Here is a 1,049,392-nt window from a genome sequence, read left to right as displayed (position 1 = left end):
GTGTTATTTGTTTTCCCTTAAGATCTCCTGACTCACAGAAAAACAATCTGGTGCCAACAGAAAAAAGGGACGTTAGTGTAATGTAGAATTCAGATTCCTATATCTAGAGACAGTGAGGACAATGAGATTTAGATGACTTGTTGGATTATATGACACCAGATTTCAGATAATTGATAATGAAAGCAGTACAACTCTCTCCAGATATAGCAGCAGGGAATATTAGTCATAGTCCAGATCCTGATTGTGACTCTATGACTTCTGACATAGTTATTGGGGGAAGATGACATCGAGGTTGGACATGATGACTTTATTGAATAGTTTGCCCTTGATCAAACAGTGCAAGTGGGTGAAATATCAAAAGATGACTGTTGTTTGTGCATCAGGACTGAAATAAAGATCAAACAATTTTGTTTACATAGAGTGATTGATGTCTGGAATGCACCACCAGAGGTGGTGATGGAATCAGATAGAAGGACTATGTTTAGGAGCCATTTAGTCAGGCACATGAATAGACAAGGCACAGAAGGATATGGACCTAATGTGGGCAAATGCGTTTAGATGGTAAAATGGTCAGCATAGACCTGGAGGGCTGAAGGACTCAGTTCTGTGCCGTACATCTCTATGACAATTGAAGTCTGTTGGGATGATCAGAAATTTGTATTTTATTGTTGCTGTACAGCCTAAAATTTCAGAGACAAAACACTGCAGATGCGAGAAATGTAACAGAAAATACTGAAAATCATTAGCCAATCAGGTAGCCTCTGTGGTGAGAGAAACAGCTTTAATATTTTATTTCAAAGATATTTCCTTGGATAACTTTTCTCTCTGATGAGTGCTGTTTGACCTATGAAATTTTGCAGCATAAAAATCCAAGTAATGCTAACTGATTTTTGTTCTGAAGTTTGAAAATAATTTATGGAATTACTTCATATAAATAATATTTCACTTTTCATAAACTGCCCTAATCCTGTAGTCCAAAAATTAAGCAAATCCCACTGGCAGCTGTCAATCAAGGGAAGAGATTTCTCAGGGTGTTGCAGACGCAGAGAATGTCCAGATTTGCAAGTTTGGTTCCCAGTAGGAGAAACTACAGTGACATGAATAAATAAGAGAGGCATTCTACAATGGAAGAAGATGAAGGCAAATTAGACTGAAGTATAGACAATGACAAAGAATGGGGACAGAATTGATGGTGGTCAGCTTTGTTGGAGTGTTTGAGAACTAGAGATCACAGGCAAAAAAAAGATTTAACAAGAAAGTACACTCAGTGGCCACTTTATTACCTCCTGCATTGAATAAAGTGGCTACTGAGTATACGTCCATGGTTTTCTGCTGCTTTATCCCATCCACTTCAAGGTTCAATGTGTGGTGTGTTCAGAGATGCTATTTTGCACATCACTGCTGTAACATGTGTCGCCATCCTGTCAGCTTGAACCACTCCAGCCATTCTCCTCTGACCTCTCTCAACAAGGTGTTTTCACCCATCAAACTGCCACTGACTGTATGTTTTTGTTTGTCACACCATTCTCTGAAAACTGTACAAGACTGTGTGCTTGAAAATCTCAGATCAGCAGTTTCTGAGATCCTAAAATGACAAGAATGGCACCAACAATCACTCCATGGTCAAAGTCGCTTAGATCACGTTTCTTTCCCATTCTGATGTTTGGTCTGAACAACTGAAACTCTTCAGCATGTCTTTTATACATTGAGTTGCTGCCACATGATTGGTTGATTAGATATTTGCGGGTGTACAGATGTACCTAATAAAGTGGTCATTGAATGTAATTCTAGTGAAACACTTATGAGCAGCACAAGGAGATTTGTACTGGAGTTCTTTCATTTCCCCCAGTATCTTGACAGCCTCAGGATGTCTCAAAGTGATTGACATACTTTACAAGTGTAAGCATTTCTGTAACATAGGAAATGCATCAGCCTATTTGTGTACTATAACCTCCCATAAACCGTAATTTAATAATCTTGTTTTTTTTGATGGATTGATTGGGAAAATCAATCTTGGACTGATCTCAAGATTAGATTGCACCAGTCACTGGCAGCTTTGTGAGAAGATGTGCAACTTAAAAATGACTCTTAAGTTCAGGCAAGAATGTTACTGACTGTGTAGACAAGCTTAACATTATCAAGAATGTTACAGGAAAAGGTTGAATAGGTTAGAATTTTATTCCCTCTAGGGCGTAGGAGAAGGAGAGGAGATTTGAGAGAGGTGTGCTAAATTATGAGGGGTAGAGATAGAGTAAATGTAAGCAGGCATTTTCCACTGAGGTTGGGTGAGACTAGACTTGAGCCCATGGTTTGAGAGTGAAAGGTGAAATATTTAAGTGGAACATGAATGCATATTTTGACCCTTATGGGTTGATGTCAAGCTTTTCTCACCTCTCTGTCTCTCAGGTGCGTTATTCATGGCCACCTGGCTTCCCAGTATGACAAACATAACAATTGGTGACAAAGTCACAAATCCTCATGTAATGTTTAATGTTGTGTTCCCTTTGGCAAGAAATGTCCGTGTGCAACGCCACTGGTATACTGCTGTGTAATATGGGTGAGCAAGAGAAACAGGGCCTGGTAGTGTGATGAGTGAGAAACCGAGGGGAGAGAACAAGAATGGGATGGTTAAATAAAACAACTAAGAGAGGGAGAGATGAATAAGACTAGTTAACTTTTCTGGACAAGGATTGAGTTTGAAAATTGTGAAGTATGGGGCTGTATGATGAATCTACAGAGCAATGGAGTTCATATACTGAAAGATTTGCATGTTTTGCATTGGCAAATCAAATTTCAGATGATATCATACTCCAACTTTTCTAACTGTGATGGATGCAAAAATGTTTACTTTATTAGGCAGTTTTGTTCAACCTGCTAAGCCTGACAATAAACCTTATGAGGACATAGTTAAAGTCTTAAAGGACCTCTGTTCACTTAAACCTTTGATTATTGCTGAGTGGGTTAGATTTCATAAAAGGAATCAAGAAGAAGGTGAGCTTATTTCACAGTCTGTGGCAGTGTTGAAGCAATTGTCTGAACACTGGACCTTTGCTGAATGACACATTATGTGTAGACTCATATGTGGTCTGTGCGGTGAAGCAATCCAGAAACATTTACTTACAGAAGACAGACAAACATTACAGATAGGTCATTGAGATTAGTACATCTATGGAAATGGCAGCTAAAGAATAGCTAAAGCATAGCTTCCCAAGTTTATAGAATTTCCTCTGTCTTTAAGAATAAGAAATCTATTGATAATCAATTTTACCCTTGTGATAAAACCGGGCATTCAGCAAAAGAATGCTGGTATAAGGATTTAGATTGCTGAAGCTGTGGCATATTGAACATGCCTGTAAAAGTAAAGACACTGTCAACCAAAAACACTGTCATAAAGAAAAATGACTTTTGGAAAAACAAGAAGAAACACTTGAACAAGGTGGACCATACTGAGGATGGACTGAATGACTCTCGCTCTGTGGTTGAAAAAGCTTTGTATGTCTTATCTGTTTCAGGACACAAAGGCAGCCATTGGGTAACCCACAGTTGCATGGGGCCACAGTGACCATGCAGGTGGACAAGGTGCTGCAGTATCTCTGGTTTTGGAGATAGCTTATGAGAAGAATTTGCAACATCTTACCCTAGAAGGAGCAATGTTGACTTTAAAGACTTACACTGGTAAGGTTATTCCAGTGAGGGGAGTAGTACATGTTACATTGGAGATCAACAAACAGAGAACATAGTTAAACGTAGTTATCCAGCACTTCTGAGCCACTCGTGGCTGACGCAGCTCAAACTGAACTGACACAAGGTGCACTTGATTGTTGAGAGCACTGGTCTACAAGAGGTATTGAAGAAACACGCAGAAGTTTTCAAGAGAGAACTGGCCTGGATGAAAGGAATCACTGTTAAGCCTGACACACCACAAAGATTCAGTTCCAGAGTAAATTTACTCAAATGCCTGAAGGTAAGACCTGTTCTATATGCCTTCAAATCAGAGGACACAGTTTCAGAATAGAGGAACGTCCATTTATAATGGAGATGAGGAAGAACTTCTTCAGCCAGAGGGTCGTGAATCTGTGGAATTCTTTGCCTTAGTGAGCTGTGGAGGCCAGGCCATTGAGTGTATTAAAGGCGGAGTTTGATAGCATCTTGTTTAGTCAGGGCATGAAAGGTTATAGGGAGAAGGCAGGAGAAAGGGGCTGAGAGGGAAATGGATCAGCCATGATGAAACGGCAGAGCAGCCTTGATGGACCAAATAATCTAATTCTGCTCCTATGATCTCACAGTCTAAACCACAGGTCGGGAATTGGAAAGACACATCTGGAGTAAATTATTGGAACCAGTGTGTGTGAGTAAATGGGCAACTCCAATTATTCCTGTCCTAAAAAGGGATGGGTTTTTAAGATTTTGTGGATACTCCAAGGTAACGATTAATCCAGATCTTACAGCTGAACAATACCCTCTTCCCCTCTGTGATGACCTTCCTGCAGAACTGGCTGGAGGACAGACATTTAGTAAGATTGACTTAAGGAGGTATGTGGAGCCAGAGTCACAGGAACTATTGACCATGGTGACTCACAAAGGGATATTCAGGTATTTACATTTGGTATCACCTTGGGTCTCGCACATTTTCAGTAAGCAATGGATCAGGTTCTGAGCGAGTTGACAAGGGTGCAGTGCTATTTTGATGACTTATTCATCAAAGTACGCTCAAGGAATATAGGCTAAGGGTCCAGAAGGACAAGTGTGAATTCTTTCGACCTTCCATTGAAATCTGGGCTATGTCGTCGACAAATCAGGGCTTCACAAGGCACCATCAAAGGTGAAAGTAATCATGGAGCCTCTATCACCACAGAATGTAAATCAATTAAGATCTTTCTTAGGACTAATAACACGCTACATTAAGTTTGTTCCTAACCTGGCTAACATGTTGAAACCACTACGTGAGTTTTTAAATAAATCAACACAGTGGCTGTGGAAAGATTGCTGTGAAGAGGCTTTCAAAAAGGCCAAAGCAGCTTTGTCACAATCTGAAGCACATACCCATGTCAATGTGTCATTGCCCATAGTTGTTCTGCGATGCATCACCCTATGGTGTGGGGGCAGTTATCTCACACATCATGCCGTTGGGTGATGTGTCCAATTGCTTTCGCATCAAGGACACTAAGCAAGGCAGAAGGCTACAATGCCCAGATTGAGCAAGAAGCACTCGCAATTGTCTTTGGTCAATGATTTACATTACTGATGGAACATCACCCCCTGACTTGCAGGCATTCATTCCCTGGCTGCTAGTTGAATCAGAATCAGGTTTATTATTACAGGCATGGGTCATGAAATTTGTTAACTTAGCAGCAGCAGTTCAATGCAATACATGATAATGCAGAAAGAAAAAATAAATAAGTAAATCAATTACATGGGGTGATTGCTAAGTTCATGACCTAAGGTAGAAGGGGTCAATTTTAGAAAACCTAGCACATTTATTTTTCCTGCATATACACACTTAGTCCAGTGGTTGTGGAGCATATGGATCCCCTCTTTGTATAAGTCGGCATCTTGGACCTCCAGAAGTGGTCCACACCATGGGGTGAATGTTAAATTCGTGGCTGAAGGTAGAAGGAGATGATTTATTTACTTCAAACTTTCTGCATTTTCAAAGAGTTGAACTGCATGTGCATGTAACCAGAGCTGTATAACTCAACTCCTTCTGCAGGGGTGATTGATAGGCCTCGAACCTATCAATCACCCCTGCAGTGGGCCACTCCTACAAAGAAGGGATTTGTATACTCCACAACCGCTGGACTAAGTGTGTAAATATAGGAGGGGACTATGTTGAAAAATAAATGTGCTAGGTTTTCTAAAATAGATTCCTTCTACCTTAGGCCACAAACTTATCAATCACCCCCATACATTATATATATATATGTATATTAAGTAGTAAAATTAAAAGTAGTGCAAAACAGAAATAATAATTTTTTTTAAATGAGTTAACGTTCATGGGTTCTGTATCCATTTAGGAATCAGATGGTAAAGGGGAAGAAGCTGTTCCTAAATCACTAACTGTGTTGCCTTCAAGCTTCTGTACCTCCTTCCTGATGGTAACAATGAGAAGTGGGCATGTCCTGGGTGATGGGGGTCCTTAGTAATGGATGCTGCCTCTCTGAGGCACCACTCCTCAAAGGTGTTTTGGATACTATGGAGGCTGGTACCCAAGATAGAGCTGACTAATTTTACAACTTTCTATAGCTTCTTTCGATCCTGTGCAGTAGCTCCCACCATCGCCCCCCCATACCAGATGGTGATACAGCCTGTCAGAATACTCTCCATAGTACATCTATAGACGTTTTCGAGTGTTTTAGGTGACAAACCAAATCTCTTCAAACTCCTGATGAAATATAGCTGCTGCAACATTGCCAAATGTAACGTTGGGCTCTGTTACTTTCTGCACATCAGAACAATACAAAGTACAGGAGATCCAGGCACCATTCAAATGCTGATGGATGATGCAGACATCTCCAAAGGAGACCCTTTACTTCAAGGAAGTACCTACAGCTCCAATAATTGCAGCTTAAGTCCAGAAGCACTTACATACTGACCCTGTTCTATCTAAAATGAGATCATGGTAACTCGCAAATGGAAAGGACAGCCAACCATAGAATTGAAACCTTACCAGGCTCGATGGAAGGAGCTCACAGTCCAAATAGGATGCTTACTATGGGGCTACTATGTTGTCATTCTTCCACCATTCAGAAAGCAATTCCTTAATGAGCTGCATATGGGACATTGTATGTAGCTCGCATGAAAGAAATTGCACACAGCTACTTCTGGTGGTTAGGACTGAATGTGACCATTGGATAGAAGGCCAAAGCATGCCCACGTTGTCAGCAATGGGAAATGTTCCTCATCTTGCTCCTTTGCATCCATGAGAATGGCCTGAAGAACCACATCACAGGATTCTGCAGGACCTATACAGGGCCACGTATTCCTGGTTGTAGTGGATGCACATAGTAAGTGGCTTGAGTTTGCCATCATAAAGTGCACCACATCTGAAAAATGCACTGAGGAGCTACATTCTACCTTTAGCCATTTTTGGCTTGCTCAACAGCTTGTAAGTGACAATGGCCCACAACTCCTGTCTGAAGAATTTAAGGCACTTATGGAAGCAAATGGATTCTGTACATCAAGCCAGCACCATATCATCCAGCCACTAATTGCCATGCTGAATGATTCATACAGACAATGAAACAAGCCCTCAAAACTTCAGAGGGAAGCCTTAGCACTCTTGCTGACATACTGCAACGCACCTCATGCCATCACCAAAATGGCTCCAGCCACTACACTGATGAAAAGACAGCTTCACACCTGGCTTGACCTGCTAAAACCCCCCAAACACAAAACCCAATGAACAGAAAACCCAGGCAGAGAGACGTGCCAAAGTGAAGTACAGATGTTTCATGGCAGGCGAGAGAGAGAGAGGATTTTCCCAGAACTAGAGTGCGGTGCAAAAATCTTAGGTGCATATACATAGCTAGGATGCCTAAGTCTTTTGCACAGTACTGTAATTGTCAACGTGGAAGAGAGAGTGACTTTGTAAGTCCGGCAGGAACAAAGGATGTTGGGAATGGCGAGGGTGGAGCACTGCAGGAGGGATGTGGACTGGTGGTAGAGAAGGAGTGCCATGGGGGGGGGGGGGTGGAATGGCGCGAAGCAGACACACCCAGCCTGAGACACCAGGCAAGGTTATTTGATTCCAAACAATTGGCTATTGATCGTTACAGAATGTCTCTCTGGTGCTTCACTCTACCTCCCCTCTCCCTTCTTTTCCCATACATGATACCCCTCTCCCTGACCCCTTCCCACTCTCTGTCCATAATAGAGACTCATATCAGAATAAAATTTATCATAACTCACATATGTCATGGCATTTGTTTTCTTTTATGGCACCAATACAGTGCAAATATTTTAGGCACACTAGCTCTCTATAAATACATATTTATACATACACCTAAGACCGTAACACCGTACATCTCTGGAACAAAGTGGACTCTTGCGATGGTGGTGGCACAAATCGGTCCTGTGTCGTACACAGTGGAAATTAGTAACCACAATATCCGGAGAAGGCATGTTGATCAGCTGTTGCCCACTTCTGAAGCTACTGATAACCAACACAAACTGATCCAGTTGCAGAAATGTGACAAGATTCTGAGGCAGTGACTGCAGAACTTCTATTGAGATCAAGTGACACAGTGGGTACTCCCCTATCACCTGAGCTTTCTGAAGCAGCCCCTACTGACAATATAGTACCCAAGCCAAGATTTATAGATATACAACCATGGGATAAAATGACTTTGGCATCATTCCCAGGTTGTTGGTACCCTCACAGGAACTGGCAGCCTCCAGACAGATTGAAGTTCTAGTCTAGTGACTAACACTCAGCACATGAGGCATACTATCCCAGGGTTATGTCTGGGAATAGAGGCAGTCTACCCTCTTTCCCTAGTTAAGAAAAAAATGATTTTGTTTGTTGGTTGATGTTTGATGAATACTCGATTGAATTTTAATAGGTCAGCAACTGATCTGTGGATGGGAAGGAGAAGAAAACTTTATAATAAGATGGGGTGGGGAATAAGTTATGTACTCATGCCTATTTTGACCCTTAAGGGTTATTGTCAAACTTCCCTGTGTGTTACATACTGAACGTAATGTGAGAGGGCATTCTGGGTAGATGACTTACAAGCAAATAAACAGCAGCATGTCTGTTCCACTCTTTTCCCACTCTCATGTGTGTTACCCATGGCTACCCAGCTTCCCAGTACCAAAAACATAACAATGAGGGGAAACCTTCTCTCTGAGGGAGGTGGGACAGTAGAGCAACATTTAAGAGAAACGTGGATAGGTACATGGATGGAAGGAGTATGGAGGGCTATGGTCCGGTTGCAGGTCAATGGGATAGAGCAGATTAATAGTTCAGCATGGACTAGATGGGTTGAATGGCCTATTTCTCTGCTGCAGTGTTCTATGACTTCTATGCCTCCAAACTAGTGTCATTGGAAATAACAGCATATATGTTTCATGATAAATAAGAAGGAAGATCAGTCATTATGATGATTGTGCTCTTGCAGAGCAATGGTTAACAACGATGACCATCTGAGGTTCCTTTGATTTTTTTTGTTTTATTTTTAGATTTATTTTGAGATACAGCACAGAAAGGCCCTTCCATCCCACTGAGCCACACCGCCAAGCCACCAATTTAACGCTAACCTAGTCACAGGACAATTTACAATGACCAATCAACCTACTTTGGACTCGAGAGGAAACTAGAGCATCCAGAGGAAACCCATGTGCATGTGTGAAGAACATGAAAAATTTCTTACAGAGGACTCTGGAATTGAACTCCGAGCTTTGATGCCGTGAGCTGTAATAATGCTGTGCTGAATGCTACGCTACCATGCTGCAAAAGAAATCAAAGATCAGCAACTCACCAAGTCAGCTGGCTTAATGAGTCAAGTGGTGTTGACTTATTCTATTAGCTGGTGTTTACAATTACTTATATTTTTTGATCAATAAATTTCAATTACTTCAACCAGTGTGACCTCCTGAAAGCATGCACATAATAATGGGACAAAACCAAATACTAGGAGCTATAGGTCCTTTTCAATCTTATTTCTCTTAAAAGATTGATTCATGGTTAGGTATCAAGTCGTAATAAACAATAATATTAAAATGAACGCTGAAACATTTCAGAGGATGTGACATTTAAAAGCAGTTGTATCTTCCATGTCTGCTTAGCTCAACAAACAGAATGACCAAAAACTGCTCTGCGTGCAAGTGGCTGTCCTACGACCCTGCGCTGCTGCTTTGCCAAGTTGAGCTGGAGGCAGATCCCAAATTACTCAATGACCGAAAATAGCAAGTGGCTCAATGACAGGTGTCATTGCAGGCAGTCCACACATTGCAGGCACAGTGCTTGGCTGTCATTTCACATGCATTATCTCCCTGCCCACAGTTTATTTAGGGCACTAACTTATCTGGAATGTGTGTATACCATTCCCCAGTAAGCACTGAGACACAGTTACTCCCACTCATGGGACAGCAAACTTAAGTGTTCTTTAAAAGATACATCCTATTTTCACCGGCTGACTTCACATTGTAATGCTTGTTTATTTCCCTGGTGTTCACTCTTCTATTTCTTTCCTCTCTTAGTTTCCCTACTTTGGGAGCCAAGGGTGCAAAATTATCTTGTGCTTTAATTAATTATTGGAATCCTTGTATATTAAGTCATCCTTTCTGGTGATTATTCTGTTTAAAGCTGGGGATCCCTGGATTTGGTTCTAGTGTGACATCTCCATGCTGCCTCCACTTAATGCTGATGTGCGTAAATAACAGCCAACTGGCTGAAATGCTAATAGAAACTTGGAATTAGCAGCTGCATTAATGGAGAAGAAAATCATTTATAGTGGGAGGATGGCAGCAGGCTCGTTGACAAGTTTATTTCTGAATTCAATGCTGAACATATAACTGTTCAGCAGTGACGTAGAACACAAAGGGCAACTTTTTAAGAGCTCTAAAGCCAAATTAAATCGTGTTTTAATAAAAGAGTACGAAGCAGAAACTTCACCTTCAATTATCTGACAAAATCTATGGCAGTTAAATATTCCACGTTCTCTAGTAGAAAACAAATAAAACTGCAGATGCTGGAATCTGAAATTTCTCCACTCTCCTCTTTTATCTACAGTCTGCCTCTGGGTTCCAAGATTACTCTCAGCTGATGACATGGGATTTTAAGTGCCCTCTAACTCTGGTTTGTTTCACCTCAAATGACAATTGCAGCAGTTTATCGGATCACCATCAGCACCATCATTTCAGGTTTGGCATATTTTACTCTTGTCTTTGGGTTAAGATCCTGAAAACGTTAGCTAACAGTATTGCACATGATTGTTATAATAAGGGATACCAGTCAAACACAACATCACATTTTCAAGAACAACTAAGGGTGAGTAATTATGCCTGTTTAGCCAATTATCCCCACATCCTGTGAGTTAACAAAAGAATATCTACTTAATCCTATGATCCACCAATATCCTCCCAAAACTGCACATCAACATGCTGTCAACATCCCATTCATATGATTAATTCACTAATTATATCTTGAATAAATTAATATCTCAATTAGTATGCAGATACATTTACTTAGGTAATGCAGTAAGCCAAATATCCCACATAATATCATGGTGCAAGTTTCCAAGGTAACCATTTATACCTTATGCCTTATCAGCTCAAAGTTTATTGGAATCTAGGCATCTTAGCAATTTTATAAACAAATAAAGATAAACCTAAATTCCAAGTTTTTATATTTTATGGAAAGTGGGCTTTGTTAGAAAGGTCAGAATGTACCACCAGTCCCGATTTGCCCTTGAGAATGTGGTGAAGAGCTTTTTTTCTTGAACTGTGCTGGTGAAGGTACTATCACATTGTTGATGGGAGGTGATTCCAGAGGGATCAGCACAACAGATCCTGTTCACAATGGTATGACTCTATGGAAACCCACTGGTGATTGTGTTAACTTCAGCTGTCCATCCTTGTGGAAGAGGCCACAGATTTGGGAAGTGCTGTTGGAGCTGCCTGGGTGATTTCACAGCATTTATAAATGACCCAGCCTGATGTATAAGTGCTGAGGAAGGGAGTTGATAGGTGAGGGTTCGGGGCAGAGTTGAGCAAACTATTAAACAGATGTAACAACCAAAAAACAACTATCAGTTTTTTAGCTGTTGGTTGTGAGATAAATATCAACAGGACATAACATCTCTGATTTTATTTGGAAATAGCACCTTGGGATCGTTATGAATACCTAAGAGTACAGACAGAGACTTGACTTATTTGGTTGACATCCATTGCTCCAAAATCAATGACCATCTACTTTGCCCCATGAGGTACACTCTGCCACATGGAGCCTGGCTCCCAGTATTTCAGAATGTTCAGCACAATGGAGGAACCTTCTCAGCACAGGCTGCACTCAACAACAGCTTTGATGGCCAATGATGCTCCACCAGTGGACATTCAGTACATGGGACCTGTGCGAAAGGTAAAACTGGTAAAATGTTGGGATTTCTTAATAGTCTCATTATTCTTATTAAAAAGTCTGAAAGCACATCCACATAAAATAATTAAAAGTTATTGGTAAGACTAAAATAGGGTACACAGTCAGAATCTTTCTCCCAGGGTGGAAATGTCAAGTAGTCAAGGGTGTCACTTTAAGGTGGGGAGGGATGTCTAAAGGAGATGTGCAGGGTTAAATTTTACACAGAGAGTAGAAGGTCCCTAGAGTGCACTGCTAAGATGGTGGTGCAAGCAGATACAATGGTAGAGTTTAAGAGGGCTTTAGGTAGGCACATGAATAGAGACAGAGATATTAGTTTAATTTGGAAGCACATTCAGCTCAGATATCTTGGGCAGGAAGGTCTGTTTTCATACAGTACTATTCTGTATTCCACGTTCTATAACTCAAAATAAATAGTAAAAGTGTAGTTACTGTTATCTGGAAGCTGATGTCTCTCATCCAGTTTAATGCGATTACTGCATTAGCACCAGGTTTAACCTGGTTCACCCTCAGAAAGATTTCTCAACCTGATTTTCAGAGAGCTGGGAAATCTAGAGGAGTGGACTGTTGCAGTAGGTGGGTTAACAATTTGTGAAAAGGACATAAAGAACTGGAAAATATTTAAATAAGTTAAGTGAGCAGCAAGAAATTGGCAGATGGGATATAATGTGGGAAAATATTAGGTTATTTTAGAAGGAAGCACTGAAAAGCAAAGTAATGTTTAAACTGAGTGAGACAAAATTGCAATGATACAACCCCAGTGCCATTTGTGCGCATGAAAGAAATGGTGGGTATTCAAGGCAACAACTGGATGGAAAGACTAATTAAATGTTGCCTTATATTGTAAAGAATATGATGTACAAAAGTAGAAAAGGTTTGATGTAAATTTACAGGACACTCGTGAGACCTTGGCGAAAGTAATGATACAGTTTTAATATCCATATTTTTGGGAATATTTGTTTGTATTACAGGCAGTGCAGAAAAGGTTTACTGTTGACTCCTAGAATGAAAGAGTTAATGTATGAAGAAATGTTGCACAGGTTGGGCTTAAGGTCATTGAAGATTATAAGAGTGAGAGGTGATCTTATTGAATCATACCAGATTCTGAGGGGGAATTAGCAGAGTGGATGCTGAGAGCATGTTTCCCTTAGCGAGGACATCAAGAACTAAGGGATCTGGTTTCAGAATAAGGGGTCATTCTTCTAAAACTGATATGAGGAGGAAGGAACTTCTTGTTTAAATGGGCTATGACTCCATCTCTTGAGAGTTGCTTTGGTGGAGTCATTGAGTATATTCAAGGCAGATCCTGAAAGATACTTGAATTGCAAGGATTATGCATAAAGAACAAGAAAGTGATATTGAAGACAGTATTAAGTCAACCTTGACAGAAAAGTAAAATAAGAGAATGACACAGCAGTGATTTTACTTTAGATTTCCAGCATCTGCATTTTTTGGTTTGATTCTCATTTAGATCCACTGACATCTTTTGGAATAGGGAGCAGGCAATTGATCAACATCAGACTTTTTTATTTGTTAAGTTAACCCTAGAGTATCTTAGAAAATGATCTATTAAGTGACTTGCTCAAAATCTTGCTGCCATGGATCACACATAAATAGCACTTGAAGTCAAGATTGCACCTGCTGTCATCATTTTACCCATAATAGCTCTGTCTGGCATTGTGGTTATGTGACTTTAGGCACATTGCCAGTCTCTCCCATTCTCCTGGCCTCCTCTCTCACTGGAAACTGTCCCAATCAGTGTCGAATGCTTGTGGATGTAAATGAGCTTTGGAATGCTATGCCATGTGGTACTAGATAAAAATAAAAATTATTGCAGTACATGTCCCCCATCCGAAAATAGTACATGAGAGTGGGGAGGGAGCATTCCACATTACTGTATACTCAAGACTTGAGCTAATGCAAAAGAATGCACCAGACCAAAGAAGCAAAGATGATTTAATTTTTCCAAGGAAACTGTTTTTGGAAAAAGAAACCAGAGAGACTTTAGTTTTACTCACACACCAAATACTTTCACCTCTTCCATTACCTAGTCACAACTATGTGCAACATTTTAAATGGTTTGCTGGAAGTAAATTTCCCTTGAATCTGCTCTTAATTCTAGTTTCCTAACTACTTAAGCAAAACACATGGACAGAACCATTTACATTCTATTGCCAAACCAAAAGTTGCACATTTTGAAAGATCCTTCATTGCAATGAGTTACTTGCACTAGTGAATTAGAGAAGTTCAAAGCAAATTTATTATCAAAGTATGTACGGGTCACCAAATATTACCCTGAGATTCATTTTCTAGCAGGCATTCACAGAAGAACAAAGAAATAAAATAGAATCAGTGAAAAACTATTGTACACATAATCAACAACTTACAAGCAACCAAAGTGCAAAAGAAGGCTATCTGTGCAAATATTTTTTTAAAATTAAAAATAAATAAATAATACTGAGGACATGAGTTGTAGAGTTCTTGAAAGTGAGTCCGTAGTTTGTGTTCAATGTTGTGGGGAGTGAAATTGTCCATACTGGTTCAGGAGCCTGACGGTTGAAAGGTAATAATAACTTTTCCTGGATCTGGTGGTATGGGATCTAAGGCTCCTGTACCTCCTTCCCAGTGGTAGCAGTGAAACAAGTGCATGGCCTGGGTGGTGGGGGTCTTTGTTGATGGATGCTGTTTTCTTGTCGCAGCACTCTTTGAAGATGTCCTCAAAGGTAGAAAGGGCTTTATCACTGAGAACTACAGCCAAAAAGCTAAGCATTATTTTACCTCTTTTTCTACAGAAATACCATCTAGAAGATGGATAACAAATGTGTAGAGGTTTTCTTAGACTTGTCAACCAAAGCAGAATCAGAATTAGGTTTAATATCACTGGCAGATGTCATGAAATGTGTTGTTTTATGACAGCAGTGTACTGCAATACATAATTGTATAGTTTTTATTATTGTATTGCAATGTACTGCTGTTGCAAAACAACAAATGTCAGTACACCTGCCAGTGTACTGAAACTGATTCTGATTCTACTTTGGTTGACAAGTATAAGGAGAGTGTAGTGAGAAGATGTGAGGACAAGGGGGCGGAGAGAGAAAAAGTGAAGATGGAGCTATTACCTACAACTAGGAACCAAGAAGTAAGTAAGGGAACTGTGAGTGATTAATCCTTTCAATCTTGGGTTCACTCGGCCTGTTATACACATCTAGTGCAAACACAGATCAAGAAGGCAAGCCATATTCATTTGTTCATCTTCACAATCCTCAGATATAGAAAAGTTGAACAACCTTTTCAGTTAAGAGACTACTTTGTATTCATTTCTCTTTGCCTCCCTCCCTGTCATCATTCCAGAGTACACAGAAAAGCCCTCATCCTAACTTGGCTTAATGCTGTTCAGAAGCATAAAACCTAATATGCCTTTGTCTCCTTCACTTGTAAATGATTTACCAGTTTGGGACACATTTAGGACCATATGGTGCAAGCCATCTATGGGTAGAACAAGGAACCAGAGATTCTGGACATAGTTATACAAAGCAATGACAGCATTCCAATTTCCCTTCATTCTATTGCAGTCATCTATTTCTAAGCATTCTTTTAAGATATGTTTGCTGCTCTTTCTTCAGCCAAAATGAATTTAGAAGTGCCCTTAGCTCATGGTAGCTTTATCAGCTTTCCCCTATGTCTTGATAAGCAATTAATCTTCAATCACCACCACAAAATCAGATAATTTACCTCAGTACTTCTATGGAAAACATATTTTACAGATTGACTGTTATATTACTTCACACACAATAACTACATTTCCAAAGTATTTAAAAAGCTATAAAAAGCTTTAGAATATCCTGAGGTCATAAAGGGTGTTGGATAAATGCAAGCTTCCCCTTCTATTACAACACGTCATCTCTGCTTCAATCAACAGTTAAATTACCAAAAGAATGGAAGTGTTGTATTTTTGCTGTCCTTAAAATGTCCTTTAATGGGCTTCATTGTTCATGAATAAATAAACGTACTGTTCAATGTGTAAATGAGCATACAAAATGGAATCATTTTGGGTAAAACCTCTAATCTGTAGTCAGACAGTAATCAGGCAACAATTATCCTCAGTGTTCTGGGTTCCTTGAAGAGTGCGGCTCAGCTGTAGCTTGTACTTGAATAAAATTGCCTGCATTTCCATATATCATCAAAAAACTTTGTCTCCAAGAACACACCTATAACTTGTGCTACTACAAGGCTGATGACCTGTTTCGCTCATATTCCAGCAGGAATCAATACCTTCAGGTAAGGTATTTTTTAAATCTATGTTTAATTTAGGGAATCCTAAATACATATTATAGGACTCCTGGTTTTCTGTCAAATTTATGAAGAATATTGGTCATTTATCCCAAGTATTTATTTTGCTTTCTACCAAGTCTTTATAGAGTCTTTATAGAGTCACCTTGGCATCACAATTCAAAGTCATATATGGAAGAATCTTGGCAAATGGTGTTCATTAATTGGTTGCGTGATGAAGTCAGAGCATTGGTAATTTGAAGCTTGGTTAATCACCACCTCAGGACAATGTGAGGATTTATGTCAATAAGGTGGCATTGGACATCACAAACACTCCCTGAGAGAGATACCACATGATCAAATCAATCATCAGGTACACAGTGAACTAGTTTACATGATTAATTATGTATCCAACAGTGTCCATTAGACCATAAGATATATGTCCACTCTGAACATTTCCAACGCTGTCCATTCACAACGAAATGTTCTAACGGCACTTCAGCATCTTCCTTTTAGACCACCTTGACATGATGCTGGTTTGATTGCCTTTGAGGATGAAACTGGGGAGACTCTTCCTCATTCTGCCAACAGACTGATTATAGTATGATTGAACAATGACTGAGGGTTCCACCAAAATTGGATGAGGCCGTCTTTAGAGGCCTTATAGACATGTCAAATATTTCCGCATCATGTTTGCCAATTTGACTCAGTCTCCCATAAAAAAACCCAAGTGCAGTAGTCTAAATTTGAAGAAGTTTAAAAAAAAATCACTGCATCAGCTGGAAGAAGTGTTTAGGTCTCTGAATGTCAAACAGCAAGGAAGTGACAGAGCAGTTTTATCATTCACAATGGTTACTTGGGGAGATGCCTTGAACAGTGAGCGTTGATGGAAATGGAGCACAGTATCACAGAGCGAATGGTCCACTGTAATGTTACCAGTGGAGGTACAGGAAAAGATGAATCAACTGGTGCCTTGTCAATGGAGATGTTAGGAATTACAGATTTGCAAGTTAAAAATGATAGTGCTACCGATCTATTGAATGTTTAGACTGGTGAGGTGGAAGAAAAGGGTAAAGGGATCCCAAGTCTTACTCTGTGTGGGAGAAGTGTGAGTAAAGAACAGAATGCTGCAGCAGACATGATTAGTAGCCCCGGAGGAGGAACACTAGCAGAGAAAAATAGATGTTGAGAACAGAATCAATCAGGTTTAATATCAGTGGCATATGACATGAAATTTATTATTTTTCAGCAGCAGTACATTGCAATACATCGGGAAAAAGCTATAAATTACAATAAGAAGTATATATTTTTAAAAATAAATTAGTATTGCAAAAAGAGAGGGAAGGAAAAATTGAGGAAGTGTTCATAGGTTCATTGTCCATTCAGAAACGGAAGAAGGGGCGGAGGGGAAGAAGCTGTCCCTGAAACGCCGAAGCAATAAAACAATGCTGGAGATAAGCTGGGAGAATGGAAAAGAGTTCTCACAGGAAGCAGATGTTTCAACTGGCAGCACCATTGCTTGGTTTGTTCAACCTGTCCAAGTCTCCAGCCTATCAGAGATAATTTATTTTGGTTTTTCCATTCAAAGTCAAAGTAAAAGTAAATTTATTATCAAAGTACACATATATCACTACATATTGCCTTGATATTCATTTTCTTGCATGAATTTACAGGAAAATAAAGAAATACAAAAAAATTCATGAAGAAAACTCTGCATAAATAAAACGAGCAAACAGCCATCAGGAGCACAGGCCCCATCAAGGGCACTGGACACAATGGATGACCCCAGCAGATTCACAGGTGAAGTGTTGCCTCTCCCAGAAAGATGGTTTGGGGCCCTGAATGGAGGTGAAGGAGTTGGTGAAAGAGCAGGTGTAGCAGTTTGTCTGCTTGCAGGGGTAAGTGCCAGGAGGGAGATTAGTGGGGATGGACAAATGGACAAGGGAATCATGGAGGGAGCAATCCCTGCAAAAAGTGGAGGTGGGGAGGTAAGGATATGTTTTGGGAGCAGTTGTGGAGAACATGAGAAGTAAAAGTCCTTGAAAATGAGCCTGTAGGTCAGAGTTGTTGTGAGTAAAGTTTGCCAGTTCAGACTGTAGGGTAATAACTGTTCCTGAATCTGATGGTGTGAGACCTAAGACTCCTGTACCTCTCACTTGCTAGTAGCACCAAGAAGAGAGCATGGTCTGGATTGTGGGGTCCTTGATAATGGATGCTGCTTTCTTGTGGCAGCGCTCCTTGTAAATGCGCTCAGTAGTGGGGAAGGTTTTGCCTGTGATGGACTGGGCTGTATCCACAACTTTCTGTAGGCTTCCATTCCTGGGCATCGATGCTCCCATACCAGGCTGTGATGTAACCAGTTAGGATACTCTCCACTGCATACCTATAATAGTTCCTCTCTACAACTTCAAAATTTTAAATTCTACCTTTTGCTATCCTGCTGAACAGCCATTGACCTAAAATGTTAATTTTGTTTCTCTCTCCACAGATGTTTCCTGACCTATTGAATATTTCCAGTTCTTTCTGTTTTAATTTCTGACTGACTTTTCCTTTGTTCACATTTAGTGAGTGTAAAGGAAGACAGGGTTAGCAGTCAACCTCCATTCAGGGCCCCTTCTTCTCCTGTCCTTGGCCTTTTCTACCTAACATCTCCCAGCTTCTTACTTCATCCCTCCTCCCCCACCCACTTGGCTTTACCTGTTACCTAGCTTGTCCTCTTCCCATCTTCTTATTTTGGCATCTTCCTGCTTACTTTTCTTTCCTGATAAAGGGCCCCAGCTCAAAATGTTCACTGTTTATTCATTCCCATAGGTGCTGCCTGACCTGCTGAGTTCCACCAGCATTTTGTGGCTGTTGCTCTGGATTTCCAGCATCTGCAGAATCTCTTGTGTTTATGTTAGCAAGAAACCTTTTGAATAATCCTGATGAACCATCCTATCAACTAATGACAAAGCCAGATCTTACATGTTCAATGTATAAGATCACTGAATAATGTAAGAAGAAATCAAATTCCATTTTATTGCAAGTGAATAGTTCAGGGATTGTATTCCCTTGACTATCACTTAAAAGGAGAAAACAATCCTTCACTCATGTCACATCCTGCAACAATCTCTAATTAAAGCTTTTAATTTTTAGCTTCAGTCGCGGTCACTCAGCAGGAGCACTGTCTCACTTTCCATTTAACTGTTAAAGAAAATGTTGCTTTCTTCATTGCATCAAACTTACAGCCAGCAGCATTCCTTTATCAAAAGATGTGACATCTAATCATCAAGAAAGTTTTCACAAGCTCGAAGCTTTTCCTTAAAGTTGTGAAACTTGTCACGGTTTGAACTTCCAATGCCACTATTGCAAAATGATCAGTGCTTGAATGGCATACATTTACACAGCTGAATTGTTGGTCTTTCTGTTCCCTCCCACCTTAAAGTTCCACAGTAGACTCTACCCTTTTCCAGCAGGAGAGCTTGGTCGCACTGTCAGCAACTAGAACTGGATACAGTAAATAGTCTCCTCTAGAACACCTTTATCTCCTTCTCCACTGTTCATCTGGGATTGACAAGTACAATAAGGTGATGATTTGTTCACTCTCCTAATATAGCAACAAGATTAAACCTTTCCTCTGGCTATTTCAGGAGGAAAATGGAGTACTTTCTTCCTGCCTGGATTAGTTCAGCTTTAACAACACTCAACAAACTCTGCACCAACCAGAGTAAAGCTGTCTGTTTGATTAGTACCAATCCACTATCTGAAATGTTCATTCCCTTCTCTGGTGTTGCAGTCATTGAGCAAGCGTCATCTACAAAAAGTACTGTGATTACTCATGTGGATGATTCTAATAGTAGAACCCAAAGGGCGTCAAAGGTTAGGAGGAGAAGGGAGGAGAATGGCATTTGGAGGATCGATAATCAGCTATAATAGAATGGCAGAGCAGGCATGATGGGCTGTTTGGCCTAATTCTGCTCCTATATCTTATGGTCAAACCTGCAACTATGTCGACATCAAGAAGGCTAGCAGGATAGCGGGTGCCAATATACACTGTTCACTCCTGAAGCTGCACAGCATCCAGATTTGAAATACTTTGCTGTTCCTTTATGAGTCTAAATCCCGAACACCCTATTTGAGAATACCTTCACCAGTGTTTCACTGTACAGTAGTTGGGAATGGGATATAAATACTGAACTTGCCAATGATGGTCAATGATCTTGTTTTTGTGAAATGCAAATTGCAGACACTACAACAAGAAAGGTTCATCTGGATCCTGTGGCACAGTATGTCTACATTTACTTTGGGAAATAGGGTCTTTATGAATGCAGTCAAGCAAAGAGTCTAAATGGTGTAATGAAATGAATTCACTTCCTATGGAACAACAGCCTATTAGAGTAAGGGGAGCTGGTCACGATATGCCCACTGGGAAAGAACGATTACATTGTATTTCTCTATACTGGTAGGCCCTGGATTTTCAGTCATTCTGTAAAATCAAGAAAAAATTATGTCTTGGAGCCACAGTTGCTTCTCCTTTTTAATGTTTTTAAAAAATAAAACTATTGTAGATGCTTGTTTATATTAAATCCTTCATCCTTAATGTTATATGAATATATATACTCTAAACCCAATTACCTTGCTGACCGAAGAAAAGATTCAAGGATGTGCTCACATGCTAATTTGAAAAACAGCAATTTCCCATTGACTCCAGGAGTACCTGACCCATGAGGCTTGAAGTGGAGAAGGAACAGCCAGAAGCATAATCAGAACCTTGAGCCCATGTTTTGGGAGCACGCAGGAGCCCATTGATATGGGTGAAAGGAGCACACCACCTCACAAACTAAGAACCCACCCACCCTGTCAAATACCTCCTGCCTGTCTATTGAAGAGTCTGTAGTTCTAAATTTTTAATATTTATATATTTTTATATTTACTGACAGACTGCACAGAGTAGGCCCATCAGTCCTTCGAGCCATGCTATCCAGCAATCCCCCAGTTTAATCCTAGCCTAATCATGGGACAATTTACAATGACCAATTAACCTACCAACTGGTACATCTTTGTAATGTGGGAGGAAACTGGAGCACTAAGAGGAAACACACGCAGTCATGGGGAGAACATACTAACTCCTTACAGGCAGAAGCGGGAATTGAACCTGGGTCACTGGTACTCTAAAGCATGCTAACCACAGTGCTACCATTAGTATTTGTAACCTCAGTACCACAGATGGGAGTTGAAGCAAGTCATTTTTGATCCTGAGTGGTTGCCTAAAAAGGAACCTAAATAAACTTTTAAATTATATTTTAAGTTAATCAAGAAACTGCTGGGAAGTAATCAGCTTGTCATGTTAAAAATTTTTTGACTTAGCCTTTTTTCAGTCAAGCCAGAGAGAGCTCAGTACCATCTCTGCACCTGATATTATACACAGAGCTATGTGAGTCATTGCATACTTAATGCATGAGGCTGCCCTTGGGACCAGCTAGATGGCATCATCATGAGCTGAGAGAACATACTGTTGATCTAAATATGGTTCTGGCTAGCAATTTGGTCTTTATTTCTTGATCACTGATGACACATAGAGGGTAACCTGCAAAAACACAATGAGAACCTGCAGACGCTGGGAATCCAGAGAAATATACACAAAATGCAGGAGGAACTCAGCAGGTCAGGCAAAATCTGTGGAAAGGAATAAAGCATTGAAGTTTTGAGCAACTTGCAAGAGTTCTGCCTGAGTAATAATCTAGTGGTATGAATGGACAACCTCATGAATGTCTAATTGTCAACTGGTTGAGAATCAGGCGGATATACTGTTAGTGAGACACTGCATTATCTCCCTAGTGGAAATTAGAAATCGGCCCCTTCATGTTCTAATAGCCACAGTGGTAGTGGGGATAAGCTCCCAATGGCTTGCATCCCAGATAGCCTTTGACAACTAAGTCCAGCTTCTGGCCTTCACATGTGGCTTAGCTACTAAGCCTAGTGGAACTGACAGGGGAATGGACAAAGGCAGATCACTGGCTGATCTGGACAGATGGGGCTCGTCAACCGTTGTTGGTAGTTCACCTCAGAGAAGGAAAACTTTGATCTCAAAGCTCTGCTGCCTTGCAGTTATACCTACTCATGGGAAAGGCTTCAGGAGTAAACCCCAAGGAAAAATCTGAACCTGGATGCCCTAAGCCAGTCCTGCATTGAGTTCAATGCTTACTGGCCCTAGTAGCAAACTGTATTGGTCTCTGCTATACATTTGGGTTCATCAGCTGTGTGGAAAAAGGGAGCCTGTTGCATGGACAACAGCTTGCACTCCATATCATACTGCCCTGGCTTGTGTACTGGATTTCGCATCACGTAGACAGCTGAGACACGACATCCATGGTCGGCCTCAACCAACAGGGGGCCTCAGCCTTGGAAGCTAGTCCGATGATTTATAAAATAATAAAATAATTCAGATGTTTGCAGGCAGATTAAGCTTTCAAGTTCAGGATTTGGTCTGTAATGTTAGAACAACTGTTGCACATTAGTGTGTGGTTACAACATTTGATCCTGAGAGTGAGAGGCTTTAATTGTGAAGAGGAATGACAGAAGCCACTGCTTTATTCAGAAGAACAATCAGCTACAAGAGAAGACCTGTGAGAGGGGTTCAAAGGTATTTATAAATAGAAGCAAACTTTTTCCACTGGTAGATATATCAACAACTATGGGGATAAATTTACAAACGTCATGGAAAAGGTAGTGGATTAAGAGAAGTTTCAAAGCAGGGGTTTGCTGTGACAAGGAATGTCTGACCTGAAGCAACAGGGAGACTGAATTCAAAAAATATTTTGAAGAGGAAATGGATCAGATGCTAAAGGACAGAAATGTAAAAGGTTTTAGCAAAGTACCTGTGGTCAAAGCAAAATGGGGCTGTTCTTTTACTGGATGTGATCTCAATTGTTACTGGGAAATTCTGTCACTTTAAGGGCTGATTAACATTTGTAAAATGAGACAAAATTATTTGCTCTCAAGATAGGTTTCTCCAGAATGTGAGCAAATGGCTTTGTAGATGCTGGTCCAACAAGTGAAAAAACGAGGATTGCTTTGAATGTAACATCAAAGACTAGTGGAAACAGAACTTACAATAATAGTGAATTTAATAAATATTTAAAAAGGGAAAATTTGCAATGCTGTGGGAAGGAATTAGGGGATTGGAACAAACTGGATACTTCTTTCAAAGGGCCAGCACAAAGGAAACCGACCAAATGTCTCCAGATTCAAGTGCATATATTTATAAAATGTACATAACAACCTAAATATCTAACCAAGAAATGTGCTGCATTGCCTTAGGTCACCACGAAATACTGGATACTCTGAGATCTTCCTGGCGAGGATTCAGCAGCTGTGCTTTCCCATATCAAATACCATATCACTATTTCCACCCATTTCGACTAGCGGACAGGAACTTGGTTCAAGCTATAGTTCAAAGAACAGTCGTTCAGATACTGTGGCAATGATGAGCAGTGCCTGTGCCCACAGATAATACTCTGTTAACTGATCTAGGTGATGTCACCACTAACCAAGCTAAAATGCCAGCAAGCAATGTCCGAAGAACTTCTCACCTTTCCCCTGGTCAGAACTGCATATCGCTTATTTAAATTTCCTTATAAACATTCAGCCGAGGAAGGGGTGTCCTTAATTTCATCGGCAGAGTGAAAGTGACCTTCTCCCTACCCAAAAACAAATAAAACTTTTCTCTATAATCCACTATGATTACATAATGGGATACAAAACTGTAATTATTTGTTGAGACAACATTTAGAAATAAATTATAGTAGCATCAGAAAACATGTTTCAAATTTCTGCCCTTTATAAATTCATAATAATTTTACGAATAGTGAAGAGAGAACTTCAGAGTCTGCATTATAGGTTTTGCAAACTTCTAAAATATTTCAGTGTTATTTTATTTTACAGTTTACTTTGTCTTGTCAGGACAATCCATTCAATTGATGTTTCAATGGGTAAAAATTGTTGAAGAGTTTGCAATGTCAGTGCCTTATGTGATGATGAACTGAATCTCTGGCCCTGTGTTCATCTCTTTGATGGCCTAATTCTCCCTCTGTCACATTACCTGTCATTACCACTGCTTCAACCCGTTTGCTACTAAACTCCCTAATACATGCTTAAATTAATTTGAATCCTCATTCACACTATTTATCCTCTGGCTCTCAGTTCAGTTTGTGTTATTAAAATTAACAGCATCATGGTCATATTCAAATCCTTGCAAGTTCCAATTCAAGTTTGACATCTGTACGTTTCTGCAAACTTGACTTCATGTATCTTCTATTTCTTTCACACCAGTATTGGAAGTTGTGCCTTACATTGCCTGATCAGATTCTGAAAATGACTCAGCAAATGTCTCTGCCTATTTATCTCTTTCCTCCCTAAAACCTACTTCTTTCATTCAAATCTAAGAGACTATTTCCAAACAACACACACAAAATGCCGGTGGAACCCAGCAGGCCAGGCAGCATCTATAGGGAGAAGCACTGTCGACGTTTCGGGCCGAGACCCTTTGTCGGGACTATTTCCAAATGCAGTTTAGTGTTCACTTTTATCAGGTTACATCTGTGAAATGCCAGAATACTTTGTCCTTGACACAGTTACATTAATGCAACTTGTTTTTGAGAGTAGTTTCTGTTGTTCCTCTCCATGCCTTGCGGTGCATTGAGCGACAACATTGCCATTTCTTTAGCATTTTTGTCTGCTTTTTTTTAAACGAGGCTAACTTACTAGCTCAATGCTCGGTACAAATGGAAAGGGTGCAAGGAGCCAACCAGATTCGAACCCAAAACCACTTGCCTCGAAATCCGGTGTGGATGCCTCTACGTCAGCAGCCGACTATTTTTGAGAGTAGGGAGCCACATAAACTTCAGTGATTTCAAATTTAAAAAAAATACATATTTCAAAATTTCAACTATTTCATATGATAAAACTGAACTACCAAATGCCAATGCATGTACTGTTATATCTAAGGTAGTACTCAATATTAGTTGTGATGTATTGAAATTCTGAATCACTGAGAAATTCACAAGAACTAAATACTATTCTGCATTTCTGAACATTGAGTAAGCTTTGATTGCTTTGGACATATATAGTGGTGCTAGAAAGTTTGTGAACCCTGTAGAATTTTCTCTATTACTGCATTAATATGACTTAAAATGTGATCAGATCCTCACATTTCCAAAAACTAGACAAGGAGAACCCAATTAAATAAATAACACAAAAATATATACTTTTTCATATATTTTTTGAGAAAAATGAACCAGTATTACATGTATTTGTTGGAAAAATATGTGACCCTCTGGGGTAATGCCTTCTACAAAAGCTACTTGGAATCGGGTGTTCCAATCAATGAGATGAGATTGGAGGTGTGGGTTGTAGAGCCTGCCCTATAAAAAAGACACACAAAGTCAGGTTACTGGCAGCACCTGTGCTTCTCTGGAAAGATCTCTTTATGTGCACCATGCCTCGATGCAAACAACTTCCAGAGGCCCTTCGAAGAAGTATTGTAGAAATGTATGAAGGTGGAAAAGGCTACAAAAGCATTTCTAAAGACCTGACTGTTCAACAATCCACAGTAAGAGAAATTGCCTACAAATTGAGGAAACACTGTACTGTTGCTACTCTCGTGCCACCTGCAAAGATCATACCAACAGCACAACATGCAATGCTGAAGAAATGGTGTTCATGGAAGGACTCCATGGAGGAAACCACTGCTCTCCAAAAAAAGAACATTGCTGCACCCCTCAAGTTTGCAAAAGACTACCTGGAAGTTTCTATAATGTTTCTGGGATGACATTCTGTGGACAGATGAGACAAAAGTTGAACTTTTTGGCAGAGTTGTACATTGCTATGTTTGGAGGAAAAAGGACACTACACACCAATACCAAAATCTCATCCCAATTCTGAAGTTTGGTGGAAGGAGTATCATGGTTTGGGGTTGCTTTGCTGCCTCAGGACCTAGACAGCTTGCTATCTTTGAGGGAACTTTGAATTCAAAATTGTATCAAGACATTTTACAGGAGAATGTCAGGGTAGCAGTCCACCACCTGAAACTTAACAGAAGTTGGATAATGCAACAAAACTATGATCCGAAATACAAGAATAAATTGATAAATGGTTTAAAAAAGAAAATACATGTTTTGGAATGGTCAAGTCAAAGTCCTGACAATCTTATAGAAATTTTGTGGAAGGTCCTGAAATAAGCACTTTATGCAAGGAAGCCCACCAACATCCCAGAGTTGAAGTAGATTTGTAAGGAGGAATGGCCTAAATATCCTCCAAGCCAACATGAAGGACTGATCAACAGTTACCAAAAATGTTCGTTTGAAGTTGTTGCTGTACACCAGTTACTGAAAGCAAAGGTTCACACATTTTTCCAACAAATACATGCAATATTGGATTATTTTTCTCAATAAATAAATCGCATGTATAATGTTTTTTGTGTTATTTAATTTTCTCTTTATCTAGCTTTAGTACTTACATGAAAATCTGATCGCATTTTAGGTCATATTTATGCAGAAATAGAGAAAATTCTACAGGGTTCACAGACTTTTCAGTATCACTGTGTTTACTTTAAACCAAATGGACACTGGATATCACCTCGAAGAGATCCAAATCAATGCTCCTCTGTTGTCTTATGAAACCTTCCTGGCTCTTTGTGAGCAAGTTTGCTTCTTGCTGTTTTGCGACCTCTTTAATTGGATTGCGTCAAATTTTTGAACAAATTGGTGCCAGAATGTGTCATGACACTTGTATTCTGCATCCAGCCTCACCCTCAGGTGTGCTGATTGTTAACAGCAAACGATGCATGTCACTGTATGATAAATATATTTGAATTTTGAATCATTAATTAACAGAAATGCTATAATCATCATGATAGCCTCAAGCGTCCAAGGACTCAATCAACCAATCACTTTTCTGCTACCCAACTTACCTCATTGTCCTTCTCCAGATTTTTCACAAACTATTATTTCCTCCACTGTCACCGACAATGTTTTCACCGGCACAAACGAATGGACAAAATGTCTAGATTCTTGACATGTGAATAACCCTTGGTTTCTATTACTGCTGTGCCTAACTTTAAATGTTAAGTGCATTCTGCGAAACCAAATCAGCAACATAAATTTTGCTCAGAGTTATTGTTCATATTTCCTTTGAAAATGATCTCCCTTTCTCCCACCCCTTCACTTTTTCTTTGCTTTCGTTGCACTCACTGACAGTTACCCTCATTAATATAGCTTCAGGAAGACAAGATTTCTTCTGAGCCTCAATCCATTCAGCTGCCCCTAATTCTGAAAGATAAGGGTGCCCATCTGCTTGTTTTGAACTGTGATTCAGGGCAACAACAGTATCTACTACTGACATTATAAATGCAATCTCTGCATATTCTATCCTGAAACTGACTACGATATTTGGTAAAATGCAGTCAATGAAAAAGAATCGATCAATCTGAAACTTCATTGAATTGGTGCACATTTGCAATTGCCTGTAAATTGGCTCACAGAATCAACAATTATTTTCACTCTCCATTGGGATATGAGGAACCAAATACCCCGAAAAGCTGGAAGATCTGTTTTGGTAGAAGAGACTATGTTTTGGGAAGTCTCTGATCCAAAACTGTCTGGTCACTAACCTTTTATTTTTGTATCCTTTTTACCATCTATGTTCACCCTTTCCAATGTGATTATTGTTCAGCAAAGTATGTAACTATTGATCACATTCCTAAGGAAATAATAAAATTGAATAAACTGACCAAGGAGAATTACAAAGTTATGCTGTACAAAAGGCTATTTGGCCCATTGTTCCTGTGCTAGCTATATGAAAAGACTATGAATATACATGAGCCAAAGGAAGAAGTGTATTTGTAACATGCCTTTCAGAGCCTCTGAGTATCCCAACTCAACTTACAGCCAATGGAGTACTTTTGTAGTGTAATCTCTTATGCAGCACAAGTATTTAGCGACAAATAGGATTTATGTTCAGTATTATTTCAGAATGGGGACTAGGCCAAGAGTTAAAACAAAACTTCAGGATCTCCTCCCCTCCCTCTCCCATGGAGGGTTGTCTTTGGCATCTGACCTCCAAACATTTTGCAGCAAAAGATGTTTGTCTTTGCTGGTCTATGGAGTGATTCCGTCCGAACTAGCGGGTTGCCTTTTACGTGCACATCTCTAATAGCCAGCAAAAGGTTTTCACCGAAAATACATCGAAAATAATATAATTTGCTTTGTATGTATATTTATATTGCAGGTTGAAGTGGTCATGCTGGAAATGTGTTGGAACTGAGGATGCCATTGATTCCATGCGCTGAGTTTTAGCAACAGGGTAAAAGAATATGATACAAGCGAAATCCCAATTAGAGCTTGGCTCCTGTAAAGCTCCCAGAGGTTCGCACACGACACCGCTCAAAGTTAGTTTGACCTTACCCCTTTGACATTCTCCACCCGCCCCGTAGTTTGAAATCAAATTCTAAACCAACTGCGTAAAAATCAGGTTCGGCATGGCCACGGTATAATTTTTAAAGTGTATGTGTGTGTGCGTGTCCCCAAAACTATCATAATCACTTTACAGCAGAAAGGTGGGAGAGGAAGGGAGTGTGTAGCTTTCTTATATGAGCAAACCCAGGGTGTCTCTTATTATCAGAGTGTCTCTGACGGGGTGGCCTCATGGTGAGTGTCTTCCTCCCTGGCAGAAGATCTCTCTCTCTCTGCAGCAGGGACCCTCTTCCCCCCCCCCCACCCCCACCCCAACCCCAACCCCAACTCGTGTAGTGTTTGGGGGCTCTTCCTTAATCGATCTGCGTTTGACGGTCTCTCCGTCGGGTACCTCTTTCTATGAGCGGGTACCTTTGGAAAGGATCTCTTTCTGTACTGATGGGCGTTTTCTCTCCTTCCCCTGCGAATTGACGTTCCCATTTATTGGAATATTGATCACCCCGAGTTAGAGGGTAAGATTGTCGCTTTAACTCTCTCTCGCGCGCGGTCTTTCGCTCCCGCTGACTTTTCTGGAGTACATATCTCTTTCTGAATATGGGGTTCTCTCTCTCTCTCTCTCTCTTTGGCAGTGGTGACTCTCTCTGGCAACGGCGACTCCCTGGCCGCGGTGGGTTATTATACTGGCTCGCTGTCCTACCTTGGCGACTCGAAGCGGCATGTTTAGGTGGGATCCTCCATGTAGCCTGAAGCCCCAGGGCGCCCCACCACTAAGGGTGACGAGGAATTCTTCCCCGGTCCCCATGACCTCTCCCGCTCTTCAGCAAACGCTGGGTGCCTGGGAAGTCTTCATGGCCCTGATTCACCCATCTTTCACATCTTGTCCGAGCTGGCTGATCAGGCGCTGGGAGGTCACTGCGAGACACCAGTCTCGTGTCTCCTCTCTCCAGCAAAGCTGCAACAAACATAAGGGGCTCTTGGTTCAAGGCCAAATTTCAACACATGTTGCGTCAATCTCACAGCGCTGCTGTGGCTATCTATAAGGAAAATGCAAATGCTTGAGTTCAGGGTTAAAATGTTGGCTGCCGAAGAGGCTCTTACTGGTTTTAACTAATTTGTCACCACTAAGAACACCACAGACACATAGCTGGGGTTCGAAATCAAGTACACGTTGGTCATTATTGTACCCAGGGTCTGGACAGCGAAAATATTGCGGGACACTTGACTTAATACAAAAACTGGATTGTAAAAGGACAACAGCCGTTTCTGGTGGTTTCGGGAGTGGTCTGGATTCTGATTAAAATTTGGTTTAGGTTGTAAAGATTAACATTCTGTATAATTGTAGTTTTGAATGTGCCGAATCTCGCAACGCAGAAGTACAGTACATTTATTATGCAAATACGAACATGCAAATTATTCCTCCACAACGTTTATGCAAAACATTTTTAATTAGGCTGAAGCCTTTACTTAACGAGGTATTATGCTTAGAAAAACAAGGACCATGCGACCGTGCAGCCAATGACATGCTTTCCTGATCTCGACGGGAAATGAAGCAGCCAATATGAACATAACAGCGATTTATTTTAATAAGATTCTCACACTTCACGGTTCTGATAAATTGAAGCTGTTTCTTTCTCCACGGACTTTCATTATCTCCAGCCCTTTCATTATCATTCTGCTTTCAGAGTCCCCACCCACCTACCTTTGCTCTTTCACCTGAACTCGTCAGTTACCTAGTAGCTTGTGCTGCACCTTTCTATTTTGGCTTCTGCCCTATTCCTTATCAGTCCTGATGAATGGTCTCAACCCGAAATGTTGATTGTTCATTTTCCTCCACAGACGCTGCCTGACCCGCAGAGCTCCCCCAGCATCTTGCATCCACCATCTCCAGCATTTCCTGATTTTATTTCAGATATCTTTTATCTGCAGTGCTTGCTTTTTTGCTTCTCAATTACCCCTTTGTTATCTGTTGTGTAATAGTTTTACTGGGATCCTGCATGTTCTCCTGTGAGGGCGGACAGGGCCCAAGGGTACTTATATTACACAGGAAGGCCATTCAAACCATCAGATCCATGCCAGCTCCCAACAGGACAAATCTATCAGTCATTTCCACCTCCTTATTCTCTGGTCCCCTGTAATTTAGTTTCTCACGTGTTCACTCACCCACAGGAAAGGATAATTAATGGGCTAGCATGTCTTCAGGATGTGCAAAGAAACAAGGGAATCTGGTGGGAACCTACACTGTCATGGGGAGAATATGCGAACTCCACTGGGCAGCACCCTTATTTCATATCAAGGCTGAATACTGGGAGTGTATTCGCTGATAATAATATAAAATAGCTAAAATAACTGGGCCTAGAACACAGGCACTCTTACGACTCAAACACATTTTTTTATTTTACTTGAACAGAAGGAGAACAGCATGAATCCTGACACACACACACAGTTCCGAAGGCTGAACAGGAAAATGCTATTTTTATACAGTTACAGGTATTGACCATTTGATAAATTGTATACTTCTGAATTCCTCACTGGCAAGATCAATCACTGTTCACAATAGTGTTGTTAAAAGTCAATCAAAACTTCAAGCTGACAACTGATGCTGTTTTGAAGTTAGTAAAGCAATTGTCCCTGAGGTGTTGGGTGTATTTCCCATCTTTCCATTATTCCTATCTTGACTGTTCCTGCACCCACTACTGTGAAAAGGGAAATGATGTTTTCCTAGAACCCAGAATCTAGGTTGATTAAATACTGCTATATCAGTTCTTAGAACTTGGATGTTCTTTATGTTCAGATCAAGTTCCAGGAGCTTGAATGCGCTGGCAAAAGCATCCATTATGCATTGCAGATCCTCCTCAGGATAATAACCTCTCCCTCAATGTCCAAAAAACAAAAGAGCTGATTGTAGATTGTAGAATGGCTCGGCCCAATCAACATCAATGAGTCTGTACTTGAGAGGGTGAGTAGTTTCAAGATCCTTGGTATACATATCACAGATGATCTTGCCAGGACTGTACACACCAGCTTTGTAGCAAAAAAAGCACAACAACGTCTCTTCCACCTCAAGCGACCGAAGAAGTTCATGTCGAACTCCTCAAGACCTTCTACAGGGCCACCATTGAGAGTATCCTGACTAGCTGTATCACAGTCTGGTACATGAACTGCACCAACCTTGATCACTGGGCACTGCAGAGAGTGGTATGGACAGCCCAGCGCATCTGTGGATGTGAACTTCCCTCGATTGAGGATATTTATAGCAGCAGATGAAGAAAGAAGGCCTGGAAGATTAGTGGGGACACCAGTAACCCCAATCATAAACTGTTTCAGCTGCTTCCATCTGGAAAACACTGTTGCAGCATTAAAGCCAGGACCAACAGGCTATGGGACATCTTCTTTCTACAAGCCATTAGACATAAATTCACATATCTGTACACTGCAACAAAGTCATAACACAAAGATTTTTACTCCCTCATGTTGTGGGATGGATGTAAGATTTAAATATATTCTAATTCTAAAGAGCCCCACCCCCACCCCATCTGTCCTATAGAGAATCTGGACTCTTTGTGGAGGTCTTGTCCTGTGAGGTGAAAAATGGTTGCAATGAAAATGACAAACAGAGTTGGGGCAATGATGCATCCCTGTTTGACCCTGGTCTCAACCTTAAAAATTGCTGTTTCAAAGCTGCTGTTGCTGATGACTGTCATATCATTGTTTAAGAGCTGCAGGAGGTATTTCTCCAGGCACCCAATTTTGGACAGTACCTACCAAAGGGCAGAGCAATTTACAGAGTCAAGAAAACCCAAGCCCTGCACCAACCTGCTTCAGATCTAGCTCCTACACCTCCAAACATCCAAGCTAATAACATCCCTCTGGAGAACACTAATCATTTCCCATTTCTTGACAGCCTTCATTCTTCAAGAGCCAACACTGCCTTGAAATAAATTGCAGAATAGGCTGTGCAAGTGGAGTTTTTGTCAGGTGAAAAAGAGGGTTTTTGAAGATCGGGATATCAAGACCACCACTAAGCTTCTAGTCTATAAAGCTATAGACCTCCCCTTCTTGCTATGTGTACATAAAATCTCTAGAAACTTACCATCAAAGAAGCCTCCAAAAGATTCTAAGAGTTAGCTGGAAGAACGGGCATACTAACTCCAGCATCCTGGAGGATTCTAAAATTAACTCCATAACCACAATCGTGATTGAACACCAATTGCGATGGGTCAGCCACATCATCCGTATGCCTGACTCCATCTTCCCTTAACAATTCCTGTTCAGCCAACTCACGGATGCAAATCGCATTCCTGGAGGGCCAAAAAATTAGTTCAAAGACGATATCAAGACCTACCTGAGGAAGTGCCACATCAATCTGAAAGGAAAGGAGAAATTAGCACAGAATAGAAAAAGCTGGAGAAGGACTGTCTATGAGGGGACTGCATGGTTTGAAGGATAATCGGCCTCAATGTAAGGAGAGACTGGGAAAGGGCCAACCAGCTACATCCACCACCACTTCAATGACCTACACCTGCCAACACTGCAATAGGACTTGTGGATCATGGATCGGCTTCTTCAGTCATCTCAAAATCCACAAGCGACCAGATCAACCACCAGCAGAGGAATCATTCTCACCTATCTGTCTTCAATAAGAAGTCTCACTTGAAAGGTCTGCCTTGTCTGGGTTTGGCAACACACCATTGTGGTCACATTTGTCTGAATGTTGTCTTTAACACTTGCCTTACCACAACTTCCACAGGAGCTGAGAGTCAGCAGTTCCACCACTGTTCTTTATTTAACAATTAAAAAATAGCAAAGTGCAGAACTCCCTCATTTCTGCACTGAAAGTTAAATTGAGATTACATGCTTAAATATATGGTATGTGCTTGTATTTTCTTGGCAAATTTTCTTGAGTTGTAAGTATTGAGTTTTGCAACTCTGCTTAGCAGAGAAATTCCACAATGCTCAATACATATAAAATTCCTTATTTGTGTATTCTTCACAAGAAGCATCAAGAAGAACAGCTGCGATGCTGTGAAAATACCATTATCTCCAAGTCCCGCCATCTAAACTAGAGTAGCCTGGAATTTCCTGATATATATCTGGCGTAATCACCACAGGGTCTGTCGCAGCAAGATTTTTCTGACCTTTCTCAGTACAAAGAATAATGTTACTGAACCTCATATTCCATGCAGGGGAGTCCATGAAAGAGGAAGTGTGGTTGATGAAAATGTTAATTTCTGGTGTTTTCAAATCAAGAATCCCACCTTTTTTCCCCAAAACGTCTTGTCAAGTTCTACTTGATCCCCATCCTGAAAACAACTTTCAACCAGGTCTGTAATTCTTGATCATTTCTTTTTAGATTTGCAGCCCTACATTTCAATTTAACTCAGATACTACCAGTCCAACTCCTCCTCCCAACAAGGATTTTTTTTTGAGATTTTCTTTGACTTACTTCTATTGTCCCAATCTACAAAACATTCTAGTCTACTCTTGAATCTCATCTTTTATCACCTTCTAAATCTTCTTTGATTTCCTGAGTGTCTGAATTTTCCATTGGGGAGAACAATGTATAATGGAAAAATATATTTCTGGCTGATTAATAAGTTGACATGGAGCAAACACAAGAGATTCTGTGGGTGCTGGAAATCCAGAAACCTGATCTGCTGAGTTCTTCCAGCATTTTGTATTTGTGACTTTGGACATAGAGTATTATAAGTGATCCATTATGGTGGTGAATTGGTTTGTCCAATGTGTTTTGAAATGCCACACAGACCAACTTGCCTTGATTCTTTCTGAGAATTCCAAGCAAAAGCTCCAGGCTTAGCCTAGGAGGCAGGAGTACCATCACTGAACCAGAGATTCCAGTCCCAACTTGTGTAACCTGCTTCCTATTAAATAGATTGGATTAACTCAAAGTTGGTTAAATGACTTGTTCTTTTGAACAGTTCTTTTATACCTTCTGGAGTGAAACCAATGGAGACTGGTCTGAAATAAAGAACTGCTTATAAATTAATAGGAACTTCAGACAGGGTTGTGTTTACTAATATCCTATTTACTGACATTCAAGTTGATCATTTCATAACTCAGTTTCTGAGATCAAATATGTTGACATTTTAAAATAAATTTAATCAGAAGAGGCATTTGCTGTGAAAGTGTGAATTAAAAGTTATATTTCTAGCATTAAGACTCTGATTTTATTTTACTGTTCCTTCAGTAAATTGTTTAGATATTACACACAAAACATGTGATTTCAAATCAAATGGTGAAAGAGTGGATTGTCCAGTTTGTTTCTCTCTCAGGACAGCATGGCACCACAAACAAAGCCCTCCCTCATGTCAGTCAATTAGTTCCCAAATTAATTGCTCGCTTTTCCTGCAGTGTGCCTAATCAGCCAGTACCAATCACTGTCAGCAAGCCAAGCTGTTCATTTCCCCTGTGGACTCATTCCTTTGTTAATCTGACCATTTTTGTTGCTAAAGGTGTCTGATATTTCCTAAAATGTGCTGCATATTAAAACTAATCCCAGGCAAAATAATGCATAGCATACTTACGTAACTCGAGTAGGAATAAATTATTTGTCACATTCTTAAGATTTAACTCCAGGTTGACACTTTAGTGTAACACTGAGAGCAGGCTGTATGGTTGGATCTCTTCGATGATGTAAGAACTCTATTGTTGTAGGCAAAATTGCGATATCATTTACAGTTTGAGATGAAATACATTCATCTTTCTTTATCAATCTTTTTATTAGTTAAATAAAAGAGTACACACACATATATATATATAAACAAGAGGAGAATTTTCTCAAATATCTATATCAATAACAATATTTATAAAAGGTAAAAATAAACATTATCAATATCATGCATAGTATTAATCTAATAGTATATAATAAAGAAAAAGATAATTGATTCTTCTCTTATCCATAATCAGAAGAAAGAAGATAAAGAAGCTTTTATAATTATAGTATACACAAAATAACCCAAAACAAAAAAAAAAGACAGAGAGAAAAGAAGAACTGGGCAGCTCAAACTGAGAGTGAAAGCAAGAAAAAAGAAAAAAACTTTCTGATCAAAACCAACACTTAGAGAAGGTAACTGGAAGAGCCATAGAGAGATACATTTATCTGCTTCAAGTTCACTTACTCATTTAGAATGGGGAGGCAAAAGTTAAAACGGGAGGATCCTTACCCAGATTAAGATCCTATTGTGATATGCCTGAAATCCTATAAGAAACTGTTTTTTTTGGTGAAGAGAAAACAGAAAGAGAGTTAAATGACACAGTATAACCAAAAATCTAAGTTCTCTTAGTCTTTGCTGGAAGCATGTTGTTGTTGTTGAAAAGCAATATGACTTTTCTGTGTTTGGCATCTCATAAGAAAACTGGACTGTAGAAACTGTGTTATTTCTGGGCCTAGTCTTTGCATTATTACCACTCACTAGTGTAGTACAGTGTTAGCTAGCATGATTCCGATACTCTAATCACACAATAACACAATTATTGTGAATTTGGGTATGGCATTCAATGATACAGTATAGAAAAAAGGTCTTGACTGCATTTCTCTAGCTCATGTCCCCACTTTATGTACCTTCAGGCAGAGAATCAGTTTTTGCCTGAGCTATGATGGTGTCGTAACTGTCCCTTTTATTGATCGCAACTCTTGAGGTTGGACTTAAGCAATAGGTGATTGACCATGGTCATTCAACCATAACAAAAATGGCAGAAGCAGACCAGCTGAAAAAGAATTGTAGACAAGCTTGTGTGGAGTATCTGAAAGATAGATTTATACTGGTACCAAGCAACAAACAGCAGCCAATGTGTCTTTGATGAAAAAATGAGGCAATGAAACTGCCCGAACTCCTTGAATATTTGAAGAAAATACATTCTGATAAAGGAAACAAGAACTTGGTATATTTTCAGTCACTTTGTGAAAACTTTCAGAAATGGAAAACACTTCAAAACTCTTTTGCCAACACTTCACAATAAAACAGTGATGGTTAGCTTGCTTCATACAACTTTACTTTGCTCAGTACTAAATCTGGAAAGTCCCATACAATTGGAGAACTGATTCTGCCAGCAGTAAGGGAGGTTCTCAGTACGGTATAGTTTTCCATAACACTAAATAATTAAAGCAATTCCTCTCAGTGACAACTCTGTTCAAAGATAAATAGATGAAATGTCTGAAAATGTGGAAGACATATTGTACAACATACTTAGGATAATAGAATTTTCACTGCAGTTGGATGAGTTAACTTTACTAGGCAACAAATCTTTGCTTCTTGGCTGTGTTCACTTTATAAAAGATGAAAGCATTGTACAAGAGTTGTTATTTTTGACTATTTCAAGAGCGTTTATTAAAAATGATGAACAACTTGAATTCTTGCTGATCCACAGCATTCAGATGGCTCTCAAAAGGAAACTGTCTGAGACACTTTTATGCAGTTTTTGAAATTTTGATAAAACTGTTCAGACACAAATGCTTCATTCAGTAATCAAATCAAGAATATTAGGAATGACGTTACTTAGTTGTCAGAATTATTTGCAAATTTAGTTAAATTGATCTTCAATTACAAGGAAACACTATGAAACATTCAAAGTCAGATAAGTTAACTCCACATTTCTGTACAAGTTAACTCTACTTTAGTGCAACATTGGCTATGGTGACCTTTTCTAATATCTGAGCCTCTCTGAGTTGGAAGATAACATGATGATATTCAAGTACAGTTGCAAGAAAAAGTTAGTGAACCCTTTGTAATCACCTGATTTTCCACATTAATTACTCATAAAATGTGGTCTGATCTTCATCTAAGTCACAATAAAAGAACAATTATACTTCTTATCATTACTGAGTACACCATTTTAACAATCGCAGTCTAGGTTCAAAAAAGTATGTGAACCTTTGGGGTAATGCCTTCTACCAAAGCTGTTTGGAGTTAGGTGTTCCAATCCATGAGCTGAGATTGGATATGTGGGTTGTAGAGGTGCTCTGCCCTTTAAAAAAGACACACAAATTCTGGTTATTGACAGAGCCTATGTTTCTCTAGAACGATCTGTTTATATGCACCATGCCTTAATGAAAACAACTTTCAGAGGACCTTAGAAGAAGAATTGAAGAGATGCATAAGACAGAAAAGGCTAAGAAAGCATTTTTAAAGACTTGAGTGTTCATCAGTCCACAGTAAGAGAAGTTGTCTCCAAATGTAGGAAATTCACTACCGTTGCTACTCTCCCTAGGAGTGGGCATTCTGCAACAATCACACAAAAAGCAAAATGCTTAATGCTGAAGGAGGTGAAAAAGAACCCAAGGGTAACAGCAAAAGACTGCAGAAATCTCTAGAACTTGATAAAGTCTCTGTTCATGTGTGCATTATCACAAAAACACTGAACAAGAATGGTGTTTATGGGAGGACACCATTGCTCTCAAAAACAAAACATTGCTGCACGTCTCAAATTTGCAAAGACCACCTGGATGTTCCACAATGCTTCTGGGACAATATTCTGTGAATTGATGAGACAAGTCGAACTTTTTGGCAGAAATGCGCACTATTTTTGGAGGAAAAAGGGCACTGCACACCAACAGCAAAACCACATCCCAACTGTGAAGCATGGAGGAAGGAGCATCATTGTTTTGGGCTGCTTTGCTGCCTCATGGCCTGGACAGCTTGTAATCATTGAGGGAAAAAATGAACTCAAAATTTTATCATATTTTACAGAATGTCAGGGTAGTGGTCCATCACCTGAATCTTAATAAAAGTTGGATAATGCACCGAGACGATAATCCAAAACACAAGAGTAAATCAGCAACAGAATGGTTTAAAAAGAACATTTGTGTTTTGAAATGGCTGTCAGAATCCAGCTCTTAACCCAATTGAGATGCTGTGGCATGACCTGTAGAGGGCTGTTCATGCAAGGTATCCTAGAAATATTGATGAACTGAAACAGATTTGTTTGGAGGAATGGTCTAAAATTCCTCCAAGCTGATGTGCAGGACTGAACAAGTTACCAGAAACGTTTGGTTGAAGTTATTGGCTGTATGGGGGTGGGGGGGGGGGCAGATCACATCAGCTACTGAAAGCAAGTTCATGTACTTTTTCCAATGACTACATGTAATAATGGATTATTTTTCTCAATAAATAAATGAACATGTATAATTTTTGTGTTATTTAATTGAGTTCTCTTTATTTAGCTTTAGGACTTAAGTGAAGATCTTATATTTTTGGTCATATTTATGCAGAAATAGAGAGAATTCTACAGTGTTCACAAACTTTCTAGCACCACTGTATACTGTGCCCATCTGTGTGAACTGCATAAAGACATGTCAGTTTTTCAGGATTTTTTCTACATCCAAACACAAAATTGGGTAAAGCATTTCCGGTCAAGATGGTGGCAGTGAACAATTCCTCAGGTGACATTTTCCAGGTAGTCAAAACTCTTCAATTATTTCACTTTCTCTATGTCTTCTGCTTGTTCTTTTTGTCTTGATTGTGTTACAGAAACTGTTGGGGCCTGTGACGTGCAGTTCGGAATTTGATCAAGTGATCTAGCACTCTGCTGAGAATGTGAGCTGCTGCATGGAAAAATCCAGAAATGGCTGCAGGGTTATGAATGACTCCATTTTGAAGCGTTGGGGAAGATTTAAGCATTGAGGCAAATACAGAAATCAGTGGTTGCTCTCAACAGAGGCTGCAGGGTCAATGGTGGACAGTAGCCAGGTCAGTGGCAGTTGCTCTTTATGTAAGGACTGAGCCTGTGTGGATGCTCCCCTTGGATGCTGATGGGAGGATGTTTATGATGTACATGACTGTACTTTATATTGGTCTCCTTCAGTTTTCAGTGTTTTCTTTCTTGATTGGTGGGTAGTCAATATGATACTTTTCATGAGAGGAGTTGTGGATTTGGGGTCTGATGTTTTTCTGTGTGGGCGATCTGTTAGTTCTTTTGTGTGTGAGAGAGGAGGTCAAAGATTTGAGGTCTTAATGCTATTATCGATTTTCTTTTCTGCGAGGGAGGGAGTTTGGAATGTTTGGTGTTCCACCTGACCTTTTCCACACGGGCAACCTGTTAGCTTTTTGCGTGTGTGTTGGGGGGGGGGGGGTGTTGGGTTTTCGAGTTTTGTTTCTTTTACTTTTTCATGCCGGAGTTGGGAGAGTTGATGTCTTTTCTTTCAACAATACCCATGGTTTTTCAGTATTTCATGACCCTCTGGAGAAGACAACTCTGATATGAGTTGTATTGTACATGCACACTTTGACGAAAAAATGAACCTTTGAAAATCCATTCCTGAGCACGAATAATGAGGAATTAACAGGAAGGATGGAGGAAGAACTGATCTCGCTACAAAATGACTGATTCAAAGATGTGATTAAAAAGTCATTATCAAGACATTTGGTTGCGGAAAGAAATCACTGAACACTCTCCTGCACTATGGAAAAAGATTAAGTCTTTCTTTATTATCTTTCCAACATCATATTTAATGGAGCACATTTTCTGTGCAGTCACCCAACTTCTTTCAGATTGCAAAATACTGAATGTGGGAATTGGAGACTCCTTCTGATGACATTCAGCCTGACGTTGAGGAGTTGCTATCATTTCACGAAACCCATCCATTGCATTGAAAGATGAAAAAGCAAGAAAGTAGTGAATAGTTGGGACTAATGTATGCTCTAAAATTGTGGATGAAAATAAAGAAATAATCTTATTTGTAGCTTTAAACAGATTTGAATAATTTTTGCAATCATTTGTCACTATTTTGAATTTCTTTCACAGTGCCTCATAAATTAAAATTGTTTATCATTTTTATATAATGGCCAGAAAGGGAAAGGAAGACACTGGGGATGTGGGAACCAAGGGAACAAGAACCCAAAAATGTTTGGAAAATACTGCTTTATTCCTTCTACCAAAATGCACAACCATACACATCCCTACATTGTATTCCATCTCCCACTTCTTTGCCCATTTTCCTAATCAGTCCAAATCCTTCTGTAGACTCTGCTTCCCCAACACTACCAGCCCCTCCATTTGCAGATTATTAACATTTAACATAAAACATCTTTCCTTCCTAAATATCTCCAGCAGAGATATTCATTCCATGCGGATTTGAAATTCCACCCTTTTACAATTTGAATCCATCGTACATCACAGGTATATTCACATTCAACACACTTTCAACTTTCTTCTCTTCAGATGCTCTTGAAATGAAATATTTTTCTGTTTCTTCCCAGGCATTTTCCTCTGACCCCATCTCTTTCCACTATCATTACTGATGTTCCCCTCATTATTTCAAATGGTCAGTCCTCAACAAAGTCCTCAGTATCAATCTTATCTTAATCAATTCCAAGCCCATTAAGACCCCAGGCTCTTCTGCTGTCTTTACCTCTGTGCCCATTTCGTCAGCCAGCAGTCCTCAAAACAGACTGTTGACTGTTTCTACCATGTCCAGAATTCCAGGTCCACCTGGGTCCTCAGCAGTTCTGATGAAGTCTTCAACCCCACATATCAACACCATTTCCCTTTTCATAGATGATGCCTGTTAGTTTTCTGTTTTTATTCCAAATCACCAGCAACTTCATTGTGTTTTTGATTTACACGAGATTATGAGGGTTACTGACAGGGTGATGTTTCCCCTAGTGCAGGAGCCTGGAATTCGACGCAACGTTTCAGTATAAGGGTCAAAAACAGACAAGGCTGGAAGAACCCATTCAGTCAAGCAACAGCTATGGGGAGGAATACCAGTTAAAACCTTTATGAGAAGGGGTCGCCTATTTAAGAGAGCACCGAGGAAGAATGACTTTTTCCAACCCCTTGAGCCAGTGACGGAACCTGACAAACACTAAAGGCCGTGTTGGGAAGGGTGGTGTTGAGGCTGAGATGGGGCCCTATCTTCCTGAAAGTCGCGATCAGGATGCAGGGGCCGACTGGACTTCCCCTACTCGTGGTCTTTCAGCTCCTTCAGTAATTTTCGGCGCTACGCGGTGATTCTTGGCCTGGATTCGTACTCTAAGCGGCTGTTGTGATTGACATCCCAATCCGGAGTATCTCGCAAACAAAACGGGCACAGCAATCGATGAGGAAAGGATTCAACTGATGACCCCTGGGCACTGAATTAATCGCCGCATCAAGAACCAGAAGACACCTCCTCGGTTTGCTTATGCGTCTGCGTAGCATCCGGGAGTTTATTGCGTGCGATGACGTACCGTGTGCGTCCTTATGTCAGCATTACGTGTGGCGTGCGAAAGACGGACGTGGCAGCGACTGGGGAGACGCCGAGAGAGGCCTTGGTCCGGCGGTAAGTGGCCGGGGAGTGGCTGGAGTTGTGGGGTTAGCGCTCCAGCGTGTTTGGCACCGAATGCCCCAGGATTAAACACATCGCTGGCGGCAGTAGCGCAAAACTAGGGCTCAGGTTAGCCGTGTGTGGCCACAGATCTCTGCCCGACGTTAACGGCGAATGGGCACAGGCAGGCGGCTGGTAGCCGGGGATCGGTCCGAAGCAGGGGGTCAGTCACTTGGGCTGGACCCTATCCCAGACAGTGGGTGGACCAGGGCTGGAGGTGAATCGCCCCAGGGGTGTGTCTCAGATCCGAGGCCTGTATGCTGCCCGACCAGGGTATCGGTGCAAAAGGCCCCGGGTTTATGGAGCTCCGTCTCGCCGGCCTTGGGGCCGAGGCTTGGGTCTGAAATGGCTGGTGAATCATATCGGACAGCGACCGGATCTTCCGCTCATTTCTCTGTATTTTGACGCTTCTCCACTGTCTAATCCAACCCAGAATCTTCTTGATTATCGGCCAGACGTCAGGACTCTAGCTGAAACATTCGCGGGTTTAATCCACTTCACTGTGTGATGTGCTGTTGCCTCAGACCATCGGCTACAATAAAAGAATGGCTGGATTTTAGCAGCGTCTTGCACGATTTCGGAGATTACCAGTTGGGAATGTGATCACTACAACTTTATTTGAGGATTACATATTGGTGGGGGTTCTGGAGGGAACTAATTAGTGCTTCATCAAAATATTACCTTTTGCTTTCGCCTGAGAATATCCACAACAAGGGTTATCTAGGTGCTATTCCATATAGCTTTGGAGAGTCAGGATGAGGTTCTATGATTAATACTTTATATTAACTCAAGGCTGGCATTTATTGCCCATCCCTAATTGTTTTTGAACTGATGGTGAGTCATCATCTTATACTGTAGCAATTTTCTGGTGAAAGTATCCCTGAGGAGGAACTTGAATCCGTAAACTTTTAACATAGGTGGAAGTAATCCACCAATTATTGCAAGCACTACTTCCAGAAATGCAAGTTTTTGGTTTAACATGCATCAATTTTGTATAAGGATGTGTGCTGCTGGTTGCATTAGTTCTCTTGTTATTAAATTACTGGTTGTTGAATCATGATGAGAATTGGCTTTGTTTTACTGAGTGTTTGAATGTTGTGATACATCTCAGAATCAGGCTGATTATCACTGTTTAATATGATGTGTAATTTGTTTTGCAACAGTAGGAGCATGCAAGGACATACAGTTACCGTAAGTTACAAAAATAGAGGATATTCAGATAGGGCTGTGCTTCTTCAGGCTTCTGTATCAATTCTCCATATGCAAAGTGAGAATACCTTGCACAGTGAGAGTCTTTAATGTGCCTACAGCCTTCTTGAGGAATTGCCTTTTGAAGATGTTGCCAATGGTGGGGAGAGTTGTGCTCGTGATGGAACTTGTTGAATTTATAACCCTGCACAGCTTCCAATCCAGGCTGATGACAGCCAGTCGGGATGTTCTCCACTGTACATCTGCAGAAATTTGCAAGAGTCTTTTGACACAAGAAATATTCACATTGATTTGGGGTGCCTCCAAGTATTGCCTGCTGCAGTATCCCTTGAAACAAATCTTCCATTCCCATTTCTTGCTAAACTGGAATGAAGTCGGGAAGTGAATGCATAACAGTGAATGCTCAACAACTTTGATCACTTCCTGTGAGCATACCTGATGTTGTAAATGTTTTTGTGCAGACTTGAATTTCTTGATGTGTTTTAACCTGTCCCTGGAAGAGGAAAGCTTGCTTACTACCTTAGGCTATATGGGACTTCTGCAGCATTATGCTACCTTGCTGTTTATTTCAGTGCCTCCAGGCTTGTTTTGAAGAGTGTACCTTTTCTGACCTGAAGCTGTGGCTCTGTCTAAGCTGTGTGGCATTACAGTCTTTCTTTTACTACTTACTTTTTATCCTTGGCAGAATTCAAGATTGCTTAATGTCATTTCCTGTACACAAGGAGAAGGAACAAAATAATTGTTACTGCAGATCTGATGCAGCACAAAAAACACAAAAGATAAAAAACATAATAATATAAAAGCAGAATAAATATAAATACATAAGATAACTTTTATGCATTAATCGTATGTCCATAAAGTAATGATAGGTGACTGACAGGAAGTAATAAAGTAGTGGTGGAATTAGTTGGTGGAGGCGTTGATCAGCCTTGTTGCTTGAAGAATATAACTGTTTTTGAGCCTGGTGGTCCTGGTGTAGTTTCCACATGCCTTCTCCCTGATGGGAATGGGACAAACAGTCCATGAGCAGAGTAGGTGGAAACCTCCATGATATTGCAGGCCTTTTACTGACTCCTTTATTTATGTCCTTAATGGTGGGGAGGTTGATTATGGTGATGTTTCTGACTCCCTACTATAAAATATTCCTGTCCAGTGCAGTTTCCGAACAATGATGCAGCATGCAAATCATAAAGTACCTCCATTAATTGTTGCCTTTTATGAATTAATGTATAGATGCAGTTAGTTACCTTCTCTACATTTGTCTAGTTTTCTTTTGAAATAAATGGCTTTTGGTTTACCTCTACTTGTATCTAAATTCTAATTTCAACAGCTTTCACTGGCTTCCTGACCTAACATGGTGTCACCCATCCATTAACTTTTAAGCAAGCACTGCTGATTATTTTGACGCATGTCAGTTATTTGTCATTGAGTATGATGACTTTTAGAACACCTGTAATGTTAAACTGGTTGCATTGCATCCTGCATTACTTATCTGTAACTCTTTAATACTCAACCCAATGTGGATGGTGACAACTTTCCAATTGACGTATGCCCTCTGAGTACTTTAGCGAAAGTCTATTTTAGAAGTTGTGTAATATTTGTTTTAACTGTCTTCGAGTCGAGTTATTAATTTTAAAATCTCAGTGTCTGCAATTGAACTATGCAGGACTTTGGAACAGTGAAATAAAGTGTAGTTCGTTACCATGTGATGAGCAGAGTCCATGAACTCTGATTTTCATAGGCATTATCAGAAATATGTAATTGCAGGTGCAGCTGATTGCTATATACATTCTCACTTTGTTGAAGTGGAATACAAGAAATTACAATAATATTGAAAAGGTTTCTTCCAAATCTCACTGAATTCAGCATGCAAAGATTAAGGTGATGTGTGTATATTGCTTAGTGAATTAATCTGCACTTAATTGTAATTGCACACCAGAAATATTTGTGGCATTGCTGTTCAGTCTCTAACTTTGGCCAAAAGCAGTTTATGAGTAGTCGTGTTTATGAGAAATCAAGTAGGCTTGACTTGATGATTTTTATAAGTGTAATATATTTCATTAGCATGTGCGTATCCTGAAAGGGAATGGTAGGAGGAGATGTTGAGATGTTGTTTCATCTCCAGACTTTTTCCTCCCAGTTCCACAATTTTGGACTTGAATCACTTAATTCTTGGGGAAACTAGATCTTCGGACATCCCGCCAAATTCAGCTTGGAAAGAGTGATGTGAAGACAGTGGTTTCTTCAAAATTTATTTTTAACATTGTGGATGTGTGAACACACTGGAATTTGGATAAAGATACATTCCATGTGTTTATTGGTGATGCAGGCTTTATGGTCTACTTGTACAATCATTTAAAATATCAATCAGTATAAGTTATGTGGAGTACAAAAGTAGGAAGTTTTTGTTGCAACCTTGCAGGTTTTTGCTACACTACATTTAGAGTGGTGCTTACTATATTAGTCTGTGTATTTAAGGATGAATATCCCTTTTTTGGGAGCATTGAAAGATTCTCTAGGATCCATGGGAAGAAATATACAGAGGGTTACGAAACATGCTTTATTAAGGGTCCACACCATCTGGGACATGCCACTACAATAGGGAGGAAGTATAGGAACCTGAAGAACCATACTCAGCAATTACTTTTTGAACTGTGTATAAATACTATGGCATTATTTCTTTAGCACTATTTATTTTGTCATTTATAGTTATTTTGTCTTTGTATTGCTGCTGCAAAACATATTTGCCTCATATAAGATAGTGATAATAAACTTTATTCGGAAAGCACAGGATATATACATCCCAAAGAGAAAGAAGTATTCTGAAGGCAACGTGACACAACCATGGTGAACAAGAGAAGTCAAAGAGATGGCATATAATAGAGCAAAAATTAGTGGGAAATTAGAGGATTGGAGAGCTTTTAAAAACCAGTAGAAGGCAACTAAAAAAGTTATTAAGAAGGTAAAGATGGAATAGGAAAGAGAGCTAGCCAGTAATATTCAAGAAGATACTAAAAGTTCCTTCAGATATACAAAATGTAAAAGGGAAGCAAAAGTGGATATTGGTCCTCTAGGTGTCAATGCTAGAGGGGTAGGAATGGGAGCCAAGGAAATGGTGGACAAACTGAATAAATATTTTGCATTAGTCACTGAGGAAGATACAAGCTGTAGAGTGGAAGTTTCAGGTGTCATGGGTCATGAAGTGTTTGAAGTTAACTTTAGTAGGGAGAAGATACTTGGGAAACTGAAAGGTCTGAAGGTAGGTAAGTCACCAGGACCAGGTGGTGTATTCTCTAGGGTTCTGAAAGAGGTGGCTGAAGAGATTAGTAATGATCTTTCAAGAATCACTAGGTTCTGGAATGGTTATGGAAGTTTGGAAGATTGCATATTTCACTCCACTCTTCAAGAAGGGAGAGAGGCAGAAGATAGAAAATTGTAGACCAGTTAATTTAACTTCAGTGGTTGGTCAGATGTTGGAGTCAATTACTAAGGATCTCAGGAAACTTGGAGGCACATGATAAAATAGGCCATAATCTGAATGGTTTCCTTAAGGGAAAATCTTGCCTGACGAGTTTGTTGGAATTCATTAAAGAAATAACAAGTATAATAGACAAAGGAGAGTCAGTGTATGCTGTGTACTTGGATTTTCAGAAGGCCTTTGACAAAGTGCCACACGAGGCTGCTTAAGACAAACTATGAGCCCAATATATTACGGGAAAGATTCTAACATGGATAAAACAAGTGGCTGATTGGCAGGAGGCAAAGAGTGGGAATAAAGGGAGCCTTTTCTGGTTGGCTGCTGCTGATGAGTGATGTTCCACAGGGGTCTGTGTTAGGACCAGTTCTTTTTGTGTTACATGTCAGTAATTTTTAATGATGGAGTTGATGGCTTTGATGCAAAGTTTGCAGATGATATGAAGATAGATGGAGGGGCAGGTGGTTTTGAGGAAGGTGAGAGTCCACAGAAGGACTTGGACTGCTGAAGAGAATGGGCAAAGAAATGGCAGATGGAATGCAATGTCGGAAAGTGTATGGTCATGCACTTTAGTAGAAGAAATGAAAGGGTTGACAATTTTCTAAATGGAGAGAAAGTACAAAAAAAAACTGAGATGCAACAGGGCTTGTGCAAATGTCCTTGTGCAAACCCCCGAAGGAAGACAAATGCGATGTTAGGTTCATTTCAAGAGGACTAGAATATAAAAGCAAGGATATAATGTTGAGAATTTATGAAGCACTAGTGAGGCCTCACTTGCAGTATTGTGAGCTGTTTTGGGCCCCTTAGAAAGGATGTGCTGAAACTGGAGGCGGTTCAAAGGAGGTTCACAAAAGTGATTCCAGGATTGAATGGCTTGTCATATGAACAGTGTTTGATTACTCTGTATCTGTACTCATTAGACTTCAGTGGAATGAGGGGTGACCTCATTGAAATCATCAAATGGCCTTGATATAGTGGATGTGAAGAGGATGTTACCTACAATGGGTGAGTCTGATCAGAGGACACAGAATGGAAATGAGGAATGCATCCAGAGAGTGGTGAATCTGGAATTCTTTGCACCAGGCAGCTGTGGAAGTCAAGTCTTTATGTATATTTAAGGCAGAGGTTGATAGATTCTTAATTAATCAGGGCATGAAGGGATATGGGGAGAAGGCAGGAGATTGGGGCTGAGGGTAAAATTGAATTAGCCATGATGAAGTGCTGCAGCAGACCGGATGGGCTTGATGGCCTAACTTTGCTCCTATATCTTATGATTTAATATTGAGATTTCAAAGCAGATGAGTCCATTGGTGGAGATATTTTAGATCTAGGCATGATTTCAGAATAAGAGTGCCGTCTTTTTGGTGATAACTAAGAATTTTTTGAGCATTCTGATTCTTTGAAAATTTCTACCCCAAGGAGTTGTTGAGGGTGATTCACTGAAATTATTGAGGTTGAAACTTAAAATGCTTGAGGAGAGAGCATTGAAGCCAAGGCTAGAGCAGCCGCGATCTTAATAATTAGGAGGCTGGAAGGTGGTTGGCGTACTCATGTTTTTGTTGTTCTGAGGTACTTTCTTACTGTTATACTTTGAGTTCCACTAATGTCTACTTTCTGGGTACCCCCCCCCCCCCACTCATCAAGTAGCTTTCTCTAACTGCTCTCTCTATTGATTGTTATGGTTTCTGCTGTTCCTACTGTCACTGGTGTCTGTATGTGGTGAGACATGAAATTGCATTAGAGCATGGATTACTAATTTGTAGGTATACATTACACAAACTTGTATTCTTCTATCTTTTTTTAATTTAACAAATGATTAAATCCAGTGGGCACATAACCTTTTGGGGAATTTATATATGAAAGTAAGTAATAATTAAAAATTAGAGCTTAGCTATCTAGAAAGGAACTTTTAAAAAATGAAGGTTGCTTTTGAAGTTCCTTCCCATAAAGATGGACTGATGGCATTTGGACATATAAAGATGGATCACCATTTTTGTTGAGTATCCAAGGCTATTGAGCTGTGACAAGTGAATGGGACTGATCAAGCTTCTGAATGCTTCCCTTTGTTTTCTATCAGTGATCCCAATTTAGTAATCTAGACTTTTGGATGAAATTGATTTTAAAATGCTGCAATGATAACGTTTTTGGTTTCAGGTATACCATATTATTACTGTTTCGTTATCTTTTTGCATAGCTGTGAAATCTTTTTTCAGAGCTCAGTCTATACTTGTTATGCAAAACTATGGAGTTATTCAGAAATAGAAATGTCAAGGTCAAAGTAGAACTTGTGAATACTAGGGGAACACTAATGTTCTCTCTGGATCATTCAACTGAATATTGAGTTTGAAATATGATGATGTTCTCTCTGAGAGGTTTCATGACAAACTTATTCTAGGTTATTGGATAATTTGGAAGTTTGAGATTATTTTGGAACTCTGTCAGCTGCAGCTCTGCAAACAGGTGTAAGAATTTTCTACTTGGAGTAGTAAGTTTATTCATTGAGAGTGAGGTAATCTTAATTGGGGACATGTAGGTCCACCCTGTAGCTTGTCATTGGCTTAAAACTTTTCCCTTGACTTTTGGTATTCCTTTTTGACAGTCCTTAGTGAAGGCCCATTTGTAGTCTTCATCAAAACTTCTATTGTAATCTTTTTAAAAAGCTGGAACATGAGTTTCTCAGATACATATTTGCAAAATTTTGAGTTGCTGATTTCCACAAGTAGGAATAACTTTTAACATTGGATAATGCAGCAGATTATCAACATTTTCGAGTAACTCTGAAATTTGGATTATTGGTTAACTTGTTTGCTTGAGATGACAGGGCAAGTGTTTTTGGATAAAGTTGTCAAATTCCTTACTGTACTAAACTTTTGAGGATGTGCATTTCATAGTTTTTCCTTGAGCTCTTCCCCACTGACATTGACAGTGATCGCCTCGTTAGTGTTCCAATGGTTAACACTGAAGCAGATGACAAGAGCTGGTGAACTTGTGACTTAGGATTCTTTAACCGAAGAAATGTGCAAGTACACACCTTATGGGTGGTGAGTACTGTATTTTTCCCTCAATCTCAGCTCCTCTACTGAGAGCTTGAGGGTTAGGCACAGTATCCTTGCTGTTCCTAATAGTGCACTCTTCTGGACCAAGATCTCGAATCTTGTTCCCAGGATTTGTGGAGTCACTCTCTCAGTACAGGCAGTGGCAGCCTCAGCAGACGCAGGTAGCTCCGGCCACTGAGGACACTGGGTGCAAAAATCAGCAGGCATTCAGGCCAAGCCAGAGTCTGACGCTGGGAACCATCCAGGCTCTGCTCCATCGCCTGCTGCAGCGCAGTGGTCTGGGGTTCGAGTCCCAGTGGTGGCAGTCTAGTAGGGTTTTTAGGCTACCTCACTGCAAACAATCTTTTCATTTTCATAAAGCATTGGAGCAGAATTAGGCCATTTGGCTCACTGAGTGCTTTGCAAATCAATCATAGCTGAGTTTTACTCCTCACCCAGCCAACCCCATTTACCTATCTTCTCACAGTAACTTTTGCCAACCATACTAATCAAGAGCCTATCAACATCCAGAGACATTTGTGGCAGTGAATTGCACAGATTCACCACCCCCTGTTACCTTTCCTCTTGATCTAAGGGGACCATTTTAGTCAGAGGCTGTGCCCTGTTGTCCTCAACTCTCACTACTGGAAGCATTCTCCATGTCCACTCTTTCTATCTTTTCAATTATTCGGCAGGTTTCAAGGAAACCCCTTACCCTTCTGACTTCCAAGTACAGGCCCAGAGCCATCAGATGTACTTCTCTATGCAAACCTTTTCATTCTTGGGATTATTTGTCTTGCTACTTGTTTAGCGACAGTTTCCTCTTTGATGTTAGGTTTCCTGGTTTTCCCTTCAGCCCTTTTAAGGGCCTGATTCATTTCCTTCACCTTGTAGCCATTCTGTAGGAACGTTGTGCGTAATCATCTTATTTCCTCGGAGATTCTCCATATTTCTTATTTCATCTTTTTTCTTGCTATTTGTCTATTGGTTTTCAAAAGCTTCCCAATCCTCGAGTTTTTATGCTGTCTTGACTTCCTTTGTCAGCCATGATTACCTCATTTCCTCCTCCTACCTACATAGTTGGTATCCACATGGACCACAACAACTGCATCTTTTCCCCTTGCATTCCAAGTTCCTCTGCAGGACAGATGAGATGTCTTGATCCCAGGCATCAGACAGGCAATACAGCCTTTGGGACTCTCAATCCTTGCAATAGAATTGGACTATTCCCCTGACTATACTGTCCCATTTACAACTCCATTTCTCTTCTCTTTGCCCTCTTGAATGGCTCCCTCAACCAAGATTTTTTTTGAGGATTGAGTATTTAATATTCTTATTTAAAGCAGATTTTATATGAGGTAGAGATTGCTTCTTAATATGCAAAGGGGAGAAAAGTTACAGGGGAGGTTGGAAGTGTGTAGAATTACTTGCATTTAATGTGCTGACTGACACAAAAACCTTGTGCTTTAGCAACATCTCTGCAAAATACAATCATATTATTGAGCCCTGCTGCAATGTAACAGTAGATCATTTCTAATCATGATTTGTTTTGAGGCCTTCTGTATATATTTTTGGAGAGTTTGGGGTGTAAGAGTGGTGGAGGGAAGTGCGTTGATCAACTCCCCATTGTCCACCATGGTTACCAAAGTCTCTCGTCCTAAATCAAGAAAATGGTTGCTCACATCTGTGTCTACCTTGGTAATTTTGATTCCAGTTAAACCTAACCATCACTGCTTTGTCACAGTTGCTACCGAGAATCATTTCCTTAATGGGCAGCATGCTAGGGTACTAGCTAGCACAATGGTTTAGAACACAGATGACCCAGGTTCAATTCCTGCCTCTGCATAAGGAGTTTGTACGTTCTTCCCATGCCGCTTGGGTTTCTTCTGGGTGCTCCGGTTTACAGTCTAAAGGCTTACCAGTAGGTAGGTTAATTGGTCATTGTAAATTGGTCTGTGATTAGGCTAGAATTAAATTGAGGCATTGCTGTTTTCAGGGTTATACCTCAATTATAAAAAATACCATGAGGAGACATCGTATTTGTGGATTTCTTATGTGAAGATTCATAACCACCAAGTAGAACTTTGAAATTGAGATTATTTTAGGACATAAATATATTTTCTTTAATGTGGAGGGGCTGGAGTTGCTAGAGCATGGCAATCTGCATCTGAGATATTGAAGGAGATGGCCTTGGAAGAGTAGCTGCAACAGTTATCATCTTCCAAAATTCTATCAGGGTCAGATTCAATATCACTGGCATATGTCATGAAATTTGTTGTTTTGCAGCAGCAGCAAATTGCAATACATAAATTCCATAAATTATACTTTAAAAATTAAATAAGTGGTGCAGAAAGGGGTGGAATAGCGAGGTATTGTTCAAGGGTTCATTGTCTATTCTGAAATGTAGTGGGGGAGGGGAAGACTCGGTTCCTGAAATGTTGGGAGTGTCTCTTCAGGATCCTTTTACTTTGATGCTAACAATCAAGAGGTGTGCATGTTTTGGGTGATGGGGTTCCTCTATAATGGATGTCCCCATTTGGGGGTGTCCTGAGTGCTGGGGAGGCGAGTGCTTGTGATAGAGCTGGCTGAATTTACAACTTCCTGTAGCTTCTTCTGATCCTGTGTAGTGGCCTTTCTGTATCCAACAGTAATGCTTTCTACAGGGAATGCAGGGAAAATTCACCAGACTACTCCTAGAATGGTGGGACTGTGGTATGAGGTCAGATTGACTTGGCCTGTGCTCTCAAGTGCCTAGAATGAGACTTACATGCTTTGACAGTGAGAACCATGGTAGGTGTACTTGTGGAATTTTTTACTACAGTAATCCTTGGAGAGCAACTTGTAAGAGAGTAAGATGGTGTTAGTGATGCCCAGTGACTACTTATCAGTGGCAAAAAACAAAAGAAAGAAAGTTACTAAATACCTCCTTAGTAACTATTAATGCTAACAATGGAGAAGCGAGTGGAGGTGCGGGCGAGGCATGGTCGAAAAAGCGAGAGGTGGAAGCGAAGCATGGTTTGAGACGAGCAAAGGCAGAGATAGAGTTGAAGCAGAGTCATAGCATTCCTGATGAGCAGTAAAGCTGAATTGGAAAGGTCAGGTATGGGCCAAATCGTGGTGGTGGGATTTGGGCCCCAGAGCAGTCTGAGAACTGCGGAACGACCTGAAGTTTGGCTGATTTAAGCACCGGGCCTGATTGAAAAGCTCGGTGTCGAGACCAGAGGCAAGGTGAGGGTTGGTTCTGCTCTCTGCTTCATGACGATTGAGCAGCACTGCACTGAACTGAGGCTGTGGCCTATTCTGTTGCCTGGCTTTGTGTCTGTGGTCTTGCAACCTTTACTTGGCTGAGACTGAGACTGTGGCTTGCTCCAGCTGTATTGACGCCTGGCTTTGTGTATCTTGTAAAACTTCAATTCTGAAGTGATTTGCTTTTATTTGCACAATTTAGTTTTTTTGGTCTCTCTCTATTGAGTGTTTAACAGTCTTTAATGGATTCCATTGAGGTTTCTTTGGCTTGAGGTTGCCTATAAGGACACAAAACTCAAGATTGGACAACGTATACATACTTTGATATTAGAGGTACTTTCGACTTCTGTGCATGAGTTGTCAAGTAGAGCAGAGTGCAGATATGGTATTGGGAGGATCAGCTATGATTGCACTGATTGGCTGAGCAGGTTTGAATGGCCTACTGTATTTGAATGCTCATTGGTTAGTTTACAGAAGACCAATTCTGCTTTAATTATTAGAACATTACACATTTCCTGCAGCTACAAGAACAGTCCACCAAGTAATCAAATTTTTAACTTGCTGTTCAGAGTTGTTGAATATGAATCTTGAGTTGCTGGCACAATTCAGAGTGACTTTTGAATTGTAAGTGTTTTACCAAACAACTGACCCAGTTGTCTCCACTAGTTCGTAGATGAGCTGTCAGAATGGTTAAATATAAGTACCCAGAGTCAAGACAGTGAGAAATAAGCCTGGATTATTGTCAATTTATTTTAAAATACAAATGTGTGGATATTGGATGGGTGCAAGATTGAGCTTATTGTGGGTAGCCTCTAATATTTCCACACAAGAGAAAATCTGCAGATGCTGGAAATCAAAGTAAGACACCCAAAGTGCTGGAGGAACTCAGAAGGCCAGGCAGCATCTATGGAAAATAGTAAACAGTCGACATTTCAGGCTGTCATTTCAGTCCAGATGAAAGGTCTTGGCCTAACACGTCACCTGTTTACTCTTCTCCATTGATGCTATCTGGTCTGCTGAGTTCCTCCAGCATTTTGTGTGTACAGATTTCTCCCGCTATTCGAAGGCAGAGCATTCCTATGAAACGGTTCGTAACCCAGAATGTTATAAAGTGAAGAAGCAATTACCATTTATTTATATGGGAAAAATTTGTGAGCGTTCACAGACCTAAAAAATAACCTGCCAAATAACATATAAAGCCTAAAATAACAGTAACGTATAGTAAAAGCAGGAATGATCTGATAAATAAACAGCTTATATAATGTAGGAATACTTTTCTGCAATTATTGCAGCACTGTCCACCGCAGCGAAAATCTCACACAAGCTCTCTCAGCAGCACTTGCAGCAAAAACACGGCGCGAGCTCTCCCGGCGGAAACGCGCGGCGCGAGCTCTCCCGGCGGAAACGCGCGGCGCGAGCACTCCCGGCGGAAACACACGGCGCAAGCGTTCTCAACAGAAACACTCCAGTAACCTTTAAGCTATGAAGCTACCAAGTAACACGTAAAAATACACAGCCTATATAAAGTAGAAATAATGTATGTACAGTGTAGTTTCACTTACCGGAATCGGAAAGACAATGAACACACTGATGATGGTGTGTTAGGCTGAGTGGTCAGAAGTTGGGGTGGTGGGAGTTAGAGGAGTCTGGGGTGTCATCTCATCGTCGTCTGTTTCCATCAAGGCAGGCAGGTCATCATCTTCTATGTCTGCCTGCCCCAATGTCGAAGGTCGAGTTTTGTTGTCTGATGTGGATGGCTAGAAAAATGACAGTATGCTTGACTGCTTAGCCTTGCATATCTTTCTATCATACAGTTCTTTGTAAGCACTCAACCCATCCTGCAAATATGCCCTAAACCTACGTACCCTTTCAAAATTAAAGTCATACTTTTCTGCAATCATTGCAGCATTGTCAATCGCAGCGAAAATCTATGCAGTTGCTTTACGTTCAGTTCCTGGACGTCTTCACTTTTGGGCCGTTCGCTACTGCATTTGGCTTCAATTGTTATCCTTTCCTCTTCATCTCTCAGTTTTTGTTCATGGGATGCTAAAACCTCTTCAACATCATCAACTTCCATAAACCCTTAGCCAAACTCTCTATATCCTTACTCCATTCACCACGGTCGAAATGCTTTATTATGTCTATATTTACGCTGCATAACACCCTTACGCGCTCTTTTAGGCTTTTCCAATACCATAGAACTCACCTTGCTAACGGATGCACAAAATAAATTGAGATAAAGCACAGATGCTCACAGGCACATATTTAAGCAATGCCGGCCAGAATGCAGTTCCGGGGGAGGAACTTAGCTGCTCGGGGCACGTGCTGCCTTTATTCACACACAGCCCTTTTTCGTGCACTACGTTTTTTGCGCACTACATTTTTTGCGTGCTGCCTTTTCTCGTAACAGTGAAAACACCTTCTGTTAGCAAAAACAGGTAACTAATGTAGGTCTTTTGTAACAGTGAGGTTTTGTAGAGCTAACATTTGAAAAACGGGGGAAACCTGTATTACTCTGATATTTCCAGACTGTACTAGTTCTCCATATACTTGTGCTTGCTAACTACACAAGTAAAAAATAACTTACAATGACATTTGATTAAAACAGTACATAGATTTTAAAAAACTTTTCTTTCAAATCTGTACGGTGGTGTTCCTCCATTTCTATCTCTTCTAGTCATCCAGACTGTTTCCTGTTTTTTTTTCATACTTTTTTGACATTCTCTAATTTCATATCTTTACTTGTGGACTACATGAATTCTCTACTGAATCTTGAGAGGCTTCTTAAAACCAGTCTCTGACCAAATCATTGATTACTTGCCTGCTTTGGTATCCTTTGTGATTGTGTATTAGATTTTAATGCTGTGAGGTAGTTTATATTGGCAGTTTTCTGTAAAAGACTCTGGGAGGTTAGGAATGTAGCAGGTGCTTTCACATAGACCATGGGTCCAGTGCGTGATTAATGAGGTACATCCCCGAATACTTCAGTATGAATTAACAATGGTCATGCATGTTGGACTGTGTGTATGATGATCTGGGTATTCCCTAACCGGAAACCTTGGATGAATTATGAGGTCCAGTCACTTTTGAAGGCTAGAGCTGCAGCTTTTAGGTCCGGGGATACCAGTCGCTACACAGAATCCAGGCGTGAACTCTGGAAAGCCATTAAGGGTGCCAAGAGGCAATATCGAGCCACATTGGAAGCCCAGGCTAACCAGAGGGATGCCAGTAGACTATGGCAGGGTCTAAATGAGATCACTGGGTGCAAAGAAAAGGCTGGGAATATCAATAACTGTAGTGCTTCTCTTCTTGATGAACTTAATGTATTCTACGCAAGATTCGAACAGAAGAGAAGCATCCCGCTCCCTCTGGATGAACTGGACCTGGTGGCATCAAGATTCATTGTCACCAAGGAAGACGTTAGAAGAGCCTTCCTGAAGATAAATCCAAGCAAGGCGACGGGCCCAGATGGCGACCTGGGAAGGGTTTTCCGGGCCTGTGCAAGTGAGTTAGCTGGAGTGTTTGCTGACATCTTCAGCTGCTCCCTGTTTCAGTCTAAGATCCCCTCATGTTTTAAGAAGGCAATGATAATCCTGGTGCCGAAGAAAAGCAAGGTGGCATGCCTGAATGACTATCGACCTGTGGCTCTAACATCAATTGCTGTGAAGTGCTTCGCCGACCGGTCAACCTCAATGCTTTGCAATTCGCCTACTGGAGCAACAGGTGAATGGCAGATGCCATCTCTCTGGTACTACATTCCTCCTTAGAACACCTGGAGAATAAAGATGCATATGTAAGGCTCCTTTTCATTGACTGCAGCTCTGCCTTTAATATCATCATTCCAAATGTAACACTTACCCAACAGGCTGGTATATGTCTAGGGGAAAAGGAAATCCAGCCACTCACCAACCCCACCTCCCATACACACAGGTGCTTTGAGGATCAAGTTTATGCTGCGCGCACACACACCATATCAAGCTCACAAATACCGTTATGGAATACACTTTAAAGATTTTACTAAAACTAAACGAGTACTATGCAATACAGTATATATGAAGGAAAAGGAAATAAAGTAAAAGAACTTATCAAAGTTCAGTCAGTATAATGCACATCATTGGAGCTCAACCATCGAACCATTCGACACCTCATCACTTTCCTCCGACCTCCACGTTCTCGCACCTGGGACCGCCCCCAGTAGTCGACCGAGCAGTGCAGCGCACGTCCACCTTCTTCGGCATCTCCTTCCCGCCTCCCCTGAAAAGACTGCAAAAACCCCCAAGCCCCCAGCCTCACAAGACAAAATAACATTCCCCATTGGTTAAAAAATGAATACAATCCCTATATGAGCAAGTCCAAAGCTAAACAACTGCGAGAGAAAACACTTATCAAACATAAAAGCATTCCTACTCTAGCAAACCAAAGAAGCCATTTTGATTAACATACACAGTACATTGTACACAAATAAACCTAAGCTCCGGAACCTGGGTCTTAGCACTCAGATCTACAGCTGGATCTTCAACTTCCTCATAGACAGGACCCAGGCTGTAAAAATAGGGGACAAGCTCTCCTCTACAATCACTCTGAGCACTGGTGTCCCACAAAGCTGTGTACTCAGTTCCCTGCTGTACTCACTGTACGCCCATGATTGTGCAGACAAGTTTCCATTAAACTCAAATTATAAGTTTGCTGATGACCCCACAATTGTAGGCCGTATCTTGGGTAATGATGAGTCTGAGTACAGAGAGGAAATTAAGAACCCGGTGGCATGGTGCGAAGACAATAACCTATCCCTCTACGTCAGCAAGATGAAGGAATTGGTTGTTGACTTTAGAAGGAGTAGCGGACCGCACGACCCCATCTACATGGGTCGTGCGCAGGTGGAACAGGTCAAAAGCTTTAAGCTCCTCGGGATGAATATCACAAATGACCTGACTTGGTCTAACCCGGGGGTCGGCAACCCGCGGCTCCGGAGCCACATGTGGCTCTTTTACGTCTATGCTGCGGCTCCCTGTTGCTTTGGGAAATAATTGGTTGTGGCGACCCTTTTCCTGGCACATCCAAACCGGCTCACAATTAGATAGCCTACGGGGGTTTGCGAGCACAGAGCTTTGGAGCCTCTGCGCCATGGGGGGGGGGGGCAGGTTGAGGGAGGCTTAAAAGTGAGGCTGAAGATTTCGAATAAAGTTTTTTCCTTCGACTGCAGTTACCGACTCCGTTTCGTAATTTTAGCGCTGCGTGTAGCACACCGCTACATGGTCAGTATTTAATTAAAATGTATTTTATGTTAGTTTGTTAGTTTTTGAAATGTAAATCTAAGTTTGAAGATTATGGTGATCTTGTACAATCTAAATAAGACGTTGTGGCGACCCATTTCCTGACACATCCAAACCGGCTCACAATTAGCCAGCGTTCAGGCTAAGGGAGATAGCCTACGGGGGTTTGTGAGTACGTGTCTTTTGCAGCATCCGCGCCCATGGGGGGCGGGTTGAGGGAGGCTTAAAAGCAAGGCTGTTTAGTTCGAATAAAGCTATCTTTGACTGCAGTTTACTGACTGCGTGTAGCACACCGCTACAACGTGTTTTTATCGCTGGCTGTCCAGAGGGGAGGTGCTGAAACGCTTTGTCGCGTGTCTGGAAGAAGTGAAAACTTTCCTGGGCAGCAAAGGGCTCAACTTTCCTGAGCTGGAACAGCCAGAGTGGCTGGAAAAGCTACACTTCATGGTAGACATGACAGCGCACCTGAACACGCTGAACACAGCTCTTCAACGGGGTAAGGACGTACAGCCCTGCACATGTTGGAGGATGTTTTGGCATTCGAGCGCAAGTTGACAGTGCTTGCCAGAGATTTACAGAAAGGCACATTGTCTCACTTCCCCAATTTGAGAGAGTTCAAACAAGGTCACGACATGATAAATTCGGAGTATTTACATTCTGCAATCATCGCAATGCAAACATCGTTTGGGAAACGCTTCTGTGAGTTCAGAGAGGAAAAAAACACATTATCCTTCCCGGTCACTCCACTAAGCATCGATCCATCCCTACTGAATACGACTGCATTGTCAGGTGTGAGTCAACCTGAACAAGTATGATAAATATTTTAATTGCCTATTATTTTACGTATATTCATATGTTTTCATTGTTCAGTGAAATAGTCCTTTTATTTTTCAGGTTGACAGCTGGCTGACGTTATTTTTGGTTTGCTGCTGGCGGCAAATTTAAGTTTGGCGTTTTTCATAAATACAAGAAGAACTCAAATAGACATTGAGTATTTTACTTAAAAGTAACCTTCAACCCAACCTCTTTTTTTCGGAGTTCAAAATGTTTTTGTTGCATGCAGAAATGTAATTTCGTTTTCTCTGCAGGAGTTCATCAATTTCATAAATGCAACACATTGTAGTTTGTTTATACATAGCATAAAGGCAAAACAAAACGTTGTATGCAGTGTTATTTCATTTTAAATGTCAAACGGGTTTTGCGGCTCCCAGTGTTTTCTTTTCTGTGGGAAATGGGTCCAAGTGGCTCTTTCAGTGGTAAAGGTTGCTGACCCCTGGTCTAACCAAACAGAGTCCACTGCTAAGAAGGCCCACCAGCACCTTTACTTCCTGAGAAAGCTGAAGAAATTTGGCCTGTCCCCTAAAACCCTCACTAATTTTTATAGGTGCACCGTAGAAAGCATTCTTCTGGAGTGAATCACAACCTGGAATGGAAGTTGTCCTGTCCAAGACCGGAAGAAGCTGCAGAAGATCGTGAACATAGCCCAGCACATCACACAAACCAATCTTCCATCCTTGGACTCACTTTACACTGCACGCTGTCAGAGCAGTGCTGCCAGGATAATCAAGGACATGACCCACCCAGCCAACACACCTTTTGTCCCTGTTCCCTCTGGGAGAAGTTTCAGGGGCTTGAAGAGTCCTCCAGCCAGATTTGGGAACAGCTTCTTTCCAACTGTGATAAGACTGCTGAACAGATCCTCACCCGGATCTGGGCCATACCTTCCAAATATCCGGACCTAACTTGCACTACCTTTACTTGCCCTTTTCTATTTTTAAATTCTGATTTATGATTTAAGTTTTTATTATATTTACTTTGATTTGTATTTCAGGGAGCGTGAAGCACAGAATCAAATATTGCTGTGATGATTGTATGCTCTAGTATCAATTGTTTGGTGACAATTAAAGGCCCTTTTGGAAAAGGATCCACTGTTTTCCCGGTGTATATGATGAATAAGCTCTTCTTGGGCCTCCAGCTGAGTATAGGTATCGCTTTTAACTTGCATTTCAATGACAAACTTTGCCATCTTCATCGGGGATGATGCTTGGTTATGTCTAGTATGATGAAATTTATACTCAGGTCATCTGTCCCTCCTAATTGGTAACCAATTAGGTTTCTGTTGTCCCACCTTATTTACAAATTGAATTCCAGTTCTTTCTTGGAGTGAAACCTTCTTAAAGTTCTTTCCCTCTAGTTTTATTACAATGGCTTCCTTTGCCAGGCAGTCCCAAAAGTCACAGTACTTTTGTGCCATTCCAGTCAATCCTATTGACTTCAATAGCAAATGCAGTGTTCTGCTACCGACAGTTTCTTCGGGTAACCCAAATGGATACACCTCCTGTGCTCCTTGATGGGGGTTTCCACCTTGTGTCCCATCTAGCTGATCATGCTCTGCTCTGCATTCACAGGGAATCTTGTAAAAGCTAGCCTTTGACTTGCATAAGCTGTAGTTTGAGCTTCCTTATGGGTTTGTGGATGGTATTAATCTAGTATTTCTTCAGGATCCTGGTGATCCTTCCAGAAACCACAGAAGTATGTGCAGGAGAGGCAGTAGCAATGGGTTCCTCTCCGTTGTTAGGCTTTCTGGTTTTTCCTTTGGCCCTTTTAAGGGCCTGTCTGATTTCCTTTGTACCCATTCTGTAAGAACATTATGCCTAGTCATCGTTTTTCCTCAAGGAGGCTCTCCAGGTCTGAAATAGTTTTCACATGGTTGATCAAAGTAGAAAGTATCGCTCCACATTGGGAGGAATATGCTGGCTTTACTGTTATGGAACAAGTCTGTATGACTGGGTTTCTGCTGGATGTCCTGTCCGAAGCAGCTATCCAGTTTTTGTCGTATTAGAATGTCCAGGAACGGGAGGCAACCATTCTTCTTCTCCATCATAAATTTAATGTTTGGATGGAACTGTTGGAGTGTCCATGAGGCCACACTGCAAAGGTGTCATCGATGTACCTAAAGAAGCATTTGGGGTATAAGGGCAATGAACTCAGAGCCCTTTCCTCAAAGTCCTCCCTGTAGAAATTAACAAAAGCCAGTGACAAGGGCCATGACCACTCCGCTTGTCCACAGTAGTTTCCCTTGTAGAGGAAGTACGCTGATCTAAGGGTGTTTTCTAAGGTCAATGGTACCTTTATCAAACCTGACTGCAGATGGACCAAATTGTCTTTAATGGGAACTCTCATTAACAGGGACACCACAATGAAACTGACAATTACGTCCTTTGGGATTAGCTGGATGTTAGTTTTCGTTTTTACAGAGTTGGTCGAATTTGTGATGGGATGCTCACAACCTCCAACAAAAGGAGACCACGTTGTTGTTAAATGCTTAGTGAGGTAGTAATTCAGAAAATCTATCCCGCTGACAAAAGGCCTTGGGGGAATCCTACCTGTGTATCATCGATTGTAAACAAGGGGGGACAGCGGAAATTTGATTGAATGAGAACTAACCATCAGGAGGAAAGGACAATGGGAGTATAAATACTGCTGGACTAGACATGCCCAAGCATCATCCCTGATGCAGATAGCAGAGTTTGTCATCGAAATGTGGTTAAAATCAATACCTGTACCTGGCTAGAAGCCCGAGAAGAGTTCATTTGTTCTTTTCTTTTTCCTATTAACTATTTGATAAAGATGATATTGATAAATAACTTTCTTTATAATTTTATGTGTTGTCTGATCTGTTATTTCTTGCCGACTGATAGTTGTGCATGATTAGTATTTACACAAACGTCCTGCCTCAGCAAGGACCTGGACTCATTGCAGTTTGCCTAACACCATAATAGGCCAACGGCAGACGTAATCTTAATGGCTCTCCACATGGCTTTAGACCACCTGGACAACACAAACACCTACGTCAGGATGCTGTTCATTGACTATAGCTCAGCATTTAATACCATCATTCCCACATTCCTGATTGAAAAGGTACAGAACTTGGGCCTCTGTATCGCCCTCTACAATTGTATCCTCGACTTCCTAACTGGAAAACCACAATATGTCCTGATTGGTGATAACATATGCTCCTCGCTGACAATCAACACTACCGTACCTCGGGTGTGTGCTTCGCCCACTGCTCTACTCTGTATATACACACACACGACTGTGTGGCTAGGCATAGCTCAAATACCATCTATATATTTGCTGATGATACAACCATTGTAGGTAGAATCTCAGTGGTGATGAGAGGGTGTACAGGAGTGAGATATGCCAATTAGTGGAGTGGTGCTACAGCAACAACCTGGCACTAAAATGTTAGTAAGACGAAAGAGCTAATTGTGAACTTCAGGAAGGGTAAGATAAAGGAACACATACCAATCGTCATAGAGGGATCAGAAGTGGAGAGAGTGAGCAGTTTCAAGTTCCTGGGTGTCAAGATCTCTGAGGATCTTACTTGGTCCCAACATATTCATGTACCTGTAGTTATAAAGAAGGCAAGACAGTGGCTATACTTTATTAGGAGTTTGAAGAGATTTGGCATGTCAACAAGTAGACTCAAAAACTTCTATAGTTCTTCCGTGGAGAGCATTTTGACAGGCTGCATCACTGTCTGGTATAGAGGGGCTACTGCACAGGACTGAAAGAAGCTGCAGAAGATTGTAAATATAGTCAGCTCCATCTTGGGTACTAGCCTACTAAATACCCAGGACATCTTAAGGGATCAATGTCTCAGAAAGGTAGCATCCATTATTAAGGGCCTCCAGCACCCAGGGCAGGCCCTTTTCTCATTCCTACTATCAGGTAAGAGGTACAGAAACCTGAAAAGAGAGAGAGAGACACCCCCCCCCCCCCCCCACCCCTCTTCTTCCCCTGTGCCATCTGATTCCTAAATGGACATTGAATCTTTGGACAGTACCTCACTTTTTTTAATATACAGTATTTATGTTTTTGCACATTTTTAGCAATCTACTCAACATACGTATACTGTAATTGATTTACTTGGTTATTATTTTTATTTTATTTATTTTTTTCTCTGCTAGATTCTGTATTGAACTGCTGGTCACGTACCAGTGATAATAAACCTGATTCTGATTCTGAAATCGTTCAAATCATGATGTTCCTATTTGGTTGAACTCCAAATCATACCGACCCTAGACGTATATTGTTTATGAAAGGTGACCTTCTCACTGCTGAGTCACGTGGCTGTTTGCCAAGTTAGCTATTGAGCCAGGTTTGCATACGAGCCCGTTGAGAGGGTTACAGTAGTCCTGTACAATGTCCTCAGATTTTTGAAAAACATTAATAATGTTCATATAATGTAAGTAACAGGAAATCTAACTATTTAGTGCAACTCCAAAAACATGGCATGGTTTGGACTGGCAGATTTTCCAGATTATTTGATGTTATTTTATTAATATACCAACTACTTTAATTAGTATTTTTAGTGTTACGGTGTATTAAATTCTACAGTGAATCCAGATATTTCAGAGGAGTGCAGGGGTGGGATTCTGTTGAGTCTTGGTACACAAATTGGGCCAAGTATTGAACAATGAGGATTTCTGAATAATTGGATAGCAGATTATCACATTACTGTAGATTGGGTGGGACAGAAAATTGGCAATTTGCTTCATCTTGTGTTTCCTGCCTGATTGCGTCTCAGTTTTTGATTGTTTGCGATCATCATTACATGTTGGGGGTCGTCGCTTTGCTGCTGCTTCTGCGTGAGAGTGGGGAGCTGGGGGGGTTGCTTTGGAGTTCATGGTAAAAATCTGCTACTGTGTTATGACACCTAATGGATAGGTGTTAACAAAAGCGACTCAGTTTTGGAAGTACAAAATAATTATTTTCAAGTTCATCATCTTTTAGCTGACCACAGATTCTTCTACCAAAAATAATCAGAAGTTTTGTATTTTTTAGTACCATTGTGTGAGAATATTTCTGGAGCAGCAATGAAAGAATCCAAAGACAATTATCAATTAATTGCAAACATTCTCGTTAATTTTAAGCTTTATCTTGTTGTGTAGCAAGGTTTGATTTCGATGTGATATATATTTCAGGATATGAAACAATACAAGCCAGGGTTTAATTGCTTTTGCTGTCTTGCAGCTTGTAGATAAATTATTTTTCACCTAACATGTTAGGATTTTTTTAGATCTGAAAATTAAAATACAAATTTTGGTGCTCCTGATCAGAAATGTAGAAAACCTACAGCACAATACAGGCCCTTCGGCACACAAAGAAGAACATAGTTATGTCATAAAATTTATTAATAGCAGTGGAAGTTACCATAGGCCAGTATAATTTAAAGAAGAATCACTTTTTGGAACTTGTGCATAATTGCCAAGACCAGACATTTTGATATGAAATATGAGCAATCATCATGCAAAATCTGTTACTTTGTCTTATAACAGCAATAATATTGTCAAAAAGTGATTCTTGGTTACCGTTAGAATATGGAGACTTCCCATTGTGCTTATAGCTAAAGGTTTGCCAATCTTCTCTGCTTCATTATTGAGAAGCTGTTACAAATCAGCATAGATACAAAATGGTAAGGCAACTCTTGTTTGTGTGGCATTGAAGAGAAGTGGTCCTGAATGTGGGTTAAGAAACTAATACAACTTAATAACGCTAAGCAGTATTTAAGCATATTGTACTGTCTCAGTACTTTTATATTTGTATGCTGTGGCACTTTTTATTCACAGTACTTTTGCAAATAACGCTATTCTTTTACACTTCTGGTTAGATGCTATTTGCATTTCATTGGCTTTGTATCTGTACTCGGCATAATGACAATAAAGTTGAATCTAATCTTATATAGACAGATTTAGAACTGGCAGATATGTTCCAGATATACAGAGAAATCCATTTGTCTCCTTAAGTTCTAACAAAAGTATTTGACCTTTTCACATCTACACAGCTTGTCCTGAGTATTTGATGTATTATCTGTTCTTAAGATTTTCAGCATTTGAAGTTTTGCATTTTACAATTGCATTCAAACTGAAAATTTGTCATATTTTGGCTCTCACTTAAACTTTTCAATCCAGTTCCAGAGTTATTGTTTTTGTCAAAGGACTTCACAGACAAAGATATCAAAATATATGCAATATAAACTACTACTCCCAGACTCTGTCATTTCAATGATACACTGCTGTTTGCTGCCTCTTTATTTGGCTTGGGAGGTGTCTGACTGAGGAACTGGTAAAAACATGTAATTAATAGTAAAGCATGATTTGTCTATTTTCCATTTGTGTAAGATGTCATCTGCTTTTTAGTTAATAAGAAATTGAGTAGTTTTTTTTTAGGGTGAGCATGCTCCTTGCCTGTAATGAAAAATGCATAGCAGAAGTTTTTAGAATGTGATGAGAATTTTGACCTTGTGCTTTTCTTCCTCCCTCTTAATTTCAGGTAACATCAGTTTGGGGATGAACTTGGCCAAATAAAGATGAATCAGCAGGGTCACATGGCATCTTATGGGCAGCCACAACCTGGTTACCAAGGGTACCAACAGTTTGCATATGACAACCAGCACATGACTGGTGTTCCGCCGCTGCAATATGGACCATACAATGGACCTGTCCAAGGTTACCAACAAAATGCTGTGCCACAAGGTATTTAATGAAATGAAATGAAAACACAATTGATTCAACGTAGAACAGCATGGAAACAGTCCCTTCTGCCTAACTTCTGTGCTAACCGAAATGCCTACTTGAACTAATCCCATTGGCCTACATTTGACTTGTATCCCTCTAAATCTTACTTATTCTTTTGCCTGTCTAGTTTTTTTAAACATTGTAAATTGTCCAGTAACTAAGTCATGGTTAATCATGGTTGTAGGGGTTGCAGGCCGGCTTAATTCAAAGGGCCGGAAGGGCCTATTCTGTGCTGTATCTATGAAGAAAACAAAATATCCTTTGGCAGATTGTTACCCAGTGCCAACCGCTGATTGGGGAAGAATTTGCCCTCTGGTTCTCTTTAATTATTTTCCTTTTAACCTACTAACTGGTAACTTTAAACCCTTGCACTCTTTTAAGACTCCCCTAACCCTGAGGAAAGGAGTGGATCATGCACTTTATCTATTCCTCTCATGATTTTCTGTACCTTTATATGTACATCCCTCGGTCTCCTAAACTGCAGAGAGAACAACTTTAGCGTAGCCAGTCTCCTTAAAATTCAAGCAATCCGGTTCTGGCAACTTTGTGAATCTTTTCTCTGCCCTTTGCAGTTTAATGAAGTCCTTCCTATAGTTAAGACGGCCAGAATTGCGCACAATTTGCTAAATGCGGTTTTAGCTAAGGTCTTTGTCTCTAATTTTACATTGAATGAATGATTTCCTTTGACTTGCAAGATGCTGATGTTCTTTGCTGTTGAATTCTAAATAGGATAATGAGAAGTTTCTTTATCTAGTTTTTCCATCTGTATTCTTTGTTTAATAATGCTGAATATCAGGCAGATTGAAGAAACTTTAAAAATGTTAGATATTATGCTAAGTTGTACATCTTTACAGAAATGTTTATTCAGTTGTTGAAGGAAGCTGAACACTTTTAATTGAATTCTGTTGCCTAATAGTGAAGTCCTACATTAGTTATGTTTCAGATTATTGAAAAGAGATTCATTCCACCTACAAGAAAAAATATTGATTGAGTAAGGAATGCTGATTTTTGAAGTGCAAACTAAAGTACTTTTAAAACTAAGCAAAAGGAGGGATTGGATGATATTGACGGAAACAACATTGAACTGTAGAGTATATTTTATTAATTTTAAGGTAAAGTTTAATTTTGTAGTAGGCAGTTTGAAAGGATTGTTTCCTAACCTGAAGTAATTTAAATCCAAGACTGATCCAGAAGTAAAATAAAATCTGGGACTTAGAGAAAAATTTCTGTGCAGTTTTCTGGCTGACATTACCTTCATTAAGGAGGAATTCTGGGATTGTGTACCTGTAACTAAAAGCTAATTTCTCCCCCACGTATTAAGAGTCTATTTCTAAGATATGTATGAGATTGTTTTGTATTCCAAATTCCATTATTTAGATTTCATTGATCTTTGATTTGGTTGGAAGATGCATTTTTTGTTTTCTAATAACAGCAAAATTTTATCTGATTTTAACAGGGTTTGCTTATTGCATGAATTTATGAATCGAGATTTAGCTGCCTAATTATTTTTATAAAGAATTGCCATTTAAAATTTTACATTTCTTTGGTTTACTTCCATTAAGATTAGATGCTTTGCTTTCTAATACCCTAAGTGAAAATAAAAAATTCAGCGATAAGCAGTTTATCAGAGGCACTCTATGCAGAGCATTCCGATGACAAATGAAATTAAAGTTATCAACTTTTTATCTCAAGTTACATTTTCTGTACTTGTACAAAACTGCCACTATTGTATGTTGCCCATCTGACAGCATTTGCACTTGCCTTCAGGTCTAGTCACCAAATGAAACATGGGTAAACTCAAGAGATTCAATGAATCAGATTCATTCCACTACACTGCTGATATTGCTGAATAGGATTGCAGTCTGTGCATGGGAGAAAACTATGTACAAACATAATTAGAGGGGTAGCACGGTAGTGTTGTAGATAAGTAATGCTTTACTGCACCAGTAAAGAAGATCAAGGTTCAGTTTTCGCCGCTGTGTAAAGAGTCACACATTCTCCCCATGACTGTGTAGGTTTCCTTCCACATTTCAAAGATGTATACATTAGGTACAGTTAAGTTGTGAGAATGCTGTGTTGGTGCCAGAAGTATGGCAATACTTGCAGGCTGCCTTCAGTGCATCCTTGGACTGTATTGGTCATTGACACACCAATGCATTTCACTGTATGTTTCAATGATTCAATGTATATGTGACAAATAAAAGTAATCGTTATCTGTAGATACCTTGTCCACATTCAGAAAGGTATGTTTGCTGCTGAGGTTGTCTTCAGAATGAGGTCATTGAGTCTCTGAGCCAGGTCACAGCTAAGTGCAAACATCTGTGATCAGGTATGGGTCAGAACAAGTTTTACCCATCGATCTCTTCTGAGAAACTAACTGATGGCAACATCACATCATCAGCTTTGTCTATCGAGGTTGCTAGGGTTTTACAATGGTTTCTGAATGCCTGTTATGATTAAAACTAAATAATAATAACATTTTAAAAGTAAATAATAATAAAATAATAACATAATAAGAATAAAAATATTAATTAGCTAAGCACTTAAAGAATTTACTATTTTTGTAAATAATTTTAAAAAAACATGCAATTTTCCTTATTGTAACCCTTGGCTGTCAAGTACTTATTAAGTTGAACTTGTTGCTAGAGCTTAATAGTAAGTTTAAAAGCACGTTTTCAGTGGGATTGTTGGCAAGCTATGGGTCTTCCATCTTCAGAAATAAAAGCAAAATACTATGCAGGCAAGACAATATTTGTGTAAACAGAAACAGTTAGTGTTTTGGATCTGCAACATTAACTTGATTTCTCTCTCCTTTGATACTGGGAGTATTTTCCAACATTTCCTGTTTGTATTCAGGTTTTGATTATGCAGAGTTTGCTTACTTTAAGCCTAAGATTTGTATTTATATTTTAAATTCTGTTTTCTGGCTTATTGCTTATTTTGTAATATCTTCCATGTTAATTGATTTTTATTTTTCTTTATCAATCTGAATGGTCTTTAATCGCTGAATCTTGTTTTCTTCCCCACCACTACTTTTATCTCTTTAACTGTCCTTGCGTTCATTCCAATATCCTGTTTTATTCCAGTATCTTGCTTGCTGTTGTATAATATTGCCTCCTTTCGATCTTCCTTCCCTTTTCCCCTTAACTCAAACCTAATACCAGTGCATTTGTTTCTCTACCTACCTATTTCTCTGTCACTCACCATGTCTCTCTCAATGTGTACAGCCTCCTGTCAAATTGCACACTCCACAAAGACCTATCAAAACATGGGATTTACCTGGGTGGATATCATTTGGAGGCTTAGCAATGTAGCAGGAGTTGCTGAAATTCACATGTTTCCAATACTGATGGATGTTTTTTGACGTTAGCCTTTTTCTTTTTTTTCCATCTACATTTTGCTTCAGTTGAGTATTTTCTTTCTTTCTTTTTCAATCTTTTTATTAAATTTCATATATAAAAAAAACAACACATAATAATGAACAGATTACAAATTCAATAAACTTGAAATTACATTAGTAATAGGATAATAATATCCTATTAAACATCAATCGACAAAAGGTACATAAATCAATCAAGTCTATATAAATATATATGAAAAAAAAACAAAAATAATCATCGAAAAAAGAAAAAAAAAATTGAAATTATATATGAGAAAAAATATATATTGAATAAAAATACTAAACTAAACTAACATGGGCAATAATAGCACTTTATAAATATATAAAGGTGTCAAGAAAAGAACTCCGGAACTCCATACCTGAACAAGGATAAGTAGAGAAAAGGATCTGAAATAGGCCAAATTAATTCATATGAAAATGTCGAGTAAATGGTCCCCAGGTTTCTTCAAATTTAATTGAAGAATCAAAGATAGTGCTTCTGATTTTTTCCAAACTCAAATAAGAAATGGTTTGGGAGAACCACTGAAATGTAGTAGGAGGATTTACTTCTTTCCAGTTTTGTAATATAGACCTTCTGGCAATTAATGTTACAAAGGCAATCATTCGTCTAATTGAAGGGGAAAGCTGATTGCCATCTTCATTTGGTATACCGAAAATTGCAGTAATAAAATGGGGCTGTAAATCGATATTCCATACTGAGGAAATGACATCAAAAATGTCCTTCCAATAGTTATGTAAAGTGGGACATGTCCAAAACATGTGAGTCAATGAAGCCACTTCTAAATGACATCTGTCACATTGAGGATTAATATGCGAGTAAAATCGGGCAAGCTTATCTTTAGACATATAAGCTCTATGTACAATTTTAAATTGTATTAAAGCATGTTTAGCACAAATAGAAGAGGAATTAACCATTTGTAAAATTTTTTCCCATTTATCTGTTGATATATTACATCGAAGTTCTTTTTCCCATTCTTGTCTAATTCTATCCGATATTTCTGGCTGTATCTTCATAATCATGTTATAAATAAAAGCTACTAATCCCTTCTGACAAGGATTAAAAGTAAAAATCAAATCTGAAAAATCCGATGGAGTTGAATTAGGAAAAGACGGAAGAATTTTATGTAAGAAATTTCTAATTTGTAAGTATCTAAAAAAATTAGATTTAGGTAATTCAAATTTGTTGGATAGTTGATCAAAAGACATCAAAATACCTTCAAAAAAAAGATCACGAAAACATTTTATACCTTTCCTTTTCCATATACTAAAAGCTTGATCTGTCAATGAAGGTTTGAAAAAAAAATTACATAAAATAGGGCTGTCCAAAGCAAAGTTTTTCAGATTAAAGAATTTGCGAAATTGAAACCAAATTCGTAGTGTATGTTTAACAACAGGGTTAGATATCTGTTTATTGAATTTGGCTAAATCAATAGGAAGAAAAGAACCAAGAACGGAAAATATAGAATATCCCTTAACCTCACTACATTCCAAATTTACCCACTGTGGGCACACAGGTGAATCCAAATCTAGTTTCCAGTACATTAGGTTACGAATATTATTCGCCCAATAATAAAATCTAAAGTTAGGTAAAGCTAGACCACCATCTTTTTTAGACTTTTGTAATTGCCGTTTGCTTAACCTAGGATTTTTATTTTGCCACACAAATGAGGAAATTTTTGAATCAATATTATCAAAAAAAGATTTAGGAATAAAAATTGGTAAAGCTTGGAATAAATATAAAAATTTCGGTAAAATCATCATTTTAATAGCATTAATCCGACCAACTAATGATAAAAATAAGGGAAACCATCTTGTAGTAAGTTGTTGAATTTGATGAAGCATAGGTAAAAAATTCAGTCCAAATAAATCTTTATATTTCTTGGTGATTTTTATACCTAAATAGATAAAGTTATCAGTAACAACTTTAAATGGCATCCTATCACTCAATAAGGTTTGCGCGTTTAAAGGGAATAACTCACTCTTATCTAAGTTTAGCTTATAACCAGAAAAGCTACCAAATTGAGCCAACAAGGATAAAATAGCAGGAATAGACCTACTAGGATTAGAAATATATAACAACAAATCATCAGCATAAAGTGATAATTTGTATAACTTCTCATTACGGGTAATACCAAAAATATTAGGAGACTCACGAATAGCAATAGCTAAAGGTTCTAATGCAATATTAAATAATAAAGGACTTAAAGGACAACCTTGTCTCGTACCACGAGATAATTGAAAAAAAGCGGATCTATAATTATTTGTAAGAACAGAAGCAACAGGTTTATAATATATTAATTTAATCCATGATATAAAATTAGGACTAAAATTAAAATTTCTCAATGCATTAAATAAATATGTCCATTCCACTCTATCAAAGGCTTTTTCAGCATCTAATGAGATAACACATTCTGGGGTTATAGGTGATGAAGTATAAATTATATTAATCAGTTTTCTAATATTAAAAAAGGAATACCGATTCCTAATAAAACCAGTTTGATCTTCTGAAATAATCTGTGGTAATACCTTTTCTAATCTAATGGCTAAAATTTTTGTAAGAATCTTAGAGTCTACATTTAATAATGAAATAGGGCGATAAGATGCACATAAAGTAGGATCTTTATCTTTTTTAAGAATTAGAGAGATAGTAGCTTCATAAAACGATTGAGGTAGTCTCTTCTTAACAAACGCATCATTAAAGATATTGTAGCGGTGTGCTACAAGCAGCGCTAAAATTACGACACGCAGTCGGTAACTGCAGTCGAAGGAAAAACTTTATTCGAAAACTTCAGCCTCACTTTTAAGCCTCTGTCAACCGGCCCCCCATGGCGAAGAGGCTCCAAAGCTCTGTGCTCGCAAACCCCCGTAGGCTATCTAATTGTGAGTCGGTTCGGATACGCTAGGAAATGAGGCGCTACATAACCCCCCCCCAGAACCGGCGATACACCCCCCAATGTCCACAGCCTGGGCCAGAACCTGCTTGGGAGGTCGGCCTCTGCGCTGAGGCGCCGGAAACTCGGCCGGTTGCGCCAGGTCCACATGGGCCGGCTTGAGGCGGTCCACCGTGAAAACCTCCTCCTTCCCTCCAACGTCCAGCACGAACGTGGACCCGTTGTTCCGGAGCACCGTAAACGGCCCCTCGTATGGCCGCTGCAGCGGTGGCCGATGCCCGCCCCTTCGTACAAACACAAACTTACCGGTTCCGTAGGTCTTTGGGTACGCAGGTCGGGTGCCGCCCATGCTGTGAAGTGGGTATGGGGGCCAGGTTACCGAGCTTCTCGCGAAATCTGCCCAGGACTGCAGCGGGTTCTTCCTCTTGCCCCCTCGGGGCTGGTAGGAACTCCCCGGGGACGGCCAGGGGCGCGCCGTATACCAACTCGGCCGACGAGGCGTGCAGGTCGTCCTTGGGCGCTGTGCGGATGCCGAGAAGGACCCAGGGAAGCTCGTCCGCCCAGTTGGCTCCTCGCAGGCGGGCCATGAGGGCCGACTTCAGGTGACGGTGGAAACGCTCCACTAGCCCGTTCGACTGTGGGTGGTAGGCAGTGGTGTGGTGCAGCTGAGTCCCCAAAAGGCTGGCCATAGCTGACCACAGGCTGGAGGTGAACTGGGCGCCTCTGTCGGAGGTAATGTGGGCTGGTACACCAAAGCGGGATATCCAGGTGGCGAGCAGGGCTCGGGCGCAAGATTCGGAGGTGGTGTCGGTGAGTGGGACCGCCTCTGGCCATCTTGTGAACCGGTCCACGATAGTCAGGAGGTAACGCTGATCTCAGCCCCAGTATCGACCAAAAACCGGCGTCCCGACCTTCTATCCCACACATACAGGAGGCTATCCCGATGGCCAGCCGCCGTAGCCATCAGCGGCGGCTGGCCCTGGCGTTTCCCGGGAACTTGCAGGGCGGGCGGCAACGGCGGGCTTCTGCGCCCCACCGCTGGTGGTAGAAGCACCAGTGGTCATTGGGCCGGGGGTTAGTGGGCTCTGCGGCCGGGCCTGGACTGGTTTGCTGCCGGGAGCGTGGCTGGGAGATCTGTGCGATGGACGCCCCGCTCACCTTTTTGGCGTTCCACAGCAAGTCCGCCCGGGCTGCCACCTTCCGGGGGTCACTGAAATCCGCGTCGGACAGTAGCAGGCGTATGTCCTCGGGCAGCTGCTCCAGGAATGCCTGCTCAAACATGAGGCCTGTGTGTCCCTCGGCCAGAGACAACATCTCATTCATTAAAGCCGATGGAGGTCTGTCGCCCAAGCCATCCAGGTGCAGTAAACGGGCAGCCCGCTCGCGCCGTGAGAGTCCGAAAGTCCTGAGGAGCAGGGCTTTGAATTCCGTGTACTTGCCGTCTGCCGGGGGCGACTGTACGAACTCCGCGACCTGGGCAGCTGTGTCCTGGTCGAGGGAGCCCACCATGTAGTAGTAGCGGGTGTCTTCTGAGGTGATCCGGCGAACGTGGAATTGGGCTTCGGGTTGCTGGAACCATAGGTCCGGGCGCTGTGTCCAGAAACCCGGCAGTTTCAACGAAACCGCATGAACAGAGGCGGCGTCGGTCATTTCTGGTCCAAAAATCGTTTGGACCGTCGGGGTCACCAATTGTAGCGGTGTGCTACAAGCAGCGCTAAAATTACGACACGGAGTCGGTAACTGCAGTCGAAGGAAAAACTTTATTCGAAAACTTCAGCCTCACTTTTAAGCCTCTGTCATCCGGCCCCCCATGGCGAAGAGGCTCCAAAGCTCTGTGCTCGCAAACCCCCGTAGGCTATCTAATTGTGAGTCGGTTCGGATACGCTAGGAAATGAGGCGCTACAATATCACATAACCAAGGAGAAAGCAATAAAGAAAAAGTTTTAAAAAATTCTACAATAAAACCATCGGGACCAGGAGCTTTCCCTGAATTCATTGATGAGATAACCTCTCTTATTTCATCCATAGAAATAGGAGCATCAAGCAAGCTACAAACTTCATCTATCAGTTTAGGAATATTCAAGTTATTAAAAAAATTATCCATCGTAAACCGGTCACCGTCAAATTCTGATTGATATAAAGATTTATAAAAATCTTGAAAAGTGTTATTGATTTCTTTATAATCAGTAGTTAAATTACCGTCTTGTTTACGAATTTTAATAATTTGTCGCTTAGTCGAAATAGCTTTTAATTGATTAGCTAACAATTTACCAGTTCGATCACTATGAATATAAAATTGAGCCCTAGTCTTAATTAATTGATTCTCAATTGAAGAAGATAATAATAAACTATGTTCCATTTGAAGCTCAACTCTCTTCTTATAAAGTTCTTTGGTAGGAGTAACGGAATAAATCTTATCAATTTCTTTAATTTTATCCACCAATAAAATAATATATCTGAATATCTTTGTTTTCTTTTACCAGCGGAATATGAAATAATTTGTCCACGAATAAAAGCCTTGAAAGAGTCCCAAAGTATTCCTTTATCAATCTCTTCATTATAGTTTGTTGAAAAAAATAAGTCAATTTGTTGTTTTATAAAGGTAATAAATTCTGGATCTTGAAGCAAAGTAGCATTAAGTCTCCAAGATCTAGTATTGAAAGAAGAGTCCGGAATCTTGATAGATAACTTCAAAGGCGCATGATCCGAAATAGCAATAGAATCGTATTTACAATCAATAACATCTGTTAATAAACGATGATCAATAAGGAAATAATCAATTCTAGAATAACTATGATAAACATGTGAAAAAAATGAAAATTCTTTATCTTTAGGGTTCAAAAACCGCCATATTTCAGTAATTCCAGAATCAACCATAAAAGAATTAATAAGTAAAGCTGATCTATTCGGAAGAGTTCGAATAGGTTTAGATCTATCCATCGAAGGATTCAAACAACAATTAAAGTCTCCACCCATAATCAACATATATTCATTCAAGTTAGGAAGAGAAGTAAATAAACGCTTAAAAAATTCAGGACAATCAAAGTTTGGAGCATAAATATTAACTAAAACAACTTTCCGATTAAAAAGTGAACCAGTTATCAACAAAAATCTACCCTGTGGATCAGAAATAATTTCATAATGTGTAAACGAAATAGAGGCGTCTATAAAAATAGACACACCCCTAATTTTAGCGGTACAATTTGAGTGAAATTGTTGACCTTTCCAGAACCTAAAAAAACGTTGATTATCCTCCCTCCTAATATGGGTCTCCTGTGCAAAAATAATATTAGCGTTCAATCTATGGAATACTTTAAATATTTTTTTACGTTTAATCGGATGATTTAAACCATTAGTATTCCACGAGATAAAGTTAATAGATTTATCCATCATACCAATATTAATTGTGTGTATCATAAAAGGTTAAAAAGACACATAACCCACAATTTAGGAAGAAGGAAAATTGATTCAGGAGCAACCGGAGATCCTGACACCTCAACAATATTAACAATTTAAAGTCAGCCCATAAACTAAAAGCAAAAAAATAAAAAGCAAAAGCGTGAAAAAAGATCCCTCCCCCCTCCCCCCACCCTTTGAAAGAAAGCCAAGCGGCAGGCGCATAAGCTAATACTAAAATTACCCCCATTTCAAGATGGCAGCTCCATAAGAAAATTTTTTTAAGAAAAAACTATATAACACCCTAATTAAAATATAGAGTTGCAAAAAAAAAAATATATATATATATATACCTACATATATATATATACATACATACACATACACACACACATCAGTCAAATCAAGAAAAAAAAACCAAAATAGTAAAACCAGAAAAATCATTAATAAAAAAAAATGAACATTAAAGTTTAAAAATGTAATACACCTTTAAAAAAGAAATTCCATATTCAGATACAAAGATGACGTTTCACAAGCCAAGACTTATGGGAAGAAGAAACGACATTTTGAGAAAGCCATATTACAAAATATGAATATAAATTCAGCAATCAAAAAAGTTATCAAAATAGAATTTTTTTTTTAAAAAAAAAGATTTAATAGACACTATAACATATATAAAAAAAAGACTAAAAAAAAAGAATTCAAAACCTTTGTTCCATTTCTAAATACAGGCAAGCAAATAAACGCTTATAAAAAGTAAAGACTTATGGGAAGAAGAAACGACATTTTGAAAAAATAATTCTTGATTACAAAATACAAACGTGTATAAAAAAGGATATTATAAAAATTAAAACAGCATCTATAAGCAATAATAATAGTAGTAAAAAAAAAAACCCCAGACCTATAGCCCAAAATAAAAAGTTATAACCCAACTTCCAGGGTTAAAACTTAAAATGAAATGGCATCCTCTCTCCAAAAAAAAATCTTCAATGTAACTCATAGTTCAAGTTGCACTAGAGGATCGATATTCTTCAACAAATTTCTTCGCTTCTTCAGGAGTGTTAAAAAAGTGTAGACTGTTGTCGGGCAGCACAATTCTAAGCTTCGCTGGATACATTAAAGCTTGTTTAAATCCAATCGAATGAATCTCTGCCATCACTAGTTTAAAAGCGATCCTGGCTTTCATTACTTCATAGGAATAGTCCTCAACAATTCGAAATGAGTAATTTTTGTAGGAGATCATACCTTTTTTACGGGCTAACCGAATTAGAAGCTCTTTCTCACGAGGATAATGAAGGCGAACAATCACCGCTCGTGGTTTATCAGGCACAGACGAAAACCTCGCAACTCTATGAGCGCGGTCGATAACAGGTTCATTTTTCAAACCTTCACCACCGAAAATTTCCCACAGTAATTTAGAGAAAAATTCAGTTAAATCACCGGACTCAACTTTTTCGGGAATTCCGATGATGCGCAAATTCTGTCTGCGAGAACGATTTTCAAGATCAGTAATTTTAAAATTATACTGATCTAAAGTTTTAGCAGTCGACTCTATCTTCTTCTCTAACACTTCAATTGTACGTGCTTTTTCACAAATTGATTGTTCAAGAGTCGTGATCTTATTTTCATGCTGCTGAACCACTAACGCCTGCGACTGAAACTTAGTTTCAAGCGATTTAACAACTCCTTCAAGATCGGATATTTTCGAAGTAATCCTCCTTTCCAAATTTAACAGTTTACTGTCCAATTTACCTTCTAGTCTGCCTTCCAGAGCCGCCAGTTTAGTATCCAGTTTAGCATCCAGTTTAGTGTCCAAAAGAGCAGAAATTGCATCGATGGATACAGGATCCTTAGCCGATTTCTTACTTGTAGCCATTTTAGGTTTGACAAGGTTAGATCAAATATTATTTTAGGAAAAAAGGGTCAATCAAAGGTAGCAACTCATATGATTAAGTTCAAAAAGATCTAATTAAAGGGTGATTATAGTTGAAAAAATAAAGAGCGCCTAAAAGGCAGATGCTTACGTCGCCATCTTGAAACTCCACCCCCCGAGTATTTTCAACAGTTTTTCTTTTATTTTAGATTTCCAACATGTGTAGATATCTTTCAATAATTATAAATGTTTTTAATAATGCAATGTTTTTTAAAATTTGGGCGTTTAGTTTGCCTAGTTTTTTTTAAATTGCTGAATGTGAACAGTTTCTCCTGCTGCTAATTCCAGCTGGATTGTTCTATCAGTCACAGAATCCAGTGCTTCCAGCTAATTAAATTATATATGTGGAATGCTGATTTCATTAGAGCATGATCGCTGAGCTTTACAGTATGGAGATCTACTTCCCTGGGAACTCCGGTGTCCTCCCAGTGAGTCCAAAGACTTGCTGGGTAGGCTAATTGGCTATGATAATAATTCTGTGATTAGGTTAGGGTTAACGTGTTTGTTGGAGCAGCATGGCTTAAAGGACCTGGATCAGTAAATAATTAAATAATGCAGACGAATTTCAAGTTGAATTAGAGGAAGTGAATTTCCTCCATTGACAGATGTACGCTTGTTCTCCTGAAGGTCCCAAGCAACATACTTTTTGAGCAGAGGTGCTTTTGCATCTGTCTAAGCTGAAATCTCTAATAATTACTAACAAGATTTTAATCTTGTCCTTACTAAAGGTGTAAGAGTGAATTGCAAGGGACTACTTAATAGGCTGTCATGTCTGGTAGGTTAAACCTTTCAAATACTGGGGTCATTTGGTTGGTGCCATAGTGATTTTAATAATGAAAGAGTGAATTGCTACAATTTGTTTAAGCAAGCTGTTTAAATACAAATGTTTTCATTGTGTGTAGCTCTCCCTACAGTCCCCTTCATTGCCAAAAGCTTTCAGGGATGCAGCAATATGTTAATTGTGCCATTTTTTCCTACAGTAAATGTAAAATTCCAAGTTGGGGAAAACAAGTTCAGTTTTGATCTAGCCATTTTCATGTACTCTTGTCAAGAAATTCAGTTATTTTTCTGGTTTGCGGAAGTGAAAGCAGTGACCTACAGGATAAGTTATATTAAAAAATACAGCTGATTTTAAGTTTTCATCTTTTGTTTCTTTTAAATAGAACCTAACTAATTGTCAATTTTATTCAAATGTGTGGCTTATATGAATTTGGAACCATTACTGTTGGCATTTTCAAAAATACAATTCTAGGGTTTCCAGGGTTTACTATTTTTTTTGAAAAAGTAGATTTTCAGTTCTGTTTTTAAGAAGGATATGAATTCTCTTTGTTTAATATTGAGATGGCATCAGCAGAAAAAACGTTTTTTTTTTTACCCTTGCGGTATTTAAAATTGTGATTTTTTTTTTGTGTAGGTTCTTTGAGGCCACCACCAGGATCAGCACCACCTCCAACCTCAATACCTCCCTCAACAACTGCACAGCAGCCAGTATATAACCAATATGGACAGGGGGATGTACACAATGGCCCTGCAGTGCCTGACCAGATGCAAAGGTTGGTTTTTCACTGAAACCTCAAAAAGCAGATAGATCAGATGAATATACAGAAGCAGATGGAACCAAGATTTTTCTTGAGCTGTATCATCCACTAAATACTGAGTTGCGAAGTTTGCATATTCCATTTAATGTGATTTTACAAAATGTTTTGTACAATGTGAAGGATTGCTCTGTATCTTTGTCTTTTTTGAGAATTTCATTAAAATACCCTTTAGTTTCACCTGAGAATGGTTGAAGGCCAGAAAACAGCCTTTACAATATGTCTGCCTAAATTTAATTTTGAGTGAAATGCATTCCTCATACGTATTTGGCTTTGTATACTTAGGTTTTAAAATTCTGCACAAGGCAATGTCCTAAATGTAACTTGCTGATCATTGCAGGTATGTTGTGAAGGCACCCTTCAAGTGAACATAATTTACCCTAGAATGTTCTTGTAGCTTTAACCTACATTAATAAACACATTAAAACATTTAAATATCTGAAAGGAAATGGTATTATTTAGCATTTATTACTTTGATTAAAACTTGCAAGCAGAGGTAATTTCAAAATCACAGGGTGCAACTTTATGGAAAAGATTTATTAGAACAGCAAGTGGTCTGGAAATTGATCAGTGTATTTGTACAATAGTTAACACGTATGTGCATAGTTTGGACCTTGGGCCTGCAAATTCGAACATGACAATTGAGAGTATTATGTCGATTGTTTTCATTATTAACATGAATTGTGCATTCTGCAGTCTTATATGGTAGTACTGAATTATAAAAAATGGCTACAAAGACACTTTAAAAATGGAAAAACTACATTCTTACCAACACGTACAAACAAGCTGGAGGAACTCAGCAGGCCGGGCAACATCTGTTGAAACGTTGACTGCTTGTTTCAATGGATGCTGCCCGATCTTTCCTCCAGCTTGTTTGTGCATGTTGATTTGACCACAGCATCTGTTTACATTCTTACCAAGTTTGGTTGATGTATATCCACACCCCTGCAAAGTGATTGACTCTTGTTTATTCAAGAGGCTTGGGCTGCTGCAGATGTGCCAAAATTACTATTCACAGGAAGAATACCTTCGGAAGGTTGGCAGCCGTTCAGGAAGGCGAATTAATTGTATCTATTTGGACATCCATATCACATAAATCAATAAGTTAAGCCATCTATGTAGCAAATAAGTACCCTATGCTTTCTCTTCTAAAATAACTTTCAATTCATTTGTAACTTTGTTGTGAAACCTTTTTATCCAATTTAAACTAGTCTTTTTTTTGTCTCCCGAAGCTTAACTATAAGTCAGCTGAAAGTTATTACTCAAGTGGAGTTTTTTTAGGAACTTGATTATACAAAGTAATGATAACAGCATTGTTAGGTAAAAATCTTAGACAAATATTTGCTGTTTAGTGATAAGTCAACCTAAGGCAGCATAATGTGTGAGCCTGGGGTCTGTATGGTTGTAATATGTATATGGATGTAAAGATGCGGTTATCTCCATGATCTAGCTCTTGCCTTAAAACATTCAGCACACTGAATTCATATGAGGAAGCTTTTCAGATGAAAGCAGCTGGTGGGTGACAATTGTTAATATATTATATAATTGACCTGACAATGGGCTATGAGTGGGATGCATTCGTACTGCATTCTTTTCCCTCAAATCAGAGAATGACAGGCTGCTATGAGGTATCTGGAGTGGACTTGGGTATCTGTTTTAGACATTGATAGTCATATTTACAGTGAAGTGCGATTGTTACGTTTTTTTTCTCCGGCCCTATTCACCATCCTCGGCTAAAAGTAGCAATCCTGCTAGCATTTCATAGCCTGAGAGGCTGGTGCACACCCACCCACAAAGAAGAACAGTTTGGCAATTTATTTATGGTTGAAAACCAGTTCAGAACTTTTCTTCTGAATACACATCCCCCGAACTGTATCTTCCACTAGCAATTTGGTTACAAAATTATGTTTCAACGTGATCTTATTTCTAGTCATAAATGTTAAACCCTGCTCAGAAATGCATTAGCACCCTGTTAAGTCATGCCACTTGCTTAACTGGTTGTCAAAACTAAGCTTAAACATTTGTTAATGCTGCTGCTTTTCAAATAATCTCAATATTGAAATATTAAATGTTATACTCTTAATAACTATGAAGATTAAAATGCTGATGCATGACATGTCAGAGATAATACACCTGATTCTGATCTTTTGTTTTTAAAGCTGATTACCCTTAACTCATCTTCAGCATCCCCACCAATTTGTATCTCCCTCAGTAGTTCCCCTCCACTGAATGACAAGCTTTAACCTGGTGCAAGTTGAGCAGACAGATCCTTAAGCATTACAACTGGGAAAATAAGAGCTTGGTCCTCTGTATGATCAAAGAATGGAATGACAGCAGGAGGTTTTGACAGGAAGCTAGGGATTTTGTTCACATTATTGCACAAAAACTGTGGGGCCATTTGCACAAGATATCTGCTGGGACTTCTCAGTAAACTTTTAAATATTAAACCAATTTAAAATTTTAAAATTATATTATACCATTTAAAAACATTTAAAGTCAACTTGGGATGTTTGTTCTTGAATTGACCAAATGTTTTCTATTATTTAATACCATGTTGCTCGAGAATAAATAGATGCCATTGCTGCACCAGGATAAAGAGTACACAGTTTCAGTGGGCAGATTTTGCAGTGTAATTGCTGAGTATTTATCACCTGTTTCATTCACTGTTGAAGTCCATGAGGAGTCTAGCATTGGTCAGCATCACTCAGTAAATACAGGGCTTTATTGAGAATACTGCATGCTATCTTTTATTTACTCAATCGCTTTTGCTGGAATGAAATAAGTTCATCTGTGCTCAGAGCAATTAAGTAACCTGTTCGGTGATAATGGTTATGTTAACCCTGTCTGCAGAACTTGAGTCATTGCAGTTGACATTCGCTTTGCACTTAATACCCAAATCTAACTGGTGAAATCCTTTCATAGGCTTCCAGTGTCTCAACCATACTTGCCTGGTAATACAGTTCATTCTGCTGGTCAACAAATGCCATATCAACAGTATGCACCCCCACTTAGTCACGCTCAACAGTTACCAAATCAGATGGCCCGAATGCAGATCAGTGGAGTTTCCACCAACAATGCATCACCTTCAGTTAGCCAAGGTTACGGTAGGTAAAGTTGATTATTTTTTACAGTTGAAGACATATCTAGAGATCAAACAGTCATATACTTTTATAGTTCATCAATTAGTTGATATTCTGAGATCAATATTAATAATATTCAGAGGTTTTCAGGAATTTACTGGACAGCTCAACTTTTACTAGTCAGTCCCAATATATGTGGTATAGGTTATACAAAAAGAACCACTTTGTAGAGAAATCTAGTTATACAGACTTTTAAATTATTAATAATAGCCACTGTGACATACTGCATGGCTATGGCCCTTTGACTTGCCAAGTCTGTGTCAAATATTAAGTATTCTTTTGCACAAATGTTTGCTGATCCCATTTTGTTCTCCCCAACATTCCCATCTATTCTCTGCAGATTCTACCACTTATCTACTATATATTAGAGGCAGTTAACACTGGCCAGCTGAGCTACCCTCGTGGATTTGGGATAAGCTGGGATTGCACAAAACCACATGCACAAGGGTGAAGGTCCAGACTCCACCAAAACAGTAGTGGAAATTGGAATTCTGCTAGCTGAACAACCCTATTTAGCTACTTTTGTGGAAGCCTGCCAGTGACCAACAAGAAATGTCTGCTCTTTTGCAACTGTTGACCCAGGAGAGCACACGCACCCTGGGATCAAGTTAACATGCATTACTTGAATTCAGCTATTGATAAACTGTACTCCTAAACAAGTACAGTGACAGGAAAAAAGTTTGTGAAGCCTTTGCAATTACCTGGTTTTCTGCATTAATTACCCAGGGCTGCTTGAGGTTACTGACTGGAATGTGCTTTGTGAACTATATGGGGAGGATATTAATGGACCTACTGATTGTGTCACTGGCTACACATCAACTTCTCTGTGGACACTGCAATGCCATCAAGGGCTCTTCCCTGCTCCCCTAACAACAAACCAGAAAAAGAGAGCCTTTAGATGGTGAGACAGGGAGGAATTGAAACATGCAGCGGGGTTTAAAGGAGAAGAGCAAGGTCGCTAAAGCAGAATACAGGAAAGAGCTGGAGAACAAGCTTGGACAGAGTAGCACGTGGGAGATGTGGAGAGACATGAAGAACATCACTGGGTTCAATCATTCTAGCTGTAGAGCCTTGGAATGCAGCTGTGAATGGGCTAATGAGTTAAGCCAATTCTTCAATAGGTTTGACAATTGTCCTCTTGTTCACACACCAGCTCAAGTACAGAGGCTTCCAGCTTCATGCATCTCTACAATTCTCCTAAGGTCCTCTGAAAGTTGTTTTGCTGGAGGCATGGTGGACAAAAACAGATCTATCTTGACAAGAGCAGTAACCTGACTTTGCGTCTTTTCATACAGGGCAGGGCACCTCAACAACCCACATCTGCAATTTCATTTGTTGATTGAAATGGTGTACTCAGTATTGATGAGAAGTCCAATTGTTTGTGTGTTTTTAGTTTAGGCAGATTGTGTTTGTCTATTATTGTGACTTTGATGATGATTAGACCACATTTTATTGAGTAATTAATGCAGAAAGCCAGGCAATTGCAAAGAGTTCACAAACTTTTTTCTTTCAACTGTATATTAGCTTCTGAAGTCAGATCTCTGTGATTTGACACTTCAGAAGAAAGTGAGAGAATTTAACTGATAATAAGGGTCTTGTCAGGATAGATGTGGAAAGGATATTTCCTTGAAGAGAAGGAAAAATAAAGGGCTCATGTTTAAATCAGATGAGTTTTTTTTTGTTCATTGGGTAATGTATTTGGAGCTATTTCTTGAACTGCTTTGCAAACTATGTCCCCAGAAGGTGGTTTGACAAAGATAAATGTTATTTTAGTTAAAAGATTGACTCTTTCATTAAGCTTTTGTTTACATGTGAATTCATGGGAATATTTTGAATGCATAAAGTGTACTACTGTTGCCTCAAAATAAATTACTGTAGGTAAGTGTAGCTATTTGATGGTGTGGATGTGTGTGATGTCATTGTTATAAAATATCCTGCTGTTTGTCGCGTATTGAGGTATATGTTGAAAGTCTAAGAAGAGCTTAAAATGCTGCCCTTGGTGTGGACTGTGTTGCTGCCTGCTGCAGAGAAGTGTTGGAATCGGTGTGCAAAAGTGTGTGCAGTCTAATAGTGGGTGATTGTCTTTATTGGCGGGGGAGCTGTGTGCCCAGTATGAACTGGGCTTCATGCTGTGGTGTAGCCTGTTGCATCCATCTAGAAGATAATGCCACAGGCTCTGTGGTGCAGCGTCCATGCTGGCATTGATGCTGCTGTTCGGTGTTCATTCGGTGGAAGACAAGCTGGATTGCATTTGTCTGGAGATTGCTATAGGCTTGTTCTTACTGGCAACGTCCGTGGACTCAGGGACTTGGGCTATTTTTTTGTGTGACTATGATTACTGCGATTTTACGTTTTATATGTACCAAATGCAACCTAGCTTGTCTTCCTCCGAATGAACACCAGACCGCAGCATCAATGCTAGCATGGACATTGCACCACAGCGCCCAGGGCATTATCTCCTAGATGGATGCAACAGCTTCACCACAGCATGAAGCCCAGTTCATACTACAACAAAGAGCACATGGTTCCCCCGCCAATAAAGGCAATCTGTTAGTACTGTGTTTTGCACTTTGGCCCAGAGGGATGCTCTTTCATTTGGCTGTATTCATGGGTTTTCATGTATGGTTGAATGACAGTTAAACTTGAACTATTATGAACTATTGCAACTCAGTGAATTATTTCTACTTTTACATCTCTGTTTATGACTGTAAATATATTCTGCTTGCAGGACCTCCGGCTTCTCGCCCTCCAGTTTCAACTAGCTTACCACCTGCAGGCCCAGCAACGTATTCTGCTCCGCTCCAGAATGTTCCTTCGAGCACACCCCAAAATAATAGCCTTCCTCAGCATTCTTTTCCTGGTCAAACAACCCCTGCATCAACTTTCACACCTCCTCCCACAACTACAGGTGTGAATCTTCCTCCTTCAGTAGGGATGCAAAGACCTCCCATGATGCATGGACCACCTCTGCCAGGACAACCTCCATTGGGACCTTATCCAACCCAGCCTAATCACAGGCCTATGGGTCCTCAGCCTGGTATGCCAGGAGTATCCCCTGGGGCACCAACTCAGGGCTTTCAGATGCATCCAGCACCTAATCAGGGATTTGTACCTCAACAGAATGGTAAATTTTTATACAATCCTTGGAGCAGACTTTAAACTAGTTTAACATATCATCTCAAGTGTATAATTTTTATATATATATATAAATATAATATTTATATATATATATATTTGTGTTGATAGGCTCTGCTGTAAATGATGTCAGATTGCACATTTATAATGTAAATGTAATGATTTTTAGAATTATACAATATTAGAATGAAAATACTTCCATCTACAAAACTTGAATCCTACCTCCAAGTATGAATACACTTGTATTTGAACATTTGAAGACCTAACTGGCTAGTGAGATAGATCCAGTAGTGCGTAATAAGGAATTGGTTAAATTATTTTTGCAATTTCAGGGATTGTGTGATAACTATTGCTAAGTATTTATATGGGTTAGATAAGGTGAATGGTTAGTAAATCACAAAATGTTGGAGGAACTCAGCAGGTCAGGCAGTATCTATAGAGAGGAATAAAAAAGTCAATGTTTCAAGCTGAGACAATATGAAAAGGGTCTCAGCCTGAAATGTTGATTCTTTATTCCTCTTCACAGATGCTGCCTGACCTGCTGAGTTCATCCAGCATTTTGTGTGTGCTACACTGGATTTCCAGCATCTCTTCTGTTTGAGAAGAATGCAATGTTCTTATGAAAATACAGGTTTTGATAGATACACATTTCCTGGAATATTATATATTCAGATTTTAGTGAATTTGTGCAAAAACAGATGAGAACCAAATCATTGTAGCATTGAAGCTTGTTTGAACAAATAGTGGTATATTCCATTTACTTGCTGTTGATATGTAAATTTATTTTATTTGATAAACAATGTCCTAGGTTCTTTTGGGCAAATGAGAGCACCACAACCAAACTATGCTGCACCTTGCGCTGGAGCATCAAGCTACAGCAGTCAACCTCAACCTCAGCAAAAGCGATTGGACCCAGACAGCATTCCTAGCCCCGTAAGCACACTGATTTGTTATTTTCTTTGTTGATGAGTGCTGTGGTCTGAAGTTCATAGAGTTGCTCTAAGTTTTCTCATTTCCTAATCTAAATTGCTTGACAAAGGAATCATTTGATCGGTTTGTTGGAGAATTAAATGTACTTCTCTTCCCCCCCCCCCCCCCCCCCCACCATTATTCTTCAATGTGATTGAATTTGTTCAGAAATATTGTTTAAAGTAGCCTCAGTATTCCACATGTACTTAATCTGATGGTGTCAAAAATTCTGCAGTAGCAGTTTTTGCACAAGCAAGTAGCTACTTTAGTTACTGATGTAGTTACTTTACATCAGCTTGATATTCTGGACTCGGTGGTCTAACTCTAGTGGGAGAGATTAGTCTCTTCTTGATCTGTTATTAATATCATAGCTTCCTGTCTACATTTGACTTTGAAGGTGTACTTCATCTTGTTCTTGCCAAGGTTGCAACTTCTGAGCTTTTTGTTAGTTTCCCTCATCCTTCCATGTTTTGTCTGAATCTACGTCTGCGGATAGCTACATCCTGAGTACATGAAAATGAGATCTAGAAAGAGGCTAGTGGGAAACTGGTGGAGGTTGATAGATGTACAGCAGATTAGAACTGAAATGCCTAGAGCAGCATTAAGGTGAGGAAGTAAACAACCTTGTCATAAGGTGCTCTGTACTTGTAAACCATAGCAGCACTGTAACAAGGCTGATTTATTCTTGACATGTAAGTTGATGTTTTATTATGGATATAGATGTTAGTATGTCAGTTGAAATTCTAGCATCTGTGCTAAGGTATATTATAAAGAATATTTAATTGCCTGACAAAACTCAACTTGCCAGTTGAGTGAGTAGGTTTTTGTTGAGTTAGTGCTGACTTTACATGAAGTTAAATATACCCAAGCCAGACAGAGAAGGTTATGCCTCCAAGCAATCCAGGAGGATTCAGCTATTCAAACTTCTATTTGGGTAAAAAGTGGAGTTATTCAGAATAAAGAATAAAGAAATCACGCAAAAATGCTGAAAATCAGAAGAAAATCCACAACTACTTGAAATACTCTGCAGGTAATAGAGCGTCTGTGGTCTTGATATTTTGAGTTGTTTTTCTGTTGTAAGTAGTTCAAGAAGACAGGAAGCGAGTGATAGTGCTTGGAAGAGACTGAATTAGAAATAAGAGCATTTTTGATTGACGGTGAATAGATGAGTTTTTAATGATGTGAAACAGTATCTATTTGCACATTTGCCTTTAAGACCTTTTTTGTGAAAGTGGGTAATCAAGTCTTTTGAATCTTTTGTTAGGATGTGCTCAATTTTCCAGGGCACTAATTCTACGATTACACACTTCCTGCTTTAACTAAACAATTCAGATCAGCTGATGCATTGATAAATTATTGATTGTTTTATGAAGTGAATAAGACGATCTTTAGAATGGTAATCAGCCACTGTCCTAATAGTATTGCACAGGATCATATAGATGTACATCTGTTCTAAAACAGTGACACTTATTTCTTTAAGCAATTGCAGTGACCTTTCCTTGTGTTTCACACTATTTCAGATGTTAATTCTAATGACAATATTTTGATTACCAAAGTTTCCCTACTCTGGAGATGAATGAGGTTCCTGTGTTGTCCTCATCTTTTCATAACTGATCATATCATAGATTTCGATACTTGGTGTAGAGTATTCAGCATTCTAACTGATTCCTTTGGTGGGCAACTGGCATGAATGAGGCTGAAATCATCATTAACACTGCACATCATATGAATGTAATCCTTTATATTGCACTTAAGATTTTCTGAATTAACGTTGGACTGTGCATAGTTGAGGAGCTAACACATTTATGGATGGAATTCTTCCCAGAATTTTATTTGGAATGCAGAAATGTAAAAAACCTTGCATTTGGCATTAATGTGTTCAGGTAGTCAGTCTAACTACTTGCATGTGCAATGATGTATATCAAAGGACTTGCTGATGTGGCACTGTTTGTGCAGGAAGGTAGAAGTAACAATTGTTACTCTTGTTTCTCTCCTGTTTTGCTGCTCACTTGTGCCTTTATAAGCAACTTAATGAACTACCAACTCAAAAGAAAACAAGACATAGAATAGATCCAGATGCAATTCCTAGTCCAGTAAGTCTGCTTGTATGTATGTGCTGTTACCTACTGCATTACTGCCCTGCTTAAACTCCAAAAGGCTCATTTATTTGTAAATGTCAATTACATGCTGTAAGGTCATAAAATATTGTCCTTCATTTTGTGCATCCTTCTTTGCAATTGCACCTTTTTATTAAATAGGTAAATGACAGAATGAAAATGTATTCCTAAGAAAATATTTTTACTGCAAACCTTTCCAATAGAATGCTGGAACTTTAATCATCTGATTTGTGGATAATTTATAGCATTTGAACAGATGTCATGAGCTGCTTTGGTACCTTACAGTCATGTTTTATTAGGGTAGCGTTAGATATAAATGTAATCTTTTATTAACAGGATCTACACTTGCATACATAACGTGCATTTTTGGTCTTGATTTTAATTTGCAGCACTGTCTAGCTCAATTAGCTATATATTTGCTGTTTCTTAATGCATCACTATCAACATAGGAAAGAATGCAAATCACTTTAATTTCCCTCCTTTTCATTATTTTCATGAATTGTGAATAAGAAATTGAAACCATCCTATAGGATGCTTTAGTTGCAGAAGCCTTGATGTACTAATTAAGTCCTAACATTAAGTTAGAAGAATGTATATTAATAAAGTAGTCATAAAGCATCCTAAAAGCAAGCTGTGAAATTCTGCTGGGACAAAACTATTGTGCTGGGGTACTGAATATGACTAACTTCAGTAGCTACAGAAAAATAACTTTTTACTTGGAATTTTTTTGGCGAATATTAGCTTCTGAATGAGGGTCCCTCATTGAGAGGTACTTCACTGATACATTCAGAGATAACTCTGAAATGCAAATGTTGGTGTAATGCAAGTCTAGATTCAGCGTGTAGAGGATTCATATCAAATTTATTTTTTACTGTCCCCACCATCCCCAGTCATTGTCAATGTTTTCATCAATAATTCATCATATTTTTCACATTTGAAATATGTGGATTAGTGCCATTGTTTTGTTCCACAGGTACCTGGAATCAGTCGATCTGTTATCTTTTAAACAACTGAGTGAGGCAAAAGACTCCACTAGCCAGGCTGTTCCACTGTGCACAGCTTGAGAGATATCATAGTTGAGCCCAATTTTATGCTCAGATATGTTCAACTTTGCACTTCAGCAGTAACTACTGAGCACAGAATGGGATTGGGAACTTGGGCTGATTTATTTTGCTTGTTAGGAGTGCCAGAGTAAATTGTAATCCTATGTTGATTAGCTTGTTCAGTAGCAAGGCCTCTACGGCATAGGCAACATGTGTTGGCAAGACAAGGGTGAAGCTTTGTTAAATGGCTAGTCAGTGTTATATAGTATATTTGCTCATCTCTGCAATCTATAACAAATAGCTTGAACTTTAAAGAATGACTCTGAAATGTTGTATTGTGTGCTGTGACAGATTCAAGTGATTGAGGATGATAAGTCAAATCGAGGATCTGAACCATTTTCCACTGGTGTAAGAGGACAAGTTCCACCACTTGTGACTACTGACTTTGTCGTCAAAGATCAAGGTAGATTTTCCTTAGCTTTGGTTATAAGCAGTTTCATATCGCAAATATGGATCATGCAGTGGTTACCTGCATATTTGATTCATTGCTTTTGTGTAAGGTGCTCAGGACATGTATCTCAAAAGTTTTCTAAAAACCTTGGATGATTTTTCAACTTGTAAGTAAACTCCAGAAAATACTAAGCTGAATAGATCAGTGATTGAAGGATAACATTGCAACTTTAAGAGCTAGAAACCAACTTTGCAGCTCCAGCAACCTGGGTTCAATTCCTACTTCTGCTGCAATGTGTGTTGCACTTGCATGGTCTCCCTGTAGCAGCTTGCATTTTCTGAGTGCTTCAGTTTTCTCTTAGACTTGCAGAGACATACGGGTTGATAAGCTAATTGGCCACTTTAGTTGCTCTAAAATCAATGTAGACAGCATTCTCAGCTCTACCTTCTTCAATCAACCTTATCATCTCATCAAAAGAATCAATAAGTAAGTAAATAAGTAAGACACCACTTGCCCTGTTGGCTCTCCCTAAAGAGGACATGGTTTTCCAAATGTTCGTAGATTATATAAAATAAGATGATTGTAAATGGGTTATTTCCTGCGGAGCATCAAGAAAGCTCACCTCTGTCCCAGGATACTGACGGACTTTTACCGCTGTACCATTGAGAGCATACTCACCAACTGCATCTCAGTGTGGTATGGCAATTGTCTTGTATCAGACCATAAAGCATTCCAACATGTGGTGAAAACTGCCCAGTGGATTTTCGGCATCCATTGAGAACAACTACCATAAATGCCAAACACAAAGTACACTGCAGATGCTGTGGTCAAATCAAGACGTACAGAAAGGCTGGATGAACTCAGCAGGTCGGGCAGCATCTGTTGAAAGGAACAGTCAACTTTTCGGGCCGAGACCCTTCGTCAGGACATGGCCCTGCTGAACCTCACATCACAGTGCTAAACACCCATATTGTACTGTCTCAGTAATTCAATATTTGTATGCTGTGGCATTTACTTTTTATTTGCAGTTATTTTGTAAGTAACACTGTTCTTTGCATTTCTGGTTAGATGCTAACTGCATTTCATTGGCTTTGTATCTGTACTTGGCGCAATGACACTAAAGTTGAATCTAATCTAATCTAATGAATGGTGATACAAACTTGTGGCTTGAAGTACCAGATTCTGTGCTGCATAAATCTGTTAGTCGAATTATAGATTATCTCCCAATTCCAAATAAGGCCAACAGTGCAACAAACCAAATTTCTTGGGATATAACAGCTATGGGCTGTTATCTAGCAATTGTCGTTATTTCTACTCTATGTATGCTTTTAACTTATTTTTTCTTTAAACTGATGTTGTTTGCTATACATGTTCACAGTGATTTACCTTACTAGTAAGTTCTAATATTTCCCTTTGAAACCAATATTCAATCTTGGTTTTTCAGTTGGAATAAGTCACGCTGCACGTTGTGACCAAATCTAACCACTGTTCCAAATGCATTACGGGAGATGTATTGGGGTATTTTCTATAGTCTATTCTATTCTCTGTTCTGCATGAGTCTCAACAATTTATTCTTAAAAAATTATCATTGGGAGTAAAAAGCCTCTTATGTTTGGTTACCTTTCAAGTCATCCTCTGCTAGCACATGCCAATCTTTTTTCCCCCAGTATGTATTTAATCATTTAAATTGGAGGGTGTTTGTATATTAGTTGCATAATTAACATGCTACTTCATCTTTTGCCACTTGCTTTTCATTACTCTTCTTTGTCCTCAGGATGAAGTGTATTTAAGGCAGTAAATCAGCATTAGCCACATGCCTAAGTGAAAATACAATTTTGGCTAATTATAGTTCAAATTGATCAGAATTCCTTTTGGGCATGTTACCTAGTGCTTTTGGTTTCCTGTGTTCTTGTGTGCACTTGAACATTTTTTGTTCATCTGGTTACATTAAAGTTCAAAGTAAATTTTATTATCAAATGCATGCATGTTACCATATATTGTACTACCTTGAGATTCATTTTCTTGCACATTAAACAAAAAAGCAAAGTTGACATTTTTATCATCTTTACATGTGAACATTTGACTATGTAAGTTATTAAGTTGGTCACAATTGTAGTTGCTTGGCAGTCTTCTCAATCGATACACTTCAGTTGGTCAATACAAGGCTAAAGGCTATGAATGGAAACTATTGAATGCTTTAGATTCCTGACTTTCCCTGCAGTATACGTTAAATGTTATTCTAAAATGAAATGACTGAAGTGTTTATGAACTTGACCTTCAGTTTTTGGTTGATTCGCTGACAAGCAAAATGCACCAAATGTGGATTTTCGTAATTAGTAGATTGAAAAGTTACATTTTGACGATGTATGAAGGAACCTAAAACAACCTGTTCATTGTCTTGCAGGGAATGCAAGTCCTCGTTACATTCGATGTGCAACTTACAATATACCTTGCACTTCAGATATGGCAAAACAATGCCAAGTTCCCCTCACTGCGGTCATTAAGCCACTTGCCACCCTACCAGCTGATGAGGTAAATGTTTGCACTACATTCTTAATGCTTCAAGAGTTCAAGTTGTTTACTTTCTAAATGGATGCACCTGTTCAAGCATGAGTATATAATACAAAAACTATTTTAGACTAAAGTGGAGGCAATTAACAGAAGTACTTAACCAAAAGTATTAGCTGTGGTCTCTGATTAGATCTACTGTTCACAAAAAGAATTAAATCCATAACAGGTATTTGAAGGATCATTTTTGCATTAATTAATATTAAGTAAAAATAGGAAGGATAAAATCAAATTAGGTAAATAGCCTTCGAGAGCTGTGCATGTAGAATGGACATCTGAAGGCAACATCTGGGATTTACTTAAGCAACATTTGAATATTATGGTGTCTGCCTGTAGGTTCCTTGTGGACATGAGAGCTCTGATGAACCCGTCTTTGGTTGGAGGGTGATCATTGTGTCATTTTGTGCAAAAAACGCTGACTTGCTGGGGGATAACTGGCAGCATGTGAGAAATAATTTCCCAGTTGATGCCTTTAACAAAGGAAAAGAACATGGATCCAAACTTCCAATGGAAGCTGTTGCCTGATAATTTAAGTAGTTAAATTAATGTATTGTCATTGAGTGTAGTTGCTTGATGAATTGGGTTACTTCATGGGTTAAGTTAGTGAAGGGGATAGCAAATACAGGCAAATTCATTTGACCTTTTTATAATTTGAGCAATGTTGGATGTTTGTAACTTAGATGGTGCTCATCCTTGTACTCCATTCTATTTCAAGCAGTTAACGCTGCTTAAAGTTAGTTAAAGCAAGACACAATACTGTATTTGTTGCTCTTTTCACAATCAAGCTGTGAAATTTGATCTGACTGCATTTGATTGAGTCTGTCTGCTGACAGCTGCTGAACAGCTAGAATTGTACACCAACCATAGAGGTGGCAAAGTCCGTTGTATCAAGAAACACTCTTATAGCTTCCTGTTCTATAAAGAAATTTTAATATATGAAAATGAGTACCGTAAATTCTGGACTATAAGCCGCTACTTTTTTCCCACGCTTTGAACACTGCGGCCTATACTATGCATGTTTTTTTCTCATGCCGCCAAAAACATTTTGCCTCGTAACAGTAGACCAATAAAATTGATGAGTAGTTCACAGAGGTCCAATGAAATTGTACGATAAATCAAGCGCACTTTCACAATTAAATTATTGTAAATCAGTCATTTGTACTCGCCCTCATCAACATGGAAAACACTCGAAGCAAAGCATATGATGCAGCTTTTAAGTTAAAGGCGATCAATCTGGCGGTTTAAGAAGGAAATTGAGCTGCTGCACATAATCTTGGCATAAATGAATCGATGTTGAGACGGTGGAGACGCCAGCGTGAAGAACTGAGTCAATGCAAAAAGATGACAAAAGCTTTCAGAGGTAATCATAGCAGATGGCCCGAACTTGAAAACTTTCTTGAAGACTGGGTTAACACACAGAGAGCAGGCGGCCGCGGTGTTTCCACCGTGCAGATCAGACTGAAGGCTAAAGCAATCGCCACCAAAATGAAAATCGAAGATTTTAGAGGTGGGCCATCGTGGTGTTTTAGATTTATGAGACGAAAAGGCCTGTCCATCAGGGTACGCACGACTCTGTGTCAGCAGCTCCCTCCCGACCACGAGGAAAAACTTGCTAACTTCCGCACATTCACTCAAACAAAGATAGCGGAGAATTCCATCGGGCCAGATGATATCATAAATATGGATGAAGTACCTTTGACGTTTGACCTGCCTCTCACTCGGACTGTTAATAAAAAAGGTGACTCGTCCATCACACTGAAAACAAGTGGCCATGAGAGAACGCATTTTACTTGTGTTCTGAGCTGCACAGCATCCGGACTAAAGCTTCCACCGATGGTGATTTTTTAAGCGGCTGACAATGGAAGTTCAGTGAAAGCTGCCATCAAGAGTACAAACTCAATTCCAGCTGTGATTCCTGGGGGCACCATGAAGTATTTGCAGCCACTGGACATCAGCGTGAACCGGGCATTTAAAGTGGCGCTGCGCGTTGAGTGGGAGGCTTGGATGATGAGCGGCGAGAAATCCTTTACCAAAACAGGACACATGCGAAGAGCATCTTTAACACAAGTCTGCCAGTGGATCCTAAATGCGTGGAGCCGTGTCACAACATCCACCATCACCAGCGGGTTTCGAAAGGGTGGACTGCTGCGTGATGAAGAGGACTGCGTGCGCTCAAGTGAGAGCGACAACGAAGAGACTGAAGTGAGTGACGAGATCCTGAGGTTTTATTCAATTCGGACACTGAAGAAGAGGACTTTGATGGTTTTAGTGCGCAGGAGGAAGATGAAGAAGGCGATCAATAACTTTTCCTGGTAGGCTGCAGTATATTTTTTTTACCAGTCGTTAGGAGATATTGGAATGTTGTTCGTGCACTGTTCAGTAAAAAAGTATACGCAACGTAATTTGTGTGTTACCGATACGTATGTATATTTAAAAGTAGCTGTGTTACAGGCTCTGTTCGAAAAAAAGCATTTGCAATGTATATTTGTTTATGTTACCATACGGATTTAATTAAAAGTTAAAAAATCCTCACGTGTAATATCTTTCTGTGTAAATATCTCATATTACAACGTGGGGCACCTGCAGCTTAAAATCTGGTGCGGCTTGTACAAGTACAAAATTGATTTTCTTTCTAAAATTAGAGCGTGCGGCTTTTAATCAGGTGCGCTCTGTAGTCCGGAATCTACGGTATGTTTACTTGACACAGTTCTTAAGACAGGTTAATACCAAGTTTGTCAAAATCTATTTAATGGGAGTGATGGGGTTCTTTTTATGGGTACACCTCCACAGAAATATATGAAAGTGTGCTCAATGCAAAGTCATTTTTTTTTCAAGTTCTTTTTGCCATTTTGTCTGCTGCAGCTGTTGAAATAAATCCAGAAGTTGTAAGTGATAACAAGTGGCTTGAGCAGCACATTTGGTTTATATCGTGCACTTCTGAGATGCAGTTGATGGACTTCATCAATGTGAATTGTATTCTTCCACTTTTTGAATTAAGGTTTGGAATGAATCAAAAATTCCCAGACTGAAAACTTGAAATAACTTTGAATGAATGTAGGTCGAGCTGTAAAATTCCAAAGTTCAGTTTTCAATAACATCTCATTTATTTAAAGCCATCTTAGAATCAGGTTTAATATCCCCGGCATATGCTGTGAAATTGGTTAACTTTGTAGCAGCAGTGCAATGCAATACAATACATAATAGGGAAAAAAACCTGCAAATTAGAGTAAGTGCATATGTATTAAATAGTTAAATAGCACAAAAAATAGAAATAAAAAAGTAGTGAGGTAGTGTTCATGGATCAGATGGCAGAGAGAAAGAAGCTGTTCCTGGATCATTAAGTGTATGCCTTCAGGCTTCTGTACTTCCTTCCTGATGGTAGCAGTGAGAAGAGGGCATGACCTCTTGTGATGGGGTCTTTAAAGATGGATGTCACCTTTTTAAGGCATTGCTCCTTGAAGATGTTTTTGATACTATGCAGCTTTATGAAGGTAGTTTAGGCTGCGTTTGGAGTATTGCATTCATTTCTGTTTGCCTCATTACAGGAAGGATGTTGAGGCTTTGGCAAAGGTGCAGAATACATTTACCAGAATGCTGTCTGGATTAGAGGGCATGTGCAATAATGAGAGGTTTGACAAACTTGGGTTGTTTTCTCTGGAGGGGAGGAGACTGAGGGGAGATCTGATAGAGGTTTGTAAGATCATGTAAGACATTGATGGAGTAGACAGACAGTATCTTTTTCCCAGGGTTGAAATGTCAACCAGAGGGCATGCGTTTAAGTGAGAGGGGTAATTTCAAAGGACATGTGAGGGACAAGTTTTTTTAGTGTGATGGGTGCCTGGTGCAGTGGTAGAGGCAGATACATTAGGGACTTTATAGTAGCATTTAGATAGGCACATGAATGTGAGGAAACTGGGAGGATATGGACAATTGTGTAGGCAGAGGGGATTAGTCAAGCTGCCAATTTGATTATTAATTTTATTGGATCAGCACAATACTGTGGATTGAAAAGCCTGCTCCAGTGATGTACTGTACTGTGTTCATTACTTTAGGAACTATGAAGAATTTGAAAGCATTGAGAGTCATTGTGAATGTTACAATGAAATTGAAGACTTGGACTGTGCAATTGTCAAAAGCATTGTATGAAGGCACTCCATTATTTGCAAGACGTGTTTTTGCTGATTTTGTTTACTTACAGTCAATCAAAAGAAAACGGCAGCATACAGTGGATGAATCCTCCATTCATAACTATTAGGAACTAAATCAGTTTTATAGTACTCTGGATTTTTCATCGGGGTTTACTCCTGAAGTCTTCCCATGAGAAGGTCTTGCTGCAAGGCAATGGAGGTTTGAGATTAGAGTTTACCTTCTTGTAGATGAGCTGCCAACCATGGCTGACGAGCCCCAACTGTCTGAAGTGACTGGTTTTAAGGTGCTGATGACCCACCTTTGCTCCTTCTGCCAGTAGAAATGGTTTTGCTCGGCTTAGTAGCTAAGCCAAAGGTGAAGGTAGGAAGGAGCTGGACTCTGTTGTCAAAGGCTATGAGACACATGCCATTGGCAGTATTTAATGGGCAGTGGGAGCACAAACCCCACCCCGCTGGCTATGACAATTTTAAGGAACTCCCCAAATCCCTGCAATTAACTTCACAAATTGTACTCTTTGTACTTACCTGAGTTAGAGTTAAACTCAGATAATTTTATCAGCCATTGGCTTGCCTATTTTCCCAGGTAATTTGGATTGTGTTAAAACCTGAGGCAACCTTCTTCACTATTCACTCTACCACTAGTAATTGGTCTCCAATATGCAAAACAACTCTCCACTACCATCCTCTGCCTCCTACCACATGGATCCTGAATTTGCAAACCTTCTGAATGTGCTGTGTGTGATTTTCGCCAAAGCCTTGTTAAAATCCATGTAACGATATCCAGTGCCCTGGGCTCATCAATCCTCTTGGTCACGTTATCAAAATAAAAACTCAAAGCAAATCTGCAAGGCTTCTATGCAACTTCCATGAATAAAACTGACCACTTCTGATTAGTCCTTGCCTTTGCAACTGCAAATAAATCGTGTCCCTCAGAGTCGCCTCCAGTAATTGGAAAAGCCTTATGCAAAATTTAATTTTTTAAAAACCCTTCTGCAAAGGTTACTTCCAAATATTTTTCTAGTGTGGCCCAGGTACAACAAAACAATAATCAGGCCTCAGAACAAACTCTCAGGATTTTGATACTGGTCTGGCAGATTTTCTGGATTATTGGGCATTGCTTCTGTTAATACACCAAAATGATTTCAATTCACTTCAATGTTCCTGTTTAATTTTCCTGTTGAGCTTGAGGTTGGGAAATGTGGTCAAGTGTTTTTGTTTAAAGAGACCATGGGAACTGTGACTTTTCTTTCACGAGAGTGCAGGAAACAAGGCATGGAAGCTGGATGCTGAGCTATCTGGATTTCTAATGAATTGCTTAGTATACTAAGTTTTTGTTGCTTTGTTTGGTCTAGTATCCAAAATAATTGTTGACATGGACTGCAAAATAGGATTGTAAAATACTGGAATAAATGGGATTGTTCTGGTGTAATCACATCAAAAATGTTTGCCATTATTTCTGCAAATGGCAACTTTTGTGCATTGAGAATAGATTTCTAGAATCCTTTTTTGGAACCACAAGGCAAAAAGCCTTAGTAAATCTGAGCATAAAAAAGAATTTCATGTAAGATCTTGTAATTTAAGAACCACAGTAGATGAAGGTCAATGAGATATTGATAAGTTTTTAAATTTAAGTTCTGGAAAATTAACTGAAGTTAATTTGAACAAGCTTTTTCCGTGGACTGCTGGAAGCTGTGGGGTAACTTTCTTTGAAGTATATAAAATCATGAGGGGCATAGATAAGATGAATGGTCAGTCTTTTACACAGTAGGGGAGTTTAAACCTGAGGACATAGATTTAAGATGGGGGAGAAAAATGTAAAGAAGAGCTAGAGTTTTCCACAGTTCGGTGGGTGTTTAGAGGAGCTGCCAGTGAAGTGGTAGAGGTGGACGTAATTACAGTGTTTAAAAAGCATTTAGACAGGAAAGGTGTAGAGGGAAATGGCTAATTGCAGTTAAGTGGGACCAGCTCAATAGACAGCTTGATCAGCATAGGCAAATTAGGCCAAAGGCTCATGCGTGTGTGTGTGTGAGAGAGAGAGAGAAAGTGGGAATCAAATACAATGCAAAAACCTATCTAAAAGGTAAGACTTCATTGGGTAGTTGAGAAATCATGATCAATAAACAGATTGGTTCTGTAGTCAGCTAAATGTCGTAGTCAGCTAAATGTGAAGGCTGACACAAAGTTGTAAAAATCAAATGGGCTGAGGTTAACAAGTTTGTGTTAAAATAATCATGAAATGAATGAAATATAATAAAATAACTGATTGGTATTGGGTGAATACTTTATAAATTTGAAAAAGTGTTTTGTAGTTATTTATCAGGATTCAAAGGAATAAAATACCAACTATAACCAGAACTTGAATTTTATATCTATGATTGCAATGGAAACAATGAAATGTAATCTAAGTTTTGATGTTTTCCACCAAGAACATTGGAAAAATAGATGATAAAAATACAAAAAACTTTGATCCATGATTGGACCTGGTTAGTTTGGCCAGAACTTCAGTGTATTCTTGTCGATTCAATGATAAACTGAGGTTCCTCTATCCCCTTTTGGTTGTTAAAGGCTATTATATTATTTTGAAGTGATTGAGAAATATCTTAGTATATCTTCAGCATTTATCCTGAAACAAGCATCATCCAAGTTAGTAATCTCATTATCTGACTATTAATTGCCTACAGATTGCTAAACTGTAAAGTAAATGAATTCACAGATAATTTACTTTGGAAAAAGTGGATGTAAAATGCACTGCATTAATAAGCACCCAATAAATCATGCTGTAAAGGAAAAACATGCATATAATCTCAATTTCGATAAATTGCTGAAAAGATGTTATGGAACTCTTTTGTCCTTCTAATTGCAGGCACAACCTTTCATTGTAGATCATGGAGAAACTGGTCCAATAAGGTGCAATAGGTGCAAGGCCTACATGTGCCCTTATATGCAGTTTATTGAAGGTGGGCGGAGGTTCCAGTGTGCCTTCTGCAGTTGTGTTTCTGAAGGTAATTTTTCATTTCTGTAGAATGTAAACTTATTTTTGAATTCTCCCTCATTTGATGTTCGCATAAAATAGAACAGCACAGTCAAATTCAGTATTTTAGGTAGCATTGTCTTATAGTAACTTCTGAATATGTCAGAAATTACTGCAGATGCCCTGCTTTTCACTTGTCATCTTCCTACCTACTATAATTGGCAGATTTGGAATCAGTTCATGTTAGGGGATGTCTAAATTACCATCGAACAGCCTTTGATCTTCAGAAATGCCAGCTCTACAAATCCTTAACAGATATCCTGCATTATTTTGATAATTTTCAAAATTAATCTACATGCCTCTGTTAATTCTACAAGATTTTTAAGTTGAAGTCATTTTTAGTGGTTATCAATATAACATTTTTCTTAATGTGACTGACTTGTTCATGTTCCCATCTCACCTTTTTGACGTACTTGGAAGCAACACTGTAACTCCTGTTTTTCTTTCCTTAGTACTGCCTCACTATTTCCAACATTTGGATCACACTGGCAAGCGAATGGACTACTATGATCGACCGGAACTCTCACTTGGTTCCTATGAATTTTTAGCCACTGTAGACTACTGCAAGGTATTTTATATTTAATTTCCTACTTAATCAATGCATCTCTTTCACAGTAGTTAAATTGTAAGTTAAATGTTTGGTTTAAAAAATACACATTCTATTGAGCTTAATTAAATATTCTAAATTTAACCCTGTGGCTTTAAATAATATAATATGAAGTCATTTGATGTGGGTAACTACAGTCCGCTTGTAAATTCTTTTGCTTTGCTGTATCTGCCGTTTAATATTGCCAAGTAACAAGCCAACTCGAATAAAGAAAATAGATAATAGCTAATAGGTTTATTTTTAACGCTGTCAAATATTGCATTAGTCATTTGCTTGCCAGCACTTGGAATTTTTTTTTTAATTCTTGTATTATTGGTCTGTTGATGGCTTGCATAAATCAAGGTGAATGTAGTTGTTGACTAAGGGAATTTATATATTATATGTTTATAAAATATATAATTGATGGAAGTGTCTTTTAACCAAAGTTGCAGTGAGGCGATTTATCAATGGTCCATGACTTTCTGCTTGTCTGCATCTTTCATTCTTGTGAATGAGTTTATAGGAGAGGCTAGTCAAAGAAACTAAGTAAGACCATGTTTTAGGATTTTCATTTTTCTCAAGATAAAAAAAGCATGCCTATGATACCATTTTGGCAGTAGTTTCAGCGGAATTTTGTAATAGACTTTCTTTTCATCATTTTTAACAAATCTTCTGAAATTTCTTTTTAAATCACTGAAGGCAGTGGTTGTTCTTGGTGCAACTCTCATGCACGTGCCTCAGCTTGCATTGTGTCTAGCCAATTGTAAAGTTGAGGCACTGCTATGGTTGATGCAAAGGGTTTTGCAGATTCTTCAATTTCAGCTGAGAAAGAATTTCTTTTGCAGAACAATAAATTTCCAAATCCGCCTGCTTTCATCTTTATGATTGATGTATCCTACAATGCACTGAAGAGTGGGCTGGTTCACCTATTATGTGAGGAGCTTAAGGCTTTGTTGGATTTCCTTCCAAGGTGAGAGCATTTTGTTGTGCCCGTTTAAGCAGAAATAACTTGCTCTTTGAATTCTCAACAGTCTTCATCAGTTATCACTTGAAGTCCAATTGAAATAAATCACTTTCCATTCCAGTACTTAACACATTTAAAAGAAAACTCATTTATTTTTTGTATATATTGTTGACTCCATTTTATTTATCTTCAAAGGAAGCAATCTTTCTTTTGCCTGCTTTTCTATCTAATGGGGTTCATTGTTTCTGATGCTATTGTAATTAATCTCTATATCCTTTCCTTGGGTGATGTGCAGATTTGCCCTTTAGCAAGTATCATCCATATTGCCATTGTTTGTGTCCGCTGTCACAACTTGTGTATTTCTATTGTTCTGTTTTGTTTAGTATCTTTCCAGATGAAAACCTGGTGCTGAGAAGTAACGTTCTTGAATATTTTGCTTCTCTTCCAGGGAGGGCAATGCGGAAGAATCAGCCATAAAGGTTGGCTTTGTAACATACAACAAAGTTTTGCATTTTTACAACGTTAAGAGCACGTTGGCTCAGCCACAAATGATGGTGGTGTCCGATGTAGCTGACATGTTTGTACCCTTGCTTGATGGATTCCTTGTCAATGTGAATGAGTCACGGGCTGTGATAAACAGGTAAGAACCCCATCCAGTGATATTAGAAGGCTTCACTTGAAGCATAAATAATATGCTAATACATTCTGATGAGTATTGTTGTTAGGTTTTAATAGTGTCTCTTATCACTATTCTGCACAGTGAACTCTGCTAATTGATAAACCTGTTCATATTGAAGTGGAGATAATTGTTAGAACCCGAAGTTGTCATATGGTTTGAGAAATCTGAAATGAGGTACCTAAATATCAGTGCTACAGTTTGCACTGAGATGTAGCCTCCAATCGTGCAAGATGATAGGAATTCAGAGTTTACATTGCTCTGATGAACTCTCAGAACTGTTGAATTTGATTTCATAACTTGCAGTGGTTCAGTTTGTGGATTGATGGGCCAAAGCCAGTTGAATGCTTACCAATGGGGGTATTGTACATTGTACTGCTAAGTTAAGCAACTTGTCTCCTTGTTTGCATTTTGAACCAAATACCATCTTCAATTAAATCTGGGTATTGTTGGGTTCGCTATGCAGTTTATGTAACTGAATTGCAGTTGTACTGAACAGCTGTAAGTAATAATAATCATGGCTATTTTCCCCTCAGTTTGTTAGAACAAATTCCTGAGATGTTTGCTGATACCAGAGAAACTGAGACAGTTTTTGGACCTGTCATTCAGGCTGGTTTGGAGGCACTCAAGGTAAGTCTACTTTTAGATCCACACACTTTTGAACCTGCAAATCATGTTGAAAATCTGGAGCAATGGATTTTGATCTTTGGATTTTTAGAATAGTAATGATTCAATGACTCATTTCAATGATTGGAGTTGATTTTGGGGCCAGAATTGCGATCTTAAGTATATAAATCTGCATTTGTTGGGGAAAAATATTTTTGTTGTTATTGGGAAGAGTTGATGCAATTACAATCATGAGTTCTATTTTCTTTGTTTATTTGTCTTTGACTTCTGCTCTGTCTCTATACCTCTGAGAGAAGGTGCTGATGAAGTTTTGTACTTGCAGGCAGCTGAATGTGCTGGCAAACTCTTCATATTCCACTCTACCCTGCCTCTTGCTGAAGCACCTGGAAAACTAAAGAATCGAGATGACAAGAAGCTTATCAATACAGATAAAGAGAAGGTAGGATGATGAAGACAGATTTCCATCATTTGAAGTTAATTATTTTTGAGGCTGCTATATTTGGAAAAACAATGTTTTTTGAGTAACTTCATAAATAGTCTCTCCATGTGTGATGCAGTTAATGCTGCATTTACTGCCTAGGTCTAGCAGCATAAGGATACTCGAGTCAGTATTTCTGGAGGTAAACTAAAATGGTTTATTATTGTCACATGTAATGAGGCACAATGAACATTTCTCTTACAACTCAGCTGTACAGTTCATTACAATGGTGCTTTGTGGAGGTACAAGCAAAAACAGAAATGTAGAATAAACTTCTGAAGTACAGGAAAAGTGCAGTGCAATTAGACAATAATTACAACAAGGTAGGTGGTGAGATGAAATGTCTATCTTGTACCAGGGGACTGTTCAATAGTCTTATGATGTTGGGATAGAAGCTATCCTTAAGCTTCATGAATAGAACCTCTGTTTAAGTATGTTATAACTTCAATATTTAGAACAATGATAAGCAGAACTTATGGCAGGCATATTTGATTTTTAGCATTCATTGGTCATTGTAGATAATTCTGCTTTTTAAACCCCCAGATCTAACTTTTTTTCATTCCGTCTTTGGTCTTTCGATCTCTCCTTCCTCTTACCCTATTAGAAATGCCAAAGTACATTTATTATTGTATGTATGCAGTATACAACTCTGAGGCTTGTCTTCCTGCAGACAGCCACAAATCAAAGAAATACCATGGAACCCATTCAATGAAAACATCAAACACCCAACACGCAAAACAAAACACATCTTGCAAGTGGCAAAAAATGAGCAATAAATGCAGAATATTAAACACCAAACTCAAGAATCCAGGAATGTTCAGTTTAGTTCAGTTCAATTTAGTGCTGATCGTTCGTTGTCTGCAGGCTACGGAGCCAGTTTGCCTCAATCAAAATTGCACAAAATAGCAAAAAAAAACCGGAACACACATAACATGAACTATAAACGAGTCCAATCCACAAACCGCACTTATCAAACCTTTACTAAGACCCAAGACTCCTGTACCTTCCAATAGGAGAGAGAGACAGAGAGATCAAACGCAGGCAGACAGTGTTGATCGCTCACTCACCTTCCAGTCTCATCCTCGTACAGCTCTCTTTAAACTTGCTAGACGGTTTTTATCAGCAGGAAAAGGAGCTGAACATGGGCTCGTGCCCAGTCTCTAGGCCGCACACTCTGCTCCAAGCCTCTCAGAACTCCCACAGACAGCAAAGTGCCAGATCACTCATTCGGCCCACCTTCAAATGTAAATCGGAGATTCCAATTGCATGCAGCTTAGTAGTAGAATCTTAGTATTTGAAAGAAGTAAAAAAACAGTTCCATGTATTGTCTGAAGAACGTTGCCATTGGTAATGCTGGTGCTATCTTCCTCTGTTTTTGTGCTCTCTGCCATTATTTTTTCATTAAAACATCTAATCTGTTAATTCCAACAGATACTCCCAGCTCCCCAGTACTTTTTTTCCCCAATTTCCAGCATTAACACAATTTTAACGTATTATTTGTGTTTGTTTATTTATTTATTTATTTATTTCAGGTTCTATTTCAACCTCAGACCAGCTTTTACAATAATCTGGCCAAGGAATGTGTGGCCCAAGGCTGCTGTGTAGATCTTTTCCTATTCCCCAATCAATATGTCGATGTGGCAACCTTGGGATCAGTTAGTTATCAGACTGGAGGTTCCATTTACAAGTACACGTACTTCCAGGTAATGTTTATCAGGTTACTGTGGCTATAGATGAATTTTACAACTCTCTTTCAAAGCATTCGCATGGATTTGGCTCCTCCAATGCACACAACTTTTCAACAGCGCTTTCACTTTTGTCTTTTAAGGAATGTGCGTTCTTAAGTCACAAGCAGTTTCTCAAATTAATAGTACTTTATTGATCCCGAGTGGGAAATTCTTTTGTTATAGCAGCAACATTTAAAAACATACTTGGTAATGTGCAGACTTAATCTAATAATAAAGTACAGAATAATATACACAGTAATAATTTACCAATGTGCAATAATGTATAATAAAACAGACTGTTGTACTATGATGTTTGTTCTCCTGTTGCATTGGTGAACTGTTGCATATGCTTATTGAAATTGGTAGGAAAAATTTTCTGTAACAATCCTTGTGACTGTCGTGCTGAATGAGTCTGTTCGAAAGGGTGCTCCGCTGCTTATTCAGTAGGTCATGGTGATGATGTGCCAGATTGGCCATAATCGACAACAGTTTGTTTAGTCACCTCCTCTCCACCACTAACTCAAGAGTCCAGGTTGTAGCCAAGGACGGATCCAGCCTTTTTGATGAGTTTATTTAGTCTTTTTACATCACCAGCACTAATGCGGCTTTATGTTGGGGGAGCAGCACGGAAGACTGTGCTGTCTATCAGAGACTAGTTACTGGTTTGAAGATGAATAAGTTTTGGGCATTACTTGGAATAAAATGTAGTACAAGTTGTTTCTTTTTAATGAATTTGATTGTGTGCTTGTGTTCAAAAATTGCTCTATTTCTCTGGAGACAATCCAGGTCCATTGTGCACAAGGGGCTCAGATTCCTTCAGCATATTTGATCCAGTTCACACCTCTCGTGTTGTGGATCACAGTTGATTGGGTGAAGCAGCTGTGGGTAGTTTCCATTTCAAATAATGTAAGGTGATATTGCAACCGCTTTCCAAACTTGTTCCAACGGGAGAATTGAATATTGGTTTAAATCCTAATTCCCCTTGAGGATTTTCTAATGTTATTAGTTACATTAGAGCATGCATCAGTACGCTCTTGCATACTCAAATAGTGCCATAAATAGTCAAAACATTTCGCTTGCCCACTTGATGTGCATGGGTGAAAAGGACTTAGCACAGTCCTGATTATTGAAGATAGAAAACTGTGAGCAAAAAAAAAAAGAAAATAAACAGGTGGATTGGGATTTTTTTTGCCTCTCGGTCTATTTGTTTGTTATTATTGGCAATCATCTATTACTTTGGCCTACTAAAAACTAAAATTGCACTTCTGGAAGCTCTGAATAAGCTACTGAAACTGAACTTTGGAAAAACAAAAACAACTAGTGTTTTCTTTATTGTGCAAATACTGAAAGCAGTTTTTGGTTTCTTTAAAAAAACACCAGGCACAAGCAGATGGTGAGCGTTTCCTAAATGATCTGCACAGGGATGTTCGAAAAGTGATCGGTTTTGATGCTGTGATGAGGGTACGCACAAGTACAGGTACGTAGGTTCATGAACAGACATCCTTTAAAAGTTGTTAGTATTTATGTTTTCGGCAGAAGGCAATGGCAAACCACTGCTGTAACTTGCCTAGTACGCGATTTCCCAACACGTCAGGGTGGTGTGGAAGGAAATTGTTCACTACCTGGAAATAATTCTGGATGCAACGTACCTATTTATGTTTTGCAATGTCCATGTGAGTAGATGGTAGTCCACAGTGCAAATTCAACACAGCTTCAGAACAACCTTTGCACATAAAGTTTCTCAAGAAATATGCATTTACAAATCATTGTATTGAAATGCAATCATAATATTTTTATATGCAATGCACTTCAATTTCTTGTGCATGAATAATTTCATTAAACAGCATATCAAAAAATAATTAAAAGGAAGTTGGATTATTTGCACAAAACTTACATTATTGAATTGACTATTACTTAAATCCTTCAAATACATGAGTAAAAACCATTCAACTGTGCAATTATAGTAATTTATAATAAATATTATGCACAACAGGATAGTCAATATAATATAGAAATACAGTAACATCAGCATGAATTAAGTAGTTTGATGGCTTGGTGGAAGAAGCTGTCCCAGAGCCTGTTGGTCCTGGCTTTTATGTTGTGGTACCATTTCCTGGATGGTAGCAGCTGGAACAGTTTGTGGTTGGGGTGACTCGGGTTTCCAATGATCCTTTGGGCCTTTTTACACACCTTTCTTTGTAAATGTCTTGAATAGTGGGAAGTTCACATCTATAGATGTGCTGGGCTGTCCGCACCCTTCTCTGCAGACTCCTGCGATTGAGGGAAGTAGAGTTCCCATACCAGGCAGTGATGCAGCCAGTCAGGATGCTCTCAATCATGCCCCCATAGAAAGTTCTTAGAATTTGGGTGGCCATACCAAACTTATTCAACGTTCTGAGGTAAAAAGACGTGTTGTAGTGCCTTTTTCACCAGTACTATTAAGAGTGCTATTCTGCAAAGTTGACCTTTTGTTTCTACAGAGAAATTTTTGATCTGTATCCCAATCAGGTGCTGCTATTAAGGAACCTACTTGTAAGTACAGTGGCATGCAAAAGTTTGGGCACCTTTGGTCAAAATTTCTGTCACTGTGAATAGCTAAGCAAGTAAAAGATGACGTGATTTCCAAAAGGCATAAAGTTAAAGATGACACATATCTTTAATATTTTAAGCAAGGTTATTTTTTTATTTCCATCTTTTGCAGTTTCAAAATAACAAAAAAGGAAAAGGGCCTGAAATAAAAGTTTGGGCACCCTGCATGGTCAGTACTTAGTAACACCCTCTTTGGCAAGTATCACAGCTTGTAAACGCTTCATCTTCAGCTTTTTTGTGCAGACTGTGTGATGTTTGCTTCCAGAATTTGCTGGTATTTAATTGAATTCATTCTTCCCTCTACCAGTGAAATGTTCCCCGTGCCACTGGCTGCAACACAAGCGCAAAGCATGATTGATCCACCCCCATGCTTAACAGTTGGAGAGGTGTTCTTTTCATGAAATTCTGCACCCTTTTTTCTCCAAACATGCCTTTGCTCATTGCGGCCAAAAAGTTCTATTTTAACTTCATCAGTCCACAGGACTTGTTTCCAAAATGCATCAGGCTTGTTTAGATGTTTCTGTGCAAACTTCTGACTCTGAATTTTGTGCTGAGGACGCAGGAAAGGTTTTCTTCTGATGACTCTTCCACGAAGGTCATATTTGTGCAGGTGTCGCTGCACAGTAGAACAGTGCACCTCCACTCCAGAGATTGCTAAGTCTTCCTGAAGGCCTTTTGCAGTCAAATGGGGGTTTTGATTTGCCTTTGTAGCAATCGTACGAGCAGTTCTCTCGGAAAGTCTTCTTGTTCTTCCAGACCTCAACTTGACCTCCACCGTACCTGTTAACTGCCATTTCTTAATTATATTACGAACCGAGGAAACGTCTACCTGAAAACGCTTTGCTATCTTCTTATAGCCTTCTCCTGCTTTGTGCATATCATTTATTTTAATTTTCAGAGTGCTAGGTAGCTGCTTAGAGGAGCCCATGGCTGCTTATTGTTGGGCCAAGGTTTGAGGAGTCAGGGTATTTATAAGGCTTTGAAATTTGCATCACCTGGCCTTTCCTAATGATGACTGTGAACAAGCCATAGCCCTAACAAACTAATTAAGGTCTGAGACCTTGGTAAAAGTTATCTGAGAGCTCAAATCTCTTGCGGTGCCCAAACTTTTGCATGATGCTCCTTTCCTTTTTTTTCCCCACAGTAAAATTGTACAAAACAAAAATAATACACGAATCTTGCTTAAAATGTTGAAAAGAATGTTTCATCTTTAACTTTATGACTTCTGGAGATCAGTTCATCTTCTACTCACTTAACTATTCACAGTAACAGAAATTTTGACCAGGGGTGCCCAAACTTTTGAATGCCACTGTATTTGCTGCTTTTAAAACTAGTTTTATTTCTTCATTACAAATTTTGGTTGTGCTTTTTGTCAGTATTTATGTAGATGTTCTGTAACCAGTGAAGATGCAACTTTCCCATTGAAGCTACTACATAATTTTTGATCCCTCCATCCTGCTACACGGTGCTTATTGAGATTTTTAAAAAAAACAAGTGAAGTTAGTTCTTTGCTTGCAGAACCTTATTTCTAATTCTTTAATATGGAGTTACAGAAGTGTTTTTATTCTAGGCATTAGAGCAACTGACTTCTTTGGCTCCTTCTACATGAGTAACACAACTGATGTGGAGTTGGCAGCATTAGACTGTGATAAGACCATCACTGTAGAATTCAAACATGATGATAAATTGAATGAAGAAAATGGAGCTCAAATCCAGGTGAGAGACGTGTACAATTGTGACTAATGCAATTTTTCCATTTAGTATTTTTTCTTGTGGATTTGTGAATATTCCAGAAAGTTAAGAGAATTTAGGGAACTTGTTTTATTTGCTTATTACACTTGCCATTGTTCATTGGATCCACTATTTTTGATAATTCTACCTGAGGAATGGTGAAATCAAAACGTTTTACTGCTCCAAGTCTGTGATTGGCACTTTAGACTTGCTTTTGCCTTCCATGTTGCATCTGTCAGGTAAAAATGCCAGTTCCCCTGTTTCTTTTAGCTCTGCTCTCTAGAGGCTAGGTCTCTGACTGCTGCTAATGCTTGAATATCTGCTTTGGTAAACAGAATGCTGGAGAAACTGCTGCAGATCAAACAGTATTTATGAAAAAGAGAAAAAAAACAGTTGACGTATCAGGCAGGGATCTTTCTTCAGGAGTGGAAAGGAAGAGGGGGAGACAGCAGAATAAAAAAAAGTGGGGAGAAAGGAAAGAGTACTTGCTCAAAGATGATTAGTGAAGTCAGGTGGGTGGGTAAGGTAAAAGGCTGGGGGAAAAGGAATCAGGAGAGGAGAGTGGACCATGGGAAAAAGGACAGAAGGAGGGGCACTGGGGGCGGTGATAGGCAGGTGAAGAGAAGAGGTAAGAGGCCAGAGTGGAGTTTAGAAGAGTGGGGTGAGGGAAAATTACTGAAAGAAGAAATCAATATTTGTGATATCAGGTTCAAGGTTACCTTGATGGAATAAAAGTTGCTGCTCCTCCACCCTGAGGACTAGCATGTCGGAATGGGAATTGAAATTAAAATGTTTGGCCACCGGAAAATTTTGCTTTTGGCAGATGGAGCGGAGATGCTCAACAAAGTGATCCCCCAATTTACGGTGGGCCTCAATAATATAGAGGAGGCAGCATCAGGAGCATCAGATCTAATAAACGACCCCAAAAAGATTTGCAGGTGAAGTGTTGCCTCACCTGGAAGGACTGTTTGGGACCCTAGGGACCTGTATGGAGGTGAATGGGCAGATGTAGCATTTCTGTTGCTTGCAGAGGTGTGTGCCAGGAGGGAGATTAGTGAGGAGGAATGAATGGATAAGGGAATCACAGAGGGAGTGATCCCTGTTGAGAGTAGAGGCAACCTAAAGGTGTGTTTGGTGGTAGGATCCCATTGAAGATGGCAGAAGATGCCTGAGAATGATGTGTTGGATGCTGAGGCTTGTTGGGTGGTAGGTGAGGATGAGAGGAATTCCGTCCATGTTAAGGCAGCAGGAAGATGGGATGAGCACAAATGTCCAGGGAAGGAGAAGGCGAGAATGAGGGCAGAGTCAATGGAGGAAAAAGGAGAATCCCATTCTTTGAAAAAGGACATCTCTGATGTCCTGGAAAGGAAGCCCTCATCCTGGGAACAGATGCGGCAGATGTGAAGGAACTGAGAAAAGGGAATAGCATTTTTACGGGATGCAGGGTGGAACAAAGTAGTCAAGTTAGCTGTGAGAATTGGTAGTTTTATAAAAGATATTGGTAGACAGACTCTCTTGAGAGATGGAGACAGAGATCAAGAAAGGAGAGAGAGGTGTCAGAAATGAACCAAGTGAATTTAAGGGCATGGTGGAAGTTGGAGGCAAAATTAATGAAATTGACAAGCTTAACATGGGTGCATGAAGCAGCACCAATGCAGTCATCAGTATAGCCCAGCAGGAATTGGAGAGAAATAGCAGGGAAGGCTTGGGACACGGAGTATTCTAAATAGCCAGTACGAAGGCAGGCACCCATGGACGTGGGAAGAGCCAAAGGAGAAATTGCTGAAAGTGAGCACCAGTTCTGTCAGATGGTGGAAGGTGGTGGTGGAGGGGAACTCGCTGAGTCTTTTGTTGAGAAAGAAGCAGAATCAGATTTGTGCTACCTACTCTGCACAAACTGCACTTAGACCAGAGAACTCTATAGTTTGAACACACTGTGATGTATTTCACTTGTTTAACCTAGTTTCTTTTCTTTTTCAATATTTTTATTGATTACTTGCATAGATGAATACAAATACATTATCGTATTATGAAAACAGAAACAAAGTTAAAATGTCCCATATCTGTATATAGTAAATTAAACGTAATACTGAAAAGGTATATTTTATTCTAATTTAAAGCAAAATCAAAACCCCGTAACAAAAAAGAAAAAGAGAAAAAAAACAGCTGTTTGGTTAAAAGAAAAGAAAAAAAAATCCTGAACATAGTCGTAAATTCAAACATAAAATAGCCATCATCGCTGAACAAGTCGAAGATTGTGAAAGTAATTCCAAAAAGGTCCCCATAATGTGAAAAAATCTTGTCTAGGTACAGAAATAGAACACCTAATCTTCTCTAAATTTAAACATGACATAACATCAATCAACCAATGGGCATGAGTAGGCAGAGCAACACCTTTCCATTTAATCAACAAAACTCTTCTGGCTAAAAGAGAAATAAAAGCCAAAATATGCAAATCATCCAGCTTAAGAGTAAAATCATTTCCTCCAATAATGCTGAACAAGGCAGTCAGAGGGTTGGGTTTAAAACTTACTTTAAAACACTCCGAGGAAGTTTGAAATACTTCTTTCCAAAATTTATCAAGCCGCAGGCAAGACCAAAACATATGAATTAGAGAGGCCTCTTCGACATTATACCTATACAGTATGGAGAAAAATCTGAGTGAAAACGAGAGAGCTTATCTTTAGTCATATAGGCTCTATGAACTCCTTGAAATTGTAGAAGAGAGTGATGCGCACATAATAAAGAGGTGTGAACAAGTTTAAAAATTTCATTCCAAGTATCCTCATCAATTGAAATCTGTAGGCCTTGTTCACAGAGGTTTTTAATTTTATCTAGTGGAATTAAACATTCTTTGAGGATTTGGTTACAATTTAGAAAATTCTTTGGGTTATTTGGTTTTTTACACTCTAGTCCCATTTTTTCTAATTTTTTAAAAATCACCTTTGACATGTAGTTTTTAAAGAGTGGAATAGACTATTAAATGTTTTCAGGATCTGTTTGTTGGAGATGGTCTTTCCTCATTTGATCAACTATTAATTATAATCTTCATAAAGCTCACTTTTTTAGATAGTTACAAATTAGAGACTTCTTGCGTTCTCAACTTCATATATTTCCTAAATGTCCAGATAAGAATCTAATTGATACAATTTTTACTCTGAAATTTTTTCATAATGGATCTATTTCTAATATTTATAGTCTGTTGTTGGCAATGAGAAACATTCTGTTATATCCTAGTTTCATTATACTCTTTGTGTTGTTAATTGCTTGTGCTTATTTTGAAATAAGTGCAGAAGCTAATGTGCAGTAAGATTCCAGGTGCATTAGTCTGGTTTTAAAACCTGGTAATGTTTTTGTAACATTGAGTGAAGTCAATTAATACATGAAAGTCAGAGATGTCTCCAATCACAGTCATCCTAGAAACTCAGGGCAATGCTTGTTCACCCACTGGAGAGAGAGAAATTTGATTTCTGGTTTAACATTTTATCTAATATCCACATTACTGCACAGCATTAACAGTGCTGATCTTTGTACTCCAGTGTCTAGAGTGGCATTTGAAGCTAATGACAGTCAAAGGCAAAAGCTGAGTCACATTAACTTGACAACTTTACCTGTGCGATGTGGCTACTGTTCTTTGATCTGCTGTGTTTATGCCAACTTTTGGAAATTGATATTGTTTAGCAGTATACTGCTACACTTCTCGTGCCTCTGCTTATTTCCCGTCTTTCACTTAAATCTGGACTATTTTTGAAAATTACTATCAAGTTTGCTTCTGTTAAATCAATCAATGCATTGACTAGTATTCAAAGTTCAAAGTAAAATTTATTATCAGAGTGCATACATGTCACCACATACAACCTTGAGATTTTCTCCCCTGGGCATGCTTAGTAAATCTATAGAGCATTAACTGTAAACAGGATCAATGAACAACAAACTGGGTAATTGCAAATATAAATAAATAGCAATAAATATCAAGATAAAGAATCCTTAAAGTGAGACCATCAGTTGTGGGAACACCAGAAGTAGTGAGTATAGTTATTCCCTTTTGTTCAGGAGCCTGGTGGTTGAGGGGTAGTAATAGTTTTTGAATAGTTTTAAGTTCTAGGTGCTTTGTGTGCAAGCTAAAATTCAATGAAAATTACTTTCACTTCTTTAAGGATTTAAGTGTCATCCCAGATACTTTAAGCAGTGAATCTGAGCTGACACTTCAGTGTAGCACTGAAGAAATGTTGCACGGGTTAATGGTATTTTTGGATGAGATCCCTCTCTGCTGTACCGAGTGGGTATATAAGATCCCTGAAACTATTTTGGAAGAGTAGAAGGGTGACTAGGTATCCTAGCCGAAAATCTTTCCTTCGTCCCATATCACTAAACATATCATATTGCAGTTTGCCCAAGATGTTGTATGAACATTGACTATATAACAAAAACAACTGCACTTTAAAAAGCACTGTAAAATGACATGGGATATTGGAAAAGGGACCAAAAGATGCTTTTGAAATTCTAGGCCCTTTTCCTTTCTTGCCTTGAAACATTCATATTCTCTGTGCAGTTCATATTTCTCAGATGGGCACACGTGCAACATTTGTTCAAGTAAATTTTGGTTTTTATTGAGCTATCCATTCAAACGTTTATGAAATGAGCATCTTTTCTCTCCCCTACAGTGTGCTCTGCTCTACACCAGTTGCAGTGGACAGAGGAGGTTACGCATACACAATCTTTCCCTAAACTGCTGCACTCAGCTTGCTGACCTGTACAGAAACTGTGAGACTGACACACTTATCAACTTCTTTGTAAAGCTGGGTATGTTTTTGCTTAAATTGTCTTATTTCAAAACTGTCTTAATGTGATGAAAAATTAGATGAATTCTGTACAGCTTCCTTGACCTGGTGTTAAAATAATGTGGCTTGATCTCAGTGATCTGGCCTTGTGTTGCATTTGTTATTCTAAGTGAAGGGTATGTCAGTCTGGGATTCCAGCCCTCATTTTTATCTCGGTAGTGTGCATGAGGTTAGGATGTGCTTTGTTTATAATGTGTAGAGCTGACTGTCTACCCCAGCAGCTGAATTATGCACACACTGCATTACCTTAAGTAGCCCAAGCGCTATGAAATTGGCCTCCATTTGACACGTGTATTAGAGGAGAGCTGAAAGCCAGCAGAGAAAAAGGGAAAAGTGATACTGCAGTTGGCTATAGAAACTATTCAGCAAAAACCAAGGCTGGTTTCTGGTTTCAAATAATTGTCAGCTACCCAAGGTTCATTATGTACAAACCTATCTATTCTACAGATTCAATTATGTGTAGTTTTAAAATTAATCTCAAATGAGTCCTACAGAGAATGCTGAGAAATCCTGGAGGCTTGAATATGTTCTGCAGCTAACGGATGCTTGTTATTTAATAAGTTGGTTTTGAGTTGCGACCTTTATTGCAATCTTATGTTTCCTTGAACAAAGCTAGTAGGGTGTCCTCTGTAAAGCAACTTATTGTACAGGGTTACTGATGATTCAGAAAGATGTGAAAGTAAAACAATACACATTAATTTCAGAAGCCAGTAGTCTAGTTATGGTATGTTGACAGTACCTTGGTTGTAATAAATTTCCTTTGCATTGAAAGTTGATAATAAAAGATTTCATAACTTTTTTATGATTAGTTTGCCCTACTGCTGAGGATAGTTTTTTGTTTATATTTGAGTTAGTATTTGGGGTAAATATGGCCAAATGGAGCAGATCAAACTTCGTTAAATCTGAGCTTTATAAAAATGCTAAACAAAAAAAGCAGGAATTGGCCATTTGGTTCCTTTGCAAAAGAAAATCCAAACAATAACCAGATGTTGGAAATGACATAAAAAGGTGCTGAAAACAGTCAGGTCAAGCAGCATCTGTGGATTCTCAATTCTTGTCTCGGGTACAGGATCTTGTGCCAGAACCAGGTAAAGAGAAAGGGAGTTAGTTTTCAGTAGCAGAACTCATTCATAATTTTTTTGCCAACAATTCCCATCGTTTTTGTATTCACTTCAAACCCCCCTCATTTCTGGATCACTTTGTTTCCATTCCAGGGAATAAACAAGTAATATATATCCACAGCTTCTTGTGATCCACAACACCACTAGTCTGTGAACTAACCCACCCATATACATTTTCATCCAGGTCACTTACGTACATCACAAACAGCAGGTCCCAGTACAGGTCCCTGCCAAGCACCAGTAATCACAGACTCCAGCTAAAAGTACCACCTTGACCACTACCCTCTGTCTTCCATGGGCAAGCCAGTTCTGAATCCAATTCACCATGGATCTCATGCATCTTAATCTTTCAGATGAGCCTCCTATGAGGGACCTTGTCAAACACCTTAGTAAAATCCATGTAGGCTGTATCCATAGCTCAGCCTTCATCAGTCACCCTCGTCACCACATCAAAAGCTTTTGCGTGCATGCCTAAGGCCCCATGAATTGTCACTCTATACAACGTTAATCTTCATTTTCTTTTCTGCGAAAGTAGATGGCTTTATGTTTCTGTTATCTTAAACAACCCCCCTTGAAACCTTTACAACTAATGGAAACATAGAATTGAAATGAAACGCGATTGAGTAACATTAAAAATAGATTGCTCTTTTCTGATTCCCTGTCATCCTGTTCTTGTTCTTATCTCAAATCTTCATAAAATCTTAAAATATAAACTAAATAACTTTCCTGCATGTTTCCTCAACCTATTTACAACTCGTGGCCCCATTGAATTGTGCTGATATGATCATTCATGTCCCTTTGTGGAAGCTTTTGTTTTCTAATTCTTAACAGTTAAAAGATTGCATTCAGATATTCTGATGTACAGTATATGTGCTTTGAAGCCGTCTAGTCCATACCTGACATGCTATCATGTTGTATAATGCAGTTGGTCTAACATTTCAATGTCATGTTTGTAGCTTATCGTGGTGTTCTGAGCAACCCCACAAAGACTGTACGGGAGTCCTTAATTAATCAGTCTGCTCAGATTCTGGCCTGCTACCGCAAGAATTGTGCAAGTCCATCATCGGCTGGACAGGTAAAACATGGTCTCTTTTGCAAATCTATATAGGAGTTTGCTTTTACCCACACTAAGCAAGACCTAAGTTTAATGCCCTTTCTAGTAGATAAATTTGAATTGCAAATAACCATATCTAGATTTTAAGACAGGTCAGTAGCTTCATGATTATTGGTGCCTTTCATTCCTGATTCAAATAACAATTTAAATATCCGATAGGGGAGTTTTATCCAGGACTTTGGTTTACTAGTCATGTAAGATAAACATGTGCAATTTGCATCCCTCATTTCAAATTACATGTTGGGTGCAGCAAATTTGAACACAGCTTTGCCTCTTTGAAAGATGCTTGCATCGTAGAGCTTGAAGAACTTGCAAGGTTAGTAGCATTCAGTAACTTTTGCAAACTGAGGAGCAAGCACCTATAAAGCAGCCTTCAGTTCCTGCTGCTGATAAATCTGCTGTCTGCTTACAAATTAGGATCAATCCTGGACTAAGTAGTACCTGTTACATGCTAGGGGAATATTCTACAATTAGATTCCAAAACTTAAACAAATTGATTAATTGTATGATTTTGTTCTTGGAAAAAGGGGGGAAATATTAATGGAATATGGAGAGAGAACATTGCATGTTAGGTTGACAGCTGAGAAAACTGTCAGTGATGCTCAAGAACACTGAAACCAATTACTTGTTAAATATCACTTACCAATTTACCTGCATTAGATTTAGATTGTTCATAAGAGCTGTTTGTTATCAATTGATAATGTTATTTTTAGCAATGCTTGAGATTCATCTATTGATATCTCAAAATATATATCAGTATGTTTCAAATGTGTTGCCAATAGGTGGTTTAATAACAGCAAAAATGCTCCTTTGTGAATAATGCTCATTTGTTTTCAATGTCCACTGTTAAAATGCACAGTTATTTGTTCAGAAATGGGAAGGATAATACTAAATACTAAACTTGGGTATCGGTCTTTTAAAAAATATGCAATACATTGTCTTTTGAAACAAATGAGAAAATCTGCAGATTTTGGAAATCCGAGCAACACACACAAAATGCTGGAGGAACTCAGCAGGCCAGGTAGCATCTAGGAAAAGAATACAGTTGATGATTCGGGCTGAAACCCTTTGGCAGGACACAATTGACGTTTTGGGACAAAACTCTTTGGCAGGACTTTGATTTTCTGTTTTTCAAGCTTTCTTCTTCATGTTCCTTGTGCATTGCACATTTGGGCATTCATGGCTTTCCACATCGTATGATCCCACGCAGCATCAGTGATACCTCGCACACTTGGATCTGTTAGTTCTTTCACAGTGTCCATATGTTTTCTTCTTTGCCTTCCTCTTCCTTGTTTCCCAGGCATGCGACCTTGTAATGTAAGGCATTCTATTTCTCCCTTTCTGCTGAGATGGCCCAGGCATTTAAGTTTCCTCTCATTTAATGTTCTCATTAAAGATCTTTTTGTATGGGCATGTTGGAGTACTCTCTCATTAGTTACCCTATCTCTATAATATTTTCAGCATTCTTCTAAGAAACCACATTTCTGTTGCTTCTAAGTTTCTTTGGAGTTCTGGTTTCAAGCTTTAGCTGAGAAATAAATGTGAAATTGCAGTTTACTTAGTGGATCTTCTCAGTTTTACCTTTTCTTGCTGAAGAATTGTTCTTAGAACATAGAAATCTGCAGCACATTACAGGCCCTTTGATTTGATTCACAATGTTATGCCAACTGTGTAACCTACTCTAGAAACTGCCTAGAATTTCCCTAGTGCATAGCCCTCTATTTTTCTAAGCTCCATGTACCCATCTAGGAGTCTTTTAAAAGACACTATTATATACGCCTCTACCACCATCACTGGCAGTGCACCCACCACTCTCTATACTCTTAATTCTTTTGGCTCCTGAATTCCATTCCACAGGACAGTTGCATTAGACATTTGATCTAGGTCACAAAATACGCTGGGATCTGGAGCAACAAACAATTTGCTTAATAATTGAACAGATTAGGCAGTATCTTTGGGAGTGGACTGAGGTGAGAATGGAGTCCTGATGCAGGATTTTGAGCTAGAATGTTAATTTTCCCTCCCCTTCACACCCCAGACTTCTTTTTCTGCTTTACTGGTTAATGAAGTAGTTATCATTTCTAATTATCTTTGAGGGAAGTTTACTGTGCACGAATTGGCTACTAGATTTTCAATGTTAAAAGAGCTTGTATTTCAAAAGAGCTAAATTGGTCATGCATGACCATTAGATTACCAGAGTGAACAGAGTTAAACTGAAGTTTAAAAAGAAAACACATCTCCATTTAGCTTTGAAGTTCGATAGCTTTGAAGTTAAAAAGCTTCCCAGTTCCAATGTTTAATGATCCAAATTTAAATGTTGAAGGGACTTTGAAAATACAGTATTTGCACCGTAGTCATTTTAATTGTTTGTACTTTTGACGAGCAGTGGTTTTGTGATCTGTTCAGGTGCTTGGTTGATGTCCATTAACATTTATTCAGACAGCTTGTACAATAACCTTGCATATGGTGCAGTAAATAACAAGGTGTACCTGTTATATTGGACATGTTTATTCTTGGGATGCTTGCAAGCGGAATGGCTTTATCAGGAGGTTGAAATATGACTGACACTGCCAGCTATGTGCACTAATGAAAATTTGTCAATGGGCCCTCAAACTTGAACTAAAACTATTTAGTCACTTGTGCTTTATTGGATCTGTTCAAAGTAGCTTGTGCTGATCTTTTAAAGTTAAATTAATTGGTGGGTCATCAGTGTGTATTCTTAGTTATGCCCACACCATAAGAATGAATGAAAGCTGCGCTTCATCCTCCTTGGGGATCAATATCCTCGGATCCACAGGCCTTTGCCATAATGGAATAGTGAAAGGGCATGAGCTGTAAGGGTGAATTGTATATGCTGTATCTTCACAGAGTGTCCCCAATCCTTCGACGCTGAGATCTGAAACTGAAATACATTGCAAGTTTTCTTCCTGATGTGAAAATGCCTTGTCTTCTAGGTTTAAGCTACCATTAAGTGTAGTGTGGCTGTGATAGGATTGGAGTATTTCTGTACTTCAGTATTTGAGCCGGAGTCAGATTTTTGGGAATTGAATGAGTTTCTTTTTTAAAAATAAAATGCTTGGCATGAGATTGAAAGTTTTTATCTTGACATTGTGGAAAATTTCCCCTGAAGCTCCAATTTTAGCATTGTAATATTATTGCACAGATGTTTTTTACCTCTACATTTGTCACTTGATCTCTTGTTTTGTTCCTGATAATGTTATATAAGTAATTGATTCCCAAAAAGTTTATGAACTTCAACTATTTTGTAACTGATTTCCCCCAACACACACACATTCCAGCTTTCCTCTGTAAAGTACATTGTGGAAGCTTTATATGCACAGATGTGCTTTTAAAAAATGCTTTATTTCTTTTCCAATTAGTTGGAAGTAGGGAATGTACTTTGTCTTTCCTGGAACTGACTGTACAAGCCCCTGAAAAATGTTGGTGCAGCAGTATACCTTCCTACTTGTCCTCTTAATACCAGCTTTATGGTGTTTTGCTGTTTGTAGGAAATAGTAATTTTAAACATGTGAAGCCTTGTTTAGATAGCTTTTTTAAACATATAGTGCAAAGTGCATTGAGTTCTCAATTCATATTATTTTTTGTTCATATTTTGGAAATCAATGCAAGTGATTGCTTATTCCTAATCGCTCCTTAACTTGACTCATTAGGCCATTTCAGAGTGTGTTTAAGTCGGCCTCATTGCTGTGGAACTCGAGCTACTCACAGGCCAGATGTAATCTTGCCCTGCTTATCATCCATATTACAATCTCATGAGTCCACAAATTGCCTCTTAACTCTATTTATCTTCCTGCCCTTTCTCCTAGCTGATTCTACCAGAGTGCATGAAGCTACTGCCTGTTTATCTGAACTGTGTATTGAAAAGTGATGTTCTCCAGCCTGGAGCTGAAGTTTCTACTGATGATCGGGCCTACATCCGTCAGCTCATTGCAAGCATGGATGTGTCAGAAACCAATGTTTTCTTCTACCCCAGGCTTTTACCTGTGGTGAGTTATGATTTATGCAGTTACTTTCTGGCCATTATGCCACTGGTGTTCAGGGCAGCAGTGGAAGTCCTCCAGAGGGATTCTTAATTGCTGTTTCCATACGATTTTTGTTTGATCAGTCAGGGTTATTAGCCCTGAGCTGAACCCCCAAACCTGGAGGACATGAGACCACTTTTTTTAAAGCCTGGCCTCTATCCTTCAACCTGTTTGGCATGGGTGACCCTAACAAGGGCCAAAACAAGGCCCTGACTCTAGCCAACATAGCTGTCCATGCCATCGAGGCACACAAGCCTCCAAATCTTGTGACAAGGTTGTGGTCCTCTTAGAATTCACGCTGTTACTGTAGAATAAATCTGGAAGTTCAGCTGTTAGTGATTGTGACAAGAAAGTGCTGAATTCTTAGCCTGCAGTGTTAGTTTCCAGTTTCTTATACCTTGTTGGACTCCTTTTGATGTTTTAAAACCCTGAAAATTGCTGCTCTGAACATAAAATGAGAGTGGCACCTATAGGATGGGCTGATATACAAGACATGCAGATCTGCGCTAAACACAAAGAAAATTAGAAATTAGGAGTATCCAACAAACCCCTCAACCGTGCCCTGACATTGAATATTATCATAACTGACCTTCTGTGCCAGATGCCCACTTCCTCTCTTTTCAGATAATTTTCTGTTTACACTTGAAATGTATCCAATAATCTGGTCGCCCACCACTTGGGTGGGGGAGTTGGGTGTGCTTGCCAAGGTCCCTTATTTTATAGAGATATAGAGATGCCTTTTTGTTTGTAAATCTCACTTTGGTGAAAACATCTCAACATCTACTCTGATGAGTCCAATATGTTTAAATAAGGTCACCACTCATTTTCAAATATGACAAGGAATACAGACCCAAGCTGTCCAGACTCTTGATATGAAAATCCTCTTCTATAAGAAATAGCCTGAATGATCTTTGCACTTTCTCTAATGCAACTGTATTGTTTTTCAATAACATGTCCAACACTGCATAGTATCCCAGATATGACCGCTCCAACATTTCGCACACATATAACAAAGCCTCCCTGTTTTCAGAAAAGACTGAATTGTCATTTGCCTTAATTACTTGAAAAGAAATTGCTTGCTAACTTTCTTTAATTCATGCCTTGATACTCCTGAAATTCACTGATTCGCAAGTTTTCTTCCACTTGGCTAATCCAGATTTTGATTCCCTTTCTTGAAGTGCATGAAAGGGCAGCATGGCAGCATAATGGTTAGTGTAATGCTATTACAGTGCCAGCAACCTAGGTTTAGTTCTACTGCTGTTTGTGAGGAGTTTGTATGTTACTCCTGTGACCATGTTTCCTTCAGCTGCTTGGGTTTCCTACCACACTCCAAAGACATACGGGTTCGTAGGTTATTGGTCACATGGGTGTAATTGGGCGGTGTGGCCTTGTGGGGACAGAAGGACCTGTTACCATGCTGTATCTCTAAATAAGTATATAAATCCACATTAACCTGTTTCAAACTCCATTTTCCAAGTTTTTATCCATTCAATCAGTATGTCCCTTTGCTGAATCATAATCTCCATGTCATATCATCATTCGCTTTAGAGAGGGAACACTCTCAGAAATGTCTAAATGGTTCCACAAATGTGTCTTTTGCCTTTTGGTAGAAATGTTGAAATATTAATTGATTTCATTTGTGACAAAACTCTCTCTTTCTCATTAGCACAAAATGGATGTTGATAGTGATGAGTTTCCAGTGGCCATTCGTTGCTCAGAGGAACGATTATCGAAAGGTGGCATCTATCTGCTGGAGAATGGTTTGAACCTGTTCATATGGGTGGGAATGAACACACAACATGACCTCATCCAGAGCATCTTTAATGTGCAGTCATTTGGCCAGATTGACTCTGGAATGGTGTGTTTCAGATGAACGTGAATTCTCCTTCAATTATATTTTGCTCTGTGAATTTTGATTAATACTAAATATCTTTCATTGGGAATCAAGAGTAGCTATGCAGAACATGCTATACATTCTATGATTTGGAAATGAGTAACAATAATTTGTTCTCCATTCTGATGAGTTGCTATCTGAAGGTTAGGACTATTGTCTCAAATTTGATTTGTTTATTGTAGCTTTTCTTTTCAGTCAAATGAGTTTTTGACTATTAAAGTAACAGCTCTTTTGGGGAGCATTTGAGGAGCATTGTCGCAAATTTGATTTGTTTATTGTAGCTTTTCTTATCAGTCAAATTAGTTTCTGACTGTTACAGTAACAGCTCTTTTGGGGTATAATTTATAAATGCACATCAGAATTTTCGAGATCAGCATATCTTAATTTGAACTTGCTAAAATTTGGGAAATTGCTTTTTTTGTAGTACAGCTGCTAAATCAACCATAACTTTAGCATTGGTATGAATAACCTGTACTTTGCACCAACCCCCAACTGATCGTTGTCCTATCACATCAATATTTTACTCTGGATTTAGTAATGATTGAAACTGCTTTACATTGTCACTGCATTTGCTGTGAGTCCATTTCTCAACAATTGCAAAATCAAACTGCTTAACTCTAAAAATACTATTGATGAAGTTATTTTCTAGACAAATTCAAATCTACTTAATTTAAAAAGTGCTTCTACTAAATTAAATACTAAAGTGCGATGATAAAGTTGATGAATGTCCTCATTGTGCATTCAATGATAAGTTTTGTGAACCATATATTTCTGTCTTCTATGCAATGCCAGCCATCTGATTCAATATGTATTTTATTTTCAGGCCACTCTGCCGCAATTAGATAACCCATATTCCAAAAAATTACGATCCATGGTTGATGCAATTCGTGCCCAGAGACCCAGGTTTATGAAGGTAATGTTAAGTCCTGAACTATATAGGTGCTTAGTTAATAATTTTGGGTAATACAGTGGGATCTTATTTTTGGAATACCTTGTGTTCAGTGCTTTAGAAATCATGGAGGGAGGGGTTGTCAAAATAGTAAATTGAAGACGGTGACTAGACCCGTATTCACAAAATTTTCAAATGTGGGGTTACCATCTCAAGGTAGGTAGTAAAAATATTAGGATTAAGAAGATAATTATTTGAGAGTGGTTAACATATATGACAGCCTTTGATAAGGCTGTGGTGGCTAAACCAGAGGCAATGTTGAGGAAATCGATTGCAAACAGCATCAAGGGATATGGGGAGAACCAGAACATGAAATTGAGATAGTATTCACTGTGATCTCATTAAACTGTCAAGTAGGCTTGAAGGGTCTATTTTGTTCTCTGGTTTCCTGTTTTATTTTCTTGGTTTATGATATTCTTGGTAAATTTCATTAAGTATGGACATAAAATATTTGTGTCGGCAACATCATTTAAAACTTCTTTCAGTGTATGCATTTCTTAGATAACCAACTATTGTGACCTGTGGAGGCAACCAGTTGTCAATGAATGGTTTACCTTGGATCAGTGCACAAGACAAATGCGGGTCCATTTCTGTATTATTAAAATATGTTAAAATTGTTCTTGTGCTTCTTTAAGAATCTGAATGCTGCTTACTGATCCTTGACCTTAATTATTTGTAAGATTATAGGCACAATCTGTTTGACACACTGCCAGTGGAGCTTGTGTCCTTAAAGCCTGCAGAAATCAGGATTTCAGTTCCATACAGCTCTCAGAAACTGTGGTACCTTCCTCTTTTCCTTGCCCCAGGAACAAGTGGCAAATGCGCAGGTAGCACAAGTGCTGTGAGAAATAGGTTCAGGGAGGAGCCTGCATCACAGGATTAGGTGTTAACCTCTGGCATTCCTCCTCTCCAGTAGAGGTCAAAGGCTTCTGCATTCAGTTTGATGAGGAAATGAGAATTCTCCATGCCCCACCCAACCCTGTGCATTAACCATGCCAGCAGAAAAAGAATTATTTCATTGACTATTTGTGTCATCTAACTTAGTGGAAGTATGCTGGTGGGTTTCGCACAGAACAGTATTCAAACTGATTCCATTAGCTGTAATTTATACATCATTGGTTGACCTGTGCTTGAAGATTTGATAAAATACTTCATCAATACACTGATTCTTATTCTTACAGCTCTTGATAGTGAAGCAAGAAGACAAGATGGAGGTGCTCTTTAAGCATTTTCTCATGGAGGACAAGAGTGCAAATGGTGGAGCCTCATACGTGGACTTTCTGTGCCATATGCACAAGGAGATACGGCAGCTACTCAGCTAATCTGAGAGAATAGAGCAGGGATTGAGAGGGTCGGGTGGAGCTGTTTCTGGAGGTGTTTCCCAGCTTCTCCCCAGTGGGCCCAGTACTTGCTGTTAGCAAGGGCCCTGTTTGTCAGCAGCTGCCATGGAAGCAACATGGATGTGTGGCTAACCTGTTAATACTGAATGTAATGTAAGGAATTAATAGTACAGTATAATGTATATGATTTAGAATCTTATATGAGAGCTATCTTTTCAACACTTGTATTACTTTGTCGCTTGTGTATGAGGAGATGTGGAAGGGAATGCACTGTGTGGATGGATGTACGGACGGTAAACTCCTAATACACAGGATTTCAAGTCAATAAATTGAACAAAATCCAATTTGTGGCTTTGCTAACATGGTTTGACTTCTGGAAATTATTTTTATATACATCAATAGTAATCATTTCATGTTGTACCACAGCCTTTTTCTCTTAGTTGTTAATTAGGTCTTTAAATGTGAATAGATTTGTCAATGAAAATAATTTATCTATTCACTCGTGAATGCTTAACCTTTGATTAAATTCCATATTCTATTTTGCTCCCTTGCAGATTCTTAGAAAATTTGACGTACAGAAAGGCCTTTGGGGTATGGGGGGGGGGGGGGAGGGTGAGAGATTTTTAAAAACTGCATATCTTTCTGTATTTTTGTTTCTGATTTTAGAAACTAATCAGAGAAGGGAGCAGAGAGTAGGCGTTCTCAGCTGCTGCTCTGTTTAAAGTCACTGATGATGCCCTCTAATGTGTTGTTTTGTAATTAGAGTCCCAACCAAATACAAAAAATGATTTAATTCAATTCTTTAACTACATCCTCATGTTTTGATTGTATGCATTGTGATTGCAAGACTTTGTGATGGGATTTGATGCCAATCTTTGGCGGAGAGAGTACATTACTGTATTGTGTCCATTTCAAATCAGATGAACAGTAGTGATCCAGGATAAAAGGCACAATTCCTTTTCAAGGCCTTTTTCCTTGTATTTTCCCATTCCTATTTATTAGATCGGTTTACCATGCTGACTTTTGCAACCTGCTGTAAAATATATATATATATATTAAAAACACAATGTGCTGTTGTAAACGGGACATTAATTTTTGATGCAATAAATATGTTTCTTTCCAAATGTCTCACTGGGTCTGCTCTTGGGTTTCTGTTGTAGTGTTAGCATATTGATGCGTTTGTACTGGAGGGATTCAGCTATTGCTGAAAGAGATACAGGCCAAGGGCTGGTCTAATGTGTAACTTCAGATAGAGTTGCGGCACTAATGTCTTCACATCAGAGCCCTGGGCCCAATGACATGGTACTGTGCAGACGCAACAGGAGTGTTCCCATGCAGGTTCTCCAAAGATCTTCGATGGGAGAGGTACCACCTTGTAGAGCGGTCATTATGGAAGCAGTCATCATCGAAGTAGTCTGAGGTAGAGTAGTAAGGCTTTGACTCAACAAGGCTTCGGTGAGAGCAGGCGGAGGCAAGGTAAGTAGGTAAGTTCATTCTTTATTTCTTATTTGAATCTTGAGAGAACAGGGGTTATGTCTACAGAGCCAGTGTTCTGTTCTGGGTGTCAGATGTGGAATATCCAGGAGACTCTCAGCCTCCCTGATGGCCACATCTGCAACAGTTACATTGAGATGCAGCTACTTAGAGACAGTGTTAGGGAACTGGAGCTGCAGCTCGATGACCTTTGGCTTGTAGGGAAAGTGAAGCAGTGTGACAAGATAGGAGCCACAGGGAGGGAGTCACCCCAAAGCTACAGGAGACAGATAAATGAGTGACTGTCAGGAGAGGAACGGGGGAATGTCAGATAGTGGAGAGCACCCCAGTGGCCATCCCCCTCAACAGTAAGTACTCCTGCATTTTGAGAACTGTTAGGGGGTGTGGGGGACCTGCTTGTGGGAAGCAACTGCAGCCATGCCTCTGGCACTGAGTCTGGCCCTGTGGCTCAAACAGTAGGGAATTGAAGAGGATGTCAGCAGTTAAAGGGGACTGTATAGTCGGATGGGCAGATAGGTGATTCTGTGGATGCGAAAAGGAAACACAGGTGGTTACTTCCCTCCTAGGTGCCAGGGTTCGAGATGTTTTCTGGATATGTTCACAATACCCTGAAAAGGGAGGGTGAGCATCCCGAAGTTGTGGTACTTATTGGTAACAACGACATAGGAAGAATATGGAAGGAGGTACTGAAGAACGAAGTTAGGAAGGAAGCTGAGAAGCAGGACCTCAAGGGTAGTCATCTCAGGGTTGCTGCCTGTGCCATGCAACAGTGAGGATAGGAATAGAACATTATCTTCAGATAAATGCATGGCTGAAGAATTGGAGCAGGGGGCAGGAATTCAGATTTTTGGATAATTGGGACATCTTCTGGGACAGGTTGGACCTGTACAAAAGGGATGGGTTGCACTTGAATCTGAGGGGAACCAATGTTCTTGTGGGCAGATTTACTAGAGCTGTTGGGAGTGGTTTAATCAAATATGGCAGGGTGATGGGAATCAATAGGTGCAGGAGTTCACCATTTGGCCCTTCGAGCCAGCACCGCCATTCACTGTGATCGTGGCTGATCATCCACAATCAGCACCCCGTTCCTGCCTTCTCCCCATATCCCTTGACTCCACTATCTTTAAGAGCTCTACCTAACTCTTTCTTGAAAGCATCCAGAGAATTGGCCTCCACTGCCTTCTGAGGCAGAGCATTCCACAGATCCACAACTCTCTGGATGAAAAAGTTTTTCCTCAACTCTGTTCTAAATGGCCTACCCCTTATTCTTAAACTGTGGCCTCTGGTTCTGGACTCCCCCAACATTGGGAACATATTTCCTGCCTCTAGCATGTCCAATCCCTTAATCTTATATGTTTCTGATATCTTGTATCAGATCCCCTCTCCTTCTAAATTCCAGTGTATACAAACCCAGTTGCTCCAATCTTTCAACATATGACAGTCCCGCCATCCCAGGAATTAACTTTGTGAACCTACGATGCACTCCCTCAATAGCAGGAACGTCCTTCCTCAAATATGGAGACCAAATCTGAATGCAATACTCCAGGTATGGTCTCACCAGGGCCACTGTACAACTGCAGAAGGACCTCTTTGCTCCTATACTCAACTCCCCTTGTTTATGAAGGCCAACATGCCATTAGCTTTCTTCACTGCCTGCTGTACCTGCATGCTTACTTTCAGTGACTGATGAACAAGGACACCTAGATCTCGTACTTCCCCTTTTTCTAACGACACCATTCAGATAGTAATCTGCCTTCCTGTTCTTGCCACCAAAGTGGATAACCACATTTATCCATATTAAACTGCATCTGCCCACTCACCCAACCTGTCCAAGTCACCCTGCATTCTCCTAACATCCTCCTCAGGATGAGCCAGCAGGTTTACAAGTAGATTGGTGTAACATGAATGTAAGGAAGTACAAGACAATGATTAGGTACATAGGCAGACAAAGCAAAGATAAATTACCACAGAGGCAAAATTCAAAAGGGTGAAGAATGCAGGACTGAAGGTGCTGTTGCATTCGGAATAAGGTGGACGAACTCGTGGCGCAATTAGGACATTGTGATGGTTGAAAGAAGGCCATAGTTGGGAGCTGCTTCAAAGGACATACTTTGTATCAAAAGGACAGGCAGAAAGGCATAGGTGGTGGTTTGGCGCTGTTGGTAAGAGATTGAATTACATTTTTAGAAAGAGGTGACAGGGTCAGAGAATGTATCTTTGTAGGTGGAGTAAGAAATTGCAAGGGTAAAAGAAACATTCTGGGAATCCTAGGCATCCAAATAGTATCCAAGATGTGGGGTTAAGATTGAAAAGGGAGCTGAAAAAGTCATCTAATAAGGGTAATGAAACAATTGTAATGAGGGGCCTTGATATGCAAAGTGAAGGGAAAATCAAGCTGGTGCTGAATCGCTACAGAGGGCATTTGTTGAATGCCTATGAGATGGATTTTGAGCCTACTTGGAGAAAGGCCATCTTCGTTTGGGTGGTATGTAATAACCCAGATCTTATTAACGAGCTTAATGTAAAGGAATCCTTAAGAGGCTGTGATCATGATATGATTGAATTCATACTGCAATTTGAGCGGGAGAAGCATAACTCACATGTATCAGTTTTGCAATGGAATAATTGGAATTACAGAGGTATGATTGAGGATCTTGCCCAGATGGATTGGATTGGGGGAGAATACTGCCGAGGATGATGGCAGAGCAGAGATGGCTGAAGTTTCTGGGAATAATTCACAAGGTGCTGCAGGATAGATATATCCCATAGAAGAAGAATTTCTCAAATGGCAGGGGAAGACAACTGTGGCTGACAAAGGAAGTTAAGGACTGCATAAACGTCAAGGAAAGGGCATATAAGGTAGCAAAAGCGAGTGGGAAGTTGGATAATTGGGAAGCTTTTAAAATCCAACAAAAGGCAACTAAAAAAGCTATAAGAAAGGAAAAGGTGAAATATGAGGGCATACTTGCCAATAATAGAAAGCAAAACACCAGAAGTTTTTTTTCTCATAAAGTAAAAGGAAGGTGAGAGTTGATATTGGACCACTGGAAAATTATGTTGGTGAGGTAATAATGGGGGACAAAGAAATTGCAAAATAACTTAATGGGTACTTTGCATGAGTCTTCACTGTGGAAAACATGAGCAATGTGCCAGAGGTCTGAGAGTGTCAGGGAGCAGGAGTGAGCACCATTGCTTATTACAAAGGAAAATATGCTAGGCAAACTGAAAGGTCAAAAGGTGGACAAGTTCCCTGAGCCATATGGAGTACATCCCAGAGTCCTGAGAGGTTGCTGAAGAGATGACAGATGCATTGGTCATGAACTTTTAAGAATCACTTGATTCTGGTATGGTCTGGGAGGATTGGAAGATTGTAAATGTCATTCCACTCTTTAAGAAGGGAGGAAAGGAAGTTATAGGCCAGCTAGCCAAACCTCAGTGATTGGGGAAATGTTGGAGTCATTATTAAGGATACAGTTTTGGGGTACTTGGAGACTAATGATAAAGTAAGTCAAAGTCAGCATGTTTTCTGTAAAGGGAAATCTTGCCTGACAAATCTGTTAAGAGTTCTTTGAGAAAGTAAAAAGCAGTGTGGACAAAGGAGAGGCAGTGGATGTCATTTACTTGGAATTTCCAAAGGTGTTTGATAAGATAACACACATGAAGCTGCTTGACAATATATAATCTTATGCCATTACAGGAAAGATACTGGCTGACAGGCAGGAGGTAGCAAGTGGGAGTAAAATGGGCCTTTTTTAGTTGGCTGCTGGTGTTCTTTAGGGGTCAGTATTAGGGCAGCTGTTTTTTATATTTGTCAATGATTTAGTTAATGGAATTGATGGCTTTGTGGTAAAGTTTGTGGATGATACGAAGATAGCTGGAGGGGTAGGTAGTGCTGAGGAAGCAATGCGATTGCAGCAGGACTTAGACAATTTGAAGAATAAACAAAAATGTGGCAGATGGAATACAGCATTGGGAAATGTATGATAATGCATTTTGGTAAAAGGAACAATAGTGCAGACTATTATCTAAATAGGGAGCAGTTTCAAACATCAGAGATACAGAGGGCCTTAGGAGTCCTTGTGCAAGATTCCCAGAAGATTAATTTGCAGGTTGAGTCTGTGGTAAAGAAGGTAAATGAAATGTTGTCATAAATTGCTATTAATAAAAGTGTAACAGAGACAGGTTGAAATAAATGAAGCATTTTAGAAAACCTATTCAAAAATTGTTGGTTTTAAGCTTTTAAAAGATAATTTCTAAATAGCATTGTTGTAACTATTTTTATTCAAATACTGACATGTACACTGGATCTGCAAAGATTTAAAATGTATTTTTCAATGTCACGTATTCTTGCAACTGTCTAGGTGGCATAACATATTTTCTTTGAAAACAATTCAATATTCTTGGTTTGTAAAAAAAATAATAATTTGCTGCTTCATTTGGTAGTAAACATAATTATTATGTATCTTCATTATGCCTGGGGTTTAAAGAATTGAGGGGCACCACTTCATGCTGCATGCCAACAAAATTTTCATGCATGTCACCTTGGCCATGTATTTCCTGAAGTTTTATGGAAAAAGTTACTGATAGCTTTTCAAATTCCCCAACTGCTGAGGTGAGATTCAGACTCATATCCTTGGATCAATAGCTTAGGTTTCTCATTACAAGACAACTTAACCACATTTTGACGTTGTTCAGCTCTTTAAAGTAAGATATTAAACTAAGTCTCTTTCCTCTCCTGCATGGTGTAAACTTGAAGAAAATTGGGGGATATCTGAGTTCCTTGTGAAAATTTAACTTGGCTGAGAAATGGCAGATGGAGTTCAACCCAGATAAGTGTGAAGTGGTTCATTTTGGTAGGTCAAATATGATGGCAGAATATAGTATTAATGGTAACGTATGCAACGCTGGAAGAACTCAGCAGGTCAGGCAGCATCCGTGAGAAAAGAGTAGCCAATGTTTTGGGCCGAGGCGTTGGCTGCTCTTTTTTCACGGATGCTGCTTGACCTGCTGAGTTCTTCCAGCGTTGTGTACGTATTCTTTGATCCACAGCATCTGCAGTTGTATTTTGAGTATTAATGGTAAGACTCTTGGCAGTGTGGAGGATCAGAGGGATCTTGGGGTCCGAGCCCATAGGATGCTCAAAGCAGCTGAGCAGGTGGATTTTGTGGTTAAAAAGGAGTATGGTGTATTGGCCTTCATCAATCGTGGAATTGAATTTAGGAGCTGAGAGGTAATGTTGCAGCTATACAGGACCCTGGTCAGACTCCACTTGGAGTACTGTGCCCAGTTCTGGTCGCCTCACTGCAGGAAGGATGTGGAAGCCATAGAAAGGGTGCAGAGGAGAATTACAAGGATGTTCTCTGGATTGGGGAGCATGCCTTATGAGAATAGGTTGAGTGAACTCGGCCTTTTCTCCTTGGAGCGACAGAGGTTGAGAGGTGTACAAGATGATGAGAGGCATTGATCGTGTGGATAGTCAGAGGCTTTTTCCCAGGGCTGAAATGGTTGCCACAAGAGGACACAGGTTTAAGGTGCTGGGGAGTAGGTACAGAGGAGATGTCAGGGGTAAGTTTTTTACTCACAGAGTGGTGAGTGCGTGGAATGGGCTGCCGGCAACGGTGGTGGAGGTATATACGATACAGTCTTTTAAGAGACTTTTGGATAGGTACATGGAGCTTAGAAAAATAGAGGGCTATGGGTCAGCCTTGTCATTTTAAGGTAGGGACATGTTCAGCACAACTTTGTGGGCCGAAGGGCCTGTATTGTGCTGTAGGTTTTCTAAGTTTCCATGAGATGCAGTATTCATTGTTTGGCTGGAGAAATTGTGTTTCATACATCATGGCTGTATTAGATCAGGTAGGTTCTTCTGGCTGCTGAAGTACTTTTGAGTCTGATGCCCTTTTGAGTGAAGACCTTTTGAGAGCAATTGTCCCTCAGCCTTTTGAAGTATAAATATCAAGCATGGTGTGCATCAGTTTGATCATTGGGGAAGTGCATATTTCTGAAATATTAATATTGTTTAGATGAAGATGACTGGAGTTTTGATCATTCTGTGGTATTAAGTAACTTGGCTTGTCTTTCTCACCACTACTTCCCTTTTTCTCACAACTACTGCCCTCTTTTTGATGAACAACCACACCTGCCTTGCATTCAGGTTTCCAAGCCTGACTTTAATTGTACTCTCCACAGATACAGAACATTTTATCTTCCCTACATTTTGTCTAAAATTTCCAGTACCTGAGACTTTTCCATTCTGTCCGATGACTGGATTTTTTTTGGGAAGTGGTGAACATCTAAAAGTTCTTAAAAAATGGCCTGCGCCATGTGCTTTGATTAAACTCATCCAACCTATCATGCCAATATTAGTAAGCTCTTTCTTCCATTTTTTTCAGCTTGTGGCTTTTTATCAAATATATAATTGTGTACACACAAATTCATCATTCTCGCTTCATTAAAGAAAGCATATGTTGAACACATCAGTACTTTAATAAATCTTAAATGATTTTCTGTACTTAATCCACATGTTCAAGTTATCTGATATATCTTGCTCTATTTTGACCTTTTTTGACAATAATGGAATTGAGACTAGTTTTGCAGCAGCTGACATGATGGAAAATTAATAGTTAAAACTATAGGTCAGATCTCAAAAGCCAATAAATTCCCTTCTAGTGTTCTGCTGAAAGATTTATTGGTCTAAAACATTGTTTCTTCTCCATTTACTAGCTGAGCTGAATATTTTTGTACTTGCAGTTTACATTTTGATTTTCCTTTCCGTTTCTGGCAAAGTTCAGCTTTCTACACGGATTCAGCTTTATTTTAAATACAAGCAAGAGTGAAGAAGGAGGACTGCTTTTCAGGGTAACGAGAACTTGATCAGTTCTGATCATCTGAGGTTTAACACAATTAAGTGGACCAATAGCCTTTTCAAAGGGAGTTTGAAAGTTTCTGTGTGACTACAAGTTTGAACCGGTAGGTTTCTGTTTCTTATGTTTGAGCCAATTGGATATTTAATGACAATCCTACAGCCTGGATCCACCTATCAACTACCAGCACTTACTCCACCCCTTTTTATTCCAGCTAATTCCCCTTCTGTCTAGATGAAGGATCTTAACGTGAAACATTAACTGTTTATTTCCCTTCATAGATGCCTAACCCGCTGAGTTGCTCCAGTATTTTGTGTTACTCTAGATTCTAGCATCTACAATCTCTTGAGTTTCCCACAGTCTCGTGGCCAGTTTTACCAAGACCCAGATTCCCAAGAACTACATTCTTACAATTTGTACTTTCTAGATTTAGTTGAGGTTTCTGGATGACTAGTGACAAAACTGTAGATTGCTGAAAACATAATCTCTACCTTCACCATTCTGTTAATATATACTCTTTTTTGATCTACACAATATTTTTCTTTAACTGAGATCCTAGCACCAAGGCTGAATGTAAAGAAGGCAAGAAAGGAAATTTTAATGTTACTATAGAAATACATTTAAATATCCTTGCTGAACCAGTGTGCAAACTGGCCTTGGCAAAAACAAAAAAAATCTATTCATTTTCATGTTTCATGCCATAGGACTTCCTGAAATGAGTGCCAAATCCAGGAATGGATAGAGTTCTCATGCTTAGCATCACAAAACAATTTACTGAAAAACATTTGTTTCCTTGTTTGAAGCCCTGCAGAGAGAGCGACTGGTTACTTGGTAAATTTTTGGTTTTGAATCGGACAAGGGCATTCAAAGTTCACTCGGTCTAGAGCCTTTGCACTTTTTCAGTCATCTTGAATCCAGCACCATGTAGAATTTTTGAGTCCCAGATCTCAGCAAAATTTTAACTCCACGTTGAAATCAGCATTGTGATGTGAACCCATAATTGCTCCACACTAATCCCTGCATGATCTTAATGGTAAAATTGAGCCTACAACAAGAAGGGCCAGGTTTCTCTTAAAAAACCTGAGAATGCAAACTGCACGCAAATTGAATGATTCACTCTGCTGAATATTCATCAATGTTCAATTTAGTTATATTTTAAAATGTAAGCATTGCACATAGTATTTGATGAATTTAAAAGAACAGATGTGATGATTGCTGAACTTGCAAAAATTTGACACAATTTGCTTAAATAGAATTCACCAAAAGTGGAGATCAGTGGAAAGACCTGATGCTGCATGATGTTCCAAGCAGCAAATTATGATCCTGAGGGACATAATTTGTTTCCTGCAATGACAAATGTTTGTACATTAAGTGTCCAGAAGGATTTATTAAATTTAAACTTTGAGAAAGTGCTAGTATATTTGTGGATTGGGTGGAAAGAAGAGGTTTAAATATTCGTGGAGTTCATTACTTATAATTTATATAAGTTACAATGTTTACATGAAAATTGCAATGACATTCTGTCCATTAGAAAAAATGCTGCTGGAGGATCTGAGTCAAGCATTATCTTAAAGTGAAATGGACACCAGACATTGAGTTCTTGAGATTCAGATAAACAGCTCTTCTTCTGACTCTCCCCTCTCCCCTCGCTCCCATTGCCCCCCCACCTCACCCCCTCATACTGGATCTCTGATCCCCTCCTGTTTGCCCTGCCTACCATCCCTCTTTTTTGATTCCATTCATCAAATTCCATAACCTGCAGACCTTCGTCTCCACCTATCACCTCCCAGCCTCTCTCACTATTTGCATTCTTCCCTCGACCACATAATTCTGTCTGCCAGTAAACTGCTCCTTGCCTGGATCCACCTATTGCTTGCCAGGTCTTGCCCCAAACCTCATCCTCACCTCTTTATACCAGTCCAGATGAAAGCATTGCACCCAAAGTGTCAAGTGTCCGTCTCCCACTGCAGATGCTGCCTGCTTGTCTTGTTGCTCCAGATTCCAGCATTTATAATCTCTAATCCATCATTAAGGACCACCATCAACTGGGACATGCAATCTTCTCATTGCTACCATCAGAGGTGGTACAAGACCCTGAAGACACAAACTCAACATTTCAGGAACAGCTTAAAACATAAGACTATAAGACATAGGGGCAGAATTAGGCTAGTTGGTCCATCGGGTCTGCGCTGCCATTCCATCGTGGCTGATTGATTATCCCTCTCAACCCCATTCTCCCACCTTCCCCCGTAATCTTTGATGCCTTGGTTAATCAAGAACCTATATCCAGTGACTTAGTCTGCACAGCTGTCTGTGGCAATGAATTCCACAGATTCACCACCCTCTGGCTAAAGGAAAAACTTCACCTGTTCTATATGGATGTCTCTCTATTCTGAGGCTGTGCTACCTGGCCAGAATCCCCCAATATAGGATCCTCTCCACATCTAGTCTGTCTAGGCCTTTCAATATTCAATGGGCTTCAATGAGATTCCCCCTCATTCTTCTAAAATTCACAGGTGCAGGCCTGGAACTATCAAATGCTCCTTGTATATTAACCCTTTCATTCCTGGGATCATTCTCGTGAACCTCCACTGGATCCTCTCCAATGTCAACTCTTAGATAATGTGCTGAAAATTACTTACAATACTCTTAAGTATAATCTGACCAATGCCTTGTAAAACTTTAGCATTACATCATTGCTTTTACATTCTAGTCTTCTTGAAATGAATGCTAACAATGAATTTGCCTTCCTTGCTATTGAATCAACCTGAAAATTAACCTTTAGAGAATCCTACATGACTCCCAAGTGCCTTTGCAGCTCTGACTTTTGAATTTTCTCCTCATTTAGAAAATAGTCCACACCTTTATTCCTCCTACCAGAGTACATGACCATGCACTCTACACTATATTCAATCTGCCACTTCCTTGCCCATTCTGCCAATCTGTTCTTCTGCGGACACCCCGCTTCCTCAACACAACCTGTCCTTCTACTTATCTCTGTGTCATCCACAAAGTTGGTTATCAATTCCTTCATCCAAACGACTGGCAAATAATGTGTAAAAAAAAACAAAAATGGCAACCCCTGCAACACACCGCTAGTCATTGGCAGCAAACTAGAAAAGACTGTCTTCATTCTGACTCTTTGCTCCCTACCAGTTTGCCAATCTTCTATCATTCTAGTATCTTTCCTGTAATACCATGGGCTCTTATCTTGTTAAACAGCCTCACATGTGGCACCTTTCAAAGGCCTTCTGAAAATTCAAATAACCAACGTCCACTGACACAAGGAAATCTGCAGATGCTGGAAATTCAAACAACAACACACACAAAATGCTGGTAGAACACAGCAGGGCAGGCAGCATCGATAGTGAGAAGCGCTGTCGACTTTTCAGGCCGAGACCCTTCGTCAGGACTAGAACATCCACTGACTCTCCTTTGTGTATCCTTCCTCAATGAATTCCAACAGATTTGTCAGGCAAGATTTCCCCTTAAGGAAGCCATGCTGACTTTGGTCTATTTTGTCATGTGCCTCAAGTACCTTGAAACCTCATCCTTAATAATAGACTCTAACATGTTTCCAACCACTAAAGTCAGGCTAACTGGACTGTAGTTTCCTTCCTTCTCTTCTTAAAGAGTGGAGTGACAATTGTAATTTTCCAGCCTTCCAGAACCATTTCAGAATCATTGCTAGTGCCTTCACAAACTCTTTCAGATCTCTGGGGTGCAGTCCATCTGGTTAAGGTGACTTATCTACTTCCAGACATTTTGGCTTAAGCCCTGTCTCCTTAGTAATAGCAACAATAATCACTTTTGCTCCCTGACACTCTTGCATTTCTGGCATTCTGCTAGTGTCTTCACAGTAAAGACTGACATAAAATACTTATTAAGTTTGTCCGCCATTTCTTTGCCCCCCCCCCCCCCCCATTACTACCTCTCCAGTGCTATTTCCCAGTGGTCCAACATCCACTCTCATTGTCTTTTACTCAAAATACCTGAAAAAAGCATTTGTCCCCTTTTATATTATTGGCTGGCTTGCCTTCATATTTCATCTTTTTAAATGCTTCCCAATCCTCCTGCATCCCACTAATTTTTGCTATATTATATGCCCTTTCTTTTACTTTTATGCTTTCCTTAACTTCCTTTATCAGCCATGGCTCTCTCATCCTCCCTTTAGAATACTTTATCTTTGGGATGCATCTTGCCTGTGCCTTCCGAATTGCTCCCAGAAACTCCAACTATTGCTGTTCTGCCATTATCTCTGCTAACGTCCCCTTCTAACCAACTTTGACCACCTCCTCTCTCACTCCTCTGAATGCATCATTATTACAGTGGAAAGCAAAAATTGCTGGAAATTCAAACAACACACAAAATGCTGGTGGAACACAGCAGGCCAGGCAGCATCTATAGGGAGAAGCATTGTTGACGTTTCGGCTGAGTCCTGATGAAGGGTCTCGGCCCGAAACGTCGACAGTGCTTCTCCTTATAGCTGCTGCCTGGCCTGCTGTGTTCCACCAGTATTTTGTGTGTGTTGCATCATTATTACAGTGGAATTACAATTTTTGTTTCTCTTTCTCCTTCTCAAACTGCAGGGTGAGTTTTATCATATGATTACATACGCTTAATGGTTCCCTTACCTTAAACTGCCTAATCAACTCTGGTGATGAATCAGCATACAGGAAGGAGATTGAAAATTTGGCTGAGTGGTATCATAAAAACAACTTCTCATTCAATGTCAGCAAGACCAAGGGACTGAGCATAGACCGCAGGAGAGGTCTCTGGAGCCAGTCCTCATCAGAGGATCAGAGGTGGAGAGGGTTAATAACTTTAAATTCCTGGGCATTACTATTTCAGTGGATGGACCTATGAGCAATTGCAAAGAAAACATGGCAGCGCCTTTACTTCTTTAGTAGTCTGCGGAGATGTAGTAGTGAATGAAGAAAGAGAAGTGAGTGCAGTTACTGTTATAAGAGAGAAGGTGCTCAAAAAGCTGAAAGACCTAAAAGTACATAAGTCACCCGGGCCAGGGGAACTGCACCCTAGGGTTCTGAAAGAGATAGCATTAAAAATTGTAGTGGCATTTGAAATGATCTTTCAAATATCATTGGACTCTGGCATGGAGCCAGAGAACTGGAAAATTGCAAATGTCACTCCACTCTTTAAGAAAGGAGGAAGGCAGCAGAAAGAAAATTATAGACCAGTTAGCCTGACCTCAATGGTTGGGATGATATTAGAGTCCATTGTTAAGGATGAATTGATGGGGTACTTGGTGACACAGGACAAGATAGTACAAAATCAACATGGTTTCTTTCAGGGAAAATTTTGCCTGACGAACCTGTTGGAATTCTTTGAGGAGATTACAAGTGGGATAGATAAAGAGGATGCAGTGGATGTTGTATATCTGGACTTTCAGAAGGCCTTTGACAAGGTGCCACACATGAAGCTGCTTCCCAAATTAAGAGCCCATGGTATTACAGGGAAGTTACCAACATGGCTAGAGCATTGTCTGATTGGTAGGAGGCAATGAGTGGGAATAAAAGGATCCTTTTCTGATTGGCTGCCAGCAACTAGTGGTGTTCCTTCAGGGGTCTGTGTTGGGACACTTCTTTTTATGCTCTATATAAATGATTTAGATGATGGATTAGATGGCCAAGTTTGCTGATGATACGAAGATTGGTGGAGGGGCAGGTAGTGTTGAGGAAACAGGTAGGATGCAAAAGGATTTAGACAGATTAGGAGAATGGGCAAGAAAGTGGAAAACGTTGGAAAATGCATGCCCATGCACTTTGGTAGTAGAAATAAGTGTGCAGACTACTTTCTAAACAGGGAGAAAATCCAGGAATCTGAGATGCAGAGGGACTTGGGAGTCCTTGTGCAGAACACCCTGAAGGTTAACTTGCAGGTTGAGTCAGTGGTGAGGAAGGCAAACGTCACGTTAGCATTCATTTCATGAGGTCCAGAGTACAAGAGCAACGATGTGATGCTGAGGCTTGAGAAGGCACTGGTGAGGCCTCACCTGAGTATTGTGAACAGTTTTGGGTCCTTCATCTTAGAAAAGATGTGCTGGCATGGAGAGGGTCCAGAGGAGGTTCACAAGGATGATTCTGTGAATGAAAGGGTTATTATATGAGGAACGTTTGATGGCTCTGGGTCTGTACTCACTGGAATTCAGAAGGATGAGGGGGGATCTCATTGAAACCTTTCAAATGTTGAAAAGCCTAGACAGGGTAGATGTGGAAAGGATGTTTCCCATGGTGGGAGAGTCCAGGACAAGAGGGCACAGCCTCAGGATAGAGGAGTGCCCTTTCAAAACAGATGCAGAGAAATTTTTTTAGCCAAAGGATGGTAAATTTGTGGAATTTGTTCCACATACAACTGTGGAGGCCAGCTTGTTGGATGTGTTTAAGGCAGAGATTGATAGGTTCTTGATTGGATATGACATCAAAGGTTACAGGGAGAAGGCCAGGAACTGGGGTTGAGGAGGAAAAGGAAAAGAAAGATCAGCCATGATTGAATGGTGGAACTGACTTGATAGGCCAGATGGCCTAATTCTGCTCCTATGTCATATGGTCTTATGTCAGCATGACATTTAAAACTTTGACAGACTTCTATGGATGTGTAATGGAAAGTATATTGGCTGGCTGCATCGTGAGCTGGTCTGGAAACATTAATGATTTTGAACAGGAAATCCCACAAAAGGTAGTGGATTCGACCCAGTACATCATGGATAAAGCCCAAGCCAGAAATCTCCACCACCCAGGTTATGGTCTCTTCTCACTGTTGCCACCAGGTAGAAGGTACAAGAGCCTCGGTACTCGCACCACCTGCCTGAAGCATTTGTGAGCTGTTGAAAAGCAGCCATGTTGCGTCTTGGTAAACTACTTTTGAAGTGTGCTGTTTAAAATGGATATTCTCTGCTGTAAATTAGCCTCGTATCAAAGCACTTCAAGGTTCAGTCACTGTGAGATATTATTTCCTGTATGCTTTTGATGCTGAGGCTCACTGTATGAAAGCATGATCGGAGCACTGAGGAAGGAAGCAGTCGGTGTGTGGGCATGGCAAAGTGGTGAGCAGACCATCCCTGACAAGGAGTAGCTTGAACAAAGGCTGTGTTTCTGTGATAGCTGCTGTTTTTGGGATCCTGTTGTGCTCCAAATAACATCATGTTTGCTATTATTAAAAGCTATGACACTTCGGCTGTGAACTGCTTTTATAAACACCCTGAAAAGGTGTGTAAATTCAGGACTACCTGTTATCTCAAGTTGCAAAAGTTATTTAAAGGGGGAAATACCTAAATAGTTGCTGATTTAGCTATAGGCTTACAAATGAGAGTTTTACTAGCATTCACGAATTTTATGCAAAATTGTACTGAGTCGATGAATGTCTGCATGAGGTATGGTTTTTCAAGTGATCTGCTCTTACTGCTTATCTAAGGCAAGTACTTCTTACATTTTTTGAATCTGATATCAGAGTTGGGTTGGAGCAGGATTTCAGTGACCTTGCACAAGCAAACCCCAGCAATCCTACCCTTTTTTGTTTTGGGCAGCATGGGCTCATTGGGCTGTTGGGGCCTGTTTCTGTGCTGCATCTCAAAATAAAAGATCTCCATCCTTGTTATTGGGTATAAAACAACACGTCCTAAAAACAAATCTGTTTGGCTGTCAAACGATCTGTTAGTTTGAGGGTACGTTTGTATGTCAGTGTTAGATTACAGAAAGTTCAGCAGGGGTTAAAAAGGAGAAATCATGATAGCAAACACAAAAGGGAAACCTCAATTTTTTGCTTGGCATATGAATGGAAAGATTTGTAAGAGGTGGGTGGGACTGGTAGGATTGCGGAATAGTTTTAAAGTATATTTTCATGTCCCTTGAGACATACAGTTGAAGTTTGAAGTTTACATACACCTTAGCCAAATACATTTAAACTCAGTTTTTCACAATTCCTGACATTTAATCCGAGAAAACATTCCCGGTTTTAGGTCAGTTAGGATCATTGCTTTATTTTAAGAATGTGAAATGTCAGAATAATAGTAAAGAGAATGATTTATTTCAGCTTTTATTTCTTTCATCACATTCCCAGTGGGTCAGAAGTTTACATTCACTTTATTAGTTAGGTAGCGTTGCCATTAAATTGTTAAACTTGGGTCAAACATTTTGGGTAGCCTTCTACAAGCTTCTCGCAGTAAGTTGCTGGAATTTTGTTCCATTCCTCCAGACAGAACTGGTGTAACTGAGTCAGGTTTGTAGACCTCCTTGCTCCCACATACTTTTTCAGTTCTGCCCATAAATTTTCTATTGGATTGAGGTCAGAAAATGATGTCAAGTCTGGTTCATCCTTGGGAGCAATTTCCAAACATCTGAAGGTACCACATTCATCTGTACAAACAATAGTACACAAGTATAAACACCATGGGACCACGCAGCTGTCACATCGCTCAGGAAGAAGACACATTTTGTCTCCTAGAGATGAATATACTTTGGCGCGAAAAGTGCAAATCAATCCCAGAACAACAGCAAAGGACCCTGTGAAGATGCTGGAGGAAACAGGTAGACAAATATCTATATCCACAGTAAAACAAGTCCTATATCAACATAACCTGAAAGGCTGCTCAGCAAGGAAGAAGCCATTGCTCCAAAACCGCCATAAAAAGCCAGACTACAGCTTGCAAGTGCACATGGGCACAAAGATCTTACTTTCTGGAGAAATGTCCTCTGGTCTGATGAAACCAAAATTGAACTGTTTGGCCATAATAACCATCGTTATGTTTGGAGGAAAAAGGGTGAAGCTTGCAAACCAAAGAACACCATCCCAACCGTGAAGCATGGGGTGGCAGCATCATGTTGTGGGGGTGCTTTGCTGCAGGAGGGACTGGTGCACTTCACAAAATAGATGGCCTCATGAGGAAGGAAAATTATGTGGATATATTGAAGCAACATCTCAAGACATCAGCCAGGAAATTAAAGCTCGGTTGCAAATGGGTCTTCCAAATGGAAAATGACCCCAAGCACATCTCCAAAGTTGTGGCAAAATTGCTTAAGGACAACAAAGTCAAGGTATTAGAGTGGCCATCACAAAGCCCTGACCTCAATCCAATCGAAAATTTGTGGGTAGAAATAAAAAAGCATGTGCGAGCAAGGAGGCCTACAAACCTGACTCAGTTACACCAGTTCTGTCTGGAGGAATGAAACAATATTCCAGCAACTTACTGTGAGAAGCTTGTGGAAGGCTATACAAAAAGTTTGACCCAAGTTAAAGGCAGTGCTACCAAATACTAACAAAGTGTATGTAAACTTCTGACTCACTGGGAAAGTGATGAAAGAGAAAAAGCAGAAATGAATCATTCTCTCTACTATTATTCTGACATTTCACATTCTTAAAATAAAGCAACGATCCTAAGTGACCTAAGACAGGGAATGTTTTCTAGGATTAAATGTCAGGAATTGTGAAAAACTGAGTTTAAATGTATTTGGCTAAGGTCTATGTAAACTTCTGACTTCAACTGTAATTACTGTTGGTCAAATGCAGATTGCAGAAAAATAAATATTTCTGCTCTTATTGCCCAAGTTAGACTTGGTGTAAGTACAAATAATAACAAAGAGCCTAATGGAGTGTTCTCTTAAAGATAACAAAACCACAGGATTGTAGCCAGTTTGCAGCAGAATCCTTTCAATAAAGCTGTGAATATATAGGAAAGAACTGCTCTGGCTCCAGAGAAGATGGTGAGGGAATATTTAGGAAGATGGAAGAAATGAGAATTAGCATGTAGATTTCCAATTAATTGCTACAGGAATTTAGGAGAAAAGTTTGTGAACACGATTAGTAAAGGAAACGTGGCTGCTGATATAAGCCTGTTGAGTACAAATGACAGTATGAATGGATGTTTCGATATTGACCAAGAGGCAGGGAATTTTTATCATTCAGGAAATAACAGCTAAGAGTTTATATGTTGATCAAGAATATTACCATAAATTTGGATGGGCACATGTAATTACTTTTAAGAATAATTGTCACCTTTCATTTGCTTTGTTTGATATGTTGTGTATAATAAGTTGTTCTTGAGCTCCGTATTTGGGTCGCTTCTTTCCATGTGCTTGAATAAACCACTGAACAAAGGAGTTTAATTTCAGCTGATTACTGAGAGTTTGGAAAGTGGCCAAAAACAGAACCTCCATTAAGGCAGCAGGTGTGACTGAGGTACTGAAGCTTCATCGAAGTTGTTTCTGCTGCAGAAATTTGTTTGAGGAGGCACCTGAGAGATTAGTTGAACTTTAGTTGAAACAGCTGATCTAGAAGGGATACATCCTAAATTGGTGAGTAAAGGAGGGCATTGCAGAGATCATTATAATAATCTTGCAAACAACTACCGATTCTGATAGAGCAAATATTATGTTTTTTTTTGTTTTTAAAAAGGGTATAAAATATTCATTTAAAGTGAGAAGTAATTGGAGAAGTGGCAATTTTAGTGGAATCAGAAAGTATCCGGCAAGTGTAGATAGGGACAGGCTATTTTCTGGCAAAGGTGTACTTGGTAAGCAAGAAGCCATCAAACTGGAATTTTGAGAGTACTAAGTTTGTACGTTCCTGTCAGAAAAAAAAGGTTAAGATAACAGGTTTAGGGAAACTTTGTTTTCAAGCGATATTGAGGTGTATAGCCAGTATAGGAAGGCAGGAACAAATGAGGAACTTATGGAATATAAGAAATACAAGAGAACACTTAAGCAAGAAACAGGAAGGCTAAAAGAAGGCATGAAGTTGCTCTGGCAGACAAGGTGAACAAGAATCCTAAGGCATTCTACAGATATGTTAAAAGCAAAAGGATTTCAAGGGACAATATTGGTCCTTTGGAAGATCGGAATGGTAATCAATGCATGGAGCCAAACAAGATGGGGGAGATCTTGAATGGATTTTTTGCATCTGTACTTACTAAGGGAGATGGACACAGAGTTTGTAGAAATGAGGCAAAGAAGCAGCAAGGTCATGGATCCTGTACAGATTACAGAGGAGGAGGTGTTTACCATCTTGAGACAAATCAGAGTGGATAAATACCCAGGGCTTGACAAGGTGTTCCCTCAGCCCCGATGGCAGGCACGTGGAGAGATTGTAGTGGCCCTCAAGGAGATCCTTAAATCATCCTTAGCAACTGGTGAGGTACCAGAGGATTAGAGTATAACTAATGTTGTTCCGCTGTTTAAGAAAGGCACTTAAAATAAACCAGGAAATTATAGGCCGGTGAGCCTGACATAAGTAGTGGGAAAGTTATTGGAAGGTATTCTAAGGAAGTATGAGTAATGGGATATCAGGGATTGATTAGGAATAGTCAGCATGGCTTTGTGTATGGTAGATAATGTCCAACCAACCTTATAGAAAATTTTGAGCAAGTTACCAGGAAAGTTGATGAAAGCTAGGCAATGGGTGTTGTCTACATGGACTTCCGCAAGGTATCTGTCAAAGTCCCTCATGGGAGATTGGCCAGAAAAGTTCAGTCGCTTGGCATTTAAGAGGAGGTAGTAAATTGGATTAGACATTGACTTTGTGGGAGAAGCCAGAGAGTGGTAGTAGATGGTTGCCTCTCTGACTGAAGGCCTGTGACGAGAGGAGTGCTGCAGGGATCGGTACTGGGTCTGTTGTTGTTTGTCGTCTATATCAACGTTCTGTACGCTAATGTCTAACTGGATCAGCAAATTCGTGGATGACACCAAGATTGAGGGTGTAGTGGACAGCAAGAAAGACTATCAAAGGTTGCAGAGGGATCTGTACCAGCTGGAAAAATGGCCTGTAAAATGGTAGATGGATTCTAATGTAGACAAGTGCAAGGTGTTGCACTTCAGTAGGTCCAACCAGGGTAAATGTTACACAGTGAACGGTAGGGCTCAGAGGAGTGTGGTAGAATAAAGGGATCTGGGAATACAGGTCCCATAATTTATTGAAAGTGGTGGCACAGATAGATAGGGTTGTATAGAAAGCTTTTGGGACATTGGGCTTCATAAATCAAAGTACTGAGTACAGGAGATGGGATGTTATGTTGAAGTTGTAAGTTGGTGAGGACTAATTTGGAGTATTTTATGCAGTTTTGGTCACCTACCTACAGGAAAGGTGTAAATAAGTTTGAAAGAGTACAAAGAAAATTTACAAGAACGTTGCCAGGACTGGATGACCTGAGTTATAGGGAAAGATTGACTAGGTTCAGACTTGGAATGTAGAAGATTAAGGGGAGATTTGATAGAGATATACAAAATTGAGGGATAGAAGATAGGATAAATGCAAGCAGGCTTTTTCCACTGAGATGGGTTGGACTACAACCAGAGGTTATGGGTTAAGGGAGAAAGGTGAAACAGGTGAAAAAAAAATTTCAGGGGAGCATGATGGGAAACTTCTTAGTGTCTTGAGAGCTGGAACGAGCTGTCAGCACATGTGGTGTATGCAAGCTTGTTTAAGAAAAGTTTGGATAGATATGTGGATGGGAGGTGTATGGAGGCTCTATGGTCATGGTGCAGGTAATGGGATTAGCAGTTTAAATGGTTTGGTATGGCCTTGATGGGTCCAAGGGCCTGTTTCTGTGTTGTACTATGACTCTAAGAGGTAAGTTCAAAGGAGATGTGTGGAGAAAGTTTTTTTTTCAGAGTATGCTTTTATGGGTGATGGTGGAGGCAAGTACAGTAGAGGCATTTTAGCAGCTCTTAGGTACATGAATTTGCAGAGATTGGAGGGATATGGGTATCGTGTAGGCAGAAAGAATTAGTTTAGTTAAGCACCGTGGGCTGAAGGGCCTTTCTGTATTGTATTGTTCTATGTTCATTTTATAAATACAATCTTAAGATCTTAACCTTGGTGAAAATTAAAAAAAAACCTATTGATTTATAACATAAATAGAAAATGTTGGAAAAACTCAACACCTGTAAGAGAAACAGCCTTAATTAACATTTCAAAAGGAGGATACTTCATCATTTCTGAGTAGAGGTTTTCCACTTTATTTCAATGTAACTTTGGCCATGTAACAATTAGCAGGTCAACTAAACATGTGGATTAAGTAGAGGAAAACAACTTAGGTTTGCACAACATAGCTTTTTTTGAAAAAATGAAGCAGAGAATGATGTCTGTGTAGAAATTAGGTAATTGATAAGGTGCCACAAGCTGAATTTGGCATCTAAGTTGAAAGCTAGGGAATAAAAAGGATAGCTGCAGCATGAGTAGAAAATTGCCTAAGCAAAAGGAAACAGTGCTGGAGAAGGGTGTCCAGGGAATTTTCCCAGGCTGGCTGTTGGGATCATTGTTCTTAATAGTATATACATGATTTGGGACTTTGGTAAACAGGACACAATTTCCAAAATTACCAAAAGACAAAACTTGTAATGACTCATGAGAAAAATAGTTATGGACTAAAATATGGCATTGATGGGTCGAAGGGATGAATGATTAGGTGACAAATGAAATTTACTGCTGAAAAATGTGTACTGTTATACTTTGGAAGCAAGAATGAACCAAATAAACTGAAGGACTTCAGGGCCTGATAGATATGAAAATGGCTAAAATGACGACACTTCGTTGATTTTGTATGAGAGAAAGGGATTACGATGAACTTTCATTAAAGACCAGTTGGTCACATTGTGTCCATTTCTGGGTATTATACCAATGAAAATATACAAGGGTTTTAGAGAAAGTGCTGAGTGATTTACCATAATTATTTCAGGGATGAAAGACTTCGGTTGCATGAATAGATTAGAGAATGTAGAGTTATTCTACTTGGAACAAATGAAGTTATGAAGAACTCTGATAGTGATATTTAAAATCATGAAGGTTATAGCGATTATAGATCAAGGGAGGCTCTTTCCTACACAAGAAGGTTTGTGAACTATGGAAATAGAAAGAAAGTTATAGCCAAATGAGAGTAAAAAATCTTTTCTGATGCTTGGACCATACTGTTTGGGGAAGTAGTGGCGTGAAAGAGGGAGCTAGATAAACATCTGCAAGTAAATATTTGCAGGTCTGTTGGGCAAGGGCAAGAGGCTGGGACTAGCTGGATTATAGTTAAATAAATGAGCTTTGGACTTGATGGGGGAATAGTCAACTTCATACTGTGATCTTTGAAAGTCTATCAGGTCCATTGAAACACCAGATTAATGAATTGTGAAATGTCTACCACAAAAAGTATAGTCGATCATGATTTTTCAAAAACTGATTGAAGGTTCCATTTGAATTTTACTGGCTCAATCCCACTCAACATTGTCGGACGTATTCCTTCCTGCTGATATGGGCAGACACACAAACTTCCTAGGACAGCAAAAACACATTACATCAGCCCACCTAATTCAGTCGGGCATCAAAGTCATATTCCCTCAAACATTGCAGGTCCTTGCAATGCTAGGAGATGTGACAAAATCTGGACAGACTTCCAGTCCACTGCAATTATCTCTGGATTTTACTTCAGAAAGCACTTCAGTTGGGATGTCCTGAGTTGAGAAAGGTGCTATAGAAATACAAGAGTTTCTCTTTCTGTTGTTATATACCAAATAAAAATTCTCTGCATGAAGTCCTCTGGATAACTTCCAATTGGTGTTTGTGGAGGAAGCTACAGAATTTGTCAAAATTTACATGAATGGTTCCACAAAGTAATTTTCAGACAGCGATCTTGTCGCTGTGTTGGATCTATATGAATTACTTCACTTGTACAAAGTTTATTCCAGTTACTGTATTTGATTGCAGCCTACTTGCTGGGGCTCTAGTTACACTTCTTTTCCTCAGAAGACATTTGTATGGGGCTTATCCTGAAATTGGATATAAAGTTAACATGCTTTCCTTGTTTTTACCACTTTACTTTGGTATTTGACAGAATGACCCTTGTGCCCAATCACATAGATATCGAAAAGGTAGGTGGTCCCTGCCTTCAGCCCCGTTACCTTCTCCACTGCCACTGCTCGTTGAGGGTTGAGGTTGTGAAAATGTTTGCAGCCCACTTTTTCTGAAACTCTCCGTGTCTCTGGGCCGAAGCACCAGCTTTGGTTCTTCCTTTCTATCTTCAGTTGCTGTTCCCCCATCTCCCTCTTATAGAGGCAGTACCTGTTCTGCTCGCTTGTTCCCAGCCAAGCAACAGTGACAGAGTTACAGGTTCTGAGCCTGTTGAAGGATTTCAGTTTCAGACTGTCTGGGAGACGAGGGAAGAGAGGTTTGTTGGGACGTGTTGACACTAGAATCTTTACAAGGACCTCCAAGGGCCCCATGGATTTGATCCCAATGATATACCTTGCCTTGGCTTTTCCATTCAATTGAAAATGCTTCAGGTTTTCTATGCTTTCAGATACCATGCCTTTGCCATTTCTCTCGATTTTAGCATATATTTTTCCACATGAGTGGAATGTGAACTGCACCTTTCTGTGCCAAGTCTTGGGCCTGAAGCTGTAAAACTTCAGACTATCTTTCCGGACGTAAACCTGGATCATAATTCCTTCCTTCAGATCGAGAATGTTTGGATCCGGCCACTGTAATGTTTTTGCAAAAGTGCCAGTGTAGGCAGAGCTGGTGTTGGTGAGGACGTTAACAGCAAACACGTCAAAGTAGTATTGAGTGTTGGGTAGCAACTCTGGTATTGAATATATGTTTCTGTTGCCAACACAGAGCTGCATGATATCCATCTTTGGTTCTCCAGAGACTGGGCTGCTGAGAAGATTGTTAGGAAGTTGAATATCTTCTGTTGTGGTGAGATGGATCTCCTGGCCACCGGAATAGATGGACACCACCTGCAAACCTGGCCAAAAGCCAGCACCCAGCTCTGCCTGGTTATCGGCAGCACACAGACTTTGGTAGTTGTGTTTCTGGTTGACCAGGAGACAGTACTGAATGTTCTCCTCATCCTGTAAAACTGACGGGCTGGGCTTCCAGGCCAGGGTCACTGTCGTCTGCCCAACAGAAGCAACATTTACTCGAGGGTCAAATGGCAGCTCTGGGTAAGGAGGCTCATTCTCGGGCTTGGTTGTCAGGTAGACTCTGATTTGAATGTTTCTCTCAGTTGAAAGGAGCTCTAGCCTGTGGAAGGTGGAGTGTGATGAAGTTTGCACATAAGTCTGTGCTGTGTTACCCTTGTAGCTATAAAGGTCTTTTTTATTAACCCGGTTCCGTTCAAGTTTCTCCAAGGGGTAAGTACCTGAAATTCAGAGAAAATCATTATAATGAGACTTGTCAATTCTCTGCTCTGTGATTAGTCAAGTGCAAAGGGGCCATGGGAGATGAGGAACTTTGTGGGCTTGTTGGATACCCTCTTCCACAATCTTTCTCCCAACTTGCTCATCTTTCTAATATTTGCACAGTGAACCAAACCAATACCATATTGGGTGATACTTAACAGCCTAAATCTACTTCATCACCATTTTTAACTTCCCACCATGTCCATGTTTTTGTATTCCATGTTCAAAGAAATTTTTTGAAGATCAACCAGTATTTATACACAGGCATGGAGCCAGTTTAGTGTCTAATCCAAACGACCATACCTCTGGCAGTCTTCCACTCTTAGTCGAGGAATTTTAAATCCAGCCTAGATTTTTCTCAGCTCTCTGGAAAGGGTCTGTAATTTACAGATCCTTCTCATGAAAGAGGTGGGTTGAAGCCATTTCTATGGATATCTTAAATTATCAGCAATTCTGTTTGGTGAGAAGAGGTGAGATTGTATTACTTGTACACTGAACAATAAGATTATCTACAAACAGCAATATCTTTGAAGATGCAAGTGATTTCTAACATCACAACAGTGATCACACTTCATCAGCCATGAATCATTCTGTTACGTCCTGAGGTATTTCATTCTGTGAGCACAGGGTATGGAATGTGTAAGTGAGCAGGAAGAGTTCTCAAGGATGAATGAATTTTAATTAGACAATTTGAAGAATTGCAGTTCATGTTGGTAGAGCTTGCAGAGGGTGGAGAGTGTAAGATTATGATTGTGAATGGGAGGATTTTCAGCAAATGTGCTGGTTGGCACAGAGAGAGTAAAGGGTTTAACTGCATAAAATTTGCAGATTGCTGGTGAACCCAGCTTCTATCACTGCTTGCTCCTAAAACCCAGTGCCTTTGAGATATAAAGTACATTTAATATCTGTTGTGAACTCCATCATTGCTTGATCCATGTCATGTTGGGCTCAGTAGCTTGTCACTATATTAAACTGAAAACAGAAATAATGTAAATTCAGAAAAATGCAGGTATCAGAAATCTTAAATAAAAAGAGAAAATACCAGAAACCTCAGTGTGTGAGGAGGCAACACCTGGAAAAAAAAGGGTAACATTTCAGGATGAAAACCTCTTGTCAGAACTGGGAAAGTAACATGGCAAGAGATATGCTGGTGTTTACGTAGTATGTTGAGTGGGAGACAACCAACGCTATATCAGGTCTGGATCATGGTGCATGGCTCATGGTGAAACAAATAAAATAATTACTAGTGGTCTATTTAAAGAACAGAGGAACAAACAGAATCATCTCCCAGTAAAAGCAGGATAACTTCACCAGAGAAATGTATAGAGTAAAGGAAAGCTAATTAGTCTGGCTATCTCTTCACATGTACATTTCCTGCATCATTTCAGTTTCCTTAGATTATGTTTACTGCACATTTTATAACTGCCTCCTTCTTATTTTAGTTTTATTCTCTAATTACTTTGAAAAGCCTGGGCCCCATCAGACTGTTAGGTTATCTACAGTGATGTCACGCATGCAACATTACCATGTGCTGGCCACTCGTCTACAGTGACTTTCCACTCGACGGTAGCATCACAAGGATTTACTCGGATGGAGAATGGGGTCTTGTCTCTCACCTGGAAGTAACGGCTGTGGAAAAAAGAGTAAAACTGAATTGTCAACAGACAACTTTGCTCAACGGGACTTAGAAATGGCAGTAAGTTCTACAGAAAGTTGAATAACTTCAGTGGAGACAAAAGAGATTCCAGATGCTAGAATCTGGAGCAACAAACAATTTCAAAGGACTCTGGAGTTGAATGGCATCTGTGGAAGAAATGGAATTGTCAAGGTGTTGGACAGAAACCTTACGTCAGAAACAGGAGCAGGGCAGTTTTGGGGTTTCAATTTAAATAATGACAATTCTTTTCCTCCTACAAATGCTGCGCACTGAGTTCTTTCAGCAGTTTCTTTGTTGCATAACTTCAGTATCCTTAATTTTTTTTTGGCATATGTGGAGATGTGGAGATCAAAGAATAAAGTCATTTATTTACACATCTCTATCTCAGCTTGAAAATGGTAGTGAGCTATCTCCTTGAACTGCTGCGCCTTGGTTTTTCTGGTGAAGGTATTCCCACAGGGGTGCTGGACAGTGAATTCCAGAATTTCATCTCTGTGACACTGAAGAAATGATGATATAACTCCACAACAGAGATCTGCCAAGTTGAGGTGGTGCTCTCATGTCCTTGTATCCTGGTGGTAGAGTTCATGGAACTGGGAAGTGCTGTCACAGAAGCCCAACACAGATGATACACCCTACTACCAGTGAATGCCTGAAATGGAAGGAATGAGTATCTCCTGTGTTAGATCAGTTACTGATCAAGCAGGCTGCTTTGTCCCAGAAGGTGTTAAACTTCTGGGATTGTCAGAAGTAGGAACAAGAGTTGGCCACTCAGCCCCTCAAACTTGCTCCACCATTCAATAAGAATCTGGAAATGTGGAAAGAATAAAAATTAGGAGTAATGTGAATGGCAGAAGAGGCCAAAGTGATTCAATAGTCCACTCCTGGATCTATTTCAAATGAAAACAAAAACTGCTGGGAAAACAGGTCTGGCAGCACTTTGGGCCCATCACGCTTTGTCAGAACTGCTTCATGAGGAGCATTTTTCCTGCTGCTTATTATGTTATTCACTAGAGAGACCCCTAGCCTCGCAATCCGCTTTCAGTAGAGTATAATGTTTAACCACAGAGCATTTCAAAAATTCTGTATTGGAGAGAATCCATTCCACATATCATTGCCTCAGCATTAGCGTAGAACCCCAGGACTGACTGATCCCTCAGCGTGGGAGTTCAGTCTTTAAACCTGCTTTTCCTGTGTCTCTTAGTTCACTTTCCTGGGCAGAGATTTGTTTGCCACACTGTCATTCCTATGCCTCGCTTCATTAACTGTAGCACAACAATAACATTTAGATGTTGAAACCAGGTAGTTTCATCAAAAGTGAGTGTTTTGCTGATATCTCTATTGAATTATTGGATTTTGCTTCATATCTGTTCCTGAATATCACAGGAACATGTTAAAGTTCCTGACTTCCATCTGCCACTGTCTGTTTAGCTGTGATTTAGGTACAATTATAACATGTGTCACTTTTAAGGACAAGAAGCACTGTGGTCACTGAGTTCCACAAGGGACGCAACTGCCCTGCTGGAGATTGTGGAGATCTCAAAGGTCCTCTGTGATATCTAATGCTGCAAGGGATAAAGAAGGGTCCTTGTACAGGGGAAGCTGTTTGCTAGATTTTGTAGTGGTCTGTAGCCTTAGATATTTGAGACAGCTCACAGTTGGACTGTGATGTTTCAGCTACACTCTCCATAGCAGTATTGAATTAAGAATTGGCAGAGTTCACATCTACACTTGGCCCTACTTGTAAACAAATTCACTACTGAGTATGTCAGGGTCATTATGGATGCCAATAACACTGATAATATTGTATAAGTCAAGATGTGTGACCATCAACATGACGTGAGATATACTGAGGATGGATGCAATGTATGAAAGCTCCTACCTAGATAAATAAGAAAATAATGTTTAATAGAAAATTATACTGCATGCAAAGTCAGACATTTGTGAAAATCTTGACATTGTTTAATTCTTACGTTGTCTGATTAGAATAATGAAATTTCTTCAATTGGAAACCAAGCAGAATACCAGCAAAGCCCACATCTCTGCTGGATCCTGTCAAGTTCAGTGCATTAGTGGCTAAATAAGCCTGTGCAGTGTTTACCTCTGTGGTAAGTCTCTGAAGAGGAAGATGGTTATTTCTGTGCCATCTGGCAGGAGCGGTGAGTAGTCATACATGGCATCATTGGTGACTTTCTCCCATCTCTGTTGTTTCACAAACACTGGGTTTTGCCCTTGGCACAGGCAGATAAGTGCAAGGTGAAGGAGAGATTGGCAAAGTACCTGGGTCACCAACATTTCCAATAAAAGCTGTGAATGGAAGTGTAAATAACCTCAGACATCAGCATCTAATATCGGTCTACTGTACATTAAAAAAATTTAGACAGTATCAGATGTTTCCACCATATCCCAAGGCTATGCAAAGCAATGAAGTGTCTTTGAATAGAAGTCACTGTTATATTAACATGTTACCCTCAAGAAAATACAACTTAGTATAATGCAGTCTGCTTCTTTTCCTGCCTGGGGTCCATTTAGTTCTTTGTTACAGATTCTAGTCAGCTAAGCAGTGGATAGCTTCTCTCTGACCACGTTCTGACTCAAAAACAGTTTCTTTCCCCAAGCAGTAAGGCTGGTCAACACCTCCACCCACTAACTCCATTCCTACTTTATTATTCCTTGTTAATCATTTTATGTATAGTCTAACATTACTTTATGGACATAGAATCACTCTCTGTATATAAGTTATGAATATATATTAATTGTGTTTTTATTCATTATGTTCATTAGCTTATTGTGTTTTTTTGTGCTACATCAGATTCAGAGTAACAATTATTTCATTCTCCTTTACCCTCATGTACAGGAAATTACAGTAAGCAATCTTGAATTTTGAGTTTAATCTCATATCCATCATTTTGGCAAGTTCTACATCAACAACATTCAGATGTTTATATCTGACTATGGTATAGCTGAGATTCCCGTGAGACCCTCAGGATCAAGGCTGACTTCAACTTCAGCTCTCTGGAGTGGGAGATGCTACTGTAGGTATCCATTCCTTGTGAAATAGAAAATGCAAAGCCTTGATCAATTGGCACAGAGACCCAAGACACCTGGAGACCATCTCCTACTCCACTTCACACACACCTGTATATGGAGACATGCACATACATACACTAATACATTTACACCCATCTTTGTACTTATGCACAGGATCTTGCCTACAGCCTTTTCTGTGGACCCTTCCCTTACCTACACCCTATCCTCATTTCTCGCCCACCGCTCCCCCCTTTCCACTTGATTCTTCTCTTTTCCTACCCTGCCACACTGCTTCAGTGTGCTACAATTCTTCAATCCTTACTTCTGGTGTTGTCTGCGTAATGTTTGTATGTTTCCCCTCTCCCTATGTGGCTTTCTCATGGTTTTCCTTTTTTAAAGAAAGGGGCCTCCCTTCCTCCACCATCAACTCTGCCCTCAAATGCATCTCTCCCATTTCAAGCACATCTGCTCTCACCCCATCCTCCTGCCACCCCACTAGGGATAGGGTTCCTCTTGTCCTCACCTACCACCCCACCAGCCTCTGTGTCCAACGTATATTTCTCCGCCATCTCCAACGGGATCCCACCACCAAGCACATCTTTCCCTCCCCCACCCCACTTACTGCTTTCCACAGGGATTGCTCCCTATGTGACTCTCCTGTCCATTTGTCCCCAAATCCCTTCTCACCTATCTCCCTTCTGCCACTTATCCTCGTAAGCAGAACAAGAGCTACACCTGCCCTTGCACTTCCTCCCTCACCACCATTCAGGGCCACATAGAGTCCTTCCAGGTGAGGCGACACTTCACCTGTGAGCCGGCAGGTGTGATATACTGTGTCCGGTGCTCCTGGTGTGGCCTTTTATATATTGTTGAGACCTATTGCAGACTAGGAGACTGTTTCACTGAACACCTAAACTCTGTCCACCAGAGGAAGCAGGATCTCCCAGTGGCCATACATTTTAATTCCACATCCCATATGTCAATCCATGGCCTCCTCTACTGTCAAGATGAAGCCTACCTCAGGTTGGAGGAACACCACCTTATATTCCATCTGGGTAGCCTCCAACCTGAAGGCATTGAACATTGATTTCTCTAACTTCTGTTAATGCCCCTCCTTCCCTTCTTACCCCATCCCTAATTATTTTTTTTCTCTTTTTCCCTCTCACAATAATTTGTTGTCTGTTCTCCATCTTCTTCTGGTGCTCCCCTCCCCCTTTCTTTCTTCTAAAGCCTTCTGTCCAATGATACTCCCCCTTCTCCAGCCTTGTATCCCTTTTGCCAATCAATTTCCCAGCTCATAGCTTCATTCCTCCCCCTCCTGTCTTCTCCTATCATTTCAGGTTTCCCCCTCCCCCTCCCATTTTCAAGTCTCTTACTATCTCTTCTTTCAGTCAGTCCTGATGAAGGGTCTCGACCCGAAACATCAACTGTACTTCTTCCTATATATGTTGCCTGGCCTGCTGCATTCCACCAGCATCTACAGATTTTCTCGTGTTGGCGTTTCCCACAGTTGCTTTAGCTTCCTCCTACATCCATGCAGGCTGGTAGGTTAACTGGTCAGTCAGGTACACACAAGAGATAACTGGGATTAGTGTAAACGAGTGCCTGGCAGACAGGGCTGAAGGACATGTGACTGTAAACATTCCTACCTCTACAGCTGATGGCCATTTATTTTCCCCACTAATGAGGCTGCCTGCTACCTGCTGAACACTTTGCACCACACTCCTCCTCCCCCCCCCCCCCCCGCACTGTCTGAAGCCCATGGTCTAAGTAAGGCTAGTCACTCCCAACTCCTCAACTTCTCTCACAAAATCTCAGGAGGACATTCAGCTGCCTAGTGGTCTCCTGGGCCCTATAGACAGGTTGGGGGCTCCCAATGCATCATTTCCAGGTCATTGAAAGTAGAAACAGCCTGTGGGATCCAGACCAGCAACATATTAAACTCACTGTATGAGACGGCCTTAGATCCATGGAGTCTCTGTCTTCTGTATTTGAAGGCACAACCACTAGGTTTCACTCGTGCATTGTTGAATTCAAGGATCAGCTGTTATCACAGTGACAGTTCTCCCTCTCAGCAGAAACCCCTCTCTACTCTGGCCTGCATTCATCCTCCAGGTCATGATGGAGATCAGTGGAAATTCAGGAGTATGCTTATTTAAATGTGCCGTCTGGTCGAATTGTCTGCCAGGATTAATTTATTCTGCTCAGTAAAGCACAAGTCCAAATAACCTATTGTTCAACATTGTGTTACCCAGTGGTGCAGTAAGCTTTGTTAGGGGAATTATGTTGAAACCATTCACAATACACAGAAAATACAGAACAAAACACAGGAAGACACATACACAAACAGATATACAAAACAGATGAAATACAGCTCCGTGCACAGTGTACAAACAAGATTATTGCTTTGGCAGTTCTGGCAAATCAAGAATGAAAAAATCACATAAGCACAGCCAGATAGAAAACATACTTAAGACACCAAAACAGATGGAATGTTTGACAAAGGCTTGGTAACAGCAACCATACAGAAAGATCAGCACAAGTACTCCACAGGAGTACAGCAAGTGCAATTAAATAACCTTACAAAGTTATTGAAACATTTCACAAAAGATGTAGTCTGTAACAAGGCAATTGTGTTCACTTTACCTGAGATATGTTTGGGTCCAATAGTCCTTTCTCCCTTCACAATGCTCCAGCCTTTCAAATTCTTTCGGACTGGTTTTGTTTGACAGAAGCCAGTGACTGTAGTATCTAAAATTCTATAAAATTTCTGTCGCTGAGGCTCTGTGCTTACTAATGGCAGCAAGAGTGATGAAATGCATGCACGGCCTTAATCCCAGTGGGACTGTGAGATTTGGTGGTGATGCAGCCGATGTTTGAGAGAATCAAGTGTGAAACAGGGTCCAATTCACATCTATCCAATTATACACGGCACTGCCCTGACATCACGGCAGCTCACAGTCAAGGGACATCCCATCTGTCGAGGATGCTCGATAATAGCAGGCAATTCCCAGAGGAGGGGAATGCAAGCAGCAGGAATGTTATGAATGCTAAATTGATTGTCAGGCAAAGAAGGGCAACACTGATTCAAATAAGGTTAAGAGGCAAAAGAGCATAAAGGATTTTTGACTTAATATTAAAATGGGCAAAATGTTCTGTGTGCAAAATTCTTCTGAGGCTGCAGACTTCATGAAAATGCACAATCTGGTGTATTGTTCTTTGTATAATACTTTATTATTTCACAGTAAATTGCATTTTCAAAAAAATGTGAAAACAATCTTTGGACAAATATTTAGAAGGCCATGTGGTCTGAATACAATGAAATCCGTGACAGATTTTTGCAAAGGGCTTAACTGGTAAACAGTGTTCTCCTTTTTTATACTTTGTTGCTGTTAAAACCTGCCATCTGCCTTTTTTTTTAACATTCATGAGAAGCGATTAATTCACAAGCTAGGCAGGCACTTCAGTACAATGCTGTGAGAGGGAATACAACTGTTAGCAAGGGGTAATGAGTGATCACAACACTATCAGAGGAGTCTTACAGACATAACAGCAAAATGTCAGGCATGCTGAGGGATCACTGCACTGCTGAGGGCAAATACTAAGGCAGCATCACACTGTCCAGGCAGGACTGTGAGAGCAATACTGATGGAAAGTGTACTAGCAAAGAGACTGCAGTTTTGGACAGGGACACCTTATGTCTGTCACACTGTTGGAGTAATACCTTGGGAGTGCTACAGTCTTTAGGGAACTGTGCACCATTGAAAGGGTGGCACTTAGATTCAGATTCAGATTTATTTATCACAAGTACATGGAAACATTGAGTGAAATGTGCCGTTTGTGTTAACAACCAGCACACATAAGGATCAGCTGGGGGCAGCCCACAAGTATCGCCGCACATTCTGGCGCCAGCAGAGCATGCCCACAATGCTTGGCAGAACAACAAAGAACACAACAGGCAACAAAACAACAATCCCAAAAAAGACCCTTTTCCTCCTTCCCCTCCACCCACACACATAGACATCCCTCCTACTCCAGAACAGGCCTCCAGTCCTCAGGCTTTGACTACTGGACTTGGACTTCTGATCCACCTTAGGGTTTTGATCTATGGTATCAACCTCTGGACTAGCCTGTGATGGGACCCGAAACTCCAAGGAGTTAGAGGCTACACACTCAAACGGATTATCCCATGAGTAACAGACTCAATTAAGGATTTCTTTGTACTTTGATAATGGGTGATGAAGATCCCATTTGATTCAAAGAAGAACAGAGGATTTTCTCAGCAGGCCAGCCTGCATCTATGGAAAATAGTAAACAGTCGACAATTTGGACCAAGATGATTCATCAGGACTGGAAAGATGGGGAGTCCTGACCTCTCCTCTTCTTTTCCCGACCTGATGAAGGGTCTCGGCCCAAAATGTTGACTGTTTACTCTTTTCCATTATTGCTGCCTGGCTTGTTGAGTTCCTCCAGCATTTTATGCATGTTGCTTCGGAGTTCCAGCATATGCAGATTTTCTCGTGTTTGTACAGACGGTTTTCCTTGCTTCAAGAACAACTCTTTCCAAACCAGTAATGCCAAAAGACTGGTTGATTGAAGATTCACCTCAGAGATGCTTTTCAGTCTTGCCATATGGAAAATCACTGTGTTATTTCTCAACCCAACAACAAAGTCCTGAGTTGTACGCCATCTGGAGCAATTTGAGACATTCATACCAGAAGCAAATGCAAACAATTTTATTTACTGAGAGGGATGAAAGACATCAGGTAGTCCAGCAGACAAAACCTTTGATACAAAGCTGAGCAACATCCTATCAATAAATGTGATGTATGAATTATTTTGCACCATTTTAAGATGGATGTCAATATATTGCGGTAAAATTTGCCTTAAAATAACACACAGAGGAATGTATTACATGCAGGTTATGTACTCACATCTGATCTTGTTCCAACAAAAAAAAAAGAAACGGTCAGGGAAATTGATTGGTGAGAGGTTTTTGTCCAGTGTTTTCACAGCTGCTGGAGCATGTAGCTCTGTCCATCAAACCCTCCACTTTCATCTTTATAGATTCTTGTTGCTAATTTCTTCCAGGAAAAGGCAAGTGCAGATCTGCTTCTGTTAAGGAATAATTACGAACCCTCTATGATATCGAGGATGAAAGTGCAAACAAGATGTAGAGGTTTTATTTCATATGAAGCTGATACTGATATTTCCCCACTTACTGAACAGCGCATGTCATTAATTAACTCAGAGCCAGTTCTGATGAAGGGTCCTGGCCTGATACGTTGACTGTTATATTGTTTTCCATAGATTCTGCCTGGCCTGCTGAGTTTTTCCACCATTTTGTGTGTGCTACTCTGGAGTTCCAGCAATTATGTCATTAATTAATTTGCCCAAGATCTTCTGGATTTGACTCAGTTAGAGTGCATGAATTTAAGTACCAGTCAATGTTGCTTACAGTGCTCTGCTTTGGAACCTAATTTCAATTAGTGCAGGTTCTGGGAATGTTAAGTAATTTATTGATTGGCCTTGAATTGGCACCACCTTACGGTTTGTGAAGACTTGCTAATGCATTCTCAAAAGCAATCAAGGCAGGCAATAAGTGTTAGCTTTGCCGTCACAGAATGTTAATATTTACATGGTTCCAGTACAGAACAGCTGACTCACACTCTTCCATTACACACCAGTCTTCTCACATACACAACAGTTTGCTAAAACTCCTCTTTTCTCATATGTGCCATTCAATTAGGCGACTATTTGCTCAGTTCATGCTATTTTATTATACAAGTCTCTGCACACTTACATTTATCCACAACACAACAGTTAGTATGTGATTCATTATTCACCAGTCTGCCCACATCTACACAGTTCCCTTGCATCACATCCTGTCCATATGAACCCTGTTCCATTCCACAACAGCCCACTCACATTCTGATTCTTTTGTTACACAATACTCTGTGCATCCTTGTTGTGTTGTACTTTGGTCTTCCACTGTTCCATTAAACAATAGGTTCTTGTCCAATGAACTTGTCTAAATGCCCATGATCTATCTATCTGCAGGCTTCACATTCACATTTCTTTCCATACTGGCCACAACTGCACTCCTTACCCCTACAATTAGGGCAGCATGGTAGTGTAGTGGTTATCGTAATGTTTTACAGTGCTAGTGACTAAGGTTCAATTCCTGCTGTTGCTTGTAAGGAGTTTGTACATTCTCCCCATGATCATGTGGTTTTCCTCCCACATTCTAAAGGCATATGAGTTAGTATGTTAATTGGTCCAATGGGTGTAGTTGGGCAGCGTGGGCTCATTGTTTGAGAAGGGCTTGTTAACGCGCTGTATTTCTAAAACAATTTTTGAAAATATAGAATCTGTGGCCCATCAATGGTGGGACAAAGTCCATAGAGCAAACAACAGGTAGGAGCTGGAATGTCTAGTATCACAAAACTCATCATCAAGCCTTCCTCTTCTCACTCATAAAATTACAGAGGCTGCATCTTGGCTAGCACTATCAGTTATCAAGCCTTTAATTTCTTCCTGTTCATTGACCACTTCCCCCAGTGACTCAATTTATCATCATCCTTCAGTGAGTCGGTCTCTGGTTTCTGATCCTTCCTACAGATTGTGCAATAGAGAGCCGAAGGAATCCAAATATTTGCAAAGTGGAAACCTAATTCAGCTTTAGCTGACTGAACTTCATCTAACACCATAAGTTCTTCTGTTCTTTTCACTATAATATAAAACAGATAAAGAAATACCTAGTCTAGGACAGCCCAGAACACATGTAGTATATTTAAAGCTCTTATGAGAAGAAAATAAATAAACATTACTCAATTTCACTCCACATTCCCATTCCAACATGTCAGTCCTTGGCTTCCTCTACTGTCATGATGTGGCCACTCTCAGGTTGGAGGGGCAACACTTCATATTCCATTTGGATAGCCTACAACTTGATGGCATAAACATCAATTTATCCAATCTGGTCATTTCTTCTCCTCCTCTCCCTTCTCTCCTTTTGCATTCCCTGTTCTGTCTCCCCTCTTACCCCTTCTTTTCTCCTCACCACCCTCTGGTGCCCCTCCTCATTCCCTTTTCCCCATGCTCCACTGTCTTCTCCCATCAGATTCCTTCTTCTTTAGCCCTTTACCTTTACCACCTATCACCTCCCAGCTTCTCATTTCATCCCTCCTTCCCCACCCACCTACCTTCCCCCTCACTTTACATCACCATCACCTTCTAGCTTGTACTCCTTCCCCTCCACCCACTTTCTTAATTTGGCTTCTCCCTCCTACCTCCCCAGGCTTAATGAAGAGTTTCAGCCTGAAACATCAACTCTTTATTTCGCTCCGTAGATGCTGCCTGACCTGCTGAGTTCTTCCATCATTTTTTGGGTGTAATGCGCTGTAATGGTTTTTTTTTGTAATGTTCACTGCTGAAGTAAATGTTTCTCTGTAGCAGTAATGTTTGAGTTATGGCTGAAAATCACAGGACTGTGGATGCATGTTAGCCAATCAGGATTTTGTTGTCCTGTCTTGTGATTCTGGAAGCAGTTGCTTTCGTGGGCTTTTGCCAGAGGGGGAGAAAGAGATAAAGAGAGAAGACACGAATGGAGAGAGACTTGGTAGATCTCCGGACGGGGTGGACTCGGAGCGAGGGTCCGAAGGGCAACTGTGATCGGAGGAGGTCAATGGGGACCAATTGGCCAATGAGTGAGCTCCAAATTTGTGCACAGACTGTTTATTATTAATTCTTATGATTTGGGCCCTTTTTCTTTCATATTTTGTTTCTCTACTAACCATATAGTCAAAGTAAGAGTTATAAAGTTTAATCGTATATTGTGCCTGTTTGTTATTTTGGAGTACTGATTTGTAACAGGGGACACATCGTGCAGCATCCATCTAAATTAGATTTCTTAAGTTTGGCCTGACAGGGGGTTATCACCCCCTATATTAAGCTGTTAGGTGAAGTGAATGTTACATGTGCTTAACCACTGTGTGTTAAATGAAATGTTCTGGAGGACAGTACGGCTTCTATGATTAAAACAACTACTTTTTTCACAAATTCAATGAGCTAACTAAATCTGAAATAAAAGCAGGAAAAATGGTGAGAACTCAGAGAATCGGGGGACACCTCAGAAACAGACAAGAGGCTAAATGTTGGGGATGGATCGGTCGGCAATACTTCCACTTCAGAATCAAAAGACTGAACTACTCCAGAGCACAACACTGATGCTTCACTGCAGTACTGAGGCAGGGGTGCTGACTTTCAGAAGATATATTAAAGCTAGATAGAATCCATCTATAGGTGAGCTGGCATGTTTTCCATGGAGTCCTGGCCACAATTCAACTCTCATTCAATATCAATATCAATATCAATCAGTCCCACTAAGACCCAAAGTAAATGAGTCAGAACCACGGTCCGAGAGAATCTTCCACCTTGTCTGTTTTGTTGAAGCTGTGTTTGAAATGAAGCCTTCTTGTCTTTCATCAAATTGTTATTTTCTGGTTTAGTAAACGAGATCTCCAGGCACAGAGCAGTTAGTGCCATTAATTCTAAAACCGTTGGTTACATTTACAGCATGCCCACTATCGCAATAGGGTTTCTTTCCAAAATAAATATTTTAGATCAATGACCCATCAATAGATGATCCATTGGCAAAAGGTCATTGACTCAAAAGTGTTAATTTTGTGTCTCTGTCACAAATGCTCCCTTGCACTTTTCTGTATTTATTCCAGATTTTGAGATTCTATAGTTATTTTGTTTTTCTTTTGCCTTGCCTTGCTCACCACATGAACGTAAGAAGGCCATTCAACCCATTGGGACTCTTCTTCCATTTATTTCAGTTCATGTCTGATTTACATCCTCACTGCATGTAGCTCTCCAGTCTCTGTCACTGTGACCTACCTATCCCAAAAGCCCACTGTATGAAGAACACAAAAACGTGAGAAATTGCTTTGTATTGAAGTATTTTTTAAATTTCTCTGACAAGGTTCAAAAGGAGATACTTCCTTTCCTAATCTTTCATTCCCAGAATATCCTCGAACATCTATCATTTCAAAGGAAAAAAATCTGCATGATCCTGATTGTGGTCTGACGAGGATCTTGCTGAAAGTGTGATATCATACCAGCTACAAGAGGAGCTTACAGCTACCATGTGGCAAGTGCCTTGCTTCCTGGCATCCCAAATCCTTTCAACCATCTGTATGGTACAACAGGAGTATATTGGAGTATTCTCTGCTTACCAGTGTAAGTGCATCTCCAACAGTTTGCAAGAAGATCAACACCATCTATAGATGGCATAGCTGGTAGAGCTGCAGTCTTCCTGCTCCCGCTACAACTGGGAACCACTCCATGGTTCAATGCCAGTTGTATGCCTTTGGATGTGGGTGGAAACCAGAACATCTGAAGGAAACACAAGGTTGTTTAAAGGTTAATTGACCAATGTAAATTGTCCACTGTGTGTAGCTGAGTGATAGAACCTGGCAGGGATTGAAGGGAATGTGGGAAGAATGAATTAGGATTAGCATTGCACTGGTATAAATGGATGCTTGATGATCACATGAACTCGATGAGCTGAAGGATCTGTTTTGTGCTATTATGAGAGTCTGGGAAAATGTAATCCAAAATATGAAATATTTCCTCCAATGTGTTACCTACAAGACCGCCAGCTGAAGAGTCTTTGTGCAAGGTTATCCACCAAAGTTTCCTTCATTTTTCCTTTTCACCAGTTTTATCCAAAGCATCAGCTTGATGTATTATCAGCATTTCGTTTAGCTTTATTGCTGCTGTCTTGCATGTATGTCACATCTGCTCTCAACAACCTTCCACACAGCTGAAGTGTTGTCAGCTTGAGTCACCTCCAAAACAAAGGGCTCAGTTTAAGAAAAGGATTAAAATAGTCTTCTGCAAAGCTGTTACTGTGTGAAACATTGCAGCAAAACACTTCAAGTTACTTCTTTCAGAATAGATCAAGTGCAATATAATTTTTTAAACTCTTTCCTACAAACTATAAAGGTCCAAGTTGGGCCATTCACTTTGGGCCTTATCAGGTGCTTCTTTGGAAACTGAGTTCAACAATATGATAGAATCCTCGCCGTTCATAAACTGAAGATCACCTGACCATTCCTTGCAGGATGCCAGAACTTCCTTTGTTTCACCAGTGAATGATGGGGAAACCCTCGATGGTGTTTCCTGGCTGTGCATTTGTGGTTTTATTCCCACACCCCCCTCTAAAAAGGCACAATTGTGTAACATCACTATGGCTTCCATGACTATCTTCTTAGAGGAAGAGAGAATCTGTAAAAAGAAACACAAATAAAAACATATTCAGGTTAATTCCTGTCTTCACTTAATTGTTTGCCTCACTGGCAGGCCAAACAATTACATGGGTCACCAATGGTTGTAAAGTTCACTTCTCCCTCCCACATCAATATTTCCATTCCCTTGTGGGGAGGGAAGGAAGCATGATTTTTTAAAAACTATTGCTGCTCTCCCACCTGCTCTCAATAACCTCGAGTCTTGGACTGAGCCAGAGACTCAAGGTCTCTCAGCTTGAGGCCTCTGTCATTTGGCAGTTCAGGTACACTGAACCTTCTCAGTGAAGCGTGATTACAGGATGGTGGGGGGTTCCCAGAAAGGTAAAAGTCTAGTAGATTTTGGCTCCCAATTGTAGTAAGGTTCCTGATTCCTTGGTTAACAGGGGGGCAAAGTTGGCCAGCTCGGCCATTGTAATACCATTCTATCCATCTGCCCACTGCCAACCAGAACGAGGGCAAGAATTAGCAACTACCTCCATAATGGATGGATTGAATGTGACTCTTTGTGTGAAAATAACTACCACAGTTTGATACATTGGCTGCAAGAACACTCAATCACTCCAAAATAACACCAAGGATTCTTCCATTCCTATATTAAGAAGAAAATCGAGCCTCACTTTAAAGAGAGCATCTCCAGCAGTGCAGCACTCCCTCAGTACTCCACTGACACATTTTGCCAAAGTGTTTGTGCTAAGGACTTGGAGGTGGAATTTGAACACATAAAAGCCTCTCAGATAATGAATAAACCTCATTAAATAATTGTATACACAACATTTCATATAATCCCCTCAGACTTTCATGTAATCTGCATGTGAATTAAAGGTCCGTCTATGTTTAATAACAGAATCCTAATTTATTTTGCACTCCTGCAAATCATGTGTATCTACAGTCTTAAACAGCTTTGCTTATGAATCACTTGTGTGATTTAATTGGTGACAGCATCACTGAGCATGGTTAAAAGCATAGCAGCCTCTTGACACATAGATTTTGTTGATTTAGAAATTGAAATATACTGAAGAATTTCCCATTCCCTGACATGTGTCAAATGAACTAATAAATGATACACACACGAGGAAATCTGCAGATGCTGGAAATTCAAGCAACACACACACAAAATGCTGGTGGAACACAGCAGGTCAGGCAGCATCTATAGGGAGAAGCGCTGTTGACATTTCGGGCTGAGACCCTTCGTCAGGACTAACTGAAAGGAAAGATAGAGATTTGAAAGTAGGAGTGGGAGGGGAAAATGCGAAATGATAGAAGACCGGAGGAGGTGGGGTGAAGCTGAGAGCCGGAAAGGTGATTGGCAAAAGGGATACAGAACTAGAGAAGGGAAAGGATCATGGGATGGGAGGCCTAGGGGGAAAGAAAGGGGGAGGGGAGACCCAGAGGGAGGTGGAGAACAGGCAGAGTGATGGGCAGAAAGAAAAAAGGGAAGGGGGAGGAAAAGCTAAATATGTCAGGGATGGGGTAAGAAAGGGAGGAGGGGCATTAACGGAAGTTAGAGAAGTCAATGTTCACATGCCATCAGGTTGGAGGCTACCCAGCTGGTATATAAGATGTTGTTCCTCCAACCTGAGTGTGGCTTCATCAGGTTGTTCCTCAGGTTGGAGGAACAACACCTTATATACTGGCTGGGTAGCCTCCAACCTGATGGCATGTGAACATTGACTTCTCTAACTTCCGTTAATGCCCCTCCTTCCCTTCTTAGCCCATCCCTGATATAGTTAGCTTTTCTCCCCCTGTCTTTTTTTCTCTCTCTCTGCCCATCACTCTGCCTGTTCTCCACCTCCCTCTGGTGCTCCCCTCCCCCTTTCTTTCCCCCTAGGCCTCCCATCCCATGATCCTTTCCCTTCTCTAGTTCTGTATCCCTTTTGCCAATCACCTTTCCGGCTCTCAGCTTCACCCCACCCCTCCGGTCTTCTCCCATCATTTCGCATTTTCCCCTCTCCCTCCTACTTTCAAATCTTTTACTATCCTTCCTTTCGGTTAGTCCTGACGAAGGGTCTCAGCCCAAAACGTCGACAGCTATAGATACTCCCTATAGATGCTGCCTGACCTGCTGAATTCCACCAGCATTTTGTGTGTATTGCCTGTAATAAATGATACCCTCATGTATTGCAGAAACTGGTTCTGACAGAACAGCAAGAGTTCATTCAGTCCAATGTGCCTCAGTCTGCTTTTTGATAGAAATCTCTAAAGCATCCATTCTCCCTGCCCTAATGCTGGATAAGAGATACTGTTAAATATGTTATATTCCAAATCACTACAATTTAAAGTTCCAAATAAAAGCTATTATCAAAGTACCTACATATCACCACATACAACCCTGAGATTCTTTTTCCTGCGGGCATACTCAGCAAATCTATAGAATAGTAACTGTAAACAGGATCAATGAAAGAGCAAGAGCATATAAGACAACAAGCTATTGAGGTGCAACTATAAATAAATAGCAATAAGTAACAATAGCATGAAATAACAAGGTAAAGAGTCCTTAAGCTGAGCTCATTGGTTATGGGAGCATCTCAATAGATGAGTGTAGTTATCCTCTTTTATTCAAGAGCCTGACGGTTGAAGGGTAGTAACTGTTCTTCAACCTGGTGGTACGAGTCCTGAGGCACCTAGCCCTTCTACCTGATGACAGCAGTGAGAAGAAAGCATGACCTGGGTGGTAAGGATCTTTGTTGTTGGATGCTGCTTTCCTATGACAACGTTTAATGTAGATGTGCTCAATGGTTGGGAGGGGTTTACCTGTGATGTACTGGTCTGAATCCAATACATTTTGTAGGATTTTCCGTTCACAGGCTTTAGTATTTCCTTATTAGGCCAAAATGCAGCCAATTCACTGTAAAGGAAGATTTCTGTTCCTCACCCTTCTGGTTCTTTCACTTACTATCTCAAATTTGTGTCTTCTGGTTTCTAGTCTACCTGCTAGAAATAGAAACAAATTCTTCTACTTTGCAAAATCAAGCAAAAATCCATTTTTTAAAAATATAAAAGTTAAAAAAGCAACATTAATGAAATCAAATGAATCTGCTACAAGCAAGAAGAAAATAATCTGAGATAAGGAAACACAAGAGATTCTGCAGACATTGAAAATCCAGAGTAACACACAAAATGCAGGAGATGAAGGTACAACAGGCTGGATAAAAAAGAAATGGAGGAATGTAAATGTGCTGTATATCTCATTATTACAATGCCCAGGATGTTAGAAGGCATTATATCATAGGATAGAAACTTACCTGTACACAGTTTGAAATGTTACATGGAGGGGAATAGTTAAAAAAGGCAGAGAGACAGAGTTGGATGAGTAGCAAGGGAAGTGCAGATGATGGAGTTTCAAAATTAAAAAGCGAGAATGCTGAAGAAACTTTATTTATTTATTTTTATTTATTGCGGTTCAGTGCAGAATACGCTCTTACAGTCCTTTGAGGTGCGTCTCCCAGCAATCCCCAATTTAACCTCTTGCTCATCATGGGACAATTTACAATTACCAATTAACCTACCAATAGGCCTTTGGACATTGAACTGGAGCACCAAGAGGAAACCCACACGGTCACAGGGGGAATGTACAAACTCCCTACAGGCAGCGGCTGAAACTGAACCCAGATCATTGGTACAGTAAAGCATTGTACTAACCACTACGCTACCACGCTTAGCTTAGCTGTAGCTGACGCAGATTTTTCAACAGAACATTCCTGAGTTAAGAAGATATGTGGAGAAGGTCAGAGAGCAAAAATTGCAGAACTGGGTAACTGAGGTAGGCCAGCTGGTTAATGAATAGCTCCTGCGGGTACCTATCAAATTACCACAACTCTTTGAAAGGAAAGGTATTCTAGATTTTAATCAAAATACAGTATCAATTGTCAGAGAATCACAGCTTGGAATTTTCAAATTTAGCATTAATAGTACAAACATTAAAAACCAAAACTATAGCTGCCACTTCTGTGCAGTGATAGAGATTGCTGCAACATTAGGGATTGTCTTTCAGGTACGACATTGAACCTACAACATTACAGGAGAGTCTTACATCAGCTATTTTAACACTTCAAAAGCACTTCATAGTCTGCAAAGGATGCGAGGTTGAGGAAGGTGACAAAGAAATGCAAAGCTTTAATGAAGTATTTCAGAAACCCTACCTCTGACCAGCAGAGGGTGCCCCAGGATAGATTTCAGCTACCCTCTTGCTCTGGCACGGGTGGCTGTGTTGGTAGCCCATCAATTTTGCCGATGATGATTGTGTTTGTGCAGCTCATCTGAAGTGTATTTGGAGGTGACTGTACAGGCCAGTGCGTCAACAGCATAGACATTCACAGTGCGGTCAGGGGAGTTGTCCTGTTTCTGTGGGAACGACTGTTGCTGCTTTCCTTTTCTGTCAGGCGGTCTCCAGGACCATGTGATGGCTATCTTCTAAGTTGCTGTAAGCAAGTTTCTCTAAAGCGTGCCAACCAGTTGTGCCTTGTGCCCTATGTTCCAAATGCTGGGCAGCAAGCCCATTATTAGCAATGCTGGCTTTCACACAGACTTCATACCTCTGCTTCCCTGTGATAACTGGCCATAGAGTGGGTGATTAGGGAGTCTGGATTCCTCCATGCATATAACATGTCTGGTCCAACGAAGTTGTGCTTTCAGGATCATGGCTTCAATACTGGTAGTCTTTGGCCTATTGAGGACTTCCAGGTTTGTGATATGGTCATGCCAGTGGATACCCATAATGGATTTCAGACTGCGCATGTGGAGTCGCTCTAGTACTTTGAGTTGTCTTTTGTATATGGTCCATAGTTCACAACCATACATGACGCTAGTGACTTCAACAGCCTTACACAAGTTGATCTTAGTGGACGTCTGGATATTGTGCTGGTTTAACACACGTGATCACAGGTAGCCCAGGCTCTGACTAGCTTCTGGTGTTGGTTTCTTTATCCAAGGAACCACTGCTGGAGATGACACTGCCAAAGTATTTAAATTCCTTTACTATCCTCAGTGTTGTGCTTTCGATGGTGGATGGAAGGCAGCACAACAGTGGATCCAGGAGCAGGCTGAAATAAGGCTTCTGTTTCACCCAGGCTGATGATGAGGCCGAACAGACCCAAGACTTCTGCAAGCCTGTCAATAAACAGTTGCAGATCAGACTCCGTGTGGGCCATTAGAGAGCAGTTGTCCACATAGAGTACTTCAAGGAAGACTCTTTTAACTGTTTTGGATTTGGATTTTAGGTGAGACAGATCAAACAAAGATCCAGTAAGTACACACCATGTTCAAGGTCCCTGACTGTGTGTTTGAGTACACCTGTTAAAAAGAGGTTGACTGCACAGAGGTGGGGGGGGGGGGGGCAGCACACACCCTTGCATCAAGCCATTTGGGATACTGAATAGCTCTGATCCTTCCCCATTTGAGAGGACAAGGCCAATTATATCACCAGGGAAGAGGCGAGTAAGGTTGATGAACTCCCATAGTCATCCTAACTTTGACAAGATTGCCCAGAGCACTTCTCTGTTCACCATGTCCAAGGCCTTGGTTAAATCTAGGAAGACAATGTACAGATCTGGGTCCTGCTCAATACATTTTTCTTGAACCAGACAGACAGCAAACATCATACTGATGGTGCTTCTTCCAGGATGGAACTTGCACCGTGTCTTGGGCTGGTTCTTCCCTGATATGGTGGTGATTAGGTGGTTGAGAATGATGTGGGCTAGGATCTTCCTGGCAATCAACAGCAGTGAGATGCCATGGTAGTTACCGCAGTCAGCTTTGTTGCCTTTGTTCTTGAAAAGAGGTACAATCAAACCATCGCTGAATTTATTGGGCATGTCTTCATCTTCCCAAATGCTTGTCATAATATCATGGAAGGCCCTTAGGGCAACTGGGCCCATGGATATAAAGATCTCAGTAGGGATTCTGTCCTACCCAGAGGCTCTTCCAGAATTTAAGTGAGCACCAGCTTGCTTGACCTCCGCCATTGTAGAAGGACGGTCGAGGCTGTTGGCAGTGAGTTTCTGGGGTATCTGATTGAGTGCAGCCTGGCCTACTGTAGAGAGCCTGTTGAAAACATTGCTGAAGTGCTCTCTCCACCTGTCATTAATGCTCTGTTTCTCTCTGAGCAGGACTGTGCCATCTGCTGACAGAAGGAGTGTGGTCTATAGATTGCTCTAATGGCACTGAAGACCATCTTGAAGTTTTTGATGTCAGCATAGTAGTACTGTATTTCCTCTGCTTTTCTCTCCCACCATTCAGTTTGCAAACTGTGTGGTGCTGTCCTCAATCTCCCTAGGAAGTGGAGGCGCTACTTTTGACCTTAGTCAGCATGTCCCTCAGCCAATACATAAGGGAGGCCACATTAGATTTAGTCATGTCAAAAGGACTTAACATTAATGTGACTCAGATTCTAGATGTTAGCTTTTCAGATTATGACTGTATTTTCTTTAACGTACGATATCTGTTACTAAAACTAAAAGGAGTGTGTTGTATAACTGTTCCTAGGTTTCTAATGTTCTTGACTGTCAGTCTGAATTTAGTGTTTATTCCAATACAGCCTGTCTTGTATATAATAAGATAGAAAATTTTAATGCTAATCTGAAGGCAGTGGATGACATAGTAGCCCCTGAAAATCATGTTAAGAAATCATCTACTGTTATTTTACGATGGAAAATTCAAGCATTCTATAAAGTCAAAAGAGAGTGTCGTAAGACTGAGCAAGAATGGAGGAAGACTAATCTGACAGTTCACTATGAAATCTTGAGTATTTATATAACTAAATACAACATAGCAGTTCATCTCGAGAGACAGTCACACTTTTCTAAAGTTATTAATGGCAGTGCAAGATTATTATTTTCAACCATTTTTCATCTATTAAACCCAGTTCCATTGATGAAATGGTTGCTGAAAGCCTCTGAGTCTAAAAGTGAGTTTTGCTGTGTTTTCATAAAAAAAAAGATGTGATATAAAACAGACTTCAAGAATAAACCTTGTTGAATTTCAACAAGCTCAACACTATGAACAACACTCCTTTACTTTTATTAGTCTACCTGAACTTTGGGAAATAATTAATCAGCTAAAACTGTCCACTTCTGTTCTTGATCCTATTCCCACAGGCTTTTTAAAAGAAGTTTTTGATACACTGGTTGACAGAGTATTTGATATAGTTAATTCCTCACTAGTTTCTGGCATTTTTCTGGATTTTTTGAAAACTGTAGTTGGTAAATCCTTGCTTAAGAAAAATTCCAGTCCTGAAGAAGGGTCTCAGCCCAAAACATCAACTGTTCACTCATTTCCACAGATGACCTGTTGAGATCCCCCAGCATTTTGTGTGTTTTGCTTAAGAAAAATAATCTAGACTGCTTGGTTTTGGACATTTTTAGACCTATTTCCAACTTGCCTTTTCTAAGCAAAATTTTTTTAAATTAGTTTTTCAACAATTAAGTGATTACTTGAATAAAAATTCTATTCTTGACAAGTATCAATCAGGTTTTAGATCATGTCTTAGCACAGAAATTGCATTGCTTAAAGTAGTTAATGACTAATGGCTTAATGGTGATGCAGGTAACAAATCAATTCTTGTTCTTTCAGATTTCAGTGCAGCATTTGATACCATTGATCAAACTTCCCATAAACCACCTTGGTCAATGAATAGGTCTTTCTGGTAATCCCTTAATCTGGTTTCAATCTTATATAACAGGAAGAAAATTCCTTGTTTGCTGCAGTGATTGTGTGTCTAAGATCTATGATATTGCATTTGGTGTGCAGCAAGGACTTATTCTTGTTGTTCTCACTTTACATGCTCCCATTAGGTCAGATTATTTCAAACCACAAGGTGAATTACCACAGCTATGCAGATGACACACAACTGTATTTGTCTATTACGCCAGATGACCCTGAGGCTCTAAACCCACTGGTCCGGTGTCTTATTAACGTTACAGAATGGATGTTCGAATTTCCTTAAACTAGATAAGGAAAAACAACAGAAATTTTGGCGATTGCAGCAATAAAAAAGTGAGAATCTTAGAAATAAACTTGAAAATCTGGCTTTACAAATCAAATCAGAAATAAAGAATTTAGGCATTATTATTGACTCAGCTAAATTTTAAATCACATATTAATCATATTACTGAGACTGTGTTCTTTCATTTAAGAAGCATTGCAAGGGTTTGATTTCAAGATGCAGAAAAATTGTTCCGTGCTTTTGTTTTTAGCCGATTAGACCACTGTAATGCACTCTTGCAGGACTGCTCATGGAATATATAAATTGGCTGCAGCTTGGTTCAAAGTTCAGCAGCAAGAATCTTAACCCATAAAAGAAAATCTGAGCACATTTCACTGGCTTTGGCATCATTACACTGGCTGTGTCCTTTAGGATCAGTTTTAAAATGCTCTTAATTGTATATAAGGCTCTGAAAAATCAAGCTCCTCAATATATTTTGGAATGTCTATCCCCTTACATCCCTAATCACAGTCTTAGATCCATGAATACTGGTTTGCTTAATGTCCCTAGAGCCAAGCATATAAGAACTAGTGGTGCAGCCTTTTGCTCTTATGCACCAAAAATCTGGAATTCTCTACTGACTGAGGTATGCCAGGCTAGTAATGTGGAAAGTTTCAAAACTCTTCTAAAAATTTACTTTTTTAATTTAGCCTACTTATAGGATTACTTAATGCCTATTGATGTTGATTACATTTATATAATTTAGTATATGTATTCAATTACATTTTTTACATGTTTGTCTTTATTTATGATTTTAGTTTTGTCTCATAGTTTTATGACTATAATTGTAATCTATCTTTTCCACCTATGTAAATGTCTTAGAGCCTGTGTCTTAATATATGAGAGGAGCTATATAAATAAAGTTGAAGTTATTATTACTATACTTTAACAAAAGAGGGGTGTTGAGGGAGCAGGTGAGATCATCTGTGATATATACTCTAAAAACTTGGTGCTACTGACTCGCTTCACAGAGGAGCCATTGATATGCAGTAGGGAGTGGTCAGCATGCACCTTCCTGAAGTCCAGAATCATCTCTTTAGTCTTGTCCATGTTGAGACTGAAGTTGTGTTCACACTAATCTACAAGCACTCTACCTCCTCCCTTTATGCCAACTTATTATTGCTGCTGATGAGGCCATACACTGTCATGTCATCAGTGAATTTAATGATGTGGTTAGACTGGATCTGGCAGCGCAGATGTACATCAGCAGTGTGAACAGCAGCTGCATGAGCATGCAGCCCTGGGAGAGGGGGGTGGGTTGGGGTGGTGTGCTGGTACTCAGCATGAGGGAGATAGAGATGCTGCTGCCAACATTGACTGCCTGAGGTCGCTCTGTCAAGAAGTCCAAGATCCAATTACGGAGGGTTATGTTGAGACTCCACAAGGATAGTTTACCCACGAGCTTCTGAGGACTGATTGTATTGAACTCTGAACTGAAGTTGATGAATAGCATTCCGACATAGGAGACATCATACTCCAGGTGGGACAGGACTGAGTAGAGGGCAGAGGCTATTGCATAATCAGTGGAATGATTTGGGCGATATGCAAATTGGTAGGGCTCCTTAAGGTTGTCATAGTCAGGGGGAGGGGTAGTGGGGATAAGCTTCCTCTACATATTAAATACTCGCATACATGTACACCTTAAATAGCCTCCGACAACCAGGTCCAGCTCCTGCCCTTCATCTGTGGCTTAACTACTAAGCCCAAATGAACAATTTCTACTCAGAGGAGAAGGGACAAGGATGGGTCTTGGTGCCTTAAAACCAGTCACGTTGAACAGATGAGGCTTGTTAGCTGTGCTGGCAATTCATCTAGGAGACATAATGTATTTTCTGATTTTCATCCTCCATTGCCTTGTGGTTATGCCCACTCATGGTAATACTTTGGAGTAAACCACAAGGAAAAATCCAGAGCTGGTGTCCCGAAGGCAGTCCTACGTTGAATTCAACACTGACTGGCAACTTCTGCCATGCCACTGGTGCCAAACTATATCGGTCTCTACTGGTCCTTTGGATTCATCAGCTGCATGGAGAGGGGGAGCCTGCTGCATGGGCAACAGCTTGCTATCCATATTGTACTGTCCTGGTTTGTGCATCACACAGACAGCCAGAATGCAATATCCATAGTTGACCCAGTCCAATGGAGGGACTTGTGTCAGGGGTCCAAAGTAGTAGGAAGGAAGGCAAGATTTAAGGAAGTTCATGACCAGCTGCTCAAAGCACCTTATTATTATTGAAGATAGTACCTCTGGATGGTAGTTGCTAAGGCAGGTTACCATTGTTCTCTTGGGCACTGGGATGATGGTGGCAGCCTTGAAGCCTGCAGGGCTGTTTCAGAGAGATGTTAAAGATGTCCTTGAGAAAAATCTGCTAACTGGGCCGCAGCCTCTCTCAGCACGCATCCAGGTATATTGTTAGGCCCTGCAGCTTTGCATGGGTTGGCCCTGACTAGGGTCTTCCTCACATTAGCTGTCGCTGATGTGAGGAAGTCCCTAGTTTTTGTATGTCAGGAACAGACAGGGTTTATGTCACGGACAGAGCTTGGTCTACAATATCAGATTCATACAGCATAGAATTAGTCCATTCAGCCCACTACATCCCTGCCTACCACTGGCAACCTATTCTTTATTAATCTTACCGTCCAGTACTTGGCCCATAGTCAACTACTTCCTAGTGCTCATAAACTCCACTTTTGTTGTCAGTGATTCTGCTTTCACCACTCTCACAGGCAGTGTACACGCCATCTCATTGCATGATGACTTTACATCCCTCACCATTTAGGATCAGGATGACTATTGAGAGAATATCACAAATGATGGATCCAGTAAAATTATATATTTATTACCTAAGCCAGTGGTGACCACAGCAGAGCCCAAGAGAAGAGAGTGCACTGAGGTTGGAACAGCCTAGTATATTGCACAGGACAGAGGTATGTCTCTATCCAAGCAGGTATAAGACAATTCTTCTCTCTGCTAGACTGCAAGTCACTCTTGGGCAAGGTGTAGCACATTCTCATCCCCCACCCTCAATCATGGTTAAGTGAAGCCATGGGAGCAGATGGTGGATGGTCATATGAGCAGATGGTACAAAGTCCTGGTTATGCGACCAATGACACCAGGCAGACAGCCTCCAAAGAGAATTGATAATGGCTGGGGTCACCCGTCTTGTAAAGACATTGCTCAGAAGAAAGCAATGGCAATCCACTTCTGTAGAAAAATTTGCCATGAACAATCACGGAAAGAACATGATCACCTATGTCATACAACATGGCACATAATGATGATGATGATGATGACGATGAATGGACAGGTTTCTCCAGAACTGTGACTATGGAAACTATTGTTTTGCCTCTGATTTGATGGGAGTTTGAGTGTCATCACCAGCTTGAGGCTTCACTTCTTCACTGAAGGCTGTGAGGTCTCTTTCTGACCCCACTCCTGGGCCCTCCATTCCAATCACCCACAATATCTGCCCGTGCAGAGGGCATTGAAACTGTTGGCAGCGAAACAATTAACTTTCTCTGCAGCTCAGGTCAACATTGTTACCAAAATTAACACAGGTGCCAAATGGAACAGAAAGACAGTGAATTCAAAGACTGAGTAAGAGATTTTGAATGCACCATCTTTCTATTCCACTTTGTTTCTGGCTATCATGCATTCCACTGGCAGGCATACTTGGGCATGCACACGTTATTCTACACAGTTTTATATCTCCTTTATCAATCACACACAAGGGGAAGCAGTTAAAGGAATAGAATTGATGTGATAATATACATGAGAACAAATAACACCACAGACTAGACTTAAATTACTTCACAAGTTCAGTTTACCAGTTCTAATGATGCTTTATTGGTCTGAAACAGTAACTCTGATCCTTTTCTTCACAGATGCTGCCTAATCTCCTGAGTATGTCAATATTTCCAGTGCTTTATATTTCAGAATACAAAAACTTACAACTAGCTGATATTTGCGGAGTATTTGAAAACTTTTTTGGCTTGTAAATTGGGAACCAGCAATGACTTTGGAGAGTAACAGACTAAATACTATAAAATATGCACAGGGCAAAACTGAAGAGGCAGAAATTGGCTGTAGTGAACCCCAAATTGGTTCACTATAGCCTCCTGGAATAATTCAGCATTAATGCAAAAAACTACAGGAATAAATGTTTGGAAATGAAATCCTGTACAGAATTATCAAATACAGATGTGATTCACTTTGACCAATTGCCCCAACTAGTCTGTGCTAAGAGAGAAATATCCTCTCATTCTGTCTGCTTGATCCAAGCCATTCAGTAGATCCTTCTCTTCCAATCTTTATTTACTCATGCAGTTTCCTTTGGAAGACACCGAGCATAATCGTATCAACTGTACCTAATGGTGGTACAAAACCACTCACTAACTGAAGAATTTCCTGCTCACTTTTCAGATTTGGATGCCGTTATTAATTTGAAAGACTTCTCATCTTCTTTCAGTTTTCACCTGCACTGAAGAAAATAGTCTGAAAAAATTCAGTCTCTGCCTGAATCTTCCAATTCTATTCTCTTCCTTGTGAATTTTTCCCCAATCCTTCCACATACTTTAATAAAAAGAGAGAAAAATATTGCGAAACAGTGATGTTGAAATACAGAAGATAACTGCCGTTTTATAGGTTCTGACAGTTGTTAAGAAAGGAGATAAATAAAGAGGTGTTAGTTAACTAGCTTGCTATTATAAGATATATTGGCACATCTGCAGCAAGTAAAGTGTTACATTGAACTAGTCCTAATTCCGAACTTGGATTGAAATTGCTCCAATCTCCAAGACTGACATCCGTTCAAGAACCAGGAGTAGGATTTGGGGTGGCAGAGTGGAGGAGCTGGAACAGATGTTTTCTCACACTGTCACCAATCCGAATTACAGTGCTGATGGTCTTTGCATGTTCTCCCTAATATTATGTGGATTTTATCAAAGATCCCAAAGTCATGCATGTTGGAAGTTCAGCTGATCACTCTAAATTGTCAATAGTGTTTAAGTTAATAGTAGGATTTGGGAGAAGTTGATAGGAATGTAGAGAGAATAGCTTATAGGAAAATTAGTGGGGAAATTGGATTGTGTTGTTGGTAGAGGCTTGAAGAGCCAAATAGTATTCTTCCATGTCATATAGAAAAGTGGAAAATAGAAAAAGACATGAGACTATGCCATAACTATCATAATATAGGAGATTTGCATTTGGATCTATGTATGAATTGTTTGATTTGGGATAATTAAGTCAGACAAAAATAAATCATGTCACAAGCCTCCAGGGATAGGTGCACCTAGAGTAGGGAGTCTGTGGTAAGTGATGTGACTACACCCTCACCCAAAACACATTTGTATATTATACAGTATTAATTCCTCACTGTCCTTGGCAAGGTGATAATGAGCCACCATCTGGAGTTATTGCTGTCCATATGCGGAAAGGGTTTACAAAGTACTGTAAGGAGCTGTTCAGATACTTAGGCCCAGTGATGATGAAGAGCCAGCAATATGTTTAAATCAAACAGTTTGTGATTCAGATGAAATGGTATTCAGATTCATCCACTTCCATTTGTATACAAAGAGATCAGCTATATGAGCTGCTCAACACTTTTGGTATGTTTATCAAACAACTTCCCCAAGGCTGTAATCCAAACATCCATCTTTCCTACTGCGCTGAAATAAATCTATTATGTACCTTTGAGGCAAGGTCACTGAGCAATTTCAAGACAATATTTCTTATTTGATTCAGTAAATGCCCAGCAGCCAACGTAAATCAGTGCACTATTATCATTCTAAGATTAGCAACATGTCTCCATTTTTCCTGTTGTTCAATAGTTCCCTTTGCTGAGTGCTAAAAAAATATAGAGCTGACAGACTCCTTGCACTTTGTGAATACATTAGTTACGCTCTTTGATCATATTTGATTTTCCACTCCAATTCCCATACTAATACAAATTGGTAGAAGCAGGTTTGGAGTGTAGGCAGCAGAAAAACCAGTGAGCAATAAAAATGAACAGAGCAAATCCTTCCTTTCGAGATCTATTGGAGACGTGCTGCCCTTTTAAAAGGGGGCTGTTTTCTGAATTTTTAACAGAGGATTCATTCAGCCCATCACCGGCAAAGCTCTCCCAACCACTGAGCACATTTACATGAAGCGTTGTCACAGGAAAGCAGCATCCATCATCAGGGACCCCCACCACCCAGGACATGCTCTCTTCTCACTCCTGCCATCAGGAAGGTGTTACAGAAGCCTCAAGACTCACACCACTAGGTTCAGGAACAGTTGTTACCCCTCAACCATCAAGCTCTTGAACCAATGGGGATAACTGCTCTCAACTTCACTTGCCCCATCATTGAAATGGTCCCACAACCTATGGACTCACTTTGAAGGACCCTTCATCTCATGTTCTCGACATTTATTGGTTATTTGTTTATTATTATTATTAATTCTTTCTTTTTGTATTTGCACAGTTTGTTGTTTTTTTGCACACTGGTTGAATGTCCAAGTTGGTGTGATCTTCCATGATTCTATTATGGCCATTATTCTAATAAGGATATATTTCTATAGATGTGTGGTGGAAAGTATGCTGACTGGCTGATTTATGGTCTGGTATAGAAACACTAGTATAAAGCCTATTAAAAGTAGTGGATTCGGCCCAGTACATCATGGATAATGCCCTCCCAACCATTAAGCACATCTACATGTAACATTGTAGAAAAGTAACATCCATCATCAAATATCCTCACCACCCAGGCCATGCTCTTTTTTCACTGTTGCTATCATACAGAACATACAAGTGCTTCAGGACTCCACTACCAGGTTCAAGAACAGTTACTACCCTTCAACCATCAGGCTCTTGAACAAAAGAGGATAACTATACTCATTCTATTTCTGGTGTGCCCACAACCAATAATCTCACTTTAAGGATCTTTATCTTGTTATTTCATGCTCTGTTATTTATACTTGCATTTGCTGCTTGTTGTCTTCTATGCTCTTGCTCTTTCATTGATCCTGTTTAGTTACTGTTCTACAGATTTGCTAAGCCTGCCCGCAAGAAGAAGAATCTTGGGGTTGTATGTGGTGACATGCATGTACACTGGTAATAAATTTTACTTTGAACTTTTGAACTTTATTGAGTATGCCCACAAGAAAATCAATCTCAGGGTTGTACATGGGTGACTTATACGTACTTTTGATAATAAATTTACTCTGAACTTTGACTCACTCTATTCACCTTCAGTAGTCAGAAGCTTCCTATTATTTGTTTTTTTATATATAATTTGCATGATTTGTCTTCTTTTGCACATTGGTTGTCAGATTTTTATGTATAGATTTTCGTAAGTTCTATTGCATTTTTTTATTTTCCTGTAAGTGCCAGCAAGACAATAAATCTTAAAGTAGTGTATCATAACATATACATATTTAATTTACCTTGAACTTTGAAGTAAGGATGGTCACCTTCATCTGGTTGGGATCAAGGATATCTTGCTTTTACTCTTGTTCCATTGGCTCCATGAGGTGACTAGTGAGGTCAATGTGGAAACTATCAACTCTTCCCCAGAGAGAGTAGGAGATGCCTAATGGGGCAGGCTGGTGGACAGCTTCCCAGGTAGCATGTTCTTTCCACCATTTATACAGGAGTCCATTTTTTCTTAACATGGGAATTCAACATTCCCAATGCCATTTGAGTCTCTTTCTCCATCTTTAGCAGTTATCAGTCTGAGATTCCCAAAAGGTCAGAGGGAATGTTGCACTTTGCCCCAACCCTCCTCCAAGAAGATCTGAGTACTGTACATCTTTTTGCTCGGTGCTCTTCGTACCAGCTTACCATGCCAGAGTTTGGGTTAGAGTACCTGCTTCAAAAGTGTGGTGTTGGGCTTGCACACAATATGGCTTGTCTATTCCACTGACTAACTAGGGCTTCAATGCTAGGGATGTGTTAGCACTAATTTTATTTGGAGAGGCTGTGTTAGTGGTACCTTTCCAGTGCCTTGTGGTTCTAGCAATATGTAGAAAAGGTCTCAGAAAGACACAGGGGCAGCAGAGATTACTGCTACCCTATAGACTATGCTATGTCCTGCACTTCATATCATCTCACAACTACACTCTTCCTCCTTTGAATAGAATGTGGTGGCACATTGTGAATTTCATCACTGATGTCTGTCTGAGGTGATCCCTGAGATCGATCTCGAAATATCAGAAAGACTGATACTAGAACTAGAGATCATGGGTGAAAGGTGAAATATTTAAGGGGAAGACAAGGGAAACTTCATTCAGAGGGTGGTGAGAGTGCAGAACAAGCTTCCAGCAGAAGTGGTGGATGCGGGTTCAATTTTAACATTTAAGTGAAATTTGGAAAGATACATGGATGGGAGTAGTGTGGAGGGCGATGGTCTAGGTGCTAGTCAATGGACTAGGAAGATTAATAGTTTGGCACAGATTAGATGGGCTAAAAGGCCTGTTTCTGTGCTGTACAAGACTACTACTTGTGTTTTGTGACTCTATGCCTCTCTGCATTAAGACTGGATTTTACTTATGATTTTTGTTTTATTTCAAACCAGAGGTCAAATAAAAATGTAAAATGGACATTGAAAGATGTAAATAGGCATTAATAGATTTTTTTTTATACTTTGGGCAAGAATATTAAGTCTGAATGATCAGACATACTCTATGGGTTTGGAGGAGAGTTTTCATGTTGGAGAAAATCTGCATAACCTCTCACTGGTGATGTTTCCCTCACTCAACATCTTCTACAACCCACCATTAAATATCCACCCCTCCCACTCCAGGCCCAATCATAGAGCTCCTCCCTTCCAGGTCATGTTTCTCTCTCTGACCATCCTCCCACTCAATCCCTCTCACAAGCTCAATGCTCTTGTTAACTCCACCACTCCATGGACCTTTCCTTCACTTCCATATGTGCCACAATACTATAACCTCCACAATGGTAGGAAATCACAGTAGTAAGGTCTGTTCTACAACCCCAAGCATCTTCTGCATGGACAGAAAGGTAAATTAAGAGCATCTGTGAGCCATCATTTTCCCACTGCTCAAAGTTTAAGAAAATCTGGTGATAGAATTAAGGAACCAGTGAAGGAAAGATGCAAATCAATTCTTATCCAAATTAAAAGGAATTCTTAAGTTTCTCTGGAACTTTTCAGAAATCCATGAATACATGGTAATGTAGTGGTTCACGTGATGCTGTTACAATGTTAAATCTAGGTGTCCTCTATAAGGGGTCTCTGTACGTCCTCCTCTTGGAATGCTTGGGTTTTCCCAGATGCTCTCGTTTCCTCCCATAGTCCAAAGATGTACCTGGTAGGTTAAGTCAAAGTCCTGTCCCGAGCCTGTGGCTCATCAGGCCGATGCTTATGCCGGTTCCTGTGGCATGAAGTGACTGAGAGTACAAGACTCGCCCCCCCCCCCCCCCCCATATAGGATGCCAATTAGGTTAATTTGTCATTGCAAATTGTCCCATGATTGGGTTAGGGTTAAATCACGGTTGCTGGGGGCATGGCTTGAAGAGAAAGAAGAGCCTATTTCGTGCTGTGTCTTTAAATAAATAAATACATAAATAAATAAAATGATCTCTGGAAGTGCTTTATAGGTATTGAAGGACTTTCTGAAGTGTGGTGACACACATTGGGTACGCAGCAGTTATGCACAATAACATCTTATTACATAAAGTCATAAGAGACAGGATAAAGAGGAGGCTAATTGGCCCAATCTTGTCTTCCGGTCTTCACTCCCAAACTCTGATACTGCCCCAGAATTCCCCTGCAATTCAAATGTTGTTAAAATCAACTTGAATAGCTCCATGGGCACTTTTAAACAGAGTGAACAGCAAACTTGTTTCGTCTTGCACTTCAAAAAATTCTGTTTGCTCTTCTTTAATTAAATAAAAAAATGCACTTCATCAAATTAAGAGAGTGCCTCTTCAGTATGGCACTCCCTCAAACACCAGTGCTTGTCTCTAGAATGGTACTTTGATCAACAACCTTTTAAACTGAAAGTTATCAATACTTCTCCAAGATCGTGATAAGATTCACGATAAGTAACAGTTCATGAGTAGTGTTTTGGCCGGCTCTGTGTCTAAACAGTAACAGATTACACGTTATTCAGAGACATACAATGTCAGGTTTAATTTCTCATGACAAATCATTGTTGCTCACAAGATCATCCTTTCCCCACCAGCACTCCCACGCTGGTGTTAGTAATACGAATGACTAGTAATTTGATTCTACTGCTGCATTATCCTTGAGGGAATAGACTCATACAATTTATGTAAATGTCTGGATAATTGGTGGTACTCACCCAAGTTAATTTCATTGCCCTGGTATTTTCAATTTCTTAATCTTTTGCCCAGGCAAGGCAATTAAAGCCTTCCAACCTAGGTTATTTTATGTAAAATGTTGGAATGTGACAGATTAGCAAACTGTGCTTTCTCTGCTCTTCCATTCAATTATGTCATGAATAATTTTAACAATCCTTCGTCTCCTGCACTTTAAAAAAATCTCCTCATTTCTTTAATATCTAAACATGTACAAACTCAGTGAATGAGCCTTCAATGTCCACTTTGGACAGAGAGTTCCAAAGATTCATCACCTGCTGGGTGAAAGAATTTCTTCTAATTTGTTTCTTGAATGTTTGACCGCATCCATCCTGTCAATTAATATGTTTCATTGAGAACATGCTTCTAAACTCTTGGAGTATAGGCCAACTTTTTCTAATATCTCCACATATGAGAAATCCAGTTTGTTGAACCTTCATTTTGTTGAGAGGGTGCTGTCCCATCTGCTGGTATTTACAGGATCTTCTGCTTCTATTTCAAACCTACTATTGGATTAGAATGTTTGGTTTCATGTTATAATATACATAATGATAGGTGATTTTATTCAGGAATAATATAACTTTTAAATAATTTCAGTTTGAAACAATTTAACTTGGAAATATTTTATTTATTCAAAATGGCTTGAAGACCTTCATGTACAATGTGTGGAAAGACAACAGTTATTTTTAGGAACAGCAAGCAGTTTCAGTAACAATTCTTTCCAGTAGTTACCTTGTTATAAGAACTCACTTAGAATAAATGTGAGAAAATTGTCAGGGTTTCATATTTTGATAACACCTTTCAAACTTCTGAATTAGCTACCATGCTTCACATCCAATGAAGTATTTTTTCCAACAGTAGTTGCTGCAGGAAAGTAGGACCCGTAGCAATTCACATTCAGCAAGCTCAGGAATAGTAATAATCTGGTAGCATGCTTTTGGCCAAAAAATAAATGTTGGCTCAAGGCACCCAGGAGAATTCCCTCAGAATTTCTTCCTTGACCAGAGTTCGTCCAAGTCCTTTCTGGTGTCTTTTTTGCTTTGAATGTTGATCTATCCTCATTCCCAATCTGAATCAATCCTTCTATTTGATCCTTCAGCATAGTTTCCTCAAGGGAAAAACTTACCTGGCAAATCTGTTGGAATTCTTTGAAGGAATAACAAGCAGGATAAACAAATGACTATCGGTTTATGTTGTGTACTTGGATTTTCAGAAGGCCTTTGGCAAGGTGCCACACGTGAGGCTGCTTAACAAACTATGAGCCCAAGATTTTACGGGAAAGATTCTAGCATGGATAAAGCATTGGCTAATTGGCAGGAGGCAAAAGTGAGAATGAAGGGAGCCTTTCCTGGCTGGCTGCTGGTGACTAATGGTGTTCCCTGGAGCTCTGTGTTGGGACTGCTTCTTTTTAAGTTATATATCAATGATTTGGATGATGGAATTGATGGCTTTGTTGCAAAGTTTGCAGATGATATGAAGATAGGTAGACGGCCAGGTAGTTCAGTGGAAGTAGAGAAACTACAGGAGGACTTAGACAGATTAGGAGAATAGGCAAAGGAATGGCAGGCAGAATACAGTATCGGGAAGTGTATGGTCATGTACTTTGGTAGAAGAAAGGAAAGGGTTGACTATTTTCTAAATGGAAAGAAAATACAAAAAAAAACTGAGGGAGTCCTTGTGCAGGATTCCCTAAACGTGAATTTGCAGGTTGAGTCTGTGGCGAGGAAGGCAAATGCAATGTTAGTAATCATTTCAAGGGGACTAGAACATAAAAGTAAGGGTGTAATGTTAAAACTTTATAAAGCACTGCTGAGGCCTCACAGGGTATTGTGAGTAGCTTTAGGCCCCTCATCTTAGAAAGGATGCACTGACACTAGAGAGAGTTCAAAGGAGGTTCATTAAAATAATTGAATGGCTTGTCATATGAAGAATATTTAACGGGTCTGGGCCTGTATTCACTAGAATTCAGAAGAATGAGGGTTGACCTCATTGAAACCTATCGAATGGTCAAAAGCCTCAATAGAGTGGATGTGGAGAGGATGTTATCTATGATAGGAGAGTCTAAGACCAAAGGACAAAGCCTTTTAGAACGGAGACAAGGAGGAATTTCCTTAGCCACACAGTGGTGAATCTATGGAATTCTTTGACACAGGTAGCTGTGGAGGCTAAGTTATGTATATTTAAGGCAGAGATTGATAGATTCTTGATTGGTCAGGCATCAAGGGATACAGGAGAAGGCAGAAGATTGAGGCTGAGAGGAAAATTGGATCAGCCATGAAGAAATGACAGAGCAGACTCGATGGGCCAAATGGCCTAAGTCTGCTCCTATATCTTGTAGTCTTCTCCCTCAACCTCCAGCTCTTACTTTAAAAGAAGATGTAAAAAATGGAAATAAAAATAAAAGGGCATGTTACAGTTAGACCAGTCTAAATCTGCATGTGACTGTTGGAGCTCATCTCTTTCAAAGCTGGGTATAACAGTTACTCATGGTGCTGAACCCACGGTCTGCGTGAAAGCATCTGCCACAGTCCAAACCTCCCTCAAAGTCCATCTCAAACAAACTGGCTTTCTCTCAGGAGTATTTCCCCTCTTCCCTGGAGCCATCCATCTGCTCAAAGGTTCTCTTTGCAACGGGGACTCTCCTTCCCAAGGCAATCTGCATCATCTGTCCTGCTCCACAGCTCCCGCTAAAAGACCCCAAACTAGACTACAGTCCTTCAGAAAACTTCCCCACAGCTCTCTAGAATCTTCTCACTCATCCCACAATCCTGAGTGGCTGATTCACATTCCTAAATTGGACAACTTGGGCCCTTACCTTAGTTGAAGCCAAAACATACTTTCCAGCATGGCACACTGCTTTTACAGAAAGCTGCTAATATAAACTATCTCACAGCATAGCAGTGGAAATCTTAACCAGGGCATTACAATAGATTGCAAAGATAAATCAATATAATCGTAAAGATATGCGACTAATTAAACATTATAAGTAAAGACAAACATTATATGGAATAAAATATAATTGAATATACCAAATTATACACTGTAAATGTAATCAACATCAAACACAATCTTACTTGCCTTTGTTTAACAAAATGTGTCAGGTTATTCTCAGGGCAGATGCTGCAGATCTTGAGTACAGACACACCCAAAGTGCTGGAGTAACTAAGCAATCAGATTGACTGACCAAACTTTTGTTGATCCAGGTCTTCGACACATTGTTACCCAGGCTGCCTTCTCAGCCCAGTCTGAGAAAGCAACAATTCTGCTGAAACTGAAGGTTGCAGGAAAAGTAAGGTGTAAGCTGCTTTGCACTGCTTTATACATCTGCTGCATCACCAAAGGAGAGAAGGTGCAACTTTGTGTGTTTTGACAACTCACTTTACTGACAGAAAAGCTGGATAGATACAAGTCAGATGGTATCCAAATACAGCTTCATTCAACCCAATGGAAGTTGGACCTGTGAGGTTGATTCTGTTTCTCTCTCTGTGTATATACTGCCTGGCACCCAGCTAAATATTTCCAGGATTTTCTAATTTTATTTCTGTTTCCCAGCATTTGAACATTTTATTTTTGTATTTTGCTTTCTTGATGGATTGTTGGCAATTTTCCCTGCCTTTATTTTTTTATATAGGGGTGAGGCATTATAATAACTGTTCCATCATTTGCTATTCCTCTTAGTCAAAATGGATATTAAATCTCTTTTGATCTGTGTGATGAGTCAATAACATCCACTTTCCAATCAATCACTTAAGGATCAAGTATGTGCAGCAGAAAAAAGCGATTAATGCTGCTTGTTTTGATTCTTGCTGATTCATACTGCATTAACCTTCATGGAAGCTTTGCTATGATATAATTCTTTAGTTGAAGTCAGTATTTTTTTATACAAAACTATGACTTTTGCACCTATGGGGATTACTTCATCATTTTTGGGCAGAGGTATATATCAATAAAAAGTCACACAGCCATTTCCTTGTTTGGTTTCCCATTCTCCAATGCTTGTTGGGACATGTCTTGAGAAACACAAGCCCATTAGTTAGATCAAAAAGAATTGAGGGGAAATTTTCCACTGCTGATATCAAACACAACACAAAGGAAAATGTTATGCTCGTTGGAAATTAATCAAATCTTCCCCTGAACATTACAGCTGGGCTTTCTTAGTGTGGCACAAACTTCAATTGCTTCATCAGTACTTACTTTCTAACACATCAGGAGTGGAGATGTTTGTTGATGATAGTACAATATTTTATTCCATATTTATCTCCCTTTATAGTGAAGCAGTCTTGCCAATATTGGGCACGGGCAAGTAACACTATCCAAGGCAAAGCAGCACACTTAACTGGCACCTCAGTACTCACACCGAACACCCACCTCCTTCACCATGCCTGTAGAAGGTACCATTTATAATATCCACTGTAGGTACTCCCAAGTTTGCACATTCGCCTTCATGTCTCCATGACCATCATGAAAGACAACACCTTCATATTCTCTATAAAGTCACACTACATCCCAACTTTGAAAGATTTTGTTGTTCTTTCATCATTGGTGGGGATGGATTTGTGTAACATCTTACTCAGTAACACTGTGAGGGTACTGTTTAAGGGGATGGCTCTTCAGCACTTTTTCCAAAAGCAATTAGGGATGTGTAATAAGTGCTGGGTTTGCCTGTGATATCCACATTCCATGAATAAAAGAAACCATTCCTTACAGATTCAAACAGAAATAACACCAAGTGCAGCTCCTGTGATTGTCATCTGCTACATGTTTCCAAAACACAGATATTCCCACTCTACCACCTAGTTTGACCCTTATTCTCTCCTATCACCTCCTGAGCTCAGAGGTAACAGTGGGTGTACTGTACTTAGATTAGCAAATCAGAGCTCTGGACTAGTATAATTGAGCCATGGGTTCAATAGAATCTGAATTCACTGAATTAACTGACAGCCGCAGTAGTACTAAGAACCTTCATTGCTCACTAATGTTCTCAGAAAAGAAAAGCTGTTGTCTGTCTCTAGTTCATCCAAATTTGGTTCCAGACCTACAGCAATATGGTTGACTCTTGGTGGCCTTACAATTCGCTCAGGTCACAGCATATAAATGCTGACTTTGCTAGCTTGAGTATGAATTAATAAACAATAAACATCCTCTATTACAGCCGAGAGGTATTGTCGTTTCATTCCAGCCTGACGGGTAGCAACACTCATCACTTAGAAGACACAAGTGCAAATCTGGACCTGGGAGGATCCAAAATAACTTATCTGCGGATTTAGTTTCACTGAAGTTTCTCCAATCAAACTTTGTTAGTTACACTTATTTGTGCCTGCCTATGTTTTATGACCTTATGCCCAATAAATTGTTGGAAATGCAAATTATTAACAGGAATTGGTCAAATACACCAAGTGCTGAAAAGGGTCTGGAACTTAGTGCTTGAAAAGGTAGCAGAGGCAGTAAATCTTACTGTTATTTAAAACAGATTTGTCACAACTTACTGGGCTATAGTACAAGAGGTAGGATTACGAGTAGTTGTATGATCATGATGGGCCAAATGGTTTTCTATTCTGTAGCCTGTTACGCTTGAATGACACAATGTGGACAACATGCTCTTGGGTATCTTGGTGGCCAAGATGACAAAAATGCTTCATGAGCAGGGTATCACCTTAGTTTACAAAATTCTAATTATTGAATTGAATTGAAAATTAAGCAGTGCAGTGACTGAGAAGGAAATGTGATTTATAGTTGGTGAATTCAATATCAAATTTGCTAAACAAACCAAACAACACATTTGTTGTATGAGAGGTGCAGAAAAAGAAAAACGTTATTTTTAAAATATCCTGTAACAATACATAACCTGAAAGAAAAACATTCCACATCTTAAATTGCTCACTTATCCAAGAATATACTGGATGTGATTTAATGAGTTAATGAAACATGATTTAAGCGTTAATGATTCAATCCAGAACCACCCAATTTGATGATTGTTACAAAGTTCTGATGAAGGGTCTCTGAAATGAATCATTAACAGTTTTTTTAAATTAGTTTTTTTATACATTTTACAAATTAAAAAAACCCAAATCAAAATGAAGAACATTAATACAGTGCAAAATTAAGCATACAATGACAATTTGATACAAAGAAAGAGAATTAAAAAAAAGCACCTAAATTGAAGACAAGTAAACTTAGTATCCTCCCCAAGCCCCACAACACAAAAAAAACTCCAGACCAACCACAACACAATATAGAGAATATAAATCAGGACAATCAAACTCCCAGACTGTGAATACACTTAGCAACAGAGGAAAAAAAAGGAGCTGAAAGCAAGGGACCGAATGGAAAAAAAACCCTAGTCAAGAGGAAGGTTATGAAAGTACTCGATAAAAGGTCCCCAGACCTTATGGAACTTTAGGTCCGAATTAAGAACTGAATAATGAATTTTTTCGAGGTCCAAGCAGGCCATAATGTCGTCAAGCCATTGAGCATGAGTGGGCGGGGCAACATCTCTCCATCTAAGGAGGATCAAGTGTCTAGCCAGGAGAGAGGCAAAGGATAATATTCGGCATTTGGTCGGACTCAGACGTAAATCTGTCTCGCCCCAGAAACCGAACAAAGCAATTAGGGATTTGGTTCTAGGTGCTGATTCAGAATATACGATAACATAATGAAGAATCATTAACAGTTTTATCTTCCACAGATTCAACGAGATTTTCCACCATTTTCTATTCATTCAGATTACAGTAATTTTATTCTTTTTATGTTTTTGCTAGGTAGTTAATTTGTGTCTTCATGAAACTATAAGGCAGTTAAAAGTGAGCTGCCAATTTTGCAAGTCAATTAATAATTTATGGAAATTAACAATTAATGGGTATGTTTTTCTCACAAACAGATATAGAATTATTTGCACACTAATAACGATCAGTGTTTTTAACACACTTCATGTTTCTGCAATATCTGGGCCATTAGTTGTGTGAGTTTGCAGAAGAAGAGTATCGCCATTGGGAAAAGAAATATTTTATTAGTTTTATAAATAGTGTTGTTAGTAAGTTATTGATATACATTTAGTAGAACTCATGGGTGTGTCTTTTTTCTTTTAAAATGATTTTATGAGGAAAATCTATCACTACTGAAAAGCCGAATTCATTGTAGGAAATGGATAGGTAAAAGACAGCAGGAAAAAGGAAGATTTATTTGGGTAATCTCAAGTTAGTAATTTGGGTTTATCCTCTCTCTTTTGGTCATAGTCTTCCCCACATAAAACTTCTGGTTATTTATATTGATAATTTTCTACGTAGCTTTTTTTTCAGCCGGTGACATCATGGGTTGGGACAGTTTTTTGTGTTAAGTGACTGCATAATTTGGGATTAGGGTGGATAGCTCTTTTTCAGATGGTATGGGCCCGGACTAGTTATTAATCCTCAGTTATTAAAGTAATTTTGCTTAAGGAGGTGGGACCACAGTGATTCATCCTGAATTTATTTGCTGGTGGAGCAGAAATTTGAGAATGCAATAATTTCTTTCCAAATCACTTTCAACAATGTTTCAGAACTTTACAAAACAAGATAGTAAAAACAATAAGCTTAAAAATGAAACACAATATTCTTCTGGAAAAAAACAATAACATTGTATCATCACAAATGACACTCCAGGTTAAGCTAAAACCTATTTTTGATTAAACATTGGCAATTCTATTTATAAAATGAAAAGTTATTTCTCTGTGAAAACTCCTTTCTTCAAACCCCACTATTTATGGAGATTACATTTTATCTTTTCTCTCTTCTTAGTTAAATCAAGAGGGCCAATATTTCATAAATATACTTTCACAAGTGGGTATCACCAGCAAGGCCAGCATGTATTGACCCTGCATAATTGCCCCTGGAAAAGTAGCACTTCTTTACCTTCACCATATGAACATGATGTTTATTCCAATGTGGGATTCTTGTTTTATTGTTGTTATTTGTTGCACAACTAAATGGATTACAAGATACTTCAAAGACAGTCCTGCATCATTAAAGGGCTAAACTGTGTAAGGGTAACAGTTCCTGACAAGATCATAATTGGAGTCCATCAGACTTCCATCAGGGTTATTATGTCATAATGACACTTTCTGATACCAGGAAGGAAGAAAAAGTCACTGCTTTTGTGGGATTTGAACTCTAATCTCAAGATGTTTAGACTGCAAACTACTGGATCACTAATCCCTTCAGTTATTCATAGAACCACAAGATATAACCACAATGCTGTGTTTCCACTTTCTGGTCAAAGTTGAGTTTATTGGCATGCAAAGGTGCACACTTGCACCAGCATCACAGGCACATACAAGCAGCATATACAGGCTAGAGGAAAAAGGATTTAACAGACTTTAAGCAAATTCTTCACTAGAAAAAAACATAATTAGAACAAAAATCAAAATTGTAATACCGATTGTACAAAATAAAACCACGGCTTGCTCACATTGAAGTACTCACTCCATTATCTTTCTTTTCTGCTTACCCTCAGTTTTTCTTCTACTGACGGATCCCCAGCCCTGACAACTACCATTCCCGCGTTCAGCCCTTCTTGTTCCCACTACACCTGCCGAGGGCTTCGGAAGCGGCTCTTGCCCCGTGGAGTCGTGCTGGTACATGCGCATTGTTGGTGGTTGACGTCAGTGCCAGCTGTGTGCGGAGCGCGAGCGGCAGAGGCAGAGCAACGGCAGCGGCAGCGGCAGCCGTGTGAGGCCCGGGATCGAGCGGGCCCGGCTCATTGCAGCCCGGAATGGAGAGGCTGCCCGCCTACTCCCACATCACAGGTACTGCAGGCCTAGGATGCGGATGTATAAACCGTCACCCTTCTTCCCTTGTCCCGAGCCAACGGAGTCCCCCCCCCCCCCAGCCCGGTCACCTCACTCTCTGTCCAGAACCCCCTCAGCCTCACTCGGGTCCTCTTCAGCCAGGTTGCTCCTACTCCCGTCCATCTCCTCCCTCTACCCCCGCCCCCTCCGGCACGTCCACCTACTCCCGTCTTCCCATTCTCCTCCCACTCCTTTCCCTTTCCCTCATTCCCGCAATCCACACCTCAACACCCCCCCAACAGATCCTCGTACTCCCCCAGTGCCCTACACCTCATAGACATTCGGCAGGCCACCACTCCCTCCCAAGAGGACTCCAGTTTCCCACCTTTGCCCCCTTTAACCCCTACACGCCCCCAGCCTTCACCCCAGTCACCCTCCACCTCACCCACCCCTCCCTCCACCCCCTCTCCTGTCCACCTCACCCACCTGCATTCTCACCCACACCCAACCCCTCTATCCCCACCTCACTTTCCCCATTCCCCCCTCCACCCACCTCCCCATCTCCCTTGCTCTACAGCCCCCCCAACCCTAGCTCCCTCAGCCCCATCCCCTAGGCCCCCAACACCCTCATGACTCCCTACTCCCAACCCCTTAACTCCTTTCCCACTGCCCTAAACAATGGATGATGGGAGAGGTGAACTGAGGTCAAGGAAAGGGAGTGAGATGAATCTTGTATCGTAATGTGTCGCCATATTCTAGTGCTGACACACTGTGACTTATCGATTGCAAACTTGAAAAATTGCTACCATTAGTCAGCATCCTCTCTCGCCCTGGTTTTCTTATAGTAAATGCAATCTTTAGGTTGGAAATGTGTTTAAACCTGCATATTGGATTATGGTTCTGAGTTTGAAGAATTGAATGACTATTCATTGTCAAAATGGTTGCTGTTATAGCTTTTAGGTGAAAAAGTGGATGTTGAAATGATGGTATTTACAGATTTTGACTCAGATATGGCAGAACCCCAAACCCAGTCAGGGATCCATTGTAAAGCTTTTCATATAAGTTAAGCTGAGTCCAGTTGAAGGAATTAGACGACAATGTTCTGAGTAAGACAGGAAGTTATGGGAAGACTTCATCTGCATCAGTGGTAGAAATTGATTCTTGTGGTTGGGAATTAAAGGGAAAATAACTGCTGCTGCAGAAAAGTGATAATGGAAAAGAAACTCAACAAGCAGTGGATGAAGATTCAGAGCCTGAATTTATTATAGTTGAGGGAGTGTAAGAGATTATTTAGTTGAGAGCACAAATTTCCCAAGTGTGCTAACTTTTTCCTTAATATCCTTTGCTGATTGATGCATTTTGGAATCACCTTGATCCACTTATCACATCTTCCCAGAGGACCATCATTAATTAATTCAGACAAATGTGTAGCCTGAGTCCTTCTCAGCCAGATGGTAGATCTCAGGAATTCCATGCGAGCATTCTGCTGAGTAGTGTGACTCAGTTGCTTTGTAGCTGTCTTCCTGATTGCACATGACCTTGGTGATCCCTTCAGGAGTAGCTTGCTTGCTTTCAGTCCATTTATGATGAATACCATGGCTTTGGGCATGTACTCACTGGATAGGGGAATCAAGGGATATGGGGACAAGGCAGGGACTGGGTATTGATAGTGAATGATCAGCCATGATCTCAGAATGGCGGTGCAGACTTGAGGGGCCGAATGGTCTACTTCTGCACCTATTGTCTATTGTCTATTTAGAAGAATGAAGGGGATCTCATTGAAACCTATCGAATGACTAGATAAAACATGAGGAAATCTGCAGATGCTGGAAATTCAAACAACAACACCACACACAAAATGCTTCCTGACGAAGGGTCTCGGCCCGAAACATCGACAGTGCTTCTCCCTATAGATGCTGCCTAGCCTGTTGTGTTCTACCAGCATTTTGAATGACTAGATAGATTGGAGAAGATGTTTCCTATTGTGGGGGAGTCTGGGAATAGAGGGACATCAATTTAGAATGGAGATGAGGAATTACTTTAGTCAGAGTGTGGTGAATCTGGAATTCATTACTATAGCTGGTTGTGCAGGTCATTAAGTGTAATGGATTCTTGTTAAGTTAGGGTGTGAAAGGTTATAGGGAGAAAGGAGGAGAATGGGGTTGAGGGGGAAATGGATCAGCCATGATCATATTGCGGAGCAGATGCAATGAACCGAATGGTCTAATTCTGTTTTAGTGTCTTATGGTCTAACTGGGTTTATGCACCCAAGTTCTAATCTTTTGGATTGGTTTTTCAATTAGCTTTAATAGCAGTTTTTGAATTTTACTGTTAACTATAGTTTGTGACTGCTTGTGTTGTATTATCACACTGTTTTATCACTCAAAGCTTATGCTGTGTATTTGACAACTGCAAAAGCAGCTTAATCCATGTCCATGAGAGGGACTTGGAGGATCTGAATAATGTCCAGTGTACACGTTGGACTTCTTCCCAGTAGCTGATTTTTACCACTGAACACCTTACATGATCCTAAATTTCTTCGGTAAACAAAGCTGTGAAACTACTTTTGAAGAAAAAGAAAGCAGTGAAGAGCTTTCTGAAAAAGTGGGCAATTAATAAATTAGCTTCTGGGTAAATATGATATAATTTTGAGAAGGAAGCAGAGAAACCTGGGGGAAGTAAAATACAAAAATTCAAAGTAGTCATGTAAGTTAATAAACAGTTTTGGTCTTATTAACTACTGTACTGCAGAACTGGCACTAGAGAGAGTGCAAAGTAGATTTGTACATATTAAATCAGAACTCAAATTATGTGCAAGTTTGGCATTATTGTTGAAAAGATAATACTTTCTGAGGATGAGATTAGAACCTGGGGTCATAAATGTAAGAATCATTCATTCATTATGGAACTTAGCTGGGATATCTTGAGCCAGAGAGGTAAAAATGAACTTGCTGTCACAGAGCCATTGAGACAAATTTAAAGAGAAACTGGATAACATATAAGGTAGAAAGATGCATTAATAACTTTAGTGAAAAAGGATGGGAAATTGTTAATTTGGACCAGTTGCACTGGATTGCATGCTTTTGTTCTGTTTATACTTTTAGACAGTTTAGTCAGTTTTCTGTGATATCCAAGTATGCTCACCCAATGAATTATTTCCAACATGTTTTTCTTGTAGATACTGTGCCATTAACCTGAATAATCAGGATGAATGGTAGTGATGACTGGTAAATATTATGGTAAAATGCCATATTTAGTGTGTCTAGATTATCAGTTCTGTAATTTTTTTTCTACTTGAATATATAAAAAAGGTATGTGTACAGTCTAGGAACTAAAATACCTTTATAAAAAAAAGACTGAATAAAATAATTATAAATTTCATTCACAAAGTCATTAAGATTTAGGACCAATTTAGATGACAGAATTATGCTGGGCTAAGTATTATCAACATTGTGAACCACTTCAGACACTAAGCATGGAAATTGAAAATTCTGGAAAGTCAGACAGCATTAATAAGGAGAGAATTTTGTCTCTGTAGAGTCTGCCAAGTCTGCTGACTATTTCTCACATTTTCTATTTCAGATCTGCAATATCTGCAGCTTATTGCAGTTTTATGCACAGCTTTATTTCGTCATAAAGGAATTGTAGAACAATTCAATATGAATTATTGTATCATCATATTATAAATATATAATTCCAAATAGGATGTGATTTTATATCTTAATGTCAGCTTGGTTGTGTTGTAATATTATTGACTGCATTGAAAAGATTTTAGGTTGAAGCTCTATTCCAGAGTCTGGACATATAATTAGTGCTGTTTTGGTGGAATTTTCCAAACACTGGCTTATTGAGATGCATATTAGCGATTCCATGGCAAAAAAATGACAATGAAGGCTGTAGTAAGGCACCAAACTTTGCCTAAATTGATGATAAACCTAATCAATTTACTAGTTCAGATGTATTTCTATAGTGAAACTTTTTTTAAAAGTAGGAAGCAGTTATCTAATTCTCCAACACACACAAAATACTGGTGGAAAAGGAGAAGCACTGTTGACGTTTTGGGCCGAGACCCTTCGTCAGGACTAACTGAAAGGAAAGATACTAAAAGATTTGAAAGTAGTGGGGGGAGGGGGAAATGCCAAATGATAGGAGAAGACTGGAGGGAGTGGGATGAAGCTAAGAGCTGGAAAGGTGATTGGCGAAAGTGATATAGAGCTGGAGAAGGGAAAGGATCATGGGACGGGAAGCCTCGGGAGAAAGAAAGTGGGGGGGGGGGGAAGCACCAGAGGGAGATGGAGAACAGGCAAACAGCTAAATATGTCAGGGATGGGGCAAGGGATGGGTTAATGCCCCTCCTCCCCTTCTCCCCTTCTTACCAATCACCTTTCCAGCTCTTAGCTTCATCCCACCCCCTCCAGTCTTCTCCTATCATTTGGCAATTCCCCCTCCCCCCACTACTTTCAAATCTGTTACTATCTTTCCTTTCAGTTAGTCCTGACGAAGGGTCTCGGCCCGGAACGTCGACAGTGCTTCTCCTTATAGATGCTGCCTGGCCTGCTGTGTTCCACCAGCATTTTGTGTGTGTTGTTTGAATTTCCAGCATCTGCAGATTTCCTCATGTTTGATCTAATTCTCCAGATTGTTTTATCTGCAAGCTCCCTCAGGGTTAATTAATTATAATGTTCTTGCACTGAGGGATATGTCTGGTCTACATGTTTGAAGACTAGCAGGGCCAAAAGTTGTAGTGTTATAACTTGTTATAAATTCTTGTTGGCTATCATGTTTTTCAATATGTACACAATAAGTAAAAAAAAATCTGTTGCGTATGTTGCACAATCCTTACTTGGGCAACACTTTTGTGGATTTATGAAGCCTAGATGATTTACACACATAGCCACAATTGAATATTAGAAAAGCTGGAGTCTAATACTTATACAAATGCTACTGTTATCTTCTAGGTGATATAGATAGAGCAATAGCGCAATTTAATATTAAGGGACCTAAATGTATAAGTAGTTAAATGATTACAACTTATCTATCAAACATTGTTTTTCAGTTTTTTGTTGTGCATGACCATTTTTAATTTTCCATTGTGCAGTAAATTTCTACATCTGTCATAGTATTTCAGATATGGTTTAAGATTGACTAGGAGTTGACGATTGAACAAGCATCTTCTGTGTCAGTTTTTTTTTTGTGATTTGTGATCTCTTTTTATCTTTCCAGTCTTCAGGGTCATGGGTCCTACATAGGGGATCAAAAGTCTTCACCTGACCCAAGTGCTGTTAAGTGATTGGAAGCAAAAATGGATGTGGGGATGCTTGCTTTATATTTTCTGGCACACTGGCTCAATGGCATCAAAGTGAATGAAATAATCGATACACAGCACTTGGGGCTACAAATACGTTGAGGGGCCACCAGAGTATTAGTCATGTACTGTCTAGCAGTGTTCAGTTGGATATCAACAAGTTTTGCATGATTGTTTTAAGTCTATCTTTGTTGACATCTTGGCAGTCCCACAGAATCAAGGGTGACTAAATTTCCCCTCCAATTTCGTGGATTCCAAGGTGACAAATGAGCCAATGTATGGACCACATGCTCTTCTACAGATGGAGCAGATGGTGGCATACAACCAACTGGGTGGATCGTTAATAAGGTTGTATGCTCGGTGCTTGGCTTTAAGGTTCTCAAAAATGCTTTGAGCAGTTGTAGACTACAGATTACAGTGGGTTATGGCCTTTCTTCAAGGAAGCTTTGAGCGCATTGTTGAATCTTTTTCTCTCCAGGTACACTGTGGCATACAGTATATGTTTTGGGAGTTTAGTGTTGTGCATGTGACTGATGCGGCCTACTCTGTGTGGTTGCAGCAGCTTGGCTAAAATTATTTTGACAAGAACTCCCAAACAGTGATCTTTTCCATCAAGAAAAACATTAGCAATAGGTGGGTGGAAATGGCTCTACTTGTAAGTTCCCCACTAAGTTGCACATCTTTGTAGTTCTTATTGTAGAATCTACAGTCTAAGGAAAAGAGTTTGCTACTTTAAGTATTTTCTTATCCCTTTTAAAATCTTCAGTTCAGATATCTCTCAACTTCAACTTATGGATTCTAGGAGGAAAAACTTTCTACAATTCCATTAATAAAATCATTTGCTGAATTAATTTTACTTTGGTGCTTTGATAAGTTAGGAACAAAAATCATTTTAAGAGGTTCTGAATTAAGATACTGTTCATATTTGTACAATTATTAGAATATTGTTTTTAAGCTTTCAGACCTTTCACTGTGTCTTGTCATTTGTAGGTTGTTACACTTCAAAATTTGCTAGGAAATATGGACCTTGTTGTACGTGGATTAATCAGTTCAGAGCCCTTTGCATCCTTTTTTTTTGCAGCACTTTTAGCACGTCTCTGCAGGAGTGAACACTACCAGATATCGTCAAATATCTTGTTTGTAGTTGAGACTGAAATTTTGTATGATGTATTTTTGTCCAAAGAATGGCTAGGCATTCTGTTTTACTTGAGTGATTGCCACTGGTGGAATTTTGCTCCTGATCCATTTTCAGTCTTATATTTGAGGGAGGCTGAGGTATTTCCCATTCTTCATTCAGAGAGTGAATCATGAAGCTTTTAAAATTCAACGTATTAAGGATACTTCAAATACCATTTCAAGTCGTGAAAGGGTATAATGACATGACATGACATTTCAGCTGAGACCCTTCATCGGCACTGGGAAGGAAAGGTCCAGAAGCCGGAATAAGAAAGTGATGGAAAAGGGTTACAAGCTGGCAGGGGATCAGTGAGATCGAGTGAGGTGCTTGGAGGGGATAGGTAGAAGAGGTAAAAGGCTGAAGAAGAAGGAATCCGTAATAGGAGAGGGCAGTGGAAGAAAGGGAAGCAGAAGGGGACCCAGAGTGAGGTGATGCACTTAAATAAGTAAGGATGAAAAGACTGCGTCAGGTTTCAAGGCAGCAAAGGATAGGTTGACTCTGCTTATGTGTTCCAATGCTGAAAGAGACTGGAAGATGAAGCCTCTCTTAATTTACCATTCACTAAACCCGTGTGCTCTTAAGGGTTTGAGTACTGTACACCCTAGTATGTTAACTTTCTATGATTTATTACATTGAATATTACCTTAAATTGATGAAATATAATATGAATGTTGCCTTGTGGTACTGCTTTTGTGTCATATTGGTATGAAACTGTGAATAAATTGAAGATAAAACATATTTAGGAAGCCCCCCAGAATGCATCCCTATTTTCTCCATTTAAATAATTATTCACATTATATGTTTTCCATACTATGCATTGACTGCAAGGAACATATCCCTTGCATATAACAAGGATAGGGTGTGGTTGTATAAGGGTGTGTCTCTTTGCTGCTACAGGCTAGACGTTGGGGTAATGCTTTCAAGCCCATGTTTGGAAACAGTTATATACCTGGCATAATTCTAAACATATAAATCTGTGTTTTTCTGTGACAACTTATGAAAAGCCCTAGAAGTAAAAGCTTATGTTGATGCCATGTACCACCTTAAACCTAAATTATTGGGAAAAATCAGGTTGATGGTGAATCTCAAGGCTATTAGTCTTTTGAGTCGGTTTTGTTATTTAACATGATCATGGGTGATCATCCAAATTCAGTATTTTCTTGCTTTCATCCCAAGTCCCTCGATCTCTGTAGCCATTACTGACTGCCCTATCTAACTTATGGATATGTTTGGCCTCAAATGCCCTCTGTGATAAAGAATTCCAGTGGTTTGCTCCTCTGGGTGAAGAAATCTCTGCTCATTTTGGTTCTTAAGTGGCCAATCTTATGCCTCTTTGTTCTGGGATTCATGACTGGGAATATCTTTCATACATCTCATCTGTTCCATCTGATCAGGATTTTGTAAGTTTTGATGAGTTCTCATTTAATGCTTCTAAACACTTGCAAACAAAAGCCCAATATTGGTTGCATCAATCCTGCCATCTCAACAATTAGTTTGTTGATTGTTCACTGCACTCTCTGCATTTCAACATCCTTCTGTTAGTAAAGAAACCAGTACTACACATAGTACATAAGGTTTGGTCTCATCAATTGACTATATAATTGCAGTAAGTCAACCATGCCCCTGTACTCAATTGCTGTTGCTGTGAGGATCAATAGTCACTTCAGCTTCTGAAATGCATATTATACCTGAATGTTTAATTTCAGTAACTGGGGCACAAGGACATCCAGGTTTCACTGCACCTCACCTTCCTAATCTCATGCAGTGGGGATGTGTTCTTGCATTATGCCTCATTTGCTATGGAAGTGTTTGAGTGATAGATTGGTGGATTTTAAGCTAGTCTTTGAAGTATCTGTATCTTAACTATGTCTTTGTCCTTTCAATTCATATGTAAAATCAGTGTTTCATTTCTATATACCGTGTATGCAAGGTCATAGAATTTTAAAACTCGAAGTTTAAACCTGCCCCCCCCCCCCCCCAATAATTTTAACTTACAACCCTGGAAGCACTTGAAATTTCTTCTCTTCTCCATATCCATGATTTTAGATTTTATTTTTTCCACTGTGCTTTAAGAAGCATACTTTAAGAAGACTTATCTCAAGGATCTGGAATTCCTTCCATATCCTTCTCAAGCTCTTTTTATAAAATTCTCAGTCAACCCTACTTGTTTGACCCAAGCTTCTGTTGATGTAATGTCATGTTTGAGTTTTGATGCTAAAATACTTGCCACCTTTGGGATATTTTGTTTTCTCATTTTATGGGATGTGGATGTCACAGGAAAAGTCCAATCCTTTTGGCCCCTATGAAGATGGTGGCAGGTTGCCTCTTGAATTTTATCAGTCTATGGCTCTGAGAAAATGCAAGTGGTTGAGTGAGACTTGCCTGCTATATGCAAAATACTTAAAAAGTAATGTAATTGTGCAGTTTTAAACAATTATGCTTGGTTAATATTATTGCACTATTTCAAATTGTCAAGTATGATGTTGTGGCCATCACTGAATCATGGCTGAAGGATGGTTGTAGTTGGGAGCTGAATGTACAAGGTTACACTTGTATTGGAGGGATAGGAAGGTAGGCAGAGGGGTTGGCATGACTCTGCTGGTAAAGAATGACATCAAATCAGTGGAAAGATGTGAGATAGGATCTGAAGTTATTGAATCCTTATGGGCTGAGTTAAGAATCTCCAAGGGTAAAAGGACCCTGATGGCAGTTATATACAGGCCTCCCAACAGTAGCTGGGATATGGACCACAGATTACAATAGGAAATAGAAAAGGTGTGTCAAAAAGGCATGGGAGATTTTTACATGCAGGTTGATTGGGAAAAATCAGGATGGTAATGAATCTCAGGAGTGAGTTTGTTATGTCTACAGCAGGGGTGGCCAACCTTTTACATTCCATGCATCAGTTTTTTCACACACGAGTTCAGATGTGCCATACACCTCTTGTATCCCCATTCATTTCTTGTAAAAATGTTAATATAGACATATTCAGCATTTTTACATGATATATTGATTTAATATAAAACAAGATAAACATTACTTACCTTATTGAGACTTTTAACAAATATATTTTGTCTTCTTTTGATTTCTTCCTTTTTCTTAATCACATATTCTTTCTGTAACTCAGACCCAAGCACTAGCTTTCAGTTTTCCTTCTATTTCAATCTGATGTGTTTTATAGTGTCTATTAAGATCATGTCTTCTATTATTTGAGAAAGTGTTTTCACAAACAATGCACAATGGTTTTCCTGCCAGACCCACTATAAATAAGAACTAATTTTCCCACATCATTAAATTCACGCTTATTATCACTTTCTGCTTTTCTTTTGCTCATTTTCTTTTGCACTTTTTCTTTTGCACTGTGATGGGTAAGTGAATGTAAAAACAAGGCTTAGTTTTCAAAAAAAGTACAAAACTGCAAATGTTCAGAAAGGACGGACAAAGCACAACTCCGAGGCGCCCGAGTGTCAATTGTAAACTGACTGGCGAAAAGCTGTGACGCACTGCTGGTGCAGATGCCTAGCGCCTCAGGATCAAACAAGTATCAAATTTGTATTGAACACTTAATGGAATGACTGCAGACCAAAAGTCTTTCTTTCCTAGTTTGACTCATTGAACATTTTTAAAATTGAAAACAGATTAATGTGAAAGAAGAGAACATTTGCCAAAAGATAATGAAATAATGAAATTGCTAAGAATAATTGCTAAGTTTTAGATTTATTCTCAGTAAAACCCATTTCTATCTCTAAGATACTTGAATTCCTGTTGTAGATTTTTTTTTCTACAAATCGGTTTTTGGTTAATACTTTTTCCATGAGTAGGCTTACTTTTTTATTATTATTATTGGGGTGCAATGCACCATTTCTATTCATCCAATGCACTACAGGTTGGCTTTTTAGAGCAGTTTGTCGTTGACCCTACTAGGGGATCAGCTATAGTGGATTGGGTGTTATGTAATGAACCAGAGGTGATTCAGGAGCTTAAGGTAAAAGAGCCCTTTGAAGCCAGTGATCACAATATGATTGAGTTCAACTTGAAATCTGATAGGGAGAAAGTAAAATCTGACTTAGCAGTATATCAGTGGAGTGAGGGAAATTACAGTGGTATGAGAGAGGAGTTAGCCAAAGTAAATTGGAAGGAGCTGCTGGCAAGGATGATGGAAGAGCAGTAGTGGTGTTAGTTTCTGGGAAAAATGAGGAAAGTGCAGGGCAGATGTATTCCAAAAATGAAGAAATACTCAAATGACAAAATAGTAGAACTGTAGCTGACAAGGGAAGTCAAAGCTAATAACAAAAAGAGAGGGCATACAGCAAAGCAAAAGTAGAGAGAAGATGGAGCATTGAGAAGCTTTTAAAAACCTATAGAGAGCAACTAAAAGGAATCATTAGAAGAGAAAAGATGAAATATGAAATCAAGCTAGTAAGCAATACCAAAGTGGATAGTAAAAGCTTTTTCAAGTATATAAAAAAAAGAGATGAGTGTGTGTATAGGGCCGCTAGAAAATGAGGCCGGAGAAATAACAGTGGGGAACAAGGAGATGGCAGATTAACTTGCACGTTGAGTTGGTGGTGAGGAAGGCTAATGCACTGTTATCATTCATTTCAAGAGATATTGAATACAAGAACAGAGGTATGATGGGTTTTATAAGACATTGGTGAGGCCTTACCTTGAATATTGTGAACAGTTTTGGACTTCTCATCTAAGAAATGATGTGCTGGCATTGGAGAGGGTCCAGAGTCCATTCACAAGGATGATTCTGGGAATGCAAGGGTTATAGTATAGGGAACATTTCATGACTGCATCTGTACTTGTTGGAATTTATAAGGGTGAAGGGTCTCATTGAAACCTTTGAATGTTGAAAGGCTTAGACAGAGTAGATGTGGAAAGGATGTTTCCCATGTTGAGGAAATCTAGGACAAGAGGGCACAACATCAGGATAGAGAGATGTCCATTTAAAACAGAGATGTGGAGAAATTTCTTTAACCAGAGGGTGGTGAATTTGTGGAATTTGTTACCACAGGCAGCTGTGAAGGCCAGTTTGTTGGGTGTATTTAAGGCAAAGATTGACAGGTTCTTGATTGGACATGACATCAAAAGGTTATGGTGAGAAGGCTGGGGAATGGGGTTGAGGGGGAGAAAAGGATCAACCATGATTGAATGGCAGAGCAGAATTGATGGGCTAAATGGCCTAATTCTGCTCTTGTGTCCATGGTCTTAGTATGTTAAGCAGTTTGTGTTAAGAAATTTGTGGTGCTTTTGAAAATTCAGGTAAAAACTGACTATGCATTATAACTAATCAAAGATCAAGGTAAATTTATTATCACAGAACATATCTGTCACCCTGAAATTCATTTTCTTGTGGGCAATCACAGTAAATACAAGAAACCCAATAGAATCAATGAAAACCGCACCCAACAGGACAGACGGCAACCTGCATGTAAAAAAAGCCAAACTGTGCCAATACAAAATGAAATAGATAATAATAAATAACCAATGAATATAGAGAACATGAGAAAGAGTCTTTGAAAATGAATCCATAGTTTTTGAGAACAGTTCAGTGCTCAGGTGACTGAAGTTGAGTGGTTATCCCCACTCCCCAAGGAAGAAACCATCCCTGATGCTTGAGGGGTAACAACTTTTCCTGAACCTGGTGGTGTGGGTCCTGTACTTTCTTCCTGATGGCAGCAGTGAGAAGAGAGCATGGCCTAGATGGTGGAGGGCCTTGATAATGGATGTTGTTTTCCTATGACAGCGCTCCATTTAGATGTGCTCAATGGTGAGGAGGTATTTACCTGTGGTACTTGGTTGTATCAACTAGTTTTTGGTTTTTCCTTTCAAGGGCATTGGTGTTTTTTATGTCAAACTGTGATGCAGCCAGTCAATATACTCTTCACCACACATTTATAGAAGTTTGTCAGAGTTTTACATGACATGCTGAATCTTCGCAACCTTCTAAGATGGTTGGGGGGGGGGCTGCCGTGCTTTCTTCATAATACCACTTCACGTGCTTGGCCCAGGACAGGTTCTCTGATGTGACAACACCGAGGAATTTAAAGTTGCTGACCCTCTCAACCTCTGAGCTACCTCTGGTTTCCCCTCCTGAAGTCAATAATCAGCTCCTTGGTCTTACTGACATAAGTGTGAAATTGTTGTTGTGGCACCACTCAGCCAGATTTTCAGTCTCCTTATGTGCTGATTTGTTGCCACCTTTGATTCAGCCAATGACACTGGTGTCCTTAACAAACTTAGATGTGGCATTCGAGCTGTGCTTAGCTTCAGAGTCATAAGAATACAGTGAGTAGCATGGGGGCTAAGTACATAGCCTTGTCATGTACCTTTGCTGATGGAGATTGTGGAGGAGTTGTTGTTGCCAATCCAAATTAACTGGGGTGTGCAAGTGAGGAAATCAAGGATCCAATTACATAATGAGGTATTGAGTCCAAGGTTGTGGAACTTATTAGTTTTTTAGGGAATAATAGTATTGAATGCCAAGCTGTAGTCAGTGAAGCACATCCTGATGTATACATATTCACTGCCCATGTTGAGTAAAGAGCCAATGAAATGGCATCTGCTGTTGATCTGTTGTGAAGGTAAGCAAATTGGTGCGGATCCAAGTCACTTCTCAGGCAGAAGTTGATAGAGTTCATTTCCAAATTCTCAAAGCACTTTCATCTCTGTGGATGTAAATGGTACTGGATGGTAAGTCATTGAGGCAGGTTACCATGTCCTTTTTGGGCCCTTGGATAATTGAAGTCTGCTTGAAGCAGCTGGGTTCCTTAGACTGCCAAACTGAGAGGTTAAAGATAGTAGTGCAGTTTGCCTTCTAATGGTTTGAAGATTGGGAGTAAATTGTGCTATTCTGCAGTGGGGCAGAATCTTGGATGAAAGATTAGAGAATGTTAGTTGGTACCTGTGTAGCTGAGAGTTAATAAATATTTCATTTTTTAAAAATCAAAATTCTTAACTTTTACTGAGTACTTATGGTCCTCTTTAATTCTAGGAAGTATAAATATTTGTGTAGTGGATTCTGGTTAATTAAGCTATCAGATAATTGGGTTGGCCACTTATGTGGATCAACTCTTAAAGAACAAAAAGGAATTGTGAAAATTGCTGGATTCCCTCTGTTAATATGGGATATCTATAGTGTAATTAATATTTGAGTAATACAGGTAGTCCCCGAGTTACGAACGTCCGACTTAGGAACAACTCGTACTTATGAACCGAGGAAGGAGAATGCCGTCCGCTATTTTAAGTCGGATCACGACATTGTCCGCCATTTTAAGTCAGATCGTGATGATTTCTGCCATTTTAAGTCATTGCTGTTGACACTGTGTTGAGTGTGTGACTTTGTATTTGGCTTAAGTTTCTCGTAGCAAGATTCTCGTAGCCCCCCTCCTTTTGCGGTCGGCTGGTGGCGCAGTGAGATCAGCGCTGGTCTCAAGAATGGAGGTTCCCGAGTTCAATCCAGTGACAGATCACTCCCAAGCACGCTGGGTTGATGTCGAGCTCGCAATTTGACTTTGTGAAAAAAACACTGCCACCTCCAGTTTAAATTCCCATGCGGAATATTGAGGAGGATCAAATATCTAAATCCAGCACAGCCCCTACTTGTCCCATTTAACCTGTCTCAGTGCGGTGGACTTTAAGACCCGGGGAATTCAGTGTGGTGGTCCTTAGGACCTGGTGGAGCTCGGAGACCTGCGGAGGTTGGGACCCGCCTCCCGCAGTGTTTCTGTTCCGTTGATGGGAAGTGATTACGATTGAAAATAAAGTGGAAATAATAAAGCGTTTGGAAAGAAGTGAAACGTCATTGGTCATTGGAAAAGCGTTAGGCTAAGTCAGTTAACGATCAAAACAATTTTAAAGGATAAAGTGAGAATAATGGATCATGTGAAAGGCCCTGCCCCGATGAACGTTACAATTATTACTAAGCAATGCAGCGGTTTAATTATTGGAATACATACGTTTCTTAAGTTTTTTATATGCATAGAAAGGTAAAATATATACTATATACTAAGACAACAGTTTGACTAACTGACGCTAAATACTGGATGTACTTGTTCCGACTTAAGTACAAATCCGACTTAAAGACGGACTCAGGAACAGAACTCGTTCGTAACCCATGGACTGCCTGTATAATAAATATTTTGGTTGATTAATCATACTTTGTTGTTTACACAATTCATTACAGACTATATGCATGAAGTACATGAATTCCATATGTCATTATGCCACCTTGTCAAAAATGAGCACCTCACTAAAGTAAAACAAATTAGACCCATTTCCTAGCCCCCATGTTTTTCTTTCAATTAGGTTTTGGAGTTACAAAACATAATGCTGATGAGTAAGTTTAAAAACGAACCATAGATGACTATCCACTTGTTGAAGTGCACTTTCTTTGCAAGGGGAGAGAAACAGTCAAGTTGACAAAAATGCATAGCATGTGTTTCTTTGGAAGGAGAGAAAGAGATGTTTGAGTTAAAAGAAAGTTAAGAGCATGTTTATTTCTTCCAAAGGTGATCAAGTTTAAAGAAAAAATGTCAAAAAAAAACAAAATTCATGGAATCATAGATGATGAGTACTGGGTAATAATAAATATTTTTTAAAAAAGCAGGAACAGCAAGCTACATGAGAAAGATGCATGCTTTTGGTTGCATGACAAAAAACTGGATGACTTGAGCAGTATTTTGAAGCAAATGAAATAGCCAGTGAAAAGTGGGTGCCAGTTTTATTAAGTGCAGTAGTTGGAAAACATACAGTTTGCTTAGAAGTTTAACTTCTCCAACCAAACCAGCTGAAATGAGCTTTGCTGATGTCATGAAAGTAATGCAGGAACATTTGAAACCAAAAAAAAACACTGTTGATTGCAGAATGCTTTTGGTTTCATAAGTAGAATCAAAAGGTAGGGGGGTTAATTTCAGCTTATGTGGCTGAATTGATAAAATTGAGCTTTGCCAGTTATATAATGGGCTTAGTGATGAATTGAGAGATCACTTAGTATTTGAAATTTTACAGGAAAGCATTCAAAAATGGCTCATAACTGAAGCACAATTCACATTTAAAAGAGCAGTTGAAATCACTGTATTGATGGAAACAGCAGCCACCAATGCGAGTGTGTTGCAGTCAGGAATGGAAGTGAGCATGAACAAAATTGAGATGTCTAAACAGAAGCCTGGCTGAACAAATTGTGTTACCACTGTGGCAGGGGCTCTTGCACACGAGACCAATGCAAGTTCAAAGGAGAAACTTGCAGAAAATGCAATGCAGTAGGAAATGTGCAAAGAGTAGGCTGGGCAGCCAAAGATAAATGAAATGCACAGGTAAGAGATAAAGGTAAAAAGTCAAGTTGCAATTTCAAAAAAAGCAATTATATGCTATTGATGAAAAATCTGATAATAGAGTGATACACGACTGAGTAGCCTTGAGATTTGCAATGTGAAAATTCTCAAGACGTAATATGGTTTGCATCGGTAGCGAATGGCAAATTAAAATGGAATTGGATGCTGGCTCGACTATTTCAGTCATTGCACAAAATAAGTTTGGCATTTCAAAGATACTAAACTGAAGCCTTCAGATATCTAACTAAGACCTTGTACTGGAGAAAAGGTAATTCCTGAGGAAATGACTTTCAGAACTGTGAAATACAGCAACCAACAAGTCACATTGAGCTTGTATATGATTAAAAACAGGAGGGACAGCATTCTGGAGCCATGATCGCGGAGACAACTACAACTTGATTTGAGATCCATCCAATATTTGTATGCTGTATCCCTGCAATGGTCAACTGAAAATGAATTAATAGAGATACTGGATGATGCCATAGCAGTGTGCAAGGATGGCATTGGAAAACTCAGACATATCAAGGGTAAAAATAGTGTTAAATGAAAATGCCACACCTAAATTTTACAAAGCCCATTGGTTTCTTGTATCATTTGTGATAAAAGTATCCAGTGAGCTAGGTTATATGGCGGCTGAAGGAATTCTTCTAAGGTTGAGTGGAGCCCATGGGCAATGCCAATGGTTCCACTAGCCAAGAAGGATGGGTTTATTAGGATCTGTGATGATTTTAAGGTCACCATTAACTCAGTACTGAAAGTTGATCAATATCCTCTGCCCAGGATAGAGGATATTTTTGTAAACCTTTCCAGACAGAAACATTTCAGCGAAGTGCACAGCAGAGGCCTACCTAACACATACAGATGTAAGAAGAGTCCAAAGTGTTTCTTACCATAAACACGCTTAAAGGGCTTTATTACCATGATAAGCTTAATTTAGAAGTAGGCACCTGCACCTGCACTCTGGCAGAAAGTTATGGATCAGGTGTTGCAAGGTTGCTCAGGCACACACTGTTACCTGGATGATATTGTTACCAGTGAGGATGACAAGAACATCTCCAAACTCTCAAGACAGTTTTAAAAAGATTAGAAGATTGTGAGTTCAGAGCATAACATAATAAGTGTTAATTCTTTAAGCATCACTTACTGTGGTCTCACCTTTGATGCACAAGAATTACACAAAGATGCTGATAAAATTCAAGCAGTGGTGGATGCCCCAAGACCAAAGGACCTGATACAGTTGAAGTTCTTTTTAGGATTTGTCAATTACTGTAAGCTATGGTCAAAGAATTGTCAGGTGACATTCTATAAGGCAAAGGACATGGTGATGTCAAATACTGTATTCACACATTGTGATCTACATTGTCCAGCAAAGCTTTCCTGTGATGCCTTGTCTTAAGGTATAAGAGTAGTCGTGTCACATGTTATGAGTGATGGAAATGAACATCCCATAGCCTTTGCGCCATGGTCCCTTAGTGCTACAGAGAAAAATTACGCACAGATTGATAGAGGGACATTGGGTCTTGGTTTCTGTGTCAAACGTTTCAACCAGTACCTGTATGGGTGGGAGGGAGGGATTATCCTTGTTATTGATCATCAGTCACTAGTGTCCAATTTCATTTCATAGAAGGGTGATCCACTAATAGCTGCAGCACTAATGCAGAGATGGGTTTCGCTTCTTGGAGGACAGAATTATAAATCTGAATTCAAGAGGATGACTACTCATGGAAATCCTGATGGATTGTCCCATTTACTCTTGGAAAACAAAGAACATGAAATATTTACAAAAGAGGGCACTCCTCTTGACATACTATATTATCCCTAATGCAAATCAAAAGTCTCCCTATTGCAGTTGAGTTGATCCAAAGAAGAATCACAAAAGACCATGCACTGTTTCAAGTCTACGTGGCCAACCAAAGTGGCTGGAATGTGCATCAGAAACTCTAGTTTCCCACATTTTTACCAGTGCTGGGATGAACTTGCCCTTAATGGGGCTTGCCTTATGTGGGGATTGAGAGTTGTTGTTCCATCCATGCCAAGAGCAAAAGTCTTGGTGGAGCTACATGCTGGCCATCTAGGTGCGGTTAAAATGAAAGTTTTGGGTTGAAGCTTTGGTGGCCTGGGATAGATCGAGCATTTTGCCATGCACTATTTGGGATGCCAATATGTCCCGAAGATGCCAAAAGCAGCACCTCTCTGTCCCAGGGAATGGCCTGCATTGCCCTGGCACAAATTTCTTGGTAGTAGTGGATGCAGTTACAAATAACCAGAAGTGTTCTCGATTGCCTCCACTACAGCCTTACGCATTTTCGATGTATTGAGAAGGTTCTTCTCAAGTACTGTCGTGGAACAGATTCAGTCATTCCTGAAAACGAATGGGGGTAAGACATTTTACATCTGCACTGTACCACACAGCTACAAGTGGCTTGTCAGAAAGCTTTGTCCAGAGTCTAAAAAATGTATTGTGAGCAATGTCAGCAGTACACACTAAGCTGGCTGAATCAGAAACTCACCAATTTCCGTCTTGCATATTGCAATGCAGCACAGTCCACAATCAGCTGTGCTGTTCCTGAGTTGTCCTGTGCACTTGCTAATAATGTTTGGATTTGCTCAAACCCAGTCTCAGAAGGAGTGTGTAGGACAAACAGTTCAGACAAATTGAGAGCAGAATCAATTGTTAGAGAAGCGAGGTGCCCTGAGCTATCAGAAACACTTCCAGGAGACAGAGTCAACTCCTACATCCACAACAGAGGAGGCCCCAGAGCCTGAGATTGTTTTATAGCCGCAAGTCTCTGCAGCCAAGCAGAGTGAAACCCTCCTTCTCTCCGGTCTATCTATGAATATCTATGGTTTTTGTTATCCTCTTACTCACTTCAGAAACCCCAAAACCCAGAATGACAGCTGGTCATCTTTGGCTAAAAAGGTAGAGATATATGAATTCGCTGCCTGATTCACATAGTACATGGAAGTGAGAGCAAGTCTTCTAGCGTTAGGTTACAGAACTGGACTGTACCTCCACTTTATTATCCATAAAAATTAGTACCTTGACTATTCTTGCCTAATAATCATTCTACAAAAGCAAAATGCATAAGTAAAATTAAAAAAAGCTGAAAATACTCAATTGGTCAGTGAAGATTTTTGGAGAGAGGAAAGTTAATATTGCAGTTGAATTATAAATTTATTTCTCACTTTGAAAATTTTAGTTGAGTCAATCCAGTCAATATCCATTATTTTTGTGTGATACCCCCTGAAAGTGGCAAGTTCTAATTAAGATATTTTGAATGGGGAGAACATTTCCTCATCTAAACAAATCATCACTTAAATATCTCCATCAGATTAGTCCTCAATTTTAACGTTAAAATCTGTTTGTGACATCAGGCCTCACAATGCTTCAGATCATGGTATCACTCTGATAAACCTGTGGTGTACCTCTTTATGTTCAACATGTGTATTTGCAGAAATCAAAGCTTTGCCCCTTTACCTTCCCTTCTCAGTAGAATTGCAGCTTCACAATGTACAGTGTTCTCCCCACCTTAGAGATCATTACTTCAGTCAGAAATTATACAATAAACGTACATTCCCTTTCTTCCACTGGACCCCCCCCCCCCCCCGGTTCCCCCCTGTGGTTTCACACCCTGCCTCCCCCAAAGCAGGTGCTGATGTGACATTAACTTTTCTCAATTTTTCTCCTTCATTTATTCTGAACTTGCAGCAAGCTGCTCTCTCAGAGCTAGCTAATGTTAAGTTTGTTGACAAGAGCAGTACCACTGTTGCTTTATGTATCAGAGGCTGGAAGTTGATTTTTGTAATTCTTCTGATGTATTCTCTTAGATCACCATCTTATTTTTTGAATATCAGGCCATTGTTTCCCTTGCAGTCACTGATTTTGTTTTGTCTGGGGATCTTCCTCCCTGAGATTCTAGCTGTTCAGATCCTTTTGCCTTGTGCAGCCCAAGATCTAAAGGAGAACTGTTGTGGGAGACTCATTATTTCAGCCTTTTCTTGCTTGATAGAACTCAACTATACCTACCCTTGACCTCTTGTTTCATTCTGTATCTAGTCTCTTTCCACTTAAAAGAATTTCTGATGTCCTCCAATATATTTACTGTTTATTGATTTCAGGTAGTTTACTTTTTGCATTCAGTATCATCCTACTTCCAATGATCTTAGGGTCTGTGGCTTTCTCCTTGAACAGAGAGTCTGTCATTCTTCCTTTGCCACCAGTTTCCTTTGCTTGGCTGAATTTATTTTCACATTATGCTTCCCTAATGTCATGCTTCCTTCAAGTGAAATATGGGATTATGGAAGTCCTTGTGGTTGGAAAATATGCCCATTGCCTTATGAGATACATGGAACATTCCATTTTTCGCTTCTACCCAGGTACGCTATATTATCTCTATTTCCAATATATTATAAATATGTTGATGCTATTTCCTGCACTCTCACTAAACTGGAAAATTTCATCACTAAATCCGTCACTGTCTATGTTATTTTTACCTTTGGTTACTCCATGAATGTGGTCTTGCTTCCAGTTTTCTTTCACTTTGATTATCCATGCTTTCTTGTCTTTCCTGTTCTTAACTGTCCCTGTGAAAGGTTAACAGCAACAAATCAAATGTTGTTTGGTCCACTGAATTCCACCAGCAGATTTTTGCTGAGAAGCATCGCATTGCCTGTATAGTAACATTACCGCCTCCTAAAAACATTGAACTACATAAATAAGATAATCTCCTAGGTCTAGCCTTGTAGATCACATTTCTCAACATTCAGTTTTGTTTTGCCTCTATTTCATCCATTATCTTAGGTACATGGATGAAAAGGGTATGGAGGGCTGTGGTCTGGGTATAGATGGATGTGACTAGGCAGAAAACCAGGCTGGTACAGATTTGAGGACCAAAGGTTCTGTTTCTGTTCTGTAGGGCTCTATGACTCTATCTTCTGTGCATATTATCCCCAAACACACTTATTGACATCCATAAATTGTACCACCCTCGATCAATCAATATTTGTATCACTGGCACTTAGAAAACAATTAGTATATAACTCCCACAGCTACCTAGACTATTCTTCCTCCTCCCACCCTGTCTCCTGCAAAAATGGTATCCCTTTTTCTCAATTCCTCCGCCTCCACCGCATCTGCTGTCAGGATGAGGCCTTTCATTCTAGGACAAAGTAGATGTCTTCCTTTTTTAAAGAAACGGGCTTCCCTTCGTCCACTATCAACTCTGCCCTCCATCGCATCTCCCGTATTTCACACACCTCTGCCCTCACCCCATCCCCCCGCTAGCCCACCAGGGATAGAGTCCCCCTGGTCCTCACCTATCACCCTACCAGCCTACAGATCCAGCGTATAATCCTCCGTAACTTCTGCCACCTCCTACGTGATCCCTCCACCAACCACATCTTCCCCTCCCCCCACTCTCGGCTTTCCGCAGGGATCGCTCCCTACGCGACTCCCTTGTCCATTCATCCCCCCCATCCCTCCCCATGGACCCAGGCACTCATCCCTGCAAACGGAAGAAATGCTACACCTGCCCCCACATTTCTTCCCTCACCACCATCCCAGGCCCCAGACAGTCCTTTCAGGTGAGGCACCACTTCACCTGCAAGTCAGCTGGGGTGATATACTGTATCTGGTGCTCCCGATGTGGCCATTTATGCATTGGGGAGACCCACCGCAGACTGGGAGACAGTTTCACTGAACACCGGCGCTCAGTCCTCCAGCAGTGGCGGGATCTCCCTGTGGCCACACACTTCAATTCCACAGACTACTCCCACTCCGACATGTCTGTCCATGGCCTCCTCTACTGTCAAGATGAGGCCACATGCAGGTCAGTGGAGCAATACCTTATCTCCCGCCTAGGTATCCTCCTTCCTGCCGGCATGAACATCCAACTCACTGACCTCTGTTGATACCCCTGCCCCCCACCCTTACCCCCATCCCTATCTATAATTTTAGTTGGTTCTCTTTCTCTCTTTTCCCCCCTCACTATAATCTCTCCCCCCCAGCCCTACCTTTCTTTCTCTTTTATTTCCCATAATTCTCCACCTTCCCCCTAGCCTATTTCCCTCCAGCCTATACTTCCCAGCTCTCTACTTTATCCCTCCCCTCACTTCTTATCCCCCCTCGACCATCCCATTTTACTTCACTCCTGATGAAGGGCTTCGGCCCGAAACGTCGTTATTACCTCCTCCCATAGATGCTGTCTGGCCTGCTGAGTTCTGCCAGCATTTTGTGTTTTTTAGTATTGCTTTTAATGTTTTGTACTTCTGTTTTAATTGTTTGGTTAATTTGCTACTACTGTTGGAAAAGAGAATAATATTTGTTTCTATACCTCAAAATTGAACATTGGAGCAAATACATTTTCTTCCCCATCTTTTGCTCAGTGTTAAGTATGGGTTGACAAGAGTTCGGTTTTGTGAACCATTTGTAACCCAAACTGTTGAGTATTTAATATTTCAGTAGAATTTGAGTAATATTGTAAATATATTTTTTGATTAAGCATTCTTGTTTATTTAACTAATTAATTATAAGTTATATGTAAAAGTTAAGTGAGTTGCGTATATCATGAAGCTACCCCATGATCCGTGTGTGCTTGCTTAAATTTAAATGAAATCAACAAAGTTAGATTTGCATTCCTGGCTTCTCTCTTCTTGTTTTCCTTACAATTAATGTAATGTTTTGGAGTTACAAAACATAATATAAACAGTTTTCAAGTCGGAAATACAGTGTACTAAATTCCCATGCTACAGAAATTGCCTGCAGTAATATGCAAAAGTAGATCGTTGGTCTTCTGAAAGCTTGTTTGTATCTATTAGCTGTACATAAGTTGGATGATTGTAAGCTGCAGCAGACTTATAAACCAGCACCTGAGATAAATTGAGGGATCTCAACACAAGTTCCCTTTAGCTAGTGTGATTGTATTGTGAGTACTGTTTAAATAACATCAGGAACATGTAGTTTGCAGAGCCTGCACTTACTTGGACAGCAATGTGTTCTTACTAGGTTACAGTATATTAAAATGAATGAATGTTACTGTCCTACAATTAAAGGAATGAAGCTTTTTTCAAATTACTTTGTATCATTTATTCAGTTCTCATTTAGGTCATAAATCTTAGTAAATTAATGACTTTATAGATTTAAAAAAAAACTTGGCTATGGCAATTCAAATACCCTGGTGTGTAAAAGATATTTATCTGTCAGGTTTGTCTTTTGCCTTTAGCAGGTGCATTAATTCTGTAAATATAAGTGACTCGTACAAGTGACAGGGTATTCAAATGCTGAAGTGCGTAATTTGAATATACACAGCAGACTTTGATATTGGATGTTAGGATTCTTATTAACTGACCAGGAAATGAACTGGTCTATATATGTAGATTGCTGGCCAGTGGTGTAGTGGCATCTGCACTGGCCTTTGAGGTGAATGGTCCTGGGTTTGAATCTGGCTGGCTCCTTGCACGCTTTCCATCTGTGCTGGGTTGAGCATCGAGTTAGTAACTCAGCCTCAAAAAAACCCCAGAGAAATATAGAAGAAGTAACAAGGTTGCTGCCCGAAGCGCCACAAGGTGCAGAGAGGAATGACACATTTAGAAATGACAGCAATCTCACAGCTGCTCTGTATATTGCAATACATGAAGGTTCAATCAGAATATGGAAGCAAGTGTTTCTTATTGTTGGAAAGCATGAATCTGGTAGTTTGGTAGAAACATAGAACTATTTAACTGGATGACATATTTTCTTTGAGGTATTTTTCGTAATTCCTGTCAAGCAACAAAGCATATCAGAGTGAATACTATTTAATTGTATGCATACGATTACTACTCTCATTGTTAGTCCACTTGTACATACCACGCTTCATATGTTGCTGTAGTTTGTGCTATTGATTCAGTCTGTATTTCAGTTATGGAGCATGCCAGAGTTTTCATCAAAACAGTGACCATACTAGTATAAAACAACAATGTTTTTATGTTGCCTAAATATTTAGATTTTTTTGAGAATTATGTTATTTTGAGCTTTCCAGTTGTATTTGTGGCTTTTAACTTAGTTTTGAATGTGTCCTAATATTGTTGTGAGTGATGAACAGACCTGATGGACAATGGGGTGCAGAGTTAACCATTCCCAATACCCCTCCTGAGAACCACGAACTGTTGCTGTTGTTATGCTGCTCATGATAGAGAGAGACGAAACACAGGGGCACGAACATTCGCTACAGATAAGAGAGAGAGAGAGACTGTTGATCTATTATGACTGTTCCTAGATTATTTACATTTTCACTGCAAGGACATTATGTTGCTCATTAACATTCCTCAGTGGACTGCAGGAGTGGCTTGATTTGATGGACACAGTCATTCAGAATTGATGGATAGCTGAGACCCCATTAGTAGGGATAAAAGACAGGTCTGGAGACACCCTTCAGACACACCAGTGGACTCTGTGTTGGAACCCACAGAAAGGTGGGACTTTTGGAGACTGAATCAGGAGATCGGTCAGTAAAGCTCACAGTGTTACAGCAGGGCCGGTGGGGACTTGTGTGTGTGTCCACTCATGCCAGAGTGACGAGTCCACCACAGAAGAACGGTCTGGCTGAAGACCAGAGGGGTCATAACTGAATGACCACAATGATACAAAGGATTAAGAAAGCAAAGGAAGGTTTGGCTGCTGTAGCTGTTACCTCTCGCTTGCTCTCTCTCTCTCTCTCCAACGATTACAACACAACAAGCATAACTACCTCAGCACTCATGAACTGAACTGAACTTCACACTTTTCTATGACAATTCATTTACCCCTAGACATCGATAGAGCTTGTTTATTATTGCTTATTATTATTCCTACACTTTTAGGTTTATTACTGCTAACTTGTGTTATATGTATATTTGCATTATTTGGTCTTGTTTTGCTTATTTTACTAATAAACACTTTTGAATATAGTACCACCAGACTCCAACAGATACTTCTATCTTTGTTGGTCTGACACCCAGTTACGGGGTACGTAACAATATCATGAAAGAGTTACAACAAAATGGAATTTTTGAATTTACTTTTGTTTCATCATCATCATCATCCATCATGGAAATGAGCCGACTTGACCAGCTCCATCATTGTCTGGTATGGGACATGTAAGGGATCTGACTGCACGTCTCCACAAAGGATTGCGAGGACTGCTGAGGGAATCATTGGAGTCTCTCTTCCAATCATCAGAGATATTTATCAGGAGTGCTGCAAAGGAAGAGTTCTTTTGTCAGTAATCCCGCCCATCCACCCAACAATCTCTTTGAACCCTAGCCATCAGGAAGGAGAGACAGTAGCTTTAGGACAAGAATTGCTAGAATGGAAACAGCTTCTATCTAGGTCATAAGACGACTGAACTCCTTGCCACATCATATATGAAGCGCGAGTAGTATTATATTACTTACTTTTTAACCTGTGACGTAAATGCACCTTATTATTTGTTAATTTATTTGTGGTAATATTATTGCTGGGTGGTCGCTTTGCAGAACCTGCTCTTTTCTTGGCATAACGGTGCTGCAAAGAGAAGAGCCATCAGGACCATCACAGAGGCTGCTAAGTGAGCCTCCAGGTGTCTATGGATCAAGAGGTGTGACTCATAGACCAATGCTGCTGGGACACAAGCCAGGACCTGGTCGACCTTGGCTGGGTTGCCTGGCCAAGGGTGATTGCAAGCTGACCATTAGCAAGTTTAATTAATTAAAAGATGATGGATGTATCTATCTTGTAATAGGTTGTAAAATTTCACGAGTGTTACTTTATCTATAATTGATTTGGTTTGCTAAAAAGCCATCAGCCACATGCTAGGAATTGCTCAGCTGGATACTCCAGGATTATTTGGAAAAAAAAATGTCTCATAATCTATATGGATTTTGACAGAAAGGCAGGTACCACAATTTATGAAGGATGCAATTCATTCTTTTTTCAATTGAGGACTGCATTGTGACACATGCCAAAATGAAACATTAGGTTAGCATTTGTACTTTTTTCAATTATGTATTACAATCCAAACCTTGAAAATGTGCTAACACAGAAAAATATTCTCCGTTGATGCTGGCTAAGTGTGGCACATTGTCGAGCATGGTTGTTGGGTTTGTATGTCAATTATTGAAGGCATGAATCCTTAAATGCCAAATCTCAAATCCAGTTAGTACTGTTCAATGAATGAAGGTCTTAGAATGGAGGTTGCAATATTTAGTCCAATTGATAAGCAATGCTACTTTTTTTTATCCAATCCAAGTGTGTGACAAGGTTAATAGTACTGCTAAACTCACTGCTCTAGCAACCCACTATATCTCCTGTCTGTGTGCAGTATGCACATTATCACTGCATGAGATTCCTCTGGTATTATTTTATATATCCCAAAGATATGTTTAAACAGCCACCAAAAAATTGCTTCAAGCATTTAGGTGGAAACTGCAAAGTGTTAAAAGGAAAATGGGGAAAATAAAATGGGTTTGTGTAACTGTCTAGACTGATGGTTGGCATGGAAATAAAGATAAACACGTAAGTCTTTCTGAGCCAGCCCACCCTCATTCCTTTGGTACTACCTTTGACAATTTGGAATAAACTAGATTTTGGTACATGAAAAACTTTTGTTTTGGATTGTTTAATGAAGTAGTAATAGGATCTCTTCTATCTGTAATTTAATAACAGCAGAGAAGAGGAAAGAAGAGGTTGATGTTGGGTTGAAATGACCTGTAATCTTAAATTAGCCACCCTATTTTTTTCAGTATTCAGTCTAAACAAGTTCTGAAATGTGTGCTTTAGGTGTTTTTCAACTGGAAAGAAGTTTATAGATGTTTTGGGAGTTTTAAAGGGTTGAGGTAATTTAGATGACAAGCTGCATTCAGAACAGTGGAACTGCAGTTGCAGTCTGTATTTGAAATGGTTTGTGGCATAAACTCATAACTAATACCATGAAAGTAGGGCAGCATCACTAGTATGGAAGAATTCTAGGCTATATACTGACTTCAGAGTACTACAGTATCAAACAAATTAAACTAATCATTCATCTATTTTTGGTATGATTGTTTGGCACAGCAGATGTTTTTTAACACTGGAAACAATTTTGCTTGTGACTGACCATTCTGAACATGCTTCTGTAAACCCATGAAAGAACTATCAAAGTTGGCTCCTTCATCTTGGCGTTTTTGTCACAGTCCTGCAAATGATGCCTTAGTATGTCAGACATGTTTTGAAAATTTCTATGGAATTCAGTTGTACCACCCACTGAGTATATTGTACTCAACTGACAACCTGCAACTCGAAATAGAAAATAAATTTTCCTCATTCACAAACACTATTTTCTGTTATTTTGACAGTTATTTTAAAAAGATTTCTGATCTACTTGGTAGAGGAAACAGCTTTGTCCTCCTTGATCCAAAGTAAATTGGGTAATTGGAATTAGTTTATTATTGGCATATCTTTTGAGATACAGTGAGAAGCTTGTCTTGTATACTGTTCATACAGATCAAATTATTCCATAATGTATTAAGGTAAAACAAATTAAACAGCTGCAATGCAGAATAAAATGCAACAACTACTAAGAATATGCAGTGCACATAAACAAGCAGGTTGAACGTCGTTGTACAATGAATACAGTGAAGTGCGTAGTTGCCTCTACAACCATCCTAGTCTAAGGATATGCTGAAGGCATCCCACAAATGTCACCATTCTTCCAGCGCCAACATAGCATGCCCACAGCTTACTGAACTGAATCCATATGTCTTTGGAATGTGGTGGAAACAAACTGGAGAATGTACAAATTCTACAGACAGCAATGGGAATTGAACCCTGATCTTCTAATGACTGGTGTGCTGTAAATCACTACACCAATTGCTAAACTATCATGCCATTTATGTGTCAGAAATGGGGCAGTATGTATTACAATCTCAGCACCAAATATTGAGTTTAACTTGCAGCAGAACAAAATTTATGAATGACATTATTGAAATGAACATTTTATTTGGTTTAAACTTTCAATACACTGAGGAGAATCTAAAGGCAGATGTCTAGTTTTCATGCATTACTAATCTTAGCTTTAAAAGTTTATCCGTTATAACATTCAGTATATAGCGTTCACAGTGCCATTAATTTATAGTGATTGACCAAATGAAATTGATGTTACTGTGTATGGAAAAGTTACGTTGTTGGTAGAAGTGATATTTCATTGGCCTTGATTAATAATCCAATCATGATATTAATTTTAAAATAAAGATAATTGTGTTGTTGCATGTGTCAGACCCCTGCTCCTTAGAAATTAGGAGAAGAAAATTTACACCGGTGTTTTCCAACACAGCCTAATAAAACTATTTAAAACTCTTTAGCTGATGAAGGATATCCATAATCCAGGCCTCCTCTCTGCTTTTGAAGTCCAATGATGTTGATGCATGATGCATTAAATCTGCAGTCCAACCCCTACACTATGCTTGAAGGCCAGCAAGCAGGTGTCATGGTTGCTAATCAATTGGTGCCTTTGGAATTTGGGGTCCAGTCATCAACTCGTCCAATGTGTGGGTGGATGGGAAGGGAGATGAGTTTTTGAGGTGGTGGTGTTGCTTGTGTGTTCTTGTTGTTCTGAGCATTGTGGGCATGTAATGGTTTTTTTTAAATTTCTTTATTAGTTTTTCAAAACATTTTACAAATTAAAAACCCCAAATCCCAATGAGGAACATTAAAACAGTGCAAAATTAAGCATACAATAACAATATGCTACAAAGGAAGAGAATTTAACAAAAAAAAGCACCTAAATTAAAGACAAGTAAGCTTAGTGTCCTCCCCAAGCCCCACAACACAAGAAAAAACAACAGCAACTCCAGACCAACCACAACACAATATAGAGAGTATAAGTCAGGACAGCCAAACTCCCAGACTGTGAATACACTCAGCAACAGAGGATAATAATGCCTTCTACCAGAAAAAAAAGGAGCTGAAAGCAAGGGACTGAAAAGAAAAAAAAAACCCTAGTCAAGAGGAAGGTTATGAAAGTACTCGATAAAAGGTCCCCAGACCTTATGGAACTTTAGATCCGAATTGAGAACTGAATAATGAATTTTTTCGAGGTCCAAACAGGCCATGATGTCGTTAAGCCATTGAGCATGAGTGGGCGGGGCAACATCTCTCCATCTGAGGAGGATCAAGCGTCTCGCCAGGAGAGAGGCAAAGGATAATATTCGGCATTTGGTCGGACTCAGACGTAAATCTGTCTCGCCCCAAAAACTGAACAGAGCAATTAAGGGGTTTGGTTCTTGATTCAGAATACACGATAACGTAGTGAAGACATCTTTCCAGAATTTCTTCAAGCTAGGACAGAACCAGTACATATTGATGAGAGAGGCCACGCCCCTCTTGCATTTATCACAGAGCGGACTAACGCTAGGGTAGAATCGAGATAGTTTAGATTTAGACATATGGGCTCTATGAACAATCTTAAACTGTAAAGGCAATGGCGAGCACAAAGAGAGGTTGAGTTAACCGATTTGAGAACTGAATCCCAGCTCTCCTCAGATAAGGAGATATTTAAATCCTGCTCCCAGGCCATTTTGATTTTATCCATGGGGGCCCGTCGTAAGGCTGCTAGTTTATCTTGGATGATTGATATTAAGCCTTTACCTAGTGGATTCATGGAAAGAAATAGGTCCATAGCATTTTTCGCAGGCATTTCAGGAAAGTTAGGAATTAAAGGAGCAATAAAGTGTCAGATTTGGAGATACCTGAAAAAATGAGCATTGGGCAGATTGAACTTAACAGAGAGCTGCTGAAAAGAAGCGAAGCGATTATCAATGAAAAGATCTTCAAAATGTCTAATGCCCTTCCTATACCAAACCTGGAATGCTGAATCGTATGTAGTAGGTAAAAAAAAAAGGTGATTATGAGCAACAGGGCTGGAAATAGAAAACCCCTGGAAACCATAGCATTTCCTGATCTGAGCCCATATACGCAAAGTGTGTCTAACAAGAGGATTAGCTATTGATCTGGGCAGACTACTAGGGAGTGCAGAGCCAAGAAGTGCAGAGATAGATAATTCTTTAGTGGAGCTCAGCTCCATCGCCACCCAGTTAGGGCACTCGGGTTGGCCATGGAAGAAAGACCAAAAAGTAGCACAACGTATATTAGCTGCCCTATAATATAAACGAAAGTTAGATAAAGCCATGCCACCCTCTTTTTTAGATTTTTGGAGATGGATTTTATTAATTCTAGAGATCTTATTCTGCCACAGATATGACAAAATAATAGAGTCTAAGGAATCAAAAAAAGATTTAGGAATAAAAATTGGGATAGATTGAAATAGGTATAAAAATTTGGGGAGAACGTACATTTTAACAACATTAATACGACCTACCAAAGACATAGATAGAGATGACCATTGTACCAGACTCTGTTTTGTAGCAAATGAAAGATTGGCAAAGTTTTCACGAAAGAGATCTTTAAACTTCCTTGTGACTGTAATTCCAAGATAAGTAAATTGATTATGGACTACTTTAAAAGGGAGATCATGAAATGTTAGTTCTTGTGCTTCTTTATTAATTGGGAGAAGTTCACTCTTATGTAAATTAAGTTTATAGCCAGAGATCTGGCTAAACTGGTCAAGAAGTGAAAACATTAGAGGTAAGGATGTAGACGGATTTGAGAGAAAGAGTAATAAGTCATCAGCATATAGAGAAACTATATGCTCAACACCCCCTCTCCAAATCCCAGTCAATTCAGGGGTTTCGAAATGCTATCGCCAGAGGTTCCATAGCCAAATCAAAGAGAAAGGGACTTAAGGGGCATCCCTGGCGGGTGCCATGTTTGAGATTAAATACTTGGGATTTCTGAAAATTAGTTAAAACAGAAGCAGTAGGACACAGGTACAGCAATTGGATCCAAGAGATGAAACTTTGGCCAAGGTCAAATTTTTCTAAATCTGCAAAAAGGTAGTTCCACTCTATACGATCAAATGCTTTCTCCGCATCGAGGGAAATAACACATTCAGGAATCCCAGTTGGAGGTGAGTATAAGATATTAAATAAACGCTGAATGTTAAAAAAAGGGAGACGGTTTTTAATAAAGCCTGTTTGGTCATCAGAGATAATGGAGGGAATGATGGTTTCTAATCTATGAGCCAAAACTTTAGCTAAGATCTTTACATCAACATTGAGCAGAGAGATTGGCTTATACGAGGAACACTCTGTTGGGTCTTTGCCCTTTTTTAAAAGAAGAATAATAGATGCCTCACTGAAAGAGGGTGGCAATTTGCCGTAATTAAATGAGTCAGATAATACTGAAAGTAACTGAGGAGAAAGAAGAGAAGAGAATGATTTATAAAATTCTACAGGGAACCCATCAGGTCCAGGAGATTTCCCTGAGGACAGTGCAGAAATTGCAGTAGATATTTCTTCTAATGACATAGGTGCATTGAGTTTGGCTTTGAAATCAGATGAAAGTGAGGGGATATTCGGATTCTGTAAAAATTGATCAACAGAGATATTGTCATTCAGAGATTCAGAGGAATAAAGCTGAGAATAAAAATTTTTAAATGCATCATTAATTTCTAAATGATCCGATGTAAAGTTTCCGTTCTCCTTCTGGATCTTTGTAATATGTTGTTTGGCTTTGGAAAGCGACTCTTGCTTTCGAGAAGTTGGCGTTCGACAGGTTGAGTGGACAGAAGGTTAAATTTAGTTTGGAGTTCAACACGCTTCTTGTATAATTCAGGGTTCTTAGTTTGGGCATATATTTGATCCAATTCTTTAATCTGGTTAATGAGGTCTAATCGATCTGCATGGGATCTTCTGTTGAGATTTGCTCGAGAGATTATTTGCCCCCTCAGATATGCTTTCATGGCATCCCAGACAATCTGGGATGTCACTTCAGGTGATGTATTAGTGTTAAAATAAAAGGTTATCTGATGTGGGCATGTAATGTTGGCACCGGGATGTATGGTGATACTTTCAGGTTGCTCTCAGTGCATTCCTAGTTGTGTTGGTTGTTAATGCAAATGGCAGTTTCATTGTATGTCTCAATGTACGTGTGATAAATCTGAAATGTGCATCTTTTTTGCCATGAAGATATTTCAGTAGGTTTGAATGAGATTCCCTGCATTGTGTACAGCCCCAGAACCATCAAATGCTCCTCATACATTAACCTTTTCATTCCCCAGGTTAATTTTCACAAACCTCTTCAGACCCCCTCCAATATCAGCTTATCTTTTCTTAGAAATGGGACCCAAAACTGTTTACATTACTCCAAATATTGTTTGACCAATTCCTTATAAAGCCTCAGCATTGCATCCATGCTTTTGTACTCTAGTCCTCTTGAAATGAATGCTAACATTGCATTTGCCTTCCTTACTACTGACTCAACCTGAAAAGATAACTTTTAGGAAATCATACATCAGGACTCCCAAGTCCCTATGTACCTCCAATTTCTGAATTTGTTCATCATTTAGAAAATAGTCTATGCCTTTATCCTTCTACCAATGTTCATGACATTAGACCTCCCTATACTGTATTCCATCTGCCACTTCTTTGCCCATTCTCCCAATCTGTCCAAGTCCTTATGAAAACTCTTGTTTCCTCAACACTATCTGTCCCTTCATCTACCTGATACAGTATCATCTGCAAAGGTTGGTCATAAAGCTATCAATTCTGTCATCCAGATGATTAGCATATGTTAAGAAGTAAACTCAATACCGAACCCTGCAGAATATCACTAGTCACTGGCAGCCAACCAGAAAAGGCCCTACTTATTCCTATTCATTGCTTTCCTTTCTACCAGTCTGCCAATGTTCATGATGACATTATTCCTGTAATACCTTCTGAAAATCCAAGTAAGCTGACTCCCCTTTGTCTATTCTGCCTGTTATTTCCTCAAAGAATTCCAGCAGATTAGTCAGGCAAGATTTCCCCTTAAGACGACCATGCTGACTTCTGTCTCTTAAACTCATTTTTAATAATGGACTCACAATCTTGCCTACCATTGAAGTCAGGCTAACTGGCCTATAATTTCCAGTCTTTTTTTCCTTCCTCACTTCTTGAAGAGTGGAGTAACATCAGCAATTTTCCAGTCCTCCACAGTCTTTCAAGTATCTTGTCTTTCTCGAAAGATCATTACTAATGCCCCTACGATCTCTCTAACTACCTCTTTTAGAACCCTGGATTGTAATCCTTCTTGTCCAGGTTATCTTCTTTCTACTTTCAGCTTCCCAAGTACCTTCTTAGTAATGATGACTGCACTTCTACCCCCGACACTCTAGAATTTCTGACGTGCTGTTTATTTTTCCACAGTGAAGACTGATGCAAAAGGCTTTCAGTTCATCTACCATTTCTCAGTTCTTCACTGCTGTCTCTCTAGCAACATTTTCCAGTGGTCCAATATCCATGCTTGCTCCATATATAGCTTTTGTATAGCTGAAAAAAAACTTTTCATTATCCTCTTTCGTATTGGCTAGCTTACTTTCATATTTCATCTTTTCTCTCCTTATTGCTTTTTTAGTTGCTTCCTGTTTTTTAAAAGCTTCCCAATCCTTTAGCTTCCCATGAATTTTTGCTATATCGTATGCTGGTATAAGTATAATGGGCCCTTGTTCTCACTTTAATAACTGTTTGCTTAAATTAACACTCTTAAATACAGTTGGCCCTCCTTATCCGCAAATTCAACCAACTGCGAATTGCGAAAACCCGCAAGTGCTCTTCTAGTACTTATTGTTCGAGCATGTACGGACTTTTTTTTCTTGTCATTATTCCCTAAACAATGCAGTATAACAACTATTTTACATAGCATTTGCATTGTATTAGGTATTATAAGTAATCTAGAGATGATTTAAAGTATATGGGAGGATGTGCGTGGGTTATTGTGGATTGGGATCGAAAAAAATTTGGAAGTTCTCTTATTAATTAAGTCGGAACAGGTGCATCCGGTATTATTAAGCATCAGTTAGTCAAACGTTTATCTTAGTATATAGTATATATTTTGCCTTCCCATGCATATAAAACACTTAAGAACATATATTTCAGCTCTGGGCTCGGGAACTGTTTCCAAGTGCGAGCCAGTGACAGACCGCTTTCGGTGCACTCTCCATCTGTGGCGGGTTGATGTGGAGGATCAAAAACTCAAAACTCCAAAACCCAATAATTAAACCACTGCATTGCTTAGTAATAATTGTAGCTTTCATCAGGGCAGGGCATTTCTCACTTTATCCTTTAAAATTATTCCGATTGTTGACCGACTGTAGCCTAACACTTTTCCAATGACCGATGGCGTTTCACCTATTTCCGATCACTTTATTATTTCCACTTCATTTTCAATCGTGATCGTGATTATTTTCGTGAACAGAAGCACTGCGCATTCAGATCTCTGGCACCGGGTCCTAATGTCCATCGCACTGAGACAGGTTAAATAAGGTCTGGGGTTCCGCTTAGTCCTAAGATCCACCGCATTGAGACAGGTTGAATGAGGGACTTGAGCATCCGTGAATTTTGGTATCCGCGAGGGGTCCCGGAACCAATCCCTCGCGGATAAGGAGGGCAGACTGTATACTTTTTTATAATTGTATGCCGTGTACAATCTGTTATTTCTTGTCAATGGGTGATTGCTGGGGGGCAGTAAATCATACAGCATTCTCAGAAACTGGAGTTTGGGTGGATGAGACATTCCAACCTCACAGATTTGGTGGGACCAAAGTTACACCCTATATGTATGAAGGCTCAGAAGGTGGGTTTCTTGCCTCGGAGACCTGTGGCTGTAAGCAAGGAGCTAATGAACGCCATTTCCAGAGATGCCCAGTGAAAAGGGGTTTCATAAGTAATTAAAAATAATTGTTCAGCATGATTGAACTAATGATATTAGGTAAATCTTAATGAAGTGTAAGAGTTTTCTTTTTAGTCAATAAGTAATCATGAAATGATCCATTTTTTTCATTTGTGTGGTACATTGATAAAGGAGAAACGATGAAATCAGAAGATTAAAAAAATGTTTTCAGGAAAGATGTAAATGGTATAAACCATTGTTGGGTTGGATAAGTGAATTGCCCAAACACAGGCAAGACTAGAAGGTTAAGGCACAAGGGATCCATGGTGTTGGCAAACTGGATTTAAAATTGACTTGGTGACAGAAGGTAAAAATGTAGTGACTGAACGGTATTTTTCTGACTGCAAGTTTATAGCCAGGGGTATTCTGGGATAATTGTCATTTTTAATAACTTAAGAGAATATGGATTGTGCTGATGAAACTAAAATTGTAGAATAATAAAAGGTGAGGATGGCTGTGAAAGGATACAGAGGGACTTGAATCAGTTGAAAGTTGGGCAGAGCAGTAGCAGATGGAACTGAATTCATTTCAGACCAGCGTGACGTAATGTAGTTTGGGATACTACATTCTAACACGATACTTACAGTAAATGGCAGGACCTCTGAAGTGTTGATGGACAGAGGATGTTGGGGTGCAAAAATATTGAGTGCATGTATCCAGCTAGGGTGCCTAAGAGTGTTGCACAGTACCATATTTGTCAATGTGGAGTGGAGAATGAGTTTGTAAGTCTGGAAGGAGCGAAGGATGTCAGGAATGGTGAAGGTGGAGTGCTACGGGAGGGGTGTGGTACAGGTAGCAGAGGAGGAGTGCTGGGGCGCGGTTGGTGTGGGTGTAGACACACCAAGCCTTGAGGCACCAGGCAAGGTCATTTGATTCAAAACAATTGGTTTATTGATCTTTACAGAATGTCTCTCTGGTGCTTCTCACTCCCTCCCCCACCCCCCTTGCCCTTTTCCAACCATGATTACACTCTTCCTGCTCTCTTCCCACTCCGTTTACAATAGAGAACCATATCAGAATCAGGTTTATCATCACTCAGGTATGTCATGAAGTTTGTTTATTTGGCAGTAGTATATTAGTACATAAAATTTCAATGCTATCATGCAAAAGTCTTAGGCACCCTAGTTCTATCTATTGATTATTTCAGTTATTCTTGCTGAAATACAGGAAACTGAGGAGTGATTTTAAGGATTTGTAAAATTTGAAGGGGTGTAGATAGGGGAGTTGGAGTATTTTTCCTTGGGTGGAAGGGAAAAATTAAGAGATTAGAAGAGCAAGTTTTTCCACGTAGATGGAATGATCTGCCAAGGAAGTGGGAAAAGCAGATACAAATACAGTGTTCAAAGGTATATGGATAGGTACATTGGTAGAAAAGGAGTAGGGAGACATGGGCTTAATGTGGGAAGATGTGAGTAATACAGATTACAATTGACATAAATAAGTTGAGCTGGAAGGGTCTTTTTCTGTGCTATCAAGCTTTATAACTCTAAGAACAATAGGGAAAAATTTGATAAAATATTCTTGTAATAGAATAAAAATTATGGAGCCAGTAAATTATATGATCTATGTTGCCTCAAGTGTAAAAATACTAAGCCACAGCACAATGATGTAAGAGGAAGCCTGGTAGCTGTACTGTGCAGGAAACCACATGATAACCTACTGAGATACTGTCTGGTGTAAGGTCCCTTGCAAGTTTAAAATGTGTTAAATTGGAAGATCTTATTTGTATAATAGAATTTGGAAATGTAGTTATATTCTTTGAGTGAATTATTATCTGATTAGTGGTTTCTTTCAAATAATTGCTTATAGCATATTAGAAATCATAGTGTTACCTAACAACTGTAAAATCTTGATTGTTGCATTGTCCTTAAAGCATCATTGTTGTACTCATTTTTGGAGATTTTGAGTGTTGTTGATAAAGACAATAATTTTAATCCCTCCCAATTACCACACACAAGTCGCAGTTGTTTCACTCTCTTAAATTGGTACGTTTATTGTGGGAAAGATAGGCTCACAGCATTACTTGGTAGGAAGTTCTGGGATAATGACTTAGTACAATGAGGGGGTGTCAATATGTTTTCAAATCAGAATTTTGCACAGTATGCAGAGAAGCTTCAGATTATGATGGTTCCCCCAAGCACACAAGTGTGAGAAGGCACAAATTTGCGATGTCCTTTCAGAGAAGCCCATGCAAGTAACTGTAGTGCATAGTGTGGATTATGCACACTGCAGCCGTACACTTGTGATGGAGGGAATGAATGTTTTCTGTGGTGTATCGATTCAGGGACTGTATTGTCTATTGTTGTCAACATTGTTGAGTGTTGTTGGAGCAGCACTCATTCAGGTGACTGTTCTTTACTCTTTCTGACTTGTGCCATGTAGATGGTGAAAGAATTAAAGATGTAAGCAGCTATAATTCACTACAGCATACCCAACCTCTAAACTTTTGCTGCAACCATGGTATTTAGGTGTTGGGTGACGTTAAGTTTCTATTAATGGTAAACCACCAGGATGTTTGACAGTGGGAGGTTCATTGTGGTTAACAGTTAAATGTCTTCTTGCTGCAATTGGTCATTGCCTTGCAGTGTTACTTGCCAGTTATTAGCCATTTCTTTCCCTAAATTTTGCTGTATGAATGAGTGGACTCTTTCAATGGCTGAGATTGGGGGGGGGGGGGGGGTGGAGGTGTGGTTTGTTGGTTGATGATTTGAGTTGACCACTAAGCAATCATTAGTAAACACTTACAATTTTTGACTTTATGATCAAAAGAATATTATTGAGGAAGCAACTAAAATGATTGAATGAAAGAAGCTGCCCTAAGGAACTATAGCAATGTTTTTCTAAGGCTGCATTGGTTGACTTTCAACAACAATATTAATCTTACTTTCTGCAAAGCAAGAGTTCAACCACAGGGGTATTTTCCCCTTAATATCTTTTGATTTCAGTTTACTATGATTTATGACGTTCACACTCAACTTCTGGAAATCATGGTCTCTGAAGCAAATATTGAAGAATTTAAGGTCTATCCATTTCTACCTTTGTTGTCAACTCCATTGGTTTGGTAATGCTGGTGAAGAAGAATGTAGGTGATGTAGGTGTTTAGCACATAGTCATATTCTTGGAATTACTGACTTAGGCAATTATTAGGCTTGATTAACTTGTTTGTGGGACAGTTCCCCTGTTTTAAAGAACAGTCCCCAGCTCTAAATTTTAGTTCTCTGTCCTTGGGGAAAATACTCTTTGCCCTATCTGTATCTCATGATTTCCCATGCACAAAGTTGTGCTATCTCCAATTAGACCTTACCTATTTAAATGTTGATAGATCCAGTTGTTGGACATGCTGACTTGTAGCTTCTGGCTTGTCTTTACTACCTTTCTTGTATATGGTACAGCATTAGAGACTTCCCAGTTTTCTGCAACTTTAAAATCTGCTACTAAAGATGGACCAAACATCGACAAGAGTGTAGTGTTTTCATTCAGGTGTAAAAACTCTGAACTAAACACTGAGGTAAACCATAGTCAATGAGGCACAATCGCAGTAAGATTAACCGTTTACTGTTCACTCTTCCACATTAATGTATGCTGAAAACTGTTGATAAAACAATACAAAATATATACAGTATTTGTTTCCTTCTTGGCATCACATTTTCATCATAAATACTTGTAAAAGTAAAACTACAACAAACTATATTACATTAAAGTACAACATACAGTCAGAATCTACCTACGCCATCAACTGGCTTTAAATACACTTCGCACAAACTATCCAGTAACGCTTTCAATAGCACAAGAAAATAAAATTTATCAACCTTCATTACTTCTAACAGAATCAGTGTTAACATTTTTACTTCAACATATCGATTATCTTATAAACTTAAGGCGTTGCTTCTATGATGTTTCTTAGTTTTAATAAAAACTTTTCTTGCGCTGATCCGGCCCCTCCTTCCTGTTTCTCCAAACTGGTATTTTCCCACAAGACGTGGCAAAGCTGGGTGTGACATCATCGCATGCCGCGATACATCACAGACGGTGAATTTACTTTCAACAACCTTAACGTTAACTAGAAAATAATTACAAACGAATTACTAAAGCGAAAATGTAATAAAGCTAAACAAATGCCTTAAGGGCAGCGCAAAGAGCATCTACAATTTCTGCAGTGTTTGAGAGGAGGAGTTTGGAAAGTTGATTGAGCAGAAAATTATTTTGCTGCATTTGAATTTAATGCTTTAGATTGATGCCACATGGTCCATTTTTTGTTTGAATGTAGTAGTTGTGGTACAATTGGTCCATTGCTGAGTAAAGCCAAAAGTAAATCAAAGGAAGTAGGTGTGGTCTCTCAAAAAAAACCAGGCTGTAAGATTGGCAGAGTTTTCTGGGCAATCTTGATTTTTTTATGGCTATTAGTAAAACTGTTTGTTTTCTGAGTTCCAGGTTATGAAATTCCCACAGATTTTGTAGTGATATTTCAACTCTGGTCTCAGGATCGTTAGTCCATATGTCAAGTTTAGTGGTCCAATAATTAGTGTGCTACTATCATTTTGACCCTGTTGTAGTTAAATATGAACTTAATACCATACAATGTGCAATGTGAATGATATTTCATTTTTGATTTATGATTTTTGAATTTTCTTGAAAACGTTATTTTTTTTCTCTTTTAGGATTAGTCAAGAATTTGAATCTTGCAAGATATCTATGGAGTGAGTGTAGAGTCAGCTGCCAGAACAGTGAAGACTTTTAAAACTTAATATACTACTCCTGATTTTATAAGGTATGTTGAAAACTGCATTTATTTATATGTATTAAGCAACAGGAAAAGAACAAATTTCAGAAATTACTACTCACATGTGTGTAAGAGTTAACTTAATTTGTGTTCTATTTTTATCAAAGGTTTATTTTATTGTCAAAATATGCATGTATACTTGGGGGGTACCACCATAACCTGAAGCTTCTCTACATGCTGCGCAAAATTGTGATTTGAAAACATTCCCACTTTGAGGGAATAAGTGGAGGTGAGCAATAAACAAGTGCATGGTTGAGAGAGACATCCCAAAAAATAGAAGAACTCACAGACCTTCCTATCTCATGCTGAGGACAGAAGATCCAGAACTTTAGGATTTGTTATTGTCACTGTTCTTTGCAAGTGAGGAGGTCGGTAGTTGTTATTGTGGCTGTTTTTCTTGTGGAGTAGGAGGATTTAGAGGTTTGCGAGTTTTGTTTCTTTTCTTTTTCATGACTTGATGTCTTTTCTTTCATCAACACCCATGGTCTTTCTGTATTTAATGGTGATGTGGAGTTGACAAATATCAGACTGAGCAGTATTAAAGAGCATTTGTTAATTACCATGAATACTGGAAATCTAAAAATATAGAAAATGCTGGAATGGATGGATAAGGTAGCATCTGTGGATGTGACCTTTCATTGCATTATAAACATAAATTAGTTTGTCCAGATTGCTTGTGCTGCTCCCCTTAACCTTGAGAACAAATCTGGGCTGAAACCACCTTCAACATGAGAAAATTTGCAGATGCTGGAAATCCAAAGCAACCCATACTCAACACTGGAGGAAATCAGCAGATCAGGCAGGACCTGAAGAAGGGTCTTGGCCCAAAACGTCAACTGCTTCCTCTGTTCCAAAGATGCCGCCTGACCTGCTGTGTTCCTCCAGCATTTTGTGCGGGTTACTTTGAAACTTTCATCTCTTGGTCAGACTTCAGACAGTGTGTGTTATGAATGCAATTGGGTGAGATTGGATTTTGCCATTCCAGGTAATAAATGATCTTTCAGCTAGGTCACCCATACAGCCACCTGTTTAGAGGCATGCATATGTCAACCATATTGCAGATAATAAAGTAGCCGTAATGGAATGGTAGAGCAGACTTGATGGGCTGAATGGCCTAATTCTTGTATTATGCCTTATGATCCTAAAACTGCTTCTTGCATCTCCGATACTGCACGAACGTGATAATATTTGCTGCATTTTCTCTTTTGATTTGCATTAAGCTAAATGTCACAGAAATTTAAGCATATTTAATTATATTGATAGCACAATTCAAGTACTGCAGAAAATCTTGTGAAAATGTAATCATCCTCATTGATAATCTGTATTTAATCATTTTTGTGAAGTATGAAAGCTTATTGAGTTACTCAAGTAACTGGTGTGCATTTATGCCTCGCAGGCCGTGCTTCTGTAATTGAATTTTGTTATTATCACCTTTTGCCTAATGTCGAGAGATGTCTATAATGATTGACAATAATTCAAGCGGTGGATTTGTATCGATATTCTGTATTGGTGTAGTATTCATACTTGTTATGTGATTTTGTTCATGAAATAAGATTTCTTTTGTATTAAACTGTCAAATTTATTTAAAAAGTTTACAGTTAATGACATTTAAATTGAACAGCTTTGATAGATCTATTTTGTGTTGTTTGACAGAGTATTTGTATGACCTATACTAATTTTTTGAAAGATGGATGTTAAATAGTCATAATTATGTTATGACCACCTTTCACAGCTTACAATTTAAGCAAGATGCCTGTGTAATCTTATTTTCTCTGTTATTCATTTAGCTAATTTCTCAGCAATATTTCTGTTTTACCTTAAATTCTGGCACCATAAAAGATAATTGTGTTTGGAATAATAATTTGTCTGTTAATCTGTTTAGAACCATAGAACATTACAGCACAGAAACAAGCCTTTTGGCCTTTCTTGGCTGTGCCGAACCATTTTTCTGCCCAGTCCCACTGATCTGCACCTGGACCATATCCCTCCATACCCCTCTCATCATGTACCTGTCCAAGTTTTTCTTAAATGTTAAAAGTGAGCCCGCATTTACCACTTCATCTGGCAGCTCATTCCACACTCCCACCACTCTCTGTGTTTAAAAAAAAAAGCCCCCCCCCATGTTCCCTTTAAACTTTTCCCCCTTCACCCTTAACCCATGTTCTCCTAGCCTCAGTGGAAAAAGCTTGCTTGCATTCACTCTTATCTATACCCATCATAATTTTATATACCTCCATCAAATCTCCCCTCATTCTTCTATGCTTCAGGGAATAAAGTCCTAATCTATTCAACCTTTCTTTGTAACTCAGTTTCTCAAGTCCCGGCAACATCCTTGTAAACTTTCTCTGCACTCTTTCAACCTTATTAATATACTTCCGTAATTCAGTGACCAAAATTGCACACAGTGCTCCAAACACGAGGAAATCTGCAGATGCTGGAAATCCAAGCAACACACTGTTACGAATGTGCCACAGCTCTGAGGGGCCGAAGGGTGCGGGGTAGCCCCCTCCTTTGTGAGAATCACAAGATCACTATTAAGTCAGTTCAGGAGACCCAGTAAATGAGAGAAAGACATGCAGAATCCACAATGAGTTGGAATGTGTCGTGGCCTCCGAAAGGCGGAGCCATTGATGCCAGCTATTGTCTCTTGGAGACGGACTTGTGTATTGAATCCGATTCGATGCATTGAAGCCCCAGGCAATGAACCGAGGGGGAGGTTGGTGGAGGGATTGCATCATCCCAACTTGATTGACATCTGAGACCCTGTGAGTCAGGATAAAAGAGGGTCTGTGGGAACAGTCCCTCAGACGCACCAGAAGAAACACTAGCGATCCCGTATCAGCAAAAGCCGGTGGGAAGGCCACATGCATCCGTTTCCATTTGCCCCAGAATTGGTGTGCCTTTACCACGGAAGAACGGTTTTTAGCTAACAACGGGGAAATCAACTCCCAATGACTCTTGAAGGATTGACATCATAAAAGGAATGGGCAAGTTTTAACCCGTCTTTCTCTCCAACCAAAGAGCTGCAGCTTGAATGAACTAAAGTGACTTTTATATTTCCATCGGACAATATATTATCCCCTAGACAATGATAGAGCTATTTCTTATTGGTTGTTATTATACCCGTGCTTTTAGATTTAGTATTGACGACATATATTATCTGTGTGTTTGCATTGGTATTATTTTTGTGTATTTTTATCAATAAATACTGTTAAAAATAGTACCATCAGACTTCAACGGACCTCTCTATCTTTGCTGGTAAGTGACCCAGTTATGGGGTACGTAACAACACACAAAATGCTGGTGGAACGCAGCAGGCCAGGCAGCATCTATAGGGAGAAGCACTGTCGACGTTTCAGGCCGAGACCCTTCATCAGGACTAACTGAAAGGAAAGATAGTAAGAGATTTGAAAGTACTCCAAATTTGGCCTCACCATAACATTCCAACTCTTATACTCAATACTTTGATTTATAAAGGCCAATGTACCAAAAACTCTCTTTACTACCCTATCTACCTGTGACACCACTTTTAGGGAATTTTGTATCTGTATTCCCAGATCCCTCTGTTCTACTGTACTCCTCAGTGCCCTACCATTTACCTTGTATGTTCTACCTTGGTTTTTTTCTTCCAAAGTGCAATACCTCACACTCGTCTGAATTAAACTCTATCTGCCATTTTTCAGCCCATTTTCCAGCAGGTCCAAATCCCTCTGCAAGCTTTGAAAACCTTCCTCACTGTCCACTACACCTCCAATCTTTGTATCATCAGCAAATTTGCTGATCCAATTTACCACATTATCATCCGGATCATTGATATAGATAACGAATAACAATGGACCCAGCACTGATCCCTGTGGCACACCACTTGTCACAGGCCTCCACTCAGAGAAGCGATCCTCCACTACCACTGTCTGACTTCTCCTATTGAGCCAATGTCTAATCCAATTTACTACCTCACCATGTATACCTAGCGACTGAATCTTCCTAACTAACCTCCCATGCGATACCTTGTCAAAGGCCTTACTGAAGTCCATGTCGACAACATCCACTGCCTTTCCTTCATCCACTTTCCTTGTAACCTCCTTGAAAAACTCTAATAAATTTGTTAAACATGACCTACCATGCACAAAGCAGTGTTGACTCTCCCTAATAAGTCCGTCTATCTGAATACTTGTAGATCCTATCCCTTAGTACTCCTTCCAATAATTTACCTACTACTGACGTCAAACTTACTGGCCTATAATTTCCCAGATTACTTTTTGAAATTATTAGTGTGGATTGGCTACAGAAAGCAGTAGTCCTAAAAACTGGTATAATTAATTTGGGTTAGGTATTGATTTGTTGATTGGGGTTGCTTGTATTTAAATTTGTCACTTTCTGAAATCCTACTAGCACGATTCATTATAGAAGAGATTTAACTGTTAGAATGAAATGAATTCTTGGTGAAAATCAATATAAAAGGTAATATTGATTTTTTTTTAGACTGTCCAACAGTTGGGTAAAAATCTTCAGATGTTTGAAACTGTTGAATACTGCAGTTAGGAATAAATCGAAAAACCATTTAATACATAGTCCTATTTTACTTCTGCTCTTTCAAGTAGGTAGAGTGTTAATGAGTGCCTATGACCAAATTTTACACTCTTTCAAAGATGGTGACGATTCTAATGAATATTACCGGTAGCCCCCGAGTTACAAACGTCCAACTTACGGACAACTCGTACTTACGAACTGAGGAAGGAGAACGTCGTCCGCCATTTTAAGTCGGATCCTGATGCCGTCCGCCATTTTAAGTCGTTGCCGTTGATGCTGTGTTGAGTGTTTAACTTTGTATTTGGCTGAAAACTTTCTTAGATTCATGCTGATCCCACCCCCCCCCCCGCACCCATTCTGGTTGGCTAGTGGCGCAGTGAGATCAGTGCCAGGCTGGAGAACAGAGGTTTCTGAGTTCGATCCAATGACAGACTGCTCCCGTGCCAGGTTGATGTCGATCCAGTGACTCCCGTACCATCCGTGCCGGGTTGATAATCGAGCTTGCAACTTGACCTCGTAAAAAAAACTGCCACCTTCAGTTTAAATTCTCCCCAAATACAAATACCCCCAAACCCAGCACAGCCCCCACTTGTCCCATTCAGCCTGTCTCAGTGTTAGGACCCAGTGGACCTTGGGAGCCGGTGGAGCTCGGGACCCGCTCCCGCAGTTTCTGTTCTGTTGACGGTGTGCGGTGGTCGTTAGGACCCAGTGGACATTGGGAGCCGGCGGAGCTCGGGACCCGCTGCCCGCAGTGTTTCTGTTCCGTTGACGGGAAGCGATCGCAATTGAAAATAAAGGGGAAATAATGAAGCGTTTGGAAAGAGGTGAAATGCCATCGGTCATTAGAAAAGCGTTAGGCTCCAGTCGGTCAATAATTGGAACAATTTTCAAGGATAACAGATTAAGTGAGAATAATGGAGCACGTGAAAAGCTCTGCCCTGATGAAAGCCACAATTATTACTAAGCAACACAGTGGTTTAATTATTGGAATACATACGTTTTTAAGTGTTTTATATGCATAGAAAAGTAAAATATATACTAAGACAAACGTTTGACTAATTGACGCTAAATAATACCGGATGTACTTGTTCTGGCTTACCTACAAATCCGACTTAAATACGGACTCAGGAATGGAACTCGTACGTAACCTGGGGACTGACTGTATTGCTGTTTATTACTAGCTGTGTCTCTTGCTGAGTGAAAATTTGTCTAATTTGGCTAGTGCTAATTTATATATTTAAAACATCATTTCTGGATTAATAAATCTTGTTTGTTCAGTATAGTAGTTGAGCACTTAACCAAACACAAAAGAAGTTTGACAGAATATATACATTTCATTTTGCTTTGATTTGCAAATTAATAGCTTATTTCCATTATATGCAATTAGGATATAATGTCAATTATTCCAATTCTATTTTTAACATCTTCCCCTTTTGCCAGCTATTTTAGCTATTTCCTTGGCTCCACTTGAGATCAATGTATGAAATCCTTATTCCATTCCTAGTTGCCTGAGCCATCTTTCTATGTTTATATTTTCTATCTACTTGTGAATTTAACCAGTCAATTCAACTAAAATGACTCGTCAGAGGAAAACAAGCTCAAACATTGAGTTTTTGAGGTGTTTTTCATGAGCAATGAACTGATGTCACTGTCCTGTAAAACAGCGAATAATACTGCTTTTGAATATGAGGATTAAGACCAATTTCAATGAGATATGTAGGTTTATGGGTACTATTGTTTAAAAATGAAATGACTACAGTGAACTCTTTTATACTAATTTAATGACATGACTTTTCCCAGGTTTCTTTTCCCATGCTGCTGGTCTCTTTAATACTATTTATAAATATGGAAAGGATCAAGATGGTGGCGTTCATGGATGCAGAGGCCACTCCGGCTCCAACCAACGGTGAAATGTCTTGTTCTGTTCATCAATTCTATGACTGAAAAAATAGAGCTGAACATTATGAATACTAAAATCTATAAGTCTACCTTGCTAGTAAGAGGATTAACAAAGGTGCTGCACGGTTATGGATTAACGCAGGGAGCGAACTCTTGCTCCGTGCTGCAGCCTACTACAGCTGCTCAGGGAAGCTGAAAGTATGGAGAAGCGTAGAAAGTATGCCAGTATTAAAGTGGATCCCTGCAGGTTCACACTCCCATTCATTCTACTCGCTAATGTCAGATTGCTGGAAAAAAAACTGGAGCATCTGCATCTCCAGCAGGAGATGAGGGGCTGTTGCATGTTCATCTTGACAAATATGCCTTCAGGACTTCATTCCAGACTTGGTCATCTAAGTCGAAGACGTAATCTCCTTTTGGGCAGTCAGAAATGCTATGGCCACTTGTAAGACCCACAGAGGATGTCTATGTGTCTACATCAGTAAGAACTAGTGTGTGAATGCCTTGGTAGTAATGGCCCACTGCTCACCTCAGATAGAGTTTAAATGGTGACGTGCAGGCCCTTCTACTTTCTGAGGCAGTTCACCACCATTGTGATTATTGCTGTTAAGATCCCCTTCTTCCCAACCCACCCCCCCCCCATCCCCCATGCTATTGCTGGGGAAGCACTGCAGAAGTTTCCCGTGCATTCTGTGACCTCAAAAACTTCCACCCTGATGGTGTCTTCATTGTGGCTGATGACTTCTATCATGGCAACTTAAAAATAGTACTGCCAAAGTTCTACCAGTATGTCAACTTTGCAACCCAAGGAGACAATATACTAGACCTGGTTTATACCAACGTTAGTGGAGCCGACAAGGCTGTCCCTTACCCTCACCTTGGATACTCACCCCACAAATCCATTTTTCTAATATCTGCCTACAGATCACTGGTTAAAAAAGTTCAACTAGTTTATGAAGAGACCAGGACCTGGTCAGAAGATGCCACCTCAGCATTGCAGGACTGCTTCGAAAGGACTGACTGGAGCATATTCTAGAAGGAGGCTACCTATGATTACCAGGTTACCATTGATGAATATGTGGGATTGGTGACTGTTTCTGTCAGGAGAATGCATTGGGAACATTAATGTAATTAAACGCTACACTGCCAGGGCAAACCAGAAACCATAGCTGACTGCAGAGATTCGTGCACTGCTCAGATTGGGGCACTGCCTTCAGACTGGGAGATAGAACATATCTAATATCAGTAAAAGCTTACCCATGCTATCAGGAAGGCAAAGCATGAGAAAGCACAGAAGATTCACAGACACCTCTGTGACAACAGGGACATGTGGCACATAGAGCAGAGTATTCAAACCGAAAGATTACAAGTTCACCCTGTGCGTGAATGTGTCTCCCTTCCTGATAGGCTGAGTGCCTTCTGTGTATGATTTGCTGCATTGAATGATGTGACATTGAGGAAAGCCCTCTCTTCCGCTGAGGAACAGGTACCCTCCCTGGCCCCAGCCAAGGTGAGGAGAATCCTAGCCAGGGTAAACCCAAGCAAAGCTGTGGGGCTGGGCAGTATAACTGGTTGGGTGTTGAGGGACTGTGTGGATCAGCTAACAGAGATCTTAATGGACATTTTCAATATCTCTTTGAAACAGTCCACTCTCCCTGCAGCCTTCAAGGCAGCCACCAACATTTGAATGTCCAAGACAGCAATGGTAATTAGCCTAAACCAGTACATCCAGGGAACTGACCTCAACAATCATAAGATCATAAGATATAGGAACAGTCTGTTCTGGCATTATATAATGGCTGATCCATTTTCTCCCTCAGTCCCAATCTCCTGCCTCTAGAGCTGGATGTGACAACAAATTTCACTGATTCACCACTCTCTAGCTAAAAAAATTCCTCATCTCCATTCTAAAAGGACATCCCTCTATTTTGAGGCTGTGTCCTTTGATCTTAGACTCCCCCACCAGAGGAAACATCCTCTCCACATTCACTCCATTGAGGCCTTTCAACATTTGATAGGTGTCACTGAGGTCATCTCCTCATTCTTCCGAATTGCAGAGTAGAAGCCCAGAGGCACCAAATGCTTATCATATGACAAGCCTTTCAATCCCGGAGTCATTTTTATGAATGTCCTTTGAACCCTCTCCAATGTCGGCACATCCCTTCTTAGATAAGCAACCCAGAACTGCTCACAGTAATCCAAGTGAGATCTCACCAGTACTTACTATTACATTCTTGATTTTATATTCTAGTTCTCACAAAATGAGTGCTAACATTGTATTTGCCTTTCTCACCGCAGACTCAACCTGCAAATTAACCTTTTGGGAATCCTTCATGAGAACTCCTAATTCCCTTTGCACTTCAGAGTTTTGAATTTTCTCCCCATTTAGAAAATAGTCTATGAATTTTCAACCTCTCACTGCTATGGGTGGAAGTTCCCACTTGCTTCAAAAAGAAAACAATTGTACCAGTGCCTAAGAAGTTTAATGTAGGCTGCCTTAATGACTATCGCCTGGTAGCACTCACATTCACAGTAATGAAATGCTTTGAGAGGTTGGTCATGACTAGACTGAACTCCTGCCTCAGCAAGAACCTGGACCCACTGCAATTTGCCTTTCGCCACCATAGGTCTATTGACAGATGCAATCTCAATGGCTCTTCACACAGCATTAGACCACCTGGACAACACAAGCACCTATGTCAGGAGGCTGTTCATTGACTATAGCTCAAGTTGCAGACCCCGGGCCTCTGTACCTCCCTCTGCAATTGGATCCTTGACTTCCTATCTGTGCGGATTGGTGATAACATATCCTCCTCGCTGACGATCAACACTGGCGCACCTCAGGGGTGTACGCTTAGCCCACTGCTGTATTCTCTATATACACATGGCTGTGTGGCTAGGTATAGCTTAAATGCCATCTATAAATTTGCTGATGATACAGTAGTGGTGTGCTACACACAGAGCTAGAAATAATAACACGCAGTCTGTAAGTTGCACTCCAGACTAGTTTATTCAAATTTCGTGGCACTGGCTTTTACGCAGTTCCGTTCCCACCCTCTCCAGGCGGAAATAATGTCAGAGGTGCATTACAAAAGTCTTTTTCCACACGCGGTCTTTCTCCCCTTGCTGGTGAAGAAGGCGGCCCAGCGCCATTTTGGGGCTGGCCCCTCTGCCGACACGTGCGCCATTTTGTGAGCTGGTTCGCCTACGTAGAAACTGGGTCGCCACATAATCCCCCCCACCCCCAGAACTGGCGATACACCCCACCAATGTCCACAGTCTGGATTAGTCTCTGTTTGGGCAGTCTGCCTCTGTGCCGTGGTGCCTGAACGTCGACCGGCTGTGCCAAGTCCACGTGAGCCGGTTTGAGTCGGTCCACCGTGACAACCTCCTCTTCCCCCCCCCCCCCCCAATGTCCAGAAAATACGTAGACCTGTTGTTCCTGATCACCTTGAATGGCCCCTTGTATGGCCGCTGCAGCAGTGCCCGGTGTGCGCCCCTTCATACAAATACAAACTTACAGTTCTGCATGTCTTTGGGTACGCAGGTCAGGATTTGTCTGTGCTGTGAAGTTGGTACGGGGGCCAGGTTGCCGAGCCATTCGCGTAGTCTGTCCAGGACTGCTGCGGGTTCTTCCTCTTGCCCCGTTGGGGTTGGTATGGACTTTCCTGGGACGACCAGGGGTGCGCTGTACACCAGCTTGGCCAACGAGGTGTGCAGATCCTGTTTGGGTATTGTCCGGATTCTAAACAGGACCCAGGGAAGCTCGTCCACCCAATTAGGCCCTTTCAGGTGGGCCATGAGAGCCAACTTCAAGTGACGGTGGAAGCGTTCCACTAGTCCGTTTGACTGTGGGTGGTAGGCAGTTGTGTGGTGTAGCTGTGTTCCCAACAGGCTGGCCAGAGCCGACCACAGGTTGGAGATGAACTGGGCGCTTCTGTCGGAGGTAATATGGGCCGGTATCCCGAAGCGTGCTACCTAAGTTGCAGTCAGCGCTCGGGCACAGGAATCGGCGGTGGTGTCAGTGAGTGGGACCGTCTCTGGCCATCTCGTGAACTGGTCTACCATAGTTAGGAGGAACCGCGCTCCTTGCAATACTGGCAGGGGCCCCATGATATCCACATGAATGTGATTGAACCTCTGGCAGATGGGTTTGAACTGCGGCGGGGCTTTGGTGAGCCACTGCACTTTGGCTGTTTGGCACTGCGTGCATGTTTTGGCCCACACAAACTTGCTGGAGACCATCTGGACAGTTGTCCTGATAGATGGGTGCGCCAAGCCATGTAGCCACGTCACACAGGAGGGTCCTATCACCTGGGCCTATGAGGAAGTCTTGCAACCGCAAACCCGAGACTGTGGTCCTGTAGCTGGGCATCTCGTCATTTGCTTGCTGTGCCTCCGCCAGTGCTGCATAGTCCACCCCTAGGGACAGGGCCTGGATAGCTGGTCTGGAGAGTGCTCCCGCCGCGACGTTATCCTTTCCCGAGACATGCTGGATGTCCGTCGTGTACTCGTAGATGTAGGACAGATGTCGCTGCTGGCGGGCCAACCAGAGATCGGACACCTTCGTGAACGCGAAGGTCAGCAGTTTGTGGTCTGTGAACGCAGTGAACCTGAAATGCTGGATTGCCAGATACAGTGCCAACAGCTCCCGGTCGAAGGCACTGTACTTGAGTTGAGTTTGGGTGGTTGTAGGTGTCTACTGAAGAATGCCAGGGTTTGCCAGCGCCTTTCGATGAGTTGTTCCAGCACCCCAACGACTGCTGTGTTGTATGTGTCTACTGTGAGGGCGGTTGGAACGTCCATTCTGGGGTGCACCAGCATCTGCCAAGACTTATTTGGCTTTAACGAAAGTGGCTGCAACCTCGTTATCCCAAGTAATGTCCTTGCCTTTACCCAACATCAGGGTGAACGAAGGGCGCATGATACGGGCTGCTGAGGGGAGGAAGCGGTGGTGTAGAAGTTCACCATACCAATGAACTCCTGCAGGCCTTTGACTGTGTTGGGCCAGGCGAAGTGGCAGATCGAGTCTACCTTGGTGGGCAGAGGTGTTGCCCTGTCTTTGGTAATCTCGTGGCCCAGGAAGTCGATGGTGTTGAGTCCAAACTGGCATTTGGCCAGGTTGATCGTGAGGCTGAAATCACTCAGGCGGGAGTAGAGCTGGCGGAGGTGGGACAGATGCTCCTGATGACTATTGCTGGCTATGAGGATGTTGTCTAAGTAGATGAACGCAAAGTCCAGGTTGCGTCCCACCGCATCCATTAGCTGCTGGAACGTCTGTGTGGCATTCTAAAGGTCGAACGGCATTCGGAGAAATTCGAACAGGCCGAATGGGGTGATGAGTGCTGTTTTGGGGATGTCTTCAGGGTGTACAGGGATTTGATGGTATCCCCGAACGAGGTCCTCTTTGGAAAAGATGCTTGCCCTGTGCAGGTTTGCTGCAAAGTCCTGCATGTGCGGCACGGGGTAGCGGTCTGGAGTTGTAGCCTCGTTCAGTCTGCGGTAGTCGCTGCATGGTCTCCAGCCCCCGGCTGCTTTAGGCACCATGTGCAGAGGGGAGGCCCATGGGCTGTCGGACTGCCGTATGATCCCCAATTCTTCCATCCTCTTGAACTCCTCTTTCGCCAGGTGGAGCTTGTCCGGGGGGAGCCTTCGTGCGTGGGCGTGGAGGGGTGGTCCCTGGGTCGGAATGTGGTGCTGTATTCCATGTCTGGGCTTGGCTGCCATGAACTGCGGTGCCAGAACCGATAGAAAGTTCACCAGGATTTTGGTGAATTCATTGTCAGACAGCGTGATGGAGTCCAAGTGTGGGGCCAGCAATTTGGCTTCACCCAGGGAGAATGTCTGGAAAGTCTTGGCATGGACCAGTCTTTTCCCTTGTAAGTCGACCAGCAGGCTGTGAGCTCACAAGAAGTCCACCCCCAGGAGTGGTTGGGCCATGGTGGCTAGTGTGAAGTCCCACGTGAACCGGCTGGCGCTGTACTGCAGCTGCACTGTGTGGGTGCCATAGGTCCGTATCGTGCTGCCGTTTGCGGTCGTCAGAGTGGGTCCTGACTCCCTGTTGCAGGTGTCGTACCCCATCGGGGGTAAGACGCTGATTTCTGTTCCAGTGTCGACCTTAAATACCTTTTGAGTCATTTTAGCATTTTTGTTTGTTGTACATTGCTGAAGTCTAAACAATATTTTGAAACCACCTGCATCTAAATAGTTTTATTATCAGCACAAAGCTTTGGATTCTGTCCTTTCAACAGTTTTGGAACATCACTGTCGCATCTTCACAATTTTTTTGTAGACCAAGTGCTAACAATGGTTGTTGTTTTGACTTCAAATTTATTTAGTTATTTTTCTGTTTTTATGTGTTCTATCCCTTTTTATCATCATATTGTATCACAAATATCGTCGTGTCAGTGAGATTGACTAATCTGATTGTTTTATTCTCAGGCTCGTTCCCTTAACACGTTTTCTCGGCTGCCTTTACTATTATGGCCATTCTTTGTAATTAATCTGCTTTAATGAATTATTGAGAATAGATTACATTGTTTTGCTGGTTTTACTCCTTGATTCTTCAATTTACATTAAACGCCAGAACCCCAGGAGAACAATTGAAATAAAGTCTTGATATTTCCAGAATGATCTCTTTGTAGTGGCAAAAACTTTTTCAGTTTTTCATTCAATTAAAGCCTTCTATAATAGCTTCATCTGTTCATGTGCTGAACTTCTGTTTTCATCCACCTTCAAAAGCAGATTTTCTTAAAAAATATTTTAAAGGCTCTTTAAAGTAAGTGAAAGCTTGAATACTGCATAGCATGTTATAGTCTTAATTTTACAGGCTTTTCACCTTGTCAGACTTCAATTCCTTCCCCAGTCTTCAAGTTTTCAGAAACTGAGCTTGGTATGACCTTGTTTCTATTTCATGGTTTATTTAATTTTTCTCTTACCCTTTGTGGTCTCCTCAGTGGGGTTTAGTTTCCCACTAAAGGAGTGTACATATGTTACTGAATTTTTTTAAAGAGATGCTGGAAAATCACAGACTGCTCTGCATTTTCCTTTTCAATCTTTGGCTATTATTGTTTGAAAAGTATTAAGGTATACATTATGAATTTTAACTGTTTATGAATTAAGAGTTGGCCTTGCAACAATGCAGATACAGGGCATAAAATGTCAGATGCATATTGATTCATTTTTGACTGGTGTTTTCCCTTTTACATTTTTTGCACCTGTTGACTTGTGTACTAGATTGCTAATGTTACAATCCTTTTAAATTAAGCAAATAATATAAACTTGTATTCTAATATACAGAATTGTTATACAGTACTGGAATATAATTTTAAGACTTGGGGTTACTCGCTTGAATTCTACACAACTTGGCTCTTGGTTGTAAAATATAAATTCTTTTGTTTCTTACATAACATTTTAGTAAGATGAGTACACACCTCAGCTTTTCTCAGTAAATTGACTTTGTTTATTTGAACATTTACTGTGAAGGTCAGGATAAATATTGTGCATGTTTGATTGACAAATGATGGCCTACAACATTGTAATAGTTCTGTTGATTGACAGTATTAAAATTGATCTTGAACACGATTAATTACATTGTGAATTGTAAAGCCTGGTTTATACTTCTGCATCGCCTCTATGTTGTAGGTACCATGTACGCTACGCCGTACCCTATGCCATAGGGTGACGTATACCTCCCCAAAAAAGTAACTCGAAAGTCGTGGCAACACAGACCGCAACTGTGATTAGTCTGCTTGGTAGCATCGCATTTGCTCCTATGCATTTCCGGTTGCTTCTTCTCCGCCATGTCTGTACACCAATGCGAAATAGAGGAACCAAATCATCAAATGTACCTGCCGACATGCAAAAACGTTTGAAATGCATTTCCTCGTTCATGTCTCTCACGAAGAAGCTCAACACAGTGGCATAGAAACCCCACCTCCAACTAGCATTTTGGCGCACACCAATGCATTCTTGCTATGGCGTAAAGCCTACCAAGAAGTATAAATCAGCCTTTAGATGTTAATTGTAATGTATATTTTGCTAGTTATACATTCTACACAAGGACCCAAAGATTAACATGGTTTCTCTTTGATTTTCCTGAAACAACGCCTTTCTTACGCCTTTTGGGAAGCTATAATAAGGCAAGAGAATTCACCTGTAAATAGGCAATTAAAATACATGGAGACACCAAGGGACCTCGGAGTGGATATCCTCACATAGATAAAGGCAGCAGTTCAGACCAATAAGAAGTTTAAAATGACATTCTTGATACTTCAGCTGAAGAAAAGGATGCTAGAGCAAAGAGGGTGTGCTTCAAATGTACACAATGCACAAATACAAGGGATTCTGCACATGTTAAAAATCCTGAGCAACACATACAAAATGTTGGTGGAACTCAGCTGGCCAGGTAGCATCTATGGAAATGAATAAACAATCGACTGAGATCCTCCTTCAGGACTGGAAAGGAAGTGGGAAGAAAATTAGGATTGACATCTCTCAAAGAGACTTTGCAGTGGAGCAGCAGCAAACCATATTTTGTAGATGCTGGAAATCCAGAGCAAGGCACACACGCACACACGCACACACACACACACACACACACACCCCCCCCCCCCCCCGAGACCCTTCTTTAGGACTGTTTACAATACTTCATAGAGCTATCTAGTTGAGTTAATTACCATCCAGTTTACTTATAGTCATTAGCAAAATGATGAAAGTGCCACTTTTGGTGCTGTCAATTGACATTTTCTCTCCAGTAATCTGTTCACTGATGCCCATTTTAGCTTTAGACAGTTCTAGTTATATCAGAGTCTCAATCCAATTGTGTGCAGAGAGTTTAATTTCAGGCTTGTCTTGTTTGGAGGACCCTTCACATCAAGGCAGGGCTTGACCAAGTTTGGCATCAAGAAACTTAATAGAACTTAAGTTATGGGAATAAAACCTGGAGTAATAACTTGCACAAAGGAAGATGAATAAGGTTGTTGAAGGCCAATCATCCCAGTTCAAAGACATATACTGCAGAGTTTGTTTGGTAATATTCTATGTTCAATCAACTTCAGCTGCTCAATCATTGACTTCCTTCCATAAGGCTAGAAGTGGAGTTGCTTGTTAATAATCTTGCAATATTCAGTTCTGTTGACAGCTTTTCAGCAAATGAAGCAGTCTACATCTACACACAAGATGTAGGCAGCTTACAATCATGGACTGCTGTGGCAAGTAAATTTGTGTCATGAAAGTTCCAAGCAATGATTGATTCTAAAGCATGAAATCATCTAGCTCCTGATATTTCATGGCATTATCATTCTCAGGTCGTCCACTATGAACATCCTGAGGCCAACATTAACTAGAAACTCAAATGGACAATCTATATAAATACTATGATTGCAAGAGCAATTCTGAGGCTATCGGCCAGCAAGCGACTAATCTCCTGATATCAAAAGGCACAAGCCAGAAGCATAATAGAACACTCATCACTCACCTGTCTGAATGTAGATCCAACGTAAGATTTGACATTGTCTATTACAAAATAGCCTACTGTGACAGAACCCACCCCCCTCACACTGACAATAGCCCCATAATTCTCTATTCCCATTATCCCTGTCTGGCAATGCTGAGGTTATGCTTATTGGGTGCACATGCTAGGCTAATATGCAGCATGGGCACTTTTGTTTGTATTTGCACACTCAAGGACAGTGGCATTCTTTGACGCATACTATTTGTTGCTCCCAGATTTCAGGCAGGGGGCCGATGAATGGGCAATGTGTCTTTTTTTATAAAAGAAATGTTGCCTGTTTGTGTTGGCACATGCTCTGTGCTGGCTCAGTGGAAAGCTCATTTTGAGGATGAGGAACAGTGCTGGCTCCTGGAAAATGGTTAGTTGTCGATTGGTGGTGTTGTACAACGTCATTGTGATGAATGTATTAGAGGACATGTATGATTGTGAAGAAGCATATGAATTCCTGTATTTTGTTTTTTGTGTGTAATTATTCAGGTTCATGGTAACAACTCTTTCCGCATTCCAAAGAATGGACTACCTGTTTTCTCCTAGAGTAAGCAGATCACTACTTAAAAGTTGATTTTGGTGTAAGTGGGGAGGAGAGAGAGGATGTGGTAAGGTGAGGTGTATTATTTCAGACTGATTGTTTGGAACTGTAGTCCTAAAGCTCTGATGGTATATATCTTCATTTTCTCTTTTGTCATTTTTGTTATTTTGTCTTTTTTTTTGCACAGTAAATAATTTTGTACTTTTTTTTTTCCTAAAAAGTTTTTCACCTCTGGCGCACTATAAACACCTTTGGACTAAATGTGCTATTGCAGCCTGCCATCTAATTTTTAAAGTCCACAGCTTCATAAGGGGATGTGGCACTCACAAAAAAATCACAATCTGACATGCACTTAATCGATTCTTTAACCACGATTAACAGCAGTAGCTGTTCAAATGCATTTGTTGGGAATTGCCTTGGTTATTTTGGTAGTACTTTCCAAACTTATGATATCTAACACCAACAGGGACAGTGGCAGCAGTACTTTCATGTTTTCTTCTAGGTCAAACACTTAAAAATGTATGACCACACTTTATATTTACTGGATCTAAATCCTGGAAACACCAATTTAACAGGTTTTTATGCAAATACTTGTATAAGGAGATTACAGCAATTCATGCAGGTGGGCCATCACTATCTTTTCTATAGCAATTAAGACCAAGCAATAAATGAGCGATCTTGTCAGAGAGTCCTAGATCCTGAAAAGTAAATGAAGGGAAATTGTTTGTCACCACTTCTGCTTAAGAGTGGATTAAAAGCTGCGTATCCTGCAGAGAATAGCTCCATATTTGACATAAAATGCCTTTTTATCATTTGCAGGATTGTGTTGGAATATTTTGCTAGGAGAGTGAAAGGACACTAAAGCTCCACATTCAGTGCAAAGTAGATTACTTGAATAATACCCAGCACCACTTGTGTCATTCAGTCTCTCTAGGCCTCTACTTGATTACAGACCTTGTGCTTTTTCTGCCCCAGTGTTTTTGTTTTATTTCTGACTTTTCCATGTTCTTATGAAACATTACTGACTAAAATGTTAACTTTGATTCCTTCTCCTCAGGCACTGCCTGCCTTGAATTATTCCACCAGTTTCTGTTTCTATTTGAGTAATCTTTACTGCCAGCCATTAGGATAATATTTATTATGACAAAATTCCCTTTGCAGATTTGGTATGTGGATTCTCTTATACTATACCAGTATAAGCATTGTTGCTGTTGATGAATTGACTAACTTGTCTTTGGCTAATCAATATAAAGCAGGGCAAAGTACAAGGGGATCTAAAATGATTCAATGGTAAATTGTAATACTCATCTTGTATCATTGAATATTTTCAGTTAAATTTAATGGAACAGTACAAAGTATGTCAAATGGATTTAACTGTTCTGAGTATTTGCAGCAAATTACAGAAGTTGGAATGGGGATTTTTACATTGTGTTGTAAGAGTTTTTGATAAAGCTTTCTAATGTATGCATTTGTTTTTGCTGCTGATATTTGATGCAGAACTGATTCTGATCTACACATAGCTGTTTTAGACATGTTAAGTAATAGAGTGGGAAGCAATGTGCAGTTTAATATGGCTTTGAATACCCCAATAAAATCAGAAATGAGAATACGCAAGCTCATTTCACGTCTCATGGCTGCAGTGGGGGATTTAGAGGGAGAAGTTGAGTTAATACAATGAAAATGTGTTTATGAAGGCAAATTAAACTTGCTGTTAAGCAAGCTGATATCTAACCCCAGTTTGTCAACTTGCCTGATAAATGTAATGGTAAACAAAATCGTTATGCTGATTCTAGAATATGAATTAGGTAGATCTATCCCAACTACTTAGATTAAGTGAAAAAACCAAACCGAGATTACTTTGCTTGATAATTTTTGGGAATGAACAGAAGTTATATAACAAGTAAATGCAAGGTTGTATTCCCTGGGTATGTCTGGGTGTTTTTGTATGTCTATAATTGCACCAGAAATTAATTAAAAAAATTAGGAAGTTGCATTAAATGAATCAGCTTTTTATTATTCATTTTACTAAAATAAAGCTACTTCCAATAATTTAACAGAAGTGATATCAGTTCCCAGGGATATGATATACCCAAGTTATATGCCCAATCCCTTTATCCTGAGGAGTGAACCTTTGATTATCTGGACACATGCTGCAAATATAAACATAGACAGCTATATTTGCCAGATTTCCTAAGTGTTCAGAATCTGTTTTTAATGAATGTTATGACTTTACTGGCTTCATGTAAAGTGTTCCAAAGATTCACCACCCTCTATGTGAGGGGAAAAGGTTCTCATCTGAGATTTAAGTGGCCATATTCTAGAATGTGACCTCTGATTCCAGATTCCTCAGCAGTGGGAAAAATTGTGCATGGTTCTGCAATTTATCTTAAATGACAGATGGAATGCTCCCAAAGGTGATTTGGGTTAAAGCTTAGGCAACTAGAAATATTGTATCCTGATAATTGCTTTCACTGTGGTCAAAAGCAGAGAGATCCCTGTATAGTTGCTGTAATTTGGCATACTTCCTTTCTTGATATTGTAGTAGTGTGCTACACGCAGCGCTAAAATTACGACGCGGAGTCGGTAACTGCAGTCGAAGGAAAAACTTTATTTGAAATCCTCAGCATCACTTTTAAGCCTCCCTCAACCTGCCCCCCGTGGTGCAGAGGCTCCAAAGCTCTGTGCTCGCAAACCCCCGTAGGCTATCTAATTGTGAGCCAGTTCGGATGTGCCAGGAAATGGGTCGCCACATAACCCCCCCCCCAGAACCGGCGATACACCCCCCAATGTCCACAGTCTGGGCCAGAACCTGCTTGGGAGGCCGGCCTCTGCGCCGAGGTGCCGGAAACTCGGCCGGTTGCGCCAGGTCCACATGGGCCGGTTTGAGGCGGTCCACCGTGAAAACCTCCTCTTTCCCCCCAACGTCCAGCACGAACGTGGACCCGTTGTTCCGGAGCACCATAAACGGCCCCTCGTATGGCCGCTGCAGCGGTGGCCGATGCCCGCCCCTTCGTACAAACACAAACTTACAGTTCTGCAGGTCTTTGGGTACGAAGGTCGGGTTCCGCCCGTGCTGTGAAGTGGGTATGGGGGCCAGGTTACCGAGCTTCTCGCGTAGTCTGCCCAGGACTGCTGCGGGATCTTCCTCTTGCCCCCGTGGGGCTGGTAGGAACTCCCCGGGGATGACCAGGGGTGCGCCGTATACCAACTCGGCCGACGAGGCGTGCAGGTCGTCCTTGGGCGCTGTGCGGATGCCGAGTAGGACCCAGGGAAGCTCGTCCGCCCAGTTGGCTCCTCGCAGGTGGGCCATGAGGGGCGACTTCAGGTGACGGTGGAAACGCTCCACTAGCCCGTTCGACTGTGGGTGGTAGGCAGCTGTGTGGTGCAGCTGAGTCCCCAAAAGGCTGGCCATAGCTGACCACAGGCTGGAGGTGAACTGGGCGCCTCTGTCGGAGGTAATGTGGGCCGGTACACCGAAGCGAGATATCCAGGTGGTGATCAGGGCTTGGGCGCAAGATTCGGAGGTGGTGTCGGTGAGTGGGACCGCCTCTGGCCATCTTGTGAACCGGTCCACGATAGTCAGGAGACGCCGCGCTCCGCGCAACACTGGCAGGGAGCCCACAATATCCACATGAATGTGGTCGAAACGCCGGTGGGCGGGATGGAACTGCTGCGGTGGGGCTTTGGTGTGCCGCTGCACCTTGGCCGTCTGGCAGTGCATGCACGTTTTGGCCCATTCACTGACCTGTTTGCGGAGTCCGTGCCAAACGAACCTGCTGGAAACCATCTGGACAGTTGTCTGGATGGAGGGATACACCAAGTTATGAATGGAGTCGAAAACACGGCGCCGCCAGGCTGTCGGGACGACGGGACGGGGCTGGCCGGTGGCGACGTCACAGAGTAGGGTCCTCTCACCCGGGCCTACGGGGAGGTCCTGGAGCTGCAAACCGGAGACTGCGGTTCTGTAACTCGGAATCTCCTCATCCGCCTGCTGCGCCTTTGCCAGTGCCTCAAAGTCTACCCCTTGGGAAAGGGCATGAACGGTAGGGCGAGAGAGCGCATCCGCTACGACATTGTCCTTACCCGAGACGTGCCGGACATCCGTCGTGTATTCAGAGATGTAGGACAGGTGACGTTGCTGGCGGGATGACCAGGGTTCGAACGCTTTCGTAAACGCAAAGGTAAGCGGTTTGTGGTCCGTGAACGCGGTGAAGGGCCGACCTTCTAGGAAGTACCTGAAATGCCGGATTGCCAGGTAGAGCGCCAACAGTTCCCGGTCGAAAGCACTGTACTTGAGCTCGGGTGGCCGCAGGTGTTTGCTGAGGTGATCCGGCGAACGTGGAATTGGGCTTCGGCTTGCTGGAACCATAGGTTCGGTCGCTGTGTCCAGAAACCCGGCAGTTTCAACGAAACTGCATGAACAGAGGCGGCGTCGGTCATTTCTGGTCCAAAAATCGTTTGGACCGTCGGGGTCACCAATTGTAGCGCTAAAATTACGACACGGAGTCGGTAACTGCAGTCGAAGGAAAAACTTTATTTGAAATCCTCAGCCTCACTTTTAAGCCTCCCTCAACCTGCCCCCCGTGGCGCAGAGGCTCCAAAGCTCTGTGCTCGCAAACCCCCGTAGGCTATCTAATTGTGAGCCGGTTCGGATGTGCCAGGAAATGGGTCGCCACATACTTCCTTTCTTGATATCACAATTATGATGTCTCTGGGGACTTTGCCCTTACTGTTCTTTTCCTTGATGTGAGAGGTGATGCTGTGACTGTGTCTGACATTCCTCTTCAAGTTTCAAAACTTAAGGGATGCTATCTGCTGTAGTGATCTTGTTGATTTTCAGTTGACAGTTACCTTTCCATTTTGTTCATCTGGGGTGTTGGTTAGAGCAGAAGGGATGGAGTGCTTTGGGATAGTATCAAGGGCACTTGTATGAAGGTCAGTCTTTGTTATTGAGTACTTTGAAGCACACTTTTATTGTTGTTAACTGTGTTTGTTCTTGATGCATTTTCTCCAGTTCAAAAGATGCAGTGATCTAGCCGGTAAATATATGTGTGGTTGCCAAGACTGTGGCAGTCTCTTGTACCTGGAGAACACTTTTAGACTTTCAATCATGTACTAATCATTGGGTTCAGCTTTTCTTAAGAATACTGAGTTTATTCCAGATTTACATTGCACCAAATCCATTTGTATTAATTTTTTTAATCGAAGTATGGAAACTCGTCTGACTGTAGCAAAGCTAGCATTGCTGACCATGTGCAATTGTCCTTAAATTGTGTGGCATATGAACATTTTGGACAATAGTTAAATATTTGCCATGTAGACTTTTGGTCTGGCATGTCATATTAATGTGACTGAATAAAAAAGGATTTTGTTACTCAGAGGGAGTTAGTTAGAAAGTAGCTTTTTTTGACTATTCTGTAATTTTATGGAAGCCGTTACTGATGGTAGCTTTTTCATTTTGGACTTAATTAATGAAACTTCAATTCCTGAAGGATGGGGGATGGTCAGGCAAAAATGGATTTGAAGCAAAGGTCAGGACATCCATGACACTAGCTACAAAGTAGGCTTAAAGAGCAGTTACTGTATCCAGTGCTCCCGGTGTGGCCTCCTGTATATCGGTGAGACCTGCCATAGATTGGGGGACCGCTTCGCCAAGCACCTGTACCTCTGACTACCAGAAAAAGTGGTCTCTCCCTGTGGCCACCCATTTTAATTCCACTTCCTATTCCCATTCCATAGCCTCTTTTGCTATCGTGATGAAGCTACACTAAGGTTGGAAGAGCAGCACCTTTTATTCTGTTTGGATCGCCTCCAACTTGATGGCATGAACATCGGTTTCTCAAACTTCTGGTAATGGCCCCCAAACTCTCTTCCTTCACCATTCCCATCCTCTCTTCCCCTTTCATCTCCTTGCCTGCCCATCACCTTCCTCTGGTGCTGCCCCCCCCCCCCTTTCTTTCTTCCATGGCCTTTTGTTCTCTCTTAACAGATTACCCCTTCTCCAGCCCTGTATTTCTTTCACCAGTCAACTTCCTAACTCTTTATTTCACCCCCCCCCGGTTTTCTATCACCTTGTGTTTCTCACTCTTCTCCCCCCATCTTCTAGCTATTGACTCCTCATCTTTTTTTTCTCCAGTCCCGATGAAGGGCCTTAGCCCGAAAAGTCAACTGTATTCTTTTCCATCAATGCTGTCTGGCCTGCTGAGTTCCTCCAGCATTTTGTGTGTGTTGCTTGGATTTCCAGCATCTGCAGATTTTCTCATTTGTTTAAAGAGCAGTTATACTTATTTGTGTTTATATTTATGAACTTCTCTGAACAGCATTGGATGGGCATTAATGCAACTTTGGTCTTAGTGGCTGCATCCTGAAAACAAAACAATTTTTTAAATTGTTCAGCAGCATAAAGTCTTGAGCTGTTCTCATTCTGGTTGTCACTGGAGATTATTAATTTAACATTTAAAATCATGAAAACCTCAACATGGACTGCTCTGAATTGACAAATTCTTTAGAACCATCAAGGTTCAGTTGGCTTTGTTTTTTGTGCCCTTACAGGTCCCACAGAACAGAAAACATGCCATTTTGCCAGTCTCAGCCATGTTGAACTCTTACTTTGCTGAGTCTCATCGACCTGGACCTGTACTGTAGCCCTCCATACCCCTCCATTCCATGTGTATCCGAATTTCTCCTGAAGTTTCTTTTTATTAGTGTGTCATACTTTTTACTTTGGAAATGGCTGTGTTTTGTGGTTGGGTCTGATAAGATATGTTTCTATCCCTGACTTCAGATGGGAGTAACTGTAGCTTAATTCTATTCACCCAAGACACTGCAGACACCTGTTGTTACTCATTAATGGTTGATGCCATCTTTGGTATTTGTTTGTGAAGAAACTGTCTTCACTGCATAGAATAATAGAAGTATTGCACGTATTTTATATGCACTGACATTGTCACATATTGCTGACTACACAAATTGTCAAGATAACATATGAGCAGAAATTTAGGTAACTTCAAGTTTACATCGTTACGTTGTGTACTTCAAGTTTACATCATTACTACAGTGATGAATTTTGAGTTTGCAATATATGTGTTTTTTGTTGTACAAGGTAAAGTAACTGGAGCTAAAAAGTTGAATGGAGTACTATGAACTGCAAAAATATTTTATAATAGATTATATATTTTTCATTTGTGTTTTTAACATGTGGGTCAGAATTATGTTTCACAAAACTAACTATTAATTGGTGTAATCATTATTAGGAAAACTGGGTTTAATTGTGGAATATTATTCTCTGATGGGGTGAAGGATACATATTTAAAATATATTACTGAATTTATTCAATTTGTTTGCTTTGTAGATTGCAGGAGCTGTGAACTGGAAGTGTCTGCCAGCTAATGGAAGGAAAAACACCGAGCAAATCTGCTTCTGTTTCGAGATTGCCCAAGTTTGGCGGTGGAACATCTAAATTAAGTGAGATTCTTCCTCAACCTGAATCAAATGGAGCCTGTGTTCGCAGTGTCAGTGCTTCCAGCAGTTCAAACTTTGATTCCAAGCAGAATGGAACTGGTCGTTCAGGTGCCTTTTCTTTCAACTGGAAGAAGTCTGGTAAAACTAAAGGTGGTGGACAAGGAGCAAAAAACCCAGTTAGTTCCTTGTCTTGTTCTGTTATGAATGAAGCACATGCTAAAGTTGAGAGAAATTTTTATTCTAAAGTTCCTCTTGTCAAAGATCACACAGACTTGGGTTTTAAGAGTAAATCTACTGCAGCATCCAGCCATCAAAAGAAGCATCAATTTGTACCTTGTGTGAAAGAAAATAAAATGCTTGTCACTAGCTCAAATCATTCCTCGAAAGGAAACCATGGTAAATTACAGGGAAAGTCATTCACAACATCTCACATTTCAAGGTCCCAGTCATTCGGTCACTTTCGTAAAACAGCTTTAAAGATGTCTGATCAAGAAGAGTGTTTCTCTGCATCAAGCAGTTCAAAAGGAAGTCTTAACCAATCTACAGAAAGCTTGAAGAACTTATTGGAAGAGAACATTGTTAGGTCACAGAGCTTTTCATATTCCACACAAAGTAACTCCTATAGTTCTGATGTAATACCAAGATCTTTGTCCTTTTCAAAGGCTGCAGATGTTTCTAGACCTTGTCTGAAGCAGCAAATGAGGATAGGTCTTCCCTTGAAATCAAACGCTTATCGCTATGGGGCAAGGGGTACAGATAGCCCAAGCACCGCTGAATCACTTAGTAAAAGTGCTTCAGCTAGACTATGCTTAAAAGTACCATCATCTGCTTTGAAAAAGTCTCAGCTTCCTACCTGCCTCACATCTTCATTTTATACTGGTACTTCTGCTTCTAAAATGTCTCAGTCTTCATTAATTAAATGTAATAGGTTGACCACTTCAGGAACAGCAAGCAATGTAAATTCAGTATCTGATACCATAAAAGAAACAGATGGAATTCCTACTCTTGTTGAAAGTAGCTCAAATAATGTAAATGTAAATATTGAATACGTTGCTGATAACACATTAAACAGTAATGCTATAAGTGAGAAAGCTGATCTTGGAGCTACTGAAGAACTTCAGTCATCTTCTGCAAAAGATATTGATGATCCAGAAGGAATTATCTCAATTTATTCCAACAGTGATATAATTAATAATAGCGAACAGTTAGCAAATTCTGGTACTGAGTCAATTGAAATTTTGGATAGCGATAATTCTATTTCCACAGAAATTCCTGATGATCTTTACATTCCTAATGAGGCCATGTCTTCAGAAGGATTAGAGGAAGCTCTAATTTTGACACATACAGGCACGGAATGGATGGATACTGGATTCTCTGGTGTGTAAGCTATTAATATTAAATGGTGTATATATGTCTTCATGCATGCAGTTTTTATATTAATATTTTCATTGGTAATTAAAAGTTAAATGCTATGTTGAAAGAATTAACTTTTTTTATTTGACACCTATGCAAAATGTGCTTTTGTTGACCAACATTTATTTCTACCACTGTTCAAAAATTGACTCATCTTTAAATTAAGGACTTTATGCAGCCAGGACAACCTTTAAACTTGTAGCAAACAGTTTTGCAAGTATGTTCTGCTTTTATTTACTTTTCAATACTTTGCATTTTAGTCAGGAAATTTGATTGAATGATAAGGGTCATAACTTTATTTAGAATGGCATAGGAATGTTACTGAGTCTCAGTTTATGATGGTGTTGAAATAACCTGTTATTGGAATGATGTGATGTGTGCTTTTTATAAGATAAATCAATGGAGTCTATGACTGCTCATTCCTTGATAGTTCAAGCAGTATTTGTTCCAAGTTTTTTTAAATGGTTAAAGCTGATAATTAAATGAATTAGATGGGGGTAACTGTAGTTTTCTTTGTAACTAAGGACTGTTAAGAATGGATAATGATAATATATGCTAACTTCAAGGAATAAGTGCAGGTGACTTCTGCATTATGGTAGTTCAGGTTACAGAAATTTTCTCTTTCAGAATTCACAAATTGGTACTTGAAAGTCTAAGATCCAGAATAAAATTTGCTCTCATTCACATAAAATGTAAAAAAAAAACTATTTTTTCATATACTGAGGATGCATTTTTAAGTTACAAAAATTGTGCTGAGCCTTATTCTCTAGAGAGCAGTAAATTTGTGTTGCTGATGCTTTTGGAAAACTAGATATGAGTCAAGTTACATGATTATTGTGATGTGTGTACACCAGATTTTGGATGAGTTCCCAGTACTAATGCACTATCATAGTTGCATGCATTTTGTACCTTGGGAGGCACAACATTTAAGTTTTAAATTTTGATGTTAAGATATGTGCCTAATGTATGAACAATGTATGTCATGGTCATGTCAGTATATTATTTGCACCAAGTCCTTGAGTTGGATAAGCACAACTCAACAGAAAAAGGAATGGGGAAATTAAGGAAATAAGTCAATAACATACAAGTTGGAGCAATGGAGACTTAAAGAATTTAGACCTGAATAGAGGATTCAGAAAAGGCACTATTCACTTTTAAGATTCATAAAAACTGATATCATGATATTTCTAGGCCCAGCCTATGCATTATTGCGGTTCATTACTGTAGTACAGAGTTAGCTAGTACGATTCCCATACTCTAATCACACAATGACAATTCCTGTTTTAGGGTATGGGGTAAAGTTCAGAATCTTCCCTTTTTAATGGTCTTGACCACATTTGAAGAGAATATACTCTGACAAAGCAAACAAAAACCTTCTTTTAATAGTTTTATACTTAATATTTTTCTGTTAATATCGGCAAAGGTAGGACCAGGAAAGACTTGATTCGTCTACCCTGTTACAATAGGTGATAACTCTCTAGCAATTCCTTCATTTATTTATCCAAGCCTTTCTCTATCTTCACTGCTTCTGCAGATCAATTCAAGCATTAATTGTATCTGCATGAAGTAGTCATATTTCAGTTGACTGTGCAGTATGTGTATCTTTTATTTTCTATACTTCAAATATGAGATTACTGTTTGTAGTCCTTAAAGTTGAGTAAATCTTTCTGAATCTTCCAAAATAAATGGGCCTAAATTCTTCAAGTACTCCTTCATTGCTTATAAATTTTTAGCATGTATTTTTTGTTCATCATTTCCATTCCCTTTCTAACAAACTTGTTTATCCATTTTATGTTATTAACTCATCCATCTGTGTTTCCAGTAATTTACCAAAATGAGTATTTCTCTCAGCTGTTTCTCCAAATGAATAATGTGGAAATTACTCTAAAATTTGTTTACAAATCCTGGTGTTGCTGTCAAATTAGTATTTATTGTCTGACCCTGGAAGGCCTTGAAAAGATGGTGAGCCTCACCTTAAAATGTTTGCTTCTGATAAAGGAAATTGTGCAAAATACTTGAGACAACAGAATTTGCTCTACAATTGGATGAGTCAACTTTTCTGGCTACATAAAAGATATATAAAGCATGGTTCAAGGGTTATTATTTGCAAAGGGACTAGAAACAGATGCAAAGAATGAGTGAATATTTTGGGTCGAACAAGTTCTCAAAGTGAAGGACATTCTGCTCATCAATATTCTTGCTTGTGCAACAGATGGGGCACCAATAGTGACAGAATTCCATCGTGGGGTTATTAACTTCCTTGAAAAAACCTGTACGTAACATTTACCATTCACTGTGTAATTCACAGACAACATCTTGTTGCACAATACTTAAGCAATCAGCTGCATAAATCACAGCTGTAAATCAAGTTCCATGCTGTCACTTCTCGACTATTTTGTGAACTTCGTGATGATGATGATAAACAGTTTGAATGTTTGCTGTTGATAGAATTCAGATGGCTCTCAAAAGTAACCTTCTGAGATGATTTTATGCACTTTTTGAAACTGATAAAATTCTGTGAAGGCTCGAATGCTTCATTCAGTAATCAACTCAAAAATATTACGCATGATATTACTTTATCTGAATTATTCGAAGTTTAATGAAATCAGTCTTCATTTGCAAGGAAGTTACGTGAAACTGATCAAAGTCAAATCAGTTGGCTCCATTTTTTCTGTCCAAGTTAACTCTATTTAAGTGCAACATTGGCCATCGTGACCTTTTCCAATTTCTGAGTCTCTCTCAGTTGAAAGAGAAACTAAGTCTACCAGCTCATTGTCAAGTATACTGTGCCCACCTGGGTGAGCTGCATAAAGACATGTCAGAGTGATTTCAGGATCTTCTCCCAATCCAAATTCTACATTTGGTAATAAATCTATTCCTGAACACTTTTAATGAGGAATTAACAAGAAAGGTGGAGTAAGAACTGATCTTGCTACAAAAAGACGGAGCTGAACCAAGATTCAAAAAATCATATCAAGACTTTTGGTTGTAGAAAAAATTATCTTGTATTCTGCTGAACTGTGAGAAAAGGTCAAGATGTTTCTCTATTACCTTTCCACATCCTATGTTAATGGAGCATGTTTTCAGTGTGGTTGCTCAACATCTTTCAAAGCAACAAAATAGACTAAATTATTGAACGAGGGACCTGGGACTCCTGAGTGACATTCAGCTTGATGTTGAGAAGCTGATGTCACTGCAACAAGCCCATCCTTCTGATTGAAAGGCGAAAAATTAATGAAGTAGTGAATAGTTGGACCACTAATGTAGACTCGAAAATGGTTGATGAAAATTGTTTCTACTGTCATTAAATAAAATAATTTTATTTGTAGCTTTAAATAGATTGGAATTTTTTGCAATTATTTGTTACTGCTTTTAATTTTCAATTCCTATTTTCTTTCACTGTGCATCATAATAACCATAAATAACTTTAATTTATGTGATGGCTGGAAAGGGAGAGGAAGGGATGTGGTCTGGGAGCCAAAGGGGCAGTAACCCAAAAATGTTGGGAGGCACTGTTGGAGACCAATAGATCATGACTTATAATGTCTCCATGTCATGATGTGTATAACTTGGAGAGCTTTTCCTGGATGTGATGCTTTTTCCTTCTCAGTGTCTTTTACTTGAGTTTTTAAAAACATTATTTTCTGTGAATTCTGTACGAAATCCTCTTGGATCTAGTCCTATTATTTGTTCTCTGCTTTTCAGTAGTCCTGTAATCTAAATGCTGCATCAAATACTGTTAGAAATAGACCATTTGGCCTAACTAGTACATTCCATTGCTTTTGCTCACTTCAATCAGGTCTTCCCTCGTTTTGTTCAGTATGTCTTAATTTTTTTTCTTTATATGCTTTATTAGTCTCTCTTTAAACATACTCTTCAAATATTATGGTTGCCAGTTACAAATTCTCACCAATCTTCAAGAAGTTTCTTCTACATTCCCTTACAGATTACTCTTTGGTGTGTTCTAATGGCCCAAGCCTGTAGTCTTTCTCACAAGTGTAAATATTCTATCTGGATTCACTCCGGGGGAAAAAAAACTTTCAGACTATTTATTGGAACAACTCTTAGCACCTCATTTTTGTGAAGAAATCAAGTATTTTCATGCTCTGTTGATTATATACATTTATGTTTCTTTTATCCTTGTCAATCATCTCTGCATCCGCTCCTGTAACTTTATAAAGAAAGGCAATTAGAAGTGTACTCATTATTTTAAATGTCAAGATTGGAGCATAACTTTACGGTTCTGTTCCTCCAGAAGTTTGCCTGGTCTGTCTTTGCCTTTCATTAAACACCTTTGCTAACACATAGTGTGATTTGGGTGTACGTATCAGTATTTGATGATTCCTTTGTTCCTTTCCCCAACTCAACCCATTTTCCTAAAATTAAGCAACTTCACTATTCAAATCACCAAAATGTACTTTATCACATTTCTGTGATTAACTTAATTGCTCGTTGTATGTTTTTATTGATGTATTTCTATAGTTAGTTGCAGTTGCTCCAACTATTGACTCCAAGCCTGCCCTCCCATCCACTCCCCAATTTGATATGCAAAATTAAAATGTGTTAATGATGCAAGAGTTTAAATCCTTCAAATCACGAAAAGCAGTGATCACAGCATTGATGTCTTTGGCCCTCATTTGCTACATCATTCCAGTACAAGACCATAAGGTACAGGAGAAAATTGGTCTATTCAGCCCGTCTGGTCTGCTCCAACTTTCCATCATGATTGATTTATTATCTCTCTCAATCTCATTTGCCTGCCTTCTTCCTGTAACCTTTAACACCCTTACTAATCAAGAACCTATCAACCTCAGCTTTAAATATACCCAGTGACTTGGTCTCCACAGCTGTCTGTGACAATGAATTTTATTGATTCATCACCCTCTGGTTAAAGAAATTCCTTCAAATAATTATTGTTGACTTCCACTCTGTTCTTTGTCAGATTGGAGTTCATTCACCCAGTTGTGCCCTGACTCTGTTCTCTGACTTTATTTGTTAGTCTTTTATGGGGTGCCTTAGTTCAGGGCTTTGAGGTACATTACCATTCTCTTTATTGCCTCTTCAAAAAAAAATCTAACTTAATTAAGCAAGGGTATACCTTTTAAAATCCACATCGACATGCTCATTTAGAGATTCTGTTATTTTTCCTGCTGATGTTCTGCTTACTGGTTTATAATGCCTGGGGCACATTATTTCTCTCTTATTAATGACACTACATGTTTTCCAAAGTATTACTAAATTTGCAGCAATACCTCTTCTATCTTTCTAATATTCTTTTAAACTGCATGGATAAAATTCATCTGTAAATTTGACTAGCTAATTTAACCTCTTTTAAATGTACTAATTTCAGTGCTCACCTAATGTCACACTGACCTTCTGAATATTAAAGCAAGATAATAGATTATTCTTTCTGTGTCATTCCTGTGGTTATCCATTATATTATCCTATGTATTCTCTAATGGCCTCATTCCCATTGCAACCTTTTTTAGTCATATCTGTCAAAAAGTTTTACGATCTTTTCCTTTCTTGACAATTTATAGTTTCTCTTTGATTTGTTAATTTTTACCTACCAAATCATGTGTTCAAATTTCATGCACTGCTTTGCAACCTATGCATTTAGTATTGCTGTCTCTTAATTTATTTCCATTTTCATTGATTTATCTATTCACATAAAAATTTCTCTTCATTACTGGGAAATGGCATCAACCTTCCCTACTTTTAAATGTGGTATTTCTTGATATCTTCATCTTTTAATCTTATACTGATCCTTATTAAACTGTTTTCTGTAAATATTTGTATGGGCTATTCTAGTTGTATCCCAGCTAGTGTTGATTTAGCAAAACCTTGCAAGAATTATTAGTGTTGAGAGCTCCCTGCATTATTTACTTACTTACAGGATGTGTGTAGCACTGGTATGGCCAACATTTATTTCCTGTTCCTTGTCATCTTCTTAACCTGTGGCAGTTTTAAATGAATTCCTCTTGCTGCTGTCCATGATTTTATTCATTGTCTAAATAAAATTATTGAAATTGTTCCTTGTGATACTAACACCTTGTATAAGTTATTAATCTCTACTGTATCTCTTAAACTTGTTTGTCATAATACAAAGTTGAAATGCTGTCTTATTTTGGGTTATCTGGCTCAATAATTGACAATGCATATTTAAAAAAAACAATATTGGCAAGATGTTAACAGCTATTGTTTGTTCTCCTGTGTATTACAACAATTGTCCTTTTTTAATCTTTTGAGTAGATCATTGCAAAGATTTGGAGAGTTCCCAGACCACTGCCTCAGGTAATGACCTTGTGTCTTCAGATGCCAACTACGCAATGGGCTCTTCCTTTGAACTTTCTCCTTCCAGTAGTTCAGCTGGAACATATATGTGGGATGAAGAAGGCATGGAGGGACTTGGTACAGTCCAGCAGTGTGGCAGCCTTGAGTCTTCAGAGATGAACAGCCTGGTAAGATGATTCCTATTACGTTTGTTGTATTTTGTTTGGACATAACAAGAAGTTGGCTTCAGAGTTGTACAGAAATACATTTTCTTTAAAAAAAATGTTTAAAATATTTTCATTGTTGAGGACAATAATATACTGGAATCACTGGTAATTAATTTTTTAATGAAAAATTAATTATAATTTAAGTAGATTATTCTAAATGAATTTAAGGTTTGAAATGTAATAAAAGCCAACAGTGATGTGTGATAAAATATGGTTTTCTGATGCTGTTTGTTAGCATCCCCATGAAGATAAAGGAATAAAATGCTGAGCAATTTTAAAAGTAAAATGTGCTTTATTTCCCTATGACGTTCCTGTAATATTAATCTTGATAGTCAAATTGTATTGAGCAGCTGATTTGATGGCTGCAGAGAAGGGACATCATGTGGAGGAAATGAGTAACTGCATCTTCAAGTGGATTATAAACAGCAGGATTGCAAAACGCTAGATATGGGCCATTTAGTCTGATCCGTCATTGTTCAATATTTAATCTCTAACCATTTGTCTTAGTCTCATTTCTTGATGTTCTAGGCTTGCAGAAGTCTGTGAATGTAATTTAAAATAACTAATTGTGATACCGTCTGCTTTTGTGGGAAATAATTCTTGATTTTATTAACTAACTAAACAAATAGAAATTCTCTGAGGAACCTTATTTCACTGTGGAGCAATATAATATTTAGCTTTGTGTAATATTTAGGGTGCAACTACTGTAGAATTTCAATTTTGGTGAGATATTTGAAGCATATGTACTTTGAATATAGACATGGCAATATTTGTATATTGTAAATGTGATCTGAAGATTTAATATGTGGAACATGGAGAATATTTTTGAAGCTTTAAGTCTTAAGACGCTGCAAGAATACCAGCACAAAATTCCAGTAAATAAGGTATCTTAAAAGCAGTATTTGTCTAAAGATGTGTAGGGATTTATTCTGTAATCTGACATGTGACATTCAATGTCATTTGCAGAAATGGGGAGAGAAACCTTTGGAAAGCAAAGATAATGGCTGTCTTAAAAGTCATTAGTTTCGCAAGATTTAAAGAACTCAATCAGTTTATACACAGGAGTAGATCTCTTCCATTTGCACTTTACATACCATGTGCATTTTGCAAGACGTTCCTCTTTTCCGGTTGTAACTGATTTTTAATTACAGCATTATGCATTACACATAAAATGATAAATTACCTTTTGCTAAGTTTGAGAGGTTGTCCATTTACAGATGAGGCTTTATTTTTAGAAAGTGCTTTAGAAGAGGACTACAAAGCAGCAGCAGAATCAAATTTATATGACAGTAGATATTGTGCATATCTATGTGAATTCAGGAGAATAACTTTTTATAGCACCAAAGGGGGCTATGGAGAGGTATACTGAATATATTCAAGATAGATTTGCAGAGGATTTTTGGATGTTATAGGAATCAAATTAAGTTGGATTAGTTCAGGAAAGTGGAATTAAAATTAAAAAAAAACATCAGATGCAATTTTGTTGATTGAAGCACAATGTCTTACTAGTTATTTCACAAATAAGATTTAAAAACAGGAGTAAACCATTTGAAATTAAACTGAAACCTTAAAGTTAAATTAAGTCTCTGCAAAATGTTGACTTTTTTTTAAAAACATGCTTAGACTTGTATTTTTGCTACTTAATATAAGCTCAGTTGGAAAAAAAACAATGTGAAGAAAATGGTTAGTGGATCACAGATTGACCTTTAAGAAACAACATTTTGAAGAGCTATACTCAACTTTTTTTTTAAAAAAAAGGTCATTATGATGGAACATGGAGTTAGCTTTTTGTTTTGTGCTCATTTGTGTAAGCTACTGATGGCAGCTGGAATTTCCGCATTGATTTTCCTGAATTCCATTCCAAATGTTAATAGGATTAACCAAGATATTGCAAAAGTGTTTTGTTTAGAGTTTGGCAGAAGAGTTCTTCTGCTGAGTACACAGGCAGAAATACAAAGAATTGTGAGAATACTGAATGTTGTATTGGATCAAAACATTGAGTGGCATATTTGTTTGATTAGGCATTGATTATTACATTGTAGAACCTTGAGCAAAGTATAAGCTTAATTTCTCTCCCCTATTAGAATATTAGTTCTTTAAAATATAAGTCAATAGCTTTGAATTTGACAATTACTTAAGTTGTATATTGGCTTGTTGACATGGGTATACCTACAGATATCTGAAAGAATCATTAAATTTATGTGAAACCGATTTAAGTCTATATCTAACATTTCCTAAGATAATTTAAGGGAATTCTATTATTTCATTTTATCTATGGAAGGGCAAATGTTCCAGACTTAATAAAGCTTATCTTCAAAAATCTAAAATGTAAGGTGGTATGGCCTTGCCTAACTTCCGTTTATACTATTGGGCAGCTAATATTCGTTGTCTTACTTTTTGGTCCTTCTGTCATAATCAGTCTGACTGCCCAAAATGGGTGGCAATGGAGTTGAGCTCCAGTAAGGATCTCTCCATTTCTGCACTTCTTGGATCCACACTTCCTTGTCACTGACCTAGACTAATTGTTAATCCTCTTATTAGACATACTCTGACAATATGGGCTCATTTCAGAAAATATGATGGCTGTCATGGTTTCTCTCTCTAGTCCTATTTTACACAATCATCTTTTCCTACCTTCTATGCAAGACTCAACATTTCATGATTAGTACAGAAAGGGCATTAGGTGCTTTGAAGATCTTTTCATAGATAATCGTTTTGAAGCTTTTCAACAACTGCCTGGAAAGTTTAACCTACCTAATACTAATTTCTTCAGATATCTTCAAATTTGACATTTCATTAACCCTTTAATTTCTAATTTTCCTGAGATGCCCAAGAAAACCATTGTGGACCTGTTTCTTTGTATTAATCCATTGGGTAAAGGTTTAATATCTACTATTCGTGATAAGTTAGTGATCTTGGGGGGTGCCCCCTTTGATTAAAATTAGAACTGCCTGGGAGCATGATTTAAATATTTCTTTATCTGATGCGGTATGGGATTTAATTCTTAAGTTGGTTAACTCAACCTCTTTATGTGCTTGGCACTGCCTTTTGCAGTTTAAGGTTGTACATAGGGCTCATGTGTCGAAGTATTTCTGTATTAAACTGCTAACATTTCTTAGCTTTAGTGCCAACAAGTATGCTGGATAAGTTGTCACATTTTGCCAAAAATGCTTTCAGTTGGACTCCAGATGCAGTCTATTAGGGCAGCACAGAGTCAGCTGGAGACGCTCATGGAGTGAGTACCGTTTTGGATTCGCTCCGTAACTTTTACTTTTTTTAACCTTTGATCACCCTTATTCAGCGTATTTTTACCTATACCGAAAGTTTCTTTATTCTTTTTTTTGGATTTACTGCTAAGCGTTTGTTGTGAACTTTTGAAGATATGCAAACAGAAATGTCTCTCAGGTCTAAGGGACGGGATCCCGGACGTAATCTGAACGGTAACGGAAAAAAGCAGGCTCCGACACAACAAACACCATTAACTTTTGAATTGTTTATGGAGGTTTTGAATCAAAAATTTGCTGAACTACAACAATTTTTTAAAGAAGATATAAAGGCTTTTCAAGAGTACATGGTTAAGACGGACTTAGTAATTAAACAGCAACAAACTCTTATTGCGTCTCTGCAAGAAGAAGCTCGGAAGCGAGATTTGACTATTGGAAAACTGCAACAGGATTTAATTTCGACCATTAAGCTGATGGAAGCCCTTAAAGCCAAGAGTGACGATTTTGAGAATCGCTCCAGAAGACAGAACGTACGTATACTTGGTCTTCCAGACGGCATAGAAAAAGATGACCCTTCGAAATATTTTGCTCAACTTTTAAAAGAAGCGTTTCCGACAATTTTCCCGAATAACCCTCCTTTATTGGATCGGGCACATAGAATTCGGCGTCGATCACCGAGTGCTACAGATAAACCTTCGGTGATAATTGTCCGGTTCCATTATGTACATGACAAAGAACAAGTTATAAGAGCAGCTCGTCGACTAGGAATGATTAAAATCAAAGATTTTTCCTTCCGTCTGATCGAAGATTTTAGTTCAGATCTTTTAAAAAGAAGGCTTCTTTTTAAACCGTTGATGGCTGAATGTTATGAGAAAAATCTGAAACCTGCGCTTCTATACCCTGCGAAGCTTCGAATTTCTCCGTCGAATGCTTCACGACAAATTTTCCTTTCAACTTCAGAAGCGAGAAAATATCTGGAGGAGAACTTCCCTACTGTTACAGACACCAGTCTTTAATAAATGAATGATTCTGATCATATAAGATGGTTCTCGATCTCTTAAACCAGAATTATAATCTGGTTACTGGTGTAGGTTCATCCTACACTTTATGCTCAAGTTAAAGTGTGTTTGCGTCATGTTAATTGTTTTTGCCTTATACACTTTAATCATTTAACTACATACTTGTCTATTAACTTTGTTCCTTCGAAGGTATATTTTTAATTCTTTGAAGGTAAATTTTTCCTTGATTAAGATGGTGGTTTTTTGGAAAAGATTTTTGGTTTTGCTTAAGATGGCATTATGTTTATATTTTTCGTGTTTTTTCTAGACAAGGCATCGCTTATCTTAGCTTAAATATTTTTTGTTTTGTCTGGGCCAGAGCCCGAGTTATAATTGTTTTTAGTGATTATATTTTTATTCTTTTTACAACTAACTATACTTAGAAATATGGTTTTTATTATAGCGATTTTATTTTTAAAGTCGGGGTGATTCTTTTATATATATCCTTTTTATATGGAGTGTTCTTCAGCTGACATGGGGGTAGGATTAGTCTTACTTTTTCTCTTTTTAAGTCATATTTTGGCCTTTTCTCTTTTTCTTGGGGGGTGGGGGGATGGTCTGTTTTCTAATTCTATTTTTTTTACACCAGTTTGTGTTAGTTTTTTTATTTGGGCTGTTTTTGAACTTCAAATATGTCTGTGTTGTCGTCACTTCCGGGTCTTCTCACTACTTTTGTTCCTCTTCCGGGTGCATGAGTTTATAAGTTGGTTAACCCTTTCTATACCAAAGGGTTGATTATAGAATTATGGCTCAGACCATTAATTTTGTGTCTTGGAATACTAATGGTTTAAATCATCCAATTAAACGAAAGAAGATTTTCAAAGTATTCCAAAGACTTAATGCTCATATCATTTTTGTACAAGAAACTCATGTGAGGAGGGAGGACAAATTTCGTTTTTTTAGATTTTGGCGGGGTCAACAGTATCATGCAAATTCGAATGCTAAAGTAAAAGGAGTTTCAATTTTTATTGACTCCTCTATTTCATTTGTTCAACATGATATTTTTTCGGATCCGAATGGCAGATTTTTGTTAATTACGGGTTTACTTTGTAATAAAAAGGTTGCTTTGGTTAATGTTTATGCTCCAAATGTGGATTGTCCTGACTTTTTTAAGTCTTTATTTACTTCTTTACCCAATCTAAACGAATATAAGTTAATAATGGGTGGTGACTTTAATTGTTGTTTAAATCCTCTGATGGATAAATCTTTATCTATTCAGACTTTACCTAATAAGTCGGCCACTTGTATTAACTCCTTTTTGACTGACAATGGAGTTTTTGATGTTTGGAGATTTCGGCATTCTAATGACAAAGAGTTTTCTTTTTTCTCACATGTTCATCACTCTTATTCAAGAATTGATTATTTTTTTGTAGACTCTTGTTTTATTCCAATGGTAATCGGTTGTAACTATGATATTATAGCTATCTCTGATCACGCTCCGTTATTACTTTCTATGAAATTTACGGATACAGCTTTTAATGCTAGACAATGGCGATTTGACTCTACCCTGTTGCAAGACTCTGACTTTATTAAATTTATGGAGGAGCAGATCGACTTCTTCTTCTCAACTAATTCTACGGATGATATTTCCTATGGAACACTTTGGGACACTTTTAAAGCTTATATACGTGGACAGATTATTTCTTATTCTGTTGGTTTGAGGAAACGTATCAAGATGGAAACTCTTTTATTGGTTGATAAAATTAAAGAGATTGATAAGAAATATTCGATTGCTCTTAGTAAGGAGCTTTACAAACAAAGGGTTGAACTTCAAATGGAACATAGTTTATTACTTACATCCTCGATTGAAAATCAATTAATGAAAACTAAATCTGATTTTTATATACATAGTGATAAATCTGGTAAACTGTTAGCTAGTCAATTGAAGAATGCTCTGGTTAAACGTCAAATCACTAAGATTGGTCAGCAGAATGGGAATCTGACAGTTAATCATGATGAGATAAATAAGGCATTTCAAGATTTCTATACCTCCCTGTATCAATCTGAATTTCCTCAAGATTATAATACCATGTCTGATTTTCTGGGGAAATTAAATTTTCCAAGGTTATCATCTGATGATCTTTTGATATTGGATACTCCTATTACGGATGTAGAAATTAAAGGGGCTATTTCCTCAATGAATTCTGGGAAAGCACCGGGTCCAGATGGTTATACAGTTGAATTTTTTAAATTTTTTTCCGCTACTCTTTCCCCTTGGTTAGGTAAGGTTTTTGAGGAGGCCATTAGATTAGGGAATTTGCCACAATCTTTTTATAGAGCTTCCATTTCTCTAATATTGAAGAAAGATAAAGACCCTACTAATTGTGCTTCTTATAGACCTATATCTTTATTGAATGTAGACTCCAAGATTTTTTCTAAGTTACTGGCATCTAGATTGGAGAAGGTATTACCCAAAATTATTTCAGATGATCAAACTGGCTTTATTAAAAATCGTTATTCTTTTTTTAACATTAGGAGATTGTTGAATATTGTTTATACTCCCTCACATGATACTTCAGAATGCGTGATTTCATTAGATGCGGAGAAAGCATTTGACAGAGTTGAATGGCCTTACTTATTTAATGTGTTGGAGAAGTTTAATTTTAGTCCGATATTTATATCATGGATTAAATTGATTTATCATACTCCAGTAGCCTCAGTGGTTACCAATAATCAAAGATCTCCCTTTTTTCGCCTATTTCGGGGCACTAGACAGGGATGTCCTCTTAGTCCATTACTATTTAACATTGCCTTAGAACCTTTGGCAATTGCCATCAGACAATCACAGGATATTTTGGGTATTAATCGTGGGACAGATATTCATAAGTTATCTTTGTATGCAGATGATTTATTACTATTCATTTCTAACCCGGAGAAATCCATCCCAGCAGTTTTATCATTATTGGCTCAATTTAGTGAGTTTTCTGGGTATAAGTTAAATCTTAATAAAAGTGAATTGTTTCCATTAAATAAACGGGTCCCAATTTATGGAAATTTACCTTTTAAATTAGTTAATGACTCTTTTACTTATTTAGGGATCAAAATCACAAAGAACCATAAAGATTTGTTTGGATTTAATTTTTTACCCTTAATTGATCAGATTAAAGGTTTGTTTACTAGGTGGTCACCTTTGTCTCTATCTCTAATAGGCAGGATTAATGCTATTAAGATGGTTATTTTACCTAAGTTTTTATATATTTTTCAAGCGATACCAATTTTTATCCCGAAATCTTTTTTTACTAATGTTGACTCTAAAATTTCTTCATATATATGGCAGTATAAAAATCCCAGGTTAGGTAAAAAATATTTACAGAAGACTAAAAAGGAAGGCGGGTTAGCATTACCTAATTTCAGATTTTACTATTGGGCAGCTAATATTAGATATTTGTTATGTTGGTTGAAAGATGGGGGTGGATCTTTTGGCCCTTGTTGGGTGAGTTTAGAAACTAAATCGGTATCAGCTTATGCTTTGGGTTCTATTTTAGGGACTTCTCTCCCTTTTGCTCTTTCTAAATTGCCGAAACGAATCGACAACCCGATAGTTAAACATACATTGCGTATATGGTTTCAATTTCGGAGATTTTTTGGGTTGACTCAATTCGTTTTAAATAGTCCTATTGTATCTAATTGTTTTTTTCACCCTTCCATTATAGATCAAGCTTATTCAGCTTGGAAAACTAAGGGATTACTAAGATTTTCTGATTTATTTTTAGATAATTGTTTCATGTCTTTTGAACAATTATCCAACAGATATAACTTGCCGAGATTTCATTTTTTTAGATATTTACAGATTAGACATTTTTTAAGTTCTGTACTCTCTACGTTTCCAAATTTTGTGCCTTCAGATACTTTGGAGAGTTTATTTGAATTAGACCCTTTTCAAAAAGGGCTTATTTCAAAACTTTATAATATAATTATGAAGATACGTTCAGAGCCCCTTTATAAGACTAAACAGGATTGGGAAAGAGAGCTTAGTTTTAGTATTTCTAGTGAGAATTGGGATAGAATTCTTCAATTAGTTAATACATCATCGTTATGTGCCAAACATTCACTAATACAATTTAAGGTTGTACATAGGGCCCATATGTCCAAGGATAAATTAGCTCATTTTTACTCTCATATAAGTCCTATTTGTGATAGATGTCATTCTGAAATTGCGTCTTTAATTCACATGTTTTGGTCGTGTTCATTTTTGGAGAAATATTGGAAAGATATTTTTGATATTATATCTGCGGTTTTGAATATTGATTTACAACCTCATCCTATTACCGCAATTTTTGGTTTACCAATGTTAGATTCACAGCATTTATCTTCTTCAGCCCGTCGAATGATTGCATTTCTAACTTTGATGGCTAGAAGATCTATATTGTTGAATTGGAAAGAAATTGATCCTCCCACTGTATTTAATTGGTTCTCTCAAACTATGTTATGTTTAAATTTAGAAAAAATTAGAAGTGGTACTTTTGAGACTTCTATTAAATTTGAAAAGTTATGGAGACCATTTATTCAACATTTTCATATGATGTAATATGACCCTTTGCCAAGTACATTTGATTTCCCAGCTTTTAGCTTATGGATTTTGAGAGGACCGGAAGTGATGGCATTGATGAATACTTATTTTTGTGAGATATTATAAACAGCCCACTTTTTTTTTTCCTTCTCTTTTGTTTGTTTTTTTTTTCTTTTATATTACTTATTAGCTATAGTTATTGGATTAGATTAGTTAGTTCTGCATTATATAAATTTTTTTTTGTTTTTTTTTTCTTTCTTTTTTCTGTTTTTTTTATATTATACATTATGAAATATTTAGATTTACTATGTCCATACATATATCTTATGGCTTATGTCTTGGTAAACTCATTTATATTGTAACTATTATGTATGTTTTTTTTATATGTAATGGAATGTGTATGTTGGTAATTTCTTTATCAATATATCATCTGTATTCTGTCCATATTATTAATATTAATAAAAAGATTTAGAAAGAAAGAAAGAAAGGGCAGCACAAACTTGCTTTGCTCAGAACCTCTTTGCCTATTTAAATGGAACTTTTATACCTAGAAGGAACAAAGGTAATTTGTCTCTTTTAAAGCTGTCTTTGCTGTATTTGTGTATTTTAAGTAATTTTAAAAATTAAATAGCTTATAATTTATCAGTATTTTGACATTTTAAAAGACAATTTTTGAATGTTTCCAAAAGACTCAAGGGCTCAAAGTTCTAATTCAATGTTAGAGAAGTGTATACAATGTACATCCTGAAATGGTTTTTCTTCTCAAAACATCCATGAAAACAGAGAAGTGCCCCAAAGAATGAACGACAGTTAAACATGAGAACCCCAAAGTACCCCCAGCTCCTCCCTCCCGCATTTAAGTGGCAGCAAGGCATCATCTCCCTGAACAGTGCCGTCATTCCAATGGGCTTCAAGGCTGCCACCATCGTCTTCAGTGTCCTGCCTCAATGACTACCATCTTGTTGCACTCACATCCATCATCATGAAGTGTTTCGAGAGGCTCGTCATGAGGTACATCAAGACCCTGCTGCCTCCCTCACTGGACCTCCTGCAGTTCATGTATCATACCAACCGCTCAATAGATGACACCATTGCCACCACCGTCCACCTGGCCCTCACTTATCTGGACAAAAAAGACACATGTTCGAATGCTGTTCATAGACTTCAGTTCAGCATTCAACGCAATCATTCCTCAGCAGCTGATTGGAAAGCTGAAACTGCTGGGCTTGAACACCTACCTCTGCAACTGGATCCTATTCTTCCTGACTGGGAGACTTCAGTCAGTACGGATTGAGAGCAGCATCTCCAACACCATCGTGCTAAGCACAGGGACCCCCTAGGGCTGTGTGCTCAGTCCACTGTTGTTCACTCTGTTGGCCCACGACTGTGCAGCAATACACTGTTCGAATCACATCATTAAGTTCGCCAATGACCTGACCGTTGTGGGTCTCATCAGCAAGAATGATGAGTCAGCAAACAGAGGAGGTGCAGCGGTTAACAGACTGGTGCAGAACCAACATCCTGTCTCTGAATGTGAACAAAACAGAAGAAATGGTTGATGACTTCAGGAGAGCACGGAGCGGCCACTCTCAGCTGAACATTGATGGGTCCTCTGTTGAGATCGTTAAGAGCACCAAATTTCTTGGTGTTCACCTGGCAGAGAATCTCACCTAGTCCTTCAACACCAACTCTATAGCCAATAAAGCCCAGCAGCATCTCTACTTTCTGCGAAGGCTGAGAAAGGTCCATCTCCCACCCTCCATCCTCACCACATTCTACAGAGGATGTATCGAGAGCAACCTGAGCAACTGCCTCGCTGCCTGGTTCGGGAATTGCACCGTCTCGGATTGCAAGATCCTGCAGTGGATAGTGAGGTCAGCTGAGAAGATCATCGGGGTCTCTCTTCCCACTATTACATTTACACCACACACTGCACCCACAAAGCTAACAGCATTGTGAAGGACCCCACACACCCCTCACACAAACTCTTCTCCCTCCTGCCATCTGGCAAAAGGTATTGAAGCATTTGGACTCTCACGACCAGACTGTTCAACAGTTTCTTCCACCGAGCCATCAGACTCCTCAATACTCAGAGTCTAGACTGACATTATAATTTGTCCTCTGCTGTGTCTATTGTCTTGTATATTAATTATAGTACTGCCCTGGAATGTTTTGTGCACTTTATGCAGTCCTGTGCAGGTCTGTAGTCTAGTGTAGTTCTTATTTTGTTTTACGCAGTCTAGTGTATCCTTGTGCTGTCTCACATTGTCTAGTGTAGTTTTGTGTTGTTTCATGTAGCACCAGGGTCCTGGAGGAACATTGTTTCATTTTTACTGTGTACTGTACCAGTTGAAATGACAATAAAAGCAACTTGATACCCCCCTCCTCCCCTGGCAAAAAAAAGCGCACCTGCTGTAGAGCACAGGTGTGAGCTAGGCGATAGCAAAGACACAGACCTTGAACCCCAATGACTGTTGCATTTCATCCAGAATTCGACAAACCACAAGTTCTCTCTCTTCCTAATAAGGGAGAGGGAGGTGTCCCCCATTTTCACAGTCAGGCATTGTAAGTACTTGGCCATCAATGACAAAAATGGTGAAGTTGTCTGCTTACCATTTGTCAGTTTTCATGTATTGGGTTCGTAATGGCCTGCCCATGTCACTGAATGACATTGCAGAAGTCATCAGCACCATGGACGGTGATATTCAAAGATTCAAAGTATATTTATTATCAAAGTATGTATGCTGTATGCAACCTTGAAATTCGTCTTCCCACAGACATCCACGAAACAACCGTTCCAAGGAAACACCCAACATACAAAAAAAGAACAAATTGTACAAATGACAAAAAAAAAACGAGTGAAAAGCACACAGAATATGGAACTTCAAACCACAGAGTCCTTGAAGCATTCTAGGAATGTTCAGTTTTGTTCAGTTCAATTTAGCGCTGTTGTTCATTGATTGCAGGCTGCAGATCAAATTTGCCCCAATCAAAATTGCATGAAGTAGCAATAGAAAAGGAGTAAGCAGAAACCAGAAACACACATAACATGAATGGCAGAGTCCAATCCACAAACTGCATAGAATCTCTAATGAGAAATTGTGTATCTTGAGGTAGTTGGGGTGCTATTCTCTACAAATGCTAGCCAGCTGAATGATGGGAGGAAATATTAATCTTCATAAAATTGGTGCTGAGACACAAAAAAAAACTGCAGACTTAAAAAGTACCCACATAATTGTTCCACAGATCTCTCCACATGACAATATGCCCCGACATCTATGCATTCATATTACTTACTATTCTAAGGGAAGTTTGACAGGGTAATGTTTCAGGTTGAGATCCTTCATTGGGACATAAAGGGTCTCAGTCTGAAATTTCGACTGTTTCCATTTTCATAGATCCTGCCTGACCTGTTGATTTCTGTCAGCAATTTGTGTTGCTCTGGATTTCCACTGTCTGGTGGACCTCTTGTGTTTATTACTGCTTTAAGTACAGGTGTATATTCTTCAAAATCTCTTGTAGAACTCTTCATGTGTGGCTTGCATTGGAATTCTATACCCTTTCTAAATGATTATTCTTATAAGTATAGACTTTAGAGATTATTTTTGGTAAGGATATCATTACTTGATATCCTCACCAGCAGGGAATGGGATGGGGTAAATTTAAAATCTCCCCAAGCAATACAAAAGTTGCAAGATGTTTTTGTTTTGTTTCAGGATCAGTATAACAATACTCATTCAATCTTATCAGCAATGTAAAGTAGGATGGCAAAAATATAAATGGGTTATTACATATATATATATATCTATTAGTACTGATGTAATTATCCGTCAACATGGACAACCATTTAATGTGCAGGTGCTCCTCAGTTTATAAGAGGGAAGTGTTCTGAGAAGTGTTCAAAACCCAATTCATTAATAAATTAGAAATGAACAGTTTAGGCAGCGTCACTGACTTGGTATGTGAATGAGTTTGCTTGTTGCTCCCAGCTCTGTTCGTCTTGGTTGTTGTGGCTCAGGGATGTGGGAGGGTGGAGAGAGTGGAGATATGGAAATACCTGTAGCACATCAGCAACTGGCAACTCCATTCAGCAGGCCTCCGAAATGTTGATTTGAATGTATGCAAAGTCCATAAATTGGGTGTTCGTAACCTTGGGAGAACCTATACCAGGTTCTTTACCACTTTTCGCAACCTTTACCACTGAAAGAGCCATATGAACCCGTTTCCCACAGAAAAGAAAACACTGGGAGCCACAAAACCCGTTTGACATTTAAAATGAAATAACACTGCATACAACGTTTTTTTTGCCTTTATGCTATGTATAAACAAACTATAATGTGTTGCAATTATGAAATCGATGAACTCCTGCAGAGAAAACAAAATTACATTTCTGTATGCAACAAAAACATTTTGAACTCCGAAAGAAAGATGTTGGGTTGAAGGTTACTTTTTTTTTCCATTTTTTTAATTAGTTTTTCAAAACATTTTACAAATTAAAAACCCTAAAATCCCAATGAGGAACATTAAAACAGTGCAAAGTTAAGCATACAATAACAATATACTACAAAGGAAGAGAATTTAGCAAAAAAAAAAGCACCTGAATTAAAGACAAGTAAGCTTAGTGTCCTCCCCAAGCCCCACAGCACAAGAAAAAACAACAGCAACTCCAGACCAACCACAACACAATATAGAGAGTATAAGTCAGGACAGCCAAACTCCCAGACTGTGAATACACTCAGCAACAGAGGATAATAATGCCTTCTACCAGAAAAAAAAAGGAGCTGAAAGCAAGGGACCGAAAAGAAAAAAAAACCCCTAGTCAAGAGGAAGGTTATGAAAGTACTCAATAAAAGGTCCCCAGACCTTATGGAACTTTAGATCCAAATTGAGAACTGAATAATGAATTTTTTCGAGGTCCAAACAGGCCATGATGTTGTTAAGCCATTGAGCATGAGTGGGCGGGGCAACATCTCTCCATCTTAGGAGGATCAAGCATCTAGCCAGGAGAGAGGCAAAGGATAATATTCAGCATTTGGTCGGACCCAGACATAAATCTGTCTCGCCCCAAAAACCGAACAGAGCAATTAAGGGGTTTGGTTCTAGGTGCTGATTCAGAATACACGATAACGTAGTGAAGTCATCTTTCCAGAATTTCTCCAAGCTAGGACAGAACCAGTACATATGGATGAGAGAGGCCACGCCCCTCTTGCATTTATCACAGAGCAGACTAACGCTAGGGTAGAATCGAGATAGTTTAGATTTGGACAAATGGGCTCTATGAACAATCTTAAACTGTAAAAGGCAGTGGCGAACACAAAGAGAGGTTGAGTTAACCGATTTGAGAACCGAATCCCAGCTCTCCTCAGATAAGGAGATATTTAAAACCTGCTCCCAGGCCATTTCGATTTTATCCATGGGAGCCTGTCGTAAGGCTGGAAGGTTACTTTTAAGTAAAATATTCAATGTCTATTTGAGTCCTTCTTGTATTTATGAAAAACGCCGAACTTAAATTGTCCACCAGCAGCAAACCAAAAATAACGTCAGCCAGCTGTCAACCTGAAAAATAAAAGGACTATTTCACTGAACCATGAAAAAAATATGAATATACGTAAAATAATAGGCAATTAAAATACTTATCATACTTGGTTAATGGGATTTCTGCTCCTGGACCTCAGCGCACAGTGTCTGCACATCAGGGCTGTATGACGTCACCTTCATCTTTACACAGGATCGCAAGCTGTCGTTCGTGAGGCGTGCGCGATGTTTGTTTTTAATAAAGTTCATGTTGGAGAACACCTGCTCACATACATATGTGGATCCAAAGATTGACAGGACTCCAAGCGCATACTTTTTAATGTTTACATAAATGTCGGGGATAGCATTCCATGTTTCGAACACAAGTTTGTCCAGTTTGGGGAGGTTTTCTATATCACTCCATTTGTGATTCTGAGCAAGAACAGCCTTCTGACGGGCAACATCTTCAAGGTCTGCTGTCAAGCGTCTAAACTTGGACACCCATATGTCTTTGTCGGCTATGTCAGCCAGTTCCATCTCAAGATCAGGTTGACTCACACCTGCCAATGCAGTCGTATTCCATAGGGATGGATCGATGCTTAGGGGAGTGACCGGGAAGGATAATGTGTTTTTTTCCTCTCTGAACTCACCGAAGCATTTCCCAAACGATGTTTGCATTGCGATGATTGCAAAATGTAAATACTCCGAATTTATCATGTCGTGAGCTTGTTTGAACTCTCTCAAATTGGGGAAGTGAGACAATGTGCCTTTCTGTAAATCTCTGGCAAGCACTGTCAACTTGCGCTAGAATGCCAAAACATCCTCCAACATGTGCAGGGCTGTGCGTCCTTTCCCCTGAAGAGCTGTGTTCAGTGTATTCAGGTGCGCTGTCATGTCTACCATGAAGTGTGGCTTTTCCAGCCACTCTGGCTGTTCCAGCTCAGGAAAGGTGAGCCCTTTGCTGCCCAGGAAAGTTTTCACTTCTTCCAGACACGCGACAAAGCGTTTCAGCACCTCCCCTCTTGACAGCCACCGGACTTTGTTGTGCAGCAGGAGATCAGAATATGCGCTTTCCAGCTCGTCCAGTAACAAACGGAATTGACGGTGATTTAAACTTTTTGCCATTATTTTATTGACAATCTGAATGACAACATCCATTACTTCTGTGCATTCCGGAGGAAATGTTTGAGCGCACAGTGCTTCTTGGTGCAAGATGCAGTGAAAAGTCAGCAGCTTTCTGTCCAGTAACTTTTGCAATAAAGCCACAAATCCCTTGTGCGCTCCTGTCATACTTGGTGCCCCATCAGTAGCTACTGACACCAGGTGGGTGGTCTTTATTCCTTTGGCTCTTAAACAATTCAAGACAGCCTCACAGATGTCCTCCCCCCCGTGTTTGGCCTTTTAGAGGTATCAACTCAATCATTTCTTCCTGTGGCCCGGCAGAGTTTATATACCGGCAGAACAGCGCTATTGGTTCAATATCACCTTTGTCTTTAGACTTGTCACAGGCAATCGAGTAGGCCACAGCTGAATTGATGTCTTTAATTTGCTGTCTTGTGATGTCTTCTGCCATTTTTATGGTTCTGTCTTTGACAGTCTTTGCAGAGAGGGGCATATCCCTGATTTTCTGCACAATTTCACTCTTGTTTTTAAAGTCCATGAATTTTAAAGTCCCTGTTTTATATATTCACCATCTGTAAACTGCTTCCCGTGCCTGACTATTTCCTGAGCGGCAACAAAACTAGCATATGTAGTTGTTTTTCCAGATTTCATCCACTTCTTGAAATGATTTTTGCTCAGATCAACCTTCCGCATCAGTTCCGAAACGGCTTTTTTTCCCTCATCTCCATCGGGATATTTTTGATCAAAGGCTGTGTGTTTATTCTGGAAATGTCTTGTGACTTTTGACTTTTTGTTGTTTGCTAGCTTCTCATTGCATATTAAGCATGCCGGTAAACCAGTCTCGTCAGCAGTGAAAGCAAATGAATCTGCCCACGTATCATTAAACGTTCTGTTTTCTTCAGTCACTTTTCTTTTTTTAGAATCCTCCATAGTTAGCCTACCTTGGATCAAAAAATTAAAAGAAATCGCGCACTGGCGGGTGTCAGGCATTGGCAGTGGTGACGTATATTAATAGTGACAAAAAACACGTTTTATTTAGATTGTACAAGATCACCATAATCTTCAAATTTAGAATTACATTTCAAAAACTAACAAACTAACATAAAATACATTTTAATTAAATACTCATCATTTATATTCCAAAGCCACGGCGAGCCGCAGCACAGAGATGAAAGAAGCGCATGCGGCTCAGGAGCCATGGGTTGCCGACCCCTGACCCATACCTTGCAATATTGTGTTCTGCCACCTGGTGGCAAGAAATGGCATTACAGCTCTACTGTAATGATAATTCATATTTGTGGTGAATGAAACGTGCATCTTTGAAAGTTTTGAAATGTAATTGTGGTAGAGAATCATTCTATACACACAATCTTTTTAACTTGCATTGGAAGTCTGGTCTGTTTTGCAATGTGTTGAAATATATGGTAGCTGCAAATCCATCTGGAATAAATTACAGAAGCAGGACATTTGACCCATCAAATTTGTCCTGACTCTGAGCAAGTGCAATTCAGCTAATCCCATTTCTATGTCCTCTCACTTTCTTTCCTTTCAATTACTTACCCAGTTCCCTCTTAATACAGTAATTAAATTTGCCTCCATAGTTTTAGTCCAACCATTCAGAAGAGTCAAAATCAGGTTTATTATCACTGGCATGTGTCGTAAAATTTGTTAACTTAGCAGCAGCAGTTCAATGCAATACAGAATATAGAAGGAAAAAAATAAATAAGTAAATCAGACCACAAGTTATGGAAGTGGAAGCAGACCCTCCTCCTCTTCATGGACACCCTGCTCTGGTCTTCTGCCTGCTCTGGATCTCTTTATTGCTAACTGCCGATGGAACATTAAACATCTCAACTTCACCACACCTTGTCTAATTCCAACCTCACTCCTTTTGAATGCTCTGCTCTCCACTCCCTCCGCACCAATCCTAACCTTGCCATAAAACCTGCTGATAAGGGGGGCGCTGTTGTAGTTTGGCGTACTGACCTCTCCCTTGCAGAGGCACAGCGACAACTTGCTGATACCTCCTCTTATTTACCCCTCGATCATGACTCCGCTAAGGAGCACCAGGCCATTGTCTCCCACACCATCACAAACATCATCAGCTCTGGGGATCTCCCATCCACTGCCACCAACCTCATAGTTCCCATACCCCGCACTTCCTGTTTCTACCTCCAATCCAAGATCCACAAACCTGCTTGTCCAGGTAGACCCATAGTCTCTGCTTGCTCCTGCCCCACCCAACTAATTTCTGCATACCGTGACACTGTTTTATCCCCCCTTGTTCAATCCCTTCCCACCTGTGTTCATGACACTTCTCACACTTCGAATTTTTTCAATAATTTTAAGTTCCCTGGCCCCCACTGCCTAATTTTCACCATGGATGTCCAGTCCCTATATACCTCCATCCCCCACCAGGAAAGTCTTAAAGCTCTCCGCTTCTTTTTGGATTCCAGACCCAACCAGTTCCCCTCTATCACCACTCTCCTTTGTCTTGCAGAATTAGTCCTTGCTCTTAATAATTTCTCCTTTGGCTCCTCCCACTTCCTCCAAACTAAAGGTGTAGCCATGGGCACCTGCATGGATCCCAACTATGCCTGCCTTTCTGTTGGCTTTGTGGAACAGTCCATGTTCCAAGCCTATACTGGTATCCGTCCCCCACTTTCCCTTCGCTACATCGACGACTGTATTGGCACTGCTTCCTGCACACGTGCTGAGCTCATTGACTTCATTAACATTGCCTCCAATTTTCACCCTGCCCTCAAATGTACCTGGTCCAATTCCAATACCTCCTTCCCCTTTCTTGATCTTTCTGTCTCTATCTCTGGAGACAGCTTATCCACTGATGTCTACTATATGTCTCACAGCTACCTGGACTATTCCTCTTCCCACTGTCTCTTGCAAAAGTCCCATCCCCTTCTTGCAATTCCTCCGTCTCTGCCGCATCTTGTTCTCAGGATGAGTCTTTTCATTCCAGGACAAAGGAGATGTCTTCCTTTTTTAAAGAAAGAGGCTTCCCTTACTCCACCATCAACTCTGCTTTCAAACGCATCTCTCCCCTTTCACCCCATCCTCCCGCCACCCCACTAGGGATAGGGTTTCCCTTGTCCTCACCTATCACCGCACCGGCCTCCGGGTCCAACATATAATTCTCTGTAACTTCCTCCACCTCCAACGGGATATCACTACCAAACACATCTTTCCCTCCCCTCCCTTTCTGCTTTCAGCTGGTATCACTCCCTACATGACTGCCTTGTCATTTCATAGCCCCCATCCCTTCCCACCGATCTCCCTCCTGGCACTTATCCTTGTAAGCGGAACAAGTGCTACACCTGCCCTTACACTTCCTCCCTCACTACCATTTAGCGCCTCAGACAGTCCTTCCAGGTGAGGCAACACTTCACCTGTGAGTCGGCTGGTGTGATATACTGTGTCCAATGCTCCTGGTGCGGCCTTCTATATATTGGTGAGACTTGACGCAGACTGGGAGACCGTTTTGCTGAACACCCATGCTCTGTCTGCCAGAAAAAGCAGGATCTCCCAGTGGTTACGCATTTTAATTCCACATCCCATTCCCATTCTGATATGTCAATCCATGGCTTCCTCCACAGTCAAGAGGAAGCCACACTCAGTTTGGAGGAACAACACCTTATATTCCGTCTGGGTAGCCTCTAACCTGATGGCATGAACATTGATTTCTTCAACTTCCGTTAATGCCCCTCCTTCCTTTCTTACCCCATCCCTTATTTATCTATTGTTTCCTCTCTTTTTTCTCTCTGTCCCTCTCTCAATCACTCCTTGCCTGCTCTCCATCTTTCTCTGGAGCTCCCCTCCCCCATTCTTTCTCCCTAGGCTCTCCATCCCATGATCCTCTCCCTTCTCTAGCTCTGTATCTCTTTTGCCAATCAACTTCCCAGCTCTTGGCTTCATCCCTCCCTCTCTTGTCATTTCGGATATCCCCCTCCCCCTCCCACTTTCAAATCTCTTAATATCTCTTTTGTCTGTTAGTCCTGATGAAGGGTCTCGACCCGAAATGTCGACTGTACTTCTTCCTATAGATGCTGCCTGGCCTGCTGTGTTCCACCAGCATTTTGTGTGTGTTGCTTGAATTTCCAGCATCTGCAGAGTTCCTCGTGTTTGCATAGCAGATCATTCAATCATGAGCTGATCCAATTCTTCCAGTGATCCCCACTCCCTTGCCTTCTCCCCATACTCTTTGATGCCCTGGCTATTCAAGAACCTATCTATCTCTGCCTTAAATACACCCAATGACTTGGCCTCCACAGCTGCTCATGATAACAAATTCCACAGGTTTACCACTCCCTGACTAAAGTAATTTCTCCACATCTCTGTTCTGAATCCTGAAGTTATGCAGTCTTGTCCTAGACTTCCCTACCATGGGTAATAACTTTGCCATATCTAATCTGTTCAGGTCTTTTAACATTAGGAATGTTTCTAAGAGATTCCCCCCTCCCATTCTCCTGAACTCCAGGGAATACAGCACAAGAGCTGTACATACAGTAACCCTTTCATTCCTGGGATCATTCTTGTGAATCTTCTCTGAACCTTCTCCAATGTCAGTATATCCTTTCTGAAATAAACTGCACACCATACTTTAAGTGTGGTCTCACGAGTGCCTTATAGAGCCTCAACATCACATCCCTGCTCTTATATTCTGTACCTCTAGAAATGAATGGCCAACATTGCATTCACCTTCTTTACCACTGACTCAACCTGGATGTTAACCTTTAAGGTATCTTGCATAAGGACTCTCAAGTCCCTTTGCATCTCTGCATTTTGAATTCTCTCTCCATCTAAATAATAGTCTGCCCTTTTATTTCTTCCACCAAAGTGCATGACCATACACTTAACAAAATTGTATTTCATTTGCTACTTCCTTGCCCATTCCCCTAAGCTATCTAAGTCTCTCTGTAAGCTCTCTGTTTCCTCCACCTATCTTTCTATCATTAGCAAATTTAGCCTCAAATCCATAAATCCCATGGTCCAAATCATTGATGTACATCTTAGAAAGCAGTGGTCCCAACACCTACCCCTGTGGAACTCTACTGGTAACCGGCAGTCAGCCCTTTATTCTCACTCTCTATTTTCTGTCGATCAGCCAATGCTCCACCCATGCTAGTAACTTCCCTGTAATACCATGGGCTGTTATCTTACTAAGCAGCCACACACACGGCATCTTGTCAAAGACCTTCTGAAAATCCAAGTACACCACATCTATTGCATCTCCTTTGTTTACCCTGCTTGTAATTTCCTCAAAAAATTGCAGTAGATTAGTGAGGCAGGATTTTCCTTTAAGGAAACCATGCTGGCTTTGGCCTATCTTGTCATGTGCCTCCAGGTAGTCTGTAATCTCATCCCTAACAATTGATTCCAACAACTTCCCAACCACTGATGTCAGGCTAACAAGTCTATAGTTTCCTTTCTGCTGCCTTCCACCCTTTTTAAATAGCGGAGTAACATTTGCAATTTTCCAGTCATCTGATATAATGCCAGGATCTATTGAGTCTTGAAAGATCATTGTTAATGCCTCTGCAATCTCTCCAGCTGCTTCCTTCAGAACCCAAGGGTGCATTCCATCAGGTCCAGGTGATTTATCCACCCTCAGACCACTAAGCTTCCTGAGTACCTTCTCAGTCATAATTTTCACTGCACAAACCTCGCTTCCTTGAGACTCTTGAATGTCCAGTACACTGCAGATGTCTTCCACTGTGAAGGCTGATGCAAAATACACCTTCAGTTCCTCTGCCATCTCTGCGTCTCTCATTACAATATCTCCAGCATCATTTTCTATTGGTCCTATACCTACCTTCAACTCTCTTTTACACTTTATATACTTAAAAAAAAGCTTTTAGTATCTTCTTTGATATTAGTTGCCAGCTTCCTTTCATAATTCATCTTTTTTCATTTCTGATGGCCACCTTATTTTCCTTCTGCGTGTTTTTAAAAGCTTCCCAATCCTCTACCTTCCCACTAGTTTTGGCTTCCTTGTATGCCCTCTCTTTTGCTTTTACTTTTACTTTGGCTCTGACTTCACTTGTCAGCCACGGTAGTGTCCTTCTTCCATTTGAAAATTACTTATTTGGAATATATCTGTCTTGCACTTCCCACATTCTACAAGTTCTCTCTCTTGAGGTCCAGTACTAATCTGGTTTTCCCAATTCACTTCCATGTTAAAATCCCCAATGATTATCAAAACATTACCCTTTTGACATGCCTTTTCTATCTCCTGCTGTAATTTGTAATCCACATCCCGGCTGTTGTTTGGAGATCTCTATACAACTGCCATTAGGGTCCTTTTACCTTTACCATTTCTTAATCAACTCTACACCTTCTGAGCCTATGTCATCTCTTTCTATTTCTTATTCACAGGGCCGCACCACCCCTTCTGTCTACTAACCTATCTTTCTGATACACTTGAACATTCAGCTCCCAATGGCATCCATCCTTTAGCCAAATTTCAGAGATGGCCACAATGTCATACTTGCCAATCTGTAGCAGCATTTTAAGATTGTCCATTTTATTTCTTATTGCTGCGAGCTTTCAAATACAACACTTCAAGTCCAGCATGTGTTGCTTTCTGTTTTACCTGCACCACGCCTCTATTGCCCTGTAACTCATCCCACTGGCTGTGATTATGCCTCATCTCCTGCCTGTCATTTCTATCATCTCTGTTGCATATTACCTTTGATTTATTTCTGTTTTCCCCTTCCTCAGCCCTATCACTGTGGCTCCCATCCTCCCAAATTAGTTTAAACCCTCCCAAACAACTCTGCTAAACCTGCCTGATAGGATATTCGACCCCTTTGGGTTCAGGTACAACAAATCCTTTTTGTATAGGCCGTGCCTCCCCCAGAAGGGACCCCAATAATCCAGGATACTGAAGCCCTGCCCCCTACACCAATCTCTCAGCCACACATTGCTCGATCATGCTTTTCTTGCGCTCTCTAGCACATGACAGAAGCAGCAATCCTGAGATTACTACCCTGGAAGTCCTGCTTTTCAGTTTCCTACCTAACTCCCTCAATCCTCTCTTCAGGACCTCCTTCCTATTTCTACTTATGTTAGTGGTACCAATGTGTACCAAGACTTCTGGCTGTTCACCCTCTACCTTCAGAATCCTATGCATCCAATCCAAGATATCTTGTACCCTGGCACCTGGGAGGCAACACACCATGTGGGTATCTCTACCAGGCTCACAGAACCTCCTGTCTGTTCCCCTCACTGTGGAATCCCCAATGACTGCCACATTCCTCATCCTCCTCTTTCCCTTCTGCACCACAGAACCAGGATCAGTGCCAGAGGGGGATCGTTGTGGTGGTCGTCTATCAGGTCACCTCCTCAACAGTATCCAAACGAGATAACGATTACTGAGGGGGATGCCACAGGGGTGCTCTTTACTACTCTATATGTATATTGAATAGATTAAAAATTGTGCAAGAACAAATAATATATATTAAAAAAGCGAGGTAGTATTCATGGATTTGATGTCCATTTAGGAATCGGATGGTATAGGCTGTTCCTGAATCGTTAACTGTGTGTCTTCAGGCTTCTGTACCTCCTACCTGATTGTAACAATGATAAAAGCACATGCCCTGGGTGCTGAGGGTTCTGAATAATGGACGCTGCCTGTCTGAGACATCGCTTGATGAGCATGAGTTGAATTCTGAGGAGATGGAATTCCCTAGTTTCTTTCACTGGGTGCTAGACCCAAACTAATATGAAACTTTCTTTAAAGAATTGAAACAGGTATTCAGTTATTAGTCTGAGATTAATTGATATTAAGAAAACATTGAATAATGAGAGGTTTACTCACACAAAATCTATAAAAAACTTAGTTGTTCTTGAAACAAATTAAATTACAAAATCATGAGCTGAAGAGCAGTGCTTTGATTGCATTCAAATGAGTTGTTTTGAGGAATAGGGCAATGGGATTTGCATAAGCTCTTATTTTAGATGTGCTGTTTTGAGCAGATGGAATACAATGCTTGCAAGTTGAACATGAGAGGGAAGCAAAAATCACGTTATGATTGTCTAAAATCACTTGATTTCAATTCATTTGATTGTGTAATGGTATTGTTTACTGTAGCTTGACAATGAGGCCAGCCAATCAGGTGTGTAGAGAAGTGTATACAAAGGATGATTCTAAACGTGCATGAGAATGAGTTGCCATTTGCTTGTAGCTAAACAGTGAAAACATACTATATGCATAGCTCCAGTAATTGGTAAACTGACAAATCACAGACAGGATTAAGAGCTGCTCTTTCCAGTGTTGAAATGTGGTGGACAGTGTAGAAAACTCTGGAGAGAAAAGGTTGTTGCATAATCATCCCCATCCTAATGATGGATGAATGTAGCGTCTCAGAGCCAAAGATGTGGGTGAACTGTTCAGAACCATCTTCAGCCAGAAGTGTTAACAAGTTGATCCCTCTTAATCATGGTACAGGGTTCCTACCATCTTGTATATCAGTTGCTTGCCAGTATTGTTCATGTTATTATAGAAATAGCTGACCGTAGCAGATATCGCAAAGACTATTGGCTCAGCAACATGTTCGTTGCAGTGCTGAAGAACGAACTGTGCTTCTAGCCAAGGTGACATGTTTTGATAAGACTAGCATCTGCCCAACAAGGTTGAAAATTGCCTGGATATGTTAGCTTAATGATGTAGCTAGTTGAGCTGTTGGTGCACAGCTACAGTGAACCAGATTCAATCCTGATCTCTAATGCAGCATGTGTACATTCTTCCTGAGACCATATGAATTTTTGTTTTCTGTACTTTCATCCCTCCTCCCAAAAGGTGCAGTTGTTGATTAATTGATCATCAAAAGAAAATTGTTTCTTTTGTGTGTGTTAGCATCCAATAGAAAGAATAGCTGGAGTAGGATCAATCCAGCATATGGTCATTATGGATTTGGTGGTCTGAAGGACCTGTTTTGGGATGACATGACTGTGACTCTTTATAAGCAAATTAAATCTAGCCATTATTTCTCAGTCAGATGACCTTCAAATCAGCAAAGTGATAAGCAGGTTCTTTAACAATGTTATCATGTGAGACTTCTAATTTGGTACTTGATCAATTTTGAATTCCTATTTGACCATCTGGATGGAAGTTTGAACAGCGGCCAATCAGATTGGGATGAAGACAAGAGGTGACTCACACAGGTCTATGAGTGTGCTTTAAAAAGCAGCACTTTGTAAGAGTTTCGGCGTTTGAAGATCAGCCAATCAAGAATTGGATTCATATATAAATAAGGGCAAGTGGAGTGTCCTTTATTGGAATGGACAATGTTAGAGTGGGGGTTTGAGACTTTAGCTCTTTGAAGCTTGAGTGAGAGAAGACAAAAAGATGTAGGTGGATTTTTTTCAGTTTATTTATTTCTTTATAAATATAGATTTCAAGTATAAATTTATTTCATTTAGACTAGTAAGGATGCCAGGCAGGACATCTGAATGCTCCTCTTGTGGGATATGGGACTACAAAGAGACCTCTGGTATTCTTGACAACTTCACCTGCAAAAAGTCCATCCAGCTGCAGCTTTTAACACTCCGCATGAAGGACTTGGAGTTGGAACTGGATGAATTCTGGATCGTTCAAGAAGCTGAGGGGGTGACAGACAGGACATATGGGAGGTAGTTACACCCAAGGTGCAGGGCACAGGAAACTATGTGTCAGTAGGAGGGTGAAAGGAGTCAAACAGCCAGTGCAGAGTACCCCTGTGGCTATCCTCCTCAACAATAGTACATTGGTGGGGGAATGACTAGCAGAGGAAAGTCACGGAGATTAGGTCTCGGTCACTGAGTCTGGCTCTGTGGCTCAGAAGGGAAGGGGAGAGAAGAGGCAAGCTGTGGCAATAGGGGAATCGTTAGGCAAACAGAAAGGAGGTTCTACAGATGAGAACCATCTTCCCAGATGGTACATTGCCTTCCGGGTGCCAAGGTACAGGTCATCTTGGATCAAGTTCTCAGCATTCTAAGTGGGTGGGTGAGCAGCCAGAGGTCTATAAGTACCAGTGATGTAGGTAGGATGATGGACAAGGTTCTGCAAAATGAGTACAGGGAATTAAGTGCTAAATTAAAAGATAGGACCTCCAGAGTTGTGATGTCAGGATTGCTACCGGTGCCATGTGACAGTGAGGCCAGCAATAGGAAGGTCACACAGTTTAACACTTGGCTAAGGCGTTCCTGTTGGAGGGAGTTCTTCAGACTTTTGGATCTTTGGGTTCTCACGCATGGAAGGTGGGACCTGTACAGAAGAGGTAGTTTGCTCTAAACTGGAGGGAGACTAATATTCCAGTGGGAAGTTTTGCTGGTACTGCGTGGGGGTGGGGAACGGTTTAAACTAGAGTTGTAGGGGGATGGGAACCAGAGTTCCAGAAAGATAGTGGACTGGTTGTAGAGATGTGTTGTTAAGACCTCAGACAAAGTCAGTTTGAACATGATGGGATGAATGTTTTCAGTTGTGCATATTTCGGTGCAAGAAGTATTGTAGGAAAGGCAGATCAACATATCATGTTGAGATTTTAAAGGCCAATTTTGATGGTATCAGAAAGGATGTGGCAAATGTGGATTGGGACAGGCTATTTTCTGGCAAAGCTGTACTTGATAAATGGGAGGTTTTCAAAAGTGAAATTTTGAGAGTACGAAGCTTGTACGTGCCTATCAGAATAAAAGGCAAGAATAACAGGTTTTTGAGAGATATTAAGGCCTGGTTAAAGAAGAAAAAGGAGGTGCTTACCAGATATGGACAGGTAGAAACAAATGAGGAGTTTATAGAGTATAAAAAATGGAAGTGAACACTTAAAGAAATTTGGAGGGCTAAAAGGAGGTATGTGGTTGCTCCAGAAGACAAGGTGAAAGAGAATTCCAAGGGCTTCTACAGATGTGTTAAGAGCAAGGGACAAAATTTGTCCTCTAAGATTCAAATAGTAATCTATGTGTGAAGCCAAAAGAGATGGGAGAAATCTTAAATGGATTTTTTGCATCTGTATTTACTTTGGAGATGGACGTTGTCTATAGAAGTGAGGCAAAGCAGCAGTGAGGTCGTGGACCCTTTCCAGATTACAGAGGGAGAGGTGTTTGCTGTCCTGAAACAAATGGGGGTGGATAATCGGTGAATTACGGTGGATCTGTAGGGCCAGACAATGTGTTCCTTTGGACTCTGTGAGAGGGAATTGCAGAAATTTCAAGGGCCTAAGCAGAGATATTTAAATCATCCTTTGTGACAGGCGAGGTACCGGAGGGTTGGAGATATAGCTAATGTTGCTCTGTTTACGACAGGTTTGAAGAATAAGTCAGGAAATTATAGGCTGGTGAGCCTGATATCAGTCGTGGGAAAATTATTGGAAGATACTGTAAGAGACTGGAGAAGTAAGTATTTGGATAGACAGGAGCTAATTGGGGATAATCAGCATGGTTTTGCACATGGTAGTTCACGTTTAACCAATTTTAGAATTTTTTGAGGAAGCTACTAGGAAAGTTGATGAAGACAAGGGCATGGATGTTGTCTGCATGGACTTCAGCAAGGCATTTAACAGGATCCTGCATAGGAAGTTGGTCAAGAAGATTGTTACTTGGCACTCAAGATGAGGTAGTAAATTGGATTAGACATTCGCTTTGTGGGAAAAGACAGAGACTGGTAGTAGATGATTGCCCTTCTGACTGGAGAAGTGCCACAGGGATTGGTGGTGGGTCTGTTGTTGTTTGTCATCTATGTCAAAGATCTGGATGATAATGTGGTTGGTTAACTGGATCAATAAACTTGCGGATGACAGCAAGATTGGCTATATAATGGACCGTGGGAAAGACTATCAAAGCTTGCTGTGGGATCTGGACAAATGTGATGTGTTGCTCTTTGGGTGGACCAATGAGGGTAGGTTTTACACCATGAGCGGAAGGGCACTGAGAAGTTCAGTAGAAGAAAGGGATCTGGGAATACAGGTCCATAATAAAATGAAAATGGCAAGGGTTGTAAAGAAAGCTTTTGCCTCATTGGCCTTCATAAATCAATGCACTTGAGAGTACAGGAATTGGGATGTTATGTTGAAATTTTACAAGACGATGGTAAGACCTAATTTCAAGTCAAGTCAAGTCACTTTTATTGTCATTTCGACTATAACTGCTGGTACAGTACACAGTAAAAACGATACAATGTTTTTTCAGGACCATGGTGCTACATGAAACAGTACAAAAACTACACTGAACCACGTGAAAACAGCACAGAAAAAAAACAAACCACACTAGACTACAGACCTACCCAGGACTGCATAAAGTGCACAAAACAGTGCAGGCATTACAATAAATAATAAACAAGACAATAGGCACAATAGAGGGCAGTAAGTTAGTGTCAGGCTCTGGGTATTGAGGAGTCTGATAGCTTGGGGGGAGAAACTGTTACATAGTCTGGTCGTGAGAACCTGAATGCTTTGGTGCCTTTTCCCAGATGGCAGGAGGGAGAAGAGTTTGTATGAGGGGTGCGTGGGGTCCTTCATAATGCTGTTAGCTTTGTGGGTGCAGTGTGTGGTGTAAATGTCCATAATTGCGGGAAGAGGGACCTCGATAATCTTCTCAGCTGACCTCACTATCCGCAGCAGGGTCTTGCGATCCAAGATGGTGCAATTTCCGAACCAGGCAGTGATATAGATGCTCAGGATGCTCTCAATATAACTCCTGCAGAATGTGATGAGGATGGGTGGGTGGGAGATGGAGTTTCCTCAGCCTTCGCAGTAAGTAAAGATGCTGCTGGGCTATGGAGCTGGTGTTGAGGGACCAAGTGAGATTCTCTGTCAGGTGAACACCAAGAAACACATACAAGACGCTGGAGGAACTCAGCAGGTCGGGCAGCATCTGTGGAAACGAAGGGTCTTGGCCCGAAAAGTTGACTGCTTTTTTCCACGGATGCTGCCTGCCCTGCTGATTTCCTCCAGTGTGTTGTACGTGTTGCTTTGACCACAGCATCTGCAGTATACTTTGTGTGAACACCAAGAAATTTGGTGCTCTTAACGATCTCTACCGAGGAGCTGTTGATGTTCAGGGGGAGTGGTCGCTCTGTGCCCTCCTGAAATCAACAACCATCTCTTTTGTTCACATTCAGAGACAGGTTGTTGACATTGCACCAGTCTGTTAGCCGCTGCATCTTCTCTCTGTATGCTGACTCATCATTCTTGCTGATGAGACCCACCACAGTTGTGTCATCGGCAAACTTGATGATGTGGTTCGAGCTGTGTGTTGCAGCACAGTCGTGGGTCAGCAGAGTAAACAGCAGTGGACTGAGCACACAGCCCTGGGGGGCCCCTGTACTCAGTGTGATGGTGTTGGAGATGCTGCCTCTGATCCGGATTGACTGAGGTCTCCCAGTCGGGAAGTCTAGTATCCAGTTGCAGAGGGAGGTGTTCAGGCCCAGTAGGCTCAGCTTTCCAGTCAGTGTTTGAGGGATGATTATGTTGAATGCTGAACTGAAGTCTATGAACAGCATTTGAACGTACGTGTCTTTTTTTTGTCCAGGTGTAGGGTGATGGCAATGGTGTCGTCTGTTGAGCGGTTGGGATGGTACGCAAACTGCATATTGTAAATGTGTTCTCATCATACCCATAAATCCAAAGTTCAAAGTAAATTGAAAGTAAACTTCTTATCAAACTGTTATCTATATATCACCATATAGAATATAGAATCCTGGGATATGTTTTCTTACGGGCATACACAGTAAATCCAAGAGACATTATAGAATCAATGAAAGACTGCTCCCAACAGGACAAGTAACCAATGTGCAAAAGACAACCAACTGTGCAAAAACAAAAGAAAAAAGAAATAAGCAATAAATATTGAGTAGACTGAAATGAAGAGTCCTTGAAATTGAGTCCGTAGGTTGTGGAAGCAGTTCAATGATGAGGCAACTGACGTTATCCCCAATGGTTCAAGAACCTGAAGGTTGAGAGGTAATAATTATTCCTCAACCTGTGGTGTGGTCCTGAGGCTCCTGTATCACCTTCCTGACGGCAGCTCCAAGAAGAGAGCTTGTTCTTGGTGCTGGGAGTCGTTGATAATAGTTTCTGCCTACCTGTGACAGCGCTCCATGTAGATATGCTCACTGTTGGGGAGGGCTTTACTTGTGACGAACTGGGCTGTATCCACTACTTTTTGTAGGCTTTTCCATTCAAAGGCATTGGTGTTTTTCATACTAGGCCATGATGCAACCAGTTAATATACTCTCCACCACACATTTATAGAAGTGTGAGAAAGTTTTAGATGTCATGCTGAATCTTCGCAAACTTCTAAGGAAGAAGAAGCGATGTCGAGCCTTCTTCATAATTGCACATGTGTGCTAAACCTAGGACAGATCTTTTGAAATTATAATACCATGTAATTTAAAGTTTCTGACTCTCTCCACCTCTGATTCTGAGAAGGACCTCTGATTTCCTCTTCCTGAAGTCAATAGTCAGCTCCTTGGTCTTGCTGACATACTGTACCATTCAGCTAAATTTTCAATCTCCCTCCCTGATTTGTCACCACCTTTGATTTAGCCTATTGTTATCTGCAAATTTGAATATGGCATTGCAGTTGTGCTTAACCACACAGTCATAAGTGTAAAGCTAATATGGCAGGGGGCTAAGCACACAGACTTGTGGTGCCTCTATGCTAATGGAAATTATGGAAGAGATGCTACCATTCCAAATTGACTGGGGTCTACAAGTGAGGAAATGAAGGATCCAATTTGCACAAGCAGATGCTGAGGCCAAAATCTTGAAGCTTGTTGATTAGTTTTGAGGGGATGATGGTATTGAATGCCAAACTGTAGTCAGTAAAGAGCATCCTGATGTATGCATCTTTGTTCTGCAGCTGTTTCAGGGTTCAGTGAAGAGTCAATGAAGCAGCACTTGCTGTGGATCTGTTGTGCCTTGCTCTGTAACCTCTGACTGTATGCAGGTAGGAGGACAGCCGTTATCAGATTTCTTGAAATGCAGTCTAGGCATGGAATGGTAGGCATTTGTAATCGTAGTATAGCAGTGGTCAAATGTGTTGGGACCACTGGTATTGTAGGTTATGTGCTGATGATAATTGGGCAGACATTTTGTCAAGCAAGCCTGATTGAAGTCCCCAAGTATGATTTGAAATGTGTTGGGGTGGGCAAATTTCAAATGTAGAGGAGGTTAGATGAAGTTAGCCATTAACTTCTGATGGAATTAACTGCATTCACATTTTTGTAATCAATGCTCTTTGGATATACCAAAGTTTTGACATTAATTGAAGGTCTTATCAATTAATGCAATAATAGTGTTGGCGTGTGGCCTAGTGGATAAGGCATCGGTCTAGTGATCACTGGTTCGAGCCTCAGCTGAGGCAGCCTGTTGTGTCCTTAACAACAAGGCACTTAACAACGCATTACTCTACAACGACACCGCTGCCAAGCTGCTTGGGTCCTAGTGTCCTTCCCTTGGACAACATTGGTGGCATGGAGAGGGGAAGGCTTGCAGCTTGGGCAACTGCTGGTTTCCCATACAACCCTGCCCAGGCCTGTGCCCTGGAAACCTTCCAAGGCGCAAATCCATGGTCTCACAAGACTAACGGATGCCTATATCAGTTAATAAAACATTTTAATTGATGTGTAACTTAAATTGTTCAAATTTTATGGGAAATAAACCTTGAAATTTACTTTAGTTCATGATCTGGATCACAAGATATTGGTGGTAATGCAATCATTCTTTTAAGAACATGGCAACAATTTGTTTTGTCATTCCACCTATACGTACTAGGAATTAAGTTGAAACTGATCATGGTAAAAGTAAAAACCTGGATTAATGTAGCATCTTTAATAACCTCTAAGTGGTTTGAAATACCTTAAGACCAATAAATATGTCAAAACTGTTTTCTGTACTTAAGTTAGGAAATGCATCCTTAATTACAGTGGAGGGTCCACAGACTGTTTTTTAATCATGGATTTTAGAGATGTGGGGTTAATGTAAATTGAGGTATTATTGAATGCTAAATCAGATGAGAGACTAAATGATCTACTTGTATTTCTTTCAAAGATTTTACAACCAACTTGTGTATATTTAGCTCCATCAATATCAAGTTGCTGACTATTATTTAATTTTGTTTAAAGTATGTACTAGACCAATGAGTGGAAGTTCTCTGTAAATTTGAAAGCAGTCAAGGCTGAGGTTTAATGCTGCATTCAAAAGATAGTATTCCTGGCAGTGTAGGATTACCTCACTGATACACTACTTAGTCTATCGAGATTGTGATGGTGGTGAACCACAGTCTTAAGTTATCTGTTTGAGAATATGACCAAAAATCTTGCCGAACACACTTTAACAATTTTACTATAGAGTGTAGTTTCAGTTATCAACCACCAAAATCAGTGCTTTCAGTGGGGAGCTGTGCAACTTATATTAAAATTACAAAACTTGTGAGAAAACACTTTTCACTTTTGAGTATGAAAGATGTCTAGAGGCCCAAGGTAAATGCAAGTCAAGCTAATGTATGAAAATGTTGGGATGAGACAATTGAAGGCATTTTTCTCACTCTATTCCCTTGAGTTGGTGAATTGTTTCCTCTCCAGTTCTGTACATTGGCTAAAAATGAAGCTGACGAATCAGGTACAAGTTCTGCATATTCTGCCATAGGTTTTGCTGAACAAGGGAGAGAGGAGGATTGTTTGGTTTGTCATATATATTTTTTTCAAAGTTTCCATATGGTCTCCACATGCTCACATTGTAGAGATTTGAGTAGTCAATGTCCTCCTGGATATTCCACCTCTATTTTCTATTTTAGGCAGTTGTTGTCAGATAATTCAATGAAATGTTTTTTCACAGCCTTTTTAAGAATGAAATGAAAACTGAAAATACTTGGGTAATCTTAGCAGGTTAGGCAGTGTCTGTGGAATGAGAATTGGTCTTGTCAGTTGGGAAAGAAGGCGCAAGTTAGTTTTCAGTTAGAAACAGGAAAAGATGGGGAATAACTGTTAGCATGAATTGAAATGACTTAATGGCAGCTATTGCCAGCACATTGTAATGTATTATCACTGATAAGGTGGTGTTTAATATATTGTAATGGTAGTAGACCTACCTGGTAGACTTTACTTCCAGTGCCTATAAAAAGAATCCACTCCCCCCCCACCCCCCGTTGGAAGTTTTCATGTTTTCTTGTTTTACAACATTGAATCACAGTGGATTTAATTTGGCTTTTCAACAGAAAAGACTTATTTGTGTCAAAGTGAAAACAAATTTCTACAAATTGGTCTAAATTTATTACAATAATTAAACACAAAATAATTTATTGCAGGATTACTCACCCCCTTCAAGTTATTATATAGTAGATGCACCTTTGGCAGCAATTAGAGCTTTGAGTTTGTGTGGATAGCATTCTATCAGCTTTACAGATTTGGACACTGCAATTTTTCCCCTTTTGTCTTTAGAAAACTGATCAAGCTCTATCAGATTGCATGGGGATTTTGAGTGAACAGCTCTTTTCAAATCCAGTCACAAATTCTCAATTAGGTTAAGGTCTGGACTCTGATTTGGCCACTGTAGGATATTTATTTTGTTGTTTTTAAGCCATTCCTGAGAAGCTTTGCATTTAAGCTTGGTGTCATTGTCTTGCTGGAAAACAAATCTTCTTCCATCACAGTTCTCTTGCAGATTGCATCAGGTTTTCCTCCAGGATTTCCTTGTATTTTGCTGTATTTGTTTTACTCTCTACATTCACAAGCCTTCCAAGGCCTGCTACAGTGAAGCATCCCCGCAGCATGATGGAGGAGTTACATTCAACTCTGGTGGAATTGCAAGCTTCGGTGGCCCAGATGGGAGAAACTATGCATAAAACAACAGTTGCCCACTATGCTTCACTGTAGGGATGGTGCATTTTTGATGATGTGCAATGTTGGACTTGTGTCAAACATAGTGTTTAGTCTGATGGCCAAAATGCTCAGTTTTGGTTTCATCCGACCCTAGATCCTCCTTCCAGCTTACTTCAGAGTCTCCCACATGCCTTTTGGCAAATTCTAGCCAAGATTTCATGAGAGTTTATTTAACAATGGCTTTCTCTTGCCACTTTCCCATAAAGCTGTGACTGGTGAAGCACTGGGCAACAGTTGTTTTATGCATAGTTTCTCCCATCTGGGCCAATGAAGCTTGTAACTCCTCCATAGTTGAATAGGTCTTTTGGTGGTCTCCCTCAATAGTTCCCTTTTTGCATGGTCACTCAGTTTTTGAGGATGCTCTGCTCTGTGGAGATTTACAGCTGTGCCATATTCTTTCTATTTCATGACGATTGACTTAACTGTACTCCCAGGGATACAGGTGGCCCCTGTTTTTTGAACGTTCGCTTTACGACAACTCACTGTTATGAAAGACCTACATTAGTACCTTTTTTTGCTACTCGAAGAGGATTTCCGCTTTTATGAAAAAAGACGTCTGCTTTATACGTATGTTTACCCGGAGAAAGACTACCATGACTGTGAAGCCTTGTGCGGGCAGTTGTGTGCGCATATGTGTATGTGCGTATGTGTACATGCCTGTGCATGTGCGTACGTATGTGTTTACGTGCACGTGCGTGTAGGTGCTGATTTTTTTTTCTCTCCAAATCAATTTTGGCTTACTGTCTTCCCGATTTTGCTAAGTGAAACTAAACCATAATACAATATTTCTACTTTATATAGGCTGTATATTTATCATATCATTCCTGCCTTTATGTTAGTGTAATTTTTGGTTTTATGTGTTGTTTGGTATGGTTTGGTAGGTTGTTTTTTGGGTCTGGGAACGCTCAAAAATTTTTCCCGTATAAATTAATGGTAATTGCTTCTTCGTTTTACGACATTTCGGCTTACATACGGTTTCATAGGGATGCTCTACCTTCAGATAGTGGGAGAAACTTGTATTCAGTGACTTGGAAATTTTCTCGTATCCATCTCCTGTCTTGTGTGGTTTTCGATAACCTTTTCGTGGAGTTGTTTGAAGTGTCCTTTTGTTTTCATGGTGTAGGTTTTGCCAGGATACTGACTCAGCAGCAGTTGGACTTTCCAGACACAGGTGTATTTTTACTACAATCAGTAGAAACATCTTGACTGCACACAGGTCTCCAAAAACAGTTCTCTATTTAACTAATTATATGACTTCTAAAACCAACTGTTTGCACCAGTGATGGTCTGGTGTGTCATATTCAAGGAGGTGAATACTTATGCAATCAATTATTGTGTTTTATATTAAATTGGCTACTGTTACATTCATGTAAACAATAAATAATTAACATTTCCATTTTGCATAAGATTTTGAAACCATATTTTTCAAAACTCTTAAATGCAGTCGTTGGATTTTATTTGGAATGTACTTATTTATAAGAGATTGTGTAATTACATGTGCCCTGTAACTCTGGCAACAGGAAAATGTGAAAGGGATTTGAAGTACTGCAACCTGAAGCAAAGTCTTTTGAATGGGCCAACTATTATGTTGAAATTTGTTTTGTTTTGTACTTAAGGGGACCAAATTGTGTAATAAATTCTGACATGATCCACAATCTTTCAATGGAGCCTAGGATGCTGCAAGGTTTTGAAATCCTTACATTGGCCACAGTGTGGTGCTATCTGATAGAGTTCTTTGTGGGGATTTTACCATAAAGCTTTGGCATTAAATCTAAAGGCTATTAGTTAGTACAACCTGAACTTTTTTTTTAGTGTAAAAAGAATGGTATTTTCTATTTACTTTTATTGCAATAGATTTTAATATCTATGCTTAAAATATATATATATTGTTTTAAATACAATTTCAAAGACTCAGAACTAAGGATAAGGGTAATGCGTGTTTTGAAAATGGGTTAAATAATAGAAAACAGTGTAAGGATAAATAGATATTTTTAGGTTGTGAGGCTGAGATTCCATAATAAGGAACCAAGTAAACTACAGTGCCTATAAAAAGTATTCACCCTCCTTGGAAGTTTTCATGTTTTATTGTTTTACAACATTGAATCACATTGGATTTAGTTTGGCTTTTTTGACACTGATCAACAGAAAAAGACTCTTGTGTCAAAGTGAAAGCAGATCTCTATAAGATGATCTAAATTAATTACTAATATAAAATACAAAGTAATTGATTGCATAAGTATTCGTGCCCTTTAAGTCAGTATTTAGCAGATGTATCTTTGGTGCAATTGCAGCCTTGAGTCTGTGTGGATAGGTCTCTATCAACTTTGCACATCTGGACACTGCAGTTTTCCCCATTCATTACAGAACTGCTCAAGCTCTGTCAGATTGATAAGGATCATGATTGAACAGCCCTTTTCAAGACTGGCCACATATTCTCGATTGGATTGAAGTCTGGACTTTGACTTGGCCACTTCAGGACATTTTCTTTGTTGTTTTCAAGCCATTCCTGTTTGCTCTGGCTTTATGCTTGGGGTCGTTGTCTTGCTGGAGAACAAATCTTCTCCCAAATCGCATTTCCTCCAGGATTTTAAAAATGTAAACACAAGGAAATCTGCAGATGCTGGAAGTTCAAGCAACACACACAAAATGCTAGTGGAACGCAGCAGGCCAGGCAGCATCTATAGGAAGAAGTACAGTCGACGTTTCGGGTCAAAACCCTTTGTCAGGACTAACGGATAGAGATAGTAAGAGATTTGAATGTGGGAGGGGGAGGGGGAAATCTGAAATGATAGGAGAAGACAGGAGGGGGAAGGATAAAGCTAAGAGCTGGAAAGTTGATTGGCAAAAGGGATACACAGCTGGAGAGATGAAAGGATCATGGGACGGGAGGCCTAGGGAGAAAGAAAGGGGGAGGAGAGCACCAGAGGGAGATGGAGAACAGGCAAGGAGTGATTGTGAGAGGGGCAGAGAGAGAAAAAAGGGGGGGGAGGATAATAAATAAGGGATGGGGGTAAGAAGGCGAGGAGGGGCATTACCGGAAGTTAGAGAAATCAATGTTCATGCCATTAGGTTGGAGGCTACCCAGATGGAATATCAGGATTTATCTGTATTTTGCTGCATTCATTTTACCCTCGACCTTCACAAGCCTTCTGCACTGAAGTATTCCCACATCATGATGCTGTCACCACCATGCTTCACGGTAGGAATGGTCTGTGTTTTTGAGGATGTGTGGTGTTTGTCTAATGCCAAACATAGCATTTAGTCTGATGGCCAAAAAGTTCATTTTTTGTTTCATCAGACCATAGAACCATCTCCAACTGACTTCAGGATCTCCCACATGTCTCTGGCAAACTCTAGCCAAGGTTTCATGAGGGATAGTTTTTCAACAGTGGCATTTTCTTTGCCACTCACCCATAAAGCTGCGACTGGTGAAGCACCCAGGCAACAGTTGTTGTATGCACAGACTCTTCCCATCTCAGCCACTGAAGCTAGTAACTCCTCTGGAGCTGTCATAAGTCTCTTGGTGGCCTCCCTCTGTAGTCCCCTTTTTGCATGGTCGCTCAGTTTTTGAGAACAGCCTACTCTAAACAGAATTACAGCTGTGCCATATTCTTTCTCTTTCATGATGATTGACTTAACTCTGCTCCAAGGGATATTCAATCACTTGGAAATGTTCTTATATCAATCTCCTGGCTTGTGTTTTCCATAACCTTTCTGTGGAGTTGATTGGAGTGTTCTTTTGTCTTCATGGTGTAGTTTTTGCTATGATACTGACTCACCAGCATTTGGACCTTCCAGATACAGGTATATTTTTACTATAATCAATTGAAACACCTTAACTATACACTAGTGATCTTCATTTAACTAATTATGTAACATCTAAAACCAATTGACTGGACCAATGATGATTTAGAGTGTAATATTAAAAGGGTCGAATACTTATGCAATCAATTATTTTGTCTTTCTTTCTTTTTCAATCTTTTTATTGAGTTTCATATAAATATAAAAAAACATAACATAATAATGAATAGGTTATGAATACAATAGACTTAAGATTACATTGATAATAGGATAATGATATCCTATTAAACATCAACAACAAAAAAGTACATTAATCAATCAAGTCTATATAATTATATATGAAAAAAAACAACTAATCATCAAAAGAAAAAGAAAAAAAAAATTAGAGATGTGTGAAAGAAAATATATATATGAAACAAACACTAAACTAAAACTAACATGGGCAATAATAACAGTTTATAAGTATATGATAGTGTCAAAGAACTCCGGAACTCCATACCTGAACAAGAATAAACAGAGAGAAGGTCTGGGAAAGGCCAAATTAATTCATATGAAAATGTCGAATGAAAGGTCCCCAAGTTTCTTCAAATTTAATTGACGAGTCAAAAATAGTGCTTCTAATTTTTTCCAAACTCAGATAAGAAATAGTTTGAAAAAGCCACTGAGACGTGGTAGGAGGGTTTACTTCTTTCCAATTTTGTAATATAGACCTTCTGGCCATTAATGTAACAAAAGCAATCATTCGTCTGATTGAAGGAGAAAACTGATTATCATCCTCATTTGGTATACCAAAGATTGCAGTAATAAAGTTAGGTTGTAAATGGATGTTCCAAATTGAGGAAATGGTAACGAATACGTCCTTCCAATAGTTATGTAAAGTGGGACATGACCAAAACATGTGGGTCAGTGAAGCCACTTCTGAATGACATCTATCGCATTGAGGGTTAATATGAGAATAAAATCGAGCAAGTTTATCTTTAGACATATAAGCTCTATGTACAATTTTAAATTGTATTAAAGCATGTTTAGCACATATAGAAGAAGAATTAACCATTTGTAAAATTTTTTCCCATTTATCTGTTGGTATATTGTATCGAAGTTCTTTTTCCCATTGTTGTTTAATTCTATCAGACATCTCTGGTTGTATCTTCATAATCATGTTGTAAATAAAAGCAACTAATCCCTTCTGACAAGGATTTAAGGTAAAAATCAAATCTGAGAAATCCGTTGAAGTTGAGTTGGGAAAAGATGGTAAAACTTTATGTAAAAAATTTCTGATTTGTAAATATCTGAAGAAATTAGATTTAGGTAATTTAAATTTATTGGAAAGTTGGTCAAAAGACATCAAAGTACCTTCAAAAAAAAGGTCACGAAAACATTTTATACCTTTCCTTTTCCATATGCTAAAGGCTTGATCTGTCAAGGAAGGTTTAAAGAAAAAATTAAATAAAATAGGGCTATCAAGCACAAAGTTTTTCAGAGTAAAAAATTTCCGAAATTGAAACCAAATTCGTAATGTGTGTTTAATAACAGGATTAAATATCTGTTAATTGAATTTAACTAAATCAGCAGGAAGAGAAGAACCAAGAACAGAGAATAAAGAATATCCCTTTACCTCATTGCATTCCAAATTTACCCACTGCGGACACAATAATGAGTCCAAATCTAATTTCCAATACGTTAGGTTACGAATATTATTCGCCCAATAATAAAATCTAAAGTTAGGCAAAGCTAAACCACCATCTTTTTTAGATTTTTGTAATTGCCTTTTACTTAACCTGGGGTTTTTATTTTGCCACACAAATGAGGAAATTTTTGAATCAATGTTGTCAAAAAAGGATTTAGGAATAAAAATTGGTAAGGCTTGAAATAAATATAAAAATTTCGGTAAAATCATCATTTTAATAGCATTAATCCGACCAACTAATGATAGGAATAAGGGAGACCATCTTGTAGTAAGATGTTGTATTTGAAGAAGCATAGGTAAAAAATTCAGTCTAAATAAATCTTTATATTTCTTGGTAATTTTTATACCTAAATAGATAAAATTATCAGTAACAACTTTAAATGGAATCCTGTCATTCAATAAAGTTTGCGCGTTTAAAGGGAATAATTCACTCTTATCTAAGTTTAATTTATAACCAGAAAAACTACCAAATTGAGCCAACAAGGATAAAATAGTGGGAATAGATCTATCAAGATCAGAAATATATAACAGCAAATCATCAGCATAAAGTGATAATTTATATGATTTCTCATTACGGGTAATACCAAAAATATTAGGAGATTCACGAATAGCAATGGCTAGAGGTTCTAATGCAATATTGAATAATAAAGGACTTAAAGGACAACCTTGTCTCGTACCACGAGATAATTGAAAAAAGGAGGATCTATAATTATTTGTAAGAACAGAAGCAACAGGTTTATAGTATATTAGTTTAATCCATGATATAAAATTAGGACTAAAATTAAAATTTCTCAATGCATTAAATAAATATGTCCATTCAACTCTATCAAAGGCTTTTTCAGCATCTAATGAGATAACACATTCTGGGACTGTGGGTGATGAAGTATGAATTATATTAATCAATTTTCTAACATTAAAAAAAGAATACCGATTCTTAATGAAACCAGTTTGATCTTCTGAAATAATCTGTGGTAGTACCTTTTCTAATCTAGTGGCTAAAATTTTTGTAAGAATCTTAGAATCTACATTTAATAATGATTGTAGGGCGTTAAGATGTACATAAAGTAGGATCTTTATCTTTTTTAAGAATTAGAGAGATAGTAGCTTCATAAAAAGACTGAGGTAATTTCTTCTTAGCAAATGCATCGTTAAAGATTTCACATAACCAAGGGGAAAGCAAAGAAGAAAAAGTTTTGAAAAATTCTACAATATAACCATCAGGGCCAGGAGCTTTCCCTGAATTCATTGATGAGACAGCCTCACCTATTTCGGCCATAGAGATAGGAGCATCAAACAAGCTACGATCTTCACCAATCAGTTTAGGAATATTCCAATTGTTAAAAAAATTATCCATCATGGACAGGTCACCATCAAATTCTGATTGATATAAATATTTATAAAAATCTTGAAAAGTATTATTGATTTCTTTATGATCAGTGGTTAAATTACCGTCTTGTTTACGAATTTTAATAATTTGTCGCTTGGTCGAAATAGCTTTTAATTGATTAGCTAACAGTTTACCAGTTTGATCACTGTGAATATAGAATTGAGCTCTGGTCCTAATTAATTGATTTTCAATTGAAGAAGATAATAATAAGCTATGTTCCATTTGAAGCTCAACTCTCTTCTTATAAAGTTCTATGATAGGAGTCACGGAGTAAATCTTATCAATTTCCTTAATTTTATCCACTAGTAAAGCAATATCTAAATATCTTTGTTTCCTTTTACCAGCAGAATACGAAATAATTTGTCCACGGATAAAAGCCTTGAAAGAATCCCAAAGTATTCCTCTGTCAATTTCTTCAGTATAGTTTGTTGAGAAAAACAAATCAATTTGCTGTTTTATATAGATGACAAATTCTGGGTCTTGAAGCAGAGTAGCATTAAGTCTCCAAGATCTAACATTATTGGAAAAGTCCGGAATCTTAAAAGATAACTTCAAAGGTGCATGATCCGAAATAGTAATAGAATCATATTTACAATCAATAACATCCGTTAATAACCGATGATCAATAAGAAAGTAATCAATTCTAGAATAACTATGATAAACATGTGAAAAAAATGAAAATTCTTTATCTTTAGGGTTCAAAAACCGCCATATTTCTGTAATTCCCGAATCAACCATAAAAGAATTGTTAAGTAAGGCTGATCTATTCGGAAGAGTTCGAATAGGTTTAGATCTATCCATCAAAGGATTCAAACAACAATTAAAATCTCCACCCATTATCAACATATATTCATTCAGATTAGGAAGGGAAGTAAATAAACGTTTAAAAAATTCAGGGCAGACAAAATTTGGGGCATAAATATTAACTAGAACCACTTTCCGATTGAAAAGTGAACCAGTTATCAACAAAAATCTGCCCTGTGGATCAGAAATAATTTCGTGATGTGTAAACAAAATTGAGGGGTCTATAAAAATAGACACACCCCTAATTTTAGCGGTACAATTCGAATGAAATTGTTGACCCTTCCAGAATCTAAAAAAACGTTGATTATCCTCCCTCCTAATATGGGTTTCCTGTGCAAAAATAATATTAGCGTTCAATCTATGGAATACCTTAAATATTTTTTTACGTTTAATCGGATGATTTAAACCATTAGTATTCCAAGAGATAAAATTAATAGATTTATCCATCATGCCGATATTAGTTGTGTATATCATAATAGGTTAAAAAGACACATAACCCATAATTTAGGAAAATGGAAAATAGATTCAGGAGCAACCGGAGAACATGACACCTCAACAATATTAATAATTTAAAGTTGGCCCATAAACTAAAAGCAGAAAAAAACGCAAAAGCGTGAAAAAAGATCCCCACCCCCTCCCCCCACCCTTTGAAGAAAAGCCAAGCGGCAAGCGCATAATCTAACACTAACCTTACCCCCATTTCAAGATGGCAGCTCCATAAAAAGCTTTTTTAAAAATACTATGTAACACCCATATTTAAATATAGGGTTGCAAAAAGAAAATATATGTCAATCAGAATGAGAAAACTAATATAATAAAACAATCTTTAACAAAAAAATAAACATTAAAATTTAAGAGTGTAATATACCTTTAAAAAAAATTTCATATATAAATGCAAGAAAGATGACGTTTCAAAAGCAAAGACTTATGGGAAGAAGAAACGACATTTTGAAAAAGCCATCTTACAAAATATAAATGTAGATTCAACAATCTATTAAAAAAGTTTAATAATAAAAAAAATACCAAAATAGGATCAAAAAAGATTCAATAAACACTACAATATATATAAAAAAAAACTAAAAAAATTCAAAGCATTCGTCCCATTTCTAAGTACAGGCAAACAAATAAATGTTTATAAAAAGCAGAGTCTTATGGGAAGAAGAAACGACATCTTGAAAAAAATAAATCATTATTACAAGATATAGATGTATATATCTGAAACAGAAAAAAAGAATTAAAAAAATATTGTAAAAGTTAAGAAAGCATCCATAAAACAGTGATAATAGTGAAAAATAAGAGCCAGACCCGTAGAACGGGATAAAAAGTTATAACCCAACTTCGTAGGTTACTTAAAATGAGATGGCACCCTCTCTCCGAGGAATCTTCAACATGACACATAGTTCAAGTTGCACTAGAAGATCTATACTCTTCAACAAATTTCTTCGCTTCTTCCGGTGTTTTGAAAAATTGCTGACTGTTATCGTTTAACGTAATTCTGAGCTTCGCTGGATACATTAAAGCTTGTTTAAGGCCAATCGAATGAATCTCTGCCATCACTGGTTTAAAAGCGATTCTTGATCTCATTACATAGTAGGAATAATCTTCAACAATTCGGAATGAATTGGTGTTATAAGAAATCATGCCTTTTTTACGAGCTAATCGAATTAAAAGCTCTTTCTCCCGAGGATAATGAAGGCGAACAATCACCGCTCGTGGTTTATCAGACAGAGCCGAAAATCTCGCAACTCTGTGAACACGATCGATAACAGGTTTGGATTGCAAACCTTCAGCACTGAAAGTTTCCCATAGTAATTTAGAGAAAAATTCAGTTAAATCACCGGACTCAACTTTTTCGGGAAACCCGATGATACGCAAATTCTGTCTGCGAGATCGATTTTCGAGATCAGTAATTTTAAACTTATACTGATCCATAGTTTTAGCATTCGACTCTACCTTCTTCTCCAACGCTTCAATTGTACGTACTTTTTCACAAATGGATTTTTCAAGAGTCGCGATCTTATCTTCATGCCGCTGAATGTCCGATGCCTGCGATTGAAGTTTAATTTCAAGCGATCTATCAGCTTCTTCAAGTTCGGATATTTTCCTGGTAAGTTTATTTTCCAAACTTGTCAGTCTGCTTCCCAATCTGCCATCCAATCTGCCTTCCAGACTCGAAAGTTTAATATCCAGTTTAGCGTCCAAAAGAGTAGAGATTGCGTCGATGGATACAGGTTCCTTAGACGATTTCTTGCTTGTAGCCATTTTAAGTTTGTCGAGATTAGATCAAATATTATTTTAGGAAGAAAAAGTTAATCAAAAGTATCAACCCATGTGATTAAATTCGAAAAGATTTAATTAAGGGGTGATTATAGTTGAAAAAATGAAGAGCGCCTAAAGGCAGATGTTTACGTCGCCATCTTGAAACTCCACCCCCAATTATTTTGTGTTTTGTGTTTGCAAGTAATTTAGATCACTTTGTTGAGATCTGTTTTTACTTTGACACGGAAGTCTTTTTCTGTTGATCAATGTCTGTAAAAGCCAAATTAAATCTACTGTGGTTCAATGTGGTAAAACAATAAAACAAATACTTTTAATAGGCACTGTATATCTTTCTTTTTCAATCTTTTTATTATCATTAATAATATGAACAAAATACAATTGATATATTAATAAAGGGATTACAAACATACACATTCCCATTGCACATGAAAGAATACATAAGCAATGATTACAATATAAATGAGTTTTCCCAAAACATGAACCATACAGTATATGTATGAACAAGGTAAATCTAGGTATTTCATAATATATAATATAAAAAAAACACAGAAAAAAGAAAAAAAATTATGCAAAAATAACTAAACTACTAATCTAATAGCTAATAAGAAGAAAAAAAGCAAAAAAAAGAAAAGAAAGAAAAACTAGAAAAGGGCTGTCTATAATATCTCACAAGAATACATAATCATCACTGTCATCAACTCCGATCCTCTCAACAGAAATAAGATTAAAGCTGGAAAATCAAATAAGCCTGGAACAGGGTCATATTACATCATATGAAAATATTGAATAAATGGTCTTCATATCTTTTCAAATTTAACAGAAGTATCAAATACACCACTTCTAATTTTTTCTAAATTTAGACATAACATAGTTTGAGAAAACCAATGAAATATAGTGGGAGGATTAATTTCCTTCCAATTCAGCAAAATAGATCTTCTAGCCATCAGGTGAGAAATGCAATCATTCGACAGGCGGAAGAAGATAAATGCAGTAAGTCCATCATTGGTAAACCAAAAATTGCTGTAATAGGATGGGGTTGTAAATCGATGTTCAATACCGCAGAGATAATATCTAAAATATCTTTCCAATATTTTTTCAAAAGCGAACATGACCAAAGCATACGAGTTAAAGACGCAGTTTCAAATTGACATCTATCACAAATAGGATTTATATAAGAATAAAAATGAGCTAATTTATCCTTGGACATATGGGCCCTATGTACAACCTTAAATTGTATTAATGAATGTTTGGCACATATAGAAGATGTATTAACTAATTGAAGATTTCTATCTCAATTCTCAATAGGAATAATAAGATTAAGCTCTCTTTCCCAAACATTTTTTGTCTTATAAAGGGGCTCTGAACGTATCTTCATAATTATATTATAAAGTTTTGATATAAGCCCTTTTTGAAAAGGGTTTAATTCAAACAAACTCTCCAAAATATCTGAAGACACAAAATTTGGAAACGTAGGAAGTACAATACTTAAAAAATGCCTAATCTGTAAATATCTAAAAAAATGAAATCTAGGCAAATTATATTTATTAGATAATTGCTCAAAAGACATAAAACAATTGTCCAAAAATAAATCAGAAAATCTTAGTAGTCCCTTAGTTTTCCAAGCCAAATAAGCTTGATCTATAATTGAAGGGTGGAAAAAACAATTAGATACAATAGGAATATTTAAAACGAATTGAGTCAACCCGAAAAATTTCCGAAATTGAAACCATATACGTAAAGTATGTTTAACTATCGGGTTGTCAATTCGTTTCGGCAATTTAGAAAGAGCAAAAGGGAGAGAAGTTCCTAAAATAGAACCCAGAGCATAACCTGGTACCGATTTAATTTCCAAACTCACCCAATGAGGGCCAGAAGATCCATCCCAATCTTTCAACCAACATAACAAATATCTAATATTAACTGCCCAATAATAAAATCTGAAATTAGGTAATGCTAACCCACCTTCCTTCTTTGTCTTTTGTAAATGTATTTTACTTAACCTGGGATTTTTATTCTGCCATATATATGAGGAAATTTTTGAATCAACATTAGTAAAAAAAGATTTCGGAATAAAAATTGGTACTGCTTGAAAAATATATAAAAACTTGGGTAAAATAACCATCTTAATAGCATTAATCCTACCTATCAGAGATAAAGATAATGGTGACCACTTAGTAAATAAACCTTTAATCTGATCAATTAAGGGTAAAAAATTAAACCTAAATAATTCTTTATGAATTTTTGTAATTTTAATCCCTAAGTAAATAAAAGAGTCATTAACTAATTTAAAAGGTAAATTTCCATAAATTGAGACCTGTCTATTCAAAGGAAACAATTCACAATTATTAAGATTTAACTTACCAAATTTACTTAATAAAGATTAAACTTACTTACAGAAAACTCACTAAATTGAGCCAACAATGATAGAACTGCTGGAATAGATTTCTCAGGGTTAGAAATGAATAATAATAAATCATCTGCATACAAAGATAACTTATGAATATCTGTCCCATGATTAATACCCGAAATATCTTGTGATTCTCTGATGGCAATTGCCAAGGGTTCTAAAGCAATGTTAAATAGTAATGGGCTAAGAGGACAGCCTTGTCTAGTGCCCCGAAATAAATGAAAAAAGGGAGATCTTTGATTATTAGTAAATACTGAGGCTACTGGAGTGTGATTAAATCAGTTTAATCCAGGAAATTAAACTTCTCCAACACATTAAATAAGTAAGGCCATTCAACTCTATCAAATGCTTTCTCCGCATCTAATGAAATAACACATTCTGAAGAGCTATGTGAAGGAGTGTAAACAATATTCAGTAATTTCCTAACATTGAAAAAAGAATAGCGATTTTTAATAAAACCGGTTTGATCTTCCGAAATAATTTGGGGTAAAACCTTCTCCAACCTGGATGCCAGTAACTTGGAAAAGATCTTGGAGTCTACATTCAATAAAGATATTGGTCTATAGGATGCACAGTCTGTAGGGTCTTTATCTTTCTTCAGTATTAAAGAAATAGAAGCTCTATAAAAAGATTGTGGCAAATTCCCCAATCTAATCGCTTCTTCAAAAACCCTGCATAACCAAGGAGAAAGAGTAGCGGAAAAACATTTAAAAAATTCTACTGTATACCCATCTGGACCTGGTGCTTTCCCAGAATTCATTGAGGAAATAACCCCTTTGATTTCTGCATCCCTAATAGGAGTATCTAATATTGAAAGATCATCGGATGATAATTTTGGAAAACTCAATTTCCCAAGAAAATCACACATGGTATTACGATCCTGAGGGAATTCAGATCGATACAGGGAGGTATAAAAGTCTTGAAATGACTTATTTATCTCATCCTGGTTAACTGTCAAATCCCCATTCTGCTGACGGATCTTAGTGATTTGACGTTTAACCAAAGCACTCTTCAACTGACTAACAGTTTACCTGATTTATCACTATGTATATAAAAATCAGATCTGGTTTTCATTAATTGATTTTCAATCGGAGATGTAAGTAATAAACTATGTTCCGTTTGAAGTTCAACTCTTTGTTTGTAAAGCTCCTTACTAGAAGTGATCGAATATTTCTTGTCAATCTTTAATTTTATCGACCAATAAAAGAGTTTCCTTCTTAATACGTTTTCTCAAACCAACGGAGTAAGAGATAATCTGTCCACGTATATACGCTTTAAAAGTGTCCCAAAGTGTTCCGCAAGAAATATCATCCGTGGAATTAGTTGAAAAGAAGAAATCGATCTGTTCCTTCATAAATTTAATAAAGTCTGGATCTTGCAGTAAGGTAGAGTCAAATCGCCATTGTCCAACATTAGAAGCTGTATTCGTAAATTTAATAGAAAGTTTTAATGGAGCATGGTCAGAGATAGCTATAATATCATAATTACAACCGATTACAGGTGGAATAAAACAAGAGTCAATAAAAAAATAATCAATTCTCGAATAAGAATGATAAACATGTGAGAAAAAAGAAAACTCTTTATCATTAGGATGCCGAAATCTCCAACTATCAAAAACTCCATTATCACACAAAAAGGAGTTAATACAAGTGGCTGACTTATTGGGTAAAGTCTGAATAGATAAAGATTTATCCATCAAAGGATTTAAACAACAATTAAAGTCACCACCCATTATTAACTTATATTCATTTAGATTAGGTAAAGAAGTAAATAAGGACTTAAAAAATCAGGACAATCCACATTTGGAGCATAAACATTAACCATAGCAACCTTTTTATTACAAAGTAAACCTGTAATTAACAAAAATCTACCATTCGGATCCGAAAAGATATCGTGTTGAACAAATGCAATAGAGGAGTCAATAAAAATTCAAACTCCCTTTACTTTGGCATTCGAATTCAAATGATACTGTTGACCCCGCCAAGACCTAAAAAAGCGATATTTGTCCTCCTTCCTCACATGAGTTTCTTGAACAAAAATGATATGAGCATTAAGTCTTTGGAATACTTTGAAAATCTTCTTTCGTTTAATCGGATGGTTTAAACCATTAGTATTCCAAGACACAAAATTAATGGTCTGAGCCATAATTCTAAAATCAACCCTTTGGTATAAAAAGGGTTAACCAAATTATAAACTCATGCACCCGGAAGAGGAACAAAAATAAAGAGTGGACCCGGAAGTGACGACATCGTAGACATATTTGAAGTTCAAAAACAGCCCAAATGAAAAAACTAAGACAAACTAGTAAAAGAAAAATAAAATTAGAAAACAGACCATCCCCCACCCCCACAAGAAAAAGCCAAGTTATGGCTAGAAGAAGGAAAAAATAAGACTAATTCTACCCCCATATCAGCGGAAGACCACTCCGTATATAAAGGATATATATAAAAAAAAAACACCCCAACTAGGCACTGTATATCTAAGTTGGCTTGCTTATAATACTCAACTGTGGTGTTAGTATGGGTGTGTGAAAAGTGTAAGCAGAGAGGCATTGGGGTTTTCAAGTTAAATGAATAGATGAGAATGTCGCAGATGTAATATACTCTGGAAAGATTTGAAATCATTCCCTGGTGAGTGTGTTTAAAAAAAAGTTACTTTTAAAATGTTGGACAATTGAAAAATGCTATTATTAGAGGAATCAGAGTGTCCGTGAACAAGATCACTGATAGTTAACATGCAGTGCAGATAGTAATTTGGTAACAGAAAAATTAGATAAAGCCAAAATATAGCCAAAATATTAGAGTAAAAGAGTAAAGATGTATCACTTGAAGTAAATAGGCACCTTGTGTATTGTATACATATTCACAACTTTGATTGTTGTGTGATCTAAATCACAGCATCATAAGCAGCCAAAGTGAATTTGATCTTTTTGTCTACATGCAGGTAATAAAGAAAGCAGTGTGATGAACTCTCAAATTTGCATCAACATCATTCCCTGCACCAGCAGTGAGATGGAACTATTACCCCAAACTCCCTTCCAGGTTCCACATTGCATGATTTAAAATTTCCAACCTATCAACAGTGTAGCAGCACTGTTACCTTAGGAATAGTTTCAGTAGAAATTTGCTATTGACTTTTCCAGGTAACCAGAGATAACCAGCAAATGTGATCTTGCAAGTGGTGACTGCATTCAGCAAAGAAAATAGTGCTTATACAGTGGTGCGAGAAAGTTTCTGAACCTCATAGAATTTTCTTTATTTCTTCATAAATATAACCTAAAATGTGATCAGATCTTCATGTAAGTCTTAAAACTAGATAAAGAGAACACAAATAAATAACACAAAAACATTATACTTGTTCACTTATTTATTGAGAAAAATGATCCAATATTACATGTATTGGAAAAAGGATGTTATCCTTTGCTTTCAGTAACTGGTGTGATCCCCTTGTACAACAATAACTTCAAACAAATGTTTCCTGTAACTGTCGATCAGTCCTGCACATTGGTTTAGAGGAATTCCTCCATGGATTCCATCCATGAATTCCATTCTTATTTGGTGCTTTTCTTACCATGGACACATGAACAAAGACTTTAGCAGGTTCTAGAGATTTCTGCAAGATCTTTTGCTGTTACTCTTGGGTTCTTTTTCACCTACAGCTTTGCACATTGTGCTCTTGGTGTGATCTTTCCTAGGGGGAGTGGAAACAGTACTGAGTTTCCTCTATTTGTTGACAATTTCTCTTACTATGGACTGAATACCACTCGGATCTTTAGACATGCTTTTGTAGTTTTTTCCAACTTAATGCGTCTCTACAGTTCTTCTAAGGTCCTCTGAAAGTTATTCTGATCGAGGCATGCTACACATTATAAATATTTTTCTTGAGAAGAGCAGACTCTGTCAGTAGTCTGACTTGGTGTGTCTTTTTAAAAAAAATATATGCCTTTACGACCCACACCTCAAATCTCATCTCATTGATTGGAACACCTGATTCAAAATAGCTTTTGTAGAGGGCATTACCCCAGAGGTTCACATACTTTTTCCAACAAATACATGTAATATTGGCTCATTTTTCTCAATAAATGAACAAATATAATGTTTTTTTGTGTTAATTATTTAATTAGGTTCTCTTTATCTAGTTTTAGGACGGGTAAAAATCTGATCACATTTTAGGTCATATTTATGCAGAAATAGAGAAAATTCTACAAGGTTCACTAATTTTTAACACCACTGTAAGTGGATGTATAGAATATAACATCAATATAAAAAGATGGTGACATAAACTTGTTTAATGGCAGTAGTCTCTTGTATATTAGAATTTTGTTTTCTCTCTCCGGTTCACTGAACATTTATGTGTCTACAGGCTTTACTTGTGGAAATTTAGATTGGTGATTGGTATTTGTTTTTGTAACTTGTTACTTGACTGTGCTGAGGATTTCCAGAAGAGATTCTCTTTCCAATATTTTTATTAGATTCTATATAGAAGAATACAGAGTACAAGGAAGTGTATATAAAAGGTCAAAAGATTTAAAAAAAACTAGCAGTTGCATAATACCTGTTCATAATAACAATTACATTACCCTGTATTCCTTTAAGTTAATCAATAGTTATAGTAAACTATACTAATTTATTACAAAAGAAAAAAGAATCTAACCCCTACCAAGACTGAAGCTGTTCTTTAAGGAGAAAAGAAGGTAAATACCTTCTTATATAATAAAAATTAATAATAGCCAACATCTGAGTTTAAATAACAAATTGAGGTTTTTTGAAAATAATTCAGAAAAGGTCCCCATAATGTTTAAAAGTCTTGATGAGATTCAGAAATTGAACAACGAATCTTCTCTAAATTTAAACATGGCATAACATCACATAACCATTGAGCATGAGTAGGAGGAAGAACATCTTTCCATTTAAACAAAAGCGTCCTCCTAACTATAAGAGAGCTAAAGGCCAAAATATGTAAATTAGAATCCTTTAACTTAATATCTTGTCCTGCAACAATACCAATTAGAACCATCAGAGGGATAGGGTTAAAATTGACTTGAGAAAGTTTGAAAAACTTCCTTCAAATATTTTTCAAGATTTGGGCAAGTCCCAAACATATGTATTAATGAAGCTTCTCCATTATTACATCTGTCACAGTAGCGAGATATATCTGAATAAAAAAGAGTTAGCTTATCCTTAGTCATATGAGCTCTATGTACCACCTTAAATTGTATGAGGGAATGACGAGCACATAGCAAGTTTCCTCAGATATTGATGTCTGTAAATCTTTTTCCCAGGGATTCTTAATTTTGTCTAAAGGAACATTCCTAGTCTCCAGTAACATACCATATATCTTAGATATTGAACCATTATGGAAAGGTGTCAGACTAAAAATTACGTCTAGTAAGTTCTTATCTGAGCTTATAGGGAACGTATATATTTGAGATCTTAAAAAGTCTCTAATTTGTAAATGTCTAAAAAGTGAGTTTTGGGTAAATGATATTTTGCCAACAATTGCTCAAATGAACAAAGGTTTCCTCCAACAAACAGATCCCAAAAACATTTAATACCCAACCTGTCCCATACCTCAAAAACTAAATCAGTCATGGAGGGTTAAAAAAAATTAGGATAAATGGGGCTTGATATTCTCATACTAAAGAATGTCTGATTCGGGCTGCCCCGAAAAAGGGTATGATCAGCTTTCAAAATTTCCAATTTCGTATTCTGGAAGACTACAGTCCCGAAGTTTTGAGGGCAAGAATGGCTTTTAAATCGGTTATGTCGAAAATTCATCAGAAAGGCTACAAACAAAATTGAGAGTTACTCTCAAAGATGAGACTTGTCGGTTGTTCAAATCTCCAGCGGATGCTCAAAGGTTCCTTGAAGAATAGTACTTTTTTCATTACGAGTTGACTAATGTATTTTTACTATTTGTATTAACTTTTTTCTTTACGCTAATAATTAGTCTATAGATTCGGACCTTTTATAATTTGATGATTCTTACGTGATGGTTGATAGTGTATTTTTTACACACTTAAGTAAAGGTCCGTTTTATTTTGGTTTATTCTGAGTTCGTTCTTTTTATATTATTATTCTGTTGGTTTTAAAAATAACTCATTAGATTTTTTAAAAGTTTATATACACTTTTTTATATATCTAACGTTTAAATATTAAGGTTTTTTAAAAAAAACTTTTTCCTAAGATGTTGTTTCTTTTTCCCAAAAGACCTTGGTGCTCGGATACGTCACATCCGTTTGGATGTGTCTGAACAAGATTAAGGACTTTCTTTGAAAATACTAATACAATATTATCCATTCTTGGGTTTTAACATTTTAGTTTTTTCTTTTAATCCTTTTGTTTTATATATATATAAAATATAAAAAACACTAATTTTGTAGTTTAACCTTTTTTTATACTAACCCTTTTTTTAAAATATGGGTGGTTTGTGTCTGTTTTTTACTTTTTCGTTTCAGTTGTCGTCTTGAGATAGGGGGTAAAGTTAGTATTAGTTTGCCTGCTTGCCTCATTTTGGCTTTTTTTCTGGGATTTCGAGGGTCGGGGTGGGGGATTCTTTTTTTTGCTTGCTTTTTGCTTAGTTCTACTTCATGGGCAGACTCGAAACTACAAAAATGGTCAGAGTGTCATAACTTCCGGTTCCTCCTTGAACTTACTTCCCTCTTCCGGATTCGTGAGTTCATCTTTTTTTTAACCTTATCTGTTAACTGCGATAAATATTGGCAATATGGATAAGATTATTAATTTTGTTTCTTGGAATACTAATGGTTTAAATCATCCAATCAAACGGAAAAAAATATTCAAAGTATTCCATAGAATAAATGCTGATATTATCTTTGTACAAGAGACTCATGTGAGGAAGGTGGATAGTCAATGTTTTTTTAGGTTTTGGAAAGAACAACAGTATCACTCGAATTCCCAAGCCAAAGTAAGAGGCGTTTCCATTTTTATAGATTCTTCAACCTCTTTCATACACTATGAAATAATCTCGGACCCACAAAGTAGATTTTTGCTTGTCACTGGTTCACTTTTCAATCAAAAAGTTGTTTTAGTTAATGTTTATGCTCCAAATACTGACTGTCCTGAATTTTTTAAATGTATATTTACATCCTTTCCTAATTTAAATGAATACATGTTGATAACGGGTGGGGATTTTAACGGTTGCTTAAACCCTTCAATGGATAGATGTAAGCTCACCCAGGTTCTTCCCAATAAATCAGCCTTTATGGTTGATTCTGGAATTTCTGAAATTTGGCGATTTTTACACCCTAACGATAATGAATTTTCATACTTTTCTCATGTTTATCATAATTACTCAAAAATGGACTAGTTCTTTATTGTGTTATGTATCCCGTAACTGGATAACTTACCAGCAAAGATAGAGAGGTCTGTTGAAATCTGATGTCACTATTTTCAGACATTTTTATTTATAAAGGGGCACAAAAGTAAGGTTAATGCAAACATTCAGATAATGCACATCACCAATACACAATCTAAAGCCCGGGTATAGTCATAATCATCATTAATCTCGACTGTTGTCTAGGGGATAGTATTTTTGTCCATTGGAAATCTAAAGAGCCATTCAGAAGTCTTTCGAGGAATTGCTGGGTTTCACGTGTCTTAGAGGGATCGGTGAGAACTAAAAGAAGACTTGCCGGTATCTTTTTGACCACTCCGTTAAAATCAGGGGAGCATTGGTTTCCCTGTTGTTAGTTCGAAGTCCTTCTCGGTAGTATCAGCCACCCGCTCCCCAGGCAAAGGAGTTAGGAGCACACGTGGCGTTGAGTGGCTTCCAGCTCTCCCGGGAGCGTTGAGCAAGCAAGTTCCTCTGGTGCATCGCTGGGGAACTGCCTCCTGCAGTCCACTTTTATCCTTACTTGCAGAGTTGTAGCTGTCCATCAAAGTAGGGGGATGCAATCTCCACCCCCACATGGCCCGAGGATGTTCAGGTTCATGGCAGTTGTCACGTAGCCGGGACTTGCACGTGACACAGGTGCCTCTAAGAACAAATGATCAAAACCGTTGCATTGTCTCTCACTTCCGAGTCCTGAATTAATAGAGATCTTGCGATTCTCCGGAAGGAGAGGGCTGCTCCCGCTCCTTCGGCCCCTCAGAGCTGTGGTACCTTCATAACAATTGATCATCGTTTACTCACAGATGTTATCAATTGTAAATATGATTCCATTACCATTTCTGACCATGCACCTTTGAAGTTATCTATTAAGACAATGTATTCATCTTCTAATGCTAAATCATGGAGGTTCAACTCTATTTTACTGCAGGGCTCAGACTTTCTTAACTTTCTTAAACAACAAATTGATCTGTTTTTTTTTAACAAATTCTACAGAAGAGATCTCTACTGGAACATTATGGGACACTTTTAAAGCATTTATTTGCGGACAGATTATTTCATACTCTGCTGGAGTTAGGAAACTAACTAATTCTGAAGTATTAATATTGGTCAATAAAATTAAAGAAATTGATAAGATTTATTCAGTGACCCCCCCAGTAAAGAACTTTATAAAAAAAAAAGAGTTGAACTTCAAATGGAACATATTTTGTTATTATCCTCTTCGATTGAAAATCAGTTAATTAAATCTAGAATCCAGTTTTATGTACATGGAGATAAATCTGGCAAATTATTGGCTAATCAATTGAAAATGGCTTCAGTTAAACGACAAATCACCAAGACTTGTAAACAAGATGGCACTTTGACGATTGATTATAAAGAGATAAATAAAGCCTTTCAAGATTTTTATAATTCTTTATATCAATCAGAATTTGTTGAGGATTCTTCCATAATGGATGAATTTTTAAGAAAGTTGAATATCCTGAAATTAGCAATAGAAGACAGTGTATTTCTAGACACACCTCTTATGGAAACTGAAATAAAAGAGGCTATTTTTTTCAATGAATTTAGGTAAAGCCCCTGGTCCGGATGGTTATACTGTGGAAATTTTAAAATCCTTTTCTTCTATACTCTCTCCTCGGCTTTGTAAAATTTTTAAAGATGTGCTAACTGTAGGTAAATTACCACAATCTTTTTATGATGCCTCCATTTCTCTAATTCTTAAAAAAGATAAAGACCCCACTGAATGTGCATCCTATCGGCCTATATCCTTGCTGAATATGGATTCTAAGATTTTTACCAAAATTTTGGCTACTAGATTAGAAAATATATTACCTAAAATTATTTCTGAAGATCAGACTGGATTTATTAAAAACTGTTATTCATCTTTTAACATCAGAAACTTAATTAATATAATTTATACTCCTTCATCTAAAATACCAGAATGTGTTATTTCCTTATATGTTGAAAAAGCGTTCGATAGAGTTGAATGGCCATATTTACTTAATACATTGCAGAATTTTAATTTTAGTTTAAAATTTATATCATGGATTAAATTACTATATTATAAACTTTTGGCTTCGGTTCTTACCAATAATCAGAGATCTTTTTTTCAGTTATCCTGTGATACGAGGCAAGGCTGTTCTTTAAGTCCTTTATTATTTGACATTGTTTTGGAACTTTTAGCTATTGCCATTCGTGAATCACCTAATATTTTTAGTATTACTTGTGGGGAAGGGACTTATAAGTTATCATTATATGCTGATGATTTGTTACTATACATATCTGACGCTGAGAGATCCATTTCTGCTATTTCGTCCTTGCTTACTCAGTTTCGTAGCTTTTCTGGTTACAAGCTGGATTTTAATAAGAGTGAATTATTTCCATTAAATATGCAACGAGGGGTGGAGTTTCAAGATGGCGACGTAAGCATCTGCCTTTTAGGCGCTCTTTATTTTTTTTAACTATAATCACCCTTTAATTAGATCTTTTCGAACTTAATCATATGAGTTGCTACCTTTGATTGACCCTTTTTTCCTAAAATAATAGTTGATCTAATCTTGTCAAACCTAAAATGGCTACAAGTAAGAAATCGGCTAAGGATCCTGTATCCATCGACGCAATTTCTGGTCTTTTGGACATTAAACTGGATGTTAAATTTGCGGGTATGGAAGGTAAATTGGACAATAAACTGGATGCTAAATTTGCGGGTCTGGAAGGCAGACTAGAAGGTAAATTGGACAGTAAACTGTTAAGTTTGGAAAGGAGGATTACTACGAAAATATCCGATTTTGAAGGAGTTGTTAAATCGCTTGAAACTAAGTTTCAGTCGCAGGCGTTAGTGGTTCAGCAGCATGGAAATAAGATCACGACTCTTGAACAATCAATTTGTGAAAAAGCACGTACAATTGAAGTGTTAGAGAAGAAGATAGAGTCGACTGCTAAAACTTTAGATCAGTATAAGTTTAAAATTACTGATCTTGAAAATCGTTCTCGCAGACAGAATTTGCGCATCATCGGAATTCCCGAAAAAGTTGAGTCCGGTGATTTAACTGAATTTTTCTCTAAATTACTGTGGGAAATTTTCGGTGGTGAAGGTTTGAAAAATGAACCTGTTATCGACCGCGCTCACAGAGTTGCGAGGCTTTCGTCTGTGTCTGATAAACCACGAGCGGTGATTGTTCGCCTTCATTATCCTCGTGAGAAAGAGCTTCTAATTCGGTTAGCTCGTAAAAAAGGTATGATCTCCTACAAAAATTACTCATTTCGAATTGTTGAGGACTATTCCTATGAAGTAATGAAAGCCAGGATCGCTTTTAAACCAGTGATGGCAGAGATTCATTCGATTGGATTTAAACAAGCTTTAATGTATCCAGCGAAGCTTAGAATTGTGCTGCCCGACAACAGTCTACACTTTTTTAACACTCCTGAAGAAGCGAAGAAATTTGTTGAAGAATATCGATCCTCTAGTGCAACTTCAACTATGAGTTACATTGAAGATTTTTTTTTTGGAGAGAGGATGCCATTTCATTTTAAGTTTTAACCCTGGAAGTTGGGTTATAACTTTTTATTTTGAACTATGGGTCTGGGTCTTTTTTTTACTACTATTATTATTGCTTATAGATGCTGTTTTAATTTTTATAATATCCTTTTTTATACACGTTTGTATTTTGTAATAATGAATTATTTTTTCAAAATGTCGTTTCTTCTTCCCATAAGTCTTTACTTTTTATAAGCGTTTATTTGCTTGCCTGTATTTAGAAATGGAACAAAGGTTTTGAATTCTTTTTTTTTTAGTCTTTTTTTTATATATGTTGTAGTGTCTATTAAATCTTTTTTTTAAAAAAAATTCTATTTTGATAACTTTTTTTTTACTAAATTTTCTTATTAGATTGCTGAATTTATATTCATATTTTGTAATATGGCTTTCTCAAAATGTCGTTTCTTCTTCCCATAAGTCTTGGCTTGTGAAACGTCATCTTTGTATCTGAATATAGAATTTCTTTTTTAAAGGTGTATCACATTTTTAAACTTTAATGTTCATTTTTTTTTATTAATGATTTTTCTGGTTTTACTATTTTAGTTTTTTTTTGACTTGTCTGATATGTGTGTGTATGTGTATGTATATATATATATGTAGGTATATATATATATTTTTTTTTTTTTGCAACTCTATATTTTAATTAGGGTGTTATATAGTTTTTTCTTAAAAAAATTTTCTTATGGAGCTGCCATCTTGAAATGGGGGTAATATTAGTATTAGTTTATGCGCCTGCCGCTTGGCTTTCTTTCAAAGGGTGGGGGGAGGGGGAGGGATCTTTTTTCATGCTTTTGCTTTTTATTTTTTTGCTTTTAGTTTATGGGCTGACTTCAAATTGTTAATATTGTTGAGGTGTCAGGATCTCCGGTTGCTCCTGAATCAATTTTCCTTCTTCCTAAATTGTGGGTTATGTGTCTTTTTAACCTTTTATGATACACACAATTAATATTGGTATGATGGATAAATCTATTAACTTTATCTCGTGGAATACTAATGGTTTAAATCATCTGATTAAACGTAAAAAAATATTTAAAGTATTCCATAGATTGAACGCTAATATTATTTTTGCACAGGAGACCCATATTAGGAGGGAGGATAATCAACGTTTTTTTAGGTTCTGGAAAGGGCAACAATTTCACTCAAATTGTACCGCTAAAATTAGGGGTGTGTCTATTTTTATAGACGCCTCAATTTCGTTTACACATTATGAAATTATTTCTGATCCACAGGGTAGATTTTTGTTGATAACTGGTTCACTTTTTAATCGGAAAGTTGTTTTAGTTAATATTTATGCTCCAAACTTTGATTGTCCTGAATTTTTTAAACGTTTATTTACTTCTCTTCCTAATTTGAATGAATATATGTTGATTATGGGTGGAGACTTTAATTGTTGTTTGAATCCTTCGATGGATAGATCTAAACCTATTCGAACTCTTCCGAATAGATCAGCTTTACTTATTAATTCTTTTATGGTTGATTCTGGAATTACTGAAATATGGCGGTTTTTGAACCCTAAAGATAAAGAATTTTCATTTTTTTCACATGTATATCATAGTTATTCTAGAATTGATTATTTCCTTATTGATCATCGTTTATTAACAGATGTTATTGATTGTAAATACGATTCTATTGCTATTTCGGATCATGCGCCTTTGAAGTTATCTATTAAGATTCCGGACTCTTCTATCAATACTAGATCTTGGAGACTTAATGCTACTTTGCTTCAAGATCCAGAATTTATTACCTTCATAAAACAACAAATTGACTTATTTTTTTCAACAAACTATAATGAAGAGATTGATAAAGGAATACTTTGGGACTCTTTCAAGGCTTTTATTCGTGGACAAATTATTTCATATTCCGCTGGTAAAAGAAAACAAAGATATTCAGATATAGCTTTATTGGTGGATAAAATTAAAGAAATTGATAAGATTTATTCCGTTACTCCTACCAAAGAACTTTATAAGAAGAGAGTTGAGCTTCAAATGGAACATAGTTTATTATTATCTTCTTCAATTGAGAATCAATTAATTAAGACTAGGGCTCAATTTTATATTCATAGTGATCGAACTGGTAAATTGTTAGCTAATCAATTAAAAGCTATTTCGACTAAGCGACAAATTATTAAAATTCGTAAACAAGACGGTAATTTAACTACTGATTATAAAGAAATCAGTAACACTTTTCAAGATTTTTATAAATCTTTATATCAATCAGAATTTGATGGTGACCGGTTTACGATGGATAATGTTTTTAATAACTTGAATATTCCTAAACTGATAGATGAAGATTGTAGCTTGCTTGATGCTCCTATTTCTATGGATGAAATAAGAGAGGCTATCTCATCAATGAATTCAGGGAAAGCTCCTGGTCCTGATGGTTTTATTGTAGAATTTTTAAAAACTTTTTCTTTATTGCTTTCTCCTTGGCTATGTGAAATCTTTAATGATGCGTTTGTTAAGAAGAGACTACCTCATTCGTTTTATGAAGCTACTATCTCTCTAATTCTTAAAAAAGATAAAGATCCTACTTTATGTGCATCTTATCGCCCTATATCATTATTAAATGTAGACTCTAAGATTCTTACAAAAATTTTAGCCATTAGATTAGAAAAGGTATTACCACAGATTATTTCAGAAGATCAAACTGGTTTTATTAGGAATCGGTATTCCTTTTTTAATATTAGAAAATTGATTAACATAATTTATACTTCATCACCTACAACCCCAGAATGTGTTATCTCATTAGATGCTGAAAAAGCCTTTGATAGAGTTGAATGGACATATTTATTTAATGCATTGAGAAACTTTAATTTTACTCCTAATTTTATATCATGGATTAAATTAATATATTATAAACCTGTTGCTTCTGTTCTTACAAATAATTATAGATCCTCTTTTTTTCAATTATCTCGTGGTACGAGACAAGGTTGTCCTTTAAGTCCTTTATTATTTAATATTGCATTAGAACCTTTAGCTATTGCTATTCGTGAGTCTCCTAATATTTTTGGTATTACCCATAATGAGAAGTTATACAAATTATCGCTTTATGCTGATGATTTGTTGTTATATATTTCTAATCCTAGCAGGTCTATTCCTGCTATTTTATCCTTGTTGGCTCAATTTGGTAGCTTTTCTGGTTATAAGTTAAACTTAGATAAGAGTGAGTTATTCCCTTTAAACGCGCAAACTTTATTGAGTGATAGGATGCCATTTAAAGTTGTTACTGATAACTTTATCTATTTAGGTATAAAAATCACCAAGAAATATAAAGATTTATTTGGACTGAATTTTTTACCTATGCTTCATCAAATTCAGCAACTTACTACAAGATGGTCTCCCTTATTTTTATCATTAGTTGGTCGGATTAATGCTATTAAAATGATGATTTTACCGAAATTTTTATATTTATTCCAAGCTTTACCAATTTTTATTCCTAAATCTTTTTTTGATAATATTGATTCAAAAATTTCCTCATTTGTGTGGCAAAATAAAAATCCTAGGTTAAGCAAAAGGCAATTACAAAAGTCTAAAAAAGATGGTGGTCTAGCTTTACCTAACTTTAGATTTTATTATTGGGCGAATAATATTCGTAACCTAATGTACTGGAAACTAGATTTGGATTCACCTGTGTGCCCACAGTGGGTAAATTTGGAATGTAGTGAGGTTAAGGGATATTCTATATTTTCCGTTCTTGGTTCTTTTCTTCCTATTGATTTAGCCAAATTCAATAAACAGATATCTAACCCTGTTGTTAAACATACACTACGAATTTGGTTTCAATTTCGCAAATTCTTTAATCTGAAAAACTTTGCTCTGGACAGCCCTATTTTATGTAATTTTTTTTTTAAACCTTCATTGACAGATCAAGCTTTTAGTATATGGAAAAGGAAAGGTATAAAATGTTTTCGTGATCTTTTTTTTGAAGGTACTTTGATGTCTTTTGATCAACTATCCAACAAATTTGAATTACCTAAATCTAATTTTTTTAGATACTTACAAATTAGAAATTTCTTACATAAAATTCTTCCATCTTTTCCTAATTCAACTCCATCGGATTTTTCAGATTTGATTTTTACTTTTAATCCTTGTCAGAAGGGATTAGTAACTTTTATTTATAACATGATTATGAAGATACAGCCAGAAATATCGGATAGAATTAGACAAGAATGGGAAAAAGAACTTCGATGTAATATATCAACAGATAAATGGGAAAAAATTTTACAAATGGTTAATTCCTCCTCTATTTGTGCTAAACATGCTTTAATACAATTTAAAATTGTACATAGAGCTTATATGTCTAAAGATAAGCTTGCCCGATTTTATTCGCATATTAATCCTCAATGTGACAGATGTCACTTAGAAGTGGCTTCATTGACTCACATGTTTTGGACATGTCCCACTTTACATAACTATTGGAAGGACATTTTTGATGTCATTTCCTCAGTATGGAATATCGATTTACAACCCCATTTTATTACTGCAATTTTCGGTATACCAAATGAAGATGGCAATCAGCTTTCCCCTTCAATCAGACGAATGATTGCCTTTGTAACATTAATTGCCAGAAGGTCTATATTACAAAACTGGAAAGAAGTAAATCCTCCTACTACATTTCAGTGGTTCTCCCAAACTATTTCTTATTTGAGTTTGGAAAAAATCAGAAGCACTATCTTTGATTCTTCAATTAAATTTGAAGAAACCTGGGGACCATTTATTCGACACTTTCATATGAATTAATTTGGCCTATTTCAGATCCTTTTCTCTACTTATCCTTGTTCAGGTATGGAGTTCCGGAGTTCTTTTCTTGACACCTTCATATATTTATAAAGTGCTATTATTGCCCATGTTAGTTATAGTTTAGTATTTTTTTTTCAATATATATTTTTTCTCATATATAATTTCAATTTTTTTTTTCTTTTTTCGATGATTATTTTTGTTTTTTTTTCATATATATTTATATAGACTTGATTGATTTATGTACCTTTTGTTGATGGATGTTTTAATAGGATATTATTATCCTATTACTAATGTAATCTCAAGTTTATTGAATCTGTAATCTATTCATTATTATGTGTTGTTTTTTTTATATATATGAAATTTAATAAAAAGATTGAAAAAGAAAGAAAGAAATATGCAAGTTCCAATTTATAAACACTTACCATTTAAACTTGTTACAGACCATTTTACTTATTTGGGTTTTAAAATTACCAAGAAACATAAGGATTTATTTAAAGTTAATTTTTTACCTTCAATTGACCAAATCAAGCAACTTGTTTCCAGGTGGTCCCCATTATCTTTGTCATTGGTTGGTCGAATTAATACTATTAAGATGATAGTATTACCCAAATTTTTATATTTATTCCAAGCATTACCAATTTTTATTCCTAAATCTTTTTTTGATACTATTGACTCCAAAATATCCTCGTATGTGTTGCAAAATAAAAATCCTAGATGAAGTAAAAAATATTTACAGAAGCCTAAGAAGGAGGGTGGTTTGGCTTTGCCAAACCTGAGATTTTACTATTGGGCAGTTAATATTCGATATTTAATAATTTGGACACAAGAATTGATTATAGTATCTTGTCCACAATGTGTAAATTTGGAATGTAAATCTGTACAAGACTTCTCATTGTTTTCTATTTTAGGATCTTCGCTTCCTTTTGCTTTATCTAAATTGAATAAACAAATAACCAATCCTATAGTTAAACACACGTTACGAATATGGTTTCAATTTCGTAAATTCTTTGGCTTGAATAAGTTTATCTTATCAAGCCCTATTATATCTAACTTTTTTTTTTGGCCCTCTTTTATGGATCATGCCTTTGTATTATGGAAAACAAAAGGTATAACATGTTTTCGTGATTTTTTTAAAAGAATAGTTTTATGTCCTTTGAACAGCTATCTAATAAATATAATTTGCCTAAAACTAATTTTTTTTAGATACTTGCAAGTTAGAAATTTCTTGAATAACATGTTAGTTTTTTCCGAAATTATGTCCAATGGACATTACGGAAAAAATTTTAGCTCTGAATCCTTGCCAGAAGGGTTTAGTAGCCATCATTTATAATATGATCATGAAAATACAGCCAGAAGTATCAGGAAAAATTAAGAAGGAATGGGAAAAAGAACTTCATTGTCTTATACCCACTGAGCAGTGGGAGAAAATTTTACAATCAGTCAAATCTTCTTCTATTTGTGCTAAACATGCCTTAATACAATTTAAGGTTGTACATAGGGCTCATATGTCTAAGGATAAACTTGCTTGATTTTATTCTTATGTTAATCCAACCTGTGACAGATGTCATTCTAAAGTTGCTTCATTGACCCACATGTTTTGGTCTTGCCCCTGCTTGCAAAATTATTGGAAAGATACTTTCGGTATTATTTCAAAAGTTCTGAATATTAAATTGCAACTGCATCCTATTATTGCAATTTTTGATTTACCAATGGTGGATAATAGTTGTTTATCCCCCTCAGCTCGGCGGATGATTGCATTTGTTACGTTAATGGAAAGAAGATCTATCCTATTGAATTGGAAAGAAATTAATCCTCCAACCATATTTCAGTGGTTTTCTCAAACTATTTCTTAATTGAGTTGAGAAAAAATTAGAAGTGTTGTTTTTGACCCTTCAATTAAATTTGAAGAAACTTGGAGACCATTTATTCAACATTTTCATATGAGCTAAACTGACTTTTCCTAAACCTTACTTTTATTATCTTTAATTATTTGGATGGAGGTACGGAGTTATTGATGCTGCTATGTATATTTGACATAATGCAATGGCCCATGTTGGTTAGGTTTTTTTTTGGAGGGGTTCTTTTTTCTTATTTACTCCTTTTTTTGTAATCACTATGAGTTTGAGAGGTTATTACATATGGATTATCATCTATTTGTATTTATACTTTAACCTAATATGTATTCTCAAACTCTCTGTATCTATATTTCTCTTATGTTTGTTTAAAATTAATAAAAAGATATAAAAAGAAATGGGGCTTGAAAGGGAAAATTTCAATAAACCAAAGTGTTTTCTAAATTGTATCCAGATCCTCAGAGTATGTTTAACTATTAAATTATTGGTTAGTTTACTTACAGATAAAGAAAATGAGGATCCAAGAAGAGAAATGATAGAAAATTTATAAACAGAGTTAGCTTCTAAAGAAACCCATACCGAACAATCTACGTAATTAATATAATATAGCCAAAATGTAAGATATCATATATTAACTGCCCAACAATAAAACCTAAAATTAGGTTAGGCTAAACCTCCAGACTTCTTAGATTTTTGAAGATGAACATTATTTAAACAAGGATGTTTATTTTTCCATATATAAGAGGATAAAATTTAATTAAGAGAGTCAAAAAAGGAATTAGGAATAAAACCGGGTAAGGCTTGAAAAAGATACATAAATTTAGGTAGAATATTAATTTTAATAGTATTAATTCGTCCAATCAATGACATTGAAAGAGGTGATCAATTTAATGATATCCTTTTTACATGATTCAATAAAGTAAGAAAGTTTTCTTTAAACAGGTGTTTGTAATTCTTAGTAACTGTTACACCCAAATAAGTAAATTGATTCCTTACAACTTTAAAAGGGAGATTAGTATTAAATGATAATAAATTATTTAAAGGAAATAATTTACTCTTGTGTAGGTTCAATTTATATCCTGAAAACTGGCTAAAATGGGAGAGTAAAGAAAATACGCAAGGTAATGTGGTCTCAACATTAGAGATGAACAGCAATATATCATCTGTGTAAAGTGGAATTTTGTGAGTAATACCTCTCCTTAAAGTACCACAGATATCATTAAAAGCAATGGCAAGAGGTTCTAAAGCTAGATCAAAGAGCAATGGGCTCAACGGACAGCCATGTCTAGTTCTGCAATGAAGTTTAAACGGTTTGGAATTTTGAAGATTAGTAACAACCCAGGCAGAAGGAAATAGATAAAGTAATCTAATCCATTGACTAAAATCTGGTCCAAAATTAAATCTTTCTAAGGTTTTATATAAATAATTCCATTCAACCTGATCAAAGGCCTTCTCAGCATCTAAGGATATCACACTTTCCGATATCTCCTGGGATGGAGAGTAAATAACATTTAATACAGGGGGTATATTAAAGTGGGAATGTCAGGTTTTAATAAAACCAGTCTGATCATCAGAACTAATAGAAGATAGAACATGTTCAATCCTACGAGCCAGAACTTTAGAAAGGATTTTAGTATCAACATCGAGTAATGAAATTGGCTTATATGAAGAGCATTCAGTTGGGTCCTTGTTCTTTAGGATAAGCGGAATAGAGGCTTCATAGAAAAATTGAGGCAAGCTACCCAATATGAAAGAATCCCAAAAGGCTAAGTATAACTATGGTATAATTAATGAAGAAAAAGCCTTATAAAATTCTCCAGAAAATCCATCTGGACCCAGAGCCTTCCCTGAGTGTAATGAATGTATAGCCTCAGCAATTTCCTCATAAGAAATGGGTTGATCTATCTCTTTGCAATTATCTGCAGAAAGTGCAGGGGTATTTAATTGATCTAGAAAATTATTCATTACAGTATTATCTTTAGGAGAATCAGAACTATAAAGTTTAGAATAGAATTCTGTAAAGGTATCATTTATATCAGAGTGATCAGTTGTCCTATCACCATTAGTTTTGCAAATTTCTTTAATTTGTCATTTAGCAACAGAAGTTTTTAATTGGTTGGCCAATACTTTGCCTGATTTATCTCCATGAATGTAAAATGAGTTTTATCTTTAAGAAGTTGAGTTTCAATTGGATATGTTGACAGAGGATCATATTTAGTTTTAACTTCAACACGTCTTTTATATAAAACAGGATCTGCAGATATAGCATATTTTGATCTAATTGTTTCAATTTGATTGGCTAATTCAATTCTTTCTTTATTAGATTTATTCTTAAAACTCGCAGTATAAGAAATGATTTGTCCTCTAATACAGGCCTTGAGAGTGTCCCATACAATAAGATTAGAAGTCTCTTCCTTTTTATTCTCTTTAAAAAATAAGATAATATGCCTCTCCAGAGATTTTTAAAATTCCTTATCAGATAACAAAGTTGTATTAAAATGCCAAATTCTGTTTGTTTGAAGAAAAATAGGGAGATTTAAAGATAGAAATACAGGAATGTGACCTGAAACAGCAATTTCTTTATATTCACAGGAACGAACTAATGAAATCATTTGACTATCAATAAAAAAAGTTTTGTAGTTTTTGCCAAAATATTTCCTGTGTTAGACCATAAGACATAGGAGTAGAATTAGGACAAATGGCCCATTGAATTTGTTCCACCGGGACTCTCTTGGCGGCGCTAGAAGGAGTAGGTCACATTTTGGCTCTGCTCCAGTCATTTTTCAATTTCCTTACCACCCCTTTATTATCCATATCAAAGTGTTTTTAACACCTTTATATGTTTGAATTCTTACTTTTAATCGACGGAAATGACTACCAGAAGAAGAAAGGCATTAGCTGAAGGCAAGGAAACCGGTAATGGAAATGTGAAGAAAGAAGGTGTCTTCGAACAACCTAAACAGCCTCAAGTCACTTTGCAGGCTATCTCGAATTTATTGGATGAAAAACTTGACAAGAGATTCGCTGCTTTGGAAGTAAAAGAAGAACAAAGGTAAAACTAGCAGCATTTGAAAAGGAAAACGAAAAACAGCAACAGCAAATTTCAGAGCTTACTGAAGCTGGGAAGCAAGAGATTCTAGATTGAATTCTTTGGAAAAGAAATTGAATTCGACTACTCATACATTGGAGCAGTATAAAGCCAAGGTTATTGACTTGTAGAGTTGTAGTCACAGACAGAATTTGTGAATAATAGGACTCAGTGAAGGCATTGAGAGTGGGGATCTTACTTAATTTTTCTCTCAATGGAGGTCAGTGGAGGTCTTTTCTTCTTCGGTACTTGACAGTGTGCATCGGACATTAAGACCAAAACTGCGCCCTCTGATTCTTCAGTTTCACTATGTGAGCACTGAGGAGCACTTAATTTGAATTGCTTGTCAGAATGGAATTATTGAACATCAAAATCTTAAGTTTCATCTGGTTGAAGATGATTGTCCTGAGGTAATACAAGAAAGATTGTGTTTTAAATCGGTGATGTGGGAATTATATCAAAAGAATTTCCGACCGACTCTGCTATACCCCGTTTGCTTAAGAGTTGTTCTGCCTGATAAATGGTTTTAAATGGTTTAAATCCGTGGATGACGCACAACGATTTCTCGAGGAACATTGTTTGAGCTTAGATGTTTAATAAATTTAACATTCCTTTATGTTTGTTTATACCTGATTTATTAGTTAATAACCGGCTTATAGATTCAGACATTTTAAGTTTGTAGAGCTTTGCCCTTGGGCTGATTCTTCTAGCACTTTGTTTTGACGTATGGAGGTTCGTTATGTTTCTGTGTTGATGTTCCTTTCCTTTTCCTTTATTATTTTACTTTTTTTTATTTTTAATTGTTCACTTTAGAAAATTATGAAGACTCTGACTTGTTGATTATTTGTTTTTTCTTGAAATATTATTAAGATTGTATTCTGCTTCATTTTTTAGACCTTGTCTTTTAAAATGGTCTGCAAAGGGTTTTTTTTTCCACTTGTGTTTGGCATTCCTCTCGTAATGTTTTGACTATGGGTGTTTAATTTTTTTTTAATTTGGAGACTTGCCGTCAAGAGAGATGGGGGTAGGGAGGTTCTTAGTTCTCTTTCTGCCTATTGTCCAGGTTTTGGGGCTTTTTTTGGTGGTCTATTTTTATTTCAGTATTTTCATTTGTGCTGATTTCAAACTACAGAAATGCCTGTATTGATGTAACTTCTGGTTCCTCTTTAATCATTTTTTCCTCTTCCTGATTCATGAGTTTTCTATGCAATATGGTTAACCCTTTACATACTATATGGTTTATTTAAGGAAAATGGATAATATTATTTGTTTCCTGGAACATGAACGGTTTGAATTATCCAATTAAATGAAAGGAGATTTTTAAAGTTTTTCATAGATTGAATGCTTGGATTACTTCTGCGCAGGACACTCGTGCAGAAGGATGATAATCAGCATTTTTTTAGGTTTTGGTCGGGCCAACAGTTTAATTCAAACTCATCAACCAAAGTGAAAGGTGTTTCCATTTTTATAGTCTCCTTGATCTCATTTGTTCATTATGATACAATCTTATACCCATATGGTAGCATCCTATTAATTACTGGTTTACTTTATAACCAAAAACTAGTTTTGGTTAATGTTTATGCATCAAATACTGACTATTCTGAATTCTTTTAGCATTTATTTGTATCTCTTCCCAAATTAAATGAATATATGTTAATAATGGGCGGAGATTTTCATTGTTGTTTGAATCCTATTGTAACGTTCTCCTTCGGGTGTAACGAAACGCCGAATTTAACGTCCGGATAAACCACAGCCAATGCAAACCAGATCGCAGTAAGATTAACCATTTACTGTTCACTCTTCACATTAACATATGGTGAAAACTGTTGATAAAACAATACAAGATTGATACAGTATTTGTTCCTTCCTTAATATCACATTTCAAGTGTAAATACTTGCAAAGGTGACTATAACTACATTACACTAAGGTGCAGTATACAGGGAGAGTTTACCTGCTCCATTGACTACTTTAAATACACTTCCATGCAAACTATCCGCGACTCTTTAACTAACGAAAGCATAAACATTATCTACCGTCGTTACCTCTAACAGGATCGGCATTAACATCTTAGTTCAATATATCGATTATCTATTAACTTACAGCGTTGCTCTCACTGTGATTTCTCATGCCTGCAAACTGCTTGTGCTCAGGTGAGCCTCGTGGAAAGCCCCCACCCTCGCGCTAATTTCAAACCGGTGTTTTCCCACAAGACGCGGCGAAACCGGATGTGACGTCATCGCATGCCGATATATTTTACATGCAATGAATACACTTTAAACACTTCTAATTCTAACTAGAAAATACTATTGAATGAATTACTAAGCGAAAATATTATAAACTAAATAACTGTCGTAAAGACAGCACACCTATGATGGATAGATCTGCGCCCAATCAGGTACTTCCAAACAAATCTGCTACTTTTATTAATTCCTTTTTAGTTGACTTGGGAATTTTAGAGATTTGGAGATTTTTACATCATAATGATAAAGAATTTGCTTTGTTTTCTCATGTATATCATTATTATTCTAGAATCGATTACTTCTTTATTGATTCTCGATTAGTTTCATCTGTCACTGCCTGTGAGTATGATGCAATCACCATTTCCAATCATGCGCCTTTGAAATTATCAATTAAATTAAGTGATGTAACTTTTAGTACTAGACAATGGCGGTTCAACTCTATTTTGCTTCAGGATTTAAATTTTGTTAATTTCATTAAAGAACAGATTGCATTTTTCTTTTCAACTAACTCAGTGGAAGAAATTTCCAGTGGGATATTATGGGATACCTTTTAAAGTATATATCCATGGGCAAATTATTTCATACTCTGCTGGATTGAAAAAACGAATTAATAGTGAAATATGTACATTGGTTGATAAGATTAAAGAAACTGATAAAAACTATTTTATTGCTCCCAATCTGGAGCTTTATAAAGAGAGAGTTGAACTTCAGATGCAACATAGTTTGTTATTAACATCCCCAATTGAAAATCAATTACTTAAACCTAAGAGTCAATTTTATATACATGGTGAGAAATCAGGTATATTATTGGCTAACCAATTGAAAGCTGCTTTGGTGAAACCAGATTAACAAAGTTCATAGATGGGATGGTATTTTGATGGTTGACCATGATGAAATTAATAAATCTTATCAAGAATTTTATACCAATTTATACCAATCAGAATTCCCTGATGATCCTACTATAATGCATGACTTTTTAAGGAAATTGAATATTCTGAAATTACCAGCTGATGAACGTTTAGCATTAGATGCACCCATTACTGAAGAAGAAATAAAGAAAGCAATTTTTTTTGATGAACTCTGGTAAAGCACCTAGCCCAGATGAGTATACAGCTGAATTTTTAAAATCCTTTTTGCCTAGATCACACTTTTTCAGATATTTACAGATTAGAAACTTTCTGAATGCTACTTTAGTTACCTTTCCGATTTTGCATCAAATTGAAGTTACAGAAAAAATTTAAAGTTTTTAAATCCATATCAGAAGAGTTTAATAGCATTTATTTATGATTTAATTATGAAAATAACGCTTAGGGACCTCTGATAAAATTAAGAATGAGTGGGAAAGAGAACTTCAAATATCTTTACACAGAAATGGGAGAAAATTCGTCAACTAGTTAATACTTATTCAATGTGTGCCAGACAAGCTTTGATACAATTTAAGGTGGTTCATAGGGCACATATGTCCAAGGATAAGTTAGCTTGTTTTTATTGCCATATAAATCCTGTTTGTGATAGATGTAATTCTGAAGTAGCTTCCTTTCCTAGGAGAATATTGGAAAGATATTTTTGATGTTATTTCAGTAGTTCTGCATGTTGATTTACAACCTCATTCTGTTACTGCAATCTTTGGACTACCAGTGATAGAATCTAGTCATTTACCCTCATCAGCTTGTTGTTTAATTGCATTTGTTACATTAATAGCCAGAAGATCCATTTTACTTCAGTGGAAAGATTCCAATCCCCCTACCACATTTCAATGGTTTTCCCAAATGATAACATGTTTAGACTTGGAAAAAATTAGGAGCAGTACTATGGATCCTTCGTTTAAATTTGAAGAAACTTGGAGGCCATTTATTCAATATTTTCATATGATGTAAGTTGACCCTTTCTGAATTTTTTTTTAGTAATTTTTTGCTCAGGTATAGAGGAGTGGAGTTAACGACAAATTATAATTTTAGCTGATGAAGTATGGCAGCCCAATCTTTTTTTTAGTTTAGGGTTTTTTTTTCTTTCTTTATAAAATATCTTTTTCATGGTTAGTTACTAAGAGACTGGGAGGCTAAACTACATTTGTTACTTGGAATTTGTGTTTGTATATGTTAACCGTAATCAATGTAATCCCGATCATGTTGTATCATTATCATTATTGTTATGTTTACTAATTTGAAACTTAATAAAAAATTGAAAAGAGAATTTACTCCACCATTCCCTCATGTCTGATTTATTATTCCTCTCAACCCCATTCTCCTGCCTGCTCTACATAGCCTTTGAAACCCTTTGAAATCAAAAACCTATGCGCCTCTGCTTTAAATATACCCAATGACTTGCCTTCCACAGCCATCTGTGACAACGAATTTCACAGATTCCCCACTCTCTTGCTAAAGAATTCCTCCCCATCTGTTCTAGTACAAGGCATTGGTAAGGCCAAATTTGGAGTATTGTGTACAGTTCTGGTCACCAAATTATAGGAAAGATATCAACAAAATAGAGTACAGAGAAGATTTACTAGAATGTTACCTGGGTTTCAGCACCTAAGTTACAGGGAAAGGTTGAACAAGTTAGGAGCATCGAAGGTTGAGGGGAGACTTAATAGAGGTATTTAAAATAATGAGGGGGATAGATCGAGTTGACGTGGATAGGCTTTTTCTTTTGAGAGTAGGGGAGATTCAAACACGAGGACATGATTTGTGAGTTAGGGGGCAAAAGTTTAAGGGTAACACAAGAGGGAATTTCTTTACTCAGAGAGTGGTAGCTGTGTGGAATGAGCTTCTAGTAGAAGTGGTAGAGGCAGGTTTGGTATTGTCATTTAAAGTAAAATTGGATAGGTATATGGACAGGAAAGGAATGGAGGGTTATGGGCTGAGTGTGGGCCGGTGGGACTAGGTGAGTGTAAGCATCGGCACGGACTAGAAAGGCCGAGATGGCCTGTTTCTGTGCTGTAATTGTTATATGGCTATAAATGGATGTTCCTCTATCCTGAGGCTGTGCCCTCTGGTCCTAGACTCTCCCACTATAGGAACCATCTCTAATTCATTGATGATCTTAAATTTATAGTTCCCAAGCTTTTTTTTCTTTCTTTATGTCTACCTAGCCAATTTTTCTAACAAATCAATCCACTCACTAGTAGATTTAATTCTAATTTCTGTTGTCACTGTAGAGGAGGTCTCTGAAGCCGGGGTTCTGTGAGAGATCATGGAAAAAAAAGTTTTTTTGAACTTCACACAATGCCAGTGGTCTCAGTGCTGGTTAGTGACTGAGCAGACCCATTAGCAATCTCTCAGCCGAATATGGCAGTGTGCAGCAGGACCGTGTTTATTCTCAGTTTTTGACGTGAGGTAGGGGAGGTTATTGATAATTGATGAGTATTGTATTACACGGAGAGGAGATGGTAGGCTGATGAGGTGTGTGAAAAGTGTTTTCCAGGCATTGAATGGACTCATCCAACTTGGGTTGTGACGTCAGCCTCTCCCTCCCGACTTATCTCTCCCAACTTTTCCTCACACCATGCTGACTCACTTGTGGAAGCAAACAAACTCTACTGGTGTAGTAGAAAATTGGAGGGACGTTTTCATTCTAAAGAAGCATTTTTATGTGGTGAGAATCAGCTGCTGGCCTGTTGCCTAATGCCAGCTGCTGCTGGTTGTAAATGTTGCAAAAGTTGAATTGTATTTTGAAGTTTTTGTACTTTTTGCTGTTTTATGGTCTAGTTATTATGCCATTAATGATGCAGAATTACAATTTTCAAAATTATTTTGTTGCACTACTGCAACAACGGACCCCAAAAAGTCATCTTTACAATGAAAGCAACTTATCTATGCAGCCCTAACATCTCTTGACATCTCCACAACAGTTCACACCTCCATTCATGCAAAGAGAAGAATGATGGCCCTCTCATTACCTCTATGACTGACCTGCATGTGATTGCTATACCTTTAAACAACTCATAGAATTCATAAGTTGGAAAACTACCCACTGTAGGTCAGAAATGAAGAAGCCTCTTGGATGAGTGGTGAAACATTTTCTAGACAACACAGCAAGTTCAGCTGCCTTGATTTATTACTGATTGACATACAATGACCTGCAAGTGTGAGAACCTTCATAGACACATTTATCAATGAGTTTTATATGGACTGGTGATCAAAATTGTCCTATTCATTGTGCCTAGTCTGTGGCTACAATGGCTCCAGCAAAATTGAAAAGACACTTGACTGCAAATCACAGCCATATGACATGTAAAAGTGTCGATTATTTTAAGTGGCCATTGGAATCTCAACACAGTGAAGCTTTTGTTAATAAAGTCAGTCAGTAAAAGGGTTCAGGCAGTGAGTTATTATCCAGGAAAGGAAGAGTCACACAGTTAGTGAGAACCTAATAATGCCAGCCTGTAAAATTATAGTGGGTAAAATGTGAGGACAAAATGCAGTATGAGAAACTGAAAAGGTTTCACTCTCAAACAGTAAAATAAATCGACGTATATGATGACGTGTCACATAATGCTGAAAGGATTTTGTGTGATAAACTGAAAAACAACAGCGTCTCTGTCCAGGTTGATGCGTCAACAGATTTCACAAATAAATGTTATGGTTATCTAACAGAAATTTATTATGTTTGCCTTATGAGTTTTTAAAATTTATGAAAGGTTGAGAAAGATTAATTTCAAGAAAGGTAAGCTAAGCTTAACAACCTTTTTTTTCAAGAAAGGTTGGCTAAATATTCCTCCTTTATTCCAGAGTGTTGGCAATTATTTTTGGATTATTATATCATTATATCTACAACTTACTGATCATGCTAATGTACTATGAGCTGTAGGTATAATAATTTTATGCAGGGGCTCCCTGAGACCTGGAAATTATTTCAAGTGTTCCTCCAGGGCAAAAAGGTTGAGAAAGGCTGCTGCAGAGGCTCTTTTAGTTTAAAACTTTTGGAGACCAAAACTGCTCGTTATCTAGATGCTTAGCATGCTTTTTGACTCGGCTCCTTCTCACGGTAAAATAGTGGATTTTTTATGACCTCTTTTGCTTCTTTAAGTGAATCAGAATCTGGTTTATTATCACTGTCTCATTTTCTTTTCTGATAGTAGTATAGTGCAAAGATATAAAATTGCTATAAATTTTAAAATAAGTAGTGCATAGAAGTGCAAAAATGAGGTAGTCTTAATGGCTTCATGGATTCTTGGTTCATTGATTAACAATGATTACCATGGCTGCTTTTTCTGTTTATATTACTTGTTTAGAATTTACTTTATAAGTCTTTAAGGACTTAACATTTTTCTTACCACAGTGAATTTCTTCATGCTTATGTTAATGTTCATTTGCCAATCTTGTGCCCTTCATGCTAGGTTAATGGTCTTCCTGTATCAATGCTTGCTACAGCAGGTCAGGAGCTAATTGATGATATTTCTACAATAACAGAACTTACAATTCCAACCTAGAGTAGGGCTCTAGAACTGTTTCACCTTGCACTGCTAAGTGAGAAGTTGCTTGTCCAGCTCATAATGACTAGGTAGTAGTAATTTCTAACATAGCTAATAAGCTTTCTCTTTGGAATCCGTGTGAACGACATCATAATGTGTTTTTGGTCCATAAGTATTTATGTCACTTCTTTGTTAAAAATTCCATTGTATTCTCAAATAATACTTTTGTGTACAACCAACTGCAATGGTCAGGGTTTCCCTTAACTTGGTTTAAAAAAAATTAAACTTCAACAATTATTTCAAATGATCAAGTTAAATAACTCACCCAAACAAGGAGAGCATGTTTTAACATATGCATACCAAATCATGTGTTTCTATCTGATGCTTCTGCATGCTGTTTTGAATTACATTTTGGTTTGTGTTCAGGGGCGTATCTACGGAAAATAGCGCCTATGGCAAACACTGAAATTGCGCCCCTGTCCAAATATCTGACACCCATCTTTCAGATAACTTTACCACAATATCAGCTCAAAAATACAAGCTCTTTAATTTTATAATTAACAAATTATGGCACTACGTGAAAATTATAACTGCACCTTCCTTGCTTTCACTGATACAAATTGGTCTACGATGTGATCAAAGTCAGTTTTTTCAGTATCTTCTCTTTCTACACTCAGCAGAGCAAGATCACAGAGTCTGCCTTTACCCATGGAGGCTCTCATGGGTAAAAGTATTAGTTTTAACTTGCTGAATGATCTCTCACAGCTGGCGATGGAAACTGCAATGGTTATCATTATCTGAATAGCAATGCAAAGATTGAGGAAGATGCTCTCATCTCCATACTGAACAATAAGTTCAAGAAGTTCTTCAAGTCTTGATATTTTTATGTTGACCTGCCTTGATAGCAACATTCTGCATCCAAAATTTCTTCATATAGCTGCTGTCCATCAACATCATAGCTGAACAATTTGCCCAAATTTTTGCACTTCTTCTTTAGGTCGGTACTGTCGGCGCCATAACACAGTCCCTCGACGTTGAGAAGGAACCAAAACTTGGCGTCAGTGTTGTGCAAACAAGCAAACTTTCCATCCATTTCTCTGTGAAGACACTTGAGTGTTCCCTTCATGACTCTTTCCATTTCCTCCTTAGCTGTTAACCCAGCGTTTCTTGAGTTCTCATCAGCCATTCGTTTCTTTCATCTCTGATGTCTTTCAACTTCAATATTCCATTCTTGACAGAGTCCGACTCCTTCTTCGAGTGACTCACTGACCAACAATTCTCTTTCATCATAAAAATGATCTTGGAGGGCTTTTAAATCCAGGGCAGCAAAGTGGAAGTTCATGCTAAGATCCTGCAGCCTCTTTTGAATACAGTCAATGCGAATGAGTACTTTGTTCCAATGTCCTAGCAAAATCAGAAAAACGTAACTCAACATGCGGTTGAACAGCTGCCTTGCATCACTTCTTTTTTCACTGGTTTCGTTTTCATTGTCTATCATGCCCTGGAGAACTTGAAGTATCTCCTCAAGGTAGTTGTTGACGGGCTTCACTGTTTCTGTCCTTGCACTCCACCTGGTTTTGGACTCTGACTTAACAACCGCAGGCACGGCATTTTTGAGTTTCTCCCAGTGCTGTGTTGAATGAGAGAAAAAAATGTACAGAGCTTCAATGGTTCCAAAAAACGTGACCATCATTGTATTCTGCTTGGCTGCATGTACACCCACCAAGTTGAGTGAGTGATTGTCGCAATTCACAAACACTGCCAGGTTGTTTTTCTCACTTACTCTTTGATGAACACCACTTCTGTGTCCAGTCATCACAGCAGCGTTGTCATAGCACTGTGACTGACAATCTTGTAGCTCCATTTTGTCCTTGTCTAGCTGTTTCAAGATGTTTTCAACCAAGCTCTCAGTATCCTTCTGGCTTATCTGGATAAAACCAAGGAAGGACTCTCTAACGCAGAGTGTTTTCTTCTCAAAATCAACTTCCACACACCTCACTACATTTGACATCTGCTCATGGTGTGCCTGATCAGGAGTCGTGTCGAACATGAAACCATAGTACTTGGCTTTATGAGTGCTTCTCAGTAAACTCTGGCGAACTGTGGATGCCGTCATGTGGATGGATTCGTTCTGGACACCTGGTGAAAGATAAGACATGGATGAGTGAGGTGTTCTTTGCAAGTGAGTGAGGTGTTCTTTTATGACAGGGTCAAAGATGGTCAGTAGATTCAGTAAGCCAAGGAAATTTCCCACATTGTAGTCATCATCTAGCTGAAGTGACTCCCTGTGTTCTTGCAAAGCCAGGTTCTGAGTCACAAGGAATTTTATGCAGTGAAGGATTCTCGTCAAGATATCACAGCACTTCTGATTTTCCTTCTCAATCTGTGATTGAAATACTGCGTCAAATACTCCCTCTGTTTCCAGCTAAATTTCTTTCCATTTCTTTCTACTGTGTGAAGCATTCCCGATGATTCTTGGCATTTTCATGAACACTAATCCTTTCAGGTGCTTTCCACTGGTTGAATCCACTTTCCTGCTCCAATGAGGATTGATGGTCTGACCGGGAATAGAAAAGACAACAGATACAAAATGCAGATCTTTTAGAATGGGAATAGACCAGCCATGAGTGAGTCACTTCCTCACCACAACCATTTCCCAATTTCCTCTTGAACCAAGTTTTGTTCATTGAGCAGTTATTTGTTAGTAGGAAAGGCCCCTCACTGTTTGGAAATATTTCGAACCCAGCTTTAATATTACTGTTCTCAATGCATCAGGCAGAATTGCTTTGCCAGTATCTTTGTTGAACTTCAGAAGTCTAATGTCATGCTGTTCAATCGCTTCTGGTTTGACAGTTCGAGGTTCTTTGACACCACCCAGTTCACTAGGTTCAGTGTTGTCAGGTTCAATCTCGTCAATAAACTCAACATCACCCCCACCACCATCGTCTTCCCCTCCTGTCATGTCCATGTTCTCTGTAGCAGCCTCGCTCTTAATCTTGTCATACTCAGATTTATCTGACTTCCTCCTCAGCTTGTGACACATTTGTACTTGATCCACCTTTGGATTCTAACAAACGTAGCAGGTGCCCGTGACTCCTTGGAATGTGTTGAGCTCCCTGTTCCGGGATTTTTCAAAGAAGGGCATGAAGAACTTGTTTGACTCCTTGGCTTCCTCTGCCTCCAACTTTAGTCTTTTCCGTCCTTCAGTTCCACTTTCCTTCCTCTTCGTGAAGAAATGTTTCATGGTCTTCTTACATAATGCTCTGAAATAAGGCCATCCTAGTGCTTCTCACCTATGGTGTATAATCAAGGACAGATCATACATCTGAAGAAAATTCTTTTTTCACTATCCAAGGATGGCTTGTCTAACTTTAATAGAAACTGCTTATTGGCGCTCCCTTCAAATGGCGCCCAGGGCACGTGCCATACCTGCCATACCTTAGATAGACCACTGTTTATGTTTTAGTTAATCTGTTGTTGCTATGATTGAATATTACTTATCCTGATGTGTTCGTTACCATGGTATCCTGGTATCTTTTAAACAATGGTCCTGAAAATCAATGTTCTGTTGATTAATCAGGGATTGACATGACTTCTGGTGCATAGACATTTTCTGGAACTTTTATTTTCCAGAAACTAACTACTGTATTATGCATTTCCCTAAAAAATACACCATTGCTATAACTACTTTTCAAATCAGAATATGTATTTAATACAACAAGAGTGAATCTGCAGATGCTGGAAATAAATTAAAAAACACGAAATGCTAGCAGAACTCAGCAGGCCAGACAGCATCTATGGGAGGAGGGTGAAGGGTTTCGGCCCGAAACGTCGTTATTACCTCCTCCCATAGATGCTGTCTGGCCTGCTGAGTTCTGCCAACATCTCTTGTTTTTTATGTATTTAATACAGTAGTTAGTGTTAATCAATGTGGTATGTGTATGATTTCTTTATGGGTGTCAGTAGTACCTGCTGTGGTTTATTCATATAAAACAATTCTAAATGCTGGGAAGAAAAATTGAGGAGGTCATCAAAAATGCCCTGCTTGGGAGGTTATTGTAATTATATTAGAAACAGTGTGAATACTCCCCATGTTAAAAGGAGTTAATTTTAGATGACAACAGTAATACTCCATGATTATCTGTGAACGTTTACCCTCAAATTCTGCACCTCTAATTTATTGCCCTTTTAGAGTAATTTGTAGTCTGTCTGCCAGACCGTGCTGCAATATCAGTTAAACTGAAAACAAAATGAGTTGCTCCTGTGATTAATCCCAATTGTTATGTGCCATAACTTAATTTCCCTTTGTTGTAAAATAACATTAATGTTGCAACGTTAAACAGTTTCTGATGGAGAAAATTCCAGGTTGAAATTTGTCATTAAGCTGCCTGGTATATTTACAATTCTACGTGGCCTCAGAATCCATCAATTACTGTAGTATAATTCTCTGTGCAACAGCTACCTCACTCTGTAAAAACAAATGCATGTGGAAATACATCGTTTATAAGCAAGGTGCATCTTTATATCAAAGATTGACTGTGAGATAGAGAAGTATAAGTAGGAAGACAGATTATATTGTTTATAACTCAAGTTTTGCAATTTTTTACTTCAGTGTAATCATTAAGAGTTAGTAAAACATCTGAATGCATTAGTGTGAAATAGAGAGAGCTGGCCAGAGAAATCCAATATGTAACTTGTTCCTTAAATGTGAGTAGCATCTGATTTCAGTAATTCTGATTAGTATATCTGTTCAAAGGGATTATGACTAAAATTGTCCACTCCATTTTATGGACATAATATAAGAGAAGGAACTGTGGAAAGATACAACATAACATAGGCACATGTATTCTGCATTAGGAATTATTAATGGTTTAAAAACATTGAGGCAGCATTCCCAGGAGAGTAACATATCTTCATTCCAATCTTTTGTTCTCCTGTTGCATGGATAGAAACACTTCCCTTTCCTTAGATTCAAAATTATAATAATTTTCAATCTTGAAGGTGTTGAATCTAAGTTGGAAAATGACAGAATATCGTATGGCATTGCTTTTGTGTCTTTCTGGGAATCAACACCTCCCTAAATTCTTAAAAGTTGAGTTAAAGGAAATTCAGAGCTTCCTCAAACAAGAGAAGATCAGCAGATGCTGGAAATCTGAGCAACACACAAAATGCCGGAGGATCTTATCAGGCCAGACAGCATCTATGGAAAAGAATAAACAGTCAAAATTTCAGTCTGGGACCCTTCCTGCAGCATTTTGTGTGTATTACTTTGATTTCCAACATTTGCATATTTTAAAAAATCATTTTCCTCTGTGCTATTCTGTGATGAAGCCCATGAAAAGATTCCTTCTGTAAAATAAGATGCCACAATCTGCCCTAAAAGATTAAATTTATTATTATGGAAATGTCAAATTTCTCTAGTTTCCGATAAGTTTGTAATACTTCTAATTTGGGTCACACATAAGATTAAATTCAGTCTTTGCTTTGTTTCCTATAAAATCGTTGAAACTGAATACTCTAAAATGATTGCTGCTTTTTATTAATAAGAATGCTTCAGTACGACTAACTGAGTAGACAAATTTAATAATGATATGCTACTGGATACCAGAGATCTGTTTCAATGACTATCAGAAAGAGAGATTTTTATCGATCTCAAAATTGAAGTTTACTTTCATCAAAAGTGGAAGAATTAGATCTTCAAGGGAAGCTTCTCATGGTCAATGGTGATCTCTGTCATGATTGGCTGTAAAATCCAGAACATTAATTGTCTTAGGTTAGAGTGCAAGCAGAGAAGCAGTCTGATGGGATTTGGAGTTTTATGGAATGCAATGCATTCTCAAAGCAATTGACATGGTTAATGTAACAGAACAAGACAATATGAACAAAGTAGGCCATTTAGAAAGATCACTGTTGATTCTTGCCCTGAAGATTACTGCACTGAAAATTATATTTTTGTCTTCTGTTTTGCAGGGACAAAAATTGAGTACTAGGTATAGATATCCTGTCATTACTTAATCCTTCATCTTTGTTTTTAATACTTTAACCAAAGTATTAAACTGTGTAAAACTTTGATTAGGATCTATTGGAGTATTCTGTTCAGCTGGATTATAAGAACGAAGGCAAGTGAGTGAATTAAGCATTTCGACCTATTGGGATATGTTCTGCCATTCCATCATGGCTGATTTATTATCCCTCTCAACCCCATTCTCCTGCCTTCTCCTCTGGTACCGTTTGACATCCTTACTAATTAAGAATCTTTCAACCTCTACTTTAAACATAACAAAAGACTTGGCCACAACAGCTGTCCATGGCAATGAATTCTACAGATTCACCACCCTCCAACTAAAGGAATTCCTCTTCATTTCTGTTCTAAAAATATGTTCCTCTATTTTGAGGCTGTGCCCTCTGGCCCTAGATTCAGTCACTTTTGGAAACATCCTCTCCACATCCACATTATCTAGGCCTTTCAGTATTTGATAGTTCACAATGTGATTCTCTCTCATTCTTCTAAACTCCAGGTCCACAGCCGTTGAGCACCCTGATACATTAATATTGATTCCTTGAGTTGATCTCATGAACCTCCTGTAGACCTGCTTCAATGCGGACACATCTTTTCTTAGTTAAGAGGCCCAAAACTGCTCACTATACTCCAAATGGGGTCAAAGCAATGCCCTTATAAAGCTTCAGTATTATATCCTTGCTTTTATATTCTAGTCCTCTCAAAATGAATGCTAACATTACATTTTCCTTCCTATGACTGATTCAGGCTGTAATCCTGCAAGGATCACCAAGACTCTTAAGGGTCATCTCTGATTTTAGAAATATTCTCCCCATTTAGAAAATTGTCTATGCCTTTATTCATTTTACCAAAGTGCATGACAATACACTTCCCTACACTAAATTCTATCTGCCTTTTCTTTGCCCATTCTCCAGAGTGTCTAAATCCTCTGCAGACTCCCTGTTCGCTCAACACTACGTGCCCCTGCACCTATCTTTGTATCGGCCACAAACCTGGTCACAAAGTAATCAATTCTGTCGTCCAGATCATTGGCAGATAATATGATAAGATGTCTCATTTACCAACCCCTGGGGAACACCACTTGTCACTGGCAGGCAACCAGAAAAGTTCTCCTTTATTCCCACTCTTTGCCTCCTGCCAGTTATTCAATTTTCTATTCATGCTAGTATCTCTCCTGTAGTACCATGGGCTTAGGTCTTGTTTAGCAGCCTCATTTGCAGCACCTTGTCAATGGCCTCCACTTTAACAGTGATCAAGTTCCTCTTGTTCTTACTTACCACCTCCTGAACCTCTGCATCCAATACATCATTCATCACAACTTCTCCCATTTTTAATGGGACCTTCGCACCAAAAAGGTCTTTATCTCCTCCACCATCTTCACCTTCTGTAGGGATCTCTTTGTCCTTCCCCACCAACTTCCCTCCTGGCACTTATACTTTCAAGCAGAAGAAGTGCTACACCTGCCTACTCAGCTCCTCCCTCACCTCCTGTCAGGGTCCAAAGCAGTTCTTCCAGGTGAGGCAGAACTTTACTTGCAAATCTGTTGGGCTCGTCTACTATATCTGGTGCTTCCGATATCGCCTCCTCTACATTGGTGAGCGCCGATGTAGATTGGGACTAAATTGTCAAAAACCTTTGCTCCATCTGCAAAAATCAGGATTTCCTGGTTGCCAACCATTTCAATTACAATTCCCATTCCCATTCTGACATGTCAGTCCATGATGCTATGATGAGTCCATTCTCAGGTTGGAGGAGCAGCACCTAATAATCTGTTTAGCCTCAAAACTGGTGGTATGACCATTGAATTTCTCTAACTTCCAACTTACAGTATTTTTTCCCCTCCCACTTTGCTGTTCTTTAATGTTCTATGTTGGAACCCTTCCCCCCTGTGCCCCTCCCCCCATCCTCCCATGCTCCACTCTCCTCTCCTATCAGATTCTTTCTTCAGTCCTAATCAAGAGTATAGGTGCCTGGGGCAGTGGTGGAAGCAAACACAATAGTGATGTGTAAGGGGTGTTTAAATAGGCTCATGAAAAGAAAGGGACTGGAGAGATAAAGATCATGTGCAGGCTTGAGAGATTAGTTTCATTTGGCATCATAATTGGCACAACATTATGCTTCCTATACTGTACTATCCTGTGCTCTATGTTCAGTGCTCATAATAATATGTTGCTTTGGGATCCTATCTTATGCTATTATGTTTGATAATATGTTTGAAATAGTTGAATCTCAAAGGACGAAAATGTTTGAAATTAGTTATGTGGTTGAATTTTGTTGCAGTTTCTAGACATGATTATTGCAACATGTCTAGCACTATACAAAATGGAAAATTCACCAAACAATGTCATGGTTAAATTATTAGAGTTGCATAAACAATTTGGAGATGGGGGAGAACAGCCAGGTGTCTTAGTACATACTGGTGCCAATGACATAGGAAAGAAAAGCAATGAGGTCCTGAAAAGAGAAATTAGAGAGCTAGGTAGAAAGCTGAGAAGCAAGACCTCTAGGGTAGTAATTTCTGGATTGCTGCCTGTGCCACGCGAAAGTGAGGGTAGAAACAGGCTGATTTGGCTTGTAAATGTGTGGCTGAGAAGCTGGTGCAGGGTTTCAGACTCTTGGATCATTGAGATCTCTTTTGGAGGAGGGATGACCTGTTCAAAAGTGACAGGTTGCATCTGAACCTGAGGGAAACCAAAATTCTCGCGGGCAGGCTTGTTAGAGCTGTTGGGGAGGGTTTAAACTAATTTGGTGGGGGGGAGGTGAGGTGGGAACTGGGGACTCAGGATAGGATGGATAGTTAAAAAAAAGTAAAAATAGTGTGCAGTTAGACTGTCAGAAAGGGCAGGCAGGTGATGGGACATATTTGCAACCAACAGGGCAAGTATCAGTACATTAGGGATGCAAAATAAAAAAGGGTAACAAATATGGTACTCAAGGTATTGTATCTCAATGCGTGGAGTATTAGAAATAAGGTGGATGATCTTGTTGCATTATTACAGATTACCAGCTATGATGTGGCTGAAGAATGGTTGTAGTTGGGAGCTGAATGTCCAAGGTTACGTGTTGTAGTGGGGAGGGGGATAGGAAGGTAGGCAGAGGGGGAGGTGTGGCACCTGATAAAGAATGGCATCAAATCAGTAGAAAGATGTGACATAGGTTCAGAAGATGTTTAATCCTTGTGGGTTGAATTCAGAAGCTGCAAGGGTAAAAGGACCCTAATGGCATTTATATACAAGCCTCCCAACAGTGGCTGGGATGTGGACCACAGATTAGAATCAGAGTCAAAATAAGGTTTATTATTACCAGCATGTGACGTCAAATTTGTTAACTTAGCTGCAGCAGTTAAATGCAATACATAATCTAGTAGAGAAAAAAAAATAAAATAAAATATTTCAGTGGAGTCAGGGAAATTACAGTGGTATGAGAGAGGAGTTGGCCAAAGTAAATAAGAAGGAGCTGCTGGGATGGATGTCAGCAGAGCAGCAATGGCATGGGCGTTTCTGGGAAAAATGAGGAAGGTGCAGGACGTGTATTCCAAAAATGAAGAAATTACTCAAATGGCAAAATAGTACAACCATGGCTGATGAGGTAAGTCAAAGCTAATGTAAAAACAAAAGAGAGGGCATACAACTAAGCAAAAATTAGTGGGACTATAGAGGATTTGGAAGTTTTTAAAAACCTACAGAGAGCAACTAGAAGAATAATTTGAAGGGAAAAGATGATATATAGGAAGCAAGAAAGCAAATATTATCGAAGTGGATAGTAAAAGCTTCTTCAAGTATGTAAAACAAAACCAAAAGAGAGAGGGATATGGTCCAGGTACAGGTCAGTGGGACTAGGTAGAAAAATGGTTCAGCACAGCCAAGAAGGGCCAAGAGGCCTTTTTCTGTGCTGTAATGTTCTATGGTTCTATGAGAGTGGATATACGACCACTAGAAAATGAGGCAGGAGAAATGACAACAGGAGACAAGGAGCTGTCAGATCAACTAAATTAGTATCTTAGAAGTATAGAAAACCTACAGCACAATACAGGCCCTTCAGCCCACAAAGCTGTTCCGAACATGTCCTTACCTGAGAAATTACCCAGGGTTACCCGGAGCCCTCTATTTTTCTGAGCTCCATATACCTGTCCAGGAGTTTCTTAGAAGTCCCTTTCATATCCGCCTCCACCACCATAGGCGGCAGCCCATTCCATGCACTCACCACTCTCTGTTTTTTTTAAAAAAACTTAACCCTGATATCTCCTCTGTACCTACTTCCAAACACCTTAAAACTGCCCTGCGAAAAAGCCTCTGACTAACCACATGATTGATGCCTCTCATCATCTTATACACCTCTATCACGTAACCTCTCATCCTCTGTCGCTCCAAGGAGAAAAAGCCAAGTTCACTCAACCTATTCTGATAAGGCATGCTCCCCAATCCAGGCAACGTCCTTGTAAATCTCCTCTGCACCCTTTCTATATAGTTTCCAAATCCTTCCTATAGTGAGGCAGCTAGAGCTCCAAGTGGGGTCTGAACAGGGTCCTATATAGCTGCAACATTACCTATTGGCTCCTAAAGTCAATCCCACGACTGATGAAGGTCAATGCAGTGTATGCTTTCTTAACCACAGAGTCAACCTGTGCAGGAGCTTTGAGTTCCTATGTACTCAGACCCTAAGATCCCTCTGATCTTCCACATTACCAAGCCCTACAATTAATAGCAACACACACAAAATGCTGGTGGAACGCAGCAGGCCAGGCATCATCTATAGGGAGAAGTGTCGTTGATGTAAGGGTCTTGGCCCGAAACATCGACGACACTTCTCCCTATAGATGCTGCCTGGCCTGCTGCATTCCACCAACATTTTGTGTGGGTTGCTTGAATTTCCAGCATCTGCAGATTTCCTCGTGTTTGCCTACAATTAATACTATATTTTGCCATCATATTTGACCTACCACAATGAACCACCTTACATTTACCTGGGTTGAACTCCATCTGCCACTTCTCAGCCCATTTTTGCATCCTGTCAATGTCCTGCTGTATCCTCTGACAGCCTTCCACACTATCTACAACACCTCCAACCTTTGTGTCATCAGCAAATTTACTAACTCATCCCACCACTTCCTCATCCAGGTCATTTATAAAAATCATGAAGAGAAGGGGTCCCAGAACAAATTGCTGAGACACAGCACTGGTGACTGACCTCCATGCAGAGGGTGTAATAAAATATTTTATTAATTTTTTCCATCCCATTTAATAAATATACTGCTGGTAGCTGGTAAAAAGACTCTTGCCAGGAAATGGTTATCACAGGAGAGCCCAACTGTAAATGTATGGATGGAAATTACAATGGACATTTACAAAATGGAGATGATAACAGCATCTGTTAATCATAAGTTGGAACATTTTGATTCATACTGGGAAAGGTGGTTTAACTACATAACACCTCATATGCCTGATTTTATTCTCACAAATCAATGAATATATTGTTTTTTTAAAAAAGATCATTTCCTACTTGTACATAGTTTTCTCCTTTTGCTTATTCTTTCTTTCCTCTCTTTTCTATACCTCAGATAAATATTATATGGAGATTTGTGACAAATATGAATATATATATATATATATTTATAGTGTCTGAAATACATCTTATGGAAATGTTTGATGATGAACTTCAATAAAAAATAAATTACAAAAAAAAAGAAATAAATGTATGGACTATTTTCTAAGCAAGGAGAAAATCCAAATATCTGAGATACAAAGGGACTTGAGAGTCCTTATGCAAAACTCTCTCAAGGTTAACTTGCAGGTTGATAAGGAAGGCAGATGCAATGTTAGTATTCATTTCAAGGGGTCTAGAATACAAGAGCAGGGATGTGATGCCGAGGCTTTATAAGCATCTGGTGAGGCCTCACCTTAAGTATTGTGTACAGTTTTGGGCTCCTCACCTTAGAAGGGATGTGTTGGCTTTGGAGAGGGTCCATTGGAGGTTCACAAGAATGATTCTGGGAATGAAAGGGTTATTATACGAGGAACATTTGATGGCTCTGGGTCTGTACTTGCTGGAATTTAGAAGGATGAGGGGGTGTGTTTTTGAAATCTTTTGAATATTGAAAGGCCTAGACAGAGTAGATGTGGCAAGGATGTTTCCCTGGTGGGAGAGTCTAGGACTAGAGGGCACAGCCTAAGGATAGAGGGATGTCCATTCAAAACAGTGATGCGGAGAAATTTCTTTAGCCAGATGGTGGTGAATTTGTGAAACTTGTTGCCATATGCAGCTGTGGAGGCCAGGTCATTGGGTGTATTTAGGGCAGAGATTGATAGGTTCTTGATTGGACATGGCATCAAAGGTTATAGGGAGAAGGCAGGGAATTGGGGCTGAGGAGGGGGAAAAGAAAAGGATCAGCCATGATTGAATGGTGGAGCAGATTCGATGAGCCAAATGACCTAATTGCAGATTCGATGAGCCAAATGACCTAATTGGGCTCATATGTTTTTTGGTCTTATAATTTGGTTTTGATCATTAGAATAGAGAAATTTATGTTTTGGAACATAGAGACGATTTACTAGGATGTTACCTGGGTTTCAGCACTTAAGTTACAGAGAAAGGTTGAACAAGTTAGGTCTCTATTCATTGGAGCGTAGAAGGTTGAGGGGGGATTTGATCGAGGTATTTAAAATTTTGAGAGGGATAGATAGAGTTGATGTGAATAGGCTGTTTCCATTGAGAGTAGGGGAGATTCAAACGAGAGGACATGATTTGAGAGTTGGGGGCAGAAGTTTAAGGGAAACACGAGGGGGTATTTCTTTACTCAGAGAGTGATAGCTGTGTGGAATGAGCTTCTTGTAGAAGTAGTAGAGGCCAGTTCAGTTGTGTCATTTAAGGTAAAATTGGATAGGTATATGGACAGGAAAGGAGTGGAGGGTTATGGGCTGAGTGCAGGTAGGTGGGACTAGGTGAGATTAAGAGTTCGGCACGGACTAGGAGGGCTGAGATGGCCTGTTTCCGTGCTGTGATTGTTATATGGTTATGGAATGATACAAGCTATAAATGGAATTAGTTGTAAATATAATCAAAGGCTGATGAGTGACCGTCAACTTCCAGAGGTTAAGAGTTATCCGAATAATAAAGAAAACACCGGAGCATCTATTTTAACCACAGAGTGGAATAAATTGGTTATAAGATTTCATTGGAAGATGAAATATATGGAAAAAGTCAAGGCACACCAAATAGATTGCTCCAGAAATGGAAGCCCAAACATAATTAATGTTGCCTTCCCAAATGAATGTGCTCAGATGTTTTATTGACTTCCTATTTTCTTGAAAAGTATAGTATATTTAAACAGTTTAAATAAAAATTGTCTTGGTGTCGCGTCCTTTTCAATGGAGAAATGAAATGTGGATCAGGTGTCCACTTTGAAGAGCACTTCTGTTCAATCCATAATGGTGAACTTGAAGTTTGAGTTGACCTGGACTAAAACACACTATCCGACTCCAAGCTCTCTGCCTTTGGTTATTTATAGTGCTCCAAATAAAGCCCAATATACTCTGTTTAAAGGAAAGGAAATTATTTCAGTCTCTATGAATACTGCTTGGCCTTCTGACCATTTTCAGATTTTGTTTTATTAAAGTTTTGTTTTATTCTAATTAAAATCCTGATCAGGTTTCATTTTTCATTGTGTCATAAATCTCTTGCAGAAAAATAAAGCTTGTAGTTGAAATAGAACCAATATTTTCATTAGTGATGTGTCAAGAATTTAATATCTGGAATATAAAAGGGGAAAGAGACATATGAATCAACAGTGGTAATCTGGCTAGCATGGAAGTAAATATCTTGAAGCTAGCCTTGATTTTAAGGTGTTAGTATAAGGTGCAAAGATAGTCGTGTATGGAAGCTTGACACGAGAAAATCTGAAGATGTGTCAGCTGGTGTGATATACTGCACCCGGTGCTCCTGGTGTGGCCTTCTGTATAATGGTGAGACCTGATGCAGACTGGGAGACCGTTTCGCTGAACACCTACGCTCTGTCCGCCAGAGAAAGTAGGATCTCCCAGCGGCCACACATTTTACTTCGATGTCCCATTCTGATACCTCAATCCATGGCCTCCTCTACTGTTAAGATGAAGCCGCTCTCAGGTTGTAGGAACAACACCTTATATTCTGTCTGGGTCACCTCCAACCTGATGGCATGAACATTGATTTCTCCAACTTCTGTTAATGACCCTCCTCCCCTTTTTACCCCATCCCTTATCTATCTATCTTCTCTTTCTTTTTCTCTTTTTTTCTCTTTCTGTCCCTCTCACAATCACTACTTGTCTGTTCTCCATCTTCTTCTGGTGCTCTCCTCCCCCTTTCCTTCTCCCTAGGCCTCCTGTCCCAAGATCCTCTCCTTTCTCCAGCTCTGTATCCCTTTTGCCAATCAACTTTTCAGCTCTCAGCTTCATTCCTCCCCCTCCTGTCTTCTATCTTTTCGGATCTTCCCCTCTGCCTCCCCTTCCCACTTTCAAATCTCTTACTATCTCTTCTTTCAGTTAGTCCTGAAGAAGGTTCTGGGCCTGAAATGTTGACTGTACTTCTTCCTATAGATGCTGCCTGGCCTGCTGCGTTCCACTAGCATTTTGTATGAAAGCTTGACTTCTGTTTGCAGGTCACTGCTGTTATTTCAACAGCAATGCCATTTCATTTGTTACCTGTGTGGTTATAAACAAGAATTTAGCAAAATGAAGTAAATACATAAGATGCTGATTTGCAGAAAATTAGCCATTCTTGTTGCTTATGTCACCAAAATTATCTACAACCCGATTTTCCTAATGTAAATCTCACTTAGGTTAGTGGATTAATAGAGGGGTTGATAGCCCCTGGCCCAGCTAAACTTAAGAAATCTTGTTTGGGTGGATGCTGCGTGATGTGTCCCCTGTTACAAATCAATACCACAGTATACAATATGTGATTAAACGATTGAGCTTTATAATTCTTAATTTGACTATCTGGTTAGTAAAGAAAGCTAAAAAGAAGAAAAAGGGCCCATTCTCATGAAATAGTCTAATGCACAATGTTGGAGTTCACTGATAAAGCCGTTCATCCACCATCAATGACCTCCGATCGTCGCTGACCTTTGGACTCTCACTCCAAGCCCACTCCGTCTGGTGGCCTATCAACTTTCTCCAATTGCGTTTTCTCTTCTCAACTCTCCCCGGCAAAAGTCTGAATTCCCGGTTCCCAGACACACAAGAAAGAACAACATCCCGCTCATTGGCTAACATGCCCCATTATCTCTAGTCGTAATCCAAACGTTGGTGCTACAGAGAAACCATTACCTCAGCAGTGGAAAATTACAGCGAAGCCATTACATTAGCAGTGAAACCTTACAGCATGTTACACTATCCCCTCCCCCCACCAAATTTAGTCATGTCCTCATGACGTTGAGATAATTTGCCAAAACATCCTGCAAAACACGAAGTTCAATTCAGATGCACAAGGCAGTGACATAGCTCCCCAAAATGGTAGGGGTTACACTCTTGCTCTCCTGGTGCTACATGGGCCAGACTATTTGGTGGTCTAATTCTGTGAGACCTCCTCACCCCCTCACCTAACTCTTTAGGTTCAGACTCTACTGGGGATACTTCTGGTCTACCTGGTGAAGCCTCCCCCGACCTATCACTATGCCCACCTGCAACTCGGACCCCTCTGCCCTGTGACCAAAGCCTGCTTCCTCCACTGCAGAGTCTTGCTGCAGTCAGGCAGTCCACAGATAGATCCCTCCCCCACTTAACCTGACTCAGCAGGAGAAGGGCTGGGAGTCTCTTCCTCAATCAATGGGTGGGGAGTTAATGAAAGGTGGCATATACCACATATCCAGGTCCTCATCCTTTGAATCAGTTTCCCTCTCGGGGGTGGGGGCCAGCCTAAGCCCACCTGCTCTGGGCCCTGCAGTTGCTCCGTGTTTCCGCAGTCTTACTAGGTGTAGGCTCCAAGTCGGGATTTGGGTCTATCTGCACGTCTTGTCCCTGGGGCAGCAGGTGGTTCTGATGGAGAATCTTGACAGGCCCATTCCCATCCTCTGGTTTCACTTGGAAAGCTGGTAGGTTTGGCACCTGACTCTCCACCACATAGGCATAGCCACCCAGCGGTCAGCCAACTTATGCTTTCTAGGTAGCCCCAAATACCTTATGAGGACTCTTGTCTCCCAGCAGGGGTTGTGAGAACCTCACCTTTTGATTATACCTCCTCTTATTTCCTTAACTCTGCTTGGCAGCCGTGACCCCAGCTAATTCATAAGCCCTTTTCAGCTCTCTTCTTATATCAGATACTTTCTTCAGATAACAGTCCCAAAACAAAGGTCAGTGGGCAACCTCGCATCACACCCAAACATTAGTTGGTATGGAGAGTACTCAATAGCTTCAATTCTTGTGTTCAGTTCTGGTCACCTCATCATAGGAAGAATGTGGAAGCTGTGGAGAGGGTGCAGAGGAGATTTACCAGGATGTTGCCTGGTTTGGAGAACAAGTCATATGAAGCAAGGTTAGCAGAGCTGGGACTTTTCTCTTTGGAGCATAAAAGAATGAGAGGGGACTTGATAGAGGTCTATGAGATTATGAGAGGCATAGATATGGTGGATAGTCAGTACCTGTTTCCCAGGGCACCATTAGCAAACACCAGAGGGCATATGTACAAATTTAAGGGAGGAAAGTTTAGGGGAGACATCAGGGGTAAGTTTTTTTTACACAGAGGGTTGTGAGTGCCTGGAATGACTTGCCAGGGATGGTGGTGGAGGCTAAAACATTAGGGGTATTTAAAAGCCTCTTGGACAGGAACATGGATGAAGGAAAAATAGAGTGTTATATGGTAGTGTGGGTTCAGTACCTTTTTTTTAAGGACTACATGGAGAGCTGAAGGGCCTGTACTGTGCTGTAATGTTCTATGGTTCATTTCGTGTATAGTTGTAACTGTGAACCAGATACCCAATATGTTGACTCCACTTGCTTTTCTTGCTCATCTCCAGGGTCCCGAGCATGTCTAGCAAGGTCTGATTAAACCTCTCTGGCTGGGGATTACCCTGCGGGTGATAGGGCGTGGTCTTTGACTTCTCAACTCCAAGCATGCCCAGTAACTCATGGATTAATCTGCTCTCAAAATCCCGTCCCTGATCACCTCAAATTCAGTCCTGTAGAGGTAATCACTCAGTTTATTCACCACTGCCCATTTTAATGCCAGAAATTCCAACTTGTGCGTGGGGTAGTTTTTCTCGGAGGGCGACAGACTGTGACTGACAAGTGCAATGGGCCTCAACCTGGTGCCCTGATCCTGATACAGGATGTCTCCTAAACCTTGGCTGGCATTCGTGTGCAGTACATAGGGTAATCGTGAGTCCGCAAAAGCCAGCACTGGCGCCTGGGTCAGCAGCTCCTTCAGCAACTGAAAGGCCTCCTCACATTTTGCATCCCACCTCGGTCCAAAGGGCTCCGATGGGTTTAGATGCTCTCCACCGTTCCTATCCTTTTTTCCCCAAGGGAGTGTAACCTCACAGAAGCTGATTCAATGGGTAACTCAGTTTCGTTTAGCCTTTCACAAACCTCTGATTGTAACCAAAGAACCCGAGGAACAAGCGCAGAGTGCTGGCAGTCTGGGGTCTTGGCCAAGTGGTAACCGCCTCGATCTTAGCTGGATCTGTAGCTAGTCCATCCCATGCTAATAGACATTTGGCGGAACTGTCACTTGTCCAGGAACAGTTTTAACCCTTCAGCTTTCAGGTGGCCCATCACCTTCAGCAGCCTTGCTTCATGTTCTTCCAAGGTGGATCCAAATACTATGAGGTCATCCAGATATACCAACACCTCAAGCAAGTTTATATCCCTCACAGTCTTCACCATGAAGCTCCCAAGATGCCCTGAGGCATCCTTTCGAACTGGGAAAATCTCAGGGGACATACAAATGCCATTTTCTCTTTGTCGGCTTCACTCATGGGGATCTGGGAATATCCACTCCTCAAGTCCAGCACACTGAATTGCTTTGTATCATTCAGGCAGGCCAGTGTGTCTTCAGGACAGTATACTGGTCAGGGATGGTGCACCTGTTCAGGGTCCTATAGTCTGCACACATCTATACCTTCCCTTCTTTCTGGCTACTATAATTGGGAATGCATAGGGGCTTCAGGACTTGGTGATGATCCCAGCTTCCTTCGACTTACATAAATGCTGCCGAATGCCCTGCTCTGCAGGGGCCAGCTGCCATGACCTTTCTCAGAACGGGGTATCCTCAGTCACCCGGATAGTGTGACGTGTGCTCTTAGAACAACCCACATCAATTAGTCAGTGGAAAAGACACCTTCCAGCTTCAACATCTTCTCTACCAATCTTCTCTTTCAACCCGTAGAAACCGGGGAGTCCCCGAAGTTGAATGACTCAGCGGTCAACATTCCCACTTTTTATAATAGTTTCTCCCTGGTTTGTCTCACAGGGACACTAGACATTACCGTCACCGGGAACAAATGCTCCAAGGGCATCCTTCTTCATAATGTTCCTGAAAATCACTACCACCCTGCTTGCCTGTACAACCAAGGGCTTCTGCAATTCGGGCCCCATCAGTACCCCAGCAGGAAATTCCAACTCCCTCTCATGGTCTTCCAGAGCATCCACTAAGAGGGCCTTGCCTTCAGGCACTCAGGGAAATTTGGGTGCCCCCGTCAGTCTCGATACTACCTTGGGCCATACTACCACTGGCTTCGACTGGGTGAACCACACAGTCCCTTGTCTAAATTTGGTATCCGGCCTAATGCAGCCAAGCACTTCCGAAAAATTTTAGCAGCTCGAAACATTGGGCGCACGGACAATGTTCCCAGAAAGCTTTTGCCAGCCTTCTCCTTGCAGGCCACCATTAGCCTCCTCACAAGAGGTGTGTTGGTCCCCACCAGAATTGAGTTGCCGCCCTTCTGAACAGGGTCTGGACAAATCAGCACTGATGTATCAAGGACCTCAGACACTCCCACATCGGCCTCTGAGAACTCCCAACTCTGACTCGTTCCCCTCTTTCCGTACCTCTCCGATCAGCTCAACAAAAGATGGAGGGGGACACATCTTATGAGACTGTCGGAGACCCCAAGCAATCAGGTCCTGGGACTGGTTCATTCTTAACAGATCCACCTCAGCAGCCTGATTAACCCCTCTGCGCTGCAAGCAATTTAGCTGCCTCTCTAGCTGAAAGCTTCTCCCCCTTCTCCTGATGCTTGTTCTGAAACCCCACTATGAAGTCCATTGGGCTTCCTCTCGGGCAAAAGAGCTTTCTAGTGCTTGCAGGTAATTGCTCACAGTTGCTAGGGGATACTTTAGCCTGACGGCTTTCACAATGTCACCAGCCCACCCATTCAAACTTTAACCAATCTTTGTTGCTTTACATCATCAGAGCACTCCCACTCATCTAACAACTGAGAGGTCCGCTCCTCTGAAGTTTCATACTCCTCCTCCCCTTTAGGGGTGGGTATAATTCTAGAGAATAGGTGGAGCCTACCACAGTTGGGACTTTGAATCAGAGTTTGCCATTTATTTGCCAGAGAGGTAAGGGTGGATACTATCTCAGAACTCTCACTCTTCACTGGGGGACGTGGACCAATTAGACATTCCAAATCTGACTACTCCTTCCCCTCACTCCTCAGAAACTATAAAACCCTGTCTTTGAAATCTCTGCCCCCCCCCCCCCCCCCCAGCTACCGCTACGTCAGCATTGGTCTGCATTAAAATGAGAGCTGCACCAGCCATTTTATCAAACCTCCGCCCACAATCACAACTTTAACAGTACTTGACAGGCAAATCTAACAATCTGGAGTACGAATATCTATCCCACTGTTTCAATGCTTAGGGTAATCACACAGCATCCACCAGAATCCATTTGTAACTCTCACTTCAGCTAGCGGCTTTATATAGGGGATGATATCCCTGGCCCAGTCAAACTTCAGAAATCACGTTTTGGTAGAAGCTGTGTGATGTGTCCCTTGTTACAAATCAGTACCACAAAATAACAAACAGTACACAATATGCGATTAAATGATTGAGCTTTATAATTCTTAATTTGACTACATAGTTAATAAAGAAAACAAAAAAAAAGAAAAAAAGGGCCCATTCTCATGAAACAGTCTAATGTGCAACTTTGGAGCTCACTGATAAAGCCGTCCGACCACCATCGACCTCTTCCGATCGTCGCTGACCTTCAGACTCTGGCTCCAAGCCCACTCCGTCTGCTGGTCTACCAACTCTCTCCATCCATGCCTTCTCTCCTTATCTGTCCCCAGCAAAAGACCACAAATTCCCAGGTCCCAGACAGACAAGAAAGAACAACATCCCACTCATTGGCTAACGTGCCCTGTTATCTCCAGTCATAACCCAAACATTGCTGCTGTAGAGAAACCATTACCTTAGCAATGGAACATTACAGCGTATTACACTAATAGATATTTTATCTTTGATTGATCTTTAAGAGTATTTTCTACCATATTTTAAGAGATGGCGATTTCCATTTGAGTTTTCCCATGGATTTTTGTAGACACCAATTGGGAAACATCTATATTAAATCAGTAGATTGTATTTGTTTAAGTTTATTTTTAATACTTAACCCAATGTGAATTAGCATTTTTGTTTTTCATTAGAAACTACAGAAATCATCTGACTGAAATAATAGACGCAGGTCTGTTATGATTGAAAATTTGAACTAAAGGCAAAAGTGACCTTTATACTTTGTACAGGAACCGTGGTGTACAACGGCTGTTGAAAATCTAGTCGAGAAGAAAAGAAAAGCTTACGAAAGGTTCAAAAAAACTAGGTAATCATAGAGATCTAGAAAATTATAAGGCTGTAGGAGGGAGCTTAAGAATGAAATTAGGAAAGCCAGAAGAGACCATGAAAAGGCCTTGGTGAGCAGGATTAAGGAAAACCCCAGGGCATTCTACAAGTATGTGAAGAGCAAGAAGATGTGAGAGAATAGGACCAATCAAGTGTAACAGTGGAAAAGTGTGTATGGAACCAGGCTACCGTAGGAGGTGCGGGAGGAGGTTACTGATCCTTTGGTAATGATCTTTGCATCATCAATGGTGACAGGAGAGGTTCTGGAGGATTGGAGGGGTGCAAATGTTGTTCCCTTGTTCAAGAAAGTGGGTATGGATAGCCCAGGAAATTATAGACCAGTGAGTCTTACCTCAGTGGTTGGTAAGTTGATGGAGGAGATCCTGAGAGGCAGGGTTTATGAACATTTGGAGAGGTATAATATGATTAGGAACAGGCAGCATGGCTTTGTCAAAAGCAGGTCATACCTTATGAGCCTGATTGAATTTTTTGAAAATGTGACTAAACACATTGATGAAGGTAGAACAGTAGATGTAGTGTATATGGATTTTAGCAAGGCATTTGATAAGGTACCCCATTCAAGGCTTATTGAGAAAGTAAGGAGACATGGGATCCAAGGGGATCTTGATTTGTGGATCAAGAATTGGCTTGCCTATAGAAGCAAAGATTGGTTGTAGACAGGTCATATTCTGTATAGAGGTCAGTGACCAGTGGTGTGCCTCAGGGATCTGTTCTGGGACCCCTACTCTTTGTGATTTTTATAAATGACTTGGATGAGCAAGTGGAGGGATGGGTTAGTAAATTTGCTGATGACACAAAGGTTGGGGGTGTTGTGGATAGTGTAGAGGGCTGTCAGAGGAATCAGCGGGACATTGATGGGATGCAAACCTAGGCTGAGAAGTGGCAGATGGAGTTCAACCCAGATAAGTGTGAGGTGGTTATGATGTCAGAATATAGTACTAATGGTAAGACTCTTGGCAGTGTGGAGGATCAGAGGGATCTTGGGGTCTGAGTCCAAAGGACACTTAAAGCTGGTGTGCAGGTTGACTGTGTGGTTAAGAAGGCATATGGTGCATTGGCCCTCATCGACTGTGAGATTGAGTTTAAGAGCCAAGAGGTAATGTTACAGCATTTATAGGACCCTGTTCAGACCCCACTTGGAGTACTGTGCTCAGTTCTGGTCGCCTCTCTATAAGAAAGATGTGGAAGCTATAGAAGGGGTGCAGAGGAGATTTACAAGGATGTTGTCTGGATTGTGAGCATGGCCTCTGAGAATAGCTTGAATGAGTGGCCTTTTCTCCTTGGAGCGACGGAGGATGAGCGGTGACCTGATAGAGGTGTATAAGATGATGAGAGGCATTGATCGTGTGGATAGTCAGAAGCTTTTTACCAGGGCTGAAATGGTTGCCACTAGAGAGCACAATTTTAAGGTGATGGGAAGTAGGTCCAGAGGAGATGTCGGGTAAGTTTTTTATGCCGAGGGTGGTGAGTGCTGGGCTGTCGGAGGTGGATATGATAGGGTCTTTTAAGAGACTCTGGATAGATACATGGAGCTTAGAAAAATAGAGGGCTATGGGTAACCGTAGGTAATTACTGAAGTGAGTACATGTCTGGCACAATGTCATGGGCTGAAGCGTCTCTATTGTGTTGCAGGTTTTCTATATTTTTATGTTCGTCTGAAGCTTCAGCTTGATGCTTCATTCCATTAGAGAGCAACCCAGTTCGTCCCACATTCATAATGTACTCATATACCTATGGTGAATATTATTTTTATATCATTCAGTGTTCAAAGCTACCATTGAAGACTGCGTTCCTGCTTCTAAATTCTGACGACTTGACGTGTATTTTTTTCCTCATATTGGTTGAACATAAGAGTTTCAGTCTCCTCCATTTCTTTTGCCATTCACCTGCAATCTGAACTTTGTGGCTGACAGGTATTTAGCCGTTGATAGACTGTTAGGATAAATGCAACAGGTATTAATGATGTCCACCAAAAGAGAAGTGTCATGAAAAATGCCTGACTGAATGGCAGCAAGACAAAAAAAAATGCAATTTTTCAGTCTTTGGATGCATGATAGCAAATACACATTTAGAAATATCAAGGAGCAATTAAAAAATTGTGGAGGTCCATTTATTTCATCTTCTAACATCCTAGTAGTTTAGTCTTCAATTAATGGAGGTGTTTTGATTGTTGTAGTGATCTATATGAGCATCCACACCCCACCTCACCCCAAGGAGGAGAGCTTGTTTTCTGAGACACATGGCACAAATTGAGTATGATACCTCAGATTACATTTTCCAATCGTTTTGGTGAGCACATAACTAAATTGCATTTGTAGGAGTGTATCTGTTCAAATGTGTGCAGTCAGTTATGATTCTGTAGGTTAATTTTGAAACTCTTGTTCATGTTTCTTGTGGAGCAGCAAGGTAATACCGTACGATACCAGAGACCTGAGTTCAATTCTCGCCACCGTCTGTAAGGAGTTTGTATTGTTACGAACCCCGTAACTGGGTCACTTACCAGCAAAGATAGAGAGGTCCGTTGAAGTCTGATGGTACTATTTTTAACAGTATTTATTGATAAAGGGGCACAAAATAAGATCAAAGCAAACATACAGATAATATACGTCATCAATATTAAATCTAAAAGCGCGGGTATAATAATAATCAATAAGAAATAGCTCTATCATTGTCTAGGGGATAATGTATTGTCCGATGGAAATATAAAAGTCACTGTTAGTTCGTTCAAGCTGCAGCGTTTTTGGGTTTTAGAGAGAGACGGGTTAACGAGTTGTGGGGAGTTGGTCTCCCCATTGTTAGCTAAAAGCCGTTTTCCGTGGTAAAAGCCCCCGGTTCCGGGCAAATGGAACCGAACGCACGTGGCCTCCTCCCAATGGCTTCCGCTATTACAGGATCGCTAGCGTTTCTTCTGATGCGTCTGAGGGGCTATTCCCACAGACCCTCTTTTATCCTGACTCCCAGGGTTGCAGATGTCAGTCAGGTTGGGGGAGATGCAATCCCTCCCTCAACCAGCCCACTTTGCCTGAGGACTTCCACGTAGCACAGTATTGCAATACACAAGTTCGTCTTCAAGAGACAATGGCCGTGTCCCGTAGCTTTATATCGCTGGGGGAACGAGATATTCCACACGTCTCTCTCTTATTTCTGGGGTCTCCTGACCCAAATCAATAGTGATCTTGCGATTCTCACAAAGGAGGGGGCTGCAGGCGTAATAGTACATTCTTCTGGTGATTGTGTGGGTTTCCTCAGATTTATAGAATACTGGGATCTCTAGAGAAGATATGACTTGAACAAAAGGAATGGGTTACACCTGAACTCGAGGGGGACCAATATCCTTGAGGGCAGGTTTGCATGAGTGCTTGAGAGGGTCTAAACTAATTTGGCAAGGGAATGGGAACGAAGTGTATTTGATAGTCTTTGTATACATATTAATATGTATCTAGTGCAGTCTAGTTTCTGAACTGGAGTTCTGTGAGAGGTTGCTAGGGGTTCCATGAGAGATGGTGATTTAAAAAAAAACATTGTTATTTGAAATTTGCGCAATGTTAGCGCTTACAGTGGTGGACAGTGACCAAGCAGTCCTGTTAGCAATCTTATTAGAGGTTTCTCAGACCAGTGTGGCAGTGTGCAGTAGGACCATGTTTATTTGCTTGAGTCCATTCTCAGTTTTGGATGCACAATAGAGAAGACAGTTGATAATTGGTGAGTGGAATTGCATGGAGGGCAGGACAGCAGTCTGATAATGGATGAGAACTGTATTGCACAGAGGTAAGCTGATGAGTGTGAAGTGTATTTTTGGAGCTTTGAATGGACTCGTCCAACTTGGGCTGTGATGTCAACCTCTCCCTGCTGAATTACCTCCCCAACTTTCCCTTCCACACTGCTGAATGACTTAAGGAAGCAAACAAACTATTGGTGTAGTAGAAAATGGAGGGAAATTTTCATTCTGAAGACAGTCCAGTGTGACAGTTTTTGAAGAGGAGGATTCTTGTCCTAGATCTACTGACAATTCTGATAAAGTTAATGATGAAGAATTATACTCTTCTGAGTCATTTCACTGCACTAGTGCAACAATGGGCACAAAAGAGTTTTTTTTTACAAAACTTTAAATGTTTGATTACACAGCAAGTATAAAATTAACTATAAGACAGTGAATAAATTCAAATTAAACTATGATTATTATACAGTCACTTACCTGGGGGCCTATTGCTCCTGGAAGTCCCTACTGTACCCATTAGGACCACATACTCCTCCAAGAACAGCAGGGCATGAACGTATCCTTGGAAGAGGGGTAGGCAGTCGGTCCTGGCAGAGCTCTCGACTTTCCGCTGCTTAGACCTATGAATGGCAATTTTGGCTAGGCCAGGGGTCAGCAACCTTTACCACTGAAAGAGCCACTTGGACCCGTTTCCCACAGAAAAGAAAACACTGGGAGCCGCAAAACCCGTTTGACATTTAAAATGAAATAACACTGCATACAACGTTTTTTTTTGCCTTTATGCTATGTATAAACAAACTATAATGTGTTGCATTTATGAAATTGATGAACTCCTGCAGAGAAAACGAAATTACATTTCTGCATGCAACAAAAACATTTTGAACTCCGAAAAAAAGACGTTGGGTTGAAAGTTACTTTTAAGTAAAATATTCAATGTCTATTTGAGTCCTTCTTGTATTTATGAAAAACGCCGAACTTAAATTTTCCGCCAGCAGCAAACCAAAAATAACGTCAGCCAGCTGTCATCCTGAAAAATGAAAGGACTATTTCACTGAACTATGAAAAAATATGAATATAAGTAAAATAATAGGCAATTAAAATATTTATCATACTTGGTTAATGGGATTTCTGCTCCTGGACCTCAGCGCACAGCGTCTGCACATCAGGGCTGTATGATGTCACCTTCATCTTTACACAGGATCGCAAGCTGTCATCTGTGAGGTTTTCAATATCACTCCATTTGTGTTTCTGAGCAAGAACGGCCTTCTGACGGGCAACATCTTCAAGGTCTGCTGTCAAGCGTCTAAACTTGGACACCCATATGTCTTTGTCGGCTATGTCGGCCAGTTCCATCTCAAGATCAGGTTGACTCACACCTGCCAATGCAGTCGTATTCAGTAGGGAAGGATCGATGCTTAAGGGAGTGACCGGGAAGGATAATGTGTTTTTTTCCTCTCTGAACTCACAGAAGCGTTTCCCAAACGATGTTTGCATTGCGATGATTGCAGAATGTAAATACTCCGAAATTATCATGTCGTGACCTTGTTTGAACTCTCTCAAATTGGGGAAGTGAGACAAAGTGCCTTTCTGTAAATCTCTGGCAAGCACTGTCAACTTGCGCTCGAATGCCAAAACATCCTCCAACATGTGCAGGGCTGTACGTCCTTTCCCCTGAAGAGCTGTGTTCAGCGTGTTCAGGTGCGCTGTCATGTCTACCATGAAGTGTAGCTTTTCCAGCCACTCTGGCTGTTCCAGCTCAGGAAAGGTGAGCCCTTTGCTGCCCAGGAAAGTTTTCACTTCTTCCAGACACACGACAAAGTGTTTCAGCACCTTCCGTCTGGACAGCCAGCGGTGTCAGTAAACTGCAGTCAAAGATAGCTTTATTCGAACTAAACAGCCTTGCTTTTAAGCCTCCCTCAACCCAGCCCCCATGGACGCAGATGCTGCAAAAGACGCGTACTCACAAACCCCCGTAGGCTATCTCCCTTAGCCGGAATGCCGGCTAATTGTGAGCCGTTTCGGATGTGGCAGGAAATGTACAAGATCACCATAATTACATTTCAAAAGCTAACAAACTAACATAAAATACATTTTAATTAAATACTGACCAATTATTTCCCAAAGCCACAGGGAGCCGCAGCACAGAGGTGAAAGAGCCACAAATGGCTCGGGAGCCGCAGGTTGCCGACCCCCGGGCTAGGCCCAGGAGCAAGCCCACCAGTAGATCTTCCTCATATCCTGTCCCCTTCCATACTGGGTGCCCTTATATAAGGAGTGCAGAGCTGAAGTGCAACCAGTGAGTGAGCAATAGCCCCTTCAGATACTTAAACAGGGGCTGCAACCTCTCACACTCCGTATAAGTGTGATATCCTGGCTCCTCCCAGCCACAAAATGCTCAGCTGGACGGAATGTCAGTGAACCTGTTGTACGGTATTGCCCTTCCACCCCAGGTCCCAATGTATAGAGAAAGGACCCCTACATAAAGAGATTTCTACTGAGGTCCTCTTCTGTTGCTAGATGGTGAAACAGACCACCATGGGGAGTTTGGTTGGCAGATGAAGGCAAGGAAGTGAAAGGTATGCAGGAGCAGCCCATATAAGAAATACATTGGAGCATCATGGAAGGGCATGGTGGGCATCCCTGTGAGACGGCTTATGTTATGTGGGACACTGTCCTGCGTGGTATCCCGAGGCCTGGGTCTGATGAGTACTTCTGTCCCATCAGGTGGTGGTGGTACAGTTGGAACCCCTCCTCTTCCCTAGGCCCCCTTGACACTCTCCGAGATAGGATGGGGATCAGTCTCCTTCTCAGCTGGAGCACCATCTCTCACTGGCGCAGGAGCACCTTGTCTGGATGAGACTATAATCCCTACCCTCAATGGGTCTTGGTAAAAGTGAGGCAGTCCCTCAAAGTGGCATGGCTGATACTGCCTGCTGGAAGCCATGTGCCCTCCTGTAGGCAGTGTCCCTGGTAGAGAAAGTGTGCTGCCAGCACATGCCATCTTGGAGGGTGTATAGGTATTTCTGCAGGGACCTGAAGTGGAGAGCTGCCAGCTGGGTGTGCACACATACCAATGACTGACTGCCCTCCACAATCAGAAGACTCACGACTGCAGTAGGGACCCAATGCTTCCTGTTGCCCTAGAAGTCGTCCACCAGCCTCTTCAGAATCAGAATCAGGTTTATTATCACTGGTACGCGATGTGAAATTTGTTATCTTAGCAACAGCAGTTCAATGTAATACATAATCTAGCAGAGAAAAAAAACAATAATAATAAGTAAACAAGAAAATCAATTACGTATATTGAATAGATTTAAAAAACTGCAAAAACAGAAATATGGTACATAAAAAAAAGGTGAGGTAGTGTCCAAAGATTCAACGTCCATTTAGGAATCGGGTGACAGAGGTGAAGAAGCTGTTCCTGAATTGCTGAGTGTGTGCCTTCAGGCTTCTGTACCTCCTACCTGATGGTAACAGTGAGAAAAGGGCATGCCCTGGGCGCTGGAGGTCCTTAATAATGGACGCTGCCTTCCTGAGATTCTGCTCCCTAAGGATGTCCTGGGTACTTTGTAAGCTAGTACCCAAGATGGAGCTGACTAGATTTACAACCTTCTGCAGCTTCTTTTGGTCCTGTGCAGTAGCCCCTGCATACCAGACAGTGATGCAGCTTGTTAGAATGTTCTCCATGGTACAACTACAGAAGTTTTTGAGTGTATTTGTTGACAGGCCAAATCACCAGACAAAAACAGTAGGTGGGACTAAAGTAATCAGCTGGTACCATATCCTTACAGTCAAAGTTACTTATCAGTGGGTTTTACATGGAGTGATGATCCTAGTTGTCCTATTCCATTGTGTTAGTCTGTGGCAAGCAACTTAGAAATGTAGCAGCGGCTCCAGCAAAATTGAAAAGATAGTTAACTGCAAATCATAGCCATATGACATGTAAAAGTACTGATTATTTTAAATGACTAGTGGAATATCAAAACAAACAGATTAACACTTTTGAAAATAAAGTTATCTTTGTAACTTTAAAGAACCTTTGCATCTTGTAATTAGAATCAGGTTTAGTATCGATCACTGGCATATGTTATGAAGTTTGTTGTTTTGCGGCAGCGGTACATTACAATACATAATCTTAAAACTTTAATTACAATAAGAAATATATATATAAAATATTTAAGTTGTGCAAAAGAGAAAAGGAATAGTAAGGTAGTGTTCATGGGTTCACTGTCTATTCAGAATCTTGTTGGTGGAAGGGAAGAATCTGTTCATGAAACATTAAGTATGTGTCTTTGGGCTCCTGTACCTGCTCCTTGATGTTAGCAATGAGAAGAGGGCATGTCCTGGGTGATTGCACATGTCCTATCTTCCCCAGAAACTTGTGATCTGAAGCCCTTCCTCCTTTACTATCTGTTTAGCCACATATTCAATCTGATTCATCCTCAGATTACTATAGTCATCAGCACAACACAATAGAAGTAATCTTGCTGTTTAATCTGCAATCTAGCTCAATAAATTAATATTGCAGGACCCTATCTCTCTTACCTATTTTGTTCATAGCAATGTGGACCATGAACTCAGGCTGTTTACTCTTTCATTTTGCTTTCTTGGCAGCCATTCTGTGATATCCTTGTCTCTGGATCCAAGGAGGCAATACACTATTCTGGATTCATAATAATATTGCAGGAGCATCTGTCTTTTTCCCTCACTTGTGATTCTCATGGCACTGGGACAGTTGCCGTTGGACTTGCTTAGCTGTTGTGTAGCTGATAGATTCATGTTGCCATGATCTTTGCACCAGTTGGACTCCTCAAATAAGTTCTAGTTATTTGCCAACAATGATAATCAGTTTTGGAGTGAGATACACAGAGGTTTTCGTTAATATTTTCCTGCTTTCCTTCCTTTCTTGGTGGTCAGCCAGGTAAAGGAAAGATGGTGCTTTTCCTTAAACTGTGGGGTGACCATGTCCAATTGACACAGTGGTACAGCAATCACTGCCTCTCAATTCCAGTAACCTGGGTTTAACCCTGCCCTCTGATGTTGTAAATATGAAGTTTGCACATTCTTCCTGTGACCACGTTGGTTTCCTCCCACATCCCAAGAATGGTAAGTAGGTTAATTGGCTGCTGAAAATATGTAAAAAAAAAAATCGTTAATAAATTGGGTTAAGGTTAATGTAAAAATACTGTTAGTCAGCATGCTCGCAGGCTAAAGGACCTATTTTCATAGTGTATAATTTTTAATTTCATTAAAAATATTATATATTTTAATGCCTCCAGCTGGTGCTCAGGTTGGCCACTCTGGATGCAACACGTGCAGATGTAGTTATCCAGATTCAGAATTCCCGGATGCTTCAAGATATACAATACTTGAGACTTAGCTCATCTGCAATACATTAATTTAGGGTTCTTTTGATCTATAATCTAATGTGCTCCCACAATTTATATAAATGATAAAATTTGCAAATACTCATGAAGCACCTATCTGACTAGCACCAATGTCATACTGTTAAACCAAAGGCCAGTGTTAAGAAGATCAGATGCATGGACACAGATGTCCACCCTTGCAAAGCTCTAGTCCTGTCAGCTGAAATTGATTACCTTCGATTGAAATGATTGCTATTATAAATGGGTGTATGGAGGAGGTGGACCCAATCAAGATATCTTTTTAGCTTCTCACCTGAAGCTGCAAATGGAAAATAAAGGTTCTGCAGGGATTTAACAGTGGAAGTTTCTGAGCTATGACCACTAACATAATGAAATGCTATTCCACTACCATCACTCTTAAAAGCTCACACAATGAAAAACCTGCTCTCCAAGATCCATTGTGGAAAAAATGTAAGTAAATGATGCAAAGAGTAGAAATGAATAGCATATTTAAGATCCAGTTTTAAATTCCAAGTTATCATAAATCAAATTGGGAGCCCAGTTTCTGTGCTATCTGTGCATCCTCCCTGTGGAGTGTGTGGGCTTTCTCCAGTTGATCTGGTTTCCTCCAACATGGGTCAGTTAATTGGTCATTGTGAATTGTCCTGTGTTTAGGTTAGGTTTAATCAGATTTGTCAGGTGTTGCTGGGGCGGTGTGGCTCAAAGGGCCCATTCCACACTATATGGCTAAATAAATAACTATAAAACTTAGATTTGTGAGAAGTGCAATGATGAGTTAGCTTGTTGAGTGACTGTTGTCATCTTAATTCGCTATCGGTTTATTCTTCCAAAAGGAAGCTAGAATATTTATTTGAGAGTAGAACTGAGGGTTTTGAGGGGAATTATTAACTCAGCCAATAAAATACTTCATGGAACAGCTCCAATTCTGCAGGCTATGGGAAATGTCATCTGAAAAATACTACATGCATTTGGATTGAATAAATGTAAACTGATTCAAGATTGATATCTGGAGGATTGCTCGATGTAAGTTTGAACCTGGGAGAAATTTTATACAAATCTATCTTTTAGATTCTGTGGGATGAGAATAAAAGTTAAACATTTTGTTTCATTTTGGACATCTGTATCATGGTATATGATTGAATTATTAATGAGGACATCGTTTGTTCCATGGTACTATTCTTGAGGAATATATAAAACCAACATTTTTGTGATTAATAGTGGTTTTCTGGGATGAATTTCAAATTTCTGTTCAAATGTGAGTGGCTGGTGAAGTAGGTCATAATTATTTATCTAATCATTCAAAAATATTTGCATTTCATGAGTGTTAACCCTGGTATAATTGATGTAAAATAACTGAAAATCGATTGATGGCAATAAAATTAAGTATCTCTAATCAAAAACCTGTGATTTTAAATTAAGAATTTATGAAATGATAACATATCATTTACTATTTTATTGATGCAATCACTTCTTAGTAAGTGTCTTAGATCTTCAATTACAAAAATAGTCTTGCTTTTACATTTCAAGCAAACTAATTTTTATCTTGACAATCATGAGGAAATCTGCGGATGCTGGAAATTCAAGCAACACACACAAAAAATACTGGTGGAATGCAGCAGGCCAGACAGCATCTATAGCGAAAAGCGCTGTCGACGTTTCAGGCCGAGACCCTTCATCAGGACTAACTGACAGGAAAGATAGTAAGAGATTTGAAAGGGGGAAGGGAAATGTGGAATGATAGGAGAAGACTGGAGGGGGTGGGGTGAAGCTGAGAGCTGGAAAGGTGATTGGCAGGAGGGGTACAGAGCTAGAGAAGGGAAAGGATCATGGGACGAGAGGCTTAGGGAGAAAGAAAGGGGGAGGGGAGCATCAGAGGGAGATGGAGAACAGGCAGAGTGATGGGCAGAAAGAGAGAAAAAAAGGAGGGGGAAGAAAAGCTAAATATATTGGATGGGGTAAGAAGGGGAGGAGGGGCATTAACGGAAGTTAGAGAAGTCAATGTTCATGCCATCAGGTTGGAGGCTACCCAGCTGGTATATAAGGTGTTGTTCCTCCAACTATAGTGTGGCTTCATCTTGACAGTAGAGGAGGCCATGGATAGACATATCAGAACGGGAATGGGACGTGGAATTAAAATGTGTGGCCACTGGGAGATTCTGCTTTCTCTAGCAGACAGAGCATATGTGTTCAGCAAAACTGTCTCTCGGTCTGCATCGGGTCTCACCAATGTACAAAAGGCCACACCAGGAGCACCAGATGCAGTATACTACACCAGTCGACTCACAGGTGAAGTGTCACTTCACCTGGAAGGACTGTCTGGAGCCCTGAATGGTGGTGAGGGAGGAAGTGTAAGGGCAGGTGTAGCACTTGTTCCGCTTTCAAGGGTAAGTGCCAGGAGGGAGATCAGTGGGAAGGGATGGGGGGGGGGGTTATGAATGTATAAGGATAAGTGCTACACCTGCCCTTACACTTCCTCCCTCCCCACCATTCAGGGCCCCAGACAGTCCTTCCAGGTGAGGTGACATTTCACCTGTGAGTTGACTGGTATGATATACTACGTCCGGTGCTCCCGGTGTGGCCTTTTATATATTGGTGAGACCTGACGCAGACTGGGAGACAGTTTTGCTGAACACATACGCTCTGTCTGCCAGAGAAAGCAGGATCTCCCAGTGGCCACACATTTTAATTCCACGTCCCATTTCCGTCCTGATATATCTATCCATGGCCTCCTCTACTGTCAAGGGGAGTCCACACTCAGGTTGGAGGAACAACCCCTTATATACCGGCAGGATAGCCTCCAACCTAATGGGCATGACTATCTCTCCTTTCGGTTAGTCCTGACGAAGGGTCTCGGCCCGAAACGTCGACAGTGCTTCTTCCTATAGATGCTGCCTGGCCTGCTGCGTTCCACCAGCATTTTTTCTGTGTGTTACTTTATCTTGACAATGATTTTTTTCCCCATTCTTTGAACTGGGCTCCTCCAGTACTGTTTCTAGTAAGGAATTCCTTCCATTCCACCAGTTTCATCAGCTCCATGATTTTTTTTTCTTGTGGTGAAAACACATTCACACCAGTTCTGCCTTAAATATATTTTACTTCCAGAATAGTTGAGAAAATTCTCAAGCTTGTGCATTTGTCCCACTTCTGTTCCTAAGGGTTAGAGTTCCCATTGTCTTTGCTGTCCAGCCCACCATCCACTTTCAGTAGATAATTTTCTGTAATTTCTGCTGCCTTCATTTTGATTCCATCATCAGACACATCTTTCTCTCCTCCCTTTCAGCATTCCCTCTGTGATTCTGTAATTCATCTTTCCTGAGGACATCCCTTGGGCAGCCATAGGAAATGGTACACTTTTACCTCCTACCATTAGGGGACTCAAATTCTCAGTTTACTTGTACTTCCAATTTATAGTACTGTAATTGATGCTCACAGCATGATCTCCTCAGTATAGGAGAAATTCTTGGGTGACTCTTTATCTATAAATATCTTGCATTTGTTTGCAAAAGTTTGGTTGAAAGCAGTCAAGGAATCCCTGCATCTTAGACTTTAAATTGCAGAAAGACCTCTCTTGTCTTTGCAAAGGACTCTAGTTGGCGTGTTATGCTGATTCATACCATATGTAGAGAGTTGCAGTGGGAAGTCAAATGGTTGAATTGGCGATGTAAGATGAAAATGGCATATAGTACCTGAAATTCAAAATCAATCAACTTCTGGTCTTGTATATTGTTTGCTAATACTACAACAACTACATGGGATATTTTTGAGCTTCACGATTATTTTTTTCTTTGACTCACCAAATATCATAATTTGATGACAAGATAAATAAACATGATCAACGTATCACCTCTTAGCTGATTATTACATAACATGTGTTGTGTAAGTTGCACTGGCTAGAGTTCCTCTGTTTTCAAATCAAACACTGTGAATTGGTAAATTGGTTTCATATTGTCTCATGTACTGAGGTACTGTGAAAACTTTTTTTGCATGCAGATCACTTTATTACAACAGTGCATTGTGTGAGTACCAGGAAAAGAAATAGCAGAATGCAGAATAAAGGGCTATTGTTAGAGAATGCTCAGGCAGATGAAAAGGTGCAAGGCCATTACAAGGTTGATTGTGAAATCAAGAGCCCATCTTATTGAAGTAAGTGAACTATTTAGCAGCAGAATGCTAGCTGTTCTGTAGCCTGGTGGATCTTCTGTCTGATGGGATGGGGAGAAGAGAGAATGCCCTGAGTGGGTGGGGGTAATTGTTTATGTTAGTTGCTTAGCTGAAGTTTTCAACTTCTCAACCTCAGCATTGTTGTTGTAAACTGGTGTGTGTGCTCTGCCCTCCCTTTCTGAAATTGAGGACAATCTTTTCTTTTGCTGACATTGAAGAAAAGATCATTGTGATGACACTGTATCGCTAGGCTCTCTATCTGCTTCCTCAATTCTGACAAGTTTAAATATTAAAGTTACTGCCTTTTATGTATCATGTTTTTGTTTCTTGTTATTCCTTCCTTTTTGTGATGCTATTAAAATGTTATAAGAACATAAGAACATAAGAGATAGGAGCAGGAGTAGGCCAATCGGCCCCTCAAGCCTGCTCCGCCATTCAACAAGATCATGGCTGATCCAATCTTAACTCTAGTTTTCACTGAATCCCACAAGGCAACAGTGCCAACCAACAGGACACCATGCCGCCCATTTTATTTTATTATTCATCCCGCCCAAACCCATGTGATCACCTGGGGAAAAAAAAACGATTTGCCAATTGAGGAGTAGAAATCTGGAAAATTCCTCTCCGACCCATCCAGGCTATCGTTCTGTAGATTCTGTATATTTGTTCTGTAGATTAATTGTGTAATTAACTGCTGACAGCAGGTTTGAACTAATTTTAAACTGTCTCTAAAGTGGAGTAGTAGGTGGCTTAACTCCCGGATATTTCCTGATGTCTTTTGATTTGCTTTTAGGTGATGATTGGTACCTCCTCAGGCTGGATATCTATATGTGATCTACTTATCTAACCAGCACACTTATAAGCCATTCAGCCTTCAAATAAATGTTCTATATTTACATAGTCATTTAGCACAGAAGAGTTCTTTTATTTATTTGCAATTATCTTCTCAGCGAAGGGAACTTGTCCAAATATGAAATCTACTTAACTCAGCACATCATTGCATTTTATGTTTTGATTTGTTCGTTGCTCATATAAGGTTATTGTGATGGTAACTTGACTTTGTTATGTTAACAAACATTGGTTAAGTGATTCTTGAAAGGGTGCAGTTGGTGAAAACAGCCACTCTATTGATTTATATTAATATTTGCCTATGGTGCCTCTGAACAAAGCTCAAATAACCTAAACAGTGGTAGTTGTGTTACTTACCATGTGCACCAGACAGTTTGGAATTAGTGTATTGCCATGTATTTCATACTTGTTTCTGTGCAGTGCCATGCAGTCCACACCAAGTCTGTGTCGAGGGGTTGTGAACAGAAAAAGGAGTAGAAAATGGCTTGTGTCTTGCAGCAATGGAACATGGTAGAAAAATTCCATTCTGTCATTCACAGTATTGAACTTTTAATCTCAACGTTCAATATTTATGTAGCACTTACTCAACAGGCTGGTATGTGTCTAGGGGAAAAGGAGATCCAGCCACACACCACCCCCACCTCCCGTACACGCAGGTGCTGTGGGAATCAAGTTTATGCCTCACGCATGCACACAGTATCAAATCCACACCAGATACTGTTATGAAATACACTTTAAAGATTTTACTAAAACTAAAAGAGTACTAGGCAATACAATATATATAAAAGAGAAGAAAAAGCAAAAGGCGCCAACTTATCAAAGTTCAGTCAGTTTAGTGCACATCGTTGGAGCTCAACCATCGAACCATTCGACCCTTCATCACTTTCCTCCGACCTCCACGTCTTCGCACCTGGGACCACCCCCGGTGGTCGACCAGGCAGTGCAGCGCACGTCCACCTTCCTCGGCGTCTCCTTCCCGCCTCTCCTCTAAAGACTGTGAAACCCCCCAAGCTCCCAGCCCCACAAGACAAAATAACATTCCCCATTGGTTAACAAATGAATACAATCCCCATATCAGCAAGTCCAAAGCTAAACAACTGCGAGACAAAACACTTGTCAGACATAAAAGCATTCCTATTCTAGCAAACCAAAGAAGCCATTTTGATTACATACACAGTACATTGTACATTTAAATCCATACTAATGAGGATGAGGAGGGAGGAAGTAGTAAATAGACATCATTGTGTCCTTAAGCACATGACTTTGATTTGAGGGAAGTTTCATTGTTTTCAATGTAAAATGAATTAAATTTAAAAACAGTTATAGAAATAAGATGGTGTGGCAGCCCGCACACGAGGGACTCGAACCACCATTGGGAGCCATGGGCAGACACGTAACACGTTTGGATCTACCCGCTTGGGGCAGACCTTCCAGGGACAGTCTGACGTCATGTCTGCCCCGCGGGTCATAGGGGCCCATGGGAGGGGAGATTTAAGCGCACGATTTTGAATCAGTAAAGGCATTCTGAGCTCAGCTCTCTCTGCCTCCGTGTGTTTCTTTAGTAGCGCATTGCGCACAACTACAATAGTACATAAGTCGGTGCACAATATGTAAAGGAAATCAAGAGTTTTTGTATATCGTATTTGCTACTGAATTTTCTAATAGTTCTGTTAAGTCTGTTTGTCCAAGTTGCAGGCAACCTACAAAAGGAAACCACCTAGGATTGCAGTCTGTTGTAGGCAGAGGGATCTTTTGAAGCCTTGAGCTGAGAAGTATGTTACTATTTTTATTTTAAAATGAAAAGGATCAAAGAGGAAATGAGAAAATTAACATAAATATTGCTGTGAAAAAAATCACTCAAGGGTGAAGCTGCCAGCAATAGCAGTGTCTGAAAAAGTAACCCCAATGCTTTGTCAAATCAAAGTGGATGCCATGAATGTGAAATAATACATAGTTCAGATACTTGCCTTTTTAAGCATTAATCTGATAAAAATGCAGAGGAAGGAAGCAGACTGTACCAGGACATCAAGTTTTGCTCCTATGTGGGATTTAGTAACTGTCATTGAAAAGGAATTCCACCTACGCAATATTGGAATATTTCCGCAAACTCATCTATATTGATACTTGGTCTGTACTTCAGTAAATTACATGCCTGAACGGTTGAGGAAGCAGAGTGAATATATTTTGATTATTTTACAATGAGAATGCTGTTTATTTTTACAATTCTGATACATTTCTTCATATGACTGATGACTTGATGGTTTGAAAATGCTAACATTGTCATAATGGGAGTTTTAGAGTCATACAGCACATAAATAGGTCCTTGGCCCAACAAGTCTGTGCTGACCATCAACAAATTATTTTTCACTAATCACTTATTAATCCAATTTTTTTTGTTCTCCCAGCATTGTCTTTGGCTCTCCCCAAATTCTACCACTCAGCTAGATACAATGGACAAATTTATAGTGGCTAGATAACCTACCAACCTGAATGTCTGGATATGGGAGGAAACCAGAGCTGCCATAGGAAACCTATGCAGTCCTATAGAGAATGTGTAAACTCCACTAAGAATCAGAATCAGGTTTAATATCACTGGCATATATTATGAAATTTGTTAACTTTACGGCAGTACATGACAAATAAATAGAGAGAAAATACTGAATTAAAGTATATAGATATGTCTATTAAATAGTTAAGTTAAAAAATAAATATTACAAACAAAAATAAATAAAAAAGAGAGTGAAGTAGTGTTCATGGGTTCAATGTCCATTTTAAAGACGTTGTTCCTAAATCTCTTGAGTGTGTGCCTTCAAGCTTCTGCACCTACTTCCCAATGGTAGCAATGAAAACACAGCATACTCTGGGTGGTGTGGTCCTTAATAATGGATGTCACCTTCCCAAGAAAGCGCTTCTTGAAGATGTCTTGGATACTACAGAGCCCAGTACCCATGATGGAGATGACTAATTTCACACATTTCTGCAACTTAATTTGATCTTGTGCAGTAGCTCCCCCATACTAGGCAGTGATGCAACCAGTCAGAATGCTCTTTGTGATACATTTGATAGAAGTTTCTGAATGTTTTAGCTGACAAACCAAATCTCCCCAAACTGCAAATTAATTATAGCTGTTGTCTTGCCTTCCTTCCAGCTGCATCAATATGTTGCATCCAGCATAGGTCTCAGAGATATTGAATCCAAGAAACTTGAAATTCCTCACTCTCTCCACTTCTGATTCCTCTATGAGGATTGGTTTGTGTTCCCTTATCTTACTTTTCTGAAGTCCACAATCAGCTCTTTAGCCTTGCTGACATTGAGTGCAAGTTGTTGCTGTGTCACAACCAATCCACTGGTATATCTCGCTCCAGTGTACACTTTTGTCACCATCTGAAATTCTGCAACAATAGTTATATTGTCAGCAAATTTATAGATTGCATTTGAGCTGTGCCTAGCCACACAGCGTCTAGGTCCAAATCAGAATCAGACTTGGGGTTTATTATCATTGGCATGTGTTGTGATTTTTTTTTGATTTACCAACAGCAGTACAATGCAATACATGATGATATAGAAAAGTAAAAAATGTAATTAAAACATCTCTTGTTTAAACCCAGGTTTCTGGCTTTGTGAACTGACACCCCTACTAAAAATTCCACAATTTTTAATTTTCTTTTGCAGTTGTCACTTGAGATTTTATTATTTTGGGAGGAATGATTTGTTTTATCATTTTGAGGCAAAGGATTTGTTCCTAGTGTGAATATTGCATATTAGATCTATAGATATTTTTTGGCATCTTCTGGAAATTCTTTAAAGTTAGTACAATATGATTAAAAGCTAACACAATCAAACAAAAGATGTAATGTTAGCAATTCTTAAATTTAATATGCAAGTATAATTGAGGGAATATCTGTGAAGTCAGTCAGTGTCAAATGTGAGCCATTTTTAAAATATTTGTTTATGCTTTAACATGGGGCCTGAATGAATTGTTTGCATATGCTCTTTGCTTGTATTATCTTGCCATGTGGCTGAGCTGTAACTCAGTGGAATTAATTGCTTGGTTTTATTTTTTGCAGCTTATGCCATCAAAATTTCTGAAGTTAATAGTATCAATTCATGATGTGATAGTAAAACTGTCAATATGAAATAGAGATGCTCAGAGAAATGGATTGAGGAAGGAAGTAGGTGTAAAACATGACCCGAGGCTTTTGCACAAATAGATTGCCTGAAATGTTGAGGATCTTTTACCATGTGAAAATTTATCACTACATATTTAAAAAGTTGATACCTGTGTGCTCTACCATTAGTAATTATCATGTCCACATTTGTGCTGAAAGCTTTCTACGTGAACTTGTTATGCATGTATGATTTTAATTACTTCTTGAAAATTTGTTTAACCAATTGGATTTCTAACTGTGTAACTGTGAATTGGAAAAAAGATGTTGACCCAAAATTGTGGGGAAGAAAATAAAAAGTTTTATAGGCAGAAATATATTGTCTTAAAATCATTCATAAAATAAAAATTCCAATTGTCACTTTTCACCAATTTATTGCATGCTCAAATGCAGTGGAGGAGTGGGGTAAAAGAAACAAGCTTAGTTCTGTGCCACAGTTAAATAATTGATGATCTATATGTCATCTATTTTCTGTAATCTTGAACAAGGAATTTAATCAATATTTGGTTTAAGTTGAATAACCAAAAACAAACTACTGTTTTGAAAGTCTAAAAAAGGTGTTGGATTCACTTGCTTCATTTACTGTGAAGACCTGAAAAAGTGACCAGATGGCTATATATCAATGTAGAATGGGTTGATTGAGAATGTTGAAGATGGAATGGTGGGTGATTGGTAGGGATTGGGAAGAATGGAAAGAGAAGTATGGATGATAGCCAATTGGTACAGAAGCTTGAGCATCCTTAATTTAGTTAATACACAATATAGTGTTGGTACTAACTTCAAATTTTTTCTCTTAGATAGATCACAGTTTACTGGTGTTGGGAAGGGTAAATCCTTCGTGAATGAGTATTTAATTAGCTTCTGGAAATCTCAGTTGTTTGGAGGACAAAAATAAGTTTGTGCTGAAGTTCTGTTTTAATCTACATGAAACATTTTGTTGAGTAACATCATTCTTTCACTCTCCACTTCATATGCTTTGTTTTCTGAGTTACAGTTTGCAATTCCGATCCTGATTATGATTTGTGGTGCTGGAATTATCCTTTCATGTCCACCATCCATCACTGTGATGCATCACTAAGTTCAATGTGAAATGTTTAACTATAAAAGTAATACAATAGTAACAATCTTGAATTTCTGTTACTGCCAAAAATGAAATTCTTGAAGATGCACTTTTAGGGGATTCATCCTGACTGGATCTATTTGCTGTAATGAGCGATCTTTATTTGAGCTCTTCTTAAATTGACCTGTCATGAAGGATATCCATTTTTACTTTCCTGGTTTGCTTTGGAAAAAAATAAATTTGATTTTTAATTGTGACCTTTTAATTTCTTGAAATCCCTTGTGTACAGCTTATCTAAATTATGCGCCAGAATATCGGAAGCTGCAATGAACTCAGAAGCTGTCCCATAATCTGTATTTCAAACAGCTTTCTTCAAGTTTTAATCGTTTTGTGATGAAGTAAAATATCTTGGTAGAATTGGGCTTCTTTGTTTTGTTACCAGTCACACAAAATGTTGTGTGAAACCCTGAACAAAAGTCAATGCTGAACTTAAATTTTATTAGATAAATTTGTTTAATGTTAAAACTTGCTGATTTAATAAAAGCATAAATTGTAAAATCTATTGGAATGTTACTTCAAGTATGGACAGTTAAGAAAGGTCTCTTGTTTTTTTGTGGCATGCAACTTAAATTTTAATTTTCCTGATTCATCAGAGTATGATACAATGATTGACTTTTTATAATTTTTCTCCCCCAGCAAACAGGACTGCTGGATCACTTGCAGCAGGCAAGCTGTGACCTTTTTAAGCTTCTAATAAAAGCTTCTGCTCGATTCAAGTTAAAATGTTTTTAAAAATGCAAACCCCATGATTAAAATACTTAGAGAAATAGTGCCCACTTATTCTTAAGAAGTTAGTTTGATTACTGTTAATCAGAAATTAGTTTTGGTTCTTCTGTAGGAAATAAACAGCAAGCACTTGTGTGTGGATCTTCTTTTCTTTCTATTGCTTTATGTGACTATTTCATTGCCCTTTTCAAAATTGGCTCTTCATTACTTGCTGAGATTATATTAGTGCTTTATACAATATTTCTTATTTTCAGGTTTTAATAAAGGCTTTTGGTTAAGGCATTTTGTCTTTCAATGAATCTTGTCTCTTTGAGTTCCTTTTATTTGGGCGGAATGTATTACCTGTTACTACAAGCTGATTTTGCCACCTTTTCTGTGAGCAAATTGTAGAATCAGTTTATTTTGATTTGCTCTGTCCTGTGATGTAAAGGAACATAGTTTTCACTGACATACATGTTGATTAGCTGACTGATACCGGTTTCCAGAAACTTAATCTAAAACAGTTGTGATACTAAATTTGCAAAGGTTGCTTAACATCCTTGAGGATACTTTTAGACAAATATAAATACAGTGGATTCCTGCTAACTGGGATACATCAAGACCAGTACATCTTGGCCCAATTAGCTGAAGTTTAATGGGAATAGTTAAAATGTATTAAAAAAATTACTGTTTAACGGAGTAATAATTTATGTATTTAAATGAAGTACAGAACAAATTAGAACACTGCCAATACTGCTACTACAGTACTATAAAACTAACTGTAAATGAATAGTATCAGTGCTGACACCTAGGACAGATAATGGACTGCCTTCATACAATGGTTCTGACAATTGCATCCTCCAAATTTTCATTTGATTGTAACATGCAAGATGATTGTCTATGCCTTCAGATTTCATTGTAATTCCTAGCTTATTGAAGTTGTGAAATTGTTTCATTTTCATTCCTGGCTATAGCCTGAATGCTTGAAACCACTGTGAGTAAAACGGTTCGAATTGTCTTGACAACAATCACTGATTTTTGAACATAAGCACATGTAATTGATGCTATTTTACAGCTGATTATTCTCAGCACAGTGTAGTGCCTAACGGCCCACACAGACACTAGTGTAGACACTAGAAGTTTGCTTTCAGGTAAACTCACTGCCTTCTGTGCTCATTTGACTGCATTACAACCTTAAGCAGCCTCCGATGATACTGTGATCTCAGTCCCTGAGGCCCACATGCTAGCATTCTTCAGGGAGTGAACCCATGAAAAGCATCCAACCCTGACAGAGTACCTGGCCAAGTACTACAGACCTGTGCTAATCAGCTGGAGTGGCGTGTTCACTGAGATCTTTAACCTCTTGCTTCAGCAGTTTGAGGTATCCACCTGCTTCAAACAGGTTTCACTTTTACTGGTATCTAAGAAGAACTAAGTAACCTCCTAGTTGTCCAGTAGCACTTACATCCACTGTGATGAAATGTTTTGAGAGTTTGGTGATGAAACGTATCAACTCTTGGACCATAAGACATAGGAACAGAATTAGGCCATTTGGCCTATCAAGTATGCTCCACCATTCAATCATGGTTGATCCTTTTGGCCCCTCCTCAATCCCATTCCCCAGCCTTCTCCCCATAATCTTTGATGCCGTGTCCAATCAAGAACCTATCAATCTCTGCCTTAAATACACCCAATGACCTGTCTTAACTTGTGTTAACAAATTCCACAAGTTCATCACCCTCTGGCTAAAGAAATTTCTTCACACCTCTGCGTTAAATGGATGTCCCTCTGTCCTGAGGCTGTGCCCTCTTGTCCTAGACTTCCTCCACCATAAGAAACATCCCTTCCACAGCTACTCCGTCAAAGACTTTTAACATTCAAAAGGTGTCAATGAGATCCCCCCTCTCATCCTTCTAAGTTCCAGTGAGTACAGACCCAGAGCCATCAAGTGTTCCTCATATGATAACTCTTACATTTCCAGAATCATCCTTGTGAATCGTCTCTGGACCTTCACCAATGCCAGCACATCTTTTCTTAGATGAGGAACCCAAAACTGTTCACAATACTCGGTGTGGCCTCACCAGTGCCTTATAATGCCTCAGCATCACAACCCTGCACTTGTATTCTAGACATCTTGTAATGAATGCTAACATTGCATTTGCCTTCATGACCACTGACTCAACCTGCAAGTTAACCTTTAGGGTGTTCTGCACAAGGACTCCCAAGTCCCTTTACATCTCAGATTTTTGGATTTTCTCCCTATTTAGAAAGTAGTCTGCACATTTATTTCTATGCCATTCATTTTCCAACATTGTACTTCATTTGCCACTTTCTTGCCCATTGTCCCAATCTGTCCAAGTCCTTTTGCAGCTGTTTCCTCAAACACTACCTGGCCTTCCACCAATCTGTATTATCTGCAAACTTGGCAACAAAGCCATCTATTCCAGCATCTAAATCATTGACATACAGCATAAAAAGAAGCGATCAACACCGATCCCTACAGCACACCACTAGTCATTGGCAACCTACTATACCTTTTATTCCCACTCACTGCCTCCTACCAATCAGCCAGTGCTCTAACCATGTTAATAACTTTCCTGTAACACCATAGACTTCTAACTTGGTAAGCAGCCTTATTTGTGGCACCTTGTCTAAGACCTTCTGAAAGTCCAAATATACAACATCCACTGCATCCCTTTTATCTATCCTACTTGTAATCCCCTCAAAGAATTCCAACTGGTTTATATATAATTATAATATATGATCTATAATTTCCTTTCTGCTGCCTTCTCCCTTTTTTCAAGAGTGGAGTGAATTTGCAATTTTCCAGTCCTCTAGCACCATGCTAGAGTGCAATGAGTTTTGAAAGATGATTACTAAAAGATCTTTCAGAACCCAGGGGTTCAGTTCATCTGGTCTGGGTGGCTTATGTACCCTTAGAACAGACCCCCAGTCCTTGGGGTCGCATTGCCGGTAGCTGTTGGTGGGGGTGTCTTAATGCGCTCGGCAAAGAATGGTGCTAGGAGAAGCTGTGCCGGAGGGGATGGTTGAAGGCCCGGAGGTTTGACGGACTTGAAGTCCACTGTGGTTGGGGTGCTTTCACTGTGTGCTGCGTCTGTGAGGCTGGGTCCAGCGGCACTTTCATTGTGTGCTGCGTCTGTGAGGCTGAGTCTGGCACCATAGCTGGGGTATTCCCTTCTGCCGCCTGCATGGGATGACAAGTCTATCAGGACCCTGAGGACTGTTGGAAACTGTGTGGGGGTTTCTTTCGAAGTTATAGTCTTTTAACATTTTTGGACTATTTTTACTATGTCCATTGTCTTTTTTTTAATCAATTATGGTATTGTTTGCACTGCTGTAACTATATGTTGTAACTATGTGGTTTTGTGCAGGTCTTGTAGCTTTAGTTTTTGGTTTGTTGGGTGCTAGAGATGGTCTCCTGACTTGGTGTGTCTGTGTACTCTTGTCTGGTGGATTTGGAGTTCCTTTCTGGGGAACGCGCTAAGATGGTAGCGTGATATTAATATGCAGCAGCCTCTCCAGACTCTGGATTGGGGATTGCTAAACGTTATGTGGATTTTCGGTGTAGTCTGTTCTGTCATGTGCTTTTGTGATATCATTCTGGAGGAACTTTGTCTCATTTTTTAACTGCATTGCATTTGTGGTTTCTAAATGACAATAAACTGAAACTGAACTGAACTTAGGTCTTTCAGCTTTTTGAGCATCTTCTCCCTTGTAATAGTAACTGCACTCACTCCTTTTCCTTTGCATACTACAATGTCTGGCACACTGCCAGTGTCTTGCACAGTGAAGACTGATACAAAATACTCATTTAGTTAATCTACCATCTCCTTGTCCTCAGTTATAATTTCTCTGGCCTCATTTTCTAGTGGTCCTACATCCACTCTCATTTCTCTTTAATTTTTTACATACTTGAAAAAGCTTTTATTATCCACTTTGATCTTATTTACTAGCTTGTTTTCATATTTAATCTTTTTGCTTCTACTGATTCTTTTTGTTGCTCTCAAAAAGCTTCCTAATCCTCTGTCTTCTCACTAATTTTTTGCTTTGTTGTATGCCCTCTCTTGTTTTTACAATAGCTTTGACTTTCCTTGTCAGCTACAGTTGTACTATTTTGCTATATGAGTATTTCTTCATTTTTGGGATATATTTATCCTGCACCTTCCTTATTTAACCCAGAAACTCACACCATTGCTGCTCTGCTGTCATCCCTGCAAGCATCTCCTTCCAATTTAATTTGGTCAACTCCTTTCAACTAGTTTCCTTTACTGCACTGAAATACTGCTACATCAGACTTTCTCCCTGTCAAATTTCAAGTTGAACTCAATCTTATTGTGATTACTGGCTCCTAAGGGCTCTTTTACCTTAAGCTTCCTAATTGCCTCTGGTTCAGTGCATAACACCCATTCCAGTATAGATGATTTCCTAGTAGGCTCAATGACAAACTGCTCTTAAAAAGCCATCTTATAGGCATTCAACAAACTCATTCTCTTGAGATCCACTACCAACCTGATTTTCCCAATCAACGTGCATGTTAAAATCTCCCATTACTATTCTAACATAGACCTTCGATACGATTTTATATTTCCCTTTATAATCTGGTCCACATCCCAACTACTGTTGAGAAGCCTGTATATAATGGCCATAGGGTCCTTTTACCATTGTGGTTTCATAAGTCAGCCCACAAGGATTCAGCATCTTCCAATCCTATGTCACACCTTTCTACTGATTTGATGCCATTCCTTACCAGCAGAGCCTTGCCACCCCATCTGCCTATCTTCCTATCCCTCTGATACAACGTGTAACCTTGGACATTCAGCTCCCAACTACAAACCATCCTTCAGCCACAAATCAGTGATGGCCACAATATCATACCTGATAATCTGTAATCGTGCAACAGGATCATCCACTTTATTTCTTATACTCCATCCATTGAGATATAAGACTTTGACTGCTGTATTTGCTTCCCTCGGTGATTTTCCATCACTAATGCACTGGTAACTCACTCTGCTTACTGCAATTTTGTCCTATCATCTGCCTGCACTGTCTGACTGCATGCTATCTATTGCTTTTTTTTTTAACCTTGATATCCCTCCTGGCACTTTTCCTTACATGTGGAATAAGTGCTACACCTGCCCATATGCCTCCTCCCATTCAGGACCCCAAACAGTTCTTCCAAGCGAGACGACACTTCACCTGTGAGTCTGTTGGGGTCATATACTGTGTCTAGTGCTCCTGGTGTGGCCTCCTGTATATCAGTGAGACCCAATGTAGATTGGGAGACTGCTTCACCAAGCACCTATGCTCCATCTGCCAGAAAAAAGTGTGATCGTCCAGTGGCCACCCATATTAATTCCAATTCCAATTCCCATTCCCATTCCAATATGTCAATCCAGGGCTTCCTCTTCTGTTGCAATGAGGCCACACTCGGGTTGGAGGAACACCTCATACTCCGTCTGGGTAGCCTCCAACCTGATGGCATGAACATCGATTTCTTGAACTTCCGGTAATGCTCACCCCCCACCTCCCCCCCCCTTTACCATTCCCCATTCCCTTTTCCTACTCTCACCATATCTCCTTGTCTGTCCATCACCTCCCTCCAGTGCTCCTCTGCCATTGTCTTTTTTCCATGGCTTTCTGTCCTGTCCTTTAGATTTCCCCTTCTCTAGCCCTGAATTTCTTTCACCAATCAACTTCCCAGTTCTTTACTTCCACCCTCCTCCTCCTGGTTTCACCTATCACCTTGTGTTTCTCTTCCCCACCTCCACCCCCCCCCCATCTTTTAACTCTATTCCTTATCTTTTTTTCTCCTCTCCCAGTGAAGGGTCTCAGCCTGAAACACTGGCTGTATTCTTTTCAATAGATGCTGTCTGGCCTGCTGAGTTCCTCCAGCATTTTGTGTGTGTTTCTTGGATTTCCAGCATCTACAGATTTTCTCTTGTTTGTGAGCCTAAAATATTAGTTTAAAATATTAGTTCTCTCTCCACAGATGTTATCTGACTTTCTGTGTATTGCCAGTTTACTCTATTTATTTCATTTCTAGTAAGCTCTTTGCTTTTTCAAGGGCAGAAAATTACCTTTTTAAAGTTCTTGACATTTGACTTTCAATGTTAAGTAAGGATAACATTCAGATATTTAAAAATTTTTTATTTGATCCTTGCAACACCCCCACCCCTCAAAACCATTGATAGCTCTTAGTTCAGTTATTTCAGGATATACTCATACTGTTGTTTGCTTTAATTTTTTGGAAACAGTATTAAGATAAAAGTTACTCCTTTTGTGTTTATCATCTCTTTATTCCTGAAAATCAATGTAGTAGTGAGCAAATAAATTCTTATTTTTAATTTGAATCTCTCAATTAAATAACATTGCATGTGTTGGTGACACATAGTTGCGAAAAGATTGTTCTGTAATTTAAAGTTCTTTTTATACTTTTCAGTCTGATTAACGGAAAAGCATACTTCCATTTGTGCATATTTCTAAGTATTTTTTGTTCCTTTTTGTCCTCATAGGATATTTTGAACAATCTGGAGTCAGGTGATCTGGATGAAAATGACCTTATGCTGGATGTCGATCTGCCTGAGGATGCTCCTTGTAAAATCGGTAAGACCAGCTAATCTCCTCAATTTCATTACAACTCATTAGTCTTGCATCAAAAGGAATAGTATTTATTTTTCATTGTTTTTAAATGAAAATGTAGACTTTATTGAGGAGCTTTCTGATATCAGTTGCCTTTCAAAGTTCAAGTAAATTTATTATCAAAGTACATATATATCACTATATAGAACCCTGAGATTTTGGGTCTAAAATTGTCACTTTTTCTTGACACTTAACACCATGTTTTTACTGCCAACATTTTTAGCAACAGAGAAACAAAGTTTTTTGTATATCAGGGACCAAAAAGCTAGTTGTAGTAAGGGAGGGCCCATACTCTAAGCAGACAGTTAAAAATGATGAAACATTCATGCTGAAGATAAAACCCTACAGAGTGAGAGATGAAGAAATAAAGTATTCCCATATGTTATAGCCATGATATATTTTTATTATTTATTGAAGCACTCTTAATGCTGAGCATGATAGAAGTCATTTCACTGATCATGTCATCCAGAATTCATTTGATTTTTCTAATATTTTTCAATATTTGATGCAAACATAAATGAGTACAAGTAACAAGGATGTATACATCAGAACTGGTTTGTTTCAAACTATTTGATTTTTCATAGCAACACACAATCTGCAGAATCCCTTGCGTTTTTGGATTTTTCAAAAAAAATAGATCTTGTCCATCAACGATCTGGAATTCATCTTTTGCATGAGCATACAATCAACAAACTTTCCTGATCTAGACTATTTTTGCACTGAACATGATAAAAATGCCTCTAGTCTGTGCTACCATTTTATTAAAATCACATGTTGTTCATTCCATTTTCTCAGTTAATCGCTTTCCCTTCATTTGTGTTGTGTTCAAAAATCTATTGATTTCCTTGAATATACTCAAGAGCCATACATCTGCATCTGGGATCAATGCAAAAGCTCTACTGTCTTGATGAATGCTTTTCTTTCTCTTATTCCAAATTGCTGACCTTTTCTCCTGAGTTTGTGTACTGTAGTCATAAATTCTTAAGAGAAATTAATTCTATGAATTTACTCTGCCAAACCATCTCAGAATTGAGTGTTTTGTTGAGATTACCAATCATTATTCTTAAATCTGATAGAATTTATTCACTAAAGCAGACTTCTTAATTGCCTGGAGACACAAGAGACTGCCGACGTTGGGATCTGCAGCAAAGAAATAAACTGCCGGTGGACTGCATCAGCGGCGGCAAAAGGATGGTGGACAATTTGGGTCTAGACCATTATGCAGGATTCCCAATGAAAGATCTTGATCTGAAGCATCATTTGTTCACTTCCCTCCACAGATGCTGCCTAATCCATTGAGTTCCACCAGCATTTTGCTTTTTAAACCCGAAGTTTCACTTTGCAACTGCAGGTCCCTTCTCTCATTGTTTCTTGTTGACAACATCCAAACTATACCTCAACTTTTAAATATTGTGTTGTCCACTTTCAGGTCCATGTATTTCTTTTTGCTAGGTTTTTTGATGTGTAGATTTAAAACATCAAAATTACATTTCAAAATGTTTTAAGAAATTCAAGGGAATACAAAAAATCAAACAAGTAAAATATGAAGCAAAACTCCCAAGCAGTTGAGTCTTTTTTTTTGTAGCAGGTAGGGGATTAGTGATTAAATTTTAATCTGTCTTCTCTCCAGGGATGCATGCTTTTCTCTGATATTTCCTACATGTGTCCAGTATCCAATCCAAGTAAAAGGGTTGAGAGTTCAATTTCTACTTCAGGGTCTTGAGGTGCTTCCCCAATTTACTATTGAAGAATCCCGCACCACCTTTTAGGTGCAATATTAAATTGAAATAAACTTTAAAGGTTCCAAAGTGGTTTTGTAGAAAACTGTAGCAGTTTACTCTGGTGACCTACTCAGTATCTGTCTTTTAATCAATGGAACAAAGATAGATGATCTGATCATTATGCTGTTTGTGGGAGCTTGTACAAAAATCAACTGAAGGAACAGGACAAAGGCTTCATAACAATGGCTGTACTTCAAAAGTGGTTGATTGGCTGTTAAGTGCTTTGGGCTATCTGAGGTTGAGAACTGCAATGTATAAATCTTTTTAGTTATTACTTTTCGCAGCCATATTACTTCTATCTCCTCTCCATGGTCTATTAATGCCACTTTCTCTGTGGACTTCCTCTTCTGTCTGCTTGTACAGCTTCTTTTCTCGATTATTTCCTACATATATTTGCTACCCTTAAGAACCATTTTTACTGGGTCTGTTTCCACACAGTCTTTATAACTTTGTATTGGATACTGTGCAACCTGTCCTATGATTTCAACAATTTCAGACCTTTGCCAGAATTCCTTTGTTTCCCTTCATGCTTGGTAAAAGGAATGTGGGATGATTATATTGATGTTTCTGGGGATGGGTAAAATCATCATGTTGGAATTTGATGTATGCACCCTTCTCATCCACCTTTGGCTTCCTCTTTGTCAGAACACCATTACCAGGAAAATTTGAACTGTTCATGTTGGTGTTTTTTTTCTCTAGAAGATGGACTCCTTGACTATTTATATTTACTGCATCTTGCCATCTATCCTCTGTCACTTTCTCCTTGGTATTCACAGTTTGTGTTTCATTTATGTATTTGATTTCTTTCATTTTGACTTCTGTTAATATCTGGTCTGCTGTTTAATAATTTCCTGTCCTGAACTTAACAGATTACTCATTTAAATTACTTTTTTCTCTTTCACTTCCCTATTCCCTTTTCACAAACAGTTGAACTGTTTGGGAGGATTTCAGCTCCAAAGTATAAACTGAATATTGTTCTTTCACTGTTGCTGCCTGATGCCAAGTATTTCCAGCTTTTTCTGCCTTTATATTCATTGTTAGCATCTAAACAAAGTATTAATTCAGGATCGGCCAATGCATTTAAACAAGGCAGGCATAGACTACAGTTCTGAACAAGAACATTTCAAGGGTGCAGATTTATTTTGGTGAATAATGAACTTGCCTTTTCAATTGAAAGTATTAATCATTTGATTTCCAAGATTGGTCAATGAAGAAGAACGGAGCTGATCTCTGTGATATTTTTAACACCAAAGTTGATGGTATGTTGTTTCGGAACAGGACCATGGATGGTGTACAGTATATTCTTGAAATGTATATGCAGCATTTGCAGTTTTACAACAAATTTTTATTTGAGTTGGGGGTGGAAATAATCTTATTGAAAGCTGAAGTTATATTGAATGTGAATTAAAGTTGGGCCTTTATAAATGAAATTGCTGTAATCAAGAGGTTTCTGCTTTTGACAAGATATTGTACAACACTTTATTTAAAAGATTTCACCTTTTGTTACATTGTTGGGTTCTCACCATGTTGTGATAAGGTTGATGAGAAAATCACAAAATTCAATAATTTTTAATTGTCATTAACTGAATGTTGGCTTCTTTTGACAAGCAGGGTCATTTTACAAAATTTGTGGTTTGGTCTTATAAAGGCATTTTAGCTTGTAAATGCTGCTTAGGTTTGATTGTAATGTCCAGTGCTGAGATGAGCTGCTTTGCTGTTTTAAAAACATCGTAATGTAAATTCAGTACTGTGTCATGTGTTCAAAACCTTGTGGAAGGATTAGAAGACAACAGGGTTCTGTAGCTTGGCAACAAACTTTTTATTATATTCTTTGATTAATACTTAGTGGAATAGTTTGCAAGCTGAGACCTCGGAATAATGATTAAACTAGGGGAGTGGAGGTGAGGATTGAGTTGCGATTAAGATGTAAATTTGTCATTTAATATCAAAGCTTAGGTGATTGTGAGCAGCACTTATACTAGAACCTGCTGTTTAACCTTTAGGAAAGACTGTCTGTTTAAAAATACTATACCTATTGCCTTGCCTCTTCATGCTGTCTGGTCCAACTAATTCTTGAAATGGAATAAGCTGGAAAGAAAATGAAATATTTAGTTAGATTCCTTAAAAAATGATACCACCTATTTTATCTATGTTGTAATTACATTTTATAATTTATGAATTTTATGGCACATCTTCCAAGTATATTTGATGAGTAGTTGTTAATAAAACTGTCAATGCTAAGAGCCAATTATCTAATAGGTATAGTGGAAATGGTTTGGTTATTGTTCTAGGAAGAAATGAATGAAAAATCAAAAGGGTTGGTGTAAAGGAAAACATCTGACATTAGTATTTCATTTTACTCTTTTACCTTATGTCAGACTACTTGAAACAAACTTCACTATGTAATTCATTCTCATTATGTTCTTATTCTTCAGTGCAAGGAAATAATCTTGGAATCTTGCCCTAAGAAAAGATGAGGGATAAGTCTTAGAGAATTTTTTTTGTGCTAAGCCATTGTAAAATAATTTCCAGGTTTTAAAATATATGGTAAATAACTTAAAAGTTTGATTAAAAGTTAATTCCAATTAGAATTTATTTAAAGTTTTCACTACAGAACTCCCTTCTATTTGAATTGGGTACATCCATAATATAGTTTTCTCTATAATTAATAGCTTGATGATTTTGTAATCAGTATCTTAATCCATGACTTTATCAGTCAGTTCTGACTCTGGGATTTATGAAAACAATTTTAATTTTTATTTAACAATTTCTTAAGTGTTGTCTGTTATTTTTCTTAATGGGTTGTGTTTTGTAGTGTCCATAAGAACTTGATAATAATTTAGCACTGCATTGTGCTAGCTAAAAAATGTAGAACAAACTGAAAGCCCAAGGAGCTGCATGGTGGTATGTATCAGGCGAGTGACTGGTTGATCAAGAGGAGTCTTTTAGTTGTAAGAGAAACATCCAAGTTTATAGTGTGCAACTGTAGTTTGACAGAGAGGTGTTTGGGTAAGCAAAAGGCAATTGACATTGACTGAATTTATTAGTGAGAAAAATCTGACGGTGGGTAGGGTTGGTGGTGGTATTAACAATGAAAGTGAAATACACATTGGTTATCTTTATTTTTTTGAAAAAAAGTTCTTGGTCAGTCTTTATGAAACCTGTCTAAAATATATCTGAACAATCTGCCTTCTGGCCTACGAGCCGCATTAACAGCAATGTGACCAATTAACCAACTAATCCATACATTTTTGGAATATAGAAGCACTTGGAGGAAACCACAAGGTCACAGGAAGAGCCTACAAGCGTCTTACATATAGTAATGGGAATTGAACCCAGGCTGCTGATTTGTAATAGCATTACGCTAACCACTACACTGCTGTGACGCCTCATTGTTCATGTGTCCAACATTAAAAAGGCACCTGAAGTTCATCCTGAAAAGAGATTAAAAGTAGGACAGAAGAAACACTTCAATGATATTGTCAAAGTTTGAAGAATGCAACACAGGTAGTAATCCCTGGCCTATGACTGATCAAAAGGGAGAAGCATTATCCAGGATGGTACTGAGAAGCTATTGAGTATGTGGATCACAAAAATGGCAGAAAGAGTATACCATCTCCCATACTCCTTAGTCTCAGGTACCTTCTGTTTCACCTGTGGCAGAGTCTGTGCATGATCAGCCACAGCAGTGCCCAAGTACTAGCGTTTTATGTAAGTTATCCTTGCCCTGAGGGACTACAGGAAGGCTGTAAAATCAGAAAATGTTGGAAAAATTCAGCACATCAAGCAGCATCTCTGAAGAGAGAAACAGTCAAATATTTTGGTTTTGTGACCTTTGTAATGTTGCCTATCAACAGATGAGTTACAACAGCCAAACCCACTTTATATTGTCAAAATCTTTAGTGAAAAATATTAACAAAAATAAACAAATAGTAACATTAACAAACATGAGGAAATCTGCAGATGCTGGAAGTTCAAACAACACACACAAAATGCTGGTGGAACACAGCAGGTCAGGCAGCATCTATAAGGAGAAGCACTGTCGCCGTTTCGGGCCGAGACCCTTTGTCAGGACTAACTGAAAGGAGAGATAGTAAGAGATTTGTAAGTAGTGGGGGGGGGGGGGGGTGGAATGCGAAATGATAGGAGAAGACCGGAGGGGGTGGGATGAAGCTAAGAGCTGGGAAGGTGATTGGTGAAAGTGATACAGAGCTGGAGAAGGGAAAGGATCATGGGACGGGAGGCCTCGGGAGAAAGAAAGGGGGAGGTGGGGGGAAGCACCAGAGGGAAATGGAGAACAGGCAGAGTGATGGGCAGAGAGAGGAAAAAAACCAAATAACTAAAGATGTCAGGGATGGGATAAGAAGGGGAGGAGGGGCATTAATGGAAGTTAGAGAAGTCAATGTTCATGCCATCAGGTTGGAGGCTACCCGGCAGGTATATAAGGTGTTGTTCCTCCAACCTGAGTGTGGCTTCATCAGGTTGTTCCTCAGGTTGGAGGAACAACACCTCATATACCGTCTGGGTAGTCTCCAGCCCTTTGGTATGAACATCGAATTCTCCAACTTCTGGTAATTCCCTCCCTCTCCCTTCCCCAATCCCACTTTCACTATGTCTCCTCTTCTAGCTGCCTATCACCTCTCTTATGATTCTGCCTTCTTCTACTACCCTTAGTGCTTTCCCCTGAGATTCCTTCTTCACCTCTCCTGCCTATCCCCTCCCTGCTTCCCCTCTCCCACCCCGATCTTTCCTCTGATTGGTTTTCCACCCTCCTCCCAACTTCTTTATGGGGCCCCTGCCCCCACCTCCTTCAGTCCTGACGAAGGGTCTAGGCCCGAAACGTTGACTGCTCATTTCAACGGATGCTGCCTGACCTGCTGAGTTCATCCAGCTTGTTTGTATTTGTCAGTGAATTACTGCTTGAATTTTTTTTTCTCTGTGGATAATGCTGGAAATATGACTGACCTCTTTCACTGTGCTGGTAAGAAAATTAGAGAATTTTTCTTGAAGTTATGGACCATCATGTCACTTTAATTAAAGTTATATGATGCATGATTGCATAGTATAAGTACTCTTTTGATCATCTTCTGTCATTGAGAAACTGTACTGTGGCAAATATAAATTTTGCTGCCAAGAAATAATATTTGAATCTTCAGGTGAAAGACAGATTAGTGATTAAACGTCTCTTATTCCCCAAATAGATGACAGTTTCCTTTTCAACAGTGGTGCACCAGAGAATTGTGGGTGGTATTAAAAATGATCTCCTAAATGTCCTGTTAGTACACTGGGATACTCATGTTATATCTGATAACACACACAAAATGCTGGTAGAACACAGCAGGCTAGGCAGCATCTATAGGGAGAAGCGCTGTCGACGTTTCGGGCCAAGACCCTTCATCAGGACTAACCAAAAGGAAAGATAGTAAGAGATTTGAAAGTAGTGGGAGGAGGGGGAAATGCCAAATAATAGGAGAAGACCGGAGGGGGTGAGATGAAGCTAAGAGCTGGAAAGGTGATTGGCGAAAGTGATACAGAGCTGGAGAAGGGAAAGGATCATGGGACGGGAGGCCTCAGGAGAAAGAAAGGAAGGGGGGGAGCACCAGAGGGAGATGGAGAACAGGCAAACAACTAAATATGTCAGGGATGGGGTAAGAAGGGGAGGAGGGGCATTAACGGAAGTTAGAAAAGTCAATGTTCATGTCATCAGGTTGGAGGCTACCTAGCCGGTATATAAGGTGTTGTTCCTCTAACCTGAGTTTGGATTCATTTTGACAATAGAGGAGGCCATGGATAGACATATCAGAATGGGAATGGGACGTGGGATTAAAATGTGTGGCCACTGGGAGATCCTGCTTTTTCTGGCGGACCAAGCGTAGGTGTTCAGTGAAACAGTCTCCCAGTTTGCATCGGGTCTCACCAATATATAAAAGGCCATACCAGGAGCACCGGACGCAGTATTCCCATCGGTGGGGGGGAGGGGATGAGTATTATAATTCTCCGTAACTACGGCCACCTCCAACAGGATCCCACTACCAAACACATTTTTCCCTCCCCCCCACTTCTGTTTTTCGCAGGGATCGCTTCCTATGCGACTCCCTTGTCCGCTCGTCCCCCCCATCCCTTCCCACCGATCTCCCTCCTGGCACTTATCCTTGTAAACGGAACAAGTGCTACACCTGCCCTTACACTTCCTCCCTCACCACCATTCAGGGCCCCAGACAATCCTTCCAGGTGAGGCGACACTTCACCTGTGAGTCAGTTGGTGTGGTATACTGCGGCCGGTGCTCCCGGTGTGGCCTTTTATATATTGGTGAGACCCGACGCAGACTGGAAGACAGTTTTGCTGAACACATACGCACTGTCTGCCAGAAAAAGCAGTATCTCCCAGTGGCCACACATTTTAAATCCACGTCCCATTCCCATTCTGATATGTCTATTCATGGCCTCCTCTATTGTCAAAATGAATCCAAACTCAGGTTGGAGGAACAACACCTTATATACCGGCTGGGTAGCCTCCAACCTGATGGCATGAACATTGACTTCTCTAACTTCCGTTAATGCCCCTCCTCCCCTTCTTACCCCATCCCTGACATATTTAGTTGTTTGCCTGTTCTCCATCTCCCTCTGGCGCTCCCCCCCTCCTTTCTTTCTCCTGAGGTCTCCCGTCCCATGATCCTTTCCCTTCTCCAGCTCTGTATCACTTTCGCCAATCACCTTTCCAGCTCTTAGCTTCATCTCACCCCCTCCGGTCTTCTCCTATCATTTTGCATTTCCATCTTCCCCCACTACTTTCAAATCTCTTACTATCTTTCCTTTTGGTTAGTCCTGACTAAGGGTCTCGGCCCGAAACATCAACAGCACTTCTCCCTATAGATGCTGCCTGGCCTACTATGTTCCACCAGCATTTTGTGTGTGTTGTTTGAATTTCCAGCATCTGCAGATTTCCTCGTGTTTGCTCTAACAATAAAGTATTTTGACTAAACACAAAACACAGACTAAAAGATTTAATGTCAATTTGTAGAGCTTGTTGATGAGTTAAGAGGTTAGTACTGTTACTGTTGTCACAGAGTGATAGAAGTTACAGCACAGAAACAGGCCCTTTGGCCCATCCAGTCCATGTCGAAACATTTAAAGTCCCATTGATTTGCACCCGTACCCTAGCCCTCCATACCCCTCCCATCCATTCACTGTACCTATCCAAACTTAAACGTTGAAATTGTAATCACACCAACCATTTGCTCTGGCAGCTCATTCCACACTCTCACCATTTCTGAAAGGAGAAGTTCCCTTTCATGTTATCCTTAAACTTATCCTTTTTACTCTTAACCCTTGACCTCTAGTTGTAGTCTCACCCAACCTCAGTGGAAAATGCCTTTCTGCATTTATCTATACTTTTCATAATTTTGTATATCAAATCTCCGCTCAATCTTCTGTGTTTGATGGAATAAATTTGTAACCTATTCAATTTTTCCTTACAACTCAAATCTTTCAGTCCTGGCAGCATCCTAGTGGTTTTTCTCTGTGCTCTTTCAATCTTACTTACATCTTTCCTGTAGGCAGGTGACCAAAAGTACACACAGTACTCCAAATTAGGCCTCAATAACATCTTATACATCTTTAATATAACATCCCAACACCTGTACTCAGTACTTTGATCTATTAAAGCCAGTGTGTCAAAAGATTCCTTAATGACCCGATCTACCTGTGACGCCACTTTCAATGACTCAAGGACCTGTATTTCCAGAATCCGTTATTCTATCACACTCCTTAATGCCCTACTGCTCACTGTGTAAGACCTATCCTGGTTGGTCCTCCTAAAGTGCAACACCTCACATTTATCTCTATTAAATTCTGTCTGCCGTTTTTCAGCTGGTCCAGATTCCTCTGCATGCTTTGATAGTCTTTCTCGCTGTTCACTACATCCCCAAATTTGCTGATTCAGATTGTTAACCACATTCATATTGTTGATACAGACAACAAACAACAATGGACCCATTACTGATCTCTGCAGCACACCACTGGTCACAGGCCTCCAGTCAGAGAGGCCACCCTCTTCTACCGTTTTCTGGCTTCTCCCACAAAGTCAATGTCTAATCTTGTTTACTACTTCATCTTGAATGCCAAGTGACTGAACCTTCCTGACCAACCTCCCATGTAGGGCCTTGTCAGATGCCTTGCTGAAGTCCATGTTGACAACATCCACTGCCTTGCCTTCATCAAGTTTACTCATAGTATCCTCAAAACTGTGTAAGATTAGTTAGATGTGACATAACACCCACAAAGCCATGCTGACTATCCCTCATCAATCTATGTCTATTCAATTACTCATATCTGGTTTCTTAGAATAACTTCCAATAACTTCCCCACTACTGATGTCAGGTTCACCAGCAATAAATTACTTGGAGCCTTTCTTAAACAGCAGAACAACATCTGCTAGCCCCCAATCCTTTGGTACCTCACCTGTTGCTAAGGACAATTGAACTATCTCTACTAAGGCTCCTGCAATTTCTGCTCTTGCCTCCCACAAGGTCTGAGCAAACACCTCGTCAGGCTTTGGGGATTGGTCTACCCTAATATACCTACAAACCACAAATACCACCTCCTCTGTAATCTGCATTGGGTCCATGGACCTCTCCGCTGCTTTGCCTCACTTCTATAGGCTCTGTCCATTTCCATATAAATACAGATGCAAAAAATCCATTTAAGATCTCCCACATTTTTTTTTATATGGCTTCACGATTAGATTACCATTCTGATCTTCCAGAAGAACAATATTGTCCTTTGTAATCCTTTTGCAATTAGCATATCTGTAGAAGCCTGTGGGATTCTTCTTCACCTTGGCTGCTAGAGTAATCTCATGCCTTCTTTTAGCCCTCCTGGTTTCTTTCTTAAGTGTTCTGTTGTATTTCTTATACATCAAATACAAATACAAATACATCATTTGTTCCTACCTGCTTATTCCTGCTATGCACCTCCTTTTTTCTTAACCTGGGCAACAATATGTCTCGAAAACTAAGGTTCCCAAAACCTAGTATCCTTGCCTTTTATTTTGACAGGCAGATAAAAATTCTATTTTGAAGGCCTCCTACTTACCAAGTACACCTTTGTCAGAAAACAGCCTATCTCAAACCAGACTTGTCAGATTCTTTCTGATACCGTCAAAATTGGTCTTCCTCCAATTTAGAAACTTAACCCAAGGACCAGACCTATCCTTTTCCAAAATTACCTTAAAACTAATGTTGTTATGATAGCTAGATGCTAAATGTTCCCTTTCACAAACTTCTTGCACCCGCCCTGTCTCATTCTCTAACAGGAGATCATTGGATTCTAAGTACTCCTTCTGGAAACTTTCTTAATACATTTGACAAACTCTATCCAATCTAGTCATTTTACAGTTTGGGAATTCCTGTCAATATATGGAAAGTTAAAATCACCTATACTATCGCAAATTAGTGCTTCTTGTAATAGTCTGCAATCACTCTACAAATTTGTTCCTCTAAATCCCACAGACTGTTGGGTGGTCTATAAAGTTCAAAGTAAATTTTATTATCAAAGTATATATACAGTATGTTACCATATACAACCCTAAGTTTCATTTTCTCATAGGCATATTCAACAAATCTACAGAATAGTAGCTGTGATAGAATTGACAAAAGACTGCTCAACTAGAGTCTTCAACTAGAGTGCAGAAGAAACAAATGAAAACATGAATAAATAGCAATAAATATCTAGAGCATGAGATGAAAGGTCCTTGAAAGTGTGTTGTGGGAACATTTGAATGATTGAATAAGTGAAGACATGGGAGCAGAATTAGGCTTTGCAGCCCATTGCTCTGCAAATTCCACCTGCCATTCCATCGTGGCTGATCCAGATCCACTCAACCCCTTACACCCGTCTTCTCGCCACACTCTTTGATGCCCTGACCAATCAGGAAGCTATCAACTTCCGCCTTAAATATACCCACTGACTTGGCCTCCACCGCAGTCTGTGGCAGAACATTCCACAAATTCACTACTCTGTGGCTAAAAAAAATTCCTCCTTGCCTCTGATCTACAATGTCATTCCTCAATTTTGAGGCTGTGCCCTGTAGGTCTGGATACCCCCACTGTAGGAAACATCCTCTCCACATATGCCCTATTCCATCCTTTCAAAATTCAGTAGGTATCCCCTTTTGTTCAAGAGCCTGATGGTTGAAGGGTAGTAAGTGTTCTTGAGCTTCATGTTGTGAGTGCTGAAGCTCTTGTACCTTCTACCTGATGGCAACAGCGAGAAGAGAGCATGACCTGGGTGGTGGAGATCCTATTGATGGGTGCTGCTTACCTACAACAGCGTTTCATGTAGATGTGACCAATGGTGGGGAGGGATTTACCTCATCTACTGGTCCGAATCACCTATTTTTACGTTCAAGGGCATTGAGGTTTCTCTATCAGGTTGTGATGCAGCCAGTCAATATACTTTCCACTACACATCCATAGGAGTTTGTCAAAGTGTTAGGTGTCATGCTGAATCTCCACAATCTCCTAAGGAAGTAGAGGTGCTGCCTCGTTAATGTTTATAAGGTTTCATTGTTTTAAAAGAGATGTTTTTTCTTCTGATCAGGAGTACTGCAAAAATTAATATTTTTAATGTGTCAGAAAGTAAGCTATAATAGGCTTGAGTTGTGATAAAATGGATAATGTAATATTGTACTTTTTTTTCTTTTTAGTGCTGTCTTTATTAGTATCTCTTATTGGTATGTTACAATCAGAGACTGCCATAAATGCATTAACGTTTGCAGGTTTTTTTTGAAATCCTTATCCTGCTCATTACTTGTTAAGTTACTGTTCAGTGCACCCCAGGTTAGTTAGTAGTAATGAAATTGTTTTTGAAAATACTAATGCAAGCTAACTAATATCTTAAAAAGGAAGGCTTTGTATTTTAAGTTGATTGAGATGTTTGGGAGAATACAAAAAAAAACTATCTGTATAGCTCAAATCATGACACTGCCATCTTTATCTGGGCTATGATCAGTCAAGTGTAGTGGACCAAAGTAACTTGAGTGGAGGAGAGGGGCTGTATGATGATGCAGTGAGTCTGCAGAGCATTAGGAGGATTAAGAATAGTTAGGAACAAAATCAGAAAGATTTACAGTATTGCTCATGGATCAGAATCAGGTTTATTATCACCGGTATGTGACATGAAATTTGTAACTTACCAGCAGCAGTTCAATGTAATACATAATCTAGCAGAGAGAAAAAAATAAAATAAAACATAATAAATAAACAAGTAAATCAATTATGTATATTGAATAGATGAAAAAAAAGTGTAAAAACAGAAATACTGTATATTTTTTTTAAAGTGAGGTAGTGTCCAAAGCTTCAATGTCCATTTAGGAAGCAGATGGCAGAGGGGAAGAAGCTGTTCCTAAATCGCTCAGTGTGTGCCTTCAGGCTTCTGTACCTCATACCTGATGGGATGCCCTGGGTGCTGGAGGTCCTTAATAATGGATGCTGCCCTTCTGAGACACCACTCCCTAAAGATGTCCTGGGTACTTTGTAGGCTAATGCCAAAGATGGAGCTGACTAGATTTACAACCCTCTGCAGTTCTTTCAGCCCTGTGCAGCAGCCACCCCAGTGATGCAGTCTGTCAGAATGCTGTCCACAGTATATCTATAGAAGTTTTTGAGTGTATTTGTTGACATGCCAAATCTCTTCAAACTCCTAATGAAGTATAGCCGCTGTCTTGCCTTCTTCATATCTACATAGATATGTTTGGACCAGGTTAGATCCTCAGAGATCTTGACATCCAGGAACTTGAAGTGGCTCACTCTCTCCACTTCTGATCCCTTTATGAGGATTGATATGTGTACCTTCGTCTTACCCTTCCTGAAGTCCACAATCAGCTCTTTCGTCTTACTGATGTTGAGTGCCAAGTTGTTGCTGCGGCACTACTCCACTAGTTGGCATATCTCACTCCTGTATGCCCTCTCGTCACCACCTGAGATTCTACCAACAATGGTTGTATCATCAGTAAATTTATACTGGGAATTGAGCTATGCCTAGCCATACAGTCATGTGTATATAGAGAGTAGAGCAGTGGGCTAAGCACACACCCCTGAGGTGCGCCAGTGTTGATTGTCAGTGAGAAGGATATGTTATCACCAATCTAATTGTGGTCTTCAAGTTAGGAAGTCGAGGATCCAATTGCAGAGGGAGGTACAGAGCTCCAGGTTCTGCAACTTCTCAATCAGGATTGTGGGAATGATGGTATTAAATGCTGAGCTATGGTTGATGAACAGCATCCTGACATAGGTGTTTGTGTTGTCCAGGTGGTCTGAAACTGTGAGAAGAGCCATTGAGAGTGCGTCTGCCATTGACCTATTGGGGTGATAGGCAAATTGTAGTGGGTCCAGGTTCTTGCTGAGGCAGGAGTTCAGTCTAGTCTTGATTAACCTCTGAAAGCATTTCATCACTGTCGATGTGAGTGCTGCTGGGCAATAGTCATTAAGGCAGCTCACATTAGGCACTGGTATAATTGTTGCCTTTTTGAAGCAAGTGGCAACTTTTAGCCATAGCAGACTCAAACAGTCACAAAACCGCTTGTTACATCTAACCAAAGAATACCCGCAAATATCTTCTTATTTGGAACTTATCTCCAGTCCAGCAGATTACTGACGCATCATTGTATCTACCTTAAAACAATGTTCAAGTGTAGCAACTTAAGTTCACAAAATGGAGAACTTGGAGTCTCTCTGCATAAAGTGGTTGCCTCCATAGATCACCTCATGGCAGGAACGAGGTCAATTGCTTACATCTGGAGTGTATATTTGTATTTTATTTGGTCCAGTTCATCGATACATTACTGGTACTCATACTGGCAATGATGTCCTGATGTCCATTTATATCTTTATAATATGTTAGCTTTACTCTCTTGGGATTCATTTTACTGACAATTGCTGCTACCTGTCATTGTCACCTACAAGGTAGATATGGATGCAGAGGGCCAACTTTGGTGGCATGAAGTATGTTAGTCTCCTTCAATAGAGACTCCAGTGCTACATAGCTGTGAGGGTTGCTTTATAGTTTTTAGTGTTATTCAAAAGCAATTCAATGGGACTGAAGCATTGATAAGCTTCAATTATTTGAAATTTGAATTAAAGGAAATATAAAAATGTCCAAAACTACAAATTTCAAAATCATTTAATTAAAACAAATTAATTAAAAACATGGAAATTACCTTAATTTAAGATTGTTTAATAAATATCCAGGATATGAGGAAAATGAGATAATCGTTACTTGAGATCTGATACAGCAACAGAAAAACACAATAAAATAAAGAACACAGTAATAAAAAAGATAAATAAATAAGAAAGCTTATATACATCGAATGATTGTATGTTTATAAAGTGATTTTAGGCACAGGAGTGCCTGAACCTAAGGTGACTCTGACAGGAAGTGATAAAGCAGTGGTAGTGGGTTCCCTTATAGTTGGCTATTCACTGCAAGTTTCAAAATCCCTCTCAGAATCAATGGATTTTAAGATGGCCTAGGATCCAAAAGAGGATCCAGAAGGTGGCACAATAGCTTAGCAGGTTGTGTAACACTTTTATTGCACCATTGTCTGTAAGAAGTTTGTATGTTCTCTCTGTGACCACATGGGTTTCCTCTAAATAAAAATTAATGATTCTTCCTAGTGTAAATGATGGAAGTCTCATGTAGTCTTTTGCTGTTGGGCTCATGATGGCTGTAAGAAATCTGTCAGTGAGTTTCCATGCATGTGCAGAAGTCTTTGTCTTGTTACTATTTAAACATTTACATTTGAATGGTTCTGTTTGGAGTCATTGGCTTTAACCAGCAAAGTCAGAGCCAACATTTCAGGTTGATTCAGAATGATTTCCTGCAACCACGGATGTGTAAATATGGTTTTAATTCTGAGAAATTCGGGCCACATTGTTAATTCATACAGGAGTCAAACCAGGTACAGGGCTTTCTTAGAAGCAGAAATTTGCTTTCTCAGCACAGCAAAGCAGCAAAAATCACATTTAAGAATAAATAGTTATACTTAATCAATTGATAATTAAATTATGGTGCTCTTTCTGGATAGTATTCCACCATTTGATGGTTTTACTTTAAAAGGAATGTATGAGAATGGAATGTTATTTAATAACATTCTTAATCTGAGAAAATGTGGTAGATTCAACTGATTTTTTTAGTACATTAGTTTGTTGTGAGCATTTGGTATTAGCCTCTGCATTCAACCATCATGACAAATAATTTTCTTTCAATAAGTTATGATAGAATACTAAAATCTAATGCTTGAAGGCGTGAACATAAGTTTGAACATGCTTGACTGAGCAGCTACAGCTTCAGTTTTGTTCTCATTTTTTAAATTCATTGATGAAATTGCAATCTCATTAGTGTCTTTAAGGCATCCATAACATTATTGTCTTGTGACCTTGCATGTCCCCTCCCTTCATCTTCCATCCACCCATACCTCATTTCCCTCATGCCTGATACAAAATGCAATTTATTGGTAACCTGTGCAATGATCACCTGTTCCATGTGAAGGTGGTGCATAACTGCCACAATATGGTAAGAACCTCTTCTATTACTAAATGGGGTACGGTGAGGTTATTCATGTCAGTGCAAGGAAAATGGGGACAGGACATGTTTCAGTTGTTATGGATGGTTTTTGTACTTGTTTGATGAAGTATGGCTAATAGTTCGTTTGTTGCCTAAAGGTGATGAGTGAATTAAAGGCAAATGGAGTACAGTAAAGAGTATCCCATTTAATTACACACAGATTTCCAACTTAGTGCACAGTGAATCCACCTCATACCAACATACATGCAATTCAAGTTTGCATACATGCAAGAGTAACCTTATTCTAATTTGCAAACGAATAAAATATCTGAACATTGACTTTGTACATTCGAAAATGGCTTTGCAAGAAAGCTGGCAATGGGCTTGAAGTAGTATCAATAGTCCTTTTTATTATGATATGCATCCTGTCTTATTCTTGTGTTTGACTATTCACTGATGTAATTAGAAATTCTTTTCCAGCTGAGCTGAAAGAATTGTCTGTCATTGTGGCTCTCTTTGGAATTAGAGACAGTATTTTATCACATCGTTATCTCATCTCTTGCCCCTTACTGCTGCATGTACAGCAGTTTATGATGAGAAATACATTTTTAGATCTAAGAACAATTCTGTGGTTTTGTTTATATACTTGAATTTTAAATAAATTGCTAATTTCCTTGTTAGCTTTTGAATTCCACTACATTGACACTTTACTAAATATTATGATGTCTTCTTTCCCCCTTGTTGCAATGCATTATGGCAAGCTGTAGTAAATGCTAACATGCATCATGGCTGACAGTCATGAGCTCTACTGTCTAGGCAGCTTCATAATTTAGGTACTCTGTCAAAAACATGCTGCAACAGAGTGGTTGCAAAGGTGATCATTAGAAAGGCTCATTAGCTCAATGTTCTACATTCCAGCAGCCCAATTCTTCTTGTCATTATATAACAGAAGCTGATAGTATTTGCTGACATGGTCATAGGCATGTCTATAGAATGATTAAAAACAGAGATTGTGTTTTCATCACTAGGCAAAAGTAGAAGGTACCTCAAATGTCATGAGAAATACCTTCTGTGTAAGATTGTTCAAGTTCTAATTATTAACAGATTAAGATGTGTAACAGTGACACTTACAAGAATTTTTGAGAATGATTAGAACCTATTTCAGTGACCAAACATGTTGCATCTAGAAGGTAAGAACAGCCAAATAAGATACCACAAGAATAATTACATTAAGTTGATGGCATTATATTATTAACAATAACTTCAGATAGCCACTCAGACTAAACTAAATATAATCCATTAGGAGAAATTTTCACAGAAGTATAAACTGAAAATGATGATATTCTCAGCAAGTTTGGTGGTGTCCGTAGTGGAAAAAGTAGTTATCTTCCACTTCAACTATCTTTATACAGAGGTGCTTTGAATCACTACATAGAGTCATGGAAAAGTACAGCACAGAAACAGGCCTTTCAGCCCATCTGTTCTGTGCTGACCCATTTAAATTGACTATTTGCATGGACCTTCTCCCCTACCATCCATGTACCTATCCAAACTTCCCTTAAACATTGAAATTGTAGTCGTATCCAATGTGCTGGCAGCTCAATCCACACTCTCACAACCCTCTGAGTGAAGAAGTTTCCCCTTAAACTTTTCACCTTCCACCCTTAAACTATGACCTTTAGTTGTAGCCACATCTAACCTCAGTGGAAAAAGTGTGCTTGCATTTTACCTGTACCCTTCATAATTTTGTATACCCATCTAATCTCCCCTCGGTCTTCTATGTTCCAAGAAATAAAGTCTTAACCTATTCAATCTTTCCTCTGTACAGCCCCTACAGTCCTGGCAACCTCCTTTTCTCTCAACTCTTTCAACCTTATTTACATCTTTCATAGAAATCATGAAATAACACTGGTACCTTTGTACCATTCTGAGGCTAAAGTGACCATTTTATGTTTCTTAATCCTTCTTTAACATGTTGAATTGCTGTCCAAGACCTGCTTAAAGGATCTGAAAATCTAGTCAATCTGAATCTATGAAGGAGCAGTGGGTAAAGCTGATTTGGCCAATTTCTCACTTAAAAGTTTTACCTTGCTGAAAACTGCAATGGAAAAAGTTGTACTATCAGCACATCTGACTTCTGAAACTGGAGGAGACAGAGTACTGCACTGCTCTGCCTAGGCCAGGGGTCAGCATCCTTTACCACTGAAAGAGCCACTTGGACCCGTTTCCCACAGAAAAGAAAACACTGGGAGCCGCAAAACCCGTTTGACATTTAAAATGAAATAACACTGCATACAACGTTTTGTTTTGCCTTTATGCTATGTATAAACAAACTATAATGTGTTGTATTTATGAAATTGATGAACTCCTGCAGAGAAAACAAAATTACATTTCTGCATGCAACAAAAACATTTTGAACTCCGAAAAAAAGACGTTGGGTTGAAGGTTACTTTTAAGTAAAATACTCAACGTCTATTTGAGTCCTTCTTGTATTTATGAAAAACGCCAAACTTAAATTTGCCGCCAGCAGCAAACCAAAAATAACGTCAGCCAGCTGTCAACCTGAAAAATAAAAGGACTATTTCACTGAACAATGAAAACATATGAATATACGTAAAATAATAGGCAATTAAAATATTTATCATACTTGTTCAGGTTGACTCACACCTGACAATGCAGTCGTATTCAGTAGGGATGGATCGATGCTTAGGGGAGTGACCGGGAAGGATAATGTGTTTTTTTCCTCTCTGAACTCACATAAGCGTTTCCCAAACGATGTTTGCATTGCGATGATTGCAGAATGTAAATACTCTGAATTTATCATGTCGTGACCTTGTTTGAACTCTCTCAAATTGGGGAAGTGAGACCATGTGCCTTTCTGTAAATCTCTGGCAAGCACTGTCAACTTGCGCTCGAATGCCAAAACATCCTCCAACATGTGCAGGGCTGTACGTCCTTACCCCGTTGAAGAGCTGTGTTCAGCGTGTTCAGGTGCGCTGTCATGTCTACCATGAAGTGTAGCTTTTCCAGCCACTCTGGCTGTTCCAGCTCAGGAAAGGTGAGCCCTTTGCTGCCCAGGAAAGTTTTCACTTCTTCCAGTCACGTGACAAAGCGTTTCAGCACCTCCCCTCTGGACAGCCAGCGATAAAAACACGTTGTAGCGGTGTGCTACACGCAGTCAGTAAACTGCAGTCAAAGATAGCTTTATTCGAACTAAACAGCCTTGCTTTTAAGCCTCCCTCAACCCGCCCCCCATGGGCGCGGATGCTGCAAAAGACACGTACTCACAAACCCTCGTAGGCTATCTCCCTTAGCCTGAACGCTGGCTAATTGTGAGCCGGTTCAGATGTGTCAGGAAATGGGTCGCCACAACGTCTTATTTAGATTGTACAAGATCACCATAATCTTCAAATTTAGATTTACATTTCAAAAACTAACAAACTAACATAAAATACATTTTAATTAAATACTGACCAATTATTTCCCAAAGCAACAGGGAGCCGCAGCACAGACGTAAAAGAGCCACATGTGGCTCCGGAGATGCGGGTTGCCGACCCTAGGCCAACTCAAATGAACTTGGAGCCACTTCCAGTTGAAGACTGCACTTTGAATAAGAAGTGATTCTGGGAGCAGGCATATGCAGATCTCTACTACAGGAGATCTCAGTGAACTGCTGTGAACATTGTGTTTTAATGAATTGCACCCTGCAGAAACAGGCAAAAAAAACAAATTAAATCCACTGTGATCCAATGTTGTTCATTGGAAAAATATGGAGAAATCAGCTAGTCTGAGAAAGATGACCCTTTTTATTTGATTTAATTATTATTTAAATGCTTTTAATTTTTTAATGCATTTGTGTTTGTTAATAATTTAAAATATATCAAGAATGTTTAAACAACACCTGAAAGGATATTGGTGATATCTTTAACAGACTGAGAGTCTTGAGTGTGGGCATCAATTGGGCATTAAAGATGTTGCTTCTGTTCTTGCCAGCTTATATTCCTTTCCCTTCCTCAACTTATTATGGCTTCTTTCCACTTCCTTTTGAGCCCTGATGAAGGGTCTTGGCTTTCAGAGACACTGCCTGACTTACTGAGTTCCTCCAGCATTTTGTGTGCGTTGCTGTTTTAATCTTTAGTAGCAGCTCCTCTTTAATGTTGATTATTTGATAATGGGCATATTTGTGTTTGCTTATTTGATATTTAGAACTTGATGCCAAGCATGTGGCTAATCCATCAAAATAAATATAGCTAACCACAGTAGGGCTATTTATCATTTGTGATGTTAATGGAGAGATTTTTAAGTAAACTTTGCAGATATTGTTGCACAAGATGATTTACATGTTTGTAGCAGTTACCTTGTAGTTTGGAGAGCATTGGTTGGATTCAGGATTGACCATAACTAGCTCTGCAGAGCAAAAAATAATAGTATTAGCTACAAATGAATGAGTGGTAGAACAGCAATCACATTTTCACATTAAGGGATGTCTTCCAATTCACCTTCCTGTTTATTATTGTAAATATATGTTTAAGCATTCAATATAATGCAAGTGATTCATTATTAGTTTTTGTAATTCGTTCTGATGTAAATATGAGCTACTAAAGGTGGAAATATAAAAAGTTAAAGTGAAAATCAAATGGAAAATCATCAACCACTCTCTAAGTAGAAGATTACCTGTTTATTGCTGTGCATTGAAAAATATTTTGGTCGATAGTGAGATGTAGGTTAACCACTTGGGCTCACTGTGAAATTAAACTATAGGATTTGAGATTGCAGATAACTGAAGTTGTTCACTGGAAGTTAATTCCTCATCTGTATATCTTGTTACTTTTTTATTACAGAGGAATCTGTATGTTGAATTGCATATTAGTATGCTGATGTGAGGTTAATTTCAGAATTTATAGCTGAGCTAATATTGACGTTGACCATCTGTGAAAATATAAAATTATATTTTTTACTAAAATATAGCTTGGTGGATGTATTTAATGAAAAATTCTCATCAAATTTTAAGAATAACTATATGGAAACCTTGTCATAGTTGCCATATTTTTCCAGTGTAAAAATGAGAAATTAAGATCTTTTTGTTAGTAGTTTTTTTATACATTTTATACATCGCTACGGATTAAAAAAAAAACCCAGATCAAAATGAAGAACATTAATACAGTGCAAAAATAAACGTACAATAATAATACAAAAAAAGATAATTGAGAAAGCACCCAAGTTGAAGACATGTAAAATTAGTATCCTCCCCAAGCCCCGTAACAAAAAAAGAACTCCAGACCAACCACAACACAATATAGAGAATATATATCAGGCCAATTAAACCCCCAAAACTGTAAATACACTTAGCAACAGAAGATATTAATGCCTACTACCAAAAAAAAAAGGAGCTGAAAGCAAGGGACCGAGAAAAAAACCTTAGTTAAGAGGAAGGTTATGAAAGTACTCAATAAAAGGTCCCCAGACCTTATGGAACGTTATATCCGAATTAAGAACTGAATAATGAATTTTTTCAAGGTCTAAGCAGGACATAATATCGTTAAGTCATTGAGCATGCGTGGGCGGGGCAACATCTCTCCATCTAAGGAGGATTAAACATCTAGCCAGGAGAGAAGCAAAAGATGCTATTCGACACTTAGTCGAACTCAGACGTAAATCTGTCTCACCCAAAAAACTGAACAAAGCAATTAAAGGGTTAGGTTCTAGGTGGTGATTCAGAATATATGATAACGTTATGAAGACATCTTTCCAAAATTTCTCCAAGCTAGGACAAAACCAGTACATATGAATGAGAGAGGCCTCACCCCTTTGCATTTATCACAAAGAGGACTAATATTAGGGTAAAATCGAGATAGTTTAGATTTGGACATATGGGCTCTATGAACAATCTTAAACTGTAAAAGGCAATGGCGAGCACAAAGAGAGGTTGAATTAACCGATTTGAGAATCGAGTCCCAAGTCTCATCAGATAAGGAGGTATTTAAGTCATGTTCCCAAGCCATTTTAATTTTATCCACAGGGGTACATCGTAAGGCTGCTAATTTATCACGAATAAATGATATTAAACCTTTACCTAGTGGATTAATAGAAAGAAATAAATCCATAACATTTTTCTCAGGCATTTCAGGGAAGTTAGGCATTAAAGGATTAATAAAGTGTCTAATTTGGAGATATCTAAAAAAATGAGCATTGGACTTAGCAGAGAGCTGTCGAAAAGATGTGAAGCGATTATCAATAAAAAGATTTTCAAAATGTCTAATGCCCTTCCTATAACAATCATGGAATGCTGAATCATACGTAGTAGGTAAAAAAAGGTGATTATGTAAGATAGGGCTAGAAAAGGAAAAACCATGGAAACCATAAAATTTCCTAAACTGAGCCCATATACGCAAAGTGTGTCTAACAAGTGGATTAACAATTAATCTGGACAAACTATGAGGGAGTACAGAGCCAAGAAGTGCAGAAATAGATAGATCTTTAGTGGAACTCAACTCCATTGCCACCCAATTAGGGCACTCGGGTTGGTCATGGAAAAAAGACCAAACGGTAGCACAATGTATACTGGCTGCCCAATAATATAAACCAGGGGTCGGCAACCTTTACCACTGAGAGCCATTTGGACCCGTTTCACACAGAAAAGAAAACACTGGGAGCCACAAAACACGTTTGACATTTAAAACGAAATAACACTGCATACAACGTTTTTTTGCCTTTATGCTATTTATAAACAAACTATAATGTGTTGCATTTATGAAATCGATGAACTCCTGCAGAGAAAACAAAATTACATTTCTGCATGCAACAAAAACATTTTGAACTCTGAAAAAAAGACGTTGGTTGAAGGTTACTTTTAAGTAAAATACTCAACGTCTATTTGAGTCCTTCTTGTATTTATGAAAAACGCCGAACTTAAATTGTCCACCAGCAGCAAACCAAAAATAACGTCAGCCAGCTGTCAACCTGAAAAATAAGAGGACTATTTCGCTGAACAATGAAAAAATATGAATATACGTAAAATAATAGGCAATTAAAATATTTATCATAGTTGGTTAATGGGATTTCTGCTCCTGGACCTCAGCGCACAGCGTCTGCACATCAGGGCTGTATGATGTCACCTTCATCTTTACACAGGATCGCGAGCTGTCATCTGTGAGGCATGCGCGATGTTTGTTTTTAATAAAGTTCATGTTGGAGAACACCTGCTCACATACATATGTGGATCCAAAGATCGACAGAACTCCAAGCACATACTTTTTAATGTTTACGTAAATGTCGGGGTTAGCATTCCATGTTTCGAACACAAGTTTGTCCAGTTTGGGGAGGTTTTCTATATCACTCCATTTGTGATTCTGAGCAAGAACAGCCTTCTGACGGGCAACATCTTCAAGGTCTGCTGTCAAGCGTCTAAACTTGGACACCCATATGTCTTTGTCGGCTATGTCAGCCAGTTCCATCTCAAGATCAGGTTGACTCACACCTGCCAATGCAGTCGTATTCCATAGGGATGGATCGATGCTTAAGGGAGTGACCCTGAAGGATAATGTGTTTTTTTTTCCTCTCTGAACTCACCGAAGCATTTCCCAAACGATGTTTGCATTGCGATGATTGCAAAATGTAAATACTCCGAATTTATCATGTCGTGAGCTTGCTTGAACTCTCTCAAATTGGGGAAGTGAGACAATGGGCCTTTCTGTAAATCTCTGGCAAGCACTGTCAACTTGCGCTGGAATGCCAAAACATCCTCCAACATGTGCAGGGCTGTACGTCCTTACCCCGTTGAAGAGCTGTGTTCAGCGTGTTTAGGTGCGCTGTCATGTCTACCATGAAGTGTAGTTTTTCCAGCCACTCTGGCTGTTCCAGCTCAGGAAAGGTGAGCCCTTTGCTGCCCAGGAAAGTTTTCACTTCTTCCAGACACACGACAAAGCGTTTCAGCACCTCCCCTCTGGACAGCCACCGGACTTTGTTGTGCAGCAGGAGATCAGAATATGCGCTTTCCAGCTCGTCCAGTAACAAACGGAATTGACGGTGGTTTAAACTTTTTGCCATTATTTTATTGACAATCTGAATGACGACATCCAGTAATTCTGTGCATTCCGGAGGGAATGTTTGAGCGCACAGTGCCTCTTGGTGCAAGATGCAGTGAAAAGTCAGCAGCTTTCTGTCCAGCGACTTCTGCAGTAAAGCCACAAATCCCTTGTGCGCTGCTGTCATACTTGGTGCCCCATCAGTAGCTACTGACACCAGGTGGTGGTCTTTATTCCTTTGGCTCTTAAACAATTCAAGACATCCTCACAGATGTCCTCTCCTCGTGTTTGGCCTTTTAGAGGTATCAACTCAATCATTTCTTCCTGTGGCCCGGCAGAGTTTACATACCGGCAGAACAATGATATTTGTTCAATATCACCTTTGTCTTTAGACTTGTCACAGGTAATCGAGTAGGCCACAGCTGAATTGATGTCTTTAATTTGCTGTCTTGTGATTTCTTCTGCCATTTTTATGGTTCTGTCTTTGACAGTCTTTGCAGAGAGATTCATATCCCTGATTTTCTGCACAATTTCTCTCTTGTTTTTAAAGTCCGTGAATAGATGTTAAGAAATCTTAATGAAAGATTCTTTTATATATTCACCATCTGTAAACTGCTTCCCTTGCCTGACTTTCCTGAGCGGCAACAAAACTAGCATATGTAGTTGATTTTCCAGACTTCATACACTTCTTGAAATGATTTTTGCTCAGATCAACCTTCCGCATCAGTTCCGAAACGCTTTTGTCTCTCATCTCCATCCGGATGTTTTTGAGCAAAGGCTGCGTGTTTATCCTGGAAATGTCTTGCGATATTTGACTTTTTGTTGTTTGCTAGTTTCTCATTGCATATTAATCATCCCAGTAAACCAGCCTCGTCAGCAGTGACAGCAAATGAATCTGCCCACATATAATTAAACGTTCTGTTTTCTTCAGTCACTTTTCTTTTTTTTTAGAATTCTCCATAGTTAGCTTACATTGGATCGAAAAATTAAAGAAATCGCGCACTGGCGGGTGTCAGGCATTGGCAGTGGTGACGTATATTAATAGCGAAAAAAACACATTTTATTTAGATTGTACAAGATCACCATAATCTTCAAATTTAGAATTACATTTCAAAAACTAACAAACTAACATAAAATATATTTTAATTAAATACTTGTCATTTATTTTCCAAAGCCACAGGGAGCCGCAGCACAGAGATGAAAGAGTCGCATGCGGGTCCGGAGCCGCGGGTTGCCGACCCCTGATATAAACGAAAGTTAGGTAAAGCCATGCCACCCTCTTTTTTAGATTTTTGGAGATAAACTTTATTAATTCTAGAGTGCTTATTCTTCCACAGATATGACTAAATAATAGAGTCTAAGGAATCAAAAAAAGATTTAGGAATAAAAATTGGGATTGATTTAAATAAATATAAAAGTTTAGGGAGAACATACATTTTAACAACATTAATACGACCTACCAAAGACATAGACAGAGGTGACCATTGTAACAGACTCTGTTTTGTAGTATTTGAAAGATTGGCAAAATTTTCACGAAAAAGATCTTTAAACTTCCTTGTGACTGTAATCCCAAGATAAGTAAATTGATTATGAACTACTTTAAAAGGGAGATCACGGAATGCTAATTCTTGTGCTTCTTTATTAATTGGGAAAAGTTCATTCTTATGTAAATTAAGTTTATAGCCAGAAAACTGGCTAAACTGATCAAGAAGTGAAAACATTGGAGGTAAGGATGTAGATGGATTTGAAAGAAAAAGTAATAAGTCATCAGCATAAAGAGAAACTTTATGCTCAACACCCCCTCTCCAAATCCCGGTCAATTCAGGACAATTTTGAAATGCTATCGCCAAAGGCTCTATAGCCAAATCAAAGAGAAAGGGACTTATAGGGCATCCCTGACGGGTGCCACGTTTGAGGTTAAATAACTGGGATTTCTGAAAATTATTCAAAACAGAGACAGTAGGACACAGATACAGCAATTTGATCCAAGAGATAAAACTTTGACCGAGGTCAAATTTTTCTAAAACTGCAAAAAGGTAGTTCCACTCTATACGATCAAATGCTTTCTCCGCATCAAGGGAAATAACACACTCAGGAATCCCAGTTGGAGGTGAATATAAAATGTTAAATAAATGCCGAATGTTAAAAAAAGGAAGACGGTTTTTAATAAAGCCAGTTTGATCCTCAGAAATAATAGAGGGAATAACAGTTTCCAATCTATAAGCCAAAACTTTGGCCAAGATTTTAACATCAATATTAAGCAAAGAAATCGGCCTATACGAGGAACACACTGTTGGGTCTTTACCCTTTTTTAATAAAAGAATAATAGATGCCTCATTAAAAGAGGGTGGCAATTTGCCGTAATTAAATGAATCAGATAATATTGAGAATAACTGAGGAGAAAGAATGAAGAGAATGATTTATAAAATTCTATGGGGAACCCATCAGGTCCAGGAGATTTCCCGGAAGACAATGCAGAAATTGCAAAAGATATTTCTTCTGATGATATAGGCGCATTAAGTTTAACTTTAAAATCAGATGAAAGTGAAGGAATATTCAGATTATTTAAAAAATGATCAACACGGATATTCTCATTCAGAGATTCAGAGGAATAAAGTCGAGAATAAAAATTTTTAAATGCGTCATTGATTTCTAAGTGATCCAATGTAAAGTCTCCATTCTCCTTCCGGATCTTTGTAATATGTTGTTTGGCTTTGGAACGCCTCAGCTGTTTGGCTAGAAATTTACCAGATTTGTCACCATGAATATAAAAGCAACTCTTACTTTCAAGAAGTTGGCGTTCGATTGGTTGAGTAGACAAAAGATTAAACTTAGTTTGAAGTTGTACACGCTTCTTGTATAATTCAGGATTCTTAGTTTGAGCATACAATTGATCCAATTCCTTAATCTGATTAATGAGGTCTAATCGATCTGCACAGGACTTTCTATTAAGATTTGCTGTATAGGAGATTATTTGACCCCTCAACTATCCTTTCATGGCATCCCAGACAATCTGGGATGACATTTCAGATGATGTATTGGTGTTAAAATAAAAGGTTATCTGATCCTTAATAAATTTTAGAAAATCATCATCTGATAATAAAATTGAGTCAAAACGCCAGTGTTTATTCCTCTGAGGGAGACCAGGAAAATTTAAAGACAAAGTTATTGGGGCATGGTCAGAAATCAGTATACTCTGATAATCACAAGAATAGACCAATGGAATAAGTTGATTATCGAGTAAAAAGTAGTCAATTCTAGTAAAGGTATGGTGAACATGTGAAAAAAAAGAATAATCTCTCTCAGTAGGATGAAGGAAACGCCATGTATCAGAGATAACCATAATTAGAGAGAAAAGATTGAATAGCTAAGGCAGATTTAGTAGGTAGTCTAGTAACAGAGGACGACCAATCCAAATTAGGATCTAACCAACAATTGAAATCGCCACCCAGTATAAGAGAGTATGAGTTTAAATCTGGTAGTAAGGAGAAAAAACGTTCAAAAAAATTAACATCATCAAAATTGGGAGCATACAGGTATGCTAGTACAACTTTAGTATTATATAATTTACCAGAAACAATAATAAAATGACCATTTATATCAGGTATCTTATTATGGAGTTCAAAAGGAATATTTGAGTTAATAAGGATGGAGACCCCTCTAGCTTTGGCGGCAAAGGATGAATGAAAATGCTGACCTGCCCACTTTGACAAAAGCCGAGAATTATCAAAGCTACGAATATGAGTTTCTTGAAGGCAAGCAATGTCAGCTTTGAGTTGTTTAATATGTGAGAAGACCTTCCTTCTTTTATCAGGATGATTCAATCCCTTTACATTCGAACTCACAAGTTTAAGTGTATTAACCATTATCAATTGTTAGTACATAGAAGGCAGCAGTCATATAAAAAATCAAGCAGTACAATAACTGTCTGGGAGCAAAAATGTAAACATAGATCCGTAGAATCAAAACAGAGACATGTCCTGAATAACAAAGGAAAACAAAAGAAACAGTGAGTAGTGTTGGAACTGGAGAATCCACCCCATCCTCGCAACCCAAAACTAGACGGCTACCTAAAAAAGCAGCTAGCTCTACTAAAAAAATTAACCCAAGTATGACTTCTAGTTCTGTGTCGTTAACAAAAGTTCTGTATAAATACTATAGCAAATAATAACTAATTTATGCACTAGAAAACAGAATTATGAATAGGAACAACTTCAACAGAAGTATAAAACTTAATACAAAGAAAATCAGAAGAAAACTAAAACTAACCTACCCGCAAATAATTAGAAAAGATTAAAAGAAAAGGAAAAAAAAGGGAGGGAGAAAAGGGGGAAATTATAAATTCAAAGAGAGCACTTATCAACCATTTACAGAAAAAAAAGCAAAACAAAAACTATGAATCAACCAACAGGGAGGCCTTCAATAAAAACTCCAAACCTCCAAAACAAGTTAAAGTTAATTGTAGATACCTATAGATAAAGTTATACAAAAATAAAATAGATTACACAAGTACAATCCAGAAATCCGCAGGGAAACATTAAACTTAGATTATCTATTTAGAAAAAACGCACCAAGTCCCGGGAGAGATTGACTACAGCCTTTCAGAGACTACAGACTTTCAATAGATAATGTCTGAATTATTCAAGTAAAGTCTGAGTTCGGAAAAAATAGCTTTACTTCGAGAAGTACTTATCAACCATTTTAGAAGGTCAGGCCGGTTCCGAAGAAGACGGGGTGGCCGGAAGACTTCCAACAAATGCCTCAGCCTCCTTCACTCATTTAAACCACTTATAATCTCCAGTAGTAAGCGTAATTCGAAGATCGGTTGGATTTCGGAGAGAGGGTCTGAATCCGCGATCAAAAAGCACTTTCATTACACCTTTAAACTCAGCACGCATCTTCAGAACCTGGGGGGCATAATCCTCCACAAAACGAATGACCGTATTTTGAAAAGCAAAAGTACCTCTGCAGCGTGCCTCCATAATCAAATGGTTTTTCACCTGGTATTGATGAAAGCACAAAATTACCGGCCGTGGACGGGAACCCAGAGTTGCACGAGGATCATACATCCTGTGAGCCCTTTCAAGCTCAGGTGGAGTCGGAAGAAATTCTTTCCCAAAAATCTCACAGAGAAAATCAGAAAAAAATTCAACGGGAGAGCCCTTTTCGGTGGCCTCTGGCAAACCAAGAATTCGTAGATTGCAACGTCTGCTCCGGTTTTCAAGATCCACCATTTTGGAAAAAAGTTTACTGTTCTTCTCCTCTAGGTTGGAGCAGAGAGTTTCAAGATATTGAACATGGCGTTTTAAATCTTCAGAAGTTGAGTCAATGTGAGATAAATGTTCAGCATGTTCATCCACTCTAGCATTGATCTGATCCAATTTGAAATCCAGCTGGTTGAAAGAAGTTGTAAATCCATTTCTAATATCCATTAAAATATCTTGTCGATGTTGTTCCAAAACAGTGAGAATGTCAGCCAGCAAAGCCGTAGAACTTTCCTTTTTCCCGGTTTTAGTACTTTTGGTAGCCATTATAAGACAGATGTGTTCGCAGGCAGGTAAAAGAGAACTAATAAAATACCTAACTAAGGTTTAAGAAGGGAGACATATAGTGCAAAGATAGGAAGAATGACGGAGCAAAAGTTCGGAGCAACTAAACAATCGCCATCTTACCGGAAGTCCCCGAAATTAAGATCTTAAAAAGTAATTTCTGGAAAATATAGCTAGCACTCACTGAACTATTTGAGCAGTTCCATGCAATGTTAGGGATATGAATTTAGACAGACAGACATACTTTATTGATCCTGAGGGAAATTGGGTTTCGTTACAGTTGCACTAACCAAGAATAGTGTAGAAATATAACAATATAAAACCATAAATAATTAAATAATAATAAGTAAATTATGCCAAGTGGAAATAAGTCCAGGACCAGTCTATTGGCTCAGGGTGTCTGACACTCTGAAGGAGGAGTTGTAAAGTTTGATGGCCACAGGCAGGAATGACTTCCTATGACGCTCAGTGTTGCATCTCGGTGGAATGAGTCTCTGGCTGAATGAACTCCTATGCCTAACCAGTACATTATGGAGTGGATGGGAGACATTGTCCAAGATGGCATGCAACTTGGACAGCATCCTCTTTCCGACTTTGTAGAGTGTGACTTTTCATGTTACAATGAAAGTGAAAACATTATCTATGAAAAGGTGTCAAAATAAGAAACAACCCAATGGGTAAAGGGGCGGGGGGAACAGTTAAAATTGAGGATCCTCTCACATTTGTTACGTTACTTCTGTTATTTAGAATACTGTTTTTTGGAAATGAAAGCAGCAGTGAAGCAAACTATTTTAAGTCAAGTTTCCAATAACATGAAGTAAGTTCAAATAAGTACAGATAAAATGTAACAAATTTGAGTTGACATGCATTACCTTGAGGTCTGGAAGACCAAGAAAACTTTCCTTTCTTTCTTTTTCAATCTTTTTATTAAATTTCATATATAAAAAAAAAACAACACAAAATAATGAATAGATTACAGATTCAATAAACTTGAGATTACATTAGTAATAGGATAATAATATCCTATTAAAACATCCATCAACAAAAGGTGCATAAATCAATCAAGTCTATGTAAATATATATGAAAAACAAAAATAATCGTCGAAAAAAGAGAAAAAAAAAAAATTGAAATTATATATGAGAAAAAATATATAATGAAAAAAAATACTAAACTAACACTAACATGGGCAATAATAACACTTTATAAATATATAAAGGTGTCAAGAAAAGAACTCCAGAACTCCATACCTGAACAAGTATAAGTAGAGAAAAGGATCTGAAATAAGCCAAATTAATTCATATGAAAGTGTCGAATAAATGGTCCCCAGGTTTCTTCAAATTTAATTGAAGAATCAAAGATAGTGCTTCTGATTTTTTCCAAACTCAAATAAGAAATAGTTTGGGAGAACCACTGAAATGTAGTAGGAGGATTTACTTCTTTCCAGTTTTGTAATATAGACCTTCTGGCAATTAATGTTACAAAGGCAATCATTCGTCTGATTGAAGGGGAAAGTTGATTGCCATCTTCATTTGGTATACCGAAAATTGCAGTAATAAAATGGGGTTGTAAATCGATATTCCATACTGAGGAAATGACATCAAAAATGTCCTTCCAATAGTTATGTAAAGTGGGACATGTCCAAAACATGTGAGTCAATGAAGCCACTTCTAAGTGACATCTGTCACATTGAGGATTGATATGCGAATAAAATCGGGCAAGTTTATCTTTAGACATATAAGCTCTATGTACAATTTTAAATTGTATTAAAGCATGTTTAGCACAAATAGAGGAGGAATTAACCATTTGTAAAATTTTTTCCCATTTATCTGTTGATATATTACATCGAAGTTCTTTTTCCCATTCTTGTCTAATTCTATCCGATATTTCTGGCTGTATCTTCATAATCATGTTATAAATAAAAGCTACTAATCCCTTCTGACAAGGATTAAAAGTAAAAATCAAATCTGAAAAATCCGATAGAGTTGAATTAGGAAAAGATGGAAGAATTTTATGTAAGAAATTTCTAATTTGTAAGTATCTAAAAAAATTAGATTTAGGTAATTCAAATTTGTTGGATAGTTGATCAAAGGACATCAAAGTACCTTCAAAAAAAAGATCACGAAAACATTTTATACCTTTCCTTTTCCATATACTAAAAGCTTGATCTGTCAATGAAGGTTTAAAAAAAAAATTACATAAAATAGGGCTGTCCAAAGCAAAGTTTTTCAGATTAAAGAATTTGCGAAATTGAAACCAAATTCGTAGTGTATGTTTAACAACAGGGTTAGATATCTGTTTATTGAATTTGGCTAAATCAATAGGAAGAAAAGAACCAAGAACGGAAAATATAGAATATCCCTTAACCTCACTACATTCCAAATTTACCCACTGTGGGCACACAGGTGAATCCAAATCTAGTTTCCAGTACATTAGGTTACGAATATTATTCGCCCAATAATAAAATCTAAAGTTAGGTAAAGCTAGACCACCATCTTTTTTAGACTTTTGTAATTGCCTTTTGCTTAACCTAGGATTTTTATTTTGCCAAACAAATGAGGAAATCTTTGAATCAATATTATCAAAAAAAGATTTAGGAATAAAAATTGGTAAAGCTTGGAATAAATATAAAAATTTCGGTAAAATCATCATTTTAATAGCATTAATCCGACCAACTAATGATAAAAATAAGGGAGACCATCTAGTAGTAAGTTGCTGAATTTGATGAAGCATAGGTAAAAAATTCAGTCCAAATAAATCTTTATATTTCTTGGTGATTTTTATACCTAAATAGATAAAGTTATCAGTAACAACTTTAAATGGCATCCTATCACTCAATAAAGTTTGCGCGTTTAAAGGGAATAACTCACTCTTATCTAAGTTTAACTTATAACCAGAAAAACTACCAAATTGAGCCAACAAGGATAAAATAGCAGGAATAGACCTACTAGGATTAGAAATATATAACAACAAATCATCAGCATAAAGCGATAATTTGTATAACTTCTCATTACGGGTAATACCAAAAATATTAGGAGACTCACGAATAGCAATAGCTAAAGGTTCTAATGCAATATTAAATAATAAAGGACTTAAAGGACAACCTTGTCTCGTACCACGAGATAATTGAAAAAAAGAGGATCTATAATTATTTGTAAGAACAGAAGCAACAGGTTTATAATATATTAATTTAATCCATGATATAAAATTAGGACTAAAATTAAAGTTTCTCAATGCATTAAATAAATATGTCCATTCAACTCTATCAAAGGCTTTTTCAGCATCTAATGAGATAACACATTCTGGGGTTGTAGGTGATGAAGTATAAATTATGTTAATCAATTTTCTAATATTAAAAAAGGAATATCGATTCCTAATAAAACCAGTTTGATCTTCTGAAATAATCTGTGGTAATACCTTTTCTAATCTAATGGCTAAAATTTTTGTAAGAATCTTAGAGTCTACATTTAATAATGATATAGGGCGATAAGATGCACATAAGGTAGGATCTTTATCTTTTTTAAGAATTAGAGAGATAGTAGCTTCATAAAACGATTGAGGTAATCTCTTCTTAACAAACGCATCATTAAAGATTTCACATAGCCAAGGAGAAAGCAATAAAGAAAAAGTTTTAAAAAATTCTACAATAAAACCATCAGGACCAGGAGCTTTCCCTGAATTCATTGATGAGATAGCCTCTCTTATTTCATCCATAGAAATAGGAGCATCAAGCAAGCTACAATCTTCATCTATCAGTTTAGGAATATTCAAATTATTAAAAAAATTATCCATCGTAAACCGGTCACCGTCAAATTCTGATTGATATAAAGATTTATAAAAATCTTGAAAAGTGTTATTGATTTCTTTATAATCAGTAGTTAAATTACCGTCTTGTTTACGAATTTTAATAATTTGTCGCTTAGTCGAAATAGCTTTTAATTGATTAGCTAACAATTTACCAGTTCGATCACTATGAATATAAAATTGAGCCCTAGTCTTAATTAATTGATTCTCAATTGAAGAAGATAATAATAAACTATGTTCCATTTGAAGCTCAACTCTCTTCTTATAAAGTTCTTTGGTAGGAGTAACGGAATAAATCTTATCAATTTCTTTAATTTTATCCACCAATAAAGCTATATCTGAATATCTTTGTTTTCTTTTACCAGCGGAATATGAAATAATTTGTCCACGAATAAAAGCCTTGAAAGAGTCCCAAAGTATTCCTTTATCAATCTCTTCATTATAGTTTGTTGAAAAAAATAAGTCAATTTGTTGTTTTATGAAGGTAATAAATTCTGGATCTTGAAGTAAAGTAGCATTAAGTCTCCAAGATCTAGTATTGATAGAAGAATCCGAAATCTTGATAGATAACTTCAGAGGCGCATGATCCGAAATAGCAATAGAATCATATTTACAATCAATAACATCTGTTAATAAACGATGATCAATAAGAAAGTAATCAATTCTAGAATAACTATGATATACATGTGAAAAAAATGAAAATTCTTTACCTTTAGGGTTCAAAAACCGCCATATTTCAGTAATTCCAGAATCAACCATAAAAGAATTAATAAGTAAAGCTGATCTATTCGGAAGAGTTCGAATAGGTTTAGATCTATCCATCGAAGGATTCAAACAACAATTAAAGTCTCCACCCATAATCAACATATATTCATTCAAATTAGGAAGAGAAGTAAATAACCGTTTAAAAAATTCAGGACAATCAAAGTTTGGAGCATAAATATTAACTAAAACAACTTTCCGATTAAAAAGTGAACCAGTTATCAACAAAAATCTACCCTGTGGATCAGAAATAATTTCATAATGTGTAAACGAAATTGAGGCGTCTATAAAAATAGACACACCCCTAATTTTAGCGGTACAATTTGAGTGAAATTGTTGACCTTTCCAGAACCTAAAAAAACGTTGATTATCCTCCCTCCTAATGTGGGTCTCCTGTGCAAAAATAATATTAGCGTTCAATCTATGGAATACTTTAAATATTTTTTTACGTTTAATCGGATGATTTAAACCATTAGTATTCCACGAGATAAAGTTAATAGATTTATCCATCATACCAATATTAATTGTGTGTATCATAAAAGGTTAAAAAAACACATAACCCACAATTTAGGAAGAAGGAAAATTGATTCAGGAGCAACCGGAGATCCTGACACCTCAACAATATTAACAATTTAAAGTCAGCCCATAAACTAAAAGCAAAAAAATAAAAAGCAAAAGCATGAAAAAAGATCCCTCCCCCCTCCCCCCACCCTTTGAAAGAAAGCCAAGCGGCAGGCGCATAAACTAATACTAATATTACCCCCATTTCAAGATGGCAGCTCCATAAGAAAATTTTTTAAGAAAAAACTATATAACACCCCAATTAAAATATAGAGTTGCAAAAAAAAAATATATATATATATATATACCTACATATATATATATATATATACATACACATACACATACACACCCATATCAGACAAATCAAAAAAAAACTAAAATAGTAAAACCAGAAAGATCATTAATAAAAAAAAATGCACATTAAAGTTTAAAAATGTGATACACCTTTAAAAAAGAATTTCCATATTCAGATACAAAGATGACGTTTCACAAGCCAAGACTTATGGGAAGAAGAAACGACATTTTGAGAAAGCCATATTACAAAATATGAATATAAATTCAGCAATCTAATGAGAAAATATAGTAAAAAAAGTTATCAAAATAGAATATTTTTATATAAAAAAAAAGATTTAATAGACACTACAACATATTTAAAAAAAAACTAAAGAAAAAGAATTCAAAACCTTTGTTCCATTTCTAAATACAGGCAAGCAAATAAAAAGTAAAGACTTATGGGAAGAAGAAACGACATTTTGAAAAAAATAATTCATTATTACAAAATACAAACGTATATAAAAAAAGGATATTATAAAGATTAAAACAGCATCTATAAGCAATAATAATAGTAAAAAAAAAGACCCAGACCCATAGTTCAAAATAAGAAGTTATAACCCAACTTCCAGGGTTAAAACTTAAAATGAAATAACATCCTCTCTCCAAAAAAAAAATCTTCAATGTAACTCATAGTTCAAGTTGCACTAGAGGATCGATATTCTTCAACAAATTTCTTCGCTTCTTCAGGAGTGATAAAAAAGTGTAGACTGTTGTCGGGCAGCACCATTCTAAGTTTCGCTGGATACATTAAAGCTTGTTTAAAACCAAACGAATGAATCTCTGCCATCACTGGTTTAAAAGCGATCCTGGCTTTCATAACTTCATACGAATAGTCTTCAACTATTCGAAATGAATAATTTCTGTAGGAGATCATACCTTTTTTACGAGCTAATCGAATTAGAAGCTCTTTCTCACGAGGATAATGAAGGCGAACAATCACCGCTCGTGGTTTATCAGACACAGACGAAAGCCTCGCAACTCTATGAGCGCGGTCAATAACAGGTTCATTTTTCAAACCTTCACCACCGAAAATTTCCCACAGTAATTTAGAGAAAAATTCAGTTAAATCACCGGACTCAACTTTTTCGGGAATTCCGATGATGCGCAAATTCTGTCTGCGAGAACGATTTTCAAGATCAGTAATTTTAAACTTGTACTGATCTAAAGTTTTAGCAGTCGACTCTATCTTCTTCTCTAACACTTCAATTGTACGTGCTTTTTCACAAATTGATTGTTCAAGAGTCGTGATCTTATTTCCATGCTGTTGAACCTCTAACGCCTGCGACTGAAACTTAGTTTCAAGCGATTTAACAACTCCTTCAAGATCGGATATTCTCGAAGTAATCCTCCTTTCCAAACTTAACAGTTTACTGTCCAATTTACCTTCTAGTCTGCCTTCCAGAGCCGCAAATTTAGCATCCAGTTTATTGTCCAATTTACTTTCCATAGCCGCAAATTTAACATCCAGTTTAGTGTCCAAAAGACCAACAATTGCGTCGATGGATAAAGGATCCTTAGCCGATTTCTTACTTGTAGCCATTTTAGGTTTGACAAGATTAGATCAACTATTATTTTAGGAAAAAAGGGTCAATCAAAGGTAGCAACTCATATGATTAAGTTCGAAAAGGTCTAATTAAAGGGTGATTATAGTTAAAAAAATAAAGAGCGCCTAAAAGGCAGATGCTTACGTCGCCATCTTGAAACTCCACCCCGAAAACTTTCCAAGAGAACTGCTCGTACGATTGCTAGAAAGGCAAATCAAAACTCTCGTTTGACTGCAAAAGCCCTTCAAGAAGATTTAGCAGACTCTGGAGTGGTGGTGCACTGTTCTACTTTGCAGCGACACCAGCACAAATGTGACCTTCATGGAAGAGTCATCCGAAGAAAAGCTTTCCTGCGTCCTCACCACAAAATTCAGCATCAGAAGTTTGCAAAGGAACATCTAAACAAGCGTGATGCATTTTGGAAACAAGTCCTGTGGACTGATGAGGTTAAAATAGAACTTCTTGGCTGCAGTGAGCAAAGATATGTTTGGAGAAAAAAAGGGTGCAGAATTTCATGAAAAGAACACCTCTGTAACTTTTAAGCACTGGGGGTGGATCAGTCATGTTTTGGGCTTGTGTTGCAGTCAGTGGCACGGAGAACATTTAACTGGTAGAGGGAAGAATGAATTCAATTAAATACCAGCAATTTCTGAAAGCAAACATCATACTGTCTGTGGGGAAAAAAAAAGCTGAAGATGAAAAGAGGATGACTTCTACAACAGGATAATGATCCTAAATACACCTCAAAATCCACATTGGACTATCTCAAGAGGCGCAAGCTGAAGGTTTTGCCATGGCCCTCACAGTCCCCTGACCTGAACATCATCGAAAATCTATGGACCGACCTCAAAAGAGCAGTGTATGCAAGACAGCCCAAGAATCTCACAGAACTAGAAGCCTTTTGCAAGGAAGAATGGGTGAAAATCCCCCAAACAAGAATTGAAAGACTCTTAGCTGGCTATTGAAAGCGCTTACAAGCTGTGATACTTGCCAAAGGGGGTGTTACTAAGTTCTGACCATGCAGGGTGCTCAAACTTTTGCTTTTGGTCCTTTTCCTTTTTTTTATTTTGAAATTGTAAAAGATGGAAATAAAAAAAAAAGTAATCTTGGTTAAAATATTAAAGAAATATGTCATCTTTAACTTTATGCATTTTGGAAATCAGGTCATCTTTTACTTACTTAGCTATTCACAGTAACAGAAATTTTGACCTGGGGTGCCCAAACTTTTGCATGCCACTATACATCTCAGTGTGTTTAGTTTCTTGTTATGTACATCTGTTAGGGTGCATTGAGAAATAATGATTAGGAGCAGGAAGATTTAATTCAGCATGCCATGGTAGCTGCTGCATTTTGGGATTGATTCAGTGGTGTTCATACAAGGCCACTGAAACCTACATAATAGTTCATCCTTATTTTAGTGCATAGATTATTTATGTACAACAATTGTATTTGTGGTGCATAATCTGAAACTGACGGAATATGAAGATGTGTAATGTATTTTTGCTCACAAGGAACAGAAAATGTTACACTTTCTAGGCTGAAAAACTGTTCATATTGAAAACTAATTTATTCATTTCTTTACAGTTTGATATTGTCTTTACAATGAGTAAATGCTCACAATAGTGCATTAATTAGATAGTATTGGCAGATGAAAGCATAAAGGTTATTAGGTAAAAATGAGAAATAATTTCCTGCAAATTACAGTAAACTTTGAATAAGCTTTACTAATGTCAGCAATATCCAGTCATTATTGTAACTATGGCAATGCAATGGTGTTCTGAGTTGTCAACAGAAGCAAAGCATATTGTAAATACCATACAATCAACACAACTTTTAATTATCAGCATAATTAAGTAGAATCTGAAATAGCTCTGGCCATACTTTTATCTTCACAATTGGTGTACAAGAGTCTGCACTTGTATTAGTTAAATTTTTACATCTAAATACCAAATAACATCAGTTGACTACTCACAAAAGAGACCATATTATTTGGCACAATGTACTTCTGTTGTACCAAAAACAAAATTGGATAAAATATTTACATCTATTACAGAAATCATATACATGACACCGAATTCTATCTTTGCCATGTTCCCTTAATATCAGTTTGAATGTGGAAATCTAAATAATTTGAAAAGTAAGTGTCATATGATAACAGGGCTTTTTTTGCCTTCTGGAAAATGGTCATGGATTCTATTAAGGTTTGGATTTTTTTTATACCAAAATTTTATTCTGTAGAATGCAATTCTATTTTGGGCATTCTAGATTAAATATTCTGAATCAAAATAAGATAAATGAATGAGCAATAAAACAACATCAAGCAGGTAGTTCACAGGGAAAACTATTTTGCCTTGTGCTGAAAAAGAATTGGAACACAATTTTACTTTCTCCTTACCCAACTGAATGGTATGGCCTAGGTATACGAAACTGTTTCATGAATGAGTTGCAAGAAAGGTTCAATGATTATCTTGTATTCAGTGGACTTCAGAATAATGTGGTTATTCTTTCAACCAGTTATTTGAAAAGATTGACATAATAGATGCTGTGAGGCAATTTTTTTCTGCCTGGAGAACCAGACTTGGGAACCTAATTTTGGCGTAAAGGGTTTTGCCAGTTAGTGGGCTCCATCATGGGCACTAACCTCCATAATATCCAAGACATCTTCAAGGAGCGGTGCCTCATGAAGGCAGCGACCATCATTAAAGACCTCTCCACACAGGCCCTTCTCATTGCACCATCAGGAAGGATGTACAAGAGCCTGAAGGCATATATTCAGTGATTCAAGAACAGCTTCTTCCCCTCTGCCATCCAATTTCTAAATAGGCATTTTAATTTTTTAATTTCTATTTTTGAACTACTCATTTTTATTTTAACTATTTCTTTCTTTTTCAGTATTTTTATTAATTTCTACATAGAAGAATACAGAGTTCAAGAAGATACATATTATAAAACAAAAGAAAGATATAATAATACTAAATACATTATATTTGAATCACATTGACAAACTCCTTACCCTATATTCATGTAGATTAGATTAATTTGTATGTTGAGATATAAATAATATATATATAGAAAAAAAATCTATACCCACTGCCAAAGCTGAAGCTGTTTGGTGAAGAGAAAAAGGAAAACAAACTTTATCAGATAGTGAAATATGCTGTTAACCATCATTTATGTAAATAGTTAAGCTGTCTTTACACTAACTGTTTAAGTTGGTTACTACGATGAGATGTACATTGGTACAGTACATGTAAAATATATCCATGCTCTTTGTAATGATTTTCTGTGAAAAGTGCAAGATAAATATTTGATGTAGACAGGGAAGAAGAATCTTGTTTTTTTTTCCTTTGGTCATTATCCATCTTTCCCGCTATCTACCTCTTCCCTCCCTCACCACCACTTGCATGGTGCCTTATCATATTTTGATAATTAAATATTTGATATGTTTATACATTTGTGCACAGTATTATTCTCAGATTACACTAACGTTGTAGGTGTCTTTGCAGAGTTTAGTGATTGTACTGACAAGGGATATGTATAGTAATTTAACAAAATCTTTGAATTTTAAATGTTTAGCAGAAAGAACTAAGAAGAGTATGTACAGTGGATATGTGGTCTTGAATGGAATAATGCAACAGTTTATACTTGGTGATGATACTGTTAGCCTGTTGCCTTTAATGCCTTTAATTCTACCAGTGTGAAAGCTATACTTAAAAGTGTTCCCTTGATGGAAATAAAGCAACTTGTTTCAATATTTATACCTGAAATTTTGTGTGTCATCTGCATTTAAGGTGACCAGGATTTGACAAGCAGTTTGTTGTATGCTTTTGTACGCATTGTTTATCTTATCTCAAGAGTACAGTGGTGCATATCGAATTTTACAGTATTCTCTTAAAAGACGAGTATTAGTTCTTTCTGACATGGATTAACAATAAGTGAAAATTTAGCCATCAGGTTTGTTACTATCACCGTTCATTTTTGTATTCATATGCGCTGGCTCTGGGTGTCTTGGTATCTGTATTATTCGGATTCCTGTTGGATTTTCCTGTTCTTGAAATTCAGAGGATTGGACCTCAATCATAATAGGCTTGTTTATAATACTGACACCAGTAGCTAACTTTTATCTCACCAGTTCATATAAGTCTATTTTGCTCTCTCTATCCATTTTTGCTCTAAGATTAAATTAGATCAGCTTTATTTATTTGTCACATGTACATTGAAACATACAGTAAAATGCATTGCTTAAAATCAAATAAGTGAGGGCTAGCCTACAAGCTTTGTCACACTTTCGCACCACATCTTAATAACTCTAACCGTATGTCTTTGAAATGTGGGAAGAAATTGGTGTACTTGGATGCAACCCACGCGGTTATGGGGAGAATGTACAAATTCCTTATAGACAGTGGCTGTAAGTACCCTGATTGGTGATTACTGGTTCTGTTAACCGATTGTATTAACTGCCACACTACCATGCCACCCCATTTATTTCTAACTTTGTTTCTAAAAATAAATTGCTGAATTTGTGCTGATCAATAGTGTCCAATTCCAGCTGTTTACTTTGTTTGGCTCATGCCTCAAACATGTCCCTCCTGAACCCGCCATTACCAATGTATGTTTGTTTCATGGACATGTAGGGCTGAATAAAACTAACCAAACTATTGGAATAGATAACAGTAGACTGTGTGTCAACAATATAGAATCCAGAGTTCCTGGATAAACAGTGGTGCCTAAACAGTTTAAAAAGCAATAAGTCTAAATGCTAATAAAATGTGGCAAAGCATTTTAAAGTAATTTGGTCAAGAACTGCACCTTCCAAATTGATGGCTCATTTTGCTTGTGACCATTACAGGATATAACATATTAATAGTTCTTCCTACTGCTAATGACGCCTGATTCATTGGAAGTGAGAACAAGAGCAAATAAATACAAACCATTTCTGAGGAAATTTGCAGCTGTATGTATGTAGAATATGGAACACAGAACATAGAAATCTACAGCACATTACAGGCCTTTTGGCCCACAATGTTGTGCCGACTGTGTAGCCTACTCTAGAAACTGCCTTGAATTTCCCTACTGCATAGCCCTGTATTTTTCTAAGCTTCATGTCCCAATCTAAGAGTTTCTTAAAATACCCTATTGTATTTGCTTCTACCACTATCGCTGGGCAGTGCATTCCATGTTCCCACCACTCTCTGTGTCAAAAAAAACAACTTGCCTCTGACCTACTTACCTTGTACCTACTTCCAAGCACCTTAAAACTATGCCCCTTCGTGTAAGCCATTTCAGCCTGGGGAGAAAGCCTCTGGCTATCCACACAATCAATGCTTCTCATTATCTTATACACCTCTATAGGTCACCTCTCATCCTCTGTTGCTCCAAGGAGAAAAGGTCAAGTTCATGCAACCTGTTCTGATAAGGCATTGTCCCCAATCCAGGCAACATCCTTGTAAATCTCCTCTGCATTCTCTCTATAGTACACACAGCCTTCCTCTAGTGAGGTGGCCAGGACTGAACATGGTACTCCCAAGAGGGGTCTAACTGTCTTGTATGGCTTTTGAAATCAATCCCACGGTTGATGAAGGCCATCACACCATATGCCTTCTGAACAACACTGTCAACCTGTGCAGCAACTTTTGAGTGTCCTTGGATATGGACCCCAAGATCTCGCTGATCCTCCACACTGCCAAGAGTCTTGCCATTGGTATTATATTCTGTCTTTAAATTTGACCTACCGAAATGAATCACTTCATATTTATCTGCAGTGAACTCCATCTACCACTTCTCAGCCCATTTCTGCATCCTACCAATGTCTCGCTGTAACTTCTGACAACCCTCCAAACTATCCACAGAACCCCCACCCTTTGTGTCATCAGTGGACTCACTAACTCACGCTTCTACTTCCTCATCCATGTCATTTATAAGAATTTCAAAGAGGAGGGGGTCCCAGAACAGATCATTGTGGAACAACACTGGTCACCATCCTCCATGCAGAATACGAACGATCTACAACCACCCTTTGCCTTCTGTGGGCAAGCCAATTCTGGATCCACAAAGCAAGGTCTCCTTGGATCCCATGCCTCATTACTTTCTGAATGAGCCTTGCATGGGGAACCATATCAAATGCTTTACTGAAATCCATATTGACTACATCCACTGCTCTACCTTCAATGTGTTTTGTTGCATCCTCAAAGAATTCAATCAGGCTCGTAAGGCACGACTTGCCCTTGACAAAGCTATATTGACTATCCCTAATCAGATTATGTCTCTCCAAATACTCATTATTCCTGCCTCTTGGGATCTGATCTATAGTTTCCTGTATTATCTTTACTTCCTTTCTTGATCGAGGGGGAACAACATTTGCAACCTTCCAGTCCTCTGGTACTTCTCCCTTCCCTATTGATGATGCAAAGATCATTGCCAGAGGCTCAGCAATCTCCTCCTTCACTTCCCACAGTAGCCTGGGGTTTATCTCATCTGGTCCCGACAACTTATCTAACTTTTTTTTGTAATTTATTTTTATTAAAGTTCATCGTCAAACAGACATTTCCATAAGATGTATTTCAAATATTGTATATATACATCATATAATCATATATGCCACAAATCTCCACATAATATTTATCTGAGGTGTACACTTATAGAAAAGAGAGGAAAGAAAGAACAAGCAAAAGGAGAAAACTATGTCTAAGTAGGGAGTGATTTTTTTTTACAACATATTGATTTGTGAGGATAAAATCAGGCCTATGAGGTGTTACGTTAAGCATTTTTCCCAGTATGAATCAAATTGTTCCAACTTATGATTAACAGATGCTGTTATCTTCTCCATTTTATAAATGTCCATTGTAATTTCCATCCATGCATTTAAGGTTGGGTTCTCCTGTGATAACCATTTCCTAGTAAGAGTCTTTTTTACCAGCCACCAGCAGTATATTCATTAAATATTTAACTGTTTTCAACCATTCTTGAGGTACATACCCAAAATATGTGGTCTTACTTTCTAAGGGTATTTCACATTTAGAGATGTCTTGTAGGGCATTGTGTATCCCACTCCAATAGTCTTTGATAATGGGGCATTCCCAGAAAATATGATAGTGGTTTGCATTTTGATTTCTACAATTTCTCCAGCAAACAGGGAGGTTACTATCATAATGGGATTTCTGAGAGGGTGTAATAAAATATCTTATCAAGTTTTACCATCCGAACTCACTCCATTTCTATGAACTGGTACACTTCCATTGATACCTCCATATTATTGTCCATTCTTCCTCAGATATAATTATCCCTCCTTCCTTCTCCCATTTTGTTCTAATGTATGAAGTCGAATGTGTTTTAAGATTTGACAAACCCTTATACACGCTTGAAATGATTCTACTACCGCTATCTGAATTATATGCTTTTCTAAATAGCTCTATCAAACATGTGCTTGCCTTGGTTACATTTTTAACTGTCCTATTAGCATATTGTCGCATCTGTAAATACCGATTGTTTTTCTAATAAATGTGTCTCTTTAAGCATTTCAAAACTGAACAGTGTTCCTTCTTTCATTATATTGCAAAGAAATGATATTCCTTTAGCTGTCTAGTCCTTAAATCTAGCATCTAGTTTATTCGGTGTAAAATCCGAGTCATATACGCACCATTTAAGAGTTGCAATATCTCCTTCTAGTTTATATTCTTTTATAATAGTTTTCCATATCTTAAGAGTTCATTTCACCCATGGGTTATCAATAGTATTTCTGTACCTTTGTAAGTTGTTATCAGCTAAAATAGCCTGTATGGGGATGGGAAGTACCCGCTCCTCAATGTTTTTCCATTGAGCGTCATATGATGGGTTACAGTACACCAACATATCACAGCTGTCAACTGTGCTGCAAAATAATAATCTCTAAGAGAAGATAGGCCCCATCCCCTCCTTTTCCTTGGCTAATCGCAAAGTTTTGAGACGAACTGTGGGCCTTTTACCTTGCCAAATATATCTTGATAACATTTTGTTCCATTCATTGAATTGATTTTGATTAATCTCTATTGGTAGGGTCTGAAAGAGGTATAATAGTCTGGGCAGTATATTCATTTTAATAGATTCAATCCCTGAACTGAGACTAAAAAAAGGAATTAGGTTCCATCTTGTTATATCTTCCTTAATTTTTTTTATATATAGTCTGATAATTGCATTCTGATAATTTTGCCAAATCTTTTGGCATAATGATGCTCAAATATTTGAAAGACTCTTTGCCATGCCTAGGGATATCTACTTTCAATTTCTCTTGGTGGGCTATAGTTATATGAAAGTAATTGGGTTTTATCTATGTTGATCTTGTATCCTGATAATTGACCATATTGTTCAAAAGATTGCATCAATTTAGGTAAAGAGTATGGTGGTTGCCCTAGATAGATCAAGATGTCATATGCGTAAGAGGCCAATTTATGCTCTGACCCTTTAAAAGTAATTCCTCTGATATCTTTATTTTATCTGATATATTGAGCTAATGGTTCCAGATACAATGCGAGGAGTAGCGGTGACCATGCACAACCCCATCTCATGCCCCTATTTGATAAATATCCATTGATTCTAATCCTAGCAGTAGGGTTGTCATATAGTGCCTGTATAGTTTTAATAATTTTGTCATGGAAACCAAATCTATGTAAAACACTGTAAAGAAAATTCCAATTAACTGAATCAAATGCCTTTTCAGCATCCACACTGATCACTATTGCTTCAATTTTATTTTTTTGTATACGATCCATAATGTGAAGTGTCCTTCATATACATTGCCTTGTGTTTGGCATTGTTGTATAAAACCTGTCTGATCGTTATGTGTCAATATGGGTAGAAGCTCTTCTAATCGTTTGGCCATGATGGAGGCAAATAATCTATAATCTACATTAAGAACGGATATTGGTCTAAGTGACCCACATTCCATTTTGTCATCGCCTTCTTTCGGTACAGCTGAGATGATCACTTCCTTTTGGTTGGGTGATATTTGTGCCTGTTTTCGAGCCCAGTTCAGTCTGGGGTGAAAGACAGGAATTGACTCATTTTTAAATTCTTTGTACCACTCTGCCGTATCTGATCCTGGTGACTTGCTTAATTTAAGCCTATTAATTGCAGCTTTTAGTTCAACTTCAGTTATGTCAGCAATCATCATTCTATTTTGTTCTTCGCTTAAAGTGGGTAACTCTAGAGAATTCAGGAAGGTGTCAATTTGGGTTATGCTTACCTCCGGAACTTTGGAATAATGAGTTTTGTAAAACACTTCAAAAGCTTCTGGAATTTCACTTTGCTTATGTTTTATCATTTTTGTTCTTTGATCCCTAATTCTATAAATTGTATTTTCTGCTATCTTTTTTTCAGTCTCCACACCAGTATTTTCATAGACTTCGATCCACTTTCATAATGTGTTTCATTAATTTTTTTTCTGATTTCTTGCGTAGCTGAACTATTAATTTCATTTCTAACTTCTAAAATTTCCTCTAATGTATTCTGTGCCAAATTTAATTTGTATTTTTTTTCAGTTCCTTCAGCTTATTTTGTAATTCCTCTAATGTTTGATTCCTTATTTTTGCTTATATGAAGATATCGCTATAGTTTCCCTCTTAAAACAGCCTTCAGAGTATCCCATAGAATGGGAGGTGAAACCTCTCCATTATTGTTGAATTCTAAGTAAAGACCAATTATTTTTTTAATTTGTTCCTTAAAGTAGGGACTTAAATTTAGATTCCAAATAGTATTCTTTGGTTGTAGGTCAAAATCAACAGATAAATATATAGGTGCATGGTCACTTACATCTATTGTCCCAATTCCACAGGTGTTTATTTTGTCTTTGTCTTTTCTAAATGTTAAGAAATAATCTATTCTTGTATATACAGAATGGGGGACAGAATAATGAGTGTAAGCCCTTCTGTTGGGGGAAAGGGTCCCTCCATATATATCAATTAGACCAACATCCTCAAGAAGTGTGTTAACTTTCTTATGTAAGGATTTTGTTTCATAGGCTTTTCTGTTGGAAGAGTCTAACTTTGGTTGTAATTGCCAATTTAAGTCTCCCCCACATATCAGGACACCTTCTGTTTTTGTTACCATAATATTAGTAGTTTTCTGAAAGAAACTAATATCACTTCCTGGGGGTGCGTATATATTCAATAGAGTAACTGAATTTCCATCTATATTCTCCCTTACCAGAATATATCTGCTCTCCTCATTTCCCATTTCGAATACTTTTTCAAAATTTAGCTTGCTTGAGATAAGAATAGCAACTCCTCTCAAATGTCCTGATTTATATGAGGAGAAAAATAAATTAGTTAAGTCCATTCTCTTTAGTTTTCATGCTCATTATCACTTAAGTGAGATTCCTGTAAATATACTCCATGAACTTGTTCTTTTTTCATTTTGGATAGAATTTCACTGCATTTGATTGGATTTAACAGCCCATTGACATTAAAAGAAATGAATTTTACTTTGTCCTTAGCCATGTGTATTTATCTGTCAATATATCATTGAAATTAGCAGAATAAAACTTAATCAATCCATTCCCTGAACAAATAAGAACCAAGAAATGCAAATAATAAAAAAAAATGCAACAAAAGTGTGATTCCAAGGCTGAGGTCTCTAGTAGATGACCCTGGGTTGAGCTAGAGGAAATGTCTAGCTGTGGGGGATAGCTCCTCCTACCTGTAAGTTGAGGGCTCCCATTGCAGTACCCATAAAAGTTAAGTGCACAAATCTGTGTCCATTACTCAGAAAAGATCAAGGTCCTTTTTACTTGTGTATTCTTCCCATATGTATATTCTCATTTAGGTAGGGAAAAGGAGTGAATGAATGAATTAAAAAAAAATCATTGAGTAATATAAAATCCACATTATAATAAGTATTTCTTCAGTTAAGTATAGCACCATCTATTTTTGCTTCCCGTTTAGCTTATCAACATTTTTAAAGTTAGCCAGACCTTATGGCTCTTCTGGAGGGGTGAGGGCTGTCTTCGGAAAACTCGCAGTCTCTTCCTGATGTACTTCTCTCGCCCTCCTCCAGTTGTCTACTTTCTCGATTCTCTCACTATTTCCCAAGCAGAGCGGGATAACTTATCAGTCAGGCTTTCCCTCGGTTTGATCCCGCTGACAGGCATCCCTCTGGCCTTCATGTCTGTAGTTGCCTCTTCCACTGTCAGATACAGTTAGATCCCATCTTCATAGCAGGGTACAGAGTTTGGAATCTAATCTTTCCTTGCTTTAATATTTGTTTTACTTCAGAGTATTCTTTAAGTTTCTGCAGCACCACTGGGGGTAATCTTGATCAAAATATATTAATTTCCCATTCAAAAACGCCCTCTTCTTTCCCCAGGCCCTTTGTAAAATCTCTGCCTTGGTATTGTATCGAAGGAATCTAATTATTATTGGGCGTGGCTTATCTTCTCTGTCTCCAGTAGGCCTCGGGGTGAGCGCACGATGCGCCCTCTCAATTTCAATCTCCACAGTTGAAGGAGTCTCCAGCACATCCCGCAGCAACTTTCGTACAAACTCCATCATAGACAAACCCTCCGTTCCTTCGGGAACATTGTATATCCTGATATTTTTCCACCGTGATCTTCCCTCCTGGTCAAGCAGTTTACTTTCTTGCTGATTTAATATTTTTATTGTCTTACTTAGTATCCGTTCCACATTTTGCCCGTGATCTTCCACCTTCTCAATTTGTGTCTCTGCCACCACTATTTTTTGATTGACATTCGCGAGCTCTGACTTGATATCACTTAGTTGCTGTTTTATATCTTTTTGGAATCCCCGTATCTTTTCCAGAATTTTTATCGTATTTGCCGCTTTGCTTGAATGAGGTCCATCGTCAGCCTTGCTACCATGCGTTCGGGAAGGAGAGCCGCTCGCTACACCCCTCTCGTCTACAGGCTCCGCGGTGATGCTTTTTTATCTCCATTCTTTTTCCCCATTCTTGCCCCCCTTATCAATACAGATAGTTTCGAAAGATCTTATGTTTGATGGATTAACGGGGCAAAAATATGAGTTTTTCCGGAGGAGCTATTGACTTAAGCTGCCATTCTGGATGATGACGTCACCGGAACTCTGCAACTTATCTAATTTAATATCTTTCAATATCTCCAGTGCATCCTCTTTCCTAATGTCTATTCACTCAAGGATTTCAGTCTGCTGTAAATCATCCCTACAACTACCAAGGTCTTTTTTACTGGTGAATACTGTAGCAAAGTATTCATTAAGTACCTCCGCAACCTCCTCTGGCTCCATGTACCTGTTTCCACTATCGCACCTGATTGGTCCTATTCTCACATGGCTCATCCTTTCGCTCTTCACATACTTGTAGAATGCTTTGGTTTTTCCTTAATCCTGCTTGCTAAGCCCTTCTTATGGTCCCTTCTAGCTCTCCCATAATTTCACTCTTAAGCTCCTTTCTGCACCCTTGTAATTTTCAATAGCTCTATCAGTACCAAGTTTCTTGAACCTTTTCTTCTTAACTGGATTTTCTACATCCTTTGTACACCATGGTTCTTTTACCTTACCTTCCTTTCCCTGCCTCAATGGAACATATCTATACAGAACGCCATGCGAATGTTCTTTGAACATTTGCCCCATTTCTGCTGTGCATTTCCCTGAGAACATTTGCTCCCAGGTTCTTGCCCAATAGCATCATATTTCCCCCACCCCAGTTAAATGTTTTCCCAAATTGTCTGTTCCTATCCCTCTGTAAGACTATGATGAAGAAGATAGAGGTGTGATCACTACCTCCAAAATGCTCTCCCATTGAGAGATCTGACATCTGACCAGGTTCATTTCCCCATACCAGATCAAGTACAGCCTCTGCTTTAGTTGGTTTATCTACATAGTGAATCAGGAAATCTTCCTGAACACACCTAACAAACTCCACCTCATCTGAACCCCAGTTCTTAGGAAATGCCAGTCAATATTAGGAATGTTAAAATCACCTGTCACAACAACCTTCCAGAATCTGCCTCCCTATCTGCTCCTTGATGTCTTTGTTACTGTTGGGGGGGGGAAATATCTGTTAAAAACACCCAATGGAGTTATTGCCCCCTTCCTGTTTCTGACTTATACCCACAATGACTCAGTAGACAATCCCTCCATGACTTTCTCCTCCTCTGCAGCAGTGATACCATCCCTGATTAGCAATGCCACTCCCTCACCTCTGTAATGGCCATAATGTCATAGTTCCAAGTATTAATCTACACTCTTAATTTCATCCGCCTTGTTTAGGATACTCCTTGCATTAAAATAGACACATCTCAAATCATCTGGCTGAGTGTATCTTTGCTCTATCATCTGCCTATCTTTCATCACAAGCTCCCTCAAAGCAGTCAACTGCCCCATCTGCCTCTTCCCTTCGGTTTCCACCCTTCTGGAGATCTCGTTTAAACCCACCCCAATAGCTTTGGCAAACCTCCCTCCCAGGATATTGGGTCCCCTCCAGTTCAGGTGCAACACATCCCACTTGTACAGGCCACTCCTTCCCCAGAAAAGATTCCAATGATATAATATATTGAAACCCAGCCCTCTGCACCATCTCCTCAGCCACTCATTCATCTGCGCTATCTTCCTCTTCTGACCTTTCCTGTGGCACCAGGAGTAATCCGGAGATTACCACCTTGGAGGTCTTGATCTTCAGCCTCCTTCCTAACTCCCTAAACTTGCTGCGCAGGACCTGTATCCCTCTCCTGCCTATGTCATTGGTACCAACATGTACCAAGACTTCTGACTGTTCACCCTCCCCTTCAAGAATATTCTACAACTGCTCAGAGTTATCTTGGACTCTAGCACCCGAGAGGCAACACTTTTGCTGATGCAGAATCTTCTATCTGTCCCCTTAACTATCAAGTCCCCTATGACTATTGCTCCGCCTGACTTCACTCTCCCCTTTTGAGCCTTAGAGCCAACCACAGTGCTATTGGTCTTGCTGCTGCTGCCTTGACTAGATACTATCTGATAGGTCATCGCCGTCAGCAGTATCGAAAGGAGTATACCTGTTGCTGAAGGGAATGGCCACAGGGACACCTTGTACTAACTTCTTTCTCCTTTTACCTCTCTTGGTGTTCTCCCATCTAATTCTTAAAATCTGCACTCTGGGTGTAACCACCTGCTCAAAAGTCATATCTATCAAATGCTCAGCCTTCTGGATGATCCTAAGTTTATCCAACTCCAGCTCCAGCTCCTTAATACGGTCTTTCAATTGCTGGAATTGGCAGTACTTTCCCGCAGGTGTAGTCATCAGGGAGACTATTGGGTTCCATGAATAACCACATCCTACAGGAGGAGCATTCCATTGCCATGTCTGCCATCCTGTCTGCACTGTACAATGGGCAACCAGGACCAAATCTTCTAACTTGTTTTTTTGGCCTCAGCCTCTTCTCATCAAAGCCTCTTGAGTCAAAGCCTGACGCTCCCAGTCTCACTGCTTGCCCATTCCCAACAATGGCCACTGTGCTTGTCCCTTCTGTACTTTTATTTACTTCGCAGTGCTGTGTTACCATTGCTGATTTGGCCTCTGGAATGTCCGAATGCCTGCTAAGTTCTCCTCTTACACAGGCTTCACTGACCTGTGAGTATCCTCCTCGGTGCCCTTTTCCTGCCGCTGATTGGGCTTCCAGAATATGTTCCTGGGACTGTTTCTGAAACCTGTTACATCCAGAATTATTCACTGATTGTTACGTCTTTCATTAATTTTGTGAATGCTATTATTTATGTGGTTACTGTTTTTCCAGGATAACTTGGCATGATTATTTCTCATGAATTAGACAATCAACAATAATTTATCATACCATGTAGAGTTACAGAGTGTACAGATCAGAAACAGGCTCTTTGTCTCAATTTATCTCTGCTGATCAAGGTGCCTTCCTAAGTTAGTCCTAAGTGCCTTCATTGGAGCAGAATTAGCAAATTCAGCTCATCACGTCTGCTCCGCTATTCCATCAATGCTGCTTTATTATGCCACTTAACTGAATTCTCCTGCCTTTTCCCCAATACCTTTGACACCTTTACTAATTAACTGTTTCTGCATTAAATATACTCAATTTACCTGTCCTCCACAGCTGTCTGTAGCAATGAATTCCACAGATTTACCTCCATCTGGCTAAGAATTTCCTCATAATCTCTGTTCTGAGAGGATGTCCTCCTATTCTGAGGTTGTGCCCTTTGGTCCAAGATTACCACTGTGGGAAGCATCCTGTCCACATCCACTCTATCCAGGCCTTTCAATATTCTGTAGGTTTCAATAAGATCTTCCCTCATTCCTCTGAACTCCAGGAAGTATAAAGCAACCAAATGCTCCTCATACATTAATATTTTAATTCCCAGGGTAATTTTTGTTGACCTCCTGTGGACCCTCACCAATGCCAGCACATCCTGTCTTAGATATGGGATCTAAGACTGTTCACAATACTCCAAGTGCACTCTGACTAATAAAGCCTCAGCAATACATCCTTGCTTTTATATCCTAGTCCTCTTGAAATGAATGCTAACATTGCATTTGCCTTCCTTGCCACCAACTCAACCTGCAAATTAACCTTTAAGAAATCCCGCACAAGAACTTCTAAGTTCCTTTACACCTCTTGATTTTTGATTTTTCTTCCCATTTAGAAAATAGTCTATGCCTTCATTTCTTCTAAACCTTTCTGATCATGATCCTGTCTGAGTTGTCATTGTAACCATCTCTGTGACTTCCTCTGGGAGCCCTTCCATAAATATGGAAAATCTTTCCCCTCAGTTACCTTTCAAATCTTTTTCCCTCTCACCTTAAACTTCCGTCCTATAGTTTTAGAGCCCCTAGTCTGAGAAACAAGGCTGTGACTGTCCATTTTATCTATGCTCCTTATGATTTTATCATTCTCACTAAGGTCATAATTCAAAATCGTTTGCTCCAGGTAAAACAGCTCCAACCTATCCAGTCTGTCTTTATTTCTATACTGTCTAGATGAAAGGGCTGGACCTGAAATATTGACTCTCCATTTTCCTTCACAAATCACCTGACATACAGAGTTTCTAAAGTAGTTTGTTGCTCCTGATTCCAGGATCTGTGGTTTCTTGTGTCTCTATTACATCTTTAAAAACTGCAATATTGAAAATTGCTGCAAACTTCAGAAAAATCCCTGTGAGGATCAAGACAACAATTTTGGGCTAATTATCACCAGCAAACTTAATTGACTTGGTCTCAGAAGCGAGTTTCAGTTTCTTCTTATTATTTTGTGGATAAAGTCAGCCTTCCAGGCTTATTGAATGGAAGAAATCAAAGAATAATTGAACAAATGCACATAAGACTAAGGGGCAGAAGAAAGCCACATGGACTATCAAACCTGTTGCTCCATTTAATGAGATAATGGCTGATCTGATTGGGACCACAACTTTGAATTCCCATCAACTGGTGGTAACATTTTGCCCTTTTTCAAATATCTAACTACTCTCCGAAAAAGAAATTTAAAGACACTGATTCCATTGCTGATGAAAGTAGTTCTAAAATGGGGACATAATTATAAAAAGTCATATAAAAAGGAGAAAGTCGTATAAAGCTGTAATGCAAAGGAAAACATCTTAATGAGGGTGATAAATATCTGGAATTTTCTACACCAGATAGTTATGGAGGCTAGATCATGGGTATTTATAGAGTATGTAGGCAATCTCTTGAACTGTCTGGGAACTTGGTGTTGTGAGGAATTGGCACAGCAGAGAAGTCAAGGCCTGAGGCAGTTCAATCATATTCATGTTGAATGGCAGGGCAGGCTTGAGTCACTATGTAGCCAACTTGTGCTCCTGTCTTCTTGTGGTGTTATGTTGATTCCAGACTAAACTGAAACAATCTTCCCTATTAAATGAATGATAAGTTATTTTCAAAAAGTGAGTCTCTCATTCTATTTCTCCTTGAGTTATGGAGAAATAGAGAGATAGCTTGAGTTATAAGGAGAAAGTTGTAAAGGCTTATACAATTACAATGTTTAAAGACAGCTGGACGGGTTCATGAGTTGGAAAGCTTTAGAGAAGGGGTTCCCAACCTGGGGTGAATGAACCCCTTGCTTACAGATATTGGTCCATGATATAAAAAATGTTGAGAACCCCTGCTTTGGAGAGAGATGGGCGTAAGAAGGCAAATTGAACTAGTTCTAGAAGGCATGTATTAGGCCGAAGAGCCTGTTTCTATGCTAGGTGCCTGATTCTCTTCAACTCTGTTAAAAGAAAACATGCTCTTCATGTACTCCCTTTCACGTCATAGGGCATAGAAACAAGCCATCCATTCAACCATCATATCCACATGAACCAGTGGGCACTTATCCACATTCATGCAGTTTTCCAGCACTTAATCCCATTTTCCAGTCTTCTAAGGATAGGCTGCTCATCAAGACACTTGAATGCCATCAGTGACATGGTTTTCACCGCATTCTCTCAGGCAGTGTATTCCAGATATTTGCCATTCACTGGGTGAAATCGGTTTCCTTAAGTTTCCCTCTAAGTACCTACCCCTTACCTGGATGTACTCTAACTTAATCCACCTCTGGTCTGTGCATGTTTCTTTTTTATCTTAACTATACTGCATGCCTAAAGATAAACTATAATCTTGTCCTTTTTTGACCTACTCCAGGGAAAATAGACTGAACCTTTCCAGTCTCTCCTCATAATTGAAATGCATCAGTCGAGGTGGTGTCTTGATGAATCTCCTCTGCACCTCCTCCAGTGTGTCCCTTCTCACTGTTCTACAATCCAATACATACCAGCCAAGCCTAATCTTATTTCTGAAAGCAATGTGCCCCTTCTAGTTATTAGTCTACCACACCTTCTCTGAACAGCTTTTGCCTTAATGTATTTTCTTATGAGTCCAACATAGTACATTAGTGAGGCCATATCTTGAATATAATGTCATATATAACTGAAGTATAACGTCAAATTTTATATTGAATTCTCTGGACAATAAAAATTAATAATGTTACCTTATCTAATTATTTTAACTACATATTGATCTTCTGTAAATTATGTACTAGCATACCAAATCTTCCATCTGAGCTCTGAAATGATTGCTGTTTATTCCCTATGTACTCTTGTCAATTTACTTCCCTACCTACTTTTGGGTGTATCAAAAGCCTTCATCAACACACATAAAATGCTGTGCTGAAGGAACTCAGCAGGTCAGGCAACATCTATGGAAGACAATAAACAATTGACCTTTTGGATCAAGGCCCTTCCTCAAACTGGAAAGGAAGGAGCAGAAGCCTGAATAAAAGAGTATGGGGAGGAGCAGGAGCAGAAATCCAGATGAGAAAGAGGAAGCAGGATGGTAGAGGAGGGGAGAAAAGGAATAATGTGAGAAGCTGAGAAGTAATAGGTGGGAAAAGCAAAGGGCTGAAGAAGATAAGCACAGGAGATTCTGTAGATGCTGGAAGTCCAGGGCAGCACAAAATGCAGGATGAACTCAGCAGGCCAGGCAGCATCTGTGGAAATAAGTAAACAGTCAACATTTTGGGCTGAGATCCTTCTTCAAGGTTGAAAATGAAGGGGGAGGATGCCAGAATAATAAGTTGTGGGCAGGGAAACGAGGACAAATTTAGAAGTGATAGGTGAAGCCAGGTAGGTGGGGTAAAGGATGGAGTAAGAAACTGGGAGGTGATAGGTAGAAAAGGCCCTAACTTTCCCCCTCTGATTTCAAAACCATCCCTACAAGTTTAAAAAAACACAGTCTGAGTCACAATCTTGATGGGGACCACAGCACGGTGTCATCTTGACTGGACATGTCACCTGAGTTGGGAAGGATCACAGTTTCACACATCACTTGCAGTATGATGCTTCTAATGGTAACCACGATATCAGAGTTTCTATAGAGTACTGAATTATTTTACTTTTGTGATCAAATATCTGACCCTCCCCAACCCTTTGTGAGAATATAGACCAATAAGCTGTAACTGTTGTAATAACCATGGCCATGATCTAAAGTTAAATATTGGAGATGTTGGAAACTTTCAGACTATTTTGAAAATGGTTAACAGAGAGAACACCCACAAGTACTGTCTCGTCTGTTGATTGTTTCCAGATTTTTTTAATATATGAAGTACTACTTTTGAATTATTTTTTCTTTTATACATCTATCTTTCATTGCATGGTGTATTTCCAGCTGAGATTCTGATGATTTCTTTTAGAATATCATTTTTAATAATAAAATTGCTTGGCTCTTTGACCAAATCAGTTTTGACAGATAATCATGAACATCTATTGTTTGGTAGTTCCTCGCAATAGCTAAGCTGATATTCTGTGTGGCAAAATCTTCTGAGGTCAAGGTGCAAATCTTGAAATCAGGTTTATCAAAAGCAGACTGTTTAAATAACTCAGTTATCTTTGGTAGCAAAGGAATGATCACTATTTTAGGTTGAGGTCTTCATCAGCACTGAAAATATAGAGGAAAGAGAGCCAGAGTATAGAAGTGAGAGGGAGGTGTAAGACAGGCTGGTTGATGATAGGCAGAAGCAGATCTGGATGGGGGTTCGGAGTGTAGAGTGGGGATGTTGGGCAGACATGATGAAATAGTGATTGTTGAGGTAGAGGTTGGTAGGTGATAGCAGGAAACAGATGTGGGGGAATAGAGATGTTGGGCAGATATAACTCAGGAGGGGATAGGAGAATACAGATATAAGCCAATAGAGCATAGGTGGAATCAAATTGAGTGGGAGCAAGTTGAACCGAGGTAATAAGTATGTGGGTGATAGACAGTGGTACTAGATTGGGGAAGGTTATGAATTTGGTAATGAAGGTTGAGGGTTTGAAAAGCTTAAACAAAAGAAGAAGTAGGAAAGAAAAGTGAGGTATGGGCTACCTGAAATTGGAATATTAAATGTTTTACCAGGTGTTCCCCCCCCCCCCCCCCCCAAGATGAACATGAGGTGCTATTGTCCTAGTTTGTTTTGGCCATATTGTGGCAGTAGAGAAGGCCAAGGACAGATCAGTGTGGGAATAGATAACTAAAATGACATGCAACAGAAGATCAAAATACCTGTACAAATAGTAAGTCTGTGTTTGGTCTCCTTGATGTAGAGACCACATCATGAGCATTGAATTAAATACCCTAAGTCTGCAACCCAAGCTGAGCAGTTACAAAATTCAGATGCCATCTTTCAAATCACACATTAAACCAGTTGTTTGAGACCCTTGAAAAAATTTCTTTCATTCTTCTGTCAGGCCTTTAGCAGCAGAAACAGGCCAACTTTCAATTTTGGGTAAAAGTGTTACAAAATGTTGCTCTGTTTGCTCATATAACAAGTAATTTATTGAATGTCAGCATTTAAAACACCCGCAGAACACGTTGAACAGCCAAGCAAATGTAGATTTTAAAGCCTTGGTGACTTTGTTAATTCTTCAATATCCCCATGATATAATAGGGTGCTTGATTGTATTCTAAAGCTCTAAGATACAACAAAAAACCTACCTTAACACTGAATTTGCAACGAATTAAGTTGATGATTTACTTAGATTCCAAAGTACCATCTCATGTTTTAAAGATTTTATTGTCATTAGTTCTGGTTTATTGCCAGTGGGAAATAACTTTTGTATGTTTACTTTAAAGATAACTTCAAGATCACCCCTCAGATTTGTTTTATGTCTGTTAATATTTACTGTTGGGTACAACTTCTCAGTTATTATGTTCAACTGAGTACCTTTTTGTCCTTCTTCAGTGCTACTATCCTTTAGATAATATAGGCCCAGAAATCTTCACGTTATTCTTACCAGTGCTATTTTGGTACCATAATTTTCAGTCTGTGACATAATTAATATTAATTTCAATTCTCTAAAGCAGGAATAACCAATCTATGGCTCATGCGCCAAAAGTGGCACATTGGATGAGTAGAAGTGGTGCATTGCACCCCAGTGATAATAATAAAAAAGTAAGCCTACTCATGTAAAAAGTATTAACCAAAAACCGATTTGTAGAAAAAAAATCCATAACCGGAATTCAAGTATCTTAGAGATAGGAATGGGTTTTACTGTAAATAAATCTAAAACTTAGCAATTATTCTTAGTGATTTTATTATTTCATGCACATCTTTTGGCGAATGTTATCTTCTTTCACATTAATCTGTTTTCAATTAAAAAAAATGTTCAATGAGTCAAACTAGGAAAGAAGAACTTTTGTTCTGCAGTCATTCCATAACTGTTCAATACATGTTTGATACTTGTTTGATCCTGAGGCATCAGGCGTCTGCACCAGCGGTGCATCTCAGGTTTTTGCCAGTCAGTTTACAATTGACACTCGTGCACTACGGAGTTGTACTTTGTGAACATTTGCAGTTCTGTATTTTTTCGAAAATTAACCTTTATTTTTACATTCAGTTACTAATCATAGTACAAAGGAAAATGAGCAAAAGAAAAACAGAAAGTGATAGTAAGCGTGAATTCAATGAACAGTGGGAAAATGAGTTCTTATTTATAGTGCGTCTGTCAGGAAAACCATTGTGTATTGTTTGTGAAAACACTTTCTCACATAAACAGAAGACGTGATCTTAATAGACACTATAAAAGACAACATCAGACTGAAATACAAACCCCATTTCCAGAAAAGTTGGATATTTTCCAAAATGCAATAAAAACAAAAATCTGTGATATGTTAATTCACGTGAACCTTTATTTAACTGACAAAAGTACAAAGATTTTCAATAGTTTTACTGACCAACTTAATTGTATTTTGTAAATATACACAAATTTAGAATTTGATGGCTGCTACACACTCAACAAAAGTTGGGACAGAGTTAAAATAAGATTGAAAAGTGCACAGGATATTTAAGTAACACCGGTTTGGAAGACTCCACATTAGGCAGGCTAATTGGTGAGGTATCATGACTGGGTATAAAAGTAGCATCCGTCAAAGGCTCAGTCTTTGCAAGCAAGGATGGGTTGTGGCTCACCCCTTTGTGTCAAAATTCGTGAGAGAATTGTTAATCAGTTCAAAAGGAACATTTTCCAATGCAAGATTGCAGAGAATTTAGGTCTTTCAACATCTAATATACATATATACATAATATATACATAATATTGTGAAGAGATTCAGAGAATTCAGAGACATCTCAGTGCATAAAGGGCAAGGTCGGAAACCACTATTGAATGCGCCTGATCTTCGAACCCTCAGGCGGCACTGCCTAAGAAGCCGTCATGCTACTGTGACAATTATAGCCACCTGGACTCGGGAGTACTTTGGAAAACCATTGTCACTTAACACAGTCCGTCACTGCATCCAGAAATGCAACTTGAAACTGTATTATGCAAGGAGGAAGCCATACATCAACTCTATGTAGAAACGCCGGCGAGTTCTCTGGGCCCTAGCTCATCTTAGATGGACCGAAAGACTGTGGAACTGTGTGCTGTGGTCAGATGAGTCCACATTTCAGCTAGTTTTCGGAAAAAACGGGAATCGAGTTCTCCGTGCCAAAGATGAAAATGACCATCCTGATTGTTATCAGTGAAAGGGTGCAAAAGCCAGCATCTGTGATGGTATGGGAGTGCATCAGTGCCCATGGCATGGGTGAGTTGCAGGTATATGAAGGTACCGTTGACTCTGAGGCGTATATTAGGATTTTAGAGAGACATATGTTGCCATCAAAGAGACGTCTCTTCCCGGGACGTCCATGCTTATTTCAGCAGGACAATGCCAGACCACATTCTGCACGAGCTACAACAGCGTGGCTTTGTAGACCCAGGAGTGCGTGTGCTTGACTGGCCTGCTGCCAGTCCAGATCTATCTCCTATTAAAAATGTATGGTGCATCATGAAGAGGAGAATCAGACAACGAAGACCACGGACTGTTGAGCAGCTGAAGTCTTATATCAAGCAAGAATGGACAAAATTTCCAATTGCAAATCTACTACAATTAGTATCCTCAGTTCCAAAACGATTCAAAAGTGTTAAAAGGAAAGGTGATATAACACAATGGTAAACATGCCTCTGTCCCAACTTTTGTTGAGTGTGTTGGAGCCATCAAATTTTAAATTAGTGTATATTTACAAAATACAATTAAGTTGGTCAGTAAAACTATTGAAAATCTTTTCTTTGTATTTTTGTCAGTTAAATAAAGTTTCATGTGAATTAACATATCACAGATTTTTGTTTTTATTGCTTTTTGGAAAATAACTTTTCCGGAAATGGGGTTTGTTGAAGGAAAACTGAAGCTAGTGCTTGGGTCTGAGTTACAAAAAGAATATGTAATTAAGAAAAAGGAAGAAACCAAAAGAAGACAAAATATATTTGTTAAAAGTCTCATTAAGGTAAGTAATGTTTATCTTGTTTTTATATTAAATCAATATATCATGTAAAAATGCTAAATATGTCTATATTAACATTTTTACAAGAATTGAATGGGGTACAAGAGATGCACCTGAACTCGTGTGTGAAAAAATTGATGCATGAAATGTAAAATGTTGGCCACCCCTGCTCTAAGGCATAGAAAGGCTTTGTGCATGGAGAGAATCCTACAATGAGTACATTCCAAATAACATTCAAGTTTACATAAAGGCCTGATTGATCACTTTATAAAGTAGATTTAGCATCATGTTGGAGTTTGCAGTTTAGAAGTTTATGCATTTGGAAGTTTCAATAAAGATATTTTCAAAAGAGAATGTGAAGATTTTGCAATTTTTTTATGTCCACCACATGCTCGCAAATAGTCAATTATTTCAAATGAAGATTCTTTAATATCAAAGGAATCAACCCATACTGCAGTTTTTAAATTAATTAGAACAATAGTTGTTACATCCTGTATGTGTGAAGCAGCTGTCTTAAATGTGTACAGAATTTCTGAAGCCTTTATAATTTAGTATAATGAAAATATTTTATACAAAATTATGGTTACTTGTGAATTTAATTTGCTCTTGGTAATTTCTATGCAAAATTTTTTGCTTTGAAATGGAAACAGCAAACAAGAATATAAATTTTAGAGATTGTCATGGAAAAAATGCACAATATTCCTCCACTCCCAGCAATGGTGTCTCTACAATTTGGACATCACAGCTCTTTTGAAATGTAAAACTTGGTTTGGTTTAGAATAATCTGCTTTGATGGGATTAGATTGAAAGACATGAATTTAAGTTAGTTTCAGCAACTGAATTAACACCATTGAATTTATTGTTGCAATTAGGTTAGTGGCTTTTTAATACTAAATTATACTTGTGTGCAAACGTGGAATATTGACTGCACCAATCAATTTTCACTGATGATTTCTTATTACAACTAAAATAGCTGTAATTCCTTACTAGACATTCCATCTTTTGGTCCTTTATTTTAAAAAAACCCCTCATTCCCACTATGCCACAGAATTCACTCAATTGGATAACACATCGATAGGTTTATTGAAAACTCAGTTTCATGGTATAGAATTATCAAGTGGACAGTGATCCTCAATTTTGGTAGAAGTATAATACATCTAGCTATACAGTACTGTTAGGGTTTTGTAATACTGTTAAATCACAGATTAGATAAATGCCAGCTACTTACAATAGATTTCTTTATAAATGCAATGAGATCAGAACTGTTGTCTTAGATCTGCTTTTATGTAATTCATATCATTATAATATTAAACCTTTTAATACGTTGAAAACACTGTTTCTAAATCAGAATCTGTGGGAAGCAATCGCTCAATTGTTTATTTCATTCCATGTTACAAATGAAAAATCTTTTCACTACCTTGGGGGCTTCTGATAGACTATTTGCTGCATATTTTAATTTTTAATATTTTATAAATGAAGCAATTTCAACATTTATTATGAAGGATATTTGTTACTAAAATTAGTCATTGTGTTGTTTTATTTCTGTGATATTGGCTGCAGTATGCATGTTCAACTCTTTATTTCTTGGTGCTTGAAGTGTTACTAAGGATATTTGAAATACAATTCTATGCAAAGTGTTTCTATTTTATCTTCTATTAATTTAAAATATCATTAAAAAGCTTACACTAGGATATTAAAATCCATTAACATTTGAAAAGACATAAATTCAATTTTGATGGTTGTATGGTAAATTTGGTGACATTGTTGAATTTCCAATGTATTGTCTTATTCTTATTAATGTTTGAACGACGTTAATCTTTGTCTAATATTTCACCAAAGCTGTAGGATATAGTTTTTAAGGTCGTAAAGGATAACATCTCCAAAGCTTGGCAGTTCTCATGTGGAGACTGATCCAAGGAAGATGGCAAGTTTGGGGTCCAGGATTAGTTCCCTTGCAGTCTTGCAGATTTGGTGAAAGTCTGTTGCAATGGGGTTCCACAAATTTAGTGTCAGGATTTGTAACTCTTAATGCTTTATATCATATTTTCACGACTGTAAGGACATGGTTAAGAAGTTTGCAGATAGTAAAAAAATTGATTATCTCATTGGAAGTGAGGAGGCAAGAAGATGATATTACTGGACTGGTTACACTTGCAAAATCTGAGTTTGTGACCTGTTGGTATTATCACAGTTTACTTGCTTTTCCAGTGGGTCTTGTGTCTGATAGTTTTAATCTTAGAATAAGGTTTTATTATCATTGATGTGAAACTTCTATTCACACTCCTTGTTATATATTCAGCTTGTGACCCAGCTCTATAGATTCTGCTGTACAGTTGAATTTAGTTATATACGTGATATTGTTACAATTGGATTTTGGACTCAACTTCATGGATTTAGTAAATGATATTATTTGTGGTTCAGTAAATAGGAACAGAGCTCACACTATCGTCACTCACTTGATAATCAAAATACATATGATCATTAAAATCAATTTAATCATCACACTATGTGATTTTGATAGTGTGTCAGAGTGTATTGTGTTCCTCCCACTCTATACCTCATGTTTATCATCAGTTATCCAAAGACAGTAAGCATTTACTGTTAAGACTCTAACTTTACATTTGTGGAATAGTGAAATAATTTTTAGAAATGATTGGGCTGTTGTGCCATATAAAAGCCAACGTTATCACTCTACATCTTTTTCTGTAAATTATAGGTTGGGTAGCCTGACTTTATTCGTTGGTAAGATTTTAAAGTGATACTAAGGATGAGATTTCGGGGTATTTGGAGGAACATAATAAAGTAGTCTGTTAATAGCATAGAGTCTTGAAGGGGAGATCTTTCCTGTCAATCTGTTGGAATTCTTTGAGAAAGTAACCGGTATGATAATTAAAGTAGAGTCAGTTATTGTTGCTTACTTGGATTTTCAGAAGGCTTTTAACAATTTTTTTTATTGATTTTTTTAATGCATTTTCTACAACACTACAAACAAAAAAAGAACCCAAAAACAAAGTAGGAAATTAGTACAGTGCAAGATAAACATACAATAGTAATATAATACAAAATAAGATAATTGAGAAAGCACCCGTTGAAGTCATATAAAGTTAGTGTCCACCCCAAGCCCCACAACACAAAAAAACTTCAGACCAACCAAACCAAAATGTAGAAAATATAAATCAGAACATTCAAACCCCCAAAACTGTAAATACACTTGAAGACAGAAGATAATAATGCCTACCACCAAAAAAAAAGAGCTGAAAGCAAGGGACTGAAAAAAAAACTTAATTAAGAGGAAAATTATGAAAATACTCAATAAAAGGTCCCCAGACCTTATGAAACTTTATATCCGAATTGAATATTGTATTTTTTCAAAGTCTAAACAGGACATGAGATTGTTAAGCCATTGAGCATGCGTGGGTGGGGCAACATCTCTCCATCTAAGGAGGATTAGGCGTCTAGCCAGGAGAGAAGCAAAAGATAATATTCGACATTTAGTCGAACTCAAGTGTATATCTGTCTCACCCAAGAAACGAAACAGAGCAATTAAAGGGTTAGGTTCTAAGTGGCGATTCAGAATACAGGATGGTTATAAAAACATCTTTCCAAAATTTCTCTAAGTTAGGACAGGTCCAATACATATGAATAAGAGAGGCCTCACCACTTTTGCATTTATCACAAAACGGACTAATATTAGGGTAAAATCGAGATAATTTAGATTTGGACATATGGGCCCTATGAACAATCTTAAACTGTAAAAGACAGTGGCGAGCACAGAGAGAAGTTGAATTAACCGATTTGAGAATCGAATCCCAAACCTCATCAGATAAAGGGATATTTAAGTCATGCTCCCAAGCCATTCTGATTTTATCCACAGGGGCACATTGTAAGGATACTAATTTATCACGGATAAAGGATAGTAAGCCTTTACCTAGTGGATTAATAGAAAAAAGGAAATCAATAGCATTTTTCTCGGGCATTTCAGGGAAGTTGGGAATTAAAGGATTGATAAAGTGTCTGATTTGGAGATATCTAAAGAAATGGGCATTAGGCAGATTGAACTTAGCAGAGAGCTGTTGAAAGGATGCGAAGCGATTATCAATAAAAAGATCTCCAAGATGCTTAATGCCCTTTCTATACCAATCATAGAATGTTGAATCATACATAGTAGGTAGAAAAAGATGATTATGTAAGATAGGACTAGAAAGGGAAAAACCATAAAATTTCCTAAACTGGGCCCATATTCGCAAAGTATGTCTAACAAGAGGATTAACTATTAGTCTAGACAAACTACTAGCGAGTGCAGAACCAAGAAGTGCAGAAATAGATAGATCTTTAGTGGAATTCAGCTCCATTGCTACCCAATTAGGGCAATCAGATTGGCTATGAAAAAAAGACCAGAAGTTAGCAACGAATGTTAGCTGCCCAGTAGTATAAACGAAAATTAGGTAAGGCCATGCCACCCTCTTTTTTAGATTTTTGAAGATAAACTATATTAATTCTAGAACACTTATTCTTCCACAGGTAGGACAAAATAGTAGAGTCTAAGGAATCAAAAAAGGTTTTAGAAATAAAAATTGGAATAGATTGAAATAAATATAAAAATTTAGGGAGAACGTACATTTTAATAACATTAATACGACCTACCAAGGACATAGATAGAGGTGACCATTGTGACAGACTCTGTTTTGTAGTGCATAAAAGATTGGCAAAATTTTCATGAGAAAGATCTTTAAATTTCCTTGTAACTGTAATACCAAGGTAAGTAAATTGATTATGAACTACTTTAAAGGGGAGGTCACGAAATACTAATACTTGTGCTTCTTTGTTAATTGGGAAAAGTTCACTCTTATGTAAATTAAGTTTATAGCCAGAAAACTGGCTAAATTGATCAAGAAGTGAAAACACTGCAGGTAAGGAAGTGGACGGATTTGAAAGAAAAAGTAATAGATCATCAGCATAAAGAGAAACTTTATGCTCAACACCCCCTCTCCAAATCCCGGTCAATTCAGGACAGCTTCGGAATGCTATCTCCAGAGGTTCTACAGCCAAATCAAAACTTAAAGGGCATCCTTGATGGGTGCCACGTTTAAGGTTAAATAACTGGGATTGCTGAGAATTAGTCAAAACAGAGGCGGTAGGACATAGATATAGCAATTTGATCCAAGAGCTAAAACTTTGACCAAGGTCAAATTTTTCTAAACCCGCAAAGAGGTAGTTCCACTCTATACGATCAAATGCTTTCTCTGCATCGAGAGAAATAACGCATTCAGGAATCCCAGTTGAAGGTGAATATAAAATATTGAATAAATGCCGTATGTTAAAAAAAAGGAAGATGGTTTTTAATAAAACCAGTTTGATCATCAGAAATAATAGAGGGTATAACAGTTTCTAATCTATGAGACAAAACTTTGGCCAAGATTTTAACATCAACATTAAGCAAAGAGATTGGCCTGTACGAGGAACACTCTGTTGAGTCTTTACCCTTTTTTAATAAAAGAATAATACATGCCTCATTAAATGAGGGTGGCAATTTACCATAGTTAAATGAGTCAGATAGTACTGAAAGTAACTGAGGTGAAAGAAGTGAAGAGAATGATTTATAAAATTCTACGGGGAACCCATCAGGTCCAGGAGATTTGCCTGAGGACAGTGCAGAAATTGCAAAAGATATTTCTTCTAATGATATAGGCTCATTAAGTTTTGCTTTAAAATCAGATGAAAGCAAAGGGATATTCAGAGTATTTAAAAAAAGATCAACAGAAATATTCTCATTCAGAGGAATAAAGTCGAGAATAAAAATTTTTAAATACGTCATTGATTTCTGAGTGATTCGATATAATATCCCCATTCTCCTTCCAGATCTTTGTGATATGTTGTTTAGCTTTAGAACGCCTCAACTGATTAACTAGAAATTTACCAGATTTGTCACTGTGAATATAAAAGCGACTCTTACTTTCAAGAAGTTGACGTTCAACAGGTTGAGTAGAGAGAAGGTCAAATTTAGTTTGAAGTTCTACATGCTTCTTATATAACTCAGGGTTATTAGTTTGAGCATATAATTGATCTAATTCTTTAATCTGATTAATTAGGTCCAATCGATCTATACGGGACTTTCTATTAAGATTTGCCGTATAAGAAATTATTTGACCCCTCAAATATGCTTTCATGGCATCCCAGACAATCTGGGATGACATTTCAGATGACGTATTAGTGTTTAAATAAAAAATTTATCTGATCCTTAATAAATTTAGAAAATCATCATCTGATAATAAAGTCGGGTTAAAACGCCGATGTTTATTCCTCTGAGGGAGACCAGGAAAATTTAGAGACAAAGTAATTGGGGCAAGATCAGAAATCAATATACTCTGATAGTAACAAGAATGGACAAATGAAATAAGTTGATTATCAATTAAAAAATGGTCAATTCTAGTAAAGGTATGGTGAACATGTGAAAAAAAGGAATAATCTCTCTCAGTAGGATGAAGGAAACACCATATATCAGAGATACCATAATTAGAAAGAAAAGAGTGAATAGCTAAAGCAGATTTAATAGGTGATCTAGTAACAGGGGACGATCGATCCAAATTTGGATCTAACCAGCAGTTAAAGTTGCCACCCAATATAAGAGAATATGAATTTAAATCTGGTAATGAGGAGAAAAAATGTTCAAAAAAATTAACATCGTCAGAATTGGGAGCATACAGGTTTGCTAGTACAACTTTAGTATTATATAATTTACCAGAAACAATAATAAAACTGTCATTTGTGTCAGATATCTTACTATGGAGTTCAAAAGGAATATTTGAGTTAATAAGGATGGAAAGGAAACCCCCCTAGCTTTGGCCGGGAAGGATGAATGAAAATGCAGACCCACCCACTTTGACATAAGCCGAGAATTATCAAAACTATGAATATGAGTTTCTTGAAGGAAAGCAATATCAGGTTTAAGTTGCTTAATATGGGAGAAGACCTTCCTTCTTTTAACAGGATGATTCAATCCCTTTACATTCCAGCTCACAAATTTCAGTGTATTAACCATTATCAATTGTTAATACATAAAAGGTAGAAGGCATATATAAAGTCAAACATTGCAATATCTGGGAGCAAAAATATAAACATAAATCAGTAAAATCAGGACAGAAACATGTCCTGAATAACAAGGGAAAACAGAAAAAACAATAAATAGTGTTGGAACTGGAGAACCCACCCCACCCTCACAACCCAAAACTAGATGTCTACCCAAAAAAGCAGCTAGCTCTACAAAAAAAATGTTACCCCAAAAATAACTTCCAGTTCCGTATCATTGACATAAGCTCCGTATAAATAATATAGCAAATACTAACTAATTTATGCACTAGAGAGCAAAATTACAAATAGGAACAACTTCGTCAGAAAAAATATAAAACTTAATACAAAAAAAATCAAAAAAAACCTAACCTAATCTACCCGCGAGAAACTATGAAAAATTGAAAGAGAAAGATAAAAGGGGGGGGGGGGGAGGGGGAAATTATAAATTTAAAGAGAGTACATATCAGCCATTTTTTAAAAAAAAAGGCAAGTCTTATACCATAAGCATTTGATAAGGTCCCACATAGGAGATTGGTGGGTAAAATCAAAGCTCAGGGCATTGGGGGGAAGACATTGACATGGATAGAAAACTGGTTGGCAGATAGAAAGCAAAGGGTAGCGGTGAATGGGTGTTTCTCGGAATGGCAGGTGGTGACTAGTGGGGTGCCACAGGGCTCGGTATTGGGACCACAGCTGTTTACAATTTACGTCAGTGATTTAGATGAGGGCATTGAGAATAACATCAGCAAATTTGCTGATGATACTAAGCTGGGTGGCAGTGTGACATGTGATGAGGATGTTAGGAGAATTCAGGGTGACTTGGATAGGCTGGGTGAGTGGGCAGATACTTGGCAGATGACGTTTAATGTGAATAAATGTGAGATTATTCACTTTGGGAGTAAGAACAGGAAGGCAGATTATTATCTGAACGGTGTTGACTTAGGTAAGGGAGAAATACAAAGAGATCTAGGAGTCCTTGTTCATCAGTCACTGAAGGTGAATGAGCAAGTGCAGCAGACAGTGAAGAAGGTTAATGGAATGTTGGCCTTTATTACAAAGGGAATTGAGTAGAAGAGCAAGGAAATCCTCTTGCATTTGTACGGAGCCCTGGTGAGACCACACCTGGAGTATTGTGTACAGTTTTGGTCTCCAGGGTTAAGGAAGGACATCCTGGCTGTAGAGGAAGTGCAGCGTGGATTCACGAGGTTAATTCCTGGGATGTCTGGACTGTCTTATGCAGAGAGGTTAGAGAAACTGGGCTTGTACACGCTGGAATTAAGGAGATTGAGAGGGGATCTGATTGAAACATATAAAATTATTAAGGGATTGGACAAGATAGAGGCAGGAAATATGTTCCAGATGCTGGGAGAGTCCAGTACCAGAGGGCATGGTTTGAGAATAAGGGGTAGGTCATTTAGGACAGAGTTAAGGAAAAACTTCTTCTCCCAGAGAGTTGTGGGGGTCTGGAATGCACTGCCTCGGAAATTAGTGGAGGCCAATTCTCTGGATGCTTTCAAGAAGGAGCTAGATAGGTATCTTATGGATAGGGGAATCAAGGGATATGGGGACAAGGCAGGAACCGGGTATTGATAGTAGATGATCAGCCATGATCTCAAAATGGCGGTGCAGGCTCGAAGGGCCGAATGGTCTACTTCTGCACCTATTGTCTATTGTAAATCGACAGGGAGGCCTTCAATAAGAAACTCCAAGCCTCTGAAACAAATTAAGACCAATTGTAGTTCTCTATAGTTAAAGTTATTTAGAAGCAGAGTAAATTACACAAGTAAGATCTAAAGACCGCAGGGAAACATTAAATTTAGATCATCTATTTAAGAAAATCGCACCATGTCCAGGGAGAGACTAACTAGAACCCTTGGAATCTCAGTAGTTAATGTCTGAGTTATTCAAGTAGAGTCTGAGTTCGCAAAAAAAACTTTAATTCAAGTAGTACTTATCAGCCACTTTAGAAAATCAAACCAGGTCTGAAGAAGTCAAGATGGCTGGAAGATTTCCAACAAACAACTCAGCCTCCTTCACTGATTTAAACCACTTATATTCTCCATTAGTAAGCGTAATTCGAAGATCGGCAGGATTACGAAGAGAAGGTTTGAATCTACGATTAAAGAGCTCTTTCATTATGCCTTTGAACTCAGCACGCATCTTCAGAACCTAGGGGGCATAATCTTCCACAATACAAATGGTATTATTTTGGAAGGTCAGAGTACCTCTTCGGCGTGCCTCCATAATCAAATGGTTTTTCACCTGATATTGATGGAAACAGAGAATAATTGGCCGTGGTCTAGAACCCAAAATAGCACGAGGGACATAAATCCTGTAAGCCCTTTCTAGCTCAGGTGGAGTCAGGAGAAATTCTTTTGACAAGGTGTTACACACAAGGTTGCAAAACAAGATAGGAGCCCATGCTGTTTTATGAAAACTTTTGGAATAGATAGAAGATTAACTGACTGGCATAAGGCAAAGTGTGGAAATAAAAGGGACACTTTCTGGTTGGCTGCTGGTGACAAGTGGTGCTTTGTGGGGTCATTGTTGAGTCCACTACTTTTCACAATATCTGTTTATGATTTGCATGATGGATTTGATGGTTTGCAGATGACACAAAGATATGTGGAGGAGCAAGTAGCCTGCAGAAGGTCTTGGACTGATTAGGAGAATGGGAAAAGAAGTTGCAGATGGTACAGCATGGGAAGCGTATGATCTTGCTATTTGTTTGAAGGAACAAAAGCATACCCTATTTTCAAAATAGGAGGGAATTAAGAAAAATAGGTGCAAAGTGACTTGGACGACCTCATGTAGGATACCTTAAATGTTAACTTGCAGGTTGAGTTCAAAGATTAATGTAATTTTCTTATCAAAGTACATGTATTTCATCATATACAATCCTGAGATTCATTTTCTTGCAGGCATACATAGTAAATCAGCCGGCTGGTGGTATAGTGGCATATGCACTGGACTTCGAGGCAAGTGGTTCTGGATTTGAATCCATCTGGCTCCTTGTACACTATCCATCTGTGCTGGGTTTAGTGATGAGCTAGCAACTCAGCCTTGTAAAAAATAACGAACAATGCTGAAGAAACTGCAAGGTTGCTGTATAATACACCACAAGACATGGAGAGGAAGGAAAAATACACAATAAATTCAAGAAACACAATACAATCAATGAAGGACTGTACCCAACAAGACAGATAAAGAACCAATGTGCAAAAGACAACAAGCTGTACAAATACCAAAAAAAAACCCAATAAATTTCAAGAACATGAGAAGAAGATTCCTTGAAAGTGAGTCCATAGATTGTGGGAATAGTTTGGTGATGGCGGTAAGTGAAGTTATCATCTCTGCTTCAAAGGCCTGATGTTTGAGGAGCAATAACTGTTCCTGAACCTGGTGATGTGGATCCGGAGACTCCTGTACTTGATGGCAACTGCAGAAAAAGAGCATGGCCTGACTGGTGGGGGTTCTTGATGATGGAAGCTGCTTCCTTGGCTCATTGGCGAGAAGAGCTTTATGTGATAGAGTGGGCTGTACCCACTACCTTTAGAAGGGCTATCGATTCAAGGATATTGGTGTTTCCAAATCAGGCTGTGATACAACCAGTCAATGTACTCTCTACCACACATCTGTAGAAATTTGTCAGAGTTTTAGATGTCATGCTGAAATTTGCAAACTTTTAAGGAAGTAAAGGTGCTGCTGTGCTTTCTTTGTAATTGCATTTATGTGCTGGGTCCAGGACAAATCCTCTAAAATGATAATAACGAGGAATTTAAAGATGCTGACCCTCTCCACCTCTGATCCTATGATGAGGACTGTCTCACAGACCTCTGGATTCCTGCTCCTGAATTCAATAATCAGCTCGTTGCTCTTGCTGACATTGAGTGAGAGGTTCTTGTTGTGGCACCACGCAACCAGATTTTCAATCTCCCTCCTATATGCAGATTTGTCACCACCTTTGATTTAGCCAACAGTTGGAGATGCTAGTAAGGAAGGTTTCAATGCAATGTTAGCATTCATTTCTTGTGGCTTAGTATATGAAGGGATGTAAAACTGAGGTTTTATAAGGCATCAGTCATTCCACATTTGTGGTATTATGAGCAGTTTTGAACCTCAGATCTAAGGATGGATGTGCATTTGTTGGAGAGGTGGTTAATGAAAATGATCCAGGGGATGAAAGGGTTAAAACATGATGAGCGTATGTTAAGGATTTTTACTCCAATTCAGCAATTTTCTGAAAATATTGGATAAATTACAGCTAGATGCACATAAATCTCCACTGATTCTTATAACTTTATTTCCGATTATATGCTCAGTGTATACTGTAACTAATGAAGTTGCCACTGAGTGTATGTTCGTGGTCTGCTGCTGTTGTAGCCTATCCACTTCAAGGTTTGATATGTTCAGCGATTCTTTTCTACACACCTGATGTGTGGTTATTTAAGTTACTGTCACCTTCCCTCTGCTCATTGGATGTTTTTTTGTTTTTCATACCATATTCTGTAGACTTTAGAGACTATTGTATATGAAAATCCCAGGAAATCAGCGGCTTCTGAAATGCTCAAACTACCCAGTCTGGCACCAGCAATTATTCCATGGTCTAAGTCACTTCGATCATATTTCTTTTGCATTCTGCTACTTGGTCTGAACAACAGCTGAACATTTTGTCTATGTCTGTATGCTTTTATGCATGGAGTCGCTGCCACATGATTGGCTGATCAGATACTGTATTTGCATTAATGAGCAGGTGTGCAGTGTACCTAATAAAGTGGCCACTGAATGTATATTGGTCCAAGAACTGGAAATGCAGCTTTTAATAATCTAAATGGAGTAATCATTTTATGTCACTAACAAGATGATCCTTCATCTTTTGCAAAGTGATAATTTTGTTTTAAATTGGCTGTGGTCTGGTGATTACTTGCTCTATTAAGAAATAAGGAAAATACTGAGCTTTTTATCTGAATACACTATGACTGAGGCATTTAATGCATTGTTCAATACATGAGTTTACAACACTTATCCAAATATAAATGCACCTAAAAGGGATAGACTGGTTTGCAAAGCAGTAGGACTTGCTAGTGAAGACCATAAGCTTAGGCTATTATTTTGGGGCAGTGTAGATGACAAGCAGGAGCAATCATGTTTCTTTCAAGAAGCTGTGGTATTTTCTCTCCCAAAAAGTGAATTTGCTCACAAGGTGTAATTTTAAGAGGTATATAACTAATATTCAGAGCACTTGCTAGTTTGAGCTTGCAAATAATTTTCTTCTTGAGGTAAATTATGGAGATCCACTGTTGTCTATGATCTAATTTAATTAATAATCTATAATAAATTATGCCATTAATGTTTCTGGTCCTTCCCATATTGAAGTAATACATAGTTTCCTTTCATTTTTAACATAGCTCTTGTTTAATGTAGGTTAAAACCAAGCATTTTGGTCACATGTTTCAATTTCCACAAATCAGCTTGCAAATGCAATGTATAGTCCTAGTTATCAGTTTGGGGAGAGAAAATAAATATCTTGTGTCTCGACTTTACCATTCCCCAGAGATAACTGGTTTTCACATTTGACATCAACCTTGTAAGAGAATGTCCTCACAATGAGAGCAAGGACAGAGGTAAATTTTGTTATATATTGTTTATTTGGTAAGCCTTAGGACTTTACCCATTTCTTAAAATTATTTTTCTCCTGAGAAGCTTTCATTATTTTTTTCTATTTTGATTGACATAACATCAGTAGAGTTAATGGCCCTGATGTTACAGGAAATGTCAAATTGTTGGAAAATGCACAAGATACTGAAGATGCTACAAAATTTGACTATAGACTAGAAAGAACAGCCAAGTTTTAAACATTTTTTTCTCTTACAATTTCTTTTCAGGCTGGCAGCTTCTGAATCTCTTAACTTTACATTCATTTTTCCAAATGTAGCTTTCTATTATTCATTTTTTTGCCAAACTATTATTTGTAGAATTTATTAGCACCACGAAAATGAGTGTATGCAGGCTTTCAGTTACTAGTGAGCCAGTGCAGTTACATAATTTCGATCTCCATCTAATTTAAAAATACGTACTTCAGCAGTAAAATTTCACTTCCCTTTCCTAATCCTACAATTGAAAAGATGCACTCCTCCAATGAATATATTAACAATGCTGTATCTGATGACAAACTGCATGGTACCTTTCTGCCTTAGAATATGTACTGGATAAACGTAAGAATCAAGTTATTTGCTCTAACTTTAATCTTTTTCTCCAGGGACATGCAGTAACTCAATATTTCTGAAAAATTATTTATGTTTGGTATACACTTAGCAATTAAGCCTCCACTACCTTCCTGTTGAGTAAATTTCAATGACAAAATACTTACTGGCTGAAGAAGTTTATTCCTCTTAAATAGCTAACATACCATATTCATATTCTGAAGATGTTTATATTTTTGAGTCTTCTCAGTGAAGGCCTTCTGTAAAGAGGCATCATTGTCTTCAAGCATACATGGCGATGTCTATAATGACAGCAGTGTTTCTGTTTGTGAAAATGGTTTCTTGGATATACAGTTTTGCTCATCTATAAACCTTGGTTTCTGGAAAACAGTCAATCAGCATTGAATTACTGCCTTGCATAATAAATACAATATAATTTTGTATAATGTCATTTTATACAGCAATTTTGACCCCAGGCAGTGTACAAAAATATGGCATAGAGTTTTATATATTAACATGTAGTGCCTACAAGTCCTGTCCAACTTAAGACATAGTAGCAAAACTACATTTTATGGGCTAAGTATTCATTATAGAATTTTTTTGGATCTGAGTAAGATCACCTCTTATTTTTTCTAGATTTAGAATTATAGAGAAGTTTGCTTAATCTCCTTAAATAACAAACATGCCGTCTCAAGAATCAATCTATGAGATCTTTAATGAGAGCATTAGCATTTTTTTTGAAGATTGAGATTTTCAAATGACACCAATGTCCCGTCTTTCCTAAATGAGGCATCCATTATTACTTCTCTGTGCTTCAGTTAACAGATCACATTTGATGGTTGTTTGCTCTTTATGCAATAGTCTTTATCAGCATCTTGTAGCTATGCCACTTGTTTTCCCCAAGCAATCATGCCTCCTCAGTGTTTACATTAAATGACTGCTAGTGTGATTGCACAGAGCTGAAGTATTGGCAGTTTATTAACGTGTTCAACTATTGTCCAGAAAAAGTCGACACTCAAAGATTTCTTTTAAACAAGGGAATGTAATACTGTCTGACAAAGCATTCCTTTCAGAAGAATTTCTTACATTCTCTGTTATTCCTACCTACACTGTGTTATTGCATGAGGAAAAGTGCTGATAAGCTTGGCTGCTCATTTATAATCACAAGGAAGGCAAGAGCTTTGTAAGCCTTTATTCAGGAGAAAGAGGCTGCAGTTGTCAGCCATGATCTCTCTCTGATGTGACACTAATTCTGCTCCAGTGTATTCTAAATAGAACTAATGCTGCTGGAGCAGTGACATTTCCTGGAAACTAATGTTACTGTTCATCAACCTGTCATCGATGCTACCTCAGAGAACAGTTAGCAAGCAATAGTGAATCTGAGTGTCAAGAAAAGGTTTCATTGAACTACTTGTACCATCTATCAACCTAAACATCTCTTGGTAAATGCACTGTGAGAAAAGTAGAAAGTAATATAGGGAATAGATTTTTTTGTTGTAGCTAACTTTTTAAAGCAAATGTTGTAGAAAGGTGTTATCAGATGTGGCTAAATTGTACTGCCTGTTGTACATAGTGTGATCCATAGAAATCGCATTGTAATTTTTTGATTAAGTGCTCATTCATCAAGTATGAGGGCACACTACAAAAGTGGTCTTGGAGGCTGAACTTGTGAGGGATAAATAAATGGTGAAAGTAAACAAATAGCTTACCCCAGCATCTTTCAAATTATTGCCTTTAATCAAGCTTGCTAAAAGAAATCTCTGAACTATCATCAACATATCAATTGCAGCACCAGAGTTCCCAACATACTTGACCACTATAATACCACCAGGAGGAATGCCTACTGTTCAATCCCTAGACCGTCATTTGGGAGATCTGACCATCTGGTGATTTGTGTCTATTTTCATATACAATGAGTCAAAATATTCTACATCTTTTAATGTTACATTCAAAAAAAGTGAAAGTGACATATCACTGGACTTCCTGTCAGAACACTGGCAGGTCGTAAGAGTGGTCTCCCTCACCTTTGCCCCTCTGACCCTCAACACAGGTGCCTCTCAGGGCTGTGTACTTAGCCCCCTCCTTTACTCTCTGTATACCCATGACTGTATTGGACCCACAGCTCCAATCTTCTAATTAAATTTGCTGATGACACTACACTGATTGGCCTAATCTCAAATAATAAAGAAGCAGTCTACAGAGAGGAAGTCATCACCCTGACACAGTGGTGTCAAGAAATCAAACTCTCTCAGTGTTGTAAAAACAAAGGGGCTGGTTGTGGATTACAGGAGGAATTGAGGCAAGCTGACCCCTATGGACATCAGTAGATCTGGGGTTGAGAGTGTGAACAGCTTTAAGTTTCTCAGCATAAACATTACTGAGGATCTCATGTGGTCTGTACACAGCGGCTGTGTGGTGTAAAAGGTACAACAGTGCCTCTTTCACCTCAGATGGTTGAAGAAGTTTGGTGTGCCCCTGCCCCCTACAATCCTAAGAACTTTCTACAGGGGCACAATTGAGAGCATCTTGACTGGCTACATCACTGCCTGGGATGGGAACTATACTTCCCTCAATCGCAGGACTCTGCAGAGAGTGGTGCGGACAGCCCAGCGCATCTGTGGATGTGAGCGTCCCGCTTCTCAGGACGTCTAAAAGACAGGTGTGTAAAAAGAGCCTGAAGGATCACTGAGGACCTGAGTCGCCCCAACCACAAACTGTTCCAGCTGCTACCATCCAGGAAATGGTACTGCAGCATAAAAGCCAGGACCAACATGCTCCGGGACAGCTTCTTCCACCAGGCTTCTATCATGCTGATGCAAGTGTATTTCTATGTTACATTGACTGTCCTGTTGTACATAATATTTATTATAAATTTCTATATTTGTACATTGTCCATTTGAACAGAGAGATGTAACGTAAAGAATTTTGTTATGAAGGATGTAAATAAAAAATTCACTTCAATCATTTGAACTGTTTCGATGTGCATATTTGGACAGATATTGGCTAATGTTCTGATGTTTCTTTTCTAGTTTGTTTTTCTAATAACCTTAAAGCACATTGTATTTAACCTGGACATGCACATGTTAGCTGCTTTGTTCCTGTTTAGAGAAAGCGCAAATCTGATAGTAAAGCTTCTCTGAAATGTACTCAATAAATACCATTTATGTTTTTAATGAATATTGCTGGGGAAAGTTTTTTTATATTATTCTTGAATTTATTATTTTGAATAATCATTGTAAAAGTTGTTAAAATTTAATTTGGTTTTAGAATTAATTAATATACTAGGATACATTAAGCTGATTGAATTGGAAAAGAGGGGAAACATCAGTTTTGTGGACTGGAAATGGAGCAAAAGAATGGAAACTATATATCCAGAGTGATACTTTAAATTATATTGCAAGAATTAAACAGACACTGATACAAATTAGTAAAAAGTAAATTGAAAATTAATCTCAGATTATTAATTCATTACTTCTAATTTTTCACAATATAATTCATAAAAAATAATAATACTTAGAAATTAAATTGAAAGTAAATATAAATGACTTAAGATTACAAGATCGGTGTATATTTAAATTCTTCCTGGCAGGTGTTATGTGGATTAAGCTAAATATGAAATAGTCTTGCAGTTTATGTGGAGCTGTTCTAAATCAATTTCTAATAAACTAATTTTCTGGTAATAAACAGAAGTTGTTTTGCTGTTTATAAACAGCTTTTAAAAGCTACGTGTAGGATTTCACTTCAGGAAAAAGATCTCATATCCAGCATAAGTTTAGAAGCTATACCCATATTTATAGCTTCTAACTTGGCAGCCATGTGGGTGGGTGAATTCCTTTTAGCATGACTCATGTGTTTTGGAGTCAGTGGATGTAGTCAACTTCTAGATGGCTGAAAACAACATTTGACCAAGTAAGTCTGCCCTAATAAGGGCTGTAAAAGTGTAGGAGAGTTTTATATATGAGGCAATGCTGGATAATTTCCATTTAAATTAATAAGAAATACATTTGACTTGTTCTCAATGTGTTAGATATTGCTGTTTTTCTCCAGCTTGGCACAGGGAGAGAGATGTTGTTCAAATCAGCAGGAAAAAAAACTTCAAAAAGTAAAAAGGAGCAGGGTTAGGATAGATTTCAGCTTGCGTAGTTAGCTGTAACAGCTGATACTATTCACGAAACAAGTAATTTGATGTAAGCCCCACTAAATTCGGTGTTGAGTGAAGTTACAAAAGTAATTATATGTCATGTTTGTTCTTGAACAGGTCTTGATTTTACTGCAAGTTGTGAGTGTCTGAAGGTTACTTTAAATTCCTGCCTTTGAAGTCTGGAAATAAAATATAAACAGTTTTAGGTACAAACAAAATGATGAAGAGGGTGGATATGGTTATCATTGGATGTGGAGTTCAGAAATGCAGAATTGAGCCTTTTCATGTTTTGTAGTTGCAATGTTCTCTATTTTTGGCATGAGGCTAAAAAGGATTGCTTTATTTTGTTCCACTGTGGTAAAAGTGGCAGTCTGAAGTTTGAAGTAAAAGCAGATTAAAATAGTAGGCTTGTACCTCTAAGTTTTATAGATGTTTGCAAAACAGCCTGGGAGGGAAATTAAGAGGTGGTCAGGTAAAAGTCAATCAAAAATGCAAACTCTTATCATGAAAAGGTCATTAATTTCATAGTTTCCATAAAGGATTTTTAAAAAGCTATTCTAGAAGACTGAAATCTAGTGAAATTAGCTAATTGTTACTGTAAAGTTATTGATAGCACTAAGTTTGAGTAAGGGAATGAAAAGACATTGATAAAAATGATTCAACGTGAACAGAAGAATTTAACTGTTAAAGTGGAGGGAGGAAAAGCCTCTTGAGATTTGAACTAGATAAAACCATTGGAAGAATGTAGAATGTCCAGAAGATTTGGTTTCCAAGTTTGAACCTGCCTAAAGCTATTCAAGTAATCAGAGATGGAAAAATTAGTCTGGATTATACTTGTGTATAGCTGGGACCTGTTTATATTTAGAGAATATTTGTGATGGCCAGTTGATGGCATTTCCAGTGGTGGTAACTGCTACAGTGTGCAATGTAGATAATTCATTTCTGGGCAGGCATTTAGTTGGGCTGGTGGACACAAAATTGGGAACCACGAATAATTCAGTGAGCATCACCCTTGTAAACTAAGTGCATTAATTTGAAACAATAACAAATCAGTCTGCTATGAAGTTTCCTGTGAAAACAATACAGCACAGCGAATAATGGTAGCTAAGATTAGAGCAAACAGATGCAGTTTTCTTTTGTACTCACCCATATTTATTGCCTTGGAGAATGGCTGTTTTATGGAGGCTTAAATGATGGCAGGTGTAAGTGAGAACATTTTTAGAGTAACACTAGAAGTTGAGGCAAAAGCATATTTTGGCTATTCTGAATTATGATGTGGAGTTTTCACAGTGTAGTAGGGATGCAAACAACATGCTCGAGGGTGAAAATTGTATTACAAGTGACGCTGGGTATAATTGATCTTGGTATTTATTTGTAGTCTTCATTCCTGGATTTTCATGATTTCTTTTGATTTGCCAGATAGAATAAGGAGAGTATGTGGATGTTGTTTATTTGGATTTTCAGAAAACATTTGATTAGGTGCCAAACATGAGGAAACATTATTTCTTCAGCGGTTTGAACCGGGGCATGACTGCGCAAGCATGTGGAGGTCGGCCAGTGAGAACAGTGGGAAAAGTTTAAAAGGAAGACAGATTTACAGAGCGGGTGTCGGAGTAGAGGGAGACTGAGTAGGAAGGCTTTGGCTCAATGGGGCTTCGGTGATAAAGGGTTGAGGCCGGGTAGGTTATCTGTTTAAAATAAGGACAGAGGGTATGTGTATGAGGCCGATATTCTATGCTCGGTGTCAGATGTGGGAGGTCCTAGAGACTCCCAGCCTTCTGGACAAACACATCTGCACCAGGTGCATTGAGATGCAGCTCCTTAGAGACTGCATTAGGGAACTGGGGCTGCCGCTTGATGACATTCATCTGGTCAGGGAGAGTGAGGAGGCGATAGAGAGGAGCTATAAGCAGATGGTCACCCCGGGACCACAGGAGACAGAGAAGTGGGTAACAGTCAGGAGAGGGAAGGGCAAGAATCAGGTACTACCCCAGTGGCTGTCCCCCTTAACACTAAATATTCCTGCTTGAATACTATTGGGGAGGATGGCGTACCTGGGGGAAGCAACAGTGATTGCGCCTCTGGCACAGAGTCTGGCCCTGTGGCTCAGATGGGTAGGGGAAGGAAGAGGATGGAATCCGTGATAGGGAAATTATTCTAGGGGGTCAGACAGGTGATTCTGTGGATGTAGGAAAGAAACGAGGATGGTAGTTTGCCTCCCAGGTGCCAGGGTCCGGGATGTTTCTGATCGTGTCCACGATATCTTGAAGTGGGAAGAAGAACAGCCAGAGGTTGTGGTACATATTGGTACCAATGACATTGGTAGGAAAAGGGAGGAGGTCCTGATAAAAGACTACAGGTAGTTATGAAAGAAGTTGAGAAGCAGGACCTCAAAGGTAGTAATCTCGGAATTACTGCCTGTGCCATGTGATAGTGAGTATAGAAATAGAATGAGGTGGAGGATAAATGCATGGCTGAAGGATTGGAGCAGGGGGCAGGGATTCAGATTTCTGGATCATCGGGACCTCTTATGGGGCAGGTGTGACCTATACAAAAAGGGTGGGTTGCACTTGAATCCAAGAGGGACCAATATCCTGGTGGGAAGATTTGCTAAGGCTATTGGGGAGAGTTTAAACTAAAATTGCTGGGGGGTGGGAACCGAACTGAAGTGATGGAGGAAAAGGAGGCTGGCTCACAAATAGAGGAAGTTTGGAGACAGTGCGAAAGGGAGGATAGGCAGGTGATAGAGAAGGGACATGCTCAGTCCGATAGTTTGAGGTGTGTCTAATGTGAGGAGTATCATAAATAAAGCGAATGAGCTTAGAGCATGAATCAGCACTTGGAGCTATGATGTTGTGGCCATTATAAAGACTTGGATGGTGCAGGGGCAGGAATGGCTACTTCAAGTGCCAGGCTTTAGATGTTTCCAAAAAGATAGGGAGGGAGGCAAAAGAGGTGGGGGTGTGGCACCGTTGAGCAGAGAAAGTGTCACGGCTGCAGTAAAGGAGGAAGTCAAAGACGGATTGTCTACGGAGTCTCTGTGGGTGGAAGTTAGGAACAGGAAGTGGTCTGTAACTCTACTGGGTGTTTTTTATACACCACCCAACAGTAACGGACATCGAGGAGCAGACAGGGAGACAGATTCTGGAAAGGAGTAATAATAACAAAGTTGTTGTGGTGGGAGATTTTAATTTCCCAAATATTGATTGGCATCTCCCTAGAGTGAGAGGTTTAGATGGGGTAGAGTTTGTTAGGTGTATTCGGGAAGGTTGCTTGACACAATATGTAGATAAACCTGCAAGAAGAGAGGCTGTACTTGATCTCGTATTAGGAAATTAACCTGGTCAGGTGTCAGGTCTCTCAGTGGGAGAGCATTTTTAGCATAGCATTGGAAAGAGATAGGAACAGACATGTTAGGGAAATGTTTAATTGGAGTAAGGGGAACTATGAGGCTATCAGGCAGAAACTTGGAAGCATAAATTGGAAACAGATGTTCTCAGGGAAATGTATGGAAGAAATGTGGCAAATGTTCAGGGGATATTTGCATGAGGTTCTGAGTAGGTATGTTCCAATGAGACATGGAAAGGACGGTAGGGTACAGGATCCGTGGTGCACAAAGGCTGTTATAAATCTAGTCAGGAAGAAAAGAAGAGCTTACAAAAGGTTCAAAATACCGGGTAATGATATGAATCTAGAAGATTATAAGGCTAGCAGGAAGGCACTTAAGAATGAAATTAGGAGAGCCAGAAGGGGCCATGAGAAGGCCTTGGCAGACAGGATTAAGGAAAACCCCAATGCATTCTACAAGTATGTGAAGAGCAAGAGGATAAGACATAAGAGAATAGGACCAATCAAGTGTGACAGTGGAAAAGTGTGTATAGAACCGGAGTAGATAGCAGAAGTACTTAATGAATACTTTGCTTCAGTATTCACTACGGAAAAGGATCTTGGCGAATGTAGGGATGGCTTGCAGTGGACTGAAAAGCTTGAGAATTAAGAAAGAGGATGTGCTGGAGCTTTTGGAAAGCATAAAGATAAGTCAATGGGACCGGACCCCAGGCTACTGTGGGAAGTGAAGGATGAGATTGCTGAGCCTCTGGCAATAATCTTTGCTTCATCAATAAGGACGGAAGAGGTTCGAGATGATTGGGGGGGGGGGGGGGTTGCGGGTGTTGCTCCCTTATTCAAGAAAGGGAATAGGGCTAGCTCAGGAAATTATAGGCCAGTGAGCCTTACTTCAGTGGTTGGTAAGTTGATGGAGAAGATCCTGAGAGGCAGGATTGATGAACATTTGGAAAAGCATAATATGATTAGGAATAGTCAGCAATGCTTTGACAAAGGCAGGTCGTGCCTTACAAGCTTGATAGAATTTTTTGAGGATGTGACTAAACACATTGATGAAGGTAGAGCCATAATGTAGTATATATGGATTTTAGCAAGGCATTTGATAAGGTACTCCATGCAAGGCTTATTGAGAAAGTAAGGAGGCATGGAATCCAAGGGGACATTGCTATGTGGATCCAAAGGACCCTGTTCAGACCCCACTTGGAGTACTGTGCTTAGTTCTGGTTGTCTCACTACAGGAAGGATGTAGAAGCCATAGAAAGGGTGCAGAGGAGATTTTACAAGGACGCTGCCTGGATTGGGGAGCATGCCTTGTGAGAATAAGTTGAGTGAACTCGACCTTTTTTCCTTGGAGCGACAGAGGATGAGAGGTGACTTGGTAGAGGTGTACAAGATAATGAGAAGCATTGATCGTGCGGATAGTCAGAGGATTCTCCCCAGGGCTGAAATGGGTAGCATGAGAGGGCATAATTTTAAGGTGCTTGGAAGTAGGTACAGAGGAGATGCCAGGGGTAAGTTTTTTACGCAGAGAGTGGTGAGTGCGTGGACCGGACCACCGGCGGCAGTGGTGGAGGCGGAAATGATAGGGTCTTTTAAGAGACTCCTAGATGGCTACATGGAGCTTAGAAAAATAGATGGCTATGGGTAAAGCCTAGGTAGTTCTAAGGTAGGGACATGTTCAGCACAGCTTTGTGGGCTGAAGGGTCTGTATTGTGCTGTATGTTTTTTATATTTCTATGTTTCTGTGAGGCTACTTAACAAGATAAGTGCCCATGGTATTACAGGAAAGATACTAGCATGGATAAAAGATTGACTGACTGGCAGGAGGCAGACTGGGAATAGAGGTGGCCTTGTTTGGTTGACTAGTAGTGTTTAGTAAGGTCAGTATGGGACCACTTTTTTCAAGTTAAATGTCCATGATTTGGATGAATGATTGCTGGCTTTGTAGCTGAGATGTGGCCAATACAAAGATGCGCGAAGGGCCAGGTAGTGTTGAGGAAGTAGGGTGTTAGCAAAAGGACTTGGGAGAATGGGCAAGTAGGTGGCGGATGGAATATAGTTAGGGAAGTGCTTGGTCTTGCACTTTGGTAAAAAGAATAAGCATGGAGTATTTTCTAAACGGGGAGAAAATTCAAAAATCTGTGGTGCAAAGGGACTTGGGAGTCTTCCTGAAGGACTTCCAAAAGATTAACTTGCAGGATGAGTTGGTGGTAAGGAAGGAAATGCAATATTGACATTCATTTCATGAGACTAGAATGCAAAAGCAAAGATGTCTCTCTGAGACTTTATAAGGAATTGGTCAGACCACAATTGGAGTATTGTGAACAGTTATAGTCCCCTTATCTAAGAAAAGATATGTTGGCATTGAGAAGGTCCAGTAGAGGTTCAAGAGAATGATCCCAGGAATGAAAGGATTAATGTATGAGGAGTGTTTGATGGCACTGGGCCTGTACTCACTGGAATTTAGAAGAATGGCAGGGGGGAGGGGGGAAGGATCTCATTGAAACTTATCGAATATTGAAAGACCTAGACAAAGTGGATGTGGAGAGGATGGATCATACAGTGGAGGAGTCTGGATCCAGAGGGCATAGCCTTAGAATAGAGGAATATCCATTTAGAACAGAGATGAGGAGGAATTTCTTTAGCCAGAGTGTTGTGAATCTGTGGAATGTATTGCCACAGGCAAAGCCATTGGTGTATTTAAGGCGAAGGCTGATAGGTTCTTGATTAATCAGGGCATCAAAAGTTATGGGGAGAAGATTGGAGAATGGGACTGTGAGAGATAATAAATCAGCCATGATGAATTGGCAGAGGAGATAAGTTGGGTCGATCTGCCTAGTTCTGCTCCTATGTCTGTCTTATTGTCTTACTGCAATAAAAGGAAAATAAAAACATGCATATAATGGAAGGTTACTAAAATGCTTTCTTTCTTACAATTCTTCATTTGTTGGCTCTGTATTTCAGATTTTTCCGTAAAAGGAAGCCCATTGACCGAACATGTCAAAGCTGGCTTACAGAGTAAAGGAATTCTGCTCTTTATTTCTCTGTAACCTATCCTTTCTTTCATGTGCATTAATTTCTCCCAAGTTTTCCTGCAACAAACACTAGAGCTATTTTTTTTAATAGCCATTGAATCGACCAACCATCCCATTTTGGTATGTGGGTAGGGACTGGAGCCCATGGAGTCACAGGAGAACATGCAAGTATTACCTGTGATTGCTATTTGCCAGGAGGACAGAGCACTGATAGTTCCACTTAAGTTGACACAAACTGCTTTTTTAATTTTCTGAACCAATTGAAGGGAGGATAAGTTTTAAACTAGGAGTATGATATTGGCAGTGAGAAGCCTAGGTGAACGATACAGCAACATGTTGAAATGTGGCTGAGGAACTTAAATTTAATTGATGAATCCATCAAATCTGAAAGCAAAACAAGTGGTGCCAGTAACATAGTCATGAAATGAACTATTGTAAAAAATCATCTGAATGATGATGTTCTTTTGAAAAGAAAATTTAGCATTTTTTTATATTTCTTGTCCACGCATGATTGAAGTTTTTTACCTCTGCTTTCTGAAATAGCTTTATGTCTACTCAGCTTTCCATTGAGAAAGCAAACTCCAGAAAGAATCAGTGATAGAAAGAAGCAGCTTACCAAACTTTCTCAAGAGTAAAATAGGTTGACAGTAAATTCTGACCTTGCCTTTGAAGTTCAAACCCATTAATAATTTAAAAAAACAATCGTGTTCCAGCATTGGGTTTGTTGATTTATTCTTCTGACTAGCTTTATTTTGTTTTACAAATTGCTTTCATAAAGGTTACATTGGTATTTGTCTTTGACAGAGGTACTGCAGTCTTATCTTAGACAATAGGGAAATAATTTGACGTAATAGATCTACAAACAAAATAGATGGTTTCACACAATGTAATTACATTGCTTATACCGTGTAATGCAATCTGTGCATGTTTATGAAGTTCACGCAAGAGAGGAACAAGCATGCAGTTATTTCAAATTAACTAACTGTGGAGCAGAAAATGATTGTTGTGAAAAGCATGTTAGTTTGAACCTACTCACACAAATGTTGAATGTTATATTACTATTTACCAATTATCAAAAATGGTATTTGTTGCCTTAATTTCTTTAGTATCCAAACATCAATAAAGGTCGATCTTGAGCATATTCCGGTGACTGGCCCTCTATCAACAACTTCATTAGAGTGTTCCAAGATTTCACTATTACCTAGATGAAAAAAAACTATTCTATCATGAATGGCTGACTACTTATTTTGGGACTCTGCTGTTGGTTTAATATACCCAAGGGGAATATCATTCCTGTTAAGCCCTGTAGTAATTTTGCAAATTTCCATGAGATCCTTTTTCATTCTTTGAAACTTTGTTCAGTCTGTTTAATCATTCCACATAGGACAAACCCATCTCAAGATTAATTTGTTAAACCATTATTGTATTTCCCCAATGCCAAGTACAAGTCTGCTTTGAAGAAAGATTGCAGACGCTGGAACTAAGTTTCCAGCATTTACGATCTCTTTTGTCTTCAGTCTTGCTTTGGTAAGGTAGGGTGTCCAGAATTGTGCACAATATTCCTTGTATGATTTCAGTAAGATGTATTTACTCTTGTACTGAAATTCTCTTGAAATAAAGGCCAATGTACATCCCTTTCTAAATGCTTATGTGCTTGGATTTTAACTTTGAATTGTTCCTGAACAAGGGAACCCTCTGAATACCAATCTTTTTCAGTCTCACCATTTAAAATAAAAATACCATTTATTTTTCTCCACTAAAATGGGGTTCCTTATGGTTTTCTGCATTATATTCCATCCACTTTGCTCTTCCATCAACAATACAGAACTTCTGTGTTTTCCTCAAAAGTTACACTGCCATCTAACTTTGTATGATCAGTCAACTTTGATGTAATACGTCAGAGTCATATATATGCACATGGGCCACTTTATTAGGTATAGGAGGTACTTAGTAAAGTGGCCAATGAGTGTATTTCTGTATGTTTGTGGTCTTCTGCTGCTGTAGCCCATCCACTTCAAGGTTTAGCGTGTTGTACATTAGAGATGCTCTTCTGCATACCACTGTTGTAATGCGTGGCTATTGGAGTTATTGTGGCCTTCCTGTCAGATTGAATCAATCTGGCCTCTCTCATTTACAACACATTTTTGCCCACAGAACTGCCATTCACCTGGTGCTTTATGTTTATCACACCATTCTCTATAAATTCTAGAGACTGTCATGCATGAAAATTCCAGGAGATCAGCAGTGTCTGAGGTACTCAAACTACAATGTCTGGCGCCAACAATTATTCCATGGTAAAAATCCCTTAGATCACATTTCTTTCCCTTTCTAATGTTTGATCTGAATGACTGAACCTCTTGACAATGTCCGCATGTTTTTATGCAATGAGATACTGTCATATGATTGACTGGTTAGATATTTGCATTAACGAGCTGCTGTACCTAAAGAAATTGGCCACTGGATGTATAATAGTGTGGTCCCAGCTGATTGCACAATCTCTGTGGCACCTCATAAGTTACAGCTTCCCACTTGAGTCTAATTTATTCCCACTCTTGTTTCTCTCCATTATCCAATCCTTGTACCACAACAGTATATTGCCTCCAATCTTGTACTCTCATTTTATAATAATCTCTTATCATTCTATACTTAGATGTTGTTGTCCAGATGTTGCTGCTTGCAGGCATAGTCTGCCTAATTAACTGAGAAGTTGCAAATGGAAGTAACAATGTGTCATCATCATATTTTAAATTTCTGATCTTGTGGAGAAGGATGGATCATTGATAAAGCTGTTGAATTAGGTTTGTGCCCTGAAGAATTCCTCCAGTAATGTTTTGGGCTGGAGTTCGCCTTCAGTAATCAGAACCATTTTCCTTCATGCTGAATATTAGCACATCATTGGGCAGAGTTTCCCTTTGATTCCTAATTACCTCAATTTTACTTGGGCACCTCGCACTGTCTCACTCTATCAAGTGTAATCTGGTGTTAAGGTCTGCTATTCATGAAGAGTTATAGAATTATAATAAGACATTAAGACATAAGAGCAGAATCAGGCCATTTGGCCCATCGAGCCTGCTCCACCATTCCATCTTGGCTGATTTATTATTCCTTTCAACCCCATTCTTCTGCCTTCTCCCCATAACCTTTGATGCCCTGATAAGCAAGAAAAATCAACTTCTGCCTTAAATATACATAATGACTTGGCCTGCACAGCCATCTGCGGCAATGAATTCCACAGATTCACTACCCTCTAGTTAAAGAAATTCCTCCTTGTTTCTGTTTTAAATTGACTGCCTCGATTCTGAGGTTGTGCCTTCTGGTTCTAGACTTACCTATTAGAGGAAACATCTTCTCCACATTAACTTTAACTCTATCTAGGCCATTTAGTATTCAAGAAGTTTCAATTAGATCCCTCTCATTTTTCTAAATGCCAGTGATTACAGGCCCAGAGCCATCAAGTGCTCCTCTTGTGTTAATCCTTTCATTTCTAGGATTATGCTCGTGAACCTCCTCTTGACCCTCTCCAATGCCAGGACATCTTTTCTTGTACAAGGGGCTCAACACTGCTCACAATACTCTAAGTGTGGTCTGACCAATTTCTTAGTAGCCTAAGTATGCATCCTTGCTTTTATATTTTAGTCTTCTTGAAATGAATGCTAATATTACTTTTGCCTTTCTTATCGCCGATTCAACCTACCAGTTAACCTTTAGGCAACTCTATACAAGGACTTCCAAGTCCCCGTACACTACTGATTTTTAAATTTTTCTCCCCGTTTAGGATATAGTCTGTGCCTTTATTCCTTCTACCAAAGTGTGCGACCATACACTTCCTTACACTATATCTGCCACTTCTTTGCTCATTCTCTCAATCTATGTAAGTCCTTCTGTAGACATCCTGCTTCCTCAACACTACCTGTCCCTCCACATCAAACTTGGCCACAAACCCATTACTTAGGCCATCCAAATCATTGACATATAATGTGAAAAGAAGTGGTCCCAACAGTTTCCCCTGCAGAACATCAATGGTCACTGGCAGCCAACCAGAAAGGCCCACTTTATTCCCACTCTTGCCTGTCAGCCAATCTAGAATCAGCTATTCTAGAATCATTCCTGTAATACTGTGGGCTCTCATCTTGTTAGCACCATCATTTGTGGTGCCTTATCAAAGGATTTCTGAAAATCCATGTATACAACATCTGCTGACTCTTCTTTGCTATGCTTGTTATTCTCTCAAATAATTACAAAGGATTTTTCAGGCAAAATTTCCCCTTAAGGAAACCATGCTAACTTTGAACTATTTTATCAGGTGCTCCCAAGTAGCCCAAAACCTTGTCCTCAATGATGGACACCAACATATTCCCAATTACTGAAGTCAGGCTGTAATTTCCTTTCTTCTGCCTCCCCCCCCCCCACCCCCACACTTGAATTTCTGGCATACTGGCAGTGTCTGCCACAGAGAAGACTGATGCAAAATACTTACTAAATTCCTTCGCCATTTCTTTGTCCCCCTTCACTATTTCTAGAGCACTGTTTTCCAGTGGTCCGATATTCACTCTTGTCTCGTTTTTACTCTTTATATATCTGAAAAACCTTTTGCTTTCCTCTTTTATATTATTGGCTAGCTTAGCTTTAACTTTTTTCTCTCTCCTTATGGTTTTTTAAAAATATATTTTTTTAACTTTTGAATCCTCTAACTTACCACCAATTTATGCCCTCTCTTTTCCTTTTATGCTGTCTTTAACTTCCCTTGTCAGCTACAGTTGTTATCCTTCCTTCAGAATGCTTATTAATCTTTCCTGTGCTTTCCAAAATGTTCCCAGAAACTCCAGCCATTGCTGTTCTGCCATCATCCCTGCTAGTGTCCTCTAATCAATTGGCCAACATCTTTCTCATACCTCTGTAATTATCTTTACTCCATTGTAATACTGATACATCCAACTTTAGCTTCTCTCTCTCAAACCTCAGGGTGAATTCTACTGTAATCATGATCTCTGCTTTCTCAGGGTTCCTTTACCTTAAGCTTCCTAATCATATCTGGTTCATTGCAACATCCAATGCAGAAATGCTGTTCCCTGGTGGGCTTGACTACTTGCTGCTCTAAATGGCTTCTCATAGGCATTCACTCTCTGGGGATCTAGCATTAACATGATTTTCCCAATCTACCTGCATATTGAAATCTCCTTTGACTGTCGTAACATTGCCCTTTTTACATGCCTTTTCTTTCTCATGTTGTAAATTGTATCCCACATCCTGACTGTTGTTTGGAGGCCAGAATATAACTCCCATCAGGGCCTTTTTACCCTTGCAATTTCTTAACTCTCTTCGCAAAGTATCTACATTTTCTGATCATAATTCTAAGGATCCTCATTCTAAGGATTTAATCAACAGAGCCACCCCACCTTGTCTGCCTACTTCAAAGTACATTTATTATCAAAGTATGCATACTATATACAACCTTGATATTCATCTCCTAACTGGCAGCTACAAAACAAGAAAACACAATTGAACCCATTACAAAGCCTATGTACAGGAGAAAAACCACATCCGGCAAACAATAAAAGTAAGCAAATAACTTTCATAACTGAAATTCACGAAAATGAGTCCACAGCCACAAAGCCAATCTGAGCCAGTCCAGGAGCTCGTTAGTTGCTCACTCTATAATTAAAGGTGCTATACAAAATGCAAATTATTACCTATATTAATCTCTGCTTTTTACTTCTGGAAAGGTAAAATAATCATTATAATTAAAAAAAATATTTCAATCAGATGTGCAGTTGTTAGTCTTAGCAATTAAATAAATCTGTATTTTGTAATGAGATACCGAGCATCATGACATCTCGCAATTACTGCATGTGTGCGGAAGAGTATTAACAATGCAGTTCCACAACTGATGTCTATTTATTTTGTGTGAGTAATGTTATAAACAATTTTGATGATAGCTCATTGAAAATACCTTGACAGAGTTTTTGTTTGTTTATGCAGTCTAGTTCATTGTTGAATAAAATAAAAGTAATTAGGGATTTTTAAGTTGTTGATTCTCTCACGTTCCTTTGATCTATCATTGGCATTTTGGTTTGAATTACATAGTATTCCTGGCTGGAAAGTGAAGTTCGAGTTTCTTTTCCCTAGGATGACTTTTCCATTGTGTTCATTGGGGTTAAAGCTCTGAATTTCTAATTTAATGATTAACTTTGTGTAAAGATTTTCTTTTCCTTGGTGCAACAGTGACTGTGCCAGGTAGTATTTGCCACACATGCAAGTAGCATGTTTAGAAATTATTTGTGTAGGGAATCTTAGGAAAGGCTCACTGTTTTAATTAAAGGAAACTGAAAGATTTATTTTCACTTGAAGGATGGAGTGAGATTTAAAAAAGATAGCTGTACCCATTTCTTGTACTCAGATGTTGTTGGAATGTTGTTGAGATGAACTCAAACCAAAAACTGAAATCCTTTTTTTGATGTATGTGAGATTACAGATGCTGAAATCTGGCAAATCAATTTACTGTACTGGAAACACAGTGGGTCAAGCAGCATCTGTGAGGGGAAATGAATTGTTAGCATTTTAGCAAACTGTGCATCAGCTCTGTTTTGACCTGAACTATCAACAGTTTCTTTCTTCCTAGAAATGCTGCATGATCTGCTGAATTTTTTCAGTAGAGCTTTTGAAATCTTTTAAAATTTTGGCGTAAGTAATGCTAAGTGAAACAAAGTACAGAGATGGTGCTTGTTTGGGAATTTGGATGAATAATTAACACAAATGACTTGATTATAATTCTGAGTGTACAACAGATTGCTCAAAAGACTAGCTTCAAAGGAAAGATTGGGAAGGTGTTTAAATTTTTTTAACCTAGAAAGCAGAATTCACTGTATTAAATTGAGCATTTATTTTTATATTTTAGAGATTTCCATTCCATTATAGCTCATGCAAACTCACTGAGCTTTAAACTTCTAATTCAGCTATAGTAGATGAAGTTTCAGATTCATCATGTATCTTGCTGGCTCACTCAGTTCCGATGCTACAGTCTTGCTAAGCTTGTGATTACTATAAAGTCAAGCATTATCTGAAGGTGATTAGTTACATTTAACCTAGTAGTAATTGTGTATCTCTTCATGTTGCCCTTTCAAGTATCAGACCATATACGCAGAGTCCAACCTATAATAAAATATTACTATCGCAGCAATGTTTCTTCAAATGTGCATAATGCCACATTAAATTTATTAGGGTACTCTCCATTTATGAATTACAGTGTAATTGCTGATGTACAGCTGATGTTGTAATATTGTAAATGTTATTTCTTATGCTTTTTAATAATCTTTCCAGAACCATGTGAAAGTATGGCTCACTTAGAGAGGTCAGAGAGAGGAAATAGGAACCAAGGATTCTGGCGAAAGAGATATCCACGCTGGAGAGGACAGGATCACCAGGGGAACAGTGAATTGCAAAGGTATGTTTTTATGATTTTGGTAAAAAAATATTTGGAAGACCAAAAGCCCGATATCCTTCTAAAGAATTTTTCTCTTCAGTTCTATTTGTCTCAGTTTTAGCTGAAGCAAAGAATTGTCATATGAAAGAATATCATCGGAGATGAAAATTACTCTATGCACTTACTTTATTTTCTTGCCTTTCTTTGAGATGGCATTTACGGATTTCTGAATCCAAGTTTGACATATTTGTTGTATCATCAGAAGTAAAGATGAATAAAATACAGGCAATATGTTATCAGATTTAGTAAATTCAGATATCTTACCTGTTCTTGCTTTTAAAAGCTGGGGTTGAGTTTATTGTATGAAGTTAAGAGAATCAATGTCATCATATTCTCAGTGATAGGAAATGTGTTTTAAAATAATTCAATAAATACAAAGAAGTCCTAAACTTGGCAAGGTAAATAAATGCTTCCAGAGATTGAAGACAATATTGGAAATTTATGTATTTGGAACAATGACAGTGGAATATTGTCAACAACACTTTCTGTCTACTGGTATATTTATTGTTTTTCACCATTTTTCTGAATCATAGGTGGAGGGAGTGTAAAAATGAACAAGAAACTCGATTGCCTTTTGACTGTTTTTCTCTAATGTGTTCTGACATCCAAACAACAACTCCCAATAGTATGAGATGTTGGTAGCTGATGTCATACCTTTACCAAATCATTTCAGCTTTTCAGCCCGCAATGTCTGTGCCTTCCTTGAGGCTATGCTAACTAGTCCCATCTACGTACATCTGTTTGAATCCCTCTATTCCCTGCCTGTTTCTGTATCTGTCTAAATACCTCCTAAAAGTGTTGTTATCTCTGTTTCTTTCATGCCCTGGCAGTGCCTACCAGTTACCAGACCCTCTCTGTGCTTTAAGAAAATTATTGCCTTGTTAATCTCATTTAAACTCTCACCTTTAGTATGTGACATTTCCACCCTGGGAAAATGACTCTGACCGTGTAGTCTATCTATGCCTCTCATAATTGTATATACTTCTATCAGGTTGTCTCTCAGCCTTTGATACTCCAGAGAGAAAAGTGAAGTTTTTCAAACCTCTCATAGCATCTGAATCCAAGGAATATTCTGGTGAACCTTTACTACACCCTATTCAAAACCTTCACATTTTTCTTGAAGTATAGTCAGCAGAATTATACACAGTGCTCAAAATCTAGCCTAACTAAAGCTTTATGCAACTATAACATGATTTCTTGATTTTTATACTCAATGTTCCAGCTGATGAAGGTGAGGTATGTGTATAATATTACCAGGATTGGAATCTTTGTTTCAAGAATTTATCTAAATTTTGTTTTGTTTCTAATGACTCAATCATCCTTCCAGAGTAAAGAAATCCTTCTACTAGTTAGTATGAACAGATATGTCAGTAGAAGGCGATAGTACCCAGTCTTTTGAATTCATTCATGATTTTAAAGATCCATCAAACCTTTCAGTTTTCTTTGTACCTGTGGGAATCATTGCACTATTTCAGGAAATAGTTCACATCCTTTTAACTTGGGCAAAGCTCTTTTCTGTGCCCAGCGATGTGAATTATGCACCCTGGGTGGATGTCCTATCTAGAGAGACTAATATGCAATTATTAGTCAGACCAAGTGTGCAGCATTCCAATTCCTATTTGAAATTTTCTACGATAATGTTCTCTTCAGCAGCCAAATGTTATATTCGGCTAATTGCAGATGGGCAGTAGAAACACTATGCCAGTGAAGTGGCATCCCAAAAAAGGCATGAGAACTGCTGTGCATCATCAATTTCTGTCCTCTCTCTCTCTCCATAGATTTCATTAGTTACACAGGTGCTGAATCTTGTAAAACCGCTGTATAATTATACTTTTAAAGATGTTGTCCTTGTTCAGTATATTGTCAAACTTGTTAGTAAATCACCCCATTAACTTTTCTAAAAACATGTTGCAGTGAACACTCAGAGGCTTAGATAATATTGTGGATAGAAAAACAAAGTTAACATTTCATTTGAACTGGGAGGGTATAAATCAGGTTATTATCAAGTTGCTGGAAGGATGAGGTAGGATTGACATTCTTGATAGGCTGAATATAGAATAGACATTTTATAGATTTTGCTAATATGCTAGTTCAACAATGTTGAAAGAAATTCACTTTGAGATTTTCACTATTAGCTATCTTAATGCTTTATTTCATTTCTTCTTGAAATTGCATTGTCTTGCTAAAGACTGGAGCTACAGTTCTTGGAGAGAACAATCTTGGGAGAAAACAGTGCATAGGCTTCATAGACTGAATAGCTCATTTCTGCATCTAATCATTCTTTAAATTGGTAAAAGCTTCTTTCTCAGAATTAACTGCTCAAAACAGAAAACAACACATAGCACTTAAACTAGCAAACTACTTCGAGGAATTCAGCGAGTCAGCAAAGGAATAGTCAGTATTTCAGATCAAGACCCAGCATCAGAATCTTTTCTACTTACTTTATGTGCTCATCATATTGGAAAGCTTGATCTTGGATTTCAGTTGTTTCATGCACCATGTGACGCAGTAACAAAACGTTTAAAAAAGCTGTAAGTTCATTTACTCTTCTGCAAGAAAACTGAACCAATAAGCATTCTTATTCATGAAGGTTTTCTCTTGCAGCTTAATTGGAAATCTTAACATTTGCATACATTATCTTCTAGTATTCTAATTTGGCACAACACCAAAACCTAGTAGCTCTAATTATGATATAGATGTGTGTAAATAAGAAATGTGAAATATAAATATGAAAAGTAATCTCAGGGTTATGTATAGTTACATATATGTACTTTGATAATAAATTTACTTTAAACTTTGATATACAGTATTTTGTATAAAGATCGGCACAATTTAAATCTGGGTACTTCAATATAGACAGTAGAAAAATAACATCCTATTGTTACTTCTGAAAAATTTACTTTTATTTAATTAAGCACTTTGGATGTTGTAGATGAAATGTAAGGTTTTTGTAGATTGTGTCCAAGAATCCTTCCACCATGTGGTTTAGAATGAAAGTTCTAACACTGATGCCACAGAGCTCCAAGAAAGTCTGTTTATTTTCTGGCTTAGCATTAACATTGCTATAAGAGATCAACATAAAAAATATTCTGCCTAATGTACATTTGTGACATACCAATATAATTTTTTTCTCGATATCTGGTAATTTTCTTGAAGTTAAAGAGAACAGATGTTTTAATGTGAGTTCTCCCTGGAGCCTGAAGTATATAGAAAAATTGCTGGTAATAAGTTTTACACCTCATCACTTATCTGTGTGTTCTATAAGAAACATTTGAGCAGCAAGTAACTATACACTATGAAAACCCGTGATAATTTCAAACACCTCTATTAAATCTTCCTTTAACATTCTGTTCTCTAGGTTGTACAACCCAAGCTTCTTTTAATTCTTCAAATAAGTAAATTTGGTTATGCATGATATCATTTTAATACATTTTATCTGCTCCTTCTCGATCCGTGCTGAAATGTGATGCCCAAAATTGGATATGGTGCTCCTGACATGCACTTCAAGGTTTTAGATTTGCTGTCTATAATATAGTCTGTGTTTGCTCAGTTAGTTCATGATTTGCTAAATCATGTAAGATGGCTCATTTATTTCATACAGATTGTTGGATTACAGTTTTTCAATTTGGAAAGGTAGTATCACAAATGAACTGAAATCTCAGCATGTCCATGTTCTAATGATCTGTACTAGTTGTTACTTCATGAACTAAATAACGGCATATCAGTGCACTAAGCTTGTCAATATATTTATGTGCTGATGCTTTGTAAATGAATGCATTTTGAAGTGCAGTGGATTCAGTTGGGATGCATCAGAACATGTACGTTTGGCTGAATTAAGTGGCTGCCCCAATTATCCGAAGTTTCATGGAAATAGCTATAAAGGTATACAAAAAACAACCTACTATTTACCTGAGTAACAGATTTTGTATTTAAATAAAATACAGAACGAATTATAACACTACCAATATTACTACAGTAGTATAGAACTCTGTATTAGCTTGTAATGGTTACTGACAGAGCAATTCATCAAGTGTATGCTGGGTGTCCTTTTCATTGATAGTAAATGAACAAAATCAGTGCAGACGTTTAGTACAGATAATGGACTGCCTTCATTGCCTTCCTGTATGAAGTAAAATCTTAACTTTCTTGGCATCCTGTGCAGTCATTAGCTCAAGTTCATTTGTATCATCCTCATTACTTGTCTTCTTATTCCCTACCTTGGTGTTTTGATACAGTACTTTCAATGATTGTAGCCTCCCAAATCTTCATTTTCATTGTAGCATTAAAGGTAATGGTCAATACCTTCAAACTCGGTGTAGTTCCTAACTTGTTGAGGTAGTGAAATTGTTTCATTTTCACTCCTGGCCATTTTCAACAACTCCAAACTGAATGCTTGAAATCACAGTGTGAATTATCTTGATGCTTCTTTCTCACCAAGTACCACTGACAAACTGTACTACCTGTAAAAAGATTAACCCGTGCACTCACTTCCTTAGCTGTTAAAGATGTCAGTAGATTTTCTCCAGTTGCTTCAATAATGTACTTTTCTGCAGTACAAAGTTTTTAATTTTTTTTAAATTCCCATATCGGCTGCATCAAGGATTTTGTATATTAGCAAGCAGAAATTCAATCTGGATGTTCCTTAAAAATGTTATATTTAGGATGTGTTGCACAATTGTCAACAAGCAGACAAATTTTGCTTGTTTTCCACTGTAGGTCCATACTCATCAGCCATTCCTTTAAAATGTTAGGAATTATCCACGCATTCTTATTAGCATAATACTCAATTGGTAAACTATCCATTCTTAACTCCTTAAAGCATCAAGGTTTAATGCTTTTCCCAATGAGCAACAATTTCTGTTTATCAATTCCTGACTTAATTGTATAACACAACACACTTATGTAATCCATTGCTTTCTTTGAACCTGATAGTTTGCATGTTGGTAGGAAAGGCAACCGTACAGTGTGGTGTGATTTTTTTTTTCAAAATAAGGCTTGTTTTATCAGCATTGTAAATATCAGCTGCACAAAATTTTTGATGCAAGTTGGGTAGTTTTGTAGATTTCCATACTTCTGCACATGTAGCATCAGCACTACCTTTCTCACCATGTGCTTTCTTGAATTTAATGTGGTGCCTACATTTCCATCGAGACAACCAACCATCTGATGCTTTAAAATTTTAGTGACCCAGCTTCTTATCTCACTCCCCTGACTTGTTCTTTAATATTGGTCCACTAGCATGCACACCAATGAAAAACATTGATTGAGGGGCCTTTTCAGCATCTGGATCCTTGCCTTCTCTATTATATTTTTGTGATGTTTCCTGTTGTCCCTCGCGTAATGCCCATTCTTCTCACAGTTGACCTTGCTAATGTATCAAGCGTGCAATTGTAGATTTTGGCTCTCCAATTATCTCTGCCAGCTGACAATAAGCGGTGTTAGCCGTTGGGTTTTTAATTTGGCAAGTAGGGTAGTTTTCTCAGCTCTTGTCAAATCTTTTCGTGCCATCTTGGCAAAGGTCTCAAATATTTTTTTAAAAGCCAGATGAAAAAAATGATCAAAAATCACTGTTTTTTGAATTGCCAGCCCAAGTGGATAACATAACACAAGTACATGCAACTGACTTAACTGTTCACTCTAAGCACAGTGCAGTATCTAATGGCCACACAGGTGCACAGGACTGTCTCCTGCCCCAATTAAGTGGCAGAGTCCTGTTATGAAGGATAAACAACTCTGATGGGCAGAAGGATCTGTACATGCTCAGACAGCGAGTGCTGGATAGAGAACTTCCACTGAGGAATTTTAATGAACAGAATGGTACCAAGTAAACAGCCCTCTCTGGAGCCATAAGTCTTTCAGGAGTCATAATATGGTGGGTCAACAAGTCTCTCTCCCCCGGTGTTATCTCTCCCTTATCTGAAGCAGATGTTCCAGTCCCAGTATGTTTTCCCTTTGTCTCTCTTTCTCTCTCATTAGCAGCGTGGTAACAGTAACAGTTTGTGATTCTCCCGGGGGGGGGGGGAATATGGGCCACTCTGTACCCATTCTGGGTTTTCCCAATCTGTGGTTGGTTGAATCTGTGCATGAGGAACCCACGGAAAAGGAGGGCTGACTGCTGAATGCATGTAGTACCCAAAAACTGGATATAGTTCTTGCATCTGATGCACAATATGTCAATCAATAATAAAGAACACTTTAAAAACTCTACAGTTAGAATATAAGGGTCATATATGAGGTTTCTATTAAATTGCTGTTGCATTGATATAGAAATATGACCTTTAAATTTAATGTTGGTCACAGTCCTGGTCTTGTCCAAAAGCACATTTCCATACTATTGCCAAGTGTTCCTTTCAAGGTCTGGTGATTTTTAAAAAATTTCCAAATCACCTTAATAGAGATTTTGAATCATTCTCACTGTCAAGACAACTACTACTGCAAATTGTGAAGTCCAGCTTTAGTACATAAACAGCCTTTGAGCAGTGAACAAAGGAAATGCTTCCACAAATACAGAATGGTGGAAATACAGAATGCTTTTCCAATGACTGATGGCGTTTCACCTCTTTCTGATCACTTTATTATTTCCACTGTAGCAATGTACTACATACAGAGCTAGAGACAATGACACACAGTCAGTAAGTCATTTCGAGACTAGTTTATTCAAACTTTGCGGCACTGGCATTTAATCCCTAGCGCCCGCCCTCTCCGGGCGGAAATGACGTCAGAGGTGCATTACCAACGTCTCTCCCTGTGCACTGGCTATTTGTGAGCCGGTTTGCCTGCGCAGAAAGTGGGTCGCCACATAACCCCCACCCAGAACCGGCAATATACCCCCAATGTCCACAGTCTGGATCAGCCTCTGTTTGAGAGGTCTGCCTCTGTGCCGCAGTGCCTGAATCTCGACCGGCTGTGCCAAGTCCACATGGGCTGGTTTGAGTCGGTCCACCGTGAAAACCTCCTCTTTCCCCCCAATGTCCAGAACGTACGTGGACCCGTTGTTGTTGATCACCTTGAACAGCCCCTCGTATGGCCGCTGTAGTGGTGCCCGGTGTCTGCCCCTTCGTACAAACACAAACTTACAGTTCTGCAGGTCTTTGGGTACATGGGTCGAGGTCTGTCTGTGCTGTGAAGTTGGTACAGGGGCCAGGTTGCCGAGCCTTTCATGTAGTCTGTCCAGGATTGCTGCGGGTTCTTCCTCTTGCCCCCAAGGCTGGAATGAACTCTCCTGGGACGGCCAGGAGAGCGCCATACACCAACTTGGCGGACAATGCGTGCATATCCTTTTGGGCGCTGTGTGAATTCCAAGCAGGACCCAGGGAAGCTCGTCCACCCAGTTAGGTCCTCTCAAGCGGGCCATGAGAGCCGACTTCAAGTGACGGTGCAAGCGTTCCACTAGTCAGTTCGACTGTGGGTGGTAGGCAGTTGTGTGGTGTACCTGCGTTCCCAACAGGCTGGCCACAGCCGACCACAGGCTGGAAGCGAACTGGGCGCCTCTGTCAGAGGTAATGTGGGCCGGTACCCCGAAGCTACCCAGGTTACAATCAGTGCTTGGGCACAAGAATTGGCAGATGTGTCAGTGCTGCAAAGTCCTGTATGTGTGGCACAGGGTAGCGGTCTGGAGTTGTAGCCTCGTTCAGTCTGCGGTAGTTGCCGCATGGTCTCCAACCCCCAGCTGCTTTGGGCACCATGTGCAGGGGGGAGGCCCATGGGCTGTCGGACTGCCGTACGATCCCCAATTCCTCCATTCTCTTGAACTCCTCTTCCGCTAGGCGGAGCTTTTCTGGGTGGGGGGGGGGATCCTTCATGCGCGGGCGTGGAGGGGTGGTCCCTGGGTCGGGATGTGGTGATGTACCCCGTGTCTGGGCATGGCTGCCATGAACTGTGGTGCCAGAATCGATGGAAAGTCCGCCCAGATTCTGGTGAATTTGTTGTCCGACAGCGTGATGGAGTCAAGGTGTGGGGCGGGCAATTTGGCTTCACCCAGGGAGAACGTCGGGAAAGTCTCGGCATGTACCAGTTTTTCCCTTGCAAGTCGACCAGCAGGCTGTGAGCTCGCAAGAAGTCCGCTCCAGGAGAGGTTGGGCCATGGCGGCCAGTGTGAAGTCCCACGTGAACCAGCTGGCGCCAAACTGCAGCTGCACTGTGCGGGTGCCGTAGGTCCATATCGTGCTGCCGTTTGCGGCCCTCAGAGTGGGTCCTGACTTCCTGTTGTGGGTGTTGTACCCCGTCGGGGGCAAGATGCTGATTTCCACTCCAGTGTTGACCAAGAAGCGGCGATCTGACTGTTTGTCCCAGACGTACAAGAGGCTGTCCTGGTGGCCAGCCACCATAGTCATTAGCGGTAGCTGGCCCTGTCCCTGGCCCTTGCAGGGTGGGCGACAACGGCCGGCTTCTGTGCCCCACCGCTGGTGGTAGAAACACCACTGTTCACTGTCCTCCTCACTCCTGCCTCTGTGTTGTGTGCGCCCCCCTGCTGGGCCTGGTCTGGTCCGCTGTTGGGCGCATGGCCTGGTAATCTGACCGACGGACACCACGCTCTCCCTCTTGGCTTTCCACAGCACGTCTGCCCGGGCCGCCACCTTCTAGGGGTCACTGAAATCTGCGTTGGCCAGCAGCAGATGTATGTCCTTGGGGAGTTGCTAGAGGAACGCTTGCTCGAACATGAGGTAGGGCTTGTGTTCGTCAGCCAGGGCCAGCATCTCGTTCATCAATGCTGATGGCAGCCTGTCTCCCAAACCGTCCAGGTAAAGCAGGCGGGCACCCCGCTCACACCGTGAGAGGCCAAAGGTCCCAATGAGCAGCGCTTTGAATGCCTGATATTTGCCTTCTTCTGGTGGCGACTGTATGAAATCCGCAACCTGGGCGGCCGTCTCCTGGTCAAGGGCGCTCACCATGTGATAGTAACGCGTGGAATCAGAAGATATCTGCCGAATCTGGAACTGGGCTTCTGCTTGGCTAAACCACACGCGTGGTCGCAGTGTCCAGAAAGTCGGCAGTTTTAGCGAAACTGCATGAACAGATGAAGAGTTGGTCACCTTTGGTCCAAATCCCGTTTGGACCATTGGGGTCACCAATGTAGCAATGTACTACATACAGAGCTAGAGACATAGGCATGCAGTCAGTAAGTCGTTTCGAGACTAATTTATTCAAACTTAGTGGCGCTGGCATTTAATCCCTAGCACCCGCCCTCTCTGGGCGGAAATGACGTCAGAGGTGCATTACCAAAGTCTCTCCCCCGCGCGCTGGCTATTTGTGAGCCGGTTCACCTGCGCAGATAGTGGGTCGCCGCACCACTTTATTTTCAATCGTGATCATTTTCCGTCAACGGAACAGAAACACTGCGGATTCAGCAGCAGCTGCAGCGGTGGGTCTGGAGCTCCCTCGGGTTCTAAAATCCACCCGCACTGAGATTAAATAAGGGACTTGAGCATCCATGTTTTTTGGTATCCACAGAGAGTCCCGGAACCAATTCCCTGTGGATAAGGAGGGCCAACTGTATTAGTGACTTGGAAAGAAGCAGCTGGATTTGTTTTTAAAAAAAGTCCATACTTATTTTCAAAATCCACTCAGATCATGCTTCTTCCTATTTTTGTTATCTCTCTAATCTAAATCTCTGAAATAACTGTGCTACTGTATTTTTAATCAGAATTAGGTTTATTATCACTGACACGTGATGTGAAATTTGTTAACTTGGCAACAGCAGTTCAATGCAATACTTAATCTAGCACACAGAAAAAAACAATAATATATAAAATAAAACATAAATAAACAAGTAAATCAATTAATTATATTGAATGGATTTAAAAGAATGTGCAAAAACAGAAATACTGTATATTAAAATAAGTGAGGTAGTGTCCAAAGCTTCAATATCCATTTAGGAATCGGATGGCAGAGGGGAAGAAGCTGGTCCTGAATCGCTGAGTGTGTGCCTTCAGGCATCTGTATTTCCTTCCTGATGGTAACAGTGAGAAAAGGGCATGCCCTGGGTGCTGGATGTCCTTAGTAATGGACACCGCTCCCTAAAGATGTCCTGGGTACTTTGTAGGCTCGTGCCCAAGATGGAGCTGACTAGATTTACAACCTTCTGCAGCTTCTTTCAGTCCTGTGCAGTAGCCTCTCCAAATCAGACAGTGATGCAGCTTGTCAGAATGCTCTTCATGGTATAACTGTAGAGGTTTTTGAGTCTTCTAAGCATCTCCATTTTAATAGTCACTTTTGGCAACCATGCCTTTAGTCACTAAGGTCCTTCTTTCTTTGTTAAAAGAGATCACTTTATTAAAGGTGTAAATTGAATACAATTTCTTTGCATAGTATATAGATGGGAGTCTGTTCCCAATGTTATGTATACTTGTTAATGAGAACTGCTTCCGTGTTGTGCAAACATCTCTGAAAGTGTAATTAGAACAGCATATTGCAGGTTGAAGCATGATATAAATTTGTTACTTTACAAGTTTCCATCAGGAAACTTAGTAGCAAGAATATGATGGAGGCTGTGACCTGGCAGTGCTCTCCTGATGGGTAGATAAGCATAAAATTTAACATAAGAACAGGAAAATAAACCACTCATGGTTCTGCTGAACTTTTTTTTCCTCACTGCACTCAGGGAAATTTTTGCCTTGCTACTCAGGTCATTTTGAATTAGCTTGGCTAGAAATCAACAAAATCATAAGTGATTGATTTACCTATAGCTCTGCTGTACAGATGTATGGTTCAGTGCCAGCCCGAGAAGTCCTGCTGTTCAGTCATATTCTGTCTGGAATCAGTCATTCTCAGTTTGAGTGGCAGTGGATGCAGCTCATTTATTAGTTATTTGCTTCCAAAGCCTCAAATGTAGGGTAGGAAGTATAACAGTTGTTAGTGTTGTTGGTGATTGCTACCACATATAAGGTATTTGATAAAAACATGTTAAGAATAGACTGTTGTATTCCGTGATAGTGCAACAATAAAACGTTATGAAAATGGAGATTGTTAGCTGCACCTGACAGTTGAAATAGCTTTTGTAGAGAGAAAAACAGCTGATATTTCAGAAGAATAATTTTTTTCGGAAGTTGTGCAGAAATGGGCAAGTGATGTTGAGTCAAGGAAAAATTAGTGATTCAATGGGAGCAAGCCAGGCTGAAGAACACAGGTGGATGTAGCTGGTCAGAAGGTGCTAAATGTTTGTTAATCGCAGGTGAACCTTTGTAATTAGGAGGAGATGAATAAAAAAACATGGTGTTCATCAGAATCAGGTTTATTACCACTGACATAAGTTGTGAAATTTGTTGTTTTTGGGCAACAGTACAGTGCAAGACATAAACTTACTACAAGTTGCAGCAGAATTTAAAAAAGATAGTTGCAAAGAAGAATGGTGAAGTAGTACGTATTCATGTATCATTCAGAAATTTTATAGCAGAGGGGACGAAGCTGTTCCTTAAACACTAGGTGTGGGTTTTCTACCTGTTCTGCAAACTTTCAGTTTGACTAAGTGTTCCTGTTCCGATCTTTTCTCTATATCACAACCCACTTATCAAACACTTTTGCCTTCACTGATGCATATTATTTTGTTTCCTCTAATTTACAATTGTTGTCCTTATATTTAATATGTTTATTGATTGACCTCTGAGGAGTCTCTTACTGAAAATATGAAATACTCTCATTCCAGAAAATCTGGATGCTTGTTGAATCTCCTTCCGCTGATTGTCATGCTTTCAAAGATTTGGTCGGTAGCTTCCTGCTAAACATCTTGCTTTCTTTTAGTACTGCTTCAATGTTGCTTATGGTCAGACCTCCTAATAGGTCCCCCTTTTTCCTGTTATCCATTATTAGTAATTATGCCTCTGGTAAGTGCTTAGAAGTTTTTTTCCACCATGGCGGTTGTATATAAATGCAACCTATTTTGCTGCTCTTCTGAATCTGACATTGAAAGTCCAAATAATGTATTCTGTGGTATCTATTTGGATGTGGAATTTGTTGTATTTTGTTCTACAGATTGATAGATAAGTACTTCCAAAATAAGATAATATTTCCATGCAAATTCCAATGTGTTTCCCCAAAATAAATGAAATATCTAGAAAAAGGAACATTAGAATTTGGCAGCTTTCGCAGTCTTGGTGTTTTTTGAAGTGTATTGTAAGCCATTGAATTAAGGTGTTACAATGTTTAAAAAAACAATTATTTAAGTACTGCATGGTATCATAAGCAATGACTTTGATACTGTTTTAAGGTATTGGGTAATATTGAATAGAACTTGCTTTGAATTGGTATAGTCTTTCAATTTCTCTCTTTAGTTTAGACTTTGAGGTGCTGATATATCGGCAAATGAGAAAATCATGTAGATGTTGGAAATCCAAAGCAATACACCAAAGTGCTGAGATGGAAGGGTGAAGATGGCTGAATAAAAAGGTGGGGGTGGAGGAGAAAGAGGCTAGCTGGAAGGTGATAGGTGAAGCGAGGTGGGTTGTAAAGGTCAAAGGCTCATAATAGGAGAGTAGACTGTACAATAGGAGAAAATGAAGGAGGAAGGGCCCAGGGGTAAGTAATAGGTGAGAAGAAGTAGAAGATCAAAGTGAGGAATAGATGCTGCCTGACCTGCTGAGTTCCTCCTGCATTTTGTATGTGTTGATACGTTGGAACTTGCTGTTTGAAATTTAGTGTTTGAAGTACTGGTTTGCAATAGTTTAAAATGTGTACAACAAGTTAATGTCAGCTGGTTTAACTTTAGCATGAGATTTTATGTCCTTGGGGAATTCTACTTTGTTTAGGACAGTTTTGAGTGCCTATAGAAATGGTTAAGTGTGCCAAGTTACTGCAGTGTATTTTATTGTGAGAAGTAGATTACTTAAACCTTTTCTTAAATCAATCAGTTCTCATAGTAAATATTAGGATCTAAGTTCTATTAATGGAGTGTATTATGAGTGTGGCATTAAATATAAATTTAGGATCAATTAATTTATGGATTAGCTGGGAGATTTTTGAGTTTTGGCAATAATTATTTTGAAGCAGTAAATAAATGTGGGTTTACCTGTGGCTGTCAGAATGATGAAACAACTCGTGCTATGTTTAATGAATTAGTTTCCTTCTAACTGGCAGATAATAACAATAGATGAACAGCTAGCTGATCACTGCCAATAGGTAGTATGTACTCATACCTCTTTGACAAACAGCATAGGATGAAGGATAGTACATAGTAAATAATAAAGAATTAGACTTGCCATTTTTTAAATAAAAGCTTATACATTTTGCACTTTTTTGCCTGTTCTCAGTAGAATAGAAAATAATTCACTGTGAAGGTATCACTAGGAACGATTGCCCTAATCTTTTTATATTTTAGGGTAACACCTTGCTTTAGAATTTGTTGATAAAATCTAAAATGTTAGATCCATCATTCATTCTCCTTTTCCTGTGCTTTAATGTCCCTTTTTATTTTTGTTTCTCTTTATATTTAATACGTCTCTTTTTTCTTTCTTTTTGTATTTTTGCATGCCCCCCAATGCTCTCCTTGCCTGCCTGAACCCTGCTAGTGTGCTTCAGTGAAATTTATAAATGTGCCTGGGATTGAATAAAAACATGGCCAACCACCAAATAGTTGGATGTTTCTGGTTCTTTATAAACTAAGACTCTAGATATATCCAATTTAGGGAGCAAGTTCTTCATTTGCCATTGCAAATGTATATAAGTTGGGAACTTCGGGCTCTCTTGATATTGCACAGATTTCCTACCTGCACAGAGATTGTAGAAATTCCTGTAAGTTGTATATCATAACTTTGTAAAAAGTTCATATGGAGGCAGTTTTTAGCATATACAAATGTCTTTGAGACTCTACCATCCAAGCTATAAAGTTACTACATATCCATATAGGGTGGCACTTGGCAAACAAAGATGAGGAAGTAAAATGCATAGGTAGTTAAAAGAAACAGTTATAATTGAAACCAGGTTTCAAAACCTGGACGAGTTTTATTTTTAAACTTTGATAATATATATTTTTGATTATTAAGGGAAATACATTTAATTTCTAAGTGAACGAGGAGACAGCAAAAGCACAGGAACATTGAACTGAAGGAAAAGATTAGCCATAATCATGATCAGGGGAAGAGAAGTTGTGAATGGTCATTTGACCTTATTTCTTATATTCTTGACAAATATTTTATTTGGAAAGAAACAAAAATGGAAATTATAACAAAAATAATGCTCTATATGTAGCAGATTAACCAACTGCTTTAGTGATTGAGAGCATGTTGTGAGATTTTGGATGTGTTCTTTTTATAAGCAATTCTGTTTTCATTGTTGGTGTTGATTTTCTGAGAATTTTCCATCCATCCTGTAGTGTAAATTTCCTGGAGACCCAGGGTAAGCGTGAAAACCATTTGCTGTACTATCTATGACGTTATATACTGAAACACAAGTTGCTCAATGGTCTATGAAGTGAATGAGCTTTTATTTTCTAGCCTTTAGTGAGGAGATTTGCTTCCTTCCAGAAGATGTTTACCACGAAGCTGTGAGATCCTAAGCACACATTAGGTTTTGGATTTATCTGAAGGGCTAATGTAAGAACATGGTTTAGTGATGTGATTTTTAAAAAAATTGTTGATCAAGATATTTTGTGAAAGCTGTCTAGGGATTAGAAAACATCACCCTAAGTGTTATATTCATATTTTTTCTCTATTTCACTCTGAGCTTTTTGTTTAATCTCAGCAATCAATTATATATCTTCACAATTTCAAAATACAATCTTTATTGTAATGATACAAATATCTCATAATCTTCTGATTAAATTCTGGTAATTTTATTATGTCAATGATAAAATCTATCCCGAATTATTTACTTGGCAAGTTTAAAATGTATTAATTTGAAGATATTTTATCTTCAATTTACTTCCTCTGACTTGCCAAGAAAGATTATTTTAAAAAATTAGTTTGTATGTCTTCATCACATACTATTTGTACCCTGCTGTTACACTGGAATTCAGCTGATTATTTTGGATGATTTTTATTGGACTTCACAAGTAGACACAGTATTAATAAATACTGGTGTAAAGCAAATTTGGATAATTATCACCTAATATGGATAAATATCACCTGCAGTTCACATGGATAAGAATAATATATACAGCAATAAATAAACTCACTAGAACATTTTTGTCAGCAAGTTCAATGTCAGTGGGTCATATATCTACTGTGTGTAAAATGTAATTCAGCAAAATCTAGTTGTCGATTGTTTAGGCAACAGGTTAGCAATATTGCATTGATATCAAAATAAAAAAAAAGTGCAGTCAGTTCTGATGGAAAAAAGCTTCTATTCTTATCACATTGTAAGAATACTAAAATGGTTCTCTGAGTTTATTCAGTAAATAGTGAAATCGGGTAGACAAGATCTGAGATTTTAGCTCATCAGCTGTGGAAGCTGATTTGATCTTTTGGTAAAACAAGAGCAAAGGAATCAAGGCGTACAGCTCGATATTCTTTGCTAACCAAGCTGCCTTGTAGAGCTTGTCCCATATACCTCTCTTTGGCCTTTATCTGTCCAAACCTTTCCCAACCATGTTAACTGTCCAAATACCATTAAACTATTGTAATTGTATCTGTCTCCTCCACTTCCACTGGCAGCCCATTTTATACAACCTTTAAATCCTTCCCTTCTCACTTTAAACTCATGCTCTCAAGTTTTGGACTCCCCTATCCTGCTGAAAAAAATATGCAATTTACCCTATTTATGCCCCATCTTAAAAATAGGAAAAAGGTACAAGAATAGGCCATTCAACCTTTCCAGTCTGCTCCACCATTTGTGATGATATTCATGACTGGTCCTCCTATCTCAAAAACAATTTAAGAACTAAGGGAGTTACTTCGGTAGTGTTCAGTCCACAAAGCTCCCTAGTTAATGGAAGTCCTTTGTCTGAGTTTTGTCCTCTATCTAATTGGTGAAGATCTCTGAACATTGAGTAATATCGTAAAATGATTAAAAAAAAGGAAATTCATTTCAAAAGTTAATTTAAAGAAAATATACCCAGCAGTCAGTTCTGTGGCTCTGTGACTCAGAAGTGAAGGGAGAAGAGGCAAGCTGTAGTGATAGAGGATTCATTGGTTAAGGGTACAGAAATGAGGTTCTGTGGACACTACATTTCTGGATGGTATGTTGCCTCCCAGGTGTCTGGATTAAGGACATCTTGGATCAAGTCCATAGCACTCTTAAGTGGGAGAATGAGCAACCAGAGGTCTCAGTTCATGTCGGTACCAATGGCATGAGTTAGAGAGGTGACAAGGTTCTGCAAAGTGAGTTCAGGGAGTTAGGTGCTAAGTTAAAGGATGGGACCTCTAGGATTGCTACCCATGCCATGTGGTGGTGAGGTTAGAAATAGGAAGATCATATAGTTACGGCTAAAGAGATGGTGCAGGAAGGAACACTTCAGGATTTTTGATCATTGGTCTCACTTCCAGGGAAGTTGGGACCTATACAGAAAGAACGATTTGCACCTTAATGGAAGGGGGCTGATATCCTAGTGGAAATGTTTGTTGATGCTGCACAGAGTGGGGTGGGGATGGTATTGAGTTGCAGGGAGATGGGAAATAGAATGCCAGAACAGATAGTGGAAAAGTCACGAGAAAGATGTTGTTAAGCCAACATAGAAAGTCAGGAACCAAAAGGCCAAGCACTGTGGGACTAATGTTCTGACCTGCATATATTTCAATGCAAGGAGTATTGTAGGAACGGCAGACGAGTTTAGGGTATGGATCAGCACGTGGAATTATGATATTATAACCATTATTGAGACTTGGTTGCAGGAGGGGAATGACTGGCAGCTCAATTTTCCAGGGTTTTGTTGTTTTAGGCATGATAGAGCGGGAGGGAATAAAGGGGGAGAGGTGCCATTGCAGTTCTCAGTCAGGACAGACTAGAGAGCTCGTCTAGTAAAGCTTTATGGGTAGAACTGAGGATAAAGAAAGGTATGACCACATTAATGGGATTATACTTTGGACTAAGCAACAGTCCATGAGATTTCGAGGAGCAAATTTGTAGAGGGATCACAAACTGTTGCAAAAAACATAAAGTTGTGATAGGTGATTTTAAATTTCCGCATATTGACTGGTGCTCCCATATTGTAAAGGGCTGAATGGGAAAGGATATACTACATAGAACAATGAATCAGTAAATAAGGAATGAGACAGCGCAGATGACAGAAGTTTGTGTAGGGGAACACTGCATCCAGTGATCATAATCAGTTTCAAGGTAATTATGGGAAGGTATAGTGCTGGTGCTCATGTTGGAGTAAAGTCAATTTTGATGATATCAGAAAGAATTTGGCAAGTGTGGATGGTTAGTTATTTTCTTATAAAGGTGTACTTCGCAAGTGGGACATTTCCAAAATACTGAGTTTGTATGTTCATGTCAGGATAAAAAGCAAGGATAACAGGTATAGGAACCTTGGTTTTTGAGCAATATTGAGGCCCTGGTTAAGAAAAAGGTACGTAACAGGTAGAGGTAGGTAGGAACAAATGAGGAGTATAAGGAATGCAAGAGAACACTTAAGAAGGAAGTCAGTAGGACTAAAAGAAGATATGAAGTTGCTTAGCAGACCAGGTAAAGGAGAATCTTAAGGGCTTCTACAGAGATGTAAAGTGCAAAAGGATAGTAAAGGACAAAATTGGTCCTCTGGAAGATAGTGGTAATCTACTCCTTTAGCCAAAAGAGATGGGGGAAATATTTAATGGATTTTTTGCATCTGTATTTACTCAGGAAATAGATGTAAGGCAATGCGGCAGTGAGCTCATGGACCCTGCTACAATATTACAAAGGAGGAAATGTTTCCTGTCCTGAGGCAAGCTAGGGTGGATAAATCCCCAGTGAAGGGAAGGTGTTCCCTTGGACTTTGTGGGAGGCTAGTCCAAAAATTGCAGGGGCCCTAGCAGAGATGTTTAAAACATCGTTAGCCATGGGTAATGTGCTAGAGGATTGGAGAGTAGCTAACATTGTTCTGTTGTATAAGAAAGGCTGTAAGAATAAGCCAGGAAATTATAGGTCAGTGAGCCTGACATCAGTAGTAGGTAAGTTATTGGTATTCTAAGGGATCAGATACATAAATATTTGAATAGAGAGGGACCGATTGAGGATAGTTAACAGCTTAGTGCATGCTAGGTTGTGCCTAACCAATCTTATAGAGTTTTTGGAGAAAGTTACCTAGAAAATTAATGAAGGCAATACAGTGGCTGTTGGGCTGTAGCAAGGCCTTTGACAAGGTCCTACATGGGAGATTGGTCAAGAAAGTTACGTTGCTTGGCATTCTGGATGAGGTAGTAAATTGGATTAGACATCAGCTTTGCAGGGATAGATGGAGATTTGTGGTAGATGATTGCCTCTCTGACTGGAGGCCAGTGACTACTGGTGTGCCAAGGGCTTGGTGCTGGGTCCATCGTTGTTTGTCAACTACATCAACGATCTGGATGATAATGTGTTAAACTGGATCAACAGATTTGTGGATGACACTAAGTTTGGGGGTTTAGTGGACAGCGATGAAGGCTAACAAAGCTTGCAGTGACCTATGGATCAGCAGGACAAATGGGCTGAAAATTGGCAGATGGAATTTAACGCAGACAAGTGTGAGGTGTTGCACTTTGGGAGGACCAACCAGGGTAAGTCTTGCACAGTGTGTGGTAAGGCACAGAGAGGTGTGATAAAAGAGGGGAATTCAGGATTAGAGATCCATAATTCCTTGAATGTTGTGTCACAGGTAGATAGGGCCATGAAGAAAGCTTTTGGCAGATTGGCCTTCATAAATCAATGTATTGAGTACTGGAGTTGGGATGTCATGCTGAAATTTTATAGACATTGCTGAGGCCTTATTTGGAGTGTTGTTTGCAGTTTTGGTCACCTACATTCAGGAAAGTTGTGAATAAGATGGAAAAAATGCAAAGAAAATTCACAAGGATATTGCTGGGACTTGAACTGACTTATAGAGAAAGGTTGAATTGATCAATATTTTGTTCCCTGCAACATAAAAGACTGAGGGACGTTTTGATAAAAGTATACAAAATTGAGGGGTATAAGTAGGGAAATGTAAACAGATTTGTGGATGACACTAAGTTTGGGGGTTTAGTGGACAGCGATGAAGGCTAACAAAGCTTGCAGTGACCTATGGATCAGCAGGACAAATGGGCTGAAAATTGGCAGATGGAATTTAACGCAGACAAGTGTGAGGTGTTGCACTTTGGGAGGACCAACCAGGGTAAGGGTAAGGTGTTTTCGCACTGGGAATGGGTGAGACCACAACTCGAGGTCATGGGTTAGGGATAAAAGGTGAAATGTTTAAGGGGAACATGAGGGGGAGCTTCTTCACTCGAGTGGTAAGAATGTGGAATTAGCTGCCAGCGCAAGTGGAGGATGTGGATTTGATTTCAACTTTTAAGAGAAATTTGGATAGGTACATGGTTCAGAGGGGTATGGAGCTGCAGGTCGATAGGACTAGTCAGATTAATGTTTCAGCATGGACTTGATAGGCCGAAGTGCCTGTTTCTAAGCTGCAGTATTCTATGACTTTAAACTATAAAATAGAAAGCACTCTGAAATACAAACATTTCTTCAAGTACAAATAATTTAAAGAAGTAATACCTTATTCTTGCAAACACGAGGAAATCTGCAGATGCTGGAAATTCAAACAACACACACAAAATGCTGGTGGAACACAGCAGGCCAGGCAACATCTATAAGGAGAAGCACTGTCGACATTTTGGGCTGAGACCCTTCATCAGGATTAACTGAAAGGAAAGATACTAAGAGATTTGAAAGTACTGGGGGGAAGGGGAAATGCCAAATGATAGAAGACCAGAGAGGGTGGGATGAAGCTAAGAGCTGGAAAGGTGATTAGCGAAAGTGATACAGAGCTGGAGAAGGGAAAGGATCCTGGGACGGGAGGCCTCAAGAGAAGGAAAGCGGGAGCGGGGAGCACCAGAGGGAGATGGGGAACAGGCAGAGTGATGGGCAAAGAGAGAGAAAAAAAACAAATAACTAAATATTGTCAGGGATGGGGTAAGAAGGGGAGGAGGGGCATTAGGAGAAGTTAGAGAAGTCAATGTTCATGCCATCAGGTTGGAGGCTACTCAGCTGGTATATAAGATGTTTTTCCTCCAACCTGAGTGTGGCTTCATCTTGACGGTAGAGGAGGCCATGGATAGACATATCAGAATGGGAATGGGACGTGGAATTAAAATGTGTGGCCACTGGGAGATCCTGCTTTCTCTGGCGGACCGGGCGTAGGTGTTCAGTGAAACGGTCTCCCAGTCTGCGTCGGGTCTCACCAAAATATAAAAGGCCACACCGGGAGCACTGGATGCAGTATACCACACCAGCCGAGTCACAGGTGAAGTGTCGCCTCACCTGGAAGGACTGTCTGGGGCCCTGAATGGTGGTGAGGGAGGAAGTGTAAGGGCAGGTGTAGCACTTGTTCCGCTTACAAGGATAAGTGCCACGAGGGAGATTGGTGGGAAGGGATGGAGGGGATGAGTGGACAAGGGAGTTGCGTAGAGAGCGATCCCTGCGGAAAGCAGGGGGGGGGGAGGGAAAGGGGTGCTTGGTAGTGGGATCCCGTTGGAGATGGCAGAAGTTACGGAGAATTATATGTTGGGCCTGGAGTCTGGTGGGGTGGTAGGTGAGGACCTTATTCTTGCCTTTCTTTCTTGCAAGGAACAGCAAGATCAGAATCATTAATTCTGTTTTTTTGAACATCTATTGATTTACCTTCTGACCAATTCCATTACATCAAAGTTAAAAGTTCAAAATAAATTTATTGTCAAAATACATACATGTCACTATATTCAATCCTGTGATTCATTTTCTCAATAAATCCAATAGCTACAATAAAATCAATGAAAGACTGCACCAACAAGGTGGACAACTGGAGTGTAAAAGCCAACAAGCTGTGCAGATCCAAGAAAAAAAAGAAACAATAATAATAAATAAATAAGAAATAGGTATTGAGAATATTGGGTGAAGAGTCCTTAGAAGTGAGTACATAGGTTGTGGGAACATTTCAATGATGTGGCAAGTGCCTCAATGACTCAATGACTACCCTCCCATTGTACTCATGTCCATCATCATGAAGTGTTTTGAGAGGCTCATCAGGAGGCACAACAAGGCCTTGCTGCCCCCTTACTGGACCTCCTGCAGTTTGCGTACCGTCCCAACCGCTCAACAGACGACACCATTGCCATCACCCTCCACCTGGCCCTAACCCAGCCACCTGGACAAAAAAGACACTACATTCGAATGCTGTTCATAGACTTCAGTTCAGAATTCAACACAATCATCCCTCAAAAACTAACTGGAAAGCTGAGCCCACTGGGCTTGAACACCTTCCTCTGCAACTGGATACTAGACTTCCTGACTGGGAGACTTCAGTCAGTCCAGATCAGAGGCAGCATCTCCCAACACCATCACACTGAGCAAGGGGGCTCCCCAGGGCTGTGTGCTCAGTCCACTGCTGTTCACTCTGCTGACCCATGACTGTGCTGCAACACACAGCCTGAACCACATCATCAAGTTCGCGGATGACACGACCGTGGTGGGTCTCATCAGCAAGAATGAGGAGTCAGCATACAGAGAGGAAGTGCAGCAGCTAATGGACTGGTGCAGAGCCAACAACCTGTCTCTGAATGTGAACAAGTCAAAATAGATGGTTGTTGAGTTCAGGAGGGCACGGAGCGACCACTCCCTATTGAACATTGACAGCTCCTCGGTAGAGATTGTCACGAGCACCAAATTTCTTGGTGTTCACCTAGCGGAGAATCTCACCTGGTTCCTCAACACTAGCTCCATAGCAAAGAGAGCCCAGCAGAGTCTTCTCTTTCTGCAAAGGCTGAGGAAAATCTATCTCCCACCCCCCCCCCCCCCATCCTTATCCACATTCTACAGAGGTTGTATTGACAGCATCCTGAACATCTGCATCACTGCCTGGTTCAGAAATTGCACCATCTTGGATCGCAAGACCCTGCAGCGGATAGTGAGGTCAGCTGAGAAGATCATCGGGGTCTCCCTTCCCGCCACTACGGACATTTACACTACACGTTGCATCCACAAAGCAAACAGCGTTATGAAGGACCCCATGCACCCCTCATACAAACTCTTCACCCTCCTGCCGTCTGGGAAAAGGTACTGAAGCATTTGGGTTCTCACGACCAGACTATGTAACAGTTTCTTCCCCCAAGCTATCAGACTCCTCAATGCCCAGAGCTTGGACTGACACCAACTTACTGCCCTCTACTATTCCTATTGTCTTGTTTATTATTTATTGTAATGCCTACACTGTTTTGTGCACTTTATACAGTCCTGGGTAGGTCTGTTGTCTAGTATCGTTTTTTTTTTCTGTGTTGTCTTTACGTAGTTCAGCGTAGTTTTTGTACTGTTTCATGTAGCACCATGGTCCTGATAAATGTCGTCTCGTTATTACCGTGTACTGTCATGCCCTTCGCTCTCTATGAAGTGTTCCAGTGGACTTGGTAGAGGTGATTCTTAGGGTACACCAGAGGCAAAAGCACAATGGAAAAAAAAGCCAACTGAATCGATAGTGATTGAACAGGAGTGTATTGTGATCAATCCAGACAAAAGTAGAAGAGCAACATGGTGATAGGTGAGAAGGACAGGCAAGGATTAATATATATATTCTGACATTCTTATTTCGTGTAAATTCTAAACTATTTCACATATTTCACCTTATAACATCAAAATTCCTAAATGGCAAAAAAATCTTAATATTGTTTTGTAGAAAAGGTAAAGAAAGATGAGGGAATCGTGGCTGCATTTGCAGGCTGCCACCAGTGCATCTTCAGGCTGTAATGGTCAGTGACACAAATGACACACTTCACTTCGTGTTTTGATGTACATGTGACAAATATAGCTAATCTTTAATGTGATCTTTAAGTTCCGAAACAGAAGTCTTCAGGACTATTGCCGGAATGCTATGGGCTAATCCCCTGCACTGTATCAAATGCCTTTAGCCATTTCTTCATATCACATGGAGGGGGCTGAATTGGATCTGCCAATCAGCGCTTCTGACTGAAGATTCTGCAAATGTGTCAGCTTTCTGTTTTACACTGGTGTGCTGGGCTTGCCCATTAGTGACAATGGGGATATTTGTGGAGCCACTTCCTCCAGAGAGATGTTGAATCGCCCAGTACTATTCACAAATGGATGTGGGACTGCATAGTTTATCTAAACTCTTGGTTGTAGAGTCTATTGCATGGTTTTTAAATTGGTTGACAGTAATTCCTGTCGTCTTGCTTCACCAGGTTGATTCCACATTCTAAGGTTTGCTTGGTGCTGTTGTAGGCATGCCATCCTGCACTTTATGTTAAACTGGAGTTGATCCCCTGGTTTGATGGTGATGCTGAAGAAATGGATATGCTGCGCCATATTTTGTGTGAACTTATGGGTTTCCTCTGGGCCATACTTTGTATGAGCTTATGTGTTACCTTCAGTTTTCTCCCACAATCCAAAGCCGTACCAATTAATAAGATAATTGGATATTATAAATTGTCCTGTGATGAGTCTAGTGTTAAATAGATGGGTTGTTGGGCATTGCAGCTCATTGTGCCTGAAGGGCCTGTTCAGTACCTATCTCTAAATAAAATTAAATAAAATGAGGGAGCATATTTATGATTGAGTAGATTTCCAGCTCCTGGAACAGCATCTTGTTTGACTGCTATTGCTATTCATAAATGTGATGAAATTAGATTGTATATATCTCTATGTGGAGTTACTCAATGTATACCACACACATATATGATTGCAAATAATAACATAGATGTGATTTGAATGATTAGCAGGTGAAGCATATAGCATGCTTATTTAAGCCTTAATAAAATTTGGCTTAAATTCATTAAGGGGTAGAAAGAGGGATATGTCTTTTTCTTTAATGGCTTTCTCAGGCAGTTTGATTATCCTTGGAGGGCAAATTGTCAAGTTGTAGATCAGTTTAGTAAAAAATTTAGACTGAATTTGAACTGTGTTTGACTTCTGGATTTGATACTGCATAGATTGTGTAAACCATTTTTATGGTCTATGTGCCCACACATTATAAATAATTTAATCCATTCATTTTTTGTGTTTTGGTTAATTTTACTTTTTCATTTAAATTCTGTTTGCCTAATTCAGTAACAACTTAAAATGTACCATCTTAAAAATCAATAAGTAGTGTGGGATCCTGTTGCTTTTGACATTCAAAAGTTCAAGAATGAGGCATAAACCTTGTTATTAACAGCTATTTTAGTAAATGTTACAAGTACAAAGAACAAAATAAAAGACAAAGGAAAAAGCGGTTGTGGCCCTCTCATACTCGGATTTGAGATAACAAAATTCCAGTGTTAACAATTAACCTATAAAATAGCCAGATTCAAGTGGTGTGACCCCTGAAAATACAAGAAAAGTATCAAGTCTACACCTTAATCCAATAGTAGCTAGACAAAAATATTATTTTGAGTAAATTATACAAGTCTGCTTATAAATTTTTGCACTTAAGCGCCTTCTATGTCAGTGTGTTTTAAGAACAAGCCCTAATTTCTCTCACGTTATATGGTCTTTGCCTATTGCAATGTTGTGAATGCCAGTATTTGCAATCCCAAAACCTTAAATTTAAAGCACTTCTTTTACAAAATTGATAGCTGCCCTTTATCTGTTGGGATCTAGGTGTTACTAACACGGCTTGTATTTGTTACCCATCCCTAATTACCACTGATATGGTAATGGTGAGCTGCTGCCTTGAATCTCATGACATTAGGCAGCCTGTTCCTGTACCATTTGACAGAACATGATTTATTCATGTTTAGAGCTTTATTATGGACTTAATTGATCCTTGATTTAAACTCTGGAAATAAACTACGGGCATGTTCACCTTGTTACCCTTCATAAATCTCTGCTGAAGTAGGACACAAAATTAAGGAAAAGTGTGACTATCATTATTTTGCAGTTACACAAAGAATTATAATGCAATTTAGTATTATTTTTAATTTAAGAATGATATACCTGCGAACTAAGTACTACTGATGACTTCCTTGTATAACTACAAATACAGTTAATAAGGTGAAGGCTTCCAAGCCAGTAATTTTTGAGGAAGTACTTTCAGAAAATATTAAACTATAGCTTAATGATTGCAAGTCTGCAGTAAATGTCTAAAAGCAAAAATAAAATCCAGATGCTGTAAATATAAAATAAAATACTACATATCACCTCTCAACATTTTAAGGTGTTAGGAAGTAAGTACAGAAGAGATGTCAGGGGCAAGATTTTTACGCACAGAGTAGTGAGGATGTGGATTGGACTGCCAGTGACAGTGGTGGAGACGGATATGATAAGAGACTTCTGGATAGGTACATGGAGCTTAGAAAAATAGAGGGCTATGGGTAAGCCTAGTAATTTCTAAAGTAAGTACATGTTAGGCACAGCATTGTGGGCCGAAGGGCCTGTATTGTGCTGTAGGTTCTCTATGTTTCTATATGGAAATTTTTAGCAGGTCTGGGAAAATCTGTTGAAAGAGAAACAGTTAACCTTTTACAAATAAACTCTTTTTGGGCTTCCAGCTGGATACAAGTATCAGTTTTAGCTGCTATTTCGATGACTAACTGCCACCCAAAATTGATACCTGTACCGGGCTAGAAGCCCGTGTAGAGTTTATTTGTCATATATGCCAGGAAAGCACTAGATCCTTTTTTCAGTTAACCTTTGAGGTAAATTTGTTTGAACAGAGAAAATTCAATGAACTGGCCATTCTCATTTGAAGAGGAGATAATATGAGAATAAGTGAGATGGTTTTATTTCATTGTTTCTAAATCACAGTGAAATTCTGACTTTGGTTTGCTAATGCAAAGGAGAATGGAAAGTTTGAGCAACTGGCGGAACTCTGTTAATCAATCCATTCCGTACTTGTTTGCTAAGCTTGCCCATTTTTGGTGGAAGGTCGTTGGCTTTAGATATTTATTTTTTCTCATGTATGCTTCCTGACTTGATTAATTCATTATTTTTATTACTGCTCTAAATATATTTTGGAGGATTTCATTTGTAAAGTGGATCTCAATTGACTATTACTCATTTTGTACCACCCACAGAAAGATAAGCTGCCATCATAGAAATTGAGATTAATTTTTCTTCACAACTTATTTACATTAATATTTATAATTAAAATTGTTGTTGTTCCTCATCTTCCTTTATAATGTATTATCTTAATCTTTGTATTCATTACAAAATCGTAGAATAAAATTAAACTGGTAATAAAATGGGGAGATAAAACACTGGACACCCCAGAATATGAGATGTCCATCAATTATTTTAGAATGCTTAAGGTTGAGAAGATGAGGAATAGTTGCTGGACAAATATTAATCAGAACGCTACAGAAATTGTTCACATTACTGGGAAGTGAATGCTAGAAGGGTTGCAATAGGGGGAGCTGCAGACTGTTCTTTATCAGACCAACTTTACATTAACTCCTTAATGCTGTGCTTGGGATGTCCGGAGTAAATTGTTCAACTTTGCTCACTTAACTGGAATTGTTGGTATGATTGAATGTTATGGTATGTTATTGAATGTTATTTGCTTTTTTCAATGTTTTTAAATGAGTTAACTGTCAAAAAATGATCAGGCATGCCCTTGGGATCTGCAACCTTGTGTCTATCTATTGGTGTCTGCCTCTTCTTTTTTGACAATGGCTGTTGGGTAGCCAGGCCTTGTGCTCAAAACTGAAATGCAGAGCTGCAAATGTGAAGTGTTGAACCAGAAACCGTCCAGTTATTCTCCAGTTCTCGGGGATCTCGCCAGTGACTAAAAATCTCTCTCTAGGTCCTTGCATGATTTAGGATAATCTTATCAGGTTCAATAACCTGGGATAGATTTTATCAGGGCTTGGGTACTTAGCCACCTTAATCCTTTTAAGAGACCCAATGCTAACACCTCCTTAATATCAGCATGGCCGAGAATGTCAGCAAATGCTTGCCTGATGTCACCATTTTCAATGGTCTTCTATTTGGTGAATAGTATTTCAAAGTACTCAGTTAGAACCTCGCCCATTAACCTTGGCTCCAGGCATAAATTCCCTCCTTTTTCCTCGAGTAGTCCTAGTTGCTCCCTAGTTAGCATGTTGTTCCTAAGCAACATTGTCATAGTCACCTTCTTTCAGGCTGCAGGAATATTTTCACAGCCAAAAAAAGAATAATATTGGCAAACGCTGCACTTTCCTTTATTGCTGCTTTTAAGGCAATGCAGTGTATTTCATTCAGATCGGGTGATCTCTCTACTTTGATTGCAAGACCCCTAATATGTCTCCTTTCTCTGAATAACATTTTCATTGCTTTGCACTTTTCATACCTAATTCCCTTCTCCTGTAACAATGAAAATTATTCATTCAGTGCTAGAGATCTTTTTCCATTGGAATGCAGCAGGCCAGGCGAAATCTATAGGCAGGGAAATATGGTCGACGTTTTGGGCCGAGACCCTTCGTCAGGACTAACTGAAAGAAAAGATAGTAAGAGATTTGAAAGTGGGAGGGGGAGGCGGAGATCCGAGATGATAAGACAAGAGGGGGAGGAATGAATCTAAGAGTTGGAAAGTTGATTGGCAAAAGGGATACAGAGCTGGAGAAGGGAAAGGATAATGGGATGGGAGAAAGAAAGGGGGAGGGAAGCACCACAGGAAGATGGAGAACAGGCAAGAAGTGGTTTTGAGAGGGGCAGAGAGAGAAAAAAAAGAGAGAAAAAAGGGGGGAACAACCCCCCCCCTTGCCGGGGACCATTTTTGAATTGCTTTCAAAACCTTTGATTTGGTGTTAAAGTACAGATGTTGGCTAATAACATAAATCACTATGTGATAAGGATTTTTTCCCGTTTTTCTTTCTTTACCAAACAGCTTCGATCTTGGTAGTGGGTTTAGACTTTTTTTGTTCTAATATTATTACAATTCATATTACAATTTAAGTAATGTATGTGTTTGATTATGAATTTAGGGTACTGTGATTACAAGTGTGATTTAAATGTAATGTATTCCATACTACTCTATTTTTTGCTTCATAATATATATCCTCATGTACTCTGTATTCTTCTATGTGAAAATGAATAAAAAATATTGAAAAAGAAAAGACCCTATTGTATCTACCTCCACCACCATTGCCGGCAGCCCATTTTATGCACTCACCACTCTCTGAGTAAAACTTACCCCTGACATCTCCTCTCTTCCTACTCCCCAGCACCTTAAACCTGTGTCCTCTTGTGGCAACCATTTCAGCCTTGGGAAAAAGCTTCTGACTATCCACACGATCAATGCCTCTCATCATCTTGTACACCTCTATCAGGTCACCTCTCATCCTCCTCTGCTCCAAGGAGAAAAAGCTGAGTTCATTCAACCTATTCTCATAAGGCATGCTCCCTAATCCAGACAACATCCTTGTAAATCTCTTCTCTACCCTTTCTATGGCTTCCACACCCTTCCTGTAGTGAGGGAACCAGAAATGAGCACAGTACTCCAAGTGATGTCTGACCAGGGTCCTATATAGCTAAAACATTACCTCTTGGCTCCTAAATTCATTTCCACGATTGATGAAGGCCAATACACCATACTCCTTCTTAACCACAAAATCCACCTGCTCAGCTGCTTTGAGCATCCTATGGATTCGGACCCCAAGATCCCTGTGATCCTCCACTGAAACTGCCAGGAGTCTTACCATTAATACTATATTCTGCCATCATATTTGACCTACCAAAATGAACCACTTCATACTTATCTGGCTTGAATTGCATCTGCCACTTCTCAGCCAGTTTTGTATCCTATCAATGTCCGCTGTAACCTCTGACAGCCCTCCACACTATCCACAACACTTCCAACCTTTGTGTCATCGGCATACTTACTAACCCATCCCTCCACTTCCTCACCGAGGTCATTTATAAAAATCATGAACAGTAAGTGTGCCAGAACAGATCCCTGAGGCACTCCTCTAGTGACCGACCTCCATGCAGAATATGACCTGTCTACAACCACTCTTTGCCTTTTGTGGGCAAGCCAGTTCTGGATCCACAAAGCATTGTCCCCTTGGATCCCATGCCTCCTTACTTTCTCAATAAGCTTTGCATGGGGTACCTTATCAAATGCCTTGCTGAAATCCATATACCCTACATCTACTGCTCCTTCATCAATGTGTTTAGTCGCATCCTCAAAAAAAATTCTTCTTCTTCTTTTCTTCTTGACTAGATTTACAACAGCCTTTGTACACCACTGATCTTGTACCCTACCATCCTTTCCATGTCTCATTAGAACATACCTCTGCAGAACCCCATGCAAATATCCCATGAATATTTGCTACATTTCTTCGGTACCTTTCCCTGAGAACATCTGTTTCCAATTTACGCTTCCAAGTTGCTGCCTGATAGCCTCATGGTTCCCCTTACTCCAGTTAAATGTTTCCCTAACTTGTCTATTCCTATCCCCCTCCAGTGCTATGGTAAAGGAGATAGAATTGTGATCACTATCTCCAAAATGCTTTCCTGCTGAGAGATCTGACACGTGACCAGGTTAATTTCCCACTACCAAATCAAGTACAGCCTCTCCTCTTGTAGGCTATCTACATATTCTGTTACGAAACCTTCCTGAATACACCTAACAAACTCCACCCCATCTAAACCCCTCACTCTGGGGAGATGCCACTCAATATTTGGGAAATTAAAATCTCTCACCCCAACAACCCTGTTATTATTACTCCTTTCCGGAATCTCTCTCCCTATCTGCTCCTTGATATCCCTGTTACTATTGGGTTGTCTATTATAAACACCTAGTAGAGTTATTGACCCCTTGCTATTCCTAACTTCCACCCACAAAGACTCCATAGACAACCCCTCCATGACTTCTTCCTTTTTGGCAGCCTTGACATGATCTCTGATCAACAGTGCCATGCCATCTCTTCTGCCTCCCTCCCTGTCCTTTCTGAAACATCTAAAGCCTGGCACTTGAATCGCCATTCCTACCCCTGCACCATCCAAGTCTCTGTAATGGCCACAACATAGTAGATCCAAGTACCGATCCACGCTCTAGGCTCATCTGTTTTATTCATGATACTCCTCGCATTAAAATAGACACAGCTCAAACCATCAGACAGAACGCGTCCCTTCTCTATCACCTGCCTATCCTCCCTTTCACACTGTCTCCAAACTTTCTCTATTTGTGAGCCAACGTCCCTTTCCTCTGTCACTTCAGTTCGGTTCCCAACTCCCAGCAATTCTACTTTAAACTCTCCCTAATAGCCTTAGCGAACCTTCCTGCCAGGATATTGGTCCCCCTCAGATTCAAGTTCAACCTGTCCTTTCTGTACAGGTCACACCTGCCCCAGAAGAGGTCCCAATAATCCAGAAATCTGACTCCCTGCCCCTTTGCTCCAATCCCTCAACCACACATTTATCCTCCACCCCATTCGATTCCTATACTCACTAACACGTGGCACAGGCAGTAATCCCGAGATTACTACCTTTGAAGTCCTGCATCTCAACTTCTTTTGTAACTCCCTGTAGTCTTTTTTTCAGGACCTCCTCCCTTTTCCTACATATGTCATTGGTACCAATATGTACCATGACCTCTGGCTGTTCTCTCCTTCCCACTTCAAGACTTCATGGACACAATCAGAAACATCCCGGATCCTGGCACCTGGGAGGCAAACTACCATCCGCGTTTCTTTCCTGCATCAACAGAGTCGCCTTTCTGACCCCCTAATTATAGAGTCTCCTATCTCTGTGCCATCCGCTTCCTTTCCCCACCCTTTTGAGCCACAGGGCCAAACTCTGTGCCGGAGGCGCGGCCACTGTTGCTTCCCCAAGGTAGGCTGACCCTTCTACAGTACTCAAACAGGAATACTTATTGTTAAGGACAGCCATTGGAATACTTTCTAGTATCTGCTTCTTGCCCTTCCCTCTCCTGACTTATACACTTCTCTGTCTCCTGTGGTCCTGGGTTTATCCTATTGATCCTCTCTATCACCTCTTTACTCTCACTGACCAGAAGAAGGACATTGAACTGCAGCTTCAGTTCCTTAACACAGCCTTTAAGGAGCTTCATCTCGATGCACCTGGTGCAGCTGTGGTCATTCGGGAGGCCGGGAGTTTCTAGGACTTCCCACGTCTGACACCGAGCACAGAAAACCGGCCTCATACACATACTCTCTGTCTTGATTTTAAACAGATAACCTACCTGTCCTCGACCCTTTATCGCTAAAGCCCCATTGCCAAAGCCTTCCTACCCTGTCTCTCACTACTCCGTCTGCTCTGTTAATCTGTTTTCCTTTTAAACTCTCCCGCTGTTCTCACTGGCTGACCTCCACGCACTTCCGCAGTCGTGCCCCGTTCAAACTTCCGAAGAAATAACTGTCACCTGGCAGATTTGCTTTTCATGCTGCATCTTCTCATTTCCTTTTATAATTTTACTCCTGCACCTTCTGTGTTCTACCAGATTTACCAAAATATTGAACTCGCAATATTGTGAAAGCCTTATTTTTGCATATGTGGCTTGATATCCATTGTGCTGGATTTTGTTCTTAATTATATCTTCCATTGGGAGCATACTAAATCAAGGAAGAAGTGATTCCTCTGGAAAGTGGAGAATGGGGGAGGTAAAGATGTTTTTGGTGTTAGGGTTCCATTTATGATGTCCGAAGTTGCAGACAGTGTTGAGTTGGATGCAGAGGCTCCGGGTGGTAGGTGAGGACAAGAGGAACTCTATTCCTGTTGTCCTCATCTCTGATGTCCTGAAAAGGAAAGCCTCATCCTAGGAACAGAGGTGGTGGAGACGAAGAAACTGAGAAAAGTGAATGACATTTTTTGCAGGAGACAGTGGGGGAAAAGAAAGAGTGGGAAGAGATATAATCAAGATAGCTGAGGGAAATGGTGGGTTTATAAAAGATGGTGATATACTGCTTGTTGGGGATGGGGTGGGGGCTGGAGAGGTGTCAGAAGTGGACCAGGTGAATTTCAGGACAGGTTGGAGGCAAGGTTGACAAAATTGACTATCTTATTGTTGGTGCTTGAAGCAGTACCAGTGCAGTTGTCAATGTCACACAGAAAACGTAGGAAGCATTAACAGGAGTCTCCCCGGTGTTTGCTCCCTCCGAGCACTTCTTTTCCTTCCTCCACTTTCTGCTTTATGCAGGCATTGCTCCCTCCATAGCAACACACACAAAATGCTGGAGGAACTCAGCAAGTCAGGCAGCATCTATGGAAAAGAGTAAGCAGTAGACTTTTCAGCCCCTGACACTTCTTCAGGATTGGAGGAGAAGGGGGAGATGCCTGAATAAAAAGCTGGGGTAGGGGAAAGAAGGTAGCTGGACAGTGATAGATGAAGCCACAATAGACGATCCCAGCAGCTTTGCGGGCGGAATTTTCTGGATGCGGCCTCCTCTACATTGGTGAAACCTGTCGTTAATTGAGGGACTGCTTCATCATGCATTTCTGTACAATCCACCATAGGTGTGACTTCTTGGTGCCAAAGATTTTAATTACGGTTCCCATTCACATTTCTATATGTTGATCAATGGCCTCCCCTTGTGTCAAGATGGGGCCATCCTCAGGGTGGAGGAGCAAAACCTTATAGTCTGTCTGGGTACCCTCCAACTTGATGGCATGAATATCAGTTTCTCCTTCCACTAAACAATTCCCCCCACTCTGATCTTTCACTTCTTCTCACTTGCCTAATACTTCCCCATCTGTCCCCTCCTCCTTCCCTTTCTCCTATTGTCTATTCTTCTCTCCAATCAGATATTTTCTTCTCCCACCCTTGATCTTTACCACCCATCTGGCTTCAGCTATCACATTCCAGCTAGCCTCTTTCTCCTCCCCCTTATCATTCAAGCATCTTCCCCCTTCTTTTCTAATCCTGAAGAAAGGTCTCAGCCCAAAACCTTGACTGCTTACACTTTTCTTTAGATGCTACCTGACCTGCTGAGTTCCTCCAGCATTGTGTGTGTGTTGCTTTGGTTTTCCAGCAAATGCAGACCTTCTCATGTTTGTGATTTATTGCTATCTCCATGATTCCCTTGTCTATTCAGCCCTCCCCACTATTCTCCCTTTTTGCAATTATCCCTGTAAGCAGCAGAAGTGCTATACGTGCCAATTCACCACCTCCTGCACCTCCATTCAGAGCCCCCAGAGGTTTTTTCAGGTGAGGCAACACTTGATCTGCAAATCTGTTGGGGTCGTCTACTTCTGTATCCAGTGCTCCTGATGCGGCTTCCTCCATAGTGATGAGACCTGACTAAATTGGGGAACTGTTTTGTCTTTTACCTCTGCTCCATCTGCAATAAACAATATTTCCTGGTGGTCAACCATTTTAATTCCTATCCCCATTCCTGTTCTGAACTGTCAGTCCATGACTTCCTCTTGTGCGACAAGGAGACTGCTCTCAGGTTGGAGGAGCAACACTTCTTACTCTGTCTGGATATCCTCCAACCTGATGGCATGAGTATCGATTTCTCCAGCTTCTGGTAATTTTCCCCCTTCCCCCTTCCCTCTTCTTCTATTTTCCACTCTGGCCTCTTACCTCTTCTCCTTACGTACCTCCCATCTCCCTGTGGTGCTGTCCTCTTTACCTTTCTCATATGTTCCATTCTCCTCTCCTATCAGATTCCTTCTTCTCCAGCCCTTTTCCTTTTCCACCTATCAACTCCCAGCTTCTTACTTCATCTCCCCTTCCCCACCCACCTGGCTTCACCTATCATCTTCTCGCTTATTCTCTTTCCCTTCACCACCTTCTTATTCTGGCCTCTTTCCAGTCCTGATGAAGGGTCTCAGCCTGAAATATTGACTGTTTATTCATTCCTATTGATGCTGTCTGACCCACTGAGTTCCTCTGCCGTTTTGTGTGTTATGCATCTCTATCTTGAATTCAGTGAGCAATAACTTCCTTGGTTGAGAAGGAATATTGCAAGTTGTTCCAGTTCTTAGCACAAAATTCAGATGCTGCTGATAAATGTAGTTTGGCAAGAGGAAATAATTTAATGTTTGTACTGAGTATGTTTGGTCTGCTTATGGAATTGCATTTCATGAATAGCCAGAAAGCAGATTCAAATAAGAATAAAATTAAATTATTCCCCCATTAATCAAGGGAATCACTACAATGTACTGGTGCAAACTAGAAGTTTTTCATACAGTCAATGAACAGCACTTTGTGCTTAGAGAATGCAGGCTCATGAACTATTTCTCCTCTTAATCTTGTAATGAATTCATAATGTACACCATGACAGAGGGCCTTTCCAAAGAATTGATGTTTCTCACCAGTAGGCATACATGGCACAGCATTTTGTCTATTCTAAACAGATAAACCTAGAGCTTTAGGATGCTCATGAATCCACCAACTAATAGTATTTTTAACTTTGTAGTTGTTGTGTTTTGATCACTTTTCACATGCATGTATTGCTGAACCTGGATTATTTTCTGAGCTTTGATGGAATAGTTGCTTGAGTAAGAACACAAGATATCACATTTGTGTGTTTATCTTTGTGAAATGCTATCTCTATTGACTTATGACAGGTATTTAATTCATCAAAGCCCTTTTCTGTGCAGGCCTCTCCTTTAACCAAAAGAACACAAACTTTTTCTTCTGATGTTGTAGTTAGTGGAGTCGTGCCACAGCCACAACCTGGCACTCAACATCAGTAAGACGAAAGAGCTGATTGTGGACTTCAGGAAGGGTAAGACAAAGGAACACATACCAATCCTCATAAAGGGATCAGAAGTGGAGAGAGTGAGCAGTTTCAAGTTTCTGGGTGTCAAGATCTCTGAGGATCTAATCTGATCCCAACATATTGATGCAGTTACAGTGGCGTATCTAAGGTATGGCAGGTATGGCACGTGCCCTGGGCGCCATTTGAAGGGGGTGCCACTGAGCAGTTTCTACTAAAGTCAGACAAGCCATCCTCGGATAGTGAAAAAAGCATTTTCTTCATATGCATTTTCTGTCTTTGATTATACATCATGGGTGAGAAGCACTAGGATGACCTTATTTCAGAGCATTGTGAGATGTTTCTTCACGAAGAAGAAGGGAAGTGGAGTTGAAGGATGGAAGAGATGAAAGTTGGAGATTGAGGAAGCCAAGAAGTTGAACAAGTTCTTCATGCCTTTCTTTGAAAAGCCCGGAACAAGTAGTTCATCATGTTGCATGGAGTCACCTGCACCTACTACAAGTTTGTTAGAATCCAAAGGTTGATCAAGTACAAATGCGTCACAAGCCAAGGAGGAAGTCAAGTCAGATAAATCTATTAAGTCAGATAATAAGAGCGAGGCTGCCACAGAGAACATGGACATGACAGGAGGGGAAGACGATGGTGGTGGTGGTGATGTTGAGTTTATTGACGAGATTGAACCTGACAACACTGAACCTGACAACACTGAACTGGATGGTGGCAAAGAGCCTTGAACTGTCATACCAGAAGTGATTGAACAGCATGACATTAGACTTCTGAAGTTCGACAAAGATACTGGAAAAGCAATTCTGCCTGACACGTTGAGAACAGTAATAATAAAGTTGGGTTCGAAGTATTTCCAGAACAATGAGGGGCCTTTCCTACCAACAAATAACCACTCGATGAACAAAACTTGGTTCAAGTATTTCAGTCACATATTAAGAAGGAAAAGCACAAGTGGCATGATATCTTGACAAGAATCCTTCACTGCATAAAATTCCTTGCGACTCAGAACCTGGCTTTGTGAGGACACGGAGTCGCTTCAGTTAGATGATGACTCCATTGTGGGAAATTTCCTTGGCTTACTGAAACAGGTGGCCATCTTTGACCATGTCATAAAAGAACACCTCACTCATTTGGAAAGTCATCCTGATTCCACATTTTATTTTTCACCGGGTGTCCAGAAGGAATTCATACACATGATGGCATCCACTGTTCGCCAGAGTTTACTGAGAAGCATTCATAAAGCCAAGTACTATGGTCTTATGTTCAACTCCACTCCTGATCAGGCACACTGTGAGCAGATGTCAGAAGTAGTGAGGTATGTGGAAGTTGATTTTGAGAGGAAAACAGTCCGTGTTAGAGAGTCCTTCCTTGGTTTTATCCAGGTAAGCCAGAAGGATACTGAGAGCTTGGTTGAAGACATCTTGAAACAGCTAGAGAAGGAAGAAATGGAGCTACAAGATTGTCGGTCACAGTGCTATGACAACGCTGCTGTGATGGCTGGACACAGAAGTGGTGTTCATCAAAGAATAAGTGAGAAAAACAACCTGGCAGTATTTGTGAATTGCAACAATCACTCACTCAACTTGGTGGGTGTACATGCAGCCAAGCAGGATACAATGATGGTCATGTTTTTTGGAACCATTGAAGCTCTGTACATGTTTTTCTCTCATTCAACACAGCACGGGGAGAAAAACTCAAAAACGCCGTGCCTGTGGCTGTTAAGTCGGAGTCCAAAACCAGATGGAGTGCAAGGACAGAAGCAGTGAAGCCCGTCAACAAGTACCTTGAGGAGTTACCTCAAGTTGTCCAGGACATGATAGACAATGAAAATGAGACCAGTGAAACAAGAAGTGATGCAAGGCAGTTGTACAACTGCATGTTGAGTTCCGATTTTCTGATTTTAGCTGGGATTTTGGAACTGTGGTAAACTATGTGTACCTGTCTGGACATGCCTCCCCACTGACTGCTCTCTAGACACGCCCCTCTGCTGACTGCTCCTGTGGCTCCTCCCACAGACCCCCTGTATAAAGGCAATTGGAGGCACTGCTCCTCCCTCAGTCTCCAAGATGTTGCGGTCTCTTTTGCTGCTAATAAAAGCCTATCGTTCACCTCCCGTCTCCGAAAGTTATTGATGGTGCATCAGGAACAAAATACTCATTCTCATTGACTATGTTCAAAAGAGGCTGCAGGATCCCAGCATGAACTTCCACGATGCTGCCCTGGATTTGAAAGCCCTCCAAGACCATTTTCATGGTGAAAGAGAAGTGTTGGTCAGTGAGTCACTCCAATAAGGAGTCTTTCTCTGTGAAGAATGGAATATTGAAATTGAAGGATGTCAGGGACGAAAGAAATGAATGGCTGATGATAACTCAAGAGATGCTGGGTTAACAGCTAATGAGGAAATGGAAAGAGTCATGAAGGGAAGACTTGACCGTTTTCACAGAAAAATGGAAGAAAGGTTCGCACAACACTGACTGACAACAACTTCGGGTCCCTTCTCAATGTTAAAGGACTGTGTTACAGTGCCGACAATAATGACCTAAAGAAGAAGTGCAAACATTTTGGCGAATTGTACAGCTCTGATGTTGATTGACAGCAGCTATATGAAGAGATTTTGGATTGCAGAATGTTGCTATCAAGGTGGGTCAACATGAAAATTTCAAGACCTGAAGAGCTTCTTGAATTTATTGTTCAGTGTGAAGATGAAAGCGCCTTGCCCAATCTTCTCATTGCTATTCAGATAATGCTAACCATTGCAGTTTCCATCGCCAGCAGTGAGAGATCATTCAGCAAGTTAAAACTAATACTTTCGTATTTAAGAGCCTCCATGGGTTAAGGCAGACTCTGTGACCTTGCTCTGCTGAGTGTAGAAAGAGAAGAAACTGACGTTGATCATATCATTGACCAATCTGCATCAGTGAAAGCAAGGAAGGTGCAGTTATAATTTTCATGTAGTTCCATATTTCATTAATTAAAAGATTAAGGAGCTTGACTTGTATTTTTGAGCTGATACTAAGGTAAAATTATCAAAAAGATGGGTGTCAGATGTTTGAACAGGGGTGCAATTTCAGTGCTTGCCATAGGCGGTATTTTCTGTACATACGCCCCTGTGCAGTTATAAAGAAGGCAAGACAGTGACTATACTTTATTAGGAGTTTGAAGAGATTTGGTAGGTCAACAAATACACTGAAAAATTTCTATGGATGTACCGTGGAGAGCATTCTGACAGGCTGCATCGCTGTCTGGTATGGGTGGGGGTGTGTGTGTGGCACTGCACAGGACTGAGAGAAGCTGCAGAGGGTTGTAAATTTAGTCAGCTCCATCCTGGGGACTATCCTACAAAGTAACCAGGACATCTTTAGGGAGTGGTGTCTCGGAAAGGCAGCGTCCATTACTAAGGGCCTCCAGCACCCAGGGCATGCCATCAGGTAGGAGATACAAAAGCCAGAAGGCACACAGTCAGTGATTCTGGAACAGCTTCTTCCTTCTGCCATCTGATTCCTAAATGGACATTGAACCCTTGGACACTACATCACTGTTTTTTAATATACCGTATTTCTGTTTTTTAATCTGTTCTCTATACATATACTGTAAAAAGTATACAGAATAAGATTTATTTATTATTATTATTAGTATTATTAATTTATATTTTTTCTTCTATATTATGTATTGCATTGAACCGCTGCTACTATGTTAACAAATTTCACGTCACATGCTGGTGATTTAAACCTGATTCTGATTCTGATTCAATTCCCAAGGAAAGAATGCATGTCAAAAATGTTGAAATTATTATCAATTTGGCTTGGTTACAGATAGTATTTGAAGGAACAATGCACCTTTAAAGGACATGAAGTATAAAGTATTGTGAGTATTTTTGCTAGAAGCATCTGAAAGTAATTGGTTGGTAGCGCTGTGGATGGAGGTACATTTGGTTCTATAGATAACCATATTGTTTGATTTTAATCTTACATGACACTGATGTTGCAGTTTTCCAACACTTTTGTGAGGCTAGGCCTAAACCTGGTTACAGACAGAAGTAGGTAAAAGGGTCCAATAATTTTAAAAACAACTGGCATATTTTCCAGAAAAAAACGGATAGTAGTTCTTCACACCATTAATCTACTATGTGTAATATTGGCTCAATAATCCTCATGGAATATCAATGCTTTTTCAGTTGTTTATTTATATGGGAGGAAGTAAGTACATAAAATCCTCAAGGCACAAAATAGTTGTGGAAGGTGCAATACTGGGATGATGCCTCCTAGGAAATGTCATAAAGTGAAGTACTCCAAATGATTTTAAACATTCATGTTCTGCAATGGATAGATTATTATTCTTTAAATCTTGCAGTTAAGAGAAGCTGAGAGCTTGGAAATTTTGTCAAACTCAGTACATCCTCTCTAAAAAATATCTATTCAGTGATGACCAAGTTTGTTGCTTCTTGTTGGATTGGAAGCTACAGAACTGTATTGTTATTTTCAAGATATGACTTGCAATCTGATCATGTGTAAAAGAGGGCTGAATATAACTCTCCATACTATCTTCCAGTTATGCTCACAATAATTTATAAAGGGGAAGAACTTCAAAATTAATATTAAGTGCACCTGCAAAAAGCTTTTTATACTATGCCGGAAACTACTCATTCTCAAGTTCACTGTTTTGCTTTAATGTATAATGAACATAGTAAACTATAATAAATTAGAATATTGTTCTTCTTAAGCATTAGAAGTATTTTAGAAGTATTAGAAGCATTCGCTGAATTTAAATGAAAAGTACTCACTTGGATGTTGCATATGTTTAGCCTGTGTCACAAAAGCATTTACAATTAATAATTCTCATGTCAATATGCAGGATCATGGTATATATACATTGCTCCCAGATTTTGTATACAACTGACTCTTGATTTCAAAAGTACTATAATGAATTTGAAACTTTTTTATTATTTGAAGTCATGAATAACTGAAAGTAACTTTTAAAATAACTGAGTTCCTGTTCTCCCTTAATATGGCTGTTTATTTGCCTCCGTTGGTTCCTTAGCCTGAGCGTCTTGCTGTGTTGGAAATCTAAATTAAGACAGAAAATTCTCAGCAGGTAAGGTAATATTTGTGGAGAGCAAAACAGAGATGTTTTAGTTCAGTACCCTTTAGAGGATGTTTATGGAAATAGTCATTAAAAAATTGTTAGCCAAAGGTTGCTCAACTTTCTGGATGTTCTTTCTTCATGAACTTGCATTACATTTTGATTCAGTATTATTTCTAACATGTGAGAGCCTTATTCTCACCAGGACTGCAGCAGTTCGTGGGAAATGAAATATAGCTTAAGGTGGACAGTAAATATAGCATTGTCCATGCTATTGGATCAAATCAAATAAAATCCTGAAATAGCCAAGGTTCGAAATATAAAAACTAGCTGAGTATTATTCGGTTTTAATGAAGTGTGATTGCCATATATTCAAAGAGGTGAGATTATTTATGGAAGTGACCTTAGATTTTGAAAAGCCTTGAATGAACCAAGAAGTCAGCAATCTGCTGAGGGCTAGATTAGTGGCGTTCAGGTTTGGCAGTCAAGTAAAATACAAGAGGTCCAGTTTTGTGGCAATTCTGGGGCAAATTTGTATGTTCAACAGCTCTGACAGGGCTTGAATACTACCACCTCCTATACAGGAAAAACCAGGCAATAGATGTGACAACAAGGTTTTGCTCCCAAAGAAGCTCAATATCTTATGCTCACTTTGACCAATAAAACAAGAAAGCACTTTCACAAACTCCCACAGCCCCTGATGACCCTTTGATTTCAGTCTCTGAAGCTGATGTGAGAACATCCTTTAGGAGCCCATGGAAAGCATCTGGCCCAGACTGGGTACCTAGCTGAGTACTGATAACCTGCACTAACCAACTGGCTGGTGTGTTCATTGATATCTTTAAGTATTTGCTTCAGAAGTCTGAGGTACCCTCCTGTTTCAAGCAGGCTTTAATTATACTGGTGTCCAAGAAGAACATGGTAAAGTGTCTTGATGACTATTGTCCAGTAGCACTTGCATCCACTGTGATGAAGTTGTTTGAGCGGTTGGTGATGAAACATATCAACTCCTGCCTGAGGAACGACTTGGATCATCTCAAATTTGCCAAACATCACAAAGGCTAACAGCAGATGTTACTTCATTGGCTCTTCACCCAAACCTGCAACTTCAGGACAGTGAAGATACATACGTCAGGATGCTCTTCATTGACTCCAGCTCTGCATTCAACATCATCATCCCCTCAGAACTAATCAATAAGCTTCAAGACAAGTCTCAATACCTTTGTGCAACTGAATCCTTGATTTCCGCACTTGTAGACCCAGTCAGTTCGGATTGACAGCAACATGTTCTCCATTATTGTCATTAGTACAGGTACACCACAAGGCTGTGTACTTAGCACCTTGCTCTACTCACTTTATACTTATGATTGAGATTAGGAACATCTCCATACCATATTTAAGTTTGTTAATGACATTACTATTGTTGACCAAGTCAAAGGTGGTAATGGATGAGCATGTAGGAGGTAGCTTGAAAATCTGACTGAATGGCTCCCCAGCAACAACCTCTAACTCAATGTCAGAAAAACCAAAGAGCTGATTATTAACTGCAGGAGGAGGAAACCAGAGGCCCATGAGCCAGTCCTCAGCAGATGATCAGAGGTGGAAAAGGTCAGCAACTTTACTGACCTTAGAGTAAAGCAATATCATTCATTAAGGACCTTCAGCATCCAGACATGCTCCTTTCGTGCTGTTGTCATCAGGAAGGAGATACAGGAGCCTTGGGTTCTACACCAGCGGTTTCAAGAGCAGTTACTACTCCTCAACCATCAGGGTATTGAACCATTGAAACATAGAAAACCTGCAGCACAATACAGGCCCTTCGGCCCACAAAGCTGTGCTGAACATGTCACTACCTTAGAAATTACTAGGCTTACCCATAGCCCTCTATTTTTCTAAGCTCCATGTACCTATCCAAATGTCTCTCAAAAGACCCTATCGTATCTGCTTCCCACACCATTGCCACCAGCCCATTCCACGCACTCACCATTCTCTGAGTAAAAAACTTACCCCTGACATCTCCTCTGTACCTACTACCCAGCACCTTAAACCTGTGTCCTCTTGTGGCAACCATTTCAGCCCTAGGAAAAAGCCTCTGACTATCCACACTATCAATGACTCTCGTCATCTTATACACCTCTATCAGGTCACCTCTCATCCTCTGTCGCTCCAATGAGAAAAGGCTGAGTTCGCTCAACCTATTCTCATAAGGCACGCTGCCCAATCTAGGCAACATCCTTGTAAATCTCCTCTGCACCCTTTCTATGGTTTCCACATCCTTGCTATAGTGAGGTGACCAGAACTGAGTACAGTACTCCAAGTGGGGCCTGACCAGGGTTCTATATAGCTGTAACATGACCTCTTGGCTCCTAAGTTCAATTCCACAATTAATGAAGGCCAATACACTGTATGCCTTCTTAACTACAGACCCCAAGATTCCTCTGATCCTCCACACTGCCAAGAGTCTTACCATTAATACTATATTCTGCCACCATATTTGACCTACCAGAATGAACCACTTCACACTTATCTGGGTTGAACTCCATCTGCCACTTCTGCCCAGTTTTGTATCCTATCAATGTCCTGCTGTAACTTCTGACAGCCCTCCACACTATCCACAACACTTCCAACCTTTGTGTCATCAGTATACTTACTAACCCATCCCTCCACTTCCTCATCCAGGTCATTTATAAAAATCACGCAGAGTAAGTGTCCCAGAACAGATCCCTGAGGAACACCACTGGTCATCGACCTCCATGCAGAATATGACCCATCTGCAACCATTCTTTGCCTTCTGTGGGCAAGCCAGTTCTGGATCCCCCTTGAATCCCATGCCTCCTTACTTTCTCAATAAGCCTTGCATGGCGTACCTTATCAAATGCCTCATTGAAATCCATATACCCTACATCTACTGCTCTTCCTTCATCAATGTGTTTAGTCACATCCTCAAGAGATTCATTCAGACTCGTAAGGCACGACCTGCCATTGACAAAACCATGCTGACTGTCCCTAATTATATTATACTTCTCCAAACGTTCATAAATCCTGCGTCTCAGGATCTTCTCCATCAACTTACCAACCACTGAGGTAAGACTCACTGGTCTATAATCTCTTGGGCTATCTCTACTCCCTTTCTTGAATAAAGAAACAACATCCGCAATCCTCCGGAATCTCTCCCGTCCCCATTGATGATGCAAAGATCATCACCAGAGACTCAGCAATCTCCTCCCTGGCCTCCCACAGTAGCCTGGGGTACATGTCAATTGGTCCCGGTGACTTAACCAATTTAATGCTTTCCAAAAGCTCCAGCACATCCTTTTTTTTAATATCTTCATGCTCAAGCTTTTCAGTCTGCTGCAAGTCATCACTACAATCACCAAGATCCTTTTCCATAGTGAATACTGAAATAAAATATTCATTAAGTACCACTGCTATTTCCTCCAGTTCCATACACACTTTCCCACCGGCACATTTGATAGGTCCTATTCTTTCATGTCTTATCCTCTTGCTCTTCACATACTTGTAGAATGCCTTGAGGTTTTCCTTGATCCTGCCCGCAAAGGCCTTCTCATGGCCCTTTCCGGCTCTGCTAATTTCCTTCTTAAGCTCCTATTATTTCCTATTATCTTATAATCTTCTAGATCTCTAATATTACCTAGCTCTCTGAACCTACTGTAAGCTTTTCTTTTCTTCTTGACTAGATTTATTACCGACTTTGTACACCATGGTTCCTGTACCCTACTTATAACTTCCCTGTCTCATTGGAACGTACCTATGCAGAACTCCACACAAATATCCCCTGAACATTTACCAAATTTCTTCTGTACTTTTTCCTGAGAACATCTCTTTCCAATTTAAGCTTCCAATTTCCTGCCTGATAGCCTCAAAATTCCCCTTACTCCAATTAAACGCTTCTCTAACTTATCTGTTCCCATCTCTCACAAATGCTGTTGTTAAGGAGATAGAATTATGACCACTATTTCCAAAATGCTCCCCCACTGAGAGATCTGACATCTGACCAGATTCATTTACCAATATCGAATCAATTGCAGCCTCTCCTCTTGTAGGCTTATCTACATATTGTGTCAAGAAACCTTCCTGAATGCACCTAACAAACTCCACTCCATTTAAACCCCTTGCTCTAGGGAGATGCCAATTGATATTTGGGAAATTAAAATCTCTCATCATGACAACACTTTTATTATTACACCTTTCCAGTATCTGCTTCCCTATATGCTCCTTGATAACCCTGTTACTATTGGGCAGTCTATAAAAAAACACCCAATAAAGTTATTGACCCCTTCCTGTTCCTAACCTCCACCCACAGAGATGTCCACCTTTTCTGCAGCCATGACACCATCTCTGATCAACAGTGCCACGCTCCTTGTCCTTTCTGAAACATCTAAAACCTGGCACTTGAAGTAACCATTCCTGTCCCTGAGCCATCCAAGTCTCTGTAATGGTGACCATATCATATCTCCAAGTACTGATCCAAGTGGAACTACCTTCACTGAACTTCACTCACCCCAACAAATAACTTTCCACAACAAATGACCTCAATTTTAAGGACTCTTCAATTCAAGTTCTCGATATTTATTGTTGATTTATTAATTTTTATTATTTTGTGTTTTTTTTCTTTTTTTGTATTTGCATTTTTGTTGCCTTTTGCATAGGGTATTTGCCTTTTTTGTGTTTGGTCTTTCATTGATCCTATTGTGTATCTTTGTATTTACTGTATGAACGCCCACAAGAAAATTAATCTTAGGTTAGTATGTGGTGACATATATGTACCGTAATAATAAATATACTTTGAACTTCGAGTTTCATTACTGGCTAGCAGGATTACAGTTTGGCCCACAATGGTTATTGCAGAGATATCTAATCCGACGGTAGCAAAGCGTTTCAGAATTTGGAGTTCAGTTCTGGCCGCATTCTGTAAGGAACCTTGGGTATGCCAGTTACCTCTCTCAGTCCAAGGACATAACTGGTTAATGTAAATTATCCTGTGATAAGGTTAGAATAAATTAGGGTTGCTGGGGCACCATGGCTCAAGGGCCTACTCTGTGCTGTATTGTTAAATAAATAAATAGACAGATAGTTGTAGAAGCAGTCACAATGAAAAAGACTATCAGGTAAATTTAGTATGAGGCTTCTCATTAACCATGCAGTGATTTATATCATTTCAAAGTCAGGGTTTATTTCCTGTTATTTAAAGCAGGTTTGGAGGGTTTAATTTGAACAATATATCATTTGAATTTTTGGAGTATGCATTAACACATAGTAAATGGATACTGTTGCCTACATTAAAAATTAGCATGTTTTATTTTTATTGCAAACATTGCAGATTGATGGTTAAAGAGAATTGAGAAAAAGGAAAGACTGAAATGTCTACAATCTGCACTGTGACTGGAGGGACAATCTGTGTTATCCAGTGGTATGGTTGCTATTGCATTGTGATAAATCAGGCTTTGCTTTGGGCAGCTCTGTAATTAGACTTCAGAGTTCATCATATGATAATTTTGAGCAAACTCATTTTTTGACAGGAAGAAGTTCTGATAACAGTGAAGGTCACATTCACTGCAAACAAACTGGGGAGCTATGTAATTTGTAGCAGCATTATCAGATTATATATATAGACTCAATTGGCAGAACTATTTGCAAGTGCTGGATATGGGTTTATTCATGTAGTTTAAACGCTTTTCAATTTCTGGCTTCAACTTAGGAGGACACAGTCATTTTTCTATCTGAGATTATTTTGTATAAAATAGCAATTTTGATCATGAAAAATATAGCTATTTCAAGGATGCCTAATAGACGAAATACATGTTGGTCTAGAACATCCCCAGTTCTGCTACTTCACAAATTTTCACAAATCTTGGACTGTCAGGACTTTAACAGGACTGTCTCTAATATGTTTAAAACAAATGTTGGGCATTAAGTAATTTTACTTTGTTAAAAGTGCCTTAAAATTGGAGGTTGCTTTGATCTTTCATTAGAATTCAATGCTTTGTATGAAGAAATTGCTTGTGGCTCTATGTCTTGTTCTATGACCTTCATGCTCCATTAATGTGATTTTGTTAAACTGTAACCTGGCTGTAACCTAGATTTTCTAACCCTTACATCATTAATCTAGCTATAAGATATTACAATTACTTTTACTGTTTCACCCTCTATGATCTGAGTAGGTAAAGGCCACAATTAGTATCCATAAATTGTTCAGTGTTTCTGCTGCCTTGTAATTCCTTGTCAAAGAGACTATTATGGGCAAGTTTTCAGAGGGTATTGCCTGGGATCAAGATAATTAATCAGATGCAAGCTGATAAATATCACCCTGGATTTTGGAATGCAAAGAACTGATCAGATAAACACCTTAAAGTGGTCACAAGTATAGTCAATAGGAGAGTATCATTGCGTGTTCACTGGATAATGGGCTTTGTAAGGGTATTTGACAAGCATTCACCCATCAGAGTTGGCTAAGCAGAATCAGGTTCATTATCACAGGCATATGTCATGAAATTTGTTAGCAGAAGCAGTTCAATGCAAAACATAATACAGAAGAAGAAGAAGCAAATAATAAGTAAATCAATTGCAGTGTATGTATATTGACTAGATTAAAAATCGTGCAAAAAACAAATAATATAAAAAAGTGAGGTAGTTTTCACAGGTTCATTGTCCATTTAGGAATCAGATGGTAGAGGGGAAAAAGTTGTTCATGAATCGCTGAGTGTGTGCCTTCAGGCTTCTGTACCTCTTACCTGATGGTAACAGTGAGAAAACGGTATGCCCTGGGTGCTGGAGGTCTTAATAATGGACGCTGCCTTTTTGAGACACTGCTCTTCGAAGATGTCCTGGGTTGGATGGCATCCGTTAGTCTCGCTAGACCGTGGATCTGTGTCTGGAAAGTCTTGCGAGTGGCCTCTCCAGGGCGCAGGCCTGGGCAAGGTTGTATGGGAGACCAGCAATTGCCTAAGCAGCAAGTCTCCCCACTCCATGCCACTGATGTTGTCCAAGGGAAAGGCAAGGGCTGATACAGCTTGGCACCAGTGACATCCTGGGTACTTTGTAGGCTAGTACCCAGGATGGAACCGATTAAATTTATAATCCTCTGTAGCTTCTTTCGGTCCTGTGCAGTAGTCCCTCCATACCAGCCATTCATGTAGCCTGGCAGAATGCTCTCTATGGTACATCTATAGAAGTTCTTGAGTGTATTTGTTGACATACCAAATCTCTTCAAACTCCTAATGAAGTATATTTGCTGTCTTGCCTTCTTCAATATGGAAATTTTTTATATAGGATGGCAATTGTTTAGAGTTAGGATAAAGCAACAGTGAAGACAAGATATACTGATTGGCAGTATATAATGTGATATTGGAGATCTGTAGTGTGGCTTCAAATTCTCCTAGTGAGGTTTTTAAAAAAATATGTGGTGAATCTATAACTGTTGTACATTCAGAGTTATTAAAATAACTTAAGGGCAGAGGTATGTCAGTGAGGAGTGGAATTAGAATATACTTTTTCATATGAGGGGTAATAACATGCTGGAATATGCTTCACCAGGTTACTCTATGTATGAGTCAATTCAATCTTTCAGGCTTTGGATTAAGTGTTTTAAGGAATACAAACATTGTTAAGTGTGGGGAAAATAGTAAAAGAATGAAAAGAATGAGCAAATTTATAGGCTGTTTCTTTCCCATTGAAGGAGCATTTGCAGATAGATACATGCACTATCTTGCCCAAACTAATGAAATTCTGAGAGTGGTTTGATTGTATATATTTATTGTGTTGAATTATGAGGCATATTAAATTGCTAATACTCCAATCAAGTCAAAAGTGTGAGAGAAGTATTTAGTTAGAAGGTAACTGTAAAGGGAATGTACGCAGTTTACTTCAATTCGATTCAAGCAACGCACACAAAATGCTGGAGGAACTCACCAGGCAAGGCAGCATCTATACAAAAGAGTACTGTTAACATTTTGAGCTGAGACCTAAGAGCCTGCTGAGTTCCTCCAGCATTTTGTGTGTGTTGCTTGTATTTCCAGTATTTGCAGATTTTCTCTTGCTTGTGATTCAATTAAATTCAAGTTTAATTGTCATTTAACCAGATATGAATACTCATGAGAAGAGCTAAACAAGACAACTTTACTATGGGGTTAAGATGCAAATGGCTGGATACTTAACTGTGTTGATGTACAGAGAGGTCTTGGGTCCAAGTTTGTGTCTCTCTAATAGTGTCTGCACAAGTTGGTAGGGTGGTGTATAAAGTATATGGCATTCTTGCCTTTATTAGTTGAGGCATTAGGTTTAAGATTGCATCTGTTGTGAGGCCATATCTGGATTATTGCATTCAATTCTAGTCATCCTGTTGCAGCAAGGATATGGTGGCTTTAGAGAGGGTGCAGAAGTTTGCCAGGATGCTGCTTGCATTAGAGGATATGGGCTATGTGGAGGAGTTGGGCAAACTTTGGTTATTTACTCTGGGCCAGCTTAGGGCTGACCTGATTGACATTTACAAAATTATGAGAGGTATAGACCAACAACTGGTATCATTTTCCCCATGGTTGAAATGCCTAGTGCATACATTTAAGATGAGAAGGGGAAATTTCAAAGAAATGCATGGAACATGTTTTTTTAAACAGAATGATGGAAAGTGTTGGATATCTGCAAGGCACTGCGGAGGATGACGGTGATACTGATATGATTGCTCTTAGATAGGAACATGAATCTGTAGAGAATGGAGGGATAGGAACCATATGCAGGCAGAAAGGATCAGTGAAATTAGGCATAGTTAGCTTGGTTAGTTCAGTACAAAATAGTGGGCCAAAGGGTCTGTGCTTGTACTGCTACCATATTCTAAAAGTCCTGATGCAGGGTTTTGAACTAAACGTTGACAATCTTTTACTTCCAAAGATGCTCCTTGGCCCCTGAAATCCTTCAGCACACTGGTTATTGATCTTATCACCTGCAATCTCTTGCCAATCCAAGCAACAATTAGTACTGCACCAGAATTAATGTGGTTGGGTTCAATTCCAGAACAGTTCTATGGCTGAGAGCTACTTGCAGAACATTATTAAAGGTTCTCAATGAAGTAACTGAATTGTATCAAGCCACTTACTGCATTTACTTTAACTCCTATTGTTTATCTCCCCCTTGAGATCAAGGGTGTTGTTTAAATAGTTACTTCAAAATTGTTAGGTTACCTTGTGAATTTTGAAAAATCTCTTCCTGGGTCAAATGTTCTTTTAAATTTTTAATTAAGTTTGTAGTAATCTACATAAAATTTTGTGCAACTGTTTTCTCCATAAAACATTTCCAAAGCATGACATTGTGCAGATGCATTTCTTGGCAATAGATATCATTTTAATTGTTTTCTCCAGCAGCAGTTGCCAATTGGAGAAAATCCTAATATTGACCTTAGTTTACAGATCTCCATGTCTAATATTAGGCTGGCATTTGAGGTCAGATAGAATCAGTCTCTATTCATTTATCCTTAATCATTTTTAAACTAGTTTCCCACCTTAGCCAAGTCCTTGCAAATCATTTTCAAAGACTGCAAGCTGATTGAATTGATCATAGGAACCAGCTGTGTTTCAGCCAGACACCTGGTGTCTAAGAATGCTTTTGAATTCCATTGTCTTTAATAGCTATATTGTTGTTTTCTTTTGACTAGACCAGAATTTGTAATGTGGAATATCGTGGATCTGAACCAAAATCCATATTACATTGGATGTATAGCTTGGCTGCTGCTGCCAAAGATTTTAAGAGTGTGAAGACTCAATCGAGATAGTAAATAATGACAGTCATTGCTATGATATTGCACTATAAAAACATCAATTTTGTGGACACTATGGGACATGTACTTTGCAAAGATCTGTTGAATACTCAAAGTTAAAAGAAAACTTGATGACAGAGGGGAAGAATCTGTTCTTAAAATGTTGAGTGTGGATCTTCAGTCTCTGCACCTCTTACTTGATGGTAGTAACACAAAGAGGGTATTAACTCCTCGGCATTAATCAATAAGCTCCAAAATCTGAGCTTCTGTACCTCCCTCTGCAAGCAGATTCTTGACTTCCTTGTTGAGAGACCACAGTCAGTGTGGATCAGAAACACCATATCCTTCTCACTGAATATCAACACTGGCACACATCAAGGATGCATACTTAGCTGCTTCTCAATGTTGTCTACACTCATGACTGTGTGGCTAGGCATACCCCAAATGCCATCTATAAATTTGCTATTGGCACAAGTTTCTAGAACCTCAGATGGTGATGAAGGGATGTATAGATTGAGATAGATTGGCTGGCTGAGTGCTGTCACAATAGTAACTTTGCTCTCAATGTCAGTAAGACCAAGAAATTGATTGTGGACTTCAGGAAGGGCAAGTTGAGGGAACACAGATTAGCCCTCTTCAAGGAGTCATCCGTGGAATGGGTGAGGAGCTTCAAATTCCTGAATGTCCGAAGATGTATCCTGGGCCAACATATTGATGCAATTACAAAGAAGGCTTGTTAGCTGCTTGATTTCATTAGGAATGTAAGGATATTTGGCATGTCATCAAAGACTAGGAGATTTCTACAGATGTACCTTGGCGAGCATTCTTAATAGTTGCATCACCAGCTTATATGGTAGGGCCACTGCATAGGACTGGAAAAAGCTTCAGAAGGTTGCAAACACTGCCATATCTATTATGGGCACTAGCTTCCCCAGCATCGAAGGCATCATCAAATGGTGATGCCTCAAAAAGGCTGCATCGATCATTAAGGGCACTCATTACAGAAACATGCTTTCTTCTTATTATTACCATCAGAAAGGAAATACAGGAGCTTGAAGACACACTCACTGTTTTAGGAACAGCTTCTTCCCCTCCACAATCCGATTTCTGAATGGTCAGTGAGTCAACCCATGAACATTACCCTACTCTTTTTGCTCAATTTTTACACTACTTAAGTATTTAATTTTTTTATTTTTACAGCAGATTGTGATTAATTGGGTTATCAGTTAATCTGGGCAGATGCTGATTTGGCATAACTGTTGAAAGAGCGGAGAGTAATCAAGAAAATTGCTGGTTATCCTTAGTATTTCCGCAAGTGTCGTCACATATTCTGGAGCAAAAAGCATGTCCAGAACAACACAGAACACAGCAAAGCAGAAAACAACCAACAACAAAACAGCAGCAGCAAAACAAGACCCTTTCCTCCCTCTCACCCAGCCAGAGACACAGAAAGTCCTCCAACTCCAGAACAGATCTCCAGGCTTTGGCCATTGGGCTTTGAATTCCGGTTTTGCAATCAAGCCCTGGGCACTGATCTTTGGTATTGTCTCCCAGATTAGTCAATGACAGGTCTCCGAATTCCAGGCTCAAATTCTGGGCATGCTGTCTCATGACCCTCATGCCTCCTTGTGCCTCCTATTCCCACTACCATCTGATTCCAGAGATCTGGGACAGCCTGGTATCCATGGATGCCTGTTTTCACCCCTTCACATTGCTAGCCTTCAAGTGTTGAACAGAGACATAGACTCAGGGGTCCTTTGTACCATACCCACATTGTGGGTCTTCAAACGCAGATCAGGGTCCTTGGCTCTCCATGTCCTTATCACTGGTCTTCAAGCATCTCCTTAGAGCAAGGGGTTCAGATATGGTGGAGGCTTTTTCCCAGGGCTGAAATGGCTAGCACGAGAGGGCATAGTTTTAAGGTGCTTGGAAGTAGGTACAGAGGGCATGTCAGGAGTAAGCTTTTTATGCAGAGAGCGGTGAGTGCTTGGAATGGGCTGCCGGTGACTGTCGTGGAGGCAGATACATTATGGTCTTTTAAGCAGCTCCCAGATAGGTAGATGGAGCTTAGAAAAATAGAGGGATATGGGTAACCCTAGGTAATTTCTGAAGTAAGTACAGTATTGTGGGCTGAAGGGCCTGTATTGTGCTGTAGGTTTTCTATGTTTCAAACAGAGCCCTTGAGGATTACAAAGAAGAATGAAAAGAATTCAAGAACGGAATTAAAGAGAGGTACGAAAAATGGCAATGAAGAGTCTTTGGTTAGTTGGATTAAAATGAATCACACGGCCATTCTATACTTACATTATGAGTAAGTGGATAACTGGAGAGCAGATAGGACCACTCAAGAATAAAGGAATGAATGTGTGCTTGGAGGTGGAAGATGTAACTGAGGTCCAAAATGAGTACTTGGCATCAGCATTCATCAAAGAATAGAATATGTAGGATAGAAAAATCAGTATGGAGTGTGATAAGTTGGTAGAGCATTTTGAGATGAAGAAATGGTGTTGGATCTCTTGATGAATATTGAGTTGGATAAGTTTTCAGAGCTTAATCGGATATACCCCAGGTTATTAAGAGATTGCTGTGGTTTTGACAAATATCTTCATGTTCTCTTTAGCCATAGATGAAATCTATGATGAACCTGGCGAGTAGCAAATGATATTCTTTTGTTTAAGAAAGTAAATCCTGGAATTATAGACCAATGAGTATAGGAAAGTTTATTAAGAGGATTCTTTGGAAAAGGATTTATGAGCCACTGGAAAAACAAGGCTTAATTAGGGACAGTCGGCATGGCTCTGTTTGATGCAAGCTGTGTCGTAATAACTTGATAAAGTTTTTTGAAAATGTAGTTTTGAATGATCAAGATAGACAAAGACTATCATGGGTGGCTCATCCAGAAGATTCAGATGCATGGGTTCCATGGTGAATTGGCTTACCCACAGAAGACAGGGTAATGGTTCATGGGACTTATTCAGGCTGGAGATCTGTAACTAGTTGGGTCCTATAGGGATCTATGCAGGGACCTCTGCTACTTTTGATACATATAAATGACCTGGATGAAAATGTAGATGGGTGGATTAGTAAGTTTGTAGACAATACAAAGATTGGTGGTTTTGTAGATAGCATAGACAACTAACAATGTTTCAGTGGGATATAGATCAGTTGCAGATAAGGCAGAGGAATGGCAGATGGTGGATTTCTTGGTGGGCTAGCATTTAATTCCAATCCCCATTCCCATTCTGACATGTTGGTCAATGACCACCTCTATTGCCCCGAAAAGGTCTCTCTCAGGTTGGAGGAACAACATTTCATATTTGTCTGGGTAGCCTCCAACCTGATGGCATGAACATCGATTTCTCCAACTTCCAGTAATTTTCCTCATCCCCCTCCTCTCATTTTCAATTCCCCATTTTGGACCCCCTTACCTCTTTTCTTCTCCTCACCTGCCTATCACCTCCCTCTGGTGCATCTCCTCCTTTCCTTTCTCTCATGATCCACTCTCCTCTCCTTTTAGATCTCTTCTTCTCCAACCCTGAGCCTTTTACACCTAGAGCCTCCCAGCTTCGTACTTCATCAGCTTTCCTACACACTCGTCTTCACTTTCTAGTTTGTACTTTCCCTCACCCCACCTTTTTATCTTGTGTTCTTCTCACTTACTTTACAGACCTGACAAAGTGTCTTGGTCTGAAATGTTGACTGTTTATTCATTTCTCTAGATGCTGCCTGACCAGCTGAGTTCCTCCAGCATTTTGAGGGTACTCTTTGCTAGTTTTTTTTTCCTCCCAAATTGCACTCTTTCATTGAACTTCAGTAGTGTAATTGAGGGATTTGTTAATTCCCAAGCATTAGAACCTGCACAAGCATCATTATATGGGAAGGAAAATCTGTGAAGACTTAGTGTTTCATTTCTTAATTTTCTGTTTTTAAATGTTTATACTTACCATGTGCCGGGAGGAAATTCTGGGACATTAGAATCTTTGTGCAGGACGTTAATAACCAGTTAGGCTGAATAATTGGTTTCTTTTTTATGAATATTTCATATTGATTTATGACTTCGTTGATTTGTGAGTTTGAACTAAAAGATTACTAGAAAATTTGGATTATTTTTTATAATTTCTTGAGGGAAAGATCTTTTCATTTTGTGCTGGTCTGATGAACAATGTGTTTGAAGACAATCACTGCTTGACTGTTGATGTCCTCAGGGCAAATGGAATGGATAATTAATATTACCTAGACAGTAAAGCCCACAATTATTGCATTAATAAGGGTCAACAGTTCAATACCCCATTTTAGGTGGTGTTCAGAAACTCCACTGATATTTCTTATTTTTGTGCTGATGGAGATTGTGGCGAAGATTTTGTTGCCAATCTGAGCTGACTGGGATCCGCAAGTGAGGAAGTCAAGGATCTAGTTGACAAGAGGTATTGAGGCCTAGGTCTTGAAGTGTTTTGATTAGTTTTGAGGGGATGATATATTCAATGGCAAACAGTAATCAATGAAGAGCATCTTCACTGTCCCGATGTTGTCTGGTGTATGACTGTAACTTTCACTGGATTTACAAATATTACTGACATCTAGTGGCAGAGCTCTTTATAAAAAATCTTTTCTGTTGGAGTTTATAGGTCTAGCAGTTCCAGTTAGTGACCCCTGTGTTTAACTTTTTAAAGTACTGAATTAATATTTGTTTTGTTACAAAGTTTGGTTGGTGATTAATAAATGTGTAAATCTCTTTATTTTCTGATGTCCATGGATTGCCATGGATTTTAGCTGAGGCAAATTTAACTCTAGGTTTCAAAATAGAGCTGAATATATGTTTGGAAAATATTATACTTAAGTAATAGAAATCAAAGACACTTATTATCTAAAATGGAGAGAAACTGCAGTTCAATGAAATACAGGAAAATCTAGACATTGTGCATGGATCATAAAAAGCTAGCAGGCAGGTCCAACAGAAATGCAAACAGTAACTTGGCCTTCATTGCAAAGGGATTGTAGCTTAAAAATAGAATGGATTTGTAGTAATTGTGCAGCATGTTGTTAAGACATGATCAAACCATTGCATATAATATTGGTCCCCCAATAATACTTGTAATGCGCTGTAATGGTTTTTTTGTAATGTTCACTGCTGAAGTAACGGTTTCTCTGTAGCAGAAATGTTTGGGTTATGCTGGAGATAAATAGACTGTGGATGTATATTAGCCAATCAGGATTTTGTTGCCCTGTCTTGTGATTCTTGAAGCAGTTGATTTTGTGGGCTTTTGCCAGAGGGAGAGAGAGATGAAGAGAGGAGACGCGAATGGAGAGATTTGGTAGACCGCCAGACGGGGTGGACTTGGATCGGTGGTCTGAAGGGCAGTGACGATTGGAGGAGGTCAATGGGGACTGATCGACCTATGAGTGAGCTCCAACTTTGTGCACACACGGACTGTTTAATAAAATTTGGGCCCTTTTCCTTTTATATTTTGTTTCTCTACTATCCATATACTCAAAGTAAGAGTTATTAAGTTTAATCGCATATTGTGTACTGTCTGTTGTTTCGGGGTACTGATTTGTAACAGGGGACACATCGCACAGCATCCTTAATGCGATTCCTTAAGTTTGGCCGGGCAGGGGGTTACCACCCCCTATACTAAGCCACTAGGAGAAGCATGTGTTACATACTACTGGAGGCAATATAAATGAGATTTACCATTTTAGTTTGTGGGATAAGAAGGTTGTCTTGCCCTGTAGAAAAATGAAGGAACTAATTAAAACATATAAGATTTTAGGACGGCTTAACAAGGTGTTTGAGGGGATGTCTCCACAAGTAGGAGAAACTTGAACAAGAGGACATAACTACTTGGTAAGAGGTTGGTCATTTAAAATTGAGATAACGTAGATATTTCTTCTCTCTGAATTGTCATGAATCTCTGGAATTCTCTAGCAGGTCATGGAAGCTGGATGGATGAGGTGAATTATTATTTGATAGATTGAGGAAATAACAATGGGGAGCAGATGAAGCCAGCCTAGATCAGCTACGATAATGTTAAAGGATCTGATGGCCTCCTCTTTTTTTGTGTGTGAATTGTTCCAACATTACGTTTGTTAGGACCGATAGACCAATGGGCCTCCTTCCTACTATAGTGACTCTTTAATTTGGTAAGAAATAGAAAGTGCAAATTGGTATTATGCTGTTGACTTGTGGGTGAGATCTCCAAAGTTTCTGCTGAGTACCTACTTATGAGGAGAAAATACTTAATGTGACTTGCTTGGCTACAGTAATTCAAGAGGTTAGGGTTATTGTATTAAATTTATTATACATCCCAATTCCAGGAAATCAGGAAAATAACAGAAATTGGCATTTGAATGCCTTATTTCCCATTACAACTAATAACTGTGCCTCATTTATTTCTTGTGACAATGCACAGCCTTGCTGTCAAATGCTATTACAGTGCTTTCATTGTGGTGGAGTTCACTCCATGACTCTGCCTTTCTAATGTTATGAAGTATGAACAACTTTGATGGGCAGAAGGGTACAAAAATCACCAATGCACCTCCCCCCCCCCCTTTTTGGAGAATCACAAATCGCCACTATTTCGATGCTGTTATCCAGGAAGTGAGAGAGACAAAGGAATCTGCCAGGGCAGTTGTTATTGATAACAGCTCATGTAAGTTAATGAGAGAGAGACAAAGCTAAAGAGTTACCCAGGGTGAAGGGCTCCTACTAACAAAAGCGGAACGGAACCATTGATTACTGCTATTGTCTTTTGGAGAAGGATTGTGTACTTGGTACTGTTCTATTCATTGAAACCCCTCAGGGGGCAACCAGAGTGGGCTGGTTTGATGGGTTACATCATCTCAACCTGATTGACACCTGAGACCCCGTGAGTGGGGATAAAAGTAAGGCCTGGGGAACACCCTCAGATGCACCAGGAGAAACGCTAGTGAGCAGCAGAAACCCACGAGACAGTGTTGGACATTGGAGACTGAATGAAGGGTCAGTAAATTTTAACTCACAGTGTTTTGTAGCGAGACAGGTGGGGGCTTGTGTGTATGTCCACCCTTGCCTGGGTGATGAGTCCACCATGGAAGAACGATCTAGCTAAAGGACGGAGGGGTCATACGTGAATGGCCACAACAACAACGCATCAACAGATCAAAATCATAAAGGAAAGTTGGCAAGTCAATAGCTGTTACTGTTCTCTCTCTCTCCCTCTCCCTCCCTCTCCACACAGCAACCAACAATTACCGCAGCCTGCATGAACTGAACTGAACTTTATATTTCCATCTGACAATTCATTATCCCCTAGACAATGATAGAGCTTATTTCTTATTAATTATTATTATACCCACACTTTTAGGTTTAGTATTGATGATGTATATTATCTGTATATTTGCATTGATATTATTTTTGTGTATTTTTACTAATAAATACTGTTGAAAATAGTATCACCAGACCAATGGACACTCCTATCTTTGCTGGTAAGACACCCAGTTACGGGGTTCGTAACAGTAGAATTTGGATGAATAATGATGGTCTGGGAAGTCTCATCACTCTACATCTTTTACTCGAATATGCTACTTTATTCCCCATATCTTAATAGGCTGACTAACCATATGCTTTTGTTTTTGGATCAATATTCAAGCTCATAACTCTTTACACTTGAAAAACAAAACTCAGTAAAACTTTCTCTCTTTTGTTTCTTATTGAAATAATGGATGGGCTTTAAATTCACCAATCAATAGCAACCTTTGGTCATACTGCTTAATCTGTATTTGGTATTGGGATACAGTCTAAAAATAAAACTCATATCTACTGATAGTTGGACAGCGGCCTTTGGAAGCTGTACAATAATTCTAACCATTGAGCACAGATGTATCCAATTCATTGTCCAAATTCACAGAACCTAAAACAAAACAGCAAACTGAAAATTTGAAAAAAATTCACTTCTTTCATAATTTATTTCATACATTAATACACCTTCTCAGCACCTGTGAGTTTTTATTAACCTACTGTATTTTAAACTTAGTTTTGCAAATGAAAACTTGCTATAGATACTACCAAGCTTTTCTGATATACCTGTAATTCTGAAAGTAGCTCAGTAATTTAGTATTCTCTTAACTATGAATTACCTAAATATGTGATGTTTAGAGTGCTTTTCCTTAATGTGCATCTTCACATAATGTGAAGCCCTGTGATATATTGAAAGCAGCTGTCATTGTAGATGTTGGACTTATTTGTTTAACAACATTTTAAATTTTAATTGTTTAAGTACAGAAATCAATAAACAAACAAAATCAATGTACAGTGTTAAAGTGGTTTCATTAACTCTTTTCATCAGTAACCAGCTGGTATTCTGTTCTGTTTAAGTGGAATGATTGATTAAGATGGAAAAGTTTAAAAAAGCGCATGATCTGTACAATAAATAATTCTGTAGATTGTGCAAGGTATGCACTGTTAGCTGTGTAACACTGGATAAATTGAGGTATGTTTTTTTCTTTCTAGAAAGATATTTTACAATAGTTCATTGAAGAGCTGAAATAATTTTACTGAGCATCTATTTGAAAAGATACTTACCAGATTCATATTCTTTAAGGTAGCACTGAATTATTGTTAAATATTAAACTGCAGCAAACTTTCCTATATTGCCAAATTAATCAATTATGCAGCACTAATATTTAAATTTGATTCATAATATTTAGAAAAGCAAACTGGAATATGCTATTCAGCTTGCTAGAGAAAGTTACATGGTAAGTCTGGTATTATAAGCCCTGGGGTTTGGAGGATGTGGGTGTGGCACAGTACAGACAACCTGGACTCAATTTCTGCAGCTGCTTGTAAGGAATTTGTATGTTTTCCCTGGTTTTCTATGGGTGTTTCCTCCCACGATCTGAAGAGCTACCAGTTGGTAGGTTAATTGCATGTTGTCCCGTATTTAGGCTAGGATTAAATTGGGGGATTGCTGGGCAGTGTGACCCGAGGAACTGGAAAGGCTTATTCTGCGCTGCATCTCAATAAGTAAATAAATATATATATTTGTTGTGTCGTGTGTAGTACAGTGACTGCTCTACAATTTACTAATATTTTCTCAAAATGTGGAAAGAAGCCATTCAATTCTTGGCTTTGTTGCCTCTCAGGAAAATCCCATTTGTGTCTTTCCCCCACTTATCTCTTAGTAACCATTCTTGTGTTATGCAGCCATACCTCCACGCACTGTGCTATTACACTGCCAGCTTTCTACATTTTCCAAGGGTTTCAAAGGTACATTTAATGTCAGAGAAATGTATATAATATACATCCTGAGATGCTTTTTCGTTGCAACCAACCATGAAAACAGAGGAATGCCCCCCAAAGAATGAGTGGCAGTTAAATGTTAGAAAGTCCCCCTGCCCCCAGCTCCTCTCCCTCCCTCGTGCAAGTGGCAGCAAACAACGATCCCCCCTCCCCCACTGGGAAAAAAAAAGCATCAGCACCTGCCACTGAGCACTCAAGTGTGCATCAAAGCATCAATAAAGACTCGGAGTTGCGGTACCCTAAAGTCTACTCGTTCACCCAGTATTCAACACACCACAGGCTCTCTCTCTCTCTCTCTCTCTCTCTCTCTCACCCTAATAAGGGAAAAAGAGGTGTCTCCATCTCATAGTGATAGGGGAGTCATAACAAACATCTCTCTGGTTTACGATGTTCAAAGTCCGTTGCATCGCTTTTTCCAAGCTCTGCACCCAAAGATCTTGGGTCTTTGGCCACAGCCTTAGATCTTGCATCTCCCACAACATACCGATCTCTTGCCCAGACACCAACTGTCAATCCTCCCGCCTCCAGAGCCACAAGATCTGGGCCCTCCAAAGGCGAGCTGAGCTCTTAGGCCGAGCCCTTGGCGTGCTGAATTATGGCCAGTTGTGAAACCGTGAGAGTGGGTCGCATTACCACAAAGAACCGTAGTTGGCATGTAACTCCATGTCAGGGTCTTCAAAACAACCCCTGAAAGGGAAAAATAGAGATACTAAAGATGGAAGTAGATCTGTTCCCAAAGATGCAAGCAAACGAGTCTTCGTTAGGCACCATTAGTCTTCCTAAGCTCCTCCCCTTGGACTTCCTTATACCAGGTTTGCCATGCAACTTTCTAAAGCAGAAGTAGTTTATACATAAAGACTTAGAAGAGTCAGTGTCCATCCGTTCTGCCATGACATTGGCAACACTTTTGCACTGACACTTGGAATTGTAGTGTATGTCATGGTGCTTCATAGTGATGGCAGAGGACTGCTTTAGGCTACTGCAATTCTAATCCCATTATTTTCAACATTAGTGCATTAATAACATAAAACTTCTTATGAATGAAATACAGTCTTGTTTTCATGATGATAAGCCTCATTAATCAAAACCTCCCAGGACAAGCTAAGTATGTGTTATTATTCAAAGGTTTATGTCATGTAGTTCAAAATATAATCTACTTAAGAAATAAAAATTTCTTCCAAATGATTAATTTTAACTCCTTAGTATTTAAATAAAGTACTTTCATTGTGGTTTCTGATCTCATCAAAGTGCTATTGCATGCTTTGAATTTCCTTAAAAGTAGTTAAATCAGAAGTCTTAGATTGACAGGATTTGTGAAAATTTAGATTTCTCCTTTGTGTTCTTATCCCTCACCCTAAACCCGAAGTTTCGCTTGAGGTCATTTAGAATTCTAGATGTGTAACACATAATCTTAAATGGACACTTCAATCCAGATGTAAAGATTATGCTATGTTGAGAGAGATGTTGATATTTTGACAGGGCATTTGATATAATCAAAAGCAGTGCTGAAAATGTCCTACTTTTCTGTGCAGCATTTCGCTCAAAATCATCACCATCAAAAATAATTTACTTCTCCTGTTGAGTAAGTCTAGCATTGAAAGATGCAGTGGTATTGATTTTGGCAGATCATGTGACCTGTCCACAATGCTTCTAGTGGTCTAATTTACAACTGCAGTACAAATTGTTGCCTCTGCAGAACTGCTAACTTGTCCATAATGTTTGGTAATATTCAGAAAGCCAATAGTGTATCCTTTTGGTAATGTGGAATGAATATTTTTGACCTCATTTTCTGTTTCTGTCTGTAAATCTTACAAAAATAGTCCATGAGCTGCAGATAATCATCACATTTTGCGACAGCACTGGACAATACTGGGTAGGTTACCTCCTTGACTTTATATCTGAAATCTTTACCTTTAGTGGCAGCCCATGGGAATGTGCCTCAACTGTACCTGAACTATATCTTCCTCAAAGGCAGTCCAATCTTCTATTTGCTTGTCAATTTTTGTTTCCAATTTATGCAGGCCAACCCATCAAACTTGGTGTTCCCCAAATTAGTTATTGTTACTTTAGATTACTCCTTCTCTCTTTCTGTCGCTAATCTAAAATTATGATGTTGTGATCATCGTAACTTTCACCCATCAAAACTTGATCTACCTCATTCTCTGTGTGGTAATGGCTCTTTGTCAATGGAGCAAATCATACTATTCCAGAGAATTACCCTGGCTGCATTTTAGAAAGTTTTCAACCCCTTATCCTAAACATTATTAGGTGGCACAGTGGTGCAACAATTGGTACTTTAGGGACCCTTGTTTGATCTTGACCTCTAAGAAGTTGACAAATATTCTTCCTATTGTTATGAATTCCCATAACTGGATCACTTACCAGCAAAGATAGAGAGGTCCGTTGAAGTCTGATGGTACTATTTTTAAAAGTATTAATAAAGGGCACAAAAATAAGATTAATGCAAGCATACAGATAATGTACATCGTCAATACTAACGTTGTCTAGGGGTTAATGTATTGTCCGATGGAAAGATAACAGTCACTATCAGTTCGTCCAAGCTGCAGCGTTGTTGGGTTTAAAAGAGATGCGGTTTAAACTTGCCCCAGGTCTTTTAAGATGCCGATCCGTTGAGTCAGGGAGTGGGCTTCCCTGTTGTTAGCTAAAAGCTGTTTTCCCGTGGTTCCAGCCATGGAATCGAACACACATGGCTTCCTTCAGATGACTTCCTGCTGTTACGTGGTCGCTTAACGTTTCTTCTGGTGCGTCTGAAGGGGTTGTTCCCCAGACCCTCTTTTATACTTCCTCACGGGGTCTCAGATGTCAGTCAGGTTGGGCTGATGCAATCCCTCAACCAGCCCACTGTGGTCATCCCCTGAGGGGCTTCAATGAATAGTACAGAACTCAATACACAACTTGGTCTTCCGGAGACAATGGCCATGTCCCGTAGATTTACATCGCCGGGGAAACGAGGCATTTTGCATGTCCCATTCTCCTTTCTTGGGCCCCTTGACCCAACCCAACGATGACCTTGCAATTCTCACAAAGGAGGGTGCTACGGACGTAACACTTCGTATGTTTCCCCAAGGCGCTTGTTTTTTCACACATGACAAAGACAAACTTGTTGGTATGTTATTGGTGGGTGAATACTTACAGTAAGATGATGTCATGCTTGGATGCAGCCACCTCTCCAGGTCCAACAAATTGTACAAATGTTTGTCTTAAGTGTTTTTCCTGTGATGGCAAGAATCTGTTGGACATAGGTAATACAAAATTTTGCAAATCCAGTTCATTGGTGAGGCTAACAGCAGAGGAGCTACTTGATTTTCGTTATTCCATTGACCAGGCCCTCATGCCACAGTATTGCCTGTTACAGCCACCAAGACAAGGAGGTGCTGGAGATGGTGCGGGAGAGAACAGAAGCACAGCGTGCATCCTGGAATCCAAGCTGGGTTGGGGGCTGGCTGTCCCTTCAGTGCTGTTTTCCAGTGTTCCCTCCTTGGAAGACAAGCTAAATTTCCTTTGTCTATAGCTGACCAAACACGAGCTAAGCTGATTTGCCTTCATTTGTGGCTGACCCAGTGCAAGATGAGGAACTGCTTCATGCTTCTTCTTGCATAAATGTGGCTCCAGAGCAACATCCCATGCCTCATCAGTCTTGAAGCCATGACATTCAGCGACTTGTGCCAATATTACTTTGTGACTGATGTAACCACATGTGTTGTGTGTGACTGTATATACTATATATAAGCTCTTCTTTTCTTGACTAGATTTATGACAGCCTTTGTAAACCACAGTTCCTGTACCCTCCCATCCTTTCTCATTGCAATGCACCTGTGCAGAACTCCACCCAAATATCCCCTGAACATTTGCAACATTTCTTTTGTATGTTTCCCTGAGAACATCTGTTCCCAATTTATGCTTCCAAGTTCCTGCCTGATAGCCTCATATTTCCTTTCACTCCAATTAAACACTTTCCTAACTTGTCTGTTCCTATCCCTCTGCAATACTATGGTAAAGGAGATAGAATTGTGAAGAGTATTTCCAAAATCCTCTCCCACTGAGAGATCTGACACCTGATCAGGTTCATTTCCCAATACCAGATCAAGTACAGCCTCACCTCTTGTAGGCTTATCTACATATTTTGTCAAGTAACATTCCTGACCACACCTAACAAACTCCACCCCATCTAAACCCCTCACTCTAGGGAGATGCCAATCAATATTTGGGAAATTAAAATCTCCCACCATGACAACCCTGTTATTATTACACCTTTACAGAATCTGTCTCCCTATCTGCTCCTCGATGTCCCTGTTACTGTTGAGTGGTTTATAAAAAACACCCAATATAGTTATTGACCCCCTTCCTGTTCCTAACTTCCACTGACAAGGACTTCGTAAACAATCCTCCCATGTCTTCCTCTTTTAATGCAGCCATGACACTTAACTCTGATCAACAGTGCCACGCCCCCCACCTCTTTTCCCTACCTCCCTATACATTCTTTTTCCTGAGCCATCCAAGTCTCTGTAATGGTTACAACATCATAGTTTCAACTACAGGTGTACCCCGCTTTACGAATGTTTGCTTTACGTCACTTCACTTTTACAAAAGGCCTACATTAGTAACCTGTTTTCGCATTACAATGAGGATTTTTGCTTTTTACGAAAATTTTTCCCATATAAATTAATGATTCTTTGCTTTATGCCATTTCAGCTTAAGAATGGTTTCATAGGAACACTTTACCTTTGTAAAGGGGGAGGACACCCGTACTGGTCCATGCTTTAAACTTTGTAATCCGCTTTGTAATTGAAGTCTGTTTTTCTAATTGCCTAAGAATTATTTCTCTACATATTTCTATATTTCTTCCACTCATTGGTGACATGCAAAATACACTCAGTGGTGTAATGGTTCCTTGAATATTTCTCAACTATATCTTTGGCTTTTCTGCAATATCCTTTCTTTCCAGAACTTTAATATTCTCATCAGTGTTATTAGCTCTCCTTTCCTTCCCTGTCCTTGCTGGATTGTCTGTATTCAGAAGCATTTAAAATACAGTCCTGCCTTTTTATTGAGCCAGGCTATGCTGCCACAATGTCGTTTTCCTAGTAATTTTCTGTGCCAATAGTTAACTGACCTTTTTTCCATCTTCTGCCCATTCACATACATGCATAATAAACAAAGCTTAGTGGTTAAATTAGTTATATTTCTCCCACTAAAATCCTTATTTTGACCTAATTGGTTGTAACTGGCTTTCTCTGTCACATACCCATAGGTATCTTGTGCCTGTCACATGACCATGATGTAGTTGAGGCTATGCTGGGCATGATGTAATGGTCTTGTGATGGTGGAGTGATGTATTTTTCCTGCCAGTGAGAGGTCATGTGATAGTTTTTTTCAACAGGGTATAAAAGGGGAACCCCTCCCTGTGACGCAGGGCAGTTCGTGGTTGAATTCGCTCAGGGACTTCATTACGCTGCGTATTCGATGTTATGACGCAGTTTTGTTTTAAAGTGGAGTTTTACTTTCTGCCTTAAGTCTCAAAGGTTATTGCCGACAGTTTTGCTACAATACTGCCAGTTCAGTTCAGTATAGTCAGAGAGTGAAGATTTATCGAAGTTCAGGAAGCTGGAAGAATCGGGGAAAGTTGGTGTTGTCAGCTGTAAAGCAGGTTCGACCTTTATTTAATTTTTGTATGAGGAATTAGTAACTTGTATCCATGTTAACTCCTGTTTTGCCAAAAAAGAGCAGAAAAAGTTGGATGCAGAGTTTCATCAAGGAAAGGTCACAGTGCCTTTAAGCCATTCTATTTCCTTCAATCGTAAATCCCTCGGCAAAGCAAACTTCGGCCGGGATCAGCAGTAACGCCAGGAAAGAGAATTTATTACCTCAAGGAAAGTCTCTCCTAAGCAACTATGTAAAACATTTGGACTTACACAGTACCACTTCTAAGAACTGTTTTTGCATTATCGCTTTAAGAACTGTTCAAGCTGCCGCATAGCAGCCTACTTCTGGTTAAGTTAGTCATTTGTTTACTTTTGGGTTTTTTTTAACAGTGTTTAATAAATGTTTTATTTGTTATAAAAAACCTGTCTTATTTATATATTCATTGTTGCTGGATTGTAACACTCTTTCTCCTTTTCTGTCATTAATTTAATTTATTTAATCTTACTTTAGTCCAATTTGGTGCACTCATAGATGTGTACACTGTTTTATTTATTTTCCTTTACCGTCGTAAATATTCCTTAATCTGAATCCCAATATAGCAATTTAACCTTTGCTTTTCTCCCTTCTGATTCTATTGTCATGGTTCTGGCTTTTGTGTGATGTGTAGACAATATGCCCAGCACATCAATAGCTTATGTATATACTGTAGGCAGAGGAAACATGTCTGGAGAACCACTGGAAACAGGAATGAGGAAAGCTTTTGCACAAATTCAAAGAGTAAAATTGTGAGTTTCTACAGGAAGTTAAATAAAAATTCAAACCCTGCCTGAGTCTGATGTGTTGAATTTATCAGTAGCTTGACTTGTATGAGAGGCAGTCAGAAATCCAAATGGTGCTCAAGTCAACAGACACAAATTGCTGGAGGAACTCAGCAGGTCTGGCAGCATCTATTAGTAAAAAGTACAGTTGATGTTTTGAGCTGAGACCCATCAGCAGGACTGGAGAGAAAAAAAAAGTAGATGAGGTCAATCCATGGCCTTCTCTATTGTCGCAATGAGGCCGCACTCAGGTTGGAGGAACAGCACCTTGTATTTCATCTGGGTAGCCTCCAACCTGATGGCATGAACATCAATTTCTCAAACTTCCATTAATGCCCCCCCCTTCACCATTCTCCATCCCTTTTTCCATCTCTTACCTCTTCTCCTTGCCTGCCCATCGCCTCTCTCTGGTACTCCTCCCCTCTTCTTTCTTCCATGGCCTTCTGTCCTCTCCTATCAGATTTCCCCTTCTCCAGCCCTGTATCTCTTTCACCAATCACTTCCCAGCTCTTTACTTCTTCTCTCCCCCTCCCAGTTTCACCTATCACTTCATGTTTCTCTCTCCCCCACCTATTAAATTTACTCCTCGTCTTTTTTTCTCCAGTCCTGCGAAAGGTCTCGTCCCGACACACTGACTGTACTTTTTTCCATAGGCTGCCTGGCCTGCTGAATTCCTCCAGCATTTTGTGTGTGTTGTTTGAATTCCGACTGTCTGCAGGTTTTCTCTTGTTGGTACTCAAGTCAAGATCAGGTATTACATGTTAATTATGTTTTACATTTCAGTTATCTGAAGTAATTATTTTTATGTTGCATGTGTTGAAATGATTTGAGATGTACAGTTTTAAAATTTTGCACAAAATAAATTTTAAGGCTAGCTGGCTTCTTGGTGTTGTCAATTCCCAGGGCAAATAGGAAGGGACAGCCAAGTTTTAGTTTATCCAGTTAGCTTATCCCCTGCCCCACCCTTACTCCCGTCCCTATCTATTATTTCAGTCTGGTTCTCTTTCTCTTCCTTTTTCCCCCCTGACTATAATCTCCCCCCCAGCCCTACCTTTCTTTCTCTTTTATTTCCCATAATTTTCCACCTTCCCCTAGCCCATTTCCCTCCAACCTATCACTTCCTAGCTCTCTACTTTATCTCTCCCCCCACTTCTTATCCCCCCCTCGATTATCCCATGTTACTTCACTCCTGAAGAAGGGTTTCGGCCCGAAACGTCGTCACTACCTCCTCCCATAGATGCTGTCTGGCCTGCTGAGTTCTGCCAGCATTTTGTGTTTTTATTTATTTCCAGCATCTGCAGATTCACTCGTGTTATCATAGTAAAATATCTGGTTTAGTCCTAACAATTGTATTTATGGCAGAAATCTACATGTCTAAAATATTCTAACTAAGAGCATAATCAATTTTGAAGCAAAATATTTGTTTAGATATCTGCTAACATTTTAAAATATGAAATAAGTTGGTGTATTTGTGTGTTTTTATGTAAACATATAAACAGGGGAACTTGAATGTCATTTTATTCTTGATGTGCCACATCCTTCAAAGCTCTGCATTTTTTCATGTGATTTAACATAATTGCAGTTTTAACATCTGTGTCAATATCAGAGCTGTATTTGATAATCACGGTATTAAGGCAGGCTTATTGCAATGGATGTTTACACTCCAAAGTACTATTCCTCCCAATTTTTAATTGGAACACTTCTCCCTTAATCTGCTTGATGCAGTCAAATATTATTTGCCTTCATTATGAGTTTTGTTCTGCTTGGATTTTATCATGGTTTGACCTTGGGTTAAATTAGTTTCCATGGAAGCTCAAGTAGCAACGAAAAAATATCTTGATATACTGCAGAAAGTAGTTAACAGTTAAAAACAGTTTGATTTGTGTTGATGGACAATAAGGTTGGCATGGATATCGTGGGCTACAGAGCTGTCTTACTCTGCTTATAATGATGTGCCGAACATTAATTTTAATGGATAGATAAAATCTTGTATAGCTCTTCAGAATATGTTTCAGTAAATTTTAAAAACATTCTGGATAATTGTTTTATTCCATGTGCTTCACTGAATTGACAAATTCATATTGGAGCAACACACAGTATGCTGGAGGAATTTTGTGTTAGTGGGTCAGTGTATGGACGTGGATAGTTGATGCTCTGGATTGAAATCCTTTATCAGGACTGGAAATGGTGGCGAAACAAGTACAGAAGGGTAGAGGGAAGGATGGAGTAAGAGCTGCCAGGTGATAGGTGAATCCAGGTATGAAGAGGAAGATGGGCAGGAGGCTGAGAGTGAAAATGAAGTAAAAAGCTGGCAGATAATAAGTGGAAATGAGAAAATGTTGAGGAAGGACTCAGATAGCACAGGACAGTGAACCATGAAATAAGGGGAAAGAGGTGAGGAGTGGGATAGAAGGGCGAATTGTGTGGGAGATGGGCAGATCAAGAGGGCAGAGATGGGAAGGCAAAGGAGTGTGATTGGAGATTACCAAGCAAGAATACGAGGTGCTGTTCCTCTAATCTGCATCTAGCCTCAACTAGGCAGTAGAGGAGAACATGGGCATTATGGGAATAGGGAATAGATTTTAAATGGCTGGCCACTAGGAAATCTTGACTGTTACAGTAGGCAAAGTGAGGATGTTTGATGAAGCAATCCCCAATCTGCATCGGGTCTCACTGATATAGAGGAGGCAATACCAGGAACAGGTACAATAAATGAGACCAATGGATTCAGATATAAAGGACTACGTCACTTGGAAGGGCTATTTAGCCCTGAATGATGGTGAGGGAGGAGGTGTAGGGCAGCTGTGACTGTTAGTATGGGTGCAGGGATCGGTGCTTGGAGCAGTATCAGTGGGAAGGGATGAGCAGACCAGGGAGTAATTGTCAGACCAATCCCTCAGGATGTGTAGATGTGTCTGGTTGTGGGATTCCATTAAAGATGGCCAAAGTTGCAGAAAATGTTGTGTTGGATGCAGATGTAGTAGGTGATGACATGGGGCACCCTATACTTAATGACTAATGTTTTATTTATTTATTTTTGGGGAGGCGGGTTTTGGGACTGGACAGATGTGCAGAAATATAGAGATTTGGGTAGGGCCTGCATTGATAGCATTGGGGGTGGGATCTCTGTTTTCTGCAAGAGGAAATCTTGACTGTACTGGAATGGAAAGCCTCATTGCAGAAACAGATATGGTGGAGAGAGACAAATTTAGAGAAGGGAATAGCAAGCAATGTGTGCCTCCAATTTCATATTGGAGTGGCATTTTCTTTTTGCACTGAAGGTCAGATATTTTCAAATTCATGTAAATAACCAAAATTTACAACATATTTGGAGCCTATTTAGCTCATGGTGTCCATATGGGTCCAAACATTTGCTCCATATCCATACAACTTATCAGTCTTCAAATGTTTATCCAAGTACTTTTTAAATGTGTGGAAGTTTATCTCCAATATCGTAACAGCAGTGAGCACTAACTGAATGAAAAACACTTAGAACCATAGAACATTACAGCACAGAAACAGGCCCTTTGGCACTTCTTGGCTGTGCCAAACCATTTTTCTGCGTAGTCCCCTGACCTGCACCTGACCATATCCCTCCAAACCCCTCTCATCCATGTACCTGTCCCAAGTTTTTCTTAAATGTTAAAAATGAGCCCGCATTTACCACTTCATCTGGCAGCTCATTCCACACTCCCACCACTGTCTGTGTGAAGAAGGCCCCCCCCCAATGTTCTCTTTAAACTTTTCCCCCTTCACCCTTAACCCATGTCCTCTTTTTTTCTCCCCTAGCCTCAGTGGAAAAAGCCTGCTTGCATTCACTCTATCTATACCTGTCATAATTTTATATACCTCTATCAAATCTCCCCTCATTCTTCTACACTCCAGGGAATAAAGTCCTAACCTATTCAAACTTGCTCTGTAACTCAGTTTCTCAAGTCCCGGCAACGTCCTTGTGAACCTTCTCTGCATTCTTTCAACCTTATTAATATCCATCCTGTAATTCGGTGACCAAAACTGCTCACAATACTCCAGATTCAGTCTCACCAATGTCTTATACAATCTCACCATGACATTCCAACTCTTATAGTCAATACTTTGATTTAAAAAGGCCAATGTACTTTATTTTCATTTTCACCTAATCCTCTTAACAATTAACTGAAATCTATGCATATTAAGTTTCTGATCTCTAAAAAGAGAGAAAAAAATGTATATTTCTGTTTATCCTGTTTAGGCTTCTCCTTATTTTATGTACTTCTGTTAAGTTTTGCATTAGACTCCTTTGTTTGAACATTCCCAACTGAGACATTTTCTCCTAGCAACTAGAATTTTCCAACCATGGAAACTATCTTATAAACATTCCATTGCATACATCCTATTGTATGATGACTGGAACTGTGCACCATTCTCTAGTTGTAGCAATACTAATATCTTATACAGTTCTCCCTATTGCATTCGGCATTATGGCTATAAAGACACATATCCTGCACATTGTTTTAACGACTGTATTTGTCTATCCTGTTAATCGTAAAGATTTGTATCTAAACTTTCCACAATCCTATTTCGCATCTTACTGTCTTACCACTTATATAGCATGCTCCTTTCCCTTTTTTCCAATCTAAGTGCCAAGGCACACAATGCTTCCCCTGCACCAATGTTTCCCCTCTTCCTCCTTCCCCCTCCAGTTCAACACATGGATGAACAACACAGGCTACCACTGTCTACATCCCTTCTGTGCCCTGCACCTCCCAACTACCAACTGCTATTGTCCCAATCTTCACCTCTTCCAGCCCCCACCTTCTACCAACTCCCAGACATCATTGCTGAGCAATGAAGGTCTCTGCAAAAACTCAGGCATGGCAAAATACTGGGAGCAGATGGCGTGAACCCCAGCAGCTATGTGGAGTTCTCCAGCACATTTTCAATCTGAGTCTCAGCCTGGAAAAGGTAGCCCTGACCTCACACATTGTGAAGACAGTAGAGAGGCTGGTCCTGCCCACCTCTGACCCCTGGTCAGATCAGCCCTCGATCTCCTGCAGTTTGCCTACCAGGAGTCGATGGTGCTGTCATATTCCTGGTGAACAGAGCCTACTCCCATTTGGATAAGCAGGGCAGCACTTTGAGGATCATGTTTTTTTGATTTCTTGAGTGCCCTCTATACTATACAGCCCTGATTTCTGAGGGAAAGCTCTGTTTAATGCAGGTTGGCAATTTCATTGTATCTTGGATAATGGACTACCTGACTGGCAGACCAGTTTGTGTGGCATCAGAGCCATTTGTCAGACATGGCTATAGGCAACACTGGGGCCCCACGGAGGACTGTATTGGCTTCCTTCCTGTTTACTTTGTACACCTCGGACTTTAGATACAACTTCAAGTCATGCCATCTGCAGAAATTCTCTGATGACTCAGCAATAGTTGGGTGTATAACACAGGATGGGAGGATGAACACAGAGCCCTGGTTGAGGACTTTGTCAAAGGGTGCAAGATAAATCATCTGCAGCTCAGCATTAGTAAGGCAAAAGAGATGGTGATAAACTTGAAGACTAAACCTGCTCTGTTCCCTGTTATGATTGATGGTGAGGCCATGCACCTGGATGACAGACTTGAGTGGAGCACCAACACAGAGGCTGTGTCTCAAGAAGGGCCAGAGTCACTTCTATTTCCTGAGGAGACCAAGGTCCTTTGGAGTATACAGGCCTCTCCTTTGCATCTTCTACCAGTCTGTTGTCACCGGTACCATCTTCTATGCGGTGGTGTGCCGGGGAAATGGCATCAATGTAGGTATACTGACAGGCTCAATAAACTGATTAGAAAGGCTGGCTCTGTTATAGGAGTCAGACTGCCCCTACTGGAGGCTGTGGTAGAACAAAGGAACCTACAGAAAATCCTGGCAATTCTGGACATTATTTCTCACCCTTTGCATGCCACCTTGGTTGAACAGAGGAGAATTTGTAGGAATAGAGTAAGACAACTATGCTGCTCCAAAGAGCACTATATGAGGTCATTTTTGCCCTCAGCTATCAGGCTCTAGAATGAAGTCAACCAATAACTGGGGAAGTGCTGACCCCCTCCTGTTAGACTATTTGATGCAACTTATTTCTTTATTCCTTCTTACTTCTCTTCTTATATTTGTATATCTGTGCTCTTGTAATGCTACTGTGACACTAATTTCCTTTTGTATCAATAAAGTATCTAAATCTATCTACATCTGGAAATGTTTAATTGCACATTAAGTATTGTTATGATTGTGAGCATTACTTGTATGTTGCATGCATATATGATATATTCAGAGGGTTTTTGTTTTATTTATTCAATTAACAATTATATTCATCGATCAATTTAGTGGACAAACTGTATATTAGCAATTGTTTAGTCAGGTTAATATAGTGGTGAGGAGTAAGTTGCTCAAGTCTTCATACTGTACATTGAAATCTCATTAACTGGTTGTTGTAACAGCCTATGAATATTTTGGTTTTCCTCTTCTGAAGTTTAGAAAGAGGAGCAGAAACAGAGCAGAGAAAATGTGTTGTTTTCAAATTCCTCTTAGAGACTGGTGAACAAAAAAAAGTAGCATTAAGAAAGGCTGTGATTTGTGGTTATTGTTGGAAAGATGTGCTGTGAATTACAGGGAGAAATGAAGTGAAACTAGAAAATAACTGAAAATAGAGCAACGGGCTTGTCTTCAAAAGAAACAGTCAAGGCCTGCGTTAATTCTTCCCATATTTTTGCATATATTGATAATGATTATGCATGATGTGCGAATTCAACACTTTTCATACATATGCTGAAGATTTATTGCAACATGGACTTTGGTTGTGGTTATCCTTGACATTCAGTCACATTGCTATTCATAAAAGGTGCCACAATTACTCATACATAGAAGTCCTAAATTCTTGAGAGCAGTGATGGCAAGACGTGCAGTGTCTTCTGCTTTGGACCCCTTCCAAAATGGAGTAAAAAATCACTCACACATGGCAGTTCTCATTTCAAGCAAATGGTATACACCAATAAGAGGAAAAAGAATTTATCTACCTTATCAGTTGCAGTTCATGCACCCTCTCCAATGTGGAAGGTATAATATATATAAAGGCATACACACATATAAAGGCAGCTGAAGCATTTTCACTCACTATGAGCATTCAGTCATCAAATTTGGACCATTCAGGTACTGTTCAAAGATGCATGAGATCAGTTGTCTTTTCCCTTATTAGTCTTTCATAATCAGTGTATATGTCCACTGTACCTTGGTAGTTCATGGCCAGGTTTCATCATTTAGCTATGTGGCTATTCTCTTCCAGGCCTCTTATTACTGGTAAAGTAAACCTGACTGCAGTCTTCCGATCTCCAACTTAATTCTTCCATTGCCGAGAAGCCTCAGGCCTGTAGTCATCATGTACTTAGATAACACTGCAATTATCAAAGGTTCCAAATTTATAGATCTCCTCTAACTATTGGTACTTAAATCATTTTGTTGGATGGTTGAAAAAAATGTACAGTATAGGAAGCTAATAAGGAGAAGGATATCAATTGAGTGAAATTGGAATCCAGGTCCTGAAAAAAGGAACTATTGATTTTTAAACTGTCTGACAGGGATACCGAGATTGTTTTTTTACCCCCCTCCTTCAAATTTAAAATTCCTCGAAGTATGTTTTGATGCTTCTACCTTTAAATAATAGTGTACATTGAAGTAATACTATATGTTGATTGGAGTACTGCACAGACACAACAGGAGTGCTGCCATGCAGGTCTGACAAAGTGCTTGAAAAAGCAGCTTTTAGATACCCAGTCTCTATAAAAAAAAAGAGGTGCTGCCTAGCAGAGTGGTCATCGTGGGAGCAGTCAGCGTCGTGTAGTCTTGAGTCAGAGTAGTAAGGCTTTGACTCATCAAGGCTTTGGCAAGAACAGGTGGAGGCTAGGTAAGTTCACACCTTATTTCTTATTTAACTCTAGTATGTCTACAGAGCCAGTGTTCTGTTCTGAGTGCCAAATGTAGGATATCCAAGAGACTCCCAGCCTCCCCAATGGCCACATCTGTAACAGGTGCATCAAGATGCAGCTCCTTAGAGACTGTGTTAGGAAACTGGAGCTGCAGCTTGATGATCTTCAGTTTGTTAGGGAAAGTGAAGCAGTGATAGACAGGAGCTACAGAGAGGTAGTCACCCCAAGGCTATAGCAGACAGTTATTTGGGTGACTGTCAATAGAGGGAAGGGAGAATGTCAGATAGTGGAGAGCACCCCTGTGGCTGTTCCCCTCAACAATAAGTACTCCATTTTGAGTACTATGGTGGGTGGTGGGGGGTACAGCCTACCTGGGGGAGGCAACAATGGCCATGCCTCTGCACTGAGTTCAGCCCTGAGGCTCAGAAGGTTAGGAAACTGAAGAGGACGGCAGCAGTAATAGGAGACTCTATAATCAGATAGATGATTCTGTGAATGTGAAAAGGAAACACGGATGGTAGTTTGCCTCCCAGGTGCCAGTGTCTGAGATGCTTCTGGATGTGTCCACAATATTCTGAAAAAGGAGGGTGAGCAACCAGAAGTCATGGTACATATTGACACCAATGACATAGGAAGAAAAAGGGAGGAGGTCCTGAAAAAGAAAACAGAGAGTTAGGAAGGAAGCTGAGAAGCAGGATCTCAAAGGTAGTAATCTCGGGATTGCTGCCTGTGCCATGCGGCAGTTGAGGATAGGAGTAGAATGAGGTGGCAGATAAAGGCGTGGTTGAAGAATTGGAGCGGGGAGGGATTTAGATTTCTGGATAATTGGGACCTCTTCTGGGGCAAGTTGGACCTGTACAAAAGGGAGGGGTTGCACTTAAATCCAAGGGGGACCAAAGTTATTGTGGGCAGATTTACTAGAGCTGTTGAGAGTGGTTTAAACTAACATGGCAGAGGAATGGGAACCAGTACAATAGAACTGAGGATGAGCCAGCAGGTTTACAAGCAGGTGATGGGTGTAACATGAATGTAAAGAAGGACAAGCCAGTGATTGGGTACAAATGCAAAGAGTTAAGTTGTACCACAGAGGCAAAATTCAAAAGGGCAAAGAATGCAGGACTGAAGGTGCTGTATTTAAATGCGTGTAGAATTTGGATGTGGTGAGAAGTATGGAGTTGAGTGGGATCTGGGATCAGCCATGATGCAATGGCGGGGCAGATTCAATGAGCTGAAAGGCCTAATTCTATTCCTATGTCTTGTGCTCTTATAATGATTTATGTAGTTTCATCTTTATTCTCTGGAAATACAAAATTATAAAAGAGCAATGTTTTTCCAACAAAACATTGCACTAGGTTTCTCAGAAAATCCAGGGAGTGTATAGACAGTCCCAGTTAACTACATCAACTGAAAAATGACCTTTTGATGTAGAGGAATTCAACTGTGTTAATTTGTATTCCATTTCTGGCTGGTATAATTGAAGGTTTTTGTTAGACTATTGTTTGGAAGAGTTGAAAAGTGCATGCCAGATTCTTCACCAATCCTTCCATTATGTGCTACTCCATTGCAGAAAAAGCAATCTACAAAAATTTTTGAAGCACTGGTCTAAACAACTTCTGCTTGTAAATTTAATTCAATTCAGTTTGGATTTGATGACTATTAAATATCCTTCTAGTGTCTGGACCAGTGTAATTTTCACAGAGATGGCGAGGTTGAAAGCAATGATTCCACCTCCTCATTTGTCCTTCCCAATAGTTGGTGTAATGTGTCAGTAGGGCCAATAATGTTGATATTCAATAACTAATGATGTAATAACTAACTACTAGCAATGTAAGAACTAGCATCTGTACTATGTTCTGTCATTAAATCTCTAAGTAAACAACATAACATGTTTGCAGGACCATCTCCAACCTGCATGATTTTCAACATATTATACTAGACCTTCGTACTTTGTTCTCCTAAAAAAAGGTTCATTGAATTTTTCTAAAACACTTGGTAGGTTAGAGCATGAAGTACTAAATGTCTTGCTATAATGGAGCATGCTTCAGTTTTTGAAAAGGGTTATTTTGCATTTATTCATTGACATTTTTACTCTCCTTAAAAAAATGTATAGTTTCAGAATACTATGCATATCCTCTTCTGGATAATAAAATCTAAGAAGCACATCAGTGTTAAGGTTGAAAATAGTTTTGGGTAAATACTCAGTGGCCACTTTATTAGATAGACCTGCTCATTAATGCAAATATCTAGTCAGCCAATTGTGTGCAGAAACTTATTGCATAAAAACATGCAGACGTCAGTGACTTTGACCATGGAATGATTGTTACTGCTGATGAGTTCATTTCAGTATCTCAGAAACTGCTGAATCCCTGGGATTTTCATGTGCAACTGTCTCCAGTGTTTACAGAAAATGGTGCAAAAACAGGAAAAAAAGCATTCAGTGACCAGCAATTCTGTGTGCTTTGTTAATGAGAGACATTAGAAAAGAATGACCAGACTAGTTCAATATGACAGAAAGCAACAGTAAATTAAATAACCACACATTACAACAGTGGTGTGCAAAAAAGCATCTCTGAACACACAAAATGTTGTACCTTGAAGTGGATGAGCTACAGCAACAGAAGACTGTAATGGGTTCTAACTCTTATGGCCACTTTATTAGTTATACCCCATACCTAATAAAGCGGCCACTGAGTGTATTTTAAGCAAACTAGCTCTATAACTAAAACAATGAATAAGTATTTTTATGTCAGTCATCGCTGTGGAAGACCCCAGCAGTGTGCTGGAAATTCAAGTGTGTCAGACAACCCAGGAGAGTATGTGCTATTACTAAGGAGAAGGGGTTTGAGAAGCTGAATGGTCTGAATGTAAACAAGTCACCTGGGCCAGGTGGACTACACCCTAGCATCCTGGAAGAGGTTGCTGAAGAGATTGTGGAGGTATTAGGTAATGATGTTTCAAGAATCACTAGGGTCAGGAGTAGTTCCAGAGGGCTGAAGAATCACCAATCCTACATCTGGTGCTGTAATAGCATTATGCCTAACCTCTGTGCTAATATATTGACAAATTAGGATTAATTTAGGATTAAACCAAAATTAAGGTTATGAGAATGGATAAAGAAGTGATAGTTAAAATACACTGTTAGGGAAGTGTATGGTCATGTAGTTTGGTAGAAGGAATATAGGTGTAGAATGAAGGACTAGCAAGTCCTTGTGCAGAATTTTGTGAAGGTTAATTTGCATGTTGTGTCAATGGTAAGGCAAATGCAAAGATTTTGAGAGGATTAGAATATAAAAGGAAGAAAGTAATGGTGAGATTTATGAGGTATTGGTCATGTACATATGGAATATTTGGAGTATACCTCCAGAACCATGGTAGAATCAAGTGATTCTTGGAAGATCATGACCAATGCATCTGTTAGCACTTCAGCAACCTCTCTGAGGACTCTGGGATGTAGTTCATTTGTCAAAGTGAGTTATCCACCTTAAGACCTTTGAGTTTGCTTAGCACATTTTCCTTTGTAATAGCAATGGCATACACTCCTGCTCAATGACACTCGCGCACTTCTGGCACACTGCTCGTGTCTTCCACAGTGAAGACAGATCCAAAGTAGTATTAAGTTCATCTGCCATTTCTTTGTCCCACATTACTACCTCATTAGTATCATTTTCCAGTGGTCCAATATCAATTCTCACCTCCCTTTTACACTTTATATAACTGAAAAATACTTTTGGTATCCTGCTTTATATTACTGGCTAGTCTACCCTCATTTCATCTTTTCCCTTCTTATAAGTTTTTTAGTTGCCTTTTGTTGGATTTTAAATGCTTCCCAATAATCCAACTTCCCACTCACTTTTGCTACCTTATATGCTCTTTCCTTGGTTTTTATGCAGTCCTTAACTTCCTTTGTCAGCCACAGTTGCCTACCACTGCCATCTGAGAACTTCTTCCTCTGTGAGACATGCCTATCCTGTGCATTGTGACCTATTTCCAGAAACTTCACCCCTCTCTGCTCTGTTGTCATCCCCACCAGTGTCCTCCTCCAATACACTTGGGCAAGCTCCTCTTTCATGCCTCTATAATTCCCTTTATTCCTTTGTGATACTGATACACATGACTTGTGCTTCTCCCTCTCAAATTGCAGTATGAATTCAATCATGTTATGATCAGTGCTTCCTAAGGGTTCCTTTATGTTAAGCTCCCAAAGAAAATCTGGGTTATTACACAACACCTAATCTAAGCTAGCCTTTCCCTGAGTAGGTTCAAGCACAAGCCGCTCTAAAAAGCCTTCTCATAGGCATTCAACAAATTCCCCCCTTGTGATCTGACACCACCAGATTTTGCCAATCTTCTTTCATATTGAAGTTCCCCCCACTGCAATTGTGTCACTACCCTTATTATATACCTTTTCTAGCTCTCTTTGCAATCTTAACTTCACATCTTAGCTACTATTTGGAGACCTATATATGTGTCAAGTCAAACTTGAGTTTCTAGAAAGTATTGGGACCTAGAGGCAAAAAGAAAATAAAATTTAAAAGTAAGAGCAAGAATTCACTGATGGACCGGACGGAACCTACTGCCTGAGGGCTGCTTCTGCCCGGAACATTTGGGTGGACCCTGCAGCGTCACAGCAGCAGTCCGAGAACAGCGTCACTGAGGCAGTCGGGGAGCAGCGTTGGAGTTTGCAGTAAGATGCCGAACTTTAAATAACTTGAGACTGTTTCATGGAAGAGAGCACTGCTGTCACTGCATTTGGGTTAACTCTGCCACGGGGATCATAGTGTGCAGGCACTTCTTAGAAATGGTGCAAGCCTTAAGAAGAGCTCGCGAACCTTTGAGAGTGTTCGCCTGGTTTGAAACCATAACGGTCCATTAGAGAAACGGAGGTGCAGGTCCGAATCGTTTACAAAATCCAAGAGGCAGCCAGTTTTTCACCTAATGCTTAACCTTATACCTTATGACTTATGACTAAACTAATGACTGACTTATGACTTATTACTTATGACTAAGGACTAAGAACTATCAAACTGCTGCTCTTGCAAAAAATAAAAGGGAAAAAAAAGGAAAAGTTGTTTGGTCATTGAGTGGAATCCAGTTAAAAATCCTTTGGGTAGGTGTATTCGATCCCTTTCAAGTGGGGAAGCTGCACATATTCAAAAAAGAACAAGAACTCCGACTTTACAATATGATTCCTATAATGTTTTTTTTAACCTTTGCAATTTCTTAACTCCCCCCCCCCCAAAGATTCAAAATTCTCTGACCCTATGTTACCTCTTTCTAATGATGTAATTCCATCTCTTACCAACAGAGCCACACCACCGCCTATGCCTTCCTGCTTGTCCTTTTGATACAAATTATATCCTTTGATGTTAAGCTCCCAACTGTGGCCAACTTTCATTCACGTCTCAGTAATGCCCATAACATCATACTGACCAGTCTCTAACTGTATCATAAGTTCATCCACCTTATTCTGAATGCTACGCCCATTTGAATACAACACCTGCAGCCCTGCGTTCTTTGCCCTTTTGAATTTTGTCTGTGTGGTACAATGTAACTTTTTACACTGTTTGTATTTGTACCCTATTATTGGTTTGTCCTTCCTTACATTCATGTTACATCCATCATCTACTTGTATATCTGCTGGCTCATTTTCAGCTTTATTATAATGATTCCCATCCCCCTGCCATATGAGTTTAAACCACTCCTAACTGCCCTAGTAAATCTGCACATAAGAATATTGGAGATAAAAAGGTATCTCTTCAGAACAGAGATCAGCAGAAATTTCTTTTGCCAGAGGTTGGTACATCTGTGGAATTCATTGCTACAGACATCTATGGAAGCCCGGTCATTGGGTATATTTGAATGAGGTCGAAAGATTGTAGTTTAGTAAAGGCATCAATGGTTAAAGGGAGAAGGCAGGAGAATTGCATTGAGAGGGCAAACAAATCAGCCATGATTGAATGGCGGAGCAGAATATGTGCAGAATGGCCTAATTCAGCTCGTATGTCTTATGGTCTTTTGTTCATCAGTTTTTTTTTGAGAGACCTGAATATGATTGCAATCAAAATGAAAACTGTATTATGTTTAGTATCATGGACTCCAATGCACAGTGTTGAATTCATCTATCACTTGCTCTGAATTAAAAGCAGCAAAGCTGGAAACATCTATGGCATAAGAAAAGTGAAAAAACAAGTGTATATTAAATTGAAGGGGGAAGAGGTGGAGATATAACTACATTGACTGGAATGACTACATTGGTGTGGCTTTACTATTAATCATGCTAGAAAGTCCACTAGTTATTAATTATTCCTGTTTTTAAGCGAATTAATGCTTTCAGATGGTAAAGCTGTTTGGATAAGGTCACTACATATTGCCAGTTAATGATTCAAAGGAAATGTGTGCTCTAATTGGTTTCTCTCATTGAATACAGAAGTTTTCCTTGAGTAAAGCTTCTATATTTTCTTTCAAAATAGTTCATTGATGAGAGTCAATAGATTAATTGCATGAATAGTAATGCATTCTGTGAGAATTGGATTGATTAGTATGGATTATGTAATAAGTGCACAGATAAATGTAATCAGAGTTTGACTTTTACCAAGTGATTCAATTCAACATTTCTGTATGGGCATTTGTCATACATTGACTGATGTTAGTAGAAGTAACTGGTCTCCAGTGCTGGAGCATACCTCCACTTTAGCATTTACAGTTAGAAATATGGAAAAAGTCAGTCAATGTCTCAAAATTGGAGTACACATTGTAGATATTTTTCTTATGTTAAAGTAGAAAGTGTATAGACAATCTTTGGCTTGAAAAAGGTTAACTTAGATATTTGATAACTTAGGAGGTACCAACAGCTGGTTGTAATGAAATGAATAGTCATAAACAAGTAAATATTTATATTTGTGCTGTGAATTAGTTTTACATTTTGAAATCTGAGACCTATGCATTTTTGGTCAAGTTTTATTTAAATATTTGTTTCTAAATTAACGGGTTTTGCCAGTATAGCCATGGGCTTCTTCTACAGTATCTACTATGTTGGATTTTGGCCAATTGCTGGACAGTAAGTAAGGTCTGGGTTACCTTAACAAACTTGGTGGATAAATACTTGTGGGAAGATTAGTGGAAACCCTAATAAAGAAAATATCATGGAAAGGCTCGTGAACTTATCAATCATAATCTGAAAATCTTGTAATAGCATTAAGTCAATGAAAGAGCAGATATGAGCACATTGAAAGGCTGTACCATGATTTTTTCTATTTAAGAATTGTCATCACATCAGAAGAATGAAAAGACTCGGAGAATATTCTTGAACCCGTGGTTATAATTGACTGATGGTAATCATTGCATTTTTTTGTAGTGGTTGAATTTCTTTGTTTTTGTTGTGATGAATACCATTGAAGTGTAGCCAAAGTTCACCATTGATGACACACAGTAATATAAAGTAAGCAGTAGGGCAGAAAGAATGAAATATAACAACTCAATGGGAAATGAAGCAAAATATTGGTCTAAGAATAGTGAATTGTTGTGCTAAGCAAACCAGTGAGTTCAATATTTTTGTCAAAGAAGTTTGGTAGAATGCTCTCCTTCTGAAATACATCATTGAGAAGAAACACAAATATAATGATGACTCTGAGAGAGATTGAATTTATTTTCTACCAAACACAAGAAAATGTTGGAAATCTGGAGTACACACTCAAAATACTTTTTACCAAACCATGGGAAAAGGAAAGATTTGAGGAGTGTAGAATTGCTATTGGTGCAAGGCTATCAAGTATCATCTTAAGTGTATCAAATTATGTTGATTCTATTACTTTATGGCTAGCATAGATCATTCATGATCATGTTGAGTTATGGGGCATGTTTGAGAGTCTGATGACCTACTCTTGTATTCTTATTCCCTTGTATATGAGGGGTAAACAGTCATAAGTTTTCAGCTCCTCTGCAGACAATGCATTTACATTATCGTTAATGATTATTCAAACATATCTAGATTGAGTCTATTTAGTGAGATCATCAGCATCTCCATACCAGACACATTGACAGAAGTAGTACAAGGTGGGTTGAATTTCATAGACATGGAAGAGGGGAAAAGACATACTATTACATAAATTTCTCAAGGCTTTTCATATATAATTTCCCTGGTTATTCAGATGCCCAGCAATAGCATACGGAAAGGAGGAACATTTAAATAAAATAGCAGGAAGGAAATAAATGTTCAGCAGTTGACTCTCCAATTACTTAAAGAACCATAGAAATTTACACCATACAGATCATTTTATCTATGTAGACTGCAAAAGGACTGTTACATTTTCTAGCTCTTTGTCAGTGTTATTGTTAATTAGAGCATTTCAGATTCTTTTTAATCTTTCTTTGTCCCCTCTTTCAGACATTAAGTTAGAACAGTACTACTATGTTCAGTATTGTTTGGCCCACAACTTTGTGCTGAACCATTTAAATTAGTAATTAAATGGCCAAATAATCTCTTCTGCCCACACAATGTCCAAATCCTTCTATTTTCCTCACATTAATTTGCCTATCTAAACATCCCTTAACAGTCTCTGGATGTTTCTTCCTCCACTACCATCCCAGGCAGTGCATTCCAGGCACTCACCACTCCCTGTGTAAAAGCAACTTGCCCCTCACATTTCCTTTAAAATTACCCTCTCTCCTTTTAAATGCATGCCTTCCAGTATTAGACATTTCAACCCTTGGAAAAAGATATTGTCTGTACTCTCATAATCATATAAATCTCTGTCAGAGTATCCTTCAGGTTCCTAAATTGATGCTCATATCTGTAAGAATCTCCAGTAACTGACATGAAACTTACTGGTCTGTTGTTTGCAGGATTATCCTGGTACCCTTCTTGAATAATGCAACATTTGCTACTCCCCAGTCCTCTGGGACCTTCCACAGGCAGAGAGAGAGTCTTCCAGAGAGGACAAAGATATTGGTAAATGCCCTAGTAACTTCTTCTCTTGCCTCTATCAAAATACTTGGTATATCCCATCAGGCCCTGGGGATTTACCCACCTTAATGCTCTTTAAGGGACTCAACTCTTATGTTACCCAGGTTAATTAAACCCAAGATGTAACGTTAGAAAGTTCTACCTGCGGAGGGATGAAAATGAGTTTTACCGATTTTTAAAAAATAGAGAATTTGAAAAAAAAAAGGCTATGCAAGGGTGTGGCGGGCTGGCACAGGGTGGACAAGGAGAGAAACACAGCAATGATTAGAAGCTGAAGACATGAACTGTTAAGAGTTGAATTAGTCGTGAGTATCTTCACCCTACTAACTTGAAAACCTCGGTGAAACCACTGGATGGGAGACAATAGTGATAAAAGATTTTCTGAAACTGTAGCTATAACATGCACTAGCTTTAATGAGACAGTATCGGCAGAGACAAGTGTCCAAAATCCCAACCATGTAGTTGGGAACTAGTTCAGTAAAGATTATACCGAGGGATTTGGTCAAGTTTTTGTACAAGTTTATGAATTGGCTTTCCATGGATGATCAACTGTTTCATCCAATGAACCAAGAAACAAGATGGCGAGCTACCCAAAATGAAGAACCAGCGCGGGAATGAAATGTGTAATGACACAGAGGATTTAATACAATTGGATGTACAAGTTTATTTTCATTCGACGAATCCGAATTTGATTTTCTGCAAGAACTGATTATTTTTGCAAAGACTTTGATAAGTTACTGAATGAGATTCAGCAAACACGAGGAAATCTGCAGATGCTGGAAATTCAAGCAACACACACAAAATATTCTGCTTTTATCTCAGGGGGAAAATATCCTGCTTTTATCTTAGGTCACTCGGAACCTGTTTTCTGAAAACAAAATAAACATTAAATAACTTTAAATGACCAAAAAAGTACCCACAGATAAAAAAAAATTAAAAGCACTAAATTAAAAATGAATTATTTATCTTACTGCTGCCTTTTGATTTCTTCCATTCAATTAAGCAGGATTTCTGTACTTCTGATAGATTTAATCTGCTGCAAACCTAATGCATAAATTTCCTTACATGAGAGCTGGAAATTCTGTGTATATTTGCTATTGCTTTTCTGAATCCATGATGGTAGAATATTCTGATGCATCTCAAGCTGCTGGCTTGAGTTCATAAGTGCTGCACTGATGTCTGCTGAGAAATGGGGGTCTCAATGTGAGAACTTGTGTCAAAGCAAATCTGTCTCAATGGCCATCGCAAAGTGGACTTAGTGTTTCTTGCTCATGAAATCCAAATAAGATGAAACACAAAATGATGGAGAAATTCAGTGGGTCAGGCACAATCTTGTTCACAGTTGCTGCTTGATCCACTGAGTTCCTCCAGCATTTTGTGTTTTACTCTGGATTCCAGAAGTCTTTTGTATCTTCAATTAAGACTTGCATGCTGATTGTTCTTGGTTCAGATGTATAGTTTTTAGTTGAGTTGTACTGTCTGTCCAGCTGTATTATTTCTAATAATTTAGTCTAATTGTCTTCAATTATTTGGTTTCCATTTTTAATTTATTATTTATTGAGATACAGCATGGAATAGGCCCTTTGAACCACACTGCCCAGCAACCTCTGATGTAACCCTGGCCTAATCACATAACAATTTACAATGACCAGTTAACCAACTGGTATGTCTTTGGACTGTGGGAGGAAACCCACCTGGTCACAGGGAGAATGTGCAAACTTCTTAAGGGCAACAGGGGGAATTGAACCTGAGTCACTTGTATTGTAAGGCATTGTACAAACCACTACTACCATGCCACCCTAATCTACCACAGCTATGGCCAAAGAGAATTGGTCATTATCCTTGCAATTTCATACCATGATTATCTGAGTAACTGACTACATTTATTTCTAAAGATTTTTTTGCCCCTTTATATTTCTCCTGTATGTTTAAAGTAGCTAATATTTCTCAGCTATAAATTCTCTGTCATTCTCGTCTTTTATGAAGATGGATACAAAATGTTCATATTGAGCTATGCTTTTGCCTTTTACCTCCATTCATGGGTCACCTTTTTGGTTGCAAATGGGGCTACACTTTCATTTGTTATTATCTATAGAACATCTCTATGCTTTCTTTGATTTTTACAGCACATATTTGTACATGACTTTGTCTTCCCAATTTCCTGTTTAATTTTTCCTTGCACTTTGTGTGTTTTCTGTTGTCTAGAGCTTTATGCCCCTGATGTTAGTTGTCTTTTTCATTGTCCTAATTCATATGTTTAATATTTTTGGGAGTGTTGAGGTTTGAGTTTCCCACTCTTGATGCAAAACTGATTTGTTCTTAAAAGCAAACAAGGAAATCTGCAGATGCTGGAAATTCAAGCAACACACACAAAATACTGGTGGAACACAGCAGGCCAGGCAGCTTCTATAGGGAGAAGTACTGTCGATGTTTTGGGCCAAGCTGCCTGGCCTGCTGTGTTCCACCAGTATTTTATGATTTGTTCTAAGTTCTTATGTTCCCTTCCTTGAAAGTATCCTTCTTTTCAGCTACTTAATCTCTTCTCAACATTCTGTAACCACACAGTTTTGTTTTCTGACACCAGAGAAGCAAAGTATAATCCCAGAATTGATTCCCGGTGAAAGAAATGACATCTGTCCTGATAACTATTGGAATCTCCTTTCATTATCACCTTCTTGACTTCTGCCTCCAACCTTGTACTTCTGAGCCATCCATGGTAACTTGACACTGGTTGCTTTTTCCCACTGAGCCTCGAAAGCTGCATTCTGAATTCATTAAACAATTTTCATTTGGTGATTTCATGGCCTGACTAGCCACTCATATTTCCAAGTAGCTTTATTATTTTTGACTCTTATCAATTCAAGTGGAGGCATATTGCTGAGTGCCATTCTTGAGCTAGTAAATTGGGTGGGTGAGTTCAACTGAATTGACATTTACATCCTACAAGGTATTTTTTTAAATCTAAAATAGTGGAACTACTTCTAAATTTCTTCATATTGTTCATTACTATGATTAAATGTAAACCTGTAATATTAAGCAGTTCTTCAGTCAAATGTTTTACATTAGTCTTTTGAAAAAATCGGCAATTAAAGCAGGCAAAACTCAAGTAATAAAATCTTCCTTTTGCGAACCAAAGTCAAATGTGTTGAGAAGTATTAAATCTGTTAAGAGAGGGGTGTGGTGGGGGAGGGGTACATTGAAATACATTTGGCTCTTCGTATCTGTGGATTCAACCAACCGCAGATCGAAAATATTCAAAAAAACTTCCAGAAAGTTCCAAAAAGCAAAACTTGAACTTGCTGCGCTCCGAGCACTACGCTGAACCCGCGCGAATGAAGTGATATGCAGGCATACCCTGCTGTAGCCTCCTGCCATTTCACAGATCCTCAGTCTCTCTCCAGCACTCATTGTTTGAGCATTGTTCGCCTATAGAGATGATTTAAAGTATACGGCAGGATGTGCGTAGGTTATATGCAAATACTACACCATTTTATATAAGGGACTTGAGCATCCGTGGATATTGGTATCCACAGGGGGTCCTAGAACCAATCCCCATGGATACCGAGAGATGACTGTACAAGTTTTTGAAATGAATTTAATAATTGTGATTACTGATCAGAAGTGTTTTATTTTTTAATCCACAAATATTAGTTGATTGGAACCTTGAACTAGAGGAAACACACAGGAACATTACCAGTTGCACATCTACATTGGAGAATTATGCTTCTTTGCACTATGCTCTAAGTTTGCTTATTTGTCCAATTACCCCTGAACTTACCTGATATAAATAACTTCAGACTCATTTTTGTTCAAACATTCAGTCACTTCTGCCCATTGTAACCACACAGTTCAATATCTATTCTTTTAGATTTTATTTGGGAGTTCTGTTTTAATCTCTGTACAGATTTTAGGACTCTTTTCATTGTTAAAGATTAACATTTATACAGGTAAATATATATGACATTCACATTGTTTTAGATTTTAGAGTTTTTTTTAGATTTTAGGGATCTTTTTTAAAAATCACCTGGCAAAGAAGAACACAGTGAATGGTGAAAGATAGCTTCAAAAGAAATGCGGGCATAAAGCACTGCAGATACACTGGCATCTCTAAGCATGAAATACTTCATGATAAAGGTCATTCAGCTTGAAAGACATGTTGCTTGATTAAAGAAAGAGAATCATTAACAAATTTTATTTCTGAATTCTCTGTCACTGAACTGTTCTTTTAATTGTAGCCTCTGCTGTGATGTAACCAATTAGCACAGAATCATATTCTGCTAGTTGCAATCAGATTAATACCCATTTAACCATTTTAGATATTGGTTGAGGGAAGAATGTCGATATATTGGGATCAATCTTTAAACTTGAAATAATTGATCTTATACAGCAATTCCACCTGGAGTGGTATATGTAATCTTCAATATTGTCTTTTTTTGAAAAAAGTTTTCCTATTTATAATGTTAGGACAAAAGCTTTCCATAATTCCATGCTTTTATTTGTAGTTCTTTTAACTGGGTTCAACCTATCTCCATTACATCATAAACACTTACCTGTAGTAGCCCTCTTCCTTTCATGGAGCTTGGATCTAATATGCGTATAAATATTGTTGTAGTGATTTGCTTGACAGTCATACATAAGATTTCAATCAGCTTTCTCTGAGTTTAACTCAAAGAACCCCTAACATTTTTTATACTTAAAAATGACATTCATAAGCAGTATGTGCTAATGCAAGGGCAATGAGAGCTTGCAACAGGCTTCTCACTGTGGCATCTCCATCTAGTCTAGGAAATTTAACTGGGTATACAGTGGCATGCAAAAGTTTGGGCACCCCGTCAAAATTTCTGTTACCGTGAATAGTTAAGTAAATAGAAAATGAACTGATCTCCAAAAGTCATAAAGTTAAAAATGAAATATTCTTTTCAACATATTAAGCAAGATTAGTATATTATTTTTGTTTTGTACAATTTTAGAGTGGAGAAAAAGGAAAGGAGCAGCATGCAAAAGTTTGGGCATCCCAAGAGATTTGAGCTCTCTGATAACTTTTACCAAGGTCTCAGACCTTAATTAGCTTGTTAGGGCTGTGGCTTGTTCACAATCATTGTTAAGAAAGGCCAGGTGATGCAAATTTCAAAACTTTATAAACATCCTGACTCCTCAAACCTTGTCCCAACAATCAGCAGCCATGGGCTCCTCTAAGCAGCTGCCTAGCACTCTGAAAATTAAAATAAATGACACCTGCAAAGCAGGAGAAGGCTATAAGTAGAAAGCAAAGTGTTTTCAGGTAGCCATGTCCTCAGTTCATAATGTGATTAAGAAATGGCAATTAACAGGTACAGTGGAGGTCAAGTTGAGTTCTGGAAGATCAAGAAAACTTTCCTAGAGAACTGCTCATACGATTGCTAGAAAGGCAAATCAAAACCCCCGTTTGACTGCAAAAGACTTTCAGGAAGATTTGGCAGACTCTGGAGTGGTGGTGCACTGTTCTACTGTGCAGCGACACCTGCACAAGTATGACCTTCATGGATGAGTCATCAGAAGAAAAGCTTTCCTGTGTCCTCAGCACAAAATTCAGCGTCAGAAGCTTGCAAAGGAACATCTAAGCAAGCGTGATGCATTTTGGAAACAAGTCCTGTGGACTGATGAAGTTAAAATGGAACTTTTTGGCTGCAATGAGCAAAGCTATGGAGAAAAAAGGGTGCAGAATTTCATGAAAAGAACACCTCTCCAACTGTTAAGCACAGGGGTGGATCGAGCATGCTTTGCGCTTGTGTTGCAGTAGTGGTACAGGGAACATTTCACTGGTAGAGGGAAGAATGAATTCAATTATACACCAGCAAATGCTGGAAGCAAACATCACACCGTCTATAAAAAAAAAGAGCTGAAGATGAAAAGAGGATGGCTTCTACAACAGGATAATGATCCTAAATACACCTCAAAATCCACAATGGTCTGCCTCAAGAGGCACAAGCTGAAGGTTTTGCCATGGTCCTCACAGTCGTCCGAACTAAATATCATCGAAAATCTGTGGATAGACCTCAGAAGGGCAGTACATGCAAGGCGGCCCAAGAATCTCATAGAACTAGAAGCCTTTTGCAAGGAAGAATGGGTGAAAATTCCCCAAACAAGAACTGAAAGACTCTTAGCTGGCTACAGAAAGTGTTTACGAGCTGTGATGCTTGCCAAAGTGGGTGTTCCTCCTGGGGTTAATTTCCAAAAAGATACAGAGGATCTTGTACACCTATATTTAAGTTTGTATAAGAAATGTATTGTAAAATATCTGGAATTGTTTATCAAGATTTCTTTTAGTCAAATGATAACTCGAGTTAGAGTTTACTGGTGGGCGATAAAGGCAGTAGAGGTAATCTTGAGTAAGGTCTGAATCCATTACTGCAATCTGCACTTCAATACATATTCTTTGGGTGAGTTATAACTGTTACATTGTAGTACTCAACTGAATTGTTTGATACAGTAAGAAATTCTAACAACCTTGTGCAGTCTGAATCCCAAAAGAGAAAGCAAATAAAGTTTAAGTAAAAGAAGCGAAATACCCACTGAGTATATCATTCATCACAGCAATCATTAAGTGTCCATCAGAGCCTTAACATACTGTATAATGCTGCAGAATGGCCATTTAGCTCTAAATAACTGGAAAATACTATTCACAAGAATTGTGGTGGCATATGATGCTTGAAGTTGTACTTTATGGCCACTTCAGGGTTATTGTAAGAGTACTGTAGGTTGGTCAGATGATCAGCTTTCTTTAATCTAATACTTCTTTAATCTTCTTAATTTAATCTTCTATTCTATCCTATGCTGCAACTTATTATTTAATTATTTACTTCCTTAAAGCTCAGAACCTACAGAAGTGTTAATAGACTTGACAGAGGTTCTAAAAGTGATTACCAAAAGTTACGTTGTATTCTTGAGAAGTTAGTTATGATTAATAATTCATTGTGTTTATGTAAATACTGAGCATCTCAATGTAACACAAGGGTAAATAGATCATTGGTATTTTTTCTATTTAAGGGAGATCTGCAATTTATTACATTCTATATCTCTCAAAAGAACCAGTAATCAGAGCTTTCAAGTACTGGATTGGTCATTCAGAACTGAGATGAGCAAAACTGTCCTCACCAAAAATTAGTGAATCTTAGGGATATAAGGTAGTTGAGGGTGCCTAGTGCTGAATCTCTTCAAGGGATAAATTTGCATATGTTTCAATATTGAGGGAATCACAGGATGTATAATTAATGTAAGAGAGCAACACTAAATAAAAGATCTGTGATGATCCCGTTGAATGACAAGTGAGGCATGTTTGGCTTACATGGCCTGTTCCTGGTTCTCTATCTTATGCTTTTACATTTATGTACTTTATTTCAAAGTAACTATTGATTTGATATTTATCTTATATATTAGTATTTCTTGCATAGTTTTGTTTTAAAAGACATTAACCTACTTTCCAGATATATAGACAAGGACATTTTGAAATGCATAATGTATTATGCATTATATTATAAATCACATATAAATCAAAATTTAAAAAAACAATGGTTGCATTGCCAACATTTGATATGTTTTCATATTCATTAGATCTGAAAGTAAAGTATTAGTTCAGCCAGAGTCTCTGTTTCGTTGCTGAGGCTTTATTTTATTGAAAAGTGGTACATATTCAGATACAGCTCAGATGAATGCACTTGACTTTTGTATACCATTCTAAGCTCAACCAGTCAGTGCAGGTCATGATTTGAATTGCTACCAACCAAGCTTAAAACTTGAGTATTTTGTCTAGTTGATAAAATCAAAATACAGAGACATCATTTCAGTTTTGCAATTCTATTACACAGTAGAAGATTATTGCTCTTTAATGGACCTCTGTTTTGGTTGGGAGGGTGCGCGGTGAAGTTGCTGAGAATCAGTGCATGTTTAGCATTATAATTACTTGTACTTCTGCAGTAAGTAGATGATTTAAAGTCATCCTCACATAATGTATTTAAGTGCTGCTTAATTTTGAATTAATAATAGACATTAATCATGAATAAAACTCAAAGGCTGTTTGAATTCATTATTTCAATTAGATTATTGGTAGGGGTGTGTTTGTGGTAATAATTTGTTCTTACAAAATGATATTTTGTGTAATTTTTCTCATTAATTTGCCTCCTGTTACTCTCCTTAGGGATAACTACACATGCTTCAATGAAAAACAAGCCATCCTTGAATTAAATTAATTTGTACACTGATAATAGCTCATGATAAATGTCCAACTTTAGTGCTGGAGTATATTCTTTTCAACAAGTTTTTTCAATCCGGTTTAAATGAAACATGCATCCTTTCTTCAAAGGATTTTAACATTTTACTAAACCCTAGTATTTAAAATTGCAGATCTCCATGGAGGAAAATGTTTCATTAGAATTTCAGATTTTAGTAAATGACAACAGGTGACTTTAACTGGCCCAAAAGTGAGGGAAAGTTTTTAAGAAGGCAGTGACTCACCCAGGTTGGATTAGTGGTTGTGCAGACTTTGTTGAATAAAGGTTTGTAGTTTAAGATGTTAGGACCCCTCAAAGGTGGCAGATGAGTTGTTTATTGTATTCATTTAAGATTTTCCCCCCTACAATTACTGGTATTTGTTCAGTCATTCAATGAAACAATTAAATTTGGTGTAAGTTAAGGAGTAATGTTACTTCAGAATGTCAGAATGTTTGTTTTCCACTCATGATGAAGGGGTACTTGTGATATGATTTGTTTCATATACAATATTTCCCTGTTAGAAATCTTTATGCATAATTGTTTTAACAATGTTGCCTCTTCAGCAGTATTTAATGTTCCAGTACAACCTTTAGAACTAAGGCTTCTTGCTTTTGGGGAGTTATCTTGATGGAAAATCCCCAAATACAGTGGATTCCAGCTAATTGGGCTATAGATTAATCAGGGCAGCTGCTTAATTGGGACAACTCTTAAAGAACAAAAACTAATCAAGACTCTCTTCATTTATTTGGGATACTATGATGCTTAATTGGGACAGGAAACTGTTGCCAAGCATTTTCTAACTAGCGTCAGTTGTGTGGATTTGTGGCCATTAGACTCTACAGTGTGCTTAGATCAAGCAGTTTTAAATACCATCAATTTTGTATGTATATTTTCAATGAGCAATGATAGTTGGCGAGTAATAAGCAGTAAGACAATTCCAAAAGTTTTGCTCACTGCTGCATCAGTTGAATATGTTTGGCTTCAATAAACAATGATTTTTGTCGCTGATGGCTGGCAAGAAATAAGTAGAAGGACAATTCAGAACTGTTTTGCTCATTATGGTATCAAGCATTCAGTCTTGGAGATGCTAGAAATGGCCAGCAGTGAAAATGAAATGATTTCACTATTTCAACAAGTTAGGAGTGACGAAGAATTTGAAGGTATCAACAATCATATTGTATGTTACAATGGAAATCAATATTTGGAGGATACAATCATTGAAAGCATTAAATGAGGCAGTGCATTATCTGTTCTAGTTGTCAGCACTGTTTTTGTAAATTTACAGTCGGTCAAATGCACAATGCAACGTATACTGAATGACTTCTTCCACTGATAACTATTAGAAGTGAATACAGTTTTATAGTACTGTAGTATTGGAAATATTCCAGTTTGTTCTGTACTTCATTTAAATACATGATTTGTTACTCTGTTAAATGGTAGCTTATACTATCTTTCTTTTATACTTTTTTATTGTCATGAAATGTCAGTTAATTAGGACGGCCATTTAATTGGGCTAAAATCTACTGGTCTAGAAGCCTCAGTTAACTGAAATCCATGTAACAGCCTCCTTTCTAAGATTAAGGCTTCTTAATTTCCAAATGGTCCAGTTGAGTGTTTTTTAAAGAATGTTTTTAACTTAGAAATTTACTCGGAATTTAATGAACTAAAAATATGTAAGCAGCAAGGTTAGTACAATAAGACCACCTAATTATTCTGAACTGAATGCTGTTTTAAAATTAATAATGATATCACTCATATTAAATAACCTTAGCAATGCCATAACTTGATTTTCTTTGAAAATAAAATCCCAGGCTTTTGCTCAAGTAAGAAAGCAGAATTACATGAAAAGTAAATTGTGTTCTGTTTTCTGTTGCAAAAGTGGTTGTTTCATGCAGTATTGTTGATGTTATTTATGTTCAAGAACAGTTTAGAAATACTTCATGTGTTTATTGATTGTGTGAGACTAATGTATGAAAATAATCAATGCATATTACTATGGAAAATGTAGGGTCTGAATTCTATACTGGTGATTAAATCCAATGATTTTACAGTGGGTGAAAGATAGAAAAGTGGTGATTTTATAACGCCTGCCAAGTCAGACATTAATAATGAAAAATGAAGGGGTTATTCTGGATTAAATTAAATAATTTAAAAAATCATTAGGCTTTAAATTCATGGTGTTTATATAAATGCTGAGAGTCTCAATGTGTAACGCGGGTAAATAAATGATTGGTAAGTCTTCTATTTAAAAAAGCTATTGCCACCTATTAATTTCTAAATCTCTTGAAATAATTTGTGTTCAAGTATCCATTGCAATCCTTGAGATAAAAGTTGGATGTAAAAATATTAATGCTGCTGTTGTCTGTCTGAGATTTCCTTGGCAAATACTAGCAAAGTGCTGCAGATCATCCTATGCTAATACAACTCTGTCTGACTCCACCACTCTGCCACATTGAATTGAATTGACCTTATTTCTTACATCCTTTTCTTACATGAGGAGTAAAAATCTTTACGTTACATCTCCATCTAAATGTGCAATTTATAGTAATTTATAATAAATTGTATGTACTATTGGAAACCTTTGAAAGTATTGGCTTTTTGTATTTTGCTTATAGATAAAATGCATATAATCAGGCAATGTACAGGGATGACACATATAATGGATAGGGAGAGCATGCTGAGAAACAAATGCATCTTCGAGGTTCATGGGTAAATGGAAGGAAGGAAACCCATAACACTGGAATATTTATACAGGGTCAGTTACAGAGGCAGTTATGGAAAAGAAATCAGAAGTGCCCCAAAAATAAAATTTTCCCAATAAAATGATGTTTTTGTTTTCGCTGTAGATCTCCAGCATCTGGAGTTTTTTTTTGAGAATAATAAACTATTTCCAGAGATCATTACACTGCATATACAGTATGGCAAAAGGTTAATAGTCCAGTTAGTCCCTGCTGGTGCTTATGTTACACAAATACTCCAAATATAGGAGATAAGTCTCTTGGAGACAGTAGGTTAGAGGAGGCAGCAGAGTCTTGGCTGTTGTGACAACTGGCAGTTCTGTTCATGATCTTCAGTTTGGTGATCATTATATGCATCATATCCTTGCACTTCATATGAGAAAGAATATGGAGAAATGATTTTGTCTGCACAGGATGAGACAAAAATCTCTGCAGATGAAGGATGTTCATGTTTAGAACCTGCATGGAAAAATTGGATTAAGGGGTTTTCAGGAACAAAAATACAACTATTTTATTAACAAAAGAGATTCTGTAGACGCTGGAGATCCAGAGCAATACACACAAAATGCTGAAGGAACTCAGCAGGTCAGGCAGCATCTATGGAACTGAATAAACAGTTGATGTTTTGGGCTGAGACGCCAGAATAAAAAAGGTGAAATGAAGGGAAGAGGACAAACTGGAAGGTTATAAGTTGAAGTCAGGTGGGTGGGAAAGGTAAAGGGCTGGAGAAGGAGGAATCTGATAGGAGGGGAGAGTGGACCATGGGTGAGAGGGAAGAAAGGATGCCAAGGGAAGTGAAAACCAGCTGTGGAGAAGAGGTGAGAGGCCAAAGTTGTTTAGGAGATCAAGAAATTTCTGTGTGATAGAAATGCAACACCTGTTCATTCACCTCCATTCAGGAAATAGAACTCCTTAACAGTTCTTCTAGATGAGGCAACACTTCACCTGTAAATCTGTTGGGATCGTTTTTTGTATTCAGTGCTCCCTTCATGGCCTCCTCTATATTGGTGAGATCCAAAGTAAATAAGGAGCTTTGTTGGGCATCATCACTCCATCTGCCAAAAGTAGAATTTCCTGGTGACCAACCATTTTAATTTTCAAACCTATTCCTGTCTTGACATGTCAGTCCACAGTCTCCTCTTCTGCCATATGAGGCCGCTGTCATGGAGCAGAAGCAACACCTCATATTCTGTCCAGGTGGCCCTCAGCCTGATGGCATGAATATCTATTTCTCATTCTGGTAGTTTTTATTTCTTTCTTTTACTTTTTCACTCCCCCTTCCCACTTCTTATAATCCTCATTCAGCCTCTTACTTCTTCTCACCTGCTTATCACTTCTCCCCAGAGCCCCTCTGTTTTCCCTTTCCCCCATGGTCCACTCTCCTCTCCCATTAGATTCCTTCTTCTGTCCCTTACCTTTCCCTCTCACCTGGTTTTACCTATCACCCTCTAGCTTGCTCTCCCTCCCCACCCACCAACTTTTTATTCTGTCATCTACCCCCATCCCTTCTCGGTGCTGACGAAGTACCTCAGCCCAAAACATTGAATATTTATTCATGTCCATAGATGTTTCTTAACTTGCTGAGTTCCTCCAGCATTTTGTGTGTGTGCTTTGAAGTTATTTTATCCTATTTTGATCCAAAAAGTTGCTACTATAGAATTATCCTTAGAGGAGCACATAATTTCTCTGTACAAATCATTTTCTTAATATTTTCGTATGCTTTCTGGATCATTTAAATGAATTGCAACCCTATTTAACTAAATTAATATATTGCCAAACACATCTGAGTTGGACATTAAATCCTATCTTGATGTTGTAATCTCAACAATATATGAACACAGTTTTCAATAACACAGCTGAGTGAACTGTTCATCATTTCCATTTCTTTTCTCCATTACTCCTGTACGACCTCTTAAAACTAGAACAACATTTGATGTGATGTTGACTGCAAGCTCTTTGAGGACATATCATCGATACCCCTCTTCTTTTAACTATCATGCCTGGATGGTCAGTCTCTCTAACCAAGCCCAGGAAGTGATAATTTAATAGTATATTGGTCTTATTCTGTTTATCTAGTAGTTTTAAGTTGAATTTACGTTTTACATCTCCTTGAACTTGATATGACTTAAGTTTAAAAGAAATTAGTGGTGGAGAGTGAGCTCAAAATCAAATGTTATCAGATTTGCATCTCATTTGTTTCAGTAAATCAGAATTGCAGTGTTAGCATTGGCTATGAGTACCCTGAAATATATGGAGGTTCTCGGCAGGTAAGGTATCATATATGGAGAGAACTGCATACAACTTCACTCTGGTAACCTCTGTGACGATACTGGTGCCAAGCTGTATCAGCGCTTGCCTTTCCCTGGGACTGCATCAGTGACATGGAGAGGGGAATCCCGCTGCATGGGAACAACCAGTTCTACAAATCTTCACACCTAAGCTTGCGCCTTGGAGATGACACAGTCCATCAGAGGGGCAAACCCATGATCCCCTGGGATCGATGGCTGCCGACTACTATGGAGAGAAGTTGAGTTACTGTTTAGTTTGATGATTCTTCATATGAACTGGCAGAGTCTGGAAAGGAAAAAGCAAAAGATGGACCTTGAACAGCAAAGTCACCATTGCCTGCTAACTGGAAAAGGTAATAGTTATGATTTAAAATCATTTAAAGAGTTATGTGTTATTAACTGTAGAACACCTAACTGATAGATGAGGCTCTTCTGGATATTGTTAAACATCATTAGAATAGATATCAAGGACAGTATAAACTTAAATGAAGTGCTGGGACTTGTGACAGGTCCTGGAAAGCATAGTCTAAGCACTGTTTGAGCAAAGTACTTATTTTAAGTAATAGATTGCATTGTGTTTATTCATATTTAACTATCGCTGCAAATACATGACTCAAATGAAAATGTGAAATGTAAAAGCAACAAGGCAGGTATGTAATTTCCCTGCACAGGACTAAAGCAATCTTTTGAGAACTGGCAAATTTTATTTATACCATTGAATATTATTTTCAATATCTATAATGTATAAATGTAAGCTGGAAATTAGAAGCAAATTTAAAATTTTATAACTTTCTTTTTACAATATTTTTATTCAGAAGAAAAAAAAACAAGATTTACAGAGTGCAACTTTATAACTGAATGCATGAATCCAAGTCACAATCAGTATTAGGGAAAATATGTAGACAGGTAGCTCAATCGGATTTATATGATGTCGTCAGTATTAATGGATATACTGAATTATTAGCATTTCATTAGTAATACAAAATGGCAAATGCCCTTTATCTGGAATCAAAGAGCTTTGCAGTCTCTTGATCAGGATTCATTTTTTCAACTTAATTACAATCAAAATGATCACAGGCAACATTTTTGTAACTGCATGCTTGGTATGAAGGCACTGATTAGACATTTCCTGTCTGCACAGTGCATGAATTGTACAGCTAGGCCAATAGTACTGAGTATTCATGTGGAGTCCGGACAAACTCTTGTCCCTTTGAATAGTTTAGACCAATGCCTTTAAACCCAGCATATGGGAATGTTGATGAATAACTGGGATTAATCTCACTGTAAAGGGACTAATCATTGCTGAAGTGCTTTTTGAAAGAAACAGCATGTCTGACTGTAAAACTCAATGTTAAAACGCATAATCAGCACGCATCTCTGAAAAATGATAGAAAAGGATATTTGTGCAATGCATTTAAAATGCTGAAAGTGAAATTGTTTACAATATTTTAAAAAACATATTTTAACTTTTAGCTAAAACTTGTGCAGCAGAATCATGTTAATAACCAATGGGATAGCAACCAGCATATTAGTTCAGTTAAATATTACATATATTCTTTCACCAGTTTGTAGCATTAAACACAATTTATTTAGAACAATCGAAGATAAGTTATATTAGTTACTTCTAAATAAACAATTGTACTTCGTAAACAACCTTGTACTTCGCCTTCAAATTCAACCTTCCTGAGTATAACACTATACACTTTTCTGAACAGATTTCCATCTGTCACTTCTCAGCTCAGCTCCTATCAATGTTCCATTGTAACTTGTGACAACCTCTACGCAAACCACAATACCATCAACCTTCAAGTCACCCTGCAAACTTCCTAACCCACTTCCTTACCTAAGTCATTTATTGGAACACCACTGGTCATGGATCTCCCGGCAGAATATGCTCCTTCTACACTCACCTTCTGCCTTCTGAATTCATGCAGTTGAGTTTCTCTAAATTCTATACCTCCTGACTTTCTGAATTACTGGACTATGGGAATCCTTGTTGAGTGCTTTGCTAACATCCATATGCACCATATTCACTGCTCTAAGTTCATCAATTTACTTTGTCACAAACTCAAATAATTCAACCAGGCTCGTGAGGCATGACCCTGCCCATCGCAAAGCCCAGTTGACTATTCCTAATCAGATTATGTTTCTTCAAATATTTGTAAATCCTGTCTCTAAAAATCCTTTCCAATAGTTCACCTACCACTGATGTAAGACCCACTGGTTTTTAATTCCCAGCTTTATCCCTATTACCTTTCTTAAACAAATCAATAACATTTGATACCCTTCAATCTTCTGTTTCTATTCCTGTGGCCAGTGAGAATGCGAAGATCATTACCAAAGTTGCATCAATATCTTCCCTCGCTTTCCATAGTAACCTGAGGTATATCCGGTCTGGTCCCAGGTACTTATCTATCCAAGTGTATTTCAAAAGTTCCAACTCATCATCTTTCTTAGCATTAAGAAACTCTTATTGTCATGGACTTTATAAAAACAGTAGTATATGAGTGTGTCTCCACAAAATCATTCACGGTCTTTCCTAACCAGAAGCCCTGGATGAACTGTGAGATCCAAAGTCTGCTGAGGGTCAGATCAAAGGCATTAAAGTCTGGTGAACAAGAAAGTTACAAGAAGTCTAGGTCTCCAGAAAGCCATCTCATGAGCAAAATGGAAATTCTGGAGTAAACTTGAAACAATGAAGGAAGCTTAGTAGCTGTGGCAGGGTTTCCCTGCAGTCACCTCTTACAAAATGAAATCGAGTGACATTGACAACAAGGCTTAATTTCCAGATCAACTCAGTGCCTTCTTTGCTCACTTTGACCGTCAAAACATGTAGCAACCATCACAAACTTCCACAGCCCCCAATAACCACGTGATTTCATTCTCTGAGGGCGATGTGAGAGCCTCCTTCAGAAGAATGAACCCACAGAAATTGAGCCCAAATGGGTTACTTGGCCAAGGACTAAAGTCCTATGCTGATCAACTGGCTGAAGTCACTTTGGCAGCATGAGGTATCCACCTGCTTCAAGCAGGCTTAAATTATATTGGTGCCGTAGGAGAACTTGGTAACCTGCCTCAGTGACTATCATCCAGTTGCACTTGCATCCACAGTGATGAAGTGTTTTCAGAAGTTGGTGATGAAATATATCAACTCCTGCTTGAGCAGTGACTGGGATTCACTCTAATTTACCTACCGTCACAACATGTCCACAGCAGATGCCATTTTGTTGGTTTTTCACTCAACCCTGGAACATCTGGACAGCAAAAATGTATACATCATGATGCTCAGTATTGCATCCAATACAGTCATCCCCACAAAACTGAACAATAACTGTCCTGAATCAGGTGATATGAAACCTGAGTTTACTGTACCTTCTTCCTGATGGCAGCAGCAGGAAGAGAGCATGTCCTGGGTGGTGGGATTCCTGATGTTGGATGCCCATTTCAGTTCAGTTCAGTTGAGTTTCAGTTTATTGTCATTTAGAAACCACAAATGCAATGCAGTTAAAAAATGAGACAACGTTCCTCCAGAATGATATCACAAAAGCACATGACAAAACAGACTACACCAGAAAATCCACATAACATTTGATAATCCCCAAATCCAGAGTCCAGAGAGGCTGCTGCATATTAATATCACGCTACCATCTTAGCACGTTCCCCGGAAAGGAGCTTCAAACCCATTAGACAAAACAAGACTACCCAGACACACCAAGTCAGGAGACCAACTCCACCACCCAACAAACCAAAAACTAAAGCTACAAGACCTACACAAAACCACATAGTTACATATAGTTATAGTTAACATATAGTTACAACAGTGCAGACGATACCATAATTGATAAAAAAAAAAGACCATGGGCACAGTAAAAATAGTCCAAAGATGTTAAAAGACTGTAAGTTCGAATGAAACCACCACACAGTTTTCACAAGTCCCCAGGGTCCCGATAGACTCGTCATCCCATGCAGGCAGCAGAAGGGAATACCCCCGCTATGGAGTTCCAAGGCGCCACCGGACTCAGCCTCGCAGACGCAGCATACAGTGAAAGCGCCCTGACCAGAGCAGACTCCGAGTCCGTCAAACCTCCGAGAATCCAACCATCCTCTCTGGCACAGTCTCTCTGAGCACCATCCTCTGCTGAGCGCACTATGACGCCCCCACCACCGGCCACTGGCAATGCGACCCCGAGGACTGGGGGCCTGTTCTTCCCAGCAGAGACCCGGACCTCACAACAGCAGCAGCAATGAAGAAGGCCTTCCTGGAGATTTCCAGATGTTCCTCTGTGCTCCCACGTCCGTTTTTCATCAGATCAGGATTGTGAACGGCACCCCGCTTAACAAATAACAGATATCAACTCCGGAGAGGCCGCTGCAAACCGCGTCATGCTGATCTTGCTTTATTTCCTGTGACAGTGCCAATGTGCTCAATGGTGGGAAGGGCCTTACACTGGGTAATACTTTTAATGCATACTCCAAATCTTGCAAGGGAAGGTCTTCCTGCATTTACATTCAGGTCCCACTTATTTGTCCAAGTGGAAAAATATATGACTAATTGAACTTGAATGGGGCACCATAATAGCGTTGTGGTTAGTGCAACACCTTTATAGCATTGGAGTCTGGCATTCAATTCCAATATCATCTACAAGGAGCCTGGATGTCTTTCCTGTGGAATGCATGAGTTTTTTCCAGGTGCTCCTGTTTCCTCCCACATTCCAAAGACCTACTGGTTAGCAGGTTAATTGGTCATTGAAAATTGCCCTGTGATTAGTCTAGGAGTAAATTGGAGGTTGCTAGTTGGAATGGCTTGAAGGGCCAGAATGGCCTATTCCATGCTGTATCTCAATGAATAAATAAATAAGCAGACAGATAAATTAAATAACTTCACAGTTTTCTTTCCAGGTTTCTCCTCAAAAGTATCTGAATTCTTAGTAACTATGACACCTGGGTGAATCATCATGCCTGGCTGCAGGCCCAGGAAAATCTATCTTGGAATATTTTGGACAGTTAGTTAACTGAATATTTCCACTATGTTACTAATCATTAGTGTGTGCAAATGATTCACTGCCTCTTTAGACAGCAATAATGCTGAATGTTGGGGAATAGATCATTCTCTGAGAGCTGAGTAAGTGGCATTAAAAAAGATGAAAATATTTTTTTCTGGGAAGTATATCAGAGAGCTGTGGAGTGTTGCATTTCTGTTGAGAGGAATAAAGGCAATTTAAACTTTAAGGCAAAATAGCGTTAGATAAATTTCCACGATTTGTTAGAAATATCAGGAGGAAGTGTCTGAGGAAATATTTCTTTAAAAAATCATTAAGGATCATAGGTTTTATAAATAGGGGCTCACAATGCAGGAGTAATGAAGTTATGATGAGTTTTAGGGAAAGGTTGAACAAGTTAGTGCTTTATTCCCAGGAGCAGAGGAGAATGAAGGGAGATTTATAAGGGATAAAGGGTAAACGCAGGCAGCCTTTTTCCACTGAGGTTGGGTGAGATTTGAACTAGAAGTCATGGGTTAAGGGTGAAAAGTGAAATGTTTAAGGGGAAAATGAGGAAAACTACTTCACACAGTTGGTGTTGAAAGTGTGGAACAAGCTGTCAGCAGAAGTAGTGGATGTTGGTTTGATTTCAAATTAAAGAGAACTTTGGATAAGTACATGGATTAGAGGGATATGGATGGCTATGATCCAGATGTGGGTCAATGGGACGAGGCAGAATAATAGTTTGGCATGGACTAGATAGGCTGAAGGGCCTGTTTCTGTGCTGTAGTACTCTAACTCTGTGACCTTTTTGGTAAAATACTGGAACAGTCTTGTGATGTTTTAGGGTGCTGCAACTTAGGAGAGAAATAAAAACTTCACTGAGGGTGCAAAGGGTTGAACTAAAATTATTCTATCGATGAGAACCACAGTTATAGGGCTGAACTGGAGAAGGTAGGGTTCTTTATACATAGAAGATTCTGGGGACATTGTAGTTAAAACTGTCATTGGTATTAGCAAAGTAGAGAGAAAAAATACAGATGACTTGGTATGAAAGTGATTGTCAAAAAACAGTGAAATATTTTGTGTATAATCAGGACTTAAAATCCACAGGTAAGTCGTGGAGGTAGATTCAGTCATGAATTAAAAGAGGACTGAACGTGTATGTATTTGAAAGGAAAAGAAAATGCAGGTCTTTGAGAATATGATGTGTGGGCAAGCTGATCTGCTGTCTCTTAGTACCAGGATGTGCTCATTCAGCCAAATGCCCTCGAAGGAAATATTATTAACAAAGTGCATGTATGTTACCACACGCAACTCTAAGATTCATTTTCATGTGGCCATACTTAGCAAGTCTCTAGACTAGTATCTATAACACGATCAATGAAAGATCAACCAAACTACAGAAGATGACAAATTGCAAATCCAAATATAAATAAATAGCAATAAATAATGAGAACAGAAATAAGAAGATAGAGTCCTTAAAGTGAGAACATTGGTTGTGGGAACACCTCAATGGATGGGCAAGTGAGTGCAGTTATCCTCTTTTATTCAAGAGCCTGATAGTTGCGGGGTAATAACTTTTCTTGAAGCTGGCAGCATGAGTCCTGAGGCTCCTGCACTGAGGCATCTACCTGATGGCAGCACTAAGAAAAGAGCATAGCCTAGGTAGTGATGGTATTGGATGATGGATGCTGCTTTCCTTTGACAACTTTTCATGTAGATGTGCTCAGTGGTTGGGAGGGCTGTACCAGAATCCACTACCTTTTTCTGTTCAAAGGCATTGCTGTTTCCAAACCAGGCTGTGATGCAGCCAGTCAATACACTGTCCACTAAGTATTCTAGAGAGGTTTGTCAGTATATTATGACCTTATTGTTAAAGTTGTACAGAGTTTTGATGGGGCCACTCCTGGTCTTATTTGCAAAAATATTTGGTTGAGTTAGAGATAATCGAAAAGAGATTCGCCAGGCTAATTCCTGGAATGAGAAAATGTTTCCATTGTGAGAGGCCGAAGAAATTGGATGTGTGTTCTTTCAAGCTTAGAAAAATGAGTCTTGATAGTTGATATTAGTTTTATTCTAATAAAATAACTTATCATTCTCTGAAGATACTGTACATTGGCATATATAGGTAATATATAGGCATATATACTGCTGTGCTGCATTTAATTGAAATCACTATGATTGCTGCTTCCCCACCCCTCCGGATAGTGTGTAATCTATAAAGATGTGAAGCATTCACTCTGGGCTATTTAATCACTAGTTAATTTGTTATCAATCATTTTGTTAATTTCAGTCTTTTTTTCCAAAGCTTGTTATGCTATGCAGAACTTTTGCAGAAGAAAGTCCATCTTATTCTTTGAACTCATTTTAAAACAAGCACTCCTGAAAACTAATCTCTTAAATAGAGAACAATATAATAAATTGCAAAAGAAAACTTAATTCTAAGAATCAAAATATAAACAGAAAATCTAGAATGATGCATCGAACAGCAATTTTTTAAAAATCTCAGATTTTATTTCTGGAGAATCTATTTTGATTCCAGTATTTTGCAAGTACCCCTGAACGTTGGGAATAAAATACATTTATTCCTACGTGTAATATAAATTATGCACTTCAGCGCACTTGAAATACTGATATGTTCTTGAAGGCAAGTTCTGTCTAACAGAAAACAGTGAAGACTTGTTAAACTCTGAATGATGGTAAATAATTTCATCTATAAATTAGTCAATGTAATTTGGCTATAAAAGACTACAGAAAAGCTTGGTAAAATCTTTGTGTCTCCTGAGGAATCAGTATAGAACTGATGATACTGACAAAAACGGATGAAAATTCTCCTGCTATTGCATGTACAGAACAGGATAAATGAGTTTTATATTGTGTATATATGGGGCATAAATTCCATTGTCACTTAGGATACATTTAACTGTTTTTCTTTCTGGTATTCTGCAGAGATTGTAGTACAGCTTCTGAACACTATTTGGCCTATTAATGTTATGGCAAAATGTTCATTGGAATTGTTTATTACTATCCAAAGAAGTAAAGCTTATATTTACACAGTAACCTCTTAATAACCCCAAGCACTTTCCAGCCAATAAAATTGTGCTGTTGCTGCTACTTCATCTGTCCATTGAGATTGAAGGGTTCTTAGTTACACATCGGTTCTATGGGAGATGAGGTCAATATGAGATCCATTGATTCTGCCTCATATTTGCAGGTTCCACTTTGTTGCTTGACAAGCTGGGTAAGTAATATAGGAAATTGTCTGCACTCCTGGTGTATACACTGGTTTTCTTGGTGCTCCAAGTGCATAGATTTGAGATTTTCAATAGCATTCTGAATGCTGCTGTTTGCGCACTCATGGACTATGGAGTTAATGCATGTAAAACATTTTTTGAGGGAGGTTTTGAGGATGTCTTTGAATCTTTGTTTCTGTTTACCTGATAATCTCTTGTCATGCAACAGCTCAGAAAAGAGCATGTATGTTAAAAGTCTAGTATTAGCATATGGATCACACAGTCTAATCAGATGAGCTTTCTGAGTATAATTAAAGCCTTTAATGTGGTGATTTTGGCCTGGGGCTGATACTTATCTGGCCACTGGCTGAGGAAGATTTTGTGTCAGTGTTGGTGGTATCTACCCAGTCCTTTAAGGTGCATGTTGCAGTTAGTCCATCTAGCAGGATGGAGGGCAGGCCACTGCTGCACAATAGACCATTTTGCTTTATGCCATGTATGAAGCCTTGACCTTTAAATATCTTTCCCCCCCCCCCCCCATGTTGTTGGTGAAATTATGGCAAATATCAAACAAGAGAAAATCTACAGATGCTGGAAATCCAAGTAACACACACAAACTGCTGGAGGAACTCAGCAGGCCAGGCAGTGTTATGTCCATAGCCCCCTCCTTTGTGAGAATCGCAAGATCACTGTTGGGTTGGGTCAAGGGGCCCAGGAAATGGGAAAAGAGACGTGCAGGCTGGCTCGTTTCCCCGGCGATGTAAAGCTACGGGACATGGCCATTGTCACTTGGAGACCAATTTGTGGATTGAGCTACTATACTACGTGAACGCCCTCAGGCAAAGAGGGCTGGTTGAGGGAGAGAGTGCACACCCCCAACCTGATTGACATCTATGACCCTGCGAGTCAGGATAAAAGAGGGTCTGTAGGAACAGTCCCTCAGACGCACCAGAAGAAACGTTAAGCGACCACGTAACAGCAGGAAGTCATCTGAAGGAGGCCACGTGCGTTCAATTCCGTGGCTGGAATTGGTGGCTGGAACCACGGACAACAGCTTTTAGCTAACAACGGGGGAATCTGCTCCCCTGACCCAACGGATTGGCATCATAAAAGACCTGGGCAAGTTTAAACGGCATCGCTCTTAAACCCAACAACGCTGCAGCTTGAACGAATTGATAGTGACTGTTATCTTTCCATCGGACAATACATTATCCCCTAGACAACGACAGAGTGATTTTTTATTGGTTATTATTATACCCGCGCTTTAGATTTAGTATTGATGACGTATATTATGTTTGCATTAATCTTATTTTTGTGCCCTTTATCAATAAATACTTTTAAAAATAGTACCATCAGACTTCAACGGACCTCTCTATCTTTGCTGGTAAGTGATCCAGTTATGGGATTTCGTAACAGCAGCATCTACTGAAAAAAGTACAGTCAACGTTTTGGGCTGAGACCCTTCGACAGGACTGGAGAAAAAGAGATGAGTAGATTTAAAAGCTGGTGGAGGGGAGAGAGAAACACAAAGTGATAGGTGAAACTGGGAGGGGAAGAGATGAAGTAAAGAGCTGGGAAGTTGATTGGTGAAAGAGATACAGGGCTGGAGAAGTGGGGTGGAGTCTGAAAGGAGAGAAAAGGCGGAAGAAAGAAAAAGTGGGGAGGAGATGGGCAGGCAGGAAAATAGGGTCAGAGATGAAAAAGGGAATGGGGAAATGGTAATGGGAAGTGGAATTAAAATGGGTGGCTTCTTCTGGTGTCTGGAGTGTAGGTACTCAGTGAAATAGTCTCTCAATCTATGTCTGGTCTCTCTGATATACATGAGGCCGCATGCAGAGCACCGGACATGGTATATGATCAAAACAGACCCACGGGCATTCGCATGGGTCCCAGATATGCTTGCCTTTTTGTCGGCCACATGGAACAGTAATGTTCCAAACCTTCACTGGTGTCTGTCTCCCACTTTTCCTACACTACATTGATGACTGCATTGGTGCTGCTTCCTGCACCCATGCCGAGCTTGTCAACTTCTTCGACTTTGCCTCCAACTTCCACCCTCCCCTTAAATTTACCTGGTCCATTTTTGACGCCTCCCTCCCCTTTCTTGATCTCGATCTCTATCTCTGGAGACAGCTCATCTACTGATATCTGTTATAAACCCACAGACTCTCACAGCTACCTGAACTATACCTCTTCCCACCCTGTTACTTGTAAAAACGCCATCCCTTTTTCTCTCAATTCTTCCATCTCCACCACATCTGCTCTCAGGATGAGATATTTTATTCTAGAACAAAGGAGATGTGCTCCCTTTTTAAAGAAAGGAGCTTCCCTTCCTCCACCATCAATGCTGCCATCAACCTCATCTCTTCCAACGCATCTGCTCTTACCCCATCCTCCTGCCTCCCTACTAGGGATAGAGTTCCTCTTGTCCTCCACCCCACCAGCCCCCGTGTCCAGCACAAAATTTTCTGGAACTTCTGCCATCTGTGATGGGAACCCACCACCAAGCACATCTTTCCCTCCCCCCACTTTCTGCTTTCCACAGGGATTGCTCTCCATACGATTCTCTTGTCCACTCGTCCATCTCAACTGATCTGCCTCCTGGCACTTATCCTTGCAAGTGGAACAAGTGCTACACCTGCCCCTACACCTTCTCCCTCACTACCATTCAGGACCCCAAACAGTCCTTCCAAGTGAGGTGACACTTTACCTGAGTCTTTTGGGGTCATCTACTGTGTTCGGTGCCTCCTGTATATCAGTGAGACCCGACGGAGATTGGGAGATTACTTCACTGAGCACGTATGCTCCATTCGTCAGAAGAAGCGGGATCTCCCAGTAACTACCAACTTCCATTCTGATATGTCAATCCATGGCCTCCTATACTGTTGCATTGAGGCCACACAGGTTGGAAGAACAACACCTTGTATTCTGTCTGAGTAGCCTCCAACTTGATGGCAAATTTCTGGTAATGCCCCCTGCCCATTCACCATTCCCCATCCTCTTTTCCTTCTCTCACCTTATCTCCTTGCCTGCCCATCACCTTCATCTGGTGTTCCTTTCCCCTTTTCTTTCTTCCATGGTCTTTTGTTGTCTCCTATCGGACTTCCTGTTTTCGAGCCCTATATTTTTCCACCAATCAACTTTCCATCTCATTACATCATCCCATCCCTCCCAGTTCCACCTATCACCTTGTGTTTCTCTCTCCCCTTCATCACCTTTTAAATCTATTCCTCATCTTTTTTTTCCCCAGTCCTGCCAAAGGGTCTCAGCCTGAAAAGTTGACTGTACTTTTTTTCCATGAATGCTGCTTGGCTTACTGAGTTCCTCCAGCGTTTTGTGTATGTTCCATGGCAAATATAATCATTTATGTCTGGTTTCATCAAGAAGTGGTTCCTGGGATCCTGGAAGATGTCTGATTTCCAGGATCTTATTATGTACTCTTATTGATTATGCAATGTTATAAAGTTGCAGTCAATTTTATTTTTATTTAGAGATAAAGCACCTGCCTTCCTAATTACACACACGTGACCAATTAACTTCCTCCTTTGTCTTTGGAATGCCTGGTGGGGGGGAAGTCATGGAGTGAGGGCAGATGTGCAGGAAATGGATCTTTTGATCTGGCAAGTGTTGATTACCAGTGCTTGTGGCAACCTTAATTTAAAACACGAAAGAAAAAGAAAACTGCTGGAAGCACTCAGCAGGTGGTTTCTGTGGAGAGACAAGTATTTTACATTTCATGTCTTAAAAAAATAGAACATTTCATTAGAACTCCTGAGAATGTTATTGGTGAATTGTTATTCCAGAATGAAATTATTCCTGATATTCCCAAATTAGAGTTATTCCTGACTCATTGGCCTGAAATGTTAACACAATTTTTTCTCTTGCTAAGTACTTCCAGCACAAAACAGATTGCTAGTTGAACTCTACCTGTCAGGCAGCATCTGCAGAGGGAAAATGTGTCTGTTAAAGTTTTGTGTTTAGAGCCTGCATCAAGACTGAGAGGGAAGAGGAAATATTGCCAATATATAGCAAAATGTGGGAGAGTAGGGACAGAGGCTGGTTGATGATAGATGGAACCAGATTGGTGGGAAGGATAATGGGTAGTTAGGTGGAAGGTACAAAGAGGTGGGAAAAGTGAACAAAATAACCTAGTAGATAGGTGAATGTACAAACGTTTGTATATGGAACAGAAGCAGCTGAGGGTATGGGATATCAGAAAATGGAAATTCCTTTTCAATATTTTTAATAATTATTTGCATAGACGAATACAAAATACATTATGATATTATGGAAACAGAAACGTGGTTGAAATGCCCCATATCTATTTATAGTAAGTTAACCATAATATTGAAAAGGTATATTTTATTCTAATCTAAAGTGAAATCAAAACCCCATAACCAAAAAAATGAAAAACAACAAGTTTGGGTTAAAAGAAAAGAAAAAATAATCTTGGACATATAGTAGTAAATTTAAACAAATAGTAGCTATCATCATTGCTGAACAAGTTGAAGATTGTGAAAGTAGTTCCAAAAAGGTCCCCACAACGTGAAAAAATCTTATCTAGGTATAGAAATAGAACGCCTAATCTTCTCTAAATTTAAACATGACATAACATCAGTCAATCAATGGGCATGTGTAGGCAGAGCAGCATCTTTCCATTTAAGCAACAAAACTCTTCTGGCTAAAAGAGAAATAAAAGCCAAAATATGCAGATCATTCGGCTTAAGAGTTAAATCATTTCCTCCAGTAATGCCAAACAAGGCAGTCAGGGATTGGGTTTAAAGTTTACTTTAAAAAGCTCCGAGAAAGTTTGAAATACCCCTTTCCAAAATTTATCAAGCTGTGGGCAGGACCAAAGCATATGAATTTGAGAGGCCTCTTTGACATTACACCTATTACAGTATGGAGGAAAATCTGAGTAAAAATGGAAGAGCTTATCTTTAGTCATATGGGCTCTATAAATGACTTTAAATTGTAAAAGAGAGTGACGCGCATATAACAAAGAGGTGTGAACAAGTTTAAATATTTCATTCCAAGTATCCATATCAATTGAAATCTGTAGGTCTAGTTCTCAGATATTTTTAATTTTGTCTAATGGAAAGTTTCTCATTGCCAGCAACGTACTATAAATACTAGAAATAGATCCATTTTGTAAAGGTTTCAGAGTAAAAATTGTATCAATTAAATTTTTATCTGGACATTTAGGAAATGTATGAAGTTGAGAATGCAAGAAGTCTCTAATTTGTAAATATTTTAAAATGTGAGGTTTACAAAGATTATATTTAATAGATAGTTGATCAAGTGAGGAAAGACTATCTCCAACAATCAGATCCTGAAAACATTTAATCCCTAGTCTATTCCACTCTTTAAAAAGTACATAGGTCAAAGAAGGTTTAAAAAAATAATTTGAAAAAGTGGGATTAAAGAGTGAAAAACCAAATATCCCAAAGTATTTTCTAAATTGTAACCAAATCCTCAAGGAATGTTTAACTACTTAATTATCAGTTAAATTACTTAAGCATAGAGGAATTGAAGAACCAGGAAGAGAAATAATAGAAAATTTATTAATTAATTAACTTCTGAAGTGAACTTCTGAAGTGATTAATATAACATAACCAAAATGTAAGGTAGCATATGTTGACTGCCCAGTAGTAAAACCTAAAATTGGGTAGGGCTAATCCCCCATTTTTTTTTTAGTTTTCTGAAGGTGAACTTTTTTTAATCCGGTGGTTTTTTCTTCCATAAATAAGAAGATATAATCATGTCTAAAAAGTCAAAAAAGGATGTAGGAATGAAAACAGGTAGGGCTTGAAATAAATATAAAAAATTAGGCAAAATATTCATTTTAATTGAATTGATACGTCCAATCAGTGATTAAGAAAGGGGAGACCAGTTTGATAGTACCTTCTTAACATATTCCAAAAGAATGATAAAGTTTTCTTTAAAAATAAACCTTTTGACTCCTTTGAGTCCTTTGCTTTTTGATTTGGCTTTAGCCCCTTTAGCTATTGTGTTTCATGAATCCGTTGACATCTCGGGTATTTTAAGGAGGGGTATCACTCATAAGTTGTCGCTTTATGCTGATGACTTTCTGCACTACATTTCTAATGTGGAGTTCTCGCTACCTTCAGTACTTCTTTTACTTTCTGAATTTAGTCAGTTCTCAGGATATAAACTTAATCTTCATATGAGTGAACTTTTTCCTTTGAATAATTTGGTATCAGTCAACACTGACCTTCCTTTTAAAATTGTAAGAAATTAATTTACTTATTTGTGTATAATAATTCGTAGAAAATGGAAATTCAATGTTCCTACAATTGTGTTCTAAGTGGTGTATGAGATATTTTTTGTTTCAGTTTTCATTTGGCCTGTGACTGGAGCAATGGCAAAAGGCTCAAATCAGATTAATGTGTGAGTGGGAAGGAGAGTTCCTGACTGGGAAACCTCAGTCAGTCCGGATCGGGAGCAGCATCTCCAACACCATCACACTGAGCATGGGGGGGCCCCCCAGGGCTGTGTGCTCAGTCTAATGCTGTTCACTCTGCTAACCCATGACTGTGCTGCAACACACAGCTCGAACCACATCATCAAGTTCGCCAATGACACGACCATGGTGGGTCTCATCAGCAAGAATGACGAGTCATCTTACAGAGAGGAGGTGCAGCAGCTAACGGACTGGTACAGAGCCAACAACCTGTCTCTGAATGTGAACAAAACAAAAGAGATGGTTGTTGAGTTCAGGAGGGCATGGAGCAACCTCTCCCCGCTGAACATCGATGGCTCCTCGGTAGAGATCGTTAAGAGCACCAAATTTCTTGGTGTTCACCTGGCGGAGAGTCTCACCTGGTTCCTCAACACCAGCTCCATAGCAAAGAAAGCCCAGCAGCGTCTCTACTTTCTGTGAAGGCTGAGGAAAGTCCATCTCCCACCCCCATCCTCATCACATTCTACAGGGGTTGTATTGACAGTATCCTGAGCAACTGCATCACTGCCTGGTTCGGAAATTGCACCACCTTGGATCGCAAGACTGATCACGGATAGTGAGGTCAGCTGAGAAGATCATGGGGGTCTCTCTTCCCGCCATCACGGATATTTACACTACACGCTGCATCCGCAAAGGAAACAGCATTATGAAGGACCCCAAGCACCCCTCATACAATCTCTTCTCCTCCTGCCGTCTGGGAAAAGGCTCCGAAGCTTTCGGGCTCTCATGACCAGACTATGTAACAGTTTCTTCCCTCAAGCTATCAGACTCCTCAATACCCAGAGCCTGGACTGACACCTTGCCCTATTGTCCTGTTTATTATTTATTGTAATGCCTGCACTGTTTTTGTGCACTTTACGCAGTCCTGTGTAGGTCTGTAGTCTAGTGTAGCTTTCTCTGTTTTATTTACGTAGTTCAGTGTAGTTTTTGTACTGTGTCATGTAACACCATGGTCCTGAAAAACGTCGTCTCATTTTTACTATGTACTGTACCAGCAGTTATGGTTGAAATGACAATAAAAGTGACTTGACTTGACTTGACTTGAAATGACATGCAACCAGAAGCTAGAGATGAACAGAGCACAGATACAGTGCTGAACCGTCACCCGGTCTAAATTTGATTTCTGCAATGCAGAGTCAGTCAGAGCTGAAAACTGCCTCTCTGGCTGGAAGGCCATCTTCTTGGTATTTCCTCCCATACACACTCACCTAACCACCCAGGTTTGTTCACTGTCCACTTCCATTATTGCCTTCCCCTCTGTCACCTAGCACCACCTCCAACCCCACCCTTATCTGGTTTCACTTTTTACCTCTGTCACAACACTCCCTTGTATTGTTTATATGCTGGCATCCCTCTCCATCTTGATGTTGCATCTTAACCTGAAACATTGAAAAACACTTTTTTGCCTCCACAGACTTTTTTGTTTCATATTTGAGCATCAACAGTTTCTTTTATCTTCAAGTATTTCCAGCACTTTGTTTTAATTAGATTTCCGATGTTTTGATTTGTAGATAACTTAGAACCCATTTAATCATCAAAGTGAAGAGACCTTTACTTTGTGGGATTTAATTGGAGTAAATGCAATGATAAAGATGGATATTCTACGTTATCCCTAAGTTGTCTTTGAACCATATTTGACATTTGGATTGCTTCCATCAACACAGTAAAATAGATTAGCATTGCTAAATTTAAATCATTATGCTGATCAGTTTTCTGCACAGAATGGATTAAATTACTTGGTCACATTGAAAGGTTCTAAAATGTTTTGGTTATACCTCTGTACAGTAACTGTAGATTGCTGTGGCTTTGATGTTCTTGTCAGTAATCCTAAAGGTGATCAGATGACTCCCTCTACTCCTTGAATATGTAGTCCACATCTAATTTGAATCTCCAGTATGGATGGATTTTTTACTCCATTGAGACCAAAGGTTAACCAGTTTGTAGTCATAGTTGGCTTAAAGTTCAGTTAGATAAAAGTAATGTCTATAGTTCATTTGCTTAGTTGGCATTCTAATTAAGTCACAAAAATCCATTTAATTCAGGCTGTGAATTTTGTCCATTTTGTCACCCTTGAGAGCAGCTAGTTAGCTAGAGGAATCATGAGAAAGGAAAGCTGACATGTCATTATTAGTGTATTATGCTGCTTAATTAGGGCTGCGTACTCATATATTGGGGCCGACAGTGAGAAGGATACAATATCCAGAGTGTAATGTCATATTTATCATTAGTTCTAAAGTTAATCAAGCACAGATTAATAAGCTTTGACTGCATGCTATATTAAAATGCCATTACACTAGTAGGTTGTGAGAGTACATCAAAACACACAATGATGTAGATATGAAATTTCTATTATCTAAACAATACATATCACTTATACATTTTCTCTCTGTATGCCTTGACAAACATATTCATTATTCAGATGATGTTTTCTACTTGGTGTTGCATTGAAAAATATTGTGTGGAATGGATGGGATTGCAAAACAACATTTAGACACCTTAGCAACAAGTAATAGATAAGATTATGAAAAGGTAAAATTATGATTTACCCTTTGAAGGCAAACATTTCATAAATCATTTTTTTACCAGGTTAGTAGCTATGATTGGATCCGTATGGCCACATTAAAAAAAAGATTTTGATTTAAATAGCAGGTGGGTGCAAAACACTTTACAGCTATTTTAATCAATTTGCACAAGCAAGATCCCTCAAACAGTTGTATCATAATGTTTTAATGATAATGATTGAGAGCAGGTTTTTGAAATCCATCAACAAGAACAGATGGTACTTGCTTATGAGCAAATATGAAATTTAGTCCCTCTGGCAGTGCAATAGCCTTTGATTCTATACAAGAGTAGCAGCGAAGATCTTATGTCTCTGTATTTTGAACATACAATTTTTGAATCAAGCGACTATCCACTGACAAACATTTTTCAAAATCTGCTGTTATTGAAGGATCGAAGTAAAAAGCAAATATAACTCACTTTTTATTTTTGAGTATAACATGCCCTCACATAGCCCTTTCCCTACTTACCTCCTTCACCCTCAACACAAATACAATGCAAGGAATTCATGAAAAAGGTTGAAACTTGACATTCATTTCTGCAGCTGCTAAATATCTTCCCACATTCCCAAGATCCTAACATTTAGGCATCTCCACTACCTGAACCTGTCCGTGCATTTAACTGTCTCCCTTGTTGTCTCTGATCTTATTTTATGTGGTGGCCTAGCTTTTTTCCTGACTCTATTCATACAGCCTGGCTGTTTGGGCCTATTTCTTTTGATATTCTATCTGTTCTGAGGATGTAAAAACCATTGAATTAGTTGGTCTCTATTTTCTTAATATTTCATTATGACGACCTGATGAAAGTAATAATAGTTAAATGGCATAACTGACTTCGGAAATATGATTGACCTGAAGTCTGTTGCTAGTACTTTGTGCATTTTTGCTTTGCCTTTTCAATTGTTTTATTTAGGGGTGAAGCAAGCAACTTCTCAGGATTTGAACAGGTTTTACCTGATTTTGAGTCTTTCAAGTTGAAACTGTCAGAGTATATTTTTTAAAAATGCTCAAATATATATATAAAATATATATAAAAATATATCCTTTATATTATCAGAAAAATACCAGCTGAATTGGAAACTTTTTTTGTCACAGATGTTGCCTTCTGCACAGTACCAGGGTTTTGCTTTAATGCTAGCTACTTTGTGTTGGTTTTGATTCATGTAATGATTTAGCCTGTCTTTGATGGTCAGTTGTGTATTTACAGCAGCTGCTGAGGTTTCTTTGGCAATTAGCTTCTGATTAACTTTCTGTGTCTTTGTGGAGCAGAATGGCCTTGACCTCTGTAGTCAAGCAGAAAAGACAGATGTGACTGTGAGGCAGATCATGGGGCAGGTGAGGAGACACCACTTTGTCCTGTACTGGAAACAAATGTCTAAGCCTGAGTGTAACAGTGTATCTGCTTAACAGCTTTTACAAATGAGTACCTGTCCAACAGGGTTACGATAGGGACTCCGGTCTGTGATTCTAGGATAGTGTGTTGCCACCAAAGTTACAGAATGTTTGAGTGGCCACAGGACATCCTAAAAAGGAAAGGTGAGCCCCCAGTGATCCAAGTTGGTACTAACAATGCAGGTAAAAAGAGGATGCGTACCTGGAAAGAGAATTCAAGGACTTAGTACTACTTCTCTCACTGTGTGGCACTACCTTAATCCTGCCCTTATGACAGGGACAGTGCTGTGCTTCCTTTGTACAATCCTTCCACAGAGCATCACTCTCAGTCCTGCACCTATGACAGTGGGCATCACCTCAACTGCATCACCCCTCTAACAGTACAGCACTCTCTCCATTCAGACACTGGGAATATCTGCCAGAATATTGGGCTCATCTCAGATGGAGATTTTAAAACCAGAAACTCCTGACTCTGAGGCTGTGATGCTCATGGGAGAAAACATTTGTTAATAAGTTCTTCCCCTATTTGATCTATGAATAGATACCAATGCATATCTGAACAAGGGGGTTGTCATAACTTCCGAGAAAGCATACTTCCACACAGAGGATGAAGGTAATCAGGAACTCCCTCCCCAAAAACCTGTGAAGGAGGGTATCAATTGCAGCATTCACGACTGAGTGTTTTGTGAGACACATGCACATGTACACAGCACAAATAAATAATAAACATTTCCAGCCTCACGCATGAAAATTCTCCTTCATACACACTTATGTTTTCTTTTGCGCACTGGTATAAAACAAGACTGCTAGAAACTCATGCACACAATTCCAGATGGTGCTGTTCTCTTGAAAACCAGATTAACCACAAAATACTGTATTGAAAAGTTGAGCAAGCTACAGCTTTACTCTTTGGAATAAAGGATAAAAGGCAACTTGATAGAGGGATATAAAATGATAAGAGGCATAGATAGAGTTGACAGCCAGTTAGTACCCTTTTTGCAGGGTGGTAATGGCTAAAATGAGAGAGTATATCTTTAAGGATATTGGAGGAAAATACAGAGGGGATGTCAGATGAAGTTCTTTTTTACATGGAGAGTAGTGGATGCATGGAATACACTGCCGGGGTGTAGTAGAGATTTATATATTTGGACAACTTATGAGACTCTTAGGTGCACGGATGAAGGAAATATGGAGGGCTATGTGGGAGGGAGGAGATAGATTGATCTTGGAGTAAGTTAAAAGGTTGGCACAACATCATACTGAGCTATAATGTCCTCTGTTCAGATATAGTATTTGGAACTCTTTTTGAGATGTAGTTAAATCAAAAGTGCAAGTTAAGTTAAATTTTACTCTCTCTACGAAATATTCCAGATTTATTGGGAGCAATGCCATTGCGAATCAGCCAGTCACTTAAATTAATTAGGGCAAAATACATCTGTGGATTTAACACTGCTCATTGCAAATTGAACCAACTTGTTAAAATAAATAATCTTATGGTGTCTTCATTTTTGATTAAGTGTCTCAATTGTTTAAGCATTGTTTAATCAGGCAGTGTGAATAGGTGGTGCCTATAGAAAAATGAAACAGAGGAAAATTGCTTAAGTAATGGTTTGTGCTGAAAATCACAAGAGCATTTGGCGGATAGAAAGATCTTCTTCTTATTCCAATAGCACTTATTATTCTACAGATTTTTTTTTTTTGATAATCGTTCCAGAAGACCGATGGGGTCTGAGTCCATAGGACACTCAAAGCTGCTGCACAGGTTGACTCTGGTTAAGAAGGCATACAGTGTATTGGCTTTCATTAATTGTGGAATTAAATTTAGGGACCAAGAGGTAATGTTGCAGCTATATAGGGCCCTGGTCAGACCCCAGATGGAGTACTGTGCTCAGTTTTGGTCGCCTCACTACAAGAAGGATGTCGAAGCCATAGAAAGGGTGCAGAGGAGATCTACAAGGATGTTGCCCGGATTGGGGAGCATGCCTTAGGAAAACAGGTTGAATGAACTCAGCCTTTTCTCCTTGGAGTGATGGAGGATGAGAGGTGACCTGATAGAGGTGTATAAGATGATGAGAGGCCTTGATCGTGTGGATTGTCAGAGGCTTGTTCCCAGGGCTGAAGTGGTTGCTACAAGAAGATGCAGGTTTAAGGTGCTGGGGAGTAGGTACAGAGGAGATGTCAGGGGTAAGATTTTTGCTCACAAAGTGGTGAGTGCGTAGAATGGGCTGCCAGCAATGGCGGTGGAGGCGGGTACGATAGGTTCTTTTAAAAGACTTTTGGATAGGTACATAGAGCTTAGAAAAATAGAGGGCTATGGGTAAGCCTAATAATTTCTAAGGTAGGGACATGTTCGGCACAACTTTGTAGGCTGAAGGGCCTGTATTGTGCTATAGGTTTTCTGTGTTTCTATGTTCTCCAAAAACAATTGTGTATTTTCCTCATTAATAAATGTTCATCTATTTTAGAGTAGATTTCATCTGCATATCTGTTTTTCTGATGCGTCTTCATCACCTGGGGAAAAATAAATGCCACAATAAGCTAAACTGAGAGACCAAGTATGGTGTGGAATTTATGAACAAAATTCTTATGTAAGTAGGTGACTGCCTGCAGTGCCTTTACATTGAACATTTTCCCATCTAATTCTGTACCCAGGGTACACTATTTTTTCTAGGAATTTATAGGTTGATGGCATTGCAGTTCATCTGTATGACTCACTCTGTTATTTTTTTGGGAAAAAAAACACAAAAGTTTACCTGGCAAATAATGAGCTTAGACCACTCTGTAGCTTGTTTGAAAGTTATATAGAGAAAAAATAAACTAGTCAGAAGTACAAATTGAGGAGGAACTTAAGGTCTATAGGATGGCTGTTGATCAATTTTATGCGCATCTGCACAGGGTGAATGAGCAACATTTTTGGACTCCAGTTTCAGCTTCTGAATGAGGCTTGGGCGACTGATCTTTGTGAAGGCATTTGCTAAACCATGTTATTTTTCTTAGGTTGGCAGATGAAGGAAACAATGATGAACACAAAATGCTTTATATGATGTTTCTTCTGATGTCATTGGACTTGATTACATCCCTTACTAATAAAGTGGCATATGGCTAAATTATATTTAATAAACTGGAACAAATTTATATTGAGTGTGAATAAATTTACTCATTAAGCTCTCTTTAGCATAGAATTTGTATGGAATAATTTGAAAAAAATTAAAGAATTATCTCTTTGAATAAACTCTTCTTGGGCTTCCAGCAGCCGGGTACAAGTAACAATTTAAATGATATTTCAATGACAAACTCTGCCGTCTTCATCTGGGATGATGCTGGGTGTGTCTAGTCTGGTGGTATTTATACTCCAGTCGTTCATCCCTCCTGATTGGTTAGTCTTTATCCAATTAGGTTTCAGCTGTCCCACCATGTTTACAGTCAGATTCCAGTGCATCTTTGTTAAAATTCTTTTCCTCTAGTTTTATTTCAATGGCTTCCTTCACCAGGCATTCCCTTCATATTGCTTGTATATTGAATGTCAGATTATATCTTGTTAATAGGGGAATGTTTATGGATAAAGTGGATCATCAAAGTTCAAAGTAAAATTTATTATCAGAGTTACATACATGTCACCACATAGAACCCTGAGATTCCTTTTCTGCAGATATACCCAGCAAATCTACAGTACAGCAATAGGATCAAAGGACAACAAACTGTGCAAATACAAACATAAATTAACAGCAATAAATAACGAGCATGAAATAACAAGATAAAAAGATCCTTAAATGAGTGTAGTTATCCTATTCTGGCAAAATGAATTGATTGGAGCTTTTAAAGACACTGCTAAAATATTCACTGTAAGAAAGTGACCATATCATTTCATTCCTCATTCATCTTATTTTCAAAGCAACAGTTATGAAAACTTCTGCTGAATAATCAAAGCTTGTAAAGCTCTATGGTTCATCCTGGAATGAAGCTAATTTAATTAAACTTTTTAAAAAAGTGATCAAGTCTAGCTTTTTTGTACCCACCTACTTGTGGTTTTTAGAGATGTAATATGTAAAATATGAAGGATATAACTAGCAGAATAGGTAAGGAATATGGTATATTTGAATTTTCAGAAGACATTTGATGAAATACCACATAAAAGGTTAATCTACAGAATTAATGAGATTAAGATTAATACTATGTATCAAGCAGGACTGGAAGATTGGTGGACAGACAGGAAATGGAGCTTGAATAAAGGGGTCTTTATCAAGGTGGTAGATGATGGATTGTGGGGATTCGGGCTTATGTTCTAGCTGTTCACAAACTTAATGAAGGATATAAACGTAGTATTTTGAAGTTTTACGATATCATTAAACTGGATGAGGCTTGAAGGTGATATAGGTAAGTTGAGTAAGTAGAGAAAAATATGGCAGAGATAGTATGATGTGGGTAAATATATAGTTATCCGCATTTGTAGGAAAAACAGAAGGTCACAGTATTACTTTAGTGTTGAAGTCTTGCGGAAATAGTTTCTGTGTGGTAAAACAGTCATTGAAGATATAACACGTAGGGACAGCAAGCAGTTAAGAAGGCAAGTGGTATGTTAGTCCTTATTGTAAGGGGTATTGAATACAGGTGCAAGTATGTTGTATTAAATTCTTATTAAATTTTGTGTAATTTCAATCTCCTTACCTTTGAAAGGGAGTTCTTGCCATAGAAGGGATTACAGCACAGTTGATTGATTCCTGGGGTGACAAGACTGTCATGAAAGGAGAGATTGTCTTGACTAGCTATGAGGATAATGTTTAACTTAACTGGGGTCTCTAAGAACAGGGGATTGTAGTCTCAGTAGATGAAATAAATTAGGATTGAGGTGAAATAAAATGTCTTCACTCAGAGTGAAACAATGGAATTCTCTAGTACAGAATGATATGGAGGCCAAGTTACTGAATATATTTAAGGTGGTAGAAATTTAGTTTTCTTTAAATTATAAACTAAATAGCGTCAAAACATTTCTAAAAAATGAAATATAAAAAAATTATTTAATTACATTATACAAAAAATACTTTACTTCCAAAAACTGATTACTATTCATTTGAAAAGGACCTACTATCAGGCAAACTCATCGAACAGGCTTCCCAACCTGACAGCTAGGAGGCTTGTAGAATATCATACTTTCCCCTTGCAACAAGTTGCAGAAGATGCTACCATTGTCTTAAACTGATACCAGGGTGGAAATGGAAGGCTTTAGAAGTCCTGCTTTGAGAGTTGGAGTCATGATGGTGGATTCGTCCCAATGTATTAATCACTATTAAGTTTGTTAAATAACAATGTAGCTCTTAGCTGTCCTTAATAGAACAAGAATATATTGTTTTAAACAATGTTGCATTTTAAGGGAAGTTGATGAGAAAATTCAAGACTTTCTACAATTTTAATGTATAAATTAGATCTCTAGTGATAATCTGTGCATAATGTCTGTTTAGGATCACAGTAAACTGTTGATCCTATAACTGGAATAGCCTATTTAGTAGTGGAAATTTATAAAAGGAACAACGTAACTTCCCCCTATACTATAATAATTTTATTGGAAAGCTATGAAGTGATAGATTATAGCACAAATAATGCACTTCAGTTCAATCTTGTTCATATGTAGCAATATACTCAACAGGCTTGTATGATGGGTTTATTAAATGAAGTCTATTCTTACCTGTTTACCAGTGTTGCACACTACATGTACTTTGAATTATAATTCAGTAACTTGTGGTAATATTTTGTTTTATGTGCTGTGAGTTTTTTGTTGCGGGTGCATCATAGTCCGGAAAAACATAGTTTTTGGTTGCATGTATGTACAATTGGATGATGATAAACTTGAACTTGGTTGTGTCCCTGTAGAACTTTAGAAATGTATTGAATTTCTTCCACTGAGGTTTTCTCTGGAGAATGCAGCTCAAATCCAATATCATCTCATTAACATTAAAATGGCTCAGAGTTTGAAATGTTTCCGGTGTGTCATAGTCACTATTATTTTTGAATAATGGCATTTTCTTAAACGATTTGACGTTTTTGTATGTGAACGTTAGTTATCTTTGGTAGATTGGCTGGTTATTGAAATTACCAAAGGAACAGATTCTGACTGCACATCAAAGTTTATTGAAATTTTCAGAAAGGAACTTCAACCAGACATAATCTGTTTTCAATTATTGATGAACACATATGTATTGATTACTTCCAGCCTTCTATAAGTATTTCCATTTTTTTGACTTGTACTTATGGTAATTTGATTGAAACATATTTTTGGGAAGCCCTAGGGACATATATTAGCTTTACATCTTATGAAATGAATAAAAGTACTTGAGGTTTCAGTTTAACTACTTCATATTTCGGCCCTCTAAAGTTTCTATTAAAATACTCATAGTGTTTTATAGTGACCTTTTTTTGGCAAATGGAGTTTTTCTCATCCTGCTGTTCGCATTGATGACTCCATAAATCATTCTAATGCAGCACCCTCCTTATAAAGTTACCTTTCAGTTGTGAGGTATGTGGCAGAGATTTATCACTGCCCTCTGCTTATAATTCACTTAGCTCAGCTGAAGGAGAATGGAAATGTAAGCTGTGCTTTTCAACTACATGATATATGATGTGTCTACAGAGATACTATTGGCTTTGATGTTATGCACTTCACCTGTCATAATACCAATCATGGGTTACAGTGATCTCATGGCAAGGGGAAAAAATATCTCCTTGTTACAAATGAGTAACTATAAAAAGGAGTTTGGTGCGAGCTTCTCTGCTTTCCTAACATCAGTCCCGTACTTACCAACTTGTAGTCCTTCTGTATTACTTGTGTTATAGTAAAGTGCGATTCTTGCCAGTTCTTGTGAAATGCCTCAAAAGTTTGAGATGTGCAATAAGAAATTATGTGAATACTGTCTAACCACTCATCATTATTTTCAATATGCTGGTACAACTGCAGTAATTTCTGGACAAATGGGAAATCATCTCCCTCCTTTGAATATTAAAGGAGCTATTAAAATTGAGAGCAATACACCTTATTGCAGAAAAAGTTTGAGCTTACCTAGTTAGGAGGCAATATTTCTGATTGACCCCACTCCATTATATATATATTTATAAAGTAAAAGGAATAACAACATTTCTTCAAAGAGAAGTTTCTGTAAGAGTGTGGCCTTGCCTTTTAGTGACAGAGGAGCATTACTGAGGGATGAACTAACACTGAGGGAATACTGCCCTGTTAGTGGGGGGGCAGAACTGGAGAAACATCATGCTGAGAAATAACTATACAAGGATAAGCTATTACATAATTTCCTAACACTACCGAATGACTTGGGTGGCAGATTGGAGATATGTCTGTACTGATTGATGTGTAGGACACTCCTCCTCTCTGCTGGCCTGCAGGTCACCCTTAGTAAAGACGTACTCCTGCTTACCCTCTTTATTCAGGGTCATGTGAAGCCATGGGAGCAGGTGGAGGATGGTCATATGAGAAGTTAGCGCACATTACAAGTTCTGGTTGTGCAATTACTATCATCAGACAGGCAATCTCCGAAAAGTACTTATAATGCCTGCAGTCACTCATCTTGTAAAGACACTGTCTGGAGGAAGGCAATGGCAAACCACTTATGTAGAAAAATTTGCCAAGAACAGTCGTGATTATTGGACCATGATCACATACGTTATGATAATGACTAAAGGACTGTTGCCCAATTTGATGTAGTTTTCAATGTGTGCTGGTCTATTAGAGAGACATACAGAGAACAGTAATAGTGCGGGACTATCGCATTGTATGTTTATCAGATGGAACGTTAATGTGAAATTACATTAATGTGCGCACACAAATGTAAAAGTAAATCCTACTGCACTGCTTGAAAAGGCTTGTGTGAGTTACCTTCCTCTTGAAGCCTATCAATCAATTGCATCATCAAAACAGATTACTTGATTAGCACTATTTTGGCTTCCATTTTTTTCCCCTTCATTACAGTAGTAACTCCATTTCAAAAGTACTTTCTATATGGGTAGTTTTTACAGCCATGATCCTTTCATTGTATTTCTGTAATTATCAGTTTTGTTAGCCATGGCATTCTACTGGTTTAAATCAACCAAAACAAGTAAATAATTCAAGAAAATCACTGCATCTCAATTTAATGCCTGTAATAGTTATAATCATCATATAAATACCTAAATCCATAGGAGTTCCATGTCTAGTATGCTTACTGCTTTTGAATACAATGCAAGCAATAAGTATTTATAAGTTTTTAAAGTTTTTACTTTAAACTTTTAAAATATTTTTTCCACACCTGTAAATTGTTAAGTATTGAACACCGCATTTAAACAGTTATCAACCACCTTCAAGTTAATACAATGGCTTGAATATTTTGTATCAAACATAACAACAATCCAAAAGTTAACTATAATTAATACATATTAATCTTACGTTTTAAGTATGCTTGAACACAGCCTATTGAATGGATACATTGTATGCAGTCTTCAGGAGCCTTAAATATTCAAGTGAAAACATTTAGCTACTTACTGTTCTTACATTGAAAATCCCATAATTTAAAGATGAAAACAAATCTTGAGTTCCCAATTCTGTTTTGCTTTTTTGTGTGCAGTTTAGCCTTATGGCTGTTTAATTCATACAAAGTGAAACAGGGATGTTGATAAAATTAACTTGTAGAAAGATGGAAGCTTCTTTAAAAATGTTCGCTGTTACAATACAGTATACAACAGCTATAGAAATTTTCATAATTTATTAAAATTAAAAAAAGACACTCTTGCACTGGAAATGCAAAAGCTAACCAAATGTTGGTATTATGTGGTAAAGGATGAGAATTTCCCTTAACCCCTTCGGTTGTGGAGAGATGCTACATAATTTGCCTGAACTCCGTAGATAGTTTAGGAAGTTGATGGTGCAGAGGATAGTGAATACAAGCCAAGCCTATCCGTTTCATGATGCTGTTCATGCTTTTCTGTACTTAGATTACTGAAAATGGGAATTTACTAATGTAATGTAACTATTTGTATTTGCATGAAGCCTTTAATGTTGCAAAACACTCCAATGAACTTCAGAGGATTGATATCAAAGAAAATTTGAAGTCATGTATGTATGGTAAAACCCAGATCTCTGTGAAGCATGTCTGCAATCTAATTCATATTCTTTAATGGTGGGAACTATCTACATTTTGATCTGACTTTGCTTCATAAAAGTGGCTAGCAGTCATTGAAGGCAAGTCATTCTGTTCCTCCATTTGTGATGTCCTGTTGACAACTTTATGCTGATTATCATGTGCCCAACCAAAACATTATTTTGTTGGTTTGGCAATTTCAGCTGAACCCAATAATTTGTCATATTGAGTTCAGAACCACATTTTCATGTGTCCATCTTCAAAGCAGCTTGAGATGCGTTTTAAAGATAATGGATCTTAGTGATGTTTAAAAAAGCAATTGAAACACCAGATATTATCGTCTTTGTTTCAGGAAAAAGATGGAAGAGTAAGCAATGAAATTGTCCATTTTTTTCTTTTCTATGAAGTATTTTACTATGGATTGTGCTTATTTTTGATGAAAAAAGATGAGAGAAGCAAAGGATGATAAAAATATTACAGTGCAATCTGACTACAGATTTGTTGCAGTCAGTGCTCATGTTACTGCAAATATGGGGATGTATAAGTGAGTGGCGTTTTATATTAATTGAAATGTGCAATTCAAAATGTGAAACAGTCGTGCTGAAACAGCAAACTGAAATAATCATTAGTCCATGTGCAATTATAGTAAAGCAATAGGGGTCCATTATTTCATTAGGATGTTTTAAAATAGGGATTATACAGCCATGCAGCAGTGCTGTTTGTATTCTGCAGTATAAAACAATTATCCTTGTACATTTTGAAATGAAGAAACAGATGAGATCTTGCTTGCTAATGGAGCTATAGAAACTACAGCCTACTGAACAAATTAAAGAGAGATGGCATGAAATCTAACTTTGGTAATCATTTCAGAGTGCCTAAGTTAGTACTATAAAAGGAGAGTTAACTTGAGTGATGCTTTTAAATATCTGTCAGCTTTTGTGGCTAGCGGTTTGATTTTGTTTTATCTGCACCAATGTGTGCTGTTTGCTGATTTCTCAAAAACAGTACTTTTTATTTGAAATAATTAAGTTACACCCTTAAAGGCTTCTAAACTAATTTTACTATACTATCCAGTGTTCTGGAGAAACTTTCTATCTTATATTTAAACAAGAAAGAGTGCATTTGTTGTTCATCCTTAGTGAACCTGAAAAAATAACAGCCTTAGCCTCAAAGCAATGTGTAATGCATTGGTGGTGATAGAGGTGGTCCTACAGTGTTGTTAAATAGAAACTTTTGTAATAATACTTCGATGGTAAGTATAGCTCTGCGATATAAACTAAACATCAGGATACAGATCATATATAAAATTGGGTAGAGAAATGGCAGGTGGAGTTTAATCCAGATCATTGTGAGGTGATGCATTTTGGGAGGTCAAATGTGGAAGGGAAGTACACAGCAATTAGCAGGACCTTAGGATCATTCATGTAAATAGGGATTTTGGAGTGCAACTTCATTACTTCCTGCAAGTGGTAATAACAAATTGAAGAGTGTTAAAGGTGTTGCATGTTCTCACTGATACCGTCGGGTAAGAGGTACAGAAGCCTGAATGCACACACTCAGTGATTCAGGAACAGTTTCTTCCCCTCTGCCTTCGATTCCTAAATGGACATTGAACCCTTGGACACTACCTCAGCTTTTTTTAAAAAAATGTAGTATTTCTGTTTTTTGCATGATTTTTAATCTATTCAGTATACGTATACTATATAAAGTATACTGAATAAGATTTATTTATTTAGTATTTTTTTTCTTCTGTATTATGTATTGCATTGAACTTTAACAAATTTCACATTACATGCCGGTGATAATAAACCTGATTCTGATTCTGATTCTGACCTTCACCAAACAGGGCATTGAACATAAATGTTGGGAAGTCGTGATGTATCTGATAAAAATTTGGTGTGAGGCCAAGTTAGAATTAAGTGCAGTTCTAGTCACCATGGTATAGAAAGAATATGGAGGATTTGGAGAGGGCACTAAAGAGGCAGCATCTGAGCCTGGAAAAGAGTGTATTATCAATAAGAAGAGATTGGATAAACTTGGATTGTCTTTTTGAAGAGTCAGAAGGTGAGGGACAACTAGGAATGTATAAATTAGATATATAATGTAAGTAGATAGGGTATATAGTCGGGTTTTTTTTCTCCTTAGGGTAAAAATGTCAAACATTGAGGGCTTAGATTTAAGGTGAGTGAATGAAAATTTGAACAAGATTTATAAAACATTTTTGTTTACACAAGAAGTGGTCAATTTTTGGATTGTGCTGCCAGGGGAACTGGTCGAAGCAGATTCAGTAACTACATTTAAGAGTCATTTAGAGCAATTGGAGATAAAAGGAACGTACGCCGTCTGTCGGCAGATTCAGTTTGTTTAGAGTGGCATAAAGGCTGCTGCAGAAGTGGTGGGCTGAAGTATTTGTTCCTGTACTAGTCTGTTCTATGCTATATGTTAGGATGGGAGCATGTATAAGGTAATGGAGTCCTGAGAGCATTGCACCTAGCTTTTTGTATGGTTGAAATCCAAGGAAAAATATATTTTGAAAATCTAATAGAACACTGAGACTTCAACCTTGTTGCACTTTCATCATATATTTCTTAAGATTTTGTTGGTTAAGAATCTGTCATTCTCACATTTTAATTTTGATTGCCCTCCAACCTAGGCTTAATGAAAAAATATATTTGAAAAAAATCCTGTAGATTCTGAAAATCTTAAAAAACCCCTGAAAATTCTGTAAATATTCAGGAGGTAGGGCATCTGTGGATAGAAAAGTAGTTGTTTGAGATTGGAAAGCCTTGACCAGAATCTTTGTTGATTTTATCTTTTACCTATCTTTAAAATTTAATTCTATCTCCCTGCCAGCTCACCTGATATAATTATGATGGTTAACTCCACTGTCTTTGTTTTATGGTACTGCAAGTGTACAATACTGGAGGAACAAAATTCATCAACAACTGATTATAGAAAATATTGAAGCCATTGGACAGGAATTGTCAGTGGATCTGAATGGAACAAGTCCTGCTCATTGTCAAATGTCACCTCTTATTTGCATATTAAACATGTTAAATCATTCAGGGGAGATGAGTCTGAACATTCTTATTTTACTCTGAAATGCTGACTTACATAGTTTCTTAGGTGAATGGAAGTTAGACTCTGTTGATATCTGTCACTGGACTCTGAAGTAATTTTTTAAAATAAATACAACACTGTCCATGAAAATCTCTTACTGAGTGTAAGACCCCATTCCCTTCTGAGTCCTCACAAAACACAGTTGTCCACATGTACAAACCAATCCAAATTCCATGAAGTGGTTGAGGGACTGAAAGGTGGTTGATTTAAATGCCAGTTTGGTGACTCTGCTGGTCCATCTTGGCCTTGTTAGTCTGATCGTCTGAATTTTTTAATAACATCAATTTTTATATCTTTATTATTGGTAGCAGTCTATGAGGTGAACTTTGGTGTACACTGACTCTGCTTTGTGTGAGAAGTAAATGTTGCTAAAGGCTGTGTTGCCAATAAGGATGGATAGCGAGGGTCAATGATTGTACCACTGTACTATGACTTAGTTCAGAGTCATTGGCTCACCATCTTCACATATCCCAGATCAGTAATCAGTCTGAAAATGCCTTCATCGTTCTGTCTTGGTTGAAAATGTCATGAGATATTGTTAATTTCTGGATAATATTCCACATGCATCACTTCTTGTAATTGAATGACAGGCATTTCAAGCTGGAGCTGCTTCTGCCCTGTGCTCCACGTTCCAGATTAGGTCAGAAACTATATTCAATTCCAGGGTCGTTTTTAGTTACTGTTATTTACCTGAGCCTCTTTCCACACTTTTCTATTCATTTACCTGAATCACTGATTCAGCCAATTCTCTTGATCCTTCTTCTTGCCACTTGCTAAACCTAAAGAGAGAGTAAGTAGCAGCAGGTGCATCAGTCATTGCTAATAGGCAGGTTGGATATCTTGGCCCATAAATGGGAATAAAAGATTATAGACAAAGTTATGTGCATTAAGATATCAAATATAATATTATATTAGTAACCTGAAGGATGTGCTTGCTCCCTGCTTTGAGGCTGAGGCTTGACTTTGTGATTAGGATATATTATGTTGTTGTACCCTTTAAGGATTGTGACTTTTCAGGTCGAACAGGAATGCAGTTGCATATATATACTTAGCACATTCTAGATTTTTAATTTCTACGGAAAATTGTACAGATTGATGTTATCATCAAAACACTAGGCATTATTAAAACATTACTGAAACAAAACAATATCTAACCCTTACTTAAAATATTTGATTATGCTTGAGGCATTAAGATATGATCAAAGTTAAGTTAATGAGTTGAGAATATAATAACATTCTGGGCATTAAGATTTATAAATTATATCATGAGTGTTTTATAAAACTGCAATGGTAGAATTTCCAGTGAGAGCATTCTTATTTCAACATTCCTTAATGACGTAGGAAATTCATCTGGCAAGCATATGTGATCAAACTGAAGAACAAGTTTTTGTCAGGTGCCTTAATGCCAGCATTGTCAGCTGGTGTGAGGGTTGGTGTGATGACTTCACACAAGATTTGATGAGACCAGTAAGGGTTAAGATTAATTTGGTTTGATAAAGTTGATAAGGCTCCTCTGCTACCATTCCTATCTTTTGAAGTTTTTTTGAAGTTGAATCAGATCATTTATATAAATTTTATAAGACCATAAGATATAGGAGCAGAATTAAGCCACTCAGTCCATCGAGTCTGCTCCTCCATTTCATCATGGCTGATCCTGGATCCCATACAACCCCATACACTTGCCCTCTCACCATAACCCTTGATGACCTGACCAATCAGGAATCTATCAACTTCCACTGTGAATATACCCATGGACTTGGCTTCCACCACAGTCTTTGGCAGAGCATTCCACAGATTCACCACTGTTTGGCTAAAAAAAAATTAACTCCTAAAATTAACTCTGTTCTAAAAGGTCACCCCTCAATTTTGCCAGAATCAAGTGATTCTTGGAAGATCATACTGATGCATCCATTATCTCTTCAGCAACCTCTTTCAGGACTCTGGGAATTAGTACACCTACTCCAGGTGACTTACCCATCTTAAAACTTAAGTTTGCCCAGCATGTTTTTCTTTGTGATAGCAATGGCATTCACTCCTGCTCCCTGACGCTCACAGACCTTTGGCATACAGTTAGTATCTTCCACAGTAAAGACTGAAGTAAAGAACTTATTAAGTTCATCTGCTATTTCTTTGTCCCTCATTACTACCTCACCGGCATCATTTTCTAGTGGTTCAATATGAACTCGCACCTCCCTTTTATTCTTTATATTACTGAAAAAGCTTATAGTATCCCGCTTTATATTATTAGCTAGTTTGCCCTCATATTTCATCTTTTCCCTTCTTATAGCTTTTTTAGTTGCCTTTTGTTGGATTTTAAAAGCTTCCCAATCATCTAACTTCCCTGTCACTTTTGCAACCTTATATGCTCTTTCCTTGGGTTTTATGCAGTCCTTCATTTCCCTTGTCAGCCATGGTTGCATAGCCCTGCCATTTGAAAACCATACTTCTTCTGTGGGATATATCTATCCTGCACCTGGTGAACTTTTCCCAGAAATTTCAGCCTACCTGTTCTGCCATCATCCCCGCCTCCAATCCCATCTGGGCAAGCTCCTCTCTCATGCCTTTGTAATTCACTTTATTCTATTGTGATACTGATACACGTGACTTATATTTTTTCCTCTCAAGTTGTGTATGAATTCAATCATATTATGATCATTGTCTCCTAAGGGTTCCTTAATGTTAAGCTGATTAATAAAATTTGGGTTATCACACAATGTCTAATCTAAGATAACTTTCCCTGAGTAGGCTCAAACACAAGCTGCTCTAAAAGTCCATCTTGTAGTCATTCAATAAATTTCCTCACTTGTGATCTGACACTAGCCTGATCCCCTTACATATTGAAGTCCCCCAATACAATATGACATTACCCTTGTTGCATGCACTTTCCAACTCCTTTTGCAGTCTCAACCCCACATCTTGACTAGTATTTGGAAGCCTATATATGAATTCCATAATTTTTTTACTATTGCAGTTTCTTAACTCCACCCACAAAGATTCTACATTCTCTGACCCTATGTCACCTCTTTCTAAAGATGTAATTCCATCTCTTACCAATACAGCCACACCACTGCCTATATCTTCCTGCCTGTCATTTCAATGCAAACTATATCCTTTGATGTTAAACTCCCAACTATGACCTCCTTTTAGCCATGATTCAGTGTTGCCCACAACATCAAACCAACCAATCTCTAATTGCGCCACATGTTCATCCACCTTATTCTGAATGTTACCTGCATTTAAATACAGCACCTTCAGTCTTGCATTACTTGCCTTTATGAATTTTGCCTCTTTGGTACAACCTAACTCTTTGCTTTGTCAGAATCAGAATTAGAATCAGGTTTATTATCAATGGGATGTGTAATGAAATTTGTTAACTTAGCAGTAGCAGTTCAATGCAATACATAATATAGAAGAAGAAAAATAATAATAATAGATAAATAAATCAATTACAGTATACATATATTGAATAGATTAAAAATTATGCAAAAAGAGAAATATTATTTATTTAAAAAGTGAGGTAGTGTTCAAGGGCCCAATGTCCATTTAGAAATCAGATGGCAGAGGGGAAGAAGCTGTTCCTGAATCACTGACTGTGTGTCTTCAGGCTTCTGTACCTCCTACCCAATGGTAACAGTGAGAAAAGTGTGACTTATTTATTTATTTCTGATCACATCCATGATATCCTGAAGTGGGAAGGTGAACAGCCTGAGGCTGTGGTTCATATTGGTACCAACGACATAGGTAGGAAAAGGGAGGAGGTTCTGAAAGCAGACAACAGGGAGTTAGGAAACATGATACACTAATCTTGATTAAAATGTTGAAAAGCATGTTTCATCTTTAACTTTATGGCTTTTGGAGATCAGTTCATCTTCTACTCACTTAACTATTCACAGTAACAGAAATTTTGATCAGGGGTGCCCAAACTTTTGCATACCTCTGTAGATAGGAAAGGGGAGGAGATCCTGAAAAAAAGAGTACAGGGAGTTTGAAAAGAAGTTGAGAAGCAGGACCTCAAAGGTAGTAATCTCGTGATTACTGCCTGTGCCAAGCGGCAGTGAGTATAGGAATAGAATGAGGTGGAGGATAAACGTGTGGCTGAGCGATTGGAGCAGGGGGCAGGGATTCATATTTCTGGGTCATTGGGACCTCTTCTGTGACCTGTACAAAAAGGACGAGTTGCACTTGAATCCGAGGGGGACCAATATCCTGGCATGGAAGTTTGCTAAGGCTATTGAGGAGAGTTTAAACTAGAATTGCTGGGGGGTGGCAACCAAACTGAAGAGACAGAGGAAGGGACGGTTGGCTCACAAATGGAGAAAGCTTGTAGGCAGTGTGAGAGGGAGGATAGGCAGGTAATAGAGAAGGGATGCGCTCAGACTGATGGTTTGTGATGTGTCTATTTTAATGCAAGGAGCTTCATGAACAAAGCAGATGAGCTTAGAGCATGGATCAGTACTTGGAGCTATGATGTTATGGCCATTACAGAGACTTGAATGGCTCAAGGGCAGGAATGGTTACTTAGAGTACCAGTTTTTAAATGTTTCAGAAAGGTCAGGGAGGGAGACAAAAGAGGTGGGGGTGTGGTACTGCTGATCAGAGATAGTGTCATGGCTACTGAAAAAGAGGAAGTCAAGGAGGGATTGTCTATAGAGTCTCTGTGGGTGAACAGGAAGGGGTCTATAACTCTACTGGGTGTTTCTATACACCACCCAGTAGTAACAAGGACATCGAGGGGCAGATAGGGAGACAGCTTCTGGAAAGGTGTACTAATAATAGGTTTGTCGTGGTAGCAAATATTAATTTCCACAATATTGATTGGCATCTTCCTAGAGCAAGAGGTTTGGAAGGGGTGGAGTTTGTTAGGTGTGTTCAGGAAGGTTTCCTGACAAAATATGTAGATAAGCCTACAAGAGGAGAGGCTGTATATGATCTGGTATTGGGAAATGAACCTGGTCAGGTGTCAGGTCTCTCAGTGGGAGAACACTTTGAAGATAGTGATTCATAATTCTATCTCCTTTACCATAGCATTGGAGAGGGATAGGAACAGACAAGTTAGGAAAGTGTTAAATTGGAATAAGGGGAAATATGAAGCTTTCTGGCAGGAACTTGGAAGCATAAATTGGAAACAGATGTTCTCAGGGAAATGTACGGTAGAAATGTGGCAAATGTTCGGGGGATATTTGTGTGATGTTCTGCATAGGTATGTTCAGGTGAGACACGGAAAAGATCATAGGGTAAGGAACCATGGTTTACAAAGGCTGTTGAAACTCTAGTCAAGAAGAAAAGAAAAGCTTACGAAAGGTTCAAAAACTAGGTAATGATAGAGATGTAGAAAATTATAAGGCTAACAGGAAAGAGCTTAAGAATGAAATTAGAAAAGCCAGAAAGAACCATGAGAAGGCCTTGGTGAGCAGAATTACAGAAAACCCCAAGGCATTCTACAAATACGTGAAGAGCAAAAGGATAAGAAATGAGAGAATAGGACCAATCAAGTATGACAGTGGAAAAGTGTGTATGGAACTGGAGGAGAGAGCAGAGATACGTAATGAATACTTTGCTTCAGTATTCACTGTGGAAAAGGACCTTGGCGATTGTAGGGATGACTTACAGCAGACTGAAAAGCTTGAGCATGTAGACATTAAGAAAGAGGATTTGCTGGAGCTTCTGGAAAGCATCAAGTTGATGGCCGAATATAGTATTAATAGTAAGACTCTTTGCAGTGTGGAGGATCAGAGGGATCTTGGGGTCTGAGTCCATAGGACACTCAAAGCTGCTGCTCAGGTTGACTGTGTAGTTAAGAGGGCATATGGTCTATTGGCCTTCATCAACCATGGGATTGATTTTAAGAGCTGAGAGGTAATGTTACAGCTTTATAGGACCCTGGTCATACCCCACTTGGAGTTCTGTGCTCAGTTCTGGTCGCCTCGCTATAGGAAGGATGTGGAAACCATAGAAAGGGTGCAGAGGAGATTGACATGGATGTTGCCTGGATTGGGGAGCATGCCTATTGAAAATAGGTTGAGTGAACTTGGCCTTTTCTCCTTGGAGCGACGGAGGATGAGAGGTGACCTGATTGATGTGTATAAGATGATGAGAGGCATTGATCGTGTGGATTGTCAGAGGCTTTTTTACCAGGGCTGAAATGGCCAACACAAGAGTGCACAGTTTTAAGGTGATTGGAAGTAGGTAAAGAGGAGACGTCAGCAGTTAGTTTTTTAGTAGAGGGTGGTGAGTGTGTGGAATGGGCTGCCGGCAATGGTGGTGGAGGCAGATACAATAGGGTCTTTTTGGAGACTCCTTGATAGATACACGGAGCTTAGAAAAGTAGAGGGCTGTGGGTTACCCTAGGTAATTTCTAAAGTAAGTTCATGTTTGGCACAGCAATGGGCTGAAGGGGTCTTTATTGTGCTGTAGGTTTTCTATGTTTCTAAAATTGCATGCCCTGGGTGCTGAAGATCTTTAATAATGGAAGCTGCCTTTCTGAAGATGTCCTGGGTACTTGGTAGGCTTGTACTCAAGATGGAGCCGACTAAATTTACAGCCCACTGCAGCTTCACCAGTCTGCAGTTGCACCCTATCATTGGCCCGTCCTTCCTTGCACTCATATTACATATTACAACATCCACTGTCAACCTGCTCATCAGTTTACAAACTTGGTGTTGTTTTTAACACAACTGAATTTCTGTCACCAAGACGATTTCAAGTTTCATAATATTCCTTGATTTCATTCTGTCTCAGTTCATCTGCTGCTGAAACCATTATTGTGTTGAATCACACTCAGTTCAAGTCATTGTTTATTGCTTCTGCCTGCCTCCACTAACTAATGCAGGCAGATGGACAATGACGTCCCTCTTTTTCCAAGAGATGCACTGTGAAGTGGAGTGGTTGACTTGACAGCTAGAGCTCTAATGCTGGATTCCTTGCTCTTAAATGGCATGACAGCTTGCCTCTGTGAATGACCTCTGAGCTGCATTTAAATAAATACATTGACAAATGCTTCAAGTAGTCTTATGTATTTTTGATAAAATTAATTCACTTAATTAGCATACCTTGAAGTAATCAAAATAAAAATGTGCCGCTTACTTTTCTAATAAGATAAATAACCCATTCACTTGAATGTGGTGATGCTATTGACATAGAGCTGAGGAGGCAAGTGTGAATTGTATGTAGCCACTCACCTCAGTATTTTGGTTCTTTCTGCTAGACTCATTGATGAGTCTAACAACAGAGCACGGTATTAGGTGTGTTGGTGTTTGGCTTCCAAGATCTCTTTGACTTTTTGTTTCAATGCATAGATCTCAGAGATAAGTGAGGAGGCTGCACCTGGCAATTGACCGTGGGATTACATGCAATCCCTTGCGTTACAGTTGAGTGTGCTTATTTCAAAATTCTCTTGATTAGATTCCCTCTTCCTATCATGCATATACTTGTATACACTCAGAATTCCAAAACTGCCCTATCCTCCTACATGATAGTCTCTGGTACATATCCTTAACACTGGCTCTTTTCAAGTAATGTTGCAAGTTTAATATTTTTATTTCTGTTCTAAGTCCTTCTACAGTTCCGGCAATCCCTACCCGTCATCCTCCTCTCACTTTTTGTAATTATGTGTATCTCTACAACACTTCAGTATTTCTGGGTATTCCAATCCAGATGCCATTGTTTAATTCCCACTTTCTATTAAATTCATTGGCCAGAACAACCAGCATTCATCTTTTCAGCTTGAAGATTGACAGGAGTGGGAATTAAGAGAATTAATTGGATTACTGGCTTCAGGCAAATGGTGGAGAGGCCTTTCTGATTGAGGCTCTGGAAACAGATGGTTTTTGGATCAGTCTGGCCAATTCTGTACATTTCCACTTGGCAGTTAAAACCAAAGATGAAGAAATGCAATGTTCTGGAATTCCTTTTCCTGACCTGCCTGTTTCCCTCTTTCTTGAGGTACTCCTTCGAATCTATTTCACTGAATAGCTTGTAATTATTTGTGCAGAGTGCTTTGTTCTTTATTTAATAATTGAGGATAAATAAAACAAGCGTACCCATCAGGCAATACAGAGGGGAGTTTGCTGGATGCATTTTGGGTTACTACTCTGTCGGAAGGATGTGATGGCACTGTAGAAGGTGAGAGAGATCACAAGGATGTTGCTTGGAATGGAGCAGTTCAATTCTGAGGAGAGTGGAGAAGCTATGTAGAGGAGGTTACAAGTCAAGTCACTTTTATTGTCATTTCGACCATAATTGCTATGTACAGTACATAGTAAAAATGAGATGTTTTTCAGGACCATGGTGTTACCTGACACAGTACAAAAACCACACTGAAGTACGTAAAAAACACCACAGAGAGAAAAAAAAATAACTACACTAGACTACAGACCTACCCAGGACTGCATAATATGCACAAAACAGTGCAGGCATTACAATAAATAATAAACAGGACAATAGGGCAGTAAGGTGTCAGTCCAGGCAGATATGATTGAGAGAAAATAAATTAGGAGGGGTGTAGATAGGTTAGAATGCAGAAATCTTTTTGCCATAACAAAGGTAGATACAACAAATGAAATTAAGGAAAAAGAGATGAAACTTGGAGGGGAAATGAAGAGGACTTTCATCTAAAGTGAACCTAAGGTACAGAATCATTGGAGTGAAGAATTCTTAATCTTGAAACTATTTCTATTTCTTGTGTTATCAGGGTAAATGCTGTTTTCAAAATATACTTGTTTCAGTAAGATTACCATTCTTCAAAAAAATCAGAGAACATCATCCCCAAAAATGCTTTGGGCATTTTCATCTATTCACATTAGAGAAGGAAATCAAAACCATCTTTCGCAATAATCTAAACATGATTTCATGGAAGTTTCGTATAGCTGCAGTCATACTTTGAAACTTTAACACACTTTGTTTATTTAATATTTCAATAACATTTAAATAACCTTGTAAATATGTTGATTAGGTATTCTTCATTTAAATAATTTACTACAGGTTATAGGTAAAATATGTAAATTGTAAATGTCATGACGCTACCACATGATATAGGTGCACCTTGCTTAAAGTAAAGAACAAAGTCAGATTCACATTTCAGACTCCTGTGTCTTCCTTTGAATTTGTTTAATATTTTGGAGTTATATAACATAACAGTGGTGACAAGGTAATTTTAAAATGAACCTGAGATGGCTACTAACCTGTTGAAGTGCAGAGAGGAGCAGTGAATGAAAAAACATCACAGCAGGTGCAGAGACAGTTGAGAGTTTTTTTAAAGAAGGCAGAAAACAGAAGAATTCATGGGTTAACAAACAGTGAGTACTGGGTGATAGTAATCATTAAAAAATTTTTAAAAACTGGCTATATTGGAAAGATTGATGCATTTGATTGCTCAATGGGTAACTGGCTCATGTATAATGAGCTAATTGAACAGTATTTTAAAACAAATGAATAGCCAATGAGAAACGAGTACCAACCGCTGAGTGTATTGGGTTTAAAGGCATTCAGTTTCTTTTGAAGTTTAACTGCTCCAACCAAACCAGCAAAATTAAGATTTTATTCTGTTCTGAACATAATGCAGGAACACTTAGAACTGAAACCATTGCTTATTGAAGAATGCTTTAAATTTCACGTGGAATCAAAATGAATGGGAGTCCATTTCAAAATTTGTAGTAAATTGAAGAGATTGTCTGAGTATTGTCAGTTCAATGCTGGGCTTACTGATGAACTGATAGATCGTTTAGTTTCTGGAATCTCACAAGAAAGATTCAGAAATCACTCCTAACTAAAGTACAACATACATTTAAAAGAGCAGTTGAAATTGCTTGTATGAATGGAAACAGCAGAGACACAATTGAGTTTCAGTTAGGAATGAAAGTGAGTGAACAAAATTGCAAGGTCTGAACAGAAATCAGTCTGGTCAAACACATTTTGTTACCACTGTGTCAGGGATTCACCAGACCAATGCAAATTTAAAGGCAAAACTTGTAGAAAATCCAACAAGGTAGAACATTTACAAACAGTATGTCAGGCAGACAAAAATAAATGGAATGCACAAAGAAGAAAAAATGTTATAAAGTCACATTGCAGTTTCAAAAAAGATGCTATCTGTGTGCTGTTGATTTAAAAAAAATCTGATAATGGTGAGAGTGACACAGGACAGGGTACCCTTGAGACTTACAATGTGAAAACTAGCAATAGACAAGCATTATGATTTATGCTAAAAGTGATCGGCAAATTAATAAAATGGAATCGGACACTGGCTTGGCTGTTTCGGTCATTCCACAAAATGAGCTTGAACAGTATTTCAAAGGTACTAAACTGAAGCCTGCAGATTTCCAGTTAAGACCTTATACTGGAGAAAAGATGACTCCTGTGGGAATGACGTTCGTAATAGTGAAATACAACAACCAACAAGCCACATTGAGCTTGTACGTGGTAAAAACACCGGGTAGATCAGCATTATTGGGACCCAAGTAGCTGAGGGAACTACAACTTGACTGGAGATCCACCCGCCATTTGCATGCCACATCCCATGCAATGAAGCCAACTGAAAGTGAACTAAGAATGGATCTGAATGATGCCACAATTGTCTCCATGCTGTACAGCATGAACCGTTGCCCAATAAAGAGCAAGCAGGTGTTGGAAAGCATATTGGACCAACAAAGGACCATGCTGCTCAGAGGAATCATGAAAGTGATGAAATCAGTGATCCAACTACAACAGTTCTTACAGGTAACATATCCGAGAAAGCGGTAATATGTTAATCCGGCTGTTACTAGCAAAATATCGCTTGGTTTTAAGCTGGAAGAGAGTTCAAGGAGCTTCAGGAAAGCTGCAAACGTTCGCCTTTTGTGAGTATAAAGAACCAGGATCTACTTTGCGTGCATTAAGGTTATTACATGAACTTCAAGTGAGAGACAAAAAAGCAGCTTTAAAAGTAGATGCAAAGACCAAAGCCCAACTGGATGAATGGAAGGTCAAAAAGAATGAGTGAATGGAGATATGGAAATAAATGATTCATCAGATGTTGTGGAAACCAAGAGGAGAGATTAGATCTTAATGGGGACAATAGGCAGATTAATCAGAGAACGCTCCAGTGAGCTAAATGTACCTTCGCAATATCAAAATTCAGAAGCTAGAAGAAAAAAATGGATGGAGAAGAAAGGTGTCCACAGCTGTCAGAACCACTTCTTACAATCTCAGAATCAATTCCTACAGCCACTACGGAGGAGGCCCCAGAAAATGTGTTTGTTTTCACAGCCACAAATCTCAACTGCCAAGCAGAGAGATCCCTTGTCAGAAAAGATGTTATCCCACAAGAGTAAGAAATCCTCCACAGAGATTAAATCTTTAGGTCTGAATGCTGTGGATGTCTGTATATAATAGTTATATTATATAATACACTGTATATATAGTTGAGATGCATTCTATATTGAGTTGGCATTTTTAGCTAAGCAGGGAGAAGCGGTGTGTAACATTTGAGCAGTTATGTAAATATGTTGTTGATTAAGCATGCTTACTAGTTTAAGTAATTCACTGCAGGTTATACGTAAGATACGTGAATTGCATATATCATGACACTACCATATTTATATGAGCACCTCACTTAAAGTAAAGAATTAAGTTAGATTCATTTCTCTCAGCTGTTGTTTTCCTAAGAACTAGTTTAATGTTTTGAAGTTACAAAACATAACACAATTCGATAAAGGCTATCAAACCACTGCCTTTAAGATTACTTTTCATACCTACTAGTTATCTTTCTCTTTGGTCAGTCTACCATTACGATGATTAAAGTGGGATAAGATACAGGAGAGTGAGTACTTTTGATGCTGGGATGGAAGCTATTGTTCATCAGAGAAGTCGTTTTCAATAAAAGGCAGGAGGTGAAAAAAAAGCAGGTTGGTCTATTTTGTTTGTTTGCATGGCCTCTGATTACCTTCAATTTCAATATACAAAATATTAATCTCAGAACTTTACAATTGTATACCACACATATTGGAAGAGACATAATGAAAGTCTCCATGTTTTATCCCTTAATTTTATTCATAGATCATATTCCACTGCTTTTAAGAAATTGCAGTATTTATCTTGGCATATATTCATTTTGTTAAGTTATTTTCAAAGCTCATTCAGCAAAACACTTGTATGCAAATGGTTAAAACTCCTTTAGATAGAAGTAATTAGTTAGAATAGTCAACATTATTTAAAATATCCTGTTATGCTCCTTCAAAGGTAGTAAACATTTATGGTTCAATGATTCCATTTAATATCAGATAGTGTATATAGTATATAACCTAAAATTCTTACTCTTCACAGACATCTATGAAATGGAAGAAAACCCCAAAGAATCAATTGAATTGAATTAACTTTATTACGTACATCCTTCATAGACATAAGGAGTAAAAACCTTTACATTATGTCTCTGTCTAAATGTGCAATGTGCAATTTATAGAAATTTATAATGAATAGTATGTACAACAATATAACATAGCAATACAGTTGTGTCAGCATGAATTAATCAGTCTGATGGCCTGGTGGAAGAAGCTGTCACGGAGCCTGTTGGTCCTGGCTTTTATGCCGCGGTACTATTCTCCGGATGGTAGTAGCTGGAACAGTTTGTGGTAGGGGTGATTCGGGTCCCCAGTGATCCTTTGGGCCCTTTTTGCGCACATGTCTTTGTAAATATCCTGAATAGTGAGAAGTTCACATCTACTGGGCTGTCCACTCCACTTGCTGGGCTGTCCACTCCACTTGCTGCTGCAGAGTCCTGTGATTGAGGGAAGTACAGTTCCCATACCAGACAGTGATGCAGCCAGTCAGAATTGTGTGCTGTAGAAAATTCTTAGGATTTGGGGGCCCCTACCAAACAACTTCAACCGTCTGAGGTGAAAGAGGTACTGTTGTGCCTTTTTCACCACACAGCTGGTATGTGCAGATCACTTGAAATCTTCGGTGATGTTTCTGGCGAGGAGCTTAAAGCAGTTCACCTTCTCAACCCCAGGTCCATTGATGTCAATAGGGGCTATCCTGTCTCCATTCTTCCTGTAGTCCACAACCAGCTCCTTTCTTTTTATGACATTGAGAAAGAGGTTGTTTTCTTGACACCGCTGTGTCATAGTGATGACTTCTCCTCTGTTGGCTACCTCATTATTATTTGAAATTAGGTCAATCAGTGTAGTGTCATCAGCAAGTTTAATTAGCAGATTGGAGCTGTGGGTAGCAACACTTATGAATATACAGAGAGTAAAGGAGGGGGCTTAGTACACAGCTCAGAGGGGCACCTGTGTTGAGGGTCAGAGGGGCAGAGGTAAGGGAGCCTACTCTTACCACTTGCCGGTGATCTGACAGGAAGTCCAGGATGCAGCTACACAATGCAGTCCTGCAGCATGGAGTCCGATTGGTCGGCCAACAGTGGATGGTTTTAACTATGACTACCTCTTGTTTCAGCTTCTGCCTGTACCTTGGCAGCAGCAAGATAGTGGAGTGATCTGATTTCTATATGGTGGTCAAAGGAGCGCTTTGTAAGCATTGTGGAAGGGAGAATAGCAGTGGTCAAGTATGCTGTCTCCCCGTGTGCTCACCTGGATGTGTTGGCAAAACTTTGGAGAGACTTTAGTCAGTGATGCTCTATTAAAGTCACCGGCAACGATGAAGGCAGACTCTAGGGTGCTGATGGTCTTGTACAGTTCGTTGAGAGCCAGGTCAGTATCAGCCTGTGGTGGAATATGCACAGCTGTGATAATAAGCGCCATGAGCTCCCTAAGCAGCCAGAAAGGTCTACTCAATAACACAAGGTACTTCAGATCCGGGGAACAAAAGGATTTGAGGGCATGCATGTTCTGGGATTCGCAGCAAGCATTATTGACCATGAAACATACCCCACCTCTTCTCAGACAGGACTTAGACCTGTCAGCCCGGAACAGGGACTACCTGTTCAACCAAAGGCGTGCTGTTACCCAGAGCTTCCATTGTGGGGAACACAAATACCACTGGGATACCATGGCATTACAACCAATTTGTATAAGATTTATGTGAAATGGGAAGTCAATCAAGTTTAAAAATTAACCCTTTGGCACATTTCTATGACTTGCTGTTATTTTAGGAGGAAATCAGACTGAAGTATTAACCTTGTAGATAAAATTTAGTTTTATTTCATTGCGTTTGGGATGACACAATGAGCCCTTATATTTCAGTTTCCTTTAAAGTTAGGCATACAGTTTGGTTTGAAAAGTACCTTGATACAAAGTAAAATAGGACATCTAATTCTTTAAATTATAAATTCACAGTTTGGCTGTTCAATTTTTGGTGAATGTCTTATTTTGGCTCATTCATTCACATTCGGTCTTCTGCCATATTGGATGCAATTTGGTCCTTTCTCTTTGCTATTGTACTCCCTCAGTTTGTTTTCTTTTTCCAGATTAGATCAACATTGTGGTTTTCCCTTAGTTGTTACAAATGTACTTAAAAAGTTCTAAATGAGAGACAGAGATTCTGTGTAGAAAATTGGTGCCAAAAGTATTGCTATTTACCTGATAATTTGGCAAAATTTCAGCACCTGGAGTCAATTAACTTACCAGTGTAGAATGTAAAAAATTATTATTGCAGCAATGGACACCATTAGGGGCCATGATAAAAGATTAAGTCATCTTTTTTTTCTAGTGTTTTAACACAGGATATTGAAAAGAAGAACGGAAAAAAATAAGATAGTGAATAGGTAATGCTTGCAAGTAGCATCTTGGCTCAAAATGTCGACTATCTGTTCATTTCCATAGATGTTGCCTGGCTTGCTGAGCTCCTCCAGTACTTTGTGTGTTATGCTCTGGATTTCCAGTATCTGCAGACTTACTTGTGTTTATGATTTAGCATATTTTGTGAATGTTCTTATAGAGGGAAAATAAGTTGAGTAAGGGAAGGGTGAGAATTAATGAGGTTTAGATTGCTGTTCATTTTGATTTAAAGAGAAGTGGGAACAGAATCTAATAGAAAACTACAATGATGCAGGTAATTTACTGTATAGGGATATTGAAGTGTTGGGGGTCTAAATACAATGTTGGTTAAAAGGAAACAGATTTTGGGTGAGTGTTACTTGGAAAACAGCAGAAAAATAATTAAGAATCTCTGAAGATGTCAGAGCATAGATACCTTGAGATTAGGTAATTAAGTCAGAGTAAAGAATGGGAATTGAACTGAAGCAAAGCAGCTCATCTTCATAATGATGAGGTTAAAGTAAAAAGAGTTTTAGAAAGTTTATCACCTGAGATAGGGTAAGTATGGCATTAAACATAAAAGGTATCTTAGCCAAACTGATTTATGATCTGATTTAGATTGTGTTACAAAATACAGTGGCATAAGAGGTCATATGCACTGCTTAATGTTGTGTACATTTTATGACCCATATTTGTGAAAAAATATATGTAACATATATATGAATCCCTATAATATTTCTGAAATCAAAAGAATTCTATCATTGGCTTATTCCAAGTTAAGTTTCTCCCAACTTGGCATGCTGAAGTTTCTAAAGAAGGGATTTAAATTCAACAGTCATCATGAGACTGCTTTTAGACACTGCTTCATGTACTTATTTTCTGGAATCTTATTTTCTACTGGCACAGCAACATCCTGTTTTGACATTGTAGCAGCACTAAAAGTGATAGATACACATCAAAATCCCATTCAGCGATTTAAGCAGGAGCCATTCAATAAGGATTCTAATAACCAATAGTAATGTTAAAATTAAGTTAAGATTTGTATCTTGGAGCTGTGGATTTAAAAATTTCAAAATTATTTTACAGCTAACTTACAATTAAATCCACTGCTTTTTTTTTGTGGAATTGAGCCCTTCAGCCCAATGTGTCCATGCCGATTAAGGTGCCTTGCTGAGGTGGTTCCATTTTTCTGGCCTGTATACCTACCTCTAAACCATTTCCATGTAAGGAGATGTGAAAAATATTTACAGTATTTTTCAAAAAGCTGGTATATATGTATCCTTCCTTTAATACCTAAAACAATTTATGTAGTCTATTTATTACTATTTACCAGAACACAAATTCGCTGCTTCCATTTCCATCTTGAAATTATACCTACATTTCTAAACTACTTGATAAGTTACAAGATGGCAAGAGGTTGTGAGAGACACTGCAGAAAATAAAGACTCTTCATAAGCATAGCTGACCTCTCAGTGTGAAATTATGCAGTAATCCATCAATTCTGTAACCTCTGTGCAGAATTAATCCTTTAGTCAGATGGCCATAAAGCACAGAAATGGGCCTTTTTGCCCACCATATTGATGATATGAAGTATCCATGTGTACTCATCTCGTTTACTAATATTTAGTCCATCGCCTTCTATACCTTGATCGTTCATTGCCAATCCAGATATATAGTAAGTTTCTAGCAGTTAAATTATATTCTTGCTTCTGTTATTTAATATTTCAGGAATGATCATTTATTTTTTTCCCTCTGCAGGAGTCCAGTTTCCCAGGAGTTTCCAGTGGGCCATTTTGAATGGGCTGCAGCTTCAAGCTACTATCACCCTTCTGCTAATCATGTGAGATCCTCTCATCCCATGACGGACAGCACTGTGATGCTGGATGTTCTGACACTGAGGCACATGGTACAAGATTGCACAGCTGTTAAAACCCAGATACTTAAGCTGAAGCGGTTGCTACAACAGGTACATTCTTTACAATTATTCTTTACAGTTATATATAACTGAGTAGATTGTGTATATTGTACTTATAGCAAACTAAAGATTCTGCCATTGAATTGCATAATTAGGATGCAAGGCAGGACTCTAGAAAAATACTTTTCTGAGAATGATAGTGTTAAGGACAAATGTTTTTAGAGTTTTGATTTTTTACTGCTATAATCAATTCCCTACCAAAGTACATGCTACATGATAATTTTACAGGAGAAAATAATGTCATTGGCAAAACATCAGTAAGCTAAGTGGAAAACAAATCTCCCTGTCATTGTTCCCCATGTCTATTATGAGCAGCTCTATATCTTCGACTTGATTGTTACATGTAATGAAATATTCAATTGTGTTCAATCATAGTTTTTTGACAATGATAAAAGATTCATTAAACCAAATAATCTAGGAGCTGGAGCTCTAATAGTTCAACAGCATGCAATTTTGTGTATTTAGTTATGGTTAAGAGGAGGAGAGGTTAATATGTGGGAAGTATATTTAGTTTAGTAACTGCAAGTTGTGATATTTAGATGAAAAATTAATAACAATTTTACATGTAATTAATTTGAAAACCAGTAAAAGGAAGGCTGCCAGTAAATTTCCAGTGATCTAATTGATATTGGGTTGCTTTGGCAGTATCTGATGGGTCAATATTTTTAGTGACACACACAAAATGCTGGAGGAACTTTTCAGGCCAGACAGCATCTATTGGGAAGAAAGTAGGGTCGACGTTTTGGGCTGAGACCCTTTGGCAGGACCCTTTATCAATCTGCCGAAGAGACTTTGCCCGAAGCATTACTACTTTTTTCCATAGATGCTTCCTGGCCTGCTAAGTTCCTCCAGCATTTTGTGTGTGTTGCTTGGATTTCCAGCATCTGCAGATTTTCACTTGTTTGTAATATCTTTAGATAAGTTTTTGCCATTGTTTTGCAGAAAAGTGGGTAAAGGTTGATTGTAACCTATACATGGATGTAGGTTTTATTGTAGATGATGTTTTTGCAAAATAGTAACACAATAGCTTTTTTCCAACAACAACATACACAAGATGCTGGTAGAACACAGCAGGCTAGGCAGCATCTATAGGGAGAAGCGATGTCGACGTTTCGGGCCGAGAACCTTCGTCAGCTTTTTTTCCAGATGTTTAAGGGACATTGTTGTCATTTACTCCACTAATTCTTGATTTGCAATATATTTTGAAACTTTTGAGTTGAGCTGTCAATTCTGTGCAATAGTAATGTTTAGCTCTGATTTTTGGAGCTTTAGTGCTTGTAAATAGAAATGATTGCAGAGATCAAAAATTACTGAGGGGATATTATAGTTGAAGAGAGAGTAACCTTCCCTATAGCAAGCAGAAGTCCTGAAAGCTGGGTTTTCCTCCTATCGTCTGGGTAAAGCTGTCTTCTCAGAATTGGAGAAAAACCTATGGAAGAGGAGAGATCCAGTAATCATGGTCAATGTGACAACCAATAATAGATAGGACAAAGAAGTTCCTTTGAATGAAAATATGCAACTATGAACCCAGTTTAAATATCAAACGCACACAAATGATAAATGGTTGATTGTAACCTGAGCCACATGTAAATTGATAAAGGTTAGATAAAATATCTGGGTTTTGATTAATGGAGAATTACCACTGGTTCTGTTGGAAAAGGGTTCACTGGACTAAAGGTGGGAACAGGATCTAAGGAAATAACTTGGGCTGTAGATGAAGTCATAAACAAACTTTTGTGTGGCTGGGTTTTCATCATGGAAGTTCTGAGAGATCTTCTCCCGCTGCTCCCCTTGTATGGGTTCCATTGTCCTCCAGTTCCGACCATCTTCTTACTAAGACTCAATATTACAGCACATATGCTTCCAATTCCTTTCCTCCCTCAGATCTTCTTGAACTGCTGAGTTCCAGCAGATTGTTTTTTGCTCTAGATTCCAGTATCTGCAGTCTTAGCAGAAGCAGGTATATTATTTTGTGGTAGCAAGCATAACAATTTTCAATAATATAAAAAATAAGCATTGTGAAAGAGGAATAGAGAGGTAGTATTCATGAGTTTCTGAACTATTTTGCGATCTGATTGTAGAGAGGAAGAAACTTCCTAAAATTTTGAGTATGGATATTCAGGGTTCTGTACCATCTACCTGATGATAGTATGGGTTGAGCACCCCTTATTCAAAATCCAAAAATCTCTGAAATCCAAAATCTTTTTAGAGCATTGACATGATGTCACAAATGGAAAATACCACAAAATGCCAGAAATATTCTGAGCCGATGCACAGGTCTCTGTGCACCACAGGCAGTTCTGAGAAGCGGCCTCACGTATATAATGAACAGAAGTTAATGGAAAATACCGCATAAAGTGAAAAATGAAGATCTTGATCGTGTATTGAAAGAGTGGATTCATCAGGGTCAGAATGAACATATGCTGCTTAACAATATGCTAATCATGAAACAAGCAATGACCTATCACAACAAACTAAACTTGAAGGTAATTGTAAATATTCAGCAGACTGGTTGCAGAAAAGGCTTGGCATTAAAATTTTAATGATTTCTGGTAATAAAGCACCTGTTGATCATGAAGCAGCAACGGAATTCATTGAGTATGGCAAGGTTGTTGCTGATGAAAATTGAAAATGCTGAATGGGTTGTTCAGAACATATGCGTGATGAACAAGACTGCTCGCTGGTAGCACATAAATTCAGAGTTGGGAACGATGACAGTGCCAAACAGTCACTGACCACTTGAGGGTCTGAGATAGTGATAGCTTACTTTTCTGATGGTTCAATGTACACTTTATTGTTTCACGCACAAAATTATTAAGATGTTAAATGAAACTATCTTCAGGGTATATGTAGAAACTGTATATGTATTGTAAATGGATTTTGTGTTTAAACTTGGGTCCCACCTGAAGGTATCTCATTATATAGATGGAAATATTCTAACATCCGAAAAAATTTGAAGTCTGAAACACTTTCAACCCCAATTATTTTGGATAAGAAGTGTTCAACCTTTAATGAGAAGAGACTTGTCCCAGGTGATGAAAGTTCTTCATGATGAATGCTGCCTTCTTGAGGCACTGTCATTTGAAGATATCTTCAGTGGTGGTGGGGCTTGTGCCTATGGTGGAATGCTGAGTTTACAACTTTCTGATGTCTCTTTGATCCTATACATTGGCACCCCTTTACCAGATGCTGTTGCAACAAGTCAGAAGGCTCTCCACAGTACATCTGCAGAAATTTTGTGTCCCTATTTTTTAATTTACATTTCCTACATTGACACCTTCTTTATACATTAGCATTATTCTACCAGAATGACAATTGTAGCTACTCAGAATTGTTTACTTCTGTTACTTGTTTCATTGTCACTTTGAATATATCCCTTTTACTATGAGATTTTTTAAAAAATCAGCTTTCCCAAAACATTTTTTATGTTTTATCTGACAGATTTTAGGGTACCATATGCTAAGGCAATGTTATTAGTCTATTTCAAAAAATAGGATGTAATATTTGAATGAGATTTTCTTCAAGTATAGGCAAAGCTCTTGTATTTATTAGAATACATTTTTGAGCCGATATAAGTTCTTGAAGTGCATGTGAGTTAGTTTTTCAGTATCCTTATAGAAGGTTGACCTAAAGCGTTCATAATGGCAACAACATTTGGAGTAATTAACAATAGTTTCTTTGATGGCTTACAGCAGATTATCAGTCTGCATTTAAGATGAATTTGAGCCATTCATTATATTAACATAGGAATTCTAAGCACACTTGTTCATAAAACAGTTTGTGTGCTTTTAATAGAAAGCTAGTGATTAATAAGCATGAGGAAATCTGCAGATGCTGGAAATTCAAACAACCTTTAATGAAACAAGCAACAACTTGTGATGGGCATTTCTTACTTTTCTTAATTTCTTAGTAGTGTACTTTCAAATCTCTTACTATCTTTCCTTTCGGTTAGTCGTGACGAAGGGTCTCGGCCCGAAACGTCGACAGCGCTTCTCCCTATAGATGCTGCCTGGCCTGCTGTGTTCTACCAGCATTTTGTGTGTGTTGTTGATTAATAAGCATAAGGTCTTTTTTAACCCTAGAATATGAGCTGGTATAGTCAATAATTGGAGACATAAGACTGCGGCACTAAAATCTGGAGCAGCAAACCAGATGCTGGAGCAACTCAGCAGGGCAGGATGAATGGACTCAACTTGAAACTTAACAGTCCATTTCCCTCCACAGATGCTGCCTGGCATCTTGAGTTCCTCCAGCTACTTGTTTGATGCTGTAATCAGTGATTCATTATTGTAGCTCAAAAGTGCAATATTTCCTGTCTTCACTTTTCTCTTTGAGGACACCAGCTGGAAGTAAATTGGTTGTATCTGTTGTTTAGTTCCATCTTTTCTATCTGTAATTTGCGCCATATTATACAACAAAATATTTTAAATGTATTGTTTTGAATTAGATCAGTTTCTTGTGAACAAAACATTGCACACAGGTGGGGGGAAAAGAAGCAAACCTCAGAAGGAAGAAATAGAATGTTAGGATTTGATTTTATGAGTATGAATAACTTATTTTTACTGGCCAAAGATTTCTGCTGTTGGATTCTTGTGTAAATGCATTGAAACTTGTGGCCTATTTCTGTGTACGTTTGAAAATATGGATCAATATACATAAAATCTCAATTCCTGAGAGGCAGAGATATTATAAGGCCATGTAATTTCTAGTAAATGCAATACATCAGTAAAATAAGGTATTTTGAAGGTTGTAATATAAAAAAACTAATAACCCTACATGAATATTTAAAAAAATTGTAATAGGGATGTGCAGATGTATGTTTAAAAAAAAAGCTAAAATGGCAGTGAATAATTGCCTATTTGCTTGATGATATATTTGGCAGCTAAGCTCGTTTACAGATCTGTGGGTCTAAATGACATTGCTTGTTAAAAGATAAAGGTCAGCGTGTACTGCCGGGGGACCATTGCTGAAATATGAAATTCAGTCTCATGTTGTTATTATTAACACCTGGACATTCCTAACATTGGGGATAGCACTGTCCTATTTAATATCCCTGTCTAAATATATTCTTGACTTGGGGAAATGGGGGCTAAATAAATAAATTAACAGCTTTGTGAAAAGTAAGAAACGCCCATCACAAATAGAAAAATAGAACTGAATACTTTCATTATCCTGAATACTAACTCAAATGATAAGAAGGTTATAAGTACTGTACCATAAGTAGTTAAGAATTGCTGACTGCAGGATTCGGTTCAAACTGTTTCTTCAAATTTGCGGATGACACAACAGTGGTTGGTCTCATCAACAGCAATGATGAGTCAGAGCACAGAGATGAATTGGAACAGCTGGTGAACTGATGTGAGAACAACAACCCAAGATTGAATGTGGCGAAGACCAAGGAAATACTTGTGCACTTTAATAAGGTGCAGATGAACCATCCCCTTCTACGCTTACATGACTCCTCCATAGAGAGAGTTGAGTGTGCCAAGTTCCTGGGAGTTCACATCATGGACGGCCTTACCTGGTCCCTCAATTTACCTACCTGAATAAGAAGGCATAACAGCCCCTCCACTTGCTGAAGTAATTGAGGCAAGTGACGCTCTTGCACCCCCCCCCCCCCACCCCACCTTCTTAACTGAACTTTACAGCAGGAACACGTTGAGAGCATCCTGACAAGCTGTATCTCCATCTGGTATTGGAGCAGCAGAGCATTGGACTGGAAGTCTTTACAAAGGAGTGAGAACAGCTGAGAGGATCATAGGGGAGTCCCTACCATCCATCGGGGACATTTATCAGGAGCGCTGTGTATGCGGAGCTCCTAGTATTATCAAGGATCCCACTCATCAATCCAGCATCCTCTTTAACATCCTACCATCAGGCAAGGGACTCTGATGCATAAGAACAAGAACAGTCAGGATGGGAAACAGTTTCTTCCCTTAGGCCATTAGCTTTTGAACTCCCTGCCATTGTACATTTGAAGTATCATCAGATAATTTTTCTGTATCCTACAAAGCTTAATTTATGCACTCTACTTTGTTTGTATTGTGGCATACAAAAGTTTGGGCACCCCTGGTCAAAATTTCTGTTACTGTGAATAGCTAAGCAAGTAACAAATGACCTGATTTCCAAAAGGCATAAAGTTAAAGATGACACATTTCTTTAATGTTTTATGCAAGATTACTTTTTTATTTATTTCTTTTACAGTTTCAAAATAACAAAAAAGTATAAGGGCCTGAAGCAAAAGTTTGGGCACCCTGCATGGTCAGTACTTAGTAACAACCCCTTTGGCAAGTATTACAGCTTGTAAATGCTTTCTGTAGCCAGCTAAGAGTCTTTCAATTCTTGTTTGGGGGATTTTCGCCCATTCTTCCTTGCAAAAGGCTTTTAGTTCTGTGAGATTCTTGGGCCGTCTTGCATGCACTGCTCTTTTGAGGCCTATCCGCAGATTTTCGATGATGTTTACATCGGGACTGAGGGCCATGGCAAAACCTTCAGCTTGCGCCTCTTGAGGTAGTCCATTGTAGATTTTGAGGTGTGTTTAGGATCATAATCCGGTTATAGAAGCCATCCTCTTATCATCTTCAGCTTTTTTACAGATGGTGTGATGTTTGCTTCCAGAATTTGCTTGTATTTAATTGACTTCATTCTTCCCTCTACCAATGTTCCTTGCACCACTGGCTGCAACACAAGCCCAAAGCATGTTCAATCTACCCCCGTGCTTAGCAATTGGAGAGGTGTTCTTTTCATGAAACTCTGCACCGTTTTTTCTCCATAGCTTTGCTCATTGCAGCCAATAAGTTCTATTTTAACTTCATTAGTCCACAGAACTTGTTTCCTGTGCATCAGGTTTGTTTAGATCTTGCTTTGCAAACTTCTGATGCTGAGTTTTGTGGTGTGGTTGCAGGAAAAGTTTTCTTCTGTTGACTTTTCCACGAAGGTCATATTTGTGCAGGTGTCGCTGCACAGTAGAACAGTACACCTCCACTCCAGAGTCGCTAGATCTTATATATAACCATATAACAATTACAGCACAGAAACAGGCCATCTAGGCTCTTCTAGTCCATGCCGAATGCTTACTCTCATCTAGTCCCACTGACCTGCACTCATAGAAACATAGAAAATAGGTGCAGGAGTAGGCCATTCGGCCCTTCGAGCCTGCATCGCCATTCAGTATGATCATGGCTAATCATCCAACTCAGAACCCTGTACCTGCTTTCTCTCCATATCCCCTGATCCCTTTAGCCACAAGGGCCATATCTAACTTCCTCTTTAATATAGCCAATGAACCAGCCTCAACTGTTTCCTGTGGCAGAGAATTCCACAGATTCACCACTCTCTGTGTGAAGAAGTTTTTCCTCATCTCGGTCCAAAAAGGCTTCCCCTTTATCCTTAAACTGTGAGCCCTCATTCTGGACTTCCCCAACATCGGAAGCAATCTTCCTGCATCATAACTCAGCCCATAACCCTCCGTTCTTTTCCTGTCCATATCAAATTTTTTTTAAATGACAATATCGAACCTGCCTCTACCACTTCTACTGGAAGCTCATTCCACACAGCTACCACTCTCTGAGTAAAGAAGTTCTCCCTCATGTTACCCCTAAACTTTTGCCCCTTAACTCTCAACTCATGTCCTCTTGTTTGAATATCCCCTACTCTCAATGGAAAAAGGCTGTCCATGTCAACTTTATCCCCCTCATAATTTTAAACACCTCTATCAAGTCTCCCCTCAACCTTCTATGCTCCAAAGAATAAAGACCTAACTTGTCAACCTTTCTCTGTAACTTAGGTGCTGAAACCCAGGTAACATTCTAGTAAATCTCCTCTGTACTCTCTCTATTTTGTTGACATCTTTCCTATAATTCGTGACCAGAACTGTACACAATACTCCAAATTTGACCTCATTAATGCCTTGTACAATTTTAACATTACATCCCAAGTGCTATACTCAATGCTCTGATTTATAAAGGCCAGCATACCAAAAGCTTTCTTCACCACCCTATCCACATGAGATTCCACCTTCAGGGAACTATGCACCATTATTGTTAGATCACTCTGTTCTACCGCATTCCTCAATGCCCTACCATTTACCATGTATGTCCTATTTTGAATAGTCCTACCGAAATATAGCACCTCACAATTTTCAGCATTAAACTCCATTTGCCATCTTTCAGCCCACTCTTCTAACTGGCCTAAATCTCTCTGCAAGTTTTGAAAACCTACTTCATTATCGACAATGCCACCTGTCTTTGTATCATCTGCATACTTACTGATCCAGTTTACCACCCCATCATCCAGATCATTAATGTTTGTGACAAACAACATTGGACCCAGTACAGATCCCTGAGACACACCACTCGTCACCAGCCTCCAACCTGACAAACAGTTATCCACCACTACTCTCTGACAACTCCCATCCAGCCACCGTTGAATCCATTTACTACCTCAATATTAATACCTAACGATTGAACCTTCCTAACCTTCCATGTGGAACCTTGTCAAAGGCCTGAAGGTGTTCTTCCTGAAGGTCTTTTGCAGTCAAACGGGGGATTTGATTTGCCTTTCTAGCAGTCCTACGAGCAGTTCTCTCGGAAAGTTTTCTTGACCTTCCAGACCAAGTTTTCTAGACCTTCATCTCCACTGTTCCTGTTAACTGCCATTTCTTAATTACATTATGAACTGAGGAAACGACTACCTGAAAAGCTTTGCTGTCTTCTTATAGCCTTCTCCTGCTTTGTGGGCATCATTTATTTTAATTTTCAGAGTGCTAGGCAGCTCCTTAGAAGAGCCAATGGCTGCTGATTGTTGGGACAAGGTTTGAGGAGTCAGGGTATTTATAGAGCTTTGAAATTTGCATCACCTGGCCTTTCCTAGCGATGACTGTAAACAAGCCATAGCCTTAACAAGCTAAATAAGGTCTGAGACCTTAGTAAAAGTTATCTGAGAGCTCAAATCTCTTGGGGAGCCCAAACTTTTGCATGGTGTTCCTTTCCTTTTTTTCACTCTAGAAAACAAAAATATACACTAATCTTGCTTAATATGTTGAAAAGAGTGTTTCATCTTTAACTTTATGAATTTTGGAGATCAGTTCATCTTCTACTCACTTAACTATTGACAGTAACAGAAATTTTGACCAGGGTGCCCAAACTTTTGCATGCCTCTGTATATGTATAATTTATTTTTAGATTTGATTTTTACTGTTCTAAGTTATTGTATGTTCTATGCTTTACACCCTGGTCTGGAGAAACGTTGTCCAGTGTGGTGGTGTACATGAATATAATTAAATTACAATAAACTTGACTTGAATTGAGAAAGCTAATATTGATTATCATGTTGTCCATTTCCTTGATCAGTGTTTGTTATATCTTGCAAGCCATAGAGAGATATTGAACAGCCAAGACAATCTCAGCCTACAAGATGACAAAAAAATAGATCCTACTGTTGCTTCAAGTATTAAGTTTATCATATCCTTACAGAAATTTATGTGATCCCATGGATTTATTATTCACCATCCCTGGACCATCAGTGTTTGGCGTCAATTTCCATCAAAGTCCTTTTGACAGCTATTTTGAGAAGCCACATGAAATTATTCATATTCCCATTGGCATGTCATCCATGTCTGACCATACCTTATCCCCACTACATTTTGCAACTGGCATCTCATGCTACCATAAATATATAAATGGACTATTCAGTTAATGAATGTACTTTGACTATGCTACTGTATGATGTCATATCTGTGCCCCAGGTTTTTATGTATTGCCTGACTAAACAGCATTTAGGATCCAAAGCATAAATCAATGCAAATCATTATATGTTCTCCTTAGAATCCAGTAAAATATTACAAAACATTTGTTAGCAAAATAAGCAAAGCAAGCAATTATAGGAAATGTAATATTTGTAACGTGATTTGTAGTTCATGATAGAAAAACTTTCCAACAAAGCTTTTTCCAATCTCCTATTGTATCCAGTAACATGAACCCGGAAAGTAATTGGTTCATATTTGTTGTTTGGCTGCTTTAATCTTGCTGAAAAGTATATTGTTGTAAAACAATACAATTTAAGTATTTTAGGTAACCTAAAATAAATTGTACTGTGATAGGAAGTTCTACTGACTGAAAGTAGCACCTCTTTTGGCAGAACCTTTAATACCAACCTACACCTGTGTGAATCCCTGTAGCATCTAGTGATCCTATCATCGTTCTTGGAGGCTGATGTCTTTCAAGAGGGTGAGCCTATGTAGGCCATTAGGACCTGATGGTTTTACCTGGTAGGGGTCTGAAAACCTATGCCATCCAAGTGGCGAGAGTGCTCAAGGACGTTTTTAATTTTTCACTTCTGTAGTCAGAGAAGGGCAGTAATCATAGTAACGCCAAAGGAGAGCAGGCTGAGTGAGCTGCCTCAACGACTATTGCCCAATGGCACTCATATCTACTGTGCTGAAGTTCTTTGAAAGGTTGGTCATGGCCAGAATCAACTCCTGCCCAAGCAAGAACCTGGACCTGCTGCAATTTTCCTATCATCATAATAGGTCTGTAGCAAATGCAATCTTACTGGCTCTCCACTCAGCTTTGGATCACCTGGGCAGTAGAAATACCTATGTCAGACTGCTGTTTATTGACTACAGGTCAACATTCAACACAATCTTACCCTCAGTTATAATCAACAAGCTCCAAAACCTGGGTCTTTGAATCTCTTACATACACATAGAATGGATTCATTTCCCCTCGGTCCTGCGGCATTGAATCACCTCAGAGTTCCAAGTGAAGTTATGGGTTCTTGTTTTGCAGTGATCATTTACCAGAAAAAAGTTATGTTAATAAGTACTTACCACTTTCTTTTGTTTTGTTTGCCACCAATAAATAATAACTGAACTGCACCAGCTTCATCTTAAACCGGTACAATATTAAACATTATGATGTTAAACCTGATTCTCATTCCGATTCATAAATGTGTTCCTAAAACCATTGCAACAGCAGCATCAAGGAATTGATTTCATCAGGCAAGGAGAAATTGATGAAAACACTTTCAAATAGAGTAAGCTCTGATTGTTAATGCAAAACAATTCGGTATTTCAAGTTAGTACTTTAGCATAGAAACAGTTCCTGTGGTCTGTCTAGTCTGTGCAACTGGTCATTTGCTTAGTTCCATCTACCTGCAACCCGACTATAGCCCTCCATACTTACCTCTTTCATCTATATACTTATCCAAGCTGATATTAGATGTTATAATTGGACCTGCCTCTACCGTTTCTGTTGCTAGTTCGTTCCATGCTTGCACCACCTTCTGAGTAAGAGTGAAATGTTTTCAGGGAGAAAGACTAACAAACACAATTTTAGTTAAATATCTCTAAATAGGAGATACATATATTTCATTTTTTTCTTCTATTTAATTGCTTTTTGTTATTTGATGAGCAATGCTGTACTTGAAAAATATTGGTTTGCATGGGCAGTGCATGGTCAGTGAGAAGCATGCAGATCTATTTCCAGACTCATTCATCCTTCCTTGTATCTTGCCTTATGTGACTTGGAGCCAAACATTAAAGTATAATTTGAGCAAGTAAAAGAAATGATAAAGAAGGTCTTGCACATTAGCTAGAATAGGTTCATTTGTAAATCTGAAGCAAGTCATGCACTGAGACACCTTGCTGCTGATCTGGGAATAAACAAGAACATTGTCATTATTCTTTAAATTACTTAGGTCATTTAAAGGGAACAAATTTGGTTGTGGTTCAGTGCATCACTGGAAGTCTCATGTAAAATTCTTCATATTTCACTTTAATGACCAGTAACGATTTTCTGTTTTACAGTCTGGTAATGTGAAGCTGAAATTGTTGTATAATTAGTTATAAAAATGAGAAAATAAGACTAATGTGATGTTTAAGGCAGTTGCAGTAGCTCTGGGGATGAGCATGGCAGATATGAGGTAATCTGAAGTGGAAATATTGTTCATCAAAATTTTTAGTATAAGATGAACCCAAGTGGTCAGACTATAGTGAGGGGTTCGGTTTCTAGTTTTTTTTTTAATTGAGCCCCCACACTGCAATGAGTTGACACTAGCTTCACATTTGCATGCTCTTTCCTGTACTGCTAAGGGGCTTCTTTAGTTCATTTTCTCGCTTCCTACATATATTTTGTGAGCTTAGTGCAGATACAGTACGATATGGGTACTAATACGGTGCAAATATTTTTTTTTAAATCTTACTGTATACTTTAAAAGTGATCCCATGCACATAGAATTCTGTGCTCACCAAGCAGATTTAAGCTGCACCAGTGTTATATAAATTTTGTTATAAAACACACATTATGTGTTGCAGCATACTGTCAAGTGGGAAGCTAATGCCAGTTACAGTCTAGAGCCTTATCAAGAAAATGTGTTCAAGGCATATGTCAGATTATTTCTCAGAGATGCAATAAAAGATCTGTGACTGATTGTGACTATTGCCAGTAATGGCAGAGCAATATTTAACAAAGAAAACCAAATGTAGCAGCAAATCAGAATAGTACAGGCCTGAAGTTGTCCAGCCGAGTGATGCTATATTTCGAATACTGTATTCACTTTGGATTAGTGAGCCAGAAGGACATCAGTATTAGAGTACTGACCAGTGGGAGTTAGCAACATTGGATTCAATATCAGAAGATAAATGAAAGTAAACTCTTTGGATGTTGTAAGGCACAAATTAGAAATTACAGGTTAATTCAGAACATTAATTCAAGCTAGTTCATGGTTCCAAGAGAACATTGATACAAATTAATAAAGGAGCAAAATTAGGACTTCCAATTCTGTAATACCTTTCAATTCATCAGCTAGTCTAATGTTTGTTACAACCAATTAAGTATTTCTGAAGGTAAGTCACTGTTAAATGTAACAAATCCACTTACAGCAAGCATCAATGAGATAATAATCCATTTTGGTGAAGGTTACTGAGGGTCTATATTGATTTGGTTGCCGTGTGAAATAGCACAACAGCATTTCCTATGTCCACACAGCAGGGTAAACAAGATTTCAATTTAAATGAAAAATGACTGTACTTCCTCAGCAATGAACTGTATTATCTGAGATATTTTACCCTGGGTGGTAGTTGGCTAATGTTCCTCACTACAATTCTGGAGGGATTGTCGTGGTGAACCGATAGCCACCTAACACTCAGAAAAATTCTGGACTGATTTTGGTATTGGATTTGGCCTTAAAAGTGATTGGCGGGATACTGGTAACAATATCACAGTCATTCTGTTAGTAAGGCAATTGGATATTTTGTTGGAATGGCAAATTGGCTGTTCCCATTGATGCATAGTTGAACTTATTAGCTTCTCTCTTCTGTGTCACCTTTATGTAGGCAAGAAGGTACAAAAGCTGAAAAGAGAGTAATTGAACTTGTCAGTTGACAATCCAAGTACTGTCTAACTGTAGCATCAAAAATTCAAATTTCGTATCATGTTTTATCAAAATTAAATGAGAGATTTTCCTCCTATTGATAAAGAACTGATTGACAGCTTAAAATTTTGCTGTTGGAGGGCAATGTTATTGAGCTCAAATGTTGTGTCTGCTTTAATAATGTGTCTGATAGGCAATCAGTGTTGCATAGGAAATAAGCTTATGTTGTTAGCAGAGACAGAATAGCTTGTCTGGGTTAATTTGCAAGGTTTCTCCAGTTGTAATGAAGAAGCTGAAACACAGCTGTTAGCGACACGGGTGAGAATAAAAAGTGACTGGCATGGTAGCTGCAGTGCAGAATTGAGAAATACTGTCTAAACTTGCTTTAATGTTTAGTGTAAATCCCATCAGATCAGTGCCTTGTGGCTAGTGGCTTGCTAAAATTTTGCCAGGCTTCATTAGGAAATGCGCCCTCCTGGCTCTTTAGTTTACTATCAGAAGCATTGATATGGAAAGCAGCAATGTCTCAATAATTTGAGTTCCTTTTAAATTAGAATGGTGAATTTGAATTTTTAGGCCATTCTTTCCATTATTTAATTTAGCCAAACCAATTTCTTATGATGTATTTTATCCCTGTAGCAGATACAATGACATGCTTTCCCTATATATCTGTTTTGTTCTCCATCATTTGGCAATTTGATAAAAGATGACTTTGTGGAGGTATTTGCTGGCTCTACTTATTTATTGGTCTCTGTGGCAGTCAGGTGCACTGAAGCTTCTCTGCAATTCAGTGAAGAGGTGGTTAACTGCTGTTTGGGTTTAATGTAGCTATCTGATAGGAAATTGTTTCAATAATACATAATGATTTCTTGATGAAGGTATATCATTCCCGAAATATTTGCTGTTTCTCTTTCCTCAGAAGCTGTCTGGCCTGCCAAGTGTTTCTAGCACTTTCTGGTTTTTATGTCAGATTTCTAGCATATGCAGTTTTGATGTAATATCATGAATCTTCTTCTGTTTGGCATGTTTATGACAAGATTATAAGTTTTTATACTTTTAAAGGGTAAATATATTCATAACATATAATTATTTCAGCTTATTTTCTGTAATTTTTCATCCTAACTATAACTGAAAATATTTGAATGTCTGTAGGTTTTGCTTCAGTTTCAGGTAGTCACAAATTTGGCTGAGCCTAATGGTACCTTCAAATCTGGGTTTTCTTTGTGCTGATTTTTCAGTGATCTTTGGTATTTTTGTACAGCATGATTCTCAGAGAAGTATGGTAGTGGCCACATAATATTATGGTTTAACTGATGTTGTTTGATGTTGGATTGGCCAGGATGCAATCTGTTATAGCCTGTTTGGTGATGGTAATCCTACCGGGCCATAGGGACTATTCCAGAACCGTACATGACTTGAAGGGGTACTTTCAGTCATGATATCCTAATGTACTTGCTGCACTTAACTTTCTAGGTGTTAGAATGTAGGTTTGGGGGTGCTGTCAAAGAGGACTTGGAAAACTGCTTTATTAATGTTAGGGGATTGAGGGGTGACCTGATTGAAGTATATAAGGTGAAGTGGGCATGGACAGCATGAAAGCACGTGCCTTTCTTTCCCAGGGTGCTAAAACAAGAAGGCACTGGTTTAAGATCAGAGGGGAGAAATTTGACAGGGACATCAGGGACAGCTTCTTCACACAAAAGATGGCACATAAGTTTGGACTGACAGAACATGGAGACACCTTCACACAATCCTACAGACTCCGACGATCCTGTGATTTCAGTCTCTAAGGTCGATGTAAGAGCATCCTTCAGGAGGGTGAATCCATGGAAAGCATCTAGCTCAGACAGTGTACCTGGCCGAATATTGAAGACCTATGCTATTTAACTGGCTGAGTTATTTCTGGACATCTTGCTTCAAGCAGGCTTCAATCATGCTGGTGCCCAAGAAACATATAGTAACCTATCTCAATGACTTTCAGCCAGTATCACTTACATCCACTGTGATTAATTGCTTTGAGAAGTTGGTCATGAATCATATCAACTCCTAACCGAGGCATGACCTGAATCTGCTCTAATTTGCCAACCATCACAACAGGTCAATAGTAAATTCCATTTCAGTGGCCTTTCACTCAGCTCTAGATCATCTGCACAATGAAACTGCATACATCAGGATGCTCTTCATTGACTACAGCTTAGTATTCAATGCTATCATCCCTTCAAAGCTAATCACTAAGCTCCAAGACCTAGGCCTCAATACCTTCCTGGGCTACTGGATCCATGATTTCCTCACTGGCAGACCCTAGACTGTATGGACTGGCAACAACACAGACACCATTAGCACACGTGCACCACAAGGCTATGTGCTTAACCTGCTCTAATTGCTTTATACTAAGTACACCTCCAATGTTATATTTAAGTTTGCTGATGACAACATTGTTATTGGTCAAATCAAAGATGGTGTTGAATCAGAGTATCTGGTTGAATGTTTCCACAAGGAAAAAGGATAAAGGGGAAGCCTTTTAGGACCGAGATGAGGAAAAACTTCTTCACAAAGAGAGTGGTGAATCTGTGGAATTCTCTGCCACAGGGAACAGTTGAAGCCGGTTCATTGGCTATATTTAAGAGGAAGTTAGATATGCCCTTGTGGCTAAAGGGATCAGGGGGTATGGAGAGAAAGCAGGTACAGGGCTCTGAGTTGGATGATCAGCCATGATCATACTGAATGGCGGTGCAGGCTCGAAGGGCCGAATGGCCTATTCCACCTATTTTCTATGTTCCTATGTTTACAACAACTACTTCTCACTTAGCGTCAGCAAAGTCAAAGAGCTGATTATTAACTAGAGGAGGAAGAGGCCAGAGGTTCATGAGCCAGTTCTCATTAGGGGATTAGAGGTGGAGAGGATCAGTAACTTTAAATTCATTAGTCGCATAGGAAACATTTACAAAATTCATCAAATTAAATTGAGTATAACTTAGTGCATTTGGGAGGGAATTGTTTTAGATAAAGGACTGCACACTTTGAAATTGTAGAGTAAACCAATGAACAACCTATGGACTCACTTTAAAGGCCTCTGCACTTATACTCTCAATATTTATTTACTTATTTACATACTTACCTACTTATGGCTATCTTTTTTTTCTAATTACACAGTTTATCTTCTTTTGCACATTGGTTATTTGTCAGTCTTAATGTGTAGTTTTTCATTGATTCTATTGCATTTATATGTTCCAACTTCCTTGTGAATACCAGCAAGAAAATGAATCGGGGTAGTATATGATGACATATACATATTTTGATAATAAATTTACTTTGAACTTTGAATAGTATATGGTTGAATAGTTCAAGTATGCATTGTTGACACTCATGAGATGGTGATTAGCTGCAAACATTACTAGATACTGAAAGGTTTACCTTCAATTAATCAAATAGTTTGTAAAAGGTACAGTATAGATTTTAATGTCAGCCGTCAATGGGGACCCCTCCATTTCAATGTGTACAATGGTGATTGCTTTATGGCAGTATATAAACCAGGAGTAGTGATCATTGTATTTTGGTTGGGGTATGCACTTCCAAGAGCAGGGACTTTTCATCTCATATTCTCGATTGTTATTGCTTACTGATTTATAATTATTATTTCTTCTTTTTATATTTGAAAAGTTTGTTGTGTTCTGCGCTCTTGTTGCATGCCCTAGTTGGGCGGTTTTTCATTTATTTTGTTAAATTATTATTCTGTAGATTTATTGAGTATGTCCACAACAAATGAATGACATATATGTACTTTGATAATAAAATTTACTTTGAACTTTGAAAACTTCTCTTAAACCAATGCCCTGTTATTTTTTTTGGCAACCCTCCCTGGGAAAAGAGCTATGTGCTTTCACACTGACTGCCTCCCATGATTTTATGTACCCCTATCAGGTCACCCCTCGTTCTCCTACATTCCAGGCAATTAGTCTACACAACATCTCTTGATAACTGAAAGCTCCAATTCCAGCAACATCCAGATAATAGCTTTTGCTCTCTTTCTGGTTTAATAACATCCATCTTATAACAGGGTAACCAAAACTCTGCTCAATACTCCGTGCAGCTCACTAAGTTCTTTGACTCCTGAAGTATACTAAATAGCTTCTTCACTGCCCCATGTACAGTACCAGTGCTGTTGCGTTCAACAAAATATCCATGTGGACTCCTAGGTCCCAAGGTTTCATAACACTCCCAAGGGCCCTGCCATTTACAGTGTAAATAAGTCCGTTCCTATTTGATCTCCCAAAATGCAATACCTCCTATTTATTTGGATTGAAGCCTATTTGCCAATCTTCAGCTCACATACCTAGCTGATCAAGATCCTTCTGTACAGTAGTGTCCACAAATTTCCTAACCATCCCTTGTATAGTCACTTCCAAATTGTTTATGTAAATTACAAGAGTCCAAGCACCTGTGGTGCACCACCTGGCACAGGCATTAAAAATTTTTGAACTATTTTTGTGCAGTTGCCTCAATATGATTGAAAAGAATTTATGAAAAAAAATATATTTTTAGGCTTCCAGTTTGTAGGAAAGCTGATTTTTAGATAACTTGAAATGACTAAAATTCCAAACACAACCTTTTTCCTGTCATTTTGATGCACAGTGGTTAGTTTCTTGCTATATAATAAAATACAGTAAATTAAATATTTCACTAAATAACACCTTGTTCTCTGGTGCTAAATATATTTAACCTGATTGTTTTATTTTCTTTGGCTCACACAGCTCCCAGGTTCTCTCCAGAGGGAACCTTTCTGTTTTCACTCTCTGACAATTGTAAATGACAGCAGTGAAGAGTGTGCATAATGAATATCAAGCGCATTTGTTTATTATGAACTATAAGCATGTACGCAACATTATATAGAGAACCATAGCTGTCCATATAGTGTTGTGTAAGTGTAATAAATGAATTCCACTCGATTGAATGTTATATTCATATTCAACATGGTCATGAATGCTCATCAAAGTATTGTGATTTCTGTTTGCATCGTGTGTTTTTGGATACAGCTTTTGCTGTCATATTGTCAGTGTATAAAATTCACCCAAAAGTAATGGTGATGAGATTGACTAAGTAAATAATCTGCATTGACAGAGGAATTTCCTTCATTTGTGAATCCCATGTTATATAACAGAGGTATGTGATATCACATTGAATATGTCACTTTCTGCTTCATTTACATATATACCCATGAGGATTAGGGGAAAGATCTATGTGCATAAATTTTAAGTTGCAGAAGGATAAAAAGAAAAAAAAATCAAGTGGATCTCCCTGACTATGAATGTTGTGGAATTGGAAAGCCTCATCATTTAAAAGAGGTGTTTATATGTGTACTTGAAGATATGTAACTGACATGAATAAGGGTCTAATGGAGGAATTGGGATTGGGCTGGGCCATTCTTTCTAATTTAGGAAAGGAATCTGAGTTGAATGACTTCCTCTAACACCTTTTTGATAATTTCTTATTTCTTACCTGTACAAGTAGGTAATTAATTTGTTCACCAACATATATATCGTTAAGACCTTATTATTCACTTGTCACAGGAAAATTCTGGCTGAACATATACTATATATAACTATCCTGATCTAAAAATATTATTTTTACTGCTAAGAGCAAGTATTCTTTTTTAATATCATTTACTATTCTTGTAGTTTATCTTTCTAGAGCACTAGTAAGGGGGTACGTATGAAGAGGCACGTGGGAATTAAAATGCACGTCTGGACATCAGTCTTAGAGCGTGGAAGCAAACATTTGGCCCATTGCATCCCTGCTAACCAGTGGATACCCATCCATATTAATCCCATCTTCCAACATTTCCCATTTTATCCTTCCCTGGCTAGGAGATTCAATTGCTTGTCTTGGTACAACCAAAACGTTGTCACTGACTGTTCTACCATTTTCAAACAGTGCATGTCAATTTATTCACCAATCTTTGAGTGAGAAATGTTCCCCCTTACATCCCCTAAAAATCTAGCCCCTTACCCTAAAACTATTTTCCTTTACTTACTCCTGTATCCGGTAGTTTTATCTGTCTCTGATATGAGGAACAGTTTCCCTTGAGAAGGCCATGCTGGCTATCTCTGATTAGTCCCCACCTTTCCAAGTGTGTATTAATCTTGTCCTTCTGAAATGTTTCCAATAAATTTGCTACCATTGATATCAGGCTCACAAGTCTGTAAATACTACGCTTTCCTCTACTACCCTTCTTGAAAAGCAGGATCTCATTGACCATTGTTAAGCTATATGTGGGCAGGAAAGACTTAACAGTCTTAGAGAGAGCATTAGCAATTACTTTCCTTACAGCTTGGGAAGAATCTCATCTGGCTCTGGGGATTTATACACCTTTAGGCTAAGGCATTGAGTAGTTATGGAGTCTTTCACTAAAATTTCACCTCCTGTTTTGCTAAATCCTGCATCAATGAAGTATATATTTTTTGTGCATACTGATGAAAAGTGTTCATTTCAGACCTTCTGACTCCATGCACAGATTGTCCCTGCTTCTGTATTGGACCCTACTCTTTCCCTGCTTGTTATTTTGCCCTTAATATATTTGTGAAATTCCTTTGGATTGACCTTGATCCTGACTGGCAGGATATTTTGTGATCCCACTTTGACTTCCTAATTTCATTTTTTTCTTTGAGGCTATAGGAAATACTGCTTCTTTCTCTACTTTCTCTATAGATGTTGCCTGATCTGTTAACTACTGGCAGAATTTTCTGATTGCATTTTCGATTTACAGAGTTGGTATTTTACTCTTAGAGATTGCTTTTAGTCCTGCTGCATACTTATCACATTTTATTTCTCTTCCATATTTCTCACAATACATTTTCTAGAATTTGCTTCTTATGCTGGGCATGTTTCGGGGATGGGTCAGATAAATAAATGAATATATAAAGTTGTTTCCATATCATGTCAAATTCTGTGATCAGTCTCAGGATGTACTTTGGAATGAGCTGTGAATAGAGTTTCCATTTTGTGTGGAAATGATAATTAAAATGATTCTCAGATATACTGTGCTGTGTCTTTAAAAATATCAGAAATTGTTTTCTTGCACCGTATTGTAGAATCTGGGTTAGGAATATAGGGAAGAAAGGAATTGGAAAAAAGTGAACCAGAAAAACAAATGAGGCAGAAAAACTTCTCTATGTTGAAGCAAAAGTAAACAAAACCACATTCAATTTGATCAGTAATCATTTTTATTCAAATTCTAATTTGCTGTGTTGACACTGAAATGATAACATGGCCAACCAGTTGGTCTGCTGTCTCTTTTATTGTTGCTAATCACAACATTCACACTTAAGATTTTCCAGATTTACCAGATCTGGAAAGAAAGCAAAGATAGAGTGAAGGAAAATATCAGATTAAAAACAAATCATATGTGTGCAAGTGTTGCAGTAGTCGCCAACATACTCATATGTTCACACTAGATAAACTCTTCAGTAATATCAGATGCTAAAGGAATAAGGATGACATAAAGCCATCCCCAATTTATGGTCTAACAGAGAGAACAATGATCTTTCCCTAGGAAGATGCAAATTTTACAGTTTGTTTCTTCTATCAAACAAAACATTCAGAAGTCAATTAGCCCAACTTCCAAATTTTAAAAATAAGCACTTAAAGAAGATACTTTGTATGGTTTATATCTCTTGTGTCATGACAGCTCCCTTATCAAGATGGATAGATAGGATGGCAGTTCTTCCTTGAGATTCGCTCCTACAAAATGCTATCCTCAGTTATTCATACAATCATGTAATGGTTTCCTTAGTTATTATGGACAGTTGAAGCTCTGATCATGAAGTGGTGTTTAAAGCTGCAAGTAGGTGATAGTTATAGAGATTTCTCATTTTTTCAACATACTCATTAAAAAGATCTTAGTAAACTGCTGCAGTGCTTATTTTTCCTGTGAAATAACTCTTATAGGCTTTTGCTTTGTTGGACTGAAATAGTTGTGTTTATAATACCCTTGCAGATTTGTTTGCCTTTGAAGTCTTTACTCTGTACTTTTATATTGAGTCCTTCTATAAAGTCAGAAATAGCAGGGACCGTCAGATGCCAGCTTGGTTCAGTATCAAGGTATGAAGGGGGTGGATTCAAGGTGGTGCAATCAGGCCAGAAAATTTATATTTGTAGTGAGAGAATTTGGCATTTTTATGAGAACAAGTATGGAATATTATCATGATAGTCTGACCATTATTCATTCCTCAGAAAACACTATTCATTCATATCCACTGGTCTTTCATCCCAGTATGCTTTATTAGATTTAGGCCTATGACCACTTTGGATGAAACAACTTCAAAAATGCTGCATTTGCTTTGAATTACTCCGGAACATCCTAAGGACAAAGAGTGTGGTGAACAGCTGCTTCATTCTTTTCTGTAGACATTTTTTTAAACAAGCTAAGATCTATGTTCAGGCCATCAATTTGCAAAATAGCCCTGCTGTAATGTGCACGCTGCCCAGGTAAAGCATCCGGAGCCTGGATGCTATATCCTGACTCCTGTGTTCTGTTGAATACTGAATAATACTGAATTGTGTACATCTTATTTCACATACAAGGAGAGCAGGATGAACTATTTGATTTTAAGGCACGTATAATATTGCTACAGAGTCTCTGAATTACTGCATGTACTGTTTGTTTCATGTTCTCATTTTCACTTTCAGGTGCTGTGAGACTAGATCTATCATTTTTCAAAAAGCTAACAGTGATATTAAATAAAACAAAATGAAATTTCCCCAAGTATTGTGATTTTATATAAACTAGTTTTTCACTGTAGGTAGATAACTGAATGCAGATCAGCCATCCTTAGTCTGAAAGCTTTCATCATTCTGATCACTATCCTTAAACCACTCTAGCCTGTTATGCTGATGTAAGATGGAATACCTGGTTGCAAATAGAATTTCTATACTGTGTGGAAAAAAACAATTGTAATGAAGTAAATATTATTTCAAAGCTGTCTACAGAGCATTGTTTAAAATATAGTTCTGGAAGATTGTGAATTAGCACAATTTAATAATCTAGAAAGTACGTTGACACCTTCCAGTGAACTTTTAAAGATTCATGTTGTTATTCCTGAACCTTTGCCTTGTGAATGCAAATGATTGCTCACATTCTCACCTTTCCTCATAGTTAATCATGAACACTCCAAAGCTCTGAGACCAGTTCCATTACTTTTTTTCATAAGAACTAACTTTCATATTAAATGGAACAAAATGAAGCTTCCACAGATAGTGTCTGCCATTTTAATTTGTAAATAGTTTGTCAATACAGTAAAAATCATACAAGCTTAATACTGTGTTCTGTGAAAAGTTACCTGATTGGATTTTATGGCTTTACATTATATTGAATTTTCATTTTTGCCTAATTATATCATAGAACATGTAGAACATAGAATAGTACAGCACAGTACAATGTTGTGCCAACCCTTAAACCCTGCCTCCTTTCTACCCCCCCCCCACCTTAAATTCCTCCATATACCTGTCTTGTCGTCTCTTAAATTTCATTAATGTATCTGCCTCCACCACAGACTCAGGCAGTGTATTCCATGCACCAACTACTCTCGGAGTAAAAAAACTTCCTCTAATATCCCCCTTGAACTTCCCACCCCTTATCTTAAAGCCATGTCCTCTTGTATTGAGCAGTGGTGCCCTGGGGAAGAGGCACTGTCTGTCCACTCTATCTATTCCTCTTAATATCTTGTATGCCTCTACCATGTCTCCTCTCATCTTCCTCCTCTCCAAAGAGTAAAGCCCTAGCTCCCTTATTCTCTGTTCATAATGCATACTCTCTAAACCAAGCAGCATCCTGATAAATCTCTTCTGTACCCTTTCCAATGCTTCCACATCCTTCCTCTAGTGAGGCGACCAGAACTGGACACAGTACTCCAAGTGTGGACTAACCAGAGTTTTATAGAGCTGCATCATTACCTCGTGACTCTTAAACTCTACCCCTCGACTTCTGAAAGCTAACACCCCATAAGCTTTCTTAACTACCCTATCTACCTGTGAGGCAACTTTCAGGGATCTGTGGACATTTACCCCCAGATCCCTCTGCTGCTCCACACTACCAAGTATCCTGCCATTTACTTTGTACTCTGCTTAGGAGTTTGTCCTTCCAAAGTGTACCACCTCACACTTCTCCAGGTTGAACTCCATCTGCCTCTTCTTAGCCCACTTCTGCATCCTATCAATGTCTCTCTGCAATCTTCAACAATCCTCTACACTATCCACAACACCGCTAACCTCTGCAAATTTGCCAACCCACCCTTCTACCCCCACATGCAGGTTGTTAATAAAAATCACGAAAAGTAGAGGTCCCAGAACCGATCCTTGTGGGACACCACTAGTCACAACCCTCCAATCTGAATGTACTCCCTCCACCACAACCCGCTGCTTTCTGCAGACAAGCCAATTCTGAATCCACCTGGCCAAACTTCCCTGGATCCCATGCCTTCTGACTTTCTGAATAAGCCTACCGTGTGGTACCTTGTCAAATGCCTTACTAAAATCCATGTAGTTCACATCCACTGCATTACCCTCATCTATATGCCTGGTCACCTTCTCAAAGAACTCTATCAGGCTTGTTAGACATGATCTGCCCTTCACAAAGCCATGCTGACTGTCCCTGATCAGACCATGAATCTCTAAATGCCCATAGATCCTATCTCTAAGAATCTTTTCCAACAGCTTTTCTACCACAGATGTAAGGGTCACTGGTCTATAATTACACGGACTATCCCTACTACCTTTTTTGAACAAGGGGACAACATTTGCCTCCCTCCAGTCCTCCGGCACCATTCCCGTGGACAACAAGGACATAAAGATCCTAGCCAGAGACTCAGCAATCTCTTCCCTCATTCCACGGATGCTGACTGACCTGCTGAGTTCCTCCAGCGTGTTGTACATGTTGCTTTAATCTCTTCCCTCGCCTTGTGGAGCAGCCTGGGGAATATTCTGTCAGACCCTGGGGACTTATCCGTCCTAATGTATTTTAACAAATCCAACACCTCCTCTTCCTTAATATCAACATGCTCCTGAACATCAACCTCACTCATATTGTCCTCACCATCATCAAGTTCCCTCTAATTGGTGAATACTGAAGAGAAGTATTCATTGAGGACCTCGCTCACTTCCACAGCCTCCAGGCACATCTTCCCACCTTTATCTCTAATTGGTCCTACCTTCACTCCTGTCATCCTTTTGTTCTTCACATAATTGAAGAATGCCTTGGGGTTTTCCTTTACCCTACTTGCTAAGGCCTTCTCGTGCCCCCTTCAAAACAGATACCTTGCTGTTGTACTTCTGTTCAAAGGTCAAATTTACCTTTTACTGATACGTTTCAGTTATCCATACAGTACTTAATGTGTCTTGCAGCATCTTTTTAATCTTGAAACTATTGATCTTTTAAAAGAACAGTTGAAAGGGTTTACATTTTGGGTATTAACTTTCCATTTAAAATCTAATGAAGAATCTCCACTCAAAGTATTTATCTTGTCATTCCTATTCATTTTGAAATCTTTTGTGATTTTCAAAGATTTTTGCTTGATATCAGATAGCAATATTTACATTGTTTTTATTTATATCACTGAGCCACCTTGAGCATAAGTAATTCTCCTCAAATTTGATTAACATGGGCGTGAAATAAATGACATGCAAAATTGAAGTATCATTTTATCAATTCAGCCATCCTATCTTCTTCCCTCATTATTTTTTATTCCTTTTAGCATTTATATAAGTAATGCACAGGATATTCATTCATTCATTGTTGTACAAGAGTTCTGAAAATTTGATAATCTTACAAATAATTAGTAATGTTCAATTGTACGATCACAAGAATGCTGATATCGTTTGGGCTTAAATATTGAGGAAAATTAGTCAACAGTAGAGGATATGTAATCAATATTACTGCTGACTAGAATATTAGGTACATGATTGAAAATATGAAATAGAAGCAAGGATAATCCATTTTCCCCTCATGCGAGTTATCACCATTCAATAATTTCATGGTTGATCTTTTATCTTAGTGACAATAAATCTAACCTTAATTCTTCTAATGTCCAAAAAATCTCTTCATTTTTACTTTGATGTATTCGGTAATTAAGCCTTCACACCTGCCTTCAATCTAGATTACCAAAGATTTGCAATGCTCAAGGAGAAATTTCCTTTCTTAGTACTGAACAGCTGGTCCTTTATTTTGAGACTGTGATTATGATTCTCAGTACCCCAGCAGAACAAATATCATCCCTGCATGTTTCTTTAAGCACTAAGGTTTTTATGTATATTTGAATGAGATTAGCTCTTGTGCCTCTAAATTAGAAAATACAGAGCAGAAAATATATATGTCTCCTCATTGAACATGTTGCTCAGTACTAAGAGAAGAAATTTCTTCTCCTTGAGTATTGTAAATCTTTGGTAATCCAATGCAGTTGTTAACTTTGTACTTCCTGTTCTGGGCCCAGTATGTGAATGCAATTATGAAGAAAGTACCACAGTATCTCTACTTCCTTAGAATTCTGCAAAGATTTGGCATGACATCTAATACTATGACAAACTTCTGTGGATGTGTTGTGGAGAGTATATTACTGTTTGCATTATAGCCTTTTATGTAAACACCAATGCCCTTGAGTGAAAAATCTTACAAAAGCTGGTGGATAAGGCCCAGTCCATCAAGAGTAAAGTCCTCCGTTCCATTGAGCACAGCTACAGGAAGCACTGTCGCAGGAAAGTAGCATCCATCATCAACCTTGAGCAACCTTACTGCTGCCATCAGGAAGGAGGCGAAGGAGCTTCAGGACTCGCACTACCAGGTTCAGGAACAGTTGCTACCCCTCAACCATCAGGGTCTTGAACCAGTGAAGATAACTTCATTCAGCTTCATTTGTCCCATCATTGGATTGTTCCCACATCTATGGACTCACTTTCGAGGACTCTTCATATCATATTCTCAATACGTTGTTTTTTTACTTATTTATTATTGTTATTATCATCTCTTTTATTTTCATGTATCTGCACAATTTATTGTCTTTTGCACATTGGTTGCCTTGTCCATCCTGTTGGCTGTAGTTTTTAATTGATCCTGTGAGGCACAGACTCAGTGATTCAGGAACAGCCCTTCCCCTCTACCATCTGATTCCTGAATGGACATTGAAGCTTTGGACACAGCCTCACTTTTTTTTAATATACAATATTTCTGTTTATGCATATTTAAAAAAATCTATTTGATACACTCAATTGATTTACTTGTTTATTAATTATATTTTATTTTATTTATTATTTTTCTCTCTCTGCTAGATTATGTATTGCATTGAACTGCTGCTGCTAAGTTAACAAATTTCACAACACATGCCGGTGATAATAAACCTGATTCTGATATTATAGTTCTTCGATTTACTGAGTATACCTGCAAGGAAATGAATTTTAGGGTTGTATATAGTGAAATATTTGTACTTTGATGGCACATTGACTGGTTGCATCAGGTGGTTGACACATTGCAGGATACCCTTTTTCTGATTGCACATGTATGCAGTCATAAAATGCTACTTTTTGTGAGACATTTTGGATGGGATTAAACATAATGAAATCATCAGCTAATATTTCAACTTGTGACCTTGTAATGTAACAAAATAACTGTTGAAGACAGTTGGATATGATATGCTACCCTAAGGAGATTTAGCAGCAATATCATTGAGCTGAAATGAAATTTTGTTTAAGTTATGATTCAAAGTTGAAGTTGAGTTTATTGTCAAATGAATAGATGAAATGAAAAATTTGCTTGCAGCAACATTACAGGCACATAGCATCATACAAGCAGCATTAAAACATAAAGTAATATAAACTATGAACATAAACTAAACATATATACATACAACATAAGAACATAAGAGATTGGAGCAGGAGTAGGCCAATCGGCCCCTCAAGCCTGCTCCGCCATTCAACAAGATCATGGCTGATCCAATCTTAACTCTAGTTATCAACGAATCTCACAAAGCAACAGTGCCAACCAACAGGGCACAATGCCGCCCATTTTATTTTATTACTCATCCCGCCCAGACCCATGTGATCACCCGGGGAAAAAAAAAAACGATTTGCCAATTGAAGAGAAAAATTCTGGAAAATTCCTCTCCGACCCATCCAGGCTATCGAAAACTGGCCCAGGAGATCACATGGCTGATCTAAACCTAGCCTCATGTCCACTTACCTGCTCGCTCACCGTATCCCCTAATGCCATTTTTATCCAGGAAAATGTCTATCTCCGTTTTGACTTTATTGAGTGTAGTAGCTTCCCCAGCTCTCTGGGGCAGTAAATTCCACAGCCCCACTACCCTCTGAGTGAAGAAATTTCTCCTCATCTCAGTCCTGGAACGGCATCCCCTTATTTTGAAATTATGCCCCCTAGTCCTAGTTTCACCCATCATTGGGAACATTCTCCCCGCATCCACCCAATCAAGCCCCTTCACAATCTTATATGTTTCAATAAGATCGCCGCTCATTCTTCGGAACTCCAATGAGTAGAGTCCCAATCTACTCAACCTCTCATCATACATCAACCCACCCATCCCCGGAATTAACCTAGTGAACCTTCTCTGCACTGCCTCGTGAGCCAGTATGTCCTTTCTTAAATATGGACACCAGAACTGCACGCAGTACTCCAGGTGTGGTCTCACCAATACCCAGTACAACTGCAGTAAGACCTCCCTGTTCTTATACTCCATCCCCCTAGCAATAAAAGCCAGCATTCCATTGGCCTTCTTGACCACCTGCTGCACTTGCATACTAACTTTTTGTGTTTCCTGCACCAGGATCCCCAGATCCCTTTGCACAGAAGCACTTTCCAGTTTCTCTCCATTTAGATAATAACTTGCTCTATTATTTTTCCTGCCAAAGTGCAAGACCTCACACTTGTCAGTATTATATTTGAACTGCCAAATGTCTGCCCAATCACTCAGCCTATCTATGTCCCCCTGCAGGGTTTCAATGTCCTCCGCACTCATTACACTCCCTCCCATCTTTGTGTCATCAGCAAACTTCGATACGTTGCACTTAGTCCCTTTCTCCAAATCATTAAAATAGATCGTAAAGAGTTGGGGTCCCAACACCGACCCCTGCGGAACACCACTAGTCACCAACTGCCAGTCTGAGAATAAGCCATTTATCCCAACTCTCTGTTTTCTGTTAGAAAGTCAATCCTCCACCCATGCCAGAATATTATCCCCAATCCCATGATTGTTAACATACAGGATTTTTACAAGAAAATATAAATAGATCAGAGAAGTGCAAGAGACCAAAGTGGTCATAGTGTTGCTAAACTGTAGTAATTATGGTTTTGCCAATTCAAAAACCAAACAGTTAAAGGGAAGTTGTTATTTTAGAACCTGCTGATGTGGGTCTTCAGGTTTCTATGCCTTCTGCTTGATGGTAGCTGTAAAAAGATGGCATGTCCAGATGGTCAGAATCCTGGACATTGCCTCTTTGAGATTCTACCAGTGGTGAGGAAGAATGTGCTGGTGAGGTATTAGGCAGAGCCTACTATTCTCAGCAGTTTCTTATCTTCCTGCATATTTGAATTGGTGTATCAGGCCATGATCCAACCAGTCAGGATACTTTCAACAGTAAACCTGTACATTTGTAGTGTTTTTTCAGTCTTTGAAACATTTTTCACCTTAATTCCAATTAACTTTTCCATTGCAGCATCAAAAACTTTGAAGCTCTTGCCATAAAGATGGCAAAACTAAGGAAATTTGGCATGGTTTTGATAACTCTTACCAATTGTTATAGATGCACCTCAGAATGTATTCTATTCAGATGCATCACAGCTTGCCACGCAACTACTTTGGTCCCAATACGTCAAGAAATTGCAGAGAATTGTGAATATAGACCAGTCCATCAAATAAACCAACCTCCATGAACCCCTCCCATTCCAGTCATTCTCTCTACTCCCCTCTCCTGTCAGGCAGAAGATACAAAAGCCTGAATGCATGAACCACCAGGATCAAGAATAGCTTCCATCCAACTGTTAACAAGTGCTTGAAAAGGCCTCTTATATTCGAAAAGATGAACTCTTGAACTGCCATTCTACCTTGTCGTGGACCTTGTACTGTATTTGTCTATCTGAACTGCACCTTAAAACATAGAACAAGACAGCAGAGGGCCAAGTCCTTTAGCCCACAATTTTGTGCAGAGTTAATTATACTAAATGTCTTTTGTCTGCACATGGTCCACTTTCTGCCATTCTCTACATATTCGTGTGCCTGTCTATGAACCTCTTAAATGCCTGCTTCAATCACAATCCCTGACAATGTACTGCATGCACCTACCACACTCTGTGTAACAAAAAGAAATTGATGATCTTTGAACTTAACCTTAACCTTACTCCACTACCTTACATGGATGACCCTGAGGAAAAGACGCTGGCTATCCACTGGAATTTCCACTCCCTGGAATTTAGAAGAATGTAGCGGGATCACATTCAAGTCTACCGAATGTTGAAAGGACAAGATAGGGTGGAAGTGGAGAGGATGTTTCCTATGATGGGGGTATCCAGAACTAGAGGGCACAGCCTCAAAATTGAGGAGCAACCCTTTAAAACAGAGATGAGGAGGAATTTTTTTGTAGCCAGAGAGTAGTACATCTGTGGAATGCTCTGCCTCAATCTGCAGTGGAGACCAAGTCTGTGGGTATATTTAAGGTGGAAGTTGTTCATTTCCTGATCGGTCAGGGCATCAAAGGATATGGCAAGAAGGCAAGTGTATGGGGTTGAGTGGGGTCCAGGATCAGCCATAATGAATTGGAGGAGCAGACTTGATGGGCTGAATGACCTAATTCTGCTCCTATGTCTTATGGTCTTATCCACTCTATCTATGCCTCCCATAATTTTATATATTTCTATCAGGTTTGCCCTCAGTCTCCACCACTCAATGAAACTGACCCCAGTTTGTTCATCTTTTTATAGCACCTCTTCTAATTCAGGCAGAGACCGAGTAAACCTCTTTTGAACTCTCACCATAGGCTCTACATCCTCCTGTAATGGGGAAACCAGGAATTAATGCAATACTCCATATGTGGCCTGACCAGACTTTTTATAAAGTTGCAAGATAATAGTCATCATGTTAAATTTAAAAAATACAAAACAATAAAAAATAAATACTTGCTGCCACTCGATATAGATTTCAGTATATGACTGCATCCTTTATTATATGTTTATGGATATTTACAGTATTCCTACTAAGGAGAGAAATTTTCTCTGTCAATGTGAATTGAGTGATAGAAATGAGTCTTTGGTTTGACTGACAAAACTCTACATTTATATAGAGAAGAGATAAACCAGATTAAATTATTCTGCCACAAAAATTATGTTTAGACATGCTTCAGAGTCATGGTGAAGCTTCACTTCAGAACTTAGCTCTTGTTAATTAGATCATAGCTGACTCCTAATGAATAAGTAATGAGTCATAATCTTATTCCAGGAATGAAAATATATTGAGCACTTGAAAGCTGATAAATTGGAGGTTGACATGTTAAGTTTCAACATGTTGGAAAGAAAATAGATCAATCACTGAACCCAAATGTGTGATTATTCATATTGATATAATCTTAAAAAGTTAAATAGTTACTTGAATTTGATAGTGGTTGGGAAAGTGAATTGTGAGCAGGATGCAGAGTTTGTAAGGTCTGTGGGCACGTTAAGCTTGTGGGCAAGAGTGTGGCAGTTGAAAAATAAAGTGAGTAAATGTGAGATTATATATTTTGCTGTGTGTGTGCGCCCTTAACTCCTGCTGGAGGAATTCAGGGTGCTGTCATGACAAGCTTTTTGCACCAATCTTTTGGTGATTGCTCATCATACGGCATGTCTTAGGGATCTGAAACCTGGTGGAGCCCATCCATCGCCAGAGTTTTTGGAGCTGGCTGGATTCAAACTCAAGAGCCTTCGCGCCGATGCTGATCCAGTGCTGATGCCACTAGGCCACCAGCTGGCCTATTTTGTTAGGAAGAATAAAAACAAAAATCAGTACTAAAGTAAATTGGTAAAACTATTATTGTCATATAGGTACAGTTTGCCATCCATACAGATCACTCCATTACAATATTGCATTGAGGGTAGCACAACAGAAAGCAGTAACTTTGTTTCTCACTAATATTTGCACCATATTTTAATCAACACATCCTGATCATAATAAGACTGGAGGTTCTTTCATGATCACATTGATATGTTTTTCCTACACTATATTGAAGCGACTTGAAGCATTTTGGATTACCATGAAATAAACCATGTTAAATACTAAATTTGATATTATATACATACATAGATATAGATATATAGATATATGTAGCTATATATAGAGGAAGTCAGGGATATAGTTGCAGAGAGGCTTTCAGAAGGTCAGAATATGAAGCTCATTGATTAGAACTGAGAGTATGATTGTCTTGAACACTGAGCTGTAATGAATGAACAGCAGCCGGATGTAGGTCTCCATCTTTTAATCTTGACCAAAACTCAGAAAATGTTCCCACTAGGAACATTGGTCTTTCACAGTGTTCTCAAGGTTAATATCCACCACAAATAGGACATCCTATTAAGTGTGTGAAAGTGTTTTGCATAAGTTTAGTGCCATAGTTCACTTTAAGATTTAGGACTTCATCATTGTATGTGTGTACAATATAGGAAGTTATATTGCTCTTTGATGCCTTTACAGTATAGATCCTTCCATGGTCTTTTGTTCCAGACCAAAACCACACATCATTCTGCATTTTTTTTACTCATTGTCCAGTGAAAGTTGAATTATGTTCGATTCAGTTGAGCACACCTACCCTAGTTTTACTGAACAAATGCAGAATCTTAATCAGTTGCTTCCTTTGGGTAGTGGTCTGTGGAATTAAATAACTTTTCCAATTTGTCATATCAGTAATGCTCTACCATTATGGCCCCAATTTGATAGTGGGGTCATTTACCTGTCTGTCAAAGAATCAGAAAAACAGACAATTTATTTTGAATTCAAAATTAGTGTTTAGTTTTTGAAAAGCTTTTAAAACCAGTTTTCTATGAAATTTTTGAGTTTCTCTAGAGCCACACTATGTGGCTGTCAATGTTTCAGGCTTGATTTTGCACTAGTAATAGACTTTGGACTAGTTCTTCATGCAAGCATCTTAGAAAACTTATATATTCTGTCTTTATTTAACTCTTTTATGTAAAATGAACAGATTACAGACTGCAGATGTCTGAAATTGTAATGTTATACTGATATCTCCCTTCATTAAAAGGCTTTGAACCAACAATTGATGTTAATTTACTGTGGTTAGGGTAAGAGTAATTGATACTTGTAGCTTAGCATTAATGATTACAGATATTTTGTTTTGACTTTTAAACATTAGCTTCTAACTAGAATCTTTTTTAATGTACCCTCTGGATTTATTAAAATATTCTGATATAGTACAAGAGGTGAACTGATTTCATACCTTTGGAGATAAATCCTTAGCTTGGATCAAAATATCTGCTTTCCACCTTAATTTTACTAAACTAAAAACTGCATTTGCAGAAAAGAAGGGTTTATGATCTCTGTTTATGATTTTTTTGTGGAGGGAGAGCGAGAAATTTAACCTTGTGAAATGGAGACAAAGGACTGAATATGCTGAAATCCTTAGCAAAAGCATGTCAGCTGCCCATTTCCCTCTGAACAGGCTGCCTGACCTGCTAAATTCCTTCAGCATTTTGTGTTTTTACTCTTGCAATTTGCTATTTGATGTACTGTTTTAAAAATTAAGTTCTATGCAATCTTTTAGCTAAGCTACTTAAACAATGGAGAGCTATACAATTCAGTTCATGATCATCCTAGGTTTAAAAGCTTCAGTCTATAACATTTTTTTTAGATAGGATGGTAAAAGTTTGAAATGAATCATTTTCTCACATTGTTAGGGAGGATAAATTAACATTAAATTCCTCTTCTGGAAATGTGTACAAGTAGCTATTGGGGCAGATTTGCTAATCCTGAGATCATTGAATTCAATCAAATAAAAAGTCAGGCCTTGAAGGTAATTTTTCCAATACATTCCAATGGTGCCATTGTACTTGTGGAAGATTTTCAGTAAGGCTGTGAATCCTCTGGAAGTAAAGGACACCACTGTCTAGTGGAGCAAGGCACAGAAACTCATTATCACAGGTAGAACATGACACCTGCTAAAGCCAGTGCTGTACTGGACTTTGCACTGACAAAGAGTCCTGTTGCTAGAATATTTGTGTATGTAGATGTGTTTATATACATGCTCACATACACTAGACAATTTTACCCATCTCTGGTATTACAAATGTTGAAAGCAATGTGCCTGCTCATCTATTTCTGTCTTGGTACAATCGATGTGTTAAAATTGAAAAATCGATTTCTTAGATCAAGGCATATGCATATCAAACATATAACCTTGCCGTGCATGCTTTTATTACCTTTACCTTTGTGTGTATCTTGTCTCAACCACTAATTCTCTTCTTATTTTTCAGAATGGTGACGGTTCCTCAGTAAATGATTTGATAGCTGTAGTCTCACCAACACAAGAACAAGCTGAGGCTATAAATTCTACAGATAAGGTAAATTGTTCACCTTTTCCCCCATATGTTTAGTATTAGAATTATATTTAAACATAATTCCTATTGATAGACTATCATTGAAAATAGATCAGAAAAAATATCCTTTCATGTTAAATTTAAGCTTATATAGCATATTTTGGCACAATTGATAATTATGTGGCTCATAAGATTTTGTTGCACTGACTTCTGATTTATTTGTCTCCAAATACTGGTTATCAAATGCTTCTCAAAAGGATAACACTCTTTCAATAAGTTATCTAGCTAAAACCTTCATAAACTGAGAGCATCTTTATTCTGACCTGTAGGGAAAATTTGCCAAGAACAATCATGGAAAGACCTTGATTACTGACATCATATGACATAGCACATACAAACGAATGAAAGGATAAATAATTTAAGTGTAATGTGTATTCAAGTTTTGCTTGTGTTTTTTATATTCATATTCACCTTGTCTTATCTACATGATACAAGAGCAATTACTGGTTGTCAGCGCTCTGTAACTTCATGTTTGAATGGTGGAGCAGACTTGATGGGCTGAATGGCCTAATTTGTTCCTATGTCTTATGGTCTTATGGTTTTGTTGAAAGTTCAAAGTACATACATATCACCACATACAACCCTGCGATTCTTTTTCTGCGGGCATGCTTAGCAAATCTATCTATAGAACTGTAACTGTAAACTGTAAAATCAGGAACAATAAACAACTGTGCAAATGCAGATATAACTAAATAGCTATAAATAATGAGCATGAAATAACAATATTACTAAGTCCTTAAATGTGTATAGCTATCCCTTTTTGTTCAAGAGCCTGATGGTTGAGGGGTAATAACTGTTCATGAACAATGGTGCGAGTCCTGAGGCACCTGTACCTTCTACCTGATGGCAGTGGTGAGAAATGAGCATTGGCTGGATAGTGAGGATCTTTGATGATGGATGCTGCTTTTCTACGGCACTGTTTCATGTAGATGTGCTCAATGGTTAGGAGGGTTTTACCTGTGACGTACTGGGCTGAATACACTACCTTTTGTAGGATTTTCCACTCAGAGGCATTGGTATTCTCATACCAGGCCGTAATGCAGCCAGTCAGCACACTTTCTACCACACATCTATAGAAGTTTGCCGAGCTTCTGTGTAAGAATAATAATTATTGTGTATTGATTATACTTTGGGAGTGGAGTTTCAGTGATGCTTTCAGTGAACACAGGGATGGAATTACCATGGCAATATGTGCAAGACCCTCTTGAACCACATAGAATTTAAAGACTTACAGTAAATGGTAACAAAGCCTAATAGTGACACAATAAAGAGTCTTGACCTGGAAGGTTGACTGTCTTTTTCCCTTCACAGATTCTGTCTGACCTGCTGAGTTCCTCAATATTTTCTTTGTTGCTAATAATATGCCACCTCAAACTTATAATCCCTGTGACTCAGTAGAAATCATACTTTTTGCTTTGATTGGACCCTTGCATTCCACATTCCGTTCACTTCAAAATTTAGGAATATTACTTCTCATAGTATAACCTAATCAATCCTTTTCATTGGGGGCTCATCCAGAAAATTTAAGATGCATGGGTCCATGGTGAATTGGTTGTTTGGATTCAGAACTGAACTTGCCCATCGAAGACGAGGATTAGTGGTCAATGGGATTTATTCTAGCTGGAGGTCTGTGACCAGTAGTGTTCTACAGGGATTCATACTAGGACCTCTACTGTTTGTGATACACATATAAATGACCTGGATGAAAATGTAGATGGGTGAGTTGATAAACTTGTAGATGATATAAAGATTTGTGGTGCTTTTGATAGCATGGAAGTCTGGCAAAGGATACAGCAAGATATAGATCAGTTGCCAATATGGGCAGAGATATAAAAGATGCTGTTTAATCTGGCCAAGTATGAAGGATTGCACTTTGGGAGATCAAATGTAAAGAGACAGTACACTGTTAATAGAAAGACTCTTGACAGACTTGCCATTAACAGTGTTGATGTGCAGAGGGATCTTGAGGTCCATGCCCATAGCTCCCTGAAAGTGGCTACACATGTTAATGGGATGGCAAAGAAGACATATAGCATGCCAGCCTTCATAAGTTGAGGAGCTGAGTTCAAAAGTCAGGAAACTATGTTGCACCATTATAAGACTTGTTAGGCTGTATATGGAGTTTTGCATTCAGTTCTGGTCACTCCATTATAAAAAAAGAAGTCGAGGCTTTGGAGAGGGTACTGAAGAAGTCTGTCAGGATGCTGCCTGTATTAGAGGGCATGTGCAATAAGCAAAGGTTGGACAATTTGGGATGTTTTTTCTGGATCAGTGGAGGCTGATAGGAGAGCTGATAGAGGTTTATAAAGATTATGAGAGCCATAGATAGAGGAGATATATTTTCCCAGGATTGAAATGTCTAATACCAGAGGACATTCATTTGAGTTAAGGAGGATAAGTTCAAAGGAGAAGTATGAGGGAGGTTTTTTTTTAACACAAGAGAGTAGTGGCTGCCTGGGAATAGTGAAGGAGGCAAATATGCCAGAAGCATTCAAGAGGCTCTTTGGAAGACACATGGATATGCAGGAAATGGACATTGTATAGGCAAATAGGGTAGGTTTAACTGGGCATTTGATTACCAACTTAATTAGTTCAGCATAACATTGTGGACCATAGACCATGTTTCTGTGCTGTACTGTTCTATGTTTTTTCATCAGTAAGTGAAACTGCATTTTAGTTACGTAAGTATTATTTACACATGCAGGTAATATTGTTAAGTGAGCATTGATTGATTATGAATAGAAACGGGAATTGCTGCTCGGGCAGTTTCTTTGATGAGAGAAATAAATTAAAGTCTCAGAATTTAGAAAAGTTGGTCTGCAATGAAGTATCTTGCAGTTTGTGCAGCGTCCTATGTAGGAAGTGCAGTGAATACTAGGAGGTTCTTTATTTCAGATTCTTCTTGAACCTAAACAGCCTTGATGATCAAGCACATTTTGGTGTCTTGACAGATGTTATTGATACAATATCCTTTTCTTGGGTTAATTGAGGATACCACTTCTGTGACTGTCTTCAGTAATGTTTTCTAACAACTCTTCAGCCCTTTAGTGACATAGTCATTTTCTCATTCCTCCTCACTAGCCCCTTTGGGTATCCCCATTGATATAAGTGGTTGACTTGAAAATGTGTATAATAAGAGTATTATTTGAACCATGTATTTCTGCATTTTATCTAATTCTCCATTTTCTCATCTCTGCCCGGCTTAGTGGTGTTAAGTTTTCATGTGATCTGAACATTTTATCTTCAGAGCAAGTGTTGATGTATTTGCTTTATTTTAACTTAATTTATTAACTTAATTTATTTTAACTTAATTTCCTTCATGATTCTGCTGAATCCCAGGTCTTCTCAGTAGAGTGCAACTGTCGATCTGCAGCTCAGAAGAAAATCTGCATATGATCACTTTATATTTGGCACCTTTATGTTTTTTTGTTACTCTATATGCTGATCTCTCCACTTAAGTCCAGCTGTGGAACAAAAATTTATCCCAATTTGTTTTATAAACGATTTAAAGTGAACACCATGCATTCCAGAATCCAGAGCTAGTCAGGTTTGATCACACTCTGAAGCATCAATTCATTAGATTTTCCTGAGCCACGGATCAGTGTCAGATTCCATGGCAGGATACACTCTTGCACTGTCACTGAATGTTCTATGTATGGCCTTCATCAGTAGAAAGATGTCCATATTTATCTCACAGTAGACATACTGAATGGCTGCATGGTCCACTTCTATATTTGGAGTAGTGTCCTTAGCTTTTGTAATCCGTAGTTTGTACAATGGATTAGGACAATGGGTAAGGCTATCATCTATTGTTAACAATTCCCTAATGTGAAGTTCCTCAACTAGTCTTGATTGTAATTCTTTGCGTATAATTCATTTGTGATCTGATTTAATGTTTTGAAGTCCAATTTAACTAGTGCACTCATGATGAGGATTCAAGAGATTAGCTTTATTTTTATAGTTTTTATTTAGAGATACAGCATGGGACAGGCCCTTCTTGCTCAAATGAGCCACACCCCCCAGCATCCCCACTTATTTAAACCTAGCCTAGTCACAGGACAATTTACAATGACCGATTAACCTACTAACTAATATGTCTTTGGAATAAGGGGTAAAACCCATGCATTCACAGGGAGAACGTACAAACTTCTTAAGGCGGCATCAGAATTGAACTCTGAACTCCAGCATTCTGAGCTTTAATAATGTCACACTAACTGCTATGCTATCACGCCCATTTGTCATATATACATCAAAACATTGAAACATACAGTGAAATGCATTGTTTGCATCAAATTAAATTGAATCAGATGGTGGCCTGCAATAATTTGGATGACAGCTTAAACTGCTTTTCCTTTTGTAATTATCCCTTTCAGTCTTTTGCTGTATATTAAAACTTACTGTATCTTTTAATTCTCCACAATGTTGGTGCAGTTTAACTCTATCCCCATAGCAGCTGCCTGATGTACTGCACATTTCTAGCATTTTCTCTTTGTTACAGATTACAGCATCTGTAGAGATTTGCTTTTGCATTGTTTACAGCTTGGTTTCAAAGGTTTGTGGAAGAGGGTTATCAGTTAATACATTCATTTTCATCTGAGTCTTTCATTACAGCATTGAAACCCATAACTGATTTTATAGTGTATAACTTGTATTGCTGCTATTGACAATGCACCATAATTCAGAAATGTTTTATAAACTTCTTTGCTAGATATTATACATTACTTTCTAATTGCCTGTGTTTTTGAATCAGTTAATTTCTGAGAATTAATTGCTACAGTGAGATTATTAAAATCTTCTGCCATACTAATGTATTTTCATTACAAATGTATTGTCATGTCTCAACTGGATTTGCTTTATCTCCTTCTCTTCTCAGAAGATGTTTTTGTCTTGTTATTCTATGCCAGTTTGTCCATATTGATTTCCACTTGTCCATTTTGTTCCTGTTTAGCCTCTCCTCACCAGATGTGGTCATTCTTTTACCAGGCTGCTTCTTGCATATGTCATGTTTCTTTCTTCCAAAGTTCCATTCTATTTTCTTCAACTTTTGAGGCAAAACTAGCACTAGATGCTATCCATACAGCTCACCTAACATTCTTGAATTACCTTCTTAAAAAGCCTCACCTCAAAGTTATCACTTACATCAAATATCCATTATCTCTACAATGTGGAATGTGCAATTTCCTAAAACTTTTTCTTGCTGATTCAAAATGCATAGTCTTAATCTGAACCATGGTGTATCCTTAGTCTTGATGCAGGGTCTCAACCATACTTTTACCTCCATAGGTGCTGCTTGTCCCACTGAGCATCTCTATCACTTTGCTTTTTATTCCAAATTCCATAATGTGTAGTCTCTTCAGCATACTTATACCTTTGTGTGCAATAGTCTTAATTGTAGGATTATTTTCCATCACAGTGTTTTTAAACCTTGTGAACCTTCTCCAAATTGCTATCATGCAAATACCCATTCATCTTACATTATGTCCCTCATAGACATAAAGGCATACAACATGAAACAGCCATTCTATCCCCGAGTCTATGTTGACCATTAACCATGCATTTATAATAATCCTACATTGATCCTATTTTTTTCATTCACCCTCCACTTTAATCAATACCCCTCTCTCTGCCCCGCCCAACATATATATCAGCACTCTTGGGCAATTTACAGTGGCCAGTTAAACAACCAACTGGCACACCTTTATGATATGAGAGGAAACCATAGCACCCAGAAGAAGCCCACTTGATCACAAGCCAAATGTGCGGAGTTCATGTAGGTAGACCCAAGGTCACTGAGTCAAATCACACACAAGAGAAAATCCGCAGATGCTGGAAATCCAAGCAACATACACAAAATGCTGGAGCAATTCAATATGCCAGTGTATGAAAAAGACTCTTCATCAGGACTGGAGAAAAAAAATAATGAGTCAGAGTTAGAAGGGGGGGATAGGGAAGGAAGAAGCTTAAGGTCACAGTGAGTTAGTAGTTCTTCCAGCTGTGACCTTAAGCAGTCCTTAAGTCCTCATACTTTAGCTTAACATCAGCTCATCAAAGGTTACTTTGGGATGTTTTACTATATTGTGGATACTAAAAAGATGGCACAGTGTCATAACAAATAGTGCTGCCTTACAGCTCCATTGATCCAAATTCAATACTGAACTTGGGTGCTGTCAATTTGCATGTTCTCTCTGTGATTGCTTTAGCACAGTACAGGCCCTTCGGCCCACAATGTTGTGCCCACCCTTAAACCCTGCCTCCCATATATCCACCCCTCCTTAAATCCAGTTAGATCCAGTTGGGTGTTTGGGTTTTCTTCCACATCCCAAATTGCCTCTGATGTAGGTAAATGAGAAAAAAAATTAAAGGGGAGATGACGGGTATACCTGAGAAAAGAAATTGTTCTCATTTAGGAAATGAGAAGGGAAATGGGACTGATGGAGGCTAGTGCAGACAGAATGGTTACCTCCTGCATTATTATAATAGAAATAGTTGAGCAATATGTTCCATGATTTATGTCACTATGCACATTTGCATTCTTGAATGATTCACAAATAGAATCCTTGATGTTAATCACAGCTTTCCTTTTCAATTAACAATTCTTTGAAGCAGCCAGCTGAAAATTATAGTTAGCACACAAGGAGCATAACTGGGGTGCATTGATTTATTAGCAACCAACTGAGTTGAATGAAAATTGTAAACTGTTATCCAGAAGGTCCTTATGGTTAAATTTCTTCTGTTTTATGAAATAATTATTGGAAAAGATCGCAATGGACTCTTTGGGGCAGTTAGAGGCAAAAAAGGCATCGTTAGGAATGTGAATCAGTAGTATAATTGGGCAATAAATTGGCAGGAGAAATCCTTATCTGAGGTGTGTGTAGTGTATATTTGTGTGTGTGTGGTGTATGTTTGCATGAGAGAGTGAGATTGGGTATTTAGCTGGAATGCATTCTTGTTTTATTTATAAGTTTTCTGTTTGAGCCTGTTTTTTCGTTGAATTAGTCACAGTCCTCCAGTTGTGTTCTCTGGTAGTCTGGTGTGCTTCCCTTTGTTGACAGCTTCATTTCTTTAGATCAGTAATCTGGAGACCCCTTTGGTGTCTTCATCACTGCTGGTTTCAAAATTGAGACAAATAAGAATGTTCGCTTTGTCAGTGCATCACCATAGCAACAGTTGCTTGAGTATGAGTCAGGGTCATTTCTCACTTTTGCCATTCTCTACAGATTTGGAAGTCATAATTATCTATACACATTCTGACTCAATATGTACATCCTTGTATTTACAGATTTTAAACCTACTTATTAATCATCTTTAGGTATTACCTTCAAAGTTTTATTTTTAGTGTGCACGTGCAATGTAATTGGATCAAATAAGATTTAAGACAGGCAATTCAGTCACTAGAATGTAAATGCAATACTTGATCTTGAACCTTAACTAGAGCTTGTTTTGAATTGCAGTGTCAGCTCTGTTCAACCCACTAGCCTGAGAATCCATTGGTGCTTGATGCTCTTGGTGCTGTTTACATTTTAGAGTTCTGGCAATGTTTAAATGCTTTTGCATAGTATAAACATTGAAGTTCCTTTTACATGAAGTGCTTTTTCTCTGTTAAAAATGCTATACAGATGCAAATTATTATTGTTAAATTGGGCTTGTTTCCATTTGGACTCTGACTCCCAGTATTTACACTTGTGAATCTTGTTTACATTTCCCAGTGGAAGATTTGTAGACTTTGAAAGACTAAGTCTGTGAATTTAGTAGAAGGAACCCAGGTTTATGGACCTAAGCCTCTGGGATCCAGTTGGAATCCGCAGTCCCATGTAATTTGAGCTAAAACAAAGCAAAAATACATGTATCTTTGGATAATGTGATAAGAATTTTATTGCAAAAAAAAATGTCTCACTGCTCATGGCCTCAGTGACTGGAAAAAATGCAACTTCTAATTTTTTAAAAACAAAGTAAGCATTACTCATGATAAAAATACTTACAAGAATAAATGGTACAATGCCTCTTCTTTCACTATCACAGTCAATGCATTAGTTAGTGTTCTATTTCATTCCTTAAAACCAATAGGATTGTTGCTACTCTTGTGATTCCCCTGGGGTGGTATACTACTACAATAATTGAGGAGCTTTATCACATAACCCATCCCCTCCCTGTCCTGCTGTGAAAGAACCCTATTCAGTGAACCACACCCAGGAAGCCTTCTGTGAGAGTTTTTAAGATTGCATCTAGCCAGGCGGTCTCTCCCATTAGGTCCTTTGCAAAGAGATTCACTTTCATTTAAAAGTAGCTCTCAGGACAAACCAGATACAGCTTCACTTAAAAGTATCCTTCAGGACACAGTTGTAAGATCTTGCTAGCAACACTCGGTCGTGGTCTTCCCTTTCAGTTTGCAGACCAAGAGACTGGGGTGCATCACAGTGTACTGTCTTTCTATTGAGGTTTTCTATGGAAAAGCTCAAAACAAAGACGATGAATGACTCATTCCTACAGCACAGGCAATATGTGATGATGCTGAAATTCTTGCTGTCCATGCTGTGGTGGTCTCTTCTGCAATTAATTTAGTTACAAATTTAGTTCTTATCGCAAAATGCTACTTAAATATTTTCATCTAAATTATTCATTATACCACATTGAGAAAAATGGATAACTGATGTGTGTTATATCTAATTAGCAAAAATAAGTTCATTAAGTGAGAGTTCTGCTGTTAGTTCAGAAACGATGAAAACTGTCTTTCTGAAAATTGGGGATGTAATTGTAACACAGCAAAGGACTGCATATTAATTTGTTGTGCCAATTAGATTCAACTTGCATTCTCTAATTGAATTCATTAAAAATTCACTTACCCTTTAGTTTAAGTATCTCACAAAGTGTGAAAAACAAATGGATAATTATACACAGAATAACAAATAAGTACTGTAAACTATGTCATTTAGAATTCATTTGAATATTCTAATTAGTTCAGCGTTTTCTTCCACAAGAAAGGCAATCTGAAGTGGCATGCATTTTTTTAAATCACATAGTGCATTATAATGGTTTAAGGGCTGTTCTCTTTGTTCTAGCTGGATTTGTGTTTAACCTGTAAAATGATGTTCTTCTACCAGGAGATAATTTCTTTGTGCGAAACTGTTGGACAGGAGGAGAATTTGATTTGTGTGCAGGCGCAGTATGCAACAAAAGGGCTGCTACATGTTCATGAACTGCAAAGTAGAGTTGTATAATACAGGATTGTACTAGAGATTTGCTGTGGCAAATTCCTCATTGGTAGTTGGTTCGCTTTGAAGGAGAAAGGAAATTCAGGTTCACTCAACCTAAAGCATTGGAGACACAGTAAACTAGTGTTTCTGGAATTTGGAGAAACTCAGTAGCTCAGGTAACATCTGGTAGGAAGGAAATTCAACCCGAAATGATGGCAAGTCTTTTCCTCCCACAAAGGCTATTTGACCCAGTATTTTGTTTGTTGCTCCAGCCTAAAGCATTTTCTGCTAATTGTTTACAAAATAGCACCTGCAAAAGAATTATCAGCACCTTGGTTCCTTTTGCTTTTTGCTGGTACTGGGAGTGTCAGAAACAGAACTCTGGAGACATGACATAGGATTTTAGAGATTGTTGACCCTTCAAACTTTATGGAAATGGGAACAGATAGTGAATGGTCAGTAATAGCATTCTTGCATATGAATCAGGTCATACATTTATGCTCTATCCAGAGACAGCAACTGCACTTACAATACAACCTTGACATGTAGAGTCATAGAGAGTACCACACAGAAGCAAGCTCTTTATCCCTTCTAATTTGCGCCAAACCATTTAAACCGCCTAATCCCATTGACCTGCACCCAGATCTGAGCCTTCCATTCAATCCAAACTTCTCTGAAATGTTGAAATCGTGCTTGCATACAACATTTGCTCTGGTAGCTTTTTCCACACTTCATTTCTGAGTGAAGTTTCCCCTCATGTTTCCCTTAAACTGGACACCTTTCATCCTTAACCCATAACCTCTAGTCCCGTTCAGATTGTTAATATCAATAACAAAGAACAACGGACCCAGCACCCATCCCTGTGGCACTCCACTAACCATATTTCATACCTTTCTTATTCCTCAGTTCCACCCATAAAGCCTCACTAGATGAGTTCTCTGGTCTGTACTGACTGAGCACTGCCGTGACATTTTCCCTGAGAGGGGTAACACCACCCCTCTCCCTTTAATATCTTCTGCTTTGTTGCTTCTGAAGCAAAGGAACCCTGCAATATTGAATTGCTGACCACCCTTCCTGCAAACAAGTCTCACTAATGGCTACAATATCAAAATTCTATGTGCTGATTCATGCCCTGAGCTCATCTGTCTTTCCTACAATACTTCTTCCATTGAAATATATGTAGCTCAGAACATTAGTTGTACCATGTTCAATTCTTCGATTCCTGACTTTGTCTGAGGTCTTAACAACATCTCCACAGCCACTATCTGTTCTGGCATTTTAGTCCCCATCCGCCTGCAACCCTAGCTCAACTTCCCCACCCCCCCGCCCCCACCAAAAGCTACTGCACTAGCATATCTTCCCACTAAGATTTTTGTCCCCCTCCAGTTCAAGTGTAAAATTGCTCTTCTGTACAGGTCCCACCTTCCCTGGAAGAGAGCCCAATAATCCAAAAATCTAATGCCCTCCCTCCTACACCAACTCCTTAGACATTTGTAAAACTGTGATTTTCCTATTTCTGAAATCATAGCCTTGGAGGTTCTGCATCTTTAACTTAGAACCTAACTCCCTGAATTTATCTTGCAGAAAATTGTCACTCTTCCTACCTATGTCATTGGTACTTACATGGACCACAACTTCTGTCTGCTTACCATCCCATTTACGAATGCAGAGGACTTGATCTGAGATGTCCCAGACTCTGGCACCCATGAAGCAACATACCATCCTCAAATCTTGTTCTTGTCCACAGAACCTCCTTTCTGTTCTGCTAACTAATGAATCCCCCATCAGCACAGCTGGCGTCTTCTCCCCCGTCCCCCTTCACTTCTGAGTCACAGAGCCAGAGACCTGGCCATTGTGACTTTCCCCTGCTAGGCCATCTTCCCCCATAGTATCCAGAATGGTTTACTTTTTGTTGAGGGGGATAGCCACAGAGGTACTCTGCATTGACTGTTTAATGTCTTTCCCCTTCCTGACTGTCACCTAGTCCCCTGTGTCTTGCACCTTGGGTATAACGACTTCTCTTTATGTCCTATCTGTCATGTTTTAAGCCTCCTGAATGAATCAGAGTTCATTCAGTTGCAGCTCCAACTCCTTAACGCAGAATGTTAGAAGTTGCAACTGGATGCACTTTGCAGAGGTGTAGTCAAAAGGGACAGTGGAGGTCTCTCTTCCTTCCCACATCCCACAAGAGGAGCATTCACCTATCCTGCCTGGTATCCTGAATTATGCAAATATAAAGAGAGAAAACAATAAATAAACTGGGGGAAAAAATCTACCTGCAGCTTTCTTGCCTTCTCTCACACAAGCCTCTCTATGTTAAAGCCTCGAAGAGCTGAAGCTCTCACTGTCCATCCTAGTTGTTTTGATAGAAATAATTAATTGTTCTTGCTTTAGTGTAACATTTCAGTTAAGGCTTACTACACTGAGAACTGCAAAAAGCAAGCAATGTAAAGGTAGTCCAAATTTATGAGTGATCAAACAAGGGAACAAGTTTGAAGTATATTTGAATAATTATAAATGGTGTGATGAAATATTGGCATAGCAAGTAGAGTTACAGCTTCACAGCTCCAGCTACACCAGTTTCAATCTTGTCTTTGATTGATAATCCATTTGAGTTTTTATTGTTTGTTCCAATGATTCTCTTGGTTTCCCTGTGTGCTCCAATTTCTTCGCACATCTCAAACACATGCAAGTTATTAGGTTAATAGCTGCAGTAAATTGCCCCTAGTGTAAGTGGGTGGCAGAAGAGGTATTGTGGCTGCAGTGTATTGCAATGCATCATAATAAAAAAGCTATAAATTATTTGTTTAACATTTTTTTAAAATTATATGTCAAAACTTTTGTTAAAACCTTTTAGCATAACAAGTCTGATAAAGTAAAAAGATGCCTCTTGATTGATTCATACATCTTAATCTAATCTTTTATGGATAGAATAAAATTAGCAGCAAACTCAAGCAACCCTTTCATTGTAGTTTTGTTCTGTTATCTGCCACAGAGTTGGACCCCTTTGGTTAGTTGGAGACACTATAATAAAGAAAAGGAATGATCTCATTTGTAAGGCCACCAGCTGGTACTGAAGAGAACTGCCCTAGATGTCCAGAGATGCTTTCCACCAAGGAATTATGAACTGTTTATTGTGGTCTATTGGGTATTTTGTTAATAGTGTTACCATAATTTTAATAATGATGAAGAGGAGTGGCATGAGAATGATGAGCTACATGAACAATTTGACAGTTCATAGTAAATTTATTTATCAAAGTACATATATGTCACCATCTAAAAACCCTAAGATTCATTTTCTTGCAGGCATACTGAATAAATCCATAATAGAATCAATGAAAGGTTTCACAAACTTGGGCATTCAGCCAATGTTCAAAAGACTACAAACTGCAAATGCAAAAAGAAAGAAATAATAATAAATAAACAAGCAATAAATAATGAGTACGTGAGATGAAGAGTACAGGTTTTCCCCGCTATCCGAAGGTGGAGCGATCCTGTGAAACCGTTTGTAATCTGAAATGTTGTAAAGCGAAGAAGCAATTACCATTAATTTATATGGGAAAAATTTTTGAGCATTCCCAGACCCAAAAAAACAACCTACCAAATCAAACCAAATAACACATAATAACTAAAATAACACAAACACATCGTAAAAGCAGGAATGATATGATAAATATACAGCCTATATAAAATAGAAATATTGTATGTACGGAGTAGTTTCACTTATCAAAATCAGGAAGACAGCGAGCCAAAATCGATGTCGAGAAAAAAAAAATCAGCACGTACATGCCTACGCACATACGCGCATGTGCGCACAACTGCCCGCACACGGCTTCACGATCATGGTAGTCTTTCTCAGAGTAACACACATATAAAGCAGGCGTCTTTTTTTTGTAAAGGTGAAAATCCTCTTTGGTTAGCGAAAACAGGTACTAATGTAGGTCTTTTGTAACAGTGAGCTGTCGTAAAGCGAACGTTCGAAAAATGGGGGCCACCTATACCTGAAAGTAAGTCCATAGATTGTGGAAACACAACAGTGATTGGGCAAATGAACCCGAGTGAAGCCATCCCCCCGGCTCATGAACCTGACAGCTGAGGGAGAATAACTGTTCCTGAACCTAGAGGTTTGTGGTGTGAGTTTCGAGGAATGTGAATCGTATGCTATTCTTAGTCCTGTTTCTATTAAAGTAGTTAACAAATCATTCATGTTGGATAAAAACAGTGAAGTCAATAAAGAAAGGAGAGCTCGCAGTGAAGGGAAGTAAGAAATAGATGGAAAAGAACAAGATGTGGAATTCCCATTGTATTTAGAGCAAATGGTGCCAATTGGAGAACCAGCTGCTTATTTAGTAAACAACAACACACACAAAATGCTGGTGGAACACAGCAGGCCAGGCAGCATCTATAGGGAGAAGCGCTCGAAGGGTCTCGACCCGAAACGTCGACTTCTCCCTATAGATGCTGCCTGGCCTGCTGTGATCCACCAGCATTTTGTGTGTGTTGTTGTTTGAATTTCCAGCATCTGCAGATTTTCTCATGTTTGCTTATTTAGTAGCTTGTCTAAGGCAATGCAAACCTTAAAGATTTAAATATCTTTAATGATTATCTTTATTTGTCACATGTACATTGAAACATACAATGAAATACAGTCTGAGGATATGCTGAGGGCAACAGTGTGTCGCTATGCTTTTGGCACCAATATAGCATGCACCCAACTTGTTAACTCAAACTTTTACATCTTTTGAATGTGAGAAGAAACCAGAGCAGCTGGAAGAAATCATGCACTGAAGGATGTACCAAATCTTTACAGACAATGGCAGGAATTGAACCCAATCTTACAGCTGGTACTGTAAAGCATTGCATTAACCACTACACTATTGTGCCATCCTTTACATTACATTTTACATTAAAAGTAAAGTTTCCATTTTGTGCCTATTTCTCTTTTCTCATTTTTCTTTTTACATCCCATAAAATCGTCATTGCTCCAGACCCTCTACGGGAGAAAAATGCTTAAAGTGATATTACACATGAGAATGAGAAGACTGTCTTGATGCAAGTTTTCTAAGTAAGGCTATTGATGCTGTATTTTTGGTACAGTTCAATTACTATTGGCCTTTTGGGACTGAATGTTGGATTAACATTCTCTCCAGGGCTTCTATCTAATTGGAGTAAATTAACCAATTTAGAATTACTCAGAGAAATCAAATATTCTATGGTCTGTAGCGAGCAAACATCGTTCAAACTCCATAAGAATATAAATAGGTATTCTTATTAGTAATGTCACTCAAATAATGAACTTTGATGATTTTTTTAGTTAGTCTATAATATGTAAACTGAGCAGATGTTTTCTGCACAACTTGACAGCAGAAAGACAATGTAGCATAGTGCCACCTTTAGTATATATCTACTGGATATTGATTGGAGATAAACCACTTTCTATGCATTTATTGAGCAATGGGCACATTAGGGGATAAATACATTGCTGTACAGATTAGTCAGAAATCTGTCTCTGGTGTGTAAGAGAGTATAAGATCTGGCTCTTGACAGGTGGAATCAATTGGATGAAGCCCATTCACATTTGATAAACTGTATCTCAAAAATATATACAGACAGAAATACTTTATTGATCCCGAGGGAAATTGGGTTTTGTTACAGTTGCACCAACCAAGAATAGTGTAGAAATATAGCAATATAAAACCATAAATAATTAAATAATAATAAGTTAATCATGCTAAGTGGAAAGAAGTCCAGGACCAGCCTATTGGCTCAGGGTGTCTGACACTCCAAGGGAGGAGGTGTAAAGTTTGATGGCCACAGGCAGGAATGACTTCCTATGATGCTCAGTGTTGCATCTTGGTGGAATGAGTCTCTGGCTGGATGTACTCCTGTGCCTAACTAGTACATTATGGAGTGGATGGAAGACATTGTCCAAGATGGCATGCAACTTGTACAGCATCCTCTTTTCAGATACCACCGTCAGAGAGACCAGTTCTACCCCCACAACATCACTGGCCTTACCCATGAGTTTGTTGATTCTGATGGTGTCTGCTACTCTCAGGCTGATAGCTCCCAGCACACATGATAGCGCTAGCCACCACAGACTCGTAGAACATCCTCAGCATTGTCCGGCAGATGTTAAAGGACCTCAGTCTCCTCAGAAATAGAGACGGCTCTGACCCTTCTTGTAGACAGCCTCAGTGATCTTTGACCAGTCCAGTTTATTGTCAAATCATATCCCCAGGTATTTGTAATCTTCCACCGTGTCCACACTGACTGCTTGGATAGAAACAGGGGTCACCAGGGCCTTAGCCCTCCTCAGGTCCACCACCAGCTCCTTAGTCTTTTTCACATTAAGCTGCAGATGATTCTGCTCACACCATGTGACAAGGTTTCCCACCATAGCCCTGTACTCAGCCTCATCTCCCTTGCTGATGCACCCAACTATGGCAGAGTCATCAGAAAACTTCTGAAGATGGCAAGACTCTGTGCAGTAGTTGAATATAAGTGAAAGGAAAGAATTGTGATGTGATGTTAGGTTTCCAAACATAGCGTTCACTATTCTAATCTTCTTATATCAGGCACCAGCAGAAAAGGGTACTGATCAGTCAGTTACAAACAAGAGAAAATCTGCAGATGCTGGAAATCCAAGTAACACACACAAAATGCTGGAGGAATTCAGTAGGCCAGGGAGTATCTATGGAAAAGAATATAGTTGATGTTTTGGGCCGAGACCCTTCATCAGGGCTGGAGAAAAAAGATGAAAAGTCAGAGTTAGAAGGTAGGGGGAGGGGAGGAAGAAACATAAGATGATAGGTGAAATTAGGAGGGGGGGTGAAGAAAATAGCTAGGAAGGTGATTGGTGACAGAGATACAGGATTGGAGAAAAGGGAATCTGATAGGTGAGGACAGAAGGCCATAGAAGAAAGAAAAGGGGAAGAACACCAGAGGGAGATGATGGGCAGATAAGGTGAGAGAAGGAAACAAAGGTTGGAGGCTACTCAGATGGAATACCCAGCTTGAGTGTGGTCTCATAGCAACACTAGAGGAGGCCATGGACTGAGATTTTGGAATGGGAATAGGAATTAAAATGGGTGGCCAGTGGGAGATCCTGCTTTTTCTGGCGGACGGAGTGTAGGTGCTCGGCAAAATGGTCTCCCAATTAGCCAGATCTCACTGATATACAGGAGGCCACACTGGGAGCACTGGATACAGTAGGTACAGTAGACTCACAGGTGAAATGTTGCCTCAGCTGGAAGGACCGTTTAGGGCCTGAAATGGTAGTGAGGGAGGTGATGTACGAGCAGGTGTAGCACTTGTTCCACCTGTAAAGATATGTGCCAAGAGGGAGATCAGTGCGGAGGAATGAATGGACAATGGAGTCTCATAGGGTGCGATCCCTGTGGAAGGCAGAAAGTGGGGAAGAGGGAAAGATATGCTTAATGGGATCCTGCTGAAAATAGCAGAATTTTCTGCTGGACATAGAGACTGGTGGAGCGATAGATAAGGACAAGAGGAACCCTATACTTGGTGGGGTGGCAGGAGGATGGGATGAGGGCAGTCATGTGTAAAATAGAAGAGATGCAGCAAAGGGCAGCATTGATGGTGAAGGAAAGGAAGCCACTTGCTTTGAAGGAGGACACCTCCTTCATTCTGGAAGGAAAAGCCTCATCCTGAGAGCAGATGCAGTGGAGACGGAGAAATTGAAAGAAGGGGAGATGGCATTTTTATAAGTAACAGGCGGGAAGAGGTATAGTCGAGGTAGGTGTGAGAGTCCATGGGTTTGTAACAGACATCAGTAGATAAGCTGTCTCCAGGGATGGAGACAGATCAAGAAAGGAGAGGGAGATACCGAAAATGGACCAGATAAATTTGAGGGCGGGGTGGAAGTTGGAGGCAAAATTGAGTTCTGCATGGGTGCAGGGAGCCGCTCCAATGTAATCGTTGATGTAGCATAGGAAAAGTAGGGGAGTGACACCAGTGCAGGCTTGGAACATGGACTGTTCCATGTAGCTGACAAAAAGGCAGGCATAGATGAGACCCATGTGAGTTCCCTTGGCTACACCTTTTGTTTGAAGGAAGTGGAAGGAGCCAAAGTAAAAATTATTGACAGTGAGGGCAATTTCCACCAGAGAGCTTTGAGGCCTTCCTGGTGGAGGATGGAGGTGTATAGGGACTGGCCATCCGTAGTGCCCAGGGAACTTGAAATCATTGAAAAGATCACGATCAGTCCAAAACTGGTTGTAGCCTGGTGAGTGACAATGACCAAAGAGCATTGCACTGTTTACTTTTCCCTATGTGAGGGAATTCCGCAGCAATTTCCACCATTAAAGCAAATTTGATTCAGAATTTGGCATTGGTTAGTTGATCAATATTTACTGTATTTTTTCTTACCCCTGCAGAAAAAGCAAGCAAGATAGTTATTAATATGATTAAAAATGATATTGTTCTGTTTGGAACAGAGGGCTTTGCAAGGTGATCAGACAGATGTGTTTGAAATCATAAAAGGCTTAGACACTTTAGAATATAGAAAGAAGCTTTCCATATTAAAAGATTCAAGAGCAAGCGAGCATAGAATGAAAGTGATTAGCAAAAGAGTGAAAAATTGAAATACTTTTATGGGAGCTCATTAAGCTCTGGAGTAGTAATATAGGCAGATGTGTTTGGAAGAAGTTGGGTAAGTACCTGAAAGGAAAGAATTTGAAGCATAAATAGGAGAGGGTAGAGTACCAGGAAAAGGGAGTTTGCTTTTATTTCAAGCTGATGTTGTCACAGCAGGCAGGATAGCCTCCTTCCATGCTTCCTCCAGCTCTTTATTGCCTATCACAATTGCTGTAAAGGTGACTGAAAATCAGTCAAGCACTATACACATGAAATTAGATTAGACCATATGGGGTTCATGATTTATCTAGTGAAACCCTGAAATTAGATTAGACCATATGGGGTTCATGATTTATCTAGTGAAAGCCAATTTTATGGCTGCCATTGTGGCTCGAGTTATTGGTCCAGTGTGTTGGATCACCACAGAAAATCATTCAGCAATTTTTTAATGGTTTATATTGTTGGTATAGTATATTTTAACTCTGCTTATCACTTCTGTTGGAAATGGAAAATCTTTCTAATACCAAAAGCCAGAAAGAATAGCATCACTTCAAACACTTTTTAAAAAATGCCATTTGCTTGCAGTTGTCTTTGCTATTAAGTTAAGTAAAGCAATATTAGATGGAGTCTGTAATGATCCTTTTGTACCTCATTTGTACCTGAGATGCATAGTAGCAAGTTACCTACTGGTACTGGTAAAGACAAAAATACATCCATTTATACTTTATGGTTCCATAAATAAAGACTTTACATTAGGTCTGTGTCTGTACTTCTTAATTTAAATCAGTCAAATAGGAGGAAAGAATGAAGAGTTTTCAGACAAAATGAGGAACATGAATGAACATGGGAAGGCAGAATGTAGAGTCACCAATCGAGAATCCTAAACACTGTTCATGCATTTATTTCTAAAGAAGAAGAGAAGAAAATGTAATTATTTTAAAATAGAACACAATGTGAAAGTATTTTCTCTTGGCGAATTATTACTGAAAGCTGAAAGGATGAAATATTTAGGATTGAAAATACTAGATCTCTGAAGGAAGTGGTTTCAGGGCTTCAGTGACTCACAAAGGATATGACTTGCCTTCAAAATGGACTAAGAAACAAACCATGAAATTGTTGGTCTTTAATTCAAGGAAGAAGTAGAGGAATATCAGCTATCCTTGTGTGGGAGGAAGATGCAGACAGGCATAGAATGATAGCTATTCTAAGTCCTTTGGATTTTTCTCCACAATCACCCTCCACTCACCTTATCTCTACCCTCAAGATCCACCCTCTATTCTGTTTTTTTTTGTCCCTTCTTGCTTCCCTCACTGATCTATATAGATCAGTCCTAAGTAGACACTAACCTTAATCTTTTTTCATCCCTATCTTCATTAATTTCTCACTCAGCATGGCCTTCACCTCTTCTGCTGTTGCTTCCATGCCCGTTTAATTAACAGGAATCTTCACCCTAAATGTGGAACTTTGCTCCAGTACCCAGAATCCTTGATACATCTGGCTCCTCCTTTTGGCCAATATCTCTATTCATCACTAAATGCTGATACAATTTTTACTCCTAATTTTTCTAATCGCCTTACTCATTCTAAATGATCACACTTATGAATTTATTGAACTCTGCTCACTAAGGACTAATCCCACCATCGTCATCAAATGTAGATTAAAGAGAAGTTGTAGACCAGAGCAGCATTGAGATGGTACGCCAGTCTTCAAACAAAAGTCAAGACGATGCAGGTGCTAACTAATAGTATTAAACATAGATCTCAGAATGTGATGAGAACAGTGTTTTGAAAAATGCTGGATAGCTTTAAAGTATCTGTGACCTTGTGTGTTTGAATTACGGGGGGGGGAGGGGAGCTTCATCCTGCAAACTACAGGAGGCGTTAATTGTATTAGATGTATTTTGTTTGGATTCATTTGTAGCTAATCTTCTTCATTTGCTAATGTTTGCTTTCTTTGGTGTTGCTCCTTGGTGCTTAATCCATCTAATACTGTATATACTGTGGAGTCCCAAGTCTTCTAAGTAAGTACAAAGATATAAAACATAGAACAATACAGCACGGGAACAGGACCTTCAGCCCACAATGTTGTGCCAAACAAATTAAAGTAGTAATCAAATGACTAAGCTAATCTCTTCTGCCCACAATATCCATATCATTCCATTTTTGAAGACATAACAAGCAGGATAGACAAAGGAAAATTGGTGGTTGTTGTGTACTTGGATTTTCGGAAGGCCTTTGACAAAATGCCACACATGAGACTGCTTAACAAGTTAAGAGCCCATGGTATTACAGGAAAGGTACTAGCATCAATTGAGTATTGGTTGATTGGCAGGAGGCAAAGAGAGGGAATAAAGCCTTTTTTGGTTGGTTGCCGGTGACTAGTTATGTTCCACCGGGGTCTGTGTTGTGTCCAGTTCTTTTGATGTTATATGTCAATGATTCAGATGACAGAGTTGATGGCTTTGTGGCCAAGTTTGCAGATAACATGAAGATAAGTTGGAGGAGGCTACAGAACGACTTAGATTAAGAGAAAGAAGTGGCAGATGGAATACAATAATGGGAAGTGTATGGTCATGCACTTAGGTAGATGAAATAAAAATGTAGACTATTTTTTAAATAGATATTTCAGAAATCTGAGTTGGAAAGGGATGTGAGTCCTCATGCAGGATTCCCTAAAGGTTAATTTGCAAGTTGAGTTGGTGATGAGGAAGGCAAATGCGATGTTAGCATTCATTTTGAGAGGACTAGAATATAAAAGCAAGAATGTAATGTAGAGGCTTTATAAAAAAATGGTGAGGCCTCACTTGGAATATTGTGAGCAGTTTAGGGCCCCTTACCTAGTAACAGATGTGCTGACGTTGGAGAAGGCTCAAAGGACGTTGGCAAAATATGATTCTGGGATTAAAAGGCTTGTCATATGGGAAGCATTTAATGCCTCTTGGCCTCTATTTAGTGGAATTCAGAAGAATGACCAAATTGAAACTTATCGAATGTTGCAAAGCCTTGATAGGGTGGATGTGGAGAAGATGTGTAAGAGTCTAAGACCAGATGACATAGCCTCAGAATAGAGGGGTGTCCTTTTAGAACAGAGATTCACACCTGTCAGGGCATAAAAGGATATGGGCAAAAGGTAGGAAACTGGGTCAAGAAGGAAAATGGATCAGCCATGATGAAATTGCGGAGCAGGCTTGATTGGCTAAATGGACTAATTCTGCTCCTATATCTATGGTCTCTGTTCTATGGCAAGCCAGTTCTGAATTCAAACAGTCAGTTCACCAAGGATCCCATGCATCTTAATCCTTTGGATGAGCCTTCCATGAGGGACCTTGTCAAGCACCTCACTAAAATCCATGTAAACAATAGCCATAGCTCTGCCTTCATTAATCACCCTCATCACCTCGTCAAAAAACTCAATACAACGTGCCCCGCACAAGCCATGCTGGCTTTGCCTAATTAGGCCATGGTTTTCCAAATACCTATAAATTCTATCCCTAAGAATTCTCTCCAGTAACTGCCCTACCACTGATTTGAGACTCAGTGGTCTATAGTTTCCAGGATTATCCTTGGTTCCCTTCTTGAATAATGGAACAATATTAGCTCCTTGTCAGTCCTCAAGGACCTTGCCTGTGGCTGGAGAGGACACGAAGATATTGGACAAGGCCCCAGCAATCTTTTCTCTTGCTTCTTTCATTAACCTGTGGTATATCACATCAGGCTCTGGGGACTTAATGTTCTTTAAGAGACCCGACACTACCTCCTCTGTACCATAAAATGACCTGGCATGTCAATGCACTCAGCCATGATCTCTTTATTTATCTTGTCCTTTTCCTTGGTAAATACTGATGTATTTCATTAAGGACCTCACTTACATCCTCCGCATCCAAGCAAACTTGCCCTCCTTTCTGCTTGAGTGATCCTACCCTCTCCATAGTTATGTATAGAATGCCTTGGGATTTTATTTAATTCTACTTGCCTGGGACTTTTCACTGCCCCTCCTGGCTTTTCTAATTCCCCTCCTGGGTTCTTTTCTGGCTTTGTAATCCTCAACAACTCTGGTTAATTCTAAATTCCTAAGTTTTACATACTTTTCTTTTTATTTCTTACTAAATTCATACCTCTCTTGACATCCAGGGCTCTTGTACTTGCTGTCCTTATTCTTCCTTCTTATTGGAACATACCAGTCCTGTACTCTGTGCAGCTGGCCTTTAAACACCCAACACATATCAGATGTGGACTTGCCCAAAAACTGCTGTCCCCAATGAACTCTTCGTAGTTCCTGCCTAATGCTCTCATAATTTGCCCTGTTCTTATTTAATATTCTTTTGCATGGTCCATACTTATCCTTATCCATAACTATCTTAAGATTTAAGGAGTTGTGGTCACTGTTCCCTAACTGTTCACCCACTGTCAGGTAAGTCACCTGACACCAGATCCAATACAGCTCTTTCTCTTGTACTATTTACATATTGATCTAAGAAACAAACTTGGATGTGCTTAACACATTCAGCCCAATTTGAACCTCTTGCACTCAAAAGGCCCAAGCTTATATTAGGGAAGTTGAAGACCCCTTGACAACACCCTATTGTTTTACACCTTTCCTTAATCTGTCTGTATATCAGTTCCTCGATGTCCCAGTGGCTATTGAGGGGTTCATAGTGCAGTCCCATCAGAGTGATTGCACATTTCCTATTTTTGAGTTCTACCCATATATAGACTCAGTGGATGAGCCCTCCATTATATCCCCTCTGAGTGCAGCTGTGATATTGCCCATAATTAGTAGTGCAACTCCCCCACCTTACCTCCCTCTCAATCTTTTCTAAAGCATTGAAACCCAGGGTCATTAAGCACCTATTTCTGTCCATATGTCGACCAAGACTCTGTAATGGCCACAGCATCATAATTCCACATAGTCTCCATGCTCTAACTTCATCTCCTTTACCCATAATACTCCTAGTATTAAAGTATATACACTTAAAATATCCATCACATCACATCTATTACTTTTATTTTACCGGTCCTGACATCTATCTTTCTCTCTGTCCCTCCACTTTCTGACTTGATGCTCTGGTTCCTGTCCCCTGCCAAACCCCCCTGAGTAGCATTAGTAAACCTGTCGGCTGTGAAATTGGTTCCCCTCTAGTTTAGATACAATCCGTTTTTCTTGCCCCAGAAAAAATAATTATCCAAGAACCTGAAACCCCCACCCACCCCTGAAGAATATTCTGAAAGCTGCACCAGTTCGTCTGTACTATCATCCTATTCCTGCCTTAACTAGTGCATGGCACTGAGAGTAATCCACAGATTCCTAACTATGAGGTCCTTCTCCATCTCGAGAACTTCATTCTCCATCCTCGCACCCTATACTCAATGCACAAGCTTTCTTTCTTCCTTCTACCTAGTCATTGGTGCCAATGTGCACCACAACCTCTGGCTGCTCACCTTCCTCCTTCAGAATATACTACATCCGCTGTCAACATTCTGGACTCTAGCACCTAAGAGGCAACACACATTCCTGGCATCTCAGTCATGGCCACAGAATCTCCTGTACATTGCCCTAACTATCAAGTCTCCCAACATTATTGCTCGCACTGACTTTACCCTTCTCTCCTGCTCCTCAAAGCCAGCCACATTGTCACTGGCCTGGCTGCTGCTGTTTTGCTCCGATAGCAGCAGAGAAAGCGGTATCCAAAAGGGTATACTTTTTGTTGAGGGCAATGACCACAGGGGAAACCCTGCAAAACTACTAATTTTCCTTACTTTGGATGTGACCACTTGTGTAAATTTTCATTTATGAAGTTTTCAACTTCTCGGATGATCCTGAGTACATCCAACTCTAGCTCCAGTTCCATGACCATGCCTGTCAGAAGCTGAAGTTGGAAGGCACTTCCTGCAGAGGCCTTAAACTGCTAATTTAGGAGCTACTGATACAATTAGGTACCACATTTCAAAGAAACTGTGCCATAAATATCACCAGCATTTTTTCTTCAGATGTCTCCTTTTTCTCTCTACCATGAGAGACTGCATTTCTTAGCTGTAACTCAGTTACTTTGAAATGTCATAAATTTCATTATAACACACACAAAATGCTGGTGGAACACAGCAGGCCAGGCAGCATCTGTAAGGAAAAGCACTGTCAACGTTTCGGGCTGAGATGTCGACAGTGCTTTTCCTTATAGATGCTGCCTGGCCTGCTGTGTTCCACCAGCATTTTGTGTGTTTTGTTTGAATTTCCAGCATATGCAGATTTCCTCGTGTTTGTAAATTTCATTATGATTCTTTTGACTTATTTTAAATCACACATTTGATAACTAGCAGGTTTAGCAGAAGGTTCATATCTTAATTTCTCAAGTTATTTTCTCAAGGATAAGAGCCAACCTGCCAGTTTAGATTAAATAGTTGACTTTGTGACTTTAACTCATTTCTTTCTACTTTGTATGCAAACTTATTGGTAATATAAGTTCCCAGTAAGATTGAAGATGTGACAAAGTAAGAGAAGGAAATTTCAAAATTAGTTTGCAAGCTCCAATTTGAGCAATTCCATTTTACTTCTCTATTTCCTTTTCTAACAGGGTTAGAATAGTCCTCAGGGTTGAGAATAGTCTACTTTGAAGAACGATGAAACCCTGCTGCCATTTTTACTGAATTTCTGTGCGTTTCTATGAATACACTTGAATTTTTCAATGTATCCCAACTCCTGCTCCCCTATTGCATGGCTATTTGCAGGGATTCTCACAAAAGAGTTTGCTTTATAGCTTCTTGTAGACTAATTTGCAGGATAAACAGGAAACTGACCTATGTCACCTCCACTCCAAAACCATTGCAGTTTCATTCTTCGAGCTGCAATATGCAGACAAGGTTTGCATTTCCTTGGTTTTGGAGGCCGGGGTCCAAGTTGTTGTTGGCTCATTGTGTGACACATGTGAGAGTATTCAAGAAACGAAAATCCTCTACTAGCCTGCCTTCAATGTGCACATTACTGTCTGACAGTAAAGGACCAGAAAGAGATTCTGGAACACTTCCCATATCTTGGGAGCTAACTCTCAAAAATGTCAGATATCAATAATGAAATTCAGCAATATCTTCAGTATATCAGCAAAGCCTTTGGCCATCTGTGGAAAAGTACCTGAAGGTCAAGACCTTAAATTCAACTCAAAAATCCTAATCTTCTTGACAACAGTGATTCCTACCTAAGATAACTCTGAATCATGCTACCTCTGCAGCAGACACCTCAGGTCAGTGAAGAGATCACCGCCAACATCAGTTATACAAAATTCTCCAGCAGGGTATGCAAACTAATGGCAGCTTCCTCTTTCATGCCAAGATCCTCACATGGAGGACTTATTGCACTCATTAGTTCTGATGAACATCCCAGTTGTTTCTATGTCCATTGCATTAATCCCATCTGTTGAATACACTGCAACAATGTGTGATGCGCTGAGGGCTTTCAATGAAATGGTGTTGCTTGTTTTATATCTATCATTACCATACACATATCCTGAGGCTCATTTCTTATGGAAGAATTCAAAACAGCTTTCAAACCAGTGCTGAATCTATACTGGCTTTGCTGCTGCAGAATATCCACAGTCCTAAACATTATAAGCTGTCCATTGACTGCTACTGATTATGTTTAATACATGACATTTCCAAGCAGTGCAATTGACTGTTGGGGTTATAAATGACACGCTGTGATTTTGAAAAACTTATGTTGATCTATTTTGTATCATTAAATTTCATAGAAACAATACTTCCTAGTTTACAATAGTCTGAAATTACTTGTTTGCACACCTCCTTTTCTCTGTACTTGTTTAAAATCCACGTGTTTCTGTGCAATGCTGTAAAATATATGACCTGCATGTGTGAAGATTCAAAGTTCTTGCTAACTTTGCCACCAGCATGGCATCAGAGAACAAAGGCTATTAAACACTGCGCAGTAGTAGCATATCTCTAGAATTATGATGATTTCTCTTTTTCAACAAACTGCTACTGTGAATGTACAGTAGTGTGAGCATATGTGAGAAGCAGATATTGTGTGTGTATATGTGTGTGTGTGTGTGTGTGTGTGTGTGTGTGTGTATATATATATACCTCCACCAAGAGTTGTGCTGTACTGACACAATCAGTGGCTGTTCACAAAGCAGATAACAAGCTGCTTTTAATTCCATGTAGGTAGTGGGCAGAATGCACATAGGAATCACTACAGTGCAACTCTGATAAATATTTCAGATGCTATTGATACCACAGACTGAAAATAAACGTAAATAGAAAGTGCAGTTCTAAATTTTTAATGCCTTTTTCAAAAAGATCTTGGGGAAAGCTGTGGGATCAGAAGGAAGTCAGATATTTTATAATTAGCTTATTAGGCTTTGCATATTAAGACTTTTCATGTCACATGAATTGGTAGGATCCAGATGAAAAATATGTCAATGTTTATAAAAGTATTTTATCTGAGGGACCAAAAGGAGAGTGTACAGTGAATAACCTACTTTGTTATTCCCAAGCCATCTGACTTCAAACAATTATGCTTTCAATATGCTGTGCCTGTTCTAAATTTTCATCACTTGGTGATGCTACTTCACCAGGAACTACGCAGTTGTGCACTCTGTGGTAAATTGGATATGCAGTTTATGAAATAAATGCCAGGCTGGAGCTGACGTCACTCCTTCATTACTGCATTTATAGTACTGCAAAATACATACTACATGAACATGCAAACACACTTGCCAATGCATACATTTGTTATATGTGCACAAGGGTGTAGCACAAAGAAGCAATGGTGTAAATAAACCCCATCCCATCACAACTCTGTGACTCCCCTACATCTAACAACCCTTGCAGACAACACTGACTGCCTCTGTCTAATGCATTGCCCACTCCTTACTTGCATGTGAGGGGGCAGCGAACCCTCAAGCTTCTCTGCACACAGTGCCCTCATTGTAATGTTGTGATTCAAAAAAGGGGGAAAAGGAAAGAATGAAATTATCAGCTAAGTGCTCAAATCCTTAAGGAAACACATAGTAGCACTATGTAACAAAAATTATTATAAAATTCTCTGCTTGTTCTTTCCTCATTCAGCTCAGAGTATTGTCATACACATTCATAAACAAAGGAGACACTGCACGTGTATTTAAGGCCACAAGGAAACATTTTATTAAAATGAGCACAAATGCAATACAGAAAGAAAAACAAAAATCTAAATAGTAGCAGACTGGAAATCAATATAAATCTGATCATTAACCAAGCAACCCAATCTAATATCAGAGGAGAGCTTCAGATCTGACAATCTTACATGCAGCCTGTTTCTCTCTCTCTCTCCCTCCATACATGTCCCAATCTTCTTAGCACTAGCACCAATCATCACTTAACTTAAAACCACAACTCTCCCAGCTGCACAAAGAAAATAGCCCCTTTTCATGCCCTTCAAAACCCCTTACACTAATACTTTTCCATCCCTTAAATGGTACTAGTTGCACCCCATTATCTCTTATGACCTCCAGCCCAGACAAACAGGTTTTCCAGCTTTTTCCAGTATTCTGGCTGTAGACTTGTACTTCTTGACTTTCACAAAACATTGCTGTGAACTGATTCTCCAGTACTTTGTCAGAAGCATCCCACTCCAACCTAACACCATTTTGCCTTACAGACTTCCATTTCATTTAGGCATGTACCAAGGAGGAATCACAATTAACCCTTTCCTTGCCCAGTACAGTTAGAAAACCCCAATATAATATGGTAGAAACTTAAATGTTACACAAGTAAAATCAGGTTCAATAAGTTTTCTGATGATATAGATGGCAGAGTAGTTAAGAAGGAATTGGTATTTACTATGTGAATGGTTGAACTTCCTAACATGATGGGTCACTCTTCGTATACTATGACTCATACTTATTTTAGCAAAGCTGGCATTTATTTGACATAAATTTTAATACAAAAATTAATTCTAAACACCATTGGAGATGGTAAATGACTAGAAGTTTGATGAAAGAAACAAATTTTATCAAGAGCCTTGAAGTAGAAAAGAATTGAAGAGGCCAAGATGCTTAAGGAGGGCATTGCTCTGGACTGGGCCATTATCACTAAAATGTTAAAATCAAAAATGTGAATTGAGTGCCATTATGGTGAGAGAGCTAGGAGTTAATGTAGAAAAGGATGGTATGAGGTAGAATAGGAGCAGCAGAATTTGGCACAAGTTCAAATTGACAGAAAGAAACATGTAGAGGGGGGCACTTGTTTCCTGTTGTCATTTAGTAACTCTTTCCAGGTTACTGTTCAGAGTAGTTGGAACCTTTTTTCCTAATTACCATATGCTCAGTTACGTACCTTTTAATCAAGGATTAATGCAGGGTTTGATGTTGCTGCAATGTATGATAGCCTCCCCTATAGCTTCAGGCCTGTCTGCACCATTGCGAAAACAATGCAGAATTGTGTGATACCTCATGATCTAATATATAACACATTTATGCTGTAAATAATGTGATAATATGCTGCAAACTGAATTATGATTATCTGCTTGAAGTATTTTGGCGCAGATATGCGTAATTCAAATTTAAAGTTCCTGAATCATAATTTGAGTGATAGAAAAGTTATCCATTAACAAAGAGGAAGAGAGGCCAAGAAAATTTCCATGAAAACAGAATAAAACAAGAATTCTTTCTCGACATTTGAGTTTTCAACTTTACAACCCTTCAACAATCTGTTGCAATGCAATTATGCTAATATTTCTGAGCCAGCTGTGATTCATACAAGAGAAAGAAACTGATCATAATATTCATATTCTCCAATTGTTTTAGTGACATTAGCTGCACTATATTAATGATATTAAAGTCAGCATTAATTTAAATTTAGTAATATGAGTTGTATCTGATGCAAAAGATTCATCATATCATTTGTGACATATCTATTGACATCTATTGATTTCTCCATGCTACCCTGTCAGTTGCTTCATTTCATAGGATTTAAGGAGTTTAATAAATAAATCATTTAAATAAAGTCAGTCATTGCTCTCACATCTACAATTATAAAAAATTCAAATAATTAACTAGGGATATGTTTATGTTTCATTAGCAAAGATAATTCCCTAATTATGGCAATGATTGAGAGCCATAAGGTTCTCACCAGGGAAATGCAAACAGTTATTTCTCTCATTGCTTGTTAGGTTGTGTTATGAAGGACAGTTATTTTTAAAAGCTTAATTTTTTTCAGTATTTTAAAATTCATGTAAAATTTGATTTAAAAATCTGTTTGAGCATAGAACACAAATGGTTCTACGCAGTACAGGCTCTTCGGCACATGATGGTGTGCTGACCTATATAAACCTACTTCTTATCCAATCTAACCCTTCCTTCCTACACAACCATAACCCATCATTTTCCTTATATTCGTGTGCCAATTTAAGACTCTTAAATTTCCCTATTGTATCAGTCTCTACTACCACCCCAGGTAGTGCATCCCAGGTACCTACCATTCTCTGTGTAAAAGCCCTACCTCTGAGATATCCCTAAACTTCCCTTCACTCACTTTAATCGGATGCCCGAGTATTGACAATTGGTGCCCTGGGAAAAGGGTGATGGCTGCCCACTCTACCTGTGCTTCTTATAGTCTCATACGCCTCTAATCAAGTTACCTGTCATCCTTTGCTGCAAAGAGGTAAGTCTTAGCTTGTTCAGCCTTTCCTCATAAGGCTTATTCTCTAATCTAAGTAGCATATTCTCTAAAACTTTAATGTCCTGCCTATTATAAGGCAAGCAGAAATGAATATAGTACTCAAGTGTGGTCTTACCAGAGTTTATAGAGCAGCAGCATTCCTTTACAAGTCTTGAACTCTATTCCCTGAATAATGAAGGCTAACACACCATAGCTCTCTTAACAACCCTATCAATTTGCTTGGCAATTTTGAGGGATCTGTGGACTTGGACTCTAACATCCCTCTTTTCCTCCACACTGATATTAATCCTGCCATTAGTCTTGTACCCTGCCTTTAAGTTTGATCTTCTGAAGGCTATCACTTTACACTTTGTCATTCAAATTCCACCTGTCACTTCTCTACCCCACTCTGCATCCTGTCTATATCCTGCAACACCTTCTACATAATCCATAATACTACCAACCTTTGTGTAATCTACAAATTTACTAGCCCATTCTTCTACTTCCTCATCCAAGTTATTTAATAAAATTACAAAGAGTAATGGTCCCAGAGTAGATCCCCTGCACAGAATCCCAGTTTAAATGATATCTATTTTCAATTTATTTCCCACTTTGCAGGTAACAATATGGATCAATGGCACTGTTGGACATTGCAGGAAATCACAAGCTGATTATCAGACAAATACAGAAACTGCTGGAATCATTCAAGAAGTACAATGAAGAGATTTCAATTGAAATGTTAACTATTTCACTTTCTGAATGATTCGAACATTTTCTTTATTTGCCTTGAATTTCCAAGAATGATTTACTTAAGATTAATCAAATTATATCTGTGTATATTTCAAGCACGTATTGCCACATGAAAAAAAGCAGAAGTCAAACACTTGAGCTTCACTGTAGTCCATCTATAGATATAGCTGGTATGTCAGATTGATCTGATAATGTTTGCATAATGCTTAATTATATTCTTAATTAATTATTTTCCCTCTCTAGATCATATTACATTCTATCGATAGATGTCCTGTGTTGTTCAGATTTTTAGCATCCGCAGAATTTCTCTGAAATGTTCTTTCATTGTGTGTTTGATCCATTGGAGTTGATGGGAGGCACTTTTAAAATGCAATTTTGAGCCACATTTTTCAGCAGTCTGTCCTCTGGAGGGCATGGCTTATTCTTTTCGAAAGCCATTTCCATTCTATTGATTGTTTCTTTTGAAGTTTGCGATGCTTTTTTGGAGCCCATTTCTGGATCTGGGCACCCTAAGGGTATAAAGGATATCGCGTGCAGATGATTCGCTCACTGTCTTTGCTTCCACACACGGGGCACAAATTCAGGCTGAAGTTGTGACCAGTCCTGAAGAACCACTGAGAAAGAGCATTGTAGACATCAGACATAAAAGGCTTCTCCTCTCCCCACTGACAGTTTGTTTAGTTAAGTATTGGTTCCTAACATGCTTCTTGGGTTTTATAAATTAGGGAGGGTTAGCAGAGTATCCATTCATCTAAAGGGTAATTGAATATACGGTGTAATGGTTTTGGGTAGCTTAGACGAACATTGTTCAGCCTGATTTCTCAAATAAATACCTAACTCACCAATTTTCAAACCTTTGTCTCCTGTTTCGTTCATTGGATCCTCAAAGTGCTGTCCCACGTGACACAGACTCAAAACATTTCCCACTGGGTGACACTTCACATTATAAACCTTTTAAACCAATCAGTACATTCTGGAGCTTAATTGGTAACCTGATGGTATGAGGATGGTGTTGGAAACGTACTTATTTTTTGAGGTCCACATAAAGTTGTATCGTTATACAAAATGAAAGTCAGTTGCTTCATTTTGCATAATTATATCAAGAATATTTAAAGTTAGGAACATTCTATTCACTAGCACCGAAAAGTTAAAAATTTAATAAATCTTTAAAAGAATTAATTTCAAGCAAAATCCGTAACAGCATTAAATAAATTACTACTGACTTTATTCAGCAGGATGATGAACCCCTAGTCAAATACCACTGGTAAATTTCTTTCTTGTACAGCAAAAGGAAGTGTGACATTTGTGTCATTTATAATAGGTATATTCACATCTCTTTCACATAAAGAATAAGATACAATTACTTCAGTAGGTAACACTTGAAACAGTTCGATATTTTGCAAACATTAAGTGATGTGTGGATCACTGCATTTCTCTTTGTTTCTGTGAATTAAAGGAAATGGCTGTTACCTTTTGGTTAATTTAGTTGTGACAAGAGCAAAACTTTGATTAGTCCACACCACTGGAGAGAGTGCAGGGTAGATTAAACAGGATGTGCTTGGGATGAACTGCTTTTTGTTCTGAAGTCCACTGGGTTGTTGGGTTTGTTTTGCTAGGAGCAGAGGACTCTATGTGGAGACCTGATGGTGATATGCACAAGTGAGGGACAGAGGTAAGATAGTTAATAGGAATTTATTCTCCATATTTAAGACTCGAGGTCCTGGGTTTAGGTGAGGGCTACGAAGTTTAGAGGGAGGAGATTTTTTCACCAGGGGTAGTTGGAATCAGGAATGCCTTAAGGATGTTAGAGGTTTATATTATTTTAAGAAATATCTGGACAAATATTTGAATTTCATGCCATAGAAGGCTACAAACCAAGTGCTGTTAAGTGGGATTAATACAGTTATTTGATGGTTAGCATGGACGTGATGAGCCAAAGGCTTGTTTCCATGTGTATGGCTCTATAATTCTCTATAGAACTAATATTGCAGAAGTTATTTCACACCCGAAAACACTGGATTTTACCTTTAAATCATAAATCAAAGTGATCTGTGTATACTGCTGTCTTATTCCTTAGCATAGTGATAGGATAAATTGAACTGTAGGTTGCATCGTGCTCCATTGGTATATATATTGTGTGAACAAGTTCTTGCAAAAATTATCTGAGTCAGAATAAGAGAAAAACTATCAATGTATTTTGCTCACATGTGATATTTGTTGAAAATTTACATTGAACAACATACATTGTTACTAAAATATATCAATGTTCTGATAATAAAATCTCTTTAACTACTGATTATCTTATCTCAAAAATATATGAATCTATTAATATAGAACAGTTTAAAACTTTGGTATAATTGTTTTGATTGTCAATTTCCTGCATATTTTACCATTGTTTGCCTTAATTCATAAATTATTTTGATTGCCAATTATCTATGATTAATGAAGTTACAAGCCATAGGGAGAATGGATATGGATATCAGTTTGGAGGTAGATCCTAAATTAAATGCATGAACATATTGCAAGGTTAAGTAGTTTCTTTATATGGTATTATAAAATAATTCTTAGAAAATTGTATTCTGCAAATTATTATTCATTAGAATGCTTTGTAATAAACCTAGTGAATGAAGAAATAGGGCTAGGATTACAGCTGAAGAATGCCACTTAAAAATGTTACATGTTTAAATATTAATCTGAGTTTGTTGTTTAGTATTTCTGCTGTCAAATGCTTCATTAAAATTTCCATTGTTAATTTATCCTTTTTCATCTCTGATATTAAAATTATTAACCAGTCCAAAGCTGTTTGTATGACATTATTTCTCACCAACAGCTGTACATTTGGATTCATGTTTGAATTGGTAATAGATTAAAAAAATGAGGATGCCAGAAATCTGAAATAAAAGTAGAGAATCTCTGGAATATACTCAGGTGTTCATGTAGCATCTGTGAAGAGGGAAGCCAAGCGAACTTTTCAGGTTGATGCCCTTACATCAGAGCTAATCCCAACTTGATTTCCCTTGTCACATATGCTGTGTTAACACTTTCTGATTTTGCTTCTGATGGGTGATTATTCTTTCCATCAGCTTAAATTCCTGTCTTGGATTTTTCCTGTTATTTTTGCCCATTTCGTTTTATAACTACAGTTTTGCCATTTTGTTCAGCCACAGTTCTAATTCTATTTAAATCTAGACAAATCTTTTAGGGAAAGAATTGGCACCAAAAGGGAAGTCTTTCTGTGGAGCCAGGAGATGTGTGTGGTGTCCTGATTGAATAATACTTGTGTGTATTCACCTGGGAGGAAGTTGGAGAGCTATGGGAGATATATACTGATAGTTTGGAATTGGTAGATCAGAAGAATGGAAGTGTTAGAGATATGACACTCATCAAGATGGAAATATCCTTCATACATGATGAAACTGATCCCAGGGTATGAAAAGCAAAGGGGATATTGTGTGTGATTTTTGCATCATCTTTACCTATGAGTAAGCTACCAGAAGGGTGGAGAATAGCTAATGCTGTTCCCCTATTCAAGAAGGGCAGTAAGGATAGGCCAATAAATTACAGACTGGTGAGCCTTGCAGCAGTAGATTGACAACTGTTGGAAGAGAATATATGATCACTTGGAAAGACTGGGACCGATTAAGGGCAGTGCCATGGTTTTGTGTTTGGAATTCACAAAGAGACTGATACATTTTTGGATATTAAATAAATGAGATATGGAAATGGTGCAGGAAAACGGCATTGCAGTGAAAGATCAGCCACAATCTTCTTGAATGACTGAGCACGGGTGACAGATTTGAATTTCCTACCTTCACTTTTATTTCTTATGTTAATCAGGCACTCTTAGGGCTTTGAGCACCCAAACAAATCTGCAGAACACCTTGGAGCCTTGATGTCCTGAAGTGCTTCATAGCCAGTGAAATTTTGACACTATTGTAATTTTACAAAAAACAGAAGCTAATATCCATGCGATAACCTCATATTTTTAGGCAAGTAAGATGTTTATAGATGGCTTTTTGAACTGTGCCTAGCCACATAGTCATGAATACACAGAGACCAGAGCAGCAGAATAAGCACGCATACCTGTATTGATTGTCAGTGAGGAGAAGATGTTAATACTGATCTTAACTGACTGTGATCTCCTAATGAATAAGTCAAGGATCTAATTGCAATGGGAGGTATAGAAACCTAGGTTTTAAAGATTGTTGATTAATGCTGGGGGGTGATTTTGTTGAATTCTGCACTGTAATCAATAAACAGCAGTCTGATGTAGATGTGGCTGTTGTCTAATTTCTCCGTAGGTGAGTAGGGCAGTGAGTTTGCATCCACTGTAGATCTGTTCAGGTGATAGGACTTGGACCCACTGAAATTTTCCTTGCTGTGATTAACCATTCATGGTACTTGATCAGAATAGATGTGAAAATGGTCCCCTAGTAGAATAAGATATATGTACAATAAGATGGCTTCATGACCTCACAGTCTACCTCGTTATGGTCTTGCACCTTGTTATGCAGTTTCTCTGTAACTGTAACACTATGTTCTGCATATTATTACTGTTTTTCCCTTGTATGACATCATTGTACTGATGTGATAAAATTATCTGCATGGACTGCATGCAAGGCAAGCTTATCACTGTCTCCTAATGTAAAAATAATAAACCAATTTAGATAGAACTTTTCTGTTCTTAGAAGATAGATTTAAACCTATGTCTGGTTCTGACATGAGAGTGCTAGCCACTGAAACATACACACCTTTGTGTCTCTATGATATCTGATTCATAGCGCTTATAAATATTTGCCATTCTGATAAATTATTGTCAATAGGTTTGGTGCATCTATAGTATTAATATTATATATAACTTGTTGCTTTTCTTCATTACCAGACTAACGAGTTGCTTGGAGAGATCCAGGTGTTGCAAGAGGAAATGAAAAGAAAAGATCAAGTAATAGAACAGTTACAACAACAGTTGGTGAGTTTGATCTTCTGTTAGAAATTATTGCCAAATTTACTCTGGATGCAAAAGGACAGGACGATTGGTGTACAAGTCGATGCGGTCTGTAGAGAAACAGTGAGGAAGGACAGGTAGGTGATAAGGCAAAATTGTCCTCAGTGGGAGGAGTTAAAATGTAGCATAGGGGCAAAATCAAAAAGGGTGATTAATAGAGGACTGAAGTTGTTATATTTTAATGCATCCAGTATAAGGAATAAGATAGATGATCTTGTCATGCATTTAGAGATTGGCAGGTATGACATTGTGGGCATCATTGAGTCAGGGCTGAAAGAAGATCATAATTAGGAGCTTAACAACCAAGGATACACATTGTATTGTAACACAAGAATAGGCAGGTAGGCAGAGGGGGTGTAGTGGCTCTATTGGTAAAAAAATAAATCAAGTTCTTAGAAAAAGGTAGCGTAGTATCGAACGACGTAGAGTCTTTGTTAGTAGAATTAAGAAATTGCAAGGGTAAAAATACCTTGATGTCAGTTACGTACAGGCCTGCAAATAGTAGCCAGGATGCTGGATATAAATTACAGCAGGAAATAGAAAAGGTATGTAATAAGAGTAATGTTACGATAGTCATGGGGTACTTCAATATGCAGCTAGACTCGGAAAATCAAGTTGGTACTGGACCCCAAGAGAGGGGTTTTGTAGAATGCCCATAACATGGCTTTTTTTTAGAGCTGCTTGTGGTTGAGCCTCAAACAACAGAAAATCTGCAGATGCTGGAAATCTGAGCAACACACACAAAATGCTGGAGGAACTCAGCAGTCCCTTCGGTTTTGGGCCGAATGTTGACTGTACTTTTTTCCATAGATACTGCCTGGCCTGCTGAGTTCCTAAAGTATTTTGTGTGAGGTTGAGCTTACTAGGTGGAAGGCAATTCTGGTGTTGTGTACTGAGCTAGATTTGATTGGGGAGCTTAAAGTAAAGGAACCCTTAAGAGGCAGTGATGATAATACGGCCAAATTCACTCTGCAGTTTGAGAGGGAGATGATGGTCTGTTGTATCAGTATTACAGTGGAGAAAAAGGAATTACTGAAGTCTGAGAGAAGAGCAGCCAAAATTGATTGGACGGGAAGACTGTCAGGGACGATGGCAGAACAGCAATGGCTGGAGTTTCTGGAAGCAATTTGGAAGGTGCAGCATAGAAACATCTTAATGATGAACTATTCTAAAGGCAGGATGAGGCAACCGATAGTAACGAGGGAAGTTAATGACAGCATAAATGGTGATGCGAGGGCACTTAATACAGCAAAAATTAGAGGGAAGTTAGAGGATTGGGGAGTTTCTAAAAACTAACAGAAGGCAACTAAAAACTTGTAAGGGGGAAACGATGAACTATGAAGGTAAGCTAGCCAATGAATAAATTAGGGTACAAAATTTTATTACAGATATATAAAGACTAAAAGAGAGACGAGGGTGGCAATTGTACCACTGGAAAAAAATGACGCCAGAGTGGACAGGAGAATTGCAAATGTTACTCCAATCTTCAAGATAGAAGGGAGACAGAAGAAAGGAAATTATACGCCAGTTAGTCTGATCTCAGTGATTGGAAAAATATTGGAGTCCATTACTAAGAATGAGGTTTCTTGGTACCATGAAATGCATAATAAAATAGGCCAAAGTCAGCATTGTTTCCTTAAGGGGAAATGTTGCCTGACAAATCTGTTGGAATTCATTGAGGAAATATCAGACAGGATAGACAAAGGAAAGATTGATAGGTTCTTACTTAGTCAGGATGTCAAATGTTATGGGGAGAAGGCAGGAGAATGAGGTTGAGAGAGATAATAAATCAGCCAGGATGGGCTGAGTAGACTCAATGGGCCAAGTGGCCTAATTCTGTTCCTATGTCTTATGGTCTGATTCATTAATAACTTTTAAAAATTTCACCAAAATTTATCATAAATAAAGGAAAGTAATGTTGCTGAGAGGGAAAATGGAAGATATGCATGAGTAGTACACAATCTTTTTAAGTGATTTTAGTGACTGGTTGATTGAGTCCATGGCACAGTTAAAAAGTGAGTTATTTCTCAGTGATCATTTGTATTAAGTGCAGTGTCACTGCCAAAAATGTATCTTGTTGCAAAATGCTTGTGCACTGTCTTAGGCACACGTATTATGTGGAAGTGTTTGTTTATTTAATGATACAGCGAGAAGTAGACCCTGCCGGCCCTTCAAGCCACGCTGCACTAGCGATCTCACAACCTTGATTAACCTTAACCTAATCACAGGACAATTTATAATGACCAATTAACCTATCCAGTATATCTTTGGAATATTTCTAGTTATCCTCTGAACACCGTTCATTTGTCCATGCCCTTCATTAGTTATTTGTTATTATATGCAGATAGTAGTTTAATAATATGCCGGCAGTAAATTGCAAGGTGGAGGGTGTGATTCAAAAAGAGAGAAATTCTGCTCTTCTGTGTTAGAAAACAGTTAAATGTATTTTTTTGGAAATATTAGCCTGGATTAACAACAACACACACAAAATGCTGGTAGAACACAGCAGGCCAGGCAGCATCTATAGGGAGAAGCGCTGTCGACGTTTTGGGCCGAGACCCTTCGTCAGGACTGAATTTCCAGCATCTGCAGATTTCCTCGTGTTAGCCTAGATTATGTGATCAAAAGATAAGAAATGGTGGTCAACTGTTAACTTGATGAAATTTATCTACAAAGTCTTTGTGGGCTTTAGAATAGAAATCTGTTCAAATCTTCTGTGGCCATTCAAGGAGATCTGAGATGTCTGAGAGCAAGCAAGAAAAACTATAATTCACAGATGGGATGTAGAAGTTTCTTGGAGTCTGACCATAAATTAGAAAATACGAAACAAAGGGAGCAAGTAGATTATACTTATGTATATTCATACAGAAGACAAAATAAAGATTTGGAAATGATCAGGTTAACATCGCAAAATAAGATGAAGACAGACAAGAAGGAATTGCAATGTATTTTAGAAGCCCAAAATTAACTAAATTCTAAACAATTGTAATTGGAAAGTTAATTGGAATCTGTTCAACCACCGTTGTAAGTTATTCTGTCACTGCAAATTTTAGTTCTTGATTTTTGTGGCATATTTCATGAGGATCAATAAGGTAAAAACAAAGCACCATTCTAGCTTGACCCATTGATGAGGACTCTTCTAGCATAACCTATGGAGCGGCAATATATCTCTGACTACAACTTCCAGTTTCAACATTTGACTTTGCATTTTCGAAGACTAGCTTTATTTGTCACACATACATCAAGGTGTACAGTGAAATGTATTGTTTGTGTCAGATCACTGAGGAGTGAACTGGGCAGTCTGCGAGTGTGTCCACGGTTTCAGTACAAACATAGTATGCCCTCAGTTCACTGACAGTAACCATAAGTCTTTGGAATATGGAAGAAAACTGAAGCACCTGGAGCAAACTTATGCAATCACAGGGAGAACACACAAACTCCTTACTGGCAGTGGCAGGAATTGTACCCCAATCGGAGATTGCTCTCTGTAAAGTGATGCACTAGCTACTACACTAAAATCACTCTGGAATCTCATCTTGCTCTCTCACAAGGAGAAATATTGGTCTCATTAAATAACAGGTATTATCTGGAGAAAGTCATGTCAGATCCTGAGGTCATAATTGCCTCACAAATTGCCAGAGCACTATCCTAAAAGTTCACTGCCACTGTGATTATTGCTGTTTGCATTCCCCCCCTACCCCACCCCCCATAATAGTGCTGAGGGAGGCACTGCAGGAGCCAAACCAGTTTACAGGGAGTTCAGGACCCAGCCAGTAGGTGCCACCTGAGACCTGCAGGACTGTTTTGGAAGCATGGACTGGAGCATATTCAGGAAGATGGCTACCAAGGGTCATTGCATCAACATTGAATATGTGGGATCAGTAACTGGCTACATAGGCAAATGCATTGAGGACTTTACCATGTTTAAACACTACACTGCCAAAGGGAAACCAGAAAATATGGCTGACTGCCAAATTCATGCCCAGCATGGGGATCAAGACACTGTCTTCAGATCAGGCAATAGGACAACTAAAGCTAGCAAGAGCTGCACTCTCCTGTGTCGTCAGGAATGTAAAGCAAGAGTACACGTAGAAAATTCACAAACCTATTGTGATTGTGGTCCAGCTAGCAGAGGTCTTCATGGACATCTTTAATGTTTGTTTGAAACTGTCCACTGTCCCTGCAGGCTTCAATACAGCCACCATCATTCCATTGCCCAAGACAGTGATAGTAATTGTCCTAAATGATTACCACCCAGTGACAAAGAGCTCAACAATCATGAAGTGCTTTGAGCATCTGGTAATGGATCTTATAAATCCCACGTACCAGTTACATTTGAACCCTTTCCATTTCACCAACTGTTCAAACTGGTCCACTGATAATGCCATACCCTCAGCTCCCCACTCCATCCTGTTCAACCTAGTAAACAATGCCTCATATGCCTGGATGTTGTTCATTGTCTTCAGCTTGATTTTACATGATCATCCCTCAGACTGGTGGATAAACTATCTTTGCTGGGAGTCAACACCCCTCTCTGTAACTAGATCTTAGACTACTTGACACAAAGACCCCAGTCAGTTCAAACTGGCAGCAACCTATCAAGCTCTATCACACTGAGCACTGGTGCCCCCCAGGGCTATGTGCTCAGCCCACTGCTGACTCATGACTGCACTGCCAGAACCAGCTCAAACCGCATCGTGAAGTTCACTCCTCAGCAACAAAGATGAGTCAACATACAGAGAGGAGGTAGAAAGGCTTGTTCAATGGTATGAAAACAACAGCCTGAGCCTTATTGTGGAACAGACAAAAAAGATTATTGTGGACTTCAGGAAGGTGCAGATCAACCACCCCTATTTTTACATCAATGGCTCTGCCATGGAGTGAAAAGCACCAAGTTCCACTTGTGCATACAATGGATGATCTAATCTGGGCCCACAATACCTCCTCATTAGTCAAAAAGGCACAGCAGCATCTACACTTTCTGATAAGATTGAGGCATGCAAGGCTTCTTGCCCCCATTCTAACAACTTTCTCCAGGAGCACCATCAAGAATGTTGTGTCTGGCTGCACCATTGTATGGTATGGAAGCTGCAAGACTCTACAGAGGATAGTAAACACTACAGAGGGATCACTGGAGTTTCCCTCCCCCGTATTTGTGACATTTACCACAAGCGTTGTAGACAAAAGGCCAGAAGCATTGGTTAGGATCTGTGCCACCCATCCAACAATTTCTTTGACCTACTACTGTCAGGAAGGAGGTACAAGAGCGTTAGGACCTGGACTGCTAGACAGGGTAACAGCTTCTTTCCTCAGGCTGTGAGACTAATGAATACACTGCCATTACCAAAGACTTGTCACTAGGACAGCGAGCTGTTTATTAATTACTGCGCTGTTTTACCTGTACTGCATGTATTTTGAATTATAGTTTATTCACTTACTTATGGTAATGTTTTGTTGTATATGCTGTGTGTGATTTATGTTTTGTGGCTACACTTTGGTCCAGAGATTTGTTGATTCATTTGATTATATGTACGAACAGTCAGACAACAATAAACTTGAACTAGAATTACATGACTGAAAGAGAACCATTTCAAAGAAATCTAAAAATCTGATCCTAGGATGATGCTGTTGACTCAAAACATGAATATTTCTTTCTTAAAATAAAATTCTAAAACTTTTACTATAATTTATTTTTATACATTGTTTCGGAAAGGGGTGGTTGCTATTTTGAATGAAATGTGTATCTGCTGAACCTGCTACTTCATCAGTGAAATACAACTAATTTGCTGGAATAAGGGAAAAGGAATTGAAAATGTTTCAGGTTGTATCCCTGCATCAGATCCCAAAATTCCTTTCCTCCAACAGATCCTGCTCAACCTGCTGAGTTCTTCCAGCAGATTCCAGGACCTGCAGTTTCTTGTGCCTTCATAGTAAAATACAAACCACTGGAGTGGATAGAATGAAGAGTGTGCAAGTTTACTGACATGACATGCAAGTTTACTTATGAATAGCCCGATGCGTAAATTCAGACAGGTTTTCCAAATTTTCAAGCATTTTCCTCACCTTTGTAGGCTAAGACCTTTCCATGGATAAATGATTCTATTGGCGCCAATTCACCAGAGACCATATTATTTTTAACTACCAATCAGAACGTTCCTTGTGTAAGTATTTTGTTAAATTTCCATGTCAGTAACCCATAAGGTACATGAAGTTAAAGTACAGATCAAATATTATTGACTACCTTAAACATTTATTACTTGCACCAACCCCAGGGCACGGTCTGCAGTGTGTACTTTCTTCAAAATCCATTACATTTCCCCATTCTTCTTGATTGAAAAGCATCTCATAAACCTATGACCTCTTTCACTAAGAAGGATATGGATAGTAGGTGCATGGAAAAGTGGCTCTCCCCTTCCTCCTCCTAGCATGTTTGAATGTTTGACTCCAAATGTCACAAGCTCCTAATTTGTGAACTTATCGATGGTCTCTTGTTGATACTTATTTTAAATCCTGAAACTCTGTCTCTGCCATCTTTGTTATATGTTCAGTAGAAGGGCTTCTTCAGATTAACACAGTGGCTTACTACCACTTCCTTGAGGGTTTTGAATGGAATTGACTTTATTTCTTACATCCTTCACATACAAGAAGAGTAAAAATGTTTACGTTATGTCTCTGTCTAAATATGCAATGTGCAATCATTGTAATTTATAATAATTTGTAATAAAAGAACAGTCAAGGTAACTTAGAAATACACTCAAATCAACATGTGTCTGGTGGGCTCATGGAAGAAGCTGTCCCAAAGCCTGCTGGTCCTGGCTTTTATGCTGCAGTACAGTTTCCTGGATGGTAGCAGCTGGAACAGTTTGTGGTTGGGGTGACTCAGGTCCCCAATGATCCTTTGGGCCCCTTTTTCACACCTGTCTTTGTAAATGTTCTGAATAGCGGGAAGTTCACAACTACAGATGCGCGGGGCTGTCCGCACCACTCTCTGCAGAATCCTACAATTAAGAGAGTTACAGTTTCCATACCAGGCAGTGATGCAGCCAATCGGGGTGCTCTGAATTGTACCTTGTAGAAAGTTCTTAGGATTTGGGGGACCATACCAAATTTCCTCAACCGTTTGAGGTGAAAGAGGCAGTTTTGTGCCTTTTTCACCACAGAGCTGGTGTGTATAGACCATGTGAAGTCCTCAGTGATGTGGCTGCCAAGGAACTTAAAGCTGCTTACCCTTTCAACCCCAGATCCATTGATGTCAATAAGGATTAACCAGTTTCTATTCCTCCTGTAATCCACAGCTGACTCCTTTTTTTTTGCACCATTGAGGGAGAGGTTGTTTTCTTGACACTACTGTGTCAGAGAGATGACTTCTTCCCTGTAGGCCATGTTGTTATTGTTTGAAATTAGGCCAATCAATGTAGTGTCATTGGCAAATTTTATTAGCAGATTGGAGCTGTGGGTCCAACACAGTCACGGGTATACAGAGTAAAAGAGGGGGCTTAGTACACAACCCTGAGGGGCTCTTGTGTTGAGAGTCAGAGGAGTGGAGGTGAGGGAGCCCACTCTTATCACCTGCCGGGGATCTGACAAGAAGTCCAGGATTCAACTGCACAAGGCAGGGTCAAGGCCGAGGTCTCTGAGCTTCCTGTCAAGCCTAGATGGAATTATGGTGTTGAATGCCGAACTGTAGTCCAAGAACCACATTCTCACATAAGTATCCTTCTTCTCCAGATGTGTAAGGAAGGTATGTAGAGCAGTGGCTATTGTGTTGTCAGTCGATTGGTTGTGTTGGTAGGCGAATTGTAGGGGGTCCAATTTGGGTGGTCACATGCTGCAGATGTAGTCCTTGACTAGCCTCTCAAAGCATTTGCTTATTATTGAGGTCAGTGTGACAGGATGCCAGTTGTTCAGGCATGTTACCTTGCTCTTCTTTGGTACAGGGACAATGACCGATAATTTGAAGTAGGAGGACATGCTACACTGGGAGAGGGAGAGATTAAAAATGTCTGTAAACACACCTGCCAGTTGTGCTATGCACATCCTGAGTACTTGCCCTGGGATGTGGTCCGGTCCCACAGCTTTGTGACTGTCCACCTGTTGGAGACATCTACGTACCTCAGGCTCAGAGATGACCAGGTTGCAGGTTGTAGTGGTGGCTCTCCTTGGAGGTGCAGAGTTAGCGATATCAAACTGAGTGTAAAAGCAATTGAGCTCATCTCAGAGAGAGGCTGCGATGTTGGTGGCACCACTCAGTTTGGCTTTGAAGTCTGCGATGGTATGCAACCCTCGCCACAAGTTACATGTGCTGTTCGTTGTGAATCTTGACTCAATCTTGTCCTTGTAGTGTTATTTCACAGCCTTGATAGCTTTGCGCAGATCGTAGCTGCTTTTCTTGAGCTCCTGCTGATTGCTGGCAGTGTAGGCTCTATGTCACGCAGTAAGTGCTGCTCGCATGGAACTATTGATCCAGTTTTCTGGCGCAGGAAGACCCTGATGGACTTCTGAGGGACAACACTTCTGGATAAAGCATATGACTCCATCTGAGAACTTGGAGACATCCTCATCATGGAAGACATTCCAGTTGGTGTCTTTGGAACAGTCCTGCAGGATGGAGGCCGATTGGTTAGACCAACAGTGGATGTTTTAACTATAGCCGCCTCTTGTTTCAGCTTCTGCCTATACGTCGGCAAAAACAGGATCAAAGAGTGATCGATTTGCCAAAAGCTTGGCGCTTTGTAAGCATTGCAGAAGGGAGTGTAGCAGTTGTCAAGTGTCTTATCTCCACGAGTGCTCAGCTGGATGTGCTGACAAAACTTCGGAGAGACTTTGAACAGTGATGCTTGATTAAAGTCTCCGGATGTGCAGTCTCCAGGGTGCTGATGGTCTTGTTCAGTTCCTTGAGGGTCAGTTCAGTATCAGCCTGCGGTGAAATGTACATCTCTGTGATGATAACAGCCGTGAACTCCCTTGACAGCCAGGATGGTCTGCACAGCAGCACCAGGTATTTCAGGTCTTGGGAACAAAAAGATTTGAGGGCATGCACATTCTGGGTTTGCACCAAGCATTGTTGACCATGAAGCATACCCCTCCTCCTCCTTTCTTCCCAGAGAGATTTATTGACCTGTCTGCCTGGAACAGGGAGAACCAAAAGGGTTCGGTAGTGTGGTCTGGTATCTCATCTGTCAACCATGTCTCCACGAAACACAAAATGTTACATTCCTTTGTCTCCCGTTGATAGAAGATTCTGGCTCTCAGTTTGCACAGCTTGTTTTCAAGGAACTGAACATTAACCAGGAGTATGCTAGGGAGCGGCAGCTGATTAGCATGCTGTCTCAGCCTCAACAGGATGCTGGGCCTTCTCCCACACCTCTGGCGCATCTTCTGAGGTAGTGGCTGAATAAGAGATGAATCTCCCACAGATTGCACAAGCAGAGATTCCCAGCGTAGGAAAGGCGTAGTGAGTAAATGCCATCTTTCCGATGTTCAGAAGGGTCATATCTGATGTAACTATCAGCTACTTAAACAGAAAATGCTAAGAAAATTGTAGAAGTTAGTAGTATACTGTAGATTTGGAACAGAGCTCGCAACACGGCCGCCGTACGTGGTGCCATCTTGAAGGTAGAAAATGGGTGACTAAGAATGGGCAATAAATGTTGTGTCATCAGCAATGACCAGATTCTGATAGTTATAACCAATCCCAGCAATTTTGTAGCTGGTTCTTTAAGACGAAATTATAACAGATCATAAAGCAAATCCTTATCATTGTTTGATCTTGGTGTTAGTTAGTGAAGAGTGATACAATGATTTTGGAGTTCTTCAATAGCTGTTTTTATTTTATTGCCAAATCATCCAGACATTAGCTACAGAACTTATGTATCATTGAGCCTCTGAAAATAAGTAAAGTGTACATAGTTGATGATATCCTCTATAACTACAGATCAGTGATGTAGCTACCGTATCCATACAGTTCCACCTTCACAACATAAGTGCAAGAACAAGGTGAGGCCCATGAGTTTAGTTTTCACAAAAGTCTGAATTGAAATAAGAATGCTTCTCAAAGAAAGGACATACAGTCAGCCCAGCATATCCTTGTGTTCCGCATCCGCGGATGCAATCAGCCGCGTATTGGGATAAAAAAAAACCCAGAAGTTCTCTCTCTTTCTTCTTATTCCCTAAACAAGACAGTGTAACAACTATTTACATAGCATTTCCATTGTACAGGTTTCCCCCTGCTATCCGAAAGTAGAACGTTTTTGGAGCGTTCCCAGACCTAAGACAAACACTGATTTTTGCCTTTCGCCACTCTCGCTGCTCGGGGTGTGCGCTGCCTCTATAACGGCTCGCTGCAAAACAAACGCTGAACACTATTTTCCCTTTTTGCCACTCTCAACTGCTCAGGGTTCGCGGAAGAGCTACAACGGTTGCGTCTGTACTGAACATGTACAGACTTTTTTTTCTTGTCATTATTCCCTAAACAATACAGTTTTACAACTATTGATATAGTATTTACATTGTATTAGGTATAATATGTAATCTAGAGATGATTTAAAACATACCGGAGGATGTGCATAGGTTATATGCAAATACTGCGCCATTTTGCATAAGGGACTTGAGCATCCGTGAATTTTGGTATCCGCGGGGGTCCCGGAACCAGATCCCTGCAGATTCAGAGGGCCGACTGTACAGTGCCTGTAAAAGGTATTCACTCCTCTTGGAAGTTTTCACATTTTACATTGAATCACAATAGATTTAATTTGGCTTTTTTGACGTTGATCAACAGAGAAAGACACTTTTGTGTCAAAGTGAAAATAGATCTCTACAAAATGATCTAAATTAATTACAAATATAAAACAGAAAATAATTCATTGCATAAGTATTCACTCCCTTTAATACGGTTATGTGTTACAGCTATATAGGACCCTGGTCAGATCCCACTTGGAGTACTGTGCTTAATTCTGGTCACCTCACTACAAGAAGGATGTGGAAACTATAAAAAGGGTGCAGAGCAGATTTGCGAGGACATTGCCTGGATTGGGGAGCATGCCCTATGAGAATAGGCTGAGTGAACTTGGCCTTTTCTCCTTGGAGCGATGGGGGATGAAAGGTGACCTGATAGAGCTGTATAAGATGATGAGAGGCATTGATCGTGTGGATAGTCAGATACTTCCAAGGCTGAAATGGCTAATGCAAGAAGGCACAATTTTAAGATGCTTGGAAGTAGGTACAGAGGAGATGTCAGGGTAAGTTTTTTTATGCAGAGAGTGGTGTGTGCGTGGAATGGGCTGCCAGCAATGGTGGTATGATAGGGTCTTTTAAGAGAATCCTGGATAGGTACATGGAGCTTAGAAAAATAGAGGGCTATGGGTAACCCAAGGTAATTTCTAAAGTAAGTACATGTTCGGCACAGCATTGTGGGCCGAAGGACCTGTATTGTGCTGTAGGTTTTCTGCGTTTCTAAAATGACACACCAAATCATCACTGGTGCATCCAATTGGTTTTAGAAGTCACATAATTATTTAAATGTAAATCTGTTTTTGGAGGCCTGTGTGCAGTCAAGGTGTTTCAATTTATTATAGTAAAAATATACCTGTATCTGGAAGGTTCAACTGCTGGTGAGTCAGTATCCAGAAGACAAAAGAACACTCTAAGCAACTCTACAAAAAGGTTATTTGAAAGTACAAGTCAGGAGATAGATACAAGAAAATGTCCCTTCGAGTATAGTTAAGTCAATTATCAAGAAATGGAAAGAATATGGCAGAGCTGTAAATCTGCCTAGAACAGGCTGTCCTGAAAAATTGAGTAACCATGCAAGAAGGGAACTAGATGCTTCACTGAGGCTTGTGAAGGTTGATGGTAAAATGAGTGCAGCAAAATACAGGGAAATCCTGGAGGAAAACCTGATACAGTCTGCCAGAGAACTGCAACTCGGGAGGAGATTTGCTTTCCAGCAAAACTATGACCCAAAGCATAAAGCCAAAGCTACACAGGAATGGCTTAAAAACAACTGAGTTAATGCCTTGGTGTGGCCAGATCAGAGTCCAGACCCCAAACCAATTGTGAATTTGTTGGCTGGATTTGAAAAAGACTGTTCATTCATGATCCCCATGCAATCTGACAGAGCTTGAGCAGTTTTATAAAGAAGTATGGGGGGAAAATGCAGTGTTCAAATATGCAAAGCTGATAGGGACCTATCCACATAGACTCAAGGCTGAAATTGTTGGCAAAGATACATCTACTAAATACTAACTTGAAGGGGGTGAATACTTATGCTCTCAATTATTTTTTGATTTATATTTATAATTAATTTGGATTACTTTGTAGAGATCTGTTTTCACCTTAACACTAAAGAGCCTTTATTTGTTGATCAGTATCAAAAAAAAGCCAAATTCAATCCACTATGATTCAATGCTGTAAAGCAATAAAACATAAAAACATCCAAGGGGGTTGAATAGTTTTTATAGGCACTGTAAGTGAAACAACCCAGTTTTTGTTGAGCCTGAATGAGAACTACCAAAACTGTCTGGAGAGAAGGATATCTTCCCAGTGTTTATAATCTATTCTGCAGTTTGGCCAAAGGAATCAAACATAGCAGATGATTTTTTAAAAATATACCTTTAATTTTTAACTCAATTCCTTGGTATACTCACTGGAGCTTAGATAATTTTCTTCAGTTATCTTAGTGTGGATTAAGGTAGTTGGAAATATGATAATCACTTCTCTAAATGAATTGGAGATAGTAATGTGCATTATTAAGAAAAGGTTTTAGTCATTTGATGGGACATCCAGGATCTAAGTCAAAACAATCCATGGCTGGGAGTGCTTCAGGGAGCTACCTTTTAATCAGGACAGTGATCGAGATTTTAGAGGCACAGAGTTTTGCGGCAATTTACACAGAGTGCTTTCACCAGTGACCAATCGGCATTTGGGATTGAATAACTAGACCAAGTTAAAAGAGGGTTAAAATAAGTACAAAAGTTCAAAGTGTACTGCAAGATGTTGGAGATCTTTTACCAGTCTGTTGTAGCAAGTGCAGTCATCTTTGCAGCTCTACGTTGGGGGAGCGGCATCGGTACTGGTGATGCAAAAAGACTAAAAACACTCGTCAAAAATGCTTGATCCATCCTTGGCTACAACCCAGACCCTTTTTGAGTCAGTGGTGGAGAGGAGGTCACTAAACAAACCATTATCCATTATGAACAATCTAGCACATCCTTTCTATGACCTTCCCTTTCGAGCACCCTTTTGAATGGACTCATACTGCTCCACCGTCACAAGGACCATTACAGAAAATCTTTCCTACCAAATGCAATAAGCATATACAATAGTTTATCTCTGTGCAACAGGAGAACCCACATCATAGTACAATAGACTATTTTATTATTTCATACATTATTATTGCACATTATTGCAAAAACTGCTAAATGTGTTTTTAAATGTTGCTGTTGTAACAAAACAATTTCCCACTCGGGATCAATAATGTAGGGATTATTATTATTATTTATTAAATCTGGATTTACTTCTCTGGAAAACCACCTGGCAGAATTAAAGATTTACTTATAGGGTATACGAAGTGCAGCTCTGAAGCATTTTTGATTGATTCTTAAATACAGGTATGGCTTCAGAGGCTTCAGTTGGATATTCTTCCTGCTCGAGTTAAGCTTTATTGAAAACTTCATATAATTCACCAGCTCCACCACTGTGCTACTAATAACAATCCAAACTTGCAGCATTTAAATTTTAGGAGATTCCAATTTTTTTAATTTGCTGAGTAATTAGTGTAGATGTCTTTACAATTATTTTTAAACAACTGCTTGAGTGGTAGGGCAGTGTGAGGTAGATATACGTGACGTACTAGAATTCTTGCTACTATTCTTGATGTTGCATTAAAAAAAACTTGACATTACTATTTCCAGAAAGTTACACCTTGTTTAACACTGGTAATCAATTATTATCTGAAACGGATTACCATGTGCACAACAATATAAGTATAAAAAGATATTTATTATAACTTGAATTTAAATATTAAATAACAAGCAGTTTTTAATATGCTGGCCAGAGACTGCGAATGATTCAAACATTTTCCAAATTCATTTCTATGTGTTAAATTATTATCTACAATTGCTCTTCTGTTTGAGCAAGCTGCTTTTTTAAAATCTCTGTTAGAGGTCTGAGCAGTATTACATATCCCATCTCTGGGATTTTAATTACCACCCACACAGGCTGGGAATAAAGCTGCTCTGCCACTGAAACAGAACTAAATAGTACCACTTTAAGATATTGTTAATTCCACAGGCTTAGACATGAATAAAGCATTGAGTATGAATGACAATATGTTTTCATTGTTGGGTGCCAAAGGACTTAAATCAAAGGGAAGGGTATCACACATCACTTACTAATGGGATGCACTGAACAAATTTACTACTACTGGCACTTGAAGGAAAATCCTAATTGGTTTCAATTGATCATTGTTCAATTGAAAAATTGTTCAAATTTTTATTGATCAGTTTGACATGACACGAATCACACTATCAAAAGTGGAACTGTTATTGATTTTTTTTAAAAGTGTTTTGTCTTTAATCTTTAAAAAGAGAATCATCTCAGCCATTACACCAAACTATTTGGACAGAGGTATTACTGTAACAAAAGACGATCGTTGTCTCCAGATGTTGGTGAGGTAATTTGAGAAAATGATTGATTTGTTAAAAAAAAATTTCCAAACAATTATCTTCAATGAGGGCTGTTCTGCAATATTTATAGAAGGTTGGTAATTTTAAATAAAATAATGGTTCATCAATGGTGAATTACTTTCTGCATTATTGTTTTTCTAAAGGATTAATGTGATCTTTTACAACACAGCATTTGATGTGAGCAGATATTTGCTGGCTTCCATTCCTCAGCTTTCTTTCACCAAATTGTACTTTTCCCACATACAGATTATAAGTGTGCCAGCAGACAGCTTTTGTATTTCTTCAAGGGAATTCATCCGGGAATGTGCACAAACACTTAAAAATTAATTTGAGGGTAACGTGTAATGAGAAATTTTGTAGCCTCCTTTGTTCTGGTGTTTCTTTGCCAGCTCAGATGTAGCTCAGCAGCTCCTGAGAAGTTGGGATCAAGACCAAGTTTCCTCCACCTGCAGACTTATTAAGTGTGATTTGGATAAGTAATACTGGTGTCCTTCCAACAGCAGTACAAAATAATCCAACCAGTGCTTATTTACATACTGTGAAATATTTCACTCTCTTCAATTAAAATGTTATATCAGATAAATATGGCCATGAAAAGAGTAGTAATAACAACTTCACCTAGCTGATAATCAACACTGGTATACCTCAGGGATGTGTGCTTCGCCCACTGCTCTATTCTCTCTACACCCATGATTGTGTGACTAGGCATAGCTCAAATGCCATCTATACATTTGTTGATGATATGACCAATGTTGGTAGAATCTCAGATGGTAATGAGAGGGCATACAGGAGCGAGATATACTAGCTGAAGCAGCTGCTGGGTTGCTTTCTCCCAGCAGTTACCTTAGTGAGACTAGCTTAGAAGTTACTAGAATTGTTATTTTTAGAATATAGATATACAACTAATGTCTGTTGTATATAATCAACATATCCTTTTTGCTAACATTGACACCAGTTCCTTATCAAGTCCTACATTCCTCCTCAGAATACTTCTGATTGCCTTGCACATTCTTGTGCCATTTCATTCTAACTTCCTCTTCTCCTTATTCCATAGCCTTGTAAACTGCAGTTCTATGTTTTCTAATTTATGCAGTTAAATGATTTCCCTCACTAATGAATTGAAGCACCCCTCTCTCTTTCCTCTATTCCTGCACATCTCACCCCACCCCTATCTTTATAATCTCTTACATTTCCATGTTCCAAAATCCATCCAATTACTGAAAGGGTCTTCTGAAGCATCATCCAGGTGAAGTGAGTAAAATCACTTTCAGAATATTAAACTCTTTCAGGTCAATATCATCAAACATATCAATTGAAATCTTTTGAAGCATAAAGATAATTATCATTCATCATGCTGGGATGCTCAAGCATCCACAAATTGCACCGGGTGGAATAGGCAGATAGTCATACACCATTTCCACTCTTTAAAGAAATGCCAATGCACCTTTTTCAAGTGGATTAGGCAGTGAAATACTTGACATATTACCTGATATGGGAGGAGCACTTAGATTCTGATATCTTGAATGTAAACAAAAATTAAAAGGCTGTCAGAAAAATACATAGAATATTATGGTCGTATATTGACAAATCAGCAAGCACTGTATGGCAAGAGCAAGAATTAATGTTTTGACTATAAACCTTTCAGCTTAGTTTTGGTCCATGCCTTTAACTACTGTTCTCCTTCTGAATGTGCTGACTTCTGAGTATTTACCTCATTTTGAATTACTGAGGAGGTTTTCCTTGCTTAGCAACCTGAGACTAGTTTGAATCGCTGCACGGGTTGTATTGCCCGAAGAGCTGAATTGGTAAGTAGATTTTGTTTTAGAATCAACTTTGAGAAAAATATTGTCATAGTAGAATATAATTGTGAGCTACGTTATGGCCTTAAATAAATGTGACAAAAATTATGAAAGGATGACCAATTCTAGAAGTATAAAAGAACCATAAATTCTGCAAATCAACAATAAAAACACATTTGGAAATAGTCAGCAGAAAATCTTTTTTCTTCCACAAAATTGCATAACTGGCCCTCTTTTGAAGCAATAAATTCTAAGCTCAAGTTGAATGAGACAAGAGACAACAAGAATATTTTGCCATAATTTATATATTTTTCATGTATATTTTATTCCATTCATATAAAATAATTTTGGTCAAGCAGCCCAAATCCTGCTTCACTCCAATCAGTTAAGGCAAAAGAGGTTTTCACTGGAGGAGTAATCATCATGGTATCTTATAGCTTAGGGATTATAATTGGATATGTGTATAATTTTTCATAGCACTTAATGCATTCGTTAACACCATAAGACGGAGAAGCAGAATTAGACCTTTCAACCCATTGTGTCTCCTCCACCATTCCATCATGGTTGATTCCAGATCCCACTCAACCCCATACACCTGCCTTCTTGCCATATCCTTTGATGACCCGACCGACCAGGAAACAATCAATTTGTGTCTTAAATATACACATGGACTTGGCCTCCACTGCAGTCCCTGGCAGAGCATTCCAAAGATTTACTATTTTCTGGCTAAAGAAATTCCTCCTTACCTCCATTCTAAAGAGTTGCCCCTCAATTTTGAGGCTGTACCCTCTAGTTCTGGATAACCTCACCATAGGAAATATCCTTTCTACATCCACCCTATCTAGTCCTTTCAACATTCAGTAAGTTTCAGTGATCCCCTCCCCCCACATTCTTCTAATTTCCAGTGAGTACAGGCCCAAAGCTGCCAAATGCTCCCCTTCCATCCCAGAATCTTCCTTGTGAACCTTTTCTGGACTCTCTCCAATGACAACACATCGCTTCTGGGATATGGACCCCAAAACTATTGACAGTACTCTAATTGCGGCCTGACTGGTATCTTATATAGGCTCAGCATCATCTCCTTGCTTTTACATTCTATTTCCCTAAAATAAATGACAACATTGCATTTGCCTTCTTTACCACAAATTCAACCTGTAAATTAACTTTCTGGGAGTCTTGCACCTCTGATGTTTGAACCTTCTCCCCATTTAGATAATAACAGTCTGCATTATTGTTCCTTTTACCAAAATGTATTATCATATATTTCTCAACACTATATTCCATCTGCCACTTTTTGCCCATTTGTCCTGCCGCAATCACATTGTTTCCTCAGCACTACCTACCCCTCCACGTATCTTCGCATCATCCGCAATCTTTGCTGCAAAGCCATCAATTCCACTATCTAAATCATTGACAAACTAGGAGAAAAGCAGTGGTTCCAATACTGACCCCTGAGGAACACCTCTAGTCACTGGCAGCCAGTCAGAAAAGACCCCTTTTATTCCCATTTGCTGCCTTCTGCCTGTCAGCCATTCTGCTATCTATGCTAGTATCTTTACTGTAATACTATAAGATTTTATCCTGTTAAGCAGCCTCATGTGTGGCACTTTATCAAGCGCTTTCTGAAAATCTAATAAATTTTATCCACTGCCTCTCCTTTGTCCACCCTGCTTTTTACTTCCTCAAAGAACTCTAACAGATTTGTCAGGCAAGATTTCCCTTCACAGAAACCATGCTGACTTTGACTTCTTTGATCATTAGTCTCCAAGTACCTCAAAACCTCATCCTTAATAGACTGAAACAGTTCCACAACCACTGCGGTTAGGCTAACTGGCCTATAATCTCCTTTCATTTGCCTTCCTCCCTTCTTAAAGCGTGGAGTGACATTTGCAGTCTCCAGTCCTTCCGTACCGTACCAGAATTAAGTGATTCCTGAAAGATCATGATCAATGCATCCATTTTCTCTGGGCTCTGAGTTGTAGTACATCTGATCCAGTTGACATATCCACCTTAAGACCTTTGCGTTTGCCTAGCACCTTTTCCTTTCTAATAGCAATGACAAACACTCCTGCTCCCTGATACTCACAGACCTCTGGCACTAATTAGTCCCCTATTACTACCTCACCAGCATCATTTTTCCAGTGGTCCAATATCAACTGTCTTTATATATCTGAAAAAAAAACTTTTCATATCCTGGTTGATATTGGTTAGTCTGCCCTCATGTTTCATCTTTTCCCTCTCTATAGCTCTTTAGTTGCCCTTTGTTGGATTTTAAAAGCTTCCCAGTCATCCAACTTTCCACTCACTTTTGCTACCTGATATGCCCTTTCCTTGGTTTTTATGCAGTCCTTAACTTCCTTAGTCAGCCACAGTTGCCTTCCCCTGCTATTTGACAACTTCTTTCTCTATGGGACCTATCTATCCTGCGCCTTATGAACTATTCCCAGAAACTTCAGCCATCTCTGCTCTGGCGTCATGTCCAACAGTGTCCTCCTCCAATCCACCTAGGCAAGGTCCTCTCTCATGCCTCTGTAATTCCCTTTATTCCATTGCGATACTGATAGACGTACTTATGCTTCACCCTCTCAAATTGCAGTATGAATTCAATCATATTATGATCAGTGCCTTATAAGAGTTCCTTTATATTAAGCTCCCTAATAAGATCTGGGTTATTACACAACACCCAATCTAAGCTAGCCTTTCTCCAAATAGGCTCAAGCATAAGCTGCTCTAAAAACCCATCTCATAGGCAGTCAACATATTCCCTCTCTTGCAGCTGACACCAACCTGATTTCCCCAATCACCTTGCATTTTGAAGTTCCCCATTACAATTGTGTTATTTCCCTTATTACATGCTTTTTCCAGCTCCTTTTGCAATCTTAATCCCACATCTTGGCAACTATTTGGAAGCTTATATATAATTCCCAAAATGGTTTCTTCCCCTTGCACTTTCTTAACTCCACCCACAAAAATTCAACATCCTTTGTCCCTATGTCACCTCTTTCTAAAGAAGTAATTCCATCTCTTACCAACAGACCCACTACACTGCCTGTGCTTCCTGCCTGTCCTTTCAATAGGTATATCCTTTGATGTTAAGCTCCCAACATTGACTTTCTACCAGTCACAACTCAGTGAAGCCCACAATGTCAATCCAACCAATCTCTGTGCCTCGAGTTCATCCATCTTATTCCAAAAGCTGCATGCATGTAAATACAGCACCTTCAATCCTGTGTTCTTCACTTTTTTTGAATTTTGCCTCTGTGGTACAATACAACTCTTTGCTCTGTCTGCATTTGTACCCAATCATTGGCTTGTCCATCCTTATCATCTACTTGTAAATCCGCTGGCTTATCCTCAGCTCTATCAAACTGGTTCCCATACCCCTGCCATATTAGTTTACTCCCAACAGCTCTAGTAAATCTACCTGCAAAAATATTGGTCCCCCACAGATTCACATGCAATCCGTCCCTTTTGTACAGTCCCACCTGCCCCAGAAGAGGTCTCAATTATCCAGAAATCTGAATCTCTGCCCCCTGCTCCAATTCTTCAGCCACGCATTTATCTGCCACTTTATTCTATACTTATCCTTTCTGTTGTGTGGCACAGGCAGCATCCTGAGATTACTACCTTTGAGATCTTGCTTCTTGGCTTTCTTTCTAACTCCCTGTATTTTTTTTTCATGACCTCTTCCCTTTTTCTTACTATGTTGTTGGTACCAATATGTACCACACCTTCTGGCTGCTCACCCTCCCTTTTCAGGATATTGTGGATGCGTCCAGAAACATCTCAGAACCTGGGAGGCAAACTGCCATCAGTGTTACCTTTTTGCATCCACAGAGTCGCCTGTCTGTTCCCTTGACTACTGCTGCCGTCTTCTTCAGTTCCCTACCCTTCTGAGTCACTAGCCAAACTTAGTGCCAGAGGCATGGCTGCTGTTGTTTCTCCCAGATAGTTTGCCTCCTCTCCCTCCCCCACAATAGCACTCAAAATGGAATACTTATTGTTAATGTGGACGGCCATAGGGGTGCTCTCCACTATCTAAAGTTCTCCCTTCCCTCTCCTGACAGTCACCCATTTATTTGTCTCCTGTAGCCTTGGGTGACTACCTCACTGTAGCTCCTGTTTATCGCTGCTTCACTTTCCGTAACAAGCCGAAGGTCATCAAAGTGCTGCTCTACTTCCTTACACAGTCTCTAAAGAGCTGTGATTTGATACACCTAGCATATCGAGGAGGCTGGGTGTCTCCTGGATATCCCACATTTGACACCTAGAACAGAACACTGCCTCTGTAGATATGTCCCCTATTCTGTCTAGAGTTAAGTAAGAAATGAGGAATGAACTTACCTAGCCATTCTTGTCCACCTGTTCTTGCCAAAGCCTTGATGAGCCAAAGCTTTGCTACTTTGACTCAGACTACTCCAATGATGACCATTGGAGACTACTCCCACAGTGATTGTTCCACTAGGCAGTACCTTTTCCTTTTTCGAGACTGGGTTTTTAAAAGCTCTTAGTCGGACCTGTGCGGGACTGCTCCTTTTGATTCTGTGCGGTACTCAAATCAATGTCTCCCAGCGAAAATCTTGCTGCTTTTTCAAGCTCTTTTTCAGACCTGTGCTGGAACGTTCCTGCTGTGTCTGCACAGTCCTCCAATGACTCCCATCAAAAAACTTGCTGCTTTTTCAAGCTCTTTGTTAGACCTGCGCAGGAACACTCCTGTTGCATCTGTGCAGTACTCCATTTAAGTACCATGAAAAACTATACATATATCCAGTGGGTCCAGTAAGGACCTGAACCTACTGAAATTTGCCTCTCGCCACATTAGATGTACTGCTTATGTGATAACTTTGGCTTTCCACACAACCTTGGATAATTCAAAAATCTCTGTCAGGATGCTGTTTATTGACTGTAGCTCAGTGTTTAACACCATCATTCCTCCAGTCCTGATCAAAACGCTACTGAACCTTGCAACTGGATCCTTGACTTCCTAACCAGAAGACCACAATCTCTGCTGATTGGTCATAACATATCTACCTTATTGATAATCAATACTGGTGCACCCCAGGGATGTGTGCTTAGCCCACTGCTCTACTCTGCACCCATGACTGTGTGGATAGGTATAGCTAAGATGCCTTCTATAAATCTGGTGATAATACAACCATTGTTGGTAAAATCTCAGATGGTGACGAGAGGGCTTACAGGAGTCAAATATACCAGCTAGTTGAGTGATGTCACAGCCACAACCTTGTACTCAATGGCAGTAAGACCAAGGAGCTGATCATGGACTTCAAAAAGGGTAAGACGAGGGAATATACAGCAGTTCTTATAGAGGAATCAGAAGAGGAGAGAGTGAACAATTTCACATTCCTGGTTGTGAATATCTGAAGACGTAACCTGGTCCCAACATAAAGAAGACAAGACAGTGGCAATATATCATTAGGAGTTTGTGGAGATTGGTATGCCACCAAAACCTCTTGCAAATTTCTACAGATGTATCCTGGAGAACATTCTAACTGGCCGTATCATTGTCTGGTATAAGGGTGGGGAGCTGCTGTACAGGATCAAAGTCAGCTGCAGAGAGAGGTGAAATTAGTCAGCTGCATCATGGATACTAGCCTTCGTAGTATCCAAGACATCTTCAAAGGCTGGTGCTTCAAAAAGGAGACGTCCATCATTAGGATCCCCTCCAACCAGGACATGTCCCCTTTTCATTGTTACCATCAGGAAAGAGGTACAGAAGCTCGAAGGCACACACTCCAATTTCTGGATGGCCATTGAAGCCATGAACTCTACCCACTACTTTTTTGTTTCTGTTTTTACAATATTCATTTAACTATTGTATATATTTTTTAATGTAATTCACAGTTTTTTCTCTATTATCATTGTACTGCTGCCTCAAAGTTAACAAATTTCACAACATAAGCTGGTGATATTAGACCTGGTTCTGATTCTGTGTTCAGTCATATTGTCAATGTGGAATAAAGAGAAATTGAGTTTTTTTCCACATTTTGTAGATAATACTTGGGTGTCTGACAAGGAATAATTGAACACTACCCTAAGATATTGGCTGAGTGCAGGTAGGTGGGTCTAGGTGAGGGTAAGCATTCGGCACGGACTAGAAGGGCCGAGATGGTCTGTTTCTGTTGTAATTGTTATATGGTTATATTTTTGAAAGCAGAGTATTATCCTGATGGCATTTATGCCCTTGCTAAATAAAGGACAACTCTAGTAAATTTTATTGATGTACATAGTTACAATGGCTTGGCAGATAGGTTGTTCTAGAGTATAATGAAAGCACTGCAAGGAATATCGGCAGAGCACGCTACACTGATGGAAAATCAGAAGCTTGCCAATTTCCTCCTTGCATATTGTAATACAGTGCAATACTCCACAACCAACAATTCACCAGCTATGTTGCTCCTGGGTCATCCCATCCTTTCATGCTTGGATCTCGTCAAATCCACTTTGCAGCTGTTTTCTTTAATTTAGTTTTGTGATTTGGAGTTAGAAAACATAACCAGGAGGACACAATGAAAGGACACAATATAGATTAGCAGTACAGTTTTTAAGTGTTTACTGTGGCAGGAAGATCCTAGTTAACTAAACAATTTATTAAGTTGTCTGTGAGAAGGTGATAAGTGAGACACTTTACTGAGCCACTTCAGTCTTTTTGGTGGGAGTATTTGTGCATGCAGTCTGTGCTATAGGGGCCAAATTTCTAATTGTTTTGGATCTTCTTGTCATTGAAATAAAATCTTACTCTTTCAAGACCATGCAGTAGCTAGTGTGCTACAATTACCCCACAGCTTGTACCTGAAAAGAATTCACAAGACTTTAATAAAGAAGAGGAATTAAAGGAATTTAATGTTTTTTTTCCAGTGGTGTTCAGTTCTAATTCTCTGATGGGGGTAACACAGAGCGTCTTTGAACCTGTGATTTGAATTCTCGTGCTGCAAAGCTAAAGCAGCAAACACTTTCTAATGTATCTATAATTAATTTCATTTGCCCAATTTGAAATGATCTTTTTATGATCTCAACAAATAAAGTGTATTCTGGTATGTTCAGAGCACTTAAATATACAGTCGGCCCTCCTTATCCGTGGGTTCTGTATGCGAGGATTCAATCAACCGCGGATTGGGAAAACCTGGAAATTCTCTCTGCAGCACTCACTGTTAGAGCATTGTTGGCCTCATGTCTCGTTCGATCGCTATTTATATTTTGTTCCTGTGGAAAAACAGCTCCTAAAAAGCAATTAAGTGGTCAAAGCAATTCCTCAAAGGCTAAGAATGAGAGTAAAGTGCTATCTCTTGCCGAGAAAGTAGAAATCTTAGATCTTTTGAAAAATGGCATGTCGCTTGCCCCAGTGGTCCTCAGCCCTCAAACTCCACAGATCCTGACTTTAGTATTATTGAGCCTCCTCCAAAGCGTCCTTATTCCTTAAACAATACAGAGTAACAACTATTTACATAGCATTTCCATTGTATTAGGTATTATAAGTACTGTAATCTAGAGATGATTAGAAGTATTACTCGTTGCTTGAGCATTGTTCGCCTCATGTGTGGTTCGTTTGCTACTGGTGTCAGCGAGAGGAACGAGTTTAAAGCTAGTAAAGGATGGCTGGCTAGCTATGTAAAGCACTACAGCCTCAAGAACTTAAAGATCACAGGAGAATCAGGATTGGCTGATGCCATCAGGATCAACAGACGACGCCATTGACATCACCCTCCACCTGGCCCTAACTCACCTGGACAAAAAAGACACGTACTTTTGAATGCTGTTCATAGACTTCAGTTCAGCATTCAACACAATCATCCCTCAGAAACTGATTGGAAAGCTGAGCCTACTGGGCCTGAACACCTCCCTGTGCAACTGGATCCTAGACTTTCTGACTGGGAGACGTTAGTCAGTCTGGATCGGAAGCAGCATCTCCAACACCTTCACTCTGAGCATGGGGGCCCGCCAGGGCTGTTTGCTCAGTCCACTGCTGTTCACTCTGCTGACCCACGACTGTGCTACAACACACAGCTTGAACCACATCATCAACTTTGCCAACGACACGACCGTGGTGGGTCTCATCAGCAAAAACGACGAGTCAGCAAACAGAGAGGAGGTGCAGCGGCTAACGGACTGGTGCAGAGCCAAAAGCCTGTCTCTGAATGTGAACAAAACAAACGAAATGGTTGTCGACTTCAGGAGGGCACAGAGCGACCACTCTCCACTGAACATCGATGGGTCCTTGGTAGAGATCATTAAGAGCACCACATTTCCTGGTGTTCATCTGGCGGAGAATCTCACTTGGTCCCTCAACACCAGCTCCATAGCAAAGAAAGCCCAGCAGCGTCTCTACTTTCTGCAAAGGCTAAGGAAAGTTCGTCTCCCCCCATCCCCATCACTTTCTACAGAGGTTGTATTGAGAGCATCCTGAGCAGCTGCATCACTGCCTTGTTCAGAAATTGCACCATCTTGGATCGCAAAACCCTGCAGCGGATAGTGAAGTCAGCTGAGAAGATCATCGGGGTACCTCTTCCCACCATCAAAGACATTTACACCACACGCTGCATCTGCAAAGCAAACAGCATTATGAAGGACCCCATGCACCCCTCACACAAACTCTTCTCCCTCCTGTCATCTGAGAAAAGGCACTGAAGCTTTCAGGCTCTGTAACAGTTTCTTCATCCAAGCCATCAGACTCCTCAATACCCAGAGTCTGGACTGACACCAACTTACTGCCCTCTACTGTGCCTATTGTCTTGTTTATTATTTATTGTAATGCCTGCACTTTATGCAGTCCTGGGTAGGTCTATAGTCCAGTGTAGTTTTTTGCGTTGTTTTACATAGTTCAGTGTAGTTTTTGTATTGTTTCATGTAGCACCATGGTCCTGAAAAACGCTGTCTCATTTTTACTGTGTACTATTCTAGCCTATATGGTCGAAATGACAATAAAAAGAGAATGGACTTGACTTGAGAAGAGCGTCTGTACTGAACATGTACAGACATTTTTTTCTTGTTATTATTCCCTAAACAATAGAGTATAAGAACTATTTACATAGCATTTACATTGTATTAGGTATTATAAGTAATCTAGAGATGATTTAAAGTATATGGGAGGATCTGCGTAGTTTATATGCAAACACTACATCATTTTATATAAGGGACTTGAGCATCCACGTTTTTTTGGTATCCATGGGAAACCAATCCCCCGTGGATAAGGAGGGCTGATTGTATAGAGATAAAAACATGATTACACTTTATTTCATCAGTTGACTTCTCCCATACACAAGTTCAGATCATCCATAGACACATCCAAGGTAAAGCTTTGGTTTCAAAATGGATATACCTTCCTTCTTAATCATATTGATGGCTTTCTTTCAATGGTCATTAAAAGTGATTGAAAGCATTTTGATCAAAGAAGAATAGCCCTTCACTCAGGCAGTGGAGTTATTGGGGCACCATCATGACGGTGTTTCCGTAGCAAGCTATTCTTGTTTTTATGAGGCCGAGTTGCTAGCTCAACGCTCAACTCGACTTGGATTTGACGCTCAATATTGATCAAAGATATATATTTACTATTTGAATGAGGATTATGTTAGCAACTTCAAAATTAACTTTGATTTATGCTAGCAGCAGATATAATTGAAGTCAGAAGTTTACATACACTTAGGTCGAAGTCATTAAAACTCATTGCTTAACCACTCCACAGATTTCATATTAGCAAACTATAGTTTTGGCAAGATGTTGAGGACATCTACTTTGTGCATGACACGAGTAATCTTTCCAACAGTTGTTTACAGACAGATTATTTCACTCTAAATTGACTATATCACAATTCCAGTAGGTCAGAAGTTTACAAACAAAATCAAAAGAAATCAGTGACGACCTCAGAAAAAAAATTGTGGACCTCCACAAGTCTGGTTCTAGCAATCATGAACACATTGGCAATCATTTTCCAATGTTCTATAGATTCAGGATCAGTTCCTGCGGATTGGAGGATGGCTAATGTTGTCCCACTTTTCAAGAAAGGAGGGCGGGAGAAAACAGGGAATTATAGACCAGTTAGCCTGATGTCAGTAGTGGGAAAGATGCTGGAGTCAATTATAAAAGAGGAAATTACGACACATTTGGATAGCAGTAGAAGGATCAGTCCGAGTCACGAAGGGAAAATCATGCTTGACTAATCTGGAATTTTTTGAGCATGTAACTATGAAAATGTACAAGGGAGAGCCAGTGGATGTAGTGTACCTGGACTTTCAGAAAGCTTTTGATAAAAGTCCACATAGGAGACTAGTGGGCAAAATTAGGGCACATGGTACTGGGGGCAGAGTACTGACATGGATTGAAAATTGACTGGCTGACAGGAAACAAAGAGCGATTAATGGGTCCCTTTTGGAATGGCAGTCTGTGACCAATGGGGAACCGCAAGGTTCGGTACTGGGACTGCAGCTATTTACAATATACATTAATGATTTAGATGAAGGGATTAAAAGTAACATTAGCAAATTTGCCAATGACACAAAGCTGGGTGGCAGTGTGAAATGTCAGGAGGATGTTATGAGAATGCAGATGACTTGGACAGGCTAGGTGAGTGGGCAAATATATGGCAGATGCAATTTAATGTGGATAAATGTGAGGTTATCCACTTTGGTGGCAAGAACAGGAAGGCAGTTTACTATCTTAATGGAGTCAAGTTAGGAAAAGGGGAAGTACAACGAGATCTGGGTGTTCTTGGACATCAGTCAATGAAAGCAAGCATGCAGGTACAGCAGGCAGTGAAGAAAGCTAATGGCATGCTGGCCTTTATAACCAGAGAAATTGAGTATAGGAGTAAAGAGGTCCTTCTGCAGTTGTATAGGCCCTGGTGAGACCCCACCTAGAGTATTGTGTGCAGTTTTGGTCTCCAAATTTGAGGAAGGACATTCTTGCTATTGAGGGAGTGCAGCGTAGGTTCACAAGGTTAATTCTCGGAATGGCGGGACTGTCATATCTTGAAAGATTGGAGCGACTGGGCTTGTATATACACTGGAATTTAGAAGGATGAGAGGGGATCTGATTGAAACATATAAGATTATTAAGGGATTGGACATGCTGGAGGCAGGAAGCATGTTCCCGCTGATGAGTGAGCCCAGAACTAGAGGCCACAGTTTAAGAATAAGGGGTAGGCCGTTTAGAACAGAGATGCGAAAAAAGTTTTTCACCCAGAGAGTGGTGGATCTGTGAAATGCTGTGCCCCAGAAGGCAGTGGAGGCCAAGTCTCTGGAGGCTTTCAAGAGAGAGTTAGATAGAGCTCTTATAGATAGCAGGGTCAAGGGATATGAGGAGAGAGCATGAACGGGGGTACTGATTGTGTATGATCAGCCATGATCACAGTGAATGGCAGTGCAGGATAGAAGGGCCGAATGGCTTACTCCTGCATCTACCATCTATTGTATATTAGTTCATCCTTGGGAGCAATTTCCAAATGCCTGAAGGTACCACGTTCATTTGTACAAACAATAGTACGAAAGTATAAACACCATGGGACCACACAGTCCTCATACCACTCAGGAAGGAGACGCATTCTGTCTCCTAGAGATGAATGTAATTTGGCACGAAAAGTGCAAATCAATCCCAGAACAACAGCAAAGGACCTTGTGAGGATGCTAGAAGGAACAGGTAGACAAGTATCTATATCCGCAGTAAAACAAGTCCTATATCGACATAACCTGAAAGGCTGCTCAGCAAGGAAGAAGCCACTGTTCCAAAACCACCATAAAAAAGCCAGACTAGAGTTTGCAAGTGCACATGGGGACAAAGATCTTACTTTTTGGAGAAATGTCCTCTGGTCTGATGAAACAAAAATTGAACTGTTTGGCCATAATGACCATTGTTATGTTTGGAGGAAAAAGGGTGAGGCTTGCAAGCCGAAGAACACCATCCCAACTGTGAAGCATGGGGGTTGGCAGCTTCATGTTGTAGGGGTGCTTTGCTGCAGGAGGGACTGGTGCACTTCACAAAATAGAGGGCCTCATGAGCAAGGAATATTATGTGGATATATTGAAGCAACATCTCAAGACATCAGCCAGGAAGTTAAAGCTCGGTCGCAAATGGGTCTTCCAAATGGACAATGACCCCAAGCATACCTCCAAAGTTGTGGCAAAATTGCTGAAGGACAACAAAGTCAAGGTATTGGAGTCCTACAAACCTGACTCAGTTACACCAGTTCTGTCTGGAGGAATGGAACAGAATTCCAGCAACTTATTGTGAGAAGCTTGTGGAAGGCTACCCAAAACGTTTGACCCAAGTTAAACAATTTAAAGGCAATGCTACCAAATACTAACAAAATTTATGTAAACTTCTAATGCACTGGGAATGTGATGAAAGAATTAAAAGCTGAAATATATCATTCTCTCTACTATTATTATGATATTTCATATTTTTAAAATAGTGATCCTAAGTGACCTAAGACAAGGAATGTTTTCTAGGGTTAAATGTCAGGAGTTGTGAAAAACTGAGTTTAAATGTATTTGACTAAGGTGTATGTAAACTTCTGGCTTTAACTGTATGAAGTCCAAATTTATGAAAAGAATCATTTGATGTTTAAGCTATCAAAAGTTCATGAATCTATTTGTATTTGTAGATTGGGAATGTGCCATTTAATCAATTTGCTTTCACTGACTCCAATATTAGGAAACTAGGGCAGCCTTATCACTTCAGTATTATAGAGACTTAATTCTTTTGAACTTCAAGAGAGCTAACATTTGCCCTGAATCTATTTTAGATTCAACCACTGAATCTATTTTATTTAAACGGATGCATGTATGAGGCTGCAAATCTTTTTAGTCTCAAAAATTCAATGAAGATTCATTGGCTAAATACTAGAAACTAGAATCTCAAATGTATAAACTTTTGATAATTAAGTCTAAAATTGTGCCATTGATTTTTCACCCTAATTTTAAATACAATGATTTACATTGGATTTAAGCTGAGATTTTCAATGTTCCAATTTCCTTGAATGTTTAATCTGTTTCTAGGATGAATCTAACCCTTGTGTATCCCGATAGTCCATTTATCTTCCACCAATTTGTTTATCTAAATGTCTCAAATGTATCTGCCTCTACCACCATGCCTGGTAGCATATTCCATGTACCTGTCACTCTATCAATACCTTCCTCTGACATTCTTTGTATACTTTCCACCAATTACCTTAAAATTGTGCCCTCTCATATTAGCCATTTCCACCCTAGGAAAAAGACTCTGGCTGTCCACTCTATCTGTGTTGCTTAGCAGCCTGTACACCACTATCAAGTCACCTTTCATCCTCTTTCGCTCCATAGAGAAAAGCCCTAGCTTACTCAATTTGTCCTCATTAGACATGTTCTCTAATCCAGGCAGCATCCTGGGAAAGGTCCTCTGTACCTGCTCTAAACCTTCCTCATCCTTCCTATAATGAGGCACTTTGGCTCATTCTGAACGCTCTACAAATCCTAGAAAACACAGGACATTTGAAATTTTGCAGTTCTTACATGAGATAGGGTATGTGCTAAAACATTTAAGTTTGAAATCATTTGAGGATTTTAAAGTTCGGTAACTTTTTCTGTAATTTTTTTGAACTATCCTGCTCAGATTTGCACTACCTGTAGTTTTTCCTTCAAGTGAATCTGAAATTCTCAAATCCCAAGACCTTCACTAAAAGCTCCTGTTTGTGTTTTTCAAAAGGGAGATGGCAACTGGAGTGATTTTCTCATTGTCCATTCCCTTGCTGTATGTTATTTAGAGATGAGGAGGTGTCAATATCAGATACCCCAGTAAAGAGTGATTCACTAGCACAGCAAACCTTGTTTGGAATTTCCTCCAATCTACTTGCATTTTACCAAGCTCAGTTACTCCCAGGTAACAACAATTTGTGTTGAGCATTGTAATTGGAATCAGTTCTGTCTCAGTACCATTTGTGCCTTGATTAACATTACAAGAGATAATGATGTAAAATAGATAGTTTTAAAAATTCATTTCTTCCTTCCTCCTACCATAACTCCTTCCACTTTGAGTAATTCAGCATCATGTTTAATTACTTAACATGATCTGAGTAAAAATACTGTAATTGTTTTATTTATTAGATTAATTATTCTTTAATGTTACCATTTAATGTTGACTAATGTGCAACAGGTAGGGTATAACATTTGTACTGAAGCTGATTGAGTGTCAGGTGGTCTATTCATGTAGTTATCTTCGATAAGAGCTGCATGTGAGCTGCATATTCCTGCATGTGAGTTTTCATAATATTCAGTTATCAGGCTAAATTCAGTGGTGTACTAGTAAACTTCATTCTCTTCGTCTCTAACTGAAAGGAAAGATAGTAAGAGATTTGAAAGTAGGAGGGGGATGGGAAAGTGCGAAAACGTCGACATTGCTTCTCCCTATAGATGCTGCCTGGCCTGCTGCGTTCCACCAGCATTTTGTGTGTGTTGCTTGAATTTCCAGCATCTGCAGATTTCCTTGTGTTAAACTTCATTCTGTTTTGTGTTCATATTCCCTGAATCAAGCGACTAAATACAGAGACATGAAAACTTGTTTTAAATTTTGATACACACTAGAAACAAAATGTTAGTCAAAACTTCCTCTGAGGTTTTGCGAGACTGACAACATTTCTAGTAACTACTTCCTTGATGCACCATCAATAACTCTCGGAGACGGGAGGTGAACGATAGACTTTTATTAGCAGCAAAAGTGACCACAACATCTTGGAGACTGAGGGAGAAGCAGTGCCTCCAATCACCTTTATACAGGGGTCTGTGGGAGGAGCCACAGGAACAGTCAGCAGAGGGGCATGTCCAGACAGGTATACACATAGTTTACCACATTCCTGCAAGTCAAGACCTTTTAAAAACTATTTTGTTAGACCTGATTGCAAATTCAAAGCTAACGTTCAACAGTTAACACTGGTTAAGTGGTCACATTTGCGGTTGCTGGAGGACAATTTTAATCCTCTCTTGTTGCTGCTACAATTCGATATGTTGTGCCAAATAATTTGTGAAAGTTGGCTTTTGTTGCAGACTGTTAGAAGAGAGGCTAATAAGCTCAGTCAGTCTTTCCAAGAACATTCTAGAAATCCATCTGCCATTTGCTTGGAGCCCCAAACCAGATCCTTTTTCTTAGAATTGATTCATTTCATGCAATAGAATGTCATTGAGTGTAACTTGTCATCAATGCAAGCCTGTAGGAAACCCAGTCTTACTATTCAGCAAGGTTTGCCTGCATAGCTGCTCATAGTTAATGGATCAGTTTATACTGTAACTTGAGAAAATGGCATTTATTGCATCTAGTGTCAAAGGCAAGAAATTACCATTTCCTGTACCAGATGAAGGCATTCTTTTCCATTATTAAGGGTTTGATTTAGTTTTTAATTATGTGTTTTACATTGGCAGTCATACAAAAAAAGACCTTAAAACGGAGTATTGTAGTCTGTATTGTAATCAAAACTTATTTCTGGGGTGCTGTCATTTTGGTAAGAAATGTGGGAACTGCCCTACCATAAACAGCAATAGATGGCAGTGATTCATGAAGGTAATTCAGAATTATAACCTACTGCCAAGGACAACCTATAATGTCCATGTCTTAAATCTTCAATAATATTTTGGTGAAGTGTTTCACAAGTTTCTATTTAAATCCATGTTTTACTGCAATTGTTTATCAAAACTTTAATGACAGCAAGATATTCCAGCAGTTTAAAACTGTAAGTGGATTCCAGCAGTGGAAAATTGGTTTGATTCATTAGTTAAATTAAAGCCAAGAAATAACCAGAGCAATGAAAGTTACAAGTTGCCCAGCATGCACAGTAAACTCTAGATAATCATGTGGTGCATTAAGCTGGAGCATTTGATTGAAGAAAGGAATTGTCACAAAGACATGAAATAATACTGGAAAACATAACTCTCCATACATGCAAAGAGATACCTCAATTTGCTCATTTACAGTAAAGAGCATAACTGATGTTAGTTGGATTGCTTCACTTATGCCAAGTAAAAGGACAAAAGTAATTATATGTAACAGTCTTTTTTTATTATTTCACTGTTTTTGCTTCCATTCTTACTAATATAATTGTTAAGCAATTTTCCATAGGTTGCAGGGACACATTGTTATAAGTATAAATCAGCATGCCTCCAAATAAATTAGATTTGTATTGCATGATATCTCCTGTTGTACGAAGTATTGCACAGTGTGACTGTCACTAATGATTTACCCACTCAAACTTACAAGAAAGGATTCGGATATTGTTCTGCAGCAGTAATCAGTTCATATTAAAATAATGAACAGTTCTCCCACAGAAAAAAAGTTTAAATCTTGAAGTTTTTACATTATTTTGTGACTTCATATAAGCATTGTTGTGCCAATATTTCTGTTGACATCTGTCAGTCTTGACATCAATCTTATTAATTCTCTTATCAATCAATTTATAGTAAATTAATTAATCAATCACAATAAGCATTGGTACAAAATTATAAATGTTATCCCAGAATTTCCTGTCAAAGAAGCAGGCTATGATGTTCACTGTTGTTTTTGTATGTACAAATGATATTACAGTGGCAAGCAGAAGGTGCATAGTTAAAATTTAATAAATACAAGGTAACGTCTGAGACATTGCTGTACAGTAGCTTTGTATTAATAGCATTATGTTGTCATGCTTATCGTTTACATAAAGTAAACTCCACAGAAAGTCTTGTGATTTCAAGCCTTGTATATCCTTGATAATTACTGTTAAATAACTGTCTTGTTGCTCTAAATTAGCTATTGCAGGATCAGAGGTTTAGACTTTAATAGTTAGAACCTATTTTTTCACATTTTTCCTTCTATTTCCTTTAATTTTCAGTTTCTATATGTAAATTGTAGATATAAATTTGTAATGGCATTGATGGTGTTAATGCACTTTTGTAGTTCCTATGACTGTGTAGCATCTGTGCCCACAGTTTACCCCCGTTCACCTAGGGTGAATCGCCATCGCCCCGCCAACAGTGCAATACTAAAGTGTAATTACGGTGTAAGGCCCCCCCCCATCACGCTTACAATTCAAATATCAGACAATACCCAAAGGCGAATAAATAATTACAACCTTATAGTTATTTCTTAGCGATGGGTTAGTAGAAACAGATAATCTAAAGGTGCCAAATCAGTAAGTTTATCAGTTTGTGCACATAATATTTTATTATGTTGGAGCTCACGCCTCCGGCTCCATCCACAACGACCTTCCGAGCCTCCGGCCGCCATCCGAACCGCTGACTTCCAGTATCCACTGCCCTGGAACCGCTATCCGCTCCTCACACATCCGTCCTCCTCGCTTGCTTCCGTAAAAACACCGCGAACTCCCGCTCAGCTCACACATATAAGATAGTATTGTGGCGACCCATTTCCTGGCACATCCGAACCGACTCACAATTAGATAGCCTACGGGGGTTCGCGAGCACAGAGCTTTGGAGCCTCTGTGCCATGGGGGGCAGGTTGAGGGAGGCTTAAAAGTGAGGCTGAAGATTTCGAATAAAGTTTTTTCCTTCGACTGCAGTTACCGACTCCGTGTCATAATTTTAGCGCTGCGTGTAGCACACCGCTACAGTATAACAATTCTCCATTGGTTAGTTCCCCGCTTATCTGCAGTTGTAACCCAAACATTGAAACCCATTATAGAAACCCATTACAGCATTAAGTAATATTACAGAGAAGCCATTTCATTATAACAATACAGAGAAGGCATTTTGTTAGCCTGAACTGTTAATACACAGTTAATGGTACTGAGAGCCCTACAAATGGAAGTTAGAATTTGGGATTAAATTTGCTGCTCATCAAAAACAGAAATAATGCAACAGTTAATTTATCTTCCAATTTTAAAAATGCTTTCAAATCTGATGTTCCATGAAGTAACTTGTTATGCAGAACACCTTTTAAAGAAAGGTATAGATACAAAAACATGTTGCAGATGAACAATGCAGCTCGTAAAATCTTAATGAGGAAGTCTTCCCAAGAAGATTCTTAGTTTCGAAATTTTAAGCTGTACAAAAGATGAAGTGGACTTGTTCTTATTTCTTTCCCTTAATTATTGAGGAAATTATGTTTGCGTCCATTGCATTAGTTAGAGTTACTTTAGCCATTGTTGATCCCTCAGTTATCTTGTCACAGTGAGTCTGGATTCCTGCTTCATTGTTTTCCAAGGTTTGAAGTAGTCCACATTAATCAGCCTATGTGTTTGCGTAATACATTGTCACTCAATCTACCTGCTAGAAAATGACTCCTAATATAGCATTAAGGACTAAAATTAGTGTATCTCTGTAATTCATGTAGCCTGAAATTAGCCCCAGTGCTCCAGACATCAGTAGTTTGTGGGCATCAACATGATGAAATGAAGTGCTCGTGTACATGAGTGGACCATCTGATTATTTAGCATTTTCTAAAATGAGTTGCACAATGGATCTCATCTAACACTTTACATCGCTTTTGTAAACGACACATCACAATAGTTATCTCCTTTCACTGTGCCAAGCAATTCAAGATATTCACTAACAAAGCAGTAGAGTCACTAATTTCCATCCTCCAACATTCCATCAATGAGACACTTTCGCACAGAGCCCATCTCCTCAATGTTCTGGATTCTAGATTGTGGTCCTTCCCACAAAGTATTTTGCTGTGTATGCACCAAATTTCAGTCTCCTTCAGGGCGTACTTCTGCACTTTTAATGTTACCTTTGGTAACAATTAGTTGTGAACATCTGCTTGCTCTAGAAGACTCGAGTTGCAGGCAGGTCAAAATGCATCTTCCACTCAGTTGATGAAATCTAGCAGCATTTGATGTTTGGTCACTATTCACATCTAGAAACTGCCTGTAAAGGAGAGTCTTGTGTCACACAACTGCTGAGCATAACCTTAACAAAGAAGTTATCCCTTTTCAGACGTTCTTTACAAACACTATTGGAAGACTATTTCTTCTTCAAGGGCAATGTGATTGAAATTCAGGCTGTTTTAAGGAATATTTTGCAGATGATCCTTGGTGCATGTTTGAGAGTTCTGTTTAAGAGGCAAATGATTTTGTGAGTTTTCTGGGAACCACCTGAAAGGATCCACCTTTTGCTTCCTCTACTAGACCTCTGCAGGTTACTATCAGATTGACTTACTATAAAAACTGCTTTTCCACAGAAGCTTTTCAACAGGGACAGATGTTGTGCATGATCTAACTAAATGGAACATTCTACTACAATGCCATTCCTGTCCTTCATAACACTATTTCCACTATGAACACCAGCATGTAGTGATGTTTGGTGTTTGTATTCCCAGACACTACACAGTCTGATGCAGCCATACACACAAAGGTGACTGTCATTATTAGAGCTATATTAGGTTCCTTTCTTTCCACCCCTCCATGTTGAGCATGAACCCACAAGTGTTCTACTTCTGATTCCTACTCGAGAGACTCCTTAAATTTTTCTCATTTCAGGGAAAAGTCATAGCCTGATGAAATCATCAAATGCTCAGGAACCTTTACTGGATATCTTAAGGGTGTTTTTCACATTGATTCAGAGCTGCAGTAAAACACCTTTACTCTGGTACAACTATCCCCTTTCATGAAAACCACATACTGTTTACCTTTCCTCTAGCCTCCTTATCCCATCTAACACTATCTGCCTATTTTTTTCCTTATCTGTTTCTCCTTATCTTGTACGACCCTCTATGGCAATGCTCCTCCTTCTCTCTTTTCCCATCTGCTTCCCCTACCAGTCTGATTGGCTATTTTCCCTCTACACTCTCAATTCTGATGCAGGGTTTTGACCCAAAATGTCAGCCATCTCCTTGCCTCCACAGGTGCTGCTTGACCCATGACGTTTTACTAGCAGGTTGATTTTTTCCTTCAGATTCCATCATCCACAGTTCCTTGTGTCTTCATACTATTGTTTTCCTAATGGCTTGATAAACAGTATCTGCAAGTTAACTTAAAGTGATTCATGTAGGGTGACACCCATGTCCCTGTAATCAATAGTGTTTTTATAATTATCACCACTTTAAAAAAAATTAGCCCTTTTTTTATGAACTTTCATGACCTCACTTTTTTCCAGATTTTTGTATTCCATATGCTATTCACTTACCTTGTTTGGAAATCTTCGAAGTTTTTCTGCATTTTCCTTGTGACTAAGACTTTTGGTTTCACTAACAAACCTTTAAATGATATACTTCGTCCCACATCTGAAATATTGATATTGATGTGAAAAGCAGAGCCCCAGCACTGATCTCTGTAGCAATCTGTAGCAAGGGAGTCTCAGCATCCCTCTTTATTCCTGTTTTGTCCATTAGTAAATTGTCAGTCCTTGCCACTAGATTATACCCAAACCATGGTTCTCTAAATTTGTTCAGTAATCTTTTGAATGGCACTTTATCAGAAGCCATCTAAGAATACGAATACACCACATTTTCCAGTATCCCATTTTCTATTCTGCTTGTTATGGCCTCAAAAACATATTTATCAAATAAGATTTTCCTTTTATTGATCCATATTGATGTTCTTAAATTCTATTATTATTTTCTAAGTACTCTACTAATACTTCCTTCATGATGAGAATGATAGGATGTTCGGTTTGACTAATGCGTGATTAACTTGTCTATTGTTCTTCATCTCATTCTTTTTCTTAAATATTAAAGTTACATAGTATGTTACCTTCCAATCACTCCTTATTGGTTTCTTGTTCACACTTAAATGAACTCTGAAATTTCCAAATCTTCAAAGTCACTGTTTTTGGCAAAATTACCAAATGATGTCAAAGATGTTTTTCTGCAGTTTTGTGTCAATGTGCAAAAACATTTGATTTGATTTTATCTAATTTTTCATTAGCCCTTGCTGGGCCATTTTTCTGCTTGATTTTTTTTTTGCTTTAAAGGAAAATATCTTTTTTAACTATTCAGACATTGTTCTTTAACCTAGAGACACAAGAAACTGCAGATAATGGAATCCAAAACGAACTCAGCCCTGATGTAGGGCCTTGACCATCCCTTATACACATGGATGCTGCTTGACTACTAAGTTCTTCCAGAGTTTTGTTTTGTATAGTATTTGTCATTGTTTATTATCACACCTTTTATATTTTCCCACAACATTGGGAGCAAGTCATTCGTCAGTAGAGAGTATACTATTTCTTGGATCAGTCCCGTATATTCTGTTTCTCCACCCATTTCCTAGTGACTTACTTTGTCTCATATGCCTATTAACTCCCACCTGGTTCCCCTAACAACCAGCAAATCTGGGATGTGGAAGGAAACCTGAGCACTGGACAGTGGATGGGGATGGGAGCCCACATGGTTACAGTGAATATGCAAATACCACATAGACCACACTTAGGGTCAACATTAAACCTTGGTCGCTGGAGCTGTGTGGCAACTGAACTACCCACTTACATTTAAATTAGTTTAATTTTGAACTGTAATATTGTCACTTTCTAAATCAAAATGTATCATATTATGATCACTTGCTCTGGTGATCTCTTAACAGCAAGGTCTTTATAGACCAATACAGGGTCTAAAATAGGCTGAGCTATCATTTATTTCTCAACAGAAATTCCTCTATTGTGCACTTCGTAATTTCAACCTCTATTTATCAGACCTTTGGTTTCTCCAGGCTGCATGCATTTTAATATCACCCATTATTTTTTAACATCAGCTTTATTACAAAAATCTCTAATTTACTAATTGGTAACTCTATCAAACCTGATTTTATTTTTTTTTTGATTTTACAAGCTGTGGTCCTTTCTCTCTTCTGCTTCTATCTCAATCTTGGTCATAAGGTGCTCATTCTTCTTTTCCATTTCGCCTACTCTCCCAAAACTTAAATATCCTGGAATATTCAATTCCTGAATTTGACCATTTTTCAGATAAATCATCAAATCATACCAATTTATTTTGTTCCATTTTTCACTAATACATTTTGGTTGCTGATGTTGCTGAGTGATTTTGTATCATGTATAAAAAGTGCTTCCTTCTATTGGCAGAGTAATTGTAAATCTTGCTTTAATTATTACCAGATACCTTTAGTTTACTAGAAGCTGAGGAATCTGTTGCTGACCAGAACAGTATAAATGGAGTCATCAGCTTCTGCTGAAAGAACACATTTGTCTGTTTTGTTTGACTACTGTACAGTCCATCTATTCCTGATTAGAATAAGAACATTGCGATAAGGACAGAAACTCATTACTGCAAGAAATTGGTTTGCCTCCGGATTTACAACATGGTGTAACATCTCCAAAATTAATCTCTTTCCGATAAGTGCTTCATTAATTGAAGTTCGTTTTAATATTACCATTTGCTAAATTTGTGTTGCTTAATATTGATAGATATTGTAGTAAACTGTATATGTCATGAGATAAAGAGGTTAAAATATTAATTGTTTCTGTGTTTGCTGAACTATTAGTATATGATACTGCAACATGTTATGATCAGCAATATGTAATATGTCATCTAATATTGTACTAAGAAGTACAATTTTGCAGGGGTTGAGGAGCAACAAATCACACAATTTTCAAAATATTTCACTCTCCCCAATAATTTCACTCTTGAATAAATTGCAGTGAGGGATGCAGTGATTGGAAAATAAAATAGTTATATTTTAATTGTAAAATATCTCAAAATGCTTTACAGGAATATACTTGGTAACCATTTATACTGAGAGAAAGGAAGATCTATTAGGAAATTTGACTAAACAGCTTGACTAAAGACTCCTTCTGGAGAAATGAAAGGGGGAAAAAGAGAGAGCTACAGTTCCTATAAAGAAGTATTCATCCCCTTCCCACCCCTTGGAAGTTTTCATGTTTTATTGTTTTACAACATTGAATCACAGTGAATTTAATTTGGCTGTTTTTGACATTGATCAACAGAAAAAGACTCTCGTGTCAAAGTGAAAGCAAATCTCTACAAAGTGATCTAAACTAATTACAAATATGAAACACAAAATAATAGATTGCATAAATATTCACTCCCTTTAATATGACACACTAAATCATCACTGGTGCAGCTAACTGGTTTTAGAAGTCACATAATTAGTTAAATGGAGATCTGTTTTCGGAGGCCTGTGTGCAGTCAAGTGTTTCAATTAATTATGGTAAAAATACAGCAGTATCTGAAAAGTGAGTCAGTGTCCTGGCAAAAGCTACAGCATGAATACAAAAGAACATTCCAAGCAACTCAGTGAAAAGTTTATTGAAAAAGACAAGTCAGGAGATGAGGGTGAATACTTTTCATAGGCACTGTAATTCCTGAGTTTAGTAGTGAGGTAGTTGAGAATATGGTTTTCAATAGGTAAGAGGATCAATGTAGGAAGATAATAAGATCAGATACAGAAGAGCATGAGAATTCTAGGACAGTTGGGGAATGAAAAAAGTTACCAAAAGAGAGGGAGAGATACGAGTTCAAATGTGTCAAACTTTGGTTAAAGTAGGGTAGACCAAAGCTTATTATTAAGCAAATGTAATAGTTGGTGAACTCAGGTGGAAGATGTGGCACTAAGGTGAAATGACATTATTTTTGTCAGTTTGTTTGACTAATTCCATTCTTTTTTGGATACAGAGCACCAGATGTAATTGCCAGAAAGAAAATTCAGCCACAAAACGACCAGCCTGTTCAAATGTTGATAAGACTACACAGACAGTCACTAAAGGAATTTCTGTAAGTTCAATACCTCCAGATCACCACTCACCGCATGTATTCTTTCCCTATGTGTTTGTCTTTTCTTTCTCCATTTTTCAATATCCATCATTGATTGTGTGACTGTTAACACTCAAATTAAAAATTGCCATATTTGAGACTCATGTATTGACATACAGATTAAGAAAGTACCTTTACACAATATATTTCCTTTTTAGAGTACTGGATTGAATAATTTTTGTTCTGACGCTGCCTACAGTGGTTTTGATGGGTTATAGAAAGATTCACCCTTTTGAATTGTGAAAACCTCCTATCCCCAGTGCCTGCTGACCTGGTGGTTAACATAATAAGAAGTACTGTGTTACAAATACATGAATATTATCTTCCAGCCAAGCTTGACGAAGCATTTGTTGAAATTTGAAGAATTGTCACTAATCTTGTCCATAGTTCTGGAACTGTTCATGCATATGTCAGTACAAGAAGTGTTCATTCTCACATTTAAATATTTCACTAGAATGCCTTACTTCAATATATTGAAATTAGTATAAAGCAGTAAAGTTTACAAAAAAAAACTGAAGAGTTGGGGGAAATTTCGATAACTTGCTCTTCCAGCTTATATTGTTTTGGTATACTCTTTATTAACCAATAAATGCTAAAGTATATATTCCATGTGCATTTCCCATGGGTCTCACATACAACTTCAAATTTCAGCTACATATTTCATTTATAGAAAGCCAATTGTTTGGTGTAATATTAATAGCATATTTGTAATAAAATGAATGGTATGTGTATGACATGGTTACAAGAAGGATACTATACATAGATGTATATTTTCATTTTGATATCTTTGAGTGCTGTCACCCCGACTACAAACTGTTTCAGCTGCTTCTGACTGGCAAATGGTAAGACCAAGACCAACAGGCTCTGGGATAGTTTCTTTCACCAGACTATCAGATTTAGCAATTCACATTGATTTGATTGCATATCTGACTGTATATACACGTATACCAAACAATTATGTATGTGATCTTGGTGTTTAGGCATTATCCTCCCACAGTTCTCTTCCTTATTGCTTGTACATAGCACCGGAGAAACACCATAAAGTGTTTTACTCCCTCATGGTGTGAGATGGATGTAAGAAATAAAAAATCTAATTCTAATATGATTTACATGCTTTTCAGTGTCTCAAATTTCACAAACTTTGTTATTCTGTATCTCCCCAAGACCATTGGAAAAACAATGCCTTATGTTAGCAAGCTGATGCTCACTGCTCTTTTGGTCTAAACTGCAACATTCCCCTGTTCACCATTGGCTTTCTATTAAATCAGTGCCAATCCTCCTGGTGGTCTAGATGAACATTACTCATGATTTATAGCATTGTGGTAAATGTTCACATCTGTATAAACTATTTTAAGGCAGTACACATTTATTTTTTGTTGGTTCTGAGGACTATCTGACAGAATACTTCACGTTCTCAATGTGGCTGCATTCAAATCTAGACTCTCTCAAATCCTTTACAAATGTTTTTCTTAGGTTTCGTTTTGTTGCTTTTTCTTTATACATTCCAACATTATTTCTCCTTTCTTCATTGTAAGAAGCTTTTGGTGTAATTTGGGTACATTCGACAAAAACTAAACTCGTAAAGCCATGTTAAATTATCTCAATACTGCTTTAATGTCATTTAAGCTATTAGTAAAAAGGCTGTTAACCACAGAGGCACCAGGAAAAGATACAGATACCAGAATAATCAATAACATTTAGTAGCTTAACTACCTAATTTTTCCCTAGTCATGGTATCCTTGTTCTTCCCACTACTTTTGCAAATTGAGAACAAGATTATTGGATTGTAATGAAGTTAATCACTATATACTAGGGTGAATTAATAGTTGTTTAAGATTTTAGTTCAGGTTCATTGTTTACATAACTAATATCATCAAATTCTACCTGTACTAGTGACCTACATGGTTATCCAATTAAGATTGTACATGAGAAACAGATAATGCAACCATGGTCAAGGTTCAGAGTCAGGAGCAACCCAGACTGTTGAAAAATAGCTATATATCAAACTGCAAAAACAAATTAAAGTTTGTTTTATCTTCTAATTAAAAATAATTTTCCATTACCTTCAAAATAATTTGTTGCATCATGCACAAATGTTATCTCTGCCTAGATACATGGTCTTGCATGAAAGCATTCTCGGTGTTTTATTTCTACTGTACTCTCAGCACAGAGATATTCTACAGTTCTAATACAAATTGAGAACAAAAACACTGCTGGTTTCATTTTTACACAATCTTTCCAATTTAACCTTCATATTGCCCTCATAGTTTTCTTTATATCTGTGAACCTGTAACCTAAAGCTGTCAGTGGAGGAATAGTAATCACTTGGCCTCTCAAGCTGTTTCACAGTTTAATGTGAAATAACTCTTTTTCTTTTTCAATATTTTTGTTGATTACTTGTATAGATGAATGCAAAATACATTATGATAATATGAAAACAGAAACAAAGTTGAAATGTCCCATGTCTGTGTCTAGTATATTAAACGTAATATTGAAAAGGTATTTTTTATTCTAACGTAGAACAAATTCAAAACCCCATAAAAAAAAAGAAAAAGAGGAAAAAAAGCTGTTTGATTAAAAGAAAAGAAAAAAAATCCTGGACATATAGTTGTAAATTAATAGACAATAGACAGTAGGTGCAGGAGCAGGCCATTCAGCCCTTCTAGCCAGCACTGCCGTTCACTGAGTACATGGCTGATCATACACAATCAGTACCCCATTCCTGCCCTCTCCCCATATCCCTTGACTCCACTATCTATAAGAGCTCTATCTAACTCTCTCATGAATGCATCCAGAGACTTGGCCTCCACTGCCAGAGCATTCCACATATCCACCACTCTCTGGGTGAAAAACTTTTTTCGCATCTCTGTTCTAAACGGCCTACCCCTTATTCTCAAACTGTGGCCTCTAGTTCTGGACTTACCCATCAGCGGGAACATGCTTCCTGCCTCCAGTGTGTCCAATCCCTTAATAATCTTATATGTTTCAATCAGATCCCCTCTCATCCTTCTAAATTCCAGTGTATACAAGCCCATTCGCTCCAATCTTTCAACATATGACAGTCCCACCATTCCGGGAATTAACCTTGTGAACCTACGCTGCACTCCCTCAATAGCAAGAATGTCCTTCCTCAAATTTGGAGACCAAAACTGCACACAATACTCCAGGTGGTGTCTCACCAGGGCCCTGTACAGCTGCAGAAGGACCTCTTTACTCCTATACTCAATTCCTCTTGTTATAAAAGCCAGCATGCCATTAGCTTTCTTCACGGCCTGCTGCACCTGCATGCTTGCTTTCATTGACTGATGTACAAGAACACCTAGATCTCTTTGTACATCCCCTTTTCCTAACTTGACTCCATTTAGATAGTAATCTGCCTTCCTGTTCTTGCCACCAAAGTGGATAACCTCACATTTATCCACATTAAACTACATCTGCCATACATTTGCCCACTCACCCAACCTGTCCAAGTCACCCTGCATTCTTATAACATCCTCCTGACATTTCACACTGCCACCCAGCTTTGTGTCATCAGCAAATTTGCTAATGTTACTTTTAATCCCTTCATCTAAATCATTAATGTATATTGTAAACCGCTGCGGTCCCAGCACCGAACCTTGCGGTACCCCACTGGTCACAGCCTGCCATTCTGAAAGGGACCCATTAATCACTACTCTTTGTTTCCTGTCAGCCAGCCAATTTTCAATCCATGTCAGTAATCTGCCCCCAATATCATGTGCCCTCATTTTGCCCGCTAATTTCCTATGTGGGACTTTATCAAAAACTTTCTGGAAATCCGGGTACACTACATCCACTGGCCCTCCCTTGTCCATTTTCAAACATATAATAGCCATCATCATTGCTGAACAAGTCAAAGATTGTAAAAGTAGTTCCAAAAAGGTCCCCGGAACACTTAATCTTCTCTAAGTTTAAACATGACATAACATCAATCAACCAATGGGCATGAGAGGCGGAGCAGCATCTTTCTATTTAAGCAACAAAACTGTTTAATTGATACTGTTGAAAGAAACACACATGAAATCTTGGTTAGAGTTTGCCGGAAGGCATTTGGGCAGCTGGAAGAAGGTTCTATGGTCTGACAAAACCAAAATTGAGCTTTTTGACCATCAGACTAAACGCTATGTTTGGCATAAGCCATACACCGCACATCATGAAGCATGATGGTAGCTGTATCATCCTGTAGGGGTGCTTCACTGCAACAGGCCCTATAAGGCTTGTGAAGATTGAGGGTAAAATGAATGCTGAAAAATACAGGGAAATCCTGGAGTAAAACCTGGTGCAGTCTGCAGGAAAACTGTGACTTAGGAGAAGATTTGTTTTCCAATAAGACAATGAAAAAGTCAAAGCTACACAGGAATGGCTTAAAAACTACAAAGTTAATGTCCTGGGTTGGCCAAGTCAGAGTCCAGACCTCAATCCAATTGAGAATTTGTGGCTGGACCTGAAAATGGCTGTTCACTCTCAATCCCCATGCAATCTGACAGAACTTGAGCAATTTTGTAAAGAATGGGGAAATTTTGTAGTGTCCAGATGTGCAAAGCTGATAGAGACTTATCCACACAGACTTAAGGGTGTAATTTGCTACCAAAGATGCATCTACTAAATACTGACGTGAAGGGGCTGTGTAATTACATACTCAATTATTTTGTGTTTAATAATTGTAATAAATTTAGACCAATTTGTAGAAATTTGTTTTCACTTTGACATGAGTCTTTTCTGTTGATAAATGTCAAAAAAGCCAAATTAAGTTCACTGTGGTTCAAATGTTGTAAAACAATAAAACATGAAGACTTCCAAGGGATTGGGGGAAGGGGGGTGGGATATTTTTTATAGGCTCTGTAATTCGCATTGGTATTTACCAAGGAGATGGACGTGGTGGGTGCAAGATCAATAAGGGGTTACGATGATGCCTACAGGCATATTAATATCCAGGAGGAGGAGTTGTTGGGACCTTTGAAGAACATTAAGGTGAATAGGTCCTGATGGGATCTATGCTAAGTTAGTGAGAAGACGAGAGACAAGCTACTGATGTCTTGCGAGAGAATAGTCAATATTATTCTTGTGTTCAAGAAGATCAGTAGAGACTGCCATGAAATCTTAGACCAATGAACCTTACATCGGTAGTAAGGAAATGATTGGAGAAGATTCTTGGGGATTGAATTTATAGTACTTTCATCTGAATATACATAGACTTATTGGGGATTATCAGCATAACTTTCTGCATGGGAAGTATTACCCTACGACCTTGGATGAGTTATTTTTTGAAAGTGATGATTAATGAGGGCGAGGCAGTGGATGGATATTGTATGCATTGATTTAAGTAAAACATGACAGGTTCCATCAAAATAGAATAATTGAAGAGATTAAGCTAGATGGGATCCATGGAGACATGGTAGAAAGGATTCAAAATTGGCTAGGCCGTGGAAGACGGGGTAGTGATGGAAGAGTGTCATTCTGACTGGAGGTACAGCCAATACCAGAAAACCAGGTATGATTTGTGGACGGCTATTCCAAGGGCGAAGAGACAATTTCAAATGAGGTTGGAGGCAACATTGGATGTTCAACAATTCCGGGAGAGTTTGCAAAACATTACTTCCTACAAAGTGAAACATAATAGCATAAAGGGCAGCGATGCTTCCCTACCTGATGAATTCAACGCCGTCTATGCCAGCTTTGAAAGGGAGAATATAACCACAGCTGTGAAGATCCCTGCTGCACCCAGTGACCCTGTGACCTCTGTCTCAGAGGCCGATGTTAGGCTGTCTTTAAAGAGGGTGAACCCTTGCAAGGCAGAACGTCTCAACGGAGTACCTGGTAAGGCTCTGAAAACTTGTGCCAACCAACTGGCGGGAGTATTCAAGGACATTTTCAACCTCTCACTGCTACAGGCGGAAGTTCCCACTTGCTTCAAAAAGGCAACAATTAAACCAGTGCCTAAGAAGAATTATATAAGCTGCCTTAATGACTGTTGCCCAGTAGCACTCACATCAATAGTGATGAAATGCTTTGAGAGGTTGGCCATGACTAGACTGAACTCCTGCCTCAGCAAGGACCTGGATCCATTGCAATTTGCGTATCACCACAATAGGTCAACGGCAGATGCAGTCTCAATAGCTCTTCACGTGGCTTTAGACACCTTGGACAATACAAACATCTATGTCAGGATGCTGGTCATCGACTATAGCTCAGCATTCAACACCGTCATTCCCGCAATCCTGATTAAGAAGTTATAGATCCTGGGCTTCTGTACCTCCCTCTGCAATTGGATCCTCAACTTCCTAACCGGAAGATCACAATCTGTCCAGATTGGTGATAATATCTCCTCTTCACTGACAGTCAATACTGGTGCACCTCAGGAATGTGTGCTTAGCCCACTGTTAAAACCATTGTTTTTAGAATCTCAGATGGAGATGAGAGGGCGTACAGGAGCAAGATAACCCAGCTAGTGAAGTGGTGTCACAGCAACAACCTGGCAATCAACATCAGTAAGATGAAAGATTTGATTGTGGACTTCAGGAAGGGTAAGATGAAGGAACACATACTCATAGAGGGATCAGAAGTGGAGAGAGTGAGCACTTGCAATTCCTGGGTGTCAAAATCTCTGAGGACCTAACTTGGTCCCAACATATCGATGCAGTTATAAAGAAGGCAAGGTAATGATTATTCTTCATTAGGAGTTTGAAGAGATTTGGCATGTCAACAAGTACACCCAAAAACTTCTATAGATGTACCATGGAGAGCATTCTGACACGCTACATCACAGTCTGGTATTGGGGGTGGGGCTACTGCACAGGATCGAAAGAAGCTGCAGAGGGTTGTAAATTTAGTCTGCTCCATCTTGGATACGAGCTTACAAAGTACACAGGACATCTTCAAGGAGCAGTATCTCAGAGAGGCAGCATCCATTATTAAGGACCTCCAGCACCCAAGGCATGCCCTTTTCTCACTGTTACCATCAGGTAGGAGATACAGAAGCCTGAAGGCACACACTCAGTGATTCAGGAACAGCTTCTTCCCCTCTGCCATCTGATTCCTAAATAGACTTTGAAGCTTTGGATACTACCTCACTTTTTTTAAGATATGGTATTTCTGTTTTTGCACATTTTTAATGATCTATTCAATATATGTAATTGATTTACTTGTTTATTTATGTTTTCTTTTATTTATTATTATTTTTTCCTCTGCTTGATTATGTATTGCAATGAACTGCTGCGGCTAAGTTAACAAATTTCACATCACATGCCAGTGATAATAAACCTGATTCAGATTCTGATTCTGAAGTCAGGAAATCACGTTATAGCTTTATAAAATTTTGGTTTGAGCATGAAGACTACTGTGCATTTCTCGCCACATTATAGAAAGGATATAGCAACTTTGGAGAGAGTGTAGAAGAGGTTCACTGGTTTGCTGCCTAGATTAGAGGTTATTAGCTATGAGAGACATAGATACAGTAGTTTTATGCCAGGATGGAAATGTAAAATACTCAAGGGCATAGTTTTAAGGTAAAAGAGAGAAAATTTAAAGGTAATTTATAAGGTAAGCTACTTTAACACCAAAATTGGTGGATGCTTGGAACGTGATGAATGCAAATACAAAAGTAATGTTTAAGAGGCATTTAGACATGCACAAAATTGAGGGATATCAACCATTTGCAGGCAGTTGGAATTACTTTGGATTAGCCTCATGGTCATTAGAAACATTGTTAGCTGAAGGGCTTGTTCCTGTGCTGTTTTGTATGTTTCAGTGATTCTGAGTCAATAGCAGAAGGAAGAAACGTTAGTTAGTGTTGCAGAATTAGAAGATTGTGTCCAATAAGTCTGCACACTGAAGACCACACATGGTCTGCCAGATAGTTTCTAATCTTTTCTAGTTTGTTTTTCTATTGACAGACTGGCTTAATTACCAAATTAATCAGTTACCTTTTGGTCATTAGATTTACTCATCCTCAAAACTGCTGTTCCTTGATCACTGTAATCTCATCCGACTTTTGCATACGCCTTAACTGCATGAACCAGGTGTTCCCATCCTATATTATGCCATGGACCCATACCATTAATCAAGGGGGTCTGAGGACCCCAGGTTGGGAACCTCTGCAATAAGCAATGACTATGTTTGATTTATTTTTCTAGCCTGTTGCTGTTCTGACATGGTTCTATGTAAGTGATTAGGACTGCTCCTTTCATGCTATGTCCACTCCCATTGCTCTCAGGTTCTGAAGCATGAATATATAAATGTGAGAAGTTGATCGATGGAAGGACTTTTGCCTGCCAGTTCTCTCCCTTTGAGGAATGAAGTTCATTACTTGAGTTTTATTCTGAGTATCATAAAGTGTTTCTGCTTTGAATCAGGTGCTACTCTCATTAAATAAAGGAAATATTGGTGTGGTTGGCAAAGACACTAAATACTGTCAGCCATAACCAGCTGCATCAACTTGCCTTTAATGGTCATACAGGAGGGCAAAGTCAAACTTTATCTCCTGAAACAATATCTCAGAGAGCAAGTAATCAGTCAATGAAACAGGCTCCTTAACTAGTGTTGATATATTCAAATGCAAATGAGATGGATTTCTTTGAGAATTTAGCATTTTGTGATCCATCCTATGAGTAATTTAGACAAAAATCATCATAAGTATTGTTGCTAAAGCACACCACGAGGGCTTCTTATGTATTCTTATGTATCCTTTTGAATTAGAATTTTGTGCAAAATGCAAAATTATTTAAGTGTGGGAATTTGGTGTGGGGCCAAAAAGAATGCTACATTAATTTGAAATTTAGGTTTATCATAAATTGCTGAGTGAGTGGGGATGCAAGTTGCAGAGATTTGCCTTAATCCTTCAATCATTTCTGATAGAGGGAAGTACAAAAGAACTGAAAAATGGCACATATAACATCCTTGTTCAAAAAGAGATGTGAAGGTATGCTAAGCAAATCCAGTACCGCCATCATAACTTTGTTAGAAAGCTATTAAAAATAATGTGAAAACATTAATTGACACTTGGGCAAGTTTGAGTTGATGGCCAGTACAGCTACATTAAAGACAAAGTAGATAAAATCAGATGGAATATCAGGTTGTATTAAAAAACATTAAGGACCATAAAATTGAATAGTTGGTAGCAGCACAGATGTAAAATTAGCTGAAAGATAAATATTATAAAATAATGCTCAACAGTTGTTCTGTAAGCTGGAGAATGGCAGATAGTGGTGGTCCCAAGGGTCTGGGCTGGGGCCACTCTTTGTTTTTACATTTATGACCTAGATGTAGATGTAGAGATGAAAAATTCTGAGTTTGTGGTCGACAAAAAGCTTGGTATTATGATAAATAGTGAAGAGGATAATAATGGATAATTGCCTGCTGCTCTCTGCATAGGTGAAGGGACAAATAATAGATGAAATTTAATGTAAGTACATGTGAAGTGATGCATTTTTGTGGAAAGAATGAGAGAGGGTATAAACTAATTGATACAGTATATATTTTTAAAGATAGTCAGGAATAGGATGATCTGAATGAATATGTGCATAAATTCTTGAAAATGGCAAGGCACATTAAAGCATTGGTTACTGGAGCATAAGATATCTTTGGATTCATAAAAATAGTAATGACAGAGTAATTATACCTTTTTAAAAATAAGCACTGGTTAGACCACACCTGGAGTATTGCATCCAAACCTGAAGAACTAACTTTAGAAATGTCCTTGAAAGGATGCAGGAAAAAAATTGCTAAGATGATTTTCAGAATGAATATATCAATGGTAAAGCAAATTTCCTCTTTGGAGCAGGGAAGACTAAGAAGAGATTTGATAAAATCATTGAAATTAAGAGCAGGAGTCAGCTTAATGACCCCATTGAACAAGATCCACTAGTAAATATGGTTGTGGCTGATCATCCAAATTTAATACACTATTAAATGCTTTCTCCCCATGTCCCTTTATCTTTTTAGTTATTAGTGCCAGAGCTAACTCCACCTTGAATATAGGTAATAATTTGGCCTCATCTGTCTTTTGTGGAAGAAAATTATATAGTTTTGCTACCCTTTGGATGAAGGATAGTAAAACTCTCCTTATTGCAGACTTAAATAGCTTCCCTGTATTCCTGGGCTGCGACCCTGATTTTGAACTTCATCACCATCAAGAACCTTTCTCCTGCTCCTAGCCTGAAATCGCACCATCGAGATCTTATAAGTTTCTATAAGATTTTATCTCTAAATAAATCAATCCTGCCATCCAAAATATCTGGTGAAACTATGTTTCAGTTAATTTCAAAGCTGTATATAGTGTTGAAGTTGTGGTCTTATCAATTCCCAGCACAAATGCAGTCAGACATTCCTTTTCCTCAGTTACCCTTGTTATGTACCTACCATTACCATTTTCCTTCTTAACCACCTGCTACAGCTGTGTACTTACTTTTTTTTGTTCGTGTACATATATTTGTACTCCAGCCATGTATATATGTTGGTCCAAATGTCCTGCTGTCCTGTTGCCACAATAGGGTTCCGAGGTATCTTGATATACCTCAAATTGTGAAACAAAGCTTGGCTTCATGCCATTTTATTTCTTCTTTTGGAAGAGCTTGATAAATACTCTAGTGTAACTGAGATAGAAAATTATAAAGGTAGTTCCATTTAGTCAAATCCTACAGGGAGCAAGTTGATTCAGATTCTCTCCAAACATTCAAGAAGCAACAGGACACATTATGGTGATTTGTTTAGTTGTTCACAACTTGCGAGAAATAGAGATTTTCAGTTTCAAGTGCTTATATGAACTTAGCTTTGGAGTTCATGGTACTGTTATGTATAATAATTGATAGTAGGAAATTGTACATAATCTACAGTTGAGTGCAGTACTTCGCAAATGTCACAGGCACATATAAAATAATTTTCTAAAGCGAAGATGCTTTCAAAATAATGTCATGAAAAGTTTCTAAATATCAAAAAATTACTATAAAGAGCAGTCAACAATAAAAAAGTAAATCAAATCAATATTTGGTGTGACCACCCTTTGTCTTTAAAATTGCATGAATTCTGTTCGGTGTAATGTAGGTTTATAAGAAAATCAGCTGGTAAGTTATTCGAAGCATATTGGAGAACTTACCACAGTTCTTCTGCAGAATTTGGTTGTCTCACTTGCTACTGTCTCTCCAGGTAATACCAGACAGCCTCATAAGAGCATAAGAAATAGTAGCTGGAGTAGGCCATCTGGCCTGTCAAGTCTGTTCCACCATTCAATAAGATAATGGCTGATCTGAACACGAACATCTCCATCTGCCTGCCTTTTCCGCATAACCCTTAATTCCCCGGTTATGCAAAAATCTAACCAATGTTGTCTTAAATGCATTTACTAAGGTAACCTCCACTGCTTCATTGGGCAGCGAATTCCACAGATTCACCACTTGTTGGGAAAAGCAGTTCCTCCTCATCTCCATCCTAAGTTTACTTCTCTGAATCTTGAGGCTATGTCTCCTTACGAGTCTCACCTAAGAGTGGAAACAGCTCTCCTGCCTCTATCTTATCAATTTCTTTCATAATTTTATGTTTCTATAAAATCTCCTCTCATCCTTCTGAATTCCAGTGAGTACAGTCCCAGGCAACTCAATCTCTCCTCATAGTCTAACCCCCTTATCTCTGAAATCAACCTGGTGAACCTCATCTGTACTGTCTCCAAAGCCAGTATATCCTTGCTTAAGTAAGCAGATCAGAGCTACACACAATACTCCAGATGTGGCCTCACCAGTAACCTGGAGGTTAGCTTGCAGCATAACCTCGCTGCTCCTAAATTCAATCCCTCTAGCAATGAAGGTCAACATTCCATTTACCTTCTTGATAGCCTGCTTCACCTGCAAACCAACATTTTGCAAATCATACACAAGCACTGCCAAGTCCTTTTGCACAGCAGCATGCTGCAATTTTTGACTATTTAAATAATAAGCTGACCTTCCATTTTTCCTTCCAAAGTGGATGATCTCACATTTACCAGCATTGTACTCTATCTGCCAGGCCCTTGCCTACTCAATTAATCTATCTATATCTCTCTGCAGACTCTTCGTATCTTCTGCACAATATGCTTTTCCACTCTACTTAGTATAATCAGCAAATTTAGATATACTACACTTAGTCCCCTCTTTCAGATTGTTAATGTGTATCGTGAACAGTTACAGGCCCAGCACCCATCCCTGCGGCACATCACTCACCATTGATTATCACCCAGAGAAACATCCATGCGTCCCTATTCTCTGCTTTCTATTAGTTAACCAATCCTCTATCCATGCTCATACATCACCCTCAACTCTATGCATCCTTATCTTATGGATGTCTTTTATGTGGTACCTTATCGAGTGCCTTTTGGAAATCCAAGTAAATAACATCCATTTATTCCCCTCTATCCACTGCTTCATTATATCCTCAAAGAACTCCAGTAAATTTGTCAAACAGGACCTGCCTTTGCTGAACCCATGTTGCATCTGCTTGATGGATCCATTTCTTTCCAGATGCCTCACTTTTTCTTCTTTAATGATAGCTTCAAGCATTTTCCGAACTACAGATGTTAAACTAACTGGCCTATAGTTATCACCCTTTTGCCTACATCCTTTTTTGAACAGTGGAGTGACATTCAACTTCTACCAATTTGCTGGGACCTGCCCAGGGTCTAGATAATTTTGGTAAATTATCACCAAAGCCTCAACTATAACTTCTGCCATTTCTCTCAATATCCTGGGATGCATTCCATCAGAACCAGGGGACTTGTTTATCTTTAGGCCAAATTGCTCAGCACTACCTTTTTATGATAGCTATTGTATTGAAGTACACACCTCCCATCGCATCCATATCATCCCTCTTCACCATGTTAGTTGTGTCCTCCACCCTGAAGACAGACACAAAATAGTCTTCAAAGCCTCGGCCATTTCCTCATTACCCAATATCAATTCTCCCTTCTTGACCTCTGAGGAACTGATATTCACTTTGGTCACCCTTTTCTGCTTTATATAATTATAAAGACTTTTACTATCTGTTTGTACATTTTGTGCTAGTTTATTTTCATAATCTATGATCCCTTTTTTTATCGCTTGCTTAGTGGTCCTTTGTTGCTTTTTAAAGTTTTCCCAATCATCCAGTTTCTTTGTACAATGAGCTTTTAGTTTGATGCTTTCCTTTATTTCGTTAGTTATCCATGGCTGGCTCTCCCCACCCTTACTGTCCTTACTTTTAACTAGAATACACTTTTGTTATGCACCGTTAAAAATGCTCTTTGAAAGTCTTCCACTGTTCCTTAACCATCCCACCATATTGCCTGCGTTCCCAGTCTACCCTATCCAATTCCTCTCTCATTCTATTGTAGTCTCCCTTCTTTAGGCCTAATACATCAGTTTTAGATTAAACTATTACAGCCTCCATTTGTATGAGAAACTCAGTCACACTGTGATCACTTCTTCCAAGAGGATTCCTAACTACAAGATTGCTAATTTTACCTGTCTCATTGCACAGGATCAGATCCAAGATAGCATGTTCCCTTGTAAGTTTAGTAAAATGCTGTTCAAGAAAACTATCACATATACATTCTATGAAGTCCTTCTCAAGATTGCCTTACCCAACTTGATTCACCCAATCTATGTGCAAGTTAAGTCCCCTATGGTAACTGCCATTCTTATATTCCTCAGATATTTCTCGGTTTATTACCTGTGCCAGTGAGGTGTTATTATTCGATGGCCTATAGTTAACTCCCACCAGGTATTTTTTTCCCCTTTACTATTCCTAATCTCTACCCAGAAGGATTCAACATTCTGCTCCTTAGATCTTATATCATCTCTCTCTATCACCTTGATCTCATCCTTAACTAAGAGTGCTGCCCCACCTTTCTTACCTTCCAGTCTATCTTTCTGTATTATCTGATATCCTTAGATATTTCATTCCAAATCCTCTCCACCCTGCAACCATGTTTCTGTAATGGCCACTAAATCATACCCCTTTATGTTGATTTGTGCCACAAGTTCACTGACTTTGTTATGAATGCTGCGGCATTCAACTAAAGTGCCCTTACACTCATTGTGCCTTTAAAATCTAGTCATCTTTACCCCTTGTGCACTTGACTTTTCTGCACTTCACCCTTACTTTTCTCTTTTTTAACTTTTGCTTTTACTCTATCTTTATCCACACTTTTCTCTTTTACTTTATCTATACTTTTCCAATCTGTTGAACCCATACTACTGCTATTTAGTTTAAAACCCTATCCACAACCCAGGTCCCATCACAGTTCAGGTGGAGCCTGCCCCAGTGGAACAGCTCACTTCTTCCCCAATACTGGTGCCAGTTTCCCATGAATTCAAACCTACTTCTCACGCACTAATCCTTGAGCCACACATTTAACTCTAATCCTCTTAACCCTGTGCCAATTTGCACATGGCTGAGGTTGTAATTCAGAAATCACCACCTTTATACTTCTCCTTTTTAATTTAGTCCCTAGCTGCTCAAATTGCCTCAGTAGAACCTCTTTCCTCAGGTTCTGCCTACATCATTGATACCCACATGGACTATGACAACTGGATCTTTTCCCTCCCAGTGTAAATTCCTCTGCAGGTCAGATAAGACATTCTGAACCAGGCACTAGGTAGGCAACACAGCCTTTGGGATACTCTATCTCTGCGACAGAGAACTCGGTCTAATTCCCCTGACTATTCTAACCCAAATACCACTGTATTTCTTTTCCTTACCCCCCACCCCCTTTTCAATAGCTCTCTAAACCTCGGTGCCAGGTGGGTTGCTGATTCTTCCTACAGCCCCACTCATCCACACAGGGAGCAAGAATCTCAGACCTGTTGGACAAGCTCAAGGGCTGAGGGTCTTCCAGCATTGTCTCTTGCATCCTACTACCCGCCTCACTCACAGCCACACCCTCTTGTCCCTGACCACAGACTGAATTTGAGGCAGCTTATCTAAAGGGTGTGCCTACCCCTGAAACGGAGCATCCAGGTAATTCTCCCCCTCCCTGACGTGTTGCAATATTTGAAGGTCAGATTCCATGTCATCAACTTTGAGCCTGGGTTTCTCGAACAGCCAACACTTGATGCAGATGTGGTCACCAGAAACCACAATAGAGTCCACCAGCTCCCACATCATACAGCTGCAGAACATCAACTTAACCTGCATCTTCCTTATTTTATTTAATTAATTGTAACTTAATGACTTGTTTTATTCAACCACTACAATAACTTACCTGTCACTCAACTGTGCCTCTTCACCAAATCCTCTTGAGCCAAAGTCGGTAAACTCTGCTCTGTCCGCCAGTAAACTATACCGCGAAGCGACTCTTAGTCCCGCCTTGTTAGGCTTGCAGCAACTTTGCTCCTATTCTCATGTATCGCTTAGACACTCATCCATGCGTCACTCTCCTATAGATAAACTACTAAAACACCCATTCCCCGAAATGGATGCAAAGCCAAGAATCTCACCTCCACACAAAAACACAACTACTGAGGTTCTGTACAATGGCAGCAGGTGGTCTGGACTGACGAGTCAAAAGTTGAAATTTTTGGCTCATGCAAGAGACAGTTTGTCTGTAGAAGAACTGGAGAGCACTACATGGATGAGTGTCTACATCCAACAGTCAAGCATGGCAGAGTTCCCTGCAGGTTTAAGGCTACATTTCTGCAATGGAGATGGTATTCTGGTCAGAATTATTAGAACTCTCACTGCTGAGAAGTACAAGCAAATTCTCATTCATCACCACAGTACCATCAAGGAGGCGTCTGATTAGTCTGAACTTCATTCTGTAACAGGACAGTGACCCCAAGCACACAGCCACGCTCATATCTTTATATGGGAACTATCTTTAGTGAAAAGAAGAACAACAAGTTTTGTAATAGATGGTATAGCTTTCACATAGTCCTGATCTCAACATCATCAAGGCTGTCTGGGATTACCTGGGGAGACAGAAGCAAGGGACACAGTCGAAGTCTGTATTCCTGCTCGTAACTGCAAGTACCTAATCAGCCAATCATGTGGGTAGCAACCCAATGAATAAAATCATGCAGATATGGTCAAGAGGTTCGGTTGTTGTTCAGATCAAACATCAGAATGGGGAAAAATGTGATCCTAGTGACTTTGACTGTGAAATTATTGTTGGTGCCAGACAGGGTGGTTTGAGTATCTCAGAAACTGATGGTCTTCTGGGATTTTGTCTCGAGTTTACAAAAAATGGAGCAAAAAAATTCTGGTGAGCAGAATATCTATGGGAAAAAATGCCTTGTTAATGAGGGAGCTCAGAGGAGAATGGCCAGAGTAGTTCAAGCAGACAGGAAGGCAACAGTAACTCAAGTAACTGTGTGTTATAGCAGTGTTGTGCAGAAGAGCATTTCTGAATGTACAACATGTCAAACCTTGAAGTGGATGGGCTTACAGCAGCAGAAGACGATGAACATAAACTCAGTTGCCACTTTATTAGCTACATGAGGTATCTAATAAAGTGGCCACTGAGTATATATCGTACATAGTGAGTTCATACTGTACATTGTCTGTGCTGGACTACGTTATCCGTAGTTGGGCATATTGGAAGAAATCAATAACGAGTTACATTTTTTTAATGGTGAGATGAATTTCCTATTGTCCATAGAAAGAAACATGATAAGTCCATGATGTGAGGTCCACAATACATAAGGTGTTTGGTAGATAGGTTGCATGAGGTTCATGATCAATAGATTATATAAGCTCTATGGTTGTTTGTCCATAATGGATAAGTTGTACAGTAATTCAAAATGGGGGAGGTTAAAGATAAGTTTTATACTCTTCTCAGGCTTCAAGCTGGGTACAGGTATCGATTATAATCGACGTTTCAATGTCACACTTGGCCATCTTCAGGGATGATGCTTAGACAAATCCAGTTTGGTGGTATTTGTACTCCCGTATTCCATCCTGCCTGATTGGTTAGTCCTCATCCAATCAGGTTTCCACTCTCCCACCTTGTTTACAGTTGAATTCCAATTCTTACTTAGAGCGAGACCTTTGGCTTTGTTAATATTTATTTCCTCTAGTTGTATTTCAATGGCTTCCTTTATCAAGTGGTCCTAAAAACCATTGGTGCGGCACAGTAGTTTTCTGCCATCGAAGTCAATCCTATGCCCATTGCAAATGCAGTGTTCTGCTGCCGCTGATTTTCTGGGTAACCCAAACAAATACACCTCCTGTGTTCTTCATGGACTCCAGACACTCCAACAGTCCACGACCACCTGAACAGTATACATCAAACATTCATAGTGGGATATGTTCTTTGTGTGGCTCACAGTGCAGGATAATCAATATGATCTATATTGTATGTGTTGCATTCAGGTTCATTGTAATTGGTCCACAATGAGTGAAGTTCTATTTCATGTGAATAGCAAAGTTCAATGTATTTGATGTTATAACATTATATTTCTGTTTTAAGCAAATAGCCAATCATTAATTCTTTTTCTATGATTTATTTTCTTATTGCTCATTCTTGGTTCTTGTAGATACTTAATTGCTTATTTTGTAAAATTCTGAGAAATGTTGTGCTATGGACCTAACTACCAAGAATTGGTTTAGGATATTTTCAATTTAGATCATATTGGACCATTGAGAACCGGATACTAGTTTGTTAGTCACATTCAATCTGAAACCACATTTAAGATTACTGTTTAATACATTGTTAGGAGTAGTGATAATCAGTTGCTCCTCAGTTTGAATTACAGAACATTATAAAACATTTAATTGGCAGTGTTATTGAATATAATATTGAATTCTCATGATCTGTTGTTGGTTCAGGTAGTTGTTGCTGCTATAAATTTCAAAGCAAGTTTATTACTGTTATGGTTATGTTCTGTTCCCTAATTTCACTTAGAACCTTAGAAATAACTTGTGACACGCTGAGTTTCTACAGTCCTGTGTTAATGGTTGTTATCTCAGTTCAAATATAAAAATGATTTTAATCTAATTTAATTTCTGCCTGACTAAAAGCAGTGAGAGGGTGTGAAAGAGGAGGGAGAGAAACTGCACACAAATGACACAATCAATTCTTTATATACCCAACCTTATAATACAAATCCAAAATATACATTAAAAATTATCTGCCTTACATTTTCTCTGCATTTTGTTAGAAGTTTCATAAGTTGTTGCTTCTGTTGAAGTTACTCACAAGCAGGAATAGTCTGCAGTTATTCCTAATCTTTTAAACATGGATGCTGGGATAGGAAATATGACCATTTGTTATTATTATCTATTTTAGGCCTAATTACTGCAAAGTGTCTCCAGTTGCCTAATATTGCCTTTTGATAGTTATAGATCAAGAATTCCTTAGGTTAAGAGGAACTCATAGGGATTATATTTGGAGCATATATCCTAATCTTTGTAAATTCTGGCAAGACAGCAGTGCACCAGATGTAGCAGCCTCTCTGAGTCCAACTAAGGGTGTTAATGTCTTTTTAAACATCTTTTTATGATTGCAAAATTCTGCTGGACATTAAGAATTTCAAGTACTGCAAGCCTACCCTGTCATCAAGTTGCTCATTACTGGTGGAGCTGGATGGTGCAGACCATGTTGCTGCCTGCTATAAAAAAACATCAGAGTCGGTGCATTAGGCGGTGTGCAGTCTAACAGTGAGTGATTGCCTTGGACATTTCTCTTGTGATCATAAGACCCTGTTGGACATCGATAACATAAAATACTGTAAGTTTGGTTCTCTGGTTTATTGATGAGACTGATGGAGAGATTATGTGGCTTTAGAAGTGCATGGACCAAACCTCATGCCATGGAGTCACTTGTTGAAGCCGGGTCAGAAGAAGAGATACTGATGGTAGTGTGGTGCTATGTCCAGGCTGAATTGGGGACTAGCCCCTCCTGTTGGTGCTGCACTTTAGTGTTCATTCAGTAGAAAACAAGCTGGATTGCGTTTGTCTGTGTAGTGCTGTTGGCTTATTCTTGCTGACAACATCCATGCACCTTGGACAATATTATATTTTTTGTTCAACTGTATGTATAATGACCACCACCACCTAGGGCATACTCTCTTCTCTCTGTTGCCATCAGAAAGAAAGTACAGGAGCATCAGGGTCCACATCACCAGGTTCAAGGACAAGTATTACCCCTTGACCATCAGGCGCTTGAACCAGGGATAACTTCACTCATCCCATCACCAAACTGTTCTCACAACCTGTGGACTCACTGTCAAAGACTCTTCATCTCATGTCCATGATATTTATTGCTTATTTATTTATATTTTTATTATTATTTTTGTATTTAGACAGTTTGTTATCCTTTGCACATTAGTTGTTTGTCCTGTTGGATATGGTCTTTCGTGATTCTGTAGTGTTTCTTGGATTTAATGTGTATGCCTGCAAGAAAACAAATTTCGGGGTTGTATATGGCAACATATGTGTACTTTGATAATAAATTTACTTTGAACTTTAAACTATAATGTTTGCTGCTTTCATGTATGTGCCATATGTGCCTTGTGTTGTGTATGACTATTGGTACTGTGTTTTGCATCTTAGTCCAGAAAGAATGCTATTTCATTTGGTTGTATTCATGTATGGTTGAATGACAATTAAACTTGAACTTAAATTGAATACTGTTTTACTTAAAATATTAATCGTTCAGAGATTCCCATCAGAGATCTACTCACTCAGAAAATGAATTTTATGTTGCAGTGTAATGGATTATTTGTCTTCTAATTGTGTTCTTTGTATAACTTGGTATAATTCTTTTTGTGAGTTGTGTATTTGATGCTACATTCCTGTGATCCTACTGCGAGTAACTCTTGCATGGCACCTGTGCATAAATGTACTTGTGCATATAATAATAAACTTGGCCTAACTTTAAATGCTCAAAACTCTAGCAGGTAAGGAACCATCTGTGTAAAGCAAACCAGTTATGTTTCAAATCTAACTACTTTTGTTGGAACACAAACGAGAAAATCTGCAGGTCCTGGAAAGCAAAGTAATACACATAAGATGCGGGAGAAACTCAGAAGGCCAGTCAACATATATGGAAAAGAGTAAACAGTCGACATTCAGGCTAGACCCTTGAATCACTTCCATTGGAAGTTCTAATGAAAGCTTTTGAACCAGGAACTTTAACACTGTTTTTCTCTTCCCACAAGTGTTGCCTGACCTGTTATATACATAATTTTCTGTGTCTTTTTTTTCTTAGATTTCCAGCATCTGGAGATTTTTTTAAAATCTTCATTAACTCAGATCTGGCATGAAGTTGTATGAACTGAAATTTCTATGGAAAAGTCCTTTCATGATATGGCATATATAAAAATATTTAATTGTAATATGCCTTTGAATACATTGCAAAGAAATACCAAATTCATTTGTTCAAATTACTATAGTAGATGTAGTTACTGTCTTTCAGAGCCTATACCCTTAATGTAGTACTGCTGATGCTATAAATCTAAGCTAAAATCAGAAAATGTTGAAAATACTCAGCAGGTTAAGCAGTATCTGGGCAGAGAGTGTTATGATCTCAGCTCCCTCCTTTGTGAGAATCGCAAGAGCACCCATTGAAGTGGGGGGGGGGGTCAGTAGACCCAGTCGGAGAGAGAGAGAGAGACGTGCCAAATTGCGGGTACCACCAGCGATACAGAATAAAGACAACAGCGACTATTGTCTCATGGAGACCACGTGAAAAGCCTTTGTGCAAGGTGGGCTGGTTAAGAGAGAGATTGCATCATCCCAACCTGATTGACACCTGCAACCCCGTGAGGAAGTATAAAGGAGAGTCTCAGGGGGACAGCCCCTTAGATGCACCAAGAAGACACGAGAGTGTCCCGCAGCAGCGGGAAGCCATTCTGAAGGAAGCCACGTGCGTTAGATTCCGGGATTGGAATCTGTGGCTGGAATCACAGGAAACCGCTTTTAACTAACATCGGGGAGAGGAAACCAACGCTCCCCCGATTTCACGGAAGATTCATCGAGACTCGGCAAGTTCTTTCTCTTCTCCCCCCCAATCTCTCTCTCTCGGTCGCCCCACGAAAAACCCAGCGATTTCCAACGGGCTGAGGCCGGCAGACTTTCTGAGTGACTTTTATATTTCCAACGGACAATCTATTAACCCCTAGACATCAGCAGAGCTCATTTAATAATGATGATTATTAATATACCCGCGCTTTAGATTGAGTGTTGACAATGTGCACTATCTGAATGTTTGTATTAACCCTACTTTTGTGTCCCTTTACGAATAAAACGTTTGAAAATAGTGACAACAGACTTCAACAGACCTCTCTATCTTTGCTGGTAAGTTCTCCAGTTACGGGATACGTAACAAGAGAAACAGTTAACATTTCAGGTTAAAAATATTTAAGGAGCACTGAGCAAAGTATTAAGTTTTATAAATCTTAACCAAGTACAGCAACGGAAATAAGTAGAGAGGAAATGAAAAGAGCACAAAATTAAATATCTCTGATTAGATGAAAGACAGGAAAAATTAAGTAGTAATGGAAAAGGTGGTCATAGAATAAGTTTAGAAAATAATAGATGCTCAGTGTAGATTCAGATAAAGATGCATTACTTCCATCTAAATTGTCCTTACACACAGATAATAAGATGCCTTGAAATCCCAGTGTTTGACTCATTTAATGACTTCAGAATTTCTTTTATATCACTAAGGAATACAGCTCCATGCTTTTCTAACTGAGTGACTTTTGACACAATACCTATCCTTTGTACCTTGTTTTCTAATGCCAGTTTTTGCTATATTACGTAAAGATTGGTGGACCACGTAGAAGGGAGGTTATGTGAAATCTGTTAATCAGAAGATTGAAAATTGTATAAATCTCTCTGAGAGTACTGAGGATACTACATCAGAATGTGTCTGAGATAAAAGCCCTTTTGTCACTGAAAAAGAATCTAGGTGTCAGCAGGAAATTGTGTGAGGAATGCGAACAAGCATAACTATTAAATGGCTGGTGTTTCCATTCTTTGTGGTGTTCTTGTAAAGAATAGTCCTTTGTAGCAATCTGTGTAGCCCTGGTATGAAATGCCAGCATGGCTGTACCCTGCAGTATCTGTCAGTGAATTATGAACTTTTTTACTGGGAGAAAGCAGTATGTAAGACTGGGTTCCCACTTGTACAATCCAATATCTATAAGCACAGGCTGTCCCCAGAGCTGTGTTCTTTCACCCCAGCTGTTTCCACTTTATAAAAATAACTGTACCTCTGCAGACAATTCCATTAAAATGTTAAAGGTTGCGGATGACACAGCTGTAGTTGGTCTCATCTCTAATAATGATGCGACCTGTAAGACTGTCTTGCGGCATGGCATGCTTGTAATAACTTGCAGCTTAATGCTATCAAGACAGTGTAAATGAGGATTAACTTTTGTTGACTTATGCTCAATACTAAGAAAGCCCAGCAGAGATTGTTCTTCCTATGCCAGTTTAGGAAATTTAACATCTCAGCGTGTATCCTGATGAGTTTTTACTCAGTCATTATTGAGAGTGTTGTGACCACCTCTGTCACCATTTAGCTTTGTTCTGCCTCTTCCCTATCCAAGTTCAGGTTGCAGTGATTTGTCCATTCAGCGGAGAAGATCATTGTCTGTCAGCTACTGCTATTAAAAGACCTGTTCATCGCTAAGGCAAAGAAAAGAGCCAAAATAATTCCTGCTGACTCTGCCCACCCTAGCAGTCAGCTATTTGCCATCAGGGAGATGCAACGAGTCCATCACCATGTCATCTTGGAAGTTTTTTTTCCTGTAGTTAAGCAGCTTTTCAACAAAACTCACTCAGGTGTAACACCCTAACTGTCCTTGCACAACATCTGTAAGGTCAACTTTCCGGCTCTCGTTGTTTTGGTGATAATTATTTAGTCTTTTCATATGTTCACATTTAAATTTGATTAGTAACATTTACGCATCAGACTGTTCTGCTTACTGTTGATTGCTCATGGCTGTTTGCACTACTGTCTTGTAAATTGTTGATTGCTATTGTTGCCTGTCGTGTGTTGTCTGTTATGGTATTGTCTTATGTTTTATGCTTGGCACTGAACTACAATCAAATCTGGTATGATTCACATACTGGCAGTAAAGTAATTCTGATTCTATATCATGCAGTAGAGCCCTCACGTATGTTCAGGTAGTTGCCAGAAGTTTGGAGGAATCTAGAAAGAATGGCTTTAAATATTTTATAAAGGAATAGACTTGATTTTTCCATGAGTACTTTTGCTACAACTGAGATACTCAAATTAGGTATTATGAGGAAAGATTATGGAAATAATATTATTGCCTGATGCCCACATTACATTTCCTCTCTTCAATAAGATTATTTTAATTTTGTATAACACACTGCATGAAAGTATTTTGATAACTTTACATCAATATAAATTAGTAACCTTACTAAGTCATTCCTTGGAAGAGACAAGTGACAGAATAAGCCTATGCAACACAGTACTTGAATCAGATGTCTGTTGTATTTTCATTATGCTGATGAATTTGTCGGGTGTCAGGATAGGCATTGTGAAATAGGTTCGTGGAACTGGGGAATTATATCTTATAAAGAAAGCATTACTTTCCTGAATATCATTAACGTCACATGTGCTCTCTGATGACACAGACGAGCAAATATGATGAGCAAGTAAATCTACAATTTGATACCAGTCCAATACATTCAAAATAAATGAGTTGGTTGAGTAACAGTGCCTTTAAAAAGTATTCCCTCCCCCCACAGGATGTTGTCATGTTTTATTGTTTGCCACATTTAATTTATCTTTTTTTGACACCAGTCGATAGAAAAAAACTCTTTTGTGTCAAAGTGAAAACTAAATTAATTACAAATATAAAACACAAAATAATTGATTATATAAGTATTCACCCCTTTCAAGTCAGTCTTTAGTAGATACACCTTTGGCAGCAATTACAGCCTTGAGTCTGTAATTGCTGTGCAAAGCTGATAGGTCTCTATTACCTTTGCACATCTGGACACTGCAATTTCTCCCCATTCTTTATTACAAAATTGCTCAAGCTCTGTCAGATGGCATGGGCATCATGATTGAACAGCCCTTTTCAAGTCCAGCCACAAATTTTCAATCGGATGAGGTTAAAAAGCTCAATTTTCACACCATCGAACTTATTTCCAGCTGATTTCAGTCTCTCACATGCCTCCCAGCAACTCTAGCCGAAATTTCATTTGATTTTTTTTTGAACAGTGACTTTCTCTTTGTCAACCTCCCATAAAGCTGCGACTGGTGAAGCACTTGGGCAATAGTTGTTTTATAAGCAGTATCTCCAATATCAGCCACTGGAGCTTGTAACTCCTCCAGAGTTGTCACAGGTCTCTTGGTGCCTTCTTCACTTGTCCCCTTCTTACACAGTCATGCAGTTTTTGAGGACAGCCTGCTCTGGGCAAATTTACAGCTGTTCCATATTCTTTTCATTTCTTGATGATTGACTTAACTGTACTCCAAAGGCTATTCAGTGACTTGAAAATTTTCTCGTATCCATCTCCTGTGCTTTTCAATAACCTTTTTGTGGAGTTGCTTGGAGTGTTCTTTTGACTTCATGGTGTAGTTTATGCCAGGATACTGACTCACCAGCAATTGGACCTTCCAGATGCAGGTATATTTTATAAGTGTATTTGAAACACCTTGACTCTCCATTTGGAGGTGTGGAAGAGATCTCTACTTAATTAATTATGTGACTTCTAAAACTAAATAGCTGCACCAGTGATGATTGGGTGAATACTTATACAGTCAATAATTTTGTTTTATATTTGTAATTAATCTAGATTACTTCATAGAGATCTATTTTCACTTTGTCACGAAAGAGTCTTTTTCTGTTGATCAATATCAAAAAAAGCCAAATTAAATCCACCGTGATTCAATGTTGTAAAATAATAATTTTATAGGCACCGAATATTAATAAAAATGTGAAACGCATACTATTCCTGTTTGTTCCCCAATTTGAGAGGATTTCACAGCTAATAACTGTTAAATGTGAGTGGAATAGAATGGCAAAATACATTTCAAATGAGCTGCCCTCCCACTTTCGAAGGCCAAATTAATAACAAGAGAATGTCACTTCTCATTTTAATGACTGCCCAGTGCTGCAAAAGCTCAGATTTATTCCAATTAAATACTAGAAGTATTAAAAGCATTGTTTTTTCTTTCCCTGTGAGAAGCACCATTCTATGGACAGAGACTTCATTCTACCTGAAGTTGACCTGAAATCATTTTCTGCCATGGCTATCATTTGACCAGAGCTTGGTCCTATTTCTTCACCATCACCAGGCTGCTGACTTCTATCTTTGCTCATCCCTACTCCTGAATGACATCAGCGACTATTGCATCAATTTCTTCCTTTCAAAATTCTCATCCTTTTTAGATTTCCTTGTGCATTCACTTATGTTTTCATAACCTCTTGTACTCAAAATTAAATGAAGGCTCTGTACTCTTTTAGTGCTGACATCTAATTTATTCCTCAGCAATTAAGTTGAAATTTTCTCCCTATATCTCTCCAGCCCTTTGTCACTCTGTAAACCTAACTTCCTTTACTGGAATTTTCAACTCCCTCAACAAATAGCTCGTTGTTTGGCCCAGATAAGATGTTCTGTGACATTTCATTATATTACATTAAAGGCATTGTTATCAATGCACAATATAATTTCATCATCTCTAGACCTTTAGTTCATATTTTAGAGGCTTGGGAGTATCCTATCTCTCGTGCTTGCATCAGTCTTTGGGTATATTTGACATTTGATTCTTATCCATTGTTTTCCAGACTAGCATTTGATGAGTTCTGAAGGCAAGTTATATATATATTTATTTTAAAGTACATTATTAAATATTAATTTGAGATTATATCCCTGCCAATTGGATCATAAGAATATATTAAATGCATCTCTTTATTAATGATTATTTAACCATGTTATTTCATATTAATTAACATTTAAGAGTAAGACTATCATATAAAAATGCACAGAAGCTTGGAAGACCATTGACCTGTTAGGGAAATGTTCAAAATCTGAAGAACGGTACTGGCTCAAATGAAGAGTGCACTACATTTATAATGTTTTATCAAGATTTAGACAATAGTCAATAGGTGCAGGAGTAGGCCATCTGGCCCTTCGACCCAGCACCGCCATTCAATGTGATTATAGCTGATCATCCACAATCAGTACCCCGTTCCTGCCTTCTCCCCATATCCCTTCACTCCACTATCTTTACAAACTCTATTTAACTCTTTCTTGAAAGCATCCAGAGAATTGGCCTCCACTGCCTTCTGAGGCAGAGCATTCCATAGATCCACAACTCTCTGGGTGAAAAAGTTTTTCCTGAACTCTGTTCTAAATGGCCTACCCCTTATTCTTAAACTGTAGCCTCTGGTTCTAGACTTCCCCAACATCGGGAACATGTTTCCTGCTTCTAGCTTGTCCAGTCCCTTAATAATCTTATATATTTCAATCAGATCTCCTCTCCTCCTTCTAAATTCCAGTGTATACAAGCCCAGTCGCTTCAATCTTTCAACATATGACAGTCCTGCCATCCCAGGAATTAACCTCATGAACCTACGCTGCACTCCCTCAATAGCAAAATGCCCTTCCTCAAATTTGGAGACCAAAACTGAACACAGTACTCCAGGTGTGGTCTCACCAGGGCCCTGTACAACTGCAGAAGGACCTCTTTGCTCCCATACTCAACTCCCCTTTTTTCTTTTAAATTCATTTAAAATTAATTTCATTTTAGCTAATTCAAAAAACTGCTTTTCCAGGATTGGAGAAGTAATGGAGGAGGTTATGAACACTGCACTTTTCATTATTCTGTTACCCTGCTCCCTTTCATAAATTCTGATTTTGTTTCACTTTTCAAAATTTAGAGTACATTTATAATCAAAGCATGTTTACTATATGCAACTTTGAGATTTGTCTCCTTACAAGCAGCCACACAAAAAAGAAACCTAGTAGAAACCATTAAAAAAGAAGACTGTCGTATACTCAGATTTGCAGGGGAAGAAAAACCGAGCGGACAATAAAAGTAAGCAAATAACATTCAGAACTGAGGTTCATGAAAGTGAGACCACAGCCGATCCATTACTCGTTAATTGCAGGGCACAGCCTCAGTACAGCACAGGAACAAGTAAACCTCACTGAGCAGCGAGCTGAACACTGTCCTGTCCCTCACCTACGAACCCGATACCCTGATTTTTTCAATCTGGACCAGTGCTTAAATCAGTCAAACATCAGTTTATTTTTCACTCTTGGGCCCAGGCCTTGCCACCACAACTCTGCCTCACCTTGGTTCTGCAGCTCTGAATTCTCTTCAAGTTTGCTCCAACAGCTAAACCTTTAAAAGTAAACTATTTTAGTTTCTTTCATTAATGTTGTTACTTCTTTGCACTTACATTGCTATTGTTGCACATATATGATTAGACCTGTAAATAGATTGCTTCAGCCGGGATAATAGTTAACCTTGAGGGGGGGGGGAGAGATGGGTGAAGAGTGGTGACAAAAGTGGGTGCAGAACAGGGTATTGATTAGAAAGAGCTTACGGAAACTGCTGTAGTCTATTGAGAGAGCAAGTTGTTTTTAAAATCCTGGATTTGGAAAAGCTGGAGAAATATGGTGTATAAATATGGTGAGTTTTCTATTTTCCAATTAAAAATTAGTTTCTCTTCTCTCAATAGGGTCTGAGCTATAAAGAGAGCTTGGACAAACTTGGGTTGTTTTTTCAGAAGAACTGGAGTTAAAGGAGACACCTAATAAAAATTAATAGGATTATTAGAAGTATCGATTGGATGAACAGACTGCTTTTCCAAGGGTAGAGATGCCAAGAACTGGAGGATGTGTATTTCAAGTGAGAGGTGTGAGGGGCAAGTGTTTTACACTGAGGGTGGTGGATGCCTGGAAAGGGCTGTCAGGGGGATTGGAGAAATGGTGGAAGCAGATACAGATGTCACATTTAAGATGTGGTTTGATAGATGCATGAATGTGAATGGAATGGAAGGATGTGGATCTTTAACAGGAAGCAGATATTTAGTTTACTTTGGCATCATGTTGAGCATAGACATTGTGGGTTAAAGGGTCCCTTACTGCACTGTACTATTCTATGTTCTATGCTTACATGGGAAAATATGTAGGCTTACCAATGAATAACTGGATAGCTTTGGAAGAAGTGGGCACAATGGCTGCCTTCTGGTTACTGGTTTCTATGATGAAAGAGATTTGAGTCCAAGATTCTTGGACTGGAGATCTCTTTCCTCTGTTTAAATTTCCATGAATGTTTGAAAATCAGATTGATCTTGGCAAGCTATGAGATCAGTGTATGTACGTAAAGGATTGGACCCAAGGACCAGGGTATGCAAAACATGATAAGGCCTCTGCCATTTGCTGTAATGTGAAAATTTTGTCCTGTTTTGTCAGATATTGATTGAATGCAAACCAGCCCCTGAAGTGTCATTTGAACTTTTTTGTCTTGGTACTTTGATATCATGCAAGTTCACAGTCAGCACTCTGAGAGCTAGTTATTCCCAACAGATTGGATATGATTCCAGACAATGCAGTAACTAATTAATTGTAATAACAAGCATTATTGAAAACAATCCAAGTTTAATCCAAACTCTCCTTAAGGCTAATGCTCTGTAATCCAGGCTACGTTCTAGTAAAGCTTTTTTGCATGGTCACCAAGATCCTTTACTGCATACTTTCCTCTTGCACTTGACCTCCCAAAGTGCAACACCTCACACTTGTCTGGGTTATACACCATCTGCTATTTCTCTGCCCACATTCCCAGTTGGTCTATATTCTGTCGAATCATCTGACAACCCTTGTTATTACTCACAAGTTTGCTAATTTTCATGTCTTCTACGAACTCTTTAATTAGGCCAACTAACATTTTTGTCCAAAACTGTGTTCTATGGCCAAACAAAATTTTAATAAAAACTACTATATCTCCATAGATCCCATGGGTTCTGAATTCTGACCAGATAACTTTCAAATGACTCCCACAACAGATAACAGATTTGCCCAATAACAGTTGCTCCCAATCTACTCTCCCTAGCTCCTGCCTAATGCTGTTGTAATTAGCCTCTCCCTAATTTAGCACAGGATGCAGCTGGAACAGAAGAGCTTACGTTATCAGGTGAGATTGGGTAGAATATAGAACATTATGGACCCTTGAGCTCATGATGTTGTGCCGATTGATATAAACCCACTCCACTATCAACCTAATCCTTTTCTCCACAGAGCCCATAACCCTCCATTTTTCTTACACCCATGGGCCTATATAAGAGTTCTGTAAATGTCCTTATTATATTAGCCTATGTCCACCCCAGGCATGTGTTTCAGGCATTCAACACTCTCTTTTTAAAAAAAAAACTTGCGTCTGACATCTTCCTCAGTAATCCACTCAGTTTACGTGGATGTCCTCTAGTATTGTCCACTTTTGCCCTGGGAAAAAGGTGCTGACTGCCCACTCTGTATATGCCTCTCATAATCTTGTACGCCTCCATCAAGTTGCCTTTCATCCTTGCCTCATGAAGTTATAAAATCATGAGAGGAACAGATAAGGTGAATAATAACAGTCTTTTTCCCAGACTAGGAAAGTCTAAAACTAGAGGACAAAGGTTTAAGATGAGAGGACTAAGATTTGAGAGATACTTGAGGGTCATTTTTCACAAAGATGGTGGTGCAGTGAGCTGCTAGAGGAAGTGGTAATGGTAAAGGCATGAACAATACAATGTTTAAGAAACACTTGGACAGGTACAATGTATGAATGGAAAAGGTTCAAAAGTTTATGGACCTAATACAGCCAATGGTGCTAGTTCAAATAGGCAGCTTGGTTAGCATAAACAAGTTGGCTGAAAGGCCTAGTTCCATGCTGTCCATCTGAATTACTTTGAAATAATTCGAGAACAATTTTTGGTACCAACTTATCTAATATTCTCATTAATTCATAGAAATTTTGGCCCATACTGACTCAAAGTTGAAAAGAAATATTTGGTTAGGTACTGAAAACATCAAATCTCCATGATGCGTGCACGCTGAACATATGCACAAATGCTGAAGAAGCACTCAACATCCTGGACAACCCATCCATGCATCTGGGCGAGCACAATTGGCCTATATGTGGGAGCATCTGTAGGTCCCATATAACTCTCTTTAGCCATCTCAGAACCTGCAAAACTGTAGAGCAAGTCATCCTTAACTGAGAGAGAGTACATAAGAAAGGATATAATTTGTATATAGTTTAATCTCATCACTTTAAATAACACACCTTGAACTGAGATTTTAAAAAAGTGTATTTTTTTAAGGCTTCAAAAATTAATTATGTTGCCTCAGACAACTGTAATCACTTTATTTCTTCTGGATACTGTGCACAGACCTACAAATTAATACATTGATATTGCATTGTTACATTGCTTTGATGTAGGGAAGCCAAGATAGTGCTGAGGGGCTCTACATCCCAACAAATCTGAACCATTGGCATAGTTCAAAATGATTTGTCTTATTCCTGATCTTTACATTGCCTGGGGATTTTGTTTCATTTGATATAAAGCTACTTTGATAAGAAACATTTATCCAGCAGACAGTTCATTGAAATAGAAGCAGGATGTGAAGTGGTGTGGCTGCACCATTTAGGGATAACTTTAACACTGTGGGGAACAAAAAAAACACATTTCAAATATAGCAAATTGACAAAGCATATGATTTGAGTTAGGATTTATTATCATAATAAGGATATACCTTTAACCATCAAGTAGATGGAGGGAATTGAAGAAAAAAAATGGAAGCAAACCTACAATGCAAACAGCAGACACACTTAATAACTGTGACTGCTTTTCAACTCCACCATCAAATTAACAAAAAAAGTCATTATGAAAAAAAGAACTGAATGTTTCCTTTCACTAATGTTTCCACCTAACTGATCATGAATAGCAACATCTCATAGTAGTAAGAATAGGAAAGCACCTTGCTGGTAACATCATGACTTATTAAGGATCAAGATTAAGCTTGGGAATTACACATGAAGGGCAAAAAACAAACTGTAATATTCAAAATTAAAAATTCCACCACAGCTGAGTACAGCAGACGAGATATACATCAAATTGACATCCCTTTTAATCGGAAGAAGTCCAACACTGCTATCAGCTCAGAACTCACAGAAACCGAAGTACATCCCTCTACAGTCAGGAAAGTCTTATCAGAAGTGATCTTCATGGAAGAGTTGCTGCAAAATTCATTCCTCTGAATTGGAAACAAAGACAAAGGACTCACCTACACACTAAAACACAAGGAGTGCTGAGCAATGGCAGGAAGTGTTCTGGACTGATGAGTCAAAATTTGAAATTGTTGGCTCAACCAGGAGATAGTTTGTCCATAGAAAAGCTGGAGAGTGTTACATGGATGAGTGTCTGCAACCAACAGTGAAGCACAGCGGAAGTTCCCTGCAGGTTTAATGCCATATTTCTGTGAATGGATTTGGTGGTCTGGTGGCACTAAAGGAATCATCAATGCTGAGAAGAATAAACAGATTCTCATCCATTACCTAATACCATCAGGGAGGTGTCTGATCAGTCCCAACTTCATTCTGTGGCAAGACAATGTCCTCAAACACATGTCCAAGGTCATAAAGAAATATCTTAAGTGAAAAGAAGAACAAGGTATTCTGCAACAGATGGTATGGCATCCACAAAGCTCTGATCTCAACATCATCAAGGCTTCTGGGATAACCTGCAGACACAGAAGCAAGCAAGGTAGCCAAAGCCTGCTGCAGAACTGTGGCAAGTTCTCCAAGATGCTTGGAACAACCCACCAGCCAATTTTCTTATAAAACTGCACCACAGTATACCTAAGTGAATTGATGCAGTTTTAAAGGCACTTAATATTAGGTCACTCCTAATATTGATTTGATTTAGTTCTTTTTGCTGTTTACTGCTCTTTATAATAGTTTATTTAGAGACTTTTCATTTCATTATTTTTAAAAGCATTTTTGCTTTACAGAATTCTTTTTTAAAAAGGCGCCAAACTCTTTAGCACAGTACTGATATAAATTCCAAATATGGGTTTGATTGTAGTCTCCAGGACTGGTAGAACAGACTGAGAGATGAATTCTTTAAGTTTGAAGATAGGAAATACTTCGAGGTGTATTAAATGCAAGATATTTGGTGACTCTTCCCCAAATAGCAAGTGATGTAAGTCAGTTGTGAAACTGCAGTTATTGCATGATGAAATTTTATTACCTATTTAAGTGCTATGGACATGCATGCGGAGTTAGATCTTTCAATTGCTATGATTTCATCAAACGGTGGAACAATTTTCAGAGGGTAAATAACTGCTTTATTATGCACATCAGAATCAGGTTTATTATCACTGGCATGTGCCATGGTTTGTTAGCAGCAGCAATTCAATGTAATACATAACTTGGGTCTGAATGGTCTCCAGTGTTAGGTAGCAGATACCAAGGCCAACAATTTATCTCAGAGAATCTATGTGAAAACAAAGAACTTCTGGAAAATAAAGAAGATTTAAAAATAATTTGCACAATTATAAAAGATTAAGTCATTCTTAATTAACCTGACAATATTTGAAATAACATGAAATATCTATATCTTAGATGTCAAGTGTTATTTCTGGAATTCTCTCTCAAAGAATCAGTAGACAATGCATGTTACTGACTTTGATTTTCTATGTTTAAGTATTTGATTGTAGAGCAAAAGGATTCTTTGATAAAGGTGAACAAATTATTTTAAGCAGCATCATAGGTCAGTAAAAGAATGAAAAATGCCAACCAAGCATTAGTATTCAGAAGGAATAATGCTATGTTAAACTTAATTAGGGCGCTGGTCACTTCAAGTCCTGTGCGTAGTTTGTTTTCTATACTGTGCACCATTGAACTAGAGAAATATGGAAAGAATGATCTCAGAATTGAGAGATTAAAGTTATCAAGAAATTAGAGTATGTTTTCTTTTCCTTTAGAAACAAACCTAGACAAAAGTCTCAAACATATAAATGGTTCACTCATGTTTGTGCACCCTTTGAATTTTGTAATCTTTTTGTTTTGCCTACATTTCATGTTTACTATGCATTTTCCTGAGAAATATCTGGGAAACATTTCACTAACTACCTTTATAGTTGTGACAAATAAATTGCAGAATCTATGGTCATGAAATATCAAGAATCTGTATCTGCCTTCATTTTGTCAAAACCTATAATACTGTGGTAAACCTTTCAAATAATTTGAGATTGTAAATTAGTCATCCTCAGTGTAACTCAGGGTTTATTATCACAATATGCCAAATTTTGTTTTCATCATATTGATTACCTGGATTTGCTCTATTGTAACAAGTGTGTCATAACTTTACATCTTTTAAATTTCACATCTCTCAAAATAAATTCCTATTTTTTTTACATTTGCTTTAGTGCAGTATGTGATAATCTTCTGAATGGCGATAGCATTTTTGTCACTGATGTTATCTTTCAGATGCGAGGAGGAGTCTTATTAAGATCTCTCAGTAATAGCAGGTTAACCTTTCAAAGCCTTTTTTATTTATACTTAACTTAAAAGAATAAAAAATTAAAAAGACTGATTGCAATATTTCATACGAAGACTGTTTCCACTACCCTTTATGGAAGTAAATTTCAAAGATTCATGGCTCTCTAAGAGAGAAAAAAAATGTCACCTCTCTTAAATGAACAGTCCCGTTTGAGTGGCTCTCTTCTTCACATCCTACTTATGTAGACCCCTCAGAATCTCTTCTCTTTCATCTACACAAACTCCAGAGAGTACAAACCTAGTCTTTTCAACCTTCCCTTATAATGCAACCTGCCAATTCTATTACTAGACTAAAATATCTTCCCTATACTGCACTCAGCGCACAAAAGCTAACCATAAGTTAAAATACTGTACATATTGCTCTGATGTGATCTTATCCATAGCAACTGAAGCATAGGCTTGTTACTTATGAATTCAATTTTCCCAGCTCCAGACAATTACTTTGCTAATTCCTAATTGTAATGCACACTGGTCTTTAGAAAATCATGTTCTATACATCCAGATTCCTCTGCATCGCAGAGATCTGCAATCTCTTGCTGTTTAGATAATAGACTTCTTTTTACTTTTCCTACCAAAATGAATAATTCCATATTCATACAAATTTGAGCTTACCAGATTTTTGCCCATTCACTTAACCTATCTATTTCCCTTTGTTACCTCCATATATCATATCTTTGATAAATTTAAGAGATGTGATAAGATTCTACATAAATTGACTTTCACAAAGTAAAGTTTATAAAAAGTAATGCCCTGAAGACATTTAAAAGTAGTTTTCAAACTTCAAACTGCTGCAATATGCTCCAGCACGTTTTGATCATTCAATTGCCTTTCTTATTACCTTCTTACTGTTATCCTCCCACCAGAATATAGGTACTTAAAAAGCTCTTGAGTGCAGAAATTCTGTTCTAAAGCCTGCCCAGTGTGGTTGTACTATGCAAAAGTCTTATACGTGTGTGTGTGTGTGTGTATATATCCCCATGTGTGTGTGTGTGTGTGTGTGTGTATATATAGTGGCAGAGAAGGAATGCCAGGGGCACGGGTGGTGTGAGTGCAGACACACCAATCCCTGAGACACTAGGGAAAGTAATTTAATTCCAAACAGCTGGTTTATTAATCATTACAGAATGTATCTCTGGTGCTTCCTGCTCCCGCCCTCTCCCTTTCCTTTTTCCCAACTGTGATTCCTCTCTCCCTGCCCCCTTCCTGTTCTTATTCTAAAATAGAGAATCAGAATCAGGTTTATCATCACTCTCATATGTCATGAAATTTGTTTTATTTTTGCAACCGCAGTACGGAGCAATACATAAAATTAATAAGGCTCTGTGCAAAGATCTTAGGCACCCTAACTGTATATATGTGCCTAAGACTTTTGCATACTACTGTAGGCATATCTGGATCATTTGAATCGAAATGTGATAGTGTGATTTAAAAATGTCACTTGTGATCAAAGAATGGCTCTGGGAAGAAGAGAATGCAGCCAATAAACCATGTCACATAGAGCATTGTACAGATTTACCATGATACGTGGATTCCAAATGCAGATCAAGGTATTTGATGAGGCACCAAGTCATATATGACATCTTGAACCAGGCATCGCTTTTCTATGCCTTTTGTTGAAAAAATATTATCTTCATTGCAATCAGATTCGCATAAAGCCAAAGGACAAACAGTCCTCTGTAAATTAAGATCATTTTACAAATTTTAATGATTATCATACACACTGGTACTAGCAATTTAAGAATTTTGAATTCAAGGTTAAAGTTATTTATCACGTATACATTGAAATATACTGTGAAATGCATTGTTTGCATTAACAACCAACACACCTCAGAGTGTGCTAGAAGCAGCCCATAAGTATCACAACACATTCCAGCACCGACGTAGCATTCTGACAAAGCCAGGCAAAACTACACTGAAGACAACATACAACAAAATAACAACAGCAAAACAAGCCCCATTCCTCCGTCATACTCACACAGACACACAGTCCTTTAACCCCATGCGAGGTCATCTTTTTTGGCCTCCAGTGGACTCCTATCCTTGGGTTCAAGGACTTTGGGATCCAACTTCTCCATTTGATTTGCAGGGATTTGCAAACTTGGGGTCTAGCCAATGGATCTTGACTAAAAGTTTGACCCTCGAGCTTCAACCCCAGGTCCTGATGATCACCGAACAGTAGACCTCAAATTCAGGACTTGCTAATGATGGGACCCTGAACACTCAGCTTCAACCACTGGTCTCACTGTTTCACAAAACCAAGGGGGTATCCAACTTCATTCCTCCTACCCAATTGGAGCTCAGACTTCAGAAACTACTGACCCGGAGGGGGGTGGGGAGCACCATCTCAACTCCATACCTGTATACTGCCCCAACTTCAGGCCATACATCCTGGCCCAGCCTGCGGATGTCCGCATCGCTATCCTTAGAACAGAGACTTAGGCTCCAACCTGATCTCTAATTCCCCCACATCCCTATCCCTGACCACTAACCTAGCTCCTAACCCTCCTCTCTGTTCCCAAAGCCCATCCCTAAGAATCTTAAAAAAAACTAAATCTGAGCCACGACCTCAAAGGCGGTTGCAGCTCAGCACACTCTTGGATGTATCTGGGTTCATTAATTAAGCATACATTGGTATGCTACATATTACTTATAATGGTAAAATAAGCTCCCTCATTTTAACTATGGAATAAAAATTAAGAATTGGCTATTTAGCCCCTTGAGCCAATACCACCTTCTCATGGATGAAAACTATTTAGATGTCTTATTGTTCCTGTCTGAATACCATTTCCCTTCATTCTCCTGGTGTCTAAATTTAAATGGTTTCAGCCTAGGTACGCTCAACAAACAAGTATTTACACCCCTCTGGGCGACAGAATTTGGAAGTGATCTTGTTCCTAAAAGAGAAATAAGAGTAATAACATGCAGTTGAAAAGCTGAAAGGTTCATATATGTGTAATTCAGACTATTCAGTTATTACTTTATTTTATTCCATCTCAAATTCAGATACTTAATGACAGCTTCCCTTATGAGTAATGTTTTAGCTCTATTATAGTCAATGTCATCAAGAGTAAAATGCAGACTTCAATAAAGTGCAATTCAATGAGAGAAATTAATTTTGCCAGTCATCTGGAGTTTATAATATTGAGTGTCCGCTGTGCTCGTTTTATTTTGATAAGAATTTTCTGAGTACTGAATAAATGATTGACAGAGATTTTTGTATACTTGAATCAACCAACAAGAAAGAAAGAGGTTTTTTTATAGTAGATTCAGTTAATTGGTACATATGGGACCAGTACATTTTGGAACAGTTTGCTGAAGTTTCACGGAAATAGTTAAAAAGATATGAAAAAAGACAAACTAACAAGTCATGTATTTACTGTAATTGAAAGACAGAACAAATTAGAACACTGTAATAGCGTTGGCAGTTCTCGCAACGTTATTTCAGCTGGGGGCATTGGAGCTCAGTGTTCAATCCCAGCATCCACTGTAAGGAGTGTGAGTCTCCTCCCTATGGAATGCATGGGTTTTCTCCAGCTGCTCCGGTTTCCGCCCACAGTCCAAAGACATAAGTTTTAGTAGGTTAATTGATTTTTGTAAATTGGCCTGTGATTAGGTCAGCTTTATATCAGGGTGTGTCAGTCATTGCTGGGAGGCATGGCTGGAAGGGTCTATACTGAGCTATGTCTTTACATAAAAAATAAAGTAAGATAAATTACCAATACTATTACAGTACTATAAAATTGCATATTATTTCCTAATAGTTATCAATGGAGGAATTCATTCAGAGTATGTAGCCGTGTTCTTTTGATTGACTGTAAATGAACAAAATTGGTGCAGACACCTGAGCCAGATAACGGACTGCTGTCATACATTGCATCTTCCAATCTTCACTTTTATTGTAACATTCAAGATAATTGACAATACCTTCAAATTCTTCGTAGTGCCTAATTTGTTGAAGTAGTGAAATTGTTTTATTTTCACTTCTGGCTATTTCTGACACTTCAAAGTCTGGATGAGATCATTCAGGATAAGGTCAGCAACTTTAAATTCTTCGGTGTTATCATTTTCGAGGATCTGTGCTGGGTCCAGCATGTAAGGGCCATTACAAAGAAAGCACAGCAGCGCCTCTACTTTCTTAGAAGTTTGCGAAGATTCAGCATGTCATCTAAAACTTAGACAAACTTCCATAGATATGTGGTGGAGAATATATTGATTGGTTGCATTACAGCCTGGTATGGAAATACCAGTGCCCTTGTATGGAGAAGTCTACGACAAGTAGTTGATATGGCCCAGCCCATCATTGGCAAAGCCCCACAAACCATTGAGCACTGTTGCAGGAAGTCAGAGACCATTATCAATGACCCCCACATCCAGGCCATGCTTTCTTCTCACTGCTACCATCAGGAAGAAGGTACAGGAACCTCAAGACCCACACTACCAGGTTCAGGAACTATTATTATCCCTCAACCATCACTCAAGTTCACTCACCTATCACTGAATTATTCCCACTGAACTGGACTCACTTTTAAGGAATCTTCATCTAATGATCTTGATATTTATTTATTATTATTACTATTATTTCTTTTTTCCCTCTTTTTGTATTTGCACAGTTTGTTGTTAATTTTGCACATTAGTTTTTGTCCACCCTTTGTATGTGGTATTCCATTGATTCTACTGTGTTTCTTGGAATTTCTGTAATTGCCCACAAGACAAGGAATCGCAGAGTTGTATGTGGTGATGTATATGTATTTTGATAATAAATTTACTTTGAACTTTGAATGCTTGAAACTGCGGATCTGGAATGTCTTACTGGTTCTTGAACACAAACACACGCAACTGACGCTGTTTAAAAACTGTTCATTCTAAGCATGGTGTGGTGTCTGGTGGCCATACAAGTGCACATGACTGATTTTAGTTCGGCAGCAATCTCCTGTCCATTTAATTGGCATAGTATCCCAAATAAACAAAGGGAATCCTGGCTATTTTCTCAATTAGTTTCTGTACTTTAAGACTTGTTCTGTACTTAAGTGACTGTCCCATTTAACGAGAATCCATGGTATATAGCCTTTCACATTCTCAGAAGTTTCCATGTATAATAAATTACCTTGCAGTTGTCGCCACTGCTGGCTGAAGGAGTTGTGGCAACTAATTTGACACATTTCAAAAGAGAAAGAGCAATCAGTTAATTTACCTTTGGAATGGTGAATGTTACAAAATCACGGTGATAAAATGGCTCATTTATAGTTTTAGCATAAAACCTGTGGGATTCATTTTGCTTTCAATCTACATGTTCTGCAATATTGCAGACGCTAAACTTTTGAAATAATCATTTTGTAAAACTGATACCAAATTTAGATTGATTTGCAGTAGATTCTTCAACATTTCTCTGTACAAGATCTGTACTGATCTTCATGTCAGCCTATGAACTACAGGGAAAAAGCAATATATGCTGTGCTAAGTTCTCCTAAATGAAAATCTGGTCAAGGCATTCAATGCATTTATTTATTTAGTTTTTATGTAAACCATAATCCATTGTTCTCCACCCATATATAGCCTCAAAAGTACTGGAATATGCCTTAGATATTTTCTAAATGAAAACCCAGTGAAATTTTCACTTATGATCACAATCATTAAACTGTCAGCTCTCTTTTGAAGTAGCTTCATAGAATTTGATCATGTAGAATGCTGCCTCAAGCACTCAGTGCAAATCATGAGTCATCATTAGTGCAATCATTAGTGCAATACCTAATTTCCACAGTAACCTCCTTTAACTAACAGCAAAAGGAATAGGCTTTTTGGCCCTCTAAGTGTGTACCACCATTTAACAAATTAAGACTCATGTTTTGTCTCATCATTCCTTCTAAATTTTACTTTCTTTAATTCTCCGGTGTCCAAACTTAACCTACTCAATGAGCAACAACAAACAGAAATCTTCCTTAACACAGAAGCATTTGTGCATTCATATTAAATGATACAATGTGAACTTACGTGTTTTATCAATTATTATATGTTTATGAAATTGCATTTTCATTAAAATAATGTATAATATTGTGTTGCACTCTAAATGATGGAGGAACTCAGCAAGTCAGGCAGCACCTATGGAGGAAATAAAACAGTTGATGTTTCAGGTTGAAAACCTTCATCAGGACTTAAAATGAATAGGGGAAAAAAAGCAAAATAAGAAGGTAAGGAGGAGAAGGAGTAAGGAGGAAGAGGGAGAACTCACCAGAAGTTAGAATGAGCAGTGTTCATGCCATCATGTTGGAGGCCACCCACACGGAATGCGAGGTGTTGCTCTTTCAACCTGAGTTCAGCCTCATCATGGCAGTAAAGGAGGCCATTATAGACATGTCAGAATGGGAATGGAAGTTGAATTGAAATGGATAGTGATCGGGTGAGCCTTCCCTTGTGGTGGACAGAGAGAAGGCGCTCAACAAAGTGATCCCCCAATCTGCATTGGGCCTCACTGATGTGGAGGACATCACATTGGGAGCACTGGATCCGGATACAATGAAGGGATGGTTACAAATCAAACAGGCTACTTCTTTTTAGATGGTCTTCATCTTCTTGGGTGGTGTTGATGATACCGTCACACAGGCTAATGGGAGGTATTTTATCATACTGGTGACTTGGACTTTTTAACTTATGGGAAGTTTTTGATGTCAGCTACTGAGGCACTTGCGCTACTCTGGCTACAGTTTTGAAGTGACTGTTCTAGTTTATTTTCTGGTCAACAATTGCCCTCAGGATGTTAATGATCATAGATTCATAAAGTCATACTACATAGAAACAAACCCTTTAGCCCACCACATCCATGTCAACCATCAAATACCTGTCCTTGTAATACCATTTTCCAGGATTGCTCATAACCTCCAATACCATGACAGTTCAAGTACTCATTTAAATACTTAACTGTGAGAGTACCTGCCTGCATAGGTAGTGCCTTTCAGTTTGCAATTGACGAAAGAAGTACTGATAACCTTAAATCTGTGTTAGTTATAGCTATAGACTCATCTGCTTAAGAGAAAGTTTCTCATTATATATCTTATGGGCCAGCTGTTTGAATATTTGCCACACTCAGCAGGATTTGCTGGTGCTGTAATTAGCTAGCTATCCCTGCTGCCCATCTTAAATAAAAGTAGCACATTTGTTGTTCCCCAATTATTTAGCTTCTTTTCTGTAATCAGAAAGACTTTGAAACCTTTTGTAAAATCCCCTGTAACCTTCTCCCTTGTCTCCTATAGCAGCTTGCCATGCATCTGATCAAACTCCAGGGGGTTATCCATTTTATGTCTTTTGTCTACAACTATCATTAATATTCAGAACTGTGCAGTTTTTGTCAGTGATGATGTGTAGTGTCTGTGGAACCATCTCAACACAGGCCTTTGCAGAGACTGGTAGTGAATTTCTAGTTGTGCTTAAGTCTCAAGTTCTGTTTCTACAGCCAGTTCAAGACATAAAGCAGGAAGTATGTCTTTATACATATTTCCTGCTTCCTGCATACTTGAAAGGCAGCTTAGTTATTTTGCTGGGAAAATGATTGAGATCAGAGCATGTGATGGCGTTGAATTTTGGTATTCTGGATGTAATTAAATGAGCTGAAGTTCTTTCATTGATTATGTCTTGGTATCTGTTTTCATTGGACTAGATTCTGTGGTCGCATCACAAAATATTTGTTAGAATTTATTGTCCTTGTACCATGAAAATGATAGAATCATCTGAAATTCACTCAAGGGCAGCTGAGCATGAACATCCAGAGTTGCTGTGAATGATACTTCACTCGTAGTATACATCCATTTTCCAAATCTCAACGAGTCACAAACTTCAATTATTTACAATTGTGAATTATAATTTTACAATTTTGTGAAGGGCAGATCATGTCTAACAAGTCTGATAGAGTTCTTTGAGGAGGTGACCAGGCATATAGATGAGGGTAGTGCAGTGGATGTGATCTACGTGGATTTTCGTAAGGCATTTGACAAGGTACCACATGATACGCTTTTCAGAAATTCAGAAGGTATGGGATCCAGGGAAGTTTGGCCAGGTGGATTCAGAATTGGCTTGCCTGCAGAAAGCAGAAGGTTATGGTGGAGGAAGTACATTCTGATTGGAGGGTTGTGACTAGTGGTGTTCCACAAAGATCAGTTCTGGGACCTCTAATTTTCGTGATTTTTATTAATGACCTGGGTAGAAGGGTGGGTTGGCAAGATTGCAGATGACACAAAGGTTGGTGGTGTTGTGGATAGTGTAGAGGATTGTCGAAAATTGCAGGGAGACATTGATAGGATGCAGAAGTGGGCTGAGAAGTGGCAGATGGAGAGAACCCAGAGAAGTGTGAGGTGGTACTCTTTGGAAGGACAAACTCCAAGGCAGAGTACAAAGTAAATGGCAGGATACTTGGGAGTGTGGAGGAGCAGAGGGATCTGGGGGTGCATGTCCACAGATCCCCGAAATTTGCCTCACAGGTAGATAGGGTAGTTAAGAAAGCTTATGGTGCTAGCTTTCTTAAGTCGAGGGATAGAGTTTAAGAGTCGCGAGGTAATGATGCAGCTCTATAAAACTCTGATTAGGCCACAGTTTGAATACTGCGTCCAGTTCTGGTCGCCTCACTATAGGAAGGATGTGGAAGCATTGGAAAGGGTACAGAGGAGATTTACCAGGATGCTGCCTAGTTTAGAGAGTGTGCATTATGATCAGAGATTAAGGGAGCTAGGGCTTTACTCTCTGGAGAGAAGGAGGATGAGAGGAGACATGATAGAGGTATACAAGATATTAAGAGGAATAGAGAGAGTGGACATAAAGTGCCTCTTCCCCAGGGCACCACTGCTCAATATTAGAGGGCATGGCTTTAAGGTAAGGGGTGGAAAGTTCAAGGGGGATATTAGAGGAAGGTTTTTTACTCAGAGAGTGGTTGGTGCATGAAATACACTGCCTGAGTCAGTGGTGGAGGCAGATACACTAATAAAATTTAAGAGACTACCAGACAGGTATATGGAGGAATTTAAAGTGGAGGGTTATATGGGAGGCAGGGTTTAAGGGTCAGCACAACATTGTGGGCTGAAGGGCCTGTACTGTGCTGTATTGTTCTATGTTTTATAAACTGATATCACTGCACAATCCCTGGAAATGTTAGGTGTTTTTTTTTCCATAATGTCCTTGTGTTTTTAATAACTGACCTAGCAATATTGTTTTTAGCAAAACATTCTTTATTTTTGTATTGCTGTCCATGAGAACTCTTCAATGTGATTGACTTGTGTGATAGCATCACTGCTGTTATTTGCCTGGGATCAGATGCTAGTAATCCATAACATCTGGCATCAGATAAGGGCAAGTCCATGCCACAGAGATCAAATTCAATAGCAAGTGCCTTCACTTCATTCAGACTCTGAAATTCAGTTGTTTTGAGGTATGCCAAGTCCTTCTGGAATAATTTGCTCATGAAATGAATTCTAAGGCATATATTTTGCATAACTTTATTTTCATGGGGTAGGGCATATTTTTGCTACTTCTTTTTCATTTAGAACATACTGATTGGATGATATCCAATAACATGGATAATGTGATAACTGAATTTTTCCACAGTATATTTTGATATAAATTGTCAAGGTAGACCAGCTAGAAATATGCAAGATGCCTGACTAATTCTTGGGAGTCCCATCTCTACTTTCACTTTATGTCTGACTCTGTCCAATTGATTCAGCTCTTTGTGACATAATGTGTGTTTGTTTCTTTTTTTTGTTTTCACCTTCTTCCCTCCCCCACTCCTTTTCTCTTACACAGGCTGGGCCCTCTGCTCCATCCTCCTCTCCCTTGCAGGCCACGTTCCATGGCAGCCCAGGTCCCGTTCAACAGCATCGTCGACAGAGTGAGTGTGACACTCTACACAGCACTGCCAGAGATACAGCATGAAATCTCTCGTAGTTTCACTTAGTTAACAAAATTAAAGATCTAGTACACTGATGTAGTTTTCTATTTATTTTTTTAAAAATCTATCTGTTGTGGCGTGTTCTTACTTCTCAAAATTGGTTGATGTTTGCCACTAGTTCTTGCAAAGAGATCATTCAACGTAAGTCTCTGTTAAGCGTGGGATTTTGCCATACATTGTAACTTGTTCCAATGAGGCAATTTGGTTCCCTTGAAAAAGGAAGAAATAATCTCTGCATGTAAAAGTTCCAGTTTGATAACAAGTAGCTACTCTTGCTACTTTTACTCATACACTACGATTGTTTGTCTGATAATGTTTGTGAGCATTCATAGGCATGCTTGGTTTGTATATAATGTATGATTTTTCTGTTTAAGTTACCTAGAAAAGTACTTACAGTTTATCTGGTCATGTGCATGGAATTCAGTCGATGCAATTTAATCTGTAGGAAGAAAAGCTAAATATGCAGATTGTTCATTTTAACCGAGTCACAATCTTCTACGTTGAAGAAAGCTTTAATGAATCCTTGATATTTTTAACTTTTAGTAACATCATCAGTTTGTACAGTGAGCTGAGTAGATTAACCTATGGAATAAAATGAACACTAAAAATGTTCTCAAACACCTGAAGAACAGCGCAAGTGTATAAGACTTTGTCATCTTTAGCAGAGATTAGCCACACTGGTGAATTGAGAAATAGGCTGTCAGTTTATCATGTGTATAAACTTAAAATAATCCTTACAATATTTTACTCCAATAAATCTCAATGTTACTGCTCATTGAAGCACTGGTAGTAAATGGTTTCAGTAGTAAATAACCACCAAGTTGGTTGATGTCATAAAGGATAGGGCATTTGGAAATGTATCATGTTTTACAATTATTTTAATGATCTACTTATTCCCACAGTTTATAAATTCTTGTCTATCTCAACAGATTACTACACTGCAGTGCATAATGTATACAGTAGTATATTTATTCTTAGTATGTATGAGCTTAGTATTTACATTCAAATCTTCATATCTCCACTTGTGAACACATAGTAAGGACTATTTCTGTAGAGGGGTGACATTCTTGTTCAATATGGCATGTATATGAATGTTTCACAGTACTATTAAGATGAACACAACATTAATTTCTTTTTAAGTAATTAAGAGGATAACACTTCAAGTCTGGTGCTACAGTAGATAATCACTGATTGTGACTAATGCCACCAAATAATCCACTGCCTCCGGGGGAAATAAGGCTGAGAAGGTTGTTGTGGCTGTCTCAGATAATAAAAATAAGACAGTGCAACTGTGTCCTTTTCCTAGCAGAAGTTGACATTTGTGCCATTTTGTAACTATTATAGTTATGATTAAGCAGTTTATTCCTGTTAGATAGACTCGTCCACTCTTATATTGTATAGATGATCATACTAACACCTTAACTTGGTCACTCTAAAACAACTTCTGCTCTCACTTTATACAGTGTTGATAATTCCAGCAATGTTTATAACTACAAAGATGTTTTTTCTGCTTGGTCAGTGCTTTCTCTAGAGCTGAAATTCATTATAGTTTTGCACTACCTGTAGACCTAGGAATCCATTATTTACTGCTTGTTGGAATTCAAAGTTTACAGTGATGCACATATTCCATAACTTGTAGCATTGTGACTGCTCTTGAATGTTTCTGTCTTTTCTCTGTAATCTGCATCCCTCTGATGAGGACATGATTGAGCTTCCCTAATATTCTGTATTGTCTGTTACTTCTTTCTTATGTTAGTCCCAATAGTACCAATGTGACTGGCATCTATGATCCATTTTCTCCTCCTTTCCTTTTACTTACTTCAGTTACCAATTGTTAAGTTCGTAGCAAGTTAGTTATAGAGTTTTGTTTTTTTGTCTTCCATGGAAACTAGTTATAGTACCAGTGAGTATTAACCTTATAACCATTAAAACCTGGATGTAATCACTGATCAGTCACATAAGTGCTATGGCAATAAGAACAAGTCAGCAGCAGGATATCTTGTGACAACCAGTTCTCTCCTGACACATAAAAACCTTTCCAACAACTGCCAGTACATAGCAGGCATACTGGAGTGAATCACAACACCATTCAGTTGCCCCACACCTAGATGAGTGAATGCCAGTGCCATTCGTTATTAGGCAGCCTTCTTGACTGACACCTTATCAAGCTAAATGTTACTTCCCTTCACTAGTGCACAACAGCTGAAGAGTGTACCATTTACAAAGTGCACTGTAGCTAGTTACCTTGGCACAGTGGAGAAGTACTGTTACTATGCCAGTGATCACCTGTTCGATTTCTGTCATTACCTTTAAGGAGTTCGTACATTCTCCCCATGACCATGTGGGATACCTTCCACATTCCAAAGATATAAGGTTGGGGTTAGTCAGGTGTGGGAAAGCTACATTGGTGCCATAAAACACTTGCGAGTTGCCTAGCACAATCCCCACGTAATGGATTTGATCCAAATGATACATTTTGCTGCATGTTTAGATGTTCATGTGACAAATAAAGCTAATCTTTATCTGTAAAGACTAATCTGATAATACATCACAAGCCCATGTCCTCCAACATCATGAAGGATGGGAGTTTCAAACAAATTGAAATTACTCTCTAAGTTGCACACTCTTTTGACTGGAACATTATTGCTGTTCTTTCATGGTTGCTTGGTTTTGGTACAAGGTATCCAACCCAACAATTTTCATTTATACCTTTTACCAGAAGGATGTAGAAATTTGAGGAGGCACTTCAGCAGCACTTTTTCAATGGCAGTTATAGTTCATCATTAATTGTGGTCTTATCGGCAACATCCTGATTTTAAAAAAAAAAGTGAATACATTTGTTTTTCCTAAAAATGCATTGGAGTGTAAGTGTCCATCTAGCAGTTGAGAAAAAGTACTGTGCTTCAATGGAAAAGAGTCTGTATAACTAAAAGGAACAAGTAGTAGGAAGTTTATTAATACCAATAATCAATGGTGAAGGAGTATTTTGGGTGGACGGGGAGACCAATCATGCAAGCTATTTAACACTGGAATTGTTGAAATACAGTCACTCATGAAGTGCCAAGGTTGACAAAGAACAGATGCAATTCTTTCTCCTTCACCTTAGCTTTTCTCAAAGCCTATAATGCTTAATATTGAGAGGCTTCAAGGGCTAGGGTTTTCTGCATCGTTGCCAAGCAAAATGATGTAGAGATGAATACCAAACTGACATGTGTAACTTTTAAAGCCACTATTAGCTGAAGTACCATTGTCACTCTATGTCCCCATCATAAAGTTATGAAACCAGGAGAGATGATTTTATTTGTTCATTGCAGGTCAGTGATCCAGAAGGACCCCAAATGTCTTGTTCCTATTTTGTAAATAATTCTAATTTTCAGCTCAAACCTTGTTAAATTGACATCTGCTTTAAGTATTATCTATCTCATTCAAACCTGTGTTCATCATTCTCATGACAATAAAGTTTAGAATAAACATTTTTTACATTTAAATGACAGTTATTATCACAAATAATTCTATAAAATCATCACTTGGGAACTTGCTGTCCAGGATACAAGGCTTGTATCTTTTTTATTCCACTGCTTTGTTGTAGCACGTCCTTTAGCTTTTTCTTTGAATCTCTCTCTGTACTTCGTTAACCAGAGCTGTATGCAGTATTCAAAGCCGACACAATCAAAACACAGAATATTTTGATCATGAGTTTATTTTGTTTGTACTTCTCTTTTTTTTATAATATTACATTGCTGTGACGCATATATAATCTACTAAAACATTCACAAATCATCGTCGACTTTATCACTGTTACTTTGACGCTGTTGCTTACATTGCCTAGTTTTTTCCATTGCTGTCATGCGGAAGTCGTGAGTGTAGTCATTCAATAATCAAGATTCTGAGCAAATGGATTAGACACTTAACACTTTATTTGGTACACCTGTACCTTGCTCATTAATGCAGATATCTAATTAGCCAATTGCAGCAGAAACTCAATGCATAAAAGCATGTAGACATGGTCAAGAGGTTCGGTTCTTGTTCAGACTAAACATCAGAATGGGAAAGAAATGTGATCTAAGAGACTTTGATCATGACAAAATTGTTGGTGCCAGATAGGGTGGTTTGAGAATCTCAGAAACTGCAGGTCTCCTGGGATTTTCACACACAGCAGTCTTAGTCTTTAGAGATTAGAGCAAAAATCTAAAAACATCCAGCAAACAGCAGTTCTGTGGTGAAACCCACCATTTTAATGAAAGAGGTCAGAGGAGAATGGCCAGACTGGTTCAAGCTGACAGGAAGCAACAGTAACTTAGATAACCACACAAAACAGCAATGGCCATTATAAGTGGATGGGCTGCAGCAGCAGGAGATCACAAACATACATTCAGTGGCCACTTAGTTAGTTACAGGAGGCACCTAATTAAGTGGCTACTGAGTGTAGAGCAATTTAGTAGAACCAAAAAGTTATTGATACCTACCCAATAAATTTGGCTTTGCTGATGTTCTGTTTGTTAATTGCTAATTGTAAGCCAGCAAATATAACAGGTCTATTTGAGAAAGAAGGGAGGGAGAAAACTTCCACAGTTTACAGATGGCGTAAATTGTTTCTTAGTGTTAATTTTGTTTATGGAAGATAGCTTTCTCACGGTCTCTTCATCTTAAACAGATTTTGTTATAAAAATACTCCATGCTTTCCAGGAGCACATTACATAGAACTTTTAGTCAATGTTGGTCAATCAGGAGTTAAATACAGCCTATTCTTAACTTTTTTAAATAAGACAACTACCTCATCAGATAAATTAATAGAATAAACCTTCATTGCACTATCTCTAAAGCAGCTGTATCTTATCTCAAATCAAGAGACAAAACTGTATGTGGTACTCGAGGTGTGGTATCACCAACACCCTCTACAAGCAGTAAGGTTTACTTGTTATTAATTTCCTTCCTTATTGTAATTAAAAACACAACTATTCCCCTTGTCTTGGTTACTTAATAACCCTGCATGTTAACTTCCTGCATTTCTTATGTGAGGCCACCCAGATTTCATAGAAGCATGTTTTCCAGGTCATGCTCACCCAACCTAGAGTACTTACTGATCAAATGTTGTCCATTTTATCTGCCAAGGGAGTTTTTTTGTCATCATCCTGGTAACAATATGCATTCCATCTCAGCAACATCACACAGGCAGTAGAGGAACTGAGCACCATGATCAGTAGTCATGAAACAATGCACATTCCACTACCACCAGCATATCATCTATTGAACCAGAGGAAGCAAAACACCTGACTGCTGTTATACCAACATCAAGGATACTTACCGTGCCATCCCATGACCACACGTTGGGAAGTCCAATCACATAGTTGTACTCCTATTCTCATCATATATTCAGAGACTAGTGGTGAGAGCCAAGAAGTTATGCTTGAGGAAGAAAGTGGAGCACTTACAAGACTGCTTTGAGTTGGTGGACTGGACAATATTCAGAGACTTACTTTCGAATCTGGATAAACACACCGCAGTTCAGCTTCAGATTCAGTTTATTGTCATTTAGAAACCACAAATGCAATGGAGTTTTAAAAATGAGACAACGTTCCCCCAGAATGATATCAGAAAACCATATGACAAAACAGACTACACCAGAAAATCCACGTAATGTTTGGCAATCCCCAAACCAGAGTCCGGAGAGGCTGCTGCATATTAATATCGCGCTACTGTCTAGAGCATTCCCCGGAAAGGAGCTCCAAATCCACCAGACAAAAACAAGACCAAAAACTAAAGCCACAATACCTGCACAAAAACCACATAATTACAACATATAGTTACAACAGTACAAACGATAGCATAATTGATAAAAAGCAGACCATGGGCACAGTAAAAATAGTCCAAGATGTTAAAGGACTGTGAGTTCAAAATAAATCACCACAGTTTCCACAAGTCCCCAGGGTCCCGACAGACTCGCCATCCCACGCCAGTGGCAGAAGGGAGTACCCCTGCTATGGACCTCCAAGTCGCCGCCTGACTCAGCCCCGCAGACACAGCGCACAATGGAAGCTCCATCGAAATCAGCCTCGCAGACGCAGCACACACTGAAAGTGACCTGAGTCCGTCGAATCCCCGAGCCGGCGACCATCCCATCCGGCACAGCCCCTCCGAGCACCATCCTCCACCGTGTGCATCAAGACGTCCCCGCCAATGGCCATCGGCAACGCGACCCTGAGGACTGGGGGCCTGCCCTTCTCAGCAGAGTCCCGGACCCCACAGCAACAGCAGCAATGAAGAAGGCCTTCCTGGAATTTCCCAATGTTTCTCCGTGCTTCCATGTCCATTTTCAATTGATTATGATTGTGCACGGCACCCCACTTCACAAATAACAGATAATCAGTTCTGGAGTGGCCGCTGCAAGCTGCGTCATGCCGCCATCTTGGATCATTAACTTCAAGACCTGTATGGACAAGTGTTTGCCTTTGAGAGCATACCAGACATAGAAAAAAAAAACACAGAAAACCTACAGCACAATATAGGCCTTTCAGCCCACAAAGTTGTGCCAAAAATGACCCTACCTTAGAAATTACTAGGCTTACCTATAGACCTCTATTTTACTGAGCTCCATCTACCTATCTAAAAGTTTCTAAAAAGGCCCTATCGTATCTGCCTCCACCACTGTTGCCAGCAGCCCATTCCACACACTCACCACTCTCTGTGTAAAAAACTTACCCCTGACATCTCCTCTGTACCGACTCCCCAGCACCTTAAACTTGTGTCTTCTTGTGGCAACCATTTCAGCCCTGGGAAAAAGCCTCTGACTATCCACACGATCAATGCCTCATCATCTTATACACCTCTATCGGGTCACCTCTCATCCTCCGTTGCTCCAAGGAAAAAAGGCCAAGTTCACTCAACCTCTTCTCTTAAGGAATGCTCCCCAGTCTAGGCAACATCCTTGTAAATCTCCTCTGCACCCTTTCTATGGCTTCCACATCTTTCCGGTAGTGAGGTGACCAGAACTGAGCACCGTACTTCAAGTGGGGTCTGACCAGGGTCCTATATAGCTGCAACATTACCTCTAGGCTCCTAAATTGAATTCCACAATTGATGAAGGCCAAAACACCGTATGCCTTCTTCTTAACCACAGGATCAACTTGCGCAGCTGCTTTGAGTGTCCTGTGGACTTGGACTCCAAGATCCCTCTGATCCTCCACACTGCCAAGAGTCTTACCATTAATACTATATTCTACCATCATATTTGACCTACCAAAATGAACCACTTCAAACTTATCTGCGTTGAACTCTATCTGCTACTTCTCAGCCCAGTTTTGCATCCTATCAGTGTCCCGCTGTAACCTCTGACAGCCCTCCACACTGTCCACAACACCTCCAACCTTTGTGTCATCAGTAAACTTACTAATCCATCCCTCCACTTCCTTATGAAGGTCATTTATAAAAATCACAAAGAGTAAGGGTCCCAGAACAGATCCCTGAGGCACCCCACTGGTGACCGACCTCCATGAAGAATATGACCCATCTACAACCACTCTTTGCCTTCTGTGACAAGCCTGTTCTGGATCCACAAAGTAATGTCCCCTTGGATCCCATGCATCTTTACTTTCTCAATAAGCCTTGCATGGGGCACCTTATCAAATGTTTTGCTGAAATCCATATACACTATATCTACTGCCCTTCCATCATCAATGTGTTTAGTCACATCCTCAAAAAAATTATTTTCTTCTTTTTCTTTTCTGGTAAGGCACGACCTGCCCTTGACAAAGCCATTCTGACTACTCTTAATTATATTATACGTCTCCAAATGTTCATAAATTTTGTGTCTCAAGATCTTCTCCATCAACTTACCAACCACTGAAGTAAGACTCACTGGTCTATAATTTCCTGGGCTATCTCTAGTCCCTTTCTTGAATAAAGGAACAACATTCACAACCCTCCAATCCTCCGGAACCTCTCCCGTCCCCATTGATGATGCAAAGATCATCTCCAGAGGCTCAGCAATCTCCTCCCTCGCCTCCCACAGTAGCTTGGAGTACATCTCACCTGGTCCCGGCGATTTATCCAACTTGATACATTCCAAAAGCTCCAGCACATCCTCTTTCTTAATATCTATATGCTCAAGCTTTTCAGTCTGCTGCAAATCATCACTACAATCACCAAATTGTATACTGAAGTAAAATATTCATTAAGAACCTCTGCTGTTTCCTCCGGTTCCATACACATTTTCCCACTGTCACACTTGATAGGTCCTATTCTTTCATGTCTTATCCTCTTGCTCTTCACATACTTGTAGAATGCCTTGGGGTTTTCCTTAATCCTGCCCACCAAGGCCTTCTCATGGCCCCTTCTGGCTCTCCTAATTTCTTTCTTAAACTCCTTCTTAGTAGCCTTATAATCTTCTAGATCTCTAACATTACCTAGCTCTCTGAACCTTTAGTAAGCTTTTTTTTTCTTCTTGACTATATTTATTACAGCCTTTGTACACCATGGTTCCTGTACCCTACCGTAACTTCCCTGTCTCATTAGAATGTACCTGTATAGAACTCCACACAAATATCCCCTGAATATTTGCCACATTTTTTCTGTACTTTTTCCTGAGAACATCTGTTTCAAATTTAAGCCTCTAATTTCCTGCCTGATAGCCTCATAATTCCCCTTACTTCAATTAAACGCTTTTCTAACTTGTCTGTTCCTATCTCTCTCCAATGCTATCCTAAAGGAGACAGAATTATGATCATTATCTTCAAAAGGCTCTCCCACTGAGAGATCTGACACTTGACCATGTTTATTTCCCAATACCAAATCAAGTACAGCCTCTCCTCTTAAAGGCTTATCTACATATTCTGTCAATAAACCTTCCTGAACACACCTATCGAACTCCACCCCACTTAAACCCCTTGCTCTAGGGAGATGCCAATCGATATTTGCGAAATTAAAATCTCCCATCACGACAACTCTGTTATTATTACACCTTTCCAGGATCTGTTTCCCTATCTGCTCCTCGATATCTCTGTTACTATTGGGTGGCCTATAAAAAACACCCAGTAAAGTTACTGACCCCTTTCTGTTCCTAACCTCCACCCACAGAGACTCTGTAGACAATCCCTCCATGGCGTCCACCTGTTCTGCAGCCATTACACTATCTCTGATCAACAGTGCCACACCCCCACCTCTTTTGCCTCATATTCAAACCAAAAGCCTTGGAAGAAGCAGGAAATTCAAGGTCTGCTGAGGGCGAGATCTGTGGATTTGAAGACTGGTGATCCAGAATTATCAAAGAGGTCCAGGTACTACTTATGGAAAGCTATTTTAAGAGCAAAGAAACAATTCCAATTAAAGTTAAAGACTGAACCAGATGCACGTCAGCTCTGGCAGGGTTTGCAGGCCATTACTTCTTAAAAAGCAAATCCTAGCATCAAGAAGAATGACTGATGCTCCCAGATTAGCACAACAACTTTTATGCACATTTTGAAAGGGAGAATATAACTATACCTGTGTGAATCCTTGCAACTTCTGGTGATCCTGTGTTCTCTGTCTCAGCGACCAACATCCATACTTCTTTCACGAGAGTGAACACTCACGGGACGTCAAGCCCTGATGGTGACCTGGTAGAGCAACTAGTGGTAGTGTTCAAGAATATCTCAATATTCTTCAATATCTCACTGCTGCAGTAGAAGGTTCCTACCTGCTTCAAAAGGACGCCAATCAGACCCGCTGCAATTTGTCTAACACCAAAATAGGTCTACAGTGAATGCAATCTCACTGGCTCTCCAATTAGCCTTGGATCACCTGGACAATACCAGTACTTACATCAGTTTGCTGTTGATTGATTACAGCTCAGTGTTCAACACAATCATACCTTCCATTCTAATCAACAAGCTTCAAAACCTGGGTCTCTGCAACTGGATCCTTGAATTCCTCATAAGGAGACCACAGTTAGTGTAGATTAGAAATAACACATCCTCCTTGCTGACAATCAACACTGGCACACCTCAATACATGCTTAGCCCCTACTCTACTCTCTTGAAACACCCAACTCAAATGCCATCAATAAATTTCCCAATGACACAACTATTATTGTAAAGAATGTGCAGTTTCATGTTCCTAGGTGTCAACATCTCTGAGGATCTATCTGTCTTAGGCTCAACATATTCCAAATTACAAAGAAGGCATAATATTTCATTAAGAGTTTGAGTAGACTATATGTCACCAAACATTTTCTGGGTGCAAAGTTCTTCCTCAAATCTCCGCCAAAGCTTTAATCCCTTTAAATCTCTGTCCTCTGTTAAGAGGAGGCATTTCCAGTTATCCAAGTCTCTCATAATTTTGAATGTAACCCTCTCACCTAGGCTCATATACAGACTTAGTACATTAGCTAACTCTGTTAACAGCCATGTGACTCTGCAATGAGAAAGCCACCTTTCATAAACAATATATGTCTAGTGTTGGTATGCTTTGGTGTTCAACCAAACAGGAAAGTTGTGATGTTCTGATTAAAGAAACCTTGATTTGAATGAATGCTGTTTAAATAGTGCCCATACACAGTTTTTGGTAGCCCAGAAATGACACATTCTACACCAGCATAAAATTATAAAGAAAGTATACTTACCAAATTTTCAACTTTAACAAACGTTTTACAGAGAAAGAAGAGAAAAATAAAAGGGCCCATTATTGTTAAACCAGACCAATGTGGAAGTAATATTGGAGCTCAGACTAGAGTAGTCGGGGGTATGTCTCTTAACTCATGCGCTGGCTCCACAGTCTGTGTGAAAGCACCTGCCACGTTTTGAACTCCATTCAAAGACCATATTGAATGAACTGGCTCTCTCAGGAGTATTGACCCTTCCTCCCTGGAGCCGTTCATCTGCACAGAAATTCTTGCAATGGGGCTGTCCTTCCAATGGCATTCTACAGCATCTTCCCTGATGCCTCACTCTGTAGCTCCTGCCAAAAGACCCCAAACCAGACTACTGTCCTTCAGAAAACTCTTACCTTCAGCTCGCTAGAACCTTCTCTCACATCACACAATCCTGACTGGCTGACTCAGATTCCTAAGATGGACAACATAGGTCCTAATCTTAGCCGAAGCCAAAACACACTTTCCAGCATGGCACACTGCTTTTACGGAAAACTACTAATATAAACTACCTCACAGCATAGCAGTAGAAATCTTAACCAGGGCATTATATCTCAGTAATGTCATCCCTCAGCCTCTTCTCCATTTGAATTTTACTGTGTAGCTGAAAGGGTCCATCCCAGGCAAAAGCCTTGCAAATCTTTTTTTTACAATCTCTCAAAGGCTGATACATTCTTTCAATAGTATGGTGACTGGAATATACACAATATTCCAGCTGTGGCCTAACCAATGATTTGTACAGTTGTACTCTCGTGTTCTTGTTTTCTGTGTCCCAGCTAATAGATGTGAGTGTCCTTATGCTTTTTTCACCAAATAACCTACCCATGTTGCCATTTTCAGGGATCCTTAGACTTGGACTTGTACACCAAAGTCTCTCTGTTCTTCTATACCTCTTGCCATGCGTTGTTTATGTCCTATGCTTATTAGTTTACCCAAGTGGATCACCTTACACTTGTGATTAAGTTCCTCATGCCCATCTTATTAGCTAATTAATACTTCCAATGATCCCAACTATCAACAACATTGCTGTTTCTTTGTGTCAGCTGTAAACTAACTTAATACATTCATAAACTTGAAAATCTGTAGATGCTGGAAATCCAAGCAACACACACAAAATGTTGGAGGAACTCAGCAGGCCACGCAACATCTATGGAAAAGAGTGCAGTTGATATTTCAGGCCGAGACTGTACTCTTTTATATAGATGCTGCCTGGCCTGCTGAGTTCCTCCTACATTTTGTGTGTGTTGGTTTCTTCATTTGTGTTCACATTGTTAATGTATGACAGTCAGAGTTGCAATTGTCATTCCTGTACTGTACCACAGGTTGCAGGCTTCCAATCACCAAAAGAACTGTCCACCATCACCCTCTACCTCCTGTAACCAGGCTAGTTCTAAAACCAATTTGACAACTTGCCCTGGATCCTATGATCTCTTTAACATCTGCCTCATAGGAAGAAGTGTCTTTACCTTTGAGATAGCTTGATTATTTCAATAGCTTAGGCTACTAATTTGAACTTCACTGAACATGGAAATCCAAGTTAGTTCTAAGCTAAAAAAAAACTGAGGAAAGCTGTGAATTAAATCAGTGTTATGGCACGAGAGAGCATGTGGGAGAATGTTAAGGACCAAGAGAGAAAGCTTCATAGTGAAATGTTACAACTATGCCTTTAAAAATGAATCAGTTTTCTGAACTATATAATGTTATGGACTTAAAGTAATTTCTAAAATGTATCCTTGATTCAAATTCTCTTAAGATCTTTAACATAATGGATGTTTAAAATGTTTCTGCAGCTGAAGAAATTTCATACAACCTGGTCATTACAATTCCATTGAAACCACAAACTAAAAGGTTACTAAACAAAGCAGACAGCCTTGATAACATTGTTCTCTTGCAACTTGCAGACAAATAAAATTACAGTCATCAATACAACTCTATTAAACATTTGAATCTAACTTTTATTGCATTTTTAGGAGTAAACATAGAAAAAGAGTGCAAGACAGAAATAGAAATAAACTGCAAGAAAAATAATCTGTAAATTAAATTAATAGAAGTGTTTGTATAGATTCCAACAATATTAATAATGGAAAAAAGAAGGTACACTTATTTAAAAATGTAGAAAAGGCGTGTGCTTTAATACGTACTCAGTTTAATATATAACCAAGACACTGGAACATTTTTTGTGTCAAGGTTTGTGATTTATATAAAATACATCAGAAGTACAAAGCTCTGCTGATAAAACAGCATTTTCATCTTCATATCTGCCTCAGTGGAACTGGCAGATAAATCATGTGTGCATGGAGAAAGTGACATTCTAATCATTAATTTTAGATGATACAACAGTTCAAAATAAAAAGAAAAATGCTGGATTAATATAGTATTTTCCAGAACTTCAGATTGCCATGTTAAAGTATAATGGAGGAATTGATGAACAATAGATCCTTTTATAATACCCACAATGAAGGACAAAACTAATAATAGTAATAATAATAACATAATTTTATGTAACATTGTATTCCTCTTTTGTATTATTAATGCAACATTATTTCTTGCTCACTCTTTCTATACCTAATTTGGTATTGAACTCACCCTCTAATTCCTGTATTATTTGCTCTTCAATCCTTTGAAAGGCAAAACTCAGTCACTTATGCCCTGTTTATCTTGCTGCACTGTTAACAGTTTGTAATTGCAACAACAAAGAATTCTTCTGAACTGAAGAATACAGAGGCAAGTTAAACAAATGGTAGATCTTGTTTGGTGCTCTATTACTGCTAAATGAAGCTTTATAACTGTATGATGGAACAGTATTTGAGACGAATGTCCATAAAATAACACTAAGAGTGAAAGGAATGGTGTTTAAGTTGTGGTGTTTTAAGTCTTCGAGATGTCTCCAAAACATTTCCAGCTAATGAATATTTTAGATGTGTAGTTATTGTGAAAATACAGTAAAATTGCACACAACATGATCCCTCAAAAACCAATGCAATAAATGTTCAGTTTACCAGATTTGATTGTGTTAGTTGTGAGAATACTTTAAAAATATTTGGATTCAGGGCACTGCTCTATTTCTGCCCATAATGCAATAGGATTATTTACATAGGCCTATGCGCACATCCAATGTCTCAGTTCAACAACACACTCAAACAAAGATACCTGTATCAGTACACAGCTCTCAATATTCCACAAAGTAACATAAAATTAGGTTGGCTGTCAGTTCTCTGATGTCAGACTGAAGTACATAACTTTCTGATCCCCAGGCAATAGAAGTATCTGTCTGGGCCACAGGGAAATAAATATAGTCATCTAGAATAATTGAGATAACTGGCCAGTTGATTGTCTTAGCAGCACTGGATAATAAAAGAATAAGTGTACTCTGTTGATTTTGGAGGAATGTCAGGACAGACAGCATTTCAGCTCAACATATCAAAGCAGCTAGTAGAATTGGTGATTTACAATTTTGATGACCATGGTTTAATCCTGTCATCTGGCACTGTCAGTGTGAAGTTTGCATGCTTGCCCTTTGACCGTGTGGGTTTTCCCCCAAGTGCGCCAGTGTCCTTCCCCACTTCTATTATGCGTGGTGATAGTTAATCATGTAAATTGACCATAGTGTATAGGTATAAAGTAAAACCTGGTGATGTTACAGTGTTTGACGGAAATATAGGGAGAATACTTTGGGAATAGTATAGGTGGATGCTAGATAGAAAATGCACTGAAGGGCCTGTCTCTGTTGTTTGATCCTATGCCTTTATGACTGGTATCTATAATAACTAGCTTAGTGCTGTTGTTGGATATTCCTGTTAAAATCCTTGTGTGGTGCTCCTCCCTACAATGCTCTGGCACCTTTCACTGATTCGTCCCCCCCATTTCTACACCCCATATTTCAATGTTTAAACCAGAAAATAGATCATCTATTAAGCCAATCTGTTTCATATTTTTCCTGCTGGGACAAACGCATGGAATCACATATTTCTTGAGACAACAGCATGGAAAAACAATGATTTCACTGTTTTTTGTGAAAGTTCCTGCTGAGAATTGACAAGGCAATAATTTAGCCAGTTATGAGGTTGCTGTGCATCTAGGACAGGTGCTGCTTAATAAGCCTAAGTAATAATTATCTATGATTTCATGGTTTGTCATATTTTCACCACTGGTACTGTTTATAACTGAGATGTTAAGATTAAAAATACTTACACATTTGAATTAAATCACAGATGTTCCTCACTCCATCTCTACCAGCATTATTATTAAAGGTCACAGATAAGTTCCAAGCCCAAATTTGGTTCAACATAAAGCAGGAACTGAATATATTTCCTCATAGTCCAAGAGGAAGTGTGTCTCATATTTCAATAATACTATCATGCTTCTGAAACTGTGTATAGTAACAGGTGGAAAGTACTTTATTGATTCCGTGGGAAATCCTTTCGTTAGAGCAGCAAAACATGTAAAAGCACATTTAATAGTGTGCAGACTTAACTAATAATAAAGTACAGAATAGTAGTAAATACAATAATAATTTGGCATTGTGCAATAATAATTTACAAAATAATAAAACAGAGTCTATTGTACTGTGATGTGTGTTCTCCTGTCACAGTGTTGAACTGTTGTATATGCTTATTGCATTTGGTAGGAAAGATTTTCTGTAACGATCCTTGTAACAGTGGAGCTGAATGAGCCTGTTCGAAAATTTATTCAGTAGGAAATGGAGAGGATGTGCCTGATTGTCCAAACTGGATTACAGTTTGTTTAGTGACCTCCTCTCCACCACTAACTCAGAAAAGTCTGGGTTGTAACTAAGGATAGATCCAGCCTTCTTGATAACTTTATTTAGTCTTTTTGCAACACCAGCATCAATGCTGCTTCCCCCAACATAAAGCTGCAAAGAAGACTTCACTCACTGCAACAAAATCGGGGAAGAGGGTATAAGTTGAGCAAAAAAAATCTTGGAACATTTGGGAAAAACTAAAAATTTGATGCCACTATCCAATACAATACTTGCCTTCAGCAGCACATTTATGCACCCTAACTCAACCACTGGAGTGTTAGACCATAAGACACAGGAGTAGAATTACCCATTCAGTCCATTGTGTCCACTTCACCATTCCATCATGGCTGATCCTGGATCCTACTCAACCCAATACACCTGCCTTCTCACCATATCCTTTGATACCCTGACCGATCAGGAAACTATCAACTTCCGCTTTAAATATACCCACTGACTTGGCCTCCATAGCTCTCTGTGGCAGAACATTCCACAGACTCACTACTCTCTTGTTAAAAAACTTCCTCCTTACCTTTTGTTCTAAAAGGTCACCCCCTCAATTTTGAGGCTGTACCCTCCAGTTCTGGATACCTCACCAGAGGAAACATCCTCTCCACATCCACCCTATCAAGTCCTTTCAACATTTTGTAGATTTCAGTGAGATTCCCCTCACTTTCTTCTAAACTTCTTAATTTCTGGAATTATCCTCCTGAACCTATTCTGGATCCTCTTCAATGACAACATATCCTTGCTGAGATGTGGGATCAAAAACTGTTGACAATACTCAAAATGTGACTTGACCAATGTCTTATAAAGCTTCAGCATTTTATTCAGCATAAAACCCGGAAGTTCTCTTTCCAGCACTTGTTGTTTGAGCATGTACAGACTTTTTTTTCTTGTCATTATTCCCTAAACAATACAGTATAACAACTACTTACATAGCATTTACATTGTATTAAGTATTATAAGTAATCTAGAGATGATTTAAAGTATACGGGAGGATGTGCGTAGGTTACCGCAGATTGGGATTTTAAAAATGGAAGTTCTCTCTCCAGCACTTGTTGTTTAAGCATATAGACTTTTTTTTCTTGTCATTATTCCCTAAACAATACAGTATAACAACTATTTATATAGCATTTACTTTGTATTAGGTATTATAAGTAAGTCGGAACAGGTACATCCAGTATTATTTAGCGTCACTTAGTCAAACGTTTGTCTTAGTATATAGTATACATTTTACCTTTCTATACATATAAAACACTTAAGAAGCGTATGTATTTCAATAATTAAACCACTGCATTGCTTAGTAATAATTGTAGCTTTCATCGGGGCAGGGCCTTTCACATGCTCCGTTATTCTCACTTTATCCTTTAAAATTGTTCCTATTGCTGACCGACTGTAGCCTAATGCTTTTCCAAAGAGCAATGGCATTTTACCTCTTTCTGAACTATTCCACTTTACTATTTCCACTTTATTTTCAATCATGCTATTTTTCCGTAAACGGAACAGAAACACTGTGAGCGGCGGTTCCCGAGCTCCACCGGGTCCTAAAGTCCACTGCACTGAGACAGGTTAAATAAGGCCCAGAGCTCTACCAGGTCCTAAAGTCCACCACACTGAAACAGGTTAAATAAGGTCCAGAACTCCTCTGGATCCTAAAGTCCGCTGCACTGAGACAGGTTAAATAAGGGACTTGAGCATCTGCGTTTTTTGGTATCGGGGGGGTGGGGGGGTCCCGGAACCAATCCCCAGCGGATAAGGAGGGCTGACTTTATATTCTATTCTCCTTGAAATAAATGCCAACATTGCATTTGGCTTCTTTGCCACAGACTCAACCTGTAAATTAGCCTTTTGGGAGTCTTGCACGAAGTCCCTTTGCACCGCTGATGTTTGAATTTTCTCCCCATTTAGATAATAATCTGCTCTATTGTTCCTTTTACTAAAGTACATTATCATACATTTCTCAACACTATTCTACCGGCCATATTTTTGCTTATTCTTCCAATTTGTCTATAAGTCCTGCTGCAATTGCATTGCTTCCTCAGCATCACCTGCTCCTCCACCTATCTTTGTATCATCCGCAAACTTTGCCACGTTGCCATCAATTCCATTATCCAAACTGACAAGCATTGTGATAAGTAGCGGTCCCAGTACTGACCCCTGAGGAACACCACTAGTCACTGGCAGCCAATCAGCAAAAACCCCCACTCAGCCTGTCAGCCATTCTTCTATCCATGCCAGAATCTTTCCTGTAACACCATAGGATTGCATCTTGTTAAGCAGCCTTATCAAATGCCTACTGAAAATCCAGGTAACTGACATCCACTGCCTTTCCTTTGTCCACCCTGCTTACTACTTTCTTGAAGAACTGGAACAAAATTGTCAGGCAAAATTTCCCTAAGCCATGCTGACTTAGGCTTATTTTATCATTAGTCTCTAAGTACCCAGAAACTCCAATACTTTCCCAACCACTGAGGTTCAGCTAACTGGGGCCTATAATTTCCTTTCTTGTATCTTCTTCCCTTCTCAAAGAGTAGAGTGACATTTGCAATCTTCCTGTCCTTCCGGACCATGCCAGAATCAAGTGATTCTTGAAAAATCATGAGCAATGCGTCCATTATCTCTTCAGCAACCTCTTTCAGGACTCTGGGATGAAGTCCATCTGGTCCAGATGACTTATCTGCCTTAAGACCTTTGAGTTTGTCTTGAACTTTTTCCTTTGTAATAGCAATAGCACTCGCTCCTGCTCCCTGACACCCATGGACCTCTGGCATATTGCTAGTGTCTTCCACAGTGAAGACAGATTCAAAGTACCCATTAATTTCATCTGCCATTTCTTTATTCCCCATTACTACTCACCAGCCTCATTTTCCAGTGGTCCAATATCAACTCTCACCTCCCTTTTATTCTTTATACTGATAAAACATTTAGTATCCTGCTCCATATTATTAGCTAGTTTGCCCTCACATTTCATCTTTTCCCTTCTTATAGCTTTTTTAGTTGCCTTTTGTTAGATTTTAAAAGCTTTCCAATCATCCAACCCCCCACTCACTTTTGCTACCTTATACTGTATGTCCTTTCCTTGAATTTTATGCAGTCCTTAACTTCCCTTATCAACCGTGGTTACTTTTTCTGTGGGACATATCTATCCTGCGCCACCTTTGCTCTGTCATCATCCCCACCAACATCCTCCTCCAGTCCACCTGGGCAAGTTCCCCTCTGTATTCTCTTTATTCTGTTGCAATACTGATACATGTGACTTATGCTTCTCCCTATCAAATTGCAGTATGAATTCAATCATATTATGATCACAGCCTCTGAAGGGTTCCTTTATGTTAAGCTCCCTAATAAGATCTGGGTTATTACACAACACCCAGTCTACGGTAGCCTTTCCCCAAGTAGGCTCGAGCACAAGCTGCTTCAAAAAGCTATTTCATGGGCATTCCACAAATTCCCTCTCTTGCAATCCAATACCAACCTGATTTTCCAAATTCCCTTGCATATTGAAGTCTCCCATTACAATTGTGACATTACCCTTATTACATGTCTTTTCCAGTTCCTTTTGCAATCTCAACCCCACATCTTGGCTACTATTTGGAGGCCTATTTATGATTCCCATAATTTTTTTTACCCTTGCAGTTTCTTAACTTCACCCACAAAGATTCAACATTCTCTGACCCTATGTCACCTCTTTCTAAAGATTTAATTCCATCTCTTTCCAACAGAGCCACACCACCACCTATGCCTTCCTGTCTGTCCTTTTGATACAAAGTATATCCTTTGACTTTAAGCCCCCAGCAATGCCCTTCTTTCAGCCACGACTCAGTCTTGCCCACAATGTTATACTGATTAATCTCTAATTGCGCCACAAGTTCGTCCACCTTATTCCAAATTCTACATACATTTAAATACAGCACCTTCAGTTCCGCATTCTTTGCCCTTTTGAATTTTGCCTCTGTAGTCCAATTTAACTCTTTGCTCTATCTGCATTTGTTCCCAATCATTGTCTTATCCTTCCTTACATTCGTGTCACACCCATCATCTATTTGTAAACCTGTTGGCTCACCCTTATTGTTGTTTTGTTTTGCGGACATGCTATGTTGGCTCTAGAATATGTAGTGACCCTTGCGAATTGCACACAGAAGTCTGATGGCTCTCAAAACGAAACTGCCCGAGACACTTTTATGCTCTTTTTGAAACTGATAAAATTCTTTGAAGATTTGAATGCTTGATTCAGTAATCAACTTAAGAACATTAGGCATAATATTGCTTATTTGTCAGAATTATTTGCCAAGTTTAATGAAATGATTCTTCAGTTGCAAGGAAATGATGTGAATCTTGTCAAAGTCAAATCAGTCATCTCTACATTTCTGACCAAGTTAATCCTATTTAAGTGCCACATAGGCTGTTGTGACCTTTCTAATTTCTGAGCCTCTCCGAGTTGGAAGAGAAAGAAAGAATGCTAGATGATGATCTTCAACTATACTCACAGAGGCTCACCTGCGTGAGCTGCATAAAGAAACGTCAACGAGATTTCAGGATCTACTGTCGATCCAAGTTCCAGATTGGATAATAAATCCATTCCTGAGCACTTGTAATGAGGAATTAACAGAAAGAATGGAGGAACAACTGATCTTATTACAAAATTACTCTGAGCTGAAGCAAATGCCCAAAAAATCATATCAAAGCTTTTGGTTACAGAAAGAAACCTCTGAATGCTATCCTGCACAATGAACGAAGTTTATTGCCTTGATCATGTTTAGTGGAGCGCAGTTTCTGTGTAGTTGCTCAACTTCTTTCAAAGCAATAAAACATACTATAATTTACTGAATGTGGGGATGTGAAACACCTTCTGAGTGACATTCAGCCTGATGTTGAGAAGCTGATATCATTGTTACAAGCTGATCCATCTCATTGAAAGGTGAAAAGCAATGAAATAGTGAATAGTTGGACTATTAATATATGCTGTAAAATTGTTTTTACTGTAATTTTTAACTTGAGATAGATTTGAATCATTTTTGCAATTATTTGTCACTGCTCTTTTCTTTCACTGTGCTTCATAAATCAATATCTTTGTAGTTTTTATGTAATGGCCAAAAAGGGAGAGGGGAGTGCTGAGGATGAGATCAAGGAGCCAAGGATGCAGGAACCCAAAAAATTTAGGGAAACAGTGTTTTAACCCATTGATTACTGCATACCTAACCTGGGAGGCAAAGCAGCAAATATTATTCACACACCTGCTTATTAAAATGTGACTGGTACCATAGAGCGCATGTCTGAATTCTACTTCAGATACAGCCTTGCATTGCATTGTCAAAACTCACCATTGCTATCTGTGAGTCTTTCAATAACTGACAGGCAATAAAAGACAGTATCTGAACCAAGGAAAATAATTTAAAGACACACAGATACATACTTATGATATGATGGTTGCCAAGACTTGTTTAGATTGGGAAAGGGGAGGCAATTTGTGCTCAAAGATCTCCCACAAATTGAGACAGAATAATGACAGCTAGCACTATCCTGAAAAGCACCGATTCGTGATCATGATTTTGTTCCTGGGAACTGAACATTTCCAGATACATTTTCTTTGGTACTTTATTAAAAAGAAATTCATTCAGATTGTGGTGGAAACCTGGTGTGAAACCCAACTGCCCATTGATACTCCTGCAGCAAAGAACTGGAGGTCTCTGTGCCACATAGCTTAGTATAAATTAAACCAACCAAGACCGTGTGCAGAGACAGGAGCTTCTACCATGTCCAAGGATAGCCGATGAAAAGGATTGCAGGATCTAGGAGGCCTGACAACACATGGAGCAGTAGTACTCCGTTTCCACTAGTTCCCAGCAATGAATCTCACTTACCATCCTCCAGCCTACCTACCCAGCACCAGCTCTCACAGGCAACTATTGCATCTTGCTCACTCTACATTGCACAACCTGGCCATGTGATTATTTAACTGTTTCTTTGCTGCAAGAGAAGCCGCAGCAGGCTAATTCTTTAGGATCCTGACAAGGTGGACAAGGGTTCATGCCAGATTCTCAGTTGCACATCCCTAATTTTAATCTTTATGATTGCTCTCTATGTCTCAAGCTGATGTGGTCACAAGATCCAGAATTTCCTTGATTCATTTGTATCTAAATACCTTACTTCTCTTCACATTATGTTGCTTATAACCCACTCAGATTTTCATTTTAATTGAATGGCAATCTCACAATAATTCCTGTCCAATGGATTAAAAACCTTAAAATGGTTACAAGTATTTATAGCGCATCACACAACATTATAGTAAAATATCAGGCTGTTTTCCCACATAGTCTGTGCTGTACATTTCTTCACATACTGAGTGACCTGTTTTTTTTTAAAATTTATCTCCATAGCATAGCCCATGGTATTACAGGTAAGATACTATCATGGATAGAAGATTGGCTGACTGGCAGAATTGAAGAGCAGCAATAAAAGGGTCTTCTCTGATTGGCTGCCTATGTCTAGTGGGTTCTGCAGGGGTCAGTGTTGGACCACTTCTTTTCATATTATATGTCAATGATTTTGATGACAGAATTTGTGGCTTTTTGGCTATGCTTGCAGACAATACGGACGTAGGTAGAGTGGCAAGTGGTTTTGAGGAAGCAGAGAGGCTGCAGAAGGACAGGTTGGGAGAATGGGCAAAGAAGTGGCAGATGGAATAAGTGAAGGGAATAGCCTGTTTTCTAAATGGGGAGTAAATTCAAAAATAAAAGTGCAAAGGGACTTGGGAATCCTCATGCAGGATTCCCTGAAGGTCAACTTGCAGGTTGAGTCGGTGGTAAAGAAAGCAAATGTAATGTTAGTATTCGTTTCAAGATGACTAGTATATAAAAACAAGGTGTCATGCTGATGCTTTATATGGCATTGATCAGACTGACTTGGAGTATTGCAAGTAGTTTAGGTGCTCTATTTAAGAAAATATATGCTGGCTTCTGGAAAGGTCCAGAGGAGGTTCACGGGATGATTAAGGGAATAAAGGGGTTAACATATGATGAGAGGCATTTGACGGCTCTGTATCTGTACTCACTGGAGTTTAGAAGAATGGGGGAGATTGCACTGAAACCTATCGAATATTGAAAAGCCTGGAAAGGATGGTTGTGAAGAAGATGTCCCCTGTAGTGGGGAGTATAGAACCAGAAGGCACAGCCTCAGGATAGAGGGACGTCCAATTAGAACAGTGATATGGAGGAATTTCTTCAGCCAGAAGGCAGTGAATCTATGAAATTCATTGGAGGTTGTCGAAGTTGATAGGTTCTTGCATAGTTAGGATGTCAAAGGTTATGGGGAGAAGGGAGAATAGGGTTGAAAACATAATAAACCAGCTATGATGGAATGTAGTGCAGGCTGGATGGCCTAATTCTGCTCCTATGTATTATGGTTTTTTGGTCTGTGATGCCCAGCTTCTAAGCTGCTCTGGTAGCCACAGAAATGATGTAGTTGTATTGGATCATAAGACATAGGAGCAGAATTAGGCCATTCGGTCTATCGACTCTGCTCCTCCATTTCATCATGGATGATCCATTTTCCCTCTCATCCACAATTGCCTGCCTTCTCTCTGTATCCCTTCACACCCTGACTAAACAAGACTCTGTCAATCTCTGCCTCAAATATACATGATTACTTGGCCTCCATAGCCACCTGTGACAAAGAATTACACAGATTCACCACTCTCTGGCTGAAGAAATTCCTGCTCATTTCCATTCTAGAAGGACACCCCTCTCTTCTGAGGCTTTGTCCTCTGGTGTTAGACTCTCCCACCATAGGAAATACCCTCTCCACATCCACTCTTTCAAGGCCTTTCACTATTCAATAGGTTTCAATAAGGTCACCCCTCATTCTTCTGAATTCTAGTGAATACAGGCCCAGAGCCAGCAAACGTTCTTCATATAACAAGCCATTCAATTCTAGAATCATGTTCGCAAGCCTCCTTTGAACCCTCTCCAGTTTCAGCACTTCCTTTCTAAAATAGGTGCCTAAAACTGCTCACAATAATCCAAGTGAGGCCTCATCAGTGCTCATATAAAGTCTCAACATTACATCATATTCTAGTCCTCTTTAAGTGAATTATTAACATTGCATTTACTTTCCTCACCACAAGCTCAGCCTGCAAATTAACTTTTAGGGAATCCTGCACCTCAGTTTTTTCTATTTTCTCTCCATTTAGAAAATAGTGAACTATTTCATTTCTTCTACCAAAGTGCATGACTATACACTTCTCGACACTGTGTTCCATCTGCCATTTCTTTGCCCATTCTCCTAATCTGTCTAAGTCCTTCTGTAGCCCCACCTATCTTCATATCATCTGCAAAATTTACATCAAAGCCATTGATTTCATCATCCAAGTCATAGACATATAATGTAAAAAAAAAATCCCAACACAGACCCCTGTGGAACACCACTAATCACCAGCAGCAAATCAGAAAAGGGTCCCATTATTTTCAGTCTTTGCCCCCTGCCAATTATTCATTGCTTTATCCATGCTAACATTTTCTTATAATACCTTGGGCTTGTAGCTTGTTAAGCAGCCTCTTGTGTGGTGCCTTGTCAAAGGCTTTCTGAAAATCCAAGTACACAACATCAACCAACTCTCTTTTGCTTATCCGACTTGTTATTTTTTCAAATAGTCCCAACAGATTTGTCAGGTAAGATTTTCCCTTGAAGAAGCCATTCTGATTATGGCCTATTTTATCATGTACCTGAGACTTCATCCTTAGTAGTTGACTCCAACATCTTTCCAACCACTGAGGTCAGACTAACTGGCCTATAATTTCCCTTCTTCTGCCTATTTCCCTTTTTGGAGTGACATTTGCAATTTTCTGGTCTTCCAAGAAGATAGTATCTTCCCTCATCCTCAAAGAATGGCTCAATGATGTAAAGATTTTTTGTGTGTGTTCCTGTTTCTCTTGTTTTCATGTTCTTTTCCTGGGTAACATGAAGTCTGAGCTGACACACTAAAATACATTCAATCCCAGAGTCATAGTGATAATAAAGAAATAAATGCAGCCGTTTCAACCCTATCCAGTTGTGATTTCAGTAAAAATAAACACATTGCATCAGTGTCAGAAGAATTGGTTTGAATTAACAAACCTGAAAATTTTACCTTACCAGATTTAAAGTTCTGGTTTGTTCATGCTAGCTTATTATGCTAACCTTCTTTACAAATACATTGTAAAATAATATTCTCTTGTATCCAGCAATGCAAATCTCTTAATGAAATGGTTCTGAATAGTTTTAACATAGGAACACAAGGTTGTGTGGCATTATCTTCTACAATGAATGAAGGGAAATTAATATTGGTATGCAAGTGATGTTGTGACCAAATTTTTAGTCTGGCTGAAATTCTCATTAGTGTATGGTATATACTCCTTTATGTCAGCTTTGTCTGGTGATCAGCAATAATTAATTTATAATTCCCTTTATCTGTTGTACTCTTCCTGTAAGGAGCTCTATATTTTTCCTGAAAAAAATATTATCGTATTAATGGTGACCTCTGTAACGCTCAGCTCTTTACTCTTAATGGAGAGTTGCCCAATTCCTTGTTGGCCGAATTCAAATTTTGTCAATATTATCCTGCAAAGGTGGGAATGATTGACTTCACAGCCTCTAAACCAAAGTCCCTGGAATGGGTAAGCATATTTTCAATGCAGGCATGTGCAAGGAAAGGAGATTAAGTTTTGATGGAATTCTGAAATTTTTACTACATTTTAAATAATTGTGAATATGGAACTTCTCGGAGTGGTGAGGTTTCAAGTCAGGCTGATTCACATCCAATAAATGTACAATGCAAAATATTCTCAAGGATAAAACTGATCTTCAGATCAAATGCTGGAGGCTAATCTATGTGCACCAATGCAGGAGCAGGTCTAATTCTAATCAAATATTAATCAGTAACTTAGGAAAACTGCTGTATGGAATGATGAAGCCATTTTGATAAGTGTACTTCATGTACTACTGATAGTTTAATTGAATGTGAAGATAAATGGTGCCAAGATGACTATGTTAATAACCTAACAAATAATTTATATCTAAATCTGTGTAGTGTTCTAATTAAAAAATGAATGCTTAAGATTTAGCCACTCAGTTTCTACAAAATAGAAAAAAAGCTATGCCTTGCAGTTGCTTTACTGAAACTATTTTAATATTGCATTAGTGGGGAAAATAATTAAAAGGTTTGTGTGTTTGAAATTCAGAATCAGGTTTATTATCACCAGCATGTGACGTAAAATTTGTTAACTTAGCAGCAGTAGTTCAATGTAATACGTAATCTAGCAGAGGAAAAAACCAATAATAATAAATAAAATATATAATAATAATAATAAATAAACAAGTAAATCAATTACAGTATACATACATTGAATAGATTTAAAAAACATGCAAAAACAGAAATACTGTAAATTTTTTAAAAAGAGTGAGGTAGTGTCCAAAGATTCAATGTCCATTTAGGAATCGGATGGCAGATGGGAAGAAGCTGTTCCTGAATCACTGAGTGTGTGCCTTCAGGCTTCTGTACCTCCTACCTGAACGTAACAGTGAGAAAAGGGCATGCCCTGAGTGCTGGACGTCCTTAATAATGGACGCTGCCTTTCTGAGACACCACTCCCTAAAGATGTCCTGGGTACTTTGTAGGCTAGTAGCCAAGGTGGAGCTGACTAGATTTACAACCTTCTGCAGCTTCTTTAGGTCCTGTGCAGTAGCCCCTCCATACCAGACAGTGATGCAGCCTCTTAGAATGCTCTCCACAGTGCAACTATAGAAGTTTTTGAGTGTATTTGTTGACAAGCCAAATCTCTTCAATCTCCTAATAAAGTATAGCCACTGTCTTGCCTTCTTTATAACCACATCGATATGTTGGGACCAGGTTAGATCCTCAGAAATCTTGACACCAGGAACTGATCTTAATACAAGATTCTGTGGAATTCTCTGCCACAGGAAACAGTTGAGGCCTTGATTCCCAAGTGACAATAGTATGTAGGTTTTTAATGTACTTCTTTGAAAAGAAACATCAGAATTGTCCTATTCTTTAACTTTGTACAAGTTTAGATATGTCACATATCTGAATACCTGATCCCTTTCACTGGTCTCACACTAACCAAATCAAGAGCTGTCAGAGGCCATTAACTGAGGAGTATCATTGGAGACTTGATTGTAAGGCTAGAGTTTACCCTTCCCTTGTACTTTTCGGCTACCAGCAATGAAATCTAAAGTAAAGTGCAAATGAGTATGACAATGACTGTGAATCAGCAGTTGTCAATTTTAATCGGTTATGTGTGCTCAAAGTTTCTTTGACCTTGCATTCACTAATCAACACAGAATGACTGAACAATCAGAAATCATTAACATATACATTCCAGTAACTGTAACAAATACCTGACTTCATTTTGTAATTTTTGCATTTATCCTTTGTGGAACTACTTCCATATAAACAATGAATGTAAGCAGTAATAATTTGTTGACTTAACTTACTTTTAATATATTGACATATAATTACATATACATTTTAATAGCATGCCATAAACAATAAATTGTCTATTTTCATAGCCCTAACATTGTGCTTCCCTACACATTCAAAGGGATCAAAAGTCAAAATAGATGTGTAACATAAATATATATTAATTTTATCTACCGTGGTGTCATAGAGTTATCCATCATGGAAAGAGGTCCTTCATTCCAGCACATCCCTGTAAACCTTTTACCAATTTGCACTAATTACATTTATTTGCCCACACAAGGCAAAATTATGAACAAAAATAAGAATTGTATTCTAAACACAAGAGGTTCTGCTGATGCTAGAAATCCAAAGCAACACCCACAAAATGCTGGAGAAACTCAGTAGGTCAGGCAGCGTTGATGGAAGGGAATAAATATTGTGTTAAGAACGCTATAAACACACATCATTGCTTCATGTGAAACTTGAGCTCATCTTTTGTCTTACATCTGCAGTGTGTTGCAGTCTCAATGTCCTCAGCCATCTGTATTCACTGGATAATACATGTTAAATGCACTAAATTCTGGCAGACAATAATACATAAAATATCTACTCTGTTGATGTTTTCATGTAAGGAACCCATAATTACATACCTTCTTGTCAGTGACATGCAACTGTTCAAATTGAATTAAAGTTTGCATATTTAACATTATTTTCATTTTGTGGTGATTTCAGATCCCTACCACTCACTTAATTACAAAATGCTTCTTCATCTCTCCTCCAACTTCTACCAATTGCTTTAAAGTCTATTACCTCTGTAATATATCAAAATACCTCTGTATTTTGATACGCCAGATAAGAGAAATTGATCCTTCCTATTTACTCTGTCTAGATGATCTGAATTAAATCGGTTAAGCTTCTATTCTGAACAGAACTTTCCAACCTGTCTAGATTTTCCTTGTAACTGAAGTTTTTCAGTCCAGACCAGGATACTTGTAAATTTTTTCTCTCCACCATCTCCATAGCAATCATGTGTTTCCTGTATTATGGTCACCAGAACTGTACATCGGACTTGTGCTTTACAAGCATTGTCTTCATTTCTACCTCAACTTATATGCTCTTCTGTTCTAAATCTTGACTAATAAAGACATGTATTCTATTGCCTCCTTAATTAACTATCCTGCTACCTTTAAGGTTCAATGGATATCCAAGGTCCCTGTGTTCCGCTATATTTCTCAGTATCCTTGCATTTATCACTTATTTTTTTACGAGTTTGACCGCTGCCCACTTGCGTTACATCACACCCTTCTTGTATTAAATTCTACTTGCCAGTTTTTTCCACAAGTTATCCTTAATCTCCAAATGTCTAAAATTTCCTCCTCCCTGAAAATCAATAATACAATCAGTACTAAGTACTGAACCCTGTGGTCTCTATTAGCAGCAGCTCTGCAGTCACAAAACTGTTTTAATTACTACTTTTTGCTTCCTTCCATATTGTCTTACACAAGATTTTCACTCTCTCTCAGGTCCCATGCATCTTTTTTTCTGACCAGCCTGCTATGTTGGACCTTGTCAAAAGCCTTGCTAAATTCCATGTTGATAAATGCACCAAACCAATCGCTAAAGAAGAGCTAATGATAAACTCTGGTAACATTTAATGTGTTTTATAACACTTCTCAAAACAAAAATTTATTTCCCCTCTTTTATGTATTTTAATGATATATCCCTGACATAATGCACTCACTTAAACTCTGAGTTCAGAGTTAACTCTGTCATTGTTCTCTTTTATTTTTTTAACTTCCTCTGCCACTGGAATGGGATACCTCTTAGTAATTGAAATGTTCTATATAAAATGTGCTTTGGCTTTAGGAGTCATGAAGAGAGAAATCCTGGGAAGAGTGATTAGATTTTAAGCTATATTTGAAACCAATCAGTGCATTCTGATGCATCATATTAATATAGAACAGGATGAATCTTTGTGAAAGTATTTGAGAGACTTTTGATTAACCTGCAGAGGGGCTAGAATTTTCAATCTTATTAGACATCACTGTGGTAATAAATCAGTGGGTTGAACTGATGTGTAATTTACTTTCAAGGATGTAATGGAAATGTGAACTGAAATCAGTTTAACCTAGAATATTTAGGTTTATGTTGAAAATCTATTTCATAAAATGCAACACACAAAATACTGGAAGAACACAGTAAGCCAGGCGGCCTCTATGTTTCAGAACTGAAGATGGGTCTCAATCCAAAATATTGACTGTCCATTTCCCTCCATGGATTTTGCTTGCTGAATTTCTCATGCACTTAGTGTGCTGCTCCAAATTTTCAGCAACTGCTCTGCTGTCTTCTTAGGATGCTAGCTCAAGGATTCTGCAAGGATAACACAATAATCTAAATAATTTGCGGGGGGGGGGGGTGGATTTAGATGTTTTTTCCACAGCAGAATTTATCTTGTAATCTTTGTTCTCCTGATTGAAGTAAGAAGCAACTGCATTGTGTAGAATGTAGAAAATATTTTAAATAAGATTTCTGACCTGCAAAGTACCTGATTTGTTGAATGGAATTTCCAAACTTAATGATTTGTGATTTTAAACTTGAAACTTGTGTCTTACATGTCCAACTTCAGAATCATCAGCCCAAGTAGGGTAGACAAAGGAGATGCAGTAGACGTGGTGTACTTGGATTTTCAGAAGGCTTTTGACTAAGTGCCGCACTTGAGGCTGCTTAGCAAGATAAGAGCCCATGGAATACAGGAAAGTTACTAGCATGGGTGGAGCATTGGGTGATGGGCTGAATACAGAGAGAGGGAATAAAGGATCCTATTCTGGCTGGCTGCTGGTTACCAGTGATGTTCCACAGAGGTCGGTGTTGGGACTGCTGCTTTTTATGATGTATGTCAATGATTTGGACTATGGGATTAATGGATTTGTGGCTAAATTTGCCGATGATACAAAGATAGGTGGAGGAGTGGATAGCGTTGAGGAGAAAGAGAGCCTGCATAGAGACTTAGGTAGTTTAGGGGAATGGGCAAAGAAGTGGCAAATGAAATACAATGTTGGAAAGTGTATGTTCATGCACTTTGATGGAAGAAGTAAATGGGCAATCTATTATTTAGATGAGGAGAGAATTCAAATTGCAGAGGTGCAAAGGGGCTTGGGAGTCCTTGTGCAGGCTACCCTAAAGGTTAACCTCCAGGTCGAGTTGGTGGTGCAGAAGGCAAATGCAATGTTGGCATTCATTTCTAGAGGTATAGAATATAAGAGCAGGGATGTGATGTTGAGGCTCTATAAGGCACTCGTGAGACCACAATTGGAACATGGTGTGCAGTTTGGGCTCCTTATTTTAGAAAGGATATACTGACAATGGAGATGGTTCAGAGAACATTCGCAAGAATGATTTCAAGAATGAAAGAGTCACCATATGAGGAACGTCTGGTAGCTCTTGGGCTATATTCCCCGGTGTTCAGGAGAATGAGGGGGATCTCATAAAAACGTTCCGAATGTTAAAAAGCCTAAACAGATTTGAGATGGCAAAGTTATTTCCCACGGTAAGGAAGTCTAGGACATGAGGGCATGACTTCAGGATTGAAGGTCGTCCATGTAGAACAGAGAAAGGGGAGGCCAAGTCATTAGGTGCATTTAAAACAGAGGTAGTTAGGTTCTTGATTAGCCAAGGTATCAGAGAGTATGGGGAGAAGGCAGAGGAGTGGGGATGACTGGAAGAATTGGATCAGCCCATGATTGAATGGCAGAACAGACTCGATGGGCTGAATAGCCTGCTTCTCGTATATTTTATTTTTTTTTAGGCTACATTCCAATTCACCAATTTGAGTGATGAAGTAATTTGACTCTTTCCGGAATCTCCCAGATATCTTCCATATTAACCGAGGGCCACATTTGTCAAGTAACTTCCTGAAAAGCTGTTGCTTTCTGGACTATGGAAGAGGGCCAAATCCTGGGTGCCATTCATCTTTGTTCTCTTCATGTTCCTCTATGTCCTCAGAGCCTCCTTGCCAATGTGAACATCCCTGATGAGTTCCAAAATGTTTTACCCTGTAAAAACTCAGAATGTAGAAGGAGCATTCAGCACAGCATTAAGAACCTTAATTTGTTTCATCAGAATATACAGAAGCCTATCAGAAATAGCAGAAGGAATGTACCATATCTTATGCTATTGACCCAACCCACCTCACCTCATTACACCCCACCCCACCCCTTTGAGTGAAACCAACTTCATCAATAGCCTTGTCAACCTCATCAGAGTTCATAGAACTGGAGTTCACCCCTAGAAAGATGAGGAATGAGATGGAATTCCACTAATAGTTGCCTGTGGCCTAAAGTGCTAACAGAGAACATGGACTGACTGGTAAAGAGCAAGTAGTGGATGACAGATTAGCTTTTTTAAGTGCTCATCAATACTTACAATCAGGTGCAAAGAACAGTTTGAAATAGCTGCTTTGCTATATATATTAGAAGTGGCTTCTTTATGATTGATAAATGAAATAATAGTCTGTAATTCTAGTTGCTAGCCATAACACAAATTAAGATAGTGGATGTTATCTTCCAGAAGTCTACATCAGATAATGATTAATTTCCTGAGTGTCTCTAAAGTATTGTTATAAAGAATGTAAAATCACACTTAACTGTAAAATCAGAACAGGCTGGAAGTACTCATCCGGTCAGGAAACATCTGAGTAGAGAGAAAATGAGTTGCCTGAAAGTGACCAGCTACCTGATCTGCTGGGTATTTTCTGGTTATTTCACGTTTTCTACTATCGTTATACTTTTCAAACATTTAAAAATAGTTCATCATAGTATTGTTTTGTAATAATTCTTGGCATGCAAAATAATTCACCAAATTTATGGGAGAGGTGTTCTCTGGACATAATTCTTTTGCAAAATATTCTGGCTATCCAAGCATTGTTCCTTGTTTCATTTTACTTCTGATTCAAATCTAGAAAACTGTTGGAGTGATTAGCCTTTGATTTGAAACATTAGCTCTGTTTTTCTTTCTACTTTTGCTACTGGACTTAAATATTCCTGAGATTTTCTGCTTTTATCTCAGATACTCAATATAAGTGTTGTCTTAATTTTGGTAATTTTTTCCATTGGTTGTCCATACCAGTGTTGCAGCTGCTGGAAATGGTTGGTTTCATTTTCTTTTCTGTCAGAAGATCATGAATTAAGGCACCACTACTTTTGAGTATAGAATGTATTCTAATTTCTCACTGCCACCTGAGAGAGGTCTGCGTAATTCAAGCGCCAACTTTCATCTAATGCTAAGGGATTGCAACAAATCCCATTGAACTCTGAATAAAAACAGGGAAGTTTATGTTGCTCCTGCTATCACAGTGAAGAACAGGTTAAAGCTAATGGGAAGCTGATCAGTGTAAATTGGTTGCCCAAATGTTGAGCTACGTTTGCACATGTTAAGAGGTCCAGCTCCAAGGAATCAGGAATAAAAAGTTTTGCTTTTATTAAGAGTCAGAAGGTTACAGAGTGATACTAATCAGTTAGAAGGATGGGCAGGGCAATGGCATATCAAATTTAATTCCAACCAATGTAAAGTACATTGCATTACAAACAAAGAAGGGACACATATAGTGATTGGTAGGGTCTTAGAGAATTTTGTCGAACAGAGGGATCTTGGTGTACAATCTCTGAAGGTGGGAGCACAGGCAGAAAATGTGGTAAAGAAGACCTACAACATACAGTGCTGTGCAAAAGTCTTAGCCACACACACATACTGTATATATCCTTACTGGGCTGGTTAAGACTTTTACACAATACTGCATTTGTCAATTTGGAGCAGAGAGTGAGTTTGTAAATGTGGCGGAACAAAGAGTGTTGGGAATGGTGAGGGTGGCAAACCACAGAGGGAAGTGGGACAGCTGGCAGAGAAGGATTGCAGGAGGGTGTTTGGCATGGATGCAGACACACCTAGCCCTGAGACACCCCGCAAGGTCATTTGATTCCAAGCATTTGGTTTATTAATAATTATAGAATGTCTCTCTGGTGCTTCCTGCTCCTTGACATCTCCCTTTCTCTTTTACCAACCATGATTCTCCTCTTCCTGCCCCCTCCTCACTCTCTGTCCACAATAGAATCCCATATCAGAATCAGTTTATCATCACTCATCGCTCACTAATGTCATGTAATTTGTTTTTTTTAGTAGCAATAGCACAGTACAATACATAATACAATACAGTGCATAAGTCTTAGGCATGCAAGCATGGTACTATACTAGCCTTCACTAAATAGGGAATGGAGTAAAGGAGCAGGGTATTGTACAATTTTATAAAACATTGGCTTGCCTAAAGCAGGAGTACCATATGCATTTCTCAGTGCTACACTCCAGGAAGGATGGAAATAAAGTAGCGCAGGTGCAATAGAGATTCATCAGGATGTTGTCTGAGATGGAGAATTCCACTTATGAGAAGAAACTGGATAGAGTGGATATTTTACCAGGAGTGAAGAAGGCTGTTCCCTCACTTGAACCAAGTATACAAAATGGTTAGGGGCTTAAATAGTGTAATAGAAGGGACTATTTGCTCCTATCAGAGTGAGAAAATTGCGTCAATGTGTTATAGCATGGGCTTTTCTAAATTATGCCCAAGGTTGCGTGTCATTTACAGTCAAATAAGATAGGACAATATGCCTTAGAATCCACAATATTAATGTCAATAATCTAAACAAAATTTTAACTTGTACTGTTGTTGTATATGACACATGCATTTGGGACTAGTATGGTATTTAGCCAGGAAGTGGAGATCATTTGTGCATCAATTTCAGGCAAAGGAATAGTGGCTTATTTAACTAATCTGGAAGTGCACGACTTTGAGATGAATTTATGATTATATATTTTGGAGTGTTTAAGAGCTTAGCATGGGCACCAAGTTTTGAACAGAAAATAGTGAAGCTAACAGAAAGCCTATCAGACAAGATGTATAGAGAGAAAAAAATTAGTGAATGATGTAAAGGGCTTGATCTAAAATATTTACTCATTTCATTTTGTTGTTGCTGCTCAACTTGATGTTGAACTTTTAGTTGCTTCAGGTGTGATAGAGTAGGAGGGGCCAGAGGAGGAGGTGTTGCATTGCTTGTCCGAGAAAATCTTATGGCGGTGCTTTGGAAGGATAGATTAGAGAGCTCCTCTAGGGAGGCTATTTGGATGGAATTGAGGAATGGGAAAGGTGTAGTAACACTGATAGGAGTGTATTATAGGCCACCTAATGGGGCGCGTGAGTTGGAAGAGCAAATGTGTAAGGAGATAGCAGATATTTGTAGTAAACACAAGGTGGTGATTGTGGAAGATTTTAATTTTCCACATGTAGATTGGGAAGCTCATTCTGTAAAAGGGCTGGATGGTTTAGAGTTTGTGAAATGTGTGCAGGATAGTTTTTTGCAACAATACATAGAAGTACCGACTAGAGATGGGGCAGTGTTGGGTCTCCTGTTAGGGAATGCGATAAGTCAGCTGACAGATGTATGTGTTGGAGAGCACTTCGGGTCCAGTGATCACAATAGCATTAGCTTCAATATAATTATGGAGAAGGACAGGACTGGTCCTAGAGTTGAGATTTTTGATTGGAGAAAGGCTAACTTTGAGGAGATGCGAAGGGATTTAGAGAGAGTGGATTGGGTCAAGTTGTTTTATGGGAAGGATATAATAGAGAAATGAAGGACATTTAAGGGTGAAATTATGAGGGTACAGAATCTTTATGTTCCTGTTAGGTTGAAAGGAAAGGTTAAAGGTTTGAAAGCACCATGGTTTTCAAGGGATATTAGAAACTTGGTTCGGAAAAAGAGGGATGTCTACAATAGATATAGGCAGCATGGAGTAAAGGAATTGCTCGAGGAATATAAAGAATGTAAAAGGAATCTTAAGAAAGAGATTAGAAAAGCTAAAAGAAGATACGAGGTTGGTTTGGCAAATAAGGTGAAAGTAAATCCGAAAGGTTTCTACAGTTATATTAAAAGCATGAGGATAGTGAGGGATAAAATTGGTCCCTTAGAGAATCAGGGTGGTCAGCTATGTGTGGAGCCGAAGGAGATGGGAGAGATTTTGAACGATTTCTTCTCTTCGGTATTCACTAAGGAGAAGGATATTGAATTGTGTAAGGTGTGGGAAACAAGTAAGGAAGTTATGGAACCTATGACAATTAAAGAGGTGGAAGTACTGGCGCTTTTAAGAAATTTAAAAGTGGATAAATCTCCGGGTCCTGACAGGATATTCCCCAGGACCTTGAGGGAAGTTGGTGTAGAGATAGCAGGAGCTCTGACAGAGATCTTTCAGATGTCATTAGAAACGGGGATTATGCCGGAGGATTGGCGTATTGCTCATGTGGTTCCATTGTTTAAAAAGGGTTCTAGAAGTAAGCCAAGTAATTATAGACCTGTCAGTTTGACATCAGTGGTGGGTAAGTTAATGGAAGGTATTCTTAGAGATAGTATTTATAATTATCTGGATAGACAGGATCTGATTAGGAGTAGCCAGCATGGATTTGCGCGTGGAAGGTCATGTTTGACAAACCTTATTGAATTTTTTGAAGAAATTATGAGGAATGTTGACGAGGGTAAGGCAGTGGATGTAGTCTATATGGAACTTCAGCAAAGCCTTTGACAAAGTTCCACATGGAAGGTTAGTTAAGAAGGTTCAGTCGTTAGGTATTAATGCTGGAATAATAAAATGGATTCAACAGTGGCTAGATGGAAGATGCCAGAGAATAGTGGTGGATAACTGTTTATCGGGATGGAGGCCGGTGACTAGCGGGGTGCCTTAGGGATCTGTTTTGGACCCAATATTGTTTGTAATATACATAAATGATCTGGATGATGGGGTGGTAAATTGGATTAGTAAGTATGCCGATGATACTAAGGTAGGAAGTGTTGTGGATAATGAGGTGGGTTTTCAAAGCTTGCAGGGAGATTTATGCCAGTTAGAAGAATGGGCTGAATGGTGGCAGATGAAGTTTAATGCTGAGAAGTGTGAGGTTCTACATTTTGGCAGGAATAATCCAAATAGAACATACAGGGTAAATGGTAGGGCATTGAGGAATACAGTGGAACAGAGAGATCTAGGAATAACAGTGCATAGTTCCCTGAAGGTGGAGTCTCATGTAGATAGGGTGGTGAAGAAGGCTTTTGGAACGCTGGCCTTTATAAATCAGAGCATTGAGTACAGAAGTTGGGATGTAATGTTGAAATTGTACAAGGCATTGGTAAGGCCAAATTTAGAATATTGTGTACAGTTCTGGTCACCGAATTACAGGAAAGATATCAATAAATTAGAGAGAGTGCAGAGACGATTTACTAGGATGTTACCTGGGTTTCAGCACTTAAGTTACAGAGAAAGGTTGAACAAGTTAGGTCTCTGTTCATTGGAGCGTAGAAGTTTGAGGGGGGATTTGATCGAGGTATTTAAAATTTTGAGAGGGATAGATAGAGTTGACGTGAATAGGCTGTTTCCATTGAGAGTAGGGGAGATTCAAACTTGATTTGAATGATTTGAGAGTTAGGGGGCAAAAGTTTAAGGGAAACATGAGGGGGTATTTCTTTACTCAAAGAGTGATAGCTGTGTGGAATGAGCTTCCTGTAGAAGTAGTAGAGGCCAGTTCAGTTGTGTCATTTAAGGTAAAATTGGATAGGTATATGGGCAGGAAAGGAGTGGAGGGTTATGGGCTGAGTGCAGGTAGGTGGGACTAGGTGAGATTAAGAGTTCAGCACGGGCTAGGAGGGCCGAGATGGCCTGTTTCCGTGCTGTGATTGTTATATGGTTATATTTACACCTTTTTCCATCTCTATGATATGAATTATTGATGAATAGGAATAGACTGTAGGCATAACCAGCAGGAGAATTGGCTCGTTGTTACTCTGTGTCTTTTCCATCTCTGTGCACCTTATTTAAGGACTTGCATCCACAAGCTTTCAAATTCAGACCACTTTGGGCATACAATGATCTAAAGAAACTACTTCAAGCCAATGACCTTTCATTACACTGTTTATCATTCTGCTTTTGGAATATTATAATGCTGACTGGGCCAGGTGAATTACATTGCCCCAAAAGAACTGATGAGAATTCCATTTAATGTCATGTTTAAATATTCAGTCATCCCCAGAACATGTTTTTGACATTTACCTTACTATGAATCATATTCTTCTAAAGAGAAAAAACTCAAAAATAAGTTCAAACTGGTAGAAGTCTTTGCTTCAAAAAGAAAACATATGAGGTTACTAAGCTCAGTAGAATTCTCTGGCGTATGAGCAAAGTGTTACACATCAAAATTCAAGGAGACTAGCTGATATGTAGCAGTGCAGACATATATTCATATAAATGTTATGCTAATCTTCGCTGTCTTCTTTTCTAACAAGTAATAACTTCCGTTTTTAACCTGTTAACTTGTGTAAGTGACTGAAAATCTAGTTGCTTTCTACAGAAGTTCTCAATTTCAACAAAGTTAATGCTAGTTCAGCTAGTTTCACTAAGGTCTAATTCCAGGGTTTTGAATTTTTAAAAAAAGTTGAGGCCCTCTCATGGAAATTACTGTTAAACTATTGAATGGCAAATTGATGTTATTTTAAAAACCCGGAATGCAAGCGTGTTTTTTGACTGTTTTGTGTGGTAATCATGAATGTTTGGGAGTGTTTGTAACTTTGCAATAACATATTCAAATCTTTAGAATTAAATATTAACCAATTTATAATTCTTGATTTTATACTTTTGATGTTTCTCAATAAAGACATTTCACATTAGTAAATAATGTGGTCAGGTACACAAAAATATAATTGGCAAACCTTATAAAAACACAACTCTCCTTTATTCATTGACTAAAAGAAATGACTAAGCAAATAAAGGCAGAAATAACCTACTGAATTTGGTCTTTAATAGAAATGACAACACTGAAAGGTACCATTGGTCTCATCAGTATTTTACTGCTGCAATAATCTGAGCCAGGTCTAACTACTCTTCAAAAAACAAGCATGCAGGTGTAGCTGTGATTGGAAAAGCTAATAGAAAGCTAACTTTTATTTTAAATGGATTGAAGTTTAAAATAAGAAAATCTTATTGCAACTTATGAGGAAAGGCTGGACAAATTAGGGTTATACACATAGGTATTTGGAAGAATGAGAGGTGATCTTAATGAAATATGTAAGATTTTTAGGGCCATTGACAGGATTAATGTTCGGAGGATGTTTCCACTAATGAAAAAATCTAGGACCAGAGAGCATTGCGTCAGAATAAGTGGATGCCCATTTAAGAATGCAATGAGGAAGAGTTTCTCTTCCCAGGGCATTGTTAGTCTTTAAGAATTCCTTGTCCCAGGAAACTTTTGACTGAATCATATGCATTGAAAAATTTTTAATCATCATAATCTACAGTGATGGAAATAGATTTAGAAAGTGGACCAGGAATTTGAACCATCTTTGATCTTATTGAAAGGTAGAACAGGCTCAAGGGGCCACATACCCGTTTGAGCATGCAGAGATGAATGCAAAGTTGTGGCACTGGAGGCAAATGTACAGAAGTAAAAACATTCATGGGTCCTTCATCAGTAGCCACCAGAAAACTGGATGTTTGATAGACTGTTTAAAGAGATTTTGGCCTTTCATTCTGCCTTGCCATTTGAGGGCTAATCAGCAGGCCAGTGGGTCTTGCAGCTAGGGCTGCCACTCGCCAAGTGCTGGGCTGCATGTCCACCACCCCAGATGGTGGTGGTGGGATAAGGAGGTGTGGCTCAATGGCAAAGCAGCACCACATTTTGGGTCGTTAAGGGTGTGTTGCTTGGCATTCACCCTATCCCAGGGGTCAGCAACCTTTACCACTGAAAGAGCCACTTGGACCCGTTTCCCACAGAAAAGAAAACACTGGGAGCCGCAAAACCCGTTTGACATTTAAAATGAAATAACACTGCATACAACGTTTTGTTTTGCCTTTATGCTATGTATAAACAAACTATAATGTGTTGCATTTATGAAATTGATGAACTCCTGCAGAGAAAACGAAATTACATTTCTGCATGCAACAAAAACATTTTGAACTCCGAAAAAAAGACGTTGGATTGAAGGTTACTTTTAAGTAAAATACTCAACGTCTATTTGAGTCCTTCTTGTATTTATGAAAAACGCCAAACTTAAATTTGCCGCCAGCAGCAAACCAAAAATAACGTCAGCCAGCTGTCAACCTGAAAAATAAAAGGACTATTTCACTGAACAATGAAAACATATGAATATACGTAAAATAATAGGCAATTAAAATATTTATCATACTTGTTCAGGTTGACTCACACCTGACAATGCAGTCGTATTCAGTAGGGATGGATCGATGCTTAGGGGAGTGACCGGGAAGGATAATGTGTTTTTTTCCTCTCTGAACTCACAGAAGCGTTTCCCAAACGATGTTTGCATTGCGATGATTGCAGAATGTAAATACTCCGAATTTATCATGTCGTGACCTTGTTTGAACTCTCTCAAATTGGGGAAGTGAGACAATGTGCCTTTCTTTAAATCTCTGGCAAGCAACGTCAACTTGCGCTCGAATGCCAAAACATCCTCTAACATGTGCAGGGCTGTACGTCCTTACCCCGTTGAAGAGCTGTGTTCAGCGTGTTCAGGTGCGCTGTCATGTCTACCATGAAGTGTAGCTTTTCCAGCCACTCTGACTGTTCCAGCTCAGGAAAGTTGAGCCCTTTGCTGCCCAGGAAAGTTTTCACTTCTTCCAGACATGCGACAAAGCGTTTCAGCACCTCCCCTCTGGACAGCCAGCGATAAAAACACGTTGTAGCGGTGTGCTACACGCAGTCAGTAAACTGCAGTCAAAGATAGCTTTATTCGAACTAAACAGCCTTGCTTTTAAGCCTCCCTCAACCCGCCCCCATGGGTGCGGATGCTGCAAAAGACACGTACTCACAAACCCCCGTAGGCTATCTCCCTTAGCCTGAACGCTGGCTAATTGTGAGCCGGTTCGGATGTGTTAGGAAATGGGTCGCCACAACGTCTTATTTAGATTGTACAAGATCACCATAATCTTCAAATTTAGATTTACATTTCAAAAACTAACAAACTAACATAAAATACATTTTAATTAAATACTGACCATGTAGCGGTGTGCTACACGCAGCGCTAAAATTACGACACGGAGTCGGTAACTGCAGTCGAAGGAAAAAACTTTATTCAAAATCTTCAGCCTCACTTTTAAGCCTCCCTCAACCTGCCCCCCATGGCGCAGAGGCTCCAAAGCTCTGTGCTCGCAAACCCCCGTAGGCTATCTAATTGTGAGCAGGTTCGGATGTGCCAGGAAAAGGGTCGCCACAACCAATTATTTCCCAAAGTAACAGGGAGCCGCAGCACAGACGTAAAAGAGCCACATGTGGCTCCGGAGCCGCGGGTTGCCGACCCCCGCCCTAGTCTGTCAGATACGTACTGAAGAAAAGCAATTAATTCTTAGTAAGTGTCACAATACAATGGGGTATCTTTTTAAGTACTGAAATTTAAAGTACCCCCCATTTCTACCCACGAATAAAAATGTGTATTCACTTTTGTAGGCTACCTTCATTATAAGGAGTCAGTATGCAGAAGTATATCAAGTCTAGTTAATAGTTGTAGTTACATTTCATGCTTCAAATTTCATTTATAGCAAAAATAAGCATCTACTTGATCTAGTCTTTGTAGTGCATGAACATCCCTGTGGGATGTTTATTTCTACTTCAAGACTTACTTTGATGTAGTTCTACCTGAAAATATGTTATGGCAACCCAACACAACATAGCATAAGAAGATGATTACAAGACAGAAAAGTCCTCGGGCTTTAATCCCACATTTATCAGAACTCTGTTTTTAATCTATCATAAGTGTTAAAAGAAGAAGTAGGCCCCTCATGCCTGTTCTACTATTTAAATGATCTTGTTTGATATTTCACCTCCATGCCATTTTCCTGCATATTTAACTCCATATCTCTCAGTCTCCTTAATATCTATAGATCTTTCCAACTGCCTCTAAATGTGTTCTCCCAATATCCATAAATAGTTTAAACTATTGGGAGTGATAGAGTGGGGAAGTACTATCAAAGCTTTCTGGTGGATTTAGTCATGCAGATGAATAGAAGGCAGCTGTGGCTTCATTCTTGCAGGTAGTACAGGTTTTACACTTGGAAAGAGAAGTGTTCGTAATAAGATCACAAAGAAAGTGGAAATAATTAGGTTAGGGAGATAAAGGAAAGAATTTGCTCAAATATAACAATTTTCACAAATCCAGACATGGAAAGCACTTGGAAAGCAGTGAAATATTTCTGCATTTTATTCATTGATCTAGGGAATACGGTGATCAAGTTCCACTCAGTGAGTTTTGACAAAAAATAGTGGAACCAAGTAACCTTCTTTTGTGATGTTGAATGACAGTATATAAAGTACATAGGATCAGGGGTTGCTTAATGCCCCTAATCCTCAAATGGTGTCTCATGGTTTTCTATGTACGCCAAAGAAAGTAGTATTTTATTATTTGTTAATTTATTTGTGATAATATTTCTTATATGCTGTGTGTGAGTTATATGTACATTGAACATTGTTGCGTTTGGTGGTATACATGTATGGGGTTGAATAACAATAAACTTGCAGTTCTCTGTGTGATAAGTGAACTTTCAGTGGAGTAAGGGAAATTACAGTGGAATGAGAGAGAAGTTGGCCAAGGTAATTTGGAAGGAGCTGCTGGCAGAGCAGCAATAGCGTGTGTAACTGGGAAAAATGAAGAAGGTGCAGTACATATGTATTCCACAAATGAAGAAATACTCAACTGGTAAAATATACCACCATGGCTGACAAGGGAAGTTAAAGCCATTGCAAAAGCAAAAGAAAGGGCATAAAACAAAGCAAAAATTAGTGGGAAGATAGAGGATTGGGAAGTTTTTAAAAACCTACAGAGAGCAACTAAAAAAATCATTAGCAGGGAAAATATGAAATATGAAAGCAAGCTAGCAAATAATATCAAAGTGGATCGTAAAAGTTTGTTCAAGTGTTAAAAATTAAAGAGAAATGAAAGTGGATATAGGACCACTAGATAATGAGGCAGGAGAAATAATAACGGGGGCAAGGAGATGGCTGATGAACTAAATGAGTATTTTGCATCAGTCTTCACTGTGGAAGACATTAGCAGTGTGCCTGATGTTGTAGTATGTGAAGGAAGAGAAATGGATGCAGTTATTATTACAAGAGAGAAGGTGCTCAAAAAGCTAAAAGACCTACAGGTACATAAGTCTCCAGGACCAGATGAACTGCACCCTAGGGTTCTGAAAGAGGTAGCGTTAGAGATTCTGGTGGCATTAGAAATGATCTTTCAAAAATCATTGGACGCTGGCATGGTGCCAGAGGACTGGAAAATTGCAAATGTCACTCTACGCTTTCAGAAAGGAGGAAGGCAGCAGAAAGGTAATTATAGACCAGTTAGCCTGATGTCAGTGTTTGGGAAGATAAATTGTTAAGGATGATGTGATGGAGTACTTGGTGACACAGGACAATATAGTACAAAGTCAGCATGGTTTTCTTCAGGAAAAATCCTGCCTGACGAACCTGTTGGAATTCTTTGAGGAGATTACAAGTAGATAAAGGGGATGCTGTGGATGTTGTATATTTGGACTTTCAGAATGCCTTTGAAAAGATGCCACATATGAGACTGCTTACCAAATTAAGAGCCCATGGTGTTACAGGAAAGTTGCTACATGGTTTGAGCATTAGCTGATTGGTAAGAGACAATGAGTGGGAATAAAAGGATCCTTGTCTGGTTGGCTGCCAGTGACTAGTGGTGTTCCGCAGGGGTTCTCTGTTGGGACCACTTTTTATGCTGTATATCAATGATTTAGATGATGGAGCAGATGGCTTTGTTGCCAAGTTTGCAGATGATATGAAGATTGGTGGAGGGGCAGTAAAAGTTGAGGAAACAGGTAGGATGGAAAAGGACTTAATCAGGTTAGGAGAATTGGCAAGAAAGTGGCAAATGAAATGTAACGTTGGAAAATGCATGGTTATTCACTTTGATAGTAGAAATAAATGCTTGGACTATTTTCTAAATGGGGAGAAAATCCAAAAATATGAGATGTAAATGGACTTGGGAGGCCTTGTGCAAAACACCTTAAAGGTTAACACGCAGGCTGAGTCAATGGCGAAGAAGGCAAATACTACGTTAGCATTCATTTCAAGAGGTCTAGAATACAAGAGCAAGGATGTGATGCTGAGTCTTTAAAAGGCACTTGTGAGGCCTCACTGAGTATTATGAACAGTTTTGGGCCCTTTATCATAGAAGAGATGTGCTGGCATTGGAGAGAGTCCAGAGGAGGTTCAGAAGAATGATTCCAGGAATGAAAGGGTTATCATACAAGGAACGTTTGGTTGCTCTGGGTCTGTACTTGCTGGAATTCAGAAGGATGAGGTTGGATCTCATTGCAACCTTTCAAATGTTGAAAGGCCTAGACAGAGTAGATGCGGTAAGGATGTTTCCCATGGTGGGAAAGGGGGCACAGCCTCAGGATAGAAGAGCGCCTTTCAAAACAGAGATGAGGAGAAATTTCTTTAGCTAAAGGATAGTGAATTTATGGAATCTGTGCCACATGCAACTGTGGAGGCCAGGTTGTTGGGTGTATTTAAGGTTCTTGTTAGGACATGGCATCAAAGGTTATGGGGAGAAGGCCAGGAACTGGGGTTAAGGAGGAGAAAAGAAAAGGATCAGCTATGATTGAATGGGTAGAGCAGACTCGATGGGCCAGATGGCCTAATTCTGCTCCTATATCTTAAGGTTTGGGTCTTCTCAACCAAGAACTAACCACTCAGTACTCTCTTTGGCTTACGCTAAAACTTTATTTGTGGTTATGCTGAGCATTGTAGGAATACTATGTTGGTACTGGAATATGTGGCAATATTTGTGGGCTGCCCCCATATCCCTTCAGGTGTGCTGGTTGCTAATGTAAATAATGCATTTCACCGTTTGTTTCAATGTAAGTGATAAATAAGTTTTAATCTTGATTCATGTTATGTGTCCATCTCTGCAGGTGAACAAAATACTTTAAAGTGAGATTGGTCGCATTCAAATTTTTTAAACATCGATTTGCAAAGAATGACCAAGAAAACTCAAGATGAAAGATTTAGAGAGGGGATTAGTGAGATGCCTTACTGAAGTACATAATCTTGCATTATTCTGTATGTTAAAGTGACTTGGCCAGAGCAGACATTTGCATTTAATAAATGATAGGTAAATGTAAAAAGATACAACACTCAACAGTGATTATTGCTCAGAGTAGTTCACCAGCCATGGGTGTATCAATAGAATTAGATTGCAAAAAGCCTAGTAGAACGGGATTAGATATACTTATCTCTTCCTCAATCGTTTGTGATGTCATCTACTGTAACTTTGCATTAGAGAGATTAGCACTATTCAGTGAGTCTCAGTTGTCCAGAGACAAATGTCAGTTAACTTCCAAAACACCACCTTAATGACAGAATCTTGCATTCTGCACTGTTACCTTACAAAGGCAGTTTATTGCTAGATGTTGATGAAAAGGAAGAATGTGTACAAATGAAACATTTAATACAGAAATGGTTAGATATCAATTGACACATGCAGAACTGCTCTTGGTTTGGTTTTTGTTTTGTTTGTTTTAAGGTATCATGATGAAAATCAGTTACCAAGATCATTACAAATCTAATTCTGATGTCTCTCTTAAACTTTCCTCCACTTACCTTAAACAGATGTCCTTTAGTATTGGCAATTGTATTGGAAAAAAAAGTGGTGACTGTCCATTCTATGTCTCTTACAATCTTATACATCTCTATCGTCCTCTTTCAACCTCAGTTGCTCCAAAGAAAGAAGGCCTAGTTCGATCAACCTTTCCTCATAAGATCTGTTATTTAATTCAGACAGTGTGCTGGTAAATCTCCTATGCACATTCTCTAAAGCTTCCATATCTTTAAGTCTGCAACACAAAGCTTTAAGTGTGGTTTAACTAGTGTCTTAAGGGGCTGCAACGTTACCTTGCAGCTTTTGAACTCAATCCTATCACAGATGAAGGCCAGCACATATATGACTGAAACATGATTTGAACAGTGATGTAATTGTACACTTCACAGTTTCTAAGTGCTTTTGCTTTCTATTTCTAGGCTAGCTTAATTAATTAAAAAAACTAATGACACCTAATGTTTTTGCATGACTGAAGTTACAAGGTCATCAGTTTTGATCAGTGTCATTTTCTCAGAATTTTGTTAAATTATGGCTTCCAACCTAGTACCTGGAATTATTCTCACCAATTATGAAAAGCTGTGTAATGCTATCCTTAGCCAGCTTTATATATCTAGCATACTCATTCTAAGAAAGTAGCATTCTGAATTGAACTCCCTATTCGTGGTGTTTAATGATGCTCAAAAGAGGTCACTAACATCTTCCTGGGGACCGATTATACATCGGTCTCTTGTGTAGTGACTCCATGCATAATCAACCTGACAAAACATTTTCAAGGAGGGTTATTCCTGACTTCATGTAAAATTGATGTCTGTCTATGGCCTTTGCTTTTTCTCTAATTCTATCAGTGCCAGATGGTCCATTTCCAAGCATGCTCAGTGTTTATTTCTGATTTACATGATATGCGAAGAGCTGATTTTTTGGTATTCTGACAGTTCCCCCTTCCTGGGAGTGATTTTAAAACTGCTTGTTTTACTGATCTTTCATTTGAAATGCAGCCCTTTCACATAGTTTGTTTCAATAATGTTTTTAAACTGTTTTCATCACGATTCCAATATCTGTCACTCTGAATTGACTGGTTGAAAAGTTTTAACCAATAGTATGATAGGTGTATTTATTTTAATGCAGCAGCATACACTTTGCAGATTAAAAAATGCAATATCTACTTGTCACATATTTTGTTTTCAATTTGTTAGATCTATGACTCAAATAAACTCACTTATGATAGTTAATTGGGGAGAGTGTGGTTGCATATCAGAGCAGCAAGGATGCAGTGTGTGTCTGGAACATTCTCCCTCCTGGGATATTTCATCTTACTTGAACAGTATTACCAACCCAGCATACCCTTCAACCTTTTGTGCTCAATCCAATGAAGAATTCAAGAGAAACTCCTTACACAGAAACTCATTAACATAAGGACTAATGGCTTGTGAAAATACACGTGACCTCCTGGGTTGCATTATAGCTGATTGCTATCAATAAGTGCCAAACCATCAATATGAGAGTTAATTGGGTGATGCTTCAGAATGTATGTGTCCTCAATGTCGAAAAAAAACCATCTCTAAAAGAAATGGAAGTTACCTTATACTTCCAACCATTTCTATAGAAAGCAGCTTATTTTACCTGTTCAAAGTGAATCTCAACTGATTTATATGTACTCAATGGCCACTCTATTGAGTGGAACCTAGAGTGGTCTTCTGCTACTGTAGCCCATTCACTTCAAGTTTCAAAGTATTGTACATTCAGAGCTGCTCTTCTACACTCCACTGTTGTAACACATGGTTATTTGTATTCTTGATCCAGTCTGGCCATTCTCCGCTGACCTTTGCCCATGGAATTGCTGCTCAGTGGATTTTTTATTTTGTTCTTCACGGCATTCACAACTCTAGAGACTTGTGTATGAAAATCCCAGAAGATTAGAGGTTGCTGTAATATTCAAACTATCTGACATCAACAGCCATTCCATGGTCAAAATCACTTGCATCACATTTCTTTCCCATTCTGATCTTTGGACTGACCAACATCTAAACCATGACCATATCTGTATGCCTTTACATATTGAGTTGCTGCCACATGATTGGCTGATTAGATGTTTGCATTAACAAACAGGTACACATAATGAAATGGCCACTGTCTGTCTGGTTTTTGATTCTTGGATGTACAGCTGTGCTTTTTGTACCAAATCATAATATATAGTATGAGCTTGCTTATTATTTCACACAGGTTTGAGTTTATAATTTGTTTAGAACTTCTTAGAAGCAAATAACCTTAGTAAAGTTATTTGTCTCTTATTTCTTATATTGGTCAGAATGTTAAAATTATTTAACACAAAACCTTTGCTGGATTTCACAGTGTCATAAAAAAAAATCTAAAACATTCCATCACTTAAGGCATAAAAAGGCTTTTCAACTCAAAATGACAATGAGAGAATTTATCCTCTGCCTCATCCACTACCTGTATACAGAGTGCTATATTTTCTCTGTTTTGTGTACTTAGTTTTCTCTTTAATTATGTACTGAATTTGATGGTGGCTGCCTTACATTGTGGCCACTATTGCACTTGGCTGCATGAGGATATTGCCATAACCTCTATCCTATCAGCCAGTTTCAGCTTTCTCCTCTCTGGAGTTAAAAAGCCTCCTTTTTTTTAGCCTATCTTCTTGGATCTACTAACATTTTTATGAATCTTCTTTATGACTTTTTCAATGACTTGATGTTCATTTCTACAAAATGAGGATCAGAACTGTGTATAATACTGTAGTTTGTCAGTAAAAATGTTTGATGTTTGTATCTTTTATGTAATAACAAGCAGTCTCAAAATGATGGCATGCGTTTTATCTGGGAGTGCCACTTTGGTGATAATTTTCTGCTCATTTCTCTATCCTATCCATCATACTCTGCCTATCCATTTAAATAATGCATTTTCATCAAAACAACTCTTATGCCTGTCAGTTAAATATATTTGGAGAAGACTAGGTACTGGGCTAAAGTTGCTTTTAAAAGCATCTGAAACAACAGCTCATTCTGCCATTGTCTTACTGTGATTAAAATTAAGTAAATGAGGAACTGATCAGAACAGCATAAACTAGCTATAAAATTGTTTTCTAAATGTTGCTTTCTCTTTTAATTCATTGAGGCTTGCTGGGAACAAAGTGGCCTCCAGATTTGGCTTTCAATAGTTGAGAACAATTGAAGTGGGAAATGCTCAGATGCCTGCTGAGGAGTGTGATAAATTTCAGTTGAAGCAAAATTTGGCAGATGATTTTGCATTGCTTTTGCTTTCAATGTTCTATCTGTTGGTTGTTGAATAGATGATCCTTTATTAAATCAACAGTAGGATGCCTGTAGAAAATACTCTTTAAGGCTTTATATACTATCTGAAGTGCAATCTCAAAATAAAGGCTTTCCTCAGGCAGTGCATATCTTTTATTGGTCATTCAGCACAATTTACTTGGGTTGTCAACCAGGACTCCACAGTCTTGTATCTGCAATTTGTGTAAAACTAAACAAAAAAAATGAAAGTAATCAATTCCATAATGATCAATTATTATTCTAAATACAGTCAACTTGATATTAAAATGAAGAGCTGTGATGGAACATTGTTCTGAGAAGTGTATAAACTTGCTGCCTTTAGAAAACATTAGTCATGAAATTTTGTGACCTGTACTTTCAACGTTGAGTTATCAAGCTTAAGATGTTGGGAATTATTTCTGTGGTGCAAGTACAGCACTTTAATAGCTGCTACTCTTTTTCTGCAAATTGAAGTCTTTCATTTGGAAGAAGATCATTATTTTCCATGTTGAAGTTACCATCTACTGTAAAAGAAAAAAAAGTATCCTTTAGATACAGTTTAGTAAGCTGGTGAAGTATTAGATTCATCTACAGAACTGAAGGTAGAGAAGTAATGACATATTTTGCATTGTTAACAATGTTTATTATAAATTACAGTTATTGATAATATTATCATGATTATACTGCTATCTCCTGCCCAAGATGGAGCTATTTACTGAATTAAGAATGATTACCAAAGGACAGTGTATTAAATAACACATTGCCAGGATGCTTTATATCAATAATATATGGTACAAAGGAGAACCTCAGTGTTAACAGTATATTACACAGGGGAGCCTATAAATTAAGAAATAAATTATAAAGTAAGTAACATACAGCAAAGCTGTTAAATTACATTGGACAGAAATGCTTGTACAGGAGTTTAAAATCTCATGTGATACATACTATATGTCAGACAGAGTTCTATATACTCAACAGTGCAATAAATGGAGAGGTCTATACATTTCACACTGCGTAGAAAGTTCATATACTGACCAGTGTGTACTATACAGTGCAACCTTTATGGATTGTCTAGAATGTAAATCCTTTATGAAAATCTTGCTTATTTAATTGAAATCCTCTAGGTTAAATGTTGTTTTCAACTGAGGCATTATCAAATGTTCTGATAAATGCAGTTCATTGTTTGTGATGTCACTGCCCATGTCCTTGTCTTTCTGTCTTTCCCTTCTCATTGGCTGGTGCAAGGAGTTGAGGATGTTGTCCATTACTTCTATGATAAAGTGTGGTATGGTATAATGAAAAATAATCACTGCTGATTGCATGCTGCATGAATGGTACAACCATGCATGCAAAAATCTATGTGGTTAATGTTTCATGAAATGGCTGCATTCTGTGCACTCATGTTTAACATACACCTGCATATATACAAGCTAAAATTCACTGTGGGCAACAACATGGCTCAGCAGGCCCGACATCATAACATTCCATGCTCTGACCTTACTATTACTGTGAAAAATGGTTCTGGATGAATTTGAAGAAAAAACATTTGATATTGAATTTTTTTTAAATAGTCATTGCCCTAAAACATATTGCCTTGAAATAAGATAGTGTTAATATCCACTCAATTAAGGAATTTAAGGTGCTAATAGATTGCACTAATAATGAGGACATCTAATTTCCTCGGCTGAGCTATATTGTGATTCACTGGTCTATATCCATTAGATTCTCTTTTAAAGTATATATATATGATAAGGTGTTATATATTATTCAAAATCCCTTTCTCTGATTTGCTAATCAGTTTGAAATGTTCAATCCTAAATAAACAAGAAGTTCCACAGCAAAGATCATGGACAATAAACCTGTCATTTTCAAAGATGTAGCTGGGGGTGTATAGCTGATCTTAAAATTTCCCAATCTGTAGGTTATAATTTCTATTGTTTTCAGTGCAAATTTGTTTTAAGAACTTTTCATAAAAGGCTGTCCATTGCTCCAGTTAACACATGAAGTGTTTAAAGTCATTTGAAAAATAAATGCTCTGCAAGAAATTCAAGAAGTTTGAAGGAAGTCATTTTATCTTCTTCAGGAACTGTAATAGAGTTACTATAAGGCCAGAAGATATTTTGTCAGTATATTCAGCAAGTCCTTTTCACTCCAGAACTTGTCTTCATTGAATCAAAAGATGCTGTTTTATAAATAGCACTAGTTTTGATCTTTTTTGTAATTCTCATTGTAGGTGTTGTTAGTTTGCAAAACAGTTGGTTATAGGTTAATACCAAATTGTTATTGAATATGTTTCACCTTCCCTGGTAAAAATCAAACATGGTCACTTACCACAATCATAAGGTGTCTTTCATTTGCTAGCAGTTGTGCCTCATACCAGAGTTCATTTAAAAATCATTTAAAATGGGCACATCTATATCTGAGGAGAATGTGTAACCTTTCCCTAATGGCAAAATAACTAAGCAACATTGCTGTTAATGAGCGTGGTATTGATTTACACATTTACTCCCAATTCAGAAACATTTTGGTCTGAGCCTGTTTACCATTGCTACTGTTGCACTATTAGAGTTGCACCCTCTTAGTGAGAATTAGTTATAAGAAGTCAAACTTGAGTTGTTTTCTCTGTTGTGGCAGATACTAAAGAACAATCTGTAAGAAGTATAAAAAATTGTGAAAGGCATGGATGGAGTAGATAGTTATGAGTCTTTTTACCAAGGCGGACTGTCAAATACCTGAGGGCATAGATTTAAGGTGAGCATGGCAAGCATTAAAGGAGATTTTCTGGGCAAGTTGCTTTATATAGATAGCTGGAATGCACTGCCAGGGAAGGTGATTGAAGCAGATATGATAGCGACATTTAAAAAGCATTTGGACAGGCACATGAATAGACAGGATGTGCAAGAGGATGGGATTACTTTAAATTGTCATCAGGATTGGCACAAGCATTATGTTCCTGCCTTGTATTGTACTATTTAATGTATGGATTTACAGTTCACTTTCTCAGCCTCTCTGTTGCTACCTAATTCCCCTTTGTTAAATCTTTAACCAACCCTCTGCTAATTTTAGAACTAGTTCAACACAGTATCTTCTCTTCCCTCTTGTTACTTTGGTTGGTTTGTTGAACAAATGTCATTCTTTTTATATTTTAATTTGGAGAATTGGTATTTAATACAAATAACATGAAAGAACTTTTGAATCATGAGTTAATATGAGATGTGCAGCATTGCTGGCTGTCAGCATTTCTGATAATGCTCATTATTATAGGGGATGAGAAAGTTTCCAGTGTTTTCTCCCCCTTTTTCTCCAAGAGACTGGGTAGGAAATAATCTAATTTAGTCATTCAGAAGTTAAAAGGCCCAGATGGTTCAAATACTATAAATTTCTTCCTCCCCTCCTTACTCCCGATTTAAATTCTAAAAAGTTGTAACCTTAAAACCAAGAATTGGATAATTTGAGATATAATCAAATATGGCCTGAAAATTATTATTTTCAACAGCTGAAAAGCAGTGATTAATTAGTTAGGGGCAAAAACAAAGTATTATAAATCAGAAACTGAAGTAAAAACGTAAGTGGTGGGAAGAACTTTAGAACACCTTTTCAAAGATCTAAGAAAGTCTGAATCCACCTATTCTTCTTTTAACTCTAATGAATCCACATATATCCAACAGCTTATACTTTGATAGTGCCAAAATTACCATCTTAATTTTATATTAACCTAGAGGCAAGATGCACATATGAAATGTTACTTCAAAAAAAGGAAAAATTAACCAACTTTATTTAATAATGTAACTAATGCAAAATTCCTTTCCATAACAAATATATGTTCATACTTTGAGTTAGCAAATTTATGAAAACTTTTTTGAATAGCAGAACCAAATTTGATGATCTGAGAGAATTGATAAATATGCTTTTGATCATTGATCTGCATTTCGATTAGTGAGACTAACAGAATGCTATTTTAGAGGCATAATGTCCCTATTACAGCACGCTCAAATAATGTTAAACTATTTTAGTACATTATCTCCAGACTTCCCAACAAAGATGATAAAAAGGCAGACATCTGTTTGCTGAGTGGATTCATTTTCTCAGTGCAAAAAGCTTCTTGCCATTGAGCAGTGGGGGCTCAACAGGCTGTTAATTTACTGGAACTGGTTCAGGATAGATGGAGTGCAGCTGTCTGTTGGTTTAATTGCAGTATGTAAATGGTAGTTTACATTATCTCCTCTGTGATCCCACCCCAGTATAGACCTTGTTAAAATTGTTCCCCAGCAATTCATAGACTGGCAACAGTGAACTTAGTTGGGAAAATGGAAGCAGATCTACAAATCAGAATATTAGTTAATTAAATAGTTTTCCTATTTTATTACCATAATAGCTATTTTAATAGATTTTGATTGACTGCAAGTGAGCAGATCTTTGTGAAATCTTTACTGTAGAATGAGAAGTAGTAACACCATTCAATGAAACCATGAGAACAGTGACAGTTAGAATAAATTACTGACAGCAATAAATTTCATCCTCCAATTTTGAAGAGTCTCTTTCCATCAGATTTATTGCATTCAGATAATGCAGAAAACAATATTACATCACCTATTAGCAGCTCTCCTACTTCCACACACTGTCTCTGCACAGCTGCTGGACACTGGACAGTTAGACAAGGGCAAATATTTGGAAGGGGTGATGCAGTGGATAAAATGTAAAGGAGTAACTTGCACAAAATGCTGGATGAACCCAGTAGACTAGGCAGCATCCATGGAAATGAACAAATAGTTGATGCCTCAGGCTGAGACCCTTCATAAGGACTTGCTGCCTGATCGGCTGGTTCCTCCAGCGTTTTGTGTGTGTGACTTTGGATTTGCAGCATCTGCAGAATCTGTTGTGTTTAAAATGTAAAGGATATGAGTGAAATGGAATGGCAGAGCAAACTCAGTGAATGGCATAATCCTACTCCTATGTCTTATTGTCTTATGGAATATTTTTTTCTCTCTCTCAGCAGCAAGTTAAGTCCTCTTTGCTTTCAACTGAACATACAAAGGAGAGCATTGAGTACAGTACAGACCCTTTGGCCAAAGATGCTGTACTGACCACTTAACCTATTCAAAGATCAATCTTACCCTTCCCTCCTCCTTAAACTGTCACGTCTTTGCAAGTTAAAGAAAATCTGGGTGAAATATATTATACAGCCATCAGTGAGATTGCAACTAACCTGTCATCCATGTTGCTTTATGCTGGCCTAAATATGAGAGCATAAAGACACTTGAGAAACAGTTAGTCAGCACTTCAAGACTTCTCCGACTTCGGTTCCAAAGTGAGGCATAAACAGCAATCCTTTATATTTAATTCAATGTAGGAATTCTCAGGGGGCTCTCATCTGGCATCTGCTATAACTGCTGTTGTTAATCCCTAGCTTAAATTCCTGGTACTGATCATAGGAAATTACTTGGCAAGTAGAATATCCCAATAAAATATATAAGGTTTCACAGCACTTGCTCAGACTGTTAAAGATATTTTCTATTGTTTTTGGTGAATTAACCATCGGCGAGAGTTTGTTTTTAGCAAAAGTAACAACTTTAATTTTTGCATTTCTCCTAACATGAGCCACATTTTTAATATAATGAATGAATAATGAATGGAGGAGAGTGGGGAAAAGGGAAAGCCAGGGAACAAATTTAGAGACAGCAGATTACATGGTTGAAGAGGGATTATGAAATAGTGAGGTGGGGAAGAATTTACAGATTCAAAATGCTAGAGGAACTCAGCAGGTCAGGCAGCATCTATGAAGCGGAATAAACAGTCAAAGTTTCAAGCGGAGACCCTTCATCAGCACTGCTAATTTCCTCCAGCATTTTGTGTGTGTTACACTGGATTCCAGCATCTGCAGAATTTTGTGTTTAAGAATTCATTGATGCTTTTCCAGAGCTGTGACCAATTCAAGATTCAATCCAACATCGGAGGCCTGAAAAAATGTATGGTGTTATATAGCTGGTCAAGTACCAAGTTAGGGATTTTAAGAGATGAGTGAGTCAGCCCATGATTTCTTTATTTCTTAAAGTCTTTTTTAATCATATTTGGGTTTTCAAATGCAACATGAGCTTCTGCTCCCCCTCCATGTCAAGTATTGAGTTTCAAATCCCCTCCACTTTCATTGAACAAAGGAAATTCTCAACTGACCAAGCATAAATCCATTGTGTGTCTTCTCCCATCATTCACTTTATTACATTATATGTGTGATAGAAATTCAGATTGATGAGTAGAGTTTATTGCATAACCTTTAACAATACGACATTTGAGGTATGAGCAACATCTTTGGAATTTTCTGTAAACAAGCTGATTCTCCCATGGTAGTGGTTAAGGATTTTTTTCAAATGCAATGCTCATATTTAACTTTTTACTCAACCTGTCACTGAGACATAGTTGGCTGTTCCCTGGGCAGAAGTGAATAATGGAACAATGAGGAACTGTTTAGGAAGTAGTTCATCATACACTTCTGAGTTCAGGATTGCAGCAGTGTGCTGCACAGGAAATCAGCTGATTTCATATGTATATATACTATTATAGCCACAGAGCATTTCTATCACCCAGTGGATGTAAGACCAATAAACACAAACAAACAACCTACAAACAGTCCCGTCCCCCCCCCCCCCCCAACTCTCCTTGACCGGCACAAACTGAAATAATCAAAACAGCTCTGGGCTGCTGCCAAACTAGAAAAGAAGCCCAAAATGATTATTTCATTTGGCAAATTCTGTACAGCAAACATCTGAGGAACAGTCTTAAAAGTGAGCTGATAATTTATATTGCCTGCTGCTGGAGACAGGTTGGTGTACAGTATATGGAATTTTGGTTCTGCCTGTTGATGGCTGTAATTTTAACAAAGATCCTAAGCAGAAATTAATAGAAAGTAGTTCATTAATGCCATGACCAATAGAAAATTAATCTTTGTTGGTTTAAAAACTCACCTGGGCAATAATTTGCCTAATCAATATCAATAAATATGAAATTAATCCTAACACCAGTATTGATCACCACCAGCTTTGATCTTCATCTGTCCATTTATGATGACCTGCGAGCAAAACTCTATACGGGGCTATACTTATTAGTGATGGACCAATATCACACCCCAAAGTCCAGTTACATGAGCAGGCCACCACTTCCACTTACTTAAGTGGAAGGAAAAAATCATGTTACTTACAAGTATCTTCAAACTTTTCATCATCTGTGAACTTTGCAAATGTTTCTAACATGTATTTGCATTATGAACACTTGAGCAGAACAAATATTTAAAGAATGATAATTCTTTGATTACAGATGAAATGAATATGTGAGACCAGTAGCTAATAGAGTAAAATTGCCTCTAAATTCCAACACAGAAAATATAATGCAAAATGTTTGAAGCAGTCGTAAATTTTACTATGAACTTCATAATTTGATTTACAATTTGTAAACCAAGTCAGAATGCAGCCCTGTGGCAGTGTGGTGCAGCAGCCTCCTCATTGCAGATGGGACAACCATGTATCAGGCCAATAAATTCATTTATGTCAGGATACATTAATTGGTTTGTTGAAACTTGAAATCATGCTTGTTATTTCTGATGTGAGAAAGGTGGCAGCCAATATCTCGCAGAAAACTATTATAGTATGAGTGTCATCTACAGCAGGTGACCATGTGATGAAATGGAATGAGTTAACAGAACTGATCATGGGTGTTCAAATGATTATATTCCACTGAAGGAAACCATTTGGTCCACTGTGTCTTTGATTACTACTTGGACAGCTCTTTGACTGAGCTCTCAGTGTAGCAAATTCCCCTTTTCTCAGTATAGCCTTGATATTTGTTTTTATCTTTCAAGGTGCTTATTCAATTCCTTTGGAACATTTCTATTAAATCTGGTTCTATTGCCCTTTCAGAGACTGTGTTCCAAATCAATACAGCTTGCTGAGTGAAGTTTTTTCCCCTCTTGTTACCTATAGGTTTTTGCCAAATGCCTTAAATCCGATGTCCATTGTGCCACTGAAACATATTTCTTCATGTGCTTTGAGACTCAGACACTTATTAATTTTCAGTTGTGTGAATGAGATTTTCTCACTATTACTGGATAAATTACACATGTTTCAAAATTTAGTTATACAACACAAACCTTTAATGATAAAATATCCTTGCATAGAATTACACATAATACCAGTTCCCAGGGAGAAGGGGAGCATATTGAAAAAATGCTTGAGGTGTACTAGGCTGTTGTCAGTTTTAAGAAGCTTCTGTAGGTATCAAGGCATGATCATTTGGGGAAAATATTTTTGGAATAGCATATAGGATTAATGAAGAAATCAGGATTCAGAATGAGAATTAGAAGAATCTGAAGCATAAAATTGAACATCTGCAGAGACAGTGTAAATGAAATTTACTATGAAATTATTTATTATCACAGGTAAAATTATCAAATTACATAAGTTAATGCATGATCACGCTTATGTAGTATTTTCATTGTAAGTGTACCTCACTATATGAAGATGCAAAAAATGCGGAGAGGTGATGTCCTGGAGGAGAGAGGTTCTAAAAGGGAAGGGGGCTGTGTGTTTATGTAGCAGCTACTGTATATCAGTGGAAGTCATGCTGGTTATGATTTAGTGGCTTTCAGTGGCAGGTAATGCTTAAAGAATGACTGTGATGTCTATAGATGTTGATAGATAAGCAATAATTCTTGCTTTTGAGTTATTTCTCCACCAGTACTATGATACATTGTGTTTGTGATAATTCATTCTACATCCCAGATGGTTTAACATTGAGTTGTATAGGTGACAGTTTTAAGAACTAGTTGTACTTTACATAGCACAGTTCCTGGAGGACAGAAATTTGTATTACTTAGTTATGCTATTGGGATTACAACAATGAGTATCCACACCTATTGTTTCTTGTTTCTGGTTCAACACTGGTACCCAAGAAATGTCTGAAGATGTATATTCTCTCACTCCTGTGAAATCCTTCTTATGCACCCTCACTAATACAAATATGGAATTCTGCCAGGATAATCATTAGTTTACAATCAACAATAGAGGGGATACAAGCACGGTAGACCATAAGACCATAAGACAAAACAAAATTCAGCCATTTGAGCCATTAGTATCCTCCACCATTCAATCATGGCTGATTTATTTTCCCATTCTCCTGACACCTTTACTAATCAGGAATCTCTCTATCTCTGCTTTAAATATTTCAATTGACTTGGCCCTCCACAACTGTCTATGGCAAAGAATTTCACAGATTCACCACCCTCTGGCTAAAGAAATTCCTCTCCGTCTCTCTCCATTCTTCTCTTCTGAGGCTGTTCCCTCTGCTCCTAGACTTCCCCACTATTGGAGACATCCACTCGACGCCCATTCTATCGAGGCCATTCAATATTCAGCAAATTTCAATAAGTTCCTCACTCATTTTTGTCAGCACTATGAAGTACAGGTCAAGAGCCATCAAAAGCTCCTCATAAGTTAAAGTTTTCATTCCCAGGTTCATTCTTGAAACTTTCTCTGGACCCTATCCAAAGCCAGCATGTCTTCTCTTAGAGGGTATTGATGAAATTGCCCCCGGAGTTTTGAGTATCATATTGGTCTCAATATTCATGGAAGGATATAAATGTATTGGAGCATTGCAGAGATTTATTATACTTTACATCTGGAATGATCAGAATGTCCTATGAGGATAGATTTGTTTACATTGGAGTCTTAGAAAAGTGAATAGTGACCTGATTGAAACATGCAACATTATGAATCTTGACAGGATGGTTGTAGAAAGGGTATTTCCTCCTGAGAGAATTTAGAACCAGGGATTACTTTAGTAACTAGAAATCAGTTACTCATTTGTTCAGCAGAGATGCTTTTTTAAACTCTCAGACAGTTGCCTTTAGAACTCTCTCCCTCAAAAATAGTGAAAACAGGGTCTTTGAATACTTTTAATGTTGAAGCATTCACATTCTTGACAAGCAAGGGAATGAGGGGAAGGTTACCTGATTAGCAATGGTGACACAGGAAGTTTATTGGTATAGGTGGAATTGTGGAGTTCAGGTTGCAGTCAGATGAAATTTAATGATATTGGCTGATACAGGAGGCTTGAGTGGTCAAGTGACTTACACCTGCTTCTAATGCATATGTTTGTTGCAAACATGACAGTAGAAGTGTTATATCTCTCTATATGTTTGTATATTCTTGAGTAAGTGTTACAGTGCACATTGAATTAAAGAGTCACTATACAATAGAAAATTAACATAGTTACAGAAAGTAGGGAACAGTGATAAATGGTTATTAGGAACAGAGTTCTCCAAGGATCAGTGCAAGTCTGACTGATTTTTTTAATGTATATTTTACATCTGGGTATTTGGATGCAGGGTTTCAACCTGTAAGGTAGAGAATTTCTCTCCATCCTCAGATCCTGCTCTACCCACTGAGCCTCTAACTGATTGTTCTCTCTGTAGATTACAATATATTAATTTGTGGATGATACAGCTCAAAGTATGGTAATTAGTGAGGATGATAGTATGGGATTGATTTTTTTAAAAAGTATAGATAGGATGGCAGCAACACACACAAAGTGCTGGAGGAACTCAGTAAGTCAGGCAGCATCTAAGGAAGGGAATAAGTAGGTAACATTTCAGGCCAAAACTCTTCATCAGGAGTGGAAAGGAAGGAGGAAGAAGCCAAAATAACAAAATCATGTGATGTTTTCCATCACAGTTGAAAGAGTAAGGCAAGACTAAATACCATATTTCTTATGGGACCACAGAAATGAAAGGAACTGGATTTGCTTGTGCATCCAGCTGTTGAAAGTGACAATGAGAAAGCAGTTAGTTAATAAACAATACAGGATCTTGAATTTCATAAACAGAACTGAGTACAAAAGCAGTAAAGTTAAATTGAACAAATAACTAGTCAGATCACAGTGAGATTATTGCATCCAGTTCTGGTTGACACACTTCAAGTTGTGAAGAATTTGGAGAGGATGTAGCTAAGATTCAAATTGATGAAAGTTTGTAGAATGGTGTGGTGTAGAATGGGGAATCCAGGATAATTCTCCTTGGTACATAGAAAGTTGAGAGAAGATTATATATAGTTGTTCAAGATCATGTCTGATTTAGATAGGGTAAATAGAGGGAAACAGGTCATGTTAACTGATAGTTCGTGGTTCAGGGTGCACATTTAAAATCTGAGACTAAAACTAGAAGATAAACATGAGCAACTTACTTTTGCTCAGAGTGTAGTTGGAATCTGGAAGTAGCAGTAAAGGTGAGGGAAACAGAATCAGTGTTTTCAAAAGGTAATTGGATAGTTATCAGAAGGAATAGAGAATGGGATTTCTCTACCAGGAACCAGCATAGACATGATGGGCTGAACAGACTCCTTTTATGCTATGACGACAGCATTATCAATCAATGGAAATACAGAATAATTCTTAGGATCTTAGGTAACCCTAGCTTAATTTGGCCACTTATAAACTGAGCAAGTCTTCAAAATTCAATATAAATATGAACAGCTTAAACAGCAAAAATGCAATGAAATGCAAAACCTGAATCAAACACAATAAAACTAAGCTTAAACCAAAAATGGCGAATATTGAAATTATACAGGAACTTTGTCAGCTAACCTATAACAGGAAAAGGAAAAGTAACACTTCAATTTTCAGCCTCCTCACATTCAATGTGAGCCTTCAATCAAGGAAGATTATTCTGCAGTCATATAAATGCTGCACAGCAGATAATGCCTGCTAAAGGGGTTTTGTAAATTGCTTGTTTGACTAAACTGCAATATAATCAACCGTATTTGGTTTCATTGAATAGCAAAGAAAGACTTGCCAAGGATAGGCTGAAAAATTGCAAGAATTATTAATGTCCACCATTAAATTAGCCTTGAATAGGAACCAGTAGAGAAATATCATTTTTATGACCCTTGTAATAACATTTTCTGAAGTGGTAGAATTACAGGTGTCCCTTTTTTCATTGCTGTGCTCTGAACCAGGATTGTCCTTCAGTCTGCCCACATGTAATTATTATGATTTGTTTATATGCAAATTCCAAGGTGATCAGATACTAATGGCCTAAAAATTCAAATGAATTTACACATAACAAATGGTTTTACTTTAAGTGTCAAAGGTAAGGGAAAACAGGGGATGGACATTTTTGACCATGGGTTTTTCAACCTGGAGCTGTGAATTTCCAAGCACCTTCTAATCAGCAAATTCCCTTAATGAGAGAAATTAGCCTCTAATTGATCCTAGAGAATATGCTCATTTATACCAATTAGATTTTGTGGCCTTGAAATGACAGTCTAATCAAACATATTGCATTAACAGCAGGGAGGCACATATGTAGTAGATGTCTCAGAAAGCTTCGACTTGTTAACATGAGCAATGCCATGGAAGATTCATTGGGATTTTTGAGCATTACTGGCAAGACTCATAATTATATTTTCCCACTTTTTGCCCTAAAGAAATGGCAGTGCCCCTTCATTTAGAAAAAACCAGAGGAGTTGCAAGGGTAATTTGAAGTACAGGTGTCCCCCACTTTACGAATCTTCATTTTACACCACTTTGCTTTTACAAAAGGCCTACATTAGTAACCTGTTTTCGCATTACAGAGGATTTTTGCTTTTACGAAAATTTTTCCCATATAAATTAAGGATTGTTTGCTTTATGCCATTTCAATTTAAGAAAGGTTTCATAGCCTTTGTAAAAGAGGAGACACCTATATACTGAATGTGAGCTTGCAGGCCAGATCTATGGGTAATAATAAACCAGTGATACTTTTCTGGAGACACTCATACTGATAATGGCCTTTATGTTTCTAGATATTTTTAAAAATGTAAATTTCTTATTTCCTGTGGCGGGTATTGACTCCCTATCTCTGGATTATTAGTCCTAGAAAAAAAATTAAAAGTAAGAATTTAAAATTTGTTTTTTGAACATTTTGAGCTATGTAAATTGCAACTAATGTTTCAAACAAACAGGAAGATTTGTATGTTACCAGTTGTTTTAAATTACTTTTTATTATGCATTTTGTATGACTTTCATTTTGCAATTAACAAATCCATTTATTCTAAACACCCCCTTCCTGATTCTATGAAAGATGTCATTGTGTTTCCAAAGAATGGCTGCTGTGCTTTCATCAAATATTTGTGCTGTCTGCTTATCTTTGACCCTCAACATTACTCCTGCATGATAGCCAGAAATGCAAATCCAACCAGCATGCACTTTGCTTAATAACTCTTGGCTAAATCACATTAAATTTAACTTGTTCTGAAATGTTTTGTTTCCTTCAACAGCCTCCAGTACTACAGCCTTCCAACTACATATGCAGCTCCAAAGATCGCAACATGGGAAAATTAGCAAAGCCAATCCGAACCGAGGACCCCAGTAGGAATCTGAGGAATGGATCAAATGAGAACTGCCGTCAAACTAATCAAGGTGGAAAAAATGTTATTTGTTCACAGCTAGATTCTGATAAAGGCTTCACTCAATCAACCCAAAAAAAGGATGATGACTGTAATGACAAATCTGCCCAGAAACTCTTAGTCTCCAATAAGGCCAAACAGAATCCAGGTAGTCTGCCTAAGGAACGCCAGCACAGTCAGGTTTCAGTGCAGGAGGTCAGTTTACCTAGCACTTCAGTATTTACAGAAGAAGCCTTAAATAAAGGCCATCATCTCAAGTTTGCTTTTAAACAGTGTCTGCCTTCTAAGGATTTGAATGTCAAGCCCAAGATCCAGACTTCAATTATGAAGTCTTCTCTAATCTCTAAGTCTAGGAAAAATGCTGATGCAATCCATCACACAGAAATTTTCTCTGTAAACAGTCCAGTTCAACCACCTATAGATGATCAAAAGGAATCAGAACAACAGTCAATACCCACAAATCTTTCTACGCAAAAAGATGAGCAACAAAAAAGAAAATCCAAACCATCGCCTTCACTCTCCTCACCACTTCTGAGTATTAAGACTTCAGCATTTTCAGCCAGTCCTGGGTCACTTCATAAGGAGATTCAATGCACTGAGTCTGCCGAATACCAAGATGAATCTTCCTCAGAGACCCATCTATCCAGCAGGTTACCGAAAAAACAGCTGCTCAGAGAAGATTGTCCTGCAAAGGATCAGAGATATGAGTCCCAGGCAGAAAAACCTCCACCATCTGTTCGTCATTCCCGCCTTCGTAAGCCAAAGACTCATGCATTCAGTCCCTCAAATTGAAGTTTTCAAGGTTGATAAAAGTCTTTCAAGTACATTAGAAAGTTGCCTGCCAGATGAAATTTCACCAAGTCTAGAACTGGTAACTGTTAACTTGGCCTAACTAACTTCCCTCAATCAAAATGACAGCTGCTGACCTGGTTGATGCAATGGCAAAGTCACACATATGCAGACTCCTGAGACAGTTTATATTTTGCGATGTGAGGCCTTTTACTTTGGGACAATACAAATAACAAATGTGGAAATTTTGGTCAGATTTTGCCAGGATGGGACTATGAATGTAAATCAACTGTGGAGCAGTTATGAATCTGTAATGACCTGGACATGTGTTACAAAGTTGTAACTCTTGATAGAACCTTGAGGAGCAGGATTTATTTGAAGGGAAAACTGTATTTGTATGCTGTTGTCTTATATTTCAGTTAATCTGATTGAACATGTTATGTTTGGAGAGACAGTAAAGACAGCTGACTGGTAAAGTGGTAATTTTCATTTTAGCTGACCAGTCTAAGTTCAATACTTTTGTTTGTTTGGAACTATTAGATTAAAATATATTTAAGTTAAAATTCTGGAGGGATAGGTTTTTAATATAAGTAATAAAAAAGCTCTGCTTTAAATTACCTGGAATGGGAATCATACTTACCAGATCTTTACCAGAAAGAATGGGCATAATGTTTAATGTGGCTGTAAATATTTCATAAGACCCTTGTCTAAAGCTCTAAAGGCAACCAGAAGAGAGATTACTATTCTTTTCAATTTATCTGATCCTGGGCAAGATGCAATATTAAGGGCATTTGGTGGAAAGAGGTTATTGTGCTCATTTCTTTGCAATGCACATGCACAGTTTTTAGTGTCTGTTTCTGTCGCTACATCGGCAGATTTACTACCTATTTAACTAAGTATCGAATATACAGAAAAACTGTGCCAATAATCATGACCTTACATCCCAAAGGGCGTGGGTTTAAATTCGCGCCAGTCCTGTGAACTATTCTCTTACTATTGTGGGTTTAACTGATTTTCATTGAAACTTTTAAGCCAACTTGTAACTTAGCTTACTATAGACGGAAGTCTACAGAACAGAACTCTCAAGTAATTTGACAACCTCCCTTGGAGAAGCTACGTGGACAGATGGTGTGAAAATTTCAAGGTTCTTTTTTAGAGTCAGTGATGTACTGAGCAAACAACATCTGACTTTAAGACTGTGTTCCTTTGTCACTATCCTGGCATGCTTCAATTTAGGAGCAACATTCACCTCTGATGTAGGCTTGTTGCTTTGCAGAGAAGAACTTCACTCAAAAGATACAATGATTTTAGGAAGAGCTGAGATTATTTTTAGTAGTTAAATTTAAATTGATGCTCTGACTGCCTCCTGAGGAGATAACTGGTCATCAGTTCATAGATTCATTGAGTATTCTGAACAAGAGTTGAGCATGTCATTCCATATTATGTGCATGCAGTTACTACACCTGGCATACACACAAAAAGTGCTGTATCAGCCCCGTTGTCAGAAGTAAGATGAAATCTGTGACCTCAGTCTCAAATAGTAAACCAGCTTTTAATTAACTTCAGTAGTGCAGGGAAAGAAAGGCAGAATCTGAATTCCCTTTAGTCTCAACTTTGCACACTGTTAGGGGTTGTCACTAAGTATTTGAGCTAAATTATTCCAAGGATCAGGGCATCTTAATGTACAAATCCACTACGTGCTATAGGCACAGAGGTGGAATGGGGCAGAGGAGGGGCTGAGTGAGATTTCCTTGGCTCTTAATGTCAAATCCTTGTGAAATTTTGATCACTGTCTTTTACTCTCTCTTGTTTCTCATTAACAAATTGGATTCAGGAAATATCTACTAACCTACTGTGCCCTAGGAAGTTTGCAACTGTTCTTTTCCTTTTTCATAACCAGATATAACATTTGGCCCATCTCTCAGAGCACACACATTGGTCCCACTCCCCACTTATCTCCCTGCAACCCATTCTCTCTCACATGCCCACCAATTTCCCCCGTGATTCTGCTGCCATTCACCTGTAATTTCGAGTGGCCAGTTAGCTTACCTGCATGTCTTCACGAAGTGGAGAAGCTCTGGTGACACAAAGACAATGTGCAAACTGTGCATTCGCTTTTATTATAACAGAATATTTCAAAATACAGAATGAGAAATTAATATTACCTGAATTTAAAGTCAGAAATTTCCTTGTAAAAGAAGTCCATTTGTTCTGTATGAATCTGAGCTTCCTGTTACAGCTAATTCCCTGGTAAACTTCTCTGCACCTTTCAACATTTATCATTGATGTGTGGACTGCTCCTATAAGCTTAGTGCTTATCTAAAAGTGTGACACATGTAAAGTAAAACTGGGAGGTACAGCAAAAGATATTATGTTAAAATGTCAGCTTTTGTCACATGAAACTGCATCAAGGTTCTGAACAGCATTGGTAAGTGTACATGGCACTCCTGAGTTTGTACTTAAATGATTCAATGTCCTATAATAGTTGGCACAGAGAGTTGAGAAAGGAAATAATTTGACCAGGGTAGTGTCATAAACTTGGTCTTCTTTTAAAGTTCATAATATTGTATTTCCAATATAAATTCTATTATCCGCATTTATAGTGGGAACTACATGTGTAAACTTGTCACACTATAATCACTTCTCTTGTTTCTGATAATATTGCAGTAACCTCAGATATTAAATACAGTATGGCTGCACGTACATTCAAAGCATATACACATATATCATTGCAGGTGTTCATGAATGTTGAATTGCATATAGCCCAGGTCCTTGCAGATTTATAAATTATTAAGTATCATTAAATTCTGTATCAAACGTGCTGCTGTGTCCAAGTGCAATATATGCTGATGTAATGATGAAATGAGGTTCAGAAAGTACACTTAAATGTATATGCAAAATCAATTATTGACTAAGTTTTTGGAACTGCATAATAGATTAAATGAATAAGGAGATGCACTTTAAATGATTCTATATGTCATACAGTTGTGCCTATGCTGAGCCCGTGGCACCAAGTCAGAAGTGGGATTTATCAGTTTGCTGCAATCGTTGTTGGATATGCTTGTTGCTTTAGGTGGTAAGTGCTGTTTTCATTGTGTGGTAGTATGGTGCCTCACTGTAATAATAATAACTCCCAGCAGGTGGCTCCTGTTTTAGTCTGGAACGTGGCAGTATTTAGTTCGTCCACTGTGTTGCACAATTCATCCATCCCCAGATTGGAAACTGAAATCCAAGTCTAACCTTGGCTGGGGACATGAATAAAAAGGTTGTACTCATGTACTGGTACTGGTCTTAATTTGTGTGAATGCTTAACATAAGTCACCTTTATCTCCATTTCAAAGCCATGATTTGAAACTAACAACATTTGTTGATGTGACAGAAATTGTCTATGCCTCAGGGAAACAGTTTTGCTTGCTGTTTGTAGCAAAGCTACTAAATAAAGATGTCTTGTATATTTGCTACAAATTCATTTCCTAAATGAAGAGAAACAGTTTCTTTCTGTGATGACGTCGTCTCTGTAAGACATATGAACAGAATTAGGCCATTGACACTCCTCTGCCATTTGATCATGGCTGATTTTATTTTCTTCTCAAACACATTCTGCTTCCTTCTCTGGTGAAAATATTCAGTATTTTTCATTTTCACTTTATCATTGTCGAATTTTTGCTATCAAAACTTGGCTCATTAGAGAAACATACCGAAACAACTGCTTCCTGACACTCATGCAGAGGTACCAAGGCAGCTTCTCCCCTTCCAAAGTGCAGTACTTTGAAGTGTTATTGTGTCTGCTTATTCAGGTGTCCAGGGCAAAATTCCTCTACCAAAGAAAAGCTTGTGTATATTGGAAAATTTAACCGGGCTTGTATCTTCAGAGACTGCAAAGTACCTTGAAGTGTTTTGTAGGAGACATCATAATGCCATTAATACGAGTTTTCATTTAACAACATGGTTAAACATCCAACTGGGAATTGTAAACATGCCATTTTTAAAACAAGTGTACCTTAATTGTATTATGAAGATTACTTGATTCAGTTAAATACGCTACACGGATGATAGAATGATTTAGATTTCTGAATGTATTCAAATTGAATTCATTATGAAATTGAAAGTGATGGCAATACCAACATGGATATCTCATCCTGTCTATTTGGATTGTTTACCTGAGCCACTTCTCAGCTTGATACATTAATTGGAGAAAGTTTAAAATAAAATTACATTTCTATTGCTCTAGCAATTTTCTTTTTTTTCCTATTCTGTGCATATTACATGATTAATGTGATTAGTCTGGATTGATAAGTTTCCATTATTACTGATTATATTATTGGGGTTCATTTGTGGAAATGTAATTTCAGTTTTTCATTTCACATGTATAATGGGGTAATACTGTGCAGAAATGCTCACTGTTCTTCCTAACCATGTATAGGAAATAAAATGCATTTGTTTCTTCACTATTTGAACCTGGTTAAATGAGCAACTAGTTCCTCAACACTCTGCCTTCCTCCACCTGATTCTCCATCTAAGAGTATCCTGTTCAACAGTTGTGTTTTTTTGATGGACAAAATCCATAAAACTCCAGGTTCAGACCAACTCTGATTGTTGATCAGTTAGTGTTGTGTGCGTCACTAGCTGTACAGCCAGATTTCTTTTCTGAGCTGAGGAAACAACGAAGAAAGCAAGAGGGAAATTATTGATTGATGGCAGTTAACCAATACTTGCAAATGTACAGTAGATCTGTTCTTCCCAAGAAGTGAGCAGCATTTCCATGCACTCTTCTAACTTGAGTGTACTGGGTAAAACCTTAACTCTGTGTTTAACTGGCTTATTACAGACCCACCTGTAGGTATATAACTTGTAGCAGCAGGAGGGTAATTTGTACCAGTTCTCGTAACTCACTGCCACATACCGCATCCTGGTATATAACTCTCATGCACAAGCTCCATGTGTTTTTATCCTGTCAATGCTCCCACTTGGGAAGAATGTAGTTTATAAAAACCAAAAATCCCCAAACCCTGTGTTTAATCTTGTCATAATTATCAAGAGCTAAAGAGGGTAGGGTTTGATAGGCAATGACATTTAGGATTTAATCCAAAGCAGCCCCACATATATGTTGCCATGTTACCTTGAAATTAATTTCTTATAGGCATTTACAAGAAAAATATTTTCAATAAAATTTTATGAAAAAATATTCATGAACAGACACAGACTGACTTTGTGCAGAAAAAGACAAACTGTACAAATAATAAATAATACTAAGAGCATCAGTTCTCAAGAGTCCTTGAAAGTGAGTCAGTATGTTGTAGAATCAGTTCAGAGTTGTGAATGAAGTTATCCATGCTAATAAATTCTTCTCTGGCTTCCAGCCGGGTACAGGTATTGATTTTAACCATTGTTTCAATGACAAACTCAGCCATCTTCTTCAGGATGATGCCTGGGCATGCCTAGTCTGGTCAAATTCCAGTTCTTACTTAGAGTGAGATGTTTGTCTTTGTTTAACTTTTCCTTCTAGTTTTATTTCAATGGCTTCCTTTACCAGGCAGTTCCAAAAGCCATGGCGCAGCACTGTAGTTGTGTACCGTCAAGGTAATTCCTATGGCCGTTGTGAATGCAATGTTCTGCTACTGCCGGTTTCTCTGGGTAACCCAAATGGTCACACCTTCTGTTCTCCTTGATGTGGGTTTCCATTGTTCCATTGTCTGGCCGATATATGCTGCTCTGCATTCACAGGGAATCCTGTAAATGCCAGCCATCCTGAGCCCCAGGTCATCTTTAACCCGCATGAGCTGTGATTTGAGCTTCCTTACTGGTTTGTGGATGGTATTAATACAGGATTTCTTCAGAATCCTGGCAATCCTTTCAGAAACCGTGGAAATATAGTGAAGACAGGTGATAGCAATGGGTTGTTAGGTTGTTAGATTTCCTGATTTTTCAGTTGGCCCTTTTAAGGGTCCAATTGAGATCCTTCACCTTGTAGCCATTGTATAAGAACATCATGCGTAATAATCTTATTTCCTTGTCAAGACTCTCCAAGTCAGAAATAGTTTTCACACAGTTAATCAAAGTAGAAAGAACCGCTCTACATTGGGAGGCATACGGTGGCTGTTATTGTTGAGGTACAAGTCCACATGAGTGGGTTTCCAATAGGCGCCATGTCCAAGGCTGAAGTCCAGTTTCCGTCACATTAGAATGGCAACCATTCTTCTCCATCTCCATTGTTTGGATGTATGCTGTTCAGATGGTCGTGGAACTGTTGGGAGTGCCTGGAGTCCATGAGGCCATAGTACAAAGGTGTCATCAATGTATCTGAAGAAGCATTGGGGCCTAAGTGTGATAAACAAAGTCCTCCATGTAGAAATTAGCAATAGCCAGCAAATAGGGCAATCCCATGGCCACTTCATCTGTCTGTTCATAGTAGTTCCCCTTATAAAGGAAGTATGTTGATTTAAAGGTGTGTTCAAAAAGGTCAATGGTACTCTTATCAACTTTGACCACAGGAGGACCAAACTGTCTTTAATGGGAAACCTCGTTAACAGGGACATCATGTCAAAACTGACCAGCATGTCACCCAGGGTCAGCAGAGTGTTGGTTATCGTTCTAAGGAAGTCGGTTGAATTTGCGGTGTGATGCTCAAAGCCTCCAACAAAGGGAGACAGCATGGTTGTTAAAGCTTAGCAAAGTAGTAAGTTGGAGAATCTATCCCACTGGTGATAGGTCTCGGGGCGACCCCTCCTTGTGTATCTTAGGGGGCTCATAAAGTCTTGGTTGTACCAACGCCTGAGGCAGAAGAGTCTTGTGTATGACTGTTGGCAATCTAGATTTCTGTGAAATCGGTGCAGCATATATCATCCAGACAGGCTGCATGGTGGAAACCCACATTCAGATGCACAGGAGATGCATCCATTTGGGTTACCCCTGGAGAAATCGCCTGTAGCAGAAGATTGAATTTGCAATGGCCATAGGATTGACTTCAATAGCACAAAACTACTGTGCTGCACCAATGGTTTTTGGGACTGCCTGATGAAGGAAGCTAATGAAATAAAACTAGAAGAAAAGAATTCTAATAAAGACAAAGGTCTTATTCTAAGTAATTTGATTGTAAACAAGGTGGGACAGCGGAAACCTGAATGGATGAGGACTAACCAATTAGAAGGGATGAACAACAGGGGTATAAATAGCACTGGACTACACATGCCCAGGCATTATCCCTGATAAAGATGGCAGAGTTTGTCATCAAAATGTCAGTTATAATTGATACCTGTACCCAGCTGGAAGCCCAAGAAGAGCTTATTCATCATATACGCGGGGAAAGCACTAGACCCTAATAGTTCAAGAGCCTGATGGTAGTAGGGTAATAACTGTCCTTAAACCTAGTGGTGTGGGACCTAAGGCTTCTGTACCTCTTGCCAGATAGTAATAACATAAAGAGAGCATGGTCTTGATGATGATAGTATCCTTAATGATGGATGTTGCTTTTTTGTGGCATTGCTCCATGGAAGAGTAATCTGTAGTGGAGAGGGCTTTATCATGATGGGCTGGGCTGTATTCACCACTTTTTGTAGTCTTTTCTGTTCCTGGGCACTTGTGTTTCCATACCAGGCTGTGATGCAACCAGTTGGGAAAAGAAGTAGCAATAAGATTAGAGGATCGTAGAAGAATGAGGGGAGACTTGATAGAGATATATAAAATTATGATGGGTATAGACAGAGTGAATGCAAGCAAGCTTTTTCCACTGAGGCTAGGGGAGAAAAAAAGAACAGAGGACATGGGTTAAGGGTGAAGGGGGAAAAGTTTAAAGGGAATATTAGGGGGGGCTTCTTCACACAGAGAGTGGTGGGAGTGTGGAATGAGCTGCCAGATGAAGTGTTAAATGCAGGCTCACTTTTAACATTTAAGAAAAACTTGGACAGGTACGTAGATGAGAGGTGTATGGAGGGATATGGGCCAGGTGCAGGTCAGTGGAACTGGGCAGAAAAATGGTTCGGCACAGCCAAGAAGGGCCAAAAGGCCTGTTTATGTGCTGTAATGTTCTATGGTTCTGTAGATGACTTAACACCTGGCATAGCCGTGAACAGCTAAAATGACCTTCTTTGTTGCAAGAAAAAATGGAAAGTAAGTGGTTTCATATCAGCACATTCAGATGATCTACTACACAAAATGACATTTACACTTGTCTTGGGTTAATGTGAAGGCAGTAAAAGGAGGCTTGTGATCCTATGAACCTTCAGCACTAAAAACTGTTCAATTCTGATTAAACTTTGCAAAGTATTATTTACCCTTCCCTTGACCTTTTAGTTCCTTTTACAATTTCAGTCCAAGTTCCATAACAAGTCAAGAAAAGGTTTGCAAAGTAAGTGTTCAATATGGACTGATATAATACAGTATGGGACTAGAAGTGCAAGGACAGTTGGTTTTGATTGGAAATTAATAGGATGTGATTTTGATTTGGCCAAGTAAGACTGTGTTTGATACTGAATTTTTTGCCTCAATTTAAATTCCAAGTTTTAAATCAATATGAATTTAAACTTCCAGTTATTTATGAAGATTTAATTTCCCAAAACATCCAATAGTTGTGGGTGATTTTAATCTTAGTATAGTTTGAACAAATCAAATATGGCAAAAATAGATATGAGACCAGGTTCAAGATAGTTTGTTATAAGAATATTAGGGGTCTGGTCATGTATGATGACTGACCTCATGAAATTTTATCTTGAATAAGGGTGATCGTGTTATGATTAATTTGATGTTCAATTTGAGTGCGAGAAGCCAACATAATTATTAAGCAAGGAAACAAGAAACATGAAGGGAGAGCTAGCTGAAGTAGTCTGTGAGAATAGATTGAAAGCTAATATAGATAAATAGAGATAGGCATCTCATAATTCTCAACAAAAAAAAATGCTACAATAAGGATGGTCCAGCTATGAATAACAATGATAACCAGTTGGGAGATAAAAGGCAGACAATATTTTGAAGGTAAATGTTTGCACAGAATTTAGAAAAAAATATTAAAAGCTAGTAAAGGAAGATTAAAAGGGGAGGAAATAGATATCAAGTAAGCTATCAAGAGTCATAAAAATAGTAAAAGCTTCTACATGTGAACAAAAGAGAGTAATTAAAGTAAACATTGGTCCCTTGAAAAATGACTGTGGAATGGGTAATAAGGACAAGACTTAGCATTTACTTACCATTTGTATTCATGTTGGAAGGCACAGGAAGAAAACAACAATAGTACAAAATCAGGAATTAAAGGGAAAGCAGGTTAAAATAATTATTATTGTGAGAGGAACAATATGAGGCATAGTAATAGGAGTAAAGGCAGATATCCCCTCAACTTCATGTCCTGCGTTGAGTCATGGAGCACTACAGCACAGAAACCAGCCCCTTGGCTGATCTAGTCCATGCCAAATATTTATTCTTCCTAGTCCTACCAACCCACACCTGGACCATAGCCTAACCTATGTCCCCTTAGAGACTGGATTTCATAGGAAATGTGTCTGGAAATGCTGGATGGATTGGTTGTGACCTCCCAAATTTCCCAGGATTATGGAAGTGTCCTAGACAATGCACAAAAGTGACACCACTATTCAAGAATAGAGAAAGTTAAAACAGGAAACTAATACAGTCTAAGATCCCTCATTGAGGAAATCTGGAATTCATTATTAAGGAATTAGGGAAAGAACTAATTAGGAAATCCAATTGGAATTAAGCAAAATCAGCAAGGAATTTTGAAAGGGTCTCTGTTTAATAAGTATATTTGAGTTATTTGATATGAATAAAAGGGAACTGGTAGGTGCATTTGGATTTCTGTAAGGCTTTTGATACAGTGCCACATAAAAGGTGAATGGACAAGGCATTTGAAATATATGATAAGGATTGGCTAACAAGCAATAGCTAGGGTGTAGAACAAATGGAATTACTAACTGGATTGTAGACAAATTACTGATAATAAATAGATAGCAAGATTAGGAATAGAATTAACAGGTTACTTGTATGTGTCATTGAAGAGATGGAGCAGGAGGGTGGACTTTAGATTTTAGCATCACTGGGATTGTTCCTGAGGAAGTGGGATCTGATACAAGCCAGATGGGTTACACCTGAACCAGAGCAGGTCCAAAATCCTTGCAAGAATGTTAACTAATGTTACTGGGAAGGGTTTTAACGAATTTGACAGTGGAATGAAACACAGTGTAGGACTTAAGAGGTTGAGGAATGGTTAACCATAGGAGAAAAATAAATATTCCCGTAGGCACATGGGAAAAATGCAAGGGATCTGAAAAATAAACCTGATGAACTGAAGGTGTGCATTAATGCATGGGAAGACAGGATTAAAAGGTGTGAAGAACCGTTACTCAAAATTCCAAAATATGGAATCTTCAAGCATGTCAAAGGGGGTGTAAAAGAGGAGATGACATTGTAAATCTTAAACAAGAAATTTATTAGTACAGTATGGATGGAAAATATCCAAGAAGCTTCTTCAAATTTCTACATCTTAAAAAAAAAGGATTATCACATTACTAGGTCTCCAAACATTCATTGCCAGATAAGGAGCAAGTAAGGCGCAGAAAAGTTTAATAGTAATGGTATAAGTAATAGGGGATTTAAACTTTATCAATACTATCTGCAGTTGTCCTAATCTGAGAGATTTAGAGGGGGCAGAATTTTTTAATTGCTTCCATGATGGTTTTATTTGAGCCAATGCACAAATAATACTCTCAAAGACTTGGCAGTACTCAATCTGGTCTCTGAGAATATAGCTGGATAAATGGAGGGAGCGTCAGAAGGAAAAACATTTAGATATGGTAATAACTAAGCTTCAATATTAATGGAGAAGGATAGAATGTATGGGAAATTAAAACCTTGTATTGGAGAAAGCTAGTTTTGATATTGAAATATGAGACCAGGTAAAAATGGACTGGGAGCAGGTAAAGTCCCAGTGGGGGCAATTCAAAGGTGATCTATTAAGAAATTAGGTCAAATGTGTTTAGGTAATGGTTAAGACCAACAAGTCTGATATGTTTAGACCACTGCTGGAGTACTAAGTGCAGTTTTCTATAGGAAGTATCTGGTTACATGAGAATGAAAACAGTGGGAATTCACGAAGACGTTATCCATGATAGGACATTTCAGCTATGAGGAGAGGCTGGATAAGATGGATTTGAATTCCTTGCAGTGGAGAAGACAGAGGGGAGAATCTGATTTAAGTCTGCAGAATTATAAAGGGCATTCTCTCCTTGTGTGTCTGTAAACAGAGTGCTTACTTTTAAGTTAAGGAGTAGGAGATGTATAAGGTACTTGAGACAGAATATTTTAATACAGAGGATGGTTGAAATCTGGAATGAGCTACTTGAGTGTAAGGCAGATACCCTCACAACATTTTAAGAAGAATTTAGATAAGCATTTGAAATGCCATGATATAGAAGGCTACAGACCAAAGAAACTGGTACAAGATCAGATGGAGTTAGATAGGTTAATACACTTGGCTTGTATGGACACAGTGGGCTACAGGGCCTGTGATGTGTCACCCTATGTCTTTATATTATATGTGAAAGCGGATTGCAGTAGAAGTACACAAAGAATTCTCAACACCCAAAAGCTGTAAAGGTTGAATCATTGAAAGTATTAAAGATTGAGAGAAATAATTGTCATCTACACAAGAAGAGCAGGTACAGGTACCCTGGAATCAAGTGGTTGCAGCATCATCGTAGACAGGAAAATTCAGACAAAACACAGAACATAAATTGCAAAGAACAGTGAAGAACAAGATTGTGTAAAGCAAAACAATAGTGCGACAAAACACAATCAGATACAAGTCCATGTTCTAAGAGGTGGTCCATATTATTCCTTTGCTGAGGTACGATTAGAGTTGTATAGTCCTTTCAAGAGCCTAATGGTTGAGGGAAAGTAACTGTTTCTGAACCTGGAATTAAAGCATCAGTACCTCCTGCTTGATGGTAGCAGCAGAAAGATGGCATGGGCTGGATAAATGCAGCATATTAAAGCAGAACCTCATATGAATGCTGTCAATGGTAAAAATAAAAAATATATATTTTAATTTAGAGATGAATCAAGGGTTATAGGGAGGAGGCAGGAAAGTAAAGATGAGGCAATGATTAGATCAGCCATCATATTAAATGGTGGGTCTGACATGGCAATATGACCTCCTAAATCTTTAATGCCACTGAATTTAATACTCATAGTGTTAATTAGGCAATGACTACTCAATGTACTTATAGAAAGCAGTTTAATACAGAAAGAAAGATGGGCTTGCACTATATCCCCCAAAGCATTTCATAGACAATTAGGAAGCTGGAGTGTCATTTTTATAATATAGAATGTACCACAATGCAAGAGAAGCTAAAGGCAAAATCATGAAATGAGAAGTAATTATGGCCTCATATTCTTGGGGTAAACATGTTCTGCTTCCAAGGGGGAGTGGCTCTTTGACAGGGGATGTTAGAAGGCCCCAACAAATGACCCTGAGGTGTGACTCTTCAGTCATGGCTGCATGGTAGGTAGGATTAATGAGAGTAAGGATAGACCAGCAGCCACCAAGATCACTCTAAATCGGTAAACCACAAAATAGCCGCAGGTGAATAGAGGAATTTAATTAGCAGTCATGGAACAAGGTTACTGATGGTGAACTTGGAAAACATTGGCTAATTTAGGTTTTATAAAGTGAGAACATGATAGGGTTAATAATGGAAGTGCAAGAAAACAGTAAAACCATTAAAATTCCCCACTACAGTACAGCTAGGGCTATGAAGGAATTCCAGATATTCACCACCCGGCACATGCTCTCTTCAAAGTTACTGCCATCGTGGATGAAGCGCAGGAGCCTGAAGACCCACTCTCAATGTTTTAGGAATAGCTTCTTTCCCCCTGTGCTATCAGATGTCTGAATGTCCCATGAACACTACTTCACTATTCTTCTTTTTAAGGTATTTATTTATTTATTATTGCAACTTATAGTAATGTTTTATTTGTTGCACTGTACTGCTGCAGCAAATGCAATAAACTTCATAACATAACAGATGTGATTCTGATTCTGTTCAAGCAAAATAGCTTTAATTTTACCATGTGCTATGACATTGCTCCATACTGGACTTGGAGTACATTTGCCTTGTGTAACATAACAGTAAATATATTTCATCACAGTCCAGGAAAAGTAACAACTACCAAAATGATTAACAACAACACAGAAAATAGGGAAGAAGCTTAAACAAATGTGCACTTGGATATTAAAGACAGCTTTGCCAGTCACACTTGAAGAGCAAATTAATAAAACACTGCCTGGTTGGCAATGGGAAGTTCAAATGCTTGGGAAGCCTTTTTTTTTGTCTGCACTGTGAAAAGAAAATAGTGCAGGAATTTGGATAACTGAAATAAAAACTGAGAGTCCTGGCAAATACCTGGGAGGTTAAACAACATGTGATGATGGAGACAAAGTTGATGTTAGAGGTTAGTGACCTTTCTGATATTTTAGTGAAAAGGCATTTATCTGAAAGTTTAACCCAATCTCTTTCTCCACAAATACTACCTAACTATTGATATATTGCCCAAATCTTCTGCTTTACTTTAACTATGATTTGTTTTTACTTAATTATCAAGTGCCAGATACAAGGTTACTCACTAAGGCTGCCTGTAAGATCAGCGGGAAATAAAGATGCAGAATCTAAAAAACAGGTTTCCCCAAGGACAGGTTGCATGCAATCAATGAAATGTTCACTGTCCTTTCTTCATTGCAAACAACTGGAATTTCATTCATCACAAGTGTCCCTAAGTGAAACACATTCTAAAAATAAAATACACCACCTCAATGAGAGCAAGGCAGCTCATTCATGCATGCACCATGCATTTGAGAACAGAATTTAGACCAGTCCGTCTGGTACTTAAGAAGCAGCAGTGTTGGAATTTCTGTACCTCAGCGGAAATGAAAATTGAAATTGTGTCTGCCTTTGTGTCCTTATCTGTTCAATGTCAGCCAAAGAATTACCTAGTGACATTCATCACCATGTTTTCATTATCACCTCTGATGTCCCCTAGAGATCTACATTTGGTTCCTTCCTCTTTCTCCTCTATAGGCTATCCCTCTCCGATACTATCTGAAAAATGACAGCAGTTTCTACCTAATTACTGACCCCTCCTCAGTCCCTAAAGAGTAAAACTACTTACCTGACATCCAGTAAAGAATGGCAGGATTTTCTCTGACAAATATTAATAAAACTGAGTCTATTTTCACTTCAAATCACAAATTCCAGCCCCTGCATTTCCCATGTCAACTCTTCAACATGGAACTAAATTGTTCCCTATCTCAGTGCCACATATGACCTTGTGATAAACGTAGACTCATGTAACTTCATTACCATTCAAGAGCATTTACTTCCATCTCCATTAAATCACCCAAGATCCATCCTTGCCTTTAGTAACCTGTAAACTTGATCATTCTGTCAAACTACAGACAATCCTGTATCACTTAGCTCTCCAAAATCTCATTGTAACCTCACTCTCCCATTAGAGTGCAGGCAGCCAAAGGTCCATCTGGACTTCATCGCACTCCCACCCAACTCCCAACCTGCCTGTCATCTTAGGCTCCCCTCCCCTTACTTCTCCAATTGCTTCAGAACCCATTCTCACCATTCTCCTTCTCTTTATATTGGTCATCTCCTATCTGCATTCTCAGTCTTGGTGTAGATTTTTGATGGGAAATATCAGCAATTCCTTTTCTCACATAGATGCTGCTTGACCTACTGAGTTCTTCCAGCAGATTTGTTGCTCCAGATTCCAGCTCCGGCAGTCTGTTGTATTTTCATTGTGTTTCTATCATTCATTCTATGGAGTTTGTTGTTTTGTAGATGCCTGTGAAGAGTACGAATTTAAGGTTTATACTGTATACACCCTCTGATATTAAACGAATGCTACTATTGGTGTCTCAACTTGGACCCACTTGCAAGTCGTATTTATTCACTCATGGGATATGGATATCCTGAAAATGTTGACATTTCTTCTTCATCCCTACTTGCTTCTAACCTCAGGAGACTGTTAAGAGTCAACCACAGTAGTGTAGCAATTAGCGCGGCACTATTACAGCTTGGGGCATTGGAGCTCAATTCCAGTGTCCTCTGTAAGGAGTTTGTGTGCCCTTACCATGGAACACATGGACTTTCTCTGGCTGCTTCAGTTTCTAAACAGCCCAAAGATTTGCCGGTTAGTAAATGTATTGATCAATTTTGAATAGGCTAGGGTTAAATCTGGGGTTGCTGGTGGCATGGTTCAAGGTACCAGAAGGGCCTATATTTTAAGGGCTGTATTTCTAATTAAATTTTAAAAATAGGCATTTTTGAATATGGAATTACATATAGATTGGACAGAATAAGGACATTTATTTATGATACACAATAGTGAATCATCTGGGATTTTATAGCAACCTAATTCTTTCATACTTATCATTATTGAATCCTTTTCTTTTACATTCCTGATTCATTTAATTACTGAAATTCTGCTGCTATGTAGTCAGGCCTCTGGATCAAAAGTCCACACCTGTAGTTTTAGTCCATAAACGTAATCACTGACTAATGCTCAAGATGGTACAGTTTTAGTACCGTGTGATTTGCACGCCAACTCTGTGCTTACTGTGAAACAGTGACTCCAGTTAAGGCCTCATTTTCAAATTTAGTTCCTCTATGGTCTTGGGTTGCCTTAGTCTCCTCAAAGTCAAAATCAATTTAGTGTTGAGCCATATGCACAAGTACATGTATGCATAGGTACAATGAAAATCTTACTTGCAGCAGCATCACAGGTACAGTGCTTCAGATTAACAGCATTTACAAGAGAACATAAACATAGATTATAGCAACACACACAAAATGCTGGAGGAACTCAGCAGGCCAGGCAGCATCTATGGAAAAATGGGCCATAATGTAAGGTGATCCTACTGAAGGTAAAGATAAGAGTTATGCCAGCATCAAATGCACGAAGGAAAGTGGCAGGTCTTGAACCAGGTGCTGTACATTCTGCCCAGTGGTAGCTCTGAGAAGATGGAAACACGAGGAAATCTGCAGATGCTGGAAATTCAAACAACACACACAAAATTCTGGTGGAACACAGCAGGCCAGGCAGCATCTATAAGGAGAAGCACTGTCGACGTTTCGGGCCAAGACCCTTCGACAGGGCTAACTGAAAGGAGAGATACTAAGACATTTGAAAGTAATGGGGGGAGGGGGAAATGTGAAATGATAGGAGAAGACCGGAGGGGGTGGGATGAAGCTAAGAGCTGGAAAGGAGATTGGCAAAAGTGATACAGAGCTGGAGAAGGGAAAGGATCATGGGACGGGAGGCCTCGAGAGAAAGCCTCTTATAGGCTTATAGTAGATATCAGTAGATATTTTCATTCCAGGACGAAGAAGATGTCTTCCTTTTTTAAACAAAGGGGCTTCCCTTCTTCCGCCATCAACTCTGCTCTCAAACACATCTCTTCCATTTCCCGCACATCTGTCCTCACCTCATCTGCCCGCCACCCCACTCGGCATAGGGTTCCCCTTGTCCTCACCTACCACCCCACCAGCCTCCAGGTCCAACATATAATTCTCCGTAACTTCCGCCACCTCCAATGGGATCCCACTACCAACCACATCTTTCCCTCCCCCCCCCCCTCTGCTTTCCGCAGGGATCGCTCCCTCCGCGACTTCCTTGTCCACTCGTCCCCCCTATCCCTTCCCACAGATCTCCCTCCAGGCACTTATCCTTGTAAGTGCTACACCTGCCCTTACACTTCCTCCCTCACCACCATTCAGAGCCCCAGACCGTCCTTCCAGGTGAGGCGACACTTCACCTGTGAGTCGGCTGGTGTGTATACTGTGTCTGGTGCTCCTGGTGTGGCCTTTTATATATTGGTGAGTACCGACGCAGACTGGGAGACCGTTTCGCTGAACACCTACGCTCGGTCCACCAGAGAAAACAGGATCTCCCAGTGGCCACACATGTTAATTCCAAGTCCCATTCCCATTCTGATATGTCTATCCATGGCTTCCTCTACTGTCAAGATGAATCCACTCTCAGGTTAGAGGAACAACACCTTATATACCGGCTATGTAGCCTCCAACCTGATGGCATGAACATTGACTTCTCTAACTTCCGTTAATGCCCCTCCTCCCCTTCTTACCCCATCCCTGACATATTTAGTTGTTTGTTTTTTTTTCTCTCTCTCTGCCCATCACCCTGCCTGTTCTCCATCTCCCTCTGGTGCTCCCCCCTCCCCCTTTCTTTCTCTCCCATCCCATGATCCTTTCCCTTCTCCAGCTCTGTATCACTTTTGCCAATCACCTTTCCATCTCTTAGCTTCATCCCACCCTGTCCGGTCTTCTCCTATCATTTGGCATTTCCCCCTCCCCCCACTACTTTCAAATCTCTTAGTATCTTTCCTTTCAGTTAGTCCTGTCGAAGGGTCTCGGTCCGAAACATCAACAGTCCTTATAAATGCTGCCTGGCCTGCTGTGTTCCACCAGCATTTTGTGTCTGAGAAGATGGCATTGCCTATATCGTGGAGATCTTGATGTTGTCTTCTTGAGGCAGTTCCCAACAAATCCTGTGAGATATCTTCCCTTCTCTTTCAGCTGTAATTGTTCCACCAGAATGTGCTCTGAGCTGAGGCTTTATGAGGCACTGGTGAGGCCTCACCTTGAGTTTTCACCTTGAGTTTTGGGCTCCTCATCTAAGAAAAGATGTGCTGGCATTGGAGAGGGTTCAGATGAGGTTCACAAGGATGTTTCCGGGAATAAAAGGGTTATCATCTGAAGAACATTTGATGGCTCTGGGTCTGTACTCACTGGAATTCAGAAGGATGAGGGGGAATTTCAATGAAACCTTTCAAATGTTGAAAGGCCTAATCAGAGTAGATGTGGAAAGGATGTTTCCCATGGTGGACAAGAGGGCACAACTTAAGGACAGAGGGGCATCCATTTAAAACAGAGCTGCAGAAAAATGTCTTTAGCCAGAGGGTGGTGAATTTGTGGAATTTATTACCATAGGTATCTGTGGAGGCCAGGTCGTTGGGCATATTTAAGGCAGAGCTTGATAGGTTCTTGACTGGACAGAACACGGCATCAAAGGTTATGGAGAGAAGTTGGGGGAGTAGGGCTGAGGTGAGGGGAAAAAAGGATCAGCCTTGATTGAATGGCAGAGAAGCCCCAATGGGCCAAATGGCCTAATTCTACTCCTGTGTCTTATGGTCTCCCTAAACCTTCTGTTCTGAAGTACCATCCAATCTGAATCCCATCTATTTTTATCCATCTCTTGCTTCCTATCTTTCCTTAAGATCCCTTTTATTACCACTCTTTTTGGCCAAGATTTTGGCCAAATGCCCCCGTCACTCCTCATGTGGGTTCTGTATTAAATTTTGTTTTATAATATGAATCACTGCTGGGTATTTTGGTTCATTACAAGCACTAAATAATCATTTAGGAGATGGTCGTTCGACCTGTTTCAGTTATGTCAGCTCTCAGAGTATTACCATCAATCATACTTGCCTGCAGTTTCCCTTCTAGCCTATTCCTACTCACAGGTTAGTCAGATCTGTAAAGGGATATGACAGCAGTGGTTTGGGTTGAGAAGTATACAGGCGTGAGGGGAAGGGGCAGAGCAAGAGCTGGCAAGCAATAGGTTGACCATTTGAGGAGGGAAATAGAGGATGGAAGAGTGGAAATAGCAGTTCTCCTCACATCTTTATACTGGTTATCCCCACTTTATCTTTCAATCCAGATGAAGGAATTCAGCCCAAAATATCTACTGTCCATTTCCCTCCACAGCTGTTTCCTGACCCACTGAGGTCCTCCAGCAGTTTTTTTTTGCTCCAAATGTCATCATCTCTGGTCTCTATCTTGCAAGTTTACATTTTATCAGGTAGATGTAATGGGCCATATTAGCACTTATATCCTGGAATACTGCAATCTTCTTAACATGAACCTCTCTTATGATAGCATTCAACAACTTCTGTACAGTATTCTCAATTCTTAACAATGAGCAGTGATACACTATTTGTTTGTCAAGTAGAATGTAATTGGGGAATCAAGCAGCAGATTGAAAAGGAAATCATTAAACCTTTTATTATTACCATTTCTATTATTTCAGTCAAGTGAGGAGCCTGTTGCCAGGCACAAGGAACTACTGATGAATTCCAGTCTATCAGCTATTATCTCTGCACAGAATGTGTAGACTCTCAATTACAGACAATATGCTGCATAGAAACTGGCCTTTCAGTAGTGTACCTTTATGCAAAAAGCCCAAACATTCTGAGAAATGATTCAATCAGTCATTGCAAATACAACTATAATTTGCATGAAGAAAAGGGCTGCATGGATCAGTGAAAATGCAGACATATTATAAGTGCGGATTTCCACAGTTCATGAGTCCTCTGCATTTATTACTGAAAGCCAATTAATGATAAATAGTGTCTTTAATTCCTTACCCATGGAGGAATTAGTACATATTGTAGAGATAAATATCAATTGTTGCTACCGTCTGATCATCTGTTCAGATTAATTTAACTCAGTAAATATCTGGCTGTACTCTGACATGATCATTATATTGGCAGCTAATCTTGCCATTAATTTCAGAAATATTGACCCAGATAATATGGGGGGGGGGGCAGGTGAATAAACAATCATCTGAAAAACATTCTGAATTCTTAACCTTCTTCAAGAAATTACCATTGCCAGGTCCTGAAATAAAATTGTTTATTAAAAATTGCCTTTCAATATTTGTCACTTTAAAGGAAGTTTTGTGCAAAAATATATGTAAATTTAAAATTGCTGTTCTTCACAGGATCCTACATTACCAGAGTGATGACAGACAGTTCAAGTGAATATTATTGTTAATATGTTACCTGAGGCATTGAAGGATGCTTCTGGTTATTCTGAGGAATACATCAGGAATGTACTGAGGAAAATATTTTGCAGCTAGTATCAGTGATGGGTTGAGAAGCCAAATGCGTGAAGCTACTGCAACAGAAGGTAAACGATCAGGTTTCAAGCTTTTTCTGCTCTTCTTAACTAAGTATATATAAACTTTTCAACTGTCCTCTGTCAAACTTCATTGAATCTAAAAAGCAGGGTTACCTGGCATTCTGAAGTGAAGAAAGAAAATATCAAAACTATACCTGTGCAACTGTGGAGATTAAATTACTGTGTGAGGTTGTTGATCTTTTATTAGAAAAGTGGGCGATGTCCCAAGATTTTGGACATACATAGAAAAAGAAAGGGAACAAGAAAACAACAAAAGGGAAGGTTTGTTATACAGCAAAGATCAGGAGACATTAATAGGTAAAAGGGGTAATGGTGCAATGGTAATGGCATAAGTAAAATAAAGATTTATCTGAAGGAGATTTAAATTGGAGAGGCTGAAATTACAAAAGAAAAATATTACAGATACTAGAAATCTGAAATCAACACAAAATGTGCAAATGCTGTTTACCGGAACTCATTGAGCTCTCAGCTACCAATCTGTCCAATCCCCTTCCCCACCTAGCTCCATCTGCCTATCTTTACTCACCTCAACTCTGAACTGATTCCACAACCCTGTCTCACTTCCAAGGACTCAAGGACTCTACAACTCAGGTTGTCAGTTTTATCTATCTACCTATCAACCTGTCTATCATTAACACATTTCACATTGGTTGTTTATGTATAGTTTTTCATAAATTCTACTGTTTTGACTTTGACTATCATCCCCTCCCTATCTGATTCTATGTATCACATATCAGTCTTTATCTTGACTTCCTATGCCTTATACAACTTTAATCTGGCAATCTGTCCTCTTCCCTGTTGGGTTCTGATGCAGGGTGTTGACCTGAATGGTCAACTTCCATTTTGTTCACTGAATGAAGTGTCAAATTCAAATAAGCTGTAAAATCAGTAGATGAGGTGCAGCTTCTTGAGCTTGGAGACAGTACAGAGATGTGGAAGTGTGGCAGAGAGTGATAGAGGGAGCAGGAGAGAAAGGGTGTGGATATACATATGTGAAAAGGAGAAAGAAGGATTGGGAATAAAAAATGGGGTTTGGGGAAATGTGAAGGAGGTTTGGAGGGTTGGGGGAGTGAGAAAGAAGGATTGTGTGTTGCAGATGCAGTAGGAGAGAGTGCAGGGAGAATTGGAGAGTATGGGTGTTAGTAGCAGTAGGTAGAGTAGGCTGGGTTTCTTCCATTTTGTGGTCATATGTTAATCATGTTACTGAACTTGAATAATGGTAGAGCTTAGGATCTCATTATTAAATAGACATAGTTTTATGCTTTTTATGCTTTTTGTATTTTCATTTAAATCAATTTGTTTTTGATATATAACTGAATTATTCTGAGTTCAAAGATCATGTATAGAAATTGGAGTCAAAGGGTAACTGAAGATTGCAATATGGGGGTAAGCTGAGGTCAGAGCAGATGGTGAAATAAAATGAGAGACAAATGAAATCTCAAGGTCATGCAGACTGAATGGATGTGTCTAATATAACAGCTTCCAGGTTGGCCTTTGGTCTCTCAGGTGTAGAGGGGACAGTATTGAGTTGTGAATTCATCACAGTAAATTGAAAGATGTGCAGGTAAGGTGGTGCTTCACCAAGAAAGTCTAGTTGGGCTGTTTGGCACCTATTGGAGAATCAATACTGCTATTCTGTAAGACAAGGGATAAAGCAACCATCCTTGTAGAAGAGAAATAACAGGAGGTTATCAAGCCATGCAACATAATATATACACAGCCAAGTCGCCCTTGGACCTTGCACAAAGAGGATGCAAGTAATGCAGTTTCTATGATTGCATAGGAAGAGGCGGGTTCCATTTTCTTCAGAGCTCTCATCAGATTCCTTTTTCAGCCTTTTTCCAACAATACCTTCCCTATTTCTTACTTCATCTCCACTACTTCCCCACCCACCCACCTCCCCCAAGCCTGGTATCACTTATCACCTGCCAGCTTATGCTCCTTCCCCTCCCTCAACCTTCTTATTCTAGTTTCTGCCCCCTTCCTTTCCAGTCCTGATAAAGGGTCAACTGTCTATTCCCCTCTGGAGATGCTGCGGTTTATAATCCATCAGAGAGATCCTGAGCTTCCAGTTTCCTGCCTTTATAAATACTCTTGTCACCTTGACCATGAACTCTCCATTTATGGCCTCTTACATTGCTCCGTTTGCTTGAGTAATATTACTTTATCTTTACCTACAGCCCTCTGCACTCAATATTGAATTGATCAATTTCAGGCAACTGTCCTCCCTTTGCTCTCTCTCCACAGATGTGACTGCACTTTTGTGCTTCAATTTATTCCATTCTCTCTTCGGTCTCTACATCCTTTAAAGCTGTCATTATGTTGGTCTGCTCTGCACTACAGACATTCTATTAGTTCTCTCTATCTCTCCTCTCTCAGCAACTTAAAATATCCAATACATGTGGCAGACTGACCTCTACCTTGCTGAGGCCAGGCAGTACCTCTCAGACACCTCCTCTTATTTACCCCTTGAAAAGGAGCCAAAGCTGATTATTAGAAAGTTGTCTCCAACATCATCATTAACCTCATCAAATCTGGAGAAATCCCATCCACTGACACCAAGCTCATAGTTGCCTTACCCTGTTCTGTTCAGTTCTACCACCTATCCAAGATGCACAGACCTGACTGTCCAGGTAAGCCCATTGTCTCTGCCTGCTCAGGCTTGTGTCCGCATATCTTAATTCCATTCTATTCCTCTTGTTTTAGTTCTTTCCTACCCACATCTGTGACCCTTCACATTCTGTCAATCTCCTCAACAACTTTCAGTTCACCAGCTCCAACCACCTCATTTTCACCATAGATTTCAATCCCTATACACTTCTACCCTCTAACAAGATGGCCTTAACGCTCTCTGCTTCTTTCTCAACCAAAGACCAAATCAGGTCCCCTCCATCACTTCCTCCTCCGTCTGGCAGAACTGGTCCTCACCCTCAACAATTTCTCCTTTGGCTCCTTCCACTTTCTCCAAACTCAAGGGGTAGCCATGCACAACTGCATGGGTCCCAGTTCATGTTCCAAGCCCTCCCCGGTAGTGCTCCCCAACTCGTCCTGTGCTACTCTGATGACTGCATTGGTGCTGCTTCCCATACACATTCTGTGCTCATCAATTTCATCCACTTTATCTCCAACTACCACCCCGCCCTTAAATTCACTTGGTGCATTTCTGACACTTCTCTCGTCTTTCTTGATCTCTCTGTCTCTATCTCTGGAGACAAACAATCTACTGATCTCTTATAAATCTACTGAATCCCATGGCTATCATGACTATGCCTCTTCCCACGCTTTCTCCTGTAAAAATGCTATTCCCTTTTCTCAGTTCCTTCCTCCCCACCACACCTGTCTCCAGGATGAGGCTTTCCTTTCCAGAATATCAGAGATGTCCTCCTCCTGCAAAGAATGGTGTTTCCTTTCCTACACCATCAATGCCACCCTCATGCACATCTCCACCGTTTCCCAAACAACCATGATCACTACATCTTCCTGCTGCCTTAACAGAGAAAGAGTTCCTCTTGTCCTCACCTCATAGGTCTGCATATCCAACACGTAATTCTCTGCAACTACTATCTTTATTGGGATCCTACCACCAAAGATATTGTTACCTGCCCCAGCTCTCTGTTTCCCACAGTGATCACTCCTTCCATGATTCCCTTGTCCATTTATAGAACATAGAACATAGAATAGTACAGCACATTACAGGCCCTTTGGCCCACAATGTTGTGCCGACCCTCAAACCCTGCCTCCCATAAAACCCCCCACTTTAAGTTCCTTCATATACCTGTCTAGTAGTCTCTTAAACTTCACTAGTGTATCTGCCTCCACCCTTGACTCAGGCAGTGCTTTGCACGCACCAACCACTTTCTGAGTGAAAAACCTTCCTCTAATATCCCCCTTGAACTTCCCTCCCCTTACCTTAAAGCCATGTCTTCTTGTACTGAGCAGTGGTGCCCTGGGGAAGAGGCACTGGCTGTCCACTCTGTCTATTCCTCTTTCCCCCTCCCCACTAATCGTCCTCCTAGTATGTATCCCTTAAAGTGACAGAAATTTTACACCTGCTCATTCACCTCCTCCTTCATCTCCATTTAGGGCCCCAAACAGGTGAGGCAACACTTCACTTGTGAATTTGTTGGAATTGTCTATTGTATCTGGTGCTCCCAATGTGGCCTCCTTTACAATGATGAAACGATGTAAGTTCTGGGACCACTTTCTCGAGCACCACCAAAAGCAGAATTTCCCAGTGATGAACCATTTTAATTCCTATTTCCATTCCCATTCTAATATGTTGGTCTACAGGTTCCTCTTTTGTCATGATGAAGCCACTCTCAGGGTTCAAAAAGCAACATCTCATACTCTGTCTTGGTAGCCTGCAATCTGATTGCATGAATATTGATTTCTCCTTCTGGTAACTCTTTTTTCCCTCCCCTGCCCTCTTCTTCTATTCCTCACTCTGGCCTCTTGCCTGCCTATCTCCTTCTTCCCTTTCTCCCATGGTCCACTCTCCCCTCCTATCAGATTCCTTCTTCTCCAGCCAATTACCTTTCCAACCCACCTGGCTTCACTATCTTCCAGCTAATCCTCCTTCCCCTCCCCCAATCTTTTTATTCTAGCATCTTCACCCTTCTTTTCCAGGCCTGAAGAAGGGTCTTGGCCCCAAAACGTTGACTCTTTATTCATTTCCATAGATGCTGCCTGACCTGCTGAGTTCCGCCAGAATTTTGTGTGTTTTGCTCTAGATAGCCAATATATGCAGAATCTTTTGTGCTTAAAACATCCAATTCCAATTCTGATAAAGGATCCTCAACCTGAAAAGTTGACTGTTTCTCTCCTTACAGACACAGCCTGACCTGCTGAGTACTTCCAGAATTGTATGTATTGTTTTAGCTTTCTTGCACCTGCACACCTTTGTGTCAAACACCCCATTATGTTTGATTACTTGTGGAAAAAGAAGAGAATTGCAAATCTCTAGCCACCCTTTCTCCAGAGTCAGGCAGGCTTTCCTGCACTGTTTGAATCCAAATGCTCCCATAACACCAGATGTCCTTTTCCTTGTTTCAGAATCTGTTGTTGGTGGTTATTTCTGCCAGCAGCTCTTTAATTATGTTAGTTGTAATCCCAAGCAAAATTTACATTTAATTTTGTACCCATTTGAGCCAAAACGTAAAGAGTTCCCATTTTGTGCTGCACTCTATAATTGAATCTGAATGAATATTTAAGATTATCCAAACTAATTGAGTGGGATTACATTAGGTTTTTGCACGATGTTCAGGTTAATAATATAGTTAATCTAATCAACCATTCTAGCTATCCTGCCTCCAAACACTGCGTCTATTACCTCAGTCACTGTAGCACACTGTAATCTCTTTAGACCATTTTTATAATGCTTATTACATTGTGTACATGCTGGTATTCATGTATTTTTGCACATTTATTCCATATCCATACTTATAACTTTATTTTTTATTCTTTATAATTATTGGGAATGTTGTTGATTTTACTGCATGTTGCACCAACCACATCAAATTCCTAATACATGTAAATATACAGAATATGGCCATTACAGTTGATCTTTGAATGTCTTTGATAAGGTGACCAATGCTTCTATATAATGGCTCCCTCATTCACTTTAAATACTCAAATCTACATTATTGTGCCCTGTTAGTTCTTCTTGCTATCATAGCTAGCTATGCTGTTGATATCACTGGAGGCTTGCCGTGACCTATCTCCCCAAGTTTCCTTAATTTGTTTAGGTTCCACAGTGTTCATTCCCACATGAACATCACACCGGACTAGAGGGACTCCTGAACTTGACTGAGTCTTCAGCATCTCTAATCCTGCCTCTTTTACGATGTAGCCAGATGATAGTCTCTGTCTCTGCATGATCTCTGACTGGCTGGAACATCCCTCTGTTTGCCAGCTCCTTCCTTGAAATAAGTGGTTTTGACTGCAAACCTTGTGCACCCTGCTGTGTCTCCCATCTGCAATCCTGTCTCACACTGATCTCATCGCTACACACTGGTCTTCATGCAGACAGATGCCGCTGACTTTATGCACAAATGCACCCTCCATAAAAAAGGCTTTTGTCAGCTCCCATGCTTGTCATTTTAGATCTTTTGTGTGGAATCATGTATTCAAACCCATTTATCTCCACATAAACTGAGAGAAATCTGGGTAATCCACTTACATGGCACAGGATGCCCTCTGTCTGACTTTTTTGTGTTGTCCATCCACATCAACATTTGACATCAATGATCTTACCGGTGTGTGATCCCTGCCTTTACCCACAGCTAATCCTTGGACTGATCCCAGAGATCCTATCCTGGATTCAAGTAGATAGTAAGTGTTTAGTTTCTCACATAATCTATTCATTTCATACAGCTTTAGTAATGAAGTAATCACAGCTATGGATAAACAGGAGAATATTCCAACCCTGTAATATCCTAGTGTTAAATATTCTAACTGAGCAGAGAAGAGAATCAGTTTTATAGCAGAGTGATGATATTACCTTAATGGAGTACTCCTGTGTGTGACTTTGTTCAATGTAGGAGGCTGATACCCAGGCAGCTACCACATGGTCTTTGATGGATCGGGGGCAGGGCCCACTGACAGAGAACGAAATATATCTGGTAACCCTTCACTGCTGAGGCTTCCTCCACCTTTACTGCTATTCTGATGTGTCATCATCCTCCACCAGTTCCACCTTTGAGGCCTTGATTGGATCGCTCTTTGTCTGGCAGCTCCCCCTTGACCTTATTGCCAACATTGACCCTACCAGGAGCTACGCTCCACATGGCATCTCTCTTAGGATCTCAGTAACTCACAAACTTCTCCAGCACAACAAAGTGAGGATCCTCAAAGAAGATCAAAGTTTTATGCATCCCCAAGGTTTGGTAGATGAAGCACTTCAGGTTACTGTTCCTTAGTTTCAAAAGCATACAGTAGCTTCTATCCTACAGTACCTACAGCTATCTAAAAGCCTCTTAAAAGACCCTATTGTATCCGCTTCCACCAACGTTGCTAGCAGCCCATTCCACGTACTCACCACTCTCTGAGTAAAAAACTTACCCCTGACATCTCCTCTGTACCTACTCCCCAGCACCCTAAACCTGCGTCCTCTTGTGGCAACCATTTCATCCCTGGGAAAAAGTCTCTGACTATCCACACAATCAATACCTCTCATCATCTTGTACACCCCTAACAGGTCACCTCTCATCCTCCTTCGCTCCAAGGAGAAAAAGCCGAGTTCACTCAACCTATTCTCATAAGGCATGCTCCCCAATCCAGGCAACATCCTTGTAGGTCTTCTCTGCACCCTTTCTATGGCTTCCACATCCTTCCTGTAGTGAGGCGGCCAGAACTGAGCACAGTACTCCAAGAGGGGTCTGACCAGAGTCCTATAAAATTGCAACATTACCTCTCGGCTCCTAAGTTCAATTCCAGGATTGATGAAGGCCAATACATCATGCGCCTTCTTAACCACAGAGTCAATATGCGCAGCTGCTTTGACTGTCCTATGGACTCGGACCCCAAGATCTCTCTGATCCTGCACTCTCCAAGAGCCTTACCATTAATACTATATTCTACCATCATATTTGACCTACCAAAATGAACCACTTCAAACTTATCTGGGTTGAACTCCATCTGCCACTTCTCAGCCCAGTTTTGCATCCTGTCAATGTCCTGCTGTAACCTCTGACAGCCCTCCACACTATCCACAACACCTCCAACCTTTGCATCATCAGCAAACTTACTAACCCATCCTTCCACTTCCTCATCCAGATCATTTGTAAAAATCACGAAGCGTAAGGGTCCCAAAACAGATCCCTGAGGCACTCACTTATTCTTTATTTATATTTATTTTATATTTTTATTGCAAATTGCAGTCATTTTTATGTCTTGTAATGTACTACTGCCATGAAACGACAAATTTCATGATGATAATAAACCTGTTTCTGATACTGATTTTAGTCCCTAACGGATGAACAACGGGTGTTCAGCAGCAGACTCAGACCTGGTGCCTAAGAAGATCTGTTAAAAATGGTTTGCATTCCTTCAGGAGCTTGTAAATACAATATTCATATTTTCTTTGGGGGCAAAACTAACTCAGGAGACTATGGACTTACAAAAACGCCTGGTTTACTCCACTCATAGTGTAATCACTTGACACAGACAGCAGCCCGAGGGCAGGACACAAATATTGCTTGCAGAATCCGATGCACCAGCCCCAAGGAAACAGAACCCTGCTGAGAGAAGACAACTGGATTCAAACTGTGTAGAAGTATCTGTTGCAGGGAAAGAATATGGCTGGAGTTTTGCCCTTGTGAATTATTTAAACAAACAGAATGCTTAACCAAACAATATATTTACAATATTATTCAATTATTATTCAAGTACATCAGTCAATGAAAGCAAGCACGCAGGTACAGCAGGCAGTGAAGAAAGCTAATGGCATGCTGGCTTTTATAACAAGAGGAATTGAGTATAGGAGTAAAGAGGTCCTTCTGCAGCTGTACAGGGCCCTGGTGAGACCCCACCTAGAGTATTGTGTGCAGTTTTGGGCTCCAAATTTGAGGAAGGACAATCTTGCTATTGAGGGAGTGCAGCATAGGTTCACAAGGTTGATTCCCGGAATGGCGGGACTGTCATATGTTGAAAGATTGGAGCGACTGGGCTTGTATACATTGGAATTTAGAAGGATGAGAGGGGATCTGATTGAAACATATAAGATTATTAAGGGATTAGTACACTGGAGGCAGGAAGCATGTTCCTGCTGATGGGTGAGTCCAGAACTAGAGGCCACAGTTTAAGAATAAGGGGTAGGCCATTTAGAACAGAGATGCAGAAAAACTTTTTCAACCAGAGAGTGGTGGATATGTGGAATGCTCTGCCCCAGAAGGCAGTGGAGGCCAAGTCTCTGGATGCATTCAAGAGAGAGTTAGATACTCTTATAGAAAGCAGGGTCAAGGGATATGGGGAGAGGGCAGGAACGGGGTACTGATTGTGTATGATCAGCCATGATCACAGTGAAGGGCTGAATGGCCTACTCCTGCACCTACTGTCTATTGTCTATTATTGAAATATTAAATACACAACATTGCCCCCTGCTTTAAATAGTCCCATTCAGACATAAATAATTTAATCACTGTGAAGGATTTCTTACTCATCTGGGATAACGCCTTCCCCGACCAGGGAGGTCACTCTGCTTCACAGTTTAGATTTGTGGCTGTGAAAGAATTTCAGATTCTGCTGCCTCCTCGAAGGTGGTTGAAGGGGTTAACTCTGGGATGGCAGAAAGTGGTTATGACAGCTCTGAATAACTGCCCTTTGTGTGTGTTGGCATCCCAGGCAGTGCATGGCAAGCTGCTCGATCTGTTGATCTATCCCAGCGCAGCAGACAAAGCTTCCAGCCAATGCTTTAAGTTTGACCATGCCTAGATTACCGGCATGTAGCTCCTCCAACACTTTAGCTCTCAGCTTGGATGGTACAACAGCTCTCAATCCTCACATAAGGCAATGCCCATCAAGCACAAGTTCATCCTGGTGTTTGTAAAAATGGGGTAATTGGAATTTCTATTGCACATTCCAGCCATTCTGGGTGGCTATGTAGACCTGAGCCAGTGTGGCATCTTTTCTGGTTTCCCTTTGGATCATCTCTGCCATAACAGGGAGACTTTCAATTCGCTTTAGAGGGAATATGTCAAGAGAAGTCTCCTCTTTTGTAAATTTTTCAGTTAATTTCCTTTTCCAAGAGTATACGAGACAATTCGTCAGCATATACATGATAGTAACTGTGTTCTCCAAGAAACAGACCCATCTCTGCATTTGTGCTGCTGCTGTTAGTGGAAACACTTCTGTGGTTTGAAAATCAACTCTAGTGGTTGATGATCACTAACGAGGGTAAACTCTCTCTGATACAAGTACTGACTGAAACATTTTACACCCTAAGCCTCTTTGTCAATCTGTGTATAATTTTTCCTTTGTAGCATAATATGATGCAAAGACTATGGGGTGTTCACTTCCATCACTCAGAACACGTGACATGACTGCACCTATACCATAAGGTAAAGCATCACAGGGAAGTTTCACTGGACGATGTGGATCATAATGTGTGAGTACAGTGTCTGATATCATCATTTCCTTTTTCTTTTGGAAAGCCACCTCACACAAAATTGTCCATGGCCATTTCTTATGAACTTGTAGTAATGAGTGCAAGGTTTGGCTGGAACATGGTATATAATTGACAAATCCTGAAAAAAACTGCAACTGAGAGACATCTGATGGCCTTAGGGCATCCACCACTGCTTGAATTTTCTCAGCACATTTGTGTAAATCATTATGTGTCAATGGTGAGCCACAGTACGTGAAACTTGATTTAAAGAATTCATACTAACTGTGTTTATGCTCTGAGCCCATAATCTTCCAATCTTTTTAACATTGTCTTGAGATTTTGGAGATGTTCCCGTCAACCTTACAGGTAACAATGATGTCATCCAGTTAACACTGAGTGCCTGGCTGCTTTGCAGCACCTAATCCATAGTTTTCTGCCAGAGTGCAGGTGCAGATGCTACTTCAAAAATATACCTATTATAGTGATAAAACTCTTTGTGAATGTTATGGTGAGAAACACTTTGGACTCTTCTTCCATTTCCATCTGTAGGTAGGTCCCAGCTTAGTCCACTTTACTGAAGTTTCTCCCTCCAGAAAGGTTTGCAAAGATATCCTCTGTCCTGGGCAAAGGATAAAGATCTACTTTCAATACTGGGTTGATAGTGACCTTAAAATCACCACAGATCTTGGTGGACACATTCTGCTTCACTATTGGGACCACTGACATTGCCCATGAGCTCCACCAACCTTGGAAAGAATTTCTTCAGCCCCCATGTGATCTGGCTCACTGGCTACTTTATCACAGATTCCATAAGGAACTAGACAGGCTTTGTAATACTTGGGTGTGGCATTTTCATTTAGCACTATCTTACCATTGATATGTTTGAGTTTTCCAATGTCAGCCTTGAACACTGCTATGGCATCATCTTTCTTAATTCACTTCCAGTTGACCCTATTGCAGGGGATATGGCATGCATATGATGGATGAATCTCCAATCAAGTTGTTGTTGTCTCAACTAATCATGTCACTACAATTCTGGCCTTCCTATTTTTACCACATACAAGCCCAATGAGGCATACATGTTGTTTTGTCTCCCTGTTAAAAATGTCATTCCCACAGGAGTTTTCTTTATTCCAGTATTTCTTAATTTGATACCTGCAGGCTTTAGTTCGGTATCTTTGAAATGATGCTCAAACTCATTTTGTGGAATGACTGAAAACAGCTGGGCTAGTGTCCAATTCCATTTTAATTAATTTTCTATTCACTTCTGGTGCAAGCCATATTGCTTGTCTCTTGTTAGTTTTCACATGGTAAATCTCAAGGCTACCGGTCCTGTGTCATTCTGATCAAGATCAATTTTTTTCATCAACAGAATGCAGATGAGTGATCTTTCTGAAGCTGCAACTTGATTTTTTATCTTTCTCTCCTCCCTGTACAGCCCATTTATTTTTGTCTGCCCAACATGCTCTTTGTTTGTGTCCTATTTTGTTGCATTTTCTGTGTTTTGCCTTTAAACCTGCATTGGCCTAGTGTATGTGAGCCCCTACACTTCTTAGCTTAATGGGTCCAAAAGCATAGTTTCTTATGGAGCTTAGTAACCTCTGAGAAGCCAGCAAGCCATACATTCAATGAAATTGTTACAATTTTACAAAAGCACATGAGCCCGAAGCCACTGGTAATAGCTGAGAGATTTAGATTTTACAAAAGGAACCAGTTAAAAGATGAAAGCATTTCTGAATACATTGCAGAAATGCACAGACTTTCCAAGTACTGTGACTTTAGAGATGGAATTTCTGATTCGTCAAGGGACAAGCTTGTATGTGGCATGCATTATCAAAGTACTCAAACGAGGCTTCCGGCAGAAAGAAACCTAACCTTAGTACGGGCGTTGACCATTGCAATATCGTTAGAGACTACAGCAAAGGATGCAGCAGAACTACAGAAAAGGAGGTTAGAATGTGAAATGCACAATGTGTCGCTGAATGGTACAAAACACAAAAAAAAATGTTATTGATGTGGCAAATACTCCCATGATGCAAGTGACTGTTGGTTCAGAGAAAAAGTCTGCAGAAAGAGTCACAGACAGGGTTACAGAGAGAGAGAGAGAGAGAGTGTAGGGCAGACAAAAAGCACAACTGAGTGAAAAGTCTCAAACACAAAACTAAGCAAATGCATAAAGTTACCAAATGTATGACAGAATCAGACAATGTAGAGTCTGACAAAAGTGAACTGCCAACCCTAGAACTGCATTGTATTACTGAAGCAGATCACAAATTCATCTGGATCACAATAATTGTGTCCGGTGTAAAACTGAAAATGGAACTGGATACATGGTCAGCTTTGTCCATAATTCCAGAGGCTAACTACAACAAACTGTGTTCTAAGCTGCCATTAGGGAAGAGCTCAGAGATGCTAAAGACCTACACAGGCAAAGAAAGTGTCCCCCCCCCCCCACAAAGGCAAGCTGAAAGTGAAAGTGATGTATGGAGGCCAAACAAAGCAGTTAGAGCTTTATGTATCGACAAGTGGAGGGGCAGCTCCTTTCAGATGTAAATTTTGAGAAAAATCAACTGGACTGGCACACAATCAAAGCTTTCAACGTTACATCAACAGGAAGCGGCAGCCCAAATGGTAGCACTAGCCAGAGACTGGCACAACTGCTTAATGCTAAAAAGAAGGTGTTTGAGAAGGTGACTGGTAAACTCAAAGGCCTGAGGTCAGAATTGAACTGAATGAAACAGTAACACCAAGATTCCATAAAGCATGTCCAGTGCCTTGCACACTAGGTCCTATAGAGGATGCTGAACTGCAGAGTTTGGAGGCATCTATGATTCTCTCCAAGGTTAAGTGGAGCGATGAGACCACGCCCATTGTCCTGGTGAATAAGAAAGGGAAGGCCGGAGTCATTCGCATCTGTGGGGATTTCAAGATGAGCATCAACCCGAAACTGCGTACTGTGCAGTATCCCCTGCCACAAATAGAAAACATTTTTGCACCTTTGGCAGGAGTGAAGAGGTCTTCAAAAATTGACTTGTCACAAGCCTATCTACGATTGGAGATGGAGGAGTCAAGCAGGAAATTCCTCACAATCAACCCTCACAAAGGACTGTTCAATATAATCGTCTTGTCTTTGGCATTGCATCAGCCCCAGTAATTTGGCAAAGAGCAATGGACCAAGTATTCCAAGATGTCCCAGGAACACAATGATATCATCGTGAGTGGCAAAAATGATGAAGAGCACCACCTGAACTTTGGTAACGTGCTTACCAGGCTGAGTGAGTATGGTCTGCATACAAAGAGAGAGAAATCTGAAATTTTCAAAAATGAAATCTCATATTATGGACATGTCATTGACAAACATGACTTATGTAAGTCACAAGAGAAGGTTGAAGCAGTGCTACAGGCACCCAAATTGGAAAATTTGTCACTACTCAGGTCATAGTTGGGCATTGTAAACTAGTACCACTGGTTTCTCCAAATCCAAACATTGCTACAGTGCTGTATCCATTGAACACACTGTTAAAGACAGGAGCAAAGTGGGAATGGTCAGAAAGATGTGAAAGAGCATTCATGGAAACAAAGAGATTAATAATGTCTAATGAACTGCTCACCCATTATTACCTATCCCTACCCTTCAGACTGGCATGCGATGCATCCCCTTATGGCACTGAGTCATTCAGAACACATTATGAAAGATGGATCTGAATGTCCCATTGCATTTGCTTCAAGATCACTGACGAATACAGAATACAGCTATGCACAGATCGACCAAGAGGCCCCTAGTTCAGTGTGGGGAATAAAGAAGTTCCACCATTACCTCTATGGACAAAGGTTTACGCTAGTGACAGATCACCAGCCCCTTGTGTCCATTTTCAATCCCAGGAAGGGAATTCCAGTGATGACTGCTACCCGGTTGCAACATTGGGCACTGTTCCTAGGAGCCCACTCTTATCACATAGAGTTCAAAGTAATACTGATGGCTTGTCATGTCTTCCACTACTGGCAACTGAAGAGGAAAAGTCTTCATACTGTGACTCAGTAGAAGTGTTCCACATCGCAATGGTGGACCAGTTGCAGGTAACAAACTCTGAAGTACAAAGGGACACAAGAACGTTGTTTTCTGACATTGCCAAAAGTCTATGAAATCACAATGCAAGGATAGCCAGCTCATGGTAACCCTATGTTTCCAGAGCTCTCAGCAAGATGAGATCAATTGTTAGTATGTTAAAGTACACTGATGTGTGAATCTTGTGTTGTGGTTCCCTCTAAACTGTGCACCAGAGTGTTAGAAAATCTGCATGAAGGACACCTGGGTACAGTAAAGATGATGAGTCTCACCTGGAATTATGTTTGGTGGCCAGGATTAGATAAACAGATTGAAGACTTGGTCAATAGTTGTTCAGGATGCCAGAAAGTCCAAAGTGCCCCACACGGGCACCATTACACCTGTGGGAGTGGTCATCTTCACCATGGCAAAGAGTACATATTGACCTTCCTGGGCCATTCATTGACTCCACCTTTCTGATTGCCATGGATGCTCATTCGAAGTGGCTGGAGGTTATACCAATGAAGTCAACTACCTCAGCAAAGACTGTCTCCACTCTGAGGACTGGACTACCTTCCCCAGAAGTGGCTACCAAAACAAATAGTGAGTGACAATGGACCACAATACACATCAGAAGAATTCCGACTGTTCAAGAAGTAAAATGGCATCAGGTCGAGGAATATAAAGAATGTAAAAAGAGTCTTAAGAAAGAAATTAGAAAAGCTAAAAGAAGATACGAGGTTGCTTTGGCAAGTAAGGAGAAAATAAATCCAAAGGGTTTCTACAGTTATATTAATAGCAAAAGGATAGTGAGGGATAAAATTGGTCCCTTAGAAAATCAGAGTGGACGGCTATGTGTGGAGCCAAAAGAGATGGGGAGATTTTGAACAATTTCTTCACTTCGGTATTCACTAAGGAGAAGGATATTGAATTGTGTAAGGTAAGGGAAACAAGTAGGGAAGTTATGGAAACTATGATGATGAAAGAGGAGGAAGTACTGGTGCTTTTAAGGAATATAAAAGTGGATATATCTCTGGGTCCTGACAAGATATTCCCTAGGACCTTGAGGGAAGTTAGTGTAGAAATAGCAGGGGCTCTGACAGAAATATTTCAAATATCATTAGAAACGGGGATAGTGGCGGAGGATTGGCGTATTGCTCATGTTGTTCAATTGTTTAAGAAGGGTTCTAAGAGTAAACCTAGCAATTATAGGCCTGTAAGTTTGATGTCAGTGGTGGGTAAATTAATGGAAAGTATTCTTAGAGATGATATATATAATTATCTGGATAGACAGGGTCTGATTAGGAACAGTCAACATGGATTTGTGTGTGGAAGGTCATGTTTGACAAATCTTATTGAATTTTTTGAAGAGGTTCCTAGGAAAGTTGACTCGGGTAAAGCAGTGGATGTTGTCTATATGGACTTCAGTAAGGCTTTTGACAAGGTTCCGCATGGAAGGTTAGTTAGGAAGGTTCAATTGTTAGGTATTAATATTGAAGTAGCAAAATGGATTCAACAGTGGCTGGATGGGAGATGCCAGAGAGTAGTGGTGGATAACTGTTTGTCAGGTTGGAGGTCGGTGACTAGTGGTGTGCCTCAGGGATCTGTAATGGGTCCAATGTTGTTTGTCATATACATTAATGATCTAGATGATGGGGTGGTAAATTGGATTAGTAAGTATGCAGATTATACTAAGGTAGGTGGCGTTGTGGGTAATGAAATAGGTTTTCAAAGCTTGCAGAGTTAAAGCTGATAAGTGTGAGGTGCTACATTTTGGTAAGAGTAATCCAAATAGGACATACATGGTAAATGGTAGGGCATTGAGGAATGCAGTAGAGCAGAGTGATCTAGGAATAATGGTGCAAACCTTCAAAAAGTGCATTAATGTGATGGACAAGGAGGACATTTCTCTACAGCACAAGTGGGCACCTGGTAGGATAGCTACACAGTGGATGTTGGAGATCAGACGTGGAGACATCATAAGGACCACATACTAGATGTTCAACTGAAGAACACACCTGAGTCGACGCATCCAACAAGATGGACACGTTACAGTTACTGGACCTACCTCTAGTGATGATGTCACTGACAGAAACGTGTCACCACAAACTGAGAGCTTCGAATTAGACGAGACATCTACCAAACATGGTGCCACTCCATAGGTCCAGAGGTGTGAAGAGAATGTTATCATTGACAAGACACCAGCCATATCTGATGCCACTCCATAGGTCCAGAGGTACTATCCTGAAAAAAAAAACACAGCACCACCCAAATGACTAAATCTTTAGAACTGTGAAGTTAGTTATGGACTGCTATTGTGAAAGCATGCTTATTTGGAATATGGGTTTATGAATGACGTATTGAATGTTTTGTACATATACAGTTTATATTGCATTAATCTAAAAGGGGAAGGAGGCGTATTGTATGGATCTATTTCTTTCAAAGTGTGGTGAACTACATATACCTGTCTGGACACGCTCCCCCGCTGACTGCTCCTGTGGCTCCTCCCACGGACCCCGGTATAAAAGCGATTGGAGACACAGCCCCGGCCTCAGTCTCCAGGATGTAGTGTGGTGGTGACTTGCTGCTTGTTCTTTCTTCCAGCCAATAAAAGCCTATATCTTGCCTCACGTTTCGGAGAGTTATTGATGGTGCATCACAAAGCAATGATCCTCCCTTAGCACTACATATCGATCTGTTGTCTACACATGTGCATTGGTCTCTCTGCACTCACGGCAATGTGAATACACCCATTAAAGCTATCCCCCACGTGCATGCTTTTATTTAATTGAAATGTAGTTGTGCACAGACATGACAGCCCCCGGGTATGTAGCTGAGCTTTTGAAACTGCCAGGAAATAATGGCAGTGTGGGGAGAATTAGTTGTGGAAAGAGCCAACATAGACTCAGCTGACTGAAATGGCTACCTCCTATGTTTTACAGACACATTGCGATAAGAGGTAGATACAATAACAACATTTAAAAGGTATTTGGACAGGAACATAGATAGGAAAGGTTTAGAATGAAATAGGCCAAGTATAGGCAAATGGGTAATGCGGTCAAGATTGATAGGGTCAAAGGGCCTGTTTCCATGTTGTATAACTCTATGAATCTATGTCTCTATGACACTACAGCTACTTCAAGCAAACTTTAGACTTTGTCAGCGTATCAATAAAAATAGTTTGAGGGACAGTTTTACAAAACTACCTTTATCCCTCTCCCAGAATCGCTGACTTTGGCAGAGAAGCCCTATCTCCTCCTGGGTTCTCACTCACTGGAGGTCCCCCCCACTCAGCAAAGGAGCTGAGTGAAAAGTCTCAATACCTCCTGGATCGCTGCTGGCACAGATCGCATGTCTAATGCAAGGATAGGGATAATACTTGCTGCCCGAATAGTGGGAGTGACCTGTCAGAGAGACAGTAGGCAGGGAATAGGTAAAGAATTTTGCCTTTTGGCACCTTGCCTGGTGGTTATCAAAGCAACTACCAGTATCTTGCAAGTAGTGAGGAGCTAGGAACTGTAAATGACCTCAACGACTCGAGGGCTCTGGACTGAAATGACTAAGTCAAGTCAAGTCAAGTCAAGTTTATTGTCATTTAACTACATACATGTATATAACATGTTAAATGTACATAGAAATGAGAAAACGTTTCTCCAAACCAGGGTGCAAAGCACAGTAGTACACGTAACACATGATAACTTATGAAGGAAGGATAAAATCTACAGAGGAATCACACATAAATGACAAACTTAAGTGCATTAATATTAAATATTGTAAGGTACGGAAGAGATTAACCAGTGACTCTTCGAATATGATGTGGCAGGGATTTCAGGGATGAGAAACTGTTTCTCATCCTGCCTGTTCCTGTCTTTATGCATTGTAGTTTCCTGCCTGGTGGTAGAAAGTCAAAGAGGATGTTGGATGGATGAAAAAGAAGAAGAAAGCCCTTAACTCCGAGTGAAGCCATCAGACGCCGTTGTGAAGGTGTTCTTTTTAGCAGGCTTTCTTGTTTTTACAAGGCTGAGTTGCTAGCTCGACGCTCAACCCAGCACGGATGGAAAGCGTGCAAGGGAGCTGGCTGGATTCGAACTCAGGAGCCTTCGCTCTGAAGTCCGGCACTGATGTCACTACACCACCAGCCAGCACTGGATGGACGGGTGGGATCCTTAATAATACCAAGGGCCCTGCATACACAGCGCTCCTGATAAGTGTCCCTGATAGATGGTCTGGAGACCCCTATGATCCTCTCAGCTGTTCTCAACGTCCTTTGTAGAGACTTCTGGTCCAATACCTGACTGCTCCCTTTACAGATAGAGATGCAACTTGTCAAGGTGCTCTCAATGGTACTCCACCAAAACACAATTAAGATGGCGGTGTGTGGGGTGGGGGGGGGTGGTGGAATCCTTGCTTGCTTCAAGCTTTTTAGGGAGTGAAAACAGTGTTATGCCTTCTTGTTTAGGGAAGTATGCAGAAATAACTGTGGGAATTACAGTGAAAAGTTTGCATATGAATAAGATTGGTAACTCCCAGAAAATAAGAATAGTGTTCACCTCGAGTGATGATGATTGGTTAATTCCTCTGTCAATCAAATGTTGTGACCAGTGTAATACACACAAAATGCTGGGAGATCTCAGCACGTCAGGCAGCATCTATGGAGAGGAATAAAGAGTTGGTGTTTCAGGCTGAGACGTTTCATCAGGACTGGAAAGGAAGGGGGAAGAAGCCAGAACAGATGCTGCCCGACCTGCTGAGTTCACCCAGCATTTTGTGTGTGTTACTCTGGATTTCCAGGATCTGCAGAACCTCTTGTGTTTAGGTTTTGCGACCATGCTGCTTCAAGTGACCAGGATTGGTTTGATACACATCTATTGGCATATCAAATGCTTCGATGGTGGAGCAGGACAAGTGATTCTGAGTGAACAGAACACAATTTCCACTCAGCCATGGGCATCCATAGGGAACAGAGGGTGCTTTATTCATTATTATTCGAGAATTATTCATAAAATGACCATACGTCACACACTACTATTCTATGCATAAACCTTTAAATATATTGCTGAACTATATGGTATTTCCTTACCATTTTAAAGAACAATGCATTACACTGCAATTCTGTTAACAACGACTGAACAGTATTAAACAGAGAAACATAGAAAACCTACAGCACAATACAGGCTCTTCTGCCCACAAAGCTGTGCCAAACATGTCCCTACCTTAGAACTAATTAGGCTTTACTCATAGCCCTTTACTCTACTAAGCTCCATGTAGCCATCCATGAGTCTCTTCAAAGACCCTATCGTTTCCGCAGATGAAATACAGCATGAAAAACTGAAATGAATTCTGTTTGTATGAGAATTCCAGAAACATAAATACCAGATAAACATGAATTTACTATAAATGTACAGAAACAAAATTTGTTTGCTCAGAAAGCAGTTTATTTAAAGGGTTTGCGAAATGGAAACTCAGCCTATTTTACCTCTAATGTTCTCTTAGCTAACCTGCCATCCTTTAAAAAATGTATTTAGTGATATAGTACGGTAACAGGCCCTCCTGCCCAACGAGCCTATTCCACCAAGTTTCACCAATGTGATCAGGAGATGTGATTATAACACTTCGTATTTTGAGACACTCCAGTGCCTTGCTCTCGTCAGAAAGAACACTGCAGAGTGCCTTAATTAACAATATAACCTCCTTCTGTTATCCTTTAAAGACTTCCCTTTTCAGCTGTTTGAACAGTTCTCAGCTTCAAGATCAGACTTGCCTTAGACGAGATGTAGTATGGGCCGACTGTGAGTTCCTGAACACAGCTCAAAAATGCCAGTTGCTCAATCAGCTCTGTTACTGAATCTGGCAGCCCAGCTCTATGTGAGGAGGTTGCACCAAGGAATTGCCTTGCCCAATAAGTACTTCACTTTGTCTGGGACACTAACCCTGCTATGTCTAATTGTTTAAGGATCACAGAGAGATTCCAGATGGAAAACAATTGAAGAAAGAAAATCAAATAGAGATAATCCCGTGAACGCTGAACTTGCACAGAAGTCTTTCTTAGCTTTCTGTAATTTATAGAGAAGTTTGCGACTTTGGTTTACTGAGTTATTTTGATGCGTAGATATTGTTCTGCACTTGGACTGACAAATAGATTTGTTTTTTAGTTAAGAGACCTATTGCACTGTGAGCAAATTATTTTGCTATGAAACACAAGGGTTCAGCAAGTATTCTCAGCTGAGGAATTCTGCTTCTTCAGTACAGAGAGATGGTCGATGTGCTGCAAATAAACTGCAGCAATGAACAAGAGTTGTAGGTAGCACTAATCAGGGAAATAAATCATGAACTCTTCATAACGATAGTTTGAAGGTGCAATTAGTAAGAGCATAAAGAATAAACAGAGGGCTAACAAGGCCAGTGTTTTGTATCCTTCGGGGAATATGAAGGTATATCCGAAGCAATTAGTCTCTTTTGATGAATAGCTGCAGAATATGGCTGGATTCTACCACGGAACCTGTACTGCTCTTTCTCCAAACTTGTATTTTATTGTCTCCTTTAAAGACAAAGAATAGTTGAACAAAATAAATATTCTTGATCTGTAACAGCAAAATAAAAGGATGCGGGACTGGCTGGGGAATTTGGGAGTTGTGAGAACCTTTTCAGCAATCAGATCGGGGCCACATTAAGTAACAATGAAGCTAATGAAGAGTAAGTGAAAAGAAGCCTCTTGTTTAAATCGTAGTCACTCCTACACCAATCTCTTTATTTATTTCCACTAATCATTCTAAAGCTTTAAATTTTTAACCTATGATGTATCTCCGTCTGCAATGATTCTGTCAAAATTGACAGTTTTGAAATTCTGATGAAATTCAGTTTTGAGGGCAAGGAAATTTTAGACTGCATTGTGTGGACAATGATTGATCACTTGCAATTGCAATGGGAATAAAACTTGAGAGGCATTGAACAGTTAAACTCAGAAAACCAAAGGTGATACTCACTCTCTCCTCCTCAGTGTGCAGCACTGGTGAACATGGCAATGGAACACTTTTATCCTCTTACCTCTTTCCTTCTCAACTGCCTATCAACTTCCCTTGGTGAGCCTCCTTCTTCCCTTTCTCCTCTGGCCCACTCTCCTCTTCTATCAGATTCCTTCTTCTTCAGACCTTTACCTGGTAATTCCTATCACCACCCAGCTTCTCACTTCATTCCCCTCCCCCACCAACCTATCTTCCCCCTCACCTGGCTTCACCTATCACCTTCTAGCTTGTACTCCTTCACCTCCCCCCCCCCCCACCTTCTTACTCTGGCTTCTTCCCCCTTCCTCTGTGGTCTTGCTGAAGGTCTGGGTCTGAAATGTCAAATGTATTTCTTTTCGTTGATGCTGCCTGACCTGCTGAGAGTTTTCATCATTTTGTAAGTGTTATGATGGTAAACTTGGCTTGTATCAATTTAAGAGCTGCTAAAACAATATTATGCCACTAATAATTATTTTTTAACATTGTGATTAGTAACAATACTGTATTTTTGTCACTGAAAATTTAATTTTACAGATATGTAGTCCCATTTCCACAAACTTTAATACATGAAAAGAGTATATTTTTTCTTGTGTTTTCTGTCTCATCCTTAGTTTAATCATAGAATTATAGATCATGAGGCATGGGAACCGGACCTTCACCCCAGGCTGTTCATGCTGACCAAGTTGCCTCACTGAGCTAGTCCTATTTCTCTGCTTTTGGCCCATAGCCCCTATAGCTTTCCTTTCCTCTTAACTGTCCAAATCCCTTTTAAATGTGAATATAATTATTTCATTTTCTGTCCATTGTATAAATTTTTAATTTCCTACTTTAGATTGCATAATCTAATGAGGATACTTCATCTGTTGGTTCAAGACTCCATATGACCTTTAGCATCATAGAATCATAGACCACTACGGCACAGAAACAGGCCTTTGACTCATCTAGTCTGTGCTGAATTGTTATTCTGCCTACACACACAAAAAGCTGGAGGAACTCAGTAGGACAGGCAGCATCTATGGAATAAAGTACAGTCGACGTTTTGGGTCGAGACCCTTCCATAGATGCTGCCTGGCCTGCTGAATTCCTCCAGTGTGTTGCTTGGACTTCCAGCATCTGCAGATTCTCTCGTTTGTTATTCTGCCTAGTCCTATTGACCTGCACATGGACTATAGCCTTCAATACCTTTCTCATCCATGTACTTATCCAAATTTCTCTTAAGTATTGAAATAATGTCCATGTCCACTATTTCTGCTAGCCAGAAATCTGCTCTAACGTAATTCTTTTAACAAGTTTTTCCAGTACATTTCCTACACAGCTCTTTTTCATGGGGTTTTGGTTTTGCGGACTAGGCTACTTATTATTAGTGTCTTCCAGAGATAAGGACACCAAAGAGCCGGTTCTGGGAAGCAGAGAAGTGGCTACATGATCGCTTTGGACTGGGCTGTGTTCAAGAACTCTTCAAAGCTCCTGAATGAATGCATCATGGTTGTCACAGACTCATCAATCACAGGCAAGTGTGTCCCCATAAAATCATTCAGAGTCTTCCCCAACCAGAAGCCTTGGATGAACCATGAGATCCTCAAAATGCTAAGGGGCCAGGTAAATGGTGTTCAGGTCTGGCAATCAGGTAAAATTCAAGAGGTCCATTATGATCTCCAGAAAGCCATCTCCCATGCAACCTGGCAATTCTGAACCAAATTTGAATCACATGGAAAACCCTAATCACTTCCTTGTCCAAATGGATCCTTGATTTCCTCACTTGCAGACCGCAGTCAGTTCAGATTGGCAATAATGTTTCCCCCACAAGGCTGTGTGCTTAGCCCCCTGCTCTACTCATTTCATACTTATGATTGAGAAGCTAAGCACAGCTCCAATCCCATATCTAAGTTTGCTGACTGCCACTGGCCGAATCAAAGGTGGTGATCAATCAGTACTTAGGAGGGAGACTGAAAGTCTGGCTGAGATGTGCCTCAGCAGCAACCTCTACTCAATGTCAACAAGACCAAAGAGATGACTATTCCAGTATCTGCAGACTTCCTCCTGTAGATGATTATTGACCTCAGAGGAGGTCCACGAGCCAGTCCTCATCAGGGGATCAGAGTTGGAGAAAGTCAGCAACTTTCAATTCCTCAGTGTTATCGTTTCAGAGGATCTCCCTGGGTCCAGCATGTAAATGCTATTACAAAGGTAGCACGACAACACCTCTTCTTCCTTAGAAGTTTGTGACCATTCAGCATGTCATCTGAAACTCTGACAAACTTCTAAAGTTTCTAAGTTAAGCTGATGCTACACCTTGTCCAAGGGTGACCTGCTAGTGGAGTAATGGAGGTAATGAGCACCTTACACCTCCTTTGGTAGAGACCTATCTCCACCCCAACATCCAAGTCATTTCATCATTTTCTGTTACTGTTGAAAACAATAACAGAATGCAGCATAAAATGTTGCAGAGAAAGCACAGTGCAGGCATGCAGAACGTTGCAAGGCCAAATGAGGTAGACCGTGAGCCCAAGAGTCAAGAGGGAATCATTCAGTAGTCTTATAGCAGTGGGACAGCAGCTGTTTTTGAGCATGAAAAAATGGAGGCAGGATTTGCCCATTGATCCCTTGTGCCTACTCGCTGGTGAAATGAGACCACACCTGTTCTTTAACCTCAGTGTCACTTCCAAAACCTTGATTTCCCTTAATTTGTAACGATCTATCAATGTCACAAATGTAACTGGTGACCTGAGCCCCCAAATCCCAATGGTGCACTGGTTGTTAGGTTAGCTGGCCACTGTAAATCGGGTCTAGTGCATAGAAGGGAGCGAGGAGAATTGGGAGCAGAAGTGTGAAGGATATGTATGAGAAAATAAGTTACAAGAATGATAAACTGGGAATTAGACTGAGCGATCGGTCTTAGGATAAGTCTAGACTCTGGGCTGAATGACCTTCTGTTTTCGAGAGAAATGGGGAAGTCCTGAACCTGCATGCAGCTGCTTGCTGTTCTTTGACACTGGACTAGTCTGCTGCTCAGTGTGAAGGTGAATCTGCACAGATTTTATGTCATATCCTCTAAGAAATCTGCCATTTGGTTTGTACAGCAAGTGAGAACTCATTCATCTGGTTCAGGCTGCAAGGTAAGTGTTAGGTGATTTTATCTATTTTTGTTTGTTAATATATTTAATTTAGTTAAAGCATTTTCAAAGCTACTTATTAAGGATATAAATTACATTTCTAAATTAACCTGCGATTTCTTTTCCGAATTTTTCAAGCTCCCTGACAGTGTTGACAGCTGCCAAACCAGCAGTGTGATTTCATGAAAGTCTTCAGCTTTGTAGGTGTGACTCGCCTTTTCCCCAAGAGAGACCCTGGGGTGCCTTCCACTGGATTGTCGAGCAGGACAGAGCTTGATTGAGTAAATCTGAGGTGGGGGAGTTTCCTCTGGGTAAGGGAAAGTTTGGTGGACAAGTACTTGATGTAGAATCATGGTTTATCATCACACATATATCAGGAAATTTGTTTTTCTTCACCACAGCAGTGTCGTGCATTGCATAAAAAATTACAACAGCACTGTGCAAAAGAGTTAAGCACCCTAGCTATATATATGTGCCTAAGACTTTTGCACAATACTGTATCTGTATCTTGTTACTGTTGTGTCTGTGCAATGGCATATCAATTAAATAAAGGCACACATGCGAGAGATGGTTTTAACTGGTGTATTCACATCACAGCGAGAGTAAGAGAGACAATGTGCATGCACAGACAACAGATGCATAGACAATAGTCCTTACATGGATAACCTCATTCACCACTACTCTGATCTGAATCTACAACCTAGAGATTCACTTTTAAGGAATCTTCACAGCGACGTTCTCAGTATTTTTTTTTATTAGTCCTTACATAGTGCTAAAAGGGGAGACATTGCTCTAAAAGAAGTAGATCCATACATTATACTTCTTCCCCATTAGACTAATGCAACATAAAACTGTATACGTACAAAACATTCAATTTCCCTTTCATAAACCCATTTTCCAGATAACCATGCTTTCACAATAACAGTCCGTAACTAGCTTCACTTTACTAAAGATCCAATCCTTTGGGTAGCACTCTGTTTCTTTCAAGGTAGTGCCTCTTGACCAGTGGAGTGGCTTCAGGTTTGGCAGTTGTCTTGTCACCGATAACGTTCCCATAACACCACTGGACCTGTGTAATGGCATCAGGTTTGGGTAGGAGTCTTGCCTAAGACAACTTTCTTGGTTGGCGATGTCATGTCGTTCTCATCACTGAGCAGTAAGTCCGGTGGCTCTAAAGTTCCATCCTGTTGGATGCAGTCGACTCAGGTGTGTTCTTCAGTCAAGTATTCAGTATCTGATCCACATGACATCTCCAAAATCCATTCTGTACATCAGTGGTCTTACTCTTGTAGCTATCCTACTGGGTGTCAACTTGTCTTCTCGGTAATCACACACTAGGGCTTCTTGTCCAACCTCAAAGTTCCTTGCTGATTTACTTGGCAACCAATTGAACTGTTTATTTTGCACTTCCCTCCACAGGTCTGGTTTCCGGAGCTCTATGCAAGATCTCGGATTCCTATTCATGAACAGCACTGCAGGTGCTTGATCTGTAATTGCATGAACAGAGTTCCAATACACAAAAAGAAAATTGCCCACCTGGTACTGTGGAGAAATGTCCTCTTTGTCTATAGCTTTAATGGATTTCTTGAATTGAATGTTTGGATAAACCTTTCAACTAACCCATTCATTGCTGGGTGGTGAGGAGTTGACTTGAAATGTCTGATGCCATTTTTCTTCAAGAACAGTTGGAATTCTTCGGACGTGCATTGTGGTCTGTTGTTGCTCACAATTTGTTCTAGTAAGCCATTTCTGGTGAAGATAGTCCTCAACACAGAGACAGTCTTTGCTGAGGTGGTTGACTTCACTGGTGTAACCTCTGGCCACTTTGAATGAGCATCCACAGCGATCAGAAACGTGGAGTGCATGAATGGTCCAGCAAAGTCAATATGTACTCTTTCCCATGGTGAATACTCCCATGGGTCAATGCCTGTGGGGTGTAATTTGAATTTGTTGATATTCTGAACAGCTTTTGGCCAAGTCTTCAATTTGTTTGTCTATTCCCTTCTCAAACACCTTCTCGTTAATGTTAAGCAGTGGTAGTCTCTGGTTAGTGCTACCAATTGGGCTGTCTTTGCCTGTTGATGTCACACTGAGAGCTTTGATTGAGTGCCACTCTAGTTGGATTTTTCTCAATTATTCACGTCTGAAAGGTGCTGGCCCTCCACCTTTCATACATAGAGCTTTAACTGCTGTGTTTGGCCTCCATACGTCACATTCATCTTCTGTTTGTCTTTGGAAGACACTTCTTCACCTGTGTAGGTTTTTATCATCACTGAAGTTTATCTAGTGGTAACTTAGAAAACAGTCTGTTGCAGCCAGCCTCTAAAATTATAGGCAAAGCTAACCCTGTGTCCCATTTTACACCAGACACATCAACTGCGATCCATATGATGTTTTGTGATCTGTTTCAGTAATTCAATGCAGTTCTAGGCATGCCAGCTTATCTTTGTCTGAATCTGTTGTCTGATTCTGTTTCACTTTCTGTCACTTTACGCATTTGTTTAATTTTGTGTTTGAAACATTTCACTCAATTGTGCTTTTTGTCTACCTTTCACACTCTGTGACATTGTCTGTGACACTTTCTGCAATTTTTTTCTTTGAACCAATGGTCATTTGCATCATGGGAGGATTTGCCACATCAATAACATTTTGGGGTTTTTGCACCATTCAGGAACATTTAGTGCATTTCACATTCTAACTTTTTTTCTGTAGTTCTGCTGCATCCTTTTCTGCAGTCTCTAACAATATTGCAATGGTCAATTCCCCTTCTAAGTTTAGGTCTCTTTCTGACAGTAGCACCTTTTGAGTGCTTTGGCTATGCTTGCCACAAACAAGCCTGTCCCTTAATGCATCAGAAAGTCCCCCTGTAAATTTACAGTACTGGGAAAGTTTGCACAGTTCTGCAATGTATTCAGAAATGCTTTCATCTGTTGACTGGTTCCATTTGTAAGGTCTAAATATCTCAGCTATTACCAGCAGCTTAGGGCTCAGATGATTTTGTATCAGTTTCAATGAATGTCATGTTTGCTGGCTGTTCAAGGACACCAAAGCTGCGTAAAAGTCTGTATGTCCTGGGACTCATTAAGCCAAAAAGTGTGCAGGCTTTCATTTGCTCCTTCACATTTTTCGTGTTGCTATACAATTCCACTCTCTTGATATACGACTCCCATCCTTCATTAGCGCTATCAAATTCATCAACTTTCCTGACTGAAGACATTGCCACATTATTTTCACCTTATACTTTGCTGGTTGTGCATCTTCCACCATGTACTCCGCTGTACTTAGGTGTTGTTTTGTTAACATCTGTAAAGGCTTCTGTACTGTTTAGCTCTTCCCTCTCGCTGTTTCTTTCTGTACCTGTAGGTGCAGTTTGTGATATCTTCTGACATTCAGGTTCATTACCAATTTGGTATGTTTGTGCTATCACATGTCAGTGTATTCACATTGTAGTGAGAGTGAAAGAACAACGCACATGCATAGCCAACAGACCGATACGCATGCGTAGACAACAGTCCTTACGTAGTTCTAAAGAGGAATCAGTGCTCTAAAGGGAATAGATCTCTACATTACAGTTACAATGTATTTGCCTTGCTGATTCATTTTGTGTCACATTGATCTGAGCCTGTGTGATGATCATTCTATCTTGTACTCCATCTATGCTCAATAATTGGTTCTCAGGTTATTTACTAATCAGCCAAGCATGTTATTTTCCTTCCATATCAATGTTTTAAGCTATTGCCATACACTCTTCAACCTGTTAAAAATAACACTGCAATCCCAATCATTAGCTGTGCAGATTTACTGACTATTGAACTTTTTCAAGTTGTCATTAATATCACGAGGGTTTTAGAATTTCTAGTTCTTCAATTAAATCTGGGTCACGTACCAAATGCAGCAGATCAACGTCAAAGTCTAAGTGAAGTTTATTCTCACATGTACAAGTACATGTATACACAGGTGTATTGAAAAACTTACTAGCAACATCACAGGCATATCCAGTCATTGGATAATTTATTTGGTACACCTATACACCCATACCTTTACAGCCAATCATGCGACAGCAACTCAATGCATAAAAGCATGCAGACATGGTCAAGAGGTTCATTTGTTGTTCAGACCAAACATCAGAATGGGGAAGAAATGTGACCTAACTGACTTTGACTGTGGAATGAATGCTGGTGTCAGATGGGGTGGCTTGAGTATCTCTGAAACTGCTGATGTCCTGGGATCTTCACATACAACATTCTCTGGAATTTACAGAAAATGATCCAAGAAACCAAAAAGAACAACATACAGTGAGTGGCAGTTCTGAGGGGGGAAGTGCCTTGTTAATGAGAGAGGTTAGAAGAGAAGGGCCAGACTGGTTTAAGCAGACAGGAAGGCAACAATAGCTCAAATAACCATGTGATGTTCAGAAGAGCATCTCTGAATGCACATGCCGAACTTTGAATAGATGAGCTACAGCAGCAGGAAAGTACAAACATACTCTCAGTGGTCACTTTATTCAGGAGAGACCTAATAAAGTGGCCACTGGGAGTAGAAACATGTAAGCAGCCTACGCAAGAAAAACAAAAATTAAATGTAAATTATGCATAATCTTTACAAGAACACAATTAGAAAACCACAAAGATGAAGTAAATTTTAGTGAGAAGTGGCCATAGTGTTGCTAAATCGATTAAGTTTGTGCCATTTGTTTTTAGGATTGAATGGCTGAAGGGAAATAGCTGGTCTTGAACCTGGCAGTATGAGACATCAGGCTTCATGAATCATTTTCATTGCTAATCCAGCTCCATATTTGAAGCAGCAAATATGAGCTGAGAGTGTTCAACATCTTTTTTTCCAATCTCATTTTCACAAGCAATCATTATGTCATGGTCTTAAATCTTCTGCAGTAGCCCATATACTTCCACCATTACCTGCACTCATCAAGTACCTGCCCTCTGAATTTCCTCTCATGTGTGGTTTACTTCAGATAAAGTGCCCGTGTATATAAACTAATCCTATGTATTTGCATTTCCTGTGTTTTTACTAAGTTCTTTATGCTTATTGTGTTTTTTAATTCTGCATTGGATCCAGGGTAACGATCATTTCAACACCATGTGTACTCATGAATGACAAATGAATCTTAAATCTTTTAACTTTGTCCAGTTTCACTGGGTTGAAGACTGCTTTGACAACATGGGCAGTCAGTCTCACCTTGTCCCTAAAATTCAGCTTGGTTAGAGCAAGGATGTCCTGAAGCCCAGAACAAAGTGATCGGGGCCTCCAACTGAAAATCAATCCATTATTTAATATTAACTAAATGCCACGTGAAAGCTCTCTGCTGAGGGTAATAAACAAACTAATGTGCTGTGAATAACTTGATTTGAATTTATCTTACTTTTTATGGGAAGTATATATACCTAGTGGCCACTTTCTTACATTCCTCCTGCTCTTAATAAAGTGACCGCTGAGTGTATGCCCGTGGTCTTCTGCTGCTGCAGCCCACTCACTTCAGGGTCTGACGCGCTGCATATTCAGAGGTTCTCCTCTGCACACCACTGTCATAACGCATGGTTATTTGAGGTATTGTCACCTCCTTCTTTTCGCATCATTCTCTGTAAACTCTGGAGACGGTTGTGCATGAAAATCCCAGGAGGTCAGCAGTTTCAAACCACCAACATTCCATGGTTAAAGTCACTTAGCTCACATTTCTTCCCCATTTTGATCTTTGGTTTGAATCACAACTGAACCTCTTGACCATGTTTTCATGTGTTTATGCATTGAGTTGATGCCATGTGATTGGCTGATTAGATATTTGCATTAACGAGCAGGTGTACCTAATGAAGTGGCCACTGAGTGTATACTTACAATATTTTCACTTGTAGTTCTGCAGTGCTAGTATCTTGCTTTACATTCCCAGGAACAAAAGCACAAATCGAATTGGTGATAAAAGTTGCCAGGTTGTACTCTTCCCTGTCCCCTCAACCTTGTTCTGGCTTTTGCCCACTTACTTTCCAGTCCTGTAGAAGCATCTCAACCCAAAATATCGACTATTTATTTCCCTCCGTCGATTCTGCCTGACTTCCTGAGTTCCTCCAGCATTGTGTGTATGTTGCCTGCTGACACCTGTTTGGTTGTTAATAAAATTTCTGTATAGGAGGCCATTCAACCCATCATATCTGTGCTGACCCACACAAAAAAACTCCATTTGCTCTACTAATCTTCCCTGTTATCTATTTCAGAATCAGGCTTATTATCACTGACATGCAGTCTGTTGTGCAAGTTGTGTTGTGGCTGCATTTCAGCACAAGACAAAAAAATATAGTAAGTTACAAAAAAAAAATAAAATAGAGAAGCAATGCAAAAGAGAGTTCATGAATCATTCAGAACTCTGATGGTGCTGAGGAAGAAGCTCTTCCTAAATTGTTAAGTATGAGTCTTCATGCTCCTGTATCTCCTCCCTGATGGTAATAATGAGATGAGGGCTTGACCTAGATGCTGAGGGTCCTTTGTGATGGATACCACCTTCCTGAAGGCACGATGCCCTATCAAATCTCCTGATTGTACCACCCAACTAACACTCTAGAGTGAAAACTACAGTGGCCAATATATCTACCAACCCCTATGTTTTTGGGGATGTAGGTTGAAACTGGAAGACCTGAAGGAATGGGAAAACTCAACATATGTAACACCAGAAATCAGGATTGGAACTACTGCTGGAACTGAGGCAGTGCCTAGCTGTCCAACTGTGCTGCCCACATGTCTATCACATTTCTGGACTAACACTGCCAGAGGCTAAGTACATGGCCTGACTTAACAAGTAAGTTTTTATTTAGAATTCAATCATGCCAAATTTCTAGGGTGTTTATAGGCGAGAGAGACTTGAACTAGGAGACATGCATATCAAACAGTCAGTAATAAATCCGAGTGAAAATTGTGAAGTATGTTGGAATTGAAGAGCTCGCTTACGCAGGGAGAGTCTGTTCACTTTAAAGGGAAGGAGGACAAACACACGAGGGAGAAGAGAATACAAGAACATGCTGAGGTTAGATAAAATAAATGGAAAGACACTCAAGTGGGAAAGAAACATGAGTATAGACTATTTGGGCTGAATAGCCTCTCTCTAGATTATATACTTGATATAATCCACATATTCTGTTGCAAGGTTTTTCCTGCTTTGCTTGTCTAGATCATGCTGAGTGATTTTATTTCTAGGTAGCTGTTCAGTGAAGCACATAAGTTTATTGAGAACTTTTGTGACGATTAATGAGTGGCCGAAGGAATTGGGCTCAGAATAACGATTTTCAAATTGAATTGTGTCTGCCTTTTGTTCAGGACTTACACTGGACTGGGCACATAATGCTGGGAATCTGTTGCACACATTGTCCCTGCAGTTTAATCCTGATTTAATGATGTAACTCCACAGGAAAACAGTGGAAAATGGAAATCAGTCCTGTACTGAATCTTAAAGAGCTGGGACTTATTCTTCACAGCACTGTCCCTCCATCCCGAACGACCTGCCAGATCTCAGACACTTTCCGATGGAAAAGGAAAGCTGCTTCACTTTGCGCTGATGGATTCTTCCTCAAATCTGACATCCCGCAGCAGGTCGTAGCTGTGGACCACAATTTTATTTAAAGATTTCTCAAACATCTTTTGACTTATCAAACAGCTGATGATTAGATGATTACCTACCCCCCCCCCCCCACTGAGTAAAGCACATCAGCGACTTTGCCACTCCAAAGCACAATCTACAGTAAAAATTCTGCTAATCAGCTATGACACCATTTGGAAATCTGATATTTCAGCATTTGGCTCACCAGCAATGTCCCTTCCCAATTGCCAGGATCCCAGCTCCTGAACTTCCCATTCAACTTGTCGAGGCCCCATTTTCTGTACGTTCATTCAACTCACAGGGATCAGAATCAGGTTCTGATTTCTCTGCTCTCTTTAATATATAGAAATCCTATTTCACATGCTTGCTTCAAACTAACCCAGGTCCAGTGGTACATCTATTATCATATTGTGTAATATCTAAAAGGTAATGCATTATAATGTGTTGTCTTCTTGTAAGGGAATACTATCCAGTTGTCTGGCACGACAAAGTTCAAAATAAATTCAGATTTATTCAGATTTAGATCTATTTCAAATTTCACAGAGTGAAATGTGTCATTTGTGTTAATAACCAACACTCCCAATAATATGCTGGGGTCAGCCTGCAAATGTCACAGTATATTCTGCCTGCAACGTAGCACGCCTGCCATGCTCCGCAGAACAATACAAAACCAAGCGACAAAGCAAGAACAGCAAAACAAACCCTGATCCTCACCATCACCCATCCACACACATGCACACTCCTCTAACTCCAGGGCAATCTTCTGGCCTCCAGCAGACTCATGGATTTACAGACGTTGGGCTTTAAACTTCCCCTGTGGACTCACAGAGATTTGTAGACTGGCAGCTCTGGCCACTGGACCTTGACCTCGATTTCTGATGGGCCTTCAGGCTTTGATTTGAACTTCAAATCGACTTTTAGACTTCGATCTTTGGTATCAATCCAGGATTTGCCAGTGAGGAACCTGGATGAAGGCTTGAACTCCAGTTCTTGAGCTTCGGACTCACTGATGATTGGGCCAAAAACTCTCGGCCTTGAACTCCAGTCACGCGATTCACGTACCCAGGGGGTTACCAGGCCTCATTCCTCCTGCCTAAATAGAACTCATATCCTGGAATGCGCCAATAATGACCTGAATGAGGGGTTTGGGGGTACAGAAATACCAGCCCTTGTCCTTGCTGGTCTGCCAGCCTGACATCTGACTGTGTCCAAGTCATTGGCCTTTGAACATGGAGCAGAAGCTTAGACTCCAGCCTGTCCTCTAATTCCCCCACATCCTTGTCCCAACATCCTTACTTCTAGTTCAAACTTAATTGCCATTTAACCATATGTGACAACCATGAACACAGTCAAATGAAACAGCATTGCTTCGGGGCCAAGTTGCAAAACACAGTGCCAACAGTCTTACACAGCACAAGGCACATATAGTACATATGTTCAGCAGTAAAACAGAGTCACACAAAAAAATTATAGTCTTAGTCCCTGAGCCCATGAATGTTGCAACAGTCTGTGGCTGAACACAATTCAGCTTGTCTTCTGCTGAGTGAACACTAGGGGGCACCGATTCCAGCATGACACTCCGGTGGAGCACTTGACTCTGACGCCTACCTCTGAGCAGCTGCAAAGAGGTGACACCATGCAACTCCCCCTCTCTCTAACACCCCCCCCAGACCCCTAACTGCCCCTCTGTCTCCAAAACAATCTCAATGAACCTAAGAAAAAACAAAAAAAATCAACTAAATCTGAGCCACAATATTGTGGAGACCACAGCTCGGTGCCATCTTAAACGGATTTAACCGGAAAGTATGAAACTGGTACCATATACTACCTTGAGGCATTTACATGGAAAAAGAAATACAGTAGAATTTTATGTAAAATTATACACAAAGATTGACAAACACCAATTTGCAAAAGAAGACAAACTGTGTAAATAAAAAATAATACTGAGAACGTTGCTGTGAAGATTCCTTAAAAGTGAATCTCTAGTGTGTAGATTCAGATCAGAGTAGTGCTGAATGAGGTTATCCATGTCCTACATAGTAGCAAAAAGAGAGCGTGGTCTGGATGGTGGGGGTCTTTGATGATAGATGCTACTTTCTTGTGGTAGTGGTCCATGTGAATGCACTCAGTAGTGAATACAAGCTGGCAGATAATAGGCAAGACCAGGTGAACAGGATGGTGGTTAGATGGGGATTTATTTCTGGTTGTTCTCACCCCTTCTCTCCTCACCTGCCTCTAGTTCTTCCCTTTCTTCCATGGTCCACTATCTTCTGTTAGTTTCCTTCTTCTTCAGCCTCTTACCTCTTCCAACTATCACCTCACAGTATCTTTCTTCATTCCCCCTCTCCCACCTACCCATCTTCCCCCCTCACCTTGTCTCACCTGTCACCTGCCAGTGTGTACTCTTTCCTCTTGCCCCACCTTCTCATTCTGACTTCTGCCCCCTTTCCTTCCCATCCTGATGAAATGCCAACTGTTCTTCCCCTCCACAGATGCAGCTGGATTTGCTGAGATCCTCCAGCATTTTGTGTGTGTTGCTCAAGATTACCAGCATCTGCAGAATTAATGGTGTTTCATTCCGTTCCGTTGCCTTTGAAGAACTGATCACTCTAATATCTCTGTTTCTGCACTTCTTTAGAACTGAACCTGGCATTCAAAATGTTCAGATTAATGTGTTTCATCTGCAAAGTTTGATATGATGACATTCTGGCTCAAGTGACTAACCTACATCAAGAAGAGCAGTGGTCCTTGCCCTGAACATTGGGAAACACCGCCTCGTGCCTTACCCCAGCTTTGGAACCAGTATCTCTTTATTCATTCTGTATTCAAGCTACCATTGATTCCTTCATTCATTGAGGTTCAAAGTTGCTGATAAACATATCATGTGATGGAATGGAATAAACAAGAGACTAAGATGTGAAAGGAAATCATGAAGAGTCAATGGAGGTAAATAGTAAAATGCCTGTTTCATGGGGGAGCCCATAAGTCTATTCATTCTCTTCTTTTTTTCCTTTAACCTGTTCTCTTACACATGCCCATTGATTCTCCTTTGAGCTTTTTTTTTGCCATTAGCCATCACAAAGGGGTAATGTACAATGTCAGTTAACCCAGCAAGACATTTAATAAGAGGTGAGAAGAAATTGTAGCACCCAGTGGGAAGTCTTGTGGCCACTGAGAGAAGTGCAGGCTTTGCTTAGTTTACCTGTGAGGAGGGGAAGGTAAGTGTGTGGGGGACTGAAATCTCTAACCACCCCCCCCTTTTGCCATTTCCCATTCTTGTTACCCTCTCACCTTCACTTCTCTTCTCTTCACCTCCCCTTGGTTCCCCTCCAATGGGGAGCTGTGATACTGCAGCTTAGCTGCTGTTTTAAACCCTGTGCTGCCCATTCGAGGTTGAGATGGGGAGTCTCTGGGAATTGTGGATTACAAGGCAGTGCAGGAAAATGGAGTTAATAATTTTTTAAATGGTCATAGTGTAGCGGTGTGCTACACGCAGCGCTGAAATAACGACATGGAGTCGGTAAACTGCAGTTAAAGAAGATTTTATTCGAACTTCGCGGCTTCGCTTTAAAGCCTCCCTGATCCCGCCCTCCCCAGGCGCGGATGCTGTAGAGGGCATGTATTCACAATCCTGCGCGAGCTTTTCCCTTTGTTGGTGAAGCAGACCTGGCGCCCTTTTGGGACTGGCCTTTGTGCTGGCGCACTGGCTATTTGTGAGCCAGTTCGAGTGCGCTAGGAAGTGGGTCGCCACATAACCCCCCCCCCCAGAACTGGCGATACACCCCCCCCCAATGTCCACAGTCTGGGCTGAACCCCGTTTGGGAGGTCGGCCCCTGCGCCGCGGTGCCGGGAACTCGACCTTTTGCACCACATCCACATTGGCCGGTTTGAGTCGGTCCACCGTGAAAACCTCCTCTGCCCCCCCAACGTCCAGCACGAACGTGGACCCATTGTTCCTGCGCACCGTAAATAGCCCTTCATAGGGCCGTTGCAGCGGTAGCTGATGCCTGCCCCTTCGTACAAACACAAACTTACAGTTTTGCAGGTCTTTGGGTACGCAGGTCGGGTTCTGCCCATGCTGCAAAGTGGGTATGGGGGCCAGGTTGCCAAGCCTCTCGCGTAGTCTGCCCAGGACTGCTGTGGGTTCTTCGTTGTGCCCCCTTGGTGCTGGTATGAACTCCCCGGGGATGACCAGGGGTGCGCCGTACACCAACTCGGCCGATGAGGTGTGCAGATCGTCTTTGGGCGCCGTGCGGATGCCAAGTAGGACTCAGGGAAGCTCGTCCGCCCAGTTGGCTCCTCGCAGGCGGGCCATGAGAGCCGACTTTAGGTGACGGTGGAAACGCTCCACCAGGCCGTTTGACTGTGGGTGGTAGGCAGTTGTGTGGTGCAGCTGAGTCCCCAAAAGGCTGGCCATAGCTGACCACAGGCTGGAGGTGAACTGGGCGCCTCTGTCGGAGGTAATGTGGGCTGGTACACCAAAGCGGGACACCCAGGTGGTGATCAGTGCCCGGGCGCAAGATTCAGAGGTGGTGTCGGTGAGCGGGACCGCCTCTGGCCATCTGGTGAACCGGTCCACGATAGTCAGGAGGTGCCGCGCTCCGTGCGACACTGGCAGAGGGCCCACGATATCCACATGAATGTGGTCGAAACGCCGGTGGGCGGGATGGAACTGCTGCGGTGGGGCTTTGGTGTGCCGCTGCACCTTGGCCGTCTGGCAGTGCATGCACGTTTTGGCCCATTCACTGACCTGTTTGCGGAGTCTGTGCCAAACGAACCTGCTGGAAACCATCCGGACAGTCGTCCAGATGGAGGGATGCGCCAAGTTATGAATGGAGTCGAAAACACGGCGCCGCCAGGCTGTCGGGACGACGGGACGGGGCTGGCCGGTGGCGACGTCACAGAGTAGGGTCCTCTCACCCGGGCCTACGGGGAGGTCCAGGAGCTGCAAACCGGAGACTGCGGTTCTGTAACTAGGGATCTCCTCGTCTGCCTGCTGCGCCTCTGCCAGCACCTCAAAGTCTACCCCTTGGGAAAGGGCAAGAAAGTTAGGGCGAGAGAGTGCATCCGCCACGACATTGTCCTTACCCGAGGTGTGCCGGACATCTGTCGTGTATTCAGAGATGTAGGACAGATGGCGCTGCTGGCGGGACGACCAGGGGCCGGACACCTTCGTGAATGTAAAGGTAAGCAGTTTGTGGTCCGTGAATGCGGTGAAGGGCCTACCTTCCAAGAAGTACCTGAAATGCTGGATTGCCAGGTATAGCGCCAACAGTTCCCAGTCGTAAGCACTGTACTTGAGCTCGGGTGGCCGCAGGTGTTTGCTGAAAAATGCCAGGGGTTGCCAGTGCCCCACGATGAGCTGCTCCAGTACCCCACCGACTGCCGTGTTAGATGTGTCCACTGTGAGGGCGGTAGGGACGTCCATTCTGGGGTGCACTAGCATCGTGGCGTTTGCCAAGGCTTCTTTTGTTTTAATGAAAGCGGCGGCGGACTCCTCGTCCCAGGTAATGTCCTTGCCCTTACCCGACATCAGGGCGAAAAGGGGGCACATGATTCGGGCAGCTAAAGGGAGGAAGCGGTGGTAGAAATTTACCATACCCACGAATTCCTGAAGGCCTTTGATTGTGGTGGGTCGGGGAAAATGGTGGACTGTGTCTACCTTGGCGGGCAGAGGGGTTGCCCCGTCTTTAGTAATCCTGTGGCCCAGGAAGTTGATGGTGTCGAGCCCGAACTGGCATTTGGCCGGGTTGATTGTTAGACTGTATTCACTCAGTCGGGTGTAGAGTTGACGGAGGTGGGACAGATGCTCCTGACGACTACTGCTGGCTATGAGGATGTCGTCCAAGTAGATGAAAGCGAAGTCCAGGTCGCGTCCCACTACGTCCATTAACCGCTGGAACGTCTGTGCGGCATTCTTCATGCCGAACGGCATGCGGAGGAACTCGAAAAGGCCGAATGGGGTGATGAGAGCCGTTTTGGGGACGTCGTCAGGATGCATCGGGATTTGATGGTACCCTCGGATGAGGTCTACCTTGGAGAAGATCCGTGCGCCGTGCAGGTTTGCTGCAAAGTCCTGAATGTGCGGCACAGGGTAGTGGTCCGGTGTTGTAGCCTCGTTTAGCCTGCAGTACTCGCCGCATGGTCTCCAGCCCCCTGTTGCTTTGGGCACCATGTGCAGGGGGGAGGCCCATGGGCTGTCGGACCTCCGTATGATCCCCAATTCCTCCATCCTCTTGAATTCCTTTGCCAGTCGGAGCTTGTCCAGGGGAAGCCTTCGAGCACGGGCGTGGAGGGGTGGTCCCTGGGTCGGGATGTGGTGCTGTACGCCGTGTCGGGGCATGGATGCCGTGAACTGCGGTGCCAGAACTGATGGGAAATCCGCCAGGACCCTGGTGAAGTCGTTGTCGGACAGCATGATGGAGTCGAGGTGAGGGGCTGTCAACTGGGCTGCACCCAGGGAGAACGTCTGAAAGGTCTCGGCGTGTACCAGTCTCTTCCTGGGCAGGTCGACCGCAAAAAATCCGCAACCAGAAGCGGTTGGGCTACGGTGGCCAGTGTGAAGTCCCATGTGAACTGGAGGGAGCTGAACTGTAGCTGCACCGTACGGGTGCCATAGGTCCTTACTGTGCTGCCGTTCACAGCCCTCGGGGGGGACCCGGTACCTTGTTGCGGGTGTCGTAATTCGTCGGAGGTAAGACGCTAATCTCAGCACTGATGTCGGCCAAAAAACGGCGTCCCGACTGTTTGTCCCAGACATACAGGAGGCTATCCCAATGGCCAGCTGCGTTTCCCGGGAACTTGCAGGGTGGGCTACAGCGGTGGGCTTCTGCACCCCACCGCTGGTGGTAGAAGCACCATTGTTCGTTGGGCTCCCCACCCCTGCCTCTGGGGTTAGTGGGCTCTGTGGCCGGGCCTGGTCTGGTTTGCTGCTGGGAGCGTGGCCTGGTGATGTGTGCGACGGACGCCCCACTCTCCTTCTTGGCTTTCCACCTTCCGGGAGTCGCTGAAATCTGCGTCGGACAGCAGCAGGCGTATGTCCTCGGGCAGCTGCTCCAGGAATGCCTGCTCAAACATGAGGCAGGGTGTGTGTCCGCCAGCCAGAGACAACATCTCATTCATTAAAGCCGATGGAGGTCTGTCCCCCAAACCATCCAGGTGCAGTAAACGGGCAGCTCGCTCGCGCCGTGAGAGTCCGAAAGTCCTTATGAGCAGGGCTTTGAAGTCCGTGTATTTGCCGTCCTCTGGGGGCGACTGTATGAACTCCTCAACCTGGGCGGCTGTCTCCTGGTCGAGGGAGCTCACCACGTAGTAGTAACGTGTGTCCTCTGAGGTTATCTGCCGAACGTGGAATTGGGCTTCTGCTTGCTGGAACCATAGGTGAGGTCGCAGCGTCCAGAAGCTTGGCAGTTTCAACGAAACTGCATGAACAGATGCGGCGTCATTCATCTCCAGTCCAAGTATCGTTTGGACTGTCGGGGTCACCGATTGTAGCGGTGTGCTACACGCAGCACTAAAATAATGACACAGAGTCGGTAAACTGTAGTTAAAGAAGATTTTATTTGAACTTTGCGGCTTCGCTTTAAAGCTTCCCTGATCCCGCCCTCCCCGGACACAGATGCTGTAGGGGGCACGTATTCACAGTCCTGTCCCGTGCGCGGATGCTGTAGGGGGCACGTACTCACAATCCCGCGCAGGCTTTTCCCTTTGTTAGTGAAGCAGACCTGGCGCCCTTTTGGGACTGGCCTTAATGCCGGCGCGCTGGCTATTTGTGAGCCAGTTCGAGTGCGCTAGGAAGTGGGTCGCCACAATAGGGCCTTTTCAGGTTCCTACCTGCTGCAACTCTAATTCATAGGTTTGCAAGTACAAACAAGATAAAGATCATATATCAAATGAGTGGTAGGAAGGTTCAAGGATGAGGAAGACACAGAGAAGCAAAACACTGTGAGCAGAAAGACATGCAGAGTGTATGAAATTTACCTTAAAGCTGTACTGTAGGTTGGTGACTGTGTGGTCCACTGAATTGTAACAAGATAAATGTGAGTCTGACAGATAGATAAGATAACATGACTAAATAGAATTCATGTTTCTCAAGGCCAGGTGGTCCTTAGACTTGGGAGCTAGCAGGCTTGATTTGCAGCTTAGAGATAAGGGAGACAATGCAAGTTCTGACTGCCAAGGTCATGTAAGAGCCAGTAGAGAACAAAGAGAAGCCATGAGACAACTGATAACAGCTGGCAGAGACAGATTGGCTACAAGAGAAAATTTGACCTTAAAGGGATGGGCTCTCAGCAGTGAAGACATGATAGACATGATTGGCTTGTGAGCTGCTTATGTTGTAGATAGGCTAGTTAACCATCCCAGGTACAGGTGGGAAAGGAAGTGGTGAGGATGACAGAGTGAATTTGCAATTTGCAAAGGGTAATTGGGTAGGTATGTGGACAAAAGTTTGACAGACAGATGTAAGGAGGAATAGTAAAGGAACATGGTACTAAAACGGAGAGAGGCAACAGGTTGCTTCTGCGCATAGAGACTACAGTTACATAAGACACAACAACTAAGTAACAAGGCTAATAGAATGTTGATCTTAATTGCAAAGAGGAGTGTGAATACAAATATACCTTGCTACATTGGAGCAGGATATAGATGAGAGATCACTGGTGTATTAGTTTCCAAATATACTTCATTGAAAGTATAGTGAAAGTTCAATTGATTCTAGAGGTGAAGGGGTAATATTTTGTGGAACATTTGAACAGGCTGGCCCATACTATTGGAGTTTAGAAGAATGAGCTGTAATCTTACTGAAACATGCAAAGCCTCTTGGAATTCCTGTAATGGGCTGGCTGATCAAACCCAAACAATATGAATATCCAGGGTATGTGCTAATAAGAGTACTTAGTATGCTTAAGCCTAATTTATTATCATAAAATAGACAGCACAAATAAACCTAATAAAATACTACGTAGCAAATCACAAAGATTTCCACAGAGATTTCAGGGCTCACGATTCTTGATTGTTGCTTTTGTCAGGGGAATTCTGAATTACGACTCACTCACAAAACCAGCCCAGGGTCCCAGGCACAGATCGTGATTTCTGGACTGGGCAAAATCTGACAAGCCCAGGGAGGCTACCCAAATAAATATGATTTCCACAAGCATAGAGAGACACACAGAGACAGACAAACTATTTGATCTTTTGTTCTCATGCCATTAACTCAGCCTGGTACTTCACGAACACGGTGTTCAGCATACCCTTTTAAATCAATCAGACGCTTTAATGGTCACTCCTCTTTCATTAATTCACAATGCTTTGGACAAAACATTCCTTTAGTTGCAAAAGAACATTAATATTACATATAAGCATGAAGCGTTGATTCAAAATAAGAATCCATCAAGCCAACTTGACAGACACTAAGAAAGAACCCATCAACCTAGCACTCAAAGTGACCAACATATTTAATTATGAGCCGACATCCTCATGTTAATGGTACCTGAGTCTAAGAAAGAGTCCAGCTGCTATCAATAAATATTAGACATTAACCAACCTACGGTGTTTACCTTAAACAGATGCTCTACATGCTGCAAGTTCAGAAACAGTTAAATTGTTATCTAGAACTGTTCAGGCATTCATTCAATGTTTTACAAAACTTAATACAACTATTCTGTAGCTCAGAGATGATGATGATGAAGTCATCATGTTTTTCTGCGGATGAATAGGATCAATAGAGAATTAAGGAATCATGCAGAGAAGTGGAGCAGAAACCAAAGCTCAGACTAGTTTCAGTAGGATACACAGTCTCTTCTGGCTCCTACCTCCAATGTTCTTCCCCCTCACCAGCCCTCACTGTTATTACTTCATCCGAAAGTTCATGTTAACTAAACATATGTTATTGTTTTTTTTATTTGACCTATCTGCCTGAGTAAAATGTGTAACGTAGAATGTAGTAGAGTACAGCACAGGGACAGACGTTTTGGCTCACAGTCTGTTCTGAGCATTATGCCAACCTAAACTAATCCTGTCTGCTTGCACAAGGTCCACAGCTCTCCAATCCCTGCCTGCTTATGTGTCTGTCTAAATGCCTCTTAATCATTGCTATTGAATCTGCTTCTACCAGTTCCCCTGGAGGCATTTTGCAGGGACCTACCACACTCCATGTAAAAAAAAAATTACCTTGAAAAACTCCTTTAAACTTTTCCTGACTATAAGCATGAAATTATTAGATAAACATAATTTTATTAAAGCATATTTTCTGAATTTTGAAGGTCTGTGAATGATGGTTCTATTGTTCTGAAATCTGAGTAGTTGCCACAGCTGAGCTTTGCAGCATATTTGAAATGTCCATGCAGTATTGTGAAAAAGATATCAGTGAACTTGGATATAATTATCATTCAGCAGGCAAAAGCAGCTGGCGAAGAGATTTGAGAGCTTTCATTTCCTGTCTGCAATATGAGGTCATCATACGTCAGTTGCTCTGCTAAAATTAAATCAAATTCACCCCCCAATGTTTTGTTATTCATCTCACTCAGACTTTGGTTTTCAAAAATATAAAGCAGCGGAGGGGGAGAGGCTTACAGATGAACCATGAGACAAGTGTTGAGTCATACGTCGAATAGGCAAAGTCACCAAAGAGTGGCGAGAGATTTCAAAATACTGTGACATGGATGATTAAGATCTCTGGTTACCTTGGATAGCCAAGGAGAAGAAGGACAGAAGGAAAATAAATCTAAAGGGGAAAACCAACACATATCCAGGCACAAACAAGAAAAAAATCCGCAGATTTTAGTAATAGTAAATAAGGCCATACTTATGTTGGAGAAACAACACCTTATATTCCATTTGGGTAACCTCCAACCTGATGGCATGAACATCGATTTCTCAAACTTCCGGTAACGCCTCCACCACCCCTCCCCTTCACCATTTCCCATCCTCTTGTCCTTCTCTCATGTAATCTCCTTGCCTGCCCGTCACCTCCCTCTGATGCTCCTCCCCAACCCGTTTCTTCCTTCTTCCATGGCCTCCTGTCTCTTTCACCAATTTCCTAGCTTTTTGCTTCATCCCTCCCCTCCATGTTTCACCTATCACCTGCCATTTCTCTCTTCATTCCTCCAGCCTTTGAAATCTACTCCTCAGCTTTTCTTTCCAGTCCTGCTGAAGGGTTTCAGCCCAAAACGTCGACTGTACTTTTTACTGTAGTTGCTGCCTGGCCTGCTGAGTTCCTCCAGCATTTTGTGTGTGTTGCTCACATATCCAGGCAACCGGGGAGATGAAAGGAACAACAAATGGTACCAAACAGACAGTAAAACTACAAAAAAAAACTACAAGAAATACCAATTCAACAAACAAAAGAAGTCCAATATATACTCTGGACTTATAAAAATTGACAGCTGACGAGGAGGCCTTCTTAATTCATTGTGTCCATCCTAGCAAAAAATAAACATTATCCTAATTTTACTTCCCAACTCTGTCACCTTCAATAGAGGGGTAAGTTTAAGGCTTTGTAGGTAACTATCCAGGAACTTTAAAATTGTAGTGAATGTTTCTGCCTCCATTACCCTTTGGTTATTAATTTTGATTATTCCTGGTGTCACAAGCTTGGGAATGTCAGAACAGGAAGATAGTGCAGACAAATGAGTGGCTGAGGAGATGGTATAGGGGGCAGGGTTTCAAGTTCTCGGATCATTGGAACCTTTTCTGGGGAAAGGTTGACAAGTCGGATGGGTTTCATCTGAGCTGAAGGGGTATCAATATCCTGGGAGGAAGGTTTGCTAATGCTTTTGGGAGGGTTTATACTAGATTTGCAGGGGTGGGAATCGAAGTGAAGAGGCAGAGGTCGGGGTGGTTGGTGCACAAGTAGAGACAGCTTGTAGGGAGTTTGAGAGGAAGGACAGGCAGATGACAGAGCAAGGATACAGTCATCCAGATGGTTTGAGATATGTCTATTTTAATGCAAGTAGTATCATAAACAAGGCGGATGAACTTAGAGCATGGATCATTGGATCAATATGTGGAACTATGATGTTGTGGCCATTATAGAGACTTGGATATCTCAGGGGTAGGAATGACTGGTGCTGGGCTTTAGATGATTCAAAAAGGACTGGGCGGGAGGCAAAAGAGGTTGGGGCATGGCATTAATAATTAGGGATGGTGTCACGGCTGTAGAAAAGAAGGAAGTCATAGAACAATTGTCTACTGAGTCTGTGTGGGTGGAAGTCAGCAACAGAATGGGGCAATAACTCTACTCAGTGTTTATATAGATACCCTAATAGTAACAGCAACATCAAGGAGCAGATAGGGAGGTAGATTCTGGAACGGCACAACATTAATGGAATTGTTGTGATGGATGATTTTAACTTTCCTAATATTCACTGGCATCTCAGAGTAAGGAGTTTTGGATGGGGTAGAGTTCGTTAGATGTGTTCAGAAAGGTTTCTTGATGCATTATATAGATAAGCCAACAAGAGGAGAAGCTGTCCTTGATCTGGAATTGGGAAATGAACCCATTCAGGTGTCAGAACTTGTAGTGGGAGAGCATTTTGGAGGTAAGGATCACAACTCTATCTCTTTTACAATGGCGTTGGAGAGGGATACGAATCGACAGTTTGGGAATGCATTTAATTGGGGTCGGGGGAAATATTAGCCAAAAACTTGAGGGCATAAATTGAGAGCAGATGTTCTCAGGGAAATGCATGGCAGAAATGTGGCAAGTGTTCAGGGAACATCTGCATGGCGTTCCGCATAGGTACGTTCCATTGAGGCAGGAAAAGGATGGTAGGGCTAAAAGAACCATGCTGTACAAACAATGTAGAAAATCTAGTTAAGAAGAAAAAGAAAGCTTACAATAGGTTCAAGAAACTAGGTACTGTTAGATCTTTAGAAACTTACAATGTTGCCAGGAAGGAGCTTAAGAATGAAATTAGGAGAGCTCGATGGAGCCATGAGAAGGCCTTGGTGAACAGATGCAGTTCAATCCAGATAGGTGTGAAGTGGTTCATTTTAGTGGGTCAAATGTGAAGACAGAATATAGTATTAATGGTAAGATTCTTGGCAGTGTTAAAGATCAGAGAGAACTTGGGGTCCATGTCCATAGAACACTCAAGGCTCCTGCGTAAATTGATAGTGTTGTTAAGAAGGCCTTCATCAACCGTGGGATTGAGTTCAAGAGCTGTGGGGTAATGTTACAGCTATATATGACCTTAGTTAGACTTCAATTGGAATACTGTATTCAGTTCTGGTCATTTCACTACAGGAAGGATATGGATACTGTAGAGAGAGTGCAGAGGAGATTTACAAGTATGTTGCCTATATTGGAGAGTGTGCCTTATGAGAATAGGTTGAGTGAACTTGGCCCTTTCTCCTTGGAGTGACGGAGGATGAGAGGGGAACTGATAGAGGTGTATAAGGTTATGAAAGGCATTGACTGTGTGGGTAGATGGAGGTTTATTCCTAGGGCTGAAATGGCTAACAGCAGGGGGCATAGTTTTAATGTGCTTGAAAGTAGGTACGGGGGGATATCAGAGGTAAGTTTTTCACACAGAGCGTTGGGTGCGTAGAATGCATTGCCAGTGACGGTAGATAGATACAAGGAGCTTAGAAAACTAAAAGTCTATGCAGTAGGGAATTTCTAGACTGTTTTCTAGAGTAGGTTACATGGTTGGTACAACACTGTGGGCTGAAGGGCCTGTAATGTGCTGCAGATTTCTATGTTCTATGTTCTGAACACCCACTCTTCATCCAGTGAACAAAGTTTATTCCAGATCTCCTCTCTAATTCTTTTTCCAATTATTTTGTCTATGCCACTAAAATCAGGAGAAAAAGTCAATCCTGTTCATTCATTCTTGGTTTTTCCTAATGAAATGTCTTCCTCAAATCTCCCCTCAGCCTCCTCGCTCTGAAGAAAGTCATTCACTACATATAGGCATGGTGATGTCTAAAATCCCCTCAGCAGTGTTTTCAGTGCTATCATAACTTTCCATTATGTGATGATCAGGGGCGTACATCATTCTTCAGCTGTGACAACAACAGAGATAGATGCAGTTCTAACATGACTTCCCTGCTCAGGGTGTCCTGAAATCAGGAAGAGTAGCAGGGGCAGATTCATTTGTAGAATCCTGGCGTGGTCTGGATAGGTTTATAAAAGGAAAGAGTTTACTGAGTCCTCAGAAAAGGGTGGGGCAATGGAATGAACTAGAATTTGAATTGGAATGGGTTTATTATCATCATGTGTACCACAAAATATCTATACTGTTCATACGTATCAAATTGTTTCAGTGTATTGAGGTAGAACAAGGCAAAACAATAATAGAATTCAGAATACAACAAGTGCAACAGGTGTAGACAAACTGCAATGCAGGTGGGCAATAAAGCGCAAGAACATAATGAGCTGTATTGCAAGGTCAAGATTCTATTTTATTGTACTAGGGAACTATTCAATTGGTGGTGGTGGCATCCGTCGGTCTCGAGAGACCATGGATCTGCGCCTGGAGTTTCCAGGGCACAGGCCTGGGCAGGGTTGTATGGGAGACCGGCAATTGCCCAAGCTGCAGGCCTTCCACTCTCCACGCCACCGATGTTGCCCAAGGGAAGGGCACTAGGACCCATGCAGCTTGGCACTGGTGTCGTCACAGAGCAATGTGTTGTTAAGTGTCTTGCTCAAGGACCCAAACATGCTGCCTCAGCTGATGCTCGAACCAGTGACCTTCAGGTTACTAGTCTGATGCCTTGCCTCTAGGCCACGCACCAACAATGGATTTCTTCTATGCAGTAACCATTATCCAAACCTGTGGGAAAAAGGTAATGCTGCTTTTGTGAAGGCAAGTTAAGAAATTGTTAATCCTCATTACAAAAAATGACAGTAGATGTGATCAGGGACTCTCCAGTATTGAGATAAACTGAAAAAAGAATAATAAGCATAATTGCACCAAAGAGTAAGTAATCTCAGGACCAGACAATTCCTAGAGTTCTAAAGGAAATGGGTAAGAGTGTCAAGGTAGCCCGAGTATAATTTTCATCCCTCCCCCTCTCCAGATTTCACCTTTCACATACCACCTTGTACCTCTACCTTCTTGCACTGGTTTCTCATCTTTTTTTTCCAGCCCTGAAGAAGGGTCTCAGCTGAAGTGTACCCTTTTCCACAGATGCTGCCTAGCCAGCTGAGTTTTGATGCAGGATTTCCAGCAAAATAAGATTTCCTTGTGTTTATAATTTTCCATTGTTCTTTCAATTCAGGACTATTTCGCTTGGTGGGAAACTGTGCAGGTCTCCCTTCTATTTAAGGGAAACTAAAGAATTAAAAAAAAAAGTTGGGCCTAACATCAGATGTTGAGGAATTTCCAGCATCTATAGTTAATTAAGAATGGAAACTTTGAAGCTTTTCATTATCAAATAGTATCAGTCTGATAAATCTGACTGAATATTTAAATAGGTGATCAACTAAAAGACAAGTGAACACCAGTACATGTGGTTCATATGGATCTCCAGAAGGTGCTGGATGAAGTTTCTTGTTAGGTAGTGTTAGCTAAAATGGAGGCTCATGGAACTGAAGGCAAGCTATTATCCTGGCAAAGACGCTGGCCAATGTGGCAAGAAACTGAAACATAATGTTAGGCAGATGGCAGATTGGCAGGATGTGATCAGTAGGACCATGCATGGATCTATGTTGCAGCTGCATTCTGTATTATATAATAAGCATGCTGGAGTAGTCCTGGCCTAACAGATCCTGGGTGACTTAGATGATGGGATAGTAAGCCAAGTGTCCAAGTCTGCCAATTGATACAGTGTAGATGATAATATTAACTTACGAAGGGATGTTAAAGGACTGAGCAAGAGTGCAAAACTGGCAATTGGACTTCAGTAAAGGTAAAGATGAAACAACTCATTAAATATAACAGAATAGGCAGGAAATCTTGAGACAATGATGGTTGAAAGAGACACAAGGGACCATGTAAAAAGATAATTATAAATTATAATGTCTTGCACGAGTCTTTAAAAAATGCAGTGTAAGTATGGTTATCTGCCACATTCCAAATTTGACCAATCACATCAGTTAATGACGCTGATCTGGGAACATCTCTTGGCACTGAACTTATCTTGCCTGGGAACTTCCTCAGCATTGTGCTGATACTTGCCCAGGGGATCACTCTCTTCTGGCTTGATGCCGAGTTTGAATGTTGCTGACATAATGGCTAATGTGGCTTTTACTTTGCACTACTAGAATTATACTACAACTATATAACCTACATTTCTCAGGTATTGTGAGTCTTTCTTAATACCTCAAATCAGAAGTGGCTTTGTCTTAGAGGTCACAGAAGAGGAGACGAGTTTTATGGGGAGTCAAGAAATGGAAAGTCCAGCCAAAAAATTAAAGATGATGCCTTTCGATAATAAAATTAGAAAACATTTCTCCATGCAGAAACTTAGAAACTTCTTCCGCAAATAGCTAATGATTTCAGATCTGAAATTTATACGTATGTGATAATCAACGGTATCAGGGATAGGAGGAAAAGTGCATGCATGGATTTAGATCACAGATTATCGTCTGTGACTTTTTCTCTTTTCTCTACGCTGACCAGCCCCTTCGGCCCATCTAGTCAGTGGTGAACTGTTATTCTGCCTAATCCCATTGACACCACTAGGACCATAGCCCTCCATATCCTTTCCATCCAAGCTTACCTTAAATGTTGAAATTAAACCTGGATCCACCACTTCTACTGGCAGCCCATTCCATACTTGTACCTCTCCGAGTGAAGAAGATCCCCCACCATGGTCCTCTGAAGTATTTCACCCTTTACCCTTAACCTATGACCTCTAGTTCTAGCCTTACCCAACCTCAGTGGAAGAAGCCTGCTTGCATTTATTTACCCTACCTATACATCTAATAATTATGTATACCGCGATCAAATCACCTTTCATTCCAGGAAATAAAATCCCAACATATTTTGATTTTTTTCCCCTATAGATCAGGTGCTCAAGACCCAGCTACATCCTTGTAAATTTTCTCTGTATTACTTCAATCTTATTGATATCTTTCCTGAATGTTGATGACCAGAATTGCACACAATACTCCAAATTAGGATTTACCAATGTCTTATACAACATCAACATAACATCTCAGCTCCTGTACTCAATACTCTAATTTCAAATCCTTGTCAGCGACTTCAGGGATTGTTTGAAGAAATCTGTGCCTAATTATCTTCAACATAACACCTGCAGCAGCAGGGGGCCCAACACACTCAGCCACTGCTATGTTATGATTAGGAATGCCTGATTTTAGAGGACGTGTTCTAGGTTCAGCCATTATGAGGAAAGCATGGCAGTGCCTCTACTTTTTTAGAAGTTTGTGAAAATTTGACATGTTATCTCAAAAACTTTGACAGACTTCTACAGGTGTATGCTGGAGAGTATATTGACTGGGTGTATTACAGCCTGGTATGAAAACACCAATACCCTTCAATGGAAAAGCCTGCAAGAAGTAATGGATGCAGCCCAGTCTGTTACAGATAAACCACCAATCCCTCCCCTCCCACCCCACCTTTGGAGGAATCTGCACAAAGCGCTGTCACAAGAAAGAAGCATCCTTCATCAAGGACCCCTACGATCCAGACCATGTTCTCTTCTTGTTGCTGCCATTAGGTAGAAGGTACAGGAGCTTCAGAACCCACAAAACCAGGTTCAGGAACAGTTATTACTCCTCATCCATCAGGCTCTTGAACCAGAGGGGATAACTTCACTCGCCCCAAATCTGAACTGTTCTCCCAACCTATGGGCTCACTCTTAAGACCTCTTCATCTCATGTTCTCAATCTTGACAGCTTATTTATTTATTATTATTATTTATTTTATTTCTTTTTTGGCATTTTGGCAGTTTGCTGCCTTTTACACATTTGCCCCTTCTATTGGATGTGATTTGTCATTGATTCTTGTATTTACTGGTGTGTGTGTGTGTGTGTGTATAAGAGAGAGACACTCCGGTGGACCATCATGACAAGCTTTTTGCACCAATCTTTTTGGTGATTCTTTTTGGCTCCCGCTCCAGGTTTTTTTTGTGAGGTCGAGCTGCTCAACCCAGGCATGGATGGAAAGCGTGCAAGGGAGCCGGCTGGAGTCGAACTCTGGACATCTCACCCCATCGCTGATGCCACTATGCCACCAGCTAGCATAGTACTTTGATAATAAATTTACTTTGAATGTTGGACTTTGATTTATGAGGGCCTCTGTGCCAAAAACTCTCTTTAAGAACCCATCTACCTGTGATACCACTTTCAAGAATGATGGATTTGTATTCCCAGATCTCCTTGTTCTACCACACTGTCGTGGAAATTTGACCTTAGTCGGGTGAAAAGAATGTTCGACTCCAGAGTCTCGTTTCGGGACCTATATTTTACTTGGCACCAAGGAGAGAGAGAGAGCTGGTCTCCACCAGCACCCGACTCTGCTCTCCTGTTACAATAACGTCCTTTTATACAATTCAACATAGTAACAGCAGACTTATTACAATACATCCAATCATTGTTTAGAAATATTACCACACTAACAATATATTACCATTCACTAAAAAAACTTAGAGTGAAAGGAGCAGTTACAAGTTAGGCTATCTTGCAGAGCTCAGCATTTCGGTTTCTGTGGTTGCAGCAGATTAGACTCATTTCTTACCTTGCAAGAATTAGCACGTACTGTTCCCTATTTGCACGCAAGTGTCTTTGCTTTGCCATCTCCTTGACCCTAGTCATGTAGCTTATTAACCCTTTCCCTTCACAAATCCTTCCTTGTTGATCTTCTAGAAAAGGGGGCACATTTTCAGACATTCTCATCATAGCAATCACTACTACCCTCTTCCTCCTCTCCTTCCCTAGAGGTTCCAGGCCTTCCAGTTGGTCTTCGTATATACATGGGGGTTAGAGTCAATGGGCCCTGTCCTCTGGAGGGTAGTAGGGCACAGAGGAATCTCATGGCCAGTACACAAATTACCACAAGTACAAGTATTATCCCCCACCAATTTCCAAGCCGCTACCATTCTCCCCCAGGTGGGTTATAGTTGTGGAACTGCCTGCCCACCTGTTTTATTTTAGACATTGAATTTTTTATGTGGTCTGCAAGAGTAGTGACTGTGTGGCTCCTTTCACTCTGCTCGGCCCCTGAACAGGTACTACTCACTCTCGTTCCTCTCCTTTTTCATAGTGCTGTTTGCACTGAGTAGCGTGTGTCCACTGCAGTTCAGGTGACCAACAGGACTCGCTAGGGTCCTCTCCACCGAGGAGGGAAGGAATCTTTTATCATAGCTCAAACATATATCCAATCCCCTGGTTTGAAGGGTTACACATTTCCTTCAATCGGGGGAATCTGGGCGTCCCTCACTTGGCCATGTAGCTTTTCCGCCTCCTGTGCATACTTCAAGATTTCTTCATCACTCCCGATCAAAGCTACTCTCTTCGGTGTCATCGGGGGCCTGTAATATCGGCTGATGTGTCAGCAAAATAATTCTCTTTGGAGGCCTCGTACTTGCCGAGGTCTGTGCCTCGCATTTAACGACGGCTGAGGCCTGTGGCAACTGGACGGACACTAACAAGTTAATAACCAGTTGAATGTTTAATAGGTTTTCTTGAGGAGGTAATAAACCCTCTGTCCTTCCCGAGCTGTCCAAAATCATGGGCTATTCCAAAGGCGTAGTCGGAGTAAGTGTTCGCAGTCTTACCCGAGGTTAATTCACATGCCCGAGTGAGGCCGAAAAGTGCAGCTGCCTGTGCAGATGTTCTGGTTGGCAGGGTGTAAGCTTCTACAACCTCATGGGGCGTCACAACAGTGTATCCGGCCAATAGCAGATCATCCGATGGTCGGAGGGAAGAGCCATCGGTGTGCAGGGTAAGGTCTGGGTTATCCAAGGGTTCGCTGCGGAGGTCAGGTCTCGGGGAGGTAATAGCTTGTACAACGGCCCCACAATCATGATCTTCATCCAGCTGTTGAGTGGGAGGTGCTGGCACAAAAGTCAAAGGATTTAAGGCAGCAACCGTTGGTAGGTACAGTTAGATCGTGACAAGAGGATTACCTCAGAGCCAGTTCTGCGGCAGGCAGTAAAATGCTGGGTGGCAGCGGAATTGAGAACCAGGGTCATTGCATGGGGTACCGACACAGTGCAGGGGTGATCAAGCACTATGGCGATGGATTTTTTGGCTATCACCACTGTGGCTGCTGCTGCTTGCAGGCAGGAGGGCCTCTTCTCTTTACTACAGCGGGTGGGGAGGTGGAGTAATAGGTCACTAGTTGCTTGCCACCCCCCGGATTTTTGGCACAGCACTCTGGTAGCGAATCCTTGCTTCTCATTAACGTACAGCAGGAAAGGCTTCTCATAGTCAGGTAGGCCCAGGGCTGGTGCCTCACGGAGGGCATCATGTTGGGCTGTGAATGCCCGATCCCTTTCATCAGTCCACCGCACAGTTGATGGCCGGTCCTTCAGGGTGGTCATCTTGTGCACCGCATCCATTTCCCTCTACTTCGGTATCCACCGTCGACAGTACCCACCATTCCCGGAAAGGAAAGAATTTCCTTCTTTGTCTTTGGTATCGGGCTGTGTTGGACAGCCGATATATGGTCTTTACCGAGTCCTCTCATTCACTCCGTCAGCTCGAACCCGAGATACTGCGCGGTGTCCCGGCAACACTGCAGCTTTTCCATGAAAACCTGGTGTCCCCTGTTAGCCAGATGCTGTAACACCTTAATTGTATCAGCTAGGCAGTGAGTACCCGTGTCATACATAAGAACATAAGAGATAGGAGCAGGAGTAGGCCAATCGGCCCCTCAAGCCTGCTCTGTCATTCAACAAGATCATGGCTGATCCAATCTTAACTCTAGTTATCACCGAATCCCACAAGGCAACAGTGCCAACCAACAGGGCACCATGCCGCCCATTTTATTTTATTATTCATCCCGCCCAAACCCATGTGATCAACCGGGGGGAGAAAAACGATTTGCCAATTGAGGAGAAAGAATCTGGAAAATTCCTCTCCGACCCATCCAGGCTATCGAAAACTGGCCCAGGAGATCACAAGGCTGACCTCCTAGCCTCATGTCCACTTACCTGCACGCTCACCGTAACCCCTAATGCCATTCTTATCCAGGAAAATGTCTATCTCTGTTTTGAATTTATTGAGTGTAGTAGCTCTCTGGGGTAGTAAAATCCACAGCCCCACTACCCTCTGAGTGAAGAAATTTCTCCTCATCTCAGTCCTGGAACGGCATCCCCTTATTTTAAGATTATGCCCCCTAGTCCTAGTTTCACCCATCATTGGGAACATTCTCCCCGCATCCACCCGATCAAGCCCCTTCACAATCTTATATGTTTCAATAAGTGTCCGAAGCTATCAGGATATCAGCAGCATATTGGATAAGGGTGGAATGATCGGACAAGGGGCTTTCATCCAGGTCGTGCTTTACGGTCACTACACACACTGCTGGGCTTTCCCTGTTTCCTTGCACGATCAGGTCCAAGTATACTGCTGGTTCTTGTAGGTCAAAGCGAATAGATACAGTCTGTCAGCATGTAGAGGTATAGAGAAAAATGCCGAACGTAAGTCTATGAGGGTGAAGGTTCTGGCAGAGGCGGGTATAGAGGTGAGGATAACGTTGGTATCGGGGACCAGTGGGGAAATGGGGTAATGATCTCATTTACTGCTCTTAGGTCCTGCACGAATCACCATTTGTTCTTCCTTCTTGGTTTTGGATTGGCAAGGATGGGAGTGTTGAAGGGACTTTGTGTCTTAACCAGCACCCCCTGTTGCAGGAGGGATTGAATTACAGGCGCGATGTCTTCTTGAGGGTCACCCGATATTCTGGTGCTGTGAGCACCATGCCGACATGGTTCTTGTGTTGGGCCCACATTCCTGTGTTAATGCCAGCAAGAGTTTTCAGGTAAAGCAGGGGCCCTGTTGCTGGAATAATGCCTTTAACATTATAGGTCTTACAGTAATTCTTCCTGTCTGCCTGTCAAAGAATTTGATGGTGAGCGTAGCCATGCCCGGGATTAGAACAGAGATTTTATGCGCTTGGTGCGAAATTTGTGATAGACGGTACACCACAGGTCCAATGTGCTTTGGTTTAGCGGGGAAGGGGGGGGTTTACGACCATAGTGAGGTGGGGGTCTGAAGGTCCCCTGTGAGAGAGCCCCTCTGTTTTCCATCGGTCTTCCTGTTGGTTGTTTAGTTCTAATGCTACTCCCAGCCCTTCGGGCTGAAGAACAGAAGGGGCCCGGTTCTCAAGGTCTCCATGCCTCCAACATAAGGGGCTGCCTGCTCATAGGTGGGATCTGTACCCTGCCCGTAGAAAGCAGTGCAGCAAAGCACCTTGCTTTCCCGGCTGGTTTCGAGGAGGTATTGCAAATCCTGTCCTTGCAAGCCGGAGGAATCTCCCAGGGCTCTGCATCGTTGTTGCACGAGCGGGGAATAAAGTTTGTGGTCCAGTCGCCAGTAGTACAATACCAGAGCATCATGACAATCATCCTCTCCTCTAGTGAGCTTTAACATCTGCGGGACCCCAATTTACGGGAAGTCCATGTAAATACCATCAGGTCGACAGTACAAGGTCGTGGAGGGAGCTAGTCTTTAGAACTTATAAAGGTAACACTATCTTCTGTGTTATCTATTGTTAGCGAGGTTGGGGTCAAAAAAGGTTCTGTCATTGGGGTCCGGCTGTCCTGATGGTGCTAGTCAACTGCCATTAGCTTGCACGCCCGCAGAGGGGGGCACAGCAGACGAAGTAGCGCTGGTATCAATCAGACAAGCCACCTCACTCTCTCCTGTTTACAACACCATCATGGGCTCTTCTCTCTTACTCCTGGATAGTCTGATAGCTGCTGCCTGCGCCACCAGTTCTCCGCGGCACCCTTATTGCTGAGGTCAGGGCCATTGTCTGCACCCATGTTTGATTTTGCCAGTTCAGATCCTGTAATTTAAACACTTGGGCTTGCTGTGCTGTTCAACAAAGTCTGGATTACCAAGAGGCCATTCCTCTCTAAGGGTATCCCTGCACTCTCTTCCCACTTCTGCTTAAACCTTGCTATGAAATCTGGAATCGGTTCACCCTTCTTCTGCAGGCACCGTGTCACCTCCCCTATACCGCTAGGTTTCTGTGCTCCCCCCGTTATAGTCTTTTTCCCTCCATTCTCCAACCAGTGTATCGTTGTCTCATTACCGGGCACCGTGTCATCCTGTTCCCAGTCTCATGCTTCCCCCGGGGGTATCACAAAAGTCTCCTTTAGCGAAGGCCAGGAGGACCCATAGGCACATCTTCATAGCATCTGCGCACCCCCTGGGGAGGGGTGAATATGTAGCACACATGTGGACCAACCAGTTGTGGAAGGGGTTTGGTTTCTTTATGGGGTCAGGTGCCTTCATGGCGAGTACTTTGGTTGGAGTCTCGGGTTTTAAAATAGGGATGTCACCTGCCATGTTTTTGGGGCCTAAATTGTGGGGTTCAGGCTCTCCTTTTCTCCTTTCTGTCCTTGTCTCTGTGTTTGCTGTCGAGTCACGCGGCCTCCCGCAGCAGGTGCTGCTCACTTCTCTCATTGCCGGCAGCCCTCGCGCCTCCAGGAGCCGTCCTCGTAGGGAGGGGGCTGATGCTGCGGCAGGGAGCCTGGCTGGCGCTGCCTCTGGCCTCGCCCATAGGCGGTGGCTATCTGTATCAGTTCCTCTGTGCCCGCCTCCGGGGGAGCACACGGGGTGCTTGGGGCCGACCTGGGATTCTGTTCCGGGGCAGTTGGGGGATATTCTTTTGCAGTCCTTTATCTTTCTAAGAGGGTTTAGAAGGCTGGTGTCTCTTGGCTACCTCCTCCCATTTATTAAAACAACGGATCATATAATCTGTATCCCCCTTCTCCTGTTTTCACGGTTTCTTTCCAGTCCCTTATCTTATGTAAGTTAAATGTTCTGCCACCGGGCCAATCTCCTTGTGACCACCCGTACAGGTCCCTACTAGACATGACCCCGTTTTGATTATCCCCTTTTCACATATTACTGTATTAACCAGTGATCCAGGTTGTACCAGGGTGTCCCCAATTAATATTCGGTGCCCTCTTACCTTCTTGATGTTCTCTTCATCTTTTTACTTACTTTCAAGGTTCCTTTATTAGCAGGACCAGCATTACCTGATCAACTGCTGCCGTTTCCCATCCTTCTTGCCTTTTTCTCTTCTTCCTGTCAACAGAGCAGTTTAGTTCTCACTTCTCCCAAACCCCAGTTTTCCACTAGCGCTCACCAGTTCGCGTGGTCCATTCCTGAGTAGTGGGAGTTGAGTTGCTGTGTTCTTTATGTTTTCTTTTCCAATTTCGGCCCCTTATATTCCTCTTTTCTCAGTTGCCCAGGAACCGAGTCTCTGGCCGGAGATAAGCCTTGGGACGCCATACTCCCAAAGTTAGGCCCCTTGAGCTTCACCTTACTCCCAGAGTTAGGTTCCATCTCTAAATTCACTGGGCGGCCTCGGACGCCTTACGCCCAGAGTTAGCTCCCTTGAGCTGTCAGCCTTTTTCAGCTGTAGTCATTCCTGCCAATTCTCTCACTTCTTACAAATTTACTCAATTGCCAGATTATGCATTTTTGGTCCTGGCTCTCCCTATTATCGTTGGAGGGGCCAGGACTATCCCCCAGGCACAAGAGTCGCAGCTTTCTTGTGCACCTTAGGATAGCTGACCTGATCGCTTTCCTTTTCCACTGGGGTTTTGCTCAGCTGCCCCCATTCGGATCCCGTTTCGCTTGGATCCTGCGTGACTACACTGGATTGTCCTGGAAATTTGACCTTAGTCAGGTGAAAAGAATGCTCGACTCCAGAGTCTCGTTTCGGGACCTATATTTTACTTGGTACCAAGGAGAGAGAGAGAGCTGGTCTCCACCAGCACCCGACTCTGCTCTCCTGTTACAATAACGTCCTTTTTTGCAGTTCAGCATAGTAACAGCAGACTTATTACAATACATCCAATCATTGTTTAGAAATATTACCACACTAACAGAATCAGAATCAGGTTTATTATCACCGGCATGTGATGTGAAATTTGTTAACTTAGCAGCAGCAATACATAATATAGAAGCGAAAAAGAAATAATAAATAGATAGGTAAATCAATTACAGTATATGTATATTGAATAGATTAAAAACGTATAAAAATCAGAAATACTGTATATTAAAAAGAAGTGAGGTAGTGTCCAAGAGTTCAAAATCCATTTAGGAATCGGATGGCAGAGGGGAAGAAGCTGTTCCTGAATTGTTGAGTGTGTGCCTTCAGGCTTCTGTACCTCCTACCAGATGGCAACAGTGAGAAAAGGGCATGCCCTGGGTGCTGGAGGTCCTTAATAATGGACGCTTTCTTTCTCAGACACCATTCCCTGAAGATGTCCTGGGTACTTTGTATCCTAGTACCCAAGATGGAGCTGACTAGAGTTACAACCCTCTGCAGCTTCTTTCAGTCTTGTGCAGTAGCCCCTCCATACCAGACAGCAGACAGTGATGCAGCCTGTCAGAATTTTCTCCACGGTGCATCTATAGAAGTTTTTGAGTGTATTTGTTGGCATGCCAAATCTCTTCAAACTCCTAATGAAGTATAGCTGCTGTCTTGCTTTCTTTATAACTACATCAACATGTTGGGACCAGGTTAGATTCTTAGAGACCTTGACATCCAAGAACTTGAAGCTGCTCACTCTCTCCACTTCTAATCCCTCTATGAGCATTGGTATGTGTTCCTTCGTCTTACCCTTCCTGAAGTCCTCAATCAGCTCTTTCATCTTACTGATGTTGAGTGCCAAGTTGTTACTGCAGCACAACTCCACTAGTTGGCATATCTCACTCCTGTACGCCCTCTCATCACCACCTGAGATTTTACCAACAACGGTTGTATCGTCAGCAAATTTAAAGATGATATTTGAGCTGTGCATAGCCACACAGTCATGTGTATACAGAGAGTAGAGCAGTGGGCTAAGTATACACCTCTGAAGTGTGCCAGTGTTGATCATCATTGAGGAGGATATGTTATCAGCAATCTGCACAGATTGCGGTCTTCTGGTTAAGAGGTTGAGGATCCAATTGCAGAGGGCGGTTATGTTACCGTTCACTAAAAAACTTAGAGTGAAAGGAGCAGTTAAAAGTTAAGCTATTTTGCAGAGCTCAGCACGTTAGTTTCTCTTTCTATGGTTGCAGCAGATTAGACTCATTCCTTATCTCGCAAGAGTTAGCACGTACTGTTCCCTATTTGCACACAAGGGTCTGTCCTCCCAAGTTTCAACACCTCACATTAGTCTGCATTAAATTCCATCTACAATTTTTCAGGCCGTTTTCCAGCTCATCCAGATCTGGCTGGAAGCTTTGATGGCCTTCTTCACAGTCCACTGTGCTTTCAGTCTTGGTGTTATCTGCAGCTTACCACATTGTCATCCAAATTATTAATATAGATGACGAACTACAATGGACCCAGTACTGATCCCTGTGGCAGACTACTCGTCACAGAACTCCAGGCAGAGAGGAAACCATCTACTAGCACTCTTTGCCTTCTTCCGCTAGGCCGACATTTAATCCAATTTATGACCTCATCCTGAAGGCCAAGTGACTGAAGCTTCTGGGCCAGCCTACAAAGTAGGACTTCGTCAAAAGCCTTGCTTAAAAGGGCATGAAGAGAAAGCCCACTCCCTTTCCTTCATCAACTTTCCTGGTGTTCTGATTGGCATTCTAACAGAGTGACAACCTGGTTCTGTCTCTTCTCCACATCTGACATAGAGTCTAAATTCTCATCAGTTTTCTCATGAAAACTGTCCATCCATTGTCAGTTGTAGTTGTGCTGAAGAGTGGGTGATGTGAGATTCTGAATGTTCGCTCAGGCTGCAGTCCTTCAGAATAAAGGGGAGCTAGTTGACAAGTTCGTATGTGATTAAGTCTCAGTGCAACTCCAGAGTGAAACAGGAAGTGAATTTTGATTTGTTGTAGTCAATGTGAAACCCTCTTAAGGATCTAGTCACGTTTTGTTCCAAGCTTTTTGTGGCTACAGTCTTCCTATGTATGTATTAAACCTTGTGCTCAAGACAACTGTTACTTTCAGCAGTTTCCATGCTCAATTCTCTTCTGTTGTCTCCAAACACACCTGGACTGAGGTGAAACAAGCAATAGAACTCTGATTTATAAGCAACACACAGAAAATGCTGAACTCAGCTGGGGGAAGTAAACTGTCGATGTTGTGAGTGAGGCACTTCATTAGGACTGGAAAGGAAGGGGATAGAAGCCAGAATAAGAAAGTGGGAAGAGGGGGAGGAATGCAAGCTGTTCCCCTTCCTTTCCAGTCCTGATAAAGGGCCTCGGCATCAGTCTATTTATTTCCCATCATAGATGCTGCCTGACTTGCTGAGTTCCTCCAGCATTTTGTGTGTGTTTCTTGAGATTTCCAGCATCTGCAGAATCTCGTATAACTCTGATTTATCTCTGTATTGATCCATTGTGAACAGTTGGAGATTTTTTAATGAACTTGTTGGTTACCAGTAAACCCTTGGGCATTCCATGGGAAAACACAGGACTGACTGTGCCCTCTTCTGGAAGGCAGCTGATGAATTGCAGAGGGACATCTCTTCATGTTATGTATAAACTAGTGCTTATTTTTGATGGTTCAGTTACTCCAACGTCAAGCGAATATTCTTGGCCTAATGTTTTCCAGTACTGTATTTATTGACCTGGGAATGTGGGCTTAAGATAGGGAGAGAAAGAGAACCATACGCTGTGTTTTAGTTTCCATTATCAAAGGACAATAGATTACTGTAATGGTCACCAACCTTGTTAAGCCCAAGATCCCCTACCTCGGTCTTAGTGAAAGGCAATTTTGACCTACTAAATTGTTTAGAGAAAAATAGCTCAGATTGTACTTCCAAATTGAGGCCTTTTATTTGGGCTAATTGTATTTTAATTACATAAAATGCTTTTGTCAAACTTTCAAATTAATTCAGCCAAGAAAACACTGTAATTAGCATATCAAACTATCTGCATTGAGCTCATCCAATAACGCCTTGAATAAGTGGTGCTGAAGCACTTTTGCTCAAAATCAAGTTTATCAGTTTGACCACCAGTGTCATTACATGAGAAAAGTCAATGACCTTCCCAGCCAAGGCCTGCTGATGAATCGCACAGTGATAATCCAGGAAGTCAGGAAAATCAGGGTCATTACGGCACAGTGCTATAAAACCAATGCGCACACCGCGCATTGCTGGGGCTCCATCTGTAGTAATTGCCACCAGTATCTGAATGGAGATGTCATTATCACAGACATCTTTTAAAAACTCATATATATAAAATCGAAACTGGAAAAACAAATAGACTTGGAACAGGGTCATATTACATCATATGAAAATATTGAATAAATGGTCTCCATATCTTTTCAAATTTAATAGAAGCATCAAATACAACACTTCTAATTTTTTCTAAATTTAGACATAACATAGTTTGAGAAAACCAATGAAATACGGTAGGAGGATTAATTTCTTTCCAATTCAACAAAATAGATCTTCTGGCCATTAATGTAAGAAATGCAATCATTCGACAAGCGGAAGAGGATAAATGGAGTGAGTCCATCATTGGTAAACCAAAAATTGCAGTAATAGGATGAGGTTGTAAATCAATGTTCAATACCGTAGAAATAATATCAAAAATGTCTTTCCAATATTTTTTCAAAAACGGACATGACCAGAACATATGAGTTAAAGACGCTATCTCAGAATGCCTATTTGTTTTTCCAGTTTCGATTTTATATATGTTGGGAGGATTGGAGTTGACGACACTGATGATTTTGTATTTTTGTGAGATATACAAAAACAGCCCTTTTTTTCTTTTTTTCCATTTTTTCTTTTTCTCTTTTTTCTTTTTTGTTTTTTTCCTTATTAGTTATTAGATTATTAGATTAGTTTTTTTGCATAATTTTTTTTTCTTTTTCTTTTTTTCTTTTTTTTTAATATATATATTATGATATACCTAGGTTTGCCTTGTTTATTTGTAAATTGTATCCTCCATGATTTGGGAATACTCATTTATACTGTAACCATTGCTTATGTATTCTTTCATGTTCACTTGAAATGTGTAAGTTTGTAATCCCATTATCTATGCATCAATTTTATTTTGTTGATATTAATAATAATAATAAAAAGATTGAAAAGAAAGTAAATACCCTCACCTCTTGCTCTCTCCTTTAAGAGTAAAGAGTAAGTCCTCCTTTGTTGTAAAATCCTGGAAAGCCATTCAGACAAATACAACAAGCTGAGCAGTTTGAATTACATTCAGGGATTTATCGAACTGTCCTGAAAAATATTCACAGAGTGACAGGTCCTTTAACACTTGTTGATCCACGTCCTCTGAGCCTTCAATCCCAATTTCAGCTCCTCAACTTTCCTGGTATTGGCAAACTGTTACTGAGACACTAGTATAAGTTTCAGGGGTACACAAGCTAATGACACTACTGCTTTTGTTTCCCATTTCTTTACATTTGGGGAATGTTCGAATTTAAAGGGGAAGAAGTGTTGTAATGTGAGCATTATAAAGATAAGTTAATACCAATTAGGATCATGGTAAAGCTGTTTGTGAAGAGAAACTGTTTCCGTGGTTGCGGGGTTTTCCTTCTGGTCTTTTCTGCCCGGTGCGCATTAGTGAAAACCTCTGTATGCGAATATTGTTTTACTGTCCCAGATAAAGTTGTTCCCTTTGGGCATGAAGTTGTCGAGTGGTCCTTTTTCAAAGTAGAAATTGCTACATATTTGCATCAAAAGGTTTATCAGGCATAATGTATTTGTGTATTTATTTTTCAATTTTTTCAGGATCTACTGGGAAAGTCTCAAAGATTGACTGGTTGATCGCAATCGATTGGTGGTGACCAGTAGGTTACTGCTTAAATAGATTTATATGCTTATCAAAATATTACAGACATTCATGAAGAAAAAGTGTGGTTTATTTGATTGAGACTGAACAAGGATACTCCTTTATTTTTAAATAGTGCAGTGGAATCTTTAATTTACACCTCAGTAAACAACAGGACCAGATTTTTGTGTTGCATCTGATAGGCCGAACCTTCTGGAGGGGCTACACTCTCTAAGGTGTTAGATCCATCTTTGACAGTGGTCCCTCTGTTCCTCTGTCCCTCTAACCCAATGTTTTCTATCTACAGTGCCAAACAGAAGCATTTTCCTCATCAGTCTTAAGTTCTATAAATTAGTACAAAAGAAAAGTTATTGGCATAAGTGGCTGGAGGGCAACACTGTAGCTTTTATCCAGTCTTGGATGTAAAGAGTTGTTAAGTTTTTTGTAAGTGATTGTCCATGTCCCAGAAGTCAGAGGATGAACATGATGGATCTGATCATTGGATATTGTCATATAGCACAGATCAGGCAATCAGATGAAGTGTAGTGGGCTTTGAGTGAAACAGTAGCATTTTAAAAAAATGAAGCGTGATTTTGTTTATTTTTGCGCATATACACTGTGTGTGTGTATAACGTGTGTTTTATATATACACTACATGTGTTTCAGACAGAGAGAGAGTGAGAATACAGAAGACAGATAAATATGAGGAGCTGGTGATTTTATCCTGCAGATGATATTTTTGCACATTTATGTTACAAAAGACATATAATAAATTATGGACTTGAAAACATATCCATTGACTGTAAAATTTTATGTTGGAAGTCTATGATTAGTGTCTTCAGAGGGAGAGAGTCTGAAGAGAAGTCCCACTGGTGCTATTACTGAAATGTCCTTATTCTCCGTAACACATTGGCCATGACATTTGGCGATCCCTTGGTATATCATTTCTACAATGGTTTTTCAGATTGGACTTTCAGAGACCCAGTTGTAAATTACCATGTAACAAGACACATCCATCTATGGTTAGTGAATGCATTTCTTTACAAATATAATAGATTGACGAAATAGCCAATGATACAACACAGGTAGCTCTATGCATCATCTCTCATTCTGGGTAAGCTATTAAATTATAAACAATAAATCAAAATACCACCAAATATAACAAATTTTATTTGTTGTAGTGACATGCAGTAAGTTAAATGCTCCTTCTTAATGTAAGAATAGACATGGGGAAAGGAAGAAAGTATTTTGCAATGCATGTGCACAACCTTTAGATGGTGGACATAAGTATTCTTGACCAATAGCACACAAATGTCAGGCTTGCATCAGTAGAGTCACGTCTTACAAACTACCCAAGGAATGAATGACAATCATCTGAAATCTCCACTACAAAGCCAGCAGTTCTAAGTGGAATTATTCAGACTTTGGACTTGCATGGAGTAGGTGTTGGACCATGAATTTCCCAGCTATTATGCTGTCAATCTTTCCCCTAGCTTTATCTGAGGGAACAAGTTAATTTACATGTTTTTAGAGCAATACGCACAAAATGCTGGAGGAACTCAGCAGGCCAAGCAGCATCTATGGAAAAGAAACCTGCCAATCTCTTCCACAGATGCTGCCTGAACTGCTGAGTTCCTCCAGCATTTTGTGTGTGTTGCTTGGATTTCCAGCATCTGCAGATTTTTTCTTGTTTGTTATATGTTTTTAATTTATTTAAGTTAACATAAATGTATTTGAATACTTCAAGCATTTTCTTGTGTTTCTGTTTTAATTTTTTCAAAAATTACTATACCTTTAAAATTTTTTACCTGCATGTTTATTTTTTAATAATCCCTGAACTTTTCTGAATTTCTGTCAAGGACGTTCAAAAACACTCAACTGTATGTCAGATCGGATATGACTTCACCGGTGTCAATGAATTCAGTGGAATTTACTAACAGTGAGGCCTCACATTCATCAGACCCTCGCTGATTATGTGAGAGTTGAATTCCTCCCTGCAGCTTGTGCTAAAGTGTAGCAGTGAATGATGGTGGTAACCACTATCAGAGGGATTTATTATCCATATGACAATCGCTCTGCATGTGACCACAAGAAACTGCGGAGAGTTGTGACTCAGCACATCACAGGAACCAGCCTCCTTTCCATGGACTGTCTGTACTTCTCGAGAGCTCAGTGAAGCAGTCAGTGTAATCAAAGATCACACCCACCCCAGACATTCTCTCTTCTCCCCTCTCCCACTAGGCAGATGCTGCAAAAGACTGACAACACGTACCACCAGGCTTAAGTTCAGCTTCTGTTAAATGGACCTCTTGTACAATAAACTGGACTCCCGGCCTCACAGTCTACCTCCTAATGACCTTATAACCATATAACAATTACAGCACGGGATCAGGCCATCTCGGCCCTTCTAGTCCGTGCTGAATGTTTACCCTCACCCAATCCCACCTATCTACACTCAGCCCATAACCCTCCATTCCTTTCCTGTCCATATACCTATCCAATTTTTTTAAAATGGCAACATCAAACCTGCCTCTACCACTTCTACTGGAAGCCCATTCCACACAGCTACCACTCTCTGAGTAAAGAAATTCCCTCTCATGTTACCCCTAAACTTTTGCCCCCAGACTCTCAACTCGTGTCCTCTTGTTTGAATCTCCCCTACTCTCAATGAAAAAAGCCTATCCACGTCAACTCTATCTATTCTCCTCATAATTTTAAATACCTCTATCAAGTCCCCCCTCAACCTTCTACAGTTCAAAGAATAAAGACCTAACTTGCTCAACCTTTCCCTGTAACTTGAAACCCAGGAAACATTCTAGTAAATCTTTTCTGTACTCTCTCTATTTTGTTGACATCTTTCCTATAATTCGGTGACCAGAACTGTACAGAGTACTCCAAATTCGGCCTTACCAATGCCTTGTACAATTTTAACATTACATCCCAACTCCTATACTCAATGCTCTGATTTATAAAGGCCAGCGTACCAAAAGCTTTCTTCACCACCCTATCCACATGAGATTCCACCTTCAGGGAACTGTGCACCATTATTCCTAGATCACTCTGTTCTACTGCATTCCTCAATGCCCTACCATTTACCATGTATCTTGCACTTTATCATTTACCTGCACTGCACTTTTTAAGTAGCTGTTACACTTCATTCTGCATCGTTGTTACTTTACATTATTCGAGCTCAATCCACTATGTAATTATTTGATTTGTACAAACAGCATGCAAGACAAGCTTGAGGAACTTCTAGTCAGAGTTGATGAACTGGAGTTTGATACTCAGATACTATGATGCATTAGGAAAGGGACTGTTACCTGCACGTTTTGTTCCAGGAGGCAGCCACCATTGGTGGCCCTGTTGAATTCTGTTCATTTCGGCTATGTAAGCATTTAGTTGGGATGGTCGCTTCCCTTGTTATGGGCATGTGCACTAGGGCGGTTGGGGTGGATGTTGCGTAAGAAAGTGCTATTGAAAGGAGAAGGTAAAGTTGTTAAAACAAAAGAAGATCTTGTCCTTGTTGTTTGAACATTATCAATGGTAGAATAGGACCCCGCGGGCATTCAATGAAAGCAAGCCTTACTAAAGCTGGAAACATGACATTGGAATGTGGACTTGGGTTACGGAGCTCGAGAAGGAAGCTTTTGGGAAGGGCGAGAGAGACCAGGGTAGGAGTTTCGGTGGAAGATTGAACAAAGAAGATGGTATGAGTGTTTTAATAAATGCATTTGATTTAGTTTGTTTGAAGAAAGAAAAGGATCAGATTTATGAGGCATTTTCAGACACTAACAATATTCCCAAAGACAGTTCTACAAATATGGCTGACTATATTATTCATTTTGAACAAAATTACAAATCGCATGTGTAAATACAAAATGGTAATTGCTATTGCAGTATTAGCTTTTAAATTGTTGGATACTGTGTGTCTAGGCATAAAGGACAGACAGCTAGGGTTCACTGCATGTACAGAACTCACTTTTTGCATCTATGAAATCAGCACTGAAGAGGATTTTTGGAGAAAAGGCTGCCAAGGCAACAGTAGGGATTAGTTTGAGTCAGGAAACAGCATACTTTTCTGAGCAAAAATGAGGAAGTATCGTGTAGGTCCCAGAATGACCAGACGAGGGCACCATTACCTGGCACAAATTCACTAAACAAGTATGGCAGGAGATTGAAATATACTGTTCAACAAAGTACTTACTACTGGCAAAAAGCTGTCTGCACAGAACTGAATAAGTTATGCTAACTGAAGAAAATAAATCTGAATTTGTAGAAGAGTGCCGTATCACATTGTTTGATAGAATCTCTATAATCTGCTGTTCTTGATCCAGCAGGCATGTACACAGAGTGTGGAGAAAAATGGAATGATAGCTATGTAAGTGAATTAAACCAGAATGAAGAACATGAACTGATGAAACACCCAGTAACAAAGCATTCAGATTTGGAGATGGAAAGATTGTACATTACCTTCTACTAAAAGAGTGAAAATTCCCGCATAAATAGGGCAGACAAAATGTTACGTTGAAATGGAGGTGGAATCAGTGAACATTCTATTACTCCTGAGTAAAGCTTCCCTAATGAAAATGGGGGTAGTACTGGATATGGAGAATGACCAAGAAATGATGTTTCAACAGTCAGTGTCTCACCAGCTCTGGATTTTACTGTGTGGACATTCTAGATAAAGACTTTACTGAGAATCAATGTGAGAATGAAGTACTAATTGTTACAGAGAACTTGATGAGAAACACAAAGGGTTGCTCAAGCTTCACAAGCAGTTTGGCTGATAGACCAGACAGGAGCTCAGGAAACAATTATTTTTTCAATTCTAAAGTAAACAGTTGACAGCTGTGAGACATGCAAAAAGTTTGAAAATCCCAAACCCAAGTCTACAGCTGGCTGCCACTGGCAACTGAATACAATGAAACAGTGGCTGTAGACCTACATGAACTTGAGCAAGAAGTTAATGACCTTCACGTCGTTAATGAGTTCACACGCCTCAGTGCAGGTAGCATCGTGATCACAAAGAAACTTCATCCATTCCTAGATAAGTGTGCACGACCCACCTCGGAAATTATTCACTGATAATAGCGGTGAATTTAATAATGATGAATTCAGAGATACACAGAGAACTCTAACATTGAAACAAAGACAATGGCGGCATGCATTCTCTGGAGTAAGACTTCTGGCGCAGCACAATCAAACACTTACTGAAGGTAAAGTAAAGCAATGTGATTGGAACACAGCCCTGTACTGGACCCTTATGGTGAAAATACCATGCACAATGTACATAGCTATAACCTGCATCCACTTGCGTTTGACCAGAATCCAAATCTTCCCTCTGTACTGGTTGACAGGCCACCTACTCTGGAAGGCACTACAAGGAGTGAATGGGTTATTATTTATCATCTTTTCTATTTCAATGATCTGGATGATAATGTGGTTAACTGGGTCTGCAAAATTGCGGATGGCATCATGATTGGGGGGTGTAGTGGACAGCAAGGAAGACTTATCATGGCTTTCAGTGGAATGTGTACCAGCTGGAAAAATGAGCTAAAAATGGCAGATAGAATTTAATGCAGGCAAGTGCAAGGTATTACACTTCAGTAGGACCAACTAGGGTAGGTCTTACGCAGTGAATGGTAGTGCACTGAGGGTGTGGTATCACAAAGGGATCTAGTCATGCAGGTCCATAAAGCATTGAAGATATCGTCATAGGTAGATAGGGTTGTAAAGAAAGCTTTTGGCACATTGGCCTTCATAAATCAAAGTATTGAGTACAGGAGATGAGATGTTATGTTGAAATTGTATAAGACTTTGGTGAAGTGTAATTTGGAGATTTGTGTGCAGTTTTGGTCACATACCTATAGGAAAGATATAAATCCGGTTGAAAGAGTACAGGAAAATTTACAAGGACGTTGCTGGGTCTGGAAGACCAGTTATAAGGAAAGATTGAATAGGTTAGGACTTTATACCTTTGACTGTAGAAGATTGAGGGGAAACTTGATAGAGGAATTCAGAATTATAAGGGGTTCAGTTTGGGTAAATGCAAGCAGGCTTTTTCCACTGAGGTTTGGTCAGACTACAACCAGAAGTCATGGGTTAAGGGTGAAAGGTGAAAAGTTTAAGGGGAACATGAGGGGAAATTTCTTTATTTAAAGGGTTGTGAGAGTGTGGATGAGCTGTCAGCACAAATGGTGCATTTAAGTTCTATTTCAACATTTAAGAGATTTTGGATAGGTACATGGATGGTTGGGGTACTGAGAGCTATGGTCCCAGTGCAGGTCAATCGGAGTAAATAGTTTAAATAGTTTGGCATGGACTAGATGGGCTGAAGGGTCTGTTTTGGTGCTGTAATTTTGTATGATTCTATATAGATGGTTTTATATGGGGAGGCTCACAAAACTCATCTGAAGTCAGCCTTTCAGGTTGGAGGCGAGGAACATGACAGATTCTGTTATGTAGGGATAGATATCCTTACTGTCAACAGAACAGTACAACTGCACCAAGAAAGCCACATCAGGAATGTTCAGACAATCCACATGGAATCCTCGCGGGATGCTCCCCTCCGTAAAGCCGAAATGGAGCAGCTCAGGTCAAAGATAGGTCAGACAGAGCAGACCTGACATCATGCTTGATGCCTGCAATTTGTATCCAGCACAAAAAATGCCACAGTGCAAACTTCAGATGAGGCAAACAAGATGATGCGCAGAATTAGTCTTGAAGTTTCAACAGCTTGGAAAAGATATCTCATAGAGGCTCACTTGGAAATCTCCCCGATGGGGGTACTCATGGGGGATAGGTTATTGTACTGATGGAAGAAGAGGGAAGGTTTTCACCCCTCAGTTGGCAATCAAAAAGGATCAGAAGAGTTGTATGTAGTGTGCTAGCGGGGGAATCCCTTGCAATGTCTGATGGTATTGACAATGCCGTTAATATGGTCACACTCTATTCTGAGCTTGTCCATGGTGACCCGTAGAAGAGCACTTCCTGATGAAGGATCTCGGCCCAAAACGTTGGCTACTCTTTTCTCACGGATGCTGCCTGACCTGCTGAGTTCTTCCAGCATTGTGTACGTATTCTTTGATCCACAGCATCTGCAGTTGTATTTTTGTGTTTTGCACTCTAAAAATAACTTGTGTCACAGGCAACTACTCTCTGCAACACACACAAAATGCTGAAGGAACTCAGCAGGACAAGCAGCAGCTATGGAAAACAGTAAACAGTCAACAAGGCTCCCGCCTGGTACTTAACCTTGCAAGCAGAACAAGTGCCATACCTGCTCCTACAGCTCTTCCCTCACTGCCATTCAGAGCCCCAAACAGACCTTCCAGTTGAGGCACCACTTCACTTGTGAGTCTGTTGAGGTCATCAACTGTGTCCAGTCTCCCAGTATGGCCTCCTGTATATCGGTGATACCTGAAGTAGATTGGGAGACTGCTTCGGCAAGCGCCTACGCTCTGTCCGCCAGTAAAAGCGGGATCTCCTAGTGGCCACCCATTTCAATTCTATTTCCCATTCCCACTCTGACATGTCAGTCTGTGGCCTCTTCTACTGCTGTAATGAAGCCACACTCAGGTTGGAAGAGCAACACATTATATTCCATCTGGGAAGCCTCCAACCTGATGGCATGGACATCAATTTCTCAGATTTTGGATAATTGCTCTCCCCAGTTGCTCCCATTTCCCTTCTCACCTTATCATCTTACCAGCACATCACCTCCCTCTGGTGCTGCTGCCCCTTCCCTTTCTTCCATGGTCTTCTTAACATATCCTATCAGATTCCCCCTTCTCCAGCCCTTTATCTCTTTCACCAATCAACTTCCTAGATCTTTACTTCACCCCTCACCCCTCTCCCAGTTTCACCTATCCTTGTATTTAATCCTTCCCTCCCCCCACCATCTTGCTCTAACTTCTCACTTTGTTTTCCGAGTCCTTATGGAGGGTCTTGGCCTGAAACATTGACTCTTTACTCTTGTCTATAGATGCTGCCTGTTCTGTTGAGTTCCTCCAGCATCTTTCAACCACTCTGGCTGATTTCATGAAATCCACCAAGTCAGGCTTTGGTCGAGAGATAAGCAGCATCAAAGAACTTGTCCAAGCAGTGAAAATTCATCACAAGTGGTGGTCAACTGCAAAGAAACAACGAGCTTACTCACAAAAAAGGGAACACCAGCTCTTGTACTGCTGAAGACACTTAGTGAAGGCACTTGGCACCTTAAGAATTGTATCAACATCAAGGGCTAGAATTAATTCCCATATCCTAAAGGACATTTAAGTTGTGTAACACTTACCCAACAGGCCGGTATATGTCTAGGGGAAAAGGAGATCCAGCCACTCACCAACCCCACCTCCCGTACACACAGGTGCTGTGGGAATCAAGTTTATGCCGCGCGCCCACACACACAGTATCAAACATACACCAGATACCGTTACAGCATACACTTTAAAGATTTTACTAAAACTAAAAGAGTACTATGCAATACAATATATATGACTTTCATATATATTGAAAAAGCAAAAGGCGCCAGCTAATCAAAGTTCAGTCAGTTTAGTGCACATCGTTGGAGCTCAACCATCGAACCATTTGACCCCTCGTCACTTTCCTCCGACCTCCACGTCCTCGCACCTGGGACCCCCGGTGGTCGACCGAGCAGTGCAGCGCACGTCCACCTGCCTCGGCGTCTTCTTCCCGACCCCCCCTGAAAAGACCGCGCAACCCCCCAAGCTCCCAGTCCCACAAGACAAAATAACATTCCCCATTGGTTAAAAAATGAATACAGTCCCCATATCAGCAAGTCCAAAGCTAAACAACTGCGAGAAAAAAACATTTATCAGACATAAAAGCATTCCTACTCTAGCAAACCAAAGAAGCCATTTTGATTACATACACAGTACATTGTACAGTTGATACATACAGTCGGCCCTCCGTATCTACAGATTCAACCAACTGTGGATCAAAAATATTCGAAAAAAAATTCCAGAAAGTTCCAGAAAGCAAAACTTGAATTTGCCGTGCGCCGAGCACTATGCTGAATCCACGCGAATGAAGTGATGTATAGGCATACCCTGCTGTAGCCTCCTGCCATTTCACAAATCCCCAGTCTCTCTCCAGCCCTCATTGTTTGAACATTGTTTGCCTCGCGTCTCATTCGTTCACTACTTGTGTTGTGAGCGAGAGGAAGGGATTTAAGTCCAGTAAGGGATGGCTGGCTAGCTGTGTAAAGCGCTATGGCCTCAAGAACTTAAAGATCACGGGAGAATTGACATCAGCTGATGCCAAGGCAGTACAGACTTTTTTTCTTGTCATTATTCCCTAAACAATACAGTATAACAACTATTTTACATAGCATTTACATTGTATTAGGTATTATAAGTAATCTAGAGATGATTTAAAAGTATACGGGAGGATGAGCATAGGCTATATGCAAATACTACACCATTTTATGTAAGGGGCTTGAGCATCCACAGATTTTGGTGTCCACGGGGGTTCCTGGAACCAAATCCCCCGCAAATACTGAGGGACAACTGTATATATATTATTTTTTAGTTTTCTGGAGGCAAAGGGTCTCTGACGATATAGGGTATCTTAATAAATTCATTAGGCCTAACAACTAGAAGTAAAAGTAATACATCTAACCAATGGACATTTAATTTTTTATATATATACATAAAAATGATGAGAGATTGTTGAGTTCTCTTCATTTGGGCTATGTAAGCACTTAGTTGGGAGGTTCACTTTCCTTGTTATGGGCAAGTGCACAAAAGAAATTTTGTCTTTGTTTTTCGAATGTTATCAGCTCCATGCTAGAGTAGACATTTAAGATGGGGATTAAAAATGGATGCAATGGTGGTAGAGCAATATAATTAGGGGATTTATATTGGGTTTTTTTGCAACCTTAAATTAAGTACAGTAGTCAAGAGGGAAGGAGGGTGTGATTTCAACTAGAGATCGTGTAATTAACACTGGAGGAACCCTTGAATTGGTCCAACGGTTGTGCAATACTTGCAGCTCGTGTAGACGAGGGCAGAGATTGCTGGAAGAATAAATAAACTGACTTCAGTACCGTGGCACAGTGAGCATTGAAGCTGGGAAAATGACTGTCGTGGTGAGAGGTGGGCATGCTATTAAGGGGATTTATAATGTTCTGTAGCCATGAGCATGAATGCTGGGGGCTGTGTGATATGGTTGGTGTCAGGTTTAAGGATACCTCCTGGTAGATGATAAGGAGTGGAGTGGCAAAGATCCAGTTTCATTTTTCATGTCTGAAACAATAGCATAGATATGGACAAAGAAGGAAGCTCTGCTGAGGAAGATTAAGCACCCATAATTCAAAAGCACCTCCATTAAGGTAATAATTTCTGGATTACTATGTGAGCCATGTGCAAATTGGCAAGCAAGATCAATGATTTGAATGCATGATTCAAAATCTGTCTTGAGGAAATAGGCTTCAGTTCATTCCATTGGAATAAACACAGAAAATGCTGCATTACACTCAGAGGGACAGACAGCATCTATGGAGAGAGAAATAGAGTTAATATTTCAGGTTGGACTGCTGAACGACTTCAAGCTGAAATGTTATCTGATGCTGCCACACTGTTTCCATATTTTAATTCAAGGAAAACTGACACCAGTGCTGGAGAAAAAAGGAACTGTTTTATTGGAACAAGCTTCACTCGACTTAGGTACAGATCAATGAGCTGGTGAACTGAATAGCCTGGACCGTAGATAAGACTTTAAAGTACTTTGTGGCAGAGATAAGATTCAAGTGAGGGAAAATTAAAGAAAAAGGATAAAGTGATGATAACTGTTGCCTGTCAGGATACAAATGAAAGAATATGCCTCTAATTATAACTAAAGCAAAGAAAAATAGTAAAAAAAAGCCACGAGTCTTTTTATCTGAATGCATGCAGTTTTTATAACAAGACAGGTGAATTAATGGCACAAGCAGAAATAAATAGGTACAATTTAATTGTTGTCATGAAAACATGGCTCTGAAGTGATAAATTAGGTAATCCAAGATTTTTAACTTTTCGAGGAGATGGACAAAATGGAAAAAAGAGAAGAGTTATTTTTAACATTGAAGGATAGGATAGTTGAGGGAACAGAACTCTCAGAAACTCAAGCATTAGAGTCAGTTTCGGTGGAGCTACAGAATAGAAGAGTTTGGTGGGATTGGTCAAGTCCTCTAAACAGAAGAGTAAATGAAGAGCTTAACATCAGCAGATTATATGACTTCAATTAATTAGCATGTATACTTGGAACACCAAATTAACATGATAGTAGCGGAGGGGACGAACTCACTGAGGGTATAGAGGTTAATGTTCTAGAGCCATATGGTGAGAAGCCAATAAGGAAGTGGTATAAGGAAGGGGCTACGCACCAATGGTTAGCACAAAGCTTTACAGTACTAGCAGCCCGGGTTCAATTCCTGCCACTGCCTGTAAGGAGTTTGTATATTCTCTCCATGACCACCTGGGTTTCTTTTGGGGGCTCCAGTTTCCTCCCACAGTCCAAAGATGTATTGGTTGGTAGGTTAATTGGTCAGTGATTAGGCAAGAGTTTAGTCAGGGGATTACTGGATGGCATGGCTTGAAGAGCCGAAAGGCCTTTTCTGTGCTGTATAAAATGAAATAAAACAAAAAAATATATATTTTAGTTCTGGAGTTGTGCAAAGAGAAAGGGTTAATTAATAAACTTGAGGTAACGAAGCCTCATAATAATAGCAATTTTTATAAAGATAGAAGGTGAGTCATTATAACCTAAACCAGGCCTTCAGGTCCTCTGCAAATTTACTGACCCATGCATCCACTTCTTCATCCAATTCATAGAAACATAGAAAACATACGGCGCAATACAGACCCTTCAGCCCATAAAGCTGTGTCAAACATATCCCTATCTTAGAACTACCTAGGCTTTACCCATAGCTCTCTATTTTTCTAAGCTCCATGTAGCCATACAGGAGTCTCTTAAAAGACCCTATGGTTTCCACCTCCTCCGCCGCCGCTGGTAGCCCATTCCACGCACTCACCACTCTCCGTGTAAAAAACTTACCCCTGGCATCTCCTCTGTACCTACTTCCAAGCACCTTAAAACTATGCCCGCTCATGCTAGCCATTTCAGCCCTGGGAAAAATCTTCTGACTATCCACACGATCAATGCCTCTAATTATCTTGTACACCTCTATCAGGTCACCTCTCATCCTCCATCGCTCCAAGGAGAAAAGGCCAAGTTCACTCAACCTATTCTCATAAAGCATGCTCCCCAATCCAGGCAACATCCTTGTAAATCTCCTCTGGTTTCCACATCCTTCCTGTAGTGAGGTGACTTAAACTACTCTAAGTGAGTTCTGACCAGAGTCCTATATAACTGCAACATTACCTCTCGTCTCTTAAACTCAATCCCACGATTGATGAAGGCCAATGCACCATATGCCTTCTTAACTGTAGCAGCTTTGAGTGTCCTATGGACTCGGACCCCAAGATCCCTCTGATCCTTCACACTGCCAAGAGTCTTACCATAAATGCTATACTCTGCCATCATATTTGACCTACCAAAATGAACCACCTCACACTTATCTGGGTTGAACTCCATCTGCCACTTCTCAGCCCAGTTTTGCATCCTGTCAATGTCCTGCTGTAACCCCTGACAGCCTTCCACACTATCCACAACACCCTCAACCTTTGTATCAGTTGCAAATTTACTAAACCATCCCTCCACTTCCTCAGTCAGGTCATTTATAAAAATTATGAAGAGAACAGATCTCTGAGGCATACCACTGGTCACCAGCCTCCATGCATAATGTGACCCGTCTACAACCACTCTTTGCCTTCTGTGGGCAAGCCAGTTCTGGATCCACAAAGCAATGTCCCCTTGGATCCCATGCCTCCTTACTTTCTTAATAAGCCTTGCATGAGGTACCTTATCAAATGCCTTGCTGAAATCCATATACACTACACCTACTGCTCTTCCTTCATCAATGTGTTTAGTCACATCCTCAAAAAATTCAATCAGGCTTGTAAGGCACGACCTGCCTTTGACAAAGCCAGGCTGACTATTCCTAATCATATTATGCCTCTCCCAAATCATATTATGCCTCTCCCAATGTTCATAAATCCTGCTTCTCAGAATCTTCTTCATCAACTTGAATAAGGGAACAACATCCGCAACCCTCCAATCCTCCAGAACCTCTCCCGTCCTCAATGATGATGTAAAGATCATTGCCAGAGGCTCTGCAATCTCCTCCCTCGCTTTCCACAGTAGCCTGGGGTACATCTGTCTGATCCCGGTGACTTATCCAACTTGATGCTTTCCAAAAGCTCTAGCACATCCTCTTTCTTAATATCTACATTCTCAAGCTTTTCAGTCCACTGCAAGTCATCCCTACAATCACCAAGATCCTTTTCCTTAGTGAATACTGAAGCAAAGTATTCATCAAGTACCTTCGCTATTTCCTCTGGTTCCATACACACTTTTCCACTGTCACACTTGATTGGTCCTATTCTCTCACGTCTTATCCTCTTGCTCTTCACAGACTTGTAGAATGCCTTGGGGTTTTCCTTAATCCCGCCCGCCAATGCCTTCTCATGGCCCCTTCTGGCTCTCCTAATTTCCTTCTTAAGCTCCTTCCTGCTAGCCTTATAATCTTCTAGATTCCTGTCATTACCTAGTTTTTTGAACCTTTCGTAAGCTCTTTTCTACTTGACTGGATTTACAACAGCCTTTGTACACCATGGGTCTTGTACCCTACCATTCTTTCCATGTTTCATTGGAACGTATCTACTCAGAACCCCACACAAATATCCCTTGAACATTTGCCACATTTCTTTGGTACGTTTCCCTGAGAACATCTGTTTACAATTTATGCTTTCAAGTTCCTGCCTGATAGCCTCATATTTCCCCTTACTCCAATTAAACGTTTCCCTAACTTATCTGTTCCTATCCTTCTCCAATGCTATGGTAAAGGAGATAGAATTGTGATCACTGTCTCCAAAATGCTCTCCCACTGAGAGACATGACACCTGACCAGGTTCATTTCCCAATACCAGATCAAGTACAGCCTCTCCTCTTGTAGGCTTATCTACATATAGTCGTTCATGAAAATCGCGAAGAGCAGCAGCCATGAAACAAATCCTTACAGAACACAATTAGTCACCAGCCTCCAGGCAGAATACTCTCTGCCTGCTACCACCCTTTGCCTTCTGTGGACAAGCCAGTTCCAATCCATGCAGCCAAGTCTTCATGAATCCCATACCTTATGACTTTCTGGATGAGCAATCCTTTCTGGATTGGGAACCCTGTCAAATGTCTTACTAAAATCCATATACTCCACATTCACCACCCTACCTTCAAAACTTTGTTTTGTCACCTCTTTGAAAAACTCAATTAGGCCCTGCATTATCAAGATGGCGTCGCGTATGGTGGCCACGTTGCGAGCTCCATTCCAACTGGTGATAGCCACCAGGCCATCAGACTGATTAATTCATGCTGATACAGTTGTATCCCTATGTTATATTGACTGTCCTGTTGTACATAATATTAATTTTTATGCATTTCTGCAAAACAACCAGAAACAAAATACCCAACTACAAAGTGAAGATTATTACAGTGCAAAATAAGTATATTAAATATATAATTCATAACAATAAGGAAACAATACCCAGAATAAAATCATATAAAGTTAGTATCCTCCCCCGTCCCACTATAAAACTCCAGGTCCACCATTATAATGTATAAAAAAAATAATCGGAGTGTTCGACCCCACAGAGCTGTAAATATAATTTAAAAAAAAATTAAAATCATAATGCCTACTACCAAAACTATAATGTAATTCCCAACAAAAAGAAACAGTAAAGCTTACAGAGAGAAAAAAAGCTGAAAGTAAGGGATTAAAAAAGATAAACTTAATCTGAAGGGGAGTTATGAAAGTATTCAAGAAAAGGTCTCCACACCTTTTGAAACTTTATGTCTGAATTGAGAAGTGAATAATGAATTTTTTCAAGGTCTAAACAGGACATAATATCACTAAGCCATTGAGCATGCGTCGGTGGGGCAACATCTCTCCACCTAAGGAGAACTAAGCATCTAGCCCGGGGGTCGGCAACCCGCGGCTCCGGAGCCACTTGTGGCTCTTTCACCTCTGTGCTGCGGCTCCCTGTGGCTTTGGGAAATAATTGGCCAGTATTTAATTAAAATGTATTTTATGTTAGTTTGTTAGCTTTTGAAATGTAATTCTAAATTTGAAGATTATGGTGATCTTGTACAATCTAAATAAGACTTTGTGGCGACACATTTCCTGGCACATCCGAAACGGCTCGCAATTAGCCAGCGTTCAGGCTAAGGGAGATAGCCTACGGGGGTTTGTGAGTACGCGTCTTTTGCAGCATCCGCGCCCATGGGGGCTGGGTTGAGGGAGGCTTAAAAGCAAGGCTGTTTAGTTCGAATAAAGTTATTCGACTGCAGTTTACTGACTGCGTGAGCACACCGCTACAACGTGTTTTTATCGCTATTAATACACGTCACCACTGCCAATACCTGACACCCGTCAGTGCGCGATTTCTTTAATTTTTCGATCCAAGGTAAGCCAACTATGGAGAATTCTAAAAACAGAAAAGTGACTGAAGAAAACAGAACGTTTAATGATACGTGGACAGATTCATTTGCTTTCACTGTTGACGAGACTGGTTTACATATGAGATTGCTTAATATGCAATGAGAAACTAGCAAACAACAAAAAGTCAAATGTCGCAAGGCATTTCCAGAATAAACACGCAGCCTTTGCTCAAAAATATCCGGATGGAGATGAGAGAAAAAAAGCCGTTTCGGAACTGATACGGAAGGTTGATCTGAGCAAAAATCATTTCCAGAAATGGATGAAGTCTGGAAAATCAACGACATACGCTAGTTACATTGCCGCTCAGGAAATAGTCAGGCACGGGAAGCAGTTTACAGATGGTGAATATATAAAAGAATCTTTCATTAAGATTTCAGAACATCTATTCACGGACTTTAAAAACAAGAGTGAAATTGTGCAGAAAATCAGGGATATGCCCCTCTCTGCAAAGACTGTCAAAGACAGAACCATAAAAATGGCAGAAGACATCACAAGACAGCAAATTAAAGACATCAATTCAGCTGTGGCCTACTCGATTGCCTGTGACGAGTCTAAAGACAAAGGTGATATTGAACAAATAGCGCTGTTCTGCCAGTATGTAAACTGCCGGGCCACAGGAAGAAATGATTGAGTTGATACCTCTAAAAGGCCAAACACAGGGGGGGGAGTACATCTGTGAGGCTGTCTTGAATTGTTTAAGAGCCAAAGGAATAAAGACCACCCATCTGGTGTCAGTAGCTACTGGTGTCAGGGCACCGAATATGACGGGAACGCACCAAGGGATTTGTGGCTTTACTGCAGAAGTCGCTGGACAGAAAGCTGCTGACTTTTCACTGCATCTTGCACCAAGAGGCACTGTGCGCTCAAACATTTCCTCTGGAATGCACAGAAGTAATGGATGTTGTCATTCAGATTGTCAATAAAATAATGGCAAAAAGTTTAAATCACCGTCAATTCCGTTTGTTGCTGGACGAGCTGGAAAGCGCATATTCTGATCTCCTGCTGCACAACAAAGTCTGGTGGCTGTCCAAAGGGGAGGTGCTGAAACGCTTTGTCGCGTGTCTGGAAGAAGTGAAAACTTTCCTGGGCAGCAAAGGGCTCACCTTTCCTGAGCTGGAACAGCCAGAGTGGCTGGAAAAGCTACACTTCATGGTAGACATGACAGCGCACCTGAACACGCTGAACACAGCTCTTCAGGGGAAAGGACGCACAGCCCTGCACATGATGGAGGATGTTTTGGCATTCGAGCGCAAGTTGACAGTGCTTTCCAGAGATTGACAGAAAGGCACTTTGTCTCACTTCCCCAATTTGAGAGAGTTCAAACAAGGTCACGACATGATAAATTCGGAGTATTTACATTCTGCAATTATCGCAATGCAAACATCGTTTGGGAAACGCTTCTGTGAGTTCAGAGAGGAAAAAAAAACACATTATCCTTCCCGGTCACTTCCCTAAGCATCGATTCATCTCTACTGAATACGACTGCATTGGCAGGTGTGAGTAAACCTGATCTTGAGATGGAACTGGCCGACATAGCCGACGAAGACATATGGGTGTCCAAGTTTAGACGCTTGACAGCAGACCTTGAAGATGTTGCCCGTCAGAAGGCCGTTCTTGCTCAGAATCACAAAAGGAGTGATATTGAAAACCTCCTCCAACTGGACAAACTTGTGTTCGAAACATAGAATGCTTTCCCCGACATTTATGTAAACATTAAAAAGTATGCGCTTGGAGTCCTGTCGATCTTTGGATCCACATATGTATGTGAGCAGGTGTTCTCCAACATGAACTTTATTAAAAACAAACCGCGCACGCCTCACAGATGACAGCTTGCGATCCTGTGTAAAGATGAAGGTGACGTCATACAGCCCTGATGTGCAGACGCTGTGCGCTGAGGTCCAGGAGCAGAAATCCAATTAACCAAGTATGATAAATATTTTAATTGCCTATTGTTTTACGTATATTCATATTTTTTCGTTGTTCATTGAAATAGTCCTTTTATTTTTCAGGTTGACAGCTGGCTGACGTTATTTTTGGTTTGCTGCTGGCGGAAAATTTAAGTTCGGCGTTTTTCATAAATACAAGAAGGACTCAAATAGACATTGAATATTTTACTTAAAAGTAACCTTCAACCCAACGTCTTTTTTTCGGAGTTCAAAATGTTTTTGTTGCATGCAGAAATGTAATTTCGTTTTCTCTGCAGGAGTTCATCAATTTCATAAATGCAACACATTATAGTTTGTTTATACATAGCATAAAGGCAAAAAAAACGTTGTATGCAGTGTTATTTCATTTTAAATGTCAAACGGGTTTTGCGGCTCCCAGTGTTTTATTTTCTGTGGGAAACGGGTCCAAGTGGCTCTTTCAGAGGTAAAGGTTGCTGACCCCTGATCTAACCAAAAGAGAGGCAAAAGATTATGTTCGACATTTAGTCAGACTCAAATGCATGTCTGCCTCACCCAGGGTAACAAACAGGGCAATCAGAGGGTTAGGTTCTAAGTGGCAATTAAGAATATGGGATAAAGATAAAAAGACTTCTCTCCAGAATTTCTCTAGACTGGGACAAGCCCAGTACATATGGATAAGAGAAGCCTCCCCCCCCCCCCCTTTACACTTGTCACAAACAGGACTAATGTCAGGATAAAACCATGACAATTTAGTTTTAGATGTGTGAGCTCTATGTACAACCTTAAACTGCAAAAGGCAGTGGCAAGCACATAAAGAGGTTGAATTAACTGACCTAAGAATTGAATCCCAGGCTGCATTAGATAAAGAAATATTTAAATCATGCTCCCAAGCAGTTCTAATTTTATCAAAGGGGGTACGCCTTAAGGTCACTAACTTGCCACGAATAAAAGATATTAAGCTTTTACCCAATTGATTAATACAAAGAAACAGGTCCACGACGTTTTTCTCGGGCATCTCAGGAAAATTAGATAATAAAGGGTTAATGAAATGTCTAATTTGAAGGAATCTAAAGAAACATAATATTTATTATAAATTACTATAAACTGCACATTGCACATTTTGACAGAGATGTAACATAAAGATTTTTTATTCCTCATGTATATGAAGGATGTAAGTAATAAAGTCAATTTGAAATTCAATTTAATTTGTTGATGATATCTAATAAGACTGGTTCTCCAAAAGGCTGAAACTTGTTGAACCTATCTGGGAGACAATACTGATTTCTCGCTTAGCATTCAGGGGGTCTTCCCAGGAAGGAAAACAATAATGGAATCAATACTTCAAGTTCATGAGTGGACATGGATAGGATGTTTCTATTAGTAGGAGAGACCAAGAATTAAAGCATGTCACTTCAGAAGTGCAATGAAGAATTTCTTCAACTAAAGAGAGGTAAGCTGTAGAAATAGTTGCCACAGAGGGCTATGGGGCTGAAGTCACTGGGTGAATGTAAGGTTTTTGCTTGGTAAATGGTTACAGGGAGAAGGAAGGAGAACGTGGTTGACAAAAAGGCTACGCTTGAATGACATAGCAGACTTGATGTAATATATTCCTTTATCTTAAGGATTATTATAGCATCACTTATTAAAGACACTCCTGTTGAGCTGGGGACCCGACATGACGCTCACCCTCCCTGTTGCTGACTGCTGCAATACTCTGGTGGCCAGTTGGCTTGAATCCACTTCCCTCCTCACACTCTTGCAACAATTGAAGACACCCCTCCCTCCCCACTCACTTCAGTGTGGCGAAGCTGCCTCTGAGGTTGTGCATGCCATAGTAAGTGGTCCACAGTTGAAAATAGATACATGGCCCAGTGGGCTAGAAGGTTGACTGGCCCACTCTTGTAGAAAGGAATAAAGAGTCGATGTTTCAGGCCATGAGCCGTTGTGAGTCGTGATGAAAGGTTGCAGCCTAAAACATTGACTGTTATTCCTTTCCATAGATGCTGCCTGACCTGCTGAGTTCCTTCAGAATCTTATGTGTGCAACTCTGGCTTGCCAGCAACTCCAGAATCTCTTGTGTTTAAGGCCCACTGTTTCTGCTTCTAAGTTCAATGATAGAGATGTTATTTTTGCATTCTATATGTACCTAGTTCCTGGAAGTGTAATTTGCAGCACCAAAGCTGAGAAGTAGTAAAAAACAGATGAATGAAGTACCAATTTTGCCTGTGTAGTACTTGGATGAGAATAGATGTTTGCTTTGTATTAACATGACTATGGAGTCATGTGATGACATCGCAATTGCAGCCCCAGGTTGTCCAGTGAGCACTGAGTTGGAATCAGAGGATAGTCCTCAACAAGGTACAGTTCTCTCCGCCTCTCATTGCAGAAACCTAACTGTTAACACTATTTAGGTGATGGAAGGCCCAGAGTTTTGTGTAGAGGAACCTTGGATTTTCGAGTGGCTCAGAATTTGAACGGTAAAATACTGGAAGTTTCTTCTGATTTTGTTCTTAATTTCATCTCTCCAGCACCTTTAGTCTACGTTCCCTTCTCCTTCCCAGGGCTTGTCCTGTTTCTGCTACATCTTCAGAATCCAAGTCATCATTCAGAGCAAGGATGCAATGCTATGGTTTTATAAGGCATTGGTCAGACCATATTTGGAGTATTATGCACAGTTTAAAGAGCACTGTCTAAGGAAGGATGTGAGAAGGTCTAGAAGAAGTTTACCAGGAATCCAGGAATGGAAGGGTTAATGTATGAGGTGTGCTTGTTGGCTCTGGTCCTGTACTCTCTGGAATTCAGAAGGAAGAGGAGGGATCTCATTGAAACTTAATGAATATTGAAGTTGGATAGAGTATCCACAGAAGTCTGTGGAGGCCACTTTATTGGATATTTATTGGCGCTGCCTCTTGCACGCGTGCTGAGCTCGTTGACTTCATTAACTTTGCCTCCAACTTTCACCCTGCCCTCAAATTTACCTGGTCCATTTCCGACACCTCCCTCCCCTTTCTTGATCTTGCTGTCTCCATCTCTGGAGACGGCCTATCTACTGATATCTACTATAAACCTACAGACTCTCACAGCTACCTGGACTATTCCTCTTCCCACCCTGTCTCTTGCAAAAAGGCTATTCCATTCTCACAATTCCTCTGTCTCCGCTGCATCTGCTCTCAGGATGAGGCTTTTCTTTCCAGGACGAAGGAGATGTCTTCCTTTTTTAAGCAAAGGAGCTTTCCTTCGTCCACCATCAACTCTGCTCTCAAATGCATCGCTCCCATTTCCCGCACATCTGTCCTCACCCCATCCACCCGCCACCCCACTTGTCCTCACCTACCACCCCACCAGCCTCCAGGTCCAACATATAATTCTCCGTAACTTCCGCCACCTCCAATGGGATCCCACTACCAAACACATTTTTCCCTTCCCCCCCCCTTTCTGCTTTTTGCAGGGATCACTCCCTACGCGACTCCCTTGTCCACTGGTTCCCCCCCCCCCCATCCCTTCCCATTGATCTCCCTCCTGGCACTTATCCTTGTAAATAGAACAAGTGCTACACCTGCCCTTACACTTCCTCCCTCACCACCACTCAGGGCCCCAGACAGTCCTTCCAGGTGAGGCGACACTTCACCTGTGAGTCGGCTGGTGTGGTATACTGTGACCGGTGTTCCCGATGTGGCCTTTTATTTATTGGCGAGACCCGACGCAGACTGGGAGACCGTTTCGTGGAACACCTACGCTCGGTCCGCCAGAAAAAGCAAGATCTCCCAGTGGCCACACATTTTAATTCCACTTCCCCTCCTCATTCTGATATGTCTATCCATGGCCTCCTCTATTGTCAAAATGAATCCAAACTCAGGTTGGAGGAACAACACCTTATATACCGGCAGTTCGGTTTCTGCAACAGTTGGTAGCCTCCAACCTGATGGCATGAACATTGACCTCTAAATTCCGTTAATGCCCCTCCTCCCCTTCTTACCCCATCCTTGACATATTTAGTTGTTTGCCTGTTCTCCATCTCCCCTTCTTACCCCAATCTTGACATATTTAGTTGTTTGCCTGTTCTCCATCTCCCTCTGGTGCTCCCCCCCCCAACCTCCTTTCTTTCTCCTGAGACCTCCCGTCCCATGATCCTTTCCCTTCTCCAGCCCTGTATCACTTTCACCAATCATCTTTCCAGCTCTTAGCTTCATCCCACCCCTCCGGTCTACTCCTATCATTTCGCATTTCCCCCTCCCCCCTCTACTTTCAAATCTCTTACTATCTTTCCTTTCGGTTAGTCCTGACGAAGGGTCTTGGCCCGAAACGTCGACTAAGCTTCTCCCTATAGATGCTGCCTGGCCTGCAGTGTTCTACCAGCATTTTGTGTGTGTTGTTGTTTGAATTTCCAGCATCTGCAGATTTCCTCGTGTTTGCTATTGGATATTATTAACATGTTATTGATCAGTAAGGGTGTCAAAAGTTATGGGGAGAATGCAGAAGAACGGGGTTGTGAGGGAATAATAAATTTGGAAAACTGGCAATATTCTTCTAAAATTTTTCTCTCATCTGCCATTGTAATTTTGAGCAGAGAATATCAATGATTAATGAATTAGTAACAATAATTAATAGACTTTATTAAGAAAAACGGATGAGTTTCATTGCTTATTTATGAGTATTCATTGCTTTATTATTAATAAAATTATAACAGAGATAGTTTGAAATAAATGAAATATTTTTGAAAACCTGTTCAAAATTATTAATATAAATCTTTTAAAAAGACAATTAAAAATAAATATTCATGGTGGTGCTGAACTACATACAGTATTTGCTGTTATTATCACTGAATATCTATTGTTCACTCACAAACTCAGAAGCAAAAAAGAAAACCATGGCAAAGTCTATGCCAATGGGTCCAGCCATTTATTACTGATCAGTGTGCCTGGTCTGTAAGGATTTTAAAGAATACTATCCAACATTACGTGTTCTTGTAACTGTCCAAACTGGCATCAAGCTGACATGAGATTTTTCTTGTGAAAACATCTCACTACTCTCAGGTTATTAAAATCACTCACTGCTTCATTTGGCAACAAAGGTAATCATTATGCATCTTTTTATTCTGGGTGGGCTTCAAAGAAAGATGTGAAGGGTGCCACTGCATGTCACATGCCAACAAAAATTTTTTCACGTTCGCCACCCCTGGCTTAGAATTAAAGCGCGTTGAGGCATAATAACTCCATTTGGCTAATTAACATATGATCTTAAAAATTTACAGATGTGGGTTTTGTCGATTGAACAACAGAGCAATCTATTTCTCTTTCTTTGATTAAGGATGTGGTCATATTTTAGACAAATGGCCAAAAAATTGTTGGCATGGATCTACTTGCTCTTTGTACTTATTGATGAAGTTTGGATAGGTACATGGATGGTAGAGTTATGGAGGACTATGGTCCTGGTACAGGTTGATGGGAGTAGGCAGTTTAAATAGTTTGGGATAACCCCAAGAGATGGACCAAAGAGACAGCTGTACTTTTCTATGACAGCTGTGGTCCTGAAATAAGAAGATGAGGTGTTGAAAGCTTTCAGCTGGACAGGCATCAACTGTAGAGAGTGAAACAGAGTAGAAACTTTGGGTTGAAGACCATTTATTTGTGTTGGAAAAGTGAGAAACCTAGTTAGTTTTAAGTTGCAGACATGGTGAAGGAGAGGAGAGATGGATAGGACACAGGGAATATATCTAATAGGTCCGAATTTTCCAGGTTTTCCCAATACTTATGGAATCATTTGGCCAAGAAATAAGGAAGGGATGTTATGGAAAGAGTAGGCAAGCAAAGAGACATGTTAAAGGACATCAGAACTGTTCCTGAGAGCTGAAAACAATAAGAGAATTCTGGAAATCCTCCAGAGGTCAGTTGGTGTCCCTGGAGAGAGAAAACCCCAGTTAATATTACAGACTGATAATGTTTCCCCAGGAAAAATACATTGTTTGAAATTAAACTATGGTCAGTGGCAAAGGCTGCAATGTGCCTAAATGGTATGTGAGGTGCTGTTCCTCAAGCTTATGTTTGCTCTTGTAGGAACAATGCAGGAGACAATAGTCATAAGGAGTGAGGTGGACAATTACAGGAACTTCTCTCTGCAACAATGCCATTCTCAAATCTGTCCTGGACTGCAGTTTCTGTTTTATTTTCCTCCTACCCAGCAGCTGTCTTGAGATGTGTGTCTTTATGTCCAATCAAAAGCCTGCTCTGATGTTGGAAGATGCAGAAAAGTGTGGACACTTCCAACCTTTCATTATCTTTGTACAGATTGACATCATTCAACCTTGTTCTGCACTTGACCATATGAATTTAATAGTAACACGAGAGATTTTGCAGATACTAGAAATCCAGAGTAACACACACAAATTGCTGGAGGAACTCAGCAGTCAGGCAGGATCCACGGAGAGCAATAAACAGTCAATGTTTCGGGACGAGACTGTGGGCCAACATTAGCAATTCTTTGATAAAAATATGCAGAATGTCAAAAGAATTTAATGGGTATCTTTCACAAACAAGAGAAAATCTGCAGATGCTGGAAATCCGAGTAACACACACAAAATACTGGGGTTCCTCCAGCATTCTGTGTGTGTTAGTAATTATCTCTTGTCAGCTTTCCCATCTTTTTTGCTCAGACCCTGAAACTGGATTATAAAGAGCTCCATTGCCTAATTGACGTCATATTAGTAAAACCAGTTTTCTTGCTTCCACACATCATTAGTTTCAGTTTCCGGACAACTAACTATCTTTTAAAGAAACTTTGCACCCAACTTAATTAAGGTATGTCAACATACGTAGTAATAAATTAATTTCCCCACAATTACCCATCAATGATTAGTTAGATCAATAGGTGCTACTGTGTGTGCCAATATTAAAAAATCATTGATAAAAGTATATAGGAAGTCAGAGGCACAAACTCAACCATCTCCTCCTGCTCACACAAACTTTGCACAGTGAGCATTTCAACTTAGTAAACTTTTTATTGTCTTGAGATTGTTTTTTGGATATTTGAGAGAACAGAACATTCTCATCTTAGAATTTAATCAGCTGCCCTGCCAAAATGATATCAGCTCTGATTTGCTTTTTCTTTGAAAGAGCGTAATTTGATTTGTTGAATCTCTGCCAGAGAGGCAGTATTGAATGAGCATTATTGATCCTTTTGAAGAGACCATAGTTACTCAGCTAGAAGGATAGTAACATGGGAGAACAATACTGCAGGAGTAGCAAAATTAAACAACAGAATGCTGGAAGAACTCAGAGGCTCAAACAGAACCAGTGGAGACAAAAGGTACATGTACGTGCCATCATTATACGTTGAGACCCTAAATCAGGATCTGTATTGGTTCCTGATGGAGTGCCCCAACCTGTAAAATCACCATACACCTTTTGCCTGCACAGATGCTGCCTGACCCACTGAGGGTTTCCAGTCCTGGTGAAGGGTCTTGGTCCAAAACGTCGACAGTTTTCTTTTCCATAAATGCTGCCTGGCCTGCTGAGTTCCTCCAGCATTTTGTGTGTGTTGCTTGGATTTCCAGCATCTGCAGATTTTCTCTTGTCTTATAGAAATGAGGTAACTATGAGTCCCATATATATTCTGGGAGAAGAAGTTGCGGTGGCGGAGGAGTACAAATACTTGGGTGTTCACCTCAACAACAGACTTGACTGGAAGACCACCACCAAGGCTGTTCGCAAGAAGGGGTTGAACAGACTCTGCTTTCTAAGGAAGCTGAGTTCCTTCAATGTGTGCAGCAAGGTGTTGGAGATCTTTTACCAGTCTGTAGTAGTGAGGGCAGTCTTCTTTGCAGCTTCATGTTGGGAGCGCAGCACTGGTGCTGGTGTTGCAAAAGGACTAAATAAACCCATCAAAAATGCTTGGCTACTATCTGGACTCTTTTGAGTTAGTGGTAGGGAAGAATTCCCTAAACAAACTGTTATCCATTTTGGACAATCTGGCAAATCTTCTCTATGACCAATTGAATAAGCAGTGGAGTCCCTTTTCGAACAGATTCATTCAGCTCCACTCTCACAAGGATCGTTACAGACAATCTTTCCTATCAAATGCAATAAGCGTATACAACAGTTCGTCTCTGTGCGACAGGAGAACACACATCAAGGTACAATAGCTTCTGTTTATTATTTTGTACATTATTGCACATTGGCAAATCATTATTGCGTATATTATTATTCTGTACTTTATTATTTGTTAAGTCTGAACACTGCTGTGTGTTTTTAAATGTTGCTGCTGTAACGAAAGAACTTCCCATTTGGGATCAATAAAGTACTTATTACTATAATAATAATAATAATTATTATTATTACTAACACTGCATGTATGGAGAAGCAGTAATGAGAAAATACAACTTTGCAGAAGTTTGCTGCTTGAGAGAGAGTAACGAGGGAGCACCACATTGCTTCAGAAGTAGTAACGAGGAAGTGTGTTAGGAGTGGTAACGAGGGAGGGTGCTAGAGAACTAGGAGTGCTCCAGAGGCAGTAAGGAGGGAGCATCGTATTGCTGGAGCGGCGTAATGAAGGAGCATAACCCTGCTCTAGAAGCAGAAATGAGGGCATGTTCTTCTGATAGAGAAGCAGTAATGAAGGTTGTTGTATTGTTGGAGATGGCACTCTTCCAATAGAATGTTAAACTGATGGGAAATCTGTCTGTGCCGATCAAGTTTAAAGTTTCTACGACGGTTTAATGCTTCCAATGTCAGTTCCCCACCAAGGTGTCTGACAGAAGTCTCAGATAAGTGATTATGAAGAATATGCTGCTTTCTTCAGCTGTTTACATGATCTCGGGATGTCCCATTGAAGCACTTACTATTTTCAATGTTGTTATTTAAGAACAGTAGCACCCTGTGCATAGCGAGCTCCCACCAACAGCAATATGATCACAGTCAAACATTCTGCTTCACTGTATTGATAAGTGCAGTTTTGCACCAGGGGATTGGGAAGATCGCTTCTGCTCTGAAAACTATTTTTTAGTTTAAAGGACAGACAGGACTCTGGTTAAATTATCACCAAAACGGCAAAACTTCAAACACCTCAGCATATTCCTAGTACTATTCCACTAATGGTGGTGTCAGGTTCTCTCAGGGTAGCTCATCTGACTGGCAATGAAATGCCCCCTCTTCACTGCTTTGGGAAGAGCACTCTGTTATATATGCTCAGTAATACATACATATATTATAAGAATGAATGTATTATGAATGTGGTGCATACGCATATATCAATTTATCTTACTTTCTGGTTTCTTAAGGTTGTCATAGCTGGGGGGTGATAGTGGGTATAAGCTCCTGTTAGCTATTAAACGCTCCCAGTGGCATGTATCTCAAACAGCTTTTAACGATCAAGTTTGGCTTATGGCCTTCATGTGAAGCTTAGTTATTTAGCCCACTGGAATTGTTTCTTCTGACAGGAGAAGGGGCAAAGGTCAGCTACTGGCACCTTAAAACCAGTTGGTTTGGGCACATGAGGGTCATCAGCTGTAATCTCAAAATCTCTGCTACCTTGTGGTTATACACACTCGCGGGGAAGGTTTCGGGAGTAAACCCCGAGGAAGAAATCCGGAGTTGGAGCTCCTGAGGCAGTCTTACGTTGAGTTCAATGCTGACTGGTAACTCCTGTGACGCCGCTGGTGCCAAACTGTACCAGTCTGTGCTGTTCCTTTTCATGGAGCTGCATGGAGAGGAGGAGCCTGCTACACTGGCGACAACTTGCTCTCCATTTTGTACTTCCCTGGATTGTGTATCATGTAGGCACTGGGATGCAATATCCATAGTCGACACTGACCAAAGGTGGGCCTCAGAGCATCCGACTTTCTGCAGCAACGTAATCTTCCCCTTTCCTCTGGTGGGAAGTAATAATTTAAAAGGAGCCGAACTGGTAAATGAGTGATTTAATTTAATTTAATTCACACTGAGGTATTTTGCAAGTTGTCTCTTTATTTCACACTGTTACTGACACTTCAGTTTAAATTGCTGTGAATATTGCTCTCTCTCTTCGGGATTCTGATTTGATTTGTGATGGGCCCATGAACGTGCCAGCTGCCCAGAACCCTGTCTGTCACAAGAGATTACAGACACCAATAATTATACACTATTGAGGGGTCACAATACACCCTGCGGTGACGTAGAGAGAAAGGCTACAGGAACATTCTTCCACAGGTACTAACATCACTAGTCTCTCGTGATGCTCGCTGATCAAGTCTTCACTATGGAAGTGGTAGAGATTCTGCAAATGCTGGAAATCCAGACTAACACACACAAAATGCTGGAGGAACTCAGCAGTCTAGAGAGAATCTATGGAGACAATCAGAATCAGGTTTAATAAATAAAACAAAGTAGTAAGGTGGTGTTCATTAGTTTAATGTTCTTTCAGAAATCTGATGGCAGAGGGGAAGAAGCTGAGACACTTCATTAGGACTGAAGGGTCTCAGCCACAAATGTCAGCTCTTTATTTCTTTCCATATATACCACCTGACCTGCTGAGTTCCTCCAGCATTTTGTGTCCATTACACGGAAATACACAGTTGGCGTTTCGGGCTGAGACCCTTCATCAGGACTGGAAAGGAAGATGGCAGAAGCTAGACGAAGAAGGTGGGGGCAATGGAATGGGGGGAAGTACAAGCTGACAGGTGATAGGTAAGACAGGTGAGCGGTTAAGTAGGAGGGTGGGGCAAGGGGGAGGTGATAGGTGGAAGAGGTAAAGAGCTGAAGAAGAAGGAATCTAATAGGAGAGGACAATGGACTATGGAATAAAGGGAAGGAGATGGGCAGATCATGAGGGTGAGAGGAGAAGGGGTGCTGAGGTAATCAGAATGAGGAATGGAAAAAAGTGAAAAAGAAGGGGGTGGGGGAAGTAAAGCAGTATAATTGCTGAAAATTAGAGACATCACTGTTCAAGATTCAGGATGCCAGATTCAAGTCTATTAATCACATGTTCACCAAAACACACTGTGAAATGTGTCATTTACATTAACAACCAAAACACGCATGAGCATGCTGGGGCAGCCTACAAGTATTCCAGCACCGACATGGCATTCCCACAATGCTTAGCAGAACAATACAGAACACAACAAGCAACAAAACAACAATAGCAAATCAAACCCCGATCCTCCACCCTCACACACAGTCCTGTAACTTCCTTTATAAGACAACTTCTCTGGCCTCCAGCCTCCACTGGTTTCAGACTCAGACACACAGATATTGGGCCTTCGAATACCCCAGTGGACTCACGGAGACTGGCAGACCAGAGCTACCAAGAGGGAATGTGAGGTACTGCTCCACCAACTTGAGTAGCTGCCATTTGAGGCAAGTACAACACACAAGGAGCTAACTGTCTGTGCTCACAGCATTCTCCTACAAGTGCAGAGATATTGGAAACACGAGCAGCTTTGAAGAAGCTGGTGAAGCATCCTGATGAATGGTCTCAGCCCGAAATGTCAACTGTTTGCTTTCTTCCATAGATGCTACCTGGCCAGCATTTTGTGTGCGTTGCAGCAATACTGGATCTTCATGCGTTGAACTATCACACCTCCTGATCTTGCTAACATTTTTTTTTAATTTGGCTGTGGAATTATCAATGGCTAGTGCTATCTTTCCAGAGTCAGATAGTTGAGAGTTCAAATCACTCTCCACTGATCTGAGCCCAGAGTTCTTGGTGACTTTCTGGGCAGATACTTCCATTAACTTTTTTTTGGAGTTTGGGTGTTGCTGGCAACACCAATGTTTATTCACCACCTTAATTACCCTTGCTGTGTTCTCATGCACCTGATGCCCTTGCCTTACCTGGTGTTAGATCCTGTGGGCTTGGGAGCTTCTGTTGGAGTAGCCCATTGAGAGTAAGTGCAATTAATTTGTGGATGGTACACACTGCCATTACAGTGTAATGATGGCGGAGGGAATGATAGTTTAAGGTGGGTGAAAGAGTGGGTTACTCTGTCCAAACATCTTGAATATTGTTGGGGTGCTACACCCACTCAGGCAGGTGGAGTGTATTCCACCGTATTCCTGACCTGTGGCTTGTGGAAAGGTGATGGGTCACTTGCTGTGGGATACCAAGTTCTGATCAACTCATGGCTAAGTCAAAGACACTAGGAAGAACTAGATTTACAACTGTTTTGCACCTACCTGAGAAGCCTTTGGCTGAATGATTCAACAACATTGAGAGAGCCCTTTCCGTGAGACAGTCCTTAAAGCTAAATGTTAGGTCATCAGACTGACTGTAGGGCTCATGTTTCTATTAGGCAGTACTCTGCTCCCTGAACTACAGCTAACATTTCAATCACACAAAGAGATGGTAAAATGACTCTGCCCGTAATGCCTTGCAATTCTGCTGGATGCTGATGGTCACATGAAATAGAAGACAGAAGTTTTCAATAATATTATTGTCAATATTTTCAGTTTAACCAACAGCATCAAAGAACCATTAGCTGTTTTAGGGCAGACTGTCTACCCTGTAGAGCAACCACTGCACCTCCAATTTAATCACTGAGTGGGACATCCTTAATTATTTGTAACCTTATCAATCATTGTTACTTTAACAATTAAATATATAATCAACCATTGAGGGAACTTAATTATGAATTTTGATTCAAATTGAGTTTACTATAAAGGATTTACTACCTGTGGGGTTAGGGAAATACAATCAATGGTTTTGAAAGGGATTTGGATAGGAACTTGGAATAATCTTCGAGGGAGAAGAGGTGAATGAGACTGGTGTTGGTCCATTCAAATAGCCAAAGGCCCCATTACAATTCCATCATTCCAAGGCTTACTGTTGATTTGCAATGTTCTGTGTGTGCTGATTCAATAATAATTTCAAAAGAAATAAATAATTGTAGTGGAAATAGTATTAGCCCAACAGAGGAAACACAGGGGGGATTAAAACTAATTAGATATCCCCTTTCAGGCGCAATGGGATAATTTGCTTCTTTTGATCTTAGATGATTTGACATAATTACAAGGATTAATATACTAATTATGAAGGCAATTTATATAATCATACAGGTAGCAGACATTGCATTTATGATTACTCTGACTGAGATGTTTGGGATTTTCATCTTCCCTATTTCCTCAGTTGTAACCCTAAACTCTAGTCTGTTGGCTGAATCTAATCCAGTCAGGAAATTTGAATCCCTTCAACTTCTGTCAATTTTGGGAGGAACTGGGGATCATAATTTTGTTAAATTTAATTCTAATTTTGACTGTGGTATTTCCCTAACCCAGTCATCACCTGAACCCTTGGTTATTTTTGCTTGTTTATTCCCTGTTACTTTTTGTCAGTTTTATTGATCTTATTAAATTCTATAAGATTCATGGGAACTTAACTGGTCAATGCTGAGGCATTGCTTCTTTTCCAGGGGAACATACGTTCAGATTAAGAAATCACCCATTTAAGTTGCACTTGAATCTCTTGGAGGGAGAAAAATTTGAAGTTTTACCAATTACCTATGTATTCAGTGTTAAGGTAATACACTTTGGCTCTACAGGGGTATTGAGTGCTGTGAGGAACTGGGAGGAATGTAGAACCAATATCTGACCAGGTGTGATTATATATGGTTATGGAACAGGCTCTAGGACCTATTCCCGCTCCTGGTTACTGCATTGTTATTTTTAGACTTCACATTTTCAGCGCCAAACCTCAAATCTGAAATTAGGAGCCTGAGAGTCAAATACTCTCTGTATTTGCTATTTCTCAATATCGACTCCTTGGAATTTCAATATAGCATGGATCAGGATGTTTTGAACTGAGTTAGCATTAGTTTTCAAGAGGAGTGGACTCAATTAACATTATTACATGAAAACTTAGTTCACATTCAGAAAGCCTGCTTTGAGAAACTTGAGATTGGTATGAAATCAATCGGTTTCAATAGGTACATTTAATGTCAGAGAAATGTATACAATATAAATCTTGAAATTCCTTTTCTTCACGAACATCCATGAAAACAGAGGAGTGCCCCAAAGAATGAATGACAGCTAAATATATTAGAACCCCAAAAGCCCCCTCAGCTCCCCCTCCCACACACAAGCAGCAGCAAAGCAATGACCCCCCTCCTCCCACCAGCAAAAAAACATCTGCACCCTCCACCGAGCACTCAAGTGCGCAGCAAAGCATCAGTAAAAACACAGACCGGCAGTACCCCAAAGACTACTCGTTCACCCTGTAATTCAACCTACCACAGGCTCGCTCTCTCTCCCTAATAAGGGAAAAAGAGGTGTACCTGTTTTACAGTGAAAAGGGAGACATAACAAAACAACTTGCTGATTTATGGTGTTAAATGTCTGTTGCGTCACTATTTCCGAGCTCTGTGCTCAAAGAACTCGGGTGTTTGCTTTCGATCTTCCATGTACTCCCACAACACAACAGGTGGCGGCACCAGCCTCGAATCAGCCCATCTCCAGAGCCACGAAAATCCAGCCCGCTGGTCTTTCAAGCTGCGTACTTGGCATATCGAAAAGTGGCTGGTCATGAGGCCCTGAGAGCGGGTCCTATGTTCACTTTTGAAGTAATTCTCAAACCATTTGCTGGCTGCTCTAGTCCTGATAAATTTGTGTTTATTTTTCTCGAAGGGTCCTTGGGTGTTTGGACGAAATGTGGCCTTTATGCTCCTGAAGTATCTGTATAAGTTGTGATTCAACATCTCACTGGATCTTCTGAACTCTTTCCCACATTTAGATCATGACTTTTCTGTTGTACCTCGGCCTTCATGCTTCTGTAGAGTTATTTCTTTTCCTTTGAAGATGGGTGAAATTCCAATCCAAGAACATAAGACCATAAAACCATAAGACATAGGAGCAGAATTAGGCCATCTGGCCCATTGTCTGCACCACCATTCAATCATGGCTGATCCCTTTTTCCTATCTCCTCCTCAACCCCAGTTCCTGGCCTTCTCCCCGTAACATGTGATGTCATGTCCAATCAAGAACCTATCAATCCTATCAATCTCTGCCTTAAATACACCCAAAGACCTGGCCTCCACAGCTGCCTGTGGCAACAAATTCCACAAATTCACCACCCCTTGGTGAAAGAAATTTCTCCACAAATATCTGTTTTGAAAGGGCTCCCCTCTATCCTGAGGCTGTGGCCTCTTGTCCTAGACTCTCACACCATGGGAAACATCCTTTCCACATCTACTCTGTCTAGGCCTTTCAATATTTTAAAGGTTTCAATGAGATCCCCCCTCATCCTCCTGATATCCAGCGAGTACAAATCCAGAGCCACCGAACTTTCCTCATATGATAACCCTTTCACTCCTGGAATCATTCTTGTGAACCTCCTCTCGACCCTCTCCAATGCCAGCACATCTTTTCATAGATGAGGAGCCAAAACTGTTTACACCACTTGAGGTGAGGCCTCGCCTATGCCTTATAAAGCCTCAGCATCACATCCCTGCCCTTGTATTCTAGATCTCTTGAAATAAATGCTAACCTTGCATTAGCATTCCTCACCACTGACTCAACCTGCGAGTTTACATTTAGGGTGTTCTGCACAAGGACTCACAAGTCTATTTGTATCTCAGATTTTGGGATTTTCTCCCTGTTTAGAAAACAGAGTGCATATTTATTTCTACTACCAAAGTGCCTGACTATTTATTTTCCAACATTGTATTTCATTTGCCATTCTCTTGCCCATTCTCCTAATCCGTCTACATTCTTCAGCAGCTAACCTGTTTCCTCAACACTACCTGCCCCTATGCCAATCTTCATATCATCTGTAAACTTGGCAACAAAGCCATCTATTCCATCATCGAAATCATTGATATACAGCATGAAATGAAGTGGTTCCAACACCAACCCCTGTGGAAGACTGCTGCTCGCTAGTAACCAACCAGAAAAGGATTCTTTTATTCCCACTCACTGCCTTCTACCAATCAGCCAGTGCTCTAACCATGCCAGTAACTTTCCTGTATACCGTGAGCTCTTAACTTGGTAAGCAGCCTCATGTGTGGCACCTTGTCAAAGGCCTTCTGAAAGTCCCGATATACAACATCCACTACATCCCCTTTATCTATCCTACTTGTAATCTCCTCAAAGAATTACAACAGTTTTGTTAGGTGGGATTTTTCCTGAAGGAAACTATGCTGACTTTGTACTATCTTGTCCTGTGTCACCAAATACTTCATCACCTCATCCTTAGCAATTGGCTCTAACATCTTCTCAACCACTGAGTTTAGGCTAACTGCTCTGTAATTTCCTTTCTACTGCCTTCCTCCTTTCTTAAACATTTGCATTTTTCCAGTCCTCTGGCTCCATGCCAGAGTCCCATGATTTTTGAAAGATAATTTCTAACATCACCACTATTTCTAACACTACCTCTTTCAGAACCCTAGTGTGCAGTTCCTCTGGTCCAGGTGACTTAAGTACCTTTAGGTCTTTCAGCATTTTGAGTACCATCTCTCTTGTAATAGTAACTGCATCCACTTCTCTTCTTTCACTCTCTACAACATCAGGCATGCTGCTAGTGTCTTCCACAGTGAAGACTGACACAAAATACTCATGTAGTTCATGTGCCATCTCCTTGTCCCCTGTTATTATTTCTTCTGTCTCATTTCCAGTGGTTCTATATCCACTCTCATTTCTCTTTTACTTTTAACATACTTGAAAAACTTTTACTATCCACTTTGATATTATTTGCAGGCTTGCTTTCATATTTCATCTTTTCCCTTCAAATGATTTTTATGGTTGCTCTCTGTAGGTTTTTAAAAACTTCCCAATCCTCTAACTTCCCATTAATTTTTGCTTTGTTGTATGCCCTTTCTCTTGCTTTTACAATAGCTTTGGCTTCCTTTATCAGCCATGGTTGTACTGCTTTACCATTTGAGTATTTCTTCATTTCTGGAATAGACATACACCTTCCCAGAAGCACACGCCATTGCTGATCTGCTAACATCCCAGCCAGCAGCTCCTTCCAATTTACGTTGGCCAACTCCTCTGTCAAACCACTGTAATTTCCACTGAAATACTGCTACATCAGACTTTACTTTCTCCCTATCAAATTTCAAGTTGAACAGAATCATATTGTGATCATTGGTTCCTAAGGGTTCCTTTACCTTAAGCTCCCTAATCACCTCCGGTTCATTACATAACACCCAATCCAATATAACTGATCCGCTAGTAGGCTCAACAACAAACTGCTCTAAAAAGCTATCTCTTAGGCATTCCACAAACTCACTCTCTTGAGATCCATTACCAACCTAATCTTTCCAGTCAACCTGCATGTTAAAATCTCCCATGACTACCATAACATTGCTCTTTTGACTCGCCTTTTCTGTTTCCTGTTGTAATCTGTGGTCCACCTCCTAGCCACTGTTGAGAGGCCTGTACATCAAGATCCTTTTACCCTTGCAGTTTCTTAACTGAACCCACAAGAATTCAACATCTTCCAACCCTTAGTCACATCTTCCTACTCATTTGATGCCATTCTTTACCAGTAGAGCCACACCACCTCCTCTGCCTACCTTCCTATCCCTCTGATATAACATGTAACCTTGGACATTCAGCTTCCAACTACAACCATCCTTCAGCCATGATATTGTGTTGGCCACAACATCATACCTGGCAACCTGTAATATTGCAACAAGATCATCCACCTTACTTCTTATAGTACATGCATTTAGAAAGAAAAGCCTGAATATCATATTTATTATCCTTTCTGACTCTGCATCCCTAAAGATTTGATACTCAGCCTGTTGGCTGCAACTAAGTCCCTTCACCTGTCTGCCCTTCCTGACAATCTGACTGCATGCTATCTTACTTTTTTACTATCTGTCCTTTCCTGAGTCCCTTCACCCCAGTTCCCACACCCCCAGCAAGTTAGCTTAAGCCCTCCTCAACAGCTCTAATAAATCTGCCCACAAGAATATTGGTCCCCCTTGGGTTCAGGTGCAACCTGTCACTTTTGAACAGATCGTACCATCCTGAGAAGAGATCCCAATTATCCAAGAAGCTGAAGCCCTGCCCCCTGCACCAGCTTCTCAGTCACATATTTATCTGCCAAATCATCCTGTTTCTACCCTCACTGGCACATGACACAAGCAGCAATCCAGAAATTACTACCCTAGAGGTCCTGCTTCTTAGCTTTCTGCCTTGCACTCTAAATTCGCTTTTCAGGACCTCATTGCTTTTCCTTCCTATATCATTGGTACCAATATGTACCAAGACATCTGGCTGCTCCCCCTCCCTCTCCAAGATGTTGTGGACGTGATCTAAGACATCCCTGACCTTGGCACCTGGGAGACAACATACCGTTCGGTTGTCCCATTCACGTTGACAGAATCTCCTGTCTGTTCCCCTCATTATCAAGTGCCCCATCACTACTGTTCCCTTCTTCTCTCTCTTTCCTTTCTGCACCACAGACACATGCTCAGTGCCAGTATGCCATGGCATTCTCCTGGGAGGTCATCTCCCACAAAAGTAGTCAAAGCGGTATGCTTGTTTATGAGGGGAATGGCTACAGGGGGGCTCTACTCTCACTACCTATTTCCATTTCTCCTGATGGTCACCCAGCTGCTCACCTCCTGTAACTTTGGGGTGACTACTTTCCTGTAACTTTGATCAATTATATCCTCGTTCTCCCGTACAAGCCAAAGGTCATCCAGTTGCTGCTCCAGATCCCTAACACGGACTTCATGGAGCTGCAGCCGGATGCACTTCACGCAGATGTAGTTCCCCAGCAGACTGGGTCTCCCAGTTCTCCAACATCCGGCACAAAGAGCACACCACAGCCATTTAAATGGTACGGTAAGAGAGGGAAAATAACCAAAAAGGAAACCTTAACAGAATCTTTACACAGAACCAATGCCTCTTCCGAGCCGAAGCCTGGTTTGGGTCAAAGCATGTCGCTTCTACTCTCTCATCTTGCCCAATCCTGACAATGGCTGCTCCACTTATCCCTCCTATACTTTCATTTAGTTCATAGAGCTCTGTTGATGCCACTGATAGGCCACATTCAATGGACAAATGTTCTTGAAGCTCCCTTTTTAAATACCTGCCACTGACCTGCGAGAAATCCCTCTTGGTAAAGCTCTGTTGACGCCACATTCAACATCTTAGGTTTGTGGCTATATAGCCTCTAGATATTTTGGTTATTTCAATCCACCTAGTCCTGGTCTTTTCCAGAAGAGGGGCCAAGAGTATTTATACAGTAGTTAATCATGCAGTGTCTATGGCTGTCATAGGTTGTGAGCACAGTATGTTGGGAATTGTTGGGTTGATGGTTGACATTGTCTAGGAAAGCTACCATAGTGGGTTTATTGATACTTTTACACTGTTATCAACTTTTCTATTGTTTCAATGTTCTGGGCCCTCAGGTTATTCCATCAGGTTAGAGGCTACCTTGATAGAATAGGAGGTGTTGTTCCCTCAACCTGAGAGTGGCCTCACCATGACAAAAGTTGAGGCTATGGACTGACATGTTGGAACAAGAAAAGGGACAGGAAATAAAATGGTAGGGCATCGGGAATTCTGTTTTTTGCAGATATAGCTGAGATGTTCAGCAAAGTGTTAGATCAGTCACCTGTGTTTCTCTTTCCAGACAATGCCTGAATGTATCCAGCATTTTCTCATTACAGCTGTACTGCACCCCCTGAGTTCTGCTTTTCTTTAAGGGCTGCTACTGTCATGAAGAGGAAGGGAGATTGAAATTTTCTTCTTCTCCGTGGAATGATTCTTGCTTCAGTTTTATCCTGAAGTCCCCAGCCTAGGATCTTTGCCATGTTGAAAGCTCTGGGTTTGCTGTTTGGTTGTTACCTCACGTAGAAGTTCACAATTAATCCAATTCACAGTTTGAATGAAACTGTCATTTAGATCTCCGTCTGTGAATGTTGCTGAGGAGAAACTAATGCCGGCTGTTCCTTTTCCTCCTGGCAAGTGTTCCTGGACAGCTCTCTGATTATTCATTTTCACTTCTCCATTTCAAATGACGAAGAGTTGGTTTTCACCATTATAGACCCTTCTGTTGCTCCAACTGTAGGCCAGATCCCCAAAACTTTTTCTTTATTTTTTATTGAAGTGGGCACATTACATCCCAGCTGATTTTCAGTAAACAAGGAGCCTTGGCTGAGATAATAAACCAGTAATAAATCAATAATATGATGCAATGGAAAAACACTATGTGGAGCAAGTAGATTTGTGCATTTATTATTTTATTGTGATGGTTTAACTCAAAAGCTTGGCATTTATCTTGGATGGCCTCTGTCTCTCAATAAAATGAGAGACAGAGATGATTCATTCTGCTAAAAATTAGCAGATTAGCATTTTGCAAAATTAAGAGGTAGGTAATGAATTCATTTTGTGTTCAATAGCCTTTGAATTCAACACTTTATGCAAATCTTCACAGCTTTTATAATTTACTTGGTCTTTACCAGGTCACGCTGACAAGTCTCCCACTACTTTTCCTCGTAAAACACTATCTTTCTGGTAAGATGGCATTGTACTCGGACACTGCAGCCATTCTGGGTCCAACCAAAAATGTAATCATACATCCTTTGCTTTTACAATCGCAAGTCACTGCTGGACATTAAAAAGATCAAGCACTGTAGGCCTAACCTATCAGGGAGCTGTTGCTTACTGTTGTTATTGTGTACCATTGTTGTGTTGTTACCGGGACTTGTTGCATACTGTTGTTGGTCCAAGGTGGTGTGTGGTGCGAGTGATTGTCTCGAATTTTTCATGTGATTGCAGGACCTTGTTGGAGATTTGTAATGTAGAATACTGCAAGTTTGGTCCATTGGTTTGGTGGTGAGACTGATGGCGGGGGTGCTACGTTGTCTTGGTTGTGGCATGGATGCTTCAGGGGTGCCTGTTGTAGCCGTACAAGGAAGGAGGTGCTGGGGCAATGTGAGAGACAGAGAGCAGAGCCCTCTGAGGGCATGCTGGAATCTGTATTGGGTTGGGAGCTGCACTCCAGTGTCCACTCCCTGCTGCTCTTGGGTTTTGGCCCATTGCTGCTCTCCAGTGTTCGCTCCCTGCTGCCCTCCAGTGTCTGCTCTCTAGTGTTCATTTGGTGGAAGAACAAGCTGAGCCAGTATACCATCTCATGTACCATGTATCTCCAGGTATGCCCCTCGGGGGCTTGGGCTATATACTTCTTGTCACTGTATGTTTTGCTGTTACCATAGCTATATGTGCTATGTGCTATGCGCTCTGTGCTGTTGGTAACATGTTTTGGACCTTGGTCCCAGAGGAGTGCTATTTCGTTTTGCTATATTCATGTATGGTTGAATGATCATTAAATGGACTTGAACTTTCTAGATGGTTCGTGTTCTGAAGTACAGGGTGCTATTTCTTGAATACAGTGCTGTAAAACAAAGTACACATTAATGGTCTGTTTTGATCTTTATTTTAGTTGTGTTGCTGGCATATTCTTATTTACTGCTATTTTCTAATTGCCCATCGGAGGGCGGTGATGAGATGTCTTTTTGATCCACTGCAGTCCAGCTGATGTCGTGTTACCATTGTATTGTTGGAGATGGAACTTCAGGTATGGAGTTCTCACACAGTTGTTCCCTTTATCCTTCTTGGTGCTGGAAGTCACATTACATCAGAACGGTCAAGGATCCAAGAAATGCCACAGCTATCGGGAATTTACCATACTGAAAATGATGTGGAACTTATGCTTTAGTAACACATCTGTAACCACGTAACCACGTGTCTGCTCTATCTCACCTCTCTTCAGCTCCACTCACTAAAATGGTGCTCTCTCTCTCCTGCAATTATCAACCTTGCCCTTATATGCACCTCACCAGTCCCTGTGGCAGCACAATGAGACACATTGGGCTTGCACCCAAGATATTCTGCATTCAATGCCTTATGCAAACCTCCACAGCCACTATAATTTACTTAGATTTTACCAGGTGACGTTGATGAGTCTCCCACTCTGTTTCTTGCTGAGACCCTCTCTAGTTGGTTCATGCTCTTTAACCACATGATGTTATTTTTTGAACACAACGCCATAAAACAAGGTCTAGTTTAATGCTTTGTTTTGATCTTTAGTTTAGTTGTGGGACAGGGGTGTTGCTGGCAGGATCCTGTAGCCGGTGGAAGAGGAGGGCCAGCGATCCACTTCCTCGAGACTGAACTTTAGGAAACGCAAGCTCTCAGGCTGCAAGGTGATGTCAGAAATAAGTAGGAATGAGAAAGTAAAAAGCAATGAAAAAACAGTCTGGTGTGTGACACCACACAGAGGTTGTGCATTGTGTCAGTCAGGCTGCTGGGATTCAAGTGGCTGATGGGAGTCAGGTCTCTGCTGTTCCAGGTCATCAACAGGCTCGCTTAACTTGGGAAATATGGACACTTCCATATATCGGGTCTGACCATTTGCTCACCTGATTGTGGTGTCATTGATACTGAGTCATCATTTTGATCAGATCCTGACTCACCAATACACACACACACACACACACACACACACACACACAAACAGACACACTCGCACACATGCTAACACACACACAGACATTGGGTATGATTATAAATACACAGACACACTCGCACACATGAACCTTGGGTATGACTACATGAACAGACACAGTCACACACACATGAACACTGGGCATGATTATACAGACGCAATTGCACATAGCTAACACACACACACACACACACACACACACACACATACAAACATTGGCTATGATTGCATGCACACACTCACGCACATGGTGCACGTGAGCACACAGATAAATCACTCTCCCTCTGGGTACGAGCACAGTCACATTTGTTGATCACAAATACGCCAATACAATGATCACACAACATTCAGTCTGATCTCACACAGTGGATGGGATCACATGTACACTTACTAATCTCACTTATTGTGAGCATACAGACAACGGGAGGGAACTCGAACACTTGCCCTGATCATAGCCTCACCTATGTTCACTTTGATCACATGCAGGCAGTCGAACCCCACACACACTGTATATATGCTCACTCTGACCACAAGCATAATTACTCAGATCACACAGAAGTTGGGTGTGGTGTTTTGCATATTGTCCATGATTACTGTTGAGGATCCATGTTGTACCTCTTTCTCAATGGGGACTGAGAGAGCCAAATGCTGGAAATTGCAATGGAGATATAAATTGTGACTTGTTCACTTAGTGCTTCATCTCCTGAATATTATAAAGTTACCACAAATTCATATAGAGATATATCCTGCTATTGGATAGAGAATGATGTAGAAGGTTGTCTATGGACACATCAGGATCTAGCTCACACACACAATGCTGGAGGAACACAGCAGGCCAGGCAGCATCTATGGGAAAGAGTAAACAGTCAACATTTTGGGCCGAGACCCTTCGTCAGGACTTGGATTTCAAGCATCTGCAGATTTCCTTGTATTTGAGGATCTTGCTCAACTGGGAAAGTGGGCAAAGTAATGGCAGATGGAATTTAAGTCAGATATGTGTGGCGCAATACACTTTGGGAAGTTTTAGACAAGGATGAGACACATACAGTAAATAGCAAAGCCCTGGGAAGTGTTCAGAATCAGAATCAGGTTTACTATAGAATCAAATAGCACTACAGCACTGAAGCAGAGCCTTTGGCCCATTAGTTTGTGCCGAACAGTGCAATACATAAAAAATGCTATATTGTAATAAGAAATATAAAAGAATAAGTAGTGCAAAAGGGGAACAAAGTACCTAGTGAGGTGGTGCTCATGGGTTCAAAGACTATTCAGAAATCTAATGGAAGAGTGAAGCTGTTCCTAAAACATTGAGTATGGGTTCTCAGGCTCCTGTACCTCCTCCCTGTTGGTAGTAATGAGACAAAGGCACATCCTGGATAGTGATGGATGCCAACTTCTTGAGGCATTGCTTTTTGAAGATGTCCTTGATGGTGGGGAGGCTTGTGTCCATGATGGATTTGGTTGTGTCTACAACCCTCGGCAGCATTCTTCAATTCAGTGCTACGAGCTTCCATACCAGGCAATGATGCAGCCAGTTGGAATGTATTCCATCGTACACTGGTAGAGATTTGCAAGAGGCTCTGGTGACATACCTCAAACTCCAGATGAAGTCCAACTGCTGATGTGCCTTCTTTGTGTTTGCATCAGTATATGGGGTCCAGGATAGATCTTCTGAGATGGTGATGCCCAGGAACTTGACTCTGCTTACCCTTTCCACTGTAGAACCCTCAATAAAGACAGAGAGTTGGAGAAAGGGGGGGGGGAGAGAGAGAGAGAGTTGGAGAGAGAGGGGGAGAAAGGGGGAGAGAGAGGGGGAGAGAGGGGGGAGAGAGAGAGGGTGGGAAGAGAGTGAGAGTGAGAGATTTGGAGAGTGAGAGTGAGAGAGTTGGAGAGAGAGTGTGTGAGGGAGAGTGTGTGTGTGTGTGTGTGTGTGTGTGAGAGAGAGAGAGAGAGAGAGAGAGAGAGAGAGTGCGCGAGTACCTTGGTTGGCATGAATATGTTCAGCCAGCAGCCTGTTTCCCTGCTCTATTACACTACGACTTTGTGAAAGGAAATGTCTTGTGACCTGTTCTAAATGACAAGTGCCTGGAATTGTAAACGATTTTCTGTTGTTTGTTCCACTCCTATTTTCTACTTTATGCATATTCAGTACTAGGGAGCCATTGCCCATTACATCTAATCCCCAGAATCCTTTCAGTTAATGCTGGTTCTAATCATGCCAGGGATGACACTCAGTGATAAATCCTTGACTAATTGTCCCAGCAACCACAAATCAAAATGAAATCTGACAGATTAGGAAGATGCCTCAGCTGAATATGATCTTGACTATTGCTGTTAATGTGAATCTGCACCGTCACCCAGGGTTATATTTATTTATCTTTTAGCAAATATGTAACATGCTGCTATTAAAAAATAATGGTGTTTCGCTATTCAGTTATAAAATGTAGACAGGTCAGCTTTATTACTCGTCTATAGGCTACTCTGCAAAAGTTAAACAAGGTGGCACAGTGTCACAGCTGGAAGAGTGGCTGCTTCACAATGCTGGTACCTCTGGTTCAATCCTGACCACTGGTTCTGACTGTGTGAGGTTCACAAATTCTTCTTGTGACTGTGTGGACCTCCTTTGGATGCTCTGGCATTCTCCCACAACTCATCAGAAGTGAAGTCAATTGCCCAAGATGTAATACTGTCATCTAACTGCTACACAACTGTGGCACTCAGACCATTGGATAATATTTCATTAGTACTAGGACAAAGTCAAACAAAAACCAATACCGGGGCTCAACGACTCTAGATAATAGATATCGAAAGGCAGAGAAAGATGATAAACCAAAATAATTTTAATTGTTCAAATTGTGAGGGTGGTTGGTTAAAATTGGCCACTGTAAACTACCCTTTATGCGTAGGCAAGTGGTAGAAGTACTAATGGGATTTGGGGAGAATCAAATGGGACTGCTGTAATATGTTGGAATGGATTTGGTAGTCTGAGGAGCCTTTTCCAAGCTTTATGACCTTGTGACAGTTATGGGCCTGGAGTCACGTATGAATCAACTGCAAAGGGTAACGTAAGAGATAAAAGACACTGGCATCAGGAGGAACAAACAATCGGTTGGAGGAAATCGTTGAGGCTGAGCAGCATTTGAGACGGTACGGCAGTGTAATGCTATAACAGCACCAGCGACCTGGCTTCAGTTACGTCACTGTCTGTAAGGAGTTTGCACATTCTCCCTGTGACTGCGTGGGTTTCCTCCCACATTCCAAAGGCTAATGGGTAAGTAGGTTAAGTGATGGATGTAATGTGGCAGTGCAGGCTCATTGGCCTGGAAAGGCCTGTTACCGTGCGGTAACTCCAAATAAAATAAGCATCGGGGAGGGGACTGTCGGAAGGATTTATCAGTGTTTTGAGCCAAAGCACTGCATGATGATGAAAAGAGAGAGAAGCTCATCAATGTAAAGCGGGGAGTGGTGTGGAGAGATAGGAGCCAGAGGTGATTTGTGGACCAAGGATGGATGGAAGATGCCAGGTAGGGGAAGGAGAGGGGAGAAATTTGGAGACAAAAGGCAGATGGGTGATAGATGGAGGCAAACAAAACATGGCAGGTGGAGGCAGTATATAGAGAACGCTGAGAACAATTGATTTCCTTCCCTACAGGAGGCACATGAGTTGGCAGATACTAGAATCTGTAGCAAAAATCAAACTGCTCAGTAGGTAAGGCAGGAGCTGTAGAGTTAAAGAAAATACTGGAATTTTGAATTGTGACCCTACATCCAGAGCTGAATTTTCTTTCCCTAAGGATACCACTGAAGTGGAATAAAGAGTTATTTAAGAATGCAACTTTTGGACCATAGCTAAGCAGAATGCTTTTAATTTGTATGCCCCTAATGGGAGTTACAAGATAACAAATGCTTCCTTTGGGTGTTGAAAGTGACTTCATATAATAGGTTGGCATAAATTAAATCAAATTTATTAACCAAATAGCCTGTCTAACTTGCACTGGAAGCAATCAGTATATCCTTGACATGTATTTATATAACACTTTAATAACCACAAGATCTGAGGAAAAGTACACAGAGCATTATCAATTATGAGATCTGGTGATACCCATATTTCATGCAATAAAATTTTCATTATTGAAATTGGGCAGAAGTTCAAGTTTAATCCTTGCATAGAGACAGTAGAAAAGAGAGAGATATACCAAAGGAATGCAATAAAAGGTGGCTTTGGAAATCAGGTGTGTGATGTGCATTTCCTATTCTCTCTTACCCGACAGTTAAGAGGCATTGATTCGTCTTTCCATCTGTGCTGCAGGGCAGAGCTTTGTTCAACCAATACAGAAGTGTCATTAAACTCAACTTTCAGATCTATTCATTGGAGGAGCAATTGGGGCTACTGAGATACTGGACTCAAAGTGATATCAATTCTTGGGCTAATAAAAACAGGGGATGCTGGAAACACTCAGCAGGTGTGGCAGTATCTGTGAAAGAAAAACAGAGCTAATATGTCTGGTTGAAGAGATTATTTTCATTTAAAGATACAGTGCAGGACAGGCCTTTCCGGTCCAACAAGCTGTGTAGTCATCAATCAACCTATTTAACCCTTCTCCTGCTAACCAGTATGTCTGGACTGTGGGAGGAAACTGGGCCACAGGAGGAAACCCACATGCTCATGGGAAAAACATAGAACCATTTTCGTAGAAGCCACTGGAATTGAACTCCAAACTCTGATGTCCTGAGCTGCAATAGCTTCGTGCTAACCACTATGCTACCGTGATACCCCCGCATATGAAAGGGACGCAGGTCTGATATCCATCCCCCTGCCACCTTCTCTGAACTCTGTTCCTCTTTCCCCAGACATTGCCCGAGTACTTCCAGCATATTTAAAAAATTTATTTCAGTCTTCCAGCCTCTATAGATTTCTTATGTTCCTTACTTGGTTGTTACTTATCAGGACTGTAATTGAGCCTGTGATGCTGGTTAAAGTGTGGAAGGTTTATGTTGTACCCTGTCATGAGACCCTGCCGTTGGTTGGGGTTGAACATGGATATTGTGTCTTAGCTGTCTACATCATACACATACAAGCGAGAGCAGTATGATATGGAGAGCAATCTGTTGCCCATGCTGCAGGGTCCCCTCTCCATGCAGCTGATGGATCCAAAGGAACAGCAGAGTCCAAAACAGTTTGGCACCTGTGGTGTTGCAGGAGTTGCCAGTCAGCATTGAAATGTACGTAGAAGCATAGAAATCTACAGCACATTACAGGCCTTTTGGCCTACAATGTTGTGTCGACCATCTAACCTACTCTAGAAACTGCCTAGAATTTCCCTACTGCATAGCCTTCTGTTTCTCTAAGCTCCATGCACCAACTAAGAGTCTCTTAAAAGTCCCAATTTTATCCTCTATCTCTACCACCTTCGCCGGCATTGTGTTCCATGCACCCACCGCTTCTGTGTGAAAGACTTACCCCTGTACGTACTTCCAAGCTATGCCCCTCATGTTATCCATTTCAGTCCTGGGAAAAGGCCTCTGACTATCCACATGATCAATGCCTTTCATCATCTTACACACCTCTATCAGTCACCTGCCAATCCAGGATTGCCTTGGGGACTCCAGCTCTGGATTTTTCCTTGGGCTTTACTCTTGAAGCCTTCCCCATGAGTGTGTATAGCCACAAGGCAGTGGAGGATTGAGATCAGGATCTCCAAGATGAGGTGCCAATCACGGCTGCCAGAAGCAACTGATTTCAAGATGATAGTAACCCGCCTTTGCCCCTTCCCCTGTCAGAAGAAATGCTTCCACCAGACTTTGTAGCTAAGCCACACATGAAGACCAGGAGCTGGGCGTGGTTGTCAAAGTCTATTAGAGGTGCATGCCATTGGGAGCATTTAATAGATTATGGAAGCTTATCCCCACTACCCTCACTGGCAATAACAACCTTAAAGAACCCTGTCCTATATAGTTGATAAGTGGATTGAGATGACTATGGTGGGCCATTGCAGGATCTGAAGCCCTGGGACAATTTTATTTTTATTAATGCACCATTTAAAAAAAAAAGCAGCCTGACTTGGTATGGCTACTGCTCTGCCTGTGACCACACAAAACAGCGAGAGTTGTGGATGCAGCTCAGCATGCCATGGAAACCAGCCACCCCTCCAGGGACTGTGTCTACACTTCCTGATGCCTCAGTAAAGCAGACAACATGGTCAAAGACCTTACCCACCATGAATATTCTCTCTTATCCCTCATCTCATTGGGCAGAAGATACAAGAGCTTGAAAGCACGTACCGCCGGGATGCTGGATTGCTTCTATCGCACTGATGTAAGAATACTGAACTGCTCCCTTGCACGATAAGATGGACTCAACCTCACTACCTACTTCTTCAAGGCCTTGCACCAGACTGTCTACTTGCACCGCACTTTCTCTATCACTGTAGCACTCTGTTCTGCATTCTGTTATTCCTTTCCCTTGTACTACCTCAATGCACTGTTGTAATGAAATGATCTGCACAAATGCCATGCAAAGCAAAACTTGCGCTGTGCTCCGGTACCTCTGACAATAACAAAACAATTTACAAACTAGCAGATCCCATTTGTTGTCAAGGCTAATATTCAGCAGAAGTGGAAATAAGGTTTTTTCCCAAATAGAATGGTATCCTTTGTATCTGTCAGAGAGAGTAAACATAAACACAGGTTAAATTCTCACCGTAAAGATGGCACTTCTGCCAGTTTAGTTTTACGGTGGGCTGAGAATAATTAAGAATCCTTATCACTTCCACCTTTAAAGCAGTTGTACAAAATGTTCTTTACCAGAATATAACTGTGAACAACAGATTACAGTTACATGGGTGAAACTGAAGATATTCACTGTGGTGTACATCTGGTTAAGAGAAGATTTGATAGTTGTGCTTGACATCGTAGAGGGTACCAATGGAGTAAAGCCCATTTCCAACGGAAAAGAAAAATCATTCAGAAAAAATATTCCAGTGAATAAATGTGGATTTTTAACTCATTTTATCTCAACACAACTCCCAGAAAGTGTAGCAGAATAGATTGCGTAATGATAGAGTCAGCACAGGCTCAATAGGCTGTATCTACCTCTGGGGTGCTTGGCTTGATGTTTCTTTTACTGAATTATCTGTAGCATTAAGATTAGTCATCCAATTAACAACTCAGAGAAAGACTTATGCTGCTGTGGAACAATAGTAATTCACTGATATTGAAAATCTACTTATTCCTGTCTTTATTGTGTTGTGAAGTTGAATGTTGTGCAGAATCCTTCTGGACACAATTACATATTGGTGTGCTCAGCATCTGGTTAAAAACTCCATTATCATTCAGGTCCAAGTCTACAAAGTCTATTGTTATTCTGGTGACACAGACAACGTCTGAATGAAGTAACATTGGCTGATTTTGTCTCTGCCTCAGCTTTTCTGCTGCCATGTCATTTTTATCTCTGGACTTGACAAACGCACTCCTGGTCACCCTCTCCACTTCTACCCTTTGTGAACTTAAGATCATCTCAAATTCTGCTGCCTCTGTTTTGTTGACCTTTTACCCCTTTGTTCACTGACGTATATTCTTCCTGGTTCTCCAATACCTTGATTTAATAAATTTTACCCTTTTCCAAACTCCCCATAACTTTAACCAATCTTTTGATGACAAACTCTGCCCTATCCATCAAGGCTGATGCCTGGACATGTCTAGTCCAGTGGTACATATATCCCCGAGCGCCCTGGCTGGCCAATATACACTGCTCTACATTCACAGGGAATCCTGTAAATGCCAGCCATACTGTGCTCCAGGTCATCTTTGACTCGCATAAGCTGCACTTAGAGCTTCCTTATGGGTTTGTGAATTATATTATTCCAATATTTCTTCAGGATTCTTGTGAATCCTTCAGAAACCATGGAAGTATAGGGAAGACAGGCAGCAGTAATGGGTCCCTCTTTCCTCAGGGTTGCCTCCGTTTGCAGGACTCTTTGTGAATGCAGAGCAGCATATATTAGCAGACAGGGTGAGAAATGCCTGGAGAAATCTGCTGAGCATTGCATTCTCAATGGCCATAGGATTCACTTTGACAGCACAAAACTACTGTGCCACACCAGTGGGTTTTGGGACCGCCTGGTGAAGAAAGCCATTGAAATTAAACGAGAGGAAAAGAAGTTTAACAAAGATGAAGTAAGAATTGGAATTTGATTGTAAACTAGATGGGGCAGTAGAAACCTGATTGAGGCCAATGGTGAGGCCTCACCTTGAGTATTGCAAACAGTTTTGGGCCCTTCATTTTAGAATAGATGTGCTGACATTGGAGACGGTCCAGAGGAGGTTCATAAGGATGATTCCTAGAATAAAAGGGTTATCATGCAAGGAATGTTTGATGGCTTTGGGTCTGTACTGGCTTGAATTCAGAGGGATGAGGGGGGATCTCATTGATGTTGAAAGGCCTAGACAGAATAGATTTGGAAAGGATGTTTCCCATGGTTGGAGAGTCTAGGACAAGAAGGCACAGCTTCAGGATAGAGGGGTGCTCTTTCAAAACAGAGCTCCGGAGAAATTTCTTTAGCCAAAGGGTGATGAATTTGTGGAATTCGTTGCCACATGCAGCTGTGGAGGCCAGGTCGTTGGGTGTATTTAAGGCAGAGATTGATTGGTTCTTGATTGGACATGGCATCAAAGGTTACGGGGACAAGGCCGGGAGCTGGGGTTGAGGGGGAGAAACAAAAGGATCAGCAATGATTGAATGGCATAGCAGACTCGATGGGCCAGATGGCTTAATTCTGCTCCTATGCCTTATGGTCTTATGATTGGATGAGGACTGACCAATCCGGAGGGGCAGATGACAGATTATTAACATAGTATCAGCTTAGAAAAGCAATCAGTTTTAATTTTAAGCTTCAAGTTTGGTTGAAAAGCACACAGTGTGTATGTTAATTCCTCTACACTCATAAGTTGCTGCTCCCCAACTCATTATGGTTCTGCTTGACAAGAGTAATCACTGTAACCAGGATATTAGCAGAAGTTTAACAGAGGATGCACTGCCTGTCTCTTACAAAAGTGAAACACCACTGGGCCCTCTTCATGACCACAAACTTTCCAACCAAAGTACAAAGTTCAAAGAAAATTTATTATCAAAGTATGTATGTAGTACACCACATAATACCTTGAGTGAATTTCTTTGCAGGCATTTATAGTATAACAGTGGTTCTTGAACTTTCTTTGCTTGTGACCCACTTGTGACTTCCATTTACCGACAAGGCCTCCACCCACCATCGTCTCTGATAACAGCCAATTTTTTTTTTAGTTCATTCTACTAATTATTTTAATATCCAGTATAACAATGTATACTAATATACATATATATGTTATGTTTTGTTGTCAAAATGTTGTTGTAACATGTCTAGTGTAGTGGGTAGTGTTTGTTGCTCTCACTTTCAGCTTCCACTGCTGACTAGCAGTCTTGCAAAAAGGAGAGCTGAATGTGTAAGTCTCTCCCTGCCAACATGTAGCCTCTCCAACAGCAAGCCTCATGTAGTGCCTCCTCACCAGCAACATGTGGAAACTGAACTCCTTTTGGACTCAGATCTACAGAGGATGGGGAGGAGGTCTGGCCCTGCACATGTACAGTTGAAGTTAGAAGTTTACATACACCTTAGCCAAATACGTTTAAACTCAGTTTTTCACAATTCTTGACATTTAATCCTAGAAAACATTCCCTGTCTTAGGTCAGTTAGGATCACTACTTTATTTTAAGAATGTGAAATATCAGAATAATAGTAGAGAGAATAATGTATTTCAGCTTTTATTTTTTTCATCACATTCCCAGTGCGTTAGAAGTTTACATACACTTTGTTAGTATTTGGTAGCATCGCCCTTAAATTGTTTAACTTGGGTCAAACGTTTTGGGTAGCCTTCCACAAGCTTCTCACAATATTTTGTTCCATTCCTCCAGACAGAACTGGTGTAACTGAGTCAGGTTTGTAGGCCTCCTTGCTGGCACACGCTTTTTCAGTTCTGCCCACAAGTTTTCTATCAGATTGAGGTCAGGGCTTTGTGATGGCCACTCAAATACCTTGACTTTATTGTCCTTCAGCAATTTTGCCACAACTTTGGAAGTATGCTTGGGGTCATTGTCCATTTGGAAGACCCATTTGCGACTGAGCTTTAACTTCCTGGCTGATGTCTTGAGATGTTGCTTCAATATATCCACATAATTTTCCTTCCTCATGATGCCATCTATTTTGTGAAGTGCACCAGTCCCTCCTGCAGCAAAGCACCCCTACAACATGAAGCTGCCACCCCCCATGCTTTACGGTTGGGATGGTGTTCTTCGGCTTGCAAGCCTCACCCTTTTTCCTCCAAACATAACAATGGTCATTATGGCCAAACAGTTCAATTTTTGTTTCATCAGACCAGAGGACATTTCTCCAAAAAGTAAGATCTTTGTCCCATGTGCACTTGCAAACTCTAGTCTGGCTTTTTTATGGTGGTTTTGGAGCAGTGGCTTCTTCCTTGCTGAGCAGCCTTTCAGGTTGTGTTGATATAGGACTCATTTTACTGTGGATATAGATACTTGTCCACCTGTTTCCTCCAGCATCTTCACAAGGTCCTTTGCTGTTGTTCTGGGATTGATTTCCACTTTTCGCGCCAAAGTACATCCATCTCTAGGAGACAGAATGCATTTCCTTCCCGAGCTGTGTGACAGCTGCATGGTCCCATGGTGTTTATACTTGCGTACTATTGTTTGTACAGACGAACGTGGTACCTTCAGGCATTTGGGAATTGCTCCCAAGGATGAACCAGACTTGTGGAGGTCCACTATTTTTTTTCTGACGTCTTGGCTGATTTCTTTTGATTTTGTTTGTAAACTTCTGACCCACTGGAATTGTGATATAGTCAATTAAGAGTGAAATAATCTGTCTGTAAACAACTGTTGGAAGGATTACTCTTTTCATGCACAAACTAGATGTCCTCAACATCTTGCCAAGACTATAGTTTGCTAATATGAAATCTGTGGAGGGGTTAAACAATGAGTTTTAATGACTTTAACCTAAGTGTATGTAAACTTCTGACTTCAACTGTAGCACACAGGCCCACAGGTGTGTGGACACGCCCTGGTGCTCGTGAACCAGATCCCCAGCTATGGGTAAATAGCCCCTCTACCTTGTAGGCAGCCTCAGGAGAGATGAAAGCTATGGGAGTAAACCCAGGCAGTAAATCTGGAGTGGAACCCCGAAGGCAGCTGGACATTAATGAACATCTTTCCGGCAGCTCCTGTAGCTGAACTGGTGCCAAACTTATTGCTTTGTAAGCTCTCCTTTGGACTACACTGGTGAGGCAAAGAGGGGGATCTTGATGACTGGACATCTCAGGATTTCTATACCTTCTGCCCAGCCTTCTGAAGAAAATGATGATCATCCATTGTCCTTCAAGATAGAAGGATGCCAACCAAGTTATATTTTAATGGGTTATAGGTATTATTATGTATTAAATATAATGTTACAGGTGTATATGAAAAATAAAACTATTTCAAAGCTCTGAATATGAAACCTTATTTATAATATATATAATATTCTTCCAACCAGCAACAAAAAAACTTAATATTGCTACTTTGGGTATTTAGTGAGATCCTTACAATTGATGCAAACTAGCAAATTTTTGAATATCTAGTTGCAATTTGGTTAAAGCTAATCAAAGATCACCTCTTTTCACAAGGCCAAGATAGGTACGAGCTTTTGATTACAGATGAAGAGCTTGACTAAAACCATATTCAACTAGATATAAGTTGGGAAATCCAATTAAAAACAACTTTGCTTTCTCCCAGAGCTGTGGAAACATATTGAATATCACTAGTTATCCAGAAATTTTGCTTCCTGCATTTGAATTTTGCTCAAAATATGACAAGTATCAGGGAGTTAATGGAAGTTGTTGTGGTAGATAAGTGATGAAGTGGTAGATTTCATGTGTTCTCACCGCTCTGCAGTTTAGCTGTTTCTGTCAGATAACCCCCATTGCAGCAACTGCAGCCTTCGTGTCATGTTTTGTAAGTATTATAACACACACGGCTCAGTGGAAGACAAACAGAACCAGCTCCTTGCTGCAGAAAGCCCCGTCCAGTCTGCAATTTGTGTTTTGGGGCTCAGTGGGCCATCCGGCAGGGTGTGAACGGTGATTTGTGTGTGTGGTCAAACAGTACGCACGCACACACACGCACACGCACACGCACATGTACACACACACACACACACACACACACACACACACACACACACACACACACACACACACACACACACACAACACACACGCACACGCACACACACACACACACACACACACACACACACACACACACACACACACACACACACACACACACACACACACACACACACACACACACACACACTTTACCTGATCATGGCCTACTTATATTCTCCTGTGGCCCCCTATTTCTTGTATTTTGCTTGTGGCCTCTGGTTGGAGTAATATAGCTCATGTTGAGAACTACTGCAAAAGAACATAGAAATACCAGAGAATCAATGAAAAACTACACACAAACGTAGACTGACAAGCAACCATATTGCAAAAAAGGCATTTTGTGTAAATACAAAAATAGAAATAGTATCAATAAATAGATGATAAATAATACAGAGAGCCAAGACTGAAAAATTGAAATTAGCCCGAAGATATAGAGAATTAAATTCTTACAGCATCTTTTGTGACCTCAGGATATCCCAAAAATGCTTCACAACCAATGAAGTTATTTTTAAATGCAACGAAAGAAGTACGGCACCCAATGCTTGTACAGTAAGGTCCAAGAAACAATAACAGGCTACGTGAACAGATAAGATTTGTATGATTGGTTGGATTTTAAGCACTTTATAAAATATTCTATAGAGACATAGAATAGATAGAAATGTGACCCAACATGAAGATGGGTAAGGGGGAAACCAAAAGTGGGCTAACTTCTCATTTTATCATTTTAACCTATGGATTCATTTTCAAGGATGCTCGGTATTATTAATTTTTTTTATTTGCACAGTTTGTCTTTTTTTTACACGGTTATTTGTCAGTCTTTGCGTGTAGTTTTTAATTGATTTTATTGTATTTTGTTCTACTGTGAATGCCTGCAAGAAAATGAATCTCAAGGTAGTATATGGTGACTTATGCACAATTTGGTAATAAATTTACTTTGAACTTTGTGCTTTTTGCAGCTTGCTTTTCACTACTTTGTTTCCTAGAACACAAATTTTGAACCTTGAACTGCTTTGCAGCTTGCTTTTTGCCACTGTATTTCCTAGAACACACTCAAACATTTCTTCTGTCTCCAGTCGATCTCAGAGTTACTCAGAAGCATGTTGGCCAATGTGGCCACATGCATTAGTTCAGTTTGTGTTTATTTCTTGAGGGTTGAAATCACTCACAGTTATTGATCTGTTTCCAGATCTTTCTGAAAACTGTCAATAATCTCCTACGGTGCTTCTGGGAAAGTTACAATTCTCCTATTTCTTGACTCTATTCATATGGATTCTCCATCCACACAGGGCCTCTGAAAGCTTTAGCATTCCCGTACAGATACGTATTTCCCAATTAACTTCTTCCTGAAAAATGTTGTTCTCGTGTATATTATGTTTCCAATAAACTTTGAACACACCAGAGCATTGGAAATCATGGAGGGATTTGACTTTGCAGTTTGATTGACTTATGTTTAGCGATCATTGAGATTGAAAGGGGTTTGACAAAACTCAAGCAGTTAGTTTTAGAACACATGGGAGGAAAGAAGTTTGGGGATGTGAGATTGGTTGGAGAATTTGAGGGCGTGAAGAAGGAATGGTGGTTAATTATACTGGACAGGGGACAAGCAGTGAATTATCTGTTAATTCAAATTATCTCCTGGTTAATGTCCATCTCTAAGTTTCTCTTTGTAAATGTGCTGAAGTATAACTTTGAAATGCACCCAATCTCTCTGACATGATATAATGTACTTATTAATGTAAGAATTAAATTGAAAAAGCAACCAGGACCAGATTTATTACAAGCAGTTTGAAACCATGGTCAAGGTGGTTTATAACATTGCAATCTATTCTCAGCAATCATGATCTTTATGACGGTTTAAAGTTGTTTTACATCTGATTTAGAATAGCAGATTCTAGGACTTGATTTATTTTTGAAGATACCCACTATGACAATTTTTTTCTAACCATAATGAAAAGTAAGTGGAGTCTTAACTGGATCGCTCAAGGATTATGATCACTGTTGAGTTGTGCATAGAAAAACTGCAACTTTATGTAGTTTATGTTGCTGGGAGAGGTAACATGAATTAAAGGGGATCAAATATAAGAATGCCTGTGTGCTCCCCTTCAATTAAGGTTTGAAATTGACAGTTCCTTCACCACCTTACAAGTTACAGGAAACGCTAACATACAGCAATTGCAGTCGGCCAGAGCAACTCAGTGGGTTGACCATCATCCCCATGGAGAAAGGACTTGTTGACACTTTGGACTGAGGCCCTGCATCGCTTGAAGCATCAACAATTCCTTTCCACCTGCTTGATCCACTGAGTTCCTCCAACAGATTGCTTGTTGCTCCGGATTCCAGCAGCTGTGTCTCCTTAATTATATAGGAAACAGGAGCAAGAACACAGTAATTGATCCTTCCAATCTGCTCTGCCATCCATGTTCTTAATCAGCATCATTTCCTTGCACTACATCTATCTATTCCTCAATATTCAGAAATCTAATGATCTCTGCTTTGAATGAACTGAGTCTCCATGGACCTCGAGGGTGGAAAAATTCAAAGAGTTCTAGAATGTAGAACATAGAACACTGCAGCAAAGTACAGACCCTTCAGCCCACAATGCTGGTGCAATCATTTACTCTACTCTAAGATCAATCTAAACTTTCCGTCATACATAAACTCTATTTTTCTATTATTTATGTGGCTATCTAAGAGTTTCTTCAGTGCCCCATGTACTTGCCTCTATCACCACCCCAGTGAGTTCCATTCACTTGCACTATCTGTGGAAAGAACTTACCTCTGACATCTCCCTTAATATTTCTTCTAATCACCTTAAAATTACGCGTCCTGATATTAGCTATTTCTGCCTTGGGAAAATGTCTCTGTCTCTTACCATCTCGAACACCTCTATGAAGTTACCACTCACTCTCCTTCGTTCCAAAGAGAAAAGCCCTAGCTCATTTAACCGAGCCTCATAAGACATGCTCGAATCCAGTTCTGTTTTAAAAGAAAATGAAGGCTTCAGACAAGATGCAGAACACATTTACTATAATGACCCTGGAGATGAGGTACCCGAGTTTTGTGAATAGTGTGGAGAAGCTGGGTTATTCCCCTTGTGACAAAGGGCTGTGTGTAGATGTAATGGAAATATTACATAATGAATATTTCAGGTTGATGATTTTTATAACAGAGAAGGTGATATATAAATAAGGAAAGTCTTTTGTTTATGCAATGAATGGCTATGGTCTGAAATGTACCTCCAGTAGATTCAATAGTATGTTTAAAATACTATTAAACATCTAAAATGATTGAACCTGTGTTTCTCCAGGGACGTGATTACTCTAATATGGATTTAATACAGATTTGATGAGCAAAATAGCTCTGTCTGCTGTGTAGCTATTCTGTGACTCTGATTCACTGCCGATGGAGCTACAGCAGTTGGAGGGCCTGAAAGTAGAATCCTTTCCACTTGGGATTAGGAGAGGATACAAGGAACAAATCCCATATGAGCTGGCAATGGCATCCCCCAGGATGGAGCAATAGTATTCCCTAAATTTACTGGTATCTCACAGGACTGACCAAATGTGATGAGTTGTCTTTGAATGGAGGCCCTCAGTAACCTCCTCAGCAACAACTAAGAACCCATCAGATCACGGCTGAATTCCTTGCAGCATGGATTCAGTAATTTATGGGCTTCCGATTGTGGTCTGGGCTGAGAGCTAATCAAACCACAAGGCCTTGAAAACAGCTGTGGTCGAAGAACATGCAATTCTGAAAGCTTTTTAAATAGGAGGTTGGTTATTTTGCATACATAGTACAGGGTCATCATTGAAATCATAGTATGGGAAATGAATTGGTAGAATGTGCAGGAATTGATACTGGGTAATACAAACAGTGCCTAAGCTGTTCTGGTCAATGCAGGCAGTGCCTGAGTGTGAGGAAGAACTTGTGTAACTCTGGAACGCTACACAAAGAATGCATACAGATAATTGGTGCTTACCAGGAATACACAAAACATGGACAGGAGGCGGCAGTGAGTGTCACATGGGCTTTACAGCTCCAGGTATGAGTGAATTATTATTTCTCTCTGCTACCTTCCATCTGAAAATCATCTCTCTTTGTTTCCTTCTGTAGACAGCTTTGTGCATTGGGAGACAGAGTAGAAATTCATTATGTGTAAATAAAATAGTTTTCACTCACAGGCAACGTTTATATCAGTTTTCATTTCTCTTCCCCTTTCTTGCAATATTGATAAAATATCTTTATTCTTTGTTAACACTACTTATGGCCCCCTTCACAATCCTTTGTTTGTAAACTTGATAACCATTCTTTCACCTGATAAACCCAATGACTAAAGCACAACTAGATTGCAAAATTGCCTTTCTTGGAAGCAGGATTTTTTGAATCACATTTGCAGGAATTAATGTTGTAAAGGGACTGGATGATGTTAATCTTTGTCAGCTGTTCTGTCTTTCCAGAATCATTTCCCATGCTAGAAAATGGACATTCACATATTAGAACTGTATAATCAAAGACCGTTTATGGTACATAAGAAGGCCATTTGGCCCATTGTCTCTGTGCTGCTTGAGTAAGAACAACGAGACTAATTCAATTCTACAAAAGTAGGACCATAACTCTGCAGGAACAGATCTTTAAGAGCTGATATCTGTACCTTTTTAAATATGATGGAGATTTCTGCTTCTGCAGTCCAGATAGGCAGAGAATCCTCTGCCTACTCTGGACTGCAGAAGCAGAAATCTCCATCATACTTTTAAAGGTACAGACTACTCATTCTCTTAAAGATCAGTTCCTGCACGAGTATGGTCCTACTTTTGTAGCAGTTGAATTAGTCTGTTGTTCTTCATCAAGTAGCATGACAAGAGACAATGGGCCAAATGGCATCCTTAACTTTACTGCTGAGAGTCCACAGCCTGTTTTCCACAAAGAATAATTCTCAGCAACCAATTGCCCAAGGCAATTGCTGAATTGCTATCAGGTTCCTTCCATATAAAGGCAACATGGGTAATACAGGCTGTATCAACAATTATATATTAGGGTATTTTGGTATTTTTCACCCTTACCTTTGGAAGAAAAAGCTGAAGGGTTACAAGAGAAAAAGGAAGAAATAGATTATTTATTTTTTCCCCCAAATAGCTAATAATTTTATCTTCAAAGGATCTATATATTTAATCCTATCTTTTGTAAATAAGGGTGCCAAATTTTCAAAAATATATCATATTAATTTCTTAAATTATAAGTGATTTTTTCAAGTGGAATGCAGCTAAATATTTCATTATTCCAACAGTCCATAGTTAAGTATGAATCTGATTTCCAAGTAACTGCAATAGCTTTTTTGGCTACTGCCAATGCAATTTTTATAAATTTTTTCTGATATTTATTCAATTTAGGTTTCGGTACTATCCCTTCAATATCGCCTAATAAAAATAATATTGGGTTATGTGGAAGTTGTATTCCAATAATTTGTTCCAGTAAAAGTCTTAAATTTATCCAAAAAGGTTGAATTTTAAAACAAGACCAAGTAGAGTGTAAAAAAAGTACCGATTTCTTGATTACATCGAAAACATTGGTCAGATAAATTTGGGTTTAATCTATTTATTTTTTGTGGTGTAATATATAATTGATGTAAAAAATTGTATTGTACTAATCTAAGTTGGACATTTATTGTATTTGTCATACTGTCAAGGCATAGTCTTGACCAACTTGTTTCATCAATTTTAATATTCAAATCAGTTTCCCATTTTTGTCTTGACTTATGAATTCCTTGTTTAATTGTCTGTTTTTGAATCAAATTATACATAGAAGAAGTAATTTTTTTAAATTTTTCCTTTTAGAATTAAAATTTCTATTTCATTAGGCTTCAGCATTAACATTGTTTGACCCAGTTTATCTCTTAAATAAGCCCTTAATTGAAAGTAACAGAAAAGAGTGTTGTTTGGTAATCTATATTTATTCTTTAGTTGATCAAACGACATCAATATACCTCTTTCAAAACAGTCACCTACATATCTAATCCCTTTTTGAAACCAGTTATATAAAAGTTGGTTATCCATTGTAAAAGGAATGAGTCTATTTTGAATTAGGGTTCTCTTTGCTAATAAAGATTTCTTTATCTCATCATCAACACTTATCTTATTCCATAAATCAATCAAATGTTTTAATATGAGATTCTTTTTTTCCCATATCCATTTGGATTCCCATTTATATATAAAATCTTCTGGTATATTTTCTCCTATCTTATCTAACTCTATTCTAATCCATGCCGGTTTATCTTCATCAAAAAAAGGATGCAATAAATCTAAGTTGATTTGCTTTATAATAATTCTTAAAATTTGGGAGTTGTAACCCTCCTAGGTCAAATTTACATGTAAATTTTTCCAACGATATTCTTGACATCTTACCTTTCCAAAGAAACTTCCTCACACATTTATTCAACTCTTGAAAAAACTTCTGCGACAGTTGTATTGGTAATGTTTAAAATAAATATTGCAATCTAGGAAATATATTCATATTTACAGCATTAACTCTACCTGTTAATATTATTGGTAACATCATCCATTTATCAAGATCCTCTTGAATTTTTTTCAATAATGGCAAATAATTTAATTTATATAAATTCTTTATATCGTTATTGACTCTTATACCTAAATATTTTATACCATTTATCGGCCATCTAAATTGAGTTACTAATTGACATTGACTATAATCTCCTTTAGTAAGTGGTAAAATTTCACTTTTATCCCGGTTTACTTTATACCCTAATATTTTCCCATATTCTTCCAATCTAAAAGATAGTTTATGCAATGAATGCAATGGCTTTGTTAGATAAATCAGAACATCATCAGCAAATAAACTAATCTTATATTCCTCCTGGTTAACTCTGAAGCCCATAATATCTGAAGTGGTTCTAAATAATTCAGCTAATGGTTCTATCGCTAATACAAATAGGGCAGGTGATAATGGACAGCCTTGTCTAGTTGACCTTGTTAACTGGAATGATGTTGAAATTTGACCATTTGTCACTACTTCAGCTTTGGGACTAGTATTTAAGGTTTTAATCCAGTTTATAAAAGATTTTCCTAACCCATATTTTTCCAATACCTTAAATAAAAAGTCCCATTCCAATCTATCAAATGCTTTTTCTGCATCCAAAGCAACTGCCACACTCACTTCCTCCTCCTTTTGTGCCAAATGAATTATGCTAAGTAACCGAGTTACATTATCCGCCAATTGTCTATTTTTAATAAAGCCTGTTTAATCCATATGTATTAAATTTGGTAAATATTTAGATAATCTATTAGATAACATTTTTGCTATTTTATAATCCGTATTCAACAAAGAGATAGGCCTATATGATGTTGGTTTTAAAGGATCTCTATCTTTTTTTGGCAATACTATTAAGATCGCTGTCGAAAAAGTTTGTGGAAGTTTATGTGTTCTTTCTGCTTGATATATTAACTCCATAAAGGGAGGGATTAATAAATCTTTAAATTTTTTCTAAAATTCAGGCAGAAAACTCCTGGAGATTTACTACTCTGGAGTGATCCTAGAGCTTCTTCAACCTCTTTTAATGTAATGTAATGTAATCCTTTCTGTTCTTCCGAATTCAATTTTGGAAGAGTTATTTGTGAGAAAAAAAATTCTATCTCAGCAACCTCATTTTGTGATTCCGATTGATATAATTTGGAATTAAAATTTTTAAAGGTTTCATTAATTTCTAAAGGTTTTTTTATTAAAATAATTTTATTTTCACTTGTTCTAATTGCATTTATTGTTTTGGAAGCCTGTTCTGTTTTCAACTGCCAAGCAGGAATCTTGTGTGATCTTTCACCTAATTCATAATATCTCTGTTTAATTCTCATAATTGCTTTTCTGTTTGGTATGTCTGGAGTGTATTATATTGTAACTTCTTATTGACAAGTTGTCTTTGTTTTTCTTCTGTCATATATCTTTGAGATTCTTTTTCTAATTTTGTAATCTCTTTTTCTAATTGATCTATTTCTACCATATATTCCTTCTTACTTTTAGAAGTATAACTTATTATCTGGCCCCTCAAATATGCTTTCATCGCTTCCCATAATATAAATTTATCTTCAACTGAATGTGAGTTTGTATCCAAAAAAAATTGGATCTGTTTTTCCATAAAATCACAAAAATCTTGACGTTTTAATAAAATTGAATTAAATCTCCAACTGTAAATCAATTCCTCCTTATCCATCATTATCATTGTCATTATCAAGGAGGAAGAAAAAGAAAGATATGCACTAAAGCTATTTTGAACTCCATGGAGCATGTGGAGATCTTCTGATATCCAGGCAATCTATCTATCTATCTTTCTTTCTTTCTTTCTTTCTTTCTTTCTTTCTTTCTTTCTTTCTTTCTTTCTTTCTTTCTTTCTTTCTTTCTTTCTTTCTTTCTTTCTTTCTTTCTTTCTTTCTTTCTTTCTTTCTTTCTCTCTTTCTCTCTTTCTCTCTTTCTCTCTTTCTCTCTTTCTCTCTTTCTCTCTTTCTCTCTTTCTCTCTTTCTCTCTTTCTCTCTCTCTTTCTCTCTTTCTCTCTTTCTCTCTTTCTTTCTTTCTTTCTTTCTTTCTTTCTTTCTCTCTTTTTTCTTTCTTTCTCTTTTTTCTTTCTTTTTTAGATAGGGATGTTAAGGGGTGAAGGGAGGGGAGGGGAGGGCTGATATTAACTTTCATTATTATTCTATTCATTTTATGTAATTCTCTTAAAATTTAATAAAAAATATATTTAAAAGAAAGGAAGGGGAAATGAAACTGATGACATAGCTCTTCTGGAAACTGGCATGGACCTGATAGACTGAATGGTCTTCTTGAGGGCCATGGTAAATTAGTGCAAATTGTGTCAAACAAGGCTGTATTATTGCCCCAAAATGTTTCCTACTTCTTCATTGTAATACTGCATATCTCCTCCAACAAACTTCCTCCAAATTTACAGGATAAGGGTTTATGTTTTCCACCTATCACCTCCCAGCTCACATCATCCCCCCTCCCCCACCCACGTACCTTCTTTCTCACCTGGCTTCACCTATCACCTGCTAGTTTGTACTCCTCCCCCACCCATCCCCCACCACCTTCTCATTCTGGCTTTTACCCCTTTCTTCTTCAGCCCTAATGAAGGGACTCCGCCTGAATCGTCAACTCTCCATAGATGCTGCCTGACTTGCTGTGTTTCTCCTACATTTTCTGTCTGTAACTTTGGATCTCTAGCATCTGCATAATCTCTTGTACTTAGAACTGTTTATCTTTATCACATTCCTCCGAAGACCAAAGTTCACTTTAGCTTCTAGTCTAGCAGCTGCAATAAACAGATGTTGCATTCATCTAAATTATTTGGAGGCTGAGCACCAAGTTATTGTCAACTTATTCACAGAAGATGAGAGTGAAACATATGTAACATCCATAAAACAAAAGAACCTCAATATAATATACAGCGATGTGCTGAACGTTTCCAACAGTTTCTGTAGTTGTTGCAAGTTTATTGTATTTTTAGTCCTTTTTTTCTTTTTGAAAGGTCCTTTGAAAATAAGCATCATTTCTCACATCTTAACAATCTTCATTGTTGTTTGAATTGTTCAGGATGCCAAAACCAGCATAAAACACCAGTAACTCTCTTTTCTCTGTTGGTATCTGACCTGACCAGTTCTGCTGTAGTTTATTCATTTGTAACAATAACTCAATTTTTCACTGTCTGATCTGTGGGTGTTTCTTATAGCATTGACCTGCATTTCACAGCTATTACAGTTCTTTGTTTCATTTTCTTTTCAAACTCTCACTGTTTAACCTATCAACCATTTATAACCACGGCAACCATGGCTTCATCCTGTTAGAGATATTCCTGTTGTCCTCTCCCTCCTTCTGCATACTCTCTGTAATTTAAAACTTTTTCTCGGCTCTGACAAAGGTTCTTTGATCTGAGAGGTTATCTCAAATTGTCCTTCCACAAATGCTTCTTGACCTGGTATTTGCAGCACAAGTGCCTCTTAATCCACCTGTAACAGAGTCTGTTGATACACCATTGGTCTCATCACCCACCCCTGACCCCTCAGAACCACAGTAGAAGCAGGTCACCCTTGATTTTAAGTGATTGCCTAAGTAGGAGAAGAAAATAAAGAGGTGGAAACTTGCATTAAGACCCTTCCTCAATTCCAAGAGGATAGCACCTTCTACACGTCCAGTCTGATTCTCATCTTTAGTTTTGTGAATTTGAAAATGTACAGTACTGTGTAGAAGTTTTAGGCAGGATGCCTAAGGCTCATACAGTACTGTATTTGTCGATATAGACCAGAGAGGGTGGCTATAAATCTGGGCAGAGCAAAGGATGTTGGGAATGGTGTGTGTGGAGTATCATGGGAGGGGCATAGGGCTGGTGGCAGAGAAGGAGCGCCAGGAGTGGGAGGGGCGTCGGTGTGCGTGCAGACACACTCAACCCTGAGATACCAGGCAACGTCATTTGATTCCAGACAAGTAGTTTATTGATCATTACAGAATGCCTCTCAGGTGTTTCCCACTCCCTCCCCTCCCTCTTCCCTTTTTCCCAACCATGATTCCCCTCTGCCTGCCCCCTTCCCACACTCAGTTCACAATAGAAACCCATATCAAAATCAGCTTTATCGTCACTTACATATGTCATGAAATAGTTTTTTTTGCAGCCTTAGTATAATGCAATACATAAAATTACTGCAATATTGTACAAAAGCTAGAAATATGTGCTTAAGACTTTTGCACAATACCTGTAAATCTCAACCATCAGCAAGGGATCAATTAAAATGCGGAACTGAGAAATAGAAAATGTTCACCACAGCAAAGGCTCATGCAACAAATTAATTACATCATATCCAGTTCTAAACTGTTTAAGGGAGCTGGTAAGTGATGGGTGCAACCATGTGAGGGGGGAAGTGGGTGGGTGTTGAAGTGAGAAACCGGGAGGCGATTGGGGGAAGAGGGGAAGGGCTGAAGAAGGAGGAATCTGATAGGAGAAGAGAGTGGACTGTGGGTGAAAGAGCAGGAGGAGGGGAACCAGAAGGGTGTAATGGGCAGGTGAGGAGAAAAGAAGAGGCAATCGGGTAACCAAAATGGTGAATGGAAAGAGAAGGTGGGAGTTGGAAAAATCGATGCACATGTAAGTCATTGGGTGTATTTACAGCAGATGCTGACATTAGCAAGGGTGTCAAAGGTTCACGGAAAAGGCAGGAAACTGGGGTTGAGAGGGAAAATAAATTAATAACGATCAAATGGTGGAGCAGACTTGACTGGTCGAACAGCCTAATTTTGTCCTGTGTCTTATGGTCTCATGGCCACTGTGATGAATGTATGAAGATGAAAAAGCTCCAACTTCCAGGGCCAACAATCTAATCAATCACCAGGACTCACAACACAGTCATACAAATTACTGTAGGTGTGCAGTGGAGAGCATCCTGACTGGTTTAATCACAGTCTGCTATGGAGGCTCCAAAGTCACAGGATTGCATTAGGCTGTAGAATGTAGACTCCACCAGCGAGGACATCTTCCAGACGCACTACCTGAAGAAAGTGCTATCCAGAACATGCTATCTTCCCATTACTACTATCAACACAGGAGCCTGAGGACCTACACTTGATGATTCAGAAACAGCTCCTTCTCCACCACCATCAGATTTCTGAACCATCTATGAACACTACCTCGTTAATCCTTTTCTGCAGAAATTTATTTATTCTGGAAATTATATAGTCATTTTATGACTTTACATTGTGCTGCAGCTGCAAAATAACAGATTTCATGTCATATGTTAGTGATTATAAATCTGATTCACAATCTCCATCAACACAAGTTCACCACAAGGCTGTGTATTCGGCCTACTGTTCTATTCACTTTATGCTAATGATTGTGCTGCAGTGCTGTATTGAAGTTCCTTAGTCTTGTGCTGACATTGAGTGAAGAGTTGTTGTTACGACACCTCTGAGCCAAATCTGCAACCTCCCTCCTGCATGCTGATTCATCGGCCCACAACAGTGGTGGCTACAGCAAACATGAATATGGTATTGGAGCTGTTCTTAACCACACAGCCATAAGATAAAAAGCAATGATGTGATGCTGAGGCCAGATGAAGCATTGTCCAGACTTGGAGTGCTGTGAGCAGTTATAATGCCCCTATCTAAGAAAGGATGTGGTCCAGAGGTGGTTCACAAGAATTATTTCAGGAATGAAAGGATTAACATATGAGGAGAGTTCAAAGTTCAAAGTACATTTATTGTTTAAGTATGTATGTATACCATATACAACCCGTTATGCCCTGAGCCTGTACTCATTGGAGCTTAGAAGAACGGTGAGAGATCACATTGAACCCTATTGAGTACTGAAAGTTCTAGATAGAATGAGCATGGAGATGATGTATTGGAGGGGTCTAGGACCAGAGGGCACAATCCCAGAATACAAGGACGTTCCTTTAAAATAGAGATGAAGAGAAATTTCTTCAGCCATAAGATAGTGAATTTGTGGAATTTATTGCCACAGATGGATGTGGAGGCCAAGTTACTGGGTATATTTAAACTGGAGGTTGATCAATTCTTGATCAGTAAGGGTGTGAAAGGTTGCAGGCAGAAGGCAGGAGAATGGGGTTGAGAGGAATAATAAATCAGCTATGATGGAATGGAGGAGCAGACACGATGAGCCACATGGTCTAATTCTGCTCCTCTGTCTTATGGTCTAATGTTACAAACTGCAAAGGAAGTTTGTGTTATTTAGGTTCTCAAGCAGTTAAAACAATTCAAGGCAAATAAAATTCCAACCCCTTTGACAATGGAAATCTGAGGTGACGGAGAAGGAAGTAATAAGCAGTCAGCAGTAACCCTCCATACAGTCCTGTTACTGATATTACAAGAGACCACGTGCAGTATTTCAAGATTTATCCAGCCAGTTCTCCAGGCTGATGTGATTGACATTTGGGATTGCTTACAACGTGAAAGTATGGTATGTACAGTTAAAACATAATCAAAAATAACCACAATTAAATGTTTGAACAATATCTTGCGGTGCATTACCTGATGTATAATTAAATGGAAGTGGCAGGGGAATTCAAGTACTTGTATTACCTAAACTTGCCGCAGTCAATCCCAAAGCAATGTTTAACTGTTGTCCTCTCACCATGATCAGATTTACTTTGCTATCATTTCACGTCTGGTTATTTCTTTATTTCTTACCCAGGCTGATGTTCAAAACATACCAACCACAACATAGGCATACACGGTAACACACGCACACACACACACACACACACACACACACACACACACACACACACACACACACACACACACACACACAACCTATAAAAATGCATAGACAAAAACAAAATACATGCAGAGATGCAGAGATATAAATCCTGATTTTACATGCACGCAGATGCAATCACAGTCAAAATGTAAGTTATGAACATATGCACACAGTGACACATAGAAGCAAGTAATGACACATATGTACACTCAGTATTCAAATGCATACAGTATTATCAACTATGATTGCATGCAAACATACACACACATACATACAAGAATATTATCATTGTTTTATTAAACAAGTAGTTACATGTTACACCAACACTTGGGAAAAAATTGATTAGTCAACATTGTTCAAAGAAAATGTCATTTGTCCTGTGACCCGCACGGAAAAGATGATATTTATCATATCCTTCACAACAGTGGAAACTTGCTTGTTTCCATGGAGACTGTGAGGTTCTGTGACTGTATCTGTCTGAATCTCTCTCAATGGGTTCCTGCTTTCAATGTAGTTTTGATTGTTTATTTTGTTTGTGTTTTGTTTTCTCCTTTTCTCTAGAGGCTCTGACTTCCAGGCAGATCCAAGCACTACTGGCTTGGCCTGATCTTGCAGGACAGGGTCCCTTCACTATACACGTGAGTTGGAAGCATTGGCCCTCTGTGGGGAGCAACATGTCTGCACCCATCTGAGAGTCATAATCGGAAAAACCGCTTAGAGAGCAGGAAGGTGTATCTGTCAGTATGTTTGATTCGAGACTGCCATTTGAAACAACTGCAGTCCTGATGAAGGAAATCCCTCAGCTTGTACATTTTGGGGGTTCCAGTTTCTAGACTCATTGACTATGGAGAACACTCCAATTAGGTTAGTTGACCCTTGCACCAGACAGTGTTCCATGCAACTCAGTCCTTGTTTTTCTAGATCACAGAGATCATGCTGAAGTAGTCTTGCAAGTACCTGCTGTGCATTTTGTAGAAGCAGCCCCCATTGCTTGCAGGCGGAAGGAAGGAATGTTCAAAGTGGTTGAAGAAAGGCTGGTTTGTCCTGGATGATGCTGAGCGTCTTAAGTGCTGTTGGACTGCGTATCCCATCATACTCACGATGGGTTAGGGTTAGGGCTAGGGAAGGGGGCAAGTCATTTGCCCAGCTTCTGAGCTGCTCTGGTAGCCATAGCAACAATGTAGTTGAATTAATTATATTTCTGCTGATTGATTCGATAGAGTGGGTCTTGCATCAGAAAAGAAGCCTTTAGATACGTTGTTAGAAATCAATAGTTATTGGTTTATTTTTGTCACGTTACTAAGATACAGTGAAAAGCTTGTCTTGAATATGATTTATGGAGATCAAATTATTACATAGTGTATTGAGCCAGAGTAAGAAAAATCAGTAACAATCCAGAATAAAGTGTAAAAGCTGCCTAAAGACTAGTGCAGGTAAGCAATAAAGTGCAAGATAATAATGAGGTAGACAGAGGCTAGAAGTCCATCTTATCGTACAAGGGATGCATTCAAGAGTTTGATAACAGTGGAATAGAAACTGTCCTGGAGAGCCCTTTTGGGCTTTTGTACCTTCTGTCTGATGGAACATCTGGGGTGGGTGAGGTCGTTGATTATACTTGCTGCTCTACCGAGGCAGTAAGAAGTATAGACATTCCTAAATGGGAGGTTAGTTCCTGTGAATTGCAAAGCTGTATCCACCAACTCTCTGCAGTTTCTCATGGTCACATGCAGAACAGCTACCATACCAAAGGAAAGCACACAAAGTGCTGGAGAAACTGAGCACAATCCATGCAGAGAAATAAACAGTCAACATTTCGGGCCAAATCCCTTCATCGGGTCTGGAAAGGAAGAAGGAAGAAGCCAGAATTATAAGATGGAGGGGGTGGGGGAAAAACAAAAGCTGGCAGGTGGTTGGTGAAACCAGGTGAGAGGGATATAGGTGGGTACAGGTGGTTGAATTGAGAAGCTGGGATGTGATAGGTGAAAGAGGTGAAGGGCTGAAGGTAAGCAATCCAATAGGAAATGAGAATGGAGGAAAGAGAAAGAGCAGGGGCATCATAGGGAGGTGACAGGCAGGTGAGGAAGTGGTGGGCCTGAATGGAAAAAGAGAGAAGGGTGAAGGAAGAGAAACAACTGAAAGTTAGAGAAATTGACATTGCTCTGGATTTCTGGCATCTACAGAATCTCTTGTGTTTATGAGTTACCATACCAAACTGTTACACATCCTGATAGAATGATTTCCATAGTGCATCAATAAAAACTGGGTAAGAGTCGATGGGGGGGGGGGGGGCATTCCAAATTTATTTAGTCTTCTGAGGAAGCAGAGACATTGGTGAGCTTTATTGGCCATAGTCAACATGGTTCGACCAAACTCCGAGGAACTGAACCTAGGAAATTGAAGGGAAAGATATTTGGATCTTTATATCCGAAAACTGCCTTGGGGATGGCTGATTAGGTTGGTGGCAAATTATATTTTGCACAGTTCTACTAACCACACAAGACTGAGAAAGACCTAGCTTCTGTTTGAACTGTAACTGTAGCCAAATTGGAGCAATTAAAGTATTTAAATTATTTCCAGTGATTGTGGCTCAGGAGGAATTAAAACAGATGAAGAGTATTGACCTGAAACATGAACTCTCCATTTCACTCTACAGACGTTGCCTACTCCTTGAGTTCCTCCAGCATCTTGTTTGTTATTTCAAATTCTAACATCTGCAGTCTCCTGGGAACAAACTTCGGTCATGTGGTCACGTTCCTGATTAATATCAATTGCCTTATAGATGCGAAGTGCCCTGCGACATTAAAAATGTAATATCTCCCTATCTCTATAACTTCCTTCAATTCTATAATCTTTCAAAATAACTCTATTCCATCTCTTGCCTCTTGCTTGTGCCCAAATGTAGTCATTCCACCATTGGCAGATATGCCATGAGCTGCCAAGGTTCAACCCTCCAAAGTTCTCTAAATCTTTCTGCCTCTCTACTTTCCTTTGTATCCTTTGTAGTACAGACACTTCTTTGACAATTTTTAATCACCTGGTTGACTTTTCCGTATTTTGCTCAATACAAAGTTTAGTTCAATGAAACTGCCAGGAGGGTGGAAAATAATATGATGAAGTGTCAAGAAATACCAATTGTGGCAATTTGTGTAAATATTAAACACCTGAAAATATAATAAAGTGTTAACAGAATAGCCCCTTGAGCCGCTCAATAGAGACATGCATCATAGTCGCAGAATCATAGAAAACTTCAGCACAGACACATGCCATTTGGCCCATCTAGTCTGTATCAGACTATTATTTTACCTAGTCCTATCAACCTGCTCCTGGACCATAGCACTCAGTATGCCTCCCATCCATGTACTTTACTGAACTGATCTTAAATGTTGAAAGTGAACCCATGTCTGTCACTTTCACAAACTATTCTGATCTTTGGCTCATCTAGATTTTCCTGTTTAATCCCCAGAAACCTTGATTCCACCTTGTTCAGAAATCTGACCCTTGAAAATAGTTAGTCAACCTTCACTCCGTGTGGAGGATTGTTCTAGAGAGTAAAAGAAAACTCGAAGGATGAAATTCTTTAAGAAGCCTTAACCTGAGATTATGGCTGTAGTTCTAGACCAGCCAGGGAGGATAAGGAAACTCTTGTCACCTATTCTTCCAATGCCCACCCAGTAAAATAACCTCACATATTTCTAAACCCTAAAGTATGAGACCATTTTGTTCAGCCTATCCTCAATGGACAGGCACCCTATCCCAAATAGAAACACTAAATCTATTTCTCCCTCATTAGCTGCATTTTGACTTGTTGAGAATTTTCAAAATTTTTTATATTTGTTTTTAGCAATTTACTTAATTGCTGTGATAATATGAATGTTAATACTATTGACCTTTGAGTTTCAGTGGTCAGGCTGTCAAATTGTTTATTAGGAATATTAAAATAAATTATCTAAAATCAGGAGATGACTTAATCTTGATTCTTGAACAGAAGTTGAAGATGTTAAGACAGCCTGTAGAGATTTTGGGTCAGTGAAGTTTATCAGATGCTAATGGAAGTTCACTGATAATAGAACCATAGAACATTACAGCACAGAAACAGGCCTTTTGGCCCTTCTTGGCTGTGCTGAACCATTTTTCTGCCTAGTCCCACTGACCTGCACCTGGACCATATCCCTCCAAATATCTCTCATCCATGTACCTGTACAAGTTTTTCTTAAAGGTTAAAAGTGAGCCTGCATTTACCACTTCATCTGGCAGCTCATTCCACACTCCTACCACTCTCTGTGTGAAGAAGTCCCCCCTAATGTTCCCTTTAAACTTTTTCCCCTTCACCCTTAACCCATGTTCTCTGTTTTTTTTTTTCTCCCCTAGCCTCAGTGGAAAAAGCCTGCTTGCATTCACTCTATCTATACCCATCATAATTGTATATACCTCTGTCAAATCTCCCCTCATTCTTTTACGCTGCAGGGAATAAAGTACTAACCTATTCAGCCTTTTTCTATAACTCAGTTTCTCAAAACCCAGCAACATCCTTGTAAACCTTCTCTGCACTCTTCCAACTTTATTAATATCCTTCCTGTAATTCAGTGACCAAAACTGCACACAATACTCCAAATTTGGCCTTACCAATGCCTTATACAACCTCACCATAACATTCCAACTCTTAATACTCAGTACTTTGATTATTAAAGGCCAATGTACCTAAAGCTCTCTTTACTACCCTATCTACCTGTGACAGCACTTTTAGGGAATTTTGTATCTGTATTCCCAGATCCCTCTGTTCTACTGCACTCCTCAGTGCCCTACCATTTACCTTGTATGTTCTACCTTGGTTTGTCCTTCCGAAGTGCAATACCTCACACTTGTCTGTATTAAACGCTATCTGCTATTTTTCAGCCCGTTTTTCCAGCTGGTCCAAATTCCTCTGCAAGCTTTGGAAACCTTCCTCATTGTCCGCTAAAACTCCAATCTTTGTACCATCAGCAAATTTGCTGATCCAATTTACCACATTATCATCCAGATCATTGCTATAGATGACAAATAACAATGGACCCAGCACGGATCCCTGTGGCACACCACTTGTCACAGGCCTCCACTCAGAGAAGCGATCCTCCACTACCACTCTCTGACTTCTCCCATTGAGCCAATGTCTAATCCAATTTACTACCTCTCCATGTATACCTAGTGACTGAATCTTCCTAACTACCCTCCCATGTGGGACCTTGTCAAAGGCCTTACTGAAGTCCACGTAAACAACATCCTCTGCCTTCCCTTCATCCACTTTCCTGGTAACCTCCTCAAAAATCTCTCTGCAGATTTGCTCTTCCAATTCTCGCTGACTATTGGGTGGTCTATAATACAACCCCATTAATGTGGTCATATCTTCCCTGTTTCTCAGCTCCACCCATATGGTCTCGGTAAACAAGCTCTCTAATCTATCCTGCCTGAGCACTGCTGTAACATTTTCCCTGACTAGCAATGCCAATAGCCCCCCCATCCTTCATTCCTCTGCCTCTATCATGTCTGAAACATCAGAACCCTGGAACATTAAGCTGCCAGTCCTACCCCTCCTGTAGCCAAGCTTCACCTGTGGCTCCAATGTCATAATTTCACGTGTCAATCCATGCCCTCAGCTCATCAGCCTTCCCCACAATACTCCTCGCATTGAAATAGACACACCTCAGAAGATTATTACCACGACCTACAACCCTTCTATTTGTGACTTTGCATGAACTTTCAACATCATTTATTTTCACCCTGGCTCCACTATCTGCTCTGGCACTCTGGTTCCCACCCCCCTGCAAATCTAGTTTAACCCCCCCCCCCCCAGCACTAACAAGTAATAATAGCACTGCAAGGATATTGGTCCCCCTGTAGTTCAGGTGTAACCCGTCTCTCTTGTACAGGTCCCACCTGCCCCAGAAGAGGTCCCAATGATCCTGAAATCTGAAACCCTGCCCCCTACACCAGTTCCTCAGCCATGTGTTCATTCTCCAGAGCATCCTACTCTTACCCTCACTGGCACGTGGCACAGGTAGCAATCCTGAGATTACCACCCTCGAGGTCCTGCTTCTTAACTTCCTACCAAGCTATCTATACTCACTCTTCAGGACCTCCTCACTCCTTCTCCCTACGTCAGTGGTACCGATGTGTACCATGACATCTGGCTGATCACCCTCCCACTTCAGAATGCTGTGCACGCAATCAGTGACCCTGGCACCTGGGAGGCTACAAACCATCCGGGAGTCTCTATCACGACCACAGAACCTCCTGTCCATACCTCTAACTATCGAGCCCCCTATCACTACCGCTCTCCTCTTCTTCCTCCCTCCCTTCTACACAGCAGAACCAGACTCAGTGCCAGAGATCCGGCTGCCGCAGCTTGTCCCAAGTAAGTCATCCCCCAGAACAGTATCCAAATTTGTATACTTGTTGTTGAGAGGAATGGCCACAGGGGAACCCTGCTCTGCCTGCCCTTTCCCCTTCCCTTGCCTGACGGTAACCCAATTACCTGTGCCCTGCTCCTTTGGCGTAACTACCTCTCTGAAACTACTATCTATAAACTCCTCATTCTCCCGAATGATCCGGAGGTCATCCAGCTCCTACTCCAGTTCCCTATTGCAGTTTGTTAGGAGCTGCATGTCTCACAGGTGTTGTTGTCAGGGACACCAGAGGTCTCCTTGACTTCCCACATCCTGCAAGAGGAGCAGTCCAACATCTTGCTGGCATTCTCTCTACTCTAAACAAACAGAAACTTACCGGAACCTAGCTTCACCCCTTCCTGTTCACGCTGAAGCCTGTTGAGCCAAAGCCATCCCACTCTGCTCCCTCTCACTCCGCTGTCTTTTTTTTAAACCTTTGGCACTCTATGTCATGCGCCTGCGCAGTCTAGCCTCTTTTCCCCGAGCAGTAAACAAGAAGACTCCTCTCCGAGATCCCTTTACTCTTTCACTTCCAGCCTCTTGCTTCAATTTAAAAAACAAATAATCTTCACTTGAATCATCCAGTCTCCCTTACCTGCTCCAGAATTGAATATATTGATGGCTAATCTTGAAGCACTGTGCCACCTTCCCAAACCAACCCCTTATCCCTTAATTCCCTCAATATATAATGACCTACTAATCTCTCCATTGAGTAAATTCAGTGGCTGTACTTCCAAAGGCCCTTTGGAAAAGATTCCAAAGATTCATCTTTCCTCTCATCCTTTTGCTAAATGCTTGGCTCTTTAATTTGAGACTATGACCCTGTTTGTAGACGTCCTAACCAGCATCTGCACCATTAATTCTTGTGAGAGGGACATTGATAAGATGCAAAACTGGGCTGAGAAGTGGCAGATGGAGTTCAATCCAGATAAGTGTGAAGTGGTTCATTTTGGTAGGTCAAATATGATGGCAGAATATAGTATTAATGGTAAGATTCTTGGCAGTGTGGAGGATCAGAGGGATCTTGGGGTCCGAGTCCATAGGACACTCAAAGCAGCTGTGCAGATTGACTCTGTGGTTAAGAAGGCATGTGGTGAATTGGCCTTCATCAATTGTGGAATTGAATTTAGGAGCTAAGAGGTAATGTTGCACTTGGAATACTGTGCTCAGTTCTGGTCACCTCACTACAGGAAGCATGAGGAAGCCCTAGAAAGGGTGCAGAGGAGATTTACAAGGATGTTGCCTGGATTGGGGAGCATGCCTTATGAGAATAGGTTGAGTGAACTTGGCCTTTTCTCCTTGGAGCGAAGGAGGTGACCTGATAGAGGTGTATAAGATGATGAGATGCATTGATTGTGCGGATAGTCAGAGGCTTTTTCCCAGGACTGAAATGGTTGCCACAAGAGGACGCAGGTTTAAGGTGCTGGGGAACAGGTACAGAGGAGATGTCAGGGGTAAGTTTTTTACTCAGAGAATGGTGAGTCTGTGGAATGGGCTGCCAGCAATGGTGGTGGAGGCAGATACGATAAGTTCTTTTAAGAGACTTTTGGATAGGTTTATGGAGCTTAGAAAAATAGAGGGCTATAGGTAAGCCTAGTAATTTCTAAGGTAGGGACATGTTCAACATAATTTAGTGGGCCAAAGGGCTTGTATTGTGCTGTAGGATTTCTATGTTTCTAGAATTCTTCTCATGTTTCAACAAGATTATCTGCCAACCTTTTGATGCACCATCAATAACTCTCGGAGACGTGAGTTGAGATGGGCTTTTATTAGCTGGAAGAAAGCACCGTCAGCAGCAAGAGGCCACCACACAGCATCCTGGAGACTGAGGGGGGAGCAGTGCCTCCAATCGCCTTTATACAGGGGTCTGTGGGAGGAGCCGCAGGAGCAGTCAGCAGAGGGGCGTGTCCAGACAGGTATATGTAGTTCACCACACCTTTCAAACTCTATATAGTGTGGGCACAATCTATTTAATCTCTGCTGTTATGACAATTGGTCCTATTATAGACTTAAGTAGTATCTCAAACAAGAGGTAGTGAGTCATAGAGTAATGTGGGAAAATAGTACAGAAGAAGTCCCCCTTTGGCCCACAAAGTCATGCTGACCCATTTATACTAATCTTATTATTTAATTCTCAGAAACTTTCTCTAGATTCTACATTCATCTGTACTCTAGCAGCAATTTATAGTGATGAATTTAGCTACCAGCCTGCACACTTCGGGATTTGGGAAGAAATTGGAGCACTCAGAGGTAGCCCATGTAGGAGAGGGAGAACGTGCAAACTCCATAAGATCAGGACTGAACCTGGGTCTTTGTCACTGTGTGGCATTGGCTCCATGGTCTGTGCAAGAATATGCTGCTCAAGGAAATGTGAGCAAGCTTTGGGAATGAATTTTAAAGTGTAGAACTCTCCCAGTTAGCAGATGTGATCTGAGCTGCAGCTGGGAACCAGTTTTCTCCATTCAAACCTGCTATTGCAGAGAAACAGGGATATTGTGGAGACAGACTGATATCTAAACACTAAATGTATGCTTGAATGAAGAAGGAAGATCTAAAGGCTACCTCAGAAAAATAGCTGGGCCACGTGAAACAAAGGGAACAATGAAAATCTCTATGATAAAATTTGTGATTAAAACAAGTCTTGTGTACATCTGTTTATCTGAACACAATGAAATGTTTTCAATCATCTGTTATTTAGTTGCCCACTCATGTCAAGAGCACACTCACTCCATTTCATTGATAGCTTTTAAATGCTAACAAAGAGCGGAACTGGATAGCAGATTCTCATTTGCTGCTCAATCCGGACATGACCTCGGCTGATGTGTAGAATTGCCTTTCAGTTAAAATCTCAGGCTGAATGACTCATTCAGAAACCCTTGAAGAGCAGTCAATTGTTGGATCTATAAAGCTCCTAATGCTGTTGTTGGAGACATGGCCAACAACTACAAAGAATGTTTGGTACTGCCACTTTATGCTCAAACTCCACATCTCCCACCTACACTGACAGTTACTACCCTGTTATGTTTCCAAATGCTCTGCCGCTACCTGGAAGAGTTCCCCTGTGCAAAAGTCTTAGCTTAAGTCTTTAGCATGGCATTGTATTTGGTTAAAATAGAAAAGTGGCTGGGAAACAACAATAAGAGTACTTAACTTTGTATTAGCTCAGCAGTATTAAGTGTTATTTGGTAACTGGAAAGACAAAATATATAGTACTGTGCAAAGTGTTGGGAACCCTGGCTAAATATATGTGCTTAAAGCTTTTGCACGATATGTGTGTCACACTCAAATACATACTAATACATTGCACTTTATAGGATTGCTTTTTTGTTTATATTTATTGCTGTTTTTATTCTACTCATTGTGCTTTTTTAATGCTGCATCGGATCCGGAGTCAATTTGTTCCCCTTTACGCTAGTGCACTGAAGAAGGTCAATAAACAGTTTTGAATCCTGAATCTTGAATCTTAATCTGAAGCCACTGCAGGCTGCTGGAGAGCTGTCTGCAGCTTAGCACTGCACTGATCCAGTATGTGATGAGGCTGTTATTTGAAAGAGTTCAGGAAAACATAACACATTTACTTCCCTTTTCTCCACCCTGTTGCACTGCAGGTCTCCAACTTAGTTCAATATGTGCCACATATCTCTGAGCTCAAGCTCAGCTTCCAGCTTCCATCTTCCATCTCTCTGATCTCGCTCACCAACGCTACCCAAGTGTTTGATGCTTAAGTCAACTCAGGTCATGGTGATGGATATTCTTTGCCCGCTTGGAGGTAACTTTCTGTCACTCCTCAACCAAACACGACACTCTTGATAATGAAATTTTCTAGAAGAGGGGTGAAGTGTGTCACATACACTCAGTAAGCACTGAGTGTATCTGAGGTGCATCTGTACACCTGCTCATTAATGCAAATATCTAATCAGCCAATTATGTGCCCAGAAGACAATAAGACATATAGGAGGAGCAGAATTAGGCCATTCAGCTCATCAACTCTGCTCTGCCATTCAATCACGGCTGATTTATTATCTCTCTCAACTTCATTCTCCTGTCTTCTCCCTGTATCCTTTGGTATCCTTACTAATCAAGAACCCATCCAACCTTTGCCTTAGATATACCCAGTGACTTGGCTGGCACAGACATCTGTGGCAATGAATTCCACAAATTCACCACCATCTGTTCGAAAGTGATGTCTGTCTTTCTGAAGCTCTGCCATCTGGTCCCAGACTCCCCCCACTATAGGAAACATCCTCTTCACATCCACTCTATCCAGGCCTTTCAACATACAGCAGGTTTCAACCAGATCCTCCCTCATTCTTCTAAACTCCAGTGAGTACAGCCCCAGAGAAATCGAACACTCATCATCAATTAAACCTTTCATTCTAAGGTTCATTCTCGTGGACCACCTCTGGACTATCCGATGTCAGTACATCTTTTCTTAGACAAGGGGCCCAAAACTTCTCACAGTACTCCAGGTATGGTGTCTTATAAAGCCTCATCATTGCATCCTTGCTTTTGTATTCTAGTCCTCTTGGCAGCAATTCAATGCATAAAAGCATGCAGACATGGTCAAACAGTTCATTTGTTGTTCAGATCAAACATCAGAATAGAGAAAAAAAATGTGATCTCAGTGACTTTGAGTGTGGAGTGATTGTTGGTGCCAGACGGGGTGGTTTGAGTATCTCAGAAACTGCTGATCACCAGGGATTTTCAAGCACTGCAGTCTCTCGACTTTACAGAGAATGGTGTGAAAAATGAAAAAAAAGTTCCAGTAGTGGCAGTTCTGTAGGTGACAGCACCTTGTTAATGGGAGAGGGCAGAGGACCGACAAGCTTAAGATGGAAGTGCCTAATAAGGTGGCCACTAAGTGTATATAGCATGGGCAATTCAATTGACAATAGGCCAGGCAGAACAGGCATTTGTATTTTACAACCTCTTTGTATTTTACATTTTGTTAATTGCCAAATGCTTTGCAGTCAGTGTAGTATTAATTTGCATTGTTATTGATGTCATGTGGGCAAACATGGAAATTATTATGCACCTTACCCTGAATGAATAACCCAATAATTAGTGCAGTTCTCCAGAGGTGAGCAAATGGAAAATCTCATAATGTTTATTGTTACAGGCTTTGAATTCTTGTTTACTCAGTTCTTCATGTTGAATTGAATTTCCTTTGCTTTCATCCTCATGCTGATAACTATGGGTCAAAATTCAACCAGACTGGCTGTGTCATGGCCTGGTATGGAAACATCAATACACATGAATGGAAAAGCCTACAAAAAGTCATCTATACAGCCAGACCATCGCAGGGAAAGCACCCCCACCTTTTAGCACATCGACAACATCAAGGACCTCCATGATGCAAGCTGTGCTCTTTTCTCACTGCCATCAGAATGGATGCTTTGCAGCCTTTGGTCCCACACCACCAAGTTCGGGAACAGTTAACACTCTTCGAATTTTAGACTCATGAACCAGCATAGATAACCTCACTCACCTTAACACTGAGCTCCAACACCTAATTGAATCCAGAACCTATGGACTCACTTTCAAGGACTCTACAACTCCCATTCTCAATGTTATCTATTTATTTATTTATTTATTTATTTATTGTTTGTTTGTAATTGCACAGTTTTCATTCTTATACACACTGGTTGTTTCTCCATCTTTGTGCTTAGTTTTTCATTGATTCTATGTATTTCTTTATATCTGCTATGAATCCCTGCAAGAAAATGAATCTCAGGGTGGTATACAAACACTCGGTAGCAACTTCATTAGATGCCTCCTGTATCTCCGGCACGGACTAGGAGGGCCGAGATGGCCTGTTTCCATGCCGTGATTGTTATATGTTATATGGTTATATGTTTGTGGTCTTCTGCTGCTGTTGCTCATCCACTTCAAGGTTTGACATGTACATTCTGAGATACTTTTTCTCCACACCACTGTTGCATCGCGTGGCCATTTGAGCTACTGACACCTACCTGTCAGCATGAACCAGCCTGGTTATTCTCCTGAGACCTCTCTCATCAACAAGGCATTTTTGTCCGCAGAACAGCTGCTCACTGTTTTTTTTTTGCACTATTCTCTGTAAACTCTAGAGACCATTGCATGTGAAAATCCCAAAGTATCTGAGATACTCAAACCCTCTCTAGCACCAACAATCATTCCATAGTCAAAATCCCTTAGATCACGTTTCTTCCCCATTCTGATGTTTGGCCTGAACACCAACTGAACCTCTTGACCGTATCTGCCTGCTTTTATTCATTGAGTTGCTGCCCACAGGATCAGCTTATTAGCTATTTACATTAACAAACAGGTGTTCAGGTGTTCCTAATAAAGTGGCCACTGAGTGCATATGTACTCTGATGATAAATTTACTTTGAACATTGAACTTCAATGTCAAATGCTTTTGAGCTGGGCAGATTGTGTGATGAGTTGGGCAGTGTGGTTAGTTAAGCATTTGGAAGTGTTGTTATCTTTGGCTAGACAGTTTAGTTATCCATTAACTAGGCAGTATGGTCATGAATAGTTTGGGCAGAACAGCCGTGACATGGTATGTTGGTACCAGAATATTTGGTGGCATTTGCAGGCTGCCCCAGCCCATCCTTGGTTGTTAATGCAATCAATGCATTTTGCCCTGTGTTTAGATGTACATGGGATAAATATATCTGAAATCTAAAAGAAAATCAAAACTCTAGTGTTCAATGGGTTAAGTAGTCTGATTATCAATAAATTTGATAGTATTTATCAATGGGCTAAGTAGAGTGTTTATCAGAGGATTATAGGTAGTATAGTTATCATCAGATTGGACTGGGTGGTTATTAATTGGTGATTGCCTATGAACTACACCATGTATTTATTGATCATAGAGTAATTGGATTGTTGATGGATTGGGCATTCTTGTTATGTAAGGATTGGTTGGCATAGTCAAGAATGCAAGGGCCAATGTTGCTCTTGAAGGTTTTGTTCCATTGAAGGGTTCAGCTGTTAAAGATTGCATTGTAACCTCAACTCTCCATCCTTGTAAACCTGTGATGAACTTTCATCTCTTACACTACAAAGATTTTAAAATGACTTAAAAATATGAAAAGACTCTGCTTCCACCACTCTTTGAAAAGGGAGTTCTAAGAAAATAAAATAGTGTCATAATGTTGAGTTAGGTTTGCAGGTCCAGCAAGTGAGACAGCACTAACTTCGACAGGTATATTAATCATTTATTTACAGACAGTGAAAATTCAACCAAATATTCATGTTCCCAAAGTTACAGACTCTACAAAACTGAATAATCAACAAACATATATACATTCCATCTTTTGCCTCTAGTTAAAAGTGTGAGCAAAGCATACCTTTCCAATCATCATGTGCATCCTTGCCTTAAACAAAGGAAGAGAGATCAAGCCCCTTCCACGTTCTATTTTATATACCCAGGATATTTGAAAATGGACGCTAGGCAGCTATCCAATAAGAAAAGCAGCTACATTTTCTAAGCTAACCAATCACAATGGAAGTGACTTTCAAGTCACTCTCATTCTTCTAAACTCCAGAGATAGAAGCTTAGCTTGTCTAACTTGTCTTCATAAATCAACTGCCCATTCCAGCTAATAGGTGTACCCTGAATTGCTTTCAGTGTGTTGACATCAGTCCTTAAATAAGGAGACCAATGGTTTCCATTGTGCTCCAGAAATGAACTAATTAAAGGCTTATATAACAGAAACTTTATATAACCAACTTTCACCTTTCTTTTCTATTAAATTCCCTTAGCAAAACAAAACAATAATTTCTGTTGGCTCTCCTAACTGCTTGCTGTACCTGAAAGTTAGCCTTTTGTGAATCATGCATCATAATTCTCAGATTCCTCGTATCTCAGGAGCTCTGCGACCTCTCGCCATTTAGGTAATATGCTACCTTTTTGCTTTTCCTACCAAAATGGACCATTTCACAATTTTCCATGATATATCATATAATGAGTTTATTGAAGGATTGGGTATTAGATTAAGCAATGTGGTGTTTGATGGATTTGTTACAGTATATGATAGTATTATAACATTCCTTGTGTTGCCAGCTAATGTAATGTAACTCAGACTTCTCTCTGCTTCCTCTGTCCCATGGGCTCAGAGAATTACCTTTACAGCTGATGTAGTTGCACTAAGTAATACAACAGGGTACTTATCACTTGGTTGGTGAATTGCAGCACCTTGTTAGAGTTTTGAATGAAGTTGAACAAATGCTAATGTTGCCATGGTTTTCTCGGAATTCAGAGTACATCTTGAAGCAGTCTCCTTCAAACCCCCCAAATAAAACAGTGAGACAGCTGACCAAATTTTAGAACTGTTTGTTTATGAGTTAGAACAAATTTCATGGGCCAAATAGCCTAATTCTGCTCCTATATCTTACGGTAAAGTGGAATACACGGTCATCCAAGGATTTTGTGGATTGTGGGCTCAACATTTTCCGTGATGTTGGAGGTTACTTTGATCAACCTCTAAGGGAAATAATGAAGGAAACAAATACTTCCATTCCTCTATAATAATCAAAGAAGTGGGATAAAATTGAGGTAAATAAGCTGTGTAGTCAAAGTGCAGAGGATGGCATGTGTAAAACCAACGGACATTGAGCAGAGTCAGGAAAGATGGGTGCAGTTTGCTTCATGATAAGAGCTGGTTTTGACCATAAGACATAGGAACAGAATTAGGCCATCTGGCCCATTGAGTCTGCTCTGTCATTCAATCATGGCTGATCCTTTTTTTCTTTCTCCTCTTCAACCCCAGTTCCTGGCCTTCTCCCTGTAACATGTGTTGCCACGTCCAATCAAGAACTTATCAATCTCTGCTTTAAATACACCCAATGACCTGGCCTCCACAGCTGCGTGTGGCAACAAATTCCACAAATTCGCCACCCTTTGGCTAAAGAAATTTCTCCACCTCTCTGTTTTGAAAAGGTGCCCCTCTATTCTGAGGCTATCCCAGCATCGGAAACATCCTTTCCACATCAATTCTGTCTAGGCCTCTCAATATTCTAAAGGTTTCAATGAGATCCCCCCTCATCCTTCTGAAATCCAGCAAGTACAGACCCAGAGCCAGCAAACACTCCACGTATGATAACCCTTTAATTCCTGGAATCATCCTTGTGAACCTCCTCTGGAGCCTCTCCAATGCCATGCACATCTTTTTTAAAATGAGGGGCCCAAAACTGGTCACAATAGTCGAGGTGAGTCCTCACCAGTGCTTTATAAAGCCTCAGCATCACATATTTGCTCTTGTATGCTAGGCCTCTTGAAATGAATACTAACATGGCATTTGCCTTCCTCACCACCTACTCAACCTACAAGTTAACCTTCAGGGTGTTCTGCTCAAGGACTCCCAAGTTTATTGAATGTAGATGATATTTCCCCACAAATTCATTAAGAATCTTTCCCAACTAAAAGTTTTGGATGAACCATGAGATCCACAGTCTGCTGAGAGCCAGATCAGAGTCATTAAAGTCTGGTGATCAAGAAAGTTACAAGAGGTCCAGCTACCATCTCCGGAAAGCCATCCCAAGGATGATGCGGCAGTTCAATGATTCAATGAGTGATGCTCAACAGTTGTGGCAGGGCTTGATCATGATCACCTCTTATAAAGTCAAACCAAGCAACATAGGCAGACAGTAGGGCTATGCTTCCAGATGAGCTCAGTGCCTTCTATGCTTGATTTGATCGTCAAAACATGGAGGAACGATTATGAACTCCCAGAGTCCCCGAAGATCCTGTGATTTCAGTCTCCGAGGCCAATGTGCAAGCAGCCTTCAAGAGGTGAACCAACAAAAACACAATTGTTGCAGATGGGGTACGTGGCCAAGTACTAAAACCTGTGCTGGAGAGTTCACTGAGATCTTTAACTTCTTGCTTTAACAGTCTAAGTTATCCACTAGTTTCAAGCAAGCTTCAATTTTATCAGTGCCTAAGAAGATATGGTAGCCTGCTTCAATGACTATCTTCCTGTAGCATTTAGATCCATAGTGGTGATGTGCTTTGCAAGTTTGGTGATGAAACATATCTACTCCTGCCTGAGAAGCAACCTGGATCCGCTCCAGTTTGCTGATCGGAGCAAAAGGCCCACAGCAGATGTCATCTCACTAGCTCTTCACTCAACTGTGGAACATCTAGACAACAAAGATGCATATGTCAGGATGTTCTTTATTGACTACTGCTTGGCATTTAATACTAATCATCTCCTCAAAACTAATCAATAAGCTTCAAGAGCTTACCCTTAATATGTCCTTGTTGACTGGAACCTTGATTTCTTCACTTGCAGACTCCAGTCAGTTTGGATTGGCAATAACATCTCCTCCACAATCTCCATCAGCACAGGTGAGCCACAAGGCTGTGTGCTTAGCCCCCGTTCTACTTGCTTTAAACTTATGACTGTGTGGCTAAGCACAACTCCAACGCCAAATTCAAGTTTGTTGGTGACATCACTGTCATAGGCTGAATCAGAGATGTTGACAAATCAACACATAGGTGGGAGATTAAAAGTCTGGCTGCGTGGTGCCATAAAAACAATCTTTTACTCAATGATAGCAAGACCAAGGAGATGATTATTGACTTCAGGAGGAGGAAATCAGAGGTCTATAAGCCAGTCCTCATCAGAGGAACAGAGATGGAGAGGGTCAGCAACTTTAAAGTATCAGTGTTATTATTTCGAGGACTTGCCCTGGGCGCAACACATAAGTGCAATTACAAAGAAAACATGGCCACACCTTGCATTCCTTAGGAGTTTGTGAAGAGTCAGAATGACATCTAAAGCTCTGACAAACTTCTCTAGATGTGTGGTGGAGAGCATATTGACTGGCTGCATCCTAGCCTAGTATGGAAACACCAATGCTCTTGAATAGAAAGTCCTACAAAACATAACAGATGTAGCCCAGTCCATCATGGGTAAAGTCCTCTCCACCATTGAGCACATGCACATGAAACATTGTCACAGTAAAGCAGCATCCATCATTGGAAACCCTCACCACCTTGTACATACTCTCTTCTAGCTGCTGCCATCAGGAAGAAGGCACTGGAGCCTCAGAACTCACATCACCAGTTTCAGGGATAGTTACTACCCCTCAACCATCAGGCTCTTGAACAAAAGGGGAGTACTTCTCTCAACTTCACTTGCTTCATCATTAAAATGTTCCCACAACCTATGGATTCACTTTCAAGGACTCTTCATCTCATGTTCTTGATATTTATTGCCTACTTATTTATTATTATTATTTATTTGTTTTTGTATTTGCACAGTTTGTGTCTTTTGCACATTGGTTGAGTGGCCAAGTTGGTGGGGTCTTTATTGATTCTATTATGATTATTCTTCTGTTTTGGATTTATTGAGTATGCTTGTATGAAAATGAACCTCAGAGTTGTATATGGTGACATATACTGTATGTACTTTGATAATAAAGTTACTTTGAATTTGAAACTTGAACTTTGGTTAAGAGCTGATCCAGTTTGGTAGTTGGTTCATGTCACTGAATGGAGTTAAGTCGGTTTTCATGGGAAAGGACAAATGACGGACCAGAAAGAGATTAATGTTCCACTAGTTCTCCAAAGCCTGTCTCCTAGTGACTGGCAAATCCAGATTCAGTTCAGGAGGGTATCAGCTTCAGATTCTTCAGGGAAATGGTATAAATGAATAACTCAGTGTATGCTGGAGAGGGACAGGGCGAGCTGATGGAAGAGGTAGAGACCAGAGATGAAATGTTTCAATGGTTTAATTTTAAATTGGTGCTTATTTTGTACCAGTGTGATTAATATTAGAGGAGTAATGGTTTCCAGACATTTAGGTGATTTGTGTGAGCTTCAAGATGATTTTTGGCCAGGGAACTATAATTGCTGCTGATCTCAGGTTAATATTACAATTACTAAGATGGTTATTTGTTAACATACTCCATTGATGTAATACAACAATGTGAAATATTAGAAAACGGCAGCCACTTCCTATTCAATATTGCAGCTTAGTTAAAAGGAAGATAATATGAGAATTTTGGCAGGAATCCAGTCCTAAGCCTCGGAAAATGGGTGGCAGAATTTGAAAATGAGCCTGATCTTTCAAACATCCTTGGCTCCTGCAATGGTGTTCAACATGAAGCCTTGGTTAACCTTTGGTAAAGTTCCATGGCATAATTCTTTGGGAACGTGGTGATTAATTTTCACAGACCTGAGCTCAGGCTGATGAAACCATTGCAAGCAGATATTGTTTATGGGTGAAAGCAGAGTAATTATCTGAAAGCAGGCATACCTCATTCCTCATAAAAGTGGCTCATGCCACCAAAGCAAAATACGGCAGATGCCAGAAAACTGAAATGGAAACAGAGGAGGCTGGGAATAAATACAAGAGATTCTGCAGATGCTACAAATCCAGAGCAACACACACAAAATGCTGGAGGAATTCATCAGGTTGGGCAGCATCTATGGAAATGAATACACAGTCAATGTTTCGGATCAAGAACCTTCATCAGGACTGTGAATACTCAGTTGGCTGGATAGCATCTGCGGTGACAGGAGCTGAGTTAATGTTTCAGGTTCATTGGCTTTTTTTAGTTCAAAGTTTAAATTAAGTTTATTATCAATGTTTGTATATGCTACCATATAAATAACTTGAGATTCATTTTCTTGCAGGCATTTATAGGAAATAAGAAGTACAATAGAATTTTATGAAAAACTAAACATTAACAAAGACTGACAAATAACCAATGTGCAACAGAAGACAAACTAACAAAAAAAATTATAAAAATAATTCTGAGAACTTGACTTGTAAAGAGGCTTTGAAAATGAGTCTGTAGATCATATTATCAGTTCAGAGCAGCGGTGAATAAAGTTTTCAATGCTATTTCAGGATAACAACTGTTCCAGAACCTGGTGGTGTAGTGCCTGGGGCTTCTGTACCTCTTGTCTGATGGTAGTAGCAAGAAGAGGGCATGACTTGTATGGTGAACAGGAAAGCTACCATAAGAGATTTTCATTGAGTTATGATGGAAGCTCATCATATTGAAATATTAATAACTTCTTTCTCCATAGGTGCTGCCCAATCTGCTGAATATTTTCTGGCTTTACATGCAATTTCAGCTGTTGGTGTAATGGGAAGGATAATGGATTTGGATCTGAGAACAAAATACAATGTTGTGTAGAATAAGGATTTGGGAACTTTTGAGAATGTATCTCCTGAGAGCTATTGTCATAAACAAACATTTACCCAGTCAAACTGTTTGTCAATGTCCCAGCTATTTGACCACTGACAGATGATAAATCAAGTACAATGTAGGTGCTGCTAGGCATGCTTTTGAACACAGATGGAAAATCTATGTCATACTTGGAATTGTATACAGACATCTGGAGATATCTTGCATGCAATTAATTACGTCAAAGAAAGAATTACGGCAAAGAACCAGACCATTTAATCCAAACTAATTATTGTATGTTTTTGCTCTACTCAAGCCAAATTTCTTTTTTTTCACGAAACAGAAGCTGGGCTGACTAGGAACCACCAAGAACATAAAGAAACAACCTTTGAAAAGAGACATGACTAAACTACTTCACTTTCCTTCATTACAATCTGGCTGCTCCCCACTGAGAAACAGTAAGGGTTCTCAATCCACTGCCTCTTTAAACCTTGACAATCACAATTAGCCTCTATGTGACCTCAGGGTCCTTTTTACTTAAAGTAATTAATACTTGGTGGCCTTATAATGAGATCACTTAGCAACAGAATTATACATTACAAGTTAAACGGTAGTGATTTCTCCTGGCTTTATACAGTAACACAACCTTTAACCATAAGCAATGCCAAAGATTACATATTGCAGAGAACTAATGCATTAATGGAGGGTCATTGAAGGTGTTTAGAAATTAATTTTCCATTTTAGCATGCATTGTTGAATTAGTGAATTACAAGAATAGTTTATAATAAATAAATTAAAAAAAAAATATATATATATATAAATAATATATCTTTGTAAAAGTTTTATGTAACAGGACAACGGAAGGCATCTTGAAAAATATTTGAGAATGGAGTAGGAAATGATGGATTGACTGTGGAATTAACTGGAGGCAGGTGATAGGGATTTGGAAGTGAAGAGATATCAGGCAGGATTTTGCTTTGCATAATTTGTTTTCTCGGAAAGATGCAGATGATTTTATCTTCTATATTTTGAATGACTGTGAGAAGTATGGCGGGACTACACTGTTTATAGGTGCTGTCTTGTACTTGAGAGCTTGAACCAATATTTAAGTTGCTCCTTGAGATGACACTATAACAGATACCATGGTATCACTGCCTTCAAAAAGGCAATGAAGGGTGTGTAATAATTGACAATGTTGCTAACAATGGCCAGACCCCCCCAAAAATGTAATAAAGGGAAAAAAAGACTTTTAATTAAGGTCAGCGTCCAGATGGTATCCTAATCAATGTTTTATCCTTCAACAAAATAGATGATGTGATCATTACCATACTGTTGTTTGCCAGGAGCTTTATCTATTCAAATGGTTGGTAATACACACTGGAGGAACTCGGCAAACCAGACAGCATCTATGGAGGGGATTATGTTTCTCACATTACAACAAAAGCCTCTAAAGGAAAGGCCGTCTGAACTCACTCTTCAGAGTAATCCGGACACCAACACCAGAACTCCCTGTAAGGAGGGCAGGTTCGAGTGGGTCATGAGAGCCTGTACTTTCTGACCATAAGTAGCTAGCTTTGCCTCTACATAGCCTGGTCAGCCCTGGGTCAGATCACAGGCTGTCCAAGGTACTGGCAGTCTGCTCCTACCATCAGGGAGGAGCTTGCTCTGCCACTGAGTGGTTCATCAATCCATGTACTAATAAATGAGTTTTTGAAATAGAAATGAAAATTGTACTGAAAATCTCAATAGGTCAGGAAACAACAGCAGAGAAAGAAAAAAATTAACCTTATAGGAAATTAACCCTTGTTCAGATCCAGAAAGTGTTGTTTCAATATTGAATATAGTTAATTGAGATAGCTGAGACAAGGCCAGTTTTATATACACCAAATGCTGGAGGAATCAGCAGGCCAGGCAGCATCTATGGAAAAATGAAAACAGTCAACGTTTTGGGCTGAGGCCCTTCATCAGGACTTCAAGGCCAATGTTAATTAGATTCAAAAAAGCTTCTTGCTTGACTACAAGCCACAACATGCTGATGAGATCAGCATACGAATATTATGTAATATAGAGAAGTGTGAAAAAAACCACTATATTGATGCCATTCATTGTGTTTGTTCGTACTAATCCCACTTACCCTATATTAGGTCCATAGCCTTCTGCCTTGGTGACGAGGAGACATACAGGAGCGAGATAGATCAGCTAGTTGAGTGGTGTTGCAACCTTGCACCCAATGTCAGTACGACCAAGTAATTGATCATGGACTTCAGGGAGGAGAAGAACATACACCAGTCCTCATTAAGGGGTCAGCTGTGGAAAGAGTGAGTAGCTTCGAATTCCTGGTAATCAACATCTTGGAAGTTCTATCCTGGGTCTAACATGCTGATGCAATAATGAAGGCATATTTCATTAGGAATTTCAGGAGATTCTCCTAAAGCTAGCAAATGTTTACAGATATACCGTGGACAGCATTCTGACTTGTTGCATCACCATCTGGTATGGAGCTCCAGTGGTGGTTGTAAACTAGTCTACTACATCATGGGCACTAGCCTCCCCACTTTTGAGGATATCCTCAACAGGCAATGCTTCAAGAAGGCAGTATTTATCATTGAGGACCCTCACCATCCAGGACGTGCTCTCTTATCTTTACTACCATCAGGGAGGAGGTACAGGAGCCTGAAGACACACACACACAATGTTTAGGCATAGCTTCTTTCTTCCCACCATCAGATTTCTGAACAGTCTATGAACCCATGGACATTATCTCACTATATTTCTCTCTTTTTGCAGTTTATTCATTTTATGCATTCTTATTGTAGTTTATAGTATTTTTATATTTTGCACTGTACTGCTGCACAACTTGTAAATGCAACAACTTATGTCAGTGATAATAAACCTGATTCTGATTTCGACTCTGAGAATAAGGTACTTGCCATGAAGCTTAAATATCATAATGATGTACCAAGTGGATGGGAATAGCCATTGATACAGAGAAACAATAGATTAATGGTGCCTGTGTTAGAACCAAAAGAAACTGAGGGTCAAGGTATTTGGCATCATTGAAGCACAGATCTCCTTTGTCTCTAACTTACATATAGCAATGGAACAATAATGAGTTAAAGGGAATGGCTTTAACAATCCTTGTTCTCAAAGATTTTTTTAAAGTTGATGGGTGATCCCAGATAGCCACCTAGCAGCCATTTTTGGTCATTTATTGTCCTTGAGAAGATGGTGAAAAATGCCTTTAGTACCATAGCATCTGTCGTATCCACCTGAAAGGACTCAGAACGTTGGTAAGATCTCAAATGGAAGATGATGTCTCTGACAGTTCAGCACTCCTCCCTGCTTCTTACAAACAACCATGTTAATTGTCACTGTCACATTTGATGGGCTGTCGATCATCTGTCCCATAATATCACTGGACTTAGAAAGTATAAAACTGAACGTAATTGATGTTTGGGGATGTTCTTCATCCTGATATCCCCTGAATGTATGCTCCCAATGAATAAAGGCCTATAACATCTCTGGTTCCTGGCACTGAGTGGCTTCAACCACAACACAGTCCTGTTCTGATCTCAGACACTGTTTCATTTCCCTATGGATTAAAGCCGAATCCATTTTCAACAATCTGAACAACCTTAATATTCCACCATTACACGTGTGAGCAGAGCTGGGAATTGGAAACACTTCATTATATATCCAATGAATAATGAAGATGAAAGTCTCTTGATAATTTTAGCCTAGAGGTGATCCCGAACATTTCTGCTCACTGCATTCAAATCCCAATCTCCACAAATCATTATTGGCAGTGGCTCTTTAAACCCATTAAGTGCCAGAAAGCAATAATGCCAGTAATCTGTGCATCTAATGTGCATTTGCCTAAATGTCTCAATAATAAATCACATCATTAATACATTTTTTAACAAGTGCCAGTCAGATTAGGCTAATTTATCAGCTTGATAATGCCGTCTGCTCATAGTATGTAACATGATAATTAAAAGGTGATTTTACTCCCTCCTTCAATAGTGGATTTTACTGCCTGCCAGTGACGAGTGCATCAATAGCCCGAATGCAACATTTAGCACCACGAATGTAACATTTGAAGGAGGAGTGTCTAACTGATAATAAAAGACAAAAGCTGCAGATGCTGGAAATCTGAAATAAAAACAGAAAATGCTGGGGAAAAGAATCTAGTGGACGGATGTAGCCTGACCTGCTGATTATTTTCAGCATTTTCTCTTTTTTCATTTCAATGTCTAACCAATGTGTTAATGTGAGTTAGTCTGGACCATTTTCTCAAGGCCTTGGTGTGACCGCACTTGGAGAATTAAAGGCAATTGTTGTTTCTTTACTTAATAAATAAGGGAAAGAGCCAGCATCTTGGGCGAGGGGGAATCTAAAGGCCTGGGGATGGAAGCCTATGTCCCAGAGCAAGGAGCCTGTGCCCTGGGCGAGTAACCAGTGTCTCAGGGAGAAGAACTCATGTCCATGGTAGAGGGCTATAGAAGTATAGGTTTCTTTTTAATACAGGGAGTGGTGCTTTTTAAAATCATCTAACATAAAGGACTAAGGAAGATTATTCAGTGAATTCTTTCAAAGGTGAGATCAGTATATTTTTGGAAATTAAGGAAATCGAGTGGACATAGGCTGCATTTTATGGCACTTTCCAGCATACCTCCAGCATGCTGACTCCAATCTCTCGGTCTCCTCTCCTGGAGCACTTGCCTCTTACATTGTCCGCTCTCCCCCAGGATTTTGCCTCCTTTCCTGGAACATTGGGTCCTCTTCTTGAGAGTACTGTCTCCACTCCCTAGGACACGGACTTTCTCTCCTGCAACACACTAGTTCTATTCCCTGGCATGAAAACTTCAGTCCTTTGGGCATGGGTTCATTTCATTGGAACTCTGGCTCCTGTCCCCGAGAAGACTAGCTGTACCCTCCGGGACAGCGACTTGTCTCCCTGAATCATTGGCTTCTCATTCTTGGGCATTGGGTATTAGCTCTGCTCCTTGGGACAGCACTTCCTCTCCCAGGGACATGAGCTCCACTCTCTGGAACACAGGCATTCATCCTCAGCAATTGAAACAATACTAATTCAGCCAATGGACATTAATTTAGCAATATAGTGTTAATTATCTATTTAAATATATCAGTAAGTAAAAATGTTGGGGAGGGGAGCTGATGGAGAACCTTTTCATCCAGAAGGTGGTCAGAATCTGGAACTCATTGCCTGAGTTGGTTCTGTGTCATGTATTCTCACAACAGTGTTATCTAGACAGGCATATGTATTGCCAAGAATGGAAGGCTGCATGTCAAGCTTGGATAGGACCTGATGGCCAGCATGGACATCAGGGAGACCATTCTTCCCTTTGTCAATTCTGTTTACACTCTTCGCTGTCTCAGCAGAGCAGCCAACGTAATCCAGGACCCCGTATGCCATGCCTCAGATGTCCTCTCTTCTACTTCCTCATTTGGCAGAAGATACAAGAGTCTGAAAGCACGTATCATCGGTTCAAGGACAGTTTCTAGCCCACTGTTGAAAATTTATTGAATAGTTCTCTAGAACAAAAAGATAGACTCTTAACCTCAAAATTTACCTCTTACATCTTCTTGTCTACTTGCACTACACTTCCTCTGTAACTGTAACGCAATATTTTCCATTCTGTTATTGCTTAACTTTGTATTACCTCAATGTGTTCTTGAAATGAATTGATCTGTATGAACGTTATACAAGCAGGTTTTTCACTGAATATAATAAACCAATTTATCATTTTACTAATTTACCAATATTTGCCAATTTTCCAAAGGACTTGCTTCTATGCTGTATGACTCTGACTTCATGGTAAACAGAGAGAAATAAAACCTTGGAAATTTTGGTGCTGATTATGTGTTAAATAAATTTGCCATTGCCATGATTTTCCAGGCCTGTAATATTGTACAGAGGATCTTTCCATGTAACTGCAGAGTGCGTGGATCTCTGCAAAATTCTGGGCTGGCACCTTACCCCTTCCCGTCTTGGACAGTGGGTTCTGATCTCTACTGTTTACATTTTTTTAGTTCAGTGGTCATGGAAGAAATGTCAGGACCACAGTGCGAGCACAGAAATGTTGTGATGGATTCTTTATGCAACAGAGCACGAAAAGTCACATTTAATTAATATGGAGCTGTATCTTTATCCTGGGCAGGTTTAATAGGTGCACAACACAGATCATATTAAAGAGGTTATGACAAGATATGTTTATTAATCCATGGTTTTGGCCTGGGTAAATTTCTTCCCTCATGGGAATTCTACAATCTATTTGGTCACCAAGGTGATTGTTACTAAGGAACTGGCAGAATACTTTACTGGGATACCAGATCCTTATTTCCACTCAAGATGTAAGCTCTCCTAATCAAGCGGATATTATCTGAAGTTCATAATGGTTCACATTAGATACGAGTTTCAATCTAGGCAATTGTGAGAACATTTAGTTATGGTGAACTTTCATCTGTGACAAAGGAAGGTGGAAGCAGGTAGGCTAATTTCTGCTTTCAGGAAAGCACTGTAATCTCTGACCCTGTCAGTGATGATGTTGTAGCATCTTTGACTTGCTTTATTTGACTCAGATGTTCTCCATTGTATCCCTATGGAATGTTGCTCGGTGCTTCTGTTCTCTCAAATTAAACCCCCATTTCTTCTCTCTGTTGACTGAGAAACAGACTTTAATTCATTGAGATACAATGCAAAATAAGCCCTTCTGGCCTTTTGAGCCGTGCAGTCCAGTAACACTGAATTTAAGCCTAGTCTAATCATGGGACAATTTGCAATTACCATTTAACTAACCAGTAAGTCTTTGGAATGTGGGAGGAAACTGGAGTAAACCCTGTAGTCATGAGGAGAATACACAAGCTTCTTACAAACAGCAGCAAGAAAGAACCCAGGTCACTCATACTGTAAAGCATTGTGCTAAACAACCCCTAGTAACTTTTTTACATACACAGGATAGCATAAGCATTGGATGGCAAGGCATGAAAAGCATACTGAATCATACAGTGACCAGTCTATTTTCAGCTTCTTGGGATAAGGTTGCTTTGCAAACACAATGTTTTGTTTATCTAAGATGTTACCGTGACTGATATCCTTCACCGTATGTTTTCCCCTTTATTCTTTCTTGTGGTGGGAGAGTTACTGACAAAGCTATTGCACCCGGTTGCCTTTGTGAATGTGCGGTGGCTGCTTGAACTTCTGAAGACTGGATGGCAGGGGTGCTCCACTGAACTCTTGGAGAAGATCCAGGACTTCAGCCCAATGATGATGAAGAGTTGTGTAAATCTACCTTTGTGAGAATGGAGGGGAACTGGAGATGTGGATTTCCTTTGAGTCTGCTAACCTTGTCTTTTCAGATAGCTGGTTTGGGAGAGAGTAGTGCGTTGCTGCTCTAAGCTGGTAGAGATATGCAGTGCAGAAACAATGTGGTTGTACTGGATGGATATAATATTTAGGATTATGGGACAGAAAGTCAATTGCATTCAAAACAGATTATGTTGATCTTTCTATGGACTAGATTTTTAGGAAGGTTGTGAAGATACAGAAAAGTAGGAAGACATAATTTCAGCAGATAAGAGGGTGAGCACTGGGGAATGTTTGAAGATAATAATGAGGTATTGTGTTAACTACAGCAGTGGAAAACAGTTGGAGAACAGTGTTGAAATTTAAAATTGGAGTATACTGTTTTAGTACAGGGAACTTTAGTTGCAGCAGATCCAGATCTAGTTTTTGGCACTCGGGTTTGCTGTCATTCAATATCGAAGTCAGCAGTGCACTAGAGAGTTAGGATTTGTGGCCGAGACATAGCATTGGAGCTTGGAATTAGGAATTATTATGGGGTACAGGGGTGTGTTTTATTGCTAATTTTCAGTGTTGGAATGCATGGTTGACTTTCTTTTTCAGCAAGGCTTCAGTATTAGAATTCAGTGTTGTTCCATTCCAGCACTCAGTGTTCCTGCAAACAGTGCTGGCAGTCCATTGCTGGGTTGTGGGCAGAATCCATTGGTCCACTGAGTTACAGTGTAGGGGTGTAGTGTTCTTTTCCAGTGTCTGGCTACAATGTTGCTGGATATTATCAATATTTACTTTTGATTTTGGTGTTAGGGCTCCTTATTATTGGGTTTAATATGAATCTGTGCTTAGGGTTAGGGTTCAATATTACAGTAGTTTTAGTTTAGTGTTGTTTTTCAGTTTTGAGGTACCATGGGTGCTCTCTGTCCAGACTAGATTTCAAATGTGAGTCTTAAACTTTGGTGTTCAGGTTTATCATTTGATTTTAGGCTTTGGTCTTCATTTTATTTTTATGTTACTGAGATACAGTCCTCCTGGCACTTTGAGTCATGCTGCCCAGCTATCCTCCGATTTGACCCTCACCTAATCGTGGGAGAATTTACAATGACCAATTAACCTACTAACCAGTATGTCTTTAGACTATGGGAGGAAACCTGAGCACCTGGAGGAAACCCACATGATCATGGGGACAATCTACAAATTCCCTACAGGCAGTGGTGGGATTCAAAGTTGGATTACATATTAATTTTCAGTTTTGGTTTAAAGAGTTCTATTCAGTGCTGCTGCATATATTTGGGTTGTTTTAATTTGCATTGTTTGAATTCTTTGTTGATGTTAAGTATTAAACATCAATGTGGTGCTGCAGTGTTGGAATTTAGAACTTACCGGTTTGGTAAATTTCAGTTTTGATTCAGTGAGGGGAAGCAGTACTGGAGTTCAATTGGTTTATCTTGTTGGGGTCCATGTTAATGTTCGGTGTTGGTGATGTGCACAATACAAGTGTTCATTTCTGGGATAAGGTGTGGAACTGCAGCTCTGGAGCAATAATGAGGATCAATCACCGGGTCTTAGAATCATTGAGTAATACAGCACAGAAACCGACTTCCCGGCCTCACTCAACCACACTGCCTAAGCTAATCCCTTTTCCCAGAGTTTGGCCCATATCCCTTTAAACCTTTCCTATCTATATACCTGGCCAAATGTCTTCTAAGCATTATAGCTGTACATACCTTTACAATTTCCTATGGCAAAACGTTCCTCATACCCAGCATCCTCTGTGTGAAAAAGTTACCCCTGAGATTCCGTTAAAATCTTTTTCATCTCTTTAAACCTGTGCCCTCTAGTTTTAGAGACTCCTACCCTGGGAAAAAGACTATGTCTATGTACCTTTCTTTTCTTTTTCAATCTTTTTATTAAATTTCATATAAAAAAAAACAACACATAATAATGAATAGATTACAAATTCAATAAACTTGAGATTATATTAGTAATAGGATAATAATATCCTATTAAACATCAATCAACAAAAGGTACATGAATCAATCAAGTCTATATAAATATATATGAAAAAAAAATAATCATCAAAAAAGAAAAAAAAATTGAAATTATATATGAGAAAATATATATTGAAAAAAAATACTAAACTAAACTAACATGGGCAATAATAGCACTTTATAAATATATGAAGGTGTCAAGAAAAGAACTCCGGAACTCCATACCTGAACAAGGATAAGTAGAGAAAAGGATCTGAAATAGGCCAAATTAATTCATATGAAAGTGTCGAATAAATGGTCCCCAGGTTTCTTCAAATTTAATTGAAGAATCAAAGATAGTGCTTCTAATTTTTTCCAAACTCAGATAGGAAATAGTTTGGGAGAACCACTGAAATGTAGTAGGAGGATTTACTTCTTTCCAGTTTTGTAATATAGACCTTCTGGCAATTAATGTTACAAAGGCAATCATTCGTCTGATTGAAGGGGAAAGCTGATTGCCATCTTCATTTGGTATACCGAAAATTGCAGTAATAAAATGGGGTTGTAAATCGATATTCCATACTGAGGAAATGACATCAAAAATGTCCTTCCAATAGTTATGTAAAGTGGGACATGTCCAAAACATGTGGGTCAATGAAGCCACTTCTAAGTGACATCTGTCACATTGAGGGTTGATATGCGAGTAAAATCGGGCAAGCTTATCTTTAGACATATAAGCTCTATGTACAATTTTAAATTGTATTAAAGCATGTTTAGCACAAATAGAAGAGGAATTAACCATTTGTAAAATTTTTTCCCATTTATCTGTTGATATATTACATCGAAGTTCTTTTTCCCATTCTTGTCTAATTCTATCCGATATTTCTGGCTGTATCTTCATAATCATGTTATAAATAAAAGCTACTAATCCCTTCTGACAAGGATTAAAAGTAAAAATCAAATCTGAAAAATCCGATGGAGTTGAATTAGGAAAAGATGGAAGAATTTTATGTAAGAAATTTCTAATTTGTAAGTATCTAAAAAAATTAGATTTAGGTAATTCAAATTTGTTGGAAAGTTGATCAAAAGACATCAAAGTACCTTCAAAAAAAAGATCACGAAAACATTTTATACCTTTCCTTTTCCATATACTAAAAGCTTGATCTGTCAGTGAAGGTTTGAAAAAAAAATTACATAAAATAGGGCTGTCCAGAACAAAGTTTGTCTATGTACCTTATCTATGCCCCTCACGATTTATACACCTCTCACCCCTCTGCCTCCTATGCTTCAAGGAAAAGTTCCAGTTCATCCTGTCTCCCTTTAGAGCTCAAGCCCCCCAGTCCCAGTAATAGTATTAAGACATAATATGGAACAAGGCTTCAGTGCAGTGTTAGTGCTGATAGATGGTGTATTGTGCTGGCAGTTCATTGCTGGGGAAGTAACATTGCATTCCAATACTGTGATATACATTTGGGGTACATTGTTCATGTTCAGTGCCAGAGTTTGGTTCAGGGCTGTATTGTTGTCATTAGCCAGGACCAACATCAGGCACCATTTTATGATCAGTGTTAGGTTTCAATATTAGGTTTCAGTGCTGGGTAACAAGATTCAAGTACATTTATTTTCAAAGAACGTATAAATTAAATAATCTTGAGGTTTGCTTGCTCACAGGTAGCCACAAAGCAAGAAATTCAAAAAGCCCGATTAAAGAAAAAAAATAATTAAAAAAACGATACTTGACGCTCAAGAGAAAAAAAAAACACAAATCATGCAAACAATTGAAGTGAAGAACAACATTCTAAACTAAAATTGAGTCCTCAGATCCAAACCCTGGAGCAGCCCGGAGCCTCGCAGATCAGTATTAGCGTTGGATTTAAAAACTGGGATACAATGAGACAACTCACAGTTATCATTCACTGGTGGGGTTAAATCTTTTGGTGCTCCCACCAGGTGCTTAACACAGTCACTATTCCCCATGTATGCATTTGGTGGCTATTGAGATTCCACAGTTCAGTATATTTGTGTTCTGATCCCATATCCTTGGTGTTACATGCTGGTGTTTAGGGACAGTAAGTGGGTGCAGAAACCTCAAACAACTTCTATATTTGCCTTCTTACTACTACACCCCACTCCTCCTCCAGCTTCCATAACCCCAGCTCAAAGGACTGAAAGCTAATTTCAGTGCTGTGGTTCAGCATCTAATATTGGCTGAGGTTAAACAAAACATATCGATGAGTTGTCATCTTGCATTGCAAGGCAGTACAGCTGTACCATTGATGATTGGTTCACTTGAACTTTCAATTGATTCACGGTGAAGTTTGCTTTCTTTTTTTTTATAAATTTTTTTTATTGAATTTTCAAATGGTTACAGAAGGGAAAAAAAATTATCAACCCTTCCCCCACCTCACCTTAACCCCTCCCCCCTAACATATCCCTGTAGAAAGAGGAAAAAAAAAGAAAGAATGCCTGGATATCCGAAGATCCCCACATGCTCCATGGAGTTCATAATAGCTTTAGTATATATATTTATTTCTTTCCCCAAATAACCAATAATTTTATCTTTGGAGCACCTATATATTTAATCCTATCTTTTGTAAATAAGGGCACCAAATTTTCAGAAATATTTCATATTTATTTCTTAAATTATAAGTAATTTTTTCAAGTGGAATGCAGCTGAAAATTTCATTCTTCCAACGATCTATACTTAAGTATGAATCCGATTTCCAAGTAACTGCAATAGCCTTTTTGGCTACTGCCAATGCAATTTTTATGAATTCTTTCCGATATTTATTCAGTTTGGATTTCGGTTTTATCCCTTCAATATCCCTACTAAAAATAATGTTGAATTATGTGGAAGTTGTGTTCCAATAAAACTCTTAAATTTGTCCAAAAAGGTTGAATTTTAAAATAAGACTAAGTAGCATGTAAAAAAGTACCAATTTCTTGATTACATCGGAAACATTGATAAGATAAATTTGGCTTTAATTAATTTATTTTTTGTGGTGTAATATATAATTTATGTCAAACATTATATTGCACTAATCTTAACCGGACATTTGTTGTATTTGTCATACTGTCAAGACATAGTCTTGAACAACTTGTTTCTTCAATTTTAATATTCAAATCAGTTTCCCATTTTTGTCTTGATTTGTAGCGATGTGCTACACACAGCACTGAAATAACGACACGCAGTCGGTAAATCGTTTTGAAGCTAGTTTATTCAAACTTCGTGGCGCTGGCATTTAATCCCTAGCGCCCACCCTCTCCGGGCGGAAATGACATCAGAGGTGCTTTACCAAAGTCTCCTCCCGCGCGCTATCTATCTGTGAGCTGGTTCACCTGCACAGAAAGTGGGTCGCCACATAACGCCCCCCCAGAACTGGCGATATACCCCCCAATGTCCACAGTCTGGATCAGACTTTGTTTGGGAGGTCTGCCTCTGCGCTGCGGTGCCTGAACCTCGACCGGCTGCGCCAAGTCCACATGGGCTGGTTTGAGTTGGTCCATCGTGAAAACCTCCTCTTTCCCCCTAATGTCCAGAATGTACGTGGACCCGTTGTTGTTGATCACCTTGAATAGCCCCTCATACGGCTGCTGTAGTGGAGCCTGGTGTCCGTCCCTTTGTACAAACACAAACTTACTGTTCTGCAGGTCTTTGGGTACACGGGTCGGGGTCTGTCTGTGCTGTGAGTTTGGTACGGGGGCCAGGTTGCCGAGCCTCTCACGTAGTCTGTCCAGGACTGCTGCGGGTTCTTCCTCTTGCCCCCTTGGGGCTGGTATGAACTCTCCTGGGACGGCCAGGGGTGCGCCATACACCAACTCGGCCAATGAGGTGTGCAGATCCTCTTTGGGTGCTGTACAAATTCCAAACAGGACCCAGGGAAGCTCATCCACCCATCCTGATAGATGGGTGCACCAAACTGTGTATGGAGTCGAAAACTCGCCGCCTCCAGGCTGCTGGGACAATGGGGCGAGGTTGGCCGGTAGCCACGTCGCACAGGAGGGTCCTCTCACCTGGGCCTACGAGAAAGTCCTGCAGCTGCAAACCCGAGACTGCGGTCCTGTAGCTGGGCATCTCGTCGTCTGCCTGCTGTGCCTCCGCCAGTGCTGCACAGTCCACCCCCAGGGTCAGGACCTGGACAGCTGGTCTGGAGAGTGCATCCGCCATGACGTTGTCCTTTCCCGAGATATGCTGGATGTCCATCGTGTACTCGGAGATGCAGGACAGATGTTGCTGCTGGCGAGCCGACCAGGAATCGGACACCTTTGTGAATGCGAAGGTCAACGGTTTGTGGTCCGTGAACGTGACGAATGGCCTGCCTTCTAAGAAGTACCTGAAATGCTGGATTGCCAGATACAGTGCCAACAGCTCCCGGTCGAAAGCACTGTACTTGAGTTCGGGTGGTCGTAGGTGCTTGCTGAAGAACGCCAGGGGTCGCCAGCGCCCCTCGATGAGCTGCTCCAGCACCCCGCCAACTGCTGTGTCACGAAAGCGGCTGCGGCCTCCTTGTCCCAAGTAATGTCCTTGCCTTTACCCGACATCAGGGTGTACAAAGGGAGCATGATACGGGCTGCTGAGGGGAGGAAACGGTGGTAGAAATTCACCATACCAACAAACTCCTGCAGGCCTTTGACCGTGTTGGGCCGGGCAAAGTGGCGGATCGCGTCTACCTTGGCGGGCAGAGGTGTTGCCCCATCTTTGGTAATCCTGTGGCCCAGGAAGTCGATGGTATGGAGACCAAACTGGCATTTGGCCGGGTTGATTGTGAGGCTGAAATCGCTCAGGCGGGAGTAGAGCTGGCGGAGGTGGGACAGATGCTCCTGACCACAACTGCTGGCTATAAGGATGTCGTCCAAATAGATGAACGCGAAGTCCAGGTCGCGTCCCACCGCGTCCATTAGCCGCTGGAATGTCTGTGCAGCATTCTTCAGGCCGAACAGCATTCGGAGGAACTCGAACAGGCCGAACGGGATGATGAGTGCTGTTTTGGGGATGTCTTCAGGGTGCACTGGGATTTAATGGTATCCCCGGACGAGGTCTACTTTGGAAAAGATTCTTGCCCCGTGCAGGCTTGCTGCAAAGCCCTGTATGTGCGGCATGGGGTAGCGGTCTGGAGTGGTAGCCTCATTCAATCTGTAGTAGTCGCCGCATGGTCTCCAACGCCTGGCTGCTTTGGGCACCATGTGCAAGGGGTAGGCACATGGGCTGTCGGAGCTCCGTACGATCCCCAATTCCTCCATCCTCTTGAACTCCTCCTTTACCAGGCGGAGCTTTTCCGGGGGAAGTCTTGGTGCGCTGGTTTGGAGGGGTGGTACCTGGGTCGCAATGTGGTGCTGTACCCCGTGTCTGGACATGGCTGCCGTGAACTGCAGTGTCAAAATCGATGGGAAGCCCGCCAGGAGTCTGCTGAATTCGTTGTCTGACAGCATGATGGAGTCCAGGTGTGGGGCCGGCAACTTGGCTTCACCCAGGGAGAACGTCTGGAAAGTTGCGGCATGTACCAGTCTTTTCCCTTGCAAGTCGACCAGCAGGCTGTGAGCTCGCTAGAAGTCTGCCCCCAGGAGTGGTTGGGCCACCACGGCCAGTGTGAAGTCCCACGTGAACCGGCTGGCGCTGAACTGCAGCTGCATTGTGCAGGTGCCGTAGGTCCATATCGTGCTGCCGTTTGTGGCCCTCAGGGTGGGTCCTGGCTTCCTGTTGCGGGTGTTGTACCCCGTCGGGGGCAAGATGCTGATTTCCGCTCTGGTGTCGACCAAGAAGCGGCGTCCCGACTGTTTGTCCCAGACGTACAAGAGGCTGTCCTGGTGGCCAGCTGCCATAGTCATTAGTGGCAGCTGGCCCTTGCAGGGCGGGCGACTACAGCGGGCTTTTGTGTCCCACCGCTGGTGGTAGAAACACCACTGTTCACTGGCCTCCTCATTCCTGCCTCTGTGTTGTGTGCGCCCCCCTGCCGGGCCTGGTCTGGTCTGCTGTTGGGCGCGTGGCTTGGTAATCTGACAGATGGACGCCATGCTCTCCCTCTTGGCTTTCCACAGCACTTCTGCCCGGGCTGCCACCTTCCAGGGGTCACTGAAATCTGCGTCGGCCAGTAGCAGATGTGTGTCCTCGGGCAGCTGCTCTAGGAATGCTTGCTCGAACATGAGGCAGGGCTTGTGTCCGTCAGCCAGGGCCAGCATCTCGTTCATCAATGCTGACGGCAGTCTGTCTCCCAAACCGTCCAGGTGAAGCAGGCAGGCACCCCGCTCACGCCGTGAGAGGCCAAAGGTCCCAATGAGCAGCGCTTTGAATGCTTCATATTTGCCTTCTTCCGGGGGCGACTGTATGAAATCCGCAACCTGGGCGGTCGTCTCCTGGTCAAGGGTGCTCACCACGTGGTAGTAACGCGTGGAATCAGAGGATATCTGCCGAATCTGGAACTGGGCTTCTGCTTGGCTAAACCACACGCGTGGTCGCAGCGTCCAGAAAGTTGGCAGTTTTAGTGAAACTGCGTGAACAGATGAAGAGTCGGTCATCTTTGGTCCAAATCCTGTTTGGACCATCGGGGTCACCAATGTAGCGATGTGCTACACACAGCGCTGAAATAATGACACGCAGACGGTAAGTTGTTTCGAGACTAGTTTATTCAAACTTCGCAGTGCTGGCATTTAAATCCCTAGCGCCCGCCCTCTCCGGGTGGAAATGACATCAGAGGTGCATTACCAAAGTCTCCCCCCGCACGCTGGCTATTTGTGAGCCGGTTCGCCTGCGCAGAAAGTGGGTCGCCACAGACTTATGAATTCCTTGTTTAATTGCCTGTTTTTGAATCAAACTATACATACAAGAAATGATTTTTAAAATTTTTCCTTTTAGAATTAAAGTTTCTATTTCATTAGGTTTCGGCAATAACATTGTTTGACCCAATTTATCTCTTAAATAAGCCCTTAATTGGAAATAACAAAAAAGAGTGTTGTTTGATATTTTGTATTTATTCTTTAATTGATCAAATGACATTAATATACCTCTTTCAAAACAATCTCCTATATATCTAATCCCTTTTTGAAACCAATTGTATAAAAGTTGGTTATCCATTGCAAAAGGAATAAGTTTATTTTGAATTAAAGGTCTCTTTGCTAATAAAGATTTCTTTATCTCATCATCAGCATTTATCTTATTCCATAAATCAATCAAATGTTTTAATATAGGAGATTCTTTTTTTTCCCATTTATATATAAAATCTTCTGGTATATTTTCTCCTATTTTATCTAATTCTATTCTAATCCATGCTGGTTTATTTTCATCAAAAAAGATGCAATAAATCTAAGTTGATCAGCTTTATAATAATTCTTAAAGTTTGGAAGCTGTAACCCTCCTGGTCAAACAAATTTCCATGTCAATTTTTCCAATGATATTCTTGACACCTTGCCTTTCCAAAGGAACTTCCTCACACATCTATTTAACTCTTGAAAAATCTTCTGCGGTAATTGTATCGGTAGTGTTTGGAATAAATATTGTAATCTAGGGAATATATTCATTTTTACAGCATTTACTCTGTCTACTAATGTTATTGGTAATGTAATCCATTTATCAAGATCTTCTTGAATTTTTTTCAATAATGGTAAATAATTTAATTTATATAAATTCTTTATATCATTATCAACTCTTACACCTAAATATTTTATACCATTTATCGGCCATCTAAATTGAGTTATTAGTCGACATTGACTATAATCTCCTTTAGTAAGAGGTAGAATTTCACTTTTATCCCAATTTATTTTGTAGCCTGATATTCTCCCATGTTCTTCCAATCTAGAAGATAATTTACGCAGCGAATACAATGGGATTGTTAAATAAAGCAAAACATCATCAGCAAATAAATTAATCTTATATTCCTCCTGGTTAACTCTGAAACCCATAATATCTGGGTCCGTTCTAATTAATTCAGCTAATGGTTCTATCGCCAACACAAATAAAGCAGGTGATAATGGACAACCTTGTCTAGTTGACCATGTTAACTGAAATGACATTGAAATTTGACCATTTGTCACTATTTTAGCTTTGGGATTAGTATTTAAGGTTTTAATTCATTTTATAAAAGATACTCTTAATCTATATTTTTCCAATACCTTAAATAAAAAATCCCATTCCAATCTATCAAATGCTTTTTCTGCATCTAAGGCAACTCACACTCAATTCCTCCCTCTTTTGTGCCAAATGAATTATGCTCAGTAACCGAGTTACATTATCTGCTGATTGTCTATTTTTGATAAATCCTGTTTGATCCATATGTATTAATTTTGGTAAGTATTTAGATAATCTATTAGATAAAATTTTTGCTATTATTTTATAGTTGGTATTCAACAAAGAAATAGGTCTATATGATGTTAGCTTTAAAAGATCGCTATCTTTTTTTGGCAATACTATTAAAATAGCTGACGAAAAAGATTCTGGAAGTTTATGTGTTCTTTCCACTTGGTATATTAACTCCATAAAAGGAGTTAGTAAATCTTTAAACTTTTTATAAAATTCGGGAGGAAAACCATCTTCTCCTGGGGATTTATTACTCTGAAGTGATCCTAGAGCTTGCTTTAAGTAAAGTCACTGTGCATGTCAATATTCAATTCAGGTAAAAGGCTGGTTTTAAACTAATGCTTCAGCTTGGGGGTAGGAGTTATCCTGGCACTTATGCTATATCTCATGTGAATCTATAAATGAGGGGTCCCCAAGCTTTTTTATGCCATGGACCAATATCATTAAGCAAGGGGTCCGTGGACCCCAGGTTGGGAACCCCTGCTTTTGATAAAATGGGATTGGAAGCTAACAGTTTGGTAATGGAATAGTCAATGCCATAAAAGCTTTGGAAGAATGTGCCATTGATTTAGAATCTGCTGTGTAGCTGATGTGGTACTTAAGGAATGATCAAGGAGCATACAATTTATGTAATCTAGGTGTGTGAATTTTAGATTGATGAGTGCCTAAGATTTAGTAATGTAGTCATGTTTTCTGCAGGGGGCTTTGTGCTCGGGTTAACATTAGCTCAGGGGCAAACGATTTTGAAAAAAAAGTGGTAACATTTTTGCATCCTTTTACCATTAGGGAACAAAGGTTAGGACAATGACGGAAACTGCACGAAAAGATATGATAAATGTGAAGATTTAGTCCATACAGAGGTCTCAGGTATGAAGACTGTTTTATTCCGCTCTTCCATTTGCCTGTCAGACTGAGGGAGGGAGAAAGTTTGCCTTGATGATTATAATTAGAGAATCTCTTTACAAAGCAAAACACAGCAGTTCAAGAAGGTGGTTCTTACCACTCCCTCAGTAGTTAGTAATAGGGAGTAAATGGTAGGGTTGCCATGAATGAACGGAATGGTATTTACCCTGTGTATGAGACTGAGGCCATTCAGTAGCAATAACTGTGCCATTTTAAAATCTACATCTGTTTAATTTAAGATTTAATAATAGCATACTAGCAAGAGGGGAAGGGTCCAGTCAAGGAAACTAAATGTTAAGTTCACTGTAAGTGAACATGCTTACAGTGCTGTGTACCTTAACACTCACAGCTGTGTGGCCAGATTCTTCTCTAACCCCACCTGCAGGTCTGCAGACGACACCCTTGCAGTGGGCTGGATCTTGACTAATGACAAGGGAAAGTATGTGAAAAAGGGGGAAAAAAGCTTAGTGGCATAGTGATATGACCACAATCTTCCCCTGAGTGTCAGCAAATCAAAAACTCTGGTTATTGATTTTGGATAGGGCACTTTAAACTGTATGTATGAATAATGCAGAGGTGGAAATGACTGAGAACTTCAAGTTCCTTGCTATAATCATTAAAGGACTAAGGGAAGATCCAAAGATGAAAGGAAATTCAGCACGTCCTCAATAATTTTTATAGATGCACTATAGAAAGAATTCAATTGCTCTGCTGAAGATTACAAGAAATTACAGAGTTACTTTATGTACATAGTTCAGTACATCACACAAGAAATAGAAAGGCAAACAAAATATTTAAACGGACGTTCTATCTTATCTACCTTTCCACTGAGCAGAGGAATCAAACGCTTGAAAACATGCACCACCAGGCTCAAGATTGACCATGATTATAAGACTATTTATTGAATGGATCTCCTTGCATGATACTACTCTTCATGGCCTTTGCATCTGATTGTCTACCTGTTCTGCACTTCTCTGTGACTGTAACTGTAACACTGTATTTTGCCCTCTGTTATTGCTTTTCTATTGTACTATGTTGATGTGCTTATGTTTAGAGATGACTTGTATGGATGGCATGCAGAAGAAGGTTATTTACTATATCTCGGTACATCAAATCTGAATCAGAATTAGAATCAGGTTTATTATCGCTGACATATGTCATAAAATATGTTGTTTTACCTCAACAGTACCATGCAATACATAAAAGTATACTGTAAATTACAATATCAAATACACAGTATTTGTAATAGGTAGTGCAAATAGAGAGAGAAATAGTGAAGTGGTATTCACGGGTTCACATGCCATTTCAAAAATATGATGATAGAGGGGAAGAAGCTGTTCCTAAAATGCTGAGTGTGTGTCTTCAGTCTCCTGTACCTCTTCCCTGTTGGTAGCAATGAATAGAGGGAATATCTTGGCTGGCAGGGGTCCTTAATGACAGATGCTTCCTTTTTGAAGCATCATATTTTGAAGATTTTCTTGATGGTGTGAAGACTAGTACCTATGATGGAACCGGCTGAGTATAAAATCCTCTGCAGATTTTTCCAATCCTGTGCACTGACACCTCCATTCTTAGTAATGTGACTATAAGAAATCAATTGCCAATTAATTACCATTTACCAATTCCCACTCCTTGTCCAAATAGCTTTTGCAATGATTTCTTCTGACTATTTGTCTGAGTGAATTAGGGAGGAGTATAGATTATTACAACACACTTGTAGCAGAAATACTTAAATCATTCTTAGCGACAGGACAGGTACCAGAGGATTGGAGGATAGGCAATCTTTTTCTGCTGTTTGAAGAAAGCCTCTAAACATAAACCAGGAAATTATAGGTCAACTGAGTCTGACATCCGTTGAGGGTAAGTTATTAGAAGGTATTCTAAGTGACCGTATATAAAGTATTCAGATAGACATGCATGGTGGGTCATGTCAAACCAATCTTAAAGAAATTTTCAAGGCAGTTACAGGAAAGTGGATGAAGGCAAGCAGTGGATGTTGTCTACGTGGACTTCAGTGAGGAAATTGACAGGACCTCACATGGTCAAGAAGGTTCAGTCACGTGGCATTCAGGATGAGGTAGTAAATTGGATTAGACATTGGCTTCTTGGGAGAAGTCAGAGAGTGGTAGTAGAGGGTTCTGACTGGAGGTCTGTGACCAGAGGTGTGCTGCAGGGATCGGTGTTGGGTCCATTGTTGTTGGTCATCGATATCAATGATCTGGATGATAATGTGACTGACTGGATCGGCAGATTTGCAGATGACACCAAGATTGGGGGTATGGTGGACAGTGAAGGATGTTATCATGGCTTGGAGAGAGAATTGCATCAGCTGGGAAAAAGAGCTGAAAAATTGCAGATGGAATTTAATGCAGACAAATGCAAGATTGTGTGCCTTGCTAGGACCACCAGGGCAAGTTTCACACAGTAAATGGTAGGGCACTGACATGTGTGGTAGGACAAGGGGATCTGGGAAGAGAGGTCCATAATTCATTGGAAGTGGCGACACAGGTAGATAGGATTGGAAAGAAAGTTTTGGCACATTGTCCTTCAATGTATTGTGTACAGAAGATGGGACATTATGCCCTTAAGACCATAAGAGCAGAATTAGACCACTTGGCCCATTGTGTCTGCTCTGCTATTCAATCACGGCTGATCATTTTTTCCTGTCCTCACCCTCACTCCCTGGCCTTCTCCCTGTAATCTTTGATGCTGTATCTAATCAAGAACCTATCAAGCTGTGCCTTAAATATACCCAATGACCTGGCCTCCCCAGGTGCCTGTGGTAATAAACTCTACAAATTCACCACCCTCTGGCTAAAGGTATTTCTCTGCATCTCTGTCTTAAATGGACTCCTGTCTATCTTGAGGCTGTGTCCTCTTGTCGTAGACTCCCCCACCATGGGAAACATCCTTCCCTCATCTACTCTGTCTAGGCTTTTCAACATTCGAAAGGTTTCATTGAGATCCTCCCTCATCCTTCTAAACTCTAGTGATACAGAACCAGAGCTATCAAATGTTCCTCATAGGATAATCCTTTAATTCCTGGAATCATCCTTGTGAACCTCCTCTGAATCCTAACCAATGCCAGAACATCCTTTCATAGATGTGGAGCCTAAAACTGTTTACACCACTCAAGGTGAGGCCTTACCAGTGCCTTATAAAGTCTCAGCATCACATCCCTGCTCTTGTATTCTAGACCTCTTGAAATGAATGCTAACATGGCATTTGCCTTCCTCATTACCAGCACAACCTGCAAGTTAACATTTAGTGTGTTCTGCACAAGGACTCCCAAGTCTATTTGCATCTCAGATTTTGGGATTTTCTCCCTTTTTAGAAAACAGAGTGCACATTTATTCCTACTACCAAAGTGCCTGATTATTTATTTTCCAGCATTGTATTTCATTTGCCACTCTCTTGTCCATTCTCCTAATCTGTCTACATTCTTCAGCAGCTAACCTGTTTCCTCAACACTATCTGCCCCTCAACCAATCTTCGTATCATCTGCAAACTTGGAAACAAAGCCATCTATTTCATCATCTAAATCAATGATAGACAGCATTAAAAGAAGCAGTTCCAACACCAACCCTTGAAGAACACTGCTACTCACTAGCAGTCAACCAGAAAAGGATTATTTTATCCCCACTCACTGCCTCCTACCAATCAGCCAATGCTCTAACCATACCAGTAACTTGCCTATATGCCATGAGCTCTTAACTTGGTAAGCAGCCTCATGTGTGGCACCTTGTTAAAGGCCTTCAGAAAGTCCAGATATCTATCCTACTTGTAATCTCCTCAAAGAATTCCAACAGGCTCATCAGGTAAGATTTTCCCTTAAGGAAACCATGCTGACTTAGTCCTGTCTTGTCCTGTGCCAACAAGTTCTCCATAACCTCATCCTTAACAAAGGACTCCAACATTTTCCAGTCACTGAGGTCAGGCTAACTGTCTATAATTTCCTTTCTGTTGCCTTCCTCCTTTCTTAAAGAGTGGAGTGAAATTTGTAACTTTCCAATCCTCTGACACCATGCCAGACTCCAATGATTTTTGAAAGATCATTACTAATGCCTCCACAATATCTACCACTATCTCTTTCAGAACCCTAGGGTGTGGTTCTCCTGGTCTGGGTGACTTAAGTACCCTTAGGTCTTCCAGCTTTTTGAGCACCTTCTCTCTTGCAGTAGTAACTGCACCCACTTCTTTTCCGTCGCACTCTTCAACATCTGGCACACCGCTAGTGACTTCCACAGTGAAGACTGATGCAAGATACTCATTTAGATCATCAGCCATCTCCTTGCTCTGCAATGTTATTTCTCCAGTCTCACTTTCTAGCAGTCTTATATCTACCCTCATCTCTCTTTTATTTTTCACATACTTGAAAAATCTTTTACTATCCACTTTGATATTGTTTGCTAGCTTGCTTTCATAGTTCATCTTTCCCTTCCTAATTCTTTTAGTTGCTCTCTGTAGGGTTTTAAAAGCTTCCCAATCCTTTGTCTTCCTATTAATTTTTGCTTTGTTGTATGCCCTTTGTTTGGTTTTACAATAGCTTTGACTTCCCTTGTCAGCCATGGTTGTACTATTTTGCCATTTGAGTATTTCTTTGATTTTGGAATGCATCTATCCTGCACCTTCTCATGCCACTGTTGTTCTGCTGTCATCTGTGCCAGCATCTCCTTCCAATACTCCTCTCTCATACTACCATAATTTCCTTGATTCCACTGAAACACTGCTACATCAGACTACTTTCTCCCTATCAAATTTCAAGTTGAACTCAAGCCTATTGAGATCACTGCCTCCTAAGAGTTCTTTTATCTTAAGCTCCTTAATCACCTTTGGTTCCTTACATAATACACTATCCAGTATAGTTGATCTCCTAGTAGGTTCGACAAACTGCTCAAAAATGCATCTCGTAGGCATTCAAAACAAACTCACTCTCTTGAGATCCATTTCCAAACTAATTTTACCAATTGACCTACATGTTGAAATCTCCCAAAACTATTAGACCACTGCCCTTTTGACATGCCTTTTCTACTGCCTGTTTTAATCTGTATTTCACATCTCAGCTGCTGTTGGGAGGCCCGTATATAACTGCCATCAGGATCCTTTTATCCTTGCAGTTTCTTAACTCAACCCACAAAGATTCAACATCTTCCAATCTTATGTCATATCTTTCCACTGATTTGATGCCATTCTGTACCAGTAGAGCCACACCACATCCTCTGCCTACCCTCCTGTCCCTCCAATACTATGTGTAACCTTGGACATTCAGTTCCCAATCACAAGCATCCTTCAACACGATTCAGTGATGGCCACAACATTATACCTGGCAATCTATAATAGTGCAACAAGATCATGGACCTTATTTCTTATACACCATGCGTTGAGATATAACACTTTGAGTAATGTGTTTGCTACCATTTTTGATTCTGCATCCCTAATATACTGATACCATGCTGGCTGCAATTATGTTCTATCATCTGTCTGCCCTTCCTGGCAGTCTGACTGCACGCTATCTTTCAAGATTCAAAAACTTCATTGTCATTCTAACCGTACATCAGCTCTTCAGGGCAGAATGAGACAGAATAAGATACTTGTTTACCATCTGTTCTATCCTGAGTTCCTTCACCCCAGTTCCCACACCGCTGCCAAATTAGTTTAGATCCTCCCCAACAGCTCGAACAAACCTGCCCATGAGAATATTGGTCCCTCTTGGGTTCAGGTGCAACCCGTTAGTATTGAACAGGTCATACCTCCCGCAGAAGAGATCCCAATGATGCAAGAACCTGAAACTCCAGCCCCTGCACCAGCTTCTCAGTCACGCATTAATCTGCCAAATCATCCTGTCTCCATCCTCACTGGTGGGTGGCACAGACAGCAATCCAGAAATTACTACCCTGGAGGTCCTGCTTCTCAGTTTTCTACCTAGCTCTCTAAATTACCTTTTCAGGACCTCATTGCTTTTCCTTCCTATGTTATCGGTACCAATATGTACCAAGATAACTGGCTACTCTCCCTCCCTCTCCAAAATGTTGTGGATGTAACCTGAGACATTCCTGACCCTGGCACCTGGGGGACAACATACCATTCGGTTGTCCCATTCATGTCCCGTTCATGTTGAGGTTGTAAAAGATGTTGGTGAGGCCTAATTTGGAGTATAGTGTGCAGTTTTGGTCACCTACCTACAGGAAAAATGTAAACAGGTTTGAGAGAGTACAGAGAAAATTTACAAGAATGCGCCTGGGTCTGGAGGACCTGACCTGTAAGGAAAGATTGAATACATTAGGACTGTATCCAGAAGTTATGGGTTGAAGGTGAAATGAAAGGAGTTTAAGAGGAACATGAGGGGACACTATCTTCATTCAAAGAGTCATGATGGTGTGGAATTAGCTACCAACACAAGTGGAGCATGCAAGCTCGATTTCAATATTTAAGAGAAGATTGGACACGTACATGGAAAGCAGGGGTAAGGAGAACTATGGTTCTGGTGCTGGTCAGTGGGGGTAGGCAGTCTGAATGGTTTAGACATGGATTAGATGGGCCAAAAGGCCTACTTCTGCACTGTACTTCTCTGTGACTCTATTACCTGTACAATACACAGTGACCAAATCTGTTTCCAAATGTAACACCATGAAACTTGACATTAATCTTGATTTCAATGCACCAAACAAAAACGGAAACAGCAATGGCACCTCACCTGTACGAGTCTTCACCTGGATTTTGTGAGAAATGTGTGCAATTTCCAATATTCATGTTAACATTTCCCTGCTGACTATCCACAGTGTGAAGCTACAAAAATTTCTTCCAACGAGCAGTAAAGAATGTACTTCAGCAATTTGTTCCAGCTTGGACCTGTTGGGGGACAGCTTCTCTGTTGATTGCATAGTTGTTAGCATGATGGTATTACAGCTCAAGGTGTTCAGAGTTCAATCCTGGTATAATCTGTAAGGAGTTTATATGTCCTCTCCATGAACGTGTGGGTTATCTCTGTGTACTCTGCTTTCCACCTACATTCCAAAGACACACCAGTTAGTTGGTTAATTGGTCATTGTAAATTGTCCAGTGAATAGGCTAGAATAAGTAGGTGGGTTGCTGGCCAGTGTCGCTCGTTGAGTGGAAGGGCATGGTCTATGCTGTATCTCAAAATAAATAAATAAACACACAAACAAGCAAATAAATAAATAAAAATGCACGTGCCAATCACTCCAGCAGGAAACACGTGACACAAAAGTAAATTTAAACATAATACTGTCTTCAAATTATGTCTATTAAATGCTTATCAATATTACCAAGGCTTAAGACTCAACGAATGTCTGTGAGGGATTCAGACAAATCACAGGATTAGTAGAACGTTTTCAAAATCTTATTTTTTAAATAAATTTATATGCATTCTTCAGTGTTTGCTCCATTACTTTTTAAAGTTAATATTTTATAAATTTTTGCTGGTTTGAATATACTTTAATGATCTTGAATGTTTCTGAATGCAATAACATTCAAAGAATTAAAATTAATCAAATTTTCCAAGTGATATTGAATTTTTGACATCCTCGACAGCTGACTAAAGCATATTTAGCCAGGTGACTACCACACTCCCTCCCCTCCTGCCCACGAACACAGTTGATTATTTGACCTCTAAGTATTCAGGACCTCTCTGGTATAAGGATATAACTGGTGGGACCACAGAAGTAACGATAAAATGTCTCATATAGCAGTGTTCCTCTGAAAACTGTGGGCCATAGAGTCTTGTAGTTATATTGATATTAACATTGGTTTATTATTGTCACATATCCCAAGATACAGTGAATAGCTTGTCTTGCATATTATTTACACAGATCAAATCATTGCACTGAGTTAGAATAAGGCAAAACAATAGCAATGCAGAATAAAGAGTGAAAGCTACCAAAAAAGTGTAAACATGCAAGATCATAACAAAGTAGCTTGTGAAAGAGATCTTTTCAAGATTCTGATAACAGTGGGATAGAGGCTGTCTTTGAGCCTGGAGGTATGTACTTCCAGGATTTTGTATTTTTCTGCCTGACAGGAGAGGAAAGAAGAGGGAATGTATGTTGATAGGGTCCTTGATTGTGTTGGCTGCTTCAGTGAAGCAACAAGAGGAATAGTACCTTATACAATCTTGAAATATTCAAGTCGTCTTGCAGCCGATGAAGTACACTTGATCCTGTTAAATCGCAGCTCAGAAAAAATAAATTGGAGGTTAATTTGGAAGGTATAAAACACTATGTGACTTCTGAAAAAGCCTGCAGTGTGTCTGAATTTTTGTGGAGTGTGTGTAGTTGCTTTATTTTCCTGAAGAGCTCAGGGCCTCTATGGGAATGTTGCAATTTAATGAATCCTTCAAGTCAAGCAACAAAAATCTCTTGACTGTTGGATGAAGTGTAACCGATGGGGATGTCAGATCTCTGTTGCCCTTGTGATTTGCCATTGCTACAGTATCCTCTTCCATCTGCTGCTGTTCATGAAAGGCAAGAGAGAGGAACCAAGAAATTATAGACCTGTTAGTCTAACAGCTGTTGTGGGAAGTTACTGGAATCTATAATTAAGGACAAAGTGACTGTGCACCTAGACAAATTTGAGCTGATTAGAGAGATGCAGCATGCATTTGCTAGGGTAGGTCATGTGTAATAAACTTGATTAAATTTTCTTTAGAAAATTGCCAACACAGAGAAAACACGGAATGTTGATAGAACAAACATCTAGAAGGTCTTTGATGGATTTCCTCAGAAAAGGCTGTGAAATAAAATTAAAGGCTATGGGACTGCAGATGAATAGATAGGCTAGACAGCAGAGCTCAGAATATAGAAAATGTCCAGACACTTGAAATTGAAATAACTGCTTGAAGTGGCTAAAAATAATTTTGATTAGGTCGATCACTTCAATATATTTATTCATGACAGAATGACAGATCCAAGCCAACTGATGCCATAAAGATTAGTAGCATAGTAATTAGTATGGATGAGAGTTTAAAATTACTAAGAGACATTGATAGGTTAAGTGTTTGGGAAGGGTTGTGGTAGATGGATTTTAATCTTGTTAAGTGTATTTCCATGCACTTTGCAGCAAAAAAAATTGGATCATTTAAAATATTATTTAAATAATGCAAAACCTGTGGTGGTCTAAAGATATTTCAAAGACATGTGAGACTGAAGATGCTGCAATCCAGAGAAACACAACAAACGTTGGAGGAACTCAGCAGGTTAGTCAGCAGTTTTAGAGGGAAATGGACAGTTAATGTTTTGTGTTGAGATCTGGAAGGTATTTTGAGCCATGAATTCAGAACAGTACAGATGCTCTGTTACCACCCAGCACTCCAAATACTTACTGTAAAAAAAAGATTTCATTTTATTGCTTTTCAATTTAGTTAGTTTCTGTGTTCACTATAGTTATTGTGGGTTCCTGTATAGGGGAAGATTGGGCAACCACTTTATACAGTCTATGTATTCAAACTTCCAGTTATCTGTTACTTTAATTCTGTATCCCACTCCCTCTTTGATCTCAGTCTCCTACTTGGTGAGCACTTCATTTTCTGACATATACATTACAGTCTTCCAGCTTCAACGCTGAATTCAACAATTTCAGAAAATCTTCACCATGGTATTTTTATTTTAGATTTCATGTGTAAACTCCACATTCCTTTGTAAATTCAAATTGTGATTGTGTACTTTTGGCTCCTCTAGATAACTTAAGTCTCTCAAAATCTTTTTTATCTCTGTATCCTATTACCTGTTTTGCCATCAGAGGTCCTACCATTCATCCTTCCCCTTTTTTCCTTTTCCTTGCCTCCTTTTTTCTGCATCATACAAATTGTTTTATCTCTATTTATTTCTGGGTTCTGCAGCATTGACACTGATTCTCTCAGATGGTGCCTCATCTGGTTTTCAGCATTTTCTGTTTTTAGTTTATTACATTCACAATTTCATGCTTTTGTATTAACATATGGAACTCAGTTAAATGCTAATTGAAAAAAAAAGTGGTGGGATATTAGGCTTCATAGTAATAATATTGAAATATAAAAGGAAGGATGTTTTGCCACAGTCACATGGATCCCACTTGGATTATAACTGGAATATTATTTGCATTTCTAAAGCCCCATCCGGAAGAAGGTGCTGATCACATTCACCATGATGGTGCCAAGGTCTAAGACTGATTTTGAGGAGAAGTTACATTGAGTATGATTGTTCTATCTGGAATGTGAGGAATATTTTAAATAATGTTTTAGAGTTGGGTTTTTGTAAGTTATTTTGGGAATGATAAAAGAAACTACAGATTTTTTATAAGTTTAATTCAGTATTAATTCTGTTGTTCTCTTTAGAGAAACTATCTAATCTGCTGGGGTTTACCAACATTCTCCTTTTGATTTAAGTTTTCTACCTCTCTTCTGATCTGCATTTAACAGCTTTTATAAGCCCCTTTAAATTGATCTCTTTTTTCCTCCTTTTCTTTCCCTCTCTCTTTTCCCCACTTATTCTTTCTGTCCTTACCTCTCTCACTATCTGTCTGTTTGTCTCTCAAATTCACAGTCTCCCATCTATTGAATGTACATCTCCTCAGGCAGTAGCTTACCCTGATAGACCCTTTGTCTGATCATCCTCACCCTCTCTGCAATTTAATGCTAAAGTACACTCGGTGGCCATTTTATTGGGTACACCTCTATCCCTGCTTGTTGATGCAAATATATAATCGGCCAATCATGTGGCAGCAAATCGATCCATAAAAGCATGCAGACGTGGTCAAGAGGTTCAGTTGTTGTTCAGACCAAATATCAGAATGGGGAACAGATGTGATCCAAGTGACTTTGACTGCTGAATGATAGTTTGTGTCAGACAGGGTGGTTTGAATATCTCAGGATCTACAGATCTCCTGGGATTTTCACACACAGCAGCCTCTGGAGTTTATAGAGAATGGTGCAATAAACAAAAAAAAAACAGTGAGCAGTGGTTCTGTGGGTAAAGATGCTTTGTTAATGAGACAGATCGGAGGAGAATAGCCAGACTGGTTTAAGCTGACAGAAGAGCAACTGTAATTCAAATAACTGTGCATTACAACAGTGGTGTGCAGTAGAGCATCTCTGAATGAACAGCATGTCGAGTCTTGAAGTGGATGGGATACAGCAGCAGCAGGCCATGAACATATACTCAGGGCCACTTTATTAGATACAGGAGTTGAGGTATTTGCCTTTGTAGCAAGAAAACTGAAGTATAAATGGAGGATGATTTGTCACTGTCGCACTGATCCTATTTAGATCAAAACTGGAATACTACACACATTTCTGGAAAGCCAGCTCTGAAAAAGGATGTGATCAGATTCTCCAAAATGTTTCCATGGACCAAAAACGACTCTAAGGAGAGATTACATATTGTACTATCTTGAATATGAGAAATGCATCGATTAACATTTTAAGATTAGATTTTTGGAAATTTATTTGGGAATGTTAAAAGGAACACTGAGTTGGTAAATTTTAACTCAGTATTAATTCTGTGTGTTCTCTTTAGAGACACTGTTTGATCTGCTGGGTGTTTCCAACATTCTCCTCTTGATTTAAATTCTCTACATCACTTCTGACCTGCATTTAATGGCTTTTTCAATCCCTTTAAATGTGTCTCTCACTGCCTCTCCTTTTCTTTCCCTCTTGCTCTTTTTCTGTCTTTCTCTCTCTTGCTATCTGTCTGATTGTCTCTATTATTTGTGCACTCTCATCTATCAACCACACATCTCTTCAGACAGTAGCTCACACTAATATTCCCTCTGCCTTATCTCCCTCACCCTCTGTCCAATTTAAAGCTAATTTATTTTCTTAATTTTCCAGCTTTGATGAAGCATCTTTAACTTGAAAAATTAACCCTTACACTTATCACAGTTGCTGCCTGACCTATGGAGTGTTTCCAATGTTTTCCGTTTTAAATTTTAGGAAGCGTAAGACAAGGAGTTAAAACATTCAGAGCCTGTCATTCAGGAGATGTTTGGAAACTCTTCATTTTAAAAGCGGTAGAAATATGGAACTCTCTGTTACAAAAAGCATGAGATGAAAGCTGAGTTAATCATTTTAAACCTGAGATTGATGGCCAATGGTTAAAAAGGATATTGGACTAAAATCAGTGTTGTATCCCCATGAACATTAATACTACTCTGCAGCACATTGAAATCCCAGCAAGACTGTCAAATACTGTAAATCTGTTACAAAATAACTTAAAAGCAAAAATCAATTGGAAAGAAAATGACAGGTGCTGAAAGTAAATCTGTTAATTTGCATTGGATCAACTGAATTATGTTAATGACCCAATTGGTAGCTCTAATGTGCTTCAAGGAGTTCTACCCTGCCTCGCACACTCAGTCTAGACTGTAAATAACACCTTGTAGATCCATACTGAATTTTAAATCTTTCACTGGATGAATTCTCACCTTTGGGGTAAATCAAAACTTACTTCTAATGCTGAACCTTGTAGTTAAACATCTGAACTGCAGAGACAATAAAAAGGTGGAATGAGAGGGAGGTAGAGACACAAGAGATTACAGATACTGGAGTGCTGCAGATGCATCTGCCCAGTTTCTTTCTGTCACTCTCTCACCCTCTCCCCATCCCCCTCCCCTTCCCCCTCCCCCTCCCCCTCCCCCTCCCCCTCTCCCTTCCCCTCCCCTCTCCCTCTCCCTTCCCCTCCCCTCTCCCTTCCTCTCTCCCTCCCTCCCACTCTTCCCCCACTCCCACTCTTGCTCTCCTTCCCTCCCAACCTCCAGCTCCCTATCATCTGTTGTCATCGTTCTGTCACACCTGGTTTCACTTACCCACTTGATGCTCAGTTCCCCCACTGGCTCCCTGTACCCTCCCCCTACCTGGTTCCCATTTCATCTATATATTAAAAAGATTAGCTTTATTTGTTGCATACGCATCAAAACATTGAAACATACAGTGAAATGCATTGTTAGTATCTGCTTACATCAGTGAGGAATGTGCTGGGCAGGCTGCACCTCCGGAGCATGCTCACAACTCATGAATTATCATTAGTGTCAGTGTGACCATTAAACCATATGACACAGGAACAGAATTAGGCCATCTGCTCCATCATTTCATCATGGCTGATCCATTTTTCTTTCAACCCCATTCTCCTGCCTTCTCCTGTAATGTTTCACTCTCTGACAATTCTTGATCTTATCAACCTCTGCCTTAAATACACCTAAAGACCTGGCCCCCACTGCTACCTGTGGCAACAATTTCCACAGACTCACCACCCTCTGGTAAAAGAAATTCCTCCTCATCTCTGTTCTAAATCGACATTTCTCTATTCTAAGGATGTGCCCTCTGGTCATAAACTCCCCTACTATAGGAAACATCCTCTCCTCAACCATTCTATCAAGACTTATCAACACTTGAAATGTTTCAATGAGATTCTTCCTCCCACTTCCCTACTTCTAAATTCCTTTTGAGTACAGGCCCAGAGCCATCAGATGCTCTTTGATGTTATGGTGTTCACCTGAGTTTAGCAATTAGCTTGAAACATTGCATCACCATTGAGGTGACATCCTCATTGTGCAGTTGTTGGTGTTTCTCTCTGGGAGTGCTCACACTTATAACCATATATAACCATATAACAATTACATCATGGAAACAGGCCATCTTGGCCCTTCTACTCCGTGCCGAACGCTTACTCTCACCTAGTCCCACTGACCTGCACTCAGCCCATAACCCTCCATTCCTTTCCTGTCCATATACCTATCCAATTTTACTTTAAATGACAATACCGATCCTGCCTCTACCACTTCTACTGGATGCTTGTTCCACACAGCTACCACTCTCTGAGTAAAGAAATTCCTCCTCGTGTTACCCCTAAACTTATATAGGCCCCAATTCGCTTGCGTCAGAACTGATTGGCTACCCGTTCAGTTGACCTTTAAATTCTATTGGCTTGCATATTTGGCCCCTCATATGACAACTCTTTCGTTCCCAGAATCATTCTCATGAACCTCCTTTAAACCCTTTGGCCCCAATTTCACATGCCCCTTTTGCTCTTTAATCTGACTATTACCACTCTCAGTCCTGAGGCAGGGTTCTAACTTGCAACATTGACAATTCACTTACCCCCACCCCCAGATTCTGCTGGATTTGCTGAATTCCTCCAGTAGATTGTACATTGGTGGGGGGAGGAAGACCTGGGGGAGAGTTATGAAGAGTTGGACTGGATGATGAAGTATCAACAGAAATAATTATCAAGATAATTATTTGGATAATTATCAAATGAGGTTTGTCAAATGATGCAAATCAACTTTCATGAAGCTTCATCCCAAACATTTGCATTGCACCTGACTCTACACTCTATTAGCTGCTCCGAAGGACACATCAGCTGCAGCCAACAGATGATTAAAATCTGGTCAGTCCAACAATTTCAGTGCAAAGATTTGTCTCCACTCAGATTATTGCAGGCTTGGGTATATTAAGGTGTAGGACTATGTGCTGAAGAACACTCTGAAAATCAGTGTAGCAGTCATGGAGGTTAAATGGGAAACGGATATGGTTCGTGACCATTACTGCATACTGAGGAGAGGAACCTGTGTAAAAACCTGTGTAAATTTAATAACAAACTCACAAAATGTGGATCTTGCTGACAAATAGAATGATACATCATACCATGAAAAACCTCATGCAAGCGGGCTAGATTGGTGTTTTAAATTTTTATGAAGAAATAATATTTTTACTTAAAAGAGCAGAGAGAAAAATGACCTCACCGAGCTCATTGGTTTAAAGTCAAGTATTTTTGCATTAGCTTTCATGTTTCCCTTCAGAACATCAAAGGATCTTTAATTACTTCTACAATGCTGTCTCTATTATCATGGAGGAAACACTGTTGTCAATGTGTGAACAGCAAGATCTCATAAAAATCGTGTGATAATATAAACGTAACTTACTATAGAAATGTTAACTAAAGGATAACTAATAGCTCCAGACATGGGGAACCTCTTAAATCGTGCCATGGGATTGCTGAAATCACCAGTGGTTTAGCTAGCTGAAAGGTGAGAAGTATTACAGTAAGCTTATAAAATTTTGTTTAGCCTAGCCCTTGAAGGGTTGCATGCGGTTTTGGTCAACCTATTTAAGAACAAATGTGAAGGCCTTGTAGAGGTTTATCAGGAGACTGCCCGGATTAGAGCTTATTAGATGTAAAGAAAGGTTGGACAAACAGATAGTTTTCTCTGGAGCATCAGTGGCTGAGAAGAATTATTAGATAGGTTAGACAGCCAGATGCTTTTTCTCCTAGGCAGTAATGTCGAATACTGGAAAGTATAGCTTTAAGGTGAGAGGAGGAAAGTTTAAAGGGAATGTGCAAGGGAAGATTTTTACACAGAGAGTGATAGGTGCATGCTGCACACTGCTAGGGTGGTGGTGGAAGCAGATATAATAGAGGGATCAACAAGCTTCTGGAATCTAGATAGACATAGGAATGGAGGGATTTGGATCGTGTGCTGGCAGAACGGAATAGTTTATTTTGGCATATTCGCAGCACAGACACTGCGACCTGTCCTCTTCTGCTCTATGTTCTATGAGCAACCCCAGGATCTGATTCACAGCATCATTATTTTTATTGGTGGATTTTAAGTTGTGGAATTTGTGCCTGCTGAGGTTCTGGGTGTGAGTTACAGGCTTCCGTAACTTCAGTCATCAGCCCGATTAGAATGTAAACTTTGAGTCCAGCTGATGAGCGACTCACTGTGAGGTATGGGTAACTGCATGATATGCCCACCAGCATTTATGAACCATAAATAAGGACTGTATTTTACAGGTGCTCAGGACGCCTTTAGTTTTATTCTTGAAAAAGAACATTCTTTGACGGGACCTAGGAACTAAGAATGGATTCGCAGTGTCAGACTGCCTGAAGCAGGGCTCACCTGTCCCACCGAGGCCATTGTGCAGTTTGAAGCTGGAGCCACCCCAGGCAATCGGCTGAGCTGAGTGTCAGAATGTATTTCCCCGGGTTGTGGAAGCCCAATCAGCAGCTTGTCCTCTTTCCACTACCTCTCACAAAGTAACCTGACAGGCATGTGTGGTGCAGAGGGAGAGATACTGAAGTGGATTGAGCAGTTCACTGAATTTTAATAAGAACTGTGCAGAACAAAAGGCAAAATAGCAAGCACTAGACCAACAGGGCCGATAAATGAAATTCTCAAACTAAAGCAAATGCCAACACTACAGCTTGGAATAAGTAATTTAATATTAAACTCCATTCCTTTACAGTGTCAATCTAAGCTGTAGTCTTCTTTCCCGGAATGAAGACTAAGGTAAGCCGGGAGTGCAGCTGTTGCTGTGCTTTGGTCAAGACTCAACAAGACTGAAAGGAAAGGAAGGGAGTTAAATACAACCACAATGAAACATTAATTAGCTGGAATATGCAAACTCATGAGTGTGTTTGCTGACCCCATTCAGCTGCCCGCCTGCGATGGCGCCCAGACCCTGTGTCAAAGTATGTGGTTCACAGAATTGGTGGGCAGAACCTGGTTGCTCAACATTACCTCCTTTAGCCAAGAAAGCACAGCAGCATCTCCACTTCCCGTTGAGATTGAGGCAAGTGAGGCTCCCCCCCCCCCACCCATTCTAAACAATTTTTACAGGAAAACCATTGAGAGTGTCCTGACTAGCTGCATCACTAGCTAGTATGGAATTGTAAGATATCTGACCACAAGACCCCTCACAGGATTTGAGGACTGCTGAGAGGATCATTGCGATCTCTTTCACCCACCCGAGATATCAGGAGAGCTGCATAAACAGGGCCCTAAGCATTGTCAATGATCCAACAATCTCTTTGACCCCCTACCATCAGGCAGGAGGTATCATAGGAAATGGACAATTGATGATTTGGGTTGAGACTATTCATCTGGACTGGAGACTTGAAACCTTGACTGTCCATTTCCCTCCACAGATGCTGCCTGACCAGTTGATCTTCCAGCATTTTGTTTGTTGCTCCAGATTCCATTACCAGCAGTCTCTCATTGTCCGTGAAGTCTGCATTCTGGTTCACGGTCTGGTCCATTGTCTCCGGACTCCGGGTCTTCTGGCTGTCCCTTGTTTCAGTTGGGTTTAATCATAGGCACCTGATTCTCATCTTTGGACTATTATAAGTGGCTATGGGTTCAAGTGTAGGGGCTGGTTTGTCTTGTCAGTATCCTGTCCTTGTTGTTACCCTGAGGCTGGACTGTTCCCTTCCCTTCCCCTTCTTTCTGTAGCCCTTGCCTGGAGCCCTGCCTGCATCTTTGCCTATTCTTGCTGTCAAGTTCTACTGCTGGATCAAGACCCGAGCTTTGCTGTGTCCAGATAAGGAACTGTTTTTTGTTGTTTGGAACTGTCTCTCTGTGTCTTCACCTTTGCTAGGTAGGTCTGACTGTTTGCTGCTGCCTAGCATTGGGGACTGTCTCTGTGTCCACGCCTTTGCTAGGTAGGTCCGGCTGTTTGCCGCTACCTAATGTTGGGAACTGTCTTGTCATGTTCAGCTTTCTGTGTATGAGTCCTGGCCCTACGTCCTGTTTCCAAGGAGGGGTCCTGGCTCTGTGTACCGTGTTCCTGACTGCCTAGACCACGGCTTTGTGTTCTGCGTTCCTGTCTGCCAAGACCAAGTCTGAGCTTCATGTCCTCATCCAGTCCAGGTGTTCCGCGTCCTGCCCCCACGTCCAATCTTGTTGCCTTATCACGTCTTGTCCTCGCCTAGATCTGGAGTCCGAACCTGAGTCAAGACCCAGGTTCTGGGTCCCTGTCCAGTCTCTGGCTCGGAGTCCTTGCCCAGGTTCCTAGTTCCTGGTCTAGGTCCTGCTTTGCTAGTCTAGTCCTCGCCCAGATCCTGTATCCTAGTCTTGTCCAGGGCCTGTGTCTTGTCCAGCGTCTTTTCTTCCCCACTTCCTTTGCTTTCTTGACTTGCCTAGTCCTGTCCCTGGTACTTCAGTGTCTGTGTCTTGCATTTGGGTCTGCTCCCAACGCCCACCTTATGACAACTCTGTTTGGGTCTACTCCCAATGCCCACCTTATGACACTAGTATCTCAATAGGGCAGATATAGAAACTCTATCTCTCCCTCAGGAAATGTTTGTACAATATTAAACTTTAAACCTAGGCCATTAAAGAGTGAAATCACAAAATGCTTGTGTATGCAATAGAACAATCATTACAATGTTTCGTTATCTTTATTTTCAGAATATGGGCAAGCAGTTAATGGCCTTTTCTAATTACCCATGAGAAGATGAATGTCTGCTTCCTGGTCCTGTGTTCATAATCAAAGATATGACTGGGACTTGTGATGTTGCTAATGGAGTTGTTGGTTAGAACTATGTCACATAAAATAAGCTCAAATTATCTGAGTGATAAATGTGAGGCACGTACATCTGGATGTATGGCCACAGAAACTTGTATTATATTTCATTCATATTTTTATATGCAATTTATTCCATATCAATACTTCTAATTGTAAAATATAACTATCTATATAATTCTTTAGTTTTTATAATTCTTGAATGTTGTTTTTGTTGTAAGTTGTATCACTATACTTAAATGTTACTGTATACTACCCTGAGATTAATTGTTTGCAGGCACTCACAGTAGAACAAAGAAATACAATAGAATCAATGGAACAACTACACACAATAAAAGACTAGCAAACAATCTAAGAGCACAAGAAGACAAACTGTGCAACTACTACAAAAATTAATAATAATAATAAAGATAAATAATACTGAGAACATGAGTTGTAGAGTGTGTGAAAGAGTCTATAGGGGTTGCGGAATCAGTTCAGTGTTTGGTAAGTGAAGTTATCCACACTGGTTTGGGAGATGGTTAAAGAGTAATAACTGTCCTGAACTTGATGTAAAGCTCCTCTACCTCCTTCTCCATGGCAACAGTGTGAAGAGAGCATGGCCTGGATGGTCCTTGATGATGATATCCCACAGCTGCATATTTGTCTGTCATCAGAAACTTTAACAGTATTGGGAAACAAAGTTGATTCTTGCTTCATGATTTGTAACTTGAAGCCACAATAGGCACTGAACCATGAGAACTTGATGATACAGGCTTCATATATAAACTTCTGTAAGTTAAAGGCACATGTGCCATTTTGTGCATTGTGAAGAGGAAGAGCTCATGAATAAGAAGTTTCATACCATGCGCTTGGTCTTGCAATCCATGAAAATCTGTGGATGGGGTCTATGAAGTTCTTATCCTTGGAACTGTTGAGTTATCTCCAGTACAGAGGACTTGAACATATTCTGAATAAAGCTGAACAAATCGTGGAAGGGTATGATGAGGTCTGTGATCAGTTGCAGATGTCAGACAAATGACAGAAGTTGATTATAAGGAGTCTACTTAAGGCCGTAAGACTATAAAAAAAAGACATGGCTAGGAAAGGACTCAAACATAGAGTCCAAATCCCTCCAGTAATTTGCTTTTGTAATATCTTCCAAAACTTGAAGAAGAATGAGAGATTGGAGATGATAGGATAATTCACAATCTCAGGAGTCGGAGCTATTTTATTTTTAAACAAAGGCATGATGACTACCAAATATTTAAAGGCCTAGTTAGAGTGGATGTGGAGAGGATAAGACCATGAGACATAGAAGCAGAATTAAAGCATTCAGCCTATCAAATCTGCTCTGCTATTCCATCATGGCTGATTTATTATCCCACTCAACCCCATCCTCCTGCCTTCCTTGTTTATTCTTTGATCCCATTGCTAATCAAAAACCTATCAACTTCTGCTTTAAATATACCTAATGATTTGGCCTCCACAACCATGTGTGACAATGAATTCCACAGATTCATTACCCCCTGGCTAGAAAAATTCCTCCTCATCTCTGTTCTAAAGGGATATCCTTCACTTCTGAGGTTGTGACCACTGGTCCTAGACATCCTCCAATATAGGAAACATCCTTTCCGTGTCCACTCTATCTGGGCCTTTCAATAATCGATTGGTTTCAATGAGACCTCCCCTCATTCTTCTAAACTCTAGTGAGTACAGGCTCAGAACCATCAAACTCTCCTCATACATTAAACCTTTTGTTCCTGGGATCATTCTCATGAATCTCCTCTGGACCCTCTCCAATACCACTATATCCTTTCTGAGATAAGGGGCCAAAAACTGCTTGAAATACTCCACATGTGACCTGAGGAATCCCTTATAAAGCCTCAGCTTTTTATGATGTTTCCAGTAGTCTAGGACTTGAGGGCACAGGCTCAGAACAGAAGGACCTCTGCTAGGATTGAGTCAGAACACAACAGCCACAGGTTCATGTTCTGCAGTATAAACAGGAAAATTCTGCTTAACAGGAAGAGGAAAGGGTTGCATTATGTAACCTTTTAGTGTGACTGTGTTCCATTATTGTTTAGCTTTGAGCAATCTCTCTTAACAAGAATTGAAGATTTCAACAGCTCTCTGAGCAGACACAATCCAATTACCGTGATATGACTCCAGCCAGCCCAATTTGTTGTACGCATGTCTGATTTAGGGAATTTCAAAATGGTGCCTATGTTTCTGTCATGTGCCTGAGGATTTCTCATTGAATTGGATGCTTTAACTGCTAGTGGACTGGTGTCAGCTTGAGGTGGAGATTTATTTTAGATCAGAAAATCAGGCAGCTTATTTTGCTCCCGTTTCATGGAGGAACAGTCGTATATTGATAGTGGCTGCTCAGTCTGCCAAGCTTGCAACAGTCTTAGCTAGAACATGCAACATCACAGAACAGGTCAGGCCCTTTTGTCCACAATGTTGTGCTATCCTTTTAACCTACTCTAAAAGCCAATCAAATCTTTCCCTCCTACATAGCCCTCCATTTTTCTATCATCCATGTACCACTCTTAAGTTTTTTAAAGGCTGCTAATATATCTGCCTCTACCACCACCGTCAGAAGTGCATTCCATGCCCTCATTACTCTCTAAGAAAAACTTGCTCTGATATCTCTCCCTATACTTTCCTCTAGTCACCTTAAAATATGCTTCCTGGTATCAGCTATTTCTTTCTTGGGATAATATATCTGGCTATTCATTTGATCTCTGCTTCTTATAATCTTTTATACCTCAATCAAGTCACCTCTCCTCCTCTTCCATCACTTCAGAGAAAAGCTGTAGCTTGCTCAACCATTCCTCAGAAGATATGCTCTATTATTCAGGCAGCATCTTGATAAATCTCCTTTGCACTCTTTCTAAAGCAAGTGTTCCCAAGCTTTTTAATGCCATGGACCCCTATCATTAACCAAAGGGTCTACGGGCCCCAGGTTGAGAATCCCTGTTCTAAAGCTTTCACATCTTTCCTATAATGAGAAGAGAACACAATATTCCAAGAGTGGTCTAACCAGGTTTTATAGAGTTGCAACGTTAACTCATGGCTTTTGAATTCAGTTCATTGAAGACCAACACATCATATGCCCTCTTTTAAAAAAAAGATCAACTTAATCCTGCTCTTTCATCATAAGCAAGCAAGTTCTGTTCTTTCATGAATTTATTCAATTTCGTTTTTTTTAAGTTTCTGCTGAACTTGTATCCAGTGCCCTAAAGTGTAAAGCTTTTCTGATCTGACCTACTTTCTGAATGGTAATGCCTTTCCTAGTGTGCCCTCTGGTTCTCATGCCATTCCCTTTAACTCTGACTTAATAGAAAAGCAAGACATGTGAATTTTTAAATTAATAATAATACTTTATTGATCCCGAGTGGGAAATTCTTTCATTACAGCAGCAACATTTAAAAACACACTTAGCAGTGTGCTTAACAAATAATAAATACAGAATAATAGTGTAAAAATAGTGATAATATAAAAATAGTGTACCAATGTGCAATAATAATGTACAAAATAATAAAACAGATTATTGTACTCTGATGTGTGTTCTCCTGTCACACAGAGATGGACTGTTGTATACGCTTGATGCATTTGGTAGGAAAGGTTCTCTGTAATGATCCTTGTGACAGTGGAGCTGAATGACTGTGTTTGGAAAAAGTGCTTCTCTGATTATTCAGTAGGTGATGGAGAGGATGTGCCAGATTGTCCATATTTGACTGAAGGTTTAAATTGACCTCTTATGCTCTGCTGTGCATTTCTTGCATTCTGTGTTTTCACTCAGTGGCCACTTTATTAACTACCTAAAGTGATCACTGAGTCTATGTTCTTGTCTTATGCTACTGTAGCCCATCAAGGTTTTACGTGTTGTGCATTCAGAGATGCTCTTCTACACATCACTGTTGTAATGTGTGGTTGTTTGAGTTGCTTCCTGTCAGGTTGAACCAGTCTGACCATTCTCCTCTGACTTCTCTCATTAACAAGGCATTTTCACCATAGAACTGATGCTCACTGGCTGCCTTTTGTTTGTCACACCATTCTCTGTAAACTGTAGAGACTGTGGTCTGTGAAAATTCCAGGAGATCAGCAGTTCCTGAGATACTCAAACCACCCTGTCTGGCACCAACAGTCATGTCATAGTCAAAGTCACTTAGATCACGTTTTCCCCATTCTGATGTTTGGTCTGAACAACAACTGAGCCTCTTGACCATGTCTGATGTTTTAATGCATTGAGATTCTGCCACATGATTGGCTGATTAGATATTTACACTAATGAACAAATGTACAGGAGTGTCTAATAAAGTGGCCACTGAGATTACACTTCTCATGATACCTTGTGCAGAGGGCAGAGGAATCATTTCCTAGGAGTCTCGCCTATGTCTGAGCTATTTAAAAATGAAGTGGGGAGAACTCTCATGTTTTGTGTATTCTGAGTCCTACATGGGGATTGAGTACAAGACCAACCTATAATCCGTCAAGAGTGCACTGTTCAGCATAATCTTATTGCCTTGAGCTCCCTGACCCATGTCATGTGTTTATCATAAGCAAAATGTTTCTTATCGCAAACACAGAGAAAACTAATCAGTTCCATATATGTCACAAGCTCATCAACTTCAAATTCAAAGTAGAGTTTATCGTCATATACACTAGTACCTGTATGCACAGGTACACTGGCAAAGTTACTTGCAGCTGCATCACAGGCAAATTATATCATATTAGCATCATTCACAAGAACAACATAAATTTATTATAAATTATACACAATATTTACTAACTGGATTCAATCAGTACAATATTTAAAAGTCCATTTTATTGTAAAGAGGTCAAAGTGGTCAGGGCTTGTTGAACTATAGCAATTAGAGTTGAGTTCGAGAACCAATGAAGGGAAGGTAAGTAGTTGTTCTTGAACCTCGTGGTGTGGTGATTCAGGCTTCTGTACCTCCTGATGTAGCTCCAAAACAAAAACCTGCAAGGCCTGGATACGGGGGATCTTGTTATGTTGACTTCTTGAGGCAGCACTTCCTGTAGATAACGGTGAGGAGGGAAGTACCTGGGATGTATTAGGCAGAGTCTGCTCTTCTCTGCTGCCTCTAATGCTCTTGAGCATTTGAATTGCCTTTCCAGTTCATGCAACCAGTCAGGATACCTTGGCAGCTTCCCTGCAAAAGACACATCCAAGTTGTAAAGTTAGCCCAAGGATGTCTGGACCTAATAAGGCTTAAAGAGAACCTAGTCCCAAAACAAGTGCAGAAATGAAACTGTAGCCAAAAGAATTCAGTGTTGAATATCACAAAGACCTTGCAATGATAACTCTTCTCAAAAAGTACCAGACTAAAACCAAATAACATTCAATCAACAGAAGTGGCAAATTGTCCATAGGGTCTAGATAGCTCTAGTATTAGTACCTGGGAAGAGAATCTTGGCTCCTTGATTGAAAGGTTCCCTGCCTGCTTTGATATGAAAGGCCAGCAGATACAGGTCATATTAGCCACAACCATATGATATCCTTGTAGAGATGTTTTGGTATCCCTAAAGCATGCTTCAAGGGAAATGAAAGAGGTTTATTGGTACCTGAAGTAAGAAGTCCAACAAAAAAAATCTTAAGAAGTGTTAATTGGTGGAAAGAATGCAAGAGATCCAGCATCTCATTGATAACCCTGGCGTGTATGGACTGTTAAGGCCACATGCAGCCCAAACATCCAAAGGTCTACCTCATGGAAAGCCGTGATTATCGAGGATGGATGTAGTTGATGACTCATGAAAGGAATTCTCAACTGTGCCAATGCACACAAAATGCTGGAGGAACTCAGCAGATCAGCCAGCATCTCCAGAGGAGAATAAACAGTTGACAGTTTGGGATGAAACCTTTCATCAGAACTTGAAGGTAAAGGTGCAGATGCCAAAATAGAAAGATGGAGGGGGTGACAGGTCTGGCTGATTGACGAGCTAGAGAGCAGCAGAGATCACCAAATGGGAGCAATGAGAGAGGATATTATTGGTCTCGCGTTGAAGAGAGGAGTTCAACTTCTTCAAGGTAGACACACCTCCAAGAGGAACAACAAATCAGAGACACGAGATATTCTGCAGATGCTGGAATCTTGAACACCATACAAAAGATTTGATGTAATTTAAGAAAAAGCTGCTCAAAGTATGGCATATTCTCTCTAGAACCACTATCACCCAAATTATTTTCAGAGGTGCCAAGTTACTGAAGCCAAAGAAAAAAATTAGCCTCACAATTTTACAACCCAAAAACAAAGCTCCTCCAACAACCTGTTCCTCTTGTACACTCAGTGGCCACTTTATGAGGTACCTCCTTTATCTGATAAAGTGGCCATTGAGAGTATGGTTGTGGTCTTCTGCTGTGGTAGTCCATTCACTTCAAGATTCAACATGTGTGTTCAGAGATGCTCTTCTGCACACCACTTTTGTAACATGTGGTTATTTGAATTATTGTTACCTTCCTGTCAGCTTGAACCAGTCTGGCCATTCTCCTCTGACCTCTCTCATTAGCAAGGCATTTCACCCAGAGAACTGCCACTCACTGGATTTTTTACTGTTATTTTACATACCATTCTCTGTAAGCTCCAGAGACTGTTGTGCATGAAAGTCCTAGGACATCAACAGTTTCTGAGATACTCAAAACACCCCATCTGGCACCAACACACATGTCACGGCCAAAGCTACTTAGATCGTCCCCATTCTGATGTTCGGTCTGAACAACAACTGAACCTCTTGACCATCTCTGAATACTTTCATGCATTGAGATGCTGCCTCACGATTGGCTGATTAGATACTTGCATTGGTGAGCAGGTATACAGGTGTACCTAATAAAGTGGTCACTGAGTGTACAACAAGGTTCTTTGAAAGTAATGGTCTGCGGCCTCACTCCGGAAAACATAGACCACTTCCCATATCTTGGGACACGTTTCTTAGTGAAGATTGACATCGATGATGAAATACACAATTGCCTTCAGAGCACCAGAACAGCCTTGGGCTGCCTAGGTTATCGAAAGGTGGAGAGTTCAAATCCAGCACAGAACTCAGAAAGCAGTGATCCTTGTACTACTGAACTATGGATTACCTTCAATAGGCATCTCAAAGAGTTGTCATCTCATCAATGCAGTCTTCATAAAATCCTCCAAATCTGCTGGCAGGATAAGTGATTCATCACCAGTACAGACCACCATGTCAACATCCCCAGTATTAAAACCCTAATTTCACTCAGAAAGCAATTCTCAGTTCAGCCCATGCCGGTTGTATGCACAATACCAGACTCCAAAACAGGCTCCCTTTTCTGACCTCTGCAATGTCAAGAAATCTTCAGATTGACAGAGGAAATGATTCAAGGTGTTCTAAAACCTCTTTGGAAAAAAGTGTAGCATCTTTAACAACCTTGGGAATTCTTGTTCCATGAGCACTCAAAATGGAGGATGAGTTAATGCATTGCAAATCTTAAGTCATTTGTCTAGAGCATACAGAAGCCCAGTGGAAATTGTAGAAAAGGTTTGTGGCTCCCTAACCGCTGCACTCCTCGACATGTACCTCCTTCCACGTCTGTGCAGAACCTTGTCTTACCATCCACCTCTCATCGAAGTGGAAGCAAGTCATTCCTGATACCTAACAGCGAGAAAGATGTTTCCCAACCCACACTGTTGACAGTTAACCCAATTATTTCAGTTTCACTCTGATTATTAGCTTAATCGCAGACCATTCACTGTAGCTTCGGAATATAGATGTATTTTCTGGGCTTCTGCTTTTCTGCTTAGCTGTCAGAGGTAGTCTTTTTCACACAGTGATAAGTGCATGGAACACACTGCTGGGGGTGATGGCAGAGGCAGATATATTAGGGACATTTAAGAGACTCTTAGGTGCATGGATGAAAGAAAGGTGGAGGGCTATGTGAGAAGAGAGGGTTAGATTGATGTTGGATAGGTTAAGAGGTTGGCACGTGCACTGAAGTGCCGGTCGGCTCTTCTATGTTCTGTGTAAATCCTGCCTTCCCCTTCCTCTCTACCCCTCTAGCACAGTTACATTTAGAAGACACTGAATGTTTTTGTGTTTTTATCACAGTCACCTAATGTGATCAATTCATGTGAACCAGTCATTTCCCTATATTACAAGCAAATGTAATGCTATGTGCGGTGAGGGCTGATAGTGTTGGAAAAACATTAAAGTGAAAGAAGGTCATGGTAGGTTGTTACCTGAAACACTTTCAGAGAGAGCATTTGCATTGGAAATATAATAATCAAGGAAAGGGCAAACAAGACATTGTGTCCTATAATGATTTGCATTTCTTTGCCAAAACCAAACAGAAATAAAAAAAATCTGTTTGTAATTCAGAATTTATATTGTAAGCTATTGTACTTTAAAATAAAAGAAAGCTAAATGATATGCAACCTGTTCTACTTACATAAAATTTCTGCTGCCTGGAATGACAAGAATATTAAAATGTGTGTTTGAGAAATTCTGATTGAAAGCTTACCCAGCATTACTGAACAGAATCGTTTTGGTATAATTACTGGCTTTATCCTTAGAAAATGTAATTAAAATATGTGTGGCAATCAAATATAAAATTGAAATTATAAAGAGCGCTGGCAAGACACAGCGTTAGTCGCACATACAGCAGTTCCAAGGAAAGGATGGATACTGTGAGAGATGAGGGGTGGGGTAGGAGTGAATGTCTTGGGGATTAGGGAGATATTTTCCTTGAGGTGCTATTTTCTGTGGCACCAAATGACTTGAGCACAGGGCTTAGAGGGATCATGTCAAAATTTTAAACCAGCCGATTAAACCAAGCTACCATGAGGGAGGATTTCAGTGGAGGCTTAAGAAGAATAGTCTCTGGTGCGGTTGTAGGTAGGAAAACAGTAGAGAATGGAAGTACAGTGTGTCCTTTCTCACCTGAATATCACGCTGACCTTCGTGCACACACAAGACACACAACACGAACACGGAATGTATATTTCTAAACTCCTGCTGCTTATGATCTGCAAATGCGCAAAGAAAATTCTGAAGTCTAGTTGGATGAAGGAATTAGCACACTGTTCCTTGCAGAAAGAAGGCACGTGAAGTAGGCTGCTTCTGTTTAACAGCAGAACAAGTTAAGCAAGTTGATGTGAGGCACAGTGTGTTGTAGAGTTCAGATTCAGGTTGATTATCACTGACGCATGTCATGAAATTTGCTGCTTTCTGGCAGCAGAGTTTAAGAGTAGGTAAAAGGAGATAAAGATTCTCAATCTAAAAATTAGCTGGTAATACAAAGGTGGAAAGGAAATAGACGTGGTCAAATGACCAAAAGGAATCTTTTATTTAGGAAATGAAAACAAATTACATCATCCCATTAAGTGAAAGGAAATGCTAAGAGGGCTGGCAGAGGAGAAGGGAAAAAGGCTGTTGAGCTGACATGATGCTTATTAAAGGGAAATGCTGCAAGTGGTAAGGTCATAAGAGTGCACACGCACACACACACATGAACGATATTTCTGTCATTCCTGACTAATTATCAGGCACTTATTTTCAAAGCTCCACCTTCATATAAAGAAATTCACAGAAGTGTCTAAATTAACTGAGAACTTCGACCAGAGGTCTAAATTAACTGAGAACTTTGAATTTAACTCATCCTGATTTGCTATTTGCTCTTTTTAGTCTAACCAAAGCACAGTTCTATCCCTTCCTTGAGCACATTCAGGAGGAATGAATATGTGAGCTGACTTTTGTATTGCAGGTGCCCTATTGAGAAGAGAAATGTCAAAAGGCAGCAAGCTGTGAATCTGAGGCAGCAGAGCAGAGGTCAACACTGCTGTTCTTTCTGATGACTTCATACTTGGTGTTCTAGCCAACTTTTTATCTACTATCATAAGCAAGTAAATTCCATTGGGTATTCTAGTGTGCTTTTATAGGTAAATTCAGTGCAGTTGCTGGTTTAAATTACAGTCATAGAGTTATATAACACATGAGTAGGTCCATAAGAACATAATACATATGAGTAGAATTGGTCCATTCAGTCTACTGAGTCTTCTCTACCATTTGATCATGGCTGATTCATCTTCCCTTTCAACTCCCTTCTCCTACCTTCTCCCTGTAACTTTTGATGCCATTACAAATTAAGAACCTATTGACCTTTATTTTAAACACACCCAATGTCTTCCCCTCCACAGCCATCTGTGGCAATGAATTCCATAGACTCTTCACCCTCTGACTTAAGAAATTCCTTTTTATTTATGTTCTAAAGGGATGGCCTATACTGAGGCTGTGCCCTCTGATCCTAAACTCTCCCTCTATTGGCAACATGCACTCCGTGTCTACTCTACCTAGGCCTTTCAATATTTGGTAGATTTTATTCTTCTAAACTCCAGCAAGTACAGGCCCAGAGCCATCAAATGCCAATACTCCAAATGTGGTTTGACCAATTCCTTATGAAGCTTCAGCATTACATCCTTGCTTTTATATTCTAGTCCTCTCAAAATTGATGCTAATATTGCATTCAATCTGGAAGTTAACCTTTAGGACCTCCAAGTCCCTTTGCATCTCTGATTTCTGAATTTGCTCCCCATTCATAAAATAGTCTATGCCTTCATTCCTTCTACCAAAGTACATGACCACACAATTCCCTACACTACATTTTATCTACCACTTCTCTGCTCCTAATCTATTGAAGTCATTCTGCAGAATCCTTGCTTCGTCCACACCAGCTGCCCTTCCAACTATCTTTCTGAAACAGCCACAAAGCCATCAATCCCATCTTCCAGATCATTAACATATAACGCAAAAAGAAGCAAGATATAACATTGACCCCTGTGGAACACTACTAGTCACCGGCAGCCAACCAAAAAAGACTGCTTTATTCCCGTTCTTTGCCTCCTGCCAGTCAGCCAATCTTCTATACATGCTAGTATCTTTCCTGTAATACAATGCTCACTTAGCTTAAGCAACCACATGCGTGGCACCTTGTCAACGGCCTTCTGAAAATCCATGTAAGCAACATCTACTGAGTCCCATAGTCTATCCGGTCTGTTATTTCCTCAAGATTCCAACAATAGTTGTGAAAGAAAACGACTTGGACTATCGGTGGTTTGGCTCAACTCCTCCATGTCAACCTGAACTAGTCCCACCTGCCTGTGTTTGTCCCATAGCCCTCTAAACATTTCATATCCATGTCTCTACCTACATGTCTTTTAAACATGTCATTGTACCTTCCTTTACAGATTCTTCTGGAAGCTTCCTTCATATGTCCACCAACCTTTGTCACATCTCTTTCAAAATCTTTCTCCTCTTAAACCTCTGCCCTCTAGTTTTAGACTCCTCTACCATGGGAAAAATAGATTATGACCATCCACTGTATATATGCCTTTTATGATTTTATATTATTTACTCTGAACATGGGGAATTGGGTCTCTTCCTCACTTAAGACAATGAATACAATCTGTATCTGCATCTGATTCCTCAAGCAGAACTTCCAGATATCAACCACCCTCTATAGCTAAAAATACCCTCACATCCCCTTTAAAATTCCTTCCTCTCACCTTAAACATATGCCCTCTTGTTTTGCTTTAAAGGTAAAATGAAAGCTAGATGTGTGTGTAAGAGAGGGAGAGAGAGTGAGAGAGAGGAATTATAGAAATGTATATTTGCTTCTGGAGTCTTTAGAAGGGTTAGCAGGATTTGAGTAAGTACCTCATGTGAATAATTACACCAACATTGATTATCAAGGATGAATGTCTTGATTTTGTGCTGGATCATTTTACAGTCTCACAATTACATATGACTTTATTTATAGATAATGTGGTTATTTTGAGAGCCACACAGATGCTGTATTAGCAGTGATGTGAGACTGTATTCAGTTCCTCATATGTTCTACAACCAAGATAATCAAATTAGAAAATCACTGTGCATTCGAGAGTAACAGCTTTTGTGAATGGGGCCTTTTCTTTCCTGAATAATCAGTGCATTAGTAGATTGGATAAGTGGTACGGTGATGTGTGTACAATTGTACTTGCTGGATTTGATATTTTATTTGTATCTAACCAAAATGCAGGCAAAAGAGCCAGGACTGGAAAGTAAATTGTCAATGAATCTAAGAGGGAGTATATCTTCTTCCCGATCCCTCCCCATTCAGGCTTCATTCATGCTCAAAAGGTTTTCTGAAGAGTCTAATAGCCTTTTATTTTCTGATCTTCATTAGTTCACCTGCCAATATATCCAGTGTCTGGCAACACGTGGAAACTGAACTCCTTTCGGACTCGGGCTGAACTATAGAGGACAGGGAGGATGTCTGGCCCCTGCAAAAGTAGCACGCAGGCCCACCAGTGTGTGGACACGCCCTGATGCTTGTGAACTAGATCCCCAGCTATGAGTAAATAGCCCCACTGCCTTGTAGCAGCCTTGGGAAAGACAAAGGCTACGGGAGTAAACCCAGACAGCAAATCCGGAGTGGAGCCTTAAGGCGGCTAGGTGTCATTGTACATCCTCCCGGCGGCTCCTGCAGCCAAGCTAGTGCCAAATGTGTCACTTCAAAAGCTTTCCTAGTGTGGCCGAGAGGAGGATCTTGACAACTTGGCATCTTAGGATCTCCATACCTTTCGCCCAGGCTTATGATGATGATGATCACCCATTACAGATGGATGTCAACCAACCAACCATATCTATCCTGTATCTGTCAGAAGCAAAAGAACCCATCTGAAAGAAGGAGTTGGGTTCTGCATTGATTCCAGTGAAAGAAGTCTTATGGAGAAAATGTGGAGGAAACAATGACTATAGGCTAATTAACCACAGTAAAGAATGAAAACAGGACCAGCAGACTGGTTTGCTAAAGGCCCAATGAGAGTAAAAGATTCCATCGTTGGCCCAGCCCACCCT

General features: G+C 39.4%; 4 protein-coding genes across 7 annotated transcripts; 3 read left to right on the top strand and 1 right to left on the bottom strand.

The window, feature by feature from the left end:
* The first annotated feature begins 41,986 nt into the window (after positions 1-41,986).
* Positions 41,987-125,579, top strand: LOC132378991 (protein transport protein Sec24C-like). The gene is made up of 23 exons (XM_059946417.1): positions 41,987-42,088; positions 65,710-65,912; positions 78,989-79,127; positions 82,092-82,273; positions 85,038-85,433; positions 86,253-86,377; positions 89,925-90,036; positions 92,429-92,556; positions 99,604-99,742; positions 100,224-100,339; positions 101,203-101,327; positions 101,770-101,961; positions 102,534-102,627; positions 102,947-103,063; positions 104,635-104,805; positions 106,210-106,306; positions 108,989-109,134; positions 113,814-113,952; positions 116,068-116,186; positions 120,053-120,232; positions 121,935-122,126; positions 122,986-123,075; positions 124,293-125,579. The coding sequence occupies exons 2-23, from the start codon at positions 65,747-65,749 to the stop codon at positions 124,431-124,433; spliced, it is 3,306 nt and encodes a 1,101-aa protein (XP_059802400.1). The 5' UTR covers positions 41,987-42,088; positions 65,710-65,746; the 3' UTR covers positions 124,434-125,579.
* Positions 55,019-58,260, top strand: LOC132379232 (uncharacterized). The gene is made up of 2 exons (XM_059946942.1): positions 55,019-55,536; positions 56,436-58,260. The coding sequence occupies exons 1-2, from the start codon at positions 55,346-55,348 to the stop codon at positions 56,863-56,865; spliced, it is 621 nt and encodes a 206-aa protein (XP_059802925.1). The 5' UTR covers positions 55,019-55,345; the 3' UTR covers positions 56,866-58,260.
* A 20,211-nt stretch (positions 125,580-145,790) lies between the features above and the next one.
* Positions 145,791-157,568, bottom strand: LOC132378848 (protein NDNF-like). The gene is made up of 5 exons (XM_059946102.1): positions 157,553-157,568; positions 156,320-156,460; positions 152,739-152,952; positions 150,506-150,609; positions 145,791-148,940 (listed from the first exon to the last, which is right to left on the bottom strand). Exons 1-5 carry the CDS (start codon positions 157,566-157,568, stop codon positions 147,586-147,588), a joined length of 1,830 nt encoding a protein of 609 aa, XP_059802085.1. The 3' UTR covers positions 145,791-147,585.
* A 33,350-nt stretch (positions 157,569-190,918) lies between these two features.
* Positions 190,919-837,483, top strand: LOC132378990 (serine-rich coiled-coil domain-containing protein 2-like). Of its 4 annotated transcripts, XM_059946416.1 has the most exons (12): positions 190,919-191,065; positions 230,322-230,431; positions 254,267-255,753; positions 262,042-262,250; positions 383,664-383,754; positions 475,066-475,189; positions 617,988-618,195; positions 652,079-652,165; positions 687,262-687,348; positions 727,418-727,516; positions 770,838-770,922; positions 832,117-832,345. In XM_059946416.1, the coding sequence occupies exons 3-12, from the start codon at positions 254,304-254,306 to the stop codon at positions 832,209-832,211; spliced, it is 2,535 nt and encodes an 844-aa protein (XP_059802399.1). In that variant the 5' UTR covers positions 190,919-191,065; positions 230,322-230,431; positions 254,267-254,303; the 3' UTR covers positions 832,212-832,345. The 4 variants fall into 4 exon arrangements, with proteins under 4 accessions (XP_059802399.1, XP_059802396.1, XP_059802398.1 ...); XM_059946413.1 differs by lacking the exon at positions 770,838-770,922 and having other exon boundaries at positions 190,921-191,065; positions 832,117-837,483; XM_059946415.1 differs by lacking the exons at positions 190,919-191,065; positions 230,322-230,431; positions 770,838-770,922 and adding an exon at positions 236,843-236,879 and having other exon boundaries at positions 832,117-837,483.
* Positions 837,484-1,049,392: the final 211,909 nt, after the last annotated feature.

Source organism: Hypanus sabinus, chromosome 21, assembly GCF_030144855.1.
Source record: "Hypanus sabinus isolate sHypSab1 chromosome 21, sHypSab1.hap1, whole genome shotgun sequence".
NCBI classification, from domain to species: Eukaryota; Metazoa; Chordata; class Chondrichthyes; order Myliobatiformes; family Dasyatidae; genus Hypanus; species Hypanus sabinus.
Note: the sequence above shows the minus strand (reverse complement) of the source record. Positions and strands in the feature narration are given on the sequence as shown.

Excerpts from the sequence above, each read along its gene's own strand:
- LOC132378848 (XM_059946102.1), bottom strand. Across the intron at positions 152,953-156,319 it reads GACTATTGGACCCAAACATA|ATTCACAGCTTTTATTGGAA; the intron begins TCTCAGGTAAAG and ends ATTTACACTTCC. Across the intron at positions 150,610-152,738 it reads TTCAGAGACTTACCACAGAG|CCGTTACTTCCAGGTGAGAG; the intron begins GTAAACACTGCA and ends TTTTTTCCACAG.
- LOC132379232 (XM_059946942.1), top strand. The coding sequence starts at position 55,346 with ATGCTCACAGGCACATATTTAAGCAATGCCGGCCAGAATGCAGTTCCG. Across the intron at positions 55,537-56,435 it reads CCTTCTGTTAGCAAAAACAG|ATTCGAACAGAAGAGAAGCA; the intron begins GTAACTAATGTA and ends ATTCTACGCAAG.
- LOC132378991 (XM_059946417.1), top strand. The coding sequence starts at position 65,747 with ATGAATCAGCAGGGTCACATGGCATCTTATGGGCAGCCACAACCTGGT. Across the intron at positions 85,434-86,252 it reads ATTTGTACCTCAACAGAATG|GTTCTTTTGGGCAAATGAGA; the intron begins GTAAATTTTTAT and ends ACAATGTCCTAG. Across the intron at positions 104,806-106,209 it reads ACAAGTACACGTACTTCCAG|GCACAAGCAGATGGTGAGCG; the intron begins GTAATGTTTATC and ends AAAAAACACCAG.
- LOC132378990 (XM_059946413.1), top strand. The coding sequence starts at position 254,304 with ATGGAAGGAAAAACACCGAGCAAATCTGCTTCTGTTTCGAGATTGCCC. Across the intron at positions 255,754-262,041 it reads GATGGATACTGGATTCTCTG|ATCATTGCAAAGATTTGGAG; the intron begins GTGTGTAAGCTA and ends TCTTTTGAGTAG. Across the intron at positions 727,517-832,116 it reads CAGTCACTAAAGGAATTTCT|CCTCCAGTACTACAGCCTTC; the intron begins GTAAGTTCAATA and ends TTCCTTCAACAG.